Genomic DNA, 1153433 nt, shown 5'->3' with positions numbered 1-1153433 from the left:
GTACTTACACTTTCCTAATTGATTTTCTTTTTTCTTTTCTTTCTTTCTTTTCTTTTTCTTCTTCTTCTTTTTTTTTTTTTTGTTGTTGTTTGTTTGTTTTTGTTTGTTTGTTTTTGTTGTAAGCAGAGTCTCACTCTGTCGCTCAGGCTGGAGTACAGTGGCACAATCTTGGCTCACTGCAACCTCTGCTTCCCAGATTCAAGTGATTCTCCTGCCTCAGGCTTCCAAGTAGCTGGGACTACAGGTGCCCACCACCATACCCAGCTAATTGTTGCATTTTTAGTAGACACAGGGATTCACCATGTTTGCCAGGCTGGTCTTGAACTCCTGACCTCGCGATCTGCCTACCTCGGCCTCCCAAAGTGCTGGGATTATAGACGTGAGCCACTGCTCCCGGCCTCCTAATTGGTTTTCTACACTGTTGTGCCCACCTTTGAGTGGTATCATCACTTTAAACTTTTTTGCATACTCACAAACCAATCAACAAGCACTCCCCATCCTGTGCCTATAAGGACCCCAGACTCAGTCGGTAGAGGAGGAGACAGCCTGACTTCAGGGAAGAGACAACCTAACTTTGGGAAAGACAACCTGCTCTTCCCATCCCCTCTCCAGCTCCCCTCTCTACTGAGGGCTGTTTTCACCGCTCAGTACAATTCTCCACTTTCACCATCCTTCAACTGTCTGCGTGACCTCACTCTTCTTGGACGTTGAATAAGAGCTCAGGATCCACTGAGTGCAGGTATCCAGAAAGGCTGTCGCACCAGCCCTTTGCCCTCACTGGCAGAGGGCAACTGCCACATGCGACAAGGCAAGGGGCCAGCTGAGCTGCTCACACACTGCCATCCCTGCCATCCATGGACAGCAGAACTTAAAGGACACCATAACACTTCCTCTGTGGCTTCGGGGTCCCGGGCACCCTCCCCAAGGCACCGCTGCATTCCCCTCAAGGTGACACACCTGGTCTGGCGGCAGGCCCTGCATAGAGCTTGCTCCTGTGTGAGTACCTGGAGTGGCCAGCGGGGTCCCGCACTCACTAGCTCACGTGCTCCCTCCTGCAAGGAGCTGAGCAAAGTGGGCCAAGTAGAGGGGACATCCCTGCTGCAAGTCTGGCAAAGGAGCCAGATCCCGCATCAATTGCATGATGATTTCATGGGTAATTTGTGAAAACTCCATAAGGCTGGAGTAAGTTTATCTTTTTCATTGATGAAGTTCCAATAGTTGCAAAGTGGCTGGCATGTTGTTGATACTCAAATATTTGTTAAATTGGATATATGTTATATTCAATTCTATATATATGCATAATATATATAATGCAACTGGGTTATAATTTGTAAATTTTCATGTGCATTGTAATAATCAAGTTCCTTTACAATGAACGCTTAAGTCCAAATTCTTATTCTGTAAGGGTTTTTTTTTCTTTACATTTTAAAAATTCAGTTAAAATTCACTTAACATAAAATTAACCATATTAAATCCAATGATATTTAGTACATTCACAATGTGGTGCAGTTGTCACCTCTGTCTAGTTTTAAAATACCCCAAAAGAAAACCCCAAACTCATTAAGTAGCCACCCCCATTCTCTCTCACCCCAGCCCCCGGCAGCCATTAATCTGTTTTCAGTCTCTATAGATTTGCCTATTCTGGACATTTCACATAAATGGACTCATAGAGTAGGTGACCTTTTTGTCAATGAGATTTTAATATATGTAACTTAGAAAGTATTATTACAAGATTTTGTTTTTAATCCTATTGGCATGGGTAGTAATGGGATTGAGCCTATATCGCTTTCTCTCAAGTACACATCACTTGAAAAGGCCAAATAAACTAATGTGAAGAACTTTCTTCCAAGTTATCACTGGTATTTTACCAGAAGCCTTTTCTTATGCAATGACCACTCCTTCAAGCCTTCCCTCAACTCCCCCACCAAGTGTCTTTCATCCCGTCTCCCCACCTCATAGTTCACCATCTCCTCTCACACCTGTTTCTTGATGCTTGCTGGGATCAAAGTATTGGTGATAAAAGACTAAAGCTGAGGGGGCTGATGAAAGTCCATAAAGTCATGAAAGGTAGGGAAAATCTGTGTAAGAACTTGCTCCCCAAATCTCAGAATCTTTTTGAAGCTTAAAGGAGCTAGTTTAAGGGAAAAATAAAAAGAAGTTCTATTTTATGTAGTAGACTGGATACATACAGAACTTGTTACCCTGGTGAAAAGATAAATAGCTTTAGGGTTTAGACAAATATGCAGACAATAAATCAATAACAGCCTGTTGAGAAAGCTACAGAGAGGAGTTAATATCCCCCAGCAATTACCAGCCTTGCACACAAAATGCCCCTGCTTGGAGCAGGGCACTGGGCTGACCAGGCCAAGGGTGGGCCCCAGGGTGATGTTAACAGCAGTCTCCTTAATTGATCTGCTAGACTGTCTCTTCCTCAGCAATCTTCCCGGAATTGCAATCAGCTTCAGCTTTTCAGAGGCTTAATTTTACAACTATAAATGAATTTGCCCTTGGGTTGGGCATTAACGTTTTTCCTGACTCTTAGCTATTTCAGAACTTGGGAGGGTGACAGAGGGAGAGCCATCAAAACCAGTAAGTTATTTTTCTTTGTTGCCAACAATAGATCCAAATTTTATCTTGGAGGAGGCAACAGTCAACCTTTTGCATTACTTTAGGCTTTAGTTAATTGCCAGGGAGCATCTGAGAATTAGCTGGACAGTTTTAAAACATTATATTTGATTAAACACCTTATGGCAGAAACTCTTTCATTTTATGCTTTGACCTTAGCTTACGTTTTTACTTTTAGATTTTACAGTAATTTATAACTCAGAGAGAAGCACGCACACGATACTAGCTTGATCCTGCGGTACTTAATTCAATCTACTGTAATAGCTCAATGCTACTGTCTGAAACTGATTTAACCCAAAAATATTGCATTGTTTACTGGACTAATGCTAACACATATGGTTTAAACTAAGATACAACAAAGCTCCTCTGAAACAAATAAGTGAACAACAAGCAAATATTGTCTCCTTTTGCCAGTGAAAGCAGATGGCTAGATGGATGGTCCAAAGGTAACACTAATGTGCCGAGTCACAAGTAGAGATCTCTGAAATAGAGAATTAGAAAATCTTACAGGAGGTTTACTTTTGAAATTCAGGGTGTACTGGGTTTCTTTATTTGTTTTTAATTTGGTGAAATTTAGCGTAAAAGTGAAAATAACATCAAGGTTTCAGGCACCATGGAGAGACTAATCTGGACACAAAAGGCATATTGGCTGGTTAAAATAATAATTGTATTTATTTATTTATTTTTATTTTATTTTATTTTATTTTTGAGATGGAATTTCACTCTTGTTGACCAGGCTGGAGTGCAATGGCATGATCTTGGCTCACCGCAACCTTCCCGTCCCGGGTTCCAGCAATTCTCCTGCCTCAGCCTCCTACATAGCTGGGATTACAGGCATGTGGCACCACACCCCGCTAATTTTGTATTTTTAGTAGAGACGGAGTTTCTCCATGTTGGTCAGGCTGGTCTTGAACTCCTAACCTCAGGTGATCCACCTGCTTCGGCCTCCCAAAGTGCTGGGATTATAGGCCTGAGCCACTGTGCCCTGCTTAAAATAATAATTTTATAACAAGGGCTACAACTTGCCTAGCAATGACTGAAACCTAATCAGGTCTTTCCAACTGGAGTAGTTGTTCATCTTCTAGATGATGCAGTTTGGCATAATTCAGAATGAGTAAACTTTCTTAGATGAGGAAAACATAATCAAAAGAAAATGATGTAATAGACTAGCCTGCCCTTAGCCAGTATTAATGAACGGGAAAGGTGCATTTACAAGTCAGAAGAGAACACGTTAAGGCCTAGAGATAAGACAGTCACTTGTTTTTTCTTTGTGTGTCTTGTTTCGGGTATGAAATAACTAATCAATTGACATGTATTTATTTAGAATCTACTTCCCATTTAGCCCTGCTAGGTATTATTAGGTCTGCAGGAACTTTTCTGATTTAGGATCCTTACATCAGTCATCATCAACACAGCTAACATCTAATAAATACCTACTACCTGTCAGGCATTTTAAATTTATTTCACTGAATATTGACAAATCCCTTGCAAAGGAAATATGATTTTGTCCATTTTGTACATAGGAAAATTCATGTTTAGAGAAATTAAGAAACATGGCCAAAGTCTTTTATCAATAGTAGAGTCAAGATGAAAGTTCAGATGCGACAAAACCCTATCATAGGGTACACTATGCTCAGTGTCTGTGTCTAAGCATATATGTTTATATGAAACATGGGTTGATGAACTCTGGGGCAATTATAGGGATTTCTGTGCCATTTGTCTTAGTAGTCTTCCCTAACTGGAATAAAGACCAAGATGGTAGATCTTCGCCATTACATTTGCATCACATTGTTCAGTTAAAGGAAATTCAAATTGGGTGGTCAGAAATTAAACAATCCTCATGGCTCAAACAGTTAACACAACCAACTTTCTCAAAATTAAAACCAAACATTCTGCATTGCCAATATCTATCCATCTTATTAGAATTTACTGACTTTAAAAATGTATGTTAATTTTAGGTTGGCTTTGAATTCATCAGCTAATCACACAAGATTCCATTTTTTGCTTAAATAAACATATGTAACTAGTGACCCATGTTCTTAAAAAAATTTGTTCAGATACTAATTAAATTCCTTCCTTTTGCACTTAACTATGCTCCTGCCTCGGTGTGCAGACCTGCTTCTGTCTAGGTGTGCAGACCTGACTTCTTGACTGCAGGTCTCCAAAAACCAGAATTGGGTGCTCTGAATGTGCTTAAGAGAAAGTCAAATTTGAAACCCATTGTGTTAAAACCGGTTGTAAGAAGAAAAACCAAAAAAAACTACAAAGAACTGTATTTTGGCACTGTAATTACAGAGATGTAGAAAAAATGTGTTTTCTAAAAGAAGCAAAAATAAATAAATAAATAAATAATAAAAATGTATGTTACATCTTGTGATTTTCAGTTCCCAATTATTTTGAGGAAGTTTTAGTTTAAAGCAAAGTGAAATTGCCTTTTTCCATAAAACAACTTAGAGACTTTCTCCATCTACTATTCCAACATAATCATATTATCAGTGTATATGACAAGTTATTTTTATTTATTTATTTATTTATTTATTTTGAGATGAAGTCATGCTCTTGTTGCCCAGGCTGGAGTGCAGTGGCGTGATCTCAGCTCACTGCAACCTCCACCTCCAGGGTTCAAGCAATTCTCCTGCCTCAGCCTCCCGAGTAACTGGGATTACAGGTGCCCGTCACCACGCCCAGCTACTTTTTTTGTATTTTTTCAAGTAGAGATGGGATTTCACCATATCGGTCTCGAACTCCTGACTTCAGGTGATCCACCTGCCTTGGCCTCCCAAAGTGTTGAGATTACAGGCATGAGCTACCACGCCTGGCGTGTGGCAAGTATTTTTAGTCATTTCGAGAGTCATCTTTGGAGCATTAAAGTGATTTTTTAATGCTCACATATATTAATGGCAAGGGACAAACCTTTTGTTCCTCTAAAGGCACATCCTAATACATTAAGTAGTTTCCATTTTGTTTTAATCTTGGCTAACATTCAGTTGAGGAACCTCAATATTTTTAGAAGGATAAAATTCATATACTACATAATTCACTCTCTTAAAGTGTACATTTCAGTGGCTTTTAGTATATTCATAAGACTGCACAGCAATCACCATTATCTAATTTCACATTTTCATCATCCTAAAAAGAAATTCCAAACCCAGTAATGATCACTCCATATTTCCTCTCCCCTCAGCCCCTGGTAACCACAATCTACTTACTGTCTCTATAAATTTGACTATTATGGACATTTCATTTAAGTTGAATCAAATAATATATAAAATTTTGCCTGCTTTTTTTCATGTAACATGTTTCCACAGTTCATCCATGGTATAACATGTATTAGTAATTAATTCCTTTGTATGACTGCATAATATTTCATTGCATGAATATACCATGTTTGGTTTATATAGTTATCAGTTGATGGACATTTGGTTTGTTTCTACTTTCTGGCTAGTATGAATCATACTGCTATGAACACTTATGTATAAGTTTTTGTTCCTGAATGTGAAAAATATGTTTCTAGTCTCTTGAATATATACCTAGGAGTGAAATTCCTGGGTCATATGGTAACACTATGTTTAACTTTTTGAAGAACTACCAAACTGTTTCCTACAGTGGCTGCACCATTTTACATTCCCACCAGTAAGGTATGAGCTTTTAATTTCTCCACATCCTCTCTAACATTTGTTATTATCCCTTTTTATTGTGAAGTGGTATCTCATCATGGTTTTGACTTGCATTTCCCTAATCATATACTATTGACCATCTTTATATGTGCTTGTTGGCCATTGTATATCTCCTTTGGAGAAGTGCCTATTCAGGTCCTATGACAATTTTGAAAATTAGGTTGTTTACCTTTTTGTTGTTGAGTGTTAAGAGTTTTTAATATATTCTGGCTACTAGACCCTGACTAGTCACATATATGATTTGCAAATGTGTTCTCCTATTCTGCAGATTGTCTTTTCACTTTCTTGGTAGTATCCTTTGAAGCACAAAAGTTTTTGATTTTGATAAAGTCCAACTCATTTTCTTTTGTTTTTATTTTGTGCTTTTTGTATTATATCTGAGGAACCATTGCTTAATCCTAGGCCAAAAAGATTCACATCTTTGTTTTCTTCTCCAAGTTTTATAGTTTGCGTCTATGTTTAGGTCTTCAATCCATTTTGAGTTAATTTTTGTATATGGTGTGAGGTAGAGTTCCAAATTCATTTTTTCTATTGCTAAAATTAAATATCTTGGTAGAAGAGTACAGTGATTAAAAGATCAAGGTCTAGATCCTCACTGCTGGAGTTTAAATCCTTCCTCTTCAGTTACTAGTTGTGTGATATTAAGGAAGTGCCTTGATTTCCCTATGACTCACCTTTCTCATCTGTAAAAGGGGATATAGTAATACCTACCTCATTAGTAGCGCATCAAAATTCAAATCATGGATTTGTCATAAGAACTGAGTCTGTGCATACAAAATGCTGATACATGGTAAGCATTTGTTATTATTTAGCTTTATCTCGGGCTCCATGAACTCCCTTCACATTTAGGATTATCTCATTGTCTTGTCCAAATACATGTTTTTAGTGGTGGGCTGAGTTACTTACCTCCATGTATTATCAAGAATAGGACTTAACAGAATTTAGTATACCTTAAATGTTCCAGAAGAGTTGGATATGAGCTGAGTTTACGGTTGTAGCTTACCACCAAAAGCAGCAAAGTATCTGGAGAAAGGCATTTCCAATCTTTTATAGAGCTTCACACAAATAAAGAGATTAAAGGAAGGCAAATATATTGGTTTACTAGGGCTGCCATGACTAAGTACCACAAACGAAGTGGTTTAATTGATAGAAAATTATTTTCTTATAATTCTAGAGGCTTGAAGTCCAAAATCAAGGTGTCAGAAGGATTGGCTCCCTCTGAGGGCTGTGAGGGGCTCTGGTTTAGTCCTCTCTTCTTGGTTTGTAGATGGCCATCTTCTCCCTGTGTCTCTTTACATCTTTAATAAACCGAATTGTTGCTCTCCAAAATTCATATGTGGAAGCCCTAACCTTCAATGTGATGGTATTTGGAGATAAGGTCTTTGGGAGATGATTAGGTTTACATGAGGTCATGAAGGTGGGACCCTCATGATGGGATTAAGACCCTTGTGATGGGATTGACACCTGAGAGCTTACTTTCTATCTGTGCTACTGAAGACATGGTAAGAAGGCGGCTGCCTGCAAGCCAGGAAGAGAGCCCTCATCAATAAAGGAATCTGCAGGTACCTTGGTATTGGCTTTCCCAGCCTCCAAAACTATGGGAAAAATAGTTTCTGTTGTTTAAGCCACCCAGACTGTGGTCTTTTGTTACAGGGGTCCAATCTGACTAATACAGCATTATCATCCCTTTATGTGTATCTGTTTCTGTGTCCAAATTTCCCCTTTGTATACGGACACCAGTCAGATTGGATTAGGCTCACCCTAATGACCTCATTACAACCTGATTACCTCTGTAAAGATTCTGTCTCCAAATAAGGCCATGTCCTGAGATACTGAGGGATAGGACATAGTATGTCAATATATCTTTTTTCAGGAGGAAGGGGGCAATTCAACCCATAACAGCTAACAAAACAAGCCAAATGTGCATAGCACCCTTGAGAGATACTGAGAGAGTAACAAAGGCAGTGAGAGCGAAAGGGAGCAAGTGGAAGATAGTAAAGACCAAGAAGTGAAGGATGGGAGGAATCAGTGATTTAAGGGGGAAGGTGACATGTTATTTACTCAATAAGATGTTTTAACATGCTTAGGTGAAAGATGGGAGTTTTCCATCTATATAAGAAAAAGACTGTCGTTCATATGGCACATTGTGGTACCAGGGCCAGCTTTATGGGTATGTTACCCGTGTGGTGACACAGGGACTCTTGGGAGTCTTAATAATTTCGTCTTTGAACTTATGTTTTGTAAGTGAAGTCTGATGGGACAGTGGAGCATCGTGTGAGTAGAGAAGATATGAGCAATATGGGTGTCCTTAGCCATTCCTCACCATTCACATAAACTACTTACCATACCCCATGGGCACAAAATTACAGTAGACCCACATGTATGGGAATTTGGCGAGACTCAGCATGAGTAAAAGGTAAACATGTTATGGCTACGACTCAGTCATCACGGGCTCTGAAAGCCCCTACGGACCATCTTTTCCCTTCAAACCAGAACCTGCTTCAAACACAGAACAAAGGCAATGGTGTTCAAAGAAGCATGGATGACCATGAAATCCCATTCTATCCTACCCTTTTTACTCATGTTTCGCCCCTGTATTAGCCAACCACATAAGCTGAAAATGACAACATGAAAGGAAAGAGAAAGATAGGCCACCCATAGTTCCCTTCCCTCTCAGACCTTCCTTACTCCTCAGTGAGATAAAGACAGAGAGTGTGAGTGTCAAGAAGTGAAATTTAAACAGGTGTGATCATTTGGGGCAGTGTTTCCACTGTTCTGGCAAGAATACTTATGCATGTACAAGCTATAAAATACTAATTGTGTAATTTCGGTGATTTCACACACAAGTTAAATGCCACTTAAAGTGGTCATTGCGACCAGGCACAGTGGCTCACACCTGTAATCCCAGCACTTTGGGAGGCTGAGGTGGGAGGACCACTTGAGCCCAGGAGGTCAAGACCAGCCTGGGCAACATGGTGAAACCTGACTCAAAAAAATACAAAAAATTAGCCTGGTGTGGTGGGGAATGCTTGTAGTTTCAACTACTGAGGAGGCTGAAGTGGAAGGATCCCCTGAGCCCAGTAGTTGGAGGCTGCAGTGAGCTGTGATAGCACCACTGCACTCCAGCCTGGGTGACAGAGTGAGACCCTGTCTCAAAACCAAACACACACACAGAGTCATTGCCTCATATAAAGATGAATGGCAAAATTCATGCTAGTCTTTTAAAATAAGTTTCCTTTACTTGACATTAAATTGAAAATTATAAAAAATATCATGACAATTCAAGCTCACAGAAGAAAAGGAAAGCCTTTATTACACTTTAGTGCCTTTAATGACACTTTTTTCCAGCTTTTTGAACAAAGGGTACCACATTTTCATTTTGTACTGGGTCTTATATATTATTCAGTAAGACTCACAGGTTAGTTCTTCAACGGTATTACATTTTGATGCAAAAGTGAAAGCAATGCTTAACTCTAAAATTGATGTCTTTGTTATGAAATCTAGACGAGTGAAGGCAATGCTCTGGAGAAGGACACATTCTTGTTACCTCTGCATTTCATGTAGGCAAATAACTGCCTTCATAGAGAGTCAGTCCTACTGAGATGAAAGGTCCTTAATTTGGGTACCTTGTAAAAAATATGTAGCAGGAAACTTTCAGTGTGCCTAACAAGAGACTTCCAGGTAATTTAGACTTAACTTGCCTTCTAACGCACACTTTGTGTGCTTAAGAAGAAAGGGCAAGTGTTAGTGCTTCCTGAGATTAGGCTTCAACTAATTAATACACCGTCGCTAACTTCAACTAGGGGAGTAGGCAGGGGGTAAAAGCTGTCGCCTTAGGGAGACGTTTGTCAAATGGAAAATTCAGAAAAAGTCATTCCTTTTGAGCTTGGAGTCATTAACTCCTGTAGTAACCAACTGTGAGAGTACTGTTTGAGCTTGTCTTGAAAATTACTTTAAGAAAGGAAGGACAAGGAGGCTGATGACTGGGTGCTGGTTTATTCACACATCTTCAGCAAGAGGCAGCATATGCGTGTTTCCAACCTGCTTAGAATTCTACTGGTGCTGTCTTCTCACAGAAGAGTTCTCTCTATGTGAGAATCTGCACCTGCTGCAGTGTGGCACGGGCTCCAAAGTTGTGACAACCTCTAAAGTAACTCATTCCTTTTATATTTTTGACCCAGAATAAGTAATATTCAAATATTAGTTCTTATACCCACAATCATTTGAGCAGGACAACTCGAAGGAAACTTTCAGGGCAGGTTCACCATCTAGTACTTTGTTCAAAAGGCGGCAGTTCATCAAAGCACTGTCGGTTCTGGGGGCTCTTATTCATGCTGAAGAACACAGGAAGGGAGAGGGAATTCCAACGATCAAAGTATTGGAGGTGGGTATTAGTTTGCTAAGGCTGCCTTAACAAAGTACTACAAACTGGGTGGCTTAAAAAACAAAGATATTGTTCCACATTTCTGGAGGCTAGATGTCCAAATCAAGGCATGAGCAAGGCTCTTTTTTTTTTTTTTTTTTTTTTTTTTTGAGACAGAGTCTTGCTCTGTTGCTGAGGCTGGAGTGCAGTGGCACAATCTCGGCTCACTGCAATCTCCACCTCCCAGGTTCGGGCGATTCTGCCGCCTCCACCTCCCAAATGGTTGGGATTACAGGCGCCTGCCACTACGCTCAGCTAATTTTTGTATTTTTAGTAGAGACAGGGTTTTACCACGTTGGCCAGTCGAGTCTCAAACTCCTGACCTCAAGTGATCCACCCGCCTCGGCGTTTCGAAGGGTTGGTTCCTTCTGAGGGCTTATGTGCATGTCTCTGTGGCCGGATTTCTCCGTTTGAAAGGACACCAGTCAGACTGCATTAGGGTTCACCCTAATGACCTCATTTTAACTTGATTACCTCTGTAAGGAACCTATCTCCAAATAAGGTCACATTCTAAGATATTAGGTAGTAGGACTTCAACATGTGACTGTGGTGGGGTGGGGGGTGTGGAATTCATCCTTTAATGGTGGGAGGGGGTGGCATTTAGCAAAAATCCATGTAAAAACCACACACTGACCTGTGGTGGCCTTGCTGATATACTCAGTACAATAACAAATACTTCCAGTGTCTCAAAAACAAGCCTTCTAGAAACAGTCAGATTAGGTTCTGACACTAGTCAGAAGGGTATGGAGGCAGAGGAATCTATGAGTAAGATTGGACATTCACAGAGTATTGAATCTTTCAATCACCCACAAGTAAATGAATACATGAGTGAGTGAAGACCATGACCTTTAAGAAATGATTCATCTATTGGTAGAAATTCAGAAAACTGTCCCCAGTCACTCTTGTTGGTTTCGCCATTCTTTAATATAAATTATCACTTGCCTAATGCTCAATTTTCCTTCCTAATACACGTATTCTCTTGGTCTTGCTTTGGTTCTCTTGGTTATCTGGTCACTGGGTTTCATATCCACGTAACTAATCTCTCTAACTTTATCCCATACAGTGTATGCAATGATATCTATTGCTTTCTCGATACTTCTGGCTACTTCCAATCACTTGTAGTCCAATTGTGGAGTCATTGCTTAACAGAGAAGTTCACTCTGTTAAGCAGACAGCTCCAGGTCATCTAGAACCTTCCTCCAAAATAGTTTGCCAGCCTCATTTACCATCATTCCATACAAAAAAACCCTCCAACCAGGGCAAATAAGTGACTGTTTTCCAAGTTTCCATTTTCCATGTTATTTTGTCTCCCTGGAATAACGCTGTTTATCTCCATCTCTTCTTCAGCCTCCCCTCCCCATCTCCCACCCAACGCATAAACACAAAACTGGAGTTTCCAAGTTCCAGCTCAAAACACACTGCCCCTGACCTTCCAAAAAGAAACAATTCTACTGGTTTCTTCGGACGGCATTACACATCTCATCTGACCATATTTTCCATTGTGTTCTTAATTATCTGCATGGTAAGACTGTAGTTCTCCTCTCCCCAGAGCCTAACTCGCTGCCTGAAATAGAGGGGAGTGCTCAATTCAGCATTTAATGAAGGGGTAAATGAATGAATGGAAGTGAATAATGATAGGAAATATCCAAAACATCAGATAATCCAAAAATAATCTATATGTGACTTTGGAATGTATTTTATACACACTTTCAAAGAACATCAAACACAAAACTTCAAACAAAGTAATGAAGCCAGCCTGTGCAGATCCCAGTTGGGTGGGGTGTCCTGGAAAAAGGGTGGGAATCCTAACAGGAAAGGAGGAACCTCTCATCAGCCAACTACCCTTCCCCAGCCTCCTGGCTTATCTAGAAATCAGAGTGAATCCAAATGGCTTAGAGCTCAAGGGTACAGGGTTGGGTAATTCATACGTGATTGTAATGCCTTTAGAAATATAAGTGCTGCATAAATGCTAAACTATAATAACACAAAAATAACCACTTTCTATTATCTTCTTTAGATATGTAAATGCCATACTGTTTTAAATCTAAAGTGGGTTCAAGAAACAGCAATAAGTTTAACACAAATGCACCAAACGATCATGGAAACCCATCCAGTGTTCTAAATGCAATTATTGTGCTGACCATCAACCCAGAAAACAAATTACAGTAGCTAATGACAGGGAACTGTAATCAGAATGTCTTTAGAAAATTACTTGGAAACAACTTTGTCAACAAAGACCACTCAAATATAGCTGTAAACAGCTTAAATAACAGAATAACACAGTGACCTATGCCCCAAGTGACATGAAGAAGAAGTAAAACACATTCTGGGTCCCAAATCGCTGTTTTCTAAGTGACTATGTATGCTGTTTTTAACCTCAGTCTTTCTGGGTCATTCTAAATGTGGGAGAGATTCAACTGCCCTTGAACATTCTGCTGTTTAGTAAGTCTTATCCTGGTTCACTCCTATACTCGGGATAAGTCTCCCTTTCTCCTCTCCTTTGCATTTTTTGTTATCTTTGGCATTCGTTTTTGAAAAACATGCGCCTCACTTGGAGCAAATCCATTAAAGCAAACAACCTGAAAACTTTCCAAACAGCCGGGACTGTTGTGATACGCTGGCATCTCTCAGGGCTTGCAGTGCTCCGAGATCCAGGCGGAAGAGTTTCTTGTTAGCTATAATAGCAACTGACATTTACATATCTCCATTTTAATTCCCTGGAGACTGGTATAGCTCAAGCATGCGATAAGCGAGTGGGGGACACCGGGTGCAGAAGGAAAACCAGCGTGGGTGGAGGAGGGTCTGCAAAACGAGGCCAAAGGACATGCGGCAAGCTTTGAGACTGAAATATTGTTCTCACAGTGCTTTATTAGCAACAGAGCAAAATGAGGAATATGTGAGAAGATTGCTTGTATAAATTGCCACTTTTTCCAGAGAAGCTCAAGTATAACTCTTGCATTGCCTGTAATGGAGGAGTGAGCAATCCCTTGTAGTCTGTGGTTTCTTTTTGTTTGTTTGCTTGTGTGTCTGTTTTAAGGCAAAACAAGTACCAAAAATACATTTTGAAAAGAAACCGGATTAAGTGAAATTCTTTCTAAAATGTGTATTCCACATGTTTCTCTGACTAGACAGTGACCCAACTAGGTTAAGTCTTGCCATTGAGGCATCTGATGTCATTATTAGAGCCAACTGCCATGGAAAATGCTGGAATATAATTATGCCTGGAATCCAATATTAACTGATATTCAAAATGTTTTGGTCCACTTGGGGTGGTTTTCCCTACCTCTGGACTTCACTGAGAGACTGGCAAATGTCACTTTGTTTGTTTGTTTTTGTTTTTGAGACAGAGTTTCTCTCTGTTGCCCAGGCTGGAGTGCAGTGGTGCAATCTCAGCTCACTGCAACTTCCACCTCCCAGGTTCAAGCGGTGCTCCTGCCTCAGGCTCCCGAGTAGCTGGGACTACAAGCATGCGCCACCTCGCCCGGCTAATTTTTGTATTTTTAGTAGAGATGGGGTTTCACCATGTTGGCCAGGATGGTCTCGATCTCTTGACCTCATGATCCGCCTTCCTCGGCCTCCCAAAGTGCTGGGATTACAGGAGTGAGCCAGCATGCCCGGCTGCAAATGTCACTTTTTGCAACCCCATCCAGTTTTCAATTTCCTGCTTCTCACATGCTGTAGCCTAGAAATTCTAGCTTAGAATTGTGGCAAGAACGAGCCTCACTGGCTTTTAGTAAGAGGCTGTGAGTAAAGTGTGTAGGCTTTCACATTTATTTTGCTTGCTAGAATCCTTTTACTTTTTACTTTTACCAGTTTCTTGACCACATTCCAGAGAGATCTGCTGACCAACAAGTAGAATAACACTGAAATTAATAAAAGGTGAATTTTATGGTACAGAAAAATAGAAAGAATGAATAAGACCTAGTATTTGCTAGCACAACAGGGTGACTACAGTAAAAAATAATTTAATGTATATTTTAAAATAACTGAAAGAGTACAACTGGATTGTTTGTAACACAAAGGATAAATACTTGAGGTGATGGATACCCCATTTACCCTAATGTGATTATTATGAATTGCTTACCTGAATCAAAATATCTCATGTAACCCATAAATGTATACACCCATTATGTACCCACATAAATTAAAAGTTAAAAAAATAGAAGGTGAATTTGTCACATAGAATTTAGACATCTCATAGAGATTTATATGAAATGCTAGGCTTACACATACTTTATCTCAATTCTTTGACTTAAAATTTTATATTTTTCAGGATGATCCCAAATGCTAAAATTATATTTATTTTAAAAATTAGGCCAGGTATGGTGGCTCACACCTGTAATCCCAGCACTTTGGGAGGCCGAGGTTGGCAGATCACTTGAGGTCAGGAGTTCAAGACCAGCCTGGGCAATATGGCGAAACCACATCTTTACTAAAAATACAAAAAAAAAATTAGGCTTGGCACACACATGCCTGTAATCCCAGCTACTTGGGAGGCTAAGGTGTGAGAATCGTTTGAACCTGGGAGGCGGAGGTTGCAGTGAGCCGAGATCGTGCCATTGTACTCCAGCCTGGGAGACACAGCAAGACTCCATCTCAACAAATAATAAGTATTAACTTAATTTCTACATTTACACCTAATAGAATGAATATAATTTTATTTTGGAGAATTTGCTATACAGAGAAAAACAAAAAATCGTAGTCCTTATTACTCTGACACTACCACCCTTTGTACTTTCCTACACTTCTTTCCAAATGCTTCCTAAACATGCATTTGGAAACATGGATTGCTACCATCATCTATATAAGTTTACATCCTGTTTTTGAAATGTACTGTATCATAGTTATTCTCCTTATTGCTTTACGTCTTTTTGACTATCCTTCTAATGACTATAGAATATAGCACTGAGTAGCTATATAATCATTTGCTTAACCATTACTGTACTTCCAGGTTATTTTCAAATTTTTACTATTATAATAACTCTGCAATGAATATCTTCCTGAACATAGCTTTTATTTGTTTGATTGTCTTGGGATTATTTCTTTAGGAGTTCCCCAGGAAAATTCACATAGAAAAAGACTATAATAATTTAGAACCAAGTCTTAAAAAAGGATAATTCTGGATGGATATGGATATATTTATGGTCCATAAGTGTATTTCTTGTTTAGTGGGAAGGAAACAAAGTGGTTATTTTAAACACACACAAAAAATGCTGCTCTGAATTAACAAGCAGGGGAGAGGGGACCACTGGGCAAGGCATGGGATACTATTTTGTTAGGAAAACATCTGGCTTCTCTGATCCCTATGGAACCAAGAAGTCGTAATAAAAATAACTAAATTATTTCATATAACAAACTAGCAGAACATTTTAGTCTTCTCCAGTGGGTGAGGAAGTCAAGGAGCCTTGGAATGGAAAGAAGAGAGGTCAGTAGGAGGAGGATTCTCTGGGTCAAAGAAAGAGGAGACTTGTCAACCTGCCAAAGAGAGGGAAACCAGGAAGAAATGCCTGGAGGGTTACAGATAGGCTAGGCACTTTTGCATAGAGATGTCTTCATTTATTTTCAAGTTGCTGCCTATTCTATACCATGATGTGACCGCTTTGGTCCCAAGACTTTAGGGAAAGGTAACTATTCACGAGCGCTTGTGTTAGTGCAACCTGGGGAATAAAGCCTAGAGACTGGTCCTTGGAAGTGGGGGATGGAGAAGAGAGCAGCTTCAGGGAGCAGGAGGCAGAGTTTACTGGACACAGAAGTCAGGGTGACAGACGACAAAGAACAGCAGGAGGTTCCTGAGAATCCTTACAGGTGCTGGGGAAATGTTAAACCTACCCCATTACAGTATGTGGTAGGGGGGCTCAGATTTACACGGATATTGAATGAAATAAGAACTCAAAGGGTCAGTTCGCCTGGATCCCCAGAAAGAAGACTCCATAGTTAAAATTACATGATTAGCTAAGGCCTAGATGTCCTGAACCCACAAATTATAGACTCTCGGATTGAAAGTAAAATGTGAGGGTCGGGTGCGGTGGCTCACGCCTGTAATCCCAGCACTTTGGGAGGCTGAGGCAGGTGGTTCACGAGGTCAGGAGTTCAAGACCAGCCTGGCCAAGATGGTGAAACCCTGTCTCTACTAAAAAAAAAAAAAAAAAAAAAAAAAAAAAAAAATTAGCCGGACGTGGTGGCATGCACCTGTACTACCAGGTACTTAGGAGGCTGAGGCAGAGGATTGCTTAAACCCAGGAGGCAGAGGTTGCAGTGAGCTGAGATCGCATCACTGCACTCCAGCCTGGGTGACAGAGCGACACTTCATCTAAAAAAAAAAAGAAAAAAAAGAAAAAGAAAGTGAAACGTTAACCAGCTATCCCATAAACCCTGGAACTGATATTTCTAAAGCTAAGTCAGTATGTTGTTTTTTCTGCTGTAGGCCTGAATTCGAATTCTGCATAGCCGATGTATTTACTTTTTTAAAATCTGTATTTTTGTTTTTATAAAAGGCACGCAGACCTTGCTTCCGTGAGTCATCTACCTGTAACTAGTGGACAGAGCTGGCTGTCATGCTCATGGAAAGGCTGCTCCTGCTCTCGAGGAAGCTTGGTGAGCAGATGTCAAGTAAATGAGAAGTGGCGTCTACTCTCAGAGTTGACAGCCCAAGTTGAGGATTTGATGTGTAAAAGGATTATTGTGAGTCCTCAACTATGTGTCTTTGCAAGCCAACAGAATGCTCTGTCACAGGGGGAACATCAGGAAGTCCCGTGACATTAGTCAAGATCATAGACAGCGACTGAGAGCAACTCCTAAAGCAGTTGGCATGCATTCCCAAGAGGAGAAGTGTTGTGCTGGGGAGATGTGTATTATGGCTCTGCTACCATATACTTCTCAAGGACATGTACTGTTTTACAGTGGTAAGAAAGGCTTTGCAATGTGTTAAGCAAGATACCATGAAATGTGTATGTGAATCATTGTTAATATATGGCAGATACAGGAGGAATTCCATATCGTGGTCCCAATGGTAGAAGTTCCCTAACGGTCAGTAACAAAGGGAAAGAGAATATTTATGTAGTTTAGACCTGCCGAGGCATATGAGAGGGTAGTAGTCACTTGAACAAAATTGAGACTCTGCCAGAAAAAAAAATGGGAGATCTGGGATTCCAGACTATTTATAGGATGAGATATATATAAAAAAATAGTTACACTCACAAAGTACCTAGTATGTGGTAGACACTGTACTAGGTACTTAAATATTATTTTAAAATATACAATTATATATAACTATATATTGTAATTCTAAAAATGCAACTCATTCAAGTTCCTGTGCCAGTAAATTACAAATTTGAACTCAATTCTCCCTGAATCCAAAGCTCATGCTTTTTCTATTACATTAATTTTCAACCTTTTTGGGTCATTGGCCCCTTTGAGAGTTTGATAAAAGCCATTGGAAAAAAATGCATGTTACCACAAAAATGCAAATGTGCACACAGATATAAAACTTATATAGAATTTCGGGGTGGTCACAGACCTCCCTGGGGCCTCAGTTTATTAATCCTCTATTACACATACCACGATGCCAAGGAAGGTTGATCGCATTATCCAAGTGTTCTTACAGGTCTTGCAGCCAGATCTGTGTGGAGAAGTGTTTTCTTTAATTAAACCATTAAGTTCCCAGGTCTACCAAACTCACTTCTTGAAAGAAAGTCTTTTTCACTTGATCAAAAAGAACCCTGTTTTCATTCCTTGCATTCAATAGAAGGCTTTTTTTTTTTGAGACGGAGTCTAGCTATGTCGCCCAGGCTGGAGTGCAGTGGCACGATCTCAGCTCACTGTAACCTCCACCTCCTGGGTTCAAATGATGCTCCTGCCTCAGCTTCCTGAGTAGCTGGGATTATAGGCACCCACCACCACGCCCAGCCAATTTTTATATTTTTAGTAGAGACGGGGTTTCACCATGTTGGCCAGGCTAGTCTCGAACCCCTGACCTTGTGATCCACCTGCCTCAGCCTCCCAAAGTGCTGGGATTACAGGCATGAGCCACCACACCTGGCCCCACAGAAGACTTTTTAGGCGGGCTTATGCTGTCCACAGAGGCACTCAGCAACGGTTTTCCTTACAGGGAATATCACATGTTTGGATTGGGGTTTACTCGAATCTTAATCTTGTCCAGACAGACACACCTCCCAACTTAGGATCTTCCTTTTTGCCTCCCATCAGCTCTACCTTGGTTCCTTTATTTTACAAGCTCCTCTGCAACTACCTTCTACCTCTCTTTGTGTCTCAAAGACAAAATGTATTGAAAATCTAGGTAAGTGGAACTCTTTTATAAAGCATTTGATTTAAAATGCAATATGCAATTTTTCTTTTTCTTTCTCTTTTTTTTTTTTTTTTTTTTTTTGAGACTGAGTGCCACTCTGTTGCCCAGGCTGGAGTATAATGGCATGATCTCTGCTCACTGCAACCTCTGCCTCCTGGAGTCAAACAGTTTTCCTGCCTCAGCCTCCCGAGTAGCTGGGATTACAGACACCCACCACCATGCCTGGCTCATTTTTTGTATTTTTAGTAGAGACAGGGTTTCACCATGTTGGCTAGGCGCTGACTTCAGGTGATCCACCCGCCTCGGCCTCCCAAAGTGCTGGGATTACAGACGGGAGCCACCGTGTCCAGCCTCAAATGCAATTTTCTTACATGAAACCAAAATATATTAAAAACTGTGTTACACCAGGCGCAGTGGCTCATGTCTGTAATCCCAGCACTTTGGGAGACTGAGGTGGGCAGATCACCTAAAGTCAGGAGTTCGAGACCAGCCTGGCCAACTTGGTCAAACTCCTGTAATCCAGCTACTGGGGAGGCTGAGGCAGGGAGAATTGCTTGAACCAGGGAGGCAGAGGTTGCCGTGAGCCAAGATCACGCCACTGCACTCCAGCCTGGGGGACAAAGCGAGATTCCGTCTAAAAAAAAAAATTGTGTTACAATTAAAATGCAGCATAGAACTTAGAAATAATATATAGTTTTCTTTTAGATGCCAGTGACTCCAAAAGGTATTTTAAAAATTTCTATTTGAAATCTTACAATATAAGAATCTAGGTAAATGATTTATAACTGTTGGTACTCATACTGTTGTTAAACAACAACAACAAAAATCTGGCCATTATAGAATGCTCCAGAAATTACAAACATACACAAAGAGGAAAACAAAAATAATCTTCATCCCACCACCCTGAAATAATCTTTGTAACTTTTGTGAATAGGATATTCACTGCTCTTCTCCCTGTGTGTGTGTGCGTGTGCATGCACACAAAATTGAAATGATTTTAACATGGTGGGCATTTGCATACATTCTCAAAGCAAACTCTGTCTTCATATTTATTGACTTTTTCTTTAAGATACAGATAAAACTGTAATAATGCTAAAAATGCTAAATAATACTACTAAAAATAACTATAGTATTAGATTAGATACTTTAAGATGCCCATAAAAATGATGGTAGTAGACCTGGATAGAAAGGCTTTTTCTTTTTATTATTATTATTATTATTATACTTTAAGTTCTAGGATACATGTGCACAATGTGCAGGTTTGTTACATACGTATACATGTGCCATGTTGGTGTGCTGCACCCATTAACTCGTCATTTACATTAGGTATATTTCCTAATGCTATCCCTGCCCCTCTCCCCACAATAGGCCCCGGTGTGTGATGTTCCCCTTAGAAAGGCTTTTTCTTTAATTAAAACAATGTAAAAGTGATAACTCCTCCGGTACTGTTTGGACAATGTTTTTCTCTATTTAAATCATGTGACCACACACCCTGGGGGTTTGGAAGAAAACATAAATTTTATGAGAGTCAGGTCACAACGAAAACAAACAAAGAATTCAAGAATAATCTGTCGAGTTTCACGCTGTCATGCTCACAACTTGACAGCAAACCTTTGGGATTAAATTGTGACACATCCAGGCTGAGGATCCAGAGTTCCAAACCCTCCTGCTGTTTTATTTCACTAACGTTTGAAGAATGTTGGTGGTCTTGTAAGAGAACCTGAAGAGAGAGAGGAAACGGTCAATATTAGGGAATAATCTACAGAAAGTAAAACACGATTTCCTTTCTCCTACCGGGAAGTACCTTAGGTTTTCTTTGTGCCAGGCTGTTTCCTGGGGTGCAAAAAGAAAATATTAAAACTCTTCCTTAAAAAAATTATAGCTTCTATATATGTATAGTTCTACATACTTTACAATATACGTTAATATAGTAGGGCATATACATATTTTATAAACTAATAGGTATATGTATATGGGGAGTTAACTGAACTCATATTCATGTATATTTGGGGATGTGTATACTCAAAAGCCTTTTCAGGAGAGGAGTGCATTATCCAAACAGATCACCGCTTATCTTCCCTCAAAATCCTTTCTTTATTGGAGTCTTGCAAGGGATTTTATTACATGGTGGAGAATCACATCCTCACTGGAAAATGCACTGAAATTGCTTTTTATATGTGTCTTTTTGACAACTGAACTAATTATTGAATGGAGTCTGATAGAGGAAGAGGGCCTGTGTCCCCAGCCCTTTCTCCAGGCTAAGTGAGAACAGATTCCTTCATTTGTTCAGCATTTCTCAAGGCCATTCTACATGAGCACCATTGAGTACCGTGAGGGAAACAGAGATGATTAAGTCATGGTTCTGATGATCATCAATAATTGAAGGAAAAGTGAAACTCTATACTGGAAATATGGGCTGGGTGCTGGGAAAGTGCTGAGGAGGGAGGACTTAGTTCACACTGGAACTGTCAGGGAGGTTTCCAAACAGGAGATTTCCGTGGGCAATCCTGAGAGCTGGCAGTCCTGGATAAGGAACCAAATAGAGCTATGGAGGTGTGGAAAGTATTCAGTCTGTTGCAAAAAGCAGTGTTCAAATAGGTGGGATTCCAGGCTATTTAGAGTGATAGAAAGAGCCATAGATGGGACTGGAAAGGAGATTATGGAGGTTCTTGAGCATTGTGCTAAAGAGTCCAGATGGTAGCACTGTAAGATGGTTAGCATCATCCTCATTTAAAAAAAAAAAAAAAAAAAAAAAGTTTTTTTTAGACAAGGTTGCACTCTCTTGCCTAGGCGGGAGTGCAGTGATGCAATCATGGCTTCCTGTAGCCTCAAACTCTTGGACTCAAGGCATCCTCCTGCCTCAGCCTCCCGAGTAGCTGGGACTAGAGGTGAATGCCACCATGCCTTCCTAGCATCCCCATTTTTATACATGAAAAAAACTGAGGCTCAGAGAAGCTCAAAGTCGCAATGCAGGTATACTGCAGAGCTGGCCTCGAATCCAACATTCTTTCCACTTTTAATTTATAACAGAAGTATAAAAAACAAAGATGCAATATAAAATGCTTTTGTGCATTATTGGTTAATTGTCATGTGCATTTAGAAGAGGTAAGCTGAACCAACTGATAAGACTTTACAGCTGTATTATCAGTCCTTTTAAATTAATATGTTTGAAAACCTACTATAGTGCCCACAATTGCAGCTGTTAAAGAGTTAGTGACAGACACCGAAACCGGCGTGGCCTTCACGTCCCCGGTGTCTGAAGCAGTGCCCGAACCACGGCAGGTGCTCCATAAATGCAAAGGAAATAAAACCGATTCCATTTTTATTTTAAAGTCTATTAAATTTGAATTCAATCAAGAAAGTTGATTAGAAGTTGATGACAAGATGCATGCACACAAATACATTTGAAATGAATTTATGTCTCTTAATTATGGATTTGAGATTTTATTTATGAAAACTAGGGTCTCTGAATTTCCATTTGATAGCTACCTAATTTTTGTATTATTGAGAGAGTCCATTGGTGGAAAGCACCCAGGGTTAGGAGCTAGATTTAGGTTTGAATCTTTTTATTTGAGACAGAATCTCACCCTGTTTCCCAGGTTGGTAAGCAGTGGCGTGATCTTGGCTCACTGCAACCTCCGTCTCCCTAGTTCAAGCAATTCTCCTACCTCAGTCTTCCAAGTAGCTGGAATTACAAGAGTGCACCACCACACATGGCTAATTTTTGTATTGTTAGTAGAGGCGAGGTTTCACTATGTTGGCCAGGCTGGTCTCAAACTCCTGACCTCAAGGGATCTGCCTGCCTCGGCCTCCCAAAGTGAGCCACCATGCCCAGCCAAATCCAGGTTTGAATCTTAACTCTACACTTTTTTAAACCTTGGATAAATCTTGATTTAACCTTGGATAACTTCCCTGAGTTTCCATTTCCTCATCTGTAACATGGGAATAGTAACACTACTCCTTTGCAGGATCATTGGAAGTATTAGAAATAAACTCCACATTAAGTCCATATATATAAAGATATGTAAAGATACACAGGTATGCTACATACAAAGTCACGTAGTAGGTACACAATACATTGTGGTCATCATTGTTATTTTCTATTTTAATTTTTTAAAACTCCGTTACACTTCTGACAGATAGTCATTTTGTTGGCTAGCCTTTCTAGCTCATGAAACCCGTGACTATGTTCTATAGCCATATAATTTTCTCAAGCTTTGAACATTAAAATTAAATACAGAATAATCCTGCAGATATGGATATAACTTCAGCTCACCTATTTCCTATCTGTGAAAATATCACAGTTTATTTAATAACTGATGTCAGAATAGGTTTCAAGCAACCTATAGAATAGTAATGAAGCTGGGTTTAAACAAATGTGTCTGTTTATATTTAATTCCCTCCACTTTCTGATAGAATGAACAGTTTTATTAGAAAATAATCAGTGTGTGGATCTCTTTTCTACACATTGTTTCCACCTTAACTACCTAGACCCTCTTAATCTCAATGATTCTCACTGAGTTGGGTTCTTAACAGATAACAATGAATTTTAAGCACAGTGGGTACCGCATTCTTCATTCTGTGGGGAAATTGATTTGATGGAACAATAGATTTTGCGTTCCAATCTGGGGCGGAGTGCAGAATTTACAGAATAAAATAGATAAGCCGGCAAAGTAAACAATATCTTTCGAGGACTTATCATTCCCTCTCCAGAAAGGGCTGGCAGAGTCATTCTTTTGCTATGTATCTTATTTTGTTAGAGATATAAATCTCAGTTATAAAATCAGTTGAGGTCAGGCACAGTGGCTCACACCTGTAATCCCAGCACTTTGGGAGGCCAAGGCAGGCGGATCACTAGGTCAAGAGATACAGACCATCCTGGCCAACATAGTGAAACCCCCATCTCTACTAAAAATACAAAAATTAGCTGGGTGTGGTGGCGGGTGCCTGTAGTCCCAGCTACTTGGAATCGCTTGAACCTGGGAGGCGGAGCTTGTAGTGAGCCAAGATTGCACCACTGCACTCCAGCCTGGGCAACAGAGCGAGACTCCATCTCAAAAAAAAAAAAAAAAAAAAAATCAGTTGAGGACTGTGCTATGCAACTTTATAAACCACATACTTGAGAGCTTCACAAAGTTTCCCTAAACTTGGAGCATCCTACTCATCCCCTTTCACTCAGGAATTTTTCATTAGAGGCTTGAGACATGTGAGTTAATAGGGTTCATGATCCTCATTCTGTTTTTCCTTTAAGCAGGTCTCCTAAGAGCATTAATTTGCGCATTCTATTTCAATAGAGACTTTAACACAAAAAAAGGTCAAATTATTACCCACATAATTTTTGTCACTTATTAGAGAAGTCTCAGTTGTCAAGTCCCTTTTCACCTGAGAAGTTCATGTGAGATGAGTTCCAACTTCTTTGCAGTGATCCATGCTGATATTCAACATTCTGGAAATACTGCATGCAAATCTCAACCTGTGGGTGAAAGTTACCTTTTAACCTTCAACTCCCGCTTCAATAACGACAAGTTTCAACCTTTTTGGTAACAGACGTTAGTTAAATTCTAACAGTCTAATTTTTTTGTTGTTTGTTTTTGTATCAGCCATACAACATCCCCAAATGGTTTACTTTTCTAACAAAAATGATTTTTTTTTCTCGGCTGTTTTTTTTTTTTCCTCTCTCTCTCTCTTTTCTATGTTGCTCAGGCTGGTCATGAACTCCTGGCCTCAAGTGATTCCCCTGCCTTCCAAAGTGCCGGGATTACAGGCATGAGCCACCACACCCAGCCTTAAAAAAGAAATTTTTGAAATGGAAATATTCCGTACTGTCATGGGCTTCTATTTGAGGGTAAGAATCCAAAGGTCTTTACAGAGGGTCTCCTGCAGTTTGCTGGACCGCAGCCAGTCACTATGGAGGAAGAATAGGGTGGGAGGACTCAGGGTATCCCCACAGGCGCCTTTCCACGCCTCCTCCCAATGGAGCTGACAATCCTAGGTCAAACTGTGGGTCCCGCAAAATTCTACATAAAACCTTGATTAGAGGCCTAGAGAATAAATCCATTGATTTACAAGAGGCTGTCCCTGACCTCATAGGGTGATTCAGAGGGGGCCCAGAGATGTCATTCACATTTAAAGGAAAAACGCAACTTGAGTCTTGCAGCTTGAGTCTCAGGCTGGACTGCACTTATTCAAGTGCCCTCTTGTTCCTTCTCATCATAGTCTCCTCAGATGCCAGGTGCGGGCCTGCAGCCATTTGGTCCAATACTTGCAAGAGTGATCATCTGTATCCTCTTAGTGGTGCCTTCTGCGCCACTCGGGTCTGAAGTTGGAAGGGTGATATTGAGGCAAAACCCCAATTAAATATGATTTCATCTGTATCCAAAGGAAGGTGAGGCTTCAAACATTCAGTTTATGCATATGTCGACTTTGTTTCCACTGGCTTCTCCTCGTGTTTTGGTTGACCTGGTCAACATGACTCCTCCCAGCATTCAGGACTCCATATAGAGTACCACTCAAAACTTGTACATCTTCAGGGAACTTTCATTGCAGGTGATTTTCTACTGAGGGAGAAGGTAGGAGAAGTGTTCAGATGCTCTAAAAATTCAAGTTCCCCAAATGCAAAGGATCTTGCCACATCACGACTTCTTCCTAATGAGCCTCTCTTTGCAGGGGAAAGAATAGTTCTGATTTGAATGGCAAAATCTCTCCCTTCCAAGAAGGAAGGCTCCTCAGATGAGATCATTTTACTTCTCTGCTCGACACCTTCTCATCCTTTCATATCTTAGTAAAAACCAGTGATTAAAATGGTGCCATCTCTACATGATAGGGTCTTTTGGCAACTCTCAGGCCTCATGCCTCCTCCTTCTTTCTGACCCCATTCCAGCCTCAGTGGCCTCCTCACGGTCCCTCCAGCATGGTCCGCATGTCCCTGCCTTTGGTCTTTGCATATACTCTGCCCTCTGCCTGAAATGCTGTTCTGTACATCTCTGTAGAGCTCTTTCCATGGCCTCTTCTAGTCTTCACTCAAATACCACCCTTCCAAGTGACACCTTCCCTGACCGTCCCGTCTAAAATTACACATATAACCCCCGTCCTCCCATAACACTCTTCCCATCCTCCTTCTGTGCTTTAGATTTATTCTTAGAACTCATAACTGTCTAATGGGCTATGGTTTAAGCAAAATAAACAGGAGACCATTCGCTGGAGGCTATCTTTGTACTTTGTGTTCCTACATAACAACCGCCCCACCCCCAACTAACTTAGTTTATAAACAAGCTGAAACATAAGTGAATAGTATATATATATATATAGAGAGAGAGAGAGAGAGAGAGAGAGAGAGAAACAAATAGCCAAGTTTCAGCCAATCACAAGCAACCAACTCATCACACCATGACGAAATAAGGCAAACACCTAGCTGTAGCCAACCAGGTGATTGCTCGCTTTGCTTCTGAGTTCAGCTCCTGTTGCTGGGCAGCGCTGTCTGAACTTCTGGCTCTGAGGGCTGCCCAACTTAGGAATCCTTCTTTGCTCAAATAAACTCTTAAATTTATTTGAGAGACAAACTCTGTCTAAAAGTTCTTCTTTAACACTATGTAGTTTGAAAGTGTATCTCATTATCTGTTGGCTTTTTTTTTTTTTGAGATGGAGTCTCACTCTGTCACCCAGGCTGGAGTACAGCGGCGCGATATCGGCTCACTACAACCTCTGCCTCCCAGGTTCAAGTAATTCTCCTGCCTCAGCCTCCCAAGTAGCTGAGATTACAGGTGCCTGCCACCACACTCAGCTAATTTTTGTATTTTTAGTAGAGACGAGGTTTCACCATGTTGGCCAGGCTGGTCTGGAACTCCTGACCTCAGGTGATTCACCTGCCTCAGCCTCCCAAAGTTCTGGGATTACAGGCATGAGCCACTGCACCCAGCTTATCTGTTGGCCTTTAAAAATGAAAGCACCACAAGGGCAGGGATTGACATCCTATTTGTTCATTCCTGTATCTGCAGCACTTAGAATGGTGTGTGGCCGGCTCGTAGTAGGTGCTCAATGAACATGGATTGAACAATGAATGCGTGAACAAAGAATAAAGTTAGGACCATTTATGGCCTTGTGTGTGTGTGTGTGTGTGTGTGTGTGATGGAGTCTCACTCTGTTGCCCAGGCTGGAGCACAGTGGCACAATCTCAGCTCACTGCTACCTCTGCCTCCCAGGTTCAAGTAATTCTCCCACCTCAGCCTCCTGAGTAGCTGGGACTACAGTTGCCACCACCACGCCCAGCTAATTTTTGTATTTTTAGTAGAGACAGGTTTTTACCATGTTGCCCCATCTGGTCTCAAACTTTTGACCTCTAGTGATCTGCCTGCCTTGGCCTCCCAAAGTGCTGGGATTCTAGGCATGAGCTACCATGCCCGGCCTATGGCCATTCTTGACTATCCTCAGCCAGGGGCACACAGCTCATGCTTTCCCAAAGGCCACATGGTTTTCACAGCACCCTGCAGAAGATCAGAGGTGCTGCCCAGACTCTGGTTGTGCTCCTGAGAAACTGAATTTTCTGCATCCTCTTATCATTGGCCACTGACCTGGCTGAGATGCAATCTGTGTTCCTTCGTTTTTCGTATGCATAAACTGAATGTTTGAAGCCTCACCTTCCTTTGGATACAGATGAAATCATATTTAATGAAATATAAATCATAAAAACTCTCAGCCACCCTCCACCCCGCATAATTGCAGGAACTCTAGGCATTCCCCCGCCCCAGTTGATTTTTGTTCATGTTCTTCCCTGCCAAACTCCCTAAGGCCCTTGTCAGTGCCCCTTGAGAAAGGTCCCCACTATGCCTAGCCCCTGAACCACTGGGAGTCTCCTCTGCCCAGCACCAGAGCTCCTTCATGGGCTCTAGAGGCGCGAGGGGAGGAAAGCAGCCAGCTGCTTCTGCTAGTGATACGCTAGCGAGCGGGGCTGGGAAATGCTGGGTGGAGAAAGGCGGGGTCCCTGGCTAGGGCTCCACCCTCAGGCCTATACCCACGGACCTATGTGAGAACAGGCATTTCTGTTTTGCTGCCCAAATATTGCATTTTTCCACCACCCTGGCCCGCCACACCCCTCATCCTGTGTCTGTAAAAACTCCGAAACCCTAGAGGGCACAAACACAAGCAGCTGGACCTTAAGAGGAACACACCAGCAGAGGAAGACACCGGCAGAAGAACACACTGACAGACACCAGCAGACGCCCGAATGTCATCGCCCGCAAAGTTCAGCCCAGGGCAGTCAGAGGAGAGCCCGGCCACTGGGCGGCCCAACTCCACGGGAAAACCACCTTCTCACTCCACACCCCTTCTGGCTCCCCCATCCATCTGCAGAGAGCTACTTCCACTGCTCAGTAAAACCTTGCTCTCAGCCCGGCGCGGTGGCTCACGCCTGTAATCCCAGCACTTTGGGAGGCCGAGGCAGGCGCACCACAAGGTCAAGAAATGGAGACCATCCTGGCCAACATGGCGAAACCCCGTCTCTACTAAAAATACACAAATTAGCTGGGCGTGGTGATGCACGCCTGTAGACCCAGCTACTCAGGAGGCTGAGGCAGGAGAATCGCTTGAACATGGGAGGTGAAGGTCGCAGTGAGCCGAGATCGCACCACTGCACTCCAGCCTGGGCAACAGAGCGAGACACTCCGTCTCAAAAAACAAACAAACAAACAAACAAAAACCTTGCACTTATTTTCCAAGCTCACGTGTGATCCGATTTTTCTGGTACACCAAGGCAAGAACCCAGGGATACAGAAAACCCTCTTTCCTTGCTGTAAGGCAGAAGGTGTAATTGAGCTGATTAACACAAGCCGCCTACAGACGGCAAATTTAAAAGAGCACCCTGTAACACACGCCCACTGGAGCTTCAAGAGCTGTAAACATTCACCCCTAGACACTGCCATGGGGTCAGAGCCCACGATCCCCACGACCTGCCTGTCTGCCTGCTCCCCTAGGGGTTTTGAGCAGTCGAGCACCTGAGCCACAGCCCCATCACACCCCCGAGATGGGGACAAGGGAACTTTTCTCGTTTCACTTGGACTCACAAAGTCTTTAGGTGACCACAACTGCTTTTGGGTCTGGGCCCGCACTTTACAATTACACAGTTTATAGGCAAACCCTTGGGCTGGTGGGAGAGTAGAGAACTTGCATTCTCTTATTGCTCCCCTCTTCCCCTTCTCCTTCCAGGTGTCATGCAAAATAATACCCTTTGACTCCAGGACCCAACACAGATATTTCTGGAGTTGTCACCCATGTGCCAGAAGTTCCCAGTCTCTGACCTTATAGGACACCTTGCAATTCATTCTCATTCTATTTAGAGGATCCCTTAGAGTGCTACTCCATTCTTGGTTTCTGGCTCCTAAGTTCACTCACCGTTTATCAGGAGGCAATTCTTATTCACCCCTTACTAACTCCTTGGGAGAGTAAGAATTGCCTTCTGGGAATACAACACCAATTCTCTCAGGGCTTTCTAGGAAAATCTGCTATAGATTTCTGTGTATAAACCCACTTCTTTCTTTCTTTATACATAAGCTCACTGATGGAGCATACACCAGCACACCCCTACTGGATTTAAGGTCACTTCCCTCTTGGAAAATCAGTATTTTTCTTGTATATCACAAATCAAGAATTTCCTGGTAGAGAAAAACATTATCCTAAAGTCATCCTTCTTTGCTTTTTTTTTTTTTTTTTTTTTTTGAGATGGAGTCTCACTCTGTTGCCTAGGCTCGAGTACAGTGACGCGATCTCGGCTCACTACAACCTCCGCCTCCTGGGTTCAAGCAATTCTCCTGCCTCAGCTTCCGAAGTAGCTGGGACTACAGGTGTGCACCACCACACCCAGCAAATTTTTGTCTTTTTTTTAGTAGAGACAAGGTTTCACTATATATTGGCCAGGCTGGTCTCGAACTCCTGACTTCAGGTGATCTGCTCACCTTGGCCTCCCAAAGTGCTGGGATTATAGGCATGAGCCACCACACCCTACCCTGCTTTACTCTTAAGATTCCAAATTATGACCTTTCCATATTCCTTCCATCCATTTTAGTCCCCTCCCCACACCCTCATAAACCCTCCATTTGTGACACTCTCGGATTGGAAAAACATGAATCTTAACAAAATAATCCCCCGCCTTCCAAAGCAAGTGTGTTGTGTTCAGCATCCTTTAATGATTTGATTGTAGCTTGAAGATGCCTATTAGATGTAAGCAATAGAAGTAGGAGATACTGTTGCGGGAAGTGACCAATGTTTGGTGCCCACCTTAGAATCACGAGAGAGTAGTTCCTGCTCTAATTCCTGAGCAGTGAGCTACACGTAGCTGTCTGTAAGGGTAAGAGGTCTTGAGGCCGCTCCTCCCTGCAACCTGCTTCACTGGGCACCCTGCACGCTGAGCCTCCTGGTCCTTTGCACATTGCTTTGCACACTTATCCTGCCTTGCTGTAGCTTTAGGACAAACAAGTTTGCTGAAGCTTCCACAGTGTGCTTCTCTTTGAAAATGGCTCAAAGCTGAGAAAACATTAAGGATCCACTGTTCTCAGAGGAAGAAAAAGAAAAATATGCAGGGTTTGTCACTGCCAGGAAAAGTGTTCCTAAACTTTCACCCAGAATTATATACTGTGCTTTCATAAAGGCTGTTTCTAAACAGCTCCGGCTGGTTCTCACCCAGTAACAAGACAGCCTGTCATTGAGACTGCAGACCAGTTCTAAACCCCTTCTCCAGGAACCTGCAGGCTGCAGGCCAGTTCCAGTTTAAGCCCTTGGCTAGGTAGTGGCCTGGTCTGCAGCTTCCAGGTTCAATTCAAAGTCCACAGCTTTTAGAAATAAATGTTTCTTGTGTAAAGATTTGGTGTCATAAGGTTGCTGCTTCCAGAATCTGTTTTTACTGAAAATGTGAACTGCTTCTATTATCAAATATCTTTAAAGCCTTGTGACCTGAAACAAAGTATCACAAAGGTTTGAATGTTATAAACCCAAACACAGAAAACGGGCATACTTCAGCATTTTAACACATGAAAATGTCAGTCTGTAGTTAAGGCTCAAATTTTCAATAGCTTCAGTGGCTGACACAGATTCTACTTGGAATCGCTGCTGATTTATTCATCCTGGAATAAATGCAATGCCATTATATCTTGGTGACAACAGAAACAAGCTTTGGCCAGGTCTGTGCATAGTTTAGGGATGAAGAAAATAAGTTTTGAAAGGCAATGGGCATTGCTGATTATAGATTTTTATTAGGAACAGATGTGGGGCTCTGGTTTTTAGTGGTAGACAAACTGTTATTGAAAAAAGTCAGCTGACTAAAAACCATAGTATCTTCTTTTTTAGGAAAGAAAAATATTAACAAATTTAATTCATAATCTTGTTTGGTTGGTTGGTTGGTTTTTTGTTTGAGACAGAGTTTTGTTCTTGTCGCCCAGGCTGGAGTGCAATGGCGCGATCTCGGCTCACCGCAAACTCCGCTTCCTGGGTTCAAGCGATTCTCCTGCCTCAGCCTCCTGAGTAGCTGGGATTACAGGCACCCGCCACTATGCCTAACAAATTTTTGTGTTTTTAGTAGAGACGGGTTTCACCATGTTGGCCAGGCTGGTCTCAAACTCCTGACTTCAGGTGATCCACCAGCCTCGGCCTCCCAAAGTGCTGGAATTACAAGCATAAGCCACCATGCATGGCCCATAATCTTTTTCTTTAAGAGATCACCCAATAAGCAAAAAAAATCAGAAAAAAGTTCTGAGATATCTGTTAATGTATATGTGGAATAGTGCATAAACAGCACTATTTTTGTTAACATATCTCCAGGCTAAAGCGGAGTTTTAGGAAGTAATTATAACAACTTCTTTTACCACCGCGCTTAAGCTTCAGATCTCTCCACTTTACATTTGTTTATGGCTGTCCCCGTTGAACAGTTTTCTCCTCTTAGGATGTATTGATTCTAATGCCAAGTTATACACCGTGTGATCATTTTATATATTCCAGGGCTGTCATTTTTCTTTCTTCAAGGAAAGCGTAAACATTTTGGGTCACTTGCTGCCCTATTTTGGGATGGGTCAGCTAAAGGGGAGATTTTAGACATTGTGGATCATTTTCATCTCTCTCTGACACCCCCCTTTGTTTCCAGCCATTTACTGAGATCCCTCCATTTAAGGATACTCCTTGGAAATTTCAAATGACACTTCTAATCATAGACCATTGGCCACAACTTATTCACATGCCCACACCTAGCTTCAAAGGAGGCTGGGAATTGGAGTTATTCTATCCAGAATGGTGCTCATATCAAGCAGCCACGTGGCCAGTTAAAGAATCAGGGCTTCACTTTCTAGAAGAAGGGAAAATGGGCAGTGGGAACAATTGGCGGTCTGTATCACAGGCTTGTACCAAATTACTCTCCTATCAACAGAATACAGCAGCTCCTTCTCCTCCATGTTTTCATTTAAATTTGATGTTGTCAGACACTTTGATTTTTGTCAGTCTGATGGACACTCATTCATTTTTTTTTTCAAAAAAAGGTATATATCCATATCCTGCTTTCATTCCCTTTGCCTCACAGATAATCATTCTAATATATTTTAATATATCTTTGTGAATATTGTGCATACTGCATTTTTTTTGGTATGCATCCACTGTTTAATTATTTCATAATATGATTGATTCTATATCTTTTTTCAATAAGCACTGTGTTTTTAGCCTCCATCCATGTTGCTATTTGCGCTTCTACACTTTTGTGGCCAATCACTGCCTAACACTCTGTGGCATTCACCCATGCATTTTACTCTCCCAGTGATGGATGCTCAGGTTGCCTCACTCCCTGACATCCCTTATACCTTACAGCAAACCCATGTGATAAGTCTTATCATTCCAATTGTACAAATGAGAAAACTGAGGTTCAGAGGGGTTAAAGAATTTGCCCCAGGTTCCATTGTTAGGAAGAGAGAAAGAGAGCCAGAAGAAATCCCCTCGTTAGTTGTCGAAGAGGTGATGCGTCTGTGGTATGATATCAGAAGTTCTGGGTAAGCTCCTCTGTCCTGCGTGTCTTCTCCATTTGACTCCAATGATGCCTCCAAGTTAAAAGCAGAAATTATTTTCTTTGACTTAATGATTCCTCTCTGATCAGAATCCAAATAGATCGTAAGCCTCATTGCGTATTTATGCCTTGTGGTTAAATGAGTTTCAGCCCTTTTCTGGGAGTGTACAGCTCTTGAGGGTTTAGAGGGCAGCGTATCATTTGGGACAGAATTCCACTGTGAGTGTATGAAAACCCAAGTAACAGTGGCTTCAACAAGTGGCTATTCGGTTATACAAGTGGTTCTCAAAGCGTGGTCTCCAACCAGTGGCAGCAGCATCCTCTGGAAATTTGTTAGGAATACAAGGCTCAGGACCCCACCTCAGACCTTTGGAATCAGACACTCTCAAGAAGGGCCCATGAATCTGTGGTTCTATGAGACCCCCAGGTGATTCATGTGCCCACTCCAGTTTGAGAGCTACAGGGTTATCCTCCATAGCAAAAGATCTGGGGTTAGGCAGTCAGGGCTAGCACCATAGTACCAGCAATGCCAATGAGCATCCAGGCTCTTTCTGCTTCCCTGCTTTGCCATCTTGAACATATGGCTTTCATCTCTGGAAGCAACATGTATTTTATTTTATTTATTTATTTATTTATTTATTTTTTTTTTTAAGAAGGAGTCTCACTGTGTCACCCAGGCTGGCATGCAGTGGCCTGATCTCAGCTCAATGCAACCTCTGTCTCCCGGGTTCAAGTGATTCTCCTGCCTCAGCCTCCCGAGTAGCTGGGATTGCAGGAGCATACCACCATGCCCGGCTAAGTTTTGCATTTTTAGTAGAGACAGGGTTTCACCATGTTAGCCAGGCTGGTCTCGAACCCCCTACCTCAGGTGATCCGCCCACCTCGGCCTCCCAAAGTGCTGGGATTACAGGCATGAGCCACCATGGTCAGCCGGAAGATGTATTTTAGATACCTCATCTGCATTCCAGCTAGAAAAAAAGGGAAAATTCAGGGTGCTGCCTATATCAAGAAATCTTTCCCAGAATCCTCTGCTTACGTCTCCCTGAGAGTAAAAGTCACATAGCCATGCCCAGATGCACAGAGTCTGGATAGAAGAGGATGTGTTAACTGTGCACATTGTCATTGTTCTCTTGCCCCCGGACTGGGACTCTGTTAGTGGGAAGAACGGGGGGGATTGATGCCACATGTAAGCAAATCAGCAGGTTCTACTATTTGTACTTAAAAGCAGAGATGGGAGAAGCCACATTAGAGCAGTAAGTAGTCAAGAATGGCTTTAACCTGCTTCATAATTTTTCTGGAGGTTGGCCTTAGTATGAAGATAAGAGATCTGGACTCTTTTCCAGCCTGTACACTTGAAGGAGATTGCTGTTCCACCTGCATGAACAACAGTTGTTTGGATTTGTGGCCAGCAGTTTTCTTTTGTCCTTGGAGATCAAGAGAAGTTCCATAATTCACGCCCACTAAATCTGTAACACTAGCCTCAGCACTGAGACTAGATTCTGTCTTGCAAAAACCACAGAAGTGATTAGCAGAGGGACAGAAACAGATTAAGAAGGGCTTGTTATGCTGAGTTTGTTTACACGAGCTCTCCACCCACAGCCCAGGAGAAGGGATCATCTTTTATTTTTGCCTCTTGGCCTTGAGCCTGTTTTTTTGTTTTTTCTCTGAGTATCTCTGCCTGTTGACTTACTCTCCAACTCAGGGTTTTGTTTTTGTCTTTCACTTATTTTCTAGGTATACTTGGGAATAGGCCTCTGAATGGAACGATAATATGTATTTTTGTCTTAGTCCCCCAAGTACTGTCTTGTGAAAAAGAATAACCAGCCCTGCCCTGTCTTAAGCATTGCAAAGTGCAGGGAGCTGGTTGCCCAGTAGCCCGTTGGCATGCTTGGGCCCTCCAGCCTTCCCTTGAAGGGGCGGGGCCCCTGCAGCTAACAGAAGACCTTTCATGTTTCCTTGCTCCTAGGAGTGGGTTGTGCCCATCAACACTACAGGTGGGTCCTAGGCAAGTGCCAAACAAGCAGCTGCACAGCCAGGGACTTTGAGCTGTTTGCAGCTCCCCTCTCTTTGTGCCCCTGCCAACTCTCACACACCTGGGATTTCACCAGCTGCCTGCCCACTGAGCCCCCTTCCCACCATGTGACCTAATCCTCATTACACCTGCTCCTCTGCAGGGCAGCCAGCCCGTCCCCACCTTGCCTAAATAAGGCCTGGGGAGGTTTGAACAAGAACTATGCTATTCATGCCTGAAACAGCCAACTCCCTCCAGTTTCATGGCAAATTACGAGGGATTGAGGTTTACTGTGAAGAAAGGCTAGACCTGACGATTAATCAGCCTGGTCATATGGGGATCAAATTAAATTGGACCTGAGGCCTCAGCTCCAAAATGGAATCAAATTTTCTCTCTTGGCAGGATACGTGCATTGGACTGAGACTACAAACACAGCCTGTCCATCTTCCTTCTTTGCATACAGATATTGGTTTGTAATTTTAAAACACAGCAAAGAGGTGAGACAAGTACTACAGTTTAAAGTGAATGCAGGGCTTCTATTCAATTCAGCAAAGATTTATTTTGTCCTTTTCCCTGAGAAGTCTCTCAGTTAGGTGTTAGGGGTAAGAAGGCTGCATAATACCAGATCTGCTTCTTCAGGGAGGTCAAAATCCAGTAAAGAAGATAGACATGCTATTAATATAAATTTGACTATTAAGCACAAGAACATACACAAAGCTATAGAAACCATTAATTGTTGTTGGGGATTAGCAATAACTTTTACAGAGAAGGTAACATGTGAGCAGTTTTGAAAGATGTGTGGTAGCTTTGTGCTCTCTCTCTCTTTGGGCAGACACTGTGAAGTGTCCTGCAGTTGCGATATTTTCTTTAATGGTGTCTGACATTGTTTTGCACCATTACTGCCTCTCATATTCTGTGCATGAGTATAGTCCAAGGCTAAAAGCAGTAATCACCTTTGGAAACTGCCAACAAACATGAATAACTCTTCTGGGGCCAACTTTTCTCAAGGAAGTAATAAAAGTACTCTTGTGGCTAATGGCAGTAAGCATGAAAGTCTCTTTCTGGCTCTCTCACTGCCTTGTGACTTTGGACATGAAATACAATGTATCAGTCGGTTGCCTTTACCAACACGAGCTCTTTGTGATGGCGTTAATCAACCAGCAAATGAGTTGTAAGCACTTACCTATGTGCTTGGTGCAATTCATTGTCACTTTTCTGAGTTACAGAAGTGCAGAAAAGATGAAAACTGGGATAGAAAGGATACCAGTTGCAATGTATAAGCAGCAACTTTGTAATTTTAAAACAGAGTATCAGTTTCAGAAATAACTAGAGTGGCCACTAAAGTATTTATGCAGCTTGAGAATTTTAGAATTCTAATAACTTTTAGTCCTTGCCTCACCTTCTTCACTAGAGATCACCTACTGTGGTAGTCCAGGAGCCTTCAATGCTGTTTGTCGATATTTCCAGTTCTGTTTTTGGAAACACAAGGGATTACATTTCGTCAGCTCCCTGAGTTTAGGCCCAGCCATATGTTTTGCTTTTACCAGTGAAATGTGAGTGGAAATGGCATTTCATATCTGAGTCAAAGCACCTAACTGCAGTGCTCAGTTACACAACCCTCTCTTCTGCCTCAGCATCATGGAAGCCTTTTTTGATAAAGAAGCGCTTTGCTGAACCATCCTAAGGAGGCGAGCTTCCTTAAAAAGTCACGTGGGGCTGTTGCTTAACTAAAAAATGATAATAAGAGTGAATTTTTTGTTTGTTTCTTGGAAAGCCACTGAGATTTAGGGGCTGCTTTTTACTTCAGTATAACCTAGCTTGTCCTTACTAATGCAACAACTGAATAACCATTATTAACTATATTAACATGTAAGAAAATGGAGTAATTCAGAACACACCCACCTTAGGTAGACTGACACACAGAAGTCATCTTAAGTTATTTCTGTGCATAGTAAGGCCCTTTATACACAAACCTGCAGCACTAATTCGAATTACCTTTTTTTTTTTTTGAGATAAACTCTCACTCTGTAGACCAGGCTGGAGTGCAGTAGCACAATCTCGGCTCACTACAACGTCCGCCTCCTGAGTTCAAGCGATTCTCCTGCCTCAGCCTTTCTAGTAGCTGGGATTACAGGCACCTGCCACCACACCTACCTAATTTTTGCATTTTTAATGGGTTTCGCCATGTTGGCCAGGCTGGTCTCGAACCCCTGACCCCAAGTGATCCACCTGCCTTGGCCTCCCAAAGTGCTGAGATTACAGGTGTGAGCCACCGTGCCCCGCCTCTCATTTTAATTCTCATATCAACACTATATGATAGGTAGTACTACCCACATTTCACAGGTAAGATTCACAGAGTTCAACTAACTTGCCCAAGACCACATGTAATTGGCCAGTGTGATGGCAAATCCTAGGTTCTCTCCCTTAAACTTGCCGCCTCCCAGGATTGATATGGATGGTTCCCTCCTGGTTCTATTAGTCTGTACATATTCACATGAAGCCAAACCCCACATGGGCCAGGTAATTCGCTTCCCTTTCTTCCTATGTTCTCTAACCTCAGTCTCACTTGAATTCTGTCTGAATCAAGTGTCTGATAGACATTTCCCTTCAGTGTCAAGGAAACCAAATGGAAGAACATGGATGGAATGGGGAAAATCCACCCTGATTTCTGGAGAAAACAAACCACATGATTGGTCAACAAGGGTGATCATTATGTGAAGCACATGCAAAATTTTTATGTCGCACGTACGTTTAACAACAACAACGAAACAGAATTTCAAAAGCTCTCAAAAGGCTATCCACTCTGTTCTAGAAAAGATAGGCCAAGTGCATTGGCTCACGCCTGTAATCCCAACACTTTGGGAGGCCGAGACAGGCGGATCACGAGCTCAGGAGATCGAGACCAGCCTGGCCAACATGATGAAACCCCATGTCTACTAAAATACAAAAAAAGTTAGCTGGGCATGGTGGCACACGCCTGTAATCCCAGCTACTCAGGAGGCTGAGGCAGGAGAATCACTTGAACCTGGGAGGCAGAGGTTGAAGTGAGCCAAGATCACACCACTGCACTCCAGCCGGGCAACAGAGCAAGACTTCGTCAAAAAAAAAAAAAAAAGAAAGAAAGAAAAGAAAAGAAAAAGAAAATAAAGGAAAAGAAAATAAAAGATGGTTGTAACCAACCCAGGGCAAGTGTTTATCAGTATTAACTTCCATGGTCTTCAATAAAATTTTCACTATTTCATGCCACAATTTGTTTGGGGGAAACTCCCAAGTTTCCCCATATTTGCATATGGTCTCGCAGTCCAACATCAAGGTTATTATATGCAGGACAGACGGACGCTCTTTCAGGGTTGGGACCCTGGCAATCTTATCAATTGATGGATCTCAGTGCCTCCTTTAATGCCAGGCAGTAAGCCCTTAGAGACATTTATTAAACAAATACATAAAGTTAAAGAACTCATGACCACTGACATAGAGTACAAAATAAACACATAAATAAGAATGTGGTTTTACCAAAATGAAAGGAAGACTCACTTTAGCCAATCACATGAATGATTGTCCCTTAAGATCCGGGTTATGCAACCATAAGTAAGTCACATACACGTCTTGTTAAAGTCTAAACTCAAAAATGAAAAATGATTTCTTCCTGCACATTTAAGCTGAAAACCTCCTTAGGGGTTTCTGTTTTATGCACACTAATTTAATATTAATAAGAATTATATTGCTACGCCTAATATATGACTTTGGTGAGGGAGGAAATGTACATTGGGGCTTTTGGACATCTTTGGGGATCTGCTAGCATCTAGACTTGGCTTTCACAAGTGTAAACAAAAGCTCAGTTGAATGAGCAATGGACATGCCTTGCCGAGTTGCTGATTAGCAAAAGGCTATTTGAGGAAACCCACATTCTTCTTTGAAGTGTAATTCACCTTGCTCAATAGCACACGGGACAACTGAAATTTTTGAAGTGACCATTGCTATTAAACTGTTCTGGCTGGGTGTGGTGGCTCACATCTGTTATCCCAGCACTTTGGGAGACCGAGGTGGGTGGATCACTTGAGACCAGGAGTTCCAGACCAGCTTGGTCAACATGGTGAAGTTTCCTCTCTCCCAAAAACACAAAAATTAGCTGGGCATGATGGTGCACACCTGTGGTTGCAGCTACCTGGGAGGCTGAGGTAGGAGAATTGCTTGAACTCGGGAGGTGAAGGTTGCAGTGAGCCAAGATCAGAGCACCACACTCCAGCCTGGGCAACACAGTGAGACCCTGTCTCAAAAAAATAGAATAAAATAAACAGTTCCTAATTCCAATGTATGTGTCATCATTCCACAGTGAAGGTAAGAGAGAAGTCACCAGAATGATTTTATAAAATCTCTCTCTCTACACACACACCCACTCCAAAAGGTAGATATACGAAGGTGTAAAATATATCAAGCATATACAGATGTATAGCACGGTTCTACAAATCTACAATTTGCTATGAACTTGTCTGCTGTCCTTGGAACTATTAAGCCAATTCTGAATCCCGAGTCAATTTCCTTTCCTTCCTGTCGTTGGTTGTTTCAGAGCAAAATTTAAACAAACGCTTTGTCCACTAAAATTATGTCCGGAATTGGTGGGTTCTGGGTCTCGCTGACTTCAAGAAGAAAGCCACAGACCCTAGCAGTGATTGTCACGGTTCTTAAAAATGGTATGTCTACAGTCTGCTAATGTGTTTGGACTTTCTTCCTTTTGGGGCGTTCATGGTCTCACTGGCTTCAGCAGTAAACCTACAGACCTTCCTGGTGAGTGCTACAGCTCATAAAAGCAGCATGGAACCAAAGAGTGAACGGCAAACAGATTCATTACAAAGACCTTTATAGTAATAATAATAAAAAAAAAACCACGCCCCACACACCTCCCACACAGTGAAAGGTCACCTGACCACGTTGTTGCTGGCTTGTTCCGGCAGGCTGCTTTTATTGCCTTATCTGGCCCCACCCAGATCCTGCTGATTGGTCCATTTTACAGAGAGCTGATTGGTCCATCTTACAGAGATTTGATTGGTCCATTTCAACAGAGTTCTGATTGCTGCGTTTACAATCCCTGCGCTAGACACAGAGTGCTAGACAGAAAAGTTCTCCAAGTCTCCACTAGGTTAGCTAGATACAGAGTACTGATTGGTGTATTTACAAACCCTGAGCTAGACGCAGAGTGCTGATTGGTGCGTTTACGATCCCTTAGCTAGACATAAAGGTTCTCCGCGTCCTCACTGTACTCAGGAGTCCAGCTGGCTTCACCTAGTGGATGTGGTACTTGGGGCTGCAGGCGGAGTTGCCAGCCAGTCCCGAGCCGCGCCTGCACTCAGCCCGCACTCAGCCCTTGGGCGGTGGATGGAACTGGGCGCCATGGAGTAGGGGGCAGCGCCCGTCGGGGCGGCTCAGGAGCCCACAGCGGAGGAGGGTGCTCTGAGATGGCGGGCTGCAGGTCCTGAGCCCTGCCCCGCGGGGAGGTGGCTAAGGCCCAGCAAGAATTCCAGCATGGTGCATGCGGGCCGGCAGTGCTGGGGTACCTGGCGCAACCTCTGCAGCTGCTGGCCCGGGTGCTAAGCCCCTCACTGCCCTGGGCCAGCTACGCCAGCCGGCCGCTCCGAGTGAGGGCCCCCACTACTGAGCCCGAGCCCGCGCCCGCGCCCACCCGGAACTCGTGCTGGCCTGTGAGCACTACGCGCAGCCCCGGTTCCCGTCCGCGCCGCGCCTCTCCCTCTACACCTCCCCACAAGCAGAGGTAGCGGGCCCAGGCCTCATCCAACCCAGAGATGGGCTCCCACACTGCAGTGGCGGGCTGAAGGGCTCCTCAAGCACCGCCAGAGTGGACGCGGAGGCCGAGGAGGTGCTGAGAGGGAGGGCTGCTAGCATATTGTCACCTCTTAGAATCACATGGAGGGAGTATGGTCGAGGTCATGCATAGGTAACCAGGTTGTGAGCTCTTTGCAGTCACCCAGGCTGTTGTGCAGCGGCATGATCATAGCTTACTACAGCCTCGGACTCTTGGCCTCAAGCAATCTTACTGCCTCAGCCTCCCAAAGTGCTGGGATTATAGGCCTGAGCCACTGTACCCGGCCATGACTCATTTTTTAAAAATCCTTTTCGTACCTTGTCTTGCTATAACTAGGTGTCTAGTAAGTGTCTGTCAAGTAGGCTAAGTAAATACTTGTATCCGGTAACAAAGCTGAGATTATACTTGTACAAACTCTACAACCAATATTTTGCTGTCAGCTTTTTGATAATGGGAAAATGTTGGTTTTGCTTTTAGGATTTATTGGGTTTGGTTTCAGACTCATTATAAACAATGCTTCATCTTTAACTTTCAAAGTAATGAGCTACAGTACAAAGCACTTTTCTGAACCGTTTGAGGATACGTTGGCGACCCAATATCCCATCACCCAGAATACTTTAGTGTAGATTTTTCCTACTATGAAGGAACATTCTCCTATTAGACCACAATACACCCATGCAAGTCAGGACATTAACATTGACAGTGTTACCCTCGAATCCTCAGAGCCTATTCAAGTTTCTCCAGTTGTCTTAATAACGTGCCCTATAGCAAAAGGATGCAGTCGAGAATTACACAATGCATTTAGTGAACACGGCTCTTCACTTCTCTTTTGTTAGAAACTGTTCCTCAACCTTTTCTTGGCTTCCATGAGCCTGGCATACTTTTCAAGTGTACCAGAGGCTGACTTGATAGAATGCCTCTCCAATGTGCCCGCTTACAGGTGGTGGTCAGTTCAACTGCTTAAGATAATGTGTGCCAGGCTCCCCCACTGTCAACGTACTGGTTTTTTCCCTTTCTTTTCTTCTTTTTTCTTTCTTTTTTTTTTTTTTTTTTTGTTAGAAACAGAGTCTTGCCCTGCCACCCAGGCTGGGGTGCAGTGGTGCCATCATAGCTCACTGCAGCCTTGAACTCCTGGGCTCAAGTGGTCCTCCCACCTAAGCCTCCCATGTAACTTGGACTACATGTGTGCACCACCACGCTAGGCTAATTTTTAAATTTTTTGAAGATACAGTCTTTCTCCATGTTGCTCAGGCTGGTCGTGATCAAACTCCTGGACTCAAGCAATCTGCCCACCTCAGCTTCCCAAAGTGCTAGGATTACAGGTGTGAGCCACCACATGCAGCCCACTTGATCATTTGGAGAGATGTGCTTTCATCAAGCAGAAGTCTGAAATGCTCATTACAATAAATTTGAAGCTAGAAGGTACCTTAAAGATAATCTAATTCAATGATTTTATTTAGGAACTATTTAATTTCTGGGAATAATTTTGCTTATTCTAAATAAATATATGTTGAGTCTTATTTAAAAAAAAAAATTTTGTTGGCCAGGCACAGTGGCTCACACCTGTAATCCCAACACCTTGGGAGGCTGAGGTGGGAAGGCTGCTTGAGTTCAGGAGTTTGAGACCGGCCTGGGCAACATAGTGGGGCCCCATCTCTACAAAACTTTAAGAAATTAGCTGGGCATTTCGACCAGGAAGTCGAGGCTGCAGTGAGCCGTGATCATGCCATTGCACTCCAGCCTGGGTGACAGAGTGAGATCCTGTCTCAAAAAAAAAAAAAAAAAAAAAAAAACACACACACACACACACACCCCCCACAAAACTTCTGTGATTATAAAGAAGTTTCTGGAGTCAGAGACTCTGTCTCAAAAAAAAGAATGGAGCAGACTTAGGAATGGGAGGCTGAGAGGAAGCTGACTACGGATAAATGGAGAAAGCAACAAAGCAACCAATCCCTTCATGAGCCTGATTTGATTGGGGCTAAGAGGAATTTGTAAACGTACAGTGAGAGAACATAGCCTGCCTTGGGAAGTTGAATGGATTTATGTCTCTCCAGCCACATGAAATCTTTAGGTGAGGTACTTCAGATGTGATCGAGGTCAACTGCAAAGAATAGAAAACCAGCAGATAGTGGCCTAAAGGAATAAGGGTAGATTTTTCTTAGAAGGTTGGAGGTTACTGGTTGCTGGCAGTGGTTCAGTAGCTGAAAGATGAAGGCCAATGTATCTGATTCCCTTGGCCTTTCTCTCATGATTCCAAGATGTTGCCGTAGCTTCAGGTGCCACATCTGCATTTGAGACAGGAGGAAAGGAAGAGCAGCATTGCCAGACATATTGGTCCTGTTTCATCAGGAAAACAAAAGGCTTATTCAGAGCCCTTCCTCGCTACCCCTCCCAGTAGGTAGTCATCCACTGAACATCAGTCTGAGGTCTCACATCATCACTTCCTGCTACACTGGAGCCTGGGAAAGTGAGGACTTCACTTTCCCAGTTTCTATAGTAGAAGCAGGAAAGAAAAAAAGCAATTAGGAATGGATGTTGGGCCCATCAGTCTATTTGTCTGCTACAAGAAGACGGATCAGTTATTTTTCATATCTCATTTGGAAGACAAGAGAAGTTTCAGTTGGACACAAGAAAAAAATTCTTAACCCTGAGGTCAGCCTACTATGGCAGACAGTGTAGACAGTGATGCCTCTATCTTTGAAGAGCTTCCAGTTGTGAAAGATCCGTTATGGGTTTTAGAAGATTTAGACATTCAGTTTCCTAGATCCTAAAGACTGACCAGACGATTTCATTAGATCTATAATCATTTGATTCACTACTTCAAAGCGGTATGTTCCCGACCTCTCAAAGCACTGTGAAATACCAAAAAATACAAGATGGCCGTGCCTCCATCCTTCAGCCCCTCTCCCCCTCTATCCACTTTATTGGAAGACTTCCAAAGGCACTTTGGTTTAATGGTTCTAAGCATAATGCTGTTTCTCTTATTCAAAATTGGTTTCAAGTATGTCATGAAAAAATAAAGTACTCGAAAAATGAGGTTTAAGTAAAACATCAGGAAATCAAGATTTGTTTAGTTTATTGAAATGCATTTGGAGAAAGCCAAACATTGATCAATTACTTGACTATGATGGGAGCATTTTACAGGAGAGTCACAAAACTTCCCTAGCCATAATATCATAAAAGGTTGTGTGTTCTGCTTTTTTTTTTTTAAGTAAATACCCTTGCAAATCACTTGGCAAACCTGTTGAGAGCCCATGGTTTCTTTCTGCTTCACCTCGGTTTTGGCTACACCAGGTTCCCTAATGGCAACAGCTAACCTTTTCCAGACAATCCTTCATGCCGCAGGGGAGGAAAGACAATGCCGCATTGTGAACTCACATGAGGTTTGCAAATGTGGTGCAATTTTGGTATACTAGTGGCCTGAACTTTACAAACCCACCAAAGAGTCCAGCCAGCCTGGACTTGTTAGCCAGAAAGCAAGAGGAAGACTTTTCTTCACCACATTTAAAGAAGATCTAAAAGAGACTTTCTTACATTTTAGACTTTTTAGCAACTAGAATGAGAACTGAGATTGGTTTCACAATAGCCAAACAAATGATCTCTTTCATACATACTTTTTTTTTTTTTTTTTGAGACGGAGTCTCGGGGTTTCACCCTGTTGGCCAGGCTAATCTCGAACTCCTGACCTCGTGATCCGCCCGCCTCGGCCTCCCAAAGTGCTGGGATTACTGGTGTGAACCACCGTGCCCGGCCCTCACACATACTTATTTTTATTACATTCCCACAGTCGTTTAGGGAACTCTATTAGCATCTATTGCCTCTGTAGAGTTTTGATAAGTAAAAGCTCTTGTTTTCACCACGCACCAGGCTCTATGTGAAGTGCACCATAAGTGATCCCTAATTCATTTCATCCATTCAACAGATTTTTTTTTTTTTTTTTTAGGCAGCCTGTGTCACCCAGGCTGGAGTGTAGTGGTGTAATCATAGCTCACTGTAACTGTAAACTCTTGGGTTGAAGCGATCCTCCCATCTCAGCCTCCTGAGTAGCTGAAACTACAGGTACCTGCCACGAAGCCCGGCTATTTTTCTTTTAAATTTTTTAGAGATGGGCTCTTACCATGTTCCCTAGGCTGGTCTCAAACACCTGGCCTCAAGCAAGTCTTCTTCCTTGGCCTCCCAAAGTATTGGGATGACAGGTATGAGACACCACACCCAGTTCCATTCAACAGATTTTTATTGAGCATCTACTTATGAGCTGGTGTTCTGTGTTGAAAATACATGCTATTGCTAACCCTCACCATATTACAAGGGAGTTGTGATTAGCTACATTTAAAAAATTTTTTAAATGAAGCTCCAGGGAGAATAAACAACTTCTCCAGGGCACACAGCGAGTCTGTGGCAAAGCTGGGAGCTGACTGTCGGCTCTGTTCCACTCCATATTCCATGCGCCTTACCCGGTGTCTCACTGCTGGCTTCTTCCTGTCAACCGACTTTATCACAAAGGCCCAGCATTTTGAGACTACAATTCACGAACTTTTTTTTTTTTTTTTTTGAGACAGAGTCTCACTCTATCGCCCAGGCTGGAGAGCAGAGCCTCGATCTCAGCTTACTGCAACCTCTGCCTCCCAGGTTCAAGTGATTGTCTTGTCTCAGCCTCCCAAGTAGCTGGGATTACAGGCACGCACCACCATGCCTGGCTAATTTTTTTGTTTGTTTGTTTTGGGGGTTTTTTTGTATTTTTAGTAGAGACAGGGTTTCACTGTGTTGGCCAGGCTGGTCTCAAACTCCTGATCTCAGGTGATCCGCCCGCCTCAGCCCCCCAAAGTGCTGGGATTACAGGCAAGAGCCACTACGCCAGGCCCATTTCACGAACATTTAAGGTTATTCTGCCAAAACAGGTGACACTCCTGGTACAAAAATTCAAAGGAGGACCTTGCCTTTCAGTGAGGCTGGTATAAAATTTCATTCACTCAGTCCCTCTCCTTCCTCAACTGCTCATCTTCAAAATATGACTTTAGAAGACTTTAGTTCTAGGGATAGCTAATCCATGCTTCTGTTAATCATCTCGGCGGACTAGCCTCAGGTTGGGAATTCAACACATCCTGGCAGGAATATCCTCACAGAAGGGAGGATAAACACCCATCTGCAGTCAGGAGTCCCTGTATGTCTGATCTACCTGCCCACCATCAGGACAGCTTTCAGTGGTTTAGCTCTGTATAGTCCAAGTTCAGGGTTGTGAGAAACAAATGAGATAACACACGTCACAGCAGCTTGACAATTGGAAAGTAATATATTTGGGAGGTCGAAGGCGGGCGGATCATGAGGTCAGGAGATTGAGACCATCTTGGCTAACATGGTGAAACACCGTCTCTGCTAAAAATACGAAAACAAAATTAGCCAGGCGTGGTGGCAGTGCCTGTAGTCCCAGGTACTCAGAAGGCTGAGGCAGGAGAATGGCGTGAACCCGGGAGGCAGAGCTTGCAGTGAGCCGTGATCACGCCACTGCACTCCAGCCTGGGCGACAGAGCAAGACTCTGACTCAAAAAAAAAAAAAACACGATGATCCTAGTTTGCAATGCAGAAGGGACTGAACATTCAAGGTGGAGTTGGAGAACCCTTCAGCTCAACTTTACAAAACTTTTCTTTTTTTTTTTCTAGAGTTAGGGTCTTGCTCGTCACCCAGGCTGGAGTGCAGTCGTGTGATCTCAGCTCACTGCAACCTCTGCCTCCCAAGTTTGAACAATTCTCCTGCCTCAGCCCCCCGAGTAGCTGGGATTACAGGAGCTCACCACCATGCCCGGCTAATTTTTGTATTTTTAGTAGAGATGGGGTTTCACCATGTCGGCCAGGCTGGTCTCAAACTCCTGACCTCAGGTGATCCTCCTGCCTCAGCCTCCCAAAGTGCTGGCATTACAGGCGTGAGCCACTACACCTGGCCTTACAAAACTTTTAATAAAAGGTTATTCAATTATGAGTCTCCAAGGAAGGATAATGAAATGAAGCATCTTCTGTCACCGCCCCTTTCTCACTGGTATCTGGGGCATGAAATTCTGAAGAGCATTCATTCTTCTTGAACGTAAACACAACTGTGGTCAACAGTGGGCCCCCTCTATTCCACCAATCTTCTAAAAACGAAATATGATGATTTAGCAAAGAAAGATGTCTAGTGGAATATCCATCACAGCTTCTTCGTTTTTAGACATGGGATCTCACCCCATTGCCCAAGCTGGTCTCAAACTCCTGAGCTCAAGTGATCCTCCTCCCTCGACCTCCCAAGTAGCTGGGGCTACACACTTGACTCCATCACAGGTTCTGAAAGGAAGGTTTATAGTGTATCAGAGCCTCATGAAGGCAGGCAGCTACTTCCCTTGTGGTTGGTGAACCTCAAATTGCCTCTGTATGGCCATAAGCAAAAATCACAGAGACGGATTTTGATGTGTCTAAAGAGGCAGGCACAGCTGGGCACAGTAGCTCAAGCATATAGTCCCAGCACTTTGGGAGGCCAAGGCAGGCAGATCACTTGGGCTCAGGAGTTCGAGACCAGCCTGGCCAACATGGTGAAGCTCCATCTCTACACACAAAAAAATACAACGAGCCAGGTGTGGTGGCATGTACGTATAGTCCCAGCTACTTTAGAGGCTGAGGTAGAAGGATTTTTTGAGCTCGAGAGGTCAAGGCTGCAGTGAGTTGAGATCACACCACTGCACTCCAGGCTGGGCAACTGAGCAAGATCTTGTCTCAAAAATAAATAAAGACACAGGTACAAAGAAAAGGAAATGAGGAATACTTCTGCTGGTCTAAAGCCCTCTGTAAAAAAGGGTGGTGCGTCTCCCATGTACTGAATCCCAGGGGCAAGGCTCATCACTGGAAGCCCATATTCTGCCTCCTCAAATAACTTCTCCAAGGCCCTGGTCTCCTTTCCTCCTCTCCCTCACCAGCCTACTGCCCGTTTCCAACCAGCTCCTTTGTTTCCAGGTTTTACACTGCCATCTCTAACTTTGTAACTCCTACTTGGAGAGATAAGCCCTTTGTCAAAAGCCGCATAGTGTCTTCCAAAGACTGGTTTACAAAGACGGAGCTGGGTAATGCAAAAAAAAAAAAAAAAAAAAAAAAAGTACTCCCTGCCAGGAGGGGTGTCAAGGCTTCAGTCCCACCTCTGCCTCTTGCATGTTACAGCATCTTGGGCAAAGCCTTTCACTTCCCTGAGCCACCGTTTCCACATCTGGAAAACTGGTAACAATCTCTGCTTTTGTGTTCCATATAATCAAGTGAGATGTGGCTAGAAATGCTTGGAAATACTCTCTGTAAATCTGAAAGGTTCTGTTTCCCCCTTAATTATCCTATGACACATATAGTCATTCAGTAAATGATTATTGAGTACCGCTGATGGGCCACACTGGGCTGAGCCCTGGGGATACAGCAATAAATATGGCATGTTCCCTGACCTCAGGGAGCTCACCTGGGGGTGGGGGACAGCAGTGTCATGGGCAATTAAAATAAACTCAGCTAAATCTCATCAGTGAACCCAGGAGTGGTGCCCAGCTTGGACCAAAGGGTTTTGCAGGGAGAGGGCTAACAACACAACATTCTCTGGTCAGAGAATAGGAGAATTTGCCAAGAAGAGAAGGTGGTAAAGGTCATTCTAATCAGAAAAGTAGCATGGACTGGTGGGCGCGGTGGCTCACGCCTGTAATCCCAGCACTTTGGGAGGCTGAGACGGGCAGATCACCTGAAGTCAGGAGTTTGAGACCAGCCTGGCCAACATGGTGAAACCTCGTCTCTATTGAAAAAAAATAAATAAATAAAATAAAATAAAATAAAATAAAATAAAATAAAAACATTAACCAGGCATGGTGGCAGGCGCCTGTAATCCCAGTACTTGGGAGACTGAGGCACAAGAATCACTTGAACCCAGGAGATGGGGGTTGCAGTGAGCCTAGATTGCACCACTTCACTCCAGCCTAGGTAACAGAGAGAGACTCTGACTGAAAGAAAGAAAGAAAGAAAGAAAGAAAGAAAGAAAGAAAGAGAAAAAGAAAGAAAAGCAGCATGTACAAAGGCAGGAAAAAATGGGAGTATGGGAAGTTTAAAGTATGGCAAGTATTTATTTCATTCTAGTGCGGCATAAGCTAAGGAGGCCAGGGAGGTGTGACACTGGAGAGTCAGGCAGGAGGCACATGTTGGGTGCCATGCTGTGTGCTCGTGATTTGTATATAGTGCAAGGGGTACCAGGTATTGTTCTAGTACATTCCATGTATTAACTCCCTTAATTCTCCCAGCAGCCCCATGAAGTGTGTCCTATTATTGCTGCTGACAGAAGAGGAAATGGAAGCACAGAGAAGTCCAGTAACTTACCCAAGGTCACACAGCTAGAAAGTTTGCCAAGGAGTTGGGTTTTGCCCTAAAACTATTGAGAAGCAACTAAAAGATGTTAAGCAAGTTTAGAGAAGCCTGATCAGACTGACTTCTTCTTCTTCTGGTGCTCTCTGTTTCTAGGCTTTTAGATAATTTCTTGGCAGCCTGCATTAACTAATAAAGTATATGTCACTTTCTCATGTGGAAATTTATATTGTTTGTTTAAATACTTAGTGATTATCTCCTGGGCTTATCAATGAAGCAATCCAGTAATTGAAGTCTTCGGGAATGGGGTAGATTATAAATGGAAATTTGTACTTAATGGTTGATTATATTTAATGATCAATTAGCTTGGCTAATTTTGCTTTCCTCTTTTCTGTAATAACCTTTTGTCAGGGATAAATAGAACAATCAGTGGATTTGAAAAATACAAAAGCTTATAAATAAGACGCAATATATACCAAAAAGGCTTAAACTATTCAGACTCTTTTTTAGTTCACTTTAGTTCCAGGAATTAAAATAAACTCACCTTAAGTAAATAATCAGGTACACTAAGTTACCCATTCAAGAAGAGTGTTATTTAGGTAACAGACATGAATTCCTCCTGATGCTTGGATACCACATAACCTTTCTAAACAAATCAATTCTGGTTTATCACCATCAGCCAGCACTGGTGGGAAGCTCAATCTTTTTTTTTTTTTTTTTTTTTTTTTTTTTTTTTTTTTTTAGTTTTAGTTTTCCTCTTTTATCCATCCTTTGGAATTGTGGAGAATCCTTGGGCATGTACAATACTGGAATTTAGGAGAGGTGGTTCCTAGTTTCCCTAATGAGGCTTCCACGCATATGGTGATGGGCAACACCACTACTGATGACGTCATGACCCTTAGGTAGAAGTCAGCCACAAAGGCTGGGTGCTAGAGCTCATGCCTGTAATCCCAGAAATTTGGGAGGCTGAAATGGGAGGATAGCTTGAGGCCAGAAGTTTGAGACCAGCCTGGGCAACAAAAATATTAAAAATTAGCCAGGTGTGGTGGTGCATGCCTGTAGTTCCAGCTACTGAAGAAGCTGAGGGAAGAGGCTGGCTTGTGCCCAGGAGTTCGAGACGGTAGTGGGCTGTGATGGCACCACTGCACTCCTGCCTGGGCAAGAGAGAGACCCTGTCTATTAAAAAAAAAAAAGAAGAAGAAAGAGAGAGAGAGAGAAAGAGAAAGAAAGGAGAGGAGAGGAGAGGAGAGGAGAGGAGAGGAGAGGAGAGGAGAGGAGAGGAGAGGGGAGGGGAGGGGAGGAGAGGAGAGGGGAGGGGAGGGGAGGGGAGGGGATCAACCACAGGGACGCAGGGTAGTTCCCACCATCTCCACAGTTGCTCTTCCAGGGTTCTGCTAGCTTCAGGATGCCACCACCAGCCTTTTAGGAATCCAGCCTTCTTTGCGGTCTTGAAATACTGTGCCCTTTACTTCTAGAAGTTCAAAGCCCCCAGCCCTTTCCTGTCTAGGTAGGACTCCCCAGTATATTGGACTTCCAGTGGACTCACCTTCTTGAGCACACTTTTGAAAACAAGGAACTGTTAACTTGCCCCTAGGACTAAGAGAAACCCAGATTGCTGTAACCCAAAGCCCCACCACATGGGCTCTAGGGAAGGAAAGAAAGACTTCCGTTGTTTTACAGTGAACCTACAGCCTAGAAAGCAGGCACAGTTTATTCTCAATGTATTCTGCTGCATTCAATTTTTAATATATCTTTTGATTACATTCATGATAAATCTAGAAAAACCTTAAATATCCTATTGAGAAGATATACACTGGAATAATATACAGCAACTAAAGAGCTCAATTAAAAAAAAATTTAGTGATTTGAAAACAGGATCTTGATATTCTCATGTTTTAAAAGTAGGTTGCAAAGCAGGGTATGCAATTTAAGACTAATCTCGGAATTTATTTACACATACACACAATATTGTGTCATAGACAATCAGTGCTTGTCTCAAGAGTAGGGGGACTATGATTGAGGTTTATTTTCCTTTTTAGGCCTCCGTACACTTTTCCAATTTTCCTGATTTCTTCATATACTTGAATTACTTTTGTAATAATACTCCCTGGCACAGTAAGTACAATGGTGCTTGTGTGTGTGTGCACGTGTGCGTGTGTGTGTGTGGCACTGGTCCTTTTCTTGGAGTAGTTACCTCATGTAAATGAAGTACTGACCTGTCTCAACAGACTTTGGTTGGGAATAAGAAATTAACTTGAAAAGAGAATAAAATAACAATGTGGAAAGAAAAATACAAAATACAGAAGGTATAAGACAAAAACTTAAATATTTATCAGGATAACAGTACTGTAGTATTTTTAAAATACTTTTTGTTTCTCCTTTAGAGATATAATCAATGATACAAATATGTATTTTGTTGTGGCCAAAATTAGCTCTTGAGCAATGTGTAATTTTCAGTAATAGGCTTAATGTTTGGATATCTGTGTTGAATCGTGGATTTTTTTTTTTTTTTTCCGAGAAAGAGTCTCACTGTGTCACCCCGGCTGGAGTGCAGTGGCGTGATCTCGGCTCACTGCAACTTCTGCCTCCCGGCTTCAAGCAATCCTCCCTGCTCAGCCTCCTGAGTAGCTGGGATTACAGGCACACGCCACCACACCCAGCTAATTTTTTGGTATTTTTTAATAGAGACGGGGTTTCGCCATGTTGGCCAGGCTGGTCTTGAACTCCCGACCTCAGGTAGTCCGCCCACCTTGGCCTTCCAAACTTCTGGGATTACAGTCCTGAGCCACTGAGCCCCGCCTGAATGGTGGATCTTTTACTAATTTGCTGTGTGACTGAGAACAAATTGATAACCTCTCTGGATTACTTTACTCAAGTAATCTTTACTCAAAGATTACTTTGTCTATCTTTCATTTTTACTTTGTTATTTAACAAATGCTTCCATAGCACCACTATGTGCCAGACACTCTTCTAGGTGTTTTGTAGATATTAATTAAGTTAATCCTCAGTACTACCCTATGGGAAAGGTATCATTCATTATCCTTACTTTATATGTATAAGAAAACTGAGAAACAAAGAAGGGTCAAAAAATCATCCAAAGTCACACAGATACTAAGCAACAAAATCAGGATTAGAATACTGACTGTCTGGCTTCAGATTCCATCATATTGGCCTCTGTATTATGTTATGCTGGACTAAATGACATTTACACGTCAATAATTTATTGTGTGTAAAACACCTGGACAGTCCCAGCCATACTACTTCCCTGTACTTCCAAAATCTCTTTAACTTTTTGTCCCCTGAATTTTCATTTGGAAATCTAATTGAGAAAATTATCAAATGTAGTCACTCATTGGGCCCCACAATTAGTTGAAAGCTAGGGATATTTGCAGACCTTGAAAAACGTGAACTTTAATGGGAGGTCCATTAGGATCAGCAAATTTGGACATAGAAAGAGAGAGTAGTCTGCTAGGATCTATGAGATGACCCTAATTGACGGAGAGCCAACTGAGCTCTGGGGTGATGGCACCTTCTGTTGAGATGACGATGATGATGATGATGATGATTATAATGACACTAACACATAACAAGTACCAATCAGGTGCTAGAAACTGTGATATATATAGATATAGATATACTTGTTATGTATTAGTGTGCTGTATATATACATATATATACACACACACATACAAACACACAAAATAGTGCACTTTTCCAAAACTTGGCCATATATTCATATATATATATGTGTGTGTGTGTGTGTGTGTCATCTAATACTCACAACAACCTTCTGAAGAAGTGAAGCTTAAAATTTGATTCCATGACTTGCCTGGATAATGCTACTAGTTAAGTTGCAAAACTGAGACTACAATTCAGGTTTGTCTTACTACAGAGCCTAAACTCTTAACCAGTCTGTCATATCCAATTACTACTTAATAAAAATAGGCAAATTGGTAGAATTCCAGCTAAGGTTAGACCCATTGTTATCTATCCAATGAAAACTTTAGGCATGGTGAACTGAATAAAGAAAAATGGCCTGAGAGAGGAGCCACCTGGAAGGTGACTGCCTTGTGTAAGTGGACCAAAACCTAGGGAAGAAGGCTTTGGAAACGTCTGCACCCTGGGGGCCAAGGACCAAGGGCATAAGGTCTTGTAATGGTCCTGAATGGAAGTGCCATGGACCATGGCTAATGACAGGAAGCTGCAGTCTATGAAACTTAGCAGATTTTGGAAGCATAGCCAATGTCCCCATTCTTCAGAGCTAAACAAACTCAAATCTTAGAGAAGCTTGGTATAGGGTTCAGTTAAAAGATGAATGAGTAGGGCCAGGTGAGGAGGCTCACGCCTGTAATCCCAACACTTTGAGAGGCCGAGGCGGGCAGATCACGAAGTCAAGAGATCGAGACCATCCTGGCCAACACGGTGAAACTCTGTCGCTACTAAAAATACAAAAACTAGCTGGGCGTGGTGGTTTGTGCCCGTAGTCTCAAGTACTCGGGAGGCTGAGGCAGGAGGATCGCCTGAACCCAGAAGGCAGAGGTTGCAGTGGGCCGAGATTGCGCCGTTGCACTCCAGCCTGGTGGCAGAGTGAGACTCCATCTCAAAAAAAAAAAAAAAAAAAAAAAAGATGAATGAGTAAATCTCATTCACATGACTGGATCCAAGAGATGAATTACTGAAGCAGTCTTGAGAGGACAATTCTCAACTCATTTATGTTTTAATTAAGACCAAGAGAAACTAATCCCTTTAAGAGTTCTTGTGATTATTTAAATCCCTCATCTTTGCATCCATGAAATTGAGTGCAGGAGAATGACTTGAAAAATGAAGAGATTTGTTCCTTTGTTTCTGAGAAGAAAAGGTAGGAGTAGGGAGAAAGTGGAAAAGAGAAAGCTAAGTGGGAAGAGTTGGGGAGGAAAGAAAAGAGGCAGAGAAGAATCCAAGTAGAAGGAAAGCTGGTGATTAGTCAAGAGGCCAATGGGTTACTTCTCATGCACCTGCAGGAGAGAGAAAGGAAAGGTGGTCCAAAAACAAAAATAGACTCTGGGAATTACTTTTGTATGCCTGACACCTCCTCCATCCCAAAATTGATGGTGACTTACCAGTGGTCCCTGGGCATGGTGGGTGAAGGCTGAGATGGGGGACACATAGCAACTGAAGATGGGGAAGGCCCACTTACATCTACCATAGTGGTTTCCCTTTGTCATAAATGAGGACTTGTGACAAATCCTCAAATTTACCTTCCAAGTTAAAATATAGAATCATGAGAGTTTACATCCAGCTATTCATTATGTTAAAGAGATAGTTTATGTCATATAAAATACAACAGTGCATTTTTCCAAAATCAGGTCATCAACATGCACATAGAAATCTTACGTAAAGGTAAGCACTGTAAACAAATGTTGAATTATAGTGAAACACTTCAGCAGGCACATCCTGAGGAGTGAAGTGTACTGATGTCTGCAACTTACTTATAAGTGCATCAAAACAATAAGATGGAGTGATGGGTGAATAGAGGGATGGGTAGTTTGATAGATATGTGACAAAACAAGCACAGTACACTGTTATTCATAGAGTCGAGGTGGTTTGTGTATGGGTGCTCATAATTTTTTAGCTTTTTTGTATGTTCACAAAAATGTATAATAAAATGTTGGGAAAAAATCTTACTAGAGAGAAAAGGTTCTTTTAAAAGACGGCACCCAGACACAACATAACCAATCTTTTTTGATTACGCCATTAAAAATAAAAAGCCTCACTGAATACAGAGTGCTTTCTTTTATCTTAACCTATTTCTTTTGTCTTGCCTGCCTTTTTCTCTTTGGCAGACTAGTGTAACACAAATATTGGTACTTGGTAAAGGCGTGTTTTATTACTACGCTTAAAACTTAGGAGAAAATATACTATGCTATTGTTCTTGCGGAATATGTTAATGAGAGAAATCCAACTGTGATTGTCAACTAGGAATATCCCATTTGGTTATATGTAAAAATGCATTTTTTCACTATAGCATTTGTTAACTAGTTAATAAATAGCCAAGAAATGTTAATATATTATCTATGAAGAATTTTAGTTTAGTTTAGATTTTTGTTCCCTGCTAGCAATGAGGTAAAATAGAAAATACACTAATATCCAGAAGTGACTGCAATTGTTAGGTGGCACTGTTACTCATTCTATCTTAAAGCATAACACATTTGTGTGGACTCTATGCATGCGTTCCTGTGTGTTTAAATTTTAAATCACTCTTTGTAACTGCAGCTGATGTTCTCGAGCAATTGAGAGTTTTCAGAAGTCAAGAGGAGGAGATAATTTTTTGCCTATGTTTCTCATTCCCACCAAAAACAAAACAAAACAAAACAAAAAACCTTGCAAAATACTGTTAACCCATGATTGCCTAAGATTTCACCTAAATTAACTCATGCTGATATACTTTCATAGTTGATTCTTTATTTTCAAATTACCTGCAAATGTAAAGTGATTCTATGTCTTTTTCACCTATGTTATGCTTATCCAGAGCATTATAAGTAAGATATATCCATAAATAGCAAAAACATTGCCAGTAGTGGATTAAAACTTACCTGATGAATGTGTTTTAAAGTGTTATGTTTATTTATGTTCAATTACTTAAATAAAGTTGAAAAGAAAAATTGATTTCAAAGAAACAATGGAGTTAGGATTTTTAAAGTTAGCAGCTCTATATAATGGATCTTATCTTTTTTATGGCAAAACAAGCGAATTTCAATATCAGGCACTAACATGCAATAGTAAACTCTTGCTTGTATGTTATGTAAAAGACTAATAGTCTGGCACTCGCATTCCTAAAGAAACAAGACATTTTCCAAGACTATAAACTATAAATACCTGAATGATCAAACAATGAGCTTCAAATTACCCATTTTTATCAAGTGAATATAATTAGTTTCTAATGAGACCCAAGAAAGTGACAAAAGTCTGATCTGAAAGTATTCTTAGATGATCTTAGGATTCCTGTATCAAACATCAGACATGTAAACCGATCTGCTCAAACAATGATGACTCTGTTCAAACTTCAACTACTGAACAGCTTTAAAATGCTAGAAATTAAAAACCTTTGCCGAATATCCAGACTATGTTTTAATAATAATAATAAAAACACATTAGCACGTAGGCAGTGTGGGCTTTTGAAAAGTCCTTTGTCACTAAGTCAAGCCTCTTTCTTGAAAGATAAGAATAATGGGTTCAGTATTAGAAATGTGAGCTATCTAAAGAAAACAATATAGCAACACACTTGATATCTACTGAATTGCTTGCTATTTTTAAACAAATTATTCCCTAAGTAAAACTGTTTTCCCCTTCTTTTTGAAAAGCATTAAAACCTTGAGTGTATTTAGTTAGATAAAGGGAACAAAAACTATATTTAAATCACTTTTAAAAATACCATGTTTTCATTTGTACTTAGAAAAACACAAGGGGAAAAAGTTGTGAGTTATCTCAAGGGTAGTGAGAATAACAATAAGCATAAAGTAACAATAAGCAGAAAGAAAAGATAACATAAAAAAGCATGTTCTTGCTGAAAGCCCACAACGAAAAACATATTCAATTATACAAATGATGAGAAACACAACTTACCTGCTCTGACAACGGTATTTGTTGGGTCACAGGATAAGGGAAGGGGTAAAGCTGTGATAATGGATTGAGGAACGTATCAGAGTTAAGGATCTCATGCAAAAACCCCAGAACGTTAGAAAGGTGTGTTTCAAACCTACCTTCCTCCCAGATGGTTGTCGTACCTCCGAAGCCCTACCTTAGATAACCACACTTAAATCACTTGACTAGCAGAAACCCACATACTACCTTCATACTACTGAAAGTAAAATTCCAGAAGCCATTGTGCCTATTAATGATTACAGTCTGTTCTCCAGGGAGGATTTATGATCCATGCCACCTTCTCAGGATGGCACAATTACCCTGAGATGAACCGTGCAGCCTGTCCCAAAAAGTTCTCTTTAGTACAGGCTTTTACTCCAGAGTGAGCAGGCATAAACATAGCCAAAGTTGTACCGAAGCTTCATTTAATCACTGAATTGAACATGCATGCTTTTAATAAAAGCTGTATAGAGTTATTACTGATTGTCTCTCCCGAGCTTCTTTGCAATCTGAGAGGCTTCTGACACATCACACCAGGACTAAAGTTCCCGGAAAGGATTTCTAACCTGAAAGAGACAGACAGGCGTTTCAAGGAAGAAACAAACACATATGCTACATCTCGGCTGCATTTTAAAACTACTCTCCCAGAACAGCATCCTACCTCCCTTTTAGTAAACACATGCTTGTAGACATTAAAGTAAAGTGGGTATATAAATTAACAAATCAATGCTCTTCTGTATCAAAAAACAGTCATCCATGACAGGCTCTCCATTTCCCCAAACACGTTTGGGGTAGAGGCATTGGAAAAAAGCAAAAATGTGAACCAAAGGAAAGAAATATGGTAACCTAGGAGAATATTCTTTGCCAGGCTTTCACAGTTAAGGTAGCAGGATGTGCGTGCACACACACACACGCGCGCACACACACACACACACACGATGCCACTTTTGTTCCAGCGCGAGATAGCTTCACGGGTGCCGGGCATGGTGACATACAATGGATATCAAAACCACACAGTCAGTCTTAGCAAATTAGGTAAATTAGAGATCATTTGATGGTGTTCTATTGTTGCTATTGTAATCACAGTAATTTTCCCTGGTAATGGTGCTTCGTGATGAAGTGCTGTTCTCATAGGATAATTGTGAAAGATACCGAAAGATGCAGGGATGCAGCATCTGGTTTTAAAAGCTCTTCAGATTCAAATTGGCATTTTACTTTATCTTGAAAATTTATTAGAGATTCAGATCATGCCGGTTTAAATGGAAAGGTGAAAGCAGGGTAATTTCAATCTATGAATTATTCAATCTCAGCCTGGCGAAATTGCCATCCATGAACTGATGCTCTGACAGTCCCTTCGCAGAGCCTCCATTACGCTTGTCATTTTTATTTCTTTATCTACGATCTCTTCCTCAGTTACCGAGCTTGTCCCTTAGGGCTCAGCTTCACAAACCAAGTATTTCAAATTGGCAATAACCTAAATGTGCCGCTGTTTCGAATCGCTGTCTCCACAGGCTGTCTTTTTTTTGCTTTTTCCAAATCATTAAAAACCACGTCCATGATGATGTTTGCTAGGCTCTTCGATTAGATGAATTAAAACACGCATACACACACACACACACACACACACACACACAGAGAGAGGAGGGCATCACTGCGAAGAAGAGTTATGTTCCGCTAACATCACAAGAGAAGAGAAAGTGATGCTTTCTGCTTCCTTCTTTGTTGTCAGCGTGACCCATCCTAGCTGCATAGCATCACGCAGAAAGAAGCCAGAGCTAAAGGCGGCTTGCCTGGCACCCTGATTTCCAGCCAGAGTTGATGAGGACTGCATGGCAGGCAGGCTAATCCAGACAACTGTATACTTAGCGAGCACGATTATTTAGGAAAATCAGAAAAAGCCATTGGATGACCGAAATTAGACTGTCATTCTCCCGGGCTCCACCTGCACACAGACTGCAGTCGCAAGGATTCTCCACTTGATGGCTGGTTGTGTCACTGCTAGTCGACAGCTGTCCCGCATCCAGAGAGGACTGGGAAAGATTTAGATCAGGGAGTCTGGTTTCTCCTTTAAACCGTGCTCTAACTGAGGAGTGGGGATCTGCGCCAGCCCCGTGACCAGCCTTAAATGTGAGCTGGGGAGTCACACAGCATCAGTGCGGTGAGTCGCTCGCACAGGCCCCAGCCAGACAAACCATGGCAAGCATCCTCTCCTTTGTCCTAGCCTTTATTCCTGCAGGTAGAGCAGCGTGGCATAAGAAGCCCCCAAACTATTCACACACATGGTGGGAAACCAGCCGTGCTCCATCAGAAGCAGTTTGGTTACAAGTCTCCGAGCAGTACCTGCTCAGCTGAAAATTCGCGCTGCCAAGTTAGAAGCCATCGTGTACATTCAGGCTGCATCTCTGCTCCTGGCTAAACAAAGGTAAATACTCCTCATGCAAGACACGCTAAGTAGTAGCAGGAGAAGAAAACTTTAAAACTCTGTTGCTTTGTGCCTAGTTGTCTGCCTCTGCTTTGCTGCATTGCGACTGGGAAACTGCAGGAGCTGGAGCTGGCAGTTGCGATAATGCAGAAAGCAGCAGCTCTGACACAGCAGTCAGCTGACTTGCGGGGTGTTATCATTCAATGTCCTCTGCAGAATCAGACCAGTTTCTAAGGTGGCACCAGACAGATGACCTTCAGTGGAAAGAGAGGCTTAAGGAGTGCAGTCTTTCTCCATCCACACCTGGCAGGGACATCTTACGTTGCTTTTCTCTCAGACAGAGTTTTTAACTCACAGCCTTTAGGACTTAACTGTTTCTGTCCTGCTTGCTAAGATGGCAGGTAATTCTTAGGGTGACCACCCCCACGCGAGCACAGGTTAAAGCCATCACTGTTCCTCTCGCTTTGGCTGGTTTCAACGTTGCGAGAATGATTGTGGGAGAATTCCTGCCCACATTTTGGTTTGAAAAGCACACTTCTTTTTTAACAGGTAGAAATGGCCTTAAGCTACTTGTATGCTGTAATGAACTAGTCAATTGTACCTAACGGAATGGCAAGAGCAATAGGGAAAACTGGAAGGTAAATTGGTTCAGCACTAGGCTTAAATCATGGTCCGGTTGCTGTAAGGCAGTGTGCACGCTCTATCGTGAAACGCAGGTTGTACAACCCAATTAATCTGACAATGGAGCAAAAGTCTTGTATGGTATTACCCCAGTGGTCTGAGGAATTGCTAAAATAAGAAGGCAGTCATTACCAGGCATTTGTTTAATGACTGTAATCATACCGAATTAATTTAACTTGCTGCAATGTTTAACAGAAAGTCAATTACATATTTGTGCTAAAAGAATAACAATACTAGTATTTGCATAGCACCTTCCTCTGAGGAGACATCTTCTGAAGATTACCTCATAGCCTCAACATTTACAGAGCACTCAGAAGGTGCTAAGTGCTCTGCAGAACCATCCCTGACCAGCCTCTCTGAGGACAGGTGCTTATGTTTCTAAGCGAGAATGATACAAAACATCTTGTATGAAAGCATACAAGGAACGCCACCCTGACCTGTGCTACTCGCTTTTTGAGGAATTTCCATGATTTTTCCCACTTCTGCCATATAAATTGTATTTTTCTGTTGGTATCTCATTTGGTTCTTTTGATATGAATGAACAATGTGAACTTTTGACATGAAAAAGTTTCTAGACAGCAGAGAGTTCAAAACTAGAAGAAAGAGCATCATCCCTATAATGATAGCATTACAAAGAGCATTAAGTGATTTTAAAATAAGGGACCAACTCCACTTTTAGGGTGAGCTGCAGACCCATGCTCAGAAGTGCCAAATACAGGCTTCTATTCTTGCACCTTTTCCAACGCTCATTAGGAGAATCCAATAGTCTCATAAACTTACCTTGCTCACCCCTTTCTAAACCTGCTATGAGGAGATGAGCCCCAAATGATACAAATCACCAGTAAATTTTATTGTAACTCCTTAGAGACACTTCTATTTTTGAAGAAACTAAAGCTTCTGGAAAAGGTGTGGCCATCTAACTGTGAAATTTCAATTATCAATTCTCAAGGTAGGAAATCATTTCTGAGGGGTGAGGAGCTTTTCTAGGGAGGTCACTTCTGCTTCATCATCTGGCAGGTTCAATGCCTATTCTCCCAATGCTAATAGGGAGCATTCGGCCTGGAAGCCCCTATAGCCAATTTGTGCCATGAACGTTGGTGATCAGTCTGGGTCCTTGGGGCAGGAGAGACTCTGACAGCGTCTCACCCTCCTAGAAGGCATCCCATTTTTGCTCGAGAGTTTTTTAAGGTCCTTGCTCACCAAGAAGTAGCTCAAGCTTTGCTACTTTTTGAAAACTCTCCCAGGTGCCATATTCTACCATACACCCAAAATAAAGAATCACTGATGAGGCTGGGCATGGTGGCTCACACCTGTAATCCCAGCACTTTGGGAGGCTGAGGCAGGTAGATCACAAGGTCAGGAGATTGAGACCATCCTGGCTAACACAGTGAAACCCCGTCTCTACTAAAAAGAGAAAAAATTAGCCAGGCGTGGTGATGGGCGCCTGTAGTCCCAGCTACTCAGGAGGCTGAGGCAGGAGAATGGCATGAACCCAGGAGGTGGAGCTTGCAGTGAGCCGAGATCACGCCACTGCACTCCAACCTGGGTGACAGAGTGAGACTCCGTCTCAAAAAAAGAAAGAAAAGAACTACTGATGAAATAATGCCACGTGTTATTTTTTTGCACCTGTGAATTTGTGCTTGGAAGTTCAAATACACTGTATATTATAGCATGAGGATAAAGAAACGAAAATGAACCCTTAAATTTATCTATTCTTATCTTTACCATTAAAATTCTTTACTAATCAATGGTCCAGCATGGTGGCTCACACCTGTCATCCCAGCACTTTGTGAGGCCAAGTTTGGTGGATCACCTGAGGTCAGGAGTTCAAGACCAGCCTGGCTAACATGGTGAAACCTCTTCTCCACCAAAAATACAAAAATTAGCCAGGCCTGGTGGCAGGCGCCTGTAATCCCAACTACCTAGGAGACTGAGGCAGGAGAATCGCTTGATCCAGGGAGGTAGAGGTTGCCGTGAGCCGAGATCACGCCATTACACTTCAGCCTGGGTGACAAGAGTGAAACTCTGTCTCAAAAAATAATAAAATAAAATTCTGTACTAATCAATAAAAAGAAAATAATTTTAATAGAGAAAACCCATGTAGCTCTGATCGACCCATATGTGGGGACAGTCTAGCCACATGTAGTAGGTACACCCTCCCACAGCCCCTTCTTGTCTTACAGCACTCACTGCCCACCTGTGTCATAACGTTTTGTTCACCTCGTGTCCTCCTCTGTGAATCTGGGAACTCTTTGAGGATAGGGGCATGACACATTTATCTCACTGGCCCCAGTGCCTTTAGCCTGCCTGGCAAATGGCAGGTCTCCACAGTATTCACTACAGGAATGAGGTGATGTAAAGTCATCTTCCTGCCGGGCGCGGTGTCTCATGCCTGTAATCCCAGCACTTTGGGAGGCCGAGGCAGGCAGATCACCTGAGGTCGGGAGTGTGAGACCAGCCTGACCAACATGGAGAAAACCTGTCTCTACTAAAGTCATCTTCCTGTTAGACAAGATAGTTTAGAGACATCCAACTGTCCAACATGAGAACATAAAGTTTTTCTTTCATTGTAGATTATCTTGAAATCACATGCTTCCCCATAACGGAAAGAATGTTATTTTTCAACTATAAACATTGCCCTAAAGACTATACAGCAAATAATTTTTTTTAAAAAAAAAAAAAAAAGGAGAGAGGTGGAAAAATGGATAACATGCTTTGTGAAACAAAGTCAATCAAAACTCTATATGCCTAATAAATTTCAGTTAATTTTAGATATTTATTCAGAAGAATAAGGTATACATTTTCTTTTCCTTATGTACTTCGAGAGAGAGTCCAGTGAGGAGGGTGGCTCTTAATTCCTTTGCTAGAAATCTCCCCTCTTCAGCACCAAGGAAGGAAAACATTCTCTTCCTAAACCCTCTACTCTGATTTTTTTTTTTTTTTGCCATACACTCTCTAGCACTCTTGAGAATTCTGTGAATTACTTTTCAATAATACTTCTATATGCATATGCAATACAATAAATAGGATTACACAGGAAACTAATTATATCAAATATCCTCACCTTTGCCTTAGAAAATCAAAATACTTCCAAAGTGAAATCGCAAAGTGACTTTGATTTTCTCTCTTCCAACTATTACCCAATAAGGAAGCAAGTTAAAGAAAAACCTAGACAAGATTAGGGGGTGGGAAGGGGAATAGATAACTATATGTATTGAATTTCATTAAATTTAAGATTAAATGTTTCTTCTTAAAAGTGATCTTTTTAGTTACTAGCAGATTCCCATCTTCACATTTAAAAAGAAATACTATGGGCCCAGCATGGTGGCTCACACCTGTAATCCCAGCACTTTGGGAGGCCAAGGTGGGTGGATCATTTGAGATCAGGAGTTCATGACCAGCCTGGCCAACATGGTGAAACGCTGTCTCTACTAAAAATACAAAAATTAGCCAGGCATAGTGGCTCGCGCCTATAATTCCAGCTACTTGGGAGGCAGAGGCTGGAGAATCACTTGAACCTGGGAGGTGGAGGTTGCAGTGAGCCGAGATCGTGCCACTGCACTGCAGCCTGGGCGACAGAGTCTCCACCTCAAAAAGAAAAAAAAAAAAAAAAAAAAACTATGTTGGCTTTCCCTGATTAATTCACAGGACATAAACCCTTCCTCAGGTGCCTTGAAAAAAAATTAAGTTAAACCCTTCCTCAGGTGCCTTGAAAAAAAATTAAGTAAAAGAAAGTGATTCCTTCACTTTCTTGTTTTGCAATTGAGGAAGGAAATCAAAGCTCAAAATAGTTGAGTCATGCTACAGCATCATGTAAGTAAAGATGCAGGAGAGCCCAAGGCCATATGTCCTAAACCTACATCAGACTCTCTCCATTACATATTAACAGATAGGTGTGTGCTGGAGTCAGGTGGTGAGAGAGACAATTTTTAAATATTCAGGAATTTTGCAACCTGGGTACTAAACCATTAGCAGCTTGAAATCAACCATAGAGGGAGTATTTGCACCACAAAAATTGGCAAACATTACAATTCAAGATTGTTGCTTTTTAAAACAGCTAGGCCATAGTGTTATGGAAAGCGAGACCACTACCCCAGGGAGAGGGAAGTGAAACAGCTGAGGAGAGGTGATGCAGAAGCCCCCTAACTTCCACCCAGCCCAGCCCAGCCAAGCCACAAAAGCACAAAAAGGGAATAACATTATCACCATGGTATCCAAGGTTCAAATACAGTCCTCTGTAAAAGAGAATACAGAGTAAAGTCAAACAGTTATTATAGACCCAGAGTTCCTGGTAATAAGTTCTGTAAGTTCAAAGAAAGGGAAGAGCAGGCTGCTCTCCTTGCCCCGTCTCCTTCTGCAGTGTGGGCCTCCTGGCCCAGCCACTTCGGGCTTGCTCATTTTCAGAACTAAAGGTCTACTTCCAAAAATGGCATCAGGCATGACAAATGGCTGGGCTATGGCCCGGGAGATGTCAGCCTTCCAGCTCCTGCAGAAAATGTGTTTGAATCCAAATATTAATTCTGTATAATAGCAGAACTGCAAGAAGAAGAACAGAAACAATTACAATTTGCTGAGTGTCTACAACGTCCTAGGTACATGTAGTATCTTAATCTTCCCAATCATATCAATACATTCAACTATAAGTACATGCATAGGACTTTCTCCTTTTTCCCAAAGTTTTTAAGAAACGATTGACAAATAAAACTTTTGTATATTTAAGGTGTATGATATGATGTTTTGGTTTGGTTTTTTGAGATGGAGTTTCACTCTTGTCATCCAGGCTGGAGTACAATGGTGCAATCTTGGATCGCCGCAACCTCCACCTCCTGGGTTCAAGCGATTCTCCTGCCTCTGCCTCCACGTAGCTGGGATTACAGGTGCCCGCCACCACGCTCAGCTAAGTTTTGTATTTTTAGTAGAGATGGGGTTTCACCATGTTGGCCAGGCTGGTCTTGAATTCCTGATCTCGGGTGATCCATCCACCTCAACCTCCAAAGTGCTAGGATTACAGGCATGAGCCACTGTGCCCGGTCCATGAAGTTTTTATATACATATACATTGTAAAATGATTGTCACAATCAATCTAATTAACATGTGTATCACATCACATACTTACCATTCATATAGCTTTCTGTAGCCAGAGTTCCAAGTGCTTTACAATTAATAACTCATCTAATCCCTACAACAACCCTGTAAGGGAAATATTACTATTATTCCCACAAGAACTCCAGTATGTAGTTATTATCATGCTCTTTTCAGAAAAAAAAAAACAAAAGCATGTGGCGTGCATAATGTTTAAATCACACATCCGGTGAATGCAGGCTGCTGGGTTCAAACCCGGATGTGTCTAATCTAGATTCGAATTCAAATCTTGTCTTCTTAACCGTTAATATTCAAATATGGGCATCTTTCAAATTAGTGTTTAGTTGTGATAGGCTCCAAGGGGATTGGAAGAGCCTAAAGAAAGAAGGAAAAAATACAAATTAGACTCGGAGTCACTCAGGGGAAGGTTTAAAGTCTAAGAGTTGGTGAGTAGAGAGACTCTGTCCCATAAGAATTATCAGAAAATTGGGCTTTTTCATTAAAGTGTTCCTTAATAATATTTGAACTCATTGGTGTGCTGGTAAATTGGCTCTCTGGGGTGGGGGTTGGAGGGAGACCTGGCTTGTAGTGTTTGCCAATTTCTGTGGTGTAAACACTGCCATCATGGCTGATTTCAAGATTGCAACAGCTTAACAACCTGTTTGCAAAATTGCTGGTTATTTAACAATTAGCTCTCATAAGCCAGTAGGAGCTGGCTTCAAGACACCACAATTTGGACTCAAGTAGCAAATTATTCTGCCCCGCTCTAGAAGCTGTATCCTTTTATAATACCTATACATTCAAGGCAGATTAAAGGCGGAGTCTTCTGATGTTTAAAGATTTGAGGTAGTCCTCTGTGTGCTTCCTGCTGTCCCTCCCAAACTGGGTGCTTTTACTTCTTGTATTTAATGGCAATATTTTTAGTTTGTTGTTCTTGATTTTAAAAGGAAGTTCAGATGTTTATGTTTCTCTCCCCATGACCATCAAATAAATCTAACACATGTGGGTAGCTTTGTAAGTGGAGTGGCCTTTGATTAATTGGGTAAAAGGTTTCCTCACCCTTGTGAAGCGGACCACTCTTTAGCAGACCTAAGTTACCTGCAGGTGTATGTTTATGTGTGCACGTGTATACACATGCATGCATCCAACAATATTTACTGCTATCCCTGTATAAGCCAGGGGTGTGTATGAACACATAGCACTCATCATTTTGGATTTGTACCTGTTCCGAAGTGCTTTCCCACAATATTTTGAGACCCCAACATCCACGGAAGTCCCTCGGTAAGTACATGATTACCATGAGGTCATGATATAAATTCAGACCTAACAAATTAAATGGCAAATTAAATACTTTGAGAAACCATGCAACTCTAAGAATAATCACCATTTTCTGTGTAATTTTTTTTTTTTTTTTAGCTCTTTGGGGCTGCGAATTTGTAAAGCACATACAACTAAATGAATAATTATACAGCAAGGGGCTGAAAGGTAACTGCAAAATAATTGCATGCTATATGATCCCTCCATAAAAACATGTTTAATAGAATATTCCCCTAAAGTGGTTCTTTTACCTATGGCACACTTTAAAGTTGTTCTTTTAAAAAAAAAAATCTGTTTAATACTAAGCTATAACTCCTTTGAAGAATATTTGGTAAAATACACAAAAGTGTAGGCTCTAAGTGTACATTAAAAAGCTAAGTATGAAGCTTGGGTATTTTTCTACATTATGTAAACATTATTAGCTTTTCAAAGTTGATCATCAAATGCGTCTATTTTTGGAAAAATACTTTTTGTTTGATTAACATAGGGCCCTTTCTAGCATCTGGATGTGCTTCCAAAGTGTTTTCCAAGTCCAAGTGTTGCTAACCTCTTATTCCATTTTATTTTATTTATTTGTTTTTTTTTTTTTTTTTTTTGAGACAGAGCCTCACTCTGTTCCCCAGGCTGGAGTACAGTGGCATGATCTCGGCTCACTGCAACCTCCGCCTCCTGGGTTCAAGCGATTCTCCTGCCTCAGCCTCCCAAGCAGCTGGGATTACAGGCATGAACCACCACTTCCAGTTAATTTTTGTATTTTCAGTAGAGACGGGGTTTCGCCATGTTGGCCAGGCTGGTCTCAAACTCCTGACCTCCAGTGATTCACCCACCTCGGCCTCCTAACGTGCTGAGATTACAGGTGTGAGTGACCGTGTCCGGCCTATTCCATTTAATTATAATAGCAAGTTCAATTGCATGTCTTTCTTTTTCTCTCACCCATTCTTGCTCTCTCTCTCTGTCTTCTCACTTCAGGAATTAGAAAATAATGTAGGTCAGAGATAAAACTAAGTAAGTGTGTGTGTGTGTGGCATGGGGAAGAGATCTTTGCGCTAGGAAGTAGTAGACATTGGGCAAAGTGGTTACCTTTCCTATCTTACAAGTTTTAAGCTGGGAATGTAAACATTTTGTGAGTACTGCACACAAAAGCATAATGCATGTGAATGTGCTTTTAAAAGTTTGAAGTGCTGTTTAAAAATACACCTACAAATGTAATTGAATTTTCTAACATTTGGAGTAATTCTATTAATCTAAAATGATGTAGTTGCATACCGCTACTCACTCTCCATCCCCACTGCTCCTGGACCCCACCTCTCATACCATTCATCTCCTCTCTTTAGTGATTTTTTATTCTCACCATGTTCTGTAAATGGTCAAGAGCCAAAAGCTGCAAAAAGTCAAATAAGTATCTGGTGAAGAAATTATCCTTTGTGCCATAACATGAAACTAAATTAATTACTGTTTCGCTTCTACCTTTAAGAAATCTGAGGATTTTTCCTTGAAGAACATTGCTTGCTTCAATGACTGCATACAGAAGTGGCCTAAGAGTTAAAATTACCAAGTATCAGAACTTTCCAACACCACCAGTGTTCTTAATATCTTCTAGATGGTGAAGTTTAGAAATATAATTATATTACATTTGCAGTAGATGCTTAAGGCTTTCCATGCCCTTGTGAAATTACCTGCTTCTAAAGTGTTTTACCAAGCGATTCAGATTTTTTTTCCCGTTCTCAGAGGATGTAGTGCTGGAGAATGACAATCCCAGGACAGATGCAGACTGCCAGTGGATTTTCTTCCTTGGATCCTTCCTGTCACTAATGCTTATTATGCTGATAATTTTTTTTTCCCTTTAAGCTCTGTTGGACTTGAATATGCTGATAATTCAAAATGGAACCAGCCACCTTTCATTCACTTTATCACTCAACACACCACTGTTTCCATGATAAGTTAAATACTGTTATAGCCACCAAAATTATTTCCTAAGTATAAAAAAGCAGAAGCAGTCAGCTTTCTTCTGTTAAGAATAATGTAATGAGAAAACCAGTAGAAAGCCAATAAAACTATACAGAGTTTAGGTTCGCAGTGTCATTGGGAATTAAAAGTTATCTTGATTTAGTAGTAGGAGAGCACATTTGTAAAAACTAGACTTCACAGATTTATGAATGCTTTCTAGATCCACGTCAGATAAATGAGCAGCCCTTAAAATACAATAATACAATCTGTAAACTTCTTTGACTTTTAAAGATAGCTGCCACTGAGGAGGGGCTTGTATTTTGCAGATGCTGGGAAATACAGGAGGTCAGGAGTTCGTGAACAGCTGGCCAACACAGTGAAACCCCGTCTCTATTAAAAATACAAAAATTAGCTGGGCGTGGTGGCGCACGCCTATATCCCACCTATTCGGGAAGCTGAGGCAGGAGAGTCACATGAACCTGGGAGGCAGAGGTTGCAGTGAGCCGAGATTGCACCATTCTACTCCAGCCTGGGCAACAGAGTGAGGATTTGCCTCAAAAAAAAACAAAACAAAACAAAACAAAAAAAAAAAACCACTATGTAAGCTTTCCCTGATTAATTCACATAACATAAACCCTTCCTCAGGTGCCTTGAAAAAAAAAAAGTAAATGAAAACAATTGATTCTTTCAACTTTCTTGTTTTGCAGCTGAGGAAGGAAATTGAAGCTCAAAATGGTTGAGTCATGCAAGAGTATCATGTAGGTAAAGAGGCAGGAGAGCCCAAGGCCACGTGTCTTGGAAGCTGCAGATGTGGATGGGAAGTAAGGAGGTGGAGACAGCCTAGGTTAAATATTCTTTTAAGAAGTGTGATTAACAAGGATTCATTAGAAGCAGTAGTTTGCAAAGTGCACATTTCCACAAATGAAGTTTTGTGGGGGTTATTTATTGGGGTGGAAACTTTCTGAATAAATTTAATTACTGGCCGGGCGCGGTGGCTCACGCCTGTAATCCCAACACTTTGGGAGGCCGAGGCAGGCGGATCACGAGGTCAGGAGATCGAGACCATCCTGGCTAACACGGTGAAACCCCGTCTCTACTAAAAACAGAAAAAATTAGCTGGGCGTGGTGGCAGGCACCTGTAGTCCCAGCTATTCGGAAGGCTGAGGCAGGAGAATGGCGTGAACCCGGGAGGTTGCAGTGAGCCGAGATCACACCACTGCACTCCAGCCTGGGCGCCAGAGCAAAACTCTGTCTCAAAAAAAAAAAAGAAAAAAAAATTTAATTGCTGAGGAGAAAAGAATAGGCAGAATGTGATAAATGGAAGATATGGGAGTTTGAAGGGTCAGTTGATGGAGTTCCAGAGGAGACATGAGATGGGGCCAAGAGCAGGGTGAGAGAGTTGGCTTTGAGTGTCCTTCTTACCCTCTGAGACTAGGGCAAAGGAGGTATGGATGTAGGAAGGGGACAGTGGTTCCTGTTTGAGTGTGGACTCCAGAGTAAAGAGCAATGTTGCACAGATGTTCTAACCAGAAAAGAGAGACTACCACTTTCTGGACATTGATGTCATAATACTATTAGTGCATCCAAGATTTACTTAGCTTTTTTAGACAATAGATCACCTTTCCTTGGGGAACAATACAATATAGAGGTAAATAGCAAGGACTCTGCCATTAAGTTCAAACCGCTTTCTAGCTGGAGGACTTTGATCAAGCTACTTAAAATTTTCAGTTTTCTAAAAAAATGGGGATGATAATAATAATGTATCTACCTCAGAGAATTACTGGGAGAATTACATGAAATAACTAACAGTAAACATTCAGGACATTTTTTTTTTTTTGAGACAGAGTCTCACTGTGTTGCCCAGGCTAAAGTGCTGTGGCACAATCTCGGCTCACTGCAACCTCTGCCTCCTGGGTTCAAGCAATTCTCCCACCTCAGCCTCCCAAGTAACTGGGACTACAGGCAGGCGCCACCATGCCCAGCTAATTTTTGTATTTTTAGTAGGGATGGGATTTCACTATGTTGGCCAAGCTGGTCTCAAACTCCTAACCTCAAGTGATCCACACTCCTCGGCTTCCCAGAGTGCTGGGATCACAGGTGTGAGCCACCACGCCTGGCAAGAAATGTTAAATATTACTTTGTTGATATTACTCTTCTGGTAAATTAAAATGAATAAGTATTTTTATAGGGTGCTCTTGAGGAACATTTCCCCCATTCTGTGTGTGTCCAGTTACCATTTTAGACTTGGGATAAGACTTTAATTTAACCCTATTGAATTCTGCATGTTAAATTCATTTTATTATTTCACTCTCCTAAGATCCTTTAGAGTGGTGACTCTATCATTCCATGTACTTATTGTCCTCACCAGCCTGTGTAATCTGTGAATCTCTTAAGAGCCCTGTGACAGACACTGCTAACCACATATCTGATACCCATTTTCACTTTCTTCCTTACTTACACATCCCTGACTTAGTTTGACTGTAGCAATGGACCCAATTTAGGTGCTTTAACTCCCAGCATCACTTGCAGCTAGTGGTGGTCATGTGATACAGTTCTGGCCAATGAGATGAAAGCAGAGTCACTGGGTAGGCTTCCAGATCAGTTTATTGAAGGGGCCAGACCCATGAGAATGAAAACCAAATTAGAAGAATGATGGAGAGGGAAAAGAAAAGTAGTCCAGGACACAATGCCACTGTGGGGCTGTAGCATCCACCCTGTGTTGTGCACCTCCAGTCATATAACTCCTGGAGATGTGACAACAACAACTCCTATTTGATGAAGCCTCTGTCACTAGGTTTCTGTCACATTTAGCTAATGCAATTACCAGCTGTTGCAGATGCCATCTATCTATCAAAATATATGGCGGGGTGGGGGTGAGGGATGAAATACTACCTACGAGGTACAGTGCACACTATTCAGATGACAGATATACTAAAAGCCTAGTCTTCACCACTACATAATATAACCATGGGCTCACACCTGTAATCCCAGCACTTTGAGAGGCCGAGATGGGTGGATCACCTGATGTCAGGAGTTCAAGGCCAGCCTGGCCAACACGGCAAAACCCCATCTGTACTAAAAATACAAAAATTAGCCAGGCATGATGGTGCACACCTATAGTCCCAGCTACCTGGGAGGCTGAGGCAGAAGAATTGCTTGAACCTGGGAGGTGGAGGTTGCAGTGAGGTGAGATTGCACCACTGTACTCCAGCCTGGGTGACAGTGACAGAGGGAGACTCTGTCTCAGAAAAAAAAAAAAAAAGGGTCCTAGAACTGGGGCTCACCCTCATATTCTCACAGCCAGTGTTAATTGTAGTACTCCACATCATTAGAAATAACTCATACAAACCTCCCTTTTGTATTATACCTTCTCTTCAAGATCTCATTTGACTTTACCCAAATGATATTATTAACCTTTCAAATATCCTTGGGCATTAATAGGAATTAAAGAAAGTTTTTTGTTTCTCAGGTGAATCCACTTTGGCTTTCAGTATCTGAGTGCCCTGCTCATAATCAAAGAACCAGAAGGAGTAAAGAAAATACACTTAAAAGCTTTTGCAACTATAGGGACAACAGACTGGTAAAGGGTCCTAAATTTTCCTCTGGACTCAGACGGGTCACTCTGCCCTCAACCCCATTGTTGGGATCTCACTAAGAATAACTTTTTCCCTGTTAACATTTGTCACTCTTTCTAAACAGAAAACAGTTTGTACATTTCACTTACCACCCAGAAGTAGACAGTCCTGGCACAAACATTTCCTTGATATTTAATAACTCCCCAACTCCCTCCAACTGCTGCAGCTGCTGCACAGCAGACGCAGGGAAAGATTAGATATGGCATTTGCACCTGGCCAGTCATAAACGGCTCCTTGGTTACATGCAAGGTTAACAGGCCCAATTCCCTTCTCTTCTTCCACCCAGAATGCTGCAACATGAAAGAGAGCTGTAATTATTTATAAACAATAAAAACTCCTATGGCACATATAAAATGAATGGGTTTATTTCCCTACTCAGAGTGTAAGTAGACATTTTCCTGGTTGTTGACATCTTTGGGGCCATGATTAGAAATGCCTCCTCTACCCCTTGTGTTTGAATGTGAGACTTTAGGTCTTTGTATCGGAGTGATAGGGGCGGACTCTTCATATCTATTGTGTGCTGTCTGCTACTTAGCCATTCTAACCTTTGCAAACGAAGACTCCTTCTCTTCGTAACTTTGCCTCGGTACCTTGTGGTACGTCTGCCACTAGCTGGCCTCTCTTCCCCTTGCTCCTGTTTTTCTGACCCAGCAATGATCTGAAGCGGGAGAAACGTAGCTCAGCTCTGGAAATGGGGCGGAGTTGGGGGCATTTTATTGAGTCCTCTCCTTAATCATGATTCAGTGGGTCCTGGTTGGCTCACCAGGTTGGCTCAACACAAGATGAAAATGAGTTTATAGACCTCTACAGTTAGCTGTCATCTGCTTAGCTCCAATGTGGTGATTTGAGAGCAAAGTAGGAAAAAATGCAAAAACTGAAAGACTCCATGTTAGCAGATGACTTGAATGTGCTCCCTTTTTCCACCAACCCTAAAGCTCTACACTTTTGCTACCAGTATGTTACATAAGCATGAGTCACTCTTGGAATTGAATGGCTCCTTTGACCACTTGGAGTTCAGAGGCACACAAGGCACTGTAGTTGAAACGGAAAGCTTGTCACATTGGTGGCACTTTCTACTCACAGTTTCTAGGAGTTTCCAAGCTTTTCAAGTAGGAGAGCCTGTTTTTTTACCCAAAAGTAGTAGTTTTGTTTTAATCTCTGTTGATTGAGAACACCAAAAGTTACCATGAAAGCCGCACATTCTGGATTTATTCATCATTACAAAGCTACTTACACATGAAAAAGAGTAGTACAAATACTGCAATACATTATTCTGTCCTTGATAATCCTTGGTATGGAGATTCCAGGACCCTTTAATGTAACCCAGAGGGTTCCCAGGGATTCAAGGCCCAAATGACAGTCACCCTTTCAAACAAAAAAATGACTCTTGCAGAAAGGATTTAAAGGGAGAGCTGTTAAAATCTTACAAAACTTGCAGATAAGATCCTTTGATACACCATGTTCCAAAGGACAAATGAGAAATCTAGGGAGATAGCTTTTAAATTTCTAGCAATAATTTTAGCATTTAGGCATCTGCTGTTTAGCCAACGTATGAATACTGTATTTTTTAATGGACCAATGTAATTGGATAAAATTCCTAATCAGCTCAAAATTTTTATCTTAAGTGAGTAACCCTTAGTATAATCACTGCATTAGCAATAGTGAACTACACTTGAAAATCTCTATTTAGTGAAACTACATTAAGTAAAATGCAAAAAAATGATGAGCAATCTAATTTAATTTCTACATTATTAACACATATTGCACTATCATCTATAATTTTAAAATCAAGTTCTCTCTATCTAGACCTGTAAAATCATATTCTTATAATTGGATGTATATTCAAAGTTATTTCTAGCTTTATTTTCCCTTTTGAATTTGGGCAAGCAATAGTTCCTAAAAAAATCTCCAGTTCACATCTTAAAAACACAATGTAAAATTCTAGGGTAAATTACAGTCTAAATTACAGTCCTTTCTTCTCTAAAAAAATTGGGGGAAAAAATATACTGTATCTCATTTCCAGTAATCCTCAACTGTTGGTCCTTGACGGCTTGTATTTTCTTGTTGGAGTCTACTCTTGCCATGGGATTATATTTGGTTTGTAATGTTTTCACTGGGTGAGAAGAAATGAGAGGATCAGCCTCACACCTAAGCCAAACTGCTCCCTGGATAATCCTCTCCAGATAGCAAACACCAGGAAAGCAAAGATAAACTTCACATTGGCAACTCCAAGGCTACACATCCCTAGCAGGAATACTTAAAGGCCTCCCTGGGTGCCTACTAACAAAAATGATGTGGTCCACAAGCAGAAAAGGTACACATTCCCAAGCAGAGTTTAAAGAAGTTAAATAGTGACCCCCACCAAGCAGGCAGGGGACCTGATAACCTCTCCTAGTCAGGCTGCCCAGAGAGATCTGTGAAAGCCAAAGACCAGACTACTGACATAAATTCGACTGCCCTGACAATATGCAGTTGACCTGCCGACATCTAATGGCTACGCACCTAGGCAGACCTTCCAGAAGGGCAAAAATCAATGCTTCACTCTCACTCCTGTTCCGAGCACAGAGTTGCAGTCTTCACATAGTGTAATACCTCCTTCGTTCACCCCAAAGACTCCAACTCCCTCTTCCCACCCCTAAGCCCACTCTTCCTGGATTTGCATCCAGGTGCAAATTCATACATGTGGTGGGAATCCTTCATCCAAATGCAAATCATTTTGCAGGATCAGAATTCTTTTGCTATGGGACTGGAGGGGCCAGCCTCTAGGCAAATTTGCATTTTGACTGCTTATGATAGGCACCACCATGGGTTACAGAAGTGAAGGGACAAAGAGATCATTACAAAATCAAATTAACAAACAAATGAGAAACAAATATGCTCTATTAACTGTCTACATTTTGTTTGAACCCGGAAGAGACTAAAATTTAGAATGCTGAAATGCATCCAACTGAAAAGGGGCAAAAAGAATTTTAATGAATTACAACACAACTTGAGATGCAGACTGTATAATTAGAGTCTGAGATTGTAACTCAGTGGAAAGCTGACTTGATTTAGTCCCCTTCAGATGACTTGTGAGAGAAATTGACTGTATTTCAAAGTAAGAGTTCCATAAACATTATACTTTAAGACAGCATAGGCTGGGTGCAATGGCTCATGCCTATAATCTCAGCACTTTGGGAGGCCAAGGCGGGTGGATCACGAGGTTAGGAGTTCGAGACCAGCCTGACCAACACGATGAAACCCCCGTCTCTACTAAAAATACAAAAATTAGCCGGTCGTGGTGGTGCACACCTGTAATCCCAGCTACTTGGGAGGTTGAGAAAGGAGAATGGCGTGAACCTGGGAGGCAGAAGTTGCAGTGAGCCAAGATCACGCCATTGCACTGCAGCCTGGGTGACAGAGTGAAACTCCATCTCAACAACAACAAAAAATATAATATAGTTATATAGAATATTCAAGCTAATATTAGAACATTTTAAAAACATTTTCAACCAAATATTTTTAAATGACTTGCTAATATAAGATGTTTCTATGTTATAAACAATGAAACCAGAAATGTTCCCCCAAATTTAGTTCCAAATATTTTTCTTCAAAAATCCCATATTACTTTGTTCTTTAAATCATCCTCCTTAATTCAAATATATTGATACTGAAAAACCAAGATATCTAGAGCCAGTGATGTAGATAAATGTGAGAGCAATGAAAAAGACTGACAGGAAAAATATCACAGCAATTTGTGAGATGCATTTGCAAGTACTTTGACTGTTGAGAACACAAACTTGAGCAGTGAGAACAGAAACTTGGACAATGACCAATGTCATCTACCCTTGATCCTTGAAGTTGATTTGGGTACCTTTTCCTCCACCTACCTCCAAACAGGCATGCAGATTCATATCTTCAAGAGCTTTAGGATTATACATTGACCCTGTGCAGACCTGGGCCACCTCTTTGCACAGGCTAGAAATGGTTCAAAGCTTACCTGGAGATGTATTTCCTGAGTCAGGATTTGCAGAATACAATATAATTATCCTTAGAAACCATGGAGGGCCGGGCATGGTGGCTCATGCCTGTAATCCCAACACTTTGAGAGGCTGAAGTGGGTGGATCACCTGAGGTCAGGAGTTTAAGACCAGCCTGACCAACATGGTGAAACCCTGTGTCTACAGAAAATACAAAAATTAGCTGAGTGTGATGGTGCACGCCTGTAATCCCAGCTACTCATGAGACTGAGGCAGGAGAATCGCTTGAACCCGGGAAGCAGAGGTGGCAGTGAGCGGAGATTGTGCCACTACACTCCAACCTGGGCAACAGAGTGAGACTCCACCTCAAAAAAAAAAAAAAAAAAGAAAGAAAGAAAGAAAAAGAAAAAGAAAAAAAAACCATGTAGGATGAATGACACCAAATCTATTTTACTTGTTTTTAGGCCTTCCTGAGTATGACTGCAATTGCTCGTGGACAATGTTAGAATTGTTAATGTAGTGTGCCATAACGTAACTGCCTGACAGGTCCTCCTTGCCCACTACCTAGACAGAGTCAAGTTATCAAGACAGAGGAATTGCAATAAAGAAAGAGTTATTCACACAGAGCCGACTTTGTGGGAGACTGGAGTTTTATTATTACTCAAATTGGTCTCCCTGAGCATTTGAGCATTTGGGGATCAGGGTTTAATTGAATTCAGGGATCAGGGTATAATTTGGTGGGGCAGGGGTGGGAGGGAGGCAGTGAGTTGGGAGTGCTGATCGGTCAGGTCAGAGATGAACCCACAGGGAGTCGAAGCTGTCCCCTTGCCCTGAGTCAGTTCCTGGGTGGGGGCCACAAGATCAGATGAGCCAGTTTATCCATCTCAGTAGTGCCAGCTGATCCATCAAGCGCAAGGTCTGCAAAATATCCCAAGCACGGCTCTTAGGTTTTACTGTAGTGATGTTATATCCAGGAGCAATTTGGGGAGGGTCAGAACCTTGTAGCCTCCAGATGCATGACTCTTAGACCATAATTTCTAATCTTTTGGCTAATTTGTTAGTCCTACAAAGGCAGTCTAGTCCCCAGGCAAGGGGGAAGGGGGTTTGTTTTGGGAAAGGGCTATTATTGTCTTTGTTTTAAACTATAAACTACAAACTAAGTTCCTCTCAAAGTTGGTTCTACCTACAACCAGGAATGAACAAGGACAGCTTAGAGGTTAGAGGCAAGATGGAGTTGGTTACGTCAGATCTCTTTCACTGTCTCAGCTATAATTTTGCGATGGGGGTTTCAATAAATTCTGTCTTGTCTCTCTAAGTAGACTGTACGTTTCTTTTTTATTTTATTTTATTTTAAGTTCTGGGATACATATGCAGAATGTGCAGGTTTGTTACATATGTATACATGTGCCATGGTGGTTTGCTGCACCTATCAACCCATCGTCTAGGTTTTAAGCCCCGCATGTATTAGGTATTTATCCTAATGCTCTCCCTCCTCTTGCTTCCCACCCCCTGACAGGCCCTGGAGTGTGATATTCCCCTCCCTGTGTCAATGTGTTCTCACTGTTCAATTCCCACTGAGGAGTGAGAACATGCAATGTTTGGTTTTTCTGTTCCTGTGTTAGTTTGCTGAGAATGATGGTTTCCAGCTTCATCCATATCCCTGAAAAGGACATGAACTCATTCCTTTTTATAGCTGCATAGTATTCCATGGTATATATGTGCCATATTTTCTTTATCCAGCCTATCATTGATGAGCATTTGGGTTGGTTCCAAGTCTTTGCTACTGTAAATAGTGCTGCAATAAATATACATGTGCATGTGTCTTTATAGTAGAATGACATAATCCTTTGAATGTATACTCAGTAATGGATTGCTGGGTCAAATGGTACTTCTGGTTCTAGATCCTTGAGGAATTGCCACACTGTCTTCCATAATGGTTGAACTAATTTACACTCCTACCAACAGTGTAAAAGCGTTTCTATTTCTCCACAGCCTCACCAGCATCTGTTATTTCCTGACTTTATTTATTTATTTATTTATTTATTTTTGAGATAGAGTCTTGCTCTGTTGCCAGGCTGGAGTGCAGTGGCGTGATCTCAGCTCACTGCAACCTCCACCTCCTAGGTTCAATCAAATCCCCTGCCTCAGCCTCCTGAGTAGCTGGGATTACAGGTGCATGCCACCACACCCAGCTAATTTTTTGTATTTTAGTAGAAACAGGGTTTCACCATGTTGGCCAGGATGGTCTCGATCTCCTGACCTCGTGATCTGCCCACCTCGGCCTCTCAAAGTGCTGGGATTACAGGCATGAACCACCGTTCCCGGCCTGTTTCCTGACTTTTTAATAATTACCATTCTAACTGGTGTGAGATGGTATCTCTTAAACAAATTTACAAGAAAAAAACAACCCCATCAAAAAGTGGGCTAAGGATATGAACAGACACTTCTAAAAAGAAGACATTTACTCAGCCAATAAACATATGACCATAAATTTCTTTTTTTTTTTTTTTTTTTGAGATGGAGTCCGTTTTTTTACCCAGGCTGGAGTGCAGTGGCATGATCTCGGCTCACCACAACCTCTGCCTCCTGGGTTCAAGCGATTCTTCTGCCTCAGTCTCCCCAGTAGCTGGGACTACAGGCATGCACTACCATGCCCAGCTAATTTTTGTATTTTTAGTAGAGAGGGAGTTTCACCATGTTAGCCAGGCTGGTCTCAAACTCTTGACGTGATCCACCTGCCTCAGCTTCCCAAAGTGCTGGGATTACAGGCGTGAGTCACTGCCTGTAAATTTCATGGCCGACAGTAAGTTTCTTCAGGGAGGAAAAGTCTTCCTGCCAGCCCCCTCCCCCAACCAAGTGCCAGGCATCTGACCTTTGAACCATTGACCATAGTTGGAGCTCTAGGCTAGATAGCCTAAGAGACCCTATTTGGTATAATTTAGTGCGATTACTGGCACATAGTGGTTTCTTTCTCTCTCTTTCCTGCCTTCCTTTCCCATTTTTCTGAAACCAAAGCAGAAGTGTTCGTGTGCACACTTGAGTGAAGCTCGTCCCGCTCGCACTGGACTGTAATTGTAGAACTCTTTCTTATCACCAAAGACTTGAAAGGCCTATCTTTATAAAAAGAAAGGCCCACCCCTAATTGCTTAACCTTTCTCCATTCTAACAGTAAAACTTCCACTGGTTGATGTCCAAAGAGACAGCAGTTACATTTTTACCAACTGTGGTTTAAATAATGCCCGTCTTGGAGAACATTACATTTTACTTTTTCCCGTTCAGTCCTTCCCATTTTTCCCATTCGATATTCAGGGTCAATATTGAACTCAAAATTCAATTATATACCAAGGTCTACTGGCACTATTTTATGTTGTGGTCTGTTGAGAAAGTACCAAACTTAGTATCAGGCATGTAGTAAGTATTCAATGAAAGTTCTTTACCTTTTCACCCCTTAACCTTAAAGCTACCTGAAGGTTGGAGTAGTGTATACCTTGCGTTATCTACTCCACTGAGAAAGCTCAAAGCATTTACACACCATTTTGTAACCACCCAACAGGTTCCTCTTGCCCGCTGCCTAGAGAGAGTTGATTTATCAAGACAGGGGAATTGCAATAGAGAAAGAACTTAATTCACACAGAGCCAGCTGTATGGGAGACCGGAGTTTTTTTATTATTCAGATCAGTCTCCCTGAGAATTCCAGGATTGGAGCTTTTAAGGCTAATTTGATGGGTAGGGGCCAGTGAGTCAGGCGTGCTGGCTGGTTGGCTCAGGGATGAAATCACAGGGAGTCAAAGCTGTTCTCTTACGCTAAGTCATTTCCTGGGTGGGGGCCACAGGACTGGTTGGCAGGTCCAGTTGGGGCCATCCAGTTGTCAGAAATGCAAAAACCTCCCTGGCACAGTGGCTCACTCCTGTAATCCCAGCACTTTGAGATGGAGAGATCACCTGAGGTCAGGAGTTCAAGATCAGCCTGGGCAACATGGTGAAACCCCAACTCTACTCAAAATACAAAAATTAGTGGGGCATGGTGGCGGGCACCTGTAATCCCAGCTACTCGGGAAGCTGAAGCAGGAGAATCACTCGAACCTGGGAGGTGGAGGTTGCAGTGAGCCAAGATCGCGCCACTGCACTCCAGCCTGGGTGACAAGGGCAAGACTCTGCCTCAAAAAAAAAAAAAAAAAAAGGAAATAAAAGAAATGTAAAAACCTGAAAAGACATGTCAAGAGGCCCATCTTAGGTTCTACAATAGTGATGTTATCTTCAAGAGTAATTGTGGAAGTTGCAAATCTTATGAGCTCTAGAATAATGGCTGGTAATTATTTAGAATTCAAGCCCCTCTCATCCTAAATTGGTGGCCTTTCACTAGTTTTACAAGAACAACTTGGTTTAGGGGAAGGGCTATTATTTAAACTATAAACTAAATTTCTCCCAAAGTGAGCTTGGCCCATGCCCAGGAATGAGCAAAGACAGCCAGCCTGTGAGGCTAGAGACAAAATGGAGTCAGCCACGTCACATTCCTCTGTCTGAATTTCTTCGGTTATAATTTTTGCAAAATCAGTTTCAATTTGATTGCTGAGCCTCTGTATTTTTTGAATGCTATTAACCCTATTCATAGTTCCTGGTATATAGCATTACTGCTTGCAATCATTCTATGGTTCATTCTACAGATATTTATACAGTGTCTTTTAGGTAGAGTACTGTGTATATTACCATAGTGAGACTGGGAAGCAATGTAGTGTTGTGGTTAAGAAAGCAGGCTCAGGAATAGCCTTGAGCAAGTTACTTAAATGCTGTTCCTCAGTTTCCTCATCTGTAAACTGGGGATAATTATAGTATCTACTTTATGTGAATAAATGGGTTATATTCATATAAAGGAATAAATGGGGTAAATCATGTGAAGTGGTCACAACAGCATCTGCCACACATTAAGCACTTGGTAGATGAAAACTATTTGATGTATCCAGAAGCTAGTACAAGGGTTCTTAACCAAGGGTCCCTGGATTCCCAAGGTCCACAGATGGATTTCGATTGAGCATCTCAGAACGTCTTGAAATTATTAGCAAAATTTAGAACAATTTATCTAGACTTTATAGTTTATAATATAGAGTTTTCATCAGATTTTCAAAGCTAAGGAGAGGACAAAAACGTCACAATCCACTGAAGTAGGGCAGTAGAGAGACAAGACAGAAGTTTTGCCCTGAATGACTTCACAGTTTAATGGAGGAAATGGACATTTGGTGACAATAAGATGTGATAGCAGTTATACAGAAATGTACTGGGACACACAGAGAAGGGTCTCCTGAAGGAGTGATGCTACAAGCAAGGCTTCCTAGAAGAGGTGGCATTTAAGATAAATCTTAAAAGTATGAATACAAGATAGCCAGATGAAAAAGGGGAGCAAGAATGTTCCAGGCATAATGAGGGTCAGGTGCAAAGGTATGAGCTAGTGTGGGAAGAACAAATTGTTAAATGAGTGGATCAAGAAGAAACTGGAGACAGGGAGGCTAGTAAGGTGGGCAGGGGACTAGTCATGAAGGACTTTCACTGAATGCTATGCTGAAGAGTTTACATGTTATATAGAAGGCCATCATGGTAGACATGGTGCTGACCAATATTTCCAATTCTCCTCCCCACCCTAGATTGAAGATATGTTTCCTTGCCCCATTGCAGCTGGGCAAGACCATGGGAAAGATTCTGACCAATGCACTGTGACTTGAGGCAATGTTCCAGTTTTAGAGCAAAGCCTTCACATGCCAGGGCATGATTCTCTATTGCCACACCAGTCATGGAGGATGATTTGTGTTAAGATGGCTGATGTTTCAACTAAAGTCTCCACCAGTGAGCTATACCCTTTATATGGCAGACTTTGAATGAGTGGAAAACAAACTGTGATTGCCTTTTGCCAGTGAGAATGGGAGGTTGTCTATTACCTCACCATCTCTTGACTTAACTAGTATAGCCATGGAAGGCCATTAAAAATGTTTTCCCTGAATATTACAAACAGGGGTTTGCATCCTATAGAGAAGGTGCTCTTGAGCTATGGAAGGATTCTAATCATGGTCATGATTATGATATTTGTGTTGAAGATTGCTCTGGTAGTAGCAATGTGAACTACACAAGAGGTGAGGAAGTTGGATGCAGTTAGGAGGCTGTTGCATTAGCTGCAAAGTGAAGCCAGCAGGACCTCAATTAAGGCAATAGTCTTGGGTGGGAGATAGTAGGTAAGCTTGGGTCTTTTATTATGCATCAGGGGATCATGAGTCTGCCAATTCATTATTGCAAATGTGTACTGAAATATATTCCCCAGTCTATATGGAAAGCATATTATTCTTATTTTCCCTGATTACCAACTATGGTCACTGATTTTCATGGTAGAATTAGAAAAATTTATTAAGGAAAAGAAAGGGCAAATCTAAAAGCTAACTTATTTATAAAAAAGCATTTCCAACTCTATTTTAATTTGTTCTGAAACCCAGTTGTAACGAACCTAAGCATTCCTTGTACATGCAACATAAAGGGCACCTATGATTGTTTCAGTGGTGGTGAATAGTTTTACATATTCTGTAGCTAAACATAATCGATTTTGTAGCTTCCTAATGATCTACCCTGAGGAGTTATTATTCCTGATGACAATTAATCAAAATTAAAACTGACTGCATAGAATGAAGCAAATTCAAACATCCAGCCTCAGTTAGGAACACCTGCACATTAAGATTAATCATGGGCCCTGCTAGAGTGTGACAGGTATATCAATATTACAGAGAAAGAGAAAGGTAACATTTTCCAGGAGAGTTCCAAGTGTATTTCCAAGGAGCAAAGGTTCTGAGCCTGAGTCTAGGTTGAACAAAACCACATAAAATCTATATTTGTCCATGACATTGAAATTAAAATTGTTTTCTTCGAAAAAGCATAAGTAGTTGTGACAATTTGTGTTACAAAACCACAGGTACCATTGTAGAGAGCTCAAAGGAATTTAGATCAGTGAAATGTTGACTTTTGTTTTGTTTACCCTGGATAGTATCAGAAGGTAGACAGGAATTTACCTATTAGATATTCTTAAATTTAAAATCAAAATGTACTTTTGTGTTTTTCTCAACTTTCTATTTTATATTTATTACCTTAGTTGTTTTACAAACCATGCCACTGTATAATAGAACTAGAGAGGCAGTGTTACTGAAACATCAGAGGCTCAGTTTAGGTCCTACTGTTGCTGCACAGAAAGCCAAACACCAAGACAATGAGTATTGCCAGGAGGGCTTTCATCAGGTGCCGCAGAAGAGGAGATGGGAGATCAGTCTCAAGTCCATCTTCCTGATTGACTAAAATTAGGAGTTTATAAAGCAGGGAAGAAATGTAACCATGTGAGGGAAAATAGGAATTAGGGATGAGTTAGGAAGAGATGTTGGTCAACAAGAAGAAGGTGGTCAGTTCATTAATCATGATTCATGAGGAGTCTGGTGTTCCATTGACCAGATGCAATGATCTGGTGAGCTTCAGCTCCTTGATACTCTCTGGGAGGCCTGATGGTTGGTTTCCTGAGAAAGGAACTCAGATAAGACAAAAATAACTTTCTCAAGTTTTTAAACTGGGAGGATCAACTTTTATGTTTATTTAAAGAAACCATAAATATCAGTTCTGTGGGACAATTGGGCTAGTTTCAGTAGCATAGCACAGTGATTAAGTGCACATTCTCTGAAGCCAGGTGAAATTGAATCCTACTTCCACCACTATGAGCTGTGTTACCTTAAACAAGTTACTTCATACCTCTGCGTTTCAGTCTTCTCTGTGAACTGGAGATAACAAAAAGATCTGCCTCTTAGGATTAACAAATAAATGAATTCATATGAAAACAGTTTAGAATAGTACCTGACACATCGTGTGCACTTTATAATTATTTGTTATTATTCTTATTGTAGTTATTTTTTTAATTTTATTTTTATTTCAATAGTTTTGGGGGAACAGGTGGCTTTTGGTTACATGGATATGTTCGTTAGTGGTGATTTCTGAGATTTTGGTGCACCTGTCACCCAAGCAGTGTACATTGTATCCAATGTGTAGTCTTTTATCCTTCATTCCCCTCCAAACCTTCCCCCTGAGTCCCCAAAGTCCATTATATCATTTGTAGTTGTTATTATTATTAAGCAAGTTACTTAAACTTCTCTAGGTCTCCATTTCTTTATTTGTAAGATAGGGATTATAGTATTGCCTATATTATAAAATTGTTATAAAGACTAAATAAGGCAATATAAGGGTATATTCTCCAACTAACAGATGATACAATAGCAATGATGATGATATCAATTATTGAGTACTTGTTGTGTGCTAAGTTCTTTACATATTCTATCTCAGCTTCATAGAAAGTCTATGAGGTAGATATCACTTTATTCTTTTAACAGATGAGAGAACTGAGGCATGGAGAGGAAGTAACCTGCCTCTGCTTACACAGCTTAATCATCAGCAGAATCAGGACTCTGGCTTGTCTGTCTCATTCTAAAACTTGTGCTTTTAGGCCAGGTGTGGCAGCTTATGCCTGTAATCCTAGCACTTTGGGAGGCTGAGGTGGAAGGATTGCTTGAGCCCAGGAGTTTGAGATCAGCCTGGACAACAAACTGAGACCCCACGTATGCAAAAATTTTTTGTTTTAATGAGCCAGGTTCAGTGGCATGTGCCTGTAGTCCCAGCCACTCAGGAGGCTGCAGTGGGAGGATTCTTTGAGTCCAGGAGTTTAAGGTTGCAGTGAGCTCTGATCCCATCATTGTACTCCTCCAGCCTGGTTGGCGGAGCAGAACCTAGTCTCAAAACAAACAAAGAAACAAACAAAACCTAAAACTTGTGCTTTTAACAAGTATCCCATGCTAACAAGAAAAGGAGAGAGAAAAATAAAATGGTTTGTGTCCTGTAGCTGAAATCTTATATTACAAACAATAAAACTTAGAGTCCAAGTTGCCCATTTCTATTTATTTAGAATACAAGTGCAAGTTTTGAATATTCCTCAATGAGTAAAGAAAGTGTCTAGACTAGAGGCATTAGACATGGATAAAGAGAAGTTCTGAAGTTTGAATTTTGTAGAATTGAGTAGGAACAATAATGGTAGCTTTTTTTTTTTTTTGAGATGGAGTCTCGCTCTGTCACCCAGGCTGGAGTGCAATGGTGTGATCTCTGCTCACTGCAATCTCTGCCTCCCAGATTCAAGCAATTCTCCTGCGTCAGCCTCCCAAGTAGCTGGATTACAGGCGCCTGCCACCACGCCCAGCAAATTTTTGTATTTTTAATAGAGATGGGGTTTCACCATGTTGGTCAGGCTAGTCTTAAACTCCTGATCTCGTGATTGATCTGCCCGCCTCGGCCTCCCAAAGTGTTGGAATTACAGGTGTGAGCCACTGCGCCCAGCCGATGGTAGCTTTTAAAAAAACACAAACATGCCTAGCTCAGTAGAAATTCAATTAATAGAATTCAAGCAATAATAGGCATTAATAAACTGACAAATTCGTTATTGTCAGAGAATAAACAACAAACTATATAAAAAATCAAGAAAATAATCACATGATAGCATTAAAAAATACTTAGGGAAAGATCTGTATAATGAAAACTACAAAACAGTGATGAAAGAAATAGCAGAAAACACAAGTAAATGAAAAGAAATTCCATGTTCCTGGAATGGAAAACTTAATATTGTTGAAATGTCCATACTACCCAAAGCAATCTACAGAATCAATGCAATTCCTATTAAAATTTCAATGACATTTTTCACAGAAATAGAGAAAACAATACTAAAATTGTTATGAAACTACAAAAACCCTGAATAGCCAAGGAAATCTTGAGTAAAAACAACAAAGTTGAATGTATCATACTACCTGATCTCAAAATATATTACAAAACTATAGTAATCAAAACAACATGGTACTAGCATAAAAACAGACATACAAATCAATGGAACAAAAAAGAGAGCCTAGAAATAATTCATGTATTTATGATCAACTGACCTCCAACAAAGGTGCCAAAAACACACAATGGGGAAAGGACAGTCTCTTCAACAAATGGTATTGGGAAAACTAGATATCCACATTCAGGAGAGTGAAGGTGGACCCTGATCTCATCTCATATACAATAACCACCTCAAAACCAATTAAAGACTTAAACATAAGACTTGGAACTATAAAACTACTATCAGAAAACATAGGAAAAAAGCCTGTTGGAATTGGTCCTGGAAAGGAGTTTTTGGATGTGACCCCAAAAACTCAGGTAATAAAAGCAACAGCAGACAAATGATATTCTATCACATTAAAAAGCTTCTGCACAGCAAAGGAAACAACAGAGTGAAGAGACAACCTATGGAATGGGATAGAATATTTGCAAACCATACATCTGATAAGTGGTTAATATCCAAAATACTTAAGAAACTCAAGAAACTCAATAACAAAAAACAATCTGATTTTAAAATGTCCAAAAAAAGCCTGAATAAACATTTCTCAAAAGCAGACATGCAAGTGGCCAACAGATATATGAAAAAATGCTTGGTCAGGCACAGTGGCTCACACCTGTAATCCCAGCACTTTGGGAGGCCAAGGCAGGCAGATTACCTGAAGTCAGGAGTTTGAGACCAGCCTGGACAACATGGAGAAACCCCATCTCTAATAAAAATACAAAATTAGCCAGGCGTGGTGGCGCATACCTGTAATCCCAGCTACTCGGAAGGCTGAGGCAAGAGAATCGCTTGAACCCTGGGGGATGGAAGTTGTGGTGAGCCAAGATCACGCCATTGCACTCCAGCACTCCAGCCTGGGCAACAAGAGCGAAACTCCGTCTCAAAAAAATATATATAAATAAATAAAATAAAATGTGATGAGAGTAGATGTTAAATGCTCTTACCACAAAAAAAAAAAAAAGTACAAAAGTGCTGGATATGTTAATTAGCTTGATTTAATCATTTCACAATGTATACATATATCAAAACACCATGTTGTATGCCATAAATATATGTAATTTTTATGAGTCAATTTAAAAAAGAGTGAATAGAAAGGATTTTTTAAAGTCCTTAAATGTAAAGAATTTGGAGGTTCTAAGTCATCATCTTGCTCATACTTCTTTTTACACCAAGTAACAGAAATAACTACCTACTAAGGTTTAACAAAATCAGTCCTATGCCCACTTACTACTGTCTGATGAACTCATATCCCCTAATAGGTCACTAGTCATCATTTATAGAAGAAAAGGTCCTTGAATTGGAACACTAGAGTAAACAAAGGTCAAACTGACAACGTGTTCATTAGGTATCACAGTATGTTTTCAAACAATCAGAGATTCTGGCCCTCCAGAAACAGGCCAAGATGGGTGAGATGGCATTTATTTATTTATTTTCAAAAGATCTATTGGGTTTCCACTGTGTATCCTCTGTTGAGTTGCAGTCTAGGGACTGAAAAGCAGCCAGTAAAGAGTCAGCCCCATTAGCCAACTATGCTGTGAATGCCTGGAGCATATTCTACGGAGACATCCTGGGAAATGGGATAAAACAACAACTAAGAAGGAAGGGGAGGGGAGGGGAAGGAAGGGGAGGGGAGGGAAAATGGGAAACGAAAGGAGAAAAAAAGAGAAAAACACCATTCCTATTCTTAGAGAGGTTACAGTCTGGTTAGGAATAACTCAGAGTCAAGAATCACCATATATTGGCCAGGCGTGGTGGCTCATGCCTGTAATCCCAGCACTTTGGGAGGCCGAGGCAGGCGGATCATGAGGTCAGGAGATCGAGACCATCCTGGCTAACACGGTGAAACCCCATCTCTACTAAAAATACAAAAACAAAATTAGCCAGGCGTGGTGGCGGGCTCCTGTAGTCCCAGCTACTCTGGAGGCTGAGGCAGGAGAATGGTGTGAACCCAGGAGGCAGAGTTTGCAGTGAGCTGAGATCGTGCCACTGCACTCCAGCCTGAGCCACAGAGTGAGACTCCGTCTCAAAAAAAAAAAAAAAAGAATCACCATATAGTGTGCGAGGTGCTCTAAAAGAGAAATGACAAGCTAATTCTTTTGAATAGGTACTTAGAATTGAAAGAAAATTGAGGAAAGCTTCTCCCACGAAGTTACACGTTAATTGAGACCTGAGAAGCCCAGGGTAGTGGTAATATAGTCAAATTTGCATACTTAAATGGTCACTGCCTGGAAAAAGAAAAAAGGTCAAAGGGGAACGAATTGGAGGGAGGCAGGTAGGAGACAGAGCAGTGTTGCAGGCTACAGGTGACGGCAGTGGGAACGTGGCTAGCGGCAGTGGGACTGAAGAGAAGTGGCTAGCTTTTCAAGATCATTATGAGGTAGAATTAATAGAACTTGGTGATTGACTGGAAGAAAGGGAAAGGAAGAGAGTGCAAAGAAGAATGGTGTCTTACTTTGGTTTTCTCCAGGAACAAACCTCAAGGCAAGGATTCAAATGCAAGTAGTTTATCTGTAAAGAATGGGGAATATTGGTAGGAAAGTGAAATGAAGAAGGAAAAGCAGCCAATCAAGGGTTGGCCCCATTAGCCAACGATGCTGTGAATGCCTGGAGCATATTCCATGGGGACATCCTGCGAAATGGGATAAAACAAATGCCTCAGTTGTCCCACCCAAGTGGGTGAGGAGCTGGGGCATTTATAAACCAATTCCCACGAATCACTGGCCAATGGCTTTATTTCCTCGGCATTTCTAGCTTGTTCTGCACAAACCAGAGCAGCCTTTTGCTGCTTTCTAAAAGGTCCTTAGGCAAAAAAGATACCAATACAGGCCATTGGCAACAGGCAGGAATGCAATAGCATGGTTAAGACCCAAAGGACATCTGCCTCAGCTGACACTTGATCTCTGATTTGGGTAAATGAGGTAAGGACTGATTAACTGCATGCAGAAACCCAGGAATTAAAGACAGAAAGGGGCTGAGGAGTAGAGGTTATGCGTTTGAATTTTTTTTTTTTTTTTTGACGGAGTTTTGCTCTTGTTGCCCAGGCTGGCCAGGCTGGTGTGCAGTGGTGCAATCTTGGCTCACTGCAACCTCCGCCTCCCGAGTTCAAACGATTCTCCTGCCTCAGCCTCCCGAGTAGTTGGGACTATGGGCACGTGCCACAATGCCCAGCTAATTTTTGTATTGTTCTTTTTTTTTTTTTTTTAGTAGAGACAGGGTTTCACCATGTTGGCCAGGATGGTCTCAATCTCTTGACCTCGTGATCTGCCCGCCTCAGCCTCCCAAAGTGCTGGGATTACAGGCGTGAGCCACTGCACCCGGCCCGCGTTTCATTTTTGACATGTTGCATTTGTGGCGTTCATGGGAAACATCTAAGTGGAGTTCTCTAGTAGACAGTTGGATATGTGAATGTGAGCCTTTGCAGTGATCTGAGCTAGAGCTATCGACTTGGAAATTGTCAGTGATAAATTCATGGGAGTGACAGAAATCCCATGGGAAACTAGACAGAATGAGGAGCAAAGATAGCCGAAGGGGCTGGGCGCAGCAGCTCACACCTGTAATCACGGCATTTTGGGAGGCGGAGGCAGGAGGATCCCTTGAGCCCAGGAGTTCGACACCAGCCTGGGCAACATAGTGGGCCCATCTCTACAAAAACTAAAAAATTAGCCAGGCATGATGGCACATGCTTGTAATCCCACCTCCTCAGGAGGCTGAGGTAGGAGGATCACCTGAGTCAGGGAAGTCAAGGCTGCAGTTAGCCAAAATCAGGCCACTGCACTCCGGCCAGGGTGACAGACTGAGATCCTGTCTCAAAAAAAAAAAAAAAGATAGCCAAAGGCAGAAATCAAAAAACACTAATATTTAAGAAACAGGAGGCCAGGCGCACTGGCTCACACCTATAATCTCAGCACTTTGGGAGGCTGAGGCAGGCAGATCACCTGAGGTCAGGAGTTTAAGACCAGCCTGACCAACATGGTGAAACCCCATCTCCACTAAAAATACAAAAATTAGCTGGGGATGGTGGCAGATGCCTGTAATCCCAGCTACTCGGGAGGCTGAGGCAGGAGAATCAGGGTGAAAGCCAAACGCTGTCTTAGAAAAAAGAAAAAAAGAAAAAAAACAGGTCAGTCTCTGTAGCACATGCCTGTAATCCCAGCACATTAGGAGGCCAAGGCAGGCAGATAGCCTGAGGTCAGGAGCTCGAGACCAGCCTGGCCAACATGATGAAACCCTGTCTTTACTAAAAATACAAAAGTTAGCCAGGGGCAGTGGCAGGCGTTTGTAATCCCAGCTACTCGGGAGGCTGAGGCAGGAGATTTGCTTGAACCTGGGCGGCCGAGGTTGCAGTGAGCCGAGATGGCACCATTGCACTCCAGCCTGGGCAATAGAGTGAGACTCTGTCTCAAAAAGAGAAGAAGAAGGAGAAGGAGAAGGAGGAGGAGAAGGAGGAGAAGAAGAAGAAGAAAGAGGAAGAGGAAGAAGAAGAAGAAGGAGGAGGAGGAGGAGGAGGAGGAGGAGGAAGGTACCTGTGTGTTTTCTCCATGTATTTAAGAAGGTACAGGTGTATTTTCCTCATGAATTAAGAGTTGAGGGGAGAAAGATGTGGATGAGAGGAAACTGATGATGTCACAGGTTTAAGGAGCTTATGGATGGAATGAAATGCCCATGCAGAAAACTGAAGAGAAAGCTAACTAGTTAAACAGATTTGATTTCCTCTCACAGCACTCAGCTGCCCAGGTGTGAGCACAGACTAAAGAACTGGACTTATTCAAGGCTGAGTTCCAACAAGTGGGTGAAAGGGAAGGATGGCAGGACAGAAGAGTTGCAAGGAGGTGACTAAAGTTACGACAATGGAAAACCTGTGCAACCCAGGGAAGATTTAAGGCAGGAGGAAGGTGATCGATAGGAGTGATTTATAGGAATGGCTTTCCAGGTTCCAATCAAGAAGTTCTACTTCCAGGGTTTGGAGTAAGGAAAGAGCATGCTAACAGGGGACTATTCACAGTCAGAAACCTACACATTGATGAAAGTTGACATTGACCATCATGGAAGAAGGATAAAGCAGGAGATGACTCCAACACCAAAATGAGGGAAGAAAGCAAGGTAGCCATGGCTGAGATGAGATGTGGCTGGGTCAGAGTCTAACTAAATAGTTAATTCAAGGATCATGGTCTGTCCACCGTGCTGTCCTTCTGTTATGAGTTGAATTGTACCCCAAAAAAAGATATGTTGAAGTCCTAACCTGTAACCTTACTTGGAAATAGAATCTTTGCAGATGTAATCAAGTTATGATAAGGACATTTGGGTGGGCCCTAACCCAATATGACTGCAGTCTTCAAAAGAAGAGAAGGGGCCAGGTGTGGTGACTCACACCTGTAATCCCAGCACTTTGGGAGGCCGAGGAAGGCGGATCTCCTGAGGTCAGGAGTTTGAGACCAGCCTGGCCAACGTGGTGAAACCCCATCTCTACTAAAAATACAACAACAACAAAAAAAATTAGCCGGGCATGGTGGCGGGCGCCTGTAATCCCAGCTACTCAAGAGGCTGAGGCAGGAGAGTTGCTTGAACCTGGGAGGCAGAGGTTGCAGTGAGCCGAAATCGCGCCATTGCACTCCAGCTTGGGTGACAGTGCGAGACTCCGTCTCAAAAACCAGAAAAGAAGGGACACAGATAAAAACACAAGGGAGAATGACATGTGCCAGTGAAGGCAGAGATTGGAGTGATGCATCTATGAGCTTAGGGATGCCGAGGATTGCTGGCAACACCGGAAGCTAAGAGAAAGCCATAGAACAGAGTCTTCCCTAAAACCTTCAGAGGGAGCTTGGCCCTGCTGACATCTATATTTCACATTTCTAATGTCCAGAGCCAAACCCGAATAGATTTCTATTGTTTAATGCCACCCAGTTTATGGTCCTTTTTAGGCAGCTCTAGAAAATGAATATACCCTCTATGCTGGTGCATGACTTGGTCTGGATCATGGGTATTTTCTAATGTCATGGGACACCAACAGATGTCAGGCAGGGGTCGAGAGATACTTGTGCACCCCTCCATTTCTAAGTAGAAATTGGACATGTGCATTCATATTAAGCATTGTTTTCAACTATTATCCAGCAATGCCGTAATTGACTGCATTCTAATTACAAAGCAAAGATGTTCCTAGGTAAGGTCACCCAGCAGGAAGAGAACTAAAATTTAGTTCTTAATATTTAGAAGTGTTAGGATATTTTAGATTAGAATAAATCATAGTGCCAGAATATCTGCTGTTTACTATATTTTTACTTTCAAAAAGAAGTCAGTGCACTTTTTCTGGTGACAGGACGTGCCCATTCTGTGTACCAGAGCCTTTTTTTTTTTTCCACAGCGATGTTGACATACAATGATTTAATGTTCCCATGTCTACTGATTGATTTGGCACAAACAATGAGTCCATGTGCCAATGAATCACACAGATCTACGTGACCCCTTTCACACACACGCAGAACACAGAAAATGTATCATTGTTTTTTCTATGTACAAACACCGAGAACAATCTTTTAATCGATCACTTCATTGATACCCCACACTGTTCCCAAGAAGCTCAAAGTCTGGGCACGTTTCCTAGCCAAAGACTTGATGAAAATTAGAGATGTTCTATGTCCTTGAAATTTTGTTAGGTTTTTACTTTACATAAATTACTTAAAACTTGAAGTAATAAAGAGTTTATATAAATCAGGGAGGTAAACACAACCGCCCTCAGGAGCTGGGCAGGTAATAAAAATAACTTGGCCAGATTATATTCTTGGGACATACTTTGTTTACACATTAAACATGTAGCTTCACTTCCACCAAGAAATGTGTTTTCTCCCACTTTTCTTGAAACACAAGACCCTGTTAAGTCTTTCATTTTCTGATCTTTGTAGAGATGTGGCTATACAATTGTTTCACCATTCTATTAATTCTGAAAAGAGAAACAACAGAGCAAGCACCAGGGTGACAAGAATACAATAAGGAGTGGTAGGAGGTGTCGGCTCCATCCAGGGATTGGGAAGACGTGCCCATCTTGGCACCAGCGGATCTTCCCTAAGTAGGAATGTGGGTTCATAGTTTCTAGATAGCCAAAATTTTTAAAGGGATTTTAATACAAAATCTCCAGATTTTTAAACGTTGGAAACTATTTATTTATTATTACACACGCTAATGGCCAAAACAGCGTGAGGATGAACAAGCATGTCTGAGAGCACATTTAATCAACAGGCTGCTATTTACAACCTTCACTACACACTGCACTTTCTCAAATTGTGGTAAAAATACATAACATAAAATTGACCATTTACTATGATCTGAATATTGGCATCCTCCCAAAATTCATATATTGAAACCTACTCACCAATGTGATGATGTTAGGAAGCGGGGATTTGGGGAGGTGATTAGGTCATGAGGGCTCCACCGTCAAGAATGGGATTTGTTTCTTTATACGAGAAACCCCAGACCATTGCCTTTCCCCTTCCCACCAAGTGAGGACACAGTGAGAAGGCACCATCGAAGAACCTGGAAATAGTCCCTCATCACACACTGAATCTGCTGGCATCTTAATCTTGTACTTCCCAGCCTCCAGAACTGTGAGAAATGAATTTCTGTTATTTCTAAGCCACCCAGTTTATGGTATTTTGTTCGAGCACCCTGTGCAGACTCAGACACCATTTTTACCACTTTTCAGTGTACACTTCAGTGGCATTAAGCACATTTGCAATGCTGTGCAACCATCACCACTGTCCATTTCCAGAATTTTCACATCATCCCAAGCAGAAACTCTGTACTCATTAATTGGTTGTATACTTTTGTAATAAACTTTATTTTTAAAAAAAGGCAGCTTTGAAAGGAAAATGGTCCCGAAAGTTATCGGGTTTTTTTTTTTGTTTTTTGTTTTTTTTTGAGACAGAGTCTCGTTCTGTCACTCAGGCTGGAGTGCAGTGGCACGATCTCAGCTCACTGCAACCTCTGCCTTACGGGCTCAAGCGATTTCTCCTGCCTCAGCCTCCCAAGTAGCTGGGACTACAGGTGCCCACCACCACACCCAGCTAATTTTTGTATTTTTAGTAGAGGCGGGGTTTCACCATGTTAGCCAGAATGGTCTCGATCTCTTGACCTCGTGATCCACCCACCTCGGCCTCCCAAAGTGCTAGAATTACAGGCATGAACCACCGTGCCCAGCCAAGTTATCATATTTTTTGTAAAAATAATAAAAAACATCTTTAGACCAGTATTAGACCAAGTGACCACCTTCTTCTGAAAGCCGTTTAGGAGCAAATCCTCCACCAGACATAGAAGTCTCTCCAGAAATCCTTTATCTTAACTCAGCTCCAAACAGCTTACTACTACATCCATCATTCCATGTGATACAACCCTGTACCTCATGATGAGCTTGAAAATGCTTGCTCTGTGCTCAGCAAACTCCCCGATATTCTCCATCTCTGCTTCCACGCTCCCTCCACAATTTTGCCTCAGTAAGACCCAAGCACTGTCTGAGAACATCATTTCCCCTGCCTGCCTCTTAAGTGAAGACTGCTTTTTCTCATCTCAGCTTTGGTAGTTGGGTCACTGTTTACCTGCTTTCAGACATTAAACCTGGTTCCTTTTGTCTCTTTTGAGACTCATACCATTCAGCTGAATCACTCTCCTCCTCCTTATTACTGTCATCAGCTGTCACCTCTCTTCATTCATTTGAGATTTCAGCACCTGGTTGGCAATCTTCCAGTCCATCTTACCTCCTGTCATCATTTTAGGCAATGTTAATGTATCTTGAATGACCCAGCCAAAACACTACACTGTTAGTTCATGGAACTCTCCACCTCAGCAGCCTATACAATCACAAATGAGACATCCACTTCTGAAACAAAACTATGTTGTTTTCAGTGAATTCACCAAGCACACCACTCTTCCACCATCTTCCATCTCACTAAGACTTCCAGTGCACAACTCATTGCTCTCTCTCTGTCCATCAGCCCCACTTGCCTTACATGTCTATTGATTTAGGTACTTAGAGTCCCTTGGTATAACTCCTTTGCAAACACTACACTAATTACCTTGCTTCTTTCCCCTCTGTCAAACACACCAAACTCCAACCCTAGATGAATGCAACCATCTGTCTTCTCTGTTCTCACACTAAGCTGGAGAAAACACACGCCTGAACTGATTGATATCATTGAAAAATCAACATCTCCAACCTAAACATTGCCTGGCAACCTAGTTATGTATCTCTAGTAAACTCAGTCAGTCACATTCCTAAATGATTATTTTCTACTTCTCACTCTACTCAAATCTTTCTCTCCCTATCTCTTTAAGAATCCATCACTAAGCTCTGTGAATTCTACCTCCAAAATATATCCCCTAACCATTCACTTCCCTCCATTGCTTCCAAAACCACCATCATCTCTAGGCTGGGATACAGTCTTCCAAGGATTCTCCCTACCATATTATTGCCCTTTCCAAGAGTTCTCCACATGGTGACTAGAGCGATGTTTTTTAAATGTTCATCACAGTATGCCATTCACCTATTTAAAATTAATCCATGGATTCCCATTGTATTTAGAAAAAATCTACAATCCTTAATATAACCCAGTCCCCTGGATGGTCTGACTCCATTTTCATCTGTGCTACTTTTTTGCTTGCTCGCTTTATTCTAGCCACAGTGGTTTCATCTGTGCTACTTTTTCTGTTGCTGCTGTATTCTAGCCACAGTGGTTTCAGGTGCCAAGCTTTCCTTTCTCTTCTGCCGTGGCACATTCTCGTCCTTCTGCGAAGTGTATCGTCCCTTTCTCCCTATATTTCCCACCAATCTTCACCTAGACAACTTCTATGCATTCTGTAGACCTCATATTTAATGACCCAATCTTAGAGAAGTCTGCTCTGACCAACCCCATCTATAAGTTATGCCTCTCTTCTATTCCTTCTCAGGTGTCAATTTATTTTTCTTTTCTTTTCTTTTTTTTTTTTTTTTAGATGGAGTCACACTCTGTCGCCCAGGCTGGAGTGCAGTGGCACGATCTTGGTTCACTGCAACCTTCGCCTCCCAGGTTCAAGCGATTCTCCTGCCTTAGCCTCCTGAGTAGCTGGGACTACAGGCGTGTACCACCACGCCTGGCTAATTTTTTGTATTTTTTGTAGAGATGGGGTTTCACCATGTTAGCCAGGGTGGTCTCGATCTCCTGACCTCATGATCCACCTGTCTTGGCCTCCCAAAGTGCTGAGATTACAGGCATGAGCCACCATGCCCAGCCTAATTTATTTTTCTTTATAACACATAGCTACTCATTTTCATGCATATTCATTCAATTCCTTTTTTAAAATTTTTAACTTTTGTGGGTACATAGTAAGTGTATATATTTATGGGGCAATGAGATATTTTGATACAGGCATACATGCATAATAATCACATCAGGGTAAATAGGGTATCCATTTCCTCAAGCATTTATCCTTTGTGTTACAAACAATCCAGTTATACTCTTTTAGTTATTTTAAAATGTACAATAAATTATTGTTGACTATAGTCACTCTGTTGTGCTATCAAATACTAGATCTTATTCATTCTCTCTAAATCTATTTATGTACCCATTAACCATCCCCACTTCCAGCCCTGCCCACTGCCCTTCATAGCCTCTGGTAATCTTCATTCTACTCTCTATCTCCATTAGTTCAATTATTTTAATTTTTAGCTTTCACAAGTAAGTGAGAACGTATGAAATTTGTCTTTCTGTGCCTGGCTTATTTCACTTAACATAATGTCCTCCAGTTCCATCCATATTGGTTGCAAATGACAGGTCCTCATTCTTTTTATGACTGAATAGTACTCCATTGTGTATATATGTACCACATCTTTTTTTTTTTTTTTTTAAGACGGAGTGTCACTCTATCTCCCAGGCTGGAGTGCAGTGGCGCGATCTCCGCTCACTGCAAGCTCCACCGCCTCCCAGGTTCACGCCATTCTCCTGCCTCAGCCTCCCTAGAAGCTGGGACTACAGGCGCCCGCCACCAAGCCTGGCTAATTTTTTTGTATTTTTAGTAGAGACGGGGTTTCACCGTGTTCTCCAGAATGGTCTCGATCTCCTGACCTCGTGATCCGCCCGCCTCGGCCTCCTAAAGTGCTAGGATTACAGGTATGAGCCACCACGCCCGGCCTTTTTTTTTTTTTTTTTTTTTTTTTGAGATGGAGTCTCGCTCTGTCACCAGGCTGGAGTGCAGTGGCGCGATCTCAGCTCACTGCCACTTCCACCTCCTGGGTTCAAGCGATTCTCCTGCCTCAGCCTCCCAAGTAGCTGGAATTATGGACATGCACCACCACGCCCAGCTAATTTTTGCAGTTTTAGTAGAGAAGGGGTTTCATCATGTTGGCAAGGGTGGTCTCGATCTCTTGACCTCATGATCTGCCCGCCTCGGCCTCCCAAAGTGCTGGGATTACAGGCGTAAGCCACCGTGCCCAGCCTGGTTTTGTTTGTTTGTTTTTTAAGATGGAGTTTCACACTTGTTGCCCAGGCTGGAGTGCAATGGTGCGATGTCGTCTCACTGCAACCTCCGCCTCCCAGGTTCAAGCAATTCTCCTGCTTTCAGCCTCCTGAATAGCTGGGATTACAGGCACGTGCCACTACGCCCAGCTAATTTTTGTATTTTTAGTAGAGACAGAGTTTCACCATGTTGGTCAGGCTGGTCTCGAACTCTCGACCTCAGGTGATCTGCCCGCCTTGGCCTCCCAAAGTGCTGGGATTACAGGCGTGAGCCACCGTGCCAGGCCTGTACCACATCTTCTTTATCTATTCATTATTGATGGACACTTATGCTGCTTCCCAATCATGGCTATTGTGAACAGTGCTGCAATAAACATGGGAGTGCAGATATCTCTTTGATATACTGACTTCCTTTCCTGTGAGTATATACTTAGCAGTGGGATTGCTGGATTGTATGGTAAATTTACTTTTAGTTTTTGAAGAGCCTCCAAACTGTTCTCCATAGTAAGTGTACTAATTTACATTCCCATCAACAGTATAAAAGGGTTCCCTTTTCTCCACATCCTCACCAGCATTTGTAATTGCCTGTCTTTTGGATAAAAGCCATTTTAATTGAGATGAGATGATATCTCATTGCAGTTTAGATTTACATTTCTCCAATGATCAGTGATGTTGAGCACCTTTTCATATACCTATGTGCCATTTGTATGTCTTCTTTTGAGACATGTCTATTGAGATCTTTTGCCTATTTTTTAATTGGATTATTAGACTTTTTTCCTATTGAGTTGTTTGAGCTACTTATATATTCTGGCTATTAATCCCTTGTCAGATGGGTAGTTTGTAAACACTTACTCTCATTCTGTAGGTTGTCTTCATTTTGTCAATTGTTTCCTTTGCTATACAGAAGCTTTTTAACTTGATGTGATCCCATTTGTTCATTTTTGTTTTGGTTGCCTATACTTGTGGGGTAGTACTCAAGAAATCTTTGCCTAGAGCAATGTCCTGGAAAATTTCCCAAATGTTTTCTTTCAGTAGTTCATAGTTTGAGGTCTTAGATTTAAGCCTTTAACCTATTTTTATTTGACTTTTCTTCATAGTGAAAGAGAGGAATCTAGTTTCATTCTTCTGCATATGGATATCCAGTTTTCCTAGCACCACTTATTGAAGAGACTGTCCTTTCCCTAATATATGTTCTTGGTATCTTTGTTGAAAATGAGTTCACTGTAGATGCATGGATTTATTTCTGAGTTCATTATTCCGTTCTATTGATCTATGTGTCTGTTTTTATGCCAATACTATGCTGTTTTGGTTACTATAACTCTGTAGTATAATTTGAAATTAGGTAATATGACTCCTCCAGTTTTGTCCTTTTTACTTGGAATGGCCTTGGTTATTCTAAGTTTTTTGTGGTTCCATATAAACTTAAGGGTTATTTTTTCTCTTTCTGTGAAGAATGTTATTGGTATTTTTATGAGGATTGCATTGAAGCTGTAGATTGCTTTGGGTGGTATGGACATTTTAACAATGTTGATTCTTCCAATTCATGAACATAGAATATCTTTCCATTTTTTTGTGTCTTCTTCAATTTCTTTCATCAAGTTTTATAGTTTTTATTGTACAGATCTTTCACTTCTTTCATTAATTCCTAGGTATTTAATTTTATTTGTAACTATTCCAAATGGGATTACTTTCTTGATTTCATTTTCAAATTGTTTGCTGTTGGCATATAGAAACGCACTAAATTTTTTATTTTGATTTTGTATCTTGCAGCTTTACTGAATTTATCAGTTGTAATAGTTTTTTGGTGGAGTCTTTAGGCTTTTTGAAATATAAGATTATATTATCTGCAAACAAGGATAATTTAACTTCCTCCTTTCCAATTAAGATGCCCTCTATTTCTTTCTCTTCTCTGATTGCTTTAGCTAGGACTTCCAGTACTCTGTTGAATAACAGTGGTGAAAATGGGCATCCTTGTGTTCCAGATCTTAGAGAAAAGGCTTTCAGGCCAGGCACGGTGACTCACGCCTGTAATCCCAGCACTTTGGGAGGCCAAAGCAGGCAGATCATGAGGTCAAGAGTTCGAGACCAGCCTGGCCAATATGGGGAAACCCCATCTCTACTAAAAAATACAAAAATTAGCCGAGTGTGGTGGCACATGCCTGTAGTCCCAGCTACTCAGGAGGCTGAGGCAGGAGAATTGTCTGAACCTGGGAGGCGGAGGTTGCAGTGAGCTGAGATCATGCCACTGCACTCCAGTCTGGGTGACAGAGTAAGACTCTGTCTCAAAAAAAAAAGAAAAGAAAAAAAAAAAGGCTTTCAGTTTTTCCCCATTCAGTATGATACTAGCTGTGGGTCTGTCATACATGGCTTTCATTATGTTGAGGTATGTTCTTTCTATACCCAGTTTTTTTAGGGTTTTCTTTTATCACAAAAAGATGTTGAATTTTATCAAATGTTTTTCAGCATCAATTGAAATGATCATTATGTTTTTTGTCCTTCATTCTGCTGATATAATGTATCACATTGATTTATTTGAATATGTTGAAACATTCTTGTGTCCCCGGAATAAATCCCATTTGGTCATGATGAATGATTGTTTTAACATGTTGTTGAATTCGGTTTGCTAGTATTTTGTTGAGGATTTTTGCATCAGTGTTCATCAGGGATCCTGGCCTCTAGTTTTCTTTTATTTGATGTGTCTGTCTGGTTTTGGTATTAGGGTAATACTGGCTTCATAGAATGAGTTTTGAAGTACTTCGTCTGTTCTTTGGAATAGTTTGGGTAGAATTGGCATTCGTTCTTCTTTAAATGTTTTGTAAAATTCACCAGTGAAGCCATCAGGTCCCAGGCTTTTCTTTGCTGGGAGGCTGTTTTTTTTTTTTTTTTTTTTTTTTTTTGAGAGAGAGTCTCGCTCTGTCACCCAGGCTGGCGTGCAGTGGCACGATCTCGGCTCACTGCAACCTCTGCCTTCAGGGTTCAAGCAATTCTCCTGCCTCAGTTTCCTGAGTAGCTGGAATTATAGCTAATTTTTTGTATTTTTGTTAGAGAGAGTGTCACCATGCTGGCCAGTGTGGTCTCGAACTCCTGACCTCAAGTAATCTGCCTGCCTCGGCCTCCCAAAGTGCTGGGATTACAGGTGTGAGCCACTGTACCTGGGAGATTTTTATTACAGCTTCAAACTCATTACTTGCTATTTATCTGTTTAGGTTTTGGATTTCTTCATGGTTCAATCTTGGTAGGGTGTATGTCGTTAGGAATTTATCCATTTCTTCTAGATTTTCCAATTTATTGGCATATAGTTGTTACAGTAGCCTCTAATGATCATTTGAATTTCTGCAGTATTCATTGTAATGTCTTTTCAGCTCTGATTTTAATTATTTTAATTACTTATCTGATTTAATTATTTATTTTTTCCTTAGTTTGGCTAAATGTCAATTGTATTTATCTTTTCAAATAATTTAAAGTTTTATTGATCTTTTGTATTGTTTGTTCTGTTTCAGGTTCATAGATTTCTGCTCTAATTGTTATTATTTCTTTTTTTCTACTAATCTTGGGTTTGGTTTTCTCTTGCTTTTCTAGTTCTTTAAGATGTATTGTTAGGTTGTTTATTTGAAGTTTTTGATGTAGGCCCTTATTGCTATAAACTTTCTTCTTAGTACTGCTTTTGCTCTATCCCAAAGATTTTTATATGCTATATTTTCATTATCATTTGTAAATTTCCTTTTTAATTTTTTCATTGACCCATTGGTCATTCAGGAGCATATTGTTTAATTTCCATGCATATGTATAGCTTCCAAAATTCCTCTTGTTATTGATTTCCAGTTTTATTCCATTGTGATCAGAGAAGAACCTTGATATAATTTCATTTTTTTGAATTTTTAAAGACTTGGTCTATCCTTGAGAATGATCTATGTGCTGAGGAGAAAAATGTGTATTCTATAGCCTTTGAAAGAAATGTTTTGTAAATGTCTGTTAAGTCCATTTGATCTGTAGTGCAGATTAAGTCCATTGTTTCTTTGTTAATTTTTTGTCTGGATGATCTTTCCAGTGCTGAAAGTATGGTATTGAAGTTTTCAGCTATTATTGCATTGGAGTCTCTCTCTCTTTTTAGCTCTAATAATATTTGCTTTGTATATTTGGGTGCTCCAGTGTTGGGTGTATATATATTTATAATTGTTAGAGTCTCTTGTTGAATTGACCCCTTTATCATTATATAATTCTTTGTGTCTTTTATATAGTTTTTTCTTGGAATCTATTGTATCTGATATAATTGTAGCTACCTCTGCTCTGCTCTTTTTTTGGTTTCCATTGGCATAGAATATATTTTTCCATCTTTTTATTTTCAGTCTATGTGTCTTTATAGGTGAAGCTTGTTCCTTGTTGGCAACAGATTGTTGGGTGGTGACTTTTGTCCATTTAGATACTCTATGTCTTTTGATTGGAGAGTTAAGTCCATTTACATTCAATGTTATTACTGATAAGTATAAACTTACTCCTGCCACTCTGTTGTTTTCTGGTTGTTTTGTTGTCTTCTCTTCTCCTTCCTTCCCTTCCTTCCTTCCTTCCTTCCTTCCTTCTTTCTTTCTTTCCTTCCTTCCTTCTTTCTTTCTTTCCTTCCTTCCTTCCTTCCTTCCTTCCTTCCTTCCTTCCTTTCTTCCTTCCTTCCTTCTTTCTTTCTTTCCTTCCTTCCTTCTTTCTTTCTTTCCTTCCTTCCTTCCTTCCTTCCTTCCTTCCTTCCTTCCTTCCTTTCTTCCTTCCTGTTTTTCTTTTAGTGAAGGTGATTTTCTGGTGGCATGTTTTAATTTCTTGCTTTTTACTTTTTGTATATCTGTACATTTTTTGATTTGAGGTTACCATAATGCCTGCAAATAATATCTTACAATGCATTATTTTAAATTAATGACAACTTAATACTGATTGCATAAACAAAGAAAAAATTAATTTAAAACTCTATACCTTACCTTCATCCCCCTGCTTTTTTTAACTTCTTGTTTCTATTTATAACTTATAATATCTGTGTCTTGAAAAGTTGTAGTTATTATTTTTGATAGGTTCATCTTTTAGTCATTCTACTCAACCTATGAGTAGTTTACATACCACAATTACAGTGTTACAATATTCTGTGTGTTTCTGTGTACTTACTTCAGGTGATTTCTTACAGTTCATTAACATCCTTCTATTTCAAACTGAAGAACTCCCTTTAGCATTTCTTGTAGGAAAGGTTTGGTGTTGATGAAATCCCTCAGATTTTGCTTTTCAGGGAAAGTCCTTATTTCTCCTTCATGTTTGAAGGATATTTTCATTGGATATACTATTCTAGGTTAAAAGTTTTTTTTTCCTTCAGCACTTTAAATATGTCATGCCACTGTCTCTTGGCCTATTAGATTTCCTCTGAAAAGTCTGTTGCCAGATATTTTGGAGCTCCTTTGTATGTCATCTTTCTTTTCTCTTGCTGCTTCTTTATCCCTGACCTTTGAGAGTTTGATTATTAAATGTCTCAAGGTAGCCTTATTTAGATTAAATCTCCTTGGTGTTCTATAACCGTCTTGTACTTGAATATTGATATATTTCTCTAAGCTTGGGAAGTTCTCTTTTATCCCTTTGAGTAAATTTTCCCTACTCTGATTTCTCTCTCTACCTCTTCTTTAAGGCCAATAACGCTTAGATTTGCCCTTCTGAGGTTACTTTTTAGATCTTGTAGGTATGCTTCATCCTTTTTTATTTTTTCTGTTGTGTCCTCTGATTGTGTATTTTCAAATAGTCTGTCTTCAAGCTCACTAATTCTTTCTTCTGCCTCATCAATTCTGCTGCTAAGAGACTCTGATGCATTCTTCAGTATGTTAATTGCATTTTTCAGCTGTAGAGTTACTGCTTGATTCTTTTTAATTACTCCAATCTCTTTGTGAAATTTATCTGATAGAATTCTGAATTCCTTCTCTGTATAATGTTGAATTTCAATGAGCTTTCTCAAAACAGCTATTTTGAATTATCAGTCTTAAAGGTTACATATCCCTTGTCTCTCTGGAATTGGTCACTGGTACCTTATTTAGTTCTTTTTGTGAGGTCATGTTTTCCTGGATGGCTTTGTGGCTTGTGAATGTTCATGGGTGTTTGGGCATTGAAGAGTTAGGTATTTATTGTAGTCTTTGCACCCTGGGCTTGTTTGTAGCTGTCCTTCTTGAGTAGGCTTTCCAAGTATTCAAAGGGACTTGGGTGTTGTGATCTAAGTCTTTGGTCACTGCAGCCATATCTGAATTACAGGGTACCCCAAGCTCAGTAACGCTGCAGCTCTTGCAGACTCATAAAGATATCACCTTGGTAATGTTGGGTGAGATCTGGGAGAATTTCCTGAATTACCAGGCAGATACTATTGTTCTCTGCCTTTACTTTCCTTCAGCCAAATGGTCTCTCTCTCTCTCTCTCTCTCTCTCTCTCTCTCTGTGTGTGTGTGTGTGTGTGTGTGTGTGTGTGTGTGTGTGTGTGCTGAGCTGCCTGGAGCTCGGGGAGGGGTGGGCACAAACATCCCTATGGCCACCACCACTGGAACTGTGCTGGGTCAAACCTAAAGCCAGCACAGCACTGGTTCTCACCCAAGACCTGCAGGGACCACTGCCTAGCTACCATTTATGTTCACTCAAGGCCCAAGGGCTCTACAGTGAATCTAGCCAGGCTTGTGTCCTTCCCTTCAGGGCTGCAAGTTCCCTTGGCCCTGGACAGGTCCAGAGACGCCATCCAGGATCCAGGTCCCGAAGCTGGGAAACTCAGGAGTCGACCTGGGGCTCTATTCTACTGCAGCTGGCATCCAAGCCACAAGAGAGAGTCCTTCCCGGTCTTCCCTCCCCTTTCCTCAAGCAGAGGAGTCTCCGTATGGCCACCGCCACACCCAGGCCCACTGTGAGGTATTATCTACTGCTAATATTCACTCAAGGCCCAAGTGCTCTTCCGTCAGCTTGTGGTGAACGCTGCCAAGCCTGGGTCTCCCCCTTCAGGGCAGTGGGCACCCCTCTGGCCCAGAAATGCTATTCAGGAGGCAAGGCCTCGAATCAAGGACCCCAGAAACCTGCTTGGTGTTTTCCTCTACTGTGGTTGAGCCGATACCCAAGCTGCAAGACTAAGTCCCCGTTACTATTCGCTCTCCTTTCCTCAAGCAGAAGGAGTATCTTTCCACAGCCACCATAGCTGAGAATGTGCGGGGTCGTAACTGAAGCCAGCATAGCTCTGAGTCTCACCCAAGGCCTGCGACAAGTACTGCTTGGCTACCACTGCTGATTATTCAGGGCCCAAGGCTCCTTAGGCAGCAGGAGATGAATTCTGCCAGGACTGGGTGCTTTCCTACAAGACACCAGGTTCCTTTCTGGCACAGGGTGTCTCTAGAAATGTCATCTGGGAGCTAGGTCCTGGAATGGGGACCTCGGGATTTTGCCTGATGTCCTATTCTACTGTCGCTGAGCTGGTATCCAAGTTGCAAAACAAAGTGCACTTTATTGTCCCCTCTCCTCTCCTCAAGCAGAAGAAAGGGGTCTCGCCAGGCACTGCAAGCTGTGCTGCCTAGGGTCGGGGGAGTGGTGACACAAGCACTCCCTTGACCATCCCAGCTGGTGTCTCACTAAGTTGCATGCCCCCCAAGTCCACTGGCTCAGAGCCCAGCACAGCAACAGGACTTGCCTGGGAATAGCATCCTTGTGGCCTAGACTCCCTTTCAAGTTGATTTAGGATCTGAGTCCTTTAGCCCACAGAGGCAGGGCTTGTGAGAACTCAGGTTACAACCACTGGGACGGACGATTCACTTCTGGCCAGGGCTCCCCTAGATGTTCCCTCAGTGGACACTGGCTGAGTTTTGCCCATGTTCTTTTCCACTGTGACAGGACAGCACTGAGTTCCAATGCAGAGTCCCATAAAATCATTGTGCTCTCCTGCCCTCAAGTGCACTGATTCTCTGTGTGTGTGTGTGTGTATATGTGTGTGTGTGTGTGTGTGTGTGCTGAGCCGCCTGTGCCATGTGGCCACTGCTGGGGAATGGGGGAGTGGTGGTCTTGGCAATTCAGGACTGTCTTTTTTTTTTTTTTTTTGGAGACAGAGTCTCGCTCTGTCACCCAGGGTGGAGTGCAGTGGTGCAGTGGCATGATCTCCGCTCACTGCAACCTCCGCCTCCCGGGTTTAAGTGATTCTCCTGCCTCAGCCTCCTGAGTACCTAGGATTACAGGCGCCTGCCACCACGCCCAGCTAATTTTTTTACTTTTAGTAGATACGGGGTTTCACCATGTTGGCCAGGCTGGTTACGGACTCCTGACTTCAAGTGATCTGCCTGCCTCAGCCTCCAAAAGTACTAGGATTACAGGTGTGAGCAAAGTGCCAAAGTGCTGGGATTGTAGGTGTGAGCCACTGCGCCCCACCAGGACTGTCTTTTCTAACTTCTTTAGTGCCTCTTTCCTTGATATGATGTTAAAACCAGGTACTGTGATCCCTCTCTGACTTTTGGTTCTTTCAAAAGTGCTTTTTTGTGTGGATAGTTGTTCAATTTGGTGTTCCTGCAGGGAGTGTGGGGGAAGGGCATTGCTGGAGGCTTCTATTTGGCCATCTTGCTCCACCTCCCTCTATTCAATTTCTGACTCTCATTAGACAATTCCTTGAAAGCAGGAAGCATGCTTAATTTGGTTTCCACCATACACCAGCTCCTAACACAGTATTTTCTGTATAATAAGTGCCCCAGAAATACTTGTTAAATTAATGCTAAGTGAAAGTTTCATTTCTGATCTAGTGGGGGAGAAGGGAGAAAGTATAGAAAAAAGGGAAAGATGGGAGAGGTATTTTATGACTATTTTGGTATGATTATTGGTACCCCTTTTTGTTTTTACCAAAAGAAAAAACAAAAGCTGGGTGCAGTGGCTCACATCTGTAATCCCAGCACTTTGGGAGGCCGAGGTGGGCAGATCATTTGAAGTCAGGAGTTCAAGACCAGCCTGTGCAACACAGTGAAACCCCATCTCTACTAACAATACAAAAATTATCTGAGCGTGGTGGTGTGTGCCTGTAATCCCAGCTACTCGGGAGGTTGAGGCAAGAGAATCACTTGAACCTGGGAGGTGGAGGTTGCAGGGAGCCAAGATCCAGCCACTGCACTCCAGTCTGGGCAACAGAGTAAGACTCCATCTCAAAAAAAAAAACACCAAAGCCACAGCCTACTTTAAGTCCTCCTAAAACAATCACACTGTATTTGCGCTAGAAGAGACCTTACTACAATTACCTCATATTGCAAAAGAAAAGAATCATATTTTATGACTTATTTTAAACAAAGGGTGATATCCTTGCTGATGATTAAAAGCAGGAGGTCAGCAAGCTATTCTTTGCAAGCTAAATGTGGTCTACCACCTATTTTTGAAAATAAAATTTATTGGAACAGAGCCATGCTCATTCATTTATGTATTGTCTATGGCTGCTTGTACATTTTGACAGCAAAGCTGAGTAGTTGTGATAGAGAATATAGCCTGCAAGCTTAAAATATTTACTATCTAGCCCTTTACAGAAAACATTTGCTGACTCCTGCTTTAAAGTATTGGACAGTAAATTTCCTTTAAATATCTTTGTGTTTTCTGATTTGTTTTTATCTTTTTGCTGAGGCATGCATAAAGGCATAAACACCACTGATCTTTAGTATACTGTTTGATAAATTATTATGTATAAAAACCCCCTTGCATGCATTACTCAGGTAAATATAGACTATTTCAAATATTCTAGAAGTTTGTCTCATGGCCATCCTACATAACCCTTCATCAATAGGTAACCACTACTCTAACTGCTATGACTAACAATTAAATTTGTCTGTTCTTGAACTTCATATAAATGGAATAATACAACACATACTCTTTTTTGTGCTAGCTTCTTTTACCCAATATAATATCTGTTATTTTATTTCTGTGTAGCATTCCGCTGTATGAAAATACCACAAGATATTTATCCATTATTACCTTAATGGATATTTGGATTATTTCTGTGTTTGGGACATGAACATTTTTTGTTTTTTTTTTGAAACAGGGTCTCATTCTGTCACCAAGACTGGAGGGCAGTGGCGCAATCATGGCTCACTGCAGCCTCAGCTGCCTGGGCTGAAGTGATTGTCCCACCTCAGCCTCCAGAATAGCTGAGACCACAGGTGCCCAACACCATGCCAGGTGAATTTTTTTTTTTTTTTCTTTGAGACGTAGTCTCACTCTGTCGCCCAGGCTGGAGTGTAGTAGTGCGATCTTGGCTCACTGCAACCTCCGCCCCAGTGAGTTCAAGTGATTCTCCTGCCTCAGGCTCCCAAGAATCTGGGATTACAGGCGCTCGCTACCACGCCCAGCTAATTTTTGTATTTTTAGTAGAGACAAGGTTTCACCATGTTGGCCAGGCTGGTCTCAAACTCCTGACCCCAGGTGATCCACCCGCCTCGGACTCCCAAAGTGCTGGGATTACAGGCGTAAGCCACTGCACCCAGCCAGGCTAATTTTTTAATTGTGTGTAGAGATGAGGTCTCACTATATTGCTTAGGCTGGTCTCAAACTCCTGGGCTCAAGTGATTCTTCCACCTCAACCTCCCAAAGTGCTAGGATTATAGGCATAAGCCACTGTGCCTGGCCAACATTCTTGTATGTGCCTTTTGGTGGATCTATACACTTATTTCTTTTCAGTATATATCTAGGGGTAAGGTTGCTGGACATATTAGCTTAGTAAGTAGCCACAGCTTTCCATAGCAGTTGTATAAATGTACATGACCACCAAATTTGTGAGAATTTCAAATATTCCACATCTGTGCCAACACTTGCTTTTGTTACTCTTTCAATTTTAGCTATTCTTGTGGGTCTACAAGTGGCATATTGATGTGGTTTTATTTTGTATTTCCCTAATACATACATTTTCATATGGTTAATGGCAATTTGTATAGCCTCTTTTTTGAGGTGCCTGTTCAAGTCTTTGCCTCATTTCTTTTAACAGGAAAAATACAAATACTTCATCAGATATATGTATTATGAATATCTTCTGCCAGTATTTGATTTAATGCTTAGTATTTTTTTTTTTTTTTTTTTTTTGAGACAGAGTCTCAGTCTGTTGCTCAGGCTAGAGTGCAGTGGCACGACTTTGCTCACTGCAGTCTGTTGCTCAGGCTAGAGTGCAGTGGCACGATCTTTACTCACTGCAACCTGTGCCTCCCGGGTTCAAGCGATTCTTGTGTCTCAGCCTTCCAAGTAGCTGGGATTACAGGCATGCACCACCACACCTGACTAATTTTTCTATTTTTTTAGTAGAGATGCAGTTTTGCCATGTTGGCCAGGCTGGTCTTAAACTCCCGACCTCTAGTGATCCACCCACCTTGGCCTCCCAAAGTGCTCAGATTACAGGTGTGAGCCACTGCCCCTGGCCAATGCTTAGTATTTTTGTGTGCCCTATGTAAGAAATCTTTGCCTACTTCAAGATTCATAAAGATATCCTCTTACGTTTTCTCTGCACATTTAGGTTTGTAACATACGATACATTATTTTCTATATATGGCTTGAAATAGAGGTCAAGGTTCATTTTGTTTCTCCATGTGAACGTGAACATACAATCGCCCCTGCACCATTTACTAGTGGAAAAAATAAACCCACTCTCCTTTGCCACAAAATTGCAGTGGTGTCTTGGTTATAAATCAAGTAACTCTCTAAGTGTGAGTCTATTTCTGACTGTCTTTTCTGTTCACTTGGTCTATAATTTGTCTAATCTTATATCAATACCACTCTGTGTTAATTACTATAGCTCTTGAACTCTGGTAGTATATAAATTCTCCATCATTGTTTTTCCTCTTCAGGATTCTTTCGACTATTTTAGGTCCTCTGCATTTCTATTTAATTTTATCATCAGCTTGGTTATTTCTACAAAACAAAACAAAAAACCTAGAATTTTGTTTGGGACTGCATTGAATCTATACATGAGTCTCAGAGGCATACACATGTTTACAAAATTGAGTTTCCCAACCTAAAAACACAGTATACCTCCTAATTCAGGTGTTTTGTTTTGTTTTGTTTTTTGAGACAGAGTCTCTCATTCTGTCACCCAGGCTGGAGTACAGTGGCGTGATCTCAGCTCATTGCAACCTCTGCCTCCCGGATTCAAGCAATTCTCCTGCCTCAGTTTCCTGAGTAGCTGGGATTACAGGTGCCCACCACCAGACCCGGCTAATTTTTATATTTTTAGTAGAGATGGGGTTTTGCCATGTTTGCCAGACTGGTCTCAAACTCCTGACCTCAGGTGATCCACCCACCTTGGCCTCCCAAAGTGCCAGGACTACAGGTGTGAGCCACCGTGCCTGGCCTAATTTAGGTTTTTGTTTGTTTGTTTGTTTGTTTGTTTGTTTTTTGAGATGGAGTCTCGCTCTGTCGCCCAGGCTGGAATGCAATGGCGCAGTCTCTGCTCACTGCAACCTCCACCGCCCAGGTTCAAGTGATTCTCCTGCCTCAGCCTCCTGAGTAGCTGGGATTACAGGCGCCTGCCACCAACCCCGCCCAGGTAATTTTTGTATTTTCAGTAGAGACAGGGTTTCACCAGGTTGGCCAGGCTGGTCTTGAACTCCTGACCTCAGGTGATCCACGCGCCTCAGCCTTCCAAAGTGCTGGGATTATAAACGTGAACATGGTGCCTGGCTAATTTAGGTATTTTTAACGTCTCAGAAAAGTTCTGTAGTTTTCAGGACAAAGGCTTTTTACTTCTTTTATTAGATATATTCATATGTATTTTATGATTTTTGGTTCTATTATAAATTTTTTTTTGTACAGTTTGATTTGTTGTTAGTACTTGGACATACAATTGATTTTGCATCCTTAATATGTTGAACTCACTTATTAATGTTAATAGTTTATAGATGGCCGGGCGCAGTGGCTCAAGCCTGTAATCCCAGCACTTTGGGAGGCCGAGACGGGCGGATCACGAGGTCAGGAGATCGAGAGCATCCTGGCTAACACTGTGAAACTCCGTCTCTACTAAAAAAAAAAAATACAAAAAACTAGCTGGGTGAGGTGGCGGGCGCCTGTAGTCCCAGCTACATGGGAGGCTGAGGCAGGAGAATGGTGTAAACCTGGGAGGCGGAGCTTGCAGTGAGCTGAGATCCGGCCACTGCACTCCAGCCTGGGCGACAGAGTGAGACTTTGTCTCAAAAAAAAAAAATAGTTTATAGATTTTTGGATTTTCTATACAAAAGCAATGTTATTTCTTTTTTCTAATCTTTATATATTTTATTCCTTTCTTCACCCTCTTATATTGGGTAGGGCCTCTAGTACCATAACTGAATAAAAGTGGTGAAAGTGGACAGTGTTGCATTATTTCCCACTTCAACCAAAAAGTATTCAAAATCCCACTATATGTATAATTGTAGGATTATGAGATTGAGAAAGTTCCCTTCTGCCCCTAGTTTGCTGAAAGTTTTTATCCTAAGTGGATGTGAATTTTATCAAATGCTTTCTATGAAGCTATCAAAACGATATGATTTTTCTCCCTTATTCTGTTAATGTGGTATGTTATACCGATTATTTTTAAGTACAATCTAATCTTGCATTCCTGGAGTAAACCCTACTGGGTCATGTATTTTATATATATATATTTATATACTGCTGTTGTTGTTTATTTTATTTTATTTTATTTTACTTTATTTTAGACAGAGTCTTACTCTGTCACCCAGGCTGGAGTGTAGCGGTACAATCTCAGGTCACTGCAACCTTCACCTCCCAGGTTCAAGCAATTCTCCTGCCTCAGTCTCCTGAGTAGCTGGGATGACAAGCGCCCGCCACCACGCCTAGCTAATTTTGTATTTTTAGTACAGACTAGGCTTCACCATGTTGGCCAGGCTGGTCTCTAACTCCTGACCTCAAATGATCTGCCCGCCTCGGTCTTCCAAAGTGCTGGGATTACAGGTGTGAGCCGCCGCGTCCGGCCATACCTTTATATATTATTGGATTTGATGTATTAATATTTTGTTGAAAATTTTTGCCTCTATGTTCATGAGGAATTTTGGAGTGTAATTTTCTCTTCTTATAATTTCCTCATCAGATTTTGGTATCAAAGTTCTGTGGCATCATAAAATAAATTGTAAAGTATCTTCTCTTTCTCTGGTTTTTGAAATTTTTCTTGTAAAATTGGTGTCGTTTTTTCCCTTAAATTTGTGGAAAATTCACAAGGAAAGTCATCTGAGCCTTGTGTTTCCTTGGGGAGAGGGTTTTTACATTCTAGATTTAATTACTTTAACAGATATAGAATCATTCAGATTTTCTTCCTTTTTGTATTAATTTTTGTAAGTTTTGTTTTGCAAGGAATTTTCCCATTTTCTTCAAGTTGTTAATTGATTGGCATACAGCTATTTATTGTATTTTTTTCATCTTCTTAATACCAGTATAATCTTTTTCCATTATGCACCTTTTTCCAGTATGCACGTTTTCCATTCATGATATCGGTAATTTGTGCTTTATTTTTTTTCTCTTGACCAGTCTTGCTAGGGGTAGTAATCACTTCCAAGAACAAATTTTTATTTTCAGTACATCTGCTTTCTATTTCACTGATGTCTGCACTTTTCTTTATAATCATTCTTCCTTATACTTTCCTTGGGTTTAACTTACTCTTCCTAGTTTCTTCAGTTGGAATCCAAGACATCTTTGATTTTATTTTCTAACACATGCATTTGAAGTTGTAAATTTTCCTGTGAAAGGCCGGGCATGGTGGCTCACGCCTGTCATCCTAGCACTTCAGGAGGCCAGGGTGGGCGGATCACCTGAGGTCAGGCGTTCGAGACCAGCCTGACCAATATGGAGAAACCCCATCTCTACTAAAAATAACAAAATTAGCCGGACATGGTGGCGCATGCCTGTAATCCTAGCTACTCAGGAGGCTGAGGAAGGAGAATCGCTTAAACCCAGGAGGCAGAGGTTGTGGTGAGCCGAGATCACACCATTGCACTCCAGTCTAGACAAGAGGGAAACTTCGTCTCAAAAAAAAAAAAATGTCCTGTGAGTGCATCCATTTTGATAGGTCGTATTGTCATTTTCAATATGTTCAAAATAATAGTTTCTAATGTGATTTCTTGTTTCAAGTGTTGGTTATCTAAAAGTACATTGCTGAGCCAGGCACGGTGGCTCACACCTGTAATCCCAGCACTTTGGCAGGCCAAGACGGGCAGATCACGAGGTCAGGAGATCAAGACCATCCTGGCTAATATGGTGAAACCCGATCTCTACTATAAATACTAAAAATTAGCCAGGTGTGGTGGCGGGTGCCTGTAGTCCCAGCTACTCGGGAGGCTGAGGCAGGAGAATCACTTGAACCCAGGAGGCGGAGGTTGCAGTGAGCAGAGATTGCGCCACTGTACTACAGCCTGAGCAACAGAGTGAGATTCTGTCTCAAAAAACAAAAAACAAAAACAAAACAAAACAAAACAAAGAAACATTGCTGGTGTGGTGTGGTGGCTCACACCTGTAATTCCAGCACTTTGGGAGGCCAAAGCAGGTGGATCACTTGAGCCCAGGGGTTCAAGACCAGCCTGGGCAACATGGGCAACTCTATCTTTACAAAAAAAAAAAAAATACAAAAAATGATTTGGGCGTGGTGGTGTGTGCCTATAGTCCCAGCTACTTGGGAGGCTGAGAGGTAGGAGGATTGCTTGAGCCTGGGAGGTTGCAGCTTTAGTGAGCTCTATTCATGCTACTGCACTCCAGCCTGGGTGACAGGGTGAAATTCTGTCTCAAAAAAAAAAAAAGTATGTTGCTGGCTGGGAGTGGTAGCATGCTCCTATAGTATCACCTACTTGGGAGGCTGAGGCAGGAAGACTGCTTGAGCCCAGGAGTTCAAGGCTGCAATGAGCTATGATTGCACCTGTGAATAGCCACTGCACTCCAGCCTGAGTAACACAGTGATGCTCCATCTCTCAACTTAAATAAACAAAAAAAAATGTAAAGTTTGTGCCTTACTTTTCAAACATTTTGAGATATTCTGATTACTTTTTCATTGTTAATTTTCAGTTTAATCCCACTGTCAGTACAGATACACTCTGAAATACCAGTCTTTTGAAATTTACTGAAATTTGATTTAAGACATAAAATTTAATCTCTTTTGATAAAGATTTAAGGAGTGTGTATCTGCAGTGTTTGGTATATTGCTGTATCCAAGTTGATTAGGTCAAGTTCATTGACAGTGTTGTTCAAATCTTCTATATCTTTACTGGTGTTTTATTGTTTTGATCTATTAGTTACCATATCAATCCATTTGTGATGCTAAAATAAAATACCTTAGACTGGCTGATTTATAGACAACAGAAGTTTATTTCCACAGTTCTGGAAGCTGGGAAGTCCAATATCAAGGCACCAACAGATTCGATGTCTGACGAAGGCTCATCCTGCTTCATAGATAGTGCTTCTTGTTGCATCCTTGCATGGCAGAAGGGGAAGAAAGGGCAAACAGACTCTCTCAAACCCGTTCACAAGGACACTAATCACATTCATGTGGGCAGAACTTCCATGATCCAGCCAACTTCCAAAGGCTCCACTTCCCAATACCATCACAATGCAAATTAAGTTTCAACATATGGATTTTAGGGAGAAAAATTCAGACCACAACAGAGAGCAGTGTTACAGTACTCCATTTTAATTTGTAGTTGTTTATTTCTCTTTCTAGTTCTGTCATTTGTTCATTTGTTTACTATATTTTAAAGCTATGTTATTAGGTGCGCAAAAATTTTTTATTATCTTCCTCTTGAGCCATTTATTTAACTGTTTCTTTACCTCTAGAAATATTTCTTATCTTAAAGTCACTATAATTATAATATAGACATGTCAGCTTCCTTTTGGTGTTTGTATAGGATACACTTACCTATTTATTTTTATTTTTATTTATTTATTTTTTTTTGAGACGGAGTCTCGCTCTGTCGCCCAGGCTGGAGTGCAGTGGCCGGATCTCAGCTCACTGCAAGCTCCGCCTCCCGGGTTTACGCCTTTCTCCCACCTCAGCCTCCCGAATAGCTGGGACTACAGGCTCACGCCACCATACCTGGCTAATTTTTATATTTTTGTAGAGACAGGGTTTCATACTGTTGCTCAAGCTGGTCTCAAACTCCTAAGCTCAAGTGACTGCCCACCTCGGCCTTCCAAAATGCAAACTATTTATTTTTAACTAGTCTGTATTCTTATATCTAAAATGTGACTTGTAAACAGCATATAGTTGAGGCTTTCTAAAAGCCAATTTGGCAATCTTAGACTTTTAATAGGAGTGTTTAGTCCATTCATATTTAATGTAGTTACTGATTTGGTTTGCTTATAAGTCTGTAATCTTGCTATTTGCTTTTTATTTGTTCTGCCTATGCTTTGTTCCTTTATTCTGTCTTCTTTGCCTACTTCTAAATTAATCAAATATTTTTAATATTCTATTTTATCTCCTCTATTTTTAGTTACGTTTAAAAGAAGATTTTTTTTTTTTTTGAGATGAAGTCTCACTCTGTCACCCAGGCTGGAGTGCAATAGCGCAATCTTACCTCACTGCAACCTCCACCTCCCAGGTGGAAGTGATTCTCCTGCCTCAGCCTCCCAAGTAACTGGGATTACAGGTGCCTGCCACCATGCCTATCTAATTTTTGTATTTTTAGTAGAGACTGGGTTTCACCATGTTGGTCAGGCTGGTCTCGATCTCCTGACCTCAGGTGATCCACCCACCTCGGCCTCCCAAAATGCTGGGATTACAGACATGGGCCACCATGCCTGGCCTAAATTTTTTTTTTAATAAACATTTTTTTAATTATTATTATTATTTTTTTTTTCAAAAAGTGTCTCACTATGTTGCTTAGGCTGGTCTTGAATCCCTGGGCTCAAGCAATCCTCCTGCCTCGCCCTCCCAAGGTACTGGGATTGCAGGTGTGAGCCACCATGCCCAGCCAGTTATATATTTCTGTATTGTTCTTTTAGTGATTTAATGGCTACCCTAAAAATGTGCAAATGCATACTTGACTTAGTATTGTCTATTTCCCAAACACTACAAGCAACTTACAGCAGTTTAACTCCATTCACATCCTTGCCATTCTTTGTGCTACTGTTGCCATGTATTTTCCTTCTGTGCATAAAGCCCATAAGACATAGTTACCATGGTTGCTTCAAACAGTCAATATCTTTTTATATTTACCCAGGTGTTTATCTCTTCTTATGCTTTTCATTCCTTCCTGTACTTCTGTGCTTCTATTTAATATTATTTTCCTCCAGCCTGAAGAACTTCCTTCAATGTTTCTTAGAGTATGTGTCTGCTAGAAACAAAATCTCTAACTGTAATTTGCTTAATTTTTTTTTCTTTTTAACTTTCTTTCTTTCTTTCTTTCTTTTTTTTTTGAAACAGAGTCCCGCTCTGTCCCCTAGGCAGGAGTGCAGCGTCGCCATCTCGGCTCACTGCAACCTCCGCCTCCCAGGTTCAGGGTATTCTCTTGCCTCAGCCTCCTGATTAGCCGGGATTACAGGCACATGCCACCATACCCAGCTAATTTTTATGTATTTTTAGTAGAGACGGGGTTTCACCATGTTTGCCAAACTAGTCTCAAACTCCTGATCTCAGGTGATCCGCCCGCCTCAGCCTCCCAAAGTGCTGGGATTACAGGTGTGAGCCACCACGTCCAGTCTTAACCTTCATTTTGAAGAATATTTTTAAGTTTTAGAATTCTAGAGTCAGCATTTCTTTTTTGTTTAGCTTCAAATCTTTAAAATTGTCAGTATATTGTCTTTTGATCTCCATAGTTTCTTTTAAAAAGTTAGTCTTAAGTCTTATGTTTTCTTCTTTTAGCATAATCTGTCATCCCCTCCTTTGACAGCTTTAAAGATTTTATCTTTGATGCTGGTTTTCAAAGACAGATTTTTTGTTTGCTTGTGTGTTTGCTCGTTTTTAAGCTACTTGGGGCTTACTAAGATTCTTGGACCTATAGATTGATATGTATCATCAATTTTGTAAAATTCTCAGTAAGCATCTCATCATGTTGCTTCTGACCCACTATCTGTTTTCTCTTTAGAGGACTTCAGTAACACAATATTAAACCATATATCTATATTCCACACACCTTTTCCACTCTGTTTTATTTTCTCCATTTTCTCCCTGTATTTAATTTGAATATTTTCGATTGACTTGTCTTTAGATGTCCTAGTCCTGTCTGCTATGGTTTGAATGTGTTCCCCAAAGTTCATATGTTAAAATTGTAATCCCTAATCCAACAGTGCTGAGAGGTAGACCTCTAAGAGGTGGTTAGGCCATAAAGGGTCTGCCCTCATAAATGGATTAATGTCATTATCATGGGATTGAGTTTGATTTGGCCCTCTCTCACTCTCTCTTGAGTTTTCTTGCCTTTCTGCCTTCCACTACAGGATGACAAAGCAAGAAAGGCTTCACCAGGTGCCAAGACCTTGATGTTGGACTTCCCAGCCTCCAGAGCTGTGAGAAATACGTTTCTTTTCATTATAAATTACCAAGTCTCGGTCAGGCGCAGTGGCTCACACCAGTAATTCCAGCACTTTGGGAGGCCAAGGTGGGTGGATCACTTGAGGTCAGGAGTTCAAAACCAGACGGGTCAACATGGTGAAACCTTGTCTCTACAAAAATACAAAAATTAGCCAGGCATGGCTGTGGGTAATCCCAGCAACTCCAGAGGCTGAAGCGGGAGAATCTCTTGAACCCGGGAGGCGGAGGTTGCCATGAGCCAAGATCACGCCACTGCCCTCCAGCCTGGGCAATAGAGCGAGACTCTGTCTCAAAAATAAATAAATAAAAGTTACCAAGTCTCAAGTGTTCTGTAGTATATTACAAAATGGATTAAGACACTGAGTTTTGCTTTTTTTAGTTTTATGTAAAATCCATTCAATGAGCTCTTACATTAAGATAGTGTATGGCTGGGCAGTGGTTCATGCCTGTAATCCCAACACTGTGTGAGGCCAAGGCAGGCAGATCATTTGAGCTAAGGAGTTCAAGGCCAACCTGACCAACATGGTGAAACCCCATCTCTACTAAAAAACAAGAATTAGTTGGACATCGTAGTGGGTGCCTGTAATCTCAGCTACTCAGGAGGCTGAGGCAGAAGAATCACTTGAACCTGGGAGGCAGAGGTTGCTGGGAGCTGAGATCGTGCCACTGCACTCCAGCCTCAGTGACAAAGAGAGACTGTCAAAAAAAAAAAAAAAGATAGCCGGGCGCGGTGGCTCAAGCCTGTAATCCCAGCACTTTGGGAGGCCGAGACGGGCGGATCACGAGGTCAGGAGATCGAGACCATCCTGGCTAATATGGTGAAACCCCGTCTCTACTAAAAAAAATACAAAAAACTAGCCGGGCGAGGTGGCGGGCGCCTGTAGTCCCAGCTACTCGGGAGGCTGAGGCAGGAGAATGGCGTAAACCCGGGAGGCGGAGCTTGCAGTGAGCTGAGATCCGGCCACTGCACTCCAGCCTGGGCGACAAAGCGAGACTCCGTCTCAAAAAAAAAAAAAAAAAAAAGATAGTGTACTTTTCATTTCTAGAATGTCTGTTTGTTCCTTTTTTTCTTTTCTTTTTTTTTTTTTTTTGAGACGAAATCTTGCTCTGTTGCCCAGGCTGGAGTGCAGTGGCACCATCTCCACTCACTGCAAGCTCTGCCTCCCGGGTTCATGCCATTCTCCTGCCTCAGCCTCCTGAGTAGCTGGGACTAAAGGCGTCCGCCACCATGCCCGGCTAATTTTTTGTATTTTTAGTAGAGACAGGGTTTCACCGTGTTAACCAGGATGGTCTCGATCTCCTGACCTAGTGATATACCCACCTCAGCCTCCCAAAGTGCTGGGATTACAGGCATGAGACACTGGACCCGGTTGTTCCTTTGTTAAATAAAGATTCTGATTCTTGGCCGGGCGCGGTGGCTCATGCCTGTAATCCTAGCACCTTGGGAGACTGAGGTGGGAGGATCACCTGAGGTCGGGAGTTCAAGACCAGCCTGACCAACATGGAGAAACCCTGTCTCTACTGAAAAAAAAAAAATTCAAAATTAGCCTAGTGTGGTGGTGTGTGCCCGTAATCCCAGCTATTCAGGAGGCTGAGGCAGGAGAATCGCTTGAGCCCGGGAGGCGGAGGTTGCAGTGAGCCGAGATCGCGCCATTGCACTCCAGCCTGGGCAACAAGAGCAAAACTCTATCTCAAAAAAAAAAAAAAGGACTCTGATTCTCTGTTTGAATGTTTCATCTTTTCATTTACTGTTTCCACAATTTCTTCTATGAAAAAAACAATTATAATAAAGTCCATGTCTGCAAACTTTAATATCTGGATGATCTGGAACCTGGAAGCAGGTTATGGCCTGCTTCTATTTTCTACTTTTTCTCTTCATGTATATTTACCTGCTTCTTTGCATATCACATAATATTGTAGGATGAACCTTGTATATAAAATTACTACACACATTGCAATTGTTACTCTTTCTCTACCCAGAGAGAATTTGTAGTTTTGTCTGTTAAGTGGATAAGGTGAAGGACTGATCATTTCAAGCCAACGAGGAATGGCATTAGTTTGGGGCTGGCTTGCACCTTTAGTTAAATGCAGCTTACATGTGTTTTCAACTATCTTAGGGCCAGACCTTCTTATGTTTGTTGCAGATTCCTCCCTCCATAGAACTTTGTCTCCTAAGTACCAAGAGACTTCTGGAGATTTTATTCTGCCATTCTTGCCCAGCCCGTTTTGGGGCATGGCCTACCTGTAATCCATTGATTGGGAGACTGGTAAGTCTCTCTCTATTTCCTCCACCTTGAAAATTCTGTCCTTCAGAGGTATAGGGCTTAGCTCTTTATTTTCTCTTCATCCAGGTTCAAAATCTGGCAAATCTTTTGAAAGGGAGATATTTTGTTTTTCTTGTTTTGTATTTTCTTGCCTTGAGCGTGACTTGGCCTCCAGTTGATTTCTCTCTGATTTGATTTGAGTCTTTGAGTCTTTGTGGCTCAGCCTACCAGTCTGCTATACTGCCCTAGCACTCAATGAGTAATCTGTGAGGAAGAGCTATTCATTTGATGATCTTGTAGATTCCAATTTGTCCATGCTGAATCAGATGGCAATAAGAAAATTCTGTTTTTTCCCTTTAGTACAGTTGCTTGCTCTGTCTATGAAAGCCTGTGTCCAGACTCAGAAAATGCCCCAGGCAAGACAATGGCCAGCAATCTCGGTTCATATAACAAAGACATTTCTCTCTAGAATTTATTTCTTACAGTCTTATATGCATCTATATATCTTTGATATCTTTAATGTCATTTGTCTTTTTTCTAGTTGTAATTGCCTTCTGTTATTACCACATTGTACTTAGAAGCAGAAGTATTCATATCTAATGACTTTTTGGAATCTTTAAAAAAGAACAGTATCTATAGTTTTCATGTTTGATTATGTCCTTTCCTGATTCTGTTATTAGGGTGATACTGGATTCATAAAATGAATTAGGGAGGATTCCTTCTTTCTCTATCTTGTGGAATAGTATCAACAGGATTGGTACCAATTCTTCTTTGAATGTTTGGTAGAATTCAGCTGTGAATCCATCTGGTTCCGGACTTTTTTTGGTTGGTAATTTTTTTTATTTCCATTGCAGTCTCACTGCTTATTGGACTGATCAGGGTATCTAATTCTTCCTGATTTAGGCTAGGAGGGTTGTATCTTTCCAGAAATTTATCCGTCTCCTCTAGGTTTTCTAGTTTATGTAAGTAAAGGTGTTCATAGTAGCCTTGAATGATCTTTTGTATCTCTGTAGTGTCAGTTGTAATATCTCCCACTTCATTTCTTTTTTTTTTTTTTTTTTTTTTTTTTTTTTTTTTTTTTTTTTGAGACAGAATCTCACTCCGTTGGCCAGTCTGGAGTGCAGTGGTGCAATCTCAGCTCACTCCAACCTCTGCCTCCCAGGTTCAAGCAATTCTCTGGCTTCAGCCTCCCGAGTAGCTGGGATTACAGGCACATGCCACCATGACTGGATAATTTTTGTATTTTTAGTACAGATGGGGTTTCACCACATTGGCCAGGCTGGTCTCGAACTCCTGACCTCAGGTGATCCTCCTGCCTTGGCCTCCCAAAGCGCTGGGATTACAGGCATGAGCCACCGCACCCGGCCCCATTTAATTTCTAATTGTGTTTATTTGGGTTTTCTCTCTTCTTTTTTGGCTAATCTTGCTAATGGTATATCCATTTAATTATCTTTTCAAAGAACCAGCTTTTTGTTTCATTTATCTTTTGCGTTTTTTGTTTGTTTGTTTGTTTCATTTCATTTGGTTTTGCTCTGATTTTGGTTATTTCCTTTCTTCTGTTAGGTTTGGGTTTGGTTTGTTCTTGTTTCTCTAGTTCCTTGAGGTGTGACCTTAGATTATCTGTCTATGCTCTTCCAGACTTTTTGATGTAGCATTTAGGATTATGAACTTTCCTCTTGGCACCGCTTTTGCTGTTATCTCAGAGGTTTTAATAGATTGTGTTACTATTGTCATTCAGTTAGAAGAATTTTTTAATTTCCTTCTTGATTTCATTTTTGATCCAGTGATCACTCAGCAGCAGGTTACTTAATTTCCATGTATTTGAGTGGTTTTGAAGGTTCCTTTTGGAGTTGATTTCTAGTTTTATTCCACTGTGGTCTGAGAGAGTGCTTGATACTTCAATTTTCTTAAATTTATTGAGGCTTGTTTTGTGGCCTATCATATGATCTGTCTTGGAGAAAGTCCCATGCACTGATGAATAGAATGAATATTCTGCTGTTGTTGGGTAGAATATTCTGTAAATATCTGTTAAGTCCATTTTTCTCAGGGTATAGTTTAAATTCAGTGTTTCCTTGTTGACTTTTTGTCTTGATGACCTGTCTAGTGCTGTCAGTGGAGTACTGAAGTTCCCCACTATTATTGTGTTACTTTCTATCTCATTTCTTAGGCCTACTAGCAATATTTTATAATCTAGGAGCTCATGTTAGGTGCATATATATTTAGAATTGTGATATTTTCTTCTTGGACAAGACCTTTTATCACTACATAATGTCCCTCATCATCTTTTTAAACTGCTGTTGCTTTCAAATTTGTTTTGGCCAGGTGCAATGGCTCATGCCTGTAATCCCAACACTTTGGGAGGCTGACGTGGGTGAATCACCTGAGGTCAGGAGTTCAAGACCAGCCTGGCCAACATGGGGAAACCCTGTCTCTACTAAAAATACAAAAATTAGCTGGGCGTGGTGGCAGATGCCTGTAATCCCAGCTACTGGGGAGGCTGAGGCAGGAGAATCACTTGAACTTGGGAGGCGGAGGTTGTGGTGAGCTGAGTTCACACCATTGAACTCCAGCCTGGGCGACAGGAGTGAAACTCTGTCTCAAAAAATAATAGTAAACAAAAAAATAAAGTTTGTTTTATCTGATATAAGAATAGGTACTCCACCACTGGGCACAGTGGCTCACGCCTGTAATCCCAGCACTTTGAGAGGCCGAAGCAGGTGAATCATCTGAGGTCAGGAGTTCAAGAGCCAACCTGGCCAACATGGTGAAACCCTGTCTCTACTAAAAATACAAAATTTAGTCGGGTGTGGTGGCAGGTGCCTTAATCCCAGCTACTCAGGAGGCTAAGGCAGGATAATGGCTTGAACACAGGAGGCGGAGGTTGCAGTGAGCCAAGATCATGCCACTGCACTCCAGCCTGGGCAACAGAGTGAGACTCCATCTCAAAAAAAAAAAAAAAGTACAAGTACTCCTGCTTGCTTTTGGTGTCCATTTGCATGGAATGTCTTTTTCAATGGGTTTATTCAATTTTAGCTAACTCCTATATCCACTATGGGCATTGATGAAAATATTGACTGAATTTTTAATAAAGATCTAGAGTCATTAAGAAAAAGTTACCTTCTTGCATGAACTTATATTTTGGCATCTATCAAATGGCATTGTAATTAATACAACTCTGACCTCTATTACTGCATAACAAACTACCCAAAGCATAGTGATTTAATGCAACTTACCAGTTCTCATAATTCTGGTGGCTGTCAATCTGAGTGATTCTTCTGTTGTACCCATCTGGAATCACTCCTGTGGCTGTAGTCATCTGACAGCTCAACCAAAACTGGAGAGTCCAAGATGGCCTCAGTCACATGCCTGGGATGCTGGCCTTGGAAGGGCACCTTGGTTTTCCTTATGGAGCCTTCAATCCTCCAGTAAGATAGACTGCTGAAGATAGTTCACAACATGATATTTTCATGGTCTCACTGGAGTAGGTTCACAACATGATGGTTTCAATGGAGAAACCCCAGTACATGGGCACTTGTGAAGTCTGTTGGTCTCATGCTTGCTAATGCTCCATTTCCTAAAGCAACTCAGTGACCGAATCCAGAATCAGAGAGAAAAAGGTCCACATAAAGGCACATGTAATAGGAGGATGATTATAAGAATCTACCACATCCACTATAAATTTAAGAACTCAGAATACAAGTAGCATCCTGATTATTTAGCATTTGCCTGCCACCCATAGTGCATAATTCATGCCTAAGCAGTAGTACTCCCTAGGGAGAATTTTTAAATTTTTGGAAAACATTTTGGGTGTTCTAGTGAAATACAGCCCCATCATGCATATCTGAAGTGTATATTGTCTTATTATAAATTACCTAGTGTGTATTTCTCCTTTAGTATTATAGTCTGAACATTATAGTTTCTTTTTTAATTTTGTGCATAGTAAGTTATATAATCCACAGATTTTATTTCAGGGGAGTAAAGTTATATTACAAAATATTTGTTACAATAAGGCAGTGGTTTGGGTCTGATATTTTGAAATTAATGAGTTAAGTTTGAGTGTTTAAGTACTAGCCTTCAGTTATTTTTGAATCGTGATAGCCGGATAAAGTGTCACTAAATTATTTTTTTAACTTGGAATGTGGGACAGGAAGGATGGGAGTTTCATGCTTCAGGAAGCAGTGAAAAATCACAAAACCTCTGTACTGCCAGACTCAACACTTCTCCAGATCCCCCAAGCTATCTCTATCACCCTTCTTTCACGGCAAATTTGCATATGCATTATTGTTAGAATTTTGAACTTATTTTACAACCATACACACAGAATTCTTTTCTAGCTTGCTGACTAACTGAACAGATGGTGCAGTTCCCGAGACCAGCAGCTGGAGGGGACCCAGGCTGCGCTCGGCACACAGTAGGAGCACCATAAACGTTGATTGACTGAGTTCATTGAGGCGGTTGACGCCAAGCCATCCACTCTCTTATCTTTCTCCAGGCCCACACCCCTGGCCCGAGAGGCGGTAGCTGGGAACAGATGGCGAGTCCCGGTTGCCAGGTGTACTGCACTCCAGGCGCGGTCTGGGGCATCAGGTTCTACGGTCCCTACCCCACCCCACCCCTCCCATCCCTAGGAGTTCCCCCAACGCTGTCTGCGCCAAGTGTGATGTCTGACTATGGCGGTAGCATGGGAGGGGAAGGGCTGGGAGAAAGGAGATCGGTTGCCTGGCAAGGGGGCCCGCGCGTCCTATACTCGCTGCCCGCCACGCACTCGTCCTTCTCCTCCTGACCTGCGTCACTTGGCAGCCAACGCGGTCTCCGTGCCTTCCCACTTCCCCTCTCTGCAATCAAGCGCCTTTCTTCCTCCTCCTCCCCCTCTTTCTGTTATCTGACATTTTGCTCTGCTTCCCTCTGCCCACTCCCCAGCGGGTTTCCCTCCCTGGCAGACGCGCGCGACCCAGCCCGCCCTCGCACAACCTCCAATAGCAGGTCAACTGGCTTGTAACGCTGGCTTAGGGTTGCTCTTGTTGAAGTGTTTTTCCAAAAGCGAAATCACCCGCTTTCCCCTACGGGGCTAAAACTGTAATTGCTACAACGGGTAGTTGGGTTGGGGGTGGGAAGCCCGTGGGGCGTGCCCCACCTAGACAGCCTGCTGGGGCCACTGGGGTGGTTTTGCCGCCCCCACCCCCCACCCCCGCCACCCCGGGTAGAGTAGGCAGCTCCACCCGGACGCTTGCGCCAGGGCCTGACTGTCGCAGCTGCCAGGGGAAAGGCAGAGACCAGCTGATCCAAGGAGGACAAAGCGAGCCGAGACCTTCCGCAGAGCCTGGCTTCCTCGTTACTGCGCCCAGGGCGCAGCCTCTCCCTGTTAACTACCTGCCATATGTTCCCTTCTCTCAGACCCGAAACCGCCTCCCACAGGTGCTGGGGACCGAATCTGGAGCGTCGGGCGCGCCCCTTGACAAGGGCGCCTGGCACCCTGGGGCGCCTCCATGGCCCTCGCAGACTCAGAGAGCCCCCGCCGTCCAGTCTTTCCTGCACGACCGAGGGATTGAGGGAAGGCGCCAAGGCACGCCTGCCCCTCCGTGATCCGCGGAGTAGGGACGCTTGAAGACTGGGGTGCAACCAATTGTCTACTTCCCTCAGCTCTCAGCCCTTTTCCTCCCCCTGCGCGCCGTGCACGCACAGCCTGCTCTGCCCTCCTGAAAGAGACCAGGCAGCCGCGCTCTTAATTGGGCCTCAGCCTGCGGGGTCCAGGGAGGGGATGAAGTGGATGGTTGCCCAAACGGTGTACGAAGGTCGTGTGCCTGCCGAAGAGTGAGTCCCACACGCACAGCGCGCACCGTACCATCCAAGCAAGGCTCACAGAGAGCATTTGGTCGTCCAGAGCAAAGGATGCTGGGCACTCGAGAGAGCAGGGGCCAAGTGGCTGTCAGTTCTGGTCACTGATGGAACTGGATAGCATCTCCAAGGGCCAGGGGATGGTGGTAGGAGGACGGAGGAGCCAAGCGCCCAGGAAACGACCCCCACCCCCTCGACTATCCACGACCGGTTGCAAATTCAAAGGACTGGGAGCCCGCGAGGGTGCGGGAGGTGTCCTCGCTTAGGTTGCGTGTGCGCGCGCGTTTGTGTGTGTGTGTGCGCGCGCGCGCATCTTCAGCTCCTTCCCCGGTCGTAAAACCTAAACGGAAGACGGGTGTTAAAATGCTGCTGACAGGATCGCCTGAAACATGTTTACAGTAGGAAGGACTTTCCTCCAGAAAGCACAGTCTGAGTCGATTCCAATCTATGTCCTCCCTCTAACTGTAAGCGAAAGGAGAGGCTCGGCCGCTGCGGCGGAGCGAGGCTGAGCACCATTAATCCTCGGCGAGCTTAAGCCAGGGAGAGCGCCGTGCCTGCGAGACGGAGTCGCTGCTCTCCGAAAGGCGTTCTGCCTGAAGGAAACCTCTTTTTTCTTTTCTTTTTTTTTTTTTTTTTGAGTAGGGGGTGGCCTTTGCACTGGCGTCCTTAAGTAAGGCACGCCGTTTCTCTGCAGCCGCTCTCCGAAGCCGGAGAAACTGCATTCACTTTAGCAAGAAGACAGGGAAACGGAAATTGATAATCCCCTCGAGTTGGGTTACCTGATCCAGACAGGAGGCTGGTCTAGGCTTCCCCGGTCACCAGGAGCTCCTGATAAGTGAACAGGAGGCAGCGGGTGGTTGCCCTCAACTTTGATTTATGAACAAAAAGATCACAATTCATCGACATACCCTATTACTCGTTGAGCATTTAAGCCTCTAACTAAAGAAGGTACAGTGGTAGGGAGTGGTAGGGGTTCGGGAGAGGAGGAAGGGGGAGAAGAAAGAAAACTGACTATCCCCACGATTTCCCACCTCGCCTCGCGGGCGCAGGGAGGCTCAGCGATGCCACCTGGCGGCTGCTTCTCCCCAGATGAGGAGCCGGCTGGCTGCAGACAGGCTCTTCCCGGGTGCCATGCTTCTGCCTCTGGAAGTGAAGCAGAAGCCTGTGTTCATGCTTGCAATCTACGTGGCTCTGCAAACATTCGTCTTCTGCTTGTTTTAATGAGAAAATGGAGAGGAAAGGAATAATGAGTTGGCATTGGCATGAACAGCTTAAGCTGTGTGCTCGTCACTGGTTATGAGAGGAAAATAGTAAAATTGTTAGAAATGCAGGTTTCTTAACTCTTAGCTTATTCTAGCGGTAAAAATAAATCCTAGGTTTCATTTACCCCAGAATCCTATTTTGATATTTTGCAAATATGAGTTATTTCCATATATTATTTTTCAATGCACGCACCACCACCCCCTCACCCCCATTCCGTGCTGAGCCCAGTTACAATGCAATGTCATCAACCCAAAAGGATGAAGTGCAAGTTATGCTTGTGTATTTGACTGAGAAGTAAATCAGTCTCATATGGAGGCTTCTTTTCCATAAAGTGTGGAACCAAAAATACTGGCACCTTTCAGTTGACAAAGGCCAATGCATCAGATTTCCCAGGGCTTCTTCCTTGTCAGGTAAAGTAACAACTATACAGTTTTTCCTCCTCTTTATTTTATTTGAACTGAATACTTGTCAGGTCTGACTAGCTCCTACAGTCATAGTTTCTGTAACCAAGGCAAGGCAAAATCTTGCAAATCAGTGCAAATCCAGATTTGTTAAACTAATTTCCATTCAGGTCCCTCCCTCCATGCCAAAGGAATATATTAAGCAGTGGAATAGAATCTTATGTCATCTATGCCTCATAATTGTATGGATGTGAGATTTTCTGTTGTGTAGATGTGTGAGAGCAGAAGAAATGCATTAGCAGATATTACACTTACATCTCAAATGGAATTCCATCATTTAAGGGAATAAAATACCTAATTCAAAATTTGAAATGTCTAACATCATTGCTAATAAAGACAGTCTATTATTCTAAACCAGGACTTTTTTTTTCTGCAAAATAATCTTGGCTTTCTCTTCATAGAGCTAAAAGAGTAGCATTAAGAATTACTTCATGTACTGCAAAGCCAGCAGAGGGAACACTGAGTACTGATTTAGTAGGGGCCACCAAATATCTGGTATTTTGGGAACAAAATGTCAGTAATGGAGAACTGATTACAGAGCATATGAAGTTAGGGAATTAGAAGGGAGAAATCTTTTCTCATTATTTGGTACTGAGAGGTCCAATACATTCCAGTGTGCACACACTTACTTGGTCATAAAGGTGACTTTAATAAAAGGGCATTTGTCATATGTTTTCTTACATTGTAAGAGAACTAACTCACTAGAACAGATCTATTTCAGAAGTCTAAGCACTTCTGTAATATATAAATATATATACAGTAATCATCTTATAAAGTCAATGGAAGTTACTGATACCATATTTCATCAAGTCTGAGACAAAATTTTTCTTTTCATTTCAACGCTTCTGAAATAAGGAGACATCCTACATCTAGGGGGATATCACAGTTTCATTGGCAGTTCTTCTTCCTTGGTGGAATGTAATGGTGTGTCTTAAAATTTGTTGGATTTGTTGAAATACATGTAACAAAAGAATGAGGCCAGTGGCTATGTTTTAGTACACCCTTTAAAAAATCCGTGTGTTTTAAGCAGAAATATATGACTGCTTTAATTTCCACTCTTCCCCATCATATTCGATGATGGAAGCATAAATGACTTAGAAATAGAATCAATAATACTGATACTCAACTTGACTGAATTATCAAACTAGCTACACCCTCAAGTCATTAGTTAGTACAAATCCAAAAATAAATATATTCTTGTTTATCCTAGTGAAAACATTGATCTTATAGATAATAGCCCTCTTAAAATAATTTTTTTTTTGTCAGATTGGTTACATTTAAGGATGTGTTTCTATGCACACCAGATAAAATGAAGTTTATAACACAGCAACACTGTTATGCAGAAAAGGTGCCTGTGTGTTTTTGGTTTGGGTTTTTCTTTTTTTAAGGATTTGTTTCTCATTTAAAAAAAAAAAAAGTATATAATACAAGTAGCTAATGGTCAAAAATTATTTGCTTTTACCCACAAAAACAGTTTTGCTTGTGGTTGATCCTTACAGAGCCAGTCAGATGGCTACATAGGGTGTTCTTTCCAGTAAAATTCTAAGTCTGACAACCTGGGCCTATTGCCAGCCTACATACTTTATAAGTTTGACAAGATAAATAGAAATTTACTACCCAGCACTAGTTTACTCTGAATCAAAAGCTGACTTAATTATTTTGGATTGATCTTACCTAACCACTTATGGTTGGCCTGAAGAATATTAGTTTCCTATTATAGTGTTAAGGAAAGCTGATTTTTACTACAATTCTAATTTTCAGACGTTGGAAAACAAGTAATTTCTGTGGCCAACATTTATTTTGAATACCTTGGCATCCTTTCTTTGCCACATTCTTCTTAGTATTCTTCATGGAGTTCCTTTCTTTTAAAATCAATGGAATGGCAGGGTTGCCACTATTGTCCTTGTATGGTTCACATCAATGATCTGTTGTTGTTATTATTATTATTATTTATTATTTGAGACAGAGTCACACTCTATCACCCACTGGAGTGCAGTGGCTCAATCTTAGCTCACTGCAACCTCCTGGGTTCAAGCAATTCTCCCACCTCAGCCTCTCAAGCAACTGGAATTACAGGCACAAGCATCCCGGCCCAGCTAATTTTTTTATTTTTTTATTTTTAGTAGAGACAGGGTTTCACCACGTTGACCAGGCTGGTCTCAAACTCCTGACTTCAAGTGATCCACCCACCTTAGCCTCCCAAAGTGCTGGAATTACAGGCGTGAGCCACCGCGCCTGGCCTGTTATTACTTTTTTACATCAGTGGTTATTCTGTGTTAGTCTCTTGAACAACATGCAGCTTTTACTAGGAGCATGTCTGGTATTTGAATTAGAAAGGAAGGTATTAGTATTCATTGAGGGCTTACAATAGAGCAGGTGCTTCATAGTCACAAATTCTTTGACCCCTCACAACAACCCTCTATGAAGTAGCTCCTCCATATAATAGATGAGGAAAACTGAGACTTCGCCACATCCCCATAGTTACAAACCAGTAAGAAGGATTAGCAGCCAGGTGTACTATGAATCCGGAGGCCCTACTCTCTTCTGCTACCACTTATCACCTCCTTCTACAGTTTCTCTTTGCCTTGGTTTTTCAGTTCCCTTCGATTCAAGTAACAAATAACAAGAGGAAATATATAAGAAGGAAAGGAGGGAGATGGCTTTGGGAGGAGGAGAGGGAAGAGAGTGAAGCAATCTTTAATTCTGAAAACAGGGAAAACAAATATTTAGAAAGTAAAACCGATTTCCATCCTTTACATACGATTATACATCCTATACAAAACTCTGGAAATTTGCCCATTGAGGTAATTATGGAGCACTACCTAATGTGTTTCACGGAAAGCTCCTCTGTTTGGGCTATGCAGGATTTACAGGGAGTTTAAATCATTAAATAACCATAGTTGACCCCTATTTGGTTAAGAGAGTAAGCAATTATTGCAAAGAGGTCTTCCCTGCCTTCCACAAACAGCACAAAAATGGTTCTGAAGGGATTTACACAATACATCAACATCTGTGCTGTACCTAGAGTTGTTAAAATAATTGTGATGACAGGTGTCTAGGTACCACTTTCTTAATGGTTTTCAATATCCATTGATTTATTGTTGTGGCTTTCTCTTCCCCTTTACAGCTTTGGCTTTAAGAAAGAGCTGGGGAACAGATTTTGCACGAGAGGCTGATTCTTTATTCCAATGCTGAAAAGAAGTAATAAAAATAATCACTTGGCTTTTAAGCAGAAAGCTTCCATTTACAGTATTTCACCCTTACCCCGCCCCCTTCCAAGCCCCTTGTTATCTAACATAATGGTTAGAATACATTTCCGTCTCTCCCTTTAATAATTTCATGCATTAACATCCTCTTCACACACTGTACACACACGCACGCCCGCACACACACGCGCGCGCATACACACACACAGCAAAAGGAAAAAAGAGGCAGCAGAAATCTCAGCTGTACTTCTAGCCCTTTTAAAAAGTTTGCTCTGTAAATTGGAATGAGGTCAGATTTGGAGCTTCTCATTGCACGCGGAGATTATTATTGCATCGGGTTCCAAGCCAATGGGAAGCCCGGGGGAGGGGTTTGGCATGAGGAAGCGTTGGTTACAGCAGCTGATTGGCTGCAGCCAAGACTGTGAAAGGATAAAGAGGCGCGAGGCGGAATTGGGGTCTGCTCTAAGCTGCAGCAGGAGAAACTGTGTGTGAGGGGAAGAGGCCTGTTTAGCTGTCGGGTCTCTAGTTCTTGCACGCTCTTTAAGAGTCTGCACTGGAGGAATTCTTGCCATTACCAGCTCCCTTCTTGCAGAAGGGAGGGAGAAACATACATTTATTCATGCCAGTCTGTTGCATGCAGGCTTTTTGGCTTCCTACCTTGCAACAAAATAATTGCACAAACTCCTTAGTGCCGATTCCGCCCACAGACAGTCCTGGAGCCAGAGTCTTTTTTGCTTTGCATTGTAGGAGAGGGACTAAGTGCTAGAGACTATGTCGCTTTCCTGAGCTACCGAGAGCGCTCGTGAACTGGAATCAACTGCTTCAGGGAAAAAGAAAAAAAAAAAAAAAAAAGACTTGCCTGGGAGGCCGCGAGAAACTTGTATTGGAAGCTTCAGCAACCAGCATTCGAGAAACTCCTCTCTACTTTAGCACGGTCTCCAGACTCAGCCGAGAGACAGCAAACTGCAGCGCGGTGAGAGAGCGAGAGAGAGGGAGAGACTCTCCAGACTGGGAACTATAACTCCTCTGCGAGAGGCGGAGAACTCCTTCCCCGCATCTTTTGGGGACTTTTCTCTCTTCGCCCACCTCCGCCCCTGCGAGGAGTTGAGGGGCCAGTTCGGCCGCCGCGCGCGTCTTCCCGTTCGGCGTGTGCTCGGCCCGGGAAGCCGGGAGGGCCCGGCGATCGCGCCGCGGCCGCCGCGAGGGTGTGAGCGCGCGTGGGCGCCCGCCAAGCCGGGGCCATGGTGCAGCAAACCAACAATGCCGAGAACACGGAAGCGTTACTGGCTGGCGAGAGCTCGGACTCCGGCGCCGGCCTCGAGCTGGGCATCGCCTCCTCCCCCACGCCCGGCTCCACCGCCTCCACGGGCGGTAAGGCCGACGACCCGAGCTGGTGCAAGACCCCGAGTGGGCACATCAAGCGGCCCATGAACGCCTTCATGGTGTGGTCGCAGATCGAGCGGCGCAAGATCATGGAGCAGTCGCCCGACATGCACAACGCCGAGATCTCCAAGCGGCTGGGCAAACGCTGGAAGCTGCTCAAAGACAGCGACAAGATCCCTTTCATTCGAGAGGCGGAGCGGCTGCGCCTCAAGCACATGGCTGACTACCCCGACTACAAGTACCGGCCCAGGAAGAAGGTGAAATCCGGCAACGCTAACTCCAGCTCCTCGGCCGCCGCCTCCTCCAAGCCAGGGGAGAAGGGAGACAAGGTCGGTGGCAGCGGCGGGGGCGGCCATGGGGGCGGCGGCGGCGGCGGGAGCAGCAACGCGGGGGGAGGAGGCGGCGGTGCGAGTGGCGGCGGCGCCAACTCCAAACCGGCGCAGAAAAAGAGCTGCGGCTCCAAAGTGGCGGGCGGCGCGGGCGGCGGGGTCAGCAAACCGCACGCCAAGCTCATCCTGGCAGGCGGCGGCGGCGGCGGGAAAGCAGCGGCTGCCGCCGCCGCCTCCTCCTTCGCCGCCGAACAGGCGGGGGCCGCCGCCCTGCTGCCCCTGGGCGCCGCCGCCGACCACCACTCGCTGTACAAGGCGCGGACTCCCAGCGCCTCGGCCTCCGCCTCCTCGGCGGCCTCTGCTTCCGCAGCGCTTGCAGCCCCGGGCAAGCACCTGGCGGAGAAGAAGGTGAAGCGCGTCTACCTGTTCGGCGGCCTGGGCACGTCGTCGTCGCCCGTGGGCGGCGTGGGCGCGGGAGCCGACCCCAGCGACCCCCTGGGCTTGTACGAGGAGGAGGGCGCGGGCTGCTCGCCCGACGCGCCGAGCCTGAGCGGCCGCAGCAGCGCCGCCTCGTCCCCCGCCGCCGGCCGCTCGCCCGCCGACCACCGCGGCTACGCCAGCCTGCGCGCCGCCTCGCCCGCCCCGTCCAGCGCGCCCTCGCACGCGTCCTCCTCGGCCTCGTCCCACTCCTCCTCTTCCTCCTCCTCGGGCTCCTCGTCTTCCGACGACGAGTTCGAAGACGACCTGCTCGACCTGAACCCCAGCTCAAACTTTGAGAGCATGTCCCTGGGCAGCTTCAGCTCGTCGTCGGCGCTCGACCGGGACCTGGATTTTAACTTCGAGCCCGGCTCCGGCTCGCACTTCGAGTTCCCGGACTACTGCACGCCCGAGGTGAGCGAGATGATCTCGGGAGACTGGCTCGAGTCCAGCATCTCCAACCTGGTTTTCACCTACTGAAGGGCGCGCAGGCAGTGGGGAGCGCCGGGGGTAGGAGAGGAGAAAAAATAAAAATAAAAAATGAAACGAAAAGGACAGACGAAGAGTTGAAAGAGAAAAGGGAAAAAAGAAAAAAAAATGAGCAGGGCTGGCTTCGACCGCATTCCCGTCGTCGGAAAGCGCGGCGGCGTTTTGGACCCGCGCTCCCATCCCCCACCTTCCCGGGCCGGGGACCCACTATGCCCAGCCGGAGGGACGCGGAGGAGGCAGAGGGTAGACAGGGGCGACCTGTTATTGTTGTTATTGATGTTGTTGTTGATGGCAAAAAAAAAAAAAGCGACTTCGAGTTTCCTCCCCTTTGCTTGAAGAGACCCCCCTCCCTTTCCAAAGAGCTTCCGGACTTGTCTGCACCCCCAGCAAGAAACCGAGTTAGTTTTCTAGAGACTGAAGGAATCTCCCCATTCCTGCATCACCACCTTGGTTTTGTTTTATTTTACTTCTTGGTCAAGAAAGGAGGGGATAACCCAGCGCTCCCCTCCCCTCCCCCCTTTTTAAACGCCTGATGAAGACAGAAGGTTCCGGGGTGACGAGTTTGGCCGATGGCAGATGTTTTGGGGGAGCGCCGGGACTGAGAGACTCCACGCAGGCGAATTCCCGTTTGGGGCTTTTTTTTTTCTCTCTCTTCCTTTTCCCCCTGCCCCGTCTGCAGCCAGAGGAGGAGATGTTGAGGGGAGGAGGCCAGCCAGAGTGACCGGCGCTAGGAAATGACCCGAGAACCCCGTTGGAAGCGCAGCAGCGGGAGCTAGGGGCGGGGGCGGAGAAGGACACGAACTGGAAGGGGGTTCACGGTCAAACTGAAATGGATTTGCGCGTTGGGGAGCAGGCGGCGGCGGCTGCTGGTCCTGCGCCTGCCTTCTACGTGAAATCAGTGAGGTGAGACTTCCCAGACCCCGGAGGCGTGGAGGAGAGGAGACTGTTTGATGTGGTACAGGGGCAGTCAGTGGAAAGCGAGTGGTTTCGGGAAAAAAAAAAAAAAGAAAAAAAGAAAAAAAAAAGGTTTTTTTCTTCTCTTAATCGGAATCGTGATGGTGTTGGATTATTTCAATGGTGGGGTTAATATAGCATGTTATCCTGTCTATCTTTTAAAGATTTCTGTATAAGACTGTTGAGCAGTTTTTAAAATAGTGTAGGATAATATAAAAAGCAGATAGATGGCGCTATGTTTGATTCCTACAACGAAATTATCACCAGCTTTTTTTCATTCTTAACTCTCTAAAGGATTCAAACGCAACTCAAATCTGTGCTGGACTTTAAAAAAACAATTCAGGACCAAATTTTTTCTCAGTGTGTGTGTTTATTCCTTATAGGTGTAAATGAGAAGACGTGTTTTTTTCCTTCACCGATGCTCCATCCTCGTATTTCTTTTTCCTTGTAAATGTAATCAGATGCCATTTTATATGTGGACGTATTTATACTGGCCAAACATTTTTTTGCTTTTGTCCCTTTTTTTCTTTCCTTTCTTTTTACTTTATTTCTTTATTCCTTCCTTTTTTTTTTCCTTGTTTTCTTTCTTTTTTTTTTTTTTTTTTTTTTTGGTAGTTGTTGTTACCCACGCCATTTTACGTCTCCTTCACTGAAGGGCTAGAGTTTTAACTTTTAATTTTTTATATTTAAATGTAGACTTTTGACACTTTTAAAAAACAAAAAAAAGACAAGAGAGATGAAAACGTTTGATTATTTTCTCAGTGTATTTTTGTAAAAAATATATAAAGGGGGTGTTAATCGGTGTAAATCGCTGTTTGGATTTCCTGATTTTATAACAGGGCGGCTGGTTAATATCTCACACAGTTTAAAAAATCAGCCCCTAATTTCTCCATGTTTACACTTCAATCTGCAGGCTTCTTAAAGTGACAGTATCCCTTAACCTGCCACCAGTGTCCACCCTCCGATCCCTGTCTTGTAAAAAGGGGAGGAGAATTAGCCAAACACTGTAAGCTTTTAAGAAAAACAAAGTTTTAAAAGAAATACTGCTCTGTCCAGAGGCTTTAAAACTGGTGCATTTACAGCAAAAAGGGATTCTGTAGCTTTAACTCGTAAACCACATCTTTTTTGCACTTTTTTTATAAGCAAAAACGTGCCGTTTAAACCACTGGATCTATCTAAATGCCGATTTGAGTTCGCGACACTATGTACTGCGTTTTTCATTCTTGTATTTGACTATTTAATCCTTTCTACTTGTCGCTAAATATAATTGTTTTAGTCTTATGGCATGATGATAGCATATGTGTTCAGGTTTATAGCTGTTGTGTTTAAAAATTGAAAAAAGTGGAAAACATCTTTGTACATTTAAGTCTGTATTATAATAAGCAAAAAGATTGTGTGTATGTATGTTTAATATAACATGACAGGCACTAGGACGTCTGCCTTTTTAAGGCAGTTCCGTTAAGGGTTTTTGTTTTTAAACTTTTTTTTGCCATCCATCCTGTGCAATATGCCGTGTAGAATATTTGTCTTAAAATTCAAGGCCACAAAAACAATGTTTGGGGGAAAAAAAGAAAAAATCATGCCAGCTAATCATGTCAAGTTCACTGCCTGTCAGATTGTTGATATATACCTTCTGTACATAACTTTTTTTGAGAAGGAAATAAAATCAGCTGGAACTGAACCCTAAATCTTGACTTTTGTCGTTATTATGCCCAATGCCTGGGATGGGAAAAGCCCTACGGTATCTAGACACTACACAATCTGCCTTAGCTTTAAAAAAAATAAGTTATCAGAGGAGTCTTGTCAAATGCTACCTTATTGAGGAATATTAAATGTCTCTTGGCCAGATTTCTCCTGACCCTGAAATGATGGCATCAGCTGAATATGTGTCAACTCAACACATGCTTTCTAGGAATTTTCTGAGTTTACCATATTTAAAAATGCCCTTTGTCTTGGAATCTGAAAAAGAGGGGGAGGGGCAACGTGGACAGAATTCTTCACAGATGAAACTGGCTAGCTGATCTTTTTTTGAACTTGGTGCTCCTGGAGCTGCTTTCTCCTTGATATGCCCATGCTTACCTCTAGCAGTGGCTATAATTGGTTTCCAAGGGTTAAGGACAAGCTGTTAAATTATCAGTAGATTATACAAGATTAGACTTTTACCCATTATGAAATGCTAAAGGTGTATGCAATTTTTTTTTTTTTTCTCAAGCAGAAAGGTTGATGTGGTGCTACGATCTCCATTTTTTGCCATGCCCAACGTGGTGTTAATGTAAGAGAACTGCATCAATAAAGATGACCTGGAGAAGCTGGCTCCATATGGGCTCAGAGGAAAGCCCCCTGTCTCTCAAAATAGCACTTTGGCTGCTGGAGATTTGTGCTTTTTCTAAGAATCAGGCAGGATTGTTTAGACTGCAAAGAGAAAAAGTTCTTGGATTTCTTAAGGCCTAATACTCTTGGGTTTGGAACATGCAACTTGCTAAGTGGCACTATTTCCTGTTTATTTTGAGAGTTAACAATTGCTATTAACTAACAAAAGCCATCTTTACTTCCAAATGTGTGTTAAAAATGTGTCTTTTACATGTCTTGAGTTTTTCAGCACTGGAGAGGAGGGGTTAATAAGCAGAAGTGTTTGGAAATAATCCCTTACTCATTTGGATTACTTGTAGATTAGGGAGTATTATGCTGGAAGGTACACCTGGAAAAAGAGAACTTTGAGGACTGGTCTAAAAGGAGGGGGTTTTGTGGTTGTCCAATGGAAAGCAATGATCCATCCCCAAAAACCAATATAACTTGTGTTTCCATTTAATTTATCTCTTAAAGATAGCTACTAGTTTTCAACATTTTTTTCATGTATGGTGCTCATATATTTAGTTTTAATTGCATTTGTGTTCTGCAATTGGAATTCCATTTTTTAAAATGACCTTAGAACAACATGGCATCTAAGTTTCTTCAAAGATCTTTGCAAAAGGAAAAACCCTTCTTTAGAAAAGTGCTTTTAATTTGTGTTCATTGCAGTGATAATATAATTGTTTAGCTTTTTTCAGATCAAAGATATCAATAGCATGACATAAATGCAACCTAAATGATGCGTTTTTAAAATGATGCATCTCTTTTAAAGTATATTTTTATTTCGGAGGATTCTCCTGTTAGAACTTATTTTTCCTTGACTCTCCATGTAAAAGCAGATGCTTTAAATATTTCCTTTAAGAATTTTGATAACATTGGTTTAAAAATAAAAGCTGAAATGTGTGTGTCCTTCCTGGCAGGTGGTAAAGTAAACGTAAGAAGCATTTTTGTACGATGTCTTTTCCTCTGAGTCTGTTTTCATTCATAAGGGAAACTTACGTATTAGGTGGTAGAAGGCATAATAAACATATGAAACCAAACAGTTTTGATTTAGTATGATTTTTTTACTTTCAGATAATTGGGATCAATAGAAAAGAATAAGTTTCAGATTTTCTTTTAAGAATATCAAGCAATTGCTTCTGGCCCTGTGCTCCATCAGAAATGTGAATCCATGATACTTGCTTAAGCAAGTTTTGTTAATTCCTAGTTGAATCCCTTTAAGTTCCAAGAAAAAAAAAAAAAAGCATGTAAGCTCAGAGGGTGGGCCCAGCTCCTGGAAAGGCTTTTGGGGTTTGTTTTTACCCTGCTCTTGGGGTACTAGGGGAGCTAAGGGATTCTGAGGAAAGCAAGAAAGCAAAGGATTAAATGGACATCAACATTTACCAAGGGTTTCCTGTGTTTGTAGGGTACACATAAATTAGAAGACATGGTCTGGAGAATGCTATGGATCAGAATGCTTAATTATGAATTTAAAACAAATTTAGGGATCCCGAGGAAGTATTTGAAAAGATAGAAATGTTAAAAAAAAATTTTTTTTTTTTTTAAGAATACAAACCCATCTATCCATTTGGATTTCTCAGAGTGTAAGGTTGGTATGCTTTATTTCTCTTTCTGGTGGTTTTTGTTTTGTGCCTCCTCCTGGCACCCCTCCTATTAAGGCCTACAAAATACCTCTCTAACCCATATTCACTAGGGTTTACCCCTAACCCTCTCTTTCTGGAGAGAGATATTTCCATACGCATTTTCACTATCATTTGAAAGCTAAAGTGGAGGGGTGGGAAGAAAGCATCGCCAGGCATCTGCGTGGTGTTTCAGGCTCTGCCAAGTGTCTATGGCCATTCCCCTTTGCCCAGGATAAAGCACAGAATTCACAGGCTGCTCTTCAAGGCCCCGCATAAAGGGTTTTAGCCCAACTTTCCAGTTCTTCCAATTGCAGTATAACCAAACTGCTCTTTCCTGATAGACTGGAATTCTTGAAGGACAGGAATTAGGCATTGAATACTTCTCGTATTCCCCAGTTTGCTTTCGCTCCTTCTTTTCACATAATAAATGCTAAATTCTTATTTGTTGACTTAACATTTACATGGTTTCCATGGGGCCCTAAGAACTTACAACATGCATTTGCATTTTATGCTGCCTGTGGTAAGTACCAGTGCTGGATTGCATGAAAACCTGAATTAGAATTCTGCCTCTGAAACCAACAAGCTGGAGGACCTGGGACAGATTTCTCAGCCTCTTTAAGTTTCCGTGTTTTAAATCGTCATACAGAAAGAGGGCTATCTAATGTAGACAGCTGTCCTGAGAACAGAGTGAAGCGGAACTTGTGTGATATGTCGTAATGCCTGGCCTACCCCATGGGCTCCTTGAATGCTAGAACCTGACCTTATGGGTGGTTCTAAAAAGCTAATGTATGTAAAGCCTAACACAGTGCCAGCAACATAGAAGATGCTTTAAATTCTAAAAATAGGGAGCAAAGCAGCGAGGCCGGGGTCCGAACTGGGGTTCTGTGCCCGCTGGGCTGCTGCTCCAGCTGGACTATCGCCATGGAACTCAGCGCCGAATACTTCATGGAGAAGCTGCAGCGGGACCTGACGGCGGAGCATGTGGCAGTGGAGGACACCACCACCCGCAGCCGTTGTGCCTGTAGCTTCCGAGTCCTGGCGGTGTCGGCCAAGTTCGAGCGCAAGTCCCTGCTTCAGAGACACCGGCTGGTGAACGCGTGCCTAGCAGAAGGGCTTCTGCACATCAATACCTTTGAACAGAAAACCCTGATCCCAGAGCAGTGGGCCCGTGAGCGGTAGAAATGAGGGACTGGGACTTGCACAGCCATTAAATTATAAATCTGGAAAAAAAATTCTAAAAATAAATCTCCTGAATCAATGTTTCTCAGTCCGCTACACGAATCCCCAGCATCAGAATTACCTGGAGATTCTTGTTAAGAGTAGCGATTATACGGATTGCCAGCCACAGTCAGACAGTGGGGATGGGGCCTTAATGAGCACCCCCCCCATAGATTCCCAATGCTCACTGAAGTTTGGAAATCAGTACCCTCACTGTATTTTAGCATATTCTCCCGATAAGTATGCAGGCAAGGGATTATGACGCCTTCATTGTTTCAGCATGGAGAAATTGAGTTGAGAATGGCCCAATGGCTGATCTGAGGTCACAAGGTCAGAAGTGCCAGTAAGGGTATTGGAACTCTATCTCCCGAGCCCTAGAATCAGCCTAGAACTTTCGCCTTCTCCATTTCTACCGAAGGCTTGGTCCCTTGGCAAAAATTGGCAGGCCCTGCACTTCCCTTAGCCCTCTGACTCCCTATCCATTTTCTCAAGGATGCCCTTCCACCGTTCTAGTTGAAAGTTTTAAGTTTGGGCCGGGGATGTGGCTCATGCCTGTAATCCTAGTCCCTTGGGAGGCCAAGGCGGGTGGATCACCTGAGGTCAGGAGTTTGAGACCAGCCTGACCAACATGGTGAGATCCCGTCTCCACTAAAAATACAAAAAAATTAGCTGAGTGTAGTGGCACATGCCTTTAATCCCTGCTACCTGGGAGGCTAAGGCAGGAGAATCGCTTGAACCTGGGAGATGAAGTTGCAGTGAGCCAAGATTGCACCATTGCACTCCAGCCAGGGCAACAAGAGCAAAAATCCATCTCAAAAAAAAAAAGTTTAAGTAATTAGCCAAGTTAATATGTATATATATTCCAGTTAAACAACTGTGTACTAAAAGATGAACCCAGGGACTGATGTTCGGAAGAAGTATCCAAGGCAGAGAACAGAAATGATATAAATACAGTGCCTGAAACTTCTGCTTTGTTGTTTAAAAGGCAGAGCTTCCAGCAAGTGAGAAAATTGGAAATTATTCAGAGCGCACTCAGCCTTTATAGAGAGGGATATCGTCTACCCATTATATCCTAATGAGATTGACCGTTGGCTACAGTTAACTTGAAGGGTTTTATGGTTTCCTGCATGTGTTGTTTTCCTTCTCTATGTTAAAAAGAAGAAAAAAAAAAACCTCTCACATCATTAAACGGTATTTCCCAGGGGGCTGTCTGAGTAGGCTGCTGCATTTTGGTTTGGGCCTTAGTTAACAATGGACTTCTATGTGTGTATGTTTGTGAATACAGGTGATAATAAATTTAGCCCATTTTATTTTCTTTTGACAGTTTCAATTCAGGGCAATTGGTTTATGGAGTACCGCCAAACAGGCCTAAGTCAAGTCATGGCAGGAAGTTTCTTGTAGGGCCTACCCTGCAGATTTTTTGTTTAAGGACCAAGTTCTAAGTCATTTGTGCACCAATATACACAGCTGCTTTGCATCATACCTAAGACATTCTAAGGGGTTTTTTTTTTAAGGGTAGGACATTAAGAAACAAATGAAATATCATTTACTTAGCCCACTTGCTTCTTTAGATATTTTTCCAAATACATAATTCTTTGGATTAGTTTTTAAACACATAATAAATGTGCTGTTTCCTGACATAACATGCAGTTGAAAGGCAAGTGAAAACACTGTCTATTATCCTTAGTAGGTAGGCTCTCTCCAGTCAGTGAATGCCCAGCAGTGCAGGGCGATGGTTGGCTAATGCATGCGATGCATGTAACTGCTTTTACAAGAGCTAAGCAGAAGGGTCCTGTTGACCGATCAGTTAGCTCCCCTTGTATGTGTGGTTGTTACATTCTTTCCTACCAGCCCCTGCCCTAACTTCCTCAGATCAACACCTAAAGCCTGTGAAAATAGTCTCTTCTGGAACCCCTGACCTTCAGTCTCTGCCCCTGCTTTCTCCCTTCCCATTCCCACACTTTCTATGTGGGCCTTTTATCTCTCCTGTTTGCCAATTCCCCTTAGAGTTTGAATAATTTATCTGAAGTTCCTGGGAAGTTGTGGGGCTGTCTGTAGTCTCAAAATACACTGCACTTTGTTCCTTCTCTAGGCCGAGGTAGGTCCAAAAGCCTGTCTTTGAAAGAGGTGGTGCTTGGCCGGGCGCGGTGCCTCAAGCCTGTAATCCCAGCACTTTGGGAGGCCGAGACAGGCGGATCACGAGGTCAGGAGATCGAGACCATCCTGGCTAACACGGTGAAACCCCGTCTCTACTAAAAAATACAAAAAACTAGCCGGGCGAGGTGGCGGGCGCCTGTAGTCCCAGCTACTCGGGAGGCTGAGCCAGGAGAATGGCGTGAACCCGGGGGTGGAGCTTGCAGTGAGCTGAGATCTGGCCACTGCACTCCAGCCTGGGTGACAGAGCGAGACTCCGTCTCAAAAAAAAAATAAAAAAATAAAAAATAAATAAAAAAAAAAAAAGAAAGAGGTGGTGCTAAGTACATTGGGGGATTTACTAACAATTTTAATTTTTTGGATAAGCACCCAATGAATCCAAAAGCTTGAGGAAAGAAAAAATAAGAGGCAAAAGATGAAGGTGAGTAGTACATTGCAATTCCGGTATCTCCCAAAGAATGTCAAGTAAATTAAGGGAACACGGATTAAGATTTCCAGTTCTTATTGTTATAATAATGTATTTTATACATGTCTTTTCAAACACATGAGAGTTTTCCTTGAGTAGTTACTAGAAGTGGAAAGTTGCTGGGTCTTATAGACAAAGGCTTTTGACAGTTTTCGTACCCTGGTGCTGGTTAGGTGTAAAGTGGTTTGAGGAGAGAAAAACTAGTGATATGTCTAAATGAACACAGGTTAAAAAGTAAACCAAACTTTCAAACAATCATTTTAACCCCCAGAGAAGGTGAACAGATTATTTTAATATGTAAGTAGATACATCTGCAAATCATACTGAGATGATTTTTCTATCCCAAGTGTCTGATAACATACATGAATAGAAAAGCGAACAATCACAGTGATAGCCTTGACACTGACATGGTGACAAAGTATGGGGACTTTAGCACTACCGAAATAAACATGAGAACAGCGATCAACTCTCTTTGGTCTTTTTCTTCCATGAGAACTCATCAGGCTGATTCCCATTTCTGCATTACCAGCCTTACTTTTTTTTTTTTCCTTTTGCTAGGCTCTGTGATTGCAAGGAACAGAATCACTCAAGTAACCTGAAATCGTGGGGCTTTATTACAAAGAAACACAAGGCTACAAGGGAACTGAAAATGTCATGGTAGTTCTAGGAGAAATAGCATTCAAGATCCATGGCAGCTCTAGAGAGCAGGTTAAGTGGTTGCCAATTTAGCATCAAGATTGTGCAGATGGCGGGGCGCGGTGGCTCACGCCTGTAATCCCAGCACTTTGGGAGGCCCAGGCGGGCGGATCACAAGGTCAGGAGATCGAGACCATCCTGGCCAACACGGTGAAACCCCGTCTCTACTAAAAATACAAAAAATTAGCTGGGCGCGGTGGCAGGCGCCTGTAGTCCCAGCTATTGGGGAGGCTGAGGCAGGAGAATGCCGTGAACCTGGGAGGTAGAGCTTGCAGTGAGCCGAGATCGCGCCACTGCACTCCAGCCTGGGCGACCGAGTGAGACTCCGTCTACAAAAAAAAAAAAAGATTATGCAGATAATTAATATTGCTCAGGTATTCTGTTAGTTTTCCTCTGTGTGTTGATTTTCTCCCAATACCAAATCTTGCTTCTGTTTTCCATATTTTGTCCTTCATATTCCCTTTTAAGACAGCTCTGGGCCGGGCACGGTGGCTCAGGCCTATAATCCCAGCACTTTGGGAGGCCTTGGTGGGTGGATCACTTGAGGTCAGGAGTTCAAGATCAGCCTGGCCAACATGGTGAAAACCCCATCTCTACTAAAAATACAAAAATTAGCTGGCCATGGTGGCGTAAGCCCGTAGTCCCAGCTACTTGGGAGGCTGAGGCAGGAGAACCACTTGAAGCCGGGAGGCGGAGGTTGCAGTGAGCCAAGATGGTGCCACTGCCCTCTGGCCTGGCGACAGAGCGAGACTTCGTCTCAAAAAAAAAAAAAATTTGCTGGGCATGATGGCATGCACCTGTAATCCCAGCTACTCTGGAGGCTGAGGCAGGAGAATCGCTTGAACCCGGGAGGCAGAAGTTGCAGTGAGTTGAGACGGTACCACTGCACTCCAGCCTGAGCGACAGAGCAAGACTCCATCTAAAAAAAAAAAAAAAGGAAAGAGGCCAGGCGCAGTGGCTCAAGCCTGTAATCCCAGCACTTTGGGAGGCCGAGACGGGCAGATCACGAGGTCAGGAGATAGAGACCATCATGGCTAACACGGTGAAACCCCGTCTCTACTAAAAAATACAAAAAACTAGCCGGGCGAGGTGGCAGGTGCCTGTAGTCCCAGCTACTTGGGAGGCTGAGGCAGGAGAATGGCGTAAACCCGGGAGGCGGAGCTTGCAGTGAGCTGAGATCTGGCCACTGCACTCCAGCCTGGGCGACACAGCAAGACTCCATCTCAAAAAAAAAAAAAAAGAAAAAGACAACTCTGCAGGGCAGTTATTTCCATTACTTGCCAAGCAATGAACCGGCTGCTTTGGCGTTGTGTGCCTACTTTTGAACAAATCACTTATTAATTGATTATATTCTTCACTCTCCCATCCCTCTTTGTTTTGCTTTTGTTCCTAGGTCTGATGGCTCTCATACGTCCTCTTTATATTTTTTTCTTTGACCTTCATATGCTAAGGGAGGGTAAACCCCAAGGTTCATGGAACATCCACCCTTCCTCCTCCACCATCCACAGTATCCTCATTTCGAACAGACTGACTTGGCTTTTATGTATTTAAGATTCTAACTTTTTCCCTATAGCTCAAATTTTGGCACTCAGGCCTAGATATATAAACAGCAGAGATTAAATACACCACATTCTAAAGGGAAGCCAGGTGAAGGCCTTACCCCAGTAATCCAGAACAGAAAAGATCCTACCATAGTCAATATTCCCCTTCTCAACACTGCTTCTCCAGTCCAAATAAGCACGGGATTGGAAAAAGGAAAGGAAGAGAGTCAAGGAGTCCTGAAACATCCTCGAGGGGAGCCCAGTGCTTCCTTGCCCCATTCCAAAACCAAGTGATGGGAAAGTTCCAAAGGATTCTCCAGGAGAATAATTCATAGAGAGTGGGGTGTCTACGGGAAGGGAAGGCGGGCATTTTATTTGTACTCCGTCATCTGCTTAACCAGCTGAGTTGTTCTACCAGAGAGAGCTGGGGTTGGGAATGTGCAGGTGGGCTGGAGGGGATTGTTGACTATCTGCTTTCTACCATTCGACATAGCAAGGATATGCGTCTCCGTGGGTCAAGTACATGAAAGTAGGAATTGAAGAAGCAAGACGGTTGTGTGGAGTACTGTGGGGAGCGGGAATTAGAGTGGTGTAGAAGAATTCAGGCTGGAGTTTTCCAAGGCAAAATGGACTTGGAGAGGACAGAAGGACCCACCTATGTGCCCTTGGGAAAACCAGCATTTAGATGCCCACCTTACAAAAGGCCATCAATGGCCAGTAGGTGTTAGCTGGAGAATCAGCTCACAGCGACAGCCACAGGCCTCTAACGGTGACCGGTTAAGTAGAGGGATACTTGTATTTTTCCCTGTCCTGCATCCTTCCCCCAACAACTAGAGGAGCTAGGCTTTGAAGTAAGAGGAGAGAAAGTATCCTTCTACTCCAAGCAACTCAAGTTGACTCAGAAGTAGAAGATTGATTTAATTACTTATTTCGAGACAGGGCCTCTCTCTCATCCCCAGGCTAGAGTGCAGTGGCATAATTACAACTCATTACAGCCTCAACTTCTTGAACTCAGTCGATCCTCCCACCTCAGCCTCCCAAGTAGCTTGGACTACAGGCATGTGCCAACATGCCTAATTTTTGTATTTTTTGTAGAGAAGTCATCTTGCCATGTTGCCTAGACTGGTCTCGAACTCCTGGGCTCAAGCAGTCCTCCCACCTGGGCCTCCCAAAATGTTGGGAGTATAGGCATGAGCCATTGCGCCAGGCAAGATGAGATTTAAGTCAGGTTTGAGGGTAAATTTTAAAACTGGATTAACATTTTAAAAAATAATTGAAGGAAGCCGGGCGCAGTGGCTCATGCCTGTAATCCCAGCACTTTGGGAGGCTGAGGCGGGTGAATCACCTGAGGTCAGGAGTTCGAGACCAGCCTGACCAACATGGAGAAACCCCGTCTCTACTAAAAATACAAAATTAGCCAGGCATGGTGGCACATGCCTGTAATGCCAGCTACTCAGGAGGCTGAGGCAGGAGAATTGCTTGAACCCGGGAGGCGGAGGTTACAGTGAGCTGAGATCGTGCCATTGCACTCCAGCCTGGGCAACAAGAGCGAAACTCCGTCTCAAAATAATAATGATAATAATAATAATAATAATAATAATAATTGAAGGCGAGGCGCAGCTGCTCATGCCTGTAATCCTAGCACTTTGGGAGGCGGAGGTGGGCGGATCACAAGGTCAAGAGATTAAGACCATCCTAGCCAACATAGTGAAACCCCATCTCTACTGAAAATACAAAAATTAGCTGAGCATGGTGGCACGCGCCTGTAGACCCAGCTACTTGGGAGGCTGAGGCAGGAGAATCGCTTAAACCCTGGAGGCGGAGGTTGCAGTGAGCAGATTGCGCCACTGCGCTCTAGCCTGGTGACAGAGCGAGACTCTGTCTCAAAATAATAATAATAATAAATAAATAAATAAATAATTGAAAGTGACTAGCAAGTTATACACATACCACAACGTTATCAGGTATTCTTTCATTTTGTTTTGTTTTGTTTTCTCTTGTCTCATACCATGATGCTGATCATATAACACTATATTCTACTGTTGCAACTGAGACAGCCAAGTATAAGGAGGTCCCTGGAGAACCTCTGACTGGCCTGCTCACTGGGAGAACAGGGTGGAATCTTGGGAAGTTTTCGCCCTTTTCAGTGGGGGAGGAACCTGGCGTCTCCTGTTCCCGGTGGTTACCTGGAATTCAATCTGTGAGATGTGGGCCTGCTAATAGGAACCTCTCTCGCTTTGCTGAGTTTTTTTTTTTCTTTTCACCTAATAAATTCCATTTTTCTCACCTTTCAAAGTGTCTGCGAGCCTCATCTTTCTTGGTCGCGTGACAAGGACCCCCGTATTTAGCTGAACTAAGGAGAAAGTCCTACAACAAAACATCCATGTGACAAACTGGCAAAAGATATTTTGGGCTAGGTTTAGGTCTGCTTTGTGGGAGTTCAACCTTATCTAGTCATCATAGAGACCAAGATACACTACCCCCTTTCTTTCTCCTTTAGACAGATACGCTCAGAGAAAATCCACACGTAACCACCCAGAGCAGTTCCTCTTTCATCTGTTTTACATAAATGATTCTGCTTTAAAAATGGAGGAAAAAAAAACCCCCACTGCTTTAGGATATGATCATAGAGTCACTGATCACAGAATTTTGAACTTTTTAGATGACAAAGAAAATTTAGGGGCCATTTGGCCTAGCTTCCTGGACTGATCCTACCAAATCCCTCAAACATATTAACATAACATACCCAACGTCATAACATAATGTTCAGGCCTGTTCTGCCTTGGATGCTGGTTCATGCTCCAAAATTACCTATTACCAAAATCATTGTAAAAATCCCTGTCCCCTCAATAATAAATACATAATAATCATAATGAAACCCACTGTCTTTTCCTTTAAGACTGCTGTTAGGTAGGTGTTATAACATCAATATGACTGAAACTTTTTGATTAAATGGTCCTCAGTTGAGGACCATTTAATAATTTATTTGAAGTTCTGGGAAGTTGTGGGGCTATCTGTAGTCTCAAAACACATCACACTTTGTTTCCCCCACCCAGGCAGAAGTAGGTCCAGAAGCCTGTCTTTGAAAGAGGCAGTGCTAAATACACTGGGAGATTTACTACCACATAAATGCACATTTTTAAAAAAAGGAGATTGTAGCTAAGTTCAGATTGTTCCTTTGTAGAAGGATGGGTAGTTTGACAAAATGAAGTGAGAACATTCATTCAGGAAGTGTGGGAGGAGATCTCTTTAGCTGTAGGTTGGTAATTGGCGGCCATTTCGGTAGGCTAACTGGTAGCAGGCCTTGGGAATCTGCCTGAGGGTCAATGCCTCTAAATTGTTTCCATTTCTCCCAATTAATTATCCTTCTCCACCCAAACCCACCTGTTCTTTAAAAGAGTAGGCGAGTACTCAGGGCAATGTTTGCAGGTTCAAGTACCTATCACTAACACAACTGGCTTTAAGAACTTCTCAATAAACCACAAGCATTTTATGAACAAAACAGCCCCACATATTTAAGGAGTGGATAAATTAAAAATACTTTCATTTCCTCCATGCCCATTTGGAAGAAGACAGACATATGTAAACTAGGGACTGCCAATTGTGTGCCGGTTTCTCTTACGTTTAATAGAGGCCTTAACAACTGTGGAACATTTAAAAATAACACTGACAAAGGATGGTTGAAACTATTCCTTTCTAGTCCTTCCTCACATAAGTACCTGGATCCCACTGTAGATGTTGGACCTGTGCACACTCACTGTGCAGTCAAGGGAGACCCTCAGCATTTTCCACCCCTGGACTCCCGCATGGCTCGGTTCCTAGGGAGGGAGCACTTTTCCTCTATCTCCGTGCCATCTCTGATTCAAGTTGGTCCATCTGGAAGTAATATTATCTGAGCATTATACCCCAAGCCCGGCTCTCCACAAGTGACTGCATGTTTCCTGAAACCAACTACTGGCAGCTGTTACACAAGCATTTTCTGCTTTTTAGATACCTATAATTACACCAATTATGCGAATCATTGATGTTTATAAAGGATTTAAAATTTTACACACCCAGAAATGTCTATCGGAAAGCAGCATCTGAGGCAGAGTGACACCCCACAGAGGGGCCTATTTGGCCATCACAATCGCTGCTGAGAGTCCCTCAAACTGAGCATCAGCAGGGTAGGCAGCTTCTTATGAGCCTATATGTCTTAGGCAAGTTAATCCTGTCACTGGAATACAATTCTGTTTGGTTAAGAACTACAGAACTCAATCTAACTTTTATTTTCAAAGGAAAGAATAATGTGTCCAAGTTAATAAAATTAGGCATTTGACTTTAAACTCTCTGAACTGCAACACGAGGATAAGATGGTTGACATTCCTCTGTTCCAGGCACCCTCTTTATATACAGTGAGACAGGACAAGGACTGTCCCAATAGCACAAAGACTGGACAGCAAAGAGCCGTGCTGGCAGTGCCGGAGAGCGCCATATTAGAGCCTGAAGCAAAAGGAAAACATGGGTAATATTGATCTTCATTTAAAGTTTTCATGCCTTTGTTCATTATGAATATTTTTGCATTGATTTTGACTTTTTAAAATATTGCACTGGCCAGGTGTCGTAGCTCACGCCTGTAATCCCAGCACTGTGGGAGGCCGAGGTCGGTGGATCACCTGAGGTCTGCAGTTCAAGACCAGCCTGGTCAACATGGTGAAACCCCATCTCTACTAAAAATACAAAAATTAGCCAGGCGTGGTGACTTGCCTGTAATCCCAGCTACTCCAGATGCTGAGGCAGGAGAACTGCTTGAACCAGGAGGCAGAGGTTGCAGTGAGCCGAGATCACACCACTGCACACCAGCCTGGGTGATAGAGACTCTGTCTCAAAATATATATATAATATATATCATATATTATATATTATGTATTATATATTAATAATATATAATATATACATATAATATATAATATAAACAATATATTTATATATTATATTATATAGGGCATATGTGATATATTATATGACATATAATATATTGTGTATATATTGCATACTTATATATAGTATAGTATATATATGATATATAGTATGTAGTATATATGATATATGTATATAGCATATAATATATATTAGATTGTATTATATACTATATTAGAATTATAGTATATATGATATAATATATTAATATACTATAGTATATGATATGATATATTATATTTATATATAGTATATATTAATATATTATTATATATACTATAGTATATATTATATATAATAATTATAATATATTACAATTTAATATTTTATATATATATATCACTACACATTATTTGTCCCTATTAATGAGGTTTTAATCCCCTTTAAATTTTGTACCTGCTCCAACTCAGGGTTTCCAGTGGTGGGTTTGGTGTGTGATTTGCTGGCTCCAGGACGGTCTATACTTCTGAGTCCTTTTTGTATTTCTCTATTTTACGTATTTGCCTTTTGTCCAGCAGTCAGCTTCGCAGGATTTAACTATTTTTAATTGTGCTCCTGAAACATGAGAACAATTGTCCTTAATTGTTAGTATGCATAAGGATCATCTGGGGTGCTTGTTAAAAATGTAGATTTCCAGTCCTCCTGCCCTGCGATTTGGATTAACTACCCTGAGGTGGAATCAGGATGTCTGAACCTCTGTATGTCAACATTTTTAAGCAAACAAAAATCATTCTGATGCAGGTGGTTTGCAAACCGCACTTGAGAAATTCATGACAAGTATGTTTAAAAGTCTCTATTTCAGGAATAGTTGTGTTTGGTGAGTTATGCTGTGTCTCATCAGAGGCAAAAGGGTTACTAGGAAATGGCAACTGACTATGGAGTAGCTACTAAAAATGGGCCATAAAAAAGTTACTCTGCAAGCCAACCCTATAAGGAACAGAGAGCAAGGGCCAGAAACCAGCTCCAGTAGGCTGGTAGCAATCTCCGGCAGGTAGAATTTCCTGATAATTCAGCAGAAGTAAACAAACCAGCACATGTGTAGGCACTTGGTGTCTATAGGCAGCTCACAAATGCAAGGAGATATTATTATATTTATTCAGTGTTTTTAGAGACACTTAGTGTTCCACAGAACATTGCATTCCTTTACAAATCCTCATTCTGCCAAATTCTCTAAATTTAATAGGATTATCCCCTAATGGAAGGCTTTAACAATATTTCTCAAATTGAAGTTTGAGAACCACCTATTTAGTATGTAATCCACAAAGGATAGGTGACTTTTTCTGAAAATGTTATCTGGAGCTCCCGAAACACTTCTTTGCAGCCTCAGGCACTTGTGGAAACTTGCCAAATTATTTAAATCAAGATGGGAGGAATTTAAAAACAGAAGCTAACACTCAACAGTTCCTATGGGCGGGTCCCGTGCATTTGCATGGATTATCAACTACACGTATTTCTCTCAGAATGGACAAGAATCTTAGTTCTTAGTCAATAGGCAAAATTCAAACTCTGTAAGTAGGAACAAAGAACAGAAAGCTTAACCACTACACTGCTCCTAGCAGTGATAGAGGGTGTGCTCCTGTGACCCTAAGCCTCTCCCTTACCAGGGTAACATTCTCAACCAGTTTTATCAATGCTTCTTTACAAGACATTATTCCAGATGACCACCATCTTAGTTCTCTGTTGTGGACTATTTCACATTTGTGAAGGGTCTTTGAAGACCGAAGACCCCATCCCTCAGCATAAAGCTTACATGTGTCTGATCAGCCCCAAACCTTCCTAAAGTCACCCTATCTTCCCAGAGGTTGGTCACACTGCTGCTGCCTCAGAGCATCGCCCTCCACAAAGTAGACTTTTTCTCTTATGTGGCTGCTAAGCTTCAGCGTCCCTATCTGATGCTCATGGAACCCATCATTGATCCCATTTGAATTTTATTTGATCCTGGTTTTAGTTGGTGTACAATTTTTTTGATCTTATTTCTCCAACGGGGCATCCACACTGAGTCTCTCCAATGCATCTCCCTGTTGCTGGCCCACACTGGCTTTGGGTGAGGCATGCGCTGTGTTTGGGAATCCTTATTATCTTCCTGGAACAAGATGCAGGACAGCTGGTTAGGTGAGTGCCTCAATGTGCTTCCTTTGAAAGGCAGGAAGCAGAAGAGGGTTTTCCTGTCACTCTGCTGTCTGCTGTGCCGTAGAGAGAGAGCTTCCAGCCCTGGCGATTTCTGCTTTCCTTTTTCAGGGCTTGGAGATCTTGTTAGCCCCCACCCTTTTCTTTTTTGGCAGGCGGGGAGCAGGGAATTCACTGGGCCAGGGATGGGAGGTGTGGGGAAGAGTGGAGAGTGAGCTAAGCCTCATGATTACCAGAAAGGTATTGAAGTGTTTTGTATATTTGGAAGGTAACAGGGTGAGTTTAAAAGGCAAATCTAGTTTTTCACCATCCACATTCCCTACACACACACCCCCCACACCCAAGCCCTCATGTTGTACTGTTTCTGCCACCGTTTCCCTGCTGTTCTACTGCTAGAAGAGGAAGGTGATATTTTGGAAGACATTTGATCCATCTAAAGGAAGAGGAAGAAAACAGATGAGATCAGGGGAATTTCTGAAAAAGAAATTCTGAAACACAAGGGACAAAAGAGTGAGTCATCGAGTCAGCAACAATCATGGGAGACCATTTGGCTCACGGCTTCCCAATTTTGTATTTAGAGATTTTAAAAATGTCTGAATGGCTTGGCAGTTACCTGCTCTGCTGCATTCAGGAGGGAGGAAGGGTTATTTACTTATTTACCTCTGACAATGAACATTTGTATAGAGATTGAGGTGGGACATTATATTCTGGGCTAGGTCTCTGAAATGAATCTTTGAAAACAATATATCTGGTTCGTAATGAAAAGGAACAATAAAGTTAAAATAAGGTGGCAAACCTTGGTTCACCTTTTTTCCTGGCTGGCAGATCTGCCTTCCCGCTGTTGTGGCTGAAAATTGCAGATGCTCAATTCCCAGACTCCTTCTCTGCCAGGAGCACCCTGTGTCCAAGAAGTTGACCTAAGGACAAGTCTGCTGGGGAGGGGAGGCAGATGTCTCAGAGCGATTTTCCTGCCTGATAACGGGTGAGAGGCCACTGATGAGTGCCTATTCCTGTTTCCTTCCTGCTTAGCATGCAGAGGGTATGATGTTTGGAGCAGCTATGTGGCTGTCCTGTGGCCAGGAGCAAATGCCAGAGAACCCTGGGAAGGCTGACCCAGGGCCCTGACATGATGAACTATGGAACCAATTCAAGAACAGCACCACCAAACTTCTTATGTGGGGAAAAGAAATTCATATTGACAAAGTCATATTTAGTCCGGTGGTCTCTTTTTTTTTTTTTTGAGATGGAGTCTCGCTCTGTTGCCCAGGCTAGAGTGCAGGCTGGAGATCGCGGCTCACTGCAACCTCCGCCTCCTGGTTTCAAGCAATTCTTCTTTCTTAGCCTCCCTGTTAGCTGGGATTACAGGCACCTGCCACCACACCCGGCTAATTTTTGTACTTTTAGTAGAGACGGGTTTCACCATGTTGGCAAGGCTGGTCCCAAACTCCTGACCTCAAGTGATCTGCCCACCTTGGCCTCCCAAAGTGCTGGGATTACAGGCATTAGCCACCATGCCCAGCCTGGTCTGTTTCTTGAAAATAATTTCTTGCCTGGTAGAGATAGAAAAAACAATTTTTATGCAGGAAGTTATTGAGTGGCTTACTCTGAGCCCAGTGAAATTACTACTAAACTTTATCACCAACATTACCACCACTAATGGTATCAACAGCAACATTTATTAAGCATTTATTGTATACTTGTCCTTTATATATATATATATATTTATAATTTCATTTAAATTCAACCCTATGAGATAGTTATTTATCCCCATTTTATAGATAAGAAAATAAATAACAGAGAGGTTAAGTAATTTGGCCAAGGTAACAGCTGATAAGAAAGAGAAGTGAGGCCAGGTGCTGTGGCTCATGCCTGTAATCCCAACACTTACTTTGGGGGGCCAAAGCAGGTGGATAGCTTGAGCCCAGGAATTTGAGACCAGGCTGGGCAACATGGAGAAACCCCGTCTCTACAAAAAAAAAAAAAAAAAAAAAATAGCTGGGCTTGGTGGCTCATGCCTGTGGTCTCAGCTAAGGCAGGAGGATCACTTAAGCCTGGGAGGTGGAGGTTGCAGTGAGCTGAAGTCACACCACTGAACTCCAGCCACGGCAACAGAGCAGGACCCTGTGTAAAACACCAACAACAAAAAAGTGAATGTAGTTCCACAATTTACCATCTTTTCCATAGGCATAAGACAAAAATTTAAAGTACAGCATATGTTTTAAAGTTAATTTTAAAAAAGCAGTTAGTTATAAATGTTGTTCATACATAATAGCATCTACTTAACCATATTTACATTGATCAGTATATCCATTTTTATAATTATTTTGTTTTATTGTTTTTCTTTTCTTTTTTTTTTTTGAGACTGTCTCACTCTGTCGCCCAGGCTGGAGTGCAGTGGCGCAATCTCGGCTCACTGCAAGCCCCGCCTCCCGGGTTCACGCCATTCTCCTGCCTCAGCCTCCCGAGTAACTGGGACTATGGGTGCCCGACGCCACACCCAGCTAATTTTTTGTATTCTTTTTTTAGTAGAGACGGGGTTTCACCGTGTTAGCCAGGATGGTCTCGATCTCCTGACCTCATGATCCGCCCGCCTCGGCCTCCCAAAGTGCTGGGATTACAGGCATCAGCCACCGCGCCTGACCTTGTTTTGTTTTTGAGACAGGCTCTCACTCTGTTGTCCAGGCCAGAGTGCAGTGGCACGATCACAGGTCACTACAGCCCTGACCTCCTGGGCTCAGGCATTCCTGTCGCCTCAGCCTCCTGAGTAACTGAGACTACAGGGGTGCAACACCATACTCAGCTAATTATTTTTATTTTTATTTTTATTTTTTGTAGAGGCAAGCCCTCACTATGTTACCCAAACTCCTGGGCTCAGTGATCCTCCTGCTTCAGCCTACCAAAGTGCTGGGATTACAAGCATGAGCCACCGTGCCTGGCCCATTTTTACAATTATTTTGAATAGCAATTTATTAGAATTCATTTAAAATATTTTGAAGGAATAAAAGTTTGTCAAGAATGAAGAACAAAGAATCAAGAATGAAGAACCATCAAAAGACAGTCTTGAAGAACCATCAAATCTCAGATTTAAAAGAGACTTGGAGAATGTCATGTGACTGAAATGTTTTGCTAACATCAGAATTTACCTTAAGTATAATATTCATAGCTACCAGATTAGCAATCCCTATTTGAAAAAAAAGAGAGAAACAGTTCGTGATTTTACTGAATGTATTTGGGTTCCATGTGATTGCTAAATTATTTTCTTAATGATCACAACCCCGTTAAATAGAAATGAAAATATCGGGCTGCGTGCGGTGGCTCACGTCTGTAATCCCAGCACTTTGGGAGGCCGAGGCAGGCAGATCGCCTAAGGTCAGGGGTTTGAGACCAGCCTGGCCAACATGGTGAAACCCTATATTTACTAAAAATACAAAAATTAGCCAGGGCTGGTGTCACACGCCTGCAGTCACAGCTACTTGGGAGGCTGAGGCAGGAGAATCACTTGAACCCGGGAGGCAGAGGTTGCAGTTAGCCAAGATCACTGGATGTTGCACTCTGTTGCCTGGACAACAGAGTGAGACTCTGTCTCTATAAAAAAGAAAAATGCCAAGCACGGTGGCACACACCTGTAACCCCAGCACTTTGGGAGGCCAAGGCAGGTGGATCATGAGGTCAGGAGATCGAGACCATCCTGGCTAACGCATTGAAACCCCGTCTCTACTAAAAATACAAAAGATTAGCCGGGCGTGGTGGCGGGCGCCTGTCGTCCCAGCTACTCAGGAGGCTGAGGCAGGAGAATGGCGTGAACCTGGGAGGCAGAGCTTGCAATGAGCCAAGATTGTGCCACTGCACTCCAGCCTGGGCGACAGAGCCGGACCCTGTGTTGGAAAAAACAACAAACCAGAAATTAAAATCTTGAATTTTTCTGGCACTTAATGTGAAGCACTTTGGTCTGTGGCTAATCTTACTCCTTCCCTTCCCTCGTGGAAAACCAGAATGTTTGCCCTTCTCTGAGATGCCCAGGGGTGATACTTCTGTCATCTCTGGGTATTTCTGCTCGCTGGGATGTATTCCATGGGAACCCAGAGACTCAAACTTGAGGAGACACTGGGATTGAGCTCTCTCCCTCACTATCCCTCACCATTTGGGAACTTTGTTGCTTTCTGGAGTACAGACTCCTGATGAAGATAGAAACAAAATGGAAGGGAAATTGATCTGATTTGTCTCTATGGCCAGCAACGGGCCTATGCCTTTGTTTTTGCGCTCCATTTCTGAACTGCAGACCTTTTTGCTGTCAGGAATTTTGCTTCAGAGGCCTCTGGGGCTAAAACTTTCTGAATCTGCGTCAGGTCACTGGCCTTCTCTCCTCATCTACGGCAATGTGTCTCTGCTTTCATCTTTGGCCGCGGCCCTTTGAAAGTCTAAGAACACCAGAAAGCTTCTCATGCAGTTTTCTCTCGCCTATCTTTGCCTTTTCTTCCTCATGCAAGCTCTAATAATACAATCACAAATGCGCTGGGCGCGGTGGCTCACACCTGTAATCCCAGCACTTCAGAGGTCAAGGCAGGCAGATCACTTGAGGTCAGGAGTTTGACACCAGCCTGGCCAACATGGTGAAACCCCATCTCTACTAAAAATACAAAAAATTAGCCGGGTGTGGTGGCGTGTGCCTGTAATCCCAGCTACTTGGGAGGCTGAGACACAAGAATCACTTGAACCCAGGAGGTAGAGGTTGCAGTGAACTAAGACTGTGTCACTGCACTCCAGCCTGGGTGACAGAGCAAGACTCTGTCTCAACAACAACAACAACAACAACAACAACAAAATTAGATAAGTAAACTGAGAAAGAAGAAGCAATCTTTGAAATGATACAGAGTGGTGAAGGACTTTATTACCCTGATTTAGGTAAGTGTATTGATAAATAAACCACATTCCTGAAAGAAAATTCTGTTAGTCAAAACCTAATATAATATGTTTAAGTAAACATTTGGAGTTAATTCTAACCTCCAGCATCAACATTTAAAAAACAATTCTATTAAAATAATCTAAGGTAGGCTGGGCATGGTGGCTCACGCCTGTAATCCCAGCACTTTGGGAGGCTGAGATGGGTGGATCACTTTAGGTCAGGAGTTCAAAACCAGCCTGGCCAACATGGTGATACCCCGTCTCTACCAAAAATATAAAATATTAGCCAGGTGTGGTGGCACATGTCTGTAATCTCAGCTACTCGGGAGGCTGAGGCAGGAGAATCACTTGAACCCAAGAGGCGAAGGTTGCAGTAAGCTGAGATCCGCCACAGCACTCCAGCCCGGGCGACAGAGCGAGACTCCGTCTCAAAAAAAAAAAAATTAATAAATAAAAAATAAAATAAAATAAAATAATCTAGGATGTATGTGCATGTGAAAGACAACAGAACAGTTCAAAACTTAGTTTTGAGCTAATCATTGTAGTGCGTCTGCAAATTATCAAATTTTAGAATCATGTTCTTGAATTCTTCTAATCATATTCAATATAAACAAACTGCATTAACAGGTTTGAATTAACAATAGCTTTTGCATGTAAGCCCAGTTTTAACCCAGTGCCGGAGCAAACCCATCTTACAGATGAGGCTGTTTGTACATGCAAGTTAACTCATTAGGAAAGCTGTAATTAAGAAAAGGGCATGTACAAGTACTTTGCTTATTTAATTACAAACTAAATGAAAGTGCTTGAGAAAAGTGTAAACTTTACAATTGGCTCAAAGCCTTTAGCAAATGAGAGTTATGGATGATTTCTTTGTTTCATTCAGGAAATTCTATCAGATGAGAACTTTGGTCTGGCTTCCATTCCCACAACTCCACTGACCCAGTTCTCACCAGGTTAGTCAATGTCATTTTTATTGCTAAATCCATCATATGCTAGCTCGTTTTGTTTTGTTTTGTTTTCTTGAGACAGAGTCTCACTCCGTCACCCAGGCTGGAGTGCAATGGCACCATCATAGCTCACTGCAGCCTCAACCTTCCAGGCTCAAGTGAGCCTCCTGCCTCAGCCTCCCAAGTAGCTGGGACCACAGACATGCACCAGTATGTCCAGCTAATTTTTCGACTCTTTTATAGAGATGAGGTCTCACTATGTTGCCCAGGCTGGTCTCTCAAACTTGTGAGCTCAAGCAATCCTCCTGCCTCAGCCTCCTGAAGTGCTGGGATTACAGGTGTGAGCCACCACACCTGGCTCATAGTTTAGTCTTTATCTTACCGACCCTGTCTGAAGAAATGGATACTGCTGATTGTGTCCTCTTTCTTGAAGCTCCCCTTCTGTGGCTTCTGTGACTCCATATTCTCCTGGTTTTCTGTGTCTCTAGTTTGCTTTTCTTGGGCTCTTCTGCTGTTGACCACTCCTTAAATATTGATGGTCTGTGGTTCTCTATTCTTACCCTCCTCCACCTTCTCCAGTGAGTAAGAGCATCGAACTAACGTGCTGTTATTCACTTCCATGGCTTCAAACATGGCACACAAACTGCTGACTCCTGGAATCTGTGTCTAAGTGGCTTTGCCCCTCTCCTGAGCATCAGACCCACTGAACAGCTCCACGTGGATGTCTCACATCAATCTCAAACTCACATGTGTACACATGAACTCCTGGGCTTCCCCTCAGACTGCTCTGTCTCTAACAGTCACTCTTTTTGATGATTGACATTGCTGTCACTCTCTTGTTTTGGTCATTAAAGAGAACCATTCTAGATTCCTTCTTCAGCTCTCCTTCACCCCTAGGTCCTGTGATTCACAGTTATCCCCATTTTACCTTGTCAGTGCCTCTGAAATTTTTTCTCCATCCTTTCTGCCACTACTGTCATCAAGATTTTATTACCATTTTCTAGTCTTAGAAATTGAGGTAGTCTTCTGACTGTCCTTCCTATCTACTCTTGCTCGATGAATGGATTCATCACACAGTTTCCAGCATGATCTACATATTTAATTTTTTTTTTTTTTTTTTGAGACAGAGTCTCACTCTGTTGCCTAGGCTGGAGTGCAGTGGTGTGATCTTCACTCACTGCAACCTCTGCTTCCCAGGTTCAAGCGAATCTCCTGCCTCAGCCTCCCAAGTAGCTGGAATTACAGGTGTCCGACACCACGCCTGGCTAATTTTTGTATTTTCAGTAGAGACAGGGTTTCTCCATGTTGGCCAGGCCGGTCTCGAACTCCTGACCTCAAGTGATCTGCCCACCTCGGTCTCCCAAAGTACTGGGATTACAGGCGTGAGCCACTGCGCCTGGCAGATCTACATATTCAAAATACAAATCCGATCATTTCGCTTTCCTGGTGGCGATCCTTCAGTGCCTCTGCGTCACCTTCAGGAGGGTTCAAATGCTGTAGCATGGTTTATGGTACCCATGGGAACTGGCCCTGATTTAGACTCCTGGTGTCATTTCTTACCACCTCTCATTCCTCGTTTACTCCCAACCTCTATTTCTTATACTCCAGCAATACTAAAATATTTTCAATTATAAGAATATATTACACTTTCTCATGTATGTGCTCTTGGACCTGCTTTTCTGGCTTTCTGATAGCTTCTTTTTCCTTTTCCTCAGCTGGCCAATAGCATAGACTTCTTTTTCTTTTTTGAGGCAATCTCCCTCTGTTGCCCAGGCTGCAGTGCAGTGGCACGATCTCAGCTCACTGCAAGCTCCATCTCCCAGGTTCACGCCATTCTCCTACCCCAGCCTCCCGAGTAACTGGGACTACAGGCGTGCATCACCATGCCTGGTTAATTTATTTATTTATTTATTTATTTATTTATTTATTTTTTGAGACAGAGTCTTGCTCTGTCGCCCAGGCTGGAGTGCAGTGGCGCAGTCTCAGCTCACTGCAAGCTCCATCTCCCAGGTTCACACCATTCTCCTGCCTCAGCCTCCCGAGTAGCTGGGACGACAGGTGCCCACCACCACACCCGGCTAATTTTTTGTATTTTTAGTAGAGACGGGGTTTCACCGTGTTAGCCAGGATGGTCTCAATCTCCTGACCTCATGATGTGCCCGCCTCGGCCTCCCAAAGTGCTGGGATTACAGGTGTGAGCCACCGTGCCTGGCCAATTTTTGTATTTTTAGTAGAGATGGGGTTTCACCATGTTGGCCAGGCTGGTCCTGAACTCCTGACCTTGTGATCAGTGCACGTTGGCCTCCCAAAGTGCTGGGATTACAGGCATGAGCCACTGTGCCTGGCCACAAACCTGTCTTTAAACACCATCCAGTGTTCCTCTAGCTGTTTGCTCTTGCATAAATACTTACACTTCAGAAACTAATTTTTGTATCTGTAAAATGAGGACTGTATTCAACTTGCAAAGTGTTGTAAAGGTTAAATAAGTGACTTATAAAATACACCTGTGTATTTAGTAAATATTGTTTATCTTTACTAAATACTGTGTGTTTAGTAAATATTGTTTATCTTTCTCTTCTTGGAGTAACTTAGTAACCTAACAGGTTAGTACATTATATCTTTTTATTTTATTTTATTTTATTTTTTTATTTTTTGAGACGGAGTCTCACTCTGTTGCCCAGGCTGGAGTACAGTGGCACAATCTCAGTTTACTGCAAGCTCCGCCTCCCAGGTTCACACCAATTTCCTGCCTCAGCCTCCGGAGTAGCTGGGACTACAGGCACCCGCCACCACACCCGGCTAATATTTTTGTGTATTTTTTTAGTAGAGACGGGGTTTTACCGTGTTAGTTAGGATGGTCTCAATCTCCTGACCTCATGATCCGCCCACCTTGGCCTTCCAAAGTGCTGGGATTACAAGCGTGAGCCACCGCGACCAGCCTATTTTATTTTTATTTATTTATTTTTTTGAGGCAGCATCTCTGTCACTTAGGCTGGAGTGCAGTGGTATGATCATAGCTCATTGCAGCCTTGAACTCCTGGGCTTAAACAATCCTCCTGCCTTAGGACTATAAGTGCATGCCATCATGCCTAGTTAATTTCTAAGTTTTTTTGGTAGGGATGGGGTTTTGCTATGTTGCCCAGGCTGTTCTCAAACTCCTGGCCTGAAGTTATCCTCGTGCTTCAGCCTCCCCAAATGCTGGGGTTACAGGTGTGAGCCATCACACCTGGCCCAAATATGTCATTTTTAGATGAGGGAAACACATCATTTGGCCTTTGGCTAATATTGATTATAGAGTCTAACAGTTGTTATTCTTTAATTATGGTAACTTTGTAAGTTGTGGAATAAACTCATTTTATAGTAACTCATCTATAAATTTTTGATATCATAGAGAAAATTATAATTTTCCTGATTATCTCTTACAATAAGTAGTCTATTACATTGACTAGTGGCTTAATTCCATTCTCTTCTTGAACGCATTTTTAAGTACACCAAATAATATATAAGTGTGCAGAGTTAAAAATATGTCCAAATGATAATGCATATATTTAAAATTACTGGGTATAAAGTCTTATATTTTATAATTTATTTATTTGCTATTGCAAATGGCATAAAGACGGCTTATAAATCTGGAAAGTGAATCACATTAATATGGGAAACTAGATTAAAAGAGAAACTATAATTCAGATGTTACTAAAATAAGTTTTCAGATAAATAAGCCAAATCTGGGTGGTAAATTGGACAACTGAACATTTTTTAAGTGTTCTGCAAACACCTGAGATGGCTTTTTAAAGTTTTCCTAAAGTCAGCTCTGTTCTTTTCTAGGGTAAATAATTGCTTCACTTGAAAGCCTTGGCAAAGGAAATAAGGCTCCTATCCCCAGTCTCCCTCAGTTTATGAGTTTTTTCACCCACAGATCTCGAGCAGGTTAAACTGGCTACACATTGGCTTCTTTTCACAAGATGTGACTAATTACTTTAAATTGCTCTGGTTTATTAAGTGAAATCCAAAGTCGCTTCTGTGCTCACCTGACATTTAGTTAATGAGCACAGTGCTACCTCCAGGAGATTAATAGAACTTTGATAAAGGAGTAGTTTAATTGGTGAAATAGCATATTTGGATTTCACTGGAGAAAGGGTAAAATAATCCATATATTTGAATGCAGTGATATTTGAATGCAGTTTAATGTAATTACATTGTAATTTTGGTTATTGCCAAAAGATGGTTTGTCATTTGAACTCAGAACTAGAGGTTAACTAATATATGCAATTGAAATATAACAGCAAATATTAATTGAGTACCTACTATATTCAAGCTTCTAGGGTATTACAGGTACAAAGAAACATAGGACTTAATATCTATTATCAAGTTACATAAAGTATAGTAAACCCGTTACTTGGGAACGGTATACATATGCATGATATCATCCTGGAGATTTCCAACCTATTTTGACTTTATATTTTAGTAATCAAGTTGTGGCTATTCTCTATGTGTAGGACATTGTGTTGGTGATCCCAAGATGTGTTAAGCATGATTTATTTCACTGTGAGTTTGTTTAGGGAAATAGGGCATTAAGGTAAAAATAAATAAGTCCAGGCGCAGTGGCTCACACCTGTAATCCCAGCTGTTTGGGAAGCCAAGGCAGGTGGATCACCTGAGGTCTGGAGTTCGAGATCAGCCTGGCCAACATGGTGAAATCCCGTCTCTACTCAAAATACAAAAAATTAGTCAGGCGTGGTGGTGGACGCCTGTAATCCAAGCTACCCAGGAGGTGGAGGTTGTGGTGAGTCGAGATTGCCCCACTACCCTCCAGCCTAGGCAACAGGAGTGAAACTCCATCTCAAAAATAAATAAATAAGTAAGTAAAAGGCAGCATATGATAAGGCCAAATATTAATAATCTTTTGTATTTGCATAACACTTTTAAAATGCTTTCCTATGTGCCTCCTATTAAAATCACTCATCTTGGTTCTGCTTTCTCCTTTAGCTACACATTGACTTCACCGTTTCCTGTCACTGTGGCTGAGATTGCATGAAAGTCTACTTTATGCTTCTGTCCCACCGCTTCACTGTTCCCCAGCCTCTCGGTCTGCCGTAAGGCAGTCGCACTCCTGCACCCTTCTGAAGCTTTTCTCCCATCAACCAAACTTAATCACCCCTTTCATTTCTCCTACCACTGGATTCGCTCTCATGGCTGACACCAGAAACTATTCTCTCCCGCTCTGACTTCCCTAAAACCACTTTCTGCTGCTTCTCCTCCATCTCCTTCAGGAGGGATGGAAGGAATTACCTAGTGCAGTGTTCCTAGAGCCACAGTTATGCCTCTCGTAGCACAGAGGGGGTGAGATGACCTTTCCTGGTACACAGACCCACACAGAACTGCCTAGAGACGGCTTGAAGGACAAGGGGAAGGAAAGTGGGGGTGATGAGGCGAGAATTTGAGGAGAATAAGGATGGCGCAGAGAAAGGGTGGCGGTTTCTCTAACACCAGGCCTTCAGTGGTGGGTTTTGCATTTGTTCAAACACTGTTCCCAGATTTCCTCCTCTCCGGTTTCTCTGAGAATCTGTTTGCTGAGCATCCCGAGGTTCAGGGTTTGGGGAGAGCCCATGCTGTACAAAGGCTTAATGCTGGGAGTTTAGGATTAAGTGGTTGGGGGAAGACCAGGGAGCTATCACTTTGGGGTTCAATTCAGCAGCCACCAAAAAAAGAAAAATGGAGTCAAGAGTGGCTTTGAAGTCAGACAGCCTTGGTTTTAAAATGGGATCTGCTGCTTCCTAGGCTGTGAAACCAGAAGAGATTTGCTCATGCCAGAAGCAGGGAGTCTTTTCGGCTTTTTCTCTCTTCTCCTAAATCTTCCCTCACATCAGCCAGTCTAGTCAACTCTACCCTCAAATCCATCCACTTCTCTATCTCTGCCACTGCCATTCTCCTCCAGGTCACCATTGCTGCTTCTTTTGTTTGTTTGTTTCTTGAGATGGAGTCTCACTCTGTCGCCCAAGGCTGGAGTGCAGTGGCGCGATCTCAGCTCACTGCAACCTCTGGTCCCCGGGTTCAAGCGATTCTTCTGCCTCAGCCTCCTGAGTAGCAGGGATTACAGGCAGGCGCCACCACGCCCAGCTAATTTTTGTATTTTTAATAGAGACGGAGATTCACCATGTTGGCTAGGATGGTCTCCATCTCTTGACCTCGTGATCCACCCACCTAAGCCTCCCAAAGTGTTGGGATTACAGGCGTGAGCCACTCTGCCCGGCCACCATCGCTTCTTGCTGAGCCAACAGACAAGCCCTTGACTTTGTATCTTCTTTCCCTTTTCACACAGTATCCAGAAGGATATTTTTGAAATGAAATCAGATTATGTCATCTCTCTAATTAAAACCCTCCACATGTTTTTCGTTGCAAAGAATAAATTCCAAACTCCTCATCACAGTTACAAGGCCTTATGTGACTATAAAGCTCACTATGGCTCAGTAGATTTCAGCCATACATTCTTTGCTTCCTGGCCATGCCGGTCTTGTTTTTGTCCTAAGGGCTTTTCAGTAGCTGTTTCTTATGTCTGGAATGCCCCTTCCCAGTCTTCACAGGACTGATTGCTCCCCCAGATATCCCAGACAGGACTTCTTTGAGTGACCCCTGCTTCTCTTCATAGCTTATCCCTATTGGAAGTTACCGCCTTTCTTCTCCCTTCTGCCCCAACCGTCACTAGGGCACAAACGACCCGACTGTGTCTATTCTGTTTCTCTTTGTTGTCTCAAAGCCTAGAATGGTGCCTGCGACCCAGTACACAGTCAACAAATATTTGCTTACTGTTGATCGAATGAGATCACTACATCTCTTTGAACACTAGTTTCCACTGAGAGAGAATGAAATAAGACTTCATACATATATGATAAAGCTATGATAGATATGTTTATATATGTATTTCTGTACTATGCATGTATGTATATCTCACTTACACGTTTTATATGGTAAGCTCAGAATCCTAGGAACAGATTCTGAAACCGACATTCATTCTATCAGCAATACTTATTGAAAAAACTTGTAGTTTTTTAAAAAAAATTCATCTGAAGAATTTGTTGAAAACATTTCAAAATTACGAAGAGACCACTTGATAAAAGCTATTTTCTCAAACCAGATGGCAATTATTCAGGGCAAGAAAATTTTGGTAAATCACTTTTCTGGGTTTTACCAAATAACCAGACCCATTTGAAAGATGCAAGATTTCACTTCAGAACCCTATTGGGAAAAATAACATTTGTTGAACAAATGCCTACATAAATTAAATTAGGAATTAATTTTCAATATCCAAACTTTCTTGAGAAGAACATTAAATAACTTTTAGATATTCAGCTCATCTTTGACTTGAACTGAGAAACATTGAGCTAAATATTCATTTTCATTGATAAGAAAGAAAAAAACAGTTATTTGAATACTTTTTGCTGATTTTCAGGTGTGCACTTTTGCAAACCCATTAGATTTGTCATTACTCAAATATTATTTTATTATTTTAAATTAAGTAACATTATCTTATTTTCATGGTATTCTATTTCATAGTAATTTTCTATTTACAACGCGATGTAGTACTTATGGTGATGATATAGTATCATTAAAAATATACTTAAGGCTGCGCGCAGTGGTTCACTCCTGTAATCTCAGCACTTTCGGAGGCCGCAGCTGGTGGATCACTTGAGGTCAGGAATTCGAGATCAGCATGACCAACATGGAGAAGCCCCATCTCCACTAAAAATAAAAGTTAGCGCGAGCGTGGTGGTACACATCTGTAATCCCAGCTACTCGAGAGGCTGAGGCAGGAGAATCACTTGAACCCAGGAGGTAGAGTTTGCAGTGAGCCAAGATCGTGCCATTGCACTCCAGCCTGGGCAACAAGAGTGAAACTCTGTCTCAAAAAAAAAAAAAAAAATATTTAAATTAAAAAGCAATTTTTGTTTAAAGAAAGTTATTGAATAAATGGTAAAATTGGTATACAGATATGACAAAATCATGAGAGTAGTACGTGACCACTGAAGTTTGAGAGAGAGAGGCCTAAAGTATGTTTTTATCTGTGGTAAAGAACAAGTTTTGTTTTTTAAACTTTCAATCTGTTGCAGGATGCCACTTTTATAAAACACAATGAAATTAATTAGAAGAAAAATAAAAATATTAAACATATTAAAAGGGTCAGCTTACATTTTAATTTATTAGATTCAATATTAAAAAAGTAATTCTGTCAAATTGTTATAAAAGTTTTAAATGCTTACTCTCAATTTTGCAATTGACCTCCCTGCATTCCAGTTAACAGTCAGTCTGCAGATCGGCAGTTGGTCCACAAACCAGACTTTGAGTAACATCGACTTAGAGAAAGCCTAGAGGAAGGGCAGTAGTTACAGCGTGCTAAAGAGAAAGGGTGATTGCAAAGTCTCCTTTTTCAAATTCTCACTTGAGTAGTCACTCCTAACTCCTATTCATACTCTCCTCCCCATTCCTACCACCTGTGGTCAGGTCCACCCCCCACCTTCTTTTTTTTCAAGGCAGAGTCTTCCTCTGTCACCTAGGCTGGAGTGCAGTGGCATGATGTCTGCTCACTGCAACCTCTGCCTCCCAGATTCAAGCGAGTCTCCTGCCACAGCCTCCTGGGTAGCTGGGATTACAGGTGTGCTACCACCCCACCCAGCTAATTTTTGTATTTTTAATAGATACAGGGTTTAATCATGTTGGGCAGGCTGGTCTCGAACTCCTGACCTCAAGTGATCCACCCACCTTGACCTCTCAAAGTGCTAGAATTACAGGCATGAGCCACTGTGCCTGGCCAGGTCCACCATTATTGAGTATAAATGTATTATTATTATTATTATTTTCTATAAGTGTTCTTTCGCTAGGTGTGGTGGCTCACGCCTGTAATCCCAGGACTTTGGGAGGCTGAGGTGGGCGGATCACGAGGTCAGGAGTTCCAGACCAGCCTGGCTGATATGGTGAAACCTTGTCTCTACTAAAAATACAAAATTTACCCAGGTGTGGTGGCGCACGCCTGTAATCCCAGCTACTTGGGAGGCTAAGGCAGGAAAATTGCTTGAACCTGGGAGGCGGAGGCTGCAGTGAGCCAAGATCGCGACACTGCATTCCAGCCTGGCGACATAGGAAGACTGTGCCTCAATTAATTAATTAAATTTAATTTAAGTGTTCTTTCTCACCAAGTTGTTAAAGAAATGAGGCCCATAAAGGTTTACGAAGAAATTATCAAATGACTGTTTGTCCTGTATATAGTTCAAAATCTCTTTGAAGATGGATCTGTAAAAGTTTTACTTTTGAATTTAGTACAAGAAAAATATTCTCTTCTTAAAATCAATATGTTTGTAGCCAGGCGTGGTGTCATATGCCTGTAGTCCCAGCTACTAGGGAGGTAGAAGTGGGGGGATCGCTAGAACCCAGGAAGCAGAGGTTGCAGTGAGCCCAGATTGCACCACTGCACTCCAGCCTGGGCAACAGAGGGAGATCTTGTCTCAAAAAAAAAAAAAAAGAAAGAAAAGAAAAAACTGTATGTTTTATTTTATTCCTTTGATCAAAAAATGACTGTTATACAACACATCCTGTCATATATCTCATGGTTTGTTTGCATGGAAAATCAGGTATAGGTTTAATGTACAATCACAGAAATTATATTGGTGTTTGATGTGTTGATGTGTTTATATTGCTCTTCTTTTCCATAGGTATTTAGTTTCCTATTGTATGAGTGCACAAATTGAGAAAAGGAGTAGCCACTGGAAAATCAAGGATATAATTACTTTTAAAATATTTTACTTCAATCTAAGTAACCGAGGCGATCTCTTTCTTCCATTTTATTTTCTTTTTTAAGATGTAGTTTTGCTCCTGTTGCCTAGGCTGGAGTGCAATGGCCAGATCTTGGCTCACTGCAAACTCTGCCTCCCAGTTTCAAGTGATTCTCCTGCCTCAGCCTCCCAAGTAGCTGGTATTACAGGAGCCTGCCACCACACCCGGCTACTTTATGTATTTTTAGTAGAGACAGGGTTTTACCACGTTGGCCAGGCTGGTCTTGAACTCCTGACATTAGGTGATCATGGCCTTGGTGTCCCAAAGTCCTGGGATTACAGGCATGAGCCACCGCCCACGGCCTGTTGCTTAGATTTTAAGAAACAGAATTAATAGACAATGAACCTAAAATAAGCCATTATTCTTCTTATATTTACATATTTCTGATATCTTCTATAATAAAACTTTTGAGTAGATAAAAGTTACAGAGCTAGAGATGTGAGTGCTATTTTTTAAAAAATTGTATCTATTTCATTGGCATGGAATTTAACTTGTTCTCTGAGATTGAAACAGTTAACTCGTGATGGGCTCATGATGCAGCTAGTTCTGCATGTATTTTCTGGTTATTGTTAGTAGATTGTTGGAAGTGGACCTAGATTTGCTCAGGATATGAAGTAGGCATGATTCATCTAGTGATTTTGTAAGGGTTGTCTGCCCTAATTCCGGGAGAGTTGCTGTTGTTTGCCTGCTCCATTAAAGAGGAAGGCAGACATGAAGTGGATTGTATGACACCATGATTACTGGTCTTGGATATGGAGTTGAAACTACAGTGTCAACTCAAGGTCATCCAAGCAACAGTGGTGGGAAATGGGATTTGGAAATACCAGGAAGCAAAGTCCTTGCCTAAAGTTAGTTTAAACCTCTCTTTTTCTAGGTACATGCCTTTTTGGGGGATTTTGTTGTGTTTTCTGAATTTGCCACACATTCTTGTGGGAAGTCCAATATTGTCTTTAAGGTTTTTTTTGTTTTTTTGAGATTGAATCTTGTTCTTGTCATCCAGCCTGGAGTGCAAAGGTGTGATCTCGGCTCACTGCTCTGCCCCCTGGGTTCAAGCAATTCTCTTACCTGGTACCCACCACCATGCCTGGCTAATTTTTGTATGTTTAGTAGAGACAGAGGTTCGCCATGTTGGCTAGGCTGGTCTCAAACTCCTGACCTCAGGTGATCTGCCCGCCTCGGACTCCCAAAGTGCTGAGATTACAGGCGTGAGCCACTGTGCCCGGCCCTTACTTTTTAAATGTTTCCTGGCTGCTGAAGAAGAGTTACCATTCCAGGCCTATCTTTAAGGCGGCCAGGAGTAAGCAGTAAACTGAAGGTGAAGTAGGGTGTCAGGAAGATCGGTGCTGTAAGGTGATATATTCAGTGATAAAGTGTCAAAAACTAGGGACAGATCATGGTTTTGGTGACAATGATTAATTTATTGCAATTTGAATTGATATTTGGATTTGTCATCCATCGTGAACATTGATTTAGAAATAAACATTGAGATTGTCATTCATGGCTGGGTGCTGTGACTCGTGCCTGTAATCTCAGCACTTTGGGAAGCCGGGTGGGAGGATCACTTCAGCCCAGGAGTTCGAGACCAGCCTGGGCAACATAGCAAAACCTTGTCTACTGAAAATACAAAAAGTTAGCCAGGTGTGATGATGCACCCTTGTAGTCCGCTACCTGGGAGACTGAGCTTGGGGGATCACCTGAGCCAAGGAGGGTGAGGCTGCAGTGAGCTGTGATGGCACCATTGCACTCTAGCTCGGGCAACAGAGCAGGACCCTATCTAAAAACAAACGAACAAACAACAAACAACAACAACAAAAAACCAAACAAACAAACATTCTGTAGTAGTGATTGGGGTCTGGGAGTTCTTTAAGTTGCCACTCAGTTGACCTAATGCGGAAGAGATAAGAGAAAAAACAAATTCCTGAAATACTAATACTTACACTAAAACAAAGTATTGGCTGCTTGATCATATTTAAAAAAAAAAAAAAAAATAGACAGGCACGGTGGCTCATGCCTGTAATCCCAGCACTTTGGGAGGCCAAGGTGGGTGGATCACAAGGTCAAGAGATTGAGACCATCCTGGCCAACATGGTGAAACCCCGTCTCTACTAAAAATACAAAAATTAGCCGGGTGTGGTGGTAGGCGCCTGTAATCCCACCTACTTGGGAGGCTGAGGCAGAGAGTCGCTTGAACCCAGGAGGCGGAGGTTGCAGTGAGCCAAGATTGCGCCACTGCACTCCAGCCTGGGTACAGAGTGAGACTCCCTCTCAAAAAAAAAAAAAAAAAAAAAGAAAGAAAGAAAAGAAAACTAAAGACCAGGTGCGGTGGCTTACGCCTGTAATCACAGCACTTTGGGAGACCAAGGCAGGCGGATCACAAGGTAAGAAGTTAGAAATCAGCCTGACCAACATGGTGAAACTCCATCTCTACTAAAAATACAAAAAATTAGCTGGGCACGGTAGCAGGCACCTGTAATTCCAGCTACTTGGGAGGCTGAGGCAGAAGAATCACTTGAACTCGGAGGGCGGAGGTTGTAGTGAGCTGAGATCACGCCACTGCACTCCAGCCTGGGCAACAGAGTGAGACTCCGTCTCAAATAAATAAATAAATAAATAAATAAGTAAAATAAGAAAACTAATGCATTTAAGACATTTATATAAAAGTTACTTTAAGGTATTATACGTGAATCCTTGCCTCATGGATTGTCCATTTTTACCAGAAAGAGCCTTAGTACAGAAACTATGACTGAATTAGTGCTTCACCTGTCATAGGATGAAAGAGATAACATCTATTAGCTTCCTTTACTGGAAGAAAACCTTCTCCCACTACATTAGGAATGTTCTGGAATAGAGCTGCAACAGCATACCAGAAAGTCTTGGTCAATAGACTAAACATTCTGTTTTATAATTTTAAAAAATATGATAAAGAGCAATGGGCTTTTGGTGTAGTAATACTGTTCATTGAAAGAAGAAAACTGTAAATTTGGCAAGGCAGTTAAGCAAAATATGAACAGAAGAGTGCATGCTAGTTATATTAGTAAGTGAGCAGATTTCACAAATAATAGGAACATATCTCATGGGAACTAGACTATTTCCCAGATTTTGGCAATAATCTAAAAAGTGATACCTTTAAACATTTTCTTTAACTCACCCTACTTATATTGCCTAAGTCGACTTAAGCTAATGCTTCTACTGTTATAATTTCATTTTAGAGAATTATGTGATTTGGATGCTAAAAATAGCAACAAAATAGTAATAGCTCCTTCTGACCATAATGAGAATTGTTCATAATTTATATTAATATCCTTAAGTTATTCTGTGTTCCAAGATAAAGATATATGCCTTTCAAGCTAAATGGTTACTGTAGCAGTCACTTTTTAAGATAGTTCATTTATATCTTGAGATTACTTGGACTGTGCAGGTATTCTAGTATAAAATATTTAGTCACTGGGAACTTAGAAGTCCCAGAAGAAATTGTTTTCTTCTTTCATATCCCATGTTCTCTGGACAGTTTCCCACTCAGATGAAATATTTCAAAAGCATTAGAGAAAATAAGAGCTTTCTCTATTTTTATTTTATTTTTTATATATGTATATGTATATATACATATACATATATCTATCTATCTATATATTTTTGAGACCGAGTCTCTCTTCATCACCCAGGCTGGAGTGCAATGGTGCAATCTCTGCTCACCGCAACCTCCGTCTCCCGGGATCAAGCGATTCTTCTCCCTCAGCCTCCCATGTAGCTGGGACTATAGGCTCACGCCACCACGTCTGAATAATTTTGTATTTTTAGTAGAGACGGGTTTCACCATATCAGGCCAGGCTGGTCTTGAACTCCTGACCTCGTGATTTACCCGCCTCAGCCTCCCAAAGTGCTGGGATTACAGGCGTGAGCCACCGCGCCTGGGCTATTTATTTATTTATTATACAGAGTCTGCTCTGTCGTCCAGGCTAGAGTGCAGTGACATGATCCTGACTTACTGCAGCCTCAACCTCCCAGGCTCAAGTGATCTTCCCACCTCAGCCTCCTGAGTAGCTGGGACTACAGGTACATGCCACCGTGCCCAGCTAATTTTTGTATTTTTTTGTATGGATGGGGTTTCACCATGTTGCTCAGGCTGGTCTCAAACTCCTGGGCTCAAGTGATCCACCCGCCTAGGCCTCCAAAGTGTTGGCATGAGCCACTGTACCTGGCCCAGGGAATATTTTTTTTTTTTTTTTTTTTTTTTTGAGACGGACTCTCGCTCTGTCGCCCGGTCTGGAGTGCAGTGGCCGGATCTCAGCTCACTGCAAGCTCCGCCTCCCGGGTTTACGCCATTCTCCTGCCTCAGCCTCCTGTGTAGCTGGGACTATAGGCGCCCGCCACCTCGCCCGGCTAGTTTTTTGTATTTTTTAGTAGAGACGGGGTTTCACCGTGTTAGCCAGGATGGTCTTGATCTCCTGACCTCGTGATCCACCCGTCTCGGCCTCCCAAAGTGCTGGGATTACAGGCTTGAGCCACCGCGCCCGGCCAGCCCAGGGAATATTTTTAAACACATTTTGAAACTTTGTCTTTTCATGGTGTGGATGAAGCCTAGCAACAGAGGAGAGGAGATAAGCAATTGATCTCACAATCAGTAGGAATCAGACTGCATAAGCTTTTCATATTCATTTTGCAAGTATCTAGTGTTTTTCTAGACAATTTGGTTGCTACATCATCCTGGCTTTCTAGACTCTTAATATCGCCATAAATTTTTTTTTTTTTTTTTGAGACGGTGTCTTGCTCCGTCACCCAGGCCGGAGTACAGTAGCCCAACATTGGTTCACTGCAACCTCCGCCTCCCAGGTTCAAGAGATTCTTCTGCCTCAGCCTCCCAAGTAGCTGGAACTACAGGCACGCGCCACCATGCCAGGCTAATTTTTTTTGTACTTTTAGTAGAGACAAGTTTTGACCATATTGACCAGGCTGGTCTCAAACTCCTGACCTCCTGATCTGCCTGCCTCGGCCTCCCAAAGTGCTGGGATTACTGGCGTGAACCACCATGCCTGGCAATATCTCCATGAATTTACTTGAACTGCTATTCCATATCTTTTGCTATTATAATGTGCCAAATTTTTGTGACTTATTGGGGCACTTAGGTTATCATGGTCACCTCTAGCTCTGAGCTGTTCTCCTTTTTTTTTGTTGAGTTATTTTAGGATTGAGACTGTCCATTTTTATATTTTTCCCACCACTGCATCATGTCGAGCAAGATAGAAAATGCATTCTTCTTTTTTTTTTTGGTAAGCTCCACCAAAAAGATCACTCCCAGAAGTTACCATGTGTAGAAGTCTTTACTAAAGATTTTGGTGACAGCAGAGAGACTTATTCATGGAAGTACAAATCTTTAAATGGAATGTTAAGAACACCTGACCCCAAGATCCTTTCACACATTCTAAATCCGGGCTTTGGCCTCAAGCAATAGAGCTGGTCATCTCCACTCCCTTCAGTCTCATCTTCTCAGGCACAAATGCTCATTCTTTCCAGCAAAGAGCTGTTGAACTACCTTTTTCTCATTGCGTTGGCCTGAGCCCTAACTTCCCCACTAGTAACTTAGCAAGAGAATTTCCTAAACAAAGACAGTTCCTTCTGCAAAACCACTCATCCTCCTATATTAACAGTAGTGGATGCCAAGATGACATTCCATGCCCCCTGATTTATTTTTCTTTCTTCATTGTTCAGTGCAGAACTTCCAGTACAATGTTGAAAAGAAACGTGAAATCAGTATCTTGTCTTTTTTTCTGACAATCAAGAAGTGTCCAGTATTTCACCATTATGTGTGATATTAGCTATAGTTTTTGTGGGTTTTTGGTTTAAAACTTATATTAAGGAAGGACCAATTCATTCCTAATTTGCTAAATTGTTTTTATCATGCATAGGTCTAAATTTTATTTTATTTATTTATTTATTTATTTATTTATTTATTTATTTATTTATTTTTTGACACAGAGTCTCACTCGGTTGCTAGGCTGGAGTCAGTGGCACGATCTCGGCTCACTGCAACCTCCTCCTCCCAGGTTCAAGCGATTCTCCTGCCTCAGCCTTCTGAGTAACTGGGTATACAGGCATGTGCCACCATGCCCAGCTAATTTTTGTATTTTTAGTAGAGACGGGGTTTCACCATGTTGGCCAGGATGGTCTCGATCTCTTGACCTTGTGATCTGCCCACCTCAAGTGTAGAATTTTAGTAAATGTTTTTCTGAAATCACTAGGAAGATCTCATTGTCATTCTCCTTTACCTGCTGTTTTGTTAAATAACTGTAATCATTTTTTTTAATGGTACAGGTATCCTTAGGGTATATCATACCTCTGCATGACTTATTACTTTTTAAAATACGGTGATAAATTAAGTTTTCCATATTTCACAGGGTTTTTGGATCTATGTTAATAAGTGAGATTAAACTACAATTTTTCTTGTTTACATTGTCCTTTATCAACTTTGGTATTAGAGCTGTTTGTCTTTTCCTTTTTTCTTTTTCTTTCTTTCTTTCTTTCTTTTTTTTTTTTTTTGAGACAGTCTCCCTCTGTTGCCCAGGCTGGAGTACAGTGGCGTGATCTCGGCTTACTGCAAGCTCCGCCTCCCGGGTTCACACCATTCTCCTGCCTCAGCCTCCTGAGTAGCTGGGACTACAGGTGCCCACCACCATGCCCGGCTAATTTTGTTTTTGTATTTTTAGTAGAGACGAGGTTTCACCATGTTAGCCAGGATGGTCTCGATCTCCTGACCTCGTGATCTGCCCGCCTCGGCCTCCCAAAGTGCTGGGATTACAGGCATGAGCCACCACGCCCGGCCTCCTGTTTTCTTTTCTTTTCTTTTTTGAGACAGAGTCTCGCTCTGTCACCCAGGCTAGAGTGCAGTGGTGCGATCTTGGCTCACTGCAATGTCCACCTCCCAGGTTCAAGTAATTCTCCTGCCTCAGCCTCCCTCAGCCCTATGCCCAGCTAATTTTTGTATTTTTAGTAGAGATGAGGTTTCACCATAGGCTCCTCTTGAACTCGTGACCTTGTGATCAGCCTGCCTCGGCCTCCTGAAGTGCTGGGATTACAGGCAAAAGCCACCATGCCCGGCCATCTTTTCCTTTTTTCTTAGACAGGGTTTTGCCCTGTTGTTCAGGTTGGTGTGTGACAATGGGATCATAGCTAACTCCAGCCTCGAACTTCTGGCCTCAAGCGATCCTCCTGCCTCAGTTTCCCAAGTAGCTGGGATTACCAGCATGAGCCACTGAGCCTGGTCTTTTTTTTTAATTTGGTAAAAACTCACTATAAAGTTGGCTTTGATGCCCTTTGGATAGATTTATGTTTACTGATTATATTTCCTTCCTTCCTTCCTTCCTTCCTTCCTTCCTTCCTTCCTTCCTTCCTTCCTCCCTCCCTCCCTCCCTCCCTCCCTCCCTTCCTTCCTTCCTTCCTTCCCTCCCTCCTTTCTTTCCTTCTCTTCTCTTCTGTTCTCTTCTCCTCTGTTCTTTTCTCTTCTCTCTCTTTCTTTCTTTCTTCTCTCTTTCTTTCTTTTTCTTTTTTGAGACAGAGTCTTGCTCTGTTGCCCAGGCTGGAGTGCGGTGTCACCATCTCAGTTCACTGGCACCTCCGCCTCCTGAGTTCAAGCGGTTCTCCTGCCTCAGCCTCTGGAGTAGCTGGGATTACAGGCACGCACCAACACGCCCGGCTAATTTTTGTATTTTTAGTAGAAACAGGGTTTCACCATATCTCTCACTTTAAGTCGAAAGATAGAAATGATTGAGTTTAGTGAGGAAGGCACGTTAAAAACCAAGATGGTCTAAAAATCAGGACTCTTGTGTCAAATAGCCAAGTTGGGAATGCAAAGGAAAGGGTCTGGAAGGAAATTAAAAATGCTACTCTAGTGAACACATGAATGACAAGAAAGCCAAACAGCTTTATTGCTGATATGGAGAAAGTTGCAGTGGTCTGGATAGTAGATCAAACCAGCCACAATATCTCCTTAAGCCAAAACCTAAAGTAGAGCACAGCTGTAACTTTCTTCAAGTCTGTGATGGCCCAGAGAGGTGAGGAAGCTGCAGAAGAAAGCTTGAAGTTAGCAGAGATTGGTTCATGGGTTTAAGGAAGGAAGCCGTCTCTGTAACTCAGAAGTGTACAGTGAAGCAGCAAGTACTGATGGAGAAGCTGCAGCAAGTTATCAGAAATCTAGCTAAGATCAGTGATGAAAGTGGCTACACTAAACAACAGCTTTTCAACATAGATCTAACAGTCTTCTATTGGAAAAAGATGCCATGTAGGACTTTTCTAACTAGAGAAGAGAAGTCAATGCCTGACTTCAAAGGACAGACTTACTTTTTTGTTAGAGGCTAATGCAGCTGGTGCATTTAAGTTGAACCTCATTATCATTTACCATTCTAAGAATCCTGGGGTCCTTAAGAATTATGCTAAACCTACTCTGCCCTGTGCTCTATAAATGGTATAACGAAGCCTGGATGACAGCACATTTGTTTACAGCGTGATTTATTGAACATTTTAAGTCCACTGTTGAGAACTACTACTCAGAAAAAAAGATTCCTTTCAAAATATCACTGCTCACTGGCAACACACCTTGAGTGACAACACACCTTGTCACTCAAGAGCTCTGATGGTGATGTACAAGGGGATTAATATTGTTTTCATACCTGCTAATACAATATCAATTCTGCAGCCTATGGATCAAGGAGTAATTTTGACTTTCAAGTCTTATTATTTAAGAAATACATTTCATAACGCTATAGCTGCCATAGATTCCTCTTACAGATATGGGCAAAGTAAATTGAAAACCTTCTGGAAAAGATTTACCATTCTAGATGCCATTAAGAACATTTGCAATTCATAGGAGAAGCTTAAAATATCAACACGAAGGCCGGGCGCGGTGGTAGCTCACGCCTGTAATCCCAGCACTTTGGGAGGCCGAGGTGGGTGGATCATGAGGTCAGGAGATCGAGACCATCCTGGCTAACACAGTGAAACCTCATCTCTACTAAAAATACAAAAAAATTAGCCGGGCGCAGTGGTGGGCTACTCAGGAGGCTGAGGCAGGAGAATGGCGTGAACCCCAGAGGTGGAGCTTTCAGGGAGCCGAGATGGTGCCACTGCGCTCCAGCCTGGGCAACAGCAAGCCTCCGTCTCAAAAAAAAGAAAAAAAAATGAACATGAATAGGAGTTTGGAAGAAGTTGATTCCAGCCTTCTAGGATGGCTTCGAGGGGTTAAGATTTCAATGGAGGGGCCAGTTGTGGTGACTCATGCCTGTATTCCCAGCACTTTGGGAGGCTGAGGTAGGCGGATCACAAGGTCAGGAGACCAGCCTGGCCAACGTGATGAAATCCTGTCTCTACAAAAATACAAAATTAGCTGGATGTGGGGGCGGGCACCTGTAATCCCATCTACTCGGGAGGCTGAGGCAGGAGAATCGTTTGAACCCGGGAGGCGGAGGTTGCAGTGAGCCGAGATTGCGCCATTGCACTCCAGCCTGGGCAACAGAGTGAGGCTCCCTCTCAAAAAGAAAAGAAAAGAAAAGAAAAAAAGGTTTCAATGGAGGAACTTACTACAGATGCGATAGAACTAGCAAGAGAACTAGATTTAGAACTGAAGTCTGAAGATGTGTCTTAATTGCTGCAATCTCATGATTAAACGTGAATGAATGAGGACTTGCTTGTGGATGAGCAAAGAAAGTGGTTGCTTGAAAGGGAATCTACTCCTGGTGCAGATGCCGTGAACATTGTTGAAATGACAAAACAAACTATTTAGAGTAGTACATAAACTGAGTTGATAAACAGCTGTGGGGTTTGAGAGGATTGACGCAAATTTTGAAAGAAGTTCTAATGTGAGTAAAATGTTCACATGCTAGAGAGAAATCTTCGTGAAAGGACGGGCCAATCAATGTGGCAAATTTTATTGTCTTTTTTTTTTTTGAGACAGAGTCTCTCCCTGTTGCCCAGGCTGGAGTGCAGTGGTGTGATCTCGGCTCACTACAACCTCCACCTCCTGGGTTCAAGCAATACTCTGCCTCAACCTCCTTAGTAGAGACGGGGTTTCACCCTGTTGATCAGGCTGGTCTTGAACTCCTGACCTCGTGATCCACCTGCCTCGGCCTCCCAAAGTGCTGGGATTACAGGCATAAGCCACCTCGCCTAGCCTATTGTCTTATTTTAAGAAATTTGCCATAGCCACCTCAACCTTCAGCAATCACTACGCTGATCAGTGAGCAGCCATCCACATGGAGGTCACACCCTCCACCAGCAAAAAGAATATCACTTTCCGAAGGCTCAGATGATCATTAGCAGTTTGTAGCAAAAAAATATTTAAAATTAAGGTATGTACATTTCCTTTAGGCATAATGCAATTGCACACTTAATAGTTATAATGTAAACATAGCATTTATATGCGTTGGGAAACCAAAAAACTGGGACTCACTTTATTGCTGTATTTGCTTTATTGTGGTGGTCTGGAACTAAACCTGTAATTTCTCTGAGGTATGCCAGGATTTTCTCATGATTAAACAAGATACATATATCTACATATAAACTCCTGCCTTTCCTCTTTTTTCCAGCATCAGTGTTGTCGGAGTCTTTCTAGGTTGCTTGTCTTTGTTTTCTGTTTCGTTAATTTCTTTTTTCCCCATGTTAGTAACCAGTTGTTCCTGCATCATTTGTTGTAAAAACTTTTCTTTCTCTATTCAATAGTTTTGATGCCTCAGTTGAAAATCAAATGACTGTATAAGTGTGAGTCTTTTTCTGGGTTTGTGATTCTCTTTCATTGATCTGGTTATGTGTGTTTACATTAATACTGCACTGTTTTGATTATCATAGCTTTAGAGTAAGCTTTGGTATCAGGTAGTGTAAGCCCTACCCTTATATTTAACATTCATATTTTACTAACAGTCTGAAATTGAACTTTAAATCACCTCTGTCCTCCTCCTCCTGAACTATACAAAGCCTGTTAGAAAGTTTTAATTTCAATCTTGTCTCTCAATATTTGGTGTTATGTAGTTTCCCCTTGTTTTTTTACCCCCGAGTAATTTTTATTATTGCTTTTGTTTTTATTGTCAATGCTTATTTACATTTCTCAAGGCAGAGCAATTGCTTTGTTTACTCTCATTAGGCAAGCATCTTTTTTTGTTGCTAAAAACTGGTGAATGGAGATCGGGCTTGGTGGCTTACACCTGTAATCCCAGCACTTTGGGAGGCCCAGGAGGGTGGATCACCTGAGGTCAGACCAGCGCGACCAACATGGTGAAACCCCCCGTCTCTACTAAAAACGCAAAAATTAGCTGGATGTGGTGGTGCAAGTTCTGTAATTCCAGCTACTCAGGAGGCTGTGGTAGGAGAATTGCTTGAACCCCAGAGATGGAGGTTGCAGGGAGCCAAGATCATGCCACTACAATCCAGCCTGGGCCACAAGACTGAAACTCTGTCTCAAAACAAAACAAAACAAAACAAACAAAAAAAAAAAATCGGTGCATGTAGGTGTTTTATATCTTCGTTAGTTTGAAATGTCTTTCTGTTGCCCTCATTCCTAGATGAGAGTTAAACTAGGTTTAGGGTTCTGTTATTTTCTCTGAGCACTTTGATTATGTTATCATATCATCTTTTTGTCTATATTGTTGTTAATGGGAAGTTTGCTGTTCTTATTATCACTGTTTTTGTGTATGCGTGTTATTTCTATTATTCCCTCCGGTCATGTCAATAATTTTCTTTTGTTTTTTCAGTTTCACTGTGTTGTGTCTGGACTTATTTTTATTTATCTTGAAGACTTAGTTATTTTGTCTGTTGATTCATGTCTTTCATCAAGACTAAATTCTCAGGGATTTATAACTATATACTCATTTATTTATATAAATGTGGAATCATAAAATTATATACAAAATACATGTATAAATAAATAAGTGGGCCGGGTGTGGTGGCTCACGCCTGTAATCCCAGCACTTTGGGAGGCCGAGACAGGTGGATCATGAGGTCAGGAGTTCGACACCAGCCTGGCCAAGATGGTGAAACCACGTCTGTACTAAAAATACAAAAATTAGCCTGGCAGGGTGGCGGGCACTTGTAATCCCAGCTACTCAAGAGGCTGAGGCAGAGAATTGCCTGAACCCAGGAAGCGGAGGTTGCAGTGAGCCGAGATCACACCACTGCCCTCCAGCCTGGGAGACAGACCAAGACTCTGTCAAAAAAATAAATAAATAAAATAATAATAAAAAAAAGAAATGTACTCTTTATTTGTATAAATTGCTTCTTCCCTATTTTCCTTCTGAAAAATTATACAATGTATGATTGTCCTTCTCACTCTAGCCTTTAAATCTTTTCATTTCGCTTCCTATTTTTTTTTTTTTTAAATGCAGTTTCGCTATTTTGCCCGGTTTGGAGTGCGGTGGCGCGATCTCGGCTCACTGCAACCTCCACCTTCCAGTTTCAAGTGATTCTCCTGACTCAGCCTCCCCAGTAGCTGGAATTACAGGCGCCCACCACCACACCCAGCTAATTTTTGTATTTTTAGTAGAGACGGGGTTTCGCCATGTTGGCCAGGGATGGTCTCAATCTCCTGAGCCCGTGATCTGCCCACTTCGGCCTCTGAAAGTGCTGGGATTGCAGGCGTGAGCCACCGCACTTGGCCTCTCTTCCATATGTTTTAATCCATATCTCTCTCTTTCATTCTGGGATATTTCCTTTGATATTTCTTCTAGTTTATAATTACTGTCGTTAGCTGTGGTCTACTCTGCTCCTTAACTGAATGTAGTGTCAGTGGCCCACACATTTCTCTGGGACGTTTCAGTGTTTTCTGGCTGACTTGCAGCTGCCAGTATTCCACTTTTTTTTTTCCCCCGGAACAGCAAGCTGTAAATGTTGGGAAATAAATACCCTTTCTACCAGCTCTCTAACAATGATTCTCGGGAATTATCCCCTACCCCTTTGGGGATAATTCTCAGGCCTATGTTTTGCACCACATCGTGATGGTTTCCCTGTCATTGAGTTTAGTGGACTTCTGTGGAAACTGACTTAACAGCATACCCTTTCAGGGCTGCCTTCCCATCCTGTAATACTTTTCTACTTGCCTATAGTTCCATGCACTTTGCTAATAAACTGCTAGCTCTTTCATTCTTGTCTGAGAGTCTGCTTCAGGGAGAGCTCAAACTAAGGTACCCATCCATTATTTTTTATTTTTAAAAGTTCAATATGGTTATTTTTCCAATCTATTTTTTTCCATACTCTTCTATTTGCCCTTTATGGTTTTAGTTCTTTTTTTATCATTTTATTTTAGATATGCTGAATTTATAGCCTCTTTTAGACAGCTCGTGTACAACAAGAATGGTACTGTATGTGGGAGTCCACTTTGCCTGGTTTGTGAGCATCTGTAGAGTATTGGTAATTGCTTATGCCAGGTCCCAGAGTTTCCATGGATTTGGCACACATATCATGTGTGGCACACATATCATTCTCTCCTTGGAATTCCTGCCTTCAACTTTACCATTGAAGGTGCCCAGGTTCTTGGCCTCTTAAAGAACTGGACAAAACGCACAAGTGCCAACGGTGGCTGACGCCTGTAAATCTCAGCACTTTGGGAGTCCGAGGCAGGCGGATCACCTGAGGTCGGGAGTCCGAGACCAGCCTGACCAATATGAAGAAACCCTGTCTCTACTAAAAATACCAAAGTAGTCGGGCGTGGTGGCGCATGCCTGTAATCCCAGCTACTCGGGGGGCTGCGGCAGGAGAATTGCTTGAACCCAGGAGGCGGAGGTTGCGGTGAGCCTAGATCACGCCATTGCACTCCAGCCTGGGCAAGAAGAGCGAAACTCCGTCTCAAAAACAAAACAAAACAAAACAGAAAAAAAAACAAAAAACAAAAAACGCACAAGCAAAGCAAGGAAAGAATGACACAACAAAAGCAGAGATTTGTTGTAAATGAAAGTTCATTCCACAGGGTGGGAGTTGACCCGAGCATAGGGGCTCAAGAGCTGCGTTGCAGAATTGTCTGGGGCTTAAATACTCTCTAGATATTTCCCATTGATTACTTGGTGTACACCCTATATAAATGAAGTAGCCGCCTGCAATCAGTCTCATTGGTTGCTGCCCACAACCAGAATTTGAAGTTACAAGGGCTACACCCAATGCAAACATCTGATTGATTGTGGAAAGCAACCAATCAGAGGCTAAAGTGAAGTTAAAAGTTACACGTCTATGCAAAGGAAGACTTGGCTAGCAATCAGAGGCTGAAGTGAAGTTACAAAGTTACACTCCTGTGCAAACATCTGATTGGTTGCAGAAAGTGGAGTGGGGGGTGTTGCAGAGGGAGTAGCTTCCAGCCCTTTTGTTACTTAGATGTGGAAAGCTGGCGTTTTCCTTTCCATATAATTCTAGGAAGTCGGAATCGGCCTTGGGTTCCCTGCCTTCAGACCCTATTCTCCTACATGTATGGTGCAGTCTTAACATTTTGGTTTCTTTGTGAGAGGTTTATAGATTGGTGAAAAAAAATCTCTGCTGTGTCTCTTAGTGAGCGGGTATTTTTATGGCTCCTCTTTCACAGTACAGGCAGCTGTAGGCAGGGATCTCAGTTGTAGATATAGTATTGCATGGCAAATATTACATCTCCTGTCCTAGCACAGAAAAGTTCCATGAGCTAGGACCCCGATCCGTGTCTGCTGCTCCTTTGAGTCTCTGTGTCCTTAATTTTTAGTAGAAATGGAGTTTCACCATGTTAGCCAGGATGGTCTCGATTTCCTGACCTCGTGATCCGCCCACCTCGGCCCCCCAAAGTGCTGGGATTACAGGCGTGAGCCACCGCGATCGGCCTGCTAATTTTTTTTTATTTTTTGTAGAGATGGGTTTTTACCATGTTGCCCAGGCTGGTCTCAAACTAGTGATCCACCCACCTCAGCCTCCTGAAGTGCTGGGATTGCGGGCATGAACCACTGTACCCGGTCTCCAATACTAAATGCTAGTAAGTAGTATTTTTCCTTATACTGGGGTTGTATGTCAAGCATGAGTTATAGAGGCTAACCAGGAGTGGTATATTATTGGAGTATCTCTGCTCACTTACGAATTTTCTGAGTTCTAACTAATCCACCATCTATTCCTTTTAGTTATAATCAAGAGCCATGTCACAGAAAAGAAAAAGATTGAATAGTACACTCTTCTTTCAGATGATTTTAGTGATCTCAGTACAGAAATGAAAAATAGATGAGAATTCAAGTGAGGTGTATCTAGATTTGAATTCTAGTTTTGTCCCTCACTCTTCCATGAACTTGAGCGAGTTACTTCACTTCTACAGGAAGTGGGCATGACAGATAATGCCTACCTTTCTGGGGCTAATGTATGCATTAAATGAAATTGCTAATATTGAGACAGCATAACTATCTGGCCCGTGATAAGCCAATAATAAATACTTTTCTTCCCTCATTTTACAACATATTTTCTAGTTTCCCTATGCATTTAAATTGTTTTATAAAATTTGTCCAAAATGAGAGTTTTATTCTGAATTTGTTTCAACCAAATGTTTAATAAGGACCTTTCATCAATCAGCACAGGTTATACACGAGTAAATAATACAGATTCTCAAGGAGCTCATAGACTGTGCCTGAAATTGATTTATGTCTCTATTTAATGTATTAACCTTCATAAATGAACTTGTGTTTCAAGTGAGTTTGTATTGATTTACCCATACTGCTTCCCTTTGTCCTCCATGTGACCCAGGTCACAGGGGCTTCAGAGTGGACAGGACCTAAGTCAAAAGCAGTCTCACTATGGAAAGAGCAAGGCCAAATCCATGAGATTAGTATATTAGCAGGGCATACTAATTGGCCATGCTAAGCTTTAAATTTAGATGCTGTATTCTCACTTACGCCCAAAACATCAAAGCAGGCACTAAATATTTTTTTTTTTTTGAGACGGAGTCTCGCTCTGTCCCCCAGGCTGGAGTGCAGTGGCACGATCTTGGCTTACTGCAAGCTCCGCCTCCCGGGTTCATGCCATTCTCCTGCCTCAGCCTCCCAAGTAGCTGGGACTACAGGCGCCCGCCACAGCGCCCGGCTAATTTTTTGTAATTTTAGTAGAGATGGGGTTTCACCGTGGTCTCGATCTCCTGACCTTGTGATCCGCCCGTCTCGGCCTCCCAAAGTGTTGGGATTACAGGCGTGAGCCACCGCGCCTGGCCACACACTAAATATTTTTAAAAACTGAGGAGTATCAGAGGGCAAAAATAATACAGTACTTGGATAAAAAGCCACTTTTCATGAAGGGAAAATAAGAAGCATATATAGAAGGGAGTTTAACCTTATGATGGATAAAAAATGCCACGCATGTGACCAAAGACCTTTAAAATAGAGTCTCGTTGGAAATAGAGCCTTCAATGATAGAAACTGATTGGGGAGGTTTTTTTTTTTTGTTTGTTTGTTTCTTTGAGATGGAGTTTCGCTTTTGTTGCCCAGGCTGGAGTGCAGTGGCATGATCTCGGTTCACTGTACCCTCCACCTCCGGGGTTCAAATGGTTCTCCTGTCTCAGCCTCCTGAGTAGCTGGGATTACAGGCACATGCCACCATGCCCGGCTAATTTTTTGTATTTTTAGTAGAGACAGGGTTTCACCATGTTGGCCAGACTGGTCTCGAACTCCTGACCTCAGATGATCCACCCACCTTGGCCTCCCAAAGTGCTGGGATTACAGGCATGAGCCACTGTGCCCGGCCTGATTTGGAAGTTATTGTTTAATGGGTATAGAATTTCAGTTTGAGATGATGAAAAAGTTCTGGAAATGGATAGCAGTGATGGTTGCACAACAATGTGAATGTACTTAATGCCACTGCATTATACACTTAAAAAATGGTTAAAATGGCAATGTTTATGTTATGTCTGGTTTATAATTAACAAATAAAAAGCACAATGTAGATACAGCAAAGAAATAGTGGAACTTGGCTGATTGCATCTAGGGGTTCTCTAGGAAACTACCCCACTTCCTTATTTCTGTGGCTAAAATGCTAAGGCACTGTGCTTTTTTTTTTTTTTTGACTTTTCAACCTACATGTGAATGTGTATTTATGCTTCCTGTGACCCGCTCCACTTACAGAAGTCAGAAGCTTTGTATATAAAGTATTATTATGTAGAGATGATAATAATGTGTTTTCTGACTCACAGCCATTCTCTAATAATCATCTAGCACTTATTTCTCAAAGTGCTTTTTCATCTGTTTTCCCCGTTGAGCTACAGAGCCTGGGAGGCATTACCGTTGTTTCATGGATTTGAGGAAATGTAAACACAGGGAAGTTAGTGCCTCACCACAAGTCTTAGTATAAGCAGGACTGGAACCCGTGATTTCTGGGTCCTGAGTTAACATTCTTTTTTTGTTTGTTTGTTTTTTGAGACCGAGTCTCACTGCATCGCCCAGGCTGGAGCACAGTGGCACGGTCTTGTCTCGCTGCAATCTCTACCTCCCGGGTTCAAGCGATTCTTTTGCCTCAGCCTCCCAAATAGCCGGGATTACAGTCACTCACCACCTGTGAGTGCCTGGTTAACTTTTGCGTTTTTAGAAGAGACAGGGTTTCACCATGTTGACCAGGCTGGTCTCAAACTCCTGATCTCAAGTGATCTGCCTGCCTCGGCCTCCCAAAGTGCTGGGATTGCAGGCATGAGCCACCGCATCGGCTTACACTCTACACCATATAATGTTTGAACTTTTGGCCAGGCGTGGTGGCTCATGCCTGTAATCCCAGCACTTTGGGAGGCCGAGGCGGGCAGATCACTTGAGGTCAAGAGATCAAGACCATCCTGACGGACATGGTGAAACCCTGTCTCTACTAAAAATACAATAACAAAATTAGCCAGGCGTGGTGGCGGACACCTGTAGTCCCAACTACTCGGGAGGCTGAGGCAGGAGAATAGCATGAACCCGGGAGGAGGTGGAGCTTGCAGTGAACCGAGGTCATGCCGCTGCACTCCAGCCTGGGCAACAGAGCAAGACTCTGTCTCAAAAAAAAGAAAAAATGTTTGCACTTTCATGACTGGGCTTGACACTAAAACTTTTGTGTAAAGAGAAAAAACAATCAATTACATGAATGTAAGAAGGAATAATAAGGTACCACCACCACCAAGATAACTGAAGTTTTGACTTGCTGTCCAAATGTTTTGGCATTATGTAGCCATAGCGTGAACATAAAAAGAATTGAATACAAATGTTAAATTGAAATAATTCTAAACCAGGCCATGCTTGTCATTACAGCTAGCAAATACAGGTCAGTTTGAAAAGCTAGGAATCATTGGGTTAATCAGTCATAGCACACCTTTCCTGAAGCTTATCAGCTTATCAGGGCATTCAGTTTCCCTATTTGTAAAAAGAGACTGAAAATTATTTATGCCCTGATTCCTGTGCTACATTTTACATAAATGTAAAAGATGAAACTGAATTTTTGAGATAACTGCTCTACAGGAACTAAGGGTAGAAAAACTAAATTAATGAAAGGAGAGTTGAGATTAGCACACACAATGTTTACCTTCTCACTTTGAATAGATGCTAGAGACGAGCAGCAAGTCTGGCTTTATGCTTCTGAGGAGTCAAGCAGAGGGAACCTGATTAATGGCAAGATTTATCCATAAGATTAAAGCCAAACTATAGGTGAACCACTTTTTGATCCTAAAACCTGTGAAATATTTCTCCTATGGATTCTCATAAAGAGGACATGGTACGATAGAGTGAAAAATGTCCTTGGCAACATCACTACAATAGACACAAAAAGAGCTTTCATGTTTCCAGTTCTTTGATACCCTTCAGTAAAGGCCAATGGTGTAACACCAAGGCACATTCTACAAGGGGTCACTGAGGATCTGTGTTCTGAAGTCCTAATTTCATGTGTGGTAAAAATAATGGGAATATAATAACATTTGAGCTCAAACTCAATTTCAAAACATAGCTAAAATGCTTAAGTGTTTATAGTAAACTTTATCAAATTCCATGTATGCAGACTACATAAATAACGGTGTATGGAGACACAGCAGGGGGTGAGAGAAGAGCAGTTACCTTACCATGACCTTACCATGAAAGCATAACACAATGGGTCGGATGTTCTTCTGAGCAAGTTTCCCTGAGGCAGATACAGTTTAGGGAAAAAGATTACAGTGGGTTGGATGGCAGGAGAATTTGTTGGATAAGTAAGCAGGTGAATGATGAAGGTAATTAGATAATGGATTAATATCAAAGTAGAGGGAAATTTTTAACGTCCTTCCTCAGGGCTCTCACCAGAACTTATTAATCCCTTTATGAAATCAATAACTTGGCTAAAGGTATGGAATTTATGATTGGCAGATTTATCATATTAGATCTAAGTGCCAAAACAAACAAAAAAATTCTCAGCAGATTAGAGTGATGAGATAATGCTATCAAGATCAACATCAACAAAGATGAAAAAAAAGGTCACATGTTTTTGACCTGCTAGAAGGGGAAACACTGTTCTTGGTATTTTTCCCCAGTCTTTCCATGTCATTCTTCAAATTAAACAAACATTGCATTGAATGCCTGTTGTGTGCCAGGCACTATGCTAGGTACTAGAAATACGATGATAAATAAGGCACACACCCTAGCATGGAAGACATATATAGGAAACACCAGACTGTGCATATTAGTTCCTTCTTACATTGCTATAAATAAGTACCTGAGACTGCGTAATTATAAAGAAAAAAGGTTTAATTGACTCACAGTTCCTCAGGCTGTATAGGAAGCATGATGCTGGCATCTGCTTGGCCTTCGGGGAGGTCTCAGGAAACTTGCAATCATGGCAGAGGGTGAAGAGGAAGCAAGCACGTCTTACATGGCCAGAGCAGGAGGGAGACAGGGGCAGCGGTGGTGGGGGCTGGTGGAGGGAGGGCTACATACGTTTTTTTTTTTTTTAGACGGAGTTTGCTCTTGTTGCCCAGGCTGGAGTGCAATGGCGCAATCTCGACTCATCACAACCTCTGCCTCCCGGATTCAAGCGATTCTCCTGCCTCAGCCTCCCAAGTAGCTGGGATTACAGGCATGCACCACCATGCCCGGCTAATTTTGTATTTTTAGTAGAGACGGAGTTTCTTCATGTTGATCAGGCTAGTCTCGAATTCCTGACCTCAGGTGATCCGCACGCCTTGGCCTCCCAAAGTGCTGGGATTATAGGCCCAGCCTGGTGCTACATACTTTTAAACCACCAGATCTCATGATTACTCATACTATCATAAGAATGGCGCGAAGGGGATGGTGTAACCAATTCATGAGAACTCCACCTCCATGATCCAGTCACCCCCCACCAGGCCCCACCTCCAATGCTGGGGATTCCAACCCCACATGAGATTTGGTGGGGACACAGATCCAAACCATATCAGCATGTAAGTGTCGTAATGAAGATGAATTAGGTACAATTGTGGCATGGAGTGTGGGGAGAGTTCAGTTCCTTGCAAGCTGAAGATCAGGAAAGGCTCCAATGAGAAGGTGAGCCCAAGTTAAAAAATAGACCTTCACTAGGCCTGGGCCTTGGGGAGTGGAGTGGTAACAGACAGAACAACACAGGAGAGGTGTATTCAGGGAGCTATGAGTGACTTTGTTTGGATGGAGATGTTGATGTGTGGGGAGGGGAGATGGTAGGCAATGATGTAGTGAGGGTAGATAAGGCCATTAGAGAGGAAACTGAGTTTGGACTCTGGCAGTGGAGAGAGCCATTGATTTTTATTTATTTTTTCTTACAGACAGGAATAATGTGATCGCAATGGCATTTTTATAAAGGTCACTCTGGAATATTGCTTCCAATGGTTTGGACATGGTGCTAGGGTAATTATGGAGAAGGAAACTAATTTGGAGTCTGCATTAGTCTGCTTGGGCTGTGATAGCAAAATATTGCAGATATAGACTAGGGGGCTTAAACAATGGAATATTAATTTTCTCACAGTTGTGGACGTTCGAAGTCCCAGATCAAGGTCTGGCAAGGTCGGCATGTGGTGAGGGTTCTCTTTCTGGCTTGTAGATGGTCAACTCCTCACAGTGTCCTCCCATGGCCTTTCATCTGTGCATGCTCATGGAGAAAAAAGAAATGAGAGAGAGAGAGAGAGTTCTGATGTCCCTTCTTATAAGGGCACTAATTCTAGGGGATCAGGGCCCCACCCTTATGACCCCATTCAACCTTAATTACTTCCTTAGAGTTCCTGTTTCCAAATATAGTCACACTAGGGGTTAGGGATTTTGATGGTTAATATTAAGTGTCAACTTGACTGGATTGAAAGATGCAAAGTATTGTTCCTGGGTGTGTTTGTGAGGGTGTTACCAGAGGAGTTTAACATTTGAGTCAATGGACTGGGAGTGGAAGACCCACCCTTAGTGTGGGTGGGCACCATCCAATTGGCACCCAGCACAACTAAAAAAGCAGACAGGAAAAGGTGGAATAAGCTGGCTTGCTGAGTCTTCCAGCTTTCGTCTTTCTCCCATGCTGGATGCTTCCTGTCCTAGAATGTCAGACTCTGAGTTCTTTGGCCTTTGGACTCTTGGACCTACACTAGTGGTTTGCCAGGAGCTCTCTGGTCTTCAGCCACAGACTGAAAGCTGCACTGTCAGCTTCCCTACTTTTGAGGCTTTGGGACTTGGATGGAGCCACTACTGGCTTCCTTGGTCCTTAGCTTGCAGAAGGCCTATTGTGGGACTCCTTCACTCTGTGATGGTGAGTCAATTCTCCTTAATAAAAACCCTTTTGATTCGACTCCAATGAGTGGAGGAACACCAGGGTTCTTCGTCTTGAGTGGGATTAGATAAAATGACACGGATACACGTGGAGTGGTTTTAAGGAGCAGAGAGTTTAATAGGCAAGAAGGAAGGGAGAAGATGGAAGAAGCTCCACCATACACAAACAGAGGAAGGGGGGCTCCAAAGCAGAGAGAGGAGACCCTGTGTGCCACGGATACCAGTCAGGTATATGAAGAGGCTGGAGGAGGCAATGTTTGACTTGCATGGGGCTCAGGGGATTGCTTTGACCAGGCATGTCATTCAGGTAGCCAGCGACAAAACCGGCCCTCCCACCCTATTCTGTTAATATGCAAATGCAGGCAGCCATGATGTTTTGCACACGTGGGGAAACCTGGGGGTGGCCATGTTGCCAGGCACATGCCCGGGCAAGGGCAAGGAGGCTGCAAGAATCGCCATGTTTGGGTGGACCCAGTTTCTAATGGCCTACATTTGCATATCAAAGGTTGCTGGCCTGGCTCTAAGAGCCCGGACTTTCCAGCTAGACAAGAAACGTTTCGGGAGCAGCTTTAAAAATGAAAACTTTACAAGGACCCCTTTTCCTCTCTATCTGCCTAAAATAATTTCATAATAACTCCTACCAAGCTTTCATATATACATCTATCCTATTCGTTCTGTCCTTCTGAAGAACCCTAATACAGGCTTCAACATATGAACTTGGGGGGTACACAAACATTCAGTCCAGAGACCATTACAATTGTTTAGGTAAAAGAGGATGAGGGCCTGAACTAAGTAGTTAGAGGGTAGGTGGGGAAGGATATCAGCGATGCTAAGGAAATGAAATGAAAGGGAGGATTCTTTGCTGATGTAGGCAATGGCCAGGGCAGGGAGGGGAGAGTGGAGAGCACAGGGTAGCTCCCACATTTTTTGTTCTCTTACAGGTTAGATGGTAGTACTGCTAAGAAGAATAAAGATTGTGGGGGAGGGTTTCTGATGTTGGAAAAATGCTGGCCAGGGGAAGTGGCTCACGCCTGTAATCCCAGCACTTTGGGAGGCTGAGGTGGGCGGATCACTTGAGGTCAGGGATTTGAGACCATCCTGGACAACATGGTGAAACCCTTGTCTCTACTAAAAATACAAAAATTAGCCGGCTGTAATCCCAGCTACCTGGTAGGCTGAGGCAATGAGAATTACTTGAAACCAGGAGGCAGAGGTTGCAGTGAGCCGAGATTGCACCATTGCACTCCAGCCTGGGCCTGGGTGACAGAGTGAGACTCTCTCAAAAAAAAAAAAAAAAAAAGAAAAGAAAAATCGCTGACAAGATCCGTTTAAGATATGTTAAGTGTGCGATATCTGTGAGACATGTGCTGGAAACATGGAGTGGGTAGTTGCAGTTACAAGTGTTTGTTTCAAGAAAGAATAACTTGGGCTGGAGGTACAGAGACAGGAGTCATCAGCACTCAGGGCCACATTGGATGCAATTGGCTTGGATAGACAGGTGAAGAATAAGAAGAGAAAAGGACCAAGGATTGTTCTTGGAGAGAAACTGTACATTGAGACACCAAAAATTATTGCTAATTGTCTTATTACTTCATTTTAAAGCCGGGAGAGGCTGGGTGTGGTGGCTTACGCCTATAATCCCAGCACTTTGGGAGGCCAAGGCGGGCAGATCACTTGAATTCAGGAGTTCAAGACCAGCCTGGCCAACATGGCGAAACCCCATCTCTATTAAAAATACAAAAATTAGTTGGGCGTAGTAGTGCACACTTGTAATCCGAGCTATGTGGGAGGCTGAAGCACGAGAATCACTTGAACCTGGGAGGCAGAGGTTACAGTGGGCTGAGATCACGCCACTGTACTCCAGCCTGGGCGACAGAGCGAGACTACATCTCAACATAAATAAATAAAGGAATAAATCAATAAAGCAAGTTAGGAGAAAAACTATAGAAATACTTTTGGATTAATAATTTGTATTTTTCCATATCAGGCTCTCACCCACATTCTTAACAATTTTGTCTGAGCACATACCCACTTCTGTTGTTGACTCAAAGTGATATTTTTTGCTAATAAATGAGAGAAGCCTCTGGAAGCTGCTGCAACAGGTAAAGGATTATACTTAGCTGCAAATTTAACCTCTGTAATTCCAGCTGCAGAATGAAGTCATTTATTACATGGAAAAATTGCTGGCTCTGAAGGAGAAGACAAATGGTTGCCTCTTTGCCCTAGTTTAAATAGGATGATGGCCCTTGCGTATTCCCCAAAGATGAAGATCTGACCACCTGTGAGCCAGGCTGGGAAGGTCTGTTATCAGAGTCCCTGCCTGTGTTCTGGATTCAGGGGTTTGTTTCTAGCTCTTTTTCTGAGGACTCAGCTTGCCAGCAAATAAAAAGCAAATGTAACAAATAAAGAGAGAAAAAACTACTACAAAACTGAAGGAAACCTCATATGAGATTTACATAAACCAGAAGGAAAAGTAAATATCAAAACTGAGTATATAGAGCAGGCAATAACCCATGCAAATATACAAGATTGCCTATTCCAAATAGGTAGAGAAAGTGTGATCAGTGTAATTATTCATACACAGGGCATTACATTAGAAAGCACGGGATAGAAAGCAGGTGGCTGGGGGAAAAGCCACCTTGTTTATCCCTTATGCTTCTCAGTTGTGTCTATGGGTGATAGGCTTCCCAGATTGAGTAAGTCAAAGCTATAATAAAAATGCCTCTCTGAGAAGCTTTTATGCCTAGGATAACCTTGAGCTTTTTGTGTTTTGTTTTAGCCCGGAGGAGAAAGTCTAATAATACCTCTCTCTACAAAACAAAATATTCACCAGTTCTATTCTTGTTTAAGGCTGTTATCATCTCAAACAAGTATTTTTATAGGAAAAATAAAAAGTCATGGCAAAGTTACGTGAATTTTGGAGCACAAATATAATGCAGAATCAAAAGAAAACGGGTAAGAGTATTTCCATTCAATTCTACTGCCTTTGGGGTAAAGAATCTCTAAGTCAGGTATAAAGGATAAATGTTATGCAACAGAAAGCCAGGAGTGGAACCCCCAAATAATGCCATTTAGCATCATTAGAATAGGATCAGGATCTTTTTTTCTCCCAGGAAGTTAAAAATATTTCTCCTGCATAATCATGTTAGCCTGAAGACTGCTTTGTATCTACATAGAGTGATCATCCAAGAACATGAGTTTGTAATCAGAAGCTGTGATGTACTTTTTACTGAAAAAGGTACCACCCATTCATCTAACTAATGCCAAGGTTTTCAGAGAAAGCTCTATAATGGATAGAAAACTGATTCCACATGAAGTGTATATTATAACAGCACAAATGTTAGGAAAGTTATCTGATAGGATCTGGGAGTGCAAAAGCAGGACTGCAAAGGTGCTGGGGAGGAAAGGAAATAAACATCTGTAGGAAGAAATATTTCAATCTATATTTGAAAGATACTGGCCGGGCGTGGTGGCTCAAGCTTGTAATCCCAGCACTTTGCGGGGGCCGAGTTGGGCACATCGCTTGAGCTCAGGAGTTCAAAACCAGCCTGGGCAATATGGTGAAACCCTGTCTCTACAAAAAATACAAAAAAAAAACCGGCTGGGCATGGTGGCACTCGCCTATAGTCCCAGCTACTCAGGAGGCTGAGGTGGGAGGATTGCTTTAGCCTGGGAGGTCAAGTCTGCAGTGAGCTGAGATCACACCACTACACTCCAGCCTGGGCAACAGAACAAGACCCTGTCTCAAACAAAAAAAAAAAAAAAAAAAAAAAGAAAGAAAAAAAGTAGTGCTGCTGATTCAGAAGTCTAGTTTCTGGTGTAACTTATGTAGATCAGAGGTCTCTTGAGAATTTGTGTAGCTTTTATTTTCAATGCCCATCATCCTTAAGGAAGATCATTTACAGAAGTTCCAGACCTTTATAGCTGAGAATCAAAAGGAAATTTACCATCTACTATCTCACTGCTTTAACTTTCTTTCTAAACGATAGAACTCAATAAATGTCAGCTGTTTTTACTTGTCAGGTTTATCTGGTAAGCACTTTACATTTTGGATGACATTTTATCTTTACAGTCTTTTTTTTTTTTTCTTTACAGTCTTATGATGCAGGTGGTGATATGTTGTTTTACACATGGTAGCAGAGGTTCAAAATGCTGAAGTAGGCCAGGTGCAGTAGCTCACACCTGTAATCTCAACACTTCGGGAGACTGAGGCAGGTGGATCACTTGAGGCCAGGAGTTGGAGACCAGCCTGGCCAACATGGTGAAATCCTATATCTATAAAAAATACAAAAAAAAAAAAAAATCGCTGGATGTGGTGGCACATGCCTGTCATCTCAGCTGCTTGGGAGGCTGAGGCATGAATGAGAATCTCTTGAACCGGGAGGTGGAGGTTGCAGTGAACCGAGATTGCACCACTGCACTCCAGCCTGGGTGACAGAGCAAGACTCTGTCTCATAAAAGAAAAAAAAAAAAAGTAATCTGATCATGAGCACAAAGCAAGCCAGGTTCTGCACACCAAGCAGGTGACTGAAAAATTCACACTCTTAATAAAAAATTCTATCTCCTGAGAGGATAGAGATCTGCAATGTGACCACCGAGGAGGGACACTTAGTCTAACTTGGGGGGTTCTAGAAAGGCTTCCCTTAGGAAATGAGGGCTTAAAAGGATCTGAAAGGTGAATAAGAATTAGAAACAGGAGAAAGGTACGATAAATGTCATCAGAGAGAATAATGTGAGTAAAAGCACGTAGGCCTGCCACAGTATTGCTACAAGCAGTTTAGCATTATCAGAGTGCAGTGTGAGTCAGAGATTGATGGAAATTAAAGATTGAGGGAGGGGTAAAGAGAAAGCCATAGCAGGAGGGCCTCGGTATGCTATGAAGCTTAGATTTTACCCTAAGAAATGAAAGTAATTAGAATAATATAGTAAAAACAACCAGTGTACAAGGAAAAACCAACAATCTGGACTTAGAAAAAAACAGGATTTCAGTCTTCTAGATACCTTTTGGGAAAGGAAAAAGATGGACTGTTCATTATTCTTAAAAATATTTCTGCAATAAAATGATCATTGCTTGGAACCAAGAAAATGAAAAACATTTCAGAACAGGCAGCTCTCCTCAGTAATGTTTCTGACTGCAGGAAAATTGTTAGGCAAGCCGTGGAGTATTTGAAACTGAATGGTAGCTGTTACTGTATGTCACTTCTAGATTAAGCACTTTAGTTAAGTATCTCATTTAATCCTCATAACAACCCTATGAAGTAGGTAATTACTTCTCAGTTTCAGCAGGTAAATAAAACCAATGACTTGTCTAAAGAAATATAGTTTAAAACAAAGTAGGATGAAGACTTGCTGAGTTCCCAGTGCTAGTCAAAAAAGCCCTGAAAATTGGTAAGCCAACTATAAAGACTAAGGAGAGTTGATTATCTCTGTGGACAGATACAAAAACGAAATATACCAAAGTCTGAAAAATCCTACCCCTTTCTTTCTTTCTTTTTAATTTTTGTTTTTTGTTTTTATGTTTTTTTTTTTTTTTCAGATGGAGTCTCACTCTTGTCACTCAGACTGGAGTGCAATGGTGTGGTCTCGGCTCACTGCAACCCCCGCCTCCTGGATTCAAGTGATTCTCCTGCCTCAGCCTCCTCAATACCTGGGACTACAGGCGCGTGCCACCACATCCAGCTAATTTTAGTGTTTTTAGTAGAGACAGGGCTTCATTATTTTGGCCAGGCTCGTCTTGAACTCCTGACCTCATGATCTGCTTGCCTCAGCCTCCCAAAGTGCTGGGATTACAGGCATAAGCCACCATGCCCGGCCTGTTTCTTTTTTCTTTTTCTTTCTTTCTTTTTTTTTTTTTTTTGAGAAACAATTTCATTCAGTCCTCCAGGCTGTAGTGCAGTAGTGCGATCTCAGCTCACTGCAACCTCCACCTCCTGGGTTCAAGCAATTCTCAGGCCTCAGCCTCCTTAGTAGCTGGGATTACAGGTGCGTGCCACCACGCCCAGATAATTTTTGTATTTATTTATTTTGAGATGGAGTCTTACATTTATTTATTTATTTATTTATTTATTTATTTATTTATTTATTTATTTATTTATTTATTTTGAGACGGAGTCTCACTCTTGCCCAGGCTGGAGTGCAATGGCGCAACCTCGGCTCACTGCAACCTCCGCCTCCCAGGTTCAAGCGATTCTCCTGCCTCAGCCTCCTGAGTAGCTGGGATTGCAGGTGCACACCACCACGCCTGGCTAATTTTTATATTTTTATTGTTTTTTTTTTTTTTTTTTTTTTTGAGACGGAGTCTCGCTGTGTCACCCAGGCTGGAGTGCAGTGGCGCGATCTCGGCTCACTGCAAGCTCCGCCTCCCGGGTTTACGCCATTCTCCTGCCTCAGCCTCCGAGTAGCTGGGACTACAGGCGCCCGCCACCACGCCCGGCTAGTTTTTTTGTATTTTTAGTAGAGACGGGGTTTCACCATGTTAGCCAGGATGGTCTTGATCTCCTGACTTCGTGATCCACCCGCCTCGGCCTCCCAAAGTACTGGGATTACAGGCTTGAGCCACCGCGCCCGGCCTAATTTTTATATTTTTAGTAGAGATGTATATATATTATATTTTTAGTAGAGTATTTTTAGTAAAAATTAAAAATGTTTATATTTTTAATAGAGACTGGTTTTGTCATGTTGGCCAGGATGGTCTTGAACACTTTAGCTCAAGTGATCTGCCTCCTCAGCCTCCCAAAATGCTGGGATTACATGCATGAGCCACCACGCCCGACCTCAGTCCTTTCTTATTAATTGGTTGATAGTCTTTTTTAACAAGATAAACTAATATTTCATAAAGAAAACAATTTACCCTGCACAGTACCGTTAAACTTGAAATCCTAGAGAATACTGTGGGAAGTTCATGTGGGCTTCTAAGTAAACTTTCCAAGATCTAAAACTCATAAGGAAACCATACATGTAACTTGGCAAAGATAAATGACTGAGAGTGTCTGAACAAGTGAGAATCAACCAGGTTAGGCTACGATTACGAACAACCCTAAAATTTCAGTGGTTTGTGATAAGAAAATTTCATTTTTTTGTTCACACTAAATGACCACTGAGGGTTGACTGGTGGGTACTCAGTTTGGTACCCAGGCTAAATCAGCATCCCTATCCAGCACTGTAGCAGATGGAAAAGGGGCATGTCAAAATCATACACCAAAATCTTAAAGTTTCCACCTGGAAGAGACAAACATAGTTCATGCTCGCATTTCATTGGCCAGGACAAATCATGTGGCCACATCTGACCCAGGATAGGCAGGGAATTGCATTCTACCATGTAGCCAGAAAGAGAGAAAAATTTGCTGAATAGCACTGATGACTACTACAGTGATAACTTCAGAAAAACAGAGGTGAAAGCAACCTAAGAAAATTCTGGAGCTAGGAACAGCATTAAGCACCTATAATTATGTGAACAGTTGATGACCTATTCGTAATGGTGGCTAAGAGGATATTTAATATATCATTTCACACCTATGAAAAAATGTTGCGGCCGGGCAAGGTGGCTCACGCCTGTAATCACAACACTTTGGGAGGCCGAGGCGGGTGGATCACCTAAGGTCAGGAATTCGAGACCAGCCTGACCAACATGGTGAAACCCCATCTCTAATAAAAACACAAAAATTAGCCGGGCGTGGTGCTGCACGCCTGTAATCCCAGCTACTCAGGAGGCTGAGGCAGGAGAATTGCTTGAATCCAGGAGGCGGAGCTTGCAGTGAGCCAAGATGGCGCCACTGCACTCCAGCCTGGGCAACAGAGTAAAAAAAAAAAAAAAAAAAAGAAAAAATATTGCATTAAGTAGTTGGCCAATTAATGCTATAAGAAGTTTGCAGAAAGACACTGTGGGATCTCTCACTGGTCATATAGTATGGGAAATGTTTATCATACTTCTTCACTCTCGTGGGGGATTCAATCAAAAGCTATGTTACTTCTGACTAATTTTTTCAGCAGTGTGATTCTAACGGTATTCCTGTTGCATTGCTGATTGCCAGCATTAGACTTATGGAGCTTCTTTCTGTTTATCTAATGACTCTATGTGCAAAACTTTCACATATGACATATGATTCTACTTATTGCTACTTATTTCTTTCATATTAGTATGCTATCTAATTTTAAACTATTACATAGAAAATGAACTAGTTAACTCAAAACATTTCTCATTACTGAAATAACGTCTTTTTTAGAGAAAATCGGATATCGTAACTTCATTCTCCAAATAGAACAGAGTCCTCCCTTTAGAAGGAACATATATAAGAGGTTTCTTAGGTTGTGTTTCCCCAGAAACTGACCCAAAGGGTAGGATTTGAGGGCAAGTATTGTAATCTATTTGGGATGTGATCCTGGAAAGCATTGGTGGGGAAGAGAGTAAGGAATTAAGTAGGGAAACCAGGAAGGAAGGAAGGAAGGATAGCAGGCAGGTAACACTGTTCCCTAAAGGGGAGGTTACTGCTGTGTGTACCTGAACCTCAAAAGTTGGGCACCTTTGGGAGACTAGAGTACAATTTACCGTAGTCCTAAGCTCAGTGGGAAGCTGGAGTATTTTTATGTCAACATCTTTTTTTTTTCTTTTTTTTTTTTGAGACGTTGTGTTAGTTTGTTGCCCAGTCTGGAGTGCAGTGGCACTATCTAGGCTCACTGCAATCACCACCTCATGGGTTCAAGCAATTCTCCTGTCTCAGCCTCTTGAGTAGCTGGGTTTACAGGCACATACCACCACGCCCCACTAATTTTTGTATGTTTTAGTAGATACAAGGTTTCACCATGTGGGCCAGGCTGGTCTCAAACTCCTGCCCTCAAATGATCCACCTGCCTTGTAAAGTGTTGGGATTACAGTTGTAAGCCACCATGCCTGGCCTCAAAACCAATCTTTGATTGGTTGAGGGCTGCTCTGAGAGGAATTAACTGCTTGGCTCCTCTGGCTTGCCCCTCTGCACTGGCAAAGTGGGGTCTGGCAGCCAGAGGAAGCCCTTGAATGGGGAAGCAGAGAGGGAAGAGTAAGATGCCATTGGCCTGCCAGTAGGAAGCCCATGACATACTGTTGGAGCCCCAACCCTGTTAGTACAGAAAAGATACCTGGCTTATATGCTCTGCTATATCCATCTTTGAGCCTAGATGATGTTAATTAACTCTTTAAAAAGATATTAAAGCTCTGGTGACATCTGAGAAAAAGATGGTATGCTTTAAAAGGTAGGAGTGTACAGCTCATACATTGTCCCAGCAGCCGGCTTTATTACAGAGATGGAGCTCTGATGGGTGGAAGACCAAGATTCCAGGAAGAAATCAGTTAGTTCACCAGCAGGTTGGGAAAGAGAGATACTTCAAACAGCTCTGAGAGCAATATTTCATAAAGACAGGCAGCAGGAAGAAAGCCTTCTTAAGGCCATATTGACTTTTGCACCTAGCAAATGACCCTTATTCTTCATTCCCTGAAAAAAGAGAGAAACAAACAGTAAACATTTTCAAAGGATCGGTAATGCTTTAATAGCTCTGCTTAGTAAGTGGAGTATTGGGTGTTATTTCGAAGTCAAAAACCCTATCTTGGTTGATTTACCCTATAACCTGGATTTTCGAGAGGCAGCAGAATGGAATTGTCTCAAAGTACTGACTTTTCATTATTTTCCATGCAGATCCCTGAGGATAAGAGAAGGAAAGGTTTTGTCTCGGGGAGGGTAGGCTTCTCCTAAAAAGAGAATTCTGGAAGTCAACATAATTAAACAAAGAGGAAAATGTGCCAGACAGGAGTGGGTGGGGGCTGTTTTCTCTTTGTGGTTGGTTGTGGTGCGTTCAAGATTCCTCGCCTAAGATGAGGTTCCTGAGCTTCCAGTAGCCGACTGACTGCCCGAGAGACCCAGGGCTCCGCGAGGCGACGGCGCAGGTGTCGAGGCTCCCTGAAGGTGAGGAGGCCGACGCTCCAGGAGGCCCGCCCAGGCGGGCCCTGAGTCCTGCCTCACGGCTGCTCCCTGGGATCCGAGGGCGGAACGGGACGCGCAGGAACCCGGCCCGACGGGCGCGGCTCACACCCGTGCGCTTCCTGCGCCCTGGGCCTCAGCGGCCAGAGCCGCGGCCCTGCGCGTTGCCGGCGGCCGCTTCTTTATCTCTTGGCCACCTCTTTCCTCTGACCCCACTGCCCAGCACTGTACGCGTCCAAACTAAAGAAACATCATTCCCTTAAGGAGCTGGGGAAAGCGCGTGCTCCGCTCGCCCTGGCACCGGGGGTCGCCCAGCTCGCGGGCCGGGACGGGTGGCGCAAGAGGTGGTGCTCCCTGTCCGGGAGGGGACGGGGAAGAGGGCATCTCTGGTCCTGGGATGCAATTGTCCCGGTTTCTCCTTCTGGCCCCCTTCGCCGCGCGCACGAACTCTAGGGGAAGTTGGCTGTAAAGTTTCCGAGAGCGGCGTGGGCTGGTGCGAGTGAAGCGCTGGGCGGGGGAGGCGAGGACAGAAGCTCTCCTCGCGGCGTCTTTGTTCTGCTCTGGAGGAGAGACCTTGGCAAGGAGTCGCCGGGCGGGTGCAGGGACCTACCGCCACGACATTCCGGACCCAGCGGGAGCCCTCCCCTGAATGCCCCTCCCCCCGCAAGCCTACCCAGGACATAGCCCCCAGGTCCCCAAGCTTCCGTCTGCCTCATCCCTCTACCCCCAAACTTCATCAACCCGAAAAGATCCCAAGTCTGGGATGGGGAGAAAGGAAAGAGGGTGGAAGCAAAGGTGCGCGGCAGGCTGGATACCAACTAGAGGGTGGGTGTTGGCATGGGAATGTTTTTTTCTTTTGCCCTAGAAATTGCTTCCCCATGCGGGCCCCCACTCTCTCCCATTTCCCCCGCCTCCCTGCTTTCTTTTTCTTCAATTCTAGTGAACCTAGAAGGAAAACGAGTGCTGCTCTGAGTCACTCAGCGAGCCAGTGCTGTGGCCCGAAGTTGGGATCAGGGTCGAGGGGTGGGGGACCATTTGGATGGGATCCCAATTCTAGAGGTTGAGGATGACAGCAAAGGACCTGGGGAAGGGTCAGAAGCTGTCCCTGGTCCGAGACACCTGATTTGTCCGGGACAAGGCAGTGGGGGAGGGGAAGGGAAGAGGGGATGCTCGGCCGGGACGTGTCGCGGCAGGGGGTAGAGGATGAGGAGGCGGTCTGGGACCCCGACTCATATCTTTGGGGTGAGCACGAGGATATGGTGTAGGGAAGAGGACGAGTGAGCAGCGCCTGGCTCTAGGGTCGGAGGGAGCCTGATCGTCCTGAGAGCCTTACCTTCGCAGTTTGAGATTAGGGGAAGTTCGGGGCCTGAGAAGGTGGGCACGATGCTGGAGCTGGGAATCCTTCCTTGGAGCCCCTGGACCGAGTTGCGCTGCGCCTACAGCAACAGGTAGCCCCGAGGGATGGATGGAGGCCCCGGCCGAACCCCGAGCTGGCCTTTGTCCTGCCAATTAGAGGGTTCTCCAGAGGGACAGCGTGGGTGGGGGTAGGTGGGGAAGGGTGGGTGAGGAGAATTTCCTAACACTTGGAGCCCCTTAGAGTTGTTCTGTGTGTTGGGTGGAGGAGGGTGAATCCGAGAGGACGAAGGAGGATGAAGAGCCTATCCTGCGCCCCACCTCTGATTGTGTAAGCGCCTTTATCTAGGGTTGACCCCCTACCCTTTGCATTTTGTCTCTTGGGATGACGAAAAACGGGCAGAAACTCGATGCCCAAGTGAATGGTTCACATTGATTGGCAGGGAAAGTGCAAACAAAGAGGTGCATCTCCGGGAAACAATGATTTTGGAGATCCCCTGCCCACCGCCCCAGACTTGTGCGCGGTGCGGAGGGGGCCAGGGCTGGCATCTCCCGGGAAAAGTTTCGAGCCAGGCAGTGGGAGGAGACGGTCCGGGCAGAGTTGCGATGAACTGGGGACCGAGCAGCCCCAGCTCGCCTCGGAGGTTCCCGAGCCGGGCGGGAGATGCGGGGAGAGGGAGGGGGCGGGGAGGGAGGGGAGGGAGAGAGGAAGAAGGGGTGAGAGGGAGAAACCTGCCGCCGCTCGCCGCCTCTTTGTCTGCTCCGGGACTTGGAACAAAAGGGGGAACTCTGATGAACTCTCTTTCCTCCCCTCTCCCCGGACGCCGGGGTATCTCCCTCTCGCAACTTTGCCGCCGCGACTTTCTCTGCTGTCAGGCCAGGAAAAAGTGTCCAAACGCCTCGCGGACTGCAGCGGGGGAAATGTCCCTTAAAAGTGCGACGAAGTGGGGAAGAAGGTGAGTGGGGACTGTTGTCCTGTTTACCTCTCTCCCCTCAACTCGCCCCGCTCCCCGCCCTTCGGAGGGCAGAGGAGTAGCTCAGTGGCAAAGTTTGGCTGGTAAATTGTACCTCCTTTCCCCATTCCCCTCCCTTTTGTTCTTTAAAGAACTCGCGCAATTGTTTCATTTGTTTATTTTTAATAGGCAAAAGCCAAGTAGGCATTTATCTCATGTGCTTCTTTATATGAGGGGCTGGGGGGATGGGGAGGAGGGTATCAAAAGGGTGGGGTGAGGGAGTATTGCCTCGCTTTCTTCCAGCTGCACTCTTGTAGGGATGAATATGCAGAAATTGAGAGGGGCAAGTCCAGCCTCGTCCCCACCCTAACCCTGACTTTGGTCATGCAAAAGAAAGCGATATGGATATGGGGGTCGTTTGTATAAGTTAGCTGTCTGCAGAGCGCTCTGTAGATACCACGCACAATATAAAAACGGTGCAACAATGGAAGGAAGAAAGGTTTGGGTTGGAGGGGATTGGACCCTTGTGTTAGCGGTCAAGGAGAGGTTTACAACAAACAGATCTAAGAGTTCAGAAAGTTTTCTTCGGGGCTGAGAGGGGTGGAGGAAGCCACAGGTTCCAGACTGTCAGAGATGCAGGGATGGAGGGGATGGGGCCTGGACCACTAGTTAGAGCCATCCCGTTCGCCCCTTTCAATTTCACGATCCACCCGGAATAACCCAGGCTATCCTTGGGATCCGTCCTCACCTCTCTCACTTTCCATCACCCCCGCCCCCAACCCCATTTCAACGTGTTTGAATAGAAAGCAGAACGTGAGCCCCAGAAGCTCCTCTGACCCAGCCTTCCGCCCCGCCTTTTGTGTTTTAACCTTTTGTTTCTATCTGCCACGCCCGCCCAAAAGAGGGATGGCTGTTACTGCTTCTGCGGGGTGAAGAGGCAGCGCAGACCACTCCGTCTTCATAGGCTAAAGAAGACGCCCTAACTTTGTTTCCTAAGTAGCTTAACTTCGGAGTGTTTCTAGGTTGGGTCATGCTCGAATGAGGGGAACACTCAACACCTAGTAAACATTGCCAGTTTAGGTACAATTTCTCCCATCGCTTTTCCATTTTATACAGGAGTTGTTTATCCCATACTGTCAATTGGTTTGTAGAAAAAGCATTTTGGGGGCCGGGCGCGGTGGCTCACTGTAATCCCAGCACTTTGGGAGGCCGAGACGGGTGGATCTCTTGAGGTCAGGAGTTCGAGACCAGCCTGGCCAACATGGCGAAACCCCTTCTCCGCTAACAATACAAAAATTAGCTGGGCGTAGCAGTGCGTGCCTATAGTCCCGGCTACTTGGGAGGCTGAGGCAGGAGAATCGCTTGAATCCAGGAGGCTGAGGTTGCAATGAGCTGAGATCATGCCATTGCACTCCAGCCTGGGTGACAGAGCCAGGCTCTGTCTCAAAAAAAAAAAAAAAAAAAAAAAAAGGAAAAGCATTTTGGAGACTGAAGTTGGGGGTTTGTTGAAAGTGGGCAAATGTATGCGCTATAGGAATATGCAGAATAGGCTTTTGGAATTCTACATGCAGAATAACCTAAAGATTATTATCTTCAGGTATGTTTTGTGAGATCATTTCTAATGCCAAGATAGTTTATTGCCTTCTCCACTTTCTTCTCTCGTATATTCCCAAGTGCTAGAGGCTTTCCTCACTCCCTTGGACTTACTTTTGACGAGACAAATGAAACATCAAACTGCATGCACTGTCAATAACTTGAGGAAACACCCAAACATTGTCTTTTAGCTTCTTCAACTTTTGATTCTGTATACAGTAGTTACTACTGAAGACTTGTACCTAGAAATGATTCAACTGCTAGAACTACGTAGTTTTGAGTTTTCGTATCAAAGACTGAAATATATTATTGCAACAATTACTTCCTTTTAGAAAGTGAGGAGGCAGAATAACTTGGAAGCTAACTTTAATTAATTTCAATTGTATAGGTGTAATTACTATTATCAGCATCTATAAAGCATCATGCATTTGCTGGAGTACTTCCTAGCACTGACCTCCTTCCTTCTGCGTTGTTCTTACTGGATCTTTCTATCAGCCAACAATATGGAAGTACCAATACAAGGTCAAATCATTCCTGGATTCATCTGGAGTTACTGAACAGTTAAATCATTGGAAGTTTTGGTGATACCTTTTCTATATGGATTACAATTTGATCTCTGGGAATTCTCCACCGTAAAAAAGGTATGTTGCTTTTTAGATACTCTATGAGGACTTCATTTTTGGTCTGGGGTTTATACCTAGAGATTTGACTAGTTATTTTGAGCGGCTGTGTGATCAGAGTGATTTATGACTTTGGACTTCCTTGTTTTAAACTGTTTTCTGTAGATCCTTTCTTATTTAGGATGATGATTTGGGTACTTGTGATGGAATTTTATTAATTTTACCATGTGTTCTTCAAGATTAGCACACATAATGAATGCAGATTATATGGTCACTAAGGAAATTTTGTAATGTTGATGCATCCAGTAGGCAAATATCCTACTTTATGATTGATTTGCTTCTTAAATATTGCAGTAGATATTTGTAAGTTCTGTGTTAGCAGAGCTTATGTGGTTTGCGTTACCATTATTTTTCTTCATTTTGACACTTCATTTTGGTAAACAAAATCCAAAAATGGCCCAAAATAAATGTCTAATGACTGGGAGTCAATATAAAATTGACTCCAAATGAAAACCTTGAGTTTGTAATAAGTTATCTCAAAATGAAAACCTTGAGTTTGTAATAACAGAGCCCGTAAATTTGTTTGATCTTTATGGTGTACATCAAGTTTTTATAGTGGTCATAAGAGTCTTCTATTCCTTCTTTTAAGTCTTACAATTAGTTTTTGTTCACCTCTGTGAGAAAGTAGTTAAAAATTCACATAACTACTGTTGGTAATATAAAAAGTTAATTTTGATACGGTATTTACAATCCTTGTTTAAGTGACTTTGCGATGGAAAGTAAGAACTTTCTTTCTGTGGTCTGGTCAAATAAATTAACTGGGAATTGGAAATATTTTTATCTTGTTATGAGTAAAAAAGTAACATTACAATTTGCTTCTTTCTAGTTGTGTAAACATAAATAAGCTACTTAACCTTCCTGGGCTTCTGTTTATTACCAATAAAATGAAGGTTAAGTTAAATAACTTAAAAGATTTTTCAAATCTTTTAAGATTCTATGATTTGTTGCTTGCTTCTATAAATAAGATACATCCTCTCTTGTAAAGTTTCTTTTACATCATTGAACAATAGAGTTAACGGCATAATAAACTTTTTTTTTTTTTTTTGAGACGGAGTCTCGCTCTTGTTGCCCAGCCTGAAGTGCAGTGGTGCAATCTCGGCTCACTGCAACCTCTGCCTCCCAGGTTGAAGGAATTCTTCTGCCTCAGCCTCCTGAGTAGCTGGGATTATAGGTGCCCACCACCATGCCTGGCTACTTTTTGTACTTTTAGTAGAAACCGGGTTTTGCCATGTTGGCCAGGCTGGTCTCAAACTCCTGACCTCAGGTGATCTGCCCGCCTCGGCCTCCCAAAGTGCTGGGATTACAGGCGTGAGCCATGTGCCTGGCCTCGGCATGATAAACTTAATGAGAATTAATTACAATTATTTTGTTTGACTGCTTAGCTCAGATAGGATTAGTTCAAGAAACATGCTTTAAAATTTCTGTAAAGTATACTCTCAACTAAGTGTGCTGTATGGAAATTTCAGATTTCCTTAAACGTTCTCAATAAAAGTTTATCTGCTGGAATATTATTTTGGAGGTGGAAAGTACAGTATTATTTCCCGACAAGGGTTTTACCTACAAATATCTGAAGTGAATATGTTTGAATTTGTTATAATGGCCACCCAGAGTTGAGATCAGAGATTTAGAAAGAGACTTTGGAGTAAAACAGACCTGAGTTCGAATCATAGCCTAGGCAATTACTAACTATGATACCTCCTCCAGGTTACTGGATTTTCATGGCTCCTAATATCCTCATTTGCAATGTGTGTATCCTAACACTTATCTCATAGGGTGGTTGTCATGTTTTTTTAAAAAGCATAGATGTAGGAAAAAACAGGGCTAGGCATCTGTAAACGTAATAAAAAGTACTGTTACTTGCTTTCATAATGACTTAGTGATGTTTTAATACTTCAAACTTCCTTTGTTGTCTGCCTTACAAGTTTCAAGCCACATTAACCAAATATTCACTGAAATATTCAAAGTCAATTTGGACAGAACTTTGTATGTGTTTAAATGTTTTTCTGTAAAACTATATTTAATTCAAATCTTATATCCAGTTGAATGCAGATAAATTTACTCCAACAAGCATTTATTAAGTTGTACTATGCATGAGTATATTTCTGAAGGTCATGGCTCACCTTGGAGTATGTGACCCTTACATTTTCTAACTGAAATATCTGTAGATTGAGATAATAGTGACTTTCTATAATTGGCTTACTGAAATTCTCTATTTTCAGTGCTATCAATGATTTAGATATGGTTTAAAAACTCGTGTTTATTCACTTTTCAGCTAAAATATAAAGTGATGACTCAGTGGTTTCTTGATGTGGAAATCAAGAACTGTAGCACATTTTCTATTACTAATTTTATAGAATGGTCTTTAGTTAAATAAAAAACTTATAGTTAATATAAATAGCACTTAGAAGCATAGCATTTCATTTTGAAATGAAGTCTCAAGTCATGGATTTTCATTTTCTATATAGCAATATGCATTGCCTTCTGAGTGATTATTTAGTTCAAGGAAGAGTATATTCATTTTATCTTTAGGAAGTTTCAGGTAGGAATGTTAAGGTATTACTTCTCATTTGTAATTTACTTGCAGATATTTGCCTAGATATAATAATGTTAAGAATAAAAATATGGAATTAATCAGTATTAAAATAGGAAAAGATCCTTTTTAAAATATGTTTCCGAAACTTTCTGTTTGTTGAAAGCATTCATTTTAATTAGCAGATTATGCATCATCAGTATAGCAACTACTAATATAATACTTTGTAATTACAGCGTTTAAAATAATACATTCATTTAAAAATGTCTATATATTGTTAATGTTTGAAGTGATAACCAAATATACTTAAAAACTTTACTATAGATATCAGATTTTATAGTCTTGGTTATTTAAAACTGCCCATTCACTTGGATCAGTTTGAATTACTGAACCTAGAACAGTCCACCATGGTGTTCACAATAAACTTACACAGAAAGAAAACCTAAATATTCAGCTATGCCTTCTAAAAATAATGAATATAATGCATGCTAAGCATCTCATAAGTAAATCAAAAGCATTTATTTAACTTTGTTTCTTTTTTTTTTTTTTTTGAGACGGAGTTTTGCTTTGTTGCCCAGGCTGGAGTGCAATGGTGCCATCTCGGCTCACCGCAACCTCTGCCTTCCGGGTTCAAGTGATTTTCCTGCCTCAGCCTCCTGAGTAGCTGGGCTTACAGGCATGCACCACCATGCCAGGCTAATTTTTGTGTTTTTAGTGTGTTTCTCCATGTTGGTCAGGCTGGTCTCAAACCCCCTACCTTAGGTGATCCACCCGCCTCGGCCTCCTAAACTGCTGGTATTACAGGCGTGAGCCACTGTGCCCGGCCTTAACTTTGGCTTTTATATTAAGTCAAGGAGGTGCATATTTAGTTGTATTCTGAGAACCATTTCTACTCATTTATTTGCTATAAGTTTCTTTTGGTACCTATTTGTGTTCCCAAATTTACTTTGATTTCTCCTTTGTGGCTTCAAATTTGCTGATTTTTTTTTTGAGTTGGAGCCTCACTCTGTTACCCAGGCTGGAGTGCAGTGGCGCAATCTCAGCTCACTGCAACCTCCGCCTCCCAGGTTCAAGCGATTCGCCTGCCTCAGCCTCCCGAGTAGGAGTAGCTAGGACTACAGGTGCCTGCCACCAGGCCTGGCTAATTTTTTTGTATTTTTAGTAGAGATAGGGTTTCACCATATTGGCCAGGCTGGTTTTGAACTCCTGACCTTGTGATCCACCTACCTTGGTCTCCCAGTGTGCTGGGATTACAGGCATGAGCCACCATGCCCAGCCAAATTTGCTAATTTTAAAATTTCGTCCATTTCTAAGAACTTTGATTATAGTTCTGCCCATTATTGTTAAAGATAAAGGTATTTAGAAGTATGTTTTTTATGAATCTAGAAAGCCTACTTGGTTCATTTTTTTTCTCATTCATTCTTTTAAGTAATACTTATTTAGTACTTTCTTATGCCAGGCATTGTTTTAACCATCAAGGAGACAGAAAAGAACAAAATTAATTCAAGTCCCTGCAGGCTTAGAGCTTTTACTAGTGACGGTAAAATATATGTTTAAAAGGAGCAACTATTACTATTGAGAAGAATAAAGCAGAAAGGAGGAATAAAGAGTAGAAGGGGAGAGAGTTGCAAACTTCAGATGGATAGTGGGGGATGACCTCATGGAGAAGGTGACATGTGAGGATGAATTTGAAGAAAGTGAGGGAATGGCCTACGTGATGCTCAGGAGAAGAGCGTGCAGGCAGAGGAAACGACAAGTGTCTGATGTATTCAGAGAAAGCAAGGAGGGTGCAGTGGCTGGAGTAGAGTGAGCAATGGGGACAGTGGTAGGAGAGGAAAGAGGAATATGGTGGGTAGGTGCCAAGGAGCCTTGAAGGCCATGGTAAAGGCTTAGGATTTTATACCGAGGGATGTGGGATGTTATTGAAACGTTTTAAAGGATGAATGCTCTGCTGTAACAGGATAACTCTGGCTGGTGGGTTGAGACCAGGTGAAAGGAGTGGGCAGGGGCAGAAACGGGGACACCATTTAGGAAGCTGTTTCGGTTATCCCAATGAGAGGTGATATTGACTTGGTAACAGGGTAAAAGTAATATAGAGGTAGTGAAAAGGAGTTGAAGTCTGAATATATTTTGGTATTAAAGTTTTTCTGGTGGGTTGGATGGGAAGTATGAGACAAAGAGAGGAGTGGAGTATGAGTCTGAGATTTTTGTCCTGAACTCCCAGAAGGACCAGATAGCTAATAACTGAGATGAGAATCAGGCTTGGGGCATAGGATACCAGGAGTTCAGTTTGGGTGCAATTAAAAAAATTTTTTTTTTTTGAGATGAAGTCTCGCTCTGTTGCCCAGGCTGGAGTGCAGTGGCACCATCTTGGTTCACTGCAACCTCTGCCACCCAGATTCCAGTGATTCTCCTGCCTCAGTCTCCTGTGTAGCTGGGATTACAGGCACCTGCCACCAAGCCTGGCTAATTTTTCTTTGTTATTAGAGATGGGGTTTCACCATGTTGAACAGGCTGGTCTTGAACTCCTGACCTTAGGTGATCCACCCAACTTGGCCTCCCAAAGTGCTGGGATTACAGGCATGAGCCACCGCACCTGGCCAAAATTAAGATACTTTTTAAGCATTCAGGCAATTTGATAAACAGGTCTGGTTTTCAGAGAAGTGTAGAGACAGATTTGTGAGTTTTAAGAAATTAAGTGCTATTTAAAGCCAGGAGACTGGCTGGAATTACCTAGGAGTGAGTATAGAAAGACAAGAGGTCTAGGTACTGAGCTTTAAGGTCTTCCAGATTTAGAAGTGGGCAGGAAGCAGTAATAATGAAAAGGGAGTTCCGCTGGGGTGAAAGCCCAGGGAAGGAAGTGTTTCCAGGAGGAAGGCAAGACCATCTGTGTCAAGTGTTGCTGAAGGATGAAGATGAGAACTGAGAATAGATCTGTGGGTTTAGGCATTTTGGAGGTCAGTGCTCACTGGGAGTCTTCACTAGAGCCGTTTCAACAGAATGGAGAGATCACATCTTTTTCCTACATCGTGTGGTCCATTAAATACCTTTAAAAAATCCCATCTATTCAAACTAAAATTTGTCAGTACTTTATAATTGATAAAAATACTTTCACATATATTATCTTACTTAAGCCTCATTAGTAGTCTAAGAGAGATGGGATAATATCTGTGTTTACCTCACAGAAGAAGAAATCGAGACTCAGAAGTAACATGACTTATACAGAGTCGCACACATATAAGGTAGAACTGCCTTTTAACTTGAAACCCTTTGCCTTTCACAGTAGGGGAGATAGCAGTAATGAAATCAATTCCAATATTATTTGATAGAGGTGATAATGGTGGTGTATACAAAGCATAGAATTAAAGTAGAGGAGGGAGTGATTGTTTATCGGGTAAGGGAAGACTTTCTTGAGTTGGGATTTAAAAGATACGTAGCATTTTGAGAGACAGTCAAAGAAAGGAACGTTTTAGGCTTGGAAACCGTGGTGTGCAGAAACATGGAGGGATGAACCAATATGGAATCTGTAATGTGTTTGGGATGTTCCAGCCATTTCATACCTACTGACCCTGCAGGGGAGTAGGTGGGAGCTAGGCTGAGTGACAAGTGCTAGTTCACATTACAATTAAAAAAGGGTTTTTTTTTCTTTCTTTCTTTCTTTTTGAGAAAAAAATCTTCTCCTTTCTGCTTTATTCTTCTCAATAGTGTTAATAGTTGCTCCTTTTAAACATATTTTACCGTCCCTAGTAAAAGCTGTAAGCCTGCAGGGACTTGAATTAATTTTGTTCTTTTCTGTCTCATTGATGGTTAAAACAATGCCTGGCACATGCACACAGAAAGTACCAAATAAGTATTACTTAAAAGAATGAATGAGAAAAAAAAATGGACCAAGTAGGATTTCTAGATTCACAATCTAGAATCGAGCCACCTTGCCCGGCCAAATATTTGTCTTTAATACACACACGTGCAAACTCTGTTGCCCAGGCTGGAGTGCAGTGGCATGATCTCAGCTCACTGCAACCTCCACCTCCCTGGTTCAAGCGATTCTCCTGCCTTAGCCTCCCAAGTAGCTGGGATTACAGGCGCTTGCCACCATGCCCAGCTAATTTTTCCATTTTTAGTAGAGATGAGGTTTCACTATGTTGGCCAGGCTGGTCTTGAACTCCTGACCTCGTGATCCACCCACCTCGGCCTCCCAAAGTGCTGGGATTACAGGCATGAGCCACCGTGCCCGGCCAGTTTTTGTTTTGTTTTGTTTTGTTTTTTTTGAGACAGAGTCTCACTCTGTCACCCAGGCTGAAGTGAAATGGTGTGATCTCAGCTCACTGCAACCTCAGCCTCCCAGGTTCAAGCAATTCTCCTGCCTCAGCCTCCTGAATAGCTGGGACTGCAGGCACCCACCACCACGCCCAGCTGGTTTTCTGTATTTTTTATTAGAGATGGTGTTAGCCAGGATGGTCTTGATCTCTTGACCTTGTGATCCGCCTGCCTTGGCCTCCCAAAGTGCTGGGATTATAGGCGTGAGTCACCGCTCCCTGCCACGCCTGGCTAATTTTTGTATTTTTAGTAAAGACAAGGTTTTGCCATGTTGGCCAGGCTGGTCTTGAACCCCTGACCTCAGGTGTTCTGCCTGCCTGGGCCTCCCAAAGGGCTAGGATTACAGGCCTGAGCCACCACTCCCGGCCTAAAATGGAATTTTAACAGCACAATTCTATGTACCATTTTAATGTACCTCAGAGCCCAAAAGTTATAAACCTAATTAGAAATGTTTGAACGTAAGTACATTACCACACATTTTTCTTTTTTTTTTTTTTTTTGAGACAGAGTCTTGCCCAGGCTGTAATGCAGTGGCACGAATCTCGGCTCACTGCAACCTCCATCTCCTGGGCTCAAGAGATTCTCCTGCCTTTTTTTTTTTTTTTTTTTTTTTGTTTTATTTTTAGTAGAGACAGGGTTTCACCGTGTTGGCCAGGCTGGTCTCAAATTCCTGACCTCAGGTAATCAGCCTACCTCGGCCTCCCAAAGTGCTGGGATTATGGGAGTGAGCCACTGTGCCCAGCCACAGATGCACATTTTCAAAACTCGATTTTTCCTCCAAAATTGTATGTGTGTCTGGATCGTATACCACTGAATAGGGTGACTCCATGTCTAGTTTATATCAATCAGGATGTATTTGGCCTCAAGTAAGAAAATAGTCAACTAACGGTGGCCTAAAAAGTAAGGATTTTTCCTTTCCTCTTCCCTTCCCTTCCCTTCACTCCCCTCCCCTGCCTTCCCCTCCCCTCCCCTCCCCATCCCTCCCCTTCCCTTCCTTCCTTCCTTCTCTCTCTCTTTCTCTCTCTCTTTCTCTCTTTCATTTGTTCTTTATTTCGTTCTTTTTTTGTTTCACCTCGAAGGAATTCAGAGTAGAGCTGTTCCACGACTGGCTAATTTAGCAGATCAGTAACATCATGGTTCCTGGTCAGCTGGTAACCTGGACCTAGGAAAGAAAGGGTGAATGTTTGTCTTTTTTTTTTGAGTTAGAGTCTTGCTCTGTCCTGCCCAGGCTGGAGTGCAGTGGCATGAACTCAGCTCACTGCAGCCTCCACCTCCTGGGTTCAAGTAATTTTCTGCCTCAGCCTCCTGAGTAGCTGGGGTTACAGGCACCCGCCACCACGCCCAGCTAATTTTTGTATTTTTAGTAGAGACAGGGTTTCACCATCTTGGCCAGGCTGATCTTGAACTCCTGACTTCGTGATCCACCCGCCTCAGCCTCCCAAAGTGCTGAGATTTCAGGCATGAGCCACCTTAAAGAATATTTGTCTTTAATACACACATGTGCACACACACGCACACGTTTAAGTATACAATTTGATGATTTTTGGTGTGGGGAGACTTACAGAATTGTACTACTTTCACCATTTCCAGAACTTTCTATCATTCCTTAAAGATCCCTTCTGTCCACTGTGATCAATTTCTATTCCCACCCACTGGTCACAGGAAACCACTAGTTTCTATCTCTATATACATCTACATTTTCAGAACAGTTTATGGAGGTGGAATCTTACCATTAATGGCCTTTTTGTCTGGCTTCTTTTGCTCACCATAAAGTTTATGAGGTCAGTCTGTGTCATAGCATGTATTAGTAGTTTGATCCTTTTCATTGCTGTGTAGTGCTCCGTCATGTGGACACACCACATTTTGCCTGTCTAGTCACCAGGTGATGGATATGTGAGTTGTTTCCATTTTTGTAGCTACTATGAATAATACTTCTATGAGCATATGTGCATAACTGTTTGCATTGGCTGGGCATGGTGGCTCATGCCGATAATCCTAGCACTTTGGGAGGCTGAGGCTCGTGGATTGCTTGAGCCCAGGAGCTCGAGACCAGCCTGGGCAACATGGTGAAACCTCATCTCTACCAAAAATACAATAAATTAGGTGGATGTGGTGGCACATGCCTGTAGTCCCAGCTATCCAGGAAGCTGCAGTGGGAGGGTTACCAGAGCCCGGGAGGTCGAGGCTGCAGTGAGCTGTGATGACGCCACTGCCCTCCAGCCTGGGCAACAGAATGATACTCTGTCTCAAAAAAAGAAAAAGTCTTTGTGTGGACACCTGTTTTTATTTCTCTTGGGTGTAGATACCTAGGAGTTGAATTGTGGATTGTATGGTAATTTATATTCAACTTCTTCTTTTCTTTTCTTTTCGAGATGGAGTTTCGCTCTTGTTGGCCAGGCTAGAGTGCAATGGTGCCATCTCCGCTCACTGCAACCTCTGCCTCCCGGGTTCAAGCCATTCCCCTGCCTCAGCCTCCCGAGTAGCTGGGATTACAGGCATCCGCCACCACGCCTGGCTCATTTTTTGTATTTTTAGTAGAGACAAGATTTCACTATTTTGGCCAGGCTGATCTTGAACTCCTGACCTCAGGTGATCCGCTCTCCTCAGCCTCCCAAAGTGCTGGGATTACAGGTGTGAGCCACCGCGCCCAGCCACAATCATGATTTTAGAAGTTACAAACTCTAATGGAAACAATCCACTCTGGTGGAAGTTAGGTTATTGAGGTATTCTATGACTAACATATTAGGAGTTTCTGAGGCCAGGCATGGTGGCCCATGTGTGTAATCCCAGCACTTTGGGAAGCTGAGGTGGGAGGATCACTTGAGGCCAGGAGTTCCAGAGCAGCCTGGGCAACCTAGTGATACCCCATCTCTACAAAATAAACAAATAAAAATTAAAAGAGTTTCTGAAACGTAACCTGTCCAAACAAATGGCAAAACAAGCACAGCTTTGGTAAGTGACTCCGTAGGCAGTTGCTAAGCCCCAGCATTCCTTTTCTGTGAGGCAACATGTAATTCTTCCAGCATCCCAGCAACAGTTTTTCATAATCTTGGTTAAGTGTAAGTTAACAGCCACCAAATCCTTGGCTTAAGATGTAGAAAGATATTTAGACAAGGTTAAGTGTTGGGCAACTTGGCAGCAACTTGGCAGCAACTTGAGAAAAATTATTTGGGCTTGGATGGAATAAAAAAAGACTGTATTTTCATAGTCTTACCTTATTCTTGTGTAAATGTATTTTATTGGGAGGTACACATGCATAAGGATAGGTAAATCTACTATGTGGGGGGATATTGATACGCTATCACACCCTCTCTTGGAAAATCCAGAACATGCGGGTCAACATGTTGATGATAAGTAGAGTTATATGGTCTTAAGCAATTCATGCTTAGAAGTCCCTGAATATCTGAAGCAAAAAGTTGTATAATTGGAATGCATGGATAGAGAATTCCAATAATTTATGCATAGCTTCAGATCGTTGTGGGGGGAAATAGTGTTTGAAATGGATTTCTGTGACACTTCTCTTAAATTAATGGGATGAGTTTCCATATTTTCTTCAAATTTGAGTCGGTATCGTTACAGACTGTGATAGAACTTTGAAACTGTGGTTTTAATACTAATATTTTGGATTACATAGTGTCTTTTTTTTTTTTTCTTGAGACAAATCACTGTGGCCTAGGCTGGACTGCAGTGGTGCGATTACAGTTCACTGCAGCCTCTACTTCCCTGGCTTAGGTGATTCTACCATCTCAGCCTCCCAGAGTAGCTGGGACTACAGGCATACACCACCATGCTCAGCTAATTTTTGTATTTTTTTGTAGAGATGCAGTTTCACCGTGTTGCCCAGGATGGTCGCACACTCCTAGGCTCAAGCGACAGCAGTCTGCCTGCTTCAGCTCTCAAAGTGCTGAGATTACAGGTGTGAGCTACCAAGCCAGGCCATAACTATTTTTTTTTAACCCAAACAACTCCAATAGTTCTCTCATTGTAGACTATTTCATTTTAGAAATAAGAAAAACCAAGAAGAGAAATTTAAGGTTTTTTTTTGAGACAGAGTTTCGCTCTTGTCACCCAGGCTGGAGTACAGTGGCGCAATCTTGGCTCACTGCAACCTCCGCCTCCTGAGTTCCAGCAATTCTCCTGCCTCGGCCTCCTGAGTAGCTGGGATTACAGGTGCCCACTACCATGGCTGTCTAATTTTTATAATTTTAGTAGAGATAGGGTTTCACCATGTTGGCCAGGCTAGTCTCGAACTCTGACCTCAGGTGATCCACCCACCTTGGCCTCGCAAAGTGCTGGGATTACAGGTGTGAGCCACCATGTCTGGCCAAGGTTCTTAATTACTGGTGTTACTGAATATGAAGTATACATCTTAAAATTTATAGTTCAGTATTCTATTTCTCAGAGAAGTGGTAGAGAAGTAGTAACCATTACAGAAGTACTTGTGCAGCAGTATCTTATGCATCATCTTATTTGACTCTCATTGGAATTCCATATAATAGCTGTTAGTATCATTCTCATTTTATAGGTGAAGAAATTGGGGTTCAGAGAACTGTCCAGTTCAAGTTATCAAACTAGTAAATTGCACAATGCAACTCTTTTGACTTTGCACTAGATATTACGGATCAGTAACGTAAACCAGGAAGAGAGAATGTTTCCTTGAGTGCTCCCACTCATCCTGATAATTTTTCTAGTTTCACCATGAGACTTACTCTTATTCTGCAAATACTGTGACTATATCTTGAGACCCAAACATTTAATGAGGCTTAAAAAGAGGATGGTCTACTCTGCCGGTGTTTTTAGATTTCGGAGGGAGAGATTGCGTTGCAGCAGCAGTTGAGAAGCCAGCATGGTGGTGAAATTCATCTGTGTTCAAGAGTTTTACTTGTCAGATTTTAATGGATGGCATCATTATCTCTATGGAACTCCCAAAAGATGATACATGGCAATATTCATAGAATCCCCATTCTGCAGCAAAAGAAAAATGATTTTCAGGTCATCCTTTCATCTCCTCTCTTCTTCAAGTCAGATGTCCAAGAAAGTCTGGGCAGACTCATAATTCCTGAATTGAAAACCCTGAATTGAAGATTTCCCTGTGGCTTGCACCGTGCTTTGTCTCTGCATTTAGGCCTCTCTCTCCCTTTCTATATGTATGAGAGAAAAGAAACTCTATGCAATGACGTGCTCTTTATTCATAGCTCTAGCTCTTATTCTGCTCTGTCTACTTTGGTGAGTAGCTGCTTTGGACTGTGATGACCCTCTGGGGGCTCTACTTGCTCTTTTCTTTGTTGTTGTTGTTGTTGTTCTAGAGACAGAGTCTTGCTCTGTCACCCAGACTGCATTCTGTCATGAGTGCAGTGGTGCGATCATAACTCACTGCAGCCTCGGACTCCTGGATTCAAGCGATCTTCCCACCTCAGTCTCCTGAGTAGCTGGGACTGAGGTGCATGCCACCATGCCTGGCTAATTATTTTTTATTTTTTGTAGAGACAAGGTCTGGCTGTTTCACTCAGGCTGGTCTGGAACTCCCAAGCTGAAGCAATCCTCCTGTCTTGGCCTCCCAAAGTGTTGGGATTACAGGCGTGAGCTACCACACTCAGCCTCTTGTTGTTATTTTTGACGGGCCTGTGCCAGGCCAGAGGTAGGCCTAAGTGACCTGGCTCATGCCTTCCTTCCCACATCCCGGGACTGGGTCCTACTAGCTTTCTGGATCTCACCACTCCAATAGAGGGAACAAGACCCTCTTTTCTAAAAGCCTAGAGCAGGATGCAGTGGCTCATGCCTGTAATCCTAGCACTTTGGGAGGCCAAGGCAGGTGGATCACCTGAGGTCAGGAGTTCGAGACCAGCCTGGACAACATGGTGAAACCCCGTTTCTACTAAAAATACAAAAATTAGCCAGGCGAGGTGGTGCACACCTGTAATCTCAGCTATTCGGGAGGCTAAGACAGGAGAATTGCTTGAACCCAGGAGACAGAGGTTGCAGTGAGCCAAGATCATGCCGTTGCACTCCAGCCAGGGCGACAAGAGCAAAGATCCATCACCCTCAAAATAAATAAATAAATAAATAAATAAATAAATAAATAAAATAAAAAATAATTTTTAAAAAAAGCCTAGAGCAAAACTGGGCCAACCTGTATGTGCTTTTCTTCTTTCCCTTGGGTTTGAACTCAGCCTGCCTTTCTGTGATGTGGGTTTCTTTTATTGGGAGATTTCTTGAGCCCCTGATTTTCAGTACTGGCCTGGAAGGAAGAGGAGAGCTCAAGCTTTCTTTAATATTCCACACCAGAAGTTTCATAGCCTATGCAAGGCCTGGACCTACACGTGCACAACAACTCCTTGGCGTAAAGAGTGAATCCCGGATATTACAGTGGGTGAACTGAGCTATGAGAATGTGTAACGGGGACCCTTTCACATTCCTTTCATCGGAAGGTAAATACAATTTAAAGGAAAGAAGTCTAAAAACTCAGAACACCCAAAGATGGGCAGTTCTTTGAACTCAGGCTTTGTTTGGTGACTCCCATGAGTCCTGTCCTCATTATATTTAGCCCCCACCTCAAATTGACATTCTGGAAGGCTGTTTCTTCCTGCCTGCCCCTTCCTCCTGGAAATACATCGCACTGCGCTAGCACAGTCAGGATGCCAGTCCGTGATGGCTGATCATTGTAATGCCCATTGGAGGTTGGCATGATTAGTTATGTGACAACCCTGCTGAAATGCCACCTAGTATATTTGGTCTCAGCGATTAAATGCAAAGAGGTGGCAAGGCAACAAAAATTATCAGCTACATTTTCAGCTTCTTTGAGTTTTGCAGATTAGTATAGTTCAAAGAATAGACAAAATTCACTTGTTTTCATTTTGTCTTTAAGATAAATAAATCTTGGTACTTCTGTAATAAGTGTTCAGCATTTATCCCAGTGTGGGAATTTTGGTGAAAGTTCGTGGAATGTTTTTCTTCAAAAATTTCCATCAATATCTGCCTGACTCCTCAGCCAAATTCAAAATTCTCACTTTACTGTAATGATGAAGCTGCTATACCTAAATATATTGAATAGGTTTGTAGCCAAATGGCTGTAAGAGAAATAAGCAAAGAATGGCAAGAAGTATCATGGTATTATCCTAATGCCAAGTCCTAGCTCTGTGGTATGACCTCTGGAGTTCCTAGAGTTTGTGTGATCTGAGGCTTCAGAAGCCAGGAATGGGAGTTCGGCAAACCCACACTTGTTAGATCTCCTTTGGAACATGGGAGTCAATCCGGGTGCCTGGAAAATGGGCTCAGAGTCTGAACATGCGATGTCCCCAACACATGATAGCTTCATCTTATTTTCTGCCTCCTTTCTCTGCATCAACTTAGGTTACTATCTACCTATTGATTCTGACTTCGTGCAAATTTTATGACATGGTTCACAGTTTCAAATAGTATGTCTTTTCACATCCCAGCCTTTAGTGTTCCTTGACCTCAACTCTGCCTGCTCTTACCCTGATACTGCTTCTTGTCTTTGGTTCTTGCCTTCTTTAGACCTTGATTCTCATGGCTGGCCAATTTCAGTGGATCTTGGCCAACCTCAGTGGTCTCAGGTTCTGCCTTTGTTCTTACAGAATAATCTTGGATCCTAACATGTTGCTAAAAATCAAAAGGCAGCCGGTAGATGTCCAAAAGCAGAACTCTCCATTTGCTATCACTTCTGCCCTTCTCCAGGGTGTTGCATTGATTCAAATGCTATAAATCAGGGGTCCCTAACCCCAGGCCATAGACCGGTACCTTCACTTGCTTCCCCACCACTCACCTCCTGCTGTGTGGCCACACAGCAGGGTGAGCAGCAGGCAGGCAAGCCAGCCCAGCTTCATCTGTGTTTATAGCCACTCCCTATCGCTCACATTACCACCTGAACTCCATCTTCTGTCAGATCAGCAGTGGCATTAGATTCTCATAGGAGCATGAACCTTGTAAACTGCACATTCGAGGGATCTAGGTTGCATACTCCTTATGAGAATCTAATGCTTGATGATCTGTCACTGTCTCTCATCACCCCCAGATGGGACCATCTAGTTGTAGGAAAACAAGCTCAGGGCTCCCACTGATTCTACATTATAGTGAACTGTATAATTATTTTGTTATATATTTACAATGTAATAGTAGAAATAAAGAACACAATAAATGTAATGCACTTGAATCATCCTCAAACGATTCCCCCACCTCCCACTGTTCATGGAAAAATTGTCTTCCACGTAACCAGTCCCTGCTGCCAAAAAGGTTGGGGACTGCTGCTATAAATGACATCCTGAAAGTATGGGAGTAGAGCCTCTCAATTATCTAAAAAGTATGAAGCTATGGTGAGAATTTTTTTTTTTTTGAGATGAAGTCTTGCTCTGTTGCCCAGGTTGGAGACAAAATAAAAAATTAGCCAGGCATGGTGGCACGTGCCTGTAGTCCCAGCTACTCGGGAGGCTGAGGCAGGAGCATCGCTTGAACCTGGGAGGATGAGGTTGCAGTGAGCCGAGATGGCGCCATCCAGCCTGGGCGACTGAGTGAGACTCCGTCTCAAAAAAAAAAAAAAAAAAAGAAGAAAAGAGGCTTCTGTGTATGAATGAGTTTGGGGAACTCTGCAGACTGTATGCATACCGCTTTTGGAGGTTCACCAGGCCCTCTCGGCCAGCCTATGAGATGTCTGATGGTTAAAGTTTAACTTAAAAAAACAAAAAACAAAAAACCCCTTGAATTTGGACTCATTTATTGTATTTGTTTTGGTTTTTAAAGACTCACAGGAGGGCCGGGCGCGGTGGCTCAAGCCTGTAATCCCAGCACTTTGGGAGGCCGAGACGGGCGGATCACGAGGTCAGGAGATCGAGACCATCCTGGCTAACATGGTGAAACCCCGTCTCTACTAAAATACAAAAAAAATTAGCCGGGCGAGGTGGCGGGCGCCTGTAGTCCCAGCTACTCGGGAGGCTGAGGCAGGAGAATGGCGTAAACCCGGGAGGCGGGGCTTGCAGTGAGCTGAGATCCAGCCACTGCACTCCAGCCTGGGCAACAGAGCCAGACTCCGTCTCAAAAAAAAAAAAAAAAAAAAAAGACTCACAGGACACTCATTAACAAAACTCAACAGAACTAATCTTTTGACAAATGTACATTTTGGAAATAGTGTATCCGAAGACACAGTAACTGTGATTTAATGTGCAATCCACTACAAAATAATATTTGAGTTTAAACAGTGGGCTTTTGTCCAGGGAGGAAACGTGAGGAATTTTTTTTAGGCACTGTGACGTGTCCTGTAGAGTAATAATTTGGGGCAGCAGAAACCTTTCCCTGTCTCTTTGGTCTTATAAGGTCGTTGCTGACTACAGCCATGAAAAGACTGGCTCCAAGCCAAACAAAAACAACAAAATAGCAACAAAAAAACCCTGTGGGCTGGGTGTGGTGGCTCAAGCCTGTAATTCCAGCACTTTAGGAGGCCGAGGCGAGAGGATCATGAGGTTAAGAGATTGAGACCATCCTGGCCAACATGGTGAAATCCCGTCTCCACTAAAAATACAGAAAAAATTAGCCGGGTGTGGTGGCGGGTGCCTGTAGTCCCAGCTATTCAGGAGGCTGAAGCAGAAGAATTGCTTGTACCCGGGAGGCGGGTGAGCCGAGATTGCGCCACTACACTCCAGTCTGGTGACAGACTGAGACTCCGTCTCAAAGCAAAACAAAACAAAACAAAACCCTGCCAAGATCATAATGAGGTGGAACAGAAATGGAATGGAGGTTCAGTGAAATAAAGATGATATAAGCAGGAGGCCATTCAAAGTAGCTATAATGATAAATACACTAGGGCTTACAGAAACCCTTCAGAGGCTCATACGATCGTTTGAGAACCTCTGGGAGACAGTAAGCCTCATCAGGTCCCAGGAGAACCATTCCTATTTAGGCAGCATGGATCGTATTCCGTGAACACAAGTGGAAGGATTTTTGATAACATATAGTTTAGCACCTACTTACCCTGTGCTGCTTTGCTTGGTTTTCAGTTTCATGGCTGGGATCCCCCACTCCCCATAGAAGCTCAGGAACTGTGAGCTGGATAAAGGCCTCCTCCCAATAGACCAGGTTCTAATATCTGGAACTTGTGAATGTTGCCATAAAGGAACATGGTCTTTGCAGATGTGATGAAATTAAGGATCTTGATGTGGAGAGGTTATCCTGGGTGACGTGGGATATCCAATCACAAGTATCCTTATAAGAGACAGGCAGGAGATCATCTTCACAGAGCACATGTAAGACAGAGGCACAGATTGGAGTGATGTGGCCACAAGCCAAGGAATGCCAGAGAATGCCAGCAGCCACCACAAGCTAGAAGAGGCAAGGAACAGATTCTACAAACAGATTCTACCCCTGAGCCTTTGAAGGGAATGTGGCCCTGCAGAGAGCATGAGGGAATAAGTTTCTGTTGTTTTAAGCCGCAGAATTTGTGATAATTTGTCCCAGCAGTCCTAAGAAATTAATACAGACTGTAAACTTTCCGAGAGGTGGGGTGATGTGGTCCTTGTTCTTGTCTTCTGCACAGGATGCATGTTTCTGCACATAACAGGCACTCAAATACCCGAGTGCTTGAACTGACTTGACTTCTTCACTGGTTCAGAAATTCGGTGCCTAAAGATTTGTATTTAAAATTTTATTGGAAGAACAGTGAGACCAGCAAGATCTGAGCATTCATTCGCAAAAAAGGAAATTAATGCCCCTGAGGCTTAGTCCCTTAAGAGTTTATTGCATCTTGAAGCTTGCATTTACACCACGTTTTAATGTAGCAATCTTTTTTTTGCCTTCCTGGAATATTAATAATACCATGAAGAAAACTTCATCTAGCAGGAACAAGAAAAGCAAGTCATTCAAGGCGGTGGTTTGATGTCTTAATTAGATACTACCTCGGTGCTTGCTTTGTCTTCGTTTGCACTGACGGTATCTAACTGACAGTGTTCTGGGATTTCTGGATCAGACACAAAATGTCTTCTGCTCAAATCTTCCATGAAATGTACTTTTGAAACCATGAGCTTGGTTCTTACTCAAGCAGAACTCTTAGTGTATTTGCTGGGACTTCAGCTGAATTGGAATGGAACTGTGAGATCACATTCCTTTGGAAATATAACCAGTTTATTTTTACATATAAGGAAGCCACATAAAAGTATCTAGGATTTTAGCTCAGTAGACTGGTTGGTGATTTGGTGAGAAACATTATTCTTTTCAATATTATGGTTGTTTTATTTATTTATTTATTTAACAGGCATTTTGTTTTTCTTCGGTAGGGAAATAAGTTCTCTTCTCGACCATCTTTCATGTAGGAAGGTCAGTTACATTGCAGTTGCTCCAAGTAGGAGTAAAAATAAACTGCTAGAACGTTTTACCAATATTGTTAAACTAATGGCAAAGGAAAGGGAAGCTACACACAAAATTGTGGTTAGTGTGTTGATGATTTTGTGTTTGTTGTGATCTAGAGCATAGGTAAGGGTTTCTTTACAGGTTTACTGTGATTTTGGTTTTTAAGGAGCAGAGAGTTTAATAGGCAAGAAAAAAGGGGGAAGAAAGAAAGAAGCTCCGCTGTACAGAGACAGAAGGAGCAGGGGCTCCAAAGCTGAGAGAGGGAACCCCGTGAAATCTATTTTTTAAAGCACTTATATTATTGCCTGATGCCAGATAGAAATGTTAATATGCTAGTAGACTTTGTAAGATTTAGTCACTTTCATTGTTTTTAGTAAGAAACTCTAGCAGACATTTACGATAGTATGGCTAAAGTAAAATCAGTTACTCTCCACCTTGGCTTTGCAGGTGAGTGAGGGTTAGATTTGAAAGAGACCTTCCTCTCACTGAATCGAACTTGTATTTGACCTTATATTCTGATGAAGGTTGAAATTGACATTAGGCAGTTTTGCTTTAAGTCAGTCCACCTCACATATTGAAATAATGAGGTCTTTACCTTGATGTTAGCTCCATCCCCTTCACTCTCTGCCATATTTAAAATGTGCTCCAATGCCATTTGGTTTTTACTATGAATAGTTATACACCCTTATAACCAAAGTATTAAGTGGTATAACTGGGTCATCATCCAAAAGATTCCTTATGAAATTCTCTAGAGACAGGCCCATGTACCAGACATTGTATTATTTTGCCTGGAACATAGCAGTTGCTCAATAAATAATTATTTGTTGCCTGAATGAATTCATGATTGAATTATTGAAATCAACAAGTTTTGATGTCAGTGAAGCCTTAACCAGCAATTTGGATGTCCTGGGCTCTCATATCAATCTAGTAACTCATCTTCTGGTGCGCAGAAAAGTGTTCATAAACAGTTTATTCAGTGCTGTCCAAGAGAAATAGAATGTGAGCCACAAATGTGAGCCACAGATGTCATTTTAAGTTTTCCGGTAGCTACATTTAAAACAAAAAGAAACAGGTGAAATTATTTTTAGTAAAATATTTTAAGTCAATATATTGAAAATATAATTTCAACATATAATCAAAATAAATGTATATTTTTATATATACTATATATATTTTATATTTAACAATATATCTCAATTTGGCCCAGCCTCATTTCAAATGCTCAAAATCCACATATGGCTGCCAGTGGCTACCATATTGGGCAGCCTACATTTATACCATCTGGAGGCTCCTATTCTAAGTAATTATTTTTGCTAACTAGATAGAAAACTCAAATTTTATAAGCTATTGAGTGTGATACGTGTTATTCTATCAGTGTGCAACTAAAACAAAAATCACACAATTAAAAAAAATGTTCTTTAGAGATTGTGTAAAAAGTTACTTATCCTTTCTTGAGTCTCAGCTCCCTCTTCTGTAAAATGGGGATACTATTTGTCTCAGGATGTAGAGATAACATTTGCAAAGGGTTTTTTTTTTTTTTGGAGATAGTGTCTCACTCTGTCACCCAGGCTGGAGTGCAGTGGTGTGATCTCAGCTCACAGCAACCTTCATCTCCTGGGTTCAAGTGATTCTCCTGCCTCAGCCTCCCAAGTAGCTGGCATTATAGGCATGCACCACCATACACAGCTAACTTTTGTATTTTTAGTAGAGACGAAGTTTCACCATGTTGGCCAGACTGGTCTCGAACTCCTGACTTCAAGTGATCCGCCCGCCTCGGCCTCCCAAAGTGCTGGGATTACCGGCATGAGCCACCGCGCCCGGTCCACAAAGGTCTTAACTCTGAAACATTAGGTACTCATTGTTAGCCGTGATTAGTTCTTATTTAGTATTTTCTTCTGCGTGCAAAACCTCAGAGAAAAAAATGAATTATTTATTCCCTATAGATGCTTGTCTTCTTTTCCTAATAGTTGTTCCACAGGCAACTCCTTATTATGGCAAGAATTTCCTGTGATTCTTTGATGAAAATGAGATAATTGAATTTTGTTTAAATTAGTTCAACATGGGCGACTCCAGGTAGCTCCTGCACAGGGGGCCCATGAAGGATGCCAAGAAAATGTTGGGTTAACTTGTGAGGCATTGAACTGAATTTGGAGACTCTGTTAATGCATTTCGATTAAACTTATATCAACATTAGGCGAAGGTCAGTTATCTAGTGGGGAAAGGTGATCATGGTAGAGAAATGCTTTTAGATATAGCTGGACTTCATTCTGCTTAAGGCCTATCCAACTCTTTTCCGATGTAATAAACTTTGAGAATATGAAATTAGTGACAGGAAAATGTTTTTAGCCATTGTTTATCTTGCTTTGGTTAAGTGAGACAAATAATAAGAAATCATTAGAGCTAAAATTTCTTATAGTATCTTATTTACCAAAGCTCACGTAGACAGGATCAAATACTTGTTTTTTTGTTTTTAGATGATGTTAATATGTTTGGAGTATAGGATTTCCGCTAGCAAGTCCTAAGATTTTTTGCATAACTTAAAGACTTTTTTTTTTTTTTTAAACAAGTAGTTGTTGATTTTAATTCTAAACAAGATAATCTTCATGATAAAGAGTGGTGACCAAAGGCTTGTCCTCGGAGACCTACTGTTTCTTTGCTATTACTTTCACTCTCTTCATTGCTTGTGGAAAAACCCTTATCCGGGGAAGAATTAATAACTTCAACAATACTATCAAAGGAGGGCCTAAAATTAAAAAAAAAAAAAAAGAAACAAAAATATTGTGAAACAACAACAACAATGCTTGGCAAATTTCTGACAGACTTAGGGAGAATATTATGAGTATTGAGGCTGCTGTTGACTAAGGCTGTCCTATTGTTTATTTTAAAAAATCTTCTGTCTAGTAGTATTAAACCTTGACCCCCACACAGCTGAACTTTGGAAAAGAATTGTTAACTCCTTTGCTGAAAACAAGAGTTCTAGAATGTTTTAACAAATGCAACATACATTTTGCTAAATATTTTATTTTCCAGTAAAACGAATAAAGAGAATCGTTTTTTTTTTTTGCTTTTCATATTTATGTAAATTGAAAAAATACCCCCCAAATACAAAAAACTGTCCCTTGTATTTTTTTACGTTGCACAGTGTGGATAACTGTGTAGTGGAAGTAGACATTCACTTAAGTGGAGAAAATGGAGAATGGACAGTTCATTAAATGGAGGAAAATAAAGCCTTATTTTTTAAATGTTGCTGATAAGATATTTGGGTACTTAATGGTGGTGAATCAAGACCACCCTGAATACCAGTGGTTTCCCTTTTCTCTGAATGCCTGGTTGTACAAGTCATAGATTTTGCTTGCTTTTGAACAGGGAAAGGTTGGCAAGCCTAATGTGGTTTCTTTGAGATCTGTCTGAGGGGTCCTCTTTGCTGTGGGGGTGAGGGCATTTGACTTCTCCAGTCTTTTCTCGGTGATAGCTCCTCTTAATGGCGATGTTTTAAACTCTTCCTTGAGAGAGAATATATTCCGAATCTGATTTTGCACTGCACTTACTCCCGTGTAGAATGCTCAGGAGAAGGGAACCATCTCTGCAGAACTTCTAGGACAAGTTTTTCTTCTGATGGCATTGAAAAAGATGGATTGGATGGGTGCATATTTTCCCTTCTGTGGAAACGAGAACTCTGTAGGGTTGCTGTGAATCAGGAAATGGTTACAAAGCTACAGATATAATGGCCAGTTTTTAAAAAATGAAGTACCTGTAATTTAAGGGAAAAAGAAGGAAAAGAAAAGAGCTGGAAATAGTAATATTTGCTTTGAAAATAGAAATATGAGCTTGAAAATAGAAATATTTGCTTTTCTGTATTTACATACACATCTAGTTTTTCCTTTATTTTGTGTGTAAAGAAACCTAATAGATGTGACTCGCTTCTTCATCTTGAGATTGTGCTGTTTTTTTTTTTTTTGGAGACCGAGTCTTGCTCTGTCGCCAGGCTGGAGTGCAGTGGCGCAATCTCGGCTCACTGCAACCTCCACCTCCCGGGTTCAAGCAATTCTTCTGCCTCAGCCTCACGAGTAGCTGGGACTACAGGTGGATGCCACAAAGCCCAGCTAATTTTTGTATTTTCAGTAGAGACGGGGTTTTACCATGTTGGCCAGGATGATCTTGATCTCTTGACCTCGTAATCCACCCGCCTCGGCCTCCCAAAGTGCTGGGATTACAGGTGTGAGCCACTACGCCCGGCCGATCATGCTTTTTAAACTTTGGTTTCAGCTTTGGTGTGACAGTGCTCGGGAATAGAATAATTTTCCTCCTTGGACTTGAGCTCTGTTAATCATTTGGTACAGATCTCTCATTGTCAAAAAAGCCAAGAGGCAGGTCTAGTTAATATTTGCAAACCGAGGGAATATTTATTATTATATGAAATATTGTTCCACTGATGGGTTAGTGGAAAATTCTGGGATAAGATCATCTCTTTCATGACTAATGAAGAACTGTATGTATCTTAATTACTTTTCTAGAGGGCTTTTTTTGGTTTTCTGATCATGGATTTGAGATTCAATTTTTATACTAAGTGATGACGATGGTTAATATCAGCTTTTTTTTTTTAGCTTAGAGATACTTGGTTTATTTAATAAGTTAACAGGGTTTCATTCTCAATAATAGTGTGAATATAGACCCCTGGGCAGCAGACTTTATTGAACCAATAAAACTTTATTTGCTCGCTCTTAAAAGCTCCGTTGGAAAGACCTGAGGGTAGGGTGGACGCAGTTATGTAGCACAGAATTTCTAATACCTTTCTTTGAAATGAAACAAGGGCCAATTTACTTATTGGCTGTGAGCTGTAAAAGCATTTCCATTGATGTTAACATGGCTTGACTCCCTCAGAGTTGGTTCATTCCAGAAATGGTTCTTGGATCTTGAGAGTGGTTCTTCCCAGCAAAGCTGAGTGACTTGCCCAAGGGCTTGCGATGGAGCCTTGCAGTCAGTGCTCTTACTTGCCTTTATGATTTGAATGATCATCCAGGGGAAAGTGAAATCAGTTTTAAGGAATATTTCAAATTAGCAAAATTGGAATATCCCTGGAAGGCTGGGTTCTACGTCTTATCATGAAGAATTGGTCAGTTACCAACATTTTTGAGTGCCAGAGACTTGCAGTAGGATGTCTTACAAATATTATGTGTATTTTGATAGGCTAAGGTTTTTGTAGCCACCACTGCATGCGGTGTAAACACTCCATGAATTATTAGGTTTTCCTATGTTACGAGAAAGGGGTCCCATTCCAGACCTCGAGAGGGTTCTTGGATCTCTCGCAAGAAATAATTTGAGGTGAATCCATAGAGTAAAGTGAAAGCAAGTTTATTAAGAAAGTAAAGGAACCAGGCTGGTGGCTCACACCTGTAATCCCAGCACTTTGGGAGGCCGAGGCAGGCAGATCACCTGAGGTGAGGAGTTCAAGACCAGCCTGGCCAACATAGTGAAATCCCGTCTCTACTAAAAATACAAAAAATTAGCCAGGCTTGGTGGCGCGCACCTGTAATCCCAGCTACTCAGGAGGTTGAGACAGGAGAATCGCTTTAACCTGGGAAGCAGAAGTTGCAGTGAGCCAAGATTGAGCCATTGCACTCCAGCGAAACTCCATCTCAAAAAACAAAAACGAAATTAGCTGAGCATGGTGGTGTGTGCCTGTAATCCCAGCTACTCAGGAGACTGAGGCAGGAGAATCACTTGAACCCCAGAGGCGGAGGTTGCAGTGAGCCAAGATCTTGTCACTGCACTCCAGCCTGAGCAGCAAGAGGGAAACTCCATCTCAAAAGAAAAAAAAAAAAGGAACAGAAAGGAAAGGAATAAGGCTGGGTGTGGTGGCTCATGCCTGTAATCCCAGCACTTTGGGAGGCTGAAGTGGGCAGATCACTTGAGGTCAGGAGTTCGAGACCAATCTGGCCAACATGGTGAAACCCCATCTCTACTAAAAATACAAAAATCAGCTGGGCGTGGTGGCACATGCCTGTAATCCCACCTACTTGGGAGGCTGAGGCACGAGAATTGCTTGAAGCTGAGAGGCAGAGGTTGCAGTGAGCTGGACCATGTCACTGCACTCCAGCCTGGACAACAGAGCAGACTGTTGTCCAAAACCAAAGCAAAGGAATAAAGAATGGCTACTCTATAGGCAGAGTGGCCCCAAGGGCTGCTGGTTGCCCATTTTTATTGTTACTTCTTGATTATATGCTAAACGAGCAGTAGATTATTCATGAGTTTTCCAGGAAAGGGGTGGGCAATTTCTGGAACTGAGGGTCCCTCTTTTTTTTTTTTTTTGAGATAGAGTCTCACCCTATCCCCCAGGCTGGAGTGCAGTGGCACCAGCTCGACTCACTGCAACCTGTGACTCCCAGGTTCAAGCAGTTCTCCTGCCTCAGCCTTCTGAGTAGCTGAGATTACAGGCACGCGCCACCGTGCCTGGCTAATGTTTTGTATTTTGTATTTTTAAAAATTAAAAATTATTTTAAAATTTTTTGTATTTTTAGTAGAGATGGGATTTCACCATGCTGGCCAGACTGGTCTTGAACTCCTGACCTCCTGATACATCGGCCTTGACCTCCCAAAGTGCTGGGATTACAGGTGTGAGCCACTGCACTGGGGATTCTTTTTTTTTGTTTTTTTGAGAACGGCCTTTTTTTTTTTCTTTGAGACGGAGTCTCGCTCTTGTTGCCCACACTAGAGTATAGTAGCATGATCTCGTCTCACTGTAACCTCCGCTTCCTGGGTTCAAGTGATTCTTCTGCCTCAGCCTCCCGAGTAGCTGGAATTACAGGCACCTGCCACCATGCCTGGCTAAATTTTTTATATTTTTAGTAGAGATAAGATTTCACCATGTTGGCCAGGCTGCTTTCAAACTCCTGGCCTCAAGTGATCTGCCCACCTCAGCCTTCCAAAGCGCTGGGATTACAGATGTGAGCCACTGTGCCCATCCTGTCTGTAAACATTTTTTAAATGCTGCAACACAGAGTCCTCATTTGTCCTTATAATACTCAGTACTGAGCATGTGAACCTGTAAGGGTCTCTTTTTCTCTTTTTAGTTACAGGGCCTGACGTTTCTAGGACTAACCAAGGAAGGTGCAGTTGGTTGTGAATCACTTCTTCCCATGCTGAAATGGCAAGTTTCTGTTTCATAACACTAAAGATGCAGTCCAACAGAGCATCAGTATTTTTTTTTTTTGCCTCCATTATCTTGCGGAAACAGCATTTGTGTAATAAAAATGAACCTCTACACCTCTTTAAAGTGCTTTGGATTTGGACACATTTATGTTTTATCAAAGGTTAATCCTGACAAATTATTGTCAATGATTTCTGGAAGGTCTGCTACAGGTGCAATTGAATTAATTGTATACTGTGCATAGCCCGGTGTATACTTTAGGAAAGATTTACTGCATTTTTTGTGGCAAAAATAGAACCAGAAAACTGGGGATGCCCAGTAAAACCACAGTGGGACCAGGATCTTGACCCTACTGTGCAGATAAATGATGTTCATGAAAGGTTAAGTTAGAGCTCTAATGTTCCTCGTTGCAGCCCTCCACTGCTACCTCTGTCTAAAAGAGAAAATGAAAAGGGGAAAAGTCATAAAGGCAGGGAAAAAACAGGTAACACTAGAGTAGTGACTTTTACCCCCTTTTTCATTGTCTGTTTTTAGTGGGAAGGTGAAACCTCTATTCATTTATCTGCTGGAAAGAAGTCTTCTTTGTGTTTTCATAACAGGCACTTCTACCCATTGTTTCTAGAAGCAGGAGAAACTTTGTACTTCTCTAGTTCGGGGATCGCCCAGATGCAAAAGAGGAAAAAAATGAGAAGTGAGCCTTGAGAGAGGAGTATAAATTAGTTTTACAAACAAACAAACAAACAGAGTATTGAGCACATAGCTGCTCGAGATGGCTTGACAAATGAATAAATTTTTAGGTGCAGCCCTGTGTTAGAGGAGCTTATACTCTGAGACACACACATGACAGACACAACAGCAAATCTTGAACACGTGCACAGAAGTTTCTGAACTTTCCACAGAGAGTGGTTAATTAGTGTGCTAGGGTTGCCATAAGAAAGAACCACAGACTGGGAGGCTTAAACAACAGAAATTGATTTTCTCAGACTGGGCGTGGTGGCCCACACCTGTAATCCTAGCACTTTGGGAGGCCAAGACGGGCAGATCACTTGAGGTCAGGAGTTCGAAACCAACCAGCCTGGCCAACGTGGTGAAACCCCGTCTCTACGAAAAATACACAAAATAAGCCTGGCGTGGTGGTGGACGCCTGTAATCCCAGCTATTTGGAAGCTGAGGCAGGAGAATCTCTTGAACCCGGGAGGCAGAGGTTTCAGTGAGCCGAGATCACGCCACTGCATTCCAGCCAGGGAAACAGAGTGAGACTCCACCTCAAAACAGTTCTGGAGACAGGAAGTCCAAGATGAAGGTGTCAGTAGGGCCATGAGGCAAGGATCTCTCTCAGGCCTCTCTCTCTTTGGCTTGTAAATGGCTATTTTCCTCTCTATGTGTCTGTGTCCAAATTTCCTTTTTTTTTTTTTTTTTTTTTTTGAGACGGAGCCTGGCTCTGTCGCCCAGGCTGGAGTGCAGTGGCTGGATCTCAGCTCACTGCAAGCTCCGCCTCCCAGGTTCACGCCATTCTCCTGCCTCAGCCTCCCGAGTAGCTGGGACTACAGGCGCCGCCACCTCACCCGGCTAGTTTTTTGTATTTTTTTAGTGGAGACGTAGTTTCACCGTGTTAGCCAGGATGGTCTCGATCTCCTGACCTCGTGATCCACCCGTCTCGGCCTCACAAAGTGCTGGGATTACAGGCTTGAGCCACCGCGCCCGGCCCCAAATTTCCTCTTCTAAAGATCCCTGTTACGTTGGAAGGCTTCATTTTAACTTAATTACTTCTTTACAGTCTCTCCAAATAACACTTTCATTCTGAGGTACTGGGAGTTAAGACTTCAACATATGGACTTGGGGACATGTGATTCAGCCCATAAAAAATGGTTACACTTACCCCTTGATACTAACACTCATACCTTTTTTCTCATTTCCCTCAACTATTTTTTTAAGTGCCTAAGAAGCCAGAATTTTCAATGTTTTGATATTTCTCTTGTAGTTTTCTGTTAATTTGCAAATTTGGCGACATCACTTCTTGTTTTCTGGTAGTCTTCATTGGTCTGATATTGAATAGAACAGTGAGTAGAAATAGGAAAAAGAAACCATCTGAAGTAGGAAGTGTGGGGTCGATTCTTATCAACAGCATCATCACCATCAAACATTTACTGAATATCTGCCCTGTCAACCCTTTCAGATGGTTCTGAGGTCAATGGAGTGTCTGCTGAGTAAATAAGTCTTGGGTGAAAAAGAAAGCATAGGAGTATCATCTCTTGGGTATATATTTTTTTCATAAACTTTTTTTGGGTATATATTTTTTTCATAAACTTTTTTTTTTTTCTGATGGTGTCTCACTCTGTCACCTAGGCTGGAGTGCAGTGGCACGATCTCGGCTCACTGCAACTGCTGCCTCCTGGGTTCAAGCGATTCTCCTGCCTCAGCTCCCCGAGTAGCTGGGACCTGCACCACTATGCCCAGCTAATTTTTGTATTTTTAGTACAGATGGGGTTTCACTGTAGTGGCCAGGCTGGTCTTAAACTCGTGACCTCAGGTGATCTGCCTGCCTCGGCCTCCCAAAGTGCTAGGATTAGAGGTGTGAGCCACCGAGTCTGGCCTTTATAAACTTTTAATTATGTATAATATACATAAAAATAAGTACACTAGTCTCAAGTATACCATTCAATGAATTACCATAGAGTCAACCTTTTAGGTTAAGAAGTTGGTAACTCCTATCAAGACTTATCATTATAAATAGAAGTTTGATACTGTTTTCCATTTATGTGAATGGAATTGTTTGCAGTGTTCCGCATTGTATTTGGCCTCTTTGTTCAACATTTTGTTGTGAGATTCAACCATGTTGCCGAGTATAGCAATAGTTTCTTTATTCTTGTTGCTGTACAGTACTTAATTGTTTGAATAGGCCACACTGTATTCATTCTCCTGTTGGTGGACATTTGGATTATGCCTAGTTTTTGACTGTTAGGAATAGTGCTGCTTGAACATTTTTTTTTTTTAATTTAAAAATATTTAATTGACAAATACAATTGCATTTATTTAAGGGATTCAGTGTGATCATTTGATACATGCACACGTTATGTCATGATTATAAGCATTCCCTTATACATATCTTTTGTTGAAGATATGTATGCATTTCTATTATGGAGTGGGGCTGTTGGGTTGCAGGTCATATGTTTAACTTTAGTAGATACTTACAGTTTTCAAAAGCACCTGTAACAATTTACACTCTTGTTTTTTTTTTTTTTTTTTTGAGATGGAGTCTTGCTCTGTTGCCCAGGCTGGAGTGCAGCAGCACGATCTTGGCTCACTGCAAGCTCCGCCTCTCAGGTTCACGCCATTCTTCTGCCTCAGCCTCCCAAGTAGCTGGGACTACAGGGGCCCTCCACCATGCCTGGCTAATTTTTTTTTGTTGTTGTATTTTTAGTAGAGATGGTGTTTCATTGTGTTAGCCGGGATGGTCTCGATCTCCTGACCTCGTGATCTACCCGCCTTGGCCTCCCAAAGTGCTGGGATTACAGGTGTGAGCCACGTGCCTGACCTCTAGAACTATCTTTACCTGATCTAATCATAGCTATGTAATCATAACTCTGAGTTCTAACAGAGCTGAATTTCTCCATTAAGAACATCTATGCTAATAAAATGATTTGTTATACCCAATAGCTTATGCTGATGATTTATGAAATGTTTTATGCTACTAATAGTTACTTAGCAATTATATTTGGTCTGAATCACTGAGTGAGTTTACTGTATGTTTTCCTCTAGCTTTGTGAACACAATAGTTTAAATCATGTTTTTTTTTGACACTCTATTTGTCTTGAGTCCTTAATGTGTTGTATATTTGTGGCCGGAGAATTCAATCATCAGTAGGTTCATAAAACTCATGTTTTTGTTAAAATGGCCATCTGATACTGTCTCTTACCCGGAAGAGAATACTGCCTTAATTTAAATGTGCCCTGTTGTCACATAGCCCAGGTGTTCAGGTATTACTCTTTGGTACCCTGTATGATGGAACAATAAACACTGTTTTGGAATTGTCTGTTTACTTGTGTATCTTCTAGATTAGATTGTCATCAACTCAAAATTCCTGGCACGTAACATGATGCCCAACAGAAGTGAGATGTTCTGGTCAGTAAATGCCTTTTGAATGGACTAGAAGAAGCAAATATTGGCCTGGGTGCGGTGGCTCACGCCTGTAATCCCAGCACTTTGGGAGGCTGAGGCAGGTGGATCACCTGAGGTCAGGAGTTCAAGACCAGGCTGGCCAACCTGGTGAAACCCTGTCTCTACTAAAAATACAAAAATTAGCCAGGCATGGTGGTGGGCACCTGTAATCCCAGCTACTCGGGAGGCTGAGGCAGGAGAATCACTTGAACTCAGGAGGCAGAGGTTGCAGTGAGCCAAGATTGCAATGTTGCACTCCAGCCTGGGTGACAGAGTGAGACTCCATCTCAAAAAAAAAAAAAAGAATAAGCAAATGTTAGAATACAAACACACACCATTCATTGTTTGTTTCCACGTGTAATTACCAAGAAATAATAAGGTATCTGGCATAGAGCTAGGTTCTGGCTCCAGGTCATTGTGGCCCAGAACAGACATGGCAACTGCTCCAATAGGCTTTCAGCTGGGGAGTGGGGAACAGACAATAATGAAGGCTTCACACAAAGTAGTGTTCAGTTACAAATTGAGGTAAGTGCTTTGAAGCAAAGGGACATATGGCAAATAAGGCTGACCCAGATTTTGGGGGCTGAAAAGGCTTCCCAGGGAAAGTGGCATTTAAGATAAAACCTGCAAGATGAAGAGGAATTAATGATAGGCAGTATGTAGGGAAGACAGAAAGCATCTCAGGCTGAGGGAACAGTTGTGCAAATGGTCTGTGGTGGGCAGGAACATGGTGGGGATCAAAGAGGTTTTCAGAAGACAAACCTGGGAGACAGGTCAGGGTCAGACTATTCATGGCCTAGAAGACCTCATTGAAGATGCCCTGCTTTGTCTTAGGAGCAATGGTTTGCCTTTTAAAAGTTGTATGGAAAGGGCCGGGCATGGTGGCTCACGCCTGTAATCCCAGCACTTTGGGAGGCCGAGGTGGGTGGATCACGAGGTCAGGGGTTCAAGACCAGCCTGACCAACATGGTGAAACCCCGTCTCTACTAAAAATACAAAAATTAGCTGTGTGTGGTGGTGGGCACCTGTACTCCCAGCTACTCAGGAGGCTGAGGCAAGAGAATTGCTTCAACTCAGGAGGCAGAGGTTGCAGTGAGCTGAGATCGCACCACTGCACTCCAGCCTGGGTGATGGAACGAGACTCCGTCTAAAAAAAAAAAAGGTTGTATGGGAAGATACAGGAGTGCTAGGATCAGATTTGCAAATGTAAATAAAGAGAAAGAATAAAATATTTATTCTTGGTTGCTGCATTACTTGTACCCCTAAATAACCAAATAGTATATGAAGCTAAATTTCTCTATAGATGTGTTCCAGGTAATACATGAATAGGAGTGATAGGATACCATCATTCCTCAATTGAAAGTGAATTATATGTTTAGGCAATAATTATCAATAGATGTTAACTTTACAAAAAAAGACAAGCAGACAAGATTCCTGGACATAGATAATACCACCATTTGATAGACTTGTCAAACCTGAATCTGCCCAAGCTTCTAGACCTGACTAGCATATTTTTAGGAAATGTGGGGCCAGGGGAATGTGCTACCCATATCATGGAGATGAATTCAGTACGATCCAAATCCTGGGAAACTCTACAGGACAAACAACTTGGATTATTTCAACAAAGAAATTGTAAGAGGGACAGAAGAGAGATGGAGGGGAACCTATAGATTAAAAGAGAGGTACATAAATGTATGGACCTTATTTGGATTCTGATTTGGACATACTAACTGTAAAAGAAAACAAAACATTTATGAGACACTTGGGGTAATTTGAACACTGGCTGAATATTTGATGATATTAAGGGATTATGTATTATGAATTATTCTTAAGTGTGATAATGTTATTTTGATTATGTTTAAACAACAACCAATAGCTTCCCTATCTTTTAGAGATACTTACTGAAATATTTATGAATAGAATGATGTGATGTCTGGGATTTTCTTCCAAGTTGGTGAATGTTGAAGCTGAGGGATGGGTCAATGAGAGTTCACTTTCTTTTCTTTCTGCTTTTGTTTATGATTGACATATTCCATTATAAAGAGTTTTGAAAAGTTATGGGAAAAAGCAACAAAAGAGATCATCTTTGGTTTGACTTTTCCCCTCACCCCTGAAATCCTCAGTATGTTTCAGTTGAAATTTATCAGCTGGTCACAGTTCAATACATTACTATATTAAAGGATTTTAATTTTAATATCTTGATATATTAACATGTTTTAATGCTTATTAGACTGATTGCTTTTTAAAAAATTTTAATACATGTTAATTGTGGAAAATTTGGATATGTAAGAGAAGCCCAGTGAAGACAATTAATAGCACCGATAATCCCACTACTCTAGAGAGAGCGATAGTTAATATTTTTGAGTGTTCAATCTCATCAGGAATATATACATATTAAAACATAATTTTAATTATTAACCAACACATTTTCTGCTATTTTTTAGCAGGTCATTGTGACCATTTTCCCAAGGCATTAGGGGTTCTATTATAAGCAAATTTTAGTGGCTGTTTAGTGTTAACATCAATAGACATCTATGGCAAAATGTACTTAATTCTGTCTCGTTAAACACTAAATTAAAAAAAAAGGTCTAATGTGGAAATGGTGCTCTAATAAATAGACATAAATATATCTTTTACACATTCTGATTATTTCCTTTGGGTAAATTCCTATAGTTAAATTGCTGGGTCAGTGAGCATGTGTTTTTGTAGTAATTTTATAAACCTTTGAAATGTTGATCCTGATTTGCACTCCTGTAAGCTATCTATGAGCATGCTTATTTATTCTGTGTTCTCATCAACTCTGAATATTATGCATAAAAATGTTGTGGCCAGTTTGTTGATGAAAAATAGTATTAAATAGATTTAATTGGCATTTTTCTGATTACATTTGCCTTTGAACATTTTTTCCTGTTTATTACTCACTGGTTTTCCAATTACCAGACATATCCTTTGTACATTTTTATATTTGTACATTCTTTTTATGCTTAATTGTACATAGTCTTTATATAATAGGGATTGTATCACTTTGTTAGTCATGTTGCAAGAATTTACCCTACATGTTTTAAAATTCAGTGTGTGGAATTAAAAAATTACTAATATACACGGGGCGTGGTGGCTCATGCCTGTAAGCCCACCATTTTGAGAGGCCAAGGCGGGTGGATCACTTGAGGTCAGGAGTTCAAGACCAGTCTGGCCAACATGGTGAAACCCCATCTCTACTAAAAATACAAAAATCAGCTGGGCATGATGGTGGATGCCTGTAATCCCAGCTACTCAGGAGGCTGGGGCAGGAGGATCGCTTGAATCTGGGAGGCAGAGGTTGCAGTGAGCCAAGCTCGTGCCATTGTACTCCAGCTGTGGGTGACAGAGTGAGACTCCATCTCTCTCTCTCTCTCTCTCACACACACACAAATTTTAATATATAGATTTTTCAAATTTTTATATAGTAAGATTAATTTTGTTCATGCATTCTCTCTTTGGTATTACAAAGTCCTTTTCCATTTCAAAAGTATTGTGTTTGCCTATTTTTAAAAATTGTTTCATTTATTTTACATTTGACTCTTTAATTCACATAGGTCTCATATTGCTATATTGCTTAGACTAGAGAGCTAACATTATTTTTCTAGCAGTGATCAATTATTCAAGAAGTTGAACACTTCTTTGCTCTCTGAGTCAAATTGTTACTTCCTCACATATATTCAGATATTTTATATGTAGGCTTTCTGTACTCTTTCAATGAACGCCCTGCTTCCTAATCTTGCGCTACTAGCGGTATTTTAAGCGCTGCAAATTCATGGATAGTTTTAATATATAGTATCATTACTTAAAAAAAAAAAAAAAAACTTTGATTCCATTAAAAAAAATCTTGGCTATTTTTCCCCTTTCAATCTTCCAAATAGCTTTTTTAGTCTTGTTAATCTCATTCTTGTTAAGGTTCAACAAGAATTTTCTTATAATTTTGAAGGAGATGACATTAGACCCATTTGGGAGATTTGATATTTTTACATAATTATTCTCATCCAGTAACAAATAATGTGTCACCCTTTAGTGGTGTTCTTTCATGTTCTTCAGATAAAGTTTTGTATAGACCCTGTGTCAGTCTTGTTAATTACTAGATATTTTATACATAGTGATGTTTTTGTGAATGGGATCACAAACATGCAGCAGTTTTATTGAGATATAATTTACGTACCATGATTTGTGCTTAATTTCAAAGCTAATGTAGCTCTAGGCACAAAGCGTACATACTACCTTAATACCACTTACAGTTTTCTGTTTCTTTTTTTCTTTTTTTTTTTTTGGAGACGGAGTCTCACTCTGTCACCCAGGCTGGAGTGCAGTGGGGCGATCTCAGCTCACTGCAAGCTCTGCCTCCCCGGTTCACGCCATTCTCCTGCCTCAGCCTCCCGAGTAGCTGGGACTATAGGCACCCGCCACCACGCCCGGCTAGTTTTTTTATATTTTTAGAAGAGATGGGCTTTCACAGTGTTAGCCAGGATGGTCTCAATCTCCTGACCTCGTGATCCACCTGCCTTGGCCTCCCAAAGTGCTGGGATTACAGGCAGGAGCCACCACGCCCGGCCTGTTTCTTCTTTTCAAGGGTGATTCTGACCACCTATTGATGCATATTTTTTTTTCAAGACAGAAAGCAGGATTATCTAATGCGAACATCTCTGAATTAGGCACACAGAAACATAAGCTCTAACTTCATCGTGCTTCGTCATAGCTGAGTGTTTGATTTTAAGCAAATCACTTAACCTCTCTGGACTTTCGGACTTTGTTTTTCTCTAAAGTTCTTTCTAGCTCTGTATTTCTTTCTTTTTTTTCTTTCTTTTTTTTTTTTTTTTTTTTGAGACGGAGTTTTGCTTTTGTTGCCCAGGCTGGAGTGCAGTGGCTCGATCTTGTTTCACTGTAAACTCCACCATCCGGTTTCAATTGATTCTCTTTCCTCAGCCTCCCGAGTAGCTGGGATTACAGGTGCCTGCCACCACACCTGGCTAATTTTTGTATTTTTAGTAGAGACGGGGTTTCACTATGTTGGCCAAACTGGTCTCGAACTCCTGACCTCGTGATCCACCTACCTTGGCCTCCCAAAGTGCTAGTATTGGTCGGGCGCGGTGGCTCACGCCTGTAATCCCAGGACTTTGGAAGGCTGAGGCGGGCGAATCACGAGGTCAGGAGATCGAGACCATCCTGGCTAACACGCTGAAACCCTGTCTCTACTAAAAATACAAAAAATTAGCCGGGCATGGTGGCGGGCGCCTGTAGTCCCAGCTACTTGGAAGGCTGAGGCAGGAGAATGGCGTGAACCCGGGAGGCAGAGCTTGCAGTGAGCTGAGATCGCACCACCGCACTCCAGCCTGGGAGACAGAGCGAGACTCCATCTAATAAACAAAAAACAAAGTGCTGGGATTATAGGCATAAGCCACCGCGCCTGGCCTAGCTCTGTATTTCTAAGTATATAATGGCCCTCAAAATATTTGAGCCTCAGAATTTGTGTTCTAGAGAGAGGGAAATCAGAATTTACATGGTAGCATAGCCAGACACAGTGGCTCACATTTGTAATTCTAGCACTTTGGGAGGACTGCTTGAGCCCAGGAGTTTAAGACCAGCTTTGGCAACATAGTGAGATCCTGTCTCTACAAAAGATTTAAAAATTAGCCAGATGTAGTGGCATGCACCTGTGTTCTCAGTTACTTGGGAGGCTGAGGCAGGAGGATAGCCAGAGCCTGGGAGGTCGAGGTTGCAGTGAGCTATGATCATGCCACTGTGCCCTAGCCTGGGTGACAGCATGAGATTCTGTCTCAAAAACAAAATAAATAAGTGAATAAATAAGTAAATGGTAGCATAGCAAATGAAATATCATAGCAGTGAAAATTTGAAATATATTTTGTGTTTTATCCTCTGTTAGGTGGTATAGACTCAGTTTGGCATTTTAATTGTTCAGAATATTGACTTTGTGTCCTGAGTCTATCAAGCGTGATTCAGAATAAAGCATGACTTCACTCTGTAAGGATGTGTCACCCCTCTATTTTAGATGTCATTTTAACACTTCTGAGGGGAAGAACACGTTTTTATTTTAAGGTTTATTTTTGTAACAAATGACCCAACCATAGTATTTTTGAACCTGGTGGCATTTTAATATTAGCTATTTCCTTCCTATTGATGCAAGAAAAGCATTCACTTAAATCTGAAGTGAAATCTGCAGTGTAATTTGAACCCTGAAATGCTTATTGATTATGGTAAAGTATGGAAAATTAATGACTTTTGGAATCTATGCCACAGTCAAATTGAGCAGAGAATCTTCTCCTGGTAGGGTGCTTGGGATGCTAACTTCTATTAGCTGCTGCTCATTTCTACCACTGAATATCTAGCAACACTGTTCTCAGAAGTAACTGAACTTGCAGAAATAGCTCATGAAGTCATTTTCTATTTAAATAGTCTGCACTTTTTAGAATAAATACTCTTTAACTAGGATGATATTAACGTATGTCTTCGACAGCAACTGCATTGAGAAGACAGACTGCAAAACACTCTTGTCCCCCATCCAAGTATGGGTCTTTTATGACAGATTGTTGTGTATCTGAAGGAGCTATTGTGTCAACAATGAGCATCGTAATTAGTCTAAAAATCTGACTCAATGGAACAAATGCATTTTAATGGCATGCATTTTACTTTAAAAGGATGTACCAAAATAGAGCGAGAGTCTGAAAGCAGAGCATTATTTTATAATGAAAGACTAATATATGGGTAGTTCAAACTAAAGGAAGAGTGTGACTGGGAATGAAAATTGACTTAGGGTAGATAAAATCACTCCCATCAGCAAACCACAAATGCTGGGGGAGAGTTATCTGAAGTGGTACAGGAACGAAAATTAAAGTGGTTACCAACACCCCGGAATGTCCTTTACTGAGATGCTGACCTAAGTGGGCAGATGGCGGCTTCCTGTGGCGCTCGACACAGGCTGGCATTGCAATATCACATTTACCCACTTTACCAAAATGCCATGAAGTTAATGCTGGAATAACCCATTTCTTTTCATGTTTAAATTCTACTTATTAAGTGTGTTGTAATATGGAGGGGGAAAGGAGTAAGTTTAGAGATTGAGATAAATTTCTAACATGTTTAGAATAGTGCTTAAGGGTGTATCTTTAGAAATAGGGTCCCAACTTTGCAGTATCAAGGTGGAAGTTATGTAATAATATTTTGTTTGGTATTGACATCACTATACTTCTGTAATTGATTTTTAAAGACTGTGCTTTTTTTTTTTTTTGAGATGGAGTCTCTCTCTGTCACCCAGGCTGGAGTGCAGTGGTGTGATCTTGGCTCATTGCAGCCTCTGCCTCCCAGGTTCAAGCGAGTCTCCCGCCTCAGCCTATTTTTGCATTTTTAGTAGACGGAGTTTCACCATGTTGGCCAGGCTGGTCTCCAGCTCCTGACTTCAGGCGATCCACCCGCCTTGTCTGGGATTACAGGTGTGAGCCACCGTGCCTGGCCTATTTGTATTTTTTGGATGAGAACTTGCAGTTTGTGGAAATATACCATAGTACCTTTTCTGCATTTATATTATTCTGTTTATTATGTTGGAAACTGCACATGTGCACTTATATACTAAAAAAATTAGGCATGAGGCTGGGCATGGTGGCTCACGCCTGTAATCCCAGCTCTTTGGGAAGCCGAGGCGGGCAGATCATGAGGTCAGGAATTCGAGACCATCCTGGCTAACATGGTGAAACCCTTCTCTACTAAAAATACAAAAAATTAGCCGGGCATGGTGGCACGTCTCTGTAGTCCCAGCTACTTGGGAGGTTGAGGCAGGAGAACCTCTTGAACCTGGGAGGCGGAGGTTGCAGTGAGCCGAGATCACGCCACTGCACTCCAGCCTGGGCAACAGAGTGAGACTCCATCTCAAAAAAAAAAAAATAGGTATGTGATGTCAACCTGGGTTTTTTTTTTTAAATTACTGTCTGTGATGATCCATATGTTTTTTGTATTACATCTGCTACTAAAAAGAGCAACAACTCTATTCCATCAGAGTCCTCTTAGGCTGAACCCGTTTGGCCAGATGGAATAGAGAAAACTGTAAGAAGAATGTGAGTATTCCATCGTCGTATAAGACATTTTATTTTCTGGGCAGGATTTCCTGTTGACCCCAAGTCACCATTTACGTCTCTTACCATCTCCTCTTTCCTGCTTTTTCTGCCTGCAATGTTGTTTCAGGTTTGTTTTGCAAATTGCTAACTTCATACATGCATGGTGCAGTTCTTTTTTCCTTCCCTCAGATGCCTCCTTTTGGCTATTGGCAGCCTTGCATAGGGCAAGGATGCCTTTTCAGAAATACTGCGTGATTCACAACTTCTTGGGGTGGAAGTCTGTGAAGAGATAAATAACTATTAGAATAAGAATAAGCACTGCTAATTGAACATGGCTATGGTGGATAGGTGGATTTGGATGCATGCATAGTGGCCTCCTGAGGAAGGTGCCTTACCCTGACATGCAATCCTAGGTGCCCTTTGGCAGGAAGCATCTATGTGGTTTACAAGTTTAATGCAGAACAGGAGCTCCAAGGATCTGGAGCTGAAGGGTGGTAAAGCTAAATGCACATTTCCTAGTTTTCTAGGCTGAGGAGAGTATGATCTTCCTTTGAGAAAGTCATAGGGTGGATAAAATGCTACTTTGCAAGAGGTACATGCTCTTAGAGCACTGCTTTATGCTATCAGTCCAACCATGTTATAAACTATATAAGAAAATGGACTGTATCCTATCTACCTCTGCATTATCTGTGAAACAGTGCCTTCCATTGAAACACAGATAGCTGTGGTTGAATGAATTGAGCAGACATTCAAATGCTTGTTGGATGGGAGGAAAAAATGAAGGAAACATTCCCTCTCCATTCCAAGTTTCCGAACTTTTCATTCATCTGTGTTCTGTTATTTTCTCCTACTGAAAAGAACCATGGAAGGAACAGATGATACAAAGAAGACATTCTTGTCCATTGGCATGTGAGAAAGAAGGGCAGAGGTTAAAGAGGGAACAAGGAGTCAAGCTTTGGGGCTAAAGAGGCGTCCTCAGGCTAGTAAGGTGGATGGGGGGCTAGTGGGGAGGGACCATCAGTGTGGGGGCTGCCCTGGGAGGTCATGTCTAGTTCCATGTAAAGCCCCAGAAGTGACCCTCTGGGTCTTTAGCCGTGGAATTCCAGACTATACTGCAGTGAAAAGAAAGACGTCTTTTGTTCTTTGGTTAACAGTACATTCCGGAGTCTAATTTGGAGAGGCCAGATCTGTGAGTGATAACAGGGTCCATTTAAGGAAAAGACATCTTTGTTGAAAATGAAATAGGGCAAGGGTGAAAAGGTGGGGCGAGGCGGATGTCAGTTTTGTGTATTGCAGTATTCCATTATCTAAAACAGTGCCGGCAGATAGTAAGTGCTTAATACCTAGTTGTTGAATGAATGCTTCATGACGATCTTTGAGGTATTATTTGCTATATGAGTTTCAGTTCAGGAATATTTTAAGGGGATTTCAGAGTGCCCTCGGAAGCTGCTGGTAAAGAGGAACTCTAGCAAGGTGACCAGGTTAGACAAAGATAGAAAAAAATGCTTCTGGTCATGGTCACCCTTTCCCAGGCTAAAAGTACTCATTGGCACCAGAAACTCTTTCCTGTATTTTAAAAAATGTTATAGCCTATAACTTTGCACACTAAATTTGGCTGTGTTGACATTGGCATCAGCTAACTCAATCTCTTTTCCTTTTTTTTTTAAATTTATTTTTATTTTTATTTTTTTTTGAGATGGAGTCTTGCTCTGTTACCTAGGCTGAAGTACAATGACATGATCTTGGCTCACTGCAATCTCCTCCCAGGTTCAAACGATTCTCCTGCCTCAGCCTCCTGAGTAGCTGGGGTTACAGGCGTGTGCCACCACGCCTGGCTAATTTTGTATTTTTAGTAGGGACAGGGTTTCACCATGTTGGTCGGCCTGGTCTCAAACTCCTGACCTTGTGATCCGCCCGCCTTGGCACTCTGAAAGTGTTGGGATTACAGGCATGAGTCACCACACCCGGCTTGAAGCTGGGAGACGTAGGCTGCAGTGAGCTGAGATCAATCTCTTTTTCTAAGGCATTGCACACCCACACATGTGTAACCCAGGAGGGTGGCACGGGAAATATTTCCAGCCTGCAGACATCGTAAAGAGAGGAAGTGCTCCTTCAGGAGGACAAATGGAAACATCTGCTGCAGCTTCTTAGTGCTCTCCTGGCTTACCCTTTCAGTTGCTCAACCCTAAATACATTTTCTCAACCATAGACATCAGGGCATGCTATGGGAAAATTATGGGCTGGGCATTTCGCAACCATTTATTCACAATTCACAAATACGGATTGAACCCCAATTGTGTGTTAGTCTCCTGGCTTTGCAGGCCGTGGGTATGAATAAGGCAGCCACCCTCCCTCCTTAGGGCACTCGCAGAATTAACTTACTCTTCTCCAAGAGAAGTAAGCTCATGATAAGAAACCAAATTCATGAATTACTTATTTTTTTGCTAGGCTCTATGCAAAGACACTTTCCATACCTTAATTCACTTAATACTCAGGAAAACCCTGTGAGAAAAATTTTAGAGCTGTGAAAACTCTCAGCCTTTGAGGATTTGGATAACTTGCCCAAGGCCACTTTGAATCTAATAAATGCTCCTTGGTCCAAGCAAGTTGCTTCTCACGATTACACACCCTACACTCCTGTAAGATGCTAATGGAATTGATCCTGCCATGCTCTAGGTGAGCGGAAGAGCTGAAATAGCAGAGTTTAAAATTCTCTAGACCAAAGTCCATCTCTGTTACTGTTTCCCACTGCTTCCTTGAATGGTTGGGTACATACTTGTCTGGGCCACATTGCTTTCTCTTTATATAGGGCTTGTTTGGAAAGATCTTTGTTTTCTTGAGTCCCTGGTTACCATCAGTCATTTTTCATAGAAATACAAATGAATTAGCCTTATGTAAAGGAAGGATTCTTATTTTATTCTCGGAAGAAAACCTTCGAACTTAAATCCAAATTTTCTTTAAATCATTAAAAATGAATGAGATTGTTTTCGTGCCTCCTAAAATATATTGTTTTCCTTTTTAAGAATTTAAATTTGATTTTATTGCATTTCTCTAAAGTAGGTTCTGGCATGAGTAGCTATAAGTGCAATAAATTGTGTGTTTTGACCAACTAATCAAATGGCAAAAGTCACTAGCAGAAAACATATACCAAGAGAATATTTCCTGTCTTCACTACTCTACAGATACCTCTTCCTAAAAAAATTTATTTTACTGTGGTAAGAACACTTAACCTGAAGTCTATCTTTAACAAATTTTTAAGTGGACAGTATGGTATTGTTGACTATAGGTACAATGTTGTCTTGCAGACCCCTAGAACTTATTCATCTTGTTGAACTGAAACTTTATACCTACTGATTAGTAACTCGTCATTCTCCCTTCCTCCCAGACCTACCATTCCAGTCTTTGATTCTATGAATTTGAATATTTTTGGATACCTCATATAAGTGCAATTATGCAATATTTGTCTTTGTGTAACTGGGTATTTCATTGATGTTTACTCATATTGCAGAATTTCCTTCTTTTTAAAGACTGAATAATCCTCTGTGTGTGTGTGTGTGTGTGTGTGTGTTTGTACATCACATTTAAAAAATCTCTTCATCTTTTGATACACATTTAGGTTGTTTCCATATCTTGGCTATTGTGAATAATTTTGCAGTGAAAATGGGAGTTCTAGTATCTCTTTGAGACCTTGATTTCAATTCTTTTGGATAAATACCCAGAAGTAAGGCTGGGTGTGGTGGCTTATGCCTGTGATTAAAGCACTTTGCGATGTCAAGGAGGGAGTATGGCTTGAGGTCAGGGATTTTAAACAATCTAGGCAACATAGCAAGACCCTGCCTCTACCCCCAAAAAAAAAAAAAAAAAATAGCTAGGAGTGGCGATGTGTACCTATAGTCCTAGCTACTCTGGAGGCTAAGGCAGGAGGATCACTGGAGCCCAGGAAATCAAGGGATGGTGCCGCTGCATTCCAGCTGGAGTGACAGAGCAAGACACTATCTTAAAAAGCACAAAAAACAAGCAAGCAAAAAATACCCAAAAGTGGCATTGCTGAATCATATGGTAGTTGTATTTTTAATTTTTTCAGGAATTTCTGTACTGTTTTCTATAATGGCTGTACCATTTTGCGTTCCCACCAGCAGTGGGTTCCAGTTTCTCTACATCCTCGCAAACACTTGCGTTTTGTATTTTTGATAATAGCCATCCTCATATGTATAAGGTGATATCTCATTGTGATTTTGATTTGCATTTCCTTGATAATTAGTGATGTCAAACTAAAAAGCTTCTGTACTGTAAAGGAAACAATCAATAGTGTGAAAAGGCAACCCATGGAATTTGCAGAAAATATTTGCAAACCATATATCTGATGAGATGTGAATCCCAAAAACATATAAAGAACTCTTACAATGAAATAGCAAAAAGACTAATAACCTGATTAAAAAATGGGCTAAGGACTTGTATAGTATGTCTCTAAAGAAGACACACAGGCTGGGTGTGGTGGCTCAAACCTGTAATCCCAGCACTTTGTGAGGCTGAGGCGGGTGGATCACAAGGTCAGGAGTTCAAGACCAGCCTGGCCAATATGGTGAAACCCTGTTACTACTAAAAATACAAAAGTTAGCTAGGTGTGGTGGTGCACACCTGTAGTTCCAGCTTCTGGGAGGCTGAGGCAGGAGAATCACTTGAACCTGGGAGGCAGAGGTTGCAGTGAGCCAAGATTGCGCCATTGCACTCCAGCCTGGGTGACAGAGCGAGACTCTGTCTCAGAAAAAAAAAAAAGTCTTTATTACTATTCTTTAGGTGCAAAGTCACAGAATGCAGAGGTGCTTCATTCAAACTCAATTTACACCTGAGTGCCTTCCTCTTGAGGGCATGGCATGTCACAGTTAATATACCCCTCCAAAAACATATGGCTTGATTTAGGTATTGTTAAAATAGCTCCACTGTACACTTTGACTGTGTCACTGGAATTAAAAAGGAAATTGTCTTGCTCACACACAACTGCAAGACAAACAGTTGAGTGTCTGTGTATTATTGTCAAATAGAATGGATATAGCATGTAAGTTTTAGCTGCGATGCACTCTAGAATGAGGAATTCCCCTTACAATTGAAAGGATATGGAGCATTCTTTTGAGGACTGCCTCACATATTTAATATATATCTTGTTTTGTCTGGGGACTGCTGCTCAGGACTCTGCCATCTGTAGTGGGTGGCAACCAAATCTCAGTCCTGAAGAATTCATCTGTTAATTTTCTTTCTTCCTCTGACTTGATGATACCATTGTGGTTACTTCTCCTCCCTCTCCAATCAATAACATCTCATTTTCCATTATTACATCTTAAGTATATTGCAATTGTTGCAAGCTGTTACATTTTCATTTTGGAAATGTGATGGCTGGAAAGATCACCCATCTGATGATCAAGAAAAAGGAGTAGGAGTCAAGTCCTCCAAATATAGACAGTCATTTGACTTAGTTCTTAGATGGAAGAGCAACTCTACCTGCATACATTTCGCAGTGTTAGCTCACCCAGCCATACCATTTTATAGATGAAGATCCTGGAGCTTGGAGATGAAGTCACCTGTCCACGTGGGGTGGATGTAGCTCCCAGAGCCCGGAGTCCTCACTCCACTCCACCTACTTCTTTTAAGCTTTACATTTGAAAGAATATCAGGATTTTAGAAGTAGTGTCTTACTTCTCTTTGAATATAAGGAAAGAAGTGTTTGACAATTAAAATCACCCAGAATTTTCTTTACTTTTCTTTTCTTTTTTTGAGACAGACTTTTGCTCTTGTTGCCCAGGCTGGGGTGCAGTGGTATGATTTTGGCTCACCGCAACCTCTGCCTCCCGGGTTCAAGCAATTCTCCTGCCTCAGCCTCCCGGGTAGCTGGGATTACAGGCATGTGCCACCGTGCCTGGCTAATTTTGTATTTTTAGTGGAGACAGGGTTTCTCCGTGTTGGTCAGGCTGGTCTCGAACTCCTGACCTCAGGTGATCGCCCACCTCGGGCTCCCAAAGTGCTGGGATTATAGGCGTGAGACACTGCACCTGGCCCGAAATCACCCAGAATTTTCTGCACCGCTTTTCTTTACCCAAATGTTGGAGTGGCAGGCCTCACACAATGTCTGGAGTCACGTCACAAATTAGTTTTAACAAGTGGAAGAAATCACCCGAAAGGTGACTTCCTAGAAGTCTCTTTGTGTTCTTGTTTTTCATTCTTTGGTTGTTCTTTAATGGAAAACACTTTTTTGTGTGTGTGTGGGGGTTAGGGTGAGGAATGGTTCTAGCTTTTTACCAATGCATTTCAAATTTAGAAAAAATAGAATCGTTTATGTGTGAAAAGTTGTGTGGGAACCTTTCTTGGAAAGAAATTTAAATGTTTAAGGAATGTGCTCTAAATTGCAGGAAGAGTGTGGACTGGTGGGATTATGCAATGTTGGGACCAGGGTGCAGCTCAATCTAGTCTGGGATTACCCATGGGTGAGCCTGCCATGGGGCTATTCTCTCCACAATGGCTTGGGCCCAGGGGTGTTGGTGGGAGGCTGGGGATGGGGTGTGCTGAACTTCCCCTTCCTCCCATCTCCACTGGCTTCTGCCCTGGGGCCAGTGGCAGGCAGTGGTGGTTCTGGTTGGTGAACACATTGGGAGGAAGAGCAGAAATTCAATACTTGGGACACATTTTTTTCAGGGAAGTGTGTCTTTGCAGTTTGAATTAAAAATGCAAAATGAGTGTCCAGGCGCGGGCTTACGCCTGTAATCCCAGCACTTTGGGAGGCTGAGGCGGGCGGATCACCTGAAGTTGGGGGTTTGAGATCAGCCTGACCAACGTGGAGAAACCCCATCTCTACTAAAAATACAAAATTAGGAGGACATGGTGGTGCATGCCTTAATTCCAGCTACTTGGTAGGCTGAGGCAGGAGAATTGCTTGAACCCGGGAGGCGGAGGTTGCAGTGAGCAGAGATTGCGCCACTGCACTCCAGCCTGGGCAACGAGAGCAAAACTCCATCTAAAAAAAAAAAAAAAATGCAAAATGAGGGGCTGGGTGCGATGGCTCATGCCTGTAATCCCTGCACTTTGGGAGGCTGAGGCAGGCAGATCATTTGAGGTTAGGAGTTTGAGACCAGCCTGACCAACATGGTGAAACCCCAATTCTACTAAAAATTACAAAAAAAAAGAGCCAGGTGCGGTGGCTCACGCCTGTAATCCCAGCACTTTGGGAAGCCGAGGCAGGTGGAACATGAGGTCAGGAGTTCAAGAGCAGCCTCTGGCCAAGATGGTGAAGCCCCGTCTCTACTAAAAATACAAATATTACCTGGCATGGTGGCAGGCACCTGTAATCCCAGCTGCTTGGGAGGCTGAGGTAGAGAATTGCTTGAACCCAGAGGTGGAGGTTGCAGTGAGCCGAGATCGTGCCACTGCACTCCAGCCTGGGCGACAGAGCGAGGCTCCGTCTCAAAAAAAAGAAAAAAAAAAAAATTAGCTGGGTGTGGTAGGGGGGCGCCTGTAATCCCAGCTACTAGGGGAGGTTGAGGCAGGAGAATCACCTGAACTCAGGAGGTGGAGGTTGCAGTGAGCTGCGATTGCTCCACTGCACTCCAGCCTGGGCAACAGAGTGACTGTTCATCTAAAAAAGAAAAAAAAAAAAAAAACTGGAAATGAGGGTTTATTTCCCTTTGCCAGGTGCAATATTATATTCCTTTCACAACAAAGTGTCAAGGAAAAGAGTCAAACTCTGTAAAATTTTTAAAGAGGTTTATTCTGAGCCACATATGAGTGACCATGGCCCCAGGCACAATCTCAAGAGGCCCTGAAAACTTGCACCCAAGGTGGTTGAGTTACAGTTTGGTTTTATGTTTTAGAGAGACATAAGGTATCGATCAACACATGTGGAGTATACATTGGTTCTGTCTTTAAAGGCAGCATAACTCAACGTGGGGACTTACAGGTCATAGGTGAATTCAAATATTTTCTGATTAGCAGTTGGTTGAAAGAGTTAAGTAATTATCTAAAGACCTGGAGGAGTGTTTGGGTTAAGATAAGGGGTTGTGGAGACCAAGGTTCCTATTACAAAGTGATATAGGTGGCTGCCCTCAGAGACAATAGATGGCAAGTGTTTCCTATTCAGACCTTAAAAGGTGCTAGACTCAGTTAATCTCCTCACTATTGAGAGGGCCTGGAAGAGGGAAGGACCCAGTTGTTAGTAGAAGTTCTTTACAGATGCAATCTTTCCTACACACACACACACACACACACACACACACACACACACACACACACACACACACACACACACACACACACACACACACACACACACACACACACACACACACACACACACACACACACACACACACACACCAGCTTTGTAGGGGCATTTCAAAATATGGCAAGGAAACATTTTTTGGGTGTAAAATATTTTGATTTCCTTCCATATCTATCAGGGGAGTAAGCCAAGTCATATAGGGTTAAGTAAAACCCATCTGATGAGATTTTATGGTTTGTAGGGTGTGACTCCCCAGGTCCTTTAGATAAGAATTTATCTTATAAATTCTTATAAATATGGGCAAGAGAGGAAAAAGGTCAGTTTAGTTCGCAAAAGAAAAATCCTCAGGTGAAAGTTATGTCCAAAAGGAATGGATTGAACTGATTGTAGTAACGGGGCCAATTTTGCAGGCATCCATTACTTCTTTTCTCTCTCTTCTTTCCCTGCCTCCAGCTCTTTTAAGTCTATTCTCTTTTCTTGAGACATGATCTGGCTCTGCTGCCCAGGCTAAAGTGTAGTGGTACTATCAAGACTCACTGCAGCCTCGAATTCCTGGGTGCAAGCGATCCTCCCCCCTCAGCCTCCTGTGTAGCTGAGACTACAGGTGTGCACTACCACACCTGGCTTCTTCACATCTGTTCTATTAATCCATTGATGTTTGCCTTTATAATATTTGTGTGTGTGTGTGTACCTTTTAATATAAATGATACCAGATGCACCTGTATAAGTTTTCATATGGCTGATGTAACAAAGTAGCACAAATTTGGTGGCTTAACAGAAATGTATTCCTTCCAGTTCTAGAGGGCAGAAGTCCAAAATCAGTGTCACTGGGATGAAAAGGTGTCAGCAGAACTGTGTTCCCAACAAGGGCTCTATTGAAGGATTGGTTCCTTGTCTCTTCCAGCTTCTGGTGGCTGCCAACATTCCTTGGCTTGTGGCTGCAGCACTCCAATCTTCAAGGCCAGTGTCTGTCCATCTCTCTCTCTGCTCTACCTTCACATGGCCTTCTCCTGTGTGTGTTCGTGTCAAATCTCCCTCCCCTCTCTCATAATGACACTTGCGACTGTGTTGAGGTACCATCCAGGTGACCCATGATAATTTCCCCATCCAAAGATCCTTAATTTAATCACATCTGCAAAGATCCTTTTTCCAAATAAGGTAGTATTTATAGACTCCAGGGATTAGGACCGGATGCCTTTGGAGCCACTATTCAGTCTCTTATAATACCTATTATGCAACTTGCTTTTCTTGAAGTCCACAATATCTCTTAGAGACTTTTTTTTCCCATGTTGGCTAACATAGACCTTCCTCACTTGAAGTCATTGCTGTAGAGTGTCCCCAGGATGGGTATTTCATATTTTGTTTTCAGTTTATTAAATTGATGAGTGATGTTTTAATTTTTTTTCCATTACAGACATGTGGTAATGATTGGGGAAGGGGCTAAAGTGATATACACTGATTGACAGTACGTGTTACATCTCAGGGGTACGGGATGAGTCCTTCAGAATATTTTCCTGGCCGGGCGTGGTAGCTCACGCACTTTGGGAGGCTGAGGCAGGTGGATCGCCTAAAGTCAGGAGTTCGAGACCAGCCTGGCCAACATGGCAAAACCCCATCTCTACTAAAAATACAAAAATTAGCAGGGTGAGGTGGCAGATGCCAGTAATCCCAGCTACTAAGAAGGCTGAGGCGTGAGAATCGCTTGAACCCAGGAGGCAGAGGTTGCAGTGAGCCGAGATCGCGCCACTGCACTCCAGCCTGGGTGACAGAGCGGAAAAAAAAAAAAAAGAATTCCTGGCTACTTCCAGAGTTTTCTTGTTGTAATAACTAAACCCCTCTCCTGGTCCTTCCTGGTCATCCTGACCGCTGGTGTTGAAAAGTAGGTGAAATACTCACCAGCTGTCTGGCCTTAGGCATTTACCTCTCTCTCAGTGCCTCGGGTGCTAGGTGCTTAGTCTGTAAAACAGGTATCATCATAGCATCTACCTCCAGGGTTCTCAGGGGTTTGGAGGAGTTAATGTATCTAAAGCATTCAAAACCTGCCAGGCACACAGTGGGTGCTTTACTAGTGTTAGTTTTTGTTGTTACTGTTAACGGCTCCTTTTCCCACCCACACCCAAGGAAAAACTCTCAAATAGCTGGCATGAGTATGGTCATCCACCCCAGCAGCCTGCCTGTCTGTGAGGGCCTCCGCCCTCAGTGAGCGGCTTGGTCCTACTCACCTGGGCTCCTTTCTGCTCCCTTTCCTCCCACTGTTGAGTCTCTCTTCCCTGGGGTTAATCCACCAACCATTTCGCCCTCTTCTGTGTTTGAGCTTCATCCCTACCCACTTTTCTTCTCCCTCTGTTGCTTCCTTCCATTCCTTTTTTCTCTTGAGACAGAGTCTGGCGCCATCTTGGCTCACTGCAACCTCCGCCTCCCAGGTTCAAGCAATTCTCCTGCCTTAGCGTCCCAAGTAGCTGGGACTACAGACGTACACCACCACGCCCTGCTGATTTTTGTATTTTTAGTAGAGACGGGGTTTCACCCTGGTGGCCAGGCTGGTCTCGAACTCCTGACCTCAGGTGATCTGCCCGCCTAGGTCTCCCAAGGCGTGAGCCACTACGCCTGGCCTCTGCTCTCTTTCTTCCACCTTTCTCTTTGACCTTATTCCTCCTGCCACCCCCCCTTTTATTATTAAAACAGCTTAAACAGTGGGATAAAGGTCACATTCTATTGTATTTCTTGAGGGATGACACTTAGCTAGACTGTGTGACTAGAAAGACTGAAAATTTCCAACAGAAGGAATAGCAAGCAGGCTGAGAGGACCAGAAAGGTACTCAACCCTAAAGCTTGTGTAAAGTAGAGTGATAAAAACCCACAAAAATTAAGTTGCCTAGCACAGTTCAGTAGTGGAGAAGGCGGTCTTTATGGAGGGTAAATAGAGGTATTTAGGATAAAAGTCTGAAACACTTAGATTTTGGTTAATGATGTCAAAGAAATGTTCTTAATTTTATGGAAAAACTGTTTTTTAAATCCTAGACAATTCTGTCTAATTCTTTTGGTGTGTACATGTATGTGTGTGGCTGTGTACAGACACACCTTCATATTTTAAAATAAATTTACTGTGAACTTGCTAACTTTATTTTATATTTTATTTTATTTTTGAGATGGAGTTTTGCTCTTGTTGCCCGGGCTGGAGTGCAATGGCTCAATCTTGGCTCACTGCAGCCTCTGCCTCCCAGGTTCACGTGATTCTCTTGCCTCAGCCTCCTAAGTAGCTGGGACTACAGGCACCCGCCACCACGCCCAGCTAATTTTTAAAATATTTTTAGTAGAGACAGGGTTTCACCATGTTGGCCAGGCTGGTCTCGAACTCCTGACCTTAGGTGATCTGCCCGCCTCGGCCTCCCAAAGTGCTGGGATTATAGGCGTGAGCCACCGTGTGCGGCCTATTGTTTTTATTTTTTAAGAGAGAGTCTCACTCTGTTGCCCAGGCTGGAGTGCAGGGGCATGATCTCGGCTCACTGCCACCTCCGCCTCTTGGGTTCAAGTCATTCTTGTGCCTCAGCCTCCCTAGTAGCTGGGACTAATTTTTGTATTTTCAGTGGAGACGGGGGTTTCACCATGTTGACCAGGCTGGTCTCGAACTCCTGACCTCAAGTGATTGCCGACCTCGGCTTCTCAAAGTCAAACCTGCTAACTTTAAATCGTGTATATTGTTAGTTTTAGGGAGATGTTTTAATTCCATGTACTTAAATGTTCCTCTGAGACACAATATATCATTTCTGAATAAGCTCTTTTCTTTTTTCTAATTCACTTTTCTCCAAATTTCCGAAATCTGCTAATAATAAATATAATATACATATATATGTATATAATAATATAATAATAAACAGGGCTCTAGCATTCTGATATGTTTGTTCAAGATCTGGTTCGCAGCTTTTGTAGTCAACTGGTTTTGTGTGACAAAGTTTTGTATGTTTATAAAAGTTTTTAAATCATTTCATAATTGGTGATGTTGTAGAAAAAAACAGGTTCTTGTCACGCGACCCGGAGAAGTTTGACACGCAGACACTTTGAAGGGTGAAGGGGAACGGAATTTATTGGGTGAAAAAAAAACCTCTCAGCAGAGTGAGAGGGGTTCCGGTTAACAGGCCTTCATCTCACAGATTGAATCTCAGGTTCCCACCCAGGAAGAGGAGAGGCCTGTCTCCTTCCCCCTGCAAACAGCCTGAACTTCCTGAGGCTCCACCCCATCCTCCCAGTAGGCAGGCAGGTGGGAGATTCTGGGGGTATGCGGGGAGTAGGGGGTGTGTGGAGGGAGAAGGGGTGTATGGGGGGGCTCCTCCTTCGCAGGTGGGAGATTCCGGGGGGTGGCGGGGGTGGGCTCCTCCTTATACCTTTCTCCTGCATCTATCAGTGAAGGCACTGAGGTTTGCAATTGTATAATATCCAGGTTTGCAATTGTATAATACAATTGTATAATTGTATAATATCCAGAGTTGAAAATAAAAAACAAAAATATAAAGCCACAGTAGCGCTCCCCCTTTTTTTTTTTTAAATTTTGAGATGGAGTTTCACTCTTGTTGCCCAGGCTGGAGTGCAATGGCACGATGTCGGCTCACTGCAATCTCTGCCTCCAGGGTTCAAGTGATTCTCCTGCCTCAGCCTCCCAAGTAGCTGGAATTACAGGCGCCTGCCACAATGCCCAGCTAATTTTTTGTATTTTTAGTTAGAGACGGGGTTTCAACATGTTGGCCAGGTGGGTCTCGAACTCCTGACCTCAGGTGATCCACCCGCCTCGACCTCCCAAAGTGCTGGGATTACAGGCGTGACCCACCGAACCGGCATCATTCCCTTTTAAAATGCCAGCTAGGTAATAATCTTTTCCTTTCGAATCAAGTGGGGGTTTCTCTAAGAAAGGTAGAGTATTTCTCTGTGAGGCCAGGAGGCTATTGTTGGGTCCAAGAACAAATGCTTAGAGATAAGCTTGTTGGCCTCTCACCTTGTTGTGGGAGGGTTCAGCATAGACAAGACATGTGTCTTCCCCTTTTCTGCCACCTTCCTTTTTGCCTACAATGCCCGTTTTTGATATTCAGCTGGTGAGAGTGGATGAATAATTCGTATCATAGTGTCGTCAGCCTCCTCAGAAACCCATAAAGATTTCTTTAAGGATTTGGATCCGGTATCTTTCGGAATTAAGCCCTAAATTATTATGAAGGTGAACCTAGGGTATATGTCTTGCCTGTGGTGTGTGTGCTGCTATCCTTTGAAGCAGAATGATTTGTGGATCATTTTACCAGTCCTTTCTCTTTTTTGGTCAAATGCAGATGGCATGGAGGAAATGGAAAGTTCTAGGCATTTTTACAAGCACTACTATATAACTCTTATGAACCGGATAAATTTAGTAGACAAAGTAAGTGGTTAGTTTCTTGGACTTCAGTTTTCTAATCTGTAAAATCAAGAGTTGTATCAAAGTTTCTTTCTGGCTTCAAATTCTGTAATTCTTTCTTTGAGAATTGTGTAGCATGTATAATATTTATGGGAAATAAAGTTTAAGTCACTAAAAAGAGGCAGAAATCAGGTTATCACTCACAGGGCTGTTTTTTCAGCCTAGTCTCTGCCAATCCAAACCTTGTTAAAACTACAATGTGGCAAGAGATGATGTCCTATTATTATTTCTTTCACTCGAGAATGCTTCAGCTATATAGATCTATCAAAGCAGTTGTTACACTGGTGAGTTTCCCCATATCCATCAGAAGAAGAAAATCCATCACGCTTTTGACTACTTTTTCCTCTCCAAGAAAATGATCTTTAAGAGAATGACATGTAATATAGACTTTACTATTCTTAAGGCTTTGGAGAAACTGCATCTGAAATAAAATCAATACATGATGCAGTGCTGTATGTACATTTCAAATATTGAATGGCAAAGCATTTTATCAAAGACTTTGGGACTAAATACCCATCCCAGACTTACATAAGGTAGGATAGAATGCAGTAGAGATACGAGTGTACCTCCTGTGTATATAATACCTAGTTGTGGTTCAGTTACTCCGTATATCTCAACTACACTAACAGAAAGAGGTAGACTCATTAGAGCTTAAGAAATGTAGACATTAGGGCTGGTATGTTTAGAAATTTGTTGTTTTTTTTTTTAGAGTTCCATCCCATAATCTCAGTTTAAGTTATAATGATGGTTACCAAGCAACTTAAGAGGAACAAAAGCACAGTCTTAGCCTTTATATTTCTAGCTGAGGAAAGTAGTCGACAAATAAAACAGAATTCTGTCTCAGTTATGCACTGAGTGTGTGACGTGTGACCTTAATCTCTTTTTTTTTTTTTTTTTTTTTTTTTGAGGTGGAGTTTCGCTCTTGTCCCCCTGCTGGAGTGCAGTGGTGTGATCTCAGCTCACTGCAAGCTCTTCCTCCCGGGTTCAAGCAATTCTCCTGCCTCAGCCTCCCAAGTAGCTGGGATTACAGGTGCCCACCATCATGCCTGGCTAATTTTTGTATTTTTAGTAGGAGATGGGGTTTCACCATATTGGCCAGGCTGGTCTTGAACTTCTGACCTCAAGTGATCCGCCTGCTTTGGCCTCCCAAAGTGCTGGGATTACAGACTTGAGCCACCGTGCCGGGCCCCAAATCTCTTAACCTTCCTGGATTTGGTCCTTGAAACCAGTAATTTAAAATTACTGGCTAAATTAATTAAAATTACCGGTTACATTAATTAAAACAAATGACCAATAAATCCAAACAGACACTGAGTCTTTTTGTTGGTGTAAATTCCTTTATACGTTTCATAATGTCTTCTGTGATATTAGTTTACTTTTGGGAATTAAAACCTATACAGAAAACCATCAGTTTCACTAAGATTTTACCATGGAGTTATATATTAGATCATCTTCATTTACTTAATAAAGTGTTAAACACAAAGTTACTTCTACTTTTATTTGGGTTTTCTATGTTTTAAAAATTAAGACTATGTATTCCTTCCCTCACAAAATTCAGCTCTGCGATTCATTAATGTACTCGAATACTTTTTGGTTTTCTATTTACTTTTCAATATGATCTTTAATTTTTCATTTAATATGATCTATCATTTTATGATATTCCAATGGCCTCTTTTGGGTATAAGGTGGAATCACATTCACAGGTCAGCCTGAGATCCACCGGCTGATAGTCCTGCCCTGGGGCCAGCAGACCCTCAGCCTCCTTTGTAGTTCTTTTTCTTCTTCCTTTTGGGGAAGGATGTTAGAACGGACTGGCTTTGATGTCTGTCAGGCTGTTTCCTGCCCATCTGCCATTGCCCGCTTTCAACTCCCAGGGCCATTGCTCCTCATGGTCTCAGGGTTTACAGCCAACATCACTGGGGTGGCTTCAAAAGGGGCTACTCTGGCCGGGCATGGTGTCTCACACCTGTAATCTCAGCACTTTGCGAGGCTGAGGTGGGCGAATCACAAGGTCAAGAGATCAAGACCAACCTGACCAACATGGTGAAACCTCGTCTCTACTAAAAATACAAACAAATTAGCTGGGTGTGGTGGTGCGTGCCTGTAGTCCCAGCTACTCGGGAGGCTGAGGCAGGAGAATCACTTGAACCCGGGAGGCGGAGGTTGCAGTGAGCCAGGATCGTGCCACTGCACTTGGGCCTGGTGACAGAGAGAGACTCCATCTCAAAAAACAAACAAACAAACAAAAAACAAAAACAAAAACAAAAAACACACACGCACAAAGGGGCTACTCTCCCATTTATCACTGTAGTCCAAGCTTGGACACAGACCCTTCTCATAGTTCCTCAACGATTTCTAAGATAAGGCTATACTTTTGGTGTTTTTTGAGACACAGTCTAGCTCTGTCACCCAGGCTGAGGGGCAGTGGTGTGATCATAGCTCGCTGTAGCCTCTTCCTCCTGCGCTCAAGCCACCCTCCTGCCTCAGCCTCCCTAGTAGCTGGAACTATAGGAGCACTCCACCATGCCAGGCTAATTTTTTTTTTCATTTTTTTGCAAAGACTGGGTCTCACTATGTTGCCCAGGGTAAGTTATAGCATTTAACATAACTTTATTAAAGGTATAAGGTAACAGGAGAGAATTATAGCCTACAGAATAACTTATGACCAGATGTGAGATGATAAGTTTTGGAATTTATAGTTTTGGAATTTATATGCACATCTGCATAGCTTTAATTTTAGATTGACCTGCTCCCAGGCTCTGCCTGCTTTGCATGGAGGTGAAAATACTCCCCACCATGTCCAGACTCCTGAGAATCCAGGCCAAAGCCTCACTTGTCTCAGAGAAAAAAAGGAGAGTTTCTCCTTCAGTCTAAGGCCTTTTTTTCCTTTCAGGATCTACCTCTTTTCAGGATGATCGATGGAAAGAATACTCATTTCCTTTGATGAACATTTCACAGTTTAGGAGTGCTATTAGCTTCATTCATAGCCCTAGCGAGACCTCTGTGTAATACCATGGTCCGTAAGTTTTTAGCTTTGAGTACACATTCTCAAAGTACATAGGCTTTGAGTGATCCACGAAACCCATGAAGCTGTGTGCAGTTTTCTGGCCACATGCCTTTTTCTTGGTAGCAGATCCATCACCCTCGTCAGGTTAGTAAAGTGGTCAGCATCTCCCCAGAAGATTAAGAACCGCTTCAGTAGGTCCAGCAACCAGACGTTGGTTCAAGTGTGGATTAGTCATGTAGAGCATCAGGGGTTTCCTCCAGGTAGGGCTTCACTTAGAGTCCCTCCGCCAACAGCAGGTAAAGCTGACTTTTCACATCTTTTCTCCACACATTTGTCTCTGCTTCTGATCCACAAATAAGGGGTAAAATGCAGGTATCTCCATAGAGTGGTTTGTAGAAACCATATGGTCCAAATCCATTCTTGGACAAGAAGCATTTCTCCAGAGTTAACAGAGTCTGCAGAGATGTAATTTTGCCTAGGCTTTACAGCTGTGGGTCTTGTAACAATCTTCATTTCATAAGGTCTTTGCATAATTAAACTGCCTATTTGGCCAGTCTTCCTAGGATGAAGAAATTGTCTCTACAAAGTAGTCCTCAGTTTCTACAAATAGTCTATTGCCAAACGATATCCACCTTGCTGTGGTTTGAACGTACTATCGGGATTTTAGAAATCTTATAGCCAAGATTTAGCTAGGTCTAATTTTTTTTTTATTTTTTCTTTTACTTCTTTATGTATTTATTTTGAGACAGAGTATCGCTCTGTCGCCCAGACTCACTGCAACCTCCACCTCCCGGGTTTAAGCAATTCTTCTGCTTGGGCCTCCTGAGTAGCTGGGATTACAGGCGCACACCACCACACCTGGCTAATTTTTTTTTTTTTTTAGTAGAGGCAGAGTTTCACGATGTTGGCCAGACTGGTCTCAAACTCCTGACCTCAGGTGATCCGCCCACCTTGGCCTCCCAGAGTGCTGGGATTACAGGTGTGAGCTACCTTACCCAACCCTAAGTCTAAATTCTAATAGCCACCTATACTCCCTTCTCTCAGCAGCCTTTGCGAGATGGAAACTTCTTTGAGGTACCTGCCGCAGGACTTGGAGTCTAGGGGAGGGATGATGGCAATGAAAGGTTTCTTTTCTTCTGTCACATCTTGCTCCAGACCTCTTGTGTTGTCTCCTGTTACACTTGGATCTCAGGCATCTATCCGGGGTTGATGTTGGAGTCCCCCAGGTGCCTCATAGGTTCCCTGGACACTGGCAGGGTCACCTTTCTTTTTTGAAATTGCACGGCAGCTTGATGTACATTGTAGTGAATCCAATTTATGATTCCTGGCAATACATTTACTAAGTGCCATTTATCTTTTTGCCTGTCGAACTTATTCACTCTTCTAAGCAATGCCTGGATGTTCATTCCTGTCTGGACCTCAGGTTAGGCATGAGAGTGAAGTAAAGACATTTGCAACAGGGTTGCAACTTTAGAAATTGGGGGCATGACTGGGCACAGTGGCTTATGCCTGTAATCCCAACATTTTGGGAGACCGAGGTGGGAGGATCACCTGAAGTCAGGAGTTCGAGATCAGACTGGTCAACATGTTGAAACCCTGTCTCTACTAAGAATAAAAAAAAAAATTAGCTGGGTATGGTGGTGGGCTCTTGTAATCGCAGATACTCGAGAAGCTGAGGCAGGAGAATCGCTTGAACCCGGGAGGTGGAGGTTGCAGTGAGCTGAGATCGCGCCACTGCACTCCAGCCTGGGCGACAGAGTGAGACTCCGTCTCAAAAAAACAATAAAGTGGCGGGGTGGGGGGACCAAGGCAAATAGTCTTGAGGCCTACTAACATAAAAGAAGAATCAGAATCTTGTGCAGTGGTGCCTGCCTTTACTCCCAGTTACTAGGGAGGCTGAGGTGGGAAAATTGCTTGAGCCCAGGAGTTTGAGGCTACAGCGTGATATAATTGCCAGTGCACTCCAAGCCTGGGCAATATAACGAGACCTTGTCTTTAAAAAAAAAAGTTCAAGAAGGGCTTTTGACTGGGTCTCGTTTTCTGCCTCTGCTGTCCATTTCTCAGCATATTTTAGTTTGAAATGGGATTGCTTTTTTTTTTTTTGCCTTCATCAACTGTTTTTCTTACGTGGTTCTCCTTGTTAGAGGTGGATGCTGGGGCTTTGAAAGCAATCTGCTGAGTGGTTTCTAATATTACTGTTAGGCTTGGGAAAAGGAAATCTGAGGGATGTGAATTTGGATCAGTGACCTGGCAGGCTGTCAGTTTTCTCAGGGTGACGTAATTTCTTGCTTAGGTGCCATCAGCGAAGTTTAACAAAGTCCTCTCACTTCCATCCCACATGAAGGAACTCAGGCGGTGATTACAAAATAGTGTTGCTGAATCTCGCCACAATCAGTGCAAGGGTAGAACATGTCTCCAGGTTATGATCATGGCTCCTTCCTCTCTTTGCTCTCCATGATCAGATTTCCCCCTCTATTGCTTTGTTTTGATGGGTATTTTACAGGAACCCGGGAGAGAACAGTGTCAGGCACTGTACTATGGTACCATTTCACCTCCAATTTAGAATATTTTAATAAGTGATTATTTCGCCGGGCACGGTGGCTCACACCTGTAATCCCAGCACTTTGGGAGGCCGAGGCGGTTGGATCACGAGCTCAGGAGATCGAGACTATCCTGGCTAACACGGTGAAACCCTGTCTCTACTAAAAAAAAAAAAATACAAAAAATTAACCGGGCGTGGTGGCAGGTGCCTGTAGTCCCTGCCACTCGGGAGGCTGAGGCAGGGGAATGGCATGAACCTGGGAGGTGGAGCTTGCAGTGAGCCGAGATCGCGCCAGTGCACTCCAGCCTGGGCGACAGAGCAAGACTCTGTCTCAAAAAATAAATAAATAAATAAGTGATGATTTTACAAATTTGCAACTTGTGATCATTTATTCATTGATAGAGAATGCTAGCCAATTAAAAATAGCAACTTTGCTAGTGTCTTAGATTTTGAAATTTCACGTGAAGGAAATGTAAAATTAGGAAGTATGTAATAAATAGTTGAGGATTGGAGGGTCTTTTAGTTTGTCAGCAACTTTTAAGTGTATCAATTATTGTAGAGGATTTGATTGTCCTTTTATGTACTATTAATATTAACTATCCCACCTTAGACTAGATGAAAATAATTGTTTTACAACATTATTAATACCTTAGTTTCAAACATAGAGGATGTAAAGAAATGTGTTGATAAACCATTTTGTAATTTATTTATTTATTTAATTTTTGAGGCAGAGTTTCGCTCTTGTTGCCTAGGCTGGAGTGCAATGGCGTGATCTAGGCTCACCACAACCTCCGCCCGCCCCCTGGGTTCAAGCGATTCTCCTGCCTCAGCTTCCCGAGTACCTGGGATTACAGGCACGTGCCACCACACCCGGCTAATTTTTGTATTTTTAGTAGAGACAGGGTTTCTCCATGTTGATCAGGCTGGTCTCGAACTCCTGACCTCAGGTGATCTGCCCGCCTCGGCCTCCCAAAGTTCTGGGATCACAGGCGTGAGCCACTGCGCCCGGCACCGTTGTGTAATTTAGACGTTCACTAAGTTATGCTGTCTTCCCTCATCTGATTGCCCCGAACTGGTACCATTGTAATCTCTGTTCCAACCACAGAGACAGTTTGCAGAATTTTCAGGGCTGGGCCGCAGTTCTGGCTCAGGTTTCTGTGGATGCTAAGGTTTCCACTGACTTTCAAGATAGCATGGGGGTGGGGGCGTTGTGTCCTACGCTGGGGTCAGAAGCTGAACTTCTGTTGCCTTAGCATTTCGCCAGTGGCACCTGTGCCATGTGTCTTTAGTGTAGGTGCTTTTTCCTGGTATTTGTTTGAGCTGTTAGTGTTCAGCCTTGGTCATTTAGATTCTTCTTATCTCCCTGTTATCATGGTGCTTAGTTTAGTTTTTTTTTTTTTTTGAGATGGAGTCTCACTCGGTCATCCAGGCTGGAGTGCACCCTCAGCTCACTGCAACCTCTGCCTTTTGGGTTCAAGTGATTCTCCTGCCTCAGCCTTCTAAGTAGCTGGGACTACAAGCGTGCACCACTATACCTGGCTAATTTTGGTATTTTTAGTAAAGATGGGGTTTCACCATGTTGGCCAGGCTGGTCTTGAACTCCCGACCTCAAGTGATTCGCCCACTTCAGCCTCCCAAAGTGCTGGGATTACAGGTGTGAGCCACTGTGCCCACCCCTCTTTTTATGAATTTTTTTTTTTCAAATATTCTTTTCCTCACAACTGCACTTTGTAATGCATAGGGTTAATATATTGTTATTAGACCTCCCAGGCCAAGCTTCGAATAGAGCAAAGAGTCACTGAGAGCTGGACGTGTAGACAGGGGCCTAGAAAGTTTTGGTGATTTGTGCAAGGTAACCCAGTGGGTGGTAACAGAGCTGAGACTGCTGGGAGCTCCTTTTCAGTAATGCTTAACCACGTCTCCCTTCTGCTGCCTGTAGCCATTTCTGTGTCTGGACTTGTAATCACAGGTGGATTCATATGACACCTCTCTAACTGCACCAAGAACAGGAATGTCCACTCTCCTTGAAGGATATGAGTTGTAATGTGGATTCTTGGTCTACTTTGGGGGCTCTTCTTATGTTTAATGCACTTGTTGCAGCATATACTGAGAGTCTGTGAAACGTTTTCAGATGTAAGCTATTGAATCATTTCAAGAATTTGTATTCATTAGTACTCATAGCACAAATGCCATTCCTGTCCCTTAAAGTGTGCAAAGCAGGGGTGTTTGAGGGCTTGGCAACCAACGTGTGGGCACCTCTATTTTGAAATCGGTTTTGTTTGCATTTAACAAAGGTTAACAAAAAAGTCCTTTTGGGAAGTTTGGCCAGGGTCCTAGAATTTGTACGTGCCTTTGCAGTGTGCTCATACTCTGTGGGACATCTAGGATCCTCAGCCCCTTGTTCTCTGCTTTTTCAGTTGACCAAGTTAAATATTAAAGGAAGAGGATTTATTTCCTGCTAGCAGGGGATTTTACACTGTAAAAGGCTTTTAAATAATTTTTTAAAGTTGTGATAAAATACACATAACGTAAAATTTACCATTCGAACCATTTTTAAGCATACAGTTCAGTGGCGTTAAGTATATTCACATCATTGTGCAACCATCACCACCATCCATCTCCAGAACGTTTCTCATCTTGCAGGACTGCAACTGGGCATGGTAAAATATTTTGTATGCACAAATAAATCTTTAAAGCTGAAACAGGCCGGGCACAATGGCTCATGCCTGTAATCCCAGCTCTTTGGGAGGCTGAGGCAGGTGGATCACGAAGTCAGGAGTTCGAGAGCAGCCTGACCAATATGGTGAAACCCCATCTCTACTAAAAATACAGAAATTAGCTGGCCGTGGTGGCACACGCCTGTAGTCCCAGCTGTTTGGGAGGCTGAGGCAGGAGAATCGCTTGAACTTGGGAGGTGGAGGTTGCAGTAAGCTGAGATCGCACCACTACACTCCAGCCTGGGCTAGACAGTGAAACTCCATCAAAAAACAAACAAACAAACAAAAAAAGGCTGAAATAATAAAATTCTTATGGTAGAAGGTGCAGTAGTGACATATCTCTAATTCAATTTATATTCTCCATTTCTTTAACATTTCAACATCTTCAAGTAACATTTATATGGTGTTTTCTTATATTCTCATTGAAGATTCAAAACTCATGTGAGGTAGGCATGAATATTCCTATTTTATAAACGAGGAATTTGAAGTAGTAACAGAAAAAGGTAATGAACAAATCAGGACTCCAGCTTAGTGCTGTGGACTTTAAATCCTTTTCTGTCTCCATTCTACTGTGCTTCAAAAGGCTGTGACTAATGTTTTCTTTATCTATCTTATCTACCTAGCTAGCTGGCTGGCTGGCTATTTAGCTAGCCGTGTCTTTATTTTGTGGGGATGGAGCAGGCATTGAGGGAGGATTTCTGGAGTTTTGTTTTAAATTCTGGGTCTTGCCCTGACAGCAGACAGTCGTGTTCCTAACCTTGGGCATCTCATCGGATCAGGGATTATGGTGTTTTGCCTAAACACTTAGTAGATGCAGCAGCTGTCTATTCAAATATTACTTTAAAAAATGCCTGGAATTGTATTTAAATTGCTTCAATTATTCACTAATTAAATTGCAGATTGTTTCTGCTGGGGATTTTGCACTAGGCTGAGTTTCCTCAATTGTTTGTGTTGGACAATGACAAAATAAATCTTTTGCATTGTAGCTTAGTAAAAAATCCTGCTGAATGGGCTAAATAAGTTCACAATCATCTCATAAGAGACTTATTTTTTAAAAAAACAAATTTTTTTTTGGTAAGACCAGGCATGGACAGATACTGGGCTTTTGTTGGTTTTTATTTCTGTACTTTGGTTCTGGTGCTTAAAATACCTGGAGGGGTCGCAGACACAATGGAGGCCCATGTGTTCTATTGAATGTGTCATCTTCCTTGGTCTGCATGGGTTTTTACCAACAACTGCACAATGGAATTCAAATATTTTAAAACCACATGTGTGTTTCTCACATGGCTGCTACAATTTTTTTTTTTTTTTTTGAGACAGAGTCTTGCTCTGTCGCCCAGGCTGGGGTGCAGTGGCCGGATCTCTGCTCACTGCAAGCTCCGCCTCCCGGGTTTAGACCATTCTCCTGCCTCAGCCTCCCGAGTAGCTGGGACTACAGGCGCCCGCCACCTCGCCCGGCTAGTTTTTTGTATTTTTTAGTAGAGACGGGGTTTCACCGTGTTAGCCAGGATGGTCTCGATCTCCTGACCTCGTGATCCGCCCGTCTCGGCCTCCCAAAGTGCTGGGATTACAGGCTTGAGCCACCGCGCCCGGCCGGCTGCTACAATTTAAATCTTTTGTCAGCCTGTTCAAGGGGTTAGATGTAGCAACCAGTTTGCCCTAGGACTTTATCTAGAGTCCTTATAAATGGTCGTCTTGCTATAGCATTTACAAAGCCTTTCTCTATGTGCTGTTTTCATTCACAGGGAGGAGGAAAAAACAAAATTGGGAAAAGGAAAGAACTTAGAAGGGTTCAGTGTCCCTGCAGAGCAGGAGCTTGTAGCAATATGCCCTTGATATTTTTAAATAAAAATGCCTGCTTGCTCTTAAAATGCAAATTGTTTCCATTCCCCTAAAAAAAAAAAGCACAATTTCATGCTAATGTTCACCTCTCTATCCACAGATAATTAAGACTTTGCTCTCAGAATAAATAAGTACCTAACACTTATGAGCACTAGCTTTGGGGCAGCCAGTGTCTACGCTAAACCTTTCACATGCATGAGCCTATGTAATGCTCAAAACGTAGTGAGGAAGGTGGTATTCTCCCCATTTTACAGAAAGGAAAAAGAAGTTCAGGGAGGAGGTTAAGAGACCTGCTTGAATGTCTCACTGATAGTAAGTGGCAGATCTGGGATTGGGTCCTTTCTGTGATGTAAGTGTTCAGGGTTTTTAAGAAGCAACGGGTTTTTTTTTTTTTAAGGGTTGTTGCTAATATTAATCATCTTCAGATATGAGAACCAATGTGGAAGCAGCTCAGCATATGGATGTTACAGCCAATCTCAGATAAGATGGAAGAGGCAAGTTCTGTTCAACAATGTGCTAACATCGGCAGAGCTGAAGTGGGGAGCTGGAGAGGTACCAAAATATTGGATAGGAAACCGAATGCTTTTTCAAATCAAGTACCTCTGAGTGACCCTAGACAGTTGGTGAGAAAGAGTTTGTCACCAACATAAATAATTGGAAAGAAGTGTTAGATACGTTTGAAGCAACCCAGAGATTCCCTTGTGAAGCTGTTGAGAAGAGACTAGAGTGTGAAGAAAAGAAGCTTGCTTGGTGTCCAAGATAAAATAAGGGATGGATCTTAGCACTACAGATGGAAACTGCAGCAGCAAATAACAGAACCAGAAGAGATACTTTTTCATGTGGATTCATACAGAAAGGATGTCAGGTAACTAACGATGAAAGCAAATAAATCCCCAGTGGCTATAGTATCAGATAAAAATGCAGGACACATTAAAAATGGGCTCTCTACATACAAATTCCTCTTTTGAGACAATCTACACCATATAAATTTTATTTTATTTTATTTGAGACGGAGTTTCACTCTTGTTGTCCAGGCTGGAGTGCAGTGGCACGATCTCGGCTCACCACAACCTCCGCCTCCCGGGTTCAAGTGATTCTCCTGCCTCAGCCTCCTGAGTAGCTGGGATTACAGGCATGGATCACCAGGCCCGGCTAATTTTTGTATTTTTGGTAGAGACGGGGTTTCTCCATGTTGGTCAGGCTGGTCTCGAACTCCTGATCTCAGGTGATCCGCCCACCTTGGCCTTCCAAAGTGCTGGGATTACAGGTGTGAGCCACCGCGCCCAGCTACCATATAAATTATATTGTAGGTAAAGGTCTGTGGTAGCCTTATATATTCAATTCATTTAAAACAAACCCAAGGACCTCTTTCCACAGATTCTCATACCACATTATTGTTAAGCGTACATTCTCCTTATTAATTTTTGGAATTAAGTGTAGTTATTATGTTCTTAAAGTTGTTTCCCGGCCGGCCGTGGTTGCTCACACCTGTAATCTCAGCACTTTGGGAGGCTGAGGCGGGTATGGATCACTTGAGGTCAGGAGTTTGAGAGCAGCCTGTTCAACATAGTGAAACCTTGTCTCTACTAAAAATACAAAAATTAGCTGGGCGTGGTGGTGGGTGCCTTTAATCCCAGCTACTTGGGAGGCCGAGGCAGGAGAATCACTTGAACCAGGGAGGTGGAGGTTGCAATGAGCTAAGATCACGCCACTGCATTCTAGCCTGGGCGACAGAGTAAGACTCTTGTCTCAAAAAAAAAAAAAAAAAAAAAATTGTTTCCCAGTGTTAGTTTTAGAAGATTATATAGCAGATGCCATGCTGAGGTAGTTCAGGGACCTTTTGTAAGGTAGTGATGAAATTCAGAGCTGGAGGGTGACTTACAGGTCAGTGAGAATAAAATGTTGCTGCTTATTTCTGAATGTCAAGTCACAATGACCTACTTCTTTATTCTTCTTTATTCTTATCTTTTTCATGATTCAAGTTTTCCAGGCATAAAATATTTGGAGGTGTTTTTTTCTCTTTCTTTGCTACTTCTCCTATGGTCATTGTGTTTCTTGCACTGGTCTGGCAAGGTAGACTTTTAAATCATATTTTAAGTTAAAAGATATGGTAAAATATTTTGAAACATTTAACAGGTTTTATTAGACAAATAGAAATTGTGTCACATTTGTGTACAAAAATGTTTCACTAAAATTAGGATTTCATTTAGATCTGTGTGTTTCTGTGTGTGTGTGTGTGTGTGTGTGTGTCTGTCTCACAGCCCCTTCTGAAAATTTCTTGAAAGCAATAGAATGTTACCCCAAAAGGAAAAAAACACACCCATATATTCACTTGCACATTAGATTTTTTTTCATAAAATTCCAAATGGTGGATTCATCCTTGAACTCCTGTTTATGAATCATTTGTTCTGAAATATCAGAGGCCATTTTGGATATACTTGGCTTTGGCTATTTGTGTAGTCTCCAGAGAAAGGTGGATGTTTGAAGTTGTATGACTTAGTGGGAAATTTCTACATTTCAAGTGTAAGAGAAAATAAATCCTTTGCAAACCACGGGCCATACCCTGTATAAGGGAGACAGATAACATGAGTTTGAGGGTATTATGGAGATTTTGGATTGGAGGGAAATGGGGCTAGAGAAATATTAGAAAGCATAATTAATGGCTTTAGTGGTTTTTTAAAAACTTGGAACATACAATAACAAATGCAGTGAAGACAAATGGTGGTAAATATTTGCAGTTACACTAGACCTTAAAGGCAGGGACTGTGTCCTAGTGGTGTGTGATCTGGGAGCTCATACCTGGGAGTCAGTAATTGGTTGTGAGAGTGGAAGAGGCCAGTCCTCATTAGAGACCTGGGAGGAGATGAGTTCTGGGCCAGAGCTTCATCTTGAAGCTTGTTAGTTTTTTTTTTTTCTTTTTTGAGATGGAATATCGCTGTTGCCAGGCTGGAGTGCAGTGGTGTGATCTCGGCTCACTGCAATCTCCGCCTCCCAGATTCAAGCAATTCTCTGCCTCAGCCACCTGAGTAGCTGGGATTACAGGTGCCCACCACCACCCCCGGCTAATTTTTGTATTTTTAGTAGAGATGGAGTTTCACCATCTTGGCCAGGCTGGTCTTAAATTCCTGACCTCATGATCCACCCGCCTCGGCCTCCCAAGGTTCTGGGATTACAGGTGTGATCCACCGCGCCCAGCCGAAGCTTGCTAGATTTAAACTTTCCCCTGCAAGGCACTCAGTCTTAAACCACCTAACGTGATGGGGAAAGCCTGGAAGAGTTGAGAAGTCTCCCTGCCCTCCTTTCTCCTTCGAGGCAGAGGCATCTAACTCCCCAGCTCCTGCATTGTTACTGAGAGACCTGCAGCTAAACAAATGGTGCAAACCTTGGCCTAAAAGGAGCCAAAATTATCACCTTAGACTACATTTACCATCCTACTAGCAATATGTAGTGAAAGACCACCTGCCTTCATCCTCTTGTAAATCCCAAGAGGGTAGAAACAGTAATCCCCTGTTTCTACCACTCACGTGACATGCATTAAGTAATTGCTTTCGTTCCTTTACTAGACTGAAAGGGACCTTCATTTAAGGTCAGAGATCTTTTCTAACACAATTTAGTAGTCCTTGCCTACCATGGAAAGCTACACACGTATTGCTGGTGCTCAACAAATGGTTGCTGAGCAAATGTTAAAAAGGCCAGGTAGGGCGTGCCCCTGAAAATCTCTAAAAATTCTCTTTGGATTGTCTCTAATACTGATCAAATTGGAACAATGATTCAATATTATGCGGTCAGAGGCTGAACCATTTCCTTGTCGTTAGGACAATCAGTTTTGTAATTTACCCTTAGTGTACATTGCAAGTAAATTGTAGTACTTGCATTTTTGGTTTCAATGATGTATAGAACCATGGCGAATGGAATTATAGTCAGGTTCTGGTAATTTCAATGTATCGTCTCAGCTGTGGGCAGGGATAAGGTAGGGCCATTCATTGATTAACATGTGCTAGGTGTGATTTTATGCATTGAGGAAATAAACAAGAAAAAAATGTGTTTTTTGCTTGTAGGTAGTTCTCAGCTTGTTAGGGGAGCTAGATGCATGAGCAGTAGTTACAATCTCTAATGTGTTAAGTGAGAGAGAAGTAAGGAAGGGAGGGACAAAGGAGGAACTGATTGATTTGGCTTGGGTGCAGGGAGAGGGGCCTTAAGTATGAGTTGAGAGTCCAGGAGTTCAAGACCAGCCTCGGAAATACAGTGAGACCCCATTCTCTACAAAATTAATTAATTAATTAGTTAAAAAATTAGCTGGACATGGTGGCATGTGCCTGTAGTCCCAACTACTTGGGAGGTTGAGGCAGAAGGATTGCCTGATCCCGGGGGGTCCAGGTTACAGTGAGCACTGCACTCCAGCCTAGGCAACAGAGTAAGACATTGCCTCAAAAAATTAAAAAGAAAAGAAAAGGAAAAAAAAGTATCAGTAGAGAGTGCTAGGCAATGAGTGCCAATGAGACTGGAGTGGTGACATTCCAAGCATAGAAAAGAGCGTGTGCAGAGCACAGAGGAAGATGTGGAGATCCCTAAGTAGTGTGCCTGGGGCATGAGATACAAAGGCCAGGGAACAACTGGAGATGAGGATGGACAAGGGCGGGGTGGAGACGCTGTAGGTGCTCTTAACCTTCCATAGGGTAGTTTTTTTTTTTTTTGTTTTTTTGTTTTTTTTTGTAGGTACCAGGTGTTTTTGAGAGTGAAAGAAGGTTCTAACTACTGGTTTGTTTTGTAGTAAATATCTCAATCCAGATCTCAGGTCTAGCTGAGGGAGGAGCCTTGGGCAAATAGTAAACAGGGACTGGAATTGGCTATAGGAGCTGTGTCATCACCCTTGTTCTTCAAATTATAAAGGAAGCCTAAACACACAAAGTCCAGTGTGGGCCGGGGTGACTGCCAGATGTGCACAGGATCATTATTGTACAAGGTGGCAAGATTCTCTTGGATATTGGTTTATCTATTTGCTTGGAATTAAGAGAAATAGGGTTGAACTTGAAGTTTTTCTCGTTATCGTATTTTGACTTGGAAATCTGAGTCAAACTAATGGTGCAATCTCCTTTCCATGTGGGGCTGATCTCAGAAGAGTAGTGGCTTGTAGTGTAAATAAAATAGGAGTAACAGCAAACGATTAACATACTGAATCCAGGTCACTTAGCACTTAGCACTCAGTGGGGTAAGGACTACTCAGACCCAGCACTCGTATAACCCGTATAACTGGATTTACATGTTCTGGCCCCCTATTCAATGTCTGACAAGCAGTTTTAATACAAAAAAAAACCCAAAAAACTTCATATTTTTATATACCTAGTAGCATTGTTAATCCTGTTTGTTTCTCAATTCAGTAACAAACAGGATAAATAACAAATATGTGTCAAATACCTTCTATGTGCTAGGTTAAATTTTAGGAAACCTTAAAAAAGGAGACCTTCCTTCCAGCTCATTTCCAGAAGAACACTTGCCAGAGACTTCAGAGTCTGTTTGAGTGAAAACTTTGTCATTAATTAATTTATTTTATTCATTCAATAGAGATTTATTCTGGACACTTACAAAGTACCGGGCACGATGTTAGGCACTGGCGTTGGGAGTTTGATGCTGAACACTGCAGGCCGCATCCTTGTCTTCATGGAGTTTCCATACTAGGGGGCTATTGACAAATCATAATAGCATTGCAGTGTAGCATGATAAATCATTTGAATGAGTAAATATAAGGTGCCTTGGGAGAGTAAGCAGGGGTTATCTAACCCAGACTTAGAGGAAAGGCTTCTGGGAGAATGTCATGTGTAAGCAGAGACTTGATGAAAACAAGAGTGGGTCAAAGGATGGAAAAGGGGGAGGATGGGTTAGGATTGGGGTGGGAGGCATCTCGAGCATTCACAAGGTCATGTGCCAAAGCCCACTGTGTGCGTGTGGTGGTCGGAGGTGGGAGGTGTTGGGAGGGAATAAAAGCAGTTTAGCTTGGCTGTAGTGTGGAGTGTGAGGTGGAAGCAGAGAAATGGGGCTGGAGCATTGTATAAATCCTGACCATACTTTGAGCTCCGTAAAGGTGTTTGGAATTTATCCTAATTCCAATAGGAGACTGACTTTCCTAGAACGATCTGTGTAGCTGGTGTGTGAAGAATGGAAGGGGTGAGGCAAACTGGAAGACAGGTAGACTAGTTAGGAAGTTTATGCAGTAATCCAGTGGGGAGATAATAGTAGCCCTAATTAGGGGAGTGGCTGTAGGAATGCGGAAAGTGACTGGAGTCCAGAGCTTTTTAGGAGGTGGATTCTAGATAGGACTTGGTGACTGCCTGGAGGTGGGGGTCTTGGGGAACTGGTAAGAAGGGGACGCTGTTCCTTGTGCAAACACGATACTTGTCTCTGGGGGTGGGTATTATTTTCAGTGTAATTCAAAAAAAATATTAAAACTGTTTCATCTAAGAAACCTTTAAATTGTCTGCTAGCTCAGCCAGGATACAGATGCTTTGCAGGGAGGAAAGAAATACATTCAGAAGGGTGAATGCACTCCAATTTTGATTTTTCTCTCTCTCCTTTCAAATTTCAAGGCTGGTTGCATATGCCTCATTAGCTCACGGGAGACTGTGATCCTGTAATCTTTTTTCATTTTCAGAAAACTAGAGATGTTAAACTTCCTTGGAGAAGGTGATTTTTGCAGCCTTTGAATAAAAGCACTTCCAGTTCTACCTTTAGTTGAAAATCAATGGTGTCTAATGTGTAGGAGAAGTCACCCAAGTCTCTTGTGTCCAGGCCACCAGCACTTATATGTTATACCTATCACTTTGAGTCAAATAATCTCCAGTGGTCCCCAACTGCTAAAAATCTCAAGCCCCCATTCTCTTGGATCTTCAATTTTTTCTTTTAAGTTGAGAAAAAAAAATCTCTCCTACAAAAGGACATTTGATTTCTTGCTGAATTAGTAAGTTTTTCTCCTTCTTAATGTGTCATCCAGGTCATTAATGGAAAAAGGTAGTCTATGATGCTGCAGAGCTCTGCCCTTTTTATTTTAATGCATTTTAAATACAAAATATCACAATTGTCTGCACTCCAATAAAAGAATGTAGAGCTGGAATTTTAATTTGATTATCATTCCCAATCTTCCCAGGCTTTCGTAGGCAAGTACTTTGTTTGAACAGCTGTACTCCGGTAAATCTCAGTAACAAATGAATCAGAAATGATTTTGTGTAGCAAGTCACAAGAAGGGAACTTCCTTAGAAAGACAGGTCATTAAGAAAATGAAGAAAGAAAAGCTAGCAAACATTTGAGAAATTTAGCAGCTTTTTTTAAAAAAATAAAGCAGTTTGTTCTAATAATTCTTTCCTAATCATCTTAAAATACGCTGTCATTAACAGCAGAGAAAGCTCTTTATTTCCTTTTGAATTTTAATACTGGGTAGAAATATAATTTACAATGAAAGTCAGCAGGAAAGGAAAAATACTAAAAACTAGGAGGCATAAAAAATGGAAATAGAGTCTTGTAGTCAATTTTCTATCATCTATAATTTTCTATCATCTATATGTGTGTTACCCATATGCTGGAGTGGAGTGTGGGGAGGGGAGAAGGAGGCGCTGTGAAATGTGTCTGCCTCCAATCACAAAAAGATCAAATTAACATGTGAAAAGATATTCCAAGGAGCTGTGGGAGAGAAAGGCTTTTGGCTTTCACCATCTTACCTACTGGATGGGTTTGAAAGCATAAAATAAAGCTAAACTAAATTCAGGGAAACATTGATTCACCCAAGTGAATAAACAACTTACTGCATTTGCTAATCTAATTAATCAAACTCTGCTTCTCCTTTCCAAAGGAGATTCACAGGCAGTAAAATAAATTAAATCAACATTTTTTTTCCCCACTTACTAAAAATAAACTTTCTTTCCCTGGGTAAATCGGTCATTTAAATTCCCAAGGCTGCACTCCCGTAGTCCTCTGGCAGGAAGCAATTGTATGGGTATAAAATCATTTCTGTGCAGATTGCAGAGCTCGGGCTCAGCATCATGTCTGAGCTCTGCCACCTAAACTGATGAATAAGATAAATTTTAACTGAAGTTATCTTTAGAAACAAATGTCCTATGGATGATGTTGATTAGCAGATAAAAAAGCCTGTGTGTACATGGATGTTTTATGAAACTTAAAACTATTTTGATGGCAGGAAATAATGATTTTGGAAGAAATCCTGGAAAATTAAGGATATTTAAAGTTTGAAAACAATTGTAATTGTGAAAGTTTAGACACAGAAGTCATAAAAAAATTTCAGTTCAGTAATTTGCAGATCTGTTACTTAATGTTTTCAGTTAATTTTAGATCAGTAGAATAAGATTTAGTTTTAGACTGCATGTATATACATATAGTAATTTTATACATACATACATTTACATAAATACAATATACAAGGAAAAGTGAAGGACAGAGTAAACGGAGAAGAAAATGAATTAAAAGATTATAAAGTGTTGAATGACAGGCTTTATGTAAGTAAGGCAAAAATGTAACATAGGAATATCCTAGATAACAAGTTAAGTATGAGCTAAGACTGTATCGCTAGGTTTTTCATTTTTTAAAGGCATAATACCAGGATGTGGATTTAGGAGGCCTGCAGTTTAGAATTGAGAAAGAGCTCACTGTTTATATTAAGTTCTACTCACACTTACTGCATTTCCTTGTCTTTGTCATGAATGGGTACCCTTCCAAGGAAGAACCTAAATGGAAAAGCGCTTCCAGCTGAGTTCTTAATGCTACCACCTTCGTCATCTGTCTGGTGCCCTCACCTTGAGGATCAAAGGGTCCCCAAGGATTGCCTTTCCCCGCATTTCCTTCTCGGATGGACTTATTTCCGTTCTTTTTAGTTTTGTTCACCCTAAGATATTGTGCTCAAAACTCATTTACATGCTCAGCTAATCTTAATTAAAATGTAAAGGCAGATCAGGGCACGATCAAATTAAGTCCTGAATATACTTGGATAGTTGGGCATCAGTTTAATGGATTAAACAGTTCTTGGAATTGCTTCTCTTTCTTGACAGTAAGTCTTAGTTTTGCTGTCATTTCTTAATAGTCCCTTTTACTTCCACTTTCAAGCTGTGACTGAACATTCTCTTTTAACTTACAGATTCTTGCTATTTGGAAACCCATGCCCACCTCTGACTTCCACTCAAAATTGCTTTCCTCACAGTCTGACTGCGAGAGTTGTGAAACATTGGGATGTGCTTCTGAGGTGGGCTGTGGAATGCCATGTAAGTTGCTACTATTTTTTCTGAAGGCGATGGGTTTTCGTGCGCAGTAGGGATGGCTTAGGCTTATCTCTGGTGTTTCCCTCTAAAGCTGGTGAATCTCGGTTATTGCTGTTGGGGTTTGTAATGTACTCCGCGTCTATTAGTGAAGACACAGAGGCAAAAGAAGCAGTTTCTTTCTTTCCTTCCTTCCTTCTTTCTTTTTTTTCTTTCTTTTTCTTCTTTTAGACAGTTTCACTCTTGTTGCCCACGCAGGCTGGAGTACAATGGCACAATCTAGGCTCCACGCAGCCTATGCCTCCCGGGTTCAAGTGATTCTCCTGCCTCAGCCTTCCCAGTAGTTGGGGTTACAGGCATGCGCCACCACGCCCGGCTAATTTTGTATTTTTAGTAGTGATGGGGTTTCTTCATGTTGGTCATGTTCTTAAACTCCCGATCTCAGGTGATCCGCCCACCTTGGCCTCCCAAAGTGTTGGGATTACAGGTGTGAGCCACTGTGCCTGGCCAGAAGCAATTTCTTTTGAATATTTATTTATTTATTTATTTGAGACAGGATCTCACTCTGTTGGCCAGGCCTCAGTGCAGACGCTCCATCACGGCTCCCTGCAGCTTCGACCTCCTGGGCTCAAGCAATCCTCCCACCTCAGCCTCCTGAGTAGCTGGGACTGCAGGCGCACACCACTACCCCTGGCTAATTTCTCGGTATTTTTTGTGGAGATAGGATTTCACTGTGTTGCCTAGGCTGGTCTTGAACTCCTAGGCTTAAGTGATCCTCCTGTCTTGGTCTCCCAGAGTGCTTGGATCACAGGTGTGAGCCACCACACCTGGCTTGAATTTGAAATAAAAAACAAAAAACAAAACAAAACAGAGTCTCATTCTGTTGCCTAGGCTGGAGTGCAGTGACACAGTCTTGGCTCACTGCAACCTCTGCCTCCCCAGTTCAAGTGATTCTCCTGCCTCAGCCTCCCGAGTAGCTGGAATTACAGGCGCCTGCCACCACGCCCGGCTAATTTTTGTATTTTTAGTAGAGACAAGGTTCCACCATGTTTGCCAGGCTGGTCTCAAACTCCTGACCGCAGGTGATCTGCCTGCCTCGGCTTCCCAAAGTTCTAGAATTACAGGCGTGAGCCACTGAGCTCGGCCAAATATATATATTTTTTATTTTTATTTTTTGAGATGGAGTCTCGCTCTGTAGCCCAGGCTAGAGGGAAGTGGTGCAATCTCGGCTCACTGCAACCTCCACCTCCCAGGTTCAAGTGATTCACCTGCCTCAGCCTCTGGAGTAGCTGGGATTACAGGTGCCCGCCACCACACCCGGTTAATTTTTTGTATTTTTAGTAGAGATGGGGTTTCACCGTGTTAGCCAGGATGGTCACGATCACCTGACCTCGTGATCCACTCGCCTTGGTCTCCCAAAGTGCTGGGATTACTGGCGTGAGGCACTGCGCCTGGCCAGGGGCCAAATATTTTTATAATAAATCCACCATCTCTATACTGTTCTGTGGTGAAATATGCTGAAGATTAAATGAAATCTTTAAAACTTGGTTATCATGGATTTGGCTGCATAGTTGGCCAAACTAGTTTGTTTTCTTTTCTTTTTTTTTTTGAGACCAAGCCTCGCCCTGTTGCCCAGGCTGGAGTGCAGTGACACGATCTTGGCTCACTGCAACCTCCGCTTCCCGGGTTCAAGCAATTCTTCTGCCTCACCCTCCTGTGTAGCCGGAACCACAGGTGCGTGCCACCACGCCCAGCTAATTTTTGTAGTTTTTAGTAGAGACAGGGTTTCACCATGTTGGCCAGGCTGATCTTGAATTCCTGACCCTTGTGATCCACCTGCCTCTGCCTCCTAAAGTGCTGGGATTACAGGGTGAGCCACCACACCCGGCAACAAGATTGGTTTCTAAGAATTCACTTCGTGATTTGTTTAATTATCTTTAACATTCAAATTGGGGAATGACTTAACTAGATGCAGGCAAAGACAATATCTTGCTTACTATCTCTAAGGTACTGCCACCTAGATACTAGAGATACAAAGATGAGTAAGACAAAGTATGTGTTCTGAAAATGGTGGTTTATCTGTTATTACCATTTATAATACTGCAATATACTTGTTTGTATCTTCTAGATTGTGAGTTTTTTTGAGGTCAAAACCATGGCATCCAAAAATTCCACATAGAAACTTCCACTAAATAGTTTAGAAATGAAAAGATAAACCATCCCAAAGTACTTTGCATTTGGTCAAATTTAAAAATTTTTTTTGAGACAAGGCCTCGCTCTGTCACCCAGGCTGGACTGCAGTGGCACGGTCATGGCTCATTGCAACCTCTTCCTCCTGGGCTTAAGCGATCCTACCGCCTCAGGGTCCGAGTAGGTAACACCACAGACGTGTATCACCATGCCTGGCTAATTTTTTTAGTTTTTATTTTTTGTAGAGACAGGGTCTCTCTCTGTTGCCCAGGCTGGTCTTGAACTCCTGGGATTAATAGATCCTCCTGCCTTGGCCTTCCAAAGTGCTAGGATTACAGGCATGAGCCACCATGCCCAGTGACATTTCCTAATAGCTATTATCACCATCACAATTACTCCTTACTAATAATACCTAATATATAGAGCTTGCACATCTCCTGGCTCATGTGAGCCTTAAAATTCTATGAGGTATGGAGGGCAGCAGATGCTTCTCTATCTTATTGATTTGGGCAACATGCCCAGATAATGCACCTGATTTTTTTTTTTTTTTTTTGAGACGGAGTCTTGCTCTGTCACCCAGGCTGGAGTGCAGTGGCGCGATCTCAGCTCACTGCAAGCTCCGCCTCCCGGGTTCACGCAATTCTCCTGCCTCATTCTCCCAAGTAGCTGGGACTACAGGTGCCTGCCACCATGCCTGGCTAATTTTTTTTTTTTTTGTATTTTTGGTAGAGATGAGGTTTCACCATGTTAGCCAGGATGGTCTCGATCTCCTGATCTCGTGATCCACCCGCCTCGGCCTCCCAAAGTGCTGGGATTACAGGCGTGAGCCACTGCACCTGGCCTAATGCATGTAATTTTTCTAAGATTATGGATTTAGTAAGTTTTGCTTAAGTTCTCAGACCTAGGTTTCCTCAGTCCACATCCACTAGGCCGTCCGATAGACTTTTACAGCTGGACTATTACTTGAATACTTGAATAACATGGGAATGTTTCTGTGTGTGTAAGAAAGGATATAAAATTAGCCAGGTGTGGTGGTATGGGCCTGTAGTCCCAGCTACCAGGGAGGCTGAGGTGAGAGGATTGCTTGAGCCCAGGAGGTGGAGGTTGCAACGAGCTGAGATCCCACCACTGAACTCCAGCCTGAGCAACACAGTGAGACCCTGTCTAAAAAAAAAAAAAAAGCATATAGGGGAAACATTATCAACATTATCACTATCTTTACATGTGCGGAACCCTACCCAGTAGTTGGGGTATTGGTCTTTCTTACTCTGAAACTTCTCAGGGTTGAATTTCAAATGTGTGTTGCTTATGTCTACTTTTATTTTGGCTTAATAAAGAAATTTTCTTTTCTGACCTGCAGGCCTAGAGGTGAAACATGTGTGACCATGCCCTTGTATGCTGGCCTCTGCCCACCTCTTTGCCTCATTTCATTAAGTTCTCCCCCATGCCATTCACTATGCTCAAGACTGAGTGTTCATCTTTTCCACCACAGGGCCTTTGCACTGCCTGGCCCTCTGCCTACAATACCATTCCCCTTTCCCCACCTCAACACCTCAACCTTGGCTTGGTTGAGTCTTATGCATCCCTTTGGACTTAGCCTAAAGCTTGCTTGCCCAGAGAAGACTTCCCAAAGAGAATGAATATTGTGCGACAACCTCAGTAAATGTTTGAATTAGGGTCCCTAATTGTAAGCCACAGAAATGGACTCTGGTTAAGCAGAAATGGAATTTATTGAGAGGATATGGAGAAGCTTGTGGTTGCCTTGGGAGGGCTGAAGAACTAGGTACATAGCTAAATGTTTCAGAAACAATTTTCAAAACCATGGCAAGGAACTGGCCTAAAGAGGAAACTGTCACCACCTGTGCTGCCCCCTTGAGCCCTGGATTTTTGTGGTTTCTTTCTGTTTTTTTTTTTTTTTTTTTTTTTTTCTTTTTTAAGATGGAATCTTGCTCTGTCACCTAGGCTGGAGTACAGTGGCGCTACCTCGGCTCACTGCAACCTCTGCCTCCCAGATTCAAGTGATTCTCCTGCCTCAGCCTCCTGAGTAGTTGGGATTACAGGCGCCCACCACCACGCCCAGCTAATTTTTTGTATTTTTAGTAGAAGCAGGGTTTCACCATGTTGGCCAGGCTAGTTTCGAACTCCTGACCACAAGTGATCTGCCCTCCTTCGCGCCGGATGCTGTGGTTTCTAGTGCTGCCCGGAAATCTGCCTGCTCAGAGAAGGCGGCCTTGCAACCATCACTGGTCGCCTAAGCTGGATACCACGACTGCCATCCTTACCTGTAAAACCACGTCAAATCCATCCCGGTATGTATCTTCCTCCTGCAAGTTGCCTGCATGTGAATCCAAGTTGTGCAACAGTGAATCTAATTGGTGGTACTGAAGTCACCCTAGCTGCAAAGGAGACTGGAGAACGAAGTTTTCTGAGTTCTTTAATTGGAAAGTGGGACCTATTAGCTGAAAATTATCCAGCTACACCAAGGGTATTCAAAAGGTGCTAGCCAGGGGGAAAACGTGACAAATGTCTTCTACACTGAGACGCAGGGTTTTAACCCACCTATGAACCAACCATAGCTACCTCACAGGGTTGTTATGAAGATTAAGGTAATTTACATGAAACTGCTTGTTAATGAACAGTACAGAGAGATATAAATATAAAATAATATTTTTTCTCTAATGTAACATATCTTTGACTGAAGCATAAAATCAAGTCCTTAATAAGTTGACAGATCTCCAGCTCACTTTATATGTTTTTAAAATGGTAAGGATATTCTTCTCCCCCAAAAGGTATTTTAAATATTCAAGATAAATTGAAAAAAGAAAAAAAGTACCTCTTCTATCAAAGTGATGCCCTCATAAATTTCTATCATCTCCACATGTTTATTTTGTAGGGGAAATATACAAAACAATGCCAAGCGTAGAAATTGTAGTTTAAAACATGTGAGTGGGTTTTCAGCTACTTTTGACTTGTTTCTGATTTTAAGGCTTTGTTCTAATCTACTTTTTATACTCTGGTTTCAACATGAATACAGCCCTCTTGTTTGAAAACAGACAATGGGCTTATTCAACTCTCAAGGCTCTCTACATTTGGTGTTTTTGTCACGGCCCTTGGTGGCTCTACCAGATACATTATTATCTTGTAAAAAATGTAGATGTAACAGCTGAGTTTTTAGCAAAAGTCATAGCAGTTGTGTAAAAGGGTGTTAGTGTAAATGGTTGTGAGTGTAAATGGTTGTGGCAGTTGCATTAAAGCTAATGCAGTGGGAATTAGTCACGTATTCGCTGAATGTAACCCTGGCCTTTCATGGTAAAGTTCCTCTATAGAAGAGGGGAGGTCGATATCAATGTAATTTCAGAGGAGAAACAGCCATGTGCAGAGTTATTTTCCTATTTGATGGAAATGTTTTCCAGTATAACATTGGACTTTCGAGTTATGCTACTTAACTTTCCTTTCTTGTAAATATTGAATTAAAATAAGATATTGCTAGAAAAAGTAAAACATGACCCAGCATTGCAATGCTGAAAATTGGATTATAATTCTCACATTGTTAGATTTCTGCCATCTTATATTTTATTCAAGAATACAGAGAATTCTAACGTGTTTTCATGCACCTTCTTACTTAAGTAATACTTCATATTACACTGAACTGTCCTGAATTTCCAGAAATCCCATATTGGGTTAAGAGGAATTTCCTTTCAAGATACTCTGTCTCCTCTTCAACATCTTCTCAAACCTTTTCTCCTCACCCACACATACTCACTCATTTACACTTAACCTAAAGAGGACACTGATTTTAGGACACTGGAAATCTGTAATCCTTACATTGTGTTTTAGTAAAAGTCTGAACCTGGAACTCCAGAAGGCCTTAAAAAATAGCAGTGTAGTCAATAGAGCTTAGTTGGGGTAAACAGAGCACCCCAGTAAGTAGTACATTTTGGTGATTCAAAATTTATTTTACTTCTGTGATCTGTATAAGTATTTATGTGATCTGTAAATATTTTCCAGCCGTAAAAATTCTAATTTCGTCTCTCAAGATACATAGTGGGCACTTGTGCAACTGTACTCAGGGAGCTGTCTGTTGGTTGGAGAGGGAGATGAAGTAGATTGAGGTGCAAATGGCATATTTAATACTGAAGCTTTTGCTTTAATTGGTGATGTTGAAAGTCACTTGAAACCAACCCCCCAGTCCTCAAGGGAGTTCTCAGGTTATGTGTGGGTGTACTGTGACTGCCTTTTATTTTATTGACTCACTAAATTCTTAGATTACTCTTTACCATTTGATATTGACAGACCATAAAATCCTTATGGAACCTGCTCAGTAGTGACTTATAAAGAATTATCTTGTTAATAAACAGCATCATTTGGAATTCAAGTTTAATTAAAATGGAAAAGTAAATGATTATGTAAAGATTTTTCCTCATTTAAACTTGTATCCTTTTATTGCCTCTGTCTTTTCTCTAAATTCAAAGATAGATTCATTTTATACCCATTTTTGCAAGGGGCATTTTTACAGAATCTGTTGTAGGACTTCTTCTCATTAGTTTTTTTAATTATTATTTTTTTAAATTAGAGAAGGAGTTGTGAGGTAGAGTCTGAGAGAGGTAAAAATGAAAAGTCTATGTTATCCAGGGATTTTAGATTTTGGGATGCTGTTTAAAGATAATGATTGTTTATGGACTCTTTAAAGATGTTTTCTCATAAGAGTTGCCAGGTAACAGATTAGTTATCTGAGGGTGGTTTGAAAGATCTTTTGAAATTGCCTGGGTGACAATACTACCTTATGGTACTTATAAAGCTCCTTTGAAGTTGGCTTTTCATATTAGAAAACCAGAAAATATTTTTCTTTTATTAAACGGAAAACAATACGTGGTTCAGAGGTTTAGTAATTTTTTTTTTTTTTTAGAAAAAAATACATTGTTTATTTTTGTAATTGACTCCAATTTTTTTTTTTTTTTAATCTTTCAGCCTTCGTGGGCTGCCGGATATTTCTGAATCAAGGTTCTTAGTATAATACGTTTGCTGCTTTTGTAAACCATATATAGTTATGAGGTACATTCTGTTATACCTCAAAATTTGAGGGCCGCCTCTTTTTTCTCTTCTCTTTCAGACACTGTGGTACAAAACCTGCAGCCCCCAAGCTTGGTTGTTAAGAGAATTTTGGATTGAAATAAATCTTGTAGGGCATGCGGCATTCCTGCACAACCTTTGTTATACACAGTCACACTGAAAGAACACGTTAAATGGAAGGGGCTGTTAGGGGTCAGGGCTAGAAACTCGCAGAGGCAGATATTGCAGTTTGGGTAAGCAGGAGTTTATGAGAGTCCTCTTCAGTCCAAGCTTATCTGAGCTCACAAAGGAGTTTCACGGTCTGTTGCTCTGCAAAAGCTATTTGGGCAGGCACTTTTCTTCCCAACTAGCTTTTAAGTGCTCCTGGGGCCCTCAAGCCTATTCACTTAGGCCTCTCAGATTATGAATACATAAACCTTAATGATTTTGGAGTCCCAAAGGAAGACATATTAACTAGTGCATCATCAAAACATGATTCTGCTAATAGAATGGACAAATACATCGTAGAGCGTCACAAATTCACCCGCTTTCTAGTAGTGACTATAATAATAAGTTTTTGCAACCCGTGAAGAACATTTATTCTGTTCTAGCATTGATAGGATGATTGATATTGATTATAAATTTATATTCAAATAGTGGAACCAGTTGTGTGATAGACGTAACCTCTGAGAGCAGTGGTAATGATTTTAGTTTTTAATGGTTTGATAAAATATACAAGGCATTTGATGAATACACAAGTTGGTTATTTCAAGCATCTTGGAGCTTTGGTCTTCCCATATTCAGTAGTTATGTAGACCATGCAGTCTGTTCCCCCTTTTCAGGTATAATTTGTCTTTCAAAATAAAAATTGTGATTGTGATTGTTATTAACACATTGAGTCTCTTAATAGTCTTTAAATACTTCAATCTTTTCAAGCAATGTTTGGCATAACCTGAATTCCACTTAAAATCTCTCATGAGAGAATAGAAACTGTCATATGAAATTTGTTATAATAGGATTTAACCTATAAAGTTCTAATTCTTTCTTCCCTTCAATTTTTATCTAGTATTTAATTGCCCACTGGATGATTTATTTTAGAATTGGCCTAGTTTTTTTTTTTTTTTGGCATCAATGCCTGTGGGCAAATGTAAATTTGCAGCTGAATTAGCAAACCGCGGATCTCTGTATAAATTAATAACCACAACAGGGAATCAAGGAACTGTTTGATTTCCCTGTTTTTCTAGATTGACCATGTGTATAAGGTGGTAGAACTAGAATTGGGAGATAAGGGGGGTTTTATCAGGAAATGATTAATTTCAAATTGTCTTATTAATATAAAAGGAATGTACATTTATTGCAGAAAATACAGAAAAGGAAAAAGAAGAAAAGAAAATCCATTATTCTTCCACTCAGAGAAATTATGTGAATGTTTTGATATCTTTTATTTCAATCTTTTACTGTTTTGAAATATTTTATGCATAAAAAGTGTACATACATTTCTGAAATAGACAGCAATAAAATGCCGACCCATGCATCTGCCATCCAGCTGAGAACAGTATCAATTCTGTTTTACCTTTCAGTTTTTCCTCCTCACCTATACCTCAGATACAACTTTTCCCTTTTCAATTAAAGTTAATTTCTCCAAAATAAAATGTTATTTTTGATAATTTCAAACATGTTTAGTCTCTTAGCTTTTTTTTTTTTTGAGACGGAGTCTCGCTCTGTCGCCTAGGCTGGAGTGCAGTGGCCGGATCTCAGCTCACTGCAAGCTCCGCCTCCCGGGTTTATGCCTTTCTCCCGCCTCAGCCTCCCGAGTAGCTGGGACTACAGGCGCCCGCCACTTGGCTGGGCTAGTTTTTTGTATTTTTTGGTAGAGACGGGGTTTCACTGTGTTAGCCAGGATGGTCTTGATCTCCTGACCTCGTGATCCGCCCGTCTCTGCCTCCCAAAGTGCTGGGATTACAGGCTTGAGCCACCGCGCCCAGCCTTCTCTTAGCATATTTTAGGTAAGTCAGCATCCTGACATTTTCGTTTTCCATTTGCTTGTGTTCCTTCATGGTTTCACCATATATGTGTCCCTAACTAATAATTACTTTATTTTGCATGTTTTAAAACTTTAAATACATGAAACTGTATTGTTTCTTCTATCGCCTTTTTAAAAATTAACGTTACATGTTTTGTGATGTGTGCAACTTTATACATTTATTTTCATTGCTGTGTAGTACTACTGTGTATGAATGTAGCTCCGTTTATCCATTTCCTGTCAGTGGACTTGTGGGTTTTCTTTTGTAGCAGATTCTGTCAATTCCTCACCCATGCATCTTAGATCTTCCTTGATGCACTCATCAACTTCCAGATGCATTATCTGCATCTGTGCCTAAGGGCTCTCCTCTCCATCCCAACTACAGAAAGTCTTGCACATCACAGAAAGCCAGGAGTGCCCCTGGGGGCAGGTCTCAACCAATGACTCTGGGGAGTTGGGGTGAAAATACCACAGCTCCCTTGGATAATTGCAGTTCCCTTAGCTTCTCTATGAGAGGATGCCCCAGTGACTCACAGTAGTTGGTTTAATGGCGCACCCTTTATTGGCTACCTTTTCTTCCCTGTATTACTTCCCCATACCCCTACCAGTTTTTTTTTTGTTTGTTTATTTTTTTCCTTCTAAATAAACTTCATTTTTCTCTTAGGGTCTGCTTCTGAGAGAAGCTAAACTAAGTCAAGTAGTTTGCAGTTTGGGTCATTGCAAATAATACTGCTGTGGACATTCTTGTATCCTGGTACACAGAGCAAGTGTTTTTCTGGGAAATATTCCCAAAGAGAATAACTGGATTACAGGGCATGCATATATTCCACTTTCTGAGTTGGTGCTGGCTTGTTTTTCAAGGTGGTTGGGACAAACATTCATGAGTAATGAGTGAAATATTCCTAACATTCAACATCCTTGCAAACTTACCTTTGGTATTGTGTTTAGCATAGTTTCTTATATAAGATTTTAATTTGCATTCCTGAATACTTAATGAGATTGTGCATCTTTACATATATTATTGGCCATTTGTATGCAAATACATATTTGCATTTGTCACTTCTTCTATGGTCTGTATTTTTGTTTGTTTGTTTGTTTGAGATGAGGTCTCACTATGTTGCCCGGGATGGTCTGTTCTTGGCCTCAAGTGATCCTCCTGCCTTAGCCTTCTTAGTAGCTGGGACTACAGGCATGTGCCATTGTGTCTGGCTGTAATTTGCTTTTTTGTAGGAGCTCTTTATAAATTCTAGATAGTAGCATTTTATATGTCCTTTAGACATTCTGTCCAAGTTTGTGGCTTGTTAGCTCCCTTTCTTTATGGGTCATTCTTAATGAACAAACATTGAAGTCAAAGCACTTAGTCTTTTTTTTTTTTTTTTTTTTTTTGAGACGGAGTCTCCTTCTGTTGCCCAGGCTGGAGTGCAATAGTGTGATCTCGGCTCACTGCAACCTCCGCCTCCTGGGTTCAAGTGATTCTCCTGCTCGTGCCTCAGCCTCCTGAGTAGCTGGGATTATAGGCCCCCGTCACTATGTCCAGCTAATTTTTGTATTTTTAGTAGAGACAGGGTTTCACCATGTTAGTCAGGGTGGTCTCGAGCTCCTGACCTCAGGTGATGCATGACCTCAGGTGATGCACCTGCCTCAGCCTCCCAAAGTGTTGGGATTACAGGCGTGAGCCACCACACCCGGCACAGCACTTAGTCTTTCACAATTAAATGTGATGCTACGGTTGCGTTTGAAATCCATTATTTTATTATTTCTTTTCTTTTTGAGAAAATGTTTTGTATTTTTAATAGAGACAGGGTTTCACCATGTTGGCCAGTCTGGTCTCAAACTCCTGACTTCAGATGATCTACCCGCTTTGGCCTCCCAAAGTCCTGGGATTACAGGTGTGAGCCACCATGCCTAGCCTATTTTATTATTTCTTTTCTCCTCTTTTCCTTCTCTCACACACTCCTCCTCCTCCTGTTGTATTTAATACTTCATACACAGAAGCGGAATTCCAATACATTTACATGTTAGCATTGTTTTGTCACGTGGACAACTAGAGGATTCCTTCCTATATTGGAATTGCCAGCTGTGTAGTAGATAACTGGAATAAAGTGTTTCTGATGGAATCGGTTTGGATATCACTCATGTAGGAAAAGCATGGGAGTGTGTGTTTGTAATTCTAAACACATTCAGTGGGTGACTTTGTTTGCTAATAAGGTGGTTCTTGAAATGCCACAGAACTGGACAAATATGTTACAAAGTTCCAAATACTTGAAGATGATACCTACTTTTGAGGACCAAGTGAGACAAGTGATGAGTCAGTATATCAAGGCGATAGGGGAACATCTGTGGTAGCTTACTGGGCCCATGATCACATTCTTCTCAGGTCAGAAGTCTCATGCGACAGACCTGAAGCCACGGCTTGCTTCGTTCCTCAGACAAAGGCAAGCTTGCTGCTCAGCTCTCCTACATTAATCTGCCAATAAGTTCAGCAAAACTCACTTGGTTTTTTAAAAAAGTAATTGAACTCACATGAAAGCTTTATCAGTCAACCCTTAAGTCTTGCTGCCTTAAACAGATCAGTGTAAAAGGAGTTTTCGTAATGTTTATAGAATGAGGTTGTGTGAGGTCACTGAAATGGTGTTTGTTTTTCTTGCGGCTATTTCAGTGGCAGTTGTACAAAGCTTGATATGCTTTGTTTGGGAATGTGTGATACTGTAAGCATGCCATTTTTGGTCTGTGCTAACTGAAGCAACATTTTACCCTGTGTGTAGATAGTGTGGTGTATAATCGTTCCTGTGATTTTAATAACAGAATTATAATATGTGAGATCCCAAATGGGTGTTAGACACCATCCAACTTCCTCACTACAGTAAAATATATAGGCAGGAAGAAATTTTAAAAACTCATTTCAATCATGCCAGCTAGGAAATTTTGGTAGATCATGTAAAATAGAGATTCACCCACAAAATGTAATAGTCAAGTTTCAAGAATGAGAATGGCAGACGAAGTTTTAGGAGAATGTCTGTTTCTCAAATGAGGCATTCAGCAGGAAGTAGTGGAAAATTGGTTGGGGGTCATATATCTAAGCTTAGGAGCATTATATGCAATGTTATAATATTCTCAAGGCCAAATCTCATGCATGTCTTCATGCAGCCCCTGTCAGAGACTGCGTTTAAGAAAGAAGATATTTTTTAAAAAAATGGTTAAAATGGTAATTTTTTTTTTGAGACAGAGTCTCAAAGTCTCGGAGTCTCACTCTGTTACCCAGGCTGGAGTGCAGTGGCGTGATCTTGGCTCACTGCAACCTCTGCCTCCCGGGTTCAAGTGATTCTCCTGCCTCAGCCTCCTAAATAGCTGGGATTACAGGCGTGTTCAACCACACCTAGGTAATTCTTGTATTTTTAGTATTGATGGGGTTTCACCATGTTGGTCAGGCTAGTCTTGAACTCCTGACCTCCTAGCCTGTCTGATCCGCCTAGCCTCCCAAAGTGCTGGGATTATAGACGTGAGCCACCATGCCCAGCCAAAATTGTAAATTTTTATGTTATGTATATTTTGCTACAATTAAACAAAAGAAAATGCAAATAAACACAAAACAGGAGGCTGTGGATTTTCACCATTTTTTCTTGTTTTTTTGGGGGGGGTAAAGGGGAAGGCAGTTACCAACCCCTGAGGACAGGGATCACTTTTGAAGGTAGTGCTGAGGGGATCATCAACCAAGTTGTGAAGATCAAAACTGGCCAGCCTGCCGGAGACTACCTAACCCTCTTCCTGTTTCTGCCATATCCAGTGAGGACTTTCTGTTCCCTCTGGCAATGCTACTCTGTGTGACTCATGATTCCACATAGGCTTGAAGGAATGGTCTTTATTCAGTGCCTGTTAGGTATGAAGCAATGTCTTAGAAATTGTATATACATTATCACATTTATGTATCACAGTCATCTGCTGTAGGTGGTATTATCCCTAATTTTTAGGCAAGAAAACTGAGATTCTGAGAGGTAAAGTGTAGTGTCCAAGCTCACACATGTAGCAGTTCAGAGAATTCAAACCCAGATCCCTGTTTTTGAACTCCTTGACCTTGTCTTTATAATGTCATTGCCTCATATTTTGTGTCCACCCAAGCTAAATGGAAGGAAGAATTTAGTACCTTAGACTTGGTATATCGTTTTTCAGGGGAAATAAGTACAAGAAATAGGATTTTGTTTGGCATGGAGTATTTCATTCACATATGAGATTTTTAGTGGGAACTCACTTGGTGTTAGACATTGTTTGTAGGTGTTGGTGAGCCATATCTCTGTGCAAGACAGTTGTAGTTCTTGCTCTCAGGGAATAATAAATTATGCCATAGCTGTATAAACCCACTTCATCTGCATGCAAAAATTTATTTGAAACTGAATTAAGGACAAAAGTGGAGCTTTTAACCATTTCTCTGCTACTTTTGTCACCATCAGCTGTGGTCCGGTTTAGCGGGAGGAAAATACACAAATTCAGTAAAATGTCTTTATTTGAAGAACTCCAAAAATGCAGATATTAAAAATAAATACACTGGGCTGTGTGCGGTGACTCATGCCTGTATTCCCAGTATTTTGGGAGGACGAAGCAGGCGGATCACGAGGTCAGGAGTTTGAGACCAGCCTGGCCAACATGGTAAAACCCTGTCTCTATTAAAAATACAAAAATTAGCCAGGCATGGTGGCGTGCACCTGTAATCCCAGCTACTTGGAAGGCTGGGGCAGGAGAATCGCTTGAACCCGGGAGGCGGAGGTTGCAGTGAGCTGAGATTGTGCCACTGAACTCTAGCCTGGGCAACAGGGTGAGACTCCATCTCAGAAAAAAATAAATAAAAATAAAAATAAAAATAAATACACTGAGTCTCATGATCTGAGAGAGTTAATGTTCTGCAAAGTTGCTGTGAACACTGAATTAGCAAATACTGAACCACTGCTCCTAGGGAAAGTACAGGGTTAGGTTCCTGAAAGTCTCTGGCTGCAAGATGTTCATCAATCAACACATATGCTTATTTTATGTGTTTTATTTAGCATGTTATTTTATTTAATATACGTTTTATTTGTATTTTAAAATATATTTGCATTTAGATTTGATATATATATATTTAATATATGTGTCTATTTAATATATATTATTGGTTCATTAACATTAAACTTATGGCTAATAGCGCAACAACTCATGCCTGAATGAAGCTTACAGAACATATGCCTTTTCTCTGCAAGGCACATCACAGACTTCTTGTGCTTAGGAACACTAGATATTAATAGCATTTCAGCCCTCCATTCGGGGGGCATTGCGAACAGTGAAATCACCAACAAAACGCATAAAAATGCAAAAACATGGCATTACAAATGACACTTGTTTACATGATTGAAGCTGAAAGAAGAAGGCAGCGAGTCACCTTGTTCAGCATCCACTGGGAATGTGTGTTAGGCAACTTAGAACTTCCACTGCTCTGTGCATGTTCCTGAAAGCAGGAAAGCACCATACATACTGATTTTGGGGTTACATGTAAATTTCTGCAAGTTAGGTGAATTTGCAAATAACGGAATCTGTAAACAGTAAGGTTTGACTGTATTAATGTCAATAATAAAACATAATAAGAAAATATAAGATATTGCAATACACAGAATTCAAATAGGGCAATGGAAAGGTGCCCGGGGCGGGCACCGGATTGGGAGGTCAGCTGAGGTGTCTCTGAAGAGGTTTCATCTCAACTGAGATCTGGATGACAAGGAGGAGCCTGTCCTGTGAAGATCAAGGGGAAGGGCATTTGAGGTGGGAGTACAGGCAGGGCGAAGGCCCCAAGACAGAATGAGTTTGGTATGAGGAACTCCAAAGAGACCATTGTGGCTGCCAGAAGTGAAGAGCTTTGGAGGCAAGTACAGGCCTGGTCACTAGGGCCTTGTCGGCTGGAGTAGGGGTGAGGATTTGATTCTGTGTGCACTGGGGACACAGAGGGATGATTATGATGGTAGTGCTACTGAAGGTCAGTTTTGGAGTCACCTGTGAAGCTTTGAGGACACACAACAGTCTCCTGGTCACATGAACTGCTTAACGTATGCCACAGAAAATTTCGTTTTTTCCAATTCTGCCGTTGCACAAGATTTCCTCACCCTGTCATTGCCCTCCCTTGCTTTCCAAGAAACCCCGGCCAGGGAGTCCTTCCCTGATCATCAGAAACACTTGATCCTGACCACTGCTTTGTCCTCTGTTTCCCGAGCATGTCTACTCATTCTACTTGTGCTCAATGAGTGATTCTGGGTATATTTCTCCGTAAACATTGTGGCATTTTTTTCATTTTCCCTGCCACACTTCCTAAGTGGAGGTGTTGCTTTTTACTTCTTTGCTCTTTTTTGGTGTCCTAGACACAGTAGCCCCTATATGTGTTGAGTGACAGCAAGCTTTCGTCTTCTGGTGCTGTAACCTTTCCTTCCTCCTGTGACCATTGTGAATGAGGATGGACTATGAATGGGTGATATCATGAGAGAGAGTCTGCATTGTATTGTGTTGGCATGGTGGGGGTGCTGAGGAGTAGGAAAGCAGGAAGAGGCAATGTGTACAGGAATAAAAGTTACTTAAATGCTCCAGGTCTGAGTTTTCTTTGTTGATGATTAGCAATATGCCTATGAGGAAACAAAGGGCTAGACGAGAAGAATTTTTAAGGTCCTTTTAAATGGTTTTTTTTTTTTTTTTTTTGAGTCTCGCTCTTGGCACCCAGGCTGGAGTGCAATGGCGCAATCTTGGCTTACTGCAACCTCTGCCTCTGAGGCGATTCTCTTGCGTGAGCCTCCCGAGTAGCTGCAATTACAGGTGCGTTCCACCACACCCGGCTAATTTTTTTTTTGCATTTTTAGTAGAGACAGGGTTTCACCATGTTGACCAGGCTGATCTCGAACTCCTGACTTCAGATGATCCACCCACCTCAGCCTCCCAAAGTGCTGGAATTACAGGCATGAGCCACTGTGCCCAGCCTGGTCCTTGATAATTCTTTTTTTTTTTTGAGACAGAATCTTGCTCTGTTGCCCAGGCTGGACTGCAGTGGCATGATCTTCACTTACTGTAAGTTCCGCCTCCCGGGTTCACGCCATTCTCCAGCCTCAGCCTCCTGAGTAGCTGGGACTACAGGCGCCCGCCACCGCGCCTGGCTAATTTTTTTGTATTTTTTTTGTTAGAGATGGGATTTCACCGTGTTAGCCAGGCTGGTCTCGAACTCCTGACTTCGTGATCCACCCACCTCTGCCTCCCAAAGCGCTAGGATTACAGGCATGAGCCACCATGCCTTGTCCTATATTCCCGTTAATTCCTGTCGAGGTAAGCTTTTATTAAATGGATTTCATTACACCCTTTGCTTCTGGTAAGCAAGGATTGAGGATGACAGAACTTGTAAATTTTTGAGTTTCATAGTACACGGTTTATGTGTTGTATTTGTCAATTGTCCTTCAGCGTTATTTGGTGACGGTGGGCAAATTAAACTTGCTTTTTTCAATATCCTCTGAATTTTTAATGAGCTACTGTATGTCTTGTCACTTTTTCTGCCCATAGCTGTTGTTTTCAGCATAACTGTGTTCTATAATTCTTTTTTCTCTGCTGAAGTAATTTATTTATTTTACTTTTCAAGATGGCTTCCATTTGTCTGTCATGCAAGTTTTAGATTTTGTACAATATAGAGTGTATAAAACACCTTTTTTTTTTTTTTTAAAACTGAAGAGCTGTGGAATCTAGTATACCCAGTGATACAGCTATGACACATTTATCTAAGAAGGAATATGTTACCACAAAGACAGAGTTTCTTTCTTTTGGAGAAGTTTTCAAATCCATCAGTGCTTTAAAAAATCACCATTGTGGTATCCATATGTGAGGGTGAGTGATTTTTTCAGAGAGAAAAAATATGTTCCAAATAGATATCAGTTGATTTCTTTAATCATAAATTTTATATTTTAAGTCTTTGTTTTTTTTTTGAGACAGAGTCTTGCTCTGTCATCCAGGCTACAGTGCAATGGCGTGATCTCGGCTCACCGCAACCTCCGCCTCCCAGGTTCAAGAGGTTCTCCTGCCTCAGCCTCCTGAGTAACTGGGATTACAGGCATGCGCCACCACGCCCGGCTAATTTTGTATTTTTAGTAGAGACAGGTTTCTCCATGTTGGTCAGGCTGGTCTCAAACTCTCAGCCTCAGGTGATCTGCCCGCCTCGGCCTCCCAAAGTGCCAGGATTACTGGTGCAAGCCACTGTACCTGGCCTATGAGCCTTTTAAAAAATAAACAAGCTGACTGTTTTTACCAAACACTATGAAAATACATTTATGTCAATTAGGAATTAGAGATTCTTAGACCATAGCTCTGAGAGCATACTAAGTCCTAATGATAAAATTTATTTAAAATATAATTAGGAATAGAGGTGTTTTAAATCACTTCCTTGCTAACTTTTCTTTTTTTTTTTTTTTTTTTTAGATAGGGTCTTATTACACTGTTGCCCAGGCTGGATGCAATGGTGCACTCATAGTTAACTGCAGCCTCAAATTCCCTGGTTCAAGCAATCTTCCTGCCTCCATCTCCTGAGTGGCTGGGACTACAGGCATCATACCCAGCTAATTTTTTTGATTTCTAGTAAAGACAAGATCTTGCTATGTTGCCTAGGTTGGTCTTGAGCTCCTGGGGTCAAGGGATCCTCCTGTCTCTGCCTCGCAAAGAGCTGGGATTACAGGTATGAGCCACCACGCCCGGTACTTCTAGTTTTTGACATCATCAACTATGGTCGAGTTATGCAGGATCAGATAATAGACTAATTTAGCAAATAATCTTTAAAAAAAATTTTTTTTTAGAGAACTCTAAAAATGTAGGTACTTTAAAATATTTTACTCTAGTCAAAATTTTCTCTTTTGGCACAAACACTACGATTTGGTTTTGGAAAACCTTGATTGTTTTGTACCTTGGTTTTCAACTCCAGAAAAAAAAGTCTAGTCCCTGCTAAAACAAGAATGAGTAAGTTGATGAGCTGGGTGTCTTTGTAAACAACTCCACACTTTCAAGATTAAGAAAACAATTGGCTGGGCGCCATGGCTCATACCTGTAATCCCAGCACTTTGGGAGGCCAAGGCAGGCGGATCACCTGAGGTCTGGAGTTTGAGACCAGCCTGACCAGCATGGAGAAACCCTGTCTCTACTAAAAATACAAAATTAGCTGGGTATGGTGGCACATGCCTGTAATCCCAGCGACTAGGGAGGCTGAGGCAGGAGAATTGCGTGAATCTGGGAGATCTGGGAGGCGGGGGTTGCGGTGAGCCTAGGTTGCGCCATTGTATTCCAGCCTGGGCAACAAGAGCAAAACTCGTCTCAAAAAAAAAAAAAAAAGGATTAAGAAAACAGCAGTCTCATTTGCGTGCTGGGCATAGCCTGGGATTGTGGACTAGATAGGAAAGTGTGGCTTTAGCCTTGCCACACTGCCACACACGCTATCTGCTGTAACAGAACAGAACACAACAGTTTATGTTGAGAAAATGTGAATACACCTCCAGTGATTGGAAATACATCTCAATATACGAGTAATTTTATAAGCACATGCGAAGTTTATTATCTTTATGTGCATGAAAGCTTCTGTTATTATCAGTTTATCAAATATTACATCTTTGACAAGCAAAAATGTGTATACATTTGTCACTATGGTAGTAAGGCATGCAAACTGCACTAGTATGGAGTTGTTTTGTTTTGCTTTTTTAGAAAACTCTGATGGTCAAGGGTGGGTGATTTGCCACCTTATAGCAAATGCAGAAAGAAAAGTCACATGTAGCCTTTAGGAGTTTCAGTTTGGGGATCTAAAGGAGCCTGCTTAAAAGGAGGTTTCATGGAGCTAAATTAATCCTTATTTTTATATTATACACACATATTCATGATAGGAACATGTCTATCTCGGTGACAACATCTTTTGCCACACTTATATTTATATCATATATCCTTCCTGCTGTACCTCCCAGAATGTAACTGTTGACCTCACTCTTTTTTTATTAAATGTTTTAAAATTTAATTTTTACTTTATTTTTTTCCTCTGTGTCTCTAGCCAATGAAAATCAAGCTAATTAACATGAACATTACCTCACATAGTTACTTTTTGGGGAGTAAAAACATTTATTTAAAACGATTTTGCACTTTGGGAGGCCGAGGCGGGCAGATCACGAGGTCAGGAGCTCCAGACCATCCTGGCTAACATGGTGAAATCCCGTCTCTACTAAAAATACAAAAAAATTAGCCGGGCGTGGTGGCACATGCCTGTGGTCCCAGCTACTCCGGAAGCTGCGGCAGGAGAATGGCGTGAACGCGGAAGGCGGAGATTGCACTGAGCCGAGATTGCGCCACTGTGCTCCAGCCTAAATACAAAAACCAAAAAACAAAACAAAAAAAGACTTAAAAAATTTGAATAGCTCTAAGGTACAAGTGGTTTTTGGTTACATGGGTGAACTGTAGAGTGCTGTGGTGAGGTCTGGTCTTTCAGTGCACGCAGGGGGTGAGAACTTTTTTTTTTTTTTTTCTTTTTTTTGAGACGGAGTCTCACTCTGTCGCCCAGGCTGGAGTGCAGTGGTGTGATCTCGGCTCACTGCAAGCTCCGCCTCGCCGGTTCAAGCAATTCTCCTGCCTCAGTCTCCTGAGTAGCTGGGATTATAGGCATGCGTCACCACGCCTGGCTAATTTTTATTTTTATTTTATTTTTTTGAGACCGAGTTTTGCTCTGTCGCCCAGGCTGGAGTCGATCTCTGCTCACTGCAAGCTCCGCCTTCCGGGTTCACGCCATTCTCCTGCCTCAACCTCTCGAGTAGCTGGGACTACAGGCGCCCGCCACCATGTCTGGCTGTTTTTTTTTTTTTTTTTTTTTTTGGTATTTTTAGTAGAGATGGGGTTTCACCGTGTTAGCCAGGATGGTCTCAATCTCCTGACCTCGTGATCTGCCCGCCTTGGCCTCCCAAAGTGCTGGGATTACAGGCGCGAGCCACTGCACCCGGCCCTTAACCTCACTCTTAAGATTTAGCTAAGATTTCCTCACATCCTCGTTCCATAGATTTTGAGATGTTTAAACCCGCCTCCGTCACCAGCCCCTGTCAAGATTACTTTGAATTTCCACTTTTTGTTCTGAGCTCCTTTTCCTACTGAACTTGTAATTGACTTCACATTTCACCCTGCATAGCTGGCTTCTGCGTATAAAATCAACTGTGAAACTCAGCCTCGTTTCCATGATTTTCACAGAAAAAAAATCACACAGTGCAAAATAGAAGTTTGATGAGACTGAGGCACATTAGAATCATAGTAATACCAATAATCAGGTAATTAATTAATTGAAAAAAAATTTTTTTGAGACACCATCTCACTCTGTCACCCAGGTTGGAGTTCAGTGGCGTGATCATGGTTCACTGCAACCTGTGCCTCCTGGGCTCAAGTAATTCACCTGCCTCAGCCTTCTAAGTAGCTGGGACTACCGGCACACACCACCACGCCTGGCTGATTTTTGTATTTTTTTTGTAGAGACGGGGTTTCGTCTTGTTGCCCAGGCCAGTCTTGAACTCCTGGGCTTAAGTGATCCACCCACCTGGGCCTCCAAAAGTGCTGGCATTACAGCTGTAAGCCACCATGCCCGGCAAATACCAATAATTGAAAACTTCATGGTAAACCTCCCCGCTTTTCAGAGTCTTAGTGGCCTTCTTGCTTCCACAAAACTTGGCTTTGCAAATTGCCTGATCCACTTCTCTCTCCTTTTCCGTCTCATCTCTTTCTCCCCATTCTTATCAAATGTCCGTAGTATTTCCCATAGAGAGGTTTAGCTACAAACATTGTTGTCTCCTTTCTCTGCTGCTTCCCTTTGCCCTCAAATAGCTCTTAAAGGTATTTCCCTGCATAAAGGCAGTTCTCCCCAAGAGAGATTCTGAGACCAGCTATTATAATAATACTTATTTTTCCCACAACAAGTAAACTTGTCATGCAGAATTCTCCCCAGTTCTAAGCTTATTAGCCATCCTCTTTCGTAGCATCTCTGTTAATTTTTTTTGTTTCGTATTACAGCAGGCTTTGATTACTTAGACCATCTGTGCCTGGGAATGGGAGGTCAGGGGTTGAGGCGAAGGCACTGGTACTCGCTGACCCAGCTGCAAAGTAAGAGGGTCGTTCTCGTAGCTTCTCATGCTTTTCTGTATGATAGTACATATAAATATTTGTGAGGGACACACACAGGAGTGAATGGATAAGGTTGCATGTGGCCGGAGAGGACTGGCCCAGTGGCTCCTTCCAGCTTTTCCTAGGGCTCTGACCACCCGAACTCCATCCATTCAACCCAGGATTGAATGGATCAGTATTGAAGCACACCTGGAAACATCTCACAGCCACCTGCTGGGAAAGCTCTGGAATATGATAGCATCATTCAATCCGGGGAAAACCAAAGCAGCTCCTCATCCATTTTGGTCAGAACTCTCTTTGGGACGTGTTATGATACTGTAGAGTGACAGATATATCTATACATATCTCTGTATCATCTTTCCACATTGCCAACTATGGAACCCTAAAAACAACAAAACCCAAAGCCTGCCCTTCAATATTAGTATTACTGGACTATATTTGATTAAGTCACATTTCTAAATGTATTAAGATGCAACATATAACTATTTTATATATTTATTTTTATTTTAACATTCTAGTCATTGCTCCTTTTAATTAGTTGGGCGATTCAAGGGGGCTTTGGAACATCTGTGGGAAAATCACCTTAACACATGGGTGGTTAATTCCCGTTCTCATTTTCAAATGGCATGGTGTGCCATCATTTTTTTTTTCATTCATTCATTCATTCATTCATTCATTCAGGATGTTTTGGCTGAATGCCTGCTATGTGGTAAGGAGAGAAAGGAAAAAGCAAGTCATAATTGCTCCATCCAGGAACAGTGCAACCCGGAGTCGAATGGGGAGACAACTCTTGGATATTTGAAGTATTAGAGTTCAGAATAAAAGAGTTTAGGATTCAGGGCCAAAATAATAAGTAACAGTTAATTCGAGAGGAATTCCTCAAAAGGGGTGCTCAGGGTGAGGAGGCACTTTTAGGGAGTAAGGTATAACTTAGGTTCATCCTGGAATGATGAGTAGGAATCAGAGTAGCTAGAAGTGAGGTAGCATTAATACAGTGAATTCTGGCAGAATGCTGCAGTTTCGTATAAGAAAAGACTTGTTTTAAATAAAGTACTTCCCAGAAGATAGGAGAACATTAGAAGTAAGGTTTTTCTTTCCTTTTTTTCCCCCAAGATAGATTCCCACTCTGTCACCCAGGCTGTAGTGCAGTGGCATGATCTGGGCTCGCTGCAACCTCCACCTCCAGATTCAAGCAATTCTCATGCTTCAGTCTCCCACCTCTGCTGGGACTGCAGGTGCCACCATGAGTGGCTTTTTTTTTTTTTTTTTTTTTTTTTTAGATGGAGTCTCGCTCTGTTGACCAGGCTGGAGTGCAATGGCAGGATCTCGGCTCACTGTAACCTCCGCCTCCCAAGTTCAGGTGATTCTCATGCCTCAGCCTCCCAAGTAACTGGGACTACAGGTGCATGCCACCATGCCTAGCTAATTTTTGTATTTTTAGTAGAGACAGGGTTTTGCCATGTTGGCCATTCTGGTCTTGAATTCCTGACCTCAGGTGATCTGCCCGCTTCGGCCTCCCAAAGTAATGGGATTCAGGCATGAGCCACCTCACCTGGCCTAATTTTTGTATTTTTAGTAGAGACAGGGATTCCCCATGTTGACCAGGCTGGTCTTGAACTCCTGACCTCAAGTGATCCGCCCACCTCAGCCTCCAAAGTGCTAGGATTACAGTCATGAGCCACTGCACCTGGCCCATGATTCTTTTTTTGAAGTAAAATTACACACTTTATATATATACATATATGTTTAATTAGAGAAAGAAGAAGGAATGATCAATGATGTTGGTATAATTCTAGTGTAAAACGATCCAGCATAATTTATTCACTAAATATTGGCAAAGGATTACATATTAGCTTTTCAGATGGGTAGTTATTGTTCCGATAATGAAGAATAAGTGTCTCAAAATTGTTGCCTACTAAGAGAGCAAAAATAGGAATAATATGATTTTTTTTTTTCTTTGGAAATGGAGGCTTACTCTGCTGCCCAGGCTGGAGTGCTGTGGCATCATCTCGGCTCACAGCAACCTCAGCCTCCCTGGCTCAAATGATTCTCCTGTCTCAGCTTCCAGAGTAGCTGGGATTACAGGTGCCCACCATCACGCCGGCTAATTTTTGTACATTTATTGGAGACAGGATTTCACCCTGTTGGCCAGGCTGGTCTTGAACTCCTGACCTCAGGTGATCTGCCTACCTCAGCCTCCCACGGTGTTAGGATTACAGGCATGAGCCATCTCGCACAGCAATAATAAGCATTTTTAAGACCTTGTAAATATTTTATTTGTTTTAGTCAATACCTTTATTGAAAAGAAACACTTTTTCTACTTTTGTGACAATTTATCGTGTTAGATGTGCAAGTCTGATGGATGACAGGAGAAGTAAAGGTTGTTCATTTCCCTTGTAACCCCACCTCAGATTTTCTTTTTCTCCTTAAAATTACTTTAGGGGCCTGCAATAGAAATGACATAGGAGGCCAGGTGTGGTGGCTCATGCCTGTAATTCCAGCACTTTGGGAGGCTGAGGTGGACAGATTCCTTGAAGCCCACGAGTTTGAGACCAGCCTGGGTAACATGGTGAAACCCCATCTGTCCAAAAAAAAAAAAAAACCAAACAAAAAAAATTAGCCGGGTGTGGTGCACACCTATAGTCCAGCTGTTTGGGAGGTCTCAAACAGCTGGGAGGATTGCTTGATCCCAGGAGGCAGAGGTTACAGTGAGCTGAGATGACACCACTGCACTCCAGCCTGGGTGACAGAGCCAGACCCTGTCCCTCCCTCTAAAACAAGAAAGAAATGACATGAAACTGTGAATTTTGGATTTCTAGGGGGTGAGGACCATTTAAAATTCCTAGAAAGAAGTATGACTAAATTCTTGTTGGTTCTTTCGTGAATATGCTAGTGAATAAATTCTTCTCATGAATTTTGAAAATTAGTTTGTATGGGAAAGTTGCCCAAGAATTATAGTGTCTCAGGGCCAGAAAGGGGGAAAAAAAGGAAAAAAGAAACAGCTATTCTATTTTTATCATTTTAATCAGTAGAGTAAGTCAAAAATGGGGAAGATTCTTCTGTCAGTTGTCAAGAAGGGGTCTGTCACACCTGCTAAGCAGGTTAAGCTTGTTTTTGAAAGCTTGCAATGCAATTTGCAGTAATTTTTTTCTCCTGCTACTGACCAGATCCAAAACTTTATGTTGTTCACACCAGAACCAGTTATTCAATTTATGAAGCAGTTGATTAAAACATTTACTACTCATTCATTATTCATTCATTCATTCATCCCATAAGAGTTATATGCCTGTTTACCAGTAAGGCATCATGGTTGTGTATGTAAGGGTGGCTATACCTTCATGGAGGAAAAGGTATAGCAAATATGGTGGTGAATAAATATCCCTGCGTGTAGGGTTCAATTGTGAAAATAAAGCATTACATAAACAAATACAACCATTATTAATTAGTTACCTTCTATTAGCTAGCTTGGATTTCATTTGGCAGATAATGGGGTTGGTATGATTTGCGCCATGTCACTTCTCTGTGACATCACTGGCAACAGACTGTTGTGTGTCTTTCCATACCTCCCTTCTTATATTCATAAACACATATATTTGTTTACTTTAACAAAATGGGATCATAGTATACTGTGCTTTAGATTATTCTGCCACTTGCCTTTTCCCCCTCCACATGTCCATAGGCTGTAATCATCCTTTCAAGCCAAAACATCTGAATCTTTGTCGTTATGAATGGCAGCATTCATATTTGATGAAACCAAAATTGATATGTCATCATATCTTTAAGGAGTTTCCTTTTATTTAAATTAATTATTAATAACTTTATTAGAGACAAGCTCTTGCTCTGTTGCTCAGGCTGGAATGCAGTGGCACAATCATAACTCCCTGTAACTTTGAACTCCTGGGCTCAAGTGATTCTCCCGTCTCAGCCTCCCAAAGTGTTGGGATTACAGGTGAGAGCCACCAAGCCTGGCCAATTTCTAAAAAAAAAATTTTGTAGAGATCAGTTCTCAGTATGTTGCCCAAGCTGAGAGTTTCTGTTTTAAGAATGCAGCAAAACTGATTAGTTCTCATAATTGAATTGAAGCTACAGAAGGCATTTAATAATTCGATTTATATATTTAAAGAATTCCACCATCCTTTAAGGGGTCTTGTGTGTACAAATTAGTAGATATGACATGTAACATTTTTCTTTCTTTTTATCTTTTTTGTTTTGTGTTTGTTTTTTGAGATGAAGTCTCGCTCTGTCTCCAGGCTGGAGTGCGGTGGCGCCATCTCGGCTCACCGCAACCTCCGCCTCCCAGGTTTGAGCAATCTTCCTGCCTCAGTCTCCCAAGTAGCTGGGACTACAGACACACACCACCACGCCTAGCTAATTTTTTGTATTTTTAGTAGAGACGGGGTTTCACCATGTTAGCCAGGATGGTCTCAATCTCTTGACTGCGTGATCCGCCCACCTCGGCCTCCCAAAATGTTGGGATTACAGGCTTGAGCCACCGCACCAGGCCAACATTTTTCAAATAGAAAATCTGAAGCTAAAATCACCCCTAAAGGACAAATAACAGGACTACAAACAGCGATAAGACAAGGAATTCTATGGGCGGTACTTAAGTCTACTGCAGCTTGGGCTGGATATTCTCCTTAAGGAGGAACCTGTCTTTGATGGTTCCATTGCCCTTCAACTCTGAGCATATTCAGTCATTGCAGAGCTTTTGCTCAGTAGCCACTCTCTGTATTCACAGAGGGGCCACCTCCCTCCCTACCCTGCATCTCAGAGCACCTTGCGTGTGCTTGGGTGTCCTGGAGAGCTGAGGAAGCCTGCTCACTAGGGCATCTTCTGCTCTTGCTGTTTTATTGTAAGCAAGAAGGGAGCCATTCTTCTGTAAGGTTGGTGTACGATGTGGTCCTGTTTTCAGGGAATATTCAATCCTTGCTTTCTTCTGCTATTTGATAGAAGACCTTGGTGTTTTGGTCTGCCTTAATATAGTTATACTAATTTTTAGGCCAGGCATGGTGGCTCATGCCTGTAATCTCAGCACTTTGGGAGGCCAAGGTGGGTGGATCACTTGAGGTCGGGAGTTTGAGACCAGCCTGGCCAACATGATGAAACCCTGTCTGTACTAAAAATACAAAAAATTAGCCAGGCGTGGTGGTGCACGTCTGTAATCCTAGCTACTCGGGAGGCTGAGGCAGGAGAATCACTTGAAACCAGGAGGTGGAGGTTGCAGTGAGCCAGGATCATGCCACTGCACTCCAGCCTGGGTGACAGAGCAAGACTCTGTCTCATAAAATATATATATATATATATATATTATATATATATATACACACACACACACGCACGCACACACACACACATATTCATACTAAATTTTAAAAATTTAACCTATATGGATCAAAAGTTTCAAATTCATCTGTTCAAGTCTATGTAAACATCATGTGTAAAAGTAATCTGAAGATTGTTTTTTGTGCAACATGAATAATGTATATTTATTTTCAGTCTCAAAGTTGAAATGAATGAGAAATGTTAAAATAAAAGGAATTGATTAGGTGATCAAATGTAAGCATTGACAAATATGAAAAGTATATCATCTAATTAGTAGTTTATGAAAGTGAGGCACTTTTATAATCAAATAAATACAACCTTCCAGAGAGATACAGAATTATTCTGACCTGAATTATTTTAATGGGAAAGAGTTCTTTTTAAAAAACATTTCAGGTAAAGTTTGATAATGTTGTCTTAAGTCCACTTGGCTTCATTTCGTTGGGCAGCATTGGAAAGGACAGTGCAGCCTTATACACATGACTCTCAGTTCTTTAAAAAAAAAGTAAAATGGGTATATTAGAAGATAACAATTTAATGTATCTTAAGTAGAGGATCTTGAGAAAGCTATAAAGTGCTTACCTAAACTGAGACATTACCACCGATTTGTAGCTGAGTCATTTAGAATAGACTTTATTTGTAAATGTAAAATGATATCGGCACCAAGATATGGTTGTGAAATAAGAAGTCGCCAGAAAATAACGAAAAATTATGAACCGTGCCCACAGATAATAGTCAGCAAAAACAGATTGTGGAAAGACAAGAAGACAGAGCGTATCCTGGTCATGGTACCGGGTGGAGAAAATCTGAGAATTGTGCGCACTTGAAAACTCTGCAGCCCTATTGAAAACATTTCTTGTAATATTATCTTATAGTACTTACATCTACCTGCACACTGTCTCAAAATAACTTGAGTGTCACAATAATTTTGGTTGAGCTCAGCAATGTTCTTTTATCTTTCTGAGCCATATTCATTTCGCAGGGATGATTACAGAATTGGTTAATTTGAAAGAGTTGTAGTGTAAATATTGTGACTCATGAAATGTTTTTAGTACTTGTTTTAGACTTTCATTTCCTTTGGTCATGCTCTTGTGGGAGATTTAAGCAGTAATAGCATTTTCATTTTTTTCCTGCATTCGTTACCCATGAGAAGGTAATCTTTAATACACTGTTTTTATTTAGTAGGTTCTGATGTTTTAAAGAAATTGGTTTTTCATTCATTGATAATTTATTGAACACCTACTAAGTGCCCAGCACAGAATCATATGTTAATGTGACACCATTTTCTTTTTTTTTCCAAATGGTCTGATTTGATTTTGTAAAAAATGGATATTAATGTACACTAGAATGGAGATTTTTGTTTGCCAGTTATTTGTTGCTATATAAATGTGGGTGAAACAATTGGTTTTTCTTGTCCTCATACCACCAGCCCTTCAGACTTTTAAAGGAATTACTGTAGACTTAAAATTAATAGATTTTTCAGTACTGGCCAAACTCATGGATTTGTGGTGCTTCAGAGTAATACTGGCTTCTAATGAACAGAATAGATTTGCATGGAAATGCCAGTTTCAGGGATAGAATTAGAATTGGGATTTATTTTTTCCCTGAAGATCTGCTTTGAAAATTTGCCCCAGGTCATCTCTGTCCTTGTCCTAGGGTCACTCCAGAATTACCACTTTTTTCCTGCTTGGGATTCATAAAGGTAAGAAGGACAAACTTAGTCTGTTTTCTAGTGGATTTTTTTAAACCCTATCTTTTATTTTCCATGTAAAATCGCTTTTCCCTCTTACTCTAACTACCTTGCATAGACAGGGCAGGTAGAGTGAATGTCAGATGAATGAAGGTAGCACTGAAGTCCTTACTTAGTCTGTTCATAGCTGCATGATTTTTTTTTTTTTGCATGAAATCCAGAGTTCGTATTAGCTGCTCAACTTTCAACCTTTAATGGAGAAGCCAGTCTTTATTCTTCAGTGGTATGATCTGTCAATTAAGTTTGTATTACGCATTCTGTCCCAAAATTTCCTCTCTCTTAGCTTCTCCCTAGTCCCAGAGATCAGTTTCTCTGCATGTGTCAAACTTCCTTTTCTCTCCTCATATTTCATTCTTCCAGGATCTGTAATCTGTCCAAGTTCTCATAGCTCACTTAAAAATGGATGGAGTCCAGAGGGATCAGTGCCGACTTTTCATTAATCTATTAGAGCTTCACATTTACTGGCTTGCACCAAAAGATGTGGGAGAGGAGGAAAATGAGTAAGATCTCACCTCCTGGAAAGGAGGGTGCGACTGCTTTTTCAGTGGTAGAGTTGCTCCCTTAAAGCTGACTCTCTCCCAGGTGAATTCTGAGCTGAGTGTTATAGAGATAAGTCAGCTTGAATCTGGAGGAGTGAGAGAGTTTCGCTAGGGCCCTGTGACAGCTTTGTGGTCAGGAAAGAATACGTAAATTCACTGAATTCCCAGGCATTTCGGCCCTAGAGGAGAAGGATTAGGGGAATCCAAGAGTCCTGACCTTACTGTGAGACTGAATTATAACTAGAGCCCATTTTAACTAACACAGCTTGAGTTTCATATTTGAAATAATGCTTAAATCAAAATACTCTCCACTCTTCCCATATACTGATGGGAAATTTATTAAATGTTAAAGTCTAATCTGAAAGCAAACACAGCTTTAAATAAAACTATGCAACATCATTTAGTAGTGTTTATAACTTGAGTGATGAGTGTCTGGGCTCAATAACCCAGCTAGGAGAAGGAATTCCATGGCCCTCCTTCCCAATCCAGACCTGTCTGGAAGCAGTTATTTGTACTAAGTTTTCAGTCTGAAAGTCTGTGTCATTGTTTAGACTCTTGGTGAATAAACAGACAGAGCAATAAACTTCCTCTTCAGGTGAGGTTTATATCTTTTAAACTAGACTGTAGCCTCTAAGCCATGGCTTTCCTGTAGAGAGGCTGCGTTATTCAGTTCTGCAGATGTGTTTGGGAGGCTTTATCATGTGGCCAGCCTGCACTGTGTTCTTTTAGGCGTAATGATAATTGCAAAGAAACATGGCTCCTAACGAAGTTGCAGTCATTTTTGGGAAAAGTGAGTCTGACACACATGAATTAAGATACCTACTTAAGAAAATCTTAAAATATATATCATCGAGGGCCGGGCGCAATGGCTTGTGCCTGTAATCCCAGCACTTTGGGAGGCCGAGACGGGCGGATCACGAGGTCAGGAGATCGAGACCATCCTGGCCAACATGGTGAAACCCTGTCTCTACTAAAAATACAAAAATACCAAAAAAAAAAAAAAAAAAAAAAAAAAATTAGCCGGGCGTGGTGGCTGGCTCCTGTAGTCCCAGCTACTCAGGAGACTGAAGCAGGAGAATGGCGTGAACCCAGGAGGTGGAGCTTGCAGTGAGCCGAGATCACGCCACTGCACTCCAGCCTGGGTGGCAGAGTGAGCCTCCGTCTCAAAAAATAAAAATAAAAAATAAAAATTATATATATATATGTATTCCTCATCAAATGTCATCAGTTCAAGCAGATATGCACTTTGTAGTCAGGAAGAGGAAAAGTGAATGTTGGTTTTAGTTTTGGGGGGAAGTTTGCTGAAATAAATTGGATTTAAGATGATCTGTGCAGGCCAGGCGCCGTGGCTCATGGCTGTAATCCCAGCACTTTGGGAGGCTGAGGCGGGTGGATCACAAGGTCAGGAGATCCACACTGTCCTGGCTAACACAGTGAAACCCCGTCTCTACTAAAAATACAAAAAAAAAAAAAATAGCTGGGCGTGGTGGTGGGCGCCTGTAGTCCCAGTTACTCAGGAGGCTGAGGCAGGAGAATGGCGTGAACCCAGGAGGCAGAGCTTGCAGTGAGCCGAGATTGCACCACTGTACTCCAGCCTGGGCGACAGAGGAGACTCCATCTCAAAAAAAAAAAAAAAAAAAAGATGATCTGTGCAGAATGTGTTCACTTTTGGGTGCCAGATTTTAATAAAGTTAGCATGGAGCTTCGTATTTGGGTATCAGGCATTACTTACAGCTAAATATCAATCCCTACAACCAAAGGCTAGGGCTCAGACCTAGGATCCTCAGGCTGGTCCGGCCTTCCTAAAGCCCTTGTTTATTTCCCCAATATGCTGTACAAATGGTATTATTTACTCTATGTGCATGACATGAATAATAGTTAAGTAGCACTGAATTAGAGGTATTTCTTTGGAAGGCAAAGGGTCTAGAAACCAGGTCTCTTGAGGAATAGTTGAAGGGCCTTGGCATATGAGCTTAGAGCCGAAAAGATTAAGGACAAACAAAATAGTTATTTTCAAACATTGCAAAGACATTTTGTTACAGAACAAGTTTATTTGTTCCACATCAATTTAAGATGCAGCATGGGGCCTGTTGGGTAGATGTACAAGTGAGCATATAAAAATCCAGCTCAAATAAGAGATTTCTCACGATTAAAATGCTTGACAGAGCACTGTTTTTCAGAGCAGTGCCTTCTTCATTTCTAAAAGTGTTATTTTTATTTTTTTATTTTTATTTTTATTTTATTTATTTTTTTTTGAGACGGAGTCTCGCTCTGTCGCCCAGGCTGGAGTGCAGTGGCATGTGATCTCGGCTCACTGCAAGCTCCGCCTCCCGGGTTCACGCCATTCTCCCGCCTCAGCCTCCCAAGTAGCTGAGACTACAGGCGCCCGCCACCACGCCCGGCTAGTTTTTTGTATTTTTAGTAGAGACGGGGTTTCACCATGTTAGCCAGGATAGTCTCGATCTCCTGACCTCGTGATCCACCCGCCTCGGCCTCCCAAAGTGCTGGGATTACAGGCTTGAGCCACCGCGCCCGGCCGATTTCTAAAAGTGTTAAAGAGAAGTTGGATGTCCTTGCAGCCGGCTGTGTGGCTAGGGTGGCCGGGATACACTAAGTATCTGTTTAGGGATCCCAGGCAAGTAGAAATTATGGAGGCTTTCTAGAAAAAGACAACTACAGCGTGAACAGACACACCAGGGGAACAATGAGAACAGGAGATGTTCGTGTGCCAGGAATGTGTGGAGGAAATGACGTGAGCATGAGATTGATGATCGAGAACTTTAAATATTCTGATAGGCAGTGGGGAACCATCTTGTTTCCAGTCCTGGGGAAGGATATGATAAAACCAATGTCTGAGGAAGCTTTGCTTTCTGTGTTGTGCCAGAGGAATGTAGGAGAGAGGGAAAGAGATATATGCCATGCAGGGAGATCGCTTTGGGAGCTTTCCCCAATTATACTATTTCTTAACTGTGCTGTGAGTCGGTGGAGAGGGGAGTAATGGAAACAGAGACGGAACATAATCAGAATTTAATGGAAGAGCTAATATGGGTTTCCTTGAAAATTGCCCTGAAATAGAACTCTCCAAATTATTAATTGAAAGTGATGTGGTCAGTTTGTTAGATCAGCAGATCACAATCAGGTATTTGCATCTTGGTGCACCATTCAAGCTGACCGGTGACCTGAGACAAGTCATTAAAATTCCTTATATTCTAATTCCCTAGCGGTATTATCCCAGCATGAGAGAATGTTTGCAAAACATTCTGAGTCTTAGATGAAAGCTACCTTGTTATAATAATAATATACTATAATTATTCTGGTTATTGGGGTTATTGTTCTCAACACTGATGCAATTTAATATTTCCTACCTTAGGGATATTTTTGTCTACAGCAGAATTCTGAAAGTGGCTTTCCGGGGAGATGTTTTTTGAAAGACTGGGAAATCTTTCAACTATTTGTTTTAATAATAGTTCATCATCAAGGAAATGTGAAAAATATGTAATATTCAGGATTATCACTCCTATTTTCATCTCAGTCTAATATCTAGGATATATTGAAAATACTTTTGTCTCATCTACTTACAGGCAGCTAGAATGGTTTAGATTGGTGCTTTCCTGGGGTACTGATTTTTTTTTTTTTTTTTTTTTCCTGTGGAATTCTCTGAACAGGGCTTTCCTCAAAAGAATACATTAAGACTGTCAGAATGATTCTTTTCAGCAGATTAAGCCTTGCAGATGCCCTTTGTTGAAGGAAAAATGCATTATTCTAAAAGTCCTTCTGATCTTCAGGAAAACTGAAAATATCAAATATTCTTCTACCGTTTGAACTTCCCTACAAGAAAATCCCAGATATTTTTATTTTCCAGTCTACAATAATTCAGAGCTTATAGTATTTTAAGATGAGGATATAGACATGTTTTGAAGAAAAATTAACTTTTTACATATTCATTTACTGAAAAGAAGACACCCTTCCCCCCACCCTGGAAAGACAAATCATAGTGCTTCGTTTTTATTTTTTCGTTTCCCATTTCTTGCACCTGGACATTTCCCTGGATGAAGTGATGTGTACGGCATAATTATCCTGGGACATAATTGCTTCATGTGTGTCAGCAAGACATGGTTCAGATATTTATTGAGCTCTGGTTGTCTGTGTCCTAAATAAGACCGTGCTATTTCAGGGTTGCAAAAACAACTCCGATGCACTGGAAAAAGAAGAAAGGAGGACGTTCCTCAAAAAGAGTTGGTTTCATGGTTTAGAAATCCATTTATTGCTTGCACCGACAGGCTATGCTTGAGTGTGCGAAGGCTCACTTTGATTTATAGGGGCTTATAAAATGCTCTGCTCTTTGTACCCAAAGCCACAGACCTGCTGTGAATAGGCCACGGACCCTGAGTTTTTCTGGTGGTCAAATTTATAAAACCAAACAATAATCTCTTTGGGAAGCTCCTCAAAGGCGAGCCTGAGTCTGTTAACTTCAGTCTGTACAATGTCTAGCGTAGGGCCACATGTTGACGAGTCCTCATAAATGTCCTTGTTGCTGTTGATGAATGAAGGATGGAAACTGGGAATAGCACGTGGGGCACAGGGGCTTGTTTTCCATGACAGATAGGAGGAGAGCTCATACATGGGGAGGGAGAAGATAGATGGGGGAGTCAAGGACATATTTTGGTGGATGCTACTGCTATTCTTTAAGAAAAAGGAAAAATAGCTCCAATTATCTTCCAGTAGTGTCATGGCCCTCTGCTAGGAAGCGGGTTTATGATTTGAAGGTGTCTGAGACGTTCACTGTGATTATAGTACAAAGGGTCATTTGCACTCTATGATGCAATGGTGGCGGAATTCTGTCTCAACTTTGCGGTCGGCCACTCTGATTAATTTTTTTTGAGACGGAGTCTTGCTCTGTCACCAGGCTGCAGTGCAGTGGCGCCATCTCGCTCACTGCAACCTCCGACTCCCTGGTTCAAGCGATTCTCCTGCCTCAGCCTCCCGAGTAGCTGGGATTACAGGCGCGTCCTACCACGCCCAGCTTTTCTTTTTTTTTTTTTGTATTTTTAATAGAGATGGGGTTTCAACATGTTGGCCAGGATGGTCTTGATCTCCTGACCTCGTGATCCGCCCTCCTCCACCTCCCAAAGTGCTAGGATTACAGGCGTGCACCACGACACCTGGCTTACTCTGACTCATCTTTTATTTCAGTCCTTTCCCCTTCCCTTCCTATCTCATTCTCTACTTCCTTTCCTCCCACTTTTCTTTCTTCCTTCCTCAACTACTTGTTTAGAACATGTTTCTCTTCGAGGCTATAAAGATCCCATTTCCTTCCCATAGCTGAAGACCATTCAGGGAAGGTGGAAGTACATGCCTGTAATCTCCACTATCTCCACTACTTAGGAGGCAGAGGCAGAAGGATCACTTGAGCTCAGGCATTTCAGTCCAGCTGGGCACCATAGCAAGCCTCTGTCTCAAAAAGAAAGCATTTTCATATACGAGTAAAGTTGAGGCTTGCTTATGTCCAGAGGGGGAAAGGCTACAAATTTTCAAATATACCTGTTGCATTTTCTTACGCAGAAAGTGGGATAACATATAAATAGAACATCTTGTCTGTAGGATGAATGTAACCTTAAGAAGTATTGCAGTGTGTTATTATGGCTTAAAATGTATTTAAGACCTCTATGTTGAGAAAATTTCTGTTTTGGGCAAAAGATAGAGAATGGAACCAGTATGCAGTAGTTATATTGTTGGGGGAGTCTTGAAGTAGCAAAGAAAATGAAGTATTTCTTTCAAGTAGAATTTTGCAACCGAACTGAAATTCCACTTTGCACAAATGTGCCTGCGAAAAGTTACAGCAATTTAGGATTGAAAAACCTGTATGTTGCTAAATTCATAGTTAACCTAATTTTAGTTTTTGCAGAAAAGATGATTTATAATAGGAAGAAATGATAATACTTTTTAAGGAGTTTTCTTTTTTTCTTTTCTTTCTTTTTTTTTTTTTTTTAAAGAGACAGGATCAGCCAGGTGAGGTGGCACATGCCTGTAATCCCAGCTACTTGGGAGGCTGAGGCATGAGAATCCCTTAAACCTGGGAGGCAGTGGTTGCAATGATCTGAGATCACGACACTGCACTCCAGCCTGGGCAATAGAGTGAGACTCTGTCTCCAAAAAAAAAAAAGAAAAAAAAAAAGAGAAAGAAAAAAGAAAAATGATGAGATCTCACCATGTTGCCTAGGCTGGTCTTGAACTCCTGGCCTTAAGCAATCCTCCCACCGTGCCCTCTCAAAGTGCTGGGATTATAGGCATGAGCCACTGTACCTGGACTAAAAAAAAATTTTCATGCAAAAATTATGTGATTTTTGGTTATCTTTGTTGTAAAAACAGTTTTTTCTTTTTTATTTGCTTCATAGAGCTCCATTCAGTGAGAAGTTTGTATTCTGTGTATTAATCAGCACACACTTTCCATGCACATCTTCTTCTAAAGTGAAGCCCCCAACCTGAAATTCGTCCCTGTCTCCAGTCTAATCTTTATCAGGGCGATTTTGACTTCATCCTACCCTCTGGATGGCAGTGCGGCCACAGGTGGAAACTGTCAGTCACTCTTTGAAGCTTCCTCGCGTCCATAGGCCTTGGTGCCGGGCCCATTTGTTCTCAGCAGCAGGTTGTGCCCTTTGCATCTGAATTTTTTTCTTTTTTTGAGACGGAGTCTCGATCTGTCGCCCAAGCTGGAATGCAGTGGTGCGATCTCGACTCACTGCAACCTCTGCCTCCCGCGTTCACTCCATTCTCCTGCTGAGTAGCTGGGACTACAGGCGCCTGCCACAGTGCCCGGCTAATTTTTTGTGTTTTTGGTAGAGACGGGGTTTCACCACGTTAGCCACGATGGTCCCAATCTCCTGACCTTGTGATCCGCCTGCCTCGGCTTCCCAAAGTGCTGGGATTACAGGTGTTAGTCACTGCGCCGTGCATCTGAACTTTTCAGTGTCCATAGTCCATGGTGACCCTCCTCAGGTCTGGCTTTGCTTTGTGGTTCACGTGGCTCACAATCTAGCTTGCCCAGGATACTGCCGCTGTACCCCTGCTGCCCCGGCGTAGTTATTCAGAGCATCTCTTTCCTCCTGTAGTTTCATTCCTGAGTTATTTCAGGTATTAGTGGAGAGAGGGGGCAGGGTCAGCTTGGGTTTTACTTTATTTTTATTTTTTAATTTTTTAAAAAAATATATTATGATTTTTTAGACAGAGTCTTGCTCTGTCACTAGGCTGGAGTGCAATGGCATGATCTCGGCTCACTGCAACCTCCACCTCTTGGGTTCAAGCAATTCTCCTGCCTCAGCCTCCTGAGTAGCTGAAATTACGGGCGCCTGTCACCACACCCAGGTAATTTTTTATATTTTTAGTAGAGACATTTTAGTAGAGTATTTTAGTTGGCCAGGCTAGTCTCAAACTCCTGACCCCAGGTGATCCTCCCGCCTTGGCCTCCCAAAGTGCTGGGATTACAGGTGTGAGACACCACGCCCAGCCTACTTTATTTTTATTTTTATTTATTTTTGAGACAGAGTCTTACTCTGTCGCCTGGGCTGGAGTGCAGTGGCAGGATCCTGACTCACAGCAACCTCCGCCCTCAGGGTTCTCGTGATTCTCTTGCCTCAGCCTCCTGAGTAGCTGGGATTACAGGCGTCCACCACCACGCCCGGCTAATTTTTGTAATTTTAGTAGAGGTGGGGTTTCACCATGTTGGCCAGGCTGGTCTCGAAGGCCTGACCTCGTGATCCACCTGCCTCGGCCTCCTAAAGTGTTGGGATTACAGGAGTGAGTCTGCGCCCGGTTGCCCAGCTAATATATATATATATTTTTTTGTATTTTTAGTAGAGATGGGGTTTTGCCATGTTGGCCAGGCTGGTCTCGAACTCCTGACCTCAAGTGATACACCCACCTCGGCCTCCCAAAGTGCTAGGATTACAGACATGAGCCACCGCACCCGGCCTTGAGTGTTACTTTAAATCTAATATTGTTGTATTGGGGTAGAGGTAGAGAAACCATTGCCTGTAGTAACTTAGTAACAATGGGTCTATATTAGTAGAGTTCTGATCTGGGAAGAGGATATCAATTATTTACTTAATAGATAATCATTTACCACCTATTTTGTGTCAGATACAGTTCCAGGTCCTGGGAATTATAGAAGTCAAGAAAACAGAGTCAGGACCCTAAAGAAGCATACATTTTGGCAAGAGAGTGTGGCAATAATCATAATAAAAAAAGATATAATTTAATGTTAGGTAACAATAAATGCTATAAAGAAATAAAGCATAGCATGGAGATAAAGAATTTGCTGCAAGAGCTGTTTTAGGTGGGGCAGCCAGGGACGACTTCTGAAGAAGGGACACTTGAACCGTCATCACAGTCATCTAGATAGATCAGAGTCATCTAGATAGATCCTGTGCAACAGGGGAAGGCCTCCTCGTATTCCCTCTTAGCTCATGGAGGATCCTGATACAGGTGAAAAGTCTATGGAATCTTACTGGGGAAAGGACGGTAATTAGCACAGTGCTATGGCAATTTGTTTTGTATGTACTATCTTCAACTGCTGGGAACTTCCTTTCCATAGTCCATCTCTAGCCATCTCCAGTCCCAACAATCCTACAGTCTACATTTGCTGTTTGGTATATTCCCCAGATCACGTTTTCAGTCACTTTATTTTTTTTATGTATTTATTTATTTTTTGAGACAGAGTTTTTCTCTTGTTGCCTAGGCTGGAGTGCAATGGTACTCTCTCGGCTCACTGCAACCTCTGCCTTTGAGGTTCAAGCGATTCTCCTGCCTCAGCCTCCCAAGTAGCTGGGATTACAGGCGCCCGCCACCACGCCCGGCTAGTTTTTGTATTTTTAGTAGAGATGGGGTTTCATCATATTGGGCAGGCTGGTCTCGAACTCCTGACATCAGGTGATCTGCCTGCCTCTGCCTCCCAAAGTGCGGAGATTACAGGTGTGAGCCACCATGCCCGGCCATTTCAGTCACTTTAAAAGTTCTAAGAGGTATGGAGAGAGAGGGGCATTTTTGAACATGGTGCCGCACAGGTATAGAATGTGTCCTGGTGCTGTTCCCTGTCAGTCATGTGGCTCTGTAGGGAGACATTCTGGGAAATTCTTCCTGTGCTCCAGGTCCTAGCTTGGAGCCTCCCTCCATCTGAGAGGTTTGCAACATTTCCTGAACCTTAGAGAGTAAAGGGAAATGTGCTCCTATATCCAAAACTTCCAAATGTAAGTGTTTGCCAAGTGCTTTGCAATCTGCCTTTCCATAATTTCTCTCATTATCTCTGTGATGGGATTTATCATGCTGGTACTGCACTTTACTGAGTAAATGTAGGGACAGATGGAGGTGGCAGACTGGAGGAGAAGAGCAAGAGATGACATTGAGCCGGGAGCTCTTCATAGGAATGGTCCGTCTGTGGGCTTCCTGGGGGGTGTGGAGGGGGGACAAATATGTGATTGGCACATGATATTGCCATTCAGTAACACCTGTGGCACGAATAAGCTACCTAGGGTGAAGGTGAGCTGCTATTTCGAAGTTTTGAATAAATTATATTTTAAAGTAATGAAGAGATCCTGGCACTGAGGAGGTTGAAATCCTTTTGCATGGTAGATTTTCTGGATCTGAATTTTATAAGGATTTTTTTTTTAAATGGCATTGAAAGATTTTTAGTAGATGAAGAAAGCATGCGTAGTAAGGTAGCTGTTATATGGTGGGTCAGTACACTATCCCCTAGGGTTTGAATTGCTGTTAAGTTTTAGATGTTGTAACTGACTGCTGGTTGGTCTGTTCCTATTTTTTGTTGCTGTTGTTCATCCATCCAACCATGCGTCTCTGCATCCATCTATCCATCCATCCATCCATCCATCTCTCCACCCATCAATCCGTCCACTGATTTCCTTTTTTTTTTTTTTTTTTGAGACAGAGTCTTGCTCTGTTGCCCAGGCTGGAGTGCAGTGGAGCGATCTCGGCTCACTGCAAGCTCCACCTCCCGGGTTCATGCCATTCTCCTGTCTCAGCCTCCCGAGTAGCTGGGACTACAGGTGTCTGCCACCATGCCCGGCTAATTTTTTTGTATTTTTAGTAGTGACAAGGTTTCACCGTGTTTGCCAAGATGGTCTCGATCTCCTGACCTTGTGATCCACCCTCCTCCGCCTCCTAAAGTGCTGGGATTATAGGCGTGAGCCACCACGCCTGGTGCCGTCCACTCATTTCTATTACTTACTAGTAGTGTGATTATTTTCTTCATCCCACTTGGACTCAGTTTTCTTTATCTACAGAATGGTGAGTTTTGTCTAGGTTATTGAAAGGGCCTGTTAATTCTAGAATCCTAAGATGCTTACCATTTGATTAGTTTGTGCAAGACAATTGGAAAGAATACAAACATGAATTGAACATAGGTTCTGCCTTCCAAAAACACACAGTCTGGTAGGTGTGCTGATGTAGAAACATGGCAAAAATGTGAGTAGAGAATGACCAAGTACCAAACACAGCTGCGGTTCATGTGTGTGATGGGAATTTCAATAAATTCAAGACATTTGGCTGCAGATGTTAAGGAAGGCTTCCGACGGAAGGTGGCATATATGTTTGAGTAGAGCAAACTGACATTTACTAACGTCTTCAGTTGATTAGCATCCTCATTTCATTTAATGTTCACAGTAGTGGATGTTATTCACTTTACTATCCCCATTTAGCGGATGAAGAAACTGAAAACTGAGGCAGGAAAGGAGATTAAGTAACTGGCCCAGATTAAGCCACCCAGCTGTATTGTGGCAGAGTTGTGATCAAGAGGATGTCCGTCAAGCCCCTTTCATCCTTTTGTCTTAAAAAATCGAGTCAGTAGAGAGATGGGGACTGCAGGATTCCTCCCTCCCCTCCCCTCCCCTCTTTGTTTTGAGACAGGGTCTTGCTCTGTCCCCCAGGCTGGAGTGCAGTGCCGCGATCTCAGCTCACTGTAACCTCCACCTCCTGAACTCAAGTGATCCTCCCACCTCAGCCTCCTGAGTACCAGGGATCACAGGTGTGCACCACCACGCCCAGCTAGTTTTTGTATTTTTTGTGGAGATGGAGTTTTGCCATGTTGTCCAGGCTGGTCTCGAACTCCTGAGCTCAAGCGATCCTCCTGCCTTGCCTCCCAAAGTGCTGGGATTACAGGCGTGAGCCACTGCACTTGGCCCAGGATATTTCAGGCGAAGAAGACCATCAGTGCCCTGGCACAACGAGGTGGAAGTGCCTTGTGTACCTGAGAAACAGCACGGACTTCAGTGGCGCTGGAGCACAGTGTCCCTTAATGGCAGCAGTAGAAACCCAGCCTGGGATGACAGCTTGGGATTCGAGGAGGCTTTTTATTGTCTGGCCACAGGGTCTGGTCTTTATTTGGCCCAAGTGGACATTTTATGCAGAGTGGAGACATGATCAGAGGAGTACATTTCAGGATGTTTATGACTCTAAGACCTTCTTATGATTCCAACATCCTTTCATGCTCCTAAGCTCTTCCATGTGATGCTGAGGAAACTCCCCTGCCCAGATGTCTCCTGCAGCCCGAGCCCTTGAGCATTTTCATCTCCAGGTTTCTGTGTTAAGGAACTCAGGGCCCTGGCTTCCCATCCTACCATTCTGAACATCAGCACCTTAAAAAGAACCCTGCTCAATTCTTGGGATTCTGAGAAAAAAAACTCCTTCACCTTCCCCTTTCTGCTCTTTTCTAGATTTTAACCTAATTTCTGCTATTTCAGAATGTTTTCTGTTCAATAAATGAATAATTAGATCTTCTTGGGCTTTGCCAGTGAAAAATATACCATAATATTTAGATTAAAAGAGTGTAATGACTACACTAGCAAAATACACCCCGGTTACATGATGAATTCTTCCTTTTCATTTTTATTTGTGGTATCCTGGGGTGGCCTACTGGAGAAAAAAAATACTATTTGATTCTCCCTGGGTGGTCAGACAGGACTTGTAAAGACTCTTGTTTGTTTTGTGTTGAGGCTTCAAAGACACGCAGGCTTTTCTACATAAAGATGTTCTAAGAAAATAGGGATTTTTTTTGAAGTTGCTGTGTATAAAGGGAAATTCAGAGCAACCATCTTCCCTTACAACTACCAGCTAATGCGATTAGAGGGTCTCTTCTCACCAGGCATCTTTGTTGTTACCATGTCTCGTCATTACCACCGGTCTTACGGGGAGGTGTATGCTTACAAAAACCACCTCCACCTGGCTTTATTTTTGGCACGATCACACAAACATGTACTTTAATTTTAAATATTATATGTATTGTCACATTTAGATTTAAAAAAAAAAAACACTAAGAAATCTGAGTGGGGTGTGTGTGTGTGTGTGTGTGTGGTTCAGGATGCACTGGAGGTGTGTGCTGCCACAACAAATTTCAGGCCACGTGTTCTGCAGATTCCAATTAGCAAGGCCCTCCTGCTGTGGTGTGGGAGAAAAGTTTGGAGTGGGGTTAGGGCTGGCTAAGTGTAGGAGGCTTTTTAATGCAGTCTTTGCAGAACTCCCTCATTAGCACCTCGAGGTCAGTGGGAAGTGGTATACAGAGCACAGTTGGCATTTTCTGCTGTGCATGGTGTGTGTCAGCCATGTTATTTACCCATGCTTATTTTCTCCATTTCATAAAATTAATTGTACTCAATGGGGGGATGGGTTGATAATGCTGAATTATTTTAAGCCTGGAGGGAGCTCAGCAGCTGTGTCCTAGATCAGACCACTGATCTATCTAATAGGTTGTCTTGCTACCTGATCCACTGGACAAATGTGTTTCGCCAATTAGACGAATCCCTATATGGAGAGAAAAATGACCTTGAGCCCCAGAGAGCCAGACAGTTGCTTCATGCAATGTCTTCACCTACTGAAGCTGCTTCATCGCCTTGGCCGAATAGGAATGTAGTATATTTCTAACCTCTAGACAATTAAATTTCTCCTTTAAAAAGTAGCCACTCTATGTGAAATAGTCAAATCTGTCCTGACTTGCCAAGACACTTGCTTTTGGAATCGGGTGCTTTTGGATGTAGCCTCTAAAAATGTTAAAGAAGAGCAAATCTTGGAAGCTTCCTTCTTGTGTCAAGGCATAACCTGCTGAGGTCCAGGCTGCAGTGACCCATGAACATGCCACTGCCCTCCAGCCTGGGTGACGGGGTGAGACCCTGTCTCAAAAATAAAGACATAACCCCTTGCTATAAAAAATATATATATGTGTGTGTGTGTGTTTAAGAGGAGTATCAGAGAAAGAAAGATAAATTTTTAAGTAAAAGGAAATATTATAAGCTAATTTTGTTGGGTATTCTTCTGGGCAATTAATTTATCATCAAATACATGTCCACAAAATGCCAGATTTCTTTAAAAGATAAGCCTGGGCACAGAAAACAAACTTGATGTATGATAGAATCTTGCACTTGTTTTTAAGTCTTGCAGTTAAAGTTTACTGTGGTTTTGGTGTGACTCTACCAGCAACAGGATGGCACTCAGTAGAGGGTCCATGGTATAGTGGGAAAAACCTCCTGGGGGTCAACCAGGTCCAGATTTTGATCTGTGGCTCTGCTGCTGCTAGCTCTGTGACCTTAGGCAAGTTACTGCACACACTCGGCCCCAGTCTCTTTGTAGTCGTCTGTTGCTATTGATACTAGCTTTACAAAATCGTTTCAAAGGTTAAATGAAGTAAACTATATAAAATAAATATCTAGGGCTGGGCACAGTGGCTCAAGCCTGTAATCCCAACACTTTGGGAGGCAGAGGTGGGTGGATCACCTGAGGTCGGGAGTTCGAGACCACCCTGACCAACATGGAGAAACCCCGTCTCTATTGAAAATACAAATTAGCCTGGCGTGGTGGCACATGCCTGTAATCCCAGCCACTCAGGAGGATGAGGCAGGAGAGTCGCCTGAACCTGGGAGGTGGAGGTTGCAGTGAGCTGAGATTGCGCCATTGTGCTCCAGCCTGGGCAACAAGAACGAAACTTCCATCTAAAAAATAAAATGAAATAAAATAAATAGAATCTAGCTTATAGATTTATGTTAGCTCATTTTCTTTTCTTCTCATTACATCCAAGGACTAGTAATTTTCCAAGGTTAGTAATGTTCCATTAATTTTGGGAGTCACTCTAGAGAATCCTATAAATTTTCCAGATACTGAAATCTGAGCCTAGAAAGGCTTAATGACTCTCTTGCAATGCCTTAGGAGTAGCAGAGTTGGTGCCCAAATCATGCCTCACTGAATGCTTCCAGCGTTACTGCTGGTGTGAGGAGGACGTAGCATTCTGCACTGAGTCCCTGGCATGGCTCTAGAACAGTCAAGTGCAGTGACAGTCTTAAGCATAGAAAACACTCGACTTTCCAGATCTTCTTTGAGGAACCTTCAAAATACACAGAAATGTGTAGTGAAACCTTACCCTACTGTGTCCGCCGTCAGTTTACTTTTACAACTTTTGACTCAGTTTCCCTTTCTCTCCTAGTACCCTCAGGTGACTGCAGATGTGTTAACCAGCATGTTCGCGTAGGAGACTTTCTGGATGGGGAAGATTTCCAGGTAAAGGACCACCCTGATTCCCTTCGTGGCTATAGCCTGCTGCCTGCCCTTCCCTGGGCGGCCCCAGGCTTCCTGACAGCCACCGCTGCCTTCCTCCTTCTCCTTTTTTGCATTGATTGATTGATTGATTCCTTATCTATGCTATTTTTCTATCTTTTTTGGTATTATTTTTAAGTATTCATATGTGTACACTGTTAATGATATAAAACACCCATGGAGTGGTAAGCCCTAACTTCAGGATAAAGCTTACACTCTGAGGAGGGGACTGGGACACTTGGCCAATGTCAGTTCTGTCTCCAATGTTTTGAACTTTTTTTCCCCAATAAGTATCTCTCTTAAAAAAAAGAATTTCTTTTGTTTTCTTTTTTTTTTTTTTGAGATGGAATTTTGCTTTTGTTGCCCAGGCTGGAGTGCAATGGTGCGATCTCGGCTCACCGCAACCTCTGTCTCCCGGGTTCAAGCAATTCTCCTGCCTCAGCCTCCCGAGTAGCTGGGATTACAGGCATGTACCACCACGCCTGGCTAATTTTGTATTTTTAGTAGAGACGGGGTTTCTTTCGTGTTGAGGCTGGTCTCGAACTCCTGAGCTCAGGTGATTTGCCAGCTTAGCCTCCCAAAGTGCTGGGATTATAGGCATGAGCCACCGTACTCGGCCTTTTTTTTTTTTTTTAAAGACAGAGTCTTGCTCTGTTGCCCAGGCTGGAGTGCAGTGGTGCGATCTTAGCTCACTGCAACCTCAATCTCCCGCGTAGCTGGGATTATAGTTACACACCACCATGCCCTGCTAATTTTTGTATTTTTAGTAGAGTCAGGATTTCACCATGTTGGCCAGGCTGGTCTTGAACTCCTGTCCTCAGGTGACCTGGCAGCCTCAGCCTCCCAAAGTGCTTGGGATTACAGGTGTGAGCCACCATGCCAGGCCAGAACTCCTTATTTTTGTTTTAAATATAACTACAGTACCACTTTTGCACTTAAAACAGTAGTTAAGGCTGGGTGCGGTAGCTCACTGAAATCCCAGCACTTTAGGAGGCCAAAGTGGAAAGATCGCTTGAGCCCAGGGGTTTGAGAACCAGCCTGGGCAACACAGCGAGAACCCCATCTCTACAAATATATATATATATATATATGGATATATTATAGATATCTATCTATCTATATGTATAATATATCTATCTATCTATAATATCTATCTATCTATCTATCTATCTATCTATCTATCTATCTATCTATCTATCTATCTATCTATCTATCTATAAAGATTTACATTTCTTTTGTAGCCAGGCATGGTGGCAAATGGCTGTAGTTCCAGCCGCTTGGTAGGCTGAGGCAGGATCACTTGAGCTCAGGAATTTGAGGCCGTAGTGAGTTGTGATTATGCCACTGCACTCTAGCCTGGACGACAGAGCAAGACCCTGTCTCAAAAAACAAAACAAAGAACAATAGCAACAACAACAACAAAATTACCAAGAGCTCCCCCCAGCCAAAACAAAAAACATCCTCAAACAGTAGTTAAGTCCTTCATATCAAATATCCAACTAGTGTTCAATATTCCAATTATAATTGGAATATAATTATATAGAGAGATTCTAACAAAAACAGATTTGTTTGGCATTTCAAATGTCCGAAGATGCCAGAAGTTTAATCTAGAGCAGTGGTTCTCAAAATTTGGTCCTAAGACCAGCAGCATCAGCATCACTTGCTAACTCGTAAGAGATGGAAATAATTAGACCCTACAGCTGACTGAATCAGTGGTTCTGGGAGTGTAGTGTTTTAACAAGCCTTCCAGGTGATTCTAATGCATAGTAGAGTTAAAGGAACACTGGTCTAAAGGAAACCAAAATTTTATGCTCTTTACACGCCCTATTTTGCATTTGTCTTTGTGTTTAACATCACAGCATATCCTGAGATGATGTGCTTACACACTTGGGTCACCAAGATGGGGTCCAGCTTTCTATTGCCTTCTGGGACCTGTGCCAAGCCACCTTCCATTTCTAGCTGTGGAGGGCAGCACACACAGACTGCTGCTGCATTAGGAAGTGTGTTGGAGAGCAGGGAATGGAAGTGGTGATCATGATTTTCTGGAGCAGTGAAATGAGAGATCTGGGTGTATTTGATAGGGAAATCAGCTTCTTTTTTAATAAGCATACTTATAAAGTTGTGGTCCTCAACTGCTGGCAGCACAGTCAAATCACTCAGGAGGGCTTTGAAAGATGCTGGTAGCCTGGCCTGACGCCAAGAAATTCTGGTTTCACTTGGGTTGTGGGTGGGGTTAGGGGGTCATCCCAGCAACAGCGAGACTTAAAGGTGCTTCAGGTGATTCTAATTACAGTCATGGTCCAAAACCACTGGCAAAGACTTGTGTTTGGTTTGGGATTTCAGTTGGGAAACTAAGTTTAAAATATCCTGCAAGAATGCACTCGGGGGTCTTACCCTTCAAACAAGTAAGTGCTTTGCAAACTCTGGTTCTTAAACCATTAGCGACCTGGTTTGGGGGAGTTTTTTTCTGCCATCTCTAGCTCTTTTTGTCTGTTGTTCTGAGCTTCTGCTGACTCTGCAGTATTTCTGGCCCGTTTTTGTCTAGGTAAGGAGATTTGAATGTGGTTTGTCTACTCACCTGTAGGTGTCTTGGGCAGAATATGCATTTTTAAAAGCACACAAATGACACCCTCTTTCACCTTCATTTTCTTTCCTGTAAATGGCTATAGCTCCAGGAAATGAACTCGAGAGACTGATACTACATTTTGCAGTGCGAGGCTTTTTAATTTTTCTAAGACTATCAATGAGACCAGAGCCTTCCTTGCAGTCTCTGAAATTATGGAAAGGAAAGGTTGGGCTGTATTTGTTGGTTGAGTGTTGAAATAGTCCATGGAAAAAGGAAAGGGAAACAAGTCCTACTACTGATTTTCTTGGCAGGGTTTATCACCTTTCCGTCCCAAGTTTCTGGCAAGTGTGATTAGAAATTGACTTGCAGGATTTGCTCACACTGGCTTCCCAAGACAGTTTTTGCTTGCATGCTGCTGACTAGCAGTAGTTAATTTGCTATCTTTCACATGTGTTATCCAAAAATCACAGAACTCATTAGAAATGAACAGCATGGACCAGGCATGGTGGCTCATGCCTGTAATCCCAGCACTTTGGGTGGCGAGGAGGGTGGATCTTGAGGTCAGGAGTTCAAGACTAGCCTGGCCAAGATGGTGAATCCCTGTCTCTACTAAAAATACAAAAATTAGCCGGGTGTGGTGGCGGGCATCTGTAATCTCAGCTGCTTGGGAGGCTGAGGCAGAGAGTTGCTTTAACCCAAGAGGCGGAGGTTGCAGTGAGCCGAGATCACGCCACTGCACTCCAGCCTGGGCAACAGAGCGAGACTCTGTCTCAAAAAAAAAGAAAAATGAAATAAACAGTGTGAATTTGGCTGGTCATATTTGGAGGATTAGCCAGATGTAAATCTGAGTTGCACTTGGGAGGTTTCGTGGGCCTCAGTTAAAAATAAATAGAATCCCAGCCTTGAGTAGAAGCAGATTTTTTGTAAAAAGTGAAATATCTTACTGGAAAACAAATCTTATTTTTCCAATAGAAAATATGGGGAAGAAGTAAGCTTTTTTTGGTGCCAATGTTTATTTTATTTTGTGCCCTTCTTGCTGATGGCAGATGTGGCAGAAATAAATACCCAATTTCATTTTCCAAAATCGGAAAAATTTAACCAATTGAATAATTTATTGATTTTTAATTTATAGCAGAGGTTTGAAACCTGATTGGTTAAACTATTTAATGTGGCTCTTAGGAAAATAAACATACGTTTATGTATGTCCCAAACCATTTTGTGGAATAATCACCACACAATGGGTTATTGAAGTCGTGTGTTGGGCTTGAGGTTCTCTAATTCTTAGGACTTTTGAAAAGTGTTTCTCACTAAGAGAAATTGAAAAAGCTATTTTTCATGTGATTGCAATATATGATTTGTGTGATTGGAAAATTCCTTTTATCTGTTGATACGCAGACTCCCTGTGGCAATACCAAATATTCATATGTCACCTGTTTCCTTTTTTTTTTTTTTTTTGAGGCGTAGTCTTGCTCTGTCACCCAGGCTGGCACCATCTCGGCTCACTGTAACCTCTGCTTTCTGGGTTCAAGCGATTCTTCTGCCTCAGCCTCCCGAGTAGCTGGGACTACAGGCGCGAGCCACCATGCTTGGCTAATTTTTGTATTTTTAGTAGAGATGGGGTGCCACCATATTGGCCAGGCTGGTCTTGAGCTCCTAGACCTCGTGATCCACCCAGCCTCGGCCTCCCAAAGTGCTGGGATTACAGGCGTGAGCCACCGTACCCGGCCATATGTCACCCGTTTCTAATCCCAACAAAACCTGTACTCAGAATGAATTCAAAACAAAACAAAACAAAAAACCCTTACCTTTGAAGAACCAAAAAAGGAATTCAAATTTTATTGAAACTTTTTGTGTTTATCCTTTTAGATCACACTAAATCAGATGAGTACACAAATGCCAAGGAATTGATTCTTGAAAGTAGAGACGATGTTTCATGCAGACACATGAGTTAAAGATGTGCTAGAACTTCCCATGAGCTGATTTTGATCATTCTTTGTTCTAGCATCCCCAAAGCTTAGCTTAACACTTAATTATATATCATACTACCTTCTCTCTCTCTCTCTCTCTCTCTGTGTATGTATTATTTTCCACCAAAATGGCTATTTGTAACCTGCCATAGTAAAAGATCTGCTTATTCAAGACCAGGACAAGACTTTCCTTTATCTTGTCTTTCTGCCCATTGCACCATTCATTTTTCTCTTCTTCTTCAGCAGTGAGATGACATTTATGATGCATCGTCCTACCATTCTCGGGATAAAGATAATTTGCCTGGTTAGCTTTTATTTAGTGATTCAAGAGAAATAGATGATCAGATCTGGCAGCAGACTGACTTTTCACGATTCATTGCTGAAGGCTTTATTCTATTTATTCTTTATTCTGTGAAGACCTCTGTTGCTGAAGGTATGAAGGATGTGGTGGTAATGGAAAATATTTTACTGATTGATTGATTTATTTTTAATTTTTTGAGACTTTATTTTTAATTTTTTGAGTCTCGCTCTGTTGTCCAAGTTGGAGTGCAGTGGCACGATCTCAGCTCACTGCAACCTCTACCTCCTGGGTTTCCTTGGTTTAAGCGATTCTCCTGCCTCAGGCACCTGAATATCTGGGACTACAGGAGTCCACCACCATGCCTGGCTAATTTTGTATTTTTAGTAGACAGGGTTTCATCATATTAGCCAGGCTGGTCTTGAACTCCTGACCTTGTGATTCGCCCACCTCGGTCGGCCTCCCAAAGTGCTGGGATTACAGGTGTGAGCCACCGCACCTGGCACTGATCTTTATTGCTGAAGAGCTTTTCTCCCCTTGCAGGATCTTTGGTGTCAAGATACTATAAAATTCCAGTAAATATGACTGCAAGGAAGGGTAAAGAGAAAGAAAGGGACAAAATAAAGTACCAGAAGCAACTAGTCCTTTCCATATTCATGTCATGTCCATAAGATCCAAGAAACGGATATTGAAGTGGAAGAACCAGACTTTCTCTTCATTCCTATGATCTAATTAAATGCATTTTCACTTAAAAAAGGATAACAGTATTAGGTCTTAATGGGATTAACCTAACTGAAATTTATTTGGCTTTGCTTTGACAGTAAAGATTATGAAGGATCCACCTTTCATTTTGTGATGGTAGCTTCAGATCTGTAATTTTTGCTACATTCCATTCCTGTTGCTGTTCTACTTAAAATATCAGTTATCGGCTGGGCGCGGTGGCTCACGCCTGTAATCCCAGCACTTTGGGAGGCCGAAGCAGGTGGATCACCTGAGATCAGGAGTTCGAGACCAGCCTGGCCAAGATGGTGAAACCCCATCTCTACTAAAAATACAAAAATTAGCTGGGCGTGGTGGCAGGCACCTGTAATCTCATCTGCTCGGGAGGCTGAGGCAGGAGAATTGCTTGAACCCGGGAGGCAGAGGTTGCAGGGAGCCGAGATCACACCATTGCACTCCAGCCTAGGGAACAAGAGCAAGACTTTGTCTCAAGAAAAAAAAGAAAAAAAAAAAAATCAGTTATCAAACAAAACTTGTGTTTTGTATGGCCGAGACTTAGAATAGACTAGAGTTTGAGTATTTTTCTTTTTAGGTTTTTGAGATGATTAACTCTTACTGTTTTTATACTGAAATGAAGTCTGTTTAGTTAAAATAAAGAGGAATCTTTCTTTTATTTTCTGTGTTTCTTGGCTTCTTTCTTTCTTTCTTTCTTTCTTTCTTTTCAGTGTCTTAGGGTTTCTCTTGCTTAGAATTATCTAGATGAACTGTTTCTGAGTTCAGCTTCAGACTAGAGTATTTTTTCCCTTTAACTTTTTGAGGTGATTATCTCTTACTCTGTTTTTATACTGACGTGAATCTCTGTAGTTAAAATAAAGAGGAATCTCTCTTTTATTTTCTGTGTTTCTTGGTTTCTTGTGTGTGTGTGGGTTTTTTTTTTTTTTTTTTTTTTTTGTCAGTTTCTTAGGGTTTCTCTTGCTTGAAATTGTCTTGATGAAATGTTTCTGAGTCCGACTTCATTGATAACTACGTGCTCCTCCTTTTCCTTTGTAAGTGTTACAGGATTTCAGTAATATATACTTTTTATTGTGGTGAAATATACATAATATAAAATTATCATTTAAGCCATTTTTAAATGTACACTTCAGTGGCATTAAATACACTCATAATGTTGTGTGCAATTGTTGCCACTATTATCTTTTGAAAGTTTTCATCTTCCCTCTCACTGGTAAGTGGGAGTTGATCAATGAGAACACATGGACACGGGGAGGGGAACATCACACTCCGGCGCCTGTTTGGTGGGCGGGGGTGGGGGGTAGGGGAGGGATAGCATTAGGATAAATATCTAATGTAGATGACGGGTTGATGGGTACAGCAAACCACCGTGGCACGTGTATTCCTATGTAACAAACCTACATGTTCTGCACATGTACCCCAGAACTTAAAGTATATAAAAAAAAATAAATTTTTCTTTCTCCCAACCTGAAACTTTGTGCCCATTAAACACTAACTCTTCATTCTTCCCTCCCCGCAGCCCCTGGCCACCACCATTCCACTTTCTGTGTATGAATTTGACTACTCTAGGTACCTCATGTAAGTGGAATCATGTAGTATTTTTCCTTTTGTGACCGATTTTTTTCACTTAGCATAATGTCTTCAAAATTCATCCATGTTTCGGCATGTGTCAGAATTTCCTCACTTTGTAAGGCTGAAGAATACGCCATGGTATGGATATATCACGTATTGTTTATTCATTCATCTGTCAATGGACCGTTGGGTTCTTCCACCTTTTGGCCATTGTGAATACTGCTATGAACATGGGTATGTAAATATCTATTCAAGTCCCCATGAAAACTGTCTTTGTGATTAATTATTATTATTTTTTGAGACAGAGTTTTGCTCTTGTTGCCCAGGCTGGAGTGCAAGGGCACAGTCTTGGCTCACTGCAACCTCTGCCTCCTGGGTTCAAGTGATTCTCCTGGCTCAGCCTCCCAAGTAGCTGGGATTACAGGTGTGTGCCACCACACCTGGCTAATTTTGTATATTTTGTAATAGATATGAGGTTTCACCATGTTGGTCAGACTGGTCTGGAACTCCTGACCTCAAGTGATCCACCTGCCTCGGCCTCCCAAAGTGCTGAGATTACAGGTGTGAGCCACTGTGCCCAGCTGTCTTTGTGATTAATTAAAACACCCTGATGCTGATTTAGATACGGATTTAGCAACTTTAAATATTATGATATTAATAATAGCCATTAATTAATAATAAAGCTTTTTATGTAGAGTGATTGGAATGAGTTTGTCAGGTATGAGTTATAAAGGCCTCCAGAAGCATATAGGGAAGGTAAACATATGGCAATGAGAACCCTTTTATAAACACACCTGGCTGGATACCATGACCTGCTTAAGATCTGTGTTTTGGAATCGTCATTGAAAAGAAATGTAGCTGGGCATGATGGCTCATGCCTGTAATCCCAGCACTTTGGGAGGCCGAGGCGGACAGATCACTTGAGGCCAGGAATTCAGGACCAGCCTGACCAACATGGTAAAACCCCGTCTTTACTAAAAATACAAAAATTAGCTGGATGTGGTGGCGGGCACCTGTAATCCCAGCTACTCAGGAGGCTGAGGCAGGAGAATCACTTAAACCTGGGAAGCGGAGGTTGCAGTGAGCTGAGATCACGCCACTGCACTTCAGCCTGGGCAAGAGAGTGAGACTCTGTCTAAAAAAAAAAAGAAAAAGAAAAGTTGCTGCATGACAGCCTGACATCTGGGAAAGTTAAACTATAAAATGACTTGCAAAATTAACATCCTCTGGTTAACCAAAATCCTCAAAGCAGAGGGCAATCCGATGTTTGGGATGTGAGTCCCATTCTCTAGAGGGTCAGGCTTACCGCTCGGAAAGCAGATTAATACTGCTAGCACACACCACCTAAAGATACGCTTCCCATCCTTACATTGTTGATGTTTTCAATGTTTCATCTATCTGTTGTATTCTTTCAAATTCCTTAAGCTTAACCATAGACAAGCTCCTTCTTGGAGTTAACACTATTTATCGAGTATATACCGTATGACCAAGCTATATATTACTGCTGGCTGATGTTTCTTCATACTTGGCCCATGTTAGGCACTGCCCTAAGCCCTTTACATGTGTTGTTAGTTATTTAATTATTCCAACATCTCCATGTGTTTGATACCAGCAAAACTTCATTTTACAAATGATGAAAACGAGACACAGAGAAGTTATCTTGTTCAAGGACACAGGAATTGGCAAAGCCAGAACTTGACTCCAGGAGTCTGACTTCAGACCATGTATCTTTTTCTTTTCTTGTTTTTTTTTTCTTAGAGACAGGGTCTCGCTCTGTTGCCCAGTCTGGAGTACAGAGCAATCTTGGCTCACTGTAGCCTCAAACTTCTGGGCTCAAAACTTCCTCTTGCCTCAGCCTCCTGAGTAGGTGTGTGCCACTACACCTAGCTAATTTTTGTTTAAATAATTTTTTTGTAGACATGGGGTCTTGCTATGTTGTCCAGGCTGGCCTTGAACTCCTGACCTTGAGCAGTCATCCTGCCTTGGCCTCCCACAGTACTGGAATTATAGGCACAAGCCACCACACACGGCCCCCGTGTACCTTTGACTTCTATGCCATGCTGACCTGCATTTTACTGTTGATCAAACTGGTGAAACTTATGAAAACGCTCTCTAGAGGATGAATTCTTTTTTTTCTTTTCTTTTCCTTTCTTTCTTTCTTTTTCTTTCTTTTCTTTCTTTCTCTCTTTCCTTCCTTCCTTCCTTCTCTTTCCTTCCTTCCTTCCTTCCTTCCTTCCTTCCTTCCTTCCTTCCTTCCTTCCTTCCTTCCTTCCTTCCTTCCTTCCTTCTTTCTTCTTCTTCTTCTTCTTCTTTTTTTTTTTTTTTTTGAGACAGACTCTCACTCTGTCACCCAGGCTGGAGAGCAGTGGCATGATGTTGGCCCACTGCAAACTTTGCCTCCTGGGTTCAAGTGATTCTTCTGCCTCAGCCTCCTGAGTAGCGAGATTACAGCTGTGTGTCAACACACCTGGCTAATTTTTTATGTATTTTTAGTAGAGACGGGGTTTCACCATTTTGGCCAGGCTGATCTCGAACTCCTAACCTCAAATGATCTGCCTGCCTTGGCCTCCTAAAGTGCCGGGATAACAGGCATGAGCCACCGTGCCTGGCCTCTAGAGGACAACTCTTTTTAAGGTAAATAACAGAACTTTTAAAGTCAGGAGGTCTCTGTGTCTGTCTAGGAACCCATGCTGTATTAAGTGGTGACAAAGTAGTTTGGAAGTTTAGCACCAAAGGACTAAGGTTTCTTGGGAACACAGTGCACTTTATTCCACCTTTTAAGGTAAACATACTTCAAAGAAAAGGACATTTTAAAAAACCTTGCTGAAGAGTTTTTAAGGAATGTAATATATTTTTTAAAAAGGTATTATCACTTCTTTATTAATTCATATTTGGCAAAGAACTTTCTAGAAGTATTAGGAATCAGCCTCACTCAGAAATTTGATGTTAAAGGTTTGTAAAGAATATCTACTTATGCCCATTCATAATTAATAGAGATTCTTCTTTTTCTTTTAAGGTTAAAAATTTTTTCTTTTTAGTTATTTCAGCTTTATTCAGGTTGAATACAGGTGTTCCAGCCAAATAAAGTAAGGTAAGAGGGGTGAGAGGGTTTCAGGCAGAGATAAAAACATGTAAAAGGACACGAAGTTGTAGCATGGTCTGGCCAGCAAACTTTAAATACGAGGGGAGTCCATTATAATGGAAGGAGCAGGGGCTTAGGAAAAGGTTTAAAAAATTAATTATTCTTGAGTCTTGGTTTTACCCTCTGTGAAAGGAGATAATTGTTGCTCTTTTGAGGACTAGAAATAATTTTTTGTTTGTTTGTTTGTTTGTTTGTTTTGAGACAAGGTCTCACTCTGGTCACCCAGGTTGGAGTGCAGTGGCGCGATCACAGCTCACTACAGCCTCAAACTCCCAGGCTGACAGAATCCTCTCCCCTCAGCTTCCCAAGTAACGAGGACTACAGGCATATGCCACCATGCTCAGCTAATTCTTAAAATTTTTTTGTAGAGATGGTGTCTTGGCTATGTTACTCCTGCCTTATGCAGTCCTCTCACTTCGGCTTCCCACAGTATTGGGATTATATCAGTACAGGTGTGAGCCACTGTGCCTGGCCACAAATAATGTATTTAAATTGTTCAGTAATGGACCTGACACCCAGGTTTCCACATTGATATTATCATTATGTTGTTATCAGTTTTTTTCTTTTTGTCTTTTCATTTGTTTTTCTGAAAAATATTACATTACATGGTTCAAAACCCAAAAAGTGTAACATTCTCTCTTTCGTCTTTGTGCCTCATCTGTTAAGTCCCTTCTTCCTGGTCCCTGCAGGTAACCACTGTCCTGTTTCTAATGTAGCCTGCATTGTCCCCTGATGCTCTGTGGGAATATGAGTATCTCTTCTGTATTTCCTGCTTTTACACAAAAGGTAGCATATTATACACATGCTTCAACATCTTCCTTTTGGTTTTCACTTAAGTATACATTTTAGAAATGTTTCCATGTCACTTTATAAGAGGCTTCCTCTTATAAGCCATGTATATTATTTTTTTTTGGACAGAGTCTCGCCTGTTGCCCAGGCTGGAGTGCAGTGGCGCGATCTCGGCTCACTGCAACATCCGCCTTCCAGGTTCAAGTGATTCTCCTACCTCAGCCTCCTAAGTAGGTGGGATTACAGGTGCTGCCACTGCGCCCACCTAATTTATTTTTATATTTTAAGATTCAGGTGGCCAGGCACGGTGGCTCACGCTGTAATCCCAGCACTTGGGGAGGCCGAGGTGGGCGGATCGCCTGAGGTCAGGAGTTTAAGAGCAGCCTGGCCAAGGTGGTGAAATCCCGTCTCTACCAAAATAAAATAAAAGAAAATAATTAGCCAGGCATGGTGGCTGACACTTGTAATCCCAGCTACTTGGTAGGCAGAGGCAGGAGAATTTCTTGAACCTGGGAGGCTGAGGTTGCAGTGAACTGAGATCGTGTCATTGCACTTCAGCCTGGGAGACAAGAGCAAAACTTGGTCTCAAAAAAAAAAAAGAAAAAAAAAGAAAAGACTCATGGGTAATTGCAGTATAGTCCAGAGAGTTCCCATGTGCCTTCACTAAGCATCCGCTAATGTAATACCTTACATAACCTTAGTACATAGTCAAAACTAGGAAGTTGACATTGGCATAATGCCATTAACTCAGGTAAGAGACCTTATTTAGATTTAACTGATTTTTACATGCGTTCTTTTTTTGGAAGGGGGTGTACGTTTTTCTACAAAATTCTGTTATCCTTGTAGATTCAAGTAGCCATCACTATAATTGGGATACAGGAACTGTTCCAGCATAGAAAACCCAGCCAAATATCTTACCTTCCTAGGTGCAAGAATCCTATTTCCAACTTTTAAAATTCCCTAGGGGCCTGAGTACTTAATGGGTGCTTAATAACGACTAGTTGAAACACTCAGTAAAAAACAAAATAGAACTCACAGCTGAAAAACAGATGAATCAAGATAATTTAGAAAATAATAAAAAAGTTAAGACTACTTTCTTAATATGAGCTATTCAGGGTGACTAAGTGATGATTTATAATTTCATGGAGTCAGAACACTTAAAAGTGCTAATGATCTGAAATAAAGCTTCTCTAAAACATAACTTTATTTTTCAAAGCAATTCTACTATTTATAATATTATGTTGGTATGATGAAGTTTGTCATCCCTAGTTGACAGAATAGGACACTGAGACTAAGAGAGGAAAGCAAGGTCGGGCACGGTGGCTCACACCTGTAATCCCAGTACTTTGGGAGGCTGAGGTGGGCGGATCACCTGAGGTCAGGAGTTCGAGACCAGCCTGGCCAACATGGTGAAATCCCCATCTCTATTAAAAAATAAAACAAAACAACAATAAAAAAAGTACAAAAATTAAATTAACCGGGCACGGTGGCAAGTGCCTATAATTCCAGCTACTTAGGAGGGTGATGCAGGAGAATCGCTTGAACCCAAGAGGTGGAGGTTGCAGTGAGCCGAGGTCGCACCACTGCACTCCAGCCTGGGTGACAGAGTGTGACTCTGTCTAAAATAAATAATAATAATAAAATAATAAAAAGTAATAAAGAGAAGAAAGAAAGCTAACAGTGAGTACCAAAGATGGCTATTTCAGTAGGTTCTTCTAACAGCCGTATGAGGTGGACGTCGTTATTTCCATTTCAAAGAAGAGAATGTGGACTCTCTGAGGTCCAGTAACTTGCCTGTGGTCAGTTTATGTCAGAGACAAGATTCCAAATCCCGCATTCTCACCCTCACTCCACAATGAATGTTTTCCTCAAGAATAAAAGTCAAATAATTCAGGCCAGGCATAGTGGCTTATGTCTGTAATCTCAGCACTTCAGAAGGCTGAGGCAGGAGGATTGCTTGAGCCCAGGTATTCAAGACCAGCCTGGGCAATAGAGTGAGATCTTGTCTCCACAAAAAATAAGACAAGTTAGTGGAGTGTGGTGGCACATGCCTGTAGTCCCAGCTACTCCGGACACAGGAGGATTGATTGAGCCTGGGAGGTAGAGGCCGCAGTGAGCGGTGATCACACGCCACTGCACTTCAGCCCGGGTGACAGAGAGAGACCCTGTCTTCAAAAATAAAGACCGAGTCTTTAAATAAGTAAGTTACATAAGAATTCAGGTTGCTTGTCTCTGCCCCCTGTTTTTAAAAAAGTGTCGGTGGTAGTGGTATCTTAGTACATTACCTTCTTATAAAGGATAACGTACTATAATAGTTAATATAAGTGGTTGAGGGCTTTGAAGTTAGCCAGACTTCTCTCCAAGTACCAGCTCAGCCACCCTCTAGCTTTGTGGACTCTGGATGTGTTGCTTTATTTATTGAAGCCTCGTGGACTCATCTATAAAATAGACAACCTGGTTGTTCTCCATCAGGTTGAGGGAATTCAATGGAATGAAACCTGGAAAGCACTTAGCAGAGTGCCTGGTACATACCAGTCATTCAATAAACAGCAGCTGTTAGTGTATATGAATCTATGGACTTCCCACTTCTGAGATCAAAATATAAGCAAATAAATACTTAGATTGTGTTATGTGCAAAGCCATATACTATTGTTGGAATTAATGGAGGGACACAGTGATTTATTTTTTTTGGACTTAAAAATACTTGTCAAAATTTAGAATGCCATCTTTTCTATAAATTTTTTAAATTCATCAGTTAAGTTACTATATTTTCGAATTGAAAGGGTGCCACTTTTTGTTTTTTTCAAAGTTCCTGATTTTGGGTTTAAATGAGTGGATTTTCCAAAAATGAAGGATTTGAATTAGATCTTACTGAGGTGCTGGCAACCCCATCTCTATTTTATTTACCTGGACATATTCATTACCTGAGAAATGGTCAGGTGGAGAGGCAGCTGATATGGATTTGTGTGTGTGTGGTGGGAGTGGGGGTGCTTGCTGCATACAGCTTTCGTTAATATTAAAAGATAACTGCGTACACTCAACAGGCATTGCGATTACAGTCACATTCTCCTGTCATCCAGGGAATGGCGCTTGGCTCTGCCTAGCACGATGTTTGTTTGTTCAGGGCGAGACTAATGGTTGAGGTATTTGTGAGAAGCATTTGTATCACAGTGACAGACTGCAGGGCGCTCTTTCCTGTGTTACAGATTGCTAGGAAATTGGATAGGACCTCCCATGCCTTCCCTCAACACAAGCCTGTGACATACATGAGAATAGCGGTGGGGGTGGGGTGGAGAGCCAGGGACCCTGTGGAAGTGAGCTGCATATCCCATAGGCCTGGAACATCCAGCCTGCACATAGCAATATAGAGCATCCTTGGCACTGCATGGAAAATGGACTGATACTCTCTTGAAGGCCTCTTGGAAATCTCAAAGTAAGTGAAGAAAGAGGAAGAAAGATAGCTTTGCTTGACAGTTCTCATCAGAAGCCTAAATGATATAGTGTCATGCTGAAAGTTGGAGGCTGGATTGGTGAGGTTGGAGTCAGATGGGGGTAGGATAGTGGTTCTCAACTCTAGATGAAAATTATAACCTCCTGGAGGCCCATTGAAGGGTGTTGTCTTTAACCTCCCAGGTGATTCTCCTGTACATCTGGGATTAAGAGCCACTGAGATCCACACCCTGATGATAAAGCAAAGCAAAACACCAATGAGGGCAAATAAAAATCCGGAAACAACCCACAATGGATGAATAGGTCCCGTATTTCCTAATGAGGCCACTGGCCTTCCCAGTTGGCTGAAATTTCTCTCTTCACATTCTGAAAATGGATCCACTGGGCAAATATCCTGTTGATAGCTAAGTCCACCCAACTGCATTTTCTAGTGTGTGGGATATGGCTACTCTGCTTGCTCCAGAGTGAGAAGCAGGAAGTTCCCTTTGGAATCATTATTTAAAGGCTCCCTGGGACCTCAGGCTTTAAACAGAAATATATGGTGCATTCTAAGGGGTATTGTGTTTAACTATTAATAATTGTTCCTTTCATATGAGAGATATTACTGTGTAGGGTGGACAAAAATCCTCTGAGAAAACCATGTGTTTCATATTTACCATGAATAAGTCTTTCCCTCTCAAAAATCATAATTTGGGAATCATTCTTTTCCTGTGAACACTGGAAAGTTTTTTTTTTCCTCTCTTTTTCTTCTGTTCTTTTAATAGGAACTGTAATAAAAGCTCCCATTGGGGAAAGCTTTCATTTTGACGTGATGCAGTCAGTGGCTCTCTCTCTAGGAAGGCCCTGGAAAATGCATTGCTGCATTTTTCTCTGTTGCACGTGTCTTTTCCCCCCTTAGCTTCCTGTCCAAGCACGATGTCACCCACATGTCATCCGTACATCCCAGGTCCCTTTGCAAATGGAAACTACGGAAGAAACAAAAATTGGTTGGGTGCATAAAATCTATTTCAGGAACATCCTAAAGGGTGTATCTTAGAAGCACTAAATTCCAAAGGATTTGCTGACATTTATTGTTCTGCTTCAAATTATTAAATGTCTTTCTGATCACATGATGCCATGTTTTGCATAGTGTGACATATCTGTCCTCTTTTAAATGCATAGGAATCTACAACAATCTCATTTTACTGGTGGGTTTGCTGAAGCTTTATCACAAGACAGTCAGAATGATTGATGAGTGTTCTTCAGGTACGGAAATGCTGCCAACCTGTTTTGTATTTTGTCTTACTAAGAGTTTTGCTCCTTAATTTTCTATTTCAGTTATTTCAGTTACGAATAATCCCTTTTCATGCTAGTAGACATAATCACATTATAAGGGATTTAAAATTTGTAATTTCCCAGTAGTATTTCTTACAGCGTAAGCATTTTTGGTTCATGTACGATTCTTCTCCTTTTATTTTTTAACATGAGGAGATATCATAGGCCAATGTTAAGATTTCCTAATTTTAATGTTAAGAGCTACGCACATATTCTGGGAAAGTAGAGAAGTTAAAGAGTGACCAGGCTTTACCTGAAATGGTAGGAATAGGAGACACGCTGTTCCATGATGTACCTTGACACGGTTTTTAAAAAGCAACATTTGAATTATGCCTGAGAATCTAATGAGTTTGGTTAAAAGGAGATCTAGTAAGCCAATATTCATTTCTGCCTCTCCCCCTAGATTCCTCCAATCATGTTTGTTTCTGCATCTTTTTTTTTTTTTTTGAGATGGAGTCTCGCCGTGTCACCCAGACTGCAGTTCAGTGGTACGAACTCGGCTCACTGCAAGCTCCGCCTCCTGGGTTCATGCCATTCTCCTGCCTCAGCCTCCCGAGTAGCTGGGACTACAGGCACCTGCCACCATGCCCGGCTACTTTTTTTGTGTTTTAGTAGAGACGGGGTTTCACCGTGTTAGCCAGGATGGTCTCGATCTCCTGACCTCGTGATCCACCTGCCTTGGTCTCCCAAAGTGCTGGGATTACAGGCGTGAGCCACCACGCCTGGCCCTGTTTCTGTGTCTTCTTAAATTTAGAGACAGTTAGCTCTGTGTGTGTGTGTGTGTGTGTGTGTGTGTGTGTGTGTGTGCGCGCGCGCGCGCGTGATGGAGTCTCACTAGGTTGCCCAGGCTGGAGTGCAGTGCCTATTCACAGGTGTGATTATGGCACTCTACAACCTTGACTTTCTGGCCTCAAGTGATCTTTCCTCCTCAGCCTCCTGAGTAGCTGGGATTACCAGTGTGTGCTACCATGCTCAGCAGTTTTAAAATTTTTTTTTGGTAGCTATTTTTTTTTTTTTTTGAGACAGAGTCTTACTGTGTTGCCCAGGCTGGAGTGCAGTGGCATGATCTTGGCTCACTGCAACCTCCCAGGTTTAAATGATTCTCCTGTCTCAGCCTCCCAAGTAGCTGGGACTATAGGTGCCTGCCACCATGCCTGGCTAATTTTTTCTTTTTTTGTATTTTTAGTAGAGATGGGGTTTCGCTATGTTGGCCAGGCTGGTCTTGAACTTCTGACCTCAGGTGATCCGCCTGCCTCGGCCTCCCAAAGTGCTGGGATTACAGGCATGAGCCACTGCGCCTGGCCTTGGTAGCCATTCTTGTAAAGCACTACATATCTGTCTCTGACTGAACAGGCTCAGAGATGTAGATAAGTTGGCCTCATAGAAACCTATTTTCAAGTTCTTCATGTCAGAAGCCCAAGGGAGTAGAGGACAGCGATATATCTGGAAAGTGAAAACATGTAGCTGTATTTTTTTGGCCAACATAAAACTACATTTGAATATAGTAAATTCTCAGATAACTGTGAGCCATGGCCAACCAAAAGCACAGCATATACAAGGAGCATGTGCCAGGTAGACCTTGAATGATCACGTTTAACTTTGTATCTCTAGAACTTGTGTTTCATTTTTTTTGAGACAGAGTTTTGCTCTTGTCACCCAGGCTGGAGTACAGTGGTACAACCTCGGCTCACTGTAATGTCCACTTCCCAGGTTCGAGTGATTCTCCTGCCTCAGCCTCCCAAGTAGCTAGAATTACAGGCATGTGCCACCACACCTGGCTAATTTTTTTTTTATTTTTAGTAAAGACAGAGTTTCACCATGTTGGCCAGGTTGGTTTCGAACTCCTAACCTCAGTTGATCCACCTGCCTCGGACTCCCAAAGTGCTGGAATTACAGGCGTAAGCCACTGTGCCCAGCCCCTCCCATAGTATTTTGAGTGGAACATTGCTCATAGAAGAAGTCATATCCTTTTTGGAGTTAGGATGTACATTTCATTCGGTCCTTCCACATACTTAAAAGGTTCTCCGCATGCTGGTAGAATATGTGGTATTGCTCAGTTGATGAATTATATGATTGTGGCAGTTTGAATATATAGATATTATAGATGTTGTAAATAGTTTTGTTGTCAGATAGGCAGAGTGAGCTAACTATTTTAAACTAGCAAGAATATTAACTTTAACAGGAGGTTTCTGATTGGTGGCTAAGGCTGTTACAGCTATGTCAGTAATTTTTAGAAAAGATAAGCTGAAAGTATTACTCGTTTATATTTATAAATCTAATCCTATGCATAAGCAATGTTGAGCATTGCAAGCATTAATCCCGTGGTACTTGGTGTATAAAGGCCATGTGGAGCTAGACCTGGAAACACACTGTGTACTCATGTCCTATTGAATCTGTGGGTATTTTTCCGCCTTTGGGAGTTCATTTTTCCTGGTGGTTCTGGGGGCTCACTGAGATGTAAGAGTTTTAGATTCTGGTTTCTTCGCCGAAAGACAGCAGAGTTCAAATTAGGCTCATGGACATTCTTGCCTAGTTGCCAATAATTCCTTACACAGTAATGATGGAGGTGAAAGAACACCGAGCAAGCCAAGGGCAGGGAGGGGAAGAGAGGAATCTGGAAGAATTCAGATGGGCTTTCAAGGCAATTAATGTCGATACATTTCCTGTTTCCCACAAGTCGGTTAAGTTCTAGCATCAAACCTAAAAATAATTGGTTTTCTTCCTGGAATGGACCATTTGGCTGACAAGCCTTACCTCAGCTATTAAATCCCACTGCCTAAGCCTTAGATTGGGAATTTAAAGTCCATATCGATGGGCGCTTCCAACTCTTATTTGATTCTTGCCTGCTCTAACACTCCTTTTATGCTTAAATAGCCCTGGAAATGGGGAAGGAAAAGTCAGAAGGAAGAAAATCAGATTTCCAACTTAGATTTCCCTGATTCAGAATTAGGAATTGATTTAATGGGATCTTACCTTCTTTTCTCTTAATTTGAAGAGAAACAGGGTTGTGTATGGGAGTTGTAAACAAAAAAGAACAGTGGAACCTACATTGTAGCAAGGATATGTGACACCTATTTGAGACTAGATGTGTTTTAGAAGTACAATTTTGGCTGTGCATGGTGGCTCACACCCGTAATCACAACACTTTGGGAGACTGACGTGGGCGAATCATGAAGTCAGGAGTTCGAGACCAGCCTGGCCAACATGATGAAACCCTGTCTCTACTAAAAATACAAAAATTAGCTGGGTATAGTGGCGGGTGCCTGTAATCCCAGCTACTTGGGAGGCTGAGGTAGGAGAATCGTTTGAACCCAGGAGGCGGAGGTTGCAGTGACCTGAGATTGCACCACTGCACTCCAGCCCAGGAGAGAGAGTAAGACTCCGTACCCACCTCCCCGAAAAAAAGTACAGTTTTTGGCCGGGCGAGGTGGCTTACGCCTGTAATCCCAGCACTGGGCTGATCACCTGACGTTGGGAGTTCGAGACCAGACTGACCAAGGTGGAGAAACCCCATCTCTACTAAAAATACAAAATTAGCCTGGCGTAGTGGCGCATACCTGTAATCCCAGCTACTCAGGAGGTTGAGGCAGAAGAATCGCTCTAACCCGGGAGGTGGAGGTTGCAGTGAGCTGAGATCGTGCCATTGCACTCCAGCCTGGGCAATAAGAGTAAAACTCAGTCTGAAAAAAAAGAAAAGTACAATTTTTATACCAATGATCATTACGGGTATTTTTTTTTTTTTTTTTTTTTTTAAGACGGAGTTGCGCTCTTGTTGCCCAGACTGGAGTATAATGGCATGATCTCAGCTCATTGCAACTTCTGCCTCCTGGGTTCAAGCGATTCTCCTGCCTCAGCCTCCCGAGCAGCTGGGATTACAGGCATGCACCACCACGCCCGGCTAATTTTGTATTTTTTAGTAGAGATGGGGTTTTTCCATGTTGGTCAGCCTGGTTGCAAACTCTTGACCTCAGGTAATCTGCCCGCCTAGGCCTCCCAGAGTGCTGGGATTACAGGTGTGAGCCACTGCGCCTGGCCTTTTTAAAAAAACTTTTTTTTAGATGGAGTTTCAGTCTTGTTGCTCAGGAGTTGCACCTGGAGTGTAGTGGCACCATCTCAGCTCACTGCAACCTCCACCTCCTGAGTTCAAGTGATTCTCCTGTTTCAGCCTCCCGAGTAGCTGGGATTACAGGAGCATGCCACCACATCCAGCTAATTTTTGTATTTTTAGTAGAGACGGGGTTTCATTATATTGGACAGGCTGGTCTTGAACTCCTGACCTCAGGTGATCCACATGCCTCGGCCTCCCAAAGATTACAGGTGTGAGCCACCACGCCCAGCCACTTTTATCTTTTTACCTGGCGAAAACTAAACAACTTTTGGCATTCTACACCTTTCAAAACATTTCAACTTTTTTTTTTTTTTAATTTAAATCACGGAATTCAGATGGGCCTTCAAGGCAATTAATGTGAGTTAGGTCATATTGAACTTGCGTTTAGAGATATGTAAGGACTTCGATTAGTGCCCATCTTGTGCCAGCTTATATTTCCAGTTTAGAATTGGCAAAGGACAACATGTTATAGCACTGGTCTTAGATGAGTGCTACGTAAAACCTGAATTTATTTATTTTTCACGATTAACTGAACTGTGACATCAGTATCAATTCACATTCTTTGGTGACAGTTTAGTCATTTGAGAAAGGGTTTGAGAGGCTTTTTAGAAGAAAAATTCATGCACCTGCAGAGTCTCCTCTAACACAGAACCACCTCGCATTGAGTTTTGAAGCTAAATGATCATTCCGCAGTAATTACAGTTAAGACCAGTATATTACAAAAAATCAGTTTACCAAAAAGAACTTTAAAGACCACGAAGAACTAGGCCGGGCGCAGTGGCTCACACCTGTAATCCCAGCACTGTGGGAGGCCGAGGCGGGTGGATCACCTGAGGTCAGGAGTTCGAGACCAGCCTGACCAACATGGTGAAACCCCGTCTCTACTAAAAATACAAAATTAGCTGGGCGTGGTGGTGCATGCCCGTAATCCCAGCTACTTGGGAGGCTGAGGCTGGAGAACAGCTTGAATCTGGGAGTTGGAGATGGAGGTTGCAGTAAGCCAAGATCATGCCATTGCACACCAGCCTGGGCAATAAGAGTGAAACTCCATCTAAAAAAAAAAAAGGCCAGCTGGGGACTGAGGAGCAATTTGGGGTTATGTTGATCTCCTTGGGCTGGCAGAGTCTCTGGGCAACAGAGTTCATGCAGCTGGATCAAGGTTGCACCCTGTAGTTTCTCTTTCCACTTGGACAGAAATGGAGGTGTTGGGCCTATAATCTGGTCCTTGCCCAAAGCCAAGTTAGTGTTATGCAGTATTTCTGTTTTGAACACATTTGTCCTTATTTTCCCTTTTCTCTTCTTGCCCACTCGTAGGGAAAAAAATAATCAGAGGTACTTGCTTGGGTGGAGCCACTCTTTGATTGCAATGCCCCAGGGTTTTCTAGGTTAACAAATTGGAGCTTTCCAGCCGGCTGAGTAGGGGTGGGCTACAGCTGCTCTACCCCGACTTCTCATATTCCTTTCCTTCCCACTCCAGAGAAAGCAGAGGTCCGGTTGTTGAGTTTGGAGGACATGCTGTTTTGGGGAGCCCAGGGACTGTTGACCACAGCTGTGTCTTTTTGTGGAGAGGAGTTTCAGCATATTCTTGGAAGGTGTGGGATGCAAAATATACACCTTTTAGTTGAGTACTTTTGTAACATAGCCCTGTGTGCCTTAGAGCTCAGAAACACTGGGGAAGGAGGATGGGGTAGATGGATGTGAGGGTGAGGATGGATGGGGAGGAGGCGCAAATCTCTTGGGCTCCATCAGAGCAGGAATCAACATCCCAGGAAGCAGAGACAAACCCTTTGGCTTCTGTCCTTGTGCTCTATGGGTGAATCAGAAAGGACCGTGGTCAGTTACGTGGGAGTGCAGAAAGCCAGCCAGCCAGCACGATTCGCCTTGGGATGACTTTTCATGCTGCCGCCTCCTGCTTCTCTGCTGGGGGTGTGGAAGAAACAGTGTGGGATGTGGGCGGTTTTCTGCTGCAGTTTATTGAACAAACAGCTGCCCTCCTCCATTTCTCTCCCTCCCTTACCCCCAGCCCGCCCCATCCTTCTTGCTGGGGCAGGATATAACCAGGCTGTAAACTTTGGCAGTGGGGGAAGCTTGCTAATACTTTCTGAAACAGCAACTTTTTTTTTTTGGCATGGAACTGTTAGTTCAAAGCTGGAAACAGAGTAAATAAAATCTGATCTAGTCATTCTAGAAATGATTTGTATCAGTCCAGAAAACGGCCAGAGTCCAGTAGTTTGAATCTAAAAGAGCTGAACTAAGATAAGGTAAGGAGCCAGTTTTGTAACCTGGCAACCACATGCCCCAACTTGAAAGCCTGTTTGCTGCTCTTCTTTTATTATCATAACCTCTTGAACAGAATACGCCATTTGAAACGACAGTAAACGCTTCTCAGCGGATAAGTTTATGACCTAGTTTTTGACCAAGAGCCCTTATGGGATTGAACGGCACGGGGAAGAGCAAAGGACCTCGGACACCATTGGCCAGAAGTTCTGTGCAAACCAGGAGCTCGGGGCTCATTAGAAGCCCGAGACATTAAGCAGCAGCTGTTTTATGGTGTGAACTTTTGCACAGAGGATTTCAAGAGGCTAATTCTCCTCGGAAGTCTGTTTGCAAAGTGGTTCTTTCTTGGCTGTTGCTTCATCCTTCTTCAGAGGCCTATTTTCGCTCAGAGCGTGAGCATTTCATGCCAAACCCAGCTATGACCTTGTGGCTGCTGAGCTGCCCGCATGGCCTGACCCCACAGGTCTTGGGAGGGTGTGCGCGGCAGAGCTAAACCAGGAGGGAGAGTCTATCTCAGCTCTGCCGGCTCTGGGGCTGGTCGTACCCTGCAGACTTGGAGTTGAGGACTAGAAACACAGGGGGATGTTACAGAAGGAGCATGTTCCTTTAGCCACTTTCCTGTTTCATAAACTGGATGCTGGGCCCTCCATCCCCTCTCCAGCTTTTTTCGTGAACTCTTGCACCCACTCTCAGCCTTCCCCTCTGCACTCTTATTAAATCAACTTGATTTCTTGTTCCACTTAACATGGGAAGGTATGTTTTTCAAGGAGAAGTATGAGAAATGAAAATGTATCCAGCGTTTACTAATGGTGGTATAGGCCTTAGAATATGGTTAACAAAATTTCTTCCTCCTTTCTTTTCTCTTCCTTCTCTCTTTCCTTCCTTTGAAATTGTTTTTCTTTTTATCCTCTCACTAGTATTTGCTTTTCCAGCAAAACTACTCAACAAAGCATACTTAGATATGTTTTAGAAAGAAAAATCATTCTCTCTAAAGAGCACTGTTAAAGGCATGATGCAGTCTGGGGTCCATGAGAATATAAAACACAGAATTTCAAGGGCCAAAGTTAACATTAATTATCCATTAACATTATTAATATTAGTAATAAAACTTACTGAAATGATTGGGTCTCATTTTTATATTTCACATTTCTTTTTTAGGAATGTACATCTTATATACCACAAAAGATATACCTATTTCTGTTCTTTTATCATTAATAGACACATGAAATCTATATGCAAAAAGATTTTTAAATGGGGGGAGGCAACATTCCTATCTCTATCTAATAGAGAAAGAATTATATACATGAAAGTGCATGAGAAAATAATATGCAACATTACAACTGCTTAGGCAGTGTTTTACATTTACATTTAAATTTAATTTACATTGGAAAATATGAAAGGAAAATACAAGATTGCATGTGCAATATTATCTATGCAAAAGTACACTGTCAAGTGTTTAGAAGGAACCATGCCAGAGAGTTTATAGTAGTTGAATATGGATTATGGATTATGAACAGTTATTTTTATTTTTAATTTTTTGGGGGATGGAATCTTGCTCTGTCACCCAGGCTAGAGTGCAGTGGTGCGATCTCAGCTCGCAACCTCTGCCTCCTGGGTTCAAGCAATTCTCCTGCCTCAGCCTCCCGAGTAGCTGGGATTACAGGTGCCTACCACCACACCCAGATACTTTTTGTATTTTTAGTAGAGATGGAATTTCACCATATTGGCCAGGCTGGTCTCAAACTCCTGACCTCAGGTGATCCGCCCGCCTCGGCCTCCCAAAGTGCTAGGACTACAGGCATGAGCTGCAGCGCCAGATTATGAGCATTTAAAATTATTTTCTTTTCACATTCTCTTTCCTCAGTTTTCCACAATGAGTAAGCAAATCTTATATAATTAGAACATCTAACCTTTATTAAAATACTTTAATAAGGATGAGAATGTCTTTCTCTCTGCTCTACTTATTTTTGTGACATGGTTCATATTAATATAGGAATTACAAAACTTCAAAAAGTTATTCTTGTTTTAAGTCTGTTCATATTTGCAAGGCTTTCAATTTTATTTATAACTCATCCCACTTGGGGCCCGCCTGGGGGCTGTGGGTTTCCTCCCAGAGAGCTCTACTAAGAGAACAGGGCATTTCTTGCCTACTGTGGTAGGCTCCTTCATCTTCTCCTTTTTAAATAATTATTTTGCTGGGTGCAGTGGCTCACACCTGTAGTTTCAGCACTTTGGGAGGCTGAGGTGGGAGAATGGCTTGAGCCCAGGAGTTCTGGACCGGCCTGTGCAACATAGTGAGACCTTGTCTCTATTAAAACTTTTAAAATGGCCGGGCACAGTGGCTCACACCTGTAATCCCAGCCAGCACTTTGGGAGGCCAAGGCAGGCAGATGACCTGAGGTTAGGAGTTCGAGACCAGCCTGACCAACATGGAGAAACCCCGTCTCTACTAAAAATGCAAAATTAGCACGGCATGGTGGCGCATGCCTGTCATCCTAGCTACTCAGGAGGCTGAGGCAGGAGAATTGCTTGAACGCAGGAGGCAGAGGTTGCAGTGAGCTGAGATCATGCCATTGCACTCCAGCCTGAGCAACAAGAGTGAAATTGCATCTCAAAAAAGAAAAAAAGGAAAAAAAAAATTAGTTGAGCCTGGTGGCACGTGCCTCTAGTTGCGCCTACTCAGGAGGCTGAGGTGGGAACGTTCCTTGAGTCCAGGAGGTTGAGGCTACAGCGAGCCATGCTCACACTATTGCACTCCAGCCTGGGCGACAGACAGACCCTGTCTCAAAAAATATAAATAAATAAACAAACAAACAAACGAACGAATCTCCTCATTGCTCAGTGATTCTTTTTCTTTGGCGTAAAGGACATGCTCTTTTACCCTGCTCACATTATGTTTCTGGTTTTTTTCCTTCTGGGATTTTGCCCTCACCGCCATTGTGGTGTTGCTGCCTGTGTTCCTTTTTCCACCACTGAGGAGATGATCCCTGAATTACTTTATTGAGGATGACTCACAATCAGGGAGCAACAGGTTGCCAAAAAGTTAATAGTGCTTCTTAGGGACCCCATTTGTGGCAATAAAATTTGCAACTAGGCATGAGAAATTTCAATTTGCAAAACAGTGTTTTTAATTGTTCAGCGATGTCTTTAAAATATGGCAAATTAAAGTCATTTATGAACTGCTGAGATTTTTCTTACCAAAAAAGGTGCTGCCTAGAAAGCATTTTTCAGCAGCGATGCTCAGTTGTTGGCTTAAACATTTGCAGTCTGAAATGATGAAACTGTCCTTGACACATAGTACAGAGGGACATGTTTCTTCCATATCTTGGTTGGGAGAACCTTTGAACTAGAAATGGTACCACCCAGGTTGGTGAATTGAGTAGATCCTTTAGGTACTGATGTATTTTAGCCCTGGATCCACCTTTTTATGTGCTACGTAATGGAAATGAAATGAAAACTATTTGAGTTAACTTTTCCTTGCTGCCCCCACTTTTATTTATTTATTTATTTTTTTGTTTTTTGAGACAGAGTCTCACTCTGTCACCCAGGCTGGAGTGCAGTGGCGCAATCACAGCTTACTGTAGTCTCAGCCGCCTCGCTCAGACAATGCTCCCCACTTTTTTTTTTTTTTTTTTTAGATGGAGTCTTACTTTGTCCCCCAGGCTGGAGTGCAGTGGCACGATCTCAGCTCACCGCAACCTGCACCTCCCAGGTTCAAGCGATTCTCCTGCTTCAGCCTCCCGAGTAGCTGGGATTACAGGTGCCTGCCACCATGCCCGGCTAATTTTTGTATTTTTAGTAGAGATGGGGTTTCACCATTTTGGCCAGGCTGGTCTTGAACTCCTGACCTTGTGATCCTCCCGCCTCGGCCTCCAAAGTGCTGGGATTACAGGTGTGAGCCACTGTGCCCAGCCTTTTTTTTTTTTTAATTCTAAAAGCACACATATTAGAAATTAGAATCTTATGATGGATGGACATCTCTCCCCTTTTTCCTGTTTTCCCAGTTTTCAACGGTTAGGGGGAAAACAGTCCCCAGAGTTTTTATGGTTTCTCAATTGATAACATGTGGTGGGATAGCATATAATGTGTCATGTATATATTTCTGTTTCTTGCTTATGCTTGCATTTCTTACTTTCTTCCTGTTCTGTCTTGATGTTTCCCTCCATCTCCTGCTCTATCCCTAAGTCCTTTCCAAGGTGCGTGTCAATAAATATCTGAAATTAGTGCCTATTTGTGATGTCTTTCATTTTGTGTCATGCTTTATAAGTTCAAAATTCTGTAACAGTGACCATCAGTTGTTACTCTTGAACATATCAGTTATTTCCAAAGTACTCTTTGTTAGTGGATAATCAGTGAATGTCTGGGACTGAATGAAGATATTCTGGGTAGAATCTGCAGTACTTTATACTTAAAAGGGAATTGTAGGAACACTGAATTACTAACTAGATGAATAGCATAGCAAACCATCCACTGAAACCTGACAAAAGTAGCTCATTTGGGGAGTGAGTTTCGGAGAGTCACTCTGCCTCTGTTCTGTAGATTGTGGCAGATAAACATGATATAGTATATACATTGTGTGTGTGTGTGTGTAGGTGTAATACTATCTGTTTGAAATGACAATGTAAAACAAGCAGGAGACCTTTTAAGACCAACAAGGAGCTTCCTTTATCACTAGTGATTCTCGCGTAGAAATAGAGCTTAGAGAATCTACGATGAAAACACTGACCCAAGTCCACACTCTAAAGTCAGACTTCCAAAGTTCAGCCCTTGTCCTTGTGAACCACTTAACCTTTCTGTACTTTCATTGCCTTGTCTGTACAATGGGAATGCGGCACAGGTAATTGTAAATTCTCTACTCTGAATGTCATCTGGGTAAGTCCCGCCTGACTGAACTTGTGGATCTTAAAGCTGAGCTGTTCCACTGCAGGAAGACCTCAGAGACCATTCCCCGTACAGATTTTGGCCTTGCCACCGTCTGTCTTGGGCAAGTCATTTTAACCTCTCTGACTTCAGTGACTTCCGTTGTGAAATGAGATGATGGTGCTATGTGATCTTTTCCATTACACCTCAGGCCAAACGATAGGTCCAGGCGTAAGTCCTGCTTTTTTTTTTTTTTTTTTTTTTGAGACGGAGTCTTGTCCTGTCACTCAGGCTGGAGTGCAGTGATGCAATCTCGGCTCACTGCAGCCTCAGCCTCCCAGGTTCAAGCAGTTCTTCTGCCTCAGCACCCAGAGTAACTGGGATGACAGGCGCCTGCCACCACACCTGGCTAATTTTTTTTTGTATCTTTAGTAGAAACAAGTTTCACCATGTTGGCCAGGCTGGTCTCGAACTCCTGACCTCGTGATCCACCGCCTTGGCCTCCCAAAGTGCTGGGATTACAGGTGTGAGCCACTGCCTGGCTTTCTACATGAATAGCCCTGTTGAACGAGTGAGAGAAGGGACAGGGACACACTGGGCATCTGCACTGTGTGGGATGTTAGGTGGTTGGCCTTCACACTGCTACCAACTAGACAGGGGTGGGCAGTACACTCACTTCCTTGATTCCAATCACCTTCATCCTTTTTACATCCTACCTACGTGATTTTATTACTTGCCAAAAGCAGAGGACATTTCTGGAAGAAAAATAATCCATTGTGGCCGGGCGTGGTGGCTCACGCCTGTAACCCCAGGACTTTGGGAGGCTGAGGCAGGCGGATCACGAGGTCAGGAGATCAAGACCAGCCTGGCTAACGCAGTGAAACCCCATCTCTACTAAAAATACAAAGAAATTAGCTGGGCGTGGTGGCGGGTGCCTTTAGTCCCAGGTACTCTGGAGGCTGAGGCAGGAGAATTGCATGAACCCAGGAGGTAGAGCTGGCAGTGAGCCGAGATCGTGCCACTGCACTCCAGCCTGGGCGACAGAGTGAGACTGAGTCTTGAAAAAAGAAAAAAAATCCATTGTAACATAAAAACAACACCCCGGGGGCTATTTGTTCTTGTTTTCCAGCAGGAAAACCTTGCCCGCTTCCCTGCTCATTCTCTCTCCAGTCCTTGAACCTTTTCTTTCCTTAAGACTTTTTCCCAGGTCGGACTTAATGATAGACTCCAGGGTTGGCATGGTTTTGGTTGGGCCTGCATATTCCAGTAAGGCAGAGAACAATGCTCCATCTGTCCCGGCTTCCTGAGGCTGAGGGGCAACCCTCTAGCAGTGCACCTTGTGTCTGAGCTGTTTGTTGAGCTATACTTAATCTTTTTTTTTTTTTTTTTTTGTGAGAGTCACCCAGGCAGGAGTGCAATGGTGCATTCTCGGCTCACTGCAACCTCAGCCTCCATAGTTCAAGCGATTCTCCTGCCTTAGCCTCCTGAGTAGCTGCCACCACGGCCGGCTAATTTTTGTATTTTTTGTAGAGACGGGGTTCATCATGTTGGGTAGGCGGGTGTCCAACTCCTGACCTCAGGTGATTCACCCCCCTCGGCCTCCCAAAGTGCTGGGATTACGGGCGTGAGGCACCATGCCTGACTGCTATACTTAATTTTTAAGGAAAGTAATTGTTCATAAACACACAGAAAAGAGCAAAAAAATCTATTTCTTTTCTACCAAGTGGGTCTTGATCTTTCCATTCACGTCTTTCTCATGCAATACCTTAACTTGCCAGTAACGAGATAAACAGCTTCAGTGGGGAGGGAGATTTCCTCAGTCCACCTAAATTCAATCATGTTTTCTAACTTAAAGAATTGAAAAGCTCTATTGTGGTTTTTGGGAAGGAATTATGATGATATAATTTATGTTCAGAATCTTTTTTGAATCAAGTCTTTTTTTTTTTTTTTTTTTTTTGAGATGGAGTCTTGCTCTATCACCCAGGCTGGAGTACAACAGCACTATCTCGGCTCACTGCCACCTCCACCTGCTGGGTTCAAGTGATTCCCACGCCTAAGCCTCCTGAGTAACTGGGATTACAAGCACTTGCCATCATGCCTGGCCAATTTTTGTATTTTTAGTAGAGATGGGGTTTCTCCGTGTTGGCCAGGCTGGTCTGAAACTCCTGACCTCAAGTGATCCACCTGCCTCAGCCTCCCAAAGTGCTGGGATTACAGGTGTGAGCCACCGTGCCTGGCCTTGAATCAATTCTTTATCTGAGTGCTAGTCTCCCTTTGAAAAGAAGATTCTGTTTTTTTCTCATTTTTTTTCTCTAGCACCTCAGAACTGTAGCATGTGCTGAATTGATGCTCAAGACATAATTAATGGGTTAATGGATAAATGAACATCTCCCTAAACCTTGTCTCCCCCTCTGTTTTATTATACTCTTGGCCAGTGCAATTGTTCTTGAAAATCTCTGCTAAGGCCAAGTGACTCGGTTTGCGATCTTTTGCACACAATGTATTGGTTTTCAGTTTTTACTTTGCACCAAGTCTTCTCTCTATCCAGGTTGTCCTCCTTCCCCCATTTAGTGTTTCACATTTGCAATCATTGACAAAATCTAGCCCCATACTCAAACCTTCTTGTAGTCCTCAGCGAGTGGCCCCGTCCACCTCGAGCTCCTCGTCACTCGGCAGCTCTCCATTTTCACCTTCATCATCAGCAGACACTGGACTGACTTGCTGTGTTTGGAGCACCTAGAAGCTGACGTTTTATCTTTGGAAACGGAGTATTCTTTATTGTGATGGAGGATTCAGGAGTATAAAATTTGAGTGTGTGATGGAAGGGACAGTTCATCTTCTGGGACAGAATACCCGGGGCAGACAGCTCCTGGAAAGTTGGGGCGGTGCTGGTGGCAGTCTGACACTGTGCCGGCGGCAGTCTGACACTGTGCCGGCATTGATGGGTTCACATGTACCTGAGATTAAGCATCTTTCAACATGACTCTTTCACAGGCCTTCTCCTTTCTCTGACACCAGTCATTAAGAGATTAGATTTCTTGAAATATCAGCAGTTGTTGGCCCCCTTGCTGAATAAAGCTCGGTAGCCTAAGGAGGAAGGGATTTCTGAATAGATTTTCAGCCCTGAAAAAATGCTGAGTTTTAAAAATAAACATTCATGGTGTAATGTAGTCTTTTACCTCCTCTGAACGGGCATATGCTTTTCAAAAATGTAGTTACAGTCAAGGGCATTTAGAGGTGTTTGTCAAGAGGAGGGGGAGAGAGAGAAAGAAAGAGAGAGGAAGAAAGATTCTTTTGTTTCTGCTCCTAGTTTGTGGCCATGACACAGTGTGATTTGAATACTCCAATTCTTATCATATATAAACATTGTATTGGGAAGGAATGGCTCAAATTGCTTCAAGATTTACACAGGGTTTTTTCTTTTTGTTTTGTTTTTGTTTTTTTTTTTGAGGCAGAGTTTCGCTCTTGTTGCCCAGGCTGGAGTGCAATGGCGCGATCTTGGCTCACTGCAACCTCTGCCTCGCAGGTTCAAGCGATTCTCCTGCCCCAGCCTCCCGAGTAGCTGGATTATGGGCGCGTGCCACCATGCCTGGCTGATTTTTGTATTTTTGGTAGAGACAGGGTTTCACCATATTGGCCAGGCTGGTCTCAAACTCCTAACTTCGTGATCCACCTGCCTCGGCCTCCCAAAGTGCTGGGATTACAGGTGTGAACCACCGTGCTCCGCCAGTTTTTGTTTTTTAAACCAATGTTTATACAAGAAGAGTTTGGAACTTACTCATGAATAAAGTCATTCTTTGACCTGTTGTGTAGCAATAAGGAGTGCTGGATTTTATGGAAGATGGCTTGTGGTACTGAAGTATCAGAAGAAGGAATGAATAAGGGTGAAGATTCAAACTGGTAGTAACATCTGGAAGCAAACTAGGAGAAAATAACTTTTATTTCACAAAGGGAAGGATGTGTATTGATGAGAGGGCTGTAGCCACCAGTCTGAGAATACTTTAAAACAAAAACAGAGAGAGAGCCTGGCACGAGCAGTTTAGGATCAAAATGAACAGTAGGCCCTAGAAATTTGTAACATTGATGTTATCTTCTCTGTGAATCGTTGGTGGGGTCAAGAAATAATTTTCATCAGTGTCTTGACTTGTCTGGCCAATTAAGCAGACGTGTCTCTGCAGCATAAGCCCATTAAGCTGAAAAGGTTGGGCCTACTGGGTATAATTGTAATTAAGAACAGCCCATCACCTCTCTTTTAATTTTACCAAAATAAATGCATATGCTAAGTAGAATAAAGTCATGGTTAAGAAAAGAAAAATGTTACATCCGTATCAGTATGTGGATTTCATAGGATTTTTTTTTTCCTTTTTCTGTGGGACCTGAGACTCATTTGAAGTAACCTTGGCAGAAGGACCTTAGTGAGTCAGACTAGAAAGGATGTTTTGGGCTGAAATATAAAAAGCACATGTAATAATTAATGTAACAGCAGCTACAAGTGCCTGAGGTCAGTAGTTGCTACATCTATATTGCATGTAAACAAAGTATTAGCCAAAATTACTTTAAGAGAGCCCTAATTACATCTGTTTTAATTTAATTTAGTTTGATTTAATGATACTTTTTATATGAATTTGCTTCATGGTTACTCTGTTGAATTTCCTTTCCCTGAGAAGAACCCATAAGAGATTTTTTTTCGCCAGACGATTTAGTTTGGTGACTTTGGATATAGCCAAAGCATCGTATCTTATGGCACAGCATCTTCAAGTGAAAGAATGTAACACATATAAAGTCAGTAATTTAAGCTGAATTAAAATTTTGTTTAGTTTTTAAAATATGAGATTTACATACAATGAAGTACAAATATCTTAATGGTGTATTTGTGTGTATGTGTGTGTGTGTGTGTGTGTTTTTTGTTTGTTTTTGAGATGGAGTTTTGCTCTTGTTGCCCAGGCTGGAGTACAATGGCATGATCTCGGCTCACTGCAGCCTCCTCCTGGGTTCAAGCAATTATTCTCCTGCCTCAGTCTCCTGAGTAGCTGGGATTACAGGCGCCCATCACCACGCCTGGCTAATTTTTTGTGTTTTTCGTAGAGACGGGGTGTCACGATGTTGGTCAGGCTGGTCTCAAACCCCTGACCTCAGGTGATCCACCTGCCTTGGCTCCCAAAGTGCTGGGATTACGGGCGTGAGCTACCGCCCCAGCCAGTGCATTCCTTGAGTTTTGACACATTCACATACTCGTGTCCCTGGGACTCCTATCATAATATGGAACATTGCCATCACCCAGCTAGTTTTTTCATGCTCCATCCCATCAACCACTGCCTTACTACCTCCACAGGCAACCTGTTTTGTGATGTTCTGTTTTGTTTTGTTTTTTCCTCATCGTCCATTCAATTTGCCTGTTCTAGGGTTTCATGCAAATGAAGTCTCATAATCCATACTCTTTTGTCTAAGGCTTCTTTCGTGTGTCAGCTTAAATTTAATAGTTTTTCACAATGTATGTAATGGAAGCTACATTATAAGAAGTGGTGTAGAAGAAAGAGTGGTCCTGTTTCAAAGAAGAAAGAAGATAACATTCTTGTTATTTTGAAATAGCTAAAGTTGCAAATGTTTTTTATTGATCTATTTGCTAGTTAAAATTTTAATTGTGATAATTGTAGATTTACATCAGTTGAAGAAACACTGTAGCTTTACCTGGTCTCCCCTAGTGATAACATTTAGCAAAACTGTAGTACAATATCATAACTAGGATATTGATATTGATGTAATCTACCAATCTTACTCAGATTTCCATAGTTTTACCTGTACTCATTTGCATGTGTGTGTGTATATTCAGTTGTGTGCAGTTTTATCACATACATAGGTTTGTGTATCTACCACCACAGTAAAGATGCTGAACTGTTACAGCATGGATCCCTCATTGTTTTTTTGTAGCTGTACCCATTTTCTTCTCACCAGTCTCCTATCCTTATCCCTTGGAAACTACTTATTGGGCCTCCATTTCCAATAAATTTCATATACGTAAATAGAATCATATAGTTCATAATCTTTTGGAATTGGCCTTTTTTCTTTTTTTTTTTGAGACGGAGTCTTGTTCTATCGCCCAGACTGGTGTTCAGTGGCGCGATCTTGGCCCACTGCAACCTTGGCCCTGCGCCAGGCTCAAGCGATTCTCCTGTCTCAGCCTCCTGAGTAGCTGGGACTATGGGCACCCATAGCCACACCTGGCTAATTTTTTTTTTTTTTTTGTATTTGTGGTAAAGATGGGGTTTTGCCATGATGGCCAGGCTGGTCTCAGACTCCTGATCTCAGATGATCCATCCACCTTGGCCTTCCAAAATGTTAGGATTACAGGTGTGAGCCACCACACCCGGCCTATTTTTTATTTTAACCATTCTGATAGATGTGAAGAAATATCTTATTGTAGATTTAATTGGTGTTTCCCTGAGAGCTAATGACATTGAACATCTTTTCTTGGCCATCCATATATCATCTTTGGTGAAGTGGCTGTTCATGTCTTTTCCCCATTTTCTAATTGAATTTTTAAAAATCTATGTTTAAAAGAAAGATTATGCAAAGCACAACCCAAGTAGCTATCGATAACATTTGAGAAGAGCATCTCAAAAAAGATCTCACCAGACTTGAGAGATACTATTAGATAAATTAATTGAGCCAATTGATGGGTGTAGGTAGCTGTCCTGCAACAAATGGGTAAAAAGAGGAAGTGTCAACTTTTTGTGGATCCCACAGTTGTCAGTAGCTTGGGCTTCCAGGTGCTCCCACTTTCCCAGGTTCTGTGCTCTTCCTCTCTTCTACCCTAGACCTTCTATTCTTTCCATTCCTTTTCTTTTCCAAGACAGTTTCGCTTTTGTTTCCCAACATGGAGTACAATGGTGTGATCTCAGCTCACTGCAACCTCTGCCTCCGGGGTTCAGGCGATTCTCCTGCTTCAGCCTCACAAGTAGCTGGGATTACAGGCGTGCACCACCACACCCGGCTAATTTTTACATCTTTAATAGAGATGGGGTTTCACCATGTTGGTCAGGCTTGTCTTGAACTCCTGAACTCAGGTGATCCACCTGCCCCAGCCTCCCAAAGTGCTGGGATTACAGGCATGAGCCATCGTGCCCGGCTCCATTCCTTTTCTCTACGACAAACCTGCGTGGCGACAGGTCCACTCCCTTGACTAGTTTAATTCTGAAGCATATTGATGAATTCCTCAAACAGATCTTGTAGACCAAATTATTCTATTTTTCTGTAGAGTCTGGGGATTTGAGATCATCTATCTGCACAGTTTTGTAGTGTTTGCTTCCATCACTCTAAGAGTAAGACAATATGTCAGAGTTATCTTGATGGAGGGATAAGAGAGAAACAGTTTGGAGACAGAGCAGAAAACCTTTCAAGTGTACTTGGTAATGAGTTTACTGCAGACTGACATATATAGGGGACATCAGGACTTTTCTTTAGATGATGCATTTCTGTCCAAGTAATAGAGTGCACAGGAGCCCAAGGCTTAAAGACAAAATAACCAGAATTTGTGTCCTTGTTCTGCCCTTACTTAGTGACATTGGGCAGATTACCTAACCTCTCTGAGCCTCCACTTAATTATTTGTTAAAATGTAGTGATACCACCCACCACAGTGGGTTATTGCAAAGATCAAATGGGATAATGTAATGCACTTGTCAGTGATAAAGCTCTATACAAATGTAGAGAGTATGTTCATAAGAATTATATTCCTGCTTCCCACAACAGAAGCAAACACAACATGGAAGAGAAACAGGCATTTTCATAGAATGAGGTCAAATGATCACTTTAAGTTTCTTGAAGGAGAGGAAAACCCCGAAGCATTATTGTTTTCTTAGATGTGATTTTAATTTTGTTTGGTAGGCAATACACTGCTGAAATAATTAACCAGCAATAATTGCACTTCAGTTAGGCTCTAATATGGCCACTGAGCAGAGCATCTAAGAGACTTAAAATTGAGTTGCTTTAGATGTATTCCATTCTTACCCATTTAAATTATAGTTTTAAAGATGGGTTATGAATTGACTTGCCAGTCAAAGCCTTGCTTGGGGTCGTATTTCTCTGCACTTTCATCTTTAATCATCAGCTAGATTAGTCTTCTGGTTGAGTATAGAAGCTAGAGAGACCTAGGTTTATACAAGGAGTGCTGTTAACTGTGTGTGACCTTGGATCAAAGTTTGGATTCCTCTCTTTATCAGTAATATGGGTTCAAGTGAAATTGTTAATTTACTACCTACACTGTCAAATTATTTGGATATCTGCCTTTAAATAGTAATGTTACAATATACAATACACACTGGAGAGTTGGTTTCCTTGTCTGTAAATTGAGATTTCACAGAAAAGGTTGATTGAAGGTCTGATCAGGGGTGAAATTATTTTGTTCTAAAATGTATCATTGGTAGCAAGCAGTTTAGGATTGGATGAAATCAAAAGCCAGTTTGCATGTGTGCAGTTCTATACCCCAGGTGTTAGTTTGGGCAATGTACTTTTGTGACTTAGGATAATTATAACGTCTCAAGGCTACTGTGAAGATCAGATGATACTAATTGTATGAGAAAATGCTTTGGAAATTGTAATGTTCTATGCAAACTTTCTTGTCAGTTGTATAGACCATAGTGGAGGAGGTGGTGGTAGTAGAAAGGAAAGGATGTGTTTGTCAAGCTTGAAAACTTGTGTTTAGGAATATTTTCAGCTAGTTACTGGACAGTGCTGGAAAAAAAGATTTCTTAAAAATTTCGGAAATGTTTAAGCGGTGTGAGCGGTGGCTCACACCTGTAATCCCAGCACTTTGGGAGACCGAGGCAGGCAGATCACGAGGTTAGATCGAGACCATCCTGGCTAACACCATGAAATCCCATCTCTACTAAAAAATATAAAAAATTAGCCAGGCGTGATGGTGCATGCCTGTAATCCCAGCTATTTGGGAGACTGAGGCAGGAGAATTGCTTGAACCTGGGAAGCAGAGGTTGCAGTGAGCTGAGATCACACCACTGCACTCCAGCCTGGGTGACAGAGCGAGACTCCGTCTCAAAAAAAAAAAAAAAATTCTTTCTAGACTCCATGGATCTCATACTACTCCACTCTTGGAACACGCAGCCATGAGTTGAATCACTGTCTACTTTACATTTTAGCGGTTCAGTTTTATGTGGTGAAATTTACAAAATTGTCTCTTAAATCTGGGAGAGCCAATGCAATGACTTCAGATAGCACAATGGGGAGAATCTTAATGGAAACCCAGCCAATGATTAGATTAGGTGACAGGAAGGGGGTCAAATGGATTATGGAAAAATGAGGAAGGAAGTGAGTTGAGTCATTATGCTTTTAGTTACAGTATATTTTTACAGTTGATTCTGTGGGTGGTATGTTGTTTAATTCATTACAGCTTTCAAGGACCAATTTTAGAGTAAAAGCATGAATGATTGAAGCTCTAACCAAACTCTAATCCTAGATACTAGAAAGTGATGACTTTTTAATGTCTTTTAATCTGAAATAGATTATGGCTTTTCTGTAGCTTTGGACTGTTCAAATGTTTATTTCCTTTAACATACCAACGGCTTACTTCACCCTCTTTGCAAACTTCTAAAGGGGTTGCTTCCTGTCCTTTAATATAGGATATTGACTTTTTAAAGAATGTGCATGTTTTAAAGGGACTTGCATTAGAAATTTGATGTCTGAAGCTTGTCACTCTTTTATTAAGAATTTAAACATTGTGGCCGGGCGTGGTGGCTCAAGCCTGTAATCCCAGCACTTTGGGAGGCTGAGACGGGCGGATCGCGAGGTCAGGAGATCGAGACCATCCTGGCTAACACGGTGAAACCCCGTCTCTACTAGAAATACAAAAACTAGCCGGGCGAGGTGGCGGGCGCCTGTAGTCCCAGCTACTCCAGAGGCTGAGACAGGAGAATGGCGTAAACCCGGGAGGCGGAGCTTGCAGTGAGCTGAGATCCGGCCACTGCACTCCAGCCCAGGTGACAGAGCAAGACTCCGTCTCAAAAAAAACAAAAAAGGAATTTAAATATTGTATCTGATTGCAATTACAATGCATAACCTTTGTAAAACCTTATTACTAATGTTTATCTTACTTGCATCCGATGATATGTCAATTACTATATTCAGTCATTGCCCTGAAAAATAACTCTAAGGAATTTATTAAATGGTACTTTTTCCTTGATTTCCACGTTGCCCCTTTTGTGGCTGATTTCATGTAGCCCTTTACCTGGAAGTCAGGCTTGGGACTGATCTTGGCCGGCTCTTGTGAGTGGGGCCAGGTGAAGGGCACATTCCTCTTTCTTTTCCTCTGCTTGCTCGGTGGCTTCTGGAGCAGGTTAGCCTCACAAGTTTCTTCTGTTCTTGCTCTAAAATTCATGGAGGTTCATTAATTCCCATGTGTTTAAGCAGCCTGCAGCTTTTTAGACTGCGTGGTGGCAGTGCGTGGTGGCACTTTGAGAGTGAATGGCACCACTCCGATGCATGGTGGCAACTTTGAGAGTGAAGTTAATATTATTCTCATTTTTCGATTTAGTCTATAATTTGACTTTAAGTCTTCGGAGTAGATTTCTCTGTCCACCCTATTTAAAATAGCAATATTGTCCCTCCAATACTTTGTCGTTCTCTATCCCTTTTACCCTGCCTTATTTTTCTTTGGAGTGCTTAAATGTATCTGATGTTACACTAAATATTTGTTTGCTGACTGGTTTACTGTTGGCCGGTCTCCTAGAATGTAAACATTGTAGGTAACGACGGCTTTGACTCTGTTCATTCAGAAGAGCACTCTGCCTGGTAAATACACAAGTATTTGTTGGATTAATTAATTAATTAAATGTAATGCCATGAAACACACCAATCCAGGAGATAGATTCCCCTAAGGTTAAGCTTATTTCATATTCTAAGGTTGGTATCTTTGAAGCCTTGCTCCTTTCTCTCCGGCCTCAGTAACACTATCTTTTGTTGCATGAGAAAAAAAACTCCTGAAGAACATTATTTTGGGAGGAAGAGAGGCAAATGAATATGGGTGTCAGGTTATCAAGTAAATATTGGAACAATTTATAGCCTATGATTGGGAATGTTTATTTTGCTTAAATGTATATTTGGTCTGACCTTGCAGTTAGAGTTACTTAGGAAGTTGCCTAAATGTTAATGAATGTTTATGATGTGGACTATAGGCTGAAAGCACTTAAAATATAAATATTTAAGCCGTATGTTAAAAAATAACCAGAGCATTTGCAGCTATTTGGGATGGTGGAGGGAAATTGCCTGATTTATTGATAGAGCCGGGAATTTGGAGTCCTGGGTTCTAGTTCCATTCCTGCTTTTGGCAGCACTTCACAAAATGTCTGTGTTTAATAGATGTCTAATAGGGCAGTATTAATCCTTTTAAAATAATATCTTTATGCCACTTAGACTTTTTTTGTGCACCAATTTCTCCAGCTTTTTTTTTTTTTTTGAGATGGAGTCTTGCTCTATTGCCCAGGCTAGAGTGCAGTGGTGGGATCTCGGCTTACTGCAAGCTCTGCCTCCCAGGTTCAAGCAATTCTCCTGCCTCAGCTTCCCAAGTAGCTGGGATTACAGGCGCCCGCCACCACGCCCGGCTAATTTTTGCATTTTTAGTAGAGACAGAGTTTCACCATGTTGGCCAGGCTGGTCTCAAACCCCTGACCTCCAATGATCCACCTGCCTTGGCCTCCCAAAGTGCTGGGATTACAGGCATGAGCCACCTCGCCTGGCCCGTTTCTCCAGCTTTATTGATATTTTGTTAGCCTATTCCTCAGGGTTTTCTTTAAAAAAAAAGCCAAAAGTTTACCACTGTGTGTGTGTGTGCGTGTGTGTGTGCGTGTGTGTGCGTGCGTGCGCGTGTGTGTGCGCGTGTGCGTGCATGTGTGTGCGTGTGTGCGTGCGTGTGTGTGTGTGTGTGTGTATTTGCAGGGGGTTTGATTCCATCTTCTCATTAGTGCCTCATTAATACATTTTTCTGCCTCACATTTGTTTCAGCTTCACCTGAAAAAACAAACTAATGTCGTACTTAAAATATAGTATAACTGTGCCTCATGTAGTAAACATAATTTATAAAGAACCGAACTAGATGAATTTTGATGGGGAAAGGGGAATGTTGTTTCCAACGAAAGTAACCGAAGATGAGAGCTTTGTTCTCTCAAGCACAGAGGCTGGAGCTGGATAAATCTTGAAAGAAAGCAAGTAGGCACAAACCAGGTGCCTATTGAAAGAGGTCCTTTTACCACCATTAGTGTTATCAGGGCTTTTATGTCAAACTTCTGTCTCTGCTGTGCTGGGTGAATTTTTAACCGAACAGGCTTTACAATTGGAGCAATGGAATAGACTATAAACAACGGCTAAAACCACTTCAGAATTCCTAAGGCCTGACTCAGCCCCACCTCTCACTTGGCTCTTTCCATGCACTCATCTCTCTGCTGGGCTTTCTCGAGGTGTGGTCCTGGGACCACTGGCATCCGATCACTTGTGGCACTTGTTAAAGCTGCTAATTCCTGGCTTCAGCTGTAGACCTGCTGAATCAGAAACTGTTGGGGAAGAGTCTTGAAATCTTCATTTTTAACAAGCACCTATCAGGTGATTCTTAGGCACATTAAAATTTGAGAGCCGGTGACATAGTCCCAGATTAGTACTGTCACATCTCTTAAGGTGACACTTTATTTTTATTTTTTAACTTTTATTTTTATTTATTTATTTATTTGAGACCGAGTCATACTCTGTCTCCAAGGCTGGAGTGCAGTGGTGCCACCTCGGCTCACTGCAACCTGAGGCGATTCTCCTGCCTCGGCTCCTTGAGTAGCTGGAACTACAGGCATGCGCCACCATGCCTGGCTAATTTTTGTATTTTTAGAGAGACAGGGTTTCGCCATATTGGTCAGGCTTGTCTCAAACTACTGACCTCAGGTGATCTGCCTGCCTTGGCCTCCCAAAGTGCTGGGATTACAAGTGTGAGCCACTGTACCCAGCTGGCACTTGATTTTATATCTTTTTCTGGACTGTGCCATGCCATGAGTGGAGGGGAGAAAACTGAAATATGGAGAAAGATCTTTGTTCTCCTCTAGTTCCAGTTCCTTAATAAAGTTCATAGGAAGAACAGAGAGCCCATACACTCACTTCTTCAATGTGCCTACTCTTTAGCGGGATATTCTGTGTCTACTAGATTTTAACATACTGATTTACATAAGCAAGGAACACTTGAACAGATCATTGAAAAAATGTGTGAGCTTAGCAAGAGCACACACACCACTGATGTGCATCACCCTTGGGTGAGGATGTTATCTGGCTGACCAAGCGAGATGCGTTTAATATGCAGGGTGGGTTGGGGCTAACATTTCAGTGTTGAGTGACATTCAGGACTTGTTAATGTGATTGACTGATGTGGAATCTTCTCCCACACAGTATATGGTGGGTCTTAGGAGAGAGTTGGATAAAAATAGTGTGCTAAAGGTTCAAAAATGGAATGTATGTGGTCAAACCTTTGTGATAGTTGTTTGTGAAGACTGTAAGGGTTGGAGTTTCCTGATGTGTGAAATGCAGCCCTACTAATGTAAGGGTATAGTCTGCCACAGTTTTTCAGAGGTGGGCTCAGGGAGGGTGCTTTCAAACTGTTTCAAACAGTAAGGAATTCTGGAGCTTTCAACTAGTCATGGAAAAATTGAGTTTTGTTGTACATTGAGCACCTGTGATGAGAGGGGAAAAGGCAGTTTCATTGGTTTACTTAAGTCGGCAGAGAAGGCTGCTGTGCACAGCTTCCATTGCATCATTCAAAAAGAGAGTTTGTGTGGGAACTTTGCAAGTCAGTTTCCCTGTATGAAGTGATGGAGAGAGTGATTAAGAAACTGAACTTTCTCTGTGTTCTTGCCCTTAACCATCGCCAGTTTGTGGGAGATTAAGAAGTTGATTCATTTTATGGAGAATTAATTTATTTTGATATAGCCAGATGGACGGGTCATGAAAATTTGTTGACATACTTTTCTAAACTGCTACATTAGATCAAATATTCTAAAAAAAAAAAAAAAAAAAGAAAGGGTTTGAAGAGACCCAGTGACTTACAAGGTATGCTTTTATCACTGATGTGAGAAGACATGTGAACACATTGAACTTAAAACAGCAAACCCAGAGCATGGCTCAGCTGCTTGGAGACCAGTGGGGCAGAGGCAGCTGGGCTTGTACATTACGCATGTAGGAGCTGGGGGCTGTGCTCAGTCCTCATCTCAGAACCCACCCACGACATGTGGATGCAGGGAAGTCTCACAATTTTAGAAAAGATTCACAGTTTTTCTTGGGCCCAATCCTGACTTAAATTCCTATAGCTGCTTTTGGAATACACACCTCTTTGCATTCCTGTTCAAAATTTGGATTCTCTACCTATTTTGTAGGCTTGTGGGAAGGATTAAACCAGACAGTATTTATGAAGTTCCCATCCACTTACTGATGCACAATAAATTCTTGGCAAAATGAGTCCCCTTCCCACCATGAAAAAATAAAATGTATTGATGGAGGGAAAGGAATTAGTTCAGAGATGTAAAGCACCGGTGCTGTCAGCGGCTTTCTCAGGCTTTTTCCTTCCAGCAGTTTTCACCCGAGACAACCCCAAAGTGTCCTTTTACGTTTTAGTAGGACATGCAGTTGTGAGGGAGAGTCAGGTTTTCCTCGTTTACGCTTCCATAGTTTTTACCCTGCAGACCCTGAATATTTTTGCCCTTAGAACGTAAAAGGAGAGAGAATGAAGCAGCCCATCATCACTAAGGGATAGAACCTTTACCTGTTGTTCCCATGACAGTATAACAATACACAGGATCCACATGTGACAAGAGTCTTTTTATCCCTTGTAAACCAAGAAACAAAAAATCGTCTTATAAGCTGAGACATTTTAAGAGAACAGGCCCATGGTGTTTTCACCCCCTTGCTCTGCTGTTTTTTGGTTTTTGTTTCTAGGATGGGTAAAGAAGCAGGTTATAGAGGTTTCCTGGAACACCTGTGTGAGGATCTCCCTGGGTGCTGGGTGTTGGAGAGCTAGCGCTACACAGCCTGTTGGTGGGAAGAGTGAACAGACGGTTGGTTGCATGTTGATAGGAGCTGTGGACGCTCTAGTAAATACAGAGCTCTCCTTAGGGGGAAAATGCTTTAGCTTTAGATGTTTTGACTTTAGCTTTTAGTGCTGGGGTTTCAGACTTTTAGAGAGGCACAGCTTGACTAAGATTAGCCAAAGCAGCATCTTAATTGAACAAGTAACAGCTATTGGGACAACCAGATATAATTAACTTTGATGTTTTAGAATTCCTTTTCCATTCTTCGATTGGTTCGCTTGTGTTTTGATCCTTAATGATGTGTGCACAATTAATTACACTAGAAGAGAAATGTCTTGTGTTTATATTCAATATTACCAGATTATTCTTTCTGTCGAGGGGCAGGACATTTTCACCTCATGGAAGGATGGATTGGTAAGGAACAGGCTGTACTCTGCTAAGTATGTTTTCAGTAACAGATAGTAACATCACAAATTCAGGGTCAGAATAAACTATCACAGACTAGACAAATATCTGTGATGTTAGGAAATGGAGTAGAGTATGGAGATGGACTCATAAGATCATTAGTAGTGAAAATGAACTTATATCAGTCTTGAAGCAAACTCACTACCTCCTTATCTGTATATAGTTTTGCGTGTGATATTCCTGACTTGGGGAATAGTTGGAGATTTACCAGGTTTTCGTATTATTGTAACTTCCTTCTAATCTCTTTATTTCTATAAATTTGGAGATGATATAAAAATATGGCCTATTACTAAGAAATCAGAAGTTATGTATTGTGCCTTTCTAGTCACTTGCTATTTGTGTCTTCTGGGCAAGTCATTTAAATTTCCTGAACCTCAGTTTTCTCATCTGTAAAGGGGATGTGCCTACCTGGTAAATTGCTGTGGGATCAAATGAGATAAATGTGTGTGCAAATGCCTTTGACACTTGGAAGTTCTTTATAAATAGAATTCTATTATGCACAGAGAGTGAACGGGCAGTCTAGAATAAGTGAAGAGGATATCTGCTGCCTTTTCAAAGTCTAACCACTTATCCCCCAAATAAGTACTCGCAAAGGAATGTTTCCTCTTCCAGGCATGCGCCCCTCATATCAGTCTTCCTTTACTCATCCTATCACTGCTTCTATTATTTTGGAACCTTAGGACATTAGGTGACAGACACTGTTTTATGGAGCATACTGAAGAACTGTTTGAAAAGTATTGGCCGGGTGTGGTGGTTCACGCCTGTAATCCCAGCACTTTGGGACACTGAGGCGGGCAGATCAGTTCAGGTCAGGAGTTTGAGACCAGCCTGGACAACACGGCAAAACCCCATCTCTACTAAAAATACAAAAATTGGCTGGGCGTGGTGGCAGGCGCCTGTAATCCCAGCTACTTGGGGGGCTGAGCCAGGAGAATTGCTTGAGCCCAGGAAGTGGAGGTTGTGGTGATCCAAGATCGTACCACTGCGCTCCAACCTGGGCAAAAGAGCAACACTGTCTCAAAAAGAAAAAGAAAAGAAAGGAAAATTATTGTGGGCTCAAATAAGACTGGGTCAGTTAGTAGAAGCAAATAGAACTCCCCTTTCCTCCCCTCCCCTCCCCTCCCCTCCCCTCCCCTCCCCTCCCCTCCCCTCCCCTGTCCTATCTCTCTCTCTCCCTTTCCTCTTCCTTCTTTTTTATTTCTCTCTCTCCCTTTCCTCTTCCTTCTTTTTTATTGAGACAGGATCTTGCTCTGTCACCCAGGCTGTAGTGCAGGGATGTGATCTCTGCTCACTGCAGCCTTGACCTCCCAGGCTCAACTGATCATCCCACCTCAGCCTCCTGAGTAGCTGGGCCCACAGGTGCAAACCACCATGTCCAACTAATTTTTTGTATTATTTGTAGAGATGAGGTCTTGCCGTGTTGCTCGGGCTGGTCTCAAACTCCTGGGCTTAAGCAGTCTTCCTGCCTTGGCCTCTCAAAGTGGTGGGATTATAGGTGTGAGCCACTGTGCCCACCCCCTTTTTTCTTTTCTTTGTTTTTCTGTCTTCCTTTTCCGCCACTTTTTTCGAGCATATATATTAAAATTTTGTGTATCAGCCCAGATTTTTAGATCCAATTGTGGGTACAAGAATTTGGATCCATTTTATCCAGAAAATGATATTTTACATTGTATTTTCAAGATAGATGAGCTGGTTTATAAACATGTTTCTAATTTTTTTTTTTTTTTTTTTTTTTTTTTGCCTTTGAAGCTTAAAAAGTTGAATAAATATCACTATGCTTATTCTGACCTTGCACCCATTATGTATGTTGGAATCAGGTCCTCCTGCAGTTTTATTTTCATTTTTATACCTTTTTGATCATCATCACACTGCGAGTTAGTTTAGGAAGGTGATTTGAAGCAATTGCTTCTGTTGAGTTTGCTTGATGATCTTCCTTGCAGACACGTCCATTTACTTATCATGTAAAAATTAATTTACCTATCATACATAACGACACAATCCTTGCCGTAAGTGCATGCTAAGTATGAGATTAGCATGCTGGCATTTAGAAACGTTCCTCCCCCTTGTTCCTTTAAATGTATTTTGTTGTTTTGCTCTGTGTGACATCAAATTTATACTTGTCCTTTTCTTTTAAAGACAAGTTGTAGGAAGGAAAAGACAAGATCATAACATTAAGATTGAATGTGTTTCTCAATCTTCGCATCCTTACATAGTTTCTTTGATGTATTCGAGTTTGCTATAAAATGTGAGGGGAGGAAGAAGGGCAACCAGTGATAATCAAAGGGGAAGAAAGATCAGGGTAGGACTCGGTGACATTTGAGGGTAAGTTTGGGAGCTGTTGCAAGAGTTATTGCTGCCTGTGACTATTTGGCCTGGCTACATGTCAGAGCCATTAACTTCAGAATAACAGAGCCTTTAAGAGAATGTACTCTTTTAGAAAACTCCTCGTTAATTTAATTTATGGAAGGGGAGGGGAGTTGAGGACCAGGGAGCTGGAAGCATGGGGTTTCACCAGTGCCTAGAGTTTCAGTTAAAAAAGAAACAAAAAAAGGTACAAAAGCTGAGAATGCTGGATTATATGAAAGATTTTTAAAAATCCCCTGCTCTGTCTCTGGTGGCCTTGGAGCCTGTCCTGCTTGAGAAGGAATTGCCTCCTCAGTGATGGCTTTTGGAGCTCTACCCTAACATGGATCCCAGCTGGGAAATCTTCAGCTCTAATTAAGCTTGGCTTGTTTTGATTCTCTTCCAGCCTTGTGGTTGAATAGCTTTATGTATGTAGCCTTTTGCTAACAACTTTTCCCACAGTCAGGAAAACCTATGTCTTCAGTGTCAATCATTACCTGGAAGTCTTTGGCTGCCATCTCACAGGAAGTGGCTAACTTGTGTACATGACTCTCCCTCTTGCCCCCTGGCCTCCCCCAACAGATTTCACGGTATTTTGGGAGTGGACGGAACAAAGCTATCATTACTCATAGAAGAACGGGAAAAGACAGTGTTGTCTGGGTCCATGGAGCCACAAGAACACACCAGGATTGATCATTCCTCTTTCTCTTAATTGTCTTTTGCCTTGCCCTCCCCTGCTAGGATAGAAGAGGTGGGATAAGATGGATGGGGATGGAATTTATTAAATAGATTATTCAAAAATACTTGTTAAACCTGGCCAGGCGCGGTGGCTCACGCCTGTAATCCCAGCACTTTGGGAGGCCGAGGAAGGCGGATCATGAGGTCAGGAGATCGAGACCATCCTGGCTAACATGGTGAAACCCTGTCTCTACTAAAAATACAAAAAAATTAGCCAGGTGTGGTGGTGGGCACCTGTAGTCCCAGCTACTCAGGAGGCTGAGGCGGGAGAATGGTGTGAACCCAGGAGGCGGAGCTTGCAGTGAGTGGAGATCACGCCACTGTACTCCAGCCTGGGTGACAGAGCTAGACTCCATCTCAAAAAAAACCAAAAAAAAAAACAAAAACAAAAACAAAAAACCCAACTTTTTAAGCTTATCTACTGTTTGCCATATCCTAAGACCCAAAGGAGGGAAGAATGCCATCATGCCAAGTCATGGGATGGCAGTGATGGTATTGCTATGGTGCTGTGTACACAAGACCATGAGAGTAAGAGGAAGGAGCCTAGTGTGTGGCCTCAGAGGGTCAAGGGAAATTCAGGAAGTGGCATTTGGCTAAGAATTATAGAGTCAATACACATTTGCAAGGTTTTAAAATGAAAATGGAGGCTGGGTGTGGTGGCTCACGCTTGTAGTCCCACCACTTTTTGAGGCCGAGGCGGGCGGATCACCTGAGGTCAGGAGTTCGAGACCAGCCTGGCCAACATAGTGAAACCTTGTCTCTACTAAAAATACAAAAATTAGCTGGGCATGGTGACACGTATCTGTAATCCCAGTTACTTGGGAGGCTGAGGCAGGAGAATCACTTGGACCCAGGAGGTGGAGGTTGCAGTGAGCCAAGATTGCACCACTGCCTAGGTGACAGAGCGAGACTCTGTCTTAAAAAAGAAAATTAAAATTGTTCATATGATTGGGCTGGACGCTAGACTATTTGGGAGATGAAGTTATATGCTCTGGGGGTGTATTGGAAACTCATGCAGTACTTTCTTTGGTCACAGTGATTGGAGGGCACTTCTGGCATTGAATGAGCAAAGCCCATGCAGCGGGTACGATGCAATTCACAAGATAGTCCTGCACATGAAGAACTGTCCTGTGTTTAACATGATTATTCTCAAGTATCTCAACAGACATTTATGTAAAGTTAATGACAGAACCTGTCTATGAGTGTTTGAGCTAGAACCTAACTTTGTTTTACATATAGGTACAAAGTATTCGTTGCCAGGCTTAATGCACACTGAATTTTCCAGGAATAAAACTACTTTGTCAATTGGGGGAAGATTACACATCGTTTTATGTGGACCTTTACTAAATACTGTTCACAGTTTAGAGAAATTGTGTCAGCCGTGGCCACACCACTTTAGAAATTTGAATGATCAATAAACATACCGCGTGGATCTGTGTTTGGAGCTGTTGTATTCACGGTGATTCCATGCACACAGCTACTTCATGATGTCTTCTCCTGCAGTTTTATGCCAATATGTAAAAACGACAAGTTATTATCAATTCCATTCCCCCCTTTTTCTTCTGTATTTCAGATATTATATTGATTTATTTTTAGAAATTATTATGCAGGTAGGTTATATACTACTTATGATTTTTATTTCAAGACAGAAAAGAGTGTTATTAGAAGGGACTTGGGATTGATAGGCTTGAAAACCCCTGCCTAGATCTTGAAGTACCTTGTATACTATTAAAAGGAGCTATGTATTTTATAGTCCTTGAAGTATGCCCTTCAAACTATCTACGTAAGAATCACCTAGAGAGCATTTTCAAACTTCAGCGTCCTGGGCCCCATTTTAGAACTACTGAATTCCTTGTGGGAGACTTGAATTTATCTTATGTCAGTCACCCTCTCCCCAAGCTACACGTGACTTTTTTTTTCCTTTTTCTTTTTTTTTGAGACGCAGTCTTGCTGTATCGCCCAGGCTGGAGTGCAGTGCCGTGATCTTGGCTCACTGTATCCTCTGCCTCCCGAGTTCAAGCAATTCTCCTGCTTCAGCCTCCCAAGTAGCTGGGATTACAGGTGCCTGCCACTATGCCCAGATAATTTTTTTATATTTTTAGTAGAGAGGGGGTTTCACCATGTTGGCCAGGCAGGTCTCAAACTCATGACCTCAGGTGAGCTGCCCACCTCGACCTCCCAAAGTGCTGGGATTACAGGTGTTAGCTACCATGCCTGGCCCCCAACTTGCACATGACTCTTATCCCACTAACATTTGAGAATGCACTGCTATAGAATTTCTCTAAATTTAAGAATTTAGAGAAATGGAGGGACATAAACAGGTTTTGGGGTTAAAAATAATACTCTGGGTTGGGTGTGGTGGCTTACACCTGTAATCCCAGCACTTTGGGAGGCTGAGGTGGGCAGATCACCTGAGGTCAGGAGTTTGAGACCAGCCTGGCCAACATAGTGAAGCCGTGTCTCTACTAAAAATACAAAAATTAGCCAGGCGTGGTGGTGGGCATCCATAATCCCAGCTACTTGGGAGGCTGAGGCCGGAGAATTGCTGGAACCTAGGAGGCAGAAATTGCAGTAAGCCGAGATCTCTCCACTGCACTCCAGCCTGGGTGACAGAGTGAGACTCTGTATCAAACAAACAAACAAAAACCCCAAAACTAAACTCTCATAGGACTTTAATAGCAGATTGAAGGAGCTTGAGACAGCTGAGAACCACTGAAGTTTCTATTGTAATGTTCTAGTTGAAAAATTTTGATGAAATACAGCATGGTATGTGGTAGACATGGGTGAGAGGAGTTATTATGAAGTGAAATGATACAATGAGTGATAGCATTGGGGGAATTAAAGAGAATAAAGGGAGATTAAAGATAACAAAAGATGGTTTTTGCTAGGTAAATGGTGTTATCATTTATCAAGTTGGGGATTTCAGTGGGGTGGGTGGCTAGGCTGTGGCTTCTGGTTTGGGCATGCTGACATTTGGTTTCCTGTCATGCCTGTCAATGGAGATTGGGTATATACAGATATGATTTAATTTAGGAGAACCATCTCCTAGAGATGAGCATTAGGGAATCATTCACATATGGATGGTAGTTGAAGCCGTTCAAGTGGTAGAGATTGTTGCCCAGGGAGTACACAGAATTTCCACATACAGGATGATATATATGTGGGCTTCTTCTCCGTGTTTCTAAGTGAGTTTTACTCCCATAATATTCAGGGCTCCTTTAAGGTATGATAGTTTTAATTATTGAAGATAATATTAGTTACGTTGTAGCTCCATATCTTTGCTGAATAAGCTTAATTGGGGTGTGGTGTGGGAAACCCATACACTTTCAGACATATAGCATGCCTCTTGCTTTTTTTTGTTTGGAGACAGAGTCTTGCTCTGTTGCTCAGGCTGGAATGCAGTGGTGTGATCTTGGCTCACTCCAGCCTCCACCTCCAAGCTATTCTTCCTGCTGCAGCCTCCTGAGTAGCTAGGATTATAGGCGTCCACCATCACCCGGCTAATTTTTGTATGTTTTGGTAGAGATGGGGTTTCACCATGTTGGCCAGGCTGGTCTTGAACTCCTGACCTCTGGTGATCTGCCCACCTTGGCCTCTCAAGGTGTTGGAATTACAGGTGTGAGCCATGGCACCTGGCCAACATCCCTCTTGTTTTGTTGCTTAGTCCAGCCTTGGGACCAAAGATGTGCCTGAAAAAGACTAATGATATAGTTTATGATACGGTAAAAAAGGTTATAGTGAAAACAGCTGCCAGTCTACAAAATTAGTGTGGTTTATAGAAATTGGATCTTTGAGAGCTATTGATTATTAAGACCCCAAAACAACTGGTTTTTATTTGCCTCTGCATTTTTTTTCCTTAAAGAATACACATACCCTAGTCTTTGAAGGGTATAATTTATTTGGGTTGGGGTATCTTCTCTAAGGAGATTCTAGTTTTGTTGTCTAATAGTCATTTTCCATGCAGTTCCTTCCTTTCCACGCATTCACATTTAAATTGACAGAAACATGTAAAATTTAACACAAATAGACTGATGTTTTTGTTTGGCCATTGACCTCTGAGTGTCAAATATCACAGGTTTTTTCTGTTTTTGTCTTTCTCTTTCTTTCATTATGACAAGTGGCACTATCAAGTTTTTTCATACATGAATGCTTGGTATTTCTTTCCTTCCTCTGATAATTTAGAAACAAGTCTGGCAAGTGCTTTTTAGAACTTTTCGTAGTCAATACTGAATGCCTTTAGTTAGAAGCCTACGATTCCAGCCCTCCCTATGGTTTTCACTCTTGGCGATTTCACTTTAATGGTTTAAAATCACAAAGTTCTAGGCTCTGGGGACTGACTTCATAGGGGAGAGTCTAAGTATTTAAAAGCATTTTTGCAGTGCCAGCTGTGGCTAATGTTGTGTCAGCATTTCCATCATCGTAATTCCCAACATTCGAGGGTTTATAACGAGACTGTTAAATTTCACCACAAACTGAAGCTTGGTATGCAAGAATTGAGCCTGAAGCAAACTTTTTCATTTAAAAAAATGTAGTTTCTCTATAAAGCCACTAATAAAGAAGCAAAGCTAGTGATTATTGTTGTTACAGTACCCAAACTGCTTGGTTTACTTAATACTTCAGGGACATTAGACTTTAATATAAGGCAATCACTCCAGGAGTTTGGAGAAAAAACAGAGTATGAATGTGAGTGATATTTAATTTCGGAGGGTGTCTGTTTGAACATTAGAAAACATTTTCTTCTCAATTTCAGGATAATTTTCTAGCCTTGTTTATCTAAATGTCCTGCGGGGAAGCAAAAATGTTTGGGGCTCATGATAATGAACTCAATATAAATATGCAAATGCTTAAAACCTCAAGCAGGTCCCTTTCCTCCAACCTCAGAGCAAGAGAAATGATAGGCATATCCATGAGGGTGCAGTACAGCATGGGACTGGCCATCGAGCTGCTGCAATCTTCATTTAATAATGTTCTTTCATTCCTGTGTAACGTTGATCCTCAAGGACCACTGTAGGGAGAGCAGATACCTAGAGAATTTTTTTTTTTTCCTTGCAGTAATGATGATTGATTTCTGCAGATACATCCCCATTCTCTGGCTCCGACCTCCCTTGTGACTGGCAGGAAGCATATGCAAGATGCTAATTTGAGTTAAGCACAAAATCTACGGCCTTGCAACAGAAACAGCATGATTCACATATGGATGAACCCATGGCTCTGGCTTCTTTAGTACTCCATACTTAAATCACCTAAATGACTTAGCCCACAGGTTAATGGAATGAAAGCTAAAGATAACCTTGTGAGGGTCAAGTTGGCCAACCTTGTCCTCCCTTTACAGTGTTCAGAGATATTCATTCTATTGTTCTTCCCCTTTTTACCTCATATTGGCTCTTTTCGCCATATTCTCTCCATTTTCATCACCTCTTCTGGGTGTATTTTCCCTTCCCTTCCCTTCCCTCCCCTTCCCCTTCCCCTTCCCCTTCCTTTCTTAAGAGGTGAGGTCTCACTCTGTCACCCAGGCTGGAGTGCAGTGGTGTGATATCAGCTTACAGCAGACTCCAGGGCTCAAGTAATCCTCCCACTTAAGCCTCCCGACTAGCTGGGACCACCACAGGTGCACCCCACCACTCCTGGCTAATTTTTTTTATTTTTGGTAGAGAGAGGGTTTCACCATGTTGCCCACACTGGTCTTGAACTCTTGAGCTCAAGTGATTTGCCCACCTTGGCCTCCCAAAGTGCTGAGATTACAGGCGTGAGCCACCGTGCCAAGCCTCCTGGGTGTATTTTCTTCCCTCCCTTCTTCCTTAATCCAAACAGTCCAGACTGAGGAACTGTTTGTGGAGATTCTGCTAGGTATTAAGTGAAAAGCTCAGCTTTCTTTTTTGTTTTGTTTTGTTTTGTTTTTTGAGATGGAGCCTGGCCTTGTTGCCCAGGCTGGAGTGCAGTGGCGCGATCTCGGCTCACTGCAAGTTCCGCCTCCCAGGTTCAGGCCATTCTCCTGTCTCAGCCTCCTGAGTAGCTGGGACTACAGGTGCCCGCCACCACACCTGGCTAATTTTGTTTTTATATTTTTAGTAGGGACAGGGTTTCACCGTGTTAGATAGGATGGTCTCGATCTCCTGACCTCGTGATCCGCCTGCCTCGGCCTCCCAAAGTGCTGGGATTACAGGCGTGAGCCACCACGCCCGGTCTGAAAAGCTCAGCTTTCACATACATGCACTACAACATTTGAGCGGATGGGTGCAGATTGATAGATATTGAAGTAATATATCATTTATATAAACACGTGTGTGCATACATACACATATATAATATATATGCCTGTATATATATATACATTTGTAATCTGACTACAGACATCCTCAGCAACAATAACAGTTATGCTGCTTAGGTTACGGAGTTGCAAACACCTATAATGAATTAGAAAAAGGTGTTCCTGGCTGGGCGCGGTGGCTCACGCCTGTAATCCCAGCACTCTGGGAGGCCGAGGCGGGCGGATCACGAGGTCAGGAGATTGAGACCATCCTGGCTAACACAGTGAAACCCCGTCTCTACTAAAAAAATACAAAAAAATTAGCCGGGCATGGTGGCGGGCGCCTGTAGTCCCAGCTACTTGGGAGGCTGAGGCAGGAGAATGGCGGGAACCCGGGAGGGGGAGCTTTCAGTGAGCCGAGATCTGGCCACTGCAGTCCAGCCTGGGCGACAGAGCGAGATTCCGTCTCAAAAAATAAAAAGAAAAAATAAAAAGAAAACGGTGTCCCTTTTGGCTTCAGGGCATGTGGTTTGGCAAGCAGATGAGGGCTGGCTGTGTGTCCCCACTCACGCCCTGGTTTGGGCATGATTGTGTAGGGGACATCTTGCCCAGCCCTATGAGCAGCCCTGAGAATGTCACTGATGAGCATTAATATTTCTTTCAATGTATGAGGTTTTCTTCCGTTACTCAAAATGTGACCCCGATTTTAAGGAAACCGTCACTAATACTCAATGGATAACGAAGTATTGTTAATATAATGCAAGCTTCTTTTATTTTATCTTAATTTACTTTATTTTTGAGATGGGTCTCTGTTGCCCAAGCTGGAGTGTAGCGGTGCTCATAGCTCACTGCAACCTCCAGCTCCTGGGCTCAAGTGATTCTCCTGCCTCAGCCTCCTGAGTAGATGGGACTACAGTTGTGCACCACCAGGCCTAGCTAATTATTTATTTATTTATTTTTAATTTTTATAGAGACGGGGTCTTGCTGTGTTGCCGAGGCGAATCTGGAGCTCTTGGTCTTAAGTGATCCTTCCACCTTGGCCTCCCAAAGTGCTGGGATTACAGGCATAAACCACTGCATCTAGCTTCTTTCACTTTATATCTGAGAATGTATTAATATCTGAATTTTTAGACTATTAGAAGAGGCAAATGGTTAGAGGAATTGTTTGTGCAGACAACTGGCTGTTCGTGTTACAGTGTGATGATTTGTGGGCAAATATTAGCCAGGCCTCTGAGTGTGACCTGGGGTTATTTTTCTCCCCATCAGCAATTCAGAAGGTAACTTTCAAACACAGATATCTTTTTTTGTACTGAACAATTAAGTTGTATGAATGCCCTGACCAGGTCTCTTAGATTCCTACAGTTTGATGGTTGTCAGTTGGGATTATATGCATGGATAAATAAGTATTTTAGTAATTCTTGTTTTTATGAAATTCACATCCTAGGCTGGGCTCTGTGGCTCAGGCCTGTAATCCCAGCACTTTGGGAGACCGAGGTGAATGGATCACCTGAGGTCAGGAGTTTGAGACCAGCCTGGCCAAAATGGTGAAAGCCCTTCTCTACTAAAAACACAAAAATCAGCCAGGTGTGGTGGCGTGCACTTGTAATCCCAGCTACTTGGGAGGCTGAGGAGAATTGCTTGAACCCGGGAGGCAGAGGTTGCCGTGAGCAAGATCACGCCATTGCACTCTAGCCTGGGTGACAAGAGTGAAACTGTCTCTGAAAAAAAAAAAAGAAAGAAAAAAAAGAAAAGAAAGAAATTCATATCCTAGTCTTTTCTAAGTTTAGTGGCGTAACTATAATTAGAGAGAATGTGAGAACCAAAGAGCCCAGATAACAGGGAAACCAGGCTGGCTTTAGGACATTAAATGTATGGACCACTATGTGCATTTTAGGAAATCAATGGGCTTTTTAACCTGCCTTCACCAGGCCGGTTGTTTTCCATATTGACTTTTTTTTTTTTTTTAAACCATTTTATTGAGAACAAAATGTTTTATGTGTTTCATGTACAACTTGATGAATTTGGGGAGAAGTGTATAGCCTTGATAATCAAGACTATAAACTTAACACTTTCAGAAGTTTTCTCTGCTACTTTTATTGATTTATTTTTAAATTTCTTTTCCTTTCCTTTTTTTTTTTTTTTTTTTTTTTAGGCGGAGTCTTGCTGTGTCACGCAGACTGGAGTGCAATGGCACGATCTTGGCTCACTACAATTATTTTTAAATTTCTAAAAATTTTTTTTTTGTGGTAAGAACATTTAATGTAAGTTCTATTTTCTTAGCAAAATGTTAGGTATAATAAAACATTATTGTTAACTAGAGGCCCTATTTTGTCCAGAATTTATTCATCTTGCATATAAACACTTTGTACCCTTTGAATCCCTCCTCACCATTTCTCCCTCCTCCAGCCACTATTCTGGAAACCACCTTTCCACTCTTTGGTTCTATGACTTTGAATATTTTGGATTCCTCGTAAAAATGGGTTCATGCAATATTTGTCCTTCTGTGGCTGGCTTGTTTCACTTAGCGTAATGTCTTCTAGGTCCATCCATGTTGTTGCAAATGTCAGACAATCCTTCTTATATATATTCCATTCATACTCATTTATTTCTGTCTTCCTCCTGTGTGTGAAAAAGATAATCCATGATGCTGACATAATGATGTCCTCCTTTAATCTCAACCATATTGATGTAGATGTTCTCTGCTGACACATACGGGTAACTGGTGCTACAAGAGAGAGAATATGAATCTGTTGCTGCCATTATGAGACCTTATTTTTACATGGAAACGAAATCATATTGAGTGAGATGCAAACTGCTTAGATGAAATGTTTATAAGAACCAATTTAAGTCATTATAAACAGAATGAATAACTTGATTATCTCGGAGCATATTGTTTCAGAATAAGAAGTTAACTCTAGAGTTCTGTGTCTTTTTCCTTTGAAAATGATAAAGTAGTTCCTCAGCTCTGTGATTCACTTCCTGTTTTGGGGGACAGGATGTTGGATAAATGGTAAGGCCCAGACATGTCTACTCTTCTAGCTTTGCAAATGGATCAAGTTTCCATTGTTTATTCAAGGAACAGGGATAAAGTTGCCTCTTGTCAAACTAGAGGAAACTTCTTAGAACAGAAGGCCATGCTTTAGGGATGTTTTAATCCATATATTCCTTTTATTCTCTGGCCTTGGATTTACTCTTTTTATAATTTTGTCTTTTGGTTTGTCTTCTCTATGTCTTCTTTCTGTAATGACGACTAGCAGTTGATCATGTGTTGTCTATAAGAAGACGAGTGATTCATAGTAGCTTAAATATGCATCTCCCTATTCCCTCCCTAACAAAATTTTGGAGGCACGCAAAAATGAGTCTTTTAAATGAGATTTAAAACTTGTCAGGCCAGATGTGGTGGCTCATGCCTGTAATCCCAGCACTTTGGGAGGCCGAGGCGGGTGGATCCCTTGAGGTCAGGAGTTTGAGACCAGCCTGGCCAACATGGTGAAACCCCGTCTCCACTAAAAATACAAAAATTAGCTGGGCGTGGTGGCACATGCCTGTAGTCCCAGCTACTCAGGCGGCTGAGGCAGGAGAATCGCTTGAACCTGGGAGGTAGAGGCTGCAGTGAGCCGAGATCACACCACTGCACGCTAGTCTAGGTGACAGAGAGAGACTCCGTCTGAAACAAAACAAAATAAAACAAATTTTCTTTTCTAAAGTCTCAAAGCTTTTTTCATTTCCATTGTACACTTCAGATGAACAATGAAATTAATACTAGCATTTGATTTGACTATTGATTTGTCACAAATCATACTTCTTTTTTGGTGGTGAGGATTATAGGAAATTTTGCTTGGGGTGGGGGCAGGTAAAGAAAGACAGTTGTTCTTTATGATATTGTTCTCATATGCATACTTTTATTTTTTTCTTTGCTTGTTTTTTTTTTTTTTCATTGAGATGCAGCCTTGCTCTGTTGCCAAGACTGGAATGCAGTGGTGTAATCTCGGCTTACTGCAATCTCTGACTCTTAGGTTCAGGTTTTTCTCCTGCCTCAGCCTCCTGAGTAGCTGGGATTACAGGTGTGCACCACCATGCCCAGCTAATTTTTGTATTTTTAGTAGAGATGGGGTTTCACTGTGTTGGCCAGCCTGGTCGCAAACTCTTAACTTCAAGGGATCAGTCCACCTCAGCCTCCGAAAGTGCTGAGATTACAGGCATGAGCCACTATGCCTGGCCATACTTTTCTTTCCTAAATTTTCCTTCATGAATTTCAGAGGTATACAGGATGCTTCTGCATTCTTCACAAGGGATTACATAAAAAGAAAACACAACATTGGATTAGCCGGGTGCGGTGGCTCACGCCTGTAATCCCAGCACTTTGGGAGGCTGAGGCCGGTGGATCACAAGGTCAGGAGATTGAGACCAACCTGGCTAACACAGTGAAATCCTGTCTCTACTAAAAAGACAAAAAATTAGCCGGGCGTGGTGGTGGGCGCCTGTAGTCCCAGCTACTGGGGAGGCTGAGTCAGGAGAATGGCATTAACCCAGGAGGCGGAGCTTGCAGTGAGCTGAGATCATGCCACTGCACTCCAGCCTGGGCGACAGAGCGAGACTCTGTCTCAAAAAAAAAAAAAAAAAAAAAAAAAAAAAAACCATTGGATTGATCTGAATGAAAAAACAAAAGCCTGAGTGAGATGAAAAAGAGTAAAGAAGATACTATGCAAGATAGCTTACATACCAACGCTTGGTATTACAGGTTTAGCATCCCAAAGTGGAAAATCTAAAATGTAAAATGCTTCCAAAATCCAAAACTTTTTGAGCCCTGACGTGATGCTCAAAGGAAATGCTCATGGGAGCATTGGTTTTTTTGTTTGTTTGTTTTTTGTTTGTGAGATGGAGTTTTACTCTTGTCACCCAGGCTGGCTTGCAATGGCATGATCTTGGCTCACTACAACCTCCGCTTCCTGGGTTCAAGCGATTCTCCTGCCTCAGCCTCCTGAGTAGCTGAGATTACAGGTGCCCGCCACCACGCCCGTCTAAATTTTTTGTATTTTTAGTGGAGACGGAGTTTTGCCCTGTTGGCCAGGCTGGTCTCGAACTCCTGACCTCAGGGGATCCACCCGCCTCAGCCTCCCAAAGTGGTGGGAGGCCACTGCGCCCGGCCTTGTGGAAGCATTTTGGATATCAAATTTTCTGACTTGGAATCCTCATCTAGTAAATATATAATGCAAATATTACCAAATCTGAAAAAATCCAAAATCTGAAACACTTCTACTCCCAAGCATTTCAGATAAGGGATCCTCGACCTGTATTGAAGAAAGAGAATTCATAACAAAGATGGCAAAGGAAGCAAATCCTATGATACCTAAACAGAGACAGTGAGGGATTTCTGTACTTTTTCTAAATAATAGAATCTTAGCCCTGATTCACGTGTGTCTACTGGGTCCCATCACTAGTCAGTTACTCTCTAAATAGCCTTGTGATTTATGATATAGTGTAAGCGGAATCAGAATTGGAGTCTAGATTCTCCATGCCATTTCTGGCTTTTCTGAGTGTGGGTGTGTTGTAAATATGTAGGTTGGATGGGAGCTGAAGATTCTAAGAAACGTAAACAACAGCCCTGTCTTTGAAGAACTGGAGGAAGGATCAGGGTTATGAGGATGAAACATGGAGTAAGGGGTATGATTATAATGAGTGAAAGACATCTCTGGCCGGGTGTGGTGGCTCACGCCTGCAATCCCAGCACTTTGGGAGGCTGAGGTGGGCGGATCACGAGGTCAGGAGATTGAGACCATCCTGGCTAACACGGTGAAACCCCGTCTCTACTAAAAATACAAAAAAGTGGTGGCGGTCGCCTGCAGTCCCAGCTACTTGGGAGGCTGAGGCAGGAGAATGGTGTGAACCTGGGAGGTGGAGCTTGCAGTGAGCCGAGATCACGCCACTGTACTGCAGCCTGGGCGACAGACCGAGACTCCATCTCAAAAAAAAAAAAACGAAATCTCTTTGATGAGTGGTATTCCACACGGTGGGTCTCACACCTGACCATACCTCATCACACCTTTGTTTGCACATAGATGACATTATTGGCAAATCTAGGTCTCTGGATGCTTCCCAACACTGGCGCCCTGAGCTGAGGCTAATTCCGTCACTGTGATTAGCTGTGTGTGATAACTTATCTATGACAATTAAAAAAAAAAAAAAAAATCCATGATTGGCTTTTTGCTATTGCCAGCCAGCCACTGTCTGCAGTTGTTACTTGGCTTGTGCGGAGGGAATATAAAATTTAAAATTGTTCTAAAGTAAACTTAATTAGGGAGGGAAATTTGTAGCCAACTTACCACCCTCATATAATGCAACCAAAACCAAATGTAAATGATTTTTGGATGATCCAAATTAGTTCTCCCTTCTGCCAGCTCGCATGGAGCACCAAGATTAGAGAGTAATAAGAGGGCCTTCTAATAGGTAGGTTTTGGAACGGATTTCGTTTGCATTAGGAAAGAGCATTGGGAAGAGTGCCCTTTAGAAACATTTGCCCACATATTTATTTTTGGATTTATGGTACCAGCATACTGCATTTTAATTTGTTTCTTTTTGTTGAGTACTCAGATTTTTATGTCTGGCTTTTTATTTTGTCTTGTGAATTTGTATAACTTTCAAAATGACAACACCCATTGCTTAGCATATGGGACAAAAGAAACTCTTTTTTTTTCCCTCCCCTCTTGTGCCTTTTTAAAATAAGACATCTAACAAAGCAACAATTTTTTCCCTCCATCTCCTAAGCCCCAGATGACCTAAGGATTTAGAGGTCTGAGGTCAGATTTCTTTCTTCTTTGCTTCACACACAACTGTCTCTTCTTTATATTGTGATCTTTCTGATTTGTATGGGGACTCGGCAGGTAGAGGAATGTGTTTGTGTGGGTTGTGTGTAAAATATGTACACTTTCATATGCAGCGGGGGAATCTTTATGCCTTGGCTCAGATGGGTGTATATGAAAGAAATTAGGTGATTCTAATTATATAGCCCCCAAACAGTAAGGATCCCAATTCTGCTCCTTCCCTCTTTGAATCTATTTAATAGTTTACCTTTGAACCAAGTTAATTAAGAAAAGGAACAGGCCACAGTTTTTTCATTTGGCTGTTTTTGGCATCCAGCAAAGTGTGGGGTGGGGAGCTCATCAGAGGCAAACCAAAGGAAGCTTGTAGACATTGAACTTGCTCTGAATAGATTATTAATTTTCTTCTCTTTATACGTTGTTAAATCTGTAGAAAAGGAACATCAGCTGAAGATCTGTCACTCTGGCTCCAGGCCAGCATGCCAAATTCTGTCATCTTTGCAGCATGGCCAAGCATCTTTATTACATGTTATAATTCTGGTTTTTGAGCTTGATCCAGAGATCCTGCTACAGCATCAGATGGTTTGGGATGTGGAAAAAGAAAAGGGCTATATTCATCTGTAGATGAGGTTTGGGGAGAATTGTAAGAGCCAGAAATGTGGAGTCGTCGTCTAGGGCAGGGACTTTTCGTGGATGCTACAGACACCTCCTTTGTGCCGCCTCAAATTTGAAATACGTTATTATTTTCTGTTCAATACAGATCGTTGATATCAAACCAAAAATAAATGTGGGCCCTACTCCTGCTCTGGCCATTATGTCTCGCAGCAGCCCGGTAATTAGCACCAGTCTTGAGAACAGAGTGCCATCATCGATGTGACAGTTTCATCCCTATTGTCCTGTTCCTGGGGTGCATTGGTGACCCTTGACCTTTATTGGTCTAGGAGTGGGAAACTGAACTTATGAACTGTTGGGGCTGCACTGGCCTCGGATTAACCTGGGCAAGGTTAACTTTCTCACTCCCTTCTTCAAAAGTGCTTTAGGGGGTGAGGAAGTACTAGGAGTAAATAATAATTTTAAAAAATTGTTGGGAGGGGAGAAACAATTGCATCCATTTCCTGAGTACAGACACCCCTAGCCTGCCTTTTGCAAATAATCTCCCTTTTGTCTGCTCTTAGCGGTTTTGCAGATGAAGCCTTGGCTTTGGCTTGTCAATGAGGACAAGCTTCTGAAAACAGAAGCTCCAGAATGCCTTCAGCGGCTTTGCAGGAAGCGGTGACACAAAGTTCCAGCCAGTCTCCCCCTCCTTCCACTTATTGTTTCAGAATTGTCAGAAAACAGGCTGGGATGAGGAGGAAGAGCTACTGTGAGGCTTTTTTTTTTTTTTTTTTTTTGTTAGTTTGGCTGCTGAATGAAAGCAAGCACTTTATTTAGAAGTGAGTAGGGAGGGAAATGCAGCTTAGGGTTGACACCCTTCTGGTGCTTATCCATAAATATGAAATGGTGTTAGAACACCAGACACCAAAGAGCTTTCTGATTGGCTGTTGGTGATGTCATCATGTCATTAATACTGTGCTCAGAAAATAAACTGATCCGCCTGTCTTCTTTCTTTCTTTCTTTCTTTCTTTCTTTCTTTCTTTCTTTCTTTCTTTCTTTCTTTCTTTCTTTCTAGCTGAAATGTATGAAATCTATTTTTGTAATCTAAAATGAGGTGCTTCAGTCAGGACATTTTGAAAGAATTATTATGTTTCTCATGTGTTCAGAGTCACTTTGGTGTTCACTTGAGCAAAGCAATAGTCACCCACAAGTATTCAGCCTATCTTGTCTTATTGCTTAAAAGTAAAGGCAGATGCTATTCAACACCTGGGTACCAACAGTTGACATTTACCCACATTAAGTGCTAAGGCTGTAGATGAGGATTTCTTCCTGTCGGCCTTTAAACATCCTAGTAAGCCCAGGGCCAATGCTGGCACATGGAAAGTGAGGGATGTGGTTGGGTAATAAGGAGTGCTTTCTTTTTTATTTTCTTATAAACTAATTTTGTTTCTCTACCTGTGATAACTCTGCAGTCCAATTTAAACCTGCCTGCTTTTCCACTGAATGCATCCTCATCTGATCTGTTAGCCTTATAATTGTGTTTCAGCAGGAGGAACACACTTGTGGCATGTCCAAGGTGTGTGTCTGTGTGTGTGTGTGTGTGTGTGTGTGTGAAAAATCCAATAGCATTCTTGATATGCAGGAGTGAAATTCTCAGGAGGAAAGCCACTGCCAAGCAACACTCTAACCTCTGCATTGATTTTGGACGCCTAGAGGTCTGGAAGGTTTGACAGTTCTCCATTCCTACTGTTTCACTCTGATCCAAGAAGGAATACTGTTTCGATTAATCATTGGGAAGCATTTCGGATAGATACAGCTCTTCGCGTTTTCTTTAAATTAAATATAGAACTGTCCTTTTGAGGGAAAGCCGTGATTCTTTATTTTTAGAAAGTTTGGCTGGAATAACCTTCCCTTTTCTTGTAATATTTAACTTTGCTTGTGAATAACCTTAATAATGCACTTCCTTGCATGCCAATGTACTCTCGGGTAGAATCTCCTAATAACATGTACAAATGTTATGTAAATCCCCCCTCCCCCAGAAGATGTTTATTGAGTGAAAATGCCTCTAAGACTTTATTCCATTACTGTCAAAATGTCCAAGGTTATTTTACGCATGCTGTGGACGTATTATTTGGATTAGCAAAATGTCTAGCCAGCAGGTGTAACTGATTTCTGCCGTGCAACTGTAATCTCTTGTTACAGGGAGACAGTGCATTCCTTTTCAAGTTTTCCCTCATTTTTTTGCAAAGTTATAAACCACAGATTTAGCAATCATTGGGGTCAAAGGGAAAAGGGAAAGACAATGAGCCCCATTCATCCTTATGAGCCCTCATGAGTATAGAGATAGTGTATTTTCCAGGTTAGAGCCCCATCTCTGACAGGCTTTAATTATCTATGAGCTGAAACAAGAAACAATATAAACATGCAAAAGCATTTCAGGAACAGGTTTTTGAAGGAGATGAATCACCCAAGTTGGGGTCCCACTCAGCCCTTTTGCAAGGGGCCAGCTCCCTCTACTCGGCCTGCCACTTGATCACGTGACAGCTGTTTGCAGACTAAAGGAAAGAAACAATCATTCACTAGCAGGAAACCTAATCCCGGGCAGGTGCAGTTTGAGTAACGACTCTAGGCCTGAAGGTCAGAATGGCTGCAAAGACCTAAGCTTTTGCAGATGGTCTGAGTGGGAGGCGCCAGGTTCAATAACCCTTCTGTAGCCCCCAGGTTGGTCCTTCCTCCGGGAGGGTGCTCCCACTTCTCCAGATACTGCTGAACTTTTGAACCCAAGTACAGTACACTATTTAGGATGTTTGTCATTTATAGCTTTTAGATAAAGCAGTAGCGGATTTTAAGGAAACAGTAGACAGATCCATTTTCCTTTTCCTCTAGTGATGTTAGTGATCTAATTAGAAGTCAGTGTTTTAGCAGCTTCCTCTCTATGTGCTTTGGGTTCTTTTTTTCTAAGAGACGCCTATGGACATGAACAAAAGCCGGATGTTGCACTAAGGCTTCTGAACAAGTGCTCTGCATTAGATACGTCTGGAGTTTACACACCATGCTTTCCTCTGTGCAGACCAAATGAGATCCTGCCGGGTGTTACGACTCCCTGTGTCCATTGTCAAAGCTGTATTTTCACTGCCTTGAAAACTACCCTTCTGCCACTTTATATCCATTACTAATGGCCACTTTTTTATTTATATTGCTTGGAACTAATTGAGATTCCAGGTGCACAAGCATGTCACATGCAAGGGCTTGGGTACTTGGGAAAGTGTAACAATAGTTCAGGAAGAGGTGATCAGCTGCCACCCTTTCTCGGGTGAGGAAACCTCCAAAAAACCAAACAGCAAGTATCAAGTACATAAATTTGAAGGGAGAATATATGAGTCTGGCGTCCTCTCAGTTGCAACCTGATTTATTGAACAAAATGGTGATTGGGGGAAAGTATAGAATATTTGCTTAAAGGAATCCACTTCTCTGAATAGCTCCCTCGTTTCTGTGGCTTGGAGACTGAGACTTAGAATTCCACAATTATACTGTATAGATGAGCCTTGTTCTATATTTGGGATGTAATCTCCACACTCAGGAGCTACATATGGCCGTGAGCACCCACTTAAGAGCTAAAAATGTAAGTTACCGCCTACTTTGTCCTGAATTGGAATCATACATAATTGCTCTATGCTTTAAAAAATCTTCCTTTGAGGAAAGAGTTCAAGATCAAATTGTTAGTGGGCAATCTTATATGAAGCCAGGTATCACTTAGCTATTGAAAGAAGCTACATAAATACTTGTTGTTGAACACATAAAATAAATGAAGGAAGAATTCACACCTTTCATTACTTAATCAGAAGGTAACATGGTGAGTCAGGAAGCTGTAGGCTCATCTAAGAAGTAAATACCCATCATTAAATGGGCAGAGATCTGGAAGCAGGAACTGATAGGGTGGGCTCCTAGAACTAATGAAAATGGAAAGGATGGAAAGTCCAGTGATTTCTAAATTTGATCATCAGAGTCAGCTTGTGAGCTCTTAAAAATAGGCCGGGTACAGTGGCTTATGCTTATAATCCCAGCATTCTGGGAGGCTGAGGTGTGCGGATTGCTTGAGCTCAGAAGTTCAAGACCAGCCTGGGCAACATGGCAAAACCCTGTCCCAACACGGAATACAAAAATTAGTTAGGCGTGGTGGTGTGCACCTGTAGTCCCAGCTACTTGGGAGGCTGAGGTGGGAGGATTGCTTGAGCTCAGGGAGGTAGAGGCTGCAGTGAGCTTTGATTTGATTGAGTCACTGCACTCCAGCCTGGGTGACACAGCGAGACCCTGTCTCAAAATAAAACAAAATAAAATAAAATAAAAATAAAAATAAAAAAGTTGGTACAGTGACTTATGCTTGTAATCCCAGCACTTTTGGAAGCCATGATAGGAGGATGCTTGAGGCCAGGCATTCGAGACCAGCCTGGGCAACATAGTGTGACCCCATCTCTGCAAAAAAATTAAAAAAAAAAAAAAACAAGTTAGCTAAATGTGGTGATGTGCACCTGTAATCCTAGCTATTCGGGAGGTTGAGGTGGGAGGATCACTTGAGTCCAGAAATTTGAGGCTGCAGTGAACGAGACCTTGACTCTAAAAAGCAAATAAACAACCAAAAAATCCTAAAAGACAAAATAAAAACAAATAAAACATCTATTCCCTGGCCTAGACTCCAAAATCTCTTAATGCCCAGCCTTTGTCCACAGATCAGAAATGCTGGGGATGAGAAGGGGATGTGGAGGTCAAGAAGGTGATTCAGGGAGGGCATGAACCAAGGAGGTGACCAGGCTTTGCCAGCACAGAGCAAAGGAAATACACTATTTTGGGGGTTTGTTTTTAAATGGATTCCGCAAACATTTTTTTGAGCACAATACATTGCATCACATTTTGTGATGGAAGTATACAAAACTTTTTTTCTGCTGACAGGCCCACAGACAGATTTACCTTGAGCAGAATGACAGCTCCACTTGTTCAGTGCATTGTGGCCCTCTGAGTATCATTAGTAGAGGAACGTAAAGGAGGGAGGAATAACAGCCAGGTTTGTAGAAGCCTTTGAGGTGATCTTTAAACTGGTGTACTGAAGGGTGGGTAGGGTTTTTCTAGGAGTAGGAAGGCCAGAGGGGAGATTAAGAAGATTAAAAACATAGACAAGGAAGGAAGAAAGAACAAGGTGTGTTTACAGAGTGGTGAAGAAGGCAAAGGATGATTGGAGGTGTGAGCTGAACCTGTGGCCAGTGCCTTCCTTTGCAAGACTAAGGTATCTGGAGTTCACAGTATGGTTGATCTTGAACAACATGCGTTTGAATGGCAAAGGCCCACTTACAGGCAGATTTTCTTCCTCTTCTGCCACCCCTGAGAAAGCAAGAGCACTTCTTTCTCTTCCACCTTCTCTGCCTACTCAGTGTGAGGATTCTAAGTTTCAGTCTCCAAAGATGAAGACCTTAATAATGATGCCCTTTCACTTAAAGAGTAGTAAATATACTCTTTCTTCCTTATGATTTTCTTTTCTCTAGCTTACTTTATTGTAAGAAATAGTCTGTAATACATATGAAATACAAAATATGAGTGTATCGACTATTTTATTGGCAAGGCTTCTGGTCAAACAGAAGTTAAGTTTCTGGGGAGTCACAGTTATATGTGGGTTTTGACTGTGCAACATGATCAGTGCCTGTCACCCCCACATTGTTTTTTGTTTGTTTGTTTTTGAGACAGAGTTTCGCTCTTGTCACCCAGGCTGGAGTGCAATGGTACAATCTGTGTTCACTGCAACCTCTGCCTCCTGGATTCAAATAATTCTCCTGCCTTAGCCTCCTGAGTAGCTGGGATTACAGGCGCCTGCCACCACTCCTGGCTAATTTTTGTATTTTTAGTAGAGACAAGGTTTCGCCATGTTGACCAGGCTGGTCTCGAACTCCTGACTTCAGGCGATCCATCTGCCTCCGCCTCCCAAAGTGCTGGGATTACAGGTGTGAGCCGCTGCACCTGGCCTACCCCTACGTTGTTTAAGGATCAATTGTATAACCAACCCTGTTCCCCTCACAAGGACAAGATGAGATGCTTTTAGGATGTTAGCCTTACCGCTCTGGAGTGTAGAAGAAGCTGGGCGGGGTGGGGGTTGCCTCAGGCATAAAGGAGCTGTGGACAGGGAGAGAGGCACACTGGGTTTTGTCTCTGAACAGAATACAAGCCCTCTGAGGGTGAGCAACTTAACTTCCAAAGATTATTCTCATCTCTGCAACATGCAGTAGGCGCTAATACCATTCTTTGGTTAATTAAAAGATGTTTAATATATGCCTCATTAAGCAGAATAATCAGTATCTCTGAGATGCTTCTGTGCTTTATTTTTCTCCTTTTAATAAAAACAAAAATTAGAGGGATAAGAAATAATTAGGGGCAATCTGTTAGTTCTCACTTCATCTTTTTCTCCCTTGATGATTCTCTTCCAGTTTTTTTTCATAGCTCACATAGCTCACTTTCTCCCTTGACCTAGTCCTCCACTGATAACATCAAAGTTAGCACAGCTTGCAGACCTAAGTGGGTTTAGAACACAGCTCTCAAGATGGAGCCACGAGGATATAGGAACTGGATTTTAAGCATCTGTGATCTCTGCCCACCTCCTCTTTAACACATGAGACCCCTCACAGTCTAAGATGTAGAATTGTCCATATCTGTAGACTCGAAGTGCTGTGGCTGAGGACTTTCTTTGTGCTTATTTTTATGGCTGGTTTATTTGCATCTTTGCAGAATATTCACAAATTAGAAAAGAATTTTTTTTTTTTCTTTTAAGGATACCAAATCCAGGTGGGAAGTAATGATCTTGGTGAATTCTAGCACTTGTCAATTTGAAAATGTTCAGGGAAAACAAATGAAAGAGAAAGGATGAATTTGTTTGTATGCTATCATTCACTAATTCAAAGCTGCAGACATTTCTCTCTTACTGTACTTTTGAAGTCAAGGATTGGAACTGAATAATAGACAACCTTCCAACATAAAACATTATCAAGCTTGAGGGATTTTATTGGGGTTTTTGATATTTCATTGTTTTCTAGTTTCCCTTTGTCTTTGATCAACTTATTCCTATGATAAGAATTTGGTCATGTTACTGCTTTTCTCTTTCCCCTAAGCTTGTCTTGTGTCATGGGAATTATTTCTCTCCTTTTTTCTTTTCTCAGTAATTTCGTTGATTGCAAATAAATAAACTAAGTATTTATCTAGACTTAGTTTAAATATACCAGCCAGTTGGAAGTCTGCTTTTATTTTTCCTTCAAGTATTTTCAGTTTTCTATTTAAATGTGTTCATAGTAAAGAATTTTAAATTCTGAATTATGTAAAACCCATTCATCCTGAATATTGGGCTAAGGCTTATCTTTGGTTTGTAAACCTTTCTCAGTGCTGCAAATTAGGAGCTAAATAATACTGTCCTAGTGATGGTGGTGGTGGTAGTGGTGCTGGTGTGTTAAAAATCCTGGAGTATAAACTGTTTTCAAGTGTCCTCAAGTACTTCAGAAGTCTCCATTTTTATAGTAGCACTTGATATGGTAATTATATATGATTCTCTTGTGTTCATTAAAATAGGAGCCTAGGGCTTCTCAGACAATTTGTTAGCTTCCCATAGGTTGCAAGTAATAAAATTGCTTTGCTCTAAAAATCTGTAATTCAGTGCTTTCACTAATTCAGATGGGCTTTCTCTCCATTCTTTTTCCTGGTAGATAATGAGAGGATTTTTTTTTCTCATCCCTCTGAGAATATGAGGGTAGTCCAGCCATGTTGGGAAACAGAAGATATGGGTTATCTTGGAAGGTGAATGTGGCTATTTTTATTGCTTTGGTCTTAAAGGACCTGTAATTTCAAAAGCATGATAATTCCTTCCGTCTTAGTTTCTTCAGTTAACTCCTAGGCCCATATTTCCAGAAAGGATGTATATTTTTTTCCTGAAACCAAAATAAAAGCTTCTATCATCTCAATAAGGCAGCTTTTTAAAATGTGGAAAAAAAAGTTTAAGAACAAATCCAACTAATAGCCTAAAGGCAGAATCAACTAAGAAGTCCATACTTAGATAAATGGATAAACAAAATATTGTAGATACACACAATGGAAGATTATTCAGCTTTAAAAGATGGAAATTACAACACATGCTACAACATGGATGGATCTGAGGACACTGTGCTAACTCAAATAAGCCAGACACAGAGGGTTAGATACGGTGTGATCTCAAAAATATGAAATATTCCGAATAGGCAAATTCATAGAAATGGAAAGTAGCTTAGAGCTTGCCTGGAGGCAGGGGTGGAGGAATAGAGTTACTGTTTAATGGGTGCGGAGTTTGTTTTGCAAATTCAAGAGTTCTGTGGCAGGCTGCTGGTGATAGAAAAACAATGTGAACAAATGTGCTTAATGCCACTGAAGTGTACCCTTAAAAATGGCTAAAATACAGGCTTGGTGGCGTGTGCCTTAATCCCATCTACTGGTGGCATGCGCCTTAATCCCATCTATTAGGGAGGCTGAGGCAGGAGAATCGCTTGAACCTGGGAGGTGGAGGTTGCAGTGAGCTGAGATTGCGCCACCGCACTACAGCGGGAGACTCTGTCTCAAAAAAAAAAAAAAAACAGGCTAAAATGGTAAATTTTATGATATAGATATACACCCACAATTAATTTTTTTTTTTTTTTTTTTTTTTTTTTTTTTTTTTTTTTTTTGGAGACGGAGTCTTGCTCTGTCACCAGGCTGGAGTGCAGTGGCTCGATCTCAGCTCACCGCAACCTCCGCCTCCCGGGTTCAAGCGATTCTCCTGCCTCAGCCTCCTGAGTAGCTGGGATTACAGGCATGCGCCACCATGCCTGGCTAATTTTTGTATTTTTAGTAGAGATGGGGTTTCACTATGTTGGTCAGGCTGGTCTCGAACTCCTGACCTCGTGATCCGCCCGCCTCAGCCTCCCAAAGTGCTGGGATTACAGGTGTGAGCCACTGCGCCTGGCACACAATTAAAATTTTAAAGAAATTTTCAGTGGTCCTAAAACAAAAAGAAGAGAACAAAATGAGTGCTACTTAATATGGGGCCAGCACAGTGGCTCACACCAATAATCCCAGTGCTTTGGGAGGCTGAGGCTGGAGGATTGCTTGAGGCCAGGAGTTCCAGACCAGCCTGGGCAACATAGCAAGATCCCATCTCTACCAAAAAAATAAAAATTGGCCAAGGTGGTGGCATGAACCTGTAGTCCCAGCTACTTAAGGAGGCTGAGGCAGGAGGCTTGCTTGAGCCCAGGAGTTTGAGGCTGCAGTGAGCTATTATTTCTTCACTGCACTCTAGTCTGGGTGACAGAGTGAGACCCTGTCTCTAAAAAAAGAAAAATATAAGTATTTTGATGGGGCGAAATAAAGGGAACTGAGGTAGCACTCATCTTTAAAAGGAAGTTCCCAATTCTGTTTTCACTTTTTTTCTGGCTAAGTGCTCATTGTTGGGGGAGGGGAGAACACTGACTAATTTAGCAGAATCATCAGCATGTGTCAACATTCCCCTCTGACCTCAAGTTTATTTGAATCAATGTTGATGGAGCGCTAAGTATGTGCTGGGCATTGTGCTTGTCCTTGATAGTTGGTAGATGTGGTCCCTGCTTTAAGGAAACTAGTACTATATGCTTTAGCCCAAAGATGGAGGGCGGGGCACATAGATGACACAGTCTTCATGGAGCATGTTCTTATAGTCTGTTATATGTCACAGTTGTGAAAGCTGCTTCCTTAAACCCCACCCCCACTGTCCCACTCGGCAATTTCATTCTTATCCCCAGATTGTTCTCCTTTATCTGTTTTTATGATTTCCACCCCATTGCTAGCCTGATTAAAGTGGAAAGTTTTAAGCCATAGACCATGCTTGTTTCTGTGAAAGGTCTTTCTAAATTGTGTCCATGCCACTACATCATTCTTACTTCAGACAGAATAATTGCTTTCTAGTTTGGCAGAGTTAGGGAAAATATGAACATGCCCTTTTTAGCATTGTGTGGAAGAAGAATTCTAACGTGGCCCCCATGATTCACTCCCAGACCTGTATTGCATACACACCCTGAGTAATCCCTGGAACTGTGACTGTGATGAATTTACTCCCTTGACTAGTTATGTTCTATAGTATAATTGACCTTACGATCGGGAGATTATCCAGGTGAGTCTGACTTAATCACACCAGCCCTCTAAAAGCAGAGAGTTTTGTCTTGCTGCTTGAGGAAAGAGAAGCTGGAGATTCTTAGCATGAGGGAGATTCAAATGCACCTTTGTGAGCTTGAAGACGGAGGGGGCTGTGTGGCAAGGAATGCCGGCAGCCCCAAGGAGCTGACAGCCAGCAAGTAAGTGGGGATGTCAGTCCTACAACTACAAGGAACTGGAGTCTATTAATGACAAGAATGAGCTTTTAAGGGGCTTTTTTCCTCTAGAGGCTTTAGATGAGAACTCAATCCAACACGTAGATTTCAGTCTTGTGACACACTGAGCAGAGAACCCAGTCATGATGTGCTGGGTGGGCTTCTGTCTTAGAAAACTGAGTTAGATGCCTGTTGCCTAAGCCACTAAGTTTGTGGTAATTTGTTATGTATCAATAAAGAACTAATACACATATTAGTGTGCAAATGCATTTGAAAAAGAGTCTACAAGTGCTTTCAAAGAAGAGTGTATAGGCCGGGCGCGGTGGCTCAAGCCTGTAATCCCAGCACTTTGGGAGGCCGAGATGGGCGGATCACGAGGTCAGGAGATCGAGACCATCCTGGCGAACACGGTGAAACCCCGTCTCTACTAAAAAATACAAAAAACTAGCCGGGCGAGGTGGGGGGTGCCTGTAGTCCCAGCTACTTGGAGGCTGAGGCAGGAGAATGGCGTAACCCCGGGAGGCGGAGCTTGCAGTGAGCCAAGGTCCGGCCACTGCACTCTAGCCTGGGCGACAGAGTGAGACTCTGTCTCAAAAAAAAATAAAAATAAAAGAAGAGTGTATAAGGCTTCCAGTGAAAGACCAAGCTAATGCTGCTTAGCCAGCTGGGCAAAGAAAGTCTAGCTACCTTACACATAATAGGAATTTAAAATATCACTGACACATAGGAAATATCAAACCATGGAGAGGGTATAGATTTAGAGAGAAGAAATATGAGCAAGTCTTGGCTCTCTTACTTTCTAGGCAGGGGAGGCCACTCACTCCTTTGAATCTCACCTATAAAATGAAGGGATTGACCAGATGTATCTCATCACAATGTAACCGTTGGTTTTATTTAGCAAGAAATGTACTCAACTCATTTCCATAACTTTCTTTGATTTAGCCTAGCCCTGACCCAGTGGGTATAGAATAAGCGTTGTTTGATGGATGTCTTTTTTGGGTAGTTTTTTAAAAGCAGCTTAAAATTTTATGGGTTTTTAAAGATCAGTCCAAAATATTCCTGTCTCAGTACAATAATCTGATATTTGCATCAAAAAGCTACATCAAAATATACTACTTGGGGCCGAGGCAGGTGGATCACTTGAGGTCAGGAGTTCGTGACCCCAGCCTGGCCAACATGGTGAAACCCCGTCTCTATTAAAATTACTAAAATGCCGGCACGGTGGCTCATGCCTATAATTCTAGCACTTTGGGAGACTGAGGCAGGAGGATTACCTGAGGTCAGGAGTTCAAGACCAGCCTGGCCAACATGGTGAAACCCTGTCTCTACTAAAAAAAAAAAAAAATACAAAAAATTAGCCTGGTTCAGTGGCGTGCGCCTATAATCACAGCTACTTGGGAGGCTGAGGCAGGAGAATCACTTGAACCTAGGAGGTGGAGGTTGCAGCGAGCCAAGATCGTGCCACTGCATTCCAGCCTGGTCGACAAGAGCTTAACTCTATCTCAAGAAAACAAAAACAAAAACAAAAAAAGACAACATGCACCAAGAAATTGATCTTTAAAATCTGTTTTTGAAACTCAGGGCGGTTCTGACTAGAAGTGTTTCTCTGCCCGGAACACCTGCTCATCAGAACTCATTCTGAGTGTGCTTCTGCAGCGCTTTAGGGGTGGGCACATAGCCCGTTCTTGTGCATCACTGTGCGTGAGCCTGGTCTGTTGAACTTAGAATTATGTGTAAAAATCTGTCTGTGTGTCTAAGTACTGGTGTTTTAAAAGAGGTGGTTGCATGGAGCATCTGTGTTGCTAGTCTTTTTCCTAGGAAATGATTCTTCTCTGAGCTTAAGGATCTCGTTCACATTGCAAAATAAAAATCTGTGGAAAATTAAGGACACTCAAGTTGTAATATTTCAGGGATATAATGATATTTCAATGAGAAAATGCTAATTATGGAGAGCTTTCCTTCCCCCAGCACCTGGAGCTTCTTAACCTGCTACCAACTAGCTGCGGATTTTCATAAATTGGACTATAAGAGGGGAAAAAAATCCCTCAGCAACTCAGCCACCAGGAAGATGATGGAAAGTGCCTGTCAGTCGCTTAAAAGCAAGAAAAGGAATACCTCAGCCGCCTCCCAAGATGCACGAAGCCTCCAGGAATATCAGCCAACCTGGGCTTTCTGCATGGAAAACAAAGCTGCCTAAATGTGTATGTTTTAAAACTCTAACTTCTGAGTTGCTCTCCTGGATATTTTCAAACATATCTTAAAAAGGCAGGTGGACTCAGTGGCTCACACCTGTAATTTCAACACTTTGGGAGGCTGAGGTGGGAGGATCGCTTGAAGCTAGGCGCTCGAGGTGCGGTGAACTATCTTTGCACCTCGGCATTCCAGCCTGGGCGACAGAGTGAGATCCTGATTCTAAAAAGAAGCAAAAACCAAAAAAAGGCCAGAGGCAGAAATACCTCACTGTTGTGGTTCATGATTCTATCACAGACATTAATGAAGCCTTCTATCCACCCAAGGGGCACACCACTGTTTCCGCCTCCATCACTTGTAATTTGGCCCCAACGTTGCCAGCCCTCACTTGACATCTGGCTTGTGAGGATGACTTCTGTGGAGCTAGCTATTGTTTCTTCTGTCATTTTTAAACAATACTAGAGGACAGTGGGGAGGGGAGAGGGAATCACAGCTCCCACACAAGCAGATGCCTATTTGAGAGTGTGCAAAAGCAGTGTGACATTCTGGAAATAGTAGTCTCATTTCACTTCCTTGCCCATTCTTCACCATCAGTACAAATGACGTATTTTCTGACACTGGTTCAGGGTTTAAAACCTCAGGCTTTCAGAGTCTGCCCACATTTTTGAGAATTCCGTCTTAATGAATGTATGCCATGAAAAGCATTAACCATTACTTTCATTCTGTTCTGGTGAAACCACCCAGTGCTCTGCGCTTGTACAAAATCCTTTGGACTTTTAGTTGGGCGATAACTTTGCAAGTGGTTAAGCACTGTACAAATTAAACTTCAGTCATTCATCAATGTTATTGAACACTTATATCTTCCCTTACTCTTCATATCTATGTTTTATGAAATTGAGGGCAGCACAGGTTAGCAAAAGTGGTTTGATCTTAGAATGCTTTTGTATTAATTCTGTGCAGAGTTTCTGGTAATTCACTCTCGCCATCTTAGCTATGTAATACCACAATTCCATAGATGGTGGTTGGACACCATGGGCTTAGGCACCACCTCCTCTCACTTCTGTTTGATGTTTTCAAGTGAAGTTAATGTACAGTAGGATATAGAAAGGGTAATGATTTGGGCAGAGAACTTGCTTTCCCTCTACCATATGATTATGATTTTGACTCCACTTTTTGTGTTGTGTGTGTGTGTGTGTGTGTGTGTGTGTGTGTGAGACGAAGTCTCTGTCGCCCTCATTGGAGTGTGGGGGCATGATCTCGGCTCACTGCAACTCCACCTCCCAGGTTCATGCGATTCTCCTGCCTCAGCTTCCCTAATAGCTGAGACTACAGGTTATGTGCCACCACACCTGGCTAATTATGTAGTTTTAGTAAAGACAGGGTTTCACCATGTTGGCCAGGCTGGTCTCGAACTCCTGACCTCAAGTGATTCACCCACCTCAACCTCCCAAAATGCTGGGATTACGTGCCCGGCTTGATTTTGACTCTGTTGAAGTCGAAGACAAATGATCCAGCAGAGATATTATAAGGTCTTATCCTGATTCTCAAATTGTGTGGAAGACAAATATGACTTAAAAATGACATTAACACAAAAGAGTAAGTAGAGGCTGAGAAATGGGATTGGATGAGGCATGTACTCCATGTGCAATGCCTATTCAGTTAATCGAAGGGTGAAAATCTTGTTTGTAAAACAAAGTGCTATAAAAATGGATACCTGGAGACCATATCCTGCTTCTCCCCCACAACTTTCAAATATTAATCTGAAAGGGAGAAATGAATGACCCAAAGGGGTCTTGAGGTAGAGAACCATGCTCTAGCTGTTTCTTGTTGGGCATGTGTGCATCTCTGCAGGAGGATGAATGGTGTCCTTCACCTATACAAGATTTTTAAGTTCCGGCCCGGCACAGTGGCTCATGCCTGTAATCCCAGCATTTTGGGAGGCCGAGGTGGGTGGATCACATGAAGTCAGGAGTTGGGGACCAGCCTGGACAACATGGTGAAACCCTGTCTCTACTAAAAATACAAAAATTATCCAGGCACAATGGCAGGCACCTATAGTCCTAGCTACTCAGGAGGCTGAGGCAGGAGAATCGCTTGAACCTGGGAGGCAGAAGTTGTAGTGAGCTGAGATTGCACCATCACACTCCAGCCTGGGCGACAGAGTGAGACTCCATCTGAAAAAAAATAAAAGATTTTTAAGTTCCTAGGCTGCTGCATGAGGTCTGAAGCCTCAAATGATGCAGCTAATGAATAAGTCAACATGTTCCTTTTCTTCCCCTTATAAAAGGAGTAATACATTTAAAATGTAGAGGCTGGTTGCCAGCAGTGGCTTAGGTCTGTGAGGTCGAGGCTGATGAAGTGTACATATGTTGATTAAGTTTCAATCCTCTGCCTCCAAAAGGGCCTCGTCCCTCAGCCCAATGTCATGGATGGCATCTCCATGGCCTCTTCTGCCTGGATGGAGGTCCCAGGATCTCCATGCTGCCAGCTCCTATCCCTTGGCCATATATGGGGGCTCCCTTTGACATCTTCAGAGAATCCTGAGAACTTCTCCTGCAGCCTCCCTCTCCCAGTCTATCTTAGTCTGTTCCTGCTGCTGCAACAGGAAACCTCAGACTAGGTAATTTATAAACAACAGACGTTTATTTCTCATCATTCTAGAGGCAGGGAAGTCCAAGATCAAGGCATCAGCAAATTCACTGTCTGTTGAGGACTCAGCCTCTGCTTCTAAAATGGTGCCTTGTTGCTGTGTCCTTGCATGTTGAAGGCAGAAGGGCAGAAGCAGATGATTGTGTTGGCTGTGTCCTCACATGGTGGAAGAGGTGGAAGAGGGAGGCAGCTCTCTGAAGCCTTTTTTTTTTTTTTTTTTGAGACAGAGTTTCGCTCTCGTTGCCCAGGCTGGAGTGCAATGGCACGATCTTGGCTCACCGCAACCTCCACATCCTGGGTTCAAGTGATTCTCCTTCCTCAGCTTCCTGAGTAGCTGGGATTACAGGTGCCCACTACCACACCTGGCTAATTTTGTATTTTTTTAGTAGAGACAGGGTTTCTCCATATTGTTAAGGTTGGTCTTGAACTCCCGACCTCAGGTAATCTGTCTGCCTCAGCCTCCCAAAGTGTTGGGAGGCGTGAGCCACCATGCCTGGCCTGGAGCCTCTTTTATAAGGCCATTAATGCCATTAATGATGATGGCACCATCATGGCCTATTACCTAACAAGGGTCTTGCCTCTTAATACGTTACATCACCTTGGGGGTTAATTTCCAGCACGTGAATTTTGGAGGAAGACATACGTCCAAACCATAGCACTATCTCATTTTGCTTTGAGTCTCTCTTTGCTTCTGGCCAAGGCATTTCAGTTTCTTCTCTCTTGCTTCAGAGATGAATAGTCTTCTTGGGCCCAGAGCTGCAGTGGTCTCCCTTTTCCTGTGGTGCCTTGTTTTTTTTTTTTTTTTCTGGAGACAGAATGTCACTCGTGTTGCCCAGGCTGGAGTGCAATGGCGTGATCTTGGCTCACTGCAACCCCCGCCTCCCGGGTTTGAGCGATTCCTCTGCCTCAGCCTCCCGAATAGATGGGATTACAGGTGCCCACCACCACACCCGGCTAATTTTTTGTTATTTTTAGTAGAAACAGGGTTTCACCATGTTAGCCAGGCTGGTCTTGAACTCCTGACTTCAGGTGATCTGCCCGCCTCGGCCACCTAAAGTGCTGGGATTACAGATGTGAGCTACCATGCCCAACTGGTGCCTTGTTTTTTTGTTTTTAAATAGCTCAGGTCTTATTTTGCCCCTTTCTCTCCTCCTCCCCACTTTCCATCTCTTACTGCCCATGATCAGGTAGCAGGAAAGGTGGGTGCTTCCATGTGGATTGTCAGGTTGGTGAACTCTTGGGAGTCAAGTCAAGGCCTTGTCTAACTCATCTTCCCTCCTCTTAATTTCCTTGTTTTCGACTGGGCATAGTGGCTCATGCCTGTAATCCCAGCACTTTGGGAGGCTGAGGCAGGTGGATCACAAAGTCAGGAGTTTGAGAGCAGCCTGGCCAACATGGTGAAACCCCGTCTCTACTAAAAAAACCCAAAAATTAGCTGGGCATGGTGGCATGCGCCAGTAATCCCAGCTGCTTGGGAGACTGAGGCAGGAGAATCACTTGAACCTGGGAGGCGGAGGTTGTAGTGAGCCGAGATTGTGCCAGTGCACTCCATCCTGGGCAACAGAGCAAGACTCCATCTCAAAAAAAAAAAAAAAATTCCTTGTTTTCTTGCATCAAAATTTAAGAACACAAACTGTAAAATGTGAAAGGTCTGTGGGACAGTAGGGGTAAATTTCCGCTAAAGTAGAAGTCAGAAGCCTGGCCTTGAGTGCCCTCTGCTATTTTCTAGTTGGAAAACCTTTGACAAGTGAGTTAACCTTTTTTGAGCTTCAATTTCCTCATTTTAAAAATAGACGTCATATTGATCTTATCTATAGGGCCACTAAAAAGATCAACTGAGATAAGGTATACCTAAGAACTTTTCAAAGTGGCTGAGCATGGTAGTTCAAGTCTACAATCCCAAAATTTGGGAAGCCAAGGCGGGTGGATTGCCTGCACGCAGGAGTTCCATACCAGCCTGGACAACATGGCAAAACTCTGTCTCTACACAAAATACAAAAGTTAGCTGGGCCTGGTGGTGCACGCTTGTAGTCCTAGCTATTTGGGAGGGTGAAGGCGGGAGGATCACCTGAGCATAGGAGGTTGCGGCTGCAGTGAGCTGTGATTGCACCACTGCACTCCAGCCTGGGTGTTAGCAAGACCCTGTCTCAAAAAAAGAAAAAGAAAAAATTATACATAAATGAAAACAAAAGAAGAGAAAGCTTTGCAAGTTCTAAAAAGAGCCAGTAACCTGTTTCAGGCAATATGCTAAGCACGTAGGAGAACAGTGAAAACAGTGCAGGAGGCCGGGTGTGGTGGTTCACGCCTGTAATCCCAGCACTTTGGGTGGCCGAGGCGGGGGATCACTTGAGGTCAGGAGTTCCAGACCAGCCTGGCCAACATAGTGAAACCCCATCTCTACTCAAAATACAAAATTAGCTGGGTGTGGTAGTGCATGCCTGTAATCCTGCCTATAATTTTAGTTATTTGGGAGGTTGAGGTGGGGGAATCGCTTGAACTCAGGAGTTGGAGGTAGCACCATTGCACTCCAACATGAGCAATAAGAGAGAAACGACGTCTTAAAAAAAAAAAAAAAAAAGTGCAGGATTAAAAGTGGGAAGACCGGTTTGAATCCCAAACGTGGCATTTCCTAGCTGTGTGCTGTGTGACTTTGGTAAATTACTTAATCACTTAGAAGTTTATTTTCATCATTTCTAAAATAGGGACAATAACATGAGGCAAAATGTAATGCTATTGCTAGATATCAAAAATTACCATGTGTTGTACAAATGTTAGCTGTTTCACTGTTATTCTCCAAAATTATTTAGTGTAGTGATATAGAGAATAATTTTTGGATATATTTAAAAGTACCATACTGTTTGAATCCTGGGAAATGAAGGAGTATTTCTTGCAACCTCTTTTGGAATCTAGACATTAATGTAAGGAGACTGGCCAAGTTTCTTTATCTTCCACATAAAATAAAGTTCACTTGATTAAGTGTATTATTTTATCTTTTTTTTTCCCCCAGGATCTTGAGATACAGGAAAAGTTTTCTATCTCATATTTAGCAAACCTAATTCGCTACCTGTGGTACAACTTTTAAACCCTTTAGTATTTTAATGTTTACATTTTTAAAAGGGAGGTAAAAAAATTTGTCTTACTAGGTGGGGTGGCTGTAAAGGTAAATTGAGATAAGTTAAGGATAGATTTTGGAAACTTGAAAGTTAACATATTTTATTGCCATCTTTTCAATATATTTTGTAACAAATATAAAACTTTTGTCCAAACGTACTTTGTTTAGGACAGGCTTAAAAATACTAAAAAACTAAAATGAATTAGGTTCTTTCATTATTTAAAATTCTTTCAATTTAAAGGTTTGTTTCATTAAAGTAGCCTTGACTTTCACAGTTCAAAATAATGTTAATATAAAATACAGTTGAAATAATCTTTCTAAATAACGGAAATAGAAGTTTTAATATTGAAATTTTATATATCGAATAACCTATTAGTAAAATTTATAATGTTTCAACCAGAAATAGAGAAATCAACAATAACATGCATTTTTTTTTTTTTTTTGAGACAAAGTTTCGTTCCATCACCCAGGCTGGAGTGCAGTGATGGGATCTCAGCTCGCTGCAACCTCCACCTCCTGGGTTCAAGCGATTCTATTGCCTCAGCCTCCTGAGTAGCTGAGACTACAGGCGCCTGACACCACGCCTGACAAATTGTTGTATTTTTAGTAGAGACAGGGTTTCATCATATTGGCCAGGCTGGTCTCGAGTTCCTGACCTCATGATCCACCTGCCTTGGCCTTCCAAGGTGCTGGGATTACAGGCGTGAGCCACATGCCTGGCCAAAACCACGCAATTTTAAGGAGTACTCAGACACGTCAGTGTATCACACATCAAACAGATACCAAATAAGAATGCTAAGGATTTGATCAATGTAATTAATAAGTAGAATTAAGAGCTACATTTTATTTTGTATGCCACTGAGAATGGAACCTTTCAAATGCACAAGATTTATTTCCAAGAGTTCATCATGTCTTTATTTCCATTAGTTTTAAATGTCTGGATAAATTGGTGATTCTTTACCATTAAGTTTATAATAGTTGAGTTCTACTCTTCTAAACTTCTCTTCTTAGAATAGGTGTGTAGGGCTCTGGCTGAAACAAGTGGCTTTGAACAGCTGGATGTGGTGACTCATGCCTGTAATCCCTGGACTTCGGGAACCCGAGATGAGCGGATCACTTGAAGTCAAGAGTCCGAGACCAGCCTGGCCAACATGGAGAAACCCTGTGTCTACTAAAAATACAAAATTTACCAAGGTGTGGTGGCAGGCACCTGTAATCCCAGCTACTAGGGAGGCTGAGGCAAGAGAATCACATGAACCCAGTAGGCGGAGGTTGCAGTGAACCAGGATCAAGCCACTGCATTCCAGCCTGGGCAACAGAGCAAGACTCTGTCTCAAATAAATGAATGAATGAATGAATGAATGAATGAATGAATGAATGAATGAAAACAAGAGGATTTGAACACTTCTTCAGTCTAATGAGACTGAACTTTTGCCACCCCTACCCCCACCCCCAGCCTTTTCTAGTCTGCATAGAACTTTGGGGAAGGGTTGAGGAGGAGAAAGTCTCTTCAGCTTTATAGAGGACATGGGAGAGACCATTCCAAGAGACACTTGCCATGAGGATTGGGGTGCCTGCAGGAAGGCAGCATTAGCATTGGATTTTCTGCCGGGTGCGGTGGCTCATGCCTGTTATCCCAGCACTTTGGGAGGCCGAGGCGGGCGGATCACAAGGTCAGGAGATCGAGACCATCCTGGTGAACACGGTGAAACCCCATTTCTACTAAAAATACAAAAAAAAAAAAAATTAGCCGGGCATGGTGGCGGACTACAGGGTCGCAGCTATTCGAGAGGCTGAGGCAGGAGAATGGTGTGAACCCGGGAGGCGGAGCTTGCAGTGAACCGAGATCGCACCACTGCACTCCAGCCTGGGTGACAGAGCCAGACTTTGTCTCAAAAAAAAAAAAAAAAAAAAAAAAAAAAGCATTGGATTTTCTGGTTGAGTGACTGCTCAGGCTGACTTGCCAACCTGCCCCTATGCCTCTCTGGGTTGGGAGAAGAGAATGAAGAACAGCCAATGGAGCAGCCCACATATCTCCCTTTTAGTTTGGCAAGGATATGCATGGTCTCTAAGGGTGAAGTGGACACTGGGAATGGCAATTGGTCCTGAGCCATCTTGCTGGAACTGTTCCTAAGTGGCTGGCTTTTGGTAATGGGAACCAAGGCAGTGAGGGGCTACCATAAGACCCTCAGAGGAATTCACATCCCACCCGGCATTATCCAGAGACGCAATCGTGGCCACTTATGCAGGGAGACATTTGCCTTTCTCTCCCTACCAGTTCTTCGTGGGAGGAGGATACACTGGAGGCAGGGGAACGAGAAAGAAATGTGTAAAAGGCTATAACCCAGCCCTTCCTGTTTAGAGTCCAAGTAACAGCTGTGCCTGACCAAGGCAGGAACTTACAGAAAACCAAAATTGAATTTGAGAATAAAAATGTAAATTGATCAGGCTGGGCATGGTGGCTCACGCCTGTAATCCCAGCACTTTGGGAGGCTAAGGCAGGTGGTTCACCTGAGTTCGGGAATTTGAGACCATCCTGACCAACATGGAGAAACCATGTTGCTAGTAAAAATACAAAATTAGCCGGGCGTGGTGGCGCATGTCTGCTGAGATCATGCCATTGCACTCCAGCCTGGGTGACAAGAGCGAAACTCCATCTCAAAAAAAAGGAAATTGATCAGGAATATAATGACCAAAAGTATGACCCCTAAATTATGAGATCTGCCTAAGGTGTCATTACAGATGGGAAAGGGGTTTATAAATAGCAATTTGGGGCCAAGCACTGTGGCTCATGCCTGCAATCCCAGCACTTTGGGAGGCCGAGGTGGGTGGATCACCTGAAGTTGGGAGTTCGAGACCAGCATGGTGAGACCCTGTCTCTACTGAAAATACAAAAATTAGCCAGGTGTGGTGGCAGGTGCCTGTAATCTCAGTTACTCGGGAGGCTGAGGCAGGAGAATTGCCTGAACTAGAGAGGTGGAGGTTGCAGTGAGCTGTCATTCCATTGCACTCCAGCCTGGCCAACAAGAGCAAAACTAAAAAAAAAAAAAAAAAAAAAAAAAAAAAAGTAGTCATTTGGGGGCGGGGCTTTCTGGCTCACACCTGTAATCCCAGCACTTTGGGAGGCCGAGATGGACAGATCGCTGGAGTCTAGGAGTTCGAGATCAGCCTGCACAATATAGAGAAACCCTGTCTCTACAAAAAATACAAAATTTAGCTGGACATGGTGGTGCATGCCTGTAGTCCCAGCTACTTGGGAGGCTGAGGCAGAAGAATTGCTTGAGCCTGAGGGGTGGAGGTTGCAGTGAGCCAAGATCACACCACAGCATTCCAGCCTGGATGGCACAGTGAGACCTTGTCTCAAGAAAAGATAGCCTTGATGTGATTAAAGTAAGACCATTTCATGTTAATTGCCCACTGAGAGGATAACACTCAAGTGAACCCAGTTTCAGATTCTCCTTTTTACCTCATTATGATATCAGATATTCATCCTCTATCCAAATTCATCCCAGAAGAGTTGGTATTAAGTACTTAGCTTCTAGGAGCTTTGTTATTAGGCCTGGAGCCCTTGATATTATGTATGGTGTGAAGTGTATGTAAAGATGAAAAGATGACTCAAGGCAGTAGGTGTTTGCTTAAGTGAATTATTTGTGATAATTGCATGGCCTCTGTACACAAATGGAAATATCTTCATTTTAAAAATTGGGTTTGCATTGTCAACAGTGTGTGGGACAGCTCCTGAGACACCTAAAAAATATATGATAGACAAAGGAACACTGAGAGATGCTTATAACTACTGAGTTGAAGGAGCCATCCTCCAAGTAGAAGACTGTAAGCGTTATGATACCGTGTCAACACAGCTTAATAAAATGCTACTTTACAAAGGGAGAAATAGATACAAAATATCATTCCTAATGTTTTCCAGAAAGTCAGTGAATGAACTGAGAAGTGGATCCAGGATTTCCTGTATCAGCACCATAGGTTTTATCATTTATATAATCCTTTTTTCTGTCACTGTCAAGATTTTAAAGGGGGATTATGGTTTGATTTAAAGAGAGTAGGCAATTCAGGCATACCACACAAAGCTGTTAAATCTCAGAGGCTTGAGATTTCTTGGCTCCTTTTAAGTTTTGGAAGCAGAGCACTCCTAGGGAATGCTATTCGGAATTGGCTTCATGGAGAAAATGTAGCTTTTGGGCAGTTAGCTTTTGAAGCTGAGAGAGGATAATAGGTTGGTGAACAAGAAGGCGAAAGTTGCTTCAGGTTTGAAAAATAAAGGAGTGAGGAGGCTATAGTCTCGTGAAGACTCTCATTGTAATAGTTCTTTGCAGGACCAAGTGGTTCTCCAGATCCAGCTCAATTTTCCCGAGTGCATTTTCTGAGTTGTGATAAAGCCCAGGTACCCTCTCACGGAGTGACAATTTCTTTGTGCCCAATTGCTAGGGCTGTGCTGTCATCTTGGCCAACTGCCCATTTCCTTTGGGTCTGAAAGAACAGTTCAATTTAAATTGGATTGTATAGATTTAGGACTTGGAGAAAAGTATCTGGAGTGACTTTTTGTTTGTTTGTTTGTTTGTTTTTGAGACGGAGTCTCGCTCTGTCACCCAGGCTGGAGTGCAATGGCACGATCTCAGCTCACTGCAACCTCTGCCTCCTGGGTTCAAGCAGTTCTCCTGCCTCAGCCTCCAAATAGCTGGGACTATAGGCGCATGCCACCACGCCTGGCTAATTTTTTTGTATTTTTAGTAGAGATGGGGTTTCGCCATGTTGGCAAGGATGGTCTCGATCTCTTGACCTTGTAATCTGCCTGCCTTGGCCTCTCAAAGTGCTGGGATTACAGGCGTGAGCCACTGCGCCTGGCCAACTTTTTTTCTTTTTCTACCTCCTACTATGAGAGATCCCATCTTTGATGGATGACTCAGAATTCAAATTACACCTAGAAGCAAACATATCAGGCTTGAGGGTAGAGAGGGAGAAAAGAACAACTGTCCCATCTGTGTTTCATCCTGAGTGGGAGGTTCAAATCTAGGTATTGGCAGAATGAGATAAAGGAAGGAGAGATTGAGAAAGAGTGGAAGTGGGATGGAAAGTTATTAAGGGAAGGCATTCCGGGACAGTCTTCACCCACTCAAGAGATTACAGGATGCCATGGAAGAACTGAACCACCTCTGTAGGCTGCACCTCAGGCCCTGTGCAGACTAATGTTTTTATTGCTTAACAGGTATTGAGTCACCTTGTTAAATGCCATCCCTAATATAGAGATGGGCTTATTCCTTGCCCCAAAGCTATTGGGAGCCTAGTTAGGAAGACAGGTCACACACACAGGTCCCAACACCACACAAGAATGGTGCTCCTGTCATTCTCTTAAGTGGTTTGCCAGGTGGAATGAAGTTATCTTGCTGGGAGTCCTCTGCCAGAGAGTTCAATCTGATGAGAAATTTGAAATTTGATGCAACTACATTGCATCAATAGTAAGGGTTTTGGGAAGCGTTCACTTTGCTACATGTTGAGAGAGACTTGATTCTTGGCACCGAGGAAGAGAGCTAATGGCCCTCACCCTGCACGTGCTTGAGTGTGAAGTGGTTGAAACAGAATTTTCTTTTTTTGCATTTTAATTTTAGATGATATTTTGATAGGGTCATAAGAATAGTGCTTCCTACCTAGGCCCATTGCTAATACCACTGTATTAAGTCTTCTTAGAAGCCCACGAACGTGCCTGCTAAAAACTCCTGGGGGCTCCCTGTGCTAGACATAGGGGGACATATAAATGGTTTTGAATTTCAGTTTCTGTGTCAGTGAGAATTCTGTGCCAGAAAAGAGCATCTGCTCTTTATTTTACAGATGAGGAAATTTAGTCCCAGAGAGAGTGTGATTTGCCCCCTCCCTTGAGATTAGCCGACAGAGTCAATAAGAAAAATCTAGGTCTTCTGATTCAGTCCAGTGCCTTTCTCTGTATGTCGCACTGTTTCCCTCATTATCTTGAGATTTGCTGGAGCCACAGGACTACATAATGGTTGTGCATATGTGGATTTGAGTGCCACAGTTGAATTAACTCATGTCAATCTCAGTCCCAAGTCTGTTCCCACAACACGTGGTAAATCGTCACTCCTTGTGTTCTCAGAATTGGGTGCCTGGAGGATATCATAATCACCCGGAATAGTTTTTTCTGTTGCTGCCTGGTGCACACATCTCCTCTGCCTTGATTTGTCTGAAGTCTTTTCCTCTTTGAGGCAGGGACTGAAGGGGTGGAGCCCAGCTGTTCAAGTGCAAAGGCATGCAGCCTTAAGCTGAGCCTAATTTCAGCCCATTGAGTAGTACTAATTTTGACTTAATATATTTTTGAAAAACCAGGCCATACGGATTTTTTTTTTTTTTTTTTTTTTTTTTTTTGAGACACAGTCTCACTCTGCTGCCCAGGCTGAAGTGCAGTGGCATGATCTTTGCTCACTGCAACTTCCGCCTCCCAGATTTGAGCGATTCTCCTGCCTCAGCCTCTCAAGTAGCTGGGATTACAGGCACGTGCCACCACACCCAGATAATTTTTATGTTTTAGTAGAGGTGGGGTTTCACCATGTTGGCCAGGCTGGTCTCGAACTCCTGACTTCAGGTGATGTTCCTGTCTCAGCCTCCCAAAATGCTGGGATTACAAGAGTGAGCCACCGTGCCCAGCCCAGGGTATAGTTTTAAGGCAAACGTAGTTCTGTTTTAAGAACGCTGGTTTGAGGTGCACTGAGATTTAGCAGGGAAGGGTATTTATTACCGTGGACCTGGTGATGAGGACTCCATTGTGTCTTCTCTGAGCTAGAACTTCTCTTTTGAATTGGCTTCATGCTTCAAACTCATGACCTCTCTTACCTTATTGGTTGGCAGGTTTTGTGCAATGGATTTTATCAGTAAGGAACTACATTTAAATCTTGCAGTTAGATAATGTGATTACTTAAGGGGACTTTCACTATTTTTTTTTTTTTTTTTTTTTTTTGAGACGGAGTCTCGCTGTGTCTCCCAGGCTGGAGTGCAGTGGCCTGATCTCGGCTCACTGCAAGCTCCGCCTCCCGGGTTCACGCCATTCTCCCGCCTCAGCCTCCCAAGTAGCTGAGACTACAGGCGCCCGCCACCACGCCCGGCTAGTTTTTTGTATTTTTAGTAGAGACGGGGTTTCACCATGTTAGCCAGGATAGTCTCGATCTCCTGACCTCGTGATCCACCCACCTCGGCCTCCCAAAGTGCTGGGATTACAGGCTTGAGCCACCGTGCCCGGCGGACTTTCACTATTTTAGGCTGGGACTCCAATCAAATAAATCCCAGGCCCTGCCCAATCCGTGTGCTCAAAATTTTCGAGTTTTCGGTTGTGATGGGTCACCCTTTGTATATTCTTACTGTAGTGCACAATGCAAAATGTATCAAGATAATTAATTGGATTTAGGTGTTCACAGTGCTATTATGGAACATTACTCCTTTTAGTGTGACACGCATTAGGCTCTGTCACTTGTGTCATGCTAGCCTGATTAGCACCTCTTCCTAGGGCTGTACCCTGACTCTTTTTTTTTTTTTTTTTTTTTTTTTTGAGATGGAGTCTCACTGTGTCACTCAGGCTGGAGTGCAGTGGTGCGATCTTGGTTCATTGCAACCTCTGCCTCCTGGGCTCAAGCAGTTCTCCTGCCTCAGCCTCCCTAGTAGCTGGGATCACAGCCACCATGCCTGGCTAATTTTTGTATTTTTAGTAGAGACAGGGTATCACCATGTTGGCCAGCCTGGTCTTGAACTACTGACCTCAAGTGATCTGCCCACCTTGGCCTCCCAAAGTGCTGGGATTACAGGTGTGAGTCACTGCACCCGCCCCCCTGACTCATTTTTAGAGAAGAAATGTTCTGTTTTCTAGAAGCATTTTCTAACGTCTCAAGGGGGCAACCAAAGTTTACTTTCGTTGTTCTTCTGTACGTGTGCCTGGTTTCCTGAAGTCCTTTGCTTGGGAACAACTCACTCAGTGAGACTGCCTGGGGTATTGTAGCCTCAGGTGTTGGTGTTGTAGGGTTTTCTGTGCTTGCCCTTCTGCCACAACCTCTGCAGTTTCTCATTTCCTGCTCTGCTCCCTGAGTCCCAGGTACTGGTTGCTCATTTGGCTTTATTGCCTATCAGAGGCATGGGCAGGTGGCATTGCAACACCTCTGCCTTTGTTTCTTCCTTCTTCCCACGAGGGCTGGGAGAACAGGAGGGAGAGGAGGCAAAGGGGAGCACGGGTGCTGATTGCCCATTAATTTAAACACAGGAGAAGGGTAACTGGAAACAGGCTTCCTTTCTGACCCTACAAAGCCTCTTTTCTCCTCTTTTCTGCTGTAGGCCCTTCATTCCTCTTTCTTGCTTAGGTTCTATATCTTATGGGATTTCTTACTTTAGGTATATAGGGACTCTCTAAAAATGTTTCTATAGGCTGGTCTGGAAACCTAATCGCTGTTTATGATATTGTTTCTTTGTGAAGCTGTCTTATGAGATCTAGATAAATTGCAAACACTCCTTAGGAATATGAACCATCTGCACGTTTTGGTAAGTAAACATATCCTTTGTTTTTGAGTCTTTTTAAATTTGTCTGCACTTCATTTTGGAGTCTAGAGTTGTGACATGTAGTTTTAAAGATATCAGAGGGCACAAAGTGTATTCTTTCCTGGCATTAAATCTCATTTGCCACCTCCCCGCGCTTCTAAGATCTCTACATTTTCCTTTCCGTGGGTATCTTTCAGAGGATCATGTTCTGGTCTTTGGATAATTCTGCTTTTGGAATACAGCATGTGGCTGGGGACTTGCTTTAAAGTGCTATGCAGAGTTTTCTCCTTTTAGAATGCATTTTTTTTTTCCCCTTGGTTGACTTCACTAGATACTGCAAACCCAAGAAGAGTCCCATGGTTGCAGATCTGGTATCGATTATCATTAATTCTTCTCTTTATGACTCTGACACTTAAATACACATTTAGAAACAAACCAAATAAACATTAAATGGCATAACTAGATTTTGGACTTGGGTGGTCCAGTGAGTTTCAACATGTGCTTAGTTTAGAAAGGTGGTTATAAAAACACTCCATTTAACTACCCCATTAAATGATTGGAATATATTTTTAAAAATTTTTAAATGCATGAGTTCAGATATTTTTAAAAAGAAACTTGGAATTATTTATAATGTATTCTCGTACAAATTAGCTGAAAAGGGAAAGTAAATTTTGCTTATATGGGTGCTTAGTCTCTGTGTTTCAGTTTGGCTGGTTGATGGATTGGTCTCTAGCCGTGTGGCTTTGGTGAAGTCACTCAAGTCTCTGAGCTTTGGTCTCTTCAGTTGTGACAGAGAGTATTTCCCAGTTGATTCCCAGGCTCTCTCCCACTTAGGAAATGCTCGAACTCTGCAATTCTGTGAATTTAAAATTTGATATTTAAAATAATCATGTGAAGCAGAAGATATACTTACTCAGCCATGGAAGTGGGGAGATGGCAAGTTCTGGAATGATCAAAAAAGGTTTAGGAATAGTGTATAATCCTGAACCTTGTCTACAAAGTCAATCCTTCTTTGTTACCGTGTTTATTGAACTGTACGTATGGTTGGGACAATAGATGGGGCATCTGGAAAAAAATATTTAAAAAAAAAGTATGGGCAGAGACGATGCCTCAGGACCTTAAATGTGTTGTCATACAGTGTTCAGTGATAGTGCTGTTAAATGCAGTGCTCTATGATTCAGCCCTATTAGAAGCATTTTGGATTTGGCCCAATGGTGTTTTGGTGGTTTTTGGATTATGTGTTAGGAGTCAGAGCGTCTAGAGTAGTTCTTGGCATTGGATCATCATGGCGGACAGGAAGCAGGACTAGATTGCAGCTCCAGACAGAGCAGCTTGCGGAAGCTCGCATTGTGAATTTTAGCTCCAGATAGACTGCAAGAAAAAACCAGCCATCCTGAGAGGACCCACAGACCCTCTGAAGGAAGTGGACTGCTCCTGCAGGAGTCAGGAGACACCCTAAATACTGTGAGTGCCCTAACTGTGGAAGTGGGAAAGGGAGACCCTCCTCTCCCAAACACACCCCCACTGGAGCTGAAGGTCTGTTTGTGGGAGAAGTTTCTGACTTTACCTGGAGCTGAGTCAATTTAGAGAGCCGAGTGAAATACAGGGGTAGAGGAAGCAGCAGAAGGGCCCTGGGAGCTCGCTGTGTCCCTTAGCAGGCCATTCCTGCCTGGCACCACAGAAATCCATTGGGAAGGTGACCAGAGGAGGAGCAGGTAAAACTCCACTGGGAGAAGGAACTCTCTAGCCAAACTTTGTAACAATTTGAACAGGACAAGAAGCCTCCTGGTCAGAACTTGGGGGAGAGTGCAAATCTAGTGTATAGACACCACAGGCTGGGGAAGAACCAAGCCTTTTTCTTTTGCAGCTGGGAGGCAGGTAGCCCAGGGCAAGTTTTCAAGCCTGTCGTGCCCTGTACATGGAAATAGACTTGGGGCTATTGGCAGGGGGCGTGATGGGAGTGAGACTGGCCCTTCAGTTTGCGGGGGAGCTGGGTAAGGCCTGTGACTGCCGGCTTTCCCCCACATTCCTGACAACCAGCATGACTCAGCAGAGGGAGCCATAATCCTCCTAGGTACACAACTCCAGTGACCTGGGAATCTCATCCCCATCCCCCACAGCAGCCACAGTAAGACCTGCACATGGAGAGAGTGAGCTCAAACACACCTAGCCCCACCCCTACCTGATGGTCTTTCCCTGCTCACCTTGGTAGCAGAAGACAAAGGACATATAATATTGGGAGTTCTGGGGCCAGTCCCTCTCTACACAACTATAGCTGATGCTGTCTGGAAAGTGCCACCTGCTAGCTGGATGCCAACCAGCAAAAAAACAGAGCATTAAACCACCAAAGCTAAGGACCCCCACAGAGTCCATTGTACACCCCTGCCACTTCCACTGGAACAGGTGCTGGTATCCACGGCTGAGAGACCCATAGACGGTTCACATCACAGGACTCTGTGCAGACAATCCCTAGTACCAGCCCAGAGTCAGGTAGACTTGCTGGGTGGCTAGACCCAGAAGAGAGACAACAATCACTGCAGTGTGGCTCACATGAAGCCACATCCCTAGGAAAAGAGGGAGAGTACTACATCAAGGGAACACTCCGTGGGACAAAAGAATCTGAACAACAGCCTTCAGCCCTAGACCCTCCCTCTGACAGAGCCTACTCAAATTAGAAGGAATGAGAAAGCTAAACTTGGTAATATAATCAAACAAAGCTCTTCAACACCCTCAAAAAAATCACACTAGTTCACCAGCCATGGATCCAAACCAAGAAGAAATCCCTAATTTACCTGAAAAAGAATTCAGGATGTTAGTTATTAAGCTAATCAGGGAGGGGCTAGAGAAAGGTGAAGTCCAATAAATGGAAATCCAAAAAATGATACAAGTGAAGGGAGAAATATTCAAGGAAATATATAGCTTAAAGAAAAAAATCAAAAATTCAGGAAACTTTGGACACACTTTTAGAAATGTGAAATGCTGTGGAAAATCTCAGCAATAGAATTGAACTAGTAAAAAAAAGAAATTCAGGACTCCAAGACAAGGTCTTCGAATTAACACAATCCAACAAAGACAAAGAAAAAAGAATAAGAAAATAGGAATAAAGTATCCAAGAAGTCTGGGATTATGTTAAATGACTAAACTTAAGAATAATCAGTGTTCCTAAGGAAGAAGATAATTCTAAAAGCTTGGAAAACATATTTAGGGGAATAATTGAGGAAAACTTCCCTGGTCTTGCTAGAGACCTAGACATCCAAATACAAGAAGCAAAAAGAACACCTGGAAAATTTGTTGCAAAAAGATCACCGCCTAGGCACATTGTCATCAGATTATCTAAAGTTAAGACAAAGAAAAGAATCTTAAGAGCTGTGAGACAGATGTACCAGGTAACCTATGAAGGAAAACCTATCAGATTAACAGCAGATTTCTCAGCAGAAACCCTACAAGCTAGAAGGGACTGGGGCCCCATCTTCAACCTCCTCAAACAAAAAATTACCAGCCAAGAATTTTGTATCCAGTGAAACTTAGCATCATATATGAAGGAAAGATATAATTGTTTTCAGACAAACAAATGCTAAGAGAATTCGCCATTACCAAGCCACAACTAAAAGAGCTGCTAAAAGGAGCTCTAAATCTTGAAACAAATCCTGGAAACATATCAAAACAGAACCACCTTAAAGCGTAAATCACACAGGACCTATAAAACAAAAATACATGTTAAAAAGTAAAAACAAAGAACAAAATAGCCAAGTACACAGGCAACAAAAACATAATGAATGCAAGGGCACCCCACATTTAAATACTAACATTGAATGTAAATGGCCTAAATGCTCCACTTAAAAGATACAGAACCCCAGAATAGATAAGAACTCACCAGCCAACTTTCTGCTGAGTTCAGGAGATTCACCCAACACATAAGGACTCATATAAACTTAAAGTAAAGGGGTGGAAAGAGGCATGTCATGCAAATGTACACCAAAAGTGAGCAGGGATAGCTATTTTTACATCAGACAAAACAAATTTTAAAGCAACAGCAGTTAAAAGAGACAAAGAGGGATGTTATATAATGATAAAAGGCCTTGTCCAACAGGAAAATATCACAATCCTAAACATATATGCACCTAATACTGGAGTTTCCAAATTTATAAAACAATTACTGAGACCTAAGAAATGAGATAGACAGCAACACGGTAATAGTGGGGGACTTCAATATTCCAAGGATAGCACTAAACAAATCATCAAGACAAAGTCAACAAGGAAACAATGGATTTAAACTATACCTTGGAACAAATGGACTTAACAGATATTTACAGAACATTTCATCTGGCAACCACAGAATACACATTTTGTTCAACAACGCATGGGACTTTCTCCAAGACAGATCATATGATAGGCCACGAAACAAGCCTCAATACATTTAAGAAAATTGAAATTATATCAAGCACTCTCTCAGACCACAGTGGAATAAAACTGGAAAATCAACTCCAAAAGGAACCTTCAAAACCATGCAAATACATGGAAATTAAATAACCTGCTCCTGAATGAGCATTGGGTCAAAAATGAAATCAAGATGGAAATTTTAAAAATCTTCGAAGTGAATGACAGTAATGACACAACCTATCAAAACCTCTGGGATATAGCAAAGGCAGTGCTAAGAGGAAAGTTCATAGGCCTAAGTGCCACACCAAAAAGACTGAAAGAGTACCAACTGACATTCTAAGGTCACACCTCAAGCAACTAGAGAAACAAGAACAAACCAAACCCAAACCCAGCAGAAGAAAAGAAATTACCAAGATCAGAGCAGAACTAAATGAAATTGAAACAAACAAACCAAAAAAATGCAAAAGATAAATAAAAAGCTGGTTCTTTAAAAAGATAAATAAAATTGATAGAATAGCAAGATTAACCAAGAATAGAGAAAATCCAAATAACTACACTGAGAAACAAAACAGGAGATATTACAACTGACACCGCTGAAATACGAAAGATCGTTCAAAGCTCCTATGAACACCTTTACGCACATAAACTAGAAAACCTAGAAGAGGTGGACAAATTCCTGGAAAAATACAACCCTCCTGGCTTACATCAGAAAGAATTAGATACCCTGAACAGACCAATAACAAGCAGCGAGACTGAAATGGTAATTAAAAGATTACCAAAAAAAAAAAGTCCAGGACCAGATAGATTCACAGCAGAATGCTACCAGACATTCAAAGAAGAACTGGTACCCATCCTTTTGACACTATTCCACAAGATAGTGAAAGAAGGAACCCTCCCTAACTCATTTTATGAAGCTAACATCACCCTAATACCAAAACTGGGAAAGGTCGTAACCGTAAAAGAAAACTGCAGACCGATATCCTTGATGAACATTGATGTTAAAATTCTTAACAAAATACTAGCTAACCGAATCCAACAACATATCAAAAAGATAATCCACCATGATCCAAGTGGGTTTCATACCAGGGATACAGGGAAGGTATACATCTGCAAGTCAATAAATGAGATACACCACATAAACCGAATTAAAAACAATCACGTGATCATCTCAATAGATGCAGTAAAAGCATTAGACAAAATCCAGCATCCTTTATGATTAAAACTCTCAGGTCAAGCATGGTGGCTCACGCATGTAATCCCAGCACTTTGGGAGGCCAAGGCAGGTAGATCACCATGTCAGGCGTTCAAGACTGGTCTAGCCAACATAGTGAAACCCCATCTCTGGTAAAAAGACAAAAAAATTAGCCGGGTGTGGTGGCGTGCGCCTGTAATCCCAGCTACTCGGGAAGCTGAGGCAGGGGAATCGTGTGAACCCAGGAGGCAGAGGTTGCAGTGAGCCAAGATTGCACCATTGCACTCCAGCACAGGTGACAGTGCGAGATTCCCTATCAAACAAACAAACAAAAAACTCTCAGCAAAATCGCCCGTACAAGGGACATACTTTAATGTAATAAAAGCCATCGTGACAAACCAATAGCCAGCATAATACTGAATGGGGAAGAGTTGAAAGCATTCCCTCTGAGAACTGGAACAAGGCAAGAATGCCCACTCTCACCACTTCTCTTCAACATAGTACTGGAAGTCCTGGCCAGAGCAATCAGAAAACAGAAATAAAGGGTATCCAAATTGGTGAAGAGGAAGTCAAACTGTCACTGTTTGCTGACGATATGATCATACCTTGAAAACCCTAAGGACTCCTCTGGAAAGCTCCTAAAACTGATAAAAGGATTCAGCAAGGCCTGGCGCGGTGGTTCACGCCTGTAATCCCAGCACTTTGGGAGGCCGAGGCAGGTGGATCATGAGGTCAAGAGATTGAGACCATCCTGGCCAACATGGTGAAACCCTGTCTCTACCCAAAATGTAAAAATTAGCTGGGCATGGTGGCATGCGCCTGTAGTCCCAGCTGCTCAGGAGGCTAAGGCAGGAAAATCACTTGAACCTGGGATGCGGAGTTTGCATGAGCCTAAATTGCGCCACTGCACTTCAGCCTGGCGTCAGAGTAAGACTCTGTCTAAGAAAAAAAAGCAGCAAAGTTTCCAGATACAGGATTAATGTGCACACATCAGTAGCTCTTCTATACACCAACAGTGACCAAGCAGAGAATAAAATCAAGAACTCAATCCCTTTTACAATAGCTGCAACAAAACAAAACAAAACTTAGGAATATACCTAACCAAGGAGTTGAAAGACCTGTACAAGGAAAACTACAGAACACTGCTGAAAGAAATCATACACAACACAAACAAATGGAAACACATCCCATGCTCATGGATGGATAGAATCAATACTGTGAAATGACCATATTGCCAAAAGCAATCTGCAAATTCAATGCAATCTCTGTCAAAATACCACCATCATTCTTCACAGAATTAGAAAAAACAATTCTAAAATTCATATGGAACCAAATAAGAGCGCACACAGCCAAAGCAACACTAAGCAAAAAGAACAAATCTGGGCTGGGTGCTTACGCCTGTAATCCTACCTCTTTGGGAGGCTGAGGCAGTTGGAACACTAGAGGTCAGAAGTTCAAGACCAGCCTGGCCACCATGGCGAAACCCCCATCACTACTAAAAATACAAAAATTAGCTGGGCGTGGTGGCGGGCGCCTGTAATCCCAGCTACTTGGGAAACTGAGGCAGGAGAATTGCTTGAACCCAGGAGGTGTAGGTTGCAGTGATCAGAGATCGCACCACTGTACTCCAGCCTGGGTGACAGCGTGAAACTCCATCTCAAAAACAAAAAACAAATGACAGAACAAAACAAAACAAAAAAACAAGAACAAATCTGGAGGCATCATACTACCTGATTTCAAACTATACTATAAGGCCATAGTCACTAAAACAACAACATGGTACTGGTATAAAAATAGGCACATAGACCAATGGAACAAAATAGAGAACCCGGAAATAAACACAAATACTTTACAGCCAACTGATCTTTGACAAAGCAAACAAAAACATAAAGTGGAGAAAGGGCACCCTTTTCAACAAATGGTGCTGGCATAATTGGCTAGCCACATGTAGGAGAAGAAACTGGATCCTCATCTCTCACCCTATACAAAAATCAGCGCAAGATGGATTAAGAACTTAAACCTAAGACCTGAAACTATAAAAATTCTAGAAGATAACATTGGAAAAACCCTTCTAGATGTTGGCTGAGGCAAGGATTTCATGACCAAGAACCCAAAAGCAAATGCAATAAAAACAAAGATAAATAGCTGGGACCTAATTAAATGAAAGAGCTTTTGCATGGCAAAAGGAACAGTCAGCAGAGTAAACAGACAACCCACAAAGTGGGAGAAAATCTTCACAATCTATACATCTGACAAAAAGCTTATATCCAGAATCTACAATGAACTCAAATCAGTAAGAAGAAAACAAACAATACCATAAAAAAGTGGGCTAAGGACATGAATAGACAACTCTCAAAAGAAGATATATAAATGGCCAACAAACATGAAAAAATGCTAAACGTCACTAATGATCAGGGAAATGCAAATCAAAACCACAATGGATACCACCTTACTCCTGCAAGAATGGCCATAATCAAAACAAACAAACAAACAAACAAAAAACAAATAAAAACAGCAGATGTTGGCATGGATGCGGTGAACAGGGAATACTTCTACACTGCTGTTGGGAATGTGAACTAATACAGCCACTATGGAAAACAGTGTGGAGATTCCTTAAATAACTAAAAGTAGAGCTACCATTTGATCCAGCAGTCCCACTACTGGGTATCTACCAAGAGGAAAAGAAGTCATTATTTGAAAAAGATACTTGCACACACATGTTTCTAATGGCACAATTCATAATAGGAAAATCATGGAACCAACCCAAACACCCATCAATCAATGAGTGAATAAAGAAACTGTGGTATATATAAACAATGGAATGCTATGCAGCCATTAAAAAGGAATGAACTAATAGCATTTGCAGTGACCTAGATGAGACTGGAGACTATTATTCTAAGGGAAGTAACTCAGGAATGGAAAACCAAACATCTTATGTTCTCACTGATATGTGGGAGTTAAACCATGAAGAACATAAAGGCATAAAAATGATACAAAGGTCTTTGGGGAATTGGGGGGAAGAGTGGGAGGAGGGTGAGAGATAAAATACTAAAAATATGGTGCAGTGTATACTGCTTGGGTGATACGTGCATCAAAATCTCACAAATCACCACTAAAGAACTTACTCATGTAACCAAATAATACCTGTACCCCATTAACTTATGGGAAAAAAAACAGAGTAATTATTTTACTCCTTATAAGTTGACATTTTGCATGTAACTCCCCAGGAGAGAGAGAGTACTTCTTTTCATTTTTGTTTCTCTTTTATGTCTTTACATGATTGTCTTTGTTCTCTTTCTCTATGATCCGTTCTATCTTTTTTTTTGTTTGTTTTTTGAGAAGGAGTCTTGCTGTGTTGTCTAGGCTGAAGTGCAATGGTGCAATCTCGGCTCACTGCAACCTCTGCCTCCTAGGTTCAAGCAATTCTTCTGCCTCAGCCTCCCAAGTAGCTGGGATTATAGATGTCCATCACCATGTCCAGCTAATTTTTTGTACTTTTTTTTTTTTTTTAATTTCTTCAAGAGATGGAGTTTCACTCTTGTTGCCCAGGCTGGGGTGCAATGGTGTGATCTTGGCTCACTACAAACTCTGCCTCCTGGGTTCAAGCGATTCTCCTGCCTCAGCCTCCCCAGTAGCTGGGATAACAGGTATGTGCCACCATACCCGGGTAATTTTGTATTTTTAGAAGAGATGGGGTTTCTCCATGTTGGTCAGGATGCTCTTGAACTCCTGACCTCAGGTGATCTGCCCACCTCAACCTCCCGAAATGCTGGGATTACAATAGGTGTGAGCCACCACACCCGACCTTTTTCATATTTTTAGTAGAGACAGGGTTTCACCATGTTGGCCAGGCTGGTCTCGAACTCCTGGCCTGAAGTGATCTGCTCATCTTGAACTCCCAAAGTGCTGGGATTACAGGTGTAAGCCACTGTGCCTGGCCAATCCATTGTCTCTTGTGATCCATTTCCCACAGCAAAGAGGTTTTTGGAGGTGATTAGTTGTCCTAGGTTACTTCCATTGAGGGTTCTTAACTGGTTTCCTTGAGTAAGAATTATAGATTAGGTGGTGATCTCATGAAACCATTGTAGAGGGGGTGGTTATACAGTGAACAAATATGTTAAATGTTAAATAAACTTGGCACTTTAACTTAGGTGTTCTCAAAATCAGATCTTGACTGTTATTTAAGTCTGGTTCCTGCAAGCAGAGCCTGGGGCAAGCCATTTGGATTTGTCACAGAGGTAGCCTTTGGGCAGATGCTAATGGCACATGAAGAAAGAGTGACCACAGTGTTTTATGTAGGTTCCTTTGATCATTCTTAACTGGTTTTTTAATATTATACCAACATTTAATCAGAAACCAACATAATTCTCAGTACTCTAACTCTGGGAATCATCTCTATATTCCAGCCCTAAAACCTACAGTGGAAGATTGGCTGTTTTGCCAGTATCTCATGTAAGAAACTCTTCCTTGAGAAAAACTATAGCAGTGAAGCCTTAGGATTTCTTCCTGTTTATCCCAGGATGCTGAGGGAATTCGGGAATAATATCTTTCAGTATCTCAGAACCCTACACAGTGCCTCTTTTCTTAGTGTAGTCTTTCAGTTGGATTGGGTTTCTGAGGCCCCTGTAGGAATCTTCCTTTGGAGTCTTTATAAACCAGATAGCATCTAATTGATGAGAGAAGCCAGAGAATACAGTAAACCTTGTCCCTTCTGTCTTACTGTACTATATCCATCTATACCGATTTTTTAGGTTTAAGTTGTTTTAAACTCTAAATGTAGAGTAAACATTAAAGTGTGTGTTTTACTGTTCACACTTAGCAATGGTAAATTGTTAAGAGAATAAAAAAACATAAGCAACACATAAACCCTACCTTTTAGTAATAGGCTGGTAAAGTGTCATTAAATCCTTAGAAATCAGACAGACATGGGCAAAATTCAAGATACTGTGAGTACCTTGTTAGGATAATCGTAGTAGGGACTTCTGTCTGCCTATATCTATCCTGATTTTCTTTTTTCTTTTTCTTTCTCTTTTTTTTTTTTTTTTGAGACAGAGTCTCGCCCAGTCTCCCAGTCTGTAGTGCAGTGGCACCATCTTGGCTCACTGCAACCTCTGCCTCCCAGGTTCAAGTGATTCTGCCTCAGCCTCCCTAGTAGCTGGGATCACAGGCATGCACCACCAAGCCTGGCTAATTTTTTTGTATTTTTAGTACAGACAGGGTTTCACCGTGTTGGCCAGGCTGGTCTCAAACCCTTGGCCTCAAGTGATCCACCCGCCTTGGCCTCCCAAAGTTTTAGGATTACAGGTGTGAGCCACCATACCCAGCCCTGATTTTCTCTTTGTGGATGGTTGGGCTGTTTAAGAAACACGGGGTTTTTTTTTACTGTCTCCACTTAGAACCTTGTTGTTTAGGTCTTTTTCTATGAGTTCCATAGGCATATTTTTGCCATGATACTTGCTTGGACTTGATATTTCTAGGCTTCTCGAGGATTTATCATTCTATCATCTAGGCATCCTGCCTTCTGATCATTCTCCTTGCTGCTTCCATGCTGGAAGTGATGCTAGAGGCACAGGTCTGTGCAATTATTTCTACACCATAGGTACACTGCGTGCTTAATGGCAGAGCCTGTGTTTGTCAGTTGGTGGTTTAGACAAGTTACAGGTAAAACACTATGAAAGCCTGTGTCTAGATTCTTATCTCTCTTTCTCTAGCGGAATCAAACAGAAATGAAGTTGAATGCTGGGAAGTCTTTGTTTAAAAAAGTAGATGTTGTTGTCTAGAATCACAGAGACACTCAGAAGGAATTGGGACTGGATGTGGAGGAAAGACATCATAAAACTTTACATTAAAAGCCAAAGGTGTGAAGTTAGGTCTAGTCAAAAGTGTTAATTCTGAAAGACCAACACACATCATCCTGGACTGTGAAGGTGTGCCTTCTGTAAGTTAAATGGAATGAGATCTTCTTCAGTGCACCTGATGTCTTGGGAAGGGTGAGTTGAGGCATGGTAGATGTGAAACATGATCTCATTATAAATGTTCCCATTTGTTTTATGTGTTCAGTTTGTTTTGTGCTATCTAGATAGGAAATCTAAAGGCTGAGAAACTGTCTGCTGTAGACATGGCAGTGATTCTTTGATACGAAATAGTTGGAGGGGATCCGAGTGATTGCGTGACTTATTTTTAGACAATACAGGGACTCCTTTGCAAAGGGAGGAGTTGGGAAGAATAGACATGTTAGGAACCAAGTTAGCCTGGAGTTTTCTCTGGTTGCCTGAAGCTTGAAAAAAATTGGAAGAAGAAATTACTCAATGAGAACTCACACAAACCTGCTTCTCCAATTATGCCTGAGTGGCCATGTCAGATCTGTGAACCTCTCAGCTTGCTTCTTAACAAACCCATCGTTTTACAAGGAAGATGATCTGGGTTAGAGGAATTATTAATTATGTTTCAGCTCACAAATTCCTCTTTACTATCACCCCTTTAGCCCCATGTAAACTCTGTTAGGGTTTGGTTAAGTGTAGAAACTGATATCTAAGCAAGAGTAAGAAGATGAAGTCACTTATCTCGAAATTTCTTTAAACCTTTAATTATTGTAAACAAAAGATCTGGTCTCTTTGGAGCTGGTAGTAATGTCTTAGTTTTGTGGCTGTTAGTTTTTCGACTCTATCAGATTGAGTCATTGTTTGACTTGAAGATCTAGAATAACATATCATCTATAAAGAAATGATTACAGTAATTGATCTTGATACTGCCTCCTCCTAATTGTATTTATATAATTATCTAAAAGGGTTTTTAATAGAATTACTGCAACAAGCCTGAAAAAGTCTGTGCTAAGTGGTAGCACCTTGAAACAGGATCATTATGATCCCGCCTTCAAGGGGCTTTTGGATTTATCTAGCCTGCTATATGGCTGAGTACTAGACTCAGTTACCCCATTCCTCAGCAAAAGAAACTACAGAAGTTTGAGGGAATATCAAACTCTTGGCGCACAATTTACATTTAGTAAACACTTGATAGGCAGTTGGTAGTGGGTGGCAGCATTTGCAGATGAATTCTGAAGTAGATGGTGAATGATGCTGAGATTTTATTTACCAGTCCCGGCTGACACTGCCTGGGCTCACATGATAAGATCCTGGTAGGATAGCATTTATTCTTCTTTTGCAGACTCAGCTAAGAGGACTTTGCAGTTGAGTCTGAATCTTGATCCATGTAGTCCATCCCCAGTGGTGCTATTTAGAAGGCCTTTTGTTGTCTGAGCGAAGTTGTCTTCCTGGCCTTACTACCGAATCTTGGCAAAGGATCAATGGGTAAGCCCCATCCTCCTAAGATCTCATATAACATAACTGGTATCAGGACACTGATTACATGCAAGCAGTTCCCACACGAAGAGCTTTAAAATTGAGATTTTTCTTTGAAATTTAAAAGAAGGTGGAATAAAAATGTGCTTGCTTTCCAACATAGATCGATTAGCTGGCACGGAGAGAACACTGGCCTTTGAAATCTATAGGCATCCTGTTGCAGGCCTGACCCAGCTGACCCTGGGAGATTAGTAATGGTCTGTGCAGCCTGCTCTGTCAGCAAGTCTGGCAGGGCGTGCACAGATGGTGCCAGTTGGAGAAAATCACTGCCGAACAGTGCACTAAAGCCTCCGCCTTGGCCATTCTGCCTCGGAGGAGGAGCCGAGAGTGAGACTGGGTGGTTTACAGACATGTTCCTGCCAAATGCCTTGGAAGAGACCTCAGAGGATGCCAGTCCGGGTTTAGGATGCATTTGCTGATTATTACTTAAGTAATGTTTTCTTGTCATAGCTTAGGCCTTCCTGAGTTGTTGGGCATCTGGGATTTTTACAGGGTCTGTGGCCTTGGGGTTGTTCTGAAAGGGAATTTGAAATGAGAACTGATCTCATTCCAAACAGTCAAGCATAATGCAATACTTGTTTTCCTAGAGTCAATCAGCCTAGGGAAAATGCGAGTAGGCTGGAGTGGGGAGGAGGAGGAGTTTGAGAGTTTGAGTAATCAACTTAACCCGGGGTAAAAAGAATTTTATTATAGAAAGCAGCACACATGACCTCTGTCCTTCCAGCTGCCACCAGTTTCTGGGTTGTCGAGTGATACCCTGAAAGTTTACAGTCAACACTCCTCGTCTGGGGTCAGTCCTAGAAATGGTGACGCTGCTCTCCAAAGATAGGAAAGAAAAGGACCTCATTCCATTGAGCTATTGACTGAAATATTTTCTCAACAAAGTTGAACTGAGCTGAAACTGTAAGCCTGTTCTTCCTAATTAGACATTTTATTCTTTGAAAATTCTATTTGGAGTTGCGTTGAAAAGTCAAAGTTAAGGAAATGCATCTTTCTAAAATACTTCCATCTGAGCTGTACTTCAACAGTTTGAGGACAGGCTGAAAATATATTAATGTTGAATGAAAGATGTGAGGGTGTCTGGGTGTCTGTAATTACAGAGGGTAACTGGATCAGTGAGTGGACTTTTCCCATTCCCACCTTTTTTGGTATTCTTCCTACCACAACTTTGTCTTTTAAGTCTCCAGGTTAGTTCTGGCATTGTAGCTCGTTACTGTTTAACAGACTTGTTTCATTCCTTTTGTGTTGTTTTATGAAATGTGGTGGTGTTTCATTCTGGAAGAATTTTCCTTGGAGATGCTGCTGCTGTGAAATGAGAACTTCTCTTTTAGGTTCTTGAATGACTGTCCCCCACCCAAAGATACAAAGAAACCAATCCTGTTCAATGCACTCTAGTGCTTTTGAAATTGGGGTATGGGAACACGCCCTGGAGGAAGAGCTGAGAGAATGAACAGGGCATTTGCCAACCTCACACAGTGAGTGCAGACTGACACGTGCAGCAATACTTGCTGGAATCTGGAAGAGAGAGATAGAAAGCACACTTAAATCAGACAGAAGTCTATCTTTTCTTGTTTAATAGAGCGTAGCTCAGGCATGATAGCTTTATCGACAAGATGGGAGGCCGAAGAAAGGAGAGAAGTCAAGGATGACTCAAAATGTGAGTTAGGAGAAAGCAGTGGGTACTGAAATACTTTGGCAAGAGGAAGATGAGGAGTTCGGTTTTAAGTAGTTCGTTTTTGAAATGTCCATTAGGTCTTTGGATATCCGGGTCTGGGTTTGATCAGAGAAGTCTGAGATGGAGATAGTAATTTGGGAGTTGCTGACACACAGCTGGTGATGAAGCCACAAGTGAGTAAGGTAGCACAGAGAACGAAGAGAAATGGGAGTGGATGAAATTCAGTATAGAACTAAAAGAACACTGTGATTTCTCTCCTGCGCTGGTATTTGAACAATGATATGTATTTGCCTAGTAGAAGACAAATAACAAAAATGACTTGGTGATCGTGTGTGGATCACGCTTGTTATATCTTTGATAGGGAAATTCAAAATGGTCTTTGAAAATGTAGAAATAAATTCTTGAGAATGACCCTGAAGTAGATTTTTGGAGTGCTTTGGTCCGTTTCACAGATGCTTTACCATTTGAAGTAGATGCCAAAACAAATGAGAAGATAGATAGCTCAGGGTTTGTAGTACATGAAGCCAGCATCTGCTAGTTTATTTAGTAGCAGGAGCAGGAAGAGCAGAGGGAGAAGAGTGCAGCAGCCGCCAAGAATAAAACCTGGTCAAGAGGCCACATCAGCCCAGCTTGGCAGACAGGCCTGGTGGCTTTGGTAATTATACTGGTGCCTGCTGTATGTGGGCCTTTTCCACTGAGTTTAAAAAAGGCTTTCCTCTAACTACCAGGTCTCCCAGCAGTTGGGCCACTTTTGCCCTTGGTGGTTTTTCCCTGTGGAATCTTTGTCGTGTCTGTGCTCCGTGGCTGTGTTTGCTGACTCCAGGGTAATACCCTTGGCCCTGCTGTTTCACGTGGCTCCTGCCTGTCTCCCCCTCCTGACTGAGCTCATAGAAGGTTTGTGAGGACATGCCCTTCGGGAAGAGCCCAGGAGAAACCACATGACTGTATGGCTAGACCAGCACACGTGGACTTTACCGAAGCCTTGTCTTTTTCTTTTTCTCCACCTCCCTCCCTTTTTAATCTGTTAGTACTTTTGACATAAATAATATGTAACTGACTCAGATCTATAGAAATATCATGGTGATGAGGGACCATTAGCACTGAGACTTCCTTTGGGTTAATAATTTCATTATGGATAGAACTCCCTTTTGACACTCACTTTTTTTTTTTTTTAATTTTTTTTTGAGATGGAGTTTTGCTCTTGTTGTTCGGGCTGGAGTGCAATGGCACAATCTTGGCTCACTGCAACTTCCACCTCCTGGGTTCAAGCGATTCTTCTGCCTCAGCCTCCCAAGTAGCTAGGCTAATTTTTTGTATTTAGTAGAGACAGGATTTCCCATGTTGGTCACGCTGGTCTCGAACTCCTGACCTCAGATAATCCACCCGACTTGGCCTCCCAAAGTGTTGGAATTACAGGCATGAGTCATTGCACCCGGCCTTGACACCCACATTTGCCACCAATTCTATTTTAAGTATTCTAACTCTGATAATGATATAGGAAGAAAACATACTTTAAAACTGTAGGGAAATCAATCCCAAAAAGAATTCCATGCTTCTTCCTATGTATACTTCCACTATCTGTAGTCCCAAAGTACATCTCCAAGAGGCATTTTTGTTTCTATCCACCTTGGGGGTGTTGCTCGTATCACTTTATGGGAGGAGAGATCCATAGGTACCAGTTAATAATGTATTTTGGGCCTCTTGTTATTTGTATGATTCTTCAGAAGGGGTCATAGAGTACATTGAGACCAGGGTATCCTAAATACGTGCAGTTGGAAACACTTCTGGCATTTGTTGAAGTTTTTGTTGTTGTTGTTTTAAAACTCCACGCTGCTATTCTTAAGTTTGTTTTCTCTTTTTGCTCCCATCAGTGTTTTCTTTTCTTTTTTAAAATATTCATCCACAGTCTCCTTTATATAAATATCAGATAGTAATAAATAGTTAGGTTTAATCTCTCTTTTCTTCCCCCTGCCTGTCATGTACTAACTACTATGCTGCCTCCTGGACTCAAAGACGAGTAAGAAATGGTCTCTGTCCCAAGGAACTTAGAGTCCAGTGGTGGTGGTTGCAGGGGGTTGGTGGGGGTGGATGGACATAAATAGGTGCTTTTAGTGCAGTATGATATGGGCTATGGGAGTATAACTAAGCCATTCTTGGCAGGGACTGAAATCAGGGGCCACTTTTGAGAAAATGCTCTGGCTGGATCTTAAGGAATGGCCTGGAGTTAATCTTTTTTTTTTTTTTTTTTTTTTTTTTTTAAGACGGAGTCTCACTCGGTCGCCCAGGCTGGAGTGCAGTGGTGCGATCTTGGCTCACTGCAAGCTCCACCTCCCGGGTTCACGGCATTCTCCTGCCTCAGTGTCCTGAGTAGCTGGGACTACAGGTGCCCGCCACCCACCTGGCTACTTTTTTGTATTTTTAGTACAGACAGGGTTTCATTGTGTTAGCCAGGATGGAGTTAATCTTATCTAGGAAATAGGGCTTGTTTCCTAGCCAGAGGGGTGATCTGGGACTTGACCATCATAGCGGTAGGGCGATAGCTACAATAGTTTGGTATTGCTGGGTTATAAGGGGGTAGGGGTCAAGTGCTGGAAGACAAGGCTGCAGAGCAAAGCCAAGATCAGGTCTTAGACTAAGCGTCATGTATGTAGCTGGCAACGTGTATTCAACAGTAGACTCCTTTTCCAGCTATGTGGAGTCTGGAAGGAATTGGAGAGTGGGAAGAGATGTGCAGTAGGGAATCCAGTTAAGTGGTTATTGCCAAATGGATGAAAGATGAGGGCCTGCTGGGTGTCATGGCTCACACCTGTGATCCCAGCACTTTGGGAGGCCGAGGCGAGTGGGTCACCTGAGGTCAGGAGTTCGGGACTAGCCTGACCAACATGGCAAAACCCCATCTCTACTAAATTAGCTGGGCGTGGTGGCACATGCCTGTAATCCCAGCTACTTGGGAGGCTGAGGCAGGAGAATTGCTTGAACCCAGGAGGCGGAGGTTGCAGTGAGCCAAGGTTGCGCCATTGCACTCCAGCCTGGGCGACAGAGTGAGACTCCGTTTCAAAAAAAAAAAAAAAAAGAATCCGGGCGCCTGTAATCCCAGCACTTTGGGAGGCCGAGGCAGGTGGATCATCTGAGGTTGGGAGTTTGAGACCAGCCTGACCAACATGGAGAACCCCTGTCTATACTAAAAATACATTAGCCGGGCATGGTGGCGGGCCCCTGTAATCCCAGCTACTCGGGAAGCTGAGACAGGAGAATCGCTTGAACCCAAGAGGCAGAGGTTGCGGTGAGCCAAGATTGTGCCATCGCACTGCAGCCTGGACAACAAGAGTGAAAACTCCGTCTAAAAAAAAAAAAAAAAAGGTGAAGGTCTGAATGGAGGCAGGTGTAGGCAGTGGGGATAGTCAGGAGGAGACGGATATGAGGAATATTTGGAGATTAACTCACAGGACTTTGTAATGGTTGTGATGTGGTAGTTATGGTGTAGTGTGTGTAGGGGGTGGTAGCAGGTGAGGGTTAGGGCTCTTAATTTTCTAGCTGAAATGATTAGATAAACGTTACCAGCTAGGATTGGAAACAAGGGAGGAAGGGGGTTAGGAGGTAGGGATACCGATTGCGAGTTTGTTCCATTAACACATTTCTTAAACATTTCTTCAACTCTTAAACTGCACCTACGGTCATGTTTTACTTCTCCCTCATAAAAGTTAAGGTGGCCGGGCATGGTGGTGCTAACACTTGTAATCCCAACACTTTGGGAGGCCGAGGTGGGCGGATCACTCGAGACCAGCCTGGCCAACACGGAGAAACCCCATTTCTACTAAAAATACAAAAAATCAGGTGGGCGTGGTGGGGTGGTGCGCCTGTAGTTCCAGCTACTCAGGAGGCTGAGGCAGGAGAATCGCATGAACCTGGAAGGCAGAGGTTGCAGTGAGCCGAGATCACACCATTGCACTCCAGCCTGGGTGACAGAGCAAGACTCTGTCTCAAAAACACACACACACACACACAGAAAAAAAACAGTTACGGTATATGAAGGTATATGTTCAGGCTAGGCAGTAGCTATTTTGAAAACTCAGGACTAAAGGAATTCCTGGGAGTATGTATAGGATGATTAGAGTTGCAGTGTCCATTGACATGCAGTAGAATATCTTGGAGAGGTAGGTACACAATGGTGAGCCATCAGCAGGCAGCATTTCCAGCAGCTGGAGGAATAAGGGTCTTGGTCCTAAGTGGTTATCTGGATGGTGAACAACTGCTGCCTCTACACGTGGCCTGCAAGACTGTATATAGCTTGCCTTCTTACTATACCACCTCTGGGATATCATTCCTACTCTTTTCCTCTTTGCTTACTTTACTGTAGCCAGGTTGTCTTTTTTTGCAAATATTGTTTGAACATGTACAAGCAAACATGCTTTAGTTTCAGGCTTCTGTACTTGCTATCTGATTGTCTAGCGTTTTCCTTCCTTTCTGTTCAAATGCCACCTTTAATAGAGGCCTCACTGAGTGATTAAATATAATACACCCTGCCTTCAAACTCTCTCTATTCCTTTATCCTGCTTTTCTTCATGAAACGCATCCCTCTGACGTTGCATAAACATTTAGTTGGGTTTTTGCCTATGTTGCTGGTGGGAATGTGAACTGTGGGAGGGTAGGGACTGCACACCATTAGTGTATTATTTGATTGTGTATCTTCAGGGGTTTTGAAAGTTGTTCTTGGAGAAGATATCCTGTAAAGTTGTGCTTTGCTTTAGAAAAAGTTAACATAGAAAGATATTCTTTTATTTTTATTTTGAGACAGAGTCTCACTTTGTTGCCCAGGCTGGAGTGCAGTGGTGTGATCTCAGCTCACAGAAACCTCCACCTCCCGGGTTCACATGATTCTCATGCCTCAGCCTCTCCAGTAGCTGGGATTACAGGCATGTGCCACCATGCCTGGCTAATTTTTGTGTTTTTAGTAGAGATGGGGTTTTGCCATGTTGGCCAAGCTGGTCTTGAACTCCTGGCTTCAAGAGAGCCGCCCGCATTGTCCTCCCAAAGTGCTGGGATTACAGGCATGAGCCACTGCACCCAGCCCAAAGATTTAAGATTGCTAGTGAATGGCCGGGCGCGGTGGCTTACACCTGTAATACCAGTACTTTGGGAGGCCCAGGCGGGTGGATCACGAGATCAGGAGATCGAGACCATCCTGGCTAACACGGTGAAACCCCATCCCTACTAAAACCACAAAAAATTAGCCGGGTGTGGTGGTGGGCGTCTGTAGTCCCAGCTACTCAGGAGGCTGAGGCAGGAGAATGGCGTGAACCCGGGAGGCGGAAGTTGCAGTGAGCCTAGATCACGCCACTGCACTCCAGCCTGGGCGACAGAGTGAGACTCTGTCTCAAAAAAAAAAAAAAAAAAGATTGCTTGTGTAATATAAACGAAGGTAGTAGTTGATATTATGTACTGCTTATTGTGGGACTGTTAGATTGGTGTCTTCACCCAGAGCATTTTGCATGTAACGAGATTTACAACAAAGACCATCTATGTATCTCTGTTTCCAGCACTGCGTCTATTGTGAAAAATAATGTAAATGAATTGAAATGAATTGGACCTTTTAAGGGTGTGCTGGTTTGCCATTACAATATACTCTTATCATTGGACAAACTTCAATTGAAATAAATATGTATTTATCTGAAGGCAGAAATTATGCTTTATCATTAATAATTCAGAAGAGTTTTCAGTTAAGCATTAACAACATCATTGCCTTTGGCTGTGATCTGACTGCTTGAACTCATAGTAGTGTCAAATTGTTTTCCTCAATGAAGATAAAATTAAACTCTGGATAACCAGAACTCAGAAATCTCAACTCTTTAATCAGCATATGCTCCTTTGAGCATATCTCTTATAAGAAAGAGATATGTAATTGTAAAACTTATCAAGGATTTAACATTTTTGAAGTGTTCTTTCCTGGAGTTATCCTGGGATCTGTATCCATTTGGCCCAGTGTCCTATGACAGCATCATCTGTAGGACATTAAATATTCTGGTTCCAAACATGACCTTGCAGAATTTGAAAATCCCTTGTCATCAAAGAAATATTAAATTATGTTCATTACATGCAAACATGGACTAATTAATGTATATCCTAAAGATGTCAGCGAAAACTATAGAAAGGCTTCCTTTCATTGGGTGGGAGATTTAATTGGCTGATCTATACTGTCCCTGCTAATGCTGAGATTCTCTGATTCCCTCACCTCTTACCCCACTCAGAAGGCTCACAGTATAAATGGGTTTCTGGTTAACTTTTAGTGAATCAGTAGTTCGATTTATCAAAACACCTCATTCAGTCGAGGTGTCCAAGTAATATGTTTAGTGCATGTACTTTTCTCAGAAGAATCTTCATAAAATATAGTGATTGTAGACAAGAGAATGAGTCTTTTTGATTTCCTAGAGCAATAGTGGATGCTTCTCCACATTGCAAGTCAACATAGTGTGATTCTTTAGGCTCCCAGTGGTGTCGAAGTTACTTTTGTTACTTGGCATGCTTCCTTTATTGCATGTGTGTGTGTGTGTGTGTGTGTGTGTGTGTAAAAACCAATAACAGTGGTGTTACTTTTGGAGATTTTTATCTACATGTATTTTTTACTCTATTAATTTTGCTATGGAAGTAATGTGTTTCCATCTAACATACATCTTGTAGGCCAGTATCACTCTCAGTACTTCACATTTACCCCTAATTTTTTTTTGTTAAAGGCATGTTTCCACCCCAGACACTAATTATTAAAATCACATGATTTGCCAGATAAACACAACCAAGTAGTGTCATTTGAGCAACAAATCAATGAGCAAATATTGATGCAACACACATTCCACATGAGCATGACACCATCTGGGGTTCTGTACATGATTTGTAAAGGAAGACACAGAGTGTCTCTGCCTTTAAATGGCTCAAAGTCAAATTAGTGGGAGACTATGGAGAAAATGCAGAAAATCTTAATGAAAACTCTTAAACCAATTTTCACAGTTGCTAACATAGCAGTGTGGTCATTCACTGAGTATTTGCTGAGTGCCCTGCTACAAGTTGGAAGGCGTACTGAGGGCTGGGGGTGCTTGGGGATGTGACACAGTCCTGGTCCTCTGGGAGTTTACAGAATGGAGTTTACCATCTTTGACCGCACAGTTAGTAAGATGAAATGATCATCTTCAGTAATCCATAAATGTGAATACAGTAATTATGTTGATTACTCCTAGGTAAATTGTCTGGACGGTCTAATATCTGACTATTGTAGAAAGAGTAGTTTTCATTGCTAGGTACTGGTGAATTTGCTTGTGGATCTCTAAATTGTAGTGTGTGTGTATGAGAGAGAGAGAAACAGAGAGAAAGAGAGAGTGAGAGAGCGAGCGAGAATGTCTCTAGTAAATCATGTTGGATTTGGGAGTTCTGTATATTTCCAATTCTATTTTCAGCCTATATCTTTTCTTGTAGATGGTATAATGCAGTTAGAGCATGACTGCTGACTTTGTAGTTCATAGTTCTAGTTTTAAGTTTGACTTTGCAACTTACCAGCTGCATGCAATTAGGCAAATAACATAAAGTCCTCGAGCCTGCACTTAGGCATCTATAAAGAAAACATAATAAGAAACCCTCACCTAACTATGCCACCTGTTATATGAGGGCTCAAATGAGACAATAAAAATAAAATGAGAGGCTGGGTGCGGTGGCTCACGCCTGTAATCCCAGCACTTTGGGAGGCCAAGGCTGGTGGATCACGAGGTCAGGAGATCGAGACCATCCGGGCTAACACGGTAAAACCCTGTCTCTACTAAAAACACAAAAACAAAATTAGCTGGGCATGGTGGCGGGCGCCTGTAGTCCCAACTACTAGGGAGGCTGAGGCGGGAGAATGGCGTGAACCCAGGAGGCGGAGCTTGCAGTGAGCCGAGATCACGCCACTGCACTCCAGCCTGGCCGACAGAGCGAGACTCTGTCTCAAAAATAAAATAAAATAAAATAAAATAAAATAAAATAAGGGCCGGGAGCAATGGCTCATGCCTGTAATCCCAGCACTTTTGGAGGCCAAGGCGGGGTGGATCACTTGAAGCCAGGAGTTCGAGACCAGCCTGGGCAACACAGTGAAACCTCGTCTCTATTAAAAATACAAAAATTAGCTGGGTGTGGTGGTGGGTGCCTGTAATCCCAGGTACTCAGGAGGCTGAGGCATGAGAATTGCTTGAACCCAGGAAGCAGAGGTTGCAGTGAGCCGAGAACACACCACTGCTCTCCAGCCTGGGCAATAGAGCAAGACTCTGTCTCCAAAAAAATAAATAAATAAAATAAAAAAGTGAAATGAAAGGATTTAGAAAATTATAAATACTCTACGGAAATAGTAATGAGTGGTGCTGAAAGACTGGTTCTCATTAAATACCTCTTCTGTGAAAGAGGTGTTTCCATGAAACATGGTTTTCAGTGTTTGAAGATAATTTAGGCTGCATCCAAGGGTAAGTTATAGTTTGTGGGCTTAATAGTAGTATGATGGAAATGTAAGGGTTCTGGCTCGTCCTTTGACATTTATCATTGATAAAGGGAAATCCATGTGTCAAGTGATAATTCTAGGACTCTAAATTTCACTTGCAAATCAGGCTTAGACTTAACTTTCACAATTTGAAAGAATTATGTAAAAGCTGGCCATGTGCGTGTTTTCTTTTTGTTTCACTGAGTAAAGTTTCCAGCCCATCAAGAAGATGTTGTTGGCGCTCTAATGTTCATTCATTTTTGTAGACACCACTTGAATGGAAGCTCATGTTCATGCTGCCATATGTTTTGTTCACTGCTGTAACCCCAATGCCTAGATAAAGGCCTGGTCACGAACAGATGCTCAATGGATTTTTCTTAAATTAATGACCGTGTTGAGGGACTGTTGTGCTTTAGGCACTCTGCAAGGCATTTGGAAATATTGGAAAAGTACATTAAGGGTATGTGACCTGAAGAACCCCAAAATTGAGCAGGGAGAAAAAAAATAAACAGCAAATGACAATTGTTTAACAAGTGAGGAGTTGTGGGGACCTGGATGTGGGGAAGGATTGCAGTCAGGAAGACTTCCTGGAGGTGGTGGTGACAATTATGTTCCATGTAATCTGTTCTTCTTCGAAGGGCATTGGGGACAGTGGGAGTGCTTAGCTCTCTTCACAGGCAATAAGAGAGTTCTTTGTCTGGAGGAAATTTAGGAACAATAGACCCCGCATGATGGTTCATGCCTGTAATCCCAGCACTTTTGGCAGCCAAGGTGGGTGGATCACGAAGTCAGGAGTTCGAGACCAACCTGACCAACCCTGTCTCTATTAAAAATACAAGAATTAGCCGGGCATGATGGTGCGTGCCTGTAGTCCCAGCTACTGAGGAGGCTGAGGCAGGAGAATTGCTTGAACACCGCAGGCAGAGGTTGCAGTGAGCCTGAGATCACGCTCCAGCCTGGGTGACAGAGCGAGACTCAGTCTGAAATAAAAAAAAGAACAGTAATAAAATTGACTATTAAAGTCAGTCTGTGCTTTTATTATCCCTATGCAGGGGATAATTCTGAAGTAAGACTGTGATAAAACACTCCTGGCTGGGCGCGGTAGCTCATGCCTGCAATTCCAGCACTTTGGGAGGCTGAGGCGGGTGGATCGCCTGAGGTAAGGCGTTCGAGACCAGCCTGGCCAACATGGTGAAACCCCATCTCTACTAAAAATACAAAAATTAGCCGGGCATGGTGGTGAGCTCCTGTAATCCCAGCTACTTGGAAGGCTGAGGCAGGAGAATCGTTTGAACCTGGGATGCAGAGGTTGCAGTGAGCTGAGATTGTGCCATTGCACTCCGGCGACAAGAGCTAGACTTCGTCTCAAAAAAAAAAAAAAAAAATAAAACACTCCTTTCCCCAATCCCTTTGAGATACTTGCAGAGGCAATCATCTCTTTGAAAGTAGAGACTTTGCAGGCACAGTGGCTCATGCCTGTAATCTCAGCACTTTGGGAGGCTGAGGTGGGTGAATCACAAGGTCAGGAGTTTGAGACCAGCCTGGCCAACATGGTGAAACCCCATCTCTACTAAAAATACAAAAAATTAGGCCGGGCGTGGTGGCAGGTGCCTGTAATCCCAGCACTTTGGGAGGCTGAGGCAGGCAGATCACTTGAGGTCAGGAGTGCATGACCAGCCTGGCCCACATGGTAAAACCCCATCTCTAAAAAATAAATAAATAAATAAATAATCAGCCAGGCGTAGTGGCGGGTGGCTGTAATCCCAGCTACTCAGGAGGCTGAGGCAGGAGAATTGCTTGATCCCAGGAGGTGGAGGCTGGAGTGAGCTGAGATGGTACTACTGCACTCCAGCCCAGGCGACAGAGTGAGACTCTTGTCTCAAAAAGAAAAAGAAAAAGAAAAAAAAAAGGCCCAGTGTAGTGGCTTACACCGGTAATCCCAGCATTTTGGGAGGCCGAGGTGGGTGGATCACCTGAGGTCAGGAGTTCAAGACCAGCCTGACCAACATGGAGAAACCCCGTCTCTACTGAGAATACAAAATTAGCCAGGCGTGGTGGCACATGCCTGTAATCCCAGCTACTTGGGAGGCTGAGGCAGGAGAATCGCTTGAACCCAGGAGGTCGAGGTTGCGGTGAGCCGAGATCATACCACTGCACTCCAGCCTGGGCAATAAGAGCGAAACTCCATCTCAAAAACAAACAAACAAACAAACAAACAAACAAAAAACAAATGGTAGAGCCTTCTGGCTTGGTAATAATTTTACAGATGTGTTAGATGTGTTGTATTAAACAAAACGAAACACTGAAACAACCTTAACTGTGAATACACATACAATCCAAGATAACCCCAAGAAAAAAGAAAATATGTTTTTTGTAACTCTCAGAAGTTTAGAAAAGCTTTTCTTTTCTCATTCTTTCAAAGCAAGATGATCTTTTTAAACATCTGCTGCATCTTAAAATTGATACTTTCTTGGGTCAGTCTCATGTACCATCACACTTCTATTATCAAAGAATGACCTTTCATTTGTTGAAAGATAATTTTTATGAAAAATTGATGTTGAATTCTACCATGTGCCTTTTCAGTGTCCTAGTCTGATCTACCAGGGGATTATTGTTATATAGTTCTTTTATTCCTAGACTTAAAACAAAAACCTTTCTTGTACCAGCCAACTGTGTCCCAAAATTTATAGCTCAGTGCTCATCATTCTCTGTTGAAATTTTATCTTCTCAGTGTTGTGCAATATTTTGGATGTTGTCCATATTATAGGCTAGTCAGGATCTGCCACCTTGCTATTTTTCAGGTATGTAGAAGGAGGTGGAAAATTAGTCTCAATACCTAAATCAAACAAAAAGTCAGTTTATGAAAGTTCTGAATTCCTTAGGATAAATTTTTGTTCTTTGAAGGCTATGACTTACCAAATGGTACCTAATGCTGTGTGGATAGCCATGCTCACCAAAGTAGCTTATTTACCCGGCAGGATTGAGACCATTGATTTTTGTAGAGTAAGTCATAACAGCTTATTAACATTCCATTATGCTGAGCATAGAACTAATAGGAGAACATCTATGAGGTCAGGGATCAGAAGTAGACTTCAGAACGTATTATTCAAAAAAAAGGATGCGATGGAGAACATTTACAGAGGCCTGTGGGTAAAGCAAAGTCTTCAAGGGAAGATAACAAAGGATGAAACAATGGTGGTGTGTAACTTTCTAGTGAGTGAGATTTTGTGAATGTAATCTATAGCCAACTTAATTTACTCATCAAAATTTAGCTGACTCCAACATGCAGACACCTTTTGAGCTTCCTCTAATTTTCTTTTACTAGGGTTTTACATATTTAGCTCAACTAATTGAATCAGAAGATGCAGGAACATTGTTGGAATGTTTGAATCTCATTTAATGCTTCATATTGGGATGAGGCACTCTGAAGGCAGAAAGGCCAGTTGGGACACAACTGCTCGGGAGGGGCAGGAGGCTGTGGCCATTCCTATAAGACAGTTCAGGGCCGTTCGAAGCCAGGGAGATCTGACAGGGATCTGAGAATTACACAGTAAGTGTGAAATGGAACAATTTTTCTACTGTTTTAGCTATTATCCAGAGCCCATGTTAGACCCTTAACTGGCCTTGGAGTGAACTTGCCATTTGAATAATTTGGGAGCTTTAGGCAGTAAAAACTGGAAGAATATACCTGGAAAAGCAGGTTTGAATGCGAGGATTTAGTTATATTAAGATTAAATTGGGGCCGGTTGCAGTGGCTCACACCTGTAATCTCAGCACTTTGGGAGGCGGAGGTGGGTGGATCCCTTGAGGTCAGGATTTTGAGACCAACTTGACCAACATGGCAAAACTCTGTCTCTACTAAAAATACAAAAATTAGCCAAGCATGTTGGTGTACGCCTGTAAGCCCAGCTACTTGGGAGGCTGAGGCAGGAGAATCACTCGAACCCGGGAGGCGGAGGTTGCAGTGAGCCAAGATGGGGCCATTGCACTCCAGCCTAGGCAACAAGAGTGAGGTTTACACTGTGGTAGGCATTGAGAGGTGTAAAGTAAATAAAATAGAACCCTCACTTTCAAGTGACAGCTCTAGAGAGCCTATATCCAGAAGGCTCTAGAACCTGCAAACTTCAAAAGAACCCTGGCAATGCGTGAAATAAATTTACAGTAAATATTACTTAGTTGCTCAATTTAGTCATCAAATAGCCATCGTTTGGGTGGAAATTGGGGAAGAAAATGTGTTGCTTAAGAACATGATAAGGAAGGAGTGGTCAGACAAGTAGAAGGATTACTGGGAAGAATTGTGTCCAGAAAACAGAGGGAAGAGATAATTTCCAAAAGGAAAGGGTGGGTCAGCTGTATCACATGCCACAGAGAAGCCAAGTGAAGATAAGCTTACAAAAGTGAGTAGCAGTGATACGGAGGTAATTGGTGACCTTTAGGAGAACTGATTAGTGGGAGTGGTATGGAGGAAAGCCTGTTTGCAGGAAGTTAAGGAGTAAAGCTGACTCTTCTAAGACTCTTTAGAAAGAGAAGAGGCATGTATGAGATAAAGGAGGGCAAAATATGGGACAAATTCCCTCAGTTTGTAATTGTGTGATTTTGCAAAACTTACTTACTCCATGCCTCAATTTCCTTGTCTGTAAACCGATGGATGATACTAGTAGCTCTTATTTGAGAGAAGCAAATAAATTAACACCGTTCTATGCAGTAGATTCTTATTAGATTGATATCTTAAAAGAAGTACAGTAAAAATGCAATTGTAATGTAAAGAGCAATTCCAGTTTTTTTGCTTGCAAGTATTTCTCTTTTTTATTTTTAATTGTTATTAAAAAACAATGTGAAACTTACTATCTTTACTATTTGTAAGTACACTATTCAGCAGTGTTAAGTATATTCACATCGTCATGCAACCAATCTCCAGAACCTTTCATCTTGCAAAACTGAAATTCTATACCCACTAACCAACAGCTCACCATTTCCCGCTCCCCTCAGCTCCTGGCAACCACCATGCTCCTTTCTGTCTCTGAGTTTCAGTACTCCGTATACTTCCTGTGATGGAATCACACCGTATTTGTTTTTGTGTAACTGGCTTATTTCACTTAGCATGATGTCTTCCAGGTTCACCCATGTTGTAGCCTGCATCAGACTTCTTTTCTTTTTAAAGGCGGAATAATATTCCATTGTATGTATATGTCACATTTTGTTTTTCCATTCATCCAACGATTGACATTTAGGCAGCTTCCACCTTTTGGCTATTGTGACTAATGCTCTGTGAAGAAGGGTGTATAAATAACTATTTCTCTTTTTTAAACTAGTGATGTTTACTCGTCTGCATGTGTGTGAGTCATGGCTGGTTTAAGGCCAGCACAAGAATGGATCTTGCAGGGGAGATGGAAGCTCTCAGGAGAGATCTACAAGACCACAGGTTGGAGACAGAGCTTAGAGACAGAAAAGCATTTTTTCCTTTAGAACATAGAAGTACCATTCACAAGAGTACTGTGCTCCTGGCAGTATTTTCCAACAGAGAAGGGAAAGTCCTGTCTTCAGTTCATTTTTAAATTTAAGTTGCTAGAGGACCTCAGGTGTGTCTCTCAGTGTGTTGGGATATCAAAACATTTTGCTTTACTGTGCAATTTATTTTTCCTCGTGTTGTGTAGAGCGATGATAATGAGGGGCAGGAAGCCTCTAGATAGCTGAAGAGCCCACTACAGAAGTCCTGCTGTGAGTTAACTTCAAAGGTTAGATGAATCTAGGAACTGAGAGTGGGCCCCATCCCCTGCTGTGGCTGGTTAATTCCTGGTGTTTCGGGCAGTTGTCCTATTTAATTCTTACTCCTTTTCCCAGTAGGAAATGACATCAGGCCGGGCGTCATGGCTCACACCTGTAATCCCAGCACTTTGGGAGGCCAAGGCGGGAGGATCACCTGAGGTCAGGCATTCAAGACCAGCCTGGCCAGCATTTGAAACCCCATCTCTACTAAAAATAGAAAAGTTAGCCAGGCGTAGTGGCAGGTGCCTGTAATCCCACCTACTTGGGAAGCTGAGGAAGGAGAATTGCTTGAACCCAGGAGGTGGAGGTTGCAGTCAGCTGAGATCCTGCCATTGCACTCCAGCCTGGGTGACAGAGCGAGACTGTTTCAAAAAAAAAAAAAAAAAAAAAAAAAAACCATTAAAGAAATGACATCAGGGCCGGGCGCGGTGGCTCAAGCCTGTAATCCCAGCACTTTGGGAGGCCGAGGCGGGTGGATCACGAGGTCAGGAGATCGAGACCATCCTGGCTAACATGGTGAAACCCCGTCTCTACTAAAAATACAAAAAACTAGCCGGGCGTGGTGGCGGGCGCCTGTAGTCCCAGCTACTCGGAGGCTGAGGCAGGAGAATTGGCGTGAACCTGGGAGGCGGAGCTTGCAGTGAGCCGATCGCGCCACTGCACTCCAGCCTGGGTGACACAGCGCGAGACTCCGTCACAAAAAAAAAAAAAAAAAAAAAAAGAAATGACATCAGAAGAGCAAAAATTAATGCTGTGTCTTGTGGTTGTCTTTATTCAATTTTGAAAAATGTAGCTGTTCCTAAACCTACTGGGGAAAGAACTACATTTATTGCTGGGCACAATGGCTTATGGCTGTAATCTTAGCACTTTGAGAGGCTGAGGCAGGCAGATAACTTGAGGTCAGGAGTTTGAGACCAGCCTGGCCAACATGGTGAAACCCCGTCACTACTAAAAATACAAAAATTAGCTGGGCGTGGTGGTACAAGCCTGTAACCCCAGCTACATGACAGGCTGAGAGGTAGAAGAATCACTTGAACCTGGGAGGCGGAGGTTGTAGTGGCCAAGATTGTACCACTGCCCTCCAACCTCAGCAAAAGAGTGAGACCCTGTCAAGAAAGAAACTATATTTATTCTGCCAGTCTCTAGAGAGAGAAGTTCTTTTTTTTTTGAGACGGAGTCTCTCTCTGTTACGCAGGCTGGAGTGCAGTGGTGTGATATCCGCTCAGTGCAAGCTCTGCCTTCTGGGTTCATGCCATTCTCCTGCCTCAGCCTCCGGAGTAGCTGGGACTACAGGCACCCGCCACCATGCTCAGCTAATTTTTTTGTATTTTTAGTAGAGACAGAGTTTCACCGTGTTAGCCAGGATGGTCTCCATCTCCTGACCTCGTGATCCGCCCACCTCAGCCTCCCAAAGTGCTGGAATTACAGGTGTGAGCCACAGCGCCTGACCAGAGAGAAGTCCTTTGCCTGATAAAAGGGAGAACTGGGCTGGGTGCAGTGGCTCACGCCTGTAATCCCAGCACTTTGGGAGGCGGAGGTGGGTGGATCACAAGGTCAGGAGATTGAGACCATCCTGGCCAACATGGTGAAACCCTGTCGTCTACCCAAAATACAAAAATTAGCTGGGCGTAGTGGTGCGTGCCTGTAATCCCAGCCATTCGAGAGGCTGAGGCAGTAGAATCGCCAGGGAAGTGGAGGTTGCAGTGAGCTGAAATCGCACCACTGCACTCCAGCCTGATGACAGAGTGAGACTCTGTCTCAAAAAAAAAAAAAAGGTAGAACCGTATTACCCAGTAGAGTTGATGTTCCAGAAGTTTCTTCAGACCAGAGCAGAGTTCATAACTTACCTACGAGGGAGCATGGTAATGTCACAATTTACTCTTCAACTCTCTCAAGGTTTATTTTTATGTTTCTTAAGACAGTCTCTCTGTTGCCCAGGCTGGAGTGCTGTGGCACAATCATAGCTCACTGTAGCCCCAAATTCCTGGGTCCAGGGGGTCCTCCCGCCCCAGCTTCCTCAGTAGCTGGGACCACGGTTGCATGCCACTAAGCCCAGCTAATTTATTTTTATTTTCAGTAGAGATGAGGTCTCATTATGTACCCCAGGCTGGTCTTGAACCCCTGGCCTCAAGTGATCCTCCTGCTTCAGCCGCTTTCCAAAGTGCTGGGATTATAGGCATGAGCCATAGTGTCCATCTTCTCTTTAGGTTTTATGAACAAATTAGCTTTGATTTCTCCTAGGTGACTCGATATTGAATAAGCTAATGCAGAACTGTGTGCACAGTAGACTGGGACTGCCATTTCTAGACGAAAACAAAGGAGGGGGAAAGGAGAATTTTTTTTTTTTATTTTTGGGACGGAGCTTTGCTCTGTCTCCCAGGCTGGAGTGCAGTGGTGCCATCTCAGCTCACTGCAAGCTCCGCCTCCCGGGTTCACGCCATTCTCCCGCCTCAGCCTCCCCAGCAGCTTGGACTATAGGTCCCCGCCACCACTCCTGGCTAATTTTTTTGTATTTTTTGTAGAGACAGGGTTTCACTGTGCTAGCCAGGATTGCTTCGATCTCCTGACCTCATGATCCGCCCTCCTCGGCCTCCAAAAGTGCTGGGATTACAGGCGTGAGCCACTGCGCCCCGCAGGAGAATAGATTTTTACAGCCACCTTTTTCTATAGCCTACTTAGTGATCATAATGGATTCCACCCTCTGGAACTAGATGCTAGTCTATGGCCCTCTCCCTCATTCAAATGTTTTGGGAACACCTCTCATGTTCTGCTGCTTCCACCCAAGATTCTCAGGGTCACCTCCCACTCTTTCAGATCTCCTTCCCTGGTTGTCTTCGGCCGTATGCCTCATCCCAACTCCTATGAACATTTTTTTTACCCAGTTCCTGGTTCCTTTAGATGCAGGAACAGTAACAGCCTGCTGAGTTATGTGAAGGATGTTGGGTATCACTGCCACCAGCCTTTCTAAAGCTCCCGCTCTTCACATTCTCTGTCCCAGAAGGGACTCTCAATGCTGAAGGTAAATCGCTTCGTGTGAGAATGGGGGCCTCTTGTTTGGGAGAGTCTGCTTGGCCTTTGAACACAGAAGCATAAACTTCAAAACATTACTTAGGCTTCTCAGTTAAAATGGGGCAGGATTCTGCTAATGTATTGTCTTGCCTTTTACCATTTTATTTATTTATTTATTTATTTAATTCTATTTTGTTTTTTTGAGATGGAGTCTTGCTCTACTGCCTAAGCTGGAGTGCAGTGGTATGATCTGGGCTCACTGCAGCCTCCACCTCCCGGGTTCAAGTGATTCTTCTGCCTCAGCCTCCCAAGTAGCTGGGACTACAGGCATGCGCCACCATGCCTGGCTAATTTTTGTATTTTTAGTAGAGACAGGGTTTCACCATGTTGGCCAGGCTGGTCTCGAACTCTTGATCTCATGATCTGCCTCCCTCGGCCTCCTAAAGTGTTGGGATCACAGGCCTGAGCCACCGCGCCTGACCTATTTTATTTTATTTTCGAGACAGAGTCTCGCTCACTTACCTAGGCTGGAGCTCAGTAGCATGATCTCGGCTCACTGCAACATCTGCCTCCCGGGTTCCAGTGATTCTTGTGCCTCAGCCTCCCCAGCAGCCGGGATTACAGGTGCCCACTACCATGTCTGGCTAATTTTTGTATTTTTAGTAAAACAGGGTTTCACTATGTTAGCCAGGCTGGTCTTGAACTCCTGACCTCAGGTGATCTGCCCACCTTGGCCTTCCAAAGTGCTGGGATTATAGGCGTGAGCCACTGCACCCTGCTGCCATTTTATATTAAAATGTTAAATGCTCTTTGGACACGTAGCAAGATGGAGGCCAGGTCTGAACTTACGCTCAACCTATTCTTCCAGTTCTGACTGAATGTCATCACACTCAAAAGGCAAGTATTTTTTTGTCTTGGTAGGTTTTTAAATGTTGGTTTAAAAACCTAAATAGAACTGACTTTTTCAGAATAATAACTTGTGAGAAACAACTGGTCCTGGTGGATAAAGCCTAGACTCAGAATCAATAGACCAGGATTGTTTTTCCCCTTGTTCAAATATCTGTGTGGTCTCTGAAGTAAACAGAGCAACACTTTCCCTAAATGTAAATATTTTCGGCAGATGGGGATTTTTAAAAGCTTGTGGCTCGCCTGGGCAAAGAATTTTTATTTCTTCTTTCTGAAATTTTATGAAAGAATGGGAGAAAAGAATAGGAAAAAAACCCAAAACATATCCAGAGCAATTAGAAAGAAGAAGATCCCAGTGATTATAGGCAGGGGAAGGGGGCATTGGGGGCTGACAGGTACCCAGGGCATGGAGGGAGAGAAGATAGAATTCCAGATAAGACCAGGAAGCAAGACTTTGCTTCTTCAGCCAGTGTGTGTTGGTTTTACTTGACTGGCAGTGCAGATTATGAAAAAACAAACCTTGAGATACTGGAAACCAGATCCCAACCTTTTCTTGTTTTTTTCTTTCTTCTGTTTTGTTTTTTTGTCTTTTGAGACGGAGTTTCCCTCTTGTTGCCCAGGCTGGAGTGCAGTGGCGCAATCTCGGCTCACCGTAACCCCTGCCTCCTGGGTTCAAGCGATTCTCCTGCCTCGGCCTCCCTAGTAGCTGAGATTACAGGGATGTGCCACCACGCCTGGCTGATTTTGTATTTTTAGTAGAGATGGGGTTTCTCCATGTTGTTCAGGCTGGTCTCGAACTCTTGACCTCCGGTGATCCGCCTGCCTTGGCTTCCCAAAGTGCTGGGATTACAGGCATGAGCCACCGTGCCTGGCAATCCCAACATTTTCTACTTCAAAATGGACTCAAGTTCTGTCTGGTCTGGCAGATTTTCCCTGGACTTTTATCTCTTGTTTCCTCCATCTTCCCACTGCATTTGGTGGCCCAGTTCACACTGATTACAAACTTTTCTCCCTAAATAGAACTTTTCCTCTGCTTGCCTCTCCTACCACAGTTTATCTGTTCAATTGATTTTGTCCTTTGAGCCTTGGCCAATAGATTTCCTGTATGAAGTAAATTTATGCTAAAGGTTTAATAGCTACGTATTTTATCAAGGGGCTTTGATACCTAAGAGACCAAGCTATGGTGGGGATTTGAGTCTTTAGACAAGCAGACTTACTGAAATACATTCAGTAGTAAGAATTGGTTTTTTTTGTTTGTTTTTTTCTTTTTTGAGATAGAGTCTTCGCTCTGTTGCTCAGGCTGGAGTGCAATGGCAGGATCTTGGCTCACTGCAAGCTCCGCCTCCTGGGTTCACCCCATTCTTCTGCCTCAGCCTCCCGAGTAGCTGGCACTACAGGCCCCCACCACCACGCCCAGCAAGTTTTTTTGTATTTTTTAGTAGAGATGGGGTTTCACCGTATTAGCCAGGATGGCCTTGATTTCCGGACCTCGTGATCCACCTGCCTTGCCTCCCAAAGTTCTGGGATTACAGGCGTGACTCACCGTACCTGGCCTCAGAATTGTTTTAAAAATGCAGAGTTTTCTATGACTCAACTTTAGAGGTTTTCATTAAATATTAGAGCGGGAAAGGGCCAATACTGGTCACATTCTAACGAAGTTTTTTTTATGAATTGATACATATCTAATTTGTTGATACCTCTTAAAGTGAGAGAAGGTAAAGAAAGCTCCTGAGATTGTGCTTGTCTTGATCCAGAAAGTCTTGGCACACTGACTTGCTAAGATGAATGAGTTTGGCATTTGGCTATAATCTGAGAATGTTCCGAATTTAGTAGATTGGGGGTTGTTTGTGTTCCCAGGTTAATTGCTTATTTAGCTGGCATTCATTTGGGTCCGCTAGTCCATTTGTTAATTCTGAAAGTTGTTGGACATTTGTTTAATGAAAACAAATATATTTGGAGAAATCCAGCTTCCCACGTAGCCACATTAGTAGGAATTAAGTAGGTACAAAGTAATAGTTTAAGAAATGATAGTCTTTTGTATGGCAATATAAAAGCAAAATGTCTTTTAGAAGGAACAATTCAAATTAATTGATTAATTTGTAAAGTCTGTTACTCTCTTTTGGCCAAATACTTGTGTATCTCTGAGAATATAAATGAGGTAAAGAGGTAATTAAGACATTTATTTAATATTTGTGTGACAACTGTGGAAGATATGTAATTGTTATTTTCCTATTGATCATAAAATAAGAGAGATTTGAAAACATTTTGATTAGAATCACTTAGACTTTTCTGTCCCTATATGAAGTGTACCAGATTGAGGCATTTTCCTAGTAAATACATGAAGTCTTATTTAATTAATTATTATGCTTGAAGACAATACTAAAACTGTTTCTCATGGTGTTTCTGGCCTTCAGTAATTTAAGGTTTTTATTTTGATTATGTGGTTTTTGTTTTCAGAGACTGTATTTAGCATCTAGAAGCATATCAAGCTCATCACAAAAATGTATACAAAACAGCAGCTTAATTTAACTTGAGATTCAATATTGGCCCCTTTACCTAAAGCACCTGATTTTTGAGTACCAGTTGTGACCATCTATTGACACATGCCAGGAGTATATGCTAGTTTTTGTAACGAGAGGATAAATAAAAGGGCTCTTAGAATTATTAGACAATATTTGCTTTTTGACTTTTTCCAGAGAAAAATGAAGACAAGACTTTGTTCTATTTCATCAAGTCCTTGACGCCTCCTCCCAGCTGGTCAGGTTCTTTTTATGTGGCATTTAAACCTTGAGTTGTTGTGAGTCAACAAATGGACAACAGCAAATGTTCAGCCATCTTATTGGTGTTAAGCCTAGCAAATAGGCAAAGTATATGAATACACCAAATGCATAAACAAGTTTTCCTGAGCCAAGGATTCCAAATAAGCCCAGCAGCTGCCAGTTATGTCCTTAAGAATAGAAGTGCCCCTCCTCATCCTCTAATCTGTTATTGCCCCAGGTTGGGAAATGTCAGCTGTAAGATTTATAGATTTAGGGCTCTGGTATAACAAGTTGCCTCTTAGAACTTTTCAGCTCTGAGAGCTTCTTCTTAGCCAGCTAAACAGAGATACAGAAACATATTTTTGGTTTCCATATATAGTTCTTGAGTCATTTACAACATCAATGGTGGGCTTAAATATATATATATATACACACACACACACACACATTATAACATAAATTACACATACATACACATTATAACATAAATTACACATACACACACACACATCTCTATCTGTATCTCCCTAAGACATTGATACAAATACTCATCAGTAAACCATGATAATTTTCAGAAGAGGCTGCCTTTGACTGGTAAACTCATATTGGTACCTGGAACACCAAACTCCTAGAGGTACACTAGTTTTATAGTCTGAGCTTATTAAGCAATACCCTTAGGGTAATGAAAATCAGTTCCTCCTCTGCTCCCTAATAACATCAGTCCTTTTTGTATCTGTACGATTTTTCTCTTATTGTTCTCCTCCAAATTTCCCCCTTAAAATTGTGGCATTGGAAATAATGGTTTTATGTTTTGGGGGACTGTTACTTTCTAATTGAAATTGAATATCTATGGGTCACTATTCAGTGCTGAACTTGATATGAGAAACATTTCCTGGTAAATCAATAAAACCAGCTTTATGTTTCCCTACAGATAATCAAGTGGCAGGTAGAAGGGACATCTGACCTAGTTGCTCCTCTAACTGCTTTTGATCAAAAGAAATTGGTAAACCACTCAGTCTATAAATCTTTTTTTCTGTGATTCTGTAGTGTCAGGACAGCATTTCCATGGGTACTTTACTTATACGGAGAAACAAAACCTAAATCTCGAACCGCCATTTATAAAACCCACAAACTCCTGGGCTGTCATTTGGGTTGCAGACTTGAAGCTCCCTTTCTGGTTGTGTTCTCTGGAGTGGGTGAATGCCTGTCTGATGGGGATGCATTTTAAAGGCAAGACAGATTTAAGGGTATAATTTAGTGACATTTTGCTGACTGCATTTCTCTCTATATGCATGTCTCTTCATATATTTCACTATCTTACCAATACTCAGTTACCTCAGCCTACTTGAGGCAGGCTCCACAATTTTGGGACTGTTTCTTATATACATAATGACTCAATAAAGGTGTCTCATTACAACATTAGTCATTCTGTTAACTTGTGCTATTTTTTGACTGTGTATATAAATCGGTGTATATTTAACAAGTGAGCTGACCAAATGCCATTAAATGAGTTGTCCTTATTTTGGTTTTTTTCCTGCTCCAATTTTAAGTTTTCAAAGAAATCCAGCATGTAACTACCACTTTTAAGTCTCCACTTTTTAATTTTGAATACCAAATATGGCAGAGTTATTCAGGTGGCCAAGTAGACTTTTTCTGACCTTGAATGTGGTTTACTGGTATTACACTTAAAAAAAAAAAAAAAAAGACAAAAAGTGGATGTCAGTATTTGCTGTTTTAGGATAGCATAAGACTTTTAGATTTCCCAAAGATCATTTTAAAAGTCTGATATGAAGCTGTCTGACATCTACATTTTTAGCATCGTCCCCGTATTTGTATTTAAGGCTTCATCCCCGTATTCGTATTTAAGGCGTCATCCCCATATTCGTATTTAAGTGACCCTGGAACACAATGCAGAGAGATAGGTCACTGTGGTTTAATCTTTGGACACTTCATATCTGACAGACACCAGCCTCTGTGGTTTATTTTATATTGTTCCTTAAAACTAGAAATAAAATTCTCTTAAACCTGATGATAGGGGAATGTTTACTAAGATAGTTTTCCTTCCATTTGCACAGTTTTAAAGCTGGAGCTAAAACATAACACATGGGATTAAAAAAAAAATCTGTCATCCAAAAAGTAATTCATGGCACTGTTAAGGTTGAAGTAACCTCAGGGCCTCATGTTCTGTGGTGGAATGTGCATCAAGGTGTATTCCTTTTATTAGGAACATATTATATCCATGTACTTTAATATGAATGGCAGATATCAATTAGCAGAGGCTTATTGGGGAAAAAGAATAATTTTTGTGTGTGCCTGTACATTTAGGCGAAGGCATTATGAGTTGTAGGTTTCCACAGCACAACCCAAAATTCAAAGGAGATGCCTTTTAAAAAATATAGTGGTGATGGAGTCTGGGTAAGAACATCCTGTGTTGAAAGTTGAGCAGACCACAGTCATTTATATGCAGTCAAAGAGCTTTTGGTACTGCAATGTAGGGCATATAATCTTATTACAAAGCCCTTTAAAATCAATTAAAAAAAAATGAAAACATCCTTAAAAATGTGGTAGCATTGAGTTCATTTTCTTTTTTTTTAAATCTATTTTCAATTACATTATTCCATTTACATGTATCACAATGGCTTTTATTTAAAAGATACTTCTCTTCTATGTATATATTCACAGCTGTCAGAAATATGTGTCATTCTTTGTCTTACAAATCCCTGTTCTCAGCCATTTCAGAGCCTAATCCTTGAGTCGGCCATTTTGCTGAAAGGCAGTTAAAGAAACAGACTGTCAGCCAGGTCTGGTTCTTGCTGAAGAAGTGTCATTTCTATACCCAATGTGAGCTTTAGTTCCAGATTTTTGAATGATGTAAAAATTAAGGTCAGGGAATCAAATATAAAAAATACATCTTGCAGGCAGAGACCTCATTAGCATCCACTCATCAGTCTCCCAAATCTAGGAGCTGGGAGACCATCGTACTGTTATCCTGCTGATATTGAGTTGATAGCAAGTTTAATGGAACAGGCTGGCAGTTGTGAAGGGCAGCTGATAATGATGGTGCAAGCTCAACGAAAAAGTTGAGTAAAATCTGCAGGAGGTGTTTTCTATCATTTGGCCTTGTTCTGTTGGCTGTTGGCATTTGATTGGCAAGAGGGAGGTGTTCTTATCTCCCCAGCTAGAGAGATTTTAAATATGCTTAAAAATACCGAGTGTGGGCTTCTGTTACTGCCTCTTCTTAACAAGACCAGTGGAAGCAGGGCAATTGTGTATTGAATAGGAAAATCCACTCAAACTGATAACATTCAGGTAAACCTGAAAACAGTTTGCATTTTCTGGTAATTAAATTAAAAGAAGGCGTTTGACTATCAGAAGCCCTTTTTCCTCATGTAGTAAATGAGCACATAATCTTACAAAATGAGGTAACCTCAAATATGTTTTTCTTTTTTCTTTCTTTTTTTTTTTTTTTTTGAGGCGGAGTCTCGCTCTGTCGCCCAGGCTGGAGTGCAGTGGCCGGATCTCGGCTCACTGCAAGCTCCGCCTCCCGGGTTTACGCCATTCTCCTGCCTCAGCCTCCTGAGTAGCTGGGACTACAGGCGCCCGCCACCTCGCCCGGCTAGTTTTTTGTATTTTTTTAGTAGAGACGGGGTTTCACTGTGTTAGCCAGGATGGTCTCGATATCCTGACCTCGTGATCCGCCCGTCTCGGCCTCCCAAAGTGCTGGGATTACAGGCTTGAGCCACCGCGCCCGGCCTCAAATATGTTTTTCTTCCGGATTAATGATATGTTTTGATTTTTAAACTTCTATGTAAAGTTTGATGAGTGCTTTTATATAATTAGGTAGCATCTTAAAACATATGATTGGCCATGTTTCTGCCTTGCAGAGTTTATGAGAGGAAAGTTGGCCAAACAACAGGGCTAATTTTACTAATTAAAGTCGTGCTGCCCAAGTGGGTTAACATGATATAGATGTTTGGTTTTAATAGAGCTTGGAAAGGGTACTGAGTCCTAAAATGTTCTGTTTGGAAAGCTTTGGTCTATAAAATTTGCCTTTAACACGGCTGATGACCCTTAATTAGAATGATAAACTGTACTTGCTGGTGTGATGTCTTTTTGAGAAGAAGCAATACCGGTGTGCCTAAGTGTCGTTGTTTTTAGTGTATTAAGATACCTTTTTTCTGGGCATGGCATTTCTGAATACCTGTCTTCTCTGCTCTGTTTCAGGTGTGAATCATGGCAATACAGTGAAAGACGGTGATTTACTGCTTTTGAGGGCATGCATGGATATGATTAACGGATGGAAGTGCAGGACTCCAAGATTTACTTCTTTCCCTTTCCAGCAGAGTTACCTGAGAGGAGTGAGTAATGGGATAATTTGTAATACCACAGGCCCCTTTTCAGAAGACCAGTAATCAAAACAGGAAGATGAAATTGACAAGATTTCAACTGGAAGAATACAACTTTTGATACTTTCTGGGTATACCTCTTAATTGCAAGCAGGAGAGTCTTCAGAGTTGTCCTGTTTTTGTTTTTTTTTCCCATGGAGATTTCCTCCCTCCCTCCCTCCCTCCCTCCCTCTCTTTCATTTTTTTGTTTGAGACGGAGTTTCGCTGTTGTTACCCGGGCTGGAGTGTAGTGGCACGATCTTGGCTCACGGCAACCTCTGCCACCCCACCCCCCGGGTTCAACCGATTCTCCTGCCTCAGCTTCCCAAGTAGCTGGATTATAGGCGCCCGCCACCATGCCTGGCTAATTTTTGTATTTTTAGTAGAGATGGGGTTTTACTATGTTGGCCAGGCTGGTCTCGAACTCCTGACTTCAGGTGATCCACCCACCTCAGCCTCCCAAAGTGCTGGGATTACAGGAGTGAGACACCATGGCTGGCAAATGTGAGCCACCACACCCAGTGGAGATTGTCATTAAAAATGTTAGTATGTCAGTCCTGGTTACATCATGCAGACACCCTGCTAAATTTTATATATCTTTCCTCCATGCTTTCTGCTGTTGATATTCTTATATTGAGACATCAGAGAAACTTAGTGGCCTATTTGTAGAACTCAGTTTCTTTTTACAAAGTTAAAGAATTATCAAGAATTGGGAGTGGGCTGGGGGCAGTGGCTCAATGCCTAGAATCCCAGCACTTTGGATGGCCGAGGCGGGTGGATCAAGAGGTCAAGAGATAGAGACCATCCTGGCCAACATGGTGAAACTCTGTCTTTACTAAAAATACAAAAGTTAGCTGGGCGTGGTGGCGTGCACATGTAGTCCCAGTTACTTGGAAGGCTGAAGCAGGAGAATCACTTGAACCCAGGAGGCAGAGGTTGCAGTGAGCTGAGATTGCACCACCGCACTCCAGTCTGGGTGACACAGCAAGACTCTGCCTCAAAAAAAAAAAAAAAAAAAAGAATTAGGAGTGTTGGCTGGGTGCACTGGTGTCTCACACTTGTAATCCTAGCACTCTGGGATGCTGAGGCAGGTGGATCACTTGAGCCCAGGAGTTTGAGACCAGCCTGTGCAGCCTAATGAGACCTCGCCTCTGCAAATAATAAAAAAATTAGTTGGATGTGGTGATGCGTGCCTGTGGTTCCAGGTTCTCTGTAGGGTGAGGTGGGAAGATCACTTGAGCTTGGGAGGTCGAGGCTGCAGTGAGCCAAGATTGCACTCCAGTCTGGGTGACAAAGTGAGACACTGTCTCAAAAAAAAAAAAAAAAAAAGTGTGATGATAAATACAGCAACATTTTTAGGGTGGGGTGGAATGTACACAAAACGACTAGCCTGTGTTCATACTTTAAAAAAGTAACAAAGAACAAGAACTTCATACTTGAAAAAATAAAAAGAGGACAAGAATCTGAATGCTGTATCTGGCATTTAGTGTATCATCATCACTTCGGAATTGCATGCTGTGCAGAGCTTTCCTGTTGCGCCGAATGTGACGGGATCTTCCGACTTGTTATTGTTGGTGACGTTAGATTCATGAAAACTGAGTAGCACCCATGATACTTTTATGTTACAAATATTAATTTCAGCTTTGACTTTGGTGGTGGCAGTAGACTTCTCATATTAGAGATTACGATAAAATGTCAATAGTTCCAAGCTCTTCCTCCTCTCCCATCTGTGCCAGGTGACTAAAACATTCCCACAAATAACTGGTACCCTTTTAATGGGACCTTTGGGTTCATGAGAGGTAAATATTGATGACCTTGACATTTTTTCATATGTGCACAGTTCAGGAGACACAATATCTCCGGATAACTAAAAGCAGGTAAACAAGGAGGCAGATAGCCATGGGCTCCCACTGATCCTCGTAATTCACAGGGGTCCTGGCCTTGCTTCTGGACTTTGTGCTGGAAGTATATCCCATAGGCAAAGGAATCTATTAAGTTTAGGTCTAGGTCCTCTAGGTATTTCTGTAGGCAAATCCCACTGGACTGGATCTGTGTTGGTCTGGCATTTTAAGAAGATGTTTTTTAAGGCAAATATATGAGTCTCCTCCCCTACCCCTGTGAAATTAAGGACTCTAGTACTACTACCAGGGTAATGTTGTATAGTAGCTAAGTGCTTAGGAGTCGAATTCCCAGGTTTAAATCCCAGTTCTGTTGCCACTAGTGATGTGACCTTAACTAAATTATTTAACCTCTTTCTGCTTTAATTTCCTCAGCTAGAAGATGAGGATAATAATAATACTTATTTTTTTTTAAAGAATTAAATGAGAGCTATCCAATTGTGATTAGCATGTTAGTAAAGATTTCTGAAATATTATTCATTGACCAGCTTTCAGGTATCCTGTGCTCATAGAGACTAACCTACAAAGCTGATGAGATCTACAGCTTAAGAAAATTTTCTGTTTGGAGTATACACTCAGTTATATGAAAATCGCGTATGGAAAAAGATGAGAATGTAGCACTGACTTTGCAAAACGTTTTAGCAAGTTTTATTTCGCTACTTGTCTTAAAAGTAATTTTTCTGGTTTTATGTAATGTGTGTAGTAGAAATGGGAATATTAGAATACTTACTTCATTGTATTGTCAAGCATTATTGGTAGCCCTAATTTATATATCCATTGTGCTGCAGTTTTAGTTGCAGAACTACCATCTGCAGGGATTATTATAGCACTTGAGGGGATGGAATTACTGCACACTGTTCTGGGTACTTTTTTCACTAAGAAGTATGGGCACCATGAGATGGTACTTACCCATCTGTCTGTTGAAGCATTTGTATGTGTATTACCTGAGCACTTAGGCACACCACCGAGGGGGGATTTAAAATGGAAGGGAAAAAGGAAAAATTGAAAATAAAATAACATGATGGAAATAACAGATGCCTCTTTGCAAAGAATACCTAAACTACTCTTAAAAGCAGACTTAATAGCCAGTACAAAACCATTCACTATTGTCTTTAAGAGACAAAGCTCAATCCACAAAGTTGAAAGTGAAGTGTGAATCTCAAAATTTTCCAGAAGAGTCAAGCAATACAGACTTCTAGGTCTCAAAATCAAGGGAGAAAAAGAGTCAGTTTTACAAAGTAACTTCTTTGATTGATTGTGAGCTGTCAGTGTTTGACGGGTAGATCCTGAAACATTGAGTGATTACATTCTTCAATGCTGGGCGGCCATATTGGTGGCCTCTGCTGTTCTGAGCTTCTAAATTTGTGTATTGACACATGGGAATTCACTAAATGAGCAGCAGAGAGCAGACTGGAACATTTTGGCGTCAGCTTGAAATTTCCCAAAGAGCACCAGTGGAAAGATGTTGAAATCAATTGAAATATTATTTATTGATTGCTTATGTTTTATAGCACCTAATAAATTGTCCAATCCCTTAAAAACACTCCATCTGCCTAATTCTCCATTTCCAGTTACAGCAGATACAAGGATACAAAGATGCTCTGTACTGATAGAGAGGGATGATTTCAGGTTTTCTTCACACCACTGGGCTCCCTGACAGCTATTCTTTGTGCTTGCACACATTCAAACAATTTTCAATTTCAGTTGGGGACGAGAGAAGTGTTTTTCTCCCATATTCAGTTGTCTTGGTATTTTTTACCCAGGCAGCTCCCCCTACCCTCCAACACATGTGCTTCCTTAGAACTTCTTCATCCATATGCTAAGAGTGGGGTGTGGATTCTCAGCATTCTGTGCTTCACCGCACACCTGGAAACCTATGGGCTAATGACCCTTGTGAGAATTTGGGTGGTAAGGAGGCTGCAGAGATCAAATTCCGGTTATAGATGTAGAAACTGAGGCCTGGAGAGGTGAAGAAAGTCAACTGAGATCATTCAGCCAACAAATATCAGGACGGCACCTCTAACGTCAGTGTAATTTCAGCTTTTCCACTAAGGCCTACTGGGAGGAGTGCAGTGGTATGTTCCGGGCTGAGTCTTGGTTAAGGGATTGCAGTGGACTGACTGAGGAGTGAAAGCAAAAGAATATAATGGCCGGGTGGGTGGCGCCTGTAATCCCAGCACTTTGGGGAGGCTGAGGTGGGCGGATCACCTGAGGTCAAGAGTTTGAGACCAGCCTGGCTAACATGGCAAAACCCCGTCTCTACTAAAAATAAAAAAATTAGCTGGGTGTGATGGCATATGCCTGTAAACCCAGCTACTTGGGAGGCTGAGGCAGGAGAATCGCTTGAACTTGGGAGGCAGAGATTGTGGTGAGCCGAGATCGAGCCATTGCACTCCAGCCTGGGCGACAGAGTGAGACTCTGTCTGAATTAAAAAAAAAAAAAGAACACCGAATCAGGGTTTGGGTCAGAGTTTGTCTAAGGTTGTATTAGAGGCATATCTTTTGGTCAGGAAGCATGAATATTCTCTCTCTGATATAAGCGAAAAGGAAGAGATTAAAGGCATGACGAAAATCAGGTCTTTTTTAATAGGTGTTTACTTTTTATGGAAACCATGGAACAATGAATATTTATTCATCATCAGGTAATTTGGGGTAATGGAGTATAGACAATTTCTGGTTTTACCTTCTTGCCTCTTTGGGTCCGTGCTGCCTTTTGTTTTGCTTAAAATGGACTAAAAGAGAAAGCAACTGAAACACTTTCCAGATCTGATAACTTCCGAGATCTCAAGTGAAACCTCTGGCTCGGGTCCTAGGGTGAGGTCACACAGTCTAATATTAGTCGGATTTATGTTGGTGTGTCAACCAAAATGCAGAGCAGCCCACTGCCATAATTCTTGACAGCCATTTATCAGGTAGGTAGGAATGGCACTTGGGTCAGTTGTATGCTGTGTATTGCCACCCAGAAGCATAGCCCATCCATGGCCATAGGCATGTCTTCTCTTTTTAGTTGATTTTTTCTTTTTGAGACGGAGTCTCGCTCTGTTGCCCAGGCTGGAGTGCAGTGGCCGGATCTCAGCTCACTGCAAGCTCCGCCTCCCGGGTTTACGCCATTCTCCTGTCTCAGCCTCCCGAGTAGCTGGGACTACAGGCACCCGCCACCTCGCCCGGCTAGTTTTTCGTATTTTTTAGTAGAGACGGGGTTTCACCGTGTTAGCCAGGATGATTTCAATCTCCTGACCTCTTGGTCTCCCAAAGTGCTGGGATTACAGGCTTGAGCCACCGCGCCCGGCCAAGTTGATCGTTTTAAGTTCACGTGGAAAATGTGCCTTTGGTTGTACCTGGTATTATGCCTTTGGCCTTATCTTTCCTCACTCATACTCTTGAATTCAGATCAGTCTGGACACGTCTGGAGGTCTGGTGTTTTGGTCTCCAGGAGTTTGTTTTCATGACTGTCTGAAGTACCTCTGGGAAAGTCCTCGTTCTATAGGAAGACAGTTGAATTGAACAGAAATATCCAAAGCACAAATAGACACTGGTTATGTCTGTGAAAAAACGAGAACCTGAAAAAGCCAATTTTTCAAGATGGATCCCAAGTGGCTAAAGTGGGCCTAGATTTAACATAGAGTCAAGCAGCCATTTGCTGACTTGAGGCCCCACACATACTCTGAGTTCACCAAAACCCTGGAAAACCCTACATCTTTTTAACTTTGGGACTTTGAGAGCTCATCTGAAGCAACTAATCAAAGCTCAGCTATATTGACCAATCAGGGCTCAGCTGTATCAACCAATCAACAGCACTCACTTGTGTCAACCAATAGAAACTAAACAAGTTTCAGATCTTTGAATTAACAGACTCGATTGGAAACCTGGGTGGGAACATTTGCTATAAAACCCAAATCCTCTTTCTGTTCTCTGGAATGCACCTTCCTTTTAAACCAAATTTCTCCAGTTCACTGAAATAAAGTCTCTTTCCTCCAAATTCCTTTTCAGAGAACTTTTGTTCACATCTTATACAAAACAATAAGTAGCTGTTAAGTATATAGATATAGATGGTGACTAAGATTTATTAGATGCTTATTGTAGGCTATGTACCATTTTAACTGCTTTACAGATCTTCACAGAAACCCTTTGAAGCTCATGCTCTTATTAATTCATTTTACAAACAAGAAACTGAGAAACAGGCCGGGTGTGGTGGCTCACGCCTGTAATCCCAGCACTTTGGGAGGCTAAGGCAGGCAGATCACGAGGTCAGGAGATCGAGACCATCCTGGCTAACACGGTGAAACCCCATCTCTACTAAAAATAAAAAAATTAGCCGGGCGTGGTGGTGGGCGCCTGTAGTCCCAGCTACTCGGGAGGCTGAGGCAGGAGAATGGCTTGAACCCGGGGAGTGGAGCTTGCAGTGAGCCGAGATTGCACCACTGCACTCCAGCCTGGGCGACAGAGCAAGACTCCGTCTCAAAAAACAAACAAACAAACAAACAAACAAACAAAAACAAAAGAAACTGAGAAACAGAAAAGTGAATAGAAGCTTGTACAGTCTCAAAGAGCTTACAGTGGAGTTAGAACATTAATGCTCGACTCATTCATTCAACAAGCTGAATGCCTACTAGCAATTTGAGTTTATGAAAGTTTATGTACCTCTTTAAGGCTTGCCCAAAGGAGCTCACAATCGAATGGAGGGATGTTTATGTAAACCAAAGTTGAAAAATGTGTTAATAGACGGAAAGAGGATTCCAAGGGAAGCATGCTGCCAATCACTTGGATTACTTTCCAATGGAACAGAATCATGTTGGAAACATAGGGAGACTGGGCTGTGTTAAAAGTGAAAGCAAAATCTCCAGATGACTGATTTACCAAAATCTGTGTGCCACATTGAGTATGTTAAGTGGCATCAGTAACTACATCAGGGATAGGGTTGGCAGTAGCAGAGAAAGTGGCTTGTGCAGCCTTGCGAAGTGACCTCACTGGGAGCTCAGCAGCTAAATTAATATCTTGACCATTAGCACTTTTGACACTGGTTCTCATTGGTGGATATCACTGGATGGGACCGAACAGGAGAGGAGGAAAGTGGCAGATACTGTGTGATGGCTGAGAAGAAGTGTTGGTGAGCTTATTAGTCATCTCCTGGCAAGTCCATGACATTTGCTTATGACTATGGGAGTGTGTGGGATGGGAGGGAAGAGAATTGATAATTAAGGAGTCAGAAAATTCTGTAACATAATTTTGCACTTCAGTTTTGTGTGTGTTTTGGGACATAAATTCCATACAGTGTGATTTGGCAGATGTGTGTTCTAGGCACATTCCTGTGCCTCAGCTCCTCTGTAGAATGGTGCTGGTAATACAGTTTACCTCACTGGGCTCTTTCAAGATTTAAATAGGTTATTATACATAAAGAGCTAATAGTGATGCCTGTAGCCATTGTCTAAGTGCTAGCTCTGATGATGGTGATGAAGAAGTAATAGCAATCAGAGATTTAGATTAAACCATTTTAGGCGTAAACTGTTCTACTAGAATCCAAGGGGAGATTTTTTTCCCATCAAGGAGACATAGCTTGTTTGGGCGGATAAGATATACACAATTGCAAAAGTAATTAATTCTTTTTTTTTTTTTTTTTTTTGAGATAGAGTTTTGCTCTTGTTGCCCAGGCTGAAGTGCAATGGCGTGATCTCAGCTCACTGCAACCTCCACCTCCCGGGTTCAAGCGATTCTCCCTCTCAGCCTCCCGAGTAGCTGAGATTACAGGCATGTGCCATTGCACCCAGCTAACTTTGTATTTTTAGTAGAGATGGGTTTTCTCCATTTTGGTCAGGGTGGTCTTGAACTCCCAACCTCAGGTGATTTGCCTGCCTGGGCCTCCCAAAGTGCTAGGGTTACAGGCGTGAGCCACTGCACCGGCTGAATAATTAATTCTTAATATCTAATTTCCTACCTATGCACACTTATCCAGCCCAGGATTAACTTTTAGTACCTGTTCTTATGCATCCTCATTCTCTCTAGGCATGCCAGATGACCCCAGAGACCTAGATTAGGTTCTCTTATGTCTTCATGCATTCACATAAGCCATTGTCATCAGTCTAGAATTCCTTTCTCCTTTGGTCTGCCTGTTGAAATGGACATCCTGTCTGCAAAATCCTTCATATTCCTTGCCCTAGACCCTCAGTTAATTCCGCTGCCACTGCATTGCCATGGTGCCTTGAACATGCCTTTTGGAAAATTGTTTTACCTGCATATTTCTCTACTAGATTATGAACTCCCAGGGAGAAATTTATATATATTTTCATATTTCAGATTCTATGTAGTTGCCTTATTGAATACATGAGCGAATATTTTTCTAACTCCATGGTAAACTGTTTTGAGATGGATCTATTAATTTTTCTGAGGCTTTTTTGTTTGTTTTGCCTATAAAATGGGTTATTTATAAGCAGGAAGTACAGTGGTTAGAACAAAATGATAACTCACTGAATGTTGGTTATTTCTATGAATATAACTTTCAAATATATGTATTCAGTCCAAACATTTATTTGGATTATATTAAGGTAACAAAAATGGCTACTTTATATGTTCTGTTCTTCCTGAACTCCTAACCTCCCTTATTTATGAAAGGACTCTTCCTCCACTCCTCTCAGACATACTTCCCCGGGGCCATTTACCTCCCACTAAAAATCAAATGAAGCTAATCTCCCTGGCTTGATATTGATTCCATCTAGTCCAGAGAGAATATGCTAATCACCTTTGCTAAGTGCTTTCTGGCTAAAGGTGTAAAAGCCTGATTCCATTTTGGGGGGAAAAAATGAAATTTCTGTCTTAAAATTTGTGATTATGGAATTTGCATTTTGAAAGGCGATAGTATCTCAAATTTAACAAGCCATTTGTAGTGGACAGAGCATAAATTTTCGTGGCTCATTTGGAAAGCTACACCAAGGCATAGATTTCTATGACTATAGTATTTAATTTTGTTACATTCAATTTAATATCTACAAAAATAGTGCAAATCTCTTTTTCCTCCTCTATCGGTGGCATGTTTTTTGTGCATGTTTAAAGCTACTCATTTTCAAAAAGCAAAGACCGTTTTAAAGACTGGTACTTAAGGCTGTCAGGTTGCCTCAGTTTCTTCGTCAATGAGTCTAACCTAGGCCACCTGCATACTTCCCTGGAGTGTTTGGATGAATGACTCTGAGCTTGTAAAGTACTTTGAATTTCCTGGATGAAAGGGTCCCTGTAAGTACAGGTCTTATGAAGGTATTATAGCTGGGCTTTTAAAACTGCCGCACAGCCTGTTTTGCAAGAACACTAATGCACTTCTGGGTTTAGAGATGTAAAAAGATGTGTGTTCAGAAGCCTCAGGCTTCATCTTGTGCGGTTCCTGAGGCATGTGCCGCTGCTTGTTTACTTCTAGCATAGATTCTCTCCACACTATGGGGATGTACAGGTGTGCACTTGCACAGCGACCATCTGGGCTTAGGATCACCTAGGATCACATTTGGCTGCTGTGGTATTGAGGAGAAAACACAGGGTGCAAGGAGAGAGGATGGGCTGTTCCTGGTTCCATGGCCTCACCTCTTGGGATCCTCCAGGATTTCTGTAATCACGGCGGGGAAGCACACACAAAAGTGCTCTGAAGTGGTTAAAGTGAGGGAGGGGTTCACCCTATGTAATGATGCTTGGATTGTGAAGAACTGGGTTTGGGTTCTAGCTCTTCCAGCTCCTAGCCCTGTGCCCTCAGGCAAGTCAGCTGCCCTGAGCCTTAGTTTCTCCGATGGGCAGTCCTGCCCCTAACATTTGTGGTGCCCGGGGCTAGAATGTGAATGCAGGACCACATACTCTGTATGTAAATATTTAGAAGTTATAAATCAAACAAAAATGTCAAAACATGTTTGGAAATTTTTCTGTTCTGACAAATACACCTTTATAATCATCTTGAAGGGCAGGTTTGAATTTTGAGTTTTCAGATTCTTAGCCAACTTCCACGCCTGACCAGACAGTGTGAGTGGGAGCAGGAATCTAGTCGTCATGCTTGTGGACAGCATGTTCTGTATGTCCACTGTGATAGGTGACAAAGTGCTAGCAGCCCTCACTCTCAGCGCCTCCTTGGCCTCAGCGTCCACTGGTGGCGCTTGAGGGGCCCTTCGGCCTGCCGCGGCACCGTGGGAGCCACTCTCTGGGCTGGCTGAGGCCGGAGCCCCCTCCCTCTGCTTGCCGGGAGGTGTGGAGGGAGAGGCGCGGGCGGGAACCCGGGCTGCGTGCTGCGCTCGCGGGCCAGTGTGAGTTCCGGCGTGCGCGGGCGCACGTGGGCTTGGCGGGCCCCGCACACGGAGCGGACGGCAGGCACCGCCAGCCCAGGGCAGTGAGGGGCTTATCACCCAGGCCAACAGCTGCGGCGGTTGTGCCGGGTCCCCCAGCAGTGCCGGCCTGCCGGCGCTGCACTCAAAATCTCGCCGGGTTTGGCTGCCTTCCGGCAGGGCAGGGCTCAGAACCTGCAGCCCGAGGTGTCTGAGCTCCTCCCCCTGCGGTAGGCTCCAGCGCGGCCTGAGCCTCCCCGACGGGTGCCATCCGCTGCTCCGTGGCGCCCCATCCCATGGACAACCCAAGGGCTGAAGAGTGCAGGCGCGACTCGGAAACGGCGGGCAGCTCTGCCTCAGCCCTGGTGCAGGATCCACTGGGTGAAGCCAGCTGGGCTCCTGAACTGGATGGGGACTTGGAGAACTTTTATATCTAGCTGGAGGATCCTATGTGCACCAATCAGCACTCTGTATCTAGCTAACCTAGTGGAGACTTGGAGGACTAGCACTCTGTGACTCTGTGTCTTGCTCAAGGATTGTAAGCGCCCCAAATAGCACGCTGTCAAAACGGACCAATCACCTCTCTGTAAAATAGACCAATCAGCTCTCTGTAAAATGGACCAATCAGCAGAATGTGGGTGGGGCCAGACAAGGGAATAAAAGCAGGCTTCCCGAGCTCGCCAGTGGCAACTTGCTCGGTCCTTGGTTGTTTGCAGTAAATCTTGCTGCTGCTTACTTTTTGGGCTCATAGCTCTTCGGGTCCACGCTGCTTTTATGAGCTGTAATACCGAGAAGGTCTGCAGTCTCACTCCTGAAGCTAGCAAGACCACGAGGAGGAACGAAGAACTCCAGATGCATTGCTTTTAAGATCTGTAACACTCACCACAAAGATCTGCAGGTTCACTCTTTACAGCGAGAGTACGAACCCACCAGAAGAAGCTCCAGACACATCTGAACTTCTGAAGGAACAAGTTCCAGACACCCCATGTTTAAGAACTGTAAAGCTCACTCTGAGGGTCCGTGGCTTAATTCTTGAAGTCAGTGAGACCAAGAACCCACCAATTCCGGATACACACTGGATTCACCTTTCACCCTGTGGGCCTCGGGATTCTATATTGAGGATTGTCTCCCTTGGAGTGTGTGGAAGGAACATTTGCACAGGCCTTATAAATAAGCGTGGGTAGTTGGGATAGGGAGCACTGGGGCTGTGGTACTTGGCACATGATGCAGAAAAGGACTTTGGGTTTCTGATGGGCACGTGACTTTGACTTTGGTCCTCACTCTGGGAGGGGGCATTACAGTGAAGGGGTCCCTCTTCCCGGCGACTTATGTTGGCATCACAGGATTCAGAGAGCATTCACTAAAGAATACATATGATTGTGCTTTTTTTTTTTTTTTGGAGACAATCTTGCTCTGTTGCGCAGGCTGGAGTGCAGTGGCTGGGTCTTGGCTCGCAGCAGTCTCCGTCTCCTGGGCTCAAGTGATTCTCCTGCCTCAGCCTCCCGAGTAGCTGGGATTGCAAGCATGTGCCACCATGTGCGGCTAATTTTTATATTTCTTGGTAGAGATGGGATTTTACAGTGTTGTTCAGGTTGTTCTTGAACTCCTGACCTCATGATCTGCCTGCCTTGGTCTCCCAAAGTGCTGGGATTACAGGCGTGAATCTCTGTGCCCGGCCTGACTGTGCTTCTGTAGTGTTACTATCACCTATATGAAAATAAGTTCTATCAGAAAAGCTATCCTTCACAGTGTTAATCACGTCAACATTTAGCAATGCTGGGATTGAGTTATTTTCTACTGTATAGGATGATGCATTATTCTCATTCCATCTCTAGGACCTAGCACAGAACTCTGTTTTAACTTAGCTTTTTTTTTTTTGTTTGAGAGGCACTCTCACTCTGTCACCCAGGCTGGAGTACAGTGGCACAATCTCAACTAACTGCCACCTCTGCCTCCTAGGTTCAAACAATTCTCATGCCTCAGCCTCCCAAGTAGCTGGGATTACAGACGTGCGACCAGGCCTGGTTAATTTTTTGTATTTTTAGTAGAGACAGGATTTTGCTATGTTGGTCAGGCTGGTCTCGGACTCCTGGCCTCAAGTGATTTGCCCGCCTCGGCCTCCAAAGTACTAGGATTACAGTGTTCTGATTTAGCATTTTATTCCTTCAATAACATAAATGCAATAAGTATTTATTGACTATTCCTTTTTTGCCTAAGCATTGTTGTGGGTAATAGTGAACAAATAGATACAACTTCCTGTCTTCGTGAAACTAACACTTTAGTAGGAGGAAACACGAAGGATAAATATAAAAATGTGTAGTTTCCTTGAAGATGATTTCCTCTCTCTTCACTCATTTGCTCCACAAATAACATATATATCCATGCCCAGGACTAGGCACTCTGCCTCCATCAGAGGTAAAGATATGGAAAGAGAAATGATCACAAAACTAGAGTATGGCATTACTCAGTGCTTGTGTGAAGTACTGTTAACTGCAGGAAATCCTTATGCTTTTTGGAACTAATGTTCTAGAATTTTTTCTTTTCCACTTCAATCAAATGCTTATTCAGGCTGGGCACGGTGGCTTACGCCTGTAATCCCAGCACTTTGGGAGGCTGAGGCAGGCGGATGACAAGATCAGGAGATCAACACCATCCTGGCCGACATGGTGAAACCTCGTCTCTACTAAAAATACAAAAATTAGCTGGGCGTGGTGGTGCGTGCCTGTAATCCCAGCTACTCAGGAGGCTAAGACAGGAGAACCGCTTGAACCAGGGAGTTGGAGGTTGTAGTGAGCTGAGATCACGCCCCTGAACTCCAGCCTGGGCGATGGAGCGAGACTCCATCTTAAAAAAAAAAAAAAAAAAAAAAATGCTTATTCAGTTTCTGCTCTATTTAAGGCATTGTCCTAGGCTTTATGAGGGGTCAAACAAGAATTCGTAATCCACAGGAAGTGGTACAGTCATGAGTGACTTAACAACAGGGATAGGTTCTGAGAAATCTGGATAATTTCTTCATTGTGCAAACATCATCGAGTATACTTACACAAACCTAGATGGTGTAGCCTACTACACACCTAAGCTAGATGGTGCAACCTATTGCTCTTGGGCTACAAACCTTATAGCACGTTACTGTACAAAATATTGTAGGCATTTATGACATAATGCTAGATATGTGTGTATCTGAACATACATAAGCATAGAAAAGGTACAGTAAAAATATGACATAAAGGATAAAAAGTGGGGCCAGGCACAGTGGCTCACACCTGTAATCCCGGCACTTTGAGAGGCTGAGGCGAGTGGATCACGAGGTCAGGAGTTTAAGACCAGCCTGGCTAACATGGTGAAACCTCATCTCTACTAAAAATACAAAAACTAACTGAGCATGGTGGTGGGCACCTGTAATCCCAACTACTTGGGAAGCTGAGGCAGAAGAATCATTTGAACCGGGAGGCGGAGGTTGCAGTGAGCTGAGATCACGCCATTGCACTCTAGCCTGGGCGACAGGGTGAGACTCTGTCTCAAAAAAGTGGTACACCTGTCTAGGGCACATATGGAGCTTGCAGGACTGGAAGTTGCTCTGGGTGAGTCAGTGAGTGAGTGGTGTGTGACTGTGAAGGCCTAGGACATTACACTACTGTAGACTTTAGAAACACTGAAGCTATACTAAATTTATGTGCCTTTTTTTCAATAATAAATTAACCTTAGCTTACTGTGTTGTTTTTACTTTATAAACTTTTAAATTTTGTGTCTCTTCTGTAGAAACACTTAGCTTAAAACACAAACACATTGTACACCTATACAACGTTTTCTTTCCTTATATCTGTAAGCTTTTTCCATTTCAGATTTTTTTTTTTTTTTACTTTCTAAACTTTTTTTTTGTTGTGGTTAAAAACTGATACACAAACATATACGTTAGCTTAGGTTTACACAGGTCAGGATCATCAAGACATCACTGGGCAATAGGAATTTTCAGCTCCGTTACAATCTTAAGGGAACATAGGCATATGCCGTCCACGGGCTGAAACGTTGATTGTAAATACAGAATCTTTAGAGTGGTTCTTGGCATATTGTAAGCATTTGAATGTTAACTATTTTTACTACTTATCTGCCTGGGTCCCTGTCAATGAAGTGAACCCTGCTCCTCTCCTTTCCCCTCTGTTCTGTCTCCTTCAGTGGGGTAGGGAGAAATCCTGCCTGCACCAAGTCATTCAGTGGGTGTGTCCTGAAAGAATTCTTTCCATAGCCTTGGAATGCTGTCCTTGGGATTCAGCTGACTTCTCTCAATGGGGACTCATACATCAAGAGGTCAGTATTATAATTATCTCAGCTACTGTGAAGCCACTGAAAAGCACTTGCTGAGTCTGGATATAAATTTATTGTGAAATTTAACAAAGGAAAAGTCACCTCCTTCTTTCTCTTTCTTCAACTCAAATTGGATTTTAAGGGTCTTCGGTTAGGATAAATAGATGTCATTTGATCTACCATTAAAGGGGCCTATCCTTCCTGGTTTGGGACATGTAAATACCTTCCTGAAGGACATGAGATGCCTTGGCTATTTACACCCTTTTCTGGGGGCAAGTATGCTCTCGTTCTTTGCTTTGATAATTAAAAATAAAATAAAACAGCTAGAAAGTAAAGTATAAAAAATTGTGGTGAGCCGTAATTTTGATAATCAGGAACTTCTCACTCAGTTGATAAAGGGGTCAACCAATCTTCACTGTGTGTTTATCATAATTTATTACCCATGATGGTTTATCTCTATAAATATGGTTCATCTGTGATATTTAAAATAATTTTATGCAGATGTAGGTTACTTTTTGCATATGAACTACAAAAGATGGTGAACTTTTTCTGTTAAAGAAGAAATTCAGGAGATAGTTTTAGGGGACTTAGTAGAGAGGCTGGTAAACCCTATTTTATGATTTTTAAAAAATAAAAATTTGAATGTAGTTTTATAAAATATGTTTAAAGCAGAATATTTTGGTTCTGTTTCTAATTAGCTGTATGATCCTGTGCGAGTTAATTAACAGATCTGGTTCTTTTTGTAAAAGAAGTGCGCTAGTTTTCCAATATCTAGGATTTCTTCCAATGATAAAGTTCAGTGATTATATAAAATAAAAAGACTAATCAATTGAAGCTACACAGTGTTTTTTAACCCTCTGTGTGTATAATAGTCACTTGAAAGCCTTTTAAAAAAGTTATTTAGAAAATTTCATGTGCTTAAGCTCTGTCTACCAATATTGTGATTTAGTCAGTTTAGGGCTTGGCCTTGGGAAGTGTGTGTGTTTTTGTTTTTGTTTGTTTTGTTTTGTTTTTGAGACGGAGTTTTGCTCTGTGACCCAGGCTGGAGTGCAGTGGCACGATCTGTGCTCACTGCAACCTCTGCCTCGCAGGTTCAAGTGATTCTCCTGTCTCAGCCTCCCGAGTAGCTGGAACTGCAGGCGCCCACCACCACGCCTGGCTAATTGTTGTAGTTTTAGTACAGACGGTGTTTCACCATATTGGCCAGGCTGGCCTCGAACTCCTGACCTAGTGATCCACCCACCTTGGCCTCCCAAAGTGCTGGGATTACAGGTGTGAGCCACTGCGCCCGGTGGGGAAGTGTGTTTTTAAATGAAAGTTCCTCAGAGACTCTTCTGATGTACAGTAAGAATTGAGAAGGCCGGGCGCGGTGGCTCACGCCTGTAATCCCAGCACTTTGGGAGGCCGAGGCGGGCGGATCACAAGGTCAGGAGATCGAGACCACGGTGAAACCCCGTCTCTACTAAAAATACAAAAAAAATTAGCCGGGCGCGGTTGTGGGCGCCTGTAGTCCCAGCTACTCGGGAGGCTGAGGCAGGAGAATGGCGTGAACCCGGGAGGCGGAGCTTGCAGTGAGCCGAGATCGCGCCACTGCACTCCAGCCTGGGCTGGGCGACAGAGCGAGACTCCGTCTCAAAAAAAAAAAAAAAAAAAAAAAAGAATTGAGAGTGACTAATTTGCTGTCAGTGATTCTTAAATGGAGAGAACAGTATGAGTCCCAGAGCATTTAGGAAAGCTCTGGGATTTTTCCAGAGAAAACTGTGCATGTACACAAATTTTGAAACTGTAACTTAAAAGATGTTCATGCCCTCCTATAATTAACAAATCTTGGGTTAAGAGTGTCTGATCCAGGAATCCCTTCCAGGATTCTGTTTTTATGAACTTCTACTAATCAAATTTATTATGTCAAGTAGGATAGGATTGTAATGGCCACTATGACCATTGATGTGCCTGGTAGAAAATTCCATTGAGAGCCATAGACACAGACATTTATGTTGAAACTAGGAAATAATGGAAATAGGGGATTTTTTTTTTTTTTTTTGACTTTGGCCTTGTTTACTGAGATTTGACCTTTCCGATAGGTTTCTTGACATCTTTGGAATGCAAAGTTGGGGATACTAATATTTGCCATCAGGTAATATTTATTTAGTGATGTGAGAACCCAGGGATTAGTTGACTATAACTGTGATTATTAACAGGAAAATGCGACCAGAAATAATGGCACCTTTGTTATCACTGTGATTCTTTTTTTTTTTTTCTTTCCAATGGCCCTGAAGGAAAAGTGATATTTGTTATGAAATCAGGCAGGGAATTTACAAATGATAGTGAGTTAGAGAGGCTGCATTCTTTCTAGTATCTCACTCTACTAGTCACAGTATCTTTCTCCCATGCAAAGATAAAAACACTTCATTTGGGCCATAAATTCACTCTGTCTTCTATCACCAGGGCCCTAGAATCCTTGAACAATCTTGACCTCTTCCTATTCTTCTTTTATTGAAAGGATGCTTATTATGTGGTGATAGCTTTAGGAGGGCAAAGGAAAAACAGCAAATATAGCAGTACAATTTCCTAAGAAAGGAAGCTTCTGTGGCCTTTTGGAGGGCAGAAATGCATACTTTTTGTTTGTTTGTTTGTTTGTTTTGAGACGGAGTCTCGCTCTGTTGTCCAGGCTGGAGTGCAGTGGCGTGATCTCGGCTCACTGCAAGCTCCGCCTCCCGGGTTCAAAGGATTCTCCTGTCTCAGCCTTTCTAGTAACTGGGACTGCAAGGCGCCTGCCACCATGCCTGGCTAATGTTTTGTATTTTTAGTAGAGACGGGGTTTCACCGTGTTAGCCAGGATGGTCTCGATCTCCTGACCTCGTGATCCGCCCGTCTCGGCCTCCCAAAGTGCTGGAATTACAGGCATAAGCCACCGCACCCAGCCAGAAATGCATACTTTTTATTGCAGTGGTGGTAATGATGGTGATGGTGATGGTGGCAGTGATGGTGGTGGTGACGGAGGTGATGGCAGTGGTGATGATGAATGGCAGTAGTGATGATGGTGATGGTGATTTTCCTCCCTCCACCCAACAACTTATACAAGAGCTTTGTGGATAGACATAGGTATTAATTGGTTTGGCCAAGAGTAAGCATTAAAAGCAAATATTCCCAATTCCCCAATTTTTCAATGTTAGATTCTAATGGATTTCTTCTGTTTGCAGTTGATTATCCTTGCCTTGATTGCAACTCAGTGTTCTGGCAGAGTAAAGTCATTACTGGCCTCAGTTTTCATAGCCTGGCAGGGTTGGAGACTGCAGTGATAGAAATGGAGTGGCTAAAAAGAATTTAACTTTTTGTATTTTGAAAGTGCTTAGATGATATTTTATGGAACCCTCTCAGCTATAGAATACTTGACAGACCGGATATTTCCATGTATATACACAGCCTAGCTTTTAAAATACCAGAATTGAATATACAAATTACTGTCTCACTATCCACAGTGGAAAGTGTTCTTGTCACTATCCACGGTGGAATGTGTAGGTTGGGAGCAAGTCTGGTGATTGGTTTAGGGGCGGGTCCAGTGGGCTGGGTGCTGCTTGTCTTCAGTCCCAAGCTTCCTGTTGTACTGTATTTGACCTGAAACTAGCTGCTGATATGACATCATCTTGGGTGTTGCTGGCACATTTTTTTTTTTTCTTTTCTCAGTAGATGTACAATAAATTATTTCTCCTTTTCAAAACATAATATAGACTGGGTGTACGGTGGCTCATGCCTGTAATCCTAGCCCTCTGGGAGGCTGACTCTGGAAGATTGCTTGAGCTCAGGAGTTTGAGACCAGCCTGGGCAATATGGTCAAACCCTGCCTCTACAAAAAAAATAAAAAATAAAAAAGTCAGATGTGGTGGCACATACCTATAGTCTCAGCTACTAGGAAGCTGAGGTAGAAGGATCTCTTGAGCCTGCTGTGAGCCGTGATTATGCCACTGCAGTCCAGCCTGGGCCACAGAGCAAGACCCTGTCTCAAATCCCCCCTGCCCCCCCCTCAAAAAAAAAACAGACAAAGAAGTTTTTTTTGGCTTGCTTTGCATACCCTATAGGTATGTCTGGCTCTTTCTGATGGATGAGGTATTGTCCTCCTATTTTCCTCCTTCCAAAGAAGCATCTGTTGACATAATATGCTTTTCAATCATCTTTATTATAGAGCAGTCTGAGAAACCTTTAGGGCAAAGTCAGGAAAGCCCCCGCTTCCAGAGCAACTTTTCAGCCCCTGAAAGACAGGCCTAACCAGACAGCAGCAGTTCATGTTTCTATATTTGTAGAGATTTCGCTAGTGATAATCAAAGACCTCACAGAAGAGTGAAACATTTTATTTAGAATTGTATGTTAGGTGAAGTGAGCAACTCTCCAGGTGTCGTTTTCCATCCACCAACGTCAGTCCTGACACGCCAGTGGTATAGTGCGGGAGCTCTTTGCTTAATGCAGAAATGAAGTCAAAAAGCTCAGGTGAGCCTCAGCTCTTTGCAGCTCTCAGACCCTGTTTTTTTCCCCCATTTCCTGACTCCTCAGTATCTTTTACAACACTCTGCTATGAGAGGTTTCTGCTAAGAAGGCTACTACTTTTCATTTTATTGATTAATTGAGACGGAATCTTGCTCTGTTGCCTGGGCTGGAGTGCAGTGGTGCCTTCTTAGCTCACTGCAACCTCTGCCTCCTGGGTTCAAGCGATTCTCCTGCCTCAGTCTCCCAAGTAGCTGGGATTACAGGTGCCTACCACCACGCCTGGGTAATTGTTGTACTTTTAGTAGAGATGGGATTTCACCGTGTTGGCCAGGCTGGTCTTGAACTCCTGACCACAAGTGGTCTGCCTGCCTCAGTACTTTACTTTTTTTTTTTTATTTTTTGAGAAAGAGTTTCACTCTGTTGCCTAGGCTGGAGGGCAGTGGTGCAATCTCAGTAACTGCAATCTCCGCCTCCCGGGTTCAAGCAATTCTCCCTGCCTCAGCCTTCTGAGTAGCTGGAGTTAGAAGCACTCGCCACCATGCCCGGCTAATTTTTGTATTTTTAGCAGAGACAGGGTTTCATCATGTTGGCCAGGCGGGTCTTGAACTCCTGACCTCAGATGATCCACCCGCCTTGGCCTCCCAAAGTGCTGTAATTATAGGCGTGAGCCACCATGCCTGGTCTGGTACTTTTCATTTTAGATGCTTGGTAGCATTGGTTTTTCTGGATTCTGGCAGTGGTCAAATACTTTTCTAGAGCCCTGACTAGATGCCTGTCATACATTATTTTGTCTGCTGAGCAGCTAAAATTTGGTGGAATCCTCCTGTACTTCCCCGTTCTTCACCTCAATCCTCCTGCCAGGAGTTTTACACACTTAAAACTTATACAATTGGATATCCAACTCTAATCCAAAGAGAGGAAACTATTTGCTTGGATCTTGTAATTCCTACCGTCTTTGCTAGTTCTAACTCTTCCATTGCCTTCTCAGAGATATCAAAAAGCAATAGAATTTGTCCTTGCCATATTTACCTTTTAACTAATTTACTGTATTTTACCTTTGCACCACCTACTCTAAGACTTGGTAGCCTATTTGTGGCATGCAGATATATTCACAGAAAAACACAGGGGAAGGAGGAGGATGTGAGTGGGAAACAGGAGAGAATTGCTTGTGGTTTTGATGATAACTTCACCTGAGAAGAGCCTGCTGTCCTTGGGCTCTGTTTTTTCAGTTGTTGGAATCCTTTTCAGGCTGGAGCGGGCAGGAGGCAGGCCTGTTTCTCATCCTTCCTTCCAGAAGTGAGGTTAAACGTTGATGGCAGAGCATTGCGTAATTATTGGCTTTCATGATGATCACTTTAGAACAGTTGTGGACAAACTTTTTGAAATAAGGGAAACTACATATAGTTAAACTTTAAGCCAATTTCCAATCAGTGCTCCTTGCCAATGAAGCATTTCTTATAAGATGACAAGAATGATAAGAATATGTTTTCTCTGTTTGATTTCTTTATCCCCAGGAACTTCAACAACTCTTATAAATCACTGATTCCTATACCTTTACCTTAAGTCTTTTTGGTCTCCTAAAATCCATGTTGCTGTTTCCAAAATTTAGTACTGCTTTAAGTCTCCATCTAGCTGCCTAGGAGGTATATCACATTAAACATGAACGTGTTCAAAGAGAATCTATTATTTTTACCCAACTTTTTAATCTTGTCTTCCCTGCCTTTAAAGTGTTGTCTAAGTGGGAGGATGGGATCCACCCTTGACTCTTCCTCACAGCTGATTGGATCACAGAGTCTTTTAAATCTAAATATCCCTAGAATTTGTCTTTCCTATTTCTATGGCTATTGTTTTAAGGTTCAGTCCCTTTTTATTACTTGCTAGAGAACTGCAACAGATGCTGCCAATAGGCAAGATTTTTTTCTTTTTGAGACGGAATCTTGCTCTATCACTCAGGCTGGAGTGCAGTGGTGCGATTTCAGCTCACTGCAACATCTGCCTCCCAGATTCAAGTGATTCTCGTGCCTCAGCCTCCCGAGTAGCTGGGATAACAGGCACATGCCACCATGCCTGGCTAATTTTTGTATTTTTAGTAAAGATGGGGTTTCACCATGTTGGCCAGGCTAGTCTTGAGCTCCTGACCTCAAGTGATCCACCTGCCTTGGCCTCCCAAGGTGCTGAGATTACAGGCATGAGCCACTGTGCCCGGCCTAGACAGGAGTTTTGAAGAAATTTCTGATTACATCTTTCCCCTGCCTCAAATCCTCCAGGATGTCTTAAGACCCTTCCTAAACTGTCTTTTCTAAGCCCTTCTCTCATTTTATCTCTCCTCATTCTGTTTAAGGTACCCTAGTTCTATTGTTAAGAAATCATGCTGTTTGATTCCGTATGAATGGATTCATCCTTCTCTTGGCTCCTCCTCTTGTCACACTCCCTCCCGGACACTGTCCTTCTCACTCAGAAGCCTAGCTCAAAGTCTTCTTTGTGAAGCATTTGTCAATATACTTCTGTCTGTGGCCCCTTTGTTATAGCAAATATCATATTAGATTGTAATTGTTGTTTATATGTCTGTCTTCCCCACTGAACTGGGTATTTCTCAAGAGCAATGACTGTGTAATGTCTGGCACCTGATAGACAGTCAATATTTGTTGAATGAATGAATGTCAGTTGAGGATAGAGGCTATGGGTGTTACACACTTTTTTTTGTTGTTGTTAATGCAGATCATGGTGACAATGCATACTTTATGTATATTAATAATGCTCTCACAATTTAGTTTTTAGCATATTTTCCTTTTACCTTTAAAATAACTACATTGTTACCTGTTGGAGATGAGAGTGGAATTTTAAATTAGAAAATTCAGAAACACTGATATAATACACACCTAAAACATTAAAATAAACCATAACCAACCTCTCTTTTGTCGGATACATTTAAAAGAATATCTCAATCCTGACCTATGCCCTTATTAAGTCAACTCTTATATTTCTTGAGATTAGAATGTCACCTGTATGTCTCAAGTGTCTAAAAGTTGTTCATGTCTCAGAAACGGAGAGTCTTTTAATCATAGAATGTCTAAACTTACCTAAGGGTAAGAGGAAGCTAGACAAACTGGATTGGATGAAGGCATGTCGAATCTCAGTATTGAATTAATTAGGTTTTATAGCATTGAATTCTTAAATGAATATTGCTGTTTGTATTAGTTCGTTTTTACACTGCTATAAAGATACTATCTGAGACTGGGTAATTTATAAAGAGAAGACATTTAATTGACTCACAGTTCTGCATGGCTGTGGAGGCCTCAGGAAACACAGTCGTGGTGGAAGGGGAAGGGGAAGCAAGACACAAGTTACATGGTGGCAGGAGAGAGATATATATCTATAGCACACATATATACAGATACATATACACATATGCACACATGTACATATATATACGTAGAGAGAGTGAGAGAGAGCATATGAGTGTATGAGGAAGTGCCACACTTAAAAGCTATCAGCTTTTGTGAGAACTCACTCACTATCACAAGAACAGCATTGGGGAAACCGTCCCCCTACCCTCGTGATCCAATTACCTCCCACCACGTCCCTCCCTGGACATGGGGTGGGTGGGATTACAATTCAAGATGAGATTTGGATGAGGACACAGAGCCAAACCATATCACTGTTATTAACAAATTGCAAGATGATTAACAGAAAAACAGGGGAAAGGGACCCTATTAAAAACTGTAGTTTTTAAGTGACTTATGAACAACTAGTTAAGGAATAGTCCTTTATTTAGTATGAGATTGCAGTTGTAGAATATGGTTCAAAGGGTTCCTTAATGCCCACACCAATATTGGCAGCACCACAGTGGGCACAAACTCAGCCTAGCTTCTGATTTCCAAATGACTTCAGCAATTCCACAGACTTAACTCTCTCCTGGTTTTTAATATACAACAGACTTAATTACATATAATTTTCACAATTTCAGATATAACACATATAAATGGAACTACTTTAGAAGTTTACCTATTGATTTTCAATTTCTAAATATTTGGAGATTTTCCTATTATTGACTTCTAATTTAATTGAATTATAACCTGAGAACATGCATTGTATGATCACAGTCTTTTAAAATTAGTTGAGGTGTTTATTTATTTTTTTTCAAATGACTCACCCTATGATTTCTCTTGGTGTATGTTCCATTTACTTTTGAAAAGGATATGAATTTTGCTGGTGGTGTTGGGTGGAATGTTCAACTAGATTCAATTGGTTAACATGACATTCAGTGCTTGGCTATCCTTGTTGGTCTTCTGTTAACTAGTTCTGTCTCTTACTGAGAATAGTGTTGAAGCCTACGATTATAACTGCAGATTTATCTATTCTTTTGTTTTTTTTTGAGTCGGAGTCTCACTCTGGCACCCAGGCTGGAGTGCAGTGGTGTGATTTCAGCTCGCTGCAACCACTGCCTCCCAGGTTCAGGTGATTCTTGTGCCTCAGACTCTCAAGTAGCTGGAATTACAGACATGTGCCACCATGCTCAGCTAATTTTTTTGTATTTTAGTAGAGATGATGATTCACCATGTTGGCCAGGTTTGTCTCAAACTCCTGACCTCAGGTGATCCACCTGCTTTGGCCTCCCAAAGTGCTGGGATTATAGGTGTGAACCACTGCACCCTGTCAGATTTATCTATTATTAAAAAATTTTTTTTAAATCAGTTCTGTTTGATGTATTTTAAGCTCTGTTGTTAGGTGCATATACATACATAATTGTTGTATCTTCTTGGTGAATCAGTTATTTTATTATTATGTTGTATCTCTTTGTTTTTTGTTTGAGACGGAGTCCTGCTCTGTTACCCAGGCTGGAGTGCAGTGGCATGCATCTCAGCTCACTGCAACCTCCACCTCCTTGGTTCAAGCTATTCTCTTGCCTCAGCCTCCTGAGTAGCTGGAATTACAGGTGCCCACCACCATGCCTGGCTAATCTTTTTGTATTTTTAGTAGAGATGGAGTTTCGCCATGTTGGCCAGGCTAGTCTTGAACTCCTGACCTCAGGTGATCCGCCCACCTTGGCCTCTCAAAGTGCTGGGATTACAGACATGAGCCACTGCGCCTGGCCTGTTGTATCTCTTTTTAACTCTGGTAACTTGCTTTGTCCTGAAGTCTACTTTTTTCTGATAATAATATAGCCACTCACTCCAGCTTTTTCACTCTTTAAAATTTTTTTTTTTTTTTTTTTTTTTTAATTTTGGGATAATTGTAGATTCACATGCAATTGTAAGAGTGATACAAAGAGATTCTTTTTTGGCGGGGGTGGGGGGGGAGGTGGTTGGAGTTTTGCTCATGTTGTCCAGGCTGGAGTGCTGTGGCACGAGCTCGACTCATTGTAACCTCCACCTCCTGGGTTCAAGTGATTCTCCTGCCTCAGCCTCCTGAGTAGCTGGGATTACAGGCACACGCCAGCAAGGCCAGCTAATTTGTTTTGTATTTTTAGTAGAGACGGGGTTTCATCATGTTGGCCAGGCTGGTCTGGAACTCCTGACCTCAGGTGACCCACCTGCCTTGGCCTCCCAAAGTGCAGGGATTACAGGCATGAACAACCGTACCCGGCCAAGATTCTGTGAACTTTTTACCTAATTTCCCCGATGGTAACATCTTACAAAATAGAGTATAATATCACAACCAGGAAATTAACATTGATATAACTCACAGATATTATTCAGATTTCCTCAGTTTTACATACACCATGTGTGTGTATATGTATTTAAATGTGATTTTATCACATATGTAGTTTTGTGTATCTAAAACTAAGGTCAAAATACAGCACAATTCTGTTACCACAGGTATCTCTCACGTTGCCCTTTTGTAACCACAGTCATTCCCCTGCCCCTAGTCCCTGCCCTCTAGCAACCACTATTCTGTTCTTCAATTGTATGATTTTGCCATTTCAGGAATGTTATATAAATGGAGTTACACAGCATGTAACTTGTTGGGATTGGCCTTTTTTCACTCAGTATAATTCCATAGTGATTGATCCAACTTGTTATGTATATCATTAGTAGTTTTAGTTTTATTGCTGAGTAGTATCCCAATGTTTAGTTTTTTTGTTTTTTTGGTTTTTGTTTTTTTTTTTGAGGTGGAGTCTTGCTCTGTCACCCAGGCTAGAGTGCAGTGGCCCGATCTCAGCTCGCTGCAAGCTCTGCCTCCCGGGTTCACTTAATTCTCCTACCCCAGCCTCCCCAGTAGCTGGGACTACAGGCACCCGCCACCACGCCTGGCTAATTTTTTTGTACTTTTAGTAGAGACGGGGTTTCACCATGTTAGTCAGGATGGTCTCGATCTCCTGACCTCATGATCTGCCTGCCTCGGCCTCCCAAAGTGTTGGGATTACAGGCATGAGCCACTATGCCCAGCCGGCCCCAATGTTTAGTTTTAAAGGGAACTTCCAAAATGTTTTCCAGTGGCTATATCATTTTATTTTAATTTTGTTAAATTAAATTAATTAATTAATTTATTTTTTGAGACGGAGTTTTGCTCTATCACCTAGGCTGGAGTGCAGTGGCGTGATCTCGGCTCACTGCAAGCTCCACCTCCCGGGTTTGTGCCATTCTCCTGCCTCAGCCTCCCGAGTACCTGGGACTACAGGAGCCTGCCACCGCACCTGGCTAATTTTTTTGCATTTTTAGTAGAGATGGGGTTTCACCGTGTTAGCCAGGATAGGATGGTCTCGATCTCCTGACCTTGTGATCCACCCACCTCGGCCTCCCAAAGTGCTGGGATTACAGGCATGAGCCACTGCGCCCAGCCAGCTGTATCATTTTATATTCCACCAGCAGTGTACAAGCAATATAGTTTCTCTGCAGTTTTACCAGAATTAGGTTTTGTCACTCTTAGGTGTTAACCATCTTGATAGGTATGTTGTAACATCTCATTGTGGTGTAATTTGCATTTCTTTGATGGCTAATTATGTTGAAAATTTTTGCTGGCAGGGTGGCTCATGCCTTTAATCCCAGCACTATGGGAGGCTGAGGCAGGCGGATCACGAGGTTGGGAGTTCGAGACCAGCCTGGCCAACATAGTGAAACCCCGTCTCTACTAAAAATACAAAAAATTAGCCGGACATGGTGGCGGGCACCTGTAATCCTAGCTACCTGGGAGGCTGAGGCAGGAGAATTGCTTGAACCCGGGAGGCAGAGGTTGCAGTGAGCCGAGATCATGCCATTGCACTGCAGCCCGGGCAACAGTGCTTGACTCTATCTCAAAAAAAAAAAAATTTTTTTGCTTGTACTTACTTGCCATTTGCATATAGTGAAATGTCTGTTCATTTCTTTTGCCTTTTTTCTAATATTGTTTGCTTTTCTAGATTTCTAGTTTTTGTTTGCATTATACTTTTTCGTATTTTACTTTTAACCTCCCTATATAAATATATTTGAAGTCAGTTTCATATAAATAGACTATATTGAGTCATACTTTTTAGTCCAATATGACAATCTCTGACTTTTAATTGTATTTTAGACCATGTGCATTTATTGTAATTATTGATAAATTTGGATTTAGATCCACCATTTCATTATTTCTTTTTTCTTTGTTTTTTTTTTTTTTTTTTTTTTGAGACAGGGTATCGTCTTGTCACCCAGGCTGACAGTGCGGTAGCATGATCAGGGCTTTCTGCAGCCTTGACCTCCTGGGCTCGAGCAATCCTTCTAACTCAGCCTTCCGAGTAGCTGGAACTACAGGCGTGTACCACTATACTTGGCTAACTTTTAATCTTTTGTAGAGATGGAGTCTCCTTATTTGTCCTGGCTGGTCTCAAGCTCCTGGCTTAAGTGGCCTCCCAAAGTATTGAGATTATAGACGTGAGCCATCACATCTGGCTTGTTTCTCTTTTTTGTTGTTGTGTTCTTTTTTTACTTCTGACTTTTTTTTTTAATTTAATTTGAGCATTTTTAGTATGGCCTGTTATTTTATGATGATTTTAATGATATCTCGTTGTACAGCTTTTTTAGTGATTGCTCCATGGATTACAAAATACACATTTAACGTTTTAACATCTACTTATAGTTAGTATGTTATTACTTTCTTGGGGATGTAGTACCCTTACCATCTTGTAAGTTCCTTTCCAGTTTATTACTTTCTTCGGGATGTAGTACCCTTACCATTTTGTAAGTTCTTTTACATCTTTATTGTCTATATGTAACACCTGCATGCATTGAAAATCTCATTAGGTACTTTTTGCTTTTGACCATCAAACACAATGTAAAGAGTTAAAGAGAAGAGTAATGTATTTTATTCAGATACTCATCATTTCTGTCACTCTTCCTTTGTTCCTGTTACTCATGTTTCCTTCTATTGTCATTTTCCTTCTGTCTGAAGAACTTCCTTTAGTAATTATTTTAGAGCAGGTTTGCTGACTATTCAGTGTGAAAGTTTCCCTTAATCCACAAATGCCTTTGTTTTATCTTTATTCCTGATAGATGCTTTCACTGGATAAAAAATCTGGGATGACAGTTCATTACTTTATTTTATTATTGTTATTATTATTATTATTAATATTTTGAGACGGGATCTTGCTCTGTCACCCAGGCTGGAGTGCAGTGGCGCCATCTCAGCTCACTGCAAGCTCCGCCTCTCGGGTTCACACCATTCTCCTGCCTCAGCCTCCCGAGCAGCTGGGACTACAGGCACCCGCCACCATGCCCCGCTAATTTTTTTGTATTTTTAGTGGAGGCGGAGTTTCACCTTGTTAGCCAGGATGGTCTCTATCTCCTGACTTCATGATCTGCCTGCCACAGCCTCCCAAAGTGCTGGGATTAGAGGCATGAGTCACCGCGCCCGGCCAACGGTTCATTATTTTAGATTGACAAGTATTTACTTTAAAAGATGACAGTTCTTTAAAAATTTTTTGCTCCTTCCTTCTGGTCTTGATAGTTTATGTAAAAGATCCATAATCATTGTAATCATTGTTTTCTGATCAATGATACATTGATGTAAAGTATCATTTTACTCTGCTTTGAAGATCATTTTCTGTCTTTAGTTTTTTAAAAAATTGTGGTAATTTTACCATTTTAACCATTTTACAATGTGCAACTCAGTGACATTAATTACATTCACAATGTTGTGTAACTATCAGCATTCTCTGGTTTTAGAATTTTTTCATCACCCAAAACAGAATGTACTTAGTTTTTAGCAGTTTATCTTAGTATGAATTTCTTTGAATTTACCTTATTTAGGTTTTGCATAGATTCTTGAAACTTTAGGTTTATCTTTCGTAAATCCTGACACATTTTCCACTCTTACTTCTTTTTTTTTTTTTTAAGACAGAGTTTCGCCCTGTCACCCAGGCTGGAGTGCAGTGGTGCAATCTCGACCCACTTCAGCCTCTGCCTCCCGAGTTCAAGCAATTCTCCTGCCTCAGCTTCCCAAGTAGCTGGGATTACAGGCATGCACCACCACGCCCAGCTAATTTTGTGGGTTTTTCTTTTTCTTTTTCTTTTTTTTGGAGACGGAGTCTTGCTCTGTCGCCCAGGCTGGAGTGCCGTGGCGTGATCTCGGCTCACTGCAACCTCCGCCTCCTGGGTTCAAGCAATTCTGCCTCAGCCTCTCAAGTAGCTGGGATTACATGCATGTGCCACTATGCCCAACTAATTTTTGTATTTTTCATGGAGATGGATTTTTCACCATGCTGGCCAGGCTGGTCTCGAACTCCTGACCTTGTGATCTGCCCACCTCAGCCTCAAAGTGCTGGGATTACAGGTGTTAGCCATTGTGCCTGGCCTAATTTTGTGTTTTAGTAGAGACGGAGTTTCACCATATTGGCCAGACTGGTCTCGAACTCCTGACCTTAGGTGCTTCACCCACCTCAGCCTCCCAGAGTGCTGGGAATGTAGGTGTGAGCCACTGCACCTGGCCTCTTACTTCTTTAAACATAATTCTAGCACACATTATTGCCCATCTCCTTCAGGGACTTCAATGACCTGAATGTTAGACCTTCTGTTATTCAGTCACATATTTCTGAAACTCTACTCATATAATTCTTAACCTGTTTCTTTCTGTTATTCAGAGTAGGTAATGTCTATTGATTTATCTTCACATCCAGTGACCTTTTCCCCTCTCATCTCCACTCTGCTTTTGAGTTCATCCAATGAATTTTAAATTTTGATTTTCACTTCCAGTTCTAAGATTTTCATTCATTTCTTTTTAGTATTTTCTATTTCTTTTTAGTATTTTCTATTTCATTGCTAAGACTTTATTTTAACATTTGTTTCAAGAGTGTTTATGATTGCTCATTCAAACATTTAAAAAAGTGCTCTATCATATAGTAGCTGCCTTAAAGTCTTTTTCACATTTTTTTTTTTTTTTTTTTTTTTGAGATGGAGTTTTGTTCTTGTTGCCCAGGCTGGAGTGCAATGGCGCTGTCTCGGCTCACCACAACCTCCGCCTCCCAGGTTCAAGCAATTCTCCTGCCTCAGCCTCCCGAGTAGCTGGGATTACAGTCATGCACCACCATGCCCAGTTAATTTTGTATTTTTAGTAGAGACGGGGTTTCTCCATGTTGAGGCTGGTCTCAAACTCCTGACCTCAGGTGATCCGCCTGCCTCGGCTCCCAAAGTGCTGGGATTACAGGTGTGAGCCCCCGCACCTGGCCCTTTTTCACATAAATTCAGCATCTATATTATGTTGCATTGATATGTGTATCTTTTTCTGTGTGAGTTGAAATTCTCATGGTTGTTGGTATGAGTCGAAATTCTCATGGTTGTTGGTATGTTGAGTAATTTTGGAATCTCTCCTAGATATTTTGATGATTATGTTATGAGTCTCTGGGTTGTGTTCAATCCCATGGAATTTTTTTTTTTTTTCCTAAGCGGGCAATTAATCTGGTTAGGTTCAGGCTCCAAGTTCCATCCTAACTTCAGGGGGTTCCTTCAGTAGTATCAGTTTACTTTTCAAAGTCCTTGAAGTATTCTTCGGTTCTAGTCTGTGAATGTGCCACCTAGTGGTCAGTCTGTGACCTGTGCAGTGGGTCTATCTGTTGGCTTCTGTTCTCTGAGTCTTTGGTATGCTAATTACAATCGATGCAAACGTTGAAGGGTTGGTGATGACCCCTGGAATTCATGAGCAACTTTATGGTGTCACTTTCCTGAGCTACTCCTTCTCTGTACTCTCCTTGGAACTTTTTAGCTCCTTAGGCCTCCCCCTTTCAGTCTTTTAGGATCTACTGTGCACTTCCTCATTTGGGACTTTCTTTGGGCGCAAGCAACAGAAGGATGGTGAAAGTTAAAAAAGAAACAGAGGGTGGCCTAATCACACCTCCAGTAAATGGAGAGAAAGGTTCTCCTCCCTCAGTTTTCCTTCTTGCTGACCCCTTTACTGGTCATTGCCCTCACTGTCCTGGAATTGCCTGGGAGCAACCTCATGAATGATAGACACAAAAGGGCAGAAACACCAAAGAACAAAGTCAAGGATTTCACACCATCCGTGAGTGTTGGGAGCCATCTTGTTTGTCCATGAGCCATAACTAGAGGGCTTCTGGAGCATTCTGCTTCACTGCAACAGTGCTCATTTCTAGGTTTCCAGCTTGATTAAGTTCAGGCCAGAGGCTACTAGGAGAAAATAAATGGTAAACTCACTAGTGTGATTGCAACTTTGATTCCAGTCGTCTTCCATGATTTCCCTGACGCTATTAACTTTCTAGAAGTTTATCCAGTAGCTGCTTTATATCTGTTCAGGTTGTATGCTTCTGTTCAATGGGAGAAATGAGTGAAATATGTTTATGCCATTTCACCCAGAACCAGAAGTCTGACCTAATCCATATTGGTTTTGTACTTAGGAGGTGGCCGCTTTTCCTTTCCACGTTAAAGCAGTCGTGTATGTAAATTGTGGGGACTGTAGTCCCTTCGACATTGTACATGAGTCCTACGTGGCTTTAGGTAGTCTGAATTATCATGTAATATAATTAGGTTATATATATATGGAATTATGATGGGAATCTAGGTAAGGAGATAAAAAAATTAAGATAGTATATGAGGCCAGGTAAGGTGGCTCATGCCTGTAATCCCAGCACTGTGGGAGACCACAAAGCAAGAGGGTTGCTTGAGTCCAGGAATTTGAGACCAGCCTGGGCAACATAGTGAGATACTGTCTCTACAAAAAAAATACAAAACTTAGCCTGGCGTGGTGGTGCACGCCTGTAGCCCCAGTCCCAGCGCTACTCTGGAGGCCAAGATGGGAAGATGCAGTGGGCCATGATTACACCACTGTATTACAGCCTTGGTGAAAGAGGGAGACCTTGTCTTAAAAAAAAAAAGAAAAGAAAAAGAAGGCATGCAATATATATGTATAGATATGCATACACACATACTGATAGTTTTGATAAGCTTAATTAATAACAGGCTAAGCCTCTAGTGATTATATTATTGTCCTCAAGGAGCATCCCTCTACTTAATATGTCATTACTATTCTAAAGGATAAACATATCTAATTCAAGAGAATATTAATCTTTGTCAAATGTTTGATATAAACACTTTAATTTTCCTATGTCATCATTCTCCATATTTTCGGCAATTAAGAGAGAAAACTCATAATGATGGTCAAACAATAGCTTTAAAAAGTTGGTGGTAGAGTTAGAAGACTGTGGTTTGTACGGTAGGATTTAGCCTTTTTCCAAAAGAGACCAGAAGAAGAGATTCTGCCACTTCCTGACTGAGTCATGGGTCACTCAAAGAAACTGAACCTATTTATCTATTAATATTTCAAACAGGGTAGGAGTCAATACAGGGAATTAGGTTGCAACTGTTAAAAGGACTAGAGGAGCAAATGAGTGGTGGAGGTGGTGGTGTTTCCTAGACCAGTAACTGCAGGAAACTGTTACTTCTAATGCCAGAGGATGTCTTCGTCACCCCACCACGGTCCACTCAGTCTCTATAGGAGACCAGTGCCTGGAGCTTGTGTTACAAGACTCTGTACAAATCTGCTGCTGCTATTGCTGCCAGAGTCAAAGACAAATGGATTCTGCCATCTTCCAGTTTCATGCAAGTGCCTTTCATTGAAAGAATCTAAATTTAGAACCTTGCTGGCCAAGAAATCTGAGAAATATAGTTTCCAGACTTAAAAGTCCTGTGATAGTATTAGGTCTTAGAGAGAAATAAGGATGGCTCTAATTAACATAAGTATTCATTGATATCTTTGTATTTGGTTTATATAATATTGTGTGCTGTCTCATAGATAAGACTCTAAGCTGCTTGAAGGTAGGAATAGGTCTCATATACTTTTATAATCCCACAAAGCGTAGCACAGGGCCTTATGCTTGTGTAGTTTTCTTCTATATAATTTTTTCATATAATTGTAACCCAAACACTAAGCATGCCTTCGAATTAAAGATTGATCATCTTTACCGCTGGTCAGTTCCAGAGCCATCAGTTAAAGAATCTGGGGCCTTCTTCTCATTAGTCCCTGAAACAAAAGCCAAGGAAATTTAAGACTGTATTCCATAGGATTCCTGAGCTAGGTCATCAGTATATCACATTTTTCTACTTTTTAAAGAATAATATTAGATTCCTTACAAGATGAGGACTTTGGAGGCATAAGTATATGCAGATAGGTCAATTAATAGTTGCCCAAATGAGGCCGGGCACGGTGACTCACGCCTGTAATCCCAGCACATTGAGAGGCTGAGGTGGGCGGATCATGAGGTCAGGAGTTCGAGACCAGCCTGGCCAGTATGATGACACCCCATCTCTACTAAAAATACAAAAATTAGCTGTGTGTGGTGGCGTGCGCCTATAGTCACAGCTACTCTGGAGGCTGAGGCAGAAGAATCACTTGAACCCGGGAGGTGGAGGTTGCAGTGAGCTGAGATCACGCCACTGCACTCCAGCCTGGGTGACAGAGTGAGACTCTGTCTCGAAAAAAAAAAAAAGATGCCCAAGCGATTTCACACCTACTGTTTAGAGAACTGTTTTGTGGTGGTGTGGTGCATTCTCTGCTTGGTGAAACAGAGGAGAAATTTCTGACTTACCCTCCCAGATGTAGTGGAAAAAAAACAATATTCTGTAATATTAAGTAATAATAACTTCTTGTTTTTTCTAGTCTAAAAAATGATGAATTAAAAAATTTTTTTTAATTTTTTATTTTTGAGACAGAGTTTTGGTCTTGTTGCCCAGGCTGGAGTTCAATGGTGCAATCTCAGCTCACTGCAACCTCTGCCTCCTGGTTTCAAGGGATTCTCCTGTTAAGAGAAGAAGAAGAAAAAAGAAAAGTCACATAAAACCCAATTACTTGAATACTGTACTGAATGATTTTGGCATATTTCCAGCTAACTCACTTTCAGTCATTCTTTGTCTTTTTTTTTTTTTTTTTTTTAAATTTTTAATTTTTGAGACGGAGTTTTGCTGTGTTGCCCAGGCTGGAGTGCAATGGCGCGATCTCAGCTCACTGCAACCTCCGCTTCCCAGGTTCAAGTTATTCTCCTGCCTCAGCCTCCCAAGTAGCTGATATTACTGTCGTCCACCACCATGCCTAGCTAATTTTTGTATTTTTACTAGAGATGGGGTTTCACTATATTGGCCAGGCTGGTCTGGAACTCCTGACCTCAGGTTATCCACTGCCTCAGCCTACCAAAGTGCTGGGATTACAGGCGTGAGCCACTGTGCCCCACCTGTTCTTTATCTTTTATTAGTGTTTTTACATAGATCGTTGGATCATGAGTATACTTTTTCTTTTTCTTTTTTTTTTGAGATGGAGGTTTTGCTCTGTTGCCCAGTCTGCAGTGCAATGGCGTGATCTCGGCTCACTGCAACCTCCGCCTCCTGGGTTCTAGCAATTTCCTGCCTCAGCCTCCTGAGTAGCCGTGATTACAAGTGCCTGCCACCATGCCGGGCTAATTTTTCTATTTTTAGTAGAGATGGAATTTCACCATGTTGGCCAGGCTGGTCTCGATCTCCTGACCTCGTGATCCGCCCACCTTGGCCTCCCAAAGTTCTGGAATTACAGGTGTGAGCCACCACGCCTGGCCCGATTTATTTTTCTTTATATTTAAAATAATTTTTTAAATTAAAGTATAACACACGTGGAAAGTATACAAATCATACGTATACAGCTCAGTTCAATGAATATTTATAAATTCTTTCACACAGGCAGAATTTGATTAATTGCCAGCACCTCGGAAACTATTGTCATACCTTCTCTTGGATTAATTTTGCCAGATTTATAACTTTATATAAATGAAATATTACTCTATATATGTTTTTGAGTTGGGCGGTTTATTTTCCACTCAACATCATGTTTGAAAGGTTCAAATATGTTACTATCACTATTTTGTTATTTCAATATACTTTATCCACCCTACCATTTTTTTTTTTGTTTGTTTGTTTTGAGACTGAGTTTTGCTTATATAGCTCAGGCTGGAGTGCAATGGCATAATCTCCGCTCACTGCAACCTCCAACCTTCTGGTTTCAAGCGATTCTCCTGCCTCAGCCTCCTGAGTAGCTGAGATTACAGGCACCCGCCATCACACCTGGCTAATTATTGTATTTTCAGTAGAGACGGGGTTTCACCATCTCTAGGTGGTTCGAGACCAGGCCAGTCTGGTTTCGAACTCCTGACCTCAGGTGATCCACCGGCTTTGGCCTCCCAAAGTGCTGGGATCACAGGCATGAGCCACCACGCCCTGCCCATGCATTCGGTTTTAATAGGAATTGCCAAACAGATCTTGAAACTAGTTGTACATTTTTATACTACTACTAAAATTGTGTGAAATTGGGTCTCGCTCTGTGACCCAGGCTGAAGTGCAGGGGTGTGATCATATCTCACTGCAGCCTCAACCTCAAGCGATCCTCTCACTTTAGCCTTTGGAGTAGCTAGGACTACCGGCATACACCACCACGCCTGGCTAATTTTTAAAATTTTTGTAGAGAGATGGGGTCTTGCTATGTTGCCTAGGCTGGCCTTGAACTCTTGACCTCAACCATTACTACTCCCTCGGCCTCCCAGAGTGCTGGGGTTATAGGCATGAGCCACTGTGTGGCCTCATCATAATTTTAATTTGCATTTCCTTCTAACGACTAATGAAGTTGACAACCTTTTCTTACACTTAGTAGATGTTTGGATATCCTCTTTTCTTACATTTATTTATTTTTTATGGGCAGATAATAGATGTACATATTTTCAAGGTAAATGTGATAATTTGATACATTCATATAATCAAATCAGGGTGGATATCATCCTTTTGAAGGACTTATTCAAGTTTGTTACCCATTTTTACATTGGATTATGTTTTTCTTCTTGGCATCTAAGAGTTCTTTTTTTTTTTTTGAGACGGAGTCTTGCTCTGTCACCCAGGCTGGAGTGCAGTGGTGCGATCTCGGCTCACTGCAAGCTCTGCCTCCCAGGTTCTCACCATTCTCCTGCCTCAGCCTCCCCAGCAGCTGGGACTACAGGCACCCACCACCACGCCCGGTAATTTTTTTGTATTTTTAGTAGTGACGGAGTTTCTCTGTGTCACCCAGGATGGCCTCGAACTCCTGACCTCGTGATCCGTCCACCTCAGCTTCCCAAAGTGCTGGGATTACAGGCGTGAGCCACTGCGCCCGGCTGGCATCTAAGAGTTCTTTGTATACTTTGGAAATGAGCCCTTTGAGGGTTATGTGAGTTACAAGTATCTTTGCCCACTCTCTGCTTTGTCTTTTTGCTCTCATAATGGCGGCTTTCATGAACAGAAGATATTAATATTCATTTAGTTAAATTCATCTTTTCAATTATGATTTATGTCATTTGTGTTCTGATCAAGAAGTTGTTTTTTTTTTCCTAATCGCCAAATTATGGAGACATTCTCCTACATTGTTTTCTGGAAGTTGTATTGCTTTGTGTTTCACGTGTAGATCTAGATTCCACCCAGAATTAACTTTTATTTATGCTGTGAGGTAAAGGGCCACTTTTCTTTTATTTCCAAATTGATATGGAAATTAAATCAGCCATTTGCTGAAAATACCATCTTTTCCCAAATGCCCTGTAGGGCTGCCTTCACCTAAAGCCAAGTTCTTATGTATGTGGGCTCCTTTTTAACATCTTAAGGTAGAGCACAGATCCCTGTTTCTGAGTGGCTTCTCCAGAGGCTGGGTATCTCCATCACCTCTGCTCCCCTCTGACTGGGCTCCACACCCTGCTTGTCTTTGCAGTCTTTTCTTTATTGCATGATTTTAGTTGGAACACCAGTAGGTACCTCTCGGACCAAAAAAATGTGCAGTGTTACCACCTCTACCTGATTCTTTGTGAATTAGGCATGTGAGTTATGTCTCCATATGTCAAAAATGACTAACATGATGGGCTTCCTCAGCATTTCCAAAAAGCTTGCATGCTGGGATTTTCTTTTCATTATTCGCTGTGCATATATCGACTCACAAATAATTTCAAGCCTTCTTTTTAGCTGTTAGTTCTTTCTTCCTCCTCCTAAACTTTCATCAGAGCTGTGCAAAAATAGAAAGATGGATTAATTTAGTATGATTTTGTCTTCCCGTTCCCTCTTTTTACTGTTTGTTTGGGACAGGGAGTTCACAATCAATAAAATCATCAAAAGTGAAAGAACTGGTGAGTAAAAGGAGCAGAAGATTTGACTAATCCACAAAGTAACTAACCTCTTCTTAAATCATCTGGAGCGGGATTTGAGAGTGGATTTTGAGTGCTAAGGGGGGTTTATTTTAGGAAATTGACTTTAAAATATCCATTTTCCCTTGCTATATTTGTATCATCTAATTTTGCTTTTGGAATCCTTCAGATGGCCTCTCTCACCAGCAAGCATTAGTGTTTCCTTTCTTCTCATATCCTGAGATGAACTTGCAGAAAACAAAGCTTCATCAAAAAACCGTCTTGAGTCTACTGCATTTAAAAAATAATTAGGAACAATAAAAACAAAGAAGGATAAACATTGCACATAATACTTCAACAGGAAGCATTAACATCTTTTAACTCTGCACTAGTCAGCATGTGTGCATGCATATTTTTGCTAAAGGTTAACTAAATTGTTTAGTCATTTCTAATGGGTGGACATCCGTCTGCTGTTCCCAGCTGATTAATGTGCTAGATTTCTGGAGAGAATGACTTTAATTACTTATGATGAACTGAGAGTGGCTAATATTGTGAAAGAAAATTGCTATACGAAGTTCTTGACAACCCAGGGAGTTAACAAATATCAATCTATACAAGAAAAAAGAGCTCTTGATTCTCTGAAATGCAGTGGAACTTAGTTCTATAACTACTATTGGTATAACACTAGCAATTTACAAAGCCATTTTTCCTTTTATTTTCTTCCAAACCATGCAGCAAATGTTATGAAGACAGGAATATTATGTTTTAAAAAGAAGAAAGCAGAGGCTCAGGGATTTCAAGGACTTGGGCCCAAAGGCATTCAACTAGAAAGCTGGTAATAATAACAGCAACAGTTTACTGAGTCTTAGTGTTTCTGAGAACTTTTCTAAGTACTTTACACATATTAAATTTTTAAATCTTCACATTAGTCCTGTGAGGAAGGTACTATTGTTATGTCTGTATTACCTATGGGGATCCTGACGCACAAAGAAGCCAAGTAATATATTTAAGATTCTAGGCCAGGCGCGGTGGCTCAAGCCTGTAATCCCAGCACTTTGGGAGGCCGAGATGGGTGGATCACGAGGTCAGAAGATCGAGACCATCCTGGCTAATACGGTGAAACCCCGTCTCTACCAAAAAATACAAAAAAACTAGCTGGGCGAGGTGGCGGGCGCCTGTACTCCCAGCTACTCGGGAGGCTGAGGCAGGAGAATGGCCTAAACCCGGGAGGCGGAGCTTGCAGTGAGCCGAGATCCGGCCAGTGCACTCCAGCCTGGGCAACAGAGCCAGAGTCCATCTCAAAAAAAAAAAAAAGAAGATTCTAGTAAGTGCAGAGCCCGGATGCACGCAGTGCCCGGGCTCTGCCACCATGCAGTGCTGATCAGGGCTTACACCGTTTTTTTTTTGTTGTTGTTGTTGTTTTGAGACAGAGTTTCGCTCATGTTGCCCAGGCTGGAGTATAATGGCATGATCTTGGCAAACTGCTACCTCTGCCTCTTGGGTTCAAGTGGTTCTCCTGCCTCAGCCTCCTGAGTAGCTGGGATTACAGGCATGTGCCACCACGCCTGGCTAATTTTGTATTTTTAGTAGAGATGAGGTTTCTTCATGCTGGTCAGGCTGGTCTCAAACTCCCGACCTCAGGTGATCCGCCTGCCTCAGCCTCCCAAAGTGCTGGGATTACAGGCATGAGCCACCACGTCCAGCCCTTCCACCCATGTTTTTGGCTTCAGGTGTGGGACTCTTGCTGCTTTTCAACGGTGCCACACAATAATATAGCTCATGAGGATGTCTGTGGATTGAGGTAGCCTATGCTTTAGTTATGGGTCCTCAATTGCTGTGTTTCTGCTCAGTGAGTAACAGTGGTAGGGATTGAAAGTTTCCTTGAGTTAATATGAATTCAAATCTAGTTCTATTTCCCCGCCTTGCCTTTGTTTCCACTCTACCAGTGCAGTATTGTTTTTTGTTGTTGTTGTTTTGTTTTTTTTTTTTGAGATGGAGTCTCACTCTGTCACCCAGGCTGGAATGTGGTGCTCAATCTTGGCTCACTGCAACCTCCGCCTCCAGGCTTCAAGCAATTCTCCTGCCTGTAGCGCCTGCCACCAGGCCCAGCTAATTTTTGTGTTTTTAGTAGAGATGGGGTTTCACCATGTTGGCCAGGCTGGTTTTGACTTCCTGACCTTGTGATCCGCCTGCCTCGCCTGCCAAAGTGCTGGGATTACAGGTGTGAGCCATCGCACCTGGCCTTTTTTTTTTTTTTTTTTTTTTTTTGCGACAGAGTCTCACTTAGTTGCCAGGCTGGAATGCAATGGCGCGATCTCCGCTCACTGCAACCTCCACTTCCCAGGTTCAAGTGATTCTCATGCCTCAGCCTCCTGCGTAACTAGGATTACAGGTGCCCACCACCATGCCCAGCTAATTTTTGTAGTTTTAGTAGAGACAGGGTTTCACAATCTTGGCCAGGCTGGTCTTGAATGCCTCACCTTGTGATCCACCTGCCTCAGCCTCCCAAAGTGCTGGGATTACAGGCATGAGCCAATGTGCCTGATGTCTTCCTGATTATAAAAAGGACTTTAGCATGCCTTAACTCTCCATTAAACAACCTCCTCATCTTGTTTTTGTTGCATGGAATTTTAATGACCCACCTACCTCCTTTTTTTTTTGAAACAGGGTCTTGCTCTGTCACCTAGGCTAGAATGCACTGGCACAATCATGGCTCACTCAGCCTTGACCTCCTGAGCTCAGGTGATCCTCCCACCTCAGCCTCTCAAGTAGCTGGGACTACAGGTGCGTGCCTCCACACCCAGCTAATTTTTGTATTTTATGTAAAGACAGGGTCTTGCCATGTTGGCCGTGCTGGTCTCAAAATACTGGGCTCAAGCAGTCTGCCCACCTCAGCCTCTAAGTGCTGGAATTATAGGCATAAGCCACTGTACTCAGCCAACTTTCCCCTTTTTAACATAAAAAATTGGTTATTAATTTTTAAATCAATCAAATGACATCTGGTATTTTACTGATTTATTTGCTTCTTGTTTCTTATATCCCTTAACTGTTCCTTGGCTTTACCTTTTAGTTTACTGAAATACATCCTTTAATATTTGCTTTTGTTTCCAGTTTACCATCATTTTTCTTATGTCTTTTTTTACTTTTTCCTGGAAGAAAAATTATAAAATGGTTATATAATATTTGATATGTATGAAGGTACACAAATACACACACATGAACATACACCTACAAACTATAGGTATGTTATGAACTATAATAGTAAGTGAATCACCATAGACATTTCCAATAGAGTTCACTCTACATGTATAAAAACCTCCTGCTTCCTTCCCAGAGGTAACCACTAGTCTGAATATAGTGTTTCTCATTCTTTTGCCTTCAAAAACATACATACTAGGTTTTCAAAAATGGGTTTCAATGGGTTTTTAAAATAACTGTAATAGGTTTAAGATTTGCTTATGTTTAACTTCATAAAAAATACTGTCACCTTGTGACTTGCCCTTTATTCAAAATCATGTTTCTAAGACTTAGTGTTACCTGTAGCAGCAGTTTTTCTACTACAGCTATGGATAATATTACATCATTTGCATATACTACAACATATTTACTGATTCTCTCATAAGTAGACTTTTGGTGGTTTAGATTTTTCCTATCAGGAGCAGTGCCATTATGAACACTCTTGTTTGTGTATGCCAACTGATGTGCTTCAAGAGTTTCTCTAAGGCATGCACCCTGGAGTGAAACTGCTTGGTGTAAATTATACCCACAGGCCCATCAGGTATCAAACTCCAGGCACCATTGGCTCAAGCTCTGGATTCCAGCAACCTGTGGCTTAGCTCGTCCTGCCAGATGGCCTTTGTGGTCTGTTTCTGGTCCACGATGAGGTTTATAATTTTTGATTCTTGGGATTTCCCTTCTACCCTTTGCAATAGGTTTGGAACAGTAGGGTATGCCACTTGTGAACTCAAGGCATATTCATGATATGAAGTCACCATCATTTACTTCTTCAAATATTTAGTGGTCAGAACGGAGGCCGTTTCTGGAATTACAAGGTTGAATTCTTTATACGATGAAGTAGCTAGATTTTTTACAACTTGGTTTGTGTGTAAGGAAGCAGGTTCTTTTCCCTGAGTGTAATGCATATCAGCATTTTTCAGTGAGGGTGATTTTATTTCACCCAGGGGACATTTGTCAATGTCTAGAGACAGTTTTGGTTGTCATGAATGGGGTAGGTGAAGGTAAAACTAGCATCTAGTGGGTAGAGGCTATATATATAGCTAAACATTCTACAGAACAATGAATAGGGCAGCCCCCCACAACAAAGAATTATTGAGGCCTGTATATTCATAGTATTAGGGTAAAACCAAAACCAAAACCCTACAATGTATAGGACAGCATTGCACAAAAAAGAATTATTGAGTTGAATATTTCAGTAGCGCTAGGACACCCTGATCTATGTGAAGACAATCAGTCACTATGTTCTGAACGTATGATTCTTTTTTTTTTTTTTGAGACGGAGTCTCACTCTGTTCCCAGGCTGGAGTGCAGTGGCTGGATCTCAGCTCACTGCAAGCTCCGCCCCCTGGGTTTACGCCATTCTCTTGCCTCAGCCTCCTGAGTAGCTGGGACTACAGGCGCCCGCCACCTCGCCTGGCTAGTTTTTTTTTGTATTTTTTAGTAGAGAGGGGGTTTCACCATGTTAGCCAGGATGGTCTCGATCTCCTGATCTCGTGATCTGCCCGTCTTGGCCTCCCAAAGTGCTGGGATTACAGGCTTGAGCCACCACACCCGGCTGAATGTATGATTCTAATACTAAAATTTGGGCCAAGTGTGGTGGCTCACTTGTGTCATTCCAGCACTTTAGGAGGCCGAGGCAGGAGGATTACTTGAGCCTAGGAGTTTGAGACCGGCCTAGGCAACATGACAAAACTGTTTCTACAAAAGATAAAAGAAATTTGGCTGGGCACGGTGACTCACATCTGTAATCCCAGCACTTTGGGAGGCTGAGGTGGGCGGATCACGAAGTCAGGAGAACGAGACCATCCTGGCCAACATGGTGAAACCCCGTCTCTACTAAAAATACAAAACATTAGTGGGACGTGATGGCGGATGCCCATAATCCCAGCTACTCGGGAGGCTGAGGTAGGAGAATTGCTTGAACCCAGGAGGCAGAGGTTGCAGTGGGCCGAGATCGCACCACTGCACTCCACCCTGGGTGACAGAGTGAGACTCCATCTCAAAGAAAAAAAAAAAAAGATAAAAAAGATTAGCTGGGCATGGTGGCATGTTCCTGTACAGCTACTAGGGAGGCTGAGATGGGAGGATCGCTTGAGCCCTGGAAGTCAAGACTGCAGTGAGCTGTTACCATGCCACTGCACTCCAGCCTAGGCAACAGAGTGAGACCCTGTCTCAAAATAAATTAATATTTAATGGAGTCACAACATTTTTTGCTTTTCCCCCCATGCCATGTGTTTGGAAGTGTGTGTTTGGAATGCACAGGTAATAGAGCTAGTGAATTACTTGCTTAATTTCGATCAAAGTATACAATTAGTGTGAAAGGAAAGATGAATTCGATCAAAGTATACAGACTATATGAAAAATAGTTGGGTTTAATTTCTATTTCTGTCTGTCAGTGGAATTCCGTAAACCCTAGTGGGCATTCTTCCTACCCTAGCATGACTCCTTTTCCCAGCCATCTCAAGCCTTGATCGGGAATGAGAAGGGAGGCATTCCTACATGCATCGGAACAGTGCAGTGGGGATTTGGTCTGTGCATTTCATAGAATTTTAGGGAAAAAAAACAAAGCACATCTACTACTTACTGGGCCCACCTCAGCAATAGCATTACCCATTAATGCAATAGCATTACCAGTAAATACGGATGATCAGGGCTGGGCGCGGTGGCTCACGCCTGTAATCTCAGCACTTTGGGAGGCCAAGGTGGGCGCATCACGAGGTCAGGAGATCGAGACCATCCTGGCTAATACAGTGAAACCCCGTCTCTACTAAAAATACAAAAAATTAGCTGGTCATGGTGGCAGGAGCCTGTAATCCCAGCTACTCGGGAAGCTGAGGCAGGAGAATGGCATGAACCCAGGAGGCGGAGCTTGCAGTGAGTCGAGATCGCGCCACTGTACTCCAGCCTGGGCGACAGAGCGAGACTCCATCTCAAAAAAAAAAAAAAAAAAAAAGAAAAAAGATGATCAGGAATTCCCGCAGTCTGGTTTGCTTCCCTTCCTGTTCCAGGTCTTTCTTTGTCCGTGAACTGCTGAAACCTGCATGAGGGCTTCCACAAAGGGAGAGAAAGGGGGATGGAGAAGGAGGGAAAGGCAGATAACAGCCGAATGTAATCAGCATTTTATTACTGTCCTCAGGAAGTAGGAATAGGAAAAAAGAAGTAGGTTGGAGCAAGGAAAGTTAATTATGTGAGGTTATTTGACAGGAAATTACTAAATACAAACAGACAGAAGAAACACATTTTAAAGCAGGGTAGGAAATCTCAAGTTACTCCACTGTGTGCATTCAAAACCCCCAAAGCAAATTCTGAAAATAGCAGTTTAAACAAAAGCTATCTTATCTGATAAAAGTATTTCAAACACAAAGGGAAATTTATATATTGGGCAGGCAATCTTAAAATAAACCGATTTTGTTGATAACACTGCAAATGTAATTGTGGGAAACCCCCTTCAGATGTCTGAATTTATCTCATAGATGTTTTGAATTTGGCATTTCAGTTCTATAAAGGTATATGTATGTGTGTATTCCACCCTGGAAAATCATATATATGTGAAATAAAATGAAAAGTTTCTTATGTTTGTGTTTTTTTTTAGTATTACAAAATTTTGGGGGAGTTAGGTATTATTAATAGTTCCAGAAGAGTATTATATCAGCACAGCCAGAGAACCGAGGTGTTCTCTAAAATCTTTATTTACAGAGGTTATGTATTTTAAATCTTTTAATTGATGTAATTAATTAACATAATTTTTAAAATTGTTTTTCAGCCATTGGCAAAATTTGTAGAATTTTTGTAAATTATCCAAACATATTTGGTGTTGTTGTATAGACTAAGTGATTAAGGAGTAGGACCTTTTCCTACCCTGAATGATTTCTGGTTCTTTAATGGCCTATGCTAAATAGTCAGTGTTGCAGACATAGAAAGGAGGGTCAGAAATGGCTGCTCAATAATCTGACACTTTAAATTAAGGTTGTCATCCTAAGAAAAAAGACCCAAATAACAAAAAACACCAACAAAATACACACATATATGCATAAAGGCACACATACACCCCCACCCACCCACCCATATTTATATGTAGCTTTTTAAAGAAAAAAGGAAGAACCTTTATTTTCTAGATCTTGATAGTAGGATTTTCTAAGGATTTTTAAAAATAGTTGAGATATTGAAGAGTCATATCCTAGAAATTGGGTGGCTGTAAAATTGCACAGTCTGTGGATAAAGTTACACATTCCATGTTAGTTCAAAGAAAAAGCAATATTTTGAAAACATAAATGGAGCTCAAAGTCTGCATTCCTTTTAAAAGGCCAACACCTGTGGAAGGAATGCAGGTCATTTCCACTTGACCTTCAACTGTGGAGCTGGGCTAGGTACTTCAGATGTTATGGTGGTCAAGTAGGAACCTCTCTCTGCAGCAGTGTCTCCTGGGACAGCACCTGTCCTGTCTGTTGTCAGGAAGCCAACATATGGCGCCAGCTAGGAATAGTCAGAGAGTAGATCCTAACCCTTGCGCGGAGGAGCTTGCTTTGTATACCACGAAGTCTCACGGTGATGGATGAGTGGGTGTGGATAATGTGCAATAAGCCACAACCTCTCTAAGCAATCAGGCTTACATTTGGCAAGTCCTGGGAAAACCTGGGCAGACAGTATTAGTACACTCAGACTGAGTCCTCTGTGTGTAGTAGTTGAAGATAAAGACATCATTGATGTTCCAGACCGATTCTCATCGTGTGTAAAAAATTCCTTAGGACGGAATTACCGTAGTTGCCTTGAGTGGCACTTCCCCTCCTTTAGGCCACTCACATTAGTTCAGCAGTTTATTGTGGCGTCTGAAGAACCCAATGTACAATTCAACATCAAGAAGAAAATTACAAATAGCATAGTCTTTTTGAACAGTGAATGTATTCGTCCACACAATATTTGACAGGAAGGAGATCTGGTTCATTTTTGCTTTTTTCATTAATTCTTTGTTTATTCAGCAAATATTTCTTAATTCCTTGATATATTCCAGGAGGTGTGGTGGAGGCAGAAAATTCAATGTGAAGCCATAGCAGGCATGGTTGCTGCTTCTTAGAACTAATAGTTTACTGTCATATGGTCATGCCTCCCCTATGTCCTAGCTTTGTGATACTGGGCAAGTGACAAATCCGCTGTACCTCAATTTCTTTGGATGAATTAGAGTGTTTTTTCCCCCAGCTGGCCCATAAGATCCTGTTCAGTGCTAATCTTTTTCAGATATGTACTTTAGCTGTTAATTTTTTTTTTTTTTTGAGATGGAGTCTCGTTCTGTCGCCCAGGCTGGAGTGCAGTGGCGTGATCTTGGCTCACTGCAACCTCTGCCTCCGAGGTTCAAGCAGTTCTCCTGCCTCAGCCTCCCAAGTAGCTGGGACTACAGGTGTGCGGCACCATGCCCGGCTAAGTTTTGTATTTTTAGAAGAGACAGGGTTTCACCATGTTGGTCAGGATGGTCTCGATCTCCTGACCTTGTGATGCGCCCGCCTCGGCCTCCCAAAGTGCTGGGCTTACAGGCGTGAGCCACCGCGTCGCGCCAGTTGTTAAATATTTTTATCTCCATACCTCGCTTGGTGTTCTAGTGAGTGAGTGAATATGGTGGGACTGGGTAGATCAGCTAAGATGTTTATATGCAGGTTAGAATCATTGCTTTGATTTCTAACTGAACTAGTTACCTTACTTGAGTTCATACCACCTGGGTATCTCCAACCTGTTTGACTGGCTCACATACATATGCAGTTTCCTAAGACTCAAGCTCACTTTAAAGAGAAAACATGCATTTCCTTCTATTGATGCTGGACACTTTTCAAGCAGTTCTGAGGCATGGTCTTCAGACACAAAAGATCATTGTTGCATGTGCTCCTTTGCTGAGACTAGCCCATGGCAATTGAGTTGTTTTTAGCTCAACTTCGGTGCTAGCAGACAAAACTATGCTTAAGATAGGATTATTGAAACCTGGACCTTCCACAATTTAATAATATTGTTAATGTTGATGAATTCAACTCCTGCTTATATCATCTGTTTTTGTAAAGAAAGTTATGTTGGAACACAGCCAGGTCCAGCCTTTTCTGTACTGTCTGTGGCTGCTTTTGAGCTGTAAGCATGTGACTAAGCAGCTGAAGCAGAGACTGTATGGCTCACAAAACTGAAAATATTTGCCATCATGCCCTTAACAGAAACATTTGCTGACACCTCAATTATAGGATAAGCAAAGCCTCCAACTCTAGATTTTAAGGTGTGTGGGACCATAACATACACACATACATTTTTTTTCCAGGAAACAGCTTATTTGCCTTTTTTTGCAAAATGCTCCTGAGAAATTAGCCTTGTTAATCTGTAACTTTTTTGATACCATGCTATTGAGATAGCAGCATTGGATACTAACTGTATACCTCACAGATATTACTCTTTTGAAGGAGTTTTAGTTCCCATGGGCTGGATTCATGGGTGAACTGATCTGATGAGTACTCTAAGTTATTGCTAAGCCTTTTTTTTATTCTGTTAAATATGATCCTATGGAGCCTGAGGTCCTAGCTTTCTTTACGCTTTCAGCTATGAGGAGAGATGTGACAACATTTCAGAGACATGTAAGCTCTTGGAGACATATAACCTTCCCCCACCTTTGTTTTGTGTTTATAGTGCACAGAGCTTTAGGGCTGCTGGGTTGTGCCTGCAGGAGTGCTGAACTCGAACTTAGAGAAAGCTGGGTTCAGTCAAGAAAGTCTAAGGTCAGAGGAAATGAAGATTAATGAGGCCAGGTTCCTGCCCTCTGGGGGCTTACATGCTATTGGGAGTGACTGATTCTTTTCCTAAAAGAGTGATAATTGCCCTGAATAAAACATGCACATGGAATATGAGAACATGGTGTGGAGGAGGAGAGTGGAGATGGGGCCGTTCACCCGGGGAGCCACAGCCAAGGCTTATGTGAGCTTATGTGCAATGTCATAGAACTACAAAAGCCGAGAACAAGTGAGTGTCGGGGTGGCAAGTGGGTCACATGAAACGTGGGGCATTTTCCCTTCAGCATTTTCTCAGGGGCTCAGAATTGGTTTGCACGGATGGGTCGATTTCATTTGAAAGGGTTTAAAGGTGAGGGATAGAGCCACTCAGTAAATGTTGACAACAACCAAATACATTAAGGGGGAGATAAAGAGGTTTTAGAACCAAGCAGGGCTACTTTTATGGGTTCAAGTGGACCTATGATGACCAGTCCTAGCACATAATAATTTCTAAATAAATATTGGTTGATTTAATACATAAGCTCTTTGGTATTTGAAATAAACTAATGAAAAATTGGCGTTTTTGACTTGAAGCTTCATGTTTGCAGCCAAATGACTGGAAATTCTGTTTATCCACATGTATCGACCATGTGCTAGATACTGGGCTAAGGTCAGGAGGAGTGGGGGTTAACAGAGCCCATTTCCTGCCCTTTGGGGTCTTACATGCTGTTGGGAATGACTGATACTTTCCTAAAAGGGTGATAAATGCCCCGAATAAAGCATGTACATGGAACACGAGCACATGGTGTGGAGGGACACTTATTTGGAGGAGGAGAGTAGGGACAGGGCCTTCAGAAAGGGCCCCTGGAGGAGACCGCCTTATCCTGCTCTTCCCTTTGGTGCTGTTGCCTGAATGTGTCCCTCCAAAAGTCATGTACTGGAACCTAATACCCAATGTGGTAGTATGGTATTAAGCGGTGGGGCCTTCGGGGGAAATGATAAGGTCACAAGAGTTTTGCCCTCATGCTCTTACAAAAGAGGTTGAAGGGAGCTGCCTTGTATCTTGTGAGAACGCAGCAAGGAGGCCCATCTGTGAAGTGGAGAGCCAGCCCTGACCTGACACTGAATCTGTTGGCTCCTTGATCTTAGACTTCCCACCTCAGGAAGTGTGATCAATCAATTTCTTGTTAATTTAATTTATTTTATTCACTTTATTGTATTTAGAGACAGGGTCTTTTTCTGTTACCCAGGCTGGAGTGCAGTGATCGTGGCTCACTGTGGCCTCGACTTCCTGGGGTAAAGTGATCCTCCCATCTCAGTCTCCTGAATAGCTGGGGCCACAGGCGCACGCCACCATGCCTGGCTGATGATTTAATTTTTTTGTAGAGATCGGGTCTCACTATGTTGCATGGGTAGGTCTTGAATTCCTGGGCCCAAAAAATGCTCTGCTTCGGCCTCCAAATTGCTGGGATTATAGGTGTGAGCCACCATGCCTGGCCAATTTCCATTATTTATATATTGTTCAGTCTAGTTATTTTGTGAAAGCAGCAGGAACAGGCTAAGACACTAGGGATGTCCTTTTCCTTAGAAAGGGGAGGTATATGGGAAGCCTGTGTTCAGGCCTCTGAGGATGGACCTTGGGACAGAAGCTCAGACAAGGGTTGCTAGGGAAGCCTTCGCCCACCGAAGTCTGACTAGTCTGACTTTACCTGCTTACAGTCTATCCCTAAGCTCAGTCCTTTTTGAAAGAGAAGAGTCCCCGACTGTGTAAGACAAGCAGCTTCCATTCTAAGAGCAAGACAGTGTAAGTTCTGTGGAATTGTGAAACAAACTCGAATGTAGCCCCATTGGCAGTGAACCAGACAGACCACTGAGGCTGGGGTGCAGCCCGCAACCCCTCCCTCCTCAGAACCTGGCCCAGCTTTCCATGATGGGTTCTGTTCCTTTCTTTCATAGAACCCTTTCCTTTTTCCCAAGAGATTTTATAATTAATAGAGATGAAGAAAGGCAGGAAATCTGTAATAGAGTACAAACTTCCACACAGGCCAGATTAAACACACACACACACGCACATACACACACAGCAGCCCACAAAGTAACCCAGTCTGGTGGGAAGAGATCAAAGGGCAGCCATATGACTGGGCTGGCAAAGGGCTCCTTTCCCAGGCAGTCCACATCCTGCCCCTTCGTAGATGAGACAAGTCGAAGGAGGAAGTGTGCAGTGCGGTGAGTGAGTGCAGTTCTCAGGGATACGGCCTTCTCCAGGAGTGTGCCTGTGAGCATGGGAATGATAAGCTCACATCTGCTTGTATTCATAAACAGCTCCAGGAGGTGCAGTTTTAAATTACCACCCCTACCACTGCTAAACCTCCTCTGTAATCCTATAAAGATGTCAGGTACAGATAGACCTTGGAGGGGCAGAGCCCTATCTGACAACCCTGTATCAAATAGCCAGAGAGCCTGAGGATTGGGTTGCAACAGGAATACCCTAATCTTGATTTCATTGTTTTTCCTCTCCCTAAAAGGGTGGGATTGGATTTGGAGGTGGGAGGAGAATCTGCAATGGAGTTGCTGACACCATGTAAGGAAAACCGTGGAGGCTGCTATTCCCATTTGGAGGGATCAGCAAAAAGGCCAGCAGACAAGCCTGCCACTGTTCTGTAATCCTTCTTGCTTCTGCCCGGCGAGTCCTTCCAAGGCAGGCAGGCAGGCAGCAGCAGCTGGGGCAGAGGGGCTGCTGTCCGGATGAAGGGGAGCTGAGTGCTGGCTTTGCTGTGCTCTGGAATTATTACCTGTAAGTGCAAGCAGCCAGGTGACTGCAGCTGTGATGGGGTGTGTGGAGACCCCACCCATGCCAGCTGTCAGCGCCCCAAACAGCCGGGACAGCGCACGGGATTTATGCTTCCTCTCCGGCCTTTCAATGCTTCTGTAGATATACTTAGCAATTACAATGCTGGTTTGGGAATTTCCCTAGGATGGGCCAGGACTTGTTTCCAAAATAACACCTTTCAAAGCATGCAGAGACTTTTAGAAATTAGATAATTGTGTGATATTTATAAAGCGAATTACGTTGTGCTAACAAAGTCTAGGCAGATGGTTCTGATGCTGAAGTAAATAACACCTTATGATTCATTAAGGTTGGGGGAAAAAAGGCTTTTTAAAAAGTTGCTACTTTACAGCTGAGTCTTTGCAAGGAATTTGGACAACTCACCAAGTAGGCAATACATTTTCAAGGTAAAATGTTTATGTCTGGGTGTGCGTGGCTTGGTTAAGTTGTCCTGTTTCACTCATAACACTTAGTGAGCATTTAAAATATGTTCATCCCTGGATGCAGAGAGACACAAAGATGATACTTTATTGCTCTTGTCCTCCATGGATTCTCAGTCTAGTGAGGGAGACAGATGTATAAACAGATAATTGCAATACAGTGAGCTAAGTGCTAACAGAAGAATAGAAGAAATGCCACAATGGTGGGAGGGATATCAATTTACAGGGTGAATGGAGAAGAGAGAACAGCCTCGCAGAGGAAGTTACATTTGAGCAGTATGTGAAGGAAGAGGAAGGATTTTGAAAGGAGAGAAGGATGTTGCCTCTTTGTGGCTCCTCATTCACCAGCATCTTCATACCCCAGGGCCTTTGCACATTCGTATTCACCTTTGGTTCCTCTTTTTCACCAGCTCCTTCTTACCTAGGGCCCTCTGCGTGGAAAACTTCTTCCATCTCTCTTACCTGGTTCAATCCTTTAGGAGCTAGACCCCTTGTTAACTCTTTCAGGGAGGTGTGACTTCTCTAAGTCAACTCTATTATAAATGTTCACTCATCAAGTATCTCACCTTTAGAGCAGTTATCCCAGCTGCACTTTTACATTATTTGCATGACTATTTGAATGACATCTGTTTTTCCCACTAGGCAGAGCCTGCCTCGTTGTGTTCAACTGTGTTTCTTGACTAAATAAACGTTCATTGAATGAATTAGATGAAGGGCGTTCCAGGTGTGAAAACACATGGTATGTTCAGAGTACAGCAAGTATTATGTTGGATTTTGGGCTGTGTGAATTAGGGGAGGCAGAAGATTAAGCCATTTAAGGAACTTTGATGATCTAAACTTCTGTTTATATACTAGCTCGGCTAATATTTTTAAGTATTAAGAGGCATTTCAAAGATCTGCCTCTTGGTTATTGTATTATCAGTATCAAATGGTTTAAGTCAAAGATGAAGTGTTAAAAATATTTTTTAAAGTTTTTTTTGGCATACGGTTTTGGGGCTCAAATATATATACTTTTAAAATGTGATTCAAGTATAACATACATATAGAAAAACACAGAGCACATAATTGTATGGCTGGATGGATTATCACAAAGCAAACATATGTGTAACTCTCATGCAAGTCAAGGAACTGGGATATTTCCTAGAGCCTGAATTGTAAAATTCAGCATGTGTACTGCATCAGAAATGGAAGTGAATGAGCTAGAAGATTCTCTGCCAGACTCTAAGAAAGTTTAAGCTTTGGCTGGGTGTGGTGGCTCATGCCTGTAATTCCAGCACCTTGGGAGGCCGAGGTGGGTGGATCAACTGAGGTCAGGAGTTTGAGACCAGCCTGACCAACATGGAGAACCTGCACCACGACTATAAATACAAAATTAGCCGGGCGTGGTGGTACATGCCTGTAATCCCAGCTACTTGGGAGGCTGAGGCAGGAGAATCACTTGAACCCAGGAGGTGGAGGTTGCAGTGAGCCGAGGTCGTGCCATTGCACTCCAGCCTGGGAAACAAGAGTGAAACTCCGTCTCAAAAAAATTAAAAAACAAAAACCAAAAAACCAAAAAACCAGCAACAACAACAAAAAACAAAGAAAGTTTAAGCTTTCTGAGGAATAGAGGAGAGGGATTCTCATATAAGGTAGCCCCCAGTTGCTTCTAGACTCACTCATGAGCTTGAGAACGTGGTGTGAGAGAAATGTAACCCTCACTAGCCCCTCATCCATCCCCAGGCATGGCGGGAGCCTGAAGGGTGGAGGGTGTGCTGTGTTACAGAGGGACATGAGGGGGAATTTTTTCAGAGGAACATTGAATCCTTTCTCTGTCCTCACCAGGAACACTGCCTCATTGGTGTGGAGCCTGGGGGCTGAGATCTTGTCATCCCAGTATTGTGCAGGGGACATTGATGACTTAACTAGCTTCTAGAGCAACTTCGGGGTTGCGTATAAGACAATGGGGCTGAGTATAAGAATGTAAGACTTGGGACTGAATGCCTGCTCTGTCACCTATTAGCTGGGTGTCCTTTAGTCACTCTTAGTTAATTTCTCTGTGTCTCACTTTCCTTGTTCATTACATGGGGATAATAATTTACCTCATGTGGTTGTTAGGAGTTAATGCATTCATGGGTGTAAAGTACTTACAACATGATCTAGCATAGAGTAAGCACTCAGTAAAAAAGAAATGCTCTCTAGTTGAAAAAAGCTTGTTTTTGCCTTATAAGAATGTGGTCATCCCTAATGGGCTACCAGAGTAATGAGACTTTTTGGTATAATAAAATAATTTCCTACTGAAATGGATTGTGGGACTTTGCTTGTAAATGACTCCACCTGAATGTATCTGCCATATAGTATTTACAAGTTGGGGATTTCATGCTATTAATAGAACAAACCATAATGTTTTTCCTTATTTAAAATCCAGTTTCTCCATTTTCTCGTAGAATGTGAGCAGGATAGGTAGAAAAAAACCACCAGATTTCTCTCAGTATACTCTTTTAAAATACTTATCGGATCCAGATTACAGTGGCTCATGCTGTAATCTCAGTTCTTTGGGAGGCGAACGCAGGAGGATCACTTGAGGCCAGGAGTTCCAGACCACATGAGCCATATAGTGAGAGTCCCATCTCTACAAAAAATTAAAAAATTAGTCAGTCATCGTGGCGCATGTCTGTAGCCCTAGCTACTTAGGAGGCTAAAACAGGAGGATCACTTGAGCCCGGGAGTTTGAGGCCGCAGAAAGCTTATTGTACTACTGCGTTCAGTCTGGGCTACAAACACCCTGTTTGTAAACAAACAAATAGACAAAAAACAACAAAAACCTTATTGCGTAGTTTTAATTGAAGCACTGAAATTTGAGGTAATTATTTAACAATAGATCTTGACTTGCTACTCTTTGGTTGTTGGTGGCATTATTTTGCTAGCTGTTAAACTCCATAAATATTTTATATACAATTACAACTTGATCACATTGCCCTATAATGTCAAGGCTTCTATGATTTTCTGACTTTAGGCACCATGAAGCCTCTTCCCATGGTGATGACCAAGACCGGGGATATGTATGTATGTATGAAGGATTGATGGTTTACAGTTCTAAGTCCCCACTCTGTGATAGGTGGTGCACAGAACATCTCAGTACCTGTGCTGTCTGTACTCCATTCTTGGCAATGTTTTTTTTTTTTTTCCCCCTGTCCCCCAGGCTGGAAAGCAGTAGTGTGATCAGCTCACTGCAGCCTTGAACTCGTGGGCTCAAGGAATCCTCCTGCCTCAGCCTCCTAAGTAGCTGGGACTACAAGTATGTGCCACTATACCCAGCTAATTAAGTTTTTTTTTTTAAAGAAATAGAGCCTGTGTCATTTTGCCTGGGCTGGTCTTGAACTCCTAGGCTCAAGTGATCTTCCTGACTTAGCTTCCCAAAGCACTGGGATTATAGGTGTGAGCCACTGCACTTGCCCAAGCTCACTTTTTAAACAAGATAGGAGAGTCAATATTGTAACTTTGATAGAGGACAAAGGGTGTATAAAAGGAACAACTGCCTTTGTAAATGATGCCAAGAACAGGATATGATTTTATAGACCAGGACTTTGTATATAAAAGTGACAGAGTCATGGATATGGATGGGATGCATCTCAGGAAAAAACAGGAAGCATGCATGTTGGAAGGGAATGTCACTTTAATCCTCAAGGTTATAAACCCACATTTGTGTGTATTTAGTGGGGAAGGGAGGCCGTGAGGAAACTGCAGTAGTGGGAAGGTAACAAGAATGATCTCTGGACAGCCACCCTAGGACATGCCCAAAACTGCTAGAAGAACTGTCAAGGTGAAAGAGATGAGGACTTAGGACTCAGATTTTTTTTTTTTTTTTTTTTTTGAAGCAGTTTTATTCTCGTTGCCTAGGCTGGAGTGCAGTGGTGCAATCTAGGCTCAACTGCAACCTCTGCCTCCTGCGTTCAAGTGATTCTCCTGACTCAGCCTCCCAAGTAGCTGGGATTACAGGCATGTGCCACCACACCCAGTTAATTTTGTATTTTTAGTAGAGATGGAGTTTCACAATGTTGGTCAGGTTGGTCTCGAACTCCTGACCTCAGGTGATCCACCTGCCTTGGCCTCCCACAGTGCTGGGATTACAGGCGTGAGCCACCGCCCCTGGCCTGTGACTCAGATATTTAAGGCATATGCAGCGCTTGGCTTTTAGAAAGGGAATTTGAAATTACTATAGTAGAGGTAAATTTAATTGCTTAGAAAGCACCGATACCGAGGTACTCCTTCTTGGATATGGTAATGAAAGAACCTATAGAGGGGTACGCACATGTATGTATATATGTGTGTACAAATGTATGTAAGTACCTATCTTTCTACCATATCAGATACCATGTACAGAGATTTCAATTTATTTAGGTCTATTCTGAAAACAATCCTGATAATTTAATATTATTAGCCCCACTTCAGAGATAAGGAAACTGAGACCAGGAAAGCTAAGTATCTTGGCAACATGCTTAACACCATATAGACATCTAACACTGGTAATGTGGATTAGACCTAAGGCTGTGTAAATTTCAACCCCAGATTCTGTCTATTCTACTACGGCGACTCTCTTTCATTTGTGAAGGAGGAATGCACCTACATTAAAAAAACAACAACATAAACCTGAAAGGAGAAGCACTGAGAACAGCATTTGGGGAGGAATAAAAGGGCAAGAGAAAGAAGTGATATTATAGTAGTTGTGTCCTAGAAAGCCAAGTCAGATGGAGTGGTTTTTGTCTGATTTTTTTTTTAAAGCTTGAATTACAAACTTAACATAGTAAAACCAGACTAAGGAGGCGAGACCTGCAATGTCCAGACCATTGCAATGAATCTCTTTTCTTGCTAAAAACAGCATGTAGTAAAACCTGGACTTGCTATTCAAACAGTTTTATCTCCAGAAGTTTAAGTAGATAACCAAGAAAGTAGAGCACAAACTAATTTTAACAAAGAAAATTTAGAACTGGTTGGGAAGTGGCAGAAACCTGGGCCAAAGTAGCATTATTTCACAAATCAGAATGAAAGGAAAGAAGAGGGGGCATAGGATGATCCAGACCTCAGATGCCGCATGACTAAGAGATTTTCTATTGAGTGCCACTTCTCATTGGGTGTGGCTTTGCCTTCAGTGCTCTTTTGAGAAGTCTTTTGAGACCATGACCAGACTGCATAGGTAAAGTTAGTTTCTATGGGTGTTTGAACAAAAGATGGCTTTATGTGAGCTAATTCTGTTCTAAGCCATTAAAAGTGAGATTCAACCTAAAGAACCTAAAGAATACATTTGAGGGCCAGGTGTGGTGGGTCACGCCTATAATCTCTGCACTTTGGGAGGCCGAGGTGGGTGGATCACCTGAGGTCAGGAGTTCCAGACCAGTCTGGCAAACATGATGAAACCCTGCTCTACTAAAAATACAAAAAATTAGCCAGATGTGGTGGCAGGCGCCTGTAATCCCAGCTACTTGGGAGACTGAGGCAGGAGAATTGCTTGAACCTGGGAGGCTGAGATTGCAGTGAGCCGAGATCGTGCCACTGTACTCCAGCCTGGGCGACGAGCAAAATCCTGTCTCAAAATAAATAAATAATTTAATTAATTAAAAAAAATATATATATATGAAGTGAAATATATTGAGCTTTTTAGCTGAAATGTTGAGATTTTTCTTTTTCCTTATCACAAGCCAGAGCCTTCCCACCCGATGCTTATGTCATTCATTTTTTTTTGAGGCTGGGTCTCACTCTGTTGCCTAGGCTGAAGTGCAGTGGTGTGATCATATCTCATTGCCACCTAAAACTCCTGAGCTCAAGCAATTCTCCCTGCTCAGCCTCTTGAATAACTGGGTCTACAGCATGTGGCAACATGCCCAGCTAACTTTTTAATTTTTTGTAGAGATGGAGTCTTGCTATGTTGCCAAGGCTGGCCTTGAACTCCTGGGCTCCAGCAATCCTCCCACGTTGGCCTCCCAAAGTGCTGGGATTATAGGTGTGAGCCACTGTGTCCTAACCCTGTGGCTCATTCTCGAACACTTGAATGAGGAATTTTCCATTTGTCTTTATTAAACCCCATCATGTGAGTTGGGGCCTATTGTTTCCTTCTGTCAAGATTTGATTCAGTGGTTCTGATGTGCACAATGTGGTGCTAAGTGACGTAGATAGATCATCGATGCATGAATCTCAGGGAGGTTGTGGTGTAGAGATAAGATTAAAAAACCAACAACCAAAATAAATGACCATCATGGGCCTTCTAGGAGTTAGAGAGGACTAGAATACATTCAGTTGTGTGTAATCAAGAAAAATAGCCAGGCAGATTTTATACTGAGAAGATAATGAGTGTGAGCTATCTTCCTGCCCTAAAAATTAACACAGTGCCTGGTTTATCATAGACAAAAATAGGTACAAAATAAATGAAAAATAAATGTTAAGGGAACTTAAAATAGATCTTGAGAGAAGGACGGAGATTTGATGGTTTGGAATGCAGACTATTCTGAGGAAAGATGTAGGTAAATATAGAGCTTCAAATCCTAAAATATTTTTCAATAAAGGTGAATTATTTAGTTTTTATGGTATATTGGAACATATTTTTGAATCTTAAAAATTAGTGAACATATTAACACTTCTACATGTTCTGTGTTTATTTTCTATTAAATGCCCTTCAAGTTATTTAAGCAAATACTGAACAGGACAGATCAAGCAGAAGCCTAAAGGTATTCGTCAGTCTTCAGATCTATAATCTGATCTTTTCACATCTACTTAAAAACACTCATTGCAGGAAGAATGGTACAACAAGCTTTCATCTGGGATTATTTTTCTTCTGCCTAAAAGCTTCTTTTTGAATTTCTTCTGTTCGGGTATTCTGGTGATAGAATCCCTCTGACTTTATTTAAAGGACTCTATCTTGCCTTTATTTTTAAGAAATATTTTCACTGGTCATAGAATTCTTGGAAATTATTTTCTTTCAGTGCATTAAAGATACCATTTCTGATATCAAACCTTCTGGCTACCATGTTTCCATTGAGAGTCTTATATTTGAAACTCTCTTCCCATAAGCACTACCATCCCCGGCAGCTTTAAAAAATGTTCTCTTTTCCAGCAGTTTTGAGATTTCATTTGTCTTTGAACTATACTGTTCTAGGTGTAGATTTCCTTCTGTTTACCTTACTCAGTATTTGTAGCACTTCTTTTACTTGTGGCTTGGAGAAATTTATTTTGGAAAATTCTCTGCTGTTATCCCTTTACTGTTGCTTTTACCTGATTCTCTTCTCTTTTCTGGGATTTGAATTAAATGTGTATAAAACTATGTTTCACATGTTACTTTCTGTTTTTCTCTCCATGCTTTAATCTGGATATTTTCTTACATATTATCCATCTTTCTTTGATCTCTTTAGCTGTATACAATATGCTGCTGGACCCATCTTTTGAATATTTTCCTACCAGTGGTTATATTTCAAATTACAGAGTGCCCCTTTTGGTTCATTTTACATGGAATCCTTTAGTTTTGCTGTCTGATTTATTAAACATATAAATCACAGTTTATACTTAAGTCCCCTTCTGTTAACCACAGTATCTTATTTCCCTATGGGTCTGTTTCTGTTGTTTCTTACTTTTCTCTTGCTTTTTGGTTAATTCTTGTTTTTGTAAGCAAAATTCTTATCGTGTAAGATAAGTTTCTTATTTTTGTAAGCACGTATGCTGGGCATTGTGTATTAAAAGTATAGAGACGATTTTTACCTATGTGTGATGTTATTTTCCTCTATAGGGGATTTCCTTTTCTTCTGGGGGGTGGATAGGCCAAGGACGGATCACCTTGATCTGTGTAGGGATTAAACTGTTCTGAAGGTGGGCTTTAGTCTTTGTGAGGGCTGCTTCTGGTTTCTGCTTACTCCTTTGGGTTAGCACTTTGGAATCACAGCTGAAAGTGGGGGTTATAGGGCCATTTTCTCTTAGCAGGCTATGAACTCTAATTTTTGCCTGTCCTGCTCTCGGAAGCTGAAATAAACCTGTTCAACTTAGTTTTCCACTGTTTGCAATAGAGTCAGCAAATGGGTTAAAGAGAAGTCAAATGTCAGGCTCCCTTCTCTCTACAGTCATGACCTTTCAAATCATTGTGCCTTGATAGTCCTCTAATGCCTTCAAGCAGAGGCTATTTTAACGATTTTTTTTCCTGGTTATTTTAGTTCTCTGTTGGGAAGGTTGGTCTGATCTAATCTAGTCCATTATATTGAAGTAGAAGTTGAAGTACTTCTTTAAGGCGCTCTAATCCTACATGTTTTGATACCTTGATACTATGTTCAATAATTTCAGATGCCAACTTGCTGTTAACCTGCGCCATCTTGAACTCTTGTTTATCAGAAGTTTTTGATCGAGCTACTGGACATTTTTTATAGCCATAATGAAAACACCTCAATGTTATGTCATATGTTTGCATTTAAAGATAGTTTACAAATTTTACTCATATTATTGCATTTAATCTTTACAACAGTCATGTGATGTCAAATATCATGATTAAGTTCTCCATGGAGACTTATCTATAATTTTAATTAGTGAATAAAGTAAATCTGTATTAATTTACGTCTAGTTAAGTGAATATTCTGGAAAATGGGAATGAAAAGAAGGGGGTATTTGAGAGCAATTTAACAGGTTAATATTGAGATTAATCCGTTTGTGGAATGAAGAGTGGTGATCATTTTGCTTGGGTAAACGGAGAGGATGGTTATTCTTCCTTTAAGTGCAGGGATTCCGTTAGGAGGAGAATTAAATTTTGGCAGGGTTAATAATGAATGGATAAAATTAGTACTGAATTGTGCTCCCAGAAGGGAGCATTACTATGGGCTGAAAAGAGCTTTGTGATGGAGTTGAGATTATTATTGGACATTTTGAGGAGGAGAGGAAATGAGAAGGAGGCAGGGCAATCTTATGGGAGAATCTAAAAGTACAAACTACTCGCCCTCCTCCTTCCTCTCCTCCTTCCTCTCCTCCTCCTTCCCCTCCTCCTCTCCCCCTACCACGCCTTTCATTAAGGGCTTACAAAGTGCCAGGCACTGTCCTCTGTTTGTGCATACATCCTTATTTAATTTTCAACCCTATAAGATAGTTAATCTAATGGTCCCATTTTATTTATTATTTATTATTATTATTTTTGAGACAGAGTCCTGCTCTGTTGCCCATGCTGGAGTGCAGTGGCGTGATCTCGGCTCACTGCAGCCTCCACCTCCCAGGCTCAAGTGATTTTCTTCCCCTCAGCCTCTCGAGTATCTGGGATTACAGACATGCGTCATCACGCCCAGCTAATTTTTGTATTTTTTAGTAGAAGCAGGGTTTCACCAAGTTGACCAGGCTGGTCTTGAATTCCTGACCTCAGGTGATCTGCCCGCCTCATCCTCCCAAAGTGCTGGGATTACAGGTGTGAGCCACCGTACCCAGCCAGTGGTCTCTATTTTATAGCCTTGTCCATTTGTCAGGCAGTGAAGTCACTACCTTAAAATGGAGCCAAGTGCTGAAGCATAACTTTGATAATGAGATGGTTGTTAATTATAAGGGTCCATGAACTGAGTCTGAGTGAGTGCATTGGGATTTTCACCTGAAGACAACTGGCCATGCCAAGTGCAATTTTCAGAAGATGGTGTAGACAGTAGAGTATAGGTGGGATGCTGGTGGCTGGTGGAGACCGTAGAGCACAGGGCACGGTTGGGGGCCACCTCAGCAGTGCACAGTACATAAGGAAGTCCCCTACTGCAATGGAACCAGCAGGAAGAGAAAAGATGGGGCTGATATAAGATTTCAAAGCCAGAAAAGTCAGGACTTGGTGACTGTGAAGATGTGAAAGGTGATGGAGAGGACTGTCTTAAAGAGGGTTTCAAGCCTGGGACAGAAGTTCTCCAAACTATTGTTTCCTGCCTCTGTCCTTCCTGCATTCCCACCCTCCTAACTCAACAGGTGAGTTGGTGAGCGTCTCTGTCCATGACTCCTTTCAGTTGTGACTCTCAGCCAAGTCTGGCCTGCAGCTCCTCTCAAACATCCTCCTGCCCTAGAATGTTCTCCGCGATTCCCTCCTGTTTTTACTTTCTGGTAAGTGTATATTTCCACTTTACTGTTGTGATTTCCTCCTTTTTCCTTTCCCTTCTTTCCTTTTTCTTTCTTCCACTCCCAACCTTCCTCTTTTTCATTATTATTTTTTTAATTTAAAATGTTTTGAACACCTAAACTCACTACTACATTGAGCTTTTTGGGTTCAGGAACCGTGATTTCTGTAGACTTCTATTTCTGTGATCTAATACGATGTTTAACATGTATTACATGCTGAATATATGAATGAATGAATGGAAAATCCTGGGGAGTGTGCCAGAAATAGGCATAAAGACATAAAGTTCATAGCAACATAGAAGTAGAAACCGACTATCATTGATTTTATTGTCAAGAGGTGTTCTTCCTTTTTCTCTTACAAAAATCCACATGGATTTCAGTACATTTCACCTCTGACTACTCCATAGAATAATAGCTAACTCTACAAATAATGTATTTTGAGACAGTAATAACCAAGAAAAACAAAATAAACAGAACATGTTATACCATAACATTTTTGATGGGTTCTTCTATTCCCTATGGTTTCATTTTTTTTTTAAACAACTGATTTTACCCCTTCTTGTCCGAATTTTTGCTTGATCAAGGTTCTGCTAGATAAAGATTCTGATAAGCTACAGAATGCCCAAATACTGGACAGTAGAAGGGAGGGAAAGAGGAAAAACACTTTGCAGAATGGTTCATTTGCTCAGTTGAATATCATAGAGTCCCAGGGAAAGCCTGCTGTTTTTGGAAAATGGACAAAAAGTGGGGTTGCATAGAGCTTGGAATTTAAGAGAGAAACTGTGGAACAAAGGTGTAACAACATTCATTAATTTAGATCTAGATTGAGAATTTTTATATTAGGAAAATAATGCCAATAAAAACAATTTGCCGCCTCATCTCAAATCCAGCATTATGTGCTTAGAAATTACTGCCTCTGATCATTAGCCGGCAGGCAGGCCTTCCCCGGAGGTCTGTCTTGTGGTAGGGAAATCACACAGCCATGCTGGCAGCAGTTTTATCCTTTTCTGGAAGGAGATTCGCACTCTCGGCTTTGTGTGTAGTTATCTGACTGTCTCTTCTAATGCGGGAGTGTTAGCATGTGCTTAGCAATTTTTAAGCTCCTGGGACCAGACTGGAATTGATTTCATCTGCAATTTGTCTAGTGACAAGCGCACTGTGGAAGAAAAATAAATATTCACTATAATTTTTATTAGTTCATGGCCCGTCATAAATCAAAGCTGTGAAAAGAGTTTAAGTAGCTTTTCCCAATCCCTGGGATTCATAGCTCTCTCAGTTATCATTTGAACAAAGGTGATAGCTGGACACCAGTGATACCCTGGGATGGTGAGCTTAAGGGAATTTAGCTTTTCCCTTCCTGCAAGCTTTAAAATGTGATGTCGTTAGGGGACTAGGGAGGGTAGACTTTTCAGTTTAAATCTCTCCCTTTCCCTTTGGTAGGACTCCCAATTTTAGACTTCATGGATGAATAAGTAACCTTAGTGAGTGATTTGAGACTAGAGTACATAAAAATGTGTCAATAGTTCAGGATGACTGATAGCTCCCTTGTAACCAAAGCCACCTGCAATTTTTTATAGTCCTGCAGCATAAGCCATCTTGAACAGATAATCAATTCTGTTGCACAAACAGTCACTTCTGTTCACCAAGGAGGCCCACTTTTTCTCTCTTCAAGCAGGGCTATAAAAAACAAAAATAACCTACATAATCCAAATGATCAAAACTTCTGAAATATCGGGGCACTTGTAAAGCTAACCTTCTCTTCCACCTCTCTATACCTTGCCCCCCTCTCTCTTTTTTAGTGAAAGAACAGTGGACTCACTTATGCAGCTGTAACAAAGATCAGAGAGACCTGCACGGCCATGTGCCCATGCACACATGCAACTACACACACACACACACACACACACACCCTTTTAGAAGAGTGTATTTTAGTCCAAGTATCGTTTCTTGCCCAGCCTTTGTCAGAATTTTGATCTTTAGAGGATTAGGAGAATATTTATTTATTTATTTTCCTTACATAAAGTATCAAATGGCATTGCAGCAGCAGCCTAACCACAGCAGGAATTCATTCTTCTTCAGCTACTTCCTGCGTCTCATTGAATTAAAAAGAGTGAGGATGTGATTTTGAAATCTGAATTTGTAAAGGGCGTGAGGTCTTCACTGAAAATATGATTGTGAATTAAAGGCTTTTGATTAAAGTAGACTTACAGATAAACACTTCATCTATTTTTCCTCATCCATTAAAATACAGTTATACTGTAGAGTCTGGTGCTGGATTTTATATTCATTTTTTTCAATAGGGTGAACATAGTATCATCATATTTGCCATTAGATTATTCAATGGTATTTATATGCAAACTAAGTCATTCATTCATTTTACAAATACATTTTGAGCTTTGAACAGGTAACTGGCATTGACTTTTAGGTGCTGGAACTGGGGCTACAGTATTAAGCTAGACACTTAAGTCCCTGGTTTAGGAGCTGACATTTGAAGATATAGGTTAACAGTTAGGGTCCAATGATTAAAGATCTAAAATTCTCTTAGTAGTAGCTGGGTCTTTAACAAATAATGATTTTGGAGGAACCACTAAACCTCAGAATTTAGTAAAGACAAAAACATTGGTAGTAAATGATTCTGGCTTGCTAGTTATAAAATATTATTTTCAGATCTAGATTTTGGCCTAAATCATGATTATTGTTGCTTAAACTTGGGCACTTTTGCACTAGAGATCAATGTCAAATCCAATGAGTCGTAACCTTTCTGGTGTCTGAAAGAAAGCTTGGAAGCCATATAGAGCTCATGTGTTTTAGAGTAAAGTCAATTTGGGGGTATGTTTTATTTTCATGTCATCTGTCCCCTAAAAGGACCCCTAAAGGTTGGCCCAATGACTGGGCCAACCACTACCCCCTTCTCAGGTTGAGTCACTGTTTTCAGGTACCACCATGGCCTAAATAGCGGTTCTGAAAGTTTGGTTCATAAACCCCTGGGGTCCCTTTTCAGTCGATCTGCAGTGTTGATCTATTTACGTAATAATACTAGGATGTTATTTGTCTTTTCCATTCTTTTTCTTTCACAAGTGTACAGTGAAGTTTTCCACTGTATATTCAGAACCGCTATATAACTCAGCAAGTCGCTATTTTTTTTTTTTTTTTTTTTTTTGAGACGGAGTCTCGCTCTGTCGCCCAGGCTAGAGTGCAGTGGCCGGATCTCAGCTCACTGCAAGCTCCGCCTCCCGGGTTTACGCCATTCTCCTGCCTCAGCCTCCCGAGTAGCTGGGACTACAGGCGCCCGCCACCTCGCCCGGCTAGTTTTTTGTATTTTTTAGTAGAGACGGGGTTTCACCGTGTTAGCCAGGATGGTCTCGATCTCCTGACCTCGTGATCCGCCCGTCTCGGCCTCCCAAAGTGCTGGGATTACAGGCTTGAGCCACCGCGCCCGGCCGCAAGTCGCTATTTTCTAAACAACCGATGATCGATGTTACAAAATGATATGTTGGTAAAAGATCCATTCAAAATGCTAGAAAAATTAATGGGCTTTGATACATCAGAGTATGAAAAGTTCACTGATAGATGTTCAGATTACTATATAAACTTCCAGTTGTTGAGTTTGGGCGTAGTATCAAAGAAAGAATATCCACAATGACCTGAAAGGCTATTTCATTAATCCTGTATTTGCCAACTAGGCATTTGTGTGGGCATGGGTTTTCTACACACGTCAACCAAACATGATACCACAACAGATTGGATGCACCTATCTTCAGTTATGCTGGGCATTAAAAAAATTGCAAAGTAAAATAATACCACTCTTCTCACTAAATGTTTTAGGAAAATCTAATTATCCCCTATAAAAAATATATTATTTATGTTAACAGTAATGGGTTATAAATTCTTTTTTTGTGGGGGGGGAACGGAGTCTCTCTCTAACTCCCAGGCTGGAGTGCAGTGGTGCAATCTTGGCTCGCTGCAACCTCTGCCTTCCAGGATCAAGTGATTCTCCTGCCTCATCCTCCTGAGTAGCTGGGATTACAGGCACGCACCACTACTCCTGGCTAATTTTTGTATTTTTAGTAGAGAAGGGGTTTCTCTGTGTTGGCCAGGCTGGTCTTGACCTGCTGACCTCAAGTGATCTACCCGCCTCAGCCTCCAAAGTGCTGGGATTATAGGCATGAGCTACTGTGCCTGGACCATAAATTCTTTTTTAAGCAGTAATAAATATTAAGCATTTCTCAGTTTTAATTTGTGTCATGATAAATGTTATAAATTAAATCATGAGATATAATCTACATGAACTAAAGCATTTTGAAATCCTCAATAAGTTATATATTTTTTTGATACGAGGTCTTGCTATGTTGCCCTGGCTAATCTCAGTCTACTAGGCTCAAGCAATCGTCTCGTCTCAGCCTCCTGTAGCTGGGACTACAGACATGTGCCACTGTGCCCTGCCTCAGAATTTTTTAAGATTCATAAGGGTATCCTGAGATTAACCAATTTAAGAACCACTGCTCTAAAGCAATGTATTAGTAAATCCATCTTCCAGGAAGTTGAAGCGTAGAGAAATTTGCACTAGTTACATTCCCTGGGGTCTAGGATCTGCTCCCAGTTCTCATTTTGAAGCAGAGTTTCAGGAAGTATAGGTCGGGTCTCCTTAATGGCTCAGGGCTTCCTGTTCTGTGTGCAGTGACAGAGGATGAAGACACAAAGGCTGTAGTCCATAGCGTCCATTTTTAATTTCCAATCTTATATGCCCCAAAGTCATGAAATCCTCTAGGATGATTTCTGAGTTTCAAACCACAGCTACTGAAGATGGAGCATTTTACAAGGGCTGCATGACATTTATTCTGCTTGGAAGTGCAGCTTGCAGCTCCGCATGCTAAAAGGAAATCAAAACTGCTTATCTGAAACATCTTCATCATCCATTTGGAAATGAAGAATTCAGCCTGCTCTGCTTCCACCCCTACAGGAAGCTACTCCAAGCTGACTTCTCAGTCTGGACTTGTTCTCAAGGTCACCCATGTAATTTTTTTCAAAGCCTCAGTGTCCTTAGTATTCTCAGAGATAATAGCACCAAACCCATCAGTCCTTTCCTTGTCCTCAATTTTCTTTTGGCTTCCTGCAATTTTAATCCCAAGTCCTTGCAATTCCTTTCTGTAGAGACTTAAGTGGCCCCATTTATGACCAATTTACAGCTAATATTTGATGTATTCTTTTAAAATAAGCCAAACAGTCCTCCGCTCTACAGGCCTTGTAGCTTTGGACTTAAAATCTAAGGCCTGATAAGTGGGGTAAACTGATACGTTTTTTGTTTTATGATTTACGAAGAAAAATTAAGAGATCCTTAGAAATTGGAAGGACGTAGATATTTGTTAATTTCAGAATCTAGTGCTGTTGTTAATAAAGGGAAAGAAATAGCTCTTTCTTCTGTATTGCACATTGAACCAATTTTTATAAAGGGGCGAGAGGGAGGGAGGGAGGGGTAAGGAGGGTAGAGGGTAGATGAGTAAAGAAATCAGAAATTTTTCTGGGGGCTGCTTACTTCTAACCTCCTTTGGATGCCTTATCTCTGGCCCCTTCTGTAAGCTGATCCAGCTCATGTCAGCATGACACATGAACCACGCAAAGCTTCTTTTTAAAGAGATTTTAATTCCTGCTTGACAGGCTAGGCTGAAGCCCATGAGTGACAATAGATTTTTTTTTTTCTTTTGAAACAGAGTGAAAGCCACAGTGCACCTGGTATTTCATTGAACACCAGGTGTGTGTGTGTGTGTGTGTGTGTGTGTGTGTGTGTGTATGTGTGTGTATAATGTTTCTGGGAAGGAAAAAAACAGTTAACCTAAGTAATAAACTGTTTCAGTTTGCCGGGAGTTATGCTTTAAGAAAAGATATCCACCGTTTTTGGCCTGCGTGAAGACTGTTTATGCCCCATAATCTGTTTTAAATCTTTTAAGAGTTTTATCACTTTCCCCCTTCTCATAAAAGTAACTCATTGCTTTATTTTTTTATTCTAGTCTGAAATTACATCTTTAATTAGCTCCTGTGTGGTAAAGTATCAAACTGTCACATTTCATTTGATGAATTTCATCTCTTATACCCAAGATGTTTGGGGGAACCGACTATATCCAATATCCTGGGGGAGAATAGCTAGAAACTGGGACCATCCTTAAGCACTGTATGAGGCCCAATACAGAAAGACAAGGAAGTACTTTAGGAGTTGCCTAAATGTTCTCTCGCAAATATAAAATGAGCTTTGTTTTATTTATGACTGCCTGAGTGAGTTCGGACAGCTATAACAAAGTACCTAAGGGTGTATTGCTTATAAACAAGAGAAATTTATTTCTGATTGCTTTGGAAGCTGAAAGTCTGAGATCTAGGTGTCAGCATGGTTGGGTTCTGATGAGGGCCCTCTTCGTGACTGCAGACTGTCAACTTCTTGTATCCTCACATGGCAGAAAGTGAGTGAGAGCTTTCTGGGTCTCTTTTATAAGGGCACTAATTGTGTTCATGAGGACTCCACCCTCATGCCCTGATCACTTCCCAAAGGCCCTACCTCCTAATACCATCACACTGGAGGATAGGATTCCAACATATGAATTTTGGGGGCCAGAGATTCCGTCCATACTAATGACCATAGCGCATTTGAAATAGCTCTCACTTTCCACCGGTATTATTTATCGCGAGCGACTCGAAGGACTGACGGTAATAGGGATGACTCCGGTAATGGAGATATGATGGTGGTAGCATAATGAGGGTGGTGGTGATAGAGGAGTCTTCATTTATCAAATGGGGCACTGGACTTCGTGTGAATCACTTCACATACTTTTTTCTCATTTAATTTGCACACCAGCTCTGAGAACTTAGGTGTCATTGTCTCCATTTTACAGATGAGAGATAGAGGCTTAGAGAAGTTCAGTGACCTACTCCTACCCAAAGCCATCCAGCTTGGTAACGGTGGAGCAGGATTAGAATTTATACTGATGACAAAGCCCTGACTCATAACCCCCACTCCAGAGGTGCTTGTCTTCCTCAGGCATAGGCAGGGTAGGGATTTAGTTCCTCTTTCAGGGAAAACTAAGACACGAAAAGCTTGAATGATGCTCAGTGATACGCTTAATGTGAATGAACTTGGAGTCAGAGTGGAAACCATCTTACCATGTTGGTTCAACCAGTTTCTGAACAGAAGCTGTCTATTTACGACAAGGGGAAAGGAGCCACTTGTAATTGTATAGTACACCTCAGGGACAGTATTTTCACAAGTACTGTCTTGATCTTCCCAGTATGCTTATGAGGTAGGTAGGTCTTATTGTGTCCATTTTGTGTTTCTTCGACTCCAGGGTTGGATTGTGCTTTGCTACTGATTAATTCCGGGACCTTGAGCAAAACCTATGACCTTTCTGGGCCCTGCTTTCCCCATCTTCACTATAATGGGGATGGGTGTTCAGTAAGGATACGCTAGAATTTCTTTGATCTGTTTTGAAAAAGCCACACATGGTTCTTAAAACTTTTATTACCCAATAATATACACATAAAAAATTTTTTGTAGTAAAGATGTGAACAGTTGTGTGTCCTACACACATTGAAAGATGACAAGCCATTGGAAGACTACTTGAAACTCTGGAATCTGCTATGGCCAGGGAGTGAGTTGCTGTGTTGATAATTTAGCCTGATTATATTTTGATCGTAAATAGATCACCAATTCTTAAAAAGCTGGTATTGCCGGCCCTCCTTCCTTCCTTCTTCCTTTCTTCCTTCCATTTGTCAAAAAGCCATTAGGCACGTCTCAGCAAGGAGACCTATCAGGGCAAATAAGCAAACATATTGAAGGTAACAGGAGTCGGACTTCTGACTATGGGAGAACAGTTACAGATATAAAAAAGGGGAGAGCTAGAATGAACCCTGTATTGTGGGTAGGAATTTAAGGTTTCATTGTGAATGTGTGGATTCTGATACGTAGAAATTTTATAGATATAGAAATTTCAGTGTAGAAATATTATAAACATTAAAGTGTACACATGTCTATGAATAAATGCACACTCACACACACCCACACACACCCACACCTCACACCCCAAACCCATTTCCTAACTCTGTTCACCGAAAGAGCCAGGATGCAGTGACAGCCCAGTAAATATGAGCACATCTGCTACCTAGATTGTAGTTTCTAAATTCCAGTTTGTGCTTAAAGCAACTATGGGTCTTTGAAAAAAATATCTGATTCTAGAGCTGGGAAAGAAAAGGTACAAGTTGAGCCCTGAATGTCTTGTGACAGAAGATACAGAAACTCTGAAAGAATATTGGGAGATGCCACAAGAACGCAGCAGTCAGCTTGAAGGGATTCTCACTAAACCCATGTGAAACCTGGAACAATTTGAGCACCAAAATGACAATGATAGTTACAGGTTATATCCCACTAAACAAGAAATACATGAATCCACACTTGCATAAATAAATAAATGCATGAAAATGTGGTGAGAGGAGAAAGTTCTCCCTTAAAATAGAACACTGATATATAGAAGGAATTCTGGAATTGGAGAGATTACCATTTGGCAGTCATCATAGTAATAATTAATCCAGGTAAGAAACATCAACGGATGTTAACAATAGTGAATACAGGTTGGATGAGGATCAGAATCTTTATATAACCATAGTGAATACAAGTTGGATGAGGATGAGCGTCTTTATATAACCATAAAGTATCTGTCCACAAATCCTTATGCATTTTAAGGGGAAACACAGGAGCTTTACTGGAGAAACTTGGAAGACACAACCTTACTCAAGTGATCAGAGATCTCATCAGCAGTGATGGGACAAACAGTGTTCTGTGTCACTTGATGGGATGCAATGAGAAGAACATAGCATCTCTTCCAAACAATGCAATCTTCAGATCTTTTCATGAGAACATATCTCTAATCCCAGTTCAGGGGCATTTTACAAATTAATTCACCTGCTGCCTTCCATAATATAAAGGTCGTGAAGGTCAAGGATACTATTCCAGATCAAAAGAGACAGAAGAGCGATGACGACTAAATAGAAAGTGTGATCCTGAAATGGATCCTTTGACTAGAAAGAGCATTACTGGGAAAGTTGGCCTAACTCGAATTGGGGTCTCCCGGTGAAGGATACATGAGAGTTCTTTGAACAACTCCTACAACATTTCTGCAAGCTTGAAATTCTTTTGACACAAAAAGTAAGACATACTTTGTACAGGAAATCTGAGCTTTTAGTTTTTACTTTATTTTACAAAGTTAAAAGGAATAGTTTCTGAATTCTTTTTTATTTTGGATTTTTGTAAGAATCTTACAGGGTATAATTATTAGACTTTTAGTTCTGAATTTCTGTGGTTGTTGTGCAGAGAAGAATATAGTTCTATGAGATAGGGACTTTTCTGGATGTGTGATATCATTTGTGTAATTACGGAAATTCATTCATATTTGACTGGGAAAATAGTTAGAACCTTGGAGTGTCTTAAGGCCATTGTTGAGATATTTATGAGGCATTTTAGATTAATGGGATTATGAGTTGGTGTTCTGGAGTCATGTTTCCTGAGCTCAAATCCCGCGCCCACCACTTACCAGTGTGTGACTTTGAGCAAGTGAACTAACCTGTTTCTTGTGTCATCTATAAAATGTAGGTAACAATAGCACCTATCTCGTGTGGCTATTGTGCAGACCATCTGATTAATACTAGTAGAGTGCTGAGAAGAGTACTGGCTTAGATAAAATGCTGTGTTGTTGTTGTTATTATCATCATTATATATTATTGCTACTGCTGCTGTTACTGTTACAATATGGGGTGTAATTTGTGTAGCACAGGGAGGGGAACATCACACACTGGGGACTGTTGGGGAGTGGGGGGAAAGGGGAGGGAGAACATTAGGACAAATACCTAATGCATGCAGGGCTTAAAACCTAGGTGACAGGCCAGGCACAGTGGCTCACGCCTGTAATTCCAGCACTTTGGGAGGTGGGTGGATCACGAGGTCAGGCGTTTGAGACCAGCCTGGCCAACATAGTGAAACCCCATCGCTACTAAAAATACAAAAAATTAACCAAGTGTGGTGGCGGGCCCCTGTAATCCCAGCTACTTGGGAGGCTGAGGCAAGAGAATTGCTTGAACCCAGGAGGCAGAGGTTGCAGTCAGCTGAGACTGCACCACTGCACTCCAGCCCGGGTGACAGTGCGAGACTCTATCTCAAAACAAAAAACAAAAAACCCTAGATGATGGGTTGATGGGTGCAGCAAACCACCATAGCACATGTATACCTATGTAACAAACCTGCACGTTCAACACATGTATCCCAGAACTTAAAGTAAAATTAAAAAAAAAAAAAAAAAGAAAAAAAAAAATAAAGGACATTTCTGAAGCAAAAAATAAAAAAATAATAAAAATAATTGTGTAGCAAAGGCTAGAGAAACGAGCTAAAGGAAATTTCATATGGCAATTTGTTGGAAGTTTGATCCCTCCTCACACTCTGATGATAGAAAGGCCATAATGCCATTGATTTTGGATACTGACACCGTGTACTGATCCTTTAAGATGCTTTCTTATTTGCAAAGCCAGCTGCCACACCCAAGCACACTTTAGAGTTTCTTTACCCTTTATTCAGGGAAAAGCACACATTTTAAATGTTCAAGAAGAACAGCAGAAACAAGACAGGATCAAAGCAAAATACAAAGAAAACAAGATTGGAGAATCAGAGGATCAAGATCCAAGGAAAAATGTTTACTTTGGCAGAAATACCTAGAAAATATAGTGACTGCAGGCCTTGTTTCAAGTTCACATATTGAATCTCAACATGTTTACTTATTTGCAAGTGTAAGTAAATGTATGCAGCACACTGAGTTAGCAAACATGGAATATCCCTGAAGGAGGGAGATGTACTGCTCATCAGTGTTGTCCACAGTGCACCCTGCATCCTACCGCTTGCTCCGGGCTCTCCAGCCTGTTCCTTTTCCTGAAAGGGCTTCCAGTCAAGCTCATGATCTATTATTATATATGATACTTAGAGAATATTGAGCATTAAGCATTTTTATTTCTTTATGCTTTGTTTCTAAAAGGGTTCAAAGGAACAAATTTAATTGTCTGTTATCCTAAGAAATGCTTAATTGTCCAGAATAGATCTTCATTAACAAAGTATAAAGTGAAAGAAGAGACCAATTGGCAAAGAGAGAGAAGATAGAGGTTTCGACTAAAGCCTAGAAGAATAGGTAATGAATGACTACTCAGAAAGAAAGAATGGAGGAGGTCAAGGGTTTCACAGTGTATGCTTTCTTTTTTAGAACTATAAGCATGTTTCTGGTCATCTAGCCCGAAAGTCTAAGTTTTTTTAGGCATAGGAGAGTTTCAGATATATTGTGAACACATAGCCCATTGCTTGGTCCTCTGTCTGAAATACCCAGGTTGTCTCCCCTTGATTCAGTCTCTTGTCACTATCTCACCCTGACTATAGTATTTTGAATTTTAGATGATATACATATTTTGAGAAGCACTAGCAATCAAGTGGGAATAAACCATCTAGGATTCCTCATACCATCTAAGTTTTAAAACTCTTTGCTAGAGTATATGGAGCTATGTCAAGACAGTGTGTTAAGGTTGTTCTGTGATTAAGAACTCAGAACCTAGAGCCAGAATCCTTGGGTACAAATCGTGACTGTCATTTGCTAGCTGTGTTCCATTTTCTTCATCTGGAAAATGATATCAATGATAAGAAACAACTATGGGCCAGGCACGGTGTCTCATGCTTGTAATCCCTGCACTTTGGCAGGCCGAGGCGGGCAGATCACTTGAGGTCAGGAGTTTGAGACTAGCCTGACCAACGTGGCAAAACCCTATCTCTATTAAAAATACAAAAATTAACTGGGCATGGTGGTGCATGCCTGTAGTCCCAGCTACTCAGGAGGCTGAGACAGGAGAATCACTTGAATCCGGGAGAAGGAGGTTGCAGTGAGCAGAGGTCATACCACTGCACTGCAGCCTGGGCCAGAGAGCGAGACTTCGTCTCAAAAAAAAAAAAAGAAACAAATGTGGTTACATGGGAAAAAATACCAGCAATATAGGAAGCTTTCAAAAAATGTTAACTGGTGTGTATTTGCCTAATGAGTAGAAATAAAAAACTTTAGTACTATTTGGAGACTTGGTATGTTTACATGATTCAGTAATAACTATGCAATATCTCTCCTTCACACAAAGTTCTAATAAATCATTGCTTTTTCTGTAGGTAAAATCTGCTGGTGGAGTCACTCCATTATTCTTATCTGTGGAGATCTAGATCTTGATTTGAAAGTTTCTGAGAAAATCTTCAGCTCAGACTTGAGGTCAACTTTACCAACTGAAGGTAAAAGCTAATTTTATTCATTTAAGTATGAATTGCTCATTACTAAAGCATAGAAAATAAAGATCATTAACATGTCTTATTAACTAGAACATATCAGATAGAATCCTGGTTTCTTGATGTTGAAAAAATTATGAAATACTAATAGAAACAGAGAAAAATGGCCAAGCATGGTGGCACACACCTGTAATCCCAGCACTTTGGGAGGCCAAGGCGGGTGGATTATCTGAGGTCAGGAGTTCGAGACCAGCCTGGCCAACGTGGTGAAACCCTGTCTCTACTAAAAAATACAAAAATTAGCCAGGTGTGGTGGCAGGTGCCTTAATCCCAGCTACTTGGGAGGTAGAGGCAGGAGAATTGTTTGAACCCAGGAAGTGGAGGTTGCAGTGAGCCGAGATCAAGCCATTGCACTCAAGCCTTGTTCTTGGGAACAAGAACGAGACTTCTTTCAAAAAAGAAAAAAGAGAAAAATAAGATAAAATGAGTAAGGAGAAAAGCTTGTTTCCTGTTATGGTTATGGAAAGCTTTATAATAAGCATCATCAAATCCATTTTTTTTTTAATTTTATTTTTTGGAGACAGGGTCTCACTCTGATACTCAGGCTGCAATGCAGTGACACAATCCTAGCTCACCACAGCCTTAAACTCCTAGGCTCTAGTGACCCTCCCGCCTCAGCCTCTCAAGTAGCTGGGATTGCAGGAACATGCCGCCACATCGAGCTAAGTTGTTTTCATTTTTTAAAAACTAGAGACAGGGTTCTCAGCCTGTTGTCCAGACTGGTCTCAAGCTCCTGCCTCAATCTCCCAAATTGCTGGGATTACAGGTATGAACCACCACACCTGGCCTCATATCCATTTTTTATATCTACAGTACCCAGTTGTTGAAATAATCTTAAAATTTTGGGAAAACAAATAAACTAAGAAACAACCTGCTGCAGGACTGGAATAGTTGGTGAACAGAATAAGAGAGTATTGAAAAAGATGCAAATTTTTCTGTAAAAACCAGTAGGTGGTAAGCCTGCTGCCCGCAGCCAGGAGACCGGATAGTGGAGAAAACCTCTTCTGAGATGCTCCTATTCATTTTATGGTTAAGTAAATTATTTTACACTGTTAAACATGGATGTCGTCGTTGTTTTTAAATGGGGGGCAACTTCCAATAACTGGCTTATTTTCTCATCAGTCTGTGTCTCCTGTTCTTCAGAGGTTGTTCTTAACATCCTGCATTCACCTCGAATTTCCTACCCCTCCAAGTTGCCAGTTACTGCCAGTCAGAAAAGAAGCTTCAGATGTCAACTCCCTCAAATTTTGCCTCCAGGCCTGCACAATTAACCTGTACTCACTTTCAGTGCTTTGTCACTAGTGAAAGGCAAACCACATCCCAGTCCCACTTAGCTCCTTCTTCTGCTCTGGAACCACCTCCTTCTCCCTGCTCCAGAACCACCTCCTTCTTCCTGCTCCGAAACTGCGGAAACCCACCTCCTTCCTCCGGCTTCGGAACCACCTCCTTCTTCCTGTTCTGCAGCCTGCCTCCTCCTTCCTGCTCTGGAAACTGCCTTCTCCTCCTTCCTGCTTGGAAACTTCCAAAACCCACCTCCACGTTCCTGCTCTGGAACCACCTCCCTTTTCTTGCTCTGGAACCTGCCTTCTCTTTCATCTTGTACTGGGATTTGCTTCCTCCTTCCTGCTCTGGAACCAGCCTCCTCCTTCCTGCTCTGGAACCCATCTCCTCCTCCCTGCTCTGGAACCTGCCTTCTCCTCCTTCCTGCACTGGGGTCTGCCTCCTCCTTCCTGCTGTGGAACCTGCCTTCTCCTTCATCTTGCTCTGGGATCTGCCGCCTCCTTCCTGCTCTGGAATCTGCTTTCTCCTCCTTCCTGCCCTGGAACCTGCCTCCTCCTTCATCTTGCCCTGGAACCTGCCTCCTCCTTCCTGCTCTGGAAGTGCCAAAACTCACCTCCGTATTACTGTTCTGGAGCCACCTACTTCTTCCTGACCTGGAATCTGCCTCCACCTTCTGGCACTGGGATCTGCCTCCTCCTTCCTGCTCTGAAAACTGCCTCCTCTTTCTTCCTTCTTCCTGCCCTGGACCCTGCCTCCTCCTTCCTGAGCTGGGAACTGCCTTCTTCCTCCTGCTCTGAGATTGCCAAAACCCATCTTCATGTTTCTGCTCTGGAACCAACTCCCTCTTCTTGCTCTGGAACCTGCCTCTTCTTTTCTGCTCTGGAACCTGTCTTCTCCTTCCTGCTCTGAGATCTACCTCCCCCTCCTTCCTGCACTGGGATCTGCCTGCTCCTTCCTGCTTTGGAAACTACCTCCCACCTGCTCTGGAACCTGCCTCCTCTACTACTCTGGGATCTGCCTCCTCCTTCCTACTCTGGAACCAACTCCGTCTTCTTGCTCTGGAGCTTGTCTCCTCCTTCCTCCCATCCAAGTACTAACCAGGCCTGACCCTGCTTAGCTTCTGAGATCAGATGAGATCGGGTGTGTTCAGGGTGATATGGCCATAGACAGTCTCCTTCTCCTCCTTCCTCCTCTGGAACCTACCTCTTCCTCACTGCTCTGGTACCTGTCTCCTCTTTACCACTCTGGGATCTGCCTCCTCCTTTCTGCTCTGGAACCCACCTCCTCTTTACTGCTCTGGAATCTGCCTCCTTCTTTCTGCTTTAGAACCCGCCTCCTCTTTCCTGTGCTGAAACCTACCTCCTCCTTCCTGCTCTGGGACCCGCCACCTCCTTCCTACTCTGGGATCTGCCTCCTCCTTCCTGCTCTGGAACCTGCCTCCTCTTTACTACTCTGGAATCTGCCTTCTCCTTTCGGTTCTGGAACCTGCCTCCTCCTTCCTGCTCTGGAACCTGCCTCCTCCTTCCTGCTCTGGAACCTGCCTCCCGCTTCCTGCTCTGGAACCTGCCTCCTCCTTCCTGCTCTGGAACCTGCCTCCCGCTTCCTGCTCTGAGACCTACCTCCTCTTCCTGCTCTGGAACCTGCCTCCCGCTTCCTGCTCTGAGACCTACCTCCTCTTCCTGCTCTGGAACCTGCCTCCCGCTTCCTGCTCTGAGACCTACCTCCTCTTCCTGCTCTGGAACCTGCCTCCCGCTTCCTGCTCTGAGACCTACCTCCTCTTCCTGCTCTGGAACCTGCCTCCTCCCTCCTGCTCTGGGATCTTCCTCCCGCTTCCTGCTCTGGGATCTTCCTCCTGCTTCCTGCTCTGAGACCTACCTCCTCTTCCTGCTCTGGAACCTGTGTCTTCTTGTGCTGGAACCCACCTCAGTTTCTCCTTTCTCCTTATCAGCTATTGTTTTTGTCACTTCTCCCTTCTTTTTCTTCCTTTTGATTCCTTTGTTCAGTATTTTCAAATATTCACTATTATTTTTTTCTTTTTTAAGAGATTATTTATATGCTACACAAATATTTTCACATGTAGAATTCAGTGGTTTTTAGTATATTCACAGAATTGCATGACTCTTCATGATCTAAAATTCCATGATCTAATTTCTGATTTGTTTCATCACCTCAGTGAGAAACCCATGCCCATTAGTAGGTGCTCCCCATTTTCCTCTTCTCAGTCCCTGGAAAACGCTAATCTACTTTCTGTTTCTGAGGATTTGCCTATTTTGGACATTTTATGTAAATGGTATCATACAATTTATAACCTTTTTGTATCTGACTTTTTTCACTTAGCATAAGTTTTTAAGGTTTGTCTATGTTCATACATGTGGTAGCATGAATTGCTATTTTGTTCTTTTTTATGACTGAATAATATTCCATTTTGGAATGGAGCACATTTTGTTTATTGATTCATTAATTGAGAGACATTTGAAATGTTTCTACTTTTTGACTGTTTAGAATAATGCTGCTATGAACATTCATGTACAAGTTTTTATGTGGATGTATGTTTTCAGTCCTTTTGGATATATATTTAGGAGTGACATTTCTGGGTCATAGGGTAATTCTATGCCTAACATTCTGAGGAACTGCCAAACTGTCTTCCCAAGTGGCTGTACCCTTTTACCTTCTCACCAGCAATGTATGAGGTTTCCAATTTCTGTATATCCTTCCCGTTACTGGTTATTGTCAATCTTTTTAAATATAGCCGTCCTAGTGGATGCAAAGTGGTTACTTATTTCCTAGTCTCTCTTGGACACCACTTCTTTTGGGGAATTCTTCTGAACACCCTGAAATCCTTTCTCCAGATTGTGTTAAATGTCCCTGTATTAGTCCGTTTTCACACTGTTGATAAAGACATACCTGAGACTGTGTAATTTATAAAGAAAAAGAGGCTTGGTGGACAGGTCCATATGGCTGGGGAGACCTCACAATCATGGTGAGACTTCTTACCTGACAGTTTCAAGAGAGAATGAGAGAGCCAAGCAAAAGCGGTTTCCCTGTATAAAAACCATCAGATCTTGTGAGACTTATCACTATCATGAGAACAGTATGGGGGAAACTGTCCCCATGGTTCAATTATCTCCCACTGGCTCTCTCTCATAACACATGGGAATTGTGGGAGCTACAATTCAAGACGAGGTTTGGGTGGGAACACACCCAAACCATATCAGTCCCTCCTGTATATTTCTCAGGCACTCTTTCCTTGTGGCGTCCCTCATCACACTGAATCATCATTGTCTATTAACCTTATCTCCTCCATTAGAGTGTGAACCTGTCAGATAGAGTACCAAAATATTCCTGTGGTATTTCCTAGGTTAATACAATGCCTGACACAGTTATTTAGTCTCATCTTTTTGTCGGGAGTGGGATGGGGGGAGACTTATAGGCAAGACTTCATTATTAATCCCCTAAATACAAGAATGAAAATATTCACTAATATTGTTTGTTAGTTGATATCTAGTTAGAAGGAAAAGATGGATTTTTTAGCCTATGTGTTTGACTTTTTATTTTTATTTTATTTTATTTTATTTTATTTTTGAGAGGGAGTTTTGCTCTTGTTGCTCAGGCTGGAGTACAATGGCGCGATCTCGGCTCACCACAACCTCCGCCTCCCAGGTTCAAGCAATTCTCCTGCCTCAGCCTCCCTAGTAGCTGGGATTACAGGCATGTACCACCACGCCCAGCTAATTTTGTATTTTTAGTAGAGACAGTGTTTCTCCATGTTGGTCAGGCTGGTCTCGAACTCCTGACCTCAGGTGATCTGCCCACCTCGGCCTCCCAAAGTGCTAGCATTACAGGCATGAGCCCCCACGCCGAGCCATGTTTGACTTTTTATAAAGTTATTTTTTCTTTACTCTTGTACTACTATGGTACTGTCCCTTAATTCACCAAGAAGTTGGAAGGAAAGAAATAGGGATGCTATAAAATATCACCGTAAGGGGAAAATGCCTAGATGATTTTAAAAGTATAAGTCAATTAGCCATTTTACTTTGATTTTTTAAAAGCTTGACTGATTGAGAACCAACTGTTTCTTTTAAAAAAGAAAATACCGGTTACATAGATTAGACTTTAAAGATTTCAAATGCAGATAGAAGTCAAGAACAGTATCGTAAAGTTTATGGATCTTCAAAAATGATGTGTTTCGCTGTAAGTATCAGAAATCAGAGATTCATTTGCATCAGGGTTGAACAGATAGGGATCAGTGCAGGGGAACAAAAGCTAGAAGTAGAATTAAACATAATTAAAGATTTTAAATATAAGTTTGAATTAAAAAGTACATCCGGCTTGAAGGCTGACTCATACTAAATTATAGTGCCCTGTGCGTAAGTACAGATTAAAAGGCATATTTAATTAGTTCTTTTGAGAATTTCTCCCTACAAACCTATTGGTTTTTATAATCAATATTTAGATAATGTTGTTTCTTTCTTTCTTTTTTTTTTTTTCTGATTCCAGAAAGATTTGTTTTAGCGTTTTAGATTTTTCTTAATTCAAATGAAGTTACGCTTGGACTAGATAGCCATTCTCTTATTTGACAGTGTTTTCAGTGTATTCTTGGAAATTCTATCTAGCTTCTTTGCTATGGTTTTTATATGCTTCTGGAACAAGGAGGAAATGGGGGAGGGAAAGAAAGAAAGAAACAAATGTAAGTTGGACCCAGATCAGTGAGATAGTATCAAATGGGGCCAAAATGAATTTGGCAGATGCTTTTCTCATGTTTCCCACTGGAGCATGCACATATTGTTACTTGGAATATCACTTGCATTTCTTTCATTCTTGTAAGATTTTTCTTCAGCTTCAGTAACAAACTTTAACTTTAAATAGGAGCCAGGAATGAATATTGAGAATTTAAAAAAAAATGTGTAAATGTACTTAGAATGGATATTTTGCCGTGAAGATTTGGTTGGTAAAGGATATAATAGATGCCTTTTAACTGTAGGAATGAAAGTGTGCAGGGGCGGAGATAGTGGAAAGTGTGTCATGTTTAGAGATCTGAGTTTGAATCCTTATTTTGCCACTTAATAGTGGCATGACTTTGGCAAAGTAATCTTTTTAAGAGTCTATCTTTCCTTATAAAACAAGAAGATCCCTTTTTCCTCTGTAGTGCTGATTATAAGTGAATTTAGTGACAGATAGAAAACATTCAATAAATGATTGCTATTTCAAAATTGTCGTATTTACTAAAAAAAAAAAGTAGTAATTCTTAGGATAAAAATGTAAATTTTCTTATCAAATGTTCTTTTAATGTCAGGTAGGCATTTCAGTTTCATGATGTTCAATGTACATATCACCGGTAGCTGTATTTCCTTGGTTCCTGTATGTCAGCATGGTAGACAAAGACAAAAATGAGAAAACTTTGAATGTGGGAGCACACAAATTTATATAGATGAAATTGTACAGTACCATGTACTTCATTAATATGCATTTAATAAAGTTTATTAAAATTGAATGAGAGTTGAAGGGATTCAATATCATTTTATTTCTTGCAATATTTAGGTTACTGCAGACAACTGAGAATTAGCTTTAAAAAAAAAAAAAAAGTATCCAAAGGAGAAAGATGCTGTATAACTTTCCGAAAAGTCTGTTCCCTTATTTTAAAAAGACACTTGTAAGTTTAAAGGACTCTTAGGCCGCAAGGAGGTGCAAAACTTATACAGAGTTCTCATGTACCCTTCACCCAGCTTCCCCAATGATACTATCTTTAATATCTACAGTACCATTATTAAAACCAGGAAATTGACATTGTTAGTTTACACCTTCAATGGTTAACCCATTTTAGTGTTTTTAAGTGGAGGAAATTCTTTTTGATGTCTTGCTTAATCAGTTTTCTCATATATATACTTTTTGAGTGTCAGTATGCTGAACAGAAAGATATTTTGAAATCAGAAACCCTTAGGCTCAAATCTTGGCTCTGCCTCTTATTCCTATGCAACTCTGAGGACCTTTCTTAGCATCGATGATGGTCTGTTTCTTCATTTGTAAAAGGTGCTGTCACTTACCTTGCAGAGTTGGCACAAGGATTAGCAATTGTGTATGGTCAAGAGCCTTTTCAATAAATGATGGCTTTTGGAATAACTGTTCTCTTGCTATGTTTTCATCAAAAATTGAAAAGAGCTGGCCATTATCTTTAACATAGCATGTGTACTTTGTGGACACCTGTCATTTCAGGACCACTAAATGGTAAATATGCTAAAACAACTTCATGGTTGCTGTAGCCCTTCCTTTCTTACTACACCTGTCATGGCCTGCTTGTTTTGCACCCTGGTCACCTACTTTATCTGCACCTTTTTTTCCTAGCCTATAGACCAAAAGCTACTCCTCTCTATGTACAGATAATATTTCTTCTGCCTTTTGTTATATAGATTCTAGGAAATGTAGTTCTTTTTTGTTTTTTGTTTGTTTTCTTTTATATAACTTCTTCCAACTTAATTCTGTTTTACAAACAGTTGATGATAGCCCTAGGTAGATGCCTGTTTCAAACCCAGGCTGATACAGCTGGCTCTTGAGTATCCCTGTACAAAAGCTGCCCTTCAGGGAACATCGTGTCCAGGGCTGCTGCCTCCCTCCGCTTGCAGACCTGGTACTCTCTGCATCTAAAACTGGTCACTCCTCATTTCTCCACTTGGGCACAGCTACAAAGGTAGAAACAGAGTTCTGCACCCCACTTTTTGCTGTACCTCAGTTGGCCCAGAAGCATCTACCCCTGTTTAGCTCAGAAGTGTATAGTACTGTTTAAATACTTAAAATTTGCTATGTTCTGTACTGGCCAAGAAATGTCTTCTGGTAAGAGCTTCTGGTAGGAAGAGGACCTAAAGCTGCCCCCATAAGACGATATTCAGTTCATTTAGAATAGAAAGTTTTGTTTGCTTTTAATTTTTATTTATTGAACTGAAAATTGGAAACAGCCCATTGACTTTTCTATCTTATACAGCATCTCCTCCTACACACGTTTAGCTTCCTGCTCCCTTGAAATCTGGGTGACCTACTCCTGTTTTCAAGTTTTTTCTATTTTATTATTTTGTTCCTTAGCGTTTCTGCCTTTTTTGTATCTTCCAAGTTTCCATTTCAAAGGAGAGGGATCATATTTTTATATATTTACCTCCCGTTTGAATGTGTTTAAGGAATGCTTAGAAATGTTCCTTTATGTTTTAAAATATCCCTTCTGCTTAAGCAAGTAGCATATCATTTCCTGCTTTAGTTCTGGCCTCAGTCTGACAGGCCAGGGCTGAAGTAGGGGTGAAAAGTTCACCATCCGGAAGTGCTGTTGAGGTCAGAATCACGTGATGAGGAGCCGACCCAGACTCCTGGTAATTCCCTGAGAATGTGAATCTTTGGGAGAAGGAGCACAAGGGAGAGTTTTTTTCTCAAGTCGGCTGCCTGTGCTCGGGCTCTTGCTTACAATTCTTAGTTTTGTGGCACTGTTATTATTATTCTTCCAGGAACTCACCGTAATGCCTTTATTATTGTCTACATCAGTGTTTTAAAAAGTAAAGTTGTAATGCATTGCTAGGTTATGCAATGAATTTTGTGGACAGAGATCAGTATTAAAAAATAAAAAAGGAAACAAAGTGTAAACAGAGTGCATTATATGGAATAAGAATATGTGTATTTTGTAAAACTCTTGTTTGATACATAGATCTATACACACAGACACACAATCTCATAGGTCTCTACTTATTTGCGTATGAGTACATGCTGGCAGGTGTACATTCTTCTTCATCCTCATTCCTAGTCATTTGAGAACTCAGTCGTGCAAAATGCATGCACTTGTCAGTGGATGTGTTCTTACAGAATTCACATCATTTCATATTTGGAATTTATTGTAACTGCATTTTAATTCATGTGAATGTGAGTTATATATCTCATTTTGTTTCTTTGTATTTTCTCCACTCAGTATTCTGTTTTAAGATCCATGGATAGTGCTATGTGTACCTCTAATCCATTGCATCCAAATGCCCATAGTTGTTGAAGTGCGCCTAGAATACATTTTACTTCTGTTCTCTCTCAGGGATGGACACCTATATTGTCTCCATCTCACTTCACCATGAACACTACTGTGAACAGCCTCAGATATATCCCTTACTGGAAAGTACCAAGGGGAATTTATTTGGGCGGTAGCCTAATAGTAGACTTGCTGAGCCAGAGGGCTATGTACCCAGCTCAGATACTGTATATAGTATAATTTCAAAAAGTACACTGGTTACCTCTGGAATGATTCACCAGTCAAAGCACCCACCAGCAGTATGAATGCTTATTCCCACATTCCTGCCAGTACTTAGCATTATTAAGCTTTCTAATTTTCCCTATTTCTGTCTAGTGAGTGTAAAATGATATATTTTTTGTTTTGTTTTTATCTGACTATTGATGGATTTGATTATGTCTTCATGGGCTTGTTTTTTTTTTTTATTTTTTTTTATTTTTCTCATCTGTAAATTCCCCTTCAAATTCATTGCACATTTATCTACTGGAAATTTTTTACTTTTCCTATTGATTTATAGGCATTCTTTGTATAGTCCAGATAGTCCCTGTCTGGTTTTAGACATTACATGTATTCTCCTAGCCTGTCCTGTTTGTTAACTTTTGTGTCTTATACTTTTTATTGAACGGAAGTCTTTAATTTTGATGTAATTTTGTTTATTAATATTTTACTCTGGGGGCTTTGTAAAATATTCCCTCTTCTTCTGACAGAAAAATTATCTATTAATATCAGTTTTATAGTTTTATCTTTCACAATTAGGACTTTAATCTATCTGAAGTCCACATGTGTATGTGGTGGTAGGTAGCAATCCATTAATTTTTCACATGGTGATTCTGTTTATTTAGGCTGGTGTTGCCCTTCAGCTCTCCGATATGCTCCATTGGTCTTTCTGTTCTTTCACTGAAGTTTATGCTGTTTTGTTACTATGGCTTGGTAGTATATTTTACTATCTGGTAGAGTAAGTCCTGCTTATTGTTGTTCTTTTTCATAGTGGATTTAGGTATCTGTGAACTTTTCTTTTCTATATGATATATTTTTTTCTTTTTTGAGACTGAGTCTCACTTTTCGCCCAGGCTGGAGTGCAGTAGTGTGATCTTGGCTCACCGCAACCTTTGCCTCCCTGGTTCAAGTAATTCTTCTGCCTCAACTTCCTGAGTAGCTGGGACTACAGGTGCATGCCACTATGCCTGGCTAATTTTTGTATTTTTAGTAGAGACGGGGTTTCACTGTATTGGCCGGGCTGGTCTTGGACTCCTGACCTCAAGTGATCTGCCTGTCTTGGCTTCCCAAAGTGCTGGGATTACAGGCGTGAGCTACTGTGTTTGGCTGTATATGAATTTTGAAATAAATGCAATCGAATGAGTTCTTCAAACTATAACTGAATTTTGATTGGAATGTTATTGAATTTATAAATCAAAATTAACTAACATATTTTTGGTAAGTTATTGAATTTATAAATCAAAATTGAAGAACTAACATATTTTTGGTAAGTTATTCCATCTAGGAGCTTTTACAGTCTCTCCATTTTTCTCAGCATCTTTCATGTAGCTTATTAGAGTTCAATGATTCTCCATAGAGGTACAGGTGTTCTTGTTCATACTTGAAGCCAATAGAAGATGAAGACAAATAATATACACAACCTATAAAATGATTTTAAAATAAAAATTGAGGGTTTAGCCGTTGTTAAAGTAGTAATATCCTTTGATTGCAGATATTTATGTTAGAAGAGATCTTAAAGATAATGTCAGAGACTCCAACATTTTGAGTATCCCTAATTCTAAAACTTGAAATCTGAAATACTCCAAAACCTGAAACTCTTTAAATGCTGACATAAAGTTCAAAGGAAATGATCATTGGAGCATTTCGGATTTTGGATTTTTGCGTTAGGGATGCTTAACCGGTAACGCAAATATTCCGAAATCTAAAGAAAATCCCAAATCTGGAACACTTCTGCTCCCAAGCATTGCAGATAAGGGGTACTCAACCTGTATAAATAAGAAAACTAGTCATCAGTGAGGGACTAATTTTTTGTTGTTGTTGTTGTTGTTGTTGTTTTAATATTATAAGGAATGACTCGCTCAAGATTACAGAGTTAGACAGTGAGAGAACTGTCTAACTCTGCCTTTCTTTCTCTTGGTAGAGTTAACGTTAAGGTTTGCTTATGCTTCCAGACAAATTAGATTCTTTTTTCAGTGATGATCACACAAAGAATGATTGACCTGCCAAAACCATAAGACAGAAAGGGGGAAAAAAAAATCTCTTGAGCAGCTTTTTGTTTTCTTATTAGTAATGGCATGAGTTAGCATTTTGGTTCATTTTTTAGCAATTATGTCCTGCATTCTGGCTGTGGTTGATAGTGACTTTTAAAAAAATAGATATGGTGGTACTTGCACAAAATAATTGTCACACATTAGCATGTTAATGAAGTGTTAGGGTGCTAAGAATGGCTAGCACACTAAAACAGGAGAGAAAAGATCCATCCTCACTGCTGCATCAGCCAGACTACACAATCCAAATGGAAGGCACGGCTCAGATTGACTGGCAGGGCATTCTGCATTATTGACATGCATTTTCTTCCTCTCCCCACATGCATGTTGAAACTTAGTTTTTGCTGTCTTTAACCCATCTAATTTTCCTCCAAATAAGTTGGTTTGGGGATAGAAATGAGTGCTTTTTCTTTTTTTCAGACAGACAGCAGAACTCATAAGGGAATAATTACAAGACTAATTCCTCTGTTTTAATGACATCAATTGAATAACATTAAAAAGTCAAAGCCCATATGATTTCATAGCATTTTAACTCTGAGCATTTGAATCTAAATAACATGTCATTTTGCTATATGTCTGTGTAGTAGGGCCATTAACTTAAAACTAAATTCACTCTGTGTGTGTGTGTGTGTGTGTGTGTGTGTGTGTGTGTCTGCACGCGTGCGCGTGTGCGTGCCTGCCTGCCTGTCTGTTTCTGGAGCTAGTCATGTTGATGGTGGCAGAGAGAATTCTTGCATGTTTCCTGAAGGTTGGAGAAAGATGAGTATGCTTTTGAAGCCAACATGGATACTACTATACCTTATAGGAGAACACAGAAATGCTACTGATCCACCATATGGCCAAGGTACTCCTGATCCACATCTTAAGGGTCAACCTTTCTTCTGAATTTCAGTTTCATATTTCTACCCACTTGTTGGGAGTTCTTTACCCAGCTGTTCCCTGTCTACCTAGATTCCATCAGGTCAACACATCAAAACCCAAGTTCAGTGTCTTTCACTAAAACCCAGACCCCCTTTAGAACTCTCCATTCCTCTAAGTGTTAGCAACACACTCAGGTTTATAAGCTAATCCCTCACCATGTCTAGTCCACCAAGTCCTGTTTGTGAATACCCTGGAGCATCACACAGGCTTATACGTTTCTTCTGCTCCTGCTCCTGTCCCTTAATGCAGTGCTCATCACCTATGCCAGCAGGCCTGGGCTCCTGCTCTCCGTCTTTTTATCCAGCCATCTTGCAAGCTTCTGGCCCAAAGCTTACCTGGACTCTGGTGTGACCATTTGTTAACTGTTTACCTTGGGCAGCTTATTTAGCTTTTATAAACCTATTTGTGTTCTTCTATCAAGTATAAACAGTAACAACTTGATGGCTTGTTTGGAGGCTGAAGGACGTAATGAATGCAAGTACTGCACACAGTGCCTGGCGTGTAATCGGTGCTCATGTTGTATTACCCTCCATGGTAATTTCTTTCAACACTGATTTCTTTCTTTTCCAGAAATATAAGCTCCTTCTTGCTGTTTGTCCCCAGAGCTCCTTTTCCCCTCAGCTCAGATTTCACCTTCTTGATTACACAATCCAAAATAGCCTTGCCCAGCTCTGTCCCCATACTCTCCAGCATATCACGTTTATATTCTTGCCTTTTTAAATCTATCTCTGACGTTATCTTTCATTTGTTTGCCTGACTTTTAAAATAATCTGTCCTTTCCCCCATTTGAATGTAAGCTCGGCAAAAGAAAGGGATGTGTCTGTCTTCTTTGCAGCTGTAGCCCAGGATGAAGGAGTCAGCCTTAGCTATCTTTTTAAGACTTATGAGTCAGAACTCAGGCTTCATACACAGAGGCGCCAAGCCCTTAAGCCATTTGGGTACACAGTGGCTGTAGCAGGAAATGGAAGAGATGAATCTTCTAAAACTGAAGATATAGCTGTGTAGGAGATGAGAACCTCCCTATCTACCTTGATTGGCCCTTGCGTTTTATACCTAGAAGAATCATCATTGTAAGGCAAGACCCGAATAACTTAATATAGTCTAATTTTTCTTTTTGCTGGATCAGATAGAGATAGACTTTCTTATGATATGTTCTTATAGCCCTCCCATTCTTGGCCTAGGCTTTTCTATAGCTGGGCTCTGATCCCTGCTGAGGCCTCAACCTGCCTTGTCCATTACCAGGACCTTAATCCCTGTTTGTAATCCTGCTTACAGGCCTTTTAATCCTTTGAGATTGACCACAGATTCAAACCTTGCTTGTCCTCCTCCTGGCCCCTACCTCTCCCTAGCCTACTTCTCTGGGCCGTGCCTCCCTCCCTGTCTGTGTAACCCTAAGAAGGCCTGCACCATCACTTTGCCACTTTTTTCTCTGATTCAGTGGACAAAGAGTAAGCATTTGCTTTGTATACTGTGTACGTCCTTTCATTTCCAGTCTAGTGTATTTAACCGGAGTGAAATAGCACATGGATCCAGCCCACTCTGTAGGTTAAAACTGTGGTCTCCACTCCTTCAGCACCTCTCTTCTCACCCTACCTTCAAATTTTCCTGCCACTGAATCTTTCTCGGTGACCACTGTGTATATAGTGCTGTCTGCTGAGAAATGTTCAATGCTTCCCCAGCCACTGAAGGATACGCTTGAACTTCTTAGCTTCACATTCAAGGCTCACCCAGTCTGAATTGCACTTAGTTGCCCGTCACGATTCCTACATGAAGACTTACCCTGCTTCCCCCAGACCCACAAGACGCATCTTTTAGCTTAGGCTGCAGCTACATCTCTGCCAGGAATGACCCTCCTGCTCCCTGGTGTATATTCAAGCCTGACTTGCAATTTAGTTCACAGTTCAAGTTCTGGTTGCTCCAGGGAGTTTCTCCAACTGTGACCACCCCTTCCTCTTGAACGCTTCTCTTTTCTGCTACCCCTTGTACTTGGTGGGTGGCTCTATCTTCTTCGCACTGCCCCTCATCTCCAGATGAGTACATTGGGCCTCTTCACTTGGCTTGAAAGCCCCTTAAAGATGGAATTTTGTTTTCTTCCTCTTCAAACTTTCATTGTTGTAAATATTGCAACTCTTGTCAGTTGTTGCTGAAGATCATGATATTTGCCATTTTGGGGGGTATTATCTTTTATATGTTGCACTGGATGTTTTTTATGTATTATCTCATTAATTCTCCAATTATCCTATGACATTATACATGTATTTTACAAGAGAAAATTAAAATTTATTTTACTCTGCTAATAGTTGGGGAAGGCTGGTTTCAAAGGTCTGTTGGATTTTAAAGCATGTACTCTTTCCATCATTCACTGATGATGGCCCAAAGTAGTATGCATTTAAAATTTGGGAATAGATAGCAGGAAAGGAGAATGAGGTTTCTAATGTGATCTGAACACTACTCTGGAACCTGTTACCAGAGACAGGGTAATAAAGATGGGGAAAGGCTCAAAGCCTGTCAGCAAAACCAACACACAGACACACACACACACACACACACACACACACACACACACACACACTTCTTTATGTAAAGCTGCTTTTAAGTTTTTGTTTTCCCATAAGAAGATGAATGGGCAGGAATTTAATCAAATCAGCAAATGGAAAACATTGACAAATAGATAAGAAAATATCATTGATAATATCTGAAATATATTTTAGCCAGTGGTTTTCAAGATTCTCTTTAAACCTTTTTCCTTAGGGAGCTTTACAAGTAAGAAAACAATTTTTGACTTCTTTATTCTACACTTTCTTAAGAATCAGCTTGTTTAGTAGAAAGAACCTGTTGGTTTTAAAGCACGTCAAATGTGGTTTTAGATTTACATTGAATACAAGAAGAGAGGGATATAAGTGTAATTTCTAAAACAATTGCTTGGAAACTGAAACAATAAAATCACAAGTTTTGAATTTGTCTTTAACATCTAACAGATTTCTCGTATATATATATATGTGTGTGTGTGTGTGTGTGTGTATCCTTCTGTATTCTTTGTGTGTGTGTGTGTGTGTGCGCTTTTTACCAAAGTTTATATTCTATGTGTTCATCCAAATTATTGATCTGGGTCATTCACTTATAATATAAACTTAATAAGAGCAGCCGATGCTTGTGATGCATGTTTTTGTGCATATACATTATAGTTTTCTATAATTTAATTATTGCCATCATCAGTTTAAAAGCCCCAGGAAACAGACATCGTGATCACAGAACCACTGAACCCAAAGTATATCTTGATGTCAACTTTTGATGCAAGATTTTAAGACGGGAAAAGCACTGGAATAGAATTTTCAGAAATTTAGGGCAAGCAATTTTACCCTCCCAGGACCTAGGTTACAAAAAAACAAAATTAGAGGATTAGACTAGATGGTCTTTAAGTAAGTTTCCTTCGGCTTAAAATTCTTTAGAGTCTATGCCTTTATGTCTGCTTCTTGCCTCATTAATCTCTCCTGCAAAAGAAACCTTATGTCTGACAACATCTGAGGAAATTAAGATAGCATGTTTGTAAGAATTGGAAAGACTGTTGAATGAAGTGGTTATTTCCTTCTTACTGTGTTAATGACAGCAGTGTCTTGAATATCAGGGAATGAATGCATCAAAGCCTCTCACTAGTCCTGTGGTAAAGAAGTTAAAAAAAAAAAACCCTGAGTAATTGGATTTTATCTGTCCATTTATGATCAAGAGTGGTTTAAAAATGGGATGGTGTGGGAGGCTGAGGCAGGAGTATCTCTTGCACCCAGGAGGCAGAGGTTGCAGTGAGCCAAGATCGCACCATTGCACTCCAGCCTGGGGGGAAAAAAAAAACAATGGTGATTGCCCCAGAGTTTTTGTAACTCACAATAACTAAAAACGATATTATTATTATTATGTGCCTAGTAAAGCACACATTTATTATATGCTTGCTTTATGCAGGGCATTCTATCCAGGATTTACTTAACATTAAGTCAGTATTACAGTATTATCCCCATTTTTCAGATTAGAAAACTGAGGTTTAGCAAGATTGACTTCCTCACAGTTGTACGCAGAGAGAGAGTTGTAGGACCACAATTCAGTTGTCCATTTGATCATGAATCCTGGGTTCTTTAGTTCCTCTGTCACAATAGCCCTGTTCAAATGTTTAGTAGCTCCATGTTGCTCGGGACAGCCAGGCTGGAAAGCCTAGATATAGAGTGTTTCCATCACTGCAGAAAGTTCTATTGAACAGCAATGATCTAGGGTCATGTTGTGTCCTTTTATATCAATACCATATTTTCTGCTTGAAATATTATTTACAGGTTCAAGATCCAGCACTCTGTTTTTGTCATTAGCTATGGATAGTATGGGTGCTGAAACTCACTACCAGATCTTTTCTGGTGTTATGACTTAATTAAATGTTGAATACTAATGAAGGCACACTTCTATAAGAAGTGTGAAAACACTGTTTGCGCCTGACAAACTCAACTCACTGTTATGTCTGTCAAGGTACAAGAATGCAAATTGTAAAGTGCTAGACAAAGGCCTTTTCTATCATCTTCTCATTCTTAAAATTAGGGGCGAGCAATACCAACAGAGTGAAATGAATATTTTTTCAATTGTACTTTTCCTTCCTAAAATACTCATAGAACAGCCTGATTCCCGTGATTTTTTTTTTTTTTCAATGATGGGTTGCCTTTTTAAAGGAGCCTAATATTATATGCAAAATATTCCAGTTTGTGGAAAATCAAATGACACAATGCTTTAAAACACAGACATCTTTAGATTATTGCGCCCTGCTACTGTCTCAGTGATTTTGAGAGCCCGTTGCATGTTCGGTCGGTTATAATTGAATTGTAATTCCAGTTTCAAAATTATTCTTCCATTCCAGATTTTAAAATGGTTTTGAAGCAGGATTCGAGTGGTGGTTTTTGTTTGTTTGTTTGTTTGTTTGTTCTCTACTAATTTAGCCTCCTAGAGCCATTCTGTCCAATATGGTGGTCCCTGAAAATCTATGGCTATTTAAATTTAAAGTAAAATTGATTGACAATAGATAAAACTAAAAATTTAGTTCCTCTGTCACAATAGCCCTGTTCAAATGTTTAATAGCTCCATGTTGCTCGGGACAGCCAGGCTGGAAAGCCTAGATATAGAGTGTTTCCATCACTGCAGAAAGTTCTATAGGACAGCGATGATCTAGGGTCATTGTGATGATCTGCTTTTGATAATCTGTTCAATTGGGTTAAAACAGTATGAATTGGGTTATTGCCATAAAAGGTAGCCAGATCTGATAGCTGGAAGAGGTTCCGGCATGCGTAATGTGCTTTGGAAACTCTGGGAGAGCGACATATTATGTGTTTGCTCTAGTGTATATAACGGTGTTGGTCGCTGCCAACTTTACCTGGTTTCAGAATCTGTATTCTAAATAGCTATCATTTTATTAAATACACTGACCGTGGCACTCACTGGTTTTGATTGTTGTTTCTCTGGTGAGTGGACCACGTAAAGAGCAGCCACAAACTCAAGCTAATTTAAAAAGAAATCCTAAGGCAGGGAGTCTTAAGTTACAGAACTACTTGTTTAAGTTCATTTTGTAGTCAGGAGATTGTCCTACAGAAATTCACCCTTGAAGGCCTCAGGGAGTTCAGCAAGCCTGTCTGGTGGCTGTCTGTCTAAGTTCCTTGAGGCAAAAAGAAGAGACAATGGATCCTTGTGTTTTTGACAGCTTTATTGAATGTATTCAGTCCCAAGTTCTGAATAATTTGCTTAACTAGAGATATTTTGCACAGTGAGTAAAATTTTCTTAGTATGAAATTTAATCCTCATAGTATCTTGAGAATAATTTTAACACTCGCCAGATCTCTCTATCTACTACCCAGCTCTGGGTAAATGTCCAAATGCCTTTACTTGTTGAAAAGAACTCTACTCTGCATTGCTGATTTGTTATTCCTAGTAACAGCCAGGAAGTGCAGAAAATATACGTGTTTTAAAAAAATAAGGAAGATGATGGTTTTTAATGTTTCTCTTGATCTTGCTCCCTTCAAGCATATAATTATTGACCAGTTTTCTCTCCCAATTCTTATGTTTCTCCTCCATTGATGGGCAAATAGAACAGTGTTTGAAAGATCATTTACAGATTGCACAGTTAGCTCAATGGTAATAAAAAATGACTGGATAAGGCTCACCACCAAGGGCTTACATGAAATTGAATGTGAACTTGGAGAACAATTTTGTGTTCAGCCAGCTCTGGTTGTTCTTTAACATCTTTTATGATTATACATTTCTTCATTTAAAATTGTTTGCTGTAAGGTTTAATAGGAAGTGTTTTCTTCGCTAAGATGTTGTTCTGATTCTGTCCCCCTTTTTGTAACCAGACTCCACGCATATTATAAGCATGAAGAAACAGTCACTGCAAAGGCACCAGTGAGCCCCTTCCTTTAAGAGATCTATTTATAGAGAAACGCTGAAGCAGGAGAGAGTGGGTGGGTTCATGTCTCCTGTGATATAATCTTGCCTTCCTGTGTTTGGGAGCTCACAAAGGATGACAGCTGTTTATCATCCTTCCACATTTCTATCCAATGTAAACCTGGCTGGGCTAAAATTTAGAAAGCTTCTGCAGTCAATCAAGAGTGCATGCCCGAGAGCCCACATAGCAGATGGGCTTCACAACATTGACTATCCTAAAAGTTTTCTCTCCTTAAATTATAACCTTACCTACTGCAGTTGCCATCCTTGAAACTGGCTCTTCTGAAAGTGGCAAATTATTTAGGTTGCATTAGTTTGATAGGTTTGGTTTTAAACAAGCCGAATAATTAGGTTAGAATAATCATCTCTATTCACCTCTTTTTGCAAATGATTTATCAAGACTTGAACAGCAACTGAGCAACTCTTCTTGAAAAAAAATGGGAGGATAATGTTTATTTTGCAGTATGGTGGTGTTTTAAAATTTGTTTGTTTTTCTTGGCAGCTCAGAACAGAAGAGAAATATAAAATGGGAGATGCTAGGTTTCTAAGTAGCGGTTGTCCCATGGTTAAGCCAAAGTGCTTTCTTAACATAAGGGTTTATAGGAGTGAATGAAGGTGGGCAAGGAAAATATTGACTATATGCGATTAAAATAACACTGATGAAGTTCTAGATCTCATTCTGTGGCAAAGGAAACTGTGAGTATACATGCAAAAAACCAAAAAACATAAAAAGAAGGTTATGCAGAGTTTGGGTTTTCTTTGTTCTTAGTTCTTGCTTGGGACTTTGAGGAAAATGGAATGTATTTCTCTTTTCTATTTCACTTGATTTTCTAATCTTTCGTATTTGGCCAGCTACTTTCTGAGAACATATTGTACACATGTTCTGATGCTGTTTGAAGGCCCTGTGAGAGACAAGAGTTGATTGAAAGCTCTCAGTTCTCTCAGTTCTCCTGAAGTGGGTGGCCAAAGAGCTGAAACTGAACAGCTGCTGTACACCCATTGAACTTTTGTCATTTATAAATTATTTTCTATGCCATCTGGAGCAAGAATGGTGCCATGGTTTAGAGAAACTCTTTGTGGGGTGCATTCATATCCAGTGCTTATATAGCTTGCTTATTCCCACATTCAACTGAAGTTTTAAAATCTTTATTTGCTTGGAGGCTTAAGGATGTGAGTAAATATGAGTGATTTCTTTAAATGTTATATGAAAAAACACCACCTCCACCTCTACCAACGATTTTCCCTCCCTCTCTCCTTTCCAGTGACTGCATCCTGCCTGCTTTCAGCTCCAGTGGAAAATGCATTAATCCCAGAGTCTCCGTGAGGTTTCCTGTTTGATGACATAATCAGAAAATCCTCCTCACATTGCCCTTGGGGTTGCTGTCTGGATGTTATGTTGTCTTGGTGGGCGTAACTCAGCCATCAAAAAAATCAGCACAGGCCATAAACTCAGGACCTGAAATGCATTAATATGATGTTAAATGAAATAACGCTGTGGGTATGTCTGCAGCACTGGTAGGGAATTTCATTAAACTGCAGATTCTCCCTGGCATCAGATGCATTGGCTGGTGACTCTGGTACATATGGCTGGAGCTGTTGCAATGCCACTAGCAGGAGGTATTTGAACTGCTCCAGTGTAAGCTGTTAGACTACATCTTGTGGAAAAATACCACACACCCTTGACTACCAGAGTTTGGTAGTGTTGATTTAAGTAGTTCTTCCCTTCCATTCCCCTCTGGGGCAGCCTGTTTACCTAATACGTTTCGCCTTTGGTGTTGATCACAGGAAGCTGCGAAAAAGAAAACTAGTGGGAAGAGTCAGAAATAGAAGATGAGGATACACTTTAAAATGAGGAAAGCAAAAGATGGCATCTGACATGTAAAGTGGGTTTTAAAAGTTCTGAAGATAAGATATTGTGAGGCAGAAACTTCAGTATCTGTGAATATAGTTAGAAAGAAGAAACCTTGATATAAAAGTGGAACCAAGAATAGGATATTTAGATATCAAAGGGCATGTACAGTTTTACAAGTTTAGAAGATATTGGCATAGGAAGTTGAGCATATGCTTAAATATGGATTTCCTTTGCTATTTGGAGAATTTATATTTTTTATTGTTTTGGTAGGCTGCCATAACCCTCCATTTGGTTGTCTTGGATGGAATACCTCTTGCCTTGGATCTTGGAAATCCAAGCTTGATTGGCACCTGGTCAGGATGAGAACAAGGAATGGGCCTCTTAGGATGTTTCACAAGTTCTAGAAGCTGCCTCCATGATCCTCCCTCCTGTTATTGTACCAGACTCTTTCTTGCATGTGTCTAGCTGTGGGTGGAGAGAGGTGGTCGGGGAGCTGGTGGGAGAAGCAGGCAAGATACTGCTTGATAGAGCTTCACTGGAGAGAAGTTAAAGAGGAAGGAGAGGTCTAAGCTCCAGCCAGTTGAAAGCCTGGGGCGACGTCACTATTCCTACTTCCTTATGTCGGAAATGTCCTTGGGTTTTCCATATTGTATTCCAAGCAGCAGGACACCCTTGACAGATGCTTCTCCTGTGTTTGGGGAATCTGGACTAATATAACACTAGGAAAGAGAAAATTGTATTTCTTTATCACTACTGTGAATATTGTTGTTTTTTAAAATTTACAACTGACTACTGAATAAACTCTAAAACTTGGAATTCTGGATTTCAGCCTCTGTGATCTGTTTTCTTGTATAGTTCTGTGATGGTTACATGACCAAGCTGTGAGCATTTCCTCTCAAAACAGCTTCATTTAAACCATCCTATGCCTTGTACTAGAATAATGCTACCCCAGAGCGGGAAAGGCTCTTAAAGATCACATCTAATGGGTGAACCTCTTTACCCAGGTGTGTTGTGACAAGAGTTGGGGGAGACTATGATCCTTTTTATTCTAGATATGTAGCACGGCCTGGTTGTATTAGTGAATGTACCATCTCACACATCGTATTGAGCTGAATGTTTCAGGACATCCTTGGGGACAAAATGTTACCTATATGGGCACACTGGGAATCTATTTGAAGTTATCAATCAGATATTGCTCCTTGCTTCTGCTTGTCAAAATCTTTTTGAATCCTGCATCTATAGCTGTTGCCTGTCCCAGGTTTTGGTCCCAATGTGAAGTCAAAAAGACTCGATACATGAGGTTAAATCCTGGCTTTACTGTGTTCCGGCTTTGTTACATCACATGAATAATTTAACTGCAGTAAGCTTCAGTTTTCTCATTTGTAAAATGGAAAATAAAATGTTCTACCTCCCCTGTCGAATAGTTGTGAAGGTAAAGAATAATAGTGTGCATAGAGATGTTTGAAAAAATAAAGCACCACATAAATATTAGTTTTAATTAAGCAACCTGAAAATATGATAAATATTCTTTCCTTGGCTTCATCCAGATCATTTGTTTTTAAAAAAATGATGAAGCAAAGGGACCAAGGACAAAACCCTGTCTCTAGGGACCTTCCAGAGAGTGGCACTGATTGGATGTTGACAGCCTTTGGCTCATGTGTTTATTAGTCTAATAAACTGCCCTAGCCTTCTGCCCATATTTTCACATCATGTCCTTTAAGTTGTCCTGGGAGCCCTTGTCAGATTCCTTACTCAGGTTCAAATATATTATGTCCACAGTGTTTCCCTGATCTGCCAGGCTACCAGCCTTGTCAGAGAAGGAAATGAGGTTTGTTTCATCCCTATTGAACCCACACTGTCCGCCAGGACTGATGCTTTCTTTTCTGAGTAGTCACAAACCATTCTTTTAACACTCTGCCAAGAATCTTGTCCAGGATCAACAGTAAACTCACTGGTGGTGTGCAGTATTGGGATTCTCTTTTCCTTTTTGTTTTTCTTTCTTGTCTTCTTCAAAGTGGGAACTCATTTCCCCCATCTCCAGTCTTCTGGCACCAGTTCTGTTTCTCCATCAGTATTTCCAGGAAGGGGAGTTCGAGAGCAGTTAACTTTTGCTTGAGTCCAGGTTGCAGTCACACTGACATTTGGTGGCTCATCTCATTTTTGCTGAGGTTGTGGTAAATACTTAGCAGCAGTGGGATGTGTTTACTGCTCTAAATTCATAATAGTTTAAATCCATGTAATGGGAAGACCTTAGAAATATATTCCTACCTAATATAAATGCATTTTAAAATCCAGTGTTGTTTTTAGTTCCCTTATGAAAACAAAACCAACAATTTCAAAAGCTAGATTTTTTTTTTTTTGTACTGAAGAGCCCCAGACAGCCCATTAAATACAATTTTTAGTTTGCCTGGTTAGTATGGGCATGAAAAAATAATATAATTTAAAATAATATATTCTTAAAGTTTTGTTCTAAACAATACTAATAAAAATTGCTACTTAGTGAAGAGCTATTGTATTCTATGCTGTATATCCGATATTTTACCTTTATTACCTTATGTAGTGCAATTACTCTGCAAGGCTAAGGGTTTGCACATTTTGGAGATGAGAAAACTGAGGCTCAGACAGCTTTAGTGCAGTGCTTAATAAGTGCCAAACTGGAATTTGAATTTAGATCACCTGACTGCAGAGCCTCAGATTTTTCCATTACAGCACAGCATAGCTTTAAATGATGTTTTCCATTTGACTTTTAAATTTTTAACTTATTTAGTATTATGATAACCACGCTGAGTGACCTTTAACTTGGGCCATCTCAGTGGGAATTGCTTAAATAAAGCTGTATTTTATTAATAAGTAGAGTGATGAGTGAGTTGGACTGCTTTAAAAATTTCTAAACTAAAAAAAAAATTTCCGATGAAAAAAGAGCTGCTGTTATCAATTGGTGGTCATAAGTGGAGATTTTGCTTTATTTATCTATTTTTTTACAAATCCATTAACGGTTCTTTTCTTTAACACCCCATCAATCAACACAGATTCTCCCATTTATAAGGATACCTCACTGAAAGAAATCAATTCTCCTTTGTCATTTTGACAGGAATTAACTAAAAAAATGGGTTAATCCAGAATGCAACAGGAAAATGCCTGCAGGGGCTACGACTAAAACCTAATTTTGTAAAATCAAAATTGTCATAAGAATATTTCGCAGTTGGCCAGGCGCGGTGGCTCACACCTGTAATCCCAGCACTTCGAGAGGCTGAGGCAGGTGGATCCGTTGAGGTCAGGAATTCGAGACAAGCCTGGCCAATATGGCAAAAGCCTGTCTCTATGAAAAATACAAAAATTAGTTGGGTGTGGTGGTGGGCACCTGTAATCCCAGCCACTCGGAAAGCTGAGGCAGGAGAATCGCTTGAGTCTGGGAGGCGGAGGTTGCAGATCTGAGATCACGCCATTGCACTTCAGCCTGGGAGACAGAGCGAGACTCTGTCTCAAAAAAAAGAAAAAAAAAAAGAAGAATATTTCACAGTTGATGATAACAAAGGGCTTTGTCTCTATTCCATAGTAAAGATTAATTTGCTGTTCCAGTGTGAGAGTTTAACACTACTTTTGTCTTTTCATTGCGGCATTCTCATCCCATTGCCCAATGCTATAGAAAGGCTCAAGATAGTGTAAGCTCTGTTTCCCAAGGCTTGGTTTGGAATTTAAACCATTTTAATAGGGAGCTGTCTAAGAAAATTTCATGTAATGCCTGAAAAATGTACAGTTTCAGATCTGGTGCATGAGGCTGTTTGCTGGCTCTAATACAGGATTTTTGTAAGAGTGACCCATAAGAATCTTTGGAAAGGAGAGTTTTCATTAACACAGGCTGTTCAAAGCCATGTTTGAACCAGTAGGAGCCCAACAGCTCTACACACACAGTATTACTAACAGTGTATTGTCAGAGGGTAATTAACCCAAGAGCTGCATCTATAAAGTCTTAGTTTGAAATCTGATTGCTAACACGTGAATACTTACCATGATTATGGCCAAAATTAGAGCTTGTTGTTTTTATAATACTTATAGAAATTCATTTTTAAATAACTTTAAAAATTAAACATTAATATCCTCTCTACTTAGCTGTGTGATACAAAGTGTTCAGGAAAATTTATGTCTCTTGTAGTTCATGTTTATCCCTAGGCTGAAAAACTTTAAACCATTTTTAGCCCCGTCCTTCGAGGATATTGCCTAGCTTTTTGATTTATATAATTTAGATTATGTAGGTCAATTCGTTGACTAGAAACTCATCTAAATAAGGTTTACTTCTGAATCTTGGTGTTTAAATAGCTTTGGGGGAAAATGTGGTTCACCAAATGGTTTTTTCTTAAAGTAAGGCAGTAAGCATTGAGTGTTTGTTTTTTCATTAACTTTTTTTTTTTTTTAAATGTTAAGTTATCCTTTTTAGAAATATCAAAGTCATTTTGTATGTTTGTTTCTTCTGTAGTACATTGGGAAACCTTTGGAAAATAGGTTTATGTTTTTGTTGTTTATAGCCATTATAATATAAACCTTGAGGCTGGACAATCTTTCTGGATTTTTTTTTTTTTAATTTTACTTTAAGTTCTGGGACACATGTGCAGAATGTGCAGATTTGTTTTATATGTGTGCCATGGTGGTTTGCTGCACTTATTGACCTGTCCTCCAAGTTTCTTCCCCTTGCCCCCAACCCTGGATATTTCTTTTTCTTTTTTTTTTTTTGAGACAGAGTCTTGCTCTGTTGCCCAGGCTGGAGTGCAGTAGCACGATCTCAGCTTGCTGCAAGCTCTGCCTCCTGGGTTCACGCCATTCTCCTGCCTCAGCCTCCTGAGTAGCTGTGACTACAGGTGCCCGCCACCACGCCCGGCTAATTTTTTTGTATTTTCAGTAGAGACAGGGTTTCACTGTGTTAGCCAGGATGGTCTTGATCTCCTGACCTTGTGATTTGCCTGCCTCGGCCTCCCAAAGTGCTGGGATTACAGGCGTGAGCCACCGCGCCTGGCCGATATTTCTTAAAGAAGTATCAAATACCATTCCAGTTTAATTTGCCATAAGTTTTAAACTCTTTTCTCGGTCTCTTGATATCTCTCAATACTCAATTCCTACAGGTACAGCAAGTGATTACTATTTGGTTTTGAGTATGAGATGTTTAAAAAATGGTAAAACTCTAAGGTACAATTATATGATTACAGTATTCTCATCCTCTTTGAGTCAACACTTTGGGTAAAGAACAATACTTGTGTTCCTAAAAATAAATACTTTGTCCATTTCCCCATGAATAGTAATCAAACTTTTACCTGATTAAATAAGTTCTTTTTTTTTTTTTTTTTTTTTTTGAGATGGAGTCTCACCCTATTGCCCAGGCTGGAGTGCAGTGGAACGGTCTTGGCTCACCACAAACTCTGCCTCCTGGGTTCAAGTGATTCTCCTGCCTCAGCCTCCCAAGTGGCTGGAATTACAGCCATGCGCCACCAGGCCTGGCTAATTTTATGTTTTTAGTAGAGGCAAGGTTTTACCATGTTGGCCAGGCTGGTCTCGAACTCCTGACCTCAGGTAATTCACCCAAAGTGCTGGGATTACAGGTGTGAGCCACTGTGCCCGGCCAAATAAATTATTTTAGCAGTTCTATAAATGACTGATTTTTTAATTTTTAATTTTTATTCTTTTTGAGACAGGTTCTCACTCTGTCGCCCAGGCTGGAGTGCAGTGTTGTGGTTATGGCACAGGTCACTGCAGCCTTGACCTCCTGGACTCAAACAATCCTCTCACCTCAGCCTGCCAAGTAGCTGGGACCACAGGCGTGCACCACTGTGCCTGACTAATTTTTGTAATTTTTGTAGGGACGGGGTTTTGCCATGTTGCTCAGGTTGGTCTCGAACTACTGGGCTTAAGCAGTCTGCCCACCTTGGCCTCCCAAAGTGTTGGGATTACAGGCATGAGCCACTGCCCCCAGCCCTGAATTTTTTTTTTTTTTTAAAGTAAGAGACAAATTGTCACTATGTTCTACAGGCTGGAGCATAGTGCCAATTCACAGCTGTGATCATAGTGCACTACAGCCTTGAACTCCTGGACTCCTGGGCTCAAGCAATCCTTCTGCCTCAGCTTCCTGAGTATCTGGGAGTGCAGGTATGCAACTCAGTGGTGAATGTACCTATGCTAAATTAGGCTATTATTACTTCATTATTTTAATTCCAAATGCAAGATAATATGCTGGGCTGTTAAACAAGTTTCTATAATTTAAAAGGGATTGAGATCACACAAAGTATTCGCTCTGGCCATAGTGAAATTAAATTAGAAGTTAATAACAAAGCCATCAAGAAAATTCCCCACCTTTGATAATTAAACAACACACTTCTAAACAACTCATAGGTCAAAGAAGAAGTCAGAAGTACAATTAGAATAGGTTTTGCAATGATGGTGATATATATCCAAATATATCAAAATCTGGAAGAGATGCAGCTAAAACACTGCTTAGAGGGAATTTTATTTGCTTTAAATGGTTCTGTTAGGAAATTAAAAAGTAAGATTTTGAAGGTATACAAACATAGTTATTAAAACTATCAAGAAATGCCAGACAAAAATCAGAAGAATGGTTGCCCCTGAGGAAGGAAGGGATGTGATTTGGGAGAAACCCACAGAGGAGCTGCAAATGTTCAATTTCTTTAGCTGATGCATTATATTGGTGTCCATTACAAGCCGAATTTTATCCCTCTATAATTTATATGTTGAAGTCTCAACTCTCAGAATCTCAGAATGTGACTATTATTAGACATATGGCCTATAAAGAGGTGATAACATTAAAATGAGGCCATTGGCGTAAGCCCTCATCTAATCTGCCTGGTGTCCCTTATAAGATGAAGAAAAGACATCAGGGATGCTTGCGCCCAGGAGGACCACCATGCGAAGAGGCAGTAAGAGGGTGGCCATCTACAGAACAAGGAGAAAGACTTCAAGAGAAACTCACCCTGCTGGCACTGTGATCTTGGGCTTCCAGCTTCCAGCTTCCAGCTTCCAGAGCTGTGGGACAATTTCTGTTTAAGTCCTGCAGTCCATGGTCTTTTGTTATGGCAGCCTTAGCAGACTAATACAGTATTCATATTTTAACAAAGTTCTTTATCTTTACACACGTCATAAACATTTTTGTATCTATTCACTATAAGTCAATTGCAAATGAATAATAAATGGATAATGTCATGCTGAGCCTGAAAGTTGCCCTTCTGTATCAGAGTGTGTTAATGACATTTTCAGGACTCCAGTTTTAATGTTTAAACTATGGGAGTAGCTATAGGTAAATATTTAAAATGTGACAGACAGCACTATCACTTGCAGTGATTTTATACCTCCTAGTTGGGAGGTTAAATGAGAAAAACCTCGGTAAAGTCCTTATAATGTGTGCCTGGCATAATACGTGTTAGCTGTGATTATTACTAGTACTGTGTTTCTTATGCTTATTTCATTGCAGTTTAGTTTTCTTAAGAGGTATAGGTTCTAAAATGAATCTCATCTAGTAGACCTTGGGAAAAAGGTGGCGAGTTAAATTTGTAGAGAATATAGCTGTTTCCACTGGCCTGAGGTTCAAACAGTTTAGAGTGAGATTGTGAGCACCCTCTTAGGGACAGACACATCTCTGTTCTGCCTCCAGCTTCAACACGGTTCTCTGCCTTTTGGGATTGGGCAGCAGCAGCAATAGATAATGAGAGAAAAATTTGTCACTCCAGAGCTACTTTTGCTTTTAGGATCACATCTGTGCTTTTTCCAGGACAAGGTAGAAAAGAAAGAGAAGGGAGGGTTTGGTGGTTTTGGGCTCTGGAGACCTAACTTTATGGACCTAAATGGCACACAGGCTGTGCATGTTTTTGTGTGTGTGTGTGTGTGTGTGTGTGTGTGTGTACACATATGTACGGGTATACTAGCATCAGGCGTACATAAATTATTTGCTGCAAGAATGTCATTAATAGCACATTGCTGTTGAATGAGAGATGAAAAGTGTACCTGAGCACCCTGTTATTATTGAGCAATGAGAATTAAGAAATTTCTCTCAAAATTCTCTGTCCCTAAATAAATCTCATTCTGCTTCTGCTTCTCCTCTCCTTCCTTCCCCAATTAGCTCTCTCACTCTCCCTCTTTATCTCTTCCCCTCCCTCTCTCTCCAGTCCACCATAGTGCCTGGAATTGTGCAGTTTCATATTTGCTCTTTGGATTAAAGACCTTGTGGCCTTTTCCAAGTATTTCCTTTTAAATGATGAATATTCTTGGAAGGTGAGACATGGCGTCTCCCTGTGAAGGGTTGACGCATTCGATTGCTTTGGCATATGGTGGCTTGGACTGAGTAGAGGAGGGACGAGTGTTTTTGGAGAGGTATCCATTATTGGGGCTCTGTAGTCCTCATTCTAGGGTGTCTACTCCCAGGGACTTCACTTATCTGCTAGAGCATCTTAACTTTGTGTTTTTATTTTGATAACAATAATAAACTGATATCAACACATTCTGAATCATCTGAATGATAATTTCATAACAAGGTCATCCCATGAAACTTCAGCACCTGTGTTTATATTTGGGTCTGCCCCTAAATCTTTATGTCTGGCTAATGACTGACTCGTAAATGATGTATTTTCACCAAGAGTAGGCTAGATGACATCATTTTTTCTATGTCTAATAGTAAGAGTGGCATGAGAACTGTGCTGTCCTGCTGCCTAGCGTAAGGAAAACACTCCCAGCTCACAAGAACCTTTGCCGTAGTCTCAGTGCCATTAGCACACTGCAAGTGACCAGTTAGTTGTAGCCAAACCTCTTCTGCCACAATCCATGAATATTGTTAAATTGTGTTTGTTTTATAACTTTTCTTGAATTTTTCTTATAAATTTATTTTGGTTTTGTAGTTGCCTAGGAGTTCCAAGCCTAAGGAGTTACTCCTGGTTGTGTTTGTACAAATTTTGAAAACCTAATACAATAACGTAAGTCAATAGTGGGAGTATGAGTAAACTTTTATAGACCACTTAGGTTTAAGAAATGTTAGTCGCGTGTGTAGCAGAGCCTGCCAGGCCTGCGTGAGGGCTGCAAGGAGGGATCCTGGGGAGGGATGGGAAAGGTGGAGGAGGTCAGGATGAGAGCCATGGATGCTTGAGCATAAAAGGATGGTGATTTTATAGGTGGCTGGAATAAATAAAGAGGAGCTAGAAAAGGATTTCAGAAAGCCCTCCCAAAATTTAACTGACTTCACAATTTGGCCTGTAGCTGGCTATCTTGGTCGATTATTAAATAATTGAAGGTAAACCTGACATCTCTCTTCTGGATTACTTAAAAAAATTCATTTTTAAAGTGATTCATTATGAAAATTGGGGTCAGTGACCTCTACAAATCAAGGTAAAATGGTGTCAGATCCTTTTTATTTAGCCACTGGTGGGTCTGTCGCTTGCACAACAAAGAAATGGAGAGAACAACAGTTAGACGGGGAGGTGGGGGTGCCAGGCAGGTAGTCAGAGAGCTGACCCTCCTGCCTCATATGTTTGGTGGCACCTCACACTAATGCAGAGTTTATGTGCTTAAATGGGTGCTGAGATAAAACTAGTTTTTGTATCCTTTATAGTTCTTTCTTCACAAATCCTACTTTTAGGTGGATTCAAAGATGAACCAGTTTTATATGAAATTCAGGGAAACGGAATTGTATCCCCTAGTTTCTTCTGCGGTTGACAGAGCAGAAAAGGAACTTGAGCTAAATGACCTTAAAATCTGTTGTTAAGAGATTTTAATTTAATGGAAGTAGAACCCTCCCTAAATCTGAATAAAAATGCCAAAATCTTTTGAAAATGAACATAGGTTGGAAATTAGCATATTGGTGATTATCTCAATGAAATATTACTACATAGAAATAATGACAGCATGAACTAAAGCATGGGATGTTATGATTTCTGGGCCCTTGGGCTCTTTAGTAGACAGTTGTCAGTCTTCACTGAACATTGGTAATAGTTGCTTGTAAACTGTGACTTTAAGTGAAACTATATATAACAAAGCCAGTTTTACCATAGGCTAATGGATATGGCATATTTTGGTCACAGAAACATCACCAGACATATAAACTAAGACCCAAAACACTTCTAATGTTAAACTTTGAAATAAATGTGAGCTATACATAGACTTAACGATTATTAAAAACAAGTAAGATAATTCAGTTCAGGGTCACAGGTGACCGGGAACCTTACCCAGTACACAGCTCAGGATGGGCACCATCTCTGGAGAGGCCGCCATCCAATCACAGGGTGTGCTCACACACACCCACGCCCACCTACAACATAGGAACAATACAGACACGCCAATTCATCTGAGGTGCACAGCTCTGGGATGTGGGAGGAAGCCTGACTATTTGGAGAAAACCTATCATAGTCATGAGGAGAACATGCAGACTCCACCCAGACAGTGGCTCCCATCTAGGAACTGATTTTTTTTTTTTTTCTTATCATCATTATAACAAAACAATGTTGAACATGATGATGTTATTCCAGGACCTGCTCCACCAGGCAAATGTTTATCCTGCAAAATTCAGGCATTTTTATCACGAGAATGTGTTCATCTGGCCACAATAAAATCTCAGAATCTCATTTTCTTAAATAAATAATAGAATCATCACTAGATTTCATCAGAGAAGATGTAAAATTACTTGTTTCTATATATGTGTATAAATATATTTTATTACATATATCTTTACATAGATGACAAATATATATATTTTGTATGTCTATCATGACTTTTCAATATATACTATAATACAAAACTATTTTAATTTTATGTATTTACCATTTAATCCATTTAGTTTCTATATCCTGTGGCGGGAAATACTACAATGTGTGGGAATCTGGTCTTTCCATCTTCAGAGGGGACCAGGTTCTCATGGATGGCATTGACTTCCATAAGCTGCTTTGAAGCTGGATGTGGTTTGCAGTTTACACTCTGTCACTTCCACTTTATATCATTATCAGACAGCAAAAACCAATCCTTCTCAAAGGACAAGAGGTGCAGAGTGGGGGGCGGGGAGTAAGGGGAAAAATGAGACTTGACTTTTTTTTTGACATGGAGTCTCGCTCTGTCACCCAGGCTGGAGGGCAGTGGCACCATCTCAGCTCACTGCAACCTCTGCCTTCTGGGTTCAAGGGATTCCCTGCCTCAACCTCCCAAGTAGCTGGAATTACAGGCACACACCACCATGCCCAACTAATTTTTGTATTTTTAGTAGAGATGGGGTTTCACCATGTTGGCCAGGCTGGAGAGACTTAACTTTTAGTAAGTAATGATGCTGAAAATTCATGTGCTAAATTAGCCACCACAAAATTTAGTCAGCCTAATAAAAAGGTAAAAAGAAAAGATATCAGGCTGGGTGTGGTGGCTCACGCCTGTAATCCCAGCACTTTGGGAGGCCAAGGCGGGCGAATCACGAGGTCAGGAGATCGAGATCAACCTGGCCAAGATGGTGAAACCCCGCCTCTACTAAAAATACAAAAATTATCTGGGCACAGTGGCACACGTCTGTAATCCCAGCTACTCGGGAGGCTGAGACAGGAGAATTGCTTGAACCCAGGAGGCAGAGGTTGCAGTGAGCCGAGATCATGCCACTGCACTCCAGCCTGGGTGACAGACTGAAACTCTGTATTAAAGAAAGAGAGAGGGAGGGAGGGAGGGAGGGAGGGAGGGAGGGAGGGAGGGAGGGAGGGAGGGAGGGAGGGAGGGAAGGAAGGAAGGAAGGAAGGAAGGAAGGAAGGAAGGAAGGAAGGAAGGAAGGAAGGAAGGAAGGAAGGAAGGAAGGAAGGAGGGAGGGAGGGAGGGAGGGAGGGAGGGAGGGAGGGAGGGAGGGAGGGAGGGGAGAAAGAAAAAGGAAGGAAGGAAAGAAAGAAAGAAAGAAAAAGAAAGAAAGAAAGAAAAAGGTATCTTACAAGACATGAAAGATGTATGAGATCCAAAAGTAAAAACAAAAAGAGTTGTGCATGTGAGGTATAGGAGAAAACTAAGAAACAGCATGGAAAGAAAGAACAAATAATAATCAGAAATGTTAGCGAGTAGGTTTGAGTTTCAGATCTTTCCGTAAGCAACACCTTTAAAGACTTTGATAAACTAATTTACAGTTATTTGATAATGAAAAGAACTTCCGAATGTCTTGTTATTTGAAGAGTTTTTAATTAGGATAGAAATGCACGCTCCCCCCTTTTTCCACGAAGCATTCATTAACCTGTTAAAGGAAATGAATGATTAAAACCTAGATTTTCCTTGTGCGACTTTTTCCTTTGATCCAGAAAAGAGAGGAAAATGTTGATGTTTTTCATTTTCAAAGTCGGGAACATGAACAAGTCATTCTGCATTGAATGATTTGTTCATATTGTGTACAGTGCTAAAATCACATGCAGGTAAAATGTAAATACATGCACACGAATGACTATGTAACACCCACTCACAACTTCCACAGATATGCTAATAGCAGAATTGTCATTTAGGTTGCCTACTGGATTTCCCAAGAGAGGATGATCCCTTGCCTAGAGTTGTCATTTTACCTCCTCTACAGGAATTAAGCAGGATGTAGGGCCTGCTGGTATTTGTTGGTAATGACCTCCCACAGCATCCTTTTCTGTTCTCGCAATGAGAAGTCCATACAGCAGCACAGAATAACATTAGACAGCCTGATGGAGGTTTGCATGCTAGTTACTATCTGCAGCCAGTGTTAGGATCTGTCTTTTACTTAAGTCACAGGAATGTAATAAAGTTAACATGTATCCAGTGCTTTGTATGTGCTAAGCCATGTTCAGAGAGCTTCACGGGCATCATCTCATTGAAACTTCACAGCAACACAGTGGAGTCAATATCACTTTGTCCCCATTTGTTAGACGAGGAAACAGAGTGAAGCTCAGAGAAGAAATCTGCCCCGAGTCATATGCCTCGTAAGTAATGGAACCAGGATTTGAACCTGGACAACTTGCCCCAGGACTTTTCATCAGTCCTCTTTCCTGCTTCAGAAGGACATGTGTGAATGCCCCTGCATCTATGTCACAGAACAGTCATTCTGATTATGGACATAATGCTCTGCTTTTATAGTATTTCAACCATTATATATTAATGGTATATTGGCTGTTCTTTTCATCTGAAAAACCCAAAACTTGACTATTGTGCTAGCTATCCTAGCTGAACAGTTTTACATGTGTCATATTGGCAAATATGTTTTGTATTCTATCCAGGTATATCATCCACTTACTTTGAAGTCCGGACTTGTGTGCTGAATACTCTGCATCTTTAGACATCTGTAGTCTTTTTTGGTTTGATTTTGCCAATATCAGATACTTCTAGGTATGAAAGATGGATATGCCATGTAGTTGCTATCTTGTAGGCAAGTGTCATCTGAGGCTTCCTAAAACGGAGACCATGTGGATATCCTGGAGAGGGAATAAAATAAGCCTATGTATAAACTATTATATAATATTTAATACATAATTAAATATTATATAATATGATATCTGACATACAGAGTAGTCAGTAAGGAATGAACCCTGTGCTTGCAGATAGTATGGAAATTCCAATGCTTTTTTAAAGGTCTGAGCATGTTGCCTACTGTATCCATGTACATTAAGTCACTCTTAAGGGATTTTTGAGATTTCAATTTAGAGATCTAAGTTAATTGTATTCTTTAGATGCTTTTTACACCAGACCACACTATTTTCCAGAGAATAAAAATGTTCCGGCCGGGTGTGGTGGCTCACGCCTGTAATCCCAGCACTTCGTGAGGCTCAGGCGAGCAGATCACCTGAGGTTGGAATTCGAGATCAGCCTGGCCAACATGGTGAAACCTCATCTCACCTAAAAATACAAAAATATTAGCTGGGCGTGGTGGCAGGCACCTGTAATCCCAGCTACTTGGGAGACTGAGGCAGGAGAATCACTTGAACCTGGGATGTGGAGGTTGCGGTGAGCCGAGATTGTGCCATTGCACTCCAGCCTGGGCAACAAGAGTGAAACTGTCTCAAAACAACAACAACAGCAATAACAACAACAACAAAAGCGCCTACTTCTTAAATGTTTTGAGTTATTCTAGTGTCCATTGGTTATTTAATGATGAAAGCGATGTGTGAAATACCATGTGTTTCCTAATTCACCAGCACTTATGTATGGAGTATCTGCTGTGTTGGAGGAAAATATCATGTATTAGATATTGTAGGAAGAAACTAAGAGCTTAGAGCCTGCTCTCAGCCAGTCCATGGGTAGCTGGGGGACCAGACGTACATACGGCAAATAGGGACTTATAATACTACAGAGACAGGCGAATCCCAAGCACGTACCATTGTGTTTGGGGTGGCTTATTCCAGGGAAAGAAAGATGGCATTATGTGGAAGAGTCTCATAGGAGGTGGGATTTTATCTCAAGTGTTGAAGGAGTAAATTGAACAAAATGATTGAAGGTAGAAATTCTAGCATGGGGAGTGTGTGAACAGAACATTGGAACCAATGTCTGTTTAGGACATGGGAAGGAGATGAACTTGACCAGAGGAGAGATTTTCTCTAGGGAAAACTGGTATGTAAGATCCCCAGTACACATCAGAATCGTGAATGTTTGTTGTTGAATATGGTTAAGAATAATTGGGGTCAGATTTTGTTTTGTTTTGTTTTGTTTTTGAGACACAGTCTCACTTTGTCGCCCAGGTTGGAATGCAGTGGCGCGATCTTGGCTCACTGCAAGCTCCGCCTCCTGGGTTCAGGTCATTCTCCTGCCTCAGCCTCCCAAGTAGCTGGGACCACAGGCACCCGCCACCATGCCTGGCTAATTTTTTGTAATTTTAGTAGAGAAAGGGTTTCACTGTGTTAGCCAGGATAGTCTCGATCTCCTGACCTTGTGATTCGCCCGCCTCAGCCTCCCAAAGTGCTGGGATTACAGGCGTGAGCCACCGCACCCGGCCGGGGTCAGATTGTTAAGTCTTGAATAGTAAACACTGGGGTGTAGAGCAACATTTCCTCCACTGTATTCTCTGCAGCCCAGCTATTCCACAAAGTGATTTGTGAAAATGCATTCTGTGATCACGTAAGTGTAGGCAACATCATAGTTCACAAAGTATACATGGACTTCTCACAGTCCTGAATTTGCTAATACATACTGTGCATTCCCAAGGAGGTAGAATCATAGCATGCCATGTCTCTCACACTTTGAACACAGACTGCTTCCCAGAATACTCATGAATAGCTATCCTGCATGCTAGTTTTCTGTGTAATGCTGTTTGAAAAGCACTGGCTTCCATTGCTCCATGTAGGATGAAACATTAAGACACATTTTGGAAGAAGAGAACGATAAGAAAAAAGTATGATGATGATGATGATGATGATGATGATGATGATGATGATTTTTTGAGATGGAGTCTCCCAGGCTGGAGTGCAGTGGTGTGATCTCAGCTCACTGCAGCCTCTGCCTCCTGAGTTCAAGCGATTCCCATGTCTCAGCCTCCCAAGTAGTTGGGATTACAGGCACGCACCACCACGCCCAGCTAATTTTTGTATTTTTAGTAGAGACAGGGGTCTCACCATGGTGGCCAGGCTGGTTTTGAACTTCTGACCTCAAATGATCTGCCCATGTCGGCCTCCCAAAGGGCTGGGATTACAGGCATGAGCCACTGCCCAAAAGTATGATTTAAGGAAAGCTTTATGTTACTTAAATCTGCCTGCAGCTTTTTTTTTTTTTTTTTTTTAATTCCTGCAGGCATAGATCTAGGCCAGGGGTCCCCAACCCCTGGGCCGTGGACCAGTACCAGTCTGTGGCCTGTTAGGAACCGAGCCGCACAGCAGGAGATGAGGGATGGGCGAGCATTACTGCCTGAGCTCCGCCTCCTGTCTGATCAAAGGCAGCATTAGATTCTCATAGCAGCACTAACCCTATTGTGAACTGCGCATGCCAGGGATCTAGGTTGCGTGCTCCTTATGATAATATAACTAATGCCTGATGATTTAAGGTGGAATAGTTTCATTCCAAAACCATCCCCTGGCCTCCACTGCCATCCGTGGAAAAATTGTCTTTCATGAAACTGCTCCCTGGTGCCAAAAATTTTAGGTCTGCTGATCTAAGTAGCTAAGATTTTAAAAGTACAGAGAAGTCCTAAAATTTCATGCCTTCCTAAAGCTACTGATGGGAACTACTTTCCAAGTTTGTTTTGTTGTTGTTTTGAATGCTGAGCTTCTGGCTCCTGTTGTTCTCATTGACGCTGAGTTTGAAAGTCTTTTTGTAGTGGCCAGGCGCAGTGGCTCACGCCTATAATCCCAGCACTTCGGGAGGCTGAGGCAGCCGGATCACAAGGTCAGGAGATGGAGACCATCCTGGCCAACATGGTGAAACTCTGTCTCTACTAAAAATACAAAAATTAGCTGGGCATGGTGGTGCATGTCTATAATCCCAGCTATTCGCAAAGCTGAGGCAGTAGAATCGCTTGAACCTGGGAGTGGGAGGTTGCAGTGAGCCAAGATTGCACCATTGCACTCCAGCCTGGCAACAGAGCAAGACTCTGTCTTTAATGAAAAAAAAAAAAAAAAAAAAAAAAAAGTATTTTTGCTTGTTCATCTTAGGTATCTGACTATATTAGGATGCTGCCCACCTGGATGGTAATTGCTTTTGGGCATTAGCCCTGTTAGAGGTGCGTGACTGGGGAGAGAGCAGGGTGGCCACCCATTTCATGCAACACTCTCCACACCATCATGGCATTGAAGGAAGGATTCACTAGGACCCTGTGTAACAACACACACGTGGTTGGGGTGAGGTAAGGTTCAGCCCCTCCGGTAGCTGTTGATAAAGGTTTTATTGCTGTTTCTAGCACCCTGCTCCTAAAACCCTTCTCTGACAATTTGGCCTGGTAGAACCCTGTGGACGGACCTGGTATCTGTGTTCTGTGTTGTCAGCCTCTGGATCATCACAGGATCACGGGAGATTGACTCCAAAAATTGTATCTTCCTCTGCCCATATTTGAATGAGAATCACGTGGAAAATATCATTTCTTCAAAAAATCCTTGGTTGCTTTTTTCTCTGCCTTTCAATAGCTATGTTTAGGAGCATTTTCTTTAACTCTACGTTTTGAAATAAGATGACAAATAAATATGCCGCCTTATAGATAAAACTAGACAAATAACAGCACTGGATCTAGAGAAATGTTAGGAGAATCAATAATACAATTAACTGGATTCTTAGTTGTGCAGGTCTGCAGTTAAAATCTGTTCTTCGCAAAGACAGGTTGAACATCAGGGTCGTGTGTGTGTGTGTGTGTGTTTGAGAGCGAGAGCAAGAGAGATAGAGAGAGAGACACGCTGTGGTTCTCACTCAGCCTGGAGTTCATTGGTGCAGTCCTGGCTCACTGTAGCCTTGTCCTCTTGGGCTCAAGCAATGCTCGTACCTCAGCCTCTTGAGTAGTTGGAGCTACAGGCGCGCACCACTAAGCCTGGTTTATTTATTGTGGAGATGGGGTCTCCCCTTGCTACCCAGCCTGGTCTCAAACTCCTGGGCTTAAGCTAGCCTTCTGCCTCGGCATCCCAAAGTTCTCGGATTACAGGTGTGAGCCACCGCACCCAGCTGAAACGTAAGATTTTTTTTTTGAGACCGAGTCTCGCGCAGTCACCCAGGCTGGAGTGCAGTGGCGCGATCTCGGCTCACTGCAAGCTCCGCCTCCCGGGTTCTCGCCATTCTCCTGCCTCAGCCTCCCGAGTAGCTGGGACTACAGGCGCCCACAACCGCGCCCGGCTAATTTTTTGTATTTTTAGTAGAGACGGGGTTTCACCGTGGTCTCGATCTCCTGACCTTGTGATCCGCCCGCCTCGGCCTCCCAAAGTGCTGGGATTACAGGCGTGAGAAACCTAAGTTTTTAATGAAAGCTGTGATGCTTACCAAGGATTAAGTGCCAAATCCCTGTGTAATTATTTTTAACCCAGATTTAGACTAAAATTACAGAAAATGAGAGAAAAATTAGGAGAGTAAGTACAAAATCCTGAAGTGATCCTAACAAAAGCAAATCTGTATTTGGTTCAAATTCTAAGATAGGTAAACATGAGTCTTTCAGGAGAATTGCTTGAAAAGAAAAGTTGTTCAGGAGCAGATGCTTCCAACTTTTCTTTTAAGCTCATTTCATTTTTCTTTTGGTCACCCTAAAATGGTGAAAGGTTTCCTCATAGCCAAGTGGAATCTTTTTTATTTAAGCTCTCCTCAGAAAGTTTTCTGTGTATATGCAAAGTTTTCTGTGTATTTGGACTTGTTTGTGTCTGGTCCTCTTGGAGATTTTTGAAATCATCAAAAACGCTTATGTCATTGACAGTGTTTACTATCTTTAAACAATAGTTTACTTTTTTTTTTTTTTTTTAACAGGTGACATGTTGGAGCATGGGCCTGAGAAACAGTATAGCTAGAAGGGGAATTGAGTGTGAGACACTGGAATCAGGCTGCTTGGATTCTGGTCCTGGCTCCACTGTACACTAAGGCTGCAACCTTTGTCTCTCTGTGCCTTGGTTTCTCCTTAAGTAAAATGGAGTGAATAATAATAATAGTACCTGCTGCATAAGTTCTTTGTGAAGAGGTTAGAACAGTACCAGGTACATAATAAGTATTAAATAAGTGTTAGCCATCGTTGCTAAATAAATTAGTAACAAATAAATGTTAGCTATTGTTTTTAGATTGTATTGTTTGAAAAAGTGTCTTCTCACTTTTGGTGGGTTTTTGGAGGAGGGAGAGAAAGGGAGACAGAAGGGAGGCGTAAATCTGTGTTTCTAATATGTTCACTGGGTCATCTTTAACTGGACGATAGGATTTGACTGTTACGTGTTTTCATATGTATGCAGAAGCCTTGTTATTCCTCCCCTGCCCAGTCAGTGCCAAGCTCCTGAACGCTCGTCTGTTTATGCAGCCTTGGAAACCTTCTAGCTTCATGTTCTCTACCAGAAGCTTGAAAACAACCAAAGAGAATATCTGGTTTACTCAACACCTTGAGTGGCTCTTTGACACGGAAGCTTATACTGTATAGGGTTCTAGGAAACCATACACATGTATGCCAGTGTTTTTTTTTATGGTTGTCAGCGGAGGGCTAAAACTATCAGACCCTACATACATGTTGGTGACGTTGGATTTTTTTTTTGTCTTGGTGTTAAGTGATTAAAATCAGGTTATTAGTGAACCATAATTTATTTATAGAGTCAAATTCCACAGAACTCTATTTCATGTCATTACTGACCATGAAATTGGCAGTTTGATATTTTAGGATGACTTTTGCTTGTTAGATGTTTGTCTTTGGGATGTTTTAAGAACTGTGGCCCCTGTGTAAGTCCGATCTCATCTCTGAAGTATTTCCAAGTTCTTCAGTTTAGAATTTTTCCTGATGGTTTGCCACTAAAATCAAAAGCTGTGATGTGTGTTTGAGAAATTCCACAATCTTCTCAGCCCTTAACCCCTGAATTCTTTCTCTAAATAGTTTCTCTAAACCTATATGACTTCAACTCCCATCCATGATGACTTCTAATCCATCTTCAGCCTAGACTGCTCCCATTTGCTCTGACCCCTCCAGAAGATATCTCGCCTGGGTTGTAATACCATCCTCACCTCAGATTGAGGTGTCTTCAAAAGAGAATCCCTAAACTGGTTCTTCCTCCTTCCTTCCCAATGGCTCATTGGTGATGTTCTTATTCTTCTGCTTACTGAGGTGTAATCCCTAGCTATTCTTCACTTTTTCTTCTCCTTTATCCTTCTTATCCCCACAGTCATTGAAACCCTTTAAATTCTTCATTAGTACTCTTTTTCCCAATCATCTCCCTGGTCAAGAACTCGTGGCTTCATGCCTGTGTTAGCATAACAGCCTCCTAACCAGTCTCTATGATGTGGTTATTTAGTCCCATCTTTCCTTGGTAGCTTTCTGACTAAGCTTCTAAAGCCCATACTTTATTTTTCACTCCTGATTCAAAACTTACAGTGGTTCTGAGTAAAGCCCAGATTCCTCCATCAGCGTGTCTTCATTTGACCCTGCTCCTAATTTGTTCTCAGCATCTTCTACTCTGCAGCAGGAATTTCCTTTTTGTGTTTAGTGTCAAAACCACCATTACACCAGGCCCATTCTTTATTTGAATGCTTTAGAATCTCCTTCACTCCATTTCCACTCAGGTATCTCTCTGCCGTCCTTCAAGCTTCAGCTCAAGTCCTCCTGTCCTCCTTCATCTATACCTCTTCACTAAGAGACTCAGAACCTGCACTTTCTTTATCTCTCATTTCTTGCCTTGTGCAAACACGTGTTACCTGTCCATTTTGATAACTCCCTAAGGGCAGGTATTATGAATATTACTTAAGTTTCTATGTCACTCGGTATGATTTATATACCATAGTAGGTACTAAATAAGAGAATGTGGAGTAATCCTCTCCCAAAACTTGGGGAAGTCAACACATACACTGCCCTCCTTGGGATCCAGTGAGATGGTATATGAGGCAGCATTCATAGAAGGACTGTGCAAATGTAAGGCAGTGTCATTAATTGTTGGGCACATTTGGGGTTTTTGATGATGCTGTCCTCTATTCCAGAATAGCAGTATGTGGTCAGGACTTTTCCTGAGCTTCGAAGTTTAATTGGAGACAACCGAAATGTGTTTCCAATAATAAGTCATAAAAAAAAAGACTTCTATTTGCGCATATGTTTACTTGTTTATTTACATATTTTCCTAGGTCTTTTATTTTCTCACTGTGAATTTTTTTTTTTTTTTTAATGTAACAGCTGACTAAGATAGAGGTGTTGTTTTTTGGTTACCTCTGCATTGCCATGATCTTTGTTATTGAGCCAAGAACCTTATTTATCTTAACACACACAATTGCTCGAGGACGGGGATTATATCATCATCCTTTGCATCTTTGAATTACACTGTGCTGCCTTCCCACATTGTCATGCCTACGAACTACCTAATCCAGAATGTCACATGTTGCTCCCTCTAAGCCATTTCCGTGTTTCAGCTAGTACCAGCCATGAAAAATCGTGGGTGAGAGCGGGGAGCTGCCTGCATTCTTCAATAGGGTAGCACTCCACACCTAAGCTCTTTGGTGAAGGCAGATATAGAATCTATAGCTGTAAGCGAAAACAAGTCATTTTCACATCTGATTAACATATATTTTCTTCCCCAGAAAAACCTATATCTTCATTAATTTTTTTTCCTCATCCTTTTTACCCAGGTAGTTGATATCAGTGAACATATTGGTCTTTTTTTCCTCTTTATAGGATCTGCATTTACTGCTCAACCACAACTAATTTGATGCCCTCTGCAGATTTAAAATGTGTGCCTTCTTTTCCATCACCAAGTCATCCCTGGGTTACTACTGAACATCTTTCTCAATTCCCCCCGACCCATGGATGGCTGTTCTCCACTGTCTATTTCACCAGATATCCTCAAAACAAACAGAAGGAGGAAGTGGCTAATGGTAAGAATTTTTTCTCCCTCTAGAAAATTTTTAATACATTTACTTTAAAGTGTTGGAGATGTGAGGTTTTTCTTGTAAGTAGGTAATATTAGTGTAGTTCAAACATTTGGTTTTTAGGATATCAAAATTTTAGGAACCTTCGTTGGGTCCTTTCATAGTGATGAATCAGAAAAAAGTTGAAAGAGTACAGTACAGATAACTTTTTCAAACGTTCAAACATTTACGACATTCTTCTGGTTTCAGATCCCAGTGCTCTCTACCTGTCACTCCTGGCATGACCCACCCACACACGAGCTCAATAGAGCCAGAGACAAACTCATTCTGCCTGTTTTAACACTTTTTCCTTTGAGTTTTGTGCTTTAAAGATCGTTGTTCTCATTTCCCTGCTGTCCCCTGCTCCCCAATCACTCATTCCCTATCCAAGCAGTTTGCCATGCCTTCCAAATATTTCTCTAATTCACCCCCATTTCCCCATTCTCCTATCTGGCCCCGATCATCTCCAGCCCTGGCTGGCTCAGTCACCTTCTTACTGGGCTATCTAGTGTACCATAGACAGTCACTACTGCTCCCACCCTTCTCAAGTGGATCTCCTTATGTTATTTTTGTTATTGACTGAAGGGCATATTTCAAGATTTCATGCCCCATCTATCTCTTTACCATAATCTTCCCACACCTGTACTCCATGATGTCTTTGATTTGGTGGTCTAGTTCTGGTCCAGTTCCTGAATCAGTGCTGATTGAGGCAGGGTACAGGTAAACATTTTCCATTGTCCCCTCATCTCTTCCCCTTTCCAATGGGCACTTAAAATGAAAATGACTATCCTACCAGAAATTTGGTGGCCCAGTAATGACCTCTGGGTTGCTGTGTCTCTCCTGTTGTTCCCACTACTATTCAGACCCACTTTCCTTCCCCGACATGTCGTCATTTGGTGGCTTCTATTTATAGTTCTTCCAGCCACCTTGTATTAACCTAGTCTAGGATTATACCTGGGTTTCTGTTCCTAAATTTTGACTAGTTACTCAGGTTAATAATCTTGTCTTCCTCCAAGGTGGCAGCTTAGACTTCAATTTCTTCTTGACAGTTGGGGTGCCTTTCATCTGAATTCTTTTTTTTTTTTTTAAGATGGGATCTTGCTCTGTTGCCCAGGCTGGAGCACAGTGGTACAATCATAGCTCACTGCTGCCTCAAACTCCTGGGCTCCAGCAGTCCTCCTACCTCAGCCTCCTAAGTAGCTGGGACTATAGGCGTGCACCACCATACCTGGCTAATTGTTATTTTTTGTTGAGATGAGGTCTCACTTTGTTGCCCAGGGTGGTCTCAAACTCCTGGCCTCAAACTACCCTCCCACCTTGGCCTTCCAAAGTACTGGGATTATAGGCATGAGTCACTGCCCCCAGCCTGAATGATTCTTATCAAGACTGGTGATGGTGGCACCCAAGAACAGCTGGGGGTGACTCTTTGTTCACTGTGTGTATTGAATTCCTCTGGCTGCTGTAGCAAATTACCACAAACTTGGTGCCGTAAAACAACAGACATTTAGGTTTTGACAGGGCTGAGCTCCTGCCAGAGGCTCTGGGGCAGAATCTGTTCCTTGTCTCTTCCAGCTTCTGGAAACTGCTGACATCCCTTGGCTTGTGGCCGCATCACTCCAATATCTGCCCCCTCCATGGCCACATTGCCTTCCTGTCTTCCATCTGTAGTCAAATCTGCCTCTGCCTCCCTCTTAGAAGCATACATGTAATGATGTTTAAGGCCCAACTAGATAATTCAAAATAATCCCCCCATCTCAAGATCTTCAACTTCATCACATCTGTAAAGTCTTTGCATAGAAGGTAACATTTACAGGTCCCAGAGATTAGGACCTGATATATTGGTGGCCATTATTCCATGTACTACACTGTCCACCTAGGTTGGGCCTGCTACTTCTCCTGGAAGTGCCACTCCTGACCACTTCTGAGTCATGGTTCGGTGCACCATGCCTTCCTGCTTCTCTGCCTCTTTATCTTCCTCACCTCTACCTACAGAACTCGCCTTAGCAATGCTGTCAGTTTCCCCAAGGTCTGTCTCAGGCCCAGGGGCCAGGGCTACCTCCTGCTCCTGCTGCTTCTCTTCCTGTACACTTGCCTCCTCCTCTTTTATTGAGTTGTAGAAAATACCAAGTCTCTTTTCAAAAATCTCATCCTGTGATGCTCCCTTCCTCACAAAGACCTTGTTGCAATCCAGGCCCTTCCAGGCTATCTGCATTGTGTGACACTTAACTCGGACATACCTAGACATGCCTTGAAATGTGGGCTGCCATTTATTTATCTAAAATGCCCCTTCCCCTTGCTCTGTATTGGGTGAAATATTGTACATTTTGCAAGGTCTTGTTTAAGTGTCAAATTCTCTGAGACTTTCCTAAGCCCCTCTCCCTCCTTTTTTCCATACAGAATCAATTACATCTTCTCTCTGTTCTTCCTTAGCACTCTGTTTATACTTGACTCAAACCCTTCCCACGTTGTTATACTTTATTTTGTCTCTGTCTCTCCTTGCTAGACTGTGAGGTTCATGAGAACCAGGAAAAGGATATTATTCATCTTTTAAATTTTAACCTGATGTGTAACTCACAATACACCTTTGATATAATAATATGCGTTTAATTAATTGATTAATTTGAATTTTAAACTTTTCATAATTCAGAATATCTTAGAATAGATGAACATTTAATAATTTTTCTCCTGATTTCCTTATGGACCCAAGAGTAATTATTTTCCTTAGGTGGCTATGTACAGTCAAGCATGGCTTTTGTTTTCAGTACAAATTAATTAAAAATACTGTAATTTATGCATTCTCTTCTTTACATTTTGTTCACTGTGGGGGTTATTACCCTTACCCCTCTAGAGAGCCAATTTACTTTATTTTATTTTATTTTATTTTTGAGATGGAGGTTTGCTCTGTCATCCAGGCTGGAGTGCAGTGTCTTGATCACCGCTCACTGCAGACTTGACCTCCTGGACTCAAGCAATCCTCCCACCTCAGCCTCCTGAGTAGCCAGCACCACATGTGTGTGCCACCATGCTTGGCTAATTTTTAAAATTGTTATTGTTTGTCGAGACAGGGGTCTCCTTGTGTTGCCCAGGCCGGTCTCAAACTGGGCTCAAGCGATCCTCCCTCCTCAGTTTCCCAAAGTGCTGGGATTACAGGCATGAGCCACTCTACTTGGCCCAATTTACTTTAATGTGAGATTTTTCTAAACCTTAAAGGCTACCAGTGTAATGTTGTCACTTGATTGTCTTCTTACAGATGCAGACTTTTAAGCAAGAATTAGGAATGTTATCTGTGAGGATGGCTTCTTTTCACTTACTGGTGCTCTACTGAAACAATACTATTTTCCTCCCTTTTCCTGGGTGTCTTGTCTGAGTAGATGTGAATGTCAGAGTTATTTTCCCTGCCTTGTCACTGGAATCTGCAGCCAGTCTCCCTGATTGTGAATGCATCGATGCTGTACAGCTGGCGTCTGTTTCCTATTTCTATAGCCATGAGTCTCTCAGGGCTTTTGTAGAGGGTACGGGTGTTTTATTACATTGCATGTCTTATATTTATGAGAAACTCAAAGGGCTTTGAGGATTTTCTTTTCTGGTGTCTAATCTTCTAACAGCTCTCTGAGGTAGGTAGCAGGAAGTGTTATCTCCATTTTGCAGATGTTATAACAGAGGCATAGCACAACTTGATGTAGGCCCCACAGCAAATCAAGGGCTGAGTGGAAAATGTCCCCCCCAGTCTTTCAACCTCCATTTCAATGCACTAGTTGCCAGACAAGTTAATTTTAATTTTTAAAACCTCCGTCCATTTTGGTTTTGCGTGAAATGTTATTGTCAGCATTCAGGTGGTAGCAGTGCTCCAGTTTTAGTACTACCTTTCCCATCTTCTGCATCCTTCTAGAATCCCTTCTTGCTTGTCACGCTCACTCGCACACACTCATAAGTGTGTCTGTCTTTTTATGTGTGTATGTATATATGTAAATAAAGAAAATAAAAATATATACTCTTTCTTTAAAAAGTTTATATACAACATTAGGTTCTGCAGAGGTCTGGGGACTACTTGGTCTGGGGACTATATGCAAATATGATATTTCTGTATTAGCAGCATATCTGATACTTTCCAACTAGTTTTTTTTTTTTTCTTGTCAATCGAACATACTCTGTAGATATTAGTTGTATGCATGGAAACATTTAAAAATATAACCAACGTGGGCAATATAGTGAGACTCCGCCTCTACAAAAAAATAAAAAATATTAGCAGGATGTGGTGCCACATGCCTGTGGTCTCAGCTACTTGGGAGGCTGATGTGGGAGGATTGTTTAAGCCTAGGAGTTGGAGGCTGCAGTGAGCTGTGATCTCACCACTGCACTCTAGCCTGGGCAACAGAGCAAGACCCTGTCTCAAAATAAATTAAAAAAATATATATATATATATATAAAACCTATGACAATGGGAAACCTAAGAAATACTATAAAATTGGATATCAGATACTATTAATAAGTGAAATAAATGTTTTTACTGAGGTAATTCCTATATGCAAATTATGGTGTCCTCAAAGTGAGCTCATACTGTAACTTTCACATACTTTCCCTCAAATGTGAAGATTTTTTTCTTCTCTCAGAGGACAGTTAATGCCTTTTTGTAAATTTAAAACTGTACTGTAAATGTCAGTTCCTGATCAGATTTGCCTGAGTCTTTAAAGGGAACACGACAAGGGGCTTTGTGTCTGCTGTGTAGGGTGTGTGTGGTAAGGTTTCTTCTTCCTTGTGGCTGAATTTGGAATGCCTGCTCTTTCACCAAGTGCCATTAATTACACTATTGCTCTCAGAGCACTGAACTGCCTAGCAGGGAATTTCTCCCCACGTTCTGGAGTCTCTGGGGCAGTTTCCATTCATTGCTGTGGGTGGTGGTGAGGCACAGGCTCTGCCCAGGCCGCCTGCCTGGAATCCGCCTGGAGACTTCTCTGTGATTTCCCTAAGCTGGGAGAGGGGATTTGGAGCACCTGGTGGGGGGATGCAGCTTGCCACCCTTGTCTTCGTCAGCCTCTCCCCTCCACCCCCTGCACTTGGGAGCACCACCCGGCAGCAGTGTTTTTGTGTCTTGAAGCCTTTTGGAGCCGCTGGAATGGAGGCCACCCAGAGCTTCTGTGAGCAGCTGTAGCAGCGGATCTCCTATTGGCCAGAGCAGAGAATGTTCTTACTTATCTCCATTGAGCATGGGTGGCCGTGATCCCTCAGGATAATGCAATTTCTCACTGTCTGGAGGTGGAAGCTATTGTCCCGCTCTCCAGCTTGTTGTTTGAAGTCGTTTTGTAAGGCTTCCGGCTTCTGCTGACTCACAGACACACACAGAAAAACTCCCTTACTGGCTTGCTCGCTCCCAAGGCTTTTGAAATGGCTAAGGAGATAAGAAACCTCCCCCCTGCAAGGAGGTAATAGCTTAAATAGTAAGTAGAAAGAACTGTTTTGTACATGTCCACAAAGTCTGAGAAACTTCATCTTCCTCTTTCACTGTTAACTCCGTTTCCTTCCTTGTCCCTTACTCCCCTCTTCAAAAGTTTTGGGCTGAGCCACAGGCCTAAATGTGGTTTGCATATGATTTTACAGAGGCCCAATTCACATCTGGGGACTTTTTCCGATTAACAAGTTGAAGGATGCCATCTTTGTTTCCCCTATGGAAAATTGCCATTTCTGATGAACATTTTATGAAGAAACCTTCTTGACTTACCTCTCCCACTTGTGATAAACTGTGATTAAAATGTATGAAGAACTTGATTCATGGTGTGTGCACCTGGGCTCTTTGTGGAGTCTCTCTTAGCAATATGCCGTGAGAACTGGCAGTTGATGGATTTCTAAAGCAGAAAATCAAGCTTATTCACAATAGAAGCTTATAGTTTTAAAAACCACATGGATAAGAGGACTGTAGTTTTGCAAGATTTGGCAGGCATCAATGAACCCAGTAGCCACAGTGACCGAGACTGAAAATGTAGAAGGCTAGCTTTCCTTCTTAATTACTTTTAAACTACGTTAGCAAATTCTCAGGGTCAGTGTGAGAGTGATAGTTTCAATGCTTGAGTATAGTGATATTTTTGTCTCATAATAATTTTCTTATGTTCCCATTGCATAAAATAGGTCTTTATATTAATTAGGAGGAAGGGAGTGTGTAGAAAGCATTCTTACGTGGTAGCATGCGTGAACTTCTTATAATTAGCAACATGTCCTCATTGAGCACTTAGAAAAATCCAGTGATATAAATCCTCTATTTTGTGTCGTCACTATTTGCCCAACTAAATAAATCATTTAACTGATAACATTCTCACCTTTCTCCATGATATTTTAGAATACTATCAATGTACAAAAATAGTCTCTGTCCTTTCATTGTCATCAGTTTTATGAAAATACTGCCAAAGAGCTGGAAAACAAAATTTTCTCATGTGTTACAACACAGGTCCCCTGGGCCACTGGGCCTAATTTGTTCTTAATAATTTTCAAAAGAGACTCTGTCCTTTAGCTCCCCAGAAATATCCAGGGTGTCTGTCCTAAAGAAAGCTGCAGCCTGATACAGAAACTTTGCCAACTTCTAGGAAATGGAAGGTTCTGGAAAGTAGATCATTTTTCCCTCTGGTAGGAAAAATGTAAGTTTTAGACATGGGTGGGGGTGGTGTTGTGTGTGTGTTAGACATATATGTATACAGCTGCTAGTGCAAAAATCACAAACCTTTCAGATTCCCTAAGGGTGCAGCCCTTGTGCCTTGAATGCAGATTGTAATAAATAGAAGCAGTCTCTGTCTGGAAATGCCGGACATCTCTGTTTGAGTTAGAGCTCTTGTTCCCGGCCTCAGGGGATTAAGACAGAGGGTTGTTTTCTAGCTTGCCCTAGAGCCCCTGAGCCTTTGTGGATTGGCATAGTTGCCTTTCTGTGTGTGCAGAATCTTGCCTCCAGCCTCCCACAGTGTGGGGAGAGAGAATAGGGAGAAGTGAGAGAAGGGAGATAAATTATTCAGCTTCTGCGAAATGTCAGGCACTGTGCTGGGGACTGTACATACATTTCACGGAAAAGTAAGTCTTTTATAAATATGGCAACGTACAGCTTCAGAAACGGGATTTTGGAGCCAGACTGCTGAAATCAATCCTGGAAAAATCATTTGCCAGGATTCAAATGATAACTTGGCCACTTTCGAGGTATAGGACTACCTGGTGCCTCAGTTTCCCCATTTGTAAGGTAGGGATAGTATCAGAACTAACCTCAATTGTTTGTTGTTGAGATTAGATGATAAAGTACTTAGAAGAGTGCCTGGCATGCAGTGATAAATAAATGATACATGAAAGGAATGGAAAACAGAAATTAATCCGCTTGCCCAGTTCAGCTAGCAAGTAGCTGGGGCAGGATTTGAATCTGGGGCTGTCGGCTTAAAAGAGATGATTTTTTGCCGGGGGAACATGGTAAAACCTCGTCTCTACAAAAAGTACAAACATTATCCAGGCATAGCGGTGCGCACCTGTAGTTCCAGCGACCTGGGAGGCTGAGGTGGGAGGATGGCTTGAGGCTGGGAGATGGAGCTTGCAGTGAGCTGTGATTGTGCCACTGCACTCTAGCCTGGGTGACAGAGGGAGAAGCTGTCTCAAAAAATAGAAATAGAGAGAGATAACGATCTTCTTACCTTACCGTAACACCATACTTTCTTTTCTTCCTAGCTACATTTGAGGTGGTACCTTGAGTCAGTTCTCTCCATTCTTCCCCACCTCACCTGATCAGGGGTGGTTGCTGTATCAGTGTAGTTTTCCCTATTCCTGGCTCTTGTAGAGACGTTGTAGGACCAGGACTCAGAGCTTAAACATTTAACATCTTTCGTGCAGGCAGGTGATAATAGCTTCTTTCCCCCAAACCACTTTGGGGTTGAACTAACCATTTTAGTTGCATGGTCAATGTTTTGGGCTGGAATAAATGATCTTTTGTTCTTTCTTATAGTTATTTGATGTGTGGGTTCTTTTCTTCCCTCAAAAATAGAAGCATCCAGTGAGCAGCCTCAATGTCATGTACTTCTTATTGTACTCACCCAAGCAACTGACTCTCTGCTGAGCACATTGGTAGCACCTCATGGGCATTTGAACGGAGGAAGAGGTCATCATATTAAATGGCTTTTTCCTGTCTTTAGACATAAAATGCCATGGGGCAGCTTTTTTCTTTTTCATGGTGGCAGAATCAAGAGTATAGAGTCTGGATTTGGAGATCTTTGACGTGTGCTTTGCTTCATCTGGCAATTTCTGCTGGGATTTCCAGTTGTAAGCCCACGTCCCTCTATCCTGCGATCCCTCTAAATGTGTGGAGCTGGCTTGAACCTGTGTATCTTATGCCAACTTTCCTCTCTTAAGAAATGCTGCTAAAGAGGTAGAACATATTTACAAAGTCCTTAGCTGTGATGATGAAGAACATAACATTTGGTCTCCAGTAAGGAAAATAAAAAAGGGATTTGATTACTTTTGCCCCAGTCCCACCTAATTCACCTACACATGTCCAGTTTACTTTGGACAGGAGTTTTCATTAATGTTAAAATGTACGTAAACTACAGTGGGGTTTTTGACTAAGGACACAGGGTCTCTAAGGCAAGACAACACTATTAATAGAATGTGGATGTGTGTGGTTTATTTTTGTTTTCAAAATGGAAATGTTTCTTCGGGGTTTTGGCATGCTCTTTGATATGTTGAAAGATGAGAAAACATCATTTGGGAAACTCAGCACTTCTACCATATTAGGAAATTTACAGTGCTTCAGATTTCACATTTAATGTTTTAATTGCCTGGTTTGGTAATAGAAAAATGTCAAGCTTCTCTCTTTCATTTGGAGTTACCACCACGTTTTTTTTCCCCCTCTTTGCAGTGATGGGCTGTTGCCAGCTTTTACTTCCTGCCCCAGTCCCAGCATGGACTGAGTATTTGCTCTGAGAAAGCAGTTCCTCACATGTCATCTGAAATGAGTATCATGTGGACTTCTGACATACCGGTTTAGCCTTTTTTTGTGTGATATCACATATGCAGTCATTTCCTGTGGTGCTTGTAAATATCCTAAATATACAACTGAAATTGAATTGTCTTTTTGAAACTTTTTGTTTTTGAACAGAGGGTGCTATTCTGAACATCACATAAAGTACAGAAGAAGTCAAAGAAAACACTACCATTCTGATCTGAGAGCAATCTTTAGGAAAAGCCTGTACATTAGGAGAGAGACAGACACGCATGGAAACAGAGAAACACACACACAGATCAAGGCAGAGAAAGACATACAGAAATGGAGACTGAGAAGGAGAGAGGAGGGTGGAGTTGTATTTTCTGTGAAGTGTAGGCCTTTTGGAAAAATCAAGACCCAAAATAGGGTTGAAATTTACTCTTCTTGTAAATATACTTTCCTACTGAGGAAACAATGATGAAAGAACTTCCAGAAGTAACTTTTTGCGGACAATAAAATGTGGAGGGAAAAATCCTGTACATCATCTTTACTGTCATACATTGTCACAGGATTTAGAGGGGAAATGTGCTCTTATCTGGGAAATTAGGACTCTTGCTAAGCAGCTGAGGACAGATATTTTCACTTTCCCTGCACAGTTATCTCCAAACAATGTTTGCAATTAAAATAGTTATTTCATTTTTCAATATCCAAATATAATTTTTAACTATATAGTAAGTCATACTTAGTATAGAAAATTTGGAAAATACAGAAAGACCTCCAGACAAAAATAAAAATAACCTACAATCATATAATCTAGAGGTAATTTGAGTGTATTTCCTTTTAGAATGTGTTTCCATATGCTTAGGTCTATATGTATTTTTTATATAAGTGAAATCACACTGTAGGTACATTTTAGATTCTTCATTTCTCTCTATAACAATAAACATGATATCTAATGGTTACATTGTGATTCTTGGTAGGACTGTATCACAATTCATTTTACCGTTTCCCTGTGGGTTTTCTTCTTCACTAATTACGTTGGTAGTGATTTATGGGTTAGGTTAAGAAATGCTGTAAAGAGGATCTTTGGGTGTGAATAGTTTTTCTGAATACCTGATTATTTTATCAAGTTATGTTTCTATATAAGAATTACTGTGTCTTTTGAAGGACTCCTTTGCACATTGCTAAATCACTTCCCAGAAAAGTTGTATGCTTTGAACTCTAACATTTCAGATGGCTCATCTTTCTTACCTGAGACAATACTGATCCGCTTTTAAGACCTCCTTCATCTAACGTGAAAAATAATACTTTATTTGTTACTTTAACTTTCATTCTTTGTGAATTATTTGTTTTATTGGAACTTTTATTGTTATGTTTTATTGGTTATTTACTTATTGGTTGCTGTAAATTGTCTACAAGCGCCTTTTCTGTATTTCTACTGGGATTTTAATGATGACTGTGTAGATTAGTGTGACTTCTTATTTATTCAGGTTGTTAACTCTTGTTTGGCTTACTTCCTTTTTTATACATACAGACATTTAAAATCTAATTTTTTTATCTAGTGATAAATGCTTTGTAACATCATTTTTCTTTCCTTTCCCTTGATTTTTTTTATCTTCTCTTAATTTTTCTCCCTCTGAAATGCCCTTCAGATTTCTTTGCTTCTCAGTCTTATCTCTCCACTTCTCCACCATCTTTTCCCCAGACTACTTTTCCAAACTCACTTCCTGCCACGATTCCAACCAAGTCTTGCTTTATCTGGATTTCTCCACTTTTCCCCTTACGGACAGTTTTGCTTTCAGTGATTTCTGTTACCTGCGGTCAACCATGGTCTGAAAATATTAAATGGAAAATTTCAGAAATAGACAATTTGTAAGGGTTAAATTGTGTGCCATCCTGAGTAATGTGATGCAATCTCACGCCTTCCCGTGCCGTTCCTGCTCTGGATGTGAATTATCCCCTTGCCAGTGTAGCCACCGTATACACTCCCTGTCCATTAGTCATTTGGTAGCCATCTAGCCGTGAAATGGAAAAAACGTAGTGCATATGGCATAGGGGTTGGTACTGTGTTTCTGTTTCGGGCATTTACAGGTAGTGTTATCCCCCATGGATAAGGGAGGGCCACTGTACCTGGCAAATTCCACTTCCAGCTCTGTGTATGTGTTTCCCTTGACATACTATCGCAGGTTCTTCTTTCTCTTTTATGACAGAGCAGGTATGTCACCTCTTTCATCAAACCTTCCTTCACTTCAGCATGTGGTGATCCGTCCTTGCTCTGTTTTCAGTGCTCATTTTGCACTTTTTGCACACTAATTTATATCTTTAGTTATACCTTCATGTGTGTATGTTTTGACACCCTATGTAGGCTGCCAGGTCCTTGTAAGCACAGGTGCTATCTGTCTAATTTCTCTGTAAGCCTTATCCCCACCTTAGGCACCACCCAGAAATACTTAGGACAGTGCTCCATGCATGAGACAATGAGACACTTAGCAATATGTTGTTGACTGATGACTCTCGTGATACTTACTTTTTCCATCTTATTTCTTCTTTTCTCCTTCTGTCTCTCCCCTCCCCTCCCCTCCCCTCCCCTACCTTCCTCTTCCCTACCCCCTCCCTCCCTCCCTCTTCCTTCCTTTCTTTTTTTTTTGACAGAATTTTGCTCTTTTTGCCCAGGCTGGAGTGCAATGGCACGATATTGGCTCACTGCAACCTCTGCCTCCCGGATTCAAATGCTTCTCCTGCCTCAGCCTCATGAGTAGCTGGGATTATGCATGCACCACCACGCCTGGCTAATTTTGTATTTTTAGTAGAGACAGGGTTTCACCTTGTTGTCCAGGCTGGTCTGGAACTCCTGACCTCAGGTGATCCACCCACCTTGGCCTCCCAAACTGCTGGGATTGCAGGCATGAGCTACTGCACCTGGCCTTTTTTTTTTTTTTTTTTTTTTGTGATACAAGTTCTTGCTCTGTCACTGAGGCTAGAGTACAATGGCATGATCATAACTTACTATAGCCTCCATCTCGTGGGCTCAAGTGATCCTCCCACCTCAGCCTCCTTAGTAGCTAAGACTACAAGGCATGCATGATCATGCCCAGCTAATTTGTTTTCATTTTTAGTAGAGATGAGGTCTTGTTATCTTGCCCAGGCTGATCTCAAACTCCTGAGCGCATGTGATCCTCTTACCTCGGCCTCCCAAAGTGCTGGGATTACAGCGTGAGCCACTGTGTCCGGCCTATTGTTGGTTTTCTTATTCAGGATAAAGAATCACTTGGTACACTCACACTGGAAGCCATGCTCCCTACTTGCTCCCTTCCCTTTGAAACATTATCCTATGCCTTCTTTATAATATGTCATGTTCAACTACCAGAGAATCTTTTTTTTTTTTTTAATGTCAACTTTTATTTTAGATTCAGGAGGTACATGTACAGGTTTGCTATATGGGTGTATTGTGTGCTGCTCAGATTTGGGATATGGATGATCCTGTCACCCAGATAGTGAACACAGTACCTAATAGATAGTTTTTTAGTCCATGTCTCCCTGGTTCCCCCCATTCCCCCCACCGCCACCCAGTCTTGAAAGTCTGCGGTGTCTATTGTTCTCATCTTTATGTCCATGTGTACTCAATGTTTAGCTTTCATTTATAAATGAGAACATGCAGTATTTGGTTTTCTGTTACTATGTTAATTTGATGAGGATAATGGCCTCCAGCTACATCCATATTGCTGCAAAGGATCTGATTTCATTCCTTTTTTATGGCTGCATAGTATTCCATGGTATATATGTACCACATTTTCTTTACCCAATTCACTATTGACAGGCACCTAGGTTGATTCCGTGTCTTTACTATTGTGAATAGCACTGAGATGACCATACAAGTGCATGTGTCTTTTTGGTGAAATGATTTATATTCCTTATTCCTTTGGATATATACCCAGTAATGGGACTGCTGGGTCAAATGGTAATTCTGTTTTAAATTCTTTGTGAAATCACCAAATTGCTGCCCAGAGTAGCTGAACTAATTTATATTCTCATCAACAGCGTATTGATGTTCCTTTTTCTCTGCAACCTCACTAGCATTTTTTTTTTTTTTGGTCTTTTTAATAATAGCCATTCTGACTGGTATGAGTTGGTATCTCATAGATTTGCATTTCTACCAGAGAAACTTGATGTCATCAGAAACTGTTAGGCAACTAATTTCTTCGTTGTATATTTTTGTTTTTCTTGGTGGCTTCATCAATGTTACTTGCTGACTTATACATTTCTTGCCCCTCACCTTCTCTGCCAAATCTCCATGCTTTATAACCCAGACCTACCCATGGTCGAGTTCTCTAGACTTGGCTCCTCTGATTGTGTGAGATCCTCCCACCTTTAGGAAAGGGGAGCTGGTACTGAATATGTGTGTGAAATATTTAAAGAATAAAATGTGGAATAGTGAAATATGGGCCCTAATGCACTAGGAGATCAGAAGGAGACAGAGGCGTATGAGCTGATTGACTCAAGGACAGCTTTATAGATACAGAGGAGATTTATTATAGATATGGGAGGATGGGTAGGATCTAGATGGGGCATGAGGAAAGAGAGGGCACTTAACAATTGGAATGAGAATAAACAAAAGCCCCAAAACCATTATTATTAGTAATAATGCCTGGTAGAAATGAATGGGGTATATACATGGGAAATGGTATATAACAAGGATGTCTAGCTGGGCAAGAGGAGGACATAGTTACTTCTCAGAAGGAAGTCAATAGGTGCTATGCATGGCCTATTGACTGTGGTAGCCATGCCAGCTTCTTTCTTCTCTCTCCTGTTTAACCTCCCACTGGGAAGAGCTACTATGTAGAGACTTATTACAATTTTCTCAAAGAGTGGCCGGATGCAGTGACTCATGCCTGTAATCCTGAGGTGGGCGGATCACTTGAGGCCAGGAGTTCGAGACCAGTCTGGCCAACATGACGAAACCCCTTCTCTACTAAAAATACAAAAATTAGCTGGACATGGTGGTGCACACCTATAGTCCCAGCTACTTGGGAGGCTGAGGCAGGAGAACCACTTGAACCCAGGAGGCTGAGGTTGCAGTGAGCCAAGATCACACCACTGCACTCTAGCTTGGGTGACAGAGTGAGACTCTGTCTCATAAAAGAAAAAAAAATTTTTTTCTTTTTTCTCAAAGAATTTTTCAAACACTATCTCATTTGATGCATGTGATAATCTTGGACAGTGCTGTTATACCAATTTACAAGTAGGAATCTGAGGTTCTCTGAGGCTAAGGAACTTTCCTGAAGCCACAAAACTGGTAAGCAGCAGAACTGGCCTGTGAGACTCTGGCCCAGATGTGGTCAGCGCTGTTTGTGGTCAGAGACCATTTGCCTGCTCTTCTGTTCATTCATTCATTCACTCATTCATTCATTTTTGGTAAATCTTGCCTGACCATCTACTAAGCACTGGGTCCCAAGTTAAGACAAAGGTAAACAAGGCCCTTTTCTTGCTCCCCGTTCCAGTTGGATGGGGATCAGAAAGGCAAAGCCAGCAGTTACAGTTACAGTCTCACGTGGTAAGGGCTGTAGGGTGATGCCCGGGGTGCGTTGGCTGCCCCTAGGAAGGACTTTAAGGGTGAAATTGTGCCAGGGGCTAAGGCTTCCTAGAGGAAGTGATATCAAAGCTGAGATACTGGGAAAGATTTAAATGTTCTTTACAGAAATCAGTAACATAAAAGGTGAGAGGCCAGAGAGAGGAATGGTATATTTGGGGAATTAAAAGTAGTTGGATTTGCCTGGAATGTGAAGTGCAAGTTGGGGAAGTTTGGAGGATGGAGCTAAGGACACCTTAGCTTAAATCTGCCGAGGCCAGATCGTGTGTGGTTGTGGAAGCCATGGTTAAGAGATCTTCACTGCCCAGAGCACAGTGAGGAACCGTTTGAAAGGCTGGGAGCCTGAGAGTGACTTGATCAAATCTGCAGCCTAGAAGAATTCCTCTGGTGCAGTGGGAAGGATAGGCTCACTGTTGCAACAGTTGTTGCAATCTGTTACAGTAGAGACATTAGCTGGTGGCATAAGGTGCGATAGTGTAAGGTGCTTCTCTCTTCAGTCTCTGCAGTAGTGTTCTGGAAGAATCCAAAGGCCTCTTCCAGAGCAAAGCTAAAAGTGGTGGAGAAGGGAGAAGCAGAGTTTGCTATCTTCCATGATTTGGTTCCAAATGCACAAGCCTTGTTCTGGGTCTTTTTAACATCTGCGTGTCTCAAGTCAGGCAAATGGCTTCAAAAGCCATGATATCAGCATAGCTCTAGCGTTCAGATTACCTTCTTTCAGTTAGCTAACCAAGATAAACCTTGATTTCATTAAAATTGTGTACTTTATCTCCAAGTCATGGGACTAAAAAGGTCTTTAAAAAATATGTATGTTTCTACAAGTTTAGAATAATTTTAAAGTATCTATCTATAGCGAATATAATTTTAAACATCCATAAAACACAAAATATAGCTCAGGATCTTTTCATTATGGTCTGGGTTCTCAAAGAGCACATTGCAAGGTAAATCAAAGAAGCTGAGAGAAAATGTTAAGTGCTTCCGTCAGGCAGATATTTGTCAATGTGGCTGAACGTTTGGACTCGCAGAGCTGCTTTTTTTCTACTTAAAGAAAACTCTTCTCTTGTAGACCCCTCTACATTTTTCTCATAAGAAATCCTCTTTAGAGACTTCTCTAATTTATCCCTCCCTTCCCTTCCAAAAAGAGAGAGAGGAGAGATTATCTCAAGGAGCTGGCAGAACAGAATCAAAAGCAGGGCGGTGGGGGTGTGGAATAAGTCAGTGCAGACCCAGGTCCTTGCCGTCGCTGGAGATCTCTGAACTTTGCCGCCTCCCTCTTTGCTGAGGTCCCTCAGGTGGCCTCATTGTTTCTATTACCTTGGTAGAAAGCCTGTGTGAAGTCCCTGCCTGCCTGGCAGTCTCGTTGCTATGGAAACTTCCATTCCACACACCTGATTCACACATCACGCTTGGCTAAGTCCAGACAGAGGTCACAGACTGGCATTTGCCCTTTGTTTCCCCTTCTTGTGTTTTCCAGACACTTAAAAATGGATACAGAAAGATGAGCAGGTGGGCAGTGTTGTGTGTAAGAATGCTTTGTTGTCAAATGTAGAAGTTTGTTTAAAAAAAAAAAAACCTTGTAAATGGAAGAGCTTAGCAAATGGCAAGTATGCATGTAGTTCTAACCTTCTCGTAAGAAGGCAAAGTTTTAATCCTGTAATGTGTCTGAGAGTGACTTTTTTTCTGGATTTCTAGGTGAGATTGGAAATGGGTATAACAGATTCCAGAGTCTGCGGCTCCAGAGGGCGTTTTCTGTCCCATTTCACCAAGTTGCTCTTACAATCTAGGATTACAATGTGGGTTCAGGTGAACCATCCCTGACAGCTATTTGTTAAGAATCAATTTCTCTCATGATGCTTTCTATACTGCGGCTTTACTTTTACATAAAGTGTAGTACTTTAGAAAGCATAAATACTTTTGAGGAAATTACCCTTCATTAAAGGTCAATACATTTGCTGGAGTAATTTTCTGTTTACCCTCTGATTTTTTCTTCTTCCTGTGTAACTTCTTTAATATATAACTTAGAGAAAATGACCCTGTAGGAAGTCGGATTATTAACGTTCTTGCCCAACCAGAATTTCTCTTTCTTAGGTTGAGTTGTTTTCTTTTGATTGTTGTTTATAAGGCTGAGATTTAGAGATTAAAAAAAAAAAAAGACTTTCAAAGGGACATGGGACATGGCATTCAGCCCTCCTAAAACATTAGGTTGGCCAGGCGCGGTGGGTCACGCCTGTAATCCCAGCACTTTGGGAGGCCGAGGCAGGTGGATCACGAGGTCAGGAGTTCAAGACCAGCCTGGCCAACATGGTGAAACCCCGTCTCTACTGAAAATACAAAAATTAGCTGGGCATGGTGGTGTGTGCCTGTAATCCCAGTTACTTGGGAGGCTAAGGCAGGAGAATGCTTGAACCCAGGAGGCGGAGGTTGCAGTGAGCTGAGATCGTGCTACTGCACTCCAGCCTGGGCTACAGAGTGAGACTCTGTCTCAAACAAACAAACAACAAACAAACAAACAAAAAACAACAAACCCACATTAGGTTTCAGACATTATGTGCGGTGCAGTTATCATGTCTTGGCAGTCAGGTTAGCTAGTGAGTTTCTGTTTGCTCTTACCTCCACTGACGCTTCTGTTTCTTCTCATTTGTCAATGTTACTCCTGTTTAGATGGCCTCGATTTACAAAATATGCCCTTACTACCAGCAGTCTACCAGACCTGGGGTTCAAATCTCATCTACTTATGTCCTTGGATAAAATTATTAGCCTCTGTTGTCTCATCTGTGAAATGGCATTAATACAAAACTGCTGTAAAAAATATTGTAATTTTTAAAGTAGATTGCAAGATACCTGCCACATAATATCTATTGTTACTATTATCCTGTCAGATCGTTTAGAAATAACATTTATAGCATCTGAAAGCATATGCTTGCTCTTAGTATTACTAATTTTGGTGTTGTTCCTGACTTTAGCCAAGGTAAGGACAGGTTGGGGCTAAGTATATGGATGGTGGATGGAAAGAAATTATAATTTTTACAAAAAATAGAGCATGTACACATACATTCTCCTTGTCTTTTTTTCATTTGTGTACTCACCCTCGGTCTATTTTTTTGAATCTCCCTGCAAATTCAAGTGGCAAAATGAAAAGGTTGTACAAGTATTGGAAGATAAAATGTTGTAATAGAGACATTTAGTGAGCAGTCGCCCTGCGCTGTCAACATTTCCAGGCAATCATAGAGGTACATGTGTGGATTCCCATTCTCATGACCCCAAGGCCATTCTAATCCCCCCATTCTAATCCCCTGGCTCCTCACCTCCTTCCCCTTCCTCTCACTCTTCTCAGATTTTCTCCTCCTTTTTCCTCCTCTCCTCTCCTTCTCCTCCTTTTCTCCCGGTCTTCCATTTCCTCCTCCCTCTCCCCCTCCTCCTTGTCTTTCTTTTCTTTTTTGAAAATTGTGGTAAAATATACCTGCCACAGAACTTACCATCTTAACTGTTTGTACATGTATGGTTGTGTAACATTATGTACTTATTTATTTATTTATTTATTTATTATTTTTTGAGACTGGAGTCTCGCTCTGTCGCCCAGGCTGGAGTGCAGTGGCATGATCTCGGCTCACTGCCAGCTGCACCTCCTGGGTTCATCCATTCTCCTGCCTCAGCCTCCTGAGTAGCTGGGACTACAGGCGTCCACCACCATGCCTGGATACCTTTTTGTATTTTTAGTAGAGACGGAGTTTCACCGTGTTAGCCACGATGGTCTTGATCTCCTGACCTCGTGATGTGCCCGCCTTGGCCTCCCAAAGTGCTGGGATTACAGGCGTGAGCCACCACGCCCGGCTGACATTACATACTTTCACATTTTGTGCAACCATCACCATACTCCATCTCTTGAACTTTTGATCTTTCCAGACTGAAACTCTGTACCCATTAAACTCTGACTCCCCCTGCCCTCTTCCCACCACAGCCCGCGGAAACCACCATTCTACTTTCTGTCTCTATGAATTTGACTACTTTCGGTATCTCATATAAGTAGAATCATATAGTATTTGTTCTTTTGTGACTGGCTTATTTCACTTAGCATAATTAGCCTTCAAGGATCATCCCTGTTGTAGCATGTATCAGAATTTCATTCCTTTTTAAGGCTGAATCATATTCAATTATATATATTAATATATACCACATTTTTGCTTATCCATTTATCCATCGACAGACACTTGTGTGGCTTCCACATTTAGTATTTGTGAATAATGCTGCTATGAACATGGGTGTACTCATGTCCCTTCAAGACCCTGCTTCATTTCCTTTTGGGTATATACTCAGGAGTGGAACTACTGGATTATATGGTAATTGTATTTCTAATTTTTTGAGGAACTACCATACCGTTTTCTACAATGGCTGTACCATTTTACATTCCAACCAACAGTGCATAAGGGCTCCAGTTCTTCCACATTTTCAGCAACATTTATTTTCTGAGTTTTTGATAGTAGTCATTCAAATGGGCATGAGATGGTATCTTAAAGTTTTGATTGCATTTCCTTAGTGATTAGTGATGTTGAACATATCTTCATGTGCTTATAATAAGCCATTTGTGTATCTTCTTTGGAGAAATATCTATTCAATTCCCTTGCCTGTTTCTTAGTTAGGTTGTTTGTTGTGTTGTTGAATTTTTAGGTGTTATTTATATATTCTGAATATGAATCCCTTATCAGAAATATGATTTGCAAATATCTTCTCCCATTCTGTGGGTGGCCGTTTTACTGTGTTGTCTTTTGATGCACAATATTTAAAAATATTAAATGAAGTCTAATTTATGTATTATTTTCCTTTTGTTGCTTGTGCCTTTGGTATCATATCCAAGAAATAACTGCCATATCCAATGACATGAAGCTTTTGTCCCATTTTCTTCTAACAGATTTATAGATTTAGGTCTTATGCTTAGGTCTTTGTTCCATTTTGAGTTAATTTTTGTATATGGTGTTATGTAAAGTACAACTTTATTCTTTCACATGTGGACATTTCGTTTTCCCGGCACCATTTATTGAAAACATTGCCCATTCCCATTGAGTGGTCTTGGCATCCTTGTCAAAAGTCATTTGACTATACGTGAGGGTTTATTTCTGGGTTTTCTATTCTGCTGGTGCATCTCTCTGTCTTTATGCTAGTATCACCATGTTTTGATCACTGTAGCTTTGCAGTAAGTTTTGAAGTCAGGAAGTGTGAATCCTTAGCTTTGTTCTTTTTCAAGATTGTTTTTCGCTATTTAGGATCCTTTGGGAGTCCCTATGGATTTTAGAATGGATTTTTCTATTTCTGCAAAAATCATCATTGGGATTTTGATAGAGATTGCGTTGAATCTACAGATTGCTTTGGGTGGTATTTACATCTTATCAGTATGAAATTTGCTAACTCATGAACATGGTATATATTTTTATGTATTTATGTCTTTTTAAATTTCTTTCAGAAAGGTTTTATAGTTTTTATTGTATAAGTCTCTTAACTCCTTAATTAATTCCTAAGTATTTCATTGTTTTTGATGCCATTATAAATGGAACCATTTTTGTAATTTCCTTTTCAGATTGTTCATTATTAGTATATAAAAATGCAACTTATTTTTTTATGTTGGCTTTGTATCCTGCTACTTTATTTAATTTATTAGCTCTAATAATTTTTTGAGTGCAGGATGGGGGCATCTTTTGGAGTCTTTGCATATAAGATCATATCATTTGCAAACAGAAATAGTTTTACTTTTCCTTTCCAATTTGGATGGCCTTTATTTCATTTTCTTGCCTAATTGCTCTGGCTAGAGCTTTTTGTACCATGTTGAATAGAAGTAGTGAAAGTAGGCATCCTTGCCTTATTTCTGATCTTAGAGTAAATCCTTTTAGTCTTTCACCATTATGTTGTTGGCTATGGGTTTTTTCATATATGAATTTTATTATATTGAGGTAGATTTCTTTCTAGTATGTTGAGTATCTTCAACATGCAAGGGTATTGAATTTTGCCAAGTGCGTTTTCTGAATCAACCACATTAAGATGATCATGTGGTTTTAGTCTTTCATTCTGTTAACATTATGTATTATATCAATTTTTCTATGTTAAACCATCCTTGCATTTCAAGACTAAATCTCATTTGTTTGTGGTGTATAATTCTTTTAATATTTTGCTGAATTCAGATGGCTAGTATTTTGTTGAGAATTTTTACATCAGCGTTTATAAAGGATATTAGTCTGTAGTTTTCTTTCTTTTTCTGGCTTTGGTATCAGGGTAATACTGGCCTCACAGAATGAATTAAAAAGTGTCTTACCAGCCAGGTGTGGTGGCTCACGCCTGTAATCCCAGGACTTTGGGAGGCCGAGGTGGGTTGATCACCTGAGGTCAGGAGTTCAAGACCAGCCTGACCAACATGGTGAAACTCCATCCCTACTAAAAATACAAAAATTAGCCAGTCATGGTGGTATGCACCGGTAGTCCCAGCTACTGAAGCAGGAGAATCACTTGAACCCAGGAGGCAGAAGCTGCAGTGAGCAGAGATTGCACCACTGCACTCCAGCCTGGGCAATAGAGTAAGACCCTGTCTCAAAAAAAAAAAAGACAGAAAAGTGTTTTATCTTCTTCAGTTTTTTGAAAGAGTTTGAGAAAGATTGGTGTTAATTCTTTATTTTTATTTTTTGAGACAGAGTTTCACTCTTTTTGTCCAGGCTGGAGTGCCATGGTGCAATCTCAGCTCACTGCAACCTCTGCCTCCCAGGTTGAAGTGATTCTCCTGTCTCAGCCTCCTAAGTAGCTGGAATTACAGGCGTGCGACACCACGTCCAGCTATTTTTTGTATTTTTTAGTAGAGACAGGGTTTCATCATGTTGGCCAGGCTGGTCTCAAACTCCTGACCTCAGGTGATCCACCTGCCTCAGTCTCCCAAAGTGCTGGGATTACAGGCATGAGCCACTGCGCCTGGCTTCTTTAAATGTTTGGTGGAAGGTTGTGTATGTTTAAAAACAGTTTCAAAGAACATATTTAACCAGCTGAACTGAGGGAACTGTTACATTTAGGATAAAGAGAAGTTTGGAAAACTGCGGGGTTTCCAGATTCATTGTTTTATCTCCAAGTGACAATTCCCTTTTGCTCTCCCAAGTCTTTACCAGAGGACTGAAGATTGAGTTTGGCCTCTGTGATGTGGCCTGGCTGACAGTCTGTTGCTCTCTCATCCTTTAGGAGTCCTGGGTGATTAGTAAGCATTTTCTCACAGTAAATGATTCAGAATGAAATGTAGTTCTAGATACAAAAATTATTTCTGAAAATAACCTCACTTATTTAAAACCATTTCTATTATATGTTGATTTAAAAGCATTCATACTGATCTCCAGTCAACTTTCTCTTTCTCTTGTTGTTCCTTCCTCCATCCCTCTCCCCACTCTTTTCTTTCTCTCTCTTGTCTGCCTGCCTGCCCGCCCCCCTCCCTTCATTCCTTCTTCCCTCCCTCCCTTCCCCCTCTGCCCCACTCCCTCCTTCCTTCCTTCTTTCCTTCCTTCCTTCCTTCCTTCCTTCCTTCCTTCCTTCCTTCCTCCCTCCCTCCCTCCCTCCCTCCCTCCTTCCCTCCCTCCCTCCTTCCCTCATGGAATACCCAGAACAATACTGTGTAATAGACATATAATATAAGACACATGTGTAGCCATGCTAAAAAAATGAAGAGAATTAGGTGAAATTAATTTTAATAACATACTTTAACCTAATATATCCAAAATATTATTTCAATATTTAATTAATATAAAAATTATTGAGGTATTTAACTGTATTTTTCATAGTAAGTCTGTGAAATCCACTGTCCTTTTTAAACTTGAGGTACATCTCAGTTTGGACTGAACTCATTTCAAGGGCTCAAGAGCCACATGTGTCTAGTGACCACTGTATTAGACAGCGCAGACCTAGTGTATTCAGTACCAAGCACGTAAAGTCCAGAAAAGGGCAGCCCTCAACTTGGCTTCATAGACAGGACAGATGAATAAAGGGTGAATGGTGGCTGTGAGTACCTGGGGAGGAGCTGTGCATAGAGTATTAGGGAAGCCCAGAGGAGGGGCTCCAAAGTCAGACCTGTGAGCTGGGGCCTCCCTGCAACTTACTTGGCTTGTTCACCACCACTAGATCTCATTTCTTTGAACTAGTCCCCTGTGGGGAGGCAACTGAGCTGGAGTTTGGCATGGGCTCCAGTCCATCAGACATTAACTTTTTGCCTCATGTATTAAGAGAGCCACTGGCAAGTTCACATTTGACTCTGCTCTCACCACAGGTCTGGGAGCTGGGATTTTGGAAACACAACCTCACTGCTTTCTGTTCTGGTCTGCCTTTATTCCCACACACAGGACGGCTCATCTAGCCTCCTGGAGATTGCTCTCCGGCCGGGTGTACCTCCTTGCTTCTTTTTACTGCAGTGCCCAGAGGAAGGTTTAAAGTATGACTGAGGGAAAGGAAGGAAGAAAACATTTTTATTTTCTTCTTTGTCTAGACACCTCCCCTACTTATCTCTGGGAGGCAGCACCAAGAGCTCTGGTTGTTAATGGAAAGGTCATCAGGTGGGCTTCTGTGGATCCACCCTGTCCCCACCCTGGCCACTGTGCCTGCCCTGCTTCTCAAGGACTTAGAGAGGTAGCTAATGTGGATGGTGAGGCTCCAGCAGTTAGGCAAGTGTGTGTATCTCCCCAGGCTCCCTGCGTGGGGAAGGGTGGTAGAGAGATGTTTACAGATAACCAGCCAGGAAGTGCAAGGGAAGAGGAGGAGCTGTTTGCACTTACCCTCCTACCTCCTTTTGGCTTTCTCTTCTGGCATTGCCTACGGACAAAAAGGGATGGGAATTTGGCAAAGTGAAAGTATCTCATTGTACTTCCCCACCCCTCAGTCTCACCTCCCTTCTAAGACTTTTTTCTACCCAGGTCACTTAATACTCAAAGACTGCAAATTCCTTTCCTACTGCTGATGTGGAAGAAACTTGGAAACATGTTCCTTTCCAGGAGATGAGTGATACGGCAGAAAGACGGGTCAGATGAGGCCAAGGGACTGGAGCCAGAGTCTTACCAAACTCGCAGGCAGCTTGTGACTGCGGGCATGCTGTGCTGATAGAGGAAGGGAGGCCTGGGGGCTCCATGGTGTCGGGATTCCTCCCTTGATAAACAGAGTCAAGGTGGGTAGGGGGACCTTGTGATAGATGTCCAGCACTTTGGAAGATTCTATTAGCATGTGTTGGCTTGTTAAATGATCTACCCATTCATGTTGGTGGCCTGGTCCAAGGCTGTGCTTCTGATAGCACCTCATCTCTTTTAATATTTGAAGTCTATACTATTAACATAGATTTCTTTGGGAATTGTATACACTTTCCATCATAGGGAATCAAATCCAGCATATAAAAATGGCAAGAATCTCAGTAATTACCTAAATTCATGAAGAAGCCAAAGTAAAAATATTTCTTCCCTTGGGAATAATAAAATAAAATAAAATAGATGAGAGTTGAATGTCTCTTATCCTTACCCCGCGCTCACAAATCTCGTAAAACTCAAAATTAATGTCACAATGCACATTAGCAGATAGCATTTTTATTGAAAGGTGTTAAATTAAGGAGTTAACACTGAGAAATTGAAACTGATTAAGAAAATGGAAAAGGCCGTAGTATTTGAATGTTACATAGGCATACTTATATTGTACTGTAGATAATGAAATAAGATCATTGTTACTGGTGCAGCCTGTGGTCAAATGCATTTTTTTTCTTTTTTTTTTTTTTTTGAGACAGGGTCTCTTTCTATCGCCCACGTTGGAATGCTGGAGTACAGCAGTGCAATCATGGCTCACTGCAGTCTTGATCTCCCAGCTGCTCAAGTGATCCTCCCACCTCAGTTTCTTGAGTAGCTGGGACCACAGGCATACAGTACTGTGCCTGGCTAATTTTTTAAATCTATTTTTTTTTTGTAGAGGCATGTTCTCAGCTCAGGCTGGTCATAGGCATTTTGATACCCCAAAATATTTTGAATTATTCTTAGTTTCAGTAGATGAGGTGAGTGATCATTTGAGTTCCTTCAACAGGTCATTAGACCAGACCAGAAGCGAGCTGTGATGATAACACAGGCTGTGGGCAGGCAGGCACCGAGGGACACAGTGAGAGCACCAAGACTGTGGGCTCTGGGTTTGAATCCTGGCTCCACTACTAATCAGCCCTGTGCAAGTGACTCAGCCTCTCTTAACCTCGTTTATTTTCTGTAAAAATGGGAATTGTAGATTTACATTTATGGAGATTATATAAGATGATCTGTGTAAAATACTTAGTCCGCAGTACCTGACAAATATTAAATTCTGAGGAAATATTAATTGCTATTATTACTACTTCAACTCTGAAAATGCTGTTTTCCTGACAGTAAATGGCTGTTTTGTTTATTTCTGCCAGTAGCAAAGCAATACATTGATTGTTTAACGCCTTTTTGGCCTCTTTGAAAATGTTTAAAATTATGTTTACTTTTTCTTTATATCATTGCAGGTTTTGTGTGTGTGTGTATGTGTGAGAGAGAGAGTGAGTGTGTTTTGGGAGGACAGTAATTACCCTGTGCAGATGGAGCTGCCCAGTCTTTCCCATGGCAACTGAAAAAATAAAAAATAAAAGCAAAAACTTTGAGGTTACATAATTGCCTTCAATAGACTAGGAGGAGTGTAGAGATCATGACTTTTTTTGTGGGTTTTGGTGTTCTTTTGGTTTAAGGTGTTGGGTGAAGATACAGAGGTCCTACTGAGTAACTGAACAGGATGCTGTTGCTTGCTTTGAAGTCAGTAAATTGGTCAAAAGTACAAGTAGGAGGGGAAGTTGAGGTTTAATGAAGGAGGGCCATTATTAATGTTTCCATGCTTTTAGCAGTTTAAAAGTTGGGAGTTTAAATAAGATTTGTTAGTTGTGGGGAAAACAGCCCACAGACATTCAGACATAGTTGAAGTTTAGTCTTTCAGTCTTCATTTTAGTCTGAAAGTAGGGAACCAAGGCCTCTGAATCACGCAGCAAAGGGATCACTTCATAACTTTAACAGTCTGAATGCTAATTATTGCATGCTCATAATGGCATAAGATTTGCAGAGCTCCCCCACTCTCATCAAATCCCAATTATCTGAAGATTGTTTTCCTTGGGAGGCAAAAGAATATTATAATTTTCTGATTTTTTTTTTAAATCTCCCAAAAAGATGTATATTCATCCCCTTAAAACCTGGGTGTAACCAAAGGCACTAGTGTCCAAAGAACAGGTGTTGTCTTTCCATAACATCCATAAAATGATCCCTCTATACATTCTCTTTGTATCTCTTGTGTAGGGATTAACATGGAAGCCTTCATTATTTGATTGGAAAGTAGGTTTGACTTTTCCACTGGAGATTTGATGCTCTTAGCTCCAGAACCAAGATAGTTAAGACTATTAAACTTTCCTTGCCCAACCAATTTGTTGGAAATAAATTGGTTATTTATTTATTTATTGGTTTTTCTCTCCAGAGACCCAAAAGATCATATAATGCCAACTCTATGTTATCGATAATAATTTGGGCATAGGAAGAAAACGGAGAGTTGAAATCTACAAATTCTCCTAAAAGCCAACATTCAAAAACCTCTTCTGCTCAGCTCTTTATATGTGAGCAAAGGAAAGGAGAATGAGAGATAAGATTTTAACTTAAGTGAGTACACGTGGCTCAGGACACTTGGTGTCAGAAACTCTATGTTACAATCCAGCCTCTTCCAATTAGCTAGTGAGCAGTGGGAAATTTTTGTAACTCCCTGAATTCTCCCTTTATCATTTGTCAAATGATGAAAGAATACTTTTGTCTTGTGGTGTTGTCTTAGATGAGATACGATACATGTGCAATTTGTAAATTTTGGGGCACACGCCATGTGGTGCTCACTACTTTGTGTCATCTGATAGAGAGGAGGAGAAAGCATATACAACTAGTAGCCTGAGTAAATATTGGTTATCATTTACTTCCAAATTGCCAAGAGTAGGCTGTAAACCAACAATCTTCCTTGTTTAACTTCCATCAACTACAATTGCCTCAAGTCCCCCAAATTGCAATTGGTAAACAACAAACAATAAATGCAAGATCCCTATTTGTATCCTTCTTGCTTAACTATTTTCATTCATGGTAGTCAATTGAGCTTATTCACCTAACTAACCTGCAAGGATAAACAAGTGAGTGTTTTTTTTTGTTTTTTTTTTGTTTTTTTTTTTTTAATATCCTTTCTGGGAATCCTAAATAACTAGTTTCAATTGTTGTAGGTTGTGGGAGCTGGGAATTTGTTTTCTCCCCATTACTGGACTCTTTTACAATGGCATCCTGGGAAACCAAATTTGAAACTCAAAGGAGAAATGGAACAGTGACAGTTTCCTTTAACCTGAGCTCAGGGCTTTGGCAATAGCTCTGCTCCAAGTTTCTGTTCTATCTAGTTCTGCCTGGAACTTAGGTAAAGGAAAGCTTTCTGTATCTTCCATCATCCTTGCCTTGTTCTAATGTAGCAGAGGTAATTCTTTCCTAATAGTGTTGCTCTTTTTTTTTTTTTTTGAGATGGAATCTTGCTCTGTCGCCTAGGCTGGAGTGCAGTGGCACAATCTCGGCTCATTGCAACCTCCACCTCCCACATTCAAGCAAGTCTCCTGCCTCAGCCTCCCGAGTAGCTGGGATTACAGGCGCACACCACCACACCCAGCTAATTTTTATATTTTTAGTAGATATGGGGTTTCACCATATCGGCCAACCATGGTTGATCACCATGAATTCCTAACCTTGTGATCCACCTGCCTTGGCCTCCCAAAGTGCTGGGATTACAGGTGTGAGCCACCATACCTGACTGCTCTTTTTTTTTTTTTTTTTGGCATTCTCTTTATTAAAGAGTAAGAGTTTTCTTTTACATTTTTTCTCATTGCTCTCTTAGCTGTTTTTTGTTGAAACCAGTATGGAAGAGTCACCTTTCCTTAGTGTGTGTGCCCATGGTACATTACACATGGCACCTCTCCCTGCAGGGGCCACACTATCACAACAACCAGTGTCCTCATCTCTCCTAGGCCTTGCTCCTGGCCCAGCCCTGAGCACATACACTGCAATATCAGAACCGTTGATCAATTCTGAAAGCAATTTATTAACCTCCAGCCATGAGAAAGAAGTGAATTCATGATCAGGTTAAAAATTGTAGGCATGGTTTAAAAATTCATTCCAGTGACATAATGAAAAATTTCATCAGGAGTCAAGATTGGAGATCTCTTTTTGGCTTTGCAACTGAGTAAATGTGGTAAAGTAACTTGATGTTTGTGTACTTCAGATTCTTATATATAAAATAAGATTTTGGACTGAACTGTCCATAGTTCAGTTGTCTGATTAGGGATTATAATATCTGTGTCTTATGTAACCTAAAGAATATCTTATGTTATTCAAGACTGCTCATTTTCATTGACATGCTCAATACCCAAAGCACATAGTTTTTCTAGACTCTGACTGTTCTCCCCCATCCTGTGAAGGAGAGTGGTAAGGGCCAGTTTCCTCATGAAAGCAACTGAAGAAACTGAAGTAAACATGTCCCTTTTTTTTTGAGAGGGAGTCTTGCCCTGTTGCCCAGGCTGGAGTACAGTGGTATGATCTCAGCTCACTGCAGCCTTTGCCTCCCACGTTCAAGCAATTCTCCTGCCTCAGCCTCCTGAGTAGCTGGGATTACAGGTGCCCACCACCACGCCTGACTAATTTTTATACTTTTAGTAGAAACTAGGTTTCACCATGTTGGCCAGACTGGTCTCGAACTCCTGACCTCAGGTGATCCACCTGCCTCGGCCTCCCGAAGTGCTGGGATTACAGGTGTGAGCCACCACACCTGGTCAAGACATGTCTTTTTATTGTGTTTGTTATCCGATCTTTGGAAAGGAGACTCTGTATAACAAAACAAAACAAAAAATCTTCTAAACTGAGTTCAAGAATTGGTGTTGCTTTTGGATTCACTTCTTTTGGAAGCTTTAAAAATGGGATCTTCAGATCAGAATGTATATAGATATTCTCTGAAGACAGGATTGTATTTGTCCTTCTAATGTCCATCTCTCAAACTCAGCCAGTGTTTAGTTGCTTCTCTTTAACATAGGCCTCTGTTGGTAGTTTGTGTATTCTTTTCAGAAGAAATGTAGGAAAAAATATCTAGGGGCTTATGAAAGCCAACAAACCTATACTTGGAAGGTAGATGTGTTGCCTTAGAAAGATTTATGTGGAAACTTGTTTTCTAGAAAGATGAACAAACAATGAGCCAGACTGTCCTTGTTCTTGTTTTAAAATAAACATATTTGTAGACCTGTAATTGGCTCCTGATGAGCAATACATGAAGCCATTTAAGGCATGAAGCTTTGCATTGGTATGGAACCAACTGAATAAAACTTGTTTATAACCTTGTATACCTTTCCAACATAAACACCATTCCTGGAGTGAATCATTTTTGTTCTGGTTTATACCTAACATCATGTGACAGCTTTTTCTTTTAGATTTTTTTCTGGCCTGGATTGCTAGCTACGCGTTTGTATTTTTTGATGGTGGTGTTCTAGGTTATCCTTTTACATGCCAAATCGGCATAAGCTAGAGTATTATATTTTATACTTGTCAAAGGACAGCACATATTATTACTGTATCGTAACTAGGTCTCGCTTTTTTTTTTTTTTTAAGTGCTTCAACTTTCCACCTATGTATAAACAAGTATACCTTTTAAGTGAATTCTTGGATTGAGGAACAAGGAAGTGTTTTTTACTCATCGTATCTTAGCCCTCAGTACTGCCTCCCACCTGAAATAGTTCATTTCTTTAGAGGATATTATGGAATTTAGTTATCCATTAATATGTTTTTGTGGATTGTATTGAAGAAGATGAGGAGTACCATGCATTTTTTTCTAAGAGTAAAATTGTAAGTATCAGTATGATTATATTTTACTTTTTTAGTGCATTTAGTGGGTTTCATTAAAACTGATCTTGGATTGTCACAATATAGGAGAGTGGGGTTTTTTTGTGGGAGATGATGTCTGCATACAGGAGATTGTTATTATAAATATGATGTATCCTGGAAATTTTGGAAAGTTGGAAAGAGCGACTTGACAACTCTTACACTGAACAATGTATCTGAATCTATCAATCAAACAGATCACTATCTGACCAGAAATCCCTGTAAGAGGGAAAAAGCTTTCAGTTCTTTTCCTAAATTTTATCTGTCTACACAGATGATATTTCTGTTCCCCTTTGACATGTTATTTTCCTCATAAACAGTTTTAATGGTTCCATACGCCTGCAGGCTAAAAAGCAGAGACCCAGTGATCTCATCTCTACTAGTTGACTCCAATCTGTCTTTTCAATAATGGCCTCCACACCCAGTCCTTTGTCAGATGTGTACTCTGAGAGGAGGCGTTGTATGATGGGGAGGGGAGACACTAGATTTAGAAAACTCTGGGTTCAAACCCCACTGCTTTATTAGCAATGTGAAATTTGTCAAATCACATCATGCCTCTGAACCCTAGACTCTTACAGGGTAAAATGTGTATAAACATACTGACTTTTGTTTTCATCTGTGATACCATGTGATATCTTTCAGGGTCAGAAATGTAGTTCTGTTTCTTGAACTAATTATGGTGGCTAATTTGAATTTGCAGTGCGTAAACAGGCTATTTGGAATTCAAGCATTTCTCCCTTTCCTTGTCATCTAGTTAGATGGTGAATTCTTCTTTTCCTATTACTTATTATCGAAACACTTTGACCACAAGGCTACTTTTTTTTTGAGATAGAGTCTCGCTCTGTCACCCAGGCTGAAGTGCAGTGGCTTGATCTCGGCTCACTGCAAGCTCCGCCTCCCGGGTTCACGCCATTCTCCTGCCTCAGCCTCCTGAGTAGCTGGGACTATAGGCACCCGCCACCATGCCTGGCTAATTTTTGTATTTTTAGTAGAGTCGGGGTTTCACCATGTTGGCCAGGATGGTCTCCATCTCCTGACCTCGTGATCTGCCTGCCTTGGCCTCCCAAAATGCTGGGATTACAGGCGTGAGCCACCGTGCCTGGCCCACAATGATACTTTTAAATATTTGGGATACAAATAAGCTATTTTAAATTTAACAAATAAAAAGAGCTACACACACATTTTTCAGGCAGTTGTCCATTCTTTAATTTTAACAGGTTGTTCAGCTGTGAAGAGGAGAGAGAACATAAAATTGGATTTTTATTGGATTACTCTTATGCTCAATATAATGTTTTTTGGTCTTACCTAATCCTGTGGAAATATCTAGGAGGATGTAAAATCCAGTGTTCATAGACATTGCTCACCATCTGTTACCAAAGTGAAAAATCAGCATTCCTGATTTTATTTCCCTTTGTGTGCTCAGTCCAAACTCAGGCAAAGAGGTCACTATTTGTTCCCTTTACAGCAAACTTGATCCTAACATTGCATATTCCATAATCTGTCATCTTTGTGTAGTTTTGTGGTAACTATCTGCTCTTACTTGGCCTCTTCACATACTTACTATGATAGATTTTCTTGATTTACCAAATAGGGAACTTATCCATTAGAAATGTTTGATTGGCTTTTTCAGAAACAAGAAGTTGTTTTGCTTTTTTTAGTGTACATATACTTTTTCTTCCCTTAGACCCAATCTAATCTAGGTGGGAGAGAAAGTAACGAGAGTCTCTTGGAAAACCAAAGAGAGTCACAGCAAGCCCACAAAGTTACACAGGAATCAGGAAGAATAAAAATGTAAAGGTAACATGGATGAACTGTCTATTAGGTGCTTTCGTACATACTATCAGGTTTAAGGTTTACCAATAGCATTAGGTATGGTGAAGATGATTGATATGGTTTGGCTGTGTCCCCACCCAAATCTCATCTTGAATTGTAGCTCCCATAATTCCCATGTGTTGTGGGAAGGACTCAGTGGGAAATAATTGAATCAAGGAGGCGGTTTCCCCCCTATTGCTCTCATGGTAGTGAACAAGTCTCACGAGATCTAATGGTTTTATAAGGGGTTTCCCCTTTCCCTTGGCTCTCATTCTCTCTTTGCCTGTGGCCATGTAAGACATCCTTTGCTCTTCCTTCGTCTTCTGCCGTGATTATGAGGCCTCCCCAGCCATGTGGAACTGTGAGTCCATTAAACTTCTTTCCTTTATAAATTACCCAGTCTTGGGTATGTCTTTATTAGCAGTGTGAGAATGGACTAATTACAATGATTGTGACAATGACTATGGCCATTGTACAGATAAGGAAGCCAGCTCAGAGTGGCAAGTCACCTGGGCCTGAACATCTTGCTAATAAGCAGCATAGCATGTTCCTTGATTACTCTGTTATATGTGGCTCTAAAAGGTTTTTTCTGTGTGCGTTCATATGGATGTTAGCAAAACCAATGTAAGTGTAGTTAATGGAATTATTATTTCTCATGCCTACTATGATTTCTTGTCTGATTGGAAAATAATACTCCAGGATCAGGTTTGTTATACTTCCATCTATGACATGTGCCCCAAATGACAGTGACCTTATGGCAGAGATTGGCTCAGGAGAAGTATTTTCTCATCTTCTGGAATGTCCTACTAATGAAATAACTTAAAGGACAAGGACATATGAAGGTGATTCTATAATATTAACTCTAACCATTATTAAATTCTTAATGCATGCCACATATGCTTCTATTTGCTTACCTGCATTAATTTTTTCACTCTGCATAATACTCTTATGAGGAAGGCACCATTTTTTTTTTTCATTTAAAGATGAAAAGGTTAAGGCACAAGAAGATTCATAACTTGCCAAGGTCCCAAAGTTAGTGTGGGTTCCAATTCAGGTCCTCTGGCTCCACAGCCGCTCTCCAGTGCTGCTTCGGAGCCTGATACGTTAGTAACTGGTGGCTCCCTAAGAACCTTGACTTTGGCTTTAGTTGATTTAGAAAATATTTTTATGTGTGTGTATTTACTTTGAAGCCTCTCATATTTTCTCATTAATTCCAAGTAGTCCACAATTTTCAGGACTGTAGTTGTAAAATATGACTCAAGGCATAATGAGAAAGTAGATTTTAGTCATTTGGAATGGTTAGAAACAGCTCTCTGTGTACCTTTCCAGGAATTTAATGTTTTAACTGAGCATAGTGACCCGAAATGTTTGGAGAAAGTGAGAGATTTTGTATCTCTATACATAGGTGTCCCTGTGTCATCTTTTTCTTTAGCTTGAAGCACTCAGGATGGAAAAACAAATCTTGGGAAAGATGAAAGAGTAGAACTCAAGGAAATACCACAGAAGTTACAAAGGACTAGAGGTTTATGACTATAATTTATAATGTCCACTGTCCTTGTGAAAATTATGTGGGATGGTTTATCTTTTTCTATTTGGGAAGATACATTTTTTATATTTAAAAATATCTTGTCTTTAGAGTTCTTTTAAGTGTAGTGATTGGAGGGCTGAGATATACAAACTAGATTATTTTCATTCTGGTCTTTTTCTTTTAGTATTTGGGGTAATTTAAATGCTTCTTCATTCACTCACATACTTATTCAACAGATATTTATTGAACGCCTACTATATACCAGACACTCTGCTACACCCTGAGGATAAAAGGTAGATAAGATGCTGAATCTGTCCTCCAAGCATTTGGATTCTGGTGGCAGAAACTGTTGTGTACCCAGTTAGCCCCTGCAGTGTGAGAAGTGCTACACTAGCAGAATGAAAAGTTCTGTAAGGTCACAGAGGAGGGAGGGAATAATTCCTCCTGTGGTTATGAACAGAAATTTGAGCTAAGTCTTTTAAAGGATGAATAATAAGGTTGGGTAGGCCAAGCGGGCAGGGAGGGCCCAAGAGAAAAGGTGCTCAAATGCCTAGAGTATGAAAAGGAATGAAAACTGTCATTAACTCACAGCTAGGAACACTGATCCCTGTAACCAGCTTGGCTTACCTGAGAAGGAAATGCTACCACCTCTGAGGGTTCCCCTCACCAGTCTTCATTTATTATTGTGTAAAATTAGAGGATGACAGCAGTGGTGGTGGTGGTGGTGGCGGCGGCTGCTGCTGCTGCTGCTGCTGCTTTGTCTTCTTCCTTTTTCTGGTTAGCTTGATAGATTTGGGTTAGATATAGGCATTTTCCATATCAGGTTTTAGTTCTTTATTTTTTCAACTTTTACTTGATTTTTATTATTTTTTCTTTCTTTTTTTTTTTTTAGACAGAGTCTTGCTATGTTGCCCAGGCTGGAGTGCAGTGGTGCGATCTCAGCTCACTGCAACCTCTGCCTCCCGGGTTCAAGCAATTCTCCTGCCTCAGTCTCCGAAGTAGCTGGGATTACAAGCATGCACTACCACGCCCAGCTAATTTTTACATTTTTAGTAGAGATAGGGGTTTCACCATGTCAGCTAGGCTGATCTCCAACTCCGGACCTCAGATAATCCACCTGCCTCGGCCTCCCAAAGTGCTGGGAGCATGAACCACTGTGCCTGGCCTCAAAAACTTTTATTTTAAATATGGAGGTACATGTGCAGATTTGTTGCATGGGAATATTGTGTGATGCTGAGGTTTGGAGTACAGATCCCATCACCTAGGTAGTGAGCATAGTAGCCAATAGGTAGTCTAACGTGCCCCATCCGTATCCAGGCTTTAACCATACTGAGACAGTGGGAAAAAAACTGAGCTGCTTACTGTCACCCAATGGAATGGAAAGTTTTCTGCCATTTTGCTTCTATGTCATTTTCATATTACTTTTTTGGGGAAATTCGATTTTTCTGCCATTCTACTAGACTATATCTCTTTGATCACTACCTATGTGCCCAAATCACTGCTTCTCCCAACTTTTTTTGTGGGCCATCATCCATGAGCATGGTACATCCATGTGGTGACTTCCTCTGTTTGTTTAAATTTGCACATTTAGAGTTTTGTGTTAGGACAGTAAAACACTCATGTCTAAATAACTTATAAGTCCTGGGAAACTCATAAAAATGACCTGACATGATGTTTTGTGCCTATAAGAAACCTTGCAGATGGCTAAGAGAAGAATGAAGATGTTTTGACTTACTGTCTCTTCAATTATGTTATAAAAAATTCAGCGGACTTGTCCATGATCATTAGGAAAATGAATGATTTTCCTATTGTAAATTACAAGTGCCACAAACTACATAAGGACTGTAATTGACAGGTATCAACTGGTAGCATTTATTTACATTCTCCAAGGCAACCCACAGAACTGTAGTGCTCACCATATTTGTTCAGAAAAATATGTTTTTAAGTAAATAAAACTTCCTTAACACTGGTTACTATAGTTAAGCAACTTAATTCCAATTGTTAACTTTGTTTAGTAAATGATGGATGAAACATGATTTTGTAAGATAAAAGAACATGGTGCCAAAACATTATATGAGCATGATGCCAAAAATACACACACACACACATACACACACCTGAATACATTGTTCATAGTGTTTTCTAATTCAGGGAAACTGGAAGATGATTTGAAAGTATTATGATCAACTTTGTATTTATTCCAGGAAAATTTACATGAGGAGAAAATACATTAATCTTGGCATGTAATAAAAACCAACATTTTGTTATGTAATTCATTTTGTGATTTACATTTCTATAATTTATTCAATAAACCTAATAAATGTTGAGTAATGAATGAATTTAGTTTCATGAAGAAAAAATAGTACATGAATGATCTGTCATTGTACAAAACTGCTGAATTATGAATATGGTTTTTTGTGAGTATTTTCTTCCCTTCCTCCTTGTCCCATCCATATGTCCTTCCTTCTTACCCTAACCTCCTATGACCCGAGGATAGCACGTTGAGGGAAGAAATCGTCAGAAGTTTTAATATAATTATATTCAGGATGAGAGTTCTGTTCAACACAACATCATTGGTTAATTTAGTAATTTCTAGAATTCTGCCTAGACTTGAAAATACTTTCAATACTCATTGCTGAATATTGCTGTTCTCTGCATGTTTTTCTTCTGGGATTGAACTGGACAGGATTTTGGTTTTTTAACGCATTCCAGTGGGTATAAGTATATCGCCTAGTAAAGGTTCCCTTAATTGACCTGGTTTTAATAAAAAATGGTCCAGTACTCCTGTCACTCATTTTTCTCTTTTTTGAAACCACAGATTAATAACCTGGTGTTATCTCTATCACCAAGGTGAGAAATTCTGCCAACAGTGGTTTACAAAAGCAGCTTTGGGGTTGGATCTGGAGAGTGGCTAGGATTTTACCAAAACTAGATCTCTGTTTTTCTTCTAAATTACACATGGACAGTTTCAACAATTAAGTTACCAAATTCATATTTTATATTCTATTCACATATCAGGAAACATTTAGCCCAAAGTCTGTTTACATAAAACTTTCTTTTTGGATCTTTTCTTCTACTCTGAGGACACATGCCTGCCTTTCCCCAGTATGTTCTCCACTGCTGTCAGTACCTTGAGTATAGTGAGCCTTCAATAAAGAGTCAGTGAATGAATCCCTTTGTCATTGTGTCTCTATTATGTAGAGTGGAAATCTGTGCTGGAACAATAGCTAGTAGATGATCTGCACCAGGGAGGCCTGGGCTAGACTTCAAAAGCTGTTTCCCCATCCCGGCAAGGCAAAACATGTTCTTTTTGGGCTGGGAGGTCACAGCTCTATCCCCGTTCAAGACTGCACCTCCTTTTTTCTCTCTTCCTTCCCAGGAGCCGTGGAGTCCAAGTGTGACTGCCAAGAGGAATCCAGCAAAGCCAAAGAGCCCGAGCATGTAGCCCTGCCCGAAGCCTGCCACACGCATGGAAAACCCAGAGGAAATGAGTGAGGATCAATGGGAAGAAGGGAGCCAGCCAGGTGAGCAAGCTCATCAGTCTGGAGGCTAGCGCCACTGGAAAGAATCCCGGGCGGTTCTGTTTATTTGGCAAGTTCGGGCCATGACCTGAGCTTACACTAAATTACCTCAGAGCAAATTATTTTTTACCAAGCCATGTAAATGTTAGGTCAACTCCCTAGAGCTTTTGGGCTGAAGACAGATGACTACATCAAAGGCTGCTCTTGAGTTTCCAGGTGTGGCTGGGGGAATTGTCTGTCTTCCTTCAGGAAGACGTTTCTGACTCTTCCCTTTTCTCTACCTCAGATGAATTATTTTGTTTCATGCCAATTTAAGTGTTACCTAGAGACTTTTACATAGAACCAATTTATTATTTATTTATTTATTTTATTATTATTATTTTTTGAGACGGAGTCTCACTCTGTTCGCCCAGGCTGGAGTGCAGTGGCGTGATCTCGGCTCACCACAAGCTCCGCCTCCCGGGTTCACGCCATTCTCCTGCCTCAGGCTCTAGAGTAGCTGGGACTACAGGCGCCCGCCACCTAGCCCGGCTAATTTTTTTGTATTTTTAATAGAGATGGGGTTTCACCGTTTCACCGTGGTCTGGATCTCCTGACCTCGTGATCCGCCCGCCTCAGCCTCCCAAAGTGCTGGGATTACAGGCGTGAGCCACCGCCCCTGGCCACATAGAGCCAATTTAATTGAACATAGAGTCCTCTGGTTTTGGTATGAATGGGTGTGCCTGTGGGCGTGTCTTCATAAAAGGAGGCCAAGGCTGTGTTTCTTCTTTATAAATACAAATTTCACATCACAGTCTTGGGTGGATATATTCTGAAGCATCCTCCTAGGTAAATTGAATCGGACTATAGTGGAATTTTTTTTTTTTTTTTGGCAATGGGAAGCATTTTAATAATTAAATCACTGGTTGAAGGCTTGTGCAAAGTTTGGTGCTATATTGGGATTTACCAGGGTTCCATTGTGATTCTAAGTTCATTTTAAATTTCTGCCGCCTGCCTTCCTTTCCTTTTATGTTAAGTGTTATTACCTTGTGGAGAGAAGGTATTTTAATGATAACAGAATGTTACTTGAAAATGCTTCCAGCCAGGCATGGTGGCTCATGCCTGTAATCTCAGCACTGAGGCAGGAGGATGGCTTGAGCCCAGGAGTTTGAGAGCAGGCTGACCACCATGGTAAAACCCTATCTCTAGAAAAAATACAGAAATTCGCCAGGCATGGTGGCATGTACCTGTAGTCTCAGCTACTCAGGAGGCTAAGGTGAGAGAATTGCTTGAGCCCAGGGAGGTTGAGGCTGCAGTGAGCCGTGCTCAAAACAAAACAAACAGCTCCCATTCTGCCACTCCTAAAATCCATATTGTATATCAAAAAAGGAAGTTTGATACCTGAAATGACTCTCAGCAGGGCTTCTCAACCTCTGTTCCCTGGCATTTGGGGCTGTATCATTCAGTATTGTGGGAAGCTGTCCAGTGCATTGCAGAATATATGGTAGCACCCCTGGCCTCTACCCAGTAGATACCAGTAGTATAATTCCTCTCCCCAGCTGTGGCAACCAGAAATGTTCTGTGGGGGAGAAATTTGCCCCCAGTTGAAAACCATTGTTCTAGGGATTGATTCAACAAAGGAAAAGAAGGTAAAGAAAATAGTAAAGATGTCACGTATGGAGCTTTGTTTTTGTTGTTTGTTTGTTTATTTTGTAATATTACCCTGTGAATTTCCGAAGAAAGTAAATCCTAAGACAATGAAGTCTGCCACTAGAACTCCCATTTAGCCACCAATTCTCTCTCCGTTATTGACTGGAATTTAGTTTGGATTAATATAACAGTTACAACTCACTCACAACAAGTATGGACTTTGATGCTGTCATTATCAACTGAAGAACTCCCAGGTGTTTATATTAAACACGCAGAACTTCCTATGAAGTGGCCATTCTGATCACTGGGTGTTTTCACAGGGCTGGCTTATTGGGGGAAAAAGAGGGAGTGGTTGGAGAAAAAGACTCAAATAAGGCTAATGCAAGACTTTAATAACTGAATGTATGAGTTGAATGAAGAAACACGCCTACTCTACACTGCAATTCAGCAGTTTTTTGAATGGGAGGTCAGATACATGATTTAAATACAGGTTTCATTTAATGCAGTATCTTTTACGGTACTAAAAAAGGTCTGGGATCCTGCATTCTTCCTGTGTAGGATTGTAATTCATTCTCTCTGCTCTCACTCTCCTTCCAAATTCACTTCTACCTCTGTCATAGAATGTTTGAGCTGCCAGACAAGTAGGATCATGTCACCACTGTGACTTAACATGAAATGTCCTTGTGTCTTTATTTCAAATGTTCTGTTTTTCCTCTATTTTCTGCTCACATGAACATACACTCTTGCCAGGCACATTGGCTTTTCTTATTTCTCTTTCTGATTTTGCCTCCTTCCTGCCCCTGTATTCTTCCCTTTTCTCTGGCTATAGGAACTGTCAGGTGGCCTTGCTGGCATCAGCCTACCTCTTTTGAACTATGTTACCCAGGAACTTCCATTTATTATGCCTCGAGCACTCTCTTTCTTTAATACTATATCTCTCTGAGGGATAGTTAATGATCTTTGCAGCAAATGAAGGTGAACTGTAGCCACATTATTGTTAGAATACAGCCAACTATATGGAACAGATTGGGCTGAGCTTTGAACAGCTGGGGCTGGCAGAGTGAGTCTTGACTTCTCTCGGAAGAGTTCCAGAACTGCCAAATCATCAAACTTGAAGGGGAAAGAGGGACGAGAAAGGTTATAGGGATAGTGGTTCCTGCAGGTGCTTTTTTGCTTTTGTGATCTACCTTTTGTGAAATGTTTACTAGTTTGTGGATCTGGCAAAACATGGGCTAATTGAACCCAAGAGCTGCTGTCACTGCCACAGACTAGACCCGCTTAGTGGCCATGATGGTGTTTTATTGTTCATTTGCAGGTACTGAACATGGGATAAAGTGGATGCTTTTGTTGTGAAAGCTTGTGGCTCTTTTCAGGCAACTGAAACTAGGCGTAGGTTTGAGGATAATTTTGATTTGCAATGTGCTTGTAACTCTAATATAAATTTAATAATGGCTCCATTGGAACTTTTGGACTATCGTATGGCTTCCTGGTGGATATAATAAACGAGAAATAGGCGAGGTAGGACAGATACCATAAACTGGGGGACCAGAGAGCTTAATCGATCCTTCAAAAATGTAGTATTTGCTCATATAAGGAGTTGTGTGTGTGTATGCACATGCATGGGCTCATGTTTGTTTAAATGACTTGCTGCCAATATTTTTTAAATGTTTATATAAACATTTGGTCAATTTTTCCAAAGAAGCCAGAATCTGGCTTTGCTGGTCTCCCATGGTCATTATCAGCTGTGGCTGAATAACAAGTACTCCATACCTCTCCTGGGTGGGCGGGGCAGGGGCTTTCCGATTCACTAGCATTGACACCCCCTACCCCCACTGTTACTGTACAGATTGGCCTTTGCAAGAAAAGTTCAGGAGAGAAAAGAGACAAGCCTTGGGATTGGGAAATAATGGGTTAGAATCTCAGCTTCAGAGGCAGCTTTATCAATTGGGGAAATTATTAAACTTTCTGAGCCTTAGTTTCCTCCAGAGTAGAATGGGAATATACTCCGCACTCTCATGGTCGCTAGAAGGAATATTAAGCAAAACAGCATATTTAAAGTTTCTAAAGCAACTATGTACATACACAGGAGGATTGCTGTACACATTTGCTGTTACTGTCGTTTTCAGTTGCTGTGTATCATAGGTGAGTTGATACCAATCCTTTAGTGTCCTATTGAGCATGTTACAAAATTTGATAAACACTTCTGTTACTCAGAACAAAGGAGGAAACTTGTGCCTCGGCTTCCCATATCTCAGGTTTCGTTCTACAATATAAAATATATAGTTTTTCTATGGAAAAAAATCCAATAGAAACAGATTTCTTAAGGGTAGCACAATTTGAAGAGAGAAGAATCTTGTAATTTAGTTCATATTAGGTGGACTCTTAGTTTCCTTTTGACGGGGTCAAGGCTTTGTAGTTTTGCATGTACCTTCCTGAAGTTTCTGCCCCACACCCCACCCCAATCACATTCAAAATCAGACTGACAGTAATCCTGTATATGGAACATGTGCTGAATCCTCATGGAAGGAAAGGTAAAGAAGTGAAAGCCCTATAGAAATTAATAGATTTCCTTAGAGGTGGGCATGGAATGTAGCTTTTGTTAGGCTTGCAATGCTGCATTGAAGGTTTGTCAGCATTTTGTGCACACAGATTCTTTAAACATTTTAAGGATGTTTCCCCTACAGTATTGCATTCAGTTGGCATCATTTCTCTAATGTCTGATTTTTGACATCTATCAGAAAGTTTCAGTACGTCTTTTGATGCCACACCAGCTGGGGGCAGGGACTACCTGGTTATTATAGTCATGGTTCAGAAATATAGGTTCTCCCCCCCTATTTTTATACTTCCTGCATAGATGGGTTTCCTTTAGATGTGGATGTTTCATTTAAATGCTGCATAGTCTTGTCTCAAAATGGTAAGGGATACCAGTATAGTATAGTAGTTTCTTCTTCTGCTTCTGAAAGTGACTGGGAAACTTGCATCTTTCAATAAAATGCTTTCTAGAAGAAGGCAAGGTGGCTAGAAAATGTTAAGGCAGCTCAGGGACCAGTAGGAGACAATAGATGTTAAAGGTAAAAAGTGACTTGTGATTAGATCAGTTATGGAGTCCAAAAATCCAACCAGGTTTGTAGGTAACCAGTTACGTTTCAAATGTGATCTTAAGCCCACCCTAAGTGAGTGAACCTCAACATGAGAGGAGAAGACCCTGAAAGGGAAGATGTGAGAAGATAAAATACTGTTTTCAGAGCCCTAGGTTTTTGTTTGTTTGTTTGTTTGTTTTTTGACATTTTTGTAAATGGAGGAATAGGACTACCTCTGGAACCTAAAATTGGGCTGAAATCCAGGTCCTGTTCTAGGTGATTGCTCAGGGTCCCTTCCCATTCCTTCCTCCATCTGCTCCTGCCCACTTGAGTGAAGGCGGTGAATAATAAAAGAGGAAAGAATGTAGATGAAAAGGAGAGGATGCAGAGAATGAAGATTCCCTGTCCTTTGTAAACCTTTTGTCCTGATCACCGAAAGTATTGTGGCATGTGTAAGTCTGAGAAAATATTTAGGTGAATCCCTTGAAATTGTCAGTATTTCAAGGGTTAAAAAAAGACAGTTTCACATAGCTCAAATGAAAGCAACAGTTACATTTTTGCTAGAACTTCTCTAGGTCCACCAACGAGATGTATGGAGTGGTTTTAAAAAAACCACACAAGGCTGGGTGCAGTGGCTCACGCCTGTAATCCCAGCACTTTAGGAGGCTGAGGCAGGTGGATCACCTGAGGTCAGGAGTTTGAGACCAGTGTGGCCAATGTGGGGAAACCCTGTCCCTACTAAAAATGCAAAAATTAGCTGGGTGTGGTGGCACACGCCTGTAATCCCAGCTACTCGGGAGGCTAAGGCAGGAGAATTGCTTGAACCCAGGAGATGGTGTTTGCAGTGACCTGAGATGGTACCACTGTACTCCAGCCTGGGCAACAGAGTGAGGCTCTGTCTCAAAAATAAATAAATAAATAAAAATTTTTAAAAACCCACACAAGTTTGGGCATCCGATTGGTGGATTTTTTCCTTTTGCATATGCTTTTCTAACACATGCAGATATTTTCTGCTTTGATTTTTCTTATAATCAGGCTTTCTTAATAAGAAAGTAAGTTTTCTGATATTGTAGTTATTGCCTCAAATCTCTTAGTAGAGGAGTAGAGGCAATGAAAAGGAGAGCCAAGTGTGGGGGTGACTGAAGACCATGGAGTGTTTTCAGATCACTCACCTGGGAACTTGTATGGCAGTTGTCGGGTTCCAAAGATCCAAAATCAGGTGTTTTAACTTAACTGACTTGAATATTTACTTTGAAAATAAGAAATGAATATAAAAAAGTTGAAAAGTTATACACATGGGCACGATTTATTGAAACCTGTTCTTAGTTAGGGTAGATTGAACCTTGTTGAAAGTTGTGAAATTTGCTCAAATAGTCATTTATTTCTCTTTTTTTCTAGATCAGAATGATTTCATGAATATTGTAATAGTTTGGGCAAAGAACAAATTTGCTTAGTCAGGAAACACGAAAAGCCTCTAAGAAGGCCTAGAGGTGGTAAAATCAGTGGTCCTCTGGTGGGCATGGTGTGTGTGCGTGTGTGTGTGCGCACGCACGCATGTGACTCATCTGGGGTTGGCTCGGAGTGAAAGAGACAGATGCTTCCTTCGCCTGCTTGTTTCCTGGTTCTCAAAGCCCCTATTTCATTGTTGTTTTATTTTAAGGTTCGATGCCTTCTCCATCCGTCAGTGAGGGTGTGGAGAGCCTGCAGGCGTGTGCCTACCTCTGTAACTTGCTATTCCTTGTGTAATGTCAAGTGGAAGTGCGAAGCACCACAAACTGCTCTGAGCAGAGCCCACTTCCCTTCACCCACGGAGAGCGTGAAGCAGTTACACCAACATCAATCAAGGAAAACCCACAGGCTGAGCTCACACGGTTGAAGCAGGTGCGTGAGCGAGTGCTCTGTGACAGGCACACGTGATTGAGGTGTACCTCGGCGTCTTGCCCACAGATGTCGGTTACGATGACTGTGTGGGGCTGTGCCCGCTCCCTGCAGAGCTGAGCCTGTCATGCTTGTGGGACACAGCGGGTGCAGCTCTTGGCAGCTCAGTGGGGTGAGCAGGTCAGATAGTTCTGAAGTAGGCTTCTTTGCTGTTTACTCACTTGTTTAATGGCGAGTAGAAGAATCTGGGAGAAATAGTGTTTTATTTTCTTTCTGTGGTGTCTTGCAGTGAGAATACCCCTGGGATCACTCCTTTAAAATAGTAAACAAGAGGCTGGGTGTGGTGGCTCAGGTCTATAATACCAGCTCTTTGAGAGGCTGAAGCAGGAAGATTGTTTGATCCCAGGAGTTCGAGATCAGCCTGGGCAACATAGGGAGACACCATCTCTAAAAGAAGTTTTTTTAAAATTCACTGTGTGTGGTGGTATCCCCCTCTTCTCCCAGCTACTTGGAGGCAGAGATGGAAGGATCCCTTAAGCTCGGGAGGTCGAAAATGCAGTGAGCCATGGTTGTGCTACTGCACTCCAGCCTGGGCAACAGAGCGAGACTGTCTCAAAAATAAATAAATAAATGAAATAAGATAAAATAGTAAACAAGAAAACATTAGTATTAATTGATTTGCTAAGCCTAAGGGGGAAAATGTAAGGTCTTGAATCTCTGTATGTATGCATATGTGTGTATACGTTTCTATCAACATATATCAAATATTTATGTATGCAGTGGTTTTAAAAAACCACACAAGGCTGGGCGCAGTGGCTCATGCCTGTAATCCTAGCACTTTAGGAGGCTGAGGCAGGCAGATCACCTGAGGTCAGGAGTTTGAGACCAGCCTAGCCAATGTGGAGAAACCCTGTCCCTACTAAAAATACAAAAATTAGCTGGGTGTGGTGGTACACACCTGTAATCCCAGCTACTCAGGAGGCTAAGGCAGGAGAATCGCCTGAAACCGGGAGGTGGAGTTTGCATATGTAGAGCAGATATATGTGTACACACATATATGTATATGTAAATATGTGTGTGCGTACATCAACACAGGCACCAATTTAAAGCAAAACTCAAGTGGGCCATGAGATAAAGAGAGAATGTGAATATCTAGACATTTTAAAGTATCTGCTGATAAGGTGAAGGGGCTAGTAAAAAAATGTGTATCTCATCCTGTTGAACCATCTTGATATGTATTGAGGTTTAGAAAATTTTCACAAAAGTTTTGAGCAATCTTAATTTTAAAAATACAGACGCAGTTAATACCAAGACTTCAATATAGATTGTGCTTTGTAAAAAGTGGCCAGTCTCTCAAGGCTTCTAGTACCTGCTATTGGTTATGAGTGTCTACTTTGAGCTGACACTTCAAAATATCATACATATTATTTACATTTAAATATGTGAAACAATCACCCTTTCTTTAAGCAATGTAAAGTAAAACAAGACATACTTTTAAACTGCTAAACTGATTCAGTTGGAGAATAATGGTAAAAACCAGTATTACTATGGGTAAGGAAAAAAACATGCTATTTTGGGGAAAATTTTTTATATACTCTCTGAAGATGATTTCATGATATGTAAAATCAGAAGCCACAAAATATTCTTACTCAGAGTTTCAGCAGTTCAGCTTCTAGGCAAATTTTTTCTCAGACAGTGATCAAATGTGTAAAAACTTTAGCTACAAGAATGCTTGATCGCAAACTTACTTTTTTTGCTAGAAATGTCTAAACAATATTACAGTGGTCAAATAAACTGTAGTAGAAATATGCAATAAAATGCCACTTGAGGCATTAAGCAGTGGTGTAGATTTCTCTAAGACCCTGTTTTTTTAAAAAACTAACAAGTCAGTGTTTCATGCATTCAGTATGTGCAGATATATTATAGTTTGTGAGATTTATACAAACCCAAAAGTTGTTACAGCTGTGTGATTAGAGAATAATTAAATGGCTGTATCTTGCCTATCTGTTATTTTAATTTTCTAACATTCAAGTGTATTACCTGCACATTAAATACAGAAAATGGCAAACATGGAAATAGCATTTTGGGAGTATACTCATAAGTTACCTAGAGATATTTGTGAAGACGAGGAAAGGAGAGGGGTTTCTTTCTTTTCTTTTCTTCTTTTTTTCCTAGATGATGACTTAGTAGAAAGTATTAAAGACTAGTGATTGATTAATTAGTTCCACAAATATTTGTGTGCCTCTACGTGCCGGGTACTGGACAAGACTCTGGTCTCGTTGCTATGTACTTTTCACATGAATTGCTGAATCCGTTTTGTTTGATATTCTGCATCAATGTAGCTTTACCAGTAGAGAGTCAGTAATATGAATATGAAAGTAATATGGGCATGTAAAAATTATGATGTCACAGCCTAGCATGGTGGCTCATGCCTGTAATCTCAGCACTTTGGAAGGCTGAGGCAGGTGGATCACCTGAGGTCAGGAGTTCCAAACCACTGTGACCAACATGGTGAAATCCTGTCTCTACTAAAAATACAAAAATTAGGTGGGTGTGGTGGTGGGCGCCTGTAATCCCAGCTACTCAGAAGGCTGAGGCAGGAGAATTGCTTGAACCCAGGAGGAGGAGGTTGCAATGAGCCGATATTGTGCCATTGCACTTCAGCCTGGGTGACAAGAGTGAAACTCCATCTCAAAAAAAAAAAAAATTATGATGTCAGACTGACATTTTACTTCATATTTTTACATATGTGTTTTATCTGCTTTATGCTGTTTCACATATTAAATGTGTGAAACTTTTTCTGTACTGTAGATAGTTGACACCATGAATTGTCTGGAAAGTCAAAAGCAAAAATTGAGAAGACTTGTTATCATTAATGAAAAACTTTAAGGGACATTAGAAAGCTTATTTGCAAATGCTTTGAAAAATCTGACTTTTCCATATTTTGTGAGGTTTTGGCTTTGATGCTTAATCTTGGTTTAATGTTCTGCAGGTGTCCTTTGGGAAGTTAGGACAGGATTTGCAGGGGTGGGGAGATTGAGTGTGATGACTTTAGTGTCCACTTGCCTGGAATGTTGAGACTCTGAGGCTATAAATAGGAGGTTTAGATTTGGGATGTCTGACTGGAAGAGGGTCAGGATTCAGGCTGATGTGGAGATGTTCACTGAGGAGTTTAAATGCTTCTCTGAGTCCCTAAGAATCTACCCAAAGGACAAGTCTTCTCCTGATGTCCAGTCTCTTTCTCATGAAAATGATCTTAGAAGTTTAATCCTTTAAATGACCTCTTAACATGACTTCTTCTGCTGGTGTGAGATTAGAAAAAAAATTCCAGCCTGAACCATCAAGGGCTCCAAAGTAAAGGGATTTTTTTGAGTTTTAAAACTCTGAAAACGTTATTCATAAGTTATAAAAATAGCAAAGATTCTTGAGAGGAAGGGTTTGTTTTGGGTCAGTGCCAATGTGTCAAAGTTGCTTTTCATGTGTGTGTTTGTGTGCTTGTCTGTGCCTTCTGCCTGCCTGTGTGGGGGGATGATTATGGATTCTTGAACTTCGTTCTTTCTTTCCTATTGATTGGTGAAGGGAAGAAGTTAAACTTTGGATTTGGCTCTATGTACATTGTCCATTGAATCAGGAGAGTTAGCCCATTGGTTATTCTATTGCCCTTTTGTTATGATTTTGTGAGAAAATTGTCATTTTCACTTCCCCCTTCTTCTCTCTATCCTATCCTCTTGTTAAAACAGACATGGTGCCTTTAATGAATTGCCTTGGGATAGTTTGAAGTGCAAAGGGAAGAAAAAGAGATTTAGCTCTTCCTGAGACAAGCCCTGAGTAGTAAAATCAATAATTCGAGAAATCACTTGCCCTTAAAAAAAAAAAAAAAAAGACTTGTAAATAGAACAAGATTGAGAAAAACATGTCTTTAGGCAGGCTAATCTAATCACACACAGAAGGCAGCCTGTTTTCTTACTTGTTGGATCACTTCCACTTTATATTCTCACAGGGAACAATATATTAAGTACAGTATTTAGAAATATTTGTTGAATCCTACTGTCTGATTCTGGCAAGTCCCAAGGAAAAAAAGAATATGTCTTGGACTGCGTGAGCCTTCCTGGGAGGATATTGGAGTTTTCCCAGAGAGGCTGGCTTCACACTGTGGGAAACACTGGTTTGGTAGATAACACTGTTAGAATTTATATTTCAGAGGGCATTTAGTTGTCTTCAGATTTCTAGAGCAGCCACAGCTGATCTTCTATGTCTCAGGATCTGAAGAAACTCAGAGTATAAGCTAGGCTTTCTTTATACTGATGTAGTCATTCTCTTTTGAAGGGCACTCTAACTTATAACCCACTGATCCTGTGTTATGGCAGGAGGCTGAGTTCACCAGCACCAAAATATCCAGTTAGTGTATCAGAAGAGAAAATGTGGGTATCACAAGTAAGAGGAGCTAAAAGATAGGACATTATAGGGTGAAAGGTCTATTGGCTGATTCCGCCTTCTCTTGGGGAATGTTAAAGTGTCAACATTTTGGCAAAATCCTAAGCTAATTTTGTTTAAATGTGATCATCACATAGCATTGACTGAATAATTGAAATTTGTGATGGAAAATAAAACTGAAATATTTAGAAAGTATGTTATGGCCCCTTTGCTTAAGAGTATATGCTAAAATAAAAGTATATCGTTACGAGGAATGTAAGTGAAATACATTCTTTCAGTTTAATTTCCTCAGCATGTATCTGGCATTAAGTAGTTTTTATAAATCTTATGCAAGGGCCTATCCCACAGCCCTATTCCATTGATTGCTTAAATGCGAAGTAGGCATATCTGAAGGGTTCTTTTGCTCTGTATTATAACATTGATAAGTTACTTTTTGAACCTATAACTTTTCATCTCTAGAATGGAGATAAGAGAATCATCCTCAGAGTTTTTTTTTTTTTAAATAAACTTTTAATTTTTAAGTAGTTTTAGATTTACAGAAATGTAGCAAAAATAGGAAGAGTGTAGTCTTACATCACTTGCCTGGTTTCTTTTATTGTCACCTTATTATGTATGCTTGTCAAAACTAAAAATTCAACATTGGGACTTTCCTATTAAATAACTCCACAGTTTGGAGTATTTTTTTTTTTTTATCTTTATATTTCACTAGCTCTTCCCTAACGTCCTTTTTCTGTTCCAGGGTCATACTGGATACCACACTGCATTTAGTAGTCATGTCTCTTTAGATTGCTCTGAACTATGAGGTTTTTTTCAGCCTTTCCTTGTTTTAATGAGCTTAACAGTTTTGAGGAGTGCTGGTCAGATATTTTGTAGAACGTCCTTTGATTGGAATTTATCTCATGATTGGACTTGGTTATGGGTTTTTGAGAGGAAGACCACAGAGGTGAAGCACCATTCTCCACCATCATATCAAGAGTACCTATGATCACCATGACCTATCACTATAGATGTTGACCTTGATCACCTGGCTGAGGTCATAGTGCCAAGTCTCTTCACTGCAAACTTGCCTTCCCCCAACTTCTTTCCATACTGCACTCTTTGGAATGAAATTACTAAGCACATGTCATAGGGTTATTTTAAGGTTTAAGTGAGATGATGAAGCTTGTGGCATAAAACCCAGTGCTTTAGAAAACACTCATGAATGTCAGTTGCTACTGTAGTTGCTGCCTTTGCACTAGTCCCTTTCAATACATGAAAGCTAGTATTCTTTAGAGCTGCTTTCTCATAATTATACAGTTCTCAGGCATTTACTGGTATTGATCAGAAAGTAAAAATAACAAAAAAGAGTGCTCACACACCTTTCAAATGAGATGCCTGTATACAAAGTCACTCTAGGATGGGAGGATATGAATTCTCTCAAAGTTTACCATGGAGAGACTCTGCTAAACTGGGATTATCAACCTCTGGTCCTGTTTCATGTGATGGAGTCAGTCATTGATGACAGAGATGGTGGGTTCTGGTTAGTCTTGGGCATGAGAGGGAGAAAGAAAGTTTAATTTAGGAGCTGAGCCTGAAAGATTGGTGAGGTGTTTTTTTTTGTTTGTTTTTGTTTGTTTGTTTTTCACCCTGGTGATAGCTTTTGGGTAGAATTTTGAGTTCTTGCTGGAATAAACTATCTTCAGCACTTCTCTGTGAAACGAAGGGCTTGTTCTGGGACCGGAAGTGCTTCAAACCCTATGCAGTTGTTGCCAGAGTGGCCGTCTGAACCTCGATAATAGAGCTTGGAGTTCTATGTGACCACGTCTGTTGGAATAAATAAGAATAGCTGGTTGCTTGTACAGATACTGTTGGCATGAATTTTTTATTTAAGTCTCTCCATGTATCTAGTAAACAGTAAGCACTATTCTAACATTACTAAAAGCCTCCTAAGTCTCCCACCAATAAATTTCTTTCACTCTTCCTCATTAAAAGTTCAGGGTGTAGGGCGAGGTTAATGCACCAGAGAAGGAATGGTAGAGAAGTATTTCTGAGCTGGAGAAAATAAGGTTCTTCTTCTGTGTCTCTTTTCCCATTTGACCTTCTAGCTTCTCTCTAAGATAACACATTTTTTTTGGGACTATTTCTTGGGAAAGCAAAGATTTATACAGATACTCTTTTGCTGTTTCGTATGTACTAAGTGAAGAGAAACTTATTTGAGTTAAAATGGAATACTCTGTCCCTGAGTGCTTAATGGGAAAAAAAGTTTGCATTTGTGTTAAGGGGTAGATAAGTGATAAAATATTCTCTTGGTTTCTTTTAAGTAACTAGCAAGGAAACTCTTCCATGTGTCTTTATGAATTTCTGTCTTAATAAGTTTACTAGAGACTAAACACTCCTTCACTGTCCTATAGAGAACCAGAGATGTACTTAAAGAACACAGATGATGTTGTCCATTCATTTTTTCCATTTTTTTTCTTTATGTTTCTGTTTTGAGACAGAGTCTTGCTCTGTCACCCAGGCTGGAGTGCAGTGGCACGATCTCAGCTCACCGCAACCTCTGCCTCTTGGGTTCAAGTAATTTTCCTGCCTCCACCTCCCAAGTAGCTGGGACTACAGGTGTGCTACACCATGCCCAGCTAATTTTTGTATTTTTAGTAGAGAAGAGGTTTTGCCAGGCTGGTCTCAAACTCGAGGCCTCCGATCTGCTAGCCTCGGCCTCCCAGAGTGTGGGATTATAGGCCTGAGCCACCACACCCAGCCTGTTGTTATCACTGTTTTTAAAAGCAGAAAGAAATTTCCAGCTTAACCTGCCATATTAACCCTGGGGTGCTAAGAAGTGAGACCTATCAGAGACACTTGGCCCCACTGCTCTGTTATTTCTTTTGTCAAGGAGACATTGAGTTCCCTGCACCGGGCGCTAGGAATGTAAGAAAGAAGATAGGATCTGTGTGCCTTAGGAATCAAATGATAGTCTTTATGTGCTCTGGTATGGGTGTGTGTGTGTGTGTGTGTGTGTGTCTGCGCGTGTGTGTGTTTCTTTCAAGCCTTTGTGAGACTCCTGTGGTCATTAGGGAGGCTCACAGATATCCTGATGGCCTTCCTTGGGGATACTCAGTACAGTTGTACTTTCTTGCCTCCTTTAAGTCTAGGCATGACCATGAAAGTGGCTTGCCATGAAATGTGGCAGAGGTCACATGTATCACTTCCCAGATGAAGCTTTAAGAGTCGCCGTGTGATTTGCTTTACCCCCTTCCCCCTACATTGGTTGAAGCACAGGCCAAGAGAGAGCCTACACAGTCTGGTCCCGTGATGAGGGGCTGTGATGGAAAGACCTCCCGACCGAGGTAGAACATGTCATGTAAGCAAGAAGTAAGCTTCAGTTACTACAAGTCGTGGCGATTTAGGTAGAGGTGGTGTGTTCCCACAGCATTATCCAGACTGTCCTAAGTAATGCAGTCAGCATTCTTATCTCTTTAGGGTTATAGGAATTAAGGCCTCAATGTTGGGCTGTGGAGGGGATGTTCACAGTTGTGATGGTGGTAGCAGCGGTAGAAAATCTATACTTGTGGTAGTTATTGATGCACAAAAAATTGGGCATCATTTTTTAGGGGTGTGACCTACATTTCAGTATCGTTAAATACCTATAGGGAAATTACATCCCTTCTGACACTGTATGTCTAATTGTCAGTGAATATCTTTATATAATGAAGCATAGTTCTAAAGAAGGAAAAAAACCCAAAGTATGTACACACGCGCACTTGCACACACACACACACGCACACACACACACCCTGTAATTTATTCTCCCAAGAATTATATGAGAGATTTTAATGTTGGACTACTGGTTAAGTGCCAGGAAGAATTTCTTGGGTGGATATAATGCTTAATTTATATTTGGGGAATTTCCACTGCTAAATCAGTGCTTGTAAAGTTTAAAAAGAAAAGAGGGGGAGGGTTGGAGAAGGCGACCAAAAAAAAAAAAAAAAAAAAAAAGAGCCCAGGGATGTGGTTGACAATATTCCTTTTAATTTAAAGCCACCTGAAGGCTTCAGCTGAATAATAAAGTAATTCCCATATGGTTTCCGTTCTTTCAGTGTTAGAACCTCTGAAAGGCAGTCTACTTTTAGCCTTGGCTTCTGCGTGCCTCTTTGTCAGGCTGAAATGCTTCCCGTCTGCTTGCTCTGGTAGGAAATGGAACCAAAGCTGACTGCTCTGGGGGAAGAGTTCCCAGGCTTTGCTTTCTATTTGGCAAACGTGGCTCTTGTGGTGGGAGGCACTTCTCCTCCAGGGCACTCTTGACTCTCTGACAGACAGGACCAGCTCTGAAGGTGGCTGCAAGCTTTCATTAATGCCAGAGCTCGCTATAGGCACTTTTCTCCCTCCCTTACAATTCTGTTTACAATAAACTTTCCCTCAAAGGAAAAACCCAGGATTCATTTGAGTTTCGTTGTTTTCCCTGGAAAGAAGTTTTTGTAACCCTCGGACTCTTTAGAAGGGAAAACATCCAGTAAGTCCTGAAATCTGACTGCAGAGTTATTTTTGAGTATTTGGACTTTCATTAATTCAAATTCCACCAAAAAACTTTTCTCTTTTTCCTGCCCTAAGTAAGTTTACTTTCCCCCCTGTGTTCCTATGAGTTCGTGAAATACTTAGGAAGTATATGAAAAATGTTTCAGGAACACAGTTGTGTTATGTGATGCTTCCCAAGAATCCTGCTGAAGTAAGTGAAAAGACATTCCCTCTCCATACCCCTTCTTTTTCTCCCCTTCTCTCTCCTAACTTTCTGTGTTCAGAGTCAATACAAAGGCCCTTCATTCTAATGTTAATTTTAAAAATAGCTAGTTTTCTTCTGAGGTAAACTTAGGGAAAGCGTATGTATTTGGAGATATATATCTCCATATATACATACATATATATCCATATATATACACACATACATATATATGTATTTATTTACATTTGGAGCTCAAGTTTTTCATTTTATTTTTTAAACAGGTTGAATTAAACTAGTTCAGGACTGGAAACCCATGATGACCATTTGCTGTGGGTTGTATGATCACTATTCTGGCTTGAATTTTTGAACTTCTACAGCAACATCATTAAAGTGCCATGAGATAACTTTGCTGTTGTTCAAAAAGAAACTCTTTAGGAAGTCAGAAAACAGGAATTCCGGTGCTACTTTATGGTGATAATGTCACTATTTAACTTCTGTACCTTTTTATCCATTTAAAAAATGAGATCAATGGTGCTGGCCTTTCTCCTTTTCATGTAGTTGCAAAATCATTTCTTCATGCAAGGACAATCAAAATAATATGAATAACGTGGCCTGACTATTTGGAAGAAAAGTCCTGCAAAAGTGTAGGCTGATGGAAGCAGAGGAGGAACATTTTATATTGAAGAACAAAAGAATTTCAAAAGAAATGGTGTTACCAGCTCTTTCAGTTGACCAGACAAGTACTAAGTGTTTGGGACTTGTTCCCATCCCAACAAAGCCAGCGTTTTGAGGAGGCCTCTCTGGCACGGTCATTGCATCAGCCAGTTTCCTCTCCATCTGAAATGAGAAAGTACATGTTAAGCACAGAGGCACTCTAAAGATGAGCTCATACCAAAATACGCCTTCATAAGCCTCCCAAGTCACTTGTGGGATACAATGTCAGAATGAACATGATCTTATCTGGCCTGTAAATTAAATGACACATTTTCTGTCCTTGCACAATGTGTCCCTAAGTGGTGCTTCATGTGAGTTTCTAGAGATGCCTTCTGTAAACTAGACTAACATGCACATGTGCTTTTTCTTGATCTTTAATTGTTCATTACTAATGTACGGACTTTGCATCAAATATAAAGGAATCTCAACAGTCTCAATCAAGAGAAATGTCTCTATGTCTCATAATTTTCCTCAGTAGAAATTTTTAATGATACTACTTTTTAAAAAGCTCTCCTTCTGGTGTCCTTGGGTAATTTTACATAGTGTATTTAAAAATCTACTTCATGAGTTGAAGATACAGGCACTGTATCCTTTTCTCTAGCTCTCTGCACCTTTCTACTTTCCAACATATATTTCCAACATATATTTCCAACACATTTACTTCCTATTTCTAAGGTTGTTAGTAATGCTATTCTGTAACCATTATGAAATCTCTCATAGTTCCTATTCAGCTTGATAGTAAAAATTGAAAGCCAGTAAGCAGTGTTTATGCTATAAATGCAAATACTTTTCAACAAAGGGCCAGTTGCGATGCTCTGATTACATACTTTTCTTTTCCAATTTTTTGACCCCTGTGTCTCTCTGTGAAAGGGGTCAAATGCAAGAGGCCAAATGAAGATTCTTTATTTAATTTTATCACTGATTGAAACCATACAACATTTAGTTTGCTTCAAACTTGACCTATAACCTTCTTGTATAATTTCTTAACCCTCAAGTTTTTGATCTTTGTTTTTTCTTGCTGGGAGAAGAAATACAAGCCTTAAAAAAAGGAATTCTCTGTCTAGATTCAATGTTGTTTTCTGTCATTAAACTTTTCGGATTTCTTTGCATCTCAGTGTTCTCAAATGTCATAATGATGTTTGGGGCTTATTAATCCTGAATGGTACTTAGAGTAATCTGGAAACTACTCCTCCCTTTGGCCCTGAGACTTTTCTCGCATTGTTTTGATGTGTTTTCCCTAGGTTTTCTCTGGTCTTTCTTAATGGGACTCCTATCAGTCAGATATTGCGTCCCCTGACTTGAGCCTCTGCGTCTCTTCTCTGTCCTTCATATTTGTCATCTTTCTGTCTTTGTCCTTATGATCTGGAAGATTTTGACTCTATCTTCTAATCCTTTCACTAATGTTTTTCAGCAATCAAAATTTTGATTTCTTATCATTTGACCCAGGAATCTCACTAATGGGTATATACACAAAGGAACAGAAATCATTCTATTATGAAAATACATACATGTGTATGTTCATTGCAGCACTATTCACAACAGCAAAGACATGGAATCAACCCAAATGCCCATTAATGGCAGACTGGATAAAGAAAATGTAGACATATATACCATGGAATACTATGCAGCCATAAAAAGGAATGAGATCATGTCCTTTGCAGGGACATGGATAGAGCTGGAAGCCATTATCCTCAGCAAACTAATGCAGGAACAGAAAATGAAACACCATATGTTCTCAATTGTAAGTGAGAGCTGAACAATGAAAACACATGGACACAGGGAGGTGAAATAGACACACTGGGGCCTGTCAGGGTGGGAATAGGGGGAGGGAGAACACCCAGAAAAACAGCTAATGAAGGCTGGGCTTAATACCTAGGTGATGGGTTGATAGGTGCAGCAGACCACCATGGCACATGTTTACCTGTGTAACAAACCTGCACATCCTGCTCATGTATCCCAGAACTTAAAATAAAATAATTTTGATTTCTAAGAGCTCATTCTTGATTCCTTTATTTTTTTGACATGTGTGCTGAAGTACATTAAAACACTGGTATAAAACACTAGCACAATGCCAGGAATTGATCTTTTATAAAGATCTACATAGTAAATTCGAAATTCCTGTGGGTATTTGAAGAGACATCTAGAAATACCCTCCAGTGTCATAATCTGACCACTTAGGAAAACCATCTCAGTTACTGACTGGTTATCTGATTTGACTTGTACATTACAAATAATGAGTACTGACCAACAGCCAAACACAGAGAGATGAAAAGCATGCAGTTGTGGCCCTCAAGGAGTTTATGGTCTAGTTTTAAAAAAAGACAACATCAGAAAATAAGAATTAAATATGTCAAATTATACAATATGGAGTCTTAAGCCAAAGAATATATGTTGTTGTTGTTGTTAGTTAAGATAGACTTTTTTTTACAATATCTTTTTTCCATATTTTGGATTTTTTACTTATGAAGAGATATAGAGAGTCAAATTGTTGGATGAAGACTATTTGCTGTGGAGATATATGTCTATATTCCTTTTAGACTGCCATACACTGTCAAGCACAAGACCAAATTTACCAAAATTTAACTCACAATAAGAAAAAATGAAACCACTGAGTAGCTTATTTGTGAAAATAGAATTTCATCATTTTAATTTGGATTATTTAATTACTATTATGTTGCTTTTTGTCATTCATTGCCATTGATATAAAAATCATAATATACTTACGTGCAAAAGATATTGTTTGTTTTCTCCTCCTGCTCTTCTTCCTCTCTATCTTCTCCTTCTCCAACATCTTCAGTCTGATTGTCCAATACTACAGGTATATAAATGTAACAAGTCCAACTTGTGTCTGAATATTTTCTATACATTTTCTGCTCAGTACTATGACCACATGGGATTGTTTCCTGGAGCGTGGTTTGATGTATATTATATATACTACTGTCTAGAGGCAAGGTGGTATTGGGTTATTTAATTAATTAATTAAGGCCACCTGTTCTTAGATGGTAAGAAATGTAAATGTGGCTAGTTGTGTTAGGACTTGAATTGGAGAGCAGAGGGCAGTTGTTGATACTATTAAACTTTTTTTTTTCCTGAGTGCTAATTTCTATGACTTGTTTAAAGGCTATCTTGATGTGGAACGGGAGAACCATGTATGTGGACTTTGGATTCTTAACCTGGCATCAGAGCAGGCCTTAATTGAATTGACTGGTCACAGCACTACTTTTGTTTTGAAAGCTCTCTACAAAAATATACAAAGTTTAACAACTTCATTCAAAGGGAACAATAATTGGCCCTCCTTACTATATCTGTTTTCATCCTAAAATTCTTCAATTTTGAAATGTGGCTGTCAGTATATTTTGGCTCAAGAAAACTCAAGAAGAAATATTGTACCACTTAGAAGTTGGCATTATATCGGTCAGTTTCTCATCAATGAAAAGTTTTATTTCTTGTGTGAACTAGTCCTGAAAACGTAAATGTGTATTACTTGATATTTAGAATAAAGCTATCTGAATAGAGTTTCCAGGGTTAGAAATGAGGCTGCAGATAGAGTGGCAGAACAAAGACTCCCTTGTGGCTCAGTGTTGATAGTTGGCCTGTTATGCTATAATATTTATATTTTTATCATATTTAAAATGTATACTTTTGGGTTTTTTTTTTTTTTTTTTTTTTTGAGGCAGAGTCTCGCTCTATGGCCTAGGCCCGAGTGCAGCGGCATGATCTCAACTCACTGCAACCTCCGTCTCCCGGGCCCAAGCTATCCTCCTACCTCAGCTTCCTGAGTAGATGGGACTACAGGCATGCACCACTACTTACAGATAATTTTTTTTTTTTTTTGGTAGAGGTGGGTTTTTGCCATGTTGCCCAGGCTCCTGGGCTGATGTGATCCTCCTGCCTCAGTCTCCCAAAGTGATTACAGGTGTGAGCCACTGCGCCTAGCCTTAAAATGTACACTTAAGAGATAAAAATAACTTTATCTATTTGATCCAGTGAAATTACCCTAAGCTTTCAGGTAATTAACCTTTAAACACTTTGCCGATGTCAAAGCCCAAGGTGAAGGCATTTTCTTGAATATTATGGTATTGCCTCTGGTGGTTAAGAGTTGTTTGTTGCTGATAAAGGCATGGAGATGAATTTAATTTTAGTTTTACTTTTTAGAAAAAGAAAAATAGAAGCATTTGTTCAGGTACAGTATAAACGTAGAATATACATATATATATATTTTTTTCACGCAAACACACACACATGAAATATTTCTTTGTTTAAAGCAATCAATACAACATAGGACTCCCAAACTTTGTGTAAACATGTTCCTGTACTATATGAAACTTCCTATCTCAGTATTTGTAGTATGATGTTGATAAATTGCATGATTTTTTTTTTTTTTTCTGATTGGTGGTAATAAATGACAGTGATTTATCACTTAACTTTTCAGGTGAGCTCAAACAGTTGCCTAGACTGATAAGCAACTAAAGTATTTAACAGAAAAGCGGACCTTTCTGTTTTCCCAGAAGCATATGTCCAGATATTAGCAATAGGATATGAAGAAGGGGAAGGAAAATTGTAAAAGGGTTGTTCTGAGAGCAGTCCTTACAGTCAGAACTGCAATAAGAGCTCGTCTTCGTGCCTGGCTGTGTGTCTGCTCTGTCAGCAGCATTAGAGTCTTGATCTTTATCCAGTTACTGCTGCTGATGTCTACATTTTCATTTACCTTGACTGCCATTTAATCATAATAATAATAAGACGACAAATGATTAAGGCAGAACTAGGAGTGTAGCCGAGAATGCATGTCTCGTTATATGTCTATCACATCTCTTATGACATCTATGATGGGACATAGTCTTAATTTTACCAAGCCAGATTCCTAATTTTTGGTTTCCTAATTTTTTCTAGCTTCTAATAAGTTTTGGGAATTATGAAGATAATGAAAACTCTGAAGTCTCATTTCTAGAAGTTGTTCATTTTCAAACTGTGTTCTAAGGAGTCTTAAGGACAGAGTTGCCTCTGATGCCATGGAGAACAGGGGTCAGAGAAAGGGAAGGTAACATCTCTCTGGGTTCCTCAGGAAAAGAAGACTTTATCAAAGACCTCTATTTATATATTGGAGTTCTGTAAGATTTCTTATAGAAAAAATACCTTTTGAATGAAATTTGAAGACCAATGGTCTAAGCCATCATAACTGCGGAAATGTCTTCCTTTCTCCAGTATCCCCAGCTTGGACAGTGGTTTTGCCCCCATCGTGTATAACACTTTTCCAAAAAGCCTTTCAACATTAATTATGGCTGGAGCTGACTACTTTCCTCAGACCACCATGCTTCTCCTAATACAATAAATGTTTTTCTTGCTGGGCAGGTGGATGATTGGGTTGATGAATGGATGCATAGGGATGGGCAGGAAGGAAGGGAGAGAGGGCATGCATTTATCTCCATGTGTCTGATCCTCTTATGTCCAGGCATATATATTTTTTAATTATTTGATTATATTTCTTATCACTTAGTGTAGGAACCATATCTTGCCCGCATTTTTTCTAGCTCATATGTGGTTAGAGAAACAGTGAACTGCCTACTCACTCTTTCATGTATTTTGGGGGCCAGATATCCTTCTAGGTGCTAAGGATACAGCAGCAAGCAAAACAGACAAAAATACCTGTTCTTGTGGAGTTTCTTTCTAGTTGGAGGAAAAAGAGTAAACAGAGAAATGAATTTTGTGGTAGGCCAGTTACTGATTGGTGCTACAGAGAAATACAAAGCAGCAAAGGGGAGGAGGCAGCTATTTTGTATACAGCAATCACTGATACTTGCACAAGGACCTGAAGGAGGTGAGGGAGGGCACCTGGGAGCCATAAGGACAAAGACTTTGAAGTAGGTGCTTGTTTGGCGTATTCTGGGACCAGCAAGGAGACCACCTGGAGCAGGGCAGGAAGAGCCAGAAGCTGATTGCTATGAGGTCTGACTATTTTTCCTTGTTCACTCTAAGCTGGGAAGCCAGTCACAAAGTTTAAGCAGAGCAAAGACATGATCTGACTTAAAGGAACCACTCTTACTTTAGTGTTAACATAGACCGGGCATCAGAAACATTTTTATGTAAAGGTCCAGATAGTAAATATTTTAGGCCTTACAGACTGTATGATCTCTTTCACAACTACTCAACTCTGCCATTTTAGTACAGAAGCAGCCATAGACAATATGGAAGTGAAAGGCTATGGCTGTGTTCCAATAAAACTTTATTTTTTATAAAACAGGTGTCAGGCTGGATTTGGTTCCCATGCCATAGTTTGCCAACCGCTAAACTAGACTATTTGCCAAGTGGTTTTGAATTGTGGCTATGAGTGGGTAATTATTTTGTCTGTATCACTTGTCAGCCAAAACACACCCAAAACAGGCTACCATCTATTGATAATTTTTATGTGTAATGCTCTATTTACACAACTCATCTGTTATCACCTCAAAGCCATAGATGTAATTTAATAAATTGATGCTTTTAAAAGACTTGTCTATTAGAAGGAAAGTTAGCCATTCATAGGTTCTTCATATCCAAGTTTCTATATCACTTTGAGGAATGGAATATCCAGGACAAGGACTGTGTTCCCTGTAGTGATTGTTGTCAGCTCTGCTTACTCTTCTCTACTTTTTTCTCCGACTGGGCTAGCCCAGTGCAGTCCAAGAGAAATGTAACATGGGTCTCAAGTGCAAACCATATCAAGAAATTCAAAACTTCTAGGAGCCACATAAAAAATGCGAAAAGAAACAAGGGAAATTAATTTTAATAATGTTTGTTTAAACCAAAATATATCAGTAGGTCATCAATATAAAATTACTGAGATATTTTACATTCCTTATCTTGTACGAAGTCTGAATTCTGGTGTGTATTTTGCAATTTAGACTAGTCACAAGTCAAGCCCTCACTCCATCGACACATGTAGCTCTTGGCAGAGATCTACAGGACTGGAGAGGGCTCAGAATTTGGCCTTCCCTGATGAATGGCCTTTTGTAAAAACAGTAGCAACCCTAATAACCCAGCAATAATCTTTAAGCTAATTTGTGAAACTAATTTGCTTTTTCTTTGAAAGAGATTACAGGTATGGACCACTTTACAAGCGCTGAGATTATTATTATTATTGCTGTGTCCTCCAGTTACTCAGCAATGATGACCAGCAAAGTATGATATAAGGAGGACTTCTAATATTCAACAGAGTTTTCTTTTCTTGGCTTCATTCAAGTTTCTTCTTCTTCTTTTTCTTTTTTTTGTGATGGAGTTTCGCTCTGTCACCCAGGCTGGAGTGCAATGGTACAATCTTGGCTCACTGCAACCTCCACCTCCTGGGTTCAAGCAATTCTCCTGCCTCAGCATCCCGAGGAGCTGGGATTACAGGTGCCCACCATGCCCAGCTAATTTTTTTCTATTTTTCATAGAGATGGGGTTTCACCATGTTGGCCAAGCTGGTCTTAAACTTGTGACCTCAGGTGATCCACCCGCCTCAGCCTCCCAAAGTGCTGGGATTACAGGTGTGAGCCACCGTGCCTGGCCTAAATTTCTCATGTGCTTACTAGGTAACTGGTTACAAATACAAACATTGCAAAATTAGCTCACTAGTGTTTCTCTCACCCTCGTCTCCAGCTCAGTAACTGGCTCTGAAGTCATTTGGCAAGACTTTAGAACTACACAGATCACACCTTCTCCCCCTTCAAGGGGGATATGTGTGCTCTATTGGTTGTTTTCAATGTGAAACAGGACTCAGAGGCCGTGGCCACTGAAAGCCCAACCTGCAAATACAGCTTAGTAATATCCATTTTGCACAATTTAAAGAAATATATGTATGTTCACTAATCTATAGCTCATCCCCCCAAGACAGAATTATCTGGAATTTGCATAAGAAACTGTTTATATAAACTGCAAAACACCTATATTTGAAATGATTTTTAATAGAATTTAAATTCTAAGAAATTAAATTCTTTTTTTCTATTCTTTGAGAAAGGGTCTTGCTCTGTCAGCCTGGTTGGAGTGCAGTGGCACGATCCTGGCTCACTGCCACCTAGACTGCCTGGGCTCAGGCAATCCTCCCATCCAGGCTCACAAGTAGTAGCTGGGACTACAGGCACATGTCACCATGCCTAAATAATTTTTTAAAAAATTAATTTTTTGTGTGTGGAGACGGGGTCTCACAATGTTACCTAGGCTAGTCTGGAACTCCTGGGTCAGGTACTCCTCCCACCTCAGCCTCCCAAAATGCTGGAACTACAGGCATGAGCTACCATGCCCAGTCTCTACAAAAAACTTTTAAAAAAAATTAGCCAGGCATGGCGGTATGTGCCTGTAATCCTAGCTACGCGGGAGGCTGAGGTGGGAGGATAGCTTGAGCCTTGGAGGTGGAGGCTGCAGTGAGCCATGATCATACAGCTGTCCTCCAGCCTGGGTGACAGGGTGAGACCCTGTCTCCAGAAAAAAAAAGGAAAAAGAAATTAAAGTATAAGACAACCTAGAGTTTGAGAGTTGGGAAACAGCAGGGCCATAAATAAGATGCTACAGAGCCATTTGAGTAAAAGTTTTGAGACACTTGCAGCACTATAGCAGGGCTACTCCAAAGTCGTGTAACACTACTAAAAGCAGCACCAGTTCCAGACACTGCTGTTTTGGCTTTATCACTCCCAGGGGTTCTCATGCCTTTGTGGGAGTGTCCAGTGGTGTTCACGGGGACCCTGACACAAAAAACTGGCCATAGGATCTAATGACGGAGGCGATGATCAGAGCTGGGAAAATTTGAGTTATCACAGTTTCTCTAACTACATCTGATTCCACCACGGGATCGGTCGTGGGTATCTTGGAGGTACACACATACTCAGGTCTTGCTCAGTTAATTACTTTCAGGCACAACCAGGCCATTCAAATAGTAATTGAGTTATAAGTTACTATTTTATAAATCCCTTTCTAAGTCTTTGTAGATTTATAGATTCAGTCTTCACCATTAAATTTGACCATAAGCCAAGTAATTTCAATTTCTTTAAGAAGAGAGTTTGGCAGATGTTAAAATAGAAGGAAAAACCTGATTTTATGGAATTTCTTGAAAGAGAACATTTTTGAATCCAGTCAAAAGGAAAAAAAAAAGTATGATTTATAGTCACATAGTATAACAGCAACAAGAAGTAATTCCTCTGGCTAGATGTGACCTCCTCTGGCTAGGACACTTTTAAAAATGCTTTCTGTAGAACTTATTTAATTCTCACAGTCATATGAGATAGGTATTGCTCTTTTCCTCATTGTGCAGTGAAATAAACTGATTCCAAAAGGGTTTCCTAACTTGCCCAAGGTTATACAGCTAGTAACTGGTAAAGCTGGGATTTGAGCCCAAACAGCCTCACTCTGGAGTTCCTCCCTTTAATCACCACGCTAAGTAAATATCCATGTCCATGATGAATGGATACCTGGAAAGCATTTTACAGATCAAATCATATTAAGCACCGAATGGGTTTAAAACATAATGTGATCCCCTAGTGAGTCCTTGTGACATCAGTGGGACATTATTAGCTTAAAATTTAGTAGTTTTAAAAATGCAGATTTAGGCTGGGTGCAGTGGCTCATGCCTGCAATCCCAGCACTTTGGGAGACCGAGGCGGGCGGAACCCGAGGTCAGGAGATCGAGACCATCCTGGCTAACATGGTGAAACTCCATCTCTGCTAAAAATACAAAAAATTAGCCGGGCATGATGGCGGGCGCCTGTAGTCCCAGCTACTCGGGAGGCTGAGGCAGGAGAATGGTGTGAATCCGGGAGGCGGAGCTTGTAGTGAGGCATGATCATGCCACTGCACTCCAGCCTGGGCACCAGAGTGAAACTCCATCTCAAAAAAAAAAAAAAAATGCAGATTAAAAAAAATCAGATTCACCTAAAATGGAGATCATTTATAGAAAGAAAAAAACACAAAGGTCTTCTGTTGAACTGTTCAAGAAGTATGTACTGTATAATAATATGGCAGGATATTTGGTTCCTAACTCAGAGTTGATAGTTCAGAATTAAATTTTGGCCTATGTGTTGCTTTTTAGCTTTTTAAGCTATTCTGACACTGCCATAGACATGCCCATCTGAAAGATGAGAAATTCAGGTGTAGAAAGACTTGCAGAAATCTTACGAGATGCTCTTTCTTTGTTCCTGTTCTCTTTCTCTGAACCAGCTCCTAACTTACATCTTTGTAGTCCCACCATTAATCTCTGACCTTCTGGGCTCAATTTTTGCCGTTAGTCTTACCCATGTTTCAAACTTTGTTTTCCCTAAGTAACTCTTGCTCTCTGGGTAGGACAGCATGAGTCCTGTCCCATAAAACCCAGCCTGCATCTACTTTCTTGGACGTATTTTTTAAAAGAAAATATGCTAGTGGAGCGTGTTATTTAGAATGCCTTTTTCTTAGAGATTTCTCTGGAGGTTTATGTGGGCTAATGGCTCCCCACCCACTTGACTTTTTGCCCATTACATTATATGTTTCTTCCAAGGAACAAAAATATAACTCTCTTTCTCTGACAGCATGAGGGACAGTCTCTTGCTGTTGCTCTCCAGGAAAAATCTCATAATCTAACTAGACAAACCCTTGCTGAAAAATTAGACCAAATGGCATTTGTAAACTCCAAGGAAAGCATTTTTCTTCTGTGAAGTATTCCCTAGCTGGAAGTGTTAGAAACTTTACATATACTGATACCAGTTAGGTTTATGGAAAAAATGAAAAGCTATAAACAGCTGGATACACTGTCAAAACTGAACCCTGTCAACTTAATTTTTTCTCTAGCTCTGTATTCTAAGAACCTGGAAACACTCTTTACTCACACTATTAAGATGATTGAGAAAAATGGATGGATAGAGTTTGTTTGTTAAAAGAAAAACTGGATGACTACCTTGCTGTCTCACTCCTTTTTGCTCTATTGGTAAGTTCAAATGAAGGAAATAGTATTAGAAAATATATGTTGGGATTGTGTGCCTTTATCCTCTTTCTCACACTGTATTCATACATAACAAAGTCAATGCACGGTTTGTCTGTATGCCTGATATGATGGGTGTTTGTTTTATTTTATTTTTCACTCATAATCTAAACCCATTACACAATGAAATATTTCATCTTGAGAAATACATATGATCCCCTTTTTTTGGGTTACCAGGGAACCATAAAGAAACTAGAGATCTATGTTGTTTACCTGTTTTCAGCATCAGATAAAATAAAAATGTTTGATCTTTTTTGGGTAATTCATGCTGCACCAATGTGACTTTCTTTATAGGGTTCTTTTATTTAATTGGCACTCCACTATCTAATTTATTTGAAGAAACTTCTCATGCCTTGTATATGACGAAGAACTACTAGTGAAGAAATAAGCATAGCCAATAACTTATTTAACATACTTATAGGTTCTTAGTAAATACAGTTACATAAATAAAATGTTGAAACAAAAATGGGCTGGAGTGAATGATCTATAGTTGATATTAAATGTAACTAACTTCACTGTCTAATGTGCCTTCTTCTTTTTAAGAATGAGATTAGTGGCATGTCTAAAATTGGATTTTGGTTCTAATACATTAAAAAACAAAACAAAACAAAACTTCCTTGTCTTGAAAAATCAACTAGTGACCAGTAGAGATGCTTGCTCGGTTTATGAGTGCCATGTATTAAGGGAGTTTTGAAGTGATATTTATCTGTACAACTTCAAATCTACCATGACATTCTGTGGTAGACTAAAAACTTTAGAGCTAAATATACCTGATGTTTGTACATGACATAAAGCTGCATGTCCTCGGGTAAGTTATTTAATTTCTCTCAACCCTAAATTTTGACTGTTTAAAGTAGGTTTTATGTAATTTGAAGTGTTGTTATGAACAGTGATGATAATAAAATATCTTACGCAGTTCCTGGTTTGCAATGATTATTAAAAGGTACTTGTGGCCTAATTGGTTTTACTAGTAAATTCTAGGAAACATTTAAGGAAGAAACAACACTAATATGCAAATCTTTCAGAAAATAGAGGAGGTAGGAACATATCATTTTATGTAGCCATCATAAACTTGATTCAAAAAAATAAGTTTTAAAAATAGATATCTTAAGAAAATATGAAATGGAATGTAGCAATGCATAAAATTGGGATTTATCCATGGAATGCAAAGTTAAATGCTTAAAGACTAACCTGTGTAATTCACCAGAGCCACACAATAGAGGAGACAAAATATATGATAGTTTAAATAATATAGAAAAATTATTTGACAAAAGGGAACATCTATTTATAATAAAAACTTGAAGCAAAGGTGCAATGGTAAGGAATGTCAATCTGTTAAGTGAATATATGAAAAATCTACAACTAACATTACACTTAATAGGGAAATACTGAATGTTTTCTCCCTAAGATTGATAACTAGGTAAGGATGCCCACTCTCAGCTCTTTTAATTATCATTGTGTTGGAGATCATAGCTAGTGCAATAGGATAAGAAAATGAAATAAAAGAAATACAGATTGAAAAAGGAGCAATAAAACTGTCTGTTTGCAGATGATATGGTTGATGGCACAGTATGTCCTAATGACTCTACAAAACAACTATGAGGAATAGTAAATGAATTTGGCAAGGTTGCAGGATATATTGTTGATATGCAAATTCAAATGTATTTTTAGATGCTAGTACAAATAAGTGGAAAAATAATTTTTAAATTCCACTTACATTATCATGATGAAACACAAAATACTCAGGAATACCTTTAACAGAATACATGCAAGGATGTGAGGGTGATCTGGCTGTGACATCTGTCACCCCATTGATCACCAAGGTTGATTTGGCTGATCTGGATGGCCAGGCGGGTGTCCCCTACCTCCCTTACTGCTCCGTGTGTATCCTTCCTGAAGCTGCACGCTTGATCGAAGAGGAAGGCCACCCCTGATATACAGGAGGACCTGTCTTCGGTGAAGAGTGTATCAGTAGCTGTGCTTCCCTGCTAGAACCTCCAAACAAGCTCTCAAAATGCATGCAAAACCTCTATGCCAAACACTATAACACATTGCTGAAAGTAATGAAAGACAACCTAAATATCTAGAAAGAGATGCCATGCTTATTGATTAGAAATCTCAATAATGTTGAGATGTCTGTTATTTCCAGATTGATCTATAAAGTCAGTGTAATCACTTATAAAGCCTACCAGGCTGTTTTATTTATTCTGCAGGAAGGCAACCTAATTCTAAAATTCCTTTAAAATGAGCTAAAGCTAGGATATCTTCAGCAACGTTGAAAAAGAAGAACAGTGTTGGAGGAATTACACTATCTGGCTTCATAACTTACTACAAAACTACAGCAATCAAAACTTCATGACACCTTCATAAAAACAGGCAAGCAGATCAATGGAATAGGATTGAAGGCCTGGCAATAGACCCACACTTACACAATGGACTGATTTCCAATATATGTGCCAAAGCAGCCCAATGGAGAGAGGAAAATATTTGTAGAAAATGATGCTGGAATAACTGAAGCATCAACCCCTACCTCACACCATTCACAAATACTATTTTGAGATGGTTCACCAACCTAAAAAAAGCCAAAATTATAATGCATCTGAAAGAAAACATAGGAGAATATCTTTGCAATGTAGTGGATAGGTGAAAGTGTCTTCGGTCACAGAAAGCAATAAAAATTGATAAACTGGGCCAGGTACAATGGCTCATCCCTGTAATCCCAGCACTTTGGGAGGTCTAAGCAGGTGGATCACTTTAGCCCTGCAGTTCAAGACCAGCCTGAGCAACATGGCTGAAACCCATATCTCTACCAAAATTACAAAAAATTAGCTGGGCGTGGTGGTACACACCTGTAGTCCCAGCCACTCAGGAGGCTGAGGTAGGAGGATCACTTGAGCCCATGTGATTGAGGCTGCAGTGAGCTGTGATCATATCACTGCACTCTAGCCTGGGTGATAGAGTGATACCCTGTCAAAAAACAAAAAAACCTGAAAAACTAGACTTAAAGTTGAACTTGAGCTAATCAGAAGGCATTGTTAAGAAATTTACAGAATATATATATACGACAAAGGGTTAGTATCCAGAATATATAGCACTCTAAAACTCGTAACAAAAAGATGATTCAATAAAAAAGAGGCCAAAGACTCAGGTAAGGAAGATGAAAAATGCTCAATTTTTATTAATTATCAAGGGAATGCAAATTAAACCATGATGAGAGACATCCACTAGAATGGCTAAATTTAAAAAGACCGACAGCAAATATTGGTCAGGATGTGGAGCAACTGGAACGTTTATGTTTTTAGTGAGTGTGTATAATTGTGCGGCCACTATGGATAAAAGCCTAGAAATTTCTTATAAAGCTAAATACAAACCTACTCTGGAACCTACAATTTTACTTCTAGATATTTTCCAAAGGGAAATAAAAAATATATCTACAAAAGTCTATAGGAATATTTACAACAGTTTTATTTAGAATAGCCAAAAGTGAGAGTGGATGAACTATGGGATTCCTAAGTGGAATACTTGCCAGCTATGCCAAAGAAGAAACTACACATTCATGCAACAACATCAATGAATCCCCCAAACTTTTATTCTGCATGAAAACCCTTATACAAACGAATACCTACTGTATGTTTCCATTTCTATGAAGTTCTTGAACAGGTAGAACTAAGTTTTGATGAAAATATATCAGAACAGAAGGGATTGCAGCAGGGATGTACCAGGAAGGGGCATGAAATTTTGGAGGTGATAGTGATGTTCAGTATCTTGATGGAGGTTTTTGTTATACAGGTGTATGTATTTGCTAGAGCTTATTGAGTGGTATACATTTTGTATATTTCACTGTATGTAAAATTTGCATATAAAATACTGTAAAGCATTGCAGCATTTAGGGGTAAAGTGTACTGATGTTTGCAACTGACTTTGAAATGAATCAAAAAGTAAAATAAATTGATTAAGAGAGGGATGTGAAGATGCATAGGTGTATATATAACCAAATGTCAATGATAGAATTTAGGTGGAGGGAAAAATGGGCTTACATTGCATAATTATTTTAACTTTTCTGTGTGTGTGAAAATTTTTGTAATAAAATATTGTGATAAGCAATTATTTTTATGTTCTAACCTTCAAGGGTAGAAATGATCTTGCTTACAGGTGAAGACGGCATTGAAATTCAATCCCTCAAAATCCAAAGTTGTCAAATAATAGAGCTAGTATTAAAATTCAGGTGGCTTTAATCCTACAATCCATATCCTTCCTGTGTTGCGGCACAAATTTCCAAATCCAAACACCCAGAGACCTTTGGTTAAAATAGGAAGTGAACATGAAACCTCTGCTTTGCTTTGAACCCCAGTGATGACTCTCCAGTTTCTTAATCAACTGACCTTTCCTTAAACAAAAATTATTCTTGAGGGAAGAAATGCTAGTAGTCAGATTGTTGAGCACACATTTACTAAATATCCATAAAAGAAGATAAATACTGAGATGAAATAAAGTATAAGTCCGTTTCTCAAAGAATTATTTTTCTTCCTAAGCTCAGGTGCTGATAATTCTAGATGCAAAAATAAAAGGCCAAGTGTCTTAGAATCATAAGCTCATGACTATGTGTCTTTTTTTCTTCGCCTTTCCAGGCAGAAATTCATCAAAGTCTTGCAGATGATGAGTGTGTATCCTGTTCCTAAGATCATTACAGGGCAGGCTTAGAGCAGTATGTGGCAGTGGAAAGACTCTGGGGCTGGGTATGTGAGACCGGGCCTCTAATTGCAGTTCCTGTGACTTTGTACAACTCCTTTAACCTCTCTCAGCATCATTCTTCGATCCTGCTTTCCTTATTAGTGTGAGGATAAAAATAAAGCAAATTTCAAACTTGAAAGAGAGTTAAAAGATAATCAAGCCCAACCTCCTCATTTTATTAGTGAGAAAACGAGCTTCGCTCAAGGAAACTGAGCCGGATAGAAGCAAAAAGTGATTTTTTTAAACCTGATTTAGAGGTTAGTGTAATTGCTTCATCACAATGATCTCTAGTCAATAGCTATGGATATACTTCAAGGATGTAGATACTATAGGAATGCAAAGTATTGATATTTCTTTATTAGATTGTGTAAATGTGGTATGCACATTTTTACTTAGAAAGTATGTCTTTTGAATTACGTATATTAATATTTTTATATTGATCTGTAACTGTATAATCACATATATATAACAATCTATGTGTAGGGACATGGTCCTTTTTGTAAAATTCATCACTTTTGTTAATACTCTGACCACTTGACAATATGCTTGACCTTTTTACAGATTATTCTTTAGTGTAATATTCAATATATATAATAAATTACAAGAGTCAGTATTTCAGTTGTAGATGTTCCACTGGGACTCGGTTGAGGAAAAGTATATAAAGCACATTACACAGCATTGCATTTTGAAATAATAAAACTTTTGCAACACTGTAACTAAATATAATGACATCTTGTCAAATATAGTATTTTCTTTTTATCTTTAAAAAGCCAAAAGCCATTTTGAGGCAAAACAGGCTAAATGAGATTTCTTTAAACCAAATGTGCATTGGCAGCTTTTTAAATTTTGGGTTGTGTTTGTGTTTTGTCAGCTTTATATTACATATATTTTTTAAACAACTTTATTGAGGTATAATTGAAGTACAGTATTCTGTACATATTTAAATACAATTTTATCAGTTTTGACATGTTTATACACTGGTGAAACCATCACCACAATCAAGATAAAGAACATTTCTGTTATCCTCAAAACATTCCTCAGAGCCCCTTTGCCATCCTCTCTCCTTCCAACTCCGTCCCCAGAAAACCACTGACTTGTCTTTTCTCACCATAAATTAGTTTGCATCGCTAGAATTTTATATAAATAGAATCATAAGCATACACAGTTTTTTGGCCTGGCGTCTTCACTTAGTGTATTTTTGCAATTCATCTATGTCATTGTGTGTATCAAAATTTCGTTCTTTTTTCTTTCCCTTTGCTCAGTAGGCATTGTGTGGATAAGGATGCCATCCTTTGCTTACCTGTTTGTTGGACACTTGCATTGTTTCCACTTAATGGCTATTACAAATAAAGCTGCTATGATCATTTGCATACAATTCCTTGTGTGGAAATACCTTTTCCTTTCTTTTGGGCAAATATCTAGACCTGGAATAATTGGGTTATATGGTATGCTTAATTATTTATGATGCTGCCAACATGTTTTACCAAAATGATTATGCCATTTACATTCCCACCAGCAGTGAATAAGAGTTCTGGTTGTTCAAAGTCATTGTCAGTGTTTGATATGGTCAGTCTTTTTAATTTTAACCAATCTAATGGATATGCAGTATCACTTATATATTTTATTTTCCATTAGATTTTAACCAATCTAATGGATATGCAGTATCACTTATATATTTTATTTGCTTTCCTATGGGCACTAATGATGCTTGTATGTTTTATGCACTTTTGTCCATTTGCTTATCTTTTGCGAAGTGTCCATTCAAATATTTTGTCCATTTTTCTAAACACTTGAGTTGTTTCTTATTATTTAACTGCAAAAGTTCCTTATAATATTTTGAATACAAGTCCTTTATCTGATAGTTGTTTGGAGAAAATTTTCTTCCACAATATAGCTTCCCTTTTCATTTTTCAGTGATTTTTTAAGAACAAAAGTTTTAGATTTTGATGAAGTCTGATTTATCCATTTTAGCTTGAAAGTTTTGTATTTTGTGTGTGTGTTTTATTTAACAAAACTTTGCCTACCATAAGATTACAGCTGTTTTCTCTCATGTTTTAGGAGTTTTATAGTTTTAGGTTCTACGTTTAGGTTTATGATTATTTTTACTCAAATTTTGTGTCAAGTGTGAGGTGGGGATCATTGTACTTGTTTTTTCAGTGTTGATTTCCAGTTGGTCCAGCATCCTTTGTTGAAATGACTTTGTTTTCTCTGTTGAATTCTCTTGACACGTTGTCAAAATTCAAGTGATCATATATGCTTGGGTCTCTTTCTGAACATCCTATTTTGTTCCATAGATCTATGTCTCTATTTTTTTTTTTTTTTTTTGCCAATAATCCACATTCTTGGTTACTATAGCTTTATTGTATATCTTGAAGGTTAAGTGAATTCTCTACCTTTTCACTATCTAGATCCTTTGCATTTCCATATCAGTTTTACAATCAAGTTGACAATTTCCAAAAAAAAAAATTTAAAAAAAAGAAAAGAAAATCTTGGTATATTTTGTTTGGAATTACATAGAATCTATAGATCAGTTTTTGGAGAATTGCCATTCACAAATATGCCATTTATTTATGTATTGTCTAATTTATTATAGCAGTTTTTTGTAGTTTTTAGGCGAGAGGTATTGGATATATTTTCTTAGATTTATTTCTAGGTATTCTCTTCTCTCTGCCCAACTACTATAATAGGAATTTGAAAGAAAATAATTTTCATTTATTTTTGCTATGAATACATAATTATAGGATACTTTTTATATTAACATTTATCCTGCACATGGCTGAATTCTTTTATGGTTTATGTAAGTTTTGGGGCGTTCCTTGGTATTTTCTCTACAAACAATATATAATATGCCAATATTGACAGTTCTGTTTCTTCATTTTTGGTTATTATTCATTTGTTTCCTCTCTTGATGGGATCAATCGTACCCCAAACCTCAGCATCATGCAATATACCAATGTAACAAACCTGCATGTGATTATATGGTTTTCCTCCTTTACTAGGTTACTGTTGTAAATGACATTGATTTCTGCATGTTTAACCAACTTTGCGTTTCTAAGAAAGCCTACTTTTGTTATGATGTATTTTTTTTTATACAGCTGTGTCATTTAATGATGGGGTTATGTTCTGAGAAGTGTGTTATTAGGCAATTTTGTCATAGTGCAAACATCATAGAGTGTTCTTTCACTAACCTGGATAGTAGAGCTTACTAGGCTACATGGTAGGGCCTACTGCTCCCAGGCTACAAACCTGTACAGCATGGTACTCTACTGAATACTGTGAGGGAATTGTAACACAATTGTATTTGTGTATTTAAACATGTCTAAACATACCAAAAAGGAAATGTGTTGAGCTAGGACATTCTGATAGCTACGATGTCATGTTACTGACCGGCTACCATGTCACTAGGCAACAGGAATTTTTCAGCTCTGTTATAGTTTAATGGGACCACTATCATATATGTACTTTATTGTTGACTGAAACATCATTATGCAGCACATGACTGTATATAATGAATTACATTTGATAACATTTTGTTAGTATCTTTACATCTATGTGAAGTACTTTGGAATTTTTTTTAAATAATTTTTTTAAAATTTTGATATTAGTCTTATGCTGGACTTATAAAACCAAGTTGGGCAGTGATACCAACTTCTTTATCTTCTGAAAATATTTATGTTAGATGAGTGTTATTTCTTCCTTGAAACTTTGCCAGAGTTTACTACTGAAAACATTTTACCCTGGAGTTTTCTTTTAGGAAAGATATTCGATAATTTAATTATATATAATTATACATTATTAATTATCTTCATATAATTAATTATATATAGTTATATATAGTATGTATTATATATATTTGGGCTTGTGGATTGCTGAATTAAATATTTATTTGTTATTAAATACATATATTGTAACTGTTTTTCTCGTGTCAATTTTGGTAAGTGTATTTTTTAAGAAAATTGTCAATTTTATGTAATTGTTGCATATTTTGCTGTAATATTGTATTGTTACCCCCAACAACAGAATATTGTATTGTTACCCCCAACAACAGAAGTCTGTTGGTTCTGTGTCATTCCTGACATTAGTGATTTGTGTCCTTTCTCTCTTTTTCTTATATACATCCTAGCTAGGACTTTTTAAATTTTATTGATTCTTTTTTCAAGTAACTAGCTTATTAGATTTTTGTCTATCTGTTTTATCTTTCATGGATTTCTGCTTTTTGATATTTTCTTCCTTCTACTTTGAGTCTTTAGACCATGGTTGAATTTAAGTCCAAGATTAAATTACATATTTTCCGTTTGTCCTCTCTGTTTTTTTATCTTCATTTCTCTATTTCTCTTATTCCTGCCATGTTTTAGTTTATTTGAGTATCTTTTCACATTCCATTTTTATTTATCTAATGTATATTGGCTAAATCTCTTTTGTGTGTGTGTTTTCTGTAGAAGTTTTATTATACATACCAGGCCTTTCACAGTTTATTTAGAGTTAATATTATGCCATTTCACATAAAAAGTAGAACAATTTTGGGGCTGGGTGCAGTGGCTCACACCTGCAATCACAGCACTTTGGGAGGCCAAGACAGGAGGATCACTTGAGCCCAGAAGTTTGAGACCAGCTTGGGCAACACACAAAACCTTGCCTACAAAAATAGAAAAGAATAATTTAAACACAGTAGACAAATTGCAATAATATAAATGATCCTCCACTGAGCCTTATGTTGTAATTTTTGTATGTATTGTACGTATGTACATAAAAAATCCCAGCAGATAATAAAATACTGTTTATTTTAAATAGTTATATGTATTTTAAAGAACTTCAAAAGGAAAAACAATCTTTTGTATTTACCCAGAAATTTACCATTTCTGTTGCTGTTTCTTCATTCCTAAAGATCTATGGTCCTCTCTAGTATTATTTTCATTCAGCGTGGAGAACTTGCTTTAGCAATCTTATATTCAACTCTCCTAGTGATGAATTAACTTACTTTTCCTTTATCTAAAAATGCATTTATTTTGCTTGCATTTCAGAAGAATGTTTTCACTAGGTATAGAGTTTGGAGTTGACAGTTCTTTTCTTTCAGCCTGTAAAGAAGTTGTCTGCTACCAGGCCTCCATGGTTTCTGATGAGAAATCTTCAGTATTTCCACCTATTCCTCTCTATAATGAGGCATATATTTCTAGCTGTTTTGAATAATTTTTTCTTTATATTTGGTTTTCACCAGTTTCACTGTGATGTGTTTAGGTGTGATTTTCTTTGGACTTGTGTATGGCTGCGCTTCTTGACTCTGTACATTTATGGATTTGATTAAATGTGGAAAGCTTTTCGGCATTGTACCTTCCAACAATTTTCCTTCTCAGTCTCTCATCTCCTTCTGGTACTCCAAACACATTAGTTTTGATCTTTGGAAATTTTCCTACAGGTCCCTGAAGCTCTGTTCACTTATTCTTTATTCTCCACTTTCATTCTCTGTTCTTCAGATTAGATTATTTCTATCGAGCTCTTTCCAAGTGTTAAATTGAGTTTAGCCTAAACCAGCCTCCTTACAAATTTTAGGTTCAGCCTAAAGGTTTATCTGTACATCGTGAACTATAACCTAAATGGAGTTGAGTCTACTCTTGTTCCAGTCACTGAATGTTGGCCAATCCAGGGTGGCCAGCTGTCCAACCATGTTCAAATAAGGCAGATGCCAAGCTGTAACCAATCCAGCTGCTTCTGTACCTCACTTCTGTTTTCCGTAGGTCACTTTCCTTTTTCCTGTACATAAGTCTTCTTCCACTGCATGGCTATGCTGGAGTCTCTGTGCCTTCTTTGGCTCAGGATGCTGCCCAATTTGCAAATCGTTCTTTGCTCAATTAAGCTCTGTAAAACTTAATTCGGCTAAAGTTTTTCTTTTAACACAAATTTGCTGATTTTTTTTCTGCATTGTTTTCATACTGCTTTCAAGTTCACCTAGCGTATTAGTCCGTTTTCATACTGCTGATAAAGACATACTGGCGACTGGGTAATTTGTAAAGAAAAAGAGGTTTAATAGACCCAAAGTTTCACATGATTGGGGAGGCCACACAATCATGGTGGAAGGCAAAAAGCACGTCTTACATGACGGCAGGGAACAGAGAGAATGAGAGCCAAGCAAAAGGGGTTTCTCCTTATAACACCACCAGATCTCATGACACTTATTCACTACCAAGAGAACAGTATGGGGGAAACCACCCCCATGATGCAATTATCTCCCACTGGGTCCCTCCCACAACACATGGGAATCATGGGAGCTGCAATTCAAGATGAGATTTGGGTAGGGACACAGCCAAACCATATCATGTAGTGAGTTTTTCATTTTAAATGCAGTAATGTGCTGCATTACAATGTTTCAGTCAACAACAGAATGTGTATATGACAGTGGTCTCAAGATTATAACAGAGCTGAAACATTTCTGTCACCTAGTGATGTCGTAGCCATCGTAATGTCACAGCGCAATACATTACCTTTTCTATGTTTAGATATGCAAATACATAACATTGTGTTATAACTGCCCACAGTATTCAGCATAGTAACATACTGTACAGGTTTGTAACATAGGAGCAATAGGATCTACCATATAACCCAGGTGTGTAGTAGACTATGCCATCTACGTTTGTGTAAGTACACTCTGTGATGTTCACACAATGATGATATTGCCTAATGACACATTTCTCAGAATGTATCCCCATCAAGTGACACGTGACTATACTGTATATTTCACTTCCCAGCAATTTAATTTTTTTATAGTTTATTGTCTATTGAGAATTTTTATGTTTTCATTCATTTGAAGAGTGTTTTTACTTATAACGCATAGTTGTAAGAGCTGCTTAAACTGTCTTAAACTAGCTAGATCATCAGGTAACTTGATAAGTTTTTGGTTTTTTTGTCATGAGAATTGGTCTTTTTTTGGTCTACTGAGTAATTTTGGGTGGTGTGGATATTGTGAATCTCTGTTGTATACAGTCTGTTAGAACATTCCTAATATGCTTATTTTAACAAGCAATCAGGCCACTTAAATTCAGACTGTAAGTTGTGTCTCATCTTCTGTGAGAGGTAGTTCAAATCTCAGTTACGTTTTTAAATTCTTGCTTTATTGGTTTGTGTCTCTCCTATGCCTATGCAGTTCAGGGGTTAGAATAAGACTTGTGCAGACAGCTCAAATCTCTGTTTGGCTTCCAAAGCATTTGCGGTCTTTATTTGGGACTGTCTCATAGAAGCTTAGTTCAAGAATTATGCTGATAGTTTTGTGAGGTTCTTTCACAAATTAAAGGATTCCCTTCACTTTCTCTTTTATCTGTGGGATTCTCCTTAAACTCTCGGGCTCACAGGAGACTTTCTTTTTGGTTTCTTTTGCCAGAGAAACAGGATTGGTCTCAGAGTTTTATCTGCTTGTGCAGCTGCCATTTCCTCACCATTTTGCAACTGAGGTCTACCCTTGAGATCATACTGCACAAGAAAGAAGCAACGTGGAAAACTCATCACTGTGCAGGTCACTTTTCCAACTTTCGACTCTCTTCTATGGTTTGCTTGCTTTTGAGAGGTGGTTGTTTTCTTAAATGTATTTTATTCAGTTTTTAGCTGTGATTAGAATGAGGAAAGGGCTACCATGATTGAACTAGAATGTTTATTAAATTTTTTTTGCCAGAAAAAATACTGATTATATGTCAAGGTATAGAACCTGTCTTTTAAAATTAACCAAACCAAGCCAGGCACAGCAGCTCATGCCTTCTGAGAGGCCCAGGTGGGAGGATTGCTTGATCCCCGGAGTTTGAGACCAGCCTGAGCAATGTAGTGAGACCCTGTCTCCACAAAAAAAAATTTGAAAATTAGCTGGATGTGGTGGCTTGCACCCGTAGTTCCAGCTACTCCAGAGGGTAGTAACTGAGTATGGTAGTATGGTAGTACTGAGATGGGAGGATCACTGGTGGTCAAGACTTCAGTGAACCGTGATCGTGCCACTGTACTCCAACATGGGTGACAGAACAAGACCCTGTCTCAAAAAAAAAAAAAAAAAAAAAAAATTAACCTAACCATTGTAACAGATGAAGTCCTGTCTTCATGAGTCAGTTGTGTAGAGAAGGGCAAAAGTGATTGTTAAATTGTGACTCTTACACACACCTAATTTAATAAAATAGCTGCTTGTGATACTTTAGATTTCACATTCCACCTATTGTGTGTACTTAGTATTATTGTCAGTGAGTAAAAGACAACACTGTGTTTTCCTCCTCCACTGGGTTGTTAAAAATAAAACCAATTGTATATTTGAAGTGTTTGGTGCCTTCAGAATCAAGTTGTATATAAATTACAGTGGTATTATTTTTCTAATGCATAACTAATTCTTAGATATTGTTAAAGCCCCTATGACTGATTCTTTGAGATGATTTAAGTCTAAGACTTAGTTAAATATAAAGTTTAAAATTAACATTGGTGACAGTGTTTCTTGTTGTAAGTGCAAATAGTGGTCAGTGACAACTTCCTTATGAAGTCAAGTTTACATAATGCTACAATATAAAAAGCAAAGGATAAATTGCTGTGTTTGATGCACATTTTGGATGTAGTACCATTTTCTTCTTTTTTTCCTCAGAATAATCAAGGGCGAATGTGAATCCTGTGTTATGTGTTTCTACTTTTTTGATGGTGATTAGTGACTTGTAAGGAAATGAAAGAATGAGGGCAGCAAGGCCATTTTATGTAACATTGAAGTTAAATTGTTCTTTTAAAAAAAAAGGATGTATGGGGCATATGATAAACCGTAAGATTTTCCATATGCTGATGATATCCTTCTGACCCTGAATTGGATCAAATTATTTAAATATGGCTCAGATAAGAAGCACATTGCAGTTCAGATGAAAGAGTATCCTAATGGAAACTTTCCAAACATTTATTATTCTTGCTTGCCTCTTGAAATGGTGGGCATGGAAATAGCAAGTCTCTGAATAAATGTTATTATTTGTGAAATGATGAGCTATTTAGACATTATGTTATATGACCACGAGACTTTAAAAAATACTTACCTGATTAATCTCTAATTTATTGTATCACATGACCTCAGTATTTTATAGTTTTCACAATTGAGATATAACTGGCGCTTGGTAAAATGCCCAGATCTTAAACATAAAATTCAATGAATTTTCACATGAAGTCCATACACTTTTTACATATATTCCCCAGATCAAGATATAAAACATTTCTGTCATTCCTGAAATTGTTTATTGTACCCTTTTCCTTTCAATAGCTCCCATCCTCCAACTAGAGTCAGTCACACCTTTGTCAACTTAGATTAGTTGCCTGTTCCTCAGGTGCATGTATATATGTGGCAGCAAACAGTGTGCACTCTTGCATAATGTTTTCAAGATTCATGCATGTGTTGTATTTTCATCCATGTGTTGTATGTTATTTCATTTCTATTGTTGGAGAATATTCAATTGTATCAATATTCCCCAGTTTCATTGTTCATTTTTCTCTTGCTGGACTTTTGACTCACCTTCATTTTTGAGCTATCATGAATAAAGTCACTTAGGACAGTCTGTATGTCTTTTTGTGGAGACAGTTCTCATTTTTTACATGAGATAATAAATTTATTATAAATTGATATGTAAATTTGCCTATTTGGATTTCTATTTCATGCCAACTTTTAGAATCTAATTTGCTATAAAAAACGGTCCCAAAAGGTAAAAGTTACACTAAAAAATTCTAACGTTATTTGAAAGATTATTCTCCCTTATTTAAAATATGGATTATCCATATTTGATTCTCCTGTGTAAACTGCAAGGAAAAATTAAACTTTATAAATCTGTAAAAATAATATGAAAATTAAAACACTACACACATGACATTCTCACTTTTTCCAAACAACTGATGTGACCATTTCTCCCTTCAAGGGCCAGCCACATGACTCATATCCTTTCTCCACCATACTATTTTACTATACTATGATAAGCAGTGTATTCGCCCATCTCCCCATGAGACTGTAAGCTCCCTGGAGACAAAGACCATCTGTGTCTTTTCTTTTTATCCCTGACTTCTAGCGCTTTGCCTGGTACATGGTAGGTACACATTATATGTTGAATGAACTGAACAACTGCCTTTTGTCTAGGGTATATATTTGCTTTGCAAAAGTTGCTTTTGCTATGGAAACACAACATACACTTAGCTTTAGCTCAAGAATTTACTATTCCCTTTATGTCTTAAGGCTTTTGTTTAATACATGAGCTGACTTATCCTAGTTTCCTATTCATGTAAAGTATGCTTCTGATGAAAATACACACTACTGGAAACTTATAAAGGGTTTCTGTTTTATTCGTTTAATAACATTGTTAAAATTTACTGATGTGTCATTGAGAAAAAATAACTTCAAGTGAGGACAACACACACACACATCTTTAACTGATTTTTTCTTCAAGAGTATATAGTACTTAGTACACTGTGTACTTAGTGCATAGAATATAAACATCACTTTGCTTATTTTTATTATTGGGAAAAGGTACAATATCTGTTTTACACAATTGAAAGACCTTGGAATTATGCATGATTTTTATTACTACTGGGATTTCCATGTTGGATCAAAGGTCATCATTCTAATCGTCTCAGATTCCCTGTTTTTTCTTCTAATTGATCATTGCAATGCCCATCTGTCTGTGGCTCGTGGTCTAACCTTTTTTGATAGGGGCAGAGCGGCAGATGGACAGCAGATGGGAGTTTTGCCCTGCCTCGTGGTTCAGATCTTGGCCCAGGCACGAACTGTCAGAGACTGTCAGTTTGTCGTCTCAGCTTGTGGTCTCCAGTGCTGTGTCTGGCATCTCAGCCATGGGTCTGAATTGATGCCAAGCTGGACCAGCTATTTGTCATTGTGACTAGTTAATGTTAATGACTAACATTAAGGGTGGGAGCACCGAGTGAGTGTGTCAGATAACCTGGTAGAATTGTACTTTCTACTGTGAGCAGGATCCCCAAGACCCCAGAGTCAGCTCATTCTCAGGAGAGAAGTTACAGAATTAGAAACAGGTAGGTGTCTTATAGGTATTTACCTACTTTAAAAACAACACAATTTCCCCAAAGTTCTCCTTTCTATACAAAATCACATGAGGACATGAGTGAAAAGTGGAGGTAGATAGACAGTGGCTTGTGTTTTTGTCTAATTGTTGGACAGTTGTCATCTTCTGGAATTCCTAAGGGTACTGCGTGATTCAAACTTTGACTATTGATAACATTTTGAATGCAGTAACTATGACTGCTTCTGCCATCACATTAAAAGACAGTTCCTGAGATTGCTGGTCTTTTCAAAAGGAAAGAAGAAGGTCTTTAAAAAAATTTATTCTGAACTATCAGCACACTCTTTTTATTTTTTTATTTATTTTTTTATGTGTGCATGAATTTGCTGCTTTATAAGTGACTCTTTTCATTTCAGTAGAAACCTGATTGGAGTAAACAGACGAGGCTGGGTGAAGTCTCCTAATGGAGGGTAAGCCTTGGCAGTGACCGTGAATAAAAGGCAATAATGAGTCTGAGTGGACGCTGAGCTCTGTGTTTTTTTCTTATTTATTTAGTTTCTTTAGACTTAGAGCTCCACAGAGATCATATTGTACCATTCCCTTAGCTGAGCTGAGTCCCAATTTTGATGAATAACACAAGAGAGTTTATGTAAGGAATATGTGCCCACAGATCTCTAAATAAATGTCCACAATAAGTACAGAAAACTGTCCCACTCTCTACCAGGGCCATCAGTAACTTCTCACCTAGAGATGAGTTGTAGAGATGTTTAGAATACTCCATTTCTTTCTTGTCCTCTGAACTAAATCAAAATATTATGTCCTGATGGTTAATAGTATTTCTGTTCATACGATAGGTACATGATGACATTATTAGACAGTGTATTAATATGAATTGTCCACATCTGAATATTTTCTTGTATTCTGGGACTCAGAGGTTGCTCTTACATATTTGTAATGAATTATGCTGCTCAATGTTGTTCAAATTATATGAACAACATTGGATTGTTATACTCAAATAAATTATGTTTTCATTCGCTCCAGATATTCTCTTAATTTGATTTAGATATCTGCAGTGTTGACCACCACAAGGCACTTTAAAATCTAGATTATAACAGATGGCTAGACAATTGTTTACTTAAACCTTGAGTAACCCCCACATTATAAAATGAATATAGATTTTATTCCATATTCCATCAGGTATTCTTTTATCTCTTCAGTTTTCTTCTTTCATAATTGAATATATTTAACAATTGTAAAACTGTGCTTCTATCCTCAGGTAAGATAGTGTGTGTATGCATTTGTCTGCTTATGTTTGTAATTATTGTTCAATTTATATATATCTGACAGGTGACCAAGGTGCTTGTATTTTGGAATCTTGGCATTATATCTGTGGCTTCCTTGAGACCAACTCATTTACTCTTTCCTTTTAAAGGAATCTTGAAATGGAAAAAAAAAAATCTTATTACAGTGCTACTCAGGATGGCCTAAAGGACTGTGTTACACCCCTGCTAGCTACTAATGTACTTTAACTTGGATCTTGCTAACATGATTTCAGGTGAGGTGTGGACAGGATCTAATTAGTTATAAATCTGTAAATGCTTGAACAGAGGCTAGCTTGAAATTCTCCATCTGACTGATACTGCTGTAATACTGTAATCCCAGAAAGCTCTCTTGAATGAATTTCCATTAGCCATGGAGTTAAGGGAAAGTCATGAACTTGAGGAAATTAAGCAATGTCTGTGACTTAGCCAGTTAAATAGAAGCTTTGCTTTACCAGTACGCTATCTGCTTCCCTGTAGTCTTGTTCTTGCTTTGGGGTGGCAGTTCTTAGATTACAACCACAATGAGCTGTGCTACATACATGTTGAAGCTATCTCACACTGAACGTCTTCTATAAATAGCTAATTTCTTGTGTTTAATCATCCTTTAGATTACATAGTACTTATGGATTACAAAGAGTTTTACTCCACTTTGTCTCTTACGATCTTTTAAACCTCCCATTAGGCAAGCAAAGAAGAAACCTGAATAACCAAGAAAACAAATCAAAGCTCAGCATCCAGTTATATTAATTATTGCCTTTTATTCATACTCATTGCTATTGGATATAGAATAGCAAATAAGAAAAAACGTCTTCACCTTCAAGAAGCTTACATTCTGATAAGGCAGGCTGTAAATAGAAGAGCAAATACTAGAACATCAGATCTAAATAAGTGCTATGACAAAGAATAAGGCTAACATGTCAGAAAATGAGGGAGAGGAAGGTGAAATTTGATGTAGGCTGGTCAGAGCCAGCCCATATGTGTGTGTGTGTGTGTGTGTGTGTATATATTTACAGATTGACAGGTTGTGAATCGCACAAATCTTAAGCATGCAGAGAGATATATATATACACACTCACATTGATATAACCTGTACCTCCATCAATATATAGAACATTTCTTTTCTCTTTCTTTCTTTCATTTTTTTTTTTTTTTTTTTTTTGTGAGACAGGGTCTCACTCTGTCACCCAGGCTGGTATGCAGTTACATAATCATGGCTCACTGTAGCCTCAATCTCTCACCTCAGCCTCCTGAGTGTCACCACACCTGGCTAATTTTTGTATTTTTTGTAGAGACAGGGTATCCCCATGTTGTCTAGGCTGGTCTTGAACTGGGCTCAATCGATCCTCCTGCCTTAGCCTCCAACAGTGTTGGAATTACAGGCGTGCACCACTGCGCCCAGCCTATATAGAACATTTCTATAAAATATAAAGATTATAAAATATAAAGATATAAATATTATAAAACATAAAGATTGCTCCTGCACTTTTCTCCCCCATTGCCCCCAAGGGGAACACTGTTCTGATTCTTTCTTCATAGATGACTTTAGCCTGTTCTGGAATCACAGAGTATACACTCTGTTGTGGATGGATTCCTTTGCTCCTCTTGTGGGTTTTGGTATGTAACCATGTTATTGCTCTATTGTGATCATTCCTTTTTATTGTGTCCTGTTGTCTGGATATACCACAATTTGTTTATCCATTCACCTGATGAAGAATATTTGGATTTCTTCTGGTGTTTGTCCATTGTAAATAAAGCTGTTAGGAACCTTTTTATACCACATTTTTTGTGCGTCTGTACCTACATTTCTTTGGGGTAAATACCAAAGGGTAGGTGGTTAACTTTATAAGAAAGTTCCATACCGGTTACTAAAGAGGTTTTACCATTTACTCTCCCACCAGCAATGTAGGAGAGTTCTGTTTTTTCATATCCTCTTCGACATTTGGCGTCATCAATCTGTTAAATTTCAGCCATGTGAGTGGGTGTAGGGTGGTTTCTCATGTGGTTTTGATTTGCATTTCCATAATGACTAATGATGGTGAACACTATTTCATGTGCTTTTTGGTTATTCATAAAGATTTCTTTGTGAAGTGCCTGTTCAGGTCTTTTGCCCGTATTTTAAATTGCATTGTCTTTTTTATTGAGTTGTAGGAGTTAGAAGTCCTTTGTCGGATATATATACTGTGAATATTTTCTCCTAGTTGGTAGCATTAACCACTTATTTTCCGTATGGTGTCTTTCTTTTCTTTTCTTTCTTTTTTTTTTTTGAGACAGAGTCTTGATCTGTCACCCAGGCTGGAGTACAGTGGCATGATCTTGGCTCACTGCAACCTCTGCCTCCCGGGTTGAAGCAGTTTTCCCACCTCAGCCTCCCGAGAAGCTGGGACTACAGGTGTGTGCCACCACACCTGGCTAATTTTTTTTGTAGAGACGAGGTTTCACCACATTGGCCAGACTGCTCTTGAACTCCTGACCTCAAGTGATCCGCCCGTCTCGGCCTCCCAAAGTGCTGGAATTACCGGCATGAGCCACTGTGCCTGGCTTCCTTATGGTGTCTTTCGAAGATCAAATGTTTTAATTTTGGTGAAATCCATTTATATGTTTTTTCTATTATTTTTAATGTTTTCTTATGCTAAGATGTTTGTCTTTCCCAAGATCATAAAGATACTCTTTTATGTTTTCCTTCAAAAGGTTTATTGTCTTATGTTTATGTTAAGATCTGTAATCTAGGATACAGAAGTACTTTGGGGCTTTGGTTGAAAAATCAAGATTTGGGGCATCCAATTAGGATGTAGAAAGCTGAAAAAAGAATATTTCCACCCTTACAAGAACAACAAAATAGCAGAAATTTTGCAAATATATGCTGTTCTTGAACCTATGAGAGAACTGAGGTCTCAGAGAAACCAACTAAAACTTAAAATCCAAGGACGGACAAGTGTCTCTCAGGAGAGATAAGGGGCTAGCCCCTTATCTGGAGCAGATGCCTAGGACACTGGTAAGAAGAATTCCACTAAAATGTTTAACAAATTGATAAAGGCCAAGATTGAGCTAGTTAAAGCAACTAAAACCCCTGGGGACTGCAGACACAAAGGAGATTTGCACTTCTTGGCAGGTTCTTCTTCACTGATGTTCAGGATATGCATAAAAAGGATAGGGCAAGAGTCAAAAAAAAAAAAAATTCCCTTGTGCAGGCCTGAGAGGGTGTTCAGGGGAGGGCATAAAGACCCACCTCTATCACTTTCCCCTCTCTCTCCTACGGAATAAAAGCCTTAAACTTCATGGGGAAGAACAACAAACCCTGTTGTCCTTAGGGAACTGGCAAAAACTTACTGCAGCTGAAGGGAGGTACAGAAAAATCTCTGTTCCCCTGGGATGAGGCAGGAACACATCTTAGGCCCAGACCTGTAGATGGGGGAGAAGCAGAAACCAAAGGAAAGCCCTACCTTCAAGACCCAGGACTCACTGTCTGCCCAGTTAATCATTGCAACAGAGAACATCTCCTACACACATCACCTAGCCAACGAGTGACAAGTGGCTATACCAGGATGATATACCAGGTTACAAATGGAAAACTAAGAACAGGGAATTAAATGGGTTACCCAAAGTCCCACAGCCAGTAAATGGAAAAACAGATTTGAACCCAGATAGTCTGGTGCCAAAGTCCCCATAACCACCATGCAATATTGCAGAGGCAAGAGAGTAGGGACTTGGAGGCAATGAGGCAAATCAGAAGAGTGACTCTCCTGGAATGAACAGAAGTGGCCAATAGACCATGTGGTTTTAGGAAAGAGGATGCAATTGACAAGATCAAATTTAGCAGAGCTGTTGAAACAGGTGAGAAAGGAAAAGTGTTCATTGGATTTAGCAATGTAGGGGATTTTGTTTAAGTTTTAACAGTAAGCCGTTTTACTATAATTGTGAAGATTGGAACCAGAATTCACTGGATTCAGAAATGAATATAGAGTGATGAAGATGAATTAGTAAAAATAGCCCACTTTCACCAAAAGTTTGGACAGGACGAGGAGATGGAGCATAGGTATGGAGTGACATGCAAAGAGGAGTGGTTTTTAAAAATAAAAGTGGGCCGGGTGTGATGGCTCACTCCTGCAATCCCAGCACTTTGGGAGGCTGAGGAGGGTGGATCACCTGAGGTCAGGAGTTCAAGACTAGCTTGGCCAACATGGTGAAACCCCATCTCTACTAAAAATGCAAAACTTAGCTGGGTGTGGTGATGCGCCTGTAGTCTCAGCTACTCGGGAGACTGAGGTAGGAGAATTACTTGAATCTGGGAGGCAGAGATTGCAGTGAGTCGAGATCATACCACTGCACTCCAGCCTGGGCAACACAGCAAGACCCCATCTCAAAAAAAGAAAAAAGATAAAAGTGTTTTGGGCTTGCTTATGAGACAGGGTGACAAAGCCAGTAGGATGAGAAAGTTTGTCCTCACAAGAAAGAAGAGTAAATTGAGTACAATGTAGTTGGTAATAGTTTATAAAATAGAGTATAGGCATAAGGAGGTTTGTTGATTTATCTGGGGTATGTTTTGTGGCAGTTTTCTGAGCGTACAAACACCCTTACTTTTTTATTTTTTTTTAGCTTCTTATAGTATTATTTTAAGAGATATCTAATTTGCTCAATTTCAGTATATTCCTTATGTGAGCTAAGTTTTTATCTATACTTAAAGACACATGTGAATTTCACATACTTCTTGTGTAAATTTTTTTGAGTGAGCTAGCCAGGAAAAAGTTATTTCATCTTTGCTGCTGTGTGTTGATATGCATTCTGTCAGAATACAGCTTTTTGGTAATGCTGCAATAAACTGTCACTCTAATCTGGTAACATGTAATAGATACAATAACTCAATCATTCCATATTACTTGACATAATAAAGAAAATGACTTGAAAAACACAGCCTAAAGAACAAAGTTGAAACTCTAGTTAGCACAGGTTTTAGGCTTTCTACTGTTGTAGGCGATACCTTCGGAGTTGATAGCTTTGGAGGCAAGGACCGTGAAGACCTTCATGTCTTTATCACCATTGTCTAGAACGGTGGATGCCTCAGAATGTCAAAGGTATGGGAAAAGAGGATACATTTGTTTAGATTTATTATCAATATTTTAAAGCACATGGCTATTTTAAATGATTTAATCCTGTGTGTGACAATTAGTCGAACCTCCAGAAGTCCTGGAATTTCAACTACAGCCATGAAGTTTCAGCTGACTTGAGAGATTTAGTTTGATGGCCAATTACTATGGGCAGCCTAGAAGGCATTGCACCCGGCAGAAGCACTGGGAACATCCTTTCCTTATGCTTCTAAAACTTGAGATGATATCATCAGCTCCAGTCCCATCGTATCCATCTTATTCTCAATATTCACTCTCTCCATTGATACAAGTGTAGTACCTTTGTTATTTTGAAAAAATGCATTGGTTTTTACTCCAAACAGGAGATGGTTTTATTTATACCAATATCTTAAATATTATCACATATTAAGGAAAAAATTAAAAGTTTACATTTAGAAATTGAGTTGACATTGGGAACTTTAGGTTAACTGTCACAGTGGGTCACAGGAAAGAACTTGGCCACATTTGTCAACCATATTTGGCCTAGTTTTCTGCATATGTTTGCCAGATGCAACAGCCAGTTTATTGCTGGAGGGCACAAAAATCTGGAGGAAAGGCTTGGCACTTGTGCTGTTTAACCCACTGGGGGGTCTTATTTTTGCTGAGATTTTGCGTACAGAGATCTGATTGTACAATAGAGAATGAATGGGAGAACGAGGCTTCTCTTTGCTTTCCATAAACTAGAGATTTATAGAATGCTCGTGTCAAGCATTTTTGGGAGCACAGTTGCAAAAAAAAAAGGAAGATTAAAAATGTTATCTGTACTGTGAAGAATACAGTTCTAGGTGTGAATGGTGAGGCAAATGAGCCAATTAACCAACATGTACTCTTTATTAAGGGGGCTCTCAATTTCCCGGAAAGTTATCACTCAAAATGGGAAGCATGAATATATATATATTTTTATAAAATTGGCCTGATACATAAAAGAATTTCAGAATTTTTGACAAATCAACCCTATAATTAGAGGTTATATATTTATAGCTGATTCAAATCCCAAAATGAATAGAGATGTCAAAGCCTTGAGCATATTGAACATTTACACATGAATAAGCAAGATGGCAGAAACTGTTTTCAGGCAGACCTATTTTTTTTTTTTTTTTTGCCTTTGTATGTTTTTGGTGGTTCTTCAACTTGCAATTTCCATATAATATTTTTTCATGTTTACGTTAGCATGTAATTAGCATACATATGATTCCATAGTGGATATGTAAATACTCCCTACTCCCCAAATAGGTCAGATGGCTGTGGGTTTTATTTTGTTTAATACTATACTTCTAGACTATTTGTTATTTAGACAGTAATTGTATTTTTTTTCTTTTTAATTATTAATTTGAGTCGTGGCAGCTTATTAAGTCTCGTTTTTAAGTCAAAGACATTAATGTTTCAGGGCAGGTGTTTGAGTTTCAGAATTTGGAGGAATAGAGTTAAACACATTTATATTATTTTTCCCTTTCACCACACTTAGTATTTGAAGACTGTAGTCACTCTTTAACTATCAAATTTTTTTTCCATTTTCATAAAACTTTCATACAACCAGACACCTAAATACTATCGCAAAGTCATAACTTACTTCTGGAGGTAGTCGCTCTGTAACTCTTCTCAGATCACTGGGAGATATCTGGGAAATGTTTGAGGCAAATATTTCAATGAAGTGAATACCGAATTTATTTTAATGCTGTGTGTGTGTGTGTGTGTGTGTATGTGTTGAGTGAAAAAGACAGAGAAGCACACTATAGAGAATGTATTTCAATGATTAAAACATGCAGAGAATAAACCAGTTAAAGTATCATTTAATTGGACATCTTATCTTTCACCTAATACAGATGTATAAGGATTATGAGTAAAGTTATACATCTTTATATATATGTGTGTATATATGTATGTATATTTATATATATGTATGGATACATATATGTATTTATATCCAAAGGTCTCTGACACAGGCGTGTGCATGTATACACACACACACACAAACACACGCCTTTGCATTTCTTTTTTTGTTTTTGAGACGGATTCTCACTCGGTCGCCCAGGCTGGAGTACAGTGGCGCAATCTCAGCTCACTGCAACCTCCACCTCCTGGGTTCAAGCGATTCTCCTGCCTCACTAGACTACAGGCGCCCACCACCATGCCTGGATAATTTTTGTGTTTTTAGTAGAGACGAGGTTTCACCATGTTCGCCAGTCTGGTCTCTAACTCCTGACCTCAAGTGATCTGCCCCCCTTGGCCTCCCAAAGTGCTGAGATTACAGGCGTGAGCCACTGCGCCCAGCCTGCATTTTATTTCTGGTTAGCTCAGGTCAGTGAGTCATTACTGCTGGGTACAGATGTGAAGTGCTGATGATTCCTCTAACACTGCTATGGGAACAAATGGGGCTAACTGTGGCTGCTCCAGAGAGGTACAGTTTGTAGGGCACTGAGATTGTTGAAAAAGAAAATGACCAGTGATACATGGGTAGGGAGCTGGGGTGGGTGGCCCTCATCACTTCCATGTCACTATATACCCTATATTTCTATCTTTCCCTTGGTGATTTGCAGATTTATTGATACAAATATTTTCAACTAAGTAATTCTTCACATCCTAACATGTGTAATGAAATTCCTACTTGTAGAGTTACTGTGTACTCTTAGTAACCATTGGAAGCATGGAAAAAATTGATTTGGAAAGCCTGAAAGCCCTATGATAATAAAAATCATACAGCACTTAACTTGCCTGGTGTATTGTAATTACATTTGTCTGTCTTCCCCCACCCCCATACTGTGATTTCATTAAAAGCAGGGACAAATTTTAAATTTCCAGATTTTAAATTTCACAGTTTCTTATAGCAGAAGTATTCAATAAAGGGTAGTTGAATGAAGAAAATGGTGAATGAAGTTTAATGAAACATCAGGATCTCTCTATTTTGTTATCTTTACCAAAATCATTATTTTTTTTGCTTAGGTAAGTGACAGGAATTTATATTTCTTTTTTTGTATTTACTGAGACTGTCAAAGAACTATGATATTCGTAATGAAAAGAACACTGGAATGATAATATCAATACCTGAGTTTAAATGTTGGTGTCACCTCCTAGAGCCTTCCTTTCTTCATCTGTAAAATGGGCTAATAATATCTACCCCATGTAAGTGTTATTTCAGTTATATTTCTTTCTTTCTTTATTCAGGAAACTCTTGAAAATCTCCCATAATCCTAAACTGCCTAGCTAATATAGTAAGGATACAATTTTGAAACATTTCCTGATGCTTAAAAAAAAAAATCCCTGTAAAGCTTGCTCTGCAGGTGCCATGCTCATGGATGAGGGATTGAGAGCTTCTGTAGCTTTAGGAGTAGGGCAGGGACAGCCTACATTCCAAAACACATGTGCCCTGGCAGCTGTCAGAGAAGTTCTTATAAAAACCAGGATTTGTTGAAAATTCTAAAGCTTACATTTAAATATGAAGAAAAAACCCTGAGGATCTGAGACAGGATCTTATGTAAAGTGAGATGTAACCACATAGGAAAGGAGGACCCTTCCAGTGGGGCAAAGTGATGCTTGAGGAGAGATTGAGGATGGGGATCAGGAACAAAGGGATTAAAAACAACACAAAACACTTGGGAAGGCTGAGGAGGGAGAGGCAGAGGAGGCCGTATCTCCCTGATCCTCTGGAACCCTGGGGGAGTGCCTTTTGAGGATCTCCAAACCACTCTGCTTCAGGTAGTAGAGTTGAAAAGTGGCCTGTTGAAGAAAAGGCCATTCTACTCACGTCTTTTCCAGGTACCTCATGTCTTAAAATTGAGCCAGATGTTCTGGAGGGACAGATGTCGTGACCTTATAAGTAGGCATCAGCACACCTTGCCGGGTCCCAGTAGCTCAAAGCAAGGAAATTGGTGGCAGAGATTACAGGGTGCCCCTCTCCAAGCTGGGGTCACAGCTGAGTCTGAGTGTCAGATAGAGCTGAGATGAGGAGTCTAGTCAGTTGGGGGAGATGGCCAGAAGCAGGCATTGTTTGGTGCCTATGACCAGAGGACCATCCCAGGCACATCAGAAACAGTTACAGTTAAGTTAGAAGCCAGTAACCACCAGCGACCAGGCAAGATTAGCCATGCCTGACTCAGACTTTAGCAGCCCACCCAAGAAGGGCAGTAATGACAGCAGATGTTCTGTTGCCACCACAGCGTTACTTACACTTCCTCTGAGGAGGTGCTAGCATGCCAGAAGGAGGGGGAAGAGAGAAAACAACACGAAAGACTGAAAATCTGCCCCAAATTGACTATTTTTCAGAGAACCCGAGTGATACCAAATGAACCAGATTAAAATGTTTGTTTTGTTTTGCATTTTTATCACCAAGGGAGAATGGAGACTTGTGAGCAACGTGAAGTCCGTGATGTGATGGAAAACGCAGTTTTTTTTTTTTTTTTTTTTTTTTTTGAGACGGAGTCTGGCTCTGTCGCCCGGGCTGGAGTGCAGTGGCCGGATCTCAGCTCACTGCAAGCTCCGCCCCCCGGGTTTACGCCATTCTCCTGCCTCAGCCTCCCGAGTAGCTGGGACTACAGGCGCCCGCCGCCTCGCCCGGCTAGTTTTTTGTATTTTTTAGTAGAGACGGGGTGTCACCGTGTTCGCCAGGATGGTCTCGATCTCCTGACCTAGTGATCCGCCCGTCTCGGCCTCCCAAAGTGCTGGGATTACAGGCTTGAGCCACCGCGCCCGGCCGGAAAACGCAGTTTTAAAAAAAAAATTATTTTTTGCACATCTGTATTATAATGAATACATTTCCAATCAGCCACACTAGTGTGTCTTTCTCTCTTTTTAACTTGCAGATGTATAGTGTTCTCATTTGTAATGTATGTGTTTGGAGCATCTTACGGTGTACAGAATGCTTTCCCATACGCCCTCTCATCTGTTCCTTACCATAACACAATGAGGTAATGTCAGTATTATTACGCTTATGTTTCAGGAAGTTGAAGATTTGTCCAAGAGCAGATAGCTGAAGAGAGAGAGAAAGAGAGAACAGCTTACAGCTCAGTTCCTCTCTCCATGCTTAGGAACCACTACAAATGCTATGGTCTTGAGTCTCATTTTGTTTCCCTCTGGAAACCACATGTGCACTTTGTTGGCGACAGTATGGGTATGGTTATTTTGTTAGTTGTTACACATTTATTTTAAAATGTAATGAAGTAGTGCCATAAAGCTTTATCAGGATGTATTTAAAATGAAAATAGTCTCTTGTTATCTAGCATGCAACTGATCCTTTCAATTTGGTTTGGTTAGTCAGAATCTTACCAGAAGTCTGTCCAGGTGATTTAGTTGAGAGCATCAAAACCAACCAAAATAAAACAAAAACAATAGCCCATGGCAAATTCATTCTGATCAGTTCATATCCTAGAGAAAAGTGCAGAAAAACAAAGGTGAGTCAGTATTTTATAAATTCAGGGTCAATACTGTATGCAATGTCAATAGTGTATGAGTTCCAAAGGATTTGTGTCACTATTACATTAGAAATGATCCACTTTTATTTGATGTATAGTAGATCTGGCCATATAATGGCCAATAAATAAATAAATAAATAAATAAATAAAACTCCCACACCAGAATACAAAGGATAGAGAGCAAACATATTTCGTACGATAATTGCAAACCACTTATGGGCTTCAGTACAAAGTAACAGAGAACATCTCTTCTCTTTCGCTTTTCATTCATTTTTAGCATTAGCAAATTTATGGCCTGTGCTCTTGACCTTGAGCGCTAAGAGGTGTGTGTCTTTGCCATGCTTCCATGGCTACATTTTAGGAGAGTGAGTGTGCATTACAGATCCATAATCCAGATCTTAGATAGTAGAGGGGTGCCATTATAATTTGTGGAGAGAGGCTATAATTTGGTGCTCAGGGATTACTTCCTTTGTATATGTTTGCCCACTGCATGCTACCATTTATTGTAAGCTTTTAATTCATGATCTTCATTCTAGTTGAATCTGTGGAGCTATTGGTCATGAGTATAGAAATAGATCTATAGGGTTTTCTTGAATGGCATTTTTCATTGCTAATGTGTTTTGTGACCAGCCAGGTTTATGGATAAATCCAGTTTTTCTGTTTCTCTGAGAGGTATGCATCAAAGCAGTTTTTTCCTCTTAGGAATTTTAATTTCCCTTCGGGGTTCAGTGGGCCATTTAGTACCTCCATTATCTCATAACTTATTCTTACTATTTAAGTGACTTTTTTTTTTAGGATGTTAAAATAGCATGTTGGTCCTTTTACATACCTTTTATTTTCAAAGTCAGGCCAAACAAACCACCAGAGTGCTGTAAATTTATGCCTTACATTTGTTTGGGATTCTTTTTATATTCATATTTTTAGAGTCTTCATATGCAAGCAGAAATTTTCCATCCCCTCTCCACTGATCACCATTGAGGACAGGGCACGAGATGGGCAAACCCATGCTTTTATGTGCCTGTAATGGCTAGCCTCTTTGTTACATACTTTATATTGGTCATTATCTGCTAGAATTCCAACAAATGAAAACATGCCCAAGTTAAAGAAATTAAATCTCCTTATCCATCACCTTAGAAAAATGACAACACAGCATGTATATAATTTAAAATGACTTGTTTGAATATTTATTGCTAGATTGGGAGAACATTTCTACTGATAAGAAGCTCCTTTGATTTATCAAAGTTTTCCATATTATTTGTTAATTAACTCCATGTCCTTAATATCCACAGCTCATTTTTCCTATGATAATGACTCCATTGTGCAACATATAAATATAATGAAAAATATCCCTACCTGTATTAAAAATTGAGAAACCTCAATTTAATTCACACACATTGTATTTTGTAGTCAACTCAGGACTGTAGTTATATAACTTGAGTTATTATTGCTGGAGCAACAAGATAAGAGAGGCATTGAAACACTGCAAAAGAGACTGCAGTGGACCAGGGTGGTGATGTTGTCCTGGTAATAAGCCTACTCCTGCCATTGCTGTTAGATGAAGGTTTTCTTTTTCTTTTTTAAGTATTATATAATTATATGCAATTATTTTTGTCCTTTGGTTTTCCTATTATCTTTTTCCTCCTCTTTTTGATATCAAAATGACATTAACTGGAAAATATAAACCAATAAGATTTGAGCTATTTAATATGTTAAAAGATAATTTGCCAGGTTTCAAGTTATTTCCTCATTTGGATCTAGCATGCAGCACTTACTGATATGAATTTTCTAACTCATGTCTATTTAAAAGTATTGTGTACACATTTCAGCAAATTTTCGCAAAAGGGCGTCCTCTGATGGGGAAGTGACTGTTCCTTTCTTTTGCCATTTCCCAGTCTTAAACCCTTGTTTTTAAATCAAGCTCCTTTGTTAAGGATTCAACATAAAAGTCTTTGATACTATTGAGTCTATCTCTGACTCATTATTAGCCAACACTCTGTGTCTGGCTGGCAACTTTTCCGTAAGTGGTAAGGTCAGCCTCATACAGTATTGCACAGCCTTTCCCATTCCTTTGGCGTCAGTGAGAATCAGATGATTCAACAGTGAAAAGCAAACTCTTGGACTGGAATAGCAAGATGACCCATCTCTAAACAAAGCAAACTGATGTTCAGACTAGGTAGGATTCTCTCATGCTTAACATGCATCTTACTGGTTCTTTATGAAGAGCTTTCTCTTGGTAAGAGTACTCTTTAATATTTGTCTTTACCACAGGTAATCAGCATCTGTAATTCATGATTTCTCTCCTTAGTTAACAAGGCTATGGAATATTTGAAAGCAACTTAGGGTCAGCCTGATATAGTGGAGAAGCTGTTGAGTCAATAGATATGTGTACCATCTGGGTGCTCATTGAGAGGCCTGCTACCCTCTCTTAGTCTATAACTTCATCTGTAAAATGGAAATAATCTTATCTGCTTCACAAGGTTGATGCAAAAGTGAATATGTATAAAATTACTTGGTAAAATGTAAAACCCTATTCATGTTTAAGGGACTGCTATCCTTTTAAGAAGCAGATGTGTTTGCTGTCATCATTTGAGAGAAGATGGGAATACTGGAACCTTTTTAAAATTGCAGCATAATGTCTTGGAGTGATTTGTTAAATATTGACTTAAACTAGTAGGATTTTCCTTTTTTCTTTTTCTTTTTTTAAGACAAGTTCTTGCTCTATCATGTAGGCTGGAATGCAGTGGTGTTGGTGTGATAGAGGTCAGTGCAGTCTCAACCTCCTGGGCTCAAGTGATCCTCCCGCCTCAGCCTTTTGAGTAGCTGGGACCACAGGTGTGTGCCACTGTACCTGGCTAATTTTTGTAGTTTTTGTAGAGCTGGGGTCTCACCATGTTGCTCAGGCTGGTCTCAAACTCCTGGGTTGAAGTGATCCTCCTGCCTTGGCTTCTCAAGGTGTTAGGATTACAAGTGTGAGCCACCGTGCCCAGCCAACTAATGGAAGTTTCAATAGTCAAAGTGTAGCATTTTCCTTAATCTTTGGCTCTGTAAGGGTATCATGCTATATTGGAAAATCTTCTTTCTTTAACCACAAAATTTAAAATGAAACTGGATTTGAGTTAGCTAGTACTCTTTCAGTAAATTGTGTGTATTTCCTTTTAAGTAATTTGCTTCTTCCAATTGTTTCATCTTTATCATTCATTCTCTTTCCTCAGTCCTTTATTCACTGCTGAGGGGAAGCAATGAAGAATGTCCTTTGACTCTGCCCAGTTTTTTATGCACACACACAAACCTTTTTTTTTTTTTAGAGACAGGTGTAAAGGAAATGTAATATATTTTTTAAACCTAGTGGTGGGTGTGCCAATTAAGGAACTTGTAAGTAAAAGTTGAACTTTGGAGCCAACACGATTGTTGGGGCTCATCATCTTTATAACGAAAGTCTTTGCAATTATTATTTCGTTTGGCAAAGATGAAGTTGTACCCTTGGGAGATGCCTTGCCAAATCTTTATCCGTGATTCTGAATTGATTCCAGCCAGACTTTTTCATAGGCAAACTACTTCATATCCTTTCTTTGTGGTGTGTGCCCTTAACCTCAAGAATTCAGTTTATGAACACTGAAATAGTGTTCACAGAAAGTGTTTGGAGAAGAACGCCTTTTAAAAATTACAGTCATTAAGGTATAATGCCATATGGGCTCAAGGGGTGGCAGAGAGGCTGAGCGGCTTCTTGTTCATTAAGACTGAAATATTTATATGAGCAGTAATAATAAGAGCATATTTCAGAGTCTGTGTGGTATGAAATTGAGCAGCGATGCAATTAGATAATATTGACAGCCCCTATTGTAATTATGTAAATAGTACTAAGTTCAGCTCTCCTTTTGTCTTTCATTTCCGTGTGCCCATGTACGGAGAAGGCTAGAAAATATATAAATGTTGGGCAGGAGTGCTTGGCTGTTTATTTATAGGACACAGTAGCCTGATGCTTATGTTCCCTTAAGTTATTTATTTATTTATATTTTTCATCCAAATGAAGCAAGTCCAGTGGGTTCCCAGAGGGGACATGCAAATATGTGTTTGTTTGGAGAAATGCTTAGTGTTAAACCATCCACATGAGGACCCTGACAACCTCATAGGTCCATTCTGAGTACTTGTCTTTTGGAGCGGTGTGTTAGAATCCCACTTGACTAATACCAATACTTTTTTTTTTTTTTTAAACCTTTCGAACAGATAATTTAAAGTTGTTCTCCATAGAGATGTTTTCTATGTCTAGCTGCCTATCAATCTTTCCATCTCAATGCAGAAGTATTTGATTAGTGTATTTAAGGTAATAAAGATGCCAACAGTAGTGTCACCGTGATTGATGCTAATTATAAGTCTTTAATGGTTCCTCTGCTTTGGCCACTGTCTCTGCAGATTGTGATTTTTATGGTTAAAATAGTGCCCTGCTGTCCAAAGGCTTAATCATAAATTCTGGTCTCCCTTGCTTTAATGATTTTGCATGCAGTGGTATAATCCCAGTAACATACATTATCTTCGTTAAAAGCAAGCAGTGACTTTCATAGGGGCGATTAATGCATTTTTAAGGAGCTTGAGGAATCCTTGTTGGGATCATAGCAGAGGTTATGATGATTGTGCTTCCTGGGCATTAGAATTAGCAGCAATGTTGCACAGACTGTCTGAAAATAATTGAAGATTTTTATGCAGTCCCTATTTAGCACATTAATGTTGTAAATGAGACTATAACTGCAATGATAGAAAGGCAGGATTTGCAACCTGAAGATGTTATCAGTATGTGGCTGTCAGACCAACGAAATGAAAAGCAAGTTAAATTATATGAGGGCTTTTCCTTCTTTAGAACAGTCTTAAACAGATTTGGGGTCAGTCAATTTGAAATATCTGTTGATGAAAATATCTCTTATCCTGACGTTTTTCAGGCTGAATTTTCACAGTGCTAATATATGTTTAGTCTTTAATCTCCTTACTCAAGTCCAGAGATACAGTTTTAAATAAGAAGAAATGTGCCTAGTAATATACACATTTATGGGACTTTCAAGGTATGGATAATTTGCTTATGTAAATATATGCCCATATACACTACACATACTAATACTTCTCTGAAATGACATATCTTATTGCAGACAAGCTTAACATGAATTAAATCGATGCCCTGCTATCTTGTAAGAGCAGTTTACTTTCACATCAGTTACAATGCATAGCTTCTTGCATGTAGCGGGTATTTTAAAATAGTGCTTTCATGCTCTTATTGAAAAGACCTTGATAATTAAAAAAATTGTTTTTTAAAAGCACATTAATATTGGCACACATTAACATTATTATGTACCTGTTTTCTCCTATTTAATTTTACTATATTCTATGCTTACAAATTAAGCTAGATGGAACTACAATAAAATGTTAGGTGTTTATATCATATTAATTTCCACTAGTTTTATTCAATTGTAATGATAATATCATACTATAATATCCTCTGTTAGTGCTAACCACTGTCTTCTAGACAAAATTGTTGACTTCTAGTAAGGAGAAGATACTTTTAAAATTTTTGAACTGTTTACATTTTCAAAGAAGGGAATGCTAAATTGTTTTATAGGTAGCTATTCCCCAAGTGGTACTGGCTTATAGGAAGAAACTACAGATCTCAGAAGCCAAGCTTGGAAGAGTATTCCTCTAGAAATATCATCTATTCAACATTTCTGGGGGTAGCTATAGTTAATAGTTCTGGTTGATTAACAAAAGTCTACCTAATATTTATTTTATGGTGGAAATTTGAGGAGATATGCCCAGCTGCATAGTGATTATTAGAAAATGCCTCAATTTACAAGCATTATGTTGAAAAACTTGTGACATCTACTTTGGGTGTTTACAATAATGACTTACTTGCAAAGTCTTTTATTTTGCCATAATATAGTTTAAGGCAATTGTTTGATATGTTAATGTTCAGATGTTCTGAGGTGCTCTCTTAGGTAATGATTATCATTGGCGAGCTATTGGACATCTTTTCACCACAGTGATAATACAGAAAACATACACACAGAGTGTAACCTCTCCCACAGGGAACCTTTATTTTTAGAGCGTCATTCTGACATTCTCAACATGGGCAGATCAGAAAGGGGTGTTAGAAAGCTTGCGATGGATGAGGAGGGCTGGAATTAAATGAACGAGGATTGACTGGGGAAGAAGACTGATATGGGAGCCTATGGGATTGTTAGTGGAGATCTGTATGGTAATTAATCCCGTGTGAAGACAAAACGTACCCTCCAATCTGTTTGTCTACTCATTCCGCCATTGTCATGCTCTACTGATTATCGATAGTGTCATTAGAAAAACCAGAGAAAGACTCTTCTGTGGGTGTCAACAATCTGCAGAGGTCTAACTAAGCATTAGAATGACATCTTGTGTGATTCTACAATGAGAGACGCAAAACTGCTTGATCAGAGGAGGTGTGGGCTGCATTGTTTAGTCTCTCTTGCTGTGTGGATAATTTTCTTTTGTAGTTTTGATAAATTAACATTGGCTCATGTATTCAGCAATATTCAACAGGAATCTTTTTTTTTTTTTTTTTTTTTAAGCCCCAGGGCTTGTGTTTAAAAATGCAGGTTAGTTCTCAGAGGCTTTCAAAAGCATTTCTGCATCATGCTACTAATTAAGATAAGGTTATCATTTTAAGTTATACCATGAATGCAATTAGAGCTTCTAGTGAGAACTGTAGCAATCAATTTTATACAAATTATTCAGACCTGGTAAGGTAGAATAGAGTTTTAATAGGACAAGTGAACATACTGTGATTTATTAGATATAATGTGAATTCAAAAGACACCTGAACACAGCATCTGTAACACATCATGTAGCCCAAGTCACTGGGACTCTAGTTCAACAGCCCTTCACTGGGAGAGATTTAGTAATATGCCTTCCATTCTCTATTGTTCAGTGACTGTTATTTTGGATTTTGAGAGGGATTTTTGTTTTTCGGTTTGAATGGTTTTCAACATGAGAAAGGATACAAAGCGCAGATGAATGAGTCCCCTCTGTCTAGACTGACATGTGCTGCAGAGCTGTGGGTCAGTCCTACTTGTCATTCCTTTTACTTTTGTGGGATCCACAGAGTCCAGGTGACCAGCTGACAGTGTAATTAACTATTTTTTCTACACTGTCCATCTCTGCTAAGAGTATTTGGTGTTGGATAAGAAACTTACAAGTGTTATCTGCCAACTGTCAGTAATTACTTATTCATTGAATGGATACCTGTTTTCTAAGGATGTATGAGGACTGCAAGGTTGAATAGCTCCTGAGGAGGCTGTAGATCCTTTCTTCCTAGGATCACTGCAGGTCATCTGAAGCTCTCTATTAGGTCATAAATTACAGTACTTCTGGGCTTCCTTTTCTTAAACCTCTTAAAAATATCTGGAACACCTTTTACTACTCCCTGGTTGGCTTTTACTCTCATTTGACCTATCAGCTTGTTCTACATTTTTCCATGCACCGAAATTCCTCAAATTGCAGTTGTTCATTCAATGTATATCTAGAGATTTTCCATCGTGTGCCATGCATTGTGCTAGGTATTGAACACATGGTGGTGAAAAAGGATACTGTACTAATATCTATAACATATGACTGCCTTTCCCACCTCCACCATTAAGCACGTAACGTCCCTTCCCAGCACTTGTGACCTTGCCTTGTAATTTACAGAGAAGGTAAATATCCTCTAGTACAATCTCCTCTGTCTTCTCCTTTCTTCCGTGTCTGCCATTATCCACAGCTGAAAGGTGTTTTCTTTCTTTTCTGTCTCATAGAAAGTGTCACCTCTCCTCCATTAAATTGCCATGATTAAGATAATTTTCTTTAACATTTCTTTCTAGGCATTAATTTTTCCAATAATTTCTCTTTTTGCAATAATTTTTCTTTTCCTTTCTTTCCTGCATTAATTTTTTTTCTCTCTACTTTATCTCAATCTTTCTTACTCTTCTGCTATTTCCCTTTGGCCAAGAAGCAGGCTCATGTTTTAGCTCAACCCTATCCAGAAACAATAAGTAAAAAATCTGTTATCTTACCTCTGTTACTCATTCAAACTTCCTAGTTGCTAGTTTCTTGAAAGTGTGCCTACACAAATTCAGATTTTTCTTCTTCATGTCTCTGTCTTCTTACAACAGTCTGGCTTCTGGACCAGCAAACCTCTAGACCAATACACACCAGTGGCCAAAGTTTACTTCTCACTTCATTTAGCCTCGTACTAACATTTGTTATTGCTGCATCTTTCCTACTTCTGAAAATCGGCAGCTGTCTGGAATCCATGGTGTCATTTCTTCATCCTCAGTTTCTTAGGCTGAGTTGTCCTTTTTTGCTAACGCTTTTGGTGACAATGTCCCTCAGGGTTTCAACTTTAATATTCTTCTTTACTTACTCTGTGTGAGGAGGTTCTTAAAAGAAGAGGCTTCAAAGGTGAACTGTGAATGCCCTAAAATCATGTGCTACAGGCCGGGCATGGTGGTGCACGCCTGTAATCCCAGCACTTTGGGAGGCCGAGGTGGGTGGATCACGAGGTCAGGAGATCGAGACCATCCTGGCTAACATGGTGAAACCCCGTCTCTACTAAAAATACAAAAAAAAAAAAAAAAAAAAAAAAAAAGCCAGGAGTGGTGGCGGGCGCCTATAGTCCTAGCTGCTCAGGAGGCTGAGGCAGGAGAATGGTGTGAACCTGGAACTTGTAGTGAGCCAAGATCCTGCCACTGCACTCTAGCCTGGGCAACAGAGTGAGACTCCATCTCAAAAAAAATTAAAAATTAAAAAAAATTTTTTTAAAAATCATATGTTACATATACGGTGTGGGTACCTACATTTTTCTGAGAAAAGGGTTTGTAGCTTTCATGTGATTCTCAAAAGGTGCCAAAGACTAAGCTACAGCTGAAACTTCATTCCTTGAATGGTGGCATCCTCTTCCATGGTGTTCTGCTCTAAACCCTCGTCTGCATTTGTACTGTATTCTATCTCAGGTTGACGCATTGCTCTTGACCTAAGTTCTTAAAGAATCTTCCAGTGTCTTCTCCTTCCACACTCAGTTTTATGCCAAATTCTTTCCATTATGATTCACAAATATAATTGGTCTGTCATGGTTTTGTCTTAGTTAGATTCCTTGTTACCTATTTTTCTCACTACCCTGGTCTAATCTGCACAATATCTCCAGAAATATCTTTTGATGTATCCTAAAATTAAAAAGCCTGCTCGTAGGATTTTCCCTCATTTACTAATCCTCAGTACATTCATTCCCTCCTCCTCTACAGGTCAGATTCCAAGTGAGAAATCATTTGAATTATAAAAGCCTTCAATATGATTCTCCTTACTTATATAACTGTTCCTCAGCTTATGAACACTTTGAACCCTTTGCAATTAGCCAAGCGAAAACTCTCCCTTCAACCTTTAAAGGTTTGCTTAAAAATCAAGTGACAAAAGACAGATTAATAGGAGAAGCAGCATATATGTTTATTAACATGCACTGGAGTCTTAACAAAATATAAGAACTCAAAGAAATGGCCAGATGGTTAACACCTTTTTTTTTTTTTTTTTTTTTTTTTAAGATAGGGTCTCACTCTGTTACCCAGGCTGGAGTTCTATGGTGCTATCTTGGCTCCCTGCAGTCTCGATCTTCTGGACTCAGGTGAACCTCCTACCTCAGCCTCCTGAGTAGCTGGGACAACAGGTGCACGTGACTACACCCAAATCATATTTTAAAAAATTATTATTTGGGCTGGGCACGGTGGCTTATGGCTATAATCCCAGCACTTTGGGAGGCCAAGCTGGGCAGATCACTTGAGGTTGGGAGTTCGAGACCAGCCTGGCCAATGTGGTGAAACCCTGTTACTACTGAAAATACAAAAAAATTAGCTGGGTGTGGTGGCATGTGCATGTAGTCCCCAGGTATTCAGGAGGCTGAAGTGTGAGGATCACTTGAACCCAGAAAGTAGAGGTTGCAGTGAGCTGAGATTGCACCACTGCACTCCAGCCTGGGCAACAGAGTGAGACTCTGACATATATTATATATATATATATATATGTGTGTGTGTGTGTGTATATATATACATGTATATATAATTTTATATAATTTGTAGAGATAGGGCCTCACTAGGTTGCCCAGGCTGGTCTCAAACTCCTGGCTCAAGCAGTCCTCCTGCCTTGGTCTCCCAATGTGTTGGGATTACAGGCATGAACCACTGTGCCTGTACTGGTTGACACTTTCTTTCTTTTTTTTTCTTTTTTCTTTTTTTTTCTTTTTTCTTTTTTTTTTTTTTTTGTTGTTTTTGAGATGGAGTCTCTCACTGATGCCTGGGCTGGAGTGCAGTGGCATGATCTCAGCTCACTGCAACCTCCACCTCCCAGGTTCAAGCGATTCTCCTGCCTCAGCTTCCTGAGTAACTGGAATTACAGGCACCTGTCACCACATCCGGCTAATTTTTTGTATTTTTAGTAGAGACAGGGTTTCACTATGTTGGCCAGGCTGGTCTCGAACTCCTGACCTCATGATGCTCCCGCCTCGGCCTCCCAAAGTGCTGGCATTACTGGTGTGAGCCACCACGCCCAGCCTGGTTGACACTTTCATACCATTTTGAGGTTACAGAAAGAATGAAAACTTTGATTATGGCAAAACAGGTTATGAGAGGGCAAGAAGAGCAGGCCTGGCTAGCAAAGGTGGTCTTCTTATGTAGATGAAACCTCACAGGTAGCAGCCCTCAGAGAAAATAGATGGTAAATGTTTCTTTAGACCTATAAGGTGTCAGACCCTCAGGTCATGTTTCCTAACTCTGGACAAGGGAGAGGGTCAGAGAAAGCATGGATGCATCAATGCCAATTTTCTCTACAGATGTAAATCTCCCCTACAGAAGACAGCTTTTTGGCTGTTCTTGTATTTCTAGCCCTTCTGAATAGCCATCTTGAAATATATCAAAGAAGTATATTTTGGGGTGAAATATTTTGGTTTCCTTCACATTTCTCCAGATGTGTTATGCTGCGGTTTTCTCTCCCTGGAAAGGAACTCCTCTTGGATCTACATAGATGTTTCCTATTTATCTCCCAAAATCCAGCAGAGCCATTACCCTGGTCCCAGCCAGCATTCAACATGGCTTCCCTCTTGTCCATAACTCTGTTGTTGCATTGACAACATTCAATATCCTCACTTTGTTCCCATCTCTCTCTCCAACAATATGAGAGGCCAGGGAATTTGCAGCAAATTTTTGTTATCTGAGTCTCCTTAGCCCTTCAAAAAGTGCATGTTGACAGATCACACACTCTGAACTTCAGTTGGACATTTATTTAGATATAAAAGGTATTGTAGATCATTTTTTGGATCAAACAAACACATCAACTTTTTCAGATTTCCTTTCTGAGTGAGACTCCAACTGCTGTGGTTAAAACTGCAGTTATCATCCCTGAAATTCTCCTCGTGATATAGTCTACATGAATGTGCATCATATGTAATATATGTTGTTATACATGTAATATATGCTATATACTAGCGGAAAGGCCTGGATCTATTTTATGAAACAAGATGAACGGCATATATAAGCATATAATATATTTTCTGTGATGTACTTTTTAAAGAGAAGGTAAATCTTGAGTATGTTGACCACAGCTCTGGGATAGTTGATGTGTGACTTCAGTGGTAATTTGGTATTTTGCAACTTTTTAGCAACTTTTTGCAAGGAGAGATCTCTTCCACTCCCCTCTTCCATGGTTCTTATTCTCCTTCTTGCCCATGGTTAAGGCAACATCAGATCAAAGCAATTGATATCTCTGTGCCTTAAATTTCACAGTGTCACACATTAATAAAAGTGATGGATATTTTTCTCTTTTCTGAGAGTTTGTTAGATTTTTAAAGGTAATTTATTAACAAGATGTATCCTAGGGAAATACATTTTTTCACCTATCACTATCTTAGTAACAGGTTTTGCTAATGAGGAAACTGGGTCACAGAGAAGTTAAATTACTTTCCATGAAGTTTTTATCAGAGAACCATTAAGTGTGATGTCATTAAAAGTTACAGTAAATTTCATTTAGAAAAAAATGTATTGCTTCATCATCTGTATTAGTACTTTATCCTAAGTCAACCTGGTAAATAGTTTCTAGATACAGTACAAAGCTAGAGGACCTTACCTTCTAATCCAGTGAGCTGTCTTCCATCTTTCCTTCTGCTCTCTGTATCTTTTTTTTTCTTTTCAAGGTGGAGTCTTGCTCTGTCGCCCAGGCTGGAGTGCAATGGTGCAATCTCAGTTCACTGCAACCTCCGCCTCCTGGGTTCAAGCGATTCACCTGCCTCAGTCGCCCGAGTAGCCAGGACTACAGGCGTCCACACTGTGCCCGGCTAATTTTTTTTTTTTTTTTGTATTTTTAGTAGAGATGGGGTTTCACCGTGTTGGCCAGGCTAGTCTTGAACTCCTGGCCTCAAGTGATCCACCTGCTTCAGCCTCCCAAAGTGTTGGGATTACAGGCATGAGCCACCGCACCCAGGTGCTCTCTTTATCTAATGTAGAGAAAGATAACACAGAGATTCTTATTCGTATTTTTATGAAAAGTTTAAAAAGGAAAGAAAGATTTTTGTAAAAGGAGTAGGTGTAGAAAGAGTTAATTTTCTTTCTGACACTTCTTAAAATATGAAAGGAATTAATTATTTGGCTGTTAGGTAGATTAATTAGGTGATGGGCATTCTGGGTTTTTTTGTTGTTGTTGTTGCTGGTATCTTTTCTGAATACTTAAAGACGTCTTTGGCCGGGTGCAGCGGCTCATGCCTATAATTCCAGCACTTAGGGAGGCCGAGGTGGGTGGATCACCTGAGGTCAGAAGTTCCAGACCAGCCTGACCAATGTGGTGAAACCCTGTCTCTACTAGAAATGCAAAAATTAGCTGGGTGTGGTGGTGGGCGCCTGTAATCCCAGCTACTTAGGAGGCTGAGGTAGGAGAATTGCTCGAACCCAGGAGACGGAGGTTTCAGTGAGCTGAGATCACACCACTATACTCCAGCCTGGGTGACAGAGCAAGATTCCGTCTCAAAAAAAAAAAAAAAGACTTTTTTTCCCTTTTAAACACTTTAATATTTGGGTTTGAATAGACAGAATTTAAATAGAAGCCATTCTCTATTACCTGGGATTTTTGTTTTGTTTTTGTTTTTGAGACAGGGTCCTGCTCTGTCACCCAGGCTGGAGGGCAATGGTGCGATCACGTCTTACTGCAGCCTTGACCTCCTTGGGTCAGGTGATCCTCCCACCTCAGCCTCCTAAGTAGCTGGGACTATAGGCATGCCTGTCTAATTTGTTGTTGTTGTTGTTGTTGTTGAGACAGAGTTTCACTATGTTGCCCGGGCTGGTCTTGAACTCCTGGACTCAAGTGATTCACCTGCCTCAGCCTCAGATTCCCAAAGTGCTGAGATAACATGCATGAGCCACCACACTGGCCTTACCTGGAACTTTCACTTCAAGCTTCCTTTCAGCCTACAAAAAGTCGTGTTACAAAACATCTGAGTCCAAATTCTGCCTCCTTACCTTGGCACCAACAACTCGGTCTTGGCATGAGTCTATGTATTAGTCTCAGACTGATTCCATTCATGTTAGTTGTGGCCACCTCGTATGTATTTTCTTTTGTACGAGAATGGAGCCTAGTTTCATAAATGTGATAAAATGCACTGGATTTTTTTTTCTTTTTCTGGAAGGAATTTTGAAAGCTTGAACTGTTGTCTCCTGGAGTATGTTAGAGTATAGGGATGTCTCAAGATATCTGACCTTGTCCATGGACTTCTGCATATCCTTGATTATCAGATATCACATACCACAACTGGAAGTATGTTTTATGATCATTCATTAATCCTCTCCATTGCAAAGGCTGAGTGGCACATTTAAGAGGTTGGGGAACATGACCTGATGGGCACACTCCTTTTAACATTGCTTCATTATAAGGCAGATTGATTAGGGCCCCTGCTACTGTCCTGAAAATTGTGTATGTCCTCTGGATCCAAAGTACTGTTGCCCCTGTTTCATTCTTATTTTTGTTTATGACTTTTAGTACCTCCTAGGTTTTTATTCAAGATCTCATGTGAACTTTCTGTATCTTGTCTTTTCTGCCTTTGTGATGCTACCAATTAGATTATAGATAGAACATCACATCTGCTTGGTGCATCCCAGAATGGGCCCTATATACATTAATTATTCACTTTTCTGCGCCTGTTCAATCCTGATTTAACAATAGCAATCTTATCAGATTGAAGCTTGCTGCTTTAAGCAATATCTTTGCAGAATATTTTCTTTTGGATCTTGATTTCTATAGATGAGTCTAAAGGTGCTACCACCCATAGTAGTTCTCTAAAGGCATTGAAACAATGTTGTTAGTCTGTGGGCATGATAAGAAAGTATACCTTAATAACATAGATATTAGATTGCCTGTTAAGAGTTAACTTGCATAAATCTGCACAAAATGGATGTGATTTATCATGAGTAATTGTTAACTCAAAATTTTCTATAAATAGAGACTCAAGAGATTACAGAACCCATAGATGCTAATCAACGTGGACTCTGGGAAAAATCTAAGAGGCAGGACTGGAAAGTGGTTATCATTTGCTAATCAGCAACATTATCAGAGTATTATATCCTGTTTTGAAAAGGGCTATACAAATATAACCAGGTTAACAACTAAGAAAATGTAGAAAAGGAAAGTCACAAAGGCAAATACTGTTGATGTTCATGTAAGCAAAGTCTGGTGGAGAGGAAGTCTTGAATAAAAGACTTGAACCTTACCAGCAAAACTGCTGATAAATTTAGCATCTATTGTGCCAGGCATATGCTAAAAACTTTATCTGCCCTGTTCTCATAAATTCTCAAAAGGGATTTTGACCTACTGTTGCATTTTTTTCTTTCCAACTTTTGTTTTAGGTTCAGGGTTCCATGTGCAGGTTTGTTACATGGGTGAATTACGGTCACTGGAGTTTGGTGTACAGATTATTTTGTCACCCAGGTAATAACCATAGTACCCAAAGGTGGTTTTTCGATCGTCACACTCCACCATCAAATAGGCCCTGGTGTCTACTGTTCCCCTCTTTGTGTCCTTGTGTACTCACTATTTAGCTCCCACATCTAAGTGAGAACATGTGGTATTTAGTTTTCTTTTCCTGCATTAATTTGCTTAGGGTGATGGCCTCCAGCTGTATCCATGTTGCTGCAAAGGACATGATTTCATGGTTTTTATGGTTGCATAGTATGCCATGGTGTATATGTACTGCATTTTCTTTATCCAGTCCACTGTTGATGGGGATTTAGGTTGATTCCATGTCTGCTTTTGCGAATAGTCCTGCAGTGAACGTATGTGTGCATGTGTCTTCATGGTAGAACATGTTATATTCCTTTGGGTATATACCCAGTAATGGGATTGCTGGGTCAAATGGTAGTTCTGTTTTAAGTTCTTTGAGAAATCTTCAAACTGCTTTCCACAATGACTGAACTAATTTACATTCCCACCAGCAGTGTATAAGTGTTCTTTTTCATCTGTAACCTCACCAGCATGTATTATTTTTTGCCTGTTTAAAAATAGCCATTCTGATTGGTGTGAGACAATATCTTGTGGTTTTGATTTACCTTTCTCTAATGTTTAGTGGTGTTGAGTATTTTTCCATATGTTTGTTGGTTGTGTGTATGTCTTCTTTTGATAAGTGCCTGTTCATGTCCTTTGCCCATTTTTTAATGGTATTGTTTTTTGCTTGTTAATTTGTTTACATTCCTTACAGACCCAGGATGTTAGATCTTTGTTGGGTGCATGGTTTGCAAATATTTTCTCTCATTCTGTAGGTAGTCTGTTTACTCTGTTGATAATTTATTTTGCTGTGTAGAATTAGGTCCTGTTTGTCAATTTTTGTTTTTGTCACAATTGCTTTTGGAGTCTTTACCAGGAAATCTTTATCATGGCCTACGTCCCGAATGTATTTCTTTTATCTTTTTCTAGGGTTTCTATAGTTTTAGGTTTTACATTTAAGTCTTCAATCCATCTTGAGTTGATTTTTGTACATAGTGTAAGGAAGGGGTCTAGTTTCGATCTTCTGCATATGGCTAGCCAATTATCCCAGCTCCATTTATTGAATAGAGAGTCCTTTCCCCTTTGCTTGTTTTTGTCAGTGTTGTTAAAGATTAGATGGTTGTAAGTGTGCAGCTTTATTTCTGGGTTCTCTGACCTGTTCCATTGGTCTATGTGTCTGTTTTTTGTTTGTTTGTTTTACAAATACCATGCTATTTTGGTTATTGTAGCTATGTAGTATAGTCTGAAGTTGGATAGTATAATGCCTCTGGCTTTGTTCTTTTTGCTTATGATTGCTTTGGCTATTCAGGCTCTTTTTTGGTTCTGTATAACTTTTAAAGTAGTTTTTTTTTTCTATTTCTTTGAAAAATTTGGTGGTGGTTTGATAGGTATAGTAGCATAGAATCTGTAAATTGCTTTGGGCAATATGGCCATTTTAATAATATTGATTCTTCCTCTTCTTGATCATGAAATGTTTTCCATTTGCTTGTGTCATCTCTGATTTCTTTCAGCAGCATTTTATAATTCTTACTGTAGAGATTTTTTACCTCTTTGGTTAGCTGTATTCCTAGGGTTTTTTGTTTGTTTGTTTTTTGTTTTTCTTTTTTTCTTGGTGGATATTGTGAATAAGATTGCATTCTTGATTTGACTTGGACATTTTTGATGTTGATGTATTGAAATGCTTCTGATTTTGTACATTGATTTTGTACCCTGAAACTTTGCTGATTTATTAGATCAAGGAATCAAGGAGCTTTTTGGCAGGGACTAAGGGGTTTCCTAGGTGTAAAATCATATTATCTGTGAAGAGAGATAGTTTGATTGCCTGTCTTCCTATTTGGATGCCTTTTGTTTCTTTCTCTTGCCTGATTGCTCTGGCTATGACTTCCAGTACCATGTTGAAGAGGAGTGGTGAGAGTGGGCATCCTTGTCTTGTTCTGGTTCTTAAGAGGAATGCTTCCAGCCTTTGCCCATTCAGTATGATGTTGGCTGTGGTTTGTCATATATGGCTCTTATTATTCTGAGGTATGTTCTTTCAATGCCTAGTTTGTTGAGGGTTTTTAACATGAAGAGATATTGTATTTTATCAAAAGACTTTCCTGCATCTGTTGAGATGATCATGTGGTTTTTAATTCTATTAATATGCTACATCATATTGATTGGTTTGCATATGTTGAAGCAACCATGCATCCCAGGAATGCCTATTTCATTGTGGTGGATTAGCATCTTGATGTGGTGCTGGATTTAGTTTGCGAGCATTTTGTTGAGGATTTTTGCATCCATGTTAATCAGGGATATTGACCTGAAGCTTTCTTTTTTTGTTGTGTTTCTACCAGGTTTTAGTATCAGAATGACACTGGTGTCATTGAATGTGTTAGGGAGGAGGATTCCCTCCTCCTCAATTTTTTAGAATCTACTGTTGTATTTTGAACTATCACCATCTTATAGATCAGGGAGATGAAGCTTAGACAGGCTCAGGGATTAGTTATAATAAATTGCTTATTACCAAGTCATTCAGTTATAGAGCTGGGATTTGAACCTAGGTTTCAGGGTTCCAAAGACTACAGTCTCCCTAACTGTGCTATGTAATTTTCTTGTACCAAGACTGTTTGCTATAAGTAAAATAAACTTCTTATGTTCTTTGGAGTACGCACTTAACACATAGAGTGATACACCCACCAGGATAATCAAATCCCTCCTGCCACTTTGAAAACAATCCCTATATTCCTACTTTAAGTATCTGGAAGCCATTGCTCTGTCTTCTGTTCCCACCTATGTTTTAAACATGTGTTTTTATTTTTAAATTCTATTTACTTGTGTAAACTTAAGGGGTACAAGTGGAATTTTGTTATGTGCATTTATTGCATGGTGAAGTCTTGGCTTTTAGTGTAGCCATCATCTGAACAATTTACATTCTACCCAGTAAGTTATTTTTCATCACCCACTCTCCTTCTGTGCCCCTTTCCTAGTCTCTAATGTCTATCTTTTTTTTTTTTTTTCCATCTTCCCCTTATAAGTGGGAACATGCGGTATCTGACTTTCTGTTTTGGAGTTGTTTCACTTATGATCATGGCGTCTTGTTCCATCCATGTTGCTCCAAGACATGATTTTATTCTTGTTTTATGGCTGAATAGTATTCCATTATATATATATATACACCATATTTTCTTTATCCAGTCATCTGTTGATGAACACATAGGTTGATCTCATATCGTTCCTACTGAGAATAGTGCTGTGATAAATATAAGAGTGCAGGTATCTTTTTGACACGATTTCTTTTCCTTTGGGCAGATACATGGTAGTGGGATTGCTGAACTGAGTGGCAGTTCTATCTTTAGTTCTTTGAGAAATCTCCACACTCTTTCCATAGAGGTTTTACTAATAGTATATAAGAATTCCCTTTTCTTCACGTCTTTGCCAACTTCTGTTGTTTTTTGGCTTTTTAATAATAGCCATTCTGACTGATGTAAGATAATATCATTGTGGTTTTAATTTGCATTTCTCTGATGATTAGTGATTTTGAGCATTTTTTTTCATATGCAGGTTTACCATTTGTATGTCTTCTTTTAAAAAATATTTATTCATGTCCTTTGCCAACTTGTTAATGGGGTTGTTTTTGTTGTTGTTGAGTTGTTTGCATTCCTTGTAAATTCTGGATATTAGTTTTCTGTCAGATGCATAGTTTGTGAATATTTCTCTCATTCTGCAGGCTGTCTGTTTGCTCTGTTGATTATCTCCTTTGATATGCAGAAACCTTTTATTTTATTACGTCTCAGTTTTCTATTTTTGTGTTTTGTGGCTTGTATTTTTAAGGTCTTAGTCGTGAATTATTTTGTTAGACCAGTGTCCAGAAGAGTTTTCCCTAGGTTTTCTTCTGGTATTTTTACAGTTGAAACTGTAAAATTACATTTAAGTTTTTAATTCATCCTGAGTTTATTTTTGTATATGGTGAGAGATATGGGCCCATCTACATTTTTTAACGTAAGGTTTACCAATCTGTGACTGGCTTGGCCAGGGTAAAAATATATGTTGGTCAGATTAACAAAAATATCTGGTTGAACTGACAGTTGTATCTCTCATTGTAAATTAATAGATTGACATTCTGATTAGAATTTCTTTCTATGTTGTTTGCTTAGTAGGAGAGAATTAATTGCCAGGTGTGTGTCTGCTTGAAAATGGCATATGCATATGTTTTTATATTTGTAGGAGGGATGAATATGATCATGGATATAAAAATATAAGTAAGTATTAGACTATAATGTCTTCTTTAAGAATGACTCAAATTTATATTGATAAAAATATTTATTGGTGACCAAAATCAGAAGCACATTGAAACAAATATCCAAAATCAGTTTGACTCTCAGATTGGGTTTTGATATGGTTAGGCTCATCCAAATCTCATCTTGAATTGTAATACCCATAATCCCCACGTATCAAGGGAGAGACCAAGTGGAAGTAATTGAAGCATACTGATAGTGAGTGTGTTCTCACGAGATCTGATGGTTTTATCACCTACACTTGGCACCTGTCCTTCCTGCCACCTTGTGAAGAAGGTACCTGCTTCCCCTTTGCCTTCTGTCATGACTGTAAATTTCCTGAGGCCTCCCCAGCCATGCTGAACTGTGAGTCAATTAAACCTCTTTCCTTTATAAATTTCTCAGTCTTAGGTAGCTCTTTATAGCAGTGTAAAAAAGGACTAATACAGGTTTGTTTCAGTAACTATTTTGAATACAAGTTGTTCAACCAATGACTGTTTATTGAACATCTTCATCAGGCTAGAAACTGGATGAAGAGGTGGGGCACTGGATGGAATGAAAAACATTCTCAGCTGAAAAAAACAGCAAGTGCAATGTGTCCGAAGTGAGAGGAACATGGCATATGGAGTCATGAAGGAAGGCAGGGATAGCCAAAGGGAAATAAGGAAACCAATGCATATGAGAGCAGAGTAGAACATAGGCAGAGCTTGGATCTATTATTGGTTTCTGTGACATGTGTTATGAAGAGTATCATTTCACTCACTGGCTCTGCCCAAATATATTTGACCATATTTACATCCCATCTCTCCCATTCTGGACTGCTGAAGAAACTTACACTATCAATGGAGTCTTTTTTTTTTTTTTTTGAGACGGAGTTTTGTTCTTGTCGCCCAGGCTGGAATGCAATGGTGCAATCTCCAGCTCACTGCAATCAATATACTTCTCTCATGTGTACTCAACTATTCCCTCTCAAATGAATCCTTTCCATTGACTTTAAAACTTGGTTACAGTTATCCCATCTCACCAGTAAACAGCTACTCCCTGACTCCTTTAGCTCCCTGTAGGTACTGCTTTCTCTCCTCCCTTTTATAGCCAGATGTGCTGAAAGCACTTCCCTGTCTTCGCTTTCTTGCCTTCCATGCACCCTTCTCTAATTTAGCTTCCAGCTTCATCAAAACGACTTTTACTTGCAATGACTGACTGTTGTCCATCCCATAGTCCTCTTCTTAGTAAACTTAACAGCATTAAATAAAAACTGTCTTCTTCTGGAGCACCAACTTCCCTTGGCTTCCAGGATAGCCCAGCCTCCTCCTTCTTCAGGTCCGGCGGTATACTCTCAGTCTTGTCTGCCAGGAATCAGTTATTAATATTGGCAACCTCAATATCCCTCTTCTTTTTTACTCCCTACTGTCTCCAAAGTTGGTTTCAACCCCCTTCCTTGGCTTGCTATGAGAATGACATAGGCTAGTTATAGTATCTGCTCATCTAATAATTGTGAGGATAAAATGAGTTCGTATATGGAAAGTACTTAAAGTAATGCAAGGCAAATGATAGTTGCCCCTTGAGTTGATAGCTGTAGTTATAATTTGTGGATGAAATCTGAATGACATCAGTCCATACCTATGTATTCAGTGGCCTATAACTGTCTCCATATTCAACTCTAAAGGCACATCAAACTCAGTGTATCCAAGACCAAATGTATGTCATTCTGGTGCTTCATCCCCAGAAAAATAAACCTGGTCTGTCCTAGTGTTTCCTGCTTCAATGAGTGGTCCAACCATTCTGTCATTTGCACAAGCCAGCAAAGTAATTTGGCCCACTAAATTTCTATGAAAAGCTTCCATTTCTTAACATTCCCTCTGCCAGCACAATAGCCAGAGATACCACCATCTCTCATATGAGTTCTATAAAAAGAGGTTGCCTTGTTTTCATTCTGTTGACTCATCACCCCCTGTAAGTTCTTCCCCAACCCCCATTGCCAGAACACTTATTTCAGAAGACCACCCTGAGTCCCCGTTTGCTTCCGGCCTTTCCATGGCTTCCCATGACTCAGGATAATGAGCAGAATCCTTCACATGGTTTGCCAGGCCCAGCCTCTGAGGACTGTGCCACCCATCTCTCATCCCACCTCCTGCTGCTACCTCCACTCCAGCTGTGCATGTCACTTTCAGCTGCTCATACACACTTTACTCTCCCTGACCAGAGGATTTGTACATGCAATTCACCATGCTGGAAAGCTCTCTCCACCTTTATAAGCAATGTCTTATGCATCCATTATCACAACTCAAACTTCTCTTTTTCAGGGAAGACTTCCTTGACTTCCTAGTCTTACTTCAGGTTACTATGTTATAAACTCCCACAAACTGTATTATTCTCCTTTAGCACATGTACCTCATTTTTTAATTGTAGTATTATGTTGGGGATCCCCAAGATAATTCTCAGGCTCAATGATTTGCTGGAAAGACTCACAGAACTCAAAAAAGCTGTTATACTTATGGTTAAAGTTTATTACATTGAAAGCATACAGGAAAAACTCAGCAAAGTGAAAAGGTGGATAGCGTGGAGTAGAGGAGAAATTAAGCACCAGCTTCCAGTTGTCCTCTCCCAGTGGAATTGCATGGATTACACTTAATTTTCTGAGCAACAATATGTGACAACATATGTAAAGTGTTGCCAACCAACGAGACTCATTTGAGGCCTGTGTCCAGGGTTTTTATTGGAGGTCAGTCGTGTAGGCATGCAGCACCTTAGGTACTAGTCTTCAGGCCTCAGATCAAATTGATACAGCATGATCCAAAGCCTCAGGCATACAAAAACAGGTGTTTGCCATAAATCACACTGTTGGCATAAACTCCTATCTCAGCCAAGGGCTCAGAAGTACTCTTCCCAGGAGCCAGGCCAGGACCAGTCTTGAGACTCTGGGAATACGCAAGGTTTGAACAGCCCAGGCCTGTTGACTTAACCCTTTCCTTCACAAGTATCAATGGTGCCATTATTTGATTAATGTCTGTCTTCCCGCAGACTACATGAGAGCATAATGTGTAACTATGTAGGTAATATACCTAGTCTTTAGCACAGCTGCTGATAATTGGAGGTACTCTGAAAATTTTTGTTGAGTAAATGAATGAATAAAATCCTCCCGATTATCTTTATCTCCTTCTAGTGTATACTGTGTTCTATGCCTTTCTGCCCTATAGCTTTCAGGCACTTCTTTATAATGGAATCTTGTCATGCATTTTATACCTAAAGTTACTTTGTGCTAATGAGTAATACGTAGTAAGTACTTAAAATATTTATTTTATTACTCCAATTCCCAATTATATCCCTGTACCCCCAGGTATTATTCTGTCTACATATTAAACTTTAAACTGGCAAATGTTTTTCACAATTATACTTGAGATATATGTATAATTGTGAAAAACATTTATATATCAGATTATTGATATATAACAAATTTCATTAAATAGCATGGAGATTAAATTAAAGCACTATTATGTAATAAAAACCTTTAGTGGTACTAAAATTTTAGAATAGTTCAGATATACAGAAAAATTTCAAAGATATACAGAGTTCCCATTTTTTTCCTATTACTAACCTCTCATGTATGTCACAACTAATGAATATTCAATACAGTATTATTAACTAAAGCCCATACATTTGTTCAGATTTCCTTAGTTTTTAGCTAACATTCTTTTTATTTGTTCCAGGATCCCATCTGGGCCACCACATTGAATTTATTTGTCATTTTAGGTACCTCTTGGCTGTGAGTTTCTCAGATTTTCCTTGTTTTTGTTGCCCTTGACAGTTTGAGGGAGTAACTAGTCAGTTATTTTTGTAGAATGTCCTAAATTTGAGTTTGGCTGACTTATGTATCACATAATCTGATATATAAATGTTTTTCACAATTATATATATAATATTAGTATATCAGATTATGTGATGCCTACTTATAAGCACCAAAGTTATTTCTAAGAGAATGAGGTATTGATCCAACATCCGCCTTAAGAATTGTAGTAAACAAATTATGCTTAACTTTGAAGCTACTGACTATATATATTGAATTTTATCCTGGATATATCAGAAATATAGGAAGAAAGTTTCCTGGAATGAGGAGGTATATCCCCATTTTCTCTGTGAGATGGAAGAGCAAATACGTCCTGATGATCTGTAGTTTCTTAACCTTCAAAGTCCACATGACGTCACCGTGCTTTGCTCTATCCAGAATCTCTGTTTAGCCAAGGTCAAGAAGTGTCAGGCCCATTTTAGCAATGAATTTCAATGCATCTCCATTAAAAATTTCTTTATTGTGTTAGTATTGGATTATAACCCAAAGTATAAAAGAAATACCCATGAGTCCATACTGATATAAGATCAGATAAATAAATAAATGGGAGAGTGAGATAATTTTCCCATGCAGAAGAATGGCAAACAATTTATGTAGATTTTCTGCTTACAAGTGGGTGGAGCTTAACTTCCCACTCTTTGAGTTTGGGATGCATATAGTGACTTTCTTCCAAAGAGTACACTACAGAAAAGTGGGTGATGAGAAGAGTAACTTTACAGTGGAGAAACATGACAAACACTACAAACAGCCAGGCAATCAAAGTTCACATCAATAGTATAAGGCATGCTGATGGTATGTACCTTTAATATAATTTGGTGAGAATGGTACTTCACCTCTGTGGTCTTCCTCCCCAAAACCCATAACCCCAGTCAAACCCTAAGAAGAACATCAGCCAAACTCAAATTTAGGGCATTCTATAAAAATAACTGACTAGTACTCTCTCAAACTGTCAAGGTCATCAAAAACAAGGAAAGTCTGAGAAACTCACAGCCAAGAGGTACCTAAAATGACAAATAAATTCAATGTAGTGGCCCGGATGGGATCCTGGAACAAATAAAAAGAATGTTAGCTAAAAACTAAGGAAATCTGAATAAATGTATGGGCTTTAGTTAATAATACTGTATTGAATATTCATTAGTTGTGACAAATATGAGAGGTTAGTAATAGGAAAAAAATGAGAACTCTGTATATCTTTGAAATTTTTCTGTATATCTGAACTATTCTAAAATTTTAGTACCACTAAAGGTTTTTATTACATAATAGTGCTTTAATTTAATCTCCATGCTATTTAATGAAATTTATCAATTGTATTTGTGTTTGATTGGACCTTATCTCAAGTTGATTAGAATTACTCATATTTTTTAATGGTATTGTTGCAGTTGTAATAAGGTTGATTTTTCTACAATAGACATAGTAATTGTTACATCATCATTTAATTTTTGAAAAATAATCCTATCCCTTGTGATTATAAACTTGAGATTCTTTAAGAAAGTAGAAAGGTTCTAAGATGTTATGAGTCATAAGATATTTCCAGTTCTGAAGTAATAAGACAAAAATCATTAAATAAATAAATTGGCATAAAATAAAATTAAAAAAAAAAAACAGTATTTTTGAGAGGACCAGTCCAGACAATGTGTCTGTAAGATAGACTTTACAAACTTACTTTGATTAATTTTTGTTTTTCTGAGGATATGATTCTTTTCTGTAATTACTGTTCTGTTTTTTTCTGACAGGCTATCAAATATTGGCTGCCTTAAGCTCTCTGTGAATTGAGTTATTCTCAATAATACCCTGTATTATGAAGGCATTATTTGAGTGGCTGTCCACTGTGATCTGGTTATTTGGAGCTTTACATAAAACAGGTGGTTCTTCCATCTCATTGACATTTCTTATTACCCAGAATTCACCATCCTTTTTCTATGGCTTGTCATATGCAGGCCATCACAGACAGGGCCCTATCCTATAGTTTACCCCAGTTTATTTGGTTTTTCATTTACATTCTGGTCTTTTCTCTTAGATACTCCAAGTTCGCTTGTTTTTGGACTTTATCAAGGCTCTTGCTACATGGTTATGTGTTTATTTACACTGGGAATAATTCCCCAAAGGCTTTGCAACAGCTAATTGTATTTGTTTGGCTCTGTGAGATGACCCAGCCACCTCCGATTCCAGTCAGAGAGGCCATTTACTCTGAGTGGACATGAGGATGATGCCCAGAAGCAAAGAGGAAGCAGCCTCTGATCCGTGATCCTACAGTCTCAGTGCTGCTCAATGGTGCCATTTCTGCTGACCTAGATGCCTGGAGTTGACCCTGTTTGTCTCTCCAAACCTCTTTACTGGTTTTCCTTGACTTAGATGATGCTTTGAACTTGATCTATTGTACTATGACTGTAATTCCAAGAGCACAGGCTTTCCCGTCATGTAGAGCAGTATCTGAATCCTGCCTCAATCGTTTGTTACCTTTTTGATCTTGAGGATGTTACTTAATCTCTGTGGGTTTCAGTTTCCTCATCTGTCAAAAGAGGATAATAGCACACTGGCAGAGTTGTTATAACGATTAGCTAAAATGTTTCTAAAACTCCTTTAGAAAACCTCATTCTGTATCATGGACACTAACTACGACGCCTGAACAGATTCAGGAGAGGGTTCTGCCTTTGATATGGTTTTGGGTGTTAGGGGTCAGGTGGGAGAAGAGAAAAAGAAGGAAGAGATACAAGGCAGAGTAACGGACTCTGGGGCAAGAATTCTGGAGCCTCACTACCTGAATATGCAGTCTGGCTCTCCCATGTGTTAGCTGTGTGGCCTTGGTCATTATTGAACTTCTCTGTTGCTGCAGTTTTCTCATCTATAAAATGAAGATTGAAATAGTGCCTAACTCAGTTAATGCGAAGTGCTCAGAGCAGTGTCTAAAATGTAGTATTAATTGTCCAGTATTACTAGATTTATTCTTTTCCCAAGGTTTTACATTTTACATTTAACTACACTTGATAATCCACTTACTGATCAATATGTCTTTTTTACAGCCTCAGTAACCTGAAAGTATTAAGATCATTTTGGCCTTTTTAGTATACTTATATAAACAAAAGTTTCTTCTTTCAAAGAAGGCATATGAAGAGGTGCTACATTTATGTCGATATAGCAACACATTTGAATAATTACTTTTAAATTTTCTTTAGATTCTGAAAAAAGATATTCTTTTCAGTATCCTCAGTAATAAAAATCTTTGTCTTTGAATATAGAGTATCAAAAATTAAGCCAACTCTATTAAATTAAATTATTTATGTTGATACTCTGTCTTCTATATGTATAATTTTGCATACTTATACAGTTAATATACTTTATAACTTTATAATCTTAATAAAACATAGACATATCTATTTATATATGAACTGTGAGTGAGTGTGTGTTTGTGTGTTTTGGGAAACGGGGTATCAGGAACCAGTGTTTGATGTAAGCTGAATTATTTTCATGAACATAAATTCAATCATTGAGTCACAGCTCATATGAAAAAAATCGCATGTGATTTACTGCATGTTTCAGAACTTTTAAAATAAGGCCTTATTAGGTTTTTGACCTTATGGGATGAATTCTACATAAAGCATGCATTGAGTCAAATGGAGTAAAAAATGAACATCTTTTCTTTCCAGTTCTGCATCCCTTCTTCCCTTCCATGTACCTACATCCTGTAGACACCATAATACTATAACACTGATCTTGGAGGACCTGCAGACAAGGCCATCAAATGCAGTGGAGCGGGGGCACTGTACTTCAGTAAGACACTCAGTCTAATCTTGGGCATAAGCCTGCCTCCTCTATTGCCTGAGAAAGCTTTACTGCTTTAGCAGCCAATGATATACCTATATGCATTTGACATCCTGAACGTGGCCACTTTAATTATTTTAAGGTTTCCTCTAAAAGTCTGCCTTGCTACTTGAATGGAGATGTGGTCATTTGTGCTAATTGCATTTTAGAGTATCATATTGGTTAGAGTAAGCTAATGTTTAAACTTTTGTTCATATCAAATGTCATTGGTCACTTAATTATGTAACAGTTTTCTACCTAGGTATATTTTGCAAACATCAAAAGGCATCAGTCCATCTCCGCATCACTCTCTATGTCTGGACTATGTGCGCATCATATAGTTGCGGCTTTTTTTTCAGGCTCATGAAGTGCTGCATGCCCCCTGCTACTGAAACCCAGGGTCTTGGCTTGAGAGCCCTCTGCCTGATGCCCAGAAAGGGATTTGAGACTGAGAAAATATTGTTGCACTAGGGTCTTTGCCATGAGGCTTTTAAGAATGAGAGAAACTAAGATACAATATGACTTGTGGATCTCTAGGATCATAAGCTGCTTGGATAGCTTACATGTTGAAAGCAGAGGATCTTCAAAAGCCAAAAATCATGCCTCCTTTCTGACATATGGGCAGAGAGCCTAGACACTCAGAGACCTCCTCTGTTTTACAGGAGATGGTGCTGAGGTCAGGATGGTGAAGGAATATGCACAGAGAAAGGCTGGGTCAAAACCGGGCCCAGATTTTGAGAAAATAAAGCCCACCATTCCAATTTTTATTTTAGTTCTTTTGATCTGAGAGAAAAACTGCATAGTTCCATAATATACTTAGTAAAAAGACCAACTATTGTACTCTGTGAAGTTAATGTTATGAGGGTGTGTCTTAGAATCTGATCATGGAGTTAATTTTACTCGAATGCAAGATTTTAAGATGGGCGGTTGTTCTCTTGTTATGACCATACGCCATCGTTCCCTCCCCCCTCGCTCAGAATGTGAATAGTAGTCCCATTGTGGGAACTGCTGATTGACATCAAGGCACTCTGTTGTCATGGCTCTAGTTAAAAAATGTGGAAGAAACTAGATCTTTTCAACCTAAAGGTTCTCTCTGTATAGTTAATTAAAGACATTTTAAGAAGACATTTGGATTATAGGAAAGTGATGATATCACATTATGACATTTATTCCTTACCCCAAGAATCTCAGTAATTGGTTCACCTATTCAAAACTGTTATTTTATCAGAGGGTAAAGATTCCAGGACCCCCAGTCAGACTTATCTAATTTCCCTAATTGGCATATTAAAAAAAAAAAAAAACTCTGGACATAAGAACTTTCTGATTTGTGAATATGCCATTCACTCACTTAAGATACAATTTAATGTAAAACTTATCTAATGTTAATGAAAGTCTATAGAAAATTTTAGTCAGGGCTTAACCACTGGCTAATATACAATTTATTCCATTGTATTAAAGAATAGACTTACAAATTTAATTAGAATTCCACAGAAATATAAATTATTAGAATGCGGTACAACTCAGGGTGCTTATTGTTGAGATTCTCACTTTACAATGAAGGAAACTATAGCTTGGAAAAAGATAAAGTGACCTTTCGATAATTATGTAACAGATAAACAGATAGTCTGTAGCAACACAGATACCAGATCCAACAGCTTTTGACTTCTAGTCCCATATTTTTCCTACTAGGCCAGGGTATTTTATATAATCAGAGTTATTTTATTCTATGCAGTGCTGTTGTGATATATGAAAAACAGAAGATGTACTCAATGCTTTCTAAGAACTTCTGCTCTCATAAATCTTGTATCTTACCATGGATAGATATGTATATTTATAAGTATATCTATGACTCCTTCAAGAGTGACTTACTACTATTTCTTTCTTTTCATTTTTATTTTTTATTTTTTATTTTTGAGACAGAGTCTTACTCTGTCACCCAAGCTGGAGTGCAGTGGTGCAATCATGGCTTACTGCAACCTCCATTGCAGTGAGTGATCCTCCCACCTCAGCCTCCTGAATAGCTGGGACCACAGGCGCACACCACCATGCCTGGCTAGTTTTTGTGTTTTTGTAGAGATGGGGTTTCACCATGTTGCCAAGGCTAGTCTCAAACTCCTGAGCTCAAGTGATCTGCCCCTCAGCCTCCCAAAGTACTGGGCTTACAGGCATGAGCCATCATGCCTGGCTTAAAAATGTTTTAAAATATACCTAAAACCTGATCACATATGGTAACCAAAACCAACAACAAAACAAAACCAGTCAAATGAATGCACAAAGACGTTGAAGATGGTAGAAATGTGATTTAAGTGAAACTATATGAACAAAGGCACAGGTGAGCCCAGTAAGAGTCACCAACATGAGGTACCCACTAGGAAAGAAAATGCAGGTTAGTCTGCACTAAATGAAATATGATCAGTTTGAATGATGGAAGTAATAGGACTGTTTCGCTTTGTGTAGCCACATCATGGGACCTTGTGTTATGTTTTGTGTGACACATCATTCAAAACACTATTGATCAACTGGAATGTATTCCTAGGCTCGGAAATTGAATGTTGAATAGACTTGAAGTCACAGAGTAATGTCTAAAGAAATTGCAGATATTTTGTGTAGAGGAGGAAAATCTGGATGGGGGATGATATATGCCCTCCAGTAACTGAGGGGTCATCATGTGGCAGTCTTGCTAGATTTGAGCTTCCAAATCGAGGGCTAATAAACAGAAGCTCCAGTGAGGCTCCTGCTGTCATAGAATAGGACATTTTGGCTCAGAGTTTTTTTTTGTTTTTTGTTTTTTTTTTGGCACGGAGTCCCACTCTGTCACTCAGGCTGGAGTGCAGTAGTGTGATCTTGGCTCACTGCAACCTCCGCCTCCTGGGTTCAAGCAATTCTCATGCCTCAGCCTCCTGAGTAGCTGAAATTACAGGCGTGTGCCACCATGACTGGTTAATTTTTGTATTTTTAGTAGAGACGGGGTTTTACCATGTTGGCCAGGCTGGTCTCGAACTCCTGACCTCAGGTGATCTGCTTGTCTTGGCCTCCCAAAGTGCTGGGATTTCAGGTGTGAGCCACCACGCCCAGGCCTTGGCTCAGGGTTTTAAATACTCAGGCTGTTGCATTCAAAAGATAGAATGACTTGTCTCTCTCCCAGGGCACTGCGTTTATAGTCACCAGAGGTGTTCCCCTTGAGCCTGGATGATTACATGGAGGAGGTTTTAAAGGGCAGCATTGACAATTTAGATTTGCGGTTGGACCAGATGACCTTTAAGGTGCTTTCCAGCACCTGGGGTTTTATGATTCTATTTCTATTATGCATCTACGCTGGGTATGTGTCACATTGTTTGAAGCAAACACTGAGAATGAACAGGAGCACAGTGTGGAATGTTGATGGCGCTCACATCTATTTTGTGTTTCAATTTCTGGAAGCAGTCTTTGTCTTTGAGGCAGTTTGGTCCCTGACCTTCTGTAACATTTGGAGCCCAGCCACACTGTCTTTGTTTACTGTAAAGAGCATGGAAAAACCGACTTCCTGACAGTGCTCTGCAAAGTCTAAGGTCAAACCACTCACAGGTGAACAAACACAGTTCTTCCACCTTAAACTTGCCATTTGGAGCCTGTGAAATGGACGAGGGTAATAACGCTGGGTAGCAGAGAGAGGGGAAATCAGTCCTCTGCCAGCAGCCAGCAATTAGTCACTTTGTCAGTCTGCTTTGGGAAGGGCTCATCTTAATTCAGCATCCATTTTGAAGAGGTTAGAAACCATGATATGCAGTTTTAAGTCCTCTAGCAACTCTGCTAAATAAACCTATAGACCCTGCCTTTCTTGACACTATCAGCCCATCATTAATATTTCCCAGGATTGCACAGATAAAGCATAGCATTCTTATATAACTTAAAGGATTGAAGAGTCACATTCATTGAATATTCACAGCATGCAAGCTCTTTCTGCTATGATAACATCTTCAGGTGGCTTAGGTGGGTTGGCTCCCTGTCAAGAGAGCAGACCCTTCTTTTTTTTTTTTTTTTCTTTTTAAACTATATCCTGCTTTTTCTTTTTTTTCTATTTCTTTTCTTTTTTTTGAGACAGTGTCTTGCTCTGTCACCCAGGCTGGATGGCAGTGGCATGATCATGGCTCACTGCCACCTCTACCTCCTAGGTTCAAGTGGTCCTCCCACCTCAGCCTCCTGAGTAGCTAGGACTACAGGTGCACACCAAAACACCCAGCTAATTTTTGTACTTTCTTTGGTAGGTATGGGGTTTTGCCATGTTGCCCAGGCTGATCTCGAATTCCTGGGCTCAAGCAGTCCGCCCACCTTGACCTTCCACGGTGCTGGGATTACATGAGTGAGCCACTGCACTTACCCTGCCTCCCCTGCTATTTTTTTACTATCATCAAATGCAATAGCTTCCCTCTGTGAAAGGAAGGGAAGTGTCTTCTTCCTGGGTAAGTGTATTGTAAGCTCTTTCAGGGCCCTAGACAATGCCTACCACACTCTCTTAGATTAGCAGGTCCACATAATGCATTTGTGTGAACATCATTGAATCAAACAATGACCTTGCTCACACATTTACCCATTTACTCAAAATCACTTATTTGTGAGATCCAAGTTTTCTTCTTACTATTTAAAGATTATTAGAGTTGATCTAAAGTGATATAAATGAAAATATTCCCAACATAAATTCACGTTTTTCTTTTTTCTTGGAATAAATTCAGCTTTGGCTTTTTTTTTTTTTTTTCTCTCTCTCTTGTTCTTTTTTTTTTTTTTTCTTGGTCTCTGGTGTAAGCGGGCTCTCGAAATGCCCTAGTTATCTAACATTGCTCTTGAACTCCACTTACAGATGATATACTAGCCTTTTACTAAAATATATCTGGGTATTAAAAGCTCAATTCTTTACTGCTGATGAGAAAGATTATTAACACTTTTTTTTCCCAGCTATAATACGAGGCAGTAACACCCCTTTTAACTTCCAGAGCCAGAGGCAGTATGTCACATTAACCTTCATTAACTGCCCAAGAAATGAGGTGCGTTCATTAATTTAGTATTCTTTTTAGCTAAGATTGTGTGAGAAGGCTGATAAACGTCTGTGGTTTCTCCCTTTGCTATTAAAAATAAATAAATAAAAGAATGGTAAAGTGTGTTAGCCTGCTTATCTTATCGTCTTGATAAGTGCAACATTCTGATTAGGGGTCAGATCTGGACAGGATGAGTCTGCAGCTGGTGGGCAAGGATGGGGGTCGCTGGGGCAGGGCGGAGGAAACGCAGGCTGACCGAGATCAGCCTGAGGAAGAGCATCCGAGGCGTGTGGTGGGGGAAATCAGGTAGCATCTGAAAACCAAGCCAAAGGTGGAAAGAGAAAATAAATTCTATTTCTATATAAGTAATGGCATGATGGAAGCCAACCCACCTAAGCCACTCAGATATCCTGTGAATTACTAAATGCACTGTAGAGATTTTTGGTATATGTGGCATCATCACTTCTGATGTTCCCATTTCTCTTTCCATCACCTTCATTTATTCATTACTTTAAAAAGGCATATCAAGCATTTTGCTAGCTCCTGGGGGAAAAAAAAGATGAATGACACAACTCCTAAGCTCAGGGACCTGCGTTCTTTCTTCATCTGAGCTTTAAAAAATGTAGAGTCAGCTTTACCATCACCTCCTCTCTGTTTTCCAAGAATACTGCAATAATGTTGTTTCTTCATAACACCTCCAGAATCTATCTCAATTTTCCTTTCACCACTACCAAGGTTTGGGCACCATTCCCTTTTAGCCAGGCAATTGCAGAAGCCTCTTGATTAGTCTCCTTATATCCAATCCCTTCCTCCCCCATCAATCTTAGATTTGGTTACTGGACTTATTATCCTACAATTTCGTTCTTGGTCCCATTGTTTATGAAGAGAGGGGTAATGTCTCAGCTTTATATTGTGGCTCTCTTCAACCTAGTCCCACTTCTACAGCACTAACACCTGACTTGAACCACAGTGATTCCTTCATCCACCTTCAGACATATGTATGTATTTTCACATATCTGGTCTCCCTCCCACAATTTTTTTCATTTCCAAAGCAGGACAGCATGGTGGTTAAGACCATGCGCTTGGGGACCAGATATGCTTTACTACTTACTTGCTGTGTAGTTTGGACAATTTATTTAATCTCTCTTTTGTGCTTCTGTCTGTATATCACTGAAAATAACTTATTAAAAGTATTTTCTCATAAAATTAAGTAGGTTAATGTATCTAAAATGCTTAGAATAGATGCTGGCACGTAGTAAGTGCTAATTTTTAACACTTACTATTGTTGCTATTGTTGCTATTGTTGTTAATACCTAAACCCCTCCCTACTCCCTGGCCAAATATTTTATAGCTCACTGCAAATCCCAGGGAACTCGGGGAACCTCCCCAGACATTTAAGTAGAAGTGTTTGTTCCTTTTTCAGCCCTTCTGTGGCACCACTTATCTGACCCACATTTAGCAAGTGGATTGAGACTTACTAATTATTTTCATGGGAAATAAAACCTGAAGAAATGACTAGCAATAGAAGATAATAAATGGTTAGTAATGATAGAAAAAAGTAGCGTAGGCTCTATAGAGTGTATGTTCTCTGAGGGCACGGTCAATGCTTCGTGTGTCTTTGTTTCTTGTACAATGCTTTGTGCCTTCTTGTTAACAAAATTAAGCTCCCAGTTTTTTTCCTGATTCAATCGAGGATGTGATCAGAAGATCATTAATAGACCAATCTGTTTAAACAGACAATGGATAATCAGATAATAGAGTGTCTTGACTGGTAGTGTATCAATGTGAAGAAATAAGGAGCCACCTTGGTTTTGGACAAAGGGTTGTCTAGCCCATCTGGACAGTAGTTCTGGACATCACGAATGTGGTGGTTTGGGAGGATTAGTTTGGTGGCAGGCTGCCAAATGGAATGAAACAAAAAGAGGGTCACCAGAGAGGAGGGTATTAGTACCTGAGCTTGGACTCTAGGAATAAATGGAGAAGAAATCTTAAATCCAAGGACAGATGGCAAAGAGAGAATATATAGGAATTGGGAGATCATAGAGGATGTTGAAGAGGCAAGGGTAAAAAAAGTGACTGCTGGATCTCTTCCTTGGTTAACTTTGGAGAATTCAAATTGGGAAAAGGTTGTCTTGAAGGACAAAAGACGTATGCAGTTACTGGACCTTGAGTTCCAGGATGTCTGAGACCATGCATCTCTTGCTCATCACCGGAACCCCAGTGTCTGGGGCCATCCTTGACACACTTATATGGTGAGAGGCTGAAAGGGCATCTCAAATGAATTAATGGCCGCTTACCTTGATATCCACACAGTCCAATGAGACATGTTGTAGACGATTATCTCTCACCTGTTTAATGGTTCTCCGGTTCTAGTTAGCTGGCATAATCAATTTTGCTAAAAAGGCATACCTCTCACATCTTGGGAAGGACATCCCAAATAGGCAACTTACTTAATTCCAGGAAGAGTGACAGAATCTACAGACCCTGAGGCAATCTCACTTGTACTTGCCTTCATGTAACTAGTAAAACATACCTGGCAGTGCAGCACCTCCACAGAAAGGTGCTCCAGAAAGCAATTGTTTGCTCTCACCCTGCTGAGAAGTAGCAATATCCATGTGGCTTAAGGGCTGTAGCTGCAGCCATGAACAGTGTTAGAAAAATATCACCACCATTTGCCAGCATGAGATGCCAAACTGCAAATAAGAGACATGTCGGTTCAATGAAGCAGAAACATTTCACTTGTTTTTAAGATTACTTGCGAGAAGTTTATTGCTATGTGTTTGTCTGCCTTTAAATAAGAAATTGCATTTTTTTAAAAAACCGCCTCCTCTCTTCTCCCCACAAAGGGACAAGGCTTTCCTACTCGGGTGAATATTGCCTGTGCTGCTTACCGAAGAAAGGGAGCAGTCTTAGCAAGCATCTTATTAGTCTAAAAATAAATTATTCAGAATGCAGGTTCAGATACAGATTGCAGGGAGAGATAATAGAATTGGTTTTCCAAGCCTGATCATGCTATGAAGACGTGGTGTGTGCTTTTCAGGAATCCACTTAAGTGGAATCAGCTTTGACTAATACAAACTAGAAATAATATTGCTGCCATCCAGCTAGTGTCTGTGGTACAGCATCCTCAGAATGTCTTCAAGTATCCACGGCCTCTTTAGTGTCTGTAAGTGCGCATATGTAAAAGTGTATATGTATTCCCAAGCAAGCTTCAGAGGCATGCTTCTCATTGTTCTTTTAAGGAAATGTCTTCCTGGCCGCCTGAGAGGGGCATGTCTCACTTGAGGTTTGTCTCCCTCCTGCTCCCCCTGCCTGGGTGAAAGAGTTGACCACATCAGCAGCCGACTGCAGTTTGTCATGTGGTTTCTCATGTGATGCTGGGTCTGCAGCACTTGGGAGCAAGTCTTTGTGACTGGCACTCATGGACAGACAGTGGTGTTCAGGGACAGAACAGATTTTGGAGGGGGTGGGGAGGCCAATAAACCAAGAAACATCAGAAATAAAAGTCGCATGAAGTACTCTGATCTCTGTATTCCTTTTTTTTTTTTTAAATTTGATTTTAACTCTTGCTTTTTTTATGGTTTGTGTCTGTTTTTTCCACCCCCGCTGGCGCCGAGCTGCGCTGTTTTGTGTTTCTTTCTTTCTTTCTTTTTTTTTTTTCTATTTTTTTTTAATTCTGAAGCCAGACCGTCTCTCCTCACAGCTCCAGGGCTGCATCTCCGTGGGCACGCCAAGCTTCCCCTGGTTACCTGAGCTGCTCCTGCCGTCTCCCGCCTGGGCTTCGCCGTGGTGCACCCGATCCCGGAATCGTGCGTCTGCGCCCTGCGAAAGAAGGACCTGCTGGCGGAGCTCCGGCCAGGGTCTCCTCTCCTCCCTCGCAGCTGGGCGAGGCGACTTGGAGGACAGGGTGAAGCTGCAGAAGACCTGGGGTGGGACGGCTAGAGAGGACGCCAAGGACTGGGGAAGGGGAAGTTAGGAGTACCTTACATCCAATGCCCACCCGTGCTCCGCAGGGCAAGGGCAGCCGTCGCCTCGGCCGCGTGCACCCAGCTCAGGCTGTTCCCAGGGATTTAGTCTGGGGGGTCAACCCATGGCGAGATGTGGTGGCATTTTACCTCAGAGTGGAGCTGAAGATGGATAAACAAGGTATCTGATGTATCTGCCTGAGAAGGCAGAGCTGGAGAAAGGCGGAGTGAGGGAGCGCGTGGAAAGAAAGAGATGCCGAATGCCGGGTGATTGTCTGCCGCTTGCTGTGCATTCTCATTCTAGGGAGGATGGCATAATTTATAACCCAGCACATGGATGGAGGAACTGTAAATTGCAGTCTGGATGTCCCCGACGCTGTCAACGAAGGAACTGATGGGCTAGGTGACTGTACCAGCGTCCCCAGAGAAAATCGCAGCCTCGCAGCATGGATTTAAATGCATGTGCATGCATGTAGAGACATGAAAAAGGTTTCTGACCATTTTACACAGGAAGTCTGTCACTTTGCTGGATGGGGCTTGATTGCAGCTTGTGTTTTCAGCTCCAGCTCAACACCCATTTCCTGACTAGTGAGACAGCATGGCCAAAGCAGCTGCATGCAGAATTTTCTTTTTACTCGGAAAGCAAGCCCCCTCTGTTTTAACTCCTTCCAGTTCTGAATGCTCTGTGCTTTGCTAGGACCGATTGTGGGGTTTTGTTTTCTTCTTCTACAAATCCCTGTAAACACAGCTGTATTCAGTAATGGCAAAAAATTCTATCCTGTAAATAGAAATCTGATCAATTTAATCAAAATAAATGTATCCCAGATGACTTTGAGACCAGCTGGCTACCACAGGCTTCAGATGCTAAATGCTCAGTGGAGATGAATACAGTGTTATATTTACATGTTTCAGAATGCGGGGATCAGCCTATAATTTGCAAAAAGAAATTATTTTCTAAGGAGGAGAGGTGGTCCTACCAGCTCACAGCTAAGATGGCTAGATACAGGTGTAAATGCTCTTCATGTGATTTGGAGATTTGCAGTGTTGCATTTCAAAAGGCATGTGCCATGAGGCAGAGTATGGCCGTTGTCAGTATGGAGAATGCTCGCTTCTAACTTGCTGTTATGGAGAGCCGAATGCCCTCCAAGTAGCTTCTAGTGAGGTTGAGGGCAGGCACTTGAGGCTTGTTGTAGATTCAAATGTGAGGACTGGGGTTCTCCAACCCCAGCTCAGTGGAGTCAGCTCCACCCTGGGGGTGAGGAGCTTTCCCAGTTGTCATGGGGAGCTCTTCTGGGACGCCTGTCTGGCCCTTCCACTGTTTGTTACTATTTCTACAAAGGCAGCTCTGTGTGTTGGATTATGTTTGGCCAGCTGTTGGTGCATTCCTGCGGGTGGGGCTGGGTGAGGATCTTATTACTGTACTTTCAAACTGTAGATCTGTGTGCAGGGATAGTACAGAAGGAAAGGAAAAGCAGTAAGTTACAGAATCTGATCATTCTTACCTCTTTCTCCAGATAGTCCTAGAGTGAATCCAGAAAGGCTTTAAAGTGAAAAGAGGAAAGAGAGAGTAAGTGATTGGGGGTGGGTGGCATGAGGAGAAGAGAATGAAACAGAGCAAGCGCACAAGAGAAAAACAGCCTTAGAACTTCAAAGCTGCATAGACAAGCAGAATGTCACCAGCTTGTAATTAGCGGTTCGTGGTTGCGTCAGTGACTGTATCTGTCCAAGAATAACTATGTGATGTGTGCCACAAAGTGAAGAAGATAGTCATAACTAAGTTATCAAACCCAGTTCAAACAAGGGCAAATGGATTAAGAAATTTTCTGTTTGTAAATCAAATACTGATGGATTATACAAATAAGACTTACTGAATTCTGTATAATTGAAGGCTGAATTATCAATTTATCAGGGGGGATATGTTCATTTAATGAAACTGTGAACGCTTAAACATGCAAAGTAATCATGTGAGAAAATATCAATGCAAGCTCTATCAATACAAGACGTTTTACTAAATAGCCAAAAATGGCACTGCCAGTCTCCTATCTCTGTATCCACACATAATTTTGTTTGTTTTTGTGCATTTCAATAGAGAGAAGTCAAAAGTGACATTCAAGTGAATAGGGTAAATTAAATTCTAAAATTCCCACTTTCGAATTTAAAAAACAACTAAGGAGTTTTGATTTATGGTGATCTCCCAAGTTTAAACCTTGAAGGAGGTTTTGTTGTCTTGAAGCCAAACAGCAGCTTGTCAGTAAACGTTATGGGAAGTCAGCGTACCAGAATTGTTGAGGTTTGAAGGCCACATTCACTTCCCTCCCTTGTCTCTTGTGCTTGGAGATTTGGGTGCTACTGAAGCCTCCACAAAGAGATGGTGGGAGGAGCTGATTGGTCCGTAGGCTTAGAATGTTTACTCTTATTTGTTTTCAGTGCTCCTCCACGGCATTCATTTTCTATTTGTATTTGTGTTCATGCCGCACAATTACTCCTGACCCGCTTTGTTTCTCTGCCCAAAGAGAAGTCAATTTTAGTTCAGCTCTGTGTGTTTAGCTTGCTGGGTAATATGTGCATATGTATTGCATTAGCCATGTATGCATTTTTTCTTTTTTTAAAATGTGGATTAGGGAAAATTGTAGCATGGAAAGCTGCATATATTAAATCAATAGCTTTTTGAATCACATGTAATATAATTTAAATATACTCAGTTTGAGGTTGCCAAAACTGACATTGTCTGAGCCCGTTTAATTTACATCTTCGATTTAGTCAAGAAGCGGAACCTGCCAGATCAGAATAGTATTCTGTGCACCCAACAGGGTGGAAGACATTATTTTGTTTGTGTTAGTTCAAACAGCTGGTCATTAATGCAGTCCCCATTTCTAGAGCGAAGTGCTGCTGGACATGAATGCCTGCCTGATTAATGCTGCCCCTCCGAGGGTCCTTCACCCAGCAGTCATGCTCGCAGCAGAATAATGTAGCATGATGTGATTGCACTCTAACAGGATAGTATGTCATTGTGTCACCAAGCAATTGAGGTTATTATGGGGCAGGGCAGACAGACGGGACAGTGGGGTTACTAGACCGTAGCATTTTTAGAAATACAGGCCTGACCTACTTAGAGTTATTCTCTCTGGCTGGCAGCTGCATGGTACATAAAGTCTCCTGATAGGCTGAGGCTGTTGCTAGGGGGAATTAGCATGAATTTTTCCACACACAGACTCAGTGGCTGAATGATAAAAGCTGACTGGAATTAAAGAGATTTGGTTTAGTATTATACAGATTTATCTGCCTCCTTTTCTTTCTCAAGTGCAGAGAAAGAGTGCAAAACACAGATTTTGTTTCCATTTGTTCTTTGACCTTCTTGTTCCTCCTCCTCCCCTCAAGATGCATGAGGGGAGGAGAGTGGGGCAGTTATGAAATTTTGGTTAATCACTCACTGTTGGGGGTCATTGAAATGATGTTGCAAATTGCAAGATATTTAAGCTTAAAAACTGTTGGGAATGACTAACAGAAGGTTAGATTATTTTTCCTCTTCTGCGCACTAAGCTGTTTTGAAGTTGGGCATGCATCTTTCATGCACTGTATATTTAAACTCTCTTTCCCTTTTGGGCTTGAACAAAACATTTATATAAATTCTTTTCTATCCAAACAGATTGAAGCTTGCAATCTCTGGCTTGTTTAAAATAAGGTGGTCAGGATTCCAGATTTAGACAGGAAAAAAATATATATATTACCATTTTTGTTATTACAAAATATTATTTTCTGGGCTATTGTGGGTTTGACTTTCTTTTCAAAAACCAGCCTGATGTAGATGCTTATGGATGAAACTTAACTGCTCCTACCCTACCCTGTTGGCTTCACAATGTATAGGAAAACATAGGTTTTTCTCCAGAAGAAAATCTGCCTGCAGAATATATCTGGAGGTTGTTTTCCTTGTTGCTGACATATGCACTGCATATAGACAACTCACATAATCAATTTTATAAGATGACCCATTTTTTTCCTTCTCGTGGATCTCCAAGTGTCTGTGGCTTTTAGTATATCTTTTCTAGAGGAGGAGTTTTGATAGATCTTTTTAAGGTAATCTGAAAAGCCATCAGGAGAAAAATTAAAGCAACACATATTCAAGAATACTTTAATTTTTCTTGTTCTTAATTATATGCTCTCTATATTTAAACTGCAATTTCTTTCTGTTACCTTTTATTGCTGAAAGTAGTGATTATCTTTGCCTTTTAGATTTGAAATAAATTTTTGTGAGAACACCCTGGGATATCACAAGTAAACAAGAAGCTGGGCTACATAAAGGAAACAAATAACAAGAGATTCTTGTAAACTTGTCACATCAGATTTTTTTTTTTTTTTTTTTTTGGCCACATGAAAAAGGCAAGAGAAAATTTAGGTGTAGCTTTTTCTTTTCATTTAGATTTTTAAAAATATTTAGAACTATTTAGATACATAATGCTTTTAAACAGTGATTTCTACTTATACCAGAGAATACAGTCAAAACAAAATAAAACAAATCCTCTCATGGTGTCAGAGCCAAGAAATCTATCAATCATGTGTATATTTTTTAAATCCAGGAGTGTTTACATTCAGCATATAAATCTTATCAAGCTAAAATAGAGTATATTTTCTGATGTAATTGATAGATCATACCCTCACTAGCTTTGAGAGTCCCCATATAAACATTTATTGTAAAGGTTTGCAACTACACTAGCAATCTTTCTTAATTGAATAAAATGTCAATTTATATTTGTGGAATAAAAGATTACCTTGGTGTACTGCTCCTTCCAAAATGAAGCAATTTCTTTGTTGTTTTAACAAGTGAACATTTTTTTGGTTTTCTTTTGCAGTATTTATTTTGCTTAGGTCAATGGACAATTATTTAAATATTTAAATGCAAATACATGGAAATAAAATGTCACTTTAAAATCACTTAAGAAAGGAAAAGTGTCAACATACTTTTATTAACACTCTTTAATAAACATGTGGCTAATTTATATGTAAAGCACAGCCTGTTTCCAGGTACCCAGTCGAATCAAATGTTTATTGTTTGGTGAAAAATAAATTGATCACATTATAATAGTTAAATGTAAGTCTTATTTGGTTGTTTAGGTTGCTAAGAATTTCCCATTGTTTTTATCCATTACCAGGGAGGTAAGTATTCAATAAGTCAAAAAGAAAAACAAAGCAAGCATATTTTAAAATGCCATTTATGCTGACTTAGCTAAGCTTAAGCTTATACTTAAGCTTGAGTCCTAGATATTCACTCAGACAATGTATGTCATAGTATTCATTTCATCCTTTGCCATTCATTAAAACACCAAAGGAGCAATCATCCTCACTCATTGCATCAATCATTTATTTATTAGGTATTTATTTTCTGCTCACACATGAGGCTAACTTCTCTAGTTACAAGGTTCAACATAGACCGATGGGGTTTTGGTGGGATTGGTGGGTAAACAAAAAAGGAAATATAAGCAGTTGATTGTTGTGGGCCACCAAGCGCAGGTGAATCTTGTGTTGGATAGTTTCCCTGACTATGTTCTGTCTGACACCTAATGTTACTTAGTCCTTACAACTCTGGGGATGAGCTGGTGCCCTTATTATCAGATGCTTGGAGATGATCAGCTCTCCTGATGTCACAGAGAAGCTATATCTCTTCCAAACCGTCTCAACACTTTTATAATATTTAAAGATCTATCAATAAGTCAGAACGTGCCTTTTGTGAAGTCGTAAAAGCATAATGTAACCCAGTGATTTTTGACATCGCTGTTAAAATGGGTAATAGTATCTCAACCAGAATACCTGAAGCGCCCGAACTGTATACTGCCTGAGACCTTATCAGATTCCCTCAGCCTGATGCCTCCAGGGTTTCGTTTTTACCAGGCTCCTGTCTTACTGGAGCAGTCATCACCTGGTGGTATTCTTTAGTCTGTTTCCCCACGAGTCTCTAACCCATTCTTCATCTATGTGCCAGGGACACAGAAGATGTTTCACAGACATTAGTTGATTAGCAAATGAATGAATGAGTGAATTGATGAGTATCCAGAAGACAGATGTTAGAGAAGAATAATGAAGTCTTCTATCTGTGAATGTGTCAATGGCATAGGGCAGGGATCAACAAAGTTTTTCTATAAAGGGCCAGATAGTAAATACTTTAGGCTTTGTGGACTGTATGGTTTCTATAGCAACTACTGAACTTGGCTGGTGTCGCTAAAAAGCAGCCATAGACAATAGTAAATGAGTGAGTATGGCTGTGTTCCAATCAAACTTTGTTTACAAAAAGAGGCAAGGGGCTGGATTTTGCCTGTAGGTTATAGACCCCAAGTAGAATCATTACCTTTGATATTTTGAGGGTGTGATTTACACCTATAGGTTTACTGAAGATCAGTGTATTAAAAAAAGAGGAAGATTTCAAACCAATAAAAATTAAGAATAAGTGTTGGATAAATATTAGTTATTTGTGATGAGAACTCAGTGCTAATCAACCACATTTTCTTCTCTCACTGATGACACAGATGGAACAATTTATTTTAAAACTCAAAGATGAAAGCAAGGATTGTTACTCTTTCTTAAAATATAATGGTATTGTATTGCTCAATATGTAAAAAGGAAGAATGGAAAATTTTTACCTTCAGAATTATTTTTTTTAGTGTTGGTTGCCCAGTGGTAAAGAGGAAGTCCAGCCTCTTTGTTTGAAGAAGGGCACAAAATGTAAAACGTGTGAAGTGGTAACTCTGGAAACATGGCTACTGTGCCTCCTGTTATCTTTTGCATATTCTTTTAAACAGTGTAAATACTGTGCTATTGCAATAAACTAAGTCAGATCTTTCCTTTGTCCTATCTCTCCAGTCCCTTCTGCAATTGTAGTAATTAATCTGCAACTGTAGAGGTTCTGGACGAACCCTTTTCCTCCTTTCTCTTGCTCTACTTCAGCCCTTTCCTTGCCTTTCTCCTTTGTTGTAGGGCAGCTGGTGTTGGCCTTTTATGTTGGTGAATGGTGTTGGAGGCAGTAAACCAAGATGGATCGTGCTCTAAAAACCATGGGCCTGGGAATTAGGCAACCTTGTGTGTACATCTCACTCCTGTATCCACCAGCTGTGGGACTGGGGATACTTCAGTGAACTTCCCTAAGCTTGAACTTCCTCATTCATAAACCAAGGGTGATGCTAATACTTACCGTGCAGAGGCTTTGTGAGGGTGAGATGAGATTATGAACATAAAGCCCTCCTAGAACTTTCTAAATATGCAGCATAATTTCATTGCGGTGCTGTGACTCCTACTACCGCTCTTGTTTTTATAATTGGGAGTTGTCCTGCCATCAGAGAAGTGTGCATTAGGCTTTGAGATCTTGGTGGCATCCTTAGGGGTAATTCTCCTTAATGAGAGGCATTGCCAAGAGCATTTATTTTGGGGAGTTGGGTATCAGAAGTCCTGAAGCCGAGATATTTCAAGCCAGTATATTTCAAGGAATTGTGTTCTTGCTGTTTCACCTCTAATTTTGTTGTTGTTGTTGTTGTTGTTGTTGGCTTGGTGTGTTTTAGCATATTCTTTTAGGATTGTCCTAGAGACACAGTTTGTTTCTTGTCTGTTTTTAGAGTAAGACCAAAGACAGATAGAGCAAAAAGGACTGCCCCTCTACCCTAAGGCTGTGATTTCCTTATTTTAAAACTGTGCTCCAGGCTGATCTTCTCCAGAAAATTTGTCCTGATTAACTGACTTGGGAGCAACACATGCTCACAAACATTCATCAGTCTTCAGCTGACTTTGTGTCCAATGATTTTTTTAAAGCACATTTGTTCATCATCACCTGACTAACTTTTCTATCATTTCCAGGCCTCTTATGTTCCCCCTGAAGTTTTTATGGCCCCAAAATGTGGCTGAGGTTGTCCTCTTATGTAAGTGCCCATGAGCTCACAAAGCAAAGCACTTACTAAACTGTTATTTTTGCTTTTTACCTCTCTAATCACCTCCATTAGACTGCAGATACCAAAGGGCTTACCTTAATATGATATTCCCAGCAACTAGAAGAGCCATAGGCACATTCTAAGTGCTCAATAGATATTTGTATAGGAAATGACTGTCAGAGGCATTTTCATTCTGCATATTCTAATAATTTATATTAAATAAGTCATTGGAATATTGCTGAACTATTAGTAGTAACTACTACTACTAAATTGATGGTGAAATTAATGAGTTAATCTATCCAGTATTTGTAGAATATCACTTAAAAATAAAGGATTCTATCCACACAATTTTGGAATTAGTAAATGAGAAAATACATATACTATTGTGACTCCTCAGATTGGACCCAACTAATTATACATCTTTGTTTAGACAGCATGCAGCATAGAGATGAAGAACAGAAACCAATTTTTTTTTTAAAGCAGCAAGAATAAGAATTATTCCAAAGCAAGAATAATCATTCTTCTTTTGTGGAGATTTCATAAAACATGTATTTTATTCTGTGAGTGAGACACGTTCTTAGTTCTAACAAACCATTGAGAAGCTTATTAAATGAAAAGTGTTCAGGAATCATCAATTGAACATGATGTTTGATATTTTAGCTTGTCTTTATATTTTTCTTAATAAAAAAATCCTTTAGTTCTCTAACAGAAATGTTAGAAAAATGTTACTTTGATGCTTTTAAGGACCCTTTCCTAACCCACAAGGCTAAAGTATATTAATAACAGAGAGGTGTAAGGCAGGAGGGGTGGGGGTGTAATTGAACGTGTCTGGTCTTCCTGGGGTTTTTTCCTTGCGGCTGCTAGTGGTTACAAATGGCCACGTACCCCAGGGGAAGTGAATGCAACAGCATGGGAGTGAGAGCGTTTTTGTGTTCTCTGCCAATTATTAGGTGTGATTGAATATTTTGAAAGAAGCCAGTACATAAAAATGGACATTTGGCTAGTGCCCGATAGAAGTGATTCTTTTTCTGCCTGTTTTCTTTTCAAATGTGTTTGATATTCTGACTTCAGACTCTGCCTACCCCTCTTGTTATCAGGGGTAGACATCAGTTTTACAAAGGACACTTGATAGATATGGGGTGGACGACATTGGGTTTACAATGTTTTTTCCTTCTCTAGCTACCATATGTCTGTGTTTTCCCTTGTTCTATAGGGAAGCCTTTGCTTCAATTTTTTTTTTCCAGGACTGTAGTAATCAAAGTCTATACCACAAAGGCTCTTGGATTTAGGTTTTAGTTGTAAGAATGAGGAATGCCAATATTGTTTCCCGAGAATGACCACTGATAATATTATGGTATTTTCAGAATAAAAGGCATAACAGAATTTGTAATTGTTGTAATTTTAAGGAAATCTCTTTATACTCCTTTATTGGAAGAAATCTATCGAATTTTGCATTTCATACTTTTAACAGGAAACACAATAGTAGTAGGAGCACTATTTGGTGATCATTAATCTTCACTAGGATTTGAGAACTCTTAATTAAAGAATTATGGAAGGCCTGGGAATTTTTTGGCAACACATACAAATATCAAAAGAGAGAGTCTTCTAGGAAAATATTAATCACTTAGAGCCAATTCAGATAATGGCCAGCAAACAGAATTTGAACATCGCATCCCTCCTTTTGATCAATTCTCCATGTTTCTAATTGTTAGAAATCAGGGGTAGAGGGCTTGTCTTCATTCTGGAGTCCTGTTTAGAGTTTTGAGGAATCACTTTAGCATAAAGGATGGCACTGTATTGTCAGGAATTTGTATTTCCAGGATTCTCTTTAGAATCAATGTGCCAATTTTTGCCTTCTTAGTCACGTGTACAGTAGCAAGGTAAACATGGATTATGGTCTACATGTTTATACAGCTGCTTTTGGGGGGATCAGTTTTTAATTATTAGAAGGAGGACATGACGTATTATATACTCAGTCCTTAAAGGAGCAGTTAGTTTAATTTTCTTTAGATCTATCCATCAGACTCTAAGATCCATGGGGACAAGTCTGTCAGTTTAGCTTATCATTATATGATGCCTGGCCCAGCAAAAATGCCATATACACATCTATTGAATGAATTGGAAGTAAGTGGGAGTAGTGTTAAGATATTTTAAACCAAAATTTTCAATATAAACCAGTAGCTTTCTGTTCAAAATGTAAAAATAAAAAAATGCCTATCCATGCAATATAGTTTTATTATGAATTTCTCACTTCTTTTGTGTGAAATAAAATTTTCTGAAGAGAAGTATAATTTTAACCATGCTATTGCTTTTTATTATGCTTACTGTTGTAGGATGGTTGCTTATAGAGAAACACTGTTATGGTAGTGATTACTTGAGATTTAACATTTTTCTTCTTTATAAAATCATTCAGTATTTTTGATTAATTTTTAGAAGTATCCATAAAGAGAGCAGGTGGCACCATTTTTTTCCCTCTGAGTAGAAGAATAACTTAGAAAGGTTATTATGATATAATCATTTGTCTAGCAGGAATTAGAATAAGTATCTTAGAATGGAAGGGACCTTATAAATAATCTAATCCTCCCACTGCCAGTCATTTTGCAGATAAGGAGATTGGGTCATGGAGCGGTTAAGAGATTTGCCCAAGGTCACACAGCTAGTTTTCATCAGAGCTAGAACTATAGCTCACTTTTTTTCTTGATTCCAATGTTCTGCCCCGCTATATTTTAGGCCTCATTTCTGTAGTTCAGAAGTGGTCTACATTTCTTATATTTTAGAAGTTATTTGAGCTTGTTCATCACCTAAGAAATGTATCACTGAGAGCTTGCATAGGGAAAATACGAGGAAATACTAATGCCATGCCATAGAAAGTAGCCATAGAAATACTAATGCCATGCCATAGAAAGCACATACATATACAGTAACTTTGGGAGGCTGAGACGGGCAGATCACGAGGTCAGGAGATCGAGACCATCCTGGCTAACCCGGTGAAACCCCGTCTCTACTAAAAAATACAAAAACCTAGCCGGGCGAGGTGGCAAGTGCCTGTAGTCCCAGCTACTCTGGAGGCTGAGGCAGGAGAATGGCGTAAACCTGGAAGGCAGAGCTTGCAGTGAGCTGAGATCCGGCCACTGCGCTCCAGCCTGGGAGACAGAGCCAGACTCTGTCTCAAATTAAAAAAAAAAAAAAGAAAGAAAATACATATACAGTAGCCTCCAGTACCATATTTTAGTGTGGTAAAATTCAACATACTCCATCAGAAAGTTCATAGACTGCAAACTCGAATTGTGGATTACCAACCTGGCTCTGCTGCTAACTAGCTGTTTGAGCTTAGCTGGATCATTTATCTCTCTAGACAGTGAGAGAATAGCACTTTGATAGTTGCTTGAGGTTGCCTCTAGTTCTGTTGCTCCAATAGTCTATCATTGCCCAGAAAAAGTGATCTTATATTTTTGAATCTGTGCCCAAAATATCTCTTTATTAAATCATGGTCTGTGAACTAGCATGAATGAACAGAAGTCAGTTTCCGGGTGGACTGAAGACATGACAGTTGAAATTATATCATAAGAAACTCTTGCCCTGCTATTGTTTCCCATATTCAAGGAAAAAGGAAAAAAAGTACTAGATGGTGTGCTGTCCAGTATAGTAACCACTAGCCTTATATGGCTATAGAGTACTTGAAATGTGGCTAGTACAAATTAAGATGTGCTGTAAGAAAATACAGTCTGGATTTTGAAAATGTAAAATGAAAAGAGAATGGCAAAATATGTATTTCATTTATTTTAATGCTTATGACAAGGTAAATGATAATATTTTTGATGTGTTGGGTTAAAATGATAGTATTTTGAATGTGTTGGGTTAAAATATGTTATTAGAATTAATTTTTCATTTTACTTTTTAACAAAGTAGCTCCTAGACAATTTAAAATTAAATATGTAGCTCACATGATATTTCTAGTGGACAGCTTACATCTGTACTACAGCTTGACTCCTTTTTAATTTGGAGAATAACTCTTTGTGTCTTAGAAGCCTTGTGAATACCATGGTGTGTTGAGAACACTGAGAATGTGCTGGAGAATACAGGAATGACAGATGAGTATGAAATCATTGAGAGGGGTAAGATTCTCATGGTTGAGGTAGGGGTTTCCTTCTGGAAGCTGCTAGCTATGCTCCCACATTTATATTTTAATGTTAATGAGCTTACTTGGAATGCTTACAAGTAACCCAGAGATGGGTACAGTCAGCTACCAATTCACAATCAATCAGCTGATTGAAATCAATTTCCAAGGTCCTTCTAATCTCTACAATGCCAAATGTCTTGCCTTTTAAAGGATTTTTCCTTTTCTAATGCAGTTCACTGGCTTAAAGTAGATTTAGTCTGAAGTTCTTACAATGCCAAAAGACACAATTACCCACAGGATTCATGATGATAGGAAAATTACAGAATTTCAGGTAGAATAGATGGAATAGACACCCTAAAGGATCATAAAGGAGTTATTATAACTTTGACAGTAATACAAAACATTTGAGCAATAACGATTGTAAACCTGTGGGATAACCACCATCATCATAACAAGCTATAGGGCTCTTTGAAAATAGCATTGAATTTAAGTTTTGAAAGAATGAATAGAGCACTGAACTGATTATGTTGTTTAGTGTGTGTCAATATTGCCTTAAACTAAGAAAGTGTAACTGTTTATTGAACATAGTAATATTTAGACTTATATATCTTAGAGGTTTTCTCTATATGGCTGAAAGCTCTGTGCAGCCTTAGAGTTGAAAGGGGCATTTTTAGTGATGGAAAAATAGAGATTCAAACATAGGAAGTGATTCAGTGGTGCCATACCTGCGGCCCACATCTGTTGATTTCAAGTCAAATACTGTTTCCATGTTGCTGTGGGAATACACTTCTGTAAATTTAGCATTATTTTTTTAACATTAACTTTAAAAAGCACTAAATTCCAAGATTACAAGATCACATTACTAAAGCACAAGTTTTCCAGCTTTATAAATTTTCTTGATGACTTCTTTCTTAAATTACAAAATAAAATGCAGCAAGACCTATTCAGAACCCCCAACCCTCTATGAAAGCTACTTATTTATAAACAAATTAAGTAGGAAAATAAAAAAAAATTAAAAATATTGAGAAACAAATACTCTTTGAAAACACTAAAGGAACTATCTTGTTTGCTGGCTAGAAGAAAGGAACACTTTTGTTGACCAACTAATAGTGACTCTTGAGGTCAGGACCTCCTGAAACTAAAACAAGTATCAAAGGAAAAGGAAAGAAGGATTTGCTTTACATAATGACTAAGTAGGCTCCTAGGGACTGACATCTCTGCAAGAAAACAACTATGAATTCTGGATATAATACAAAAAGCAGCCACTGACAACACTATAGAAGAAACACAAGTAGGCAGAGTCTATTAGAGGAGTATCTTCTTGGAGGACGGGAATCGGATAGAATTATTGCTTTTTCAGGACTTTTCCTCTTTAGACATGGCATGCAGGATAAGAGAGTGCTGCCGAAGAAATCTACATTCCTTCAAGACGGGTAAACTGAATCTGGGGAGACCTCAGCCACGAGAGAGGAAAAGAGTTACACGTGGGATTCCCATATTCATTCTGTCTCCAACATAGGTGGCTTACCCATGATTCATATATACATGGAACAGATTCAAAGTTTCCAGTTAAAGATAAAATATCTGAATTGGGACCAGAGTTGTCATCCAGAAATCAGAATTTACAGTTATGATAAATTTGTAGTAAATAATTTTGATAGTAAATTAAAGGTAATTTATAGTAAATTAAATAGATAATTTTGTAGTAAATTAAAGGGAACAATACTCATAGGAGGAAAACTAACAATCCAGAGTCTCTACATCTTGATATTAATAATGTCTTGGATCCAATCCAAAATTATATGACACACAAATTGTTAGGACAATGGTGTATATTCTCATGAGGAAAGAACATTAACTGATATCAACACCAAGATGGCTCAGGCATTGGAAGTAACGGACAAGATTTAAGACAGCTATCATGACCATACTCTATGCAGTAAATACACTGTGTTTATAGTGAATTAAGAGATAGAAATCTCTGCCAAAAAAAGAAAAGATAAAGAACCAGTGGGCCAGGCACTGTGGCTCATCCCTGTAATCCCAGCACTTTGGGAGGCTGAGGTGGGTGGATCACGAGGTCGGGAGATCGAAACCATCCTGGCCAACATGGTGAAACCCCACTTCTACTAAAATACAAAAACTTAGTTGGGCATAGTGGTGCATGCCTGTAGTCCCAGCTACTTGGGATGCTGAGGCAGGGGAATCGCTTGAACCTGGGAGGTGAAGATTGCAGTGAGCCGAGATTGCACCATCGCATTCCAGCCTGGCAACAGAGTGAGACTCTGTAAAAAACAAACAAACAAGAAAACTAATGACAATTCTAGACCTAAAAAATGCAATATATGAAAAGGATTTAACTTGATGGACTAACAGCCAAATGGAGTTGACAAAAGCAAGAATAAGTGAACTTTAATCAATAGTAATTATTTGGTATAGAGAACAGAGAGAAAAAACAGTTTGAAATAAAAATGAACTGCGCTGCAGAGATCTGTTTCAGCAGGGGTCCCTAACCCCTGGGCAATGGTTCAGTACCAGTCTGTGGCCTATTAGGAACTGGGTCACACAGCAGGAGGTGAACAGCAGATGAGCGAGCATTACCACCTGAACTCCACCTCCTGTCAGCTCAGTGGTGGCATTAGATTCTCATAGGAGCACGAACTGTATTGTGAACTGTACATGTGAAGGATCTAGTTTGCATACTCCTTATGAGAATCTAATGCCTGATGATCTGAGGTGGAAAAGTTTCGTCCTGAAACCATCCCCCACAACCCTCCTGTTCTGTGGGAAAATTGTCTTTCATGAAACCAGTTCCTTGTGCCAAAATGTTGGGGACTGCTGTGTTAGAGAATATTAAGTGGTTAAATTTATTACATATACTTGGAGTCTCAGAAATAGAAGAGTGAAATGATGAAACAGAAAAAATAAAGAAGTAATAGCCAATATTTTCCCAAATTTGATAAAAAACATACATTTACGGGTTCAAGTTGACACCAGTTACCAAGCAGAATAAACAGAAAGTCCACACAAAAAACCATAGTTAAAGCAGTAAAAGTCAAAGCAAAAATCTTATAAACATTGAAAGAATAATAATGTGATTAGCACCTGGCTTTTCCTCAGAGACACTGAAGACAGAAAAGTATGGAACATTTTTATAATGCTGGAAAAAACCCTGTCAACCAAAGATTCTGTATCCAGCAACAATATCCTTAAGAATAAGTATTTTCTAGACTATCACTGTGCAATACAGTTGGACAATAATGGAAATATTTGTGTCTGTGACTATCTAGTAGAGTAGCCACCAGCCACATCTAGCTATTGAATGCTTGAAATGTGGCTGGTGGTTTTGAGAAACTAAATTTTTATTTAACATAATTCAATTTAAATAGCCACATGTGCCTAGTGGCTACCATATTAGAACAACTCTAGAATACATAAACTTGAAACACGAAGATAATAATTAAATGATTCTCAGCAGTCAAAGAACTTAAAGGTATTGCCGTTAAGACTGTCACAATTAAAAACTAATATTTAACATGGTAAGTTTCATATGAATAAATGATTTATCCATAATCATTATTCAGCTATTCTCATTACTGGAATGGTACTAGGTAAATTGGTATTGACTAAAGTCAGTGTTACAAAATTAAGAAAGCTTTTGGATAAGAATATTTAAGAAATAATTTTGATTGAACAGCTAATATAAATAGTTCAAAAGAATATTTATCATTAAATCTTTATATAAATTTATATTTAAATATATATGTTTACTGTAACACAAAGGCATACATGTAAGCAATGTGATGTCTCTCAAGTAGAAAGGGGAAGGCTTCCTTTGCTCTATCTCTGCTCCCTACTCCAGAGGTGATCACTGTGAACAGTTTGGTGTGTATCTTTCCAGACTCTTTTCTATGCACATCTGTATACATGCACATCTGTATACATGCACATCTGTGTGCTCCTACTTACATGGGAGCTTTAATTGTTTTTTTTATTTCCATCGGTTATTGGGGGACAGGTGGCGTTTGGTTACATGAGTAAGTTCTTTAGTGGTGATTTGTGAGATTTTGGTGCACCCACCACCCAAGCAGTATACACTGCACACAATTTGCAGTCTTTTATCCTTCACCCACTTCCCATCCTTTCCCCCTGAGTCCCCAAAGTCTATTGTGTCATTCTTATGTCTTTGCATCCTCATAGCTTAGCTCCCACTTATGAGTGAGAACATGCGATGTTTGGTTTTTCATTCCTGAGTTGCTTCACTTAGAATAATAGTCTCCAAACTCATCCAGGTTGCTACAAATACCATTAATTCATTCCTTTTTATGGCTGAGTAGTATTCCATCATATATATATATATATATATATATATATACACACACACACACAGACACACACACAGTCATATATATTGTCACATATATACACACATCATATATATACACACACACACACACAAATACATATGTGTATATATATGGCGCAGTTTCTTTATCCACTCAATCGGTGGGCATTTGGGTTGGTTCCACATTTTCACAATTGTGAATTCTGCTGGTATAAACATGCAAGTATCTTTTTTGTATAATGACTTATTTTCCTCTGGGTAGATACCCAGTAGTGGGATTGCTGGATCAAATGGTAGTTCTACTTTTAGTTCTTTAAGGAATCTCCACACTGTTTTCCATAGTAGTTGTACTAGTTCACATTCCCACCAGCAGTGTAGAAGTGTTCCCTGTTCACTGCATCCGCAGCCACATCTATTGTTTTTTGATTTTTTGATTATGGCCATTCTTGAAGGAGTAAGGTGCTATCGCATTGTGGTTTTGATTTGCATTTCCCTGATCATTAATGATGTTGAGAATTTTTTCACATGCTTGTTGACCATTTGTATATCTTCTTTTGATAATTGTCTATTCATGTCCTTAGCCCATATTTTGTTGGAATTGTTTGTTTTTTTCTTGCTAATTGTTTGAGTTCATTGTAGATTCTAGATGTTAGAACTTTGTCAGATGTATAGATTAGAAAACATTTTTAATTGACATATGATAATTGTATATATTTGTGGGGTACTATGTGACATTTCAATACATGTATATAATGTGTAATGATCAAATCAGAGTAATTAGCATATCTATCACCTCAAACCTTTATTGTTTCTTTATGTTAGTAACATTACAAATCTTTTAGCTGTTTGAAAAAATACAATAAATTATTGTTTACTATAGTTACCTAAAGCTCTTTAGGACACTAGGACTTATTCTATCTAGCTGCAATTTTATGGACATTAACCAACTTCTTCCTTCTCCTCTCTAACTCTTCCCAGCCTCTAGTAAACACTGTTCTACTGTCTACGTCTATGAGATCAACTTTTTTAACTTCAACATATGAACAAGAAATGCAGTATTTACCTTTCTCTGCCTTATTTCACATAACACAGTGTCCCAGGCTCATCCACGTTGCCATGAATGACAAGATTTCACTTCTCTTTTATAGCTAAATAGTATTCCATTGTGTATAAATTCCACATATTCTTTATCCATTCTTCTGTTGATGGACACTTAGTTTGATCTCATATCTTGGCTATTGTGAATAGTGCTGCAATAAATATGAGAGTGGTGATATCTCTTCAACATACTGATTTCTTTTCCTTTGGATATATACACAGTAGTGAGATTCCAGAATCATACAGTAATTCTATTTTTAGCTTTTTGAGGAAAATCCCCATAATGTTTTCCTTAATAGCTGTACTAATTTATATTCCCTCCAACAGAGCATAAGAGTTTCCTTTTTCCCACATCCTCACCCACCTTTGTTATTTTTTATCTTTTTTTTTTTTTTTGAAACGGAGTCTCGCTCTGTCGCCCAGGCTGGAGTGCAGTGGCGCAATCTCGGCTCACTGCAAGCTCCGCCTTCCCAGGTTCACGCCATTGTCCCGCTTCAGCCTCCGGAGTAGCTGGGACTACAGGCGCCCGCCACCACGTCCGGCTAATTTCTTTTTTTTGTATTTTTAGTAGAGACGGGGTTTCACCGCGTTAGCCACGATGGTCTCGATCTCCTGACTTCGTCATCAGCCTGCCTCGGCCTCCCAAAGTGCTGGGATTACAGGCTTGAGCCACTGCGCCCAGCCTATTTTTTGTCTTTTTAATAATAACCCTTTTAACTGAGGTGAGATGTCTCATTGTGGTTTTGATTTGCATTTTCCTGATGTTATTTTTTTTTAAATATACTTGTGGCTATTTGCATGTCTTCTCTGGAGAAAGGTCTGTTCAGATCCTCTGCCCACTTTTAAATTGGATTATTTGTTTTTTTAGCCATTGAGTTGTTTCAGTACCTTGTATATTCTGGATATTAACCTCTTGTCAGATGTATAGTTTGCAAATATTTTCTCCCATTCTGTAGGTTGTCTCTTTATTCTATTATTTGTTTCTTTTGCTGTGCAGAAGTGCCTATTTTTGCTTTTGTTGTCTTTGCTTTTGAGGCCTTAGCTGTAAAGTATTTGCTCAGACCAATGTCCTGAAGCATTTCCCCTGTTTTCTTCTAATAGTTTCATAGTTTTAGGTCTTATATTGAAGTCTTTAATCCATTTTGTGTTGATTTTTGTATATAGGGAGAGATAGGGGTCTAATTTTATTTTGTTTACGGATATCCAGTTTTCCTAGAACCATTTATTGAAGAGGGTGTTCTTTCCTCAATTTATATTCTTGGTCCCTTTATTGAAAATCAGTTGTCTGTAAATGCATGGATTTCTGGTCCCTTTTTTCTGTTCCACTGTTCTATGTGTCTGTTTTTTTGTAAATACATGCTGTTTTGGTTACTAAAGCTTTGTAGTATATTTTGAAGTCAGGTAGTATGAGGCCTCCAGTTTTGTTCTTTTTGCTCAAGATTGCTTTGGCTATTTGGGGTCTTTTGTGGTTCCATATGAATTTTAGAGTTGTTTTTTCTATTTCTGTAAAGAGTGTCATTGGTATTATAATAGGGATTGCATTGAATCTATAGATCATTTTAGGTAGTATAGTCAATTTCATAATATTCTTCCAATCCATGAATCTGAGATATCTTTCCATTTATTTGTGATAAATTTCCTTCATCAACATTTTATGGTTTTCATTGTAGAGGTCTCTCATATTGTTGGTTATATTTATTCCTAGATATTTTATTTTAAATTTTTTATAGCTATTGTAACTGGAATTGTTTTATTGATTTATTTCAGCTGGCTAGTTGTTGATGTATAGGAACACTACTGATTCTTTTGCATGTTGATTTTGTATCCTGCAACTTCAGCAAATTCACTTATCAGTTCTAAAAATTCCAGTGGAGTCTTTAGGTTTTTCTCTATATAAAATTAGAGAAACTGTAAACAGGGACAGTTTGACTTCCTCTTTTCCAATTTGGATGCCTTTTATTTTTTTCTCTTGCCTAACTGCTTTGGCTAGAACTTCTGGTACTACGCTGAATAAAAGTGGCAAAAGTGGGTTTTGTTTCAGTTCTTAGAAAGCTTTCAGCATTTTCCTGATTAGTATGAGGTTGGCTGTGACTTTGTTATATATTGTTTTTATGTTTAGGTTTGTTTCTTCTTTACCTAATTTGTTGATGGCTTTTATCATGAAGGAATGTTGAAATGTATCCATGGTTTTTCTGCATCTATTGAAATGATCATATGGTTTTTGTTCTTCACTCTATTGATGTGATGTTTTGTGTTTATTTAGTTTGTGATATAATTTGGCTCTGTGTCCCCACCTAAATTTCATCTGGAATTATAATACCTAGGTGTCAAGGGAGGGACCTGGTGGGAGGTGATTGGATCATGAAGGCAGTTTTGCCCATGCCGTTCTCATGATAGTGAGGGAGTTCTCAGGAGATCTCATGCTTTAAAGGTGTTTGGCACTTCTCCCCGCTTTCTGTCTCTCTCTCTTCTGCTGTCACGTAAGATGTGCCTTGCTTTCCTTTAACCTTCTGCTGTGATTGTAAGTTCCTGAGGCCTTCCCAGCCACACAGAACTGAGTCAATTAAGCTTTTTTCTTCATAAATTACCCAGTTTCAGGCAATACCTTTATAGCAGTGTGAGAATAGACTAATACAGAGAATTGGTACTGTGATAGTGGGGTACTTGTATAAAGATAACCTGAAAATGTGGAGGCGGCTTTGGAACTGTGCAACAGGCAGAGGTTGGAACAGTTTGGAGGGCTCAGAAGAAGACAGGAAGATGTGGGAAAGTATGGAACTTCCTAGAGACTTGTTGAATAGTTTTGACCAAAATGCTGATAGTGATATGGACAATGAAGTCCAGGATGACGTAGTCTCAGATGAAGATGAAAAACTTCTTGGGAACTGGAGTAAAGGCAACTATTGCTATGCATTAGCAAAGAGACTGGCAGCATTTTGCCCTGCCCTAGATATTTGTGGAACTTTTAACTTGAGAGAGATGGTCTGAAATTGGAACTTACGTTTGAAAGAGAAGGAGAGCCTGAAAGTTTGGAAAATTTGCAGCCTAACCATGTAGTAGAAAAGAAAACGAAATTCAAGCTGGCTGCAGAAATTTGCATATATAATGAGGAGTCGAATGTTAATCATCAAGACAATGGGGAATATGTCTCCAGGGCATGGCAGAGGTCTTCACAGCAGCCCCTCCCATCACAGGCCCAGAGGCCTAAGAAGAAAACTTGTTTCCATGTGCTGGACCCAGGTCCTTGCTGCTTTGTGCAGTCTTGGAACTTTGTGCCCTGCATCCCAACAGTGGCTAAAAGGGGCCAACATACAGCTCAGGTCTTTGCTTCAGAGGGTGCAAGGCCCAAGCCTTTGTGGCTTCCAAGTGGTATTGGACCTGTGGGTGCACAGAAGTCAAGAATTGAGGTTTGGGAACCTCTGCCTAGATTTCAGATCATATATGGAAATATCTAGATGTCCAGGCAGAAATTTGCTGCAGGGTTGGAGCCCTCATGGAGAACCTCTGCTAGGGCAGTGTGAAAGGGAAATTTGGAATCAGAGCCTCCACACAGAGTCCCCACTGGGGCATTGCCTAGTGGAGCTGTGAAAAGAGGGCCACCATCTTCCATGGTGGAATGGTAGATCCACCAGCAGCTTGCACTGTGCTCCTGGAAAAGCCACAGGCACTCAACGCTCGGCTGTGAAAGCAGTCTTAGGGGCTGTACCCTGCAGAGCCACAGGGGCAGAGCTGCCCAAGGCCTTGGGCGCCCACCCTTTTTGTCAGCGTGCCCTGGATGTGAGAGATGGAGTCAAAGGAGATTATTTTGGAGCTTTAAGATTTAATAACTGCCATGTTGGCTTCCAGACTTGCATGTGGCCTGTAGACCCTTTGTTTTGGCCAATTTGTCTTATTTGGAATGGAATCATTTACCCAATGCCTATACTCTCATTGTATCTTAGAAGTAACTAACTTGCTTTTGATTTTACAGGCTCACAGGCCGAAGGAATTTTCCTTGTCTTGGATGAGACTTTTGACTTGGACTTTTGGGTTAAGGTTAGTATAAGTTAAGATTTTGGGGGACTCTTGGGAAGGCATGATTGATTTTGCAATGGGAGAAGGACATGAGATTTTGGAGGGGCCATTTGCAGAATGATATGGTTTGGCTCAGTTCCCCACTCAAATCTCATCTGGAGTTGTAATCCCTAGATGTTGAGGGAGGGGCCTGGTGAGAGGTGATTGGATCATGGGGGTGGTTTCTGCCATTTTGTTCTCACAATAGTGAGGTAGTTCTCAGAAGATCTGGTGCTTTAAACGTGTTTGGCAGTTCCCCACCTCTCTCTCTCTCTCTCTCTCTCTCTCTTTTTCTCTCTCCCCCACTGTCCCCCTCTCCCCCAACCTCTCCTGCTGCCATGTAAGACATGCCTTGTTTCCCCTTTGCCTTCCACCATGATAGTAAGTTTCCTGAGGCTTCCACAGCCATGCAGAACTGTGAGTCAATTAAACCTTTTTTTCATAGATTACCCAGTCTCAGGTAGTATCTTTATAGCAGTGTGAGAACAGACTAATACATTGTGTGTATGCTGAACTGTCCTTGCATTCATGGGATAAATCTCACTTAATCATGGTGTATTATCTTTTTGATGTGCTGTTGTATTCAGTTTGCTAATATTTTGTTGAGAATTTTTGCATCTGTTTTTATCAGGGATATTGGCCTGTAGTTTGTTGTTGTTGTTATATCCTTATCTGGTTTTGATATTAGGGTAATGCTGGTCATACAGAATGAATTTGGAATAATTGCCTTCCCTTAGATTTTTTTGGAGTAGTTTGATAAAAGTTGGTATTAGTTCTTTGAAAGTTTGGTAGAATTCAGCAGTGAAGCCATCTGTCCCTAGGCTTTTCTTTGTTGGGAGATTTTTTTAAATTACTGACTCAATCTCATTTCTCACTATTGGTCTATCCAGGATTTCTGTTACTTTCTGATTCAATCTTGGTAGGTTGTAATGTATCTAGGACTTTATCCATTTCCTCTGGGTTTTTCAATTTGTTTGGTATATAATTGTTCATAATAGTCCCTAATGGCCCTTTGAATTTCTGTGGTATCAGTTATAATGTCTTCTTTTTTGTTTCTGTTTTATTTTTGTCTTTTTTTTTTTTTCTTAATCTAGCAAATGGTATATGCTAGTCAATTCTTGCACTGCCATAAAGAAACACCTAAGGCTGAGTAATTTATGAAGAAAAGAGGTTTAATTGGGATATGGTTCTGCAGGATTTACAGAAAGCATGGTGCTGGCATCTGATCAGCTTCTGGGGTGGCCTCAGGAAGCTTACAATCATGGTGGAATTTGAAGGGCGGAGCAAGAGAGAGATGGGGAGATGCCACACACTTTTAAACAACATTTCAGGAGAACTCATTCACTATGGTGAGAACAGCACCACGCTATGAAGGATATTCCCCCATGACCCAAACACTTCCCACCAGGTCCCACCTCCAACATTAGGCATTGCATTTCAACATGAGATGTGGGTGAAGATAAATATCCAAACTATATCATGATGTGTTCAGTGTATTTTATTTTAATTAATTTAGAGACAGTGCCTCACTCTGTCACGCAGGCTGGAGTGCAGTGGTGCAATCTTGGCTCACTGAAATCTTGGCCTCCTGGGTTCAAGCAATTCTCATGCCTCAGCCTCCCAAGTAGCTGGGATTACAGGTGTGTGCCACCATACCCAGCTAATTTTTGTATCAATATTTTTAGTAGAGACAGGGTTTCACCATGTTGGCAAGGCTGGTCTCGAACTCCCAATTTCAGGTGATCCACCTGCCTCAGCCTCCCAAAGTTCTGGGATTATAGGTGTAAGCCACCTCGTCTGGCCTATTTACTTTATTTTTTACTTTTTTTTAACTTTTATTTTACGTTCGGTGCTACATGTAAAGGTTTGTTACATAGGTAAACTTGTGCCACAGGGGTTTGTTGTACAGATTATTTCATCACCCATGTATTAAGCCCAGTACTGAATAGTTATCTTTTTTGCTCCTCTCCCTCCTTCCACCCTCTACTCTCAAGTAGACCCCAGTGTCTGGTGTTTCCTTCTTTGCTTTCAAAAGTTCTCATCATTTAGCTCGCACTTATAAGTGAGAACATATGGTATTTGGTTTTCTGTTCCTGCGTTAGTTTGCTAAGGATGATAGCCTCCAGCTCATCCATGTTCTTGCAAAATATACGATCTCATTCTTTTTTATGACTGCATAATTTTCCATGGTGTGTATGTACCACGTTTTCTCTATCCAATCTGTCACTTATGAGCATTTAGGTTGATTCTGTGTCTTTGCCATCGTAAACATTGCTGTAGTGAACATTCACATGCATGTGTTCTTACAGTAGAATGATTTATATTCCTCTGGGCATATACCCAGTAATGGGATTGCTGGGTCGAATGGTCATTCTACTTTTAGCTTTTTGAGGAATCATCATACTGCTTTCCAAAATGGTTGAATTAATGTATGCTCCCACCAACAGTGTATTGTGTTCCCTTTTCTCTGCAACCTCTCTGCCATCTATTTATTGACTTTTTAATACTAGCCATTCTGAGTGGTGTGATATCATATCTCATTGTGGTTTTGATTTGCATTTCTCTAATGATCAGTGATACTGAACTTTTTTTTTCATGTTCTTTTTGGCCACATGTATGTTTTCTTTTGAAAAGTGTCTGTTCATGTCTTTTGCCCACTTTTTAATGGGGTTGTTTTTCTCTTGGAAATTTAGATTCTTTATAGATGCTGGATATTAGACTTGTCAGATACATAGTTTGCAAATATTTTCTCCCATTCTGTAGGTTGTCTGTTTACTCTATTGACAGTTTATTTTGCTGTGCAGAAGCTCCTAAGTTTAATTAGATCCCATATGTAAATTTTTGCTTTTGTTGTGATTGCTTTTGGTGTCTTTGTCATAAAAATCTTTGCCTGTTTCTATGTCCAAGATGGTATTGCCTGGATTGTCTTCCAGGCACTTCAAAAAACCTGCTGCTTATTTTGTTGATCTTTTGTATTTTTTGTCTCTGTTTCATTTATTTCCACTTTGATTTTTTTTTCCTTCTACTAATTTTGGGCTTGGTTTGTTATTGCTTTTCTATTTCCCTCAGGTATATTGTTAGGTGGTTTATTTGAAAGTTTTCTACTTTTTGATATGGACACTTATTGCTATAAAGTTCTTTCTTAGTACTGCTTTTGCTGCATACCATAGGTTATGGTATATTGTTTCTATTTTCATTTGTTTCAAGAAATTTTTACATTTTACATTTCCTTCTTAAGTTCTTCCTTGACCAATTGATCATTCAGGAAGATGTTGTTTGATTTCCATGTATTTTTATAGGTTCCAGAGTTCCTGTTGTCGAATTCTAGTTTTATTTCATTGTAGTCAGAAAAAATACTTGATATGAATTCAGTTTTTAAAATGTTGTTAATGCTTGTTTTGTGACCTAGCATATCTCGTCTATCCTGGAGAATGTTCTGTGTTCTGATGAGAAGAAGTTGTATTCTGCATCTGTTTGATGAAATGTTCTGTAAATGTCTGTTAGGTCCAGTTGGGTATAGTGCAGTGTAAATCTGATATTTCTTTGCTGATTATCTATCTACATGACATGTTTGCTGAGAGTAGGGTGTTGAAGACCCCAGCTATTATTGTATTGAGGTTTCTCTCTCTCTTTAGATCTAATAACATTTGACTTATATAACTGAGTGCTCTGGTTTTGGGTGCATGTATACTTAGAATTATATCCCCTTGCTGAATTGATCCCTTTATCATTATATAAGGACCTTTCTTTTCTCTCTTGTCAGTTTTTTACTTAAAGTCTAATTTATCTGATACAAGTATAGCTACTGTTGCTTGTTTGGGTTTCCATTTGTTTGGATAATCTTTTTCTATTTCTTCACCCTCAGTCTATAGTGTCTTTACAGGTGAGATGAGTTTCTTGTTGGCATCATATAGTTGTATCTTATTTATTCATTAATTCAGCCAGTCTACATTTTTAAAATGGAGAATTTAATCCATTTCTATTCAAGGTTATGTTATTATTGATAGGCAAGGACTTACTGTTGTCATTTTGTTAGTTTTTTTTTGAGGGGGGTACATCCTTTGTTTCTTCTTTTATTGTTGATCTTTGCAGTTTTCTGTTTGTTTTGTAGTGATAGTATTTGATTCCTTTCTCTTTCTCATTTGCATATCTGTTCTAGCAGTGAGTTTTATATTTTCATGTGTTTACATGATGGTAGTTTTTATTTCACTTCCAGTTGAAATACTTCCTTAAGCATTTCTTGTAAGGCTGGTCTACTGGTGATGAATTTCTTGAGGTTTTGATTGTCCAGAAAGGACTTTATTTCTCCTTTGTTTCTCAGAGATAACTTTGCTGGACATAGTATTCTTCTCTGACAGCTTGTTTTCTTTCAGCACTTTGAATACATCATCCCATTCTGTCCTGGTTTTTATGGTTTTCTCTCCTGGTCTGCTGAGAAATCTGCTATTAGTCTAATGGGGACTCCCCTATATATATGACTTGACACTCTTATTGTTTTTAGAATTCTCTATCATTTACTTTTGATGGTTTTGGGTTGAAACTTTGGGGAACTTTACAACATTGTGTATCTGGCTGTGCGTATCTCTCCCAAGACTTGGAAGCTTTTTAGCTATTATTTCATTGAATAAATTTTCTATGACTTTTCCCATCTCTTCCACCTCTGGAACTGCCATAATCCAATCATTTGTTTGCTTAATGGTGTCCAATAAGTTTGACAGACTTTCTTCATTCTTTTCCATTCTTTTTTCTTGTTTGACTGGATTATTTCAAAAGGTATCTCCTCATGTTCAGAGATTCTTTCTTCTGCTTGATGTAATGTATTGTTGAAGCTTTCAATGACATATTTTTATTTATTAAATTCTTCAGCTCCAATATTTCTGTTTCTTTCATTTTTGATACCCATCTTTTGTTGAATTTCTCATTCAAATCATGAATTGTTTTTTCATTTTCATTGAATTGTCTTTTTTGTATTCCTTTGTCTCTGAGTTTTCTTAAAGTTATTATTTTGAATTTCTTTTCAGGCAATTAAAAATTTTCTTTTTGTTGAGATCAGTTACTGGAGAATTACTGTGCTATGTAGTGTTATATTTCACTGCTTTTTCATGTTCTTGTCTCCCTTGCTTGATATCTGTGCATTTAGTAGAACATTTGCCTCTTCCAGTTTTGTAGTGTGGCTTTCATGGGAAAAAACTTTCTCCTGCAGATATGTCCTAGGGTGTCAGTTGGGTAGGGTGCATTGGCTTTTCTTTGGGTGGGTGCAGTAGTGTAGTCTTTGTACAGTTTCTTCAGCTATAGTCAATATCAGCAATGCCCCTGCATGCCTTAGTGGCTTAGGCTGTAGAGATTTGTATGCCTATTCCACCTACTTGGGCTCTGCTCCTCTAGGGGTAGGGTGCTGGACTGGTCCATGCTTTGGAGAAGTAAGGGGCTGGTAAATCAGTGGCTTGAGTCAGCTCAGGCTCTGCTCCTCACATTAAATCTTGAAAGATGTGAATTTCATTACCTCTTAGTTACATAATGCCATATACAAACTCTTTGTTGTTTTAAATCTAATCTCTGACTTGGTTATAAATGATTGCACTTTTCTACAGTTTCTAACTATAGCATAGCAGTGCTAAAACATCTGGGAAGGCAAAAGAAAGAAAGATAGGCTAGTAACACCAAAGTAATGCTGAAACCTGGAAGGAAAGAAAAATACATTACTTTCCTCTCCATTCTTCTTTGACCCCCTTTGAATATATGGCTTATTATAACAGCAAGATGTGTGACCTTGAGCTTTTTATTTGTCTGGAGCCACAGCTTCTTTACTTATAAAATAAAGTTAATGCCATTTACATCTCAGAAACTGTGAATATAAGATGAGAAATATGTTTATAAAATCTCATACAATGCTTGTCACACAGTAAGATTTGGTAAAGCGAATCCTTCAACAGCGTTCCTCAGTTCTTTCTCTTGTGCTGAAAGTGGACTACCTTAGAAAAGACCATACAAGCAAAAATAGAATGACTTGGTTACAGAGCTGTTTCACTGTGTACGGATTACCAGCTTGTCTTAATCCAGTGAGATAGAACACTCCCCAACACAAGTTACATGAAGGCAGTGTATTACTTACAGATAGGACAACAGAAGCCTATGATTCATAAAAGCCTCAAGAAAGCTAGTTTGGCAGATGGAGTTTCATCTGCATGTGCCCCCCATTTGCGCTGCAGTGGAGGGTCCCAAGAAAGTATCCCACCCTGGGTTTTATACCCCAGCATAACATGATTCACTGTGCTAATGTGTTGAAGGACATACTGTTTCTATGAGGGATTAGAACAGAGCCTAGACTGTTCAGGCTAGTTTCTCCCTATCTTAAGATGTTGCATTCTCAGCATATTCTATAGTTATTCTTAAGAACTATGAGTAAAAAAGGGGGGGGTAACTGTGTCAGTCCAAAGATACCTGAAGAATTGTCCTGTGCTGACTAACAGCAGAAAAGTTTCCAGTTGATTTAAAGTCAAGTGTTTCGCAATGTAGTTACAAACAAAATCATTAAGTGCCTATTTTGTGTTTGGCCCCATGGTAATACTAATAATGATTATGACAATAATAACAAAATATATTAAGCAATCATTTTTTTTTTACCTGTTATTCTTTGAAGCATTATCTCATTTACTTCTCCCAGAACCCAGTAAGGTAGTTAGCATTATTATCTCTAGTTTACAGATGAGGATATACTGAGTTTGCAGTGTTTAACTCATCCACAGTCACATTACTATTTGTGGTGGAGGGGTGATTTGAACCCAACCTATTTGACTGATTTTTTAACCAGATTGTTAAGAAAATAAACATCAGCCATCCAAAATCTCCCCATCTAATCTAGATGGGAAGTTTACAACTTGAAATAATTAGTCTCAAGAGATTTCACAGAAGTGGTAGAAAACCGACATGGCCTTGGTCTTCTACCACTAAGGTTTTATTTTTAAAATAAATGAATAAGTAGGTCTTGACTTGCCATTTTATAGCTTTGGTCTTAGTTCAACAAGAAGGAGCAAGTAGGAAGACTTTTCATAGCGAACCCCCAACGCAGTTGAAATCAGCATTAGCATAGAGCTTTAGAAATAAGATTCAGCATGCACCTTGCAGTGTGACCAATCCTGTTCTCCATCACAGAATTCTAGTTACTTGGTGAACCTGGGAGGCCACTCTCTGTCCCCATCCTGGACCCCCCCCTATATTGCAGATCCTCCCTGACATGGGACCCTGGACCCTAAGGCTCAGAAGGGCTCAACCAGGACTTAACAGCAGTTTCCGAAGGGCCTTCACCCATCTCCCAAGTCTGGCCAGACTGACAGGACCAGCAAGGGATGGGGCATGGGAAAGATTAGAGACGTAGAATAAAGCAGTATCGTGGAGAGCCTTGAAAGCCAATTTAAAATTGTTTTATCTTCTAATAGTAGGTCCTAGCTTAGCGGCCGTTACGCTTTGGATCTTGACTCTTTAGTAGGTTGTGAAATTAGTGTATTGGGTCACAACCACCATACCTGTTTTAATGAACTAGGATAGAGGAAAACAGAAAATAGAAACATGTCTTGCAGTTAATAAGGGTTTTTGTGAAACATTTGCTTTAGTTATATACAGTCAATTCTTGTTATCTGTAATAGTTCTATTCTATAAAGTCACCAACCCTGAATTAGTAATTACGAAGCCATTGCTTCCTGGGTAAATACAGGATTAGGTTCCTTTGTTCCTCTGGTCACAAAATTTTCATCAACAGATTAATACATACCCTTATTTTATGAGTGTTTCTGAATAAGGACACCTCATTTAATATATATATTGATTCATTAACATTAAACTCTAGGCTAAAGCACTATCACTCATACCTGAATGAAGCTTCTCGAACACATGTGTTTTTCTCCCTAAGGTACATTACAGCCTTCTTGTGCTGATGAACGGCAGTTACCACGTTAGCGCTGTGCTTGGGGGCCATTTTAAACATGAAATCACCAATTTAAAAAAAGCACAAAAATGCAAAAAGTGTGACATTAAATAGGCCTTGAAAAGAACACTCGTTTACAGTTTGAGCTGAAATAAGAAGACAGAGCACCACTTTTTTCAACCTCAGCTGGGAACATGTATGTCAGGTGCTTACATTTTCATCACTGTACACATGTCTGTGACTGACCACAAACATGCTTTGAGTATGGATTTGGGAGTTACAAATATATTTAGCAAGCAGGTGAATTTGCAAATATAGAATTTGTAAATAATGAGGATCAACTGTGTGTGCACGGACACACAAATATGTTTACTAGGTCTATGAGGTTGTAATGTAAAATGTATTTCTCAAAAGAAAGTTTTTTTTTTGTTTTGTTTTTTAGACATACATCCCTAAATAATCAGATTGCTGAGGAATGACACAGTGGACATTGCTTTAAGAATGTCCCTTAGTGGGGTTTAAGAATTTAAACCCCACTAAGCAGAATGGGGTTTAGAGGCAAGCAGCCTAGATTAGAAGACTTCTATAGTAATCTAACCCCATGAAGCAATGAGGGCAAAAGTGGGCCTGGGGACTAGGGATAATTAAGCCAAGGAAAAAAAATGATGACTTGGTTACAAATTGAGTATGTAAATAAAGAAGGAAAAATTGATGATTATTCTGAAAGTATCTGGTTTAGAAATTAGAAGGGTGGTAGGTATAGTGAGATATGTTGTATACTGGAAGGAATAGAGCTTTGGATGCTGGTGGAATCCAGTTTCAGTCTTGCCTCTATGACTTTATTACACATGTGATCTTTGGCAAGTCATAAAGCCTTCTGCCTCATTTTTACAATCATGCCATTTAAATATCAGATAATTACTACAATTAAATGAGTCAATATACTATATATGTGACATTCGTAGAATACACTAACACCCAGGATGTAGCTGCAATATAAATAAGTGCTATGTCTGTATTATGTGTAATTATTCATAATATGTTTATTATATTCACATATATATATACATGCAAAATATAGTATAATTACACCTGAAGAAATATTGGGACATCAAAGAAGGGTTACTCATCAGGCCGTGAAATTATGAGATGGCAATAAAGTTGAAAGGCCAGGATTACTATATATGTGGATTATCAGTTTTTCAAAGCACTAGAGTACAAGTAATATATATTAAAATTGCCTGATAAAATTTAAACTTTGTTTGAGAATGCACAGTAGGATCTTGTAACCAGCCATAATCAGAAATATCAATTTTTACCATATTGGCACAGCTCAAAATTGCTAGTAGAGAGGAACTTCTGGTTGATGGACTACCAAATACACAGGCTTTTACTGTAATTTGTTCTACAGGTTAAAGTTAGTATTATCAAAACATGGCAGGCAACATTATAGATTTTAAGGCTTCAGTATCTTTATATCTCCCATGGTATTAAATATAATTCAAACACAGAAAAATGCTCTTCTCTCATTATGTCTTTTCTTTTTGATGAGAGATGAATAGGTCCACTTGAGAAATGATTGTATCGACTATTGTACTTTAAATTTTCTTTAGCACTACACAACTGGCAAGAAGTGGCAAGTCAGTAAGTCCAAATAGACAGCCGATGTGTGATTTCATATCACAGATACTCTCTCTGCAGCACAATAGAACACAGGGTATTGAGTTATCCCCTAATGAATTAAAGTCCCTCTTGCATCCTTTACATACCGATTTCATTAATATTAATAATTACTAATTGTAGCTAACACTTGCCAATGCATAATGGGAACTACATTTTTACAAATGTTGCCTAACAAAGACTGTTATTTTTTTCTGCATCTTGGTTGTGGCACAGTCTGATAGCTTTCAAAGAGCAAGCCAAATTGTCAAATGCTGTCCGGTTTGTAATGTCATGTTCGATCTGGAGCTGAGAAGGGCGGCCTCAGGTTTCTGGCCTGTCTTTTATGTCACAGAAGCACAGAATTGTTAAACAATCTGGGGAAATTGAAAGCAGCAAATGTGCAATAAAATTTTCTCTGTAGTTCAGTGCTACATAACAAAAGAGACCCATAAACTTTCTTCCATTCTGGCACTGGATGGTGACTTATCTGTGGGAACAGCAGCCACAACAGATGTAAAGAAAAACAGATAGAACTTTTAAAAAATAAACTTCAGGAAATAGTTTTCATGTCTTTATTTTTCCCTGTGTTTCAGCTAATGCTCAAAGCTTTCCTAAAATGTTCTGTTGGAAATAGTGAGACTGGAATAAGCTCTATTTTCCATTTTGTCTCCTTGTTTCAGGGCTTTCAGGTGTCCTTAATAACCCCGAACTTGTAGAATGTTTTAATTAAGGACTTCATTGTTAGAGTATAATAACATAAACCTAAGATCCCCCGTGATAATCATGCTATGTTTATGGTTTTACAACAAACTTGTGTTTTATCCTGTTGGTATATTTGTTGTATTTTGGCATTTCTTTTGACGATGCCTAAAAATGCCAGAAGCTTAAAGAAGGAGAGACAACCTCTGAAGCCACTTTGACTTTTCTTTTTTTCTTGACAAAGTGTTTTATCTCTGAAGAATTCAGTTCAGTGCATGGGTCTTTTGAGTACATTTATTGTACTAAAATGTCGTATTTGCTTAGATCAAATGAAGAGCAACTATACTGAAAATAAGATAGATAACTATTTTATAAAAGAATTTCTATCTTTCTCTGCCAAGAATGCTGTATGTTTTTTCCTTACATTAGGAAATGGGGATAATTTTGACACTTTCCACTTTATTTTAGAAAGAGCTTGTACTTTTGTCTTGTAAGGGAAATAAAGAAAAGTAAGCATGGTAGGGCACAGTGGCTCATGCCTTTAATCCCAGCACTTTGGAAGGCCAAGGCTGGAGGATCACTTAAGCCCAGGAGTTCGAGGCTGCAGTAAGCTCTGAATGTACCGCTGCATTCCAGCCTGGATGATAGACCGAGACCTTGTCTGTGAAAAAAAAAAAAAAAAAAAATGTGTGAGCTATACTGTTTATTATGAAGCTTAATTTGCATTGAAGTTAAATGTTAATGGGATTCTTCTTTCTTCTTTTTCTAACTCAGAAATTTCATTCTAAAGCCATGAAATGGGCAGGGCAAGGTAGGAGTCTGCAGCAGGGAGGAGGGCGGGGTTTGTGGTGGCTCAGAGCAACATGTCAGACCCGAGAGGGTAAGTACCGATAGGGCACAGCCTGTCAAGGGCTGTCAGAGCCTTGGCAGGGTGATGAGGATGTTCACATGTGGGGACAGGCTGGTGTGGGGTTTTGGAGGACAAGCTGGGTGAAGCAGGTGTCTAGAGGTAGAGTGGATTGGAATATGGACCCCCAAAGTATTTGTCCAAGTGCTAACTCCTGGTACCAAACTCTGTATTAATTTCTCAGAGATGCTGTAAGTAATTATGTTAAACTTGGTGACTTCATTCAACAGAAATGTATTCTTTCACAGTTCTGGAGGCCAGAAGGCCAAAATCAAAGTATGGGCAGGCTTGATTTCTTTAGAAGACTCCAAGGGAGAATTGTGTCTCCTCATTTCTGGTGGGTATTGGCAATCCTTGGAGTTCCTTGGCTTGTAGGCACATCACTTCAATCTCTGCTTCTGCTTTCACGTGGGGCTCTTCCCTGTGTGTGTCTGTGTTGCCTCCTTTTCTGACTCCCATAAGAACACTTGTTATTGGATATAGAGCCCTCCCTAATCCAGGATGGTCTCATCTTGAGATCCTTATCTTGGTTATGGCTGCAAACACCCTTATTCCAAATAAAGTCACATTTTGAAGTTTTGGGTGGACATGTGTTTTGATGTGCCACTATCCAACACACTACCAAATGAAAGGAGGTGACTCATCACATGGTTTTAGAGATCAAGAGGAGTGAGAATGGCATCCCTGTGAAGGGGTGGTTTCTTGTGGGGCAAGAAAGCTTATGCAGGATAGGAGAGCATCTATGCTAGAGGTCACCCAGCATAAATGTCAGACCCCAAGTGGGGTGAGGAGGCGAGATGAGAGATTGGTTACATATGATAGACTGATCAAATAGGTAAGTAAGTATATTGATGGTGAAGGGCCAAGATTCTGTCATAGAAGCAAATTACAAATATATAAAAGGAGAAAATTATGGAGTTGAAGGTACTGGTGTGAACTTATAATTTGTAATAAATAAAGATATATTAATACATGGAGATGTAAATATATGTGTGTATTATAATACCTAGCTCTGTTCACTGAAATAGACTGGCAACATATCCACCGCAATAGCAACTAGCACATTTAGCATCCATATCTTGGCTTCTAAATACCAGTCTTCACCAAAAAGAGAGAGAGTTTTTCTGGGAAAATGACCAGATTTCATAGAGGGAGTACATTGTATAGAGGGAGTACAATATCAAGCATTTTATACCAAAAAGTAAGGAAGTCCTTTAAAAAAACAATGAAGTCATGTCAAAAGGGCATAAAAATCATCTTGAAGAAGCTCCCATAAGCCAAATTGGGAATAATTTGACCATCAAAATAAATTATAGTAATGTATTACAGCTCAATAAAATACAAAACCATAAGTCCATCATTATCAAAGTGAGTAAATTGAAAATTTGGAATGAATGAGATATTTACATACTTTCAAATCTATCCCCCACAAAATATTTACTAATCACAAGAGGGAAAATAAATACATTTTGAATGGAGAAACATGGCAGATGCCACCTGAACTGAGTGATCAAAGTGAACATCGTCAGTGATAGCATAAATCAAGATTACTTGTCACCTACCTGATAGAATGCAATGAGAAACATCTGTGATATTCCTGTCAGATGCATCATCTAAATCTCATCATGCGAAAGCACAATAAAGCCAAATTGAGGCATATTCTACAGAATAACTGGATGGTAATTTTCAAAAGTCTCAGTTTTGAAAGTCAGGGGAAGACTAATGAACTAATTAAGGCATCTAGAGAGACATGATAACTAATTGCAATGTGTGTTTCTGAACTGGACCCTTATTTTGACAATCGAATGGGGTCTGAAAATTAGAGAGTAGTAACATCTCACCATATCAATTGCTTAGTCAATACCCGGAGCAGAGTAAGCACTCAGTTTATGATGATTTTGACAACGATGATAATGACAATGATCACTGAAGGACCGCATGAAAAAATATACCTAGTATCTATCTACTTAATATCCTGGAATTCTAGAACAGGAATGTTCTGGATTCATGTGCAAAAAAAACAACTGGTTCCCCAGGTCTAATCAAATTAAATTGAGAGGTAAATTTAAATTATATATATTTTTTATCCAACAGAGAAATAAAAAGCACTTTGCCAAATAGTTAAACACTTGAGAACCAGATAACTAAACTCTTCAGACCTAGGAATTCTAAAATTAAATTGTTTTCATGAAAGTCAAAATTCAGTCTTCTTCCAACAACCAAAGAAGAGGAATTAATATGAAAAGAGAGGCTGGTTCATTGAACTGTAGAGCTGGAAGAGATAATGGTAAATGTGCCAAGATCCTTCGATAATGCCAGTTTGGAAGACTGAGCCCTAATTTTCCAAGGGAAAAATAAATCCCAGTGTCATAATTGCATTCCTGTGTAGATCTTTGCTTAGGTTTTCCAAAGTTCAGAGCTAAAAGTATATCATCCTTTGTATTTAAGGAAGTCTTATGGGTATCCTCACTTACTCATGGTGCAATAATATTCCTGCAGATTCTACATCTCCATCCATGGGCCACTGTTTCAGGAATCTCAGCCAGTGCAACACAACCTCAACCAACAAGAGTATGCAGAGAAAGGAGTCCCCTACCTGCCACAAAGCTGTTGTCTGAAAACTATCTCATATTGTCTCAAGTTGTCATTCGGTGTGAATTAGACCTTTTTAACATGTAATCTGCAACATGCTTCATTGTCTAATTTTCCACAGCCCCTCATATAAGAAACTGTATTATTGGTATAATCATCATGGTGAGGAAGTTGATATGTGGGGGAGAGATGACAGGAGCAGAGAGTAAGTCAGAGTTGGCTGCCTGACAGATAAAAAGGAAATGCAAAAAAAAAAAAAAAAAAAAAGACACAGAAGAGGACTTAGTTGACCACACAGAAAAGGAAAGTACAGGTAAGACAGCAGTAGACTAAGATTCGTAAGACTCAAGTTCTAGTCTTATTTATTAGCTATGGGAGGCCTTGAGAGAGTTCTAGAATTAAGTGATCTCTCTTTATAAAGTAGGAACAGTAATAACTTCCCTGGCTATCTCACAATGCTGTAGTAGTAAGAAATAATTTTATAATTAAAGACTATTTTAGGGCTGATTACATTTTTGGGCAGTGGCTCATGCATGTAATTTCAACACTTTGGGAGGCCAAGGTGGGCGGATTGCTTGAGCCCAGGAATTCAAGACCAGGCTGGGCAACATAGACCTTGTCACTACAAAAGAAAAAAGATTAGCTAGGCATGGTGGCATATGCCTGTGGTCCCAGCTACTCAGGAAGCTGAGACAGGAGGATCGCCTGAGCCTGGGAGGTCAAGGCTACAGTGAGCCATGATCATACTACTGCACTCCAGCCTGGGAAACAGAGTGAGACTCTGTCTCAAATAAAGGAATATTTTACACTTCAAGGTTCTATACAAATGTAAAACATCATTCTATTACATATTTATAATGCTGATTATTCTTTAAATGACTTTAAAATGTTAATCTCTGCTAAGCCCACAGAGAAGTATATAACAAATTGGTGGAGTATTGGCATTAAAGATAGTCAAAATAAAACATAGAAATTATGGTAAATAATTTAACTGGTAAAATAATCTAAGTGGTAGTTGTCAGGTAAATGGAAATTCAATCAGCTGATTGTTTAGGATTCTTGGTTGTAAGTGACAGAGACCTAACTAGAAGTATGTGAAGCACATAACTGAGAAGTCTGTGGTATGGCTTAGCAGTCAGAAATGCGAAAATATTGGGACCAGTTCATGTTTTATTTACATTATCTTTGTTCCCAGGCAGTCTCTGCATGTAAGTGACAAAGATGACTATCTGCAAATATATATACTTTTTTGAAGGGCTATCTCAAGCCGTTCTAGAGAAGCACTGAAAGCTTCTTATACTTCAAGATAGTTTGCTTTCCCTGATTTGTGATGAGTGGAACACTGAACAGTGATATAGAATAATATTCTGTAGTTAAGGGGTTGTTGTAGTATGGCCAATGGGTGGAATCCGGTCCTCAGCCTGATTTTGCAAATAATCTTATAGAAACACAGCAACACCCATTTATTACACCTTGTTTATGGCAGCTTTGGGGTTACAATGGCAGAATTGAGTAGTTGTGACAGAGATCACTAGGCTCACCACATCTGAGATATTTACTGACTGACCCTTTATAGAAAGTTTGCTGCTCTTAGAGGAATGTGTATTTCTAGTATCAGCAATACACTTCTTGAATTTGTTTTGTTTTCTCATCTTTACAATGATAGTTGCAGACTAGTTGATCCTTGTGACTTGTTTTTGAATGCCACTGTGTATTCTGTCTGTCAGGGCTCGCTGATTCTGTTTCTTATGGTGCTGAATGCACAATTTAATGCCCTGGAACTTCCTTCTGTCTTCTGCTAAACTTATGCTTCCTCAGATAGTTAAAATCCTGTTCTACCTTAGAAGTCTCCAGAGTTATTTTCCTAAATTAAGAAGAACTGGCTTTGAAGTTAGTCATTATGCCACACACAACGGTTGAAAAGAGCATCTCTTTTATGTACTGTGTGTATTTCAGCATCCACTCAGCTTCTTAGGTAGCAAAGGAAGAGTCTTTCACAGTGTATTTTATCCATATTTGGGTCAGAAACTCTTCTTTACCACGGAGGGTGATGCAAGAAAGATATGCGATGGTAACAGTAGGCAAGGGATGTAATAATCACAAAATTTGAGGCCAGGCCTGGTGACTCATGCCTGTGATCCCAGCACTTTGGGAGGCTGAAGTGGGTGGATCACCTGAGATCAGGAGTTCAAGATCAGCTTGGCCAATGTAGTGAAACCCCATCTCTACTAAAAAAATACAAAAAGTAGCTGGGTGTGGTGGTGCACATCTGTAATCCCAGCTACTCAGGAGGCTGAGGCAGGAGAATAGCTTGAACCAAGAAGGTGGAGGTTGCAGTGAACTGAGATTGTGCCACCACTGCATTCCAGTCTGGGCGACAGAGTGAGACTACGTCTCAAAAAAGAAAAAAATCTAGAAAAAGATCTCCAAGATTCAATCCTCTAATTATTTCTTTTAAAAATGAGAAAAATGACTTCTGGTCAGCTTTTACCTTCTTTTTCAACTGTTTTGGCAATACTTTCATATTGGGCTCTTAAAGTCTCAAGTAATAGGTTTTAAAAACCTCAGATAATAAAAGTATAAAAATAAAACATATTAAAGACAAAACCCAAGAATCAGCTTCCTCTTCCTTCTTTACTCTTCCATGGGTGTTGGTTCTAATTTCTCCATCTAGTTAGGCAGTTCTTTGCTTTTTATTGCTTGTTTGTTGATGACATTTGCCATTTGTAGCAATAGTAATAGAATCATCTATATGTTTATGGCCTTGTTGAGTGTAGAAAAAGGATAGTGGCATTTTCTAATTGTGTAACCCTGTAACACCTTGACGGGGACTGTAGATCATATGCTAGACCTTTTGTGTTTGTTCATGGTGGGTAGATTGCTTTAATATACTTACCACATTATCCTAATTGCCAGCCTTTTGGGGAGGGCTATATATCCTTGCTAAGATGGTAGCATTTTTGTTTTAACATAGAGGTGACCCAAGGTAGACATAAGTGTTGTTCATTTTTGCCTAATACTAATAAAATTACCTAATTGTTGAAGCTTCAAGCTTGAATCTAGGCATTTTATGTCATTTCAAGTACACCCTAGCATTTTAAAGCATAAATATCCTACTATCCTCAACAACTGTAGAACAAAAATAAATATTTTAACAAGAAAAAAGCATGCCATGACAAGCTGTAACTTAATAAAGAAAGACAAGGAATGGTCTCTATAGACCAAGAGAAAATGGGGCCTCAGATATAGTTATACCAAAGGAATGTTATGAATGTAAAAAACAGCTTGACCCCCTTACCAAAAAAAACTCAAAAAACCCTATATTTTGTTATCACAAGACTGTTTTAGTGAATAAAACAGTATGAATTGGTTTTACTTGTTTCCATTTAATACTTATGAACTTTATAATTATATTACCTGAGGGTTTTAACTTCAAGTACAATGTGATGACTATAATAGTTTTACACAAGGCAAATGGGAAAACAGAAGTAATTTCTTTTAAAAAGTATGAAATATCTAAACGGTATGACTCTTCAGTACATTAGCTTAGGTGAGCCAGACATGTAACTTCTCTTTCCATATTTAAGCCTAATGTTGCTTTTGTGCCTCTGAGGGCTTGGAGTTTCCGTGCCACCCTCTCCACACCTGGATGTGTTCACCAACCCGGAAGTTCTTGGAACCCCATCATTTGAGGTTTTTATGGAGGCTCCATTAAGTAGGTATGACTGATTAAATCACTGGCCATTGGTGGTTGACTCAGTCTCCAGCCTCTCTTCCCCCTCTGGAGGTGAAGAGGTGGGAAGGTGAGGCTAAGTTCCAACCCTCCAATCACAGGGTTGGTTCCTCTGCAACCAGCCTTCATCTTGAAACAATTCAGGACCCACTGAGAGTCACCCCAGTAGCATATTCAGATGTGATTGAAATGGGGCTTATTATGAATAACAAAAGGTATTTCTCTCACTCCTATTACTCAGACAATTACAAGGGTTTTAGAAGCTCTTGTGCCAGGAACTGGGAACAAAGACGAAATACATATGTCTTCTTCTATTACAGTATCACAGGTGTGATACAGTACGTAAATGGAGTCTCAGAGAGTCCCCCAGAGTATTCCATGGATCCACAAAATGAAGAATAAATAGATGGTTCTTCCCATGATCAAAAGTGGCCTAAAAATACTTGAGAATGAGTCATAACTAAAAAGGCCCTATAGTAGAAAAGAATGCACAGAGGACCCAATGTAAAAGAAGGCATCCCAGTCTCAGCTAGTGTGGATGCATGCCAGTGCAGAAAGATGCTAGTGTGGCTCCATGGTGCACTGAAGACCAAACTGCTGCATGGCCCCACATCCTTGATACCTTAGCTCTATATCATCCCCTAAAACTTAGGTGTCATGACATTCAGGATATGCTACCCCATAATTTTTTAAGCTAAAGGAATTTGAGGAAACAGAAACAGGAATGTAATTGTCCAATGGGTTCTTCCTGCCCTCTGCACAGACAAAACCAGTTCACTGAGACCATGGTATTGCAGTTAAGAAAGAGTTTAACAGGAGGCTGGCCACATGGAAGAATTACGGTTACTACAAATTAGTCTCCCTGAAGCCTCAGAGGTCAGGGTTTTTCATGGATAGTTCAGTGAGCAGGGGATTGTGGGGTAAGTGCTGCTGACTGGTTGGGGATACAATCATAGGGGTGTGGAAAATGGTCCTTGTGTGTAGAGGACTATGTGCTTGCAAACAGGGTGTTCCCCATAAGTCCTGCTCTCGCTAACGAAGCAGGGCATTCCTGATAAGTCCTGCTCTTGCAAACGAAGCAGGGCATTCCCAATAAGTCCTGCTCTTGCAAACGAAGCAGGGCGCTGGGGGCTTGTTTATGTGTAAACATCTTGAAAATCCAGAAAGTCAGGGAAAGGTCAGAAAAACAACAATGTGTCTTGTGTCTTGTGACTTGGCAACATTCCACAAACTGTACAAACTGTATAAAATAAAGCAGAGTGCGCCATTCGAGGCGGCCGCCATGTTTGTCTTGTCTTGTGTTGTCTTGTGTGTTCATTCCTTTGTTTAGGAAACACGCGGACCCCAACATTGTGTACTGAGTCACCTCTGGTGGGAAGCCACGGGACCCGTTGAGTCATGAGTCACGAGTCTGGCTTGGGTCAGTCTGAAAAACATCTCAAAAGACCAATCTTAGGTTCTAAAATAGGTGATATTATCTGTAGGATCAATTGGGAAAGTTATAAATTATACGACCTCTGACCCCATGACTTCTGAGCAGTAAGACATGATAGAAACTAAACCTACATTTTATCAGAACTTGGGCCTCTTCCATAATCCTAATCTTGTGTCCTTTCATTAAAAGGCTGTTTGGTAACTGCCCTCAAGCAAGGAGGGGGTCAGTTTTAGGGAGGTGCTATTATTATCCTTGCTTCAAAGTTAAGCTATAAACTAAATTCCTCCCGTAATTAGCTTGGCCTACACCCAGAAATGAGCAAAGAGCCAGCCTGTGACGTTAGAAGCAAGATGGAGTTAGTCATGTTAGATTTCTCTTACTGCCATAATCTTTACAAGGGAGGTTCCAAGAAGGTCATTCTACCTTTCCCCTCACCCTTCTCATGTGACACAGGTCATAAAGCCTAGGAAGGATTTTCTGACCTTTCCCTGAAGCAGGTCTTAAGACCCTCATTAGGGAGGTACCATTTCTAAACCAAGAGAAAAGGCACATCCTTATGTCTGACACAGAGAAGAATCTGAACACACAGGCCTTGCTAAGTTCCCCTCCGTTTATTTTCATTAGATCATGCCCCTTTGTTCAATCCTGTTTCTCCACAACTATTAATTTCTTCATCAAGCCTAGCATAAAAAATACAGGTTTCACAGTTTCTTTGGGTCTTCATTTCCTTAAGAAGTCTCCTGTACCATGTAAAACTTAAATAAGTTTCTCTGTTTTTCTCTTGTTGATTCTGTCTTTTGTTTTATGGGCCTCAGACATGAACCTAGTGATGAGTGTGGAGAAGATATTTCTTTTCCTCTACAGATGCAAAAGGGAAGAGGGAGCAATCCCTAAACTGAAGTTATGATCCAGGGATCAGAGGCTCAAAAGCAAAATTAGGTTTAAGTGTAGAAAAATATGTTCCTCTTTCATTTTAGATCTATAAAATGCCCAAATCTACCCAGCTGTTTCTCAGAAGTCTGTTTCCCGTCCACCCTCTGCTCCTCTGTGTAGTGAAACTGTCTCGTTTGGGAGTAAAATGGCCTGGCTTTCCTTATTGAATATACTCTCAAGACTATTGCCTATTACTTTTTTCCATTCCTTCTTGAGAAGTACGCTTTTTAAAACAAGAATTGACTCCATTTATCTTTTTCTTTTAGCCTTCTTCTGGGGTATGCCTTCTCTAAAGCAATGAATAAAAAATGCTTTAGCTGAATAAATGGGGCAGGGATCAAGGAATACAAGCTAATATTTCACAATATTATCCTGCCATAAATAAAAGTATGGTTTAAATGACAGTGGTGGAGTTAGGAGTTACAGGTCATTGAAACACCACCTTATTCACTGCTACCAGCCCCTTGGCTTTCTACACGGCAGCAGAGAAGCAACACATAGATAGAATTATGAGCCAACATTGTGACTAGAGAGGGGTTGAAAATCTCATTTGTTGTCTTCCTGTTGAAATTAGACCCAATTCTTTGGCGAAAGTGCTTACTCTTTTTTTTGTTGTTGTTGAGACGGAGTCTTGCTCTGTTGCCTAGGCTGGAGTGCAGTGGCACAATCTAGGCTCACTGCAAGCTCTGCCTCCCAGGTTCACGCCATTCTACTGCCTCAGCCTCCTGAGTAGCTGGGACTACAGGCGCCCACCACCACACCCAGCTAATTTTTTGTATTTTTTTTTAAATAGAGATGGGGTTTCACTCTGTTAGCCAGGATGGTCTCGATCTTCTGAACTCGTGATCTGCCCGCCTCAACCTCCCAAAGTGCTGGGATTACAAGCGTGAGCCACCGTGCCCAGCCCTACTTACTCATTTTTGAGGTCCATAATAAATTGTAAATATGAGGCCTTTGTTGTATGAGTTTAGTATGAGCTGATTGGTGGGCCACAGTGGAACGGCAGAGGGAAATAGATGTTAACTAACAAGTAGAAGTCCCCTTCAAGTTCTGACCCTGTCACTAATGAAGTCTTTATTTCCATATTTAGTAATTGCCTTTTTTTCTTTTTCTTTTTCTTCTTTCATTTTTTTTTTTTTTTTTGAGACAGAGTCTTGCTCTGTCGCCAGGCCAAAATACAGTGGCACAGTCTGGGCTCACTGCAACCTCTGCCTCCCAGGTTCAAGCAGTTCCCCTGCCTCCCAAGTAACTGGGACTACAGGTGCGTGCTGCCACACCCAGCTAATTTTTGTATTTTTAGTAGAGACGGGGTTTCACAATGTTAGCCAGGATAGTCTCGATCTCCTGGCCTCATGATCTGCCCACCTCAGCCTCCCAAAGTGCTGGGATTGCAGACGTGAGCCACCATGCCCTGCCAATTGCCTTCTTTATATCTCATTTAAACAATTTATAACAAAGAAGTGGGTTGATTTTCAAGACCTAGTTCAGTGTTAGTTTGAATCAGATGCAAAAATCTGGCAAGTTTGGGGTCTAAGAAAAGATAAAGATCTGAATGCTGAAAATGTAGAGAATTCAGTTTACTAGGGGATGACTTAAGGTCACTAGAACCCAAATGCAGGGAAGAGTTCGGTGCTTTTTGGCAAATAAACATTCCTGACTTAGCATTTTTCTTAAACCTGAACAAGTCCGTTTTTTTGTTTTGTTTTGTTTTGTTTTTTTAACCTCAGCCAGGCCTGCGTGTTTATTCATCACATATTCTAAGCTCATATACAACTGTGACCTGATCCAGCCTTCAAGGAGCTCACTCTTGATTTTAGGAATCTTTCTACCACTTCGATTTCATCTTACTCCTGAAAGAGTCAGCCAGAACTGTTTAATTCAGTCTATATTTCTGATACAAAACTCTACCCAGCAACCACTGTGGTTTTGTTGCTTTAGGTACGTGTTAGAAAGCACCCACATCAATTTATAGAAAATCCTTAACTGAATCTCTAGTCCCAAAGGAGTCATATTTTATTATATGGTGCTTTTTATTTAAAGAGATAGGTTTAGTAGAAATTACTCAGGCATTTGAAGTGATAGCTTTAAAATGTGGGACTGGGGAGAATAAGAACACTTGACCTCTCTCCATAAAATTGAATTGTTCTTTAGGTTTAAAGTTTTGACAGACAAAGAGAAAATGAGAACAAGTGAGGGTGAAAATACATCCTTATTTGGTAATGAGTACCCATTAAGAGGACAGTATATTACATTTCATCTTCCTACTTCACATTCCTGTTTTAAGGATTTGTGAGCAAAGTGCTGTGAGACCTCTAGAGTTAAGAGGCTGGAGATAGGTAGTTTTGATGGTATTTTAAGGGGTGCTCCATAATGTGTAGCGTCTGAGTGGTGAAGCTTAATCAGCTTCAATTAAATCCAAAACATACTGAACAGCTCCTATGTGTCTGGCATTGAGCTGTGTGCCAAAGCGGTGGAAAGATGTAAGAGCCACTGAGGCTTAGAGATGAAAAGGATCTTGGAGCCATTGGTTTCCTGCCTGCTGGAGTTTTACCATCGAGGACCCTTTCATTATTTTCCTTCTCCCATCCATGCATTTTATTAAAATTTTTGGTTTACTAAACCAAATGCACTAATGGGATGTTATTTTCATATCAAAGAGTATAATTCTGCCAATCAAGGCTTCTGATCAGCATTAAATAATTAGGTTTCATACTGAATGCACAATTTCTAGTCAAAAGCAAAGACATTTGATGATATGTCTGCTGTGTTGCCATTTGCTTTGTGAGAGGTAAAGGTAGCGTGGTTTCTGTTCACTCTGTAGCACAGAATACATCATTCACAAGTCATAGGTGTGTTCTTTTAGGCATCTAATTACTGTCAGCCTCTCATTTCACACAGGTGATGTGATAAGGTGAAAAGATTACTATATTTAGACTCAAAAGTCCTGAGTTTGAGTCCTGGTTCCACTATCTAGTCCATGAGCCTCAGTTTTCTCACCCGTTAAATGGAAATGATGATTATCCCAACTGCATTTCCGGGTTGTTTTGAATGATAAATGATATGGTGTATATGTCAGCTTTTTGCAAACCAGAAAAAGCTATTCTATGGTAAACACATGCAATGGGCTGAATCGTGTCTCCCAAAATTTGTATGTTGACGTCCTCACCCCCAGGGCCTCAGAATATGACTGTATTTGGATCTAGGGTCTTCAAGAGATAACTAAGTTAGAACGAGGTCATTTGGGTGGATCCTAATCCAACTGACTGATATCCTTCTAAGAAGAGGAAATATGGATACGGAAATACACAGAAGACAGGGAGAAGATGGCCATCTACAAGCTAAGGAGAGAGGTCTCAGAAGAAACAAACCTGCCACCCCTTGAATTTGGACTTCTAGTCATCAGAACTGTGGGAAAATAAATTTGTTGTTTAAGCCAGGAGTCCTCAATCCCCGGGCCATGTACCAGTTGGTGGCCTGTTAAGGACTGAGCTGCACAGCAGGAGGTGAGTGTGGGCGAGTGAGCATCACTGCCTGAGCTCCACCTCCCATCAGATCAGCAGTGGTATTAGATTCTCATAGGAGCACAAACCCTATTGTGAACTGCGCATGTGAGGGATCTAGGTTGCGCGCTCCTTACGAGAATCTAACTAATGCCTGCTGATCTGAGATCGAACAGTTTTCAGCCCAAACCATCCCCTCCACCACCATGGTCTGTGGAAAAATTGTCTTCCACGAAACTGGTCCCTGGTGCCGAAAAGTTTAGGGACCACTGGTTGAAGCCACCCAGCCTGTGGCACTTTGTTATGGCAGCCCTGGCAAAGGAGTACAACACATTTTAGACTATGATTTTACACGTGCAGTGTGTTGACAGCCAAAGAACCCAAATGATTCGTGGTATCTGCCCTTGAAGAGTTTTCAATCTTTTTGGGCACGACGAAACATACACATGGGAAATAAAACAGCATATAACCAAGTGCCTAAATAAGTAATAAATACAGTTGACTCCATAAACATTTAGGAACCTTCTATCCCACGTTTCCACATTCCATACCAGTGGCTTTTGCCACTAAATTTCTTCACCCAATATTAGACTGATGTTTTTTCATCTTTTAGTATCAGACTCAAGCGTTAATCTAGAAAGAGGGGGTGGGGGGATAAATGCTATACTTTGGAACCAGTCCAGATATTTTAAGTATGTTTTTAAAAAGTTTAATCCTCACAACATAAAAGTTATTAGTTCTATTTTTCAGGTGGGAAGAGTTAAGGTCAAAGAGACGAAAGCTAGTTAGTGGAGGGACTGGCATTCCAAGCCAAGCCCATTCTGGTTAAACTAAATCCTGTGTTCTTTCCACTAGATAACTGCTTTTTGTCTTAATTACAGTTCTGTGACAAGGATGTATAGTCAAGGAATATATACAATAGAAGAAGCAGATTCATAAACTTGAGGTTTGTGAATCTGAACTAGTTTCGATCGACTTTCACATCAGCAGCTCCTATTCTGGGGAGAGAGAATGGAGGATGGGAGTGATCTTGATAAACCTTAATGCGCAGGTTTGTGGTGAAATTGGATTCACACCCAAGCTTGTGGAGTGTGGGCGAGGCTGGCCTGTCACAATATCAGGACAGCCTCTCTTAATAACACTGCAGAAGGAATCAAGGGGCCTATGGTTTACGGTCAGTGTGCCTCTTGTGCCAACTTTGGCACTACAATGTCTTCAATCACATTATCTTCCAAACCGGCTCTTCATCCTATGTCCTTATTTCTGCTAATGGTATGCACTTCTCTTATTCATGCACTCTGGAAACCTTGGTGGTATTAAAACCTGTCTCTTCTTTCCCCCTTGCTCTTCCACATTCCATTTCCTTTCAGCAGAATTACCAAGCCTTGATCATTTTTCATTTTTGGTGCTGTTTCAGAGTTGCTATAAACTTTGCCTGGGTCCTCTATCACCTTACCCTGCCATTTGTTGTTCTGCCTGGTAAAGGGTTGAGCAGCTTTATCCATATGAATGATCTTATTTAAGCTATTCTGTACACCGTCTGCTACTTAAACAGGCACTGTGCTTCCACATCTGCTCTCTATCTGCCTATCTGACTCAAACAAACTTCAATTGTCTATCTCAGACATCACCTCCTCCATGAAGCCCTCTTATGTTATCTAAAGTAATCTCTCTTCTGGGCTTTCATAGCATTACTGCTTGTAACTCTCTCAAAGAATGAATTTTGTGCTGTTCTTTAATGAGTACAAATTGAGCGACAAATTTGAAAAACTTGTGTCTGTGTTTAATATGAAAATCTCATCATTTTCAATATTTCTTAGAATTTCAAAATGTACTAAACACTATTATTAAAAATCAATCGTGGCAATTTTAACATTGACTATTGTTTTTTGAAATATGCATGCTCCTCTCTCAAGACTGGTATACTTTCTCACTCTACTCCCTTTACAAATGCCCTGATCGAACTTTGCTGATGAAATTATCTTTTCTTAGTTTCTTAGACTTTGGATGGTGGAGACCTGTGCCTGCTACTTCTCTCATCTCCTGATACCTAATGCATAGTGTTCAGTAAGTATTTATTTGGTGATAATAGTATCAGAAACTAGATAAGCTAGTTTGGAAGATCTAGCTTCCAAACTAGATCCAACAACTTCCAAAATCTCTGTTAACCAGGTACTGAAATATGGTCAACCAGATGAGCTGAAATGTCAAGAACTTACAGACACATATGGTTTCATGGTTGTGAAACTAGAAGATGTGGCATATTTTACACAATGGAGGGAAGAGCAAAGGTTATGCATGTGTGGAGGCAGAGCCCCTAGGCAGGTTTCCCTCTTTTCCTTCCTGTGCACCGATTTTTATTTTGGTGAACTGAAACAGGGGTCTAACAAACTGGCATCTCATTTGTCTTTATAAACATAACGGCCAGATTGGCTTTGCAATCGGGGGCTCCGTAGGGTGTCCACCTCCTCAGTTTGGGCAGCAGCATTACATCTGAATCTTAGCAGAATGCAAATGGAAAACAATGGCTCAACACATTGGTTTCTTTGTCACCATCCACATGAGGGATCTCTATGGTAAAAAAACAGACTCCAATGTTCAAGGTCCTGGGGCTGGAATCAAATCCATCATTCATTTATTTCGGTATTTTAAGGCTAAATACATAGGGAAGTAAATGAAATGTGAGAAATGTGAGAAATATGCATTTGCAGTGTCATCTTGAAAGTGAGTAATCTTCAGACACATAAAGTAGATTGGTGGTTAACTTGGGCTGGGAGAGGGAGTGAGGAGAGGGAGTGAGGAGGAGGGAGTGATGAAAGGGAGTGAGAAGAGGGAGTGAGACTGTACATGGCACAAGGTTTCTATTTAGTGTGATTGAAATGTTCTGTAATTTGATGATGATTGTATAGTTCTGTAAATAAACTAAAATGTATTGAATTGTATAATTAAAACATGCAGATTTTATATTTAATATACTTTGATAGAAGTGTTTTAAAAAATGAATATCTCGTAGGGTAGAATGAAATGAATAAGAGAAACAGTGAGGCATCCAGGGGTCTTTCTGCACAGTGGGTCTGTCGTTAGGCAGGTACATTGCCACAGCCAGTTCTAATGCCCACACTCATAGGCTGATGCCTAGGACAATTGCTCAGATATCGCCTCTGACAGGCAAGTGTTCCATCCGTAACAGCAGGCATTGGAAGATGATGCCATTCCCTGCTGTTAGTATGATTATATTGACTTAGGTTTTTAATTTTCTTTCTTGCTGTGTTTTTTTTCACCTTTTTAGCCACTAAAGCATGAACATCTGTGTTTTTCAGCTGCCTTTTCAGAAGGCAATAAAAAGGGTTTGTTCGATTTCTCTCTTCTGGATCTTCTGGATTATCAATGCTCCTCACTGGCTTAACCAAACACAAACGTTAAACAACTTGGAAAGGATCATAAAATAAAAGATTGCAGTGTGTCTGCTGTGGACTGAACCGTATCCTCCCTCAACCCCCAAATCCATACGTTGAAACCCTAACCGCCAATGTGATTGTATCTGGAGACAGGGTCTTCAGGAGGTAATTAAACTCAAATGAGTTCTTAAGGGTGAGGCCCTAATCCAATAGGACTGTGACCTTATAAGGAGAAGAAGAGAGATTACCCCCTCCCACCACCGCTGTAGGAGGACACAGCAAGAAGGCAGGGAGCCCTAACCAGGAACCTAGCACAGCTGTACATTGATCTTGGACTTGCCAACTTCCAGAACTTTGAAATAGAAATTGTTGTGTAAGACACCCAGTCTGTGGTATTTTATGATGGCAGCCCAAGGGAACACAGTGTCCTTCCAGAAAAAGAACTATGTCCCTAAGTTGAGGGTATTCACTTCTCCATAATAATAGATGCTCTGAAACATTCATGCCAGTTTGCTCGTGTTGCAGAAATAAGGACAGGATTGTTTTCTTTTTGTTTTGTAGTGCCTCCCCAGCTAACCTCCCTTAGGCTCTTCTCATTCATATAATCTCAACCCAGACTGGGTAGAGTCATCCAAGTTATCTTTTCTCTATACCTCAGTCAGTCATTAGATGTGATTTGATTTTACTTCCTATATGATTCTTGTATCTGTTCTCTCATCTCATTTTTTATTCCCCACGCTTTTGTTCATTTCAACATCATCTCTCATATGAGTTATTATAATTACTTCTAAAATCTACTTTGGTAATACCTTTGCCTGTCAATAACTTCCGGTTACCTACAGAAATACAAGCTAATTCCAATGTCTGTCATGCTCTGTATTAGTCCATTTTCACACTGCTGTAAAGAACTGCCCGAGACTGGGTAATTTATAAAGAAAAAAGGTTTCATTGACTCACAGTTTTGCTTGGCTGGGGAGGCCTCAGGAAACTTGCAATCGTGGTGGAAGGGGCAGCAGGCACGTCTCACATGGCAGCAGGTGAGAGAGAGGGGGTGTGTGGAGGTACCACCACTTATAAAACCATCAGATCTCATGAGAACTCACTATCACAAGAACAGCATGGGGGAAACCGCCCCCATGATCCAATCACCTCTCACCCGGTCCCTTCCCTGACATGTGGGGATTACAATTCAGATTACAATTCTAGATGAGATTGGGGTGGGGACACAGCCAAATCACATCACGTTCCAATCCCTTGCTATGCCTTCAGACCTAATTCTACTCATTGCCCTTATATTAATCTCCATTACTGCTATACTTCTTGCAGGATATGAGCACAGCATATGGCTTCATTCCTATGTGTCTTTGATAGGTCTTTTTTCTTCCTGAAATGTCTTCACTCCTGTATATCCTCATTCATTTTTCTGCACAGCTTAAATAGTATTTATGGCCAGGGTGGATTTATATTTTCAACTGGGATACTTTTGAGAGTAAAAGTAAGCACTTGTTAATTATTGCTCCAGAACCACAGATGTAAACTGACATTATGTTAGGTAAATAGTAAGAAATGGTTATCCTATTTGCAGCTAAAAGTTTATACTCTGCCTACCCTAGGAATCTATAACATGATCAGTAACACATCATAACTCCCCTTTTGTTTCGACATGGTCATGGTCATTTGCAAATAGCAGCTGAGAGGCTGACACGCTGTGCAGAACTCTAGCAGATTTACAGGGCTGAGGAGATTAAAATTAAATTTCTGGTACCTCCAATATAAAGGGACCTGAAAAGACCCCAGGTTTTTGTCTGGAGCCTCAAAAAAGTTGCACAATAGAAAGAGAAGTGAAAAGAAACTAGAAGAGCATCTATAACAACCCCAGATTCAAACAGCAAAATACCTGACCAAACAAAAGTGATTTACTTTAACTTAATTGAATATCTGAAGCAAAATTAAACCCAAATCTCAGAAAATGTCATCTAGAGCCTCAAATTATCTCTCCAGTTTTTTTTTATTACAATGCCTTGCATGTAATAAAAAATAATTAGGCACACCAGAGAACTAGATAAATTGAACAAAAATGAGGAGAAATAATAAAAATATAATAAAAGTAATCCCACAAGTCATCCAGATATTGCAGTTATCAGATGTGGACTGATTAACATGTTTAAGAAATTTTGTGCTAAAATAAAGGATAGTAGCAGACAACTGAAAAAAAGAAAACTGAAATCAAGATCAGAATATCTGGGTTTAAGAGCCAATTAGACATAGTTTAACAGAGGACTGGAATTGTAGGTTTGTTTCTATTCCTTTTCTCTGAAAGTTAGAAAAAAAAAAAACTGGAAAATGACACAAATTTGTAAAAGAAGAAATATATGAAAAACAGTGAATTGGTCTAATATATGTGTAAGTAAAATTTTAGAAGCAGAGAAAGGAAATGCTACAAAAACAATGTTAGAAAAGATGTTTAAGAATTAGCAAAAACTGATGAAACACTTCTAACCACAAATTCTAAAAGCCTTACAAACCCAATGTAGAAAAAACAGAAAACCAACATAAGGCACACCATAATACAATACACAAAACAAAGGACAAAGATAAAACCTTAGAAGTATTCAGAGAGGACTTCTTGTTTCAGCCATAAATGAGTACCTCGTGTAACATTAACACTTTTGCCAAACACAACGAAAAGCTAGACAAATTTTTAAAAAAGGTCGAAGCCATTAGAGTATAGCTAATGCAGGAAGGATGTGAGGTGGCACAGTCACCGATGGAATGGTAGCACATTAAGATGAGCTTCACAGTCACACTGACTTTTTCCTTAAGGGCTTTTTTTCAGATCATGGCATTGGGGGAATAGTGTCTGAGCAGAAAACAATAGTATCATTGACTTAAGAAGACAGAGGTTGTAACTTGGGGCTGCCAAAGTTGCTAGGACATGAAGGCCAATATCTAGAGAGGAAAAACTGTAATAAAATGAGGTCAAATGTTGCTATATCTATGTTGCACATGTACAAAATAAAATGAAAAAATCACGCTGAAAGCAGCAAAGATTTGAGTAGTTGTGACTGTTAGAGGGATAAATATTGGAGTTTCGAGATGGCTAAGGTGGATGGACCCTGGGAACTACCTCGGACTTTTGTCTGAGAATTGGGAAATGCCACATCTTAGGAGAAAGGTCTGTACCAAAGGGTAAGGGGAAAACCTACCTATAAACATAGAACAAACCTATCACAGGATCAGGGTGATGTGCCTATACTCTGTCTGCCAGAGAAAAATTTTTTCTTTTCAGATGAAGGTGTCATTATCCAGAGCCTCAACACTTTTTATTCATAGGTCTATTACCAAAAATTTTTAAATTGAGGCATGCTATATAATACGACCAAGGCAAGGCGTGGTGGCCCACAACTGTAATCCCAGAACTTTGGGAGGCTGAGACGGGCAGATCACTTGAGCTAAGGAGTTTGAGACCAGCCTGGCCAACATGGTGAAGTCCCATCTCTACTAAGAATATAAAAATTAGCCAGTGTGGTGGTGTGCACCTGTAATCCCAGCTACTTGGGAGGTTGAGGCAGGAGAATCGCTTGAACCCAGAGGTGGAGGTTGCAGTGAGCCAAGATCACGCCACTGCACTCTAGCCTGGGTGACAGAGCAAGACTCCATCTCAAAAAAAAAAAAAAAAAGAAAAAAAAGAAAAGAAAAGAAAGAAAAGAAAAAGAAAAGAAAAAAGAAACTGCCCCTAATGTGATTAAGATACTGAAGTCATCAGAGTCTTCAAAATAATTTTGAATAGTATATTCGAGAAAATAACAGGAAAAAGGGATATTTTCAGCAGATGTGAAATCTGTAAGAAGGAATCAAATTGAATTTTGGAACTGAAACATACATTATCTGAAATTAACAACTTAGTAGATTGTTTCTATGATCATGCAAAGGAAAACAGAGGATTAATGAACAGGAAGACAAGTCAATATAAAACGACCATATTGAAGCACTGAGAGGAGATACGGAAAATTAATCTAAACACTCATATGAAACAAAAATAATATTTAAATAGATACTGACCAAGAGTTTTCAAACTTATCAAAAGTGTTCAAGATACTCCATGAATTCCAAGCAAGAGTATTGACACCTAGGAGAAACTATGTCTAGGCACTTCGTAGTCAAATTGATTGTTTTTAAAAGTCAAAGAGGAAATTTAAAAACTACTGGAGTAAAAAGTCACATTAAAGGAAGCAACAGTGATACTGATGAATCACTTTTCCACATAAATGAAGTGAGTCTCATCATTGTAGAATAAAATCTTTGAATTATGGAAAGAAATTATGTGGCAAACCATAATTCAATATCCAGGAAAAAGATACTTCAAATGTGAAGGCAAAATATAAACACATTCAGACAAAAGGTGAGAATTTTTCACCATCACAAATTCTATATTCTTCATATAGTAGGATATTGATCTGGAGGAAGCACAGAGATGCAGAAAGGAAAGCATAAAAATATGAATTAAGAAAACAATTGATTAATCCAAAATAAGGCCAGAAAGTTAAATAATGGAACACGTAATAAATAAATAAAAACAAATGGCAAAAATGTATATTTATCCAAATGTATTAGTAATTAAATATGAATGGATTAAATTCTCCAATGAGAAGACAAAGATTGACAGATTAGAATAAAACAATCAAAACTGGATATGCTGTTCACAAGGAAAAGATAATTTCCTTTTGTTTATTAAGGCCAATGAAAACTACTTTTAGTCTGATTTTATTTTTAAAAGTTTTGATGCTCTCTGAAAAAAATTAATCATTCAATATATTTAAATATCTGACAATGTTGCAAATATCCAGTTCTTATATATTCAATCTAACATATGGCTAAAGTAAAATCTGTTTAAATCAGGAATTCTTAATATATTGTTAAAACTAATTAACAGGTGCTATAGTGCTCATGGTGCCACTACATTGCTGGTCTGGAACTCCTGGTCTGAAGCAATCCTCCCGCCTCCACTTCCCAAAGTGCTGGGATTATAGGCATGAGCCACTGCATTCAACCTCTTAAGGACTTTTTGATCCGGCTTCAGTTTCTGCTCCACTGTTGGTACAATCCTGCTTTTTAAAACACTTTGGATCACATTGGTGCTGCATCAAAGCCTTCAGCCAACCTGGGAAGTGACCAGGACTCTGCAAACTCCTTATGTAAATACCAGATATGTTTTATGGGCAGGGCACCTGGCATCTCCCTTGACCTCCAAATTTGTTGATACCAGATTGCATTTTTCTGTCATTTCAGGGCACCAAGGAAGAGAACCAATGGCAGAAGTCACACATGCAAGCAAGATGGGAGTCTGGAGAGCCTCAGGCTAAATCACCAGTGCTCAGCCCTCTTCTCTTTGTAAGGGCAACTGGGTCGTATCTGCCAGCTTAGAGCTGCTCTGTCCACAGCCCTAAAATTTAACACCTAGAAAAATCAATGCACTTAGCAAACTCTCTCAGCTGGTGATGAAACCTGTCACTAGCCAAGGGACTCGTCCCAAGGGAGCTGAACACTTGCCCCTGTACCCTGACAATGGGTAAGAAACAAGCACCACTGTGGATGCAGCCCCAGAAGCCTAGTGTCAAGGGGGCACGAGGCCCTGCTTCAGGCTGGGGGCCTGGGGAGGGGCTGGTACCTCTCCACCTCCTGCAGCTCCTGTTCCTCCAGCTCCTGGTAAAAATTCAGGTCTGACACCCACCAGGTCTCGAACCCATAGCAAGCCACAAGGCTTCACATTCTGAGATGCAGCTAGAAGAAGCTGGTATAATATAGGCCGTGCACTACCTAACTACATTTCCTCAACATGGGACTGCATATATGACAATGGTCTGTCCCGTGAGATTATAATACAGCTGAAAAATTTCTATCACCTAGTGATATCATAGCCATAGTAATGTTAAGGCCCAAGGTATTACATGTCTGTGGTAATGCCGGTGTGAACAAACTTGCCACACCACCAGTCATATGAGTAGAGCACAAACGATTATATAATACATAGTCCTTGATCGTAATACACAATTATATTACTGGTTTATGTATTTACTATAGTATACTTTTAATCATTATTTTAGAGTGTACTCCTTCTGCATATATGTGTCAACTGTAAAACAACCTCAGGCAGGTCCTTCAGGAGGTATTCCAGAGGGAGGCAATGTAATCACAGATGACAGCTCTATGTGTGTTATTGCCCCTGAAGACCTTCTGCTGGGACAAGATGTGGAGGTAGAAGACAGTGATGTTGATGATCATGACCCTGTGTAAGCCTAGGCAAATGCATATGTGTGCTCTAGTCTTAATTTTTGCCAAAAAGTTTAAAAAGTAAAATAGGAAATAGCTTATGGAATAAGGATATAAACCATTTTTGTACAGCTGTACATATGTTTGTGTTTTCAGCTGTGTTATTACATAAAGGTCAAACTTTAAAAATAAACAAGTTTATAAAGTAAAAAGATTCCAGTAAAGTACAGTAAGGCTAATTTATGGTTGAAGAAAAACATCTTAAAAATAAATTTCGTATAGTCTGAGTGTCCAGTGTTTCTGAAGTCTACAGTAGTGTAATGTCCTAGGCCTTCCCATTCACTTACTACTCACTGACTGACTCACCCAGAGCAAATTCCTGCCCTGCAAACTCCATGCATGGCAAGTGCCCTATACAGGTGTACCATTTTAACCTTTTATATCATATTTTTATTGTACTTTAAACATATCTACGTTTATATGTTTAGATACACAGGTGTTTACCATTGTGCTACAATTGCCTACGATATTCAGTACAGTAACACGCTGTACAGGTTTCTAGGAGTGATAGCCCATACCATACGGACTAGGTGTGGTAGGTTGTACCATCTAGGTTTAAGTAAGCATACTCTATCATGTTCCCACAACAACAGAATCGCTTAATGAAGCATTTCTCAGAACATATCCCCATGGTTAAGCAACCAATGACTGTATTTTCTGTCTACCTTTCACCTCCATAATATGTACATTTTTCTACATTTCTCATGGTAGAGGGAAAGAGCAACAGGACTTCCAGGAAAAAAACTAATGTGTCTTCAGGCTTTTGCTTGTATGTGGCTCATGTTATATCTGAGCGTATACTATTGGACAAAGTGAGTCACATAGCCAAGGCTTACAATGGGATGGGGAAGCACACTTCATTTTCTTGAAGGCGCTCTAAGTCACATGGCATCGATGGGGTCATATTGTTCTTTTATAGTGAAGAGGGGAGTAAATAATAGAGGACAATAATACAGTCCAGCAAAGATACTAAGACCACTTATATCCAAAAAGCAAGATCAGTTTGGTGGAATGACTTACTAATGCACTGAGATGCCCATATGCCCATATTCCCTGCCAAACAGTCTAAATGGAAAACTAGAATCCTAATTAAAGTGAGAAAAGGCATGTCACAAAGCTTCCTTTATTGTAGAGCAGTTGAGTTGTGGTGTTCGTTACTACATTTTTTAAATTAGCATGGTGTTAGTTGTATATATGCTTTCTATTTATTAAGCACTTACTATGTGCCAAGCATAGTAGTAAACCTTTTTCTGACCTTATTTAAACCTAACAACAGTCTCAAGGTGGAACTGTGTCTCTTCCCATTTACAGGTGAAAATGTTAAAGGACAGAATAACTAAGCAACTTGCCCAAAGTCACAGGTCCCTGCTCTTATCTGCTATATTTTCTCTCTTTTTCTTTTTCATGTAATACAGAAAGTCCATGATCATCACGATGCACCTCTGTGTGGATATCACAGGAATGGCAACTTACGACCTTATGAAGTAGTTTATCCTAATTTAGGGTAGCTCAAATTACTAGAACAAATATTTAACGGGCCTTTAATCTGCTGCCCCTAAAAGTTTTTCCAGTTCGTTCTAGTTTTATCTTACGGAGCTAAATGTATAGAAAATAATCCAAATAATCTTCCTTCAAGTAGAAGAAATAATCTTCTAGATTTTATCTTTCCCAATCTAAAAATACATTGTTGTTTCAGCAATTCCATGAATAACATGGATTGTGGATTTTTATCATTGTGGTTACTTTTCTCTTGGACTGCCAGACATTTTAGTGTGGAACAAGAGCTGTCTGCAATAAAACATAAGGAATGTTTATGCTAAATGTTTAAGCATCGACAACTTCTATTCAACTGATATATCTCACAACACAAAAGAGTACTTGCTGTTTCAGGAAATTTGGTTCCTTTCTCCTTCTCTGATCTGAATCGTTACATTGATAAATTTGACATATTCTGCCGAACAACAAATTCTGGCATCTTCACTGAGGAATCAGTGTCTGTCTCTAATACTTCTTTCTGTGAAATCCTGACCTGAAGTCTCCTCTATCATCCCAAATATTTAAAAAAGATTAAAGGTGAGGCACGGGTTTCTCTGGCCTGCTTTGGTAAATTTATGTGCTCACATAACTCATTAATTGTTTAGGTTTAATTCAAGACAAATACCTGCACGTTTATATTTGACACTAGTATTTGCCAAATCCCAAAACTGATCTGAACCCTAAACAAACCATCTTCTTGGCATCTCCTCCAAATAACACACATAGCAAATATATTGACATCAGTTGTACTTTAAAATGTCAACTCTGCTTTTCCTTTTCTCATGATGCTAATAAAAGATTTTGTTTAAAAACCCTAAAATTGGGAATGAATGCCAAATTCCTCTCTTACCATTCAGTAGATCTTTTCCTATTTTAGGTGTGGACTATGGATTATTTCATTTGATGTTCTTGCTGTTTACACAGTTACAATATGTGAAAATACAAAATTTAGGCAGTTTCCATTATGCTATGGGAAAGTAAAACTTTATTTTTTAAGAGAATCTGTAAGTATGTACATTATCAGAGCTGCCACAACCAGAATTATCTTTACTGTTAATTAATTAATCAAAAATATGGTGGACGTTATTGACAATAAGCCCTGAAGCAACAATTTTGGAATGACCTAAAAGAATTGCTAGACGTGTCATTCAAAGTTCAATAAAAATGCCTTATAGGAAATTTTGTTTTGGACTAACATGTCATGATGGAGTTGAACAAGCAGTAGATTAACATTGGAACACCAATTATAAATTACAGTGTTGTGTGATATTAATAGAGTGATTGTAATTAAGGAACTAGTCCTCTTTTGATCTTATTTGCCTCATCTGTAAAATTATCTACTCTTACTATCACCATCACTAATGATAAAAACATATAAAATATTGCTACTTGTGCTAGGCAGAATCATGGCCTCAAAGATGTCTGTGACTTAGTCTCCAGAACCTGTAACTGTGTTAGCTCATGTGGTAAATGGGACTTTTCAGATGTGATTAAATTAAAAATACTGACATGGGGAGATTATCTCAGATTGCCTGGGAGAATGGGCATTGTAATCACTTGGATTCCTATAAGCGAAAGAGGGAGGGAGGGAGGGGATATGAGAATAGAAGCAGAGTCAGAGTGATGCAGCCTAAGAAACACCTCACTGTATATTGCTGCCTGGCTTCGAAGGTGGAAGGGACCACGAGCTAAGGAATGGAGGTGTCCTCTAGAAGCTGGAAGAGGCAAGGACACAGATTCTCCCCTAGAGCCTCCGGAAGGAAGGCACACCTGCCAACACCTTGATTTTAGTCCAGTGAGACCTATTGTGGACTTCTGACTTCTGACAGTGTAATACAATCAATTTGTGTTGTTTTAAGCCACTAAGTTTGTTGTAATTTGTTGTCGCAGTAATAAGAAACGAATACACTATTTCATTAGACTACTGTAATGATTCCAAAACTTAATAGATTATGATAAAGTGCTTTGTAAACTGAAGTACTATAGAAATGTTAATTATTATTGACAAAATTAAAGTGGCTTCTAACAACTCTAATTAGAAGGATGAGGTCTGTTTCAAATAAAATTTAGATTAGAGATGGGCTAGTGAGTCTTTGCCATTTTCATAAACTTTAATAGGGATTCCCCCCAAAGTGAATTAACAGAACTATTAAAAGCAACCCTTCTGGGAACAATCTGAAATTAATTTTTCAGCTTTATCGCCAAACATTCTCTAAACCATAAATTAATAGGAAGCAATAATTCTCCCCTGAGCAGAGCAACCGCTTAAGTTACAGGTCCACTGGTGTAGCACGCAAGTGGCCTGAGGATAAATCCATCTTTGGTGGTGGAAAATTTTTAAGTCAAAGAAAAATACATTATATGTCATAGCCCACTGTAGTGTAATTCTAATGGTAAATTATTTTTCAATTTTGTAGCCTACAAATATATAAAGGAAGCATCTTCCAGCTCAAGAAAGAACTTTGTTCTCACCTTCTCCCTTCTAATCTCAGTCACTAGTTGTTACCATTAATTAACCCTCATGAGAAAAACCTAATGACATTGTTTGTCAGCAACAGACTATAGTAATATTCCAATTGAAACAATAGGGATGACCCCTTTTTAGCCAGTAGTTTCTTATTTTTTGTACCTGAAAACTATTTTGTATTCAGGAACAATAATATTTAAAATTTAAATCAACTGATATATTTGTTTTAAGCTATTTATATAGTTAGCATTGTGTAGAAAATTGATTAATTGGCTAAAATCTTCACTGTTATTCCAGATACCTTGTTATCAAAAGGAACACTTCTGTATTCTCAAAATTATTAGTTTGTCCTTGCAGTGATTTTCAAAAGCATATCGATTGTTGAAATTAAGACTAATTTGTCTATTACAGACATGACCTTGGTTTCAAACAGGTTCTGATAAATCTGGCCAGTCCAGCACAAATAGAAAAAAAAAAAAAAAGACATTGGAAAGAATACGACTGAACTGAACATTGTAGGCACACCAAGTCTGTAATTTCACTCTGGACCTTGAATGAAAACATGTTTCATTTAAATTTATTCCTACACAAAATTATTTTAATCTAGCAATTACATAACAAAAGCCTCCAGGGGAAATGTGAGCCACTAGACTTCTGGTAGTTGTAGTCGTTTACAAAGACAGAGGAGCCAAAATGATACTAGGGTGAACATGAAGTTCTGCCTCCAGGACTTAAAGGGTGCCAGGGGAATATGGATTTTATTTATAAGGAATTCTCTTTGGGCACAAATTTAAAACAGTTGGGTGTGGCATGCATGTTAGCAGCCCAGTATGAACAGAAAATGAACAGAATTTTGGTTTGCTTTGGTGTCAGTATTTAGTTTTTTGGACTTTGTCCAATAAAACTAATTTTTTTTTTTTTAACTCGTGTCCTAAACTGCAACAGCTGTTGCAAAAAGTAGACTGGCACCTACATTTGACTTTCCAGTGGAAGTCCTTGGACCTTTCTACAAGAACGCAGTCCCCTCTGACCATTGGATTCATCTTACTCTGCCCTAGGGCGCCTAGGAGACTTCAGGCTTTCCTGTGCCCAGAGGGAGCATCCCTGCTTCCTAGTAGCAGCTTCCTTCACTGTGTGTGTAGCTGCCTTAGAACCAAGCTAAGCACAGGAATGCCTCTGCAGAGGCAGCCTTGCATGGCACCAGGGAATGTTGCTTTGTTTATTCAGACTCCATCTCCTAAATTCTTTTTCTTTTTCTTTTTCTTTTTCTTTTTTTTTTTTTTTGAGACAGGGTCTCAGCACAAGCTCAGTCAAGGCTTACTACAGCCTCAAACTCCTGGGCTCAAGCAATTCTCCTGCCTCAGTCACCCAAGTAGCTGGAACTACAGGCATGTGCCACCACACCCAGCTAATTTTTTATTTTTTATTTTCGTAGAGATGGGGGTCTTTCTAGGTTGCCTAGGCTGATCTCAAGCTCCTGGGCTCAAGTGATCCTCCCATCTTGGCTCCCGGAGTGCTAGGATTACAGGCATGAGACACTGTGCCCAGGCCCAAATTCTGTATTTCTCCCAGGTATTGTGAAGCCTCCAACATGGTCTGTTCTGATTCTGTCACCTTTCTCTTCCTTCTTAAGCCCCAGTAGGGGCCTTGCCTCTCCAGTGTACCCGGCTTTTGGAGGACCTTGTCTCCATGTTTCCATTGTTGATGGAAGGACCGTGGCAGGACTTTGCTTTCCAGTGCCACTATTATGTCAGCAGGCTAGCCCTGAACCCCACATGGTAAGACCCTTTATGTGAGAGTTTTACACCTACTTGATCTTATTCCTCTTTCCAGGTGAGCATCGCACACTGACCCAGCTAGGCTCAGGGTAAGGTAGCTCTTGCTCATTTTGGCCAGGTATTTAATTATGTGACATTCGCAGTGTGCCTTTCTATTTATCTTTTTATCCTTTTCAGTTCAAAAAACGTGGCTATACCAACTCGTCACAGCGCCCATCCCACTTTCTAGAAGACTTTGATATCTCACTCAGAGCAACTCCTGCCAGGAGTTTATATTGTGTGCAGCTGATTCAGGCAGTAACTTCCACTCAGCGAGGGGGTCCATTTAAGAAAAATTACTTCTCTTCCTTTTATGCCCAGTATGGTTCTTAAAATCAACCAGACCTATCTTTCACCAGCACCACTTGGTTCTTTTAAACCACAGTATTTCTGCTGCTTCTAGTTAGCAAACTTTAATATGAGATTTAAGATATGGTTTGCTTTCTGGATTGTTGTATGCTACTAGAACCGAAGAAAGAGAAGGAGAAATGGATGAATCGATGGACCGTATCACCCTGGCACCTATATCAGCTCAAAAACTGAAGGAAATACCCCTTTCCTGCCCTCTCTTTGACTAATGCTGTAGACGCTGAGTCAGTAGTTCCTCCTGGGACCTGAGAGTCCACGTTCCTAATGAGCTCCAGGTGTTCCCATGCGGCTGCCCCTCTGACCACACTTAGAATTGGAAGGCTTGAAATGAAATCTGAGAAATCAGCCTCTTGATTCCAATTTTAAACATGCAATTGATTCTTGTAATTTGTCATTCTTGTCGAAATGCATACCAGTAAGTTTGTAATCAGTATTGGCATGCTTAAAAGAGTTTAAGACTTGCTATATTTGTCATTTTAATGTATTTAAACTTTAAAGATTTGTTCAGAACTTGGAAAGATTTTGCTTGTTAAGCTCATAAATTTACCCACTCAGGCATATGAGATAGGGTACTTTGATTTATAAATGAAGTTTAAAATTAAAGGAATTTAATTAACTAAGTTTTTAAAATGAGATTGGTTGTTTTAAGGGGAATTTACTTTGTGTAACTTGAGTTGATCAAACACTAATCCAAGTTCCCTGCAAAACCTGTTCTGCTTTATATAACATTTACTCATTTTAGAAACAGATGAGAAGATTTGCAAATTGAACCTAAAGATTTAGGGCAAATTATGTACCTTTTTATACTTTAATAAAGAAAAATAAAATAAGTTTAAAACACAAATAACTCTAACTGGCCCTTTTTATGTAAAAAGAAGTACTTGAATAAAATTTACCTTGACAGCACTAGCAATTCTGCAACTCTGACTTGTGTCTTTGAAAATGTCTTATTTCCTCTGCATTGCCCGGCTTCCTCTCTTGATTGTTCTGCTGGGTGGAGGGGGGAGATTGGAGCGGGGAGCACACATCTGGGAATACTTTTCTACCTCATTCAGGGCATCTAGCTCACTCCTTAGTGGGTGGGCTTCCTAATGGATTCCTGGGGCTTCTGCACAGTCTCTTTCTACTGGTATATCTGAATTCCTCCCCCAACTAGTGTCTTGCTCCTCCTCTTCCCTTCCTCCCTCCTCCTTTCCCCACCCCATTCCCCTATCCTCACAGTTTCCCCCCCATACTCCTTAGTCTTTTAAATCTCTTACACCTGCCTCCCACCATGCCCCTTGCAGGCACCTACTTCCTTTTGTCCTTAGTTCTTTGGTCCAGTTTCAGTTCCATCTGGTTTTCCATGGTGGAGACAGCAGGAGATTTAGATTCACAAGGTTTTAAGTATGGGATTAAGAAAGACGAAACATCTATAAGACAAATAAGAATTTAAGTAAATCTTTTATTGAACTAAAAACATTCTTTGACTCTTTTTTGTGAATTAAGTTGCGTTACAAAAACAATCTCCTTCCGTTATCCTAACTTGAATATTGCCTAGCCTCCAAATAGAGGAGCAGAAGTACAGCCCTTGAGAAACAGATGGGGTGGGGTATGTAATACTGCAGCCTCCAAAGAGAGCACTTCTGTCTGGCATTCCAATAGAGTAAATCAGAATTTTCCTTGCCTTTTACTTCTGCATGTCAGTTTCTTCATTCTCCAACCTGTCCCTCCCTCCCTCTCAGGAAAAATGAGCTCTATGCTAGGCCCTACCCAAAGCCAACCAAGACACTTTCTCCTTATTTTCCTCTGTCTCCTCCTTGAAACCATAGTAGAGGCCCCATCTAATCTCCAGGTGACCGTACTCTGGAATCAACATGCTCGCTGAAGCCTGAGATCTGGGATGCTCATTAAGTGGAGGCCCTTCTTCCCACCTCTCCTCCTGTGCTTAACTCCCTGGTTTCCTGGTTTGCCGTTCAATTTCCTGCTGGAATCAGACCCTTGTCCTGGACCTCACAATGATTAGCAGCTTGTTTGGCCTTTGAAAGGCCCAGCGCCAGGTTAATAAACCACGATTTAGAAAGAAATCCCAATAGTTGGATACTCCACATCTGCTTCCAACCAATTAACCTCTTAGATTGGAGACATATGATCTGCCTGCATGGTAAGTGGAGATTTCTGGTCTTGTGTTACCAGCACCTGGAGGGTACTGCTTGGATGTACATATCAGCCCTGATTGAAACCCAAGGTCCCTCATCTCCTTGAACTTTATTATTTCAATTGCTGGTTTTACCCTTGAGAGTAAGCCCTGCCACCTGGCTAGTTTCCCCAGCTCTTGACCCTTCCATTCCCCACTGTCATTACTCTTCCTGCGGCCCTGCTTGAGCTCCAAGTGTGCAGAGAGCCCACATGAGTTATTGCCTTGCATATCCGCAGTTCAATTGTAATTGATGTTCATAGGAATGTCCTTAAGTCACCACAGGAGCTAAAGGTACCTTCTAAATCATCAAGGAAAAAATAAATTATGTTCAGTAAGATTTTATTATTCCCATATTTTCATTCTTTAAAGCCTGGTAATCCACTGAGGAAATATGGCTAACTCTGTATTAATCAGATTCATCAACAGCCCATTTCTGAGTAGCTTAAGATTTAATGCCTTAGGAAAGATCTAGATGATTGAATATTTCATTAATATCCAGATATTTGATGTCATGTACACAGATTTCAGACAGAGTTTAGTATAAAGAGAAGGTAATTTCTAGCAGATGAGCCCACAGTGCCTTGGCTTCTTATGCCAACAGTCTAGACTACCTACTAATTGTTTTGTTGCAGTAACATCTAACCTTCTTGGTGAATTCCCTTCATTCTTTGAAGAATTTAGCACCCAGTTCACCACCTTTCCCTCACGTGTTACTCCTTGATAACTCTTAAGGAGAAATTGTCTACACTGTGGCAGCCAGACATACTCTCCGTGTTACTGGACATGGTACAGGTAGTGGGGTTCTATGACTGGTTCCAGGCAATGATATGGTGAGTGGAAATAATGAGTATCATTGCTGAGGCAAAGTATTTAAGAGTCCACGTGCCATCCCCATTCTCTTGCTTCCTTTTCAACAGTGACTATAGATGCCACATGTTGAAATGCAGAACCCAAAACTGACTCCTTAAGTAACTCAGTGGAGAGACTAGCCTTGGAGAGTTGCTGAGCTTCAACTTTGCGTGCATTAGAAGTGTGGAGGTTTGTTACCACTGAAACACTGAGGTTGTTACTGCAATATAGCATCACTTCTCTTAATGTGTACACACATGTAGTTGATCCTGTCAATACCATGGACTGTTAGTTCCTTGGCTTCTCCTTCAGTGATTTTGTCTCTCAACTTACCTTAGCCATCCATTCCCTTGGTTTTATATTGGTTGCTGCTGATAACTGTACCCCTTGTATAAACTAAATCTTGAGTAGCCCTCTTTCCAAATACCATCCCCTATATTTCCAATTTATTTCTGCTGGTATCTCAACTCCAACAATTCTGCTAACCCTACCTTTTGCTTTTCCTCAAAACACACATTCTTATTTTTCTCTGTACACAGCTTAGATTCCATAGTTTATCACTCTAACTACTTTTGTGCACACGACCTCAATTACTTAGCCCTCTCTCTCGGCAGAGTTTAACCTACGTAAAATCTGACATTCTTGAAACACACTCATATTTGTGAACAGGCAAGTGGATATTGCTGCAGAAAAGCATAAAAACCCCTGAATGGATCCTACTTATTTAATTATTCCCATTATATCCCTCGCAAGCCTTTCACTCTTTCACTGCCTTGGATGAGTATTTCATACCTTTTCTCTTCTCAATTTCCCATCACTTTCTCCCCCATTGCATTCTCAGCTGATGACTTTACTTTTTATTTTATTGAGAAAATGTCAGCAATCTGAAAAGCACTCCCATACACTTTCCCTACCAACTCTACCAACCTACCAGCATCTTGGCCCATCTATTCTACTGTCCCACCTGCTACTTCAGATGAACTGTTCTTACTCCTATCTAAGAACTATTTGGTCATGTGTGCATTGGATCTTGTTCTCTATGCCTAGTCAAAGTTACTCATCCCACAATTGGCTTCCCTTTCTCTTGCATTATAAATTTCCACTTCTTTACTGGATCATCTCATTAGCATCAAAACATGCTCTCATATCTTCTGTCTTAGTAAGACAGAAAATCTTCATACACCATACATCTCCTTATAGCTACCTCCCCATTTCTCTGCTCCCCTTTATAGTTAAGCTCATATAATTGACAGGCTGCATGTCCTCTCCTCCCATCTTCTCCTGAACTCCTCCAATTAAAGTTGTATTTATATCACTCCTATGAATTAGTGTTTGTCAAGATCTCCAGCTCCCACAAAGCCAAAGCCAAAAATCAATTCTCTCTTTTCATCTTACTCCATCTTTTGACATAGTTGACCACTTCAAACAAATTGAAATGCTTTCTTCACTTGGATTTTAAGCTGTTATTCTCCCTTGGTTCCTTTACCTCACTGTCATTTTCTTCTCAGTTTATTGTGTTTCTCATCTCCTAGACCTCTCATGTTGGCATGACACAGGCCTGGATTTTCATGACTTTTATCTGCCCTGATTCCCTGACCTATCTCTTTTGATTCACTGGCTTTAAATATCCATGTGCTGACTACTTCCAAATATGCTGCCACCTGAGACTTGATATTCAAACTCTAGAGTAAACTCAGTTGTAAAGAGCACAAAGTACTTCTGGACATTTTGTTTGTTTTTGCTTTTCGTTCTGTAAATTGACATTGCAAAAAGACAACTTTTGCCATACAAGCTGTAAAGTGCATCCCTACAATGTTTTAGTAATTCTATTTGAGGTTTTAAGGTATTTGAATACTCTGAGAGATGAGAAGAGCTCAATTATACTTACAATTAATAATTCTAAAAGCATTAAGACTGAACTTAGGTGAGATTTACTTTTTCCTTCAGACTAGTTAGCATCAAGTTAACTTTTTCTGGTGTTGTTTTCTATGCTAAATGTCCTGAGATGGTCTGGCTCTGTGTACCATCCCCCCTCCCCCCGCACCAAACCTCACCTTGAATTGTAATCCCCACGTTTTGGAGGACGGACCTTGTGGGAGGTGATTGGATCATGGGGGAGGTTCCCTCATGCTGTTCTCATGATAGTGAGTGAGTTCTCACAAGATCTGATGGTTTTCTAAGGGGCTGTTCCCCCTTTGCTCTGCAATTCTCTCTCCTGCCACCTTGTGAAGAAGGATGTATTTGCTTCCCCCTTCCACCATGATTGTAAGTTCCTGAGGCCTCCTAAGCTATGTGGAATGGAGTGAATTAAACCTCTTTCCTTTATAAATTACCCAATCTTGAGTATTTTTTTTAATAGTAGTGTGAAAACTGACTAATACATGTCTTTTCCTTTCTCTGTCTGAACATAGATATGGTCCACCCTCTTCTTTCCCTTTCTGCCAGGCTTTTCCACTGCTCTGCAGAAACACAGAGTATAAAATACGAAAGTCAGTAGTTTTGAGATAGATTACAATTTAAATAATTAAATTGCCACTTATGCAATTAAGGCAGAGTGTAGTACATTAGGATTATAACCTGGACCCCTGAATATAAATTTTAAAAAATTATTTTTGCCCCTATTCTCCAATGGTATTTTAACCTTTATTAGCTTCCCATTGAAAAACTTGTGTGCACAGAGAAAATGATTCAAAACTGCAACAGCACTGAACATCAGGGAATATGGTAAATAATTTTCCAGAATGTTGGAAGTATTTTACTAAACAAGTTTGGATCAGGCTTCTATATTAGGCAAAATAGGAAGAGCACTGGACTTGGGGTCATGGTAACTGCCACCAAGTAGTGGCTTTAAATGAGTCACTTTTCTGTAGACATTAGCTGCCTCATCTAAAAAGTAATGAGATTGAAGCTAGTGGTCTGTAAGTGTCCTTTTAGGTACTCACGTCCTATAACCTGTTTGTGTGTGTGTGTGTGTGTGTGTGTGTGTGTGTGTATCTTTACAAAAGCAGATAAGATTGAATAAAAATGTATGCTTTTCTTTTTTTGAGTGCATTATGTAATACACTTTGCAGACTTGTGCATGTGACTTCTCCTGTTTCTTGTAGAAAGCAAACCCTGTTGTTGTATTCTCTGAAATGGAGTCAGTGTTTTCTCTGTGTGGTATTCTTCCAGCTTTACTAGGTTATGCAATTCCCTTTTTTTGGGAAATTCTCCTTGTGGCTTCCCAGCCATGTAATTCTCCCAGTTCTTCCATGTCCTTAAATAATTCATCTCCCCTTTCATCATGAGAATGACATTAATCTGATCCAACCTTAGGAGAATTTTCTTCTGATTATATACGATTGCTCCCAGAGTTAGGCATAGAACCAAGCCAGGCCATCAACATTTTTCCTATCATTGTTCAACCTGGAGAAAGGGAAAAAAAATGGCATTTCCTCATTTATTATGAAGCTGGGAAACAGGAAACAGCTGGCTTCATCTTCTTTTGTTCCCTGCTATGTGGAGAAAGCTGGTCAGAGGACATGATGCCACAGAGTGACAGGCTGACGCAAGAGACAAGGGGAAAGATGGGCTTGGTGGTATCTGAGAGTCTGTGGCCCGCTGAACCACTCTACTTCCTGTAGTTACGTGAACCTTCTGATAAATTCCAATTTTTGCTTAAGGTAATTTGAGTTTAGGTTTCTGTCTGTTGCAACCAAGATTCATTAATGACTTTTATTTTCATACCCCCTCAGATATGAAAATTTGTGATAAAAGAGGTAGGCATTCCCCCCCACCTTTACTCTTTTTTAAGCTATCAAAATAATGGAGGACATACAGGACTTTGGTGTGAATTAGCATCAGTCACACTCAGAACTGCTTGCTGTCATTCCTGTCCATTTCACACCTTCTCTTCCTTTTTATGATAGTCCTTGGCTCCTGGCCACAGGAGTGAGGGCTTGGCTCAGGATGCTCTTATCATGTATCATGTTCTTCATGGCTCTGGGTACACTGAGTGATTCGCCCAAGGTTTGTGGCACATAACCCAAGCCAGACTGTTAGCGGTGGAAGAGATCCGAGTTACTGACGGCGTATCCCTATGGGTCCTTAGCAACTTTAGTCCTTGTCTCTTCAGAAGAAAGAATTCGACAGAACAGGGATGGAAGTTTATTTAAAAGGCTTTAGAACAGGAAAGAAAGGAAAGAACGCTTGGATGAGATCCAAGTGAGTGCCTGAAGGTCAAAAAGAGAAAAGAGAAGACAGAAGGAAAAAAAAAAAAGGCCTTTAACCTTGATTCTAGGACTTTATAGGCTCTCCTCTTTCCCATGACTTTTCCCTTAGGGTGGACTTCCTGCATGCACAGTGGTTTCCTTACCTGTTGGAACTGAGTGTGTGCAGTGTGTATCTGGAGTTATACACTGCCCATCTGAGGCTTTTTTCCTTTTTCCAGTCACGTGTGTCCCCCAAAACATCCTACTATGCCATTTTGTCTCTTAACACGCATGTCCAAGAAACGGCTTCTCTCTGGGGCCTGCATTCAATTAACACGCTTAATGTTAACAGGTGTGGACCATCAGGAGACTGTCCCTAGCTGCCGAATTATCATTTTTAGAGAGGCGATGCAATAATTGCTGAACCATCACCCAACATTTCTAGTAGGTGCCGGGGGAGAGCCCTCTCCTGCCCCACTCCTACCTGTAAAAAGACCAGTAAGAGCTTTTCTCTGGATTTTTTCAAACTGAATCAGAAGAGATGCCTCTTAGATTCTTGTGCCACAGAATTGCTGTTGTATGATAAGTGTGATACATCTGTGGCTGTGCTGTCCACACACAGGGTTAAGAAAGTCCATCATCAATGGGAGAAAATTAAGCTGAAAGGCAAATGGGAAAAAATTTTGACAGCTATGGAGTTTGTGGGTCCAGTCATCACCACGTAGAGGCTGCTGTCGTGGGTTGTGTTTTTCAGAAGCAAACGCTGAGAGGGATTTGGGCATATTGGGTATTTTTAGGGATCAATGCCCATGAATCCTGTGCTGGAGGTTGGGGTCCCCGGAAACTTGCAGGAGAGAAGCCTCTCCTTTATTTTCAAACAAGGGAGGAATTCCAGCTCCTACTAGAGAGGTATGGGCTACCACTGCAGGCTCCAAAGTTGCAGAACATTCTGGGGTTCAAAATTTTGAGGTGCCTTTGTCCAGGTTCTACAATTTCAAATGGAAAGATCTCAATTTTCCCAAACAGGTGCTGATGTTTATCTAACAGCCTGCCTCTGTTTGAGTATTTTCCCTTATCAGGAGTTTGGCCACCCTTAAACCAGGCCCTGGCCCAGTTTTTTCTTCCCTACTGTTGTAGAAAGTGGAGTCCCTGTGCGAGACCACAGAAGCCAGAGGGTTTCCATACTTGGTTTTCATTGGCTGTCAATCACCTGCACCTTTTCATTAATTTTTTCTGGAAGAGTGGTTTTCAAAGGAAGGTCCCAGAGCCAGCAGCCTCAGCATCACCTTGAAGTTGTTAACAATGTAAATTCCTTGGCTCTATCTCAGACCTTCTTGATCAGAAACATTACACTGGAGCCCAGAAATCTGTGTGTGTTGCCAAATGTCCAGGTGATTTTGATGCATGCCAGAGTTTGAGAACCACGGATTTAGAATATCATTAATATTTAGCAATAGTCATTGGATAGCATTGTCCTAGTTACGAAGTCGTAGTACCTCTCAAATGCCCGATAGATCATGCCAGCTGGTGCCTTTCCTCCTACTGGTGGGCTGTGCCCAGTCAGCTCTGCTGTGAGTTTTAAGAAATTCTGCCTTGTGCTAGATGTTGTCAGAACTCCCTGTACCCAAGAACTGAGTACTTAGTAAGCTAGGGCTAGTTGAAGTTAGGATTCTACCACTTGCCACTAAACAAATTCTGACTAATATATCTGAAACACCTAATGTATACCTATGGGGAATGTATTTTTTAAAGAATATTAATAATAATCATTTAGTACCATGTACTTACATGGCGCATTGCTGTTTAAAAAGTTCTTTCCTATGTTACTTTATGTGATTGTAATGAGGAAGCCATGAGAGGAAAGGCAAGGCTGATTCGACTGTAGATGCCTATGGCTTTCTATGTCTTGAATAATATTTTACTTTTCTTTTATGTCAATGTGAAATATGATAAGGTGAACTAAAGTAGAAACTTCTGGTTGTTCACAGTAGAGTAAGATGCTTTCATTCTTTCATTGCCTTTAATTGAAACTTGCTCCTATAATCTCAGGAGAACTGAAGAGATAAAGACCTGTCCTCTGACTTCCTCAGAGACCGTTTCTGCCGCACGTGCTGTCACTAAGATGACACAATCCATCCACAAAGCATATGACAGTGTTCAATGACAATATTCTCCACATTTTCTCTGGGTGTATGTGTAGTTTCCAAATGACACACTTGATCCTATCATTTTGGCAGTACTCACGTTTAATACCAATCACTGCTCCCAACTAACTGTGATTTACATCAGCTGTTATGGTAGGTGAACACATTTTTCCTTTGCACAGTTTCTGTATTTTGCAGCTACATTCTTGATGTCTAGGTCTTTGAAACTGAAATTACCAGTCTTTATTCCTGGAGATATTTTGAAGCTATTTCAACTGATTAACCAGAAAACATTTGTTTAAATGCCTAATAAGAGACTGGTATTAAGTTAGACATCATGGTAGAGACAAGAAAATATATAAAACATGGTCTAATTCTAAGGTGAGTTTCTCAGGTTGGGTTCCCTAGATTGTGAGCCTGACACGCAAATTCTTGGGCAAGTGATTCACTGAGGGGGTGGTTTCAGGAGAATCCTGCAAGGGGTAAGGGAAACAAGGTGGGGCAGGGAAAGAAGCTGGGCAAAGACATGGTTTCAGAAAACATTTAGCCTCAGATTTTTCCCATCGCAGAATCCTAGAGAGTGAATCCTACCACGGAGATTGTCCTACACAGAGGGGACTGTATGAGTCAGTCATTGGCTATGGATTGCCTCCAGGGGTTGAGACACAGCATCCCCGGATATCTTAGTGGAGTCGATTCCTGTCAATCAAGGGCAATCTTCTAGAAAAGTTTGCAGGTATGAACCTGAGATAACCTACACCTGCTGCAGCTGGGCAGTGGGTGCATGAGCCTGACAAAGGGGAATCAAATAGGGTAACAACATCATCACTTACATAAAAAAGTTATCTGCAATTCTAGTAATAGTGATGGTGATGTTAACAGCAATTATACAGTGCCTAATATATGTTAACACTGTTTTAAGTGTTTCACAGCTATTGAATCATTTAATCCTCAAAACACCTGTGAAACAGATACTATTATCCCATTTATAGGTGAGGAAACTGTAAATAGTCATGATCTTGGAAACGATGTAGGAAGCAAGATCCAGCCAAACCCAGGCCCAGTGGGAAACAGAACCTAGGCAATGTGTCAATGGGGGAAAGAATAGACTGGACCTGGTGATTATGTGGAGGATGACCTTCCAGATAGAAGTAAACATTGGGAGGTACACGGATTCTCATGAGGATATCAATGATGAAACTTTATCATTCATAGTTCACAAAATACTCTCATCAACAATCTAATTACATTTCCACAATGACCTGGTGAGATAAGGGTTTGGATTCCCATTTTAGAGAACTAAAGACTATCAGAATTTGTGATCAACTTGATGACACTCAGAAGGGATGTCCTAGCTGGGTCTCCAGACCAGATCTTTGCTGCCGAGATGCGAACACTTTTAATAGCTACAACTAAAAGTAGAAAAGATTACATGTTTGAAGACTGTTAAGGATTGAGTAATATTGCCTCAAAATTCATGTGTTGAAGTTGTAACCCGCAATGAGACTGTATTTGGAGATAGGGCCTTTGAAAAGGTAATTAAGTTGAGAAGAGGTCAGACGAGGGGGCCCTAATCCAATATGACTGGTATCGTTATAAAAAGAAGAAGAGACATTAGGGATGAGCTTGCCCAGAGTGAAGGCTCCATGAAGACACAGTAAGAAAACAGTGATCTGCAAACTGAGAGATACCTCAGGAGAAACTGAACTGACTGACAACTTAATCTGGACTTCCAGCCTCCAGAACTGTGAAGAAATAAATTTCTATTGTTTCAGTCACTTGGTCTGTGGTATTTTGTTATGGCAGCCCTTGCTGACTAACACAAAGACCAATGTTAAAGAGAACTGGTGACCGAAGTAATCATCACTAAATATACTGTACACACCATTGACCTTCAAAATACTGCTGATCTATACAAACAGTTCAGCCTAATATGCCAACTGTATTAGGTTACTAGGGCTGCCATAACAAAGTACCACCAACTGAGTGGTTCAAACAAAGAAAATTAATTTTTTTTTTTTTTTTTTTTTTGAGACAGAGTCTTGCTCTGTTTCCAGGCTGGAGTGCACTGGTGCAGTCTCTGCTCACTGCAAACTCTGCCTCCCAGGTTAAAGTGATTCTCCTACCTCAGCCTCCTGAGTAGCTGGGACTACAGGTGCACACCACCATGCCCAGCTAATTTTTGTATTTTTAGTAGAGACGGGGTTTCACCATGTTGGCCAGGATGGGCTCGATCTCCTGACCTCATGATCCACCCGCCTTGGCCACCCAAAGTGCCGGGATTACAGGTGTAAGCCACTGTGCCCAGCCAATAAAAATTAATTTTCTTATAATTCTGGAAGCTAGGAATCCCAAATCAAGGTGTCAACAGGGTTGGTTTCTCCTGAGGCCTCTCTCCTTGGCTTGCATATGTCTGTCTTCTCCCTCTGTCTTCACATGGTCTTCCTTCTGTGTCTGTGTCCTAGTCTTTTCCATATGACATTGGTTATATGGGATTAAAGCTCACCCATATGACCTCATGTTAACTTAATGACCTTCTTAAAGATCCTGTCTCCAAATACAGCTACATTCTAAGCAGCTGGGGGGTAGGGCTTCAACATATGAATTTGGGAGAAAGGCACAAATTCAGCTCATAACATTGATGATTTCTCAAAAAACCTCTAAGTACTTCCTAGATGTAACATGTCCCTCTCCCGAGAACATTAACTGTGGATGTTTCCTTTGTGTGGTAGTTGTCTTGCTTTACACCAAGTGACATGTCAAGAACTCTATAACTTGTTGAATAAGTGGCTCAATGAAAAGGAGTTTTATAGAAACTGTATTGCTACAGAACTGTACCTGATAACACTGCTTTAGATTGAGCAGGGCTAATCAACCCAAACATACCCTCTCTTTTTGTGAGTTTGAATTCATAACATATAAAACAGAGACTGAGATGCTGAATCATCAAGATGGTGAAGTGATAGAGCTGGTAGCCACAGATACCCTCTGTGCTGAAATTTGCCTCTTTGCCCTCAGGTTAATTCTCTGTATTTCTCTAGCACTGATGTCTATCACTAGCTCCTGGTTATGTTAAGCTGATGGAAGGTACTGGTAGGAGATGTGGCTGCAGGAAGAAGGGAAAAGCCGGCATATTTTTCCCTCTCTTCCTCACTCGGTTGGTGTCTCTGACAGAGGCTATATAACCTTTATGATTCCAGCTCCTGCCTGAAAGCACCTCGTTTGATAGTGCGACCTCCCACCAGGCAGGCCCACCATGGTTCTCTTTCCCCCAGGTGGCCACGCTTTGTGGTTTCTTGTAACACGACCTTCTCTCTTTGTCTTTCCAGCTCTCGGGGGGACAGCAGATTATTGTTGATTGTAATGGGACCCACTAGTGCCTGTTGATCTTCTCACCTTTTCACCACTTGTGAAACCAATTCCTACATGAAATTCCTTCTACTTGAAGCATTTCGAGTTTTCCTGTGCAGATCACAATGCCATGCTTTGCTAAGGAGATGAATTCTAGAGTTGCTCTCTAGGAACCATCTATTCTACCCTAAAAAATTACAAAGAACATTCTGCTTTCAATCTTTGGTATCTATTGCAGAGTTAGTTTTGAAGTTTCTTTCCTTTCTCATAGGCCTACAGTGTTTATTTAACATCTGAGATAGCCTGAATGTATCTATTCTTGTAACCTGAGCATCCAGGATAACTCAGGCAATGACTTGTAAGAGAACAACACTTTTATTTTTAAAAAAGATGAATGGTTTAACCAGCCGATCACAGAAAGGTATAAGTGTTAAAAGCAGATCCTAATTGCAATTTCCTTATTATTTACATGGATGTTTATTCTATTTATCCATTTACCAGCTGGAATTCTTAGCCTCTGCCCCAGTGGGAAGGGCAAACTCTGGTTGGAATATGAACACATTTCATGGCTACAGTAATATTTCTCACTGTAAAATGGAGATGCTCAAGGTATTCATTAGTTAGCCACATTTCTATTAGAGCCTCAGAATTAGCCTTACAATATTGCTACAATATTGCTACATGGAAAAAGCTTGAATGGCAGCTTGATGTTTTGGGAGGCGACATCAGCAATCTGGAGTTAAGGCATCTATAATTTTTTTAAGTCCCATAGGGGATTCTAATATACTACCAGTGGTGAGAAACAGAAGTTAAGATTGGTAGAATAAAACAATGTCTTTCAATATTTTTCCCAACAATTATCCTAGCCATATGGTAGGTTTTCTTGCTCTAAGTTGATGTGTGATATTAGAAGCATATTTGAAAGAATAAAGGATTTTGCTTAGTGATAAGGTTTGGCTCTGTGTCCCCACCCAGATCTCATCTTGCATTGTACTCCCATAATTCCCATGTGTTGTGAGAGGGACCTGGTGGGAGATAATTGAATCATGGGGGCAGTTCCCCCATACTGTTCTCTTGGTAGTGAATAAGTCTCATGAGATCTGATGGTTTGATATGGTGAAACCCGTTGTACTTGGCTCTCATTGTCTTCTCTTGTCTGCCGCCATGTGAGATGTGCCTTTCAGCTTCCACCATGATTGTGAGGTCTCCCAAGCCACATGGAACTGTAAGTCCATTAAATCTCTTTCTTTTGTAAATTGCCCGATCTCAGGTACATCTTTATTGGCAGCATGAAAACGGACTATTACAGATTGTTTTAAATTAAATTTGTATGAATAGCATGGCATTTGGTTGGCATAGAGTAGAAAACTACATTAAAAAATGTAGCATGTTTTATGGAATACCAGCCTATGGGGCATGCCAAGTTGAATCTCAGACCCAAGTTAAGTCAAGAGGAAGATGGCAGTGTAACTGTCTCAGACTGTTATATGCCAGAGACTATACTCCTGAGTTTCACAGTCAGTTGTTGTAGCACAACTGCTATGGTTTTAATGTCCCCTCCAAAACTCATGTTGAAATTTAATCTCCAATGTGGCAGTATTGAGAAGTGGAATCCTTAAGGGACGATTGGGTCATGAGGGCAGGATTAATCCATTCATAGATTAATAAGCTAATGGATTAGTGGGTTATCATGGGAATGGGACTGGTGGCTTTGTAAGAGAGGAAGACAAATCTGAGCGATCACACTCAGCCCCCTTACCATGTGATGCCCTGAATCAACTTGGGGATCTGCAGAGTCCCCACCAGAAGAAAGGCCCTCATCAGATGTAGTTCCTTAACCTTGGATTTCTCAGCCTCCAAAATTTAATAAGTAAACTTCCTTTCTTTATAAATTACCTAGTTTCAAGTATTCTGCCATAAGCAACAGAAAACGGACTGAGATAACCACTTAAACATCCTCATTAAATTGCCTGAAGGGAGTTTGCAAGTGGTGGCTTGGAGCACTGCTAGCTGACAGGCACTGAAGTCATGCTTATTGTAACACAACTCTGCTGGGCAGGAAGGAGGACAACCCAAGCCATCTGCTGCACATCACGATGAGGGGGATGACCAAACGCTAGTTGAATAGATGAAATAACTGAGAGGCAGCCAAGCTGTCTGGTGGTACAAGACTGGTGAGTAACAAGAGCAAACAAATCTTCCTAGACATAGAATAGACAAGAAGAGGAGTGATGACTCACTGAAATAGAGCCTGTGGTTTAATTCTCCATACTTGGGAAAGATCAGGCTGTGCTAACCTGCTTTCAGATTCAGAGAGGTGCAGCAAACTTGCGTGGGGTAGGGCTGAGAGTTCTGGTGAGGAGCTTACTGACGTAAGGGATCTGAACACTTCCTGGAAAGTGGCACATTCCAAGGGAATGAGAGAATCCAGGATTTGGAAGCATAGGGTTTTCTCTGCATTTGCCATTACCTGGTGATAATGACCCAAGGGTGGGTTTTCACATCAAGTCAGATGAGTTGTGTCTTTTGGAAAAAGTAACAGCCAAGATCTGGAGGAGCTAGAGCTTCCAAAGAGGCACAAGGGGGAATGGTGCCAAGAGTGTGAGTCTGAGATTTCTCACACAGATTCTGGGACCACCTATTTTCTTATCACGGTCTGTTTTGTTTATGTTCCTCTATTGCTTTCCACTGATGCTTCTTTCTTACAGAGGAAAAATGCAAAATCCTGTGTCAGTGTATTTTACTTAAATGATCACTGATTCGGATGAACTGTGTGATGTTTCTCTTTTCAATATTAATGGCATCAGAGTGATTCGATAGATAATATTTTCCTAACTTATTTGAAATAGTTATTTGGAAGTGTTTGCACAGTTATTCTATCAACGTTTTCTATTTATGGCATAAAACATAAGGCAAGTAAGATAAATCATTTCATGTTGATGAGGAAAATAAGACAAGGCTCTGTAGTTTTTCTTCTTCCCTCGGACTTTAATGCTTTCAATGAAAAGACCTCAAGGCATATGCTTCTTTGAGATAAAATACATTTTGCATCACTGTCTTTCCTCTCACATCATGGGTCTCTGCCTTCACCCCCTCAGATGGTGGCTCAGAGGTATGTCTTATCTCTTCCAAACATGCATCATGCCATGTTATATTTCTTAAATGAATGAAAATCTTGTTTAAACAGGCGAGCAATATAATGATCACCTCACCTGTTTAAATGTATGAGTATGCTTTGGTCATCATCATTAAAAATGTGTTTACTTGGCAAGTTCTACTGCTTTATGAACTACTCGACAAGAATTCTCCCATAATAATTATTAGTCAATGAAAATGTAGTTTAGTGACTATTTCATGTATTTTAAAATTCAAGGCAACAGTTTAATAAAATGAAAAAGGAATGGGTTTTGGAGTTAGAACTTAGTTTTGATACTAGGTTTTCTATTTACTTCTTGTGTGACCTTGGAAAACATTTATGACCTCAGATGAAGAACTCAGATGCCTCATTTATGAAATGAGAATAAAACCTACTTTGTTGGGTCACAGTGAGAAAAAGGTACTAGGTTAAAATACCTGGCAGGATTCTGGCACGGAGTGGATGGCATAAAAAATTTTTTTTGCTTCTTTTAGACTTTTTATTTTCCTATTTTTAATTCTTCTACTTGAGAATTCGCTGGATATTTTTTATTTTATTAGATTTAAAGTTGACTTTGTTAACATCTTGCAAGAATAAGTCAAATTTGCGTTTTCTTAAGGTACAAGATACCAGACACTTCAGTGAGAATGCAACCATGGAGCTGGTGAGTCAGGGCACGCAATCTTGGCTCTGGTGACATTTCTCTTGCCTTTTTGATCATTTAACATCTTTCCATTTTAATTTCAAATTCTCCAAATGTTAGCAAAACTAGCACTTTTCAGTTCTCTACAAAACCATTTAGAATTTTTATTCTAGAGAAGATTAAATGGGTGGCAACATTTTCAATACTTGTAAAAACAGTTTGACAAGTTCAGTTTAAAGAAAAGGGACACGAGTAATGGGCATGCAAACAAACTTACGGGTACAAATTCAAGCTGCTTGCCTTTTTTTCCCCCCCCAGAATGACTAGTTTGCAGTTTTAAAAGACCCAAACAAAGAACCCTTTCTATAGAGGATAATAACATTACAATATCACTATGGCCAGCAGGTCAGCTGGGGAAGGAAGGGGATAGGTAACAGAGAACATGTTGCTGGACTTCATTTTTTTCTAAACAAGGGCATATCCCATATTTCAAGAGAATACCTATCATTTTCTAATCTAAAAAGAAACCAGCTTTAGAAACAGTGTGATGTAGTAAAAGGATATGAGCTTTGGAGCCAGATAGACTCAAGGTTCAGCCCTCAGCAGAGGCCATAAGCCAGCTGGACACATTTGAGTTGCTGTTTATCCATCTGTGCCTTCGTATCTGAAAAAGGAGATGCTTCCATCCAATTGGCTGGCTGGTTGTGAGAATTCAATGAGATAATGCATGAAAAAGTGCTTTGCATATACTAGAGTCTCAATAAGAGATACTGATGTTAACTAATGATGTTTTTATTTCTAATGTTGAAGTTAAACCAATCTTAAGAGGCCAGGGATGTTTGGAAACCTCACAGAGTTCTCATGAAGAAATCTTTTAGGAGCTTCTGTGAAATAATATCATGAACATATGGAGTAGATTTCTAACTTGAACACACTGTGGCCTCAGGATTAAGAAGAAAATTACTGACTTTAACCCACCCTGGAAAGTTTGACAGGAGTTCAACACATTTGACCCTTTACAGATCTGAATTTGCCAATACCGAGGAGCCAGGGAGTGTTGAATGAAGAAATACATCTGCGTCCAAGCCTTCAGAATCCATGTGATTTAAAGTTCAGGGTTGCACATACAACTGACCTATTGTGGGACTGACCATGCATGTTTCTTAATACCGTGACCACTTTTTCCTCTCTCCTGCTCCATTTATATTTCTGGTGGCACTCCTTAGAGATTAAATCACTACCCCAAGCAAAGCATTTTCTTTAGTGCTACTCTTTAGCTCATTCCCCAAATTATGCTGCAGTTGGATAAGGTTCAATTGCTTCTGAGAGACGGTTGTTTGACTTTTGGATTCCATTCACATGATTTTGTCCTTCATAACTCATAGATGATCATTAATAATAAATGCTGTCAAGAGTATGTTATGTGAAAAGTAATATTAAGAGGCTGAACTTCTAAGGCAAGACCTATTAGGCTGTAGTAAGACATTAAACTTGTAAGGAAACTTATTACCTCTCTGAATTATGCTTCTCCATATTTCTCATGTGTCTTCTTGTCTTAATGTCTTAATGCAGTTGTATAATAGAATTACAATTTAGAAAATGTCAGAACTGAGAGTTCATTAGTCCAACCTCCTAACCCTACTGGTAAGAGTACTGATGAAAATATTTACTTTGAAAGACTATTTTAAGAGCATATATATTGTCTTAAAGATAACCAGACTGTTAATATTGGTAACAATCCTATGAAAGGATATTTAAGCCAAGGCCAAATTAAAGATTGAGAAACTAAGTTGCTCATGTGTCCATTGATTGTTGAGTAATAGAGGAGAGTATGACTTAGTGAAGCACATTTTGGATTTCAACAAATTGAGGTTCTACTCCAAGTTTTACTAGTTGTGTAATCCAGTCACTTAACTTTAAAGCCTCAGGGCCTTGATTTTATAAATGATAATAAGGACACTATCATGTAGTAATGTTGTAGGTATTGCAGAAAATACGCAAAGAAACTAAAGCAAACCTAACATACAGTATATCCTCAATAAGTGATAATTATGAATACATAATAACCAAAAAGAAAATCCTCAAAATACACCAAAATAGAACCTCCTTAAAGCATAAATCTCACAGGACCTGTATAACAATAACACAATGAAAAAAAGCCAAGGTATTCAGGCTACAAATAGTACAATGAATAGAATAGTAACTCACATTTCAATACTCACATTGAAAGTAAATGGCCTACATGCTTCACTTAAAAAATGCAGAATAGATAAGAATTGACCAACCAAGTTTCTTCTGTCTTCAGTAGATTCACCTAACACATAAAGACTCACATAAACTTAATGTAAAGGGGTGGAAAAAATATTCCATGCGAATGGACACCAAAAGCAACAAGGAGTAGCTATCCTTATATCAGACAAAAAAAAACTTTAAAGCAACAGCAGTTAAAAAAGACAGAGAGGGACAGTATACTATGATAAAATAACTAGTCCAACAGGAAAATATCACAATTTTAAATATATATGCACCTAATACTGGAGCTCCTAAATTTATAAAACAATTACTACTAGACCTAAGAAATGAGATAGACAGCAGCACAATAATAGTGGGGGACTTTTATACTCCACTGAGAGCACTGGACAGGTCATTAAGACAGAAAATTAACAAAGAAATAATGGACTTAAACTATACTTTAGAACAAATGGACTTTACAGATATTTACCAACCATTCTACCCAACAACTGCAGAATATTCATTCTATTCATCAGCACATGGAACATTCTCCAAGACAGACCATATGATAGGCCACAAAACAAGTCTCAGTAAATTTAAGAACATCAAAATTATATCAAGTACTCTCTTAGACCTCAGTGGAATAAAATTGGAAATCAACTCCAAAAGGAACCCTCAAAACCATGCAAATACATGGAAATTAAATAACCTGCTTCTGAATGATCATTGGGTCAACAATGAAATCAAGATGGAAATTAAAAAATTCTTTGTAATGAATGATAATAGTGACATAAACTATCAAAACATCTGGGATACAGCAAAAGCAGGGCTAAGAGGAAAGTTTCATAGCATTAAATGCTTACATCAAAAAGTCCGAAAGAGCACAAATAAACAATCTAAGGTCACACCTCATGGAAGTGGAGAAACAAGAACAATCCAAACCCAAACCCAATAAATAACAAAGATCAGAGTAGAACTAAATAAAATTGAAACAAACAAACAAACAAAATACAAAAGATAAATGAAACAAAAAGCTGGTTCTTTGCAAAGATAAATAGAATTGACCATTTGCGACATTAACCAAGAAGAGAGAAGATCCAAACAAGCTCAATTAGAAATGAAATGGGAGATATTACAACCAATGCCACAAAATACAAAAGATTATTCAAGGCTGCTATGAAAACCTTTATGCACATAAGCTAGTAAATCTAGAGGAGATGGATAAATTCCTGGAAATGTACAGGCCTCCTAGATTAAACCAGGAAGACATAGAATCTCAGAACAGGCCCATAACAAGCGGCAAGATTGAAATGGTTATAAAAAAAAATTGCCAACAAAAAAATGTCCAAAACCAGATGGATTCACAGCTAAATTCGATCAGACGTTCAAAGAAAAATTGGTACCAATCCTATTGACATTACTCCAAAAGATAGAGAGAGGAAAATTTCCCTAAATCATTCTATGAAGCCAGTATCACCTTAATACCAAAACCAGGGAAGGACATAACAAAAAAAGAAAACTACAGACCAATATTCCTGATGAACATAGTTGCAAAAAATCCTCAACAAAATACTAGTGAACTGAATCCAACAACATATCAAATACATAATCCACCATGATCAAGTGGGTTTCATACCAGGGATGCAGGGATAGTTTAACATATGTAAGTCAATAAATGTGATACACTACATAAACAGAATTCAAAAACAAATCACATGATCATCTTAATTGATGCAGAAAAAGCATTTGACAAAATCCAGCATCATTTATGATTAAAACCCTCAGCAAAATCGGCATAGAAGGGATATAACTTAAGGTAATGAAAACTGCTTATGACAAACCCACAGCCAATATTATACTGAATGGGGAAAAGTTGAAAGCATTTCCCCTGAGAACAGGAACAAGATAAGGATGCCCGCTTTCACCACTTCTATTCAGCATAGTATTAGAAGTCCAAGCCAGAGCGATCAGACAAAAGAAATAAAGTGCATCCAAATAGGTAAAGAGGAAGTCAAACTGTTGCTGTTTGCTGATGATATGATTATATACCTAGAAAACCCTGAAGACTCCTCCAAAAAGCTCCTAGAACTGGTAAATTAATTTGGCAAAATTTCATTATACAAAATTAATGTACACATTAGCTCTGCTATACAGCAACAGTGACCAAGCAGAGAATCAAATCAAGAATTCAACCCCTTTCACAATAGCTGCAAACAAAACAAAACAAAAACAACAAAAACTTAGAAATATACCTAACAAAGAACATGAAAGACCTCTACAAGGAAAACCACAAAACATTGATGAAAGAAATCATAAATGACACAAACAAATAGAAACATATCTCATGCTCATGGATGGGTAGAATCAATACTGTGAAAACTCCCACACTGCCAAAAGCAATCTACATATTCAATGCAATTCCCATCAAAATACCACCATCATTCTTTACAGAACTAGAAAAAAAACCCTAAAATTCATATGAAACCACAAAAGAGCCCACGTAGTGAAAGCGAGACTAAGCAAAAAGAATAAATATGGAGGTATCACATTACCCGACTTTAAACTATAAGGCCATAGTCACCAAAACAGCATGGTACTGGTATAAAAATAGGCACATAGACCAATGGAACTGAATAGAGAACCCAGAAATAAAGTCAAATTCTTACAGCCAACTGATCTTTGGCAAAGCAAACAAAAACATAAAGTGGGGAAAGGACACCCTACTCAAAAAATGGTGCTGGGATAATTGGCAAGCCACATGTAGAAGAATGGAACTGGATCCTCATCTCTCACCCTATACAAAAAATCAACTCAAGATGAATCAGAAACTTAAATCTAAGACCTGAAACCATAAACGTTCTAGAAGATGACATCAGAAAAACCTTTCTAGATATTGGCTTAGGCAAAGACTTCATGACCAAGAACCCAAAAACAATGCAACAAAAACAAAGATAAACAGATGAGACTTAATTAAAGTACTCTGTAGGATTTTCTCCCACTCTATGGGTTGTCTGTTTATTCTGCTGATTTTTTTTTTTTTTTTTTTTTTTTGCACAGAGTAAATAGACAACCCACCGAATGAGAGAAAATCTTCACAATCTCAACTATACCCAGAATCTACAGAGAACTTAAATCAGCAAGAAAAAAAAAAAAATCCCATCAAATATAGGGCTAAGGACATAAATAGACAATTATTCAAAGAAGATATACAAATGACCAACAAGCAGAAGGAAAAATGATCAACATTACTAATGATCATGGAAATGCAAATCAAAACCACAATGCAATACCACCTCACTCCTTCCAGAATAGCCATAATCAAAAAATCAAAAATAATAGAGGTTAGTATGGATGTGGTGAAAAGGGGACACTTTTGCACTGTTGGTGGGAATGTAAACTAGTACAGCCACTATGGAAAACAGCATGGAGATTCCTTCAAGAACTAAAAGTAGATCTACCATTTGATCCAGCAATCCCATTACTAGGTATCCACCCAGAGGAAAAGAAGTCATTATACGAAAAAGACATTTGCACACACATGTTTATAGCAGCACAATTTGCAATTGCAAAAATATGGAACCAGCCTAAATGCCCATTAATCAATGAGTAGATAAATAAATGTTATATATATGTGTGTGTGTATATATATATGTTATATATGTGTGTGTGTGTATATATATGTTATATGTATATGTAAACACACACACACGCACACACACACCATAGAATACTACTCAGCCATGAAAAGGAACAAAATGATGGCATTTGCAGCAATCTGGATGCAATTGGAGACTATTATTCTAAGGGAAGTAATTCAGGAACGGAAAAACCAAACATCATGTGTTCTCACTCATATGTTAGTGCTAAGCCATGAGGATTCAAAGGCATCAAAATGATACATTGGACTTCGGGGACACAGGAGAAAGGGTAGGGGACAGTGAGAGATAAAAGACTACACACTGGGTGCTGTGTACACTGCTCTGGTGATGGGTGCACCAAAAATCTCAGAAATCACCTCTAAAAAACTTATTCATGTAACTAGACACCACCTATTCCCCAAAAACCTATTGAAATGAAAAACAAAATTTTAAAAAAGGAAAAAAAAAAGAAACTGAATGCCATGAACCACAAAATATAGGCTCTTTAAGAGACAGAAAATGATCATTCTAAATTCCCTACTACAAATCCAGAATTAGAGACCAACCATAGAGAATGTGATTCACTAAAAGTCTTGGTTTGCTCAGTGTAACAAGATGACATTGCGTAACAATAAACAGTTCAGGGCATGGAATGATAGAACAGAAGGGTGAATATTGTGAGCTCTAGTGCAAGGGGACCTTGGCTTGCATCCAGGGGATAACACTTACTATTTGCGTAGCCTTAAACAAATCATTTAGTCACTCAATGCTTCAGTTTCCACCTCTGTAAAATGGTGATAATAGTAGTGTTACTTGGGGTTGCGGTGGGGATTATGTGCAGTGAAATGCTTAGTCCACTGCTGGGCATACACTAAGAACTCTCTCTTTCTGTATACATGTGTATGTATATTTGTGTATGTACTCTCTAGGTATGTAAATTTATAAGTAAATATATATAGTAATTTATGGATATATTCGTGTATATAAATTATGATGAAGTACACACAATTTATGATCTTCACTATTTTTAGGTGTACAGTTCGGTGGCATTAAGTACACATTAAGTATATTCATATTGTATCACCACCATATATTTTCAGAACTCTTTTCATCTTGTAACTGAAACTCTGTACTGATTTAAAATACCTCTCCATGCCCCTCTTCCACAGCCCCTGGAAACCATCATTCCACTTTCTGTCTCTGAATTTGATGGCTCTAGCTGCCTTGTATCAGTGGAATTATACAATATTTGTCCTTTGGGGACTGGTTTTAATTCACTTAGCATCATAACTGCAAGGTCTATCCATGTTGCAGCATGTGTCAGAATTGCCCTCCTTTTTAAGGCTAAATAATTTTCCATTATACATAGACACCACGTTTCATTTATCCATGGATGGACACTTAGGTTGCTTCTACCTCTTCCTTATTGGGAATAATGCTACTATGAACATGAATGTACAAATAGTTTTCTGAGACCCTGCTTTTAATTTTTTTTTTTTTTTTTTTGAGATGGAGTCTCGCTCTGTCACCCAGGCTGGAGTGCAGTGGCGTGATCTCGGCTCACTGCAAGCTCTGCCTCCCAGGTTCATGCCATTCTCCTGCCTCAGTCTCCTGAGTAGCTGGGACTACAGGCGCCCGCCACCGTGCCCGGCTAATTTTTTTTTTTTTTGTATTTTTAATAGAGAGGGGGTTTCACTGTGTTAACCAGGATGGTCTCAATCTCCTGACCTTGTGATCTGCCCGCCTCAGCCTCCCCCTGCTTTTAATTCTTTTGTGTGTATACCCAGAAGTGGAATACTTGGATCATGTTGTAGTTCTACTTCTAATTTTTTGAAGAACTACCATTTGTTTTCCATAGTGGTTGTACCATTTTACATTCACACTAACAATGAACAAGCGTTCCAATATTTCCACATCTACATCAACATTTGTTATTTTCTATTTTTCTTTTTTTGATAGTAGTCATCCTAATGGTTATGAGGTAGATCAATTTTCTTAATGCCAAATTTATATTATTTTATTATGTGCATGATTGTCTCTGTGGACTATAATTTAAGAGTCCCATTGCCCACAGTCATGGAGGTGATTCATCCTGGGGTAAAATATAAGTCAGATTCTAGGACTGGGAGGAGCGGCTTCTTCAATAGGTATGTGTGTCTGTAGATTGGAGAAGGGTAAAAAATGTAAACCACGGGACAGATGGGGCAGAAATGTGGTCATGGGAGAAAAAAGCAAATTTCTGGCTACACTAACCCAAGCTGGATATATCTTTACAATTAATTTAATTAAAACTTTTTTTGGTTGTTGTAGGTTGTAGAGCTTTTGGCTTTAGAGATACATATCTAAGTGTGGCCCCACTGTGGGGTGTTGAGATTCTGGCAATGGCAAAAGACTGCTTTGTAGGTTGCTGTGAAACTCAGCTGGAGGCAACCAAGGCAGTGAGCGTGCTCGCTTGAACTCCACAGTTTCTGAGATTGGGCTTGAGAGACACCCTAAGCCTCTACCTACACTCTGGGCAGGGGCAACACATATGTCTCCAAAAGGGTCACTGTCAGTGACCCTAGAAATCCTCAAACTATGGAGGCAAACACTAGACAAAGGAAGATCGGACTTCTTGCTACCCTGGACAAAAATGGGTTCAGAGACCTCACAGACTGAACATTACTTTTAATGTTCTTAGAATGAACCTGAAGCTGTATGCTTCCTGCGCAAAATACCGTTTGTGTGTAGATTCATGCAGAAGCTGAGGTTTTGGGAATGCTGCAGCACTGAACATTGCAGATTGGACTTGGATTTGCTGTGAGCGCTCCGCATGGCCACACAAACAGCAGGGAGCCTCCAGGTACCAGGCTCAAAAACTATTGGCCGGGCTTTATGAGCTGGGGCAAGCTGGACACAGAAATCCTTCATTCACATTTGATTGATTTGCATCTAAGTTAGCAATTGTCTGGGACTTTGTTGCTGTTTAATTTAGTTTTATTTTGTGGAATGGAGAGGTTTAATTTAGTTTTATTTTGTGGAACTTTATTTTCTTAAAGTTTTGCTCCTCAAATTTAATATCCATTTGATTTTATTAAAAGCGAGCATGAACATAGATATATTTCAAACGTTGAGAAGTGGATTGAGATATTCAGAGAATATTATGATTTGTTTGTACATACTGCCGAAGACTTGGACTCCAGCACAGACACTGTGGGGCTCTGGGCAAGACATAGCCTCTGATCCTGATCTACATTGTGGCATAATGATGCTCACTGCAAAGGACTATGAAGATCAAATGGATAGTCCATATTCAATGTATATGTGTTAAATACATGCTGTCTTTCAGGTCGCAATACACACACACACACACACACACACACACACACACACACGTCAGTGCCCGGTGCACAGCAGATACGCAATATAGTAGAGGGGATAGAAATTGCAGACTCTGGTTCCGTATTTCCTGGGTTTGCAATCTGGCCCTGTGCTATCTTCTATGATTGCCATTAGTCATTTAAGATGTGGCTATTGCTGCTGAGGAATTGAGTTTTAAATTTTTTAAAATTTTAATTAATTTACATGTAAATGGCTACATGTGACTAGTGGTAACCACAGAGGACAGAGCAGAGAGCACAGGATGTATAGAAAGTGAGAGAGATTATTGAGGAGTATTGAGGGTAGTTTTCGTTTTTGTTGTTTTTAAAATAGTAAAGACTGGTACAATTCTAAATGCTGATGAGCCCTAGGCAGCAAAGAGGAGCATTTGACTTTGCAGGACAAGAGCAGAGAAGTAATTAATAAAGTGAGTCTCTGACAGTGAGGGATGATTTGGGATTCTGTTAGGTGTGTAGGCTGGTGGCAGGAAGTTGAGTGGGTTTTTAGCGGGTGGATTCCATTTCCTCTGGAGGATGGGAATTGAGGTCATCTGCTCTGAGGGAGAGGAAGCATAGTAAGTTAGAGGTTTCAAGAGAGTTGAGAAGATTTAAAACAGCTTTATGGAGAAGACAGGGTGCTGACTGGGGAAATATATAAAATCTGTTGAGTAATTCTTATTTTTTAGATGGGCAGTCTGAGACATAGGATGGTTGTGCAAGTTGCTCAGTATTATTCAAGTCCAGAGAACAATTGGGTCTTGTTCTTTCTGATTCCATAGCTGTAGCTCTTAACATCGCCAATACCTTGGCCCTCTGACACCTACTTCCTAGCACCTTTCTGTGCCTCTTTTGGCACTTCCCACTTCCCTATCTTATATATATTTAGTTATGGAAAGGCTTTGTTTCTCTTAGTCAATTCCTGGTGTGCAGGATCAATATTCTAATTCATCCTTGGGCCTCTGCAGTGCCTACCACAATTCTGTGCACACAGAGAAGGCTCAGTAATTATTTGTTGAGTGAATGAATGGATGAATAAAGAAAGGGAAGATGCATGAGGTGGAGGAAAAGTCCCTTTTCCTTATACAGGCTTTACCTTCCTCATTCATATGTATGATTGGCTCCATTTCTACTTCATATTTCTGGCTTAGACATAGCTAGAGACTCTCCCTGTTACAATCATAGTTTGGAAATAAGTCATTTAAAATCAAGTGAAGCAATGCAGCATGGAAAAGATGGGCTGCTATTTTTGAGAATTTCTTTCTTTTTAAAATTTTATTTTTCTATTTCTCGGAGTCCAGACACAGCCTAAAAGCTGACACTTGAGAGGTTCTCTTTTCACCAATATAACTGACATCACAGAGTTCGTGCCCTTATCTTTCATTCTCAAGGAAATAAACAAACATTGGGATTGGCCAGAGCCCTGACCTCATGGATGACTAAGGCCCCCTGGAGTTAAATTCTAACTAAGATTTTCCTCTGGGACTCAAATTCTATCATTTTGTGCTATATTTACCAATGATGTTACACTTTATCTTTATCTTAGCAAATATTTAATTTGTTGAGAGAAAACATGTCATGAATGCATTACTCATAAGTTTCCATATTTCCCAAGGATTCTGGCAAGTGGGAGAAAGGGAACTTTCTGGGGTTCTATTCATACAGCTGAAACAAAGCCAAGTACCAAACTTCAGTGAATTCAAAAGGGAAGAGATGTGTGAGGTACAGAAATGAAAAGACAAATACTAAATGATTTGATATGGCTAGTTGACCAGCTGGTCGGTTGTCAGCCCTTTCTTGCAATGGTTCTGCTTAGCTTTGAAATCAAATGGCTTACAAAAATAGTATCTGAGAATCAAGAAAATGTACCTTATCCACTGAAAATACGGAAAGCTCACCTCTTTTTGTTCTCAATTTCCTTCTCTTTTATTCAATTAAGTATATACCTGACGACGGAGAAATCTAATGATGGATTTTTGCATCATCATGATGAATTTCTGTGCTACTGTCTAAGCTTCTGAACTGAAACTCCTTTGAGAAAATAAAATACTTCTTGACATTAATGGTTCTGAGACTACAAAAATACACAGTATTCTAGAGAACCAAAATAGGCTATTTAAATAAGAGTTTTAATTGATAAGCACCCTTAAAAACTCATTATTTGTACTGCAAGCTGAAATCTGACCATAGAAGCAGTTCTCTTGATTTCCCAAGTGGCGTCATAAAGCGTTTGGGCTAAGTCTAATTCTAAAATCCAAAGAAAATAAATTTTATCCAGATGTTGGGCTTGGAGATTCGAGTTGCATTACAAACAAAACTGAATATTTGTTTTTGGAAAATCTTACTACTGTATATAATTTAAAGTAAATGTTATATGTGTTTCTTCATTCTTGTCACAGCTTCCCATGTTTAGCCTCCGAATGCCACTTTCCCACTTCTGAGTCTCCAGCATTTCTATGTTTGTCGACAATGCGCATGATTAAAATGATATTTTCATATTTCAGTGTAGTTGGAGCTCCTTAAAGCAGAGGGTTGTAAGTGCAAAAAAGAGATATGCAGTTCCCTAATGGCTTATTACCATCACATTTGCAATTCAGATCAGCTCTAAATTGACTGAAATTTTTAAACACATAGCAGGCAGTTTAAACTAATGATTGTCTGGAGGTTCACCACTGACACGAACTAAGCTTCTGTTCAAAACAAATTGCAAATAATTCCTCCCTTAGAGTCAAAATGTCACTTTTAAAACTCCATGTTATTGTTAGATTTTTGTCAGTTACATCAAAAAAAATATCTGCTTTATAGGGGGTGTTCTACCTTTGAAAGGACGGAGTGACACAGTTTCCCTATTAAAAAAACCCACAACAACACACATCCGTATATATGGATCTACGTCGGTTTCACTAGGAATCACCCCTCCCTCTTCCCCCTCATCCCCTTCAAAAATCCTAATTGTAAAGTAAAACACCCTTGGGGCAGTGGTAGGCCCAAGTTGCTTAGCAACCCTCAGCAGGTAGCAAGGATTCAGCTGCAGCTGTCCTGATTCTTTCCTAAGAACCTTCTTATTACTGTTTGTGCTAATCTTTAACCAGGCTTTTAAACCACAGTCTTTCTCTGGGGTCTCTTGTTGTTAGATTGCAGGGGCCTACTCAAATGTTGTCCCAGAGGTAATGGTATTAAGGGTGGCTATTGAATGTTTGAAGAGTGATAAGTGCTGGAAGGGATTAGAATTGCATGTTCCAACTAAACTTATTTTACATTCTTGAAGAGTATCATGAAAATTGTCCCCCAGTAGGAACAATGGTTGGTGTTGACACACAGCTCTAAACCTGCTTTTGCTCCCAGCTTGTAAATTGGGTGAGGCGGGCTCCCTCCGCATAATTGTTTCTTTTAAAAGACCTACATTCTCCTGTAAAGACTACTTAAGGAATTCATTAAGAATTAGTAGATAGCCTGATTTCAGTCTCTCATTTAATTATGAGAAAGCTAGGTGTGGATTGGTAGAGAGGTATAGACAGATGTAATAGGGGATTGAGAAAATTTCTTTCCACAAAGAAGTGTTTCTGTCTACATTGACAATCCAAAAACTCTGAGGTTGGACTTGAAGTTGGCTAATTATTACAGAACAAAACAGTGGCTAAAAATGGCGCATTTATTTTTAATAGCATGGAGATTTCTGCCTTGTTTCCTGGGTTGTGAGGTTTGGATAAATTTCAGAGGCTGCCCACAGCTGTTATTAACCAATGAGGGTAAGCTCATAAGATATTTTAAAGTAAGTCTACTTCTACCTTCCCATCACATAATACAAGGCAAAATGAAGAAGATACAGCTACCCTGAGGTTTTTTTCACTCAATCCCTTTCTCTCAGCAGATCAAAAAAAAAAAAAAAAAAAAAATTACGAGTGATTCACTCCTCAAAACTTAATTCTGTCATTTAAAAGGAATTTAGGCCTTTTTTCCATCATAACATTTTGTTACAGACTTGGTCCTATTATGCAACATAATATGTGCTGAATATGTGCTGATTAACTGACTTGGAAATTGGAGAAAGGTCAAAGCCATCTGAAGGAGATAACATTTTTATATGCTCTGAACCTTATTGAAGTTCATCCATATAGACATAATGTTCAAAATTCGGTTTAAAATCACACACACAAATAAGACTCAGGAGTCTCTTGATTTTTAAATTTCACTACATTCTCCTTTTTGTTACAGGTTGTATAAAAAATTGTTTGATCTTACTTAAAAAACAAAAGGATAGTGTCCTCCAATAGGTTGATAGTTGAGAGTGTCCGCCATCATACACATGGAATAGTTCACGTTTATTCTTCTGATCCCACCAAATCTCAAATACAGGGAAATATACCTTATATTTCTGATGGGAAAACTGAGACAGGAAACTTGTTATTTAGTTTTGAATTGCCATATTGGGATGCCCTGAAAGTCCCACAATATCGTATAAATCTCCCCCACAGTGAAATGGTGCTCAGATGTCTACTAATACTAATGTTGTATTTAGAGGACTAGCTAATTTTTCTTTCCAAGAAATCTTGGCCACACCATTTCAAAATGATAAACTCTCTCTCTAATTTTGATTTGTTTTCTATTTAAACTCCAACCTCTGTCTTTTATCTCTCCCTTGCCCTAAGATCCATTACTTTGTTAGATAAATGATTGCCCAAGTGGGTCAATTAAATTCTGAATACAGCTGGTGTTGATTACAGTTTTGCTAATAAAAATATCTTTGTGAAATCTTCAAGGCGACCTATAAAAATTAGCTCCTTGATGAACCTGGAAATTCAGAACAAAAATCTATCAGTAAACATGTTGATCGATTTCATCCTATCAATCAAAATTTAGTTTGCCAGATAATAATTTGTTAAATGTCAGTACAGGAGAATATCGTTTGGAAAAGGGCGATTTGAAACAACGTGCTTATGCCCTGGAGAGGTGTGTAGAGCCATCTTCATGGAGTGTGGGTTTGGACTCTGTCTTTCCAGTAAGTGGGAACGTAGACCCCACACCTATGGTCAGAAGGCACCATGTTCCTGTTATCTCCCGGCAGCTACCTGTGTTTACCTGGGGCAGACAGCTTTGTGGACCTCCTGTTCAAGTCCTCCTGTTAAAATATGCCTGCCCTCCCATTGTACCTCCAAACCATCAATCCACATGCCAGAACTACAACCCCATCCCTGAGAGGTGCATCTGGTTAGGGTGATCCATTGTGGGATGTAAGGTTTCTGTTGTGGTTCATTATGTTTGGTATGAACACTTATTTTTAGTGTCGTTTCTGGCTCCCCAAATTTCTTTTCATTTCTTTTTTGACATCTGAATCCAGGACTGAATAAAAGACCATATGCTTTATTCTTTGTTAGTAATTATAGCAAGTGGAGGAAGATTCTTAGATTTGTTGACTTCAGGATTTTTTAACCTCAGCACTACTGCTATTTTGGATGGTACTGACATTTTGGGCTGAGTAGCTTTTTGTTGTAGTGGGCTGTCCTATGCATTATAGGATGTTTAGCAGCATCCCTGGCCTGTGCCCACTAGCTGTACCACCCTGCAGTTGTGACAACCAAAGTTGTTTCTAGAAAGTGCCAAATGTCCCCTGGGGGGACAAAGTCATTCCTAGTTGAGAACTGCTGGTTTATTGTCTTGTGTGGTGCAGGTCAGCCATATCAGCATCACTGGGAGCTTGTTAGAGATGCAAAAGTCTCAGGACCTGCCCCAGGCTCACTGAGTGGGAATCTGTGTTTTAACAAAACCCCTGGATGACTTTGTATAAACATGAATGTATGGGAAGTGGTGATTTAGTCCATTATCTTGATCAGAAGTCTGGACATACATATCTCTTAGGCTTAAACAGCACAATTCCAAGGTTCAAAATGTAACTATAGGCCAGGTACGGTGGTTCAAGCCTGTAATCGCAGCACTTTGGGAGGCTGAGGTAGGTGGATCACCTGAGGTCAGGAGTCCGAGACCAGCCTGGCCAATGTGATGGAACCCCCATCTCTATTAAAATACAAAAAGTTAGATGGGCGTGGTGTCAAGTGCCTGTAATCCCAGCTACTTGGGAGGCTGAGGCAGGAGAATTACTTGATCCCAGGAGGCGGAGGTTGCAGTGAGCCAAGGTTGTGCCACTGCACTCCAGCCTGGGCAGTGACAGCAAAACTCTGTCTCAAAAACAAACAAACAAACAAACAAACAAAACGCAATTGTAGCAGACTTCTCAGTCTGCAAGTCCATGTATACGCTGATAAAATATATTTGAAGTAAAGTTAATTGAAGAATTAAGGAAAATTAAAAGGAATTGACTAATCTAACTAACCCCCGCCCCCAAAATAATTAACATAGTGTTTTGATCCTTTTACATTACATAAATATAAATTAATAGTATTTTGGAAGTATCTCTGTATCTCCCAAGCAAATCCATAAATAACACTAATAATAATACTGCAATCTATCAGGGTGTTTATTATGTACTGAGTGGTCTATTAGATTAATCTTCACAACTACTGTGTGAGGTATTAACCTAATTTGACAGACAAAAAGCTGACTCCGAGAAATCAAATACCTTTGCCCTAATCACACATTTCTACAAAGTGAGATACCAGCACCTAGTCCACGTTCATTCTATCCAACTATTCTGCCTTAACTTCTAAAGAGAGAAAAAAAAACGATAAAGAACATTTTCTCCAAACTAATTATGTCTAAACAACATCCACACAGATCCTCAACCCCAGGAATGAGCAAGGGAAAGGAATCATTATTTTTCTTGAAAGCCGTCTTTTGTTCTATCTTCTTAGGCAGTGGTCTCATTATACCTTGAGAATGTCTGAGTGTAGCCAACGCTTGAGGTGAAGAATCCTGCTCACCCATTTCTATCCCTTTGCCCCCACGGAATTAGCGTTCAGCAACAACAAAGCCATGCTGTACATTGTTAAGAAGCGTTCTTGGCAAGGATGGTTTTGTCTTTCTTGTTTCTGAGATTTGCCCACTGATTGCTAAAAGTATGTACTATGAACTTTGATTAGCTAGCCCAAGGGTCTGATGGGTAGACACAAACTGTGCAAGAAAGCCAAATGTGACATTTACATGATTTAATCCGAAGCGAATACATCTATGATTCTTTATTTCTTTCATCAGAGAAACCTTCTGCTTTTGCTTCTGATCCTTTCTTTGCCTGAACCTCTTCTACTGTATCATCAACCTATTTTTTTATTCAATGTATATTCTACCAGACAGTATTCCTAGCTTCCTTTTATCACCATGGTGACACTGTGTGCTTATGCCTTTATTAAAAATTTATCTTAAATAGATCTAGGAAGTCGTCTTTTAGGCAACGACAATTTTTTCAGTTTTGAATCCACCATAATGTCCAGATACTGGGAATTCGTGTGCAAATATCATTCCACTATTACTATAAAGGGAAATAAAGCAAAATGTTTAAATGGCTGCTATTCTTGTTAGCTGCTTATGCATGGAAAAAGACATTTTATATGCATTCCGTTCTTGCTTTTCAAGAGCACTTGGCACACAGTCTTTTGAAAGAACTTTACTTAAGCTTTGATTAGCTTATGTGATCATCTATTACTGGTAAATTTTAATAGTATTGCGTTTCTAGGAACATATTCTATGAAAAAAATCAGAAATACTAACAAAGATTGACATGCATATAATTGTCCTCACATTATCTATAATAAATACTTAAAAATCATAAAAATGTTCAACAACAGGGGGAGGATTAAATAATGGTATGGCATTACGGTTGAATAGCATGCCTCTCTTAAGAATGATAGTGTAAAGAATTTTAGTGACAGGAAAATAATTATAATATGTTAATTTAAAAAGATACAAAATTTATATATAATGTGACTTTTATCTTCATAGCTATGTATATAGCTTGTTAATTAATTAAATATCTTTACTTATATGTACATCTATTTATAAAATTCCAAAAATGCCAGATGTTAATAGTGGCTATATCTGGTTGGAGAGTTTATGGGTGATTTCATTCTTTTAAAAGCTTTCCTCTGTTTTCTACAGTTTTTTAGTGAGCATAAAATGCTTTTGAAATCAGGAAGAAAAAATAAGTATTTAAATATAAAACTGAACTAATTGAATTCTTCCAGGATTGTAGTAATATGATTAAGAGGTCCCTGAGATTTTTCCATATTTTTCTTGTATTTATAAACTCTATTGTTATAGAAACTACTCTCAGCCTGGTACTTTTGTTTTCAAAGAGAGTTCAAAACAATTACTCTAGATGAAGGACAGAGACTATTGTCTTCAACCTGGATAATGAAAAATGAGTGACATGGAGAGAGGCACAAAATCAGAGGACATTGTCCTGAGTGTGTTTAAATTGAACAGCTGATTTTTAAAAGGGTCAAATCTGGAGTCTGTAGATGGGTCTGGCAACAGGAAAGATTGCAGGGATTTTTTTCATTATAGTTAAACAAAAACGTACCTAAAAATGCAAAATGTAAGAAGATGCTTTTATATAAGAAAATGATTAATGAGTACGGTATTTACGGAAAGAAATACTCAAAGGTTGGTATTAGGAAAAGAAAAAAGCCACAGGATTTTGATCACAAGAAACCTTGGATTCTAGATCTGACCCTGCCAGTACTGAGACTTGGACAAGGCATTTATTCTCTCTTGGCCTTGGGTTCTTCACATATAGCATAAAGGGTTTGGATTAAATGCTATTTAAAATCCCTTTCAGTTTATAAAGTCTGATCTATTCTACCATTTTACATGTTTTCATAGCAAAGATCAAATTCTGGGAGTTTACATTTCTGAAACTTGGGTCAAGGTCCTGACCAATCCTCAAAAGAGCAACTGTGTGGACATCTGTGGCAATGGTAAGAGTTCTTTAGTGGCCAGTCAGCTCTGTTGTTCTCTCCAGCTAAAGGAAGGCAAGTAATATGAAAAGTAGGTCCAAGCACACAAAATCTCTTCTTGACTTCCACCAAACAGTCTTTTTCATTTGGAACACTGCTTCCATATGCAAAAGTATTTCATCTTTTATAAAGTGCTAATTTTTATAAAGTATAAATTTGCGATGAGAACCAGCAAGTGATGATAATAGCTGTTCTCTTTTGTGAATACAAGTATCTGTTAAATATATCTAATATGCACTTGTATATATGAGTGCATTTATTGAAAGACACTTAAGCTAAGCATGGATAAATGTACTAGTTTTTTAAACAGCTTTATTGAAGTATAATTGACATGGAACAAGTTACACATATTTTAAGTATGCAATTTGCTAAGTTCTTATATATATATGTACACATAAACTCTCACAGAACCAACTTAATAACCATAACATCACCCCTAAAATTGTCCTTGTTTTCCTTTGCAGTTCTGCAAACTTGTATGTGGTACAAAGCATGGATCAAAATCTTTTTTTTTTTTTTTTTTTTTTGCACTGTGGATATCCAATTATTCCAGCACCATTTGTTGAAAAACTATTCTTTCTTCCCTTTGAAACACTGTCAAAAATCAATTACACACATATGTATGGATTATTTCTGAAATCACTATTTTGTTTTGTTGATACAGTTATCTCTCTTCATGTCAATACCACATTGCCTTAATTGCTGTAGATTTACAACAAGTCTTAGAATTAGATAGTCCTACAAAATTGTTCCTTTCCCCTCCACCTAGAGTGGCTATTTTAGCTCTTCTGAATTTTCATATGAATTTTAGAATAAAATTGTCGATTTTGTGAGAAAGCCTGCTGAGATTTTCTTTTAGATCACATTGAATCTCTATTAATCAGGGGATAACTGACATATTGATATTGAGTTTGCTGATTGATGAACAGCAAATGATTCTGTAATAAATGATTCTCCTCATTTATTTAGGTCATTGTAGGTTGATCTCATTTTGTATTTTTCAGTGCACCGGTCTTGCATATCTTTTGTCAGATTTATCCTGAAATCGTTTGTATTTTTGATGCTTATATACATGGTATTGCTTCTTTTAATTTCAATTTCTGATTATTGATTGATACTCTATAAAAATACAATTGATGTTTTTAGTATTGATCTTGGATCTCATGGTCTTGTTAAACTCAACATTTAATTCTAGTAGATTTTTGGGTACATTTCATAGGAGTTTTTACACAGATGGTCATGTCATTTGTGAATAATGATAGTTTAACTTCTTTTTAAATGTGGATGCCTTTTACATATTTTTTCTTGTCTTATTACTCTAGCTTGAACCCCCGCTACTGATGAATAGATGTAGCAAAAGCAGATGTCTTTTGTGCCCGTGACATGGACACCATGTGCTTCAGATGTTGCTCTGCCCTGTTTGTCAGCCTGCTCCCAACATCCCAACCTCCTATGCACAATCTCATACCAACCTTTGCCCATCTGCACCCCACAAGGTTGTTTCTCGCAGTCTTCTTGACCCAGACACTGTATACCCCTGGTTGCACATGACCCTCCCAATGAGTGAGCTTTAGGCACCTTGACTCATTCTTTGCTCTTATTCACTAGCTTTGTCACCTTTAACTTGGGAAGGATATTTTGTTCTTCTGTTTGTCTGTTTTTCCTGTTTGCCCAACACATGTGGACTGGCTCTGGTTCAGACAATCCAGTGAACTTCTCTGCCATGCAGTGGGCTGCGAGCGCAGCTTTCTAATGAAGTCGTAATTCAGCCTTGAGGAGGGCACCCCTTTCCAAGTTTGCTCCTTTTTGAATGCTTTTCCTAAAACTTAAATTTTTCATTAGAGTTTTTTATCATGACCCCAAATTATGGTTAATTATCCTCTGCATCAAACCTTCTCTTTTCAAATTACTGTGTATTTTCTGCCTCTTAAGTAGACTTCAACTGACACATTACTTTTGAAAAAAATTATTGAAGTGTAATTAACAGACAAAAAACTGTACATATTTAAAGTATACATTTTGATGTTTTGACATATGTATACACCCATAAAATACAATCAAGATAATCAACATATTCATCATCCCTCAAATATTTCCTCGTGTTAAATGGTATTTAGGGGATCATGTAAAGAGAAATTGAGCTAGGGATGTGTTTAGTTTGGGTTCATTAGGATAGGTTTGTATGGTTCACAGTCACTTTCATGGATGGTTAAGACTGCCAGTCATCTTGGTTTAGGAATGGCTTCTGCAATTAATTTTGTTGCCTACTGCTCTTGCAAGCATCTTGATAGGAAGTGCCTGGGCCATGTGAATATATCCTATAGTACTGAGCATGGACCTATGTGGGTAACGAAGGAAAAAGGAGGTTCAGAATATATAAGAAAATAGAGCGGGACCTTGTTTGTGGAAAATTGTTCTAAATCCTGCACTCACATGAACAAAGATTTGAATGAGGTTTTTGTAAGTTATCAACAAAACTTTTAATAAAGTTACTAATAATACATTATTTAATAAGAAGCTAAAATTATTGTTAAATGATCAATCATATAAAGAAAATAAATATTTATTAACCATGCTCAAGGACAGTCTAAATTTCCTATTTATTCTCTCTCTTTTTTTGGAGACAGGGCTATCACCCAGCCTGGGGTGCAGTGGCATGATCATGGCTCACTGCAGCTTTGACTTCCTGGGTTCAAGTGATCCTCCCACCTCAGCCTCCCAAGTAGCTGGGACTACAGGCATGTGCCACCTCACCTGGCTATTTTTTTTTTTTTTTAATTTTGTGTAGAGATGGGGTTTTACCATGTTGCCCAGGCTGGTCTCGAACTCCTGGGCTCAAGTGATTCTCTCACCTCAGCTTCACAATGTGCTGGGATTTCAGGCATGAGTCACCACGCCCAGCCATCTCTTTATATAAAAGATTGCAAAATTATTGTTTGTAGAGAAATGATCAAAGGGGCTAAAGCCAAAAATGTGAGAAAAAGGTATTGTAGAGGTGGGTCTGACAGGTTATTAATAAAATTTTTTTGCTTTCCTTGAATTTACAATGTTTGTGGTAATGATGGATGATGATGTTCCTATAAGCTAAATTCATTAACTCCCTTTGTGGATATCTGCTATGTTACCAAAGATTTCTTCTTTATATCTTCTCAAAATTGTAGCTATTGCTATTTAAACCTAATTCATCTCACTGCATAATGAGAACCTCTCGTTAGCATTTACTATTTATTTTATACGGTCAATGTCTATGATGACTATATTTTACAAGTTAAAACATAACTTTTTCCTAGTTTATACATTTATGGTTTTATAGAATATGATATTTAAACACTTATGACAGTGTCCAATTAATTTGTATTTACTTACATACTTCAAGAATTACCTTTATTATAAAAAGTACATAAAAATTGAGTGCATATTTTGAGTATGTATTTCATGTATATATAAATATATTTGTGAAAATTATACTGGAAAATTGAGGACAATGTTATTTAGAGTGTTATTTGTTCCATAATTGTTTTTAGGTGTGTATTTTATTTTCATTTAAAATTTAGCATTAAAATTGGTGGCTTTAGACATATTTTACGTTAGAGACAAAGGTTAGAAATTCTTTTATGTATTGTGCCTTAAGAATTATTCAATACAGCATAAGTCAGATCATAAATATGCTTGTATTCTATTCTATTTACTTATAAGGCAAATGTATTATTTTCTGACATTTATATTTTGCTTTTATGTTTCATGAGCATCTTTTTAGTTTAAATAGATTTCTTTTCTTCTTTTCTCTCTTCATTTGTCATTTTTTTTTCACAGTCAGATTAACTGAATCCCAAGACAAGGAGCTCTTTGGTAATGGGCTAGAGGAAAGTGTGAAAGAATGGTTTAGAACTAATTCAAGAAAGAACAATCTGATTCCCACTTGGAGGAGGACGCAGGAGCTGAATCAGATGGGGCTGTGGTGCCTGGGGAGGAGGAAATTGTGAGTACTTGCTCTTGATTGAGTATCATTATCCTCCTGTTGTCTAGGAAGATGATTGTTATAATTAGCCACAAATGTCATGGGCAACTATAATTTACCTTTTCCTGTAACAACTGATAGTTTACCTTTTCAATGCCTCCTTTTATCTTCCCACCATGGGGCTTTCCCCATCCCTCCATAACAATCAAATATAAAATAAAATATATTTATTTTATAGTATGTGCCTGTCAATGTATACTTATAGTAATAATGTGACTATTCATTTTTAAAAAGTCATAAAGTGGCTACTTGCCCCAATTTCAGGCTCCTTTAAAATTAAAGTTCCTATAAGAAAAAATTAGAAATCATGAGGTTATATAATAGGAATGCTGGTGGAGTCTTTAGAGATATTTTAGGACCATTTCTTATTAATCTTATTTCTAAATATAGTATAAAGAGATGTTATTAATTGGGTTGCATAATGCCTTTGAAATGCAATATTAATATCCTTTGGATTTTATTTGTAGTATAATTTCTTAATTCCATTTTATGTTATAATAATTCAGTGGAAGTATATATTTGTATTCTATTATAGAATAGTTATAGTTTCTATGCTATTTTAATTTTTTAAATAGAAATACAATAGTTTGTATTCTATTTTTAGTAAGTTACTTTAGTAAGAACTAACTCTTGAGTTGAATTTTAAAAATAGAATAAAAATCACAATATTTTATAAAGCATTATATAATTGTGAAGAATTTTTTACTAGCATGTACCTTTGCTAGATACTAACCAAATAATAACCAAATGCACTGAGTTGCCTTTGAATGAAAGTCGCTCAAGTGCTCTTTTTAAAAAATGTCTCACTGTTTTGGACTTCATACTATATTTATTTATTTATTTAGAGATGGAGTCTCACTCTGTCGCCCAGGCTGGAGTGCAGTGGTGTGATCTCAGCTCACTGCAACCTCTGCCTCCTGGGTTCAAGTGATTCTCCTGCCTCAGCTTCCCGAGTAGCTGGGACTACAGGTGCACACCACTGCGTCCGGCTAATTTTTATATTTTTAGTAGAGACAGGGTTTTGCCATGTTGGCGAGGCTGGACTTGAACTCCTGAGCTCAGGTGATTTGCCTGCCTCAGCCTCCCAAAGTGTTGGGATTACAGGCATGAGCCATAGCGCCTGGCTTCATACTATACTTAGATTAATAAGTTTCATTGCATATTTTTAAGTAACCCTAGAAAGTTATATTTAGAATAGTAATTCAATGAAAACAAATCAGTGACATAAATAGCTAGTAAATCCAGGCCAAAGATAAATGTTCCCAAAACTGAGGAGAGATGGGACTAACATCTTACAATGATATGCTTTTGTTTGTATATAGCTACTGTCTTAACATTTTTGTTTCTTTTACTACTACAATTTTAAAATGAATGGTCAACATCTGATGTCTGCCTGTCTGCCTGTCTGCCTTACATCCTTATGACCTGAATTTGTTCTGCGTGTCCTCACTGAGACGTTGTGCTAGGATGTCATTAATAAATTATTTCTACAATATACAATGACCATTTGCTCAGTGTTCATTCTCCATGACATCTCTGCAAATTTAAAATTGCTGACCACACCCTCCTACTCGAAAGAAGTGGCTTTTGTGGTATCCATTTTGAGTTGTCTTATCTCTGGATTACTTCTACTCTTGCTACTATGGTTTTTTCCGTGTTTCTAAATGTGCGTGTTCCTTAATGCCCAGTTTTAGAACATGCACTCTTTTCCTTCTTCTTTAGGAAATATCTATTTTCTAGGCTTCAGTTGTCATTTCTGTGTGGATAAAATTATGATAAATAACATTTTTCCACCTCCAGAGTTGTCTTGTTGAATCTCCTAGAGTCAAGGAATAAAAGAAAAATAACGAGATTAAGGATTTTTTTTTGAGATCATAAAATTATATAGTCACAGAGTTAAAAATATGGAAATAACTGGAATTATGGAGATTCTATCAGGAAGGTTCCTGTTTGTTTCATTTTTCAAAAATTTTGCTCTTGTTTGAAAAAGGATGCATTTTTTCTTTTCAATTTTTATGTTTTATTCCTTGTCTCTTTAATTTTAGAGGTGGTTCTTGTGTTGTTGCGTATTTTTAAATTAAAGGCCAATAAAATATAGACTATATTTATCTATTTTCATGCAATTAGAATAATTTTATTACAGTAAGTTCCTTTAAGCAAAGGTACATAGTTTTTTTAGGTTATGGAAAAATTAAATTACTGTATATACTCAAAGTTCTGTTAGTGGCACTGGAGCAAGACTGTTATTTTAAAACCACTTGCTGATTTTGCTGGCAGTGATTTTAATGAAATATAATAATATGTTTTATTTATAAAGTGCTTTTCACCTGTACATTCAGAGTGTCTGGATTTCTTTTCTTTTTCTTTTCTTTTTTTTTTTTTGAGTGTCTGGATTTCAAGTGATACCCAGAGTATGTCAGTTGATAACTTCACTTTCCGAGATCTGACGAACACATTTGCATAACGTTCATGCTTGTTGATTACTCGGGTCAAAAAGACCAAATTCACTGCATGTGTTGAAAATATCATAGGATTACTCAACAAACTCTTGAAATTTTTTCCTACCATATTATTTTTGTTTAAGGACAGGATTTGGGACAAACAAATGAACAAAAGCCGAAGACTTCTCTGTGAAAGACCTAAACTAGGGTCTTGTGTACTGAATAAAATATCACTATAAAAGAATGACACAAATTTCCTTATATGATTGTGGAATTAGTCATGTTATCTTAAAATCATAGCATCATACCACAACTATTATTGTCACCACAAAAGAGCAAAGAATACTTCAGTTTACTGTCTAAAGATTGGTTTTACTCATGAAAAAACGTTTCCCTGCCTCCTCTTAGTTATTGGAAGACATTACATAAAAAAGCCCCACAGTTGCTTCTGAGTAGTTAAAGCATGTTCTTAAGTGGTTAATTTTCTCCCCCATTTTCACGTTGTTCATATTCTTTCCCTTTTTCTTCTCTACCAGTTTCCATCTTTTCTAAGACAGTTAGGTAATGACTAGCAATACATTTGTCCATACCCTGGATAATTCAATACATTAAAACAACATGGAATTCAGTAAGAAATATTGCTAATTCCACGTGTCCTCTGCTCAGTGTCTTTGACTGTGGACTGCTGGCTGCTCATTTTGCTTTTTTAATTTGAAGGCTGGCTCTAAAAAACGTTTTCTTCTTTGTACCTCATTTTCTGAATTGAAAATATTTACATATCCACATATGGCATTCAACATATGTGGAAACTATATTTGATAGTAAAGAAAATTTTATACCAAATATTTGGTAGAAGTAAGCAAATATAATCTTAACATAATAGTAAGAGCGTACTTAGCATAATAGGAAGAGCACATGGACCATTACATGATCAAATATTTGCTATAAAAACATGTTGGAATAGAAAATTAATGTTACTATAAACACTTTTAAAGCACTGCTACATTGGAAATATAGAAATGGAAATTAAAGTAACTTACTTGAATAATTTTATTCAAACTATTACTATTAAACTTAGTTGAATAGTCCTGTTCAAACTATTTCTATTCCTAGTCAAACTATGAGTAAACTGCAGCACTGTAAGTTACCAAACATTGTAAGACTTACAAAAATATCACCATACTCATATCCTTATTAAATTCATTCTGTGATCCAGCAGCTGGCACAACATATAGTAAATATTATGACAAATCTATTGAGAAGCATTTTGGGGTGTAGCATTGAAGAAAATAATTTCTGCATGATGTAGGGCAAAAAATTAAGATATTAAGAGTAAATACTTTCACGAAAGATCTAAATTTTCTAAAGAATGATGTAAGACATTCCATATTATGCTTATTTAGTTTATATTTGTACTAAAAATTTTGAATTTAGTTTTATTTCACTATAAGATGTCCCTCTGATATCCTAGGTAAAATAAAAATAACAAGCGAAAAAAAAAAAAAAACTCCAACATCCTGAGAGAAGTCAATTTAATTTTATTTTTAAAGCTTTAATATTTGGGATTTATGCTCTCATCCTCAATTCTGTTCAAAAGGAATAAAAGCTTAAAGCAGCAACGTATTTATTTTCTCCTCCTCCAAATCTTAGACTATGTTATTATTAACAGTTACTTGATTAAAAATGCATACCAGTTTTCCTTTTATTTTTCTTTTTCTTTAAAGTAAAGCATGTTACTCAACCCCATATTGTCCATGAAAGGAAAACAAATCTTGGGCATATCTACTCCACTATTATAGATGTAAAGCAGACCCAAAGCACACCAAGGAATTATAATGTCACTCAAAGGAAATTAAATTAAAAGTAATTTAACCTAAGAAATAAAAGAAAAACAACAATAAGGATATTAAATACATACCACAAAAACCTATACACTTGCTACAAATAAATCAAAAGCTAGACGAAGCCTTCTAACAATCAACTGAAAAATTGTAAAGTGGACCATTTTATAGTTTACAGAATTTATATGTTTAAAAATAGACTGTTCAAGAGGTAATCATTCCGTGTACTAGTCCCAGAAAGAAATTCTTACAAGGTTCTTCATTAAGAGAACACTGTAAAGAACAATGTCCACAATCATATTTCTATAGCTGAATAGTTTGAAGGGTATGTTTTTAAAAAGTTTATATTAAATATTTAAGATTTTAGACTTATAATTATGTTTACATCAATATACTATATGTAAATTAATACATGAATATAATAAATCTATGTATATGAATATATAAATATATCAAAACATATATCATAGTTTTTTAGAGCATTATAACAAAGTAGAGAATAGAAAGGCAGACATATTTTCTATGGAAGTACATGGTACAGGTACCATGAATCAACAATGACTTGACTGGGTCCAGTGACCCACGCCTGTAATCTCAGCACTTTGGGAGGCCGAGGTGGGTGGATCACCTGAGGTCAGGGTTTTGAGACCAGCCTGGCCAAAATGGTGAAACCCTGTCTCTACAAAAAATACAAAAATTAGCCAGGTGTGGTGGCAGGCACCTGTAATCCCAGCTACTGGGGAGGCTGAGGCAGGAGAATCACTTGAACCCAGGAGGCAGAGGTTGCAGTGAGCCAAGATCATGCCACTGCACTCCAGCCTGGGTGACACAGCGAGACTGCATCTCAAAAAAAAAAAAAACCCAAAAAACAGTGAGTTTAAGTAGACACCTGGCCATGCCGTTTGTTGCTAAGGAGAGGGGCTCAGGGGCACTGCTCTAAAATAAAGTTATTTATTATTATTATTTTTTGAGATGGAGTCTCGCTCTGTTGCCCAGGCTGGAGTGCAATGGCGCAATCTCGGCTCACTGCAAGTTCTGCCTCCCGGGTTCACGCCATTCTCCTTCCTCAGCCTCCCGAGTGGCTGGGACTACAGGTGCCCACCACCACACCCGGCAATTTTTTTGTTTTGTTTTTCTTTGTATTTTCAGTAGAGACGAGGTTTCACTGCGTTAGCCAGGATGGTCTCAATCTCCTTTGTGATTCGCCCGCCTCGGCCTCCCAAAGCGCTGGAAAGTTATCATTTTTGGCAAACTATCCATAACATACAACTGGTTGGTCATTTATAATCTTATGCAGTAGGTTAACTCATTTAGTTCTCTAGGTATATATTTTGTAGTCAATTCTTCTCTGTAGAAGAATGGCCTGCTTTTCAAAATGAACCACCCCAAACGTGCTTTCCTGAGACTTAAAAAAAATGGCCAAAGGACATGATTACTTTGTCTGCATATATAATTTTTAAGGATAATTTTTTTAAGCCATAGTACCTTCTGCTGGAGAACTTTAGGGTTGGTCCTTTTATCAGTATATCCAAAATTACATTCTGAGGAACTTCTTGCCTCTTCCCTAAAGGACTGAGAGACTTGGTATTCATTATATATTCTGTTAGGCAGACACTTTGCCTTTCCTAAGGGGATGTTAGTCTATCTCTGCTTAGATGGCTGCAAGGCATGGAGATAGTTCCAACTTAAGGCAGAACATAGAATAGCTCCATTCCAGGTAGCTGTTAAAGAGTACTTAGGTCCTTGCTGCTGCAATTTTATGAAAATGTCAGTTGAACAAAACTGTATTTATAAACATACACACACACACACACACACACATGATCACTGGATGGACATGTAGTCTAACAAGAAGATGCATTAATTGACTGAAAATTGCTGTTGGCCCTCAGACAACTGCCTTTATTGAATTGCTTCTTTGGTGCAGTGCCTCAGCCTACAGTGAGTGACTTTATAAGAAACAGTCTAGGAAACACATTGCTGCATTGAGTGTAAGAGTGTTGTTAAATTTGTCACATCACTTATTATCATTTTTATGAGGACCCATGGGAGAAAACTGTCTTAGATTTCAGAGATAGTAATGCCTGTCCTGGGCCACATTTTACCCTCTCATCCATGCTACAAATAATGTAACTGATTGGGCCATTCTGAATCCTGGACTTCCTGGCTCTGTCCCCCAAGGCCCTCCTTGCCCTGGATCCCAGAAAATGTAGCATCAATATATGTGCTTCGTCTAGCAGGTTTCCAGATCCCTAGGCATCCTGTGTATTCACTTCAATCTTGACTTCAACAAATTTCTTCCATTGTCATTTTTTCTTGATTCCATTTATCATATTTTTAGCTTTTATTCTATCTTTTCTTAGTATATTGCATGGATTTTTAAAAGCTATTTTCAATAATTTATGAATGTGAGCATGAGAATCTTGAGAGCAGTCACGGCTTTGACCTTTCAATGTTACATGTCCTCTGAGTCTAGGGGCCCCTGTGTTCTGTAAGCTGCCCCCATATACAGTTAGCCCTCACTCAAAATTTGCTCACTGTTCTCGCTACAGGCATTTTCTGTGCAGACAAAATAGTATTTTACCACCTTCCCTAGGGAGGACATGAAACATGGTTGCTACTGCTTCTGTTTCTGCACATCACTTGTGCTATGCACTTGAAGCATATAAATTTTAATATAAAATTTAAGCCTTCTTGGAGGTATTAGATTCTGTGAGCTTAATGTTTTTGATGACTCATATTGTTACTAGTTTCTTTGGTGATTTAGTGAAAGATCTGAACTCTTCTCTGAAATGAACACACTCATTTAATAAAAAAATGAAACGTTTACATAATTATTTTGATAAGAGTTGACAGTAAAGCAGAAATTCTGGAAATGCTGGTACTAAATATCATCAGTAAACTCATTTCTCCTTTGTCTGAAAGTATTTCTTACTTAAATGGCACATCTGAAATTCAATGTATGCTGTGAGTTCCTTTAGCACTCACACTTTTAGAATAACTAAGATGAATATAGGAAAATCATTTCTATTAGGTTATCATTCACTCATCCATTTATCCTGCAGGAAAATGCCCTGTATGATTCGAGGTACTGGGAATACTGAGGTAAGTATTACAAAATCCATGCCCCTGCGGAACTTATGCTCTAGTCAAGGGAGGAAGAGAACTAATGAATGAACTAATAAACAACTAAATGAGATAGTTTCAGATAGTTGTGGATGCACTGGATAAAAAGAAAGGTGGCCATGTATAGTAACGACTTTGGTTAGAGGGGTCAAGGTAGGTGTCTGATCTTTGATATGAAACTGGAATAATGACAGGGACCCAGACATGGAAAGATCTAGAGAAGAAACCCTTAAGGCAGAGGGAACAAATCACGCAAAGGTTCTTGGACGGGAATAAATTTGTGTTCTCAGGGTCCAGAGGGAAGGTCAGCACAACCTGAGCCAGGAATGTCACAAGAGGTGAGCCAGGAGGCTGGAAGGCAGGCCACTTGAGGTCTTTGGCTGTACATATCTTTTCTTTAGGCCCCTTGAGCATGTCATCTAACCTGTCTAGGCCTCAGTTTCCCCTTCTTTAAAGTAAAGGGGATAGAACTATCTCCTAGACTTGCTTGTGAAGATTTAGTGTGTTAATCGATGTTAGGTGCTTGGAAGAATGTCTGCCACTTAGTAAGAACTATATGTGTTATCTATTATTATTATGTATTTATGTACTTTCCCCCTAGCTAACAATTTATTGCTCTGATAGATTTTTAAAGCTAGAATAGGTCTTGGAAATCATATTAAATCTTGACATTTTACAGACGACACTTTAGCTCAGCAAGGTCAAATGGTTGATACAAGTTCCCAAAACTGGTAAGTAAATGTTTAGACTAGAATCTTGGTTTCTTGACTCTCAGGCCAAGAGCTTTCTACTATTAAATAGTGTTGGCCTTTAGCTATCAACCTTATGGCTTAGAATTGTTTTCCTTAGTATTTGCCTTATATAATTATATTGACGATAGTATTATTGAAGCTGTATTTTTTTGTAGAGACTGAGATAGTTACCACACTAGTAGTGAATTTACAAGCTAATGACTTACTGATAACTGAAAGATATTTGGAAATAATTAGGATCTTGCCATGAAGTTTATAACAGCTTTTGCCCCTAGTAAAATAGTAATACAGGCTATTATTTAAGATTATTCTATTTTATCTAATGAATTAACCACAGATTCAAATATCCCATTAGTAGCTTTAACTTTTGTACCTTTTGAATAAGATGAATATAGAAAAATTATTTTATTACATTTTTTCATTCATCTGTTTCCTCAACAACTACTCTGTACCCTGTACTAATCTAGAGACTAAAGATACCATTGTAAACAGTATAGAAGAGTGTCCTCTCATGGACCTTATACTCTAGTCAGGGGAAGCAGACAATAAACACATGAGTGAATTAATAAATAATGAAAAGGGTAATTTTAGGGTAGTCCCCAAACACTTTAAAATTGGGAAATCAGGTAATCAGTGATTTGTCAGTCTAATAAATAATAATGATATAACTAAAATCAGAAGTGTTAATCACACTTTAAGTGATTAGCCCATTTAAACAACTTATTTTTCCAAGCCTCAGTTCTCTAGCCTTACTACCCACCAATAAATGAGTTAATAGGTTACATAAATTAAAATGTAATTATGCACATAGTGTTATTAAACAGTGGGGTTAAATTAATATGTAGCAAAAAGAATGCTAAAATTACTTTACCTAAGAGGTATGATGTGGTGTCTCAGGTTAGTTTTAAATTTTAACTTGTCTCTTTCTACAACCTTATAGATTTTCCCAGACGTAGGAAAATTGGTTCCTGGGATAATCTTTATTTGTTTATTTTTCATTTGCTTCTCTATAGAAAGTCTCTTACCTACAAAAGGTTTTGTTCCCAAAGTTAATTTGGACACCATTCTGAACTCGTTTACCGTAGAAGCGGTGCTTAGCGTAGTCGTTAGGTTCAAATGTTGGTTTACAGAAGTTTATTTCACTGTTCTTGAAGCTGAAAAGTTGCACTTAATGGTGCTCCCTTGAGTTCTGGCCCATTGCAAGGAGTAAACAAAAGAGGTACATTTTTCTCTTTCCCTGAGCACAGACCTGGATCCAGTCCATCCTGGGAAGCAGATGAGATTTCCTCATGGCCCCCTCTGGTCTTCCCTCTCACACCCCTAACTGCTCGTGGCACTGTTCTCTTTAGGCGTCAGGACAGATTTTTTTTTTTTCTTTTTCTAGTAAGAGCTATGTGTCCTCTATTTACTTTTTTCCATCTTATTGGAAGAATACCAAAGTTGATAATTGAGTAAACAATATGGATATTTGATTTTTCTAAATGCCAAATAGATGTATCACAGTGTCAAAATGATTTCCTTCATCTTTTGTTCAAGTATCTGTTTTTAGGGGCCAAGAACTTCCTCAGAGTTACCTTCTTTTGCTTCTGAACAATACCCTCTCCTCGGTTAGAGCTGTCACTGACTGGCCCCGATGTTCATAGAATATTCTTGCTTCTAACTTTGAGGTGGTACGCGGAGTTAAAATCTATGTGATTTAACCCAAGGCAAGCTTAGTCCTGTTAAAAGAGAGAGAGAAAAAAAAAGGCTGAAAAAGTATAGCAGTGTTAATTGATTAGTTTGGGTTCACCCTGCTGTTGGCATTTACTTTATTCTCTATATTGTCCTTGTATACTTTGTTGTCACTTTAGAGAAATCTGCTATATGAAATCCCAGCATAAGCAAAAAGCAAACGGAAGCAGTGAGTTTGTCCCACACCACTGTCAAGACAGTGCATAGGTCTGCAGCCTGCCAAAAATAGATGTGGTTTATAGTATGTTCAACTCCATTGCTCATATTTTTTCATTTCCTCTTCCCAGCTGAGTAAATGGAGGGGGGAAGAGAAAAAAATTACTGCCATAAAAAGTACATTTTCCCCTCTATGTTCGATTATGGAGGGACATCTATAAACGTGGGCATAAAGCCCAGAGGAAAGGAGATATTTCCGAAATGTTGTCTGATAGTCACTTTAGTTTCCAAATAAATATAGTTTGAAAATACATTGAGGATGTCTAAGCAGAAATATTGACATATGGCATGTAATATTTGGCTGAGTTTGTGGATGAGAAATGAGCCTGCGTCAAGGAGCTTTGCTGGTAATTGTATAACCCAGGAAGGGACTGACAATCCGTCATGAAACACAGAAATTTAGGAAGCTGTGGAACCTTAATGATCATGTAGAAGAATTTATCTGGTAATTAAAACACTGAAATACAACTACTGTAAAATATGAACAAAATTAATGTGATCATTTAGAAATAGCTGAACTATTCAGTTTCAGCTTTTGCAATTTCCAAAAGGTGTTATTTGCTGGGCTCCAGGGTGCCATGGCAAAAACGGGACCTTTCTTTGGTCAGTACCTACAATTGAAATCTCATCTCCAAGCTGGCTGCTTAGGGTGTGGCATTTGTTTGTTCATTGTGATTTTACCATCAAAGCATATGTCACATATGCTTAAGTATGTTTAATATTATAAGGCACATATACTTAATGTGGAGAGCAGCATTTGCAGCAGTACATGCTCAAAGTAGTATTTACTTGAAAAACCAGTTTCGAGGAGATAGCATGGTTTATTAGATGCACATTAGATTGGAATTTAGAAACTTAATTTTCGTTTCTACTTTTGCCATCTGGCTTTATGAGTTTAGATAAGTGACATTCATTTTCAGATTTCTTTGTGTCGATCTCTAAAATGGAAAGGCTATCTAGTTGATTTCTAGGATTATTTTATAAATATCCAATAAATTCCATTGAACAATTTTCTCTAAGGAACTCATTTTTTTAATGCCAAGGGAATTGGCTAAAATTTATACAAAATAATATAAAAAGTAAAGAAAAATATTGGAATCATTTTTTTGTACTTATGTTTAGCTGATCCTGTGATACCTGTGGATGTTTTTGTGTTTATGATTTTGTGGTCAGGAAGAAAGATGCCACCCTTCTACTGAAGGCACATTAGTGACGGTTCTCTGAGGGGCCATCATCATTTAGTAGCTCTGTAGCCATCTACACCATCAAAAACAAGATGGCACATTCCAATGAAGAAAATAAAGAGAGCCTAATGAGCTGGTTAGAGCTCAAAGGGCTAGTTAGAAACTATAGTCAGAGTTCAGGGTAACCCATAAGGAATGGCAAAGATTCCTTTGTGACCAGTAAGAGCAGGGAGATCTTAGCACCTTTGGGCCTGCAGGAGCAAAGGGAACAGTAGATATTGGAATCTGTAAAGAGATCACTAGCTTGTTTGTAGCTATGGGAGAGGGTCTCCAACCAGAGCTCTGGGCTTTAGTGTAGAAGCTTGGCCACTTTCCAGTAGGAAGGGAATCAGAAGAGAGAATAAATATATGAATCTCTTTCTCTCCTGACTCTGTGATCTTTTGCTAGTGCCAACCATTGACTAAACTCAAGTGGAAGCCAGAGGCCAGGGGAGCCAGGTGGATCTAGTCCGGTAAGTTCAGCCTGTAAAAGCCCAAATCTTGATAGAAAAGAATTGGATGGTTCTGGAAGGGCAAATAGAAAGCATCAAATACATTCATAATTTTATGCTATAGAAATGTTTTTCCATCCTATAAAAAGTAGTCATGAATTTTTGATAGACATTTAGAATGACTCTTGGCATGATTAACTTTAATGGAAAAGGTAAACTCAAAACATTGCTTTGATCTAGACTTTGGTATCTGTTATCATATTGCTGCAATGATAATATTTTTACTAGACCCCCTACTGACTGTATCACTGACTTATTTAAACCTTTTGAATAGATACATAGTGTGACCAGACCTCTATGTTCAGGGTCTATGTGTATGCATTTTTGGATTCCGTTTACTGTGTGTGAGACTGAAAACATTTGTATCTAAATTTATGAGAGATATTGGTGTGTAGTTTTCTTTTTTTTTCACTACTTTTGTTTGTTTATAGTATCAGAACAATACTAGCCTCACCAAATTAGTTAGAAAGTGTTCCCTTTACTTCTATTTTCTGAAAGAGAGGTATAAAATTGACATTAGGCTGGGTGCAGAGGCTCCTGCTTGTAATCCCAGCACTTTGGGAGGCTGAGATGGGTGAATTACTTGAGGTCAGGAGTTTAAGAATAGCCTGGCCAATGTGGCAAAGCCCATCTCTACAAAAAAAAGAAATACAAAAAATTAGCTGGGCATGGTGGCGCATGCCTGTAATCCCAGCTACTAGGGAGGCTGAGGCAGGAGAATACCTTGAGCCTGGGAGGCAGAGGTTGCAGTGAGCCAAGATCATGCCACTGCACTCCAGCCTGGGCAAAAGAATGAGACTGCCTCAGGAGGAAAAAAAAAAAAAAAAAAAAAGACATTAGTACTTCTTTAAATGTTTGGTAGAATTCTCCAGTAAAAGCATCTGGAACTGCATATTTTTTTTCCAGGAAATTTTGTATCGTAACTTCAATTTCATTAATGGTTAAAGGACTATTCAGATTATCTATTTCTTCTTGGAGTTGTAATTTGCAAGTTTTGAGGAACTGCTTTTTTTTTCTCATTTGTCTAACGTATGAGTATAAAATTGTTTGTCATATTTTCTTGATAACTTTTTAAATGGCAGTGAGATCTGTAGTGATATCCTGTTTCCTTCCTAAGATTGGTGACTTGTGTCTTCTCCGTTTTTGTTTTGTCAGTCTTGCTAAAGATTTGTGAATTTTATTGATTTTTTCGAAGAACCAGTTTTTCGTTTTAATTATTTTCTGTATTTTCCTATTTTCAAATTTATTGATCTCTACTCTTGTTTTTATTATTTTGTTTGTCCTTTTCAACTTTTATTGTAGATTCAGGAGGTAGATATGTAAGTTGGTTACCTGGGTATATTGCATGATTCTGAGGTTTGGGGTACGAATGATCCCATCATCTAAGTACTGAGAATAACACCCAAGAGTTAGTTATCCAGTCCTCGCCCTCCTCTGTTTTCCCCCCTCTAGTAGTCCCCAGTGTCTGTTGTTGCCATCTTTATCTCCATGAGTACTCAATATTTAGCTCCCTCTTACAAATGAGAACACACAGTATTTAGGTTTCTATTCCTGTGTTAATTTGCTTCATACAGTGGCCTCTAGCTGCATCCATGTTGCTTCAAAGAACATGATTTTGTTCTTTCTTCATGGCTCTATAGTATTCCATGGTGTATATGCACCACCTTTTCTTTATCCAATCCACTGTTGATGGGCACTTAGGTTGATTCCATGCCTCTGCTATTGTAAATAGTGCTGCAGTGAACACATGAGTGCATGTGTATTTTTGGTGGAACAATTTGTTTTCTTTTGGATATATATCCTGTAATTGGATTTCTAGGTCAAATGGTAGTTCCGTTTTGAGTTTTTTTGAGAAATCTCCAAACTACTTTCCACAGTGGCTGAACTAATTTACATTCCCCACAACACCGTATAAGTGTTCCCTTATCTCTGCAACCTTGCCATCATCTGTTGTTTTTCGGCTTTTCAGTAGTAGCCATTCTGGTGTGAGATAGTATCTCATTGTGGTTTTGATTTGCATTTCTCTGATGATTAGTGATGATGAGTCTGTTTTCATCTGTTTGTTGGCTACTTGTATGTCTTCTTTTAAGAAGTGTCTGTTCATGTCTTCTGCCCATTTTTAAAATGCAGTTGTTTGTTTTTTGCTTGTTAATTTGAACTTCTTATACATTCTGGATATTAGACCTTTGTCAGATGCATAATTTGCATATATTTTCTTCCATTCTGTAGGTCATCTGTTCACTCTGTTGATAGTTGTTTCTTTTTTCTTTTTCTTTTTTTTTTTTTGCTGTGCAGAAGCTACTTAGTTTAATTGGGTCCCACTTGTGAATTGTTTGTTTTTGTTATAATTGCTTTTGATGACTTATAAATTCTTTCCCAAGGCCCATGTTCATAATTTTTGTAGTATTCTTATAGTTTGAGGACTGACATTCAAATCTGTAATCCATCTTGAGTTAATTTTTACATATGGTATATGTATATGTAAATTTTGTGTATGGTAAAAAGTAGGGGTCCAGTTTCATTCTTTTGCATATGGGTAGCCAGCTATCTCAGCACCATTTATTGAATAGAGACTCCTTTCCCCATTGCTTTTTAAAAATCAACTTTGTCAAAGACTAGGTGGCTGTAGGTGTGTGCCTTTATTTCTGGGTTCTGTATGCTCTTCCATTTGTCTGTGTGTCCATTTTTGTAGTAGTATTGTGCTGTTTTGGTTACTATAGCCTTATGGCAGGGATCCTCAACCTGTGGACAAGTATCCATCCATGGCCTATTAGGAATCAGGCTGCACAGCATAAGGTGAGCGGCAGGCAAGCATTATCACCTGAGCTCCACCTCCTGTCAAATCAGCAGGGGCATTAGATTCTTACAGGAGTGCAAACCCTATCGTGAACTGCACATGAGAGGAATCTAGGCTGCGCACTCCTTATGAGAATTCAACTAATGCCTGATGATCTGAGGTGGAACAGTATCATCCTGAAGTCATCCCCACCCACTTGTCTTCCACACAACCAGTCACTGGTGCCAAAAAGTTGGGGACCTGCTGCCTTATAGTATAGTTTGAAGTTAGGTAATGTGATGTCTCTAGCTTTGTTCTTTTTGCTTAGGATTGCTTTGGCTATTCTTTTTCTCTTCTCTTTCTAGTTTCTCATTTTTTTTTCCAGTTTCTTGAGAAAGGAATTTTGATTATTGATTTCAGACCTTTCCTTGTTTCCATTTAGTGCTATGAATTTCCTTTTCAACACTGCTTTAGCTGCATTCCACAAATTTTGATATGTTGTGTTTTAATTTTTATTTAGCTTTATGCATTTTTTTAATTTCTTTTGAGAACTCCTTTTTGACCCATGGATTTTTTTTTTTTTTTTGAGACTGACTCTCACTCTGTTGTCCAGGCTGGCACCCACACCACACCTGACTAATTTTTGTATTTTTAGTAGAGACAGGGTTTCACCATGTTGGCCAGGCTGGCCTCGAACTCCTGACCTCAAGTGATCCACCCACCTCGGCCTCCCAAAGTGCTGGGATTACAGGCGTGAGCCGCCATTTAGAAGTATATTATTTAATTTACATATATTTAGATATTTTCTTGTTTTTATATTGTTGATTTCTGGTTTCTTTCTGTTATAGTCAGAGAACACACTACGTATAATTTCAGTACTTTTACATTTGTTGAGCTTTGTTCTATGGATCAGGATATGCTGTATCTTTGTGAATGCTCCATGGGCACTTGAAAAAAACATGTATTTTGCCGTTGTGTTCTGTACGTGTCATTTAGGCCCTGTTGTTTTGTTATTCAGACTCTCTATATTGTTGCTGATTTTCTGCCAAGTGGTTCTATCAGTTTCTGAGAGAGGGGTGTTGAAGACTATAATTGTGGATTTGTTTATTTCTCCTTTCAGCTCAGAGTTTTTTGCTTCATGTATTTGGAGGCTCTGTGGTTGGTGTGCACCTATTTAGGAAGATTATGTCTTCCTGATTCATTGACCTTTTTATCCTTATGTAATGTCCTATGTCTCTATCTCTGGTAAATTTCTTTGCTTTGATGTCTACTTTGTCAGATATTAATGTAGCTACTCCTTCTTTAAAACAAATGTTTGCATGGTATACCTTTTTTAAAATCCTTTTATTGTCAATCTACCTATGTTATTACATTTGTGGTGAGTTTCTGTGAAACAATATATAATTGTCTTGTATTTTTAAATTCACTCTGCTAATCTCTGTGTATTTAATTGGTTGATTTAATTGGTTTAATTGTGTTTTAATTAGATCATTTCTATTTCACATAACTAATGATATATGTTAATGCTTACGTCTTCCATTTTTATTATTTGTTTTCGGTTTGTTTTTCTGGTTCTTGTTTCCATGTTTCTCTTTTCTTTACTTCCTGGGTTACTTGAATTTTTTTTTTTTAGGATTCCATCTTGATTTATTTATAGTGCTTTTGAGTCTCTACCTTTGCACATTACAATATACACATATGCCTTTTCACAGCCTACTGATATCAACAATTTGCCACCTTTAGTGGAGTATGAAATCTTCATTTCCATTGAGAGCTCTTTCCCTTCCCCAGATTTAAATATAGTTATTGTATCATATGGTATTCTAATTTTTATTTCAATCATTAAACATGATTTATAAAACTCATGAAGAAACTTCATAGTCTATTATATGTACTCATATTTTGGCATTTTCTATTATTTTCTTTTCTCCTGATGTTCCAAGGTTCTTTGTTTTATCATCTCCTTTCTGTTCGAAGAATTTATTTGGACAATTTTAAGACTGGGATCTGCTAGCAACAAAGTCTTTTATTTTTTCCTTCATCCGAGAATGCTTTTATTTTTCCTTCATTCTTGAAGGAGAGTTTATGTATAGAATTTGTGATAGTTCTTCTCTTTGAGCATTTCTCACTTTCTTAGTGCCTCCATGGTTTTAGAAGAAAAATCTACTGACATTTGAATTTGCATTCTCCTGTAGGCAAATCATCATTTCTCTGTGGCTGTTTTCAGGACTTTTTTCTGTGCCTTTCATTTTCTGAAATTTAATTATGTTCTGTCTTGGTGTGGGTTTCTTTGGGTTTATCCTACTTGAAATGTTGAGCTTGTTGAATCTGCAGGTTTGTCTTTTTCCAAATTTAGAAAGTTTTCAGTCATTATTTCTTGGAGTAGTCTTTTAGCCCCATTCTTTCTTCTCTTTTCATTTTGGAAAGTGATAATGTAATTGTTGAACTTTTTCTTGCTGTCCCATAGGTCCCTGTGGCTCTGTTCATTTTTCTAAGTCTATATTCTTCCTGTTGTTCAGATTGAATGAATTCTGTTCATCTGTCCTAAAGTTCACTTATTCTGTGCTCCATGATCTCCACTCTAAAATTATGCCCATCCAACAAGTGCTTTTTGTTGTATTTTTTCATTTCTATAACTTCCATTCAGTTCTCTTTTAAACATCTATTTCTTTTTATTTATTTATTTAATTTAATTTAAAGTCCTGGGATACATGTGCAGGATGTGCAGGTTTGTTATATAGGTAAATGTGTGCCATGGTGACACACTTACTAATCTATCACCCAGGCATTAAGCCCCTCATGCATTAGTTATTTATCCTGATGCTTTCCCTCACTTGAAGCAAATCCCCAGTATATGTTGTTCCCCCCCTGTATCCGTCTGTTCTCATTGTTCAGCACCCACTTATAAGTGAGAACATGCTTGGTTTTCTATTCCTGTGTTAGTTTGCTGAGGATAAGGGCCTCCAGTTCCATCCACATCACTGCAAAGGACATGATCTCATTCCTTTTTATGGCTGCATAGTATTCCATGATGTATATGTACCACGTTTTCTTTATCCAGTCTATCATTGATGGGCATTTGGTTGATCCCATGTCTTTGCTATTTAAACATCTATTTCTTTAATGAAATTTTTTCAATTGTTTCCAGAGAATTTGTAATTTTGTTGAATTTTTTTTTTTTTTATGATAGCTGCTTTAAAATTCTTGTAAGGTAATTACAACATCTGATTAATTTTAGTGTTGGCATCGGTTGTCTTTTCTCATTCAAGTTTTAGATTTTGGTTCCAATATAACAAGTCATTTTACTTGTTGCCTGAATATTTTGTGTTATATTAAAAGTCTCTGGGATCTTACCTAAATCTTTTATTTTAGCAGGAACTCATCCCGTGTATACTTAGCATGCGGTTCTTAGGCTACTGTGTGGGTTGTGGTTCCAATGGCAGTTTCATTTTTAAAGACTTTCGTGTGTTATTTTGGTCTGTTTGACTTATCTGATGTTTCTTGGGCTCACACTGGTTCCTGCAGAAGGGATTTCTCCAGACTGGGTCACTGGGTGTCCCTAGGTGAGAGAAGGCAGTCCCAGGCCTACAGGTAGAAAGAGGCTCCCTGACCGGATCTTACAGCATGAGCTCTCTACTGTGCCTCTAGTTGCCCCAGGATCTCTGGGCAGAGGAGGGGAGTCTTAGGCCTAGGAGACAAAGAGACTTTGCAGGTCCTGCTGCCTCTTGCGTCTGGGTCCCTCGTCCTGGTTTCACCCACGCATCCTTGTATCCCAGTATGGATGGGAATTCCAGGCTTGTGGCAGCTTCCCTAGAAAATATTTATTGTGACAAGATCTTCTCTTCTTTGAGGGCTAGAGTATTTCCCAGTCTGGGCCACTTGGTGTGACCCCCTTGAAGGCACCCTCTGGAGGACCTCACAGGCCCTCAGAGGCAAAGAGGCTCCAGGAGGAGACCGCGTGTGTGGAGTTTCTTGCAGGCGCTATGGGGCAACCTTGGTGTCTCCCCACTGGAAGGAGAGTGCTTCTCCTCATCCATCCCCCTTGATGATTCTTCCTGGCTTGCCTTGTGCTTTCTCAGGGGTTCCAGTTCCATCGGGGGAGGTGTGGCCTTACCCAGGCTGCTTTCTGGTGCTGGGTTGAAGGAAAATGCTGGTCCTGGGTCACTTTCTTCTACTGGGTCACTTTGTTTTATACGGTGTGGCTCCTCTAGTCTTTGGGTCCGAAACCAGCTCACCTTCTTCTTACCAATAACCATCGTTCTCCTTCATTTGCTTCTTGCTATTTTCAGGGTGAGGAGTGGGTACAAATAGTACGTACACCGGCTGGGCGCGGTGGCTCAAGCCTGTAATCCCGGCACTTTGGGAGGCCAAGACGGGCGGATCACGAGGTCAGGAGATTGAGAGCATCCTGGTTAACATGGTGAAACCCCGTCTCTACTAAAAAATACAAAAAAACTAGCCAGGCGAGGTAGCGGGCGCCTGTAGTCCCAGCTACTCGGGAGGCTGAGGCAGGAGAATGGCGGGAACCCGGGAGGCGGAGCTTGCAGTGAGCTGAGATCGCGCCACTGCACTCCAGCCTGGGCGACAGAGCAAGCGAGACTCAGTCTCCAAAAAAAAAAAAAAAAAAAAATTGTACGTACACCATCTTGCCTGGATTGGAAGCCCAGGGTCTGTTTTAAACCAAGGGAAGACGTTTCAATGAAGGAGGATGTGGAGGAAAATGAGGAAGACTGCCCAGCAGGCAGAAGGAGATGGAAGCTGTGAAGCCCTCTGTCACTGGAGGCCAAGGAAAGCTGAGAAACTACTCTAGACAGCATGCATACCTATCTCTGAGTTAGTATGCTTTCTTTTCCCCTCCCCAAATTTCAGCCTTTTGTATTTCTTCATTAATTCTCTATACAAATGGATGTGTGTCATGATAACCACACTAACTTTTGGTTTTGTTTGTAGGCCATTGCTTTGCTTTCAGTGTGCCTTGAGGTTTAAACCCCTGAAGAAGAGGAATCTATTGTGAAATTTGGATTATTATCTAGCAGTAGTTGAATTGATGATGGACTAATAAAAGGGTTAATGATGATTACTTAATCGAGCCTACAAAATTTTATATATGCGTATGAAGAGATATATTCATGTATAATTTTATTTATAGCCCCTTGTGGTATTATGAGAGCTTCGATTTAAATTATACATAAAATAAATTGTTTTATTATGGTTGCTAAACAAGCGTGCTGCAAGTATGTGTATGGATACCTAATCCATTAGCCCAGAGGCCTTAAAAGTGAGTGTTCTCAGTCCTTTGGAAAGAAAATATTAGCATTTCTATTTCTAGTTATTTTTTTAATCTCAGCATCCTTTCACTTATATTTTATGTGTATTATAAATGCTATAACATACTATACCAGCAATACATATATAAAATTTTTAAATTATATAAATTTGGGCACTGATAGGGTGCTGTAAAATCAAAATAGTTTGGAGATTAATGCTTCAGGCAGCAGAAGATTTTCAAAATTCACTGCATAAAAGAGTACTTAATTTGGGGGCATTCTTCCCAGAACAATTTATAAAATCTTAAATTCAACTGAGGAGAGGCAGAATGTTCACAATATTCATGTATGGATATGTTTGAATAACACATTTCAATCTCAGAACCTCAGAGGAAGAAATGTTTTTGAAAGTGTGTGGAAGAGAGAGCAATCTGGCAGCTCAGGACAAAACTTGGATCTGGGATGCAAGGGAGCACAGGTTTGCATGATTTAATGGAGGAAAGCCAGCTGCTACTGCTCTAAGTAGGTTCTAACCTATCTTTTAAAATCTCTTCCCTTTCTCTACCTGTGCGCCTAGAGCTCGTTATCCTACTTTCTTTTTTCTATAGCATGATTCACCTGCTAATATACTATACAACAAACTAGTATTAATGTTTATTGTGGGTTGCCTGTCTTCTCCCAGCTGGAATGTAAATTCCATGAGGTCATGTGTCTTCGTCGGCTCATTGATGTAAACCAAGCACCTGCAACAGTGCCTGAATAAAGTGATGATTAACTATGTATTTGTTAAATGACAAATAGTAGGGTCCTGGGCTGGCTTACAACCTTTAGGCCTTAGTGGATTTTATTAGCATTACAGCTAAACTGCTCTGTGGTTAATGTCCCAAGGTTAAGATATTCTGTTCTCTTTGTCAGCATAAACATAAACTACATTTGGAGATTTTTTTTAGATGCAATGTGCTAACTAGAACGTGCCTTTAAGAACATAGTATTCTTGATTTGTTTTTTTTATACAAAATACATTACTTTCTTGACTTAGTGCAATTAAATAAGTCTTACGATCACAGAGTTATTTTTAACAGTTGAGTTGAATAAGACTTCTCAGTGCTAATTCATATAGAGCCTTCCTCAAAGAAGGCACTCCTGATTAGGCTCACCTGGTTCCCATCACGGTTGTATGTCATGCAACCGTGCGTGTGTCTTCAAAATATGGATCATCCATTGCTTTCTAAATGTCTTTCGTGGCTTCATTTGTGTTTCCTGTCTTTACTATCCAAGAAAATGATAATCATTGCGGAAGATGTCGAAGTAGAAAAGTTGTACTTGGCTGCTCCTGAGCATTTTGGAAAGATGTTGAAGAGAAGTCATTTCACTATTAGGGATTTGTGTTCAAGGGATGAGAAAACTTTTCAGTTTCCATGGTCCTTAAGTATGAATTTACTTTAGAAGTGGACTTTTAAAATATGTATTTAGTTAGTGACTAATTGACCATCTGCTAAGAGCAAGGCAATGAAGGAACAATAAGCAAGAATGGATTCAGAAGAAAAGAAATAAGCAAGGATGGATGGATTCAGAAGAAAGAAATGAGAAATTCTTGGAGAAAGTAGACAAATGTAAGGGGAGCATTATTCATATTTTGTTTAGGGTTAACTCTGTAAATAAATAGATTGCTTTGATTTTATTTTGATTCATCCACCCTGCTTTACAAAGTATGTCTTATTTAAGTATTAAAGGAGACAAGTGACTTACAACTTATTATTACTAGGAAGTATAAATTATTTTGTTCTTCTATCTTATATAATCTTGTAGAGGTTCTTGAATGTAATAATTTCTCTGGTTTGCTTAAATAATATTTGATGATTTTTTTCTGGTCCAAATTCAATGAAATACAGGAAAACAAAGTTTATATGCATTTGGAAAGAACATTTACCTCATCCTCTCTTCTCTCTGACTTTCCCATCATTTGTTGTTCTTGGGTGTCTGTTTGACTCTTCTGTCTGTATCATTTCCTCCACATAGTCCAGGCCTATTGCTGTTTCTATACATCCCATGTCCTTTACTTTTTTTTTTAGATGAAGTTTTGCTCTTGTTCCCCAGGCTGGGGTGCAATGGTGAGATCTTGGCTCACTGTAACCTCTACCTCCCAGGTTGAAGTGATTCTCCTGCCTCAGCCTCCTGAGTAGCTGGGATTACAGACACATGCCACCACACCTGACTAATTTTGTATTTTTAGTAGAGATGGGGTTTCTCCATGTCGGTCAGGCTGGTGTCAAACTCCCGCCCTCAGGTAATCCACCCGCCTCAGCCTCCCAAAATTGCCCGTTGCGATTACAGGCGTGAGCCACTGGCTTTACTTTTGTCCTCTTGGCAGAGCCCTTTTTGATTTTCTCTTAGAGTATATTGATATTATTTCAACTTGTTTCTGGACCTCTTATTTTTTCTCTACCTGTCTCACACTCCCACAACCTCCCAAACTAGATTAATATTTCTATTTTCCAATTCTGCACATATTGCTTTCTTGTACTAAAATTTGCTATTTTCTTGTTGTCTGGTAGAAATAGTACAAACTCTCCAAATTGGCATGAATGATTCTCCTCAAAGCGTAAACAATCCTACTAGGTTTTCCCACGTTATTACCCTATAGCAGTGTGTCTAGCACATAATAATGAGAGCTATTAAAAAATGTTTGTTTAAAAATGAACATTTCTTATGTTTCAGCCAAACTTAATTATTGTTAGTGATACTTTATAATGCTATATGTACTAACATCTCAGTTCCTTTGTTCGGGCTATAGGGAAATCTATATCATAAAATGCCATAAGTTAATTGGCAGATAGGCTGTCTTCCTATTTTTGCCTTTTAGTATCCCATCAAGACTTCAAAACTTCATCGCAAAGCCATCACAACCATGCCACTTCAGAAACACTTCCTTGTGGCCAGGCACGGTGGCTCACACCTGTAATCCCAGCACTTTGGGAGGCCAAGGTGGGAGGATCACTTAAGGTCAGGAGTTCGAGACCATCCTGGCCAACATGGTGAAACCCTGTCTCTACTAAAAATATAAAATGTAGCCGGGCATGGTGGCAGGTGCCTGTAATCCCAGCTACCTGGGGGGCTGAGGCAGGAGAATTGCTTGAACCTGGGAGGCAGAGGTTGCAGTGAGCCAAGATCACGCCACTGTACTCTAGCCTGGGAGATAGAGCAAGACTCTGTCTCAAAAAAAAAAAACAAAAAAACAAAACAAAAACCTTCCTTGTTCTCACATCCATGTCTCCCAGCTGTTCTTTGAGCCACTGTAGCACTTTGTTTAGTATCACCTATCATACCATTTCCTCTACCATGTAGCATAGTAATTTTCACATTTAGATAACCGTCTTTCTCCACAACTTGAGAGCAAACTCTGGGAAGACAGATTTTTCTTACTTCTCTGTTAGACCTTGTAGTACCCATGACGAGTGATTTATTAATCTATGAGATCAATACATTTCAAGGGTTTTTGGTGTTTCTTTTTGTTTTTTTAACCACTGCTCTTCTTGCCATAGCAGGGCCATTTCATCAAATGTAATCTTGCATGGAAATCCACAGAAGAAGAAAAAAATGAATTCCCTCTAGTTGGAAGAGACGTGATTGTTATATTCTTCCCAAATATCCTCTTCCTGCTACCTTTTGCTGACTATACAGAACACCCATCACTGTGCTCAATCTTATCTGAAAACTACAGTATTTAGTTTATATGTCACAGCCAAACAGAGCGAGGCCTTTTACTATCACCCCCTCAGTGTTTTACCAAAGCTCTAAATTTGTGCTTGGAATAAACACTTAAATAGGGAGGAGCACCTGAAGTCACGTATGGTTAGTGGTTACCTTATATTTCTTATAATTGCATGTCTATTTATTGCCAAATTTTACCCCTGATAAAACCCACCCTACCTGTTGGAAATAGCTAGAAATTGAAGAGAAAGAACTTAAGTGAGTAACATAATAGGATTAGATGTTTTCAACAAATGACTTAGAAATAAAGTATATGCAGGTTTTCCTGTGCTCTTTTGCTTTTTGCAAGAAGAAGGCTGAAATATGAGCAAGCTGACATTTTGCATGCATTCAGGAGGAAAGGGAGGGGTTGATAGGATTGGTTTGGGGCAGAGTATTCTGTTGTATTCTGAGAGGTTTGGTTCATCACAGCTAGAAGCAGGGGCAGGAAGGATTCCGATAAAAACAACCCTGGCTATGGGGAAAGATAATTTTTGGGGGGTGGAGGGGTTGGGGTAATGTTCCAATGAGCACGGGAAAGTTTTCTCTGAAGAGAGGTGGAAAATTGCCTTGAATTCTGATCTGAAGACGTGCCAAATTCTGCTTGTCTCTAGAGTTACAGCCACTCAAATTGGTAAGGGCAAAGAATGCTCCTAATACAAACTAGAGTTTCAGGAAAGGAAGAAAGAAAAGGGAAGTGAAAGGAGTATATGAGATCATATTTGCTTTTAGGGTGTAAAAATTAAGGGAGATCTAGGTCTTCACCAAGGGCAGTATTCTAATAATGTCTTAAAGACCCAAGTCTTTTGTTCATTTTTCTTCTTCTTATCTTTCCTCCCTTCTCTCTCCCTTCCCCTTTGTTCTGCCCCCTCACCTTTTTATTTAATGTCTATCAGAAAGTTGAAAGTGATGTTTTCCATTGTCTGTTTTCTAGAAATCCCTGCTAAAGCCCAGAAGCTGCTGCAAAACCAGCCTGATAATACCGCTGCCTTCTAAGGGGAGCTTGCAATGAGGTTAGCCCTCATTTTAGGTTCTTTAGAGGTCACTAAACAAGCTTAGGGACCCTCATCCAGTCACCTCCCTCCATACTCAATAAATAGAAGATTAGGTGTTTGAGGAGGGTGTTATAATTCAGTGACCTAGTAGAGAATGTTTGTGAGGTCGACTCTTGAAGATAATTGCCGATAGAGATAATTACTCACTATATTTTAAAGAAGGAAAGACTAGCATCTCATGCCTGAGGTGAATGTCTGCTAATGAATCCAACTTCTGATCTACTCTGTGTCTATGTCAATGCGAGAAGGGAACTGGTAGAGACCTCGGGAAGGAGTCAGCCATGACCTAGTCCTATTGCTACTCCATTGCTTGGAGAGGTTATGATGCATGAGTTTCCTGTGGAGTGGTTGACACATAGCTGACCTCACGCTAGTTTTCTTCAACAGAGTTCCTGCAGAATGAGGGGAACAATAGCAGAGGCGGTGGAGAATGCTACAGATGGCAGAGCTATAGGGCGAACAGGAGAATCAAGCCAGAGCATTTCCCCTGGGAAAGAAACTATACTGTGTGGTGTCCCTACTAGTTGGTATCTTGGAAATTACAAATCAACTCCACTAGAAAGACACCCACTACTCAGAGAAAATCCAAGGTCAGTCCCTGTCAACAAGGGGAAGGGCACAGTAGTACTAACTAAGTCAGTGATGTTTGAACTTTTTCATCTCTCCTAATCCTCTATCCCATTCCAACACAGGTAAAGGAATCCAGAAGAGAGAGGGGGAAGAAAAGTTGCAGGAACTGACCACATCTGCTTTCTCTGTTAGGTCCTTTAATCCATCACAGTGCGCGAGAAAAGCATTAAATAATTTAAATATAGAGCATGGTGGCTCACGCCTGTAATCCCAGCACTCTGGGAGGCCGAGGCGGGTGAATCACGAGGTCAAGAGACCAAGACCATCCTGGCCAACACAGTGAAACCCCATTTCTACTAAAAAATACAACAAATTAGGGGGGGCGGAGCAAGATGGCCGAATAGGAACGACTCCAGTCTCCAGCTCCCAGCACAAGCGACACAAGACAGGGGATTTCTGCATTATCAACTGAGGTACTGGGTTCATCTCACTGGGGAGTGCCGGACAATCGGTGCTGGTCAGCTGTTGCAGCCTGACCAGCCAGAGCTGAAGCAGGGTGAGGCATCGCCTCACCTGGGAAGCGCAAGGGGGAAGGGAATCCCTTTTCCTAGCCAGGGGAACTGAGACACACAACACCTGGAAAATTGGGTAACTCCCACCCCAATACTGCGCTTTAAGCAAAGGGGCACACCAGGAGATTATATCCCACACCTGGCTGGGAGGGTCCCACGCCCACGGAGCCTTCCTCATTGCTAGCACAGCCCACGGAGCCTTCCTCATTGCTAGCCCAGCAGTCTGCGATCTAACCGCAAGGCAGCAGCGAGGCTGGGGGAGGGGTGCCCGCCATTGCTGAGGCCTAAGTAGGTGAACAAAGCCCTGGGAAGATCGAACTGGGTGGAGCTCACAGCAGCTCAAGGAGGCCTGCCAGTCTCTGTAGACTCCACTTCTGGGGACAGGGCACAGCTAAAAAATTAGCTGGGCATTGTGGTGGGTGCCTGTAGTCCCAGCTACTTGGGAGGCTGAGTCAGGAGAATGGCGTGAACCCAGGAGGCGGAGCTTGCAGTGAGTGGAGATCGCGTCACTGCACTCCAGCCTGGGGGACAGAGTGAGACTCTGTCTAAAAAAATAAATAAATAAAAATAAATAAATAAATAAATAAATAAATAAATAAATAATAAGGAGTTGAAAGCTGACTGGACCGGACTTGTTATACCCAGAATTGCTAGAACATAAAATGTGTGTAAGATAATGTGAAAGAGATGGGAATTTAGTAGAGCATGATTGAATACAGCTATTAGAAAAAGAGAAAGCTATGTCATGTTTATATCCGAACAGTGTTTAGACTGCTCAGTAAACTTCATGCTATTTGGAGGCACTGCAGTTGCACAGTAGTTATACTGTCTGTCATAACACTGAAAGTGAACTCACAGAACATGCCTGCTTTCATAAAGAACCCCGAGAATTCAATCTTCTTTGTAGAATGACTGCATGATTAATAATCTAAGATTCTAATCACTTGACCCACGGTAATCTACTGTGATTTTAAAGTAAGCTGTTAATTGTCTTATGTGCAAGGCTGGCTTCTGTTTTTTGTGACACATTCTGATAAGAACTTCTCAATGGGAGTGATAGATTTTCTTTGGATTTTCTATTAAAAGAAGAGAAGAAACTTTGACAAATCGGCATTTTAGATTTTGATGTCTCTAAGGAGTCAGTTTTTATTTTTTAAGAGGAGACCTGTTACACCCAAGCATGCATTCAAAAGAGAGAAAACTAAAAGAAGCTTGCAATGGGATGGATCATTAAGGACCTTCTCAGAAATAGATGAAATGGATGTGGGCTTTAGCAGTTGTTGTTGTGGATGATTCGGCACTTCAGGAGCTTGAGATAATTGTCGATCTTATGTGAATCCCTGCGTAGGCAGTGGAGCAGGTTATAATAAGCAGAAAGGCGAGACTCTTCGTCAGCCATCTGCAGGGATGGAAGTCCCGTCCAGACAGGGTAGATCTCATTTTCTTTGGTTTCAGGATGAACCTAATCACAAAAAAACAGTGACTTATTCTTCATATTATTAGCATTTGTATGTCCTTGTTCTTTCTACCTGTTGGATTAAGAATTGAGAATGAGATATGCATGTAAAGTTTTAGACAAAGGCAATGATTTTTGTATATCTGGGCCAGTGGATCAGAAACCTATTCATCTAAAAACTAGAAGCAGAATACACGTTTAGGTTTTCTGACATCTATGTGATCACAGATGAAGTATGTTTTTGCAGGAGTAGACAGATGAAGAACTGGAAAGGTACTATGTAAATATCGACATAGATTTGACCAAGAGACAATGGAGTAGCTCACTTCGGTGCTCTCACTCGAGGAACTATTTCATTTCCCCATTTCCCCAGTCTTGTCCCTGATGTATCCTTCGTGCTTTATTCTTCCTGACATCCTTTATTTTCTTCCTGCTTTGAACTCAATCTATTCCCTATCTAGTGTATGTTCCAAAAACTTTAAAAAAGATGAAGATTGTACTTGTACTTGATGCTTTGGGGTACAGATAATTTAGTGATGACCATGACTAAGAAAAGCTGCTTAGCAGTCAGGAGATTTTCATTTCCTCAGATTTCTAGGGGAAACAATTGCTTTCTTTTGAGGTCCCTGGGCTGGGAGGTGCTGGGAAAAGCACCTACAAGAAAAGGGTACAGGCCGGGCAGGGTGGCTTACACTGTTTCACGCACTTTGGGAGGCTTGAGGTCAGGAGTTCAAGACCAGCCTGGCCAACATGGTGAAACCCCATCTCTACAAAAAACCCCACAAAAATTACCGAGGCCTATTGGTGCACGCCTGTTGTCCCAGCTACTTGGGAGGCTGAGGCATGAGGATCGCTTGAACCCGGGAGACAGAGATTGCGGTGATCACGCCACTGCACCCCAGCATGGGTGACATAGTGAGATCTTGTCTAAAAAAAACAAAAGGTCGGGGGGTTGCCGGCAGCAACCCTTCAGTGGTGAGGGCTGTGTGGTAGGGTTGGGGGCATGGCTGTGATAACAAAAGGAGGCTGAACAGCACAACAGAGGGCATGCTATGTTTCTTCACACTCTATAAGCCTTTGCAAACCAGGAAAGCCCAGAGTTCTTAGAGACCAAGTAACCATTTTAGCAACTTTAGGGATGTCAGCTAGTTTGGAGAGCTATTAGGTATAAATCTGCATGTAGACATGGATTTACTAAACCTTTTTCTACAGAGTGAGAATATTTTTCAAATCTGGGATTCCCTATTGGAATTTAAAGTGTGTGTGTGTGTGTGCACATGCCTGTGTGTGTGTGTGTGTTTTCATTGACTGGCTTTATGTTTTTATTTTTAATTTTTGGTACTTGAGCCCTAAGACAAAATTTACTGTGTAAGGGATAATGATATGAACAAGAATAAATAAATAAGTGGTAGAGAAAAAAGAACAGAAAATGGAGTACTATAGAACAAATTAGTGACCTCAGAAATTAGGTTTACAGTAATCATACATTCCAAGGTTAGTATGTACTTTGTGTTTGTTTTGGACATATTTTTCTCCCATGAAAATAACAAAAATGATACATGATAACATGTACTTAGTACACAAAAAGAGAAATATAAAATTGTTCCTGTTATTATTCCTATAATCATATATTTTTCTTTAGATGGTACATTATCCCTGAAAACCTCAGAAGCTGTTTAGGTATTATCTCACTAATGTTGAAATTATCCCATCTGAATGGAGATATCTATTGCAAATACTAACACAATCTAAATATGACAGATTATTTGGGGGAGATTAAGTACAATGACATGAGTTTTGATTTTGGAGTCCCAAGAAAAAACAAAATTTAGAATGAGGCAACTTTCTATAAATTACAAAACAAAAACATTCCAGAAAAGATATATCCCCTTCTTTTGTGACTCCCTGCCATCTAGTGCTTGTGGGATCCCCTGAAACCAATGCAACCTGTGTGCACTGATATCATTGTCTTGTCATGTTAATATCTGCTCCTCCCTGACAAGTCTGCGCAGCAGATCGGGGTGAGTGGCTGCGGGACCATCTAATCTGATTTTGGTTTTCTTCTTTCTCCCATCCCACTCTCATCCTCTGGTAAGGGGAGAAAAGAGAAAGCATCTGACCAGAATTTTCAATAGTGGGTGTCCTGGGATACTCTGCAGAAAACATGTATCTTGCAGATTCTATTCTCTAGTTTTCTCTCCCTTGAAAACACTTAACTTCCTGTCCTCAGGAAGGGGCAAGTCTGTGGTTTTGCATATAGAGTAGGGAAAGTGACATCTGTCAAATAGCATTCTAAGATTCATTTACATTAGAATCTATGACTATGAATGACTAGGCTCTTGCTTTATTTAACAGCGGTCTAGAATATGGAATGCTGAAATTTTCTTCTTTCAAAGGGAAATATTTCTCATCACAGAGGTCACCGCTTATATTAATGAGAAAAACAAAGAAGCACCAGGAGGCTACTCACCTGGCTGACTATCAGCTCCATGCCCTCTAGAAGCCGTTTGGTTTGCTCCTCAATCTCTACGGCTTTGGATAGGATAGCCTCCGGGGCTTCTTCCATACCACGTACTTCTGTGACTAGATGATACAGGGGCTCATTCCAGGATCGCAATATGCTGACTATCAGGCTCAGAAAGTCTTTTTGCTATGAAACCATATAGAACAATTGCATTAAAATAGGTAAAGTACAATGGGGTTAGTTACATGTGATTTTTGCTTAGAGAGGCTGGACGAAAATATCTCTTTTTATTCCTATGTGTAGGTATATTTTTCTTTAGGTGATAGAAGTTGTAGAAATGTAAAATTTAAACTATTGGCCTAAACTTTGCTAAAATTAAAAAAAAAGTCTGGCTTATTTCAATAACCACTTTTTCTAGTAAGTGTTCTAATTGATAAAATGAAGAATTTTGTTTTTCCTCTGAAATTCTACCATCTGTCCACTTAGCAAAATCTTTTGTATTTGATCGATTTGCTTGTCCCTGGGGAGAAACTAAAGTGTTGCCGGAATTCAGTAGGTGCCCAGAGTATCTGACTTGTGAGAAATAGATTCCACTGGGGTCCATGTCAAGGGGCCCAAATCACTCTCATCCAAGCATTCATTCATACTAATGAATCAAATTGTTCATCAAACTATTCATAATTTTTGATTTGTAGCTTTGTTTGGGGATCCTAGAACGAAGAGACAATGAAGATGACATGGAATTCATCAACATGCTTTCCTTGATCTATACAACCCCTGCCCCATGCTGCTGGCAGAGCAGTCTGTTCTCTTGGCTTATGCAGGCGAGTAAGATGCAACCAATGTTATCTGGAATAACCATGGAATTCACAATGGCGTTCTGGCTGCCCAGTTTTTGCTTACTACCAGGATCGTGTAGGAGACTCCAAGTAGCTGATTATCTCTGATGTAAAATGCTTACTTTGTAGAAGTACGTGAACTAGTCTAGTGGTAACAAAAAGAATAAAGAAGAAATAAATGGACATTGCAATGGAAACATGTACGAGGATATGAAAGAAAGAAGCTATAAAGAGGTACAGGCCATAAAGTGAGTGTCAGTGTAGTTTTTCTGGGAGCATTGCAACACAATGATTAAGAGTAAGGGTTGTGAATTGAATGAAGCCCAGGCTCACTGCTTATTTGCCATGTGACTGGTACAAATTCCATAGCCTTTCTGAGCCTCAGTTTCCTTATCTCAGTAAGTGTAATAACAGTACCTCATGTTATAGGATTTTTATGAGGATTAAATACAGTAATGCCCATAAAGTGCCTGGCAATGTAGTACAATTTGAGCATTCCTAATTTAAAAATCTAAAATCTGAAATACTCCCATGAGCATTTTGTTTTTTTAGCATCATGTAGGTGCTCAAAAAACTTAGGATTCTGGAGTATTTGGGATTTCTGATTAGTGATAACTCAACCTGTAGATCTCAATAAATATTTCCTCTTCCTCCTCCTTCTCCCCTTTCTCTTTCTCCTCCTTCTCTTATTATCATAATTATTATTAATGAACATAGCAGACAGAAATGTTGGTACCATTCCTAAAATTGTAAATGGAGAATACGTTGAATTTGTAGGGGGCATGTATATAAAGATGTTTGTTTTAAATCATGTTAAGGCTGTGATTATGGTAGACAACCAAAGGGAGAAATTACAGCAACAGAAGATTGAAGCTGAGATACATGATTGGGGCTGATACACAGACTTGGTAGTCATCAGAACAGTGGCAATTGTTGTAGCTGTGAAAAGTAAAATATTATGTTTTACAGGATCTGTTTTGTTTTTTTTTGTGAGGGGAGTGGTGACTTTTAACTAAAAAGTAAGACAGGGCAGAAGAGTCAGTGAAGAATGAAAAAGTAGGTGTCAGAGAAGCAGAAATAGAACCAGAATAGAGTCTTGAAAGTCCAGAAGAGATGGCTCCAATAGTGCAGGGGTCAGTAATGTAACATGCTGTTGATGTAGAAGTCACGAGTAACATGTAATAAATAAAACTGCATTTGTTTTTCTTACATATGCATAAATGTATATTTACCCACAGAAGTCGAATTCAGTTCAAACTTTCATATAGTATATATATAATCCTAGCGAAAAGGCATTGGTTAAAATAATGTTATCTGCAAGGACAATGTACGAATCTGCTATTTAGATTGCCACTACCATCTTTACTTAGCATTTGATTTGACTCATATTTTGTCAACTACATAATGTAATTTTTCGATTGCTTATTCTTCCTATATTTTTCTCTGCATGTACAATTACCACTGTATTACAGCACCTCTAATAACCTATCACCATGATAATACAGTGTACTGACTTGGTTGTTTTGGTGCAAAGCCTGGATGAAGGACTCACATTCATCTGTTGGGCTTGCTCCTTGTCTTCGGGGGTGGGAAGGGAAGAAGTGTGGCAGCTGTTGATGGCCCTGGTAATGAACCCCCGGCCATGGGTATACCGTTTATCCTGGAAATGATGAGACAGATTCAATTAGTTGGGGTTGTTTGGGCATTGAATAAATGAATCCATTACCAGAATACTAATACATTTGACAGATGTGTAATTTTTAAAATTTAGAGCTACATAAAAATGAAAACTAAAGAATTAAGAAAGTAACCCTTTTGCCTACTTCCCCCCATTATCTCTGTAAACTCATTTTTTCATCTAGTTTTCATAAATCTCAATCTTTTCCCTTCTTTGCAATTCTCTTGTTGTTTACTTTTACCATTCACACAAGTCACACAAGTTACTATTTGGAAAGCAAATGCTAAAGATACCAAAAATATGAAACAATACATTTTGTACTGAGAATCATCTTTCTTCAGCATTTGAGCCAAATGCCATAGTGCAAATGTATTTACATGTATTCATTTAATCTCTTATTTACTGTGGGCCCAAACTGATAGACTTCTCTTAATAGGCATTGTAAAATTATAACTTTTCTCTAAATGTTTCTCAGAGTCCACACACCTGTACCTTACTAAATTCATGATAGACATGGAATACAACTTTTTTTTATTATGACAAAATAAGTCAGAAACACAGGGCACACAATTTTAGGAAATATAAACAATGGACTGAGGATAAGAGCAGAATAAAAAATGAGCTAACAAATTGACAGGAAAGACTAGTCTTTAGCAAAACTTATAAAAGTCCAAAGGAATTACTAGGAAGATTTGGAAGACAAAAGATGGCCAGTCAAAAATGGAGGATGAAAGAGAAATCAGAGAGTAAAAATAATTTTATAAATGTACATTTATTCTCTATGGAGGCCCCTGATTTATTAAAGCAGTAATCTATTGTCTGCTCCTTGATTGACCTAGAAGAGTTAACCTATGATTTCCAAAATAGGTTATTCAGAAATAGAGTACATATTTCTGAAAAAGAAAAGAAAGGGGGGAAGGAAGGAAGGAAGGAAGGAAGGAAGGAAGGAAGGAAGGAAGGAAGGAAGGAAGGAAGGAAGAAAGGAGGGAACTAGGGAGAGAGGGAAGGAAGGAAGGGTAAGGGAAGGGAGGAAGGAAGGAATGAGGGAAGGAAGGAAGGGAGGAAAAGAAAGAAAAAAGCACTGGTTTCCAATTCTAAACTAGTCCTTTATTGTAATTTTAAACCCATACACTGAAAATCCCAGAAAAATGATTTCTAGCATTTTGGGGTTTTTGAAAAGTTATTAATTGTTTATTTTCCCCAGCATGGATTCAGCTCAGTTTAATTCTATTCAATCCACCCAATTCACTGCAGTGCAGTTCTTCGTTATTGGATATCTGTTCTGTGCTAAGTGAAGAATGCCTGTGGAGTCTGACCCCTACATTCAAGAATAAGAAATCAACACTCTTCCTTCTCCTCAGCCCCAGCTAAGCATGCTTTAGGTCAGGTGTTTAAATGTTGTTTATTTTTAAAAAATAAAGTGAATTAAAGAAAAAATTTAAAAGTCATTACATTCTTTGAGAATCTTTGCGATTTCATGGCACTGTCCCTTTCTTCTTGTTCCACATCTTATGAGCTGGTGTCTTCTTTCACATGTTAAAGTGTAACATTTGAAATTTGGCTTGGGAGGTTTTCTAGGTTAACATGTAGTAGAGCCCAATAGATCATGGGAAGTCTCCTTCAGGGAGGAAGCCAGAAGCATGGTACTTACGAATTCGCTGAACATTTCTGAGGAGAGGTTATGGATGTAGTGGGACAGGACAACTGCGCGGTCAAACAGGTCTCGAAGGGTCACCTGGCATCTGGCAGCCCCACCAGGACAGATGGGCAAGGGGGCCACGTTCTGGCACAGGAGCAGGTTTGACACCAGCAGCAGCAGGAGGGACCCTGCTTAAATAAGAATGCGAACCACTCTGAGATGATCTATTCCACGGAGGTTCTCAAAAGAAATCCTGCCGAGGAAAGCCTTATTGCTCCCCACTGCCCTCAGCTGCCTGATTTGGCACTGTAATGGCTGGGATGGGGGAAGAACCAATGCCTTCCACTATGTAAATGTAGATATATATATAATTGTGTTTGCACAGATATATAGTTTGAGAAGTGGGTTACTTCCTGCATTTTTGTATGGTTCCCAGAAGTGCTTCTCTACTTTGCAAATATTTGGAGCTTAAATTAATTCTGAGCTAGGGTGTTCAGGTCATTCTCTTAAGATAGTTTAATGTCTTGGGAGTTTCTGCAGGTTTTAAGCAGTCAGGCTGTCCAGGAGTTTGTAATGTTTTTTTAACTAGGTGTGTCTGATAATTTACATTTTAGACACTGATATAACAAAAACAGCACAGTTGATCCTTTCGATTTATCATCCTGCCTGATAAGAATAAACACATGATTGTTTGATTGCTAATACTGAGTATGAAGAGAATTCTGACATAAAAATAATGCTGTAGCTTAGATCTGCTAACTCACCATAATAATCCCATGCATTTGTTTGACACTTTGCCAAAAGCATTAAATTTGTTTTCTATATTTGAGCTTCATAATAACCTTGTGAGATACACTGGGCCTTTGTAATTATCATCAAATTATATTGATGAAACAGATGGCTTAGGGAAGTTAAGTGATTTTTCCCCAAGTCGTATTATTAGTGGGTGAGAGAGGCAGGATGCCAATACTGTGGTCTTTGCACATCGTCTTGTCACATCGCGTACACCTGTGGGCTCTCAGTCTGCATCTGTGTAATGGGGGCCGCATGAGTAGCTGTGATGGCTCAGTGTTTACGCAGGTTGTTGCCATTGCTTATAAAGAACAAGTTCTTTGCCTTTGATTGATTGCATCACAACAGAGGCCCCAGAAAGCTTGATTTTATCCACTTTTCCTGCTCTAATTACAAAACACTCTGATCTTTGTCGAAGGTTTTCAAAGCTTTGTCCTCAATTTGCTATCTCAGCAAATGGACAGTTACAGGCCTGTAACATATCAATAACTTATACTTTCAAAAGGAAAGAAATGATATATAGCTACCAAATTTAAATCACTTGTTAACTTCAGTGACACTACCCCAAAAGAATGCCCAATATAAAACCGTGTTTATCACAAAACTTAAGTCCTTCGAAACCTTTAATAAATGCAATCTGAAATGTCCAAGATAAAACTAGGCAAATGCTAAAGATTAGTTTGTGAAAAAGTACCTAAACCTAAACACTTAAAAATACCTAAAAAATTGTTTAGTGTAGGAAGTGACGTTTTAGTTGCAAAATAAAATTTTTGTTTGAGATGATTCCTATTACAGACTTTTAATTTTTCAAAAACATGATGCTTCCAAAAAGTTTATTTTATGCATACTATAATCATATGATGAAACCAAATGTATATTTTATCTGTATGTGTAAATAAAATGTGCTTTGTGGATAGAGAAATTGGAATAACAGGTCTAGGAAATTCACAACTGGATAGATGTTCTGTATTCTGAGTACATTTATCTGCACATTTAGCATGGAAGGGATTTTTAAAGCCCAAGATGAGGTAAAATAGACACATGTTTTTGTTCTTCATTTCACTAGAAACAAATTTTATGGTTGTTACTAATTTATTTTCCTTGCAAATGTCAACCAAGAAAGTAAAGGTGATTAGTTATTACTAGGTAACCTGTTTTTCCTTTTGAAATGTCATTTGGCGTGAACCAAATTGACAAAGAATAGAAAAGACAATTCTGCTATTAGTGTCTATTTTATGGCTTCACAATTGAAAGTTTCATCAGGTTGATTTGAGTTGGCCAATCCACATTAGAGGCCTGATAACCAGAAAATGTTACTTTGTCCCTTTGAGAGTTGTGGCAAATTGGACCCATAGACTCTTTGAGTCTTATTCCAATCCAGAGTTTCTCAATCTTGATATTATTGGCATTTTGAGTTGAATAATTTCTTGTTCTGGGGGCTGTCCCGTGCATTGAAGGATGTTTAGTAGCATCCCTGATCTCTATCCATTAGATACCAATAGCACTTTTCCCTCACTTCCCCACCTCAGTTAAGACAACCCAAAACACCTCCTGACATTGCCAAATGCCTCTGGGAGAAGAGAGGATTTCCCTGTTTGAGAACCATTGTTCTGTTCTATGGTGCGCTTGTATAATTGCTTCCTAGAGCAATCATTAGATTGCACTTCTAAACATTGTAAACCTGCAACCTCTTATTAGTTAAAATTTCACATTAATCCCCCCGACAGGAGTGTTGATACAACCAACAACCCAGTGAGTTGTCACACATACCTTTCCATGGCGATCCTTTGATGTTCATGTTGGTGATCGTTGAGGGAAACACACTTCACCAGAGGAGATCCGGAAGTCTTACGGTTTTCTCTCTCCCAGATATTGGCTTTATAAACCTTTGACATCTTCATGAATATAATGAATCAGGCATTCGTTTCCCTTTTCCTGGTCATCTATTTCCATCATTGAGATTACCCCCATAATTTCAAACATCAAATGGTATTTTATTTCTTATTCATATTCAGGAAGACATATTGGTCAGAAATGAACATTCTAGGAAGGATTTTGATTAATTAGGCCAAAAGGAAATGAGAGAAATGATGAAGGTGAGATCTGAGACTAGTTTGGTTTGGAGGATCTATAAAACTACAGAAGTCATTTACTTTAAAATTTATCTTATTTCTCTACAGTTTGTTGAATACATAGGATTATATTTCACTTAAGTAACAGTCTCATGTATTATCAGTTATCAAGTTTCTTCCTCAAGATTGCTAGGTAAAGATTTAAACATTTTTACACTAAATACCAAGAGATATAGAATAAGGATTGAGAAATCAGAATTTTCAGTCCCCTGTTACACTGTCATTAAATTTCCCTCATTTTGTTTCTTTTTACATTTTGTCTTTTTAAAAATACGTTTCGTCTTTTTAAAAATAGCATATCTGTATGGTACTTTCAATGTACATCTTCATCTGTTTATTTCTTTTGATTTTAACATATGTGTTAAGTGGTATTATTCTCTCCAGTTTACAGATGAAGAAACAGGAGCCTGGAGAGACTAAAGGTCAAGAATATGAAAGAAGTAGTTCAGTGCAAAAGTAATTGTGGTTTTGGGCTTTACTTTTAAATGGTAAAAACTGCAATCACTTTCACACCAACCTAATAATTCTACAGTTGAGTTAAATGAAGGAACAATTATTACTTCACGGAAAATCAGGAGTCATGTGAGGAAGGCTGGGAAATGAATTCTCTTGTAAACATCCTGTGGACCCACTTCTAAGACAAACAAGCTATAACCCCTGATTTAAGAGTTTATTTTGGGGAAGTGATACAGTAGTTTTCCAGGGCAAACACACGTGCGTGCGCACACACACACACACAGACACACTTACACCCATCATCCTGCTATACCATGTAATAAACTGAAATTCTAGCCAGTAATTTCCACTCTTTTCGAGGATAGGAGTGTGTAAACTGTTATTAACTTATGATCTCTCTACCTTCTCTGACCCTGAGCCACTCTGGGGTTAAGGTGACAAAAATTCATCTTTCATGGGCTTAAAAATTCCATTCACCTTTTGAAAATTTCCTAAATGAAATGATTATAATGAATAAGAACTAAGTTTTATTGATGACTTTCTCTAATTTTTAAGTCCATGCATCTAAAGCAGCCTGTGACCTTTAGTTTCAAATTTGCTGTCTCTTACAATAGACTGATGAATGAGGTAATTTAAAAAATAATCTTCCTATGGCATTTACTTTTTCCATAGTTCCTAGAGCCACATATGTGCTTTAGCAATTATCTGACTAAGTGCTCTTATGGGGACCTAGAAATCTTAACGAAGACTAACGTCTCTGAAAAACTATCTTCCTAATTGCCTTAGTTTAAGGCAATCCTGCGTTTTGAATCATAAACATCAAATGTGATGATTCATAGACTCTCTCAATCTGAAAGCTGGGTCAGGATTCCATATATTCACATTAGGTATTCATTTTTTCCCTGGATGGTGAAAGTCTGAATTATTAAGAGAGCAGAGCTGTGTGGCAGAGAAATTTACATTATCCCGTATTCTCCTCCTCTCCCATAAACTTAAGAGTAAGAAAATCTGTTACAAGAACTGACAATGACAACTTAATCTTAAAATTTAAAGGTGTTGCAACATTTGTAGATAGCCAGGATAAGAGCAATCTAAGAAAACCTAAGCTGTGTTTATTCAGTGGCAGTCAGTCGATTTATTTGACTGCAAAGAGGTACATGTTTCTCTGTAAAATTTATTGTGTGTTTCCTTGCTGCTCCACAGCCCCACATTTCCTGTGAATGGAATATTGCAATATATAAATAATGCAAAGACATATTTTATGCAAAAATCATAGTTGTCCTATTCTTCTAACTGCTGTGCATGTTATCCCTTTTCACCTTAATTTTTATGTGTGCTTATTTGTCAGCCTTTCTCTTTATCAAACTGTGCCCTTAATTTAGAGCAATAAAGAAGTTCAGTAAGAATTGGGTTGTATGTTTTAAAACTTTACAAAACTTCGTTTGCCATTTTTGGTCTGAGGTCTTGTGATGAAACTGGGGGCTGATGATTGATTTATGTCAAGTAGCTGAATAAATAGCTCAAATGATGCTAAAATTCCCATACTACATTTAGTACCTGAAACTAATAAACAAGTTTGCCATCTTTTCTAAAGAACTCTAATTTTTAACATTAAGTAACATCAGGTTGGTTTTTATTCCTAATTTGGAACAAAGTTTGTGTTTTCTTCTGTTTATCTGTTTTTAAGTTTGGAATAATTTTGTTTTTCCTTCTGTCATGTATGAAGCAAAGTATATTTAAAATCTTTCACAGGCCGGGTGTGGTGGCTCACGCCTGTAGTCCTAGCACTTTGGGAGGCTGAGGCAGGCAGATTAAGAGATCAGGAGTTAGACGCCAGTCTGACCAATATGGTGAAACCCCGTATCCACTAAAAATACAAAAATCAGCTGGGTGTGGTGGCGGGCACCCACTGACTAGTCCCAGTTACTCAGGAGGCTGAGCAGGAGAATCGCTTGAACCCAGGAGGCGGAGGTTGCAGCGAGCCATGATTGTACCACTGCACTCCACCCTGGGCCACAGGGTGAGACTCCATCTCAAAAAAAAACAAAAAAAAAATGTCTTCACATAACTTAAGAGGTGTCTACTGCAAGATATGCTAGGGGATATTAAAGAGGGAAAGAAATTAAGAGTTAAAAAAATCCTCAGAATAAATGTATCACAAAGATATTTCAATTTATATTAGTAGTGAATTGTCTTAAATAAAGCGAAATATGAAATGATTAAAGGTGTATTGTTTATGAATTGAAAAATTCTGAATAGTCATCTTCTAATGCTTGGACTAAAAAATTAAATAGTATGTATGCTGTTTTCAGTATAAAATATTAGACAATGTAAAGGGCACATTGGAGAAAAGATCAATAGTGTTTTTTTTGAATGGCACTATTTTTAGAATAAGCAAAATGCAATGCCTTAATTACATCCTACTATTTAGATTAACTTCATACATATTGTTGAATTGAATTTGGCCTAATGCTGCCCCATTTTCAGTAAACTGCAATCTAACTTAGTATGTAAACAAACTGCAACCTAAATTAAGAATATATTCTTGTAACAAGTAGCTGAGTCTTGGACAATCTTAGCAGCTGAGCTTTCAGCCAGTTACAGGCTACAAACTGCTCAGACATGTCCAAGTAAGGCAAAGGAGGAGCTGTAATCAATGACACTATTTCTGTTTGTCATTTTATTTTTCTGTCTGTAAATACTGCCTGCCCACTTTGCAGGGAGGAGCTTTCTAAACCATTACTCATTTAGGGTGCTGCCTCATTCATTAATTGTCTCTTTGCTCATTTAAACCCTGCTAAAATCAATTCTTCTAAAGTTTTTTCTTTTAACAATAATAAGATATGCTTTTGTTTTCTTTTGGGAGTGTTCCTGTTCAGTGTTTGTTTTTGCTAGGGCTTTGGAGATCATCAGTTTCCCTTCAGAACCCCAGAATGCAAGTTCTTAATCTGTTGTCAGTTCCTTGAGGGCATTTGCTACTTAAATAAGAAAACTATAGTGGAAGCATTTGGAAATTTCCCTTATAATTCTTATTTTTTTCTTTTAATTGCTGCTATACTATTCATATCTTCTGGTCTAGTTCTATGAGATCTCTATGAATTATATGTCACATGCTTGTTCTGAATCATGTGTGCCTTGGGACAAATTTTAATGCCTGATATAAAATAATGCCAGATTTAAGGATGATGTGTCCAGAGACTTCACAAATGTAAATCTCACTCTTTAAGAGTTATGTTTTTTTTTTTTAGGCAAAATAATTAAATATTTAGCTGTATGCTAATCAGAAGTGAGGTGGATAACTTTCCTTGTGAAAGGTTCCTCACACTTCAATATTATAGGTATGTGCACAGGCACACACATTTCTTATCTGATGGAAAGTAGAGCTGAAGCATGCCTACTTCTAGCTAGGGATCAACTGGTCTATCTATCTATCTATCACCTATCTGTTAATCATCTCTTATTATTATCGAATAGGAAATGGGACTCTCAGCCATGCTTACTTCCAGGGATAATTTTAAATTTTATAATTTAAAATTCTAATTAGCACAGACACCATCAAATAGAACAGAAAGCTATAGCAATAGATCAGGGTGCCTGAGGCCCCCTGAAATGATAGGCATTAATTTTTTATTGTTTCATAGTGGTGAGACTGTAGGGGTTGACCTATGCGAGGGGCTGGGGGAGTCTAGAGGAATCAGAGCACTTGGGAAGTCAGGGAGTTGAGTCTGTGCTGAGAAGTATTTTGATATTGTAACAACGCTTAGGGCCATGCATGTGCTGACACACTATCACCCCTAACTTCCTCCACTGCCAATTTTTTTGCCTATATTGAAAGATTCAGATTGAAAAGTAGAGCAGGCTCTTCAGAGAAAATGCTGCCCTTCAAATCCAACCTACATACCCTTTATCCTCCAATACATTTTTCTGTTAGAATTTGTCTAAAATATCTTAGCTGTGACATATCTGCTTAGTTTTTTTTTTCTTATTTATTCATTCATGTCTTATCAGTATAACCAAAGGGATTATTTTTTAGGAAAGCTCCTTACCATTGCAGTGGATCTAGAAGAAAATGGACATATAAATAAGAATTAATTCTTTGATGGAGTGCTCTATTGTCCAACAGTAATTAAAACATGTATAATACTAGGCTTTTAAATGACATATGGGAATGTAGAAGTTCAAGGTGATGAAGAAGTCTTGTGGGAAAGGCAGGTCACAGAATCATGGATCTCACTAATTCTAATAAAATAAATGGAAAATAAGATTAAAAAGAAACTAAAAATACACTTATCAAAAGTGGAAGGAAGTATGAACATGTTCATTTTTAAAAATGGTTTATATCTGAGAATCAATAGATATAGTCAAGCTGATTTTTATCAGTTACGATTTCAACAGATGATGCAAAGTTCTGACTGTAACCCTTACAAAAATGGAAAACAGATCGTAAACCTTTTAAGTTGTCAGAAAAAGAAAATACACATACGCATACACACACATCCAAAACACAAGACTTTCCATTTAATAGAAAATAGAAAAAAAAGGATATGTAGGCCACAAAAATATGCAATTGGGGGCAGAATAAAATCAAGTATATCAAGATAAATCTACTTATTAAAAGAAGAAAATGACTCAGTTTCTCTAAAAATGGCAAATTCCAATTAAATGCTTATATACAAGTGACATAGCTTGTAGGGGAGAAGAGATTCTTTTTCTTGCCCATAGATAGGTTCATGCCTGACAGTCCTATAACAAAAGACAGTAACAAAATAAAAATGTACAGATTTATTCAATATAAATTTACATGAAAAAGAGCCTTCAGAAATGAAGAACCAAAGAAACAGAGAAATGTGTATTTTTATGCTTAAGGTTGATAAAAAGTGGACAGTCATGTAGAAATATAATTGTACAAAAAGGAGTATGATCTAAGATACTATAGGGAACTTACCAAAGCCTGTATGTTCCGATTCTTCTGGGTGTCTCTGTCTTTGAGGGTACTTCTGGAATGAAGGTTCTTATGACCTACTTTATAGAAACGTCAGAGGATTCTTTTATGGCCTGCTTCAGGGGAGAAGGGCGGGAAAAGCTCACAGAGTGAACTTCCTGTTTCTGCTGTTTTCTGAAATGCCAAGATGCCATATTTTGGGGTAGTGTGTTCTGAACCCCATCAATCTAAAAGAGTGGTTTTCAAAGGTCAAGCACTTAGGTGGTGATTTTGCCTCCCAGAGACATTTGGCAATGTGTGAAGATGTTTATGACTGTCATAACTGGAAGTGCGGGTGCTGCTGGTATCTGGTGAACAGAGACCAGACATGTTGCTAAACATCTTACAACACACAGAGCAGCTCTCAGGACAAAATATTATGCCATCCAAATGTCGGTAGTGCTGCTGTTGAAAAACCTAGATTAAAATGGAGTGCCTAAAGAAGTTAAAGTACAAAAATATCACACCAAGCAAATTAAATTGCTGGAGTAATAAATTTATTACTAGGCAAAAATGTTAAAGCAAAGTACAGTACTTTGTGATATTGTATTGATATGCAGTCAACATGGAGATGAGACTGTCTATAGTCTTTTTGTATTCAATAATAGGATCAAAAATATCAAGCATGTATTAAGCAAATGTGAGGGAAAATTAACCAAGACACAAGATAATGGGTGCGTGTATTTCAAGCACCTAGAACATCTACAATAGAATATATGACAAAAATAGTATATAAATAGTTGAGTTTGTTTTATTTTCTCTTACTGGTTACCATGATTGTTTAATGGCTGAATCTAAATAATTCCTTGAGTTCTTATCTATGTTAATTTTTGTTGGCATTCAACCTTATACTGCCCCTTTTGGCTGTCTTATTCAAAGTCATGACTTTACTTGTCATACCCAGGAAGATGATCCCAGCTCTGTTTATCTCTCCCTAAGTTCTCTTCTGAGTTACTAATTACCTGCTAGACATTTCAATCTATATGTCTACAAGTAAGATATAGTGAATTACTAAAGAAAATCCTTAACGATTCATCTTTTCCCTCAAATAGCTTCTCAGTCAACACTTAACATCTCAGAGTTGTGTTTATTTCCTTTTCTTTTGTTTCCCTTGCATCACACTCAACCAGTTGGCGGGTGACAATTATTCTGTCTCTCTAATTCCATAAAATTCTCTTTCCTCCTCTCTCCAGGTTATCTTGACTTGCATATTACAATAGCTTCTCTTCCAATTTCTCCTGCCTATGTTCAATTCAATTTCAATCTGTTCATCCATTAAGAAGATTAACCATCCTGAGGCTCAACTTCTGGACAATCTCTAATTTGTCTAAATCACAGTATTTTAGAGGTAGAGGAAACATGGAGTAATTCTAACCAAATATCACATTACAGAAATAAAGAAAGTGAGGTAAACATATTTAATTACTGAAAGAACTGGCACTGGAACTCCAAGTCTTTCTCCTGCCATACTGGTAATATTTCTTCTTACGTTCTGTCTGCCCACTTCTATATGCCTTTTGATGTGCCCACCGAGCTTCTTATGTAGCTGATGATAAGTCTTCATGAGGAGATAAAGATGTGACCTTGAATACACATTTTGAAACACATTATTACTTCAAGGAAAAATGCCAAGGTAATTGGGTTTCCAAAGAGAGGAGAGATAAATGGAATGTTCTGAAGAATTCAGTGTCTTTAAGAAAACATGGCCACTGTCAAAGAGAATTTGAGTGTGATTCTAAATCATGTTATAAAAACAATACGTTTGTTAGACTATTTCTCAATGAGTTATGCAGATAAGGGATGAGAAGCTATTAATTTTTTTCATCTTCAAATTGGTCTTTGATTTATCTGCCATTTTGGTCTCTAAGAATTCTTTTACTAATATGAGTCTTGCATGTGTCATAAAATTTTCATTTAACTTTTTCACTTGTCACTTCTACATCATTAGTGGAATGAAAGTCAAAGAATTCTTGTAAATTAAAAAAAGAGATAAAAGGTTATCTGTCGACCACTTGAGAGATGCTATGCTATTATTACCATTAGAGGTGATGTGGCATTTGAATGTTCTCTTTTCTACAGGCATTTGGTACTGATATCTTATAAAATTAACTTAATAGATGAGAAATAGTGTGTTTCATCCAGAAGGGAGAATTGATTTCATAAAGAAACAAAGTGAATGAATATAAGTTATAAGTTTCTGTTAGTAACTGCAGAATAACAGATAGTCTTTAATTTCAGCTACATCTGAAAACAGAGAAAGTATCCATTGGAATAAGTGGAAATCATAGGTACATATGTAGGAGACAGCTATGAAATTATGAGAATGTTTTCATGTTTGATTTATAAAAAGCTTTCTCATTGAGGTTATGTCAATTATATAGGAGTACATATTTTATCATTTAAGAATATTTTTTGAAGATAACTATGTGAAATAACCGTCTTCCAAACTCTTAGCTACATGAATGAAGTTAACAGTGAAATAATTATTTATGTGTTTTAATCTAAAGAGAACTTTAATACCAAATGTCAAGAAAGAATTTCTTTTTCCAAGTAGTTTCAAAAAGCATTCATTGCATTTTCTTGTGTAGGTCTGTATCTTATTTTTGTTCAAAACCTTTTAAATTTTTGTTTATAGGTTAGCAAATTAGATGGTTAAAAACAGTCAATCACATTGTAGGTTTTGTAGGCCCTCAGCAATTGTTGGTGAAATTATGAATGATTTTTACCTTTCAAACTCCTTGATGACCCAAACAATGATGAAAATAATGAAATCCCTTTTTTCAGTGCTCTGATCAAAATCCTATAACATGCCATTGGTGTGTAGATTTTATCCATATTACTTGAGTAGTTTAACTTTAAAACTTGTACAAATTTTACTCACTGTGTATGTGCTGGCAGCCACTAGATATGTATATGTGTTTGTTCTGAATTACTCAGATAATTGTCCCAATGTCACTGTGTATCACAAAACTTTACTACATGCAAAATATACTTTAATTCCTCATCAGTGTTTTAACATTTTTGGAAGATATATTTTTTAAAATTACATATAGTATTTTCATTATGTGAAGTATTTCTAGCAATACAACTCAAAATTTCAAATCCCATAAAAATGATTCCATTAGAGCTTTTAGTAACTTTGCAGGAAGGTCTAGAATATGAAAGTGAAAATAATGGACAGCTTTTAATGGACTAAAAAATTTCATATTACATGTATATAAAATAAAGGGTAAAAAAATAAGTTCTAGATAGCATCTTATCACCCAGGTCCATTTCCACTGATAACCACTGCTTCAAAGGTTAAATTAAAATGCACACCTGCAGAATATTTGTGTGTTTAAAGAATTCATTAAAAGTGGAATATTCCTTCCTGTTTGGCCAATTCCTTAATGAATATATTTGCATTTAATAATAACATCTTACCTTTAGAGCTTTCTTGCTCATTTTCTCTGCCTTTATCCTAAGCAGTCAGATTTCCAAGGTTAAGACCAAAGGCTTTGTAAAAATGTCATGGGTTTGTCCTTGTCAAAAAAAGAAAAAAATCTCAAAAGTCTTTTCTGGCAATTTACTTCAACGTCATTTCAAGCATAAGAAACTTTATATCATCCCAGACATAAAATAAAAAATATTGTTTTGTACTGTTATGAAAGATTTTATTATGTATATTCTGCCTTTGGACAGACACATTTCAGGGCAGTTCATAAAGATGACATTACAACTGTTTTACTTTCATTACAACCCCAAATTACAAATTTATGTCTTAAGCCTTGTCTTTGTAGAAAGGGTTGTATGGAAGCAAACTTCAAGATTTTAAATGAAGCAATATGTTTGCTTTTAAGAACAAATTTTATATTATTGTTTGTTAAGGAGTTATACAGACTTATGTATACATCAATGAATAGGGGAAATAACTTTTGAATTAAATTATTTGCTCCAATTTTGGCTTACTCCAGCGGTACCTACATGACAAAATAGTTACTTTATTACCAAATTTGATAGATACGATGTGTCATGCTTTGTGAAAATTCCTGATGCCTCCACATTTCCTGTTGCTCATGAAGCTTCATAAACTTCTATAGCTAGCAACTTCCAGTGATACCTAATCCTGCCAAGGTATTATGAAATCAGACAGGCCAAGTACTCATTCGCAACTGTGGCCACTCGGCATAGGGCTGATTTGGTGATACTTTGACTAATGTTTAGAATATCTTCAGTGAGATAGACTATAAATAGTTGTCTTGATTATCTATGGCTGTAAAAAACAAAAACAAAAGCAAAACAAAATAAATGAAACTACCCTCAAATTTTGTGGTTTACAACAACAACAATCAATTTGTTGTTATCGCTCATGGCTCTTGCTTGGGATCTTTCATGTGGATTGCAGCCAAATGGTGGCTAGAACTAAACATACCTTGAAGGCTTCTTCACTCACATGTTTGTTAGTTGATATTGGCTGTCAGCTGGGATTGTCCGTCAGAATTCCTACTTAGGGCCTCTCCATATGCTCTGGGCTTCCTCACAGCATAGTGGAAGGTCTCTAAAGCAACTAACCGAAAAGACTAGGCAGAAACTCTACTTCCTTTTATCAACTGCCTTGGAAGTTACATAGTATCATTTCCTTCCTGGTTGCTGGCAGGCCTGGATTCAAGGGATAAAATAGACCCCAACTCTCCTTGACAGAGGTGTCAATATCACCTTGTAAGAAAATTGTGTGGAATGGAAGATTTTGTCCTATCCGTCCTGAAGAATATATCTGTGATAATCATTGTACTCCAGTGTAATATCATCTGCTTCTTTAATTATTCTGCAATGACCTCTGATGTCTACTACCATTTTTTTTTTTTTTTTGAGACGGAGTCTCACTGTTGCCCAGGCTGGAGTGCAGTGGTGTGACCTCAGCTCACCACAACCTCTTCTGCCTCCTGGGTTGAAGCGATTCTCCTGCCTCAGCCTCCCGAGTAGCTGGGACTACAGGCGCATGCCAACATGCCCGGCTAATTTTGTATTTTTAGTAAAGATGGGGTTTCACTATGTTGGCCAGGCTAGTTTTGAACTCCTGACCTCGTGATCTGCCTGCCTCAGCCTCCCAAAGTGCTCTGATTACAGGCGTGAGCCACCGTGCCTGGCTGATGTCTACTATCTAATTAATATTTTTTTACTCAACAGCAGCACATTTACTTGTATTCTCTTTCAGGGCTGCCCGATAGTGGCAGATTCCTCCTTTGCCTGAAATAACTTCTTTTTTTTTTTTTTTTTTTTGAGACGGAGTCTCGCTGTGTCGCCCAGGCTGGAGTGCAGTGGCACGATCTCGGCTTACTGCAAGCTCTGCCTCCCGGGTTCATGCCATTCTCCTGCCTCAGCCTCCTGAGTAGCTGGGACTACAGGTGCCCGCCACCACGCCCAGCTAATTTTTTGTATTTTTAGTAGAGGTGGGGTTTCACAGTGTTAGCCAGGATGGTCTCGATCTTCTGACCTCATGATCCTCCCGCCCGGCCTCCTGAAGTGCTGGGATTACTGTTTCTAAAACCATTTCTTCTAACCTGGAACACAAGTCTTGCAAAGGAAAGAATACCAAATAATTATTTTGTTTCCAGAATCTAGATCAGGCATTAGCAAACTTTTTCTTAAAAAAAGCAGATAGTAAATATTTTAGGCTTTGCTAGCCAAGAGTCAAAATCAAGGGTAGTATGTAGGTACTTATATAAGTATTTAAAATGTAACCATTAAAAAAAATGTAATTACAATTCTTAGCTCCTGGGCTGTGCATGAGCTAAGAATTCAAACAGCTAGTGGACTGCCTTTGGCTGGCAACCTATCGTTTGTCAACCTCTGACCTAAAATGTTAGGCAGTGGTGCAAATCAAAATTTGTAAAGCCCGTGAATGACTTTTCATTTGGTTTTATGAATGTATGTAGGTGTTGAAAAAATCTGACTCTACGCCTATACTGGGCATTGCAAATTTCTGCTTAAAGTTTTCAGTTTTAATTGCAAATAATCTGCAGCATAATTTGATGGGCTTTTTTTTTTTTTTTTTTTTTTGAGACGGAGTCTCGCTCTGTCGCCCAAGCTGGAGTGCAGTGGCGCGATCTCAGCTCACTGCAAGGTCCGCCTCCCGGGTTCACGCCATTCTCCTGCCTCAGCCTCCCGAGTAGCTGGGACTACAGGCGCCCGCCACCTCGCCCGGCTAGTTTTTTGTATTTTTTAGTAGAGACGGGGTTTCACCGTGTTAGCCAGGAATTTGATGGGCTTTTTGTAAAATCTGTCAATCAGTTTAAGTTATAAAACAAGTGTGAAAGCAAATCTCTAGATATCCAGAGCAAGGTAAAAAAGTTTTCAAAAAATTCAATTTCTTTTCTCTTCCTGATGGACCTTAGTGAAGAACAGAGGCAATGTATTCATTCGTTATATTTTATTGTCATTATTGTTCTATGTGTAGCTACTCCCATTTTTTTCTTTCTATCAATCATCATCTATCTGCTGTTATCTCCTGAACTCCCTTTCCTTTTCCCATCAACACTATTCTAGTATGTTTGAATGAATGAATTTGTATGTGTTGCTGCAAAATATGCATTTTTTTATTGAGTGTGCATATATTTTTAATTTACTTAGGTATTGTTTTAGAGACCTCTGATCTTTGTCTTGGTTTTCCTTCACTCAGTTATATGTTGATGATGTGTTCATGGTGCTATATTACATCTAGTTTGTCATTTCTAACTCCTTTATTATACTTCAATGACTGCATCCACATTTTACCTATCCACTCTTCCACAGTGCATCTACTGTCTGTCCTACTATACACAATACTGTGATACACATTTCCATCTGTACCTTTATGTGAAAGAGTGATAGAACATTCTCTTATAAAGAAATTGAAATTGGAGGTCTAGTGACAATTGTGACTAAGTCAGTGCTTTACAGATCCTCTTGGACTATTACAATTTCTGTTGTACAATTCAGTGATAACACACACAGAAGATACTGAAAAGAAACAATGCAAAAGGATTTCATTAAGTGTGCAATTCCAGTGATTATTCTATTGGAACTAAATTTATTCACTTGTTTAGATTTGATTGAGGTGACAGTCACTGTCTTAAAAATGAATATTAAGGCATTTGAGTTTTTGTCAACATTTTAGTAGTTGCTCTAGAGATTACAATATATACCCATACTTTTTCCCAGGATAGTTAACATTAATAATGTTCCATGCCACATAAAATATAGCAACTTTGCAATTGTATAGGTCTATTTACCTCTCCTCATCCTTTCTACTATAGTTGTCATATGGATTACACATATATATGTATATGTATATATGTTGTGCAACTCATAAAAACTACAGTTTTGCTTCACAGACTGTGAAAATAGTTTTATATATTTACCATTTCTGGTGTTTTCCATTCCTTCCTAAAGGTCCAAATTTACTTCTGCTATTATTTTCTCTAGGCCGAAAAACATCCATTAGCATTTCTTATATTACAAGTGTACTTATGACAAATGCTGTCAGTTTTTAAAATCTGAAAAAGGATTTTGTCTTTATTTTTTTTGTTTGTTTTTTGTTTTTTGTGAGATAGAGTCTCACTCTGTCACGCAGGCAGGAGTGCAGTGGCATGATCTCGGCTCACTGCAATCTCCACCTCCCCGATTCACACCATTCTCCGCCTCAGCCTCCTGAGTAGCTGGGACTACAGGGGCCTGCTACCACAACCAGCTAATTTTTTGTATTTTTAGTAGAGATGAGTTTTACCATGTTAGCCAGGATAGTCTCGATCTCCTGACCTTGTGATCCTCCCGCCTTGACCTCCCAAAGTGCTGGGATTATAGGCGTGAGCCACCACTCTCAGCCCTTGTCTTTATTGTTAAGAGATAGCTTTGCTAGATAAAAATTATTAGTTCATTTTTCTCTCTTCGAGCACTTTGAGTATGTTATGCCAATGTCTTCTGGCATCCATAATTTAGGATGAGAAGTCATTCGTTAGCTAACCATGGTCTCCTATGTGTAATTTATTGTTTTCTTCCTGCTACTTTCAGATATATTTTCTCTTTTTGGCTTTCAAATAGTATGACTATTATGTTCTTAGACATGCTTGTTTTTGAATTTATACTGCTTGAGTTTCACTGAGATTGTCATATCTGTACATCTACTATTTTCACCAATTTGATAACTTTTTGTTTATTATTTATTTGAATATTTTTGCCCCATTTTCTTTGCTTCTTTAGTAAATTGGACATTTGTTTTTGTCTCACAGTCCTTAAGGCTGTGGTCATTCTTCAATTTTTTTCTTTCTTTTTCAGATTAGATAATTTCCATGATCCTATCTTCAAGTTTACTGTTCACTTTGTCACCCCCATTTTCCTGCTAAGCCCTTTCTCTGAATTTTCTTAAAAATACAGGTGCTAAACTTTTCTGAAATTTTCATTAGGTTCTTTTCCATTCCATTTTTCTGCTGAGATTCATACCTTTTCATTCATTATGAGCATTTTTTTCTTCATGTCATTTATCATAATTGATGATTGTTTTAAAATTATTTTCTTATAGTTCTAACACCTCAGTCATCTATAGATTGAAGTCTGTTGTCTTTTATTCTGATAATGAGTGACAATTTCTTATTTCCTAATATGTCGAGTAATTTTGGATTGCGTTCTTGTCATTGTAAATGTAGGTTGTTTTTAGATTTTGTTATGGTCTCCTGAAGAGCATCACTGTTGTTTGCTTGTTTTAATTGGCAATTGATTTAACAAGATTCAAACTTCAAACGCCATTTCATGAGTGGCAATTCAAAATCTCAGTTCAGGCATTCTGCTTGGAGTCTGACACACACACACACACACACACACACACACACACATTCTCTCTCTCTCTCTCTCTCTCTCGCTCTCTTTTTAGCCAGAAATTTGCATAGAGTTTAGACATAGAATTTTGGGCCCCTCCTCCTTTCTGTTTTCTTCCCATCTTGACTTCTCCTTTCACTTTTCAGTGGCTACAATTGTACAGAATAATTCTGGGGTTCCTAGCAGAGTTTTAGCCACTGTGAATGCTGTTATTATAATCTCTCCTCAGGCTAAAAGCCATGCAATATAGGAAAATCATCCTTGCCATTCCTTTTTCTGAATGTTGACACTCCTCTAGAAGGTCCCTGCCTTTTTTTTTTTTTTTTTTTTGGTGTCACTCTCCAGTATATTTATGTAGATTTCTACTTTTCTTTTCCTTCCTTTCCCCTTTCTCCTCTCTCCATTCCTCCCCTCCTTCATTCTTTCTTTCCTTTCCCTTTTCTCCTCTTCTGTACTCTTTCCTCCCTCACTTCTTGCTTCCTTCCTTCCTTTCATTCTCTCTCCTTCCTTTCTCTGTTTCATTTGCTTCATTCCTTCCTTTCTCTCTCCTTCCTTCCTTCCTTCTCTCTTTCTCACATTCCCTCTCTTCTCTGTTTCTTTCTTCTTTTTTTTTTTATTTCACCAGAATTCATCATTGTTATCAGCATAAGGACAGGGTATGGTAGGAGATTCAAGTCCACGCAAATTTTAGGATGATAACCAATGCTTCTTTGAAATCCAACAGAAACAAATATTTTAATATTCTACACTGGATAATAGATATGTTCTTGTAGTTATAAGATAAACCACGTGTATTAGTTCATTTTCCCATTGCTGATAAAGACATACCCAAGAGTGGATAATTTATAAAGAAAAAGGTTTAATGGACTCACAGTTCCATGTGGCTAGGGAGGCCTCATAATCATGACAGAAGACAAAGGAAGAGCAAAGGGACTTCTTACATGGACGTGGATAATAGAGAATGAGAGCCAAGTGAAAGTAGAAACCCCTTATAAAACCATCAGATCTCGTGAGACTTATTCACTACCATGAGAATAGTATGGGGGAAACCGCCTCCATGATTCAGTTATCTTCTACTGGGTCCCTCCCACAACACATGGGAGTTATGGGAGCTACAGTTCAAGATGAGATTTGGGTAGGGACACAGCCAAACCATATCACCATGATCTATTTTATATAAAATAGTGTTTTAGTTGGATAAGAAATAATTTCCAATAGCATTTTTAAAGCTTTACTAGGCTGTTCTTGCATCACTATAAGGGAATACCTGAGACTAGGTAATTTATAAGAAAGGAGCTTTGGGCTGGGCACGATGGCTCACGCCTGTAATCCCAGCACTTTGGGAGGCCAAGGCGGGCAGATCACAAGGTCAGGAGTTCGAGAGCAGCCTGACCAACATGTTGGAACCCCATCTCTACTAAAAATACAAAAATTAGCCAGGCGTGGTGGCAGCACCTGTAATCCCAGCTACTCAGGAGGCTGAGACAGGAGAATCGCTTGAACCCAGGAGGTGGAAGTTGCAGTGAGCCGAGATTGTGCCATAGCACTCCAGCCTGGGCCACAGAGCAAGACTCTGTCTCAGAAAGAAAGAGAGAGAGAGAGAGAGAGAGAAAGAAAGAAAGAAAGAGAGAGAGAAAGAGAGAGAGAAAGGAAGGAAGGAAGGAAGGAAGGAAGGAAGGAAGGAAGGAAGGAAGGAAGGAAGGAAGGAAGGAAGGAAGGGAGCTTTAATTGGCTCACAGTTCTTTCTGCTATACAGAAAGCATAGGACCAGCATCTGCCTCTGGGCAGTCTCAGAAGCTCACAATCATGGTGGAAGGTGAAAGGGGAACAGGCATTTCACATGGTGGGAGCAGGAGCAATAGAGCAAGGGTGGTGGTGGTTGGGGGTGGCAACACACTTAAACAACCAGATCTCAAAAGAACTCACTCAATATTATGAGTACAGCCCCAAGACCTTCGGAATTTACTCTCATGGCTTAAATACCTGCACCAGCACCCACCTCCAACATTGGGAATTGCATTTCAACATGAAATTTGGGCAGGGACAAATATCCAGACTATATCATTCCACCCCCTGCACCCCAATGTCACGTCCTTCTCACATTGCAAAACACAATCATGCCTTCCCAATAGTCTCTCAAAGTCTTAACTAATTGCAGTGTTAACCAAAAGTCCAAAGTCCAAAATGTAATCTGAGACAAGGCAAGTCCCTTCCACCTATGAGCCTGTAAAATAAAAACAAGTTATTTACTTCCCAGATACAAAGGAGGTAACAGGAACTGGGCAAACCTTCTTGTTCCAAAAGGGAGAAATTGGCCAAAAAAAAAAAAAAAGGGGGGGGCCTACAGACCCCATGCTAGTTTGAAACCCAGCAGGTAGTCATTAAATCTTAAAGCTCCAAAATATTCTCCTTTGACTCCTTGTACCACATCCAGGGCACACTGGTGGGAGGGGTGGTCTCCCAAGGCCTTGGGCAGCTCTACCCCTTTGGCTTTATAGAATTCAGACTTCTCCACTGCTCTCAGAGGTTAGTGTTGAGTGGCTGTGGCTTTTCCAGGCACAGGTTGTAAGCTGCCAGTAGATCTATGATTCTGGGATCTGGAAGATGTTACTCTTCTTTCCACAGCTCCACTAGGCAGTGCCCCAGTGGGGACTTCCTGTGGGGGTTCCAACTCCACATTTCCCTTTGGCACTGCCCTAGTAGAGGTTCTCTATTAGGGCTCTCCCCCTGCAGCAGACTTCTGCCTGAGCACCCAGGCTTTTTTATATATACTCTGAAAATCTAGGTGGAGGCCATCAAGCCTCCTTCACTCTTGTACTCTGCATACCTGAAGGCTTAACAATACAGGGAATCTGCCAAGCCTTATAGTTTGCATTCGCCAACGTGGCAGCCTGAGCTATACCTGGACCCCTTTGAGCCACAGCTGGAGTTGGAGTGGCCAAGATGTGGGGAGCAGTGTCTTGAGTCTTTGCAGGGTAGCGGGGTCCTGAGCCTGCCCCTGCCCCGCAAAAGCATTCTTCCTTCCTAGGCCTCTGGGCCTGTGGTGGGAGGGGTACTGTGAAGGTCTCTGAAATACCTTTGAGTCCTTTTTCCCATTGTCTTGGTTGTTAGCATCTGGCTGTTTTTCAGTTATGCAAATCTCTTTAACAAGTGGTTACTCCATAGCCTACTTGAATCCCTCTCCTGAAAAAGCTTTTTCTTTCTCTGCCATTTGGCCAGCCTGAAAAATTTCAAACTTTTATGCTCTGCTTTCTGTTTAAATATAAATTCCAAGTTTAAGTCACTTCTTTGCTCCCATATCTGAGTGTAGGTTGTTAAAAGCAGCCAGGTCACATCTTGAATGCTTTGCTGCTTATAAATTTCTTCTGCCAAATACCATAAATCATCACTCTTAAGCTCAAACTTCTACAGATCCTAGGGCATAAACAGAACGTAGCTGAGCTCTTTGCTAAGGCGTAATATGTGTGACCTTTGCTCCAGTTTCCAGTAAGTTCCTCATCTCCATCTGAGATTTCATCAGCCTGTACTTCACTGTCCATATCACTATCAGCATTTTGGTCATAACCATTTTACCAGTCTCTAAGAAGTTCCAAACTTTCCCTCATTTTCCTGTCTTCTGAGCCTTCCACACTCTTCCAACCTCTACCCATTACCCAGTTCCAAAGGTCCTCCCACATTTTCAGATTTCTTTATAGCAATGCCCCACCCCTCAGTACCAATTTTCTCTTAGGCCGTTCTTGCATTGTTTTAATGGAATGCCTGAGACTGGGCAATTTATAAGAGAAGAAGTTTAATTGGCTTACAGTTCTGCAAGCTGTACAGGAAACATAGTGCCAGCATCTGCTTCTGGGGAAGCCTCAGGAAGTTTTGAATCATGGCAGAAGGCAAGTAGGGAGCAAGTGCCTCACATGGCGGCAGCAGGAGCAAGTGAGCGAAAAGTACGGATGGTGGTGGTTTATTGTGTGCCATGAGAGGATGGGGGAATTGTTCAAGTGTAGGACACACACTCAAACAACCAGATCCCACAAAAACTCACCATCATGAGGACAGCACCAAGCCACAAGGGATCTGGCCTTATGGCCCAAACACCTCCCACCAGGCCCCACCTCCAACACTGGGGTTACATTTCAATACAAGATTTGGGCAGGGACAAATATCCAAACTATATCAACAACCATTTACTCATTTTCATTTTTATATAAAAGATACCAGAGGAGAAGCAAACTTTTTTTTTTTGCTAACTGAAGTATTTAATATTCTTCTTTGTTTTAAATACCCTTACTTTTAAAGCCTCATTAAAAATATCTCTGAGAAAAAAATTTTGAAAATATGTCTGCCAAAGCTACCACTGTCAGGTCAGCACTAGTTTTCAAGCTGCCATCAACTTTTAATAAACCTTGGTATACTTTTTGCCCCTAAAATTAGAAAGACAATATTAAGAAGCTGATTTAGGGTAGAAAAGCTAGTGATCTTTGTAAATAAGCAGAATTTAAGACTTAAGTGAGCAAGAATTTAACCTGGGCAAAGATGGATGGATAAAAGAAATTTTATCATCCTTGATGAGATTTGATCATGGCTATTCTTCCAATTTATTAGAAGAATAGTAATTAAATTAAGGATAAAATATTAGCACCTACCAGGGTTTCTGTACTCTTAGTCAATTGGGAATGGCCATAGTATCTAAGAACAACATTGTTATTTATCATGAGGTGATAAAAACAAAATTAAAGGCCCTCAAAGGAAAGAATGAGTTGTGATTAAGGCCCTTGACATACTAAGAGTTCATTGTTGCAAGCAAAGAGGCATGATAGTTCATGTAGCATAGAGAGGTTGGTCCCCATATATTTCTGTGTAGATATATATGTGCTGTGCCTAAATATAAATATGCATTATATTCTTATATGACACTTTGTGAGTCTCATCTAAAGTAGCTTTTATATGTGGCAATAAATATATCAAAATATCCTAAGTCCTGATGTAATTAATCATTTTATTGATAAAAGTGCAAATGTATAACTTTGTCCCATGAAAATATTATCTTATTATTTATTTATATATTTATTTATTTATTTATTTTTGAGACCGAGACTCGCTCTGTGACCCAGGCTGGAGTGCAGTGGCACAATCTTAGCTCACTGCAACCTCTGCCTCTGGGATTCAAATGATTCTCCTGCCTCAGCCTCTCCAGCAGCTGGGATTACAGGCCTGCGCCACCATGCCCAGTTAATTTTTGTATTTTTAGTAAAGATGGGGTTTCACCACCTGGGCCAGGCTGGTCACGAACTCCTGACCTCAAGTGATCCGCCTGCCTTGGCCTCCCAAAGTGCTGGGATTACAGGCGTGAGCCACCATGCCTGGCCGAAAATGTTATTTTATGAACAAAGTACATGTATGAGTAGCTAATATATCACCAAAGATGGTCTCAATGGCTCATCCAGACTGTAATCTGAAGACTTCAATAATCATTGGATAAATATGCAAGATTTTTATAGTTTAATGAGAAAAATAAACTGACAAATACTATTGTCTTTGATTCAATGTCACAGCGAGATTTAATCCCCGCCTGCCTTCATTTGCAGGTGTCATAGTACCCAAGTGTTAAAATTGTGGTGGATCCCAGAAGAAGTGTGCAGACCTGAGTATTGTTTCTCAGTGTTTTCTCTGGGTACTGGAGCCTCTTCTGTTTTCTGGTCCATCCAGTCCCCACCTTTCACTCCTCAGCATCCTCTGGTTCTGCGGCAACCTTTGTATTTTAGCTTTCCCTTTGTCTCCTCTTATTCTTTTGATGAGACTAATGAGCCTATTGATGGTTTACTTTTCAGGCCCTTTTGTACTTTGATATTCCTGATACTCATTAGTGTAGTTGGTCTCAGATCTGCCTCTGCTCCTGAATTACAGTATTTACATAAACCCTGCTCAGCTTCCGTTATTCATGTAAATTTTGGCTTTCACCTTCATCATACTTTTTATGGACTTAGTTTTTCTTCTGGGGCAGTTTCTGGTATACATGCTAAGCTTGTCCCTCACTCCTGGCTTGTTCTCGGCTTCTCAAGAAAATGTGAGAACTTTGCTTTGTCTTTAGGCTATGCCATCCCTCATTCTGATCCTACTGCTGACTCTGTAATTCCATTTCCTGCCTCTTATATTCTGTCTTTGTCTTTCTTTATCACCATAACTTCAATACCATGTGCCTCTGTTTTGGTATTAGTTTTTAGTATTTGGTATTAACCTGATGGGCCAGATAATTAAAAGTAATAAAAAGTAGCAGTCATAATACATATCCTCCAGAATGATACAATCCACTTGCTACATTTTTTTCATGATTAAGTATCCATCTATATTATTGATGTCCCTTGCTTATTATCCCTGACCGTATGACTCAATTTGGAATAGAATTTAGAGAACAGTGGATTGTTAAACTGTTGAAATTATCTTGCTTTTTATGACTCATTAATAATTATGTGAATATTGGTTATTGCCCAGTTTGGGGATGCCCTGGGGCCCCTGTTATAGATCACTGTAGGGTGATTGCTATTGAGTGAAGGAGGTACACTGTGGGCTGCCAGGCAGACACCAACATTCTTTGGTGCTTGGGAGGAAGAGCTCATCATGCCTCTCATCTGGAGTTTAATTTTCAGACTTATCAAAATTCTTACTCTTCTTCCTATGCACAGTTTGTGACTGTAGTTATATTGGTGTTGGTGTTTAAGTAGGAGAAAAGGAGCTTGTAAAGGCCCAGTATGGTGGCTAGCTCCGGTAATACCAATGCTTTGGGAGGCCTAGTCAGGAGGATTGCTTGAGGTCAGGAGCTTGAGCCCAGCCTGGGCAACATAGTGAGATCCCCATCTTTACAGAAATAAATAAGTAAATAAATAAATAAATAAATACATAAAAGCTGGGCATGGTTGCCCATGCCTGTAGTCCCACCTACTTGGGAGGCTGAAGTGGGATCAGAATTTGATTCTGCAGTGAGCTATGATTGTACCACTGCACTCTAGCTTGGGTGAAAGACCATGACCCTGCCTCTAAAACAAACAAACAAACAAACAAGCAAACAAACAAAACCCTCTTTTTCTTGGAAGCATCTTCTTGAGAGACAGAATGCAGAAGTTATTGAATGATTTAAGCCAAAGGGTTAATTATTTCAGTAGTTCCTGATGGATGAAGGTGGATGACTGGCAATTTACTTTGCTTTACATAGGACCCTGTTTTGTTTGTTTGTTTGTTTGTTTGTTTGCCTTTGTAATGTATTTGTAGAAGCCATCTCTTTCAGGGCAAATAAACATGCCAGCCTTCCTAAAAATGGTCATTGGTATTGCTGGGTGGCTGATCCCCAGAAATGCCAAATCCCTTATTATTTGAAACAGCTTGTGTGGAATAAAAACCACCCACTCTCTCATTTGTGTTTTTGGGGAGATCGTTTCGGGGGAGGAGTTTTGTTTTCCGAGCTGAGGGTCTCCTCCTGTCAGGACGAGGTAGATGGTGTATGAGATTTCTGAAGCTGTTTGAGCAGCAGTGGAGGCTGTAAGTATGTAGATGTGTGCCACTTATACACTCACACACACGTCCCATAATAAAGCTATTAGCTTGGGACTGAAAGTGAGAATCCCACTTTCCACTCCACAAAGAGACCTAAAATTTACACTCACTTCTGTGGATTTTTGTTGTCATCCTAACTTTCTTCTCTTCAGGGTAAAATCTGAAAAGAGAGAAATGAAGATAACACACCAAAGAACATGGAAATCAGGAGATAATTTTAACTTTCCTTCCATTCTCAGAAAAGATACATACATAAATAAAAACACACACTTGTACATACATACACATATATGTAAAGTGTAGCTGAGAGATCTCTTAACAGGGATGCCCTTAACTTTCGTCTGCCAGGACTGTGACAGTGTTTATGATGACCAGCCACTGCAAGGATAAAAGCTTTTGATTTGCCTGAACTATTTTTTTTTTTCCTGGACACATCAGGTTCTAAAGGCTTTGTGGAGCTACAAATAAAAACAGATAACCTTGCTGTTGCATTGCTATGATCATCTCTGTAATCCAGTTTTGAGCTCTTTGGAGATTCTTGTAAACAGAAGTTTCATCTGAAATGGCTGCTGTTAAGGTTGCTATTGATCAAGTAGTGCATACTTTATTTTTAAAACAATTCCATTGTGTGTCAGCATAATAGATGGAATTTTAAAATGATTTTCCAATAGTAGGAGATGTATTATTTTTTGATGTGTGTGTACATATTAAAGTGATAAGGACTTCACATAGTTTTTTTTTTTTTTTTTATAACCCTTTGACCATTTGGAGCTGGCAAATACAATTGGGGTGAGCTAATCGCTCTCATTCCTTTTGCTTGGTCACACAGTATGAACCACATCAGACGGTGACCATTCTGCCCCTTCTAGAATTCCTGGGAAGATCACACCACAGTCTCCTTTAATGATTCATCCACTCTTGTGCTCAGCAAACCAGACTGTTGGAATTTCTTATTACATATACCTTGAAGCTTGAACTTACCCCATATCTTTTTTCCCTTCTTTTCCACAGTTTGAGAACCTACTTACTCTAACAATGCTTTACATACTTAAAGGTTGTGTTTAAATTTTATTGCTATGATTACATTTTTAATAACAATTTCTTAAGGTAAGCAATCTTAAGCATTTCAACATTTTTTGTATGTCTTACTTTCTACTTACTCTGTCTTGTGTCCTTTTCAGTATATGATTAATAATCATAATAGAAATTATTATAAAGCTTCGTAGTTTGCAAGGCACTTTCCTATTCATGTTCTCTTTCATTTGATCCTTCCACGAACCTTGTGATACACAGGGATATGATAGGTTCATTTGGTTAGGCCAGAAAGGAAAGAATCTGCAAGGAGGGTGAAGTTATTCTAATGTGAAAGGAAGAATCTTACAGAGAAGGAGATAGATATGATAGCATGAAAGAGTGCTATGATTCTGTATTTCTTTTGCCAAGCAATGTAGGAGAGATGTATCTGCCTAAGGTAGTTTCTCTTTTTGGATCCACTAATTTTCATATCAAAATCAAAGCCCATCATTTTTGCAGACTCTTCTAGTTGGGTGGACACTAAATTCCATTGTAATTGAGTTGGTGCACAAATGTACAGCATGCTGCGTGTACACATGCAGATCTTTATAAATGAAATGAGTTGGTTACCCACGTTGTGGCTACTTAGGTGCTCTTCATTCTCCCCTCCAATTTGTTTCCCTCCTGTTTTCTGTCCAGTTCCTCTTTCACTAGGTGGATAGGGAGAGAGTGGAGTTCAGACATGTCATTATATTAAGACCTCTGGGATAAAGTTGGCTCACAAAATGTTGAAGTCACCTCCATTTAGGTAAACCTCAGATAAGTCATTTCTCCATTATTCTTTTCTAAGCAATGCTGAATATGATTTAAAAGCTGAATGTTTTATGTTGTATTAAAAAATAAGAATTATTTGCTAAGGTTCTCACTAAAGAATGAACAGATAAACTCAGTCCCTGATTATTTAAAACCCTAGAACTTCTTCATGTCATGATGAGACCAGGTTGCAAAACAGAAGTTCAGGTCTTGTTTCCACAGTGAGTTGACTGGCAGATGAGGGGTTGTGCTTTGAGCTTGCCGGGGACTGTCTGTTTGTCTCCAGCTGGAGGAACAAGAAAGTCTAACAGGTTATTAGGGGTTTTCTGTTAGACACCCAATGGCAAAACTTCCCCCCGTCCCCAGTCCCACAAAGAAAACAACCCCTTTTTGAAATTGGAAACTTTGAAGGAAGATTTATGAACCTTTGGGTTTATGAAACCCGAAAGCACCATCTGGTACTTTGGAGTTTGCAGGCTGGTTGCTTTGACAGTCCTATGTTTGGGCTGGCCCCCATCCCCTCTTCTAGAATTCAGTCTCTACATTGATACCAAAAATGCTAGTCTTCTAAACTTATTGGATAACTTGTAAAAATCAGTAGGATTTAGGATAGTATACCTGTGACTTTGAAAGGGCAGTTTTATGGTTTGTTACATGCTGCATTAAGGAGTCCAGTTTGTGAACTCCGAGTCTCCACTCTGCTTAGCTTCCTTGCAGGAGCGCTGTGTAATTTTGGTTTTGTTTTGACAGTTGGTGACCTTTGACCCCTCTGAGTAAAATGTTTAGGCTGAGGAAGACTGAAAAGAGCTTTCAGATGGGATATTTCCAACCTCTTTCAAGCTAGAGCAATCTTCCCCTCAGCACAGCAAACCCTTATATAGAAGTGGTTTCAGCCTCTCTACAATGTTCTGGTGGAACAAATCAGATCAAAGCCTTTCTTAATATGTTTGAAAAATGCACATCCGCATTGCAGAGCAAAAACATGTTATGGAAATCAATAATATCATATTCAGGCAGCCCTAACTTCAAAGTGAATCCTATGTGTGTTCTCAATTTCAAAAGAAAATGGAGAAAATGAGAACAGGGTGCATAAGTTTTCTCTGCTTAATTCTATTTGTAACTGAGCTGAGATCTCGAATGTCTCTTTACTGCTTTTTGACGGGTCCCTAAGGACTCTGGGTATAGGGAAATCTGCTTATTAATTGCCTGCACCTGTGATAATCTTGAACACTTAGGTTAGAAGAGTGGCAAACTTTCTTCCACCTCATGCTTTGGAATGCAAATTATTTACATTTTATTGGAAAAGTAGCATTTTAGGGGAGAATATAAAATGAGAAACACAAAGATAATGTAGATTAACCTTGCAGATTCTTTTATTGAAAAGAAAATCATTTTGTGTTGATAGTTTTTTTCTATTGTTAGTTATACTATTTGTTGTGGTCCCATTATATGGCTATCTGTCATTTTCCAAGGGACAGTATGATTATATATTTAAATTATACAATGTTTTCGGGATGGGACTGAATTTTTTAACACATTGAACATGCTTTGTGATAATATTAGAACATATAATTGTATGTGTAATTTTATGCATTTAATTAGTATATAATATCAATATTTGACACCTGTGTCATGCATGCATCTATTCTTTTATTTGTTGGGAAGTAAATATTAAGTATATTTTACTGAAAGGAGTGTCTAAAAATTAACTCACTGGCCTATTCTTCTTTTTTTCCTCTGTGCATCTTTCCTGCAGTAGTGGTGGTAAACTATAATACTGTGGTGTTCAGGTTCAGGATTTAAAACTCAGACGGAGATGCCCAGGGGCTGAATCTTGATATCCAATCTCTTTCTTAACTTTGCTGTTACCTGTTGGACATCATATCAAAGGTCGGGCAAAGCAATATGATTCTTTCCACAGCAATGTCTCTTATTTTGCTTCTCAATATCTGATACATTTACTTGCTTACAACCTTTTCCCAACATAGTGTAAACATGTCAAAGTTTATGTGATAGACTGAAATGAAACAGTTTAAATTGTGGGTTTTAAATGATACTACACAGTCATTTGTTTAGAAAATGGGGAGATTCCAAGTTGACCAGATATGATATACTCAGATACTTGTCTAAATTGATCCTGGACCTGATTCATCTGTGACTGAATTTTGGTTACCAGAACTGCCTTTCATTTCAACTTAAACTTCAAAAATGCATCAAAGATTTTGATAAGCTTTCTTTGAGTTTACTTTTAGATAATTCCCCCAGATGTAGCTTATAGACTAAAGCATGCCTCTTGACTCTCTACAAAAGAAAATTTCATAGCCTGAAATGGTTCCTTCTTATGCTGCTCAGTGACTGGGGTTGTAAAGAGGCGGACTGACTTGGACTGCTTTCCTTTGGACCATGTTCGAATTGCTAGGAAAGAAAAGGTAAGCATTGTTAAATGAAGACACAGAAGCTCAGGACTTTGGGGCCACCTTTCACCGGCCACCTTTGTTATCCCTGTATCCTAGCTGTCACCAGTTCTCTCAGACTTTTCCTGAAAACAGCAGGGATTTTCACTTGACTCTCACGTCAAGTGTTACAAAAATATTTCTGAGTTTTGACAGAAGTATCAACTTCAGTTTTTCTAACTAGTAGCACCAAATAAGCTCTGTCCTGGGGACTACTGCCCTTCAGTCTCCTGATTAGTTTGGTCAGTGTTTGCCATAGTTTTTTAGAAAGGCATGTTAAAAAAATTACATGATGTAGAGTTAGATGAACCCTGAGAATCCTGACTCAGGGATTTATCTCTGAAATTTTGATATATACACCTTTGAGAGATATCTCTCTCTCTCTCTCAAAAAAAAAAAATAATATATATATATATATATATAAAACATATATATGGCTATTGGTGTTTTTAAAAATTTTTATTTTTCATCAAGAAAGAACAAAAACAAATTCTGCCCAACCTTTCAAGTTAACACATTTGTCCTTTCTCCCAAATTCATGAATCAAGTTCTAATTAGTGCCAATAAATCTGAAAAGGGTTTTTTTTAAAAAAAAAAAAAGGAAAGAAATTGTATTCCAGAGAGGTTTGCAAACTGGGGAGATGTGGCCCTGGGTACAAAACAAAGGTGTGTTCCAAGAGAACAAAGGGGGTTTGTGTTGGGTTCCTGCCCAAGTTCCCACTCTGGACCACTTCCTTAGTCGTGACTGGTTGGCACTCGTTGAATTCTAATTGGTTGATGCAGGTCGCACTCTAATGGCTGATTCAGGTGGTGTGGACGAGAATAGAAAGCAATGGAAGTCCTAAAGTTTAGTGAGTGTGGGGTTATCCAGAAATGTAGAGTGCATGTGTGACCTCTGGTCAGCAAATGGCTGCTTGGCACTGTTTTGGATTTAGGTCCAATTAGCCACTCAAGATCTATCTTGAAGGATTGGCTCCTTCAGGGTTCACATTTGTAAGCTCCAGACAAAGTTTGTTACTATTCCCTGACTCATTAAATGCTTCATCCTGGGGTCTTGTTCATTTGTTTTTGACCGCTAAATTTCACCAGTGCAAACCACAGCTTGCTTCAAACCCATAACAAGAGTTTTCCAGCCTTGACCTCTTGATCAATGGTTTGGAATTTTTGTACTCACATGTAACCATGCTTTTCTGCAATATTATGGTAAAAATCTCAGTCAAGTTGTTTTCAAAAGGGAGTGAGAAAGCTGTATTTTTAGTATTACAGTGACCCCTGGGTCCTGGGTAAAGTGCAGTTGCAGAAAAAAAGACATGACCAGTTGAGGAACTTTGGCCTTTGGCTCAGAAATATGTCTTGATGGTTCTCTGGCTGAATTTCCACAGAGATTCTTAGCACAATAAAACTGACAACCATGAAGTTTTCTCAAATGTTTATACTGTAGTTTCTCAACAATATGTGAACACAATTGAAGCATTAGAAATAATCTTGAGATTCTTGAAGTTCACAAACATTTGTCTGACCTCAAAAATGCTATAAGCAAGAAATGTTGAATCCCTAGTTCAGAAAAACCAAATTAAATGAGATAATGTATGTGAAAGTATTCTGTGGTTTGTAACTTCCATACAGATGTCATATTTATAGTTTGATAATTTTCTTTTTCTTCCATGAAAGAAGGTTCAGGTTAGGTCAGTGTTATTTGATTTATGTATATGTCGATAGTAAAACACAAATTGAACGGTGTTTATAATAAGAATTGACTCCTTTCTTGTCGCTAAATACCAGAGATATCTGTTGTTTTTGCCTATGCAGCATTCCTTTTATCCCTACTGCTGACATAAGTTGTTTTTATTTCAAGAGTCATTGATTCTCCGTCTCAGTTTTTTGAGTGTGGCTCATTCTATTATCCAGTTCCAGGGATGGACAGTAATCTTAACCTGACCAACTAGAATTCTCTGTGATTAGTTCATGGGTGGGCACAGGACTGCTGCTAGCTCAGTGATAATCATCTAGGACTTCCAAGAGAAGTAATCTTATAGTTTCTGGCACTTATGTTTTTGATTGTGTGGGGACAGCCTGCCTGAGAATGAAACCAACATGGAGAAGAAAGGGATGAAGAAAGGAGACAATTTCCTGTTGACAAAAGTCAATCTCCTGCATCTACCAGCGCTCACAGTCAGTTCTCTTGAATTTCCCAGCTATGTGATCCAACACACATCTCCATCTTTTTGTCTGTTTAATTAGTTCCAGAGAAGTTTCTGTTACTAGCAGCAGAGTGTTCTGTTTTAGTTCCTCTCTGTCGTTCATTGACTGGCTAAGTAGCTGTGTTCCCTTGTGCGTGCCACCTAAATTTTATCAGATTGTTTCTCCATCTGTAAAATTAAATTGTATAATTTAGATCTCAAACAGAAAGCAGATGGCACACTGAAATTAGAATAGTGCAAGGAGTGTTTATTTATAAAGGTGTGGGAATTGGGTAGTATTGGATGAGCTGCTAACACCCCAGCTCCAAAAGGACGAGAGGAGGAGACGTATCAGATAGTCTCGCAGAGGACAACACCTTGAAGGAATAGTGAGTTGTGTCCTGGACAAACTTAACAGAATGGAACCAGGGGAAAAAATTCACTGTCTTCTTTCTCCTTCCTTCCATCCACCTCCTGCGAAGGTATCCCACTTGCTAAACACAGCAGGAAGGCAGAAGCAAGAGGGCCTGTTGATGTGGTCCATGGAGCTCAACCTGTGGCGTAAAACAAAACAACGACAAAAAACGGGAGGCAGGGAGAGTGGACCTGGAGGGACATAGCAGATAACCTTGAACTTGGCTACTATTTCCAAAATTAAATAGGAATCAATGAAGGAATTGGAATAAAGTGAGTTTGAAATTAATTTGGATTGATGTACATATGTCAGTGAGAAAAGAGGAGGAAAATATTAAAATTTGCTTTGTTGTGTTTTTTTTTTTTTTTCACATTTAACATTTCAATTCATTAAGAACACAAATAAGCTGGGCGCGGTGGCTCATGCTTGTAATCCCAGTACTTTGGTAGGCCCAGGTGGGCGGATCACAAGGTCAGGAGTTCGAGAACAGCCTGGCCAATATGGTGAAGCCTGGTCTCTACTAAACATACAAAAATTAGCCGGGCATGGTGGTGCGTGCCTGTAGTCTTTCAATAATTAGAATGGGATTTTATCTGAGCATCAATTTTTAAAGTGGAGAAAAAAGTAATTTCATTTCACCTACAGTGGAGTTATATGGCTCTAAATTGCTTAACTACGTGAACTTAATAAAAGTACAAAAAACAGACTTTTTTTCCCCCTTGTTTCCAATATAGCTGTTAAATGCAGGCCTGGTATTTCATCTGGTTTCTCTATTGAAGAAACAGTAATTTGTTTCAGTGCTGGAAGAAAAGCTAACTGTGTGAGGTTTATTTAGAGACAGTGAAGTATGTGCAAAACCAGGGATATTGTTCTTCATGGGCAACTTAAGGAATGTTCGAGAGTGACTTTGACTCTAGGCAGCTTTTTCCCCACTGACTTAGTTGTTGAGTAGGATGTGTCCCCACAGCGTGGCACATAGAATGCTGAGGGAGAAAAATAATACTTTTGCATAATGTTATGCAGGTCTTATTAATCTAGAAAATGCTCACTCAATTCCTGTTCTTTTATCAGAACTGTGTCATTATAAATGTGAAGTATAAATCCATGCGTGTTAACACGTAGCATAGAAAGTTCACCTCCTCCTTGTTGGGAACGATGGCCTGTGTCTCTAGTAAAATGAGCAGATCAGGCTCCTCCTGTCCTGCATTGCTGTCTTTCTCCTGTACTCTGATCTAGGGTGGGTCCACATATGGCCAATGGCAGAAGTGCCCACTCAGTATACATGCACCTAATGCACGGTCCTAAATGCAGTTCTGCAGACCCCCAAGACTCTGTTTGGGCCACTGTGGGTTGCAAGGTATGCAGTATCTCAAGATTTTATTCATTCCCGAAGGCTTTCCCCACAAGGGGTTCTGCCTACTGCAGTAAAAATAGACTTCATTGGAAAAGAATGCAAACATATGGTCTTTATTGTCTTCACAAACTTAATTAGAAATCTTACCAAACTGATGGAGATATATTCTCAAGTAATATTTTTTATTGGTTGCTCAAGGAATATCTGCAACATGTAAAGGAAAACAATAACTAATCTGGAGGACTCGCTATAGGCAATTTCTACATAGTGATAGACAATGGGACACTGGCCACACTTATTCCCGTTTGCATGGGGGCAATTTCCCATCACTGCCATTTGCATTTGTGCACTCTGTCCTTAAGCACAATGGAAGAGTTCAAAGCTATTGGATATGACCCAGAAGAAAATAATCCAGCTTGCATTACTTGTGAGAAGCGTGACGTTTGGTTTCAAACTAAAAAGAGCTATTTTCATTTTTTTTTTTGGATCATCTGTTACTGCAGGAGATATTGAATACATGTTGTCACATTTACATTTCTATTCACACAACAACATAGGTTAGGGTTAATATCCTTATTATTGTTATTATTATTATTTGAGACAGGGCCTCACTCTGTCACCCAGGCTGGAGTGCAATGGCATGATCTCGGCTCATTGCAACCTTTGCCTCCCAGGTTCAAGCAATTCTCCTGCCTCAGCCTCCCAAGTAGATGAGACTATAGGCTCAAGCCACTACTACCTGGCTAATTTTTGTATTTTTAGTAGAGATAGGGTTTCACCATGTTGGATAGGCTGGTCTCAAACTCCTGACCTCAAATGATCCACTCACCTTGGCTTCCCAAAGTGCTGGGATTACAGACGTGAGCCACCGCGCCTGGCAAATATCCTTATTTTATAGTTGGAGAATCTCTTTTTCTCTTGCTAGTCTTGTCTGCCCCTGTGTCCCAAATAGAATGTTATAAATTTTGATCATTCTTTTCCCTAAATCTCTCACAGATTTCTCCACTTCTTTCCTGATCCTCTACCACAAACGGATCTCTCCTTCTGCCTGGATAATCCACAGTTCCCTAACTAATATCTCTGCATCCACTTTGCTCCATTGTATGCTCTGCTCTGCAGCTAGACTAAACCTCAAAGATACGCATCAAATTATGTCTTTACTCGTTAAATTCTGGGATGTTTACCCCTTGTCCCTAGAATAAAGTCCAAGTTCCTGTAACATAGTTCACGGGTCTCTTCTAGCTCTGGCCCATGGCAGCGACTTTAGCCCCACTCTTGCTGCTGTCTTTTGCCTTCTCTCTTCAGTCCATCCATCCACACAGGACTTCATAACTTCCTTGAGCACGCCCATCATCCTGCACTATCTTGCCATCTTTTATTTCCTCTTTGTCTGAGTGCTTTTTCCTACAATTCCCTCAGCTTTCTCCCATGTATCCCTTAGGTTGTAGCTTACATAGCAGTTCCTTAGACAGTTACTCCTAATCCTTTAAAGTGGGTTCCCTTGTTTTTGGTCCCACACAGCGCATCCTTCCCTTTTAAGCTACTCTTCAGGATCACAATTGCTTTTTAAAATAGCTCTCATTTCCTCTAGAATATAATCTTCATGAAATCAGTGCCCTTGTTTTGTTATCAAGGTATTTTCATCTCGTAATGCAGAACCTGGCACAAAGTAAGCATTCAGTAAACATATGTTGAATAAGTAAAGTTTTTTTTTTTTTTGAGACGGAGTCTCACTCTCTCAACCAGGCTGGAGAGCAGTGGTGCGATCTTGGCTCACCGCAACCTCCTCCTTCCAGGTTCAAGCAAATCTCCTGCCTCAACCTCCTGAGTAGCTGGGATTACAGGCCGTGCATACCCAGGTACTTTTTGTACTTTTAGTAGAGACAGGATTTCACCATGTTGGTCAGGCTAATCTCGAACTCCTGACCTTGTGATCTGCCCACCTCAGCGTCTCAAACTGCTGGGATTACAGGTGTGAGCCACTGCGCCCGGCAAGATTTTTTAAGAAAACAAATACACTGAGAGGTGAAATCACCTGCCCGAAGATGCATGGTACAGGTGGCAGTATCCAGATTAGAACTCAAGTGTGTTTGATGATGCACGGAGCTCCAGCTTTATCTCCATTTCACTGCTGCCCGGTGGAAGGGCCTTATGTATACTGGGAAAGTTAATTTATGTTGTTGTCATATTTTTCTTTTAGGGAAAGTATTTGGGGTTCAGTTTTATATAGTGTAAGTCAAACCTCAGCCTGAGTTAACCTAGTTTTTGCTGACATCACAATAGAAAGCGACACATAAGCATCGGTTGTACTCTAAGTTCTTTATGATAATATAACATTTTTATTTTATTTTTAAAAATCTGCTTAGAGACAGGGTCTCGTTCTGTCGCCCAGGCTGAAGTGCAGTGGTGCAATCATGGCTCACTGCAGCTTTGACTTCCCAGCTTTAGGTGATCCTCCCACCTCAGCCTTGCGAGTAGCTGGGACTACATGTGTGTGCCTGGCTAATTTTTTGCACCTTTGTAGAGATGGGGTTTCACCATGTTACCCAAGCTAATAAAAACGTATTTTAAAACAATTTTTTGAAAAATATAGTTGACTGGTTAGTGAGAAATCTGCATTGTCTTAAAAAGTTACGTAATCTAAAACCCTCCTCTGAAAAGCATTGTAGACTACTTTTAGTTTTTTGGGTTTTTGTTTTGTTTTTTGTTTTTTGTTTTGTTTGTTTTTTTTAAATTTTCTGTTTCCAGGCTGGAGTGCAATGGCATGATCTTGACTCACTTCAACCTCCGCTTTCCAGGTTCAAGTGATTCTTCTCTGCCTCAGCCTCCTGAGTAGTTGGGATTACAGGCACGCACCACCACGCCCAGCTAATTTTTATATTTTTAGTAAAGACGGGGTTTCACCACGTTGGCCAGGCTGATCTCGAACTCCTGATCTCAAGTGATCTGCCTGCCTCAGCCTCCCAAAGTTCTGGGATTACAGGTGTGAGCCACTGTGCCTGGCCTGCTTTTAGTTTTTATTTGGAATTTTGTGTTGATTTTCAATAATTATTTTTATCATCTAATCTTAAGTAAAATTTTCCTGAAAGATTGCTTTTAAATCCCACTATTTCTTGGCTATGTACTTTTGCATATGTGTTACCAAGAAGAGAAAGATAAGGTGCTGCTGTATAACTATGTTTGTGTATATTAATAAAGAAAAGAGGAGTAATGAATTTGTTGGCAAACCTTTGGGATGTGGAAGGTGAATCTGACTCATGCTTCTCAGCAGTTAGTTAATTTGTGAAGTTTATTAATTCCTATTCCAAACTATGGTGAGTAATAGAAATGCAAAGATTGGCCCTGGCTTCGTTTAGTATTTTTATGGGTGTTTGTAAGTACCTCTTTAGTATTTAGCAATTTCCAAAGATTACAGGTTGTCTGAAACCGAAGATAATGAGCAATGTAGAAACATCTCTTATGTATTTCTCTTTTCATGTCTTATTTCTTTTTCTGGCATTTCTGATGAGATCAGAATAACTGAAGACATGGAAACAGTTATCTGTGGCTGGTTTGTGGTAGGAGGGTGAGCAGTTAAGTTAGTTTTAGTTTTGAACTTAGGAGTAACTGATGTTTGCCATGTGCTGTCTAGACGTTACCTGATTCCAACTGGTGCCAGCTCAACTCTGAATTGCGGGGATCTATGGAACAGAGAGTCTGGAAGGCAATGTACCTGGCTTTCTGGTTGGTGAAGGTTTGACTTGCTAGGAAGAGTTTTTCTTTCCAATACAACTTGAATACTTGTGGAAGTTAGCTTTTTTCCTAGTTATCTTGTTGCCTGCATATAATTTGTAACTTTTCATGGATATTCCTGTGATTCCCAAATTAATTTAGGCAGCTGTGATGTAGCATTTGTGGTGTTTACGGCATAATAGTAGCAGTGACAATTTTGGAAGGTTTGTTAGTTTGTTGTTTGAGAGTTAAGAATGTTCAGCTCAACCATGCCACTCCCCGTGTTCGCTTGTACAACAGACTAGTTATGGTTGAATAAAGTTGGTTAACATATTTGAGCTTAGAGCTGTCTTCAGCCTCTCCCTGACTCCTACGATTGACATGATTTAGGTGGCATTTGGGAAACTATGACAATGGTTCAAATGACTCATGAATGCAGAAGAAAATTCTCTGTTGCAGTCTACCTGAAAGATGAACTTAGCTTTGAGTATTAGCCATGGAATACACAACTTTTATCTTGAGGTGCTTTAAAGCAAAATATCTTTGAAACATTTATTTATTTTACTGATTTATGTCTTTTGCAATTTTAGAACTAAAATGAATATTCTTTAAGGGGAAAAAACCACTGGAAGTGACATTTTCGCTAAGAACTCAAGATTTACTATTTGTTTTCAAATAAAGAGAAATGCTTCATATGATACTCTTTACAGAGACCCTTGGTTCATTTCACAACCAATTTCTCAAACTGTGAAACTATTTTTTTTGTGAAGCAAAGTGAAAGTCCTAAGTTGTACATCTAAATTGTCCGGAACAAATTCTAACTGGGTGTTTGTTGCAGGAAGATTCTTGACATTCTTGGTTTGTTTGGTGGAAAGACAAATTTGCTTATAATAATAATAATCAGATAAATGCTATCTGCAGTAGACAGCTTTGTTTTTGAACTAGATCTTCTACTTGTGCAAATTTGACCATCAGGAGAGAGAAGAACAAGGTATGTGTATGTGCAAATTGACAGGGTAGAAGAGTAATTGGAGCAATAAAGTCATTTGTTTTTCACCCTTTATAACAGCTGCCATAGACTATTTATCTCGGTATACTCTCCTTTGGATTTAGAAATGAGGGGTTTGCAAGCTGCTATGTTTTGGACAACTCCTTATTGCTTACTGTCATCATTACAAATGGGAGATCTAAAAATCTTGGATGGAGTGGCAAGAAAAGTCACCACTACATTCTTGATCATTAGTTAGACCCTAATTAGATAGCATACTTTCTGCCATAGCTCTGTAAATGCCTCATGAGTTGCAAATGTATTTTAAACCCCAAATGGATGCTTTATCAGTTGGTCATTCATTCCTATCTAAATGCTTTTGTAAACAAACAGTGCCTTGAAGTTTCCCGTAGTATACTACTATCTTAATTGGTAAAAGGCAGCATGAATTTGGGATAACTGAGGCCAGCCTTTGGATGACTCAACTAGACAGTGAAAAAATAACCAGGATCATCTTGTATTGACGATACTTTTAGCATCACTCATACTGTAATGTATGAATAAATTTATTCAGACTTAAACATTAACATATATATTTTGAATACTTTTTCTTGATACAGCATTATGGAATTTACCTCATAAGATAGAAATAAAAAACCATATTTTCCACCCTAACAGGCTCTGTAGTCTTCTTGGGAAAATAGGACATACAGTGAGAAAATAACTTCATAGTCGATCTTCTTAATGATCACAGACGATTTTAGATTTGAAAGACGCTTTCTGACCTCTCAGATCAAGCTCCTTCACAATGTATTTTGCAGAACAGTGGCACACAGTGAACGTTCTTGCAAGTGATTCCCCAGTTAACTCTCCAGCTGTAGAGATGCTCTATGTTCACCTCTTTCGAGTATGCCCACGGCTCAGTGAGTAGACATCAATGGGGGCCATTCTGTAGTTCATCTATCAGAGCTCCCTTCAGGTGAGTTGATGCTAAGAAGGCAGTTTTGTTTGTCTTCATCCTGGATTATGCCCATGGTGCTTGTTGCTGTAATTATATACTGTAATGAAATACTGTGTAAATCAGTGACATATGCGTGTGCAAAGAGAACTATATAAATAAAAACTAAAATTGAACTTTAGCAAAACCTTTGAGTCAAAAAGCATTACTATCAAATTAGGAATGACCTATCAACTATAAACAATTTTAAAAAATCAAATCATGAAATTTAGTTTCCATTATTTTTATGTTATTTTAATTAAAATAACCCAAATCTAGAAATCATAGATGATGTAGTATGTGTGACTTTTATCCACACACACGAAAGGGAGGGCTATGCTGGAAACTCCACTCATAGAATGTACTCAAAGCAGAGACCATGGCCACCTAGAAAGTGAAAGTGAAGCTTTTCTTTTTTTTGAGATTGAGTCACTCTGCCACCCAGAAGTGCAGTGGCGTGATCTGGGCTCACTGCAAGCTCCGCCTCCCTGGTTCACGCCATTCTCCTGCCTCAGCCTCCCAAGTAGCTGGGATTACAGGCACCCACCACCACGCCCGGCTAATTTTTTGTATTTTTTTAGTAGAGACGGGGTTTCACCATGTTAGCCAGGATGGTATCGATCTCCTGACCTCTTGATCCACCTGCCTCGGCCTTCCAAAGTGCTGGGATTACAGGCATGAGCCACCGTGCCTGGCTGAAGCTTTTTTTTTTAAACATTCATTGATTACGATTATTGCCTTTGATAAACTTTTTCAATAAAGAAAGACACTGCTGGTGCTGATCAGTTGGTTAAGGGAGATTCTACCATTGACTGTAGTTTCCTATGAGATAGTTACAGAGTATATATGTGTATTAAGCTTCTGATATATTCTGCAGTAAAGAAATTCAATTATGTTTATTTAACTCAGTGTTTCACAAATGTTTGGATCTTACAACTCTTTTCTGGCTCACATTTTGGGGAATTATAATTCTAAAGTAAAATGTTCAATTCTCTACTATTTGTGATATATTAGCGTGTTAAAAACTATCCTATGGGGAAGACAAAGATAACTCAGATATAGCCTTAACTCTCAGGGGTTTATTATTTAATGTGAGAAAATATACATACATAATTAAATGTAATATGCTGAGACAGACACAAATATGTTAAAATAGATTAAAAATCTTAACTTTATATTTGAAGATACTGGGACACAGAGTGGTTTAAATATCTTAGTCTAAGTTGAGCAGGGTAGCATGAACTAGAAGCCTGATACATCTAACTCCTAGTTGGATATTCTCTTTAGTTCAATATGATATAACATATACACATAGAGTCTGAGAAACAGGAAGTGAAGTTTCACAGTTTTCACTGAAATTAGCTATTTTTAAGAGAATTGAATTACAAAAATAATTTTATCACTGATTCAGGTTCCTAATTTTGTTTTATGGCATGTGGAATAATGCATATAAGAAGCAATGTATACCATTTTTAGTATGCTTCCTTTTAGGTACTTAATTTTTTAAACATTATTCTTCAGTAAGCTGTTCAAACATTCTCCCTGCCCCCAATATTAGTATAAAAGTGTTTTCCCTGGAAAGATAGTCTGTATTGACAGCCAGCGAGTCACTAAAACATACAGTATGCCACCTATGACTAGAACAACTACAGCCTCATCTTCCATGTTATAATACCAAGAAATTTTGGCCTGGAATGGTGGCTCATGCCTATAATTCCAGCACTTTGGGAGGTTGAGGCAGGCAGACCATGTGACGTCAGGTGTTCGAGACCAGTCTGGCCAACATGGTGAAACCCCATCTCTACTAAAAATACAAAAATTAGCTGGGCATGGTGGCTCATGCCTGTACTCCTACTAGGGAAGCTGAGGCAGGAGAATCGCTTGAACCCAGGAGGTGGAGGTTGCAGTGAGCTGAGATGGTACCACTGTACTTCAGCCTGGGTGATGGGGTGAGACTGTCAAAAAAAAAAAAAATTTCAAAAACATGTTTTTATTGAAAAACGTATTTCTGGAAAGTCTTTTAATGGTTTGTTCCAATTTATTGGATTAAAAGATCAGAGAAGAGAATACAGATAGTTTTTTTTTAAAAATCTATTTGTATGTATTTAGAAAATATATTTTATGAAAATAATATTCTTGGACAATACACTTATAATGATTACTTGTTGAGGGGTTATTCTTGGACAATAAACTTATACAATGAGCGAATATCATGTATTCCTTTTTCCTTATTGCAGTAAAGTTTCTTCCTAGAGACAGAAAAAGGATGCATTAAAAAAGAAAACACACGCACAACACCACCTAAGATGTTATTTACAGTAAATACTAATGTCGTTGTTTCCTTTTTTCTCTTTTTTAGAAATACTGTCTCACTCTGTTGCCCAAGCTGGAGTGCAGTAGTGTGATCATAGCTCACTGTAACCTCAAATTCTTGGCCTCAAATGATCCTCCCATCTTAGCCTCCAGAGTAGCTTGGACTACAGACATGCACCATGATACTCAGCTAATTTTTAAATTTTTCTGTAGGGATGGAGTTCTCACTATGTTTTCCGTGCTGAGTTTGAGCTCCTGGCCTCAAGTGATCCTCCCACTTCTGCCTCCCAAAGCACTGGGATAACAGGTGTGAACCACTGTGCTCGGCCTGTTGTTTCTTTCTAAAATTCAGTGTAGATGTGTAAAAGGCAAGAGACAATAATGTACATCTAAAATCAATATTTTCAGTTATAAAATTGGAGGATTAAAAATCCCCTTACAATTTTAAAAGCGCACTTGAATTTTTCATTATTTTGTGACCTTCCCTTTTAACCCCTTTCTCTATCTGAAAATGCTTCTTTATTTGGCAGGTCTGTTTGGTTGTAAAATATAATGCTAGGGTTTTAAACATATGTCCTTATTTTCTGGAAGCGACGTCCAAGAAATGCCTGCATAACTGAGCAGTTTTAGAAGAATAGGAATGGCATATCAAAAACATGGAGACATGAGTGAGTAAGCTTTGTCCAGAGAGCAGCTGAAAGTTGAAAGTTCCTTTTAGCCCATTTTGCCTGGAGCATGGGGTATGTGGTTGGGGTGTATAAAATAATTTAAGGTTAGATTGAGAAGGGACTGATGTGACATGTTGATGACTTTGAGTTGTTTTCTTAAAGAATGGTAAACTTTGAAGGAGGTTGGAAGTGAGGAAAATTTTTAGGAGGAATATGAAAGCAAGGTTTTTTTCCCTAGAAAAGCACAGACTAACATAGTTACAGACTATGAGATTTTTCTGTTAGAAACCGGACATCTGAACTATCATTGCCTTAGGTGTAACTACTGTTCCTGTAAAATAAAAAAGAAGAAAACTATGTATAGTTCCTCTTGCATGTCAATTACTCATTTTAAAGGTGATGTATAGTTTTTCCTGCACGTCAGTTATTCATTTTAAAGGCGAAGCAGCTGCTTTAAGTGTACGTTTGTAAGAGTGTTTCACTGCAGCAGGATTTTGTCCCCTTGGACAATCTTCCTTCTTTCAGAGATCTTCAGTGCTTTTCCTTTATGAGAGCTCAAAAGAGTATTGGGTATTGAGAAGACAGAGAAAAGGCAGGTTTAAAACAAGCTTTGACGCAGTCTGAAAGTGTAATGCAACCTAAAGAAAGGCAAACCAAGGGAGAGAAGACGGGGGCTCTTGCGAAGTCCAGGCATGGTGGCTCCATGATGTGGATAGATCCAAAAGATGTGTTGGTAGAATTGCCAGATTTGGATGACTGTAAGGGAGAGGAAGAAAAAAAATTAGTAGAGTTTGTGATTTGGGCAACGAACTACATGGTGAGACAGGAACACTAGACAGGTCAGAGAGAGGAGAGGTAGAGTGCCTTGCAAGTGCTTGGGTGTCTGTTTCCGTACTAAAGAGTTTGAAGCATTTTCAAGAGAGAAAGATCTCCATACTTATCAAAATTGCAGGTTCATCAAGAGCTATGATTCCTGCTTCCTGTTAAAGTTGCCTAATGTGATTTTTAGCATAGCTGCAAACAGATGAACTTCTCCTTTGATTTGGGCAGGGTAAAACAACCCAGGAGAATACTTGTGTTTTTTGTATGTCTTTATTTATTGGTACTATTGCTTCGGTAGCTCAATACCATTAACTTAATATATGTAGTGTTTTTTAAGAGGAGATGTGTTTTTTAAGAGGAGATAAATTCAAATCTGTATAACAACAGGCAGATATATTGTGTCTTTTAGTAAAGGAAGTAATTGTGTATCTAATTCTGCCTTTACTATACAGGAAAATAGCTATTCCTTACCATAAGAAATATTTGTTTGAAGGAGGTTGAAGACATATATTTATGTATGTAGTTGGTTGTGAGTGACACAAAAAATGAAGTTAGTAAATATCTGTTATGTCTTCTACCAGAAATTTGACATTCATTGTAAATTGGGCAATGCTATTTTACATTATTACTGAAATGAAATGAAACATGTAAAATGAATGAGTTATATTTTATAAGGTAGGACCACTTTGTGGGTGATGTATTTGTAATGGTATTTTATTATATGTTTCCTGATGTGAGGGAAATACACATTGTGACACAGTGTTCTGAGGTGATTTAGATTTCTGTGGGACAAATGAACTGGGATTTTTGATTGAGATGAATACATCAAATTGTTTGGTTTAACATTTCATTTTGCTTTACGTGTAGACTTCATAATAGAGTTTCGAATGTATAGATGGGAATTCATTCAATAAACTAGAGTTAGAAAATCATTTTAAATATTTAATGATTTAATTCAGTTTTATTCGTGTGACACTCTGCACTGCCAATAAAAAATTGACAAGAGCCTCATCTGTTTTTTCCCTTTTTGGACAGTATTATTTTAGATTTGTTTGTTCTGTGTTTTCATAAAGGGATAAATACTAATTTCTTAAATTGTTTTTCCACATCCAATGAAATTACCAAGAAGAAAAACAGTAAGAAATTTGAAGCATTGAAATCAACAGGATTTGCCTATTATGTTACTCTGCTGATTCAGAATCTGATATTTTATGATCATGTCTCTAGAGAACATTTGATTTGCTTTCCTCTCTCTATGGTACTAGGCTTTGCCAAAATACTGAAACTGTTTCATGTCCTAGGACTCAGGCGAGGACACAACAAAGCTCTCAACTGCACTGGACCTAGGGGCAAAGAAGGGGGTGAGGCAAGATGGTGGTCAAGCCAAGAGTGAGGAAGAATGAAGAGCAAATTGCATGAACAACACCACTCTCCACATTGTGTTCACTGTGAGGAGTTTGTGGCAAGTGAAGGAACTGCAGGTTTATACTTCAGAACTATGTAGGTATTCCTAGGGTACTGGTTATAGAAATACTACAGAAATTAGAGCGAGACTTTGGCCATGTGAGTCACTGTGGCAATTCATATTCACATTCTACCTATACTTATTGATGTAAGAATCTATGCCCATGTAGTTCTGGACAATTTGATGGCTTGAGAAATTTTACTGACAAGATGAGAGAAGAGGAAGAGAGTACATAGATTGTAATATTTACCCAACGGGCAGCAGTTGGCCCTGGGTAGCAAAAGATATAGTTCTCTAGAGTCTCCTAGCTTATTCAACCTGCCCACAGGCTGCATGCAGACAAGGACGGTTTTGAATGTGGCTCAACACAAATTCATAAACTTTGTTAAAACATTATAAAATTTATTTGTGATTTTTTTTTTTTTTTAGCTAATTAGTTATTGTTAGTGCTAGTGTGTTTTATGTGTGGCCCAAGACAGTTCTTCTTCTTCCAACGTGGCCCAGGGAAGCCAAAACATTGGATACCCCTGCTCTAGACTCTCTGTATAAATCCCTGCCCTATGTTCACTGGTAATCCACCATAAAAGTTACCTTTAACTATGCTTCTGAAGAAAACATAATATATGTTTTAGAGATAATAGATGTGGATCATTGTTAGCCATCTTCTTTAATTTTGGAAAAACAAATTTAATTCACCAAAATTCACCCCTACTTCTGTCAGACTTTTCAAGACTTAGCATCACAGACTATAGGAAAGTAGGAAGTTACACTGAAAAATGCCTTGGATTTTCTGTATACTGTTGAAAGTTAGAAAGTTATTACCAAAGTTGAGAACTGAGCTTCCCATTATGGTAGTCACATGCAGTTATTTAAATTTAAGTATAAATTAATTAAAATTAAATAAATAAAAATTTAATTCCTTCCATAGTCCTGTGGGATTCATGGCTGCCATGTTGGATTGTCAGAAATGTTTCCATCACTGCAGAAAGTTCTATTGGGCACGATTGGATTTGAAATTATGTGATCATGTTGCCTAGAAAATAGCATTCTTACACAGGGTACTACTAGGCACAGTGACAAGCAAAAGCCAGCATCTCTGTTCTGATGAGCATTGCTCATTCATTAACCTTCTAATGTAGATGTTTCCTGTTCTTAGGTAGCTTTTCTCCTTGTGGTGAAGGTCCAGGCTCCTTCCATCCTGTGATTCTGCTATGTCCTAACTCCCTGGAGTTCTGCTACCAGCTGCTGGAAGGGGGAGAAAAAGGCCACTGGCTTCTTAACTATCTTGGCCTGAAAGTGGTAAAAATTATTTCCTTGTAATCTATTAATGAGAACAAGTTTTACAGCCCATACGCTTGCTACTGAAGCTTTCCAGTAGCAACTCTATCTTATGATAGAAGCCGTTGAGAAACCACCACAGATGGTTTCTCAGTGGTTGAGAAACTGTGTAAAATAAATGTGAAATTTCAATGGAAAAATAACTAATGGTCAAGGGATCATTTTGTAAATTGTTAAACTAATTACATTCTTTCATCTTCAGCATATATTCAACTGTTTTTTACCTTTTTAAATGAATTGGCTTTCACATTGTAATTTGATAATCTCTAAGAACCAATGAATATTATTTTCATATTCTTAGTCATGGAAACTTTGTTTTACAAACTAAGAACAACTCAGTAAGACAGCCTCATTTTTACCCATTCTTATAAAAAGTTATAGATTCATGGGAAATTTAAATGAAATTGACTATATATATTTATATGTATAATCTTATATATAAAAACCTACATATATATTTATGTAGTTTTTTATTTTATAGAAGCAATGGTGATACTCTTTGTTTCTAGAATTTTTCCTTTGTACATTTAAATATTATATAATAGAGAAGAATAGAGTTTATATAAAATTATGATTTCATGTATTATATGGAGTAAAGGACACTTGCAAAGGAGCATCACTTATTGTTATATATATGGAGTTGTTGGCAGAACTCTCATGAAATTGTCTCTTGTAAATCAACACTCAAGTTAAAGATAAATTTCCAGATGACCCATACCCAAAGTGTGCGTGTTTTATGATTGTAATTATGGTAATTGGATATCCAGTGTAAATACATACATCCTCAGTGAATTATGAGGTCCCTTACTGACTTTGGTACTTGGGAGCACACACACAAAAAGAGAGTGGTGCAAAGTTACCACTGTATCTAGACTCAGTTTTAACCATTTTCTTCCCTCCATCCCTCTCTCCTATCTTTTATTTTTACGTTTTATTTTAAATTCAAGGGTGTATGTGTAGGATTGTTACATAGGTAGACTTGTGTCATTAGAGTTTGTTGTACAGGTTATTTAATCACCCAGATATTAAGCCTAGTACTCATTTGTTATTTTTCCTGATCCTCTCCTTCCTCCCACTTGCCACCCTCTGATAGGCCCCATTGTATGTTGTTCTCCTCTATGTGTCCATGTATTATCATCATTTAGCCTCCGCTTATGAGTAATAACATGTGATATTTGGTTTCTTGTTCCTGTGTTAGTCTGCTAAGGGTAGTGGCCTCCAGCTCCATCAATGTCCTTGCAAAGGATATGATCTTTTTCTTTTTTATGGCTGCATGGTATTCCATAGCATTTATGTATCACATTTTCTTCTATCCAGTCTGTCACTGATGGACATTTAGGTTGATTCCATGTCTTTGCTATTGTGAATAGTGCTGCCAGGAACATACATGTGCATGTGTCTTTATAATAGAATAATTTCTATTTTTTTGAGTATATGCCCTATCTATCTATCTATCTATCTATCTATCTATCTATCTATCTATCAATCATCTCTCTCTCCATCTATCTACCTACCGACCTATTATCTATGTGTTTATCTACCAGCAATCATTGCTTTGCAGAAGTGTGGGATTGTAAAAATGACCTTTCAAACTAAAATTGCACAAAGCAATGTGAATTATCAATGGGAAAATTTAGTATTCTTTCATGACCTTTAAAATTTTTGTCAAAACATTAAAAAAATCTTTCAGTCTTAAATGTGTAGGAAAATTAAAAATCTGTAAAAGTACCTATTTAGTATATTATGATTTAAAACAGAAATATGGAGAATTAAAGTCTTTTATTTATTTGTAAAAGCTTATCAAAGGTAATTGGAACCATGGTTGCCTTCTTTCTATATAACTTATGATATGGAGCTAATATCTTTTCTATGCCTTGGTGAATTGCCATACTCATTTTTAAGTTTAGGTCAGCTTACAACATTTTATTCGTTATGCATGCAATGTCACGAATTATCCCCAAGAGTTTTTTAAATGTGAATTTTTTTCTGACATCTCTTCCTCTGGGACATCTTTCTTTTTATCACAATCACTTTCCTCATTTATGTTGGTAAGTTCTCTTTCACTAAGTGTTTATGGATACATGTCTAGAGTCTCTAGAATGGCGGAAGGATCCACAATCCCATGGTCAGCTATTTATGAAATGTTCTAATTTCATGTCCAGTGTCAACACTTTCCTTTATTTGCTGTAATTTCATCTTTGTCAGCCAATTCTCTCTTTTGATTGTCTATTTTGTAAAATATCATGTGGGATTATCAATGAAAGACAAGAGGGAGACATAATTACATGCTCTTCTGTCTGTGCATGCAGTGAGTAACATAAGGACAACAACCAATCACCAACAGACTTTGAGAGATGCCCATGAATTCTTAACGTACCGATTTGTCGACTGAAGAGCTAACTGTGATGTTTGACTTTCAATTATTACTCCTAATTAATACATTGTAGTCATTGAAATTTGAATCACACTGTTGGAGACTGGTGTTGTTAAAATAAATCATGATAAATTCAATTTGTATATATTGGAATCATGCAAACAAAGACTGCCTCTGTGTGTGTGTGTGTGTGTGTGTGTGTGTGTGTGTGTGTGTGTGTCTTCTCTTGTTGGAATCTTTCTCTGGCCCTTAGATTATTTCCCATTCTCTGCTATCATTGCTAGTACTACATACCGTATAAAATGAAGCCCCTGAATCCTTTTATTTACTCTCTTGCAATGTGTCTATGTCATATCCAGGCACTGGTTTGAGGAAAGTAAGCACCAGCATTGAGTGAAGTTCATAAAACACTTACCTTTGGAAATTGAATATTGCATTAAATTGTAGAAGGTCATAGATCACTGTAGTCTGTAGGGGGTGCCACACCCAGGTAAACCTATAGAATCTGTTGATGTGATAGCATTCTAATTCAAGAGTAAAATGTTCACTACTTGAAATAGAAAGCATAATTTGAAACTAGTTAATTACTGGCTTTGGGAAACAGCAATGCTGATATTTACAAATAAACTAGATATGTCTTTGGTGTGTCTACAAAGCAAATTAAAACAACTTTAAACTACATTTTAGTAGATAAGTTTTTCCTTTGGGTTATCTCTAGTGGAATTTAGATCAGTACTTTTTAAACTTTAAAATGCATTTGAGTCACCAAGAGTTTCTGTTAAAACACAGATTCTGGGTGGAGTGGGGTTTGAGTTTCTATATTTTTTTTTACTGGCTCACAGGAGATGCTGATGCTGCTGACCAAACATTGAGTAACAAGGATCTCCAGCAACCTAGGTTCTGCTGTATGAAAATGTAGGAAGCCAGTGGCTTGACAAAACTGCCTTATTTAAAATTGCTTTATCTGACCATTTTCCTTTTTTAAGAAGTTGGAACAACATTGGAACCTTGCCTATCTCCCAAGCTTCCCCCTTGTGTTTCTTTCTTTTCAACACCCTCTATAAGACTCATCTTTCTCTGACTCCTACATAATCACCTTCCATTCATTCACCAGCTCACCAAATCAGGTTTTCATTTGCATCTAAACTGTCTGACAAAGACTTTCTAAATACAAATAGGAACCTCTCTGTGCCAACTTGTATGGTGTGTTTATAAGGTCTGATAGACACTATTGAGCTGCCCTAATGAAATCCTTCCCTCTTTTGGTTTCTGGAACATCAGTTCTTCTCTTGTTTCTTCTTCAACTTCTTTGGTGTTACCTGCTCCATTCCCTGCATGGGCACCTCTGTTTGTCTAGTCCCTTCAATGCTGCTAATCTCCCTGGGATTCATTCTTTTCTCTTCTAACTGACCAGGTGCTCTCCACCCATAATTTCCCCCCATGACCCCAGTTATCATATATATTTCAGTGACTTCCAGCTTTTGATATTTCTACCTCCCAGACTGCCATAGTTCTACTCCCAGGCTAACTGTGTGACCTTGGTCAAGATTCTTAACTATTCTGATTCTCGGTTTCCACCTACAATATTCTGTGGGGATTAAACAATTTACCACATGTAAAATGCCCAGAAGAGTGCTTAGCACCTATTAAAAATTACAAGATTCAAGCTATTGTGTATTTGTTAAAATTTTGAGCAACAAATGGAGGCTTTTTTTTTTTTTTTTTTTTTACATTTACATTGCATTATTTTTTTAAACTTTTTTCTGTTATGCTGCATAATTTAGGTATACAGTTAGGTGTTTTAAATAACAAGGATCATAAAATTCCTTTGATTTTCTTTCCCATTTCTCTGCATTGTAAAGGAGCAAGCTACAAGAAATGTATTGATTTGAATTACTCTAGGATAAGACTGGCTAGAGTTTTGGCTTTATGTACTTAGTAATGTCTGATTTAATGGATGCATCTAATGTATAAATATGACACATTTTCTTGGTCATGTTTTTAGTTGTGGACATCCCTCTCCATTTAAAGCCATACGACATAAAACCATCAGTTTTTATCAAGGATTACATTATATGTCAAATATCTGTCTTATAGATGGAATGTTTGGAATTAGTCACATTTGGAAAATATTTTAAACTGATTTTGAATTTATGATTCTATTCCTTTATGTTAATAAAAACATGATATTAACCTAAGACCTAACCTAAAGAATTTTAGCATGACAAATGAGCTTGATAACCAATTTATAAATAAATGATGCATTTAGTGCATTTAATTCAATACACATTTATTAAACATTAATGAAGGGTCACTAGTTGAAGTTAAGTCTTGCTGCCCTCAAATTTCTCATGAGGAGGCAGATGTGTAAATAAATAATTATAGTCAGGTATGTTAAGTTCTATAGTAAATGATGGTAAAACATGCTAGTAAATCAAAGGAGAGAACAGCTAATCTGTCTAGAGAACTCATGGGGATTTTTGAAAACGAAGTGGAATTGGATCTGGAGGACATCACCAGGAGTGAGGGGGAATGGAATTTCAGGAGAAAAGCAGGTGCAAAGACATTTAAACTCGGAAGAGCACTGTGGGTTTGGGAAAGTGATACACAGATTCATTCCATAATCTATGTGGAGGCTGAGAAAAAGCACTTCATGGAGGCCCTGCGTGTGTCCAGCCCCTTCCTCTTTCTCACAGCTTTGTCTCTGTGGACACAGAGTGGACACAACGAGCCTGGGGATGAACACCTCACTGTCCGTCTGCTCCAGGGATAAGCTTCACTTTGGCCTTGAAGAGGGCTTAGGATACTTGAGGAAGGGAATTCTAGGGCTTCAGGGTTTCAGAGTTCTGGGTCTAGAAGGGTGAAGACCTGAGCTCTGTGGGGGAATGTCTTCTTGATCTCAGGGAAGATGACCAGAGCAGGGTTTTCTACAGCCATGCCCAGAGCAGGGGCACCATGGCAGGTCTGAGAATGGAGCCCAAGTTCCTTGTGGCTCATAAATGGGTTGCTTAGAAGTAGTTGGTTATGGAAGATGGAGCTGAGCATTTGGATTAGGGGCAGACTGTATTAGGTTTTTAAAAAATGTAATGACCATTGCCTTTGACTACACAATTGGTGTAATCTAATTTTACTGTGTGGGATCAAAAAATTAAATCAGAAAAATTATACTCCTCAGTTTATGCCATAGCTGTGAATGAATTATTGATTAATGATAGTATTGTTCATTTTCAAAGAATTAGAATGCCAAGAACTATACTTAAGCCAAAAGTTATGTTGGACATAAGTAAATCTTTTTTTCCCCTTCAAATTTGATTGTTGCCAGAACTTTAAATTTTATAGTGATTCAATTTAAACACAGTCTATTAAATGCTGTTAACATCAACAAATTAAAGAATTGTGATGATGTTAATCCTTGTGCTGTAACTACCCTTCATTATAATTCATATGTACTAAAGTTATTTTACAAATACCTAACATAAGAGTGCTTATATTTCTTAAATATTAAGCATCATGTCCATGAGTGAGGCCTAGCAAATACATAGCTAAAACTTTCAACCAAGAAAGAAAGTTGTAATTAAAGAGCTATATTACCTTAAGATAAATGCAAGATTTTTTATTTTATTTTTTTCCACCATTTTCGATGTTTCCTTTAGTAATTCTAATTTCTATCTGAAAGTATTCATCATAGAACATAATCAAATTTGCAATAATTCTACAAAATTTGCTAAGAAATCCTGTGACTGCCAATGTTACAATTGAGAAATCAAATGGAAAGAAAAGATTAAAAAGTAGAAGTATATAAAGAAGGAAATGGAGAAAAAAAAGAAAGGAGAGTAAGAAGGATTAGAAAATTGAGGGATAAATGAGTTCTATGCACTGGATAAATTGTTGTTGATAAGGTGATAACTCTTTGCCCCTTAATGAATAGTTTCCAGAGATGTATACCTCTAATATACATGTATGTTTTACAGATGTGCAGAATATTAAAGACCAGGGGTACAAATTTTGCTGTAAAACTTCTATTTCCTGAGGACAGTGGATAATAAAGAATTAAAATTTGGTTGCATTTTGATAAGTACAATTTTTAAAAGTGTTTTTTTAACCCAAAATATGAAAACCAAGCTAAAATCCTTATTGCTCCCTTGAACTTTGGAACCAAATTATGAAGATGATTGTGAGTTCCAAACTCTTGTTGCAACTAATCAAACATTGATTGTTCAGGCTCCTCTTTGTTAATTTCAGGTAACTGTGATAATAGAATACCACTATACTACACCAGTAAGCTCTCATTTCACATGCCCCAAAGATTAAAATAGAAAGAAAGAAAAAACGTTCCCATGGCAACTGTAACTCAACATGTTGTTTTAAATCTTTATTCTCCTCGGTTTCTTGTAAGTAGAACTCATTTATTTTGCAAGAGAAAATTTAATGTGAAGGAGATACATTGGGTGTGGCAGGAAAAAGTCACTTTTCTCAGCAAAAGACATCTTAATCTCAGGGCATATTCTAGAATTAGCAAGGCTATTATAAGGCAGGCAGTTGCACCATCTCATAAAAATAAAATAAAACACCGTTCAGTTGGTCAGTAGAGATTCAAAATCTTCAGTGTTAGATGAAACATCCAGCTGCCTCAGAAAAAACAGCTTTGTTAAATTGCCCAGATACTGTAACATTGTGTAGACAAAGTCTTGGTTCTATAAAGGTTCAATTAGACAATATCAGGTTTTACTGCTAAGTTGATGAATATGACTCAAATGACTGGCTGAAACATTAAAAATTCAGGTAAAAAAAGTATGATTTGGCCTTTACAATACATAAAAAATGTTAAATTGTTGAGGTCAGTTTGTTTCCAGTTGGTTGGTAGATATTACGTAAAAACTTAAAACCATGCCTAGAGGAAAAAAAAAGCCATATAGAATAACGTGGTTAGAGTTTTCTGTCCAACTAATAACTTTGTAAAATTATAGAGTTCTCTACATTTTTCAAAAGTTTCCATTTATATTCTTGTTTAATTCTCCAAACACATTTTTTAGCAATACAAATAAATTATTGTTTCATATTTAGAGATTAAGAAATTGAGTCTTGACTGGGCACGGTAGCTCACGCCTGTAATCCCAGCACTTTGGGAGGGTGAGGTGGGTGGATCACCTGAGGTCTGGAGGTCAAGATCGGCTGCCTGGCCAACATGGTGAAACCCCATCTCTACTAAAAGTACAAAAATTAGCCGGGCATGGTGGCGGGTGCCTGTAATCCCAGCTCCCCCGGAGGTTGAGGCAGGGGAATCTCTTGAACCAGGGGGACAGAGATTGTAGTAAACCGAGATCACACCATTGCACTCCAGCCTGCGCAACAAGAACGAAACTCCATCTCAAAAAAAAAAAAAAAAGAAAAAGAAAAAGAAATTCAGTCTTGGGTTAATTGATTAGCCTCCAGCGGTGGATCATTAGGATAATACCCCTAACATTGTTTTCACTTCCCACTGTCTATGTCTATTCCCTTTAAGTAGTTAGTCTTTCCCTGCCTCCGCACCACCGTTGAGCTTAGTCGTATGATTGTTTCTGGCCAATGGGATAATAGCAAATGAGGTGCAAACAGAGGCTTGACAAGTGCTTGTGCATTGCGCATGCCTTTTCTTTCTGCTGCGAATCATTCCGCCACAAGTGAACGAGCCTGTGCTGGCCTTGCGGAAGCCCAGCCGAGGCCTCAGAATTTGGATGAGATCGTGTGAGACCATCCACCCGAGGAAGCCAGCAAAGTGGCTAGAACCCGCCATACGCCCGCAGAATCACAATTGCTGTTCTAAGCCACTACATTTCAGGTGACTTGTTGAGCAGCAAACAAGAGCTGACGAACCTGAAGTCAGAAAATGCTAGCGGAAGAAACAGGACCCAGAACTCCATTGGAAAATGGGTGAGTATTTTACCCAGAAGGTGGACAAAAATAATCTAAAGGATTATAAAAATGGAAAAGGGAGAAATCAAATCCTTTTTATAGTGAGTATCAAAGGCTTTAATTTTAGTTTATTTTTACAAAATTCTTTTATCTTTTAGTTAAAATAGCTGTTATCTCCAGACACATTTTTCTACTTCTATATTTGTCCTGTAGTCTCTTGCATCATAGTACGTGGCTTTTATGTGGTTAAATTTTCTAGTAAAGATGTAAGATAAAACTGTTCAGGTTCATTTATTATGTTGACATATTTATAATTCATGGCATATGTATTTTACCTTATTCAGGTCTACAGAGTTTAATAAAATAACCAAGGAGATATAAAGTAACATTTTCTATTTTTAAGCTTCCTTCTATAGTGGTTTTGTGAACTACTGAATCAGTAGTTCAGAATTTAAAGTACACCAGGTTATTTTTTGTTTTTGCTATTCACATGATATCAGGATATTGTGCAAAATATCCCAATGGGGAAAAAAAAATCGTTTTTCAGTGTTTGTCATCTTAGTAGTTGCCTTGGTGAATTTCCATCAATTATTCATCAAGTTTTCTACTGGTTTTGTACCGAGATTGATCACTTTCAGACATAAAATAATGTTTTTAAAATAAAGATTTAATTTGCAAGGGATTAGGGAAGAGGGTAAAACAATGGCTTTTCAGAGGAGACTGGCAGTCACTTTAAAGTCCAGAGCTGTAGCATGGCTTCATAATACCCCACTTAAAAAATATATATATCTCACAGTAAAGTAAACATTTTGACAAGGATGTAGACATCAGTTGGAGCTTATCCAGTATTAAACAGAAACATGTGCTTTGTTCAAGGCATTTGCAGAAACAAAACCATCTTGCCTTTATTTATTTATTTATTTTTTCAATCTTCTGTTTATGCCAGGTCATGGCAAAAGAAGGCCAGGGAGTTGGAAACAAAGGCAGATTCTTTTTTCATTTCATCTAAAAACTGAAACAGTCTCTCATCCTCCTCTTCCCCAAATGCCTTTATCCATTACCTCAAAGCCTAGGCTCTCACCTTACCCAGACTTACCCCTCCGTCTGTTAACATATAGACATGCTTTGGTCCAGTGGTAATTGTAAGTGCCAATAAAAAGGAAGCTGAACACATACTCCTCCCTTTGAAGAAAATGCTGGGAATCCACTCTCTTTTTGGTTTTATTTTCCACCTTATCTGAGCTGTACCTGCTGGTACTGCTGTTCCCTGTGATATGAGAGCTTCCCATTCTGGAAATGGAGAGAACATTTTCTCTTCTAAACTAAAAGTTTAAAACGTTATTAATATCTCATACATCAGTGCCAGGAGAGAGTGTACCTGCTTCTTCTGGACCATACAAACCCCCAAATTTGAGGCACTGCACTATATTAAGTGGCACAGACAACAGCTATGCAAAACCAAATGTCAAGTGACTTCTGTCCGGTAGGATAAACGAACACCAAAAAAAGGAAATGCATCTCCAACCCACAATATTTTTGTTTGTTTTTATAGGGATGATGTAACTGGTTAAAGTTTTCGCTTTTCAACTCATTACAATGATGTGACTTTAATGCCTTTTTTAGCTCCACTCAGAATAATATATTGGGGTAATTTTAGAGTTGCAGGGACGATGAGGCACTGACAGAGTTTTGGTTAAGTTTTTAAAATTATTTTTTGTTTTCAAAGTATGGTAAAATAATCTGTGTGAGGCAGTTTTACATGTGAAATTTTCAAATTACCCATTTACAAAATTTAAAGGTAGTAAAATGGGAAAACACCCATTTTTAATATTTCCATAAAATCACAATTGTAACTGATGTTTCCACAGTCACCCATCTGAGGAGGGGGAGGACAATATGGTCATAAAAGCGACTCCAGATCCAAATTCCATGGCTCATGCTCACCAATTGGCTTTCTGAAAGGAGCTTGAGCTCTCTTGTTACTTCTTTCGAGAATTTCTTTCTCAGACCTAGGCAGAAGAAAGGGAACTCACAAACATTTTCCCATTAAGAACACCTTTTGCGACTGGACATGGTGGCTCACATCTGTAATCCCAGCACTTTGGGAAGCCCAGGTGGGTGGATCACTTCAGGTCAGAGGTTTGAGACCAGACTGGCCAACATGGCAAAACCCTGTCTCTATCAGCAATACAAGAACTAGCCGGGCATGGTGGTGCATACCTGTGATCCCAGCTACTCGGGAGGCTGAGGCAGGAGAATCACTTGAACTAGGGAGGTGAAGGTTGCAGTGAGCTGAGATCGTGCCACTACACTCCAGCCTGGGTGACAGCGTGAGACTCCATCTCAACAAACAAACAAACAAACAAAGTACACCTTTTGGTGATTAGGACCAGCTCAAGCTGCTTACTGACTGAAATCTGTTTTGTAGCCTTGTCATTTTCTTTTACGATTACCAGCATCATGTTTTGGATACCCCTAGCGGCAGTCGGGATGTTGACCTGCCATCCTCAGAAGGGTTGTGAGCTAAGCCACTCCTCCATGGTGCTACCTGAGGTTAGACCGCATCACTTCCCCTGCCCAAGGTTGGTGGGGGGCCTGTTTCTCACAGCACCACTAGGTTCACATCTTACCAGTCATCATTCATTATAAACATTAAAATTCCTCTCTCTCTCTCTCCTTCACTTGGACTTCAGATTAAATTCTCCATGTCTTCCACCCCTATCCCAGTTTATTTATTAATGATTATCGGACATTGGTTCATGGCAGCTTTTCTAAAATTTAAGAAGTTGGTTTAAGAAATTGGATCATTCAGACTAGTTGTTACCAAACTAAGTATCCTGGGGTACATGAAGAATCCCGGGGAACATGTTCACATGGAGAGCTTTAAGGGGACAATTTTCAGACTCTGAACATTCTCTGTGTTTTCTGTTCTAACTTTTTCTTTCTGAGAAGGCGTTTGTGTTTGAAGACCCAAGCAGGTCTTCTTTCTTACCTCCCGTTTCAGAATCGCCCTTATCCTGTTTATAAAGAAAGGCATGCCTTTCACGAATTCAGAACCTCATTATTGTTTGGTGTTCCAGGGTATACAGACTTCGAGGATGCCAGACAAAGAGATCATTTGAAATATTGTTGTCACTAAGCCTTCTTTGATCAAGACACCATGAGCTCATGGTAAGTCTTCATGTTGTTCTGCCTTATATTTATTTTTAAGTGAGAAGAGTTGTATGTTGCAACATTCTGAGGCTACGTGTACCATGAAACAGGACAGCAGGACTAGACAATTTTCACTCAACAATCTTGCCTTCTTTGGCTATGCACTTGTATGTGGACATCTATTTCAAATGGAAGAGAGACAGTGTGCCTATGAACATGGACTCTGGACTCATAGCCCTTGTTTATAATCCATCTTCGTTACTCACTAGCTCTGTAACTATAGGCAAGGCAAGCCTCAGTTCCTCATACATAAAATGCCATTAAAAGTAATGCCTACCTCATAGGGCTGCAATGAGGATTAATAGAGACAATGCTGGAAACGCATTTCAGAGAAGAACCAGAACAAAGCAGATGCTTGACAAATGCTCATCTCATACATAACCATGCTATAGATTTCCTTATCATAAAGTTACAACAGGAGAACATCCTCAGGCAAAACCAACTGTCCAGCTTAATGGTAAAGAATATTTAACCTTGCCCAAAGAAAGTCTGGCTTTTGCCCTTGTCTCATGGGCGGTAATCTCTCTAAATCATTGGGATATCCTATCTGATAGATGTATCTCTGTCACATGCAGGCTTTGGGCCAACTGGATAATAACAATGTGATTTAGGGTAGGAGTTTTGGTTATGCAATATCTGCTGGGCCTCTGGAAGGGCTGGAGACTGAAATCAGCCATGTGGGCAGTCAGTCATGCCTGTGTAAGAGAGTCCCAATAAAATCTCTAGACACCAAGGCTTGGATGAACTCATTTGTTTGGAAATGCTCTGTGCATATTGTTACACATTGATTCTGGGAAAGTAACACAATTCATAATTCCATGGGGAGAGGACAACTAGAAGCTCCATATTTTGTAATTTCCAGGACTATGTCCTATATGCCTTTTCCCTTGGCTGATTTTAATCTGTATTCTTTAGCTGTAATAAACTGCAACCATGAGCATAACAGCCTTCAGTGAGTTCCGTGAATCCTTCTAACTAATTATCAAATCCAAGAGTCATTGTGGAAGCCCCTGAATTTGCATTTGATTGTCAGAAGTAAGTGCAGTTTTGTGGACTATTCTCTCTAAACCTTGCATCAACAAAACATCTTTTTCCTTGCATCCATAGGGGTTGATGTTTTTCTGTTGGCCAACTTGGATTTTGTGATAATTTGTCCAGGAACTCAACAATTAACTCTATCTTTCCAAATAATAGCACACATGGAGGAGAATTGCTTCTCCTGACTGACAGTCAAGGAAGAACCTGGAAATGCTCAGTGGTGAGTGTTCCTCATGCAGCTGGCAGAGTACCTTGGTTTCCAATCAGCACCACAGGGCACTCAACAAGGATGAGGAACTGAGTTACCCTTGACAAGTCAGTGTCCACACTGACATGATTAAGTGGGAAAAAGTTTGTCACTTTCTCTATCCCTTCCATACTAGTGAAGGTGGTGCAGGAAGCATGGATATCCCATTCCAAATTGAGTGATGTGTGGATGGTAATGTATTCCACTTAGCTTCAAAGTTCCTTTCTACATTCTTGGACATGCTTTTTATGTCTTTAGACACTCACTTTACTCCACCTGCTTGCATTTACTAGACACTATAAGTTGGGAATTGTGATGGTTAACTTATGCGTCCACTGGGCTAGTCAATGGTGTGTAGTTGTCAAACACCAGTCTACATGCTGTGGTGAAAGTATTTTTCTTAAGATTTGCTTAACTTTTAAATCAGTAGACTTTAGGCTGGGCATGGTGGCTCATGCCTGTTATTTCAGCACTTTGCGAGGCCAAGGAAGGTGAATTTACTTGAGCCCAGGAGTTTAATACCAGCCTGGGCAACATGGCAAAACCCAATCTCTGAAAAAAAAACAAAAACCAAAAACGTAATATTCACCTGTTGTGGTGCACATGTGTAGTCCCAACTTCCCAGGAGGCTGAGGTGGGAAAATCACCTGAGCCCAGGAGGTCAAGGCTACAGTGAGCCATGATTGCGCTACTGCTCTCTAGTCTGGGTCACAAAGTGAGACCCTATCTCAAAATAAAAGAAAAATAATTAATAAATAAATCAGAAGACTTTAAGTGATGTGGGTGGATCTCATTCAGTTAATTGAAGGCCTTAAGAGCAAAGACTAAGGTTTCCTAAGATAAATGCAACTCGGCCTCAAGAGTATGACATATAAACCTGCCTGTATTTCTAGCTTTCAGATTTTGACTAAAGACTAAAACATCAACTTTTTCCTGAATTTCCAGTCAGATGGCCTGTTCTACAAATTTCAGACTTGCCAGACCCTATAATCACGTGAGCAAGTTTCTGAAACTAAATCTCTCTCCCTGCTCTGTCCCTTTCTGTACACTCAATTGGTCCTGTTTCTCTGGAGGACTCCAAAACAGGGGTGGAGGCACTTGAGCGTTATCTCAAGGTCATCACTGAATATGAACTTGACCTAGCCTACTGGAATAAAGGAAACAATAAAGACAGAATCCCTGTGTGGGGACAATGTATAGAATGCTTTTCCATTTTCCTCAAAGTCTTCTATTTCTATCATTTTGCTTGTGCAAAGATAATTTGCCAGGAATATATTGGTCCCAGTGTATTCCCAACAGATTGTTTCCCAGTCGTCTGGGAAGGACGTATTCTGCTAATAGTATCCACAGAACAATGACAACTCAGAAAATCTAGTGGAATCTTCTAGCCTAAACCTAAGGACAGCAATGGCAAACCTCTGTGAATTGCTGATCATCTTCCATGGGATAAACACTACTGATACATTATCTCATTCAGTCTCCATCACAACAATGCCTAGTAGTCATTATGTCTTCTGTTTTAAAGATGGAGAAAGTGAGGCTCAGGAATCATAAGTAATTGTGACAGTTATGAAGACAGCACAAACAGAAGCAGGATTGACAGTCAGGATATCTGATTCCAAAGTTCCTTATGTTTTGATGCATCCGTTAAAAGATTCTTTCTAGTCAAGACTTAGGAAGCACAGGTGGTAAAATGGGACCACTACCTGAAGGAGGCTTTATCTTGGTAAGTGACATGAGATTGTCATGCAAGCGATAAATAGCACAGGCCAACAGGGCATACGTTGCCACCAGAAATCTTGGTTGCCATGTCTAGGGAGTTGTGTATGTAAGTCATGAATTGTGGGTATCAGCTTGTAAGAAGTAGACAGGAGACAGGGACTCAGAGATGGAGCAGCTGGAGCAACTGTGAGGCCAGAGGCTGAGTTCTAGGCTGCATTCTAATTTAACTGCTCTTTGACTTCGGACAGTTATTTCCACTTCTCTAGGCCTAAACTTCCTCACCTCTGAAAGGAAACTGGATTAGAAATGCTTTACTTGTGTAGGTCTCTATTTAAAACGTGGTCCCCAGCAGAGTATCTGGTAGCTTTCTCAGGCAGAAATGTTATTTGTTGTGCGGTTTCCCCATTTGAGTCACTTATACTTCTCATTATCTGTTCTTTCTCACAGTGTATTTGTCTAGATCAGTTTTAGAAAAAAACAGTCGGGTAGGAATCGCAACTACTGCTCTGAAACATTATTTTAGCTTCTTTGGTCTTCTATTTAAAAGCCTGAGTTGTGGTCACCCTACTCTAGGGAAAGAAATTATTTCAGAATGTCAGCACATGACCTTGAGAAAGTTTACGTCTTTAAAAATGTGTCTTGAAGTGTGCAGAAGAGGCGTAATTTGCATACTTTTGTTTCCTGCAACAGTGTTTTTCCAAATAACACATCTGTTATGTCCCTATTTGCCTGTAGCAATATAGAATGCATACTCTCTTTGACAGAGAAAATTAATAGTGCATTAGGGAGCTTTCATTTCTGGAATAGCTGTTCAGATTTAGTCTAGTCATCTAATCCAAGGTATTAACATCATTTTGGGTGCATGATCCTTGGGAGAGTAAAATTCCATATAAATGGCCATCAGCATCAATTCTGTGTTTCAATTTGACAGTCACTCTTTTAATATATGCTATGAGCAAGGACCAAAGCCAGGTGAGATGTATAAATACAAACAACTTCTTTGAGATTCAGTTTCTTCACCTCTTGTAAAGTAATACAGTTATTTTGCTGAAATGCTAATGATTATGGTATATACCTCCAATAAGAATTAAATGAGATGGTGGATGTAAAATGCCTGGCACAGCTCCTGGCATGGTGAAGATACTAAAAAAATAGTAACTTCAAAGCAAAAAGTGGAGCCCTTGTTGCCCTGAAATAATTGAATTCAAGTAATGGGAATCTAAAGCGAGATCCCCAACAATAAACTATAATGTAAGATAGAATACAATCAGTACTTACCATTTCATAACAAAAATGGAAAGAAAAAAATTGGGAAGCATAGAGAAGAAGGCAGATAGTATTTCTGTCTAAAGAAATTAGGTGAAACTTCATTAAGTAAGTGACAATTTTTGGACCTTACAAGATAAATTAGGTTTTGATATGCATTGTAAGGGTATTTGGTTTTTACACTTCTTAAAATAGCAGCCATGATCAGCACAATATAACTAAGAAGTTAAACTTCCATGGTAAAGGATTGTAATCCTACAATTAAAAGTAGTTTCAAGTCCACGTTTCAGAGCCCTGTCTCTAGTTTTGGCCCAATTAGCCCTTCTGTCAATGACTTGATTATCACCTTATAAGATGATATAAAAGTGGGAGATAATTTAAGTCCAATGAGTGGGCTCAATCTAATAAGATGATGTTTAAAAGCAATAAATACATTTATAGTTCTGTACTTAGGTCCACATAATTAGGCAAGAGAGTTTAGGTTACAAAGAAACCCAATGGTTTTAGTCAACTGTAAATCCATGCATGACATAGCATCCAAAATTTCACTGAGATTTTTTTCTCTTCATTAATAAAACAGTCTCACTGAATAAATATCCAATTAGGTCCTTCTGCATGCAAAGAACATATAGCAGTACAGAGTATGCATGCACATGGACATTATAATCTTGAAACTGAAATTTCAGTAGAATGAAGAGAAGTGACACAAATTTTTTACAGTTAAATGTTGCACAACAATTGTGACAAATGTTGAGAGGGAGAAATGTGGGGTGTCATCCATGCACATGAGATGGGGACCTGAACTCTTGTCAGAATCAGGGAAGGCTTCCTTGGGAAGTGATTTTTACTGAGATCTGAAAGGTGAGTAGGAATTAACCAGGTAAAAAGCAGCAAGAGGGTCTCTCAGGGGAAACAGCATATTTAAAGGCCATTGAACTGTCCCACAGGGTCTCATATGTATTCCTTCTGCTTCTGATGGTTTGATGCAGGTGTATATGGGGGCCTTGGAAGATATATATTGATGGATGTACAAATTATTACTATCAATTTGGAAAATAATCGGCACTAGCTTAAAAATTAAAACATTGTCTTACTCCATAGCCCAAAATGAGAAGATAGAGTGAGAAGAGAAGGCGTGCCAGGTTTGAGCCTTAAAGGCATTTAGTTAAGTTGGTAAGACTTGTGAGAGCCAGATAACTTACAGAAGGTGGATGTGGTCAGTGTTATGAAAGACATGAGTAAGGCTTTGTAAAGCATAGAAAATATTTTTATTTTATTTTATTTATCAAGATGACGTTTCAATTGTCTTTATAGAAAGATCTAATTTTGTCGGGCAGAATTAGGGTGTTCTCAATATAAAAAGACTGATTAGAAGAGAATAAGACAGTCAAGATGATTTAACGGAATTAACCAGAGAGGTGAGAGGGAAATCAGGAGTGTGTGCGATGATGAGAATTAGGAGAAAAAAGCATTACAAAGAGAGAAGGGTCACAATCTGGAATGACTTGACAGTGCTGAAATCAGATGAGAACTGAACTATATCCACTGTATCCATTGAACTGGAAGTTATTGAACTTAGCATGAGTAGATTGAGCTGTAAACATGAAGTGAGCAATGGAAGTGGCAGGTAGAGAGTGGGAGATAGCAAATAGAAAACTCAAAATTGTGGGACTCGAAGGGCAGGATCCTTGCTCTGTTGATTTTTGTGTTTTGGGAAGGAAGTATAGTGCTATAGTCATGTAGTACTCATACAAAAATTAATTTCAGTTGGTGGATGAATGAGTATTTGGAAAAAGAAAGGTTAATTATACTAGAAATAGGACAAGACTTTGGGGAAAAAGTGTTGAGAGTATACTCTGGCTCTAGCAAATTACTAACTTTGTGACCTTGGGCAAGTCATTTAACCACTCTGAGCCCTAGTTTCCTCATTTATAAAATGAGCGTAATGGTAATTGACCTAATTTCCCAAGAGAGTTGGTGAGAGTGTGAAATAGGAAACTTTCCATGGATGTGCTTTATAGACTGTGGTGTGCTTATCAAATAGACACTCATATTTTCATATTGAAGGATTAGAAGCTATGTCAGAGACTGATGAGGTAGCCTGTTCATTTCCTCTTCTTGGACTATGTTTCCCTGTTGCACTTGCAGTGAGGTGGCCATATAGTTGAGTTTGAGCCAGTGACATGTGAACAGAGGTGATATGTGTCTTCCAGACTCAACCACTGAACCGTCCCACAAGGGCTCCTATGTGCTGCCTCTGCTTCTGGTGGTTTGATGCAGATACATATGGGGGCCTTATAATATATATACTGATGTATATTCAAATTGTTACTACCAATTTGGAAAATAATTTGGTACCAGCTTCAAAATTAAAATATTATCATACTCTGTAGTCCTACTATTCTACTCCTAGGTATATTTATTTCAATGAACCTTGCAAATGTGCATTAGAAGATATCTGTAAGTGAGTTTATTGATTATAATAACCCCAAACTGAAAACAGTGCAAATGCCTATCAGTAGGAAAGCCAAATGTCCATTAACAGAAGACTGGAGAAAATAATTTATATTCACAAAAAGATTATATAATAAAGGCCAGTTACTATAACTACATGCAACTACATAGATGAAAGAAACATAACGGTAGATGAAAGAAACATAATGGTAAGTGAATAAAACAAGTCACAAAAGAAAATCTATCTTGTGATACAATTTTTTAAAACTAAAAACAAAAAAAGAGAGAGAAGGAAAGGCAAAACAAAGCAACACGTTTTTTCAGGGCTGCAAGCATTGTGATTTTTTTTTTAAAGATGAAGGGAATTGTATAAATAATCTGTTATTAAAGTAATACTGCAAACCACCACCCCAAAACTCAGGAGCTTACAGAAAGTAACATGTATTATATTATCGATCTGGTTTCCACGTCAGCTGTGTTTGTCTGATCTTGCCAGTGCCTGGCTGATCTTGGCTGGGCTCACTGCTGCTTCCATGAAGCTACAGGCCGGCCGGGTGGTTCTGCTAATCTTGACTGACACATGCTTATGGTTTGGCTGTTGGCTGATCAAGGATGGCCATGATTTAAGGTGACACAACTCTGCTTCACATATCTGTCACCATCCAGCTGTCTAACCTGGCCAGGTTCTCAGGTCAAGGCCCAGAGGGAAAGAACAAGAAAGGCTGATTCTGCCAGGGGGCACGCAGGAACATGCATGTGCTTTCCAAGGCTGTACTTGCATCTTATTTGCTTACAGCCCACTGGCAAAATAAAGTTGTCCTGTCAAGCCTGGAGTCAGGGGGAGGGGTCCCCATAATGGTATAGAGCAAAGGACATTTGGGAGCCCAATAATTAGGGCCATTAATGCTATCAATCCACTATAGGAATACAGGATTATGACAACCCCTATCAGGGAGGCAGGGGGTGAAATAGAGAAGAACACACCGTTACTGGCAGGTTGTTGATAATATTTTAGTTCTTAAGTGAGGCAGAAGTTAGAGGTTTCACTTTACAAATTATACTGTATAACTTACATACACATTACATATATTTTTGTATGAGCACAAAATCCTCTATATTTTTAAATTGGGCAAGAAAGTTCCAAAACAAAGCAAAAACCTTTCAAATGTAAGGAAAACAAAGAAAAACTGAAGGGCTAATTTGGGAAGTCCAGTGGCAAATTGGGCCTTTGGATTCCATTTCTAGGTTCTGCAAAATGGGATATCAATTGTCTCCTTTTAATAGAAGACTGTGACTTTGACAAAGAAATCACTTATTAAAAGAAGTTGAAGGGCAGGTTTGCCAACTGGGGAGAATAATTCTCTCTCTCTTCTGGAGACCTCAGATCAAATTTCAACAATGTTGAAAAGCCACGTTTATTCTGCTCTACTTTCCTGCCTTTTATTCTGTTTGTTTTATTCCTGGAACAAAGATACCACAGCTTGTCTTCGAAAGACTTCCATGTGAGTTTGAAAGGGTGTAGAATTTGGAACATGCTCTACCTCAGATAAAACTCCTGATTTTTTTTTTCTTTCTTTTTTTTTTTTTTCAAAGCGCTCCTCAATCAGACCCAGATCCCAGACCTCCGGGGTTTGATTCATTCATCTCTAGCTAAGACTATGTTTTCTAGCCTCTCTCCAGAAGACTGGGAGATTCACTTTAAAAAGACGCTGCTGCTCGTGCTTTTTTCTCATCACAAAAGAATTAATGTCTGCACAGCCCTTTGAAGATGTGGTGTCACGCATGTGCTATTATTAATAATGAAATACAGATCTGTTTCACACCATCTGAAAAACAGGGTTTTGCCACCATGAAGGAGCTTTTATTTCTACCAGGTCTTCATGATGCGTAGCCCAGATCCAGCTCAGCTTCAGACTGGGGAACCATGTCCCAGAAAACGGGTAAAGAGAGGAAACAGCTGGAGAGAAACAAAACAACACACAACACCCAATACGTTAACAAATAAAAATGAAAAGGAGGCTTTAATCACCATTTGAGATCACTTCCCTGACTGCAAGCATTTTAGATAGAACTCAGCACCTGCTAAAGATGGGGCCTGGTGAGTGGATCCTGGATTCTTTATGCATTCTGAAGAAGGTAAACATCCCCAGGTTCATGAGCCAGTTCGAACAGGAAAGAGGGTACTGATTGCAATCTGCTGTTAGTATTTCCTTTTGTATTTGTTCAGTGCTTTGAGTCATTCTCTTTTTCTTCTCTGAAACCACTAACATTGCTCCTCCAGTAGCCTTTTGCATTTACAAGCTACCTTATCATGCCTGGGTTTTTGGGAAAGGGAAGATGGATGTAAAGTGAGGCTACTGTAAACAACAGTTCAATAAAGGCTTCAGAACAGGGTCCATTTAGGGAGGTGAGTGCAAACATTCCATGAAATAAAAAGAACTGCTTCTGTGGGCTCAACTCACAACAGGCACAGCCGCTGTCAACAGCAGCCTGAGAAGGAGCAAATTTGAGAGCTGGGTCTATTCTTATTTTTTATTTTTGTAAATCTTTGCACCTGTCTTTGGTGGCAAGATTCTCAACTCATTTCCCTTGTTTCTGCTCCCCCTCCTCCCTGCACTCTATGCCTCGCTGGGGTTCTGCTTGTTTTGGAACTGGTGATTCAAAATGGACTCCAACATTGTTTCTGAATCACAAAGAGTGTGCAGAAGAGGGAAGTATTTCTTGCTCCATTCCAGGCCCCAACACAGAAGGTGCTGTGTGGAAAAGGGAGCTGAGGGGAGAAGAAAAAGAGGAGGGGAGAAAAAAGAGGCAAAAGTAAAAAAACTCAAGGAAATCAAGACCATGCTGTGCAAAATTGTTACAGCTGTTTCTGTTTTTATTGGCTGTTTCTTTTGGCTTCATTTTTTCAGCAACTGCAGTTCATATGAGCAGGAAGGCATACAGCATGGCCGAGCTCCACGGTGGTGGGCGGAGGGGAGGACAGAAAAGGGACTGAGAAGAGGATGGAAGGGGCTGGGTGTGGAGGTTATGAATTGTGGCACAGTGCTTAGAGGGGACACACATCAAAGCATTTCTTTTTTGATAGTTTTATGGAAGCCTTAGCAATAGAATTTAGAGGCATTTACTGGAAAGCTCCTAAAAGCATCCCATCTCCATGGCTGGATCAGATTGGTGGTCTGTTTAAGGTAGTATACTACCCTTGAAATGATGCTCTGATATCTCTGAGGAAATAATGTGTCAGGACACATCCCTTCCCCTTTCCCTCCTGGATGGTGATTCACCTAGACCAGTGCACAGGGCAGAACATACGGGGAGTGCATATTTTCCCTGGGGGACTCTATTTCTCATGGTTACAAATGGAATGAGTTATATGTCTGCTCAGTGACCCTATGAAGATACTGGCAGCTGGGATACAGCACCTCAGGGCTTGGAGCAAGTTGCTCACCCACCTTGATCCCCCTGCAAAGCAGCTGGAAGGTGAGCCAGAGACAGGCACATGAAAAAAGCTCACAATGAGTCTCTGTGTCTTCCTTAAAACTTCCTATTAAATATGTGATTTAAATGACGTTTTTAAGGTTTCTGAGACTGCTTACATTGGAATTCTTGAATCTGGTAGTATTTTTAACTGCACTGGCCCTAATGCGCGCACATACACACACACACACACACACACACACACACACACACACACACACGTTCACATTGACTTTCACTCTTTTTTTTTTTTCTTTTTTTTTTTATACAGAGTCTCACTCTGTCACCCAGGTTGGAGTGCAGTGGCATGAACTCGGGTCACTGCAACCTCCACCTCCTGGGTTCAAGCAATTCTCTGCCTTAGCTTCCCAAGTAGCTAGGATTACAGGCACCCGCCACCAGGCCCAGCTAATTTTTTGTATTTATGGTAGAGACGGGGTTTCACCATCTTGGCCAGGCAGGTTTTGAACTCCTGACATCATGATCCACCTGCCCTGGCCTCTCAAAGTGCTAGGATTACAGATTCTCACTCTTAATCAAATTAATTTTCCAAACTCTAAGGAAACATCTTTCTAAAAGTGAAAATTGTGTTCCAAATGAGGGCAAGTGGGTAAGAGAACTGGAAGTTAGAAGATATAGCAAGGGGAAAAAGTATTTATTTATATTTGACTTGCAGTTACATCCAAAGGGAAAATATAATAAAAAGTTGATTAATAACAACAAAACCCCCTATATCTGGTGATAAGTGTTGTTTGCATGCTTTCACATTTTAAACAAAATTCCAGCCATGCTGTAGAATGAAAGGTGAGCCTGAATCCCAGTGCCCATGCATTGGTTCTGTTTTGGAGACTTGGTTTTGCTCTGAACTGGGCTTCTGACTTACTTGGTTACTGGAGGGCAAATCATAACCAATATACCTTAGTGTTGTCATCGAAAAATGGAGGTAGACTTGGGAAGATGGACTAATTAAAGGTTGCAAAGCACTTTTAGTCTATAAAGCCATGTGTAATTACAACCATTAAACTAATAATATAATGAAGTGTTGAAGGTTGTGTCTTGGTCATTTTGTTTTCTGAATTAGGGAGGGAGGACTCCTTCAAAGTGCATTCTGTTTACTTTCCCAAGGAAATTGTCTCAGTCCATTTTCTGTTGCTGTAACAGAACACCTAAGACTGGGTAATTTACAAAGTAAAGTGATTGACTGGCTCTAGAGGTTGGTAAGTCCAAGATTGAGGGGTTGCATCTGGTAAGGGCCTTCTTGCTGTGTCATAAAATGGCAGAAAGCATCACATGGTGAGAGAGAGCAAGAGTAGGCCAAATTTGCCTTTTATAGCAAACTTCCGATAATAAATTAATCCATTCATCCAGAGTCCTCATGACATAATCACCTCTTAAAGGTCCTACCTCTCAACACAGTTGCACTGGGGATTAAGTTTCCAACACATGAACTTTGGAAAACACATTCAAACCATAACAGAAATTAATGAATGAAAAGAAAAAACTGGTGATTTGGACCAATGTGCTCTTGAACAGTTGTGTATTTTGAGATATATTACAAGCTTTTTTTGCATTTCCTAATATTATTTTTATGTTCACTATGTTACTATTAAACATTTTTTCATTATGTTATTATTTTGTTATGTACTAATAGTAGTTAATAATACATTTACCAAGTATTACATTGTTTAAAATTTTTCAGTTGGGATAGAGTTTACCAAATGTAGAGTAAGCTTGTCTGTTTTGAAATGGAACTCACTAACTTCTTAACCCAGGAAAATCAGCAATTTCATTAGATTAGAAATGCATAGAGAAGCTATTCTCTGGGTACAAAGATTTAAATTATTTCTTGTGAAAGACACTAGTTTAAAACAGACACAAGAGAAACTCTGTACGTGGTGCTGACACGTAAAGAGTTGGACAATGAGTTTTCCCTTTGCACCTCAACTTCTCACTCAATGTCATGGTGGGCACAATTATTTTGCCTTAGGCTTTAGCTGCAAAATGGGTTGATAGCACTTGACCACAAATGGAATAATTACAATGAGGTTTGGAAGCCTACAGCATTTTTATTGAGGCATTTCCTCCTTGCGCATCTGTTAACTGTTATTACAGATTTGAGATACCATTAATCAGTAGCATCTTTAACAAATGTAGAGTAGATTTTTGCATACTGAGGTTCAGCCAGGCACCCCCATTAGTTGGCATACATTGGACCTCACTTGCGAAAACATGTTTCTGCTATTATCCTTACAGAAGGCTGTATGTTCACACACATGCACAATTATGAGACTGAACACTCCCTTCTTCTTTGGATTGCTCTTTGATCTTTTGTAATTTTGCTGCTTGTGTCCATATGGAAATGTTAGCAACCAGCAGGCAATTCCTTTCCATTATGATTCCTCCTCCATCGTCTTTCCCCCTGTTGTTTCTTGTTTGCGTTGGGCTCCAGATTGATGCCAACATTTCAAAGGGGCACACCTCATCAGTTTCAAAAGCTCAATTTACTTTAAGTAGCCAGCAAAGCTTACCCTTATTTTTAAGTACCTGTTTATACCTGAGTTTCCCTGACATGCAGTGACAACTTGAGCATCTCAAGAGAAACAGTTTTCTTGTGAGCCTGGAGACCTACCGGATTAGGCAGGTAGGTCATAAATGCTGTCAGCATTAAGCTTGTTTTTAGTGCAGTGCTCTCTGGATTTCCATTTTGGTCTTTACTGACTTGGAGTACATATAATAGCACACAGGCATGACCTCATCCAAAGACAATTTATTTAAAATTTCCAAACCCTAAAAAAGCTTAATTTGTGGGTGGTAGTTTATAACCATTTCTAAAATTTCTTCCTGTCTGTAGTACCCAGTAACTTTAGTCCTGGAAATCTCTCTTTTATTATAATGGAAAATACCAAAGATATGAGAGCATAGAAATATGTGCTTACTAAGGGAGCTTTCTTTCTTTTAGAACCTTCTGAAGCTCCGCCCTGGGAGAGATTAAATATAAAAGTTCGCGCTTTCCCACTTCCCAGTTCTATCTCCACACATCAAACAAATGAAAATCCTTCCAAAACTCATCTCTCTTCATGCCCACACTCAAATATGCTGTTTTATGTGGGTCGAACAAAGTCTTTTTCTGATTTTTCTCCCCATCTGTTCTTTGAATAAACATGCATCCTAAAGAGAAGGAGGACTTAAAGGATCAAATTTGGTTCCTGTATTTGGAAATGCTATCAAAAGACCACACCGCACTTGGCCATTCAGTCAAGCTAGATGCCGTTTGCTTCTAATAGCACTTAATTACTTCCCACATCACTTCTTCATCTGCATGACTTGGCCAGTATGAGGTTGGGAAAAGTTAAAAAGAAAAAAAAGAAAAAATCCCAGGTGTGTGAGGTGGTAGAACTGCTGCCTTTGGCTGTGTCTCCACCAGACCAATGCAACTAGTCCTTTTAGGTAAGCAAATTGACTGTGCCAGGTGTCTGGAATTGTAGAAACCAGATAACTAGAGATGTAATCAGTTGGTTTTTAAATTTTTAACTTGTTGTTTGGCTGCCCCAGACAAATGCCTCAATTTCCTTCTTCTGTAAATAAATTAATACCTGGTGAGATGTAAAAGGCCCCTTGAACAGAAAACAACGTTCTGATGAAACTCTGAGAGAAGATACGACCCAAAGTATGAAAAATTCAGAAGAAATTATAGTATCTTCAAGGCAGAATTTGGTTACCCTGATTAATTAGGGTTTTTTTTTTTTTCTTTTTCTTCAGATAAAAAGAGGGGAGAGTGGAGTAAAGAACTGCCTAACCTAATGTAAATTTTCAGCTTTCAATAAATATTTCCAGCTTAAACCCTCTGAATACATTGTGAGTATGTTTGTTCATCTGAATTGAATTTTGGTGGCATAATATACAAAGACTAGTTGTTTTTCTTACCACAGTTTAGTTCAAACCTGGGGTGGGCAAACTTTCTTTTTTTTTTTTTTTTTTGTAAAGAGCGAGATACTAAATGACTTAGGCTTGTGTTTTGCAAATCAGAAGCAAAATTGAGGATATTGTGTGGGGACTTCTATGACAAGAAAGACAATTCTTGCCCCTTCACCATCGTGTTTGTCTGATGGGCCCTTCTGGACCATGAGTACACTTCATACACTGTCACTGTCAGCTGGAGGGAAACTTTCTCCAGACATTTGAGGGATTGGGGCCCGTGGGCTGGCAGGAGTGTGTGGGGATAGGGAAGGATGGGTGGTTACATGTACAGTAACAGAGGGGAATGGAGGTGGAGGGAGACACCCCAGATGGGTTTCTGTGTCCACTGAAGCAGCACACATGAGCCATACGAACATAGGCATCGGTCTGGATTTGGCCTGAGCTCCAGCTATCTGTTGTACATTTCCTCTTAGCTACTTGGCAGGCTGTTTAAAGAAAGACATTCCAAACTGAACTCATTATTACCTTCTTCCTTCTGTGCCCTATTTCTATAAATAACACTACTTCTCATCCATTGCCCAAGTCAGAAGTTTTGTGTTCATTTTCCACACCTTCTTTCCTTCATCTTCCTTTGTAGTCTCCCTTTTTTTCTTTTTTTGCCATATAGCTACTGGGTTGGAAGCAACTAAAAGACAAGAATACATCTGGCTTATATTTATGTGATGAGCTCTCTGTAGAGTGGCTGACACTGAGTAGGCTTTTAAAAAAATTGGTTGTGGAATTAATCTATCCATTACCAAGCCCAGTCAGTTCTTCTTGATTATTTTATTCTCCCACTCAAAATTCTTCAGTTGGTTTCCTTTGGATATAGAGTAAATATAAAATAGTTAGCAGACTGCAAAACTCTTCCTGTTTTGACTTTGCTTATCCTAAAGAGTAACCATAGAGAATCGCATTAAATATACTAACATCTCTCATCTGTTGTGTCTCTGTCAGGCCATGTTGTTTCCACTGCTTGGAGCACAGTTTCCCCTGTTTTTATATGGTGATCCCCGACTCATCCTTCCTGATTTGACTTGGTTATCACATGCGGAAAGGCTTCTCAAGTACCAGTCTTCTCAATAGGTGTCTGTTCTCAGAGCATCAGGCTTCTACCTCTTTCAGAACACTTCATCAGTCTGGGCATGGTATCTCATGCCTGTAATCCCAGCACTTAGGGAGGCCAAGGCAGGTGGCTCACCTGAGTTCAGGAGTTCAAGACCAGCCTGACCAACATGGTGAAACCTGTCTACTAAAAATACAAAACTAGCCAGACGTGTTGGCATATGCCTGTAATCCCAGCTACATGGAGGCTGAGGCAGGAGAATCACTTGAATACTGAAGGCAGAGATTGCAGTGAGCTGAGATCATGCCATTGCACTCCAGCCTGGGCAATAAGAATGAAAGTTCGTCTAAAACAAAACAAAACAACACTTCATCAGTGCTAAAATTAGTTGCTAAGTGCGTTTAGCTCTTACTAGATTATATACAGCTTGAAGGCAAGACTTTGTCTTTGTTTCTTTGCATCCTAGTTTGACACTTGGAATACAGCAGACAAGAAATGATCATCTGGCTGAAATAAATGGGATACATACCTCAGTGTAACTGAGAAACCTGTGAACATCATCCACATTTATGCAGACCTAAGAAGGCCTTTCTACCTCTCCACTGGGCCTTTCCCAAGCCTTCTATTTGTCTGGAGCCGGAGGGAACCAACTATGATCAAGCTGTATCAGGGTTTGTTGTGTGTGCTGAAAGTTACAAGGTTCCAAAGGGAAAGGATCTGGCAGTAGAGGAAAGAGGATAAAAGTGATTTGGGGGGACCTCCTCTTTTAGCTTTGGAGCCCCCCACCCCCGTCTCTGTACGGGGGAGCTTCTTCCTTCTGTCTTCTCCCTTTCTTCTTGCCTGTTAAACTCTCCGCTGCTTAAAACCACTCCCCATGTGTCTGTGTCATATTATCTAAACCGGCATGAGGACCAAGAGCCCTGGTGTTCCTCCACTCATCAGAGCCATATCGTCTTGGTGCATGGGGTGGGAAAGGAAATTCAGTCGTCAGACTGGTGAGTATGGAGTGGATTTCAACTTTAAATCTGTCCTTTAATCTCAAGGCTCTCTTCAGCTACCCTGTCGCCAAACTTCCTTTCTGTTTCTATCCGTGGTCTCTTGCCCTCTCTCTGTGTGTCTAATGTGCAGGAATCTTTACAGTTCAGGGAAACAGGACTGTCAGAAAAGATCGTGAATCATGGCAGGCGGTAACTCAATAAATGTCTCCCTCTCTCTGTTTTCTCTGGTGATCACATGGTATTTCTAAGCTACCTAGTAGAAAGCAGGCCCTAGGCCTCTTCTGAGAATGGGAAGTTTCTGCTTTTAATGGTTTGGAGTAAGATGTCTTCCGTAGCCAAGTTTTAGTCTTGATATTGCCCCACCGGTAGGAAAACGGCCATTCGGTTCCTATGCTCCGTTAAGGCGTCAATTTTGTCTCCTATTAAGATAGTACTTAATGAGTAAGGGGATTTTGAGTCTGGAGGTTAACCGGACCTTCTATGGGTGAATGCTTTAGCATGGGCTATAATAGCAGAATGTAGAGTTCAACCTAGCACGCCCCCCCTCCCTTAAAGGGGCCTTGCCCAATTACATGGTTTTTCTTGAAATCCGTTTTTTGGAAGGCACACAGGCCATGCAAGTCTAGGAGGTCAAAGGGAAATAAAAGGCAGAGAACTGATTGGTTGGGGACAGCGTGACTAAGGCCCAAAACTCAGTTCCTCTGGTGCCATGGTTTGGAGGGTCATGCCTATAGTCATGGGCGGCACATTTAAGCTGGTGCCGGGAATCCAGGCGCGACGGAGAGAAAATAGTTGGGGGGACGCCCTCTACTGTTTTCATCTCCATCCCGGATCACATACTGAAAGGACGGAGACTAAAAGGATGCTTTTATTCTCACTTCTCTTTCTGGATGGGTGACAGATCATCTTCAACACGCACTCCCCTGGAGTGTATGCTGAAGCACTGGGACTCCTTCGACCTTGAAACTTTGAAGAAAATTGACTTATTTTCTTTTGCACAAGGGTATGGCCTTTTTACTAGACCTTTGCAAGCGTTGCAATATCAACCCAGCTCTTTTAGCAACCATATCAGACAGGCCCAGGCAAAATAGTTCCCCCAAATTAAAAAAGTAACTTTCAAGGAAATCATCTGAGGGTCCTCCTTCTTTGGGGCCCCTTCAAGTTCCCTTCTCATTGCAGGACCTTAGGCAAGTAAAGGGAAACTGAGGCTGATTTTTCTGACGACCTGATAGGTATCTAGAAGCTTTCCAAAATTTAACTCAGATATTTGACCTCACGTGGAAGGATGTTATTTTGCTGCTCAGTCAAACCCTCACTGCAGCTAAAACAGGCACCTCAGGAAGCAGAAGAAAATTTTGGAGATGAGCAATATGTCTCCTATAGCAGGCCAGAAGGCAAAAGAGAAAATAGGGAAGGCAAAGAAATAGGGGAATCACCATTCCCAATAGGAAGAGAGGTATTACCTCTTAACAACCCTAATTGAAACTCCTTTCTATGGTGTTTTTCCTTCTTTTCTGGTTTAAAATGGCTTCTATCTCTTATATAATGTTCTTCCAACCTGGGAAAAGTTAATTTTCCAAATCTTAAAATGCTTGGTGTAGAGTTGAGCTAGGGAAAAGGGAACCCAGAAGCCTGGCTGGCAAAAGGGTAAGCATTTCTTACCAGTTGGGCTTTTGGCTTCTCTCTCCCTGTGCAAACCGGTAAAGGGGATAATAAGGGTCACTGTTGATGTTCTCTGTAAATGTATAATTAATGAAAAAGGATTTGTAAGGTTGGTCTTAAGCTGTAGACAATCTTGTGTACTTTGCATGTCTTTCTGTATGGTTCTGTCGGAGAAAGGGTATCTTAGGTTAGGATGCAGGCCCAGGAGGCATGAAGCCTGCTGTTCAGGCCAGCCCAGCAAAGCAGTCGTTGGAAAACTTGGCTAAAGGTCTCCATCTTGTTTCATGTCTTCGGCAACATAACCTGTAACCGCGTGGCAATACTTTGTTTTAGTCTTTGCCATTTTACAATGGCGGCTGTCTTCTTGTGCTAAATCAGATATGCCAGTTTGTCAATCTGGGTGGTGCCAGCTGATCCATCAAGGGCAGGGTTTACAAAATATCTTAAGCACTGATCTTGAGAGCAGTTTAGGGAGGGTAAAAATCTCGTAGCCTCCAGCTGCATGGCTCTTGGGCCATGGTTTATAATCCTGTGGCTAGTTTCTTGGTCTGGTCTCTAGGCAAGAGGGAAGTATATCTAGGGAAGCTGCCGTTACCATCTTTGTTTTAGACTGTAGACTGTAAACCCGGCTCCTCCCGAAGTTGGTTCAGTCTGTGCCCAGGAATGGGCAAGAATAGCTTGGGGGCTGGAAACAAAATGGAGTTGTTTGGGTCAAATCTCTTTCACTCTCTCAGTGAGAATTCTGCATGGACAGTTTCAAAAGCTGCCTATCACTCCTTTAAAAATACCTTGTACACTGGTGGTTAAGTCATAACCTAATTAAGGCTCACTGGTTTCACCTGTGAGGGTACTTTTTGTAAAGTTCTAAAGCCAAAAATCTGAACTGCTTGGTGTGGCTAAAGTCAAGTAATAAGAGATTTAAAAGGATTTTTTTTAAAAGAGTGCTCAGCTTAATTAAAAGTAGATATTCAAGTTTTAGGTATATTTAAAAGGCCTTTATGTTTTTCTTTTCTTGAAACTTGTTTTTCTAGAAAAAGGCTTTTTTCTTCTCCGTTAACTGAATTATTTTTCTCCATTTTTTGTCTTTCCACTCTTAATACATGCATAAAAGGCCCTGCAATAACTTCTGGTAGTGTGGGACTCCTGGGGAAAAACAGAGGAGGCGCCACAAACCCTGTTTTGGGAAAAACCCCTCCGTTTTCCTCATGAACCCCAGGAATTAAAAGGAGATAGATCCCTCTCAAAATCAAAGGCTCTGTTCTGTTTTGCATTATGTTATCTCCAGTTTTGAGTTTGGGGGGTATCAGAAATACTTCGCGTTATGAGAGAACTTTGGTCTGTAATAACTAGGTAAAAAATATACTGTAAGGGATGGCTAATAGTAGTTATAAATCAGAGAAGCATGCTCTTGGCCACCTGGAAAATAGGAAACATCCCTCCTCCCCACTGGGAGATGAGACTCCCATCAGGGATGGGCTAATTGCAAAATAAGCCAGTTGGCTTTGGGTTGCTTTGTAATGAAATGCATGGTAGAAGCACTACACCATCTTCTCCCATAGCATCTATATGGTCTTTTCATCAATTAAGCATTAAAATAAAAGCATAGCAAGGAGGTCTGAAGACACTATTCTGCCCTTCAGTAAAAGGATTATATAAAGATTTCACTTCATGGTCAAATTGGTTAGGATTACATGGAATATCTGTAAGATTTCATGTAAACAAATTGGGGTTAATATTAATAAACTAATACAAGGGTGAACTTTCACTTTGAACAAAATTTTCATGTCATAGTAAAGCCTAATAAAGGTTTTTGCCCTTTGAGTCATCGTTTTGGCAAAATAATTTATGGCAACCTGGAAATTGTCCTCCCTGATGCCTGGCTTTTTGGATGGTTCAAAAGCCCCCTGAAATATTCAGAGAAGAGGTAGACAGGATCATTTGACATGTTTAGTCAAATGAGATTGCCAAAATGATGTCCTAACTTCTTTAAGTTATATTTTGGTGAATAATTCTAATATGGGTTTCAAAATTGTATGGGATTTCTAAAATTCTAATGTCTAAGTATATGCTATCAGTTATAAATAAGGGTAAAGTTATTGTAAACCACAAAGATAAATAAACTTGTCAGTTATATTGTTAACTGTAACTATCCTGGAAATTTGTCATTTGCAGAAAATTGTTGTCTTGCTTTGTTTCTTCTCAAAAGATGGTTTATAATCAAGCTGTATTAAGGACTTTAACAGGTGTTCACAAATGCAAGTTTTTAATAGCTTTAAAGATTGTAACATTGAAATAAAGAATGTACAGGACTCATAAAGAATTGACATCTTGACAAATATAAAGCAAAACAAAAGCTAACTAAGTGGACTACACTCAGAGAGTTAAAGGAGCCTTTTTAACTTTTGCTTGGAATACTACTGACCCTTGTTTTGATTTTCAGAGTCAAGGAAAGCTATTTTAAACTATTTATAGCCTTAATAATTGAGTAAGGTATATTTCTGTGAACAAAATTTGGAGCATGTTTATTTTTCTCTGCCTGGTTCCTCTAGAATTTGGAGAATATCTGTAAGTACTCTTAACTTACCGCAATATAGTTGTTTGCATCAGTGTAGTAAGAATCCATTTTTCTTTGTCAACAGGTCACAACTGGAAAAACTGGTTATTTTACCAATGCTTTTACTGAAAGGGTGTGTTTCCCTTTAAGGAATCAAGCTTGATATGCAAAGCCAATAAAAGCGCGTTGGGGAGAACTGGCCTCATACCTTGTCTACACAGTCCCCACACAGGGTTCCTAACCTGTGGTCAGTAAAGAATGTTACTTTCTAACAGATCTGGAAGCTCCAAGTTTATCTTGGGACCTTAAGAGGGAAGGATCACACAACTCACAGGTTTTAGAGGATACAAACCCATGGCTGGGCTTGGCTTTGAAAGTCATATCTGAAATTTTTTGTGGAACAGAGTTTCATCAAAGCCAATCCAAAAGGACTATGTAAAAGTAACATTCTTATTGCACTTTATGTAAATAGGCCAAGTATAAGACTAAAGTTTACTTATAATTAGTTGCTACCAAAAATGAGGACTAGAGAGAAAAATTTTGCTCCAAAGCTTACCATATATTTATCATTAAATCCTAGTCTCATTAATTGTTTCTAAGCCTTTTGCCTACATTTTAGACTAACTGCTTATTCCTGTGAATCAAGTGGTGATCTTCTGCAGGTTGGAAAAAAAAAAAAAAAAAGGGATGGGTAATGTAAAAATGTGAATCGATATGCTAGTTCTAGGCAATTATATTGCAAATTCTGCCAGGTAATGAAAGTGAATAAGGTGCCCAGAACCTGGAGGTTTCTTTGGGAAAATAAAACCAAGGAACTTCATAGACCCCCAAAGGGGAATTCTATATCTTGGCAAGTAAAATTTTAGATGGAAATTACCTACCATGCCATACTTGTGGGAATTGCTGTCCTCACTCTACTATTTGCAATAGGGTTATACGTGGTAGCACCTTCTAACTGAAGTATTGGACAGAGTTTCCATTGCTGTAGTATTTTGCTTAATTATTAGCCTTATAGCAGCGATAATAGTTGACAAAAAGAAAGCAGGAACATTTTACTGTCACTGAGTCAGCTAGGACTTTTTATTGAGTTTAGTAATGCAATTTCAAATGAAACTTACTGCTTTAGGATTAACACCTCTAGTAAAGTAAAGGAAAATCTACAGGTACTTAAAAATCAAACCAAAGTTACTGACAGGTAAATGCAGGCTTCAGTCCCGAGTGGCTACAATCCCTCTTTAATAAATTCAAGTCTTTTTTTTTTAATACTTTAAGTTCTAGGGTAACGTGCAAAATGTGCAGTTTTGCTACATAGGTATACATGTACCATGGTGGTTTGCTACATCAATCAACCCGTCACCTACATTAGATATTTCTCCTAATGCCATCCCTCCCCTAGTCCCCACCTCCCAACAGGCCCCAGTGTGTGATGTTCCCCTCTGTGTCCATGTTTTCTTATTGTTCAACTCCCGCTTATGAGTGAGAACATGCGGTGTTTGGTTTTCTGTTCTTGTGTTAGTTTGCTCAGAATGATGGTTACCAGCTTCATCCATGTCCCTACAAAGGACATGAACTCATCCTTTTTTATGGCTGCATAATATTCCATGGTATATATGTGCCACATTTTCTTTATCCAATCTATCATTGATGGACATTTGGGTTGGTTCCAAGTCTTTGCTATTGTGAATAGTGCCACAATAAACATCTGTGTGCATGTGTTTTTATAGTAGAATGATTTATAACTTTGGGTATATGTCCAGTAATGGGATTGCTGAGTCAAATGGTATTTCTAGTTCTGGATCCTTGAGGAATCACCACTCTGTCTTCCACAATGGTTGAACTAATTTACCCTTTTACCAACAGTGTAAAAGTGTTCCTATTTCTCCACATCCTCTCCAGCATCTGCTGTTTCCTGACTTTTTAATGATCGCCGTTCTAAGAGATGGTATCTCATTGTGGTTTTGATTGGCATTTCTCTAATGACCAGCGATGATGAACATTTTTTCATATGTTTGTTAGCTGCATAAATGTCTTCTTTTGAGAAGTGTCTGTTCATATCCTTTGCTGACTTATTGATGGGGTTGTTTGTTTTTTTCTTGTAAATTTGTTTAAGTTATTTGTAGATTCTAGATGCTAGCCCTTTGTCAGGTGGATAGATTGCAAAAACTTTCTCCCATTCTGTAGGTTGCCTGTTCACTCTGATGGTAGTTTCTTTTGCTGTGCAGAAGCTCTTTAGTTTAATTAGATCCCATTTGTCAATTTTGGCTTTTGTTGCCATTGCTTTGGTGTTTTGGACATGAATTGTTTGCCCATGCCTATGTCCTGAATGGTATTGCCTGGGTTTTCTTCTGAGATTTTTATGGTTTTAGGTTTTAAGTCTTTAATCCATCTTGAGTTAAATTTTGTGCAAGGTATAAGGAAGGGGTCCAGTTTCAGTTTTCTGCTTATGGCTAGCCAGTTTTCCTAACACCATTTATTAAATACGGGATCTTTTCCCCATTGCTTGTGTCATGTTTGTCAAAGATCAGATGGTTGTAGATGTGTGGTGTTATTTCTGATGCCTCTGTTGTTTGCCATTGGTCTATATATCTGTTTTGGTACCAGTACCGTGCTGTTTTGGTTACTGTAGCCTTGTAGTAGAGTTTGAAGTCAGGTAGCATGATGCCTCCAGTTCTTTTTACTTAGGATTGTCTTGGCTATGTGGACTCTTGGTTCCATATGAAGTTTAAAGTGTTTTTTTCCAATTTTGTGAAGAAAGTCAATGGTAGCTTGATGGGGATGGCATTGAATCTATAAATTACTTTAGGCAGTATGGACATTTTCACGATATTGATTCTTCCTATCCATAAGCATGGAATATTTTTCCGTTTGTTTGTGTCCTCTCTTATTTTCTTGAGCAGTGGCTTGTAGTTCTCTTTGAAGAGGTCCTTCACTTTCCTTGTAAGTTGTATTCCTAGGTGTTTTATTCTCTTTGTAGCAATTGCGGATGGAAGTTTACTCATGATTTGGCTCTCTCTTTGTTTGTTGTTGGTGTATAGGAATGCTTGTGATTTTTGCACATTGATTTTGTATCCTGAGACTTTGCAGAAGTTGCTTATCAATTTAAGGAGATTTTGGGCTGAGACAATGGGGTTTTCTAAATATACAATCATGTCATCTGCAAACAGAGACAATTTGACTTCCTCTTTTCCTAATTGAATACCCTGTATTTCTTTCTCTTGCCTGCTTGTCCTGGCCAGAACTTCCAACACTATGTTGAATAGGAGTGGTGAGAGAGGGTATTCTTGTCTTGTGCCAGTTTTCAAAGGGAATGCTTCCAGCTTTTGCCCATTCAGTATGATATTGGCTGTGGGTTTGTCATAAATAACTCTTATTATTTTGAGATACATTCCATCGATACCTAGTTTATTGATAGTTTTTAGCATTAAGGGATGTTGAATTTTGTCAAAGGCCTTTTCTGCATCTATTGAGATAATCATGTGGTTTTTGTCATTGGTTCTGTTTATGTGATGGATTACGTTTATTGATTTGCATAGGTTGAACTTCAGTCTTCTTTATGGAATTGGTTAACCCCCTTTATTAAGCACTTTCTTGCTTATATGTCTTGTATTGATATTTGGACCCTGTATACTCAATACTATAACTCAAATTGTTTCTTCTTGCCTAGAAGCAATCAAACTTCAAATGATGGTGTAAATTGAACCACACATGGACATGCCATTCTTCTGAGGACGCTTAGATTGACCCCAAAAGGAGCCCTAGCAGCTGTTCCCCATTCAACGCCCCTTTTCAGCAGGAAGTAGCCAGAAGGAGTTGTCACCCAAAACCCCCTAATTAGTGTGGCATCTCCACAGGGGGGAATGTTGTAGGAAAAGGGGTTCTTGGGAAGTTTTCATTTTTTTAAAGCATCTCCAGAAAAGTTTGTTGTAAAGCCCAGGCTCTTAGAGCAAGGCCAGCAACTTTTGATATGCAAATACTGGCCATTAGAAACTGGGTCCACCCAAACATGGAGATTCCCACTGTCTTCTTGCCCTTTTCCCCACATGTTCCTGGCAACATGGCCGCCCCTACATATCCCCATGTGTGTAGAACTTCATGGAGCCCTGCATTTGCATATTCAAAGGCTAGGGTGGGAGGGCCAGCTTTTTTGCAGGCTAAGTAAATGACATGCCTAGTCAGACAAATCCCCTGAGCCCTATGCAAGTCAAACACCCACCTCCTCCAGCCTCTGCATATATACCTGGCTGGTACCCATGGCAGGTGGGGACCTCCTCTTTTGGTTTTAGAGCCCCCTTCCCTCTGTCTCTGTACGGGGGAGCTTCTTCGTTTTGTCTTCTCCCTTCCTTCTTGGCTATTAAACTCTCTGCTCCTTAAAACAACAACAACAGAAACAACAAAAGTGGTTTGAAGCCCCAATGCATGGAATTTGGAGTAGAAAGTCCCCTGACTCTGGTTTTGTATCACACAGGAGAAGGTAATTGCAGGTACAAGTTACCTAGACAAAAAGTGGCTGAGTCTGATGGGGGCCTGCCATTTGTGGACAGCACTGAGGTTAAAATTTTGTCTTAGGGCCCCAGAAGGGATGCTGGAACAACTCCAGACAACAGTATTAGAATCTTGAGATTTGTCTTTATGTGCTTAAAATAAGAAGAGTCCAGAATGACTACTGTGATCAGTGGTTATAATATCCTCTATTTGCATGTCAAGATTAAAACCTCCAACTGATAGTCACAAAATCAAGCAACACATGACTTAGTTTCTTTCCTTTCTGAAGTCTAGGTAGATAGAGAATTACAAATGGGCAAACGTACAAAGGCTAAGTAATCATATCCGTGCATTAATTTAGAACGTCTGAAACAGGTCCTAGTGGCGATGACACCAGGAGAGAAGATAATATTAACAAAGCTATTATTTGGGTATCAGCATTATCTTTTATAATGTGCCCATCAGATAATTAGGCATTGTTACCAATAGCAAAGATATGGAATCAACCGAAGTGTCCATTAATAGATAAATGGCTAAAGAAAATGTGTGTATACATATGCGCACACCATAGTATATATGCATCATGGTATATATGCATCACTCCCCTTTGTCTCTGTTCCCTTCCCCATCTCTTTCTCTCCTTGTTATTGTCCCTTTTGTGCTCTCCTCTTCCCCTTCTCCTTCTCTGTATCCTCCTAACCCCATCCTCCTCAAAGTGGTCAAGGGCACAGCTGCAGAGCTGTTCCTTACCTGCTCTCAAGGATGGCTTTGGCTTTGCCCTAGGTCACAGTGAGGGTGATGCCCAGAGCCTGGCAGGGGGCTGGGGATTGGAGGGAGGGCTGCTGCTGATCGGATGGGGTCAGAACAACCTCACCACTTACTGAGCATCTGCTATATGAGAGGCGGGGATCCACTGGCTGAGAGGGGCCCATCTGGAGTCACACAGACCTGGGCTTGCCTCTCCGATCCCTTGTTTAGCTGTGTGACCAGGGGAAAGTCACCCTCTCTGGGTGTCTGCTTCCTCATTGGTGCATCGGGGTGCATGCCACAGGGCTGCTGTGAAGACTGAGTGAAAGCATGTATGTAAAACACTTGGTGTAGTGCCTGGCCAGAAAATAGTGCTGGACAGAACACCATAATCTTGGCTGCCCTTAATTGTATTGTTAGGCCCTGTACTGGGAGCTTCTCATTTGTTATTTCATTAAGTCTCTCTTTTTTTTTTTTAAGAAAAAAAAAAAGATTTCCTTCTTAAAAGTAGGAAATCCTGTTATTTGCAACAACATGGATGAACTTGAAGAACGTTATGTTAAAATTAATAAGCCAGACACAGAAAAACAAATACTGCATGATCTCACTTACATGTGGAATCTAAAAAGGTTGAACTCATGGGAGTAGAGAGTAGAATGGTGGTTACCAGGGACTGGGGTGGGCGTGGGAGTGGAGGACATTGGAGAGATGTTGGTCAAAGCATACAAAATGGTTAGATAGGATCAATAAGTTCAAGTGATCTACTGTAGAACATGGTGATGATAGTAAAAAGCAATGTATTGTATACTAGAAAATTGCTGAGAGAGTAGATTTTAAGTATCCTCACCACAAAAAATAATTACAAGTATTTGAGGTAATTATTTAAATATACTTAATATATATTATTAATATAATAAAGCCAAATAAATATTATAAAGCCAAATATATTAATTGGCTTTATTTAGTCATTATACAATGTATACATATATCAAAGCATCATGTTGTGCATCATAAATATATACAGTCTTTTCAATTAAAAAGAAATAATTTAAAAAATAAAAAATAAAGCATTGTTAAAAGCTCTTTAATATGCAGTGATGATTAGGATAGTATGGAGGAAGAGAGGCAGTAGAGGGAAAATTATAGACTGTCAGAGGAAGTTGCTTTTTTGAATTTAATAAGGAATATAAGAAAGTACCTGAGGCTATTTTCTGTTAGACTTTCCAGTTACAATCTTTCTTTAGCCATGAAGGCAGGAAGTTAGATGAATTTGGACTATTACTATAAAGGAGGGAAAACTACAAAATTGGGTTCTTAGGGAATGCCTATTTCACTTCTTTTACCCTGCCTTCCTTCTACTCCTGTAAAAAAAGGGATACAAAATTTCCAAAAAATCCACTTTCAAATTATTTTTCTGTTAGAAAATAGGACATTTTAATAACCAAAAAACCATCCAAAATGATGCAATTAATTTATCAAACTTGTGACTTAGGTCCTTTAGGGAATAGACTTTCTATGCCTTCCTATCTTCCTTTTTCTGAAAAAGAAAATAATGTGGTATGGTTTATTAATGGTCATAACTAATTACAAGAGAATAGAATTCATTTTTGTCCTGAAAATTTTTTTTCTTTTTTTGAGGCGGAGTCTCACGCCATTCTCCTACCTCAGCCTCCTGAGTAGCTGGGACTACAGTAGGCGCCCACCACTGCCCCCGGCTAATTTGTTTTTCTGTATTTTTAGTGGAGACGGGGTTTCACCGTGTTAGCCAGGATGGTCTCGATCTCCTGACGTCGTGATCCGCCCGCCTTGGCCTCCCAAAGTGCAGGGATTACAGGCGTGAGCGCCCGGACTGTCCTGAAAATGTTGATATGGGTGGGTGGTGGCAAATAGTGTCCTTTTTTCCTGTCTTTTTTTTTTTTTTTCTTTCTCACAGTAGGGGGGAAACTGGCAGAAATAAATAAACCACAAAATTGTGGACAATCAAACCATGGGAATTAATGAGATCTCTCCAAGTAGAACTTTCTCTGAGGCCAGGTTGGGAAAAAAACAAACAAAACAAACAAACAGAAAAACCCAGTATATTCTTGCAGGGCTTTAAAGATGAAACCGTTTCCTCTGCATGGTAATACACAAAAAGGATTTACCCCATAAAATTTCCCCAGAGTCCTCACTAATAAGATAAAGTCAGCTGAAAATCACTTTGCTCAGGATAGACTGTGACTTCTAAAAGGCGTGTTGAAATTAATCAGTACATTCCTGTCTTATGCTGCCTTTGTGTTTCACATCCAAGAGCATTCGTTAGGACAAAGTGAGGAAGAGATGGTTTCCCAGACACGGGGCTCTGGTGGTCTTGGCAGGCATCACTTAGTTGCAAGGGCAGGTGAGCTGAAAGCAGCACATCTTAAAGGTTTTGTATGTTGTTGTAGCTGACATATGTGATGAATGGGGCTGACAAGCCTCTGTGTTATCTGCTTTTTTCATTCTGGATTATTCTGCTGTGGAGCAGTTCATGGAAAGCTTCTAAACCAGTAAAAGACTGAGTGACTGCACCACTAGTCAGAAATTAAAGAGAGCAAGCAGCCGGGAGAAATATACCAAGTGCTCAGTGCTGCACAGTGTACTGGCAAAATAGTATATTCCTCTGGGGAGACCCCAGTGGTTCTTTCTAAGCCTAGTGTTTTCATGGATGACTTTGAGATTCCACTGCAAAAGATGATGTCCTTTTATTTCAGGCATGACTGCTTTTCTCATTCATCGGAGTATAATTTTTTAGAGGGTGGGGACTGCCTCTGGTTGCATTTCTTTGGGCTTGCCATAGAACCTCGCTCAGTGCTATGAAGAAAGAAGACACTAAATAGAATTTGAGAAATTGAAATTATAAAGTCAGTGACTGAAATGACATATAAATTCTTATCCTAAAGCAAGATAGGCCTACATTTTTCTGTCACTTTTGACATTTGAAGAAAACCGTTTAGGTCACTTTGCTTGTTTATGCATAAGTCCTTCTTAATGACCATACTATTTTTTTTTTCTAATATAGTTTCTGATTCTTTCCTCTTTTCTTAGTTGAATCAATACATATATATCTCTTTATGTCTCTCCATCCAGAAAGTTTTATTTCATTTATAATCCGTGACCTCACTTGCTAATTCTTAAACTTTTGCTATTTTCTTATACATCCTGGATTTGTTTCTTAAGGATGATGTGGCAGAGATCATGCCATGTGTTTGCCAAATTTTAATTTATTTTCCTCCCCCTTGTGTGCACAGTGAGTCAACTTCTCGGTGTCACTGAATTAGGTGGGGCATGTGCTGAATTCTGGCTAATGAGATGTGAAAGGAAGGAACACGTGGCATTTTCAGGATGTGACCACAAAAAACTCCTCAAGAATCCTTCAGTCAATTTCTTTCCCTGCTGCGGAGGATGTCAGGGCCTCACTTCGAGATGGAAAAGCTTCCAGATCAAAGCCGCTGGATCACTGCAAGGACACCTGCATAGAGAATGGCCTGGTCGCACTGTCAGAATTTGCATCTGTTTTGTTAAAATACTAAAATGATGGGGTGGGTATTCACACAGCATGAGCGGAGACTGTTCTAGATAGTCTGATAATGACATACACAGTACTTGTTTTTTTTTCCCTATGAGCTCCTTCTGTTTCATCACTGGGGATAACAAGGACTGAAAACAATAGTCCTGAACTAAGAACCCTCGATTTTTTGGGTGGGAGTCTCCTCAATTATTATTAGTGTGCTAGTCACATCCAGTGAAAAGGTAAAATAATGTGAATAAGATGTAAATTGAAGGCAGGATGCCATGGTGGGAAAAAATAAGTGTGTTGTAGTAGACAGCTGTGGATATGATTCCCAATTTGCCTCTTACTAATTCTCTTCACTTTGGCCTTGTTATTTGATTTTGAGTCTTGGTTACCTCGTAATTAAAACAAGAGTAATAACATCTACTTTATAGAATTGACAGGAGAATGTATTTGCATATGCTTGATTCGCAATAAAACCATTAGATTTGGTTTCCCATTGATAAGTTACGTGACCTTGAGAGAGATGTGTGATCTTTGTAAGCATGAGTTTTTTTATGTTTGTTTATTAATTTTTAAAATTTGACTTTAAGTTCCGGGATCCATGTGCAGAACATGCAGGTTTGTTACATAGGTATACGTGTGCCATGGTGGTTTGCTGCACCTATTGACTCACCCTGTAAGTTCCCTCCCTTCACGCCCCATCCCGCAACAGGTCCTGGTGTGTGTAGTTCTCCTCTCTGTGTCCATGTGTTCTCAATGTTCACCCTCCACTTACGAGTGAGAACATGCGGTGTTTGGTTTTCTGTTCCTGTGTTTGTTTGCTGAGGATGATGGCTTCCAGCGTCATCCATGTCCCTGGAAAGGACATTGTCTCATTCCTTTCTATGGCGCATAGTATTCTATGGTGTATATGTACCACATTTTCTTTATCCAGTCTATCATTGATGGGCATTTGGGTTGGTTCCATGACTTTGCTATTGTAAATAATGCTGCAATAAACATACATGTGAATGTGTCTTTATAGTAGAATGATTTATATTCCTTTGGGTATATACCCAGATATGGGATTGCTGGGTCAAATGGTATTTCTTATTGTTCCTTGAGGAATCACCATACTGTCTTCCACAATGGTTGAACTAATTTACATTCCCACCAACAGTGTAAAAGCATTCTTATTTCTCCACAGCCTTGACTTTTTAATAATAGCCATTTTGACTGGTGTGAGATGGTATCTCATTGTCGTTTTGATTTTCATTTCTCTAATGATCAGTGATGTTGAGCCTTAAAAAATTATATATATATAAAATATAATTTTTTATATTATATATATATAATTTTTAAAAAGAGACTGTGTCTAACTCTGTCTCACAGGCTGAAGTGCAGTGGTATGATCATAGCTCACTGCAGCTTTCAACTCTCGGGCTCAAGCAATCCTCTTGCCTCAGAGTTAAAAAAAATTATTCCTTGTTATTAATTTAAAAAAACAACTAGAACAGTATTTTGCTTATAGTGATTTTCTTTTTTTTAATCATTATACTTTAAGTTCTAGGGTACACGTGCACAACGTTAAGGTTTGTTCCATATGTATACATGTGCCATTTTGGTGTGCTGCACCTGTTAACTTGTCATTTACATTAGGTGTATCTCCTAGTGCTATCCCTCCCCCATCCCCCCGCCCCACTACAGGCCCTGGTGTGTGATGTTCCCCACCCTGTGTCCAAGTGATCTCATTGTTCTGTTCCCATCTATGAGTGAGAACATGCAGTGTTTGGTTTTCTGTCCTTGTGATAGTTTGCTCAGAATGATGGTTTCCAGCTGCATCCATGTCCCTACAGAGGACATGAACTCATCCTTTTTTATGGCTGCATAGTATTCCATGGTGTATATGTGCCACATTTTCTTAATCCAGTCTGTCATTGATGGACATTTGGGTTGGTTCCAAGTCTTTGCTATTGTGAATAGTGCCACAATAAACGTACGTGTGGATGTGTCTTTATAGCAACACGAGTTATAATCCTTTGGGTATATGCCCAGTAATGAGATGGCTGGGTCAAATGATATTTCTAGTTCTAGATCCTTGAGAAATCGCCACACTATCTTCCACAATGGTTGAACTAGTTTACAGTCCCACCAACAGTGTAAAAGCATTCCTATTTCTCAACATCCTCTCTAGCACTTGTTGTTTCCTGACTGTTTAATGATCACCATTCTAACTGGTGTGAGATGGTATCTCATTGTGGTTTTGATTTGCATTTCTCTGATGGCCAGTGATGAACATTTTTTTGTGTGTCTGTTGGCTGCATAAATGTCTTCTTTCGAGAAGTGTCTGTTCATATCCTTTGCCCACTTTTTGATGGGGTTGTTTGATTTTTTCTTGTAAATTTGTTTAAGTTATTTGTAAATTCTGGATATTAGCCCTTTTTCAGATGGGTAGATGGCAAAAATTTTCTCCCATTCTGTAGGTTGCCTGTTCACTCTGATGGTAATTTCTTTTGCTGTGCAGAAGCTCGTTAGTTTAATTAGATCCCTTTGTCAATTTTGGCTTTTGTTGCCATTGCTTTTGGTGTTTTAGTCATTAAGTCCTTGCCCATGCCTATGACCTGAATGGTATTTGCCTAGGTTTTCTTCTAGGGTTCTTATGGTTTTAGGTCTAACATTTAAGTCTTTAATCCATCTTGAATTAATTTGTGTATAAGGTGTAAGGAAGGGATCCAATTTCAGCTTTCTACATTTGGCTAGCTAGTTTTCCCAGCACCATTTATTAAATAGGGAATCCTTTACCCATTTCTTGTTTTTGTCAGGCTTTTGAAACATCAGATGGTTGTAGATGTGTGGTATTATTTCCAAGGGCTCTATTCTGTTCCATTGATCTATATCTCTGTTTTTGTACCAGTACCATGCTGTTTTGTTACTGTAGCCTTGTAGTATAGTTTGAAGTAAGGTAGCATGATGCCTCTGGCTTTGTTCTTTTGGCTTAGGATTCTCTTGGCAATGCAGGCTCTTTTTTGGTTCCATATGAACTTTAAGGTAGTTTTTTCCAATTCTGTGAAGAAAGTCATTGGTAGCTTGATGGGGATGGCAATGAATCTATAAATTACCTTGGGCAGTATGCCTGGCCAGAACTTCTAATACTCTGTTAATAGAAGTGGTGAGAGAGGGCATCCTTGTCTTGTACTGGTTTTCAAAGGAAATGCTTCTAGCTTTTGGCCATTCAATATGATATTGGGCTGTGGTTTTGTCATAAGTAACTCTTAATATTTTGACATATGTTCCATTGATACTTAGTTTATTGAGAGTTTTTGACATGAAAGAATGTTGAATATTATAAAAGGCCTTTTCTGCATCTGTTGAGACAATCATACGGTTTTTGTCTTTGGTTCTGTTTATGTGATGGATTATGTTTATTTATTTGCGTTTTTTAAAAATTATACTTTAAGTTCTAGGGTACATGTCAGCCTTGCATCCCATAAATGAAGCCAACTTGACTGTGGTGGATAAGTTTTTTGATGTGCTGCTAGATTCAGTTTGTTGGTATTTTATTGAAGGTTTTCACATCAATGTTCATCAGCGATATTGGCCTGAAGTTTTATTTTCTTGTTGTGTTTCTGCTCGGTTTTGGTATCAGGATGGTGCTGGCTTCATGAAATGAGTTAGGGAGGAGACTTTCCTTTTCAATTGTTTGGAATAGTTTCAGAAGGAATGGTACCGACTCCTCTTTGTACCTCTGGTAGAATTCGACTGTGAATTCATCTGGTCCTGGGCTTTTTTTGGTTAATAGGCTATTGATTACTGTCTCATTTTTAGAACTTGTTATTAGTCTATTCAGGGATTTGTCTTCTTCCTGGTTTAGCCTTGGAAGGGTGTATGTGTCCAGGAATTTATTCATTTCTTCTAGATTTTCTAGTTTATTTGCACAGAGGTGTTTATAGAATTCTGATGGTACTTTATTTTTGTGGAGTCAGTGGTGATATTCCCCTTTATCATTTTTTATTGTGTCTATCTGCTTTTTCTCTTTTCTTCTTTATTAGTCTGGCTAGTGGTCTGTTTTGTTAATTTTTTCAAAAAATCAGCTCCTGGATTTATTGATTTTTTTGGAGGGTTTTTCATGTCTCTATCTCCTTCAATTATGCTCTGATCTTAGTTATTTCTTGTTTTCCTTTAGCTTTTGGATTAGTTTGCTCCTGCCTCTCTAGCTCTTTTAATTGTGATGTTAGGGTGTCGATTTGAGATCTTTCTAGCTTTCTGATGTCAGCATTTAGTGCTATAAATTTCCCTCTTAACACTGTGTTAGCTATGTCCCAGAGATTCTGGTGCGTTGTCTGTTCTCACTGTTTTCAAAGAACTTTGTTATTTCTGCCTGAATTTTATTATTTACCCAGGAGTCATTCAGGCGCAGGTTGTTAATTTCCATGTAGTTGTGTGGTTTTGAGTGAGTTTCTTAATCCTGAGTTCTAAATTGATTGCACTGTTGTCTGAGAGACTGACTGTTAGGATTTCAGTTCTTTTGCATTTGCTGAGAAGTGTTTTACTTCCAATTATGTAGTCGATTTTAGAATAAGTGCCATGTGTCACTGAGGAGAATGTATATTCTGTTGATTTGGGGTGGAGAATTCTGTAGATGTCTATTAGGTCCACTTTATTCAGAGCTGAGTTCAACTTCTGAATATCCTTGTTAATTTTCTGTCTTGTTGATCTATCAGTATTGACAGTGGGGTGTTAAAGTCTGCTACTATTATTGTGTGGGAGTCTAAGTCTCTTTGTAGGTCTCCAAGAACTTGTTTTATGAATCTGAGTTCTCCTGTATTGGATCATATATATTTAGAGTAGTTAGCTCTTCTTGTTGAATTGTTCCCTTTACCATTATGTAATGCACCTCTTTGTCTTTTTTTTATCTTTGTTGGTTTAAAGTCTTTTGTCAGAGACTAGAATTGCAACTCCTGCTTTTTTTTTTTTTTCTTTCCATTTTCTTGGTAAATTTTCCTCAATCCCTTTATTTTGAGCCATATGTGTCTTTGGACGTCAGATGGGTCTCCTGAATACAGCATGCCAGTGGGTCTTGACTCTATCCAATTTGCCAGTCTGTGTCTTTTAATTGGGGCATTTAGCCCATTTACATTTAAGGTTAATATTGTTATATATGAATTTGATCCTGTCATTGTGATACTAGCTGGTTATTTTGCACACTTGATGCAGTTTCTTCATAGTGTTATTGGTCTTGAAATTTTGGTGTGTTTTTGCAGTGGCTAGTACCAGTTTTTCCTTTCCATATTTAGTGCTTCTTTCAGGAGCTCTTGCAAGGCAGGCCTGGTGGTAACAAAATCCCTCAGCATTTGCTTGTCTGGAAAGGATTTTATTTCTCCTTCACTTATGAAGCTTAGTTTGGCTGGATATGAAATTCTGGGTTGAAAATTATTTTCTTTAAGAATGTTGAATATTGGCCCCCAATCTCTCTGGCTTGTATAGTTTCTGCTGAAATGCCTGCTGTTAGTCAGATGGGCTTCCCTTTGTAGGTCACCTGGCCTTTCTCTCTGGCTGCGCTTAACATTTTTTCCTTCATTTTGACCTCGGAGAACCTGATGATCATGTGTCTTGGGGTTGATCTCGTGGAGTGTCTTAGTGGTGTTCTCTGTATTTCCTGAATTTGCGTGGATATTTCTGGATAATATCCTGAAGTGTGTTTTCCAACTTGGTTCCATTCCCCTCATCTCCTTCAGGTACTCCAATCAATCATAGGTTTGGTCTTTTGACAAAGTCCCGTATTTCTTGGAGGCTTTGTTTGTTCCTTTTCATTCTTTTTTCTCTAATCTTGTCTCCATGCTTTATTTCATCAAGGTGGCCTTCCAAGTCTGATATATTTTCTTCTGTTTGGTCGATTTGACTATTGATACTTGTATATGCTTCATGAAGTTCTTGTGCTATGTTTTTCAGCTCCATCAGGTCATTTATGTTCCTCTCTAAACTGGTCATGCTGGTAAGTAGCTCCTCTAACTTTTTATCAAGTTTCTTAGCTTCTTTGCATGGGTTAGAACATGTTCATTTAGCTCAGCGGAGTTTTTTATTACCCATCTTTTGAAACCTACTTCTGTCAGTTTGTCCATTTCATCCTCATCCTGTTCTGCGCCCTTGCTGGAGAGGCACTGCGATCATTTGGAGGAGAAGAGGCACTCGGGCCTTTGGGGTTTTTGGTGTTTTTTGTTGTTGTTGTTGATTCTTTCTCATCTTTGTGAGTTTGTCTAGTTTCGATCTTTGAGGCTGCTGACCCTTGGATGGGGTTTTTGTGGGGACTTTTTTTTTGTTGATGCTGTTGTTATTTTCTCTTTGTTTGTCTTTCAATGATCAGGTCCCCCTTCTGTAGGGCTGGTGCAGTTTGCTGGGAGTTTACTTCAGGGCCCTATTCATCTAGTTCACTCCCATGCCTGCAGATATCACTCAGGGAGGCTGGAGAGCAGCAAAGATGGGTGCTTGCTCCTTCTTCTGGGATCTCTGACCTTGAGGGGCACCAACCTGATGCCAGAAGGATTGCTTTTGTATAGGGTGTCTGACAACCCCTGATAGAGTGTCTCACACAGTTGGGTGGCATGGGGAACAGGACCCATTTTAATGAAGCACTTTGTCCCTTGGTGGAAGGGGTGTGCTTCACTGGGGGGAAACCCACTCTTCTGGGCTGCCTGGATTCCTCAGAACTACCAGGAGAAAAGGTTAAGTCTGCTGGTCCACAGAGACTGTGGCCACTCCCCATCTAGGGGCTCAAGCCCAGGGAGATCCGGGTTCTGCCCCTGAGCCTCTAGCTGGAGTTACTGGAGTTCCTGCAGGGAAGCCCCGCCCAGTGAGGAAGGATGTGTCAGAATCAGGCCTGAACAGATACTGTGGCCATAGTCTGCCACAGTTGGTGTGTTGGGCTATGGGGGACACCTCTTGGGGCAAGCCGTCCAGCCTCCCTGGCTTCAGCAGGGAAAAGTTGAGGCCTGGAGCTATGGAGATGGATGCTGCCCTTCCCCTGCCCAGGGAGCTTAGCATGTTAGGCAGTTATGAGTCCCAGTGTTGGCTGCTGTCCATCCCCCAAGGAGCTCATGCCGCCATAGCTGTGTTGCTCGTCACCCCTCCCCCTGGGAGCTCCGCAGGCTTAGGCATATTCCAGCTGAGAGGCTGTTGAGAATCTATGCAGCTTCAGGGTTGGGACCCTAGGCCCTGGTGGCGTGGGTTTGTGAGTGGGATCTTGCCATCCATGGTTGCACGGTTCCACGGAAAAAGCATACTTTCCCTGGCTAGGTAGCATGCTCACTCACTGCCTCATTTGGCTGTGGGGTGGGCGCTCCCCTGCCTTGTGTGGCTCTGAAGTGGGCCACTGCACCACACTGCTCTTCCTTCCTCTCTGTGGATCACGTTGGCCACCTAGTCAGTTCTGATGAGAGAACCTGCATATCTTCGTTGCCAGTGACAGTGAAGGATTCACACACTAATTATGGTTCTTTTCAATGGAAGCCTCTGATCACCACTGTTTTCTAGTTGACCATCTTGTCCTCGCTTCCCTCTTTATGTTTAAAAGTAGAGGCAATACCTGCTTGTGGGATTGTAATAAAGATTAAGGAGAATGCACGTGTTCTGCAGTGCCTGGAACATAATAGATGCTCAATAAATGATGATTCCTACCAGGAATCTATGAGCGGAGGCATTGGGATTTATCCTCCATAGCAGCATCTCCAAAGGCTGGGTCCTATACCTTAGTTAAAGTCATGAAGATGCTGGGCTTAATACCTAGGAGATGGTTTGATAAGTGCAGCAAACCACCATGTCACACATTTCCTATGTAACAAACCTGCACATCCTATGCATGTGTCCCATAACTTAAAATCAAATCAAATCAGATCATGAAAAAGCTCCCTTACCTAAGGCTCCATATAGAACCAAACAATTCCTTCTGCTTTTTTGTTATGTGTAGTGGTGCATATTAATAAAGTGAGACTATTCTTCATTGTGCTAAAGCCCTATCATTCAGATAGACACTCTATCAGGGGTTGTCAGACACCCTGTACACAAGCAATCCTTCTGGCATCAGGTTGGTGCCCCTCGAGATCAGAGATCCCAGAAGAAGGAGCAGGCACCTATCTTTGCTGCTCTCCAGCCTCCTTGAGTGATATCTGCAGGCATGGGAGTGAACTAGATGAATAGGGCCCTGAAGTAAACTCCCAGCAAACTGCAGCATTTTTTTTTTTTTGCTTGTTTTTAAGAACAACTCTACATGTCCATTTTGGCTTCTGCATAGAGAGAAGTATGCTCTTACCTTGTCTTGTGATTATGATGTCACAGATATTTCTGAGTATAATTTGTGGCTAAAAACCTAGTTTGAGTTTTCCTGTGATTTTCAAGAAGTCATATACACCATCTATCCCTGCACTTTCACTGGTTAGTATTTTAAACATTCCTAATCTGTTTTTACTGAAAAGACACATATATATAACAGAAATGTAAGATAGAGTTTGCTCTCCTATGTCTAGTGACAGCCTTTCCTGTCCTGATTTGCTCCCGAGTTTTGACAGTTGAGTTTATTTAAGAAGTGGAAGCACAACTATCAAGCTAGCATCTTGCATACATTATCTTGTAGTAATTCACAGTACAATAAACAGCTGTTAATGAAGAGTCTCAGAGCAGAGATATCTGGTTTTATGATTTACTCTATAAAATTAATTAGAAAAAGAAATCTTTATTGCCTCTTATAGTCATCTAGCCCCTTCACATTGATGTCTTCTGGCATCTTTTTTCTTCAAATTTTGTGAGTTATCAATAGTGGTCCACATTAGCTCACGCTCAAGACAGATTAGGATGTAAGTGAAGTTTCTCTTCAATCTCTGCAGCGATTTTTTTGGGGTTTTTTTTGCCTGCTTCCTACATGTTAGGCCTTCCATGCACAGGAGTTCCAACACTTTTTGGCTGACTAGCCCACCTGCTAGTTATCAGTTAAAGGAAATAATTTTAAGTTGCTAATGGCTTTACTATGCACCAAATAACTGGATTAATTTGAGCAAGTCACTTATCTCTTATCTGTAAAATAATGACATTTGACTAGATAACATAGTGTCAGTCTTTCATGGATTAGCATTCTATGGAAAACATGAAATTATGTCAAGAGCATAAGGGCTTTATTTTATTAATTTAATTTTTTTTTTTTTTTGAGACAGAGTTTCGCTTTTGTTGCCCAGGCTGGAGTGCAGTGGCGCGATCTCGACTCACCGCAACCTCTGTCTCCCGGGTTCAAGTGATTCTCCTGCCTCAGCTTCCCTAGTAGCTGGGATTATAGGCATGTGCCACCATGCCTGGATAATTTTGTGTTTCTAGTAGAGACAGGGTTTCTCCATGTTGATCAGGCTGGTCTTGAACTCCCGACCTCAAGTGATCCACCCGCCTCGGCCGTCCAAAGTGTTGGGATTATAGGCGTGAGCCACTGTGCCCCACCAGCGTGAGGGCTTTAAAATATAAGGCTGGAAGGAAGTGATGCTGAGTTTAACCGAAATAACTAATTTCGAATGATAGACTACACTGTAAACATTCACAAATGTTTGTGGAACACATACCATATGCATAGCACTGCGTTTTATAGCAGAACACTAAAAGTGCAGCAGACACCATTCTTGTCCTTAAGGAGTTTTCAGTTCAGTCGCAGAGACATGTATACTATAATTTTATGTCATATAATTAAATTAAATTAATGTCATAATGGAGAGACAGTCAGCATGATGGTTATTTGATGTCTGTATTACTCTGGTTTTTTTTTTTTTTTTTTTTTTTTTGCTATAAATACCTGATACTGAGTAATTTATAGAGAAAAAGTTTTATTTTGGCTCATGGTTCTGCTGACAGTACAGGAAGCATGGTGCCAGCATCTGCTTCTGGTGAGGGGCTCAGGAAGCTTACAATCGTGGTAGAAGGTGAAGGGGGGAGCAGACGTGTCACATAATGAGAGTGGGAGCACGAGAGAAAGAAGGGGGAGGTCCCAGACACTTTTATTTATTTAATTTTTAATTTAATTCAATTTTTTTTTTTTTTGAGTTGGAGTCTTGCTCTGTCTCCCAGATTGGAGTGCGATGGTGCGACCTCTGCTCACTGCAACCTCTGCCTCCCGGTTCAAGCAATTCTCCTGCCTCAGCCTCCCGAGTCACTGGGATTGCAGGCACTTGCCACCATGCCTGGCTAATTTTGTATTTTTAGTAGAGATGGGGTTTCACCATGTCGGCCAGGCTGGTCTTGAACTCCTGACCTCAAGTGATCTGCCCACCTTGGCCTCCCAAAGTGCTGGGATTACAGGCAAGGAAAACAGTGTTTCACATGTTCCCTAGAAACACATTAAAATCTAAGAAGTTCTCCATTTTGAATTTCTGGGAAGCAAAGGAGCTGGACTCAAGATAAAAAGACACAGGTTAGGGGCTTATAACAGCCATTTTATTTTGTCTACAATGTTGTATAGATCAGGAATTTAGGAAGGAGTCGCTGTGATCTCTGTTCTGCGTGGCTTCATCTGGAGTTGGAGGTCAGTTGGAGGCTCCACTACTGTGATGGCTTCTTCACTCACATATTTGGCACCTCCGTATACCTTGGTCATCTTTGTCCACATGGTGTCTCATTTTCCAAGGCCTCTCAATGTGATTTGGGCTCCTCATAGCAAAGTGTTCTCAGAGTAGCCTTACTTTCTACCTGCTGGCTGGACTCTAAGAGATCAGGAAAGAAGTACCCATTCACTTAAAGATTAGGCCCAGGAATGGGCCATGTTGGTCAAAGCTGCCAGAGGGAATACTTGCCTTGTTGAGGAGAGTGTGAAAAACGTGAGGCCATCTTTAACCTGCCACACACTCTTTAGGGCAAAAGTCTTGATTTTTTATTTATGTGATTTTTTTTTTTTTTTTTTTTTTATGAGTAGGGAATAAATAAATGGCGAATCCAGCTTTCTCAAAAGTGGACTACTGGCATTTTGAGGGAGACAGTTCTTTCTGTAGATATGTGCTAAAAGTGATAGGATATTTAGCTTTCCTGGCCAGCACTCCCTAAATACCATTTTGCCTTACCTCGTTATTAGACGATAAAAAAACACGATCTAAAACATTTCAGAACTCCTCCTCAGGAGCGGGCAGTGCTTCTCCCAGGCGAAAATCACCAGTTTAATGTCTTAAAATGGCAGATTTCATAGTGAGGTACTGATGAGTTACTGTTTGGCCAGTTTGGACATAGATAATAATAAAATGATTTGTTTCTGTTCCATTCCATTCTAGACAACTCAGTCTTCTTACTGAGAGCATCTGTGTCCTCTGTGTTTCTATCATTGCAAAATGTTGCAAATCTATAAATGCATATGTTATGCACCCTGTCCACAGGTGGGATGTAATGTTATTGGAGACATATTAGTCAGTCATCCATAAAAATATTTCATACTACTTTCAAAAACAGAACTATATTCATTATAAAGCATTAGAAGACACACACATACCTTGAACCACACAATTCAGATGTGACCACTGTTGATATTTTGATGGATATCATCATGATTATTACTATGTGAGCTATATGAAAAGATTTCATATATCTAGTAGATTATATACAGTACTTTGTATTACTCTCTATATAGTACTGTATATAGTGCTTTTTGGTAATACACTTTTGATAATTCTTAAGTCTGGGAAAGCAGTATAAAACATTAAGTAATGTGTTAAATATAGCCAAAGGGTAAAGTTTGCCTATTCAGGGGGATGTCAGCTGGAGTTACTGAGGAAGGAGGCTTAATCAGGAGCTTAAAGAATGAGAATTAAAATTGTCAAGGTTGTAATCAGTTATTCCATAATCAGAATCAGCATAATATAATTGGAACACAGTCTAGTTTGTACCTGTGTTATTTTTCTCTAACTTTGGTAAACATGTTATGTTTTTTTAAAATTAGGTTTTACTGTACAAAGCTTTGAATTTGAAAATGGTAATGTTTTTAAGAGCTACAGGGAAATTTGGAGCAGGCGTTTGTTTTTTAAAACGCTCTCTTAAAGATGGCATTAAAATTTGCATAGTGTTCTAAATAAACCAACAGCTGGATTCGGTGACAGCTGTGATATATTGATCCCGCATGGAATGGTGGGGTGGGGATTTCAGAAGTTGGTGAGTGATAAAATAATGAAAGACACCCTCTAAAGATCACCCATAATTCACAGTGAGATCAAATCCAGAAATTATATTTCTTACCCAAAGTGAAAGGAATGAGAGAAAGCCTTCTGTTTATTATTCTCAATTTACTGTTACCATGATAAAGGTTAGATAGTCATCACCAACTGCCTTAGCAATAAATATTATATTCTAAACAATATTAACAGATTTACTACTTTTACTTATGATATCAATAACCAAAATTACTAATATGTGAATGAAACAATTAAAAACAGTGTAAGTTACTTGAGGTAAAGGCAGAAACTTAATTTTATTCTCTACTCTTTCCTACCACTCAAAAGTAACTAGTATTTGGTGATGTTGCATGACTGATTGAATGAATGAAAGTCTCCACAGTAAGAAATATACTTTCTTATGAAAAATGGTAAAAGAAATAAATGGCATGAGCAAAAAGAAGGAATTACCTCCATAGCAAGTATGATTTTTGCCTATAAAAACTGGCCTGTAAAATGCCATTTTTATACAATTACAACTTGATTGAGTGTAATCTACCAAACAGCAAATCCAGAAAACCTTTATATAAACAAAATGACCTTGAGGTTGTTGCCTGCATCTGTCTAGCTAATAGCTATAACTAATGTAGCTAAAACTGATGTAAGGCAAGATATTAAAACCAACTAAGTGATTACTTTGTTACAATTTAAGAGGGTAGAATCATTATTAAAATTATTACAATTGTATAAAGAAAAGTAGAATATGATGAATGAAGAAGCAATACATTATTTTAAACAGTAACTAGTATAGGGTAAATTACATAACAGGCACTATGTAAACATTTGTTTTATTGAATGAATGAATGGTCTGTTCCTATTTTAAGGAAGATGACACAACAGGAAAAGGCTACTGTGGTTTCTAAAGGAAATAAGCATATTAAAATAGTATTTTAAGGTCTTATAAACCTTTCATTAAAAAATAAACATCACAAAATATACTAGGATAGAATCGTAATGATACATAGACCAACACATTCTGGCCAAATAAAAATAACATTATCTTGGTTAATTGGTAATTCAAATGCCTCACTTGAGAAAGTTGTGGTTATTGCAGGTAATGTTATTGTACATGGTAGGAATCATGGAAAGAACCACTGTTAGGCACTACAATTGTTTTTAAATTTCACTGGTTAGAAGAAGCAGTTGAGGTACCTATTAAACGTCAGATTTCTTGGCCTCAACACTGAGTGATTCTGATTCAGCAAGTCCAGGTGAGTTTCCTGAATCTGCATTTGTAACATGCGTTTCAGGTGATTTCTAAGCCAGTCGTCTGCAATCTGTATTTTGTAAAACAGTTTTTGGGATTCCTACCATTGTGCTCCCACTCATAAGATTCAATCCCTTAGTAATTAATGGACCCGAAGTTTTGTAATTTTGGGGTGGCATTCTTTCAGGGCCTGCCTTCCAACTGGATCAAATCTTCTAAAGTCTGCTTTGTCTTTGAATGGAATTAGTGCCCTTGGAGACTCCAGAGAGCGTGCTTTTCCTCCCATAACTGTATGTAAAGACACAGAGAAAAGACGGTTGTCTAGGAGCTGAGAAGTGGGCCCTCACTAGACACCAAATTTGTTGTTGCCTTGATCGCGGGCTTCTCAGCCCCCAGAACTGTGGGAAATAAATTTATGCTGTTTATAAGCCACTCAGTCTATGGTATTCTGTTATAGCAGCCAAACAAACAAAACGGAAGAAAATATTCCCCTCCCAAGAAACCATATGGATCTGGTGCTTTTTCTAAGCGGGGAGGGCTAGCTCTTTGAGCAATTCCTCTATTTCTTTTATGTGTATTGGAACTCTGATATTTTATCCCTTATAGAGTAAATTTTAATTTTTGGAAAATTACACATTTCATCCATGTTTTCAAATGTTTTTGTTTGTGTAGGGTTGCATAAACTAGTTTTATATGATTTAAATGTCTTCCATATTGATGGATATTTCTCCTTCTTTCTTATTTTGTATATGACTGATTTTTCACTTCCCCCACTTCAGTTAGCTTATAAGTGAGCCATGGAGAAAATGGCCACAAATACTTTAAAGAAGATAATTTTAAAAATGAGAATAACAATTTAATTTCTTTAGAATATGAGAAAGGTACACAATAGCATACATATTATATAAATACAAATAATATCTGTCATTTTCTTTTCCAGTTTATCTTGTAATGTCCTTGACGAATGAGACCAGTAGCATTCTAATAGATTTACCCCTTATTTATATGGAAGTATAGGTAAAAATAATACAATTCTATTTTAGTATAGGTTGGTACAAAAGTAATTGCAGTTTTACCATTCCTTTTAAATGGCAAAAACCAAAATTACTTTTGCACCAAGCTAATAATAGTATATGTCGACTATGGACTGTTTAATTTTTGACATTGGTGTGTCAATGTTGATTGCGTTTTGAGTACTTATCAGTTTATATGTGTGTGTGTGTGTGTGTGAGAGAGATATATATATATATCTCCATGAATTTTATTAGGTTAAGTGTTTTCAAAGGGTAAAATGCTTACAGATTGATAAAATTCTTTTAACTAGCTGATTAAGAACTGAGATCAGAAAATAATGCAAAATGAGGTAGAAAGAAAGTCAGCTGCGTTCAATGCATGTGAGTGTCGGATGGTCGTTTGTCCTTGCCGAATCCTCTCTACATTTTTTATTTGATTGTTATTAGTCAAAATTATGTTGTCTCAGCTGAAAAGTAGGAAAAATAATTGTAATATTAAGTGTCTTAATTATATTGGTTAATATTAGTCACATTTTACTTCTTTCTTTTTGAGACAGGGTCTTATTGCCCTGTCACTCAGGCTGGAGTGCAGTGGCACCATCATGGCTCACCGCAGCCTCAACCCTGCTGGCTCAAGCAGTCCTCCCACCTCAGCCTCCCACATAGCTGGGGCTACAGACATGCATAATGCCAATGCCTGGCTAATTTTTTTTTTTTTTTTTTTTTTTGAGATGGAGTATTGCTCTGTCACCCAGGCTGGCGTGTAGTGGCGCAATCTCAGCTCACTGCAAGCTCCGCCTCTCCAGTTCACACCATTCTCCTGCCTCAGCCTCCTGAGTAACTGGGACTACAGGTGCCCGCCACCACGCCCGTCTAATTTTTTCTTTTTGTATTTTTAGTAGAGATGGGGTTTCGCCCTGTTAGCCAGGATGGTCTCGATCTGCTGACCTCATGATCCTCCCATCTCAGCCTCCCAAAGTGCTGGGATTACAGGCGTGGCTGGGCTAATTTTTAACTTTTATTTTTTTGGAGAGATGAGTTACTCATTTCATTCTAATCGGTATGGTTCTGCTAATCTCATGGGCATATGAATTTGTAGAAGGAAGATACTTAAGCTTTGGTCTTTTTTGTGTATACAAGTACATTTTTCTTTTCTACAAAGCTCATTTGTAGCACTGCAGAGGTTGTTTCCTACCTGTAGGTGAGTGATAGATGGAAGGAAGAATTCTAATAACTTTTTCAGCATATGTTGACACCCATAGTCTTTTCTTTCCCTTGAGGGGGCGGGATGGCGGTGGCTCTAGTTATGTCCAGAATTATGATGAAAATGCTCTCTGTCACAGTTGGCACAAGGTGCCCTGCTAGTGCACAATACCTAATGGATAATGATGGGACATATTCACACCTTGAAAATGAGGTGGTGAATTTTTTGAATTTTCTTACAGCGCTCAGTGCAGTGAGAGTCCCCATGGAGATACACAGGTTCAAGATCTGTCCCAACAATAGCAGGTGATGACAGAGGGCTCTGTTTCAATATGTTTTGTACAGGAAATCACAGCTTTGGTGTGCTGAAGCTGGTAAGTTTTCATCAGGTAGACACTAGTGGTGTTACAGACTTGTAGAATCTGTCATTCTGAAAGTATTCTGAGAGCCAGAGAATGACCCTTATTCCAGATGACATCGGCATCCCCTGGCATTGATAATTAAATGCATGAAGCGAGAACTTCTCTAAAACAATAGAACAAACAAATATAACTTTGAAGGCACGCAAGAAGGTGGTGCTTTTCTAGTTGAGAATGGAATGAAAGCTTTCAATCTAATTTATAGTCAGTCTCATATGACTACACAAATTATAGACAAGTAAAATCGGTATTTGGAGTGGATTTAATCCCATTCAAATTCTTTAATAATTGCAGATTAAAAAAAAACCACACCTACTAGACAATTGAAGTTGGGTTTCAGATTGGCATCTAAGGGCTGTTGTCCTCTTGCAAGAAAAGGTGGAATTGTAAGTCAATTAGTACTCTAGTGAGAATCTATATTGGAGAACCTTATTAAAAGTGACCCTGATTGTGTAGTTTTAAGTTTCGCCAGGAAAACTGTGAGGTATATTATAATATATGGTGGATCTTGTCCAATATCATGTATGAAAAATGGAGGTAACCCCATTGGTTTGGAGGTTTGCATTTTCTCACTTGGGCACCCAAAGGCAATTCATCTGCATGGAGTAAGACGAGGGCAGCTGGGACTAGTCCACCTGCCCAGTTCCTCCAGGAGTCATCTGGCTTAGGTCAGAGATCCATGGCAATTAAACCCTTCCTCTGCTTACTCAGTGAGTCACCGCTTGGCTGAATAGACACAGCCACCTCCTGAGGTCCTGCTGGCTCTAAAGGTCTGGTCCCTATGCATTGAGAAAAAGGACAGGGTCAGCAAAGGTGGCTCACTCTGGGTCATACTGACCTGGGATCTAGGAGATGGACATTAGACTTTTTAAAAATAATAATTTCCTTTCTAATCCTTTCCTCATACATTTTTTTCCTTCTCTAATTTGCCCCAGTTCCTTTCATGATTCTCGAAACAGCTGTTTTCCCAAACCCCTTGTTAGGGTAAGCCTAACTATCACAGGCCATGTCTCTGTGGTTTAGGGACGGTACATCACTCTTTGAAACTGTTTTCAGGTATTTTGCCAGCAGGATTTCAGCCCCTAAATAGGGTATTTCATGGAACCTTATGAAAAGGCTGCTTTACTACCATATTGTGAAGCTGTGGGTTTATAGCACTCCTAAATATTTAGATAGACCATGAAAATGTAGTCAATTAAGAAAAGTGTGATGTGTTTTAATGACCAGGTGTATTCAATTATTCAGCTTCAATTTCCTTTCTCTAGGATGTAAGTAGGTTTTAAAAATTTTAACTTGGTAAATTAACTCCTTAATTTTAAGGACCTGGTCCTCTGAAGACAGTGTCTGCAGTGAAGCTGAGTCCTCTCTGTCCCAGGCCCTAGTGTCTACCTCTAATTTATTCCTGATGAATGACAGCGAGTTCACAGTCTCAAGTACTTTTTCCTTCTTTCATTTCTCAAAGCTGCCTTCTCCTTTCTTTGTGTTTGTCTTAAGGTTCTGTTTGGATATGCATTGGAGGGCTTAGAGGGTTTCACTCTAAGATCCTTGGATTGGAGCCTTTGATTTGAGTTCCTGCCGAAGATCATCCAGGAGTCAGCAGTCCTGCTGTGAGCAGCATCATTTAGTGGAGGCTGGGCTCATCCTGGCCCCTGGCAGTACCATGGGGACAGCATAGGCAAGTGTGTGTGCTCAGAGACACACCTTGAAGCTCTGTGGTGGCTTGCAACTCCAGAGTTCACCTTTTGGCTTTAGAAAAGTGCTCTGAGGTTCACGCCTGTAATCCCAGCACTTTGGGAGGCCGAGGGGGGCAGATCACTTGAGTTAAGGAGTTTGAGACCAGCCTGGCCAACATGATGAAACACTGTCTCTACTAAAAATACAAAAAAATTAGCTGGGCATGGTGATATGTGCCTGTAATGCCATCTACTCGGAAGGCTGAGGCAAGAGAATTGCTTGAACACAGGAGGGAGAGGTTGCAGTGAGCCGAGATCGCGCCACTGCACTCCAGCCTGGGAGACAGAGGTGGGACGCTGTCTCAAAAAAAAAGAAAGAAAAGAAAAGTGCTCTGAGATCTCACACTATTTCACTCATTTTTAAAATAATGATCAGTTGGAAACCACAGATATCAGTGGAGTTTGCAAACAAATGGAGAATGAGGTCATTTGTTGTGTTCCTCCTTACTAGTCTTCAGGTTTTAGCCTGTGGGGTTTTGGAATGGGGTTGTAAAAGTACAGGAGCCACGGGGCCTTTGGATTGTCCATGCTAGATAGTTAAGGCTTTTCTGAGCTAGAGTGCTAAGAATTCAAACAATTTTTTTTTTTTTGACCTAATGATAAATGTGAAAGAGAAAAAGGAAATTTGTTTGCTTTTTCAATTCCAGAAGTATCACCTGTGGATCTACAGGCTGCTGTCTTTTGGGATATAGACAATGGGGTTGGAACCGAAGGGGACTGATAAGCTCTGGCTTTGTGTTCCCACCCAAATCTCATCTCGAATTGTAATCCCCAGGTGTGAAGGGAGGGACCCTGTGAGAAGTGATTAGATCATGGAGGTTGGTGAGAGGTGATTGGATCATGGAGGTGGTTTCCCCAAGCTGTTCTTGTGACAGTCAGTGAATTCTCACGAGATCTGATGGTTTTATGAGGGGCTCTTCCCTGCTTTGCTGTCTCGCTTTTTCTTGCCTTGTGAAGAAGTTACTTGCTTCTGCTTCCCCTCCTGTCATGACTGTAAGTTTTCTGAGGCCTCCCCAGCCATGCAGAACTGAGTCAATTAAACATCTTTTCTTTATAAATTACCCACTCCCGGGTATGTCTTTATGGCAATGTGAAAATATGCTAATACAGGGACATAAATCTGAGCTACCAGAGCTATGAAACAGAGGACTGGAGGGACTGAGCTTGCAGATGTGGTCACCCTGGCGACTGGTGCTTGTGCCAAATGCTTGTCATTGTGTGTCTGGGTACCAAAGAACCAGGGAAATAAAAACTTGCGTTCAGCAACGTGGCCTCTGCAAAACCCTCTAGGACGACCGTTGAATCCTTTCTTCCATTTGATATGACCCTCAGGTGGTCATAAACCCTTGCTTCTCAGAGAACAGATGTTTTTAGGCGAGGTAACTTGAATGTCATCCTGCTGTGGCTGTTTTGGGTGTGGTAAAGAGCAGACTTCCTATGGTAAGCTTTCCTAGGAATGAGGCTTAGAATATGGTTGGAAATGAAAGGCAAGGGAGGAGGAAGGAGAGGGACTCCCCAGCCTAGGAATTCAGATGCTGCTCTGCAGGATGCCTCATGTCTCGAAGTGGGAAAATAGCAAAACATTGAAAGGATTTGCTGAACATCGGGGCACTCTCAAAACAAAAACAGCTTGGGCGAATGGAGACAAAAAAGTATATGGAGAAACGCCTCATAATTTCCCCAATAACTTGTCTCTGGTTTTCTGTGAGAGTGCTGTTCTAGCAGAGGGCTTGTGCTGCTGAGAGAGAAGTCCATTTAGGATAAATGCTGAGGTAACAAACACTGACTTTCAGGTAAAATTCAGCCAGAAAAGCTATTTTTAGGTAATTAAAATTTATACTTAACCTGAATTATTTTTTCTTTTCCACTCTGGCTGAATTAGTTTCCGTCTAGAGAACACGCAAAGTTTTATCATAGTTTCTGTTTTTGTCATTTGGCCTACCATATTAATCATTTCAGTCTTTTAAGGAATATATACCATTTTCCATGGCTTATTTAAGGACTTACAGATTTAGAATGTAGGCAAGTGAGAAAACTATGCCTCAGAAGAGTCACTGTGTCCCTTGGGATGAACACTGCCCTTTGTATCTTTGTGTTTCTTTGAGATTTTAACATGTATTGCCCACATGATTATAATCTCTTTTGGGGGCACTGAAATCGTGAGACCTGGCTGCTTCCACACTCACGCAGCAAGATTATTTCCTAGTATGCATTTGTCAGGATGTGCATCACAGGCAGTTATTTGTACATGTTTTCACTGGGAGTTTTGTAGCTGTGGTTCCTGTCAGTGGGGTGGCATTCCTTGTTAGGTTGGTCCAGTATTATATTGATTAGTTCTTCCTTCCACCCTCCAAGGACACTGGTTTTCTTTAGCAGATAGATCTTGAGTCAGTGTTAAACTTTCAGTGTAAAATCTACTGGAGACCTCTCCGTTGTATTGCTGAAGGGAAAATTTCAACTTACCCAGAATTCTTGTATATAACAAATTACATTTTGTGTTCCCAAATGCCTTGTACCACCAGCGTTGTTTATTTTGGTCTGGAAGTCCTGGGGACCTCTTGATCTTCCTGCTTCTCCTAGAAGTGGTGCTGTATATTTCTAGAATGCCTAATGTATTGAATGACGATTTACATTTTCCATGGATTTTATGGATTACAGTCAGAAAAAGAAAAACAAAACTCCTAGGGCCGGGCGCAGTGGCTCACGCCTGTAATCCCAGCAATTTGGGAGGCCGAGGTGGGCAAATTGCCTGAGCTCAGGAGTTCAAGACCAGCCAGGGCAACATGGTAAAACCCCGTCTCTACTAAAATACAAAAAAATTAGCCGAGCGTGGTGGTGTGCGCCTGTAGTCCCAGCTACTTAGGAGGCTGAGGCAGGAGAATTGCCTGAACCCGGGAGGCAGAGGTTGCAGTGAGCCGAGACCGCACCACTGCACACCAGCCTGGGGGACAAGCACAAGACTTGGTCTCCAAAAAAACAAAACAAAACAAAAAACTCCCGTATAAGTGTGTGTACCTCTCCTTTTATAACATTGTCTCATCACTAAACAGTGCCTTAGTTTACTGAGTTAAAAATAATTAAAATTCAGTAAGTCATTTGACCAAGTCTGACTGGTAAGCAGACACTGGAAATAACATGCCATTTTTAAATTAAAATGCCCTACTTTTTGTAATATTTTCATTTTAACATGTGGAAAAGGGTGACATTTGGCTGTCAGAGATAACATGTTTGACACATTTTGCATTTCTACCTTTGTGATTTTTAGTTTTGGTTATGAACTTGATTTAAAGTATCTTAGAGCATGAGTATAGGATTTATAAAGTAAAAGTTATTTCTTTCACTGTATATATTTAAGACTTTTGCTGCTTAGTATACTAACTCATAAAATAATTTCTATAATCTGAGTTACCAAATTTACCTGAGTTTTTTTTTTCTATTCTTTGAAATATACCGTATTCAATATGATGAGGTTGCATTGAACTTTTACTGTATGTAGTACTGCGGAATAAATCACCACACCCATATCCCTTTCTACACGCTCTTGCCTACAAAAACCAATCACAAAATACTTCAAGTGGTATGGGTTCTGCAAACATGAAGATTACATAACATTAGGATGTGCTGCTTGACTATCCCTGAGAACTGTTTCTTATCCTGACTCAAAGGGGTGTCTCCCTGCAAAGGTGACCAGTCCTCCTGATTTGCCTGGCACTGTCCCAGTTTTATCACTCAAAGTGTCATGTCCTAGGAAACTCTTCAGTTCCAGTTAACCAGAACAATGTGTCCCTGCATCCATGTTCCATTTGTGCGCCTCCTTCAGGCCCTGATCATCCAGGTGATATACGTCTTAGTCACTCTGAAACATTCCATTTCTCTGTCCTTGGGATTCTTCTGTGTTTTGAACTGAGAGAAACCCATTGATACAGGAGTTGTTTGCCCCATAATTGTATTAAATGAAGCCCTTTAGAGCAGTTTAAATGTGATTGCACATTAAAATCACCTGAATCTTGCTTGTTCCGTGCTTTCTTGGATTCCATACTATACTCCAGTATCTTTCCAGTAAGTCATTTAAAGAAAAACGTCTACCTTAAATTGTCTATTTTTTTTTTTTTTTACAATCAGAGGAATCATAAATATTACACAAACACAGTCAATTTTGAAGAAGCAAACTTCAGAAATGGCAGAAACCAATCCATTTCCAGAGGCCTCAATACCAGGAGTTTATGTTCCTTCTAGAGCAGTGGATTGGGACTTGGCTACATCTTAGAATCACAGATGTTTTTAAAGTATGGTACCCAGACTCCATCTCAAATCAATCAAGCCAGAGTCTCTGAGGTCAAGGGATACTGAGCAGAAAGTTGGCAGGATCTCAGGTGATTTTAATGATATGTCACAAAATGAAAAATGCTAATAATAATATCAAAATGTTTTCAGCATTACTAGTAGTCAAAGCCAACTAAGCCAGCAATGAGGTACTGTTTTTATGGTTTGTTTTGTTTTTCAAATAGGGAAACGATTTTGAAAATATCTGGGTTTGGCAATAATTTTGTACAAAACAGAACTGTTGGTTTAGATCAATAAGGGAAAATGGAACAATGTTTCTAGAGGACAATTGAAAACATGGATTAAATATGTATTATATATAAATTATAAATAAATTGCTATGACACATTTTCACCTTGTGTGTGTATACACACACATACAATTGACAAAAATTTTGCAGTTGACTCTTGAACAACGTGGGGATTAGGGGCACTGATCCCGTGTGTAGTCAGAAATCTACATGTCACTTTTGACACCCCAAAAACTCTACTAATAATAGCCTACTGTTGACTGGATGCCCTACCAATAGCATCAACCATTGATGAACACATATTTGGTATGTTATATGTATCACATACTGTATTCTTACAATAAAGTAGGCTAGAGACAACAAAAAAGAGATAGTTATCCATTAAGTAGAAGTGGGTCATCATAAAGGTCTTCATCCTTGTCATCTTCATGTTGAGTAGGCTAAGGAGGAGGAGTAAAAGGAGGGCTTGGTCTTGCTGTCTCAGGAGTGGCAGAGGCAGAAGAAGATCCACATATAAATGGACTGTGCATTTCAAACCAGTATTGCTCAGTGGTCCCTGTACTAGCTAATTAATTGGTGTTGCTACATAGAGATGATTTTTATTTACCCTGTAATTCCAACATTAATAAATTGATTATTTTAAAAACCAATAAAACTGTATCTAAAAAAGTCAACCAACACGTTTAAAAAGTTGTTCTCTTTATTTGATACTCTTCTGAAGCGTTCACTGTAGCCTTTACAGTTATATTACTCGTTCCCCAGCGTCATCCCCCAGTCTCATTACAGCCGATGAAAATAAGAAATGTATGGTTTAGGCTGGGCGTGGTGGTTCACGCCTGTAATCCCAGCACTTTGGGAGGCCAAGGAGGGTGGGTCACCTGAGATCAGGAGTTTGAGACCAGTCTGGCCAAATGTTGCTGGGAAATAGGTCATGTTTATGTAGCTGCCATCCTATAATGGAGGCTTGATGGTCTTTGCTACACTCTAAATCCATTATTGGCAGTTGAAATATATCCATGAATTGGGAAGGAGGAAGTGTGTGGGGGAAGAAACCCAACAAAATCATAAATTGTGTACTTTAAAATTCTTTGGATAAGTACAGATGAGTGCTTTGTTATAAACATTGTGGAGGATCATACATTAATTTTGTCATTTGCTTGTTAGAATTAGTGTTATTAATATCATACCAGATAATTAGGATACAGACTCTATATATGTTAACCCACAGAAAATCGCTTCTGGGGTTAAAAGTGAATAGTTACATTTTGAAATAGAAGGCATTATTTAAAATCTGGAAATATATTGATCACTCTTTCATTGCGTGTGTTGCCTGTATTTTAGATTAGATATATTTATGTATATATGATTAACAGAACACAAAAAGGTTTTGTGATAAACTGTTTAATATGAAATTGTTATAAATGTATTAATTTTGATATATAATTAAATGCTAGATTTGGGGCTAGGTGCTTTTCATACCATATAACTTAATTATCTAGTCAGTCATTCAAGGAATGTATCATGTAGCATCATTCCCATTACAGATGATGAAAATAAGAAATGTATAGTTTAGGCTAGGCGTGGTGGCTCACACCTGCAGTCCCAGCACTTTGGGAGGCCAAGTGGGTGGATCATCTGAGGTCAGGAGTTCAAAACCAGTCTGGCCAACATGGGGAAACCTGGTGTCTACTAAAAGTACAAAAATTAGCTGGCTGTGGTGGCAGCACCTGTAATCCCAGCTACTCCAGGAGGCTGAGGCAGGAGAATCACTTGAACCTGGGAGGCAGAGGTTGCAGTCAGCCGAGGTAATTTTCCCAGTTACTATATGCAAAAGATACGCTCAAATCTACACCAAAACTTTTCCCAATTTCGTATTTTTCCATTATTTTACAATGTTCCTTCAAGTAGTTACAGTGTACCTAAATTCAAGTTTGCTTATAAGTGAAGTAACTTGTATCATCACCTGTATGTTATATTTTAAAAATATATTATTGGAATGTGAAATCTTCTAAGTCCTACAATTGTTTCATACACTTATTTAGTTCAAAAGATTCTTTCATGTACAAAACAAATTTTAGGTGACTATAAATTTTCTGTATTTGTGTTAATATATTCTAGTGTAAGTAGATTTTGTGGTTATTGGTTTTGAGTTGTTTCATCATAATTTTATGATGTATACTATAGCAAGTTTATTCCAGTTATGCATAACAAAATTGATGGGACATGTGAAGGTCTCCATTAAGTGTGGGACATGCTGGTTCAGACTATTTTAAAACATCAAATATAATAAATAATAAAATACAGGTGAAAATAAACTATGAAACAATAAATTACCCACATAAATATTAATGACTATTAGTAGTATTACTAATAGTAATTACCGTTAATATTATAACTAATGAGTTATCTTGTTATTCTGTTTTGTTTTACTAGAACCTGAGTTTCCAAAAAATTCTCTGGAAAGTTTTGATCTAGCCAGTCTGTATTATGTTTATTTAAAATCCCTAAATTGTTCAATGAGTACCTAAGTTTGGAAAGTGCGGGATTAGGTGAAATTAGATCAAGTATTTGGTGCAGGACTTCACAAAATTTTTAAATGGCTGACATACTTTGTAAATCTCCAAAAGGAACTATAGTATGCAAAATTTCTGAAATGTGTTTGACCACAAAATCCTTTTTAAAGGAAACATACCATGGAGATCGCATCCTGTGAAACACTCTTTGAGAAACAGTTTATGATACTTGGACCCATATGATTAGAATGAAAATAATGAAAATGACTTTATTTTTGGCATTAAGAATGCACCCTCAGATGACACTACTATCCCCAAATGGGGAAATATTTCTTAGCAATAACTATAATACGTAACAAACATAGTATGTTTGTCCCTGTTGGTTTACTATCTCAACATACATTTGAATATGAAGGTAATTAGAATGATAAATGTATTAGCATGTGTAAAATAGCCATAGATAAACAGAATACATCTAATATGATCCTTCATTCTATGTTGGGTTAACATATATCTCACTAAAGGTGAGTGCCTAATAATATGTTTAACAGCAACAGATATGTTCTTATCAAAACTAAGCATCAAAAATGACAAGTACAAAAGATTTTCAGGACAGTGAAAATGCTCTGTATGATACCACAGTGGTGGGTATGTGTCCTACATTTGTCAAAATTTGTGGAATCGGTAACACCAAGAGTGAACCCTAATGTAAACTATGGACCCCAGGCAATAATGATGTGTCAATGGAGGTTCAACAGTTGTAACAAATGTACTACTTTGGTGGGGATGTTGATAGCAGAAGAGCTGTATACATTGTGGGGGTAGCGGGTATATGGGAAATCTCTGTACCTTTTTCCAAGAATTCTAAAAAAGTCAACTTTTTTTTCTTAAAAAAAAAGCGAAACACATACATTTCAAAAACATGAATATCTTATTTCTGTATCTTCTAATGGAGGCATAAGGTGAATGAAGATGAAAGAACTGTGTAGGTGGGGATTTTAATGGATTTATAGAAACTTTATGCTGCAGCACATTTCACATAAAAATAAATCAATAAAAAGTTTTGCACATGGTGGACGATCAGAGCACTATTGATGCTAGCTGTTTAGGTATCTGAATGGCCAAAGTTCAGGTGTATTTCCTTTTTCATATACTTACCACATGCTGGTAGGAAAATCAGTTTTTGTTTCAGAGAGGAGCAAACATGGAAATAAACACACCTTAGAATATTATTATTGACACCCAAACTTGACATTACTAGAAATTAGGTTTATTTTGATGAATTCACAGTTTTTATTTAAAACTACAAGTTCTTTTTTTTTTTTTTTTTGTAGTTCTTGAGTTATAGAAATGGTAGCTTGGAAGCTATGATAATGAATTTATAATGAAGGATCATTTAAGGAAGACTGTGGACAAAGCACATGTAATCTGGAAAAGGATTTTACATTCTACCTGATTTAGTCATTTCACATTCTGTGTCTCACATATAAATGTTCACATCTTGGGGATGTGTGGCCATCTGTTTTTAGTTAATTTCAAGATATAAGGCATTTATTTTCCTGAGGATGTTTTATTTTCTAGTACTAAACTCAGGAAAATTACTAAATGATGAGGCAAAATAAAAAACAAGAAGAAAACAAGAAAAACAAAAACCCTAGATTATCCCAAACCTTCCTAACTCAGCTGCACAAGTCTGTTAACTTGAGCCTTCTTAACACCTATGATATTGATGGAGAGAGGCCAATGTAGTGGAGTGCAATGGACAAAGTGGAAAGTGGTACTCAAATCGATTATCCCCTCGCCCCTTATCCCAAGGACAGTGCCCCTGTGATGTGAGGATCCTTTTTTTGGGGTAACTTTGGCTAGTGATGGGTGTGATGATAACCCATCTCTGATTTTGGCTTACTTCCACTGGTGCCTTACCTCAGAAGCTTGCCTGAGTCCTGACTTCACTTTTACTGAAGTATCATGCAAAAAGTAATAGGCACATTTCAGTAACCCTCTTCTCAGTAACCCTCTTCTGAGACTCTTACTTTTGTGTACATTTGCCTTCAATAGCAGGCTTTTCAATGGCTTGTTTCTTCCTAGAATATTGTTACTTCTTCACTTGAATTATGACATCAGTATCTGATGCTTAAATCTTGTCAGCTCAAGCATTTCTATATGATTCTTGGTGAAGAAAGTTCAGCATAATTTTAAGGAAGAATTTTTATCTGTTAACAGCTTGCAAAAGAAAGATTAATTAAAAAAATACTTTCAATGATTAGTCATCTTAAGTTTTTATTTCATTATCATCAAAGTTGAGAAAACCACAATAAAAGTTTTAGGGACATGCTCTATGCAGTAAGGAAAACTAATTAGTAATAAGTTTAGGAATATTAATTGATAATCACAGATCTGTAGGAAATTGTTAAATTTCCTCAGTATTAACTGGCTGCTTAATTTGGTATCTTGAAATGATGACACCTTTAAATGCTAATACTTTGTTGAGCTATGGAGAGGATCAGATATGCTTACTGTCTGACTCAGTGGTTCTCAGGGGAAGTCTTATTGGCATTTGGGTGCAAATAGGACTTGCACCCAAGTAAAATGTTTTTGGTGAAATGTCTAGTTATTGTAGGATGTTTAATCCCCTGCTTACAATGATCTCTCTCCAGGCATTCTCAAAATCAGAAACCCACTCCTTTTCACACATGTCCTGATGACCCCTAGGAGACACATGGCCGCTACAGATGAGAAACTTTGCTCTCAGAGGGTTATGTTGACCTAATTCATAAGATAATCTACTCTGAAAAAGTGTTGTACAAACTGGCAAATATTTGATGAATCAGAACACATCATTGTCAGTCCTTTTGAATGAGAATTAACTATAATTTGTTTCTGGGTGCCAGTAACTTTTATATGTCGTCGTCCTAATGAAGACCAAAGCAATTTCCCTCGCCACGGGTTCCCTTTATCACCCCACTGAAAGTCATGTCAACCTAAGGAAGGTTGCTGTGAGTTTTTTTAGATGTCTTCAATGTAAAAATTTCCAGAACATCTGCTAGAGAAATTTCACTTCTTCAATATATATGAGAAGGAAATTGACTTATTCTTTAATGAATGTATTAAATTTTAGCATGAAAATCATGAGTATTATGCATGAGTTTAACTTATTTACTTAAGATCAAAATTTTAATAGGCAGATTAAATCTAAGTAAAAGGTTAAGGTTGCATATTATCTTTAAAAAAACGAAGCGAAAAAGTTAAGTGCTGTAGAAAACATGAGTGGTAAGCCTAGTGCTGATTAGAAATAAGTACCTGGGGCGACCTGGACTTAATCATCACCTCACCAGGTCTCAGTTTTTTTCATGTGTAAAATGAGGGCTTTCCATGTTATCAATTAGGTCTAAAATACAATCTTTCCGTAACATCCAGTTAATCTCTACAAAAAAAGTAAATAGCAGAAGCAGCATCTAAACTGGAAATAAGTATCTCCAAAATCATATGTTTCAATAGTCAAAGGAGATATGACTCAGGAGAAATGGAAAACTGAATCTTGTTTTTAATCATACGACAGCTAAATTAAGGAAAACCTAGTTTACAGAATGTTAACTTCTTGTGAAATTCTGGGCAAGGTAACAATGTCATCATTTTAATTTGGAGTCAAATATCTTGGGAAAGTTACATATGATCATGTGGATTACTGGAGCTCTACTTGGTTCTTTTTTTTTGGGTTGAATTATGATACACAGTACTGAAAGTCACATGGAGTCCAGACATGATTTAATACCACTGGCTGCCAAAATCATGCTAGGAGTCCATTTAGTTTCTTGTCAGTTGTGTCTGAAGGGCAACTTAATTCAGAATGGAAGACAAGTGAGATATTATATGAACTTTTATGTTTTTTGTTCCCCTAGGAGAATGGATTAGTAGTTCTTATCCCAGGAAAGGCTGGGAGTATTCAGCACCTACCAACAGCACGTTTATGCTCATTCTCTCAGTTTCAATTCTTCCTGATGTGGTTAATGAGTTCCAGGGATGAAGGACTTTTTCACTGTTTGATCTAATGTATATCAAGTTCCAAAAAAGCAATGCTGACATTAATCTGTTTACTTCATTCATTCATTCTCTATATCTATAGAGATCCAACTTTACACCAGCTTCTGTGTTAGGAGATAATGAAAAAAAGTGAGCTGGACTGCCCACAAGGGTTGTACGGTATACAGAGAGAAACACACATTCAAACAAATAATTGCAATTAAGTTTAATTGTATGATAAAGGACGGTTCAGGAGGAGAATGGAAAATAAAATATCCATTGGAAATATCTAATATCTACTATATTTCCTGCAAGAGCATTTCATTTTGTTAGAAAATATTTTACAGAGAAGATATTAATAGTTAAGCCTCCCAGGAAGATTGGAGGATATGCTGAAGTTCAATCCCATGGACAAGGAGAAGGAGAGTAAAGAGAGCATTTTGTTACTGAAACACCAGGGGTTTAGTCATCAAGCCTGTCCAATCTGTGGCCCACAGGCCTCAGGTGACCCAGGATGGCTTTGAATGCAGCCCACCAAAAATTCATAAACTTCCTTAAAACATTATGATATTTATTTGCATTTTTTTCTCATCAGTTATCGTTAGTGTATTTTATCTGTGGCACAAGACAATTCTTCTTCTTCCAGTGTGGCCCAGGGAAGCCAAAAGATTGGACACCTTGGTCCACATCCTGTTGCTCACTACACAGAAAGCCAATCACGGAGACAACGCATACTGCCAGGGAAAAAAAGGCTTTATTTGAGTGATGTTGGCAGAGGAGATGGGAACCAAGTCTCAAATCTGTCTCCCCAGGCAACTAAAAGTGGGGATTTATATAGCAGGGAAGGAATGAACCTAAGTGCAGGGAAAACAGGAATTAGGGAGAAATAAGGAAGAGAAGCTGGTGAACAGGAAGCAGTTGGTCATTTAGGAAAGCAGGAATTAGGGAGCGATCTGGTGTCCCATTGTCTGGATGTGGTGAGCTGGTGAATTTCAGTTCTTTGATACTGTCTGGGAGGCCTGATGGTTAGTTTCCTGAGAAAAGAACTTAGGCAGGACAAATGTAAGTTTCAAGCCTTAAGAACAGGAAAGGTTAACTTTTATGTTTATTCAAAAAGACTGTAAACATCAGTTCTATGGGGAAATTAAACACCTGTTTCAATTTTAGGTATAGGAGCCACAGGGTAAAGGCGTAAAGGGTAGAGAGCCTGGTAGTGAGTCACTAGAAATATTTAGGGGGCTTGTAGCTTTGTTGCAACTGTGGAAGTTGAGATGGAGCATGCCACAAAAGTCACTGTATGAATATTTTGCATTTCTTGCTAAAAAGCTGAGATTCAATCATATTTGCTTCCCAATACAGAGTTTATTTAGTCTCGGGGTTAAATGCAAACTCATCATTGGATTCCTGAGGTTGCTGGATACCAGAACATTGTCTTCTTCAAACAGCAATTAAGCTCAATCTTAAGTAATTTGTAAAATGTATTATTTGACATAAATATAGAGTAAAAGCCAGAAAATAAATTTACCATGAAGTTTAGAGATTAAACAGGAGACTGTAATAACATTTCTCTAATAAAAGGGAAAGTCAAAACTCCAAATCCAGAGCCTCAAGCCTTTGCTTTGGCTCTCTTTGGCCAGTAGGGCTTTGTCAGCACAGGAGTTTGTGAAACTTTTGTGGACAGTCATGTGTTACTGTAGTCTGACTTTCAAAAACAAGAAGAAAATGAATGGAGCTATAAGTCACAATGAACTGGAGTGTAGCTTTTCTCTTGGAACAATAAGTATTTCCAGCAAAATAATTACACTTTCTTATTGATATTGAAAGCCTCATCCGTTGTTATACTTCCTGTGTATTATAATACTTATCAGGCTTAGAGAGTGGAATAAAAGGATCCTTTGTCATGTGAGAAAGTCCAGTGGAGTTTCACATTAGTCTTTAGGACTTGAGAATTAAGTCAGTCCTGAAGGCAGCCACATGCTCCCGTACAGATTTTCCAGTCAGTATAAGTTGATGACTAATATCTGGGCAGTTTTGTCTCACTGAAAAATGACATATCATATTACAACACTTATAAAGTGACCAGTAGTTAAATAAAACACCATCTTAACATGACACCAAGAGAGAGATGTGACAATGATGATTATTTTCCCTGGAGTTTCTCTTATTCATGGCTCACATGACTTTATTTAAGTTTTAAGGGAGTGACGGATAATTTTTTATTTAAAAACCATTACTTCACAGGAATTCAGTAACAAATGTCACATTCAGAACTAATTGAGTTCAGTATTACTTAGCTTAATTGAAAATACTGATAACACAGAGTGGAACATAAAATCACTTAACTCAGTATTATTTCAACAAACCAACGAGGGAAAAACATTTCACAGTTTTAAAAAGTCAAGTGTTTACAGTTCCAGTCATTTTAAGAAAAGCCAAAAAAACCTTTGTTTTTTTCTAAAGAGAAAAAGTGTGGTTGGCTGGCACAATAAATATGTTAACAAAATTCTGCTTTTTGTTCCTACTTCAGACATTTGAAATCACTTTGACTCTGGCAGAGTTGCTTAATTTCTCTCTTTTTTTTTTAAAATAGATAAATTATACTTTATAAAAAATGCAATTCTGCCATGTGAAATATATTTTTTTTATTATTATACTTTAAGTTCTAGGGTACATGTGCACAACATGCCTGTTTGTTACATATGTATACTTGTGCCATGTTGGTGTGCTGCACCCATCAACCCCTCAGCACCCATCAACTCGTCATTTATATCAGGTATAACTCCCAATACCATCCCTCCCCTCTCCCCCGTCCCCATAATAGGCCCCGGTGTGTGATGTTCCCCTTCCAGAGTCCAAGTGATCTCATTGTTCAATTCCCACCTATGAGTGAGAACATGCAGTGTTTGGTTTTCTGTTCTTGCGATAGTTTGCTGAGAATGATGGTTTCCAGCTTCATCCATGTCCCTACAAAGGACACGAACTCATCCTTTTTTATGGCTGCATAATATTCCATGGTGTATATGTGCTACATTTTCTTAATCCAGTCTGTCACTGATGGACATCTGGGTTGATTCCAAGTCTTTGCTATTGTGAATAGTGCCACAATAAGCATACGTGTCCATGTGTCTTTATAGCAGCATGATTTATAATCCTTTGGGTATATACCCAGTAATGGGATGGCTTGGTCATATGGTATTTCTAGTTCTAGATCCTTGAGGAATCACTATACTGTTTTCCACAATGGTTGAACCAGTTTACAATCCCACCAACAGTGCAAAAGTGTTCCTATTTCTCCACATCTTCTCCAGCACCTATTATTTCCTGACTTTTTAATGATCGCCATTCTAACTGGTGTGAGATGGTATCTCATTGTGGTTTTGATTTGCATTTCTCTGACGGCCAGTGATGACGAGCATTTTTTCATGTGCCTGTTGGCTGTATGCATGTCTTCTTTTGAGAAATGTCTGTTCATATCCTTTGCCCACTTTTTGATGGGGTTGTTTGTTTTTTTCTCATAAATTTGTTTGAGTTCTTTGTAGGTTCTGGATATTAGCCCTTTGTCAGATGAGTAGATTGCAAAAATTTTCTCCCATTCTGTAGGTTGCCTGTTCACTCTGATGGTAGTTTCTTTTGCTATGCAGAAGCTCTTTAGTTTAATTAGCTCCCATTTGTCAATTTTGGCTTTTGCCATTGCTTTTGGTGTTTTAGACATGAAGTCCTTGCCCATGCCTGTGTCATGAATGGTATTACCTAGGTTTTCTTCTAGGGTTTTTATGGTTTTAGGTCTAACATTTAAGTCTCTAATCCATCTTGAATTACTTTTCGTATAAGGAGTAAGGAAAGGATCCAGTTTCAGCTTTCTACTTATGGCTAGCCAATTTTCCCAGCACCATTTATTAAATAGGGAATCCTTTCCCATTTCTTGTTTTTCTGAGGTTTGTCAAAGATCAGATGGCTGTAGATGTGTGGTATTATTTCTGAGGACTCTGTCCTGTTCCATTGGTCTATATCTCTGTTTTGGTACCAGTACCATGCTGTTTTGGTTACTGTAGCCTTGTAGTGTACTTTGAAATCAGGTAGTGTGATGCCTCCAGCTTTGTTCTTTTGACTTATGCAAACAGGTTCTGGAGTGGACCTCAAGGAATCTCCAACAGACCTACAGCTGAGGGTCCTGACTGTTAGAAGGAAAACTAACAAACAGAAAGGACACCCACACCAAAACCCCATCAGTTCATCACCAGCATCAAAGACCAAAGGCAGGTAAAACCACAAAGATGGGGAAAAAGCAGGGGAGAAAAGCTGGAAATTCAAAAAGTCAGAACTCATCTCCCCCTCCAAAGGAACGCAGCTCATCACCAGCAATGGATCAAAGCTGGACGGAGAGTGACTTTGACAAGTTGAAAGAAGAAGGCTTCAGTTGATCAAACTTCTCAGAGCTAAAGGAGGAACTATGTACCCTGTGCAAAGAAACTAAAAATCTTGAAAAAAAGAATGGAAGAATGGATAACTAGAATAATCAATGCAGAGAAGGCCATAAACGAACTGACAGAGATAAAAACCATGACACGAGAAATACATGACAAATGCACAAGCTTCAGTAACTGACTCGATCAACTGGAAGAAAGAGTATCAATGATTGAAGATCAAATGAATGAAATGAAGCGAGAAGATAAGTCTAGAGAAGAAAAAGGAAAAAGAAATGAACAAATCCTCCAAGAAATATGGGATTATGTGAAAAGACCAAATCTACGTCTGATTGGTGTGCCTGAAAGTGAGGGGGAAAATGGAACCAAGTTGGAAAACACTCTTCAGGATATCATCCAAGAGAACTTCCCCAACCTAGTAAGGCATGCCAACGTTCAAATTCAGGAACTACAAAGAATGCCACAAAGATGCTCCTTGAGAAGAGCAACTCCAAGACACATAATTGTCAGATTCACCAAAGTTGAAATGAAGGAAAAAATCTTAAGGGCAGCCAGAGAGAAAGGTTGGGTTACCCACAAAGGGAAGCCCATTAGACTAAGAGCAGATCTCTCGGCAGAAACTCTCCAAGCCAGAAGAGATTGGGGGCCAATATTCAACATTCTTAAAGAAAAGAATTTTCAACCCAGAATTTCATATCCAGCCAAACTAAGTTTCATCAGTGAAAGAGAAATAAAATCCTTTACAGACAAGCAAATGCTTAGAGATTTTGTCACCACCAGGCCTGCCCTACGAGAGACCTTGAAAGAAGCACTAAACGTATAAAGGAACAACCGGTACCAGCCATTGCAAAAACATGCCAAAATGTAAAGACCATCGATGCTAGGAAGAAACTGCATCAACTAACGAGCAAAATAACCAGCTAATATCACAAAGACAGGATCAAGTTCACACATAACAATATTAACCTTAAATGTAAATGGACTAAATGGTCCAATTAAAAGACGCAGACTGGCAAATTGGGTAGAGTCAAGACCCATCAGTTTGCTGTATTCAGGAGACCCATCTCACATGCAGAGACACACATAGGCTCAAAATAAAGGGATGGAGGAACATCTACCAAGCAAATGGAGAACAAAAACAGCAGGGGTTGCAATCCTTGTCTCTGATAAAACAGACTTTAAACCATCAAAGATCAAAAGAGACAAAGAAGGCCATTACATAATGGTAAAGGGATCAATTCAACAGGAAGAACTAACTATCCTAAATCTATATATGCCTAATACAGGAGCACCCGGATTCATAAAGCAAGTCCTTATAGACTTACAAAGAGACTTAGACTCCCATACAATAATAATGGGAGACGTCAACACCCCACTGTCAACATTAGACAGATCAACAAGACAGAAAGTTAACAAGGATATCCAAGAATTGAACTCAACTCTGCACCAAGTGGACCTAATAGACATCTACAGAACTCTCCACCCCAAATCAACAGAATATACATTCTTCTCAGCACCACATCACACTTATTCCAAAATTGACCACATAGTTGGAAGTAAAGCACTCCTCAGCAAATGTAAAAGTACAGAAATTATAACAAACTGTCTCTCAGACCACAGTGCAATCAAACTAGAACTCAGGACTAAGAAAATCAATCAAAACCACTCAACTACATGGAAACTGAACAACCTGCTCCTGAATGACTGCTGGGTACATTTCTCAATCTTATTTCTCCAGTTGTGCAAAGGATATAAAAATTTGTCTTTTTAGTCTACAATCAAGTGAGACATCTATAGACTATGGTGCTTTATGCAAATGTAAGGTAGCATTATTATTCTGTAGGTTAGTGACTATAAATAGTCTCTCGCAGATTATGATGATTTTCTCTTCTTTTCATTGAATTTATGTGACCAGTTTTGTGCAGGCAAGTTTTCCATGCTTTAGATAGATTCTTTCATGTGTTGAAATTAAATTTTAATTCATACTTTTGAGATTTTCTTACTGCCTTTTCATGATTTTGTGGTTGCCATGTTTTCACAATTCAAAAATTTACTATCATAAGATAAAAATAAATGTAATACAAGTGTATTGCAACATTTCTCCCAAATTAAAAAATATGGAAGAGAGAGAAAGAGCAGCCATATTATTACCATCCAAATACGATGGCTGTTAGTAGCTTGTATTTCCTGCCAGTATTTCTTTCTATGTATTGTAATGTATAACAATGTATATTCATATAATTATTAATGTAATTTTATATCATAAGGATTTTTTTTAGGTAGTACTACCTTCCCACTTCCCTCCCCATAATCTAAATTAGAGGTCAGCAAATTCTTTCAACAAAGGACTATGGCATGCAGGCCATAACATTTCTATCACATCTATTCAACTTTGCTAATGTAGCAGCCATAGACTATATGTAGATGAAGAAGTGTTGCCATGGTCCTCTAAAAGTTTATTTACAAACACAGCCTGCATATTGGATTTGACTCGTGGGTCCATAGTTTGCTAACCCCCATCGAAATGATTATAAGTTATTAAATTATTTAACCATTAAATAATTGTATTTCTCTATAGTGGTTTTATATTTCTTTCTGTCTCAATTAGGATTTGTCTTCAATCCTATTTAATGCTGGACTTAATTTTATTTCCCTTATAGTAACTCTCTAAGAACATGGCTGGAGTATAGTACTTATAGATACCATGCTATAAACTAGATCACTGGAAATTACTCGTCTCAAGTGGAAAGTTTGCATCATTTGGTGCTTTTTCCATTTCTCCTATTTTCCCCACTCCCCAACCCCTGACAACCACAGTTCTCCTCTCTGCTTCTGTAAGTTTGACTTTTTTCAATTTCACATGTAAGTGAGATCATTCAGGATTTGTCTTTCTGTGTATGTGTTATTTTGCTTAGTATAATGTTCTCTAGGTTTATCTATATTGTTGTAAATATTAGGATTTTCTTCTTTTTTAAGATTCCATAATATTCCATTGTATACATTTATCACATTTTCTTTACCCATTCATTTTTGGATGGACACTTAGGCAGATTCCATTTCTTGGCTATGGTGAATAGTGCTGAAGTGAACATGGGAATGCAGACATGTCTTTGAGTGAGCAATTTTATTAGCCAAAGGAAATAATTATCTTTCTGATTTTTTAATGAAGTTAAATATTAACAGTAATTCTCTTTTTAACTTTTAAAAGAACCTCTGTAGTTTTTTCCCAAAATGCCTGTACTAATTTACATTCCCACCAACAATGTATAAGGGCAGTATTTTCTCTACATCCTCACCAATATTTGTTATCTTTTGACTTTTTGATAGTAGCTATCCTAACAAGTGTGAGATGATATCTTCCTGTGGTTTTAATTTGCATTCCTCTGATGATTAGTGATGATAAGCACCTTCTCATATACCTATTGCACATTTGTAGGTCTTCTATGGAAAAGCACAGGCAACAAAAGCAAAAATTATAAAGTAAAACAACATCAAACTAAAAAGTTTCTGCACAACAATCAATAAAATTAACAGGCACAGGAGAAAATAAGTAAAAATGATATATCTGATAAGGGGCTAATATCCAAAATATATGAAGAACTCATACAACTTAGTAGCCAAAAAACAAAAACAAATGACCTGATTAAAAAATGGACAAAGGACATCAACAGACATTTTTTTCAAAGTAAGGATACAAATGGCTAAGTTATTTACTTAGCCTATTTTTCAGATGAGGCGTAGTTTTCCTTTTATTTTCGGAAACGTGCTGAATCCTCAAGGCCTTGAATATCTTATTTTACCCTATCACTTAGATAATTTAACTTTATATAATTCTAGGCTTGAAGATTTTATCCCTCAGCACTTTGAATATAAATATATTAATTCAAAGTCTTGTTATGTCTCAAGTTGCTTTTAAAAACCGATTTCAATCTAATTTCATCCTTTATAGGTGATCTGGTCTCAGTCTCTGGAAGGTTTCAGAATTTTCTGTTCACCCTTGTTTTTTTTTTAATATTCTATGAAATAAACTTAGTTGTAGTTTCCTATTAATTTATTCATTCATTTAGTGACAGTCTATGAGCACTTTTAATTGGATAATAATATCATAAATTTGGGAAAATCTTATTCCCTTGTTTAGTAAATATGTCCTCTTTTCCATTTTTTTTTTTAAATTTGGGCATTCCTATTACATAAATACACTTCTCCTTCTGTATTCTTGTATATATTCATTTTGATTTTAGAAATCCTGTCCTATTTTTTCTGAGTGCCTTTTGAAGAGTTACTTTACTTGATGTTTTAGCTTTAACAGTTTTCTCTGCCTGTGATCATTCTGTTATTGAAACCACTATTGAGTTCTTTATTTCAATGATTTCATTTTTCATCCTCAGTATCTTCAATTGCTTCTTCCAGCTGATGACACATGTCTGTGTCTGGAATGCAATGTCTTCCCTTATTTACTTGAGCCCATTTATTATGCTTATTTTAAATTTTCTTCTGTCTAGCATAGTAAATCTTTTTCATGATGGTTTTTAAAAAATATTCTACTTTTAAAATAGCAGTTGAGTATAAATGGCCCAGCAGTTTTCTTCATGAGATTATTTTCCCCAGGGAATAGTAAAGTGTTCTTGGGGAAAATACTGGCAAAATGCTAGATTGTATCTCTCCTGAAAAATTTCAGAAGGGGAACATGCTTCAGGGAGGAGACTTTTTGTATTGCAATTCACTCTCATTTTCCTCTCCTGGCAATCTTGCTCTAGGAAATTTTATTAAACTTCCAACTCAGTCAGTGCCCTTTGCCAAATACTGAGTCTGTGGGTTGTAATCCTCTAGTTCTCAAGGTATTTAGGTCAGAGGCTGACATGCTCAGGGGCTACAGTGGGCCTACATGTGTTTCTATCTACCTGTTCCCTGACCTGGGCCACATTATTGCTCTCAAGTTTCACCGTAGTTTCAGGCTGATGTTAGGCTGATATGACAGTGGATCTTATTTTATATTATGTATTTTATTTTATTTTTATATCCTGCAGAGGCAATGGAGTGGGCAACAGTGTACCTAAAGTAATGCCAAGGGAACAATGAAAGAATAACTAGAAAACTCTTATGTGGTCTGTCCACACCTGTGACTCCTAGCCTTCTCTCACTTGTGTTCCATTCCTGCCCTTGGAATATGTGCCTTCTAATTTCCTCAGAAAAGCAGGTCATCAAGATTCCTATGATAGTTTCTCATACTCATCGGTCCCCTTCTGACTTCTGTGACTTCTCCAGTATTGCATTAGGGTGGAGGGGGCACCTAATGCCAGGGTAGTTGACCATCTTGTCATGGGCAGAAATGCAATTGTTTCTTTAAGAAGAGTTAATGGAAACTGTGGCTCTGAATTTGGATAAAATGAACATGCTCATCTATTTTATGCTTGAGTGATGTTTTGGCTGGGTATATAACTTTAGGACCACAGTTTCCTTCCTTGGTGCTTTGTAAGTGTAGCTCAACTGCTGGAGGACTTTCTGACAACTGATTATTTTCCCTTTTAAAGTGCCTTGGTTTCTCTGCTTTGATTTTCAAGATTGTTTCTTTATGTATAAAGTACACTAGTTTATTGGTTTTGCTATTAGGTCTGGTCATTAATTGTATAATAACATTTTCCCCCTGAAATACCAAATGCTTCTTGAAATTGCATATTCAATCATTTTTAATCTCTGAAGGTTTTCTGAATTAAAAATGAAAGTCTTCTCTGTTTTATTTTTTCCTTCTCTTACCTTTTTGAGGCACCAATTATGCCTGAGTTGAATCACCTTTGTCTATCTTGCATACATGCCATTTTCTTTAGAAATGCTTTGATGGCTTGCTCACTTCTGTCAAGTTCTTCTTCTGTCCCTCTTAGTCTTCATTTTCCTCTTCCAGTGTGGACTTTATTTTGTGACAGTTTTTTTTATTTGCATCTTGTCTCAAGTTCTGCTAACTCAAGTCATTTTTCATCCTTTAATCTAATGTCTCCCTATTTCTTTCTTCAAGCCTTATATCTCTGCATTCATCTCTTATTTCATGGATTTTGTATTCCCTTTAATTTTGTTTGAGTTCTTGGAAATGGCTTAAGTCATGAACTTTAATCTGCCCTGTAGAAGCATGTTTTGAGAGGTGTTCTTCACCATTTGTTTTCTCTGTTTCTTTCTAGCTTTTTGAAGGGACTTTAAAAAATATATATGCTGCACTTGTTTTCTGATTATGATTTATTTTGAATATGGACAGATAGTTTGTCCTTGCATTTCTGCCATCTGGAAGGGGTCAAATGAATTTTTAGATATTACTTTAGCCACTGCTGTTAACTTAGTCTTTTGTTCTGATTAAGGGAACATTATTTTGACCCTTCATGTGTGCCATACAGCTAAAGAAATCTGTGCCCCCAACACTCTTTCTGGGGTAAAAGTTCTGGGCACCTTCACTTTGTTTCATTTTTATCTCTCTCTCTATATGACTGATACCTGAAGTCTTTTATCATATTTCTATTTAGTAAGTATATAAATATATATTTATAATAAATATATCTCACTATAACCTTGAAACTGAATATATATATTTATATATATTTATATTTTTATATATATTTATATATTCGGTTTCAAGGTTATAGTGAGATATATTTATTATAAATATATATTTATATATTCGGTTTCAAGGTTATAGTGAGATATATTTATTATAAATATATATTTATATATTCGGTTTCAAGGTTATAGTGAGAGTTAATTTAAACAATGGAAGAGAAGGAAGCAGAGATGTTAATAAACTGCCACCTTAAAATGGTAATATATCTATTTATTTTGCAAAACAATTTAACTCCCTTTCTTCCTGTCTTACAGAAACACCACGCTCTAGATATTTTCCTAAAAAAAAAAAAAAAGCCACCTACCAAGATCTCTACGCTTAACCAAAATGGTATTGTCAGAGGCTTTACAAGTATGACTCTTCTTAACCTTTTCCAAATTAAATTCTTAAGCAGGTCTCCGTCTCCCACATATGTCTACTGTTACACACGTGGTAAAAAGAGAAAGAAACATTATCTTATTGTTCTTACATTGTTCAAGTATTCCCAGGGTTATTTCTTTCCCTTTTCTTTCTCATTACACAGATAATTCAAGTCAGATTCATTTAATCAGTGGATTATAAGCCTCACTCTTTATCTTCGCTGTCAGTAATGTTCTTGATCAGTAATCTGATCATCTCAAGACTTGAGAGAAATAAGAAAGCAGTTCTTCTCCATGAAACTATTAGTTGGAAATCCTTCAAATGCTAGATAAACCCACTAATTCAGAAGAAGGGTAACTTCATTGTATGATATAGAGGACTCACAGAGTAAATTTATGATGCTTATTTGCTGCCTCTGAGAAATGATGATGAGATTTTCAGACACATTCTTGCCGATACAACCCACATTGGGAGAACCACGTGCTGTTGTGCCTTTTCTCCCTAAATCACTATCAATATGGGGCACAAAAAGTTCAAAACGTGATTCAAAATTTCTTTGCCATAATGCCATATTAAGTGATACCTTTGCCTTATGTTTAATACAGTTTTTAAATTTTTCATTAGGCTAAATAGTTTTTAAATTTTTCATTAGGCTAAGTAGTGAGAACTCATGGACACAAAGAAGGAAACAACAAAGAAGGGACCTACTTGAGGGTGGAGGCTTGAAGGAGAGAGAGGAGCAGAAAAAATAACTATTGAGTACTAGGCTTACAACCTGGGTGATGAAATAATCTGTACAACAAACCTTTGTGACACAAATTTACCTGTGTAACAAACCTGCACATGTACCATTGAACCTAAAATAAAAGTTTAAAAAAATTTTTTCATTAGGCTCTAAGTTCAAGGTAAAATTGTTTTTATACCCATTTCCTATAAGGGAAAGGAATGCTTTCTGTAGCATCATCAAGAGTACACAGGAAATAGGGAATGCTGTTCATTGTATTACTTGTTTGGACAAGGGCATTGTTAGCATGGAGATCACTGGCACTGTATCAGCATCCATGGTCCTTCCCTTTAGTGCCAGTCTCCTACTTTGAATTAAATAGAAGAAACATCTCAAGGCTTGGAGCCTGCAGTATCTGATAGACAATGCTGATAAACATACAACAAAACCATAAACAGAATACTAATTTCAAAAGCATTAAAATAGCTCAAAGACAATCAAAACGATTAAGACTCCTAGGGTCAGATTCATAAGAATTGCATAGTTAGATTGGGTTAGCAACAGGAGAATTCATTGCTTCTCTTTTGCTTAGAGATATCTATGTCCAAAGAATCATTCAGGAAATATTTATTGGGCACCTACTGTCTGAGATATAGCAATGCTGGAGACAGACTGACAGAAATAAGATAAATCAGGCATGGATTCCTTGCTCTAGCAATTTACAGTGTAGGAGAGCAAAGACTACATAACATAAAATAGAAAGTAGAAGACTGTGAGTGCTATTGGAAAGACTTACTTATAATAACCTGGCCCTCCATGTATTGTTGTACTCTCTTGTTCCATATCATCAACTCAATATGAGGTTTAGCCCTTTCTATGAATTCCACATCAAATATGCAATGAACAACAACAACAAAAATAAACCATTTTGCATATGGTTTGAAGGTTTGTTGGAGATAAAGAATGGATCACATCATATAAGCAAACAGAACCTTAAATTTCATATTAGAATTTCAGTTTTTTTTTTTTTTTTTTTTTTGAGACAAAGTCTCGCTCTGTTGCCCAGGCTGGAGTGCAGTGGCGTGGTCTTGGCTCACTGCAAGCTCTGCCTCCCAGTTTCATGCCATTCTCCTGCCTCAGCCTCCCGAGTAGCTGGGACTACAGGCACCCGCCACCATGCCTGGCTAATTTTTTATATTTTTATTAGAGACGGAGTTTCACCATGTTAGCCCGGATGGTCTCGATCTCCTGACCTCGTGATCCACCCACCTCGGCCTCCCAAAGTGCTGGGATTACAGGCGTGAGCCACCATGCCCGTCCTAGAATTCCAGTTATTAAAATTTATTTGGCCATCTTGCTATCTTGATACCCATCTAGTTTTTGTATACAAGTGCCATTTTCATCAAGAAGTGATATGTTTTTAAGATTATGCTCTCTATACTCTGTCAACAACCTGAAGATGAGTGTAATCTCTGGATCTCTAATAAGAAAAAAAAATATGTTTTGGCTAAATAGGGAGATTTTATTCTTTCATTATTTTGCATAGCATCCACCAATGCTCATAGTATACTATTTATGAACTGTGAGACATACATAGGGTATTGCTTTTCCATGGGGATCCAATTACTTCTGTATGGTCCCTTTATGCGGAACAGGTAACCTCACAGCATTTGTTCTTAGAAGGAAAATTGGTGATATGAAAAATGGCCCATGCAACAAGTCTTAGAATCTCAGGATATTAGACCTTGAAATGATCATGGAGATTCTTAGCTTAACCTCCTTATGTTACAGCTGAGAAACTGAGAACGTAGAAAGGTCTGCCCAAGGACACCTGCCTATCTTATGAGATCAAGCAATTTATAACCTTCTCTTATAGCTCCTAAGATTTACATGCCATAGAATGGTGGTGTGAAAGCATAATATAGGGTTTGTAGGACAGGATTTCACCCTTGAGAATTGTTTTTAAGACTCTCAGAATTTATGTGATTATTGCATCTCCCCAGATTGATCGTTTCTGACACTTTATAGTTGCAAGTTAATGCACAACCCAAATCCAAACAGTTTCCATAAGAGAGCAAATACCAATTTGCAAGACAGTATAGAATTTGGTTTTAATTTAAAAATTGAAATGAAAACCCTGCTCGGAATTAAGGTCTGTCCTCTTCTAAACTTTCTTAGCACTTACTTGTATCTTAATATTGCTGTTACATCTTTAGGACTTATATTGTTATTCATGAATCATATTTTCTTAACTATGTCAGAACTCTCAAAGTGGAGATGATCGTACTGACACCTCCCTCCTGGTTTAGCCCAGTGCTTTCACATAGATGTTTGCTCGGTAAGTGTCTACTGCCTAAATGGCTAAATGAAAGGGACTTCTACTTGCTGAATTTTAATTTACTGCTTGCTCTTCTCCTTAGCCTCTCTGGCTGATTGAAGTTAGCTTTTGGCACAATGATATATCTAATAATAAGTGAGACTGATTTTTCTATTTATAGTTATGAAACATTTTATTCTTTCCCCTGGTCAAAATGTTTTATGGTATTTCTTTATTTCAAAGCATTAAATGTACAATGACTTACTGTGTGGTTTCCTGGCCTTTCTCTTATATGATACTGTTTCTTTTTTAGACCTGACTTGCATTGTGGATTTATTTCGGCAGTCACGTCGTGTATTAGTGATGAAGATGATTGTAGGACTTAGTATTTTTTCATACTCCATCGTTATTGTTAAGTACTGACTACAAATTATTTGAAAGGATTTTTCATACACTATCTCTAGATTCATCCTTTGGACCACTTTCTGCTATATATGAGGCTGGTAACATCAACCTCATTTTATTAAGATCATCAGGGTTCACTCAAGCGTGAATATATTTTAAAAGTGTTATTCCATATTGAGCTTTTGCTTACTTTCATTTTTAATGGAAAAAGCTTAAGGCCCTTTGGGTCAAACCCATTTACAATCAATAGCACAAAAAAATCATTAAAAAATAAAACAATCCATTATTGATGAAGCTGGATGATGGCATCATCCCATGTTAACATTTATAAGTTCCAACAGTTGATAATAAATCTACAGTGTGGGGAACATAAAATATTTAAAAAATGAATAATTGATTTGCTAGAGGATCATTCATTAAGGTTAGAAGTAATTCACCAATATGGAAATGAGCAGGTAGAAGCAATATTGTAATTTATTCTTGATAAATTACCATTTGGCTGAGGAATAGGAACGATCTAGAGAGAATGATAGAAAAGTTATTAGTCTCAACTAATTTATTCAGAAGAAATATGTAGATTACAAACAAATGTTTTCTTTGCAGGCTGAAGCTTCATTTCTGTTATTAGCCACACTTCCAGAGTCTTTTGGGGTGACATATTGCTGTGTGGATTAAAATTAGCATAATAGAAATCTACAGTACAAGTAGTAGGTGAGAATGTCTTTAAAATCCCCCAAATCACAGTGCAATGATATTTCTTCTTGTAAACTTTTGGGAGTAGCATAAGCTGCCTAAAATTGACTTTCTATTTTTGGGAAACTACGAACTTTATTTCTAGGAGGGAAGACTATATTTCCCACTACAAAGAAGCCAAAAATGCGTGCAAGTGGGCGGAATAGATATATCCTTTTCTTGGCTCTTTCCAACTTGTATTAGTTGGATATTTTGGCATAGACACAGCTCCTGCCCAGGACTCTGAAGTTAGAAGAAATGATACAAGGTGCAGTGTTAGAGAGTTTTTCTGGTGCTATGTTGAAGTTGGGAACCAGGTGGCAGAGCCTTTAGAAGCTAGACTCAACCTCTTTTCTGCAGCAGCCTCTGGGCTGAGTTGGACTCTCCTCTATTCTTTCTCAACCCTGATTTTTTAACCCTTGCCAAAAATACTTACCACAATTTTGGACTCAGTGACCCACGGTTGCAGTTGACGTCTCAGTACTACGTTTTCTCCATCTATAAAATGGAGAATAAGAATTGTACCTATTTTATAAGATTGTTTTGAGGATTAAATGAGATAATGGGAAAAGGGCATAGCATATGCCTTGCTTCATAGTAGACACTTAAGGAATGTTGGCCATTATTTGTATCAGTACATACAGTTGATATAAATTAGATTTCTGCTGAGGTCACTGGACTAGACCAAATGACCCTTTGTGACTTCCTTCATTGATTTCGTAAAAGGCCATTTATTTCTCTATGGCAGCAATAGATTTGGATTCCTGTACAGGATGAGGATGTGGTTCTCAAATTAGCACTACACTTTCAATACATAATAAGATGTCATTAGAAATGTAGTAAATACAGATCACAGGATAATTTTAGAAATACCCAATCAACATTCTAGGGCAGAGTTTAGGAAATTTTATGGTTGAGTTTATAATTATATTTCAGCGGGTTTGAAACAAACAACCGTTTGTGGCTGGTTTGGGTGGCTTGGCCAAAGTTTCACTTTTTCTGAGGTAGAAGATTGAGTCTGGGAAATGATTGAAGATTCTCTCTGCCTTCCTGACGTCACGGAGCCACAGGTTCACGGAAGACCAACATTCCCACATTGTTGGGAAGGAAGTTAGATTGTTTCTTTACAGCAGTCACTGTTGAACTCTTTCCTAAGTCGACTCAATGTTATTAATAATATCTGCATTATGCTCTTAGTAAAAGATGAACACGCCAATTAGGCTTATATAGAAATCAGTATTTTTCGCCTAAAGTACTTTGCATGTTTCAATTAACTCTGTATATCCATGACTACTAGGAGGGAGTATTACTGTTTCCAAGTGGAAGAAATGAGGCATACAAATATTAAGTGACTTCTCCATGTGAGATAATTTTAGAGTAAAGCTGGGAATGAAATATTGGTTTCCTGAAACCAAGCTTAAAGTGTGAGTATATACTTGTTCTTTGATGAAAAGTGGTAATTTTTCTGTTTAACTTTTGATGGAAACATCTTTTTTTAAAGCTTTGATTTCTGAAGAGCTAATTTTAACTGATGGAATGGTATCATTCTTTTAACTTGAAAACAAGGTCTTTTAACCAAAACCACTCACTTTCATCATCCATATTCTTCCCTTCCCACTAGGCTTTCTTCCTTCATTCTTGTTTTTATTCACTTACATGTCTCACAGTTTTTGCACGTCCATATGTCTACCATGTGTCATGTACTCTGTTAGTTTCTGGGAATGTCAAGGTAAGGAAGGCATCATTATCACCTAAAAATGTCTCAGTTCAATGCAGAGGATGGACAAGTGAAAAGATGATCATAATTTAACAATCAATTATTTTATGCCCACCCCATTAACTACTAAGTTATAATCATCTGCAAGCTCCAAGAGAGCAGAGATCATCTGGTTTCTAGCTCAATGCCTGGCATACAATAAATACTTAATAAATATTTGTAGAATTGATGAAGTAGAGAAGCAAGAGGAGGGACAGCATGTCAGAATGGATGGCTAATTTTGTAGCACCAACTTCCACAAAATTTACCAGAAGATCCCACTGCATGTTGTGTTCTATAATTCTCACAACACATTTCATCCTAATAGGTGGAAATATTTAGTGCTTTGTTTCCTCATTGGAAATATGGTTTTTATATGTTACCAAATCATAGCATAAGGTAAGAAAATCATAGGGTAAGAAAAAAAGAGTAGACCCAAGCTCAAGAATAGGTGTTTTGTTTTTCAGGTTTATGGTCATGTTGCTATTTATGTCAATCCTAGTTCCTGGTATCACATAGGTGATGTTATTGGAAGTATTTTATTGGAAGTATTTGTCCTTGCCGTTACTGATTTCAGCTAGTACCATGCATATCACTGTTATCCATTATGTTGGCTAGTCTACATCCCTGCAGGTGAAGGATGCTTTTCAGTGATGGATGCTCTAATTCTCTGTCCAGTCTAATATTACAACTCAGCAGATTATACCCTTTTGTAATCTGACATCTCCCAATGCCAGCACATTCTTCCTGATATTTAGATGATTGATTTTTCTCCTCCTACTTTATTTTGATGCTTTGTGACAATATACATAATTCTCCTAAAATATGTTTATTTTACTCTTATAAAATATGTACTAAACATTAAAAATAATTTGATTATTGAGAATATAAATATCCCCATATTCATTAACCTTCCTTTCTCTGACTCTTTTTCCTTGTAGTATTGTTGCAAGTTAAATACAGTTTTTTACTTAACATCATGATTAGATGGGTCATTTAAGTTGGTAGGGGAGTGGCATAAATAGCAAAAATCACCTTATATCCTAACTCAAAAAAATAACCTTAGTTGTTTTCTTTATCTGTTACATACTTTTCCTGCCAAACTTAAACCAGAAAACAGATATTCTAGATTTTTTGCTCTCTGGATATATGAAATATATAATCTTTTGAATTGGTTTTAACTGATACGATTATTTCAGTCATTTTCATCTATTCTTTATTCTTCTGTATATACCTTTACTCATTCATTCATTCAACAAATATTTACTTATCACTGATAAGACACAAAGCAAACAGGATGTGCTGAGAATAGAACAGAGAAAGACTAATTGCAGGGGGAAAAATCATGAAGATGCGGCTACCGAAGGAAGTATTCATTTTACTTATCAAAGTTACTTTTTACACAATTTGCGCATATTTTCGTTTCACTTACATGTGGATTAGCTCACGTTTTTGTTTACAAATATTTAGCATGAGTAATCAATAATTGAACTTTCTTTGTTATTCCTTCCTTGAAAAGGTGCATTATTGTGTTTGCTGATGTACCAAATGTGAATCAAAGTTTTGAGCTGCTTTTTATCCTCGAAGAGGAATATTATTCTCACTTTAACATAACAGCAACTCCATTCTCCCCATTCACAACATTTGCACATTTCTTTTCACTCCCTTATGTTCTTCATGCCTCAAATTTCAACTTCTCCTTGAGATTGAATGCCTTACTCCAGGTGCTGGAGTTTTGCTTAAGCTAGGCTAGGATGCGCTTCAGTTAAAAATTAAATCTAGGCCGGGTGTGGTGGCTCTCACCTGTGATCTCAGCACTTTGGGAGGCCGAGGCAGGTGGATCACGAGGTCAGGAGTTAGAGACCAGCCTGGCCAACATGGTGAAACCCCATCTCTACTAAAAATACAAAAATTAGCCAGGTGTGGTGGCAGGGGCCTGTCATCCCAGCTACTCGGGAGGCTGAGGCAGGAGAATTGCTTGAACTCAGAAGGTGGAGGTTGCAGTGATCCAAGATTGCGCCACCACACTCCAGCCTAGGTAACAGAGTGAGACTCTGTTTCAAAACAAAACAAAACAAAACAAAAAAAGTCTGAAACATCGGTGGCTTAACACAATAAGGATTTATTCTTGCTCACACTACATGTCCAATATGAGTCAACTTGAGGGATGAAGGAAAGCTCTGTTTTATGGTCATTCAGAGATCCAGTCTAACATTGCTGCCACTGAGTCAGGGGAAGAGAAATTGGAAAATCACATAATCTTTTTACTGTCCCAGCTCAGAAATGATCACATGTCCCAGGACTATGAGTCTATTTCTTTCCTGATACATTTTGTATGCTCAGTTCCTGGTCTATCCAGTTTTTGCCTTTTCATGATCTGTAGTCATCCTTGAATATTTTTACTTGTATATCTTTCGGTTTCCTTGAACTCTATATTTGGCTTCACAATGTTCTTTCTCAAGCATCTCTTTTCCTGAATTTCTAATTTGTTAGCCAATGCTCCTAGTCAGCCAAATCAAAAACTTGGAATTGCTTTAAATCCATCTCTCTCTGCCATTCCTCACTGCCTCAAGTTCTAGTGGTGGCTGCCTTGGCATGATCTCTTTTTTGTCTTCACTCTCCGTTCCCATTGCTGTGGTCTGGTCTGGTCTTCTCCACTATTTCCTGATGCTTAAGCTACTGTAATAGCCTCCTTAAGGCGGCCAGTGAAATCTATGTATAACTACCAAAGTAATTCCTTTTAGCATTTTGCTTATTCACAAAACTCTCCATCTCTTTATTGATATTGAAACTTAATTTTCTCTGCCCTTCTTTCATGGCTTTTCCTAAATTGTTTAATACCCTAATTGGGACCTATTTCTAAACATATATCCTCTATTTTCATCAAGCTGGTCAGTTTTCTATTTTACAAAGACACTTGTCTCTTCTTACTTTGGACTTCCTCCTCTCACTTCCAGCTGCTCAAAGCCAAAGTCATCCCTTTAGGCCTAGCCTAAGAGTATCTTTTCCTCAGAGTCTTCCCTGCCTGCTATTCAGTTCATGGATACTTTCCTGCTGTAAGCTACTCAAGTGCTAGTTTAGCACAAGGGTAGCATCAAATCACCGGTTATCTTGAATTCATTCATTCATTCCTTTGGTATTAATGGACTATGTGTGAGAAAACATGTACATTGCTGTATATGTAGTGGTAAATGAAACAAAGATGTTTCAGCTCTCACAGAGATTACTCTGTGAGATTACTCTCACAGAGATTACTCTCACAGAGATTACTCTGTGAGATTACTCTCACAGAGATTACAGGCATTAAAGCAATGATCATACAACATAAATATATAATTGTAAATGACGATTATGGCCATCAGGGAGAGTTGCTGGGTGCTCTCAAGAGAGAATAACTGGAAGAACTAATTTGGAAAAGCAGAAGAGCATAGTGCTAAGTGCAAAGACCCTGAGAGAAGGTGCGTGAGTTCAAATCGCAGTCTCCCCACTGGTTAGTTGTGAGATCTGGAGTAAGTTGTTTAACCTTTCCAAGCCACAGTTTCCTTAGCTACATCATGGAAGTGATAATTGTACCCACCTGTGAGACTGTGTGGGTTAGCTTGCAAAATTCCATTTATTTCCGACTCCTTCTCTCTTACTTGTTTTCCCCATGGCTAGAACTAAAGCACAATACTCAATATTGAGACTTCCTTGCAGCTGGGGCTTTGAGGTCATGTAACACAGTCTGGTCCTGGATGAAAATACTAGGGGATGTCTAAGAAAGCCTTTGCTTTCCTGATATGAAATAGTGATAAAGATGTACTGGTTGTCTATGAAGTTCAATGTGTGATGGCTAAGGTCATGCCCTGTGGCTTGTCACTCTCCAGTGGAGTCTTACAAGAAAAGTCAATGACCTGAGGTCCCTTAAGTACACTTTTCATTATCGCAGTGTGTGCCTAACCATGAGAGATAGGGGGCTGAATCTGAGCTCTGTGTGCCTACAGAGATCTCTCTGCCTCCCCATCAATGGCTCCCCACATGTACTGTGCCAAGAGATGATATAGCACTTTATCCTCAGGCTGAGCTGCTGAGCCCGCGAGCCCACGCAGGGCTCTGATAGAAGTGCTACTGCTTGAGCATCCGCTTTCTGACATTTTCTTGATAGACCCATATGGAAAATTGGAAAAAAATTCTAAAATAATTTAAATACACAATAATTACTAATGTCTTCAGGAGGAAACAACATCCATGTAGCATTTTGTAGCATTCCCGCTGTTGGCATGATCCTAACTGTGTACTTTCAACTCAAATGTGCCTTTGGGCCCTGGTATAAATTGCAGAAATTAAAGATGCTCCTGCCCTAGGCAAAATGGTTTCAGGCCTTTGCATGCCCTTTCCAGTGCCTCTTATCTCCTGTCTTCCACCCTTCAGCTCACAGTGACTTCTGGCTGTCCACATAGCCCCATTGTCACCAGCCTAGGCCTGGCCTCTTCAGCAATGCCCAGTGCCCTCAAATTGACTTTGTTCACAAGGTTCACCCAAACAGGCCTTCGGTTCCTCTCAAGACTTTATCCTTGGCTAGAGTTAAACAAAATTGTTCTCAGGTATTAATGAGATTATAACTAAAAGCATTGCAGATCCAGATAATTTATTTGTGGGTTAATAAGAACTCCCATAAAACATCTGAAGGAATCAGATTAGATACAAATAACATTTGTTGAATACCTATTCAACAAATGTTAGTTGAGCTAGTACCTCTTATAATGCTTGTGTATTATTATGTGCAAGGAGGCTTTTTATACGTCCATGTAATCTTCTCAAGCAAATGATATGGGTATTATTATCACTGAAGTACAAATGAAGAAGTAGTAAAGTTATACAGCTTTCAAATAGCCAAGTGGTTTCGACTCCCAGTCCAGTGATATTTCTGTGTTGAAGGTAAAGTACGGTCTAATGGTTAAGTGAGGAATCTGGAGCCATCAACCTAGTTTTGATACTGGCTTTGCTGCTAATTAACTGTGTGGCCTGGGACAAGTTATTTAATATCTTTGTGTCCTGTTTTCCTCAAATGTGAAATGAAGATAATAATCATTTGTAACCCATAGGATAATTATGTGAGGATTTAATAAGGTGTTGTCTGTAAAGGGATTAGAGTAGTATCTGGCACCTAGTAAATGATCGTCAATGTGTTAATTATTACTCTGGGCAACGGGCTCTTAGTGACCGGGCATTTTTGGATCTCTAAAACAATACAACATATAAAACTGTCTACCAGGTAATGCCATATGTAGATCTTTAAGAGGTATGAAAACATGTTGCTAAAGGACTTTGTAGAATATTCTTCCAGGTGCACTCATAATTCTCAGTATATGTGGGATGTTTTAGTTAAGCTACTCAGTGTAGGCTGGGAGACAGGAATATCACTTCTAAATAACCTTTTAGCCATAAGTCTATGACTTCAGCTAGTCAATTAGCTTGTTTTCCACAAGTGTTCCAGGACCTTCCAAAAAAATTTATATATCCTTTCCTGAGGTAACCATCTTGGCCTATTACACGTTTACATCCTTGAAAAGTTTTTCAACCCATCCTGTATTGCTAAATTACAGTTGCATTGATCTTACATACATCACTTTTATGACACAGACATCTAACTTAGCATATAAATATCTCGTCCTGCTAATGTGCTTTGTGTGCAGTGTTAGAGAAGAACTTAACTGGGGACTGGGAAGGCCTGTGGCATATTTTCTAGCATTCAGTGGTGTCCACAGTATTTGTTGCTGATGTGCTCTTGGATGATACCAAAGCTAACATTATCAGAGTAAATCAACCTCCCTTACTTTAGCCTAAAAGGTATCCTCTCATCACTTAAATCTGTATCTGCAGACACATGAGGCTGTGAAGACATTGCTGCAGCCAAGCAGCATCACAGAGAAGACCCCCATGATCTGTGCCCCAGAAATCCTACATCTATCAGCAAATTTGAGTTCAATTCAATCCAACAAACATCTATCAAAGAGCTTTGCCCTGGAGGTTCTAGTTCTAAAAACAAAGTGATATAAATAATGATACCATAGCCTATTCATTGTTCTAATTAGAAGTAATACAAAGAGCAATGACACAGGTTTGAAAGGGAACATGGGGAGTTGTCTTACCCAACTGCAAAATGCTAGCTAGCTCCAAAGCTAAGCAGTCCAATCGGGCAATATAGCAATCTCCTATTTAAGTAAAAATGAGAATGAGAGTACCTTACATACATTGTCTCATTTAAGATCTGGACAATACAGGAAGGTGGTATTATTTTCATGCCTTTTTAGAAGAGCAAATGGATACTCAGAAGGTTCAGTCACTGGCAAAAGGTCAGAGCTAAGAAACCAGTGAGCCAAGATTGAAGTTCTCACAGACTGACTATGCAACACAAATTCTTAAACCTTCTATGCTGTTGATCTTTTATATGCCTTCAGCTTTTGCTTTGTACTGTGGAAGACACTACTTTTTTCATTGTCTCTTTTTGCCACTTCTTTTCATCCCATAACAGTCATGAGAAGTATAATAGTTGTTACTACTCTTATTTTAAATTGAGTAGACTGAAGCTTAGAGACATTCAGTAATTTGCCTAAATCAGAAAGTTGGTTAAGACAAGAGCTGAAGTTTTAATCAATCTAACCCTAACTCTCAAGATATATATAAAATATAGATTTTTATATATAAAAACATTAGTTTTAATATATTTTTCTATTATCTATTTATATTTTATATAAAACATGTTTATAATATATTTTATAATATATATTTTATATAAAAATTTATATTTTATAAGAATATATACTTTATATATGCATATTTTAATATAAAATATATTTTTTAGTGAAAAGAATGTCATTATTACATTTATAAAATAATCCAAGTTTGTGTTTGGTATCTGTATTTACTTTTTGTGGGCCCTACTCCAAATTTTATCAGGTGGTCCTTCATCTCCAGGTAATCAGGACTCTCACTGAAAAATCTAATCCAATCATTGATTTATTCCATGGTGTCATAATTAATGAGTATCAGGAGTCAGGCTTTACGAAAAGAATGTATACCTGCTGGTAAGATTCCAGGCACTGAAAGTTATTTTGGACTGGAGACTCTTCTGGACTCACCTCAAAAATGTGTAGAAATACCCTGCCCAATTCTCAGTCTTTACCACCATAATCCTCCCATGACTTGACACCCCATTTGCAGACACAGTCCACCCCGATCTCTAACACCTCAAGTCTGCCTGCTTCTATGGCTCTGATCTGGAGTTCTTACCACTGGGTGTCTACCTGCCCCTCAGAAACAGGCAGCCCCCAAAACCACACAACATGCATTTGCCTAAATGGTCTTGCTGTCCTGCAAACTGTGTAATTCCTCTCGTCTGGACCTTGAACCTTCCTACCTTGGAAAGTTCTACCCTATTAACAATGAACAAAGAACTGACAAGAACCTGAACCTTACTATCTGGTGCATTCATTCCCTATGCTGTGTGACAAATTATTACAATCTTATCAGTTTGAAACTGTACACATTTCTTAGGGCACAGTGCCTGTAGGTTGGAAGTCTAGGCACAGCTTCATTAGGTTCTCGGCTTCAGAGTCTTCCTAGGCTTTAATCTAGGTATCGACCTCAGAGATCTACGTTCTCCTCAGAGACTCGACAGGGAAAGACCTGCTTCCAAGCTGTCTCAAATTGTTGGCAGAATTCATTTCCTTGTACTGTAGGAATGAGGTCACAGTTTTCTTACTGGCTGTTGGCTGGGGCAACTCTCAGTTCCTAGAGGGATCTCTAGCTTTTCGTCATGTGATCTTCTGCATAGGCCCCCTCTCAACATGACAGCTCACATCTTCAAAGCCAGCAAGGAAGAATGTTTTGCTCCAATCTATTTAGACAGAGTCCTGTGTACTGTTACATAATCATGGGAATGCCATCCCATCACCTTTGCCATATTCTATGAGTTAGAAGCAAGGCACAGGTTCTGTCTGGATTCAAGGGGAGAGGGCTATACAAGGCCACGACTCATTGGCGGTCATCTCAGGGTGTGACTGACACATCTGGTAATGGCTTTCTTTGATACCTAAGACTATTCATGTGGACTTCTCGGAACTGTTACTTTGAGATCTCGATTTTCCCTCTTTGTAATCTGCCCATTTGATGGCTGAGTTGGAATAAGCACAGGCCAGATAGGCAACAGGATGAAGCAGTGATCTCTACTGGGAGCTAAGCATCACTGAATTAATTATAAATATGAAGCAGGTAAACTTTAATTTTTACATGTGATTTCTGTTTTTCTTTTTCTTTCTTTTTTTTTTTTTTGAGTCAGAGTCTCGCTCTGTCACCCAGGCTGGAGTGCAGTGGCACGATCTCAGCTCACTGCAAGCTCTGCCTCCTGGGTTCACGCCATTCTGCTGCCTCAGCCTCCCAAGTAGCTGGGACTACAGGTGCCCGCCACCACGCCTGGCTAATTTTTGTATTTTTTAGTAGAGACGGGGTTTCACCGTGTTAGCCAGGATGGTCTCAATCTCCTGACCTCGTGATCCGCCCACCTCGGCCTCCCAAAGTGCTGGGATTACAGGCGTGAGCCACCACGCCTGGCCGTGATTTCTTATATAACAATTGAAATGTAATGAGAACATCCATCTAAGTAGATTACAAACCCTAATGAAAATTTTCGAAAGCTTTTCATCTATTCAGACCTATGCCAAATAAAATTTCAACGTACAAGTAAGAGTGACAAGTGGTAATTCCCCTGCCCTGAGTAACAGCCTCTTAACTGGCATCTGGTATCAAGTGAAATTCTGAAACCAACAATGCTTGACTTACTACAGTTTGTCATTAATAACTAATTTCTTTGAGTATGTTTTAAGCCGTTTAATTGACCCTTCAAATATTTGTCTGTTGTACGAAATTGTTGTTCTAGGCTTATTCTTAATAAAATGTTATTTTACATTAGGTGTGTATAGTGATTTTCTTATTTTCAAGATTAAATATTTTTGTTAACAGACAGTAAGTTTTCCCCAGTCCCCTAAATAAATATTTAAATATTTACAAAGATTTAAATATGTTTCTTTCAGGGGCATCAAACTCTCACTCTGACTAGGATGTTTATAAGTTTCCATAGTGCCATGCCTGTTACTTTTCTTACTTATTTTTTTTCTTTGAATTTCTACAAACTTTAATCTGATGCTGTGCCATAAACTGAATTGATTTTTATTATTTTTATTATTTTGTTTTACTTTATTTTAGATTCAGAGGGTACACATCAGGTTTGTTACATGGGTATATTGCATCATAGTGAAGATTGGGTTTCTAGTGTGCCCATCACCCAAATAGTTATTCAGTTTTTATTTTATATTTTTTTGAGATGGAGTCTCACTCTGTCACCAGGCCAGAGTGCAATGGCGCGATCTTGGCTCACTGCAACTTCCACCTCCCAGTTTCAAGCAATTCTCCTGCCTCAGTCTCCCGAGTAGCTGGGATTACAGGTGTGCACCACCACACCTGGCTAATTTCTTTGTATTTTTAGTAGAGATGAGTTTCACCGTGTTGGCCAGGCTGGGTCTCGAACTCCTGACCTCAAGTGATCCATCCATGTTGGTCTCCCAAAGTGCTGGGATTATAGGCGTGAGCCATTGCACCTGGCTGAGTTATTCAGTTTCTTGTTACCAATTGCTTGCTTAAGTTGCCACATGTTGGTTATCGTACCCCTTTGGTCCCTATAGTATCTACTTATCTGTTTGTCTTCTTAATTTGCCTCACCTACTTGCAGGTTTAGCTCATGAGACCTGTCCCCTCTTTGCCCATGCTCTTGTTCTGAATTGTGATTGGAGGTGTGATGGTGATTGGCAGCATATCTTGACTGACATTTTATAGTGCATTACCATTTATAAGCACTTTAGCATGCTTCATCTCTTTTGCTCTCCGCAATAACTCTGGGAGACAGTGTATTTTCAAACCTTGCCTATGATGAACTTCGTTTAGATGGGAAGAGGGAAATAATATGCTTTGTAAGTAACTCTTGTGTCTTTTTATGGAGCAGCAGAGAGCCCTAGAACTGGCCACTCTGTGATTTAACTTTTCTGATATTAAACTGACCTAAATCCTTGGTAATATCAGTAAGTCCAAACTTGTCACAGGTTGAGGGATATAGACTCAAATAAACCATATCTTGACCCCATCTAATCACACTGAAACTCATCTCTACTCATCTTAGCAAGATTGGTGAGTAATGGTTTTTAAAATTTTTATTTTCACATGACATTAATAACTTAAAAAATTATTTTGGGTGACTAAAAGTGTGCATAGATAACAAGTTTAGAATCTTTTACATTCTGCCAAAGTAGTAAATTGGAGACTAGAAATGCAGCTAAAACTGATAAAGGATGGAGTTAGACTTAGAATGGCAAAAATATAGATCAGCCGAAGCAAGTTATTAGAAAAGAGGAGGGTAAGCAAATTCAACTTGCCCAGACCTGTCAGGCTGTCAGAAGTACTTTTTCCTGCTAGATATGATATAATGTGATTCATACAGAATGAATGAATTAGTGTTTTCAAACCCGGAAACTCTCTTTTCATTCTCTCTCTCACACACACACACAGAGGCATTTACATATTAAGATTTTGTGTCATTCAAAAACACATCAGAATGAAAATACAGATTCACCAAAACCTGAGATTCTATTAAGTCAACAATTTTCATTGTCAGATATATGATTATTTTCTATGTTTTATGTTCTGTGGTAGAGGCTGTTGGGTATAGAAAGGTGAATAAGAAACTATCTTAGCTCTCAGCTATACAAATATATTTTCTTTCTTTATATACTTATTCTATAAGTTTTTTCTGTTAATTTTTTATTTTTATTTTTAAAACTTTTTGATTAAAAATGAAGACACACACACATGAGCCTAGCCCTACACAGGGTCAGGATCATCAATATCACTGTCTTTCACCTTCATATCTTGTCCCACTGGGAGGTCTTCAGGGGCAATAACATGCATGGAGCTGTCATCTCCTATGATAACAATGCCTTCTTCTGGAATCCCTACCTTTTGGAGGACTTGCCTGAGGCTATTTTACAGTTAACTTAAAAAAATACATATATATTTTATAAATATTTATTTATATATAAATATAATTTTTTTTTTTGAGACAGAGTCTTGCTCTGTCGCCCAGGCTGCAGTGCAGTGGTGCGATCTTGTATCATTGCAATCTCTGCCTCCTGCGTTCAAGCAATTTTCCTGCCTTAGCCTCCCGAGTAGCTGGAATTACAGGCACCCACCGCCACGCCCAGCTAATTTTTTTATTTTTAGTAGAGATGGGGGTTTCACCATTTTGGCCAGGCTGGTCTCGAACTCCTGACCGTGTGATCCACCTGCCTCAGCCTCCCAAAGCGCTCAGATTATAGGTGTGAACCACCGCACCCAGCCTATATATTTATATTTATAAAAATATATATTTTTAATATCTATATAGAAAGAATACTTTCTAAAATAATAAATAGAGTAGTAAATTCATAAACCAGCAACATGGCCAATTATTATCATTATCAAGTATTATTTATGGTACATAATTGTATGTGCTAGACTTTTGTAAGACTGGTAGCACAGTAGGTTTGTTTAGCCAGCCTCACTAAAAACACGTGAGTAATGCATTATACTACTGCATTACAAGGACTATGACATCACTAGGCAATAGGAATTTTCCAGCTTCATTAAAATCTTATGGGAGCACCATTGTATATGCTGTTCATTGTTAACCAAAACATCATTATGGTGTGTGACTGTGTCTCTATGGATTTACAGTTAACCATTCATTCTCCTTTCAATTCCATGCATTCCCATGGCAATCTTTTCAATGCTCCCTGCATCCACTGCTACCTGAATGCCAATGACCACAAATCAATATCTCCATTTCAGGCTTGTTTCCTAAATATTTTTGGCTCCTTCCTATTAATTGCTAGCAGAATATCCCACAGAAAAACCCATGCATTTAAGCCACAATTATGATCTTTCTCTTTAGTCTTACTCTTCTTTTTTACATACATACCAAAAACCTGTATATAACTAGAAACTTCTACATTTTGCCAGTGCCTAATCTCTTATATCCATCTAGCTATTATAGATGTTCCTCATTTATAGTCTCTCAATCTATCACCCCTTTTCCAATACCAGCACTGCTGCCCTATTTCAGGTCTTTGTCATCTCTCTTTTGTGGACTATTTTAAGTGTTTTCTCATTGATCTTTTCTCCATTCAAGACTACTTTCAATATTGTTTCTGTATGTTTTTATCTTTTAAAGAAAACCATATAATTTTACCCCCGTGCTTCAGATTTACTGATTATACAATAAATCAGCATCATCTATGCATACCATCTTAGGTCTTCTATGAATTGGCTTTTCTCTATTCACCTGACTTACTGTCCATTTTCAGCTGCCTTCCAGCTACACTTCCACCATAGGTCCCTGGGTACACTTGCTCCTTCAGGCTGTCATGCTGTTGTATTTATTTCCTTTGCCTCCAAGGCTTTCTCCTAATGCCCTCTTCTGTGATCTGTCTGGTGACTCTCTACTGATTATTTAGGAATCTACATGAAGCCTCATCCCTTCTGTGAAAAACTCACAGCTATTTTCTTCCAATTCTTCTTCCCAAGGGATGTGATAATTTATTTTGTCTGCTACTATCATATTTGTTTCACCTTGTTAGCCTTTAACACAACTGTTTATTTACATAAATAGACATCTGTTTTGTTTGTTTGTTTGTTGTGAGATGGAGTGTCACTCTTGTTGTCCAGGCTGGAGTGCAATGGTGCCATCTCGGCTCGCTGCAACCTCTGCCTCCTGGATTCAAGCGATTCTCCTGCCTCAGCCTCCCAAGTAACTGGGATTACAGGCATGCGCCACCACACCCAGCTAATTTTGTATTTTCAGTAGAGACAGGGTTTCACTATGTTGGTCAGGCTGGTCTCAAACTCCTGACCTCAAGTGATCCACCCTCCTCGGCCTCCCAAAATGCTGGGATTACAGGCTGTTTTTTGATTTAATAAACCAAATATGAGTAATTACTACCTTCAGGGCCTATCACAAATCTGTGTGATTCAGAATAGTTTAATAAATTAAAGCAGGGGAGAGCAGTGAAAACATTTTATCAGAATACTATAATATATTTTATAGAAAATTAAATGAAATACAATATTTTGAAAATAGGATAGATTCCAATAGAATTTGCCAGTAGAAAGTAATACCCGTAAGATTTTTGCTGAGACACCAGTGTTCACTGTGGAAATTGCATAAACATTACATATACCAATCTTTCTTTTTCTCTTTTTTCCCATCTCCTTCCTTTGCTTCTTCCCTGATTTCCTCCTTCTCTCCCTTCCTCTAACTTTTCCCTTCTTTTTTTCTTTTCTTCATTTATTTTCCATGCTTTCATTGAATTATTATGTCAGTACTTTCCCAAATATTAAGCACTGTGCTTTCTTTATCATTACATATGTATTGGATAATTCCAAAAACCCATTAAAGAAAGTCCATTTTGACATTTTTTTCCTTACTGAATTATACATAGCCATATGCAAACTTATTCTAAAGAAAATGCAGTGAGTCCAGTGAGTCTATAAGATAGGGTGTCAGCGTTGCAGCCAAAGTGAATTGAAGTCAAGGAGGAGCCATCCTTTTGCCTCAGCTCACTTTTGGTTCTCTGTGGACCCTAACATTTAATTTAGTCTTGTCCTAAAATTTTACCGTGATGTTTCTGAGTCCATCATGAAAAGGCCTTTCCTTTCCTGTTTGACTGTTTTGCCTTGAGAATTATAGCTTGTAATCCAGTGTCATAAACTCAGATATCTGAGAATTGTAAGGGATGGCCGGGGAGTGATGACTGAATACCTCCACTGGGTTGAATACAGTCAGTGTATGAGATGTACACAGCCCTGCGTATACGACATTCATCTGGGGCTCTGATGTTATAGAACCATATTACTCTGCATAATGATGACAGGCGGGTGCTAAGGTGTCCTTCCTGAAGCAATTTCCGATTCCATTATAAATTTAACCAGAAAACTCAAATCTTACATGCATTCTTTCAGGATAAGTAAAAGAAGCCTTTTTCAGTTTGTAACCAGAATGAAATATATGCCCTGGCAGACAAGGTGGCAGTAAGTGAGTCCTGTGCTACACAGAAGGCATCATAACACCAGCAAGTAGGTGGTGAGGAGGGGATGCATGCAATTCTAAATTTTCTCAGAAAATGTCAAATACTTGCAGAGAGCCTCAGTGAAGCATTTGACTTTGCATCAGCTGACTCCGAATCAGGCATGTAATGTACACCTTCCCTTTCATCCTCCTCTGTAATTGAAAATGCTAGAGACAAGAGGCTTATCCTATGGGAGGACCTGTATTTGTTTGATAAATCTCTGACATTGATTTTCTCTGCTTCTTACTGTTAAAAACATGAAACGTGGTTGTTTCTGTGTTTCAAAACATTCATGTATTGAACACTGAACTTAAAAACATTAAAACATGTATTTCAGATTAGTTCCTTCATTTAAACATTGATTACCTAAAACTTCACTATGAAGAACTTTCTTGGTCTCATGAGTCTTGTACATGCTCTGTTATCCATAATACTCTCACATATTGCCAATAATCATTGGCCTCCCATTTATTGCTTTCTATCTAGTCCTTTATTCATTTGATATGTGTCAGATCTATTATATGTCAGCAACTATACGGCATCCAAAGAAAGATGAAACAGAACAGAACCAGAAAGAGTCTCTACCCTCATGGAGCAGACAGTCTAGTGAGAGCAGTCAGCAGTCAAATATTCCACGAACAAATATAAAACTGTGATTGCTATGGGAAGAAGTACACGATGCAGAGAGAAGTATACAAGAAGGGTATATACTCTCAGGAAGATCAAGATGGTATCTCCAGATAAGTGAATCTGGAATTGAAGATATTGAAGGAAGGTAAGCATTAACTAGATGAGGAGGGAAACGTATTTTATTTTATTTTATTTTTTTATCTTTTTTTTTTTTATACTTTAAGTTCTAGGGTACATGTGCATAACGTGCAGGTTTGTTACATATGTACACTTGTGCCATGTTGGTGTGCTGCACCCATCAACTCGTCAGCACCCATCAACTCGTCATTTACATCAGGTATAACTCCCAATGCAATCCCTCCCCCCTCCCCCCTCCCCCTCCCCATGATAGGCCCCGGTGTGTGATGTTCCCCTTCCAGAGTCCAAGTGATCTCATTGTTCAGTTCCCACCTATGAGTGAGAACATGCGGTGTTTGGTTTTCTGTTCTTGTGATAATTTGCTAAGAATGATGGTTTCCAGCTGCATCCATGTCCCTACAAAGGACACAAACTCATCCTTTTTTATGGCTGCATAGTATTCCATGGTGTATATGTGCCACATTTTCTTAATCCAGTCTGTCACTGATAGACATCTGGGTTGGTTCCAAGTCTTTGCTATTGTGAATAGTGCCACAATAAACATATGTGTACATGTGTCTTTATAGCAGCATGATTTATAATCCTTTGGGTATATCCCCAGTAATGGGATGGCTGGGTCATATGGTACATCTAGTTCTAGATCCTTGAGGAATCGCCATACTGTTTTCCATAATGGTTGAACTAGTTTACAGTCCCACCAACAGTGTAAAAGTGTTCCTATTTCTCCACATCCTCTCCAGCACCTGTTGTTTCCTGACTTTTTAATGATCGCCATTCTAACTGGTGTGAGATGGTATCTCATTGTGGTTTTGATTTGCATTTCTCTGATGGCCAGTGATGATGAGCATTTTTTCATGTGTCTGTTGGCTGTATGAATGTCTTCTTTTGAGAAATGTCTGTTCATATCCTTTGCCCACTTTTTGATGGGGTTGTTTGTTTTTTTCTCATAAATTTTTTTGAGTTCTTTGTAGGTTCTGGATATTATTAGCCCTTTGTCAGATGAGTAGATTGCAAAAATTTTCTCCCATTCTGTAGGTTGCCTGTTCACTCTGATGGTAGTTTCTTTTGCTATGCAGAAGCTCTTTAGTTTAATTGGCTCCCATTTGTCAATTTTGGCTTTTGCTGCCGTTGCTTTTGGTGTTTTAGACATGAAGTCTTTGCCCATGCCTATGTCCTGAATGGTACTACCTAGGTTTTCCTCTAGGGTTTTTATGGTTTTAGGTCTAACATTTAAGTCTCTAGTCCATCTTGAATTAATTTTCGTATAAGGAGTAAGGAAAGGATCCAGTTTCAGCTTTCTACTTATTGCTAGCCAATTTTCCCAGCACCATTTATTAAATAGGGAATCATTTCCCCATTTCTTGTTTCTCTCAGGTTTGTCAAAGATCAGATGGCTGTAGATGTGTGGTATTATTTCTGAGGACTCTCTTCTGTTCCATTGGTCTATATCTCTGTTTTGGTACCAGTACCATGCTGTTTTGGTTACTGTAGCCTTGTAGTATAGTTTGAAGTCAGGTAGCATGATGCCTCCAGCTTTGTTCTTTTGACTTAGGATTGTCTTGGAGATGCGGGCTCTTTTTTGGTTCCATATGAACTTTAAAGCAGTTTTTTCCAATTCTGTGAAGAAAGTCATTGGTAGCTTGATGGGGATGGCATTGAATCTATAAATTACCTTGGGCAGTATGGCCGTTTTCATGATATTGATTCTTCCTATCCATGAGCATGGTATGTTCTTCCATTTGTTTGTATCCTCTTTTATTTCACTGAGCAGTGGTTTGTAGTTCTCCTTGAAGAGGTCCTTTACATCCCTTGTAAGTTGGATTCCTAGGTATTTTATTCTCTTTGAAGCAATTGTGAATGGAAGTTCATTCATGATTTGGCTCTCTGTTTGTCTGTTACTGGTGTATAAGAATGCTTGTGATTTTTGCACATTAATTTTGTATCCTGAGACTTTGCTGAAGTTGCTTATCAGCTTAAGGAGATTTTGGGCTGAGACAATGGGATTTTCTAAATATACAATCATGTCATCTGCAAAGAGGGACAATTTGACTTCTTCTTTTCCTAACTGAATACCCTTGATTTCTTTCTCTTGCCTGACTGCCCTAGCCAGAACTTCCAACACTATGTTGAATAGGAGTGGTGAGAGAGGACATCCCTGTCTTGTGCCAGTGTTCAAAGGGAATTTTTCCAGTTTTTGCCCATTCAGTATGATATTGGCTGTGGGTTTGTCATAAATAGCTCTTATTATTTTGAGGTACGTTCCATCAATACCGAATTTATTGAGCGTTTTTAGCATGAAGGGCTGCCTACCAACCAAAAAAAGTCCAGGACCAGATGGATTCACAGCTGAATTCTACCAGAGGTACAAGGAGGAGCTGGTACCATTCCTTCTGAAACTATTCCAATCAATAGTAAAAGAGGGAATCCTCCCTAACTCATTTTATGAGGCCAACATCATCCTGATGCCAAAGCCTGGCAGAGACACAACAAAAAAAGAGAATTTTAGACCAATATCCCTGATGAACATCGATGCAAAAATCCTCAATAAAATACCGGCAAACCGGATTCAGCAGCACATCAAAAAGCTTATCCACCATGATCAAGTGGGCTTCATCCCTGGGATGCAAGGCTGGTTCCACATTTGCAAATCAATAAACATAATCCAGCATATAAACAGAACCAAAGACAAGAACCACATGATTATCTCAATAGATGCAGAAAAGGCTTTTGGGAAACGTATTTTAGACAGAAGGAACAGCATTTATTTGATTTTAAATACAGATAATACAGATGCTTTGCTTTGTTTTGTTTTGTTTTTGGAGTCCAAGTCTAGTTTTGCTGCCTAGGCAGGTTCAAGTGATTCTCCTGTCTCAGCCTCTCGAGTAGCTGAGAATACAGGTGTCTGCCACTAAGCCCGACTAATTTTTTGATTTTTAGTAGAGACGGGATTTCACCATGTTGGTCAGGCTGGTCTTGAACTTCTGAGCTCAAGTGATCCCCCGCCTTAGCCTCCTAAAGTGCTGGGATTACAGGCGTGAGCCACTGCACCTGTCTTCTTCTTTGTATTTTTTAGAGATAAGGTTTTGCTAGGTTACCCAGGCTGTCGTGAACTCCTGTCCTTATGTGATCCTCCTGCCTCGTCCTCCCAAATTGCTGGAATTACAGGCATAAGCCATTTCACCTGGCTTGTGGCCTCTTTTAAGAACAATAAAGTGAGCTGAAAGCACTAGTTGTGTTTTATTTATTTTCTTTTCCACTTTCTTCAGATCAGTTCCCTTAGCTGTAAAGCAAAATGGGACTCAGAAATCAGGAAGTATGCCATCCTACTGTAGGCTATAGAGGAAATGTTTCGGGAAAAAAAAACTTCTTGATTTTTCAGTATCTGCTTTGTTCTATTAATTTGCCGTCCACTTTTTCTTTTCTGTGTTACTGATGGGGTTCAGGACACACTACTCCAGAATACAGCAACTTGGAACTTGAGAAAACAGCAGAAGCAGGAAGGTCTCCATTGTCTTCCCCCTTGGCCTTCTCACTGAAGCAGGTCACAAGGCCCTCATTCCAGAGGTATCCTCCCTATACCTGGAGGAAAGGAACACCTGTATCTCTGAAGATTCAGGGACACAGAGAAGAATCTGTGTCTTCTCTAAAGACATTCATAGATTCTGTCTTCTGTGATTGAAGGCAGAATCTGTGTCTGTCTTCTTCAAACAGGCCTTGCTAGATACCCCTAGTTATTACCAATAGAACCCCGTTTGTCCGGTCATGATTTTCCATGCCTGTCCACTTTATCAAACGTAGCATAAAAATACATAGATTTTCCTGCCTTTTTTTTTTTTTTTTGGCTGGCAGGGTGAGGGCTACTTTCCTTTTGAAGGCTTCTGTGTCACATAAAACTTATATTAAATAAATTTGTATGTTCTTCTCTTGCTAATCTGTCTTTTGTTATAGCTGTCTCAGCCATGAACCTACAAATAGGTGAGGAAAGAAATCTTTTTCCTCCCATAAGTGCTTTAGAATATTGAACCCAATTTCCTCTCAAAAATCTAATATACCTTGGTTATTTTTGATTATCATTGTTATTGTCATTTAAGAGTGTAAGGTTGGGGTAGATTAATTGTATTAATGACTCCAGTTCTTCACCCCTCCCTGTGGCTATGCTTTAGGCCATGTGACTTGGCAGTTCTTACTACAAGGTTGAAGGCTATTTCCCCATTCTTGAATCTGAGCTGGGCTTGCAGGTTGCTTTGGCTGATGAGACTTGTTAGCAGACACAGCACAAGCAGAGCTGGAAAACACCCTGTGTATTTCTGCTGGCCTCTTGCTCCTCTGAAATTGTCCGGAGAACATGGCCAGGCTAGCCTGCTGGAAGGCAAGCCACATGGAGGAAAGTCAAATTATCTCAGTTGTCCTGACTGATACCATCCTCGTTACCAACAGAGGGGCGAACTCTAGACATGTGAGTGAGCCCAGTTAAGACTAGAACTGTCTAACCAACCCTGGCTGAGCCCACCAAAATCACTGACCTGGAGGCTTGTCACTGAAGTGCTTATTGTTTTAAACCACTGAGTTTTGGGGTGATTGGTTATGCAGCATTGTTGTGGCAATAGAAAACTGATACAAGGCTAAGTTCTTATTTTTTTGTTTGTTTTTTGTTTTTTGGGTCTTTTTCTTTGCGATAGGATCTTGTTCTGTTGCCTGGGCTGGAGTGTGGTTGCGGGATCTCAACTCACTGCAACCTCCACTTCCCAGGCTTAAGCAATTCTCCTACCTCCCAATTAGGTGGGCGTGGTGGCATGTGCCTGTAGTCCCAGCTACTAGTAGCACATGCCACCACGCCTGGCTAATTTTTGTATTTTTTGTAGAGATGGGATGTTGCCATGTTGCCCAGGTGGGTCTCAAACTCCTGGGCTCAAGCGATCTTCCCACCTTGGCCTCCCAAAGTGCTGGGATTACAGGCGTGACCCACCATGCCTGGCCTAAATTCTTCTTTGTAACTTTGTGATTTCTTCATAATTTTCTTCAGTTATACATATTTTTATGTCTAATGGAAGCTAATGGGAAAATTGTAAAACACCCAGACGCAGTGGCTCACGCCTATAATCCCAGCACTTTGGGAGGCTGAGGTGGGCGGATCACAAGGTCAGGAGTTTGAGGCCAGTGTGGCCAATATGGTGAAACCCCGTCTCTACTAAAAATACAACAATTAGCCGGGCCTGGTGGTGGGCATCTGTAGTCCCAGCTACTTGGGAGGCTGAGGCAGGAGAATTGCTTGAACCTGGGAGGCGGAGGTTGCAGTGAGCCAAGATCATACCACTGCACTCCAACCTAAGTAAAACAGTGAGACTCCATCTCAAAAAAAAAAAAAAAAAAAAAAAAATTATAAAACAGATGTTTGGCTATTAGTAACTTTTCAGGAGACTTTGTATTCCATGAAATGTGATATGTGATATACCTACTGTTGAACACTGGACATTTCAGGGGAAAAAACTTCTGCTTTTCTCCATAAATATGAGAAAGTACATAGTTTGTTCCAATGATTTCTTTTCTTTACCTGTGAAGAAATTGAGATGACCACATGACTGTGTTCTAGAAATGAAAATGCCATATGAGGAGAGCACAACCATTTGCTTTTTAATGACAGGTGCATAAAACTATCCTGGTTTGAAACATTATTGCATATAAACTCATGTTACATTTATTAGTTATAAAGAAAGTTTCTCATATTCCCACTCTTTAGAAAGGTACCTGCCTTCTTAAGCATGGAAACATGACTGCAGTGCCAAGTTTGACAGCTGATTCTGTATAACCACTTAATTCCACATCCTTGGAAGGAAGCGACTCTAAAAGCAAACAAATGGACACGCTCTGAGTTATATAAGTAAGAGTGGTATACACACCCAGCAAAATCACTATTGCATGAGTATTACATCTTTAACTAGTTTATATTAAAGACAGTTGTGAGTTTAGTAAGAGAATGTTGGGTTTAATTTGGATTTTTTTTTTTCTCTAGCAACTCACATGGCCTTCTCTCTGCTGTAAGTCCTAGAAGATGGGAAAACTGCCTAAGCAGTAAAGCCCTCCAGCTCTCGGGGAAAAGGTAGCAGAAGGAGAATATAGGAGAAGGAGGCTATGGGGTATGTGAGAGTTCCTGGCTGACTTTGAGGGTTGCTTTATTTTAACACAGCCCATGCTATGTAGGTCACAGAAATTGAATATATAAAGGTGGCCTGCTTCTCCGAGGAGTCATTCCCTTTATCCCGCACACCATCTCTGTGGGATATACATCTATTTACAGTGTCTTTAGTAGTTAGTCAAAGATTCATCTTCATCTTTAGATAATGTTGAAGTGATTGTTTCATAGACTATGCATATGAGAGAACAGCGTACAACATTTAAGATGATTCCTTCAAAGAAATTTTACTGGCTTGAGAAAAGTTTTAATATATACATGGACAAGGCCAATTAATGGTATCATCATGATTATATTGCATTTGCATTTATTTATTTGTCCTATGAGAAAGATCAGAGACAAGTATACCAGAATGGTTATCTCTGTATGGCAGGTTTATCATTGTTTTATTAATCTTTTGTGTAATGTTTTGAATTTTCCAATTTGAGAAAGTAATTATATAAGAATATGTTATTAGAAAAATCAAAATGTTAATTAAAATATTCTGGTTTAAGGTACACTTTGAGGACAAGGAATGTGTCTTATTTATTTCTAAATTCCTAACACTTCAGCACTCGGTGCTTAGGAAGTGATAGGGGAAAAAATGTCAAAAAAACACATTTAATGAATGAAAGGAGAGATTGAAGTGTAGGATTCAGCAGGTTGAATAGGGCCTCCGTTAATAAGACAGAGCACCAGCATTATCTTAAGGTGCAATGATTAAAAAGCAGGAAATGGTATGTTCTTCCATTTGTTTGTGTCCTCTTTTATCTCACTGAGCAGTGGTTTGTAGTTCTCCTTGAAGAGGTCCTTTACATCCCTTGTAAGTTGGATTCCTAGGTATTTTATTCTCTTTGAAGCAATTGTGAGTGGAAGTTCATTCATGATTTGGCTCTCTGTTTGTCTGTTACTGGTGTATAAGAATGCTTGTGATTTTTGCACATTAATTTTGTATCCTGAGACTTTGCTGAAGTTGCTTATCAGCTTAAGGAGATTTTGGGCTGAGATGATGGGGTTTTCTAAATATACAATCATGTCATCTGCAAAGAGGGACAATTTGACTTCTTCTTTTCCTAACTGAATACCCTTGATTTCTTTCTCTTGCCTGATTGCCCTAGCCAGAAGTTCCAACACTATGTCGAATAGGAGTGGTGAGAGAGGGCATCCCTGTCTTGTGCCAGTTGTCAAAGGGAATGCTTCCAGTTTTTGCCCATTCAGTATAATATTGGCTGTGGGTTTGTCATAAATAGCTGTTATTATTTTGAGATACATTCCATCAATACCGAATTTATTGAGAGTTTTTAGCATAAAGGGCTGTTGAATTTTGTCAAAGGCCTTTTCTGCATCTATTGAGATAATCATGTGGTTTTTGTCTTTGGTTCTGTTTATATGCTGGATTACGTTTATTGATTTGCGTATGTTGAACCAGCCTTGGTTCATCCCAGGGATGAAGCCTACTTGATCATGGTGGATAAGCTTTTTGATGTGCTGCTGGATTCGGTTTGCCAGTATTTTATTGAGGATTTTTGCATCGATGTTCATCAGGGATATTGGTCTAAAATTCTGTTTTTTTGTTGTGTCTCTGCCAGGCCTTGGTATCAGGATGATGTTGGCCTCATAAAATGAGTTAGGGAGGATTCCCTCTTTTACTATTGATTGGAATAGTTTCAGAAGGAATGGTACCAGCTCCTCCTTGTACCTCTGGTAGAATTCAGCTGTGAATCCATCTGGTCCTGGACTTTTTTTGGTTGGTAGGTTATTAATTATTGCCTCAATTTCAGAGCCTGCTATTGGTCTATTCAGGGATTCAGCTTCTTCCTGGTTTAGTCTTGGGAGAGTGTAAGTGTCCAGGAAATTATCCATTTCTTCTAGATTTTCCAGTTTATTTGCGTAGAGGTGTTTATAGTATTCTCTGATGGTAGTTTGTATTTGTGTGGGGTCGGTGGTGATATCCCCTTTATCATTTTTTATTGCATCTATTTGATTCTTCTCTCTTTTCTTCTTTATTAGTCTTGCTAGCGGTCTATCAATTTTGTTGATCTTTTCAAAAAACCAACTCCTGGATTCATTGATTTTTTGGAGGGTTTTTTGTGTCTCTATCTCCTTCGATTCTGTTCTGATCTTAGTTATTTCTTGCCTTCTGCTAGCTTTTGAATGTATTTGCTCTTGCTTCTCTAGTTCTTTTAATTGTGATGTTTGAGTGTCAATTTTAGATCTTTCCAGCTTTCTGTTGTGGGCATTTAGTGCTATAAATTTCCCTCTACACACTGCTTTAAATGTGTCCCAGAGATTCTGGTATGTTGTATCTTTATTCTCATTGGTTTCAAAGAACATCTTTATTTCTGCCTTCATTTCGTTATGAAGAATCAATATCGTGAAAATGGCCATACTGCCCAAGGTAATTTATAGATTCAATGCCATCCCCATCAAGCTACCAATGACTTTCTTCACAGAATTGGAAAAAACTGCTTTAAAGTTCATATGGAACCAAAAAAGAGCCCGATTGCCAAGACAATCCTAAGTCAAAAGAACAAAGCTGGAAGCATCACGCTACCTGACTTCAAACTATACTACAAGGCTACAGTAACCAAAACAGCACGGTACTGGTACCAAAACAGAGATATAGACCAATGGAACAGAACAGAGCCCTCAGAAATAATACCACACATCTACAGCCATCTGATCTTTGACAAACCTGAGAAGACAAGAAATGGGTAAAGGATTCCCTATTTAATAAATGGTGCTGGGAAAATTGGCTGGCCATATGTAGAAAGCTGAAACTGGATCCTTTCCTTACTCCTTATACGAAAATTAATTCAAGATGGACTAGAGACTTAAATGTTAGACCTAAAACCATAAAAACCCTAGAAGAAAACCTAGGTAATACCATTCATGACACAGGCATGGGCAAAGACTTCATGTCTAAAACACCAAAAGCAACGGCAGCAAAAGCCAAAATTGAGAAATGGGATCTAATTAAACTAAAGAGCTTCTGCACAGCAAAAGAAACTACCATCAGAGTGAACAGGCAACCTACAGAATGGGAGAAAATTTTTGCAATCTACTCATCTGACAAAGGGCTAATAATATCCAGAACCTACAAAGAACTCAAAAAAATTTACAAGAAAAAAACAAACAACCCCATCAAAAAGTGGGCAAAGGATATGAACAGACATTTCTCAAAAGAAGACATTCATACAGCTAACAGACACATGAAAAAATGCTCGTCATCACTGGCCATCAGAGGAATGCAAATCAAAACCACAATGAGATACCATCTCACACCAGTTAGAATGGCGATCATTAAAAAGTCAGGAAACAGCAGATGCTGGAGAGGATGTGGAGAAATAGGAACACTTTTACACTGTTGGTGGGATGTAAACTAGTTCAACCATTATGGAAAACAGTATGGCGATTCCTCAAGGATCTAGAACTAGAATTACCATATGACCCAGTCATCCCATTACTGGGTATATACCCAAAGGATTATAAATCATGCTGCTATAAAGACACATGCACACGTATGTTCATTGTGGCACTATTCACAATAGCAAAGACTTGGAATCAACCCAAATGTCCATCAGTGACAGACTGCATTAAGAAAATGTGGCACATATACACCATGGAATACTATGCAGCCATAAAAAAGGATGAGTTTGTGTCCTTTGTAGGGACATGGATGCAGCTGGAAACCATCATTCTCAGCAAACTATCACAAGAACAGAAAACCAAACACCGCATGTTCTCACTCATAGGTGGGAACTGAACAATGAGATCACTTGGACTCTGGAAGGGGAACATCACACACCGGGGCCTATTATGGGGAGGGGAGAGGGGAGAGGGGAGAGGGATTGCATTGGGAATTATACCTGATGTAAATGACGAGTTGATGGGTGCTGAGGGGTTGATGGGTGCAGCACACCAACATGGCACAAGTGTACATATGTAACAAACCTGCACGTTATGCACATGTACCCTAGAACTTAAAGTATTAAAAAAAAAAAAAGCAGGAAATGTTTTTAATAGTTACTGTCATTCTTGTCCTAAGGTAAATAGCAGGTACCTGAAACTTATGAAGCATTTTCATCAGACAGTTGGTAACCATTGGATTGTCTCCTGCTCTTTTTTAAAAATTTGTATGACAAGCATAATTATTTCTGAATCCAGGATTTTCCTATCATACTCTAATAAGTATACAATATAAGAGGGACTATGAATAACCCAAAGAGAACCAGGAAGCATTTATTCCTATTTTGATGAAAATCTCATTCCTTTCCTACAAGAAATGTTCCTTGATTACTGCAAGGACTTTTCTACTTAACTGTCTTCACTACCTATTGTAATTCAGTCAAACAATATGCCAAAATCATACTTTGTTTTCCATATATTCACTTTGGTATGGTTCCCCCAGGCAGGAATCACGGCATAGATTTTTATTTTTCTATCATGAAGTGGAAGCTCGTCGGTGGACTAACACGCATTCAGTGGCTTTGCTGTGCATGGAGCACTCGTGAGCCTTTGGCATGTATTGGCTCATGTCATTCTCTCAACAGCCACAGGAGCCATGTGATTCTTCTTCCTATTTTCCAGATGAGAAAGCTGGACAGACAGGTTAAGGATCTTGTCAAGGTCACATAGCTCATAAAGAGTAGAGCTAGATGGGTGAGGTGGCACAGACTTGGGAGGCTGAGGTGGGAGGATTGCTTGAGCCCAAGAGGTTGAGGCTGCAGTGAGCTGTGATCATGCCACTGCACTCCAACCTGGCTGACAGAGTGAGATGCTGTCTCAAATATATATGTTTTATATTGTTATATATATGTGTGTGTGTGTATGTGTATATATATGTGTTTATATATATACGCACACACACATATAAGATATATAACCTTGCCTGATGTTACATAACATATATATTTTATATATATATATATATAGAGAGAGAGAGAGAGAGAGAGAGAGTAGAGCTTTGCTTCAATGTCCCTGCTCTTAATCACAAGTTTATATAGCCTCTTTAATATCAGAATGTGCTTAGCAATGCGTGCCATTTGCTTAGGAAGGCCCAGGTAATTTTGTGATTCCAAAATCATCTTAGACTATAAATGGGGAAAAGTCATAGTATTTCTGATATGTTTGACAGGAAACTTTGAAAGATCAGTTTTAGTTTAAATGAGAAATCACAAGCAAATGACATGTTAGTTATTTGAATTACTCAGGGGAATATGAGAAGCTCTACCTTTGGGATGAGTGTGTTTATGAGTATACATTACACCACCTGCTTGTGCTAGTGGGAGGAGTAAACATTTCTGCCCGCTTTCCTTAATTCTATATTTTGTTTTGAGTTTTATTTTTCAATTCTAGCAGATTTTAATGCATTAAATAAAAAAGCAACAGTAACGACAACCCTTATCTGTTTAAATCAGAAGCTAAATTAGTGGGATATGAAGGCTTTAAAACAATACATTGAGTACAGAGAGTCTTGCCCAGCCTCTGCAGTTCTGAGAACAGAGCAGTCAGCCTTTTAGGAAGTAGGCCCCCGTGGAGTTGAAAAATACTTTTGAGGACCAGAACGTGACCTGGGAGGGTGGGCTTCAGTTCTTTCTTTCAGCTTTGTCCAACTCACATGTGCGCTCTGGGCCTAATCATTCTCCTTCTCTCGGCCTGAGTTGTCTTATCTGTCATTTGGGGAATTAATAGCAGGCTTTTCCTTGGAAAACGTTTTAAGCCCTTTCCCTGAAAGGTTTTGGTTGTCCCTGTTATTAATATGAGCATATCACCGTTACAGGCCAGCCCTGACTTGGAATGGAAAAAGTGAGCCGACCTTGCCTGATGTGATTGTTGCGCTATGAGCCAGTCAGCTTGCTTTTATATGTGACCCTGATGGCCTCCTGCTACTCGACTACTCGACAGAGCTCAGCCTTTTGACAGCTGGCCCAGCTGGTCTAGTTCAGAGCAAAAGTGGGCCCTGCGGACACAACACGTTGAGGGCTTTTTGAGTGATCCAGCTGGGGTGGGTCTAGGTTCTTTTGGTGCCAAATGGAAAATGAAGTCTGCGTTCATCCTAGGGAAGCACAGCATGGGGGAGCAGTGCACTCTGTTCTTCCCTTTTCCCTGAAATTCGTATTTAGGCTGAGCTGCTGCGTTTATATCCTTTCTTACCTACCACTAACCACGAACGTTTCCAAAGCCCATGTACTTTGCCTCTTGGCTTTGAACCATTCAGCTATGATGGAAACTTTATATTTTTATGTCTGCTTGGCTGAAACCGACTCCTGAGAGAGGAGACAGTAATTGCCTTTTGGGTGATTTCACCTCCACTAATTCTTTCACATTCTTGGAGGGTTTTTGATAGAACCTGAGGAAACAAAGCCTGCATCCTGGGCTGCTTCAACATAAGAAGAGCAGACTTCAATGGCAACAGCCTGTTTATAATCTCTTGGGCCCATTTCTGTTTTCATTTTCCTGTAGATTGAAGTGGATGTAGTGCAGAAAACAATAGCAGGATAATACTCTAATCCTCTTGGTTCTCACACGTGTTACTCACTAGCATGCATTCCGGGGTGCATGCAAGAATCTTCCATCCTTATACCCACGGGTAAACAAAGGATCCCGCGGGCTGTTGCCTATCCCTAGGGAATTAAAAACAAATGTATATACTATAATATTCCTGAAGATTAAGTTATTTGAAAGGCATTTTATTTTATAATCATGCAAATACATCTGGTCTTGTTTTTCAGGCTGGTAACCAGATCTCTAAGGGCCAGTAAAATAATCCCTCTTTTCCTTTCTTCCTGGCTACTCTACCGGCTCTCCCATACCCTTTGCTCTTTGATGCATAAGATGAGATGGGCGGGTAATCAGGCACTGAAAATCCACAGTTGGCAAGGGTCATTTTTCATTTATTATTTCTTCTGGTGCCTTGACTTTGCCTGACTTTCCATGGTTAAGGAAAGGGGAGGGGAAGAGGTTGATGAGAAGGTCAGTCTACTGTGTTGCTTCTCAGTCCTGTGTGTCTGCCCTTCCTAAATCTGTTTACACTCTGAATCACTTGACATGCTGCACATTCTTCTATAAAATCTGGCTTTGAGCAGCAGTCTTCAGGCACTGGGGACACCCACTGAGTAAGATTTGAATAGCTAAAAGAGCTGGGGGACACTTTTTTAAATGACCCGAAGCCTAGGAAAAGATAGCTTCCTCAATTAGTGGTATCACCTGGAATGAATGATTCTGTAGTTTTTCTTTGACATAGACTAAGATATATAGTATGCATAATATTTGGAAGTATTGTTTCTTTATAGTAATAAAGTTCACATGGGGTAGGTCCATTTCTGGTTTACTGAAAGGAAATGGCCATTATAAATGCTAAGCACTGCTTTTATTTGAATAAATATTATAAATGGTAGAATTAAATATTATAATAGACCTCTAGAGATTATCTGATTTATTGTTGGAATGCCAGTAAAGTTACATTGAAAGGATTTGAAAAGAAAGGGCCTTTATTTAAGAACCACCTTAACGTATTTTTCTTGTGTATATATTACAGCTAAAGACTGACTATTAGTAATTCATAAAACAGATCCACCTATTTGCAGATTTGAAAATTAGGATTAGTATTTGGTTCATGTTTTAGAACATAATCAAGTGCTATTTTAAGTTGATTTTAGGTATCAGGATTTGATGGATGTTAAGCAAACTTGTGATTAAAATGCATTGTTGAGCAGTGACCTGAGATCGTGCCACCGCACTCCAGCCTGGGTGACAGAACGTGACGCTGTCTCAAAAAAAATGCATTGTTGGTTTTTAAAATTATTCATAATGATGGGTAGACAGAAATTTCTAGGCAAAATGTCTTTTACAAGGAAGAAAGTCATTGTGTTTCCAAAACAAATTTCTTTTAATCATTTAGGAAATCATACATATCTCTATTACCTCATGATAAAATAATCTATAATTTGACTATTTTAAAAATTATTAGCCCAGTCTAATCTCTCCAGAGTCATTACAGCCTGAGTACAAGAGAGTGATTTTTTTACAAAACCTGAATCTGTTAGCTCTTTTTTTTCTTTTTTTTTTTTTTTTGAGACGGAGTTTTGCTCTTGTTTCCCAGGCTGGAGTGCAATGGCACCATCTCAGCTCACCACAACCTCTGTCTCCCAGGATCAAGTGATTCTCCTGCCTCAGCCTCCTGAGTAACTGGGATTACAGGCATGCGACACCATGCCCGGCTAATTTTGTATTTTTAGAAGAGACGGGGTTACTCCCTGTTGGTCAGGCTGGTCTCGAGCTTCCAACCTCAGGTGATCCACCCTCCTTAGCCTCCTAAAATGCTGGGATTACAGGTGTGAGCCACCGTGCCTCGCCTCTTTTGGCTTTTTCTGGGTGATTCCACCAAAAGTTTGTCCTCCGAATCTGTTTCCCTCCTGAGCTGGAGCTACATAAAGCCAAATGATGTTTGTGTAGGAGACCGTAGGTTTTGTTTCTGATGACCATTTAAACAATCATGGACACAGGTCTTTACTAAAATCGTTTTTCTTTCTTTTTTTTTTTGTTTTGACAGGGTCTCACTGTGTCACCCAGGCTGGAATGCAGTAATCTCCACCTCCCAGGCTCAGATGATCCTCCCACCTCAGCCTCCTGAATAGCTAGGATCATCTGAGCCTGGAAGGTGGAGGTTGCAGTGAGCTGAGACCACAGGGACCATAGGTACCACAGACGTGCAGCACCACACCTGGCTCACTTTTCTGTATTTTTTTTTTTTTTTTAATAGAGACAGGGTTTCACCACATTGCTCAGGCTGGTCTCAAACTCCTGGACTCATGTGATCCACCCACCTCAGCCTTCCAAAGTGTTGGGATTACAGGCGTGAACCACCGCATCTGGCCTAAATTTTCGTTTGTTTGTTTGTTTATACAGCTTTGTCTTTATTCTTACATCTTTTAAAAATGTTACCACTGATAAACCTAAGTGCTTAATATAAACTTCTGTTGACAAATTATGAGTACAGGCCAACTTGTTACCACACTTTTGAAGATGATTCTAATAGTAGCACGAACTAATTGACTGAATCTTTCCTCAAACCTGTTTTACCTGTCTCTATCTGTGATTTTGGTCATATAGTATTTTCTCATCAGTCTTCTGGTAAAATATTATCTAAATTTCTTCTGAAAAACCATCTCTGGAAGACACTTCAAGACTTGCCTTTAAGGGATGTGAATACCATTTTTTTTTTCTTAAATTTTAGCTTTAGGGGTATATTAGGTCATTCTTGTGTTGCTATAAAGAAATACTTCATGCCTGTAATCCCAGCACTTTGGGAGGCCAAGGTGAGTAGATCATGAGGTCAGGAGTTTGAGACCAGCCTGGCCAATATGGTGAAACCCCGTCTCTACTAAAAATACAAAAACTAGCCGGGCGTGGTGGCAAGTGCCTGTAATCCCAGCTACTTGGGAGGCTGAGTCAGGAGAATTGCTTGAATCCTGGAGGTGGAGGTTGCAGTGAACCGAGATCGTTCCATTGCACTGTAGCCTGGGTGACAGAGTGAGACTCCATCTCAAAAAAAAAAAAACAAAAAAAAAAAGAAATGCTTGAGGCTGGATAATTTATAAGGAAAAGAAGTTGAATTGGCTTACAGTTCTGCAGGCACAGGAAACATGGTCCTGGCATCCACTGGGCATCTAGGGAGGCCTCAGGAAGCTGCCAATCATGGCCGAAGGTGAAAAGAAAAGTTGGTGTCTAACATGGCGAGACAGGGAACAAATGTGGGGGAGGTGTCACACACTTTTAAACAATAGATCCCCTGAGAACTCACACGTTATCCAGAGGACAGCACCAAGCCATGAAGGATCTGCCCCCATAACCCAAACACTTCCCGCCAGGCCCCACCTCCAGCACTGGGGATTACATTTCAGTATGATATTTGAATGGGGACAGATATCCAAACTATACAAGGGGGTCCCTGTACAGGTTTGTTACGTTGGTATATTGCCTGTTGTTTAGGTTTAGCGTATGAATAATCCCATTAGTATCTGATAGTTAGCTTTTCGACCCTCGCCCCACTTCCACTCTTCCCCAGTCTAGTAGTCCCCAGTGTCTATTGTTTTCATCTTTGTGTCCAGGTGTACTCACTGTTTAGCTCCTACTTATAAGCGAGAACATGTGGCATTTGCTTTTCTGTTCCTGCATTAATTTGCTTAAGATAGTGGCCTTCAGCTGCATCCATGTTGCTGCAAAGGACATGACTTAGTTCATTTTTATGATTGCATAGTGTACATGGCATGGTGTATATGCTGTGGTGCCACATTTTCTTTATCCAGTCATCTGGATTATGTTTTGCCATGGCATTCATTTACAGTCATCTAGGTTGATTCTTTGTCTTTGCTATTGTGAATAGTGCTGTGATGAACATACGAGTGCATGTGTCTTTTCGGTAGAAGGATTTAACGGGATTGCTGGCTTGAATGACAGCTCTGTTTTAAATTCTTTGAGAAATCTCCACACTGCTTTCCACAAAGGCTGAACTAATTTACACTCCCACAAACAGTTTATAAGCATTCCGTTTTCTCTGCAACCTCGTCAACATCTGTTATTTTTTGACTTTTTAATAATAGCCATTCTCACTGGTGTGAAATGGTATTTCATTGTGGTTTTGATTTGCATTTGTGTAATGACTAAAATCTTTGGTATTTACTTGATCACTTCTTTTTATTGCAATTTTATTGGATTCAAATTTATTATTTCATAGCTTACATTTTATTTGTTCTCTGTGTTTCTAAAAAATAATGCTTTCCATTACCTTTAATTAATAATTACACTTGGTTCTTTTAATAATGGTTTATATTCCATTTTACCACACTACTTTGAGAAATTTTTAAAGAAACATTCTCTTGCTTTACAATTCTGCCTAATATGTCCCAAGGCTTATTTGATGGCGCTTATCAATGTGGCTGGGAAGATAGATAGAGGATCATTGAAACCAAAAGCTGAGTAGAATCATTCTTTTTCAGTTCAAATTGTACTTGAATCATTAAATACTTTATATTTGTTTTCTTAATATAGAAAAATAGATTAGAATGAATGAGTGATAGGTTGTAATTGCTTTTCCCTGCAATAAACAGTATTTTATGTTTAGTCCTTAGCCATGGCATTCATTTAGAGCGTCATTTCCCAACTTTGGGAATGGGGAGTGAAGTAGAAGAAATGACATATCAGAATCTCCAGGAAAGAGGTGTGAGTTGGGGTTGAGTTTAAAAAAATATGTTTACCTTTTTGAGAATCAATTCCGTAGGGAGACTCTGTCACTTATAGAACTGTACTGGGTGAAAGTGGCAGACCTGCAGCCATTGATTTAAAGCATGTGCAGGAGGGTCAATTTAAGTGGATGCAGAGACCTCCTCCCCTCCCAGGACATCTATTTTCATCAGTTGATGTGCAAGGAGGAATGTGTGTGTGTGTGTGTGTGTGTGTGTGTGTGTGTGTGTGTGTGTGTGAAGCAAGTTTGAGAAGGGGGTGATGCTGTTATCCAACTGCACAGGGAATAATATGAATGGCAGAAAACTGGAGAGCAAGGTGGTTGATTTCCTGTCCTGTGCTCACAGGCCAGCTTGACTCTGATGCTTACCTGTGGGGTGCATCTAAAGATTCTCAGGATACTTGGAAACTCCTCCAGTGGTAGTCTGAGATCCTGCAATATTTAGGTCTCAGAGGTAAACCTGTGAAATGCAGATATTAATGTCAACATTTCACTTTAATCACATGATTCTGAGACAAAAGAGGACTTGGGCAACATTTTTTTTTTTTTTTTTTTTGAGATGGAGTCTTACCCTGTCGTCCAGGCTGGAGTGCAGTGGCGTGATATCGGCTCACTGCAATCTCCACCTTCCAGGTTCAAGCGATTCTTCTGCCTCAACCTCCCGAGTAGCTGGGATTACAGGCATGTACCACCATATCTGGCTAATTTTTTGTATCTTTAGTAGAGATGGGGTTTCACCATGTTGGCCAGGCTGGTCTCAAAGTCCTGACCTCGTCATCCGCCTGCCTTGGCCTCCCAAAGTGCTGGGATTACATTTTTTAAAACTTTATAATGAAAACTTAGGTAATTGGTACACTAACAATTCCAAACTCTGTATCAGTGTCATATTCTAAAGGATGAACTCCTAGGCATAGGAAATTATTGCTATCAAGAAGATATAATCATCCTGACTTTTTAAATGAAAAGTGATGCCTATAGGGAGCCAAACAGCAAAATAGCATTTTCTGAGAAACTTGACATGTGTGGATTATAACCAATGAGTATTATAAACCCTTAGTAAATATCAATGACTGATTTTGTTGACTGGGATTGTTTCTGACTCCAGCAAGTCACTGACTATGTGACTTTTGACAAGTCTTTTAACCCTCTGTCCACAGTTACCCCATCAGTGGAACTAATTTGATACTCACTGCTCTATAAACTTCAAGAAGAGTGCCTTCATAATATTTTATTTTCATTTACTGTGTTAGTGCCTCCACAAGCAAGTTAAAACTTATTTGGAGTTATTTATCAGGAAACTGAGAAACCAATTTTTAGGAAATCAGTTGCATTTCCAATGGTATGGCAGACTTCTCACGGAAATCCCTATGCCGTTGCTCTCCTGACAAAACACCTGTGATGTCGTTGAATTCATGCATCTATTATGATGAAAAGGATAACTCCTTTTTGTCAACAGATACAAATATTTATATGTCTAAAATTTCTGAATGCAAATAAGGTCAGCCCTTTTTGCCTGGAGGAAACTCCCCGCAGTGTAGGGAAGGGGAACCTAAACATAATATGGCAATCTTGCAGAGCTGAGGAGACAGAGGTTGGAGCTCAGAAAGTCAGGGAGTCTAGAGTTTCTGTGGTATAGCACCGAGAGGAGGGAATTACACAGAGAAGGAGCTCCAGAAACATGTAGAGGGGTCTTCTTGAGCCATTGGTTGAAGAACAGTTTGCAACATGCATAAGGTGAAACTATACAAGACCAGGTCAGAACAACTTCCAAGGAAGTGACTATTACTTGGGACAAAATTCCCAGAGCTCACACAGGACTAAGAATATATTGTGTTCCCTCTAAATGAAGTCCTCATTGAACCACTGGGCATTCACTAGGTACCCTAAAAATGGCACAACTTAGAAGTGGGGCTAAATTAGGCTAGTATAAAACTACTCTAAGCATGCCCCCAAAGAATTTAAAACCATATAACAAATAGATCAAACTAGCTCACAATTAATTACATTCAAGAAAAAGTACAAAAGTCTTCAAAGAAATATAATGAGATTCATCATTCAAAAACCAGAAAAATCTAAATGAATAGCCTTCAATAAAGAAATAATGGCTGGGTGCAGTGGCTCACACCTGTAATCTCAGCAATTTGGGAGGCCAAGGTGGGTGGATCACCTGAGGTCAGGAGTTTAAGACCAGCCTGGCCGACATGGAGAAACCCCGTCTCTATTAAAAATACAAAAATTATCCAGGTGTGGTGCCATGTTCCTGTAGTTCCAGCTACTCAGGAGGCTGAGGTGGGAGGATTGCTTGAGTCTAGGAGGTAGAGGTTGCAGTGAGCCAAGATTGAGCACTGCATTCCAGCCTGGGTGACAGAGCAAGACTTCGTCTCAAACAACAACAACAACAAACACAAAAAACAAAGAAGTCACTAGACATTTGAAGAAGTAGAAAATATATTCCATAACCAGGAGGGAATCTATCAATGAAAACAGACCAAGAAATGACATAAATGAAGAAATTAAGAGACAAGGACATTAAAACATCTACTATAAATGTAATTCATAAGCACATGAAGTTAGAAAAATACAAACATGATGAGCAGAGAGATGAGATATAAAAATAATGAAAATGTAACTTCTAATGATGAAAAAAATGCAACATCTGAAATAAAAAAATATGGTAGATAAAAATAATGGTAGATTGTATGTGTAAGAAAAATAAAAAGCAGTGAAATTGAAGGCATAAAGAGGAAAACAGAAAAAAATTAAAACATGAAAAAAACTGAAGAATAAAGCATCAGTGACCTATTGGACAATATCCAGTGACATAACATATATTTAACTGGAGTCTCAGACTGTAGGTTAAACAATATTTGAAGAAATAATAAAATTTTTCAAATTGATAAAAATAATAAAATCTCATATTCCAGAAACTCAATAAATCCAAAGCAGAGTAAATATTTTCAAAAACATAGACAAATGCACATCATAATTAACTTGCAGAGAACACGTAATAGATACGAAATCTTAAAACTAGGTGAAATAAATCACTTTATGTATGGAGAGAAAGATAAAAATTACGGCAGACCTCTATGAGAAACTATGCAAGCTCAAAGAAAATGAAATGACATCTTTTGAGATATCAAAATAAAAAAATACAAAAATGTCAAATTAATATTCAATGTCCAGTGAAAATACCTTTGTAAAATGACTTTTTCTACACAAAGAAATAAAGTTTATCAGGAATGATAAATATGTTGGTGAGTATAAAAGATATTTTCTCATTTGTAAAGTTCTTCAAAAAATAATTGTCTGGAGCAAAACCAATAACAGAATATAGTGAGATCTATAACATAAAGCAGGGCAGGGCAAAAATAGAGCATGTTATAAGAATCTTATACTATATGTTAGTCGTGTAATATTTGAAGAGAGATTATGAAAAGATAAAGATGCATATTATAAATATATATAAAGCACCCTCAATAGATTTAATAAGCAAAAGAGGAGGTAATATGGGATAAAATAATGATAATAATAATAATGATAATAAAATAGGCCCCATTAATCCAAAACGAGACAGAAAATGAAAGAATAGAGGAAAAAACATTGAAAACAAATAGCAAAATGGTAGATTTACTAAACTATACTGAAAATTATATTACATATAAATGGTTGAAAATGGCAATTAAAGACAGAGATTTTCTGGGGAAATAAAAGCAAAGAAGTTCCTACTATATGCAGTCTACAATAAACCAACTTTAAACATAAATATAAAAGAGTTAAAAGTAAAAGGATGGGCAGAAATAACTATCCAAACACTAATTAAAAGTAATCTGGAGTGTACATATTAACACTAGATGAAATAGATTTTAGAATAAACAATTACCAGTGATAAAGAGGGTCATTTTCTAATAATAAAGAACTCATCAAGAAGACACAGTAATACTAAAAGCGTATGCAGAGTTTCAAAGTTCATGACATAGTTGAAAGAAATGTAAGAAGAAATAGATAAATTTTAGAATAGATGATGTCAACACTTTTTTTAGTAATTGCTAGAGTGACTAGATAAAAAATTAGTAAGAATACAGAATAGTTGGGCAACATTATCAACGATTTGATCTAATTGATATTTATAGATTACTCCACTGCAAAAGAGCATAATACAAACATTTTTAAAGCACACATGGAATTTTCATCAAATAGACCATTTTCTGAGGATTAAACAAAATTCATTGGTAAGAATTAGACAACATAAATATATTACTAACCACAAGAGGATTAAATTGGAAACAAATAGCAAGAGGATAGCTGCAAAAATTCCCAAATATCTGGAAAATAACGTATTTCTACATATCCCATGGGTCAATGAAAACATGGCAAAATAATTTGCATTAAAACAAAAATACAGCGTGTCATAATTCATCAATTGAAGCTAAAGCTGTGCTTAGGGGAAAAAATGATAAGTATTAAATGTGCATATAAAAAAAGAAAATGGTCTAAAATCAATGATTTATGTTTCTGCCTTGATCAAATTTGACTTGATGTAAGCAATAGGAAGAAAATAATATAAAAGAATATAGAAATCAATGAAATAGAAATGGAGAAATAACAAAAGCCGAAGAAAGTAAAATAAGATTATTTACAGAGATTAATAAAATTGCTACACTTTGAGCCAGATTAATATAGGAAAAAATCTTAAATACCTAATATCAGAAATGAAGGAAGGAGAGAACATAAATAGAGATCCTAAAAATCATAAATGGATAAGGAAGTGTTATAAATAAGTTTTTACCAATTTTCACAAGTGTGAGGAAATAGACAAATTCCTTGAAAGAACAAAAATAGACACAAAACTCACTTAGAAATAGATGACATGAATAGATTTTTATAATTGGATTTATAATTAAAATTCTTCTCACAAAGAAAATCCACGCACAGTTGGCTTTACTGTAAATCAAATAAATATTTAAGAAAGATATAATATCAATACTATATAAACTTCTCAAAAAAACTGACACAAAATACTTTCATTTTATTAAACCAGTATTGCCCGATACAAATACATTACTTATATATTTACGTATTCCTCAAAAAAAGGAAAATTGCTAACCTATAAATCTCATTTTCGTAACTACAAAACCCTTCACAAAACAGCAAATCAAACCCAGCAATATGTTGAAAGGATAATACCTCATGACCACTTGGAGCTATTCCCAGTAAAGCCAAGTTGGTTTAGCATTTTAAAAAAAGTAGTAAATATAATTTATCAACTACAACTGCAATGAGATGCCTCTACTCACGTTCTGGAACAGTTACAGTTAAAAAGACTGACATTACCAAGAGCTCGTTTGGCTATGGGGCACCTGGAACTATCATACACTGCTGTTGGCAACGTCAAGTGCTACAGCCCCATTTAGGAAAATAGTTTGGAAGTTTACTATCAAGTTAAATATATAGCTATTACATGACTCAACCATTCCATTCCTATGTATTTTCCCAAGAGAAATGAAAATATACACCTATACAAAGCTTATGTGAGAATGTTCATAGCAGCTTTATTCATAATAGCGAAAACCCAAAACAATTCAAATGGGTTGGCAGATGATTGTATAAACAAAATTAACAGGTAAATAGATAACAGACTATGGTACATTTTAACAAAGGAATATTACTCAGGAATTAAAAGGAACAAATTGCTGACAGACCCAATAACTTGGGTGAATCTCGAAAGCATTATGCTAAGTGAAAGAAGTTAGACATAAAAGACTAATTATTTTCTGTATGATTTCATTTATATGACATTCTAGAAAAGGCAAAATTATAGTGACAAAAAGTACATGAGTGGTTTCCTGGGTCTGAGGGTGGATGTAGTGGGTTGATGACAAAGGTGTGGGTAATAAAATGTTTCCACATCATGAGTATGGTGGTAGTTATAGGACTGTATATACTTGCCCAAACTAATCAAATGATATATTTAAATTGGGTGAGTTTTGTTGTAAGCAAATTATTCCTCAATTTATCTAATTTTAAAAAAGAGTTTTTTTCAACCACAGTGTAGCTTACTATACATTTATTTATTCACTTAACTAGTTATATGACTGAGACTCTGATGATTGGGGCCACTGGTAAAAGGAACATGGTCAACATGACTTGGAGATGAAGAAGCTTACAGTTTAGTTGAGGAGAAAGAAAATAGAACCAATGCAGCACGGTGTCCAGAAGTGTCCAATATGGGGCCATACAGGAGGGCTGTTGGTACCAGATTTGTGGGATAACAGGCTTATTGGTGGTAGTGACAGCCAAATGGAAACCTGAAGGCCTTCTAAATATTGTACCATATGATGACTACTTTTCTGGATTTCAGGCCAGGTAGCTTTTTCAACTTTTGCTAGGCTGTGCTTCAAAGCCAAAAAATCAGGACTGCACCACAAAATCATTTCCTCTCTGGTGAGATGAAGGTAGTGAAATAGACAATGGTGTGAACGGTGAGCCTCATCACAAGACAAGACATATTTGTGTCTTGCTTGCCATATCTTATTTGTATGTGTATGCTTAATGAGCCATAGAATATTTGAATTAAGCAGAGAAGTGCTCTATAAATTATCTGTTGAATAAAGGATGAAGGGATGGCTGGGCAATACGTGAACCAGGAACCCAGTGGCAATGAGGCGTAATGGACTGTCTGGGGACCCTGGGCCTATATGTGAACTGTAGCCACCACTGTTGATAATGGGAGTTAGTTAGTCTGGTGGCAGCATTGCATCTGACAGGATGGCTTTTAAGTGCTAGGTTTTCAGGTAAAATGCATGGTGACCTACCTCTGCCTGTTGTTCTGCTTTTTGAGAAAACAAATAATAAGCCTGGAGAAAAGCTTTCTAGCACTTTTAAAGCTGTAACAGTAGAGAAAACTCATGTCTCTTTATGTTATTTTTAACCTGCATTACTAGGCTGAAGAGTCCTTTATACAGATATGCGCGCACACACACACACGTATAAAAATATATATATATACACACACACACATATAAAAATATACATACACACACACACACACACACACACAGATTTTTTTTTTCCTCTAAGAACACAGGAAGTGTACGTTATTTTAAACCACTTAGATGCAATAGAATAACAGGGATTCTTATTAACAATAATTGATTTAAAAATAAAATCTCTGGTTGTCGTAATTTGAAATCAAGAATAATCTCAGTGTTATTCAGGTTGTGTTAACACAGAAAAAAAATATTATTTGGTGTCTAAGAAACAATGACAGAATACAAAACTGGTTAAATAACCCAAGGTACGGAGGTCATGAAAGTAAAAACATGGGATTTGGTCTTTTGTTCTTGTTTTTCTATAATATAAATCTCTTTCTGTTCTCTTTCATATTGTGCTTTATTACCTCATTTTATCTTTCTATTTTTCTGAATTAATGTGGTTTTGTTTCCCATTTTTCTTTCTTCATGTTCCTTAGATTGTGGAGTTCTCATGTTCTTTGCTTAAATCAATGCTTCTCAAAGTTGGGCACATCATGTGAGAATCATGTAGAATCACTGTGTTTGGTAAACACAGATTGCTGGACTCCAACTCTAGAGTCTAGTTGGATTCAGCTTGAGGAGGCAAGGGATGTGTATGAGAATTTGTATTTGTAACAAGTTCCCAGGTGATGCTGCAGACCCAGTAACCACACTTTGAGAAACACTGACTTGTGAGTCGTTCTGTTGATAGTGAGCAAAGGACATCATGAGTGTTCTACAATGGGCTAAAATGGAAGTTAGATGGACTGGAAGACTTACTGCATGATATCCATGCAATACATCTTCAATCTCAAGGTTAATGGCTGATGTTGCTTTTACCCTGGAGTTTAGAGATATTGTAGAATCTTTTTATGTTATTCCAGCAAAATTAGAAATTCAGAAAGTGAATAGTCTTGGATCTTGTATCATTGTTGCTTGTTCTCCCTGATACATTCCTTTTCTTAATTTACATAATCATCTTGCAGCAATTTTTAAAGTTTTGCTGAATATTTTCTACTGAAAACGTTATAAAATACACATCCTATCATTAAATGGTTCTGGTATCTGAAGAAAATGAAAAAGAATATTTCTATGTTTTTAGCAGGTCAAGAATGGAAGAGCAATTGGTTAACAAATGAAAAATAAGAATATTTATTGTCTGTATAATTTGCATTTGACAGAATTGATACCAACATATCTTTACTTGCAGGATTGGTCATTATGCCTTTTCCACATGATTTGTCAAAGGTAACAAAATTAATAATTAAAAAGCCTCTAAAAAGGCAGACTCTTAGTATTTTCTTTAGGCTTCAGAAAGTCACTTTTTTTTGCTATTATTTTCTTCATTCCAGTTTTTCTTTCTTCATGTGATTTTCCTGAATGCAATTATGCGTGTGGATTTGCCATCCAGTGTTTTTCTTATTCACACTTGTTCCTTTGTTTATCCTTCACAGTGAAGCTGGCTTCTCTTTTTATTGAAGCTCATTCTAAGCTTCCAGGTTACTTTTTATTCCTGTGGTCTTTTTAGTCTTGTACCTGAAGGGAGTATTGTGTGTTTTGTGTAAAGCATTGATAGCTGGTAACAATCAAGTCCCTATTAGCCAATTAAAGCTGGCAAGATATGGCCTGTTGCCCAAGCTCTAGGACCTTTTGATTCAGACATGCAGTGCATACCATTTGAACTTAAGAAAATTCTGTGCTTCTTGCCCAGCTCTCTCATTATTTTTGTTGAACTGGGTGGGGGACCACAATGAGAGGAGCATGGGTGAGTCAGAGGAGGCTCTGGAAGAAATACAAGTTGTACATCCAGAATCTTAGGATACTTTGCTTACCATTAAGAAGCAAACCCACTCATGATTAGGATTTACTCTTTATTCTCCAAATGCTTTTTGATTCCTTGTTCACCTAAAAATCAAGTCAACTACTAAAGAGGGCCATGTCACAAACACTTGAATGTGTTTGACTGTGTGCTTAGGAAAGGGTGGCCAGTGCATACCAACCATGCCGACAAACACATTACACTTGGGCCCTTTTTGGAGCTCTTCAGGAAAGTCAATGGGAGCTTTGTGTAAACAGGCAGCAAAGAACTGTGCTCATCGTATTTGCTTCTTTGTCTTCGGTCACCTGCGTTTGGATTTTAATCTGCAGTAAACCTTGGGAGTCATTATGGCTTGATTATAGTCTCATTCTGTTTATCCCCCTTCCTTGGGATACCTTAGTAATTTTTATTTTGGGAGTTCAAATTGGTAAGTGCTCCTGTTCCCGGATAATGTATTATAGATTAATAAATGATGCCTGAGACTGGCATTGTTTAGGAGCTAGCAGATGTTCAGAGATTAGTAGTATGAAGAGAATTACAGGGAAATGAGTATAGAGAAGAGTTGGTAATTGTAATGTGGAGGGGTCCTATTATAGGCTTGATAGAATGCTTTTAGGCCAAAGAGCTTTAGAAATCCATTTTCAATTCTAATCAACCCAATATGTTTTATATTCACGTTGCATGAAGACATTGATATATTAGAGCCTTCTTAACATTCTTTGATCTTTGTGTGGAATTTCTCTCTTTTCAATCTGATATTACCATTTCTTTTTCTTTTTCCTTTTTTTTTTGCCATGAGGAAGTTTTGTTTGGCCTGGAATAAATGAAACTTGGAGCCCAAAAGGCTCAGTTAAATTGAGCTTGAAACTGAAAACCCATGACGCTCTAGTGAGCACTGAGCGCAAAGAAGAATATTTGCTGTGCTTCACCCCCAGTGGAATCCTCTGACTTTTCTATTTCTATTTTCTCTTTGCCTTCCAAACTAGAAGATAGAAAAATTATACACGTGTACAACTAAACCTTGTAAGATATTAAATTCTTATAAACTAGGACTTTTAATAATTGACTCAGTGATTCCGATTAAACCATTTTTGACCGTGAGCAAATTTATTGACCTAGTTGCAATGAAATACCCTGGCATATTATGTCAGCTTCCAACTGGCCAACACACAGATGCCATGCTTGCTGCTGACAGCTATCAGACCTGCCAGTTGGCAGCTTCAGCCACAAGTCATAGATCAAATGGAGATGGAGAAAGCATTGCTCTCCATTTTGCCTGCTAGGCCAGTCCTGTTCTCAGTTCAGGACTGGGACAGCCCAGTGCAGGTTCTTGATAAATTCAGTGAAACTCATGTTAGAGGCACCTCTTTAAGAACTTCAGTAGCATTGATTACTAATACACCTGCCAACTCCCCGCAATAATGTAGTTTCCATTAATGTTTCTCTACTATAACATTGAATCTGATAGAAAATCCCAGCAGAAATCAGGACACAGCAACTTCGACATTTTCCTCATTGTCAACTAAGATTGGGGTGCAGAAGAAATGTTTTAGGGAAAAACTTTGAAGCTGGCATTTAAAAATTTGTCTCCTATTAGTTTGGTTCACTTCTTATCATAAACCTTGGTAATTACATTTTGTACATCCCTCGAGGCTTCAAGACTGACAAGACTGTTTAAAGAGAAGGAATGGAAAACTCCCAACAATACTTGAATTCAGCTTACTTGATTCAGCTTACTTGGCTGCATGCATTATGACAACATCTTTCATCACTGAAGTAATCTCATATAGTAATGTTGGACAGCATGACAATAAATTGCTTTTATCTTGCCTTTTTTCAGTTTAGAGATTTTCCTTATAGCAAACATTTTTCTGTAGAAACCACATACATTTTTCTTAGTGTTTTTTCCCCCCCGGTTACAAAATAAAAAAAAGAAAAGAAAAGAAAATTGAGTAAATGGATGTTTTTGCATCTACTTGGTATTTTGTATTTCCAGGAAGAAAATAAATGTTCACATTTCCTAGGCTTTTCTTGATTCTGAACATTTATTCTTACCACATGCGCAGAGAGTTCTTTATAGTATTTCTCTTAAAAGAGCCTAACCCTCTTCTCTGCTAAATATAGAAAGTGAGGGATGAGTCAGGATGAGAGAACAAGAAAACAGATAAGATGAAAATATTATGCTACCTAAAATATTTTAGCCAATGTTTCTGTACAGTACAGTCCTGGTAGCTTTTGATGCTGCTGTTAGCTTTTCCTGCATGGAGCTGGTTCTGTTTGTATAGGAAGGATTTTGCTTCGTTCCCCTATTGCTTGAACTAAGAGAGGAATTCTAGTTTGTGTGTGAATTAGAAATAGCAAAAGCACCACTCAACATTAAATCAGAGTCTCTTTGTATGAAATGGTCATTCTGATTCTAATTTTCTTTGACCAAGATGAGGAATTCATTCATTGCAAAGTGAGTAAATCTCATAATAATAACAATGACATATGTTAAAGTATCCAGTTAAAATAAAGTGAGTGCAATTGATTCTTCTTTCCATTTGGACCTTTGGTGCTTTGATACATTTGGGATCTGTTAAAATTGTTAAAATACTAGTATGTTTTAGGTGTTTTAAATATGTTACCTTATTAATTCTAATGATAATTCTAAGGCAAACATGGTACTGTTTTCATCCCCACTTGTAGATGAGAAAATGGAAGCTATGAACAGTTAAGTAATTTCTTCAACTTAACAAGTTGATTACTGGTGAATTGAATCCAGGGAATCTGATTCCAGATATCTTGCTTTTAAATGGATGCTTTAATGTTAGAGATGGGATATGGCTAAGGTTCACTTGCTTCTTTGCAAACAAATCCAGTGTTTCTGTTTCCTCTTGTAGGTAACTGTCTACTGACCTTCATATTACAACAATCCACATTGTTTCAACATTTCTTATCTTTTCTTTTGGATCCTTCCCTGAGTGGCAGGATTGTTGAGTAGGTAAATAAAATGTAATATGTTCGTACAATGAAATATTACTCAGCGATGAGAAGGGATGAAGTACTGATACATGCTACAACATGAATGAACCTTGAATACATTATGCAAAGTAAAAGAAGCCAGGCACAAAAGGATACATATATGATTCCATTAATATGAAATGCTCAGAATAGACAAAATCTAGAGACGGAAAGTAGATTAATGGTTGGCTGAGGCTGTGGGGAGGGAGGCAATAGGGACTGGTTGCTAATGAGGATGGGTTTCTTTTTTGTAAGACAACTGCTATTAGGTCTCTGCTCCAGTCTTTATCTCAGAACCAAGTTTTGGTATCAAGACAACCAGAAAGAAATATCATCCTTCTGTGGCCTCACACAGTGACACTCCTGGGAGTGACAAAGCCCACAGTAGTCTTTGCATCTATATACTTATACTAAAGTTTCCCAAATAATTAATACGCATTTCTCACCCACAGGTTACCCATCTTAGGGCTTAATTTGTAAAGTTTCTTAAAAGCTTTAGTATCCAAAGCGTGGCTCTAGGCCCACACGGCCACTACTTAGGAGCATGTTACAAATGTAAATTCTTGGGCCTCACTTAGGCCTGTTTATTAGAGTCTGCATTTTAACAAGGTCCTTAGGTGATTCCTGAGCACCATGAAGCATGAGAAGCTCTGCTTTAAAGAACAGGTATGTCTACACTGCCAGAATGTGATTCAAAGTCCAAAATCCCACCTCTGCCAAATATTGGCCGTGTAAATGTGAGCAGGTCACCTAGAGACTGTGAGCTTCAGGTTCCACATCTGTAAAAGAGATCACATAACCAACAACACAGGGTTGTAGAAGGATGACAATAGAACCCGTAAAAAGTATTTGAAATGGTGCTGTGTATATGTTGTCAAAGCAAGGCTGACCCTGTGTGGACATGACTTTTGATGTCAGGATGAACTCTTGTCAAGAGCAAGGGCAACCTCGTCTTTTTGGTCCTGCCCCCAGACTTCCCCAGGCCAGAGTGGCATGGGTGGCAGTGGAAGTGGGAGGTGAGGCGGTCATGCATTTGTGGTGGCCAGGAGCCTGGAAAATCTGATGTCAAGGAATGTCCCAGAAGCAGGAGGAAGATTGGCAGGGTTCAGGGAGAGACCTACTTCCTTTAGCTTTATCAGTGTATTAACACACAAGGATTTTCACACTTCTAGCCTCAAACCAAGGGACTGTCTAATGAGAGAATTGAAAAGGGAAAATGTAAGTCAGCAATAAAGGATTTAAAACATAAGAGAGAGAACTAAGAAGGTAGGGGAAAAGGAGTGATAACCGCACCCAGACTCTAGAAGAGCTCTGAGGATAATCAGTCCACCCCGCAGCAGAACCTATTGTGCAGGCAGATCTTCCCCGTCTGTCCCTGTGGGGTTTGCAGGTGAGTGCATTGATGGAGGGGGAATTTTCCTATTGCCACTGACAGGCTCAGGACACGTTTTCAGAATGCATTATAAAAACAGCACTTCCTCAGCGTCCCTCACTGTGGTCACACTTCCTGATCAACATGGATTTTGTTACAATAGTTTCTCTCTGTTGACAGAAATGTAGCTGGCAACCTCAGGCAGCCTGCAGCTGGATCCTGAGCCAAAACAAACACACCCTTTGGCTCCTCCTAGCTCCAGATGATTGTAGTTTTTGAATATGTGCCCTGGCAGCCTCCATGGCTATCACTGTTGTTATTTCAACTTATTTAAACTTATTAAAATAATTCGAGTAAAGATATATATTCCATGATAGGACAAGGGTCAGCTAAGTTCACTGAAAGAGAAGAAAACACAGAGAGAGGTGTAAAGCTGCCTGGGGCAGTGTTCTTTAGAAATACAGAGATTCATGACCTGCTAGATCCCCTTTCCAGTGTCCTGTTGCCTGAATTGTTTTTCACATTATAGGGGCGACATGACACACTGAGTGTAAAATACGCCAACATGATCTAGAATCTGCTGGTTATTTTTTGCACCTGGTTTTAATTCTGGTCACCAAAAAGTAAAATAAAATAAATAGGATCTTCAGTTTCATTTTTTAAAATTTCTATTATTTCTTTGTTTCTTATTTCTATTTCTATCTCTACTTTCGTTTTGACATTTCTATGTATTAGATATTACCACGAACTCCTGAAATTGTGGTAAATTGAGTGGGTAGCAGAGAGTTAAAGTCTCTCTCTGCCTTTTTCCTATCTGCTCACTCATTTTCACTTGTTTATGTGCTTTTTCCCCATCTCTGACACACCCCAGTGCCTCCCAGATTCCTAAGCAGGTGTGTATGTGCTGGAAACTTCCACCAGGGCTTCCCCATTGTGTCCTAAACCCCACTTTCCACGGCACTGCTTCCTCACCCCCTCTGTCTGTTTCCTGCATCTATTTCTATAACTTTCATTAAACACTTGTTGTCTGCCTTAGGTTGTTATGATGCTGGCTTCTCTGACCAAAAGGTGTTGTCACTTTTAAATCTTCCTTGTTTGCATCCTCATTTGACCTGGCAATGTTATTTTGCACTAAAGAGTCTGTGAAGATGAGTTTATAGAATTCCTTAATTCCATGATATCTTGCTCTGGGCCACTAAAAGGGGGATGAAAGAATGTGACAATACATGCTACATGCTAAATGCTAAAAGAGGTAACCAAGCTCATGATATTTCATAGAAACCCTCTATTAAAGTAAACGGAGACAGTGCCACACAAACCAACAATTAGTTCCCAAAGACCTGAGTCCTCAAGTTGGCTTGTTTTCCTTTTACGCTATGTCTTAACTTTGTGGTACATACACGCCATAGAATACTATGCAGCCATAAAAAATGAGATCATATCTTTTGCAGGAACATGGATGGAGCTGGTAGCCATTATTCTTAGCAAACTGATGCAGGAGCCAAAAACAAAACACTGCATGTTCTCACTTATAAGTGGGGGCTAAATGATGAGAACATATGGACACATAGAGGGGAACAATACACAGTGGGGCTTACCAGAGGGTGGAAGGTGGGAGGAGGGAGAAGATTAGGAAAAATAACGAATGGTTACTAGGCTTAATACCTGGGTGACAAAATAATCTATACAACAAACCCTCATGGCACAAGCTTATCTATATAACAAACCTGAACATGTACCCCTGAACTTAAAATAAAAGTTAAATTTTAAAAATAAGCTACTTTAAATAAGCAACAATTATGTCATCTTGCCCCTCATGACCTATGACTTTTGTCAACATCATCAGGATATATGTCAGGTTTTTCCTTCTGTCAAAAGACAAAATTACAACACATTTACTTGAACAATCTATTTTTTTAAAATTATACTTTAATTTCTGGGGTACATGTGCAGAACGTGCAGTTTTGTTATGTAGGTATACATGTGCCATGGTGGTTTGCTGCACCCATCAACCCATCACCTACATTAGGTGCTATCTAATGCTATCCCTCCCCTAGCCTCCCACCCCACTACAGGCCCCAGAGTGTGATGTTCCCCTCACTGTGTCCGTGTGTTCTCATTGTTGAACAATCTATTTGGCTTGTAGTTGTGATTCTAAAGTTGGGCAACACTGGCCGGGTGCGGTGGCTCACGCCTATAATCCCAGCACTTTGGGAGGCCAAGGCAGGCGGAACATGAGCTCAGGAGATGGAGACCATCCTGGCTAACATAGTGAAACCCCGTCTCTACTAAAAATACAAAAAATTAGTCGGGTGTGGTGGCGGGTGCCTGTAGTCCCAGCTACTCAGGAGGCTGAGGCAGGAGAATGGCATAAACCCGGGAGGCAGAGCTTGCTGGGAGCCCAGATCACACCACTGCATTCCAGCCTGGGCGACAGAGTGAGACTCCATCTCAAATAAATAAATAAATAAACAAATAAAATAAAATAATGAAATAAAATTGGGCAACCCCTCATTCTACAAAACAGAATTCTGTACAATAGAGAATGTGTTGCAATGAGCTGAGCAGAGGAGAATGGCTTTCAGGTAGATAAGGGTTGAAGAAGGCAGAGACAAAGAATGAAAAGTGGATTGATCATTCCAGAATGACTTTCTTTACAGGTTTAAGCAGTGGGAAATTCCTTAATATACCAGCTCAGGTAAACTATGTTTCTTCTGGTTGATTGCTGTCAATCTCCTGGTTTTGTGTTTGTTTATTTTTATTTATTTTAGTTTTTGAAAACTGGCCTGTTTCAGAGTTTAGTTTAATTATATGGCATTTAACATGAGTGACTCCATTCTGGTTTAGTTTGGTCGGCTGGGGCCCAGTGTAGGAGCACAGTCCCAATACTGACCTCACGTAACTTGGTTTAGTACCTCCAAGAATGGGGGTGAGGAGCAGAGCACCCCATAGATAACCTTTCTTCACCCGTCAGGACTCTGAGGTAGAGGGGGACACCCATTAACCATCACAGTGCTCAGCCGCTCACTACACAGGACTAACTTGTGTGGTTGCCAAGAGAAATTGGCCAAAGAACTCAGGATCATCCCTTCCCTGCTGTGCTCTGGGTTGTTCGGTCACATTGTCATGACAGGTCTTCTCATTTGTTCTTTGGGTGTCCAAGGAAACTTATTTTACTTTGTCAGTTTTCTTATCTGGCAGAAAAATAGTCTCCATGGTGACTAAGAGCCTCAGACATAAGGAGGGCAAAAATCAGTAATGGAAACAGTAATTGAGTTTGAGAGTTCTTTGGGGGAGACTGAAAGGTATTGGCAATTATAGTGTAATTATAGTGTAATACTTGCTACAGTATGGGTGAGCCTGGGAGATGCTGTACTCAACATTTTGTTGAAGTGTTTTTGAACTTTCTTGAAGCTCTTAAGGCAATGCTGTTTCTTAGAGCTTCCTGCGGTGATGAAAATGCTCTGTATCTGCACTGCCATATGGTAGCCACTAGCCACATAAGCCTACGGAGCACTTGAAATATGAGAATGCAACAGAGGAATGGAATTTTATTTCTATTTAATGTTATGGAAGTTATACTTAAATTGAAATAGCCACATAGACTATTGGGCTGTATGGGGGACAGTGCGATTCTAGGTATCTGGCATGTGCAGGCCTTGGTAGCCCATCTTTACATCTAGCTTTCTGGAAGAAGGGAAGGCTACGAGCCTTCATGGCACACTTTTCTCTCCAGCATCACCAAGGTCATCAATAAGAAGCGTCTAAGATGTGTACCTATACGTTCCCACTAGACTGCATACTCTAAAGAAAGGGACTATTCAGCAAACTAACACAGGAACAGAAAACCAAACGCTGCATGTTCTCACTCATAAGTGGGAGTTGAACAATGAGAATGCATGGACACAGGGAGGGGAACATTACACACCGGGGCCTGTTGGGGGGTGGGGGGCAAAAGGAGGGAGAGCATTAGGACAAATACCTAATGTGTGAGGAGCTTAAAACCTAGATGACTGGTTGATAGGTGCAGCAAACCACCATGGCACATGTATGCCTATGTAACAAACCTGCACATTCTGCACATGTATCCCAGAACTTAAAGTAAAATACAAAAAAAAGAAAGGGACTATTTTTATCTCATTCACTGCTGTACATTGAGTGTAAACTGTAGTGCCTAAGAGAGGTTTCGAAAACTACTAGTTGAACCATTTTCCACATGGATTAGTCATAGAATCATAAAGTGTCAAAGTCAAAGGGACTTTTGTGATTGCAGTGGATCTTCCCTCAATCACTTTATTTCTTCCTTCTGGCCAAACTCAATGCTGTTGGCATGTCCATGCCTCTCCACTATGACCCAGTGAAATGTGGCCCTCTCTCTTCAAATCTAGGGGTAAATCCTGATTGGTAAAAAACAAATCATGGCTGTTAGGCCTTATTCCTCGGACAATAAAGGATTTAAAGGTAGGCACATACCCTAGTTCCAGTCAGTAAGACATGAGGGATTTCTTCTGGGAGTGATGTTGGGAAAGATTTACTCATAAGAGGGACATAAAGAAGAGGCAGCCCCCCCCCCCCTTTTTTTTTTTTTTTTTTTGCTTCTAGGTATTCTTGGGTCTGAATGTGAAGTCTGGAACTGCTGCAGCCATTTTGTGAACACTGGGGGAATTGAGCTGAGAAGAGGGAGTTGTGAAGGATATAGAATCCTTGATGCTTAATGGCTTAATCAACTAACCTTGAAATCTGCCCAAGATCTGGACATTTTGTTATGGGGGATAATACATTTCTTTATTTTTAAAGCCAATACAATCAGGATTTTCACACACTGACATCTGGGCAAGGTTTAGCCAAGTCCTCTGCAAAGCTATAATAATCAATGAGTTAGCAAAGACTGGGTTCTCATCTGGAGCCTGCCTGGAGAAGAATTTAATTCCAAAATCAGCTGGTTGTTGTCAGCATTCAGTTCTTTAAAACCTATCAGAGGTCTTTACTTTTTTTGCTAGCTTTTGGCCAGAAGCTACTCTCAGCTCCTTTCTGCATGACCTTCCCTATGATGAAGCTCACATTTCAGCTCGCTTCTTCAAAACCATCAAGAGAGGATCTCGTGACATAATGAGTGCTACAGTCTTATACAATGTAATGATGTATATCTTATTGTGTTTGCTTGCTGTATTCTCTTGGAAGTAAATCTTAGATCCCGCCCATGCTCCAGGGCAGAGGATCACACAAGGGCATGAACGTGAGGACCACTCTAAAATCCATTCGCCACAACGTCCTTATTTTTAAGGTGAAGAAATTGGCATAGGGGAGTGATTTGCTTTCCAAAGATATTGCTGCATGGTAGAAAAACTAGGAGGAGACTTTCCACATTTTTATTTCAACCCAGGACATACTCCATTAAGTCGTTCTGTGAAGTGATCCATGTTACTTAACGTCTCTGAACTTCTGTTTTCTGATTTCTAGGACAAGGCTAATGAGATCCCTGTTTAAGAAATTGTTTGGAGTATTTCATATGGTAGCACTTGTAAGTGCCTATCTTGGTTTCTGCAGATATTAGATGTTAAAAAGTATTAGTTTCTATACGCTCCCTTCTGTTTTATCATGTAGTCTCATTTATTTCTTTAGTGGGGAGGACTAGAATGTTTAGTTTACTCTGATTTACTTTTAAAGTTTAGAAGTAATCTGTTAGGTTGAAAATAATGGTAAGCAAAGGTTTTTCAAACCCTCTCAGGGGTAGAAACCTAGATCCAAAGTTAAACAGGGATCCCTGATTTAAAAGGTGCTAACCTAATCGTGTCTTTGCTTTGGCCACAATCTCTGAACTCAAAGTCACAGAAATTGTATTGCAGAACCGAGCTCTGGGGACTTTCTCTTTAGTATTTTTCTGTTTAAAATTAAGGTCAACCACTTCCACTGGAGAGCGTTTTTTGATGCCAGTTGATTGTCATAAATAGTACACCATTAAATGCTTTAAAGGGAGGCTATAGGCTCAATGGTTAATGAAAATTCTTAAAGTACTGCTGTTAGACTGTGATTCCTGAAATGAAATTCAGAAATTTCCATGGGTTCAATATAAGTTCACTTTATCAAGTCTGCATGAAAATTGTCATTCCTTCTTCCTGACCCACACTGAATTGTTTTACAGCAGAAGGTCAAACAGGGTATGTGTTATTTCTCACTACAGTATCAGGCTGTTGTCCTTTGGGGACAAGAGTCCTTATATACAGGTGAACTGTCATGTGTGATATGAAAGTAATGTCTTATGATAGACTTTGACAGACTTAAGAGCCAGACTTTTGTCCCCTTATTTATTAAGTTAAGCTCCTGAGGGAGAGATGTGTATTACAAGTGTTCCAACAATACTCATGGATATTTCTCCAAGGTCTTAGTTCCATGGTGCCATTCTGGCCTTTATCGCAAGTCTGAATTGCTTTAACTATAATTATTTTGTAATCTCGGTCTTCTTATAATAAAAAATAATTAGGAGTTGTTGAGATCTCACCATGTGCCAGGCCAAACTTTGTCCTGAGTGCTTTACATGTCCTGAGTCACTTATTCCTCTCAAATACCCTTGATGTAGAAACTACAATCACTATGGTTATATTCTTAGAACAGGTATAGATAAAATATATGTGGCTAACTTAAGTTTACCTCTGATTTTGTCTGCAAAATGCAGGATATCATTAATGGTATTAGATGGTAGAAGCAAACCTGTTTTTCTTCTTATCTGCACTTGTCTAACAGAACATCTGACTGTTTATTTTACTCTAGCCTTTGCTAAAGTAAGAGGGTCAAGACATTCAGAGTCTCATAGTTTACTATGAAGACGTCCCCAGGTCTTCACCGGTAGGGATCATCTTATACCACTTCTTTTTTACTGAAATACCTGGCCCATGAAGATTACTCATTTAAAATTGTAGAATTAGAATTGCATTTAATGTTAATATGCTTTTGAATTATAATGGATGATCAGAAATATTGCTATGTAATAAATGTGTTTATTATGCAGAAATATTTTACATATAAGTAAAAGAAGAAAAAACACTTAACTAAGATTTACTTGAACACAATAATGAAAATAATAATAGGTGTATGATAGTCATTCCAAATAGCCTATGACTATTTGACAACAATTTTTTTTTTTTTTTTTCTGAGATGAAATCTCACTTTTACTCACCCAGGCTGGAGTACAGTGGCATGATCTTGGCTCACTGTAACCTCCACCTCCTGGGTTGAAGCGATTCTTCCACCTCAGCCTCCTGAGTAGCTGGGATTACAGGTGTGCACCACCACACCTGGATAATTTTTTTTATTTTTAGTAGAGATGGGGTCTTGCCATATTGGCCAGGCTGATCTTGAACTCCTGGCCTCAAGTAATCTGCCTACCTTGGCCTCTCAAAGTGCTGGAATTACAGGCATGTGCCACCATGCCTGGCCCGATTTGTCAATAGTTAATATATTTTAACATTTTTACTTTCATGTGCTTTCAGAGAAGGTGAGCAGTTTGTGCTGGCATCAGCAGCACTCTGCCTTCTTCTCTTTTCTGATTTTTATTACAGGAGAGGCACTTACTCATGGCTTCTGTATTGGACACAACACTACCATCATATATTTTTATTGGATTACAGCTAATTAGAGCAGACTTGTAATTTCTGCCCTTGAGGAGTGCAACAGGATCATGCACTTCTATTTTCAAATCCAGAACAACTACCAAATTTTATGGTTTCAGTAACCGTGTTTTAGTGGACCTCAGCTAATCAAGCACCACCAGAATTAAAAAAAGACCACGAAGACTCTATATATTCTATGTCCAGTGGATTTTTGAATAAAGAAGTTGTTTAACTATTTTTGAAGGTTTTTATTTATTTTTTTTTGCCAATAGCTTATGGCTGACTCTTTAAGGCTAACCAATGGTTTTGAGTTGAGGTCGGGGGCTTTCTGACGTAACAGACTGCTAAATCTCACCTGGTCTCAGTATCTTAGCATCATCAGAGGCCATATAGAAATTAAAATCTAGTGTCAGAAACTCTTTCAAGGAAATAAGACACATATTATTTTGAGAAGAACTATTAAGAGAATCTAGATCCTGTAGAGCTTCAAAGTATTACATATCAGTAACTTGATAATTTGTTTTATTCTCATCACTGGCAGATTAACTGTGTAACACAGAACAATGGATTTACTTGAAAAGTTTTATTCCTCCCATATGCATGAGAATCAGAAGCATAGACATGGATGTGATTCTTTGCATAGCATGTTCATAGCCAATCAACAACTGACATTTAGCTGAACAGATAGGTTCATAAGTAGCTTGGGTGCTAACATATGGTGACATTTCCAATTATAGGTCCCTACTGTAACAGTGGAATTTCTGTTCATTTAAAAAAAAAATGTAATAACACAAAAGAAAGCTCATTTGATGTCCATTTCATATGTCTGAATAAGTGGAAGTGTTTGATATAACTAATGAAAAATAAGTTGTTGCCTTAGACAATAAAAATGTGTTATACTTAGAAAAAAATGCATATGTATTATGGAAGAGATTTGCTGCCTTATATCAGGTTTTACTTACATCTCAGATGCCTGGATTAAATTAATGTATCTTACAGGAGAAATCAGCAGGGTGTATTACACTCTGGATTGAAAAATCCTAGGAAAAGAAGCTTGCAAGTCACCCAATCATCCTAAACCAAGTAGAAAGTTGAACAAACTAAGAAGAATTTAGATCTGTAGGAGAAGGGAAGTCATAGGGAAACCTGCTGACCCCAAAACTGGGGAAACAGAAGGGCAGATCCAGAGAATCATAATTTATCAGAATAGAATCACAAACAGATAGTTCCATGGTCACCACCACTGCTGGGGTAGTAAAATCTTAACTGTAATTGAAGAATTGCTTGAGGCTCAGTGTGGACAACTCTGAAAGTCAAAAACTCCAGGGAGACTCTGTCACAGAAGGGCCCCTGCACTTTCGTGAGTTTTACTTCTAGGAGCATGACCTGGGTCTCCCAGTGAATATCTGAGAAGAATTAGCTAGTGCTTCTAGTGCTTCTAGCAGAGGGAGGGGAAAGGGAGCCATTCTGAAGGCACTCCCTGCTCCTTAACGAGGTCTGTCCTCGGTAGAAGCTAGTTAACGAGAGCCTAATTTGCTGGGGTTTTATCAGAGCCTAAGCTGACCTGGGTGAAGGAAAATCACCAACACCAGCCACCTCTAGCTGCCCATATAGAAAGGAAATACCTAACACTAGCCCACTCTAGCCATTCTGTCCCACCTATGGAAGTGAAGCCTGAGAAGCAGTTATGAAGTTCACAATCCAGAGCCACAGTCTCACTGAAAGACTGAGACCTAATCATAGAACTCTAGCACACTCATCCCCACCCCTCCCTGCATCTTACTATCATATGACTAAAGTCCTACTCACGAAGTTTCTTTTACCCAGCACATCATGTGCAGCTACGAAGAAAAATCACAAGGCAAACCAGAGGGCAAAAAACCCCACAGTATGAAGTGACAAAGCAACCATGAGAACTACACTTATATATGGCAGGGATGTTGGAATTATCAGATGATGAATTTAAAACAACTATGATTAACGTGCTAAGAGATATAATGGATGAAGTAGAACAGCATGCAAAAACAAATGGGTAATGTATGTAGGCGGGAAATTCTAAGAACCAATATAAAATTTTAGAGATCAAAAACACTGTGATAGAAATTAAGAATAACTTTGATAAGTTTATGAGTAGACTGGACATGGCCTAGGAAAGAATTTCTCAGAGTGAGGGGGTTTCTTAATAGCAAACTCTAAATTTAAAAAGAAAGAATCAGAATATCCAAGAAATGTGAGACAACTACCAAAGTTGTAACATACATGGAATAGAAATGTCAGAAGAGAAAGGAAGGAAGGAAGGAAGGAAGGAAGGAAGGAAGGAAGGAAGGAAGGAAGGAAGGAAGGAAGGAAGGAAGGAAGGAAGGAAGGAAGGAAGGAAGGAAGGAAGGAAGGAAGGAAGGAAGGAAGGAAGGAAGGAAGGAAGGAAGGGAAAGAAAAGAAAGAAAGAGAGAGAGAAAGAAAAGAATCAAAAGAAAGTAAGAAAGAATCAAAAGAAATATTAGAAACAATAATGACTGAGAATTTCTCCTAAATTAATGTCAAATAAGAAACTACAGGTTTAGGAAGCTGAAGCAGAACGAATGCTAAAAAATACACCTAGGCATATCATTAAAACTACAGAAAATCAAATATGTTTTAAAAATCCTGAAACAAGTAGGATGGGAGAGGTATATATACTTATAGAAAAACAAAAGTAAGAATTTTATCCAACATTTACTCAGAAACCATGCAAGCAAGTAAAGAGTGAAGTGAAATATTTAAAGTGTTAAGAGAGAGAACAAAACCCACCAACCTAGAATTTTGTGCTCTGTGAAACTGTCCTTCAAAAGTGCAGAAGAAACAGGAGTTTCTCAGACAAACAAAAATGGAAGAAATTTTTTGCGTATAAACTTGCCTTGAAAGAAATGTTAAAAGAAATTGTTCAGAAATTGTTAAAAGAAAATGATAGAGGTTTAAATGTTAGATTTATATAAAGAAAGGAATAGCATGAAATAAAGAATAAATGAAGGTAAATAGAAATTTCTTTTTACTCTTGTTATCTGTTAAATCAACTACTGTTAATTGATCTAACAAAATAATTTGTTAAAAATAATAGTGGTATTGTATTTTATTATGTATGAATATATGTATATATAAATGTGTGTGTGTATATATATGTATGTATATATAGCACATACTTGTATATGCTTATCTATAAGTGAAATGAAAGCCAACAATAAAACAAGGGACAGAAGGAGAAAGGAATTGGTATTATTTTATTACAGGGTGTTCATACAACCACACAACCTGTGAAGTGGTATAGTGTTATTTAAAAGTTGATTTGGATTGTTTGTAAATGTATATTGTAAACTCTAGGGCAAACCACTAAAAAAAGAAGTATCACTGATATCCTAAGAAAGGAGAGAAAATGGAATAATATAAAATGCTTAGTTGAAGCCACAAAAGGCATAACGGAGTGGAAGATAAAATCAGAAAATAAAGAACACAGGCAACAAACATAAAATAATAACAAATACAGTAGATATTAACCTAATTATAGCAATAATCATTTTAAACATAAATAGTCTAGATGCACCAATTTCAAATCAGAGATTGGCAAAATGGATCAAAAAACAAGACTCAAATATGTATTCTATATAAGAAACTCACTTTGAATATAAAGAGAAGCATAGATTAAAAGTAAATGGCTTGAGAAAGATACACTATAGCAACAACAATTAAAATAAATTGGGAGTCACTATGTTAATTTCAGATTGAGCAAACTTTGGAGCCTGGGAAGTTATCAGGGATAAAAAGTAGCATTACCTAATGATAAATGGGTAATTTTCCAAGAAGACATAATCATCTTTAAGGTGCCTGAAACTAACAATAGAGGATCAAACTACCCGAGACAAAAACTGATAGAACTGTAAGGAAAAATGGACAAACTCACTACTTTTTAGTTGAAAACTTCAACACCTATTTTATCAGAAATGGACAGATACAACAGGGAGAAAATCAGTAAGGGCAGAATTGTACTCAACAACACCATCTATCAATTGCATATAATTAACATTTATAGATTACTTCATCCAACCACAGCAAAATACACATTTTTCTCAAACTCACATGGAACATTCACCAAGATGGACCACATCCTGGACCATAAAACATACCTTAACAAATTTAAAAACAGAAATTATGCAATGTCTACTCTCACAGCATAATGAAATTAACCTAGAAAATAACAAAATACTAGATGATTAAACAAGAATCTAAATATTGCAAAGCAGAACTCTTAAGAGAAATTTAAAAATATTTTAATTAAATGAAAATGAAAACACAACTCATTAAAATTTGTAGAATGCAGTAAAAGCAGTTCTTAGAGGGATATTTATAGCATTGAATAGGTTTATTAGAAAAGAAGAATAATCTAAGATAAATCATCTAAATTCCCACCTTAGGATATTAGATAAAGAAGGGCAAATTGAATCCAAAGTAAGCAAAGAAAAGAACTAATAGGAATTAGAGCAGAAATCAATGAAATTGAAAATAGGAAATCAGTAGAGAAATTCAACAATGCCAAAAGCTGATTCTTTGAAAAAATAAATAAAATCAATGAGTCTCTTGTCAACCTAACTAAAAGACCGAGAGAGAGAAATATTATAAATAAAAAGGGAACATCACTACAGATACTATTGACATTAAAGGATAAGCAAGAAATTTTATTGTATTTATTTACTTATATACATATATAATTATACTTATACATTAATTTGTATAGTATTTATTATATTATGAACAAGTCTATGCCTGCAAATTTGATAACCTAGATGAAATGGACCAATACCTTAAAAGACAAAATCTACCAAAACGTATGAGATAAACAATCAAGTAGACCTATACCTATTAAATAAATTGAATCAAGAATTAAAACAATTTCAAAACAGAAATCACCAGTCCCAGATGGGGTCACTAGTGTATTTTCCCAACTTAAATTTAAGAAAGAAATTATACCAATTATGTACCATCTCTTTCAGAAGATAGAAGCAGATAAAATGTTTTTTACCTTGTTCTATGAGGCCAGCATTACCCTAATAACAAAATCAGATAAAGACATTACGAGGAAACTAGAGACCAATATTTCTCATGCACATAGATGCAAGAATCCTCAACAAAATATTAGAAAGTCAAATCCAACAAAGTATAAAAAGAATTAAACACCACTACCAAGTGGAATTTATCCCAGGTATTTAAGGCTAGTTTAACATTTGAAAATTCACTGATGTAATCTATCATGTCAACAGGTTAAAGAAGGAAAATTACATTATATCAGTAGATTCAGGAAAAACATATGACATATTCCAACAGCCATTTATAATGAATCAACTTTCAGTAAACTAGAAAGAGGGGAGCTTCCTCAACTTGATAAAAAGAATCTACAAAAACCCCATAGAACATTTTTCTTAATGGTGAGAAACTAGAAACTTTCCTGTTAAGAACAGGAACAAAAAAGCATGCCCCCCACACCACTCCTTTTCAATGCTGTACTAAAATTCCTAGCTAATGCAATAGGATAAGAAAAGGAATAAATGTATACTGATTAAGAAGGAAGAATAAAAGTCTCTTTGTTCACAAATGACATGATCATCTATGTAGAAAACCAAAAAGAATTGATGAGTAAAACAAAAAGAATTGATTAAAAAAACCAAAAACGATTCCCCAAAACTTCTGATACTAATAAAATATAGTAAGGTTGCAGGATGCAAGGTTAATATACAAAGGTGAATTGTTCTCTTATATACAAGTAATGAATGAGTACAATTTGAAATTAAAAATACAATGCTATCGACATTGGTATAAATTTAACAAAATATGTGCAAGATCTATGTGACAAAAACTACAAAATGCTGTTAAATCAGAAAAGAAAGAAATAAATGGAAATCTGTTCCATGTTCATGGACAGGAAGACTCAATATTTTCAAGATGTCAGTAATTCCCAACTTGATCTATAGATTGAGTACAACCCAAATCAAAATTACAGCAACTTATTTTGTGGATACCAGCAAGCTGTGTCTAAAATTTATGTGTCGATGCAAAACACCCATAGTAGCCAACACAATATGGGAGGAAAAGAATAAAGTTGGAAGACTGAAACTGTCTAACTTCCAGACTTACTATAAGCTACAGTAATCAAGAGACACTGTGATATTATTAAAAGAAGAGAAAATTAGGTCAATGGAACAGAATAAAGAACCTAGAAACAGACCCATATAAATATAGCCAACTAACCTTGACATAGGAGTGAAGGCAACATAAAGGAGAAAAGATGTATTTTCAGCAGATCGTGGTAGAACAACTGGACATCTACATGCAAAAAAGTGAATCTTGATACAGACCTTGTACTCTTCGAAAAAATTAACCCAGAATGTATTACACACCAAAATATAAAAAGGAAAGCCATAAAACACCTAAAAGATAACATAGGATAAAATGAAAGTGCCCTTGGGTTTGGCAACAACTTTTTAGATGTGACACCAAAGGCACGATTTATGAAAGAAATAATTGATAAGCTGAGTTTTATTAAAATTAAACATTTTGTGTCTCTGAAAAACATTGTCAAGAGAATCAAAAGACAAGCCACAGACTGGGAGAAAATATTTGCAATAGACACATCTGATAAAGAATTATTATTCAAAATATACAAAGAACTTTAAAATGCAACAATAAAAAAAAAAACCCATTAAGATATGGGCCAGGAACTGGGCCTGTGACTTAATGCTGGTAATCCCAGTGACCCAGAAAACTCAGGAAGAAGGATTGCTTGAGGCCAGAAGTTTGAGACCATCTGGGAAACATAATGAGATCCCGTCTCTAAAAAATTTTAAAAAAATTATTCCAGCATGATGGTGTGCACCTGTAGTCCCAGCTACTGAGGAAGCTGAGGCAGGAGGATCATCTGAGCCCAGGAATTCAAGGCTGTAGTGAGCCATGATCATGCTACTCTGCACTCCAGCCCGGGCAACAGAGTGAGAACTCGACTCATTTAAGAAAGGGGCAAAGGCGTTAACAGACACCTCACCAAAAAAGACATACTTCTTTGGTGTTTGCCAAAGAATGGGGCAAATAAGCATATTAAAAGATGTTTCACACCAAAAATTATCAGAGAAAGGCAAATTAAAACAACAATGATATACCACTACACACCTAGTAGAATGACCAAGACAGAAACACCAGTAATGTCAAATGCTGGTGAGAATATGGAGCAACCAGAACTCTCCTTCACTGATTTTGGAAATGCAAAATAGTACAGACATTTTGGAAGAGAGTTTGATGATTTCTTACCCAACTAAATATAGTCTTACAATACTTACCATTAACTATGCTCCTTGATATTTACCTAAAGGAGTTAAAAACTTGTGTCTACCACAATACTTACACAGATCTATAGCATCTTTATTCTTAATTGCCAAAGCATTAAAGGAATCCAAATGTCCTTCAGTAGGTAAATGGATAAATAAACTGTGGTATATACCCAGAAAGGGGAATATTATTCAGCACTAAAAAGAAATGAGCTGTCAGACCATGAAATGTCATGGAAGAAACTTAAATGCATATTACTAAGTAAAAGAAGCCAATCTGAAAAGGCTACATACTGTATGATTCCAACTACATGACACTCTGGAAAAGTCAAGACTAGGGAGACAGTAAAAAAAGAAATCAGTGGTTGATGGGAGTTAGGGAAAAGTAAGGGATGAATAGGCAGTGCACAGAGGATTTTGAGGGCAGTGAAACTATGTGATATGATACTATAATGGTGGATACAGGTCATACATTTGTCCATATCCCTAAAATGCAGAACTCCAAGAGTGAACCCTAATGTGGTTTTTGGGTGGTAATGATATTTTAATATAGGTTCATCAGTCGTAACCAATACACCATTCTGGTGGAGGGATGTGGATAATGGGGCGAGGGAGGTATGCGCAGGGTAGGGATACATGGGAAATCTCTGTACCGTTTGATCAGTTTTGCAGTGAAGCTAAAACTGCTTATAAAAGATAAAGTCCATTAATTTAAGAAACCTTTGGAAAAGGCTTTTCAAGTCTCATTGTGTGGAGTGGGTGGATGTTACCCAACTTTAAGACAATGTTTAGCTAGGAAGTCAGACACAGGTATTAGAATCTGCAGATAATTTAATTCCAAATTTCTAATGTGTAGTTTTCATTTCTAATGTGCAGTTTTGTATTCGGGTTTGTGTATGTATGTAAACTGTTGAACTAAATTGAGGAGGAACTTGTTAAACCTAAACAGTGAGCCAGTTTAATTTGTCTCTGCATGCAACATCATAGTCACTTTCAGTAGCCAAAGCCTCCTCCAAAATTTTTTGCTAGTCAGAGCAAGTCTTCAAATTCAATTACTTGTCAGTATCTCCACCTCCTTTGGAAGTTAAAGTTTCTGGTCTCAGAGTTCAAAGCCAGGTTTTAGGCATTTATTTCATTTTAAGTTTCTAGATGACATTTCCAATGGCTTGCCAGAATTTTGTGGCTTTGATTTCCTTAGTCCTAAATCCAGGCAGCTCTGGTGTGACTTAAGATATGGACCTCTGGGATGATATTGCTTTGCAAAATAAAGGAAAAAAAGAAAGGAGTGGAACAAGAAATGTAAACAAAAGGTTGGGAAGAGCAAATAGACTAAGAAATGAATGAAGAAAAAAAGGCACTAGAAGGTAGAAAGTACAATGGTGAACATGTTTTTGGTTTGCAATGTTTTAAATTATATCTATAATATATACTGTATTTCTATATCTGTATGTAATATAGATATTTATAAGATCAATAATAATATGGAGAATTTTTAAAGATAAAGCCTGGTTTCTCAGAATGTTAGTAAGAAATCATTCAAACAAGTCAAGTAATACAACTCATAATTATTATTTATGAAATTCCAAAATATAAAAGTCAGATAGGAAAATGAGAATAGAGAATTTTTTCACTGGTCCTACTGATAATAATTAAAGGTATAGTCAAGTCAGTTAAATACACTATTGCCTATCATACATAAATCAAATGTCTATTTAGGTTTTCTCTTTTAGTTTACATTTCCCCATGTCATGTTTTATATTGAACCAATACCTATAAGTGTAGCTATTCAGCATGCTTCCTTGAATTGAGTAGTTAATAAAAAGATGAAAGTGGATGCCAACAAATTTATTAAAATTTTGGCCTTAAAATAATAATTTTTAAATTTTAATCAATATTTATTACTTTTTCCTTGAGATTCTTCCATGGAAAAATTACTAAATAATTTACCCATTGCCATTTCAAATTACTTTATCCACCTAAAACATATTATTATAATTAGAGCAAAAAGATTGGTTAGAGTTAAAGGTTAACTTACATTGTCTAATAATGGAACTGTGTAAAAGATGACATTCATTATTTGTTATCCACTTTCTCTATGCATATGCACTAGCAGGTACATGGTGTGTGTTAGTCTTGTTAGTCAGACACAGAAATATGGTTACAATCAATTAATAAACATAGAAAATTAATGTGGAAGCTTTGCATAGGTTTTCACACAATGAAATCCATTTCCATCGCCAGTTGCTAAATTTTCAGTATAAAACTGCTGAGTGTATAATTTAACTTGACAAATAGTTGATCCATTCCCCACTAAACTTTATAATTTCTAAAATTCAGCTTTAAAAAAAAAAAAGAATTAAAAGTTCAGTTTTAAGCACCATGCCACTTAGGGTTTGAAGTTTAGCAGCATTAGAATTGCTGGACAAATAGATTTTCCGTTATCTACTTTCTTCTATACTGAAATTTGACTTGCCTATGGTTTGTGAGCTAACATTTAAGAAGTGAAAATGATTTGAGGTATAGTCTTTAATTTGACAAATGTACAGATCTTTTGAATAAAACCCTACTAGATATCACTCTAAGTAGGATTAACTACAAGTTTCTTCATGGACATGAGGCAAGGGATTCATTAAAATTGACATTTCAAACACCCTGTCTGACAGATGAGAGTGAAATTAGAGTGGCAGCCTGAACCCTAAGCTCTCAGTGGATACATGAATGAATTTGTCTATAAAGTTTAAAGATTTACAGGAAGATAGAGTGGCCAATTTCTATCTTTGATGCTAAAGTGGAAGGAAAGAAAGAAAGGGAATAAGGGGGTATGGGAAGGAGAAAGCAATTTGTCTGATTCCTTCTCTGCATAACACTATTCACAAAAATATTTAATTCTGATTATGTCTTGATTTGAGGTTACTTTCAAAAACCTTTTATTATCTTCCCACTGTGAGCACAGTAAAATCGGTAGTGAGACAAAGAAAGTTAGTTTCCTGCCTTCCTGGAATTTCAGTAGACTGGGAAATCAATATGCCCATACTTAATGATTGTATCTTCTATTGTTCCCATATTTTATGGTACAACATCTCTTGCAAGGGGCATGAAAATGGTCAAAAACTGTTTTGGAAAAAAAGAAGAGAAAGAAACCAAAGCAAATACTGCATTTGCTTTGCATCCAAAATATGCATCCAAAATAGTTGAATGGGTGAGCATGGATGCCAGTATCTTCCCTTCTTGTCATGGCAAAGGAAATCGGAAGCTCAGAATGTCAAAGGCTCACAAGTCTAACCCCAGTGGGGATTTCAATAGAATCACATGAACTACAGGATTGCAAATTTACTAAGCCTTTCAGAGAACTCTAGAAAGCTTGGCCTTAAGAGAAGACTTCAGTTTAGTTTTCAAAACAAGTATGGCAAATTTGTCCTTTCTGACAATCGTTTCTATTTCGGGATCTAAGCCAGCTAGATACATTTATGCCTGGTAGGCATAGTCAACATTTAAACTTACTTCAAATTCAAATTCAATTTCCCAAACTCTGAAATTTGGTAGTTTATCAAATTACCCTTAATTTTTCTCTGTAAAATTTTTTCACTGCTCAGTGTTTCATAATACTGTGTGTTTATTCACCTCCTTTAAAGTTTGGTCTCTGTTTTGGGAAGGTACTAACATATGTGTGTATAGTACCTTTTCAGAATGAATGAACAGGCATTCTCTATCATAATCTTCTAAAATAACATTTAGTAATTTGTATACTAGAAATATCAAATCAAAGGCCAAATCTGAGACGTTTGAGAATTTTCTTCTGATTATAAAGTGAGAGACTTTTTTCATATTGAATGTTCAGAGGAGTGGACGAATTCAAATGTACTTTCACATTGTTTAACAGCCCAAACTATTATGTAAATGTTTGGGTTGTACTGGAAATCATATTTTTCCAAAAGGCATCACTCCTTCCATTTTAAACTTATGTGCTCTTTAAGGGGGATTTAGTTTATATGTCTCTGATTCATTTACACTTAATTCATGAAAATAACATTTGCTAACAGGCATTGGGTATGCAATCAGTTTCATGATCTATATGGATTAAAAAAATTTTTTTTTTGTCTGAGTTTGGCCAAATCACTAAAGGTTTTTTTTTTGTTTGTTTGTTTTGTTTTTTTTTTTTTTAATTTTCCAAATCTTGGGAACCTAAAAGAAATAGTAGATTCAAGGCAGTAAGATATCTGCTGTGTCTTATCAAACAATTATTTTTCTAGGATTGGGATTATAGGAGAAATTGTTACCTACTAAGAAGTGAACTTTCTAGTGTTGCTAAAGCAATTAAGTTATCACAAAATGACTAAAATAGTGCATTGAATGGCAGTGATTCAAAAATGTAGCGGCAAGACTCTGACATTTAGATGTAATATTTCCTTTGCTTTTCACAAACACATATAAAAAATCTAGCAGTGTATATAAAAGAACTAGGCCATTTTTACAAAGAGGCTTGATAAAGCAACACAGATCTGACTGTTCTACTTAGAGCGGTCAAAACTCAAAGGACACATAAAACATAATATTGTTCTGGGAGCATTCTCTAGGGAAAAACAAGGGCCTTTAAAGTACTTGAATCAGAGGGAAAAAGATAGCTATGTAGTTCTTTAGTTCATTGGTAATCTCTCCCCTTAGATTTTTGTAAGGTTAGAAAATGATAAGTAGATGCATTTTGCCTTTTCTGAAAGGATGAGAATGTTTGTGGTACCAAAACTCAAACTTTATTGTTGTTACCCAAAAGGAGTGAGGGGAACCCTTCTGTGATAAGAGCAAGGAAGTCAGCAGGATTCAATCTGTGCAGAGCTTTATGAGCCCTGATAAGAAATTTAGATGTGGTTTCAATTGTGATGGAAGACCATTTTTGGGTTTTAGGCAGGGGAGTGACATAGTTTGATTTGTGCTTCATAGATCACTGGGCTGCTCTGTGGAGAATGGATCACAGAAAGGCAATCATAGAAAAAAGCAGGACCAGGTAGGAGTACCCAGAGTAGTCCAGGAAAGAGATGATGGTGATTTGGCCTACAGTGGTAGAGAAATGGGAGCATATTGATATGATATATTGAAGGAGGAGTACATAGGACTTGGTGAGAAATTACAGAGAAATTGCAGAGAAATTACGTGTGACTCCTTGTCTGGCTTCAGCAACTTGAGAGTGTGGTGATATCACATACTAGGAGAAATAGGTGTGGATATGGGAGGGTCAACAAATTTATTTTGGTTTTGGCAAGTGGCTGTGTGGCCTATTAAGATGATCATTACATACCCATGTGTGAATGTCAATCAAAATGTTGATAGTAATAATATGTACAGGCGTTCTAAATGGATACAGTTGTTAAAAACCTTCTTACAAAAAAGTATCCCCACATATACTGTCTACTTACACCCTTTGCATTATTTTAATAAAAACCAGGACAGTTCAAGTGGAAGACATAGATAATCTCATTTGAATGCTTCTTTAAGATACATATGCTTAAAGATTTTCCAAAATCTAGGTGAGGAAGATTAAAATCATCTACTTGTTGTTTATTGTTTGTGGTGTATAGATTTTTTGTGCTTGAATTAACTGTTCATTGCTCATGTAATTCATCCCAAAATACCATACTCAATTAATCCTTCTGTCTAGTCATAGAGTTCTTTGGGTATTAATGAGGATAAGTACTTGCTAATATGGCCACATATAAATGGATTTATTCAAATGGTGTTTGTTTCTGGAAAAAAGTATATGAATTATATGGTAATATAAAATATCTTTATATCTCTCTATAAAATATATAAACATCTATATATAAAATTATATATGTAGCCTATATATAATCTGTATATTTACACACATATATATCCATTACATCTTATGTATTTCTTATGCCACTCCCCCCAATGATTTGTGAGTACCGTTGTAAATTCTCAGCCAATCAGTGCTTTCAAAAATTTTTTGAGTTAAATGCAATGAGTTTTGTTCATTATTCTGGGCCTCTCCTTTTGCCATTTGCTTATGTTCTGGTGAGCAGTTTTGGCTCATAAAACTTGATAAAAGTTATGATACTGAATCTACCACAAGATTAGCATTATATCTGTAAAAATGTCAATCTCTTGGAAACTTGTGATACGTTCAAGAGATGGCTCATTATGCAGATTAAAAGTACAGTAAGCAATAAAAAATTGGTAGACGTGTCCTGACATTAGAAAGTGCTTCGTTCATATAGCTGCACTCTGGAAAGATTTCCCAACTGTTACCTGAACTACAGCTGGGAGAATCTATGACTGGGAAAAATGCAACACTTTAGGGACAATTCTATTATGACACCCTATAGAGCTGGATTGGTTGATGTCCCCCCAAAATTGTCTAAATATTTGTGCACCGCCCGACCACCAATTCACGTATTGAAAACTGAATCACCAATGTGATGGTATTAGGAGGTAGGGCCTTTGGGAGGTTATTAGATAATAAAGAGAACCTTTATGAATGGGATTAGTGCCCTTATAAAAAAGGACCTGGAGAGCTGCCTTACCTCCTCCACCATGTGAAGACACAATGAGAAGATGCCATTTATGAGCCAGAAAGTGGGCGCTCACCAGACTCTGAACCTGCCAGTGCCTTCATCTCGAACTTTCTAGCCTCCAGAACTGTAAGAAATATATTTCTATTGGTTAAGAGTCACCAGTTCACAATATTTTGTTACAGAAATCTGAAAGGGCTAAGACAGTGATATCATTTTCAGGGCCATACCCCTCATGTGAAATGGCGTATTTATTTGCATGCATGTCTTCCGAACTGAGTGAACATCAAACGAACCAAGAGTAAGCAGACCTGGCAAGTAGCCCTCTCATAGAATGGGTCTGAAAAAAAGTCTTGTTAGGTGTCCAGACTGCCTCATGTTACTCTTATTCAAGCAAGATCATGTGTCACAGGAGCAGTGCTCAATTTATTTTTATTCCATTTTATTGAATTACAAGTTTAATGTTTACTTATGTAACACTTTTTGATGTGGTATTTCCAATGTTCTAGCTAAAACTCTCTCATTTTTTTCTACTCATGAAAGGTATATGAGAATGCAAGTGCATGATAACAAAAATATTATACAGATTTTTTTCACAGTGATAGCTTATATTACAAATGTCATTCACAAACTTTGATTCTTTGTTATTAATAATTAATTGCATTGAACACATCTCACAGCTAATGGCTGTATTGATGAGTGGTTCTGAAAATCTAAGCATAGCAAATCCACACCTTAACCATCCAATATGTGACATCTGCATCCAGAGTCAATCCAATTCTAATACTGAACATTTCACAATTCACTCTCCTTAGACCCACAATACAAATGGATACTTTAATTTGTGGTATGAGAATTCAAATTAACTTGGGCAAATTTTTATTTACTATCTAGATACAAAGTTAAATGTTGAATTCATGCTTTTTGCTGGCCAATTTTCCCATGCTCTTAGAAACTAAATGGAATAAATCCAGAACTTTCTCAATCCAGTATTTACAAATATTTGTATTTAAGATGTATGCCACTTTATCACATCAAACACACTTCCCTTACTTCCGGTTTTTAAATATATATATATTTTTCTACACCAATGCCTCGACTTAGCTCTTCAATTTTATCACTGATATGTCTTTTACTTTAAATGGCCTCAGCCTCAATTTTAAAAGCAAATAGGTGGTAGATGCAACAATTGATTTATTATTTAATAAAAAGGTTTCACTTTAACTGATATGATGGTTTGGCTTATATCTATGTTAAAATTTATACGGACTTTTCTAATCTGGATGCTTATTTCTTGATTCCTGAAGCTAACTGTCAATAAAAAGAAATAAAGACACACTTGGAATATTTAAAGCATTTTTTTACATGTGAGCTGTTGGAAGTTTGGAAGTAATCATTGGGGGATATATCATTGTTTCCAATACATAGAACAGAGATGAGGCTTCGAGACGTTAAGTGACATGACTAAGCAATAAAGACAAAGACAGAGATCAAATTCCAGGATTTCTGGCTCCAAATTCAGGACTCTCTCTGACATGAAGATGCAGAGTTCGCCGATGGGCAAACCTTTATGAATATTTCATTACCATTAGGCTAAGTCTGTAGTAAAGATCATCAAGAGGAGGGCATTATTATCTGTTGCGTAATTGGGATCTTTTGCTCATCATCTGTTTCACCCAAAGAAATTTTAGCCATAAAAATTTAATTTTGAAATGATTGGTTTAATCTTGTATTTCCAAAGAAACATGTCTCTCAGAAACCTCATGGTCAGTGTTTATCTTCTAATCGGGAGTTGTACCAATGCTGCATAAAGCAGCTCTTTCTTTATGTGAGTGCTTGACAGGAAGGATCTTGTGCTAGGACTTGGACAGGTGGAAAAAGGCTACTGGGATTCAATAGATACCTCTGCCATCAATTTCGAGATGCGTGCGTGTGTGTGTGTGTGTGTGTGTGCGTGTATGTGTGTGTTTTTGTGTGTCCTGGGTATGGTGGCTTCATATTTGCTTTTTCTGAATAATTATCAGTCCTTTAATTTCAAATAATTATCCATAACAAATGTAAATGACAGGATTTTGAGACTGCTTCTGACACTCAGATTTCCTCCACAGATAACTGATATTCTCTAAATCAATGATTCTTTTCCCCACCATGTTGCTTTTAAACTTTGTTTCTTCTACACACCTAATGCAGCTTAGTAAAATTATAAGTAAAAAAATTAAAACAGCACTGAAAAGTATATTATAATAATGGAAAAGTATATTATAATAATGTAAAAGTCTCTCTCCCCACAGTGCTGTTCTTTCTATATAACCATTAAAATATTTTGTTTTTCCTACAAAATATACCTATATTTATGCAAGAATGGATGTATATTTCTTTTATAACAGTAGAAGTTAAAATGTATAATGAATATGCTTTTTAACAATATGTTAACTATTTTATCACATTTAAATCTACCTCTATGTTTTTAACAACAGCAGAATATTTCATTATATAAAGGTGTACAATTTATTTTACTAGTCCTTAAATGTTTACATAATTTATAATGGCAGAAAGACATTGGAGTAGAAGTGTTTCATACACAGTGGTTCAATTAGCATCCTTTTACTTAAATGTGTTATCACGGTCAGGTGCAGTAGCTCACAGCTGTAATCCCAGCATTTTGGGAGATCAAGGTTGGTGAATCACGAGTTCAAGAGATTGAGACCATCTTGGCCAACATGGTGAAACCCCCTCTCTACTAAAAATACAAAAGTTACCCAGGCATGGTGGCACGCATCCGTAGTCCCAACTACTTGGGAGGCTGAGGCAGGAGAATCACTTGAACCCTGGAGGTGGAGGTTTCAGTGAATTGAGATCATGCCACTGCACTCCAGCATGGCAACAGAGTGAGACTTTGTCTCAAAAAAAAAAAAAAAAAAAAAAAAAAAAAAAATATATATATATATATATATATATATATATATATAATCTCACCTGGCCCCTAAATGTATCTTTGCAATCTTGTGGTAGTATATTTTACAGGACACATTTTTAAAGTTCGAATTTTTTAATCAAAAGTAGATTCTTTAACTTTGATAACTATGATTCAATTGCTTTCCTAAGAAGTTTCATAGTAATGTGCACCATATTAGAAGCATGAGAATATCTAGCCAATCACTAAGAATAATGAAACTTTGAAAATAATTGACATACAATAGGTTTAAAGTGAAATCTTATATTTGTTCAGATTTGCATTATTTTAATCATCAGTGAGTCTGATGATATTTTTACTGTTCATTGACCCTTTATATTTCTTTTGCCATAAACTGCCTTTAATTGTATTTGCCCAATTTTGGTTGTCGATTTCTGTACCTTTTAAAGAACTCTTTGTGTATGAATATAATTGGCCTGTTGCTATATGCATTGCAGTTTTTTTCCTGGTTTGTCATTTAAAATATTTTCTTATTGTTTCTCACCATATAGAATGCAGTTTTTAGGCCGGGTGTGGTGTGCGGTGGCTCACGCCTGTAATCCCAGCACTTTGGGAGGCTGAGGTGGGCGGATCATGAGGTCAGGAGATCAAGACCATTCTGGCTAACCGGTGAAATCCCGTCTCTACTAAAAATACAAAAAATTAGCCGGGCGTGGTGGCAGGCTCCTGTAGTCCCAGCTACTCGGGAGGCTGAGACAGGAGAATGGCGTGAACCCAGGAGGTGGAGCTTGCAGTGAGCCGAGATCACGCCAGGCAGAGCGAGACTCCGTCTCCAAAAAAAAAAAAAAAAAAGAAAAAAAAGAATGCAGCTTTTAAAAGAATCGTCTAAGATTTGGCAGCTTTTCCTCTTTGTCTTTTAGGTTATGTGCCCTACTTAGGGGGAGCCTTCTGTTTTCCAAGATTATATTTTTAGAAATAACTTATGTTTTCTTCTAGTACTTTAATGGCTTACTTTTTTTAAAAAAACAAAGTGTCAGTATTTGCAACCTCTGCTCCATTTGCACTATGGAAAAATTATATCACTAGCTAGCATACTTTTCTTAAAATAGGCAACTTGAGACTTTTACCACATATTAAATCTGGAAACAGGGGTTCACAGACTTTAGAGATAATAATCAGATTTTAGCCCTAGAAAATGCTTTAAAGATCATCTAGTATAATGTTCTCATTTTCCAGATGGGGAAATGGAAATGAATGTGAAGAAGGCCAGAGTAGTAAAATACCTTACTGAAGGCCCCACAGTGTTCATGCCAGAAGAGACACCTCCTCTTCCCATGCTGGTAGTGCGTTTATGCCCGTTCAGAGGAATGAATGCCCTGCTTCCATTCATTCCTCTCCTTCACCATCGCTTAATGAGCAGATCTTCAGCTGGGCATCAAATGATTCTAGTTGGTCTCGTTTATTGACCATCCTGTTTGATTTAAGAGGATAAAATACACTTCAAATTTTTAAAGGATTTATGGGGGGGAAAGGTGGAGGACCAAGCATATCCCAAATGCCAGGTAGCACATATTTTATTTCTCGCCTAGATTCAGAATATTGCCACTGGTTATCATAAAGCCGAAGAGTTATTTATTACAATATTCCTGAATGTGAAACCAACCTGACTTCCTTGTGGCTTATTTATTAATTAAACCTTTGTAAGAAGATTGAAGAGAGGAAGGTAAAGGGTTGAGAACCCTGTCCAGTACCTTCAGCAACCTGGCAGCATCTTAAATGAGCAATGTGTTTTCAGTGTGATTCTACTGTGTCACTGAGTTATGGTGTCAACGAAATGATGCTTTAAGAGGGAATTGATATTTAATGAGATGTAAGATGCAGAACTGTTTTCTATCATGCAGACATCCTCTCTCCCCATTTTGTTCTCGTAAGTACAGATAGATATAACTATTGGTTGCATGATCTATCTTAGGGCAGCCCTTGAAAAGACTAGGGCTGCTCCTTGGGGGACACACTTCCTCACAGACACTAAGGATTCACAGAGCCATCTCTCTGAAATAGTTTCTTGGGACTCGGTATTTAAACTCATGAAGCAGCATGCAAGTAATTCTTAACAGCGATTATTATTTTAAGGGAACCACATGGCCACCTCCCTCCACAACTTTTCTAGCTCCACAGTACTGTCTCAGGCTGTTTAAAAAATGACAATGGATATAAATAGTAATCTAATTATAGTTAGAAGAGATTTACAGCTCTAATTACGACTGCTGTTATAGTTTAAAGGGACTGACATAAGCAATCAACACATCCCATACACGAATCCATCTTGCTATTATAAAAGCTACCTGCCAATTGTTTGTCAGTTGAATGACATGCAACACTGCACACATTATCTCCAGAATTAGTGATACCGACAGTTTTGCCGTGTTTAATGTATGTAAGCAGTATAATGCAAAAGCATGGAGCTTAGGAATTGCTCAATTAGGGACTGCCGCCTTGTCAATATATGCATGTTTGTCAAGTATGTTATCATCTTACTCTCAATGATTTTTTTATTTAGCTCAATCAACTACATATTCATAGAACTTCTCTATGATAAAAGTGGGAAACATGATCTCTTGTTAGACATTTATATAAACATACATTTATTATATATTATATAACATTTACTGGATATTTGCTATGTGTCTGGGTAGAAATTTTATAAGAGCCTCATTTGAGACTTAAAACAATTCTTTAGCATTATACTATTGAATTTATTCTTTTGGATAATTTGTGGTAGGTAACACATATTACAAATTGTTTGAGATGGGATGGACCTGTGGTTTTTAAAGGGTTTGTTGGTCATTTCTACAGGTTGAGGAAAATTGTTCAGATAAAATCTCAGCTCCTACCTTCATCATCTTTCTAATAGCTGGGCACATGGATTTCCACCTCCGAGGCCTCAACCTTACTCTGGATTTCTGAACAATCAAGACAGGGCATGTTTAATTCATCCCAGGCAGTGATCTAATGGAAATGAGACTTCGTATCCACCATGCTCTGAGATCTAGAATTTGGGAGTCCTAATGCCAACCATCTGGCATCCAATAATGTTCTCTGTTTGCCAGGCCTGAGTACTTGTTAGGGCTCCTTCCCACTGCAGATCCTTGTCAGGGACAAGAAATGTGTTAGTAAGTTGCACACCAGGGAGGAGGCCCTGCTGTCCTGTGTTCAGACCCAGTGATGGTGACTTCTCATAACATGTGTCATACATACCACTCACCACAGGTGTGTTACCAATCCATTCTTCCAGCTCCTTAGAACCCATCCTGCTGCCTTCTGGCCTGAGTATGAGTGAATCATACTTTGTATTAGAGTTGACGAACAGCATGAACCATGTGGGCATAGCAACTGCTAAAATAATAAATTACTTCCCACTAGTTGGTCAATAGTTGCTGATCCCATACTTCCCCTCACTTCCAATGTTCCTCCCTCCCCTCCTCTATCATGGCTCTCTTTTGAGACTCCCAAACATACATATTATTCAGCAACCAAAGGGTAGTCCCCCAGCACATCAACAGACCTCTGGCAGCCCACTCCCATGATAGCCAGTATCCATTCTGTTTGGTTGGTGAGTGTACCTGTTGTACTGTGTCTGTTGATGTTTATATTAATGTAACATTACTTCTGATGTTTACCTTGCTGTTTTGCTTTTGACTTAGACAAATAAACTGCCCTCTATTTTAGGCTATAGGACCAGTTTTCTGCCCATTCCTCACTTTTTCTTCCTCCTAACATTCTCCATGAGAAAGTGGTCTACCGTCTCACAGACCCTACTCCACAAATGATGGATTGATATTTTCCTTTTTAAGTACTTTTACTTTTTTAAAAAAATCATGCCACTATGAACACCACCACTTTTTAGTCAATAGAAAAAGAATAAAGAGACACTAAACTTGCAAAATGAAGAAATTTTAAAGCAAGAATTTGCCAATGACAGTTTAACTAGATTGTAGGTCAAGGCAGTTGGTCATGTCTCTGATTCAGTGACATTAGGAAGACATAATTACAGCAAGACGGCTACATTCATGCCAACATGAATAGTTTCTTTCTTGAGATAACTGATCCCAAAGGATGGCAGGAATCATTTCCTTATATATTCTATGGGCATTTGTTTTGTCAGAATATAATGAATTGTACATAAATCCTGTTTTATAAATGGTATGCTGTGCTTTAAATACAGCCCAGTATGTCATTCTGTCAGAGATTAGCAATAGCAAACTGTTTTGTTGATTGATTCATTATTCTTAGCACCCAATTGAAAAAAAATTATTGCCAAATTTATGATGAAAATTTTTCTTTAAAATAGTTTATGCCACAATAATAATACAGGCATTTTTATTTTTTACATGTTAAAAGTGCTACTAAGCCACTAACTTGTCTTCCTCATCACCCTGAGAATTCCTTATAGCATTAATGAGGTATTAGATGCCTTTGTAAATGATGTTTGGTTACAGTAATGTGGAATTTGTGTGATAGCCTGAGTAGCTTTTTTAATAGTACTTGGTATTTTTCAGGAAGCTCTGCAACCTGACTTTACATCACCTCAAATTTCTTGCTCTTCCTTTCATATCCATTCATCTTTATTTTAAAGTGTCTAAATGCCCTTGCTAAATTAAGAACACATGGCTTTGGCAAACCCAATAATTGTGCTCACTATGCAGAAGACTAAACTCAAAGATTACATCTAAATGGCACCACTGCATCAGAAACAGAATTAAGTCTACATCATCGTTGGATATTTGACCTTTACTTTTTGGCAGCAAATCACTTGGTTTTCTGGTTCTTGATCATTAAAATAGGTAGTCCATCCTCAGGTTTTGTCTGGCCAATTCCTTTAGGAAACCATAGTTTTAATTTACTGAGCTGAAACGGTATACCCTTCACTTTATTTACGGATTTCTAGTCAAGATTTTTGTCACTACATCTTTTAAACTCTATGCTAATTATCATGAATTCAAAAATCTGAGTTTTCCTGTTTGTTACATTTTGACCTGACTTTTTCTCTTTTTGATCTCAGAACTCTTTCCTTTCAACTCAGTCTAAGCCACACTAACTATGAGTCTGTTGTGTTATTTTCTGTTCTAAGAAGCCAGATAAAGACAGAAATTTGATCTCTCTGTGTGACAAGGCATGGAGTTCTCTTTTTATCTTTTATAGGTTAGGCAGTCATCCTCTGATGACTGGGTAAATCTTATTATGGATTGAATGAGTTCCCATTTTACCTGTTTGGTTTCAACTGTATGCAATCAAAGAAGAAAATCTCCAGAGCAGATTATCTAGAAGGACTTGCTTACTTTACAATTTTTCTGTTAATTTTCCAGAGGAGCTTATTATCCCCATACTTCTTTCTTCCAAAGACGGGGTTAGAGGACAAATGCACTATTAGCTCTTAGGCATTAAAGTTATTAGTAGCCAGAATTAGCTTTTTCATAAAACTTAAGATTCAGAAAGAAAATTATGTCACTTAGATTATGGAGTCTACACTAATAATAACAAACACAACAATTTTGTCTTGAAATTTTTAAATTTTTGACTAGGAAAGAATGCAGTTCTCACAAATGTCCTGAAGAAAGCACTAAAGCTAAGTCAATACAATTCACTGGAGAACACTTGGCACTAAATAAAAAGGTTGAGGCATTGGACAATAACCCAAAAAGAAGTAAGTTGAGAATTCTATGCCCAGCAGAACACACTGCTATGACACAAAGCGCCAGTTGAGTTGAAAATAAGATTGAATCTGTATTAGAGACAAATTTTATACATTTTAAAAACATTTGTACAATTTCTGGGCCTATGTGAAAAGTCTAGGTATAGATTTCTTGTACGTTCATCGTGTTTTCAAAGTATCTTTGTGAGAAAGACAGAGTTTTTTTTAAATGAAAGTCTAATGAATGAAAACTTTTAAAGTGGAGGCAGTTGATATATTCTTGGACTAAATCTCCATGACTCATATTAAGAGAAAAAGACCTGGATGTTTAAAAAAATTCTTTGTTGTCAGAAGAAGTAGAAGTCAATTTTTGTCCTGTTTAGAGTCTAACTCCATAGAATTTTCCCATCACAGATATCTCTAATTACAAAGTATCCCCTAGGCTGTAAGACCCAAGTCGTACAACCAGGGCTGCATTTGAGGCTGGTCCTCCTGTGGAGCTCCTTCCAGACCCTCACAGATGACAGCCTCCAATGTCACTCAATATGTTGGAATAATATTCCCAATTGTGGAGTAGGATTCTGCTAGAATCTAAAAAGGCCTACTAGGTGGTGTGCTTCCTTCTTTATAGTGGGAGGTGCAACATGCAAGAATTTGTCCTTGATGTTGGCTTACTTGCAGATTGTTGGGTTCCTACAAATTTCACGGATAGAGCAAGGCCTGAAATCTTCATCAAGGTTATGAGCACTCCATGTTTTCACCTAGAAGAAAAAACAAACTTTCTAAATCATACCCCAGGAAATAGCCTTGGAAATCATTGAAATCTTTTGATTTTCTCAGAAGAGCCAAGGGATGGTAACATAAGATAATATGAATGGCAAGGCATAAGAAGAAATTTTGAGAGGAGGCATTGTTATGAAACAGGTGGTTTCACAAACAACTAGATTCTCTTCTAAGCTTTATTAGAATGACTTTAAGGACCTTGGTCTTTTGAGAACATTATAGTGGCTATCAGTCATTATTTTGATCTTGGTTTCTATGACTTTTGGTTGAATTCTCTTCTTTTTCACCTCCATTTCCCTTTGAACAACATTCACTTATTTAGCAAATATTTATTAAACACCTGTTTTGTGCCAGGCCTTATTCTAGGTTCTGAGAATATAGCAGTGAACATAAAGGCAACATGCTTGCCCTCATGAAGCTCAAGTCTTAGTGGGGATAAACAAACAATTTTCTATTATCTATCTATCTATCATCTATCATCTGTGAAAAAAGTTTATACATGAACAGTGAGAGAAGAAACTATGCAGATTTTCTGGAAAAAGAATGATCCAGGCAAAGAGAAGAGCAAATACAAACTTCTTGATGCACGAATATGCTTGCCATGTTCCAGGAAGAGCAAGCATGCAGTGTGACTAGGGTGAATAGAACAAGGGAGAGAGTATTAAGAGACATCACACTAGTAAGAAGAGACCAACTCTTGAAAGACCTTGATGGCTATGCTATACTTAGCCATGCAATGACTTAGGCTATACTATATTTGGACTTAAATAGGAAGTCATGGGACAGTTTTCAGCAAAGTAGTAACATGCTCTGATTTACATTTCAAAATAACACCTTTGGCTGTTGTGTTGGTAATAGACACCAATTTCTGATATAGAAATGTAGGTTGGGGGCTATCATAATAATCAATGAGAATATAGATGCTGTCTCAGACTAAAGTGGTGCAGGTACTTATTAGGGCTCTGGATTTATTTTGGATTCATTTTGATTCTGAATATGTAGAATTTTCTAATTAATTATATGTGAGATATGAAAGTAAAGGGTTAAAAATGATTTTAATGTTTCTGGGCTGAGCTATTGAAGGTATAGATATAACAAAGGGGGAAGACATAAAGAATTTTTAGGATTAATGTGTTGAAGGTCTTGGTGATATCAAAGTATGTTGGAGTTGGGATAGTAAAAGATGTGAGCTATAAAGTTAGGAGATGGTGATCAAAAAGTAGGATACATGACCGATTTTATGGGTGTTTATAGATTAAACGAATTATTATTTATTCAGTTTAAATAGATGAATAATTGAGTTTGATATTAAGAAGGAATGGCTGATGCTCTGTGGAGGACAAGTTCTTTTGGAGGAGATGAAATCAAGGACACAGCCAAAGAATTGGAAGGATCATCTGTGCAGATGAGGAAATTAACATGAATGTTGGCAGGACTAGTGTTAAAGGGAATGACAGTGGCCCAACACCAAATATTTACGGGGAATGAGGAAAGCAGATGACTGCAAAGAGTAGGACTGTTGTGAAATGCAAAGCTGGGGTTTTAGGAAGAAGGAAGGATGATCTCTACGTGGCAATGCATAGCAGAAGGTACACCAGACCTAGTGATATAAGAGCCATGATAGAAATAACAGCCATCTTTTGAGGGTGCTGCCTGGGAGGCTGAGTTTTAGGTAGGACTTGGTTTTGAGAGTTAGGTTTGGGTAGAGTAAAAAGGTGACGTTCAGAGAAGCAGCTGAGGTTATGGGGCGTTTTGCTGATGACGTGTCCCGTGCTCCAAAAGGCACGGTGGAAAGTTGCAAGAGTCAGGGAGAAGATAGAATCAGAAAGGGTATGGAAAAAGCCATGAAGCACTTACGGGGGATGAAGAATGACCTGGGAGTCGTGGGCTTCCTGTGTGACTGGCATGAATAGGCATCAAAGTCACAATGGTTCCAAGGAATATAATAGCAATGAAATTGTAAGCATTTAAGGGGAGAAACAAGTGAAATCTTGGCAGTTCATGTAGAGATCTGGAGCTTCAACTAATGCAGGATTGTGGCCAGTAGGAGGTGGGCGTACTTTTGATAGCTCTGCTATAATATCTTGCTTTCTCATATATATATATATATATGTATGTATGTATATATGTGTGTGTGTGTATGTGTGTGTGTGTGTATATATATATATATTTAGTTCAGAGAGAAAATAGGATCAATACTAATATTGCATACACAAAATAATGAAGCTCCAGACCATTTCTCTCTATTGACATAAGACTTTCATATCGTTATCAGGTTAATCTGTCTAAAATGGATTTCTTCATGTCCTTTTCTTGTTAAGTCTTCATTAATATCTTACTTTTACCTGTATAATATTCCTTATCTCCTAACTTGGGATTTAAAACGTTTTCTAAAATGTCTCATACCTACTTTTCTTTTCTTATTCTTTTGGTGTATTCATTTATTATTTACCTATATTTATTGAGCACGTATTTGGTGCAGACACTGGGAATACAAATGGTGAATATTCATTGCCCAGCCCTCTGGATTGTCTTTTATTAAATAGTTGCTTATTTCTGTATATGACACTGCACTTGAGACTACTATTCCTGCCCTCCTACTTTCCGCTGCCTGCTGAAGAAACAGGTGTTTCTCTGCCAGAGCACCTTCTCCTTTCCTCGGTGTGTATCTATGACTTACTTATGATTTCATGTCCAGGTCAATTTCAGCCTCCTTTTCCAGTGAATGTTCCAAACACAGGAATATCTTCCTTTCTGAATATATACTGTTTTTGGCCCCAAAACAAAGCCTAACCCCAAGTACTTGTTCACTCAGTATTTGATGTTGAATGGCTAGCACCTGTTAATGCAATGTAATCTAGAAAATCTAGAAAAATCAAGCCAATCATAGTGTGTCTTTTCATTCATTCAAAACTCATCTATTGAGAAACTATTTTGTGCCAGATATTGTCTTTGCCACGTGGGTTCTTTCAAAGCAAGGTGTCTTTTGCCTCTTGTTCCTGACAGACATCTCTTTCAAAAGCCAAAATTCATTTTTGATGAGAAGTAATATTGACATTATTCCTCCAAGTAACATAATTAAGACGTGTTTAACATTTGCCCAGCAACAGGTTTCCATTTGGAAATGGAAATGTCCATTTCTATTTTTTAAAAATGTTCTGTATTTGTTACCTATTGCTGCTCTAACACGTTACCTCAAACTTAAAACCACATGAATTTATTATTTTATAGTTCTGTAGTCTAGAAATCTACAATGGGTGCCTGTGGGCTAAAATCAAGGTGTCAGCAGGCCTTTCTAAAGACTGTAAAGAAGAAACCATTTCCTTAATCCTAGCACTTTGGGAGGCCAAGTCAGGCAGATCATGAGGTTAAGAGATTGAGACCATCCTGGCTAACGTGGTGACACCCTATCTCTACTAAAAATACAAAAATTAGCTGGGCATGGTGGCACGCACCTGTAGACCCAGCTACTTGGGAGGCTGAGGCAGGAGAGTCACTTGAATGTGGGAGATGGAGATTGCAGTGAGCCGAGTTTGTGCCACTGTGCTGTAGCCTGGAGACAGAGTGAGACTCCTTCTCAAAAAAAAAAGAGAGAGAAGAAACCATTGTGTTGCCTTTTCCAGCTTCTTCCGGCTTCTAGAAATTGCACTTTCCTTGGATTATGGTCCCTTTCCATGTTCTACTTCTCTCTATCACATTTAAGGAGGTTGTGATTATGTTGACCCCGCCAGGATAATCCAAATGATTTCCCCATCTTAAGATCAGAGAATTAGCAATCTTAATTTCATTGCAGCCTTAACTCCTCTTTGCCATATAACCTAAAACTTTCACAAGTTTCAGGGATAAGAAAATGGGCATCTTTTACAGGCATTATTCTTCCAATGGCACGCCCTTAAGAAAGTGAGGCATCAGATATCATCACCACAGAAGTGTCCAGGCTTCTAAAGTTTTGACACGATGCTGCTCATCCATCAACCTTGATGCCTCTGCATTCAGAGGTAGGGGTGCAGGTTAAAAGATCCCACCAGCCAGCATTCACTCAGATCATTGTGGACTGAGAGTAATTTAGACATTTGCAAGCCTTGTACAGAGACGTCTACAGCACTATCATACATATGATATTTTGTCTAGATGGAAGAACTTAATAGAATTAAACAGAAGGAATAGTTGAGGGAATTATTCTTAAGGAAGAAAGTGATGAACTTGGCAGCAAGACAGGTTGTGTTTTGATTTGCATACTGGGAATAATTTATGCCTTCTTAATAAAATAAAAATGGTGATTATGTTCAGATGGGTGGAATTGGGTGTTTATTTGAAATTAAGCATGCTACCATCTTACTATAGATGACATCACACATGATTGTAACTTGCCTCATCTGCTCAGACTGTAATGGATACTGTGCAAGTTTCAGAAGAGGGTTTGTGTTGGCTAGCTCCTGCAGGCCTTCAGCCATGTGTCCCCAAGGAGAAAAGGTTTAAACAAAAGGAAAATAAAATGCATTAGAAGACTGAGATGAAGGGAGCACATGGGTCAGGAACACTAACTTCATGTAAGCAATATTACAAGGCAGACAATTGTTGGTACTTTTTTAATTAAGTGAAATTACTCTCCAGAGACAAGGATAGTAGGAGAGTTCTAATAAAACAGAAATTGGATGTCTAATATGCACATCAAGATGAGAATCTACTAAGTGTACTTGATACAGAATTAGTTGGAATTTGCTCAAAAATTAATTCCATGTTAATTATTAAAATTAAAAACCATGTGTAAAGTCATTTGGAAGTTCTGTGGCCAGCTTATCTAGCAATGATTGAACGTATTCAGTTCTTTCCTAATAGAGATACATGTTAAGAATGGGGAAGCTTTTCTCCTATCAGTATTTTTATCATGCCAGAAAATATAAAGTTATACACACACATACAATTTTCACCGCAACTTTATTTCCTTTGGCTTTTTTCCTTGCAAACGTTTTCCCTCCACTTTTCTTTCCAAAATCCCATTTACGGGATCATTTTTCCAATCCACACTAAAAAGTTAACGGTACAGAATGTCTTACTTTTTTTCTTGCTTAAGCCTTTATGCATTAGATATTCATCGAACGCTGAGAAAATAGGTGTTGTTTAATTACATAATTCTCTTTCACACTTGTGGCTGCACTTACTGCTTATATTGAAAGTATGCTCTTGGAAAATATATTTTAGCATTACCAAGAGTATTGACTTTCATTTCATTTTAGAAAACATAGGTTAAGTTTTTAAAAAGTAGTCTTATGAAATTGAAAGGCAGATTTAAATTTTGTAAGGAAACCCTCTGTAACTCAGTTTGGTGAGTTGATGTATTCATTTTTACCAGCTTGGAAACACTGTGACCCATTCTCCTTGCCCCTGCCAGCAGTTCCAGGTTTCACGAAGCTGATTGTGTTCTTAACATGTCGTTCTTATTTCTGACAGCATTTTTACTTTTAACATTTTCAAGAGCACATTATTTTCCCTGTGCTATTGAATCTAGTCCTGTGAAGAATGGAGATATTTGCTTACCACCTGGATTTTGTTCCATAATGACAGGCCCATAAAATTGTAGAACTGGAGGAAAATAGTTGAGTCTGCAGAATTCTGGAAGATCACTGAGACTCACCGTCAGTCCTTACCTTACCTCCCTCTGAGATGAGAAAAGGCTGTTGTAGACGTGCGTTCCAGCATAACTTTGCCCAGCTATGGGGGAAGAGAGGAGCTTTCTCTCTGGGAAGCCACATAGAGGTGCATGGGGGAAAGCCACTTGGATTTTTGCTGGTTACATTTCTATCCCAAGCTTCAAGGTGCCTATCTTTTTCCTTCCGTAGAAATGCAGCCTCCTCTTCCTCTTTATTTTTATTTGACTAAAAGTTGAACATGGCTATGTTTTCTATGTAGTGTCAAATATCTTGGTGTTTATAAATGTCTAGATAATTGATTTTAGCATTTATTCATACATTTTGAGTTATGCCAATGGTCCACTGCCTCTTTTCAGGAGGAAAGGAGGCCCGTACTGACATGCTCATGCAGAAACATTACAATGCATACTGAAGTTAGTATATATTGCAAATAGAATAATATTGTAAGTATAATATTCCAACTTTTGGTCAAGGTGGTATGAATTTACACACAGCCTTTTTGCGCCAAACTGGTATCAAAAGGAGACACAGTACAAAAGGAGAAAATTAAATAAATACAGTCAGGCTTTATAAACAATACTATCTTCACAGACTTCACAGTGAAATGGAAATGCAACCGTATGAGGATTTGAAGGGAGGGGGCTGCTGGAGTCTGGGTCCATAGGTAGGCAATGGCCTGGGAGCATTCAACTCTATGGAGCCTGAAAGTGCTCAAAGACAGGGACCATCTCACAGCTGGAAGCCAGGTCTGAATAAGGGCTCTGGATCCCAAAGGGCACTGTATCCACCATCCCACATTGATGTAAAAGGCTGGAATAAAGTGCTGCCAAACTGCGGGTCTGTGGCTGTAGATAATATAGCTGGCCTAGATGACCCAGAACTAAGAGAGGTCAATAGCTGATTTGGTAATGTGTGCTGTAATAGCCTCAGTCTTACTGCAAGGCAGGGGCCTTAACCTGCCATTATAAAACCTACTTCTGGAATGGGGTCAAAGGATGAGGATGGGCAGAAATGTTAAAAAGAACAACAGCAGCAAGAAGAGAAGTGAAACCAGAGGAAGGACATAGAAGACTGGGAAAACTGAAATAGAAAGTTTAATCTTACAAGCTTGACCCATTAGGTAAGTGGAACTCACAAGTCTCAATCAAACAGAATGTGTGTGTGTGTGTGTGTGTGTGTGTGTGTGTGTGTATATATTATATTATACAATATATTGTATACATATATATACACAAACTCTATTATATATTTTATATATATATAATTTTAAAGTCTGCATGGAATATTTGCAAATATTTGCGACATACTAAATGACAAAGAAGGTCCCTACAAATTGCAGTAGGTTTCATGCAGTGTAATTCTGTAGATTTCACAATAAAAATATTTTTCATCCTTCTGCTTTACTGAATAAGTTGTCTTGTGAGGCTCTTGTTTCTTGTGCCTAAGGGATCACTGAAAGCTGTTATAAAGGATATATCCAATTATTAAAAGTATTAGAGAGGGTTGACCCATGGTGAGACCTAAGGCAGGGAGATCCACTTAGGAAGCTGTTGAATTAATGCAATTCCAGTTAAAGAGGGTATATCACAGGTGCGACGGGAGAAAGGTAGCTTTGTGTAGCTTTGTGTTGAAAGGCAGTAGGCATTGAACCACACAAACCTATATTTTCTTGGAATTTCATCAGCCTTTTACTAAGCCTTTCTGAGCCTCATTCGTCTAATGTATAGAATGAGAATAACTGATCCTGCTTTGCGGGCTGGTTGTGAGGACCAGCAATAATCTGTGTAAACATCTTTGCAGTTTCTGGCACAAAATTACTCCACAGCAAATGCTAGAATAGTAGGTCATGGGGAGTTAAAGTTAGGAGTTCTATGTATGATGCTTCTATGTGAAAAATAGAATGAAAATTGCTTGGTAATTGACTCTGTTTTTGAGTCACAAAAGATTAAAAGACAGTCCCAAGAGGTTCAGAAAGCCAATATTTGAGTAAAATATTTGAATAAAAATTGAACACAAGTATGTTTTCTATGTAGTATCAAACATCTAGGTGTAGATAATTAACTGATTTTTTTTCAGCTTTTATTCACACATTTGGAGTCATGTCAACACAACCTACGAATCAACCCAGCGGTTGTGAGTCCTAGTTTGACCACAATAATGACTTTTTTACAAGATATAAAAATAAATGCAATACATCTAAAATTTAAAATCTAAGTATTTATTTAAGGTTCCACCATTTTCAAATTGTACTCAGTGCACAAATTCAGCCTCAGGTCCTTTTATAATTGGCACATGCACTTTTCCCTGAATCCAGTGTAAATTTAGCTAAAATGTAACTCATTTCACTATTAATAAAATAGGACTTTGTCTGAAGTCCAATCTCTATGTTATTTTCTATGTTTTAAGTTCATCACAAAATAAAATTATGAATACTTTTAAACACTAGTCACTTTTTAAATCAAAAATAAAAGAATGAAAGATCTTGATATTTCACATCCTTTTCTTATTGAAATAACTTTATGACTTGTCTGACTTGTACATGGGCCAGAACAGGGATTATAAAAATTATTGTTAATTGGAAACCATGAAAGGAAAAAATATATAAAATATAAACCATGAACAGATAGCACAAAATATATAAGATATGGAACAAATAAAAATATATCCATTTTTAAAAATTATGTATTGCTATTTAAGCAGGAACACCAAAAGAAAGTGGAAAGCAAATCAACAAATGAAATAAGAAAGTAAACAAAATTAATGGGAAGAAAGGTTTGGAAGAAAGATGTAAAGAAACACAATATGAAATAACAGAACTTTGCAACCCTTATAAAGAGACATGCAGGGATACACTTAGGCATACTCTTCTTGGGAGGTAATATGATAAGTCCCACATATACTTCCTTCCTCACTTAAATATTGCCTTATCTGTACCTGTCAATCACCATGCTTTCTAGATGCAGAGGGGATGGTGTCTTTTTTCCATTTCAGGAAATTCCAGTTGACTTCTTGTTTCAATCATGTCACCTTCCTTCTGTTTATGAACGACTCCAAAAACATTTCTTCTCACATCTCCAGTGTATCTCCCAGAAATCGAACTTATGATATACATTGATGCCCTGGAAGCTGTCATCTGTGCTGTTTTGCTTTTTTTATACTACAAAATGTCTTCAATGAGCTTAATCCATCTGCTGCTTCAATTTCCTTGACATCTGGTCACTTTAAAATTCTGCCACTCTCATGAAGCTTAATTCTTCCTCAAAGATAAGAATCCAAACAACCAATCCAGTGGCCTTTTTCAAGTCTTCCCCTTGTCTTCTCTTTGCTCTTTAAATAATATACACATCTCTCTTCTTGTTTCAGACCTCATCTGGGTTTTACAAAATTACAAAATCCTAATTCTCTACCTAACCACTCAGACCCATTCTCTCTTTGCCTCCTTCAAAGATGTATTTCCTCATTCCACCCTGCCTTCCCATCTATATACAGTGAAATCAATGATGTCACCCTGCCTTCCCATCTATACACCGTGATATAGATGAACTCTCTATAGTTAAGTGGATATTAAGAAAGAAAAGTCGTATTTCTCAAAAAGTGTTTTTTTGTTTTTGTTTTTTTTTTTTTTTTGAGACAAACTCTCTCTCTGTCTCCCAGGTTGGAATGGAGTGGCACGATCTTGGCTCACTGGAGCCTCCGCCTCCTGGGTTCCAGCAATTCTCATGCCTCAGCCTCCTGAGTAAGTAGGATTACAGGTGCCTGCCACCACGCCTGGCTAATTTTTGTATTTTAGTAGAGACGGTGTTTCACCATGTTGGCCAGGCTGGTCTCAAACTCCTGATCTCAGGTGATCCACCTGCCTTGGCTTCCCAAAGTGCTGGGATTACAGGTGTGAGCCACCACACCCAGCCTCTCAAACTTTTATAATCACCTTCAAGGTAATGACTTGCAAGGACCTAAATTAACTCTAACTTTAATCTACCTGCAGAACACCTATCTACTCTGTACTTCCTCACCTGGATGTTTCCTGCCACTTACAAGTAAAAATGTCTGGAAACAAATGCCTCACCTTCCTCTCTAAGCATGATGGCATTTTTAACTTCAAGAGATTTGGAAGCTGTGCTTCAGTCTGAATCTGCCACTCTGGATCAATTTATTTAATCAGTTACCAAGAATAAACTGGATCTTCTCTTCTATGTCATTAAAAAATATAGACTCTATTTTTTTTTATCATCATTTAATTCAGGTCTTTCTCTCCTCATATATGGAGTACCGAAATAACCCTGTAACTGGTGTCTCTGACTTCATTTTTTTCCCTCCAGGCAGTAATTCAACAGGAATTCTCATGTCAAACTGGTTTCCTAATATATATCACATCATTTCCCATAGCATTTCAAAGTGTCATACACCTCTCCTTATCCTGACATTTAATCCCGTCTACTGATGACTGTAGTTTTATCTTCTCTGGTTCATAGTATACTTTTGCTGTGGCTTGCATGTTCCACTGACTGTGAACTGGACATGACTGATATCTCACTGCCCAATCCTTTGTTCCTGCTATTTTCTATCCCTGTAGTCCCTCCCACATCCTCTCTGCCTATCTAAATACTTCAATTCAGGACCAACATAATCAATTTTACCCTTCCTTCTTAACATCTTTTCTGATCTTCTCAGCCCAGATAATTCTCTTTCTTTGCAGAGCTGCTCCAGTGCATACTGTTGTGTATTGTCTCTCTAACTAGACTGTCATGCCACAAGTAATACCTGATATTTCGAATACCCTTCAATACCTGGAGGAGTGTTTTATCCCATAGTAGGGGCTTAATCAGAATATATGAACTGATTTTGCTGACCAGAAATTACTCATACAATTATATCTCCTCCTCTGTATATTTCCTCTTTTAAGACTTAATTTTTCATTCTCATCTCCTCTGCTTTTTCCCAAAGTGTCATGTTCAGTTCTTGGCTATTGGAAAGCAAATAACATTATTCTTACATTTTTAAGTCAAAAGGGGCAGATAATACCATTGAGGTCAGCTGACTGATTTTTCCAACAGCCAGATACCTGATATTTTTTTTACTGACAAGAGCCATTTTGTGGCCCAACTGACCTAGCTTTAGATGATATACATCCTGGGTAGTTCAGAAAGTCTCAACATATGCCTGCCATTTTGGAGTAATTATAAATAGTATTTCCTTTCACTCTCAGAGGTGTCCTGGGTTTTGACGATAAAGTATATGGTTACCTGATCTATACTGCTTCTCATAAAAATGGCATTTTTTCTAACAGAAATTAAAAAGAAACACTGTCACATTTTAATCATATGTCATTTAAGTCACACACTATAAAATCCCAGGAGCACTTTTATTAATGAGCTGAATTTTGTGATTTGGATGGGAAATGTGTTTGCTCTGAGATGGCTTCACAAGGTTTGCATGTACCATCTTAGATGGTGTGCAATGAAGTGTGAGGACAGGCTGAGGTTTATGAATTTATAATAGGTGCCATGCTGGGAAGGGCTGAAGGCAGAGAGTTGTATCTGACTAAAAAAACCCTACAGAAACAGCTTTCAAAAAAGAAGGCACCAACTGACCTGCGCTTGACCTGATCCACTATTAACTGAGAAAAAAGCAGCAGCTTCTAGATTCAACTGAGTTCAAACCAGAGCAGAGAGGCTACAAACCAGCGAGCCAAGAGAGAAGATGGACGAAGTCAGGAACTTGTAGGAAGAAGGAAAGAGTCATACGTAGCGTGTTGGCCCTAACCTCAGGGAAAGGGTTTGGCTGCACTGGTTAAAAGAATCAAGAAACTCTATGTATTTCCTCTGAGATATCATGGCTCTTAAAAAAAATTATTGGCAGCGTTCCACTTATACCACAGAAATCTGTTCAACATGGACTCTCAGATTTCAGCAGGGGATTTGCCGTCAAATGTTTTGGTTCTGATTCATGGCAAATTTTCACATCATGTGTAGGAAACTTTCAGATTAACTCAGAGAACATACATATACAGGCAGCTGAAAAAGCATGTTTCCAAATTTTAGAAGGAAAAGAAATCATTTCGTAAATGCTTTCTATTAATTATATCTATATCTATAGAAATAGCCCAAGTACTATTGCATTCTTGAAGAGTCTTCAGTCCCTTTTATTTGGAACGCAATTTATATGTAATGGTTTATTTCACTTTGGAAAAACTATGCAGCTCCACTTTATAAAATCCAGTAGATACTTTATGAAGATTTTCAGAAATTGACCTCCTTAGTACTGTATTTGCTTTATCTAAAAGCATGCTCCAAATGAACTGTTGCTCCATTTCAACCTTCATTTAGTATTCCTCTTGGCGTGTTCTGACAGACAGGCTGCACTTGCAATCCAACTTCTGCCTTTGAAAGTTGTCAGTTCTGGTCTGGAATATCATGACTGAAGGTTCATTTGTCTTGTCAGAGTTCAAAAGGGCACCTGAGTTTCATCCCCTACCCGCCCCTCCTTCTTTCCCTGCCTTTCAAAACAATTCTGCAGTGCCACTTGGATTTCGGCCTCAACTCCTGGGTGTGCACATGCTGGCAGAGCGAGGCTCCTTCTGCTCACCTTCCCAGCGGAAGGAGCCAGGCTGGAAGGAATGGGAAAATGAAACTTGATGGTATTAATTTTTAAACTCCCAAACCAGTTGCTGTACCTGTCACTTTAGGCTTCTGAATTTCATTAGTGTTGACAGAGATGAACAGCACGTTCTAATTGAGGGCTTGCACCTGCAGCTTGACAGCAGTGGCTTCTTTATTGGCACTGGGATGAGGCCCCATTCCCCAGGTCTGGTGTTCTGAGAGGTAGCAATCATTTTCTCAGAATGTGTCGTTAGAAGAAGGCAATTGAACTGCAAGCTAGTAGCCGAAGAAAAACATCTCTGCTTTCTCTATCCTTATCTTCCTTAGTCACTCTTCTGCAAACCCTTACCCCTAGTGCTTTGAAACAGACCCCTCCTTGTCAGCCCTATATGCTATAAATAGAAGAGAAGAGAGTGGATAAGAATGGAGAAAGAAAAATAAAGAGAGAAAAGAAAAAATGATAGGAGAGAAAGACTAAGAGAACAAATATTTGAGCTCATTTAAATAAAATCTCACAATTTTAAAATTATGGCTCCAGATCATTTGTCTGCTCACAAATTACTGCCTTTCAGTTCACCCAGTTGTTAAAAAGCAATAGCTTTGTGTCAACAACATGCTCATATGTATAGTTGTATAAATACAAAATTCACTCATACTAATGAATCTGCCTGAGTTATCTCTTATGACTTTATTTAATTAAAACTATTCTCCAATGAGTTCAAGAGTATTCACATGATTATATCTCTAACATTCCTTATAAGTATAAACCTATACATTCTTAGCACTGTCATATGAAATACACACATATGCAAATAGCACACTTGGTATATAATGGGCATTCAATACCACCCAGTTGCTTTCTACAATAAGTGGAATTGTCTTTACAATCCATGAGTGAAAATAAAAGTTAGTTTCATATATGCATATGAAACTATATATATAAAAATCCTAATATGTTTTACTTGAAAACCTACAACATTTTAAAACACATAATTATTTAGTATATGTTTTAATAAATGCAATTATTTGGCTTCTTAAAATAAGCTATTCTGTAGCCATTTGGGGAGGCAATAGCAATTAAGAATGTTTGAGTCAAACAGATCAGGCTTTCAGATTTCTGCAACTTATTATATATGTGATCTTGGTCAAGTAATTTAACCTTCAAGTCAATAAAAAATAAGGATAATTCTGTAGAAAAATGGGCAGATGTTTTGAATAGGCACATCACAAACAGAGCTATACAAATGGTCTATAACCATCAGGAAAATACAAAGCATTTTGGAAAACATTTTTCTACTATCTAATGAAGTCAGTCGTATTTACATATTCCAACAATTCTAAGTGTATGTCCTAGAAAAATGCAGGCATATTTACACCAGATGATAGGAATGACAAAGTTTGTAGGAGCATTTTTCAAAACACTTATTAAGTGGAAACAATCCTAATATCATCAGTAGGAAAATGAATAAATAATGAATTAATGAAAATGACTAAACTGCAATTATAAACAACAGCACAATGGATTTCTATCAATGTAAGGGTTAGCCAGAAAAGCAAGACATAAAGAAAAAATACTATATGATTACAAAAAGCCCTTATCTGCATTGTATAAGTAGGAATATTTAAGTTGTAAAGTCATAAAATAATTTATTAAGTCAAGATAATGGTTATCTTTTTTTTTTTTTTTTTTTTTTTTTATAGACAGTTTCATTCTGTCACCCAGGCTGGAGTTGGAGTGCAGTGATGCGATCTTGACTCACTGCAACCTCCACCTCCCGGGTTCAAGTGATTCTCCTGCCACAGCCTCCTGAGTCGCTGGGATTATAGGCATATGCCACCACGCCCTGCTGATAATGGTTATCTTTAAAGAGGAAGACAGGGATTGGATTGAGAAGGAAGGAGCTTCTGGGTAATAGTCTATTTCTTGACCTAGATGGTGGTTAACTTTACATTTATATCTTAAACACTTTTTCTTTTATGTACTGTATTTTTATTGTAATAAAAATGACTCTTTACAAAGCAATACTTTTAGTTTTCTGCAGCTACTTCCACTAAATCTCCCAAGAAATAAATTCACAGGATCATAAGCAAAACTATTTGGATTTCTGGAATCTAATCTGAGACATTTCCCATTTTTAACCCCATTTTCTGAGTTATATTTATATCCCATCTCTTTCTGTCAGTGTTCTTAATTTAAAATCTGGGGTCTTGAGTCAGAATTCAGAAATGATTATTTTAGTCTATTGTGTTTGCAAAAGAAACACACCTGTTAGGAGAAAAAAGTCCCTTTTCCAGTAGTGTGGGCTTGTGTAAGATTTGATCTCATGATTCCTGTCCTTGGTTGGGTTGCTTACATTCTTTGTCGTGTTTTCTGGGTGGTATTTTCCACATTTGTTCTACATCCCTGGGTGAAAGTCAGCCATCTTCCATGGACATTGTGCAGAATTTCCAAGGATGCACCATCAGTTTTACCGTATGTCCCCTACCCCACCTTGTGCACTCTGAAGGATGAAGCATTGGGCTACTGTAGAATAATTTTCTGGACTCTAGACCAGTTTGTGGTATATACGTATGAAGCCTTAGGAAACTATTGTATTCCCTGAATGCTAGGGGCTTAGGAGGGAGGGACAGAGGAAGTGGGTGTCAGGTCAATCTCTTCCTGCTTGTTTTTTTTTTTTTCAACGAAGTCTTGCTCTTGGCCCCCAGGCTGGAGAGCAATGGCGCGATCTTGGCTCACTGCAACCTCCATCTCCTGGATTCAAGTGATTCTCCTGCCTCAGCCTCTGAGAAGCTGGGATTACAGGTACCTGCCACCACCCCTGGCTAATTTTTGTATTTTTAGTAGAGACGGAGTTTCACCACTTTGGCCAGGCTGGTCTTGAACTCCCGCCTCTGCCTCCCAGAGTGTTGGGATTACAGGCATGAGCCACCGCGCCCAGCCCCTCCTGCTATTTTATAGCTCCTTACCCTGGTAGCATCCTGCACTGACTATATGTTATTATTCTCCAGGATACCTTGATGTGGGCTTTCAATGAAGTCCTAAGGCAATCATGAAAGGAAAGGGAAGAGCAAAATTTAAGCCATCTTTTAAAAATTTCTCTTCTCGAGTAGCTACCAATTGCCTTCTCTCCTAGGCTCCAATAGGAGAATAGCCTTCAGTTTCCCCAAGGTTTTCTTACTTGGTGTGTTTCCATTCTTGTTATTTCTTGTATTACATGTTTCATCTGTGTTTATTCAAGGACTTTTTTTTTTTTTTAAGAAACCCAGCGTAATGAGACAGAGACCCTGAATCAGTGCCTGCTTGGGTGTTTATGGGCTTGACAAATAGATGCTAAAATGGCCCCATATCCTGGAAACTGATAGAATTTATCACATGACAAGTCTATAGTAGAAAATAAATGTAAATCTAGCCTGGATCTGAAGGTAAGGCAACCAGGGAGAACCAAAGCTAAGATAATCAGGTCCCCCACACCCCCAAAATACAAAAAGTAGAAAGGGCAAATTTGTGTGTGTGAAATAATTCATATAAGTTGAGGCTGTATATTATTAGCACTTCATCCAAGTTTAAAGGTACTTAGAATACCTGTTGACTATTAGCACAGTGTAGCTACTCATTGAATTCAGTTATTCAACCTTGATGAATAGTTATGGAGTACTTCCCATCCTCAGCATTATTAAGCACCTATTATTGCTTACTCTTTTAAGCTAATGGAAGCACGATAGTGAGCAAGACAGACAAGGTCACTGCCCGCAAGGAGCTGCTGATGGGGAATGACATGCAAAGAAGAAGGTAGTATGCAGACTTATGTGCTCCCATTTCAAGTTGATTGGACCCAGAGCATAGGTGAAGGATTTGGTCTTGTACAGGGACAGGAAATCTTTTTCCACTGTGGAATATAACAAAGAATAAAGGATTAGTGGTGGAAAGCAAGGGAAATTATCACCTGATTTTTTTCTAGGTAAGAAACTGACAAGATTGCCTGCTATGCGCGGGAAGGTGGTGAAAAAGTTACAGGTGGAGAGTGCTGAAAACAGCAAAGAATACAGTAAGAGACATGAGTATGGAAACATAGAGGTAGTAACAGACACCATTAGGAGAACAGCAGGGGTTGAAGATCATGAATTTACAGTAAATCAATATGAATAATTTTGTGATATTTTTAGCCACTTGCAACCACTCAGATTAGATTTATTCAGTATTGAGGTTGCTGAGCAGGTCTGAAAGAAACACTATTAAGGAAAAGGGAATACTGGGAAAACAGTTCATTGGATTGTTGAAAAACTGTGTTGACTTCATATTGAAGCCTCTTCTTAAATACATCTAAATCTCCAATCTTGATATCCTCAAGATTAAAGAACAACTCTGTTCAAAAGTTACTGGAGCAACTATCCACTAGTTGAATGATATTAGTTTTGCTGTGTAAAAATGGCTTCAGTTTAAACATTTTAAGAAAATTGTGGGCAAAATAAATGCCTCAGCGGATTTGTGATGGTATAGTTTTTTGGTTTTGTGGTCTAAAGAAATATTTAAGAGAGCTACAAAATTAGGTAATTTAAGAAGCAGTTACTATAGAAAATTTGATATTTTTAGTGATGACCTGCTTGAAAATTTGTAAAAGTTTAGGTTAAATGATGACTTAAGCACCACCTCATGAACTCATAATGAAATACTTGTTCTGGCTTAAAGAAGAGCCAGAAAAAAAAAAGTTAACATAATCTGTAGCTAAAAATGTTTAACCAATCATCTCACCTCAGTAATCATATTTTATGATTAAAGCAAAGACAAAAAGTAAAAAAAAAAAAAAAAAAAAAAAGTGGTTCTTAGCTTTTGCTTTTTCCTAGTAAGGAGAAAACATGCTACAGTTGGTGTCCCTTCAATTTAAAATTAATCACATGAGAACTAAACAGCTACTCTAGATGATTACAGACTGAATCTAGCAAAACAGTATCAGCCTTGGTGACAATGAAGGCTAAAGGTATCTTATTGTACACTGATGTCAGGAAAAAACTTCTCAAGTGGAGAGTGCAAACCTTGAGAACACTAGCACAGAAATATCACTTGGTGTTTTGAGGTCTTGGAGAAATGGTCACTCCGATTCTGAATTTCTAAGCATGGGTATCAGCAGATTTATTTTATTTTATTTTTTAGCATGGCAACTTTCGGCAAGGAGAGTTGCAAGCTGATCAAAGCCAAAACATGTGCTTTAAAATTGATACTATGCAATCACCAACTAGCTAGGCAATCTCAAAAATGGCTTCACTTTTCTTAGCCTCAGTTTCTTCAACTGTAAATCAAAGAAGTGCTACTCAATAATTTCTAAAAGTCCTTTCAGTTCAAATAGCGTGTGCCTTTTAAAAGATAGTGTTTTGTGGATTGTACATATTATCTCTCAACAGTGACTAGTCCAGCTTTTCAATGAAAGGAAAGTGAATTATTCTGATGGTATCTTAAGGGGACGATCTAACAGGTTGGTGGAGTGGGAAAAATACATGCCTACAAAGCTCTAAATTTAGGGTTGGGTCTGGTAATTCCATCAAATGTTGTTGACAGCAATTTCTATATTGGTAACATGGGAATTATCCTATACCCTTCCTCTTGCAGGATCAATACGCAACAATATATATGAAAGAACTTTAATAAAATAACACAATGCAACCAGGAAAGACTATCAAAATATTATTAATTTGTTCTCTGTGCATGTTTAAGCACATGTCATCATTAAGTTCCAGAAGGGTAGGGACAGTGCATTATCACTGGGGTTTGGAGTACAGGATTTATATGTCCACCAGAAAAACTGGATTATGTGTAGTAGAACTGTTAGGTTAATTCTTCTCAAATTAATCTTTCAGTAAAAGTAATCCTAGCTAATATCCCTGAAAGTTTATTTGGGTTATCATATAGGTTGAGACTAAAATTTATTGGGATAAGAAAACAGGCAAGAACAGCCAAGTCAATTTTGAAAAATAGCAAGTGATAAAGGCAATGGAAGTGGTGGGGATTGGGAGAGGTTTGATCTACATAATAACAAAACAGAATGGACATTAGAACTCTGTCATTTGGCATAAAGATCATTTGGCAAAAAGATGATTAATACTGAATAGAGAATCTATTGAGTTTGCTAATTAAGAATATTAAATTCATGAGAAAAACATGAAATATTCTACCGCATTGTGGCAATCTGCTGTTCTTTAGAATCCTAAAACTGACGTTTATAGAATTAGCAGTGTAAAAGAATAAAACTCTAAAAATTACAGAAGAAAATATAGGCAAATATGCCTGCAAACCTGGGCTTAGCGAGATAGAAAATGCAAAAGCTGTAAAGGAGAATAATATTGAAAATAAAGTGTTAAGTCAGAAACTCTGATAAACCAAGTTAAAAGACAATTTTCAGGCTAAAAAATTTTACATAGAAAAGGATTAAGATTTGGAATAAAAAAGCACTGTATGAACACATTAAAAATCCAGAAAAAGATATAAGGGAAGGGAAAGGAGGACAGGGGAAGGGAGAGGAGGAGGAAGAAGGGGGAAGGGGGAAGAAAGGGAAGGGTAGAAGAAGGAAAGAGGAAAAGAAGGAAGGAAGGAGCCTGAAGTTACTGATATTTATTGATAGCATTCTTGAACCCCTAATAAGAGAACAAAGCCAATCTATGCTCTCTAAGGCCTTTTGGGTATCAGATAAATAGGAGTGGATTAGGGTTGTGGCAATTTTATTTGTGTCTCTAGGTTTAGCTGGAACTAAAAAAATTTGTGAGGGACAGAAAGAAAAGAAAGGCCAGAACAACTGCCATACATGTTTTCAAATTCTTTTCACATTTGACTTTGTGTTTTTTTATTCTTGGGAATGCAAAGGCAGATAAAATAAAACCAAACCAAACCACAGATTTCCAGTGATGCGGTTTGGCTTAATCAAGCCTTCGAACACATTCGAGCTTTCTGTTTAGGTTATGTGAATATTAAAAATACAATTTATGTCAAGGTAGACTCAGTTCCTATCTACTATTCCTATACTTTTGAAGCTGTATTTTATAGGTATTTATGTGAAAACAGCACCTTTACTCATACTTTATGCTTACCAAAGAACAGTTAATAGATTTTATAGAGTTTGGCAAGGTCTAAATTTAGCCAGAGGGCTCATGGTGGTCTTGTGTACACAGTTATGTTTTGCTTTAAACATAATTAGATTTCATTATGTGCCCAATAAATGTTTTATTGAGAATGTGTCACAATGTCCATGGCCATATAGCTATCCTAACAGGCAAAGCACTTGTTGACCTTCAATTCTTTCAGTCATATTAGTAGTGTGAAACTGATTGTTTGGAAACTGGAATAGACAGTCTGCTTAAGGCCGAGCAAAATTAGCCTGGAGGTAGCCTTGACTGTCTCAGCCTACGAGGCAATACGCACTTTCTCCTGGGGGCAAAACACACTTTCACCTGCCCAGAGAGCAGTGGTGAGGCAGGATGTCAGAAGGATATTCCGATTGCAGTATTGTTCTACCCATCTCAGTACTTAACTCCTTCCCTGGTTTCTCTTCCCATGTGGCCACACATATGTGCTAGCTCTGCATCAACTCTGAACAGAGAGCAAGGAAGTCCAATGCTTAAGAATAAATCACAGACTCTGGAGCTCAGAATTAAAAGTCTGCTGGGATATCATCCTTTCCCATTTCCCATCATATGCCCCATGCTAACACATTCCCACCATGTGCTTTCATAACACTCTTTTTTAAATCCTCCTCACCTCGAATACTCTCCTCTCTCCATCTCTACCTAATCCAAACTCTCCCACTTTTCAAGACCTAGTTCAATGTCCACATGTTTCTAAAAACTCTTCTCATCTCCTGATGCTTTTCCATTTTTCATATTTGTAGAATATCCTTGATAGCTCTCTGAGATATTTATCATCATCCATCTTATCTTTGGAGATATCTCATTTCAAAAGTAGATTCTTGGCCAGGCGTGGTGGCTCATGCCTGTAATCCCAGCACTTTGGGAGGCCAAGATGGGTGGATCACGAGGCCAAAAGATTGAGACCATCCTGGCCAACATGGTGAAACCCTGTCTCTACTAAAAATACAAAAATTAACTTGGGAGGCTGAGGCAGGATAATCGCTTGAACCCAGTAAGTGGAGGTGGCAGTGAGCTGAGATCATGCCACTGCACTCCAGCCTGGTGACAGAGCGAGACTCCGTCTCTAAATAAATAAATAAATAAATAAATAAATAAATAAATAAATGTAGATTCTTAAAAACAAAGACATCTTATAAAAATATTAAATTAAGACAATAACAACCTTGAGGCTTTCTCTTTATATTTTATTTGATTGTGAAGTATTCTACTTGCTAAAATGGTGGATTAGAACTTGATAGACAATGTAAATCAACGAAGATGAATTCTCTGAGTCAAGAAGCCACATAACACTTGAGTGTCACATTATGGGAATCTGGCTTGAGCAGTTCCACTCCTTATTGGGGCAAATCCAGAGCTTTAATATGAAGACTTTGGAAAATTAGGGGTCCATACCACCCCTCTGTGTAGGAACAGAACCCTGACTTCTGTTGGAGACATTGCTTCCAGTGAAAATACGATACACCTCTTTTTCCCTTTGCAGCCCTGCCTGTGACTGTGTTTTTTTCAAGAGATGTAAGTGGGAAGTTCCTTCATGAACCATCCCTAAAGTGTGCCTCTTTTGCCTTATCTTCCATATTGCTGTTTGGGATAAGAATGTGAAGGCAAGACTTCAAACAGCCACCTTCAGCCATTAGGAGAAACCCAAACAACAGAGATTTTAGGAGGTGGAAGCAGTTCAGGTCTGTACAGAATATGTTGTCTTTGGGCTCTTATCCATCTTTGGGCTTCTTTTAAGGAGAGAAAGAGAAACAACCAGCAACTTCTATCAACCTGGCAAATGGTAGTTACTACAACTTGTCCATTGTTAAGTTAGGGTTTGGTCACATGCTGATGAACTCACTCCTAACTGATACGTTCTAGATAGCTTGGTTTACCTCTGCTAGCCTAAGAGTGGTGAACTTAGTTCATTCTGAAAGTAAGAAAATGGCATTTAACAGAGCCCCCAAGTTCACTGTGTGTATTCTGAAAACATTATGAACAGACCACACTCTGAAACAAAGCTCAGAAACATCATGAGCTAAGAACAAGACTCCAAGCATGACTCTGCTTTGGCCTCCACCCATGACTGTTGCCACTGCCACTCTCTGGTTTTAGGCCACATTACTTCTCAGCTGGAAGATTGGGAACATTTCTTTTCCAGTCTTTCCCTGTTAGGTTCTCCCTGATGCATGCTACAAATAGAGTCATATTTTCAAAGTGTAACTTTGAATATCTGCTGTTTGCTAAAAATGCAACTTTTTTCCTATTGCTATCTGATATTTTTCAAGCAACTTACCTGACAAGGTAATGCATGCTTTCGAATCAGATTCTTCTTCTAGTAATGCTTCTGTCTACTCTTCCTTGTGTAACCTGTGCTTAAGCAAAATTAACAACTTATGATTTCCAGTATGAGCCCAGCAGTGATTCACCTCTTGCACGCAGTCTTGTCTAGACTATTCCTGATATTTGAAATGCTTTTCTGCACCATCTGTAATTGATCTTACTCTATCCCTTCTTTAAGATTCAGCTCAAATGCTCTCATCTTTTTGATACCTTCTTTGATAACAATGGCAGCTCTTAAACTACCAATTCTACTAATAAAAATAATGAATAGGTCCTGAATAACTGCTGTTAAGTCAAAAACTAAATGATTTGAAATTTTACTGTACTTGCTAGCTAATGATTTAACTTGCTCTGGTCTGTGTATGTATGTATGTATGTATGTATGTATGTATGTATCTATCTATCTATCTATCTATCTATCTATGCATCTACCTATCATCTATCTAACATCTACCAACTACATCTATCTGGGTCAGAGACAAAGGCAGTATATGGTGGCTAAAGCAGCAGCAAAAGCAACAATTTTGGGTGGATTCCTCAATGCCCCATTTCTCACAAGGGGATGTGGCAAGTGTCATCCATTACGTGTGCATCAAAGGAATGCAATTTCAAAGTTCAGAAACTCTGCTCTTATATAGGACTGCGGGTGACATGCTCCTTCTCTTCTCCCATAAAAGGGCGAGATCTTATTGTTACTCCAAGATATGTACACAGATGTCTTAATTTATTACGATGTAATGTAAACGAAAGCTCCTCCAGGGAGGAAAAGGGAAAGTATTTACCTTTACTATCCTGAGATGTCTCCAGGCAGGGAGACATCTTTAGCTTTACTATCCTGGGATGTTTTCTTATACAAACATAGGCTATAAATGCCTTTTCTCAGGCAGCTTGACCCATACAAAAACAAGAGATAATCATGAAGAACTGTCTTCCAACAACCACCATGTGTCAGGGACATTATATAGTTTCTCTCCAATCCTAACCATAACTTTGTAATTTAGATATTAGTATTCTAGTTTTGCAGTTGAAGAAATTAGAGCTTGAAAATCTCAAATAACATGCCCAAAGCTACACAGTCTAGTAAGTGTCTGAGTCCAGATTCAAGCTGTGGTGGTAATTTGGCCTTAAAGTCAATACTTTTTCCATTGCAAAACCAATGTAGTACATCCTCCACTGACAGAAGCCTTATGGTGCCTGATGTGAATTTCTTTTATGTCATATGTTGTCTATTTTTCTTATTCTCATGTAAGCTTTATGAGGACAGAATCATGTCTTACATCCTCTACTGTGCCTCAGAAAGAAGTAGCCTGCAATGATTGGATGCCTTATAAATATTGTCTGAATGAAGAAAATCTGTCCAAATAGGTATGATGAAAACTTGGCATTATACAACTTACATAATACATGACTGTGGAAAAGAGGTCACATCATAAAATTCAAATATAGGAAGCTTTTACTTGAAATATTAATCGTGATCTCAACTAGTTTTTACTCAACTGACAATTTTGCCCAAATGTTTATGAAAATTTGATGTCTAAAGTTTAGAAAAAGTGACTAAGAGTTGATAATCAGTGAGGAGGAATAAATAGAAAAATAGTTTGAATCAACTCACAAGGGAACTAATGTTTTAATATAGGGTATCTTGAAAAATGAAAAATTTATTGCACTTTAGAACTAAACTTCTTCAATTCTAACCAAAAATATGCTTTATGCTGAAGAGTCAAAATTCATGGTTGAGTTACAGACATTTTTCCTTCTCAATCTGGTTCTGGAGCAAAAGTCCTTGTCTCATAACAGTTTATTCTAAAGTGCTCATCTTCTATTTACATAGCCCATTTTCTATGAACATAATTCATATCACTGAAATATGTGTCTGTAGTTCTTCCTTGCCTGAAACCAGGCTGCTCCTTTACTCAGAACCAAGCTTCTTAAATAAAAGCATTGGAGAGTGTTAAAACAAACATCTGTTGGAAAACTTAGTCTCAACTTTGTCATTAAGTACTCAAGTTATTAAGCAGAATAAATATGTTTGGTTGTATTTCTGCCTTTAGGTTAATGTTCACTGCATTCTTTTCCTCCTTAGGTTAAATCATGAGTTTTCAAGGCTGTTCTTGCATTTCTACTAATAACATTGAATATGTGCCCCTTCTTGAGATGAGAAACATTTATTCCTAATATCCATTGAAAGAACAAAAACACATTTACATTGTATTTTAATAAATACTTAAAATAATATTTTAAAATAAAGGGGACATTTTTACCTTTCTTGGAAAAGATATAACAAGAAAACAGAAATGCATGTACTCGTGTGGGAGGAAGATTATATTTCATTATACTTTCAGCTACTTTGGCAGTTGTTTTCCTTATATATATATGCAGGATATTAAAGTGTTAGCTGTGTGTGTGTGATTTATTGTGCAACTTCTTCACCCAAAAAACCCTTCTATTTTAATAGAGTTCAATATATTTCCTTTGGGGAAGATTAAATAAAATATGTTAACTCAGTTAAATTTGGAGTCTGATGACAAATGACTAAATGTGTTCAAATTCGGCAGGCAGAGGAAATCTGGCCAGCAAAGGACTAAACTTGGAAATAATGTTTGAATGTACACTGGTAAACTTTGTCAGTTTATTGCTTTAGAGTTTAGTATTACAATATGACACTAATTTTAAGCAGTAAATTTAACAAGTAGAAATAAGGTTCCTAAACAGTGACACACAATCCAGCTATGCAGCTATACACTAAAACTCAAATAGACATATTTCAAGATAAAATTACATGAAATCAGGATGGGGTTAGTGAAACATTTTAGATTTCGTTTTTGTTTATGGCAATGAGGAAAATTTTATATAGCCCCTTCATGTAGTTTGACACAATGGACACAAGTATGTGTGTGTGTGTATATATGTATATACGTGTGTGTGTATATATGTATATATGTGTATATATGTATATGTATATATGTACGCACACACACATGTCTACTTTACTCCAGAAGTAAATTATTCTGGAGTTAGAAAATATATCCTTACTGTGAATTTTTAAATCTATTATTTTTTATAAGGTCTATTAAAACATATATAAAACTAGGGTTAAGAATTAACTTGAATTCAACCAAATTCAGGCCAGTTGACATTGCAGTTAAAGCTAGGAAAATAAGCACTGTGTCATATTTTTAAGTGTTATGCTCAAGATTAAAGCTGAAGTTGATGTCAGGCAATTGGACATCCTAACTATACTACATATTTCTGAAAGTAGAGGTTTGGAACTGTTAACATAATATATAATGTTCTTCCATCTTCATAATACCTGAGTGACTTAGCTAAGATATATAAAAGATAACCTATTGCTATTAATGCTAAACTGATGGATGCACAAATAAGTTTTTTCTGTGCTGTGACTATTAAACCTTAGAAAAACACATACAGATATAAACAGAGTGCTGGACTATGCAACATAGCCCCCAACATCTTCCTTTTATTCAATCCTTGATTCCCAAACAGAGCTATTCGGAAATACCCAGTGCATTCCTTTCATCCTCAGAACAGATTCCTCCTGGAGGGCAATCCATATTTTCAACCACTATTCTTATTAAAGGGAAAATCAAATTTGATGAGAACAAAAACTTGGTAACAGTACAATAATGTAATAAGATACTTTATCTCTTAACTGTTCTTAGGTTTCCTATGCAGCCTGGTCTGCTTTCCCGAGATCATAAAACCCAACAAATGATCATCTTACAGTCTCAAGTATATGAAATTGTTTTTTTAATACTAGAACATCCATAATGAATTTTTGGAATGATGTTTTCTGTGTCAAATAAACAAAAGATGATGTTTTCACATCACAAAACCACAATGGTTTGCCATTTTTTTTTTCATTAAACTTCTATGTAAACACATAGATGTCTCAAATAATTTCTGATGTCACGAAGAATTTCTCAGGGATTTCTGATGTCTTGAAGAATTACATCCCCAGCACTGAGGATCCAGGCCATTGAACTAAAGATGGATAGTGTTTCTCAGGAGATTAGAGATAAAGTTCAGATAAAGTTTGCATCGTCTTGAAGGAATTATCCCTATTTTATAAAAAACCATATTATCACACTACAGAAAATGTAAAATGAGTTGTACCCACGAGACATTGCCATGAGCTAAGAAAGAAACTGTGGGACAGTGCAACATAAGACTCTGCAATACAAAAAATAAAATATCACAAGCTGTAGAAAACTTTCACCAAAAAGAAAAATATCTATTTATTAAACTGTTTACAAGAGTACTGTGCAAAATGGAATATATAATTGCAATTTAGTTTGAAAGATTTCTTGAGTCTTTAAAACAGTTCTGATTCTACTTTTCTATCTGGAAATGAATGCATTGCCGACGAAACACTCACATAAAGCATTAGTGGCAGGAGATACTATCACCCATGGTGTCATGTTGGACCTCTGTCGATTTTGATCAATTTTAAGTGTAAATGATTGAATAGCTTAAAAATGAGTAGCTTTTAGTAAACTCTTATAGGTGAGTAGAATTGCACTTAAAAGATTGCAAGATGGGGGCAGGTTAATGTGTCCGGCAATCTAATTGTTATTGGAAAAAATAATCTCTTTGAGCTGAACAGCCATGGAGAATTAGACAGCAGGACTTTGACAGATAGGCATCAAGACCCTGTTTGAACTCAACCACTAAGTGTTTTGCTTTTATCTCTCTGTCTATTCACGATAACTTCTGAGGAAGCTAAAGGACTTTGAGTTTGGTAGAAGATTCAAGATGTACCTTAATTTCAAATAATGGGTCAGTCTGCCACCTTGATTTTATAAAAGGTGGGATCTTTTTGGGCTATTGTAATATTATTTTTCATATCTTTTGTGTCAAAGAAAATAGCTAGGTTCTTTAATACTCTGTTCCTTGATATAAATATTGATTTATAGTGATTCTGGTTTAATTTCCATAGAGGCAATGTTTCAGATACTTATCTTCAACATATCTTGTTATATAATGTTTAACAAATAAAAATGGTGGAATTTTCTCTTATTTTAAGATTTTTTTAAATTTATTATGGCAAAACATGTAACATTAGATCTACCTTCTTACAAATTTTTCAGTGTACAATACAGTATTGTTAATTATAGAGACACAGTTGTACAGCAGATCTCTAGGACTTACTTTAAATATTGAGATGTTATACCTATTGATAATTTTCCCTCATTTTAAAGTCAAATAAATTAAAATTTGCATTTTTTTTCTGCAGTAGATAGAATGTGAAGGTGACAACTCAAAAACCCTGAGGATGAGATATGTTTTGGGAGCACCTAATAGAACTTTAAGTTTTTATAACCTACATTTGGAAAATTTTGTATTCCACCCCACCTCTACCAATACACACACCAAACACACACACACGCGCGCGCGCACTCACACACACACATATACACACACACCATATATTTTCTAGAACTACAATATTCTAAAATAGTACCCAGGGGATGCCTTAGATATTCCATGAAATATGTCCAGCCAATTGCTATATAATATTGCCCACTGTTCTCCTCTTCTACTCAATTTCTCTCCTGTGCTGTTGGAATCCACAGATTCTGCTTGTTGCCAAAACATTGTTGAGTTCTCTGGAGTTGTCAGAGTGCTAAGGGCAGTTCGTATTCTAGGCAGTAATTTAGAGAATCACATTGGACAGCACATAGCATTACACATTTCCGTAACAGTAATTGTAAAACCAGCTTGTTGAAAAATATTTATAGCCCCTTTCCTTCAAACATTTTTGTGGCTCAGGCTACTCCATTAAGTAGAATCTGAACTGGGAGAAACAGCTTAGTCACATTGCCTCAGAATCAGGTCTTCCAGCTAGATAGAATCTGCTGGACTTTCTATTCCCATGAAGTTGTCTTCCACGAAATTCTTCCGTTCCTTTTGCTGATAGCCTTAGGTTGGACTTCCCCATTAATGTGCCTGAATGTATTTGTATCAAAGCAGTTGGATACTGCTAAGGATTAAGCCATTTGTCTATCATCTCCATTACTTTTATAGATAAGAATCCTTTGTGGGGAAGAGAAGAACTATTTTGATGCAAATTATTACTAAATCTTCCATGTTATCCTCTGAAACCCTGTAATTGCTAAGGGTAGAATGAGACTCTGTTAGTTCAAGATGCATGCTATTACAATTTTCTCAATGAATTAAAATCTGCATTATTATTGTTATTAGTTAATAATAATCAGGTGAGCACCATATCTCATAAGGCAGTCATTCTTTGGAAAGCTATTAGTGAAACCCAATAACTTTATATAATTAGCCACACATCAAAATACTTTGTACATTTTAAGATTTATGGAACTTTTCTCTGGACTAGAGAAATGTTATGTCTGCATTCTTCTCTCTGTATCCCATGGCTAAATTTAGCCCTGAAGTTCATCTGAAGCATTTAGTAACATTCTCAAGACCTCATAAGCTATTAAATACCTCACAGCTTCTCTGGTATTGACAAGGAGGCAGAAAAGCCTACCTCATAGTTTAGCAAACCTCCCATCAGGTCTTGGTGTGTGCAAGCAACAGCTTCATGACCATAGAATTTTCACTGAATGAGAAACTTTGAACCCAGAAGGCACCTCTTTCTCTGACTTCATCTGATATAGCCCTGTCAAAAGTAACTCTTTTAGGAGCAAACCAGTACCCTAGTGGCAGCTGTCTTCATAGTCTGAAATTATTTAAAGTATCCCTGTAATTTGGAAACAAAATTGAACACAGTCAATTTAATATAAGTGTATTATATCGAAGGCATAAGTTTTTTCACTTTTGCAAGTAAGTATTGCAAAAAGAATGGGCTGTTCCTACCGACCTAATAAATCAGGAGGTAAGATAGTTCATCCAAAAATGTTAAAACTTTCCTAAATAGTTTAGAAAAAGCAAAAAAAAAAAAAAATTGTGAAAAGTAAAAAAATCTTCATATGTATGATATTTCCCCTGTTCTTTAGCATCTAGCTCCTAAAATATGTCCCTTAGATGTAGTAGAGCATTTCAGGCAAACAAAATACTATATTCACTTCAAAGAAAAGAAACTTCTTATATTTTCAAACAATGTATTTTTTTCTAATTATGGAATATATTTATTATGGAAATAGCAAAAAGTTATATAAAGAAGAAAAATAACTTCCTATAATTTTATTCCTGAGTGTTATTCACTTTTAATGCCTTATTCTATTTACTTTTAGTCTACCTGTCTACCAACCAGACTATATAAAAGTAAGTATAATAATTATTGTAGTAATAAAAGCTAACATGTACTGAGCATTTACTATCTATCTGACCCTGCTATACATGCTTTTAAAATATTAACTCATTTAATCTTCAAATCTCTCTAAATGAAATAGTATTAATATTATCCCAATTTTTATAGAAGAAAAAAATAACACACAGAGAAAGTAAACAACTCTTTTCCAGGTCACATACATAGTGTGTGGAAAATTTGGGAAAGGAACATGGAGGTGAGTGCACATAAGCACACACACACACACACACACAGAACAAGCCTACACACAACTACACAAACCCAAAATATGCATGCACTTGGTCCAGCTTGTTGATAGTTAATATTTTGTGAATAATTTTAAAATAACATAAGCCTATTTAAAAAAACATAGAAACTAAACAAAAATAAAAAAGAAAAATAATCGAATCTCATCATTTAAGGTAACCTTTGTGAACATATGTAAACTATTTTCTTCTACTCAACTTGTTCTATACTTCAAGATGTATTGGATAACTCTACACATATAGCTTAATATGCTTCTTTGTGTGTTTTTACTTAGCAGTAGAGTAAATGCATTATTTCATAATATTGAATACTGTAGTACCATAACTTTTCCTAAGCCCATGATATGTTTGTTAGCATATACATTTCAAAAAGTCAATAAAAGAGCTGCTAACACAGAATTAAATATTGTGAAAAATAAGAAAATGTGATTATTTGGTAATTAAGATAACTAATCAAAAAAATTTTTTGAAATTCAGTGATGCCTGATTTTAACAGAGATATTTTATACTAAAGATGGAACTAGAACTGGACTTTAACTTCAGAAGGAACATGGTTTAATGATGAGGACATAATCAAATTATGAATAGCATAGGCAAATCATTGAAGTAAAAGTAAATATTTTATATAGGGGTCACGTAGGTCGTATGTCAACAGGGATGCTAAACTCTTATGAAGAATAAACTTAGAGGTCTACATTAGAAGAAAATAGAACATAAATTGTGATAAAGGCAGACTTGGAGAATACTGAATTCCAACAAAAGAGTTGTTTCTATCTAAAGAACAGAAATGCAGCTGAATAGTGTATATTATTAAATACGTTCCAAATGGACTTATATTTGCTTAGGTGGTAGTAGATTTCACCACAAAATCCCTTATTTCTTGAGGTGGGAGGAACAGGATACCGTATGAGTGTGTTCAAGAATGTTTATATCATGAAAATAGAAATGTGTGATTTTAGTCATCAACCAATCTCTGTCTTTTAATTAGTGTTTATCCCATTTATGTTTGGTATAATTTAATAATGCAATTTGGATTAAATCTATCCCTCAGTAATATAAATACAAAACTCCTAAACAAAACATTAGCAAATCAAATCAGAAATTATATAAAAAGACTGTCATCATAGCATAGTAGAGTTTATTCAGTTATACAGAGTCAGATTAAGATTAAAAGTCAGTTAATGAAATTGACCATATTCACAGAATAAAAGATAAAAATATTGTCACCTCAATCTATGTGAAATAAGCATATGATACAATTTAACACTAATTTACAGTCAGAACCTTTGCTAACCAAGCATAGAAGGGAATGTCATCAGTTTGATAAAAAGTATTTAAATCATCTTCAGCTAATATCATATTTATTGGTGGATATTAAGATTTTTTATCTAAGGTAGGACAGTTGTCAGAGTTTTATTCAATATTGGACTAGTTCTTCTAGGCTGTGGAATAAGAAAAATGTAATCTAAAAACAAACCACTAGTAGCAGTTAGTGAGTTTACCAAGATTGCATCATACAAAGTCAATATACGAAAATCAGTTCTATTTATATACTCACAGCAAGCCATGAAAAGTGAAAGTTAAAAACAATACTACTCACAATAGCATAAACCCATCAAATACCTACAAATAATTGTATCAAAAGATGTACAAAACTTATACACCTGAAAGTATTCACTATGCAGAAAGAAGTTATGAATGATCTAAATAAGTGAAGTTTATTCATCATATTTATGGATTAAACTACTCAAAATTTTTGAGATGCCATTTTCCCCATATTAATCTATAGCTTCAAGGCTATCCCTATCAGGAGGGTTTTTTTTTTTTTTTAGAAATTGACAAGTTGATTCCAAAATGTATATGGAAATTCAAAGGACCCAATATAGCCAGGAAAATTTGAGCAAGAAGCACAAGTGGAGGAATTACAACACAACTACCTTTAAGTCTTGCTGTAAAACTAGTTAGTAAGGTAGTATGGCATTTGTATAAGGATAATTAAATAAGTCAATGCAACAGAATAGAGTTCAAGATTATAAAAATAATATGACGTAGACATGTGACATATATGTTATGTGATAGATAATACATGTATAGTTATATACATGTATATTTATATACCTATATATATGCCAGCATTTATATACATGTATATAAATACACATGTATTATATATTTTTATGTTTATTTATATGTTATTTATATTTATACATGTATAATAAAATCATATGAATCTTAACAAGGATACATTCTAAGAAATGTGTTGCTAGGTGATCTCATCATTTTGCAAATTCTATAAGTCTAAAAATATGCCTACCCTATAGCATATATAATTTAATTTTGCTTTTAATAATGATCAAACTAATATTTTGAGATCCATCTGCCAGATTTCTGAGCTTATTTCTTAATTGTTTTAAAAATTCAGATTAGGGAAGAAAGGCATAATTTTTTTAGGCTTTTGTAAGTGCCAACACAGATATATTTTTTTTAAATCTGATTTTAAACATTCTTGTTTTTCCCAAATCCCATTCGGGCCATCCTGCCATTTGGGGTGTCATAATTTAGTCCAGTGGGTCTCAAGTGGGGGTTCCTTCTCAGGGGAGCTTGGCAAAGTCTTAAGACATTTTTGATCATCACATTCAGTGCAACCAGTGTGTCGGGGGGTGGGATACTGGTGTCAAGTGGGTAGAGGCCAAGGATGCTGGTCAATATCTTACAATGCACAGGGAGGCCTCCCAAACCAAGAATTATCCAACCCGAGAAACCCTGCTCTAGCCTCTTTCTAGATTATATTCAACCTCCTAATTCCTTATTTTCCCCTCTGAATTTTCCTCAGCAACTATCCATTCTTCCATTATGCAGATAGGTTAGTCTCCTTGCTCTAGTTTAGATAAGATTTGTTTGTCTCCACCAAATCTTCTGACAAAATTTGATTCCTAATGTTGAAAATGGGTTCTAATGGGTGATGTTTGATGTGCAGAGGAGTATCCTTCATAAATAGATTAATGCTTTCCCAGGGATGGGGGGAGTGAGTGAATTCTTATTCTATTGGTTGCTATGAGTACCAGTTGTTACAAGGGGCCTGGCACTGCCCCCCTCCCTCCCACAACTGGCCTGCTCTTGCTTTGTGATCTCTGAACATGCTTGTTTCCTTTGTCTTTCTGCCTGTTTCCTTTGGCTTTCTGCCATGAGTGGAAGCAGCCTGAGGCTTTCATCAGAAGCTGAGCAGATGCCAGTATCATACTCCTTGTACAGTCTGCAGAACCATGAGCCAAATAAACATCCTTTCTTTATAAATTACCCAATCTGAGGCATTCCTCTACAGAAACACAAACTAATGAAGACACCTATGTTCTGACATCTTGGTGCCAGACAACTTGCTGTTTCTGCTGAAGGAGAAGGAAAGTATCACCATGCTACACCAAGCATGCGTTAAAGCATTTTTTTCAAACAAAGACAGTGATCTCCCTAAGAGGAACTTAGGAGAGATTGTCTTAGGAGAACTTTGTGATGCACAAAATTTTCCTATCTTAAGGTTCCTAAAATAAAATTTTGCAAATTAACCAAGACTTATAGCAATAATTTAAATAAATTTTAACTCAAAACTCAATAGGTAGTAAAATAGTCAAAAATACTTTACAGAACACAGTCTTGGTCAATTCGGCTCAAAATAAATACAAACAGCACATATATAGTGCTGTGAATAGTATACTCATCTATTATACAAATATTACTCATAAATTTAGCATGTACTAAAATTAATGTGAGTAGAAATGCTAAAAAGTAGTGACCTGTTTCAAAAATGTTATAAATGATGACAATCTCCTCTCTTTGCGAAATATCAGGATATTACTTTTGTGAGGCAAAAACATTATGCTTGAAGGAAGAATGTGTGGTGAGAGAGACTTTTGGTAGGAGATGTATTGATGTCATGTGAAATGGTTACAAGAAATTTTCTGAATATGCTGTGCTAATGTTTTGCCTCCAAATAATTGAATTTTGATAAGAACCTAAAACATCGGAAAACTTTTGATGAGCTGAATGTTAACTGTGGCCAAATCGTCATGGTGGACACAGTTGGGACACGAGTCTTAAGAAAATCCATTTAAATCTTTTTCTAGCAAGTGGCTGAAAGCTAGCATTGCTAAACTGAATCCCTCAGCTACTGTCTGGGAATCCAAATAGCCCCAAAGGCATCCTCTGACCCCAGTGGCAGGTGTCTGAGTCATTCCCACCACATGGATTTAAATAGCAATTTAATTTCACATGTTTGGATTGTTGATTTTTTGTTTTTTAGTTCCCCTGTTATTTCCCCTGTTATTTCAGGTCTGAACAGTTCCCCTGTTATTTCAAGGATACGTGATAAATATGTCTTCGCCCAGCACAATAATCTTTATCACCAAAAAACGGTAATTTATTTCACACTTCATTACAGTTATCGTTTAGTGAATTATTTTCAATGTTCAACTTAAAGTATCAGTAGATATTGATAAACACATAGAGGGCATAGAAATATCATTTTTTTTCCTGAGCAGAGTATCTGACATTTCTTAGCTAATGAGAGATTAAATGAGAAAGCTGAGCACCGCATGGATCTTCTCTGCCTGTGAAGTATTGTTGATATTGTCAATTCCAACATGATCTCAAAACAGCACTAAAGCCTCAGCAGGGACACAGCATGTATTTAGAAACTGTCCATATCACATTTTCAAAAATCTTTTATACATAGGCTTAGTTACATACAGGTTTTCTGAAACCCTTTTCTGATTATCCTGCTGCTCCACACCAAAGTCTGTAATGGTTCCATTGTTTGAATTAAAAGGGGGAATCTTTCCTTTCTTCCAACTAGAATTAGACTCAATTTCTGAATTAATCACCAGTCCTTTAGAATATATAGAAATTAATATTTTAATTATAATTGCTTTGTACCTATCCTGTTTCTCCAATTAGATTATAAGCTCACTGAAGCCAGGCATGCTACCCTTTATAGGCATCAAGAAAATGTAGTTGAAAAGATTCAAACTCTTAGTGGTTATTGACTACTATCAGATACATTTGGGAAGACTGCAGGAAAAAGAAAAGATCACAAGAGAAATGGTCACTTTATAAGCAGAAATTAAAAAGAATGGAGAAAGTCTGTCACCGTGAGGTCTTGAAAAATTAGACAATCTTACTACTTCTAGATATAAGAAATAACACAGGAAAAATATTTGAAACCGGGTCTTGTGGCAAATGTCGAACTGAGGTTGCAGTCTTATAAGTCTGTAGCTTCAGACTGTCTACAAATGACTAAACAGAGAGGTGTGGTGGGATTGGAGGATACAATAAAATTAAGCAGATTTAAGAATTACATCTGAAAAAAATACTTTATGTGTGAATATTGGTATTTAGAAGTAACTAGAAGAGGCTGGGCGCAGTGGCTCACACCTGTAATCCCAGCACTTTGGGAGGCCGAGGCAGGCTGATCATCTGAGGTCGGGAGTTCAAGACTAGCCTGGCCAACATGGTGAAACCCCGTCTCTACTAAAAATACAAAATTAGCCAGATGTGGTGGCACATGCCTATAATCCCAGCTATTCAGGAGGCTGAGGCAGGAGAATCGCTTGAACCCAGGAGGCAGAGGTTGCAGTCAGCCAAGATGGTGCCACTGCACTCCAGCCTAGGTGACAGAGCGACACTCTGTCTCAAAAAAAAAAAAAAAAAAAAAAAAAAAAAAAAAGTAACTAGAAGAAAAAATCATCAACCTATTAAGTTTTTGTGGAAAACATATTGCCTAAAAATCCAAAATCTTGGACTAAAAATTTCTTTGTTCAAAATTAAAAGACTTGGGTCCTCTATTCTTCCATGAGCAGGAGGATGTTCCACAATGGTACCTTCATGAGGAGGGCATATGCCCTAGTGCCCACTTCAGATACAGCCCTGGAGAATAATGAATAAAGATCTCCTCCCTAGTGATGGCAGAACCAGAAACTACAGAGATGCATGGAAGATGGCATCTAATTAAGGGACTCTCTCACTGTCAGTTCAGAAAACTGCATAATGCCTAGACTGTATAAAAATTTCTGACCAACAACTGCTGAATGTCTTCCATTTTTCCCTTTTCACATAGCAGTTTTATCGCAGCTCCTGTCCCTTGTTCATGCATGAAATATTGGGCATGTACACGGGGAGGAGTGGCAATAACTTATCTCTTCAATTTGCAAGTCTCTGGCCTTAGAGGAACTTTACACTATCTGAAGACTTTGAGTTGAATATAGTAACTGGATGGAACTCTGGGTGTTATTTCTAGGAAGGTGAGGAGTTAGCGGGTTCTATGCATGAGAGGAAGACTAAAATATGTTTTTGATGACAAGAGGGCAAGAGCTGGCAGAAACAATGCTATATGTTTACCAAACCTATTTCATTTTCCAGGCAGGGCACAGAAGACATTTCTATCTCTCCTGCAATTTGACTGGGCCTCGTGGCTTGGTTGTGGCTTATGTGTGCTGAAGTAACATATGCCGTTACCAGGCCTGGCCCACAAATATCCCCCACCTGACCCTGTATGCTACCTCTTCCCCTTGGAGGCCATGTGGTAAAGATGATGCAGCCTGTGATGGCAGAGTCTGACTCTCCACAGGACTATTTAAGCAGAACCCTTCAACTCTAACACATTGACAATGGCTACATTGAACTGTGATGGGAGGTAGCCCTAATTTTAATTGTGTTAAGCCACAAATTAGGAGTTGTTTGTTATTGCAGTTACCATAGTCTGGTTATATTTCGCTCTTACGGAGTATTAGAAATAAAAGATATGCTCACCATCAAAACAAAAAACATGGTACAAATTTTATGTGTTGTTACTGACATATGTTTCAGCAGAATTGTAATGGTAGTACATGTGTGGTATTTAACACAGATCCCTCAAAAAACATGTTGCTCAACTGGATGATTCTATTAGGATTTAATTAAACAATATTCTGTGATATTGAGACTATTTTACCAATAGGTCTTTTTTCTTTCTTTCTTTTTTTTTTTTTTTGAGATGGAGTCTTGCTGTGTTGCCCAGGTTGAAGCGAGTAGCTGGGACTATAGGAGTGTGCCACCACACTTTGCTAATTTTTGTATTTTTAGTAGAGGGGGGTTTTACCATGTTGGCCAGAATGGTTTCCAACTCCTGACCTCAGGTGATACACCCGCCTTGGCCTCCCAAAGTGCTGGGATTAGAAGTGTGAGCCACTATACCCGGCCTACCAATAGGTCTTAGTTTTAAACTTTTTTTCTGCTTCTCTTCAGTCTTTCAAAGTCCACAGGTGTTCATATTTATATGATGGACAATGCCAAAATTATACCACAGCAGAAATGAACTCCAGGATCATCAGCACAATAAATAACAAACTCTACAGAACCCATCAAGCTCACTTAGTCCAGACCAACTACTCACATGAAAGACAAGTTATAGAAAGCTTTGATTTTAGTGACCATAATATTTCATGCTGTATCATGCAATTTTACATTTACTTGTTAATTTGTCATTAAACTATTATTTATTATGCACCTACTGTGTGCCAGACATTGTGCTAAGCCCTAAGGACACACTGATGAATAAACCAGCTGCCATCTTTTCTAGGGGTCTTTCTGAATGCTGGAAACACACTGCCGGAAACATTTGTATAAGTAGTCTGCTGGTATTTTGATGGTTTTACTGGAAAATATGTTATAATATTTTGTATATCTTTCACAAATATACAATGTAAGATTAACTATGACATTTCACAGATACCACCTCATGTTGCATTTTTAAAGCTATAAGGACTATAAAGACTAACCTGGTGAGTTTATCTTGATTTACACACTATTCAGATAGAGTTTGCATCAAGTAATTTTCAAAAATTCTTGTGCTATTCTTTACATTTTCTAAATGTTTGGTTTTTTTGCTATTGTATTGGATTATATCACAAAGTCATAAAAATAAACCAATGTCTCAAAAGCTATCCATTAAAACATAAAAGGAATCTATAACAAATATTTTGAAAATGAAGTTTCATAGGAGACTCAATCCATTTTCCCTAACTCCTCAGAGGATTGTTTATTATGAAGCTTTGTCAATGAGCAGCATAAATTCATCAAAGATTTCTTGTCACTTTAAAGTACAGTGATCTTTCTTATATTCCAATAATATTCCCAGAGTAAGGTAAAATAATGCATTTCTATGTAAAAAGACATCATTCAAAGGTACAAAACCAGATAAAAGTCATAGTATTGCTAAGAAGTTGTAAAACCCACATACTTCATGAAAACGATTTCAGAGAAGGGCAAAATGATCATTTGGCAAAATTCTTTAATCTGAAAGAAGACTTGGATATTGTATCAGTGGCATGCAATATGGAGGTTTAATTATTTTCTATGTACTAACGGATATTTTATATTGACATTTGAGAAACTGACTTTTGGTTTAAATAATGATTATTTTGAAAACCAAAATATAAACTGGCAATAGTATTTGGTTTATAATGTACATAGTCTAAACTATCTGATCAACAAAGAAAGGTTTTGCCACATGAACAAAAGAGATTGCACAAAAATGATAATCTACTTACCACGCTGATTAGAGAAAACAATTGGAAGTCAAAAATACATCTCTTCATCTTGAGTGACTGATGAAGAAAATAATTAAAATTTAAAATACAATCACACTTTGCCTCTAAAGGTATGCTTTTTCTGCATGATGTGCACATCCATGCTAGAATGTGCTATCAAGAGTAGATACTCACATGAGTATCTGAAAGGAGAAAAGATAATATTTATTTTAAAAACTTTTTTTCAGGTGAATGATGCCATTGGATGATGGCATTGGAATATTCAGGATTCTGAGTAATATAACCTAATATTTTAGAACCAAACCATTATGGGTTTAAGCACAAGACTATCAGAATTTCTCAAAAGAACTGAACTGTCTCCTAAATTACTTCATTGCCAAGAGATTGACTTTTTACTGTCACTCTTTGAAAGAACCAATCATGTATTACTAGAAATATTTAGGAATATCATCACATGTTTCAACAGAACGTTAAGAAATATTTCCCAACATGGAGTGCATTGAGAGGTTGATTAAAAAGCATCTTCTATTACTACTCAAGTTAAGACTCTCCAACCACATTCTTCTGAACATGATGTGATCAACACTTGGCATCTGACAAAATGCTGAGCAGTCTTCAGTGAAAGTGAATAAGGACTGCTGGGCTTAATCCAAATAGCCAGAACGATCTGACAGACACATCAAATACTTACAGTCTTTCTCAAATGCCTTTCATTTCATCTAAGTTTTCTAGTTGAGGGGAAATTGAGAAGCGGCAGAAACGGGTCTGGTTAGTCATCCACTATCAAAACCAAGATAGAAAGAAACACTAACAGCTACACATTTTTATTGGGTTAGTTAAAATTATGGTGGACCTATTAAAATATCCAAAATAAATGATTTATTTTTGTCAAGCTTCTATTAAGGAGTCTTTAAATAGACTGCTGCAACTGCCCCCATCCAGACCCTAATGACCTTGCAGAGATGTCTTCAAGCCCAGCCTTGGTAGCTGTCTAGCAGACCTTTCAGATTCTATGGCTGTCTTTACTTCCTCCTCTCTTTGTTGGTTTCCAGAAGCTTAGATAATTAACCGAGATTCAAGAGCAGGAAGAATCAACACTAAATATATCTAGTCCAGTTTGCCTCACATCACACAACCCTTTCGCTTTAGGAACATTTTTAGTTTGGGACCAAGCTTCTCATTCTCATTTCTCTTCGGCTGGGGCATTTGCTTTAGCCAGAAAACAATTTTCTGAGGCAAATGCATATGCTCCAAGAGGCATGAGTGTTGTTTATAAGCCCCTTTTGAGTTAAGCTATCATTCACCAAGATATTTGTGAATGTAGTCTGATGACAAATACAACTGAACACCCATGACAATACAAATATGTTCCAATAGTCAGAAATTCAGGCAAGGCATAGTGGCTCATGCCTGTAATCCCAGCACCTTGGGAGGCTGAGGCAAGAGGATTGCTTGAGCCCAGGAGTTTGAGGCTACATTGAGTCATGATCATACCACTGTACTCCAGCCTGGGTGACAGAGTGAGACCCTTTCTGAAAACAAAACAAAACAAAATAAAAACCTGCAGGTTGGTTTGCATTCAGATCCAGTACCATTTCTGCACAAAGTAGATATATCATATGGGGGCCAAAGCTGGAAAGAGATGACATCTCCAAAAGGATTTTACTGAAAATAAATTTACTAAATGAACCACTTACAGAGGTGTGATTAGGGCTATAGTATGTTACATGGTGAGACATCTAGACACCAGCAATAATGCCATTGTCACCAAAGCCTGAAGGAGATGGAAGTGGGTTCCTAGAGCCTGGTGAAAGCTGGGTCTCCTGACCACAGTCTCAGCCATACAGAAATGCAACTGTTGCCATAACATCAGCCAAGCATGGGAAGAGTGTGAAGATTAAATATCCCCAGTTCTCTTTCTTCCTGCTCTCCAGGGTCTTAATCAGTTCTTCCAGTTGGCCAAACACAACTGGTAGACCGAAGGAAAGGATGCGTGAGCACTGATTAGTCTTCTAGTACTCAGAAGAGCACAGAGAAGACAGTGGCTGCAAACAAACAAGCCATGTTGTCCCTGGATACTTTCCATCTTTCAGGTTTCTGGTTTCTCTGTGGAAAGGATTTAAACTTCTCCTTGCTTGAATAGCTCTTTCTGCCTGACCGCACTGCACTCTCCAGGATCCCGAACACAGCCTGACATTCAGCTGCAACCTTATTAATAACCCAGAACTCTAGTTCCTTAATGCTGAGATGTGGCATGCATTTATTTTTGAATAAATTGTTCACTGCCAACATTGAGTTTAAGAAGAAGGGTAAAAAATTACTTGGAAAAGAAGACATCCAGTCCTCTAATTATATCTCAATTACAGTATTTGTCTTTACTCAAGCTTACCAATCAGACCATGCAATTCTTATGAAAAGTGGACAATATTCAGTGGAACATTTAACCTTTTTATACTATAAATAATCATGAAACACAATCACTACTACTTATTTAGTGCCCAGCAAGTTTTCAGCATAAATACTCCTGATTCTCATAAAGTAAGTATGATCAATTCCGTTGTAAAGATGAGACAACCAAGAATCAGACAGCTTCTGTAACTGGCCTAAGGCCACACAGTAAAGAACTAACCAGTGAAAGACTGTTCTGGGATTTGCATGTTAGTTTCCACCATACAGATTTCAGGTCGATGATTATAGGCTCTTGGAGAGGTTCTTTCTCTACAGCTATGACTAGACCAAAGGCTACCTGTATGAATAATGGAAATACTTCATCATATGAAGGAAGTTTTTTTTTTTTCTTCAGCAAAGGAATGCTTATTCATCTCTTCAATATAATTTTAATGAGGTCTTCCTGGCAACCCTATTGTAAATTAGATAATCCCCCTCCACCTCTGGCCCCAACCTCCTTTGTCTCTCTCCCCCTGCCATCTTTCCTAGCCCCCTCTTATAACTTATTGATTGTTTTCTCTCCTTATTAGATTGGAAGCTCCCTGAAGGCAGAGGTTTTCATTATCGTATCCCTGGTACTTAGAATAGCGCCTGACATATATTTCAAATATTTGTTGAAATAATAAACATTAAGTTATTCTACCAAAATCCTTATCCTTAAGAATCCCAGAAAGTGTTTTCTTTGGCTACTTAGACTGTAGTAAGACTCATATAGGACTAATGACTTTTTTTCTGTATTTATGTCCAGCAAAAAGTAGCCTGAAGTCTGATAATAAACTTTGTTAGCAATAATAAATACATCAGAGAAATTTCTGTTGATTAGTCTTTCTGTCAGTCTTATATTAAAAATCACCTTTTATTATCTTCTCTTCTGTGAGATCTCTGTTTTCTGGCATTTTCTTGATAAAATCTCATCCTATATAGCTGTCCAAGTTTTTGGCCCTTGATAAATGTATATGGTATGGAGTGGAACATTTTCAGAAATGGGAATGTAATCATGGAGGTCTCTGACTACACTTTATTGGTGGCAATAATTAAGTAGAATTGTGGGTTTGTGTTTATGTGAAGTAAACAGGTGCAGAAAGGATGGGATGTGCACAGAAATATGCAAATAAATAAATGTTTAATTTCATTTTGAGGGTCCAAATACCTATCTAAAGTTAACCACAAATGAGACGATTTCTTCATAACCTACAGAAGCTTCTTAAAAATCCTAATTATGCACACTTTTTAAGGAGTGCCAAATGGTGATTATTTGAGAGGAGCTAGGAAGGAGCCAAACCTCGAAAAGGACGTAACTTTCTCTAAGTCAAAACTGAGTGTGTAGGCACATATTTAGTTTTAACTACAAAAAAGGGTCTCTTTTTCTTATCCATAAAATATGAGGCATTCTGATCTTGGCTTTTTCTTTTTTTGACACTGAGCGTAAAAAATTAACTTTAACTTAAGAAAGTCACAGATATATACCAACTTTAACTCTGCTGGTAATTAATGTTATCAGAAGGCCTAGCAGGATTATTCAGCAGCCTTTTTATCTCTGTATGATGAGTGGCTTCAAATAGTCTCCCATTTCCCATTGCCAGTTGGATGTCATCTCAAAACTGAGTAATAGCAGCAACAGTTCCTAGTAAAAATGCTGCAGCCTCTTCCTTCAGAGTATGCAGTAAAGAAAGATAAGCAGCTACATAATTATCTAAAGATCAGTTGTTTTCCAAAGTAGTTGGAAGGTCAAAATAAGCTGGGAAAGGAGTACCAGAATGTTTTTCTGCTTTGACAGAAAGCACAAAACGTTTTCCTTAAACCCTTTATATGTAAATATTTTCATATTATTTGTTTCTGTACACATGGACACACAGACATTCACAATTACCGCATACCATTTTGATTTTTGAAAGAAACAATCTCTGTATTCCTCAGCCATGTATGTTAGCATTGCCTGAAATGTTTCAAGGAGAACTGGTTTTCAGACTGTACTGCACTGTAGTGTACTCTTTTCTTCTAAACCCCAAATTTGGGTTTATGCTAGATTTAAAAGGGAGCTGGAAAAGGAATTGCAGGAAAAAATGTAAAGTTTTTACTAAAATGTCTCCAAGAGGCTTTATAGACTTTGCAGTGCAATTCCTTTGAGAGGACAAGCCACAGCATGCATGCCCACAGTCATCGATGATGACAGTTGATGCTAAATATTATCAGATAACATATTTAACTTTGTGCGGATATGTAAATGACTTTTATCTTTTCCAAAGGTACCTATAAAATCATGTCTTCTGAATGCAATTCCCATCATTTTCAAAGTATTTTAATTTTCTATATTGCTACTGAAAATCAATTTATCAGACACAAGACACAACTTCTAGCTTTGGTAGATGTATGAGGTAAACCTATTTATTTATTTATTTATTTATTTATTTATTTATTTATTTAGAGACAGAGTCTCGCTCTGTCATCCAGGCTGCAATGCAATGGCACAATTCCGGCTCACTGCAACCTCCATCTCCCAGGTTCAAGCAATTCTCCGGCCTCAGCATCCCAAGTAGCTGGGATGACAGGTGCCCAGCACCATGCCCAGCTAATTTTTTTGTATTTTTAGTAGAGACTGGGTTTTACCATGTTGGTTAGGCTGGTCTCGAACTGCTGACATCAGGTGATCCACCCGCCTTGGCCTCCCACAGTGCTGGGATTACAGGTGTGAGCCACTGCGCCTGGCAGTAAACCCTTTTTATTTTAAGAATTAAGAATACTTTGCATCATTTGGTTCTCAGTATCATAAAAGATAAAGGAAATACTATAAATGAATACACATGGGCGTATTTCTAAAAGGCTTTTGAGCAATTTTCTTAGGATTGAGAATGGAAATATGCAAAATAATTCCACAGCTTCCACAAAAAGAAGTAGGATAACATTTGTCTGACCAACTCTGGCAGTTAAAGAATATATCCTACTATCATCTGTAGTAGGATGAGGAAAAGAAAATCATGGGTATATGATTTCATTTTTACTACAAATCAGGAAACATAGAGCCCATGGTTTGAAATTAGAGGGTTTTTAAAAACCATATTTTAATGGCTTATGACAGCTATTATATGAACAATCATTATTTGGGAAAATATTTTAATGAAGCTTTTTTCCTCTTTTCTCACAAGCTAAATTGTTTGTTATTTCTGAGAGTAAAACTATTGTACTTGTTAGATAATTTACAGTAAATACACATCCTCTTAATCACATCACAGAAGCTTAAATAGATTTGTAAAACCATTAAAAAATCAATACTTAGCTTTTAGGTGATGAATTAATTAATAGAGTGTGAATGCTTGAAGTCTGCATTACCCAGAATGCACTAGGGCTTTTCATAACATCACTGTCAATGGGAACAGTATACAAAGTAATGTGATGTAACTAGTTGGGAAGTGCTGATAAAAATATATCAATCCCTGCTTCGCATTGAGAATATTCCGGTAAAACCTGTTTTTTAGTAGGAAAAATCATGGAGTTATTTTTCATTTACAAATAGTGATGAGAAAAACAGTGTTGCTGATAAATAAAACACAGAGAAAAGATAATCAGAGAGTATGTCAACTCTTCCTCATTGGCCAGGCATTGTGTGATAACCCACACAATGGCATGATAGGAAACTGTGAAGGGCTGTAGGAATCAGGGTTGTTTTCCTCCAAAAAATTTTTAAAAAGTCTTCTTTTGCAAGTAAGTCATATTTTCCTAATTTCATTTGGGTTTATTTTATCCTATCCTTCCAGTGCTTCTTTTCACTTAAAAATTTCCTCCTCAGGCCGGGCGTGGTGGCTCACGCCTGTAATCCCAGCACTTTGGGAGGCCAAGGCAGGCGGATCACGAGGTCAGGAGATGGAGACCATCCTGGCTAACACGGTGAAACCCCGTCTCTACCAAAAATACAAAAAAATTAGCCAGCCGTAGTGGCACGCGCCTGTAGTCCCAGCTGCTCGGGAGGCTAAGACAGGAGAATCGCTTGAACCTGGGAGGCGGAGGTTGCAGTGAGCCGAGATTGCGCCACTGCACTGCAGCCTGTGTGACAGAGCAAGACTCCATCAAAAAAAAAAAAAAAACAAAACAAAAAAAGTCCTCCTCAATCACATCCAATCTACAGGAAAGTATAATGAGAAGCTGGACCTTGCCTTCAAGAATTTGCAGTCTAGTTGAATGATACTTTAAAAAAAGGTAATTAGAAAAGAGAGTTTTATGTTTTGAAGGGGTAAAACATAGGTAATTTTGAGGATGATCTTTTGTAGAAAAGAACACCCATTTATGAATATAAATTAAATAGGAAAGCTTCCACTTTCCACTTTGGGTTAAGATTTCAGCCAGACCTAGGATCTCATTGAGAACAATTAAAGCCAAGAATGTGGTCAGAAAAAAAAGATCTGCTTAAAGATTTTGGTGAACTATTGTGGCAACCAAGACTTGGTGGAAGAAATCAATCTCTGAGAAAGGGGAACAATGTAGTGTGAAGAATCAGGGCATTTGCTGACTGTAGCTGTAGGATAAAAGACTTAGAATCCAAAGCCTTGCGCAGAGAACCTCTACCAAGAGACAGAAAAATCAGGAGAGAATTTTGGTAATCTGTGGAAAAAGAAGGATAAAATTATAGTCTTGTGGAGATAAGACCCTAATTAAGACAGAAATCCATAGCAAAAGTTAATACAAAAGTAACTTTTTGTATGTTAAGCTGATGGTCAAATAAGAAATTAAAAGGAAATAAAAACATTTAAAATTATTTGATGATAAAAAAAAGACATCAAATTTTGAAGCAGCTGAAGCTAAGAAGGAAATGTGTAGTCTTGCATTCACGTATTAGAAAATTGAAAGCCACAGTGAGACTCCGTCTCAAAAAAAAAAAAAAAAAAAAGAAAATTGAAAGCCAAAAATTGGTGAACTAACCAGCTACTTCAAGAAATTAGAAAAAGAACAATAAATTAATCTCAATGAAAATAAAAGGAAGAAAAAAATATATAACAGCAGAATTGACTAAAGTAAATTTAAAAAAATCAATAGCCAAAATATGATTCTTTGAAATGAGTAATTAAAATTAATTAAAATTGGTCAACCTACAGAAAGACTAAGTGAGAAAGAAAAAGTTCCACAACGTGTATGTGAGCCTGTGAGAGAAGAAACTAATGATCAATATCAAGAATAAAAGGGAAGACATTATCAAAGATCCCTCAGGTATTTAAAATATAATACAAGAATATTATAGACACCTTATGTGAAAAAATACACATTTAGATGAAATGGATAAATTGCTAGAAAAATACGGTTTATCACCTCTGAAAGTAGAAGAAAATGCAACTAATTTTATATATACTAATAGAATATAATCTACAATTAAAATCTTATTCTCTGGTTGCCTCCCAATATACACAATGTCATACTGAATAAATAACAAAAACCTTAGACATAACTTTTCAGAGAATAAAAAAAAACGAGATCATTCCAAAAGCTGAACTATTACTAGCAAAAAAAATTTTAGGTCCATCTCCTTTATGAAAATAGATACTGAAATCTTAATCAAAAGAATACTCCAAAGTGTGGAAAAATCATTTGATAAAATTCAACAACTTTCATGATGAAAAGTCTTAATAAACTTAAACACACGTGTTGTGATGGTGTTTCTAGATTTTACAAAATAATCTATAAATCATTAGAATGAATATGTGAACTTAAATAGTTGTTTGATACTGCTATAAAAATAACAAATATTAGCAGCAAAAACTATAGAGAATAAAATTTAAAAAGCAGTAACATTTTAAAAGGAATCTTAAAAGATGCATAAAAATTACAATATATTATTAAGAAAAATTAATAATATTTAGAAAGATGTAGAAATTAACATTTCATGCATTGGAAGATTTAATATATTTAAAATGGTATTTCTCCATGAGCTGATATATAGATTTGAATTAAGCTCAATCTAAATTTTATATAAATGGAACTAATAATAAAATATATAGGGATTTTAAGTCTGGGTTCTTTCACTCAGCATAATGCATATGTTATTTATTCATATTGTTGCGCATGTCAGAGTTTGTTACTTTCTTCTGCTGAGTAGTATTCCATTAAGAAGTTATACTACAGTTTATGTTTTCGCCTATTGATAAACTCTTGGGTTGTCAATATCTAACCATACAAATAAAGGTGCTATGAACATTTCTGTACAAGTCTGTTTATGAGTATAAACTCTATTTTCTCTTGCAGAAATATCTAGGTGTGAGATGGCTAGAATATATGAAAGGTATATATTGAAAGTTTTAATATATTGCCAAATATATGAATATATATTATTATATATATTATAATATATATTTTAATATATTATATATTATAATATATAATAATATGTATTATATGTTACATATATTAATATATATTATATTAATATATATTATATAATATATAACATAATACATATTATTATATATTATAATATATTATATAGTAATATATATTATATAACATACAATATAATACATATTATATATTATAATATATTATATATTATAATATATTACATAATATATAATATATAATATGTATTACATATTATACGTTATATATTATATACAATTATAAGATCTAAATATATAGAGAGATATATTCTGTTATTTGGAAGACTGTATATTGTTAAGATATCAATTTTCAGTTCAGTTCAGTTTTAATATATTGCCAAACTTTTTTCCAAGTTGTATCATTTCCTGTCCATATTGGTAGTCTATGAGAGTTCCAGTTTCTCTGCATGCTTACCAACACTTGGTATGGTCAATCTTTTTAATTTTCGCCATTCTAACAGGTGTGTATTGATATGTCATTCCAATTTTAATGAGCTTTTCCCTAATAACTAATGATTTGAACATCTTTTCATCTGCTTATTTTTCATCTGTATATCTTCTGTCCTATCTTTTATTAAATTTTTTTATTATTTGTTTTAATTATGAGTTGAAAATATCCTTTATATATTCTGGCTACAAGTACTTTACTGGATATATGATTTACAAATATCTTTTCTCAGTCTGATTTGCCTTTTCACTCTCAGCATATTTCAAAGAGCAGAAATTGTTAACTTTGGGGAAATCTAATATGTAATTATTTTCCTTTATTGTGCTTTTAGTATCACAGCAATAAAATTTTTGCCTAACCAAGATCACAAAGAATTTTCTCCTATGTTTCTTTATGAAAATGTTATAGTTTTATGCTTTACATGTAGGTTTATGATCTGTGTTAAAATTTGTATATGGTTTCAATGAATTAATTAAAATAATTTTTCTTTCTCCTTTGTTGCCCCCCCTTTTTCTTTCCTTCTTTCTTCCTTTCTGTAAATACATAAATTATTCCATCACAATTTTTGAAAAGGCTCTCTTTTCCCCACTTTATTACTTTTTCACATTGGTCAATAATCAGTGGTTGCTTGAGTTTTTTATTATAATTTAAAAAATCAGTTGTCTCTGTATATATGGCCTGTTTTTGGACTCTGTTCTGTTAATTTAATTACCTTTGTGGACCTAAACACCAGACTGTATTGATACTATAGGTTTAAGTTAAATCTTGCAGTCAGGTAGTGTTTGTCATCATTTTTTCCCCCAAAATTGTTTCAGTTATTCTAGATCCTTTGCATTATTATTTGAATTCTATAAAAACTTGATGAATTTCTATAAAAAAGTTTGCAGAATTTTGATTAGGATTGCCTTGAATCTCTAGATCAGTGTGGGAGGAAATTGATATCTTAACAATATACAGTCTTCCAAATAACAGAAAGCATCTCTGCATTTATTTAGATCTTATTAATTTCTCTCAGAAATGCTTTGTAGTTTTCAGTAAATAGGTCTTTCATATCACTTGTCAGGTTCATTCCTAAATATTTTATATTATCTTGAATATGTTTTTTATGTTTTCTTTAAAAATCAATTTCCATTGTTCAGTTCTAATACTGTATATAGAAATACAATCGGTTTGTTATTTGTTGATTGTTTTATCCTGCAACCTTGATAAGTTCATATTATCTATTTTTGATTTCACTGGATTTTGTATATAAAGGATCCTGTATTCTGTGTAGAAAGACAGTTCTATTTATCCTTTTCTGATTTGGATATCTTTTATTGCTTGTCCGTGCCTTATTGCATTGGCTAATACCTTCAATTAATGTTGAATGGAAGGTGAGAACAGACACTGTCATATCGGGGAGGAAAGCATTTGATATTTTGTCATTAAGTATGATGCTAACTGTAGGGTTTTATTCTTGTACTTTATGGTGTAGAAGATGTTGTCTTTATTACTGGTCTTGAGCAATTTGAATATGCTGTGCTTTAGTGTATTTTTAAAATCTTTCTTTGTGTTTGGGTTCTGTTGAGCTTCTCAAAGTTATGGGTTTATAGTTTTATAAAATTGGAATTTTTTACCATTATTTTTTCAGAATTTTTCTCTGCTTCCTCTGCTTTCTTTTGGAGACCCCAATTACATGTATAATAAGATGCTCAAAACTGTCCCACAACTCACTGATTCTCTCTTTTAAATTATTTTTCCTTCATGTGTTTAATTTTGGATAGTTTCTATTGCTAATCTTTCTTTTTGCCATACATAATCCGCATTATTTTCATCCTATGCATTCTTGTATCAGACATTGTAGTTTTCATCTCTAGAAGTTTAATTAGGATCTTTTTTAAAAGAAAATATCTTCCATGTTTCTCCTCAACTTTTTGAACATATGGAATACAGCCTTAATAACTGCTTTAATGTCATTGTCAGCTAATAATAACATCTGTATTAGTTCTGTGTTTGTGTCAATTGAGAGATTTTTCTACACAATATGGTCATATTTTCCTATTTCTTTGCATGCCCATTAATTTTTAATTGGATACTGGGCATTGTGTATTTTTATCTTATTGGGTAATGAGTTTTTTATGTTTATACATATTTTGAGCTTTGCTCTAGGATGCAATTAAGTTATTTTTAAAAATCACTTTGATCCTTTGGAATCTTGCTTTAAGATTCATTGGGCAGGACCAGAACAGTGCTCGGTCTAGCACAAATTGTTCCCCACTACTGAGGCAAAACCCTTATGAGGACTCTACCCAATGTTCCATAAAACATGAGGCTTTCTAATCTGGCTAATCACACACACTATCCTTGGCCCTGTGTAAATCCCAGGCACTCTTCCCTCTATTCCTTTCAGATGGTTCTTTCCTTGCTTCCTCACACTCATACACTGATCAGTATTCAAAGGGAATCTGCTGCAGATTCCTGGAATTCTCTCTTGGCAGCTCTCTCCATTCCTCTGTCCTGTGACCTCTGGCTGCCTTGATTCCCCATATCCTGAGCTCTCTCTCCTCAATTCAGGGGCTTTGTCAAGTTACACCTGTGTTTCTCCTCCCCATGTTGAATTCTGAAAACTCAGAGCAGTAAACTGGGGTTTCATAAGGCTAATCTCATTTTTTGTATCTTTCAGAGATCACTGTACAATTTGCCTGAATTGCAGTGTTTGGGAAACTTCTATTTGTATATTTTGTCTGGTTTTATCTATGTAGTTGTTGTTTATGGTAGGAGGGTAAATCTTGTTGCTGCTACTCCATCTTGAACAGAATTAGAAGTCTCTTCTAGTGGTATTTTGGTTTTGAACTTTACTTCTACTATTTTCATTGTTATTCTAATCTAGAAACTTTCAGATGTTTAAAATTATTTTAAAATTTTGACTATTCTGCTAAAGTATGATAAAGCTAACTACTTTAACCCCAATTACCCCCTTCTGATTTATATGCTATATTATTATATGCATTTGATTCAATAATTTTTATTATCTCTCCAAAATAGGTGTTATTATTATATTTGTTTATATTTACCCAATAAGTAGATACATTTGTGAAGGTCCTTTTCTGGGTATACAATTTTAAAAATGTCTTTACCATCCCGTTTTAAATATAGTTTCCGTGGTATATAATTCTTTCATTGCAACTATTCTGCTTGGGCTTTCTGAATCTGAGTATTCCAGGTCTTCCTCTTTTAAAATGTAAGTATTACTCAGGAGCTTTCTCTTCAGGAGTTTTATGTTTTCTGTAGAGCTGAAGGATAGAATGTGGTGGAAAGTCTAGAGGAGGAGAGCCTGCTTTGTCCCGACATCCCATTTGGATTGGGTGCCATATTTTTTCCTCCTATGCCTCTGTCTGCCATTACAATTTAGATCCGGCAGCTCTCAAGGAAGGTGCTAGTTCCAGAGTTTGTTTACCTCCATTGACTCACACTTTCACCTTTTTTCCTGCCCTCAAAGATTTCCTTTCCTTCCTGCCAGGTAATCAGGGCATTTGAAGAGATTTTAAAACAAAATCATTTGGGATCAATTTCAGTTTTCGGAAAACTTTCCAGACAAAGTTTCTGGAAATTCAGTCTGCCTTGTTACCAGAAAAGGTAGCATGGGAAGAACTTGTGGGTTCTGTTTGTGCACAAGTTTGTTTACTCTATTAGACTATAAACTCTATCCAGATTGAGACACGGTCTGTTAGTCTCAACACAGACTTTGAAAAGAGTAGTGGGGGAACCATCGTTGATGCAATTTTGAAAAGCTGTGAGTAGCCAACATTTTAAAATCTAGAGGAGAAATAAGGCATCATCAAGAATGAAGACAGGTCATAGGACACACAAATTAGAAGGTAATTTTGAAAGAACACTTCCTGTAAGGTGGTAGAGAGAAAAGGTATATAAAGAGGTGAGTGGAGGAGTAAAAGTTAAATGGCGAAGTGACTTTTCCAAATATTATGAAAATAATGGAGTAATGATGATAAGGATGAGAGCTTGACAAGGAAGGATAAGAAAAAAATGTAATATGAGAGACCTTTAATCCAAGCCAAGTGGAAGATCCAATAAAGAGTAAGAAATTAAGCTAGAGGAAGAATAAACAATTAATGAAACAAGTTCAGAGAAGAGGTAGAAAAAATATGAGATCACGAGAATAGTTAGAATGGCTAGCTTCAAAACAGAACAGAGAAAGCAAGATTGTGTGGACCCATAATTCGATTAAGAGTCAGAGGCAAGAAAAGTTGAGACAGATATTACCTGTTGGGAACTATGTTCTCATGTATTTATAACATATTTCTCAAGCACTACATAAAAAGGATTAGAAACAGCTGGAACATTGGTAAAATGACAAGAAACTGCATCTGAATAACCTAATTGGAACAGCTGCAAGAGAATTTATAGCAATAGATAGTTAATATTGAATTCTGTATGAAACTGTAACAAAGAGAAAAAGGCTTGGGGACTAGGTCCACATGACTCAAAAGAAAATAACATCTAGATTCTCATTTATTTTCACTTAGCACTCCCATTTGAGAAGTGCATAACATTAGTCTTTCATCACGTGGTAATAGTCACACCTACCAGGTTATCCTAGGTTTGTTAAGAGCTGCGATTTAAGATATGAAGGCCAAAGCTGTGAGTCTCTTCTGAGGCCTGAGCAGAAGCATCTCTGTCCCTCTAATTAGATGGAGACAAGAGTCAAGACTGAGTTTGGCCTGATTTTCCCAGATGTGGAGACCTGGGGACTCAATGTTGAGTTTCAGTGTACAGGGAAACTTGAATACAAAGAGCCACATCTGCTGCAAAGATTCTAAATCAGGTCATGAAAAATGTAAGAAGAATTCTTAAATGGGCCAGACCCAGAAAAGATTGATGATTAGATTTCGCAACAGACTTTACTAACATTTCAGGTATAATTTACATTTGAATATTTTTTCCTGACACAAAATTTAATATAATATTCAAGTTAAATAATGTCCAAGGCAGTCTTTGAATCACTGACAAGAAAGTATATATTTTGTACAGGCCCTCTTCTACCCTTAAATTTTTCACAATTCATTCTTTTAGATAGAAAAGAAATACATACCCCTGAATATCCACTCGCTGAGTCACTGAAAGGCAATGGCCCAATACAAATATTGTTATAAAAGATGAAGCTAAGAAGGACTAAATAAGAAGCAAAGATCAAATGGAAAATGTTCTTTTCAAAATGAAACACTTAGTCCAGGAAAGCCTGGGGTGTCAAACCTTGAACCTGAGAAGAGCTTGGCTCTGAAACCTTGGCTTCTAGTATGAATGTGTCTGTTACTCTCTGGGTGGCTCCATGGGACATATACTTCTCAAATGTGGAGAAATAAAGAAATTCCAGCCTGAAATGTAGAGCTGTCTGAAGACAATATCTTGTTCATCAGCCCACTCCAGGTTGCCGTTATCTAACTTTATTATATTTTCAACCCCAGGACCAGAAACCACACTGCTGTCTTTGGGCCCACTGTGGGGCTCTCTCTGTGGAGCGCCCCATCTGATATACACTTACTTTTACGATTATTTCTATTGCAATACAAGTCTTGTGCCCTGGTTGCTCAAAGTATCATCAACTAGCAACTAAATGGACCCTGTTAGTAAATGCCAAGGTAACTAAATCCTCTCAAGGGAAAACAAGCATTATTATAGAAGTCTTTTAGGGGAAAAATGGTTTCATAGAAAGGAGTGGCTGTAATAAGGGTAATGTCAGAGCTGGGATTAACTAGTGGGAAAGAAAGTACTGGTTGAGATGGGTCTTGTGTCTATTCTTGTCCCAGACTTTCAGGTGAAGAGGAAGAATTTCAAATTTTAAGGCTATTGAGCATGTACTTTGCACCAAGCACTGCGTTTGTCCTTTACCCTACATTCTCTCTTTTTACTCTCCCTCAAACAAGTGAAAAAATGAGCCAGAAAGTTTCAGTAACTTTTCCATAGAGTATTTAAACTCATGTGTGCTTGCAACTTAAGTCAAATCATGTTAATTCTCTGCTCATGATACTCCAATCATTTCTAATAACACTTAGGAAAGTCAAATTCAAAGTCCCTACTATATTCTACAGGGACTTACGTTGCCTGGTCTCTGTCTACATCTCTGTCTCTATTTTCTATGATTATGTCCTTCCTGTCTTTAGCCACATGGCCAGCTTGCTATTCTTTGAGCATACAAGCTTGTTTACACACAGCATCTTTACATTTTCTGGTCCTACTGGCTGGAAAGCTTTTCCCCCACATATCTGCCTAGTCTACTCCAGTCTCTACTCAAACGTCTCCTTAGAGAGGGCTTCTCTGCTGCACTATATACAAGAACATACACTATGCCATATCATGCTCAATTCTTTTGCCCTACTTTATTTTTCTTCGAGGCCTTTTCACTGTATGTTATCATATTATATTATACCATATCATATAATATTTTTATTACATTTTCTACTAGAATGTAAGCAAGCTCTGGGGATGAAGGCATTTTGCTTCATTAGTGCATAGAACAACATCTGGTCTTAGTAGGTACTCAACAAATGTTGACTATAAGAGTAAATTATATGACTGGTTTTCTCTCTGCAGTCTTATGCACTATTTTGGTGCCATAGTAATATTGTTTTATACCTGTTGCTAATGTTTACTGGGTGCTCGTTACATCTGAGGCACGAATTAAGTGTCTTACAAACTTTATTACATTTAATTTTCACCAATGTACTACTCCATTTTATATAAGGGAATTGAGCATTTGCAGAATTTGATATCCACGGGGGTCCTTGAACCAATCCCCTGGGTATACCCAGAGATGACTGTACTCACATAAAGGCATATGAGTGAGAAAGTATTATTATTATCCCAATTGTTCATATAACATATGATTATCACAAAAATTAAATAATAGATCACAAAACGATTAAGTGGATTAGCTGGGATTTGAAAGCAGGTGTGTGTGACTCTGGTTCCATCCCTAAAACCACTGGAGACAGTCATGACTATGTTGTGTTAATGATTATTTTACTATATCCATCCCTATTAGCAATCAGTGATCTAGCCCAACTCCTCATACACACAAGAAACATGGAGGCCTATATTTAAGAATAGGAAACAGAGCAAGATCTAAAGCCTTTATTTCAGCATCTTTTCCTGCATATGCCATATCGGCCTGTGACTAATAAAGAATTTGTTGAAGAATGTTAACTACTAATCAAGAGGGAAAAATATTTAGGTACTTCCTGACAACACTAATCAAAATAACACATTCAGTGGCAAATTCATAAGGAAAGTATGGAAATTCACATTTGGAAGTGTGAACAATATTTGGATGAAATAAGAATCCTTTAAATATAAACTTGAAATTAACCCACAATATTTGTGAGATTTTTAGCACATTCCTGGTTGACACAGGCAGACTCTTCTCAATCAAAAATAGATTTCTGTCCAGTTCATAACCATTTTTAATATATTTAAATAACATGACCCAAATAAATGAGAAACTCACTCCATTGCTTATTTCTTCATAAACAATGTGCACACTTGAAGATGATTATTCTCAGCTGTTGGAGCAAATTTCAATATAGTTTACTCACAGAGGTTGAAAATAGCAGCAACATTCTGGTATATTAAAGGATAATCATCATCAAAAATCATAATATAATGACTGAACACATAAAAATAAAATATAGATCAGGCACAGTAGCTCCTGCCTGTAATCCTAGCACTTTGGGAACCCGAGGAGAGAGGATTGCTTGAGATCAGGAGTTCCAGATCAAGCTGGACAATATAATGAGACCAGGTCGCTACAAAAGGTGAAAAAAAATTAGCAGGACATGGTGTCATGTGCATGTAGTCTCAGCTCCATGGGAGGCTGAGACAGGAGGATCACTGGAGCCCGGAGGTCGAGGCTGCAGTAAGCTATGATTGTGCCACAGCACTCCAGCCTGCATGACAGAGTAAGACCTTGTCTCTCTATATTTTTTAAAAGAATATGGATGGATGAATAGATATCTAGACAAAGTTAGATATTTATACTTTTTATGTCAAGTTTATTATTTTAAATATAAGAGGATTATCATCCAGGGATTCTCATTTAGCATCTGTACTGATTACCTCCCAACATGGCAAAAGTTGAACTTAATGCTAATCTCTATTCTCTCCTTAAAGTACATTAAAATGACATTAGAAAAGATAAAAGAAGCACAAATACATAAGGAAAAATAGAACCAAAGAGGAGACATCAGAAAAGTAAATAGAAATTAGAAGCATGGGGAAATAGACATGTACTAGCTGATTTATGGAACAGAAAAGCCGGCTAAGCCTGCGGAAGGGATGCAGGGGAGGAAAGGAGGCCCAGAAGAAGCTGATATTGCAGCAGAATCCCAGGCACGCTCAGGGATTAGATGCAGCTCCTACAGCTGAAGGTGGGAGTTAGACAGGGTTGTAACCAGGGAGAAAGATGAAAGGCTGAAATAAAAAAGCCTTTTGACCCCCAGTTGATCTGTCTAGAATCATGAGTCCAGTGACCATCCTTCCTCTACTCCAGCAGATGCCTGGACATTTGCCATGGACCAAGTTGACCTAGGTGGGCTCTGGATTTAGAGCCATCAGACACAAGGAAAGGCAGGAGTGAGAATGTGAGCCATCTTTCTGAAAGAGGAGGACTAAAGAGATGGACATCTACAAACTCATTTCCAGCTCCCTGCTTCGGCTCAGTGTCTCCATTAGGCAAGTCTCAATAAACCCATTTTCAGGCCTCATCATTTCATAATTTCCCTTCCAGACGGGTGATATCTTTTCTGGAAAACTGACCAGTCCAAGAGAAGAAACCCACAGATACTGTCATTGAAAAATCCCCCAATAAAATGTTCTAGTCCTCAGAAGGTTACCCTACAGTGAGAACTCCACTGGACAAGGCTCACTCCCTCTCAAAGACTTTCCAAGCATCATTTTAGTGTCTCATTCTAAAACAAGGATGAACAGTCATCCACCAGACAGGCAAGGGAAAGACAGATTTCAACTTGAAAGACAGAGCAAAATAAACAGAAAATGAAATATACTCAAAATCAACACACAGCTGAGAGGAGAAGAAAATTTCAAAATAACTGTTTTTAATATTTTTAGAGAAGAAAGAACACATATTACATCCATAAAAAAAAAAAAATCAAACACTACATAGAGGAGTCAGAGAATCAAAGAGAACCTTTGTAAATTAAAAAGAATACAGGGAAAAAAAAATCCAATGGAAGGTCTGAAGGAAGTTAGAGGCTATCAATCCAAAAAGTAGAACAAGATATACTCTTTCCTGCACTCTTCCCCTGTCTTGCAAGGGCTGGAAATTTGGGCCTGCTTTAGGAAGTTCTTGCCAGCCAAACTCTGGATTAGATTCAACAGCAAGAGACATTTGCTCGTGATCTGGCAGGCTGCTGAGACCTGTATTATTATGAGGGCTAATACGTTTTTGGGTTTGGATTGAGACTTCACGGCGGCCTTTGAATGTCTCACTGAAAATCTCCCACCGCAGGTCGGAAAGAGCTGCAGCTCCTCAGGCTCCTAGATTCTCTGAAATCGAGTGGAAGCATTCACTAGATTGTTGTCATTTCTCTAGCCCTTTTTATGGTGTTTAAACACCTAATTTCGGCATTAAATCACTCTCATAGTACCTCGAGTAGTTTTTGTATGACAAAGAAGTTTTCACAAAGGAGGTAAACAAGAATTTTTATTAGAGCGCTTGTGTGTGTTGTGTGTGTGTGTGCCTGCATGTGTGTTAGTGGGGAATTGGAGGCAATCCAAGTGTTGGTCACTAGAAGAATTAAGTAAAACATTGCCTGTGCAGTGATACATGTATCGGCTGGAAATACACTATACCTATACACTCAGATATGTCATGAAGATGTAGTATTTAGTGAAAACAAGAGATGGAATGAGATTGATAGTACACTACCTTTAAGTAAAGGAAAGCATGAACACAGACAAGACAATACTGCACATTTTACAAGGAAGCTGTAGCATATACATTGTAATGGTGTATGAATAAGAGAGAAGCAGATGGGAGTTAGGACCAAGTGTGGATGAAGAGGAGAGAATAATACTGCCCCCTGTACAGCCCAATAATAATGACTCAATCAACTGAGGATAAAATTTTCCTCACCTTCAGTCTCTTTCCCTCTCACAGTTCCACACCCCACCCCTCTGCCCCCGCCGGCCACCACTGCAACACACACACGCGATGGACTGAAATTTGGCATCCACTTTGGAACTGTTGTCTACTGATGGTTGAGTCCAGGGTTGATCTGAGACCATGGCAGTGCCATGGCAGTGAGAAGCAAAAGCAAGGATTAGATAAGAATATTTTTAGCTGTAAGCTCATTGAAGACAGGGATTTTATTTAATTAATCATTGTCATTTCTGTGCCTATAGGTGCTCAATAAATTTATATGTAACTGAACTCAACAAAAATTAACCTACATTCTACCATAGTTTAGGTACCAGGAGCAAAGTTCCATAAATTGAAGTAAATCATAAACATTCTCAGGTCTTTCTTTTTAGCACTACTGCATCAATAGTGGATAGTGAGCAGGAAAAAGCCAGCTTTTCAGGTGCTTTAATTTCCACAATGATAGTGTCAAGTACAGGGACATAAAGTTGGCCATCAGCTTGCTTCCTGAGCTCCGGCTTCTACATGGCTACCCGGAGAAAGACTTAGTGGGTGGGGTGAGGTGGGCAGTGTCAGAACTCTCAGCAATATTTCAAATCTACAGCAGCCAGATCTGGAATGAGAGGACTCAGTCAATGATCACTCAAGAAACAGTTATTTTTCATGGAGTTTAAAGAATCTTAATATTAGAATGACACAGAACTTTAGGTAATTAGGGAATTCCTCTGATTATTTAGGAAAATTGAGTTACTGCACAGAAGGTGTCTCTGTAAAACTAGTGTTCAATAAAATAAGTTGCCAAGTATAACAAAGGTCGAGAAATATAGTGTACATATATTTACATTTACACTTGCATACGCTCTCTCTCATGTACACACACACACACACACACACACACACACACACACACACACACACACACACACAAACAATTCATGGACTTGACCCGGAGAACATTTGCTCTAACAAACAGCTTTATTGCTTAATTTGTAATTAGGTCCTGTTTGCCCATGTGTGTGGCATTAACATAAATTGACCGGGAGAAGCACCAGGTGCATTCAATTAAAAGAGCTTTAAAGAGAGGTATCATGTTTTACACTTAGTTGCATTTTCAAAATATATTTAAAAGGTTTATTCCAATGTCAGGGTTGCAATAAATAGAAGTCAAGCTGACTTAAAACATACATGTCTTGTGGGTTAATCTTCCTGTCTCCTGATTTCCATCACCTACTTTGAAGCTATTCAGTCATCCATTTGGAGACCCTGCCAAAACCGGTGTCAGAAGCCTGCAGTTGCTCTTGTGCATGCAGTAGAAGAGCTATAATGCTTTTCTTCAGTTTGTGGTTTTATTAGTCTGAGTCAAGCTAAACATTAGAACTAACAAGGCACAGGCCCAATTATCTCCACCGTTATTTCTGTAAAATGGCTGAATGGACTAAGGTGCAGTGTGAGTCAGAGAAACTTAAACAGAGGCATTAAGTAAACTGTGAGCCTACTTATAAATGTCTTGCCTTTTGTCACTATTCACTTGCTGGCTCTTGGCATGTATGATGAACCCCTAGGAAGTGCCCTGAGTAGAAGGAATCAGAGATATGTTAGAGCATTATGCAGTGCAATTATTTTTAGACTTTTCCAAAGCTATGAAAAGTTTATGAAGTAGCTTAAAGCTGCAAACTCAGGCACAGAGGGAAGGTAAAATACACTTAGCTTAGATACTGAAGATCTGTGAGTAATGAGTCAATACTGATCTAATTAGTTGTTACTAATACTTTTCTCAAGGAATATTCCTTTAAATTCAATATACGCAACTTGCAGTCTTAATATTTCTTAGAGGACATAGACATATATACTTTTTCACCTTTTGCAGGAGCTTCAAATTTGAGTGACTCCTCAGACAAACTTTTACTTAAGATTGCTAGGAAGGAGCAGTCTCATTTAATTATTTTCTCTCAATATTGCCACATAACTATGCACTAAGAGGACTATAATTTAGCATACTATAGACTGAAGGTTTATGCCCTCTTAAATCCATATGTTGAAATCTAATCCCCAATACAATGACATTTGGAGGTAGGGACATTGGGGAGATGTTATTTGGAGATGGGGATTTGGGAGGTAAATGGGATTATTGCCCTTACAAAAAGGTCCGCCATGGACTCCCTTGCCATGTGAAAATGTGCAGACACAGTGGGAAGACAGAGGTCTATGGAGTGAGCTCTCACCAGACACCAAAATCTGCTAGTGCCTCAATCTTGGACTTCCCAGCCTTCAGAAATGTGAGGAATAAACTTTTGTTATTTGTAAGACACCCAGATTATGATATTTTGTTACAGCTACCCAGATGATTGACATACTGTCACTGTAGCCCTCAAAAACCACTGCTGATAGGTACATACACTACATCTTCAAGACACACAATAAAGTGAATCTGTAAAGAAGTTAGCAGATAATAATTATTAATAAAATGCATAAAGTCATTGTCTATTCAAATCTTACACGTTCCTTAAGAAAAATATCAATTGCTGACACATCTAAAGTCTCCCTGATTATTTTTGTGTAAATATGTGCGTGTTTTTGTGTTTCTGAGAATCTGTTTTGTTTTCTCTAATTATTTTATGCATAGAATCTTTGTCCTCAGCTTGCAAACTGACAAGGAAAGGGGTATGCATGACATTTTATAACCACCTGATGCCTAATTAAGATGTTGTGAATTCTTGCTTTGCAATATTCTCTTTCTGAACCGACACACAGCAAATAGCAGATGAAATATAAAATATACAATCAAATAACTTAGAAGTAGTAATGTATTTATAAGCTAGAATGGAATGAAATGCAAAATGTTAAGAGAAACTAATACTGCAGGTCTGCCGGTATTAGAGCTTGGAATCAAGCAGAGATGACAAAGTATTCTGGATTCTATAGGACAGAAAGAAATAAGTTCCCTCACTGCAGAGGGGGACTAGCGTTGGCCTCACTGCTGGTCTCATGCTGGGCCAGAGTGGAACTTTCTGACACTGAAGACAGGCTGAAAAAAGCCCTGATGTACTAACTTTGGGTGGTACAACATTTACAATGTTACCTTTTATAGAGGCACAAAGAAGAAGACAATCTTGTAGCCAGGGAACCTTGAGCCACACTACCACTGGGCAGCAGGAAATGAAATGATAGATTAAATTAAAAGGAGAGGAAAATATCAATAGTGTTTCAAAATAAATATGTTTAGAAAATCTGAAAGGGTAAAAAATGAATAAATCCATAAAAGAAACAAGAAATTATGGACTAAAACAGATATAAATGAAATAAAAGGTAGACATAAAAATAGAAATTCTTAACGAGAAAAGTATTATTATTGAAATAATAAATGGGACAACCTCTGAGACAGAAAGAATAAATAAATAGGAATATAGTTTTGAGAAATTCTACAGTGTACAGCAGTATATAGAGAGGGTTAAAACATGAATTATAGATTGAGATAATTTAATATACATATGTAAGTGTTCTAAAAGGAGACAATTGAGTAAATATCTAGATATACTGCAGTATGTTAAGAATAAAGAAAAGTTTGATAGCTGGAAACATGAGAGATATAATACCAGAAAAGGAATAACTGTTTCACTGAGGGTAGACTTCTCAGCAGCAACAATAGATACTAGAAGACAGTGGAATAATTTCTTCACATGCTTAAAACAATACATTTTGAATATAAGTTGTATACTCAGCCAATATATTATTTAAGAGTGCAGTTAGAATAAATACATTTTTAGCCACATAAGGCTAAGTGAATTCCACTACTCCATATTTCTTTTTTCTTTCATTTTTTTTTTTATTTTATTTTATTTTATTTTATTTTATTTTATTTTATTTTATTTTATTTTATTTTATTTTATTTTGAGATGGAGTCTTGCTCTGTTATCCAGACTGGAGTGCAGTGGCACAATCTCGGCTCACTGCAACCTCCGCTTCCTGGATTGAAGCGATTCTCCTGCCTCAGCCTCCCGAATAACTGGGATTACAGGCATGTGCCACTATGCCTGGCTAATTTTTGTATTTTTAGTAGAGACAGGTTTCACAATGTTGGCCAGGCTGGTCTTCAACCCCAACCTCAGGTGATCCGCCCACCTCAGCCTCCCAAAGTGCTAAGAATACAGGCATGAGCCACCATGCCTGGCTGTCCATAATTTCACTAAGACAGTTACTAAGTGATATATTTCCTTCATCAAAAGTAAAGGAAGGGTATGTAAGAAATAATAATAAATTAATGATAAAATTGTGAATAAATTTAATAAACTAATTATAAAAAATAAGTGTTATATAACATAAAAGAGAAAAAATAAAATTTTAGACAAAGAGTATGGTATTGGGGTTATTTTATAAAAGCTAAAGTCTTTAGAGTTAACTAGAAAAATTTATAGTTAAGTGTGTATGTTAAAGAATATAATTGCTAAAGGAAGAACATTATACCCTTCAAACTAACAAAGGAAAAGCACAAATAATAATAATGCAACACTGGTAACAATGATGAAAGAAATCTGATCAATACACAAGAAGATAGGAAAGCAGGGAGAAAAAAATCCTACAAAGTTATGGTGAACCCAAATGAAAATGAGATGGTAGACACTGAATTTATCACAAAATGTTATTAAAAAGACTAAATTCTCCTGATAAGAGATTAGACTGAAAGCAGTCTTCCTATGTATTGGTTTCAGAAATGTAATTTTTAAAAATGACATTAGAAAGTTAAACTTAAGGATCCATAACACTCAAATACTAATCACAAAAAGCTGCTAGAGCATACTAATACCAGACAAGGTAGAATTTAAGGCAAAAACATTTGCTGAGACAATTATTTCATTCCAATAAAATGAAGAATCTAAAGGGAGTAGAATACAACAATAAAAACTATGTATTTACTTAGCAACATAGCCTTGAAATGCATAAAACAGAAACAAACCTGATTCAAAGGAAATTGAAAAATCCACATATATTATGGATTTTGCCAAAATCTTAACATTTATATTGGAAATCGATAAAGCAGATTAAAAATCAGCAGGCCTACAGAAGTATCTAACAAAATAATAAGCTTTTTGATTTTTATTGATTATATAACTTTGAAAATAATATGAATTAGAAAATAGATCACATAGCAGATCATCAATAATGTTTTTAACAAATAACGAATTGACATAACACAGACCACTTGGTATGACGATTGGTTAAAATATTCTATACTCATGATATCACTCCCACAGCACTTAAGTCTCTATGAAGCACATAAGCACTCACATGTTAATGTATAACCTGAAGTGGTGTCCTAAAGAATGCATTATATTCTAGATTTCATTCAATTTTTGCTGTTTTCTACACACATAGCCAAAAATTTCTTGTCAATTTATAACAGTCCTACAAGGCAAACTGAAGAAAAAATGAGAAAACTGAACACAGCCAAATTAGCTTTCCACAATATTAAAAAGCTATATGCTTTTATGCTTTCAGTTTTTTTCAGTTTTATTGAAAATGTGGGAGGCAACTAAAATTAGTAAAGATAAAATAACTAAATTTACTATTTCAAAATTATAATTGACCAAAGCATTATTCATTATTAATATCAAATTGTTCAATTTAATATGTAAGCAGTTTTTATTTATCTGTTCAATAAAAACTTTTATCGATTTTGTTGTTACTGAAAGGGAAAAATGCGTGGTCAGCTATCATGAAGCCAGATGGTGGCTGGTAAAAAATCTCAGAATATACGTCACTTTATGACCTTGAAAAAATTATCTTACATGGTTAGAGATTACACTTATAAATAGCCTAGGAGAAAAAGAAAGGCTGATCATTTTTAAATGAATTTGACATTTTATCTATAATGTTTACATTGGAGAGATTTCATGTCTACATCAACATTGTTTGATGTGTGATTAACATCATTTTGCCTTTACAAATCCTATTCCAATCACTATCATCAGTTTCATTACTGTTCTACTTGGTACTTTTTATTTTAAGACACAGAGGCTCACACATATCTTAAGGCAAATAGTTTTTAATGTAAAGATGTATGTATACTGAACTCAAATTGTAACTGAAAAAACTTTGGAAACTAAAGCTTCTCTAGGGATTGACAGTTTTCTCCTCTCTTTTGTGATCCTTATAGTAATTTACAGCTCCTGACAGTTCTACTTTTTTTGTATCTGCTTCACTCTTCTCTCTTCATTCTTCCCTCAACCAGCTTCTCTGGTTGGCTGTATTTCCTCAATGAATTATGCTTATAATGAATAATTGGGTAGGGCAAAAAAAAAGGGGGGGGCAAAGGCAATATAGCAAAGGGTTTCAAGAATCAATTGGGAAAGTAGATGTAAAATGCCTGTATAAGTTTGCAACATATAATACATGCTTAATAAATTATAGTCAAAAATTATCAGTTCTATTGTAATTTTAGTAATTATGATATATTCTCATTAAGGTTAGACTTTGAGAAGCAGGAACAGAGTATGGGTTATGTCTGATTTTTGAATAGCAAAGACTATAAGACTATATCCAAAAGGTTTTATTTCAGTATTTCAGTTTTACAAGTATCAAACATACTAAATTTTTTCTAAGAAAGAAGTTTTTTCACCATGAAGAGTGGTCAAAGTGAGAAGTGGTTTAATATTTGTTCAGAAAGTCACTGTTTGTGTTATTGAGAAAATCTTATTAAGGGACTTAAAAGTGTGTGTTCATCATTGGTTCATTTTAAAAATGAACCAACTCTAAAAGAGAGAGGCATTGGTTGTTGAGGATTTCACTGAGCTCAATGCTGATTTAGCACAGTTATTTTAAATTTCTACTTCTCTGATTTTCTTTTACTTGGTCTCTAGTCTATTACATACGAGTTTTTGAATTTATATAAAAGTACTAAACTTCCTATTTATTTCAACAAATAATATACATGTTACCTACTATAGAACAATCCTAAACTATTTTGAAGGCTACAAACAGCCTTTCCCTCACAATGTTTGACAAGAGAAAGCCATTTACCTTCAATAAACTTTTGATGAAGATAGAAAGATAACTAGCAACGCAATGCCTATATTCTTAAGCCAAAGTTACTTAAAAATTTAAAAGCATTTCCAATAATAAAATAGAAAAAAATTATTAATAAAAATTATCTTCAAAATATCATTTTCAGTAATTCAAAATTAGACATTTTAGTTAAAAATTCCCACCTTTTCATTATCATGCACACTGTTGATGATTTCTTTAAATGAAAATAGTATAAATTACTTATTTCTGAAGTTTAATAATTTGGTAATTATTTTGAAAGCTAGAAAACTATTAGAAGAGTAAGAGAAAATTGAGACAATTGAGTTTTTGAGGTTACATCCTCAAAAATTTGAGCATGGCTTTCTAAAAGCTTTGATCATTTTAAGCATTTACATGACAACTTAATGTAATGGCAAGCAATACAAAATTGAAATTGCAAAACTGAGTTTCATATTTGCTTGTAAACATGACTTTGTTGATCTCGGGTCTTTCAAACTGTGCTTTTAATGCAACAACAACACTGCCCCTCCAAAAAGTAAGAAAAAATTATATGCTTATAATAAAATTAGAGAAACAAGCTAAATTCTGAACCAGAAACAATTTGTAGGAAACAACAACAGCAGCAAAAATAGTAACAACAAAAATATATATCACGTAATGAAAAAAAATTAAGTACTTTAAGAAAATAGAGCCAGTACTGGCTATTTTAAGAGCTAATAATAATTGAGCACTTGATAGTTGCAAGCATCCCGTTTAACGCCCACTGTCCTGTTTACTTCAAATACCCTTTCTCTCAAATGGGTCCTAGAATTAGCCACATGTTAAATTTAAGGAACATGGTTTCATATAAGCACATAAATTACCTGTGCCATATATCTTATCCAGTCTCTTTATTCAAATTGCAAGCATTTTCCAAGTCACTAAATTTTACTTTAAAAACCTTACAGAGTATGGCCATCTAATCAGGTAATTATTATGTAAATAGATGTTATCTGCATCTAATCCCCAATTATTGAATACGCACCAGCATTGATAACTATTATTTGTTTAAACTTTGCTAGTTATATAAATAACTCATACATTTTCATGTAGGAGGGCTTGAATAAATATCATCATGCAAAATTAGCAAAGTATTAATATTATTTAAACACACTTTATTTAATTTTTTTCCCAAATAATAAGTTTCAAAATATTTAAGCCCTCAAATAAGAATAATGAAATAGAATTATTCATTACCAGCCACTTTTCTTAATCTTGGAGTGCCAATTTTCCTTCCATGGCCAATAAAAGAGAAGTTTTGCAAACAATTCCAATCTCCCCAAAAGCCCCCCTCCTGCACACCAACCAAACCAAGTCATCACATTCATGGTTGGCCAAGGGGGGCCCAATTGTGCACATATACCACCTGGAAAATCTGCACTCTCATGTCTCCCTCCTCAAAGTCCATTATCAAAGGCAAGTACAGATTTTACTCACTTCAAATTGATGATGATAATATGTACTCACAAAAATTAAAAATAAAAATGAAAAATATTTAAAAATTGATGATGATGATATAGCTCTTTGGGAACATCCCTTAAATTACTCTTTGGCTCCTAGAACATCCCCATTGAAACTGAATTTATTTCCACTCTGAGCAGTTGCCAGTATTGCACAAATCCCTGAGGCTTTAGAGGCTAGGCTTAGTGGACATGGATGAAACATAGAGGTGACAAAATATAGAGGTAGCAGACATCCTGTGACTTCTCAAAAAAGAACAGTGGGGGAGTTTCTACCCATGGTGGAGGGGAGGACTTACTCTGTATGATTATGTCTGCTAGAACATTTTAAAAAGAAAAGCCTTGATCTCAAATACTAACCATGTATAAACACTTCTATTGCATAAACCCAGAGGCAGTTAATATTTTTAATGAAGACAAAAGCACACAGAAAACAATTACGTTTCTCTTAAATCATAGTTTACACCAAGCTAATTGAATTTAAAAGTAACTAAACAAGAAAACATCAATTAGATATCTATTCTCTCTCTTGTATAATTATGTTGTTTTATTGCCTATGTTTCATAATTGTTGCCAAGCAGCTTTTAAATCCTATCATTAGTTTTCCAGAAAAGGGAAATGATAAGTGTTATATGTTTTAGACTCTAAGGTGTTTTGATAGGTATGCTGCTGCTGAAATTAGGTCCTCTTGACAAACAGGTGTTCCCGGTACACATGATTTTTAAAACATCCTGACCTATTAGAAACAGTTATACTCACGGAGTTTTAGTTACTGAAAAATAATCATTGCAGTGGCTCATGAGTACTTTGTTTATATACTAGCTAAATCTAAACCAAACCAAGTCATCAGGAATGTATCCTCTCTACTCTCCTCACTTTGAGCAAGAGATACAATAGCTTTAAAAGCAAGTTGGTTTCAAAGGTAAAAGCAGCCAAGATCACTCCACTTAATTGCATCCTTGAGAATGTAGGAATAGAAGAAATGATGTATCTGTGAAAGTGGACTCCATGAAACTCTATTTAAATGGTTGCTTCTTCTCAACCTTCCTCCCATTTTCCCTTTTCTAATGGTAGAATAAGCTACCATCAGGTGATAAATGTAATTAGAGAACACTGTTTTACAAGATCATATTTCCAAGTAACAAAAACTTTTAGGTCAGTTTCATACAGAAGAAGATGTGCTGGATATATAATTCTGTATATAATATGTAATTCAGCCGGTGGGGACTTTCCTTCAGTGCCCTTATTCACGACTCTCTACTACTTTGGATATATCTTTTTCCTCATATAACCTAATGATAATAATAGCCTAATCCATAATAAAAGTCAACTTCACACTTATTGGCACATCATAGACCTTCATAGCCATCGTCTAGGCTTTCATGTCCATAATCCCATTAATATTTGTAATAATCCTGAAAGAAATTCTGAGTATTACTTTAAATATCTTGAAATCATGTAGCAGAGGTTCACAAAGATTATATTAACCCCTGGCCTTACAAAGCTGGCAAACAAGTGAGAAATGCCAGAATTGTTTTTATTCTATCTCCTACTACCCCTTCTATAGGCCTGCCCTAGTAACCACACTCCCATTGATTTCTCCTGGAATTCTTTCAGTATTTAAGAACACACAATTTGGCATTTGAAGGCTAGCTTGTATTGTTCTGTAATGAACTCTCCCGGGCTTCATCTCTTAAATGAGATTTTAAGCTCCTCAAAAGTAAACATCTTTTGTGCCAGCCTTTCAGCATCACACTGTATTAGTGGGCAAGGGTGGAGGCACAAGATCTACTTGGGGAACAACACTTCTTTGCTTAATAGAATCTGTACTGCTCTTTGCAGACCTAGATCTTTCTCTACTAGATCTTTTTGTCTTTGCTTCCTGCTATACTTTTTCTCTCAGTTTTCCATAGGTGTTGGTTATTGCTCTAACCCTTACATCCCCAGTCCTGCCTTCACACCCTCATACTTGTTCACCTGCTGTAGTTCAACCACCCAACTATTGATGTTGGCTTTTTCTAGTGAGGCATCTTTGCCACCTTCAGCTTCAGCAGCTGGCTTTTAGAACTGGTCCTGCCTTCAGATTGAGCTCATTGTACAACCAAATACCTCTTCTAGACATGCCATCTAGCTAGATTTTTTCCTACTTCGGCAAACTTCATACATGATATGTGCATTGGTACAGCATACTTAGCTGAAAAAAAAAAAAAGCCACATATAGCAATATCTCCGCTTACAGAAATTCCAAATTCCTTTCTATTATGGGCTCCATGGCTGCCTATCATTTCCTATTTTCTTCTACGGCCACTAAACATTTCTAGTTTTCTAGCATTTTGTAAAATTCAGAAGAGGGAACTTGTCAGATTCATCTTTGTAGCAGGATGTTGATTTGTAAATGAAGTGTTGATGCATTGTTGATGTTACTTATTTAATAAAAGTGTGGTAGATATGAGTAGGGCAGATAGGCATTCTAAGAAAATGGCTTGACAGAAGAGCTGAAAGAACTTGTTTAGAATTTTAGAATTATCAAAGGGCTTCATGTTCATTTCACCTTGTTAGGGAGGGGATATCTCCTTTTGCCTAGAGCATGTCTGTCATCCATTCAGAGTTCAAATGGTTGTTACAACCCAGCAAATGGGAAACAAATTTGAGTGGTACTGAAATGGGTTAAGGGCTCTGATTCTCGTCTAGTCTGTTGGTTACACTGGGAAGGAACATCTGTCTAGTTATAATACTCAAGAGTACTGATATGATAAATTTGGGTAGGTTTCAGAGTGCTTGCTCACAGCTAGCAAGCAGGATCCAAAAAAGATGTAGAAAGCTGTGTAAACACCTGCAGTTGCACTGACACTTTCATTCATATGTTTAGAAGAGACTTATAGCTGAAGAAAATTCTCTTTTTAAAATAGTTTCTCAGCTGAGATTACACTTTTTTAGTCTGTAGCTCACAGGAAGTTCTAGTTACCAATAGCATGTTCCATATGAGCAGATCTCTACCTAATTCTTATGCATAATGAACCCAATTTTCGTCTTTTCTAGAAAGATACTGAAAACATGTGCCATGATCTCAATGTTACAACCATATAGCCTCATCTTTCACAATACAATACAATCACCAACAAAGTTTAAAGTTCATGTCTGGCATCCAAGGTGAACATTTCCATAGAAAGTAGGAAATATTTAGATGTCTGTTTGCCTTGGTGGTGGTGGTCCTATACACTTTTTGTGACCCTAAAGATATAATAATGTGTGACATTTTTGTTACCCAGTAATGTGGACTTTAGACATCCTAACCACACTGCTGACTCTAACTCTTTACCAGATTTTCACCTAGTTCTTGAGGCTCACTGCAGGCTCCAGTGCTAGTCCCGGAGAAAATCAGAAAAGGGTTGAAACCACTGACACAGTCAGCTGTTCAGCTATTCCTAACGCAGGTGTACAGTTTCCTGTAGTGAGCAGATCAGGGCCCACAGGGACACTGCATGCTTGCCCTAGGCTGTTACTAGTTTCATGGAAACATGTACTAATTGTGTCACTGTGTTTTCTTGTCACATTGCCCCCTTTCTAGGCCGCTCTGGTACCGTTTATTTAAACTATGCAACCATGTGGCCCAGGTGCCCTAGAGATTGATTAGCAGCACAAGGCCACCACAAGCACAACCGCCACCCGGCCATCCCAGCTATTTCCTCCAGCATTCTAGACATCATGGCGTCCGAGGGTGGGTCCAACCGGCTTTGCGTGTTCGGGAGATAATGCACTCTTCGCAGTGGAATCTTCTCGGGGCCGCGAGCGTTGCCCGCCCATTAGGTGGCGCCGGGTCCCTCGAGCAGGTCGCTCAACAACTCCCGCCCAGCAGCCGCCCTTACTGCGCGCGCGCAGACCCTGGCGTCTACTTCCGGTGTGGCCCAGGGCGGGTCCGCAGAACCAGCTATGTCGGCCTACGGCATGCCCATGTACAAGAGCGGGGACCTGGTGTTTGCCAAGTTAAAGGGCTATGCCCACTGGCCGGCGCGGATAGAGCACATGACCCAGCCCAACCGCTACCAGGTGTTTTTCTTCGGGACCCACGAGACGGCCTTCCTGAGTCCCAAACGCCTGTTCCCGTACAAGGAGTGCAAGGAGAAGTTCGGCAAGCCCAACAAGAGGCGCGGCTTCAGCGAGGGGCTGTGGGAGATCGAGAACAACCCCACAGTCCAGGCCGCCGACTGCCCATTAGCCTTGGAGAAGGGCGGCGGAGACGGGCCCCGGCCGGAGCCTGAGGCCGCGGAGGGCGACGCGGACAAGCCGACTCACGCTGATGGCGGCGGCGACGACGTGGGGAAGCCGCACGACGACAAGCCCGCTGAGGAGAAGGAGGAGAAGGGGCCGCTGAAGAGGAGCGCGGGGGACCCGCCAGAGGACGCCCCCAAACGACCCAAGGAGGCAGCCCCCGACCAAGAGGAGAAGGAGGAGAAGGAGGAGGCGGAGGCGGAGGCGGCGGCAGCGGCGGCGGCCTTCGACGAGGAGAGTCCGCTCCTCGTGGCGGTGGAGAACGGCAGCGCCACTAGCGAGCCCGGCCTGGCCTGCGAGCCGCCTCAGCCAGAGGAGGAGGAGCTCCGGGAGGAAGAAGTTGCCGAGGAGGAGGCCTCCCAGGAGTGGCATGCCGAGGCACCGGGCGGCGGAGATCGCGACAGCGTGTAGTTACCAGCGTTTCCAGAAGAGCCCCTGCCCTGTTCCTGCTGCGGCCCGGTCGTTCTTGGGGAATCCGGCCATGGCCTGCAAACTGGGACTGCCTTTCCCCCTCCCCCCGTCCTCCTCCAACCTACACTCCCTTGCCCTGCCCGGCCCCTGGATGGCAGATCACCTGACTCTCACCTCTGTGCCCCCACGCCTCTGTGATCTGAGTCAGGGCCTCAGTTCCCTCCCTGGGATAAAGTGAGGCCACCATCCCCGCTTTCCTCTCCCTCTTCTCGCCGCTCAACACCCCCTCCGCCCCCACCGTTGCCTGGATCCGTTTCCGACTTGGGGCTCAGGCAGGCTGTTTTCACCTCTAGACACCCCTCCCTACCCCTCCTGCTCCCCCAGACATTATGGACCTCTGCTTAGGAATGTGGGTAGGAGCGAAAGACCTGAAAGATGAAGAGCAGGGGGCACTTTCAGTCTTCAGGCTGTGGTAGTTAGCGGGCAGGAGAGTGACATCTTCCTGAGCTCCCGTCCACGCCTGCCATACCTCCCAGCTTCAGACATTCAGGGAAAAGTGGGGCAGCATGTGGGGAATCCCCCCCGCCCCCACAAATCCTTTTGCTGACCCAAGAGGTTCCGGGAGTTGCCGTTTTTCATCAAAACGTTTGGGGGCTTCCAAGTTGTTTGTGAGATCTGAAAACTTGACTTTGCCCAGTATCCTGGGTGGGGACCTTGAGAAATAAATATCTGTCCCCATTTAGATCTCTGGGGCCACTGATGGGATACCCTGGGAAGATCCTTGGCTGCCGCTTTCTCTCCCCACAGCCTCAAGGCCACCCTACGGTCATACATATCACTCAGACGTAAAGACACATATTTTAGAAAATCTTTTTAATAAAAGGAAGTTCCAAAAAATTTTAAGAACTACCCCTAGGTGTGCCTCCACACTGGCCCTAGCTTTCCCATTGCTATTCCATTTTTGAGATAAACTAGAAGGCTCCCTTTCTGTTTGAGGTTTTATGACTTGTAGTAAGGCTTTGCTGTTCCTCAGTGTCATTTTCCACTCAGGTACCATCACCTGGTCCCATCAACAGGTCTAGTATGTAGCCCACTGATAAAACAGAGGAAGATGTGTCTCCTCCCCCCCTCTTCCTAATGGTCTGTGTGCCTTTCTCCATATATTGTCTCTTTACCCCTTCCCCTCTCCCTTGGGCTCTGATGAAAAATTGTTGACTGCAGCTTCGGAAGTTTAGATCTGAGAACCAACCGTAGAATATTTCAGTTCTAGGAAATAAAACCAGTTGATTAAAGCAAATTTTCTCGGGCCTGTTCCTTTGGTTTCTAAGTAATTGGTTCTTAAATGGAATGCTCCTCTTATTTTTTATACATCTTGTGTTAAAGCAATTATTTGTAACATACAGGGACATTTTAGAATCACCCTTGAGAAACCTTTGTTATCTTAATGTCTCTATGCTTCACTTCATTTATAATAGTCACTACCGCTGCTTTGAATAAATGGAAACAAGTTAACTTAGAATGTTTGGATGATGACAAATTGGGACAATGCTTTGCCAAAGAATTGCTTTGTAGAAAAATAGAGTGAAAGGATTTGGTCCTTTTTTCTTTTTCCTGCTTTCCCACGTAATACTACTGTTTTTTCCAATGCCTTACTCATGAAAATAAGACAGTTGCTTTATACTCCCAGTTTGTAAAATATAGTATTGGTAGACTATTTTGCATTTGTAAGTGGCTTTGTGCAGATATCCCAGGATATTTAAATATAATAATGGTTACGTATTAGGCATCCTAATTTCTGTATTCATCAACATTGTAATTCATACGTGGCTTCACTAAATACTGTAGTCCTTCTCACAGAACATGCTATGGTGTCACTAACCAGCATGGTTGGCAACTGAAGACAACCTTGTTTTCCATCCCTGTAAAGATGGTATTATTTTGCTCCAAGATAGATAAATCAGATGATTCCTTGTTTCTCAACTACTGCTATTGCAATAATATTAATACTAGAAGTTATTAGGCACTGAGTGTCTACTCTGTGTCCTGAAGATGACTTCATTCAATCTTTGTAATAATCTGGCAATGTAGGCATTAATACTCAAATTTTTCATTGGAAGAAGCTCTGGTTCAGAGGTTAAGTGGCCTTTCCTGCATTCCACAGAACATTCAGGATTCAAACACAGGTTTTAGTAGTCCAAAACCCGAACTCTTTCTCCTGAAGGGCACATTTAGAAAAGCAGTAACGGCCGGGCGCGGTGGTTCAAGCCTGTAATCCCAGCACTTTGGGAGGCCGAGACGGATGGATCACGAGGTCAGGAGATCGAGACCATCCTGGCTAACACGGTGAAACCCCGTCTCTACTAAAAACATACAAAAAACTAGCTGGGTGAGGTGGCGGGCGCCTATAGTCCCAGCTACTCGGGAGGCTGAGGCAGGAGAATGGCGTGAACCCGGGAGGCGGAGCTTGCAGTGAGCTGAGATCCGGCCACTGCGCTCCAGCCTGGGCGACAGAGCAAGACTCCGTCTCAGAAAAGCACTAACAATGAAATCAGAAGTCAATAAAAGCCATTTTAGTATTAATAACAAGTAATCATGATAGTAGCTATTACCGAGTCTCTATAAAGTGAGCCAGGCAGTACAGTATGTTTTACATGTGATGTCTTTATTAATACAACTGCCTAATTAGGTAGCTACTAATACCTCGATTTTAGGACTCAGGGAGCTGGGGTTCAAAGATGTTAAACAATTTTCCCAAAGTCATACAACTAGTAAATGGCAAAGCCAAGATTGAAAAGCAGGTCTTTCTCATTCTGAATCATAGGTGCTTTGTTTCATTATATTTTATTGCTTCCCGTTGAATAAAACTTTCTGCTGAATACAATGGGAGTAGTTATTCTCCTACTATTTTGAAACAAACATTTAGAAATCTGAAAGGCAAAAAATATATTAATAGATGTTGCTAGTGGGTGTTTAAACAATATCATTTGGGGCAGCACCTGACAATTGTTTTGTCTTTAAATGATTTGGTGAAATGATGAGGACAATCGCGCATTCAGTATTTTTCAAGTTGTATGTGACTATAGGAAGTCTGAATATGGATTGGTATTTTTGCCGCAGGCGGGCCTATGATTCTGATAAGGCTTTTATGGAGGCACATCTACTGAAATGATTCAATAATGTGAAGTATAGAAAATGAAATTGCTACCATTTGTGTCTATTTCTTTGCACTATTTCTTTCCTCTTTTTGTGCTTCTAATACTGGGGATAGACATAGTTGTTTACTAGGACTTGACACACACATTTGCCTTCTTGGTGACGATGGTATTGAAGTGAAAACAGTAATCCTATACTGGAAGCCCAAACCTCTCCATTATGCAATGTATCCATGTAACAAACCTATACATGGTTCCCCTGAATCTAAAATTAAAAAATCACTTCCAAGAAATTTGGCATGGATCACAATTAGCAAGCAAGAAGCTTAAAAAAAAAAGATAGTCCAACTAGTAGTATATCTAATGAATGATGCACTGAGTTACTAAATACAATTAAACCTACTAAAGGGAACTATGGAGAAAATCTATATTCTCAGCCCTGTTTTCCTGGGTATTATATCCCATTTATATGCTTTAGTGGTCAAGAGATGTTTTTGAGTGGACTGAAAAATATGCTGTTTTTAGTATTTTCTTCAATTATTGAAAATTCCCAACAATTCCAGTGCTGTTTTTGTTTTCCTCTGAATAACATGTGCCTCTATGACAAAATTACTGATCAATGACTGGTTACTTAACTGAACAAAGAGTGCTGCTCAACCTTTTGCTGATGTTATGTTGTCAGTAGTCCAAACATGTCCATGCGTGTTTGGAAGATCTTGTTTAAAAGTTGCATGTAAACGTATGCTTATGATATTGCCAGTGATTTGCAGACACATTTAGCATACTATTTCCTATAAGGTTTTCAAAGTATTTGATATTTCACGTAAACATTACTCCAGCAAGGGACTGAAATGCCATTGAGGGCTGTCAATTTTTCTGTTTTCTTTTTCTTTTAGGCAGGATTGAGCTTTCAACTGCTCTGCAGATTCTCATCAGAGGTGCAGACTCTTCTTTGTGGCTCATACCTACATTTTATTCTTCCTGAAAATATAGTTTGTATTCGGGGGACACAGGCATCTTCTATTCACTTCATCATCAACACTTGTCAAACAAAAAACCCCCTACTACTCATGCTACAGACTCATGCAGCTCCCTGCATTTTGAAAGAATTGCCTCCCTCTTCTGAGCCTGGCTCAAGGTAAGACCCACTCCTGTGTCTTCCTGTAGAGCCCAAACTTGCACTGATTGTGTTCTAATTTCCTGTGTATTGCTTGCTCTTCCGCTAGACTGGAGGATAAAGGAAATGTGTTTCATTAGTATTTACTCCCACTTCCCAAACATGTCACAATAAGCACACAGTAGATACGTTCTAAATGTTTGAAGGTCTGTTGTCAAATATTCCTTATAATCGTGGTGCTGGAGTAAAAGTCATGTAATGTTGAACACATTCCGATTCTGAAAGCAGACAGGCAGGGTAAACTGGCCAGTACACTAATGGCAAGTGTGAGTTGGGGTGATTTTGTGTCCATGTCATAGCTGCCTAGATTAGGTGACTTGATGACATTGACAGTTCTTACAGACCCAGATAAATCTACCTTTTAATGTCAAGGTAATGCTATTTATTTTATCTAGATCTTCCCTCCATCTGGGTCACTTGTCGTAGTTTAACTTTCTACAATGCATTGGGCCCCAGGTAGACAAGGGAGCATCCTGCTTGCTTTCAGGCAGGAGCCATGTATTCACCATTCAGTCAAAAATTTACAACAGTAAAGAGTAAGTATGCCAAAAAGAACTTGTATCTGCCATTCCCTCCACCTCTTGTCGTGTAGACATCTCACTTGCTGTAGACACTTCTCAGAATTTAATGTCTTTGAAGGAAGGGGATCTATTCACCCCACAATGTGGTTTTGGCCCAAATCTTCTAAGCCAGTTATCTGTCTTGAATATAAATAATTATCTTTTCCACTGCTGGTAAAAAAACTAACTGTATTAGACCTTGAGATATCTAAAATAGAGACATTCTAAGTGATTTTCTAGAGTAATTCTGACAGCAGGTGATTTTCTCTGTGCAATCTGATTTTACATGCAAACTTCAATTTCACTGAAATGGTCTTGAGAATGCCAGAGGATACACAGAAAAGATCATAGCAAAAGGCTCTGGTGGCCAGAGGCAGCTTGGGGCATATGTTGACCAAGGGCAGCCCTAGTCATAGAATGGCCAAGTCATTGCATTGGGGACCAAAGAAAAACAAATTTATTCTACTTTATTGGCCTGATGTTTGGTCATTGTCCAAGAACTGTGAGTCGTTTGGTGAGTGCCCTTTTTTTCCCTCTGTTTTTTTCGTTTGTTTGTTTTTTGTTTTTTGTTTTTTAAATCAATTTGAGAAGGCTCTTCCTTCTGCTCAGAAAGCTTATGGCTCTCTTCTCTTCTTCCTCTTGATGCAGAAGTACTATGTCATAGTACTTTCCCTGAAGTACAATATCAAAATGAGGTATCACTTTAATGTGTTCTCATAAGACCTTGGTTTTCCCTCTATAGTATCTACTGCACTCACCTATAGGTATTGGTTTTTATGAAGTAATAGGTTGTACATTGTGTATGGACAGGACTGTATCATTTTGCTTATTTAAACCAAGTGCCTGGTTCATATATATATTAAACACTCAATAAATGGTTGCTAATAAGAAAATGAATGAACGCATGGCTAAATCCTGGAGCTCACCCACCCTTACTCCAGCCCTAAGAGGAAAGTTTGAGGAATTTTGTCATGCCTAGTAAACCATGGTAAGGGGAGCCAAAGATGGTTTTTTGCTCAGTTTGTACCATTGATTAAACAAGATTATTTTGTTTTAAATAGGTGTTGGTATCACAAAATAGCAGACCTTAGCAAGACTGAAGCCTAAGGAGGATAAGTCAAATTATCCAAGTTTGCCCTCTGAATCTGATTGTGAATATGCATGTCAAACACAACATTCATCTGCTTTCGTGATTTTTCTCTTTAATATTCTGATATTTTATCATCAACTTCCTTTAATATAGGAAGCATCTTGGTGGTTTCTGGCTTTGGAGTCATCCAATCTTAGATTTAAATCCTGAACTCCACCATTTAAGAGCTATGTGATCTCGGCTTCCTTCAACTAAAAGCTGTGATAATGACTTTCATGTGATAGCTTTGTTGTGAGAAGCAAATGTGCTCATGTATGTTAAAATATCAAGCATAGTATCCAGCACAAAACAGGCACTATGTACATGTTAATTCCATCCCCTTTCATGTGTATCCAGAGAACTAATGTTACCATTTCATGTATTGCAGCTCAACTTATCACCTTTTTCAGAAAACACTGGAGGCCTTTGCCGGATGCAAGCAGCTATCTCGTTTGGTTATATGTTAATTCTATATTTAGTCTGCCCATACACAGAGAGGAGCTAAAAATCTTATCCTTCCAATTATTCATATTGCTCTTCAATATCTTCTTAAATTCCCTCACTGGTAGCTGAGCTACTTTATACAGACACATCCGGTTTTAAAGATTCCTCTTTCTTGGCATGACTCATCCCTCCTGCGGCCAGTTTTATTCCTCCTGTTATTTCCCTAGGATCCATTCATTGTTTTCCGGGAGCGTTTCTTAAATGCGTCTCCTTGAACACTTTGTATTATTCCTGATTTTTTCCAACTATAGAAATAGTAATTATTTTGCTCTAGTTATTTCTTGGCTTCCTGGCCTTTTTTTCTAATGTACCTGTGTTTTCACACATAATTTTAATGAAATGCCCAACTCGATTACTAAAAGGCACTGGAGTATTACAAGGGTTTGACCATTCTTTCCAGAAGTTCTCTCTGGTTTCATGTCCTCCTGTGATTTACCAAGTGTCACTTAATTTTTCTTTCTCTTTTTTTACACACCATGGCCAACTTTTCATCACAGTCATTATCCACCTCTCTTGGTGATCTACTTAACATTTCATTAAAAAATATGTTCAGCTCAGCTCCTTTCTTCCTACCCTTCACATGTCAACAAGACCTGCTTTCCCCCTTTCACTTGTGATTCTTCTGGTGCTCAGAATTTGTCAATCATTAGTTCTCTTCTTGGTGCAGTCTCTCTACACATCCTCCCTCAGCAGCGTCTGTATTTCAGTCTAGGCTTCATTCCCATCAGCTGCCATTCTTTTTCCCACCTGTTTTCTGTCCTTCTTTTTACCATTAGATGTTAGGACATTGCACCGATTTTAGTCAATGAATACTTTGATGATAGTGTCTCAATAAGCCTTTTAAAAGAAAAGCAGAAATGGGAAAAGACAAGGATAAATGTCCTATTTTATGAATCTCATTCTTTTTAAAGTTAAAATCTGCAGAATGATTAGAAACCTAATAACTTTGCTTCCACATATTTTGGAGGTTGTTAGATGTGAAGACTGGAGGAGAAAGAGTTCTTGCCACAAGGAAGGGGGTGTGCTTGCATTGCAGGAGGGCCTACTGTGAGCATGGGGATAGAGCAGTGAATGAGGCAGAGAAGCTACCTACCCTCCTGAAGCCTGTATTTCATGGGAAAGACAAACAGACAATGAATAAATGAGACCATTTCAGAATGTGATCATATCAGAGTGTGACAGAGAATAAGTGAGGAATATATATTTTCAATTATGTTAAAGTTAAGCTTTGTATATTAGACTGCTCTTAGGAATTGTATGGCTCATTTCAAATTCAACCATTTTGGTAGAACAAAATATTTCTGCAGTACTGTGAGTTTATAGCTCTATTGCCTGTACTAGTGGTTCTCCATCTTTTTAATGGATAGAAAAAGATTCCAGAGACTTTCATGCCAGTAAACATTCCTCTATGTGTGCAGTATCAACAATAACAACAGCACCCACTTACTGAATGTTTACTATGTGCCACATGCTCTTCTAGGTGTTTGAGATACATTACTAAACAATATAAATAAAGTTCCTGGCTTTTTGGTACTTCCATTTTAGCAGGTAGAGAAAGGCAATTAGAAATAAACTTAATAAATAAAGAAATTATATTGATGTTAGAAAGATTTAAATACCGTTGGAAGAAACAAAGCAAGGGCTAGAGAGTAGTAGGCAAAGATGGTGCAATTTCAAATACAGCAGTAAGAATGGTGGCCAAGTTTATGTGAACACCTGGGGCTTTCTCTCTCCCTTCTCCTTAAGTCATCACATTAGAAAGTAAGTAAACAGAGTGGCATCCTTATAAAGATTACCTTGAATCATTATAATTGGTAAAACAGAAATAATCCACAAACTCAAATCCTTTACCATTTATAAATTATTACTAGTGGCACACCTCCCAGCCAAGAGAGAGACATGAATCCTATAACCAAACCCATTGCTTGGTACCCATTTATTATATATACCTGTGTGGTATCTTTTGCGTTGTGATATAGACCAATATTTGACCTTTATTTTATTTAACATTTTGCATGCATTTAATTCCTCAAATAGAAAATACTCAACCACAGGGACCATGAAATTTGTTTTTCTAAATCTTCTGCAATACCTAGCAGAGCACGCATCACAAATCATCATCTGTTTTTATAGACTAACTTAACGTAATGAAGTCACAATTTAGTCACATGTTAACAGCATACCTCAGCATCCTGAGAGCATGTGCGCATGTGAGATAAGTTTCCCATGAGACAGGAGTCCTAGTAGTAGCTGGATGCCAATGAGCTGGATGCCATGGAGTATTCATGAGGCATGTTGTTATTGCATGCTACAGTTTAAGCTTTGCAGAGTAGGCATATTTGCCTGAACACCCACCCCATCCCCATCTTTATAGCTGATGTCACTTATTTTTAAATGCAAACTGAGTGGTTGACATTGGAGTATGCATAGCAAGGGAAGTATGTGTATGCAGGTGGGGAATATTCTAAAGACAAATTTCTATTTTGCAATTCTTTCAAGGTCAAATTTTTCTTAAATCATGTAGAGATACTTCTCTATTACATTTCTTGTCATTTTAAAATCATTTTAGGCTTTGGAAGCCTTCTCCATTTTTTTTTTTTTTTTCTGGTCCAGAATCTGAATTGTTTGATGACAGGAGCCAGAGTTTAGAGTTGGTATAATAGACATAAATCTACTATGTTCTCGATATACTATCCAGACTTCCAAGTACAGACCTTGTGAAGTCCTGGGTTTTTGTAAAATATAACTTGAAATGCCAATATTTTAGATAAATAATTGAAGCCTGGGTTGGAATGATAGTGCAGACTGTGTAAAGAGATTCATGTAGGATAAGCTAAAAGCCTTCTTTCACGATGTAGAGAAAACCCATAGTTTTGCTATTTCTACTTTGTTAGTGTTCCTAACAACTACTCATCTGTGAGCAGACATTGCCATTAGGACTGAATGTCACAGCCTTGAAAAAAAGCTACACTAGAGTCCCGTGGTGAGGCAGAAAAAGGAACGGACACACATCAGAGCTGTTCGAACCATATCAATTACTAAAGTATTTGAGTATCCACCCTCTAATATTTCTTGTGACTGTCAACATGACTACGTAGTTGACAGAGCAGAGCACATCACAAAGTATCGTTCATTTTTATTGATTAACTTAAATATATTTAGGTCATGTTAATATTTTATTTTAGTCATGTTATTGTAAATGTTTGAGTGACAAGCAGATGGAATTCAGTACAGGTATGCTATAATATTTTTTCACTCTGTGGGTTTAAAAAAGAGAGAGAATAATTACAATGATATTTTACCTTCCAAGGGCTCAGTGTGGAATGAAAAACACAAAACTAAAACACATTCTACTTTCTCTTGTTCCACCCTTGCCTCCTCAGAAAAAACATCACCTGTATCAACTCTACAAAAACTACACCATACAAGAGAAAAAAACCTCTGGCCCTTTGATTGTGGTCACCCCATGAACTTGTTAAAGAGAGTCCCTCAGGGTTAAATATAAAGAATAATGAACAACTAAAATACTGGGCTGCAATGATTCCCAGACCTTCACATGGAGTCGTAGCCTGCCATGTGTGTTACCACCCAGAGTGGAAGGGAACCTCCTTCAAGAAGCTGCATGTTGGTGAATCTCTTTTTCTGATCCTGTAGGACCAGGATGGATACCAATTTATCAATTTTGAAAAAACAACAACAAAGAAAGACTACGTCACAGATGGTTGGTGACAAGGTGCCTCTTTATTCTTGGAGGACTATTATAGCTCTTAAAATAAATAGATGCCCCCAAGAATTATATCACAAAAATAATTAGCGTACCATATATCTGCAGGGCTGCTCTCTCGGCACTTTCCGCCGTTCGGCTCCAGGGGACAGACAGTAGTATATTGCTGCCGCCGCCACTGCCTCCCCCTAATAATGGCCATTATTCATAGCAGGGCATGGGAGGTCACTAGCGTGGTCTTTGTGCAAGCGACCCTACTATTCATCCTGTATTGTTCTCTAGATTGTGAGCTACGGCAAATGGATTAGGGAACCAGTTTGTTTTTTGTGCATGAGATGTAGATTTGACCTTGTGTTGTCTTTCTGCATCCTCTATGATCTCACAAACCCTAGACATAAGACAGCAGCCTTGTAAAAAATCTCCAACTGTGCTTTGGTTTTGAGTTTAAATCACAGTATTCCAATCATTTGTTGGTTTTGCTACAAAGATGCCAGGGGCCTCCAGCTTCAACTGAGAGGGCAGACTTGTCATTGTTAGTAATTAGAAGGAGCCTGGTAGTGATTCAAGGTAGCTCAGAATTCATAAAAAAAATTTTTTTAAACCAAATGTGTTAGTGAGATGTAGTTTGCTGAATTCGTTGTAGCTGTGTGGCTGTCTTTTTAACCTTGCTGCCCTGTTCATTATACATGCAGTCAGTCACCAAATACCTTGGTTTCCTGCTGTGCTCCTGAAGCCTGATAAAATGCATCAGATATTAGATGAATCTTCTGGTCTTCCCCTCTGTTGGTAACGATCTCTTTCAGGTACATTGGTATACCTATAGATTGAAATAAACTCCTAACATTTAATGCTGTATATGGACTGGTGCTTAGTAGGCACAGAATAAATGCCTAATGAATTAATAAATAAATGATTAAATGAAAAAGGGTATTGTTTATGGCATTTCAAAGTTAGTAACTTTATTTTACTAAAGAAATTAATCAACAGAGAATTGCCTAATCTTGCACACACAAGAAACACTTCTCAGGGAGGCACATTTCTATGATTTCTTGGTGTTGGTTTCCTTATCAAGGAGGCAGTATCTAGACATGTAAAACAGTTTTACTTTACCTACAATCCCATTTCAGAGGTTATTTTATTGTCTCTACACAAGGTATTAACACTCATTAGTCACTGGACTCTGCTTTAAAAGTGGGCTTGCCAGAAATAGGGATGCTATTTCAGGAAAAAAAAATCATTTCAGCAACGTAACCACAGAACACTGGTGCCACAGCAAATTAATGGATGCTCCACATTGAACAACATGATAAGGTAATATGTGATCATCTCAATTAGTAATTTCACTCCATGAATTCCAGAGCTGAAGATTAAGATAGACAAAGTAGAATCACTAACACCTTTATGAATTGTTTATACTTTAATTTGAAATGTCTACGTATCTTATAAGCTCTTCTTATACTAAAAATCAAACTTTATTCAGTTTTTTTGACCTATTCATTGATATACCAGCATAATGTATCTGGAATTTAAGTATGGCTGGACTGGAATCAAACTGCAGTTTAATATAAATATGCACAGAAAGGATAATCAATAAATTTTTGAATTAGCCTTTACTATCATAACCATAAATATACCTTTGTTTTTTTACTAGCGTATAGAATGTATTATCAACCATGTGAAATCTTTTTGTTTTTCCTTTAGTTCATGACCAGTTAAACAAAAGTTGAAGCTAAATATAAATAGAATAAAAGTGAAATTATCATTTTAAAAAGTGAAAAAACTATGGAGGGTTGACGGTATTTTTGGAACCGAGGAAAATGACCAGAATTTGTATAGTTTGGAAGTGATTCTGACCCTGGACCAGGTCCAGTTCTCCCTCATGGTGAGCAACTCAGCTGTTTCTCTGCCCTGTGTCTCCTTTGTTAAGTGACTCTACCAGCATTTTCAGGTAAACTTGCTGGAAACATTCATTGAGTAATCAATGAATCTTAAAGAATCAGCCACAGAGGTATTTTTATGTAAAATTATGCCCTATTATTCGAGAAGGACATATTTCTGTACACGTGCATAACTGCAAGTGTTTAGCTAATACTAGGTTTATGATAAATTCTTCTACCTTCATTTCTAAGATGGTAACGGTAAAAAGTTTTTGTTTTCTTTTTTGTGGTGGCAAGTTAAAAATTTACATTGGAAATGTATGAGATTTTCTGAAAGTTGTAGATTAACTTTCATAACTTCACAGGAAATATTTTAAAAGCTCAACATTTAAATATTTTTGCATTAATAGTGAAGAGGCCTATTTAGTGAGATCTAAGGATGGATTATGAGTGTGGCTGTAATGCCCATTGAAAAAATGAAGAAAGTGTAGTGATTTAAACCAAATTTGAAAACACTAACCCACAATCTATGTCTTACTTGCCTTCTGGTCAATTTGATTTACAATGTATAATTAAAGAGGTGTTAAGTTTCTTTAAACATGTGCAGACGAAGCCTAAGATTCATGAAGGCTGAAGGTGTGAGTGACTTATTTAAAACCCCTTCTGTTCAAACAAGCCAGTAAGGGCTTTTATTCTTGTGATGTTATAAAACATACATCTTTAACCTCAATAGCCTAATGTTCCCTCTGTACTTAAAGTATTGAGCACGGCAGTCTCGTTTAATGTAATGGTTTCTTTTCTGGCAAACAGAGTTTTATTTCACGACTGGGATAACCCATTACCCAAATCCCAGCATTAGAGTTTTCCATGACAGTCAGCATTTCTGATTTCTGACAGTGACCTCTAAAGGGTGACAAGTTTCTCTTTGGCTTAATGCTAGTGAGTAGAAAACATCACCATGAGGGCAAAGTGACCTTGCTTTCCTTACAGAGTTGGGCAAGTCACCCTTTAGATACAACAGAAAATGTAAAATATTTTAAAAGAGATATTTCATTCTCCTACGAGTAAGGTCAGAACTTAGTTTCCAATTTTGAGAATTGGAACCAGTTGCTACCACTTACTGTTACCAATTTCAAGCGAGGAAACGAGAAATGCGAGAAAAGTGAAAATATATGTATCTGACAGCTCTTGACAGCGTTATCGTAGAAGGTCAACTTGATTAATGTCTTTGGTGCCATGTGAAAATGAAAGCACACTATAAACCCTGAAAGCTCAGCCCCAAGAGTGTCTCACATCTAGACAAATCTGGCTGTAATGGCAGTTTCTCCACAACATAAACTGGGGGGAGGTAGGTGGGTATTTGCCCTTTGGTTTAGATGGGTATGTGATACAATACAGGCCAGGCCCTATTGCTTATATAGATATGCAGTGTTGACCCCATTTCACATTTGAGATTTTATTAAATATGTTATCATTCAGAGTAAAACTGCATCTAAGAATGTACATATATATATATATATATATATATATGTATAAAAATAAGATCTTCAAGCAGCTGAAATAGATGTCATTGAAGCTCGTGCTTGAGAGAATCTGATGTGTGTCCCTGGGAGTTGGGGGACATCAGGGAGAACTGCGAAGGCAGGTGGTCAGCCTGCTCTGTGAGGAGACCACAGCATTAAGATACTGAGAGTGTATTATGGCAGGTCCTGAGCCAAGGAAGGGTGGTGGGAAAAGGTGATACTGATGCCCATGGGCCACATAGGCGACAATACCTCTGCAGGGCCTTTGGAAGGGCACAGTGTTCTCCCCTCACCCAAAAGGAAAGGTATTGATTTGCCTGCAACATGGGATTTTGGCAATAGCTTGAAGATGACTGATAGTGGCACCATAAGAGGACTTGTTGCCCTCTGTCCCAGTCATCCTCCTGGGCTGCAACCCAGAGGTGCCAGAGCCCAGAAGAGAGAAGAGAGAGAGGAGAGAGAGAAGCCAGTTGTGGTCGTCAAGGCTGAAAATTATGTTGGACAAGGGAAAGCAAAAGAAACTTATAGAGCTTGTAGACTTAAATTTTAAACTGAGTGAAATCAGCTGGGACTTTTGCACAAATGGTAATAGTTGAAAAATCATGGAATCTGACTGAGAGCACATTAATGGACAAGGAAGCAAGATTGATTTTTTTGGAACTGATTTGAAAACAGTGGTTATAAAGAAAAAAATTACATTTCTGTTTTATCAAGTGAGGAATTTAATCTCATATCCAATATTCCTTTCTTTCTCTGAATGGTTGTGTTGAATGAGTGAATGAATGCATGAATGAATGAGTTTGAACCTTATCGCTAACTGCAGTGTTAAATGCATGTTTTTCTACATTTAAAACAGAATCAAAGCCTCAGTGAGCAGATGGTGGAAGCTTTTATTTTCCAAGAGACAAAGAGCCGGCTCATGCCCTTTAACTCACAGCAGTGGGAGGCTGCAGTCTCCCCCATGGGTAAAGTCAGCCTGAGTAAATCACAGATTGTCAGGAAAGCCCATCCACAGCTTTCACATTTTAAATTTTGTTTAAATTATCAAAAAAAAAAAAAAATCCTGTCTTTCAGTGAGCTATTTTGATATGTGAGAAAATTAATACTTTTATGTATTAGTGTTTTGCTTTTATTAAAATGGATTTATAAATCCATAGTCTAAAATGAATAATCAAGTTCATTAAAAGGGAAACCAGGGTAGACAAAATAAAATTTTAAAATCTCAATACTTGGTATTAGCATTGACAGAGCCTAAGTTCCACAAGGATTTAAGTTTGATGATGTGGACTAAAATATGCCTACTGCCTTTATGCTACACCTTTTATAAGTGTTAGTCCAAGAAAAGCGGAAACTATGCACGCTGTTTGTTATTTCACGGCATAGGATATTTGCTGTTACCAGAGTTTCATTGTTTGAAAGAGAGCTTTTTTCTAATATGAATGTGAAATACCTCCTTTGGGGTCAGAGGCATGCATAAATATATATCATTTGCCTTTTAATGGGGCTTTCTGGTGACTCCGCAGTTTTAAATTTTTCTATATGTATCAAGTATTCTTTGCTGAACGTTCTTGCTATGTCCTCTACAAATGTGGATGGAAATAATTATATGGAGGATGGCTTCATATGATGATGTCACTCCAGAGAAAACCTGCACCACAGGGAGCATTTCCAGCAAAGTATGGCAGAAACTGCAGGGTAATCAAAGTGCAAATTCCAATTTATTTAAGCAATATTGTTCTTGCTCCTCCATTTCACAAAGCTGTCCTTTCTCATTAAATTTTTGAAAGAGAAGGAATGAATTTCACCAGCAGAAATCTGAATGCTAGGTGACCTTTTTGAAAACTCTGCGTGGAATGCCAGCATCAGCTGTCTTTTCACACATGTGGTGACAAAAGGAAGAAATTGAGGCTTATAAGGAGTAAGTCGAATATATGCAAGACTTGATGCCATCCAGCTAGGCTTTTATTTGAAAGGAGGTCTGTGTATATTGAGGGGAGTGTATTTGTTGATGGCCCATGAAGAGCTTGAACAAGATATGTGTCTGAGGATTTCTGTGTGTTCTAGAGGGACATCCCAGGGCCTTGGTTTGGTTTGATCAGGGCATAGGTGCTACTCCATAGCAAGTGTGTTTTGCTCTCTGGCGACAAACAAACAGATGAACATAGACAGAATTGATAATATCTGTATATTGGTGATAATCTGACAGAGTTAAGTGCCTTTGCTTATTTAATAGTTTATTCTTTTATCAGATTATTATGAACCATCAATGATGTATCAGTTGGCAATGTACTAGGTGGAGGGATGAAAAACATCAAATAAAATTCAGCTTCTGCCCTTAACAGGCTCATAATTAGGAGAGATTTTCTTATTAGTAGGTAGAACACTACAACTTATTGTAATTCTGTGGTGGAAGGAGGCTCAGAGGGTGCTGTAGGAGTACCCTGAAGGAACTCTAATCCAGGTTGGTCAGAGGGGAAGCTTCCCAGAAACAGTAATGTCTGATTTGAGTCTTTAATGGCCAATCCATCAGGAAGGGGTGAGGTGTAAGAGTTTCAAAGCAAAGAGACGAATGTTTTCAAAGCACCAAATGTAAGAAAAAGCAAGGATAATAATAAAAGCACTTCCCTTTTGCTAGAGAGAAGGTGTAAGAATGAGGAAAGCATCAAATGGAAAAAAAGAGAGAGAGTTTTTCCATAGAGTCTTATTTTCCATCTTGTGTTTAAAATATATGGATTTTATAGTAAAGACTAGGGTAGCTATTGACATAATTGCTCTTAGCCTCATGCTCCAGGGGCCCTTGCTCTGGGATTCATGCTTAAGAAGGCCTGCATTTCACAGTCACAAGAGGAGAAAATGGTATGAAAGAATACAAGGCCACTTCTATCTGTACTCAGGTTTTAGTACTTATTGCTGGCCCAGTTCAACACATAATCTCAAACATCAGCTTTAGTGACTAACATTTAGTCCCCAGGGAAACACTTCTCTACATCTCTGGTACTGTGTCTAGAGGGAATGAGGACCGCATGCTGTGAAGGTCTATGGATATGCCACTGCCAGCCCTGGAATGGACACTGCTTCGAAGATAGGAAGAACTTCAGAGGGGAAAAGTGGAGAGAATTTTAAAATTTTAAAAATTTATATTAACTGATCACCAATTCTCAGATAACATGCCTGCGGTACATTCTTGCATAACTAAGAACAGTTTCCAAACAGGACAAAAAGAGGTCCACTTACTTGTTTCCCTTCACGTTCTAGTTTGTAGAAAAAAGGAGACAAGAATTAGGGTGATATTTCCAGACTTTGCATATGAAGGTTAAAAAATATTTTACACTGTTAAATATTTATAATTACTCAAAATATTTATTTCTGTCTCTCTCTATATATATCCCTACTCATACACACACTATATAAGCATAAATATTTATATATAAAACTACATAATTTTATATTGAATGATAAAATGGCTTTATCTATATCAAAAGATTTAATTCTTAAACACTATAAAAATTTAATCTTTACTTTGAAATATTTAACATTTTTATTGATAATGATATGTCTTTTCCCTTTTAATTTTATAGGCAATTTTGAATATTTTGAAAGAAAAGACTTTGAAAATATGAACAATAACTTTTTTACATTTAATTTACCTCTTCAATGAAAATATATTCCACTTTTGTATACTTTGAATACTTTTAGTCTTTTAGGTCATTATTATCTCTAGAACATTAATTATATACAAATCTTCAACACGACATAATTAGTAATTTTTCTAAAATGGGTATTGTAGAATATATAATAATCAATGCATTTTTGTGACTTTTCATTCTAACATCATCAGACTCTACAAAGAATACTCAGAAATGTACAATAATACAGTTTAGTTGTTTTTACTTTGTCCCTAGCCACATTCATTCAACAACGATAGCTTTACATATATGTTGAAATTTTTTCAGTATGGAGGCATATTTTTCACAGAAGGGGGACATAGTCTGTTCATCAGTTTGTTATATTGATTTATAGTTTGTATAGATTTAACGCCATGTTGTGGGTATCCATCTGTACTCTTGCCCTAGGCCCTGCAACGTGTTAAGAGTGGGTCTGGTTACTGAATATCTTGAGCAAGGGAGTAGCGTGATTGATACTGCATTTGAGGACAATTACTCCAGTGGAGACAATGACATCAGTTAGGAGGTTGATCTACCTCTTCGTGGGTAGCATTTTCTATCTGTAGCTTGAGCTTCTGAATAAATCCACTGACTTCTTCCCATATCCTATCATCTGAGAAGTTTTGAGCCCTGCAACTATAGGTTTCCTTGTCAGCGAGTTCCTGGCCATAGGCCTATCCATTTTCAGACTAGACATTTTGACAGCTCAACCACAGGTCTGGATAAATTGGAGGTCTTCTGCTCTTAACTAAAAGGCAAATTGAGAATCCACAGGAGTATGTCTTGAGTTTCAGACCCAAGGTTCATGCAGTATCTAACACCAACCATTAACCACAGAGATTGTTCAGGCAAAATAACAATGTTTTGAGCCCATAGCAAACTCATTGGCAAGAAAGCCCACCAGATTTGAGCAGCAAAATAAAGACAACCCTCATTTAGAGGATGTGAAACCTCCAACCTGACCACTACCCCAGGGGCTCTGCAAGGTTTCCCTCAATCCTCTCAGGTTGCAGTTTTCTACTCTGATCCAACCACAGGCTCCTGTGGAATCAGCCATCTGATGTCTTCAAGTGAGAAATACAGGAGAGCCAGGTGGGTTTGAGATGCTATTGCAAATATCCTGCATAGATTCCTTCTATGGGCAGAAGGGAATTAGGAGAACAGAAAACAGTTATCTTTTTTTTTCTAAAGCACTTTTTATTCTGACTTCAACCTAAAATTGAAGGGGAAGTCCCCTGCCTACTGTCAAGCTGAAATAAGTTGTAGAATGCAACCTAAGCAACAGCCAGAGATTCTAATTAAAGTTTTTCTTAGACTGACACACTTAGAACGCTTTCTTATCTATTTTTATCTAAAGAAAAATAGAGAAGTTAAATTTGATGGTGATGCCTTGATGACATCAACTTTCTAAAACGGGAAGCGAATTTTGTTTAGAAAACACACTGTATAATCTTAGAATGCTTTCGTTTTATCATGTTTGAGAGGAGAATATATCTTGATGTGAATATTGAAGGTTAATAATACCAAATTATTAACCAAGATGAAATTGAGTAGTTCTGATAAATTCAAGTTTATATGTATAAATGTGTAATTTATGTATACATGCATAAATTTACATATATGATAATATAGAGATGGAGTAGTAAAGTAGTATTTTAATAAACAATGTAATTTCTGTTTTCCATTTGCACAGAATTTATGAATTTCTCATCACATCAGTAGTAATTCTGAGATGGATTTAGGTAATTAAAACTAAATTTAAAATGATTTTAAAATCTATTACAGTGATTACTCTTATTAGCGATTTTATTTTGCTCTAATACATTTTATTCTATTTTATGCGCCACATCTCTCCATTTCCCATAGGAGTGAGAAGTGGCAGCATCATCAACTCCAAAGACAGCTTTATACAAGATTAGCATCTTCAACAAGAATGTCAGAGGCATGAAAATGAGGAAATTGTAATCACAATCACTCACTATGAATTTCCTGGGACAAAATTAAACTTAAATGGCAACAAAAGGTGAACTTGGTTAAAATGATTGATGGACAGTTCGTCCTTGCTAAATTTCATTCAAAATAGCATAGGTCATATCCAAGTATGTTCTCATCAAAGAGTGGATTGCATTCTGGTCTTGGTCTGGGGTCTGCTGCTTAATCCATGTGGGAACTTAGTGAAGTGAAGCTAACTTTTTCCTTCCTTGGTGGACTCATCTGTAAAATGGGTAGAATAACAGTACTTGTTAGGATGCCATCTAAGTGAAATAATACTTACGTGTTGTAAGAATTAAATGGCATGGTATGAGTGAAGCACTCAGCACGGAGCCTGGGAATAGTGAGCACCATCATATATATTAACCATTATTGTAGTACCTGGAAACTGTGTTTTACTTGAACAGCTGTGTTTTTCTTGTTACTTATCTACAATTGACCACACTGGATATTTGTTTTGAGCCATAGTGAGGATGAAGTGGAAAGATAAACCCATTTATCCCTCCTATTATAATTGTAAAGAGTCATTTTTAGTGAACTTCAATTATAAACTCAGGGACAAGAATATTCTTGAGAGCAAAGATAAAGAGAGCAGAGGTTGCAAAGAATTGTGCCCCACTTAGACATTGCCTTGCAAGCCCCAGAACAAAAGAAAATTGGTCTCAAGCAACAATTCTTTTGGCCACCTGGATCATGTCTGGTCAGGATAGAAGAAAACGGTTCTTGTTTCACTAATGGAATTTTAAAAGCATTGCTCCCAATTTTTCTGTGGGTAAGTTTAGACTCAGTAGAGAGCTCAGCCTGATGTGCAACAAATCTGGAGTTGTTGTATGGCTCTCCCAGATGCCTGAAGACATTAAAGATGTGTGGCCCCGACTGAGAGCCTAGCACAGTAAGCACATGGGGGTACAAGCCACAGAATAGAAAACTCACAGCTTAGCCCTTTGGGATATTTATTTTGTCTACTTTTCAAATATTTAGTCTGGAATATTTAAACTAATATTTGATTGGTGTACACACTTGTCCAAATGTACAGCAGCTGACACTACATGGAGCTTTGGAGACGCAGGTTCACGGCTAGCTGATTGTTTAGAAAGCTCATATGTGAAAAGCCAGATCTTTCTGCAAATGTAGATAAAAAGTGGGTCAAGCCAAGTGTATGGAAAATGAGATAATGGGAGATTCGGAGAATATTCCCATGGGGGCCAGTTTCTCTGATGTCCAACTGAACTACATATTAATGAAGGATGAAAACCTCTCACAACTGATAAGCAGCCTGTCTCCTGGCAATTATCATAGCTTCTGTTGCAAAATAGGTACATTATTTGGACTTTATCCATTCCTTGACTTGCTCTCTGTGAGGAAGCACAGTCTCAAATAATTGCGGGTCTATTAGCACATCAATTACCTAAAGACCTTGATTTTAGCAAGGAGTGGATTTTAATCAATCGCTGCAAATGTTATCGAGAGATTAGTTGTCCCAGAGAATAAAATTAACTACAATTAGACTGTAATAACTTGTGAGTGCCACTAGCATATATTTTCTAGTTCCTGTACAATTAATGCATTTTACTGCTTCCTGTATAAAAAACGTTTAGACTTTTTCATAATAACTAGAATTAATGTTACCTTTTAAATTTCCTTCCTTGTAAGGAACCAAAAGGACACAACTAAACTAATACATAAATAACTCGCACTTTAATATATTGAGTTCTTACTAAACAAGACAATTTAAGATAATTAATACAAATTAAAGACTTTATTAAAGCAGGATTTTATTTCAATACTGAAATTGAATCCAGTGTTTTTAAAGCATTGGTGATTTGATAGAGGGAATGATGGGGGGAGATAAGAGGAAATACATCAAGGTTCAGTGATGGTCAATTTGAGGTAAAAATGACAACATGGCAGATCTGGGGACATGTGAACATTCATTCAGGCATCCAGAAACACCTGAGGAGGGAACTGTACTAGTCTGTTCTCATGCTGCTAATAAAGACATACCCAAGACTGGGTAATTTATAAAGGCAGGAGGTTTAATTGACTCACAGTTCCACATGGCTGGGAATGCCTCACAATCATGGTGGAAGGCGAATGAGGAGCAAAGTTATGACTTACACGGCGGCAGGCAAGGGAGCTTGTGCAGGGGAATTCCCATGTATAAAACCATCAGATCTCATGAGACTTATTCACAAGAGCAGATGGGAGAAACGGCCCCCCATGATTCAACTATCTGTACCTGGCCTCACCCTTGACATGTGGGGGTTTTTACAATTTAAGGTGAGATTTGAGTGGGGACACAGTCGAACCGTATCAGGAATTTATTAAAGTGTTGTACTTGCTGTATTCAAACTATTATGAATGAGACTATTATGGTGTCTATAACAATTTATCTCTAAATACTTTGACACATACTATGCAATATAAAGCATGTGCTACTTAGTTTGAGCTTCAGTTCTAGGGCTAGTCACTTTCTCTGATCACGAATCCACACTCTACCAGTGGTAGCTAGCATCATATGAGGAAGGCTAATTCTACAGGTGGCTGCTAAAAGCCCTTTTTCCATATCTTAAATAGCACTTGAGGATATGCTAATTAGCATAGTGAATGTTAGACATGGATTTGCTCAGTGTACTTGGTGGCCTGTTATTTAGCATGACTGGTAGAACTGCACTCTGACTGATTAGATGACATGAAAATTGTCCCAGAGATGTGACTTGGCTAAAATCTTTTATTGATATTACAGGCACTTGCATAGACAGCATGTAGGAATTTGGGGAGACTCAAAGCCAGCTCTCTCAAGGATGACCCTGATGCTTGATTCCTTAAAGGCTCTGTGGCTGGTTCTCAATTGCATGGTATGATAAAAGTCACAGTTTCTCACCTCCAGAATGTTTTCATATCTATTTTGAGTGAAACTTTCATGTAGGGTGGTGGTTGCAGCATCTACACAGGCAGAAGGTGAGATTTTGTGCAATTATTTCAGGTTTGATTGCATATAAAAGTTTAATATATTCAATATTTGTAGCAGGACTTGGCTGAAAACTTACTTTCATTATAACCCGGTGAAGGGTTGTAGAGGAATAGCAAACTTCCATTCACCTCAAATTATTCAGGGATTAACTTTCTCCACCAAAAATAATTTAAGAGTTGTTCTTGTTTAAATTGGCTGAAGACACTTTGCAGCAGGGCATCGGATTATTCCTATTTGGGCATTAGATAACAGTACTTACTCCCTTTGAAGACTGCAAAGTTCAGATATATATAAGTTAATTTACAGTCTTCCTAGTGTTGTAGGAGGACTCCAATACTTTGAGACTAAAACATGAATTTTTAACCTAAATATTGACGCTGGATGTGGAAAAATTACATTTTTAGTTTTGTGATCCAATAACAGAATTTGGTATTTACTTCGTTTTTGAATGTAGACAAACTACATATTACAGGTGCCTATAATTTTTTACCAATATGAATCACAGAAGTTTTTCACGACATCTTATGGTTGTTATACATAGCTTTAAAGATTATTTAGGATCATCAGCACTTGAAAATTATGGTAGTTATTAAAGCAACTGCTAAATCTCTTTATTTAATATATCAGTAAAAAATTGCCTTAATTACTACACCATTAACTTTTTTCTTATATTTTGAAATATAATTTCAGTAAAATTGGCTTTCTTCTTCATTCTATGTATTTTATGAATTTAAAAATGTTATTTGGGGAAGGGGATCAGTAGAAATCACCAGACTGAAAAGGGCTTCATGGCACAATAAAGGGTAAGAACCCCTTACCCAGAAGTTTCCTTCAATGCCAATCACATTCCCCAAATTAATCCATGTTGCCTGAACTGTTTCCTTGTTTATGTGATGTCATAGAAGTGAATCATGTGCATCTGTGTGTGTGTGTGTGTGTGTGTGTGTGTGTGTGTGTGTATGTAGAATGGGTTAGACTGAACTGTCATAAATCAAAAAATAAGGGCAGCCAGTGTGGCAGATTCAGGAAAGGAAGATAATGGAGTAGATTTGTTGTAGGTTTTCTGAAAAATCTTTTATCTGTAACATCGTGCTGCATCATCAATTAAAAGGATAAAAAATTTATTTTCCAGTTTGTTGGATAGAGGAAGAAAATTTCATGGGGAACCATTTATTAAGTACCTTAACCTGACTTCTCTCCTGCCTGTACATATCCTCTTATGGTCAAAGAGGCTCATGAACTAACATAGGCATTTGGGATAAAGGACACACAGCTATATTATTGGACCACAGACTTTAAGGCCTTGGGCCAGACACCTCAATGTTCTGGGTTTAATTTTAGTGGAGAAAAAAGTATCTGACAGCACTTTTGACTCAGCTTCCTTACCTTCATATGTGTGTTGCCCAAATTAGAAAGGGGTTTCCTGATCCTTGACTGCACTAATGTAGAGGTGTCTATGCATGCCAGGTCTTCCTGCAGAACCCTTGATCTGCTCATTTGTGAAACCTGGAGAAAAATGACTGAGTGCTAGTGAAGTCGTGGATAGGCCTTTCATAGGTCTTGTTTGACTGTTCAGACAAAAGTCTTATTAGTATCTGTCACTGGAAACCTTAGTGTGGAAAAGCAAAAGCTATGAACACTGACATGGCATGTTTGAGTCCTGACTATGCATACCCCTTATTAGTTAAATGACCTTATGCAAGTCACTTCCTCTTCTAAAACTTCAGTTTCCACATCTATGAAATGGCAATTGTCGTCGTCGTCGTCATCATCATCATCATCATCATCATCATCACCTTTATCATCTCGTCTCCCTTTTGGGATGATGTGAGGTTTAAATTACATGCAGATGATATCTAGCATAATGTACTTATGGAATGTGGAATATAAATGACTCCACATCCATTCTCCTGGAGTCAAATAGCTGTTGGATGCTCAATAACCTCTACTAGGGCAAATTTGCTCTCTTGGAAAAGCCTGTTGAAAGAAATTTTCTTTTGTTTTTCATATTTCTTTTCCTAAAAGTGTGGGGAAGAGCTACAACTTGTCTTTATTGCCATTTCAGTGGATAAAGACCAAGTACTTCATGGTAGAGATTAATGGTCTGAGGGAACATAGTAAGATTAAGCAGCAGAAACACAGTGCCTTATTTTCTACATAGAAACATATTCTTTCATGTATCCAGTCATTCAATAAGCACTTCTTTACTTCAGGTTATCATATCAAAAACCTGAGAAAAATAGGGTAGAAAAAACCAAAATGTTTGTTGATAGGAGCTGTGGTCTTTTTCTTCAAGTAGCTTCCATTGTAGTTGGAGAAAGAAAACATCAAATTAACGTTGTAATTGGAGAACAAAACATTATCAAATATGAGCGTTTCTGAAAAACTCAAGTATCTCGTTCTTTTATGTCTTTCTGCATTTCATGAATTGCTATACTGTCCACGTTGCTCTCTCAATATAAGAGTCCTCTCTGTTCCTGTCTTTAATTTCTTTACATTTAATTCATTAGCAAATCTGCTGTTTTTCACTCAGAGAAATAAACTGAACCCAATCATTTCTAGACCAAGACACATTCATTTCTTCCCTGGATGACTGAAATAGGCTCCTAAAGCATCTCCTTGCTTTCAATCTTCCAAAATCAATTATCCACACAACAGCAAGAGTGATGTGTAAAAATATATATAATATAGATCATGTCACTTACCTGCTTAAAACCATCTAATGATTTCCCTTCTCATTTGGACTAAAACTCCAATGCATTAAAGTGGCTTTCAGAGCCCAACAGGAGATACTCATGTGTCCTCTCTATTTCTCTCATCATCTTCCAGGCTGTCTCCCATTTCAGGGTCTTCACGTTAGCCGTTCCCTCTGCCTTTTACTACTCTCCCCCTTGATATTCATAATTCACATTGATGGCTTTTTAAAAATGTCATTCAGTTTTCAAAGAGATATTTTATGTGCATTAGATCACTTGGCATCATTTCAACTTATTCTAATTCTCTGTTTTGCAATTATCACTATTAGATTTTTGCTTGCTAGTTTATCCCATGTACCAAGCACCATCTAAATCCTTATGCATTTTAGTCGCATACCCTTCTTGGTGATCTCCTGTACTCCTAGAGTTTCAATGAACATCCACATGCATGATCCACCATGGTGGGAACCAAGCCTCCTGTTATTCACGGTTGTATGCCTAAATTTAGCACCTGGTGTAGCACATAGGAGGAGCTCAAAGAATATCTATTGAATGGATGATTAATGATTCCAAGATGTGTCTATCATTCATAACCTTCCTCTGGACTTCACAACCATTAACTGCTACAGGATGGAAATACAGGGATTAAAAAATTGTGTTCAAATGGAATTTCTCACTTTCTCCCAAACTATCATTTTTATCTGTGCTCTGTACATCAGCGTTCATTATCTCCAGCATTGCCTGAGCTGGTAACACTGACTTAATGGCGATCCTGAGCAAATCTCTCCTCAGCCTAAAACATTTTAATGGTTACCAATTGCTATTGGGATACTATAGTTCAAACTCTTTAACAAGCCCTTCCTCATGAGCTAGAGCTTCCTTCTGTAGTTTTATAGCTGTCAACTACATCTGTACTCCTGCCTCCCTCCATTTTGTATGCTCTGATGCTTCCATATAAATGCCTGCCTCTATGTAAGGTGTCATGCCTTCTGCTCCCTCAGACTATAACACACTTCTCCTCTCCTGCCCCCACCAGCACCTGCTCATACCCTGCCCTGATAGCAACCTCACGCAAGCCTCTCCTCCTTGAAAACTTCCCATCCCTTCTCAAGATTCATTTCCTCTAGGAAATGAGCTGTCTCTCTTGGCCTCCCTGGCATTCTAATACACATGGTTCTGATTCAGGATGCTTGGAGGAGAGTCCTGAGAATATGTATTTTTAAAGAGCCCTCCAGGTGATATCCATGCAGCACTATCATGAATCATCATTTAGAAAATACTAACACACTAGATTGTAGTTGTCCATGTATTTGTCTGCATTCTCCACTAACCTGGGAGCTCTATGAGGCAGGGAACGTATCTGTCTTGTTCACTTTCTAAGAAACACTTACTCTAGCAATAAAAGACACTCAATAAATTTTTGTCAAATTATTGTGAAACCTTTGTGGCTCCTCTTTGACTAGCCAGGGGTTGTGTCCTGTAACTGTAGGGTTGGAAGGTAGGAGTTTCTGAGTAAATGAAATGTAACTAAGCCATTTTAGTGGGACCTGTCTCACACCAACCTATCATTGTATTACTGAAATTTCTCCCATGGCATTGAAATCATTCCTAGAATTGTTCATGAGACATGTACTAGAGCTCAAATCCTGAATGCTAATTTTTCCTCATTTTTTTATATAGAAATGAAAAAAAATTGCTAAAAGTCAAAGCCAATATTAGTTTCCTTGACATATCATTATTCCTTATTCTTGACCAATATTTACTAAGAGATTCTTTTGAGAATAACATTGTAGAATATGTGTTAAGAATAAATTGTTAAGTATAAATGTCATTACAAAAGTCCAGGTAAATGTCAAGGTAAATGTAAGTAATGTTGAATTAGATGGAACTCTACAAAAACACACACACACACACACACACACACACACGCATTTTAAGCTGGGGTAATATTGTTGCCTGTGAATGTTGAGTAATATTTTTCCAAGTGTTATGCTGAAAGTAACTTGAATGTTATCAATTGAAGTAAAAACGAAATGCTTTCCCCCTTAACGACTATTTTTTCTGTGTAGCCCCTAGTGTTCTACTTACAAGTTTCCACTAATCACCATAGTGCAGATTTTTAAATTTTTTTTTTGTCATTCCCCTTCTCTCTTTGTCTCCATACAAATAATAAAAGGTATCTTAAACTATGTTTGAAAGTCAATTCTAATCCTTGTTTTTTAAAGCGACATAATGAAATATGATTACCCCAGGGTGTTTCTATGACTCAGAAAATGGCGTAAGATAAAAAGAATTGCTCAGATAATTTACATGACTTTCTACTTTGGTATTCAGGATGAAATCTGTGTCTGTCTTCAAATTACACAGGATAGTCAATTTCTTAAAATATTTGTATCTGACTATTAATATAATACACAGTTAAGGTAGCACCTTTTGATAATTTACTGAAGTATAAAAACCAACCCATAATGCCATATGTGGCAATAATCATGGTTAATATCTGATGTTTCTACTTCTTTTAAGGGAATGCAAAATAAGACCTCTCCTCAACTGATATCCTCTATCAATCAGTGGAAGCTGCTTGGAATACTGTTTTGAGAAAGGCAGGAGCCAGCTTCTCAGCCCAAATGGAAGATACTAATGATTGATTAGGAAAGGTTAACACGGCCATGGGTGGTGGAAGGGGGGCTGTAAATGTGTGGGAACCATGCCATGTATTTGCTATCTTTGGTGTTAATATAATAGCCATGTGAACATGCATGAGTAGAACTTATTTTGTAGTATGAATAAGGTTAATTCTTAAGATTATATAGTGAAGGTATTCAGAAAGCTTTCAAACCCTCCTGCTCAGCTTATAATGTCCTCTTAAATGTGGAGAGTTAAGTATATTTATTGAATTTACAGCATTAACAAATGTGCATTTTATTTGGTATTCCCTCTGCCATGGGCATGGCACTTTCTATTAAGTGCATTCTTTCTTGAAAAAGCCGTATTTCCCACTAAAGACTACCAAACATATGGGATTTACCTATTAATTATTACCTTTGAAAACATACTTGCTGTTCTTTGCTTAGTGTTTTGCTCAGAAGAGAGCAAAAATGAAAAGTGGAATAGAGGAAGGGAAAAATGAAAAAAGGGAAGAAGGGAGAAAGGAAGAAAAGGTGGAAGGAAATGAGACAGCAACCAAGGAAGAGAAAATAGAAGTAGGAATCTTAAAAGGGAGGGCAGAACACACAGATTTAGAGAGATTAATTGCAACGGCAAATCCCAAGCGAAAGGGAAAATGAATCCTTAAAAGGAAAATGGAAAAGGCTAACCCCCCTCAGACAGTCTTCTCTGGGGATGCTGACTGGACACTCTGCCCTCCTGCAATCGATATGGTCATTTGCAGTTAAGCTGAGGGAAAAGCTGATGGGTAACAGGGATCCCCACCTCCATCCACTCCCATGATCGAAGCTGTGGGAGTAGCACAGGAAGAAGTCTGCAGATGGATGAATGATGTCACAGAGCTGAGGTGGAGATGGGAGCCCTGAGAGAATGGAAAGGCAACAGAGTACTTCTCCTGTTGTGGGTGGGGCCCTAGTGAACTGAGTTTAAATTAGCAGACCCAGAGGCAGGTCAGACACCAGACAGAGGAAGTGGCCAGAAGAGCTATGGGAATCTGAGCTGCAGGAGATTTTCAGTGTCCCATAATCACAGAGCAAAGAGGCGAGATGAGGGTCAGTGGCCTGCTCGCTAATGTGCCAGGGGAGAGCTGAGAATCCTTGAGCTGAACAAACCCTTTGTTAACAGCAAGAAAGAAACATAGGTGGAAAAGCGTTGGTGCTAGATTTTTGCATGTTAGCTAATATGCCAGAGGTGAAATTGTGTTCAAAACCTGTGGCGTTGTGGAGATACTACATGTACTCTGCATTTTGCTTTGAAAAGGAAAGGATATTAATGTTCACCAATATAGAGGAGCCAGTGGCTTTACCTTAAAGAGATACTGCTTTCTAGTTACAAAGGACTGTAGACAGAAAGTCACTCTTCGAGCCTATGGAGCGTCCACCTCATAAAAGTAGAGTCTCAAATGATTGAGAAGGACTAAGCTGAAAAGCTGATAGCTAAATTTGAGAGAGGTGGTTGGGATTGAGATGGTTGCCCTCAAAGCGAATACCGTGAGGCAGCAGTGATTACAATGGTTGATTAATTTTCATAAATTCCTCCCTATTCTGACTTCCTTCTCATTTCTTTGGATAGCAAATAATGAAAATTTAAAAATATATAAATTAACCTGTTTGAATGACAGCAGCATGGATGCAGTAGAAATAGCTCAGGGCGAGGTTAGCTTTTGAATATTTGCTCTGATTCTTACTCTAATTCATATAGTTGTTATAATGATTAAAGAGTGCAGTATGTAAATTCTCCAGTACACAGAGGAGTTACAATAAATGTTAGCTCTCATCTTCTTCTATTTATTCTAAAAGTTTAACCTTAGTTTATTGGCTGATACGTGCGAGGGCAAATTTTCACCAATTGATAGTTTTGAGAGCTAAATAAAACTGCTCTTTTACAATAAACACTAATTCTAATGAAAATCCTTAGATGACTTCATCCCGTTGACTTTTTATGGTAAAATAAAATAATAATAATGTGTGCAATGGACATTTAGTCTCCATATAATATTTTTGAAATCAAATTCTGTAAGTAAAGGCTAGTATGGCAAGGCAGAAATGAGATAGCACACTCAAACAAAAGGAAATTAATGTAGGGACTTTTTATAAAGGTGTGGCAAGGTTAAGAGAGCTAGAGAGACCCAAAGCCAGAAGACAGGGCAGCCTGAGAGGAGGTGTGGCCCTCTGTGGAGAAAAGCAGCCACTGTTGGCCAGCAATTGAGCAGGGAGAAAACTCAGGATATGCATACCCTGGCCTCACTCAGCTCCTGCCAGGTCCTCCCATTAGTTGAACTCAGTGAGAAGCAAGCTTGGTTCATCCAGAGTGAATCTGGAGTAGGAAGCAAATGTTGTCCAGCATAGTTGTGTGTGTGTGTGTATTCACTCACACATATACACAATCAAAGTCAAAAGCAGCTTATTCTAGTAACTCACACTTGAGTCTTCACCCCTGCCAGTGTAAGGTTAAATGCTATAACATGATTATTTGGGCTTGGAAGACAAATAACTGAGGTAGTTAACTATATCAGGACAAAAGGTCAGAACAGTGATTCATCATATAATTTTCAACTTCTTAGGCACTGCTAAGATAGCTGGGAAATGATTTAACGAGCCCCAAATTCAGTGTCTGCTCTTTAGAAAAAAGGAAGGATGACTCCAAACTGAGATCAGATGTGAGTGGGTTAAAATTCCATCTGCTTCTTGAGAAGGGCTGAAATGAATTCCCCTGTGAACAGGCCATCTATTATTTACCTTACTTAATCCAGTGCTCATGGCACTAGAAGTTATCACCACAGGGATTTGAGTTTGGCCTTTTGACTAATAACTTTCTTGGGAGGGATCGGTTTTGCTCTGAGAGGAGGATTGGATGTTCCACCAGATGAAAGCTTTCAGATGTTAATGAAATTGGATTCATCCCTGACCTGTTTCCTGGTGCTTGGTGTTTCACCTGAGGGTGAACTCAAGAGATAGCCAATTTGGAGATAATGTCCTACGCACACTTCTGACATTTGTTCTACAAGAGAAGCTAAGCAACTTGTGATTTCATGTAAAGCAAAGATGGGGGCCTGGGCATGGTGGCTAACTTCTGTAATCTCAGCACTTGAGGAGGCTGAGGCAGGAGGATTGCTTGAGGCCAGGAGTTCCAGACTGGCCTGGGCAATATAGTGAGATGCTGTCTCCATAAAAAATAAAAATATTAGCCAAGCATGGGGGTGTATGCCTGTACTCCCAGCTATTTGGGAACCCGAGGAGGGAGGATTGCTTGACCCTAGGAATTTGAGGTTATATTAAGCTATGATTGCATCATTGCATTCCAGCCGAGTGGACAAAGTAAGACCTTGTCTCTTAAAAAAAATGGTAAGTAGCTGTTCATACTTTCAAATGAATTGAGAGAAATATGAAATCTGTAATTTGAGAGGTAACATGTAGTCAAGATTTTTCATTTGCAGCAATCTGGATTAACAGAGAAAACTAATTTCTGAGTTTGGGAGCACTAGAGATGATAATCTTGACTAAACCTAGAAAATTTACCCAAGAAATCCCCTTTCTCCTTAAGCTAGAAATATGTGGAGCTATGGAGGCAGCGAACCATAAATGTCATACCAATTCTGAGAATCTAAGGAATTTTCTATATCATATATTGGCAATGTTAAGATGATATGGTTTGGCTGTGTCCCCACCCAAATCTCATCTTGAATTGTAGCTCTGGTAATCCCCATGTGTCAGGGGAGGGAGCCAGTGGGAGGTAACTGAATCGTGGGCATGAGTTTTTGCCCACTTGTTCCTATAATAGTGAATAAGTCGCATGAGATCTGATGTTTTTTTAAAGGGTATTTCCTTTGTACACATTCTCTTGCCTGCTGCCATGTAAGACGTGACTTTGCTCCTTCACCTTCCACCATGATTGTGAGGCCTCCCCAGCCGTGTGGAAATGTGAGTCCATTCAACTCTTTTTCTTTATAAATTACCCAGTCTTGGATATTTCTTCATAGCAATATGAGAACAGATTACTACAGTAAATCATACTATTTCTTGTAATTAAATTTCTCTTCAGATCACTTTGAGATGAGCCCATACTTTATTTCAGATATCTCATAAATTTTTACGAATGCAATGATGATGCTATCAACCACAAAATTCCAAGAAATTAATTGCCTGGTAAAAGTAGGAATGGGTACCCAACTGGGTGTTACTATAAAACATGTTAGAGAATGTTATATCCATTGGGAAGTACATATGTTGACACTTTAAAGGTATTTCACTTCCAAATTTTCTCAAGTAGAAATATGCTTCTACATAATGTACCACAGTAGGCTTTCAAAAATATAGGCATTACCTTTATGTTTTGTTCAATGTCCTACACATGTTTTCTCATTTCAGTTAAAATAAAACCCAAGTCAGTCATTGCGGTTTAGAAGTCCCAGCATGGTCTGGTTCCCACATCATTTGGTGCCACATTCCCTCTCACTATACTCTAGCTGTACTGAGCTCCTTGTTGTTCCATGCCAACCTCGTTCTCGCCTCAAGGTCTTTATGCCTTCTGTCTGCTCCACCTGGATGGCTCTCATCTCATCTCTTCATTTGACTGTCTTCATCTGATCATTCAGGTGCATGTGCAAGTGTTTCCTCTGCAGACAGTACCCCTGAAGTCCTCCTTAGAGAAACTAGTGTCCCATTCTAGTAAGCCTTGATCCCTGATCTTGATTTGCATTTTCCTCAGAGCTTACAGGGTATCATTAACTAATTTTTTTATTTGTTTAATATATTCTTATTGTTTGTCTTCCCTGTACATTGTAATCACCTTGAGGGCAAATACTTGTTTGGTAATGGCCTTGTGACACATAGAGCAACAGCTGGAAAAAAATTACACACACACACACACACACACACACACACAATTTCTAAATAAGTAACTGTTGAAAGAATGAATGCTTGTACCTCTGCATGGAAGCCTGGCATCCTGAGTCCTTTTCTGGTTTTACCTATGACCTCAAAACAAACATGACTTCGATTAAGTTTTCGTATTTTTAAACTTTAGCTTACCACTTATAAAATAATATCAATTCCTGACTTTCTCTGAGAGTCACACTTTCCATAAGTATCTTGAAATTCTTACATGCAAACTGCTTTTTATGTCAAAATTATGTCTGACACCATTTGAGAGCTGTGAGATGACCTTGAGAAAGGTTTGTGTGTTTGAGTAGCAAACTTTAAGTGTTGTTAGATACAACTGGATGCCCCTTGACTTAACAAACTTGCCCTTCATACCTCGCATGATAAAGTCTGTGCATTGTGAAGTAGAAGGACATTTCTTAGTCAATATTTATTTTTCTTGTATTTGTATCATATCGCTCTCCACGTGAGTTTGTTTTCATGGAGTAAATGTGTCAATCATATTGACACAGATATGGTCTATGAAACAGTTGTATTTGCTAATTTAAACTGATGAACTGGCATTCTATTTTCCTATCTTACTGTCTTGCCTTGGATAATATGAATTAGTCCTTGAGAGAGGAATGATTGTTTTTGATGTGGACAAAATTGGTCGTTTTTGACCATGGCATTCTAGTGCTACCTTATGAGGGATTAGAGTAGGCCACCAGTCTGCTTTTACAAGGTGAACACCATATCTAACTGTCACTCAGATCAAAAGCTTCCCTCTCATCCTTAGTCATTTGCCTCCAAAAGCCACAACAGATTTTTATTTTTATTTATTAATTAATTTTTTTAGAGACAGGCTCTCTCTCTATTGCCCAGGCTGGAGTACAGTGGCATAATCATAGCTCACTGTAACCTTGAACTCCCGGGTTCAAGTGATCCTCCTAACTCAGTAGCCTGAGTAGCTAGGACTGTAGGCACACATCACTATACCCAGCTAAATTTTTTTTTTTAAATTTTTTGTAGAGATGGGATCTCACTGTGTTGCCCGGGCTAGTCTTGAACTCTTGGGCTCAAGCAGTCCCTCCACCTTGACCTCCCAAAGTGCTGGGATTACAAGCGTGAGTCACTGTGCCAGGCCTAACAGATTAATTTTTTTATTTTTTTGGCTCTTTCACTTCATATGAGTAGAATAATGTACTGTGTACCTTTTAGATTTCTTGATCAATGTATTTATTCATCTTTGCATGTAGCAGTGTTTCTTCTATTTTCCTTGATATATGGTATTTTATTGTCCATTATCAAAATTTTTTTACTTATTCTATTGTAAATAGACATTGTTTTTATTTCCAGTTTGGGACTTTTATACAGGATGCCATGAACATTTTGTATATGTCCGTTGGAGTTCATATATATGCGTTCCTGTTGGATATATGCTCACAGCTGGAATTGCTGGGTATGTATGTGTGTTCAGATTTATCAGATACTGCCAAGCAGTAATCAAAAGTAATTGTATCAAGGTGTACTCCCACTGTCAGTGTGTGAGAGTCTAATTTCCTCTTTATCCTTTTAATTTTAGCCATTCTGGTGGATGTTCAGTAGTACCATGTCTGATTTTAATTTTCTTTGCTTTAATGACACATGATGTTAAACATCTTATGATATACTTATTAACCATTTGGAAATTCCTTTCATCTTATGCACAGTGTTTTTCCATAGTCATTTGACTAATCATGAACTATTTAAGCATTTCTGAATATAGAGAGTAGGCACCAGATTGATGGTCATTTATTTGGAGTCAGGAAAATGATCTTATAATGTTAGTGATTATGTTAATTACTTCAAAGGGATGGATTTAGCATCCACATGGAGAAATTGAAACATGAGAAACTAATAATGTTGCTAAAACACATAAAAAGCATTTATAAATAATTTAGCTTTATGTTTATGTAGCATTAGAAAAATAAGTTAATTGAAATTATAAAGAGTATTTTTAGATTAGAATTTGATTTACTTTTATATTATCTGTACTTGCCTTCATTATTCTCTAAAATTTTCTTTGTTTTGAATTTTGATATCAGTATCTTATGTGCAATTTTGTTGCTCTCCAGTTCAAAACTTAAATAAATCGTTGCCCTTAAAATTACCTTTATAAGCCAGACATTTCAGTCCCTTTGAGAAAACATGAGCATCTCTAGGTCAGCTTGCTTTTAAAATAGTTTTGGGAAGCCCAAAGGCTGCATATAAATAAGTGTATTTGAAAGCCTGTGGCAGAGTGGTGCATAATGTGTAGGTAATGACTGAATTCTCAATTCAGGCTGGCCAACAAACTAGAAAACGAACATAGCTAATTTAAACAAGATCTGGTGGAGGGAAAGAAATTACTTACCGCCACTCTTCTTAAAATGGGTTGTGCCTGTTATTTAATTATTACAACCGTTGCTCTGAAATAATTAAGCTTCCTCAGCCTTGCTACACATTCTGAAATAATAGACAGAGATGTGGTACAGGGCCAGCAGTTGACAATCTACTTAAACTGCCAGGAAAATAAACATGGGCCAATTGGCCTAAGTAAGAACAAGGCAATTGGCCTGGAAAGATAAAAGAGACTTGGAGACACTCTCCATGGGCAGTAATGGGTAACAATATTTGGTTATTTTCCTCACTATATATGTTGGAATGGGTAAGTATATGAAGTTACCTTAATAATTTCTAACAAACTTCCATTTGTTTATTTTGTTTTCTTTTTAACTATAGCAGTATTTCGTAATACAACATAAAATACTCATGTAGGAAGAAGAAAATTCATTATTTATTGTTAATGGGGGGGGAAGAACATTTGTGAATAACATTCTCTTATCAATGATTCTTAATGCAAATTTTTATTAAAAGTATATACTAAAGTATATAACATTGTCTTAGAAAACTGTCCTGACTCAATTGAGAATCCATATGGTTCTGGATTTTAAACAAATGTCAAACAAATGGCACTTATTCATTTAATAAATATCACTTTATTATGTTAAGTAGCTTGACTGAGCCATTCTACCACATATACTTATATCAAAACATCATGTTGTACATCATAAGTATAGACAATTTTTCTTGTCAATTTAAAAAAATTAATTGAATGCCAAATGGTAGAAACTGCCAGTTGTTTACCAATTTCCTTTTTTCCTGACTTAAAAAGTAAATTTCTCAGTTTCAGTTGAAAGCATATCTGCTCAGAGAAGAACTCTATTACCTAGTTTCCCTTACAGCATGGACTGCTATGTGACTAGATTCCAGTCATGAGCAGAAGTGACAGGGTGTATCCTCAAAGCTTGGGACCCTTCCCTTCTTTCCACAGTGCGAGAAATCCTCCAATACTATACCACTCCCCTCCAGCCAGTGTTAGAGAGAAATAAACGTCAATCTTATTAAAAACCCTTGTGCTTTGGGGTCTCTTAGTTATGTCAACTTAGCATGTTCATTAAATAATAGAGCCTCTCTTGACAGGTATAACACTAAAAGTGAAATCGCATTAAAAAAAATTTGTTGCCTTCATTCTCTGAGATGATAATATTAACACATATAAATTCCTACTACATACATATATATACTACTGGTAAAATATTTTTAGAATGACACTCAAAACTAACCATCCTAATATTGCAATAGCAATGTACCTCCGGACTGTCAATGCTCAGATTCCATGCTCTCCCTCCTACTCCTTTACTGATGGAATCCTCTTTCTAGTGACACCTGAGCTTACAGTCACAGTGCCTCACTCATGAAAAAAGCTATCATCAAAAGTTTGTGCTAACTCTCAGGCTTTTATAAGTTCACATGTGATTATGATAATGTCTGAAAATATCTCTCTAATAGACTAGATAAGGCCATTAAAGTACAGTAAGACTTAGTTTATATCAAAGTATTGACAGCATTTTTCTGCATAATAATAGTGATATTTATTCTTCTCAGGATATAACCTTAGCAAGGTCATCTCAGGCTAACCTTAGCAAGATTCTAGAAATCTAAATTGTTTTCCTCCAAAATTATCTTATCCTCTCGACATCCCCTTTACCAATAAGTACTGTTCTTCACATGATAAAGGAAGTGACCTGAATTTCTTTTAAAGATATGATGTATTTATAATCACATTTATAGTATTACCCCTACAAGAAGAAATTAGAACTTGATTAATTTCTAAAGATGTAGGGTGTTAGGGAGACATCTTCCAATATATTAATGCAAAAGAAAAGACAGAATTAGGAAGAAAAAAATGCTTTCTTTTGAAGAGTCTATTTAATAACTTAGACATTTACTTGTAAAGTATGTTTTGTAATGATAAATTTATTCTTTTTTTATATTCCCCAAAGAATAGCAGGAGTAATTAGATAAGAACGCCCAGAATCAGTGTCTTCCAGTTACAGAACAGATATTCTTCAAAGAGATCAGGAAAAATTCTCTTCCACACTTTTATTTTAGACTCTAAAAATTTACAGTTTTCCCTTAGACCACTCACACAAGGGAAAAAAATAAAAACCTAAAACTTCAGCATGTCTGCCCTTTATCTTGTTCAGAACGTAGGTCCTCAGAAACTGACTTTAGATTTTGGCACACATTCATGTTCACACCCATACACACACAGACTACAGTCAGCCCTCCAGATCCATGGGTTCTGCATCTATGGATCCAACCAACCACAGATTGAAAATATTAGGAAAAAAACAATAAAAATAACAATACAACAATAACAAATACAAATGTAAAAACACGACACAGTATAACAACTATTTAAATAGCATTTACCTTGTATTAGGTAGTATAAGTAATCTAGAGGTGATTTAAAGTATATCGGAGAATGTGTGTAGCTATATGCAAATACTATGCTTTTTTTTTGAAATGGAGCCCAGGCTGGAGTGCAACAGCATGATCTTGGCTCACTGCAACTTCTGCCTCCCGGGTTCAAATGATTCTCTTGCCTCAGCCTCCCGAGTAGCTGGGATTACAGGCGCCTGCCACCACGCCTGGCTAATTTTGTATTTTTAGTAGAGATGGGGTTTCACCATGTTGGTCAGGTTGATCCTGAACTCCTGACCTCAGGTGATCTGCCCGCCTTGGCCTCCGAAAGTGCTGGGACTACAGGCAAGAGCCACCACACCCAGCCACTATGCCATTTTTTATAAGGGACTTGAGCATCCACAGATTTCAGTATCTGTGGGGAATCCTGGATCTAATCCCCCAGGGATACTGAGGGTTGACTGTGCCTCTTCTGAGTGCTTTTCTGGTTGCCTTCCTGTATTATGGTCAAATGTCCACATGCTCTCAACACAGGGCGGAAACACAGGAGTATCTGCCACATCATGTCCAATCCAAACATCTTGAGAACATTGCTGGGGAGACAAAATAAAAAACACCTGGCCCTTTTGCTTTAGTTTCCTTTTGTTAAGATCTAACAACCACTTGACAAGGTAATTGAGGGATGACTTTTTACAATCTCTAGGAAAGGAAGACCAATCAAATGAGAGAGAAGAATCCACACTGGCACTAGACCATAACTCCACAGCACTCTGAAGCAGGGAGAAGACTGAGGAGACTTCTGCACACTCTCAGATGGCCTGGATTGCAGTAACAGTCAACTATCAATTTTCTCACCTACACCTACTCCCCACCATCTTTACATAGCCTCAAAATGGTTTCTCCTACCCTATCAGTCCTTAGCGTAGTGTCCATTAAAGGAAAGAATTAATGACATAGAGTCTAGACCTGCCTTAGTAGATGATCGAGTGATTGCTAATGTCAAATAATGTATCTTCTCGTAGCCTGTTTAAAACGAGAGAGTTAACTACATGAGCTGATTCAGCTCTAAAGTTCACTGACTTGGAATATGGAATTTAATTTATATGGAAAATAAAGACCAGGTAGTTTACATACCTGGTGTCCACACTGCTCATTACCAACAGACGTACAATTTGATATTCAGTTGCTTAGCATTGAGTTCAGCTTTCATCTCTTTACCTGTGATTGACGTTGTATAAAATTTTGAATTCAGGGTGGCTTTCTTCTTATTACATCATATGTTTTGCTTCAATTAATAAATGTTTAGGAATAAAACATTTAACATAAATCAGTGTAACACAATCAAATTTTGACAAAAAAAGTAATTAGGAAATATCAAATATATCTCAAAGCAACAAATAACCTTTTGATTTTCTAGTAGTTTTATTTGTTATTGCTTTTTCTCCTGTAGGTGATTCCCATGCAGTGATTGCCAAATGGGCTTTCTTCCCAGGTCTTCTGAAAGAATCTGGAGGAAATAATGACGCTCAGCAGATGATTCATGATCACTCGGAATTTCTGAGAACCATGGCAAGTATGATAGAAGCACAGAGATAAGCTTTAAGCAATTTCTAAATATCATACATTTCAGTTTATTTATCATCACAATGGTGTTTTTTGTTTGTTTGTTTTTGTTTTGTTTTTTTGAGATAGAATCTCACTCTATCACTCAGGCTGGAGTGCAGTGGTGCGATCTTGGCTCACCGCAAACTCTGCTTCCTGGGCTCAAGTGATTCTCGTGCCTCAGCCTCCCGAGTAGCTGGGATTACAGGTGTGTGCCACTGCACCCGGCTAATTTTTGTAATTTTAGTAGAGACGGGGTTTCTCCATATTCGTAGGCTGGTCAGGAACTCCTGGCCTCAAGGGATCCACCCACTTCAGCCTCCCAAAGTGTTGGGACTACAGATGTGAGCCATGCGGCCGGCCGAACACAATGAGTATTTATAAAGTCAATTTTGTTATGGGGTTGAGAAAGATAACTTTTAAAAATAATGGGAATATATTCTATGTGTACACAGAGATAAAGAGTATGTAGGATGATCTTGAAAATGACGTGCTTATCAGCCTGGAACAGTACGGATTGATCAGGTGACTAGGGAAAGCATCCAATCTCCAAAAATGTACTAGAGGAGAGATAGGAAGAAAAGTTAATTGACTAGTAAATGTTCTGTATTTCAAGTCTATTACATAAAAATTAAGTACTTAAAAATTCAGTGATGTTTCAAATTAAATTAGACTAGGTCCCAATACAGAAACATTTAAAATATATACACAAGTCTTTGAGACTATTTGGATACACCTGGATATATTTTTCTTGTGGCAGAATGTGGGTCATGAAAAATAATAATCTTTCATTTTCAAAGTAGAAATATACTAATGCATAAATGTATTGCTTATAATGTATCAGTCTGCAGGGTATTATTTTTCTCATAATAGGAAATGGCAGACGTAGGTAACTATATTCTTCTGGTGTAAAATGGAACAGAACAATCTTTTGCAATTACAATGCATAGACTATACTGGCCCTAGTGCAGGAAGCATAACAATTTGCATATTTTAATTTGGAGGTTAGGGACCCCTGTCAAAGTAACAGCTTGGACCAGGTCAGCAAGGAGAAATTGAGAAGAGAGAAATAATTGAAAAGGCAGTTCCCAACAAAATGAAATTTGTCTCGTTGTCACTTAAGGTTGTCTTCTTGTCTTTTAGAGAGAGCAAGGTCAGCTTAAGAATGAAGGGAGAGTAGAGCTTGGTAGATCACTAAGGACCAAAGGATAATTTTTTTAATAACAGTGGCAATTGCAATATATATTTATGAAGGGAAGAGGAAAAAAATGCACATCGCTTTCCAGTTAAGAGTCAGCAGGTGTCCTTTGTGTCAAAATATTGCAGATGTGTACATGGCTGCTCTAAAGTTTGTCCTCAAAGACAAGCAGGTTACAAAGGAGATGAAGTACTTAATGAAATAATTTAGTGTGACATATTGATATTGAAGGCTGGAAGGCAGAAAAGGATTTGCAACAAAATTAAGGTATGTCTTTCTTGAAACAGTTCCCCATTCCTTTCTCCGAGGGCTGATATGAGATTTTCCCAAGAAAACAAGCTCGTTTTATTTCTCTCTCCAAGTTTATGCCAAAACATAGATGCCAATGTGAAGCTCAACATCTGCACCACATGAAAATCTCATTGGAATATAGTCCAGAGAAAAGTCAGGTTATGAAATGTTTCGTCGGTTATGTATTGGAGGGGTTTTAATCTCTCCAGTGTCATGTGTTTTCAGTTAGAATGTACATTAGTAAAAAAACCTAGAGCACTAGCGGTGAAGGGAATTAGGCCTGGGAAATGTTAGTTGTAGATAGCGGGAGTGGAGGTGGCTAGTGCTATTATCAGGGCATAAAAACAGCAGCCAAACTTCTATTCTGAGTAAGGATAAACAAGGTCACAAGTTTCTGAGTATACTATAAAGTAATTGCTTGAGAAAATGAAGAAATGTATTTCATGTTCATGATATAGTGTCATCATTTACATAAAAAGCAAAGAAAAACACCCCCCAAAAAGTTATATTCTGTGATTGCCAAGCTGTTTTCTGCCCTCACACATCTCAAGGAAACCCATTCCTCAGTAATGATGGCTCAGTATGTCAGTGACTCTCAACTGGCAATAAGTAGAGAATCAAAGTTTGCAGGAAAGCAGTTAGGAAGGATGAAATGTGTAAGAGTTCCCCTTTCCCTCCTTTGTATAGAATCAAGAGTACAGCATCAATCACCAGGTAAAAAATCAAAATATTGGGCTTAGAGTACTAGTTCTCTAGCTGTGCAACCTTGGACAAATCTATTAGTATTAATAACTCCAATTTTCAGTTTTCTCATCTTGAAACAATACGTTGTTCTGCACAGTTTTTGTGAAACTACATACGTGAATGTGCTGTTTTAGACTGTGAAGTGTGCTGAAGATTTAAGTTTTCCTTATTAATTGGCAGAGATGAATGTACTTACTTGGTCTCGAGATTCTTGCAAACCCGTTTGTTTAGTCATTTTCTCTAGAGCTGAATCTCAAACACCAATGTGCTGTCTCTCTGGTCCCAATCAGATAAACAATGTTATGATCTGCTTCTACACACTTACCTGCCCAGGGCATCCCTCCAGGAGGAATGGACTTGTCCTCACAAATGCATTTTTAAAAATTTTTATTATACTTTATGTTCTAGGGTACATGTGCACCATCATTCTCAACAAATGCATCTTTAATATGAAGAACAACTGTTGCTCCAAAAACAGTCCTGAAATTTCTGTCACCTAGTGACTCCTAAATTTGCTGTGATTTTTCTCTTTTGAAAAATAATAAGAAAATGTGTCAAACAACATATCTAATCCTGAGGTAATGTCCTGGTGAAAAGCTGCAAAGTGGCAATTCTGAAGAGAAAGTTTATAGAATATACTTGGCAATCTTGAGAATTTTCATTAAAAAAAAAGACCACACAACACTTGCTATGAAAAAATATTACATTCTCTCCAGAGAAGTAACACTTCCTCCTTTGTTCTGGAGGTTCTCCAAAGACTTCAAAGCCATTTTGCAGGTTATGTTACCTAAAGTTATTAAAACTCACAAAATATCCATGAAGTAATAAAATGGAAACTATTCATATGCCAGTCAAACAGATACAGAAACAGTGGTCCTAAGAAAATATGACCTGTCTAAAGCCTCCTAACAAAAAATTGATGGGTCCAAAAATAGAATCTAGGCAGCTGACTCTAGACATTCCAAAACACTTCCTCTCTTCAGAATTATTATTGTTAATTCCCTCTACACATAAACAACCTCCAGCTCCCGGAGGATGGATGAGATCATGCTAACAAGTCATCCATTCTTTCCATAAGAAATACAGCAGTCATAGCCAATGAGTTAATTCATAGAATGTCCATGTGCCATAGTGAACACACACACACACACACACACACACACACACACTCCCCACACTCCCATTCTAGGTGCAGATTGTTTTTGTTTTCTTCAGTTAAGCTGTAGTTGAGATTTTAATTTCAAGCTTTAGCCCATGACTTCTGCCTAAATTTCACACTCGATGCTTCCCTATGTCTTCTTGTTCTTTCCTCCCTGTATCAAATAGTAAAAAACTAGACCATGGTAAAATGGATTTTTGACAGATTTTATAATTTAGCTATTGTCACTTCCACAAAGGCCATTCATTATACTAACATGTATTATGGACATGAAACAGAATTTGAAAAGTTGAAAGTCATTCAACCCTGATCATAAAAAATAATTCCATAATTTAAAGTTACCATATCAGAATTAAATTTGATTTAAAGATGTTAAAAAATGAATATATTTGAGAAAGAAATCCTTGCAAATAGCATCTCAATATAATGTAGGCAATTTGCACAATTTACGTATACTTTCTCCTGCCAAGATACTTCTAAGAAAAGACAATGGTAAAGACAATGGTAGTAGGAAACAGGAACTGGCTCTCCGAAGACCAGCTGCAGTTATCGGCAAAAGATACTTTGTCTATGTGTGCAGTTTAAAAAGGACTGGTAGCCTACACTGAGTTTTAGGTCAGACTGGAGCATGTGGGGTTGAGGGGGAAAGCTATTACCAGCATCCTCTTCTTTAAATATGAAAGAGGATATTCTGGCTACATTGTTGGTGATCAGCAGTGTCTGACTCAGCCTCTGCAATTTTTCCATTATAATGCTCACGAAAATAGGGAAAGAGATGCAGTTTCAACAGTGGAAACTAGAAATGTGGGTCAAAAATGTGTCATGCAAAAGTTGGAGAGTCAACTAAGGAAAACTTAGCCTGGAGGCAGAGTGAGAAAGGCACATGGGTTAATGAGGTAGGGGATTTCCATCTATACAGACTCATAGAGGCACAAACCCACCTTTCTGCTTTGTAAAAGCTCCACTCTATTTAATCCAAATACACTGTTCCACCCCTTGGCCCTGCTTCAAGCTCTAATGCATCTCTCCACCCCAATATTCCTCAGGAATGAAATGCTAATGAGGTCAAAATGAATGTGAGTAATATTTTAGATTTTCTTCACTATTTGGGAGTTTTCTGCAATGCAAGAAATACAGAGAACTTCAGACTAGACAGAATAAGATTCTTCCCTTGTGTCTAGACAAGGTAATCTAGTCATAACACCATGAGATTGTTTCTCAGACCAACAGATACTAAATTAAAGACAACACGGTACCAGAAAGTTGACTGGTGTGAACAGTGATACCTCCTATATCTTAAGATTTGAAAGGATGATTCTAACTAGATTCAGATAAAACTGAGTAATACTAAAACAGAATAATCCATTTGTTTCAAGGATGAGGCAATCTCTTTTCAAAACAAGTAAGTACTGTATGAAGTGATTGCATAACACAAAACACAGACACTAGAACTAGAGAAGGAGCAGAAGGATATTTTTTGAAATCATTTGTAATTTTAAAAGCTTATAAATTACTGTATTTGTTTCTTGCTGTAAAAAATGTAAGGAAACAAGGCTTCTACACAATAAGCCAATAATGGTAAATTTATTAAAATTACACACTGACATTTGAATTGGAAGGACAGAAAGTAGCATGATAATTTCTAGAGGCCGAGAAAAGGAAGGAAGAGAGAATTGTTTAATGAGTACGGAGTTTCAAGTTTGCAAAATGAGAAGAGTTTTGGGGATTGGTTACACAGCAGTTTGTATTTAACACTACTGAACTGTCACTTAAAAGAGTTAAGATGGTAAATTTCATATTATATACATTTTGCAATTATTAAATTAGAAAGAAAGATAATAACTAATGTAAAAAACAAAAGTAACTTGAATGAGAGGCAAGCTAAATATGTCAGAGGAAAAGAAAGGTCTCTGTGTAACTTAGTGGATATGAGCACAGGATTTGCATTAAAAATTGTCTTATTACATATTACAGTTCCACTATTTTCCAACTCTTTTATTTTGGAAAAGTTCCTTAGTCTCTGAAAGCCTTATTATCTTCACTTTAGAAAGCGTAATAATAGCACATTCTTCATAGGATTTCTGGTAAATATTCATTGAGATAATGCATTCAAAGTGAATGGTGTTTGGCATATAGTTAAGTGCTCAATAAATATTAATTATTGTTAAGTTATTCAAAACCCAAAATGTAATCACATAATTAAAATCAATATTATAAATAATAAAGACCTATATCAACTTTACAAAGATTGAACTATTAATAATGAATAAAAACTTGAGTGATTTTCATAGAACACAGAAGAAATAAGTAAGAAAATGAAAACAATTTGAGAAAAGATGATAGATATGGAGGGCAGAGAAAAATCTTCAACATATCTTAACTGGTGGCTTAATAAGGAATTTAAAGTCATAAACAAATTATAATAGAAGCCAAAGTTTCTATACTAAATACTTCAGTTTTTCAGAAGAAAAACCAAATAAATAAATGAAAAGAAAAACCAGTCCAATAAATAGAAAAAAACAGACAGAGGTTTGTAAAATTTTGTTTACTTTTTCATGTATTTTTAGTTTCAACTTTTAAAGAAAGTTCTTTAATTCCATCCAGGCAAAGCATTAACAATAATTTTTAAAAGTCACAACACCAAACCAAACAACAAAAGCCAGAATTGTTCCACATTTTTTTGAATTTACAAAATTCTAGAACCTCATTGAACAACGTCAGATCTCACAATCTCAATTGCCGTCACAAGTCAGATAGGCAATGCAAAATAATGAGGTAGGGCAGGTAAGTACTATGGCAAATTGGAGATTGCAGGTCCAACTTAAGGGCAGAAGTTGCGACTCAATTCTAATTCTGAATTGCTATGTGAGAATGCTCCAGTGCTGCCAACTGCTCTACCTTGTGAGCAAAGCCTACAAGTAGGGATTTTTATGTGAAATCTTCAGATTTGTTTAAAGTCATCAACCAATTCACATTTTCAGTTAGTGCTCTGCAGGCCAAGCAAAACAGATCAACACACAATATGGTCTGTAAGCAATACCTTGTCCATAGTTTATAAAGAACAAGGTTATAACCTAAATATAAGAGCTCCGTTTCTAGTCAAGTTTCTGTTCCTATGTAAAAGAAAAATATATTTCCATATGTTTAAACTGAGTATACATTTTATATATCCATCCTTTGTTAAAAATAAAAACCACAATGTATACTATGGCTGACAAATCAATCAAACACAATAAATAATTCAAAATGAAAAAGCAATAAGATAAAGCTGCTGGTGAAAAACATGGGTAATAATGACAAAAATTATAAATTATGGAAAGAAGTCAAAATAATGCTTGTAAATTATATATGTTAAACATGTATACATTAAGGAAAACAAATAAATATGAATTTATATGGAAAATAAATTTATAAACATTTTTAAATTGGAGAAATTTAAAGCATTTTGATTTTAAAATTGACCAACAGTCAAATTAGCTCAGAATGTGTAATATCCAAATCAGCTTCCAAATTTCTCGTAAAAGGAGACATTATCCTTAATGGGAAAGACAGTGATAATGCAAAAGACATAGAAAATGGAAAACCAGAAAACATAAGCAATGTTAAAATGCAGAGTCTCAAATAGGTCCATAATATCAAATTACATATGAAGGACACATATCAAAAGTCAAAAAACATTTTAAAAGTAAAATTTGGGATGAAGTTATATTAGAAAAGCAGAAATGATATAGTGGCAGTTGTTTACTCTGCCTAATTTAGGAGTAAAGTTAATGCTCCATAAGAAAAGCCTGAAAACTAGAGTTGTGAGCCAAATACTGCCTATTTCCTGTTTTGTAAATAAAGTTTTATTGGACAATACATCAATAAATGATGTATTATCTATGGTAGAGTTGTGTGTTCGTGACAGAGAGCATATTGCCCGTGGCACTGAAAATATTTACTTTCTGGTCCTTCACATAGAAAGTTTGCTGATCCCCAATTTACAATATGCATGTCATTATTCTGTGGCTTATTGCTTTCCTTGTGTACAGAGGCATAGCATTAGAGATATAAATCCTCCAAGTTAATAAATCTGAAATTAATACATTACTGTCCTTTAATAAATAAATTATTATGCCACAATCAAGTTGTTTCCAATATAACCTATATTAAACTGATTTTTTAAATTATTCTACAACTAGGAATTATTTGCACTGAAAGTTGAACATGTCAACAAGGTCATAATTTTTACGTCTCTCATTTGTCATAGTGAAATATTACAAATTATATAAACATTGTAATGCCTGCAATTTTTTGTTTACATTGCTTAGTTTCATGATAATTTTGAATTTTTAAATTTATTTCCTTTGATTTTTACAGCCTCCTTCATCTCTTCTCTTTGTAGGGAATAATTCTAGTGTAAGTATTATGCATTGATGTTACACAAAAGTTCAATAATATTGCACAAAGTAGAAAAATAATATACAAAGTCCAGGAATAAAAAGGGTCATCTTAAAATGATAAAGGGATCAATTCATCAAAAAGACATAATGACCCTAAACATGTATTTACCAAATATTTATGTGATATTAATAGAGCCACCCTTTGATTAGTGTTAGCATGGCACATCCTTTCCCATCCTTTTGCTTCTAACTTATCTATTTCTCTATATTTATATAATGGGTTTCTTCTAGGGAGTGTATCTTGCTTTAAAAAAATATAATCATATGATCTTTGCCTTTTAATTGGGATTTAGTCTATTTATATTTGGTGTGATTATTGGCATGGTTGGGTATAAATCTATTATTTTGCCATTTATTTTTCATTAGTCTCTTTTTTTGTTCCTTTTTTACCTTTTCTGCCTTCTTTTGGATTATTTTTTATGATTCCATACTATTTCTTTAGTTGGACAATTAGTAATAACTGATCATTGTGTTATTTTAGTGTCTACTTTAGTGTTTAAAGTACACATCTTTAACTTATCAATCTTCAAGTGATGGTATATAAATTAATGTGTACTATAAGACACTTAAAAATTATATTTCCGTTTCTTCCCTCCCAGCCTTTATGCAATGTAATCAAATATTTTGCTTTGATATCTGTTATAACTCATAATATACATTGTTACTCATTTTTTTACAGTAGATTATCTTTGAAGAATATTTAAATAATTTTTAAAGAAAGCTTTATATGTGCTACATAGGTATCATTCCTAAAGTTCTTCATTGGTTTCAGATATTTATGTTTGAAAAGCCTTCATTTAATCTTTGTTTTCTAAAGATATTTTCAATAGGTAAATAATTTCAGCTTGTTACTTGCTTTTTTTTTTTTTAGTGTAGTTTGCATTATTTGAATTCTGCTAAAATACTTAAATTTTTAAAAATATATATGTGTATCTCCACACCCCTGCCTACTGCCCCTGGCTGATGTTATAATGTTTTTTTCTTTATCGTCAACTTTAAGTAATTTGAATGAGATGTGACTTGCTAAAGTTTTGTGTGTTTTCTTTTTCCTGGCACTTGCTCTTGAGGTTTGTTGAGTTTCTTGAATCAGGAGATCTGTGATTTTCAGCAAATTTGAAAAAATAGTGCCCATTATTTCTTCAAATATTCTGTGTATATCCTGATTTCTTGTGTTTCAGGAACTCCAATCATATACATATATATAATTATATATATATATATATTTAATATATGTTTTTTTGTTCCAGAGCTCACTGATGCTCTGTTCAATTTTTAAAAGTCTTTATCTTTTATATTTTTAAATTTCAGATGGTTTCCATTGATACATCTTCTTCCACAATGTTTAATCAGCCATGAATCCCACTCAGTGAATTTTTTAATCTCAGATATTATAGGTTTTATTGGTACAAGCTCAATGTAGGTCTTTTTATATCTTGTGTTTCTACTTAACAAGTTTTAGTTTTCCTCTGGATATTTGAATATATAGAATACAGATAGGATATTAAGGTTGGTACCAAAGTAATTTCAGTTTTTGGCATGACTTTCTTTTTCTCTTTTTTCTTTTCTTTTTTTCTTTTCTTTTTTTTTTTTTTTTTGAGATGGCGTCTAGCTCTGTCACCCAGGCTGGAGTGCAATGGCACGATCTCGGCTCACTATCACCTCTGCCTCCCAGGTTCAAGCAAATCTCCTGTCTCAGTCTCCTGAGTAGTGGGGATTACAGGCACCTGCCACCATACCCAGCTGATTTTTGTATTTTTAGTAGAGACAGAGTTTCACCATGTGGGCCAGGCTGGTCTTGACTCCTGACCTCGTGATCCGCCTGCCTCGGCCTACCAAAATGCTGGGATTACAAGCATGGGCCACCCTGCCCAGCCACCATTACTTTCAATGGCAAAAAAAACCACAATTACTTTTGCACCAACCTAACTGTTTTAATATCCCTGCCTATTATCATTTGTGTTATTCTGACTCTCTTCAAATATTAGTTTTGCTCATTTCATTTCCTCTTTCTTTCCTCCTAAGACTCAGTTGTATATGTTAGGAGTTGCTAAACTTTTTCTGTAAAATGCAAGATAGTAAGTACTTTAGTAAGTACTCAACTCTGCCAGTGTAGTGGCATAGAAAGCAGCCATAGACAATATCTATGTGAGACATGAATTATGATAAATATACCTTTTTGTCCTAATGTTTCTTTTACCGGCAGATAAGATTCTTCCTGGCATTAAATTATATTTTTCATATCATAAGATTACTATGTCACTTCTCTTTTGGTTTATATTTGCCTAATATATCTTACGTTTTTTTCTTTAGACAACTTACTGTTGAATTTAAAAAATGCATCATTAGAGTCTCCACCTTTTAACTCATATGTTTAATCAACTTTTGTAGTTAACAACGGTTATATTGGTAAGTATTTTTCATGTAAATTTCACATTTTGTTTTTCCTTTTTCCCTACCTGTGCTTTCTATTTGAGAGTGATTCGTTCGCTGCTAAAAATTTATTGATGGCATTTTTTCTCATTATGGCAGGTGTCTTTCTCCAAAGACCCATAATCATGATTATTTTCTTGTAATCAATTCTTAAACTTATATATGTAAACATACACATACACACATATATGTGTATGCATTTAAGAATTTTATATATGTTCCTGCTAACAACATAAGTAATATAATTTTCCCAAGAGGACATTTTTCTTGATGAGACAAATAACTTAATTCACTCTCATTCCTCATGTTCCCTACCTTATCAAATTGAATCATGTTGAATTTTAGTTCTGGCTATTGTAAATATACTTCTCCATTTGCTCTAAATTTTTTCCCCTTTCCTTCTCTTTCCCTCCACCCACCTCATTCTCAGTCTTTGCCAAACTATGATCAAATATGTTGCCACATAGTTGATCATTTCACTTATATCTCTTCCATCATTTTCTGGCATTGTACTTTTCTAATTTGATTTCTTCTAAAATTATATTCAACTGGGGTATTTGTTATTTTCTTTGCTTTCTATTTAGCAGTATTCAAATATTTCTGTTTTTGATAATTTAAGTTTACTTATAGTCTAAGTGTGAATTTTTTATTATCAATAATATTTGACATTCGATGATCTTTCTAAATCCAAGATCTTTAATCTTTAATTATGTGAAATATACGTAAATTTTTATGTATAATATTCCCATGTGGAACTTAATAATTCATTGTTTTTCTTTTATATGGTTAAACTTGCTAATATCTTCATAACTATATTTATTATTCTACTTATAATTCTTAATCTGTCAGTTCTAGTATTTATACTTAAGATAGTTGTCCAGTTGGTGCTTTTTCTTTTGGTAATTATAGCCTTTGCATCTAGTTATTTTGGTGAGTGAGTTCATGCTCCCCTGGTCTATCAGCTACTCTGTTTCAGCAGGATCTCTGAATAGAAAAGATGTCTGCATTTCTGAAAATGTGTTTTGGGTAAGGGCCAAAAGCCAGGCTGCAATTTATATGAATTTCGGCGAGGTTAAAAATAGAGACAAGGATAAGCCCCTAGGCAGAGAGTCAGAGTCCCAGGCACTGCAGAACCTGTGTGGATTCCAGGCTGTAACAGTCAGTCCTCCAAGAGGTTCATCTGGTCAGTAATTCATGTCTCATGTTTAATGGTAATACAGCAGTAGGGGTGGTGGTGGGGGAGGGCAGTTTCCTGAGATTATTATTTATCAGTGAATGGGTATTTGGAGGGAAAGGAGGAGGAAGGGTCAATGCCCAAGGGCAGCTGGTCAGTCTTCTCTTATTTTTAAAAATTTGTCACCCAAAGAGGGCCTTTCTGCTACCTAAATATTACTTCAGAGACACTACACAAGCGATCTAAGCTGCTGTAACAGATTTTTGGGTAAATGGGAAGGAGTAATTGTCCAAAGACTATGTAGGGGAAAGGCAAGTGCAAAATTGAAAAGGCTCTTCTCTGCTTTATCTTATCAAGGCCATCTGTGGAGTACTTCCATAGGAAAATGCGAATTCCTATACTTTCCACACCCAGCAATTACAATTTTCGATCTTCTCAAGGTCTTCTGTTGGTTGCTTTGGTTAGTTTCTCAAAGATGTTTTCCTGTAATGACAATATTATAAAGTAAACTTAAAGGTTAAGTTGAGGAAGCTGAATCTAGCACAAGTCAGTTCACAATTCTACCAGGGACTAGAACTCTCCAGTCTGTCCTTTGTTAATTTTACAGGTAGGCCAGGCGTGGTGGCTCATACCTGTAATCCCAGCACTTTGGGAGGCCGAGGCGGGTGGATCACTTGAGGTCAGGAGTTCCAGACCAGCCTGACCAGCATGATGAAACCCCATCTCTATTAAAAGTACAAAAATTAGCTGGGTGTGATGGCAGGTGCCTGTAATCCTAGCTACTCGGGAGGCTGAGGCATGAGAACTGCTTGAACCCGTGAGGCGGAGCTTGCAGTGAGCAGGGATTGAATCACTGCACTACAGCCTGGGTGACAGCGCGAAACTCCGTCTCAAAAAAAAAAAAAAAAAAATTTACAGGTAGTTTGCTTTTGTTTCATTTTCTTTCTGTAGTTCAAAAGCCCTTCTCCCAACCTGAGTCAATTTGCATAGTTTTCTGCTCAAGGGCTCTAATAAACTCACTGGTATATGCACACCCCATTATAACTTTAAAAGTGTTCTGTTCCAAAAAGTGGTCAATAAGAACTTTACCCGGTTTAAATTCTGATTTTTTTAAAGTGAAGGAAAATAGGAGAGCTTGAGATGATTTCCTGTTCCTGAATCTCTAATTTAGTATAGTGCTCTCCTACTAGTAGTTTGAACTGACAAAAGAATTGACTACACTGTGAAAGAAGTTGAATTACATCTTTGCCTCCCCCCACCTTCAATTTAGGAGCATTTTCAAAATTAGGCATCAAAATGCAAAAACATCATAAAATAAATTTGAAATGCAGAAATTACTACTTGCACGGTGTCTGTACAATTTTAATTCTAAACATTTCTAAAAACTCTTCTAAGATAGCATTTTTGTGTGTGTGAAGGGAGGTGGAATGGATAATTTGAATTACAAAAAAGACTTGATAACCCCCCACACATCAATTTACCTGTGAACAAAAAGACTCACACTGAGAAAATGGGACTTGGGACTATTTGATAAATTACTACAGACTACTTGAATATTCCATTAGCAAAATAATAGCTCATTATGGAACCTCAGAAGAATGTAGTATAATTACAATAGTACTATCCTCCCTTGGAGATTGGGAGGAATGCAAATGTTAAAAATGATAACTATTTAACCAATGCTAGAGAAAAATGCCTCAAAACAAACTCGGAGGGTATATGATTTATGGAACTTAGGGAAATTATTACAGTTTCCACCAGCTTTAATTAGTTGAATGTGTTTCTACCAAATGAAAGTTATTCACATTCTTGGACCATATAGATGTATATATGCACACCCCACATGTGAATAATGACAGAATTGCCTTAGTCTCTGTTAAAATTTTCTGTAAACTGCCCCTGGATGTATTTGAGAAGTGATGACACGGTCACATTCTCAGTACCAGGTGAGAACATTTTGAGAAGCTGTTTATTGAACAGGGGTGCTAAAGTAGAAGATTAGAAAGGGTATATGATGGAGGGAAAGAATGGAGGGTGGGAATGAAGGATGAAAGAGAAAGAAAAAATGGAATAATGAAAAGAAACCTAATGTCTAACTTATAATTATGATGACCTCTATCACAAAATAAAGTACAAAATAACAATAAAACTGCCCAAGCTTTTGAACTAATATGTATCAAGTGCCCTTCTCTTGCTACTGGACCCAAAAAATGATATATAAATGGATGAACAAAACTAATTTTTCTTTAACAATTTAGCTTTTTCAGCCATGAGATGTTGTGACATCCAATAAACTAATCAAGCCATTTAATTTTTAATCAAGCCATTTAATCTCTTAAAATTAAAAAGTTGCTTTAAGAAAATAAAAGGTATAATAATTACTAATGTCAGCCATGAGAGCACATTCAACACGTGGCTTTTATTTCTTTTCTAAAGCTGACATATCCCAAATTTAGGAAATTTGCAAAGTATTTCTAAGCAAGAATTTCACAGTGAGTGTTATGCTCAATGAGCAGGGATATTCATACCTAAACCACGTTGGTATGTTTAATGTCACTTAGTTGAAAATGAAGTTTGCAATAGCCCAAACTTCCCCATGTGAAGTATATATTTGTCTAGGTTCCCATCCTTTTGTAAAGATCACCAGAGACAAAGTCAACTTAGAGAATATTTAAGGAAAAACATTTCCATATTAAAAGCAATAATATAGAATAGTTATGCTTATCAGAATGCCTAGAATATTCTGTTCAAATGTCTTAATAGGATGAACACAGGACTTTACCCAATGTATTCACTACCAGACTGTCAAGGCTAGAACTTGGCAAATAAACACTCAATATTTGCAGAATGAATATAATAAAGAAAACATAAAACAACATGTTAAGTAAGACTGTGTATGTTTTCCCAAAATATAGCCAACTTTTAATTATTTGTTGGCAATCAGTGGCATTGATAGCCCAATATCATGATGAAATTTGGAAAGTTTATATGTTTAGAGAAAAATGCTTTAACTTTCTAAATGATGATTCTTTTGGACATAAAATATCTTTCTAGTTCTACACATAGGCAGCATTATGGGAAACAGTGACTAGGAATATAACTAAAGAAATAAGATTCCTTTGAATAACCTATAAACAGAAAACCAAATGTAACTTATTTAGCATTCGTCTATGACAATAGTATTCAGAGATTCAACAAGCAACATTCTGTAATAGTTAGTAATTATTCCAAAATTTTTTCTTAACCTTGGTTGGTTCTGGGTAACAGGGAGTAAGCATTCCTCCTCTCTCGTATTGAAACCAACTAGAAACCCTGGGGAGAATGCATGGAGCAGCTATTTGTGAACTGTAAATACTAGCAAGAGGATTGGAGTTCAGAATTCCAAACTCATCAAACCCAAACCAGCAGTGAAATTTTTCTTTTTTCCCCTCTGACATCCCTTGTCTTGGATTTAACACAACCAGAAACTTGGAAGTGAGTACTCCTATAGAGACAGAAAATTCCAGGAGGAGCCATAAAAGGGGACCCTATCACCCCTGAGAGAGATGTCCAGCCCCCACCCTCCCTTTCCTGTGCCAGGCCCTTGGCCAACCTTGTCCAACCTGTGGCCTATGGACTGCATACGGCCAAGGATGTCTTTGAATGTGACCCAACACAAATTTGTAAACTTTCTTAAAACATTATGGAATTTTTTTTTGGTGGGGGGGCTTTTTTCTCCCATAGCTCATAGGCTATCATTAGTGTTAGTGTATTTTATGTGTGGCTCAGGATAATTCTACTTTTAATGTGGCCCAGGGAAGCCAAAAGATTGGACATTCTAGCCCAGGCTATCCCATGGCAGCCCTGGCAATTATAGTACGGAAACCCAGAAGAGACAAACTCACTCCAAGCAAGGAGAGCCTTTCTGCGCCCTCCCAGCAGCTGCAATTCCAAGAAGGTGGGGCTAATTCCCATCACTTGTTTTCTCTCTCTGCTCCTCCTGTTGCTTGGCCCAGGTTGGAGGCACAATCTTCTGTAGACACTTTTCACCAAATTAGGGTGTTTTCAGCCATGATTCCTTCAAATATTTTCTCAGCCTCACTCTTTTTTTCCCCGCCCCCTCTGACACTCTAACAATATAAATCTTCGACCTTTTGGTATTGCTCTACAAGTGTGTGATGTTCATTAGTTGTTTTCTTTATGCGGTTTTTCTCGGTTGTACAGATTGAATTGTATCTACTTATCAATTGTCACGTTTACTGACTCTTTCCTCTGCCATCTCCACTTTATTATTAATACCACCCTATGAAATTTTTATTTCTCACTGTGTACTTTTCAGTTCTAAAATTTCCATTTGTATCTTCTTTGTCTTCTGTTTCTTTGCTGAGATTTTTCTGTCTTTTCATTTGTTGGAAGTATGTTTCTGTCATCCTTTTTTACTGGAGAAGTGTTAAAACCACTTTAAAATTTCTATGAGATAATTCCAACATCTGTGACATCTAAGTGGGGACCCACTCAAAACTTGGGTTTCGAGTCTCTGGGTTTTTTTTTTTTTTTTTCTTTTTTTTAGATGGAGTATTGCTTTGTAGCCCAGGCTGTTGTGCAGTGGTGTGATCTCGGTTCACTGCAACCTCCACCTCCCGGGTTCAAGCGATTCTCCTGCTTCAGCCTCCCAAGTAACTGGGACTACAGACATGCGCCACCACACGCAGCTAATTTTTGTATGTTTAGTAGAGGTGGGATTTCACCATGTTGGCCAGGATAGAGTCTCTGGGTTTTGTTGAAATTCTACAAAGAATGTGAATATTTTTGCTTTAATAGCAAGTAACCTAATTGGGTCAGGTCATAAGTTATGACCAGGCTTCTTTGGCCAATTTGGCTTTCAAGGTCTTTGCAGTGTGATTCCAATCTGTCCTCCAAGTCCTGCATGCAGCCAGTCCAGGACTTGGGCAGTGGTCTATCCCCTAGTTCAGTTCTCAAAGTCTATGCGTTCTATTCAGGTTTACGTCCGTGCACACACAGCTCCGGGTTAGTACAGGAGTTCATGTACAACTAAAAGGAGCTGTTTTCTGAAGCTCTTGCCTCTTTGAAATCTTTGTAGTTTGTGGTTTCCTTAGGGTCCTTTTTTCAGTCATCTGGCCAGAAATCTAAAGCATCGTGTTTTGCTCTGCTTCACGCTGTACTTGACTGTAGCCACGTCAGAAACAAGTGCGGGCAGTGGGAACTGGATAGGGGAAGTAACACCGTTGCTCTAAGATTCTGTGATGGCTGAGGCAGCAGAAAACAGAGCAAAGAAAACAAAACAAAGCAAAAAAACAAAACAAACATGGATTTCCACACTTTCTCTGAGCATTAGGAGGTCCTTTTAGCTTTCCTTGAGCCAGAACCAGAGTGATTTTCCTGAATTTCTGTCTGTGTCAGTGATTCCTTCTGGTCCTCAGGCTATCTTGAGTTCAGGCAATGGAATTCCAGAGAGGAAAAAACTTGGTGAATTCACTGTAGTTTTTGATGGTTCTTGACTTCTGGTCTTCTGATTCAATCCATCTGCCCCTATTTGCTTTATTCTTTTCTCTTTTCTTAACTTTTAAGTTCAGGTGTACAAGTGCAGATTTGTTACAGAGGTAAACTTGTGTGACGGAGGTTTTTGTACAGATTATTTCATCACCTGGGTATTAAGGCTAGTACCCATTAGTTATTTTTCCTGATCCTCTCCCTCCTCCCATTCTCCATCCTCTGATAGGTCCCAATGCGTGTTGTTCCCCTTTATCTGTCCATTTGTTCTCATCATTTGGCTTCCATTTATAAGTGAGAACATGCAGTATTTGGTTTTCTGTTCCTGAAATAGTTTGCTAAGGATAATGACCTCCAGCTCCATCCATGTCCCTGCAAAGGACATGATCCCATTCTTTGTTATGGCTGCATAGTATTCCAGGGTGTATATGTACTGCATTTTCTTTAGTAGTTTCTCTTCATATCATATAAATCTTTCACCTGCCCCTGTTTTCTTTTCAGAGTCATCTGCTTCATCCACATTCTTTCTAGGTACATTGTTTTATAGCTACCTTCAGTGAAAGAGATGATTGAAGTGGAGTATGCTTTATCCATCTTTGCCAGAAATAAATCTTTCTTTCTTTCTTGTGTCTATATCTGCATTTATATTTACCTGTATCTTTCCATTTCTCTCACTCTCTAATTTCATATATATTTATTATCTATCTATCTATCTGTCTATCTATCTATCTAATCTATCTACCCATCCATATATCCAACTGACTTAGATGCTAGAGTAT

At 39.8% G+C, this 1153433-nt stretch overlaps 4 protein-coding genes, 4 long non-coding RNA genes and 1 pseudogene across 28 annotated transcripts; 5 read left to right on the top strand and 4 right to left on the bottom strand.

Moving 5' to 3' along the window:
• Positions 1-20327: 20327 nt before the first annotated feature.
• LOC114677688 (uncharacterized) lies at positions 20328-60074 on the bottom strand. Its single transcript, XR_013417064.1, has 3 exons — positions 56828-60074; positions 24413-24503; positions 20328-20750 (listed from the first exon to the last, which is right to left on the bottom strand). It is a non-coding gene; the product is annotated as an uncharacterized LOC114677688 (long non-coding RNA).
• Positions 60075-64372: 4298 nt separating this feature from the next.
• LOC144340751 (uncharacterized) lies at positions 64373-74529 on the bottom strand. Its single transcript, XR_013417063.1, has 4 exons — positions 74432-74529; positions 72019-72219; positions 65065-65405; positions 64373-64484 (listed from the first exon to the last, which is right to left on the bottom strand). It is a non-coding gene; the product is annotated as an uncharacterized LOC144340751 (long non-coding RNA).
• Positions 74530-130239: 55710 nt separating this feature from the next.
• SOX4 (SRY-box transcription factor 4) lies at positions 130240-135100 on the top strand. The gene has a single exon (XM_001098923.5). It carries the CDS (start codon positions 131022-131024, stop codon positions 132447-132449), a length of 1428 nt encoding a protein of 475 aa, XP_001098923.1. The 5' UTR covers positions 130240-131021; the 3' UTR covers positions 132450-135100.
• Positions 134024-138615, top strand: LOC114677687 (bolA-like protein 2 pseudogene; annotated as a pseudogene). The gene has a single exon (XR_003729102.2). The product of XR_003729102.2 is annotated as a bolA-like protein 2 pseudogene (transcript).
• Positions 138616-198304: 59689 nt separating this feature from the next.
• Positions 198305-745909, top strand: LOC106997839 (uncharacterized). Of its 19 annotated transcripts, none has more exons than XR_013417051.1 (15): positions 198305-200160; positions 202139-202391; positions 316580-316653; positions 442640-442773; positions 514833-514949; positions 557033-557232; positions 593449-593593; positions 599960-600180; positions 620786-620921; positions 633076-633207; positions 684209-684873; positions 705908-705972; positions 731365-731439; positions 738060-738161; positions 744737-745909. XR_013417051.1 is itself a non-coding variant. In XM_078001343.1 (11 exons), the coding sequence occupies exons 7-11, from the start codon at positions 593539-593541 to the stop codon at positions 740606-740608; spliced, it is 447 nt and encodes a 148-aa protein (XP_077857469.1). In that variant the 5' UTR covers positions 198305-200160; positions 202139-202391; positions 316580-316653; positions 442640-442773; positions 514833-514949; positions 557033-557232; positions 593449-593538; the 3' UTR covers positions 740609-740918. The 19 variants fall into 19 exon arrangements, 3 of the variants coding, with proteins under 3 accessions (XP_077857469.1, XP_077857471.1, XP_077857472.1); XR_013417050.1 differs by lacking the exon at positions 744737-745909 and adding an exon at positions 740516-740918; XR_013417049.1 differs by lacking the exon at positions 744737-745909 and having other exon boundaries at positions 738060-739325.
• Positions 672134-684774, bottom strand: LOC114677686 (uncharacterized). Its single transcript, XR_013417062.1, has 3 exons — positions 684621-684774; positions 684255-684327; positions 672134-674207 (listed from the first exon to the last, which is right to left on the bottom strand). It is a non-coding gene; the product is annotated as an uncharacterized LOC114677686 (long non-coding RNA).
• Positions 745910-810876: 64967 nt separating the features above from the next.
• On the bottom strand, positions 810877-826374 carry PRL (prolactin). Of its 2 annotated transcripts, NM_001047128.3 has the most exon segments (6): positions 810877-811225; positions 813690-813869; positions 816075-816182; positions 817852-818027; positions 820402-820526; positions 826165-826374. In NM_001047128.3, coding segments are annotated over 5 exon segments (684 nt in total). In that variant the 5' UTR covers positions 820430-820526; positions 826165-826374; the 3' UTR covers positions 810877-811033.
• Positions 826375-871098: 44724 nt separating this feature from the next.
• LOC106997842 (uncharacterized) lies at positions 871099-876608 on the top strand. The gene is made up of 2 exons (XR_013417045.1): positions 871099-871383; positions 874446-876608. It is a non-coding gene; the product is annotated as an uncharacterized LOC106997842 (long non-coding RNA).
• Positions 876609-1095598: 218990 nt separating this feature from the next.
• HDGFL1 (HDGF like 1) lies at positions 1095599-1098131 on the top strand. Its single transcript, XM_001099743.5, has one exon. It carries the CDS (start codon positions 1096085-1096087, stop codon positions 1096832-1096834), a length of 750 nt encoding a protein of 249 aa, XP_001099743.2. The 5' UTR covers positions 1095599-1096084; the 3' UTR covers positions 1096835-1098131.
• Positions 1098132-1153433: the final 55302 nt, after the last annotated feature.

Source organism: Macaca mulatta, chromosome 4 (assembly GCF_049350105.2).
Source record: "Macaca mulatta isolate MMU2019108-1 chromosome 4, T2T-MMU8v2.0, whole genome shotgun sequence".
Lineage (NCBI taxonomy): Eukaryota > Metazoa > Chordata > Mammalia > Primates > Cercopithecidae > Macaca > Macaca mulatta.
This window is presented reverse-complemented; position numbering and strand designations above follow the sequence as displayed.

Coding starts and splice junctions, on each gene's coding strand:
- HDGFL1 (XM_001099743.5), top strand. CDS start 1,096,085: ATGTCGGCCTACGGCATGCCCATGTACAAGAGCGGGGACCTGGTGTTT.
- LOC106997839 (XM_078001345.1), top strand. CDS start 593,539: ATGGAAAACCCAGAGGAAATGAGTGAGGATCAATGGGAAGAAGGGAGC. Junction 633,208..705,907: donor GAAAACTCATCACTGTGCAG/GTCACTTTTCCA, acceptor TTGATTTTACAG/GCTCACAGGCCGAAGGAATT. Junction 705,973..738,059: donor ACTTGGACTTTTGGGTTAAG/GTTAGTATAAGT, acceptor CTGTCATTTCAG/GGCACCAAGGAAGAGAACCA.
- SOX4 (XM_001098923.5), top strand. CDS start 131,022: ATGGTGCAGCAAACCAACAATGCCGAGAACACGGAAGCGTTACTGGCT.
- PRL (XM_077998639.1), bottom strand. CDS start 820,429: ATGAACATCAAAGGATCGCCATGGAAAG. Junction 813,870..816,074: donor AGCAAGCCCAACAGATGAAT/GTGAGTCCTTCA, acceptor ATGGTTTCATAG/CAAAAAGACTTTCTGAGCCT. Junction 811,226..813,689: donor TGGAGCTGATAGTCAGCCAG/GTGAGTAGCCTC, acceptor TTTTGTGATTAG/GTTCATCCTGAAACCAAAGA.